General features: G+C 43.0%; 8 protein-coding genes, 3 long non-coding RNA genes, 3 other non-coding genes and 6 pseudogenes across 45 annotated transcripts; 9 read left to right on the top strand and 11 right to left on the bottom strand.

Moving 5' to 3' along the window:
* The first annotated feature begins 1,028 nt into the window (after nt 1-1,028).
* Nucleotides 1,029-88,855, top strand: MTMR12 (myotubularin related protein 12). 6 transcript variants are annotated; one of them, XM_055245686.2, is made up of 17 exons: nt 1,029-1,265; nt 38,255-38,315; nt 41,215-41,357; nt 43,432-43,504; nt 44,391-44,521; nt 46,720-46,813; nt 52,558-52,687; nt 60,533-60,608; nt 67,094-67,200; nt 67,847-67,971; nt 72,345-72,423; nt 73,816-73,886; nt 76,810-76,982; nt 80,846-81,013; nt 82,037-82,198; nt 82,923-82,982; nt 85,617-88,855. In XM_055245686.2, exons 1-17 carry the CDS (start codon nt 1,185-1,187, stop codon nt 86,184-86,186), a joined length of 2,304 nt encoding a protein of 767 aa, XP_055101661.1. In that variant the 5' UTR covers nt 1,029-1,184; the 3' UTR covers nt 86,187-88,855. The 6 variants fall into 6 exon arrangements, with proteins under 6 accessions (XP_055101661.1, XP_055101662.1, XP_055101663.1 ...); XM_055245687.2 differs by lacking the exon at nt 82,923-82,982; XM_055245688.1 differs by lacking the exon at nt 80,846-81,013 and having other exon boundaries at nt 1,044-1,265.
* Nucleotides 4,550-4,656, bottom strand: LOC129465109 (U6 spliceosomal RNA). Its single transcript, XR_008651880.1, has one exon. It is a non-coding gene; the product is annotated as a U6 spliceosomal RNA (small nuclear RNA).
* Nucleotides 81,095-81,205, top strand: LOC129465118 (U6 spliceosomal RNA). The gene has a single exon (XR_008651889.1). It is a non-coding gene; the product is annotated as a U6 spliceosomal RNA (small nuclear RNA).
* A 5,339-nt stretch (nt 88,856-94,194) lies between the features above and the next one.
* Nucleotides 94,195-94,605, bottom strand: LOC129464451 (large ribosomal subunit protein eL27-like). The gene has a single exon (XM_055245696.2). It carries the CDS (start codon nt 94,588-94,590, stop codon nt 94,195-94,197), a length of 396 nt encoding a protein of 131 aa, XP_055101671.1. The 5' UTR covers nt 94,591-94,605.
* Nucleotides 94,606-137,842: 43,237 nt separating this feature from the next.
* Nucleotides 137,843-199,147, top strand: GOLPH3 (golgi phosphoprotein 3). Of its 3 annotated transcripts, XM_063619915.1 has the most exons (5): nt 137,843-138,831; nt 140,676-140,783; nt 181,831-181,962; nt 188,099-188,213; nt 197,224-199,147. In XM_063619915.1, exons 1-5 carry the CDS (start codon nt 138,610-138,612, stop codon nt 197,646-197,648), a joined length of 1,002 nt encoding a protein of 333 aa, XP_063475985.1. In that variant the 5' UTR covers nt 137,843-138,609; the 3' UTR covers nt 197,649-199,147. The 3 variants fall into 3 exon arrangements, with proteins under 3 accessions (XP_063475985.1, XP_055101670.1, XP_063475986.1); XM_055245695.2 differs by lacking the exon at nt 140,676-140,783; XM_063619916.1 differs by lacking the exons at nt 140,676-140,783; nt 181,831-181,962.
* Nucleotides 199,148-213,081: 13,934 nt separating this feature from the next.
* PDZD2 (PDZ domain containing 2) lies at nt 213,082-696,778 on the bottom strand. Of its 7 annotated transcripts, none has more exons than XM_055245675.2 (25): nt 696,527-696,778; nt 530,703-531,538; nt 341,182-341,683; nt 328,793-328,935; nt 324,287-324,419; nt 314,672-314,824; nt 284,649-284,760; nt 275,876-276,021; nt 271,816-271,935; nt 270,664-270,778; nt 266,891-266,964; nt 266,520-266,745; nt 264,968-265,085; nt 263,196-263,328; nt 254,922-255,003; nt 253,142-253,176; nt 252,243-252,399; nt 249,927-250,738; nt 246,978-247,122; nt 233,206-237,223; nt 231,343-231,460; nt 227,083-227,184; nt 225,861-226,131; nt 223,281-223,415; nt 213,082-215,959 (listed from the first exon to the last, which is right to left on the bottom strand). In XM_055245675.2, exons 2-25 carry the CDS (start codon nt 531,176-531,178, stop codon nt 215,793-215,795), a joined length of 8,493 nt encoding a protein of 2,830 aa, XP_055101650.1. In that variant the 5' UTR covers nt 531,179-531,538; nt 696,527-696,778; the 3' UTR covers nt 213,082-215,792. The 7 variants fall into 7 exon arrangements, with proteins under 7 accessions (XP_055101650.1, XP_063475957.1, XP_055101654.1 ...); XM_063619887.1 differs by lacking the exon at nt 696,527-696,778 and adding an exon at nt 588,013-588,432; XM_055245679.2 differs by lacking the exons at nt 530,703-531,538; nt 696,527-696,778 and adding an exon at nt 472,195-472,254.
* Nucleotides 402,937-403,336, bottom strand: LOC129464452 (mitochondrial import receptor subunit TOM7 homolog). Its single transcript, XM_055245697.2, is given in 2 exon segments — nt 402,937-403,287; nt 403,289-403,336. Coding segments are annotated over 2 exon segments (168 nt in total). The 5' UTR covers nt 403,322-403,336; the 3' UTR covers nt 402,937-403,152.
* LOC129465068 (translationally-controlled tumor protein-like) lies at nt 417,286-418,408 on the bottom strand (annotated as a pseudogene).
* Nucleotides 478,355-479,607, bottom strand: LOC134732689 (large ribosomal subunit protein uL18-like; annotated as a pseudogene).
* LOC129465138 (uncharacterized) lies at nt 498,035-498,131 on the bottom strand (annotated as a pseudogene).
* Nucleotides 503,806-508,350, top strand: LOC134732811 (large ribosomal subunit protein uL6-like; annotated as a pseudogene).
* On the bottom strand, nt 505,768-505,860 carry LOC129465097 (uncharacterized; annotated as a pseudogene).
* Nucleotides 509,798-509,896, top strand: LOC129465119 (uncharacterized; annotated as a pseudogene).
* LOC134732812 (uncharacterized) lies at nt 615,789-621,629 on the top strand. Its single transcript, XR_010116370.1, has 3 exons — nt 615,789-615,806; nt 620,711-620,847; nt 621,112-621,629. It is a non-coding gene; the product is annotated as an uncharacterized lncRNA (long non-coding RNA).
* A 47,637-nt stretch (nt 696,779-744,415) lies between the features above and the next one.
* On the top strand, nt 744,416-744,520 carry LOC129465125 (U6 spliceosomal RNA). Its single transcript, XR_008651893.1, has one exon. It is a non-coding gene; the product is annotated as a U6 spliceosomal RNA (small nuclear RNA).
* Nucleotides 744,521-767,186: 22,666 nt separating this feature from the next.
* On the bottom strand, nt 767,187-778,410 carry LOC134732815 (uncharacterized). The gene is made up of 2 exons (XR_010116376.1): nt 778,238-778,410; nt 767,187-767,759 (listed from the first exon to the last, which is right to left on the bottom strand). It is a non-coding gene; the product is annotated as an uncharacterized lncRNA (long non-coding RNA).
* Nucleotides 778,411-786,301: 7,891 nt separating this feature from the next.
* C16H5orf22 (chromosome 16 C5orf22 homolog) lies at nt 786,302-812,370 on the bottom strand. Of its 5 annotated transcripts, XM_055245692.2 has the most exons (10): nt 812,002-812,198; nt 810,062-810,207; nt 808,592-808,741; nt 805,477-805,906; nt 803,149-803,211; nt 802,767-802,888; nt 798,470-798,536; nt 795,502-795,699; nt 792,738-792,877; nt 786,302-788,705 (listed from the first exon to the last, which is right to left on the bottom strand). In XM_055245692.2, exons 1-10 carry the CDS (start codon nt 812,080-812,082, stop codon nt 788,576-788,578), a joined length of 1,527 nt encoding a protein of 508 aa, XP_055101667.1. In that variant the 5' UTR covers nt 812,083-812,198; the 3' UTR covers nt 786,302-788,575. The 5 variants fall into 5 exon arrangements, with proteins under 5 accessions (XP_055101667.1, XP_055101668.1, XP_063475975.1 ...); XM_055245693.2 differs by lacking the exon at nt 795,502-795,699 and having other exon boundaries at nt 812,002-812,370; XM_063619905.1 differs by lacking the exons at nt 786,302-788,705; nt 792,738-792,877 and adding an exon at nt 794,471-794,711 and having other exon boundaries at nt 812,002-812,177.
* On the top strand, nt 812,300-943,499 carry DROSHA (drosha ribonuclease III). 14 transcript variants are annotated; one of them, XM_055245508.2, is made up of 35 exons: nt 812,305-812,485; nt 813,553-813,679; nt 815,355-815,420; nt 817,525-818,358; nt 823,177-823,269; nt 829,137-829,247; nt 829,482-829,713; nt 833,506-833,647; nt 835,887-836,041; nt 840,042-840,122; nt 849,296-849,382; nt 851,720-851,806; nt 858,426-858,497; nt 860,021-860,102; nt 861,033-861,107; nt 872,797-872,966; nt 876,978-877,102; nt 878,765-878,864; nt 880,700-880,807; nt 893,396-893,503; nt 895,626-895,764; nt 896,441-896,501; nt 907,355-907,414; nt 908,775-908,874; nt 912,975-913,077; nt 915,082-915,152; nt 919,990-920,034; nt 921,518-921,675; nt 923,372-923,477; nt 933,921-934,062; nt 935,481-935,563; nt 935,654-935,757; nt 937,658-937,750; nt 938,892-938,938; nt 943,093-943,499. In XM_055245508.2, the coding sequence occupies exons 3-35, from the start codon at nt 815,401-815,403 to the stop codon at nt 943,221-943,223; spliced, it is 4,125 nt and encodes a 1,374-aa protein (XP_055101483.1). In that variant the 5' UTR covers nt 812,305-812,485; nt 813,553-813,679; nt 815,355-815,400; the 3' UTR covers nt 943,224-943,499. The 14 variants fall into 14 exon arrangements, with proteins under 14 accessions (XP_063475969.1, XP_055101483.1, XP_063475966.1 ...); XM_055245509.2 differs by having other exon boundaries at nt 812,390-812,485; nt 876,978-877,078; XM_063619896.1 differs by lacking the exon at nt 829,137-829,247 and having other exon boundaries at nt 876,978-877,078.
* A 69,106-nt stretch (nt 943,500-1,012,605) lies between these two features.
* On the bottom strand, nt 1,012,606-1,145,201 carry CDH6 (cadherin 6). Of its 2 annotated transcripts, none has more exons than XM_055246065.1 (12): nt 1,145,053-1,145,201; nt 1,071,651-1,072,006; nt 1,043,698-1,043,992; nt 1,040,541-1,040,660; nt 1,038,316-1,038,483; nt 1,035,617-1,035,804; nt 1,032,548-1,032,801; nt 1,024,521-1,024,657; nt 1,021,639-1,021,760; nt 1,020,469-1,020,586; nt 1,020,053-1,020,304; nt 1,012,606-1,015,135 (listed from the first exon to the last, which is right to left on the bottom strand). In XM_055246065.1, exons 2-12 carry the CDS (start codon nt 1,071,876-1,071,878, stop codon nt 1,014,645-1,014,647), a joined length of 2,373 nt encoding a protein of 790 aa, XP_055102040.1. In that variant the 5' UTR covers nt 1,071,879-1,072,006; nt 1,145,053-1,145,201; the 3' UTR covers nt 1,012,606-1,014,644. The 2 variants fall into 2 exon arrangements, with proteins under 2 accessions (XP_055102040.1, XP_055102043.1); XM_055246068.2 differs by lacking the exon at nt 1,145,053-1,145,201 and adding an exon at nt 1,144,794-1,144,949.
* Nucleotides 1,047,324-1,050,022, top strand: LOC129464706 (uncharacterized). The gene is made up of 2 exons (XR_008651677.1): nt 1,047,324-1,047,566; nt 1,049,861-1,050,022. It is a non-coding gene; the product is annotated as an uncharacterized lncRNA (long non-coding RNA).
* Nucleotides 1,145,202-1,153,433: the final 8,232 nt, after the last annotated feature.

The following is a 1,153,433-nucleotide window of genomic DNA, read 5'->3' on the forward strand; positions in this document are numbered from 1 at the left end:
GCCGAAGCAGGTGGATCATCTGAAGTCAGGAGTTTGAGACCAGCCTGGTCAACATGGTGAAACCCCCGTCTCTATTAAAAATACAAAAATTAGCGGCATGGCGCGGTGGCTCATGCCTCTAATTCCAACACTTCGGGAGGCCAAGGCGGGCGGATCACGAGGTTAGGGGTTTGAGACCAGCCTGGCCAACATGGTGAAACCCCGTCTCTACTAAAAATACAAAAATTAGCCAGGTGTGATGGCAGGCGCCTATAATCCCAGCTACTTGGGAGGCTGAGGCAGGAGAATCGCTTGAATCCGGGAGGCGGAGGTTGCAGTGAGCCTATACTACGCCATTGCACTCAAGCCTGGGCGACAGAACGACACACACACACACACACACACACACACAAAATCAGCTTTACGTAGTGGCGGGCGCCTGTAATCCCAGCTACTCGGGAGGCTGAGGCAAGAGAATCGCTTGAACCTGGGAGACGGAGGTTGCAATGAGCCGAGATCGCGCCATTGCACTCCAGCCTGGACGACAAGAGCAAAACTCCGTCTCAAAAGTAAATAATTAAAAAAAAAAAACCTTGAACCTCATCGATGTAAGTTGGGAACTCCTATAGCAAGATTCCACACATCCCATTTTTGGGCGTCTTATTCCAAAGACACAAGCAAAAGGAAGAAAACCACTGCCTTGAACCGCTGCTAACAACTTGGTGACTGCAGGATCATTGGACGACGGTTTTATCCTCGCCATCCAATCGTCAGAAAGTCCGGAGAGAACGCTCTCTGGATTGGTTGGAGGAAACATCTCTCCAAGTGCACTCAAGAAGGGGTTGGGAGCCGGGGGTTCGGCCGGCAACGCCTCTGGCCAATCAGAGAAAGCATGAGGGCGGGCTTTGCCGCAGGAAGGTGGTGAATCTCGGCGGGTCAGGCCCTCCTGCCGTGATGGGGGGCGTGGCCTCCAGTTGCGGTCTCCCGGCTCTCAGGGCCAGCGCGCGGGGTGGGCGGGGCCTACGGGCCTGGGCGGGGCGAGCGGTGTCAGCGGCGGAGCCGGATGCGGGCGGCACCGCGGCGGTCGCGGCCCTGGGGATGGGCGGAGCCCCAGCCGCTAGTGCTGGTGGCCGCCGCTGCTGCCCCAGCTGGAGCCCGAGCCGCCGCTTCTGCGTCCGCGCGTCGCTGCTTCCCAGGGCGGCGGTATGCTGGGGAAAGGAGTAGTCGGCGGTGGCGGCGGCACCAAGGCCCCCAAGCCCTCCTTCGTGTCGTATGTACGCCCTGAGGTGAGGGGGCGCCGCGCAGGCGGGGCGTCGGGCAGGGGCGGCCCGTGCGAGGGGCGCCGGGAGCCCCTTCCCTGCCGCGGGGAGTGCCGCGCAGCGCTTCCTGCCCTTGTGCCGGGCGATGGAGCAGCCAGGCGGGCTGAGGCCGCAGGAGCACGCTGGGGCCTCCGCGCGGGCCGGAGTGGGGACCCTGGCGCAGGCAGGCAGGTGCCCGAGCGCAGGGCCCTGTCGCTGGACGCTGGCGGAGGGGCCCGAGACGAGAAGGGATTCCCCGGCCCGGAACGACCCTGGGGATTCTGGAGAGGACCTGGAGTTGTGGGCATTGCTGGGAGGGGTAGGGCCGGGGGTCGGAGCCTCCAACGCGGCCTGCTCGGATCCCGCGTGGGTCCGTCCTGCCTCTGGACTTTCTCAGTGAGCGCAGGAGCCCGCCGGCCTCCGCTGCCTGCGTCTGAGTGCCTCGGCTGCCGCTGGCGGGATGCCCTGCACCTACGTCCGCCTCCCGTCAGCGCTGCGGGAAGAAACGGGGGTCGGCCTGGCCTCAGCCGGTCTCTGCCTCTCCCTTGGGAGTTCTCCGCTGTCGCTTCTTTCTCCTCATCTCCTCACCATCATCCTTTCCACCCACTTCTTACTGTTCTGAATCTTCAGATCAAGAAGTTTGTTCATTCATTCAGAAAATACTTCTTGAGCTCCTACTGTGTGTCAGGCACTAAGTGCTTGTGATAGACATCAGTGAACAGGACAGAGATCTCTGCTCTCCTCGAGCTTATTTGAGGGGGAGAGGAGAAACAGGGTGAATTATAGATATTTAAGGAAATTATACGGTGTAGTAGGAGGTGATAAATATCATGGGAAAGAAAAGAAATCTTTTTCCTCCTCGCAAAGGTGGCATTTTGAGCCGAGACTTGAAGATACCAGGGGTCTGAGAGAAGAGTCGTCCAGATAGAGGGAACAGCCCCTGGGAAGGTCGTGAGGTGGGAGTGTGTCTGAAGGGTTGGCGGAACGTCAAGGAAGCCAGCATGGCAGAGGCCCATGGACAAGGGGGCAGTCATAGGAGAGGAGGTTAGAGAGATCAGAACTTGTAGGCCTTGCTCAGGGCTTCTTGAGCAATAGTTCTTAATCCAAATGCCTAATGAGATGCCTTCTCATTTTGGATCTGTGAAGGTTTTTTTCTGCCCTTCTCTCCAGCAGAAGTGCAGAAGCACCACCAAATTTGTTGCAGATGTCTTCCCACCTCTGTAATGCAGAAGCACGTGGGCTGTGGATGAGAGATCTGATCAGGGACTGCTTCTGTAAAGACCACCTGGGGCCTGAGGCATTTGCATATGTATCTTTAAATTCGAGATATGTGTGTTTTCTCCAGGGGAGAGTGCTGTTAAAATGGTTCTTATTTTTAGTCGTAGTTGTAAAATACCATTTCCTCTGTTAGCACTTGATGTGGAGTCAGGGTCATCTTAAAGTTTCAGCAGGCTTCCCTTGTAGTATCACATTTAAGCAATATGGTCAATTTCTCTTTGTGTCTTTTTAAAACATTTAAAAATTTAAAAAGGCCGGGCGCGGTGGCTTGCGCTTGTAATCCCAGCACTTTGGGAGGCCGAGGTGGGCGGATCACGAGGTCAGGAGATCGAGACCACGGTGAAACCCCGTCTCTACTAAAAATACAAAAAATTAGCCGGGCGTGGTGGCGGGCGCCTGTAGTCCCAGCTACTCGGAGAGGCTGAGGCAGGAGAATGGCGTGAACCCGGGAGGCGGAGCTTGCAGTGAGCCGAGATCGCGCCACTGCACTCCAGCCTGGGTGACAGAGCGAGACTCCGTCTCAAAAAAAAAAAAAAAAAAAAAAAAAATTTAAAAAATTTTTGTGGATATAGTAGGTGTATATATTTAATGGGATACATGAAATATTTGGGCTGGGCATGGTGGCTGACACCTGTAATCCCAGCACTTTGGGCAGGCTGAGGTGGGTGGATCACCTGAGGTCAGAAGTTGGAGAACAGCCTGGCCAACATGGTGAAACCCTAAAATTAGCCAGGCATGGTGGTGCGCACCTGAAATCCCAGCTACTCGGGAGGCTGAGGCAGGAGAATCAGTTGAACCCTGGAGGCGGAGGTTGCAGTGAGCCGAGATCGCGCCACTGCACTACAGCTTGGGCGACAGAGCAAGACTCCATCTCAAAAAAAAAAAAAAAAAATCTTTGGAGACAGGCATACAATGCACGAATGGGGTATCCATCACTGCAAGCATTTATCCTTCCTTTATGTTACACACTATCCAATTATACTCTTTAAGTTATTATAAAATATACAATAAATTATTGTTGACTGTAGTCACCCTGTTGTGCTATCACTTACTAGATCTTATTCTAACTATGTTTTTGTACCCATTAAACATCCCCACTTCCCTTTCCCCCTGCTACCCTTCCCAGCTTTTGGCAACCATCATTCTGTCTCCATGAGTTCAAATGTTTTAATTTTTAGCTCCCACAAATAAGTGAGGACATGCAAAGTTTGTCTTTCTATGCCTGGCGTAGTTCACTTAACATAATGACCTCCAGTTCTATTCATTGTTGCAAATGACAGGATCTTATTCTTTTCTATGGCTGAATAGTACTCGTGTGTGTGTACATTTTCTTTATCTATTTATGTGTTGTTGATGGACACTTTGGTTGCTTCCAAATCTTGGCTATGGTGAATAGTGTTGTAATAAACATGGAAGTGCAGATTTCCATATACTGATTTCCTTTCTTTCTTCCTTCCTTTTTTAGAGACAGGATCTTGCTTTGTCGCTTAGGTTGAAGTACAGTGGCATGATCACAGCTCACTGTAGCCTCCACCTCATGTACTCAAACTATTTTCCCAAGTAGCTGGGACTATAGGTGCATGCCAGAGCACCTGGCTAATTTTAAAATTTTTAGTAGAGGTGATGTCTTGCTGCCTTGCCCAGGCTGCTCTCAAACTCCTGGGCTCAAGCAATCCTCTTGCCTTAGCCTCCCAAAGTGCTGGGATTGTAGGCGTGAGCCACCGCGCCTGGCCCTGATTTCCTTTCTTTTGGGTATATACCTAGCAGTGGGCTTGCCGGATCATATGGTAGCTCTATTTTTAGTTTTTGAGGAACCTCCGTACTGTTCTCCACAGTGGTTGTATTGATTTACGTTCCCACCAACAGTGTATGAGGGTTCCCTTCTCTCCACATCCTTACCAACATTAGTTATTGCTTATCTTTTTTGGATATAAGCCATTTTAACTGGGATGAGATGATATCTCATACTTTTTTTTAACATTTAAAGATTTGTTAAAAATACGAAACGCTTCACAAATTTGCATGTCATCCTTGCACAGGGGCCATGCTAATCTTCTCTGTATCCTTCCAATTTTAGTATATGTGATGCCGAAGCGAGCACTCATTGTAGTTTTGATTTGTATTTCTCTGGTGATCACTGATGTTAAGCACGTTTTCATATACCTTTTTTGCCATTTTTGTATCTTCTTTTGAGAAATGGGTATTCAGATCTTTTGTCCATTTTTAAGTGGATTATTAGATTTTTTTCCTATTGAGTTGTTTGAGCTTCTTACATATTCTTGCTATCCCCTGTCAGATAGATAGTTTGTAAATATTTTCTCCCATTCAGTGGGTTATGTCTTCATTTTGTTGATAGTTTCCTTTGCTGTGAAGAAGCTTTTTAACTTGATGTGATCCCATTTGTCCATTTTTGCTTTGGTTTCCTATGCTTGTTGGGTATTCTTTGTGTCTTTTTTTGATAGAGCCCTGGTTGAAGTGCAACTGGTCTTTAAACTTTTCTCTTCAGTGAAATTAAATTACAAGTGGAAAGTCTTCTGAAATGTGGCCAGAGTTCAAGAATGTTCAAATTCTTCATCCACCAAGTGCACATGTTGTAATTAGACATGTTTCTCTCTTTGCCCACAGTGCCTGATATATTTCCTTTGAGGGATAATTAGGGAAGGGGAGTGGTTCAGCCTCAAAATAAGCCTGAAGTGGTCACATTTTTCAGATCCTTATAGTTGGCAGTTTTGTTTTCTTGCATTAAAATAATGCTGTGCAGACACTATGCCTCTTTGTTGTAGTAGACTCTAAACATGTTTTGTAACAGAGGATAAGGCTCTGTCCTAAATTGTGGATGGTTTTTTAAAAGATAAGGGTAAGGCCGGGCATGGTGGCTCACGCCTGTAATCCCAGCACTTTGGGAGGCTGAGGTGGGTGGATCACAAGGCCAAGAGATCGAGACTATCCTGGCCAACATGGTGAAACCCCGTCTCTACTAAAAATACAAAAATTAGCTGGGCATGGTAGTGCGTGCCTGTAGTTAGTTCCAGTTACTTGGGAGGCTCAGGCAGGAGAATCGCTTGAACCTGGGAGGCAGAGATTGCAGTGAGCCAAGATCGCGCCACTGCATTTCAGCCGCCTGGCGACAGAGTGAGAGACTCTATCTCAAAAAAAAAAAAAAAAAAAAAAAAAGAAGGTAAGGGTAGGAAGGGGTAAAAAGGCAATGTATTTTTAAGTATATAGGTTTTGCCAGGTAATCATATTATGGGAAATGCAGGTGAGCAGCATTGAGGCATGGCTTATGTGCTTCTGAGAGCTCTGGGTCTGGTAACCTTCTCTTGGCTTACCCAGTGGGAGGAGTTCCTCAGGACACTTTTCTGAACTGTTCTCCTATTTCTACCCTGCTTTCCCTCATGTTGCCTTTCTCTGAACTGCCTTGGTGTATGTCATGCTGTTGCTTCTTTCTTTTTTTTTTTTTTTGAGACAGAGCCTCGTTCTGTCACCAGGCTGGAGTGCAGTGGCATGATCGCGGCCCACTGCAACTTCTGCCTCGCAGGTTCAGGCTATTCTCCTGCCTCAAGCTCCCGAGTAGCTGGGACTACAGGCCCACACCACCACGCCCAGCTAATTTTTGTATTTTTAGTAGCGATGGGGTTTCACCATATTGGCCAGGCCAGTCTCGAACTCCTGATCTCGTGACCCACCCGCCTCGGCCTTCCAAAGTGCTGGGATTACAGGCGTGAGCCACCCCACCCGGCCAACTGTTGCTTATTTCTTTGTATGGGTTTTGGTAGCTGGGAAATCTCAGTTTCTTAGACACCTGTTTGTTGGTAGATGACTGAGCTGCCAGAACAACCTTTATACCTAATGATGTAATGATACCTGTACCTGGTGATAAGCTTGTTCTTGGCTGATCAGATAGGTTCAGCAGTGGTGGCCTTCAGTATGCCAGAGAATCTGTCAAGAGTCAGCACTTTGTGTTGGAAACAAAAGTGCTTGACTGGATAAAGTATTTTAAGATTATGCTTTTAAACATAGTAAGCTTATTTTTTTTCCTCATGATCAGAAAGGACTGTCATCGGACAGTGTAAAATGAGGACCAGTAGTTAACTCTGACTTTTAAAATTGGATTGCTGCCAGAGTAAAATGGATTCTTCTATCCTTGATTATTCTAAATCAATGAATGTGACAGTTAAAACCATAATTTTATATATAGGACCATAATTTAGGACCTTTGATTATGTTTTGAAAACTCTGCCCAGAGGGTTACAAGTTGGTAAAGCTAGTTAAGTGGGCAGCTGTTGGCTCTGAAAGTTGAGATGAACAGGAGGGAGAGATCTGGGGCCATCTTGATGGTACCTGATGGCTGGTACCTAAAAACATCGCAGCACCCCCACCCCAGCCCAGCCCCAGACACAGGGTGCAAAGGATGTCGGTGCCTCTGTGGGGGGGACCTGCTCTAGGGAGGGATATGGTTATAGTTTGGGTACCAAATCCATCTTTCTTGTTAAATAAAACACCTGTTTGAATTATTTCATAAGCATTCTTTGTAGAAAAATAAGGTACAGATAAGCGAAAACATTTTTTAAAGAAAGATTATAAATATAAACAGCTCGGAGTGTATTCTGTACACTTTAAGCAGATATATGTGTAGGTATATATATTTTTTAACCAAATTGGGATTAACATTGCTGATCATATTTTGTAATCTGCCATTTTCACCAAAAATGTATATTGTAAACATCTTTCCATGTCAGTTGCTATCCCACAATGTCATTTAAAATTAGATCTTTGAAACTAGCCAGGCAAAATTTAGCTTTCAGAGGATGGCTGTACTTGTACCCATTTTGTGGGTATTCCAAATAGGGCTAAAATATACTTTCTAAGAGTTTAGGTCAGTGTTTGACCTGAATGAACTAATAATAGTTAACGGGCACTTATTTGTGGATTTTTAGCCTTGGAAGAGAATTTAAAGATAATATACTCTGTCTCCATTATACTCATCCTCCATCATACAGATGTGGAAACTGAGGCCCTGTAAAGTTTAATGTCTTGCCCATGGACACAGTGTTATTGCAGAACAGAGATAAAAACTCTCTCCTACTAGCCAGCAGTGCCAGTGCTAAACCAGGGTCACATGAGCTCAGGAAAGGTTTTATATAGATGTGGGAAGAAAAGTCAAGAGAGATGAAGATTGAGAAGAGTAAAAAAAAATACATATATGGTGTTAATAGCTATTTTTTTATTTTTTCATTTATCCTTCAGGAAAAAATGCATTCTGTTGCCTAGTTCTTATTTAAGGCCATTTCTTTTGGTCAGGAGAAGTGAATATATGATCCTGTAGTCTTCCCAGAGATATGACTGTGGGTATATACAAAATAAAAATGAATAATTACTAGTATTTATTAGGCACTTCTGTGTTCCAGGAACTATGCATATCTCATTTTCCCCTTTCAACAAGTTTCATGAAGGGAATACTATTATTACCCATCTTTTTTGTTTTTAGATATGGAAACTGAGACTCAGAGAAGTTGAGTACCTGTTCAAGGTTATGGAGTTTGTGCCAGGGTTTAAACTAGAGCAGTCTGACCTCGGGTCCCATTCTCTTATTCTTACATTTATGAACGTAAGGAATATTACTAGTGAAACATGCTTATATCATGATTAGCCTTTGCACACTAGAGTACTTCCTTAGTAGTGTTCTCTAGTAGCAATTTCTTTTCTGGCTTTTGCTAGATTGTCAACCAGGTAACTGCCGAGCAGATACAGGGATCTCTTGGTTGTTTTCGTCTCTAGAGCTGGTGTTTTCGAAAGATAGAATTAATTAGTTCAGCACATATTTACTCAGCACTTGAGGTATCCCAGTTTTTTTTTTGTTTTGAGACGGAGTTTTGCTCTTGTTGCCCAGGCTGGAGTGCAATGGCGCAATCTTGGCTCACCACAACGTCAGCCTCCCGGGTTCAAGCGATTCTCCTTCCTCAGCCTCCCAAGTAGCTGGGATTAGAGGCATGTGCCACCACGCCCTGCTAATTTTGTATTTTAAGTAGAGACAGGGTTTTTCCGTGTTGGTCAGGCTGGTCTCGGACTCCCAACCTCAGGTGATCCACCTGCCTTGGCCTCTCAAAGTGCTGGGATTACAGGCGTGAGCCACCACACCTGGCCGTGGTATCCCAGATATTGTTCTAGGTATTGAGTGGGGATACATCAATTTACAGAACAGATGAAATTACTGGGATGATTTTTGTTGGACCACTAACTTTGATGTCTTTGGCGGATAGATGATAACAAGAAGAGATTGGCTTGTCTTAAACAGACCTCCTGCCTTAGTCCTAGCAGTAAAAATAACTTCAAAAACAAAGTCTAGATCCTTTGCCTTCTTTTTTTTAAGAATTCATAACGTGGCCGGGAGCAGTGCCTCACGCATAATCTCATCACTTTGGGAGGCTGAGGCAGGTGGATCACGAGGTCAGGAGTTTGAGACCAGCCTGGCCAATATGGTGAAACCCCGTCTCTACTAAAAATACAAAAATTAGCCGGGTGTGGTGGCGGACGCCTGTAATTCCAGCTACTCGGGAGGCTGAGGCAGGAGAATCGCTTGAACCCAGGAGGCAGAGGTTGCAGTGAGCCGAGATCGCGCCACTGCATTCCAGCCTGGGCGACAGAGCAAGACCCCGTCTCAAAAAAAAAATAAAAAGAATTCATAACCTTTTCTCCATTCTCAACTAATTTTTTTAAATCTCCCAGAACTCACCCAGCTAATTTCTTAATTGCAGAATTTTCTCTTTGAGCGTGGAGGTCATTGGTAGGCCATCAGAAGACATTAAAAGTCCCTCCAGAGATGGTCACTTTCTTAGCTGTGGCTTTAGCCCGATAATCTGTCCAAAGCTTCTGCTTTTTCTCTCCTGCCTGTGCTTCCTGCAGCATCTCCCTGAGTCTTATCCAACACCACACAACTTCTGCAGATGGAGCCTCAGAAAGCATCATGACGCTGTCTCAAGCAGCACTTCCTGCAGCCTGATCAAACAGCTGCCACATGGACAGCCACTGTCTAAGAGCAGATACTTCTGCACCCTACTTCCAGCTCGAACGTTAAAATCAGGGCTACCATCAGAATTTTAGGCTGTGGGGACCCCATACTTAGAAGTTTAAAGTTCTGGATCTTTCTCTAAACATCTTAAACAGGATGTTGGGTGTTCTTCCGCATTAAACCACCCTTTGTGATGGTGTGCTTTAGAGGAAATTCCATTATCATAAGGGCTAAAAAACTTCCTATTGCTACAAAAAAAATGTATACCTTATTATGATAAAGACAATATAGTAAAGTTGCAGAGTTTGGAAGTTAGAAAAATAAAATTACCAATGGTGGTACCTTAACCAAAGCAATGATTCCATTTATGTCTGTGTTTTGTTCGTGAGTGTGTATCTCATATGGCTGCATTTCTTTTGTTTTTTTTTTTTTTTTTTTTTTTTTTTGGAGACGGAGTCTCACTCTGTCGCCCAGGCTGGGGTATGATGGTGCGATCTCGGCTCACTGCAACCTCTGCCTCCTGGTTTCAAGTGATTCTCCTGCCTCAGCCTCCCAAGTAGCTGGGACTACAAGCACGTGCCACCACGGCTGGCTAATTTTTGCATTTTTTAGTAGAGACGGGGTTTCACCATGTTAGTCAGGATGGTCTTGATCTCCTGACCTTGTGATCCGCCCACCTTGGCTCCCAAAGTGCTGGGATTACAGGCTCACGTGAGCTACTGCGCCCGGCTTATGGTTGCATTTGTAATTGTGTAAAAATTTATAACCTACATGTGGTTGTCATATGTAAAGATATTATGCTTGATCCATATTGGTAGATTATATAGGTTAAATTTTTCCAGTAAATACCCACTCTCAGTTTCTCATCAAGTTGTGCTTGTGACTTCTGATGTGTTGTGTTTTTTTTGTTTTTTTTTTGAGATGACAAAGAGGGCAGTGGGTTTGTAGCCATTGACAAGAGAACATGCAGGTTCTGAAAAGGGCTCAAGCCGAGATCTTGGCTTTGTTAGGATGATGCCCACGGTAGCCACCTGTGGGGGCCTACGTGAGGTTTATAAAAAAGCAGTGGTAGACATCCCTGGTAGATGGAGTTTTGATCAACTACAAATTCAGCAACATTGATAAGCCAAAGTTGTCTCAGCCTAGCACCCTGAGTTTATTCTCACTGAATCAAGTTTATGATGGATGAGTGCTATGTAAAAATGGTAGATGGAGTTTTGATCAACTACAAATTCAGCAACATTGATAAGCCAAAGTTGTCTCAGCCTAGCACCCTGAGTTTATTCTCACTGAATCAAGTTTATGATGGATGAGTGCTATGTAAAAATGTCTTCTAAGCTTTCAAAATGAATCATTTGAAATAAACCTCTTGAGATTGGGAGGCAGGATTGAACTGAAATAATTCTTTTAACCTCTAATCTCCTGTTGGCTTTGGGAGGAAGAATAGGGGAGTTGGAAATAGAAAGGGATTCTGGGAGGGAGTACAGTGCTGGGAGAGATGGAAAGGCCCCAGGGCCTCACCCTTCCTTTATTCCCCTTTGCTTACCTCCTGTATCGCAACTCTAAGGAAAGCAAGAGTCAGTAGCTCTTCATACTAGCTGTAATGCCAGTTCCTTTAAGCTTCAGTTATATTTCTACCTCGAAAATGGGAATAATGATATGTCCATGTTATATAATAGACATGTATGAACATTTATTAATATCAAATGCCATTATGCATGTAAAGCCCTTAGCACAGGATACTTAGCATGTAGTTAACCTTTAAGAGATGTGGGCCATTATTGTTGTTATTCAGAAGTTTCGTCAGAGCCATTTGGATGGTTTCAGAAAGTGCTTAATCATTAATCTTAAGAGTGCATAAATCTTTCCCAGCTAAGGTATTAATAAAAGGGGAGTATTTTGTTGTGATTGTTGCCATGTTGTCATGCCAGGAAAGTTCCCTGTGTGGTAACTCTTTCTTAGAAAATTTTTTGCTATCTCTAAAAGTTTCTTTTCCTGGTTCCTTTATACATTTGCGAATGATTTGGTTTATTTAAAATTCCAACGTAATAAGAACACTTAGTTGTTGACTTTTTTCATTATTAACATTTGGCCTTTGACATTTTGCTAGTTTCATTGTGTGGACTTATTCTTCTTCCCTCTTCCCTAATTTTTTTTTTTTTTTTTTTTTTTTTTATACGGAGTCTTGCTCTGTCGCCTGGGCTGGAGTGCAATGGCGCGATCTTGGCTCACTGCAACCTCCGCCTGCCGGGTTCAAGCGATTCTCCTGTCTCAGCCTCCCAAGTAGCTGGGATTACAGGCTTGTGCCACCATGCACGGCTAATTTTTGTATTTTTAGTAGAGACGGGGTTTCACCATGTTGGTCAGGCTGGTCTCGAACTCCTGACCTTGTGATCCACGCACCTTGGCCTCCCAAAGTGCTGGGATTACAGGCATGAGCCACCGTACCCGGCCCCTCTTTCCTAATTTCTAATGGTCTCTCTTCAAAGATTAAATTTTGTCCATTTATCACATCTCTTTAGTGGTTCATTTAAGAGATGAGTAAATCAAATCAAGTAAAATCATAACTAGCATAAATAAAATCAAATTGTCTCTGAAACTAATACTCTCTGTATTTCAAAGGCAGTTGTAAAACCATGCTGTTTTGATTTCACATTTAAATGCTTTTCCTAAAATAATAGCCATTGCTTTTCCCTCTTGTACCCTGTCCTTCATTTCCTGTAGGCCTGGCTGGTGCACAGGCTTTCAGAGTTGGCATGTGAAACCTCAGTTGTTTTGGGAAGGGAGGGATTTCAGCCGTAAGATAGGGCTTATGTATAAGTGGGGGCAAGGGAAGCCCTGGCCACAATGGTGAAATATGTTGAAGATGACCTTCCTCTTGTGACAGATTGCCAGCTCCTGTTTCAATGTTTTTTGTTTTTTGTTTATGTTTTTGTTTTTGTTTTTTTGCTTTTGTTAAGAGTTTTTTTGTTCGTTGTTTTTTATTTTTTGTTTATTTTTATTTTTATTCTTTTTTTTTTGAGATGGAGTACACTCTGTCACCCAGGCTGGAATGCTGTGGCACAATCTCCGCCTCCCAGTTTCAAGCGATTCTTGTGGTGTCTCAGCCTCCTGAGTAGCTAGGGTTACAGGCGTGTGCCACCACGCCCGGCTAATTTTTGTATTTTTAGTAGAGACGGGGTTTCGCCATGTTGGCCAGACTGGTCTCAAACTCCTGCCCTCAGGTGATCCACCCACCTCGGCCTCCCAAAGTGCTGGGATTACAGGCATGAGCCACCACGCCCGGCCTTTGCTAAGAGTATTGAAATACTTGAGAATACTTGAAGTGAATGAGTCCTGTTTTTCAAATAAAAAAATCTGTGTTCCTCCAGACATAACATTGCATCCCTTGAGATCAACTTCGCAATGTGTCCCTGTCCTCGGAAGAAGTAATGATTCTCTTTCACTCTTGGTCTCCCCATGAATATTTGCCTCCTGTCTATGCAAACCACTGGGAATAGCACTTTCCCTAGGGAGTCCGTCAGTCTGTGGTATGGGGTATCTTGTTAGTTAAAGAAGGGACTCTGGGGCTCAGATCCCAGGGATGAGATGTTTGGCATCAGCAGGTGCCCCTGTTTTATCTCTGAGGGACTCCTGGGCTGGCCTCAGTGTTTATACTTTGTGCCTTCTCCTTTGATGCCCAAATGTATTCTCTTGGCCCCTCTTTTTTCACTCTTTACCCCTCTTTTTTCACTCTTTACCTACCTACCTACCTGTCATCTGTCTGCAGCCCCCAGCCCCACCCCAGCTTGCCTAGTTTAGCTTCAAGTTCACTTGCCCTACAAATCTTTTTCTTTCTTTCTTTCTTTTTTTCTTTGAGATAGAGTCTTGCTCTGTTACCCAGCCACAGTGCAGTGGCGAGATCTTGGCTCACCGCATCCTCCACCTCCCAGGCTCAAGTGATTCTCCTGCCTCAGCCTCCTGAGTAGTTGGGACTACAGGCGCACGCCACCACACCTGGCTAATTTTTGTATTTTTAGTAGAGATAGGGTTTCACCATGTTGGCCAAGCTAATCTTGAACTTCTGACCTCAGGTGGTCTACCTGTCTCAGCCTCCCGGAGTGCTGGGATTACAAATGTGAGCCACTGTGCCTGGCCCCTACAAATCTCTTTATGCAGCTTTACCTTCTGCGGAAGAGAAGGGGCTGCTTTTTCTCTTTTTGTTTTAATGATCTCTTTCTGCTACCTGCTGAATAAAGATGATCCATGCTAAAAGGGTAACAGGAAGAACCTGGTATACCTATAAGTAGTGCTCGAGGAACGCAGTAAGTATGGCAGATGTAATCTGGGTGGCAGACAGAGGGGGTATGGGAGCTCTGGGGTGCATGAGAGAGGCCCTCAGTGTGGTGTGGGTGTGACTGTCTCTGTGTCTGGTCCTATTACAGAGGAGCAACTGAGGAATAAACCAACCGCAGTAGGAGTTTGGGGATGGGAGCAAGGTGCCATAGCATTGTGGAAGAGACTTTGATTTTGGAAAGTTCTGATCCAGGCTCAGCCACTTGACAGTGACCTTAGACATGTAACTTCGCCTATCCGAGACTTCCTTTACTTACCTGTAACGTGAATAGGTGTCTTCCCTGCAGGCTTATTTAGAGGATGAGAAGAAATAAACCATATAAACCCAGCTAAAGACCTGACACATGGCAGATACTCAACAACTGCTAGATGCTGTTATTATTAATAACTTGAACTGGAAGATTTGTTATTTAAGCAACATTTTTATGTATCTACCATTTGCTAAGCACTATTAAAATTAGGAATGCAAAGAAACAGTCTGTGCACTCAGGAGCTTCACATTCTCTTGGGGAGATGGCTGGTCACCAGGGTTCTCTGCACAGAGGTCAGAGCTGCCTACTTATGAGGGAGGCATGCCCAGGTGCTCTGGGGGCACAGAGCAAGACCCACTGCAGAACCCGAGGCAGCATCCAGTCTTATGCAAAAGCTGTGTAGGACTTGGAAAGGTCGACATTAAAGCGGGATTTGGTGTGGGGAGGAGGGGGATAATGTAGCAAGCAGGCAAGAGGGGTGTGAAAGGCTCATAGCTGTGTTGGGACTGGGTGACATCTTTCCTCATCCCTTATGTAAGGTGTGTGCACACGTGTGTGATAGTGAGAGAGAAGTCTTGAGGAATAGAATCCAAGGGCCGCTGCTAGGACCTGCAGGAGTATCTCTAAGATTCTATTGAGGAGTCCTTCTTTCTGTGACATGCTGCTGTACCATAGATCAGTCTGGACCTTAGTGAACCTGTGGACACCTCTCATCTGTCCCTGGTTCCTCTTGCCTTCTTCCTGCTCCAAGCCTTTTAACTTCTCCCAGCTCTTCCCCTAACTTAATGTTTATAGAGCAGTTTTGGAGGCGGTGGTAGAAGGGGAGGCACAGATGGCAGTGCCATGTGTCTCTGCAGCTGCTGTCAGTCACATCCATTAGCTTAAATCATAAAGCAGTGACAGCCCCATAACTGCCACCTGACACCTTTTTTCTGGCACTTGTACATATCCCAACACAACAATCTTTACTTTCAGTATAATGTGGTAGTTAAGAGCATGGCTTTGGTGTCACACAGGGCTTTCTACTTGCTAATGGTGAATTTGGGCTGGGTGTTTAACTTCTCTGAGCCTCAGTTTTCTGATCTGTTAGATGGGAATAAAATAAAAGTAGCCCATAAGGTTGCTGTTAGTCTTAAGTGATGCAATCTATGGAAAGCTGTTTACACAGTACCTGGCATGTAGTGAACATTTATTAAATGTTATTTAGTTGCTATTTTTCCTCACCACCCCAGGAGCTGCAGCTGTGTGTGTGTGTGTATGCGTGTGTGCGCATTCATGTGTGTGTTCTTTGGGCCACCAGTGCAGGTCCTGATTGTGGCAAGACTTGACCTCATTTCCTTCCAGCATTGTTCTTCTCTGGCACTCTAAGTGTGTGTCTGGAGCCAGGCATGCTGTCTCTCTTATAGGACTGTGCCATACCCACCATGGGTACCTTTACAGTCTACCTAGAGGGCCTCCCTTCCTGCACAGTTTTCTTTTTCAGTGAGTCGTTTCCTGTAACAGTATCATCGTCTGTCTCAAGGGCTTCTAGGAGGACTTGGGGTTTGGGCAGCATGTTAAGTCTAGAGCTTGATACCTGCAATTCAGCTTGGCATCCCTCTCCTTTCAAGTGAGCCTTCCCAGCTTCTGCCAACAGCACCCTTCTTTCCCTAATCACTCATATGCCAAACCAGTCACAGCCCCCACTGTGCCCTTTGTGGGGCCCTCTGTGGTGATCCGTCTGTATTTCCATGGCCACCTTCTGTGTAGCATCTCCTGGTGCGTGCAACCACCTACCACAAGAGCTTGACTGGCCTCTCCACTTCCCACTGCTCCCCATCTGCACCACCCCCAGATGCCCACACACCACAGCCAGCCTTCTGCTGAACACGGCCTTCATGTTGTCATCTTCCCATTTAAGAGCCCTCCACACTTCTTGCCCCTTCCACTGATCCAAATCCTAACCAGCTTTCAAGGCACAGCTAAGATCCTGCCTGCTTCTGGTTCTGTTGAAGGAGCATTAGCTTGGATTTGGGAGGCCTCTGGCTCTAGCCATTTCTTTTCTGTGTGACCTTTTGCTTCCTGAGGCAGGTCCTTATCCCATCAAGCTTGCCAACCCTCTTTGGGTGTGGTTCACAGATAATAAGAGAACCAAGCCAGTTAACTGTTTGGTGAGATCAGGTCTGTGGGGTCTGAGGCTTATACTGGTATTTGGGTCCTAACATTTATTTTCTAATGTAAGTTTTATTTATTTATTTCTTTATTAGGGAGAGTTTAATGAGGTGTTGGGATTGTTTAAAGGCCTAGTGAATGCCTGGTGAGAGTGATCCTTGCTGAGAATTATAAATGAGTAATGTTTTCACTGCACTTCAAGAAATGATGAGCTGTCAAAACAGAGTGAGGAATTTAGTTTGCATCTTAATGAGCAGATACCCTCTTCCTTCAAAAAAAAAAAAAAATCATGAGGTCAGGAAAAAAACAGTGTCTAAATGTGAAGAAAAGGATTTAGAATGGCCAAGTGAATTAGTATTGCTTAGCTGTTGGGGGTAATGAATTGTCCAAGGTCATTGCCTGTTCCCCTGCCCTGGAGACTTGTTACAACTGAAAGGACATTTGTAGGTATTACTGTGTAATAGGAAAAAAGTTGAAGATTTGTGGTTGCCTAGGGTTAGGGGTACAATGTAAACAGAGGGATTAAGTGGGGAATAACAGGTCAGCTTTGGTATGAGGTGATTTGCCTTAGAATATTCCTTTTGGGGTGATGAAAATGATCTAAAATTGCTTGTGGTGATGATTGTACAGCTAAATATACTGAAAACCATTTCAACACTTTATATTGTTAAACATTAAATACTTTGGTGAATTACATGGTTGGTAAATTATATCTTTTTTTTTTTTTTGAGGCAGAGTCTCGCTCTGTCACCCAGGCTGGAGTGCAGTGGTGCAATCTCGGCTCACTGCAAGCTCCGCCTCCCGGGCTCATGCCATTCTCCTGCCTCAGCCTCCTGAATAGCTGGGACTACCAGCGCCCGCCACCACGCCCAGCTAAATTTTTGTATTTTTTAGTAGAGACGGGGTTTCACCATGTTAGCCAGGATGGTTTTGATCTCCTGACCTCGTGATCCGCCCGCCTTGGCCTCCCAAAGTGATGGGATTACAGGCATGAGCCACCTCGCCCGGCCTTTTTTTTTTTTTTTTTTAAGAGACAATGTTTTCCTCTGTCACCCAGGCTGGAGTGCAGTAACGTGATCATAGCTCACTGCAACCTTCAACCCCTGGGCTCAAGGGATCCTCCCACCTCAGCCTACTGAGTAGCTGAGACTACAGGCACGTGTCACTGTCCCTAAGTTTTTTTTTTTGGTAGGGACAGGTTTTACTATGTTGCCCAGGCTAGTCTCAAACTCCTGGCCTCCAGCAATCCCCACTCCCCCACCACCTCACCCTTCCAAAGTACTGGGATTACAGGCAAAGTGTAAATCGCCATGCCCAGCCAATTATACCTTTTTTTTTTTTTTCATTTCTTTTTTTGGAGACAAGGTCTTGCTCTGTTGCCCAGACTGGAATGCAGTGGTGTGATCTCAGCTCACTCCGGCCTCAACCTCCTGGGCTGAAGCAATCTTCCTACCTTAGCCTCCCAAGTAGCTGGGACTACAGGTACACACAACATGCCCAGGTAATTTTGTTCATTTTTTGTAGAAACAAGGTCTCACTATGTTACCCCGGCTGATCTCGAACTCCTGGGCTCAAGAGATCCTCCTGTCCTCGGCCTCCCAAAGTGTTAGGATTACAGACGTTAGCCACTGTGTCTGACCTCAATTATATCTTAATAAAGTTTTCTTTTTTTTTGAGACAGAGTCTTGCCTCGTCATCCAGGCTGGAATGCAATGGCGTGATCTCAGCTAACTGTAGTCTCCACCTCCTGGGTTCAAGCAATTCTCCTGCCTCAGCCTCCCCAGTAGCTGGGATTACAGGCGTGTGCCACCATGCCCGGCTAATTTTTTTTTTGTATTTTTAGTAGAGATGGGGTTTCACCGTATTGGCCAGGCTGGTCTCAAACTCCTAACCTCAGGTGATCTGCCCACCTTGGCCTCCCAAAATGCTGGGATTACAGGAATGAGCCACCATGCCCGGCCTTGATAAAGCTTTTACAAAGACAGAGTTTAAAGTTCAAAAGTACTAAGCTTGGTGTCAGAATTGATACTGAGTTCTGGCTTTACCATCTAGTTCTGTGAACCTGGGTTCCTTATTTAAACCCTTAGCACTTCATTGGCCTTATCTGTAAAGTGGGGATGAAAATACCATACAGATTGTTGTTAAGATAAGTGACATAGGACATTGAAAGTGGACATAGTAAACTCCAATGACATATTTTTATGTGTTTAATTTAGGCGTATATCATTGTGGATAATAGATGCTTAGTCTGAAATGCTCTGTCAAGTTTCCAGGTAGCCCTCTGAAATGAATACAGGTTGAGTATTTCTAATCTGAAAATCCAAAATCCCTTCCTTTGAGTGTCATGTTTGGATTAAGAACATTTAACCTGTGCATTTTAGGGCTGAGAACTGATTTGCATACTGCGTAAACAGCAGAATACTGAAAGACCAGGTACCCGGTTAGGTTTGTGTATGTGGTTTGTTACCTTGAGACCAGACGTTGTCAGTTAGCCTCTTACTGCATGTCTGCCTCCCTGGCTTCAGATGCTGTTCTCTTGGTTTGTTGTCAGAGTAATTGTTGCTTGTAACTGCTGAAAGTATATAACTGGTGGAATAGAGCTGTGGTTAGCAGCAAAGCTGCCTCCTGTCATGCTTTCAGAAGCATGGGGAATGAGCCTGCTAGTCAGGCCTGCTCAGAGGGAGCTAAGCCCTCTGGCCAGGAGTGGGATACCAGCAGCCCTGGGAATCAGCTTCAGGAAATAAATCCTGTTTTGGTTTTTAGCTTCCTACAGCTGGAAAGTGGATGGATTCATTCAGTCTTTAGTCTGTATTCTCAGTGAGAAAGCTCCAAATTAAAAGTCTGACCTTGACTATGCCCCTACTCTATTTGTGAGACCAGAATGTATTTCTGGAAGCCAGCTAAGGGAAGAATGTGACAATAGTTCAGTGATACTTGGCACTAATACACTTAGGTAGGAATTTTTAATAGAGCAATTTCTTTAATTTCATGAGAGCTATGCATAGGATTGAAGAATATTATCAGGATCAAGAATTATTGTCTCTTTGTATGTTTTCATGTGTCCATTCTTTCAGCAGACTTACTGACAATTTACTGTCTTGTCAGGAATTATATGCTAGGAGTTGAGGCTAAAAATTCGTAAAGGTACAGCCTCAGCCCTCAGTTTGTATCATTGGTTGGCAAGACAGACAAGGTAAGAGACTCTTGCAGTTCAGCATGAAAAGTACTATGCTTGGCCAGGTGTGGTGGCTCACACCTGTAATGCCAGCACTTTGGGAGGCCAAGGTGGGTAGATTACTGGAGGTAAGGAGTTCAAGACCAGCCTAGCCAACGTGGTGAAGCCCCGTCTCTACTAAAAAAAAAAAAAAAAAAAATTAACCAGATGTGATGGTGGGCACCAGTAATCCCAGCTACTAAGAAGGCTGAGGAATGAGACTCTCTTGAACCTGGGAGGCAGAAGTTGCAGTGAGTCAAGATCATGCCACCGAACTCCTGCATGGGTGACAGAGGGAGACTCTGTCTTTAAAAAAAAAAAAAAACAAAAAAAAAGGAAAAGTGCTGTTCTGGAGGCATATACAGAGTGTGGTTTGGGTATCTAGCAATGGGGCACCTCAGTGTTCTGATGGAGAGAGTTTTGACCACAGAAAGCCTCACAGGACCTGAACTGTGTGGACAGTGGATTTGACAGTGAGTTGGATGGACAGGAGGAGTGGAGACAGTGGGTTGGGTGGTCCCAGTGGATGCAGTAGGGGCCAGTTGGAGGCAGTGCAACTGGCAGTTGGGAGCATGCGAGCTAGGAAATAATGGTGGCCCAAAGTCAGAGCGACAACAGGGATGGATAGACGTGGGCAATTTGGAGCAGAGCACAGGGTGTGAGAGGCAGGGAGTAGGTAAGAGTGACTCCCAGGTTTCTGGTGTGGCCAGCTGGGTGGCTGGTCCTGAACCAGAGCTCAGAGGAACAGATTTGGCAAGGGATGGTGATGAGCTGATTTTGAAATGTCAATTGAAGGATCTGAGGGACATTCTGGTGTGGGTAGCCAGAAGGCTGTTGAGGTGTCCAAGCCTGGAGCTCTGAAGGCAGATCTGGAGTGAAGTACCACTTAGGGGTCATCAGCCTATATTGTTGAAACACTTTTGAGTGAGAGAGCTCATCCAGGGAAGACAGGGTTTGTGAGGAAGTAAGAGGACCCTGCCCAGAAAGGAGACTTGACCAACAAGAGCCTGAGAAAGCGAGTGTTGGCCTGTATTAGGATTCCCTGGAGGGACAGAACTAATAGGATATATATATTTCTCTCCTATGTATATCTGGAGTTTATTAAGTATCAACTTACATGATCACAAGGTCCCACAATAGGCTGTCTGCAAGTCTGAGGAGCAAGGAGAGCCAGTCAGAGTCTCAAAACTGAAGAACTTGGAGTCCGATGTTTCAGGGCATGAAGCATCCAGCATGGGAGAAAGATGTAGGCTGGGAGGATAGGCCAGTCTCGCCTTTTCACCTTTTTTTTTGCCTGCTTTATATTCACTGGTAGCTGATTAGATTGTGCCCACCAGATTAAGAGTGGGTCTGCCTTTCCCAGCCCACTGACTCAAATGTTAATTTCCTTTGGCAACACCCTCACAACCACACCCAAGATCAATATTTTGTATCCTTCAATTCGATCAAGTTGACACTCAGTATTAACCATCACAAGTCCACCCCTTGTCAACTTGAACCCATACACATCTCCTGAGATCATACATAATCTTCAAATAAAGACAATAATAAGGTCATAATTATGCCTAACATAGTACAACTATCCTTCATACAACTGGAAACTCACCAATCCCCAACCTAAATACCATTACATAAAGTTAACAATACTTAAATGCTTGATATGAAGTCAATAAATCTTATGTCATATGATAAAGGGAAAGGAAATAAAACAAATGTATATATGCACAAACATGTTTTAACAAAAGAAGGAGGAAATACTCATGACAAAGTTTTCATTTCTGTAGCTGGTCATGTGGTCATAGCTGGTATTGATGACTACCTTCTTCTACTACTTATTCTGTATTTCCCTTTCCTTCAGCAAACACCTCAGCAGGTCGTGGTATTTTCCCTAGTGGAGTGACCCAAACCTTTATTCCTGTGGGGTCTGGACCATTTGTAGTCCTGCCTGGATTGGGCTGTTGTTGTTTCCCACCGACCTTAATCACAGGGCATGGTAATACTAAGACGCCCTAATGGATCTCCTGTATTCCATGCATACTCTTCCTTACCTCCATTATGGAGAGTAGACTGATTTCATTTTGATAGTCCGGGTCAATCACCCTGGCCAGCACTGTAACTCTCTTCTTAGCCTATTGACTTAAAGGTAGAAGGAGCCCAAAGTGTCCAGGTAGCAATCTTAACTTCCAGTTTAATGGAATTGTTGTGTCTCCTGGTGGCAGTGTTCCTCCCTCTGGAACTAAGACCTCTAGACCAGCAGAACATAATGTCGCAGGAACAGGAAGCAAAAATTTTGCTAGTGGATCACTAGGGGTGATGGTGAGTGGTGCCACTTCCATTTCCACCCTTTAATTCCTGGACCCGTGAATTCTGGCTATGGGAGAAACAGTGCCATATATTGAACGCTGATTCAGAGCATACATGGCCTTCTAGAGAACTTTGCCTCAGCCCTGCAAATTATTGTCACCTAGTTGGCATTGTAATTGTGACTTCAAAAGGCCATTACACCACTCTATCAATCCAGCTGCTTCAGGATGATGGGGAACATGGTAAGACCAGTGAATTCCATGAGTATGAACCCACTGCCGCACTTCTTTAGCCACAAAGTGAGTGCCTTGGTCAGAGGCAATGCTGTGTGGAATACCATGATGGTGGATGAGGCATTCGTGAGTCCACGGATGGTAGTCTTGGCAGAAGCATTGTGTGCAGGATAGGCAAACCCATATCCGGAGTGTGTATTGCAGTAAAGACAAACCTCTGCCCTTTCAATGATAGAAGAGGTAGCTGGCTGATCGCCCTGAGAGGAATGGTGCCATATCGAGGGCTCAGTGTTGGTCACTGCTGCTGGCAAACTGGGCACTCAACAGTGGTCGTAGCCAGGTCAGCCTTGGTGAGTGGAAGTCCATGTTGCTGAGCCCATGCATAACCTCCATCCTTGCCACCAGGGCCATTTTGTTTATGGGCCCATTGGGTGATGACAGAGGTGGCTGGAGAAAGAGGCTGAGTGATGTCCACAGAACGAGTCGTCCTATCTACTTGATTATTAAAATGCTCCTCTGCTGAGGTCACCCACTGGTGAGCACTCACATGAAGATAAGAAATATCTTCACAGTTTTTGACCACTCAGAGAGGACCATCCACATAACTCTTCCCCAAATTTCTTTGTCACCAATTTTCCAATCAGGCTTCTTCCAAGTCCCTGAACATCCAGCCAAACCACTGGCTACAGCATATGCATCAGTATATAATCTCACATCTGGCCATTTCTCCTTCCATGCAAAGTGCACAACTAGGTGCACTGCTCAAAGCTCTGCCCACTGGGAAGGTTTCCCTTCGCTGCTGTCCTTGAGGAATGTCCTAGAAAGGATCTGTAGTGCTACAGCTGTCCACTTTCGGTGGTGCCTGCCTATGGTGCAGAACCATCTGTGAACCTGGCCCTAGTTTTCTGTTCCTGTCAGCTGATCATAGGGAACTCCCCATGAGGTCATTGGTGCAGGCTGGGGAAGAGAAGGTAGGGTGGCAGGTGTGGAGATCATGGGCATTTCAGCCACTTCCTCATGTAACTTGTGCCTTCAGGACCTGCTCGAGCCCAATCACGTATATACCACTTCCATTTGATGATGGAATGCTGCTGTGCACGACCCACTTTATGGCTAGATGGTCAGAAAGTGCCCAATTTATGATGGGCAGTTCAGGTCGCATGGTGACTTGACCCATAGTCAAACATTCAGTTTCTACCAAAGCCCAGTAACGGGCCAAGAGCTGTCTTTCAAAAGGAGAGTCGTTATCTGCAGAAGATGGCAGGGCCTTGCTCCAAAATCCTGGAGGCCTCCACTGTGATTCACCTATGGGGGCCTGCCAAAGGCTCCAAACAGCATCCCTATCTGCCATTGACACCTCAAGCACAATTGGATCATCTGGGTTTTGTGGCCCAAGTGGCAGAGCAGCTTGCACGGCAGCCTGAACTTGTTACAGAGCCATCTCCTTTTCTGGACCCTACTCAAAACTTTCAGCCTTTTGGGTCACTCAATAGATGGGCTGGAGTAACACACTCAAATGAGGAATATGTTGCCTCCAAAATCCAAATAGGCCCACTAGGCATTGTGCCTCTTTCTTGGTTGTAGGAGGGGCCAGATGTAGCAATTTATCCTTCATCTTAGAAGGAGTATCTTGACAGGCCCCGCACCACTGGACCCGTAAAAATTTTACTGAGGTAGAAGTTCCCTAAATTTTAGTTGGATTTATTTCCCATCTTCTGGCACGAAAATGTCTCACCAGTAAGTCCAGTGTGTTTGTTACTTCTTGGATAATGTCATCAATATAATGGACCAGTGTGATACCTTGTAGAAGCAAAAAGCGATCAAGGTCTCTTCGAATAAGATTATGACACAAAGCCGGAGAGTTGATATGTCCCTGAGGTAGGACAGTGAAGGTATATTGTTGGTCTTGCCAGCTGAAGGCAAATTGCTTCTGGTGGGCCTTATGGACAGGAATGGAGAAAAAGGGATTTGCCAAGTCAATGGCTATATACCAGGTACCAAGAGATGTGTTAATTTGCTAAAGCAATGAAACCACATCTGGTACAGCAGCTGCAACTGGAGTCACCTCTTGGTTAGGCTTACGAGAATCTACTGTCATTCTGCAAGATCCATCTTCTTCTGCACAGGCCAAATAGGAGAGTTCAACAGGGATGTGGGCGTCACCACTCCTGCGTCTTTCAAGTCCTTGATGGTGGCATTAATCTCTGCAGTCCCTCCAAGGATGTGATATTGTTTTCGATTTACTATTTTTCTAGGTAGAGGCAGCTCTAACAGCTTCTGTTTAGCCTTTTCCACCATAGTAGCCCTCACCCTACCAGTCAGGGAGCCAGTGTGGGGGTTCTGTCAGCTGCTAAGTATGTCTATGCCAATTATGCATTCCACCACTGGGGAAATAACAGGATGAGTCTGGGGACCCACTGGACCCACTGTAAGTCAGACCTGAGCTAAAACTCCATTAATTACCTGACCTCCATAAGCCCCTACTTTAACTGGAGGACCACAGTGACACTTTGGGTACCCTGGAATCATTGTCAGCTCAGAACCAGTGTCCATTAGTCCCTGAAATGTCTGATCATTTCCCTTTCCCTAATGCACACTTACCCTGGTAAAATGTCAGAGGTCTCCTTGGGGAAGGATGAGAGAAAGATCCACTGCATAAATTGTCGGTAATGTAGTGGGTCCTTCCTGAAGGGGACCCGGCCTCCCCTTCCTTCAGGGGGTTCTGGGTCTGTAAACGGACTCAAGTCTGGAAATTGATTGAGGGGCCGTGATTCTCTGTTTTTAGAATTCAAACTAGTCTTTTGTCCATTCGACCTGGAAGTTTTCTGTTTATATAAATTAGGTAGGAATGCAGTAGGCTTTCTATCAGTTTCACTTCTAGGAACAGCATGATTAATTAGCCAATGCCAGAGCTCTGCATGAGTCAGACTATTCTGATTGCTGCTTTATCTCTACCATCCATTACAGTAGCTACGAACACCTTGTCTTTGACAGTTGAGTGCTGCCACTTGGCCCCTGCCACCCAGGGATCCAGTTATTCCCATTGTATTTATATTTTGTAGTGGAGTGATTGCAGTTCCCACTGTTAGATCTGACATACAGAGAAGAGCAATTACAGGGCTCTTCCATGTTGCAGGTGCTGCCCTCACAAATCTGTTTTGCAAAGCATTGATCAGGGATATATCTTCTGGACCCTCCCAGCTGGGATGAGTAGGTCTAAAGTGACTAATCCACTCCACCATCCCAATCTCCCTAAGCCTTTGGATCCCTTACTCTACATTAAACCAAGGGAGATCAGGCATTTCTAGCTCACTCATAGTTGGCCATCTTTTAATCCACATTTCAGCTAACCAAGCACATAAACCGTTAGAACCTTTTTTAACTCCCTGAGCTGCAACATTAAAAGCAGAGTCCCTACTTAGTGGGCTCAAATCAATAAATTTAGCCTGATCCAACTCTATGTTCCTTCTACCATTATTCCATAGCCTTAATATCCATTCCCATGCCTATTCTCCAGATTTCTGTTTATAAACTCAAGCAGTTCTTTTCAAGTGTAGTGTACCTCGTCACGGGTCACAATCTCAGCCTCACCTCACCCACTGGGACTTTAGTCTAGTTATAGGTCTAGAAGCAAACAGGGGTGTTGGGGGTGGCTCCTGAGGAGAATCAGCATTATCTTACCTGGCAGCTGCCCCAGGGGAGGCCATCAGTGTTGCTCAGGCAATGCAGAGTTTATCTCAGACAAAGGTGGAAAGGCTGATGGCAGTATGGGTCAGGGAAGGGATGTTGCCACTACTGGGGATGGGGAAGCTGTTCCTTCTCGCAAAAAAAACTCATCAGAGTTTGCAAGCTCGGTGTCCCCAACTTCATCAGGGTCCTCCCACACGTTCCCATTCCAAGTTGCAGGGTCCCATTCTTTTCCCATGAATGCCTTCACTTTAACAAAAGACACCTGGCGAGGCTGTGCATGCTCCTTTTGTTGCAGGTCAGCCACTCGCATGATAAGAGCTTGTATCTGTTTTTCCACAATTTCAGCTCTTTCTCTGCCAGAGATAAGACTCTCACTCAGGACAGTCTTAGCAGATTTGAGGTTCAGTATCTGCTTCTGAAGGCAGGAGATAGAATCCCTGAGTTCATCATTTTCTTTCATCACTTTGTCCACTGAACTTAGGAGCAACCAACCAGCTTCATTATGTTCCTTGGTTCTCCACATATGGTCAAAGGTATTATATATAGAGTCACTTAACTCCTTGCCTCTCATGAGCGATGAATCAGGAGTGTCAAATGTGTTTGTTTTGCATATCTTTCTAAACAGTTCATGTCAAGGACTATCAGTGTTCTCTACTTCCATTAGCAGTAGAGTCCTTAGCATTTTTGGGTCTAATCATATTAAGCAGCCAACTCCACGACGAATGAAAGAACGCCATCCTTAATATTCTGTACCTCTAGAACCACTCCTGGCACCAAAATCCATATTAGGGTTCCCAGATGGACAGAACTAACAGGATGTATGTATGTATGTGTATGTATATATATATATATATATATATATATATATATATATAAAGGAGAGTTTATTAAGTATTAAATTATATGATCACAAGGTCCCACACCAGGCTGTCTGCAAGCTTGAGGAGCAAGGAGAGCCAGTCGAAGTCTCAAAACTGAAGAACTTGAAGTCTGATGTTTGAGGCCAGGAAACATCCAGCACAGGAGAAAGATGTAGGCTGAGAGGCTAGGCCAGTCTCACCTTTTCATGTTTTTCTGCCTGCGTTATATTCACTGGTAGCTGATTATATTGTGCCCACTAGATTAAGGCTGGGTCTGCCTTCCCCAGCCCACTGACTCAAATGTTAATCTTCTTTGGCAACACCCTCACAGCCACACCCAAGATCAATATTTTGCATCCTTTAATCAAGTTGACACTCAGTATTAACCATCACATGGCCATTCTGTCTGTAACTAATTTCTGCTCATTTTCAGGTCTCAGTATAAATGACACTTCCTGAGTGCAGCAGTCTTCTTTGACCCTTTCTGAATGTAGTTCAGTGTTTCTAAGTGTTCCCATTGTACCCTGTATTTCCTCTAACATAGCACATTTCTACCAAGGCTGTCAGACTCCTGTGTTCTCTGGGGACTTAGGTGCTGTGTGTTGTGTTCATTCCTGTGTTTGCTGTGTGTGGAAGAGAGCAGGTGCATAAGAGATGATCATTTAGTAAATGAAAGAGCATGTGAACTCAAGGAGAGGAACAGTGCCCAGGAGGAGGAGGCATGGTCAGCTGGGGGAGGCAGGTTGGATTGTGGTTGAGAGTACAACCCTCGTCAGATAAACCCTTGTCAGGTAAAGCGTTTCAGGTAAAGGCTTGAGACCCACTTCTCTTAACCTGGCTTAGTCTCATTTTCATCTCTAAAATGAAACAATAATAGTAGTTAACTAAGCTCTGAAGAATAAATTAGATGATGTGTAGAGATAGAGATAGAATCTTTTATAGGCTTCTGGCCCTTACAGCACCCATTACTTAGCATTCTAGTTATTTTTTGTCATCTGAATTTCATGAGGGCAAAAGTCAGTCCTTTTTTTTTTTTTTTTTTTTTTTGAGACAGGGTCTCACTTTGTCGCCCAGGCTGGAGTACAGTGGCACAATCACGGCTCCCTGCAGCCTCAACTTTCAACCAGTCCTCCCATGTCAGCCCCCTGAGTAACTGGGATAAGTGCATGCCACCATGCCTGGCTAATAAAAGTCAATTCTTATTCATCATTTTATTATTTATTTTTTGGAGACAGAGTCTTCCTCTGTCACCCACACTGGAGTGCAGTGGCATAATTATAGCTCACTGTAGCCTCCACCTCCTCAGGTTCAAGGTGATCCTCCTACCTCAGCCTCCTGAGTAGCTGGGACTACAGGTACATGCCACCATGCCCTGCTAATTTTTATATTTTTTATAGAAACAAGGCTTTGCCATGTTGCCCAACCTGGTCTCGAACTCTTGGGCTCAAGTGAGCCACTTGCCTTGGGCCTCCTAGAGTGCTGGGATTATAGACATGAGCCACTGTGCCTGGCCTTACTCATCATTTTATCCTTAGCGTTTGGTACTTAACATGTTCAGGAGCTATTTGTTGAAATGAATTGGTATATATTAGAGATGGGTCATTTTGCAACTCTGAGTAACCAGATGCACAACTTAAATATTGACTCAGGCCCATTGGAGCCCTGTGATTTTGGGCCACTCCTCAGAAACATAGTTCTGAGAAGAGATCAGGTTGGCAACTCTTTTGATGCTGGACCAGCTGTGTGATACGGGTTCCAGTAGGTGTGTCTCCTTTGGGCCATAAGCTTGCTAAAGAATGGGTGGCAGTTCTCAAATTCTCATCTCTTGTCTGGCATAGACATTGCCAGAATGGGAGTGCTTCTGGCTCAGCATGGGCGAGGTTCTTAGATAATGTGGGGATAGTCACAGCTGTGGGTTCTGGGAATTGCTGATACTTGCAATGGGATCCAGAACAGATGTAGCCAGTTTCTTTTGATCTGTGGGAGAAAACTTGCGGAAACTGGAAGACTTATTTTTCATGTCTGCCTCTTTTTTACAAAATTAAAATAAACAAATAAAAAGTAGCCATAACATTGGAGTAAATGTTGAAATAAGGAATTAACAGTGGCCGGGCAGGGGGTTCACACCTATAATCCCAGCACTTTGGGAGGCCAAGGCAGAAGGATCACTTGAGGCTGTCATGCTTCCCTCTTTTTTTTTTTGAAATGGAATCTTGCTCTGTCACCCAGGCTGAAGTGCAGTGGCACGTTCTTGGCTCACTGCAACCTCCGTCTCCCAGGTTCAAGCAATTCTCCTGCCTCAGCCTCCCAAGTAGCTGGGATTACAGGCGTGTGCCACCACACCTGGCTAATTTTTGTATTTTTAGTAGAGATGGGGTTTCACCATGTTGGCCAGGCTGGTCTCGAACTCCTGACCTCAAGTGATCCGTGCTGGGATTACAGGCGTGTGCCACCACACCTGGCTAATTTTTGTATTTTTAGTAGAGATGGGGTTTCACCATGTTGGCCAGGCTGGTCTCGAACTCCTGACCTCAAGTGATCCGTGCTGGGATTACAGGCGTGAGCCACTGTGCCCTGCCCATGCTTCTGTTCTAATTGAATTTAAGCCCCACTGAGATATTCTAGTTTAGAAAACCTGGACGTGCTGTGATCCTGGTGCCAGCAGTTTTTGCCTTTCCTTTGTGCCATAATGGCAAGCTTTGTTGAAATTCAAATGGAGCAGCAAGAGGTGCTATGCAAAACACATAGACCATTTTTAACTGATGCATTTGTTGAAAATTTGCATAATTTTCGGAGTTAGTTTTTTAAGAAAAGTCTGTCAGCCTAACCAGTAGAACCAGTTCTGCTTGAGTATTAAAGAACTATACCTTTTCTGCCTTTCTGCTGCACAGTGAACGTGATAGTTAATGGAATCAGTGAGGAGTGTTACCTCATGTTTCACAGCTGCAGAAGTAAGGTTGTCAACATCCACTAACTAGGCAGTTGGTAGGGACTGTCAGAGTTAAAGGCGCAGAGGCTTAAGGGCAACTCTAGACCCTTCTTTAAAACGAGTTTATGGTTTAAGAATCTCCCACCACCCCAAAGAACAGGGATAGTACACAGGCAGCTCTCACTGGATGCTGCTTGAATTGGCTGTTAGATCCCGGGATGTGCTAGGCCTATCTACTGCTCTCTCTGAAAAGGCTTCACGAGTAATAGTCTTTCCATTAAGCTTTAGAGGAATCCTCCCTTTTCCAGTGTATTGCAATATGAGTAGAGCATTTGGTGATGCCATCCATATTAGTGGCTAAGCCTAGCTATTTCTTTTCTATTCTTTTTTTTTGAGACAGGGTCTTGTTCTGTCACCCAGGCTGGAGCACAGTGGTGCAATCATGGCTCACTGCAGCCTAGACCTCCCAGGCTGAGGTGATTCTCCCGCCCCATCCTTCTGAGTAGCTGGGACTACAGGCACATGCCACCATGCCTGGCTAATTAAAAAAAAAAAAAATTTTTTTTTTTTTTTTGTGGAAATGGGGTTTGGCCATGTTGCCCAGGCTGGTCTCGAATTCTTAAGCTCAAGTGATCCGGTCCATCCACCTCGGCCTCCAACAGTGCTGGGATTACAGGCATAAGCCACCATGCGTGGCCAAGATTATATACTCTTGAAAGGAAGCAAGAATTGCTCAGGCATACATACCAGTGTTATTCATAGTTAGAGTCTTTCCTGGAGTCCCACTGAACTCTCGAGTCACTTGGCTTGAAAATTAGAGACTCATGCCTCAGAGGACCCAGTGGAGTGAGTCATAAGAGGTAACTCTTTCAGTAGGTGTTGAGGAGCCTCAAGTTTCTTCTCCATGCATCGGGCCAGTGTCACTTAGGTTGGGTGTAGGTGTCTTTTGTTGTTGTTTTCCCTTTAGCTTCCTTTGGCCTCTCTATAACTCTCATTTGAGGCTTTCCCTGGTCACTTTGTGTTGCTCGCTTTGACCTGGTTTCAGGTGGATCTAGCAGGTACTTCACTGATCATTCTGCCTTGTTTTTCCTTTTTCCTTTCATTTCTTCTTTCCACATGACAGTGTGGCATCGAATAAGAACGCAGACTGGGCCAGGAACGCAGACTGCGCACAGGGTTTGACTTTCACCTGTGCCACATACTAGCAGAGTGTCTTCATCTGTAAAATGGAGACAATCATGGGTATAATAACTCTATTGCAAAGGTTTGCTGTGAGGATTAAATGAGTTAATAAATAAATATAAAGCTTTTTAGACAGTAGCTGGCACTTAGAGCCCAAGAAATGTTTATTATTCACTTCTCAACCTCAGTAAGGGCTGGCCCTGTACCCACTTTGGAAAAAGGAACTTCCGGTAGACTTTGGCATTCACAGATTGGACATCTGTGATTTCTACAGTCCACAAGTGACTCTTGGTCACAGTGTAGTAATTTGTAATGCCACTAAGAAAGAGATTATATTTACTCATTCAATTGTAAAGGTTGGAAAGCCTTTAATCACTCGTCCAACAGACTTGCCAACGAAGACAACAGCTTATACACATTACAGCATGGTTAGGAGTAGGATGCACATAGGGGAATTTCAGGGGAACTCACTCCAAGATCCACATGTAGGACTCAGCACATCCAGATACGGGTGCTCTCATACCTTGTTGGTATCCACCTCTGCTCTCCTTCATTCAGCTATGTTCATTCTCCTGGGATCAACAAGCAAAGAATGGTACATCTGTTTTCTCTTAAGAATATTGAGATATATTAGCTCCATATTTGTCAGTTCTTTCTTTGTTTTTCTTGTGGAGTTGAAAAAGCGATTGTGAAATATAGGGATGAAGAGACTACAGACATTGCCAGTGAATACTCTCCATTCCGTCCTTCCTACCCACCCAAACAGGTAACTTGTGAAAATCAAATTCAAAGAAAAACTCAATTAAACATATTTTTGAGGCAAGGATTTCTTTATGATTCTTAATTGTGTACCCTGATTTTTTGGAGTCCTCTAGGTTATTTCTCTTCTTGGGACTGGTATGGATTTTTGTTTGAAGGGGGAAGCAGTTGATAGTGGTGATGATGGTATTTGTTTTTTACCTGAGTTGATTATCTGTAAGACTTGCATAGTGTATATTTATAATTTTTTTTGAAGTGTTAACCAGAAAGGATTAGATACTCATGATGATTTTTTTTATTATTTATTTATTTTATTTATTTATTTATTTATTTTAGACAGAGTCTTGCTCTGTCGCCCAGGCTGGAGTGCAGTGGCATGATCTCGGCTCACTGTAAGCCCTGCCTCCCAAGCTCACGCCATTCTCCTGCCTCAGCCTCCGGAGTAGCTGGGACTACAGGCGCCCGCCACCACACCTGGCTAATTTTTTGTATTTTTAGTAGAGACGGGGTTTCACCGTGTTAGCCAGGATAGTCTCGATCTCCTGACCTCGTAATCCGTCCGCCTCGCCCTCCCAAAGTGCTGGGATTACAGCCGTGAGCCACCGCGCCCAGCCTGATACTAGTGATGATTGAGTACAATGTGGCACCTTAAATTCCAGTGCTCCAGCGGTTATATAGGTTTCTATTCTCAATTTGTTACCACCTTTTAGCAACTTGATCTACTGTCAACAAAAGTAGTAGCTGAGAAAGCTTTTTTGTGTGTGCATGTCCAAGCAGGTCCTTCCTCGGATGTGGTCTCTTTTTTTTTGAGATGGAGTCTTGCTCTGTCTCCCAGACAGGAGTGCAGTGGTATGATCTCAGCTCACTGCAGCCTCCACCTCCCGGGTTCAAGTGATTCTCCTGCCTCAGCCTCCTGAGTAGCTGGGATTACAGGCGCGCACCACCATGTCTGGCTAATTTTTATATTTTCAGTAGAGACAGGGTTTCAGCATGTTGGTCAGGCTGGTCTCGAACTCCTGACCTCGTGATCCACCCACCTCAGCCTCCCAGAGTGCTGGGATTACAGGCGTGAGCCACCGTGCCCAGCCCAGATGTGGTTTCTTAAGAAAGCCATTGGTCTACTTTTTTGGTCTTGCAGAGGGTTCAAAGTGCTTTCTGTTGCAAAAGATAAGATGCATAATGACCAGACATAAATCATGGTGTGCTGCTAGAAGATAAATCCTATTAATAGAAAAATGCTATTTCCTTTTCCCTGGCTTCAGATATTCCTATGTAGTTAAAGATTTAGGGCCAACTTCAGTGTTGCTAATTTCAGGAATTCCTGATTCACAGAAAAAAGAACTGTGAGACCTCCTGAGTAGAGTCAATTTAGTTTAATATGGGAAACAGGATTGGGAGAAAAGTAGAAGTTACTAGTCTCATGAAACAGATTTTTTTTTTTTTTTTAATGATAGAGTCTCCTTCTGTTGCCCAGGCTGGAGTGCAGTGGCGCGATCTCAGCTCACTGCAACCTCCACCTCCTGGGTTCAAGCTATTTTCGTGCCTCAGCCTCCCGAGTAGCTGGGATTACAGGCACACACTGCCACACCCGGCCAATTTTTGTATTTTCAGTAGAGACGTGGTTTTACCACGTTGGCCAGGCTGTTCTCAAACTCCTGGCCTCAAGTGATCCACCCACCTCAACCTCCCAAAGTGCTGTGATTACTGGTGTGGGCCACCACACCCTGCCGACAGATTCTTGAATAATTCCCCTGCTCTTTCTTTACTCATGAAAGGAAATCAAGCAGAAGCACAGATCCTGCTACCCCCAACAACTATAACAAATTACATTACTAAGTACCTGTGTCACTGAAGTTACATATGTATCTCTTAAAGCTCTCATACTAGGTAGTATTGTTTCCATTTTATTATATTGGAGGAAACTGAAACTGACACTCAGTCAGTTTAAATAACATGATCAAAGTCATGTCTGTGGATGCCAGAGCCATATTTGGACTGTGGCCCCAGGTCGGTATTCTTTCTGTTTTTAGTACATGCACAGAGAAAATATTGGAGAAACATAGAGAAAGACAAAAACTTAAATTATTAGTACTATGCTGTATAAAAAATACAACTTTCTACTTAAAAAAATTTTGTTTTAAGATATACATGGATACCTACCTAATACGTAGATGCAAATTCATTTTTCTCCCTCAGATTTTCTGCTTAGCTGGAAAAAATGAGTATTAAGTGTTCATTCTAGAAAAGTAGGGCAGCTTTTAGGAAATGAAATGTCTGTGTTATGTCCTTTTAGCACTTTGGTGTCAAATGCAATGGAAAGAAATTGTTTTGGAACCTTTAGAGATGTTGCTTCTTAGAGTTTGTCCCTCTGGCTGGATAAAATTAATCTGAGAACAACAATTTCAGTTTTTTATTTAAAGCTGATAGGAGCATTTGTAAGCATTTTGACCTATGAGAGCTTCATTGTACCCCCACACACCACACCCCAATTCTTTTCAAGATCTTTCTGGCAGGGCCCTACCCTTTTTCTACCTCTCCTAAGGTGCCCCAGGATCATCACACATTTGAGATGATGTGCACTCTGAATGTGAACTTGGTAAGAATCCAAAGAATTGACTTTTCAAGAACCAGTGAAGTAAATACCACCAGGCTGCCTCTCAGCAAGTCCTCAGGAGTGGTAGTTTGCTTTAACATCCATGTGCTTTTGTCCTGTATGTCCCCAACCCCTAGACTACGGACTGGTACTAGTCTGTGCCAGCACTGCAGGAGGTGAATGTTGGAGTAGGGGGCAGCAAGGATTACCTCCTGAATTCTGCCTTCTGTGAGATCAGTGGCGGCATTAGATTCTTATAGGAGCACGAACCCTATTGTGAACTGCACATGCAAGAGATCCAGGTTGCACACTCCTTATAAGAATCTAAGTAATGTCTGATGATCTGAGGTAGAACAGTTTCATCCCAAAATCATCCCCTGCCTCCCTGCCAGGTCCTTGGAAAAATTGTCTTCCTTCCACGAAACCAACACCTAGCTCCAAAAAGGTTGGGGAATGCTGCTGTGTGTGACAGATCCTTGAACGTGAAGTACAGTTCTCCTAACGGAATTTTTCTGATTTGTTCTGATCAGTTTTGTAGTAAGAGTTTCCTTTACAAGCAAGGGATGCTACATTGATTTTCTCTTTTGCAATGGGAAACTAGAGACCATGTTTGTTAGAATTGGTACATAGCAGGGAAGAATGTAGGCTCTGAGTTCAATGGGGCTTGCAGATCCTTGGTTAGTAACTTTTTTTTTTTGAGACAGGGTCTTGCTCTGTTTCCCAGGCTGGAATGCAGTGGTGCAGTCATGGCTCACTGCACCCTTGACCTCCAGGCCTCAAGTGATCTTTTCACCTCAGCCTCCCAGGTACCTGGGACTTCAGGTATGTACTACCACACCTGGATGATTTTTTAATTTTTTTGTTTGTTTGTTTTGTAGAGATGAGTCTCACTCTATTTCCTAAGCCCGTCTCAAATTCCTGGGCTCAAGCAGTCCTCCCACCTCGGCCTCCCAAAGTGTTGAGATTATAGGTGTGAGTTGCTGTGCCCAGCCATAACTTACTTTTTTTTTTTTTTTTTTTTGAGACAGAGTTTAGCTCTTGTTGCCCAGGCTGGAGTGCAAAGGCACAATCTCTGCTCACTGCAACCTCCGCCTCCCGGGTTCAAGCGATTCTCCTGTCTCAGTCTCCCGGGTAGCTGGGATTACAGGCATGCACCACCACCCTGGCTAATTTTGTATTTTTAGTAGAGATGGGGTTTCTCCATGTTGGTCAGGCTGGTCTGGAACTCCTGACCTCAGGTGATCCGTCCACCTCGGCCTCCCAAAGTGCTGGGATTACAGGCGTGAGCCACCACGCCTGGCAAGCCCAGTCTCTTCTAAAGATACAAAAATTACCCGGGCCTGGTGGCAGCAGCCTGTAATCCCAGCTACTTGGGAGGCTGAGGCAGGAAAATCGCTTGAACTCAGGAGGCAGAGGTTGCAGTGAGCCAAGGTCACGCCACTCCAGCCTGGGCAACAGAGCAAGACTGCGTCTCAAAAACCTAAAATAAATAAAAATAAAATTGTGCTTTGCCGGCCGTGGTGGCTCACACTTGTAATCCCAGCACTTTGGGAGGCCAAGGTGGGCGGATCACCTAAGGTCGGGAGTTCGAGACCAGCCTGACCAACATGGAGAAATCCCGTCTCTACTAAAAATATAAGATTAGCCGGGCATGGTGGTGCATGCCTGCAATCCCAGCTACTCGGGAGGCTGAGGCAGGAGAATCACTTGAACCCAGAAGGCGGAGGTTGCAGTGAGCTGAGATCCCATCATTGCACTCCAGCTTGGGCAACAAGAGCAAAACTCCGTCTCAAAAAAAAAAGTGCTTTAATTTAGTTCTTTGTCAAGGACACATGAGGAAAACTCTCAATTATAATTTTTTTTTTTTTTTGAGACCGGGTCTCGCTTTTGTCACCCAGGCTGGAGTGCAGTGGCACGATCTTGGCTCACTGCAACCTCCGCCTCCGGGTTCAAGCAGTTCTCCTGCTTCAGCCTCCTGAGCGGCTGGGATTACAGGTGCCCGCCACCACACCCGGTAATATTTTTGTATTTTTAGTAGAGATGGGTTTTTGCCCATGTTGACCATGCTGGTCTCAAACTCCTGACCTCAAGTGATCTGCCTGCCTAGGCCTCCTAAAGTGCTGGCATTACAGGCGTGAGCCACCACACCTGGCCAAGAATTTTTAAATTACCAAAACACTCATAGCTTTTAACATGCAAGAATAGTTCCTCTTGCTTAAGCCCCAGACCAATACTTCAGAATCATCTGGGGAGCTTTTTACAAAATCAGAGAGCCAGTCTGCATCCTTGCACTGTAAGTCCGCAGGCTTATGGGTGCTGGAGATAACAAGCTTCCCACGTGATCTGACCACACTGCCTCAGAGGGACTTGGTTTATTGGCATCTTAGTCACCTCCAATTTATACCATGCTCAAAAATGAGTTCTCAGGAAAAGCTCTAACATTCTTCTTCGGCCTCAGGATAGGCTGTACCCAAGTTTCTTCTAATGCCATATTTCAGTCCGAATTAACAAATTCAGAAAACTTCCCACCCAGAGCCTTCTACCAAAAAAAAAAAAAAAAAAAATCTGATTTTATTTGTTGACAAAACTGGTTATGTCTTGTAGAATTTTTCACAGTCAGAATTGGACTGATTATATCCCCACTGTATTATTTGACATGTTTCTCTGTCCCAGTGTTTCTGATAAATTGGCTGATTGCCATGGAAGTTCAAGGAGATTGAGGTTAGATATTTTGGCAAGAACACTTCCTGGATGGTGTGGTACACTTTATTAGGAGGCCTATGGTGCCTCTCTTTGTTATGTTAACCGCCATATATGATCATTGCTTTGGTCTATTAATTCATTAAATGTTTGTAATTAATTATCTTTGAATATCCAATAAATACTGAGCCCCAAATAGAGGCACTTGAATATATTTTTACTGAGAAGCAGTGACCCAGAACCTGGCCTTGATTCTCTATTAGAAATGACTGTATCCCTTGGCACTGTCTTGTGGTTTTAGGTAACTTTGAATGGACAAAGAATGTTCCAGCTCTCTTTACTGAGCCCTGGTGTGCTATAGGTTAGCTGGATCAATACTGACTTGATACATTTATGTTTTCCTATTCTTACCTTTGGGCCTTATTCATGTGTCCATATTCTCTCAAGAACACATCATCTTTTGCTTTCAACCCTTGATCCTCACTGGAAGGAGAGGGGATCATGCTGTGGCGTGTTGTCTCTTTTCTTTCTTTCTTTCTTTTTTTTTTTTTTTTTTTGAGACAGAGTCTCACTGTTACCCAGGCCAGAGTGCAGTGGCATAATCTCGGCTCACTGCAACCTCTGCCCCCCGGATTAAAGTGTTTCTCCTGCCCTAGCCTCCCAAGTAGCTGGGATTACAGGCACTCACCACCATGCCTGGCTAATTTTTGTATTTTTAGTAGAGACGGGGTTTTGCCATGTTGGCCAGGCTGGTTTCGAACTCCTGACCTCAAGTGATCTGCCCATCTTGGCCACCCAAAGTGCTGGGATTACAGGTGTGAGCCACCACGCCGGGCCATCTCTTTTATTTCTGATTCTGTGTTTGAGCAGCCTTGCTTTGCTGTGTGACACTTCAGGTTGTTCCTTAGGTAAGGAGAGATAAGGAGTGCCTACTTCTCCCCCTCTACTTGGGACAGCTACTAGTTATCAGTCCTAAATAATTAGTTTGATACATTAAATATCCATAACTTGGAATTTTCTATCTTCCTTTAGTTAAAAACGTTTTTAAAAAGTGTCTAGCTTGGGCTGGGCACGGTGGCTCACGCCTGTAATCCCAGCACTTTGGGAGGCTGACGCGGGCGGATCACAAGGTCAAGAGACTATCCTGACCAACAAGGTGAAAGCCCATCTCTACTAAAAATACAAACAATTAGCTGGGCGTGGTGGCACACGCCTGTAGTCCCAGCTACTCGGGAGGCTGAGACAGGAGAATCATTTGAACCTGGGAGGCGGAGGTTGCAGTGAGCTGAGATCGTGCCATTGCACTCCAGCCTAGTGACAGTGTGAGACTCTGTCTCAAAAAAAAAAAAAAAAAAAATGTAGCTTGTAACATAAACAAAAAGCTTCTGAGGGTATGTGATATTTTAGTGTGCATTCTGAAAGCATGGCTTAATGTTATTCATTTTAAACCCTTAAACAAAGAAAAATATCCTTTGCTCTTCTCTTTTAGGAAATTCACACAAACGAAAAGGAAGTAACAGAGAAGGAAGTAACTCTTCACTTGTTGCCAGGTAACTGTCATGTTAGCATAGTAACTCCCATGCAAGGCAAAGCCAATGATAAATTACATCATCCCTAGCCTTGCTATATTTAAACTCCTTTGTTTTCATCCTCTCACATATAACAGTAATGAATTGAACAGACATATCAAGGTTTTTAGTTCAATAACTACACACCTGGGTCTGAGTATTACAACATCTGCAAAGAATTTTTCTTGTTTCCTCTTCCCCCAAACTGATGAAAATAAACCTGGAATATTCTCACTGCTTTCACAAGCAAATGAGGACTTTTTCAGGCCATTCTAATGGCCTCTTCCAGTATGCTGATCCCCAATCTTTATGTCGATCCCCAATCTGTAGGGAATTGAGGAAAACAATTCAACTGCCATGGCCTCCCAAGGCAACCATTCATGGGTGGCTTTACCTCTTGGTCCATACCCACTTGTGCATGTGAGCACGTGTACTGGGGATGCTGGGGTTTACCAGCCCTGGGGCTGCCAGCACTTCACCCTGCAGTCATTGTGAAGGAGCCTGGATTGGTTGAATATTTTTGAGATAGAGGACAGTGACTTTAGCTTAAGTTAAGTTTTAATCATTTCCACATTCAGGAATAGAAACTACTTGGTGGTGTATCCTCTCCATATATGGAATATTCTGTGATCCATGTATTTAATTCTTTTTCTACTTTCTTTTTTTTTTTTTTTTTTTTTTTTTTTTTTTTTTTTTGAGACGGAGTCTCGCTCTGTTGCCCAGGCTGGAGTGCAGTGGCGCGATCTCGGCTCACTGCAAGCTCCGCCTCCCGGGTTCACGCCATTCTCCTGCCTCAGCCTCTCCAAGTAGCTGGGACTACAGGCGCCTGCCACCACGCCCGGCTAATTTTTTGTATTTTTAGTAGAGACGGGGTTTCACCGTGGTCTCGATCTCCTGACCTCGTGATCCACCCGCCTCGGCCTCCCAAAGTGCTGGGATTACAAGCGTGAGCCACCGCGCCCGGCCTCTACTTTCTTTTTCTTAATTCAAAATAGCTTTTTTAAAATAAGTTTTTTTAGGTACGTTTCCCCAAAACAATACAGGCTTTATTCTGCCGCTTTTTATTTTATTCCAGTTTATTGAGGGGATATAAATCTGTGCAAGTTTCAAACTGATCCACCTTATTTGGTAAAAGAATTCTATAACTTTTTTTGATGTTTTTAAATGTCAAAGGCTTTTTTTCTATAATGATGACTTAAACCTTATCTCCTCTTGTTTTTCTCTTCTTGGGGTTATAGATTCGGAAATTTTATTTTTAGCTTAGCATTATGCATATTCTCCCCCCTCCTGAATTACTTCACAGTCTCATCTAGGTGTGGGTGTGCAGCGGTGAGTTCACAGTTAACTTCTCTGAGCCTAGTTTGACAAACTAGACAAAGATCATTTCTAGCTCCCAACTCTTGTGCTTCTAGACTCTGTGATCTGGTATAAACCAGCTGATTATGGCACAGCATGCCATGTTTGCAGAGGGCCTCACCAGGAATGTTGTATTAGCTAGTGCATGCTAATTTCTGGCCTCTAGTACATGAGGATGGGACAGGGCTGGCCTGGTCTTGGGGAGAGCCTCACCGTTAAAAGGTGTTTCATGTTGGGAGGTGAAAGCACAGGAAGCCTTGCTTACATGTCTTCCCCCGTGGACTTGGCAGAGACCCTTTTTCTGGGACTATTTTAAACCCTAATGAGGCCCTGTCTTCATTATTGCCTTCAAACTGTGATCTCTTTAGTTAAGAGATCACTGAGAGGCTGACCTAGTGACTGAGCCATCTTCCGGTATTTCCTTAGTGTTTCAGCCAGAGGTAATTAACCCCTTGAAAGATGAGGGAACAACACCATAATATGTGTCCCTTCTGAGTGTCTGAAACTGTTCGTTTTCGTATTGAAAGGTAGACTAAATAAATTTTGAGCCAAAAAGTAAATTTAAAGACGTTGAAGGAGCTATCAAGTGGGAGATTCCAAGGAGAAGATGGTGATCTGTTGCATGAAAAGAAAAATCCTTTGGGTTTTTTTTGTTGTTGTTGCAAAACATTTATACTTAGTTTTTCATTTCCCCCATAGTCTTCTCTTTTGCCTGCCCCGTGAGCTCCTATGCTTCCAGGTGGCAGAGAATACTGACCTATTCCTTAATCCTCATCTTTTTGACTGCAAGGAGGGATACTTTCTGTCTCCAGGGGCTGCAGCTTCTCACGTCGGCTGGGTGCTGCAGATGGAGGAGGAGAGGTGACACATTGAAAGGAAATACGCTTAACTAAGAAAGAGAGGAAACACGTTTTTTCCCCACAAACCTCTGACCTCTGTTTTCCTCCCAGCGTGGAGCCAGAACAAGGGTGGTCATGCTGTGGAAGGCTGCAGCACCTCTTGGATCTATGGAAGCTGCCTGGAAGTCCCATTGCCAGGGAGGCACTGCCACTCTCTCTCAGCACTTCCAGTATTAGAAGCTGCCCCCTCTCACAGGAAAGTAGGCTTGGGATCTGCGTTTTTTTAGGGCAAACTGGGGCAAGCCCATCTGTGTTGACTTAGGGTGTTGCTTCTATGGAACATCTGCTTGGGTCAAAGTAATGAAAACACTAAGATTTCTGCGTGAAAGTGCAGCTCAGATCATTAGTACCTATTTGGAAATTTCCAACCAGTGAGAAGATAGAGAAATGTCCTGCATGGAGGTGTATCTGAGCCATTTCAATTTCACTTCTTGGTGGTTTCCACTCTGCCTCATCTTCTCTCCTATGTTTTTGCAGCTCCTGCCGTGCTGAAAAGTGTAAAGTTCTGAAGCCCCATGTTGTATTGTATACTTGTCCTTGTGTAAATAGGGCTGGAAAGCCTTTAGTGTTTGCATATTGTATGTTCCCTGAGAACTCTAAGGAGGACCTGTTTTGGTTTCCACCAGGTGAACAGCTGCTTTGTGAAGCCAGCACAGTACTGAAGTATGTCCAGGAAGATTCCTGTCAGCATGGGGTCTATGGGAGGCTTGTCTGCACAGACTTCAAGATTGCCTTCTTGGGTGATGATGAATCTGCATTGGATAATGATGTATGTATGGGCTGCATTTGGCAGAGTTTGCGGGCAACAGTGTAGTTGTGGTTCTGTTGTCTTTTTTTTTTCCCAGCTTCTCAATTACTCTACCCCCTAACACACATAAACACAAAGGACAGAAATCCTGCATGTGTGAACTGCATTTGGTGAAGTTTGGGGGGAATAGCACAGTTGTAGCTCTGTTGTCTTTTTTCCCCCCAGCTACTCAGTTACTCCACTTCCTATCATCCCCACCCTCCCCACCACCCCACATAAATACACACAAAGGACAGAGTCCTTCTCATCACTGGCCTGCTGTCTGTCCTTCAGGATCTCCTTTCAGTGGCAGGACTGTTTAGAAATTTCTCACCCGTGCCTCATGTCATACTGGTTTGCTTTTGACCTAATGTGTTGACACTATCAACTTTTAATTTTCTTCTGTATTTCAGTGCAATATATATCACTCACTGGAATAACATCTTCCAAATATACTAGTTCCTCACGTTTTCTCTATACTAAGCTCTTCCTTAAACCCAGGAACTGAGTTCAGTAATGAAACCAATGGTGAATGCAGCCTTTGAATTTCGGTTCACTCTGTTTTTTGTTTTGTTTTTTATTTTTATTTTTTTTTTGAGACAGGGTCTCACTCTGTCACTCAGGTTGGAGTGCCGTGGCGCAGTCGTGGCTCCAATAATCCTCCCACCTCAGCCTCCCAAGTAGCTAGGACCATATAGGCATGTGACATTCACGTCTGGCTAATTTTGTTATTTTTGGTAGAGGCAGGGTTTTGCCGTGTTGCCCATGCTGGTCTCGAAGTTCTGAGCTCAAGAAATCCACCCACTTTGGCCTCCCAAAGTGCTGGGATTACAGGCATGAGCCGCCTCACCCGCTCACCTTGTGTTTAATCTGAACCTAGTAGCAGTGGCCTTGTGAAATTTGTTCCTATTCATGAAGAATGAGCAATCAAGTAAGGAGACAACTGCCCATACCACTAGGAGAGCACCATATGTTAGTGGAAACCCAACCAAGGCACATGCTGGCCCCAATGTGCCAACTGTCCCAGATCACCCTTGTTTTTTAAACAGCAGCACCAGTACTGCCTCTTCCATCTGGCCTTGGGCTTGGTTCATAGTCCTGTACAAAGAGAGCATTCACCAGAAACTTGAATCTCTTGTTCTTCCTGAAGCTGACTTCAGGTAGCTCTGTCAATCCCCTATTCACATTTGTGTGGAGAAATGTTAACCTGTACATAACTTCCCCACACTTCTCAAAGTGATTGTGTGTGGCATGGTGGGTTTGCCTAGGAGGGGCCTAGAAATGGCATGTTCTGGACCAGGCGTGGTGGCTCTTACCTGTAATCTCAGCACTTTGGGAGGCTGAGGCAGGTGGATTGCTTGAGCTCAGGAGTTCAAGATCAGCCTGGGCAACATGCCAAAATCATGTCTCTAAAAAAACACAAAAATTAGCCGAGAGTGGCGGAGTGTGCCTGTAGTCCCAGCTACTCAGGAGGCTGAGGTGCAAAGTTAGCTTGAGCCTGAGAGGCGGAGGTTGCAGTGAGCCAAGATCACCCCACTGCACTCCAGCTTAGCCTAAGGGATAGAACTAAACCCTGTCTCAGAATGAATCTCAGGAGCTTTTCTCACACACTTCATTGTCCCTTTTTTAGGAATATCGCTGCATTTCCCCAATTGTTTTTTTTTTTTTTTTTGAGACAGAGTCTCACTTTGTCACCCAGGCTGGAGTGCAGTGGTGCGATCTTGGCTCACTGCAAGCTCCGCCTCCCGGTTTCACGCCATTCTCCTGCCTCAGCCTCCCAAGTAGCTGGGACTACAGGCGCCCACCACCACACCCAGCTAATTTTTTGTATTTTTAGTAGACGTGGGGTTTTGCCATGTTAGCCAAGATGGTCTTGATCTCCTGACCTCGTGATCTGCCTGTGTCGGCCTCCCAAAGTGCTGGGATTACAGGCGTGAGCCACTGTGCCCGGCCCCCCATTTTTCTTAATATCCAAGTAGAGAATGGTGATTTACTCTGCCTATAAATGTCTAACAGTGTGCGGAGAAGTCACAGTTGTTTCTTTTGAATCTTCTAGGAAACTCAATTTAAGAATAAGGTTATAGGAGAAAATGACATTACACTCCACTGTGTTGATCAGATTTATGGAGGTAAGTATCTGTTTTTCCCTGGGGCGTTGGCAATGTTTGAGAGTATAGCTAATAATGATAATAATATTTTTATGACCATTTATAATTTTTAAAAATTTTTTCATATATGTCATCTTGTTTAAATCTGTTTTACAGATGCTAAAATTGAGATGTAAAGTGGTTTATATAAGGTCATTTAGCTAGAGGAGTTTGGACTTGAACTTGGAACCTGTTCTTTCTGATACTTCACACGACACCATTATATGCTAGATGTTGATCAGACTTTTTGATATCAGTTAGCTGTGTAGGTTTTACTTTATAGGCTGCTCTGATAAAAAGGTCTGTTGTATTGCATTAGGATGTCTTTTCTGCTGACTAAACAAGCCTCTCCTGCCAAGCCTCTCTCTGTTCCACTTCTCTATTTTTGTATTCGAGGCATCTTCAGAAATCATTCAGTGATCATTTATGATGTTCTCAAGACTACTAGGTGCTGAGTGGGTCCACATTCTGGGACAGTGAGGGGGTCTCAGGAGGAGTCCTAGCTGTAAACCCAGGAGTTGACTGTCATGAAAGCATGTCTCTAGTCATTTCCCTTTCATCTTTTATAAGCTCAGCTTTCAGAGTGGGTTTTCTTTGGGCCACTGGAATCAGTTCTGCCAACAGTGGCCAGTCTGTTTGTTCTTGTGCTTACTCCAGAGGAGTAAAGCACGCTGACTGCTCTCAGAGAGCCAGGGCCCCTGCTGGAAGAGATCGGGTTTCCTTTGGCAGTCACTTAAAAGTCAGGCAGCACCGTTCCTCTCATTCTTGGGAAGTATCCCTAGAAGTTGATCATCTACTTCGTTTCTTTAGCATTCACTTATTGCTGTGTAACATAATTTCCCTTCCTGATTTCATTGCTGATCTGTAGTGTTTGATGAGAAAAAGAAAACTCTCTTTGGACAACTGAAGAAATACCCTGAGAAGCTCATCATCCACTGCAAAGACCTTCGAGTGTTCCAGTTTTGTCTGAGGTACACAAAGGAAGAGGAAGTCAAAAGGGTAACTAGTTGCATGTGTTTTTAGGTTTTATTTCCCATCAGGTTTTCCCCACTAGCTCTAGTTTTTGCTTACGTTGCATGAAGGTTGAGGGGAGGCTTTCACTCTGTGAACTTGAAATTGGTTGTAATCCCGTATTCTTTTATTAGAATGTGAAAAGTAATTTGATAAAGCATGCCTGTGTATCATCTTGGCACATGCTACTTTTAATACTTCAATTGATAATGTTTTTATTCCTGGAGCCACTAAATGGTGGGAGGTGGTAAACCAGGTCAGGAGGCGGTAGGGGAAAATGAAGAAAGGATGAGACAGCTCAAAGTTTATCCCTATTCTCCCACCTCTGACAGTCTTTCCAAAAGACAGTAGTGATGGAGAATTCCAACTTTCATGAGTAAATGAGTTTACCTCTGGGAGGTAGTGGTTGTGCATCGAAAGGAGGAAGTATACAGGTCAGATGAGCAAAGCCAAATAATCAGGAATGCTTTTGGAGACTAAGTAAACGTAATCTCCTGGTTGCCACAGCAAGTTGAGATATGCAACTAGGTGAACTTAGAAAGTGGTTGTATCAATTTGATGTTTGTTGTAATTTCCAAGATTTTTTTTTTTTTTTGAGACGGAGTCTCACTCTGTCGCCCCAGCTGAAGTGCAGTGGTATCCAAGATTTCTCTTACTAAGATATTGATCTCGGACTTTGCCCTCTGATGGTATAAATACATCAGAGGAAACCTAGCAGGAGGCCTGTTCATGTATGTTGTCTTGGCTGCAGTGAGTTTGCACACTTAGTGGTAACTCTTTAATTTTCTTTAAGTAGTGTGGTAGTTCAGTTAGAATAATAAACATGACTGATATCTATTCTGAGCAACAAAAGAATAGTATAGATATAGAAAATTTCCTGAGAAGGCAGAAACTTCAATTTGAACAATGGTTTTAGTCACTTAACCAAATATACTTTAGTTTCACACGAAACAGAAAGCGTGATAGATTGATTTATCTTCCATAAGAAGGTCCTAAAGGCCTCCACAATGGATCAGAACAGCTGTGTCTTGGTTATCATCCGATATCAGCTGTAAGTCTTTGACATGTCAGAGTTTTGGAGTATCTGACTTAATGTGGCACTTAGGTTTTTTAGCACTTTGTTTTTGAGAAATTAGACTGTTTTAAATTTTTCCCTAGAAATTCAGAGTTCTTAGAAAACCTGACAAACTGGGCTGGGCATGGTGGCCAATGCCTGCAATCCCAGCACTTTGGGAGGCTGAGGTGGGTAGATCACCTAAGGTCAGGAGTTTGAGACCAGCCTGACCAACATGGCGAAACCCTGTCTCTACTAAAAATACAAAAAACTATCTGGGCTTGGTGGCACATGCCTGTAATCGCAGCTACTCAGGAGGCTGAGGTAGGAGAATCGCTTGAACCCAGGAGGTGGAGGTTGCAATGAGCAACAAGAGTGAAACTCTGTCTTAATAATAATAATAATAGGCCGGGCAGGGTGATTCGTGCCTATAATTCCAGCACTTTGGGAGGCTGAGGCAGGAGAATCACTTGAACCCAGGAGGCGAAGGTTACAATGAGCCAAGATCATGCCACTGCACTCCAGCCTGGGCAGCAGAGCGAGACTGTCTCAGAAAAAAAAAAGTTATAAAAATAAGAAGAGGCCAGGCACGGTGGCTCATGCCTGTAATCCCAGCACTTTGGGAGGCCGAGGTGGGCGGATCACGAGGTCAGGAGATCGAGACCATCCTGGTTAACACGGTGAAACCACATCTCTACTAAAAATACGAAAAATTAGCCGGGTGTAGCGGCAGGTGCCTGCAGTCCCAGCTACTCGGGAGGCTGAGGCAGGAGAATGGCGTGAACCCGGGAGGTGGAGCTTGCAGTGAGCCGAGATCGCGCCACTGCACTCCAGCCTGGGCGACAGAGCGAGACTCTGTCTCAAAAAAAAAATAAAAAATTAAAAATAAAAATAAACATAATAAAAATTTTTTAAAAAGAAAGAAAGAAAACCTGACAAAATGGTTAGCATCCTGTTGATTTGCCATTATTCCAAAAGCTAATGTCATAGATACAGATCTCAAATGAGAATTAATATGTTGTCCATTGGAACCCCTTTGGCATGACTGAGAACTTAGACACCTTGACTCTTGTCTCTGTTAGTGTTCATCTGTCAAAAGCATAACTATATCCATTGTTCGATTCTTTTTTAGATTGTCAGTGGCATAATTCATCATACCCAGGCTCCTAAACTGCTTAAACGATTGTTTCTGTTTTCCTATGCGACTGCTGCACAAAACAATACAGGTAAATATCTTGTGGGTTCTCATTTGAGGGTAAGCAGAAGCCTTCCAATTCCCACCTGAAGCCACTGGGGGAAAACCCATCTATGGGTTGTTTTGTTTTTTCCTGTCTCCTCTACCAATTGGTCACCCCTTGCTTGAGTGATTCATTCAGATATCTACATTTTCTTTCCTGTGATCTTTTTTTTTTTTTAAAGATGGAGTCTTACTTTGTAGCCCAGGCTGAAGTGCAGTGGTGTGATTTTGGCCCACTGCAATCTCCCCCTCCAGGGTTCAAGCAATTCTCATGCCTCAGCCTCCTGAATAACTGGGATTACAGGTGCTCACCACCATGCCTGACTAATTTTTGTATTTTTTGGTAGAGATGAGGTTTCTCCACGTTTGCCAGGCTGGTTCCAAACTCCTGACCTCAAGTGATCCACCCACCTCGGCCTCCCAAAGTGCTGGGATTACAGGTGTGAGCCACTGGGCCAGGCCTTCTGTGATCTTTGTTTACCTTCTTTTAGGTTTGTTTGCTTACTTTTTGCAAGGGATTGTTTGGTTGCATCTTATGAAAGATAAGATCAAGGTCCAGATACAGTTGCTCATGCCTATGATCCCAGCACTTTAGGAAGCGGAGGCAGGTGGATCACGAGGTCAGGAGATCAAGACCATCCTGGCCAACATGGTGAAACCCCGTCTCCACTAAAAATACAAAAATTAGCTGGGCATGGTGGTGCGTGCTTGTAATCCCAGGTACTTGAGAGGCTGAGGCAGGAGAATCGCCTGAACCTGGGAGATGGAGGTTGCAGTGAGCCGAGATCGCACCACTGCACTCCAACCTGGCAATTGAACGTGACTCCATCTCAAAAAAAAAAAAAAAGAAAGAAAGAAGATTAATATATTATAACTAGGAATATGAGACTATAGGGAAGCAAAATTGAGAAAAGTTTAAAATAACCATGTTTGTCCCTGGGTTCTTTTTTCTATTTAAATACACTTGATTTTATTTCATAAGACCATAGAGAATTTCTTGCATTCTAGAAAGTTTTTTAACAGCCAGAGCATACTTTATAGCAAATATTTTAGGGAAAATGGGACAGTTATACATAAGAAAAGCACATCTAGCAACTAATTTAGTAAGACAAAACTTAAAGTTCCAAATGTTTTTCATTCAGTTTGGTGAAAAAGAGAGCAATCTTTTAAGAACAAAACTGGTCATCTGAATTAGCCATTAACAATGCCTAGCATTGGACGTGTTTTCACAGATGTCTGTTTTCTTCCTCTTGTTCTTTCACCTCAGTCTGTTCACTTGTTCTATTCATTACTCTTTTTTTTTTTTTTTCCTCTCAGATGGAGTCTCCCACTGTTGCCCAGGCTGGAGTGCAGTGGCACGATCTTGGCTCACTGCAACCTCCACCTTCCGGATTCAAGCAATTCTCCCACCTTAGCCTCCCAAGGAGCTGGGATTACAAGCACACACCACCACGCCTGGCTAATTTTTGTATTTTTAGTAGAGACGGGGTTTCACCATGTTGGCCAGGCTGGTCTTGAACTCCTTACCTCAGGTGATCCACCCGCCTCGGCCTCCCAAAGTGATGGGATTACAGGTTCAAGGGCCCGTCCGTTAACTCTTTTTTTTTTCCTTCAAGACAGGGTCTTGCTCTGTTGCCCAGGCTAGAGTGTGCTGGTGTGATCTTGGCTCACTGCAACTTCTGCCTCCCAGGTTCAAGCAATTCTCGTGCCTCAGCCTCCTGAGTAGGTGGGATTACAGGTGTGCGCCACCATGCCCAGCTAATCTTTTTGTATTTTTAGTAGAGACGGGGTTTCACCATGTTGGCCAGGCTGGTCTCAAACTCCTGACCTCGTGATCCTCCTGCCTTGGCCTCCCAAAGTGCTGGGATTACAGGTGTGAGTCACCTCGCCTGGCTCCATCCATTACTCTTAAATGAAGTTGATGTTTAGTGATCCTGAGTCCCATGTACTTTTTGTCAGGGAAGTGGCAGTTTTTTTTGTTGGTGGTGGGTTTTTTTTTTTTTTTTTTTTTGAGACAACTCTTACACTGTCACCCAGGCTGGAGTGCAGTGGCGGGATCTCAGCTCACTGCAACCTCCACCTCCCAGGTTCAAGTGATTCTCATGCCTCAGCCTCCCAAGTAGCTAGGATTACAGGCGCATGCCACCACGCCTGGCTAATTTTTGTATTTTTGGTAGAGACAAGGTTTCACTATGTTGGTCAGGCTGGTTTCGAACTCCTGACCTGAAGTGATCTGCCCGCCTTGGCCTCCCAAAGTGCTGGGATTACAGGCATGAGCCACCGCACCCAGCCTAGCAGTTTCTTTTAAAAGCACACAAGGCTTTGTCATAAGGCTTTCTGGAAGGCAGAGTTGCTTTGTCACTATCCATTCTTTTAGTAAATATGTTTTGACTGCTTGCTGTGAGCCAGGCTCTGTGGGTACATGGAGATAAACAGGACTAAATCCTTGCCCTCAAGAATCATAAAGTCAAAAAAAAAAAAAAAAGCGTAAAGTCATATAGGAGAGGAAGCTGAGTGATGTGTCCTCTGTGGAGGCGCCCACCCTCTGGGGGAGGGTGGACTATCAGGGGGAGAAGTCTGGGCCTTAGCAGATAGTGGAGCATCTGGTAGGCTTAAAGGAGTATTTTGGGCAGAGGGATTGGCGTGTACAGAGATGGGGCTATCTCAGAGAGCATGCTGCATTTTGGGAGCTATGGTGATTTCATAGAAAAGGTATAGATAGGTTTTGGTGTCCATTTGACCTGTGTTCAAATCCTGGCCTTGCTGCTTTCTAGCTGTGTGATCCTGGGGATGACACTTAACTCTATTAAAATAAGAAAACCTCTGCTTTCTTATTTTAAAAATAGCAGCATTAAGTCTTGTGAGAATTATAAATTGTTAATGGATGGCATGTAAGGTGCAGTCATTAATTGGGAGTTAATTGAGGGTAAAACTGCATATTATTGAGGACAGATTATGCTTAGAGAATTATACTGACATAAAATACACTTCCTAGTAATATTAGGTTGAACATAAAATTTATCCCTTAATTCATTCAGTTTATCTTTGTGAATGATAGATTTTTACTGTAGCTATATATACAAGTGCTGATTAACTGGGTGTTGACTTAAGAGTTTGTGGCAATATGACATATACAAATACGGCTTGTTGATTGCTATAATTTATATAAACATTTATTGAGTGCACATTTGCAAAATTGTATTCTATTTTCAGGAATTCTGATTTTCCTTGTATCCTGATTTTTGTTCTGTACCCAGCATAGGACACTTTCTCGGCCTGCCAACATATGTGGATCAGCATGCCAAAACCCTTACCTTGATCGACCTTGGCAGTTTCATTACCTTCTGGTGGCTTTTTGTGCCAGAGGCCCAGGATTTGTATTAATAGCATCTTTTTTTTTTTTTGAGACAGAGTCTCTCTCTGTCGCCCAGGCTGGAGTGCAGTGGCGCATCTCGGCTCACTGCAAGCTCCGCCTCCCGGGTTCATGCCATTCTCCTGCCTCAGCCTCTCCAAGTAGTTGGGACTACAGGTGCCCGCCACCACGCCCGGCTTATTTTTTTGTATTTTTAGTAGAGACGGGGTTTCATCGTGGTCTCGATCTCCTGACCTCGTGATCCGCCCGCCTTGACCTCCCAAAGTGCTGGGATTACAAGCGTGAGCCACCGCGCCCGGCCAATAGCATCTTTTATTATGATTTAATTCCACTCTTCTTCTACTTCCTTCCAGCCCTCATTTGTTTTGAGAAGTAAAGTTTATAACTCATAGATGGTAATTGACCAAATAACTTTTTCATTAGGGGTTTGTAGAGGTGGGTGTTTTGCAATTTGAATACCTTTAATTATTCCCTGGCTTCATAATTCACAAATGTGTTTTGGTTGGAAGGTCCTAAATGTTTATGACATGGCATTTTAGGGAAGGACTTCCTTGTATTGCCTAGAAGATGGCCTACTGTGGTAAATGGGAATGTTGTTACTATCTTATATCCATGGGGAATTTTTTTTTTTTTTTTGGTGGGGTTTGGAGGGGCAGGATTAGAACTTTACGGAAATTTCTTTTATAGTTTCTTGGGTTTGAATCCCAGTTCCATCATTGCTTAGCTTTGTGACGTAGGCAAGTTACTTGACCTTTCTGTGCTATATCTGTAAAATGGAGGAAATGATCTTACCTTTTGTATTATCTATTCTATAGGGTTGTGAGGATTGAGTTAATAAAATGTAATATAGGCTGGGCATGGTGGTACATGCCTGTAATCCCTGCACTTTGGGAGGCCAAGGTGGGTGGATCATGAGGTCAGGAGTTCAAGACCAGCCTGGCCAAAATGGTGAAACCTCATCTCTACTAAAAATACAAAAATTAGCCAGGCATGTTGGTGGGTGCCTATAATCCCAGCTATTCAGGAGGCTAAAGCAGGAGAAGCACTTGAACCTGGGAGGCAGTGAGCTGAGATCGCGCCGCTGCACTCCAGCCTGGGCGAAAGAGCGAGACTCCGTCTCAAAAAAAAAAAAAAAAAAAGTAATACGCTCAGAACAGTACCTAATACCTAGTAAGTGCTATATAAGCACTATTATCGTCATCATTATTCTTATTTTTGCTATGATCTGGTTTTATGAAAAGGAGCTGGGGTAGTTTTTGTAAACCCTTTGTTTTTCCCAGAAGGCTTGGTTTTTCAGATATGCAAAGACTTGAACTATTTGTGATAGAATTTGTGTATATACTCAAGACTACTGTGGTACACGTGTAAATACCCGGCAAGCAGTGCTGTGGCTTGGGAGAAGACCAAGGACACATCTGCTAGGCTGCAAGAGCGGTGCTCCAGGGCATTTTGTCCTAGCAGGTAGTGGCAGGGCTGGGTTGGAGATAGAAGTGCATACCCATAACCATGATTCAGCCCTTGGCTAGCAGGCCCTGATCCTCACCATGGCTATCATCTGTTTATGGCCTTCAGGAACCAGTTGTCACACTAGACAAATCCTCTTACAAGCAGTGCATCTTCAAACTGAAGGAGGATTTACATTGAAGATCCTGAGATACTATTCAAATTAGTTGGCCGTCTTATGCACACATTGGCGGGGCTAAAAATATTTTGTCACTTTAGCATTTGAGCCAAGCCTGTCTTTTAGTGCTTCACATGATCTTTTTGTGTTATATAAATTAACTCATGGTCAGATGACTAGAAATGGAGCTATAAATTACTTTTCCAAGGAATGGAACTCAGTTCCTACAATGTAAAAAGACAGAGCTGGCCAGGCATGATGGCTCACTCCTATAATCCCAGCACTTTGGGCAGCTGAGGCAGGTGGATCACTTGAGGTCAGGAGTTTGAGACCAACCTGGCCAACATGGTGAAACCCCATCTCTACTAAAAATACAAAAATTAGCCATATGTGATGATGCATTCCTGTAGTCCCAGCTACTCAGGAGGCTAAGGCGGGAGAATCACTTTAACCTGGGAGGCGGAGGTTGCAGTGCACCGAGATGGCACCACTGGCCACTGCACTCCAGCAGGGGCAATAGAGCAAGACTCCATCTCAAAAAAAAAAAAAGAGACTCAGTCATAATTTTGGATTAATGACAAAAAATGGAACAAGGTTAGGATTAAGCAATCGATTCATTCTGCTTGGATAAAAATGGGCTTAGTGGAGGAAACCAAAACCTAAGGAAGGACTTTCACATAATAAAAGTACCAGTGCTTCATGGAAAGATTTTATTGTCTTTTACATTTTGTTCTCTTAGTCACTGATCCCAAGAACCATACCGTAATGTTTGACACACTTAAGGACTGGTGTTGGGAACTGGAACGGACCAAAGGCAACGTGAAGTACAAAGCAGTGAGTGTCAACGAAGGCTATAAAGTCTGTGAGAGGTAAGCTTTCCAGGCTGGGCACATGCTGTACAATTCACCCATTGAAAGTGTACAGTGTTTTTTAGTATATTCACAGGGTTGTGCAGTCATCACCACAGTCAATTTAGAACATTTTCATCATCCCAAAAAGGAACTCCATACCCATGGGCTGTCACTCCCCATTTTCTCCAAATTCATCTCTGTTCCTCCCCAGTCCTAGACAACCGCTAATCTACTTTCTATCACTATAGATGTGCCTGTTGTGAACATTTCATATAAATGGAATCATATCATATGTGATCTTTTATGACTTGCTTCTTTCACTTAGCATGATGTTTTCAAAGTCTGTTTTGCAGCTTGTATCAGAATCTCATTCTTTTTTATTGCCAAGTAATATTCCATAATGTGGATATAGCACATTTAATTTATCCATCTATTAGTTGACGGACAATTGGGTTATTTTCACTTTTTGGCTCTTTGAATAATGTTTTTTGTTTTTGTTTGAGACAGAGTCTTGCTCTGACACCCATGCTATACCATGCTGGAGTGTCGTGGTGCCATCTCAGCTCACTGCAACCTTCTCCGCGGCTCAAGTGATTCTCCCACCTCAGCCTCCTGAATAGCTGGGACCACAGGCGTGCACCACCATGCCTGTCTAATTTTTCTGCTTTTTGTAGGGATGGGGTTTCACCATGTTGCCCAGGCTGGTTTTGAATTCCTGGGCTCAAGCGATCCTCTCACCTTGGCCTTTGAAACTTCTAGGATTACAGGCATGAGCCATCGTGCCTGGCCGTGAATAATATTGATATGAACATTCAATTATAAATTTTTGTGTAGATGTATGTTTTTATTTTTCTTGGGTATATTACCTAGAAGTGGACTGCCAGATCCTGTGGAAATTTGTGTTTACCCTTTTGAGGAACTTACAGACTTCTTCATAGAGACTGTTCCATTTTACATTCCTACCAGCAGTGTATGAGAGTTTCTTTCTCCACATCAATACTAGCTTTTTATTACGTACTTATTTATTGTTCATTTTAAGACAGGGTCTCTCTCTGTCCCCCAGGCTGTAGTGCAGTGGCGTGATCTCGGCCCACTGTAAGCTCCGCCTCCTGGGTTCACGCCATTCTCCTGCCTCAGCCTCCTGAGTAGCTGGGACTACAGGCGCCTGCCACCACGCCTGGCTAATGTTTTAGTAGAGACAGGGTTTCACCCTGTTAGCCAGGATGGTCTCAATCTCCTGACCTCGTGATCCACCCGCCTCGGCCTCCCAAAATATTGGGATTACGGGCGTGAGCCATCGCGCCTGGCCTTTTTCTTCCCTTTTATCGAGCACTTCTTTTATTCATTCACCAAAAATTTTTGAGTGCCTACCATGTGCTTGGCAGTGTCCTAGCTATTAGAGATGGCAGCAGTCAACAGGGCACCTGAAAAGCTCTGCCCTCTTGGAGCTATCATTCTGGAGGGAGGAAGATGATGGTAGAATAAAGAAGTAAATTATAACATGTTAAAAGATAAGTGCCATGGAGAAAAACAGATCCAGCACGTGGTTAGGGAGTGCTGGAGGCGATGGTGGGAGGGTTGGTCGGGAAGGTTTTGCGTGGTGGAAGTAAGGTTTTGCGTGGTGGCTTGTGAGCATAGTCGTAAAGGAAGTGAAAGGTTGAGTCAGAGGACACCCGAGGGAGGAGCATTCCAGGTGGAGGGAGGAGTAAGGGCAAAGGCCTGTGTGAGGAACAGCAAGGTGCCCAGGGATAGGGGAGGAGCAAGCTAGGGAGAGGAGTGGGAGATGATGGGCCCAGAGACTTTGATGGGAGGACAGTGAGAGGGACGCTGAGCAGAGGCAGACATGATCTGACCTACGTTTTTTTTTTGAGACTGAGTCTCACTCTGTCACCCAGGCTGAAGTGCAGTGGCACGATCTCGGCTTACCGCAATCTCTGCCTCCTGGGTTCAAGTGATTCTCCTGCCTCAGCCTCTTGAGTAGCTGGGATTACAGGCGCCTGCCGCCACGCCCCGCTGATTTTTGTATTTTTAGTAGAGACGGGGTTTCACAATGTTGGCCAGGCTGGTCTTGAACTCCTGATCTCAAGTGATTTGCCTGCCCCGGCCTCCCAAAGTGCTGGGATTACACGCGTGAGCCACCGCGCCTGGTTGACCTACATTTTTAAAACATGACTGTATAATCTGTTTTCAGAAACTTGAATATTATCATTTTGGAACATACTCCCTAACACCCTGCTAACAGATTCATAAAACTTTGTATTTTTGTAGAGCTTTTTGTATCATGGTTCTGATAGGCCTCTTCAGTAATCAGTTTTGATTCTGATCACTCTCAATATTCATCAGGTTGCTGCCACTGGCCCCCCTCCCCCTCGCCCTGCAGCCCCTTCACAGTGTGAGCTGTGGGGGCAGTGGGGAAGGGCCTGCCAGGATCCTGACCCCCACCAAGGACCTCACTGTCAGCCACACCCTGTTCTTTTCTCTTTCCTGGTTTTAAAGCTTGAAAGGATAAAGCTAGCTCTTGCTCAGAAAGAAGTTAGAAACCCCTGCTCCTAGGAGATGATTGTTTGTAATAAGATGTTGATACTAACGTAAGTTCCCAGAATTGTTTTTAAAAAAAATCCTGCCACATACTAATTAGCTGGCATTTGCGTAGGTGTTAGCATGTCAGAAATATACAGGAAAAGCTGTGGTTTGTTTCCCCCCGGACCACTGTAGTCGCTGCTCCATGGTCTCCCCCATCCGCTGGTGCCCCAGCATCCATTCTCCATGTCGCATGCCAAGCAGGCTACTCCACACGCATCTCATGGCACTTGTCTCTGGCTTCAGTGGCTTCCCGCTGTTCTTGGCATAGAACAGAGCCCTCAACAAGCACTCTCAAGGCCCTTCATGGTTTGACTGCAGCTTTGTGTCCCACCCCTCTGGCCATACTGACCTCCCTGCCACAGGCTCCTGTCTGGAAGTCCTTTTAGCTTCTAGCTGCACAAGTATAATTAACTCCACTTCATCAGTCAGATCTTACCCCAGGTACTGCTTTTTTTTTTTGAGACTGAGTCTCACTCTGTCACCCAGGCTGGAGTGCAGTGGTGTGATCTCGGCTCATTGCAACCTCCGCCTCCCAGGTTCAAGCAATTCTCCTGCCTCAGCCTCCCAAGTATCTGGGGTTACAGGCGTGCGCCACCACGCCCAGCTAGTTTTTGTATTTTTAGTAGAGACGGGGTTTCATCATGTTGGCCAGGCTGGTCTTGGACTCCTGACCTCAAGTGATCCGCCTGCCTCAGCCTCCCAAAGTGCTGGGATTACAGGCTTGAGCCACTGTGCCAGGCCCCAGGTACCACTTAAGTTGCGAGCTTTCCCAAGGCTAAGTCAGGTGTCCTTGTGAGTTTTCATTGCACTGTCTGCCCCTCTTCACAGCGCTTCCTGCAATGGCAAGTTCGTTGTTGTTTTGTATCATCATTTCGTTAATGTGAGTTTCTGCAACCTACAGCTCTATGAAGTTAAAGGATGCTGTTTTTGCCCATTGTTCCTGAGTACCCAGCACGGTGGCTGGCTTCTAAGAGGAGCTCAATAAATAGGAGAAAGAAGGAAAAGCCCCATTTGTATTTAGGGGGGACCTGCAGTCAGTTTGGGTAAGAACAAGGAACTGTCTACTTCACTTTCCCACAAGGTCAGAGCTGGCTATTCCAGTACCACAGGTCTCTTCCTTCTCTTTTTCATTCTCCTCCTGACAAACCTTTCTCTCATCCCACTTCCCGGTAAACACATAGGATGGTATGTGGCCCTGTGGAGTATGTACCACACAGAGAGACCTAGGAGCTGTTGCTGGCACAGGAAGACATCGCTGTTCTGGGAGGTTGTGCCTGAGTAGATACACAACTTTCCATGAGTAAAGTCATCTTGTATTTGCAGGAACTGTTTACTTTGGGTTCTAAACTCATCTTAATGACTGAAATGACTGCTTTCCAAGGAGGGAGGATTGATTGCTTGTATCCAATGGGAATGTCACAGTGGGGACTCCATGGAATCCACCTGGAGTTAAGTGGTCAGGAGAGGACACCCTCCACACCTCTCACTGACTGCAGTGCTCTTCGTCTCTGTACAGCCTTCTCTGCTGGGTGATGGATGGGATATTTGCCAATACATTTGGTTCTTTTTTTTTGTGAAAGACCATCTATAAGAAAACTCACCAATGAACTAACAGTGTAAAATATTCAACCTCACTAGTTGGGGAAGACATGGAAATTTTTTAAAACCATGCGGCCCCAGTCCAGCTTTGTAGCATGAGCCACTGAGGAAGGAGCTTAGGATCTGGTTTAAACAACTGCACAGATGACTGTCCTGAAAAGGTTGAGAAACAGTGGCCTGTTTGTAAGCTACCGTCTAGAGCAGTGCGTCTCCATTTAATGTGTGTCTAATCACTGGAGGCTCTTGTCCAATATTCAAAATCTGATTCAGTAGGTTGGGGGAGGCTAGAGCATCTGCAGTCGTCATCAGCTTCCAGGTCATGCTGCTGAAACTATGAGTAGCAGGATCTTCTGGAACAACAGTGTTCATCCCAGCTGCTTACCTGGAGAGCTTTTAAGCTTCTGATTTAATAGTTCTTGGATGGAGCCTGGACATTGGTAATCTTTTAATCTTCCCACTTGATTTGAATGAGCAGCCTGAGTTTAAGAGCAGTTGATGCTGAGTGCGGTGGCTTACGCCTGTAATCCCAGCACTTTGGGAGGCCAAGGCGGGCAGATCACCTGAGGTCGGGAGTTCGAGACCAGCCTGACCAATATGGAGAAACCCTGTCTCTACTAAAAATACAAAATTAGCCAGGCATGGTGGCGCATGCCTGTAATCCCAGCTACTCGGGAGGCTGAGGCAGGAGAAGCGCTTGAACCCGGGAGGCAGAGGTTGCAGTGAGCCGAGTTCATGCCATTGCACTCCAGCCTGGGCAATAAGAGTGAACTCTGTCTCAAAAAAAAAAAAAAAAAAGAGCAGTTGATCTGTGGAGAGGTTTTTACTTCAATGACTACACTTGAAAAAGGGATGCCTTACCAGTCACCCATTCAGGCAGACTTACAAGAAAATATTTCAAGTACTTCAGAACTTCAGAAGGCAAACATTCTTCACAGTTTTGATGGTTTGAAGTGTCTTAGTGACCATTAGTTTCCAAACCTGGTTTTCTATCACAATCTTATTGGAACATTTTCTTCATTAATTACTTTTAAGATTTTTTGGTTTTGGATTTTTTTTTTGAGACAGAGTCTCACTGTGTCACCCAGGCTGGAGTGCAGTGGCACGATCTCTGCTCACTGCAACCTCTGCCCCCTGGGCTCAAGCGATTCTTCCAACCTCAGTCTCCTGAGTAGCTGGGACCATAGGTGCCCGCCACTATGCTCGGCTCAATTTTTTATATTTTATATGACTGCAAAAAACTTATATCTATATTTTATTTATATTTGTATTTTTATATTTTTAGTAGCGAGGGGGATTTTGCCATGTTGCCCAGGCTGGTCTTGAACTCCTGAACTCAGGTGGGGTTACAATATGAGCTACCATGCCCAGTCCAATTTTTTTTTTTTTGAGACAGAGTTTTGCTCTGTTGCCCAGGCTAGAGTGGAGTGGCGCAATCTTGGCTCACTGCAAGCTCCACCTCACAGGTTCAGCGATTCTTCTGCCTCAGCCTCTTGAGTAGCTGGGATTACAGGCGCCCGCCACCATGCCCAGCTAATTTTTGTATTTTTAGTAGAGACGAGGTTTCACCATCTTGGCCAGGCTGGTCTCAACCTGCTCACCTCATGATCCACCCACCTCAGCCTCCCAAAATGCTGGGATTATAGGCGTGAGCCACCATGCCCGGCCGATGATTTTTTAAATGCAAAATTTCAAGCAGTATAAAAGGAAAGAAGATATGATGAATTCCCATTTACCCTAAAGTACCCAGACTCAACAGTTATCAACTGATGGCCAATTTTGTTTTATCTGTACCCCCACCTGCTTCACCCTCTCTTGGATTATCTTGTGTTAATTTTAATTTTTTAAAGACAGTCACCCAGGCTTAAGTGCAGTAGCACAGTGATGGCTCATTGCAGCCTTGAATTCCTGGAGGCTCAAGTGATCCTCCCAAGTAGCTGGGACTACAGGTGTGTGCCACCTTGTCCAGCTAATTTGTTTTTATTTTTTTGTGGAGATGGGGTCTCACTATGTTGCCAAGGCTAGTCCAAGCTCCTGGCCTCAAGCAGCCCTCCCACCTTGGCCCCCCAAATTGTTGGGATTATAGGTGTGAGCCACCATGCCTCGGCCTCCCAAAGTGCTGGATTACAGGTGTGAGCCACCACGTCCAGCCGTGTCTTACAAATTTTTAAACCCTTTCTCTGTCATCTTTTTAATCTTTTTTAAAAATTAATCAAGATTAAATGAGATTGGTAGGTTTGTTAAATTGCTTCCTCTATAGATTTTCAAGCCACCATATTTTTCTTGCAATATGTTGAAGAAACTTGACTGATAGTTTTCCACAGCCTGGGTTTTGATGATCACATCCCCATGGTGATATTTATTTGTTCCTCCATCTCCTATGAACTGATCTACATCACACATGCAGCATGCATACAAACTCCATCGATTATTTTCCATCGTAACTTAACACCATAAGCACCTTATTTCTTGTGAGGCTTTATTTCAAGCTCTTTGATGGAAAGATGCTTACAGATTTTTATAGATTCACAGTGATAGAAACTTAGGCAGTTTTGGCCGGGCATGGTGGCTCACACTTGTAATCCCAGCACTTTGGGAGGCCAAGGCAGGCGGATCACGAGGTCGGGAGATCGAGACCACGGTGAAACCCCGTCTCTACTAAAAATACAAAAATTTAGCCGGGCGTGGTGGCGGGTGCCTGTAGTCCCAGCTACTCGGAGAGGCTGAGGCAGGAGAATGACGTGAACCCAGGAGGCAGAGCTTGCAGTGAGCCGAGATCGCGCCACTGCACTCCAGCCTGGGGGACAGAGCGAGACTCCGTCTCAAAAAAAAAAAAGAAAGAAACTTAGGCAGTTTTCTTATTAACAGAAACCTACATCTGCTGCCTGAGAGATGATGTCTCCATGTAATTTTGATCTTTCTACCATGTCCTACTACTTAACAAGTTTGTTCTTTTTAGAGACTGAATTTTCTCCTGTAGAAGTTGAAGTCCCACTGCTTGGGTTCAGGTCCCAGCCGCACTGTGTACTAACTAGTTGGGTAACCAGGGAAGAGTCTTAGCAGAACTGTGTCTCAGTTTCTTTATCTGTAAGATGGAAATAATATTAACATATCTCGTAGAATTGTTGGGAGGATTAAATGGATAAGCAATGTTCAGTACTTACTGGTAAGTATATTAAATAAGAGGTGTTAAGTAATTAGAATAGTGGTTGGTACACAGTAGCACTTAAATGTTCTTGTCAGAGCACTTGATGAAATGTCTGGGCAGCAAACCTCATAATTACTGTTTTTCCTATTAGTTTAACTGAAAATAACACAGATGCTTATATGGCTACTATATGAGAACAATACTCCCAATTTCAGAATTCGATGCTTTTAGGTATCATATTTTCCTATCCCCTCGTTTTGAAAGAGGAAACAGACCCAGAGAAGTAGAATAACTTACCTGGGGTTGTACAGAATCATGGGCAGAGCCACCATCTGAACTTAGATTCCCCACTGATTGGTCCAGAGTACTTCATGCCACACCGAGAGCAGTAGTTCCTCTGAGCTAGTTCTGAACAGGGAAATATGGTCCTGTCTGCTTAACACTTTGCTTGTATTCATCGTATCCATTGAAGTTGAGCTTTCATATTTTGTGAATTCAGTGTTGTACTAAAACTTGATGACATTTCTTTCTTCTAGATTGCCAGCATACTTTGTTGTCCCCACCGCTCTTCCTGAAGAGAATGTGCAGCGCTTTCAGGGTCACGGCATACCAGTAAGTGCCTCTGGGAACCCTAAGAGGCGTGGGTCGTGCATTGGTCTATCCTGGCAAAATGATCCTACTGAAAGCCTTGGCTTTTGTTCTAGAGTTTGTTTTCAGTCCAAGAACAATCCAAAAATATCTTAGGGACTCCCTAGAGGAGTCTCTGAAACGTGATTGGGACAGAGTTCTGAAGTTTTCACAAATGCACTTGAGTTTTTAGAAGAGACATTAACAGAGCTTTAAGAGGATCATAGGTCTGTCTGGTGTTGAAAGCAAGCCCGGTTTAACACCTAAGTCATTTTGAACCTGAGCCAAAGCACACCAAGGGTAGTAGGATTTAAGCTTCTTTTTTGGCCCACACTGTTAATCTTCGTATGGGGATGGTGCTGTTTTCTCCCAGAGACAACATGGAGTGCTTCTTAGTTTTCACAGAATAGAATGGGATTGGAGCCATATTTAATGTGTCACTGATCAAAGAAAGCAAGACTCTGGCAGTTACTCCAGTTTCTAATTGGTGGTTGGGAATTGCCAGGCCTGCAGGGTATTTAGTAAGGAATGAGAATTATAAATAAGTGCTGTGCTGTGTACACAGCTGGTTCACCAAAAGGGTTACTCCCATATGGGTGGAAGTATGGTTAAGCAGGGTCACATGCCCAGAAGCCCATGGAGGCCAAGCAGGTAATGAGTATGACCTTGCAGTGAACCAGAGGCCCTCCGCCTGGTCTAGGGGGACATCTCTTCAGTGCTAGGCAGTATATGCCACATGGGAATATGAGCCAAGTGTTGCCAGATGTCCTGATTTTTCAGGAGAAGCCATAGATACAGATTTTTGTTTTGTTTTTATTTTTGTTTTTTTTAGATGGAGTTTCGCTCTTGTTGCCCAGGCTGGAGTGCAATGGCCCAATCTCTGCTCACTGCAGCCTCTGCCTCCCAAGTTCAAGCAATTCTCCTGCCTCAGCCTCCCGAGTAACTGGGATTACAGGCACCCACGACCAGGCCCAGCTAATTTTTTGTGTTTTTAGTAGAGACGGGGTTTCGCCGTGTTGACCAGGCTGGTCTCAAACTCCAGGCCTCAGGTGATCTGCCCGCCTCGGCCTCCCAAAGTGCTGAGATTACAGGCATGAGCCACCACGCCTGGCCTAGATACAGATTTTTATGTGAGTTTTCCTGATTTCTAAATATATGCCACTGATTCAGATGTTTAAAAGCATGTTTTGGGGACAGAATTGGTCACAATGAATAAAATTCATAATTTTTAGTTCTTTATTAAGGACATTCTGAAGGGAAACTTTTTATTTTCTGCTGGTGTGGCAGTGAAGAATACAGTGAGCATCAGTACAGTTGGGTGGCCCTGCCTTGATTGGTACTGTCACCAGCAATTTTACCACCACTGCTTTTGTACCAAAAGTCACCACGGTACATATTACAAATTATATCTTAGTATTATTATGAAAATAGCTGTGGCCTCTCAGACCACCTGGAAGGATCTTGAGACCTCCCAGGGTAGTGTATACGAGACTTCGAAAATGGATGCTTTAGAGTAATGAAAATGAGAGAGTCTATCTTTCAGTCTTTCATAGAGGGATCTAGAAAAGAGGATATGCTCTGTGGGAAGAAACAGAGATGAACTGTTCACATATGTAGGAATAGGCTGCTTCTCCATCCCTGCAGTATATGAAATGTAGATACTCTGCATTCTAGCCAGGCCTTGGGCCTGAGAAGTAGCAAATGTTCTGATGAGATTTGAGTGAGGAGCCTGAGGCATTACTTTGATAGAAACTGTGGGAAGTGCAGGGCGCAGTGGCTCATGCCTATAATCCCAGCACGTTGGGAGGCTGAGGCAGGCAGATCGCTTGAACCCGGGAGTTTGAGACCAGCCTGGGCGACAAAGCGAGACTCCATCTCTACAAAAAAATTTTTTAAAATTAGCCTGGTAAGGTGGCACATGCCCATAGTCCCAGATACTCTGGAGTCTGAGGTGGGAGGATCCCTTGAGCCAGGAGTTCGAAGCTGCAGTGAACTGTGATCGTGCCACTGCACTGCTACTGGCACCTCAGAAAATGCTACTGGCAGACTCTGTCTCAGAAAGAAAAGAAAACTGTGAGAAGGTGTTCTCACTTCATTAGTTCTTCCTATATTTATACGTCCTAAAAGTTACAGTGGAGTTTGTGTGAGTGGACAGCAAAAAAGTATTACACAAGATAGAATTTATACATCTACCCGGGAAACATAGAGCCCTCAATCTCTCTCTCTCTTTCTCCCTCTCTTTTCTTTTAACATAAAATTTTCATTTGACTGGAACATTAAGATCACCAGAAATGGTCTTAAGCAAATTAAAAGGTAATTTATTTTATATTTGAAATTGGTGAAATTATGTACCTTAACCTAGAGTACCCAATCCTTTTAAGTGTACACAGTACCACTATAGCCTCTTGTTTTTAGTTTTCTTTAAGACAGGCTTTCTCAACGTAGGCACTATTGACGTTTTAGACCAGATAATTCTTTGTTGTAGGGGCCGCTATTGTAGAATATATAGCATCAGCACTGCCAGTAGCATTTTCTGAGGTGCCAGTAGCACCCCATCCCGTGAGTTGTGACAGCCAACAAATATGTCCAGACATTGCCAAATGTCCCCTTGTGGGTGGGGTGGGGGGCACAAAATGCAGGTTGAAAACTCCTGCTTTGGGTGATCTGGACTGTTTTCTGTTTAGCATATGTCTTCTCTGACTCTTAAGAGACTTACAGAAAATGTGACAACTAGGTGATGTGAGTGTCCGTAAGCCCCTCTCTGGCTTCGTCTTTACCTTGTTCTTCTTTTCTCTCATTCCTATTGAACCTACTTATATTTACACTTATTCTCCGTGCTTATTTTTGTTGTTAAGAGATAAGAACATCAAACTATTTTCTCTTAAACCAGATATTTAACAGATTTGCAAAAACATAAAGCCGTTTATCTTCCTATATGTTTTTGGGTGGAAAATGTTATTTACAGTAACAGGTAATTGGTAATTACTGTTTTAAAATGAATTAGTATTTAAAAGTTTCTCAGTTTTAATTTCTAATGTGGTAAATATCAATAGCTATAGCTTATGGGAACCACTGATCTGCAAGATTGCATGTACATACATTTTCTCTAGGACCTGGCATATAAGCACTCAAATCAATAGTAACAGGTAATTTGCAGTAGGTGCATAGGAAGCTGAGATTGAAGAGATAGTTTGGGGCTCGATTATGAGCAATCATTCTTTCATTTCATTCACAGAATCTTTAAAAATTGTGGTAAAATACACGTAACATAAAACTTCCCATAGTGACGTTTAGTTTATTCTCAGTGTTGTGCAACCATTACCACAGTCTGTTCCAGAACATTTCCACGTCTCCATGCTGTCTACCCTGGCTTTTCACCCAGTCTGTTCTTCCCTGCCTTCACTTCTTTTCAAGGAAGACCTGTATAATTGGTCAGTTTATTCATGTCCTTGCCGCTATTCTAAAGGCTTTGGCCGCTGTTCTTCAACCCTGAGTATCTTCTTTTTCCTCTGGGGCAAATGAACATTGTTATAGATTATTCAAACCAAACAGCAAACTGTGCTTAACGGACCGTGAAAACCACTGGTGATGCTTTGTCCCGCCCAGCAGTATGCTATTTAACTCCTTTTGGTTCCTATATCATTGTTCTCTGCGTGAACAGGTTTTCATCCCTTTAAGTTTTTTGTATCATTCTTAACTCCCAGTGACGACCTTTTCCTAGTCCAGTGGTATCCAGGACAGCGACAAGAACTCCCTCAGCTTCCTTCTACTCAGCCTCGTGTTGTTTCTCTCTGGGCTCCTGTTTCCTGCGTACAGAATCTTGATCTCTGGGCTCTTGATTGCCTTGTCTGGAGCCCAGTTCCATGGGCCTTCCCTCTTCCGTGGTTGCCTTTCCCAAGTCTGTTCTGCTATGTCTGTTCTTGAAGACATCCTTCTGTCTCCCTTAACCTGAGGCACTTCCTTAGTAGTCAAGCAGCTGTCTTGTTCTGCCTGTACTGCCAATCATATTTAAAGAGTCTGTACTTGTTTTCTCTACCATTTCTTATTGCAACGTGACTTCTACTCCCCACACACTGTGGACATTTCCCTCCCAGAAGTCCTTATGTCATGTGCAGCCCCAGTTCCCTACATGACTGCAGTGTTTGACTCTGATGACATTGTCTTTTAAGTTCCTGTCCTGGCCTTGGAAACGCTGTACTCCCTTGGCCTGCTGACCTCCTTCATGGTCCTTTCCTGCTTACGCTGCCTTCTGCCTCAGATTGTAGATGTTCTATTAAAGCTGTGTTTTTGACTCTATTAAGAGAGGGACCTTAAAATGTACCGAATAATGAGTAATCCTTTTTTTAAAAAAACAAATAAGATTAACAGACTGTGATTCTTGCCTATGAGGTCACTCATAATAAGAATTCTGGCCCTCACAGTTCCCAGAGAGAATTGCAGCAATAGAAGACTTTTTGCTAAATTTCTGTGAGAAGCCTCTTTCACCAGGAACTTTGCTTTTTTCTATTTACTGTTTCGCACAGAGAATAGTAAGAGAGTTGGCCCTTCACGCCTCAGATGAGATGAGACGGTTATGATTAGAAGTTTTTACATGTGCCCCAGATGGAAAATGAGTTGTAGTTGGATACACCAAGGGACTATGCTTTCTGCCCCTTCTGCTCCAGAAGAGGAGATAAAAAGGGTTAAGAACACTTAGTTTATTAGAACTCACCATCCAGTCATGGCTAAGAGTATCTCCCCCTTTATCCAAGTGAGCTGTGCCAACTAAGGGGGGCACAATTGCCTGGGCACCAAAATTTCATCACCATAGGCAGAGAGCTGAACACTGTATGGTGGTTTCTGCACATCGCTTAGCATGGCATTGAGAAAGGGAATGCAAGAACAGCAAAGGGCCCTTTGATTATCTTATGTTCTAACACTTCCGCCTCATCATGAATCTTAAAGTGTGGCTTGGCCCCAAGAGAGGAGTTGTTGCTGTTCTCAGCAGTTCCTAAAGCAGTTCTGTGTCTCTCTGTCCTTGCTCTCTGGCTGGGCTCATCATCTCCCCCACTGCAACAGGCCATCAGCTTCCATTTCTAGAGTCAGGCCTGTTTTCCTCTCATTTTAGGGGCCTCCTGAATATCTCCACATGGAGGTCCTGTTGATACTAGACACCCAGTATGTGCTGATTCCATCACCTTCCCCAGAAATCCCGAACCAGTTCCCCTTTGTGATTTTCAAAGTGTAGTGCACAATATCACCTGGATTGTCATGCCGATCTCTAACTCTCGGTCTACGCCACTGCTAGCATATCCAACGCATGGTTTATACCTGGCAGATGAATGGCAAAAAGGTGCTCCCTCTGGGCAGCCGAATTATAAAAGGTCTTTCCTCCAGGTTTATCTTTGAGCCCAGGCCAATGGCTTGGTCAGCAAAGCAAGGGCTGGACCTTGGCCATCTCAAGCACTTAGCCAGGCCTTTATGCAGGACTTAAAGTCCACAACTGTACTCACCTGTCCAACCAGTCTGTCTTTCTTCTCCATTCTAGGTTCCACTGGGAGATTACTTTGCCCCAAGATCAGTTCTAATCTCCTTTTGTTCCTGAAAAACAAACAAAACCCCCCACTGTAACCTGAAAAAGCCTGAACACCTTAACCTGTTGCCAAAGTAGAAGAAAGCCTAAACAGCCTCGCCTGCCACTCTTGGTCACTCGTGTGACTTCTTTCTCCTTGCCTTGTTTTTATTGTTCCTTGAAATTTCTTTGTTCAGTTATATAACACATTCTACCTTGTTTTATATTCCTACGCTTATTTCCCTTTTAAAACTAAGTTCTGAAGGTAGACACAGTGTCTTACTATCTTTGTGCCCTCTCACAACCTAATGTGGTGCCTTGCATTTCACAAGTCTTGAATTCAGTTATGTCAAATAGCCAACATTCCATTCTTCCTAGTGTGGATTTTCTCTAATGAGAGTTGCCCCTTTTTTGCCATCCATATACAACACAGCCTTTAGAGTCACACTGCAGCTACTTTTGTACAACTTGGGAAAGTCCTTCCATCTCTCCAAGCCTCAGTTTCTTGCTATTAAGGGGGATAAATAATCATACCCATCACAGAGAGTTACCATAACAATTAAATGAGTTAATTCATGTAAAATACCTGACATGTAATAAGCTGCATTTGAATGATAGCTACTATCCTAATAATAATAATGTTGTTGTTGTCATCATCTGGGTTACCAGCTGATGATAAGTCAAAAGGTATATGTTATACCATAAGTCTGTGTCTGACTACCTAGACCTGTTTATTTTTAAAAACTAAATCATTCTTTTTCATTGTGACTAAATTCTCCCAGGCTTAATAAAGTTAGGTATGTCCAGCCGTTTCATACTGAAGTTACAGATTTCCATGTATGCATTTAAATGCTAAGCTTATGTGTCCCCTGTTGGGTTGTGTTTATTATATCTGGTAAAGCTTTATTTGTTTCTACAGATATGGTGTTGGTCCTGCCACAATGGAAGTGCCCTTTTGAAAATGTCAGCACTGCCCAAAGAACAGGATGATGGCATTTTACAAATCCAAAAGAGCTTCTTAGATGGGTCAGTACTAGTTCTACATTTTGTTCTTGTTCAGTTCTTGTTTTCCAAGAAGCAGGGAACAGCTCTTAGTAGTATGTCCATTTCTGTTTACCTACTGGTAGCTTAGTGCTAGGGGAATACAACTTACGGTGATTGTTTTGAGTTAATTTGAAAGGAGACAGTATAACATAATAATTAAGAATGTCACCTGCATTGTTTTTAGAGGTGCGTGCTAAAGTCTTCAGCGGGGAGGTGACATGATGTCTGTAATGTTAACAGTTGTCAAATTTAGGTCATGGTACATGTCACGATACTATTCTACTTTCTACATGTTTCAAATTAAAAAAACAAAACAAAGCAAAAAAAACCCAAAGTAGATGAATTTAAAACAAAAAAGAAGGAATAGACTCAGTTACATTGCCTTGGTCCAAATCATGGCTCTATCAGTTTATAAATTGGATAATCTTGGGCAAGGCAGCTTTACTCTATGCACCTCCATTTCCACACCCATTGACTGAGAACAGGAGTCCTGCAGCAATTGCCTGGTAGGTGAATATTAAATGGGAGAATGCCTACTGAGCCCTTAACACAGATTGTGGCACGTAGCAAATCCTTAAGCAAAATTTGTGTTTGCTCTTCTAATCTCATATTCCTTTTTGATACCTAGAATTTACAAGACCATCCACAGGCCACCCTATGAAATTGTTAAAACAGAAGACCTGTCAAGCAACTTCCTATCCCTACAGGAAATCCAGACTGCATACTCTAAATTTAAACAGCTATTTCTGATAGGTGAGAAGAATACTGAGCAAAAACTTTTGTGTCATATGGGGAAAGACATGCCATGCAGATCAGGTGAAAGTTGGTGCCTTTTCCCTGGGTTCCTTATGTTAGTACGCAAAGCCCAGGACTGTGATGTCATGGAGCCAGGGGTCTGGCTGCCATTACCACAGTTCCCTCTCCATCTCTCTCCAGGCTTCCCCCCATGCCTCCTTATTGTGGCAGTGATCACACAGCCACCCTCCTCTTCTCCCCTTCCTCATCATACCAGTTGCCCAGTGGTGAGCATTTTGGTTTCTTCCTTTAAAAGTTTTTGAACTATGTAGTATTTATATTTGTTGACTTGCAGTAATTTATAAAGTGAGTAATGTTCGTTTTCCTCTGTAGACTTTTTCCCAAAGTGGAAATACTTTAATTTTTTCCCCTGATTGGGAATATACAGTTTCTAACCATATTAAAAGTTCTGCCAGAAATGTACAAAGTAGAAAATGAAATATGCCTGTCCCATCTACCCCCAATTTTCCTGCCCAGGCTGCCTACTGGTGCCTCATATTTAACACTGCTCAGTCACTCATTGATTCTCTTCATTCCGGAATGAGTCTTTACGCTCTGAGATTTGTCATGCCTATAAGTAACTTTTCCTTGTTTTTTGAGACAGGGTGTCACCTCTGTCATCCAGGCTGGAGTGCAGTGATATGATCACAGCTCACTGCAACCTTAAAACTCCCAAGCTCAAGTGATCCTCCCACCTCTGCCTCCCACGTAGCTGGGATTACAGGCACACGCCTGCTCACCTGGCTAATTTTTGTATTTTTTGTAGAGACAGAGTCCCATAATGTTGCCCAGACTGATCTTGAACTCCAGGGCTCAAGCGATCCTCCCACTTTGGCATTGCAAAGTGCTGGGATTATAGGCATGAGCCACTGCCTGGACTAACTTGGACTTTTTAGCCTAGCAAGTTCTTAACTGTTTTGGGATTCATTCAGTGACATTTATTGAGTTTCCATTGAACAAGGGGTTTTCAAAAAGTTCATGGAAAATGTATATTATGAAAAAACTATGTATGAATTCCAGAAGTTTTTTTACCCCAAAATAACTCATACTGACTTATTATAACATGCCTGAGCAGGATCTGGTTTGAGGAGCTAAGAAGGGTAAGAAATTAGTTTGAAAACAGCCCCTATTAGAGCAACATGAATTCTGCTGAAATTGAAGCAAAAACAAATATTGAATTTATGGTGAAGCTTGGGTGGAAGAATGGTGAAATTATTGATGCTTTACAAAAAGTTTACAGGGACAATGCCCCAAAGAAATCAGCAGTTTACAAATGGACAACTCATTTTTAAGAATGAGCAGATGATGTTGAAGATAAAGCCTGCGGTGGCAAACTGTCCACATCAATTTGCGAGGAAAAAATTAATCTTGTTTCTGCCCTAATTGAGGAGGACCAAAAGCAGAAGAAACAATAGTCAACTCCATAGACATCTCAGTTGGTTCAGCCTACACAATTTTGACTGAAAGGATAAAGTTGAGCAAAACTACTCTCGGCGCGGTGGCTCACGCCTGTAATCCAGCACTTTGGGAGGCTGAGACGGGCGGATCACTTGAGTTCAGGAATTTGAGACCAGCCCGGCCAACATGGCGAAACCCATCTCTGCTAAAAATACAAAAGTTAGCCGGGCATAGTGGTGGGTGCCTGTAATCCCAGCTACTTGGAGGGGCTGAGGCAGGAAAATGAACCTGGGAGGCAGAGGTTGCAGTGAGCCAAGATCATGCTACTGCCCTCCAGCTTGGGTGACAGAGCAAGACTCCATCTCAAAAAAAAAAAAAAAACCTTCTACTCAATAGGCACCAAAACTATTGTGCCCAGATCAGCTTCAGATGAGAGCAGAGCTTTCAACAGAAATTTTAAACAAGTGGGATCAAAATCCTGAAGCATTTCTTTGAAGAATTGTAACAGGAGAAGAAACATGGCTTTACCAGTATGATCCTGAAGACAAAATACAATCAAAGCAATGGCTACCGAGAGGTGGAAGTGGTCCAGCCAGGGCAAAAGCAGATAGGTCAAGAGCAAAGGTCATGGCAACAGTTTTTTGTGATGCTCCAGCCATTTTGCTTGTTGACTTTCTGACCAAAGCGCAAAAACATGTGCTTATTATGAGAGGTTTTGTTTTTTCTGAGACAAATTCTCACTCTGTTGCCCAGGCTGGAGTGCAATGGTGTGATCTTGGCTCACTGCGACCTCCACCTCCTGGGTTCAAGTGATTCTTGTGCCTCAGCCTCCTGAGTAGCTGGAATTATAGGTGTGCACCACCACACCTAGCTAATATTTGTATTTTTAGTAAAGGCAAGGTTTCACCATGTTGGCCAGACTGGTCTTGAACTCCTTACCTCAAGTGATCTACTCTCCTCAGCCTCCCAATGTGCTGGGATTATAGGCATGAGCCACCATGCCCAGCCATAAGAGTGTTTTAAGAAAGTTGGCCAACGCTTTCGTAGAAAAATGCCTGGGAAAACTTCATCAGAGGGTCCTTCTCTACTGCTCATTCCTCCTGTCAAACAAGGGCAATTTTGCAAGAGTTTTGATGGGAACTCATTAGGCATCTACCTTAAAAGTCTGATTTGGCTCCTTCTGACTTCATTTTCTAATCTTAAAAAATCCTTAAAGGGGGCTGGGCGTAGTAGCTCACGTGTATAATTGCAGCACTTTGGGAGGCTGAGGTGGGCGGATCACCAGAGGTCAGGAGTTCAAGGCCAGCCTAGCCAACATGGTGAAACCCCATCTCTACTAAAAATACAAAAATTAGCCAGGCATGGTGGCGGGCACCTGTAATCCCAGCTACTCCAGAGGCTGAGACAGAAGAATCGCTTGAAACTGGGAGGCAGAGGTTGCAGTGAGCTGAGATTGTGCCATTGCACTCCAGCCTGGGTGACAAGAGCAAAACTCCATCTCAAAAAAAAAAACACAAAAATCCTTGAAGAGAACCCATTTTTTTTCCAGTTAATAATGTAAAATAGACTGCAATGACATGGTTAAATTCCCAGGACCCTCAGTTCTTTAGGGGGGGATGAGAGTGTCTTAAACTTGATGGAGCTTATGTTGAGAAATAGTTTATATTTTTTATTTTCATCTTTTAATTCCATGTTTTCACATACTTTTTGAAGTCCCGTTGTATATACTAACTATGCTAGGCGTTGGTGATAAAGAGAAATATAACACCAAGAGCTTATATTCTTGCAGGGGAAACAGCAATGTATGACTCTAACTCAAACTAAAACATTACAATACATGTTTACTATTTAATCAAGGACACTCATTCTAGTTTTATTTCAGTCACTCAGGACTTTCAGGGATATCTGTCTTTTATTGATTTGAGTTTGCAACTTTTTTTTTCTTTTTTTCTTGAGATGGAGTTTTGCTCTTGTTGCCCAGACTGGAGTGCAGTGGTGCAATCTCAGCTCACCGTAACCTCCGTCACCCTGGTTCAAGCAATTCTCCTGCCTCAGCCTCCCAAGTAGCTGGGATTACAGGCATGGGCCACCACCCCCGGCTAATTTTTTTGTATTTTAGTAGAGATGGGGTTTCTCTGTGTTGGTCAGGCTGGTCTCGAACTTCTGACCTCAGGTGATCCGCCCACCTCAGCCTTCCAAAGTGCAGGGATTACAGGTGTGAGCCACCACGTCTGGCCTTTTTTTTCATTTTTTAGAAACAGGGTCTCACTCTGTTGCCAAGGCTAGAGTGCAGTGGCGCCACCATAGCTCACTGCAGCCTCAAACTCCTGGCCTCAAGTGATCTTCCTGCTTCTGGGATTATAGTGCTGGGATTACAGGCATGAGCCACAGCACCCAGCCTGAGTTTGCAACTTTTAAATGTATTGGATTTCTGTAAGATTTAAGGTTCTCTGTTTTATAAGGCATATAGGAGGAGTCGTGTCATGGTATGCTGGGTGGACGAACTTGTGCATGGAGATTCTAATGAAAGTTAAGCCTGACCCTTAGGCTTCCATGGCATCAGGATGGATCCAGTTGCATTTTCCACTTCTAGAATTAGCAGCCTGGATGTCAACTATTTCTGCCTAAAGCATGTTACTCTCTGTCGATTTACAGGATGAACCATGGCTTTGTGTATGTATTGTAGGAATTTCTTATTTCAGCAATAAAGATCTCTTTTTGGCCACCACAATTTTCTAGGGGCCTACAGCTCAGAAACCATTTCAGCTGAAGTTTTGAAATGACCCTTACTCAAAATAGAGTCCTGTGCCTGGATTCTGCAGTTTGAGTCAGGACTGTTAATCTGAATGACACAGTTGAGGAGCACAGGATTTTTGCGGCAAGTATGTCAGTGAACAATGACCTGACGTCTTTACTCCTTTTTCTTTTTTCAGATAACAGTACTGAATTTTGGGACACAGATATAAAATGGTTTTCTCTGTTGGAAAGTAGCAGCTGGCTTGACATAATCAGGTATTTCAAACCATTGTTTTACTCATGAATTTTATAATTGTCTAACTCAGGGTAGTAGATCAAACTGACAAATAATTTAACTGTTTGATATTTGACAGTTAAATATTCTTAGATCACATGTTCTACGGCTAGGTTTTATATTTGCTACTTATTTCTGTGCACATTTGATAGGAATTTATGAACATGCCACCTGCTTACAAGGAGATGTACTCTACAGAAAAGGCATTGAAAAAACACAGAAAGGGTGTGACAACCCAGAATTATTATTGAGGCAGCAGTGCTGGCCTCCAGGGAGGAAATTGAGGGTGAGAACAGGAGTGATATTGACTTTTCACTGAATACCTTTTTAAATCTTGTGTCTTATGCATATATTATCTGTGTTTTTAAAAACCATGATTAATGTCAGTTATTTTTGGTTTGGGAGTTAGGTTGAGAGTTCCAGAAAACAGTTACATTGCCTTTCCTACTTTCTATGTTGAATAGCTCTTCTCTGTTGCCATTAAATAGAGGATATGGCAGAGAAAGGTGCAAAACAGAAATGATGATCAGCATAAGAGAGTAGCTCTAATGCTAGGCCACATTTCAGGAGGGAGAGCAATGCTTCCTACTACCTCACACACATTCTCCCTCCATTCTGAAGTGAGTACTGTGGAAAGGAGCCTTGGCCCTCTAGACACTGAACTGTGCTTCAGACATCCTGCTACACGTCTCATAATTTGAATATATAATGGCAGACAGGGATAAATGTTATGGAAGCAAAGAACCCTTCTTTGTGTGGGGTGGGCAGAGAAGGGTGAGCATCTCTGGCCAGATGAAGAGTCGGGGTGTGGGAAGGGAAGGTGGCTGGGGGGTAGGAGAGGACACCTCTGCAAGCAGAAGACAACATATGTGAAGGCCCCCAGTTATACAAGTCAAAGCTGGGGATAGCGGCAATAGTCGCAAAGGGAATAACATGTAGAGAGAGACAAAAAAGATTTCTGAGCATATTGGAGTTTTTTAGCCATTCTGATACATTCAGCAGGTCACCTTAAGTAAAGCAATCTGGACATGTCTCGCATTCCCCAGGTGTGCATTTTTGTGAATCTTGCTCACCAGCAGACCCAGGCATGAGTTTTTAATGAGAATGCCTAGTTTAGAAATTACCTAGGAGCATTTTCACGTGAATTTGAGGATTCCCTTCTGAAGTTTTTCAGTTTCTAATGGGCAGGAATAGATCCCGATATCTAAATAATGTAAATGGAAGTTAGTTTCTTTTCTAGAGGATTTTAGCATGGAAAAAAACAATAAGAGAAAAAGACTGAAGACCAAGTCGGACTATCTCTAAACTACGTAATGTTTATATTACCAAGCTCATGAACTAATGCCCCTTTTTCTTGTCTCTTTCCTGTTTAGACGTTGCCTGAAAAAAGCAATAGAGATTACAGAATGTATGGAAGCACAAAACATGAATGTTCTTCTTTTAGGTAATATATAGGAAGCACAAAGGATGATTTCCATTTTCCTTCACTTGAGATTCAATTTTTGTATATGTAGCTTTATGTATTTGGAAACAAAAGGAGTGAGTTAGTGTAGAAATCCTTCCTATTCCTTTCTCCCTAACCTTGGAATCCTTTGCCTTGGATTTCAGTGTTAGAGTTTAAAACAAAATTCTTTCACTTTGCACTTGGCAGACCTATTCACAATCCATGAAGGAATTGTTGGTATCTTTACCAAAGCTCACATTTCTTAATGTTTTGGATTTTGTTTTATATTAACTGAGCTTGGTTAAAGTTAAAATCTTTTTAGAATCCTTCTTATATAAAGAGATCCATGGATGACTTGGTTGTTATTTTTATATCTTTGTGGTTGACAACTTTATTCAGTTACCATAGAAACTTGGTGGCCTGTGAGTTCCTTTTCCTCAGTGGGCTTAACTTGCTGTACATGATGCAAACATTCAGAATGTGCGAAAGCAAGTGTGAACCACCATGCAAGGAAGATTGGTGCTGTAACTAGTTACATATGAGCTAAAACATTACCTGCTGTTTAGAAATATTATGTTTTGTATAGCCCCACACTATAAATTAAGTAGATTGTCTCATGCTTTATACCCCTAAGCTTTTATCATTCTCTGAAACTCTCTGTAACTGTTGGCCCTAGGTTCTAAGGGCAGCCGGGAAAATGTATCTTTCTGTGGCTTCTGTCCATCATGATATTGGCTGACCGACTTAGATTTGAATACATTTATTGAGCCCCTGCCATGTGCAGGGCTCTGTTCCGCCTTCTAGAAGTTTGCAACCTAATGAGAGAGTTGCCTTAAGTGTGCTATTGAAAAAGACCTAACCAGCCGTGACAGAACAGAGCATTATTTGAGTACTGAGCAACTAATGAAAAGGAGGAGGGATAAAGATTGCAGGTCTAAGAAACGGAAGGACTCAGGGCCAGAACACATTAATCACAGAGTTGCATAAAGTGAAATTTGAATCTTTGACTGATGGAACTGAGACATCCTTCACTCCTGGATGGACTGCTGAATTGTCTCACCTCTGAAATCTCTTTTAGTCCCTCATTCCATTACCCACAGGAGTATCATTAACACCCTTCAGATCCAAGAAGAAAGAGTTCCTTAAAAATGAAACTTGTGGCTGGACACGGTGGCTCACGCCTGTAATCCCAGAATTTTGGAAGGCCAAGGCAGGCAGATCACTTGGGGCCAGGAGTTGGAGACCAGCCTGGCCAACATGACGAAACCCTGTCTCTACTAATAATACAAAAATTAGTCGGGCGTGGTGCTGTGTGCCTGTAGTCCTGGCTACTCGGGAGGCTGAGGCACAAGAATTGCTTTAATCTGGGGGTCAGAGGTTGCAGTGAGCCGAGATTGTGCCACTGCACTCCAGCCTGAGTGACAGAGTGAGACTCTGTCTCCAAAAAAAAACTTGTTTTGAAAACTGATAGCACTAGAAGACAAAAATAAAAATCTGTGTCTCTGTAACCCATGTCATCCCATAGTTGAGGCTTGTTTCCTGGAGGGAGAAGTGTAAGCTTGGACCCATAGTGCTCTGTGATTATAGGGGTCAAGATGAAAGAGTTATCACAATATGAGCACCTCCCTAGTTACAATTCATTCTTTTTTTTTTTTTTTTTTTTTTTTGAGACGGAGTCTCCCTTTGTCGTTCAGGCTGGAGTGCAGTGGCGCGATCTCAGCTCACTGCAACCTCTGCCTTCCTGGTTCAAGTGATTCTTCTGCCTCAGCCTCCTGAGTAGCTGGGATTACAGGCATGCACCACCACACCCGGCTAATTTTTGTATTTTTAGTAGAGATGGGGTTTCACCATGTTGGTCAGACTGGTCTCGAACTCCTGACATCGTGATCCACCCGCCTCGGCCTCCCAAAGTGCTGGGATTACAGGCATGAGCCACCACGCCTGGCCTACAATTCATTCTTAAGTTTCTCTAACGCCAATGATACTAGCACCATCCTCCTCATGGACATTTTTAAAAAATGACTCAAATTGCACCTATTTTTGTGAAAAAGAAACTTATGGGGATGTAGACCCTGACTTTTAGGATCTTAAAATTCTAAGACAAATGCACGGATAAAGATGTGTGGTTCTTTTGCTCTAAGTCTTGAATGTTAAACATGTATGTGAGTGGACTTTTCATCAGATGAGTTTTGGAAAGTGCATGGCAGGTGGGCATGTGGAAGTAGACCAAGGAGAGTTTGTCTCCTAGGCTAGGCAGGAGAAGCAGGCACCTCTGTGCCCCTCAAACAGAAAAGGACAGAGCCTTAGAGCTGAAAATAGAAATAATTTTGCTACAGTCAAGAAATATTAAACTTTCTCCAAAGTAGAGTTAGTGGAGGACTTAGGAGTAGAGGAAGGGATGTCTGAGGTGAGTTTGAGAAGCAGCTGAGCCGTGAAATAGTGAGTTCAGTGACGGAGGCTTCCATACCCCCAGGAGGAGTTCAGTGACGGAGGCTTCCACACCCCAGGAGTTCAGTGACGGAGGCTTCCACACCCTAGGAGGGAAGAGCTTTAGTCTTGGCCTGCGGAGCCTGGCAGGTCATCATTATGTGGGTGATTCTGCTGTCTCTGTGTGGCACACCTAGACCCCCACATGCTGAAAGTAGCTTTGTAATGCTGCATTTATTTATTCAGTATGCAAATCCATATTTAGTACCAGTGTATGCCAGAACCTGTACTAGACATGCTAGAGCATTTCATCTCTCAGTCTGAAAACATAACCCGTTGTTATTGGCTCTTGCCTTTAGGGAATAAGAACATGACCACTAATAGTAAACCTTGGTGTTGGGAATCCTACTTTTAACTGTGCAAGTGAGAGCATTCTGAAACTTTTTAACATTTTATGCCCTCCTTCCTCTTTGCACTGCTGCTGGGCCTCTCCTAGAGGAGAATGCATCCGACCTCTGCTGTCTCATTTCCTCTCTGGTGCAACTGATGATGGACCCCCACTGCAGAACCAGAACTGGTTTCCAGAGCCTCATCCAAAAGGAGTGGGTCATGGGTGGCCACTGTTTCTTGGATCGCTGCAACCATCTCCGCCAGAACGACAAAGAGGAGGTGAGTTCTCTCACTGCAGACAGTTTCTGTCATGGGGAGAACTACTGAATCTCTTATTTAATACCTGTCATCAGATGTAGGATTGCTGCTTGCAAAGTGTAAGCCGAACAGGTTTGTTAAGAAAACTAGGATCATTTCATTGTGTGATGACTTTGGATACTTTAAATAATAGTGAAACCTTTCCCAGAGGAAAGAGATATTAACAAGTATGTTCAGAGTTTTCTAAATTGTGTACACCAAGGGTGTATACATATTTCATAGTGGGAATAATATTTATTAATAAGACTTAAATATAAAGTAACTCAGGGAGACTCCTACCTTTTCTACAAAATTAGTCTTTGCAATAAATAGATATGCAGGGTGCAGGTTTTCTACAGAAAATATAGGTTGAACATCCCTTATCTGAAAGTCATGGGACCAGAAGTGTTTCAGATTTCAAATTGTTTTGGATTTTGGAATATTTGCACTCCATTACTGGTTGAGCATCCTTAATCCAAAAATTGGAGGCCTGGCATGGTGGTTTGCACCTGTAATCCCAGCACTTTGGGAGAACAGGAGTTTGAAACCAGCCTGGGCAACATAGACAGACCTCGTCTCTACCAAAAATAAAAATAAAATAAACTAAACTGGGCATGGTGATGCCTGACTACAGTCCCAGCTACTAGGGAAGGTGAGGTGAGAGGATTGCTTGAGCCCGCGAGGTCAAAGCTGCAGTGAGCCATGATTGTGCCACTGCACTCCAGCCTGAGTGACAGTGAGACCCCATCTCAAAATAAAGTTTTAGATTTTGGAACTGAATGATTTCAGATTTTCAGAGTCAATTTTTTTTTTTTTTCTTTTGAGACGGAGTCTTGCTGCTCTGTTGCACAGGCTAGAGTGCAGTGGTGCAGTCTCAGCTCACTGCAGCCTCTGCCTTCTGGGTTTAAGCTTATCTCCTGCCTCGGCCTCCCTAGTAATTGGCATTACAGGTGTGCCACCATGCCCGGCTAATTTTTTGTATTTTTAGCAGAGATGGGGTTTCGCCATGTTGGCCAGGCTGGTCTTGAACTCCTGACCTCAAGTGACCCACCTGCCTCAGCCTCCCAAAGTGCTGGGATTACAGGCATGAGCCACTGCACCTGGCCATTCAGAGTCAATTTTCCTTGCACATAAACCTTTTTGAAATAAAGCACAGGGGCCAGGCACGGTGGCTCACACCTGTAATCCCAGGACTTTGGGAGGCCAAGGCAGGTGGATCACAAGGTCAGGAGATCGAGACCATCCTGGCTAACACGGTGAAACCCCGTCTCTACTAAAAATACAAAAAATTAGCCGGGCATGGTGGCACATACCTGTAGTCCCAGCTACTCGGGAGGCTGAGGCAGGAGAATCACTTAAACTCGGGAGGCAGAGGTTGCAGTGAGCCGAGATTGTGCCACTGCATTCCAGCCTGGGTGACAGAATGAGACTCCGTCTCAAAAAAAAAAAAAAAAAGAAAGAAAGCACAGGGTTATGTTAATGCCATCTGTTAGCAGGGCCTTAGTGGTAGCGTGGGTAGGACTGTCCCCACAGCCTCTTCTGCTTCTGTCTGGATTAATTGCCCCAGACCTGGACCTCCAAGTTCAGGCACAGGAGAGTTAGCATTTTAGGTCACTTGGTGAAAATGAGTCCCCCAAATTGTGGTGTACATGTCTAGATGATAGCTGTACACACTCCTTTGGCTGCCTTATTGATGATTGGTGGAAGGAAAAATGAAAACACACAAACTTCCTTTAATCAACTCACTTGCAGCACTGACGTATGCTAGCAGTGTGACTTGTGGTTTTTCATACTCCAGGTAGTCAGCATGTCTGTCTGTGGTGCAGAACAGCTTAACACAGAATGCTGTGGGCACACAGAGCCATGGCTCCTGATCGTAAGGGCTTGGCAGATTCCTTGGGTGATCCAGGTCTCTCTCACTGAGCAAGATGGTTTCTTTCAGGCCTGGCCTGTACTCATCTGTGTCCCATTGAGATGAATAGAAATCACATCTTTCAGTCCTGGAAGGCACTTTAAGGAACTAATTTGAAAGATTGACGGCATTTACATAACATGGGAGGCAGAGAGAACTGATACTTTGTGGAGACGAGTATGGTTGTTTTTTTCTTTTTTTTTCTTTTTTTTTTTTTTTTGGAGAAGGAGTTTCGCTCTTGTTGCCCAGGCTGGAGTGCAATGGCATGATCTTGGCTCACTGCAACCTCCTCTTCCCAGGTTCAAGTGATTCTCCTGCCTCAGCCTCTTAAGTAGCTGAGATTACAGGCATGCCCCTCCATTCCTGGCTAATTTTGTATTTTTAGTAGAGACGGGGTTTCACCATGTTGGTCAGGCTGGTATCAAACTCTTCACCTCAGGTGATTCACCCACGTCAGCCTCCCAAAGTGCTGGGATTACAGGCGTGAGCCACAGCGCCCGGCCTTGTTTTGTTTTTGAGACATGGTCTCTCTCTGTTGCCCAGGCTGGAATACAGTTGCACAGTCATGGCTTACTGCAGTTTCAACCCCCTGGGCTCAAGCAATCCTCCTGCCTCAGCCTCCTGAGTAGCTGGGACTGTAGGCGTACACTACCATGCCTAGCTAATTTTTGTATTTTTTGCAGAGATGGGTTTTGCCATGTTGCCCAGGTTGTTCTCAGACTCCCAGGCTCAAGTGATCCATCTGCCTCAGCCTCTCAAAGTGCTGGAAATACACACATGAGCCACCGCGCCTACCCATATGTTTTTGTATATCTTGAGAAAAGGAGGACTGGCAGGCACCATGTCTAATGGGGAAAGAGTCTAAGGTCTAAGAAGAAACCTGATCTGCTGCTGTTCACCCAGCCCTTGGAGAAGTCACTCGTATTTTCTGAGCCTATTGCCCTGCCTATACATTGCAGTTCAAATATTTTCCACTCTATTTAATGATATTATGCATAAAATGAAGTGTGAAATAAAGTTGCTGTACAAATGTTTCTTAGCATCTCAACATGGATATATTGGAGTTTTGAAGGAAAATTGAAAAGAAACGTGAGCCCTGTGTGAGACCCTGGGAACCGGCCTCCAGGCATCTCCAATCTTCCCTTTCCTCCTCTAAGGGAGAGACTAACATAGCTTCTCTTAGCCCCCTGGCAGGATCACTGGTGAATCAGGGAGGAAAAGCGCTTTCTAAATGATAAAGCACACTAGAAACTACTCTCCCTGCTCATCAAGGGCTCGCCCCTGGGAGCTAATAAATGAGGCTTGTGGATTTGTAAAGATACATTTTGAAAACATTTTGAAACTCACTTTCACTGCTTCTCCCTTGTCTCCCATCCCCGTTGTCTTCTGGGCCCTCACTGCGGGGTGGACAGTGAGGCTTCTCCTTCCAAGTTGATCTCCAAGATCAAACTCTGTCAGTTAGTGTGTGGGCAGATGAGGAATGGAAGTTCCCTCCCACCCCCCATAATTTTTTATTGACAAAATTCAAAGTAGCACTCACAATTAAGTAACATTTTTTGGTAATACAGTACTACTAATGGAAGAATGGAATTTTTTTGGAGGAGATAATGTTTTGCTTAATTGGGGTTCTAAGTTAGTGTTTTCTATTATCAGAATCAATTGCAGATGCTCATCTGTAATACTGATCCATAATGAGGTTTTTACATATTTCATCTTTGAAATGTCTTTGACACAGATAGGCATGTAAATCGCAAGCATGTGATTTCAGTTGAGCGTATTTCTCACTTGGGATGGAATGGAGTATTCTGTGTTTCCCAGAGAATGAAGTCCTCAGAAGTGCTTGTTCCACAGCTGTTGAGGTGGCTGCCCCCTGAACTCAGGATGGCTTGCTCTGGGCTCTGCCCACCAAGTAACGTATCTTGTTTTCATGCAGGTTCCTGTGTTCCTGCTTTTCCTAGATTGTGTCTGGCAGCTGGTGCACCAGCATCCCCCAGCATTTGAATTCACAGAGACTTACCTGACTGTTTTGTCAGATAGCCTGTACATACCTATTTTTAGCACCTTCTTCTTCAATTCACCTCATCAAAAAGCTACTAACATGGTAAGAGTCCCTCTTAGGAACCTGTGTATTAAAGAGGCTTCTTCTCACAAGTAGGATGCAGTAATACTGTTGCTAAAAATGGTGCTCACTTGGCAGCACATACACTAAACTAAAGTTGGAATGATACAGAGAAGATTAGCATGGCCCCTGCAAGAGGATGACATGCAAACTCATGAGACGTTCCGTATTTTAAAAAAGATATTGAACACTAACTATATACCAAGCATTGGTCTAAGAGCTTCTTAGGTATTAATATTTACTCCTTACAGCACCCTATGGCGTATGCATTTTTATTATCCTGGAGGAAGCCGAGGCAAAAAAAGGATAAGTAACTCACCCATGGTCACATGGTAAATATTGGAACTGGAAGCAAGTGTTGAAGCTGAGGAATTAAGCAAAATTTAAAGCTGTCCGTTTGAAAGATAGTCAGACCAGATGTCCTCCCATTTTGCCTGATGCCTGGAACTCCTCTGTGAAGAGAATGGGAACCAGCAGAGCAGGGAAGCTAGCCTTCTCCTTCCATCTTAACCCTTTTGGCCCTTCCTGGACTGTGCCCTCAATTAGATAATCTCAGTGCTTCTGAGCAGCCTCCTGAGGGCTGCAGGCTTTGCTTGAGCTGGGAGGATTACCAAATCCCCCAGTGAAGTAGGAGCAACAGCCCTGCTTTCAGAGCTCAGCCTTGTGACTCACCAGCTTCGTGACCTTGGGCAGTTCAGTTTTCTGAGCCTTGGTTTCCTCAAATGTAAAATTGGAAAAACAACAGTTACCTCGCGAGGCTGTGGAAGCACCCAGCACAGCGGCTGGCGTATAGACTGCTGGAAAGGAGGTGTCCTTGTTCTTGCCCTCCTCCCCCACCAAAAGCTTGTAGTGAATAACCACAGGTAGCCTCAGCCTTAAGTGCCCATGATTATTCATTCTTAGGGCACGGCAGGACCATGCTTCCTGGTGCCTGTGTCCAGAAGTATGTGTTTGCCTTCCTCAGCCCTCCCTGGAAGACAGCATGACCTGTGCTTGTTTTGGCAGGGTAGAGAAGGCCAGGATACACAAAGCAAGCCTCTGAATCTGCTCACCGTGTGGGATTGGTCGGTGCAGTTTGAACCCAAAGCCCAGATGTTGCTCAAAAACCCTCTTTATGTGGAAAAGCCAAAACTGGACAAAGGCCAACGGAAAGGAATGCGCTTCAAAGTAAGATGTCCACATGTCTAAACCCCCTTCAGCTGCCCAGACCCCGTGCATGTAATGATAAAAGGTACTTATGGATTCTGTCTGCCAGCATTTTCTACCCCTCGAAGCAGTCTGCAGAGTTGAGACTTGTGATGGTCAAATTGTCAAGGGCCATTAGAATCCTTTGCTTTCAGCAAATCACCTTTGCCCTGGTGCAACAGGCCCATTTGCCAAATGTCACTGTGGATGCTGCCGCCCTGGTCATACTCCATGGAATCGTGTCTTGTCCTGCCTGTGTGTGTGTGTTAGTGGAGTAAAAGGAACATTGATTGTGTGGGTTTTACTTGGCCGATACCAGTTCATTTATTATAATAAATAGTAAGACTTTTCTTAATGAGCTTAATGTGCCTGTAAACCACAGGTTGCAGAACTGTCAAGGGCTGCAAAGTCTCTGTCACAACTACACCTCTACCATTGTAGTACAAAAGAAGCCTTAGTCTGCTCTGCCCATGGAGCAGCCATTCTTTATTCCTTTACTTAAAAAAAAAAAAAAAGGAGCCTTAGTAGGTGAACAAGTAGGCATAGCTGTGTTCCAGTGTTGATGAGAACAGGCAGCAGGCCAGATTTGGCCTGAGGGGTGGCCAGTTTGCTGACCTATGCTGTGAACCACAAATGTCAGAAACTCATTTTAGTTGACAATCCCTAAGTTCCCTAACTGATGAATTATTTAACTGACATTTCCTAGCTCTGTCTCCAGGCCCAGAATTTCTCCCCCACAGAGTCCACAAAGGAGAGAGCAGTGATGGTAAGTCTAAGTCGATGCGTGTCACTGCCTTCTTCATGCCATCCTTATCCTGCCTGATCTGGAGGGCTTCAGAAAGCCTGGCCCTTTCTGGTGTTAGAGTTGGTTCTATTCTAAAGAGGACTGGGGACCTGGGTGAGCCACGGCCAGCAGAGACGATGTTGGCTGCTGAACGACTCAGAACAGCCACTCTGCCCTTTTAGGGGCCGCAGGCCCAGGGTGGAGTTTCCCCTTTCTGGCTGAGCCTCTCCTGCCAGTTTGACCAGAATTGCCCTGAGCCCCAGAACAGCTTGGCCAGAAATTGGTTTTTCTTCAGTGTGTTGCGCCCCCTGGTGGCTGCATGCACATTCTCATGAGCGCTGGATTGGCACCACAGAAACTGCCCTGTGCCGGAGTGGCAGGGGACCTCAGAGACAGCGAGGACAACGTTCCTTGTTTTACAGGGGGGAACCTGAGGCTCCCCCTTCCAATAATGGATTTCATTTCTCTCCTCAGACCTAGCTTTTCTAATCATCTCTTTTCCTTGGGAGACAGGGACAGACAGCCTAAGCTCCAGGAGTTGGCAGGTGGGAAAGGACTGAGCTGAAGGGGTGGAGAATTTCAGGTTGCACTAGCTAAATCACAGTTAGGACAGGGGCGACAAGAAACCTTGAAGCCTTTGGGTAAGAAGACCAGATATCAGGTGGGGCAACGTGTTGAGCGGCCTTGGTGGCCTGGGGGAAGTTCTGCAGAGACTCTGAGGAAGCAGGGGCTGAGCAGCATGTGGTGCTGCCGTGCGAATGCCACACGGGGGCGGGGGGACCCATTCCAGTGTTCAGCCTCGGTGTCAGCCGCAGGCTTGGGCTAGGCTTTGGCCTGCAGAGCTGCTGGCATGTCAGCTGGTCTTGAGTGCTCCCTTCGCTTAGGAGATAGAAGGGGGCTTCCAGGACCAAGGAGAGCTCAGTAGAGAGCCCAGGCTCTGGAGCCAGACTATTTGAACCACCTTTGGCACTGAGCAGGAGTGCCTTTGGCAGATTGCTTACTTCTGTGCCTTAGTTTCCTTGCTTGTAAAGTGGGGCAATAATAGCGACTTTGAGAATGAGGTGCTCAGTGAATGTGAGTACTGAGCACAGAACCGAGCAGGCAGGAAGCACTGGGTGGTGGTTCAGTGTAGCCCCTGCCCTGCCTGGCACATCTTCACGACGGAGAAAAAGAGAGGCCACTGAATCCTGGCCTTCATCTTTCCTGACCCTGGACGGAAAGTCAAATCCTGGTCACCTCCGAGTTGTGGTCTTGTGGATGGTTTTGCTTTCTTTTTAATATTTTTATTGTTATTCCGTATTTCATAATAAGGAAATAATTTTCTTTACAATAAAGAATATCTTTTTACAAGGAAGAACCACTGATGGAAATATGTTAGAGAGTTTTAGAGTGAGCCTGAAAATTAAGTTGTTATCTCTTCTTACTTCAAATGAACAGTAGCAAAAGAGCTGGACAAACAGCTTTTCCCCACATGTTTTTACTTCTGCTTTGGGCACTGGGGAACCCTCATGACCTTCTGACCACATCCATCTTTTACAACCCTTTTTTTTTTTTTTTTTTTTGTGTGTGTGTGTGTGTGTGAGCCGGAGTTTCGCTGTCATTGCCCAGGCTGGAGTGCAATGGCGTGATCTCGGCTCACTGCAGCCTCTGCCTCCTGGGTTCAAGCAATTCTCCTCCCTCAGCCTCAGGTGCCCATCACCACACCCTGCTAATTTTTTGTATTTTGGGTAGAGATGGGGTTTTGCCATTTTGGCCAGGTTGAGGTTGGTCTTGAACTCCTGGCCTCAGGTGATCTGCCCGCCTCGGTCTCCCAAAGTGCTAGGATTACAGGCATGAGCTACTGCGCCCAGCCTCACAACACTTTCACGGTGCACCCCCAAATATAATACTCTGCTCTGGCCACAGAGAGAATGACCAAGGAGGGAAATATGAAAATATGAAAATGCTCTCCCATTTTCTACTCCATGCAGGTTGCCAGACAGGTCTGGTCAGCTTAGCTGGCTCATCACGTTTCTTTGCTCTCACTTGCCTGTTTTCTTTATCTAAAAGAATCTTTATGACTTAGGCTTAAACTCCCACTGGATGCCTGATAAGCTGCTATTTCACCCATGCGATAGTATCTTCTGGTAGTTAGCAGTGCCTCCTTGCAGTTGTTCAGAAGATTGTAGTGGTTAACAGCCTTAAAGTTCTCAAAGAAGAAACATCTTTTTCTCTTTAGAACATGAATAGGCCTGACCCACAAGTTCCCCTAAATCATTAAACTATCTTAAGTTAAACAGCTTTTTCAGAAGTACTTTGTGTCCTGTGGTGCCCCTGTGACAGAGGAGGAAGGCACCAAAAGCACCTTTCTCTGTGTCCCAGCATGCCTTTCTGCACAGCTGCCACGTGCACCTGCTTTCCCATTTGTTTCTGGCACAGTGTGCACCATGGGAATACACAGGAATTCCCCACCTCTGGATGTCGCAGTGTGTTAATGAGTGTGCATTCACATGGCAACGCTGATGTCTCTTGGAACTTGTTAAAGCAGGGTTATGCTCTTTTTTTTTTTTATGGTAACAGCTATTAACTGTGCCTGTTATGTTAACCAGCAATTTTTATTTGTGTTTTCTCTCAAAGCATCAACGACAACTTTCTTTGCCACTTACGCAATCTAAGTCATCTCCCAAAAGAGGATTTTTCAGGGAAGAAACTGATCATTTAATTAAAAACCTTCTGGGCAAGAGAATTAGCAAACTTATTAATTCTTCTGATGAGCTCCAAGACAACTTTCGAGAGTTCTATGACAGCTGGCATAGCAAGTCCACGGACTACCATGGTTTGTTGTTACCGCATATCGAGGGGCCCGAAATCAAAGTCTGGGCCCAGCGCTACCTGCGCTGGATTCCAGAAGCCCAAATCCTAGGTGGTGGCCAAGTGGCCACTATGAGCAAACTCTTGGAAATGATGGAGGAAGTCCAGAGTTTACAAGAGAAGATCGACGAGAGACACCACAGCCAGCAGGCCCCCCAGGCCGAGGCCCCCTGCCTGCTGAGGAACTCTGCCCGCCTCTCATCTTTGTTTCCTTTCGCTCTGCTCCAGCGACATTCCTCTAAGCCCATCTTACCCACCAGTGGCTGGAAAGCTTTGGGAGATGAAGACGATTTGGCCAAACGAGAAGATGAGTTCGTGGACCTAGGGGATGTGTGACCTGTTTGTTGAGTGATTGTGAAAGAGGAATGTGGGAGATGGGGACAGCTGATCCCTGGATTCGTGTCACGCTACAGCTAATGCTGGCCGGGTCCTTAGCCTAGCACTCCGTTGGAATAAACCTGGGCCTTCGGGAAAAGAGGTGGCTCTCATTATTTTTCATGATTCTAGAAGACTATGCAATTAAAACCACATCTGTAGTATTATTAATTGGAAGGAATTATTACTTGACCCGTAATGGGGTTGTGGCCGTTTTCTGATGCCTAAGTATTATACAGAGCCCACAGTGGCCAGTTTACTACCAGAAAGGGCTTCAGTAAGATATTCTCGGACTTGATACTTTCTTCAGATCCTCTTTGTGCCAAGATAATTTATCCAGTCATTGGGAATAGTAAGTTTCTGTGTAACCCTCTGAATTATAGAAGCAAGTTCAGCTTTATGTATTTGTACGGCGAGTTGAAGATTCAGATAGAGGTATTAAGATGTGTGGCATTTACTTAAACCATCACATTTTTTTCTTTCTACGCCCCCTTGCCTGTAAAACACCTGGGAAGTTCCACTGGTGTCATCCATCCTGATGCTTCAGACCACCCTCCCTTCTTCACAGACCGTGTCACTTTGCCTGTGGGTGGGGGCTAGCCAGCCACCATCCTCTTTTCTGTGCTGCCAGCCCCAGGTCTTCCTCCACCTGCTCTACACCACTCGCCGCTGTCCCTCTGCACTCCCTGCCTTGGTGTGTGTAGTCCCAGTGTCTCACTGCCAAACCTCTTGGTTACGCTGCGGGGATCTGTTTGTTTGCCTGAGATCCTTCCTGAGGAGCTTCCGTTCCTCTGCAGTCTCTCCTTGTTTGGAACAAATCGCTTCGCCTTTTTCTACTTGCCTGCTGAGGCTTTGGAGCACTTGTGATTGCAGTTTTCTGCCGCAACCCCTGAGCCGAGTTCCTCACATTCTTTTACTTTATGGACTGATGGGATTGGGTCACTTTTGAATGTGGCTTTCATAGGAAAGCAGCTTAAACATAAATATCAGAAGTGATGATTATCATATGATACCTCAGTGATTTTAAAAGCCATAGAAGAAACTTGACTATGCCTGGTCACCTTGGATCTGCTGTCTAAATGATATATATATATATCATATATATATATATTTTTTTTTTTTTTTTTAATGCAGGAAAGTATACTTTGTAAGCAGTTTTTTTTGTTCTCAGTGGAACCCTGTCAAATCTCATAAAAGAGGAAAAAAACAAAACTCATTAGAATGTTTTAAATTGAATGTTTGCCTTTTACATATATTTGCTCTTCAGTATGGATCCCAATTTGAATGTTACATGTTTGGAAAAACTTTCAGTTGCTCAAGGGCAATAAGAAAATTTTAGGCCGGGTGTGGTGGCTCACGCCTGTAATCTCAGCACTTTGGGAGGCTCAGGTGGGCGAATTGCTTGAGCCCAGGAGTTCGAGACCAGCCCGGGCAACATGGCAAAACCCCCTCTACTAAAAATACAAAAATTAGCCGGGTGTGGTGGTGCATGCCTGTAGTCCCAGCTACTCGGGAGGCTGAGGTGGGAGGATCCCGTGAGCCCGGGAGGTGGAGGTTGCAGTAAGCTAAGATCGTGCCACTGCACTCCAGCCTGGGTGATGGAGCAAGACCTAGTCTCAAAAAAAGAAAATTGGAAACTATTGACTAAGAGAAGTTTCTAGGTTTGCACTGAATTGTCTTTTGTACATACGGTGAATTGTTTTGCTGTTCTCCCCACTCCATATTAATGCAGGAGCCAGGTTAGTCTGTTAAGATGAATAAAGGTTGAGGGGAGGGCAGGATTCGTGCAGCTGGGGGCCAAACACATGTTCTGTCTTGATTGCCTTAAGAGTTACTAGCGAGGTCAGTGTTAGGCTTGCAATAGGGATTTTAAAATACACTAACTAGTTCCTTAGCTACCTTCACATACATTCTATAGGCCTTCTTAAATTAGCACTAACCTCCACTTCCTTCTCTGCCCCATTGCCTCCCAAATATGCTATGGAGCTATTTTTGTTACCACATTATAACGTGAATATTTATACAGTCGCCTCTTCAGGCTTCGTAATTTTCATTCCAAAAATGCCCGGTGTGATGCTTTACACTCTACAAAGTATGGTTTAAAGGCACAAGGTCATGGCCTTTGTCATAGCAGTTGAATGTGCATTGAAATATTTTTCTATGATTTTTTTAAATTACAATAGAAAAATAAGCTGTTGTAACGTGTAAGGTCATGACAATTTTTGTATTTATATTTGAAATCAGATTTCTATAACTTGTATTTGTGTACAGAATTCTCAATGGATTTATATATTGTGAAATTTTTATCCGAGATTGGGATGTGGATTATGCTTAACAGTGAAAGCTGAAGTGAGACCATTTACTTTGTTTAAAATGCTGTACTGTGCAAGTTTGGAAATGTAAATTAATTTACTGTATATAATATCTTGAGTTTGTTTATACCTCCAAGTTTTTACACTGAAGATAAACTAGCTTTAATTCAAAACTTTTTTTTCTTTATAAGGGAATAAGCTGTTGAGCTAAACCTGTATACTTGTGCTTTTTATTTTCTGGATGCACAATGAAAGTTTATACTTGTATCTCACTGCATCATATCTGATTGCAGAAATTAAAGCACAATTTACAAGCAATACTGTACTTGGTGTGGTTGGTATAACACATGGAGTAATCCCTTTCATTCTTTCGGGGAATACTGAGCATGTACTGGGTACTTGGCAGGGCCAGTGGGGACAGCAGGGAAGAGTGCAGTTTGTGTTCTTGTGGGGCAGAGGGAGGTTTGGTGGTGGGAACCAATAACCAAACAAATATTTAAAATCTCCGGCGATTTGCAGTTACATGTATATCACAGCACTATTCACAATAGCAAAGACATGGAATCAACCCAGGTGCCCATCGATGGATTGGATCAGGAAAATGTGTACATATACACCATGGGATACTATACAGCTATAAAAAAGAATGGAATCATGTCCTTTGCGGCAACATGGATGCAGCTAGAGTCCATTATCCTAAGTGAATTAATGCAGAAGCAGAAAACCAAATACTGAATGTTCTCATAAGTGGGAGCTAAACATTGGGTATTGGACATAGAGATGAGAACAACAGACACAGGGGACTCAAAATGGGGAGGGAGTCGGGGAAGGGTTGAAAAACTACCTGTTGGGTACTGTGTTCACCATTTGAGTGATAGGTTCAATTGAAGCCCAAACTTCAGCATCACGCAATATACCCATGTAATAAACCTGCACATGTACCCTCTGAATCTAAAGTAAGAATAGTAAAAAAATCTAGCTGGCACTGTGGCTCACGCCTGTAATCCCAGCACTTTGGGAGGCCAAAGCAGGCAGATCACCTGAAGTGTCGGGAGTTCAAGACCAGCCTGGCAACGTGGTGAAACCCTGTCTCTACTAAAAAATACAAAATTAGCTGGGTGTGGTGGCATATGCCTGTGATCCCAGCTACTGGGGAGGATGAGGCAGGAGAATCGCTTGAACCTGAGAGGCGGAGGTTGCAGTGAGCCAAGATCGCACCACGGCACTCCAGCCTGGGCAACAGAGGAGGGCTCCGTCTGGAGAAAAAAAAAAAAAATCCTAAGTGATGATAAAATGCTGAAGAAAAAACAGGGTGGGGGTAGGGTGATTAAAAGAAAAGAGTTTTTAACCCTGAAATCAAGTATTATTACCTCTCTGCTTTTTGTGGGGATCTGTACAATTAGAATTTTGTTACTCTGGGATAAAAATTGCTGGAAGAGATCTGAGTACATTTAAACCATGAAAGATAGAAAAAGGCTTTGTTTTTGCTTCCAGAGAGGTTAAGTGAGCGAGCACAGGGTGAGATGGCTTATGAGAGCAGGATTTGTTTCTAATTCGTTTTGTTTAATACTTAACTAGATTGAGACATAGCACTTTGTATGTTCTGAGAAACAAGGTTCATATTTCTTTGACCTTTCCTACCTACAGAGGAGGCTTCCCACTCTGCTGCTTGTCCCCATCCCCCTTTCCTATCTGGCCAGCACACTACTATGTCCAGAAAGCTAGCTCTGAGACATCCCTGGAATTTAATAAGCTCTCATGGATGCCACATGCTTTTCAGATGTTTTGCTTCTTTGGTGTTTGTATTAAATTCCCAAGTAGTAGTTGTGACCGTAGTGTTTAGCAGCTTCTCGTCTTATTTTCCACATTTGTTTAGCTCTTGTACTTTTGGTGGACTTAGCTGTCTCTCATTCTTGATTTTGCTTGTTCCTTGATGTCCAGGTGAGGGCATGGAGGGACTTGGGGAGTAAAGAGTGGAACGTTCTCCATCCAGTGTGAAACAGGGTGGGGGGTTGGCTCCTGTTGGGAACTAGCCCCTGTGCCTTCATGTCCCCTATCATTAAGGGAGTTGGAGGCAGAGGGGGGCCTGTCTATAGCCTGTTTTCTGGCCAGGCGCGGTGGCTTACACCTGTAATCCAGCACTTTGGGAGGCCAATCACTAGGTCAGGAGATCGAGACCATCCTGGCTAACATGGTGAAACCCTGTCTCTACTAAAAATACAAAAAAATTAGCCAGGCATGGTGGTGGGCACCTGTAGTACCAGCTACTTGGGAGGCTGAGGCAAGAGAATGGCATGAACCCAGGAGGCGCAGTTTGCAGTGAGCAGAGATCACACCACTGCACTCAAGCTTGGGCGACAGAGTGAGACTCCATCTCTAAATAAATAAATAAATAAATAGCGCGAGACTCCATCTCTAAATAAATAAATAGAGCGAGACTGCATCTCTAAATAAATAAATAAATAGAGCGAGACTGCATCTCTAAATAAATAAATAGAGCGAGACTGCATCTCTAAATAAATAAATAAATAGAGCGAGACTGCATCTCTAAATAAATAAATAAATAGAGCGAGACTGCATCTCTAAATAAATAAATAAATAAATAGAGCGAGACTGCATCTCTAAATAAATAAATAAATAGAGCGAGACTGCATCTCTAAATAAATAAATAAATAAATAGAGCGAGACTGCATCTCTAAATAAATAAATAAATGAAGCAAGCAAGCAAGCCTGTTTCCTGAGCCCTTCCTGTGGTGGTGTGCTGGGCTTGTGTCCCACTGTGGCTCTAGATTATTTATAAATTCGTCCCTGGGGCAGGATAATTTGGGGCTGAGCACACAGGAAGCCCCTGCCCTGCTGCAGAGACAAGAGCTATAGAGATGCATTGCCTTATTGGGTCCGCCTTCCACACACACACAACACCCGGAAAAGTACTAGTATGAGGGTGGGAGAGGCAAGACCCTGTTTGTTCCGTGGGTTCCAGTGTAACCAGGGATGTGTCCAAGTGCCTAAACTTGAGTTTGTTGATAATCAGGCTAGCTGTGGGTAGTTAGTGCAAAATCAGTGTTTTAAATATCATATATTGAAAAGTAATTTGAGTGGTTTTATGTCTAAAAACAGACATCTCAGCCTGTTTTGTGGTTCAGACCCAGGTTCTTTTCTTTTTAAATCCCCTATTACACTGTCTGCCCTTAGCAATTAAAGGATATGAAGTGTGTCATCATATGAAAATATGCACAGTAAGCTTTTTTCAATATATAATCTGTAGGTTCACACACAGTAAGCTTTTTGGACTTGTTTTTTAAAAACTTTCATTTTGCTAGCCAGTTTCATAAAGGGCTGTCTGGCCCTGAATGTTTTTATGAAATCCTGAATGGAGGGCTTTTCAAATTGTCTTCGCAGAAGTCTGGGGCCCAATGAATGTCGTGCTTACTCATCCCCGGCACTGAAAGGGCACAAGTGCATGCCATTCCTGGGAAGGAAAAGAATGCAGACGGATGGCATTTCATCCCTGGACTGACCCTGAGGACTCTGCTTGGAATGCTACTGCAGTAGCCTCCGGGAGAGGATGGAAAAGACCTTTCCTCTCTCCCCAGCTGATGGGAGTGGGGTGGGGTGGGGGGAAACAGTAGAGATTGGTGGAGGTGGGGCAGGGGTGGACTGGGAAGGGGCACAAGGGAATGTTCTGGAGTGATGGTAGATGGTAGCCTTGTATATCTGTTTTTTTTTTTTTGAGACGGAGTCTTGCTCTGTCGCCCAGGCTGGAGTGCAGTGGCACGATCTTGGCACTGCAACCTCCGCCTCCCAGGTTCAAGCAATTCTCCCGCCTCAGCCTCCCAAGTAACTGGGATTACAGGCACACACCACCACACCTGGCTAATTTTTGGTGTGTATTTTAAGTAGAGATGGGGATTTGCCTTGTTGATCAGGCTGGTCTTGAACTTCTGACCTCAAGTGATCCACCTGCCTTGGCCTCCCAAAGAGCTGGGAATACAGGCATGGGCCATCGCGCCTGGCCAAATCTTTCTATTTTTTAATTTAAAAACTTTTTTTTTTTGTTTTTGAGACAGAGTCTCCCTCTGTCGCCCAGGCTGGAGTGCAGTGGCGCAATCTCGGCTCACGGCAAGCTCCGCCTCCTGGGTTCACACCATTCTCCTGCCTCAGCCTCCCAAGTAGCTGGGATTACAGGTGCCCACAACCACGCCCGGCTAATTTTTTTTTTTTTTTTTTTTTTTTTTTTAGAAGAGACGGGGTTTCACCGTGCTAGCCAGGATGGTCTCCATCTCCTGACCTCGTGATCCGCCCACCTCGGCCTCCCAAAGTGCTGGGATACAGGTGTGAGCCACTGCGCCCGGCCAAAAAAAAAAATTTTTTTTTTTTGAGACAGGATCTCATTCTGTTGCCAAGGCTGGTGTGCAGTGATGTGACCACAGCTCACTACAACCTTGACCTGCATTTTGTAGAAATGGAGTCTCACTATGTTGCCCAGGTGGGTCTTGAACTTCTGAGCTTGAGTGATCCTCCTGCCTTGTCCTCCAAGCGTGGTGGGTGGAGGTATGAGCCACCATGCCTGGTTCTGACTTTCTGAAGCCAGACTGCCTCCTGCTTTGCAGCTTACAAACTGTAGGATAACATCCCTCCATCTCCCTTTCCTCATCAGTAAAATGGCACCATGCCCGGAACCCACCTTACTGGGGAGTTGGAGGGTTAAGGTTAAGTGTCTATTACAATGTAAATATTCAATACATGGAGCTGCTATTGTCTATGTGTGTGGTCATTTACATACATCATGTAAACAGAGGGATGTGTGTGTGTGTCTGTGTGTGTGTGTGTGTCTGTGTGTGTTTAAACTTAATCTCCACCCCAGGAACAATTAACATTTGAAGTATCCTAAACAGGAACCCAGGTTCCAAAGGTGGCTACATAAGCACTTCAAATGTTTTCAAAATCTATCCCAGAAGGTTTGTTTGAGCAGCACATGGAATGTTAAAAATCATCTTTCAAAGGTGCAATGAGTGGGTACTTGAGGTATGTGGTTGGCTAGAAATATCAAAGAGGCCTCACTCTCACACCTACAGGATATACAAATCCATCAGGCCCAGCAGTATAAACACATCAGAGCAGAGAACAAGGCCTAAAAACCCTCCACATCACCAGATGGACTGCAGGGTTAGCTGGTCCTGCTGTCTCATTGCATCTTTTTGTTTTTGTTTTGAAAAAGGGTCTTACTCTGTCACCCAGGCTGGAGCGCAGTGGCACAGTCATGGCTCACTGCAACCTCCGCCTCCCGGGCTCAAGTGATCCTCCCACCTCAGCCTCCCTAGTAGCTGGGAGTACAGGTGCGCGTGCTACTGTGCCCGGCTAATTTTTGTATTTTTAGTAGAGACAGCGTTTTGCCATATTGCCCAGGCTGGTCTCTAACTCCTGAGCTCAAGTGATCCACCTGCCTCAGCCTTCCAAAGTGCTAGGATTACAGGTGTGAGCCACCATGCCCAGCCTGTATTTAACGTTAAGAGTAAAACTTTCATGCAAGGTATCGTGTGGAGGCCTGAGGACAGAGAGTGGGAATCCTCCACAAAGTCTAAGAACAGGAAATATGACTATTTTTTTCTTTTGAATTTTTAATGACCAAAACAAAGCATCTAAAACCGCAGCTTCTAGAAGAACCACTTGTTCTTGCCTGTCTTATATCTCTCTTCAAACTTGACCTTGGCCTCTTGTCGGGCCTTGCATTTAAGAGCAGGGTCTCTGAAGACATCCTTATTGATGACAGTTTTGTCTAAGGGGATATCCACAGAGTACCTTGTGGCCATTAGGTAATTGTAGTTATAAATTTTCACAAAAGACTTGATCTTTGACCTCTTGGCGATCTTCTTCTTGCCCATGGCAGCTGTCACTTTGAGGGGAAAGCGGTCAATTCCAGCCACTAGAGCATGGCTGAAGGGGCGATCTGAGGTGCCATCATCATTGCTCTTCACAATGATGGCTTTGCGTCCAGAGTAGCATCCAGCCAGGACAAGCACCACCTTCCCAGGTTTCATGAATTTGCCCATTTTGGCAGCAACCACTCAGGCCTACAGCAAAAAGGCGGAAATTTTGGGCTGTTAACAAAAGTCCAAGGTGCCCGCTGTCACTGTAAAACACCACTGCTGGGGAGGTGGTGGTGATGGAAGCAGGGAGCTCTAGCCCTGTCTGCCTCTAACTGCCAGAAGCTACTGACACCAGAAGGACATCACTATTGCCGAATGGCCAAGTTGACTTAGGTCAATCTATGACATCCTACCAGATTTACTGGAAATTCTATCATAATTACATTATAGTTGATTTATTGGATATTCATGGTTATATCTGGGGGCCTCCTTGCTCATTCCTTAGAGCTGTGCGGGAGCCCAGGACATATGAATTCTGCCGGTGGCCTTCTGTCCACCATGGCTGCTGCCTAGGAGCGCTTTGCCTGAGGTCTATATGTCTTAGTTTGGATTCCCCCAGAAGCAGGCTCTGGATCGAGGATTTGGGTGCAAGTGGTTTATCTGGGCAGTGTTCCCAGGTGCCACTGTGAAATGATGGGGAACGGAGACAGGGAAAACAAAGAATCACGAATACAGTAATGAACGAGTGACCATGTGGAGCATGTTTGGAATAGTCCCACAGGAGAGTAAGGAAGTTGGGGTACTGACAACAACTCCTCTCCCCACTAGTTGAGGGCGGGTTGCTCCTGGGAATCTGTTGGTGTGTGCAGGGACTGCAAGAGATGTGGGCAAGGGACTGCCTACTGCAGTCCATAGGGTCCGCTGGGAGATGGACAGCCTTCCTGCCACAGCAAGTTTGGGGACAGCATCTCTGACAAAGCCTCCAAGACAGGCACCTGGCTGGCTTGGTCTAGCCTAGCCAAGCACACTGTGTAACAATCCCCCACCCAGGGGCCAGGCCTCTGCAACATGAGGTAATGCCCAGATATTTAGCTGCTCATCCAAGGGGGTGGTACATCAGAATAAGAAAACAGCCAGGTGTGGTGGCTCACACCCATAATCCCAGCACTTTGGGAGGCTGAGGCAGGCACATCACCTGAGGACAGGAGTTCGAAACCAACCTGGCCAACATGGTGAAACCCTGTATCCACAAAAAATACAAAAATTAGCCGGGCATGGTGGTGGGTACCTATAATCCTAGCCACTCAGGAGGCTGAGACAGGAGAATCGCTTGAATCTGGGAGGCGGAGGTTGCAGTGAGCTAAGATCGCGCCACTGCACTCCAGCCTGGGCAACGAGAGTGAGATTCCATCTCAAAAAAAAAAAAAAATAGTATCATGGCTAGTTCAGGGTCTTGTCTTTTTAAAGTGAGACCCTTTAAAAAGGGTCAACAGGCTATCTTCTTTTTAGTCAAGGCAGAATTTTTAGATGTGGGGCTGATAATTTTTGGTTTCCACAAATTCTAAGTAATAGTCTCCCTCTTCTTCTCTGAGGCAGCCACAGTTTCTTACCTGTTTATTTTAAAATAGATTACAGTGGCTTATGCCTGTAATCCCAGCACTTTGGGAGGCCAAGGCAGGTGGATCACTTGAGGTTGGCAGTTTGAGACTAACCTGGCCAACATGGCAAAACCCCACCTCTACTAAAAAATACAGGCTAGACACTGTGGCTCACGCCTGTAATCCCAGCACTTCGGGAGGCCTAGGCGGGCGCATCACGAGGTCAGGAGATCGAGACCATCCTGGCTAATCCAGTGAAACCCTGTCTCTACTAAAAAATACAAAAAAAGTAGCCGGGTGTGGTGGCAGGCACCTGTAGTCCCAGCTACTCGGGAGGCTGAGGCAGGAGAATGGCGTGAACCTGGGAGGCAGAGCTTGCAGTGAGACCAGATCGCACCACTGCACTCCAGCCTGGGCGACAGAGCGAGACTTGTCTCAAAAAAAAAAAAAAAAAAAAAATTAGGGGCCGCATGCAGTGGCTCTCGCCTGTAATCCCAGCACCTTGGGAGGCTGGGGGAGAGGTGGATAACCTGAGGTCAGGAGTTTGAGACCAGCCTGGCCAACATGGTGAAACCCCGTCTCTACTAAAAATATAAAAAAATTAGCCGGGTGTGGTGGTGGGTGCCTGTAATCCCAGCTACTCTGGAGGCTGAGGCAGGAGAATTGCTTGAACCCAGGAGACGGAGGTTGCAGTGAGCCAATATTGTGCCACTGCACTCCAGCCTGGGTAACAGAGTGAGACTCTGTCTCAAAAAAAAAAAAAAAATTAGCCAGGCGTGGTGGTGTATGCCTTCCTGTAGTCACAGCTACTTGGGAGGCTGAGGCAGGAGACTCCCTTGAACCTGGGAGGCAGAGGTTGCAGTGAGCCAAGATTGCACCACTGCACTCCAGCCTGGGCAACACAGCGAGACTCCATTTCCAAAAAAAAAATATATATATATATGTATGTGAATATATATATATATATATGTGTATGTGTATGTGAATATATATATGTATGTGTATGTATATATATATGTATGTGTATATATATGTTTGTATATATATCTCAATATGTTATATATGTATGTATATATCTCATATATATGTAATATATATCTATATATCATGTGTCTTATATATCTATATATCATATATATAATCTGTAGGTTCACACACAGTAAGCTTTTATATAAATATATTTTTATATATATATATATCATCTATATATATGATATATAGATGATATATATATATGATTCCCAACATTTAACCATTTTGAACCAATACGACACTGCCAACATTTGACCACTCTTTACTACAAAAATGACATTTTCATGTGGTTCAAATTAAACATGAATTTGAGATTGGGCAGGGGTATTGTTTATACCACATCTCTTTATCTTGCTTTTCTAAGTCTGCATTGTCTCATGGAAATTGCTCTGAATTGAGATGGAGTTCTAATACATTTATTTATTTATTTATTTATTTATTTATTTATTTATTTGAGACAGGGTCTTGCTCTGGCACCCAGGCTGGATTGCAGTGGTACAACCAGGGCTCACTGCAGCCTCAACTTCCCAGGCTCCAGCGATCCTCCTACCTTGGCCTCCTGAATAAACTGGGACTACAGGCGCGCACCAGCACGCCTGGCTCATTTTAGTATTTTTGGTAGAGACGGAGTTTCACCATGTTGCCCAGGCTGGTCTTGATCTCCTGAGGTCAAGCAATACCCCCCTCCTCAACCTCCCAAAGTGCTAGGATCACAGGCGTGAGCCCCCGCACCCAGCCTCTAGTGCATTTTTCCACAGCTTCTCAAAGGGCATGTGCAGGGAATTGTGACAGTCTTGTCTCAAGCCCATTCCTCACTAATGCTTTCAGCTCCCTCCTACCTCAACAGAAACTGCCTGATTTCTCCCCAGTCCTGCTTGTGGGCTGCCTGTGCCTCCCCTTTATGAAGGGGCATCATTCTTAGATTCCCAAAGCCTGGGGGCCATGTCTAAAATGCCCTTCCTATTTCTACCAGGGAATCGAGTTTCATCCTGCCTTGGGGCTTCTGGGTATGGGGCTGATTTTCCAGAACTCTTGAAGATTTGACCCACACCGCCCCTTGCTTCACAAGAAATGGCAAAACTAACTAGATGATTATGTGATTCAATCCTTAATGTGGAGTTGGAGTTTTTATAAAATTAAAAAAAAACAAAACTCTGCACAATGCCTTGAATATACAAAGCACCTCTACATTCATCTCAGTTCAAGTCCTGCCAAGCCTTTGAAGCACAGTAACATTCTCAAATGTGCAACACCACCCCCAGATCGTTCACACTACAGAGCACTATTCAGGAAAGAAATGTTTCGTGATTTTTTTTTAAAAATGAGTGAAAAGCCAAAAAATTAAACAGCCTCTGTTTATAGTAGGTGGTAAGAAAAATGTAACGTAACACATACCATTCCCTGCCTTTTGCATAACCAGTTTGATGCATAGTTCTACTGTGCGAGGAGATTCAAAACTTGCTGGTTTTCTTCGTAATAACATAGCACATGCCAGGGAATAAGGGCTCAGTGTGTTCTAGGCACAAGGAGAACTTATTCTGGACTGACTCAAGCAGAAAGGAGCCAAATTGTCAAGACAAAGAGCAGCTTAGACGCGTGAATGTCAGCGCGACAGCCATGGCTGCTCCGTTCAGAGATGTAGTTCTGTGGTTAGACCCCAACGGCTCGCATTTTTGGGTGCTCCTCTGCTTAAATCAGGTGGTTGAAGGTATTCGTGGCTCTCAGAAAGAACAGGCTGGGGAGAGGGAAGTTGTCCCGCAGCTGCAAGTTTCTTTGAGGCCTCTCTTTCCATTTTGGCTGCTGGCCAAATATTCATTTTAACTAGGGACCTACTGTAGGACACAGAAGTGATTGCCCAGGAGTGGTAGCCCTGCTGTCTAATTTTCACTCAGTAAATATATGCCGAAAAAGCTAATTCAGGAGGGTGAATTTAAACCATTAGGTTCGAGATTTGTTATATTATTATAAAAAATCATCTTTAATATTTGTGGATAGAGCCATCACCAGAGATAAAAAGGGCAGTTTGGGCCGGGCATGGTGGCTCATGCCTATAATTCCAGCACTTTGAGAGGCCAAGGTGGGAGGATTGACTAAGGCCAGGAGTTCGAGACCAGCCTAGGCAACATAGCGGGACCCCATCGCTACAAAAACAAAAACAGAACTAGCTGGGTGTGGTGGTGCAGGCCTGTAGTCCCAGCTACTCTGGGAACTGTGAGGTAGGAGGACTGCTTAAGTCCGGGAGATCAAGGCTGCAGTGCACAGAGATTGCACCATTGCACTCCAGCCTGGGGGACAAAGCAAAACCCTGTCTCCCAAAATAAAAACCAATAAAAAAATAGATAAAAGGGCAGTTTTATTAATAAGGAAGATAGGAAAGAAACTCCTTCCGAGCACTGCGGATCTAACCCAGCACTGTCAAAGGAGGCTGTAGCTCTGGCTCCTCTTTCTGCACCAGTCCAGGCTCCATGGCGCATGGCCCACCATTCTCCCGCAGTCCTACCTGTTCCAGGGGAAGTCTCGGCCTCCTTCTTCCCACACCCCGGCCCTGTACCTATGCCCTCCACCCTCCCAACCCCCCCTCTGTTATCCCTCAGGAGCCTTTTGCTTTCTATTATGTTCTGTCTCCGAGTCCTTTGGTCTCTACAGACCCCGCCCGTTCAATGTGCCCTGGTCTAGCCTATCTCAAAACAAAATGCATGCCTGGATCCTACCTTCCTCTTCAAACTACACTCCCCACTCCCATTCCCTGTCTTCGCCAGCCGGACAAACTTATCATTTATTTATTTATTTATTTTAAGAATAATCTAGCCGGACGCAGTGCCTCATGCCTGTAATCCCAGCACTTTGGGAGGCTGAGGCTGGTGGATCACTTGAGGTCAGGAGTTCGAGACCAGCCTGGCCAACATGGTGAAACCCTGTCTCTACTAAAAATACAAAATTAGCCGGGTGTAGTGGTGCATGCCTGTAATCTCAGCTACGTGGGAGGCTGAGGCAGGAGAATTGCTTGAACCTAGTGGGTGGAGGTTACAGTGAGCCAAGACTGTGTCACTGCACTCGAGCCTGGGCAATGAGAGTGAAACTCCGTCTCAGAAAAATAATAATAATAATAATAATATTTTTATGTGTTTATTTTTAGAGATGGGGTCTTGCTATGTTGCCCAGGCTGTACTTGAACTCGGGCTCAAGGGATCTTCCCAGCCTCCTGAGTAGGTGGGACTACAGACATGCACCATCGCGCCTGGCCAGCCAAACTCCTTAAAGCAGTGGTCCCCAACCTTTTTGGCTCCGTGGACGCATTTCTCAGAAGACAGTATTTCCACAGACCAAGGAAGAGTGGGGGTTGGGGTGGATGGTTTTGGGGTGAAACTCTTCCACCTCAGGGCCGGGCGCGGTGGCTCACGCTTGTAATCCCAGCACTTTGGGAGGCCAAGGCGGGCGGATCACAAGGTCAGGAGATCAAGACCACGGTGAAACCCCGTCTCTACTAAAAAAATACAAAAAAAAAAAATTAGCGGGGCGCGGTGGCGGGCGCCTGTAGTCCCAGCTACTCGGGAGGCTGAGGCAGGAGAATGGTGTGAACCCGGGAGGCGGAGCTTGCAGTGAGCCGAGATCACGCCACTGCACTCCAGCCTGGGTGACAGAGCAAGACTCCGTCTCAAAATAAAAAGAAACTCTTCCACCTCAGATCATCAGGCATTAGTTAAGATTCTCATAAGGAGTGTGTAACCTAGATCCCTCGCTTGCACAGTTGACAATACGGTTCCCGCTTCTATGAGAATCTAATGCTGCTGCTGATCTGACAGGAGGCAGAGCTCAGGCAGTAGTGCTCCATCACCCGCCCCTCACCTCCTGCTGCGCGGCCCGGTCCCTAATAGGCCATGGACTGGAGGTGCCTTAAAGAGTCACCTTCATTTGAGTTTTTACTGCCCCATGTCACACTCACTTGTCAGTCCACTCCAGGCCACCAAACCCAAAAGACAGTGTTCGGGACAAGTTCTCAGCTTGTCTATCAATTAGAACTGAGTGTGACAAACCAGGAAGGAGAGAATAGACACGGGAAGGCTCCTGTCAACATCTGTCAGACCCAGCTTGGCTCCCTCCGTGGCCAGCTCTGTGGGCCACTGCCTTCTTGAACGACTCTCTTCTCCTGGTCTCCATGATCTTGTACTTCCTGGTTTCCTTTCCGTCCCTCTGGCTGCTCCTTCTCGGCCTCCCTGGGAGAATGGTCTTTCTCCCACCCTCCGTCGATCTCTGTTCACTCTTCTTTTCTTTTTTTTTTTTTGAGACAGTTTCACTCTTGTTGCCCAGGCTGGAGTGCAGTAGTGCCATCCCGGCTCACCGCAACCTCCACCTCCCAGGTTCAAGTGATTCCCCTGCCTCAGCCTCCCAAGTAGCTGGGATTACAGGGATGTGCCACCACACCCGACTAATTTTGTATTTTTAGTAGAGACAGGGTTTCTCCATGTTGGTCAGGCTGGTCTTGAACTCCCCCCAACCTCAGGTGATCCACATGCCTCAGCCTCCCAAAGTGCTGGGATTACAGGCGTGAGCCACCCCGCCTGGCTGTGTTCACTCTTAACCCTCTTCCTGGTGGAGGTGGCCTTCATTACTTGGTGTGCACAAATGACCTCTAAATTCTTACCTCCTGCCTATACACAGATGACCAATTAATCTCATCTCCTGCTTCGACCCATATCACAAGACTCGAATGTCTAAAAGCACTGCAAACTCAACACATCCAAAATTAAACTCATTTTATTCTCTCCAAACTGGCTTCTCCTTCAGAACTCTATGTCTTATAAAATGTGTGTGCCGTTTGCTCAGTTGTCTAAGCTAGAGATCTGGGAACTATTCTAGATGTCTTGTTTCCCCTCACTCCCTAGCCCTAATTGACCCCCAAGGTCCACTGAGTCCACCTGCTGCCTGTCTTGAGTCCTTCCACTTCTCTCCATCCCACTGTCACCACCCTGCCGTCCTGTGCTGTCACCTGGACTCCTCTATCAACTTCTCTGATCGCATCCTTCCTGTTTCTCTCCAATCTGAGCCCCACTTTGCAGCCAGAATCTTTCTAAAATGCCAACCAGATCATGCCACTTACATACAATTCTTTAAGCCTCTAGTTGCCCTTAGGATAAATATGACTCCTCAGCCCCTCAGGTCCCAGACTAATAGGACCCTTCATCACTTGGCCCCTGCCTGCTTCCACATAAGAAAATCAATGATTAGAAAAAGCTTGAGAAAGGAACCCAAGGATAGAAGCTACGGTGCATTCTTCAGCATCAGTTTTCAGGCAAGTAAAGGGGGTCTCATGGTAAAGCAATATAATCAGACCTTGGCTTTGACCTTGTACTTTATCTCAACTTTTATACTAACATAATACCAGTTTTATTATAAATCTTTTATCTAGTTTATTGCAGCACTATTTATAATAGCAAAGACTTAGAACTAACCCAAATGCCTATCATGATAGACTGGATATATACACCATGGAATACTATGCAGCCATAAAAAAGAATGAGATCATCTCCTTTGCAGGGACTTGGATGAAGCTGGAAACCATAATTCTCAGCAAACTAACACAGGAACAGAAAACCAAATACCATGTCATGTTCTCACTCATAAGTGGGAGTTGAACAATGAGAACACATGGACACAGGGAGGGGAACATCACACACTGGGGCCTGTTGGGTGTTGGGGGCAACAGGAGGAAGAGCATTAGGACAAATACCTAATACATGCAGGGCTTAAAACCTAGATGATGGGTTGTTAGGTGCAGCAAACCACCATGGCACATGTATACCTATGTAACAAACCTGCACATTCTGCACATATATCCCAGAACTTAAAGTAAAATAATAACAATAATAAACAAAGAAAAGATTTGGGAACCAAAGAACTAACTGTTGGGACCTTCAAGATGCAGACATTTAATTTTATATGTGTCAATGAAGTATGCACGAAAAAGACAAAGATGAAACAGTGTGTAGTATTAGGAAAAATTGTCAATATGACCCAGCAAAATTCACAAAAAGAAAAGAGAGAAACTGATTATTTGGTTTGCACTAAAGTGGACTAATTATGGGTTATTTCTATAAACTGCCAGTCATGTCTAGTTACCCTATGGCAAAACAATGATTTTCATTAAACATTAAACCATTAAAAATAAATAAATAAATATTTTATCTATTGAGAACTCCTATTTTATTTGTTTATTTATTTATTTTTAGAGATAGGGTCTTGTCATGTTGGCCAGGGTGGATTCAAAGTCCTGGGCTCAAGCAAGCCTCCCACCTTGGCCTCCTGAGTAGCTAGGACTATAGGTATAGTCTAGCTATGCACCTGGCCAGTAAAACTTATATTGATGTCGTTTCTCTTGTAGTAAGTATCAAGAGGGGAAGTTGAAATACCCATTTGTTGACTAGATATTACATATGAATACTTGAGTATTTTAAAAAGTAGTCGATGAAAGGTGCATAGTACAATGTTGGTCATAGGGAGTGCTTAGTAAATGTTGACTTTTTTTTCTAAAAACTATTTTTATTTCTAGAACTACTTCCTTGTGTTTGGTAAATGGTAAAGGAGAAAGAAAGAGTGGCTTTTATCAATGATCAGTTTTCCAAGGAAATTACATTATGCAAATACTTTATTCTTTATCTCATTTAGTAGAAATCAATGTCGCCCCTCCATGTTAGCCATTTTTTCTTTCCTATTAATTACATCACAGATCTTATTCTCAGAAATAGATCAAATCAAACTGAATTTTTCTTTGCACTCATACTACAAGAATACATTTACAAAAATCTCATAAACACAAATCATCATAATCATAATAATTATATAGTGGGCCGGGCGTGGTGGCTCACGCCTGTAATCCCAGCACTTTGGGAGGCCGAGGCGGGCGGATTGCCTGAGCTCAGGAGTTCGAGACCAGCCTGGGCAACACAGTGAAACCCCATCTCTACTAAAAATACAAAAAATTAGCCGGGCCTGGTGGTGGGCGCCTGTAGTCCCAGCTACTTGGGAGGCTGAGGCAGGAGAATTGCTTGAACTCGGGAGGCGGAGGTTGCAGTGAGCCGAGATCTCGCCACTGCACTCCAGCACTCCAGCCTGGGCCACAGAGCGAGACTCTGTTCCCCCCCGCAAAAAAAAGTCAAAATTCTAGTTTAATTTACATAAATGCATAGAAAAGTAGCAGGAAAACATTCCCAAATGTTAAGATAAGTTATCTCAAAGCGATGGATTTATTGGTCATTTTTTTCTTCTTTTTATATATTATTTTATTTTTATTGACACATTAGATGTTCATATATTTGGGGTTATATATATATTTATTTATTTATTTGAGTTGGAGTCTCGCTGTGTCACCCAGGCTGGAGTGCAGTGGCTTGATCTCAGCCCACTGCAAGCTCTGCCTCCTGGGTTCAAGCTATTCTTCTGCTGCAGCTTCCTGAGTAGCTGGGACTACAGGCACTTGCCACCACACTCAGCTAATTTTTGTATTTTTAGTAGAGATAGGGTTTCTCCATGTTGGCCAGGCTGGTCTCAAACTCCTGACCTCAAGTGATCCACTCGCCTCAGCCTCCCAAAGTGCTGGGATTACTGGCATGTGCCACCACACTTGGCCTCTTTATATATTTTTTAATTGAACTTTTTCCCTACAATGAACTTGTGAGTTAGCTATTGATTTTTTTCCCTTTGGTTGCAAAAGAGAGAAATTCAAATTGATTATGCTTTAACCAAAGGGAGAAGTTATCATGAGGATCCTGTTCTATCTCAGAAACTCAATGACAGGAAACAGCAGGGCCTCCCCAGTTACTGGAACCAGAAATGCAAATGCTGCCTACGTTCTTTCTCCATCCCAGGGGCTTCTCTCAGTTTGTTTACTCTGTTTCCTCCCCACTTTCTCTCTGCATCAGTTTTCCCCGGTCCCAGTGAGGGAAAATGTGCGCCCTAAAGCCCCTGACTTAAAATGTATAACCCCGGACTTTCAGGTCTAAATCTCCAGAGTAAGGATTGAGAGTGTCTCAGCTGGGATAAGTACATGGCCCTCAGCCAGTCACCTGCAGACGGGCAGAATCATGGCGCACTGACATGGCGGCTTCCATGGTAATCATGTGGGGTGCATGTGTGTGTGTGTGTTCTGTTCTGTACACACACATACATGTACTGTCCACACACACACACGTACCCCCCACACTATTTACAAAGCAATAGTCTTCACAACATGGAACTTTATTAAAATTAGAAAAAAACATTTTAAAAATCTCATAAATTGTTTATGATAACATTGTAAATCAGCATTTATTTCTACCTCTCATTTTTAAACACCTAAACTCGTACTTTTTTTTTTTTTTTTTGAGATGGAGTCTCTCTCCCTGTCACCCAGGCTGGAGTGCAGTGGCTCGATCTCGACTCACTGCAACCTCCATCTCCCGGGTTCAAGTGATCCTCCTGCCTCAGCCTCCCGGGTAGCTGGGATTACAGGTGTGTACCACCATGCTGGCTAATTTTTGTATTTTTAGTAGAGATAGGTTTCCACCATGTTGGCCAGGCTGGATAATATACTCATTCTTAATTAGTGGTCTCACAAATTCTCTCTACTAGTCACAAAATGTAGAGAGTATCTTCTTCAACCGTGTCATTTTAGAGAGGATAAACTCAAGCCCAGAGGGGTGAAATGACTTGTCAAGCCACCTCCCAAGGGGGTTCACAGAATGTCCTATCAGCAGCTTTCGTGCCAATCGCATTTCTTCTCCCCTGCCCAAACCACCCATCCTTCCTTCACCCTCTCCACACTGAGCGTGGGCCCCAGGACTATTCAGAACAAAGTCTTCAAGCACAGTGGACCTGGTGGTCCCACAGCACTGCTGCTCTATTCAGCTGCATTTCCCGGACGCCCACTGGGTCTCTTCAGTCTCTTTTCGTGCATAATTAACTCTAACTCACAGATCATAGGCAGGGCAAAGGTATACTGGATGGGGGTAGGCGTGTTCCAAACAAAGGGAGCCTCCTACCTCCAAATGTTACAGATTGTTCATCTGGGAGTCCAAATACCTGAACATATACCTCCATGTATGTATTTTTAGTAGAGATGGGGTTTCTTTTTATTATAGCATTTTATCAGCAGGATGGAGACCAGGCATGGTGGCTCGCACCTGTAATCCCAGAACTTTCAGAGGTCAAGGGAGGAGGATCGCTGAACCCAGGAGTTTGAGACCAGTCTGGGCAACATAGGGAGATCCCATCTCTACAAAAAATTTAAAAAATAGCTGGGCAGAGTGGTGCACGCCTACAGAACCAGCTACTCAGGAGGCTGAGGTAGGAGGATTGCTTGAGCCTGGGAGGTCAAGGCTGCAGTGAGCTGTGATCACGCACCTGCACTCCAGCTGGGCAACAGAGCAAGACCCTGCATCAAAGAAAAAACAAAACAGGATGGCAAAAATGCTAATTAACAGGAAGAAAAAAAATTACTCGGTAGGGCAGACGGCCTCTAACATGGCTCCCAGGGTTCATGGCTGTGTAATCTTCTCTGTCTTCTCTCCTTATGTATGGGTGAGCCTAGTCACTTGCTTCTAACAAATAGGACATGGCAAAAGTGATTAGATCACAGAAGACTGTGACATCTCTCTCCCTTTTGTGGAGCCCTTGGTTCAAGAAAGAGAAGCTGTCATTTTGTAGAGCTGCCCTATGGAGAAGTCAACGTGGCATGAAAGTGATGTCTCCGGCTGACAGCCATTGAGGACCAGCGGCCTCCCAATGGCCGCATGAATGAGCTCAGAAATGTATCCTCCCCCATTTGAACAGTGAGCCAGAATCCTGGTCTACAGCCCCACACCAAACCTTGATTGCCGTTTTGTAAGAGATCTGGAGCCAGAGGATCTGGTTAGGCCATCCCGCTTCACAAAAACTGTCCCACGGAAACTGTGAGATCATAAAAATTGTTTGGTTGTTTTAAACTACTAAATTTGGGGGGTAATTTGTTATGTAGAACAGTTGGCTAAAACACTTAGCAGCCACCTCATGTTCAGAACATGTCGTAAATTTCATGAAGGAAGGTTACTTCTTGCTGAGCTGGAGACTAAGCTGAAAGCGAAATTTAAAGTGGAAAGATCTTGCAAGAGCTGACAGATCTGGCAGAGCTGTGCCTACACATCTGGTGGTAGGTAATTTTGCCACAGTCCTTAGTAGATCACCAAGGATTTCCTAATACAAAATGTAATCTATTTTTATTTTATTTTTCATGATGCTTTTGGAAACATGGTTCTTTTTAAGGAAATGGGTGTGCATTGAAAATTATTTTTGTGGCCGGGCACGGTGGCTCACGCCTGTAATCCCAGCACTTTGGGAGGCCGAGGCGGGCGGATCACCTGAGGTCAGGAGTTCGAGACCAGCCTCAACATGGAGAAACCCCGTCTCTACTAAAAATACAAAATTAGCCGGGCGTGGTGGTGCATGCCTGTAATTCCAGCTACTCTGGAGGCTGAGGCAGGAGAATTGCTTGAACCTGGGAGGCGGAGGTTGCGGTGAGCCGAGATCGTACCATTGCACTCCAGCCTGGGCAACAAGAGTGAAACTCTGTCTCAAAAAAAAAAAAAAGAAAAAAAAGAAAATTATTTTTGTTTTGTCAACAGAATTGTTAAATAAAATATGAGTCACTGGGCATGGTGGCTCATGCCTATAATCCCAGCACTTTGGGAGGCTGAGGCGGGAGGATCATTGGAGTCTAGGAGTTCAAGATCATCCCGGCCAACATAGTGAGACCTGTCTGTACAAAAAATAAAATATTAGCTGGCCTGTAGTTATTTCCAGCTACGTGGGAGGCCTCAGCCCAGGGAGGTTGAGTTTGCAGTGAGGCATGATCACACCGCTGCACTCAGCATGGGTGACAGAGTGAGACTCTGCCTGAAAAAAAAAAAATTATGAGCCTGTATCTGTAATTGTTTAGGAAAAATGAATTTCCTCCATTTTCAGCTAACACAGACGTTTTTGATCATAGTAGCATATTGTAGTTATCAATAGCATGAACTCGGACCCCAGACTACCTAGGTTCTAATCCTGGCTTTGTGACTTTCTAACTATAACTCTGGGAAATCAATTAATCTCTGTTAACCTCAGTTTCTTCATCTGGAGAATGGGGATAATAGTGGTATGTACCTCATAGGGATTTTATGAGGATGACATGAATTAACACATTTAAAGTTAGCCTGAGCAACGGGCAAAACCTTGCCTCTACAAAAAATACAAAAAATTAGCTGGGTGTGGTGGCACACGCCTATAGTTCCAGCTACTCAGGAGGCTGAGGTGGGAGGATTGCTTGAACCCGGGAGGCAGAGGCTGCAGCGAGCTGTGATTGTACCCCTGCACTCCAGCCTGTGCAACAGAGTGAGACCCTGTGTCAAAAAAAAAAAAAACCTTCAAACAAAATAGTGTGCAGCATATAGTTAGTGCTATGTGGTTAGCTGCATGTTAGGAGAAGGTCAGAGAGGCACCCTGGGTGAACCAGTTTGCAGAATTTACCCTAGGAACACTGCACCATGCAGTGAAAGTTCATGTAGCAAACACCCTCCCTTCCAAGTGCTGGACAGACTAACACCTTAAAGTTTACACAGAAGAGAAACCGTGCTTCCTGTGATTCCAACTTTGGAAAAACTTGGTCATGAGTATTTTAAATAGTTAATGTGGCCAGGGGCAGTGGCTCATGCCTGTAATCCCAGCACTTTGGGAGACCAAGGTGGGTAGGTCACCTGAGGTCAGGAGTTCAAGACCAGCCTGGCCAACATGGTAAAACCAGTCTCTACTAAAAATACAAAAAAGTTTAGCAGGGCATGGTGGCAGGCAGCTGTAATCCTAGCTACTTCAGAGGCTGAGGCAGGAGAATTGCTTGAACCCGGGAGGCGGAGGTTGCAGTGAGCGAAGATCATGCCATTGCACTCCAGCCTGGGCAACAAAGCAAGACTCCTGTCTCAAAAAAAAAAAAAAAAGTTAATGGATGTGATTTCTTTCCTGTGTAATGCTTTTAATTTGTACACCATCATAAAAGACACTACAAGTATTTTTTGTTTTGTTTTGCTTTGTTTTGTTTTTAAGACGGAGTCTCACTCTGTTGCCCAGGCTTGAGTGCAGTGGACTGATCTTGGCTCCACTGCAACCTCCACCTCCTGGGTTCAAGCGATCCTCCCGCCTCAGCCTCCCAAGTAACTGGGACTACAGGTGCCCACCATGCCTGGCTAATTTTTGTATTTTTAATAGAGATAGGATTTCTCCATGTTGGCTAGGCTGGTCTCGAACTCCTGACCTCAGGTGATCCGCCCACCTCAGCCTCCCAAAGTGCTGAGATTATAGGCGCGAGCTCGGCATAAGACACTGCAAGTATTAGGAGCAGAGCAGGGCCCCGAAGGACTCCTTGTTCCCCTTCCCCCACCTCCCTTTACTGAAGCTCCTCTGGGAAGAAGAGTCTGTGGAGAGCAGGGCAGAGACAGAGCCCCCTGCTCCCTGGGACGGCCCCTGAGTCCCCTGAATATGTGCAGAGGAATGTCAGCATTCCTGCCCTGCAACCCATAATGTTGACTTGGGAATCTGAGAGTAGAGGAGACCTATGCCTCACTCCCCATTGGTAGCCCCCAAAAGAGCACATTTCGTAGAATTCCCCACACACCATGGAAAGGGCTGGTAGGGTAGATGATGGGGTGGCAGGGCCGTGAGGCATATCATAAGAGAAGTCCGAGGTGGTCTAGAGTGGCAGGGGAGAAGAGCAAGATGGTTTCCATAACCCCAAGGGTGGTCTGGAGGAGCGGAGAGAGGGTCAAGGAATCCGAAGGGTCTTGTGCAGGACAGGGACACGCAACCGCAAAGGCCAGGAGAGAGCCGCCTTCTACTTTTCTCTCATCTGGTCCTGAGGTCTTCCTCCAGAGAGTGGCTGTAAACTCTAGCCGAGCCCTGATGGGTCTTCAGGAGATTTGATCACGATGTTTATGATGTGACATTTAGGGGACTCCTCTCAATTTTAGCAGCTGACCTGATGCCTGTGTCCAACTCTACCGGCCGTCCCTCTCACAGGATAGACTTGTTTATCCTGGCAGACACCCTTGTGGCTCTTGTCTGACCTCTGTCCAGTTTATTCCTGCCAAGACCACCACTCCCTAGGAGAGCCCTGGCCAGGAAAGAAGCTGCGTTCTGCGTGGCAGTTAGGTGAGACGTAAAAGTGACATCTCAATGAAACGCATGAAATAACAGAAGTAGTTTATGACTTACAGATCCCAGAGGGAAGCGGGTGACTGCCTCACACACAGGGCTAATGGAAGGAGGGTGCCATCTTGGGACACGTGGGCTCCATCAACAAGTGGGGAGCAATAGACAGAGAAACCTGTGGGCTTGGGCTCCAGGATGTTCCTCAGGTGAGTTTCCTGCAGGGAGTTCTACCTGGCAGGTTAACAGCAAGCAGGTGGCAGATCCCCGGAGTCACAATGGGACTGCAGCATACGTACAAAGTGCAGTGCAGGGATCAGTGGGACCAATGAAGTGGGTTGTATCCTGTTGTCCCTGGGAGGGAGTGGTCACCAGGTAGTGGTTGCATAAGGCAGACATCTGGATCCATTGCATTGAGGAACTAGGCAGAGGCAGAAAATGGGAAACTGGCCGGGCACAGTGGCTCATACCTGTAATCCCAGCACTTTGTGAGGCCGAGGTGGGCGGATCACGAGGTCAGGAGATGGAGATTGTCCTGGCTAACACGGTGAAACCCCGTCTCTACTAAAAAATACAAAAAAAATTAGCTGGGCGTGGTGCTGGGCGCCTGTAGTCCCAGCTACTTGGGAGGCTGAGGCAGGAGAATGACATGAACCCGGGAGGCGGAGCTTGCAGTGAGCCGAGATCAGGCCACTGCACTCCAGAGCGAGACTCTGTCTCAAAAAAAAAAAAAAGAAAAGAAAATGGGAAACTGTGTCAAGGGTGACTAAACCTTGCCTCTGGTATGGGGAAGTCCACTTGTGTTCAAAAGGAATGCAAAGTAAAATTATAGGAATTCACTACAAAGCTCCTTTCTCATGCCACATCTTAGTATGGTTTAAGAGGATCTCCCCTTAAAACCTATATGGGACTCTAAAAAGAAGTGGGAAATCCCAGAAACGACTGAAAACATCCTGAATTGACAGTTTCACCCAAATTGACTAAAATTAAGTTTTCATACAAAAGCAGAGAGAAGGCTTTAGATAGAAATTAAAGGCTGGGCGCGGTGGCTCATGCCTATAATCCCAGCACTTTAGGAGGCCGAGGCGGGTGGATCACTTGAGGTTGGGAGTTCGAGACAGCCTGGCCAACATGGTGAAACCCCATCTCTACTAAAAATACAAAAAAATTAGCTGAGCGTTGTGGAGTGTGCCTGTAATCTCAACTGCTCTGGAGGCTGAGGTGGGAGAATTGCTTGAACCCAGAAGGCGGAAGCTGCAGAACACATTTCCACCCAACAACTGATCTCATCTACTGGAATGATTTCTCTTGAACTAACACTGGTATTCATGAAATAAAACAAAAAGTCTTAGCCATAAGTGTAGCTGCTCTTTGGAGGGCAAAATCAAATGGTTGTGTGCAAATAAAAATTAAATTTTAGGCCGGGTATGATTTTGAATAATTCCAAACATGAAGAAAAGTTGCAAAAATAATAGAGAACTCTCATATGGCCGTGATTCAGATTAACCAATTTTTTTTTTTTTTGAGATGGAGTCTCACTCTGTCACCCAGGCTGGAGTGCAGTGGCGCAATCTCGGCTCACTGCAAGCTCCGCCTCAAGGGTTCGCACCATTCTTTCACCTCAGCCTCCCGAGTAACTGGGACTACAGGCGCCCACCACCACGCCCAGCTAATTTTGTTTTTGTATTTTTAGTAGAGATGGGGTTTCACCGTGTTAGCCAGGATGGTCTCGATCTCCTGACCTCGTGATCCACCCGCCTCGGCCTCCCAAAGTGCTGGGATTACAGGCGTGAGCCACCGTGCCCAGCCCAGATTAACCAACTTTTTTACATTTTGCCACATTTGTTTAATTATTCTCTCTTCTTCTCGCCCTCCTTATTTATTTTTTCCAAACCATTTGAGGTTATAAAGATCATGCTTTTATTATACTCTTAATACTTCAGTGTGTAGCTCCTAAGAACAAATATAGTTTCTTACATAATCCAAATACAATTATCAAATCAGAAAATTTAAACTTGATATGTACTTTCACCTACTCTATAATCCATATTCCAATTTTGTCAGTTATACCAATAAAGTTCTTTACAGCAACCCCCCAGTCCAAGTTTCAACCAAGGATCACCTGTGCCTAAAGGGGTCATGTTTCTCTAATCTTCTTTAATCTGGAATGGTTCTTCAGAATTTCTTTCTCTTTCATGACATTGATATATTTAAAGAACACAAATCGGTTGTTTTATAGAATGTTCTTCAGTTGGGCTTGCCTGGTGTTTCCTAGTGACTTAATTCAGGTATTTTGTCCCCTGCCAAACTATGAAAAAAGTGATGTTATATTCTTTTCAGGGTACCTGGAGGCACACTGTTTCAATCTGTCCCTGGGTTAATTTTAGTCACCTGATCCCAGTATTGTCCAGTTTCTTCACTGATGAGTTACCATTTTTCTTTTGCAACTAATAAGTAATCTGTGGAGAGCCACGTCAGGACTGACTAAATATCCTGTCTTTCATCAAACTTTATCTCCCTAGATTTAGCAATCAATGCTATTTCTTGCCCAATTTTTTGCTTTGATGGTAGCAAAACAGTGATTTTTCAACTCCATTCCTTCCCTCCACATGTATCAATCTAATGTACATCTCACTATAAGGAAAGCCCACTCTTACTACCTCCATCTATTTATTTACCTACTTATTAGCAGCCTGAATTGATGATTAATTTTTTTTTTTTTTTTTTGAGACGGAGTCTCGCTCTGTTGCCAGGCTGGAGTGCAGTGGCGCGTTCTCGGCTCACTGCAACCTCTGCCTCCTGGGTTCAAGCGACTCTTCTGCCTCAGCCTCCGAAGTAGCTGGGATTACAGGCACGGGTCACCACGCCTGGCTAATTTTTTTGTATTTTTTTTAGTAGAGATGGGGTTTCACTGTGCTGTTCAGGCTAGTCTTGAACTCCTGACCTTGTGATCCACCCGCCTCGGCCTCCCAAAGTGCTGGGATTACAGGCGTGAGCCACCGCGCCCGGCCTGATGATTAATGTTTTATTCAATAAGTTGTAATCCTTTACTGTCCTGATTTATTTTTAGCTCAAAATTATCCCAGACTTGGCCAGCGAGCTCTCCTTCAAACTAGCTCTTGTCCTTTTGACATGTCCCCATATTTTCCTTCCCTTCCCCTTCCCTTCCCTTCCCTTCCCTCCCCTCCCCTCCCCTCCTCTCTTTCCCCCCTCCCTAGCCCACTCTCCTCCCCTCCCCACCCAGTCCCCTCCCCTCCCCTCCCTCCCTCCCTCCCTCCCTTCCTTCCTTCTTCCTTCCTTCCTTCCTTCTCACTTTCTTACTTTCTGGCATATCAGGATGTTCCTGTGTTCCTGGCTAACCTCGTGCTTTTCCTGCCCCAGCCCCATATCCAGCCATTCTTCCAAGGAGTCCCAATTTTTTTTAAAGATAGAATAGGACTTAGAAAGACATGGGTGCATCTCTTGCATTTTAAATGAGGAACTCATTGACCCCCAAAAAACATTGCTCATGATTGAATTGTTGGTATTCTGTCAGGTTAAGATTGAATTTTTTGTTTGTTCCAAAATAAAGTAGAAGTATCCTTTGCCATTTCTTCTGAATATAAAAGCAACATATATTCACTATGAAAAATTCAGAAAATAAAAGCTAAGAACATACTAAAAATCACCTGTTGTTCTATCACTTAGAGTTAACCACCATGAGCTATTAATGGTGGTGGTTATCATTAGGCAACTGTAATACTTCCCAGTATGAATGCACCAAAAGTAATATATTTCACCAAAATACAATCGTTGGATATTCCCAGTTTCTGTGTGTGCGTGTGTGTGTGTGTGTGTGTGTGTGTGTGTATTTATTTTGGGTAAAGTCCCAGAAATGTAATTGCTGGGTTAAAAATGTATGCATATTTATAAGCAAAGAAAATGTGCTCAACATTATTAATCATCAAGGAAATGAAAATTAAAACCACAATGAGACAGTGCCTTCATGTTTCCATGAAGCATGCTCATAATGCTCCACATATTTTACATATTTACACAAATATGTAAAACATGTTAAGCCAGCAATACCAGCTGTTGGCAAGAATGGAGAGCAATGGCCAGGCGTGGTGGCTCACGCCTGTAATCCCAGCACTTCGGGAGGCTGAGGTGGGCAGATCACCTGAGGTCAGGAGTTCGAGACCAGCCTGGCCAAAGCGGTGAAACCCTATCTCTACTAAATATACAAAAATTAGCCGGGCCTGGTGGCGGGTGCCTGTAATCCCAGCTACTTGGGAGGCTGAGGAAGGAAAATTGCTTGAACCCAGGAGGCAGAGGTTGCAGTGAGCCGAGATTGTGCCCCTGCACTCCAGCCTGGCAACAGAGCGAGACTCCTTCTCAAAAAAAAAAAAAAAAAAAAAAAACGGGGAGCAACTAGAACTCTCTATACCACTGGTAGAATTGTAAGTCATAATAACCACCTGTAAACACACACACACACACACACGCACATGCATAACTGAACTACTTCCATGGAAATAATTTACCTGGGGTAGGAGAAAAACAAAAGTGTTAATTGTGGAGTGTTATGAGCATGTTTCATGGAAGGGGGCAGGGAGGGAAGTGAAGGATGGTAATAAGTTTCAGAAATGAAAGATGGAGGGACCTCCTTGCTTCCATCACACCAGTTTGTTACTCTCCCTACTTTACTCCTGATGAAATAGCACAGTGGAGAGACCACGGGCACTGGACACTGGTACCTCATCTTGTCTAGTTCAGTCATTTAAATCCCATCAGGCAAAGAACTGATCTCTTCAATCTCATCTTTCTAGATCTTAATTTCATATCATTCCTGTCTTAAGGTTCAATTCTTAGTTCAAATTCTAATGGCCTTTATAGGCTTATTTTCCTATTGCAAACCAAAAACATTCCTTTATTTTTGAAGTGAGGCAATCTGAAAGATGCCTGTTAATGAACAAACAAACCACCATTGAAAAGAAACTTTTTGGCTGGACGTGGTGGCTCATGCCTGTAATCCTAGCATTTTGAGAGGCCGAGGCGGGTGGATTGCCTGAGCTCAGGAGTTCAAAACCAGCCTGGCCAACATGGTGAAACCCCCGTCTCTACTAAAAATACAAAAAAATTAGCCAGGTGTGGTGGCGCACACCTGTAGTCCCAGTTACTTGGGAGGCTAAGGTAGGAGAATTGCTTGAACCCAGGAGGTGGAGGTTGCAGTGAGCCAAGTTCACACCAGTGCACTCTAGCCTGGGTGACGGAGCAAGACTCCATCTCCAAACAAAAAAAAAAAAAACAAGAAAAGAAACTTTTCTCATGAGGAACAAGTGGGAGATGTCAGGTCAGTGGTAACTGGGACAGAATTGTCACCCCGGCCCCTTAAAAGCTTGGTTAACGATGGGAGCACATCTCAGAATGGTGGGTGTGTCTTTGATGTAGCTGGAAGAATTGCCATTGTTTTACTAACATGTTAGGTGCAATGCAATTCAGTGTGTAAGGCCCATCTGACAAGGGTTTATTTATGTTTCTCTTTGCCCAGTGGTCTGGCCTTTGCAGAAAGCAAACCTACTCATTTCTCCCCTTTCCCCTTTTACTGAGACAAATCAATAAATAAAAATAAAACTGGCAGGACGGACCAAAAGGCTGAATAGAGCTATGATTTCAGACTTAGCTAAGGCTGTATTACCTCAAATTGGGTAATGACCTTTCGAAGAGATATTAAAGTTTCTAGGTCATGAGGCACCCATTAGTACAATCAGGCAAATGTATTAGAAGATGCTAATAGGATAAAAGAATCAATAATGGGCTGGGCACGGTGGCTCACGCCTGTAATCCCAGCACTTTTGGAGGCCAAGGCAGGTGAATCATCTGAGGTCAGGAGTTCAAGACCAGCCTGGCCAACATGGTGAAACCCCGTCTCTACTAAAAATACAAAAATTAGCTGGGCATGGTGGCAAGCACCTGCAAACCCAGCTACTCGGGAGGCTGAGGCAGGAGAATGGCTTGAACCTGGGAGGTGGAGGTTGCAGTGAGCTGGGATCATGTCACTGCACTCCAGCCTGGGTGACAACAGCAAAACTTCATCTCAAAAAAAAAAAAAAAAAGAATCAATGATGCTTCCAAAGGTAAGTGCTGTTTTCTCCAGGGTGGCTGTCTACAGTGAGAGATGACTAATTCTAATGGAAACTTTCTACATTTGTGTTATAAGCCTTCCTTCCTTTCATTTTTTTATTTTATTTTTTATTTTTTATTTTTTTGAGATGGAGTCTCGCTCTGTCACCCAGGCTGGAGTGCAGTGGCACGATCTCGGCTCGCTGCAACCTCTGCTTCCCTGGTTCAAGCAATTCTCCTGCCTCAGCCTCCTGAGCATCTGGGATAACAGGAGCCTGCCACCACATCTGGCTAATTTTTGTATTTTTAGCAGAGGCAGGGTTTCACCGTGTTGGCCAGGCTGGTCTCAAACTCGCTACCTCAGATCAGCCCGCCTCAGCCTCCCAAAGTGCTGGGGTTACAGGCGTGAGCCACCGCGCCTGGCCTTCTTTTATTTTAAAAGCCTATAATATAACTGAGTATTAACTTTACCCAAGGAACTAAAAATAGAGTTACCAAGAATGGTAAACCTGTTTCAAGGCCACTTTCATTAAGAAACTCTTTGGGAGAGTGAAATTGCTTTCGAATCGCCCATCTCAAATTCTAGGTCTTACTTAACCTCAGCTTCAGAATCTTAATTTTCCTGCCACTAGGGTATTCTGTTTCCTTAGTGAGTAGCCATTCTAAAGTTTCTTGGGGAAGTCACTAAAGAAACAGTTAAAGGAGGCTGGGTGTGGTGGCTCACGCCTGTAATCCCAGCACTTTGGGAGGCCGAGGTGGGTGGATCACCTGAGGTCAGGAGTTTGAGACCAGCCTGACCAACATGGCGAAACCCTGTCTCTACTAAAAATACAAAAAAGTTAGCTGGGTGTGGTGGCGGGCGCCTGTAATCCCAACTACTTGGGAAGCTAAGGCAGGAGAATCGCTTGAACCCGGGAGGTAGAGGTTGCAGTGAGCCGAGATAGTGCCATTGCACTCCAGCCTGGGAGACAGAGCGAGACTCCATTTCCAAAAAAGAAAAAAAAAAAAAAAGAAAAAAAAAGAAACAGTTAAAGGCAAAGGAAAAAAGGATGTCAGAGAGTATGTTTCATGTCAGTTGGGGAAATCAAGACATAAGCTGTGGCCGAGCGCAGTGGCTCACACCTGTAATCGCAGCACTTTAAGAGGCCGAGGCAGGTGAATCGCTTGAGTCCAGAAGTTTGAGACCAGCCTGGGCAACATGGTGAAACTCCACCTCTACAAAAAAATGCAAAGATGAGCCAGGGATGGTGGTGCATGCCTGTAGTCCCTGGTACTCGGGAGGATGAAGCGGGAGGATTGTTTGAGCCCAGGAGGCAAAGGTGCTGTGAGAGCCAAGATCACGCTATTGCACTCCAGCCTGGGCAACAGAGTGAGACCCTGTCTCAAAACAAACAAACAAACAAACACAACATAAGCTGCTTTGTTCATCAATTCATATTTAATTAATGACATGGAATGTATCTTATAGAAACACTCAGCATGCAGTTGTTTGTAAAAGGGAGTTTATGGCAGAACCATTGGAATAGTGAACATTTAGACATAAGTTAGATGTCCATCGCAACAGAACTGATTAAGTTGTTTATCTATACTGTGGAATGCATTTCAGCCACTAAAAAGAGTGAGGTATATGCCATATATCCATGTAACAGAATTGTATTTGTACTCCTTAAATTTATACCAAAAAAGACTGATGTAGAGGTAAATGAACTGAGAGGAGGAGATCCCCAATACATAGTTAAGTGGAAAAAGCAACTTGCAGAACAATGTATATGGCATGATCATTTTACATTAAAAATCTCGGCCGGGCGTGGTGGCTCACGCTTGTAATCCCAGCACTTTGGGAGGCCGAGGCGGGCGGATCACGAGGTCAGGAGATCGAGACCACGGTGAAACCCCGTCTCTACTAAAAATACAAAAAAAAATTAGCCGGGCGTGGTGGCGGGCGCCTGTAGTCCCAGCTACTCGGAGAGGCTGAGGCAGGAGAATGGCGTGAACCCGGGAGGCGGAGCTTGCAGTGAGCCGAGATCGCGCCACTGCACTCCAGCCTGGGTGACAGAGCGAGACTCCGTCTCAAAAAAAAAAAAAAAAAAAAAATCTCTATGATACATGTGTAGGTGTACGCATGTAAATGTGCAGAACGGAGGTGCGAAGACTGGGCACCAAACTCTAGTCCTGGTTACTCTGGGGGAAGGAGTGGACATGGCAATGAGGATAAAAGGTGATATATATTTTGCTCTCTAGAATTCATTCTCTTTTTCTTTTTTCTTTTTTTTGAGACGAAGTCTCACTCTGTTACCCAGGCTGGAGTGCAGTGGCATGATCTTGGCTCACTGCAACCTCCGCCTCCTGAGTTCAAGTGATTCTCCTGCCTCAGCCTCCCAAGTAGCTGGGATTACAGGCATACACCACCATGCCTGGCTAATTTTTGTATTTTTATTAGAGACAGGGTTTCACCATGTTGGCCGGCTGACCTCGAACTCCTGACCTCAGGTGATCCACCCACCTCGGCCTCCCAAAGTGCTGGGATTGCAGGCATGAGCCACGGCGCCCGGCCTAGAATTGATTCTTGTTTGAACCTTTTATAAGAATGTGCTCACGTTACTTGAGTAACTTTTAAAATGTACTTCAGTCTCTGAGCTTGTATACTTGAGTAGTTTTTGAGAGATCATTTGATGCATTCAATCCCTCTTGAAGGCAAGAAGGCTGAATTTATGATGATTTGCTGAACTCCTTGTGTGAATAGCTCCTTGGCATCTGACTCCATCCCATCCTCCTTCAAGAGCTAAGAAACCAAGAGATGATTTCCGTGACAAATCCTCAAATTCACACTTAGGTCACTTAACTAGTTTGACTTTTTTTTCCCCTAACCTGACAGGAGGGGGGTTATCTCCCTGGCTCTTAAGAGCAGATATCCTGTCTCCTCTTCATTACTGCTGCGTTAACCTGAGTATTTTTCTTTTTTTTTTCTTTTTTTTTTTTTGAGATGGAGTCTCACTTTGTCACCCAGGCTGGAGTGCAGTGGCGTGATCTCAGCTCACTGCAAGCTCTGCCTCCTGGGTTCACGCCATTCTCCTGCCTCAGCCTCCCAAGTAGCTGGGACCACAGGCGCCCGCCACCACGCCCGGCTAATTTTTGTATTTTTAGTGGAGATGGGGTTTCACCGTGTTAGCCAGGATGGTCTCGATCTCCCAACCTTGTGATCCACTCACCTCAGCCTCCCAAAGTGCTGGGATTACAGGCGTGAGCCACCGCACCTGGCCTCGTCCATCAGATCTTCTATAGTTTGGTTGAAAATGAATTTTTCCGAAACCTAGAAATACTTGCCTTCAAAAGTAAATGCAAAAAACAGCAACAACAAAATTTTTTAGCCTAACTAATCAAGAAGAAACTCTTCAAAAAACCAACCAAATTCAATATCAAGTTAAGGTTATTTATTAGTTATTTGACATTTTGACTTATTTAAACCTTCTCTTTCATAAGAGAGGGAAAGAGATAGTTAATTATATCCCATGATCCTATTTATTTATTAAGTGGTGCAAGGTAAAATTTTACTGGGATTTTGAGTAAAATAAGATATTGTAGTAATTACAATTATCATGTACATAACTATGTCATCTATTAGAATAACTTTGCTGCATCCTCATCTTATCCTATTGGTAGGAAGAAAAAATTCAGTTGAAATCATATTTTACATTTTTAGTAAATTGTATTTTGGTAAAACCCTGATGCTTTTTCTTATGGTTTAAATAAACTCTATTCAGAAGAGCCCTATTCAGTTAAAAATTCGTTTGGAATACTTTCTGAATTTTCTTAGTGAATTGATGGGGAAAGGTGTTGGCACTGAGAAGGTGACAGAGTGGGAACAAGTGTGGAAGGAGGACTGTCATGGCAACCCTCAGGAGAGTGTTGTAAAAAGTGCCATTGGGGGTTGAAGAGCTTCCAGAAAGGGGGCTATATAAATGCAAAGTAATAAAACGATTGTATCTTTTAAAGTTAAGCAGGAGATGAGGGGAGACCAGAAAGTCTGCTGCCCCAGTGATATACCTTGAGAGGCGCTCCTCTGCCTTGTGGCAGGTAAAGCAGAGGCACAGAGTGAGCCGTGCTGGCTTCTTTAGGAGCAGAAAACTGCTTAGGAAATTCCATGGTGGCTAGGGACAGCGGCCATGGGCAGCTGGCAGAGAGCCACTCATTACTGATGTAGAGCATTTATGGGAACAAAGTTAAATAAAGTATGGTGACAGTTGGAGAGGGAGATGTTTGGATTGGCACTGGGGCAAAGTGAGCAGAGGTGACGGTAAGTGAGGAAATAGATTAAATGTGTGCATGGAGAAGAAAAGAGGAACCCACACCCACAGAGCAGGCAAACAGGCAAATCTACAGAGACAGAAAGTAGATTAATGTTTGCCTACTGCTGGAGGACTGAGGTGAGGGGCAAGGGAGATGAATGCCAGTGGGTAGGCATTTTTGGGGAGGGAATGATGAAAATGTTCTAAAATTGATTATGGTGATGGTTGCACAAGTTTGTGAGTACACTAAAAACTATTTGTACCATTTAAATAGTGAATTAAATATCAACAGCTGATATTTTGAAAAAGTAAATTTAAGGCCGGGCACGGTGGCTTACGCCTGTAATCCCAGCACTTTGGGAGGCCGAGGTGAGAGGATCACGAGGTCAAGAGATCCAGACTATCCTGGCCAACGTGGCGAAACCCCGTCTCTACTAAAAATACAAAAGTTAGCCAGGCGTGGTGGCACGTGCCTATAATCCCAGCTGCTCAGGAGGCTGAGGCAGGAGAATTGCTTGAACCTGGGAGGCAGAGGTTGCAGTGAGCCGAGATCACACCACTGCACTCCAGCCTGGGTGACAGGGCGAGACTCTCTCAAAAAAAAACATAAAATAAATAATGAAAGATAGGTTTGCTTTTGTTCATTAATTTGTTTAATCACATACTCTCCATCTCCATGCAGAAAGGATTAAAGGCTGCTCTAGTGGGTAGACCCTAGGGTGATCCCTGTTAATGATACCTGCCTTCTGGTGTTCACTCTTCTTGAGTATGGGATGACAGGTTTCTTTTTTTTTTTTTTTTTTTTTTGAGACGGAGTCTCTCTCTGTCCCCCAGGCTGGAGTGCAGTGGCGCGATCTCGGCTCACCACAACCTCCACCTCCTGGGTTCACGCCATTCTCCTGCCTCAGCCTCCCGAGTAGCTGGGAATACAGGCGCCCGCCAACACGCCCGGCTAATTTTTTGTGTTTTTAGTAGAGACGGGGTTTCACCGTGTTAGCCAGGATGGTCTCAATCTCCTGACCTCGTGATCCGCCCGCTTCAGCCTCCCAAAGTGCTGGGATTACAGGCTTGAGCCACCGCGCCCGGCTGGGATGACAGGTTTCTAACCGACAGAATATGGCAACAGTGATGAGATGTCATTCCTGTGATTTTGTTGCGTTATCTGAAACTCCATTGTGCCAGCAGATTCACACTAGGGATTCTCCTTGCTGGCTTGAGTCGGCGGCCATGTTGAAGAAGCCCACACGGCAAAACACTATGGGAAGCCTCTAGAAGCTGAGTGCAGCCTCCAGCCAATAGTCAACAAGAAACACAACCCCTCTACAAGGAAATGAATTCTGCCAATCCAAAGCAAGCTCTGAAGCCAGCTCTCTCCCAGGGGAGCCTTCAAATGAGATGCAACTCAGCTGACACCTGGTTTGCAGCTCCTGACTTGCACGGCTGAGGGTCCACCTACGCTGTGCCTGGACTCCTGGCCCACAGACATGGCGAGATCAGAAACATATGCTATTTGTTACATAACAGAGAAAACTAATATAGCTGCTCGGGATGCTTCAGCATTCAATCCTTTTAAAGGAAAGCAACCTTTATTCTTAGAAGAAAAATATTTGCTTTGTGAAAAGACAAAGGCATTCTCTTTTTTTTTTTTTTCTTTGAGACAGTCTCGCTCTGTCGCCCAGGCTGGAGCGCAGTAGCCCTGTCTCGGCTCACTGCAAGCTCCGCCTCCGGGGTTCACGCCATTCTCCTGCCTCAGCCTCCCAAGTAGCTGGGACTACAGGCAACCGCAACCACGCCCGGCTGATTTTTTTGTATTTTTAGTAGACGCGGGGTTTCACCATGTTAGCCAGGATGATCTTCATCTCCTGACCTCGTGATCCGTCCGCCTCGGCCTCGCAAAGTGCTGGGATTACAGGCGTGAGCCACCGCGCGCGGCAAGACAAAGGCATTCTACAGCTTTAGAAGGTCATTTCTTTCTTATCATACTCTGATTTATTTAAAATCCAGGACAAGAGAGCATTTATTTTCGTAGCTGACTCAAGGAACTGAGGATAATTTACTTAGGGAACGTGAGGCAGAAAACGAATTAAATGTAAATACAGGGCGTGGTGGCTCACGCCTGTAATCCCAGCACTTCTGGAGGCCGAGGCGGGTGGATCACCTGAGGTCAGGAGTTTGAAACCAGCCTGGCTAACATGGTGAAACCCTGTCTGTACTAAAAATACAAAAAATTAGCCAGGTGTGGCGGTGCACGCCTATAATCCTAGCTACTCAGGAGGCTGAGGTGGGAGAATTGCTTGAACCTGGGAGGTGGAGGTAGCAATGAGCCAAGATAACGCCACTGCACTCCAGCCTGGGCAACAGAGCGAGACTTCCCTGGCCGGGCGCGGTGGCTCACGCTTGTAATCCCAGCACTTTGGGAGGCCGAGGCGGGCGGATCACGAGGTCAGGAGATCGAGACCACGGTGAAACCCCGTCTCTACTAAAAATACAAAAAAATTAGCCGGGCGTGGTGGCGGGCGCCTGTAGTCCCAGCTACTTGGAGAGGCTGAGGCAGGAGAATGGCGTGAACCCGGGAGGCGGAGCTTGCAGTGAGCCGAGATCCCGCCACTGCACTCCAGCCTGGGCGACAGAGCGAGACTCCGTCTCAAAAAAAAAAAAAAAAACAGAGCGAGACTTCCTTTCCAATAAAATAAAATAAATAAATTAAATGAAATAAAAGTGTATACATACTCTAGGAGATTTTTCCAGATAACAATGAATAAGCAATTCCATTTCCATTTCCACTGAGCTGAGAAAAAGGGGTTGTCAAGTACAACAGAATGTAGAGGATCATACTAAACCTGAATTAAACTTCCAGAAGATAGCTTTGGCTAAAACTTCTGGATCACAGGAGAGACCCTTACTAATAAGTTGGGCGATCCCTGATCTTTCATTGGGTCAATTGCACTCCATATTCTGCGTTATAGAGACTAATAATTAAGGATGTAGCTTAGAAGTTTATAAGGCTTTTTTTTTTTGGAGATGGAGTCTCGCTCTGTGGCCCAGGCTGGAGTGCAGTGTCACCGTCTCGGCTCACTGCAACCTCCGCCTCCCGGATTCAAGCAATTCTCCTGCCTCAGCCTCCCAAGTAGCTGGGATTACAGGTGCCTGCCACTATGCCTGGCTAATTTTTGTATTTGTAGTAGAGACGGGGTTTCACCATTTTGGCCAGGCTGGTCTTGAACTGCTGACCTCATGATCCACCTGCCTCGGCCTCCCAAAGTGTTGGGATTACAGGCATGAGCCGCTGTGCTCAGCCTAGAAGATTTCTTGATGATCATGGTAGAAAGACTTAAAATTTACCTAGTAAAATCATGAAATCTTGTCTCCAGATTTCTAGGAATAATGAATAGGCAGTTAGAAAAGTTTCAGAGTTGTGAACTGTTTGATCTCTTGAGGGTTCCTTAAACTATATAATTCTGGAATTTGTGTGACAGACTGCTATGTAAACAAATAACTAAAATAATTTTTATAGTTTATCTAGTCTGTGTATTCCTTTGATATTCGTTTCCTCTCTATAATGTTCAATGAAGGTAAATAAAAACATCATGTTCTGTATTTCTCTCAAATTTTAAATCATTCTACAAACTTATTGGCTAAAAATGTACAGCTTATTATCCTGAAAGTATGTTTGTTTTTTTACCTCCCTATGAGCAAATCTTGTTCAAAACGTTATAACCTAAAAATGAAAAGCACATATTACAGAAAGTATATTTTTAGTCTAAATCTTTTTTTCTCAATAATATATTATCTTGGGACATACTCCTAACCAAACCTAATCCAAAGATGCATAATTATTGTTAATAATAGATTAAAATGTAATTTACATACCATGTGATTCACCCCTATAAAGTATAGAATTCAGTTCCTAAGTCTTTAATTCATTTTGAGTTGATTTTTGTATATGGTGTGAGATACAGGTCTAATTTAATTTTTTTCCATGTGATTATCTAGTTTTTCCCAACAACATTTATTGAAAATACCATCCTATCTCTATTGTGTGTTCTTGGCACCCTTGATAAAGATCAGTTGACCATAAATGCACAGATTTATTTTTGGACTCTCTTTGTTATTGGTTTATGTCTGTTTTTATGTCAGTACCATACTGTTTTAATTACTGTAGCTTTGTAATACACTTGAAATCAGAAAGTGTGATACCTCCAGCTTTTTTCTTCATGTTCAGGATTGCTTTGGCTATTTGGGGTTTTTTGAGATGTACTTTTGGCTCCATGTGAATTTTAGAATTGTTTTTTCCATTTCTATAAACAATTATGTTGGGACTTGGATAAAGATTGTATTGAATCTGTAGATCACTTTGGGTATTATGGATATTTTAACAATATTAATTTTTCCAATCTGTAAACATCTAATGTCTTTCCATTTATCTGTCTTTAATTTCATTCAACAGGGCCAGGCACAGTGGCTCAGGTATGTAATCCCAGAACTTTGGGAGGCCCAGGCTGGCAGATTGCTTGAGGCCAGGAGTTCGAGACTAGCCTGGCCAACATGGCAAAAAACCCCTCTCTCCTAAAAATACAAAAATTAGCCGGGTGTGGCAGTGCATGCCTGTAATCCCAGCTACTCAGGAGGCTGAGGCAAAAGAATTGCTTGAACCTGGGAGGCGAAGGTTGCAGTGAGCCAAGAGTGCGCCACAGCACTCCAGCCTGGGCAAAAGAACAAGACTCAAAAAAAAAAAAAAAAAAAAAAATTGGCCGGGCATGGTGGCTCATACCTGTAATCCCAGCACTTTGGGAGGCTGAGGCAGGTGGATCACAAGGTCAGGAGTTTGAGACCAGCCTGGCCAATATGGTGAAACTCTGCCTTTACTAAAAATACAAAAATTAGCCAGGGGCATGGTGGTGCACGCCTGTAGTCCCAGCTACTCGGGAGGCCGGGGCAGAAGAATTGCTTGAACTCTGGATGTGGAGTTTGCAGTGAGCTGAGATCGCGCCACTGCACTCCAGCCTGGGTGACAGAGTGAGACTCCGTCTAAAAATAAATAAATAAATAAATCATTAATGCTTTACAACTTTCAGTACCTACTTTTAAATTGAGTTGTGTTTATATTATCGAATTGTGGGAGTTCTTTTTTTTGAGACAGGGACTCGGTCTCACTCTGTTGCCCAGGCTGGAATGCAGTGGCATTTGCTCACTGCAACCTCCACCTCCTGGGCTCTGATGATCCTCCCACCTCAGCCTCCCAAGTAGCTGGGATTACAGGCACACACGACTGTGTCCAGCTAATTTTTGTATTTTTTGTAGAGACGGGGTTTTGCCATGTTGCCCAGGCTGGTCTCGAACTCCTGGGCTCAAGTGATCCACCTGCCTCAGACTTCCAAAGTGCTAGGATTACAGGCGTGAGCCACTGCACCCCACTTCACCCCCCCTTTTTGATGGCTTCCTGTTTTTAGGGGGAAGAGATGCTGCCTGACTTCAAGGCCAGGGTCTTCACTGAAGGTGGTAGGTCTGGGTCTCCTGGAGAAGGCAGTAGCTCCCAATCCTTTTCTTTTTTATTTTATTTCATTGAAGTTTGTTTCCTCTTTGTATTTTTTGCAGAGATGGGGTTTCACTATGTTGCCTAGGCTGGTCTGGAACTCCTGAGCTTAAGCAATCCTTCCACTCCAGCCTCACAAAGTGTTGAGATAACAGACACCTTACCCAGCCTGTGAGAGCTCTTTATATATTACAGATTCAAATCTGTATTAGGCCATTTTTTGCACTGCTATAAAGAAATACCTAAAATACAGGCTGGGCGTGATGGCTCACGCCTGTAATCCCAGCTACTTGGGAGGCTATGGTGGGAGGATAGCTTTAGCCTAGGAGGTAGAGGCTGCAGTGAGCTGAGATTGTGCCTCTGCACTCCAGCCTAGGCAACAAAGCAAGACCCTGTCTCAAAACAAAACAAAACAAAAAGAAAAAGAAAAAGAAAAGGAAGAAAGGAAATACCTGAGGCTGGGTAATTTATAAAGAAAAGAGGTTTTACTGGCTCAGAGTTCCGCAGGCTGTACAAGCATGGCACCAACATCTGCTGGACTTTTGGTGAGGACCTCAGGAAGCTTACAATCATGGTGGAAGGTGAAGGGGGTAGCCAAAGTATCACGGTGCAAGTGGGAGCAGTAGAGGAAGAAGGGGGAGGCCCCAGACTTTTTTAAACAACATATCTCTCATGAACTAAGTGAGCAGGAACACACTTATCACCTAGGGAATGGTGCTAAACCATTTGTGAGGCATCGGCCCCCTGTGATCCAATGGCCTCCCAGCAGGCCCCACCTCCAACACTGGGAATCAAATTTTAACATGGGATTTGGAGTGGACAAACATGCAAACCATAACAAAGTCCTTTATCAAACATATGATTTATAAAGTTTTTGCTATTACATGGGCTTTTTCTTTTTCTTGAGGATATCCTTTGAAGTACATTTTCTTTCTTCCTTTTTTTTTTTTTTTTTTTGAGACAAGAGTCTTGCTCTGTTGCCCAGGCTGGAGTGCAATGGCACAGTCTTGGCTCACTGCAACCTCTACCTCCCAGGTTCAAGCGATTCTCCTGCCTCAGCCTCCTGAATAGCTGGGATTACAGGCGTGTACCACCATGCCCAGCTACTTTTTGTATTTACAGTAGGGATGGGGTTTCACCATTTTGGCCAGGCTGGTCTCAAACCCCTGACCTCTAGTGATCCGCCTGCCTTGGCCTCCCAAAGTGCTGGGATTACAGGTGTGAGCCACTGCACCTGGCCCTAAAGTACATTTTCTTGATGGAGTTCTTTTTTTTTTTTTTTTTTTTTTGAGACGGAGTCTCACTCTGTCGCCCAGGCTGGAATGCAATGGCGTGATCTTGGCTCACTGCAACCTCCACCTCCCGGGTTCAAGCAATTCTCTGCCTCAGCCTCCTGAGTAGCTGGGATTACAGGCTCCCACCACCACACCCAGCTTATTTTTGTAGTTTTAGTAAAGACTGGGTTTTACCATCTTGGCCAGGCTGGTCTTGAACTCCTGACCTCGTGATCTACCCGCCTTGGCCTCCCAAAGTGCTGGGATTACAGGCGTGAGCCACCACGTCTGGCCTTGATGGAGTTCTTTTAATGATGTCAGATTTATCTCTTTTTTTCTCCTGTTGCTTGTGTTTTTAGTGTCATATCTAAGAAACCATAGCTAGGCCAGGTGCAGTGGCTCATATCTGTAATCCCAGCACTTTAGGAGGCCGAGGTGGGTGGATCACTTGAGGTCAGGAGTTTGAGACCAGCCCGGTCAACATAGCGAAACCCCTGTCTCTACTAAAAATACAAAAATTAGCCAGGTGTAGCGGCACGTGCCTGTAATCTCAGCTACTCAGGAGGCTGAGGCACAAGAATCACTTGAACCTGGGAGAAGGAGGTTGCAGCAAGCTGAGATCACGTCACTGCACTCTAGCTTGGGTGGCAGAACGAGGCTCTATCTCAACAACAACAACAACAACAACAAGAGAAAAAGAAAAAGAAAGAAAGAAAGAACGAAAGAAAAGAAACAATAGCTAATTCAAGATCATGCAGATTTACACCTATTTTCTTCTGTGTGTTTTATATTTTTAACCCTTACATTTAGATCTTTGATCCATTTTGAGTCAATTTTTGTATATAGTATGAGGTAGGTATTCAACTTTATTCTTTTGTATGTGGATAAACAGTTCTTCCTGACCTGTTTGTTGCAAAGACTATTCTTTCCCCCATTCAATTGTCTTGGTACCTTTGTTCAAAACCAATTGAACATAATGTGAGGCTGGGCGCGGTGGCTCACACTTGTAATCCTAGCACTTTGGGAGGCCGAGGCGGGTGGATCACGAGGTCAGGAGATCAAGACCATTCTGGCTAACACAGTGAAACCCCGTCTCTACTAAAAATACAAAAAATTAGCCAGGCGTGGTGGTGGGTGCCTGTAGTCCCAGCTACTCGGGAGGCTGAGACAGGAGAATGGCGTGAACCTGGGAGGCGGAGCTTACAGTGAGCCCAGATCACACTACTGCACTCCAGCATGGGCAAGAGTGACTCCATCTCAAAAAACAAACAAACAAAAAACCGTAATGTGAGCGTGTATTTCTCTTAACTATTTTTTGTTGTTTTAAAGTCTATTTTGTTTGATATTAGTATAGTCACTCCAGGTATTTTGTGGCTGCTGTTTTTTACCATCTTTTTATTTTCAACTTATCTGTATTTGTGGCATAACAAATTACTATAAGTTTAGTGGCTTAAAACAACATATGTTTATGATCTCACTTCCACAGGACAGAGTTTGGCAAGGCTTATTGGGCCCTCTGCTTAGGGTCTCACGAGGTTGTAATCAAGGTGTTGGCTGGGTTACACTCTCATCTTGACCTAAGGGTTTTCTTCCAAGCTAATCATGTGGTTGGCAGATTTCGGATGCTTGTGATTATAAGACGAGACCATTAGCTCTTAGAGGCCACCTTTCACCATAGGTAGTTCACACATGGCTGTTTTCTTCTTGAAGGCCATCAGAAGAGTATCTCAGCTGACTCAAGTCTCCCTTGTTAGGGAAGGGTTAGAGCCTCTTTTAAGGGTCCACCTGATTATGTCAGGCTCATTTAATGTCTTAGTTCATTTTGTGTTGCTATAAGGGAACACCTGAGACTGGGTAATTTATAAAGAAAAAACTTTTATTTGGCTCATGACTGATTCTGCTGGCAGGAAGACCACGCATCTGATGAGGTCCTCAGGCTGCTTCCATTAATAGTGGAAGGCAAAGGGGAGTTGGTGTCTGCAGAAATCACGTGGTGAGAGAGGAAGCAAGAGCGAGTGAGAGGGGAGGTGTCAGGCTGTTTTTAACAACCAGGTCTCATGGGCACTAACAGAATGAGAACTTACTTGCTCTGCCCCCAACACAGAGGGCCTTAGGCCCCACCTCCAACAGTGAGGATCAAATTTCAAATTTCTTTTCTTTTTTCTTTTTTTTTTTTTGAGACAGGATCTCACTGTGTTGCCCAGGCTGGAGTGGACTGCAGTGGAATGATTATGGCTCACTGCAACCTTGATGTCCCTGAGCTCGGGTGATCCTCTCATCTCAGCCTCCCAAGTAGCTAGAACTACAGGCACACACCACCATGCCTCACTAATTTTTTGATTTTTTGGCAGAGACAGGGTTTTGCCATGTTGCCCAGGCTGGTCTTGAACTCCTGGGCTCAAGTGATCTGCCCACCTCAGCCTCCCAAAGTGCTGGGATTATAGGCGTGAGCCACCGTGCCCAGCCAGAAACCAAATTTTCAACATGAGACTTGGAGGGGACAAACATTCAAACTATAGCACCCAGGAGAGTTTCTCTTTTGATGAACTCAATGTGAATTTATTAGGGGCCTTTTTTTTTTTTTTTCTGAGACGGAGTCTCGCTCTGTCACCCAGGCTGGAGTGCAGTGGCTGATCTCAGCTCACTGCAAGCTCTGCCTCCCAGGTTCACGCCATTCTCCTGCCTCAGCCTCCCTAGTAGCTGGGACTACAGGCGCCCGCCACCACGCCCGGCTAATTTTTTGTATTTTTAGTAGAGATGGGGTTTCACTGTGTTAGCCAGGATGGTCTCCATCTCCTGCCTCGTGATCCGCCAGGCTTGGCCTCCCAAAGTGCTGGGATTACAGGCGAGAGCCACCGTGCCCCACCTATTAGGGGCCTTAATTACATCTGCAACATTCTTTCACCTTTTGCCACATTCTATTAGTTAAAAGCAAGACAGAAGTTCTGCCCACACTCAGGAAGAAGGGGCTAGAGGAAAATGTAAATGCCGGGGATGAGAATCATGGGACTATCTTAAAATTATGGCTACAGTCAATGGACATGGGCCAATGTAGAACTTCTCTGTACAGGCCTTTTATCTGTTTTGATAAGTACATGAATTTATTACTTACTCAAAAATAAAATAAAATTCAGTCTTTGAAACTTTGTGTTTGCCTCAGACTTTTATGTCTTTTACCACAAGGACCACATTGTATAGTTGTTTTGGCCCTAAAATAATTAAGTTATTATCAGGTCCTTGTTAAGAACATGGACTCCGGAGCCAGGCTGTGTAACCCTGGGCAGAATCTTGAATCTTTCCGTGCCTGTTTCTTTTTTCATAAAATGGGCTAATTACAGTACTCCTAGCTTAGGTTTCTCTTCCCCTTGTTACAGTCACCAGTCCCACTCCCATGATAACCCATTAATCCATTAATCTGTAAATGGATTAATCCATTCATGAGGGCAGAACCATCATGACCCAATCACCTCTTAAAAGCTGTACCTCTCAATGCTACTACACTGGGGCTTACATTTCAACATGAGTTTTGGAGGCACAAATATTCAAACCATAGCAACCTGAAAACATTTACAGCCTTCTCTGGAATATAGTACATGCTTAATAAATCTTTGCAGCAGATTTTTTTAAAAAGAAGATTGTTGAAAGCCTCTGAAGATTTGCTAGTTAGTTCAATAATGCTGCTGTGTTTCAGAATAAAGCTAGTGTGGAAATGTAAAATGATGCAGCCACTCTGGAAAACAATTTCCCAGTTTCCTTTTTTTCTCTGTTTTAGATCCAGGGACGGACTGAATCTCAGTTTCTTAAAACAAACAAACAAACAAATTAAACACATATACTTACCATATGATCCAATTGCACTCCTGGGTGTTCATCTCAGAGAAATGAAAACTACATCCAAATAAAAACATAGGCCGGGTGCAGTGGCTCACGCCTGTAATCCCAGCACTTTGGGAGCCTGAGTTGGCGAATCACTTGAGGTCAGGAGTTCGAGACCAGCCTGGTCAACATGGTGAAACCCCATCTCTACTAAAAATACAAAAATTAGCCAGGCATGGTGGCACGTGCCTGTAATCCCAGCTACTCGGGAGGCTGAGGCAAGAGAATTGCTTGAACCCGGGACGCGGAGGGTGCAGTGAGCTGAGATCGTGCCACTGCACTCCAGCCTGAGTGACAGAGCAAGACTCAGTCTCAAAACAACAACAACAAAAACAAAAAACAAATAAAAACATGTACATGAACATTCATAGCAGTTTTATTTGTGATAGCCCCAAATTGGAAACAACCGGAAAGTCCTTCAATGGATCCATGGTTAAACAAATATGGTACCTGAGTACCATGAATTACCACTCAGCAATAAAAAGGAACAAACTATTGATGTATGCAATTTGGATAGATCTCAAGGGAATTATGCAGAGTGAAAAAAGCAAATCTCAAAAGGCTTCATAATGTATGATTCCATTTATATAACATTCTCAAATGACAAAATTATAGATGGAGAACAAAGTAGTGGTTGCCAGGAGTCGGAGATAGAGTCGGGGGAGGGGCTGGAGCTGCCATGACTGTAAAGGGGCAACATGAGGGATCTTTGTGATGATGGAGCAATTTTATATCTTTTTTATTTGTTTATTAATTATGTTTTCTAGAGACAGGATATTATTCTGTGACCTAGGCTGGAGAGCAGTGGCAAGTCAGAGCTCACTGTAGCCTCAAACTCCTGGGCTCAAGTCATCCTCCTGCCTCAGCCTTCCAGGTAGCTGGGACTACAGCCATTGCCACCATGCCTGGCTAATTTTTTTTTAAAAGTTTGTAGGGACGGGGTCTCTCTATGTTGACCAGGCTGGTCTCCAACTCCTGGGCTCAAGCAATCCTCCTGTTTCAGCCTCTCAAAGTGCTGGAATTACAGTTGTGCGCCACCTTGCCTGGCTTATTTTTATATGTTGATTGCAGTGGTATTTACACAAATCTACATGTGGTAAAATTGCATAGAATGACACACACATAAATCAATGCACATAAAACCCATGAAATCTGAATAATGTCTGTGGATCATACCAATATTAATTTCCTGGTTTCGATGGTGTGCTATAGTTACATGTTACTACTGGGGTAAACTAAGGGTACACAAGCTCTCTCTGCACTAATTTTGCAATTCCTGTGAATTTATTTCAAATTTTTAAAAATCAGATTTTGAGTCATGATAATAAAGGCTTCCTCTCTCCTTGATTATAAAAGAATTTACCCATAGTTTTCTTCTGGTGCTTTTCATTTTCTAGGCATTTTGAAATTTTTATTGGGTTAAAATAGAAAGACTCTGGGCCGGGTGCGATGGCTCACACCTGTAATCCCAGCACTTTGGGAGGCCAAGGCAGGTGGATCACAAGGTCAAGAGATTGAGACCATCCTGGCCAACATGGTGAAATCCCATCTCTACTAAAAATACAAAAATTAGCTGGGCGTGGTGGCACGCACTTGTAGTCCCAGCTACTCAGGAGGCTGAGGCAGGAGAATCACTTGAACCCGGGAGACAGAGGTTGCAGCGAGCCAAGATTGTGCCACTGCACCCTAGCATGGCGACAGAGCAAGACTCCGTCTCAAAGCAAAAACAAAACCAAAAAACAACAACAAAAAAACCCAGAAAGACTCTGTACATAGAACTACCTACACAACAAATTCTCTTGGAAGTTTTATATACTTCTTAAAAGCTCAACTGAGATAAACTCATGCAAACTTGGTCATTGCCCAGAGATCCCTATATCATCCTCTCCTACACAAGCCAGAAGTGGGAGTAATCCTTGACAACCCTGCTCCTTTATGCCCCAACACTCCATAGTCAGTCTTTCATTGAGTTGTGTCAGTTTAACTTACTAACTATCTCTTGCATACATTCACTTACCACCCTCTCTTCTTCCACCATCGTGGTCGAACTTACTATCAGGTTCTGCAGGACTACTGCAAAAATGAGCTGCTTCTGTATCCTATATCCATGCCTTGGGTATATCCTGCAAGCTTTTCAAAATGCAAATCTGGTAACATCTCCCACCCACCCATCCCCTCTTCCCCCACAGAGGGCATTTAAAAGTACCCTTGATAGCTTCCCATTGGGTTTGGTTGGATAAAGACCAGCTTTTGGCCAGGCACGATGGCTCACACCTATAATCCCTGCACTTTGGGAGGCCAAAGGGGGTGGATCGCTTGAGCCCAGGAGTTCAAGACCTGGGCAACATGGTGAAACCCTGTTTCTACAAAAAAACCAAAAAAACAAAAAAAACACAAAAATCAGCAGGGTGTAGTGGCATGCACCTGTAGTCTCAGCTACTTGGGAGGCTGAGGTGGGAGGATTGCTTGAACCCAGGAGGCAGAGCCAAAATTGTGCCACTGCACTCCAGCCTGGGCAACAGAGCAAGACCCTGTTTAAAAAAAAAAAGACTCGGCCTGGCGCGGTGGCTCACGCTTGTAATCCCAGCACTTTGGGAGGCCGAGGCGGGTGGATCACGAGGTCAGGAGATCGAGACCACAGTGAAACCCCGTCTCTACTAAAAATACAAAAAATTAGCCGGGCGTGGTGGCGGGCGCCTGTAGTCCCAGCTACTCCGAGAGGCTGAGGCAGGAGAATGGCGTGAACCCGGGAGGCGGAGTTTGCAGTGAGCCGAGACTGCGCCACTGCACTCCAGCCTGGGTGACAGAGCAAGACTCCGACTCAAAAAAAAAAAAAAAAAAGACTCAAATCTTAAAATGGCCTTAAAATGGACAGCACTGTATGATTTGGACCTTGTCTGTAACTATTGCTTTTGCCATCACTCCCTCCCTCAGCCCAGGTAAAAACTGTTCTACTTGGTTCTCCTCCATCCCATGATCTATCTTTTGCTACAGGGCCTTTGCATATTTCCTCTCAGGAATGTCCTTTACCTCCAACTTGGTTAACTTCAGTTCATTCTTTGGCTTATGACTTCTTCAGAGCAGCTTTGAGTCCCAGACAAAAACTTAGGTTTCTCACATATATGACAGTACATGGTCTCATAGGACTGTATTCCTTCTTTCAAAGCATTTCTAAATTTATACATTAATTAGCATCAGGATTTGCTTAATATCTGTGCCCTTCATTAAACTGTCTGTTTCATGAAAACTACGGCTATGTCTCTTTTGGCTTAGTATTGTATCTTTATTGCTTATGACAATGCCTGGCATGCAGCAAACATGTAGAAATATACTTGTTTGATGACTGAATTAAGGACCAGGGTTCTAATCCAGGTCTGCGATTTTCGAGAAGTGTTAAGTTGGGCAGATTACTTAACTTCTCTGAACTGTTTCTTCGTAGGTAAAATGGGCATCTTAATCTGTGTTCCCTAGGAAGCAAGGCCTAAGACAAGGCTTTCGTGCTTTATTAGGGAGTGCAACAGCCGGGAGCAGGAGCTAGTGGAGGGGAGTGAGGAGTGAAGGGGTCGTTGAGCTTGCTGGAGCTAAATGCTACTGAGAAGTTGTATAAACGATCTCAGAACAGTCCATGTGAGCAAAGAAAGGGGTCCTGTTATCCACCTGCTTGAAGTGCTTACTCCCCCACACTTGTAGGTAGACATGGAGGTGCTGCCAGACCGCACTGCATGAGATGGTTGCAGTCCATGTGGAGTTGGTCAGCATAGCGGCAGCACCTAACCTGCAGGGTCCTGGTGGGGGTTACTGGACACCGTGCCTGGCACATCTCAGCAGGCAATAAACAAACAATCATGGCCGGGCGCGGTGGCTCATGCCTGTAATCCCAGCACTTTGGGAGGCCGAGGCTGGTGGATTGCCTGAGGTCAGGAGTTCGAGACCAGCCTGGCCAACATGGTGAAACCCCGTCTCTACTAAAAATACAAAAAAATTAGCTGGGCGTGCCAGGCGCGGTGGCTCATGCCTGTAATCCCAGCACTTTGGGAGGCCGAGGCGGGCAGATCACCTGAGGTCAAGAGTTCAAGACCAGCCTGACCAACATGGCGAGACCCCGTCTCTACTAAAAATACAAAATTATCCGGGCGTGGTGACACACGCCTGTAATCCCAGCTACTCGGAAGGCTGAGGCAGGAGAATCGCTTGAACCTGGGAGGCAGAGGTTGCGGTGAGCCGAGATTGCGCCATTGCACTCCAGCCTGGGCAACAAAACTCCGTCTCAAAAAAAAAAAAAAAAAAAAAATTAGCTGGGCGTGGTGGCGCGTGCCTGTAATCCCAGCTACTCGGGAGGCTGAGGCAGGGGAATTGCTTGAACCAGGAGGTGGAGGTTGCAGTGAGCCGAGATCACGCCACTGCACTCCAGCCTGGGCGACAGAGTGAGACTCTGTCTCAAAAATAAATAAATAAATAAAAATTAAAACAAGACACACTCATTGCTGTAACTAGGAATATTCTCGTTCCTAAAATTCCTTCTTTTTTCCTTCGTGTTCCTAAAATATCCTTTCTTCCCCTTCCTGTTTTTAAAATATCTCCTTCCTTCCTCCCTCACTTTTTCCCCAGCTGCCCTCCACCCCCACCCATCACCCAGCTGCCCTCCACCCCCACCCATCATGATGGGTGGGGGTGGAGGGCAGCTGGGGAGGAAAAGAAGCTGCATAGACTTTTACAACCTAATCTGAGAAGTGACACACAGTCAGTCATGTTGGCCACATTCTATTCATTTCAAGAGAGTCACTAAGTCTGGCCCACACTCAGGGGGAGGGAAATTAGGCTTCACATTTTGAGGGGAGGAGTTTCAGAGGATTTGTTGGCATTAAAGCCTTCAGGAGAGAAAGGAGAACAACTGGGTGAACAGGGGCAGAGCTGGGAGGGAAATTTTCACTACACGCGTCTTTGTACTCTTTGAACTACATACTTGACTATATTAGTCAAGTAATTTTTTTTTTTTTTTGAGAGGAGTCTCGCTCTGTCACCCAGGCTGGAGTGCAGTGGCCTGATCTCTGCTCACTGCAAGCTCCGCCTCCGGGGTTCACGCCATTCTCCTGCCTCAGCCTCCCGAGTAGCTAGGACTACAGGAGCCCGCCACCACGCCCGGCTAATTTTTTGTATTTTTAGTAGAGACGGGGTTTCACCGTGTAGCCAGGATGGTTTCGATCTCCTGACCTCCTGATCCATCCGCCTCCGCCTCCCAAAGTGCTAGGATTACAGGCGTGAGACACCGCGCCCAGCCAATTTTTTTTTTTTTTTTTGAGACAGGGTCTTTCTCTGTCTCCCAGGCTGGTGTGCAGTGGCACGATCACCCTCATGGCAGCCTCAAATTCTGGGCTCAAGCGGTTCTCCTGCCTCAGCCTCCCAAAGACCTAGGACTACAGATGTGGGCCACTACTCCTGATTAACTTTTTTCAAATAATAAATTAATTACATTTATTTTACAAAGAAACATTTCAAGCTACAACATTTGGTAAAATCAGAAAAGATGAAGAAAAAAAGTCCAAAGAGTGTGTGGGCTGGGCGCGGTGGCTCACGCCTGTAATCCCAGCACTTTGGGAGGCCGAGGCAGGCGGATCACGAGGTCAGGTGATCGAGACCATCCTGGCTAATACGCTGAAACCCCGTCTCCACTAAAAATGCAAAAAATTAGCCAGGTGTGGTGGTGGGCGCCTGTAGTCCCAGCTACTCAGGAGGCTGAGGCAGGAGAATGGTGTGAACCTGGGAAGCAGAGCTTGCAGTGAGCCGAGATTACGCCACTGCACCCCAGCCTGGGCAACAGAGCAAGACTCCGTCTCAAAAAAAAAAAAAAAAAGAGGGTGTGAATGGGAGAAACTGGTTGAGGTGAAATCGACCTTCGCCCAGACAGGTGGGAAAAAGGGAAGCTCTACTTGATGCTCCCCCTGGACCCTCTCTTCCCCTCATTTAGCACTGCCACTTTCCAGGGCATGGGATAGTAGGCAGCAGGAGTTCTGGATAATGGATTTGTGGAAAGAGAAGAACCCATCTAAACCACTCTTCAGCCACAGCCCATGATCACTTTTTTTTTAATTTTTATTTTTTGCTTTGCTGTTGTTCCACTCTGTCCATACATTGTTTATTTTAATACAGGATGGCACACAACACCATTCCTGGTTAAACGTTTCACTTACAAGCGCCATTCTCTACTCCTCCAACCCCTGTCTCAGGTTTGACAGCTATTTTTTTAACGTAATTTGCGCACGCCAAGAGGATTTCACCTAGTAACTACACGGAGAGAGATCCGATGCGTACAAAGACGTGGCATGAAACGCTGCAGTTTTATTGTCTCTATAAAAAGATCGTTAAGGTCGAGCGTGCTAACGTGTGCGGTACTAACTGCACTCACTACGCCCTGGTCACTTTACAGCACAAGTCCGAGGCAAGGAAAGAAGTTTTACAAACAAAACTGGTCAACTGTTCTATCTTCTTACTCCTGGAAAACACTAAAGGTCCACTTTCAAACCATTTGGACGCACTTGCTCCTTCTAAAGGGTTAGGGAGTCCCAGCAGAGAGCGTACCCCTCCCCGCCCAGCAGCAGCGAGCAAAGTCCTTCCTGCCGATCCTGCGGACCCCGGAGTCCAAATGGGACCCCGTCCACACGACCGCGGAGTCGCCTCCGAAGACGGCGGTGTCTGGGGCGCGGAGGGCACGGCTGGAGGCTGAGTGGGGTCCACCTTCGCGTGGCCCAGGCTCTTCCGATTCGTGGGGGGCCCCGCTAGGTTCAGGCTCCAGCCCTGGGTAGTGAAGGGGAAACGGGGAACGGAAGGAGGGAGGGCACGTCACGGGAGCAGGACTGCAGGACCGCGGGTCAGGGGGCGCAGGAACGCCAAGGAAAAGACAAGCACCGAGGGCCAGGAAGGGTGTAGGCGGCAGTGGCAGCGGATCCCCGGCCGCCGCTTCCGGCGCCTCCCGGCCCAGCTCTCCCGCGCCGACTCTGCCACATCCTCCGGTGACGTCAGCCGGGGCCGCCATATTGGAAAGGCGCCGCCGCCGCCGCCTCCGCTTCGGAGCTCCGGGCGTTTTGGGGGCTGCGGCCGCAGGCAGGAAGGCACTCCTCTCCTGCTCCGCCGATGCCCGGCCAGCCCGCCTCGCCCTGACCTGTCTCCTCATGACTGCCCCCGGCCCCGCTGCCGACGGACGTCGCCCCGGCGTCCGGATTTAACACGGAAACCCGGGTCGGAGGCCGCGCGGGGAGGAGGAGGGCGACCCGGTCGGTCCCGCCACTCTCTCGGCCCGGCTTGGCGCCTCGGCGGGAGCCATGACCTCGCTGACCCAGCGCAGCTCCGGCCTGGTGCAGCGGCGCACCGAGGCCTCCCGCAACGCCGCCGACAAGGAGCGGGCGGCGGGCGGCGGCGCCGGCAGCAGCGAGGACGACGCGCAGAGCCGTCGCGACGAGCAGGACGACGACAAGGGCGACTCCAAGGAAACGCGGCTGACCCTGATGGAGGAGGTGCTCCTGCTGGGCCTCAAGGACCGCGAGGTGCGGGCGCGGCGGGCTGGGCGGGGGGCGGCGGCTCGGGGCCCGGGCGCTAGGTGAGCTCCAGGTAGGTGCCAGGTGAGCGCCCGAGGCTTCCGGCCCGCGCACCTGCCCTCGCTCCGAAGTCCGCGCCAGGTGGCGCCCAGCTGACCCCGAGCGGTGTCGGAGTTGGTTGACCCCCTGCGCGGCCGGTGCTTTCCGGATCCTCCCCGTAGAGATGGCTTGGATTTTTCCTTACCCCTTTCACAGTCGTTCCTTTCATTTCGACACCCTGGCAGTTTGTATTTCTTCGTGGCCTCTTTTCCTCGTTTTTAACCCGTGTAGACCCCAGGGTGCAAATCCAACCCGGAGACTGCCCGGGAAACAAACAGCTGGAGCCACCAGCGCCACGAACTCTTGGGTGTTTTTAGGACCTGGAAGGGGTGCCAGGATCTGCTTGCTGGGGATTTTTTTTTCTTCTTCAGTTAAAGCTTACTGTTGGGAATTACGAAAAACGTAGGCGAAGTGGTAATAGAGGGAAAAGCTCTTTTGCTGAGTAAAGTTAAGTCAAAATTCTCATGAAATTTTCTGGTAAATGACTTTCTAGGTGAACTTGCATTAGGTGAGATTATTTTTAGTATCGCTTTTATATTTTATCAGTTGATGAATCTCAAAGTCTTGCCCTCTTAAGAAAGGGCTTTTTCATCGAGTGCTTGAAATGTAGGTTTGTGAGTTGATCAAAGGCCTCAAAGCTTCAGGTGGGTTGAAGTTGCAATAGATAATTCTTTGTATTCTGACTTTGAAAGCGTTTATTTTCACTTCAGTGTCCAAAATTTTCACACACAGAAAAGTTGAAAAAGTGATAGATACATATGCCTATATGCTCTTTCTAGGTTCTATGACGTTTTGCTGTATTTGTTATATTTGCCTACAAAAATGATTATTTATGTGGAGACGGAGTTTCGCTTTTGTTGCCCAGGCTGGAGTGCAATGTCGCGATTTCAGCTCACCGAAACTTCCGCCTCCCGGGTTCAAGCGATTCTCCTGCCTGAGCCTCTTGAGTAACTGAGATTACAGGCATGCGCCACCATGCCCGGCTAATTTTGTTTGTTTTGTTTTGTTTTTGAGACGGAGCCTCACTCTGTTGCCCAGGCTGGAGTGCTGTGGCGCGATCTCCACTCACTGCAACGTCTGCCTCCCGGGTTCAAGCGATTCTCCTGCCTCAGTCTCCCGAGTAGCTGGGACTACGGACGTACGCCGCCATACCCAGCCAATTTTCATGTCTTTAGTAGAGACGGGGTTTCACCATGTCGGCCAGGATGGTCTCGATCTCTTGACCTAGTGATCCGCCTGCCTCGGCCTCCCAAAGTGCTGAAATTACAGGCTTGGGCCACCGCGCCCAGGCCTGATTTTAAGAAAGTTTTCCAAATTCAGGAAGGTGGGCAAAAAAAAAGTCTTACAAAACAACATAACCATTCTTGGTCACTGAAACTTACTAGATATAGGCGAGTTTTATATGGACTGTTTATATGGACCTTTCTTATTTAGAAATCTAATGAACTAACGGTTAGCTTGATAGATATGTCTAGGGCATCTGCCACATCTTGGTTTCCCATTTCTCAGGTTTTAATAACAGTAACCTTGAAAAAAGTTGATGTTCCTCTGGCTGTGAAAGGGCTGCTGTACCTGTTTAATTATTGAGTTGTGATGATAAAGCAGGCTGTATGTGCAGTTCCTTGTTCTTTGGATGAAAAAGTAAACTAGGTGTATAGTGTCCTAGTAATGTAATTTTTAGAAAATATTCAACTTTAGCCTTCAAAATTGGAAATCTTGATTATAAACATTTGTCTTTTTTTTTCTTTTTTTAGACGGAATCTTGCTCTGTCGCCCAGGCCTGGAGTGCAGTGGCGCCATCTGGGCTCACTGCAACCTCCCTCTCCCCAGGTTCAAGCGATTCTCCTGCCTCGGCCTCCCTAGTAGGTGGGATTACAGGCATGCACCACCACACCCTGCTAATGTTTGTATTTTTAGTAGAGACGGGGTTTCACCATGTTTGTCAGGCTGCTTTTGAACTCCTGACCTCAAGTGATCCACTCGCCTCGGCCTCCCAAAGTGCTGAGATTACAGGTTTGAGCCACCACGCCCAGCCATGAACATTTTTCTTTTTGGACAAAAATAACATCATTATAGACATTTTAGAAAATACAAAAAAAAAAGCAAAATTAAAACATATTCCTGAGTGAACATTTTGGTTTATAGTTTTTGAGACTTTTCCGTGTGGATAAAACTCGGTGAAAAACAAAAACCTAAAAAAAAAAAAAAAACTAAAAAATAAGCTTTTGGTGTTCTGAGTCACACTGAGAAATTATAGTGAGGAAGTACCTATTTGTTTTTTCAAGTACATGTTACTCTAAATCAAGCTTGTCCAACCCGCGGGCCAAATGTGGCCCAGGATGGCTTTAAATGCGGCCCAACATAAATTGGTAAACTTTCTTAAAACATTATGAGATTTTTTTTTTTTGCAATATATATTTTTTTAAAGCTCATCAGCTATTGCTAGTGTTAGTGTATTTTATGTGTGGCCCAGGGAAGCCAAAAGGTTGGACACCCTTGCTCTAAATGTTTAAGGTGAAGCGTATTAACATGCTGTTTTTTGGTGATTGGTTCTCAAGAAGATAATCTAAATAATTTGTCGAAGTTTAACCGTACTCACATAATTTAAACAATTCAAAGTTCTTTGGCAGGTAATTGAAACCATGTGTTCTGTTTATTTTGCATCAGGAGTCACTCATTATACTTTGCTAGTCATGGCTAAGGTCCAGATGCTTGCTAGCTTATTGTGAGCATTTCTTCCTGAATTCAACCACATAGGGAAATTTTTTCTCTCTCTTTTTTTTTTTAGGCAAATCCAGAGAGTTGAGGGGTTTTTGTATTACTTTTGTATGGGATTTTGTATTGCTTTTAGGGATTAGCCTATATATTTTTTTCCTTTCATCACATCTTTTTTTTTTTTTTTGAGACGGAGTCTCGCTCTGTCACCCAGGCTGGAGTGCAGTGGCACGATCTCGGCTCACTGCAAGCTCCGCCTCCCAGGTTCACGCCATTCTCCTGCCTCAGCCTCTCCGAGTAGCTGGGACTACAGGCGCCCGCCACCACGCCCGGCTAATTTTTTTTTTTTGTATTTTTAGTAGAGACGGAGTTTCACCGTGGTCTGATCCGCCCGCCTCGGCCTCCCAAAGTGCTGGGATTACAAGCGTGAGCCACCGCGCCCGGCCCCATCACATCTTAAAATTTTTTTTTTTTTTTTAAGAGATGGAGGTCTCAAGATGTTGCCCAGGCTGCACTCAAACTCCTGGGCTCAAGCGATCCACCCTGAGTAGCTGGGACTACAAGGTGCATGCCATCAAGCCAACTCATCATGTATTCACACTCTAATAACCAGCCCTGTCAACTTATTTGTTCATATGTTTTTCCCTTGGGAGGCTCCCCACCATATTTTTAACTTACAGTACTCTTTTTAGGAGGCAGGAATTGCTCTCTTACCCTGAGCCCAGGCGTTTATGCTAACTCATTGCTTTAACTGATTTTTACTTAGCATTCATCTTTTTAATGTCTGGATTCTCCTAAGAACTTTCAAAGCTAAACTTTGCATTTAAGCAAATCATTAATGGTGGAAATATTTTATATATGTGAGCTAATAACCTTATCTGAATATACTTTTTAAATCAGTACCTAGAGCAAGAAACAGAAGCCCTAGCCCTCCACTTGAATATCTTTCCAGTCACTACCCATTCCTCAGGGGTAACCACTGGCTTAATATTAGAATTCAGCATAGATTAATTTTGCCTAGTTTTTTGTACTTTGTGTCTGCTTTTTGTTCAATGTGAGATTCATCCATATCGTGTGAGGTTGTCATTTGTTCTTATTGTCTTACCAATTTATTTTTAACATGTTTATAATCTATAATATTTAAAAAATTACTTTGACATATTCTCAGTCAAGTCTCTCCTTTTTGATGAACAGAAGGTTCAGTTTTTGAATAAGCAGATGGTCTGGCTTCAGATTACCTATTAGGGGTGAGTCTAAAGTCATTGTGATTGATTTTTTTTTTTCTTTAAGTACACATTTCAGATTTTTTTTTTTTAACCAACGATATTTCTTTTTTGCTTTTATAAAACAGAGATGCCTAGGCTCCTCAGAGGATTCTCATGCTCACTTGGGCAGAGAATCAGTGCATAAATATTTAATTCTTTAAAGACCACAGTAAAGATGGCAGATAGTTTACACCTAAATTCAATTGCCAAGTAGTTAGCAGTATTTCTTTAATTGCCCCAGTGTTTGAGGGGGAGGGGCAGCAAAAGTGCCAGGTATTTTCCTTTCCCTGTATGTGTGTTTGTTCCATAGATGCTTTCCATAGAATATTTTCAGGATGCTTTATTGAGGATTACCACAAATAACTGGTGTCATATATGTTTGAATGTCTTCATTGGTGGCAAATCTTAGTCTTTTAAGGTTAGATTTAATTATTTTCAGTGGCCAAGTATAATTTGGAGTATGCCTATGGAATAGCAGAAGCAGAGACTCTATAGTCCTGTCCAAAGTGTATTCTTTGGCTTTTACATATAATTTAAGCCTTCTGAGCTTCAGTGTTTTCATGTATAATGGAAAAATAGTCATCCCATATGATGGTTCTGATTGTACTGCTGTGGACATTTATTAACTCCTCCCCAGATCTTTGCTTTGTTTTGTATTACTTTAGGGTTTCCCCATAGTGTGTTGCTTTTTTTTTTTTTTTTTTTTTTTTTTTTGAGACGGAGTCTTGCTCTATCACCCAGGCTGGAGTGCAGTGGCGCAATCTCGGCTCACTGCAAGCTCCGCCTCCCGGGTTCACGCCATTCTCCTGCCTCAGCCTCTCCGAGTAGCTGGGACTACAGGCGCCCGCCACCACGCCCGGCTAATTTTTTTTTTGTATTTTTAGTAGAGACGGGGTTTCACTGTGGTCTCGATCTCCTGACCTCGTGATCCACCCGCTTCGGCCTCCCAAAGTGCTGGGATTACAAGCGTGAGCCACCGCGCCCGGCGTGTGTTGCCTTTTTTTGAGACAGGGTCTTTCTTTGTCACCCAGGCTGGAGTGCAGTGATGCGATCTTGGCTCACTACAGCCTCAACCTCCTGGGCTAAAGTGATCCTCCTGCCTCAGCTTCCCGAGGAGCTAGGACCACAGGCACACACCACCATGCCCAGCTAATTAAAAAAAAATTTTTTTTTTTTTTATAAAGACAGGGATTTCACCACATGTCTCAGGCTGGTCTTGAACTCCTGGCCTCAAGTGATCCTCCTGCTTCAGTCTCTCAAAGTGCCGGTATTAGAGGCATGAGCCACCGCACCTGTTTTTTTTTTTTTAAAAGACAGATTGTGCTCTGTCGCCAGGCTAGAGTACAGTGGCGAGATCATAGCTCACTGCAGCCTCGAACTCCTGGCCTCAAGTGATCCTCTCGCCTCAGCCTCCCAAAGTGTTGGGATTACCGCGACCGGCTCTAGGATGCACTCTTGAAGCATGTTATTCCCCTGTTGTTTTGTCGTGCAGCCAAACTTGTCCAATCGTATGTTTTCTTTCAGGGCTTTGGATCTTGAGAGAATAATGAGCTGTAGGGTTTTTTGGAGACCTTTCTAGAGTCATGTCAGCGTGTGGATCAGACTGTTCTTTGGCATGGTTCTTTGAGCTGCTTTCTCTGGTCTGTTGGCATTGTTTTTTTCCAGTCTGATTTTCCAGTCGTCTTTCAGTGTTGTGAGTTTCAACAGCTTCCCAGTAAAGTTGCTTTTTAAAGATAGCCAGAATCAGTTACTAATGTTTCTAATGCTTGTAGACAAGAACTGTAATACAATAACTTAACTCTATATCTTGAAAAATAAGTAAGTACTTGAGGTAAATAATATATAATGGGGTAAAATACTTGAGATTAACCAAAATGATGGAACTGACTTTTGTGTGGCTTTTACACGGGCTCCAAAGATGTGTTCCATTTTTGGAATAAGGTTCCCAAGGTCACTGCTTTGAAGTACAATAGTGATGAAGATGTATAACTTAACAAAAATTGTTTTCCTTTCTATACGTATGGTGATGTCCACCATCTCCACATATCAAATCTGTAAATCAGAAATTCATTCAACAAGTATTCAGAATTTCCAGATGTGCTGAGTTTTAGTGATTTAAAATATAATTAAGGCTTCGAGTTTTTAATGAATTTTTGTTGTTTCTAATACAAATGATATTTCCTTCATATTTTTTAAAGGTGTGAATTTTTATCTATTTTTTTCAGGTGTTTAAACACAAGTATGAGATATACAGGATCTCAAAAATTACTTTTGAAGTTCATTAAACCATTTGATTGTACTTTTTTTCTTTTGAGACAGCTTTGTCTTCCAGACTGAAGTGTGGCCGTGTGATCATGGCTCATTGCAACCTTGACCTCCTGAACTCAAGCAATCCTCCCTCCTCAGTCTCCTGAATAGCTGGGACTATAGGCACACACTATCATGCCCAGCTAATTAAAAAAATTTTTTTTTTTTGTAGAGACGTGGTCTCACTATGTTGCCCACTCTCGAACTCCTGGCCTCAAGCAGTCTTCCGGCCTTGGCCAACCAAAGTTCTGGGATTACATGTGTGAGCCACCACGCCTGGTCTGCTTATACCTTTTCGACAAGGTTTTATACTGTTGAAATTACTTTTTAGTGCTTTGGGATTCTTTTACAATATGGTCAAAATATTCACTAACTTATCTCGTAAGTTATACTAATATTTGATATTTGTTAATTTTGGACTACCTGAGAGTTCTAGTATGGAGCATTTGAATTACCTTTTAGAATTGTATTTTGAAGGCTGAGTGCGGTGGCTCACGCCTGTAATCCCAGTACTTTGGGAAGTCGAGGTGGATGGATCACCTGAGGTCAGGAGTTCGAGACAAGCCTGGCTAACATGGTGAACCCCTGTCTCTACTAAAAATATAAAAATTAGCCAGACATGGTGGCGAGCACCTGTAATCCCAGCTACTCGGGAGGCTGAGGCAGGAGAATCACTTGAACCTGAGAGGCGGAGGTTGCAGCGAGCCAAGATTGTGCTACTGTACTCCAGCCTGGGTGACAAGAGTGAAACTCCGTCTCAAAAGACAAAACAAAAGAATTGTATTTTGAAGTTATTTTGATAGATTTTGAAATATTTGGGGGATTTTTCTGATATTTAAAGAAATACACTTTTATAATATCATCTTACATGTAAATCTTAAAAGACCCTGGAGGCATCAGGCATTATGCTTGTTCTGTTACGTAATGTTAAACTTTTGGCTGTACACTTTTTTATGTCTTTGCAAACTTCCCCCCTCCCAACAGCATAACTTTTCTGCTGCTATTAATCAGATTAAATAGTATCAAACTATGCTGTAGTCTTTGTTTAGAGGATTTATCTTCATGTTGTGAGTCTCCCTTTGAAGCAGCACAAAAAGACAGTGCTTGTCCTCCTCCTCCTTTTTTTTTTTTTTGAGATGGAGTCTTGCTCTTATCGCCAGGCTGAAGTGCAATGGCGCCATCTTGGCCCACTCCAACTCCACCTCCCGGGTTGAAGTGATTCTCCTGCCTCAGCCTCCCACGTAGCTAGGATTACGGGCGCCTGCCACCATGCCCAGCTAATTTTTGTATTTTTAGTGGAGATGGGGTTTCACCGTGTTGGCCAGGCTGGTCTCAAACTCTTGGCCTCAAGTGATCCGCCCGCCTCGCCTTCCCAAAGGGCTGGGCGCGAGCCACTGTGCCCGGCCATGCTGCTGCTTTTTAATAAGTGTCCCGACAAGTGCCAAAAGTGGAAACCTGGCTTCATTTTGAAATTGATGTTTTTGGCTTTAGGTTTCTCTTATCAAAGCAGGGAAGACTGCAACCTGTTTCAGTAGCATTGTACAGTATTACAATGTAATCTAGCACATTTTGAGGTTTTTGACTTAGGTATTACAAATATATTTAGAACATAGGCTGTTTCTCTTCCTGTTTGGTAAACCTCTCATCTGCAAAAACACAACTAATATTAAAGTACAGTGTATTGCCAAAAAGGATGTTTCTGGTCACTTTTAAGAATAACATTTTAAACAACAACAAAAAAATTTATTTTTAAACTTAATACATTGTATTTGGTTTACATATTCCTTTAATGGAGAAGTTCTTAAATTGGAGTGAACAGAGCTGAGAAACTTTGTGAATACTCTGCAGTTGTGTGTTTTCTTGGTGAAAGAGAACAGAGGTTTCATTAGATACTCAAAGCATTTAGTGAATCAGGAAGGTTGAAAAGTACCGAACAGGAACTGTTTGTTTTAGCTTAAGGTTTTCATCTTTTTTTTTTCCTTCCTGAAAATTAACTACAGAAAATTCCAGGTTTCCAGGGTTGTCGTGAGTTGAATTTTAAGTGATTTGAGATACGAAGTCCACATTTCTTTTTTTTTTTTTTTTTTTTTTTTTTTTTTTTTTTTTTTTTGAGACAGAGTCTCGCTCTGTCGCCCAGGCTGGAGTGCAGTGGCGCCATCTCGGCTCACTGCAAGCTCCGCCTCCCGGGTTCACGCCATTCTCCTGCCTCAGCCTCCGAGTAGCTGGGACTACAGGCGCCCGCCACCGCGCCCGGCTAATTTTTTGTATTTTTTAGTAGAGACGGGGTTTCACCGTGGTCTCGATCTCCTGACCTCGTGATCCGCCCGCCTCGGCCTCCCAAAGTGCTGGGATTACAAGCGTGAGCCACCGCGCCCGGCCTACGAAGTCCACATTTCTGTGGCCTGTCTCCAGGTTCTCATCTTGCTAAATGACATTTAGAAGCAGCGTAACTGCTTCTAATCTAGGATTACCACACATCTAGGATTCTAACAGTTTCCATCCATTCATCAAATGTTTACTGAGCACATGCTCTGAGAGGCCCTTTACTAAGTACAAATTCACTGAAGAACATGTCTGTCTTCAAGTTCATTCATTTTAGTTCTGTGTGTCAAAGCTCATATAGTAAACTACAAAACTAAATTATGTTGCTGTTCTAGAATTTTTTTTTTTTTCTCTTCTGAGACAGTCTTGCTTTGTTACCCAGGCTGGAGTGCAGTGGTGCGATCTATGCTCAGTGCAGCCTCCGCCTCCTGGATTCAAGCGATTCTCCTGCCTCAACCTTCTGAGTAGCTTGGATTACAGGCGCTCGCCACCACACAGGGGTACTTTTTGTATTTTTAGTAGAGACAGGGTTTCGCCATGTTGGCCAGACTGGTCTCAAACTCATGACCTTATGTGATCCACCCATGTTGGCCTCCCAAAGTGCTGGGATTACAGACATGAGCCACCTCGCCTGGCCTGTTCTATAATTTATTGATGTCATATATTTCAGGCTGGCATTTGGCAGTCACTCGGTACGATGACATTACTCACATTAAGAATACATAATTTACCTAACCCTGGCGGGTGTGGTGGCTCATGCCTATAATCCCAGCACTTTGGGAGGCTGAGGCAAGGGGGATTACCTGAGGCAGGGAGTTAGTGACCAACCTGGCCAACATGGTGAAACCCCATCTCTACTAAAAATACAAAAATTAAGCCAGGCAGGGTGGTAAGCACCTGAAATCCCAGCTACTCGGGAGGCTGAGGCAGGAGAATCGCATGAACCCAGGAGGTGGAGGTTGCAGTGAGCCGAGATCATGCCACTGCACTCCAGCCTGGGCAACAGAGCAAGACTCTGTCTCAAAAAAAAAAAAAAAAACATAATTTATTAAGTAAGTTAATATTATTTATTAAAGTAAATTTACTTATTAAATTTACTTAATACGTTTACTTTATTATTAGTTAAGTAGATTACTGACTTTATTAAGTAAATTATGTATTCCCAGTGTGGTAATGTCATTGCCAAGGGAGTGAAACTTGGTTCTGGGCGTGGTAGTGAAAGAATTCTTACTCTTGGCCGGGCGCGGTGGCTCACGCCTGTAATCCCAGCACTTTGGGAGTTGAGGCGGGTGGATCACTAGGTCAGGAGATCGAGAACATCCTGGCTAGCATGGTGAAAGCCCGTCTCTACTAAAAAAAATACAAAGAAATTAGCTGGGCGTGGTGGCGGGCTCCTGTAGTCCCAGCTACTCGGGAGGCTGGGGCAGGAGAATGGCGTGAACCTGAGAGGCGGAGCTTGCAGTGAGCCCAGATTGCACCACTGCACTCCAGCCTGGGCAACAGAGCGAGACTCTGTCTCAAAAAAAAAAAAAAATCTTACTCCTCTTGTATATAAAAAGGCACACTTACAGTGTACAAACAAATATGTATATTCCATCATGTTAAAATTTCATGGAGGAGAAGGTAATAAGGAAAAAATCTGGAAGTACTTCTTAAGGGAACAATGATGAAATAAAGGATGAGAAACATTGAAATAAGTCAGTATTGAAAATTATAAGCTTGTGCTTAGTTGAGGTTTGGAAATCTTTTTCTCTGATAGGAATTTTTATTGCAATAAAATTTCGCTTGTAGTTCAATAGGAAGAGGAACAATTTTAGCATACTGAACTGCATGTAGGAACTTATGAGTTAAAATTTTAAGGTAAAAGTTATTTTTATTGATAATATTTAGGCAAACTTTGTATTCCACCACTACCTTCTGGGACAGATTAGAAATTAAGAAACTGTATGTAAAAGTTGCTAATGGTTATTTTTACTCTGGTTTCATTTTCTAGTTCCAGTTTCTTAAATGGAAATGCTGAACAGTTTATACCATATTAACAAAATAACCTCAGAAATAGCACTTAAGAAGTTAAATTTCAGTTCAGTCACTGAATGGAGCATACCATTTAATTTTTGTCTATACCATGTTGTGTAGCTAAAATGAAATCAGAGGTTATTTAGTATTTATATGTTCCGTTTAATCCAAGTGTTGAACACCTTCTCTGTGCCATTCATCCCTTTGCTAGATGCTGGGGTTACAAAGAAAAAAATATATTTATATTTATATATGTATTTTATATGTATTTATATATATTTATATTTATTATTATATATAATAATATATATTATTTTTAATATATTTATATATAAATATATATTTTTATATATTTATATATAAATATATATATTTTTATATATATTTATATATAAATATATATATTTTTATATATATTTATATATATTATTTTTATATATTTATATATAAATATATATATTTTTATATATTTATATATAAATATAATTTTTATATATTTATATGTAAATATATATTATTTTTATATATTTATATATATTATATATATTATATTTATATATTTATATATAAATATATTTACATATTTATATATAAACATATATATTATTTTTACATATTTATATATAAACATATATATTATTTTTACATATTTATATATAAACATATATATTTTTTTACATATTTATATATAAATATATATATTATTTTTATATATTTATATATATATATATATATATTTTTTTTTTTTTTTTTTTTTTTTGAGACCAAGTCTTGCTCTGTTGCCCAGACTGGGGTGCAGTGGCATGATCTTGGCTCATGCAACCTCCTCCTCCTGGGTTCAAGCAATCCTTGTGTCTCAGCCTCCCAAGTAGCTGGGATTACAGGCACATGCCACCGTGCCCAGCTAATTTTTGTACTTTTAGTAAAGACAGGGTTTCACCATGTTGGCCAAACTGGTCTTGAACTCCTGGCCTCCCAAAGTGCTGGGATCACAGGTGTGAGCCGCTGTGCCCCCGGCCACAAAGAAAAGTTTTTTGCTTTTAGGGAGCATTCAGTCTGCATAGAAGACAGATTTGCAAATGATTTCAATAAAATGAATTATTAACTTTATCCTGCCTGTCTCTTCTGAATTACTAACTTTAATGGGAGTATGTGTTAGGTGCAGTAAGGATGTACATGGGGGGATGCTTTGGATCAGGACCTGCAAGACTGCTGTGTTCTTGACTCCTAGCCTTGCCCTTGACTAGTTGAAAGAATTAGAATAAATATTTTGAATTTTAGAACCTTAGTTTTCTCCTGGGCAAAATGGGCCTACTTTTGTGTTCGGTCCAAAAGCCTCTAAGTTGTAGGGGTCCAATGTGTTGGCATATGTGAGTGCTTTGAAAACCGCATGGTGCTGAACAAATGCAAATGGGTAATTACCTAGCCTAGAGAGGTAAGTTAAAGTTTATAGTGGTCTTGACAAGTGACAAGTGTTTAATATTTCCGTTATTTTTACTATTTCTTGGTTCTCTTGCACTTTATATGCTGGGCTTACTGAACGTTTTACTCAAATTCAGATGCTCATCTATGCCTTTATTTTTTTAAAAATTTTAATTTTTTTTTTTTTTTTTGAGACGGTGTCTCGCTCTGTTGCCCACGCTGGAGTGCAGTGGCCAGATCTCTGCTCACCGCAAGCTCCGCCTCCCGGGTTCATGCCATTCTCCTGCCTCAGCCTCCCAAGTAGCTGGAACTACAGGGGCCCGCCACCATTCCTGGCTAATTTTTTCTATTTTTAGTTGAGACGGGGTTTCATCGTGTTAGCCAGGATGGTCTCGATCTCCTGACCTCGTGATCTGCCCACCTCGGCCTCCCAAAGTGCTGGGATTACAGGTGTGAGCCATCGCACCCGGCCTTAACAATTTTAATTTTTATGGGCACATAGTAGGTATATTTATCTCTGACTTTGTTCTGAACCTCTGGTCAGTTTTCTTTTTGTAATTCCTGGCGAAACTGGTTTGGGAAATCTGGAAACCTGAAGTACCACTCGACTTCTGATTTTTATTTTTTTATTTTTTATTTATTTATTTTTCTTTTTTGAGACGGAGTCTCGCTCTGTCGCCCAGGCTGGAGTGCAGTGGTGCGATCTCGGCTCACTGCAAGCTCCGCCTCCCGGGTTCACGCCATTCTCCTGCCTCAGCCTCCCGAGTAGCTGGGACTACAGGAACCCACCACCACGCCCAGCTAATTTTTTGTATTTTTAGTAGAGACGAGGTCTCACCGTGTTAGCCAGGATGGTCTCAATCTCCTGACCTCGTGATCTGCCTGCCTCTGCCTCCCAAAGTGCTGGGATTACAGGCGTGAGCCACTGCGCCTGGTCCGACTTCTGATTTTTAGGTCAAGCCCAGAGTCTTCCTTAAAGAATCCTTGGAATTGATTCCATGATTCTTCTTTTCCAGATACTGCTTAGCCTCCAGAGATATCAGTAGCCTCGAAGCCTCCAAAATGACTCTAGTGACAATTAAATAAAATAGCACATGTAAAGTGCCTGATAGTTGGTGCACAATAAGTATTAAGTTTCATTACGCCTTGATGCTCCAAATCAGAAAACTCAAAAGGCCTTGACCTCTTCCAGCCCTTGTGATCACCAGTTCTCTCCACCTTTCCATATTCTCAGCTTTGTGTTTTTGTTTTTTTTGTTTTTGTTTTTTTTTTTTTGAGACAAGGTCTGTTCTGTCGCCCAGGCTGGAGTCCAGTGGTGTGATCTCTGCTCACTGCAGCCTCAAACTTGCTGGGCTCAGGTGATCCTCTCACCTTAGCCTTCCAAGTAGCTGGGACTACAGACGTGCACCACCACACCTGGCTAATTTTTGTATTTTTTGTAGAGATGGGGTTTTGCTGTGTTGCCCAAGTTGGTCTCAAACTCCTGGGCTCGAGTGATCCTCCTACCTCGGCCTCCCAAAGTGCTGGGATTACAGATGTGAACCATTGTGCCCAGCCTCACCTTATCTTTTTGATGCCACCCTATTTTTTTTTTTTTTTTTTGAGACGGAGTCTCGCTCTGTCACCCAGGCTGGAGTGCAGTGGCGCGATCTCAGCTCACTGCAAGCTCTGCCTCCCAGGTTCATGCCATTCTCCTGCCTCAGCCTCCCGAATAGCTGGGACTACAGGCACCCGCCACCACGCCCAACTAATTTTTTGTATTTTTAGTAGAGATGGGGTTTCACCATGTTAGCCAGGATGGTCTGGATCTCCTGACCTCGTGATCCGCCAGGCTTGGCCTCCCAAAGTGCTGGGATTACAGGCGTGAGCCACCGTGCCCGGCCGATGGCACTCTATTTTTAGGCAGAAGGGTTGCTGCCTGACTTCAAGGCCAGGATCTTCACTGAAGGTGGTAGGACTGGGTCTCTTGGACAAGGCAGTAGCTCGTAACCCTTTTCTATTTCATTGAAGTTTTTTTCCTCTTATCTGTCTTTTGATTTGATCATTTTTCATTTCCGCCTCATTGTGAGGTTCTTTGACTACTAAGGCCTCATCTCCAAGGGGCTTGAGAGTGGGGAAAGATGTGGGACCAATAATTGGCAAAATTGCACTGAACTATGAGATTATACTTGGTGCAGTATAATGATAAATGGGTTTGGAAATAAAAAGTAACATGAGAAGTCCTAGCCTCTTCAAGTTTACAGTCCAACAGCAGAGAGATGAGACTTGAGAATTAGAATTACAGTGTCCAGTAGTACTGTCTTAAGAGCTAGGTGGGGAGTAGAAACTAAATATTCAGTTCAGGGGAAGTAGTAATTTAGGCTGAGGCTGTTCAGGGAGGGGAAGGAGCAGAGGGGAGTGGAGCTGGGCACTGCAAAATTTATTAAAGTGTGGGCATTCCATTCTAGGGGAGTAGGGGAGCCAGGACTTGGAACGGAACCTGCTAGGGAATTCTAATCACAAAGCAGTTTTGAAGCTGACTGGAAATTAGTTTCGGGATTAACTTCTATTTGATTGTCACAAATACTCTTTTAAGATGGCTTCTATGAAATTTTGAATTAGAAAATTGTTTTCACATACATTTTAATGATTTTCACAAGATCGTGAAATATTTAGAAATTGTTTGTAAAATTTGAACTTATAATGTTCTATTTATCCATCCACCCACCTATCCATTAATCTCTTCTTTGTCTGCTTGTCCTCAAATAGTTGAGGGTCCTTTATGATCTGGGCAGTTTCAGAGTGCTGGGCTAGAAACATTATACAAGTAAAGTATGGTTCCCTTTCACAGTCTCTGTAGTCTTAATCATGACTGGTACGTATAAGAGAGTAGAAGGAAAGCTGTAAGTTTATTTTTATTTTTATTTTTATTTTTATTGTTTTGAGACAGAGTCTCACTCTGTCATCCCAGGCTGGAGTGCAGTGGCGCGATCTCGACTCACTGCAGCCTCTGCTTTCCGGGCTCAAATGGTCCTCCCACGTCAGCTTCTGAGTAGTGGGACTACAGGCATGCACAACCATGGTTGGCTAATTTTTTTTTTTGAGACAGAGTCTCACTCTGTCGCCCAGGCTGGAGTGCAGTGGCGCAATCTCGGCTCACTGCAAGCTCCACCTCCTGGGTTCACGCCATTCTCCTGCCTCAGCCTCTCCGAGTAGCTGAGACTACAGGCGCCCGCCACCACGCCTGGCTAATTTTTTTGTATTTTTAGTAGAGACGGGGTTTCACCATGGTCTCGATCTCCTGACCTCGTGATCCGCCTGCCTCGGCCTCCCAAAGTGCTGAGATTACAAGTGTGAGCCACCGCGCCCGGCCCGCTTGGCTAATTTTTGTATTTTATGTAGAGATGGGGCTTCGTCATGTTGCCCAAGCTACTCTCAAACTCCTGGGCTCAAGCAGTCTGCCTGTCCTGGACTCCTAAAGTGCTGGGATAACAGGCGTGAACCACTGTGCCCTGGCTAGAAGACTGTTTTGTGTTTAGAAAGGATTGGTAGATGGAAAAACTGGAGACAGGAAGATTGTTAGTAGGCTTGAGGTTATTAGAACTTGTGAAATTTGGTGCTCGGGTCTTGGATAGAGCAAACAGGATTGATCAGAAAGATTTTTTATAGAAGAATTCTTAGGATTTCACAATCATTAAAGCTTAGGAGAGAAGAATATTAGTTTGAGTTTGAGGAACCAGTAGGGTAGAAATACTGTCTTAATTATTAGCAAGCTGTCTATGTTAATTGTAGAAAAAGATTTAGAAGATATAGATTGCAAAAAATAAAAATAAAACCCATAGTTCTCCTTGTGTTCATTCAGAATTCTACTTTCATTTATTGTCTGCTATATGCTGGGCACTGTTCTGTGGAAGACAAATGCATATATAAACAGATGTATGTATGTATTTGCATAATTACAAACTGTAATAGTTGTGAAGGAAAATTAGAAGATACTGTGTGAGAATGGGTGTGTGGGGGAGGGCACAGGGACAATCTTTCTAAGGAAATGGTATTTAAGCAGAGACCCACAGGATGAGTAGGAACCAAGTCCAGTGAAGACAGACCTACTAGTACAATAGGTCTGAAGTACAGTAGGTCTTGAATACTCAAGGCCCTGAAGCGAGAGAGAGCTTGTTTTTGTTTGAGGAATGGAAAGCTGGTCTAGGTGGCAGGAGTGGGATGACCGGAAGAAAGGCATGAGATAGTGTCAGACAGGACCAGACTGCACAAGGCCTTACAAGTCAGGTTAAGGGTTTTGTATTTTCATACTGAGTGCCATTGGGAAACCATGGATGGATTTTTGGGGAGTGATATGCTCAGTCTTCATTAAAAAAAAAAAAAAAAAACTAGCCAGATGTAGTAGCTTATGCCTGTAATTCCAACACTTTGGGAGGCTGAGGTGGGAAGATGACTTAGAGACCAGCCTGGGTAACACAGTGAGACCCTGTCTTTACAAAAAATTAAAAAAAAAAAAATGAGCTAAGTGTGGTGGTGCATCCCTTTAGTCCCAGCTACTTGGCAGGTTAAGGTGGGATGATCACTTGAGCCCAGGAGGTTGAGGCTGCAGTGAGCCATGATCACGCCACTGCACTCCAGCCTGGGTAACAGAGCAACATTCTGTCTCAAACAACAACTCCTGAATGGATTGAAGAAAGGCAAGTGAAGGAAATTGGAAAGTAACATCTTGGTATGTATTATTCTTCCAGTCTTGTTTTAAATGAGTTTGCCCTTGTTCATTTTTACTTAAAAAAAAGGGATGGGGGAAGTATCTTAAGACTGCTTTGTAACCCTTTTTCTCTTAATTACATATAGTGACCATCTTCCCAAGTTGATAAATGTTGGGGAAACCAGCCCCACACCACCCAGCGGGTACCCCAAGTCCGGCAGAGACAAAGGAGTTAGAAAGAGACAGAATAAGTGTTTAAAAGGCAGGTCCAGGGGACCGGAGCATCAGAGGCTTACTCTCAGCCCAGAGCTCTCGGGCTCCGCCTAACTTATTGGTTTACAAGCTCTTTGTTCTTAGGGCAGATGGGAGGGGGAGGAAGGGATGAAGAAAGGATTAATCAGTGAAGGAGAACTTGTGAGTCATTCAGTAAGATGTATAGCAGTGGCGGTTTCTATGAATTTCCCTGAGCAAAGGCATGTGTCTAAACTACTTAAGATCTTTAGCTTATCTGGTAGCTTATAGGTGGTAGCGGGTTCAGGAGGAGCCAAGATGTTTGATTATATTCCACTGCCTCAAGGGAGTGTTATCTCCCTGAGCAACCTGTGGAATACCGCTGAGCGGTTATGCTCTTAGGGCATAAAGACACGAAGGCAATAAGGAGACTTTTCTCCTCAGAGGCTGCCCATGGCTCCCCATGGGTGTCTCACACGGGAGACCAACTCAACTGGCACCCCAGAAACTCTCTTTCTCACATGTCCCCCTTTTTTGTCTTTATTCTTTTTTTTTTATTATTAATAATTGCCATTTCTGTCATGGCTTGTTCATGGTGTCTGGCTTCTCTTCCAAGGCGCCATCTGCATCTGTAGACTTAAAAACCAACAGCATGAACAGACACCAACTAAAATAAAATTTGCAATTGTTGATCCACCTATGGTTTTAATCCACTTTAAAGGATTGGTATTAGAAAGGCCATCCAGCAAGAATATCTCCAGCAAGAATATCAGCTCCAGGCAACAGGGTGAGATGAGCCTGAGATGCCTCAAAGACTTGTTTTTTCAGTTTAGCAATATCTAGTTTTAAATTAACTTCTTTTGCTTGTAGGTGATGTCTAATCGTCTCCCAATGGTGTTCAGTGGCATTATAAGAGCTAGGAGTAATACAAAAATCAGAAGTATTCCAATCACATTTCATTTGAATTCTGTGCTCCAAGCTCGTAATCCGATCTTCCATCCAAATTACTGTTTGATGGAGGTTATTAATTTGATGTGCCAAGTTTTGATCTGTTTGGCTTTGGGAATTCCAAAGCTTAGAAGAATTTTTCTGCCAACTATCCACAAAGCCTACAGTTTGAGTAGAAGAGTGTGAAGCAACACCAGCAGCAGCAGCAGTAGCTGTGACAGATAAGGCCCATGATCACAGCTGTTAAAGTAAATATGAATCACTTTGATCTATTAAGTATTCCTTGTAGTACTTCAGTGATAATATGTATGGAGAGAGAAGCCTCCCAAGGTCTATTGAGGGAAACAGATATTCAAACTCCTTCTCGGGCCCAAACCAGTAAAGTGCTATTATCTTTATTAAAGGTAGAATTAATGCAGGTAAAAAGACGACAGTTGAGGCATGATATGGTTTGAGAGTCAGGTAGGATGTTAATTTTTCCCACTGTCAACATAAAAGGAGGTTTAACACAACTCTGCAATGGGACTGTCCAATTAGAGGTCATGTATACAACAAATTGAAGTGTTTTTTTTTGAGACGGAGTCTCGCTCTGTCGCCCAGCCTGGTGTGGAGTGGTGGGATCCCGGCTCACTGCATGCTCCGCTTCCCAGGTTCACGCCATTCTCCTGCCTTAGCCTCAGCTGGGACTACAGGTGCCCACCACCACGCCCAGCTAATTTTTTTTTTGTATTTTTAGTAGAGACGGGGTTTCACCGTGTTAGCCAGGATGGTCTCGATCTCTTGACCTACCAGGAAAGTAAATGTCTTTTAATATGAGCAGCCACTTCACCTGTTTGGCAAGTTTCCCATACGAAAGGTATCTATAGTAACATGGACGTGTTAAAGTTTCCCGAATGAAGGTACATGGGTTCCGTCCATTTGCCACAGCATATTGGGGGTTAATCCCCGTGGGTTAACACCAGTCCCTTCATGTGGCAGTTGTAGTACCTGGCATTGAGGATAATGTTGCACAATGTCTTTTGCCTGTCTCCAAGTAATTTGATATTTTTGTTTAAGTCCTGCTGCATTAACGTGTTAGGGAGTGAAAATATTGGGCATTAGTAAGCACAGTGGAAACCAGTAAATCAGCTTCATCGTTAGCCCTTACAAGGGGCCCAGGAAGATTAGTGTGTGCTCGAATGTGCGTAATACAGAAAGGAAAACAGCGATCATGCACTGCCTTTTGTAAAGAAGAAAACAGCTGATAAGTTGTTCATCCACAAGTGATTTAATTAGTGTAGTTTCTATGTATTGAGTGGCTTGAACGACATAAGCTGAATCGGAGACAATATTTACAGGTTGCTTAAAGTCTTCTAACAGCTATAACTGCCTGTAATTCAGCCCTCTGTGCCGACTGAAAGTCAGTTTGAATAATTCCGTTTTTAGGTCCTACATAAGCTGCTTTTCCATTGCTAGAGCCATCTGTAAACACAGTCACTGCTCCTTCCAGTGGAGCACTACAGGTAATTTTTGGAAGAACCCATGTTGTTAGCTTTAAAAACTGAGAAATTTTGTTTTTTGGATAATGATTGTCAAGGACTCCAGTGAAGCCAGCTAAATTTATTTGCCAATTGACTGAATTAACAAAGGCTTGCCAAATCTGATTTTTGTTCATTGGAACTATAATCTTATCTGGATCTGAGCCACAAAGTTTAACAACTCTAAGGCGAGCTTGCCCAATCAAGATTGCGATCTGGTCCAAGTGTACTGTGAGTGTTCTGACAGTATTGTAAGACAGAAAAGACCATTCAACTAAGTCCTCTATCTGAACTATAACGCCTGTAGGAGAATGGAGAGTGGGGAACACAAGGAACTGTAATGATAAACTTGAGTCTGTTAACCTGGGACTGTTGTGTTTTTTTTCTTCAGTCATTTGTTTCTTCGGCAGCCTCGGGAGTCAGTTCTCATTTACTATTGAGAGCAGGGTCTCCTCTTAAGATAGAGTACAGATTAGACATAGCATAGGTAGGGATTCCCAAAGTAGGTTGAATCCAGCTGATATCTCCTAGCAATTTTTGAAAATCACTTAAAAGTTTTCAGAGAGTGTTTTCAAATTTGAACCTTTTGGGGTTTAATTGCCCTTTCCTGAACCTGCATTCCCAAATATTGGAAAGGAGTGGCCTTTTGAATTTTATATGGTGCTGTGAGCAATCCAGCATTGGCTACCACCTCCTGTAAATATGAATAACACTGGATAAGTTGGTCTCGATTTTTGGCTGCACACAATATGTCATCCATATAATGAATGATACAGGAATCTGGAAACTGATCTCTTGCAGGTTGAATAGCCTTCCCCACAAAAGTTTGACAAATAGTAGGACTATTCAACATACCCTGCGGCAGGGTAAAAGCAAATTTCTCAAAATCAGACTCTGCTAGAGGAATGGTAAGAAAGCAGTCTTTCAAATCTATAATTATTAATGGCCAGTCTCTAGGAATCATGGTGGGGGATGGAAGCCCTGGCTGCAGGGCCCCCATTGGCTGGATGAGTGCATTGACTGCTTGTAAGTCGGTTAGCATCGGTTAGCATGCGCCATCTGCCAGATTTTTTCTTTATTACAAACACTGGCAAATTCCATGGAGAAAATTGGGCCCAATGTTTCCTTTGTTTAATTGCTCTTTGACTGATTCCTGTAAGGCCCCTAATTTTTCCTGAGAAAGTGGCCACTACTCAACCCAAACAGGATTTTGGGTCTTCCATTTTAAGGGATTAGGATTTGGAGGCTCAACAGTGACTGCCCCTAAAAATGGTAACCTAATCCTTTTCGGTCATTTTTTACGGTAACCTGTATGGGTTCAATAATGCCCGTCTCCTTTTTTCCTAGGCCTTTTCCAGGAACATAGCCCGTGTTTGACATTATTTTTTGACTAGCTTGACTGTACAGGGGAGAAGCGATTGAAATTTCTGTGCTCCATTGCTGAAGCAGATCTCTCCCCCATAAGTTAACAGGAATGGATGTAATTAGAGATTGTATTGTGCCTTCCTGTTCTTCTGGACCAAGACATGGTAAGATAAAAGTACTTTGGAAAACATCTGAAGCAGTTCTGACCCCAAAAAGACCCACTGGGGTCTTTTATTTGGGTCAGTTTTTTGGCCATTGATAAAGAGCTATGATCGACACATCTGCTCCTCTGTCGACCAGACCCTCAAATTGTTTTCTTTGAATAGTGACCATACAAATAGGTCTGTTGTCAGAGACTTGATTTACCCAGTAGGCAGCCTTGTCTGCTGAATTTGTGCTTCCAAATCCTCCTGTTCTTTTTTCTGAGCGTTCTCCTAACTTAACATATGGTAAAAGCAACAGTTGAGCTATTCTGTCACCTGGATTAGCACTCTAGGGAACAGTGGAGGAGATAATTTGGATTTCGCCCTGGCAATCAGAGTCCTCTACTCCAGTATGTACGTGAATTCACTTTAAGCTGGACCTTCCCAGTATAAGTCCTACTGTGCCGTTTGGCAATGGGCCGTAAACTCCTGTTCAGACCTTCCTAAGAGGCTCCCCAGGAAGGAGGGATACGGCTCTGGTACAGCATAAATCTACTGCCCCGCTTTTAGCTGTGGAGGGGGACAACTGTTGTACATTTGTACAGGGATAGACTGGGCTGGGCACATTCTGTTTGGAGTCGGGGATGTCCCATCCTGAATTGGGAATGCCCTGTTTTGAATCGGGGCCCGGGGCTAGCCCCTCTGTCCATTTCCCGGCAAGGGCTGTCCGCTGTTATCAAACTTTGAATAACATTGATTAGCCCAGTGTTTTCCTTTTTACATGTACGACAGGTACCTGGTTCTCTGCTTTTTCCTCCTGAGTTTTGCCTTTTTTGGCTCTTTGTACACTCTATTTTTGTATGTCCTATCTGTCCACAATTATAGCAAAATCTAGGGAACACTCATGTGTTTTTTGTTACCCTTAGTCCAGCCATTGCCTGAGCAAGGAGGCTGGCCCTATATAAGTGCCCCCCAATGCCATCGCAGGCTTTAATGTATTCACTTAAAGTTTTTTCCTCATTTGGGTCTGCCTTTCCCTTAATAAGTCTAATTGCTGCCTGACATTCTGTATTAGCATTTTCATAAGCAAGCAGCTGAACGATCACTTTTCTGGCATGAGAATCCGAAATAGTGTTTTGAGCCTCGTCTTGCAAATGGGCGATAAAATCTGGGTAAGTCTCCCTTGGACCTTGTCGAACTGAGTTAAAAGAAGGATAAGTAGTACCAGGGTCGTGAATTTTTTTCCCAGGCTCTTAGGCATATAGTTCTGAGCTGATCAACAGCCTCATCACCCATTATCATCTGTTGATTTAGAGTATCCCATGCCTGTCTGATTCTAAGCAATTGATCAGATGTGATGTTAACGGGAGGTTGGGCTTGAGCATTTCTGTGTGCCTGATTTGTTGCTTCATCTGTCCACCAGGTTTTAAATTGGAGAAATTCAGTGGGGGACAGGGTGGATTGGGCTAATGACTCCCAATCCCTAGGTATTAAGTGCTGGTTATAAGCCACAGATTGTAACAAGGAATAAGCATAAGGAGAATTTGGCCCATATTGTCCAATTGCTTGCTTTAAGTCTTTTAATATTTTATTTTAATTTATTTTACTTTATTTTATTTTATTTTATTTTATTTTATTTTATTTTATTTTATTTTATTTTATTTTTTTTTGAGACAGAGTCTCACTCTGTCACCCAGACTGGAGTGCAGTGGCACGATCTCTGCTCACTGCAAGCTGTGCTTCCCATGTTCAAGCGATTCTCCTGTCTCAGCCTCCTGAGTAGCTGGGACTACAGGCGCCCGCCACCTTTTGTATTTTTTTTTTTTGAGACGGAGTCTTTCTCTGTCCCCCAGGCTGGAGTGCACTGGCACGATCTCGGCTCACTGCAAGCTCCACCTCTCGGGTTCATGCCATTCTCCTGCCTCAGCCTCCTGAGTAGCTGGGATTACAGGCGCCCGCCACCACGCCCAGCTAATTTTTTGTATTTTTAGTAGAGACGGGGTTTCACCGTGTTAGCCAGGATGGTCTCGATCTCCTGACCTCGTGATCCGCCCGCCTCGGCCTCCCAAAGTGCTGGGATTACAGGCTTGAGCCACCGCGCCCGGCCCACCTTTTGTATTTTTAATAGAGACAGGGTTTCACCGTGATAGCCAGGATGGTCTCATGATCCGCCCGTCTCGGCCTCCTAAAGTGCTGGGATTACAGGCGTGAGCCACTGCGTCTGGCCATTTTTGTTGTTGATAGGATGGATATGTACACTTAAGTCTTTTAATATTTTAAAAGGAAATGGCTCCCAGCGTGCTTGAGCATGTTCTCTGGGCTCCTCAGCTGGTGAAATAATTACCGGAAACTGCCAAGCATCCAAATCCCCCATTTCTCATGCCTGGCAAATGGATGCCTGGATTGTCCCTGTGCTGTAATTTGTATTTGGGCTGGCTCACAGCATTCTTCTACCATAATTAAGAGGTGGACAAGCCTGGATCATTCCCTCACCATGATTGGCTGTTGGGTGAGCCTGAAGCTTCCCTTCGCCATAGTTAATGGCAGGGCATGCAACAGTGGGAGCGGCAAGCTGCGTCTCAGGCTCCCATTCCAAAAATTCATAAGGCTGAGGCAGGGGTGGCCATTCTGGACCTTCCCGTAAAGGCGCAGTAGGTGGCACTGTTTCTGCAGTAGGTGGAACTGTTTCTTAAGTTTTTGGAGGTTAGCATATATAGCTTCCCGTTTCTCCCCCTTTTTAAAACTAGACTGTGATGGTTCACTTTGCTGGCCATCAGACTCCTGATTATTAAACTTTTCTATATCATCCTGAAACTCGTCATCCTCCTCAGTGTGGAAGGGCTCTAGTGCTGTTTTAATTGCCGACCACACAGACCAAGTGGAGAAGGGAATATCGTGGCCCTCTTGTTGAGCTCGTTTTAAGTCTGATCCAACCTTGTCCCAATCTTTTACATCCATGGTTCCATATTCTGGGAACCAAGGAGAATACTTTTCTACGAGATGGAACAAAGATGTGAGATTTTGGGTACTCACAATTAGCCCCCCATCGTGCAATAACTGCCGCACCAGGCTTAAGTAATTAGTAAACTTACTTTCAGCCTGACCCATATTTTCCTGAGGTAACCCTGGAATTCTCCAAACGCCCTACTTACCTGTAGAGCCTGAAGTGAAAATGTACTCGGGCGTCCTTCATCAGTCGTCCTCCACTTTCCATGCTCTGGCATTTCTTCACCGGCTTATTTGTAGAGATTATGGGGAGCCCCGTGTTGGGCGCCAGATGTCGGGGAAACCAGCCGCGTACCACCCAGTAGGTACCCGGAATCTGGTGGAGACAAAGGAGCTTTTTGTTCTTAGGGCAGATGGGAGGGGGGAGGAAGGGATGAAGAAAGGATTAATCAATGAAGGAGAACTTGTGAGTCATTCAATAAAATGTATAGCAGTTTCTGTGAATTTCCCTGAGCAAAGGCATGTGTCTAAACTACTTAAGATCTTTAGCTTATCTGGACTGAAACGGGTGATAGCGGGTTTCAGGAGGAGCCGAGATGTTTGATTATACTCCACTGCCTCAAGGGAGGGTTGTCTCCCTGAGCAACCTGTGGAATGCTGCTGAGCGGTTATGCTCTTGGGGCATAAAGACATGAAGGCACTAAGGAGACTTTTCTCCTCAGAGGCCACCCATGGCTCCCCATGGATGTCTCACACAGGAGAGACCAACTCAACTGGCACCCCAGAAACTCTCTTTCCCACAGATAAATACAGATTTACATGGTATCTGCTCATGGAAAAAAATTCAAATGACACAATCAGAAGAATGATGTCTCATTATTTGTAGTGACTGCATTATAGAACACGTTATGTAATCTTATTAGATCTGTGTGTATTATAAAATATGGTCATATTGTGGGTCTTCATTACTTTTTTCTTTAATGGTCTGGAAATCACATGATTAACTTTTTTTTTGAGACGGAGTCTCACTCTTTTGCCTAGGCTGAAGTGCAGTGGTGCGATCTTGGCTCACTGCAACCTCCACCTCTCAGGTTCACGCCATTCTCGTGCCTCAGCCTCCCGAGTAGCTGGGACTACAGGTGCCTGCCACCACGCCTGGCTAATTTTTTGTATTTTTAGTAAAGACGGGGTTTCACCTTGTTAGCCAGGATGGTCTTGATCTCCCGACCTCGTGATCCGCCCACCTCGGCCTCCCAAAGTGCTGAGATAACAGGCGTGAGCCACTGCTCCCAGCCCATGATTACTTTTTTAGGTCTTCATGTTTGTGTTAGTGGATCCTTATATGTAAGGCTCTGCCTTTTTCTACCTGGCAGCCAATTCTTAGTTACTTCTTACTGCCTAGTGAGACTCTTCACCTTAATCTAACTTCTTAGTTGCTCTCACATCCTTTTTGCCTACCATTGTATCTCTAGCATCTAGCACAATGCCTAGTATTGCACAAGTGTTTGTCTTTAGAATGAGTGAGGGGACACCATTTTATTTATATCAGTATTATGATAATCACATTGGAATTGTAATATTTCTTCCTTTTCATTCTGTGCCTTTGTATATTAGTCATCTTTATCACCTCTGTTTAGTAATGTCTTGGCACTCAGTAGAGTTTATTGAGTTAAAATTATTCTTGAAATATATTACTTCCAGCAGGGTATGATGGGTCATGCCTGTAATCCCAGCACTTTGGGAGACCAAGATAGGAGGATTGCCTGAGTCCAGAAGTTCGAGACCAGCCTGGGCAACACAGCAATACCCTGTTTCTATTTTAATAATAAAATATATATTAAACAAATAGAAATTTATTAGTTCCAATAATTTTTTTTCCCCCGAATCTCATTCTATCACCCCCAGGCTAGAGTGCAGTTGTATAATCATAGCCTACTGCAGCCTTGAACTCCTGGGCTCAAGTGATCCTCCCACCTTAGTCTATTTTGAGAATTTAAAAAATTACAGTTTTTGCTTTATGCAGCATTATGCCTCAGCCTCTCAAGTGGGAATGATTTTCTGCTTTTAGAAAATAATGCAGAGGCCAGTATCTAATAAATGTTATAGTGACTTGATATAAAACTTACCTAGGACTTGTCAAAATGTCTTCAACTTAAAATACAGTATGATGCAGTAGTAAAAGTGCTGTATCTAGAGTCACAGCTCTGGGGCTCGAGGTATCGCTGCTCTAGAGTGTGAATGTAGTCATGTTTCTTACTTTCTCTAAACCTCAGATTTTTCAGATGTAAAAAGGTGATGATATTTTACTAGGTCATTGTAGAACCTAGATGATAATTTGTAAATGGCTTTGCAAACTGAAATGTTATTCTCTTGTATTAAATAAAACCTTTGTGTTTCTTACAGAAGAATAAAGACTGTATAGCTTATAGTTCGGTCTTACTTACAAGATGCTGTTAAATATACTTTAAAAAACCACTAGTGAAAAGCCCTTAAAAATTCATTTGCTTGAGAGGGAGTGTCTCCTCACACTTTGTTTTGTGCTCTCTGCTGTGAAGTGATCAGTGGCAGGTGTGGAAAGAAAAAAGTGATACCAGTCAAGCACCCCAGTCTGAAAATCTGAAATTTGAAATGGTTCCAAAATTTGAAACTTTTTCAGTGCTGACATGATATCACAAGTGGAAGATTCTATACCCGGTACACTTTGTTTCATGCTCAAAACTATTTAAAATATTGTATAAAATTACATTTGGCTATGTGTATAAGGTATATGTGAAACACAGATTAATTTTGTATTTAGAGTTAGGTCCCATCACTAAGTTATCATTATGTATTTGCAAATATTCCAAATCTAGAATCTTAAACACTTCGGGTCCCAAGTACAGGGATATATTCAACCTGTACCCTCTTCTGTTTTCAGGGGGCTGAAAGGAAGCACACCTAGATCATGCATTAAATAAACAGGTCTTGGAAGGCAAGACAGAAAAGGAACCAGGGCTTTGGAGCTAGGTAGACCAATTTCATTTCCTGCTTTGCCACTCAGTGTGTGGCAGGTCCTCTGAGCCTCAGTTCCATTATCTTGTGAAATTGGAAGAATAGCACCTACTTTACAAGGTTTTCTAAGAATTAGAAAGAATGTACACTGAATGCTTAGCACAGTTTTAATAGAGTAGATACTCAGTGTATGGCAGAGTATGACTGTGTGCACTTTAAAAAAGGATTTGGAAAGATACATTCCAAATGTTAATGGAGATTATCTTGAAGAGGGAATGTGTGAGGGATGGAAGGGGAAGAGAAAGTAGAGACTTTTAATTTTCTGTCATGTATTTCTACTTGAATTTTTTTTGAAAACAAGTGAGAGTACCTGAGAAGTCTGTGTAAGTGGCCGAGAGCACTGCATTGAAGGAATAGGCAGCAGAAGAGTAACCTGACAAAGAGCCCTAGCAGGAGCTGCCAGAGCAAAGCCAGGAGAGGGGGTTGTGGAGCCAGCAGGAGGAGGAAGGAAGAGTAGTGGAGATGGACTTGCTGACGATACCTTTGAGTCTGCTGTGAATGGAAAGGAGATAGGGCAGGGTTGGTCCGGGTCTGTCTCTTTTGTATGATGGTAAATGTGAGAATATTTGAAGGCCAATAGGCAGGTGCTAGTATACATGTTAGAGATTTAAGGTATTTTAGGAGGGCAGGAGTTGTGAGCAAAGGTAAATCTGGAAGTAGGAGAGAAGGGATATGATTAGCTTTAGGCAGACTGTACTGTAACCAGACAAAAGAGCAGATATGTATGAAATTGAGTTTATTGAGTTGGTTTGTTTTTGTGAAGTAATCTGAAAATGAGCTGAGTTTAGAGGTTTGGGGAGAATGGGGTTTTGAAATATCTGATATGGAGAGTGGTAAGAGCTCTGAGTAGGGAAACTGATTTTGCTGTGTGTGTGTGTATGTGTGTGTGTGTGTGTGTGTGTATTTTATTTATTTATTTATTTATTTTTTGAGACAGAGTTTCGCGCTTGTTACCCAGGCTGGAGTACAATGGCGTGATCTCGGCTCACTGCAACCTTCTCCTCCTGGGTTCAAACGATTCTTCTGCCTTAGCCTCCCAAGTAGCTGGGATTACAGGCATGCACCACCATGCCTGGCTAATTTTGTATTTTTAGTAGCGACGGGGTTTCACTATATTGGTTTGGCTGGTCTCAAATCTCCTAACCTTAAGTGATCCACCTGCCTTGGCCTCCCAAAGTGCTGGGATTAGAGGCATGAGCCACTGTGCCCAACCCCAGTATCATTAAAGGTTTAGTTTAAGTTGGAGACAGTACATTTATATACTGATATTTCAATATTTTTTTACATCAGCAGTTCAGAAACACAGGTACAGATATGGAAAAAGTGACAGTTGGATTGATCCGGGGCTGGAGTTTTGCTACTTAAATGCAGTGGGAAACAATGGATGTGTTTAGGAAACTAATAAGGGTGTAGTTGAAGGTAGTGTACTCTGGCCTTATTTGCCCATCTTTGAATTGGGATTGATAATAATAGCACTTAGTTCAGAAGGTTGTTGTGAAGGTTGAAATGAGCTTCCACAGTACTTAGTACTCAGAACAGTGCTTTGCACATGGTATGTGCACAGTAACTTACTGTGCTGGGTGGGGATGAGGGAAAGAACGGAGGAGACTGGTGGGAAACAAGGAGGAAGGTTGAGGATTGGAATCCCCATAAGGATGATGAAAAGTTACTTGTGGATTGAATTTCTGAGTTGGATTTGGTTCTCATGGAAAGGTTGTGGGTTTAAGGCTGCTGATGTCCAAGTTCCCAGGGAGTGGCAGATAAGATCCCTGGTTTTGAGTGAAGACCATGAGAATAGAGGCCCTGAGGGGCCTGGCTGTTACTTCTGTGAAAAAATATATTCTGGGTTACAAATTGCTTAAAAGGGAACTTTTAAAACATAATCATAACTAGGTTACTACCAGTAACTTACATGTGTAGATGGCACCCAAATCCAATCATTATTTAGTTATTTTACTGGTTTTATCTGTCTTAGTTTATTTGGGCTGCTGTAACAGAATACCACAGACCAAGGATCTCTAACCTCCGGGCTGTGGGCCGGTACTGGTCTGTGGCCTGTTAGGAACTAGGTTGCACAGCAGGAGGTGAGGGGCGGGCAAGCGAGCATTACTGCCTGAGCTCCGCCTCCTGTCAGATCAGCAGCAGCCATTAGATTCTTATAGGAGTGTGAACCCTGTTATGAATTGCGCATGTGATGAGGGATCTAAGGTAGGCATTCCTTATGAGAATCTAACTAATGCCCCATAGGATCTGAGGTGGAACAGGCTCATCCCGAAACCATCCCCCTCCCCTCTCCAGTCCGTGGAAAAAATTGTCTTCCCTGAAACCAGTCCCTGGCACCAAAAGGGTTGGGACTACCACAATAGACAGTGTGACTTATAAACAACAGTTTTTTTTTTTTTTTTTTTTTTGAGACAGAATCTCGCTCTGTCACCCAGGCTGGGGTGCAGTGGCGCAGTCTCCATTCGCTGCAACCTCTGCCTCCCAGGTTCAAGTGATTCTCTTGCCTCAGCCTCCCAAGTAGCTGGGATTACAGGTGCACACCACCATACCTGGCTCATTTTGTATTTTTACTAGAGAAAGGGTTTCACCATGGCTGAGACCACCAGGCTAGTCTCAAACTCCTGACCTCAGGCGATCCGCCCACCTCAGCCTCCCAGAGTGCTGGGATTACAGGCAGTGAGCTGCCGTGCCCAGCTAACAACAGGAATTTATTTCTCACAGTTCTGGAGTCTGGGAAGTTCAAGAACAAGAAATTGGTGAGGGCCTGCTTCCTGGTTGTCTTCTTATTGCATCCTCACATGGCAGAAGGGCATAGGGACTCTCTGGGGCCTCTTTTATAAGGGCACTAATTCCATTCATAAGGCTTCTGCCCTCATGACCTAATCACCTTCCAGAGACTCCAGAGACCCTATTAGGGGTTAGAATCTTTTTTTTTTTTTTTTTTTTTTTGAGACGGTGTTTCACTCTTGTTGCCCAGCTGGAGTGCAGTGGCGCGATGTTGGTTTACCGCAACCTCCGCCTCCTGGGTTCAAGCAATTCTTCTGCCTCAGCCTCCCAAGTAGCTGGGATTACAGGCATGTGCCACCATGCCCCACTAATTTTATATTTTTAGTAGAGACAGGGTTTCTCCATGTTGCTCAGGCTGGTCTCAAACTCCAGACCTCAGGTGACCCGCCTGCCTTGGCCTCCCAAAGTGCTGGGATTACAGGCGTGAGCCACTGCTTCTGGCTAGAATCTTAACATGAGAGTTTTGGGGGGACACAAACATTCCATCTATAGCCTTACTCTTTTGCTAATTAAAAAAAAATCAGAAAGCTGAGGGCTTTCTTTAGTCATTTGAAATGCTTAAGGGGAGTTGTTGGCTTAGTTTTTTTGGTAACAGCTTTATTGAGATTTAATTGATAATTCACTTATTTAAACTGTACAATCCAGGATTACATGCCTGTAATCCTAGCACTTTGGAGGAGACCAAAGCAGGAGGATTGCTTGAGGCCAGGAATTTGAGACTAGCCTGGACAACACAGTGAGATCCATTGCTAAAAAAAAAAGTACAAAGCCAGGTGTGCTGGTGCCTCCTTATAGTCCCAGCTACTCAGGAGGCTGAGGTGGGCAGATCATTTCAGCCCAGGAGTTCAAGGTTGCAGTGAGCTATGATCAAGCCACTGCACTCTAGCCTGGGTGACAGAATGAAACCCTGTCTTTAAAAAAACAAGTGAAAGGTAACAATGCAGTGACTTTTAGTGTATTTAGAGTTGTGTATCCATCACCATAATACATTTTAGAACTTTTTTTTTTTTTTTTTTTTTTTTTTTTTTTTTTTTTTTTTTGAGACAGAGTCTTGCTCTGTCAGCCAGGCTGGATTGCAGTTGTGCGATCTTGGGTCACTGCAACCTTCGCCTCCTGGGTTCAAGTGATTCTTCTGTCTCGGCCTCCCGAGTAGCTGGGATGCATGCCACCACGCGTGGCTAATTTTTGTATTTTTAGTAGTGACGGGGTTTCACCCTGTTGGCCAGGCTGGTCTCGAACTCCTGACCTTGTGATCTGCCCACCTTGGCCTCCCAAAGTACTGGGATTACAGGTGTGAGCCACTGCGCCCAGCCAACATGACTTCTTAGATAATCCTATGTGTTTTCATGTTCATTGCATCAGGAGTCATCCAGTGTCTGGTTTTAGAATTCGAAGACCAGTGAGTTCATTTGGTGACAGACCTATCTGCCTGTTGGAAATTTCCCCTACTTTTCATCTAATTTAGGGATTCTTAGTTTGAGGTCACTGTAGAATTCAGGAAACATTTGAGAGGGGAAAAATTAATTTATTTTTAGTGACCTATAGCTGAAAGTTAACATGTACATCAACTATAATTGTAGGCCACAAGCCAAAGAAGTATTAGCAGTATCTGTGAGTTTGTCACCACTAGAGAGACCAGAGATACTTTCATATCACATTACAGTTATTGCAGATATCTCAGAATACTGTCTTTGCTCAGTACTGCATTGGAATTATAATAGTTATTAGATCTGACACTAGAACTTGTTTGCTAATAAAGCACATATATCACAAATTCATTTTTAATATTTTGATGACTGATTTGGTTTCCTTTATAATCCTGTATATTTTATGCACTTAAAAGGCAGGATAAACACAATTTTATTTTAATTACTAAGTTTTGGGTTAGGAGTTTGTGCCTTAGCTACTTCCGGTGGTATCTAGTGAGGTATGGGCTCTTTTCTTTTTTAAAATTATGACTTGTGGTTTTATATTTATTCATTGTGTTTCATTCGCTTATATTAATTACTCTTCTTGATGTTTAAATTGTCCCACTTTTAGCCTATGGGAGTTCATTTCTAAGTTGGTTTCAGTGTTCTTTGTGATACAGCTTATTAACCTGTGATAATTTCTTGCTTTTTGGCAAGGCCAGCACAATGTCCTGGACTCAACTCGTACATTTCCTGTTTCAGACTTGGAATCAGTCATTCCTTCAAGGAATCCTGTTTTCCATCTGGTGGGGAATGGACCACACTCTGGTGTGAGTACACTGGGTGTACTCAGTGTTACCGAGTTGTTGCTGCTTGTAGGACTCTTTCGTATACAGAGATAGGATATATTTTCCTCAAGGGACAGAGCTAGCAAACATATTTTAGAGGAAAAAAAATCTGTTTACGTGGTTTTTGGTTCAAGTTTAACATTATAGATTTTTATTTAACTTACTGGGTTTTATATTTATCTTTTTTTTTTACTGAAAATTTTGGTTCTTCAAATATTTGCATTGGCTTACTACTTGTATTAAAACAGTTTCAAAATAAAAATGTCAACATTACTACTAATTGACTTGAGTTCAGCTTAAAATTTGTAGTATTTTTATTAAGAATGTGCAGTCAAAATACTGTATTCTAAAGTTAAAATAGCTTTTCTTTGTGGTTCTATCACTAAGTAGTATATGGTTGTTTTCATTCTTCAGGAGTTTTTTTTTTTTTTTCTGTTTTCAGTGCATATAATTATATTGCAAGTTATATTCAAAAGTCTCATTTCCATCTTTCTTCTACATCATTCTTTCCTTTCTCCGTTAGTAGTTCTTGAAAAGTTAGTTTGGAGTTTATCTTTCTGGTATTTTCTTAGCAAAACTATACGTATATTCATATTCTTGCTCCTCTCCTTCAAACACAAGGTAATGGACTACATACACTGTGTGCACCTTGCTTTTTACATGTTGTATTCTAAAGACTGTTCTCTATCATTATTACTTAGAAATATTTTATGGTTCTATAGTATTCCATTATGTGGTAGATATATCTTAGTATATTCATCCAGTCCCTTATTGATGGATTTATGGGTTGTTTCCAAACTTTTGCTCCTACAGATAATATCACAATAACCATGTGCATGTACTGTTTCATATTTATGGGGTAGTTTCTTCAGAGTGGATTCCTTAGAAGTAGAATTGTCAAATTAAAGGGTAAATCTATGTGTGATTTTTCTAGATCCCCAAATTTCCCTCAGTAAAAGTGCTGTCATTTTGACATCATAGTGTATGAGAATGCCTGTTTCCCTCATTTTTGCCAACTATACTGTCAAGCTTTTGGTTTTTTTTTTTTTTTTTTTTGAGACTGAGTCTTGCTCTCTTGCCCAGGCTGGAGTGCAGTGGTGTGATCCCGGTTCGCTGCAACCTTGGCTTCCTGGGTTCAAGCGATTCTCCTGCCTCAGCCTCCTTAATAGCTGGGATTACAGGCACATGCAACCACGCCCAGCTAATTTTTGTATTTTTAGTAGAGACAGCATTTCGCCATGTTGGCCAGGCTGGTCTTGAACTCCTGATCTCAAGTGATCTGCCCGCCTCGCCTCCCAAAGTGCTGGGATTACAGGTGTGAGCCACTGCACCCGGCCAAGCTTTTGGATTTTTGCCAGTCTGATAGGTAAGCATGATTTCATGTAGTTAAAAAAAAAAAAAAAAAGCAGGGGGGCAGGCACAGTGGCTCATGCCTGTAATCCCAGCACTTTGGGAGGCCGAGGTGGGCGGATCATGAGGTCAGGAGTTCGAGACCAGCTTGGCCAACGTAATGAAACCCCATCTGTACTAAAAATAGAAAAATTAGCCCGGCATGGTGGTGCACGCCTGTAGTCCCAGCTACTTGGGAGGCTGAGGCAGGAGAATCACTTGAACTTGGGTGGTGGAGGTTGCAATGAGCTGAGATCGTGCCACTGCACTCCAGCCTGGGCAACAGAGTGAGACTCCGTCTCAAAAAAAAAAAAAAAAAGTAAAATATGCATAACATCAAATGTACCATTTAAAACATTTTTAAATGGTACAGTTTAGTGGCATTAAGTAGATTCACACTGTGCCATCATCAACACTATGCCTCTCCAGAACTTCTCTATTATTTCATACCAAAACTATACTCATTAAACAATAGCTACTATTCCCTTCTCTCCACAGTCCCTGGGAACCACTGCCTCTATGAATTTGACTATTCTAGGCACCTCGTATATGTGGAACCATAGAGTATTCTGTCTTTTCATGACTGGCTAATTTCACTTAGCATAATGTCTTCAGAGTTCATCCATATTTTGTAGCTATGTAACAGAATTTTACATAGATCTGTGTGTCAGAATTTTAATTTTTAAGACTGAATCCTGTTTTCTTGTATGCATATACTACATTTTATTTATCCAAATTCATGGTTTATATATACATGTTTTGCCTTTTTTTGATTTAGGTGGGTTTCTTTTTGCTGTTAACGTCTCATGTATTTTAAATGTGTATTTTTATTATGAATGACAAAGCATCTTTTGGTATGTTTTAGCAATTTCCATTTCTTTTGTGAACATCATCTGTTACCTTTTAAAAAATTGAATATTTCAAAAGATATATGTTTTTTGACATAGGATCTTGCTTTGTCACCCAGGTTAGAGTGCATTAATGCAATTATAACCCGTTGCAGCCTCAACCTCCCAGGCTCAAGTCCTCCCGAGTAGCTAGGTCTACAGACATGTGCTATCACACCCAGCTAATTTTAAAACATTTTTTGTAGAGACAGCTCTCGCTATGTTACCAGGCTGGTCTGAAACTCCTGGCCTAGGTGATCCTCCTGCCTTAGCCTCCCAAAGTGCTGGGATTACAGGTGTAAGCCACTGTGTCTGGCCTCAAAATATTAAAAAAAAAAAAAAAAAAAGCTTTATTTTTAGGAACTAATTATATACTAGAGATTTGTCTGTGATATAAGTGACTTTGTTATGATTTTTGCCCTGCAAACTTTGCCAAAAAAATGGGTAGTCCCTTTTATTGCTCCTAGATTTTGAGAATAGCTGGGAAGTTTTTTCTTTTTCTTTTTTTTTTTTTTTTGAGATGGAGTCTCACTCTGTCGCCCAGGCTGGAGTGCAGTGGCGCGATCTCGGCTCACTGCAAGCTCCGCCTCCCGGGTTCACGCCATTCTCCTGCCTCAGCCTCCCGAGTAGCTGGGACTACAGGCACCCACCATCACGCCCGGCTAATTTTTTTGTATTTTTAGTAGAGACGGGGTTTCACTGTGTTAGCCAGGATGGTCTCGATCTCCTGACCTCGTGATTCGCCTGCCTCGGCCTCCCAAAGTGCTGGGATTACAGGCGTGAGCCACCGCACCCGGCCGGGAAGTTTCTTCTTCCACTCCCAGATTATAAAGGTTTTCACTCCTATTTTGTCTTCTAGTACTTAATTATTTCACTTTACATTTCAGCCTCTGATCCATCTGGAATTTATATTGATGTGTAATAAGGAACTGATCCAGTTATGGTTTTCCTAATGACTATCCGGTTATCCCAACATGTTTGATTAAAATGTTCATCTTTTCATGTTACATTGATTTGTGTTGACATTTTTATCATGTACAGATTGAGAATCCCAAATTTGAAAATCTGAAATTGTAAATGCTCCAGTATCTAAAACTTTTTCAGCACCAGCGTGAGAATCAAAGAAAATGCTCATTGGAGCATTTTGGATTTCAGATTTTCAGATTTGGGTATAATGCAAATATTCCAAAATGTGAAAAAAAATCTTAACTCCATAATATTTCCAGTCGCAAGCATTTTGGATAAGGGATACTCAATCTGTATTTGATTTCAGTATGTTCTTGGGTCTGTTTCTGGAATTTATTCTGTTGGTCTGTCTTTTCATGTGCCAGTGTGACATCATTTTAATTTTAGAGACTTTTAAATCTATTCTAGTATCCAGTAGGACGGCTTCAATTTCTGTTCCTTACATATGTTGCTATCTCCCCAAGTTTTCCTGGCTATTCTTTTTTTTTTTTTTCTTTAGGAACTTTTATTTTTAACTTGTATAGCTCCAGGGAAAATCTGTTGCTATTTTTATTGGGATATTACATTTGTTAACTTAGGAGTAACTGATGATAATGCTGAGACTTTGTATATAAGAATGAAATATCTTTCTATTATTCAAGTCTATTTTTAAGTCTTTCAAGAGACTTTAAATTTTTCTTCATATAGGTTTTGCCTTGGTATTTTTTGTTCTTTTTGTTGCTGTTGTAAAGGTCTTTTCAATTATATTTTAACTTTTTAGTATTTCAACATGTGTATTTTGTTTGTATATGACAACTGATGTTTCATTTTATATAATCTGGCTACTAAACTCCTATCTATAGTAATTTTTCCATTTACTCTCATGAGTTTTTCTAAATATCCAACAATATCACCAGCAAATGCAGTTTTACTACTCCTTTTTTTTTTTTTTTTTTTTCTTGAGACAGTTTCACTCTATTGTCCAGGCTGAAGTGCAGTGGCTCACTGCAGCCTCTGCCTCCCGGGATCTAGCGATTCTCCTGCCTCAGCCTCTCGAGTAGCTGCTATTACAGGCGTGAACCACCACACCTGGCTAATTTTTGTATTTTTAGTAGAGATGGGGTTTTGCCGCCTTGACCAGGCTGGTCTTGAACTCGTGACCTCAGGTGATCTGCCCGCCTCGGCCTCCCAAAGTGCTGAGATTACAGGTGTGAGCCACAGTGCCCAGCCTTACTACTTCTTTAACAGTTCTTATATCTGTAGATACCTTTTCTTGTCTAGTCTTTTTAATCTGCTTTTACCTAAAGTCACCTTCATTCTCTTGATTATTTTTGTCAAGAACTTTTTGATTCTTAATTTTTGACATAATCAAAATTTCATGTAAGATTTCAGAAGTGACTTTATAGAATGTTTTTTTGTAACAGCTCTGAGATATAATTCATATGCCATACAATTCAGTCATTTGAAGTGTACAATTCAAGGTTTTCAGATTTGTACAACCACCTCCATAATCAATTTTAGAATATTTTTATCACTTCCAAAAGAAAGCTCATCTCCTTTAGCCATTACCTCTCCCTTTTCCCATTTTGCCAGCCCTGGGCATCCACTATGTTAATTATCTTACTGCATAACAAAGCATCACAGCTTAAAACAACAAACATGCTATTCTGTGTATGTGCCTGTCTGCCTCTCTGTCTCTGTATGTCTTGGTTTGCCTCATATTGCATCATCTCTCATTTCTACTCTGCATTTGTTTTCTGTTTTCCTTTCTGTTACCTTCATTCTCTGCATTTGTGGAAATGGCCAGTAGCTTCTGAATCCACACAACCAGTACAGCTCCAGTGCCATGCCCATATAACTGATTCAGTATGGCAAGTTCATATACTCAGGAGGGAGACTTAATTTGTTCATCCTGGTCCAGTTAGATTTGGCAAGTACAATCACCTTTCTTTTTTCCATTTTTTTGAGATGGAGTTTCGCTCTTGTTGCCCAGGGTGGGGTGCAGTGGTGCGATCTCAGCCCACTGCAACCTCTGCCTCCCAGGTTCAAGCAGTTCTCCTGCCTTAACCTCCTGAGTAGCTGGGATTACAGGCATGCGCCACCACGCCTGGGTAATTTTGTATTTTTTTTTTTTTTTTTTTTTGAGACAGAGTCTTGCTCTCTCGCCCAGGCTGGAGTGCATTGGCGCGATCTCGCCTCACTGCAAGCTCCGCCTCCCAGGGTCACATCATTCTCCTGCCTCAGCCTCCCGAGTAGCTGGGACTACAGGTGCCCACCACCGCGCCCAGCTAATTTTTTGTATTTTTAGTAGAGATGGGGTTTCACCGTGTTAGCCAGGATGGTCTCGATCTCCTGACATCGTGATCCGCCCACCTCAGCCTCCCAAAGTGCTGGGATTACAGGCGTGAGCCACCATGCGGACCTGGCCTGTATTTCTATTAGAAAGCCATTTCCAAAACATTGGTCACACCAGAATTCAACCTTATATAGAAAATATAGTGTTTTTAGTGATTTCATTTTGAAATATTTTGTACATAAAAACAAAATGAAACTATTTCGAGTATTTTATGCATATACAGACTACTAGTAACTGAACATTCATATAACGTAGTATGTTTTGTAAAATGTTTAGCGGTTGCATACTGGTTTGCCAGATATGTTTTGTTTAGTAAAACTTGAGTTGTAATCCTTTCAAAGATGGAAGTAATATATAGAAACAGACATTTCTGCCCTCTTGAAAACGATGTGGCAAGAGTAGGCCCACATTTTACACATGGCAACAGTTGATAAGGGCTAAGTTGTCTTCCCCACATAGATGGAAGAGGACATTGTCCAGCTTGCTGCAGTCCACACCTGGGTCTCTTTATTCAGTCATGTTCTTTGTACTTTCTAAGTAACTGAGTTTGCAATCCTCCATCCCCATTCCATTCTAATTGTACATAATTAAATAATTACTACTTGCCAGGAGTTGTGCTTTATATATATTATTTAATCTTCACAGCTTGTTTTATATGAAGAAAACTAGTCTCAGAAATTTAACTACATAGTATGTGGTAGAGCTGGAGTTGATTTGAATCGCCAGGTGTTTGTGCGGTCTGGGCCCTTGAGCACTGTTCTTTACTACTTCACAAATATGTTTTACTTTGTGGTTCATAGTTATTTTCATGGAGAGTTTTTAGTTCTTCTAGTGTTTTGCCCATGTCAAATTACTGCCACTATCATAACTATTGCCTTTTAAGCTTGAACAACTATAACTATAGTTGATCAATAAGGAAAACCTTACTTATCTCCTTGCCACGAGTTTTCCTTTACTATCTACAGAAAAGCCTAAAGAAAATAAAGATCACCATAATCACCAGACATTACTGCTGCTAAAACTTTTCTTCTAATCTCCCTTAAAAATGGGACTATTCTCTGTCTCTCTCTACACACACACACACACACACACACACACACACGATTTCATAATTTTTCATGTTTTGTAATAACCTTCTGCACCAGGATTTCTTTTTTTTTTTTTTTTTTTTTTTTGAGATGAAGTCTCGCTCTGTCGCCAGGCTGGAGTGCAGTGGTGCGATCTCGGCTCGCTGCAGCCTCCGCCTCCTGCACCAGGACTTTTAAAACTGATTTTCATAGAATTGTAATATTCTGTAGGCTGTTAAAAGTATACTGTAAATTAAAATGCTTCAAGGTCAGGAAAGTTTGGGAAGCGCTGAGTTTATTCCCTTTTTTTTGTTTTTAGATTGTGTGTTTTACTATGATAATGGTGTGATCATTATATTTGTACATATATTTTTGTGCACAGTATTTTCTAACTAAAGGCCCATAAGAATTGTGTCAAAGGATATGAACATTTATAAGTTTTTTTGTAAATACAAACCTATGATATACATATGTATTAATGTTTATATAATTTCAAAATAAGATTACATTTTAGATCAAGCTTGTCCAACCCGTGGCCTGTGAGCCGCAGGTGGCCCACGGCTTTGAATCTGGTCCAACACAAATTTGTAAACTTTCTTAAAACATGAGGGTTTTTTTTTGTTTTCTTTAGCTCATCAGCTGTCATTAATGTTAGTATATTTTATGTGTGGGCCAAGATAATAATTCTTCCAGTATGGCCCAGGGAAGCCAAAAGATTGGATACTTCTGCTTTAGATAATATAATTTTTTATCTGTTTCTCATGTGGTATATATATTATGAGCATTTTCCCATGTTGTAAATGTTTTTAATAACATATAAGGAAAATCTTTTTTTTTTTTTTTTTTTTTTTGAGATGGAGTCTTGCTCTGTCGCCCAGGCTGGGGTGCAGTGGCGCGACCTCGGCTCACTGCAAGCTCTGCCTCCCAGGTTCACGCCATTCTCCTGTCTCAGCCTCCCAAGTAGCTGGGACTACAGGCGCCTGCCACTGCGCCCGGCTAATTTTTTGTATTTTTAGTAGAGACGGGGTTTCACCGTGTTAGCCAGGATGGTCTCGATCTCCTGACCTTGTGATCCGCCCGTCTTGGCTCCCCAAAGTGCTGAGATTACAGGCGTGAGCCACCGCGCCCAGCCCATATAAGGAAAATCTTATACTTCTGGTTATATCCCTCTTACGATCTTTGTACAAAATATTTTTATTACATTTCATTTTGGGTTGCCAACCTTTTGAGTTCCTTCTTAACAAAAAGCTTCTGGGTAAGTAGGCACTTAAGAGCAGAACTGTATCTCTTAACTGGAATGGTGAGAACTCTTCTCAGTGTTTGCAGTTTTAGGAGACTTAATAAACAATACCCTTTCCTACCATTCAAATTGAGCCACTTGAAAGAATAAAGGGAATCAGGCAGATGGAGATCTGGTAGTGTATGGCCCATCCTACTTGGGATGTCTCTGCCCTCTCCCATCCTTATATTTTAGAACATAGGAACTAATTATGACTACAGTCATAAACTGCTTGATACTGCCGGTTACTAACCTTCTTCACATATTTTATCTTTTTTTTTTTTTTTTTTTTTTTTTGAGATAGGGTCTCACTCCTGTCACCCAGGCTGGAGTGCAGTGGTGTGATCATGGCTCACTGCAGCCTCAAGTTCCTGAGCTCAGGTGATTCTCCCACCTCAGCCTTCCAAGTAGCTGGGACAACAGATGGGTGCCACCATGCCCGGCTAATTTTTGTGTTTTTTGTAGAGATGGGGTTTCACCATGTTGCCCAGGGGTCTGGAATTCCTGGGCTCAAGCAATCCGCTTGCCTCTGCCTCCCAAAGTGCTGGGATTACAGGTGTATGTTACTGCGCCTGGCAACCCTGTGGTTAATTTTTGATCCTGCTTTTATGACATGGATTTTAGCAGGAGGTTATCAACATACTGTACTTTTCTGTTGTTTGGTGTGTCTTCGTTGGCTTAATTTATCTTTGGAATATTGCTGACGAGTCCTAGGAGCTGTGGTACAGAACTGTCCATTCCCATACATGTACTTTCCCATGTGAATCCAATTCTGTTTAAGCATGTGATGATGCCTAAAGCCATTCACTAAATTCAGATCTCTGAAGTCTGTTACTAAAGACCCCATTTTGCTGATATCTCTGGGTATGCCATTACTCTAGGAGCAATTGAGATTGAGACATATTTTAGTTCTCTGCTATCAAATGTAAGCTTCCAGGTACTGTTCAGCTGGAGTTTGCAGGCTGTAGGGCTGTTCACGTCCATTATTGCTTTATGAGGTGTTCTCTGTTGTTTACAGTTTGTAGAGGCTCATTTAGGAACTCTGTTTATATGTCCAGGCCAGTCAAAGCCAGATATCTGTAACTTTAATTTCATGTGGAATTCATTCTCAGGCTTCCTAGGGCGTTAATTTCATGGACACAGAAGTCACGCATTTTACCTAACCTCTATGAAGTGCTGGTATTATTAGCCACTTTGCCAAATCTCTGATAATCTTCATTTGATCAGGCCCCAACCCTAAGTTTAAAATGATTCCCTAAAATCCAGTCAGTGTCTGCTGCTTATACCTCACATCTCTTAACACTGATGTTTTTATTTATCCCCTTGTGCCTCCTTTAAATTGTTATTTTCCCGGCCGGGCGCGGTGGCTCACGCTTGTAATCCCAGCACTTTGGGAGGCCGAGGTGGGCGGATCACGAGGTCAGGAGATCGAGACCACGGTGAAACCCCGTCTCTACTAAAAAATACAAAAAAAAATTAGCCGGGCGTGGTGGCGGGCGCCTGTGGTCCCAGCTACTCGGAGAGGCTTAGGCAGGAGAATGGCGTGAACCCGGGAGGCGGAGCTTGCAGTGAGCCAAGATTGCGCCACTGCACTCCAGCCTGGGTGACAGAGCGAGACTCCGTCTCAAAAAAAAAAAAAAAAAAAAAAAAAAAAAATTGTTATTTTCCCAAAGGTCACATTCTCAGAAGTGGTAGCTTGGTGAGGCCAATTTAACTCCTTGTATGAAAAATGAAGTTTGATGGACCTCAATGGTCAGTCATCTTCTGAAACACAAGCTCACTACTCAGGCCTGGCAAAGTGCCAGGACTGACCTTGGAAAAGTGCCAGAGATGAGGGCCAGGCCTTCCTAATCCTGGGCCCTCCATTCTTCAGAGATTGAATTGGCCTGTTCTCCTACCAAAATTGTGTTACCCTGTTCTGAGCCTTAATGAGAGTTATTTATAGCTTCTGCTGTCTCATGAGAACTGGGTATCTTAAATTGATAACTGGCAATCCTGCTGGCAAGATTTGTGGCTTTGTAATTTGAACAACCCCAGTTGTTTGCTGTTACAGTGTCCTGACCTCATCTGGTGATGCCTGCTTGACCAGTATCCCAGATCTCTAGATGTCTCTCAACCTCCTTATGTCTGGCTGTTCTTCCACCGTGGATGCTGCCCTTACATTCTCCCTTGGGGCCAATCTGATTATCATACTGTTTATTATTGAGAATTTTAGGCCTATAGCCATCCATTTGTTTGTGGGCGCATATGTGTTTTTCTAATATCTTCTTACAAAATTAACAGTGTGTGTATTTTAAGAGACAATGTCGCACTGTTTTGCCCAGGCTGCAGTGTGTTGGTGTAATTATTGCTCACTGTAGCCTTGAATTCTTGGACACAGTGGTCCTCCTGCCTTAGCCTCCTGAGTAGCTGGGACTACAGGTGTGCAGCACCACACCTAGCTAATTAATTTTTTTTTGGTAGAAACAGGATCTCACTATGTTGTCCAGGCTGGTCTCAAACTCCTGGGCTCAAGCCATTGTCTTGGCTCAGCCTCCCAAAGTGCTTGGATTAACCTTGTGGTTTTATCCTAAACAGCAATAAATGAATGGTATTCTAATTCTCTGTGAAGCTAACTTGGCTAGGTTGTCTTTCCCTGAGCTTCTTAACATGTCCACATGTAATAAATCACTATAATCTGAGGTTAACTGAGTATTCCTTGGTGGAGTTTGCAGGGTTCTGAAAGAACCTAATAAACACACAGCTTGGTGAAATGTGAGTTATGTTTCTAAACTTATGACCTCTAAAGTTATTTGTTGTTTGTATGTAAGAATAAGTGGTGGAAAGATAAACCCCTGAAAATTCTTGATTAGTAATTTATGTTAATTGTATTTTTTCAGTGTATTATTATAGAAAGACAGGAAAGGTAAAAGGCATTAAATATGACTTTGGCTGAGAATATTTCTGTTTTTGACTCTGAATTCAAGGTAAATTAGCTATTTTGTTTTATTTCTTTTTTTAATAGGGTTACACATCATTTTGGAATGACTGTATATCATCTGGATTACGTGGCTGTATGTTAATTGAATTAGCATTGAGAGGAAGGTTACAACTAGAGGCTTGTGGAATGAGACGTAAAAGTCTATTAACAAGAAAGGTAAGAGGAGTGCTGAGTAACATTCTTTTTAAAGAGGTTGTACTGCTTAAAATGTATGTTTTTACTAATAGCCTTCAAAAATTAAAGTGGAAGTTGATACTAAAGTTGTCTTTATTCAATTGTATTTCCATATCTTTTTTGCATTCTTAGTTTTCTGGTTCTTTGTACCTACAATGAGTAATGTAATTGATTGTTAAGGTAACTGGCCACTGGACCTTACATCTTCAGAAAGATTCTAGACTTCATTTGCAGCTTTTAAAAGCCATAATTTTGAAAGACTTGACATTAAAAACTCAAAAGTATTACTGTGCAATTTACGCATAATTTACGCATAGGCTATTGATCTTTTCATCAGATTGTGAATACTTTTCAGATACCTGTCTGTTGAAGGTCTGTGTAGGTGCTTCTCTTAATAGAGGTAATATTGGCTAGTTTTTAGAAATTTAACTTCAACCTCAATCTCAAATATTCAAGACTGTTTTTCTTCCAGTTTGTCATTGTGTTTCTTGAGCATGGTGTTTCAAAACTAGTTTTTTTCCTAAATCAGCGTCCTAATGAATCTAAAAGTTTTAGATCAGAGCTGAATGCTTCTTGATTGATAAGCTATAGAGAATAATAGTTCTGTAGGAAAGAACATCATTCATGCATCTTTTTTTTTTTTTGAGACAGAGTCTCGCTCTGTCACCCAGGCTGGAGTGCAGTGGCGTGATCTCGACTCACTGCAACCTCGGCTTCCCTGGTTCAAGTGATTTATGTGCCTCAGCCTCCCAGGTAGCTGGGACTACAGGCGTGTGCTGCCACACCCAGTTAATTTTTGTATGTTTTGTAGAGATGGGGTTTTGCCATGTTGCCTGGGCTGCTCTCGAACTCCTGGGCTCAAGTGATCCTCTCGCCTTGGGCCTCCCAAAGTGCAAGGATTACAGGCGTGAGCTATCATGCCCAGCCCACTGTTTTCTAGTATACAGAGTTGCTGTTAAAGTCTGGTGCCCTTCTGATTTTCTTTTCTCTTTTTTTTTTTTTTTTTTTTGGAGACAGTCTCACTCCATTGCCTGGGGCTGGAGGGTGGTTGGTATGATCTTGGTTCACTGCAATCTCTGCTTTCCAAGTAGCTGGCTCTACATAGGTATGTGCCACCATGTCTGGCTAATTAATTTTTTTTTTTGAGACTGAGTATCGCTCTATCACCCAGGCCAGAGTGCAGTTGGTGCCATCTCAGCTCACTGCAACCTCTGCCTCCCGGATTCAAGCGATTCTCCTGCCTCAGCCTCCCTAGTAGCTGGGACTATAGGCATGCACCACCACACCTGGCTAATTTTTTTTTTTTTTTTTTTGTATGTTTAGTAGAGATGGGGTTTCACTGTATTGGTCAGGCTGGTCTCGAACTCCTGACCCCAAATGATCCACCTGCCTCCCAAAGTGCTGGGATTATAGGCGTGAGCCACCGCGCCCAGCCTCCTGGCTAATTTTTTTTTTTTTTAATTTTGTTAGAAATAAGGTCTTACTTTATTGCTGGCTTGCGTTCAAGTGATCCTCGTGCCTTGGCCTCCCAAAGAGCTGGGATTACAGACATGAGCCACTGTGCCGGGCCTCCTTCTGCTTTCTCAATCTTATTATTTTTTTTTTTTCCTCTACAAGCGTTTGGGATCTTCTGTTATCCTTGTTGGTTTTCTGAAATTGTATGATATGCCTTAATGTGGGTCATTTTAAATTCATTATGCATTAATTTATTCAGTCTAGAAATGTGTATATTTTGGTTTTGAAAACTTGTATTTCTCATATCTTTTGCCCTCTATTTTTCTAGAACTTTGTAAATTGGATACGGACTTCTTGGCTACTCTTAAAGAGTTGTCTTCTAACCTTTCTGTTGAGATTTTATTGTGACTCTCCTGTTTTTGATTTCCATGAGCTTCCTTTTTAAAAATCGTAGTTTGTTTTATGGATGTAATACCCTCTTTTAGATTTCTGAGGATATCACACCTCTTTTGAAAATTTCCTTCATCTGTATTATATCTGTTTCTTCAGATTTTTTATTTTCTATTTTTGATCTCTTCTGTGTTGGAAGCTTTCTTTCACGTTATCTGTGATTATCTGTTTATATTTAGGAATGGTTCCCGTTCCCCCAAAAAAAGAAGCTAAATAAAAATGATATGTTTAGATAGAACATATTTATTTGTGAACCACACTTACTACTGAATTTTTAAAAGGAATTTAGAACTAACTTGAGTCATTGAAAAGTTGTAAGCAGAAGCAGTGGAATGCCATGGTAAGATCTGTCTGTTAGAAAGATCAGTGAGGAGAATGGATTAAAAAGGCTAAAACTTGTTTAGGGAAATTAGTTAAGAGGCTTAAATTAATCCAAGTGAAAAACAACCAGATTAGGCAGACTAGAATATAGTTGTCCCTCAGTATCTGTGGGCGATTGGTTCTAGGACTCCCCTCAAATATCAAAATCTGCGGATGCTCAAGTTTCTTATATAAAATGTTGTAGTGTTTGCATATAACCTATGCACATCCTCTCCTATACTTTATATCACCCCCAGATTACTTACAATACCTAATACAATGTAAATGCTGTATAAACAATTGTTATACTGCATTTTAAAATTTGTATTATTTTTCCTGAATATTTTTGATCCTCAATTCGTCAAATCTGTAGATATGGAAGGCTGACTATATTGGCAAGATGATGGAGAAAAGTGATACATTTGAGAAAGATTTAGAGGACAGAACTTCATAAGAAAAAGTGATTCACCTATACCCAGGCTCTGGTGTCCCTGACATAAGATCTGTTGCAAACGGATGTGCGTGGGCGAGCTTTGAGGCCAAATTGCAATAAATATAAGGAATGAGTGAGACGTAAGAAGTGGTGGCATGGCCACCATATTTAGATGTAACTTTTTCTCCTGAGGCTCTGCTTTCTTTATTTTCTTGTGCTCTCTCACCCTTCACTGAAAGCATGGTCTAGAATAGCACTGTTTGATGGAACTTTGTTTGATGATGAAAATGGTCTGTATGTTCAATATGGTAGCTACTAGCTACATACGTCTATGAGCCAGACACTTAAGCACTTGAAGTTTGGCTACTGCATATTGACACATGGTGTTAGTAAAAACATACACTGGATACACTGGATTTTTGGTCTTAGTATGGAAAAATATATTAAGTACCTCAATTTAAAAATACTTATTACATGTTAATATTTTGGTTGTATTTGGTTAAATCAAAATATTAAAATTAATTTTGCCTTTTTTTCTTTTAAAATATAACTACTAGAAAATTTAAGAGGGGGGAGGGATAGCATTAGGAGATATACCTAATGCCATATGACGAGTTAATGGGTGCAGCACACCAACATGGCTCATGTATACATATGTAACAAACCTGCACGTTGTGCACATGTACCCTAAAAGTTAAAGTATAATAATAATAAAATAAAAAAAAGAAAATTTAAGAATAGATTTGTGACTTGTATTGTGGTTTTTATATTTCTACTGGTCATAATATCACAGAGATAGATACTGTATGTATATGTTTTTAATTTTTTATAAGATTGACAAAGTAAAGGACACTTTGAGGACAAGTTTAAGAGAGGACTCTCAACATTTTAAAAGTGATGTTAAATTGGTGGGGCATGGTGGCTCATACTTGCAAATCCCAGCACTTTGGGAGGCCGAGGTGGGCAGATCACAAGGTCAGGAGTTCAAGACCAGCCTGCCCAACTTGATGAAACCCTGTCTCTACTAAAAATACAGAAATTAGCCAGATGCAGTGGTGTGCGCCTATAATCCCAGCTATTTGGGAGTCTGAGGTAGGAGAATTGCTTGAACCCGGGAGGCTGTGGTTGCAGTGAGCTGAGATCGCGCTGTTGCACTCCAGGCTGGGCAACAGAGTGAGACTCTATCTCAAAAAAAAAAAAAAAAATTAATGTTAAATTTTGTAACATTTAAATAGCTAACATTATAAAATAATACAATATAATGGATTTAATTTTGATATTATGGAATTTTAATAGAAATTTATAGCTTGGCCAACAATGTGAATGAAGGCTATAGGGATCTAATACTTGTCTAAAGCAGTGTAACATTTTCCCTCCCATCCCTCCCTTTGGACTTTTCCACTTTGAAAATGGATTCTGTATCTCAGTGTAGCTTTTTTTTTGGAAACATATTTTTGCTCTCGTCGCCCAGGCTGGAGTGCAATGGTGCGATCTCAGCTCACTGCAGCCTCTACCTCCCGGGTTCAAGCGATTCTTCTGCCTCAGCCTCCCGAGTAGCTGGGTTTACAGGCGTGCGCCACCACGCCTGGCTAATTTTTGTATTATTAGTAGAGACCGGGTTTCACCATGTTGGCCTGGCTGGTCTCAAACTCTTGACCTCAGGTGATCCATGTGCCTTGGCCTCCCAAAGTGCTGGGATTGTAGGAGTGAGCCACTGCATCCAGCCTCAGTGTAGCTTTTTTTAAAAAAGTTGCAGTATTTAAAAAATGTATGTAATCAAAGCTATTGATAATTTCTTTAAGTTTTCTGCTAGTGGGGACAATTTTTAAAGAAACCTTTCAGGGCCAGGTGCAGTGGATCATTCCTGTAATCCCAGCACTTTGGGAGGCCAAGGTGGGTGGATTACCTGAGGTCGGGAGTTCGAGACCAGCCTGACCAACATGGAGAAACTCCATCTTTACTAAAAATACAAAATTAGCCAGACGTGGTGGCGCACACCTGTTATTCCAGCTACTTGGGAGGCTGAGGCAGGAGAATCACTTGTACTGGGGAGGCAGAGGTTTGCAGTGAGCCGAGATTGTGCCACTGCACTCCAGCCTGGGTGACGAGCAAAACTCCATTTCCAAAAAAAAAAAAAAGGAGAAACCAAGAAATCTTTCTAACCTCTATAATTTGTTAGCAAGTTTTAGTGACATTTGTTTAAAAATTTGTTTCTTCACTGATGTGAAATACCACCTTTATAATACAAGATTGAGTATCCTATATCTGAAATGCTTGGTAACAGAAATGTTTAAGATTTTGGAATTTTTTGGATTTTGGAATATTTGTATTATACTTAAGCATTCCTGACTTCAAAATTTAAAATCCAGAATGTTCCAATGGATGCATGTTGGTGCTCAAAAAGTTTCAGATTTTGAAGGAGTTCGGATTTTCGGATTAGGGATGTTCAACCTGTGCTGAATTCTTAAATATAATTTAGTCTTATTTCTGGAACTAATAATAATGCTTGAATGAATTTCTGGATCACATATTCCAAGGTTCAGTGATGAAAGAGTGAGTATAAACTGTCCTAGTATGTTGCTTTACTAATTATTGCACAGTAGCTTTTTTTTTTTTTTTTTTTCTTTTTAAGTCGGAGTTTTGCTCTTGTTGCCCAGGCTGGAATGCAGTGGCACAATCTCGGCCCACTGCAACCTCTGCCTCCTGGGTTCAAGCAATTCTCCTGCCTCAGCCTCCAGAGTAGCTGGGATTACAGGCACCCGCCACCATGCCCAGCTGATTTTTTGTATTTTTAGTAGAGATGGGGTTTCATCATTTTGGCCAGGCTGGTCTTGAACTCCTGACCTCAGATGATCCACCCGCCTCGGCCTCCCAAAGTGCCGGGATTACAGGAGTGAGCCACCGTGCCAGTAGCTTTCTTTTCTTTTCTCTTTGAGATAGAGTCTCACTCTGTCGTCCATGGTGGAGTGCAGCGGTGTGATCTTGGCTTCCTGCAGCCTCTGCCTCCTGGGTTCAAATGATTCTCCCACCTCAGCTACCCGAGTAGCTGGGATTACAGGCGTGCACCGCCATACCCGGCTAATTTTTGTATTTTTAGTAGAGACAGGGTTTCACCACGTAGGCCAGGCTGTTACCGAATTCCTGGCTTCAAGTGATCTGCTTGTCTCAGCCTCCCCCTGGGATTCAGGCATGAGCTACTGAGTCTAGCCAATTTTCATTCATTATTATATCTAATCTGGTTAGGTTAAATACTGGATTTCCTTAACATAAAAGTAATTTAAAATCTGAACTTTGATACTACATGAAAGCTTGAGGCTTTAAGCATAATGAATTATTTATATAATTGTTTGTTTTTCATTTAATGAGATCAAGTCAGAAAAGGCATTCGTGGATCCTTTCATTCTTTTTGCTTCTTTTTAGGTAATCTGCAAGTCGGATGCCCCAACAGGGGATGTTCTTCTTGATGAAGCTCTGAAGCATGTGAAGGAAACTCAGCCTCCAGAAACAGTCCAGAACTGGATTGAATTACTTAGTGGTAAGCTGCTGTGAATAAACCAAAAACCAATTTCTGTTTAAAAGATTACGAAGTTTAAATCCTTTTGAAAGGAACCTATACAAAATAGCCAGAAGCTTGTTTAGTTATTTAGGCAAACTTGAAAGTTATCAGTCATAGAGTGGGGAAGTAATGGTTTTTATAAAATTTCATTCTCTTTAACAATACTGAACAGATATAGAATGAGAAGATAATACTCTTTTCTTAGAGCTCCCATGTTCTTTATCAAAATTACAACACGCTACCTTAATCTGGATAGGCTAGGTTAAGCTGTGGTGGTAACAAACCCCAAAACCTCAGTTGCTTAAAACAACCATTTATTTCTCATTCAGGCTGTAAATCAGTCACAGGCTACCTCATCCTCACTCTGGCAGCCAGGCAGATGGAGCCACTGCCACCTGGAGCAGTATCAGTTACTATCATAAAAGGAGGAGTAAGCATAGCACATCACTCTGGCTCTTAAGTTTCTGCTTAGAAATGACATGTGGTTCATGTTTCATTGATAGAGCAAATCACACAATCTCCCCTAACTTCAAGGAGACAGGGAAGTGGAACCTTAGGGAGGAGAACGTGAAAAGTTTGGTTGATAGCATGGGGGACTATGACATTTATGTTAAAGGTATTTGTGTATTAACATGATGTGAGTTTTCTTACAGATAAGCAGAATTTATAAAAGTCCTATTGGATTCTTCTTCTGTCAGTAAAAGAGGTTTTTTTAGGGGTTGGGGGACTAGTCAAGTGAAGCAGTGGGAGTGAGAGGGAACAAAAAAATCTGTGATCAGTTAGCTGTAAATAACTGCTGTACTTGGACCAGCTGATTTTATTTATATGTATACATAAATATTTTTCTTTTTAAGAGACAGGGTCTCACTCTGTTGCCCAGGCTGGAGTGCAGTGGCATGATCTTAACTCACTATAACCTTGAACTAAGTCCTGGGCTCAAGTGATCCACAGCCTCTGCTTCAGCCTCTGGAGTAGCTAAGACTACAGGTGTGTGCCACCATGCCTCGCTGAGTTTTTTTTTTTATTTTATTTTTTGGCCGGGGATGGTGGCTCATTCCTCTAATCTCAGTATTTTGGGAGGCTGAGGCGGGTGAATCTCCTGAGCTCAGAAGTTCAAGACCAGCCTGGGCAACCTGGTGAAACCCTGTTTCTACCAAAAAATACAAAAAAATTAGCCAGACATAGTGGCACATGCCTGTGGTCCCAGCTACTTGGGAAGCTGAGGTGGGAGGATCGCTTGAGCCTAGGAGACGGAGGTTGCAGTGAGCCAAGATCATGCCACTGCACTCCAACCTGGGTGACAGAGTGAGACCCCGTCTCAAGAAAAAAAATTATTTATTGTAGAGATAGGACCTTGCTGTGTTGCTCAGGCTGGTCTTGAGCTCCTGGCCTCAAGCGGTGCTCCATCAAGGCTTCCCAAAGCACTGGTGCTCCATCAAGGCTTCCCAAAGCACTGGGACTATAAGCATGAATCACCATGCTCAGCCTATATTTATTTGTTTATTTAAAAATTAAGTACATACACTTCATTTTTAGCTAACAGGGCAATAATGGGCACTTTACACTTAAGGCAAGGTTCATTCTTTTTTTCTTATTGGTAAGAACATAAACGTATTCTTGATAAATTTGCATTTTTGTTGGATAACCCTCTGTACCTCTGATAATTTTCCTTTTTATCTCATTGAGTGAGAGTAACTCTGACTTATACTTTCCCCCCTTTATGCTTATTAGAGTTGTCTTCAGTTGTAATTTCTTTTGCAAGAATCTTTTAAAATTATTTTGCCCATTTGATGAGGGCTTGTTTGGTTAAAACTAGATTGTATTATCAGCAGATTCACTTAATCATCACAAATACCCATCACATTGTCAATGCTCTCTGAGTTAGCCTCCCATGTATGCCTGTCAGTGACATGCAGCCATCTAACACAGGCTCAGTGAGGGCATTAATGTCAACTCTATATGTTAAATATTAGCAAACATAATGTTTTAAGATAGAAATAGAACTGCTAATAACGTTTATACTGTGATGGATCATTTTGTGAGTTGTCTTGAGAGCACTGGCTTAACCAGACTTTGGATCTTTCTCATGTTGTACTGCCAGTGTTGGCCCATGACTGCTTCTGGTGTTGCAAATTAGAATTTGTAATTCGGTTCCCAGCTGACCAACAGAAGGGTTTCTCAAAGTTGTGGTGACTTTTTTTGGTAGATGTGTTACAGTGCTAAAGATTCTTTTTATGGAATGTAGAGTGGGCTTTGCCTTCACTTTCCTGTTACTGAAATCCATCTTACACTTACCTGTTAAGTAACAGTTTGTGAATGAAGCTTATCAGTGTAAATGCTAACTGAACTTGGTTCTCACCTATGGCTGCTGTTGCACTGTCCCCACTTGATTAAGCAGTGAAAAGATGAGAAGTCTAAAAGCTTTTCTTACAAGTATGTAAACACAGTTAGGATTTTGTAAAAGCACTGTCTATTTGGATTAGAAATTTGGGTAAAATGTGAGACTAATACTTAGCAAGGTTTTTTAAAAAACAATATCCTGTGAGTTTTAGATTGGCTATTGATGCCAGAACATTGCCTGTAGTACTTGAGTTGCTTGCTCTTGACATATATTGGGAATGCTGCTGCTTCAGAATAAAGGAAGGGAATCTAGAGTGGGAGAAGGAGAAAAAAGGACTTTTTTTTAAAGTTAAGAAAATAAAAAAAATCTCCTGGCAAATAACATGTAAAAAGAAAATAAAAAATACCTATTTCTCACCTAATTGAAAGTATCAAGATACCAACTTGCTGATTTTTTAATTGTAGTAAAATATATATAATGTAACTTTTACCATTTTTACCATTTTTAAGCATACAGTTCTTTGGCTAGCTTGCTGATTTTTAGATTTTTAAAAATTTTCTATTGCTTCAATGTAATATGTGGTATCAAACACCAGTTATTGCACCAATAATGACATATGTGCTATGAAATTTAAAAGGTGCTCTCAGACTGAAAGAATCTTAAAATCCATTTGGGGAACAGTTTTATACATCTAATAATTTGATATAACAGATGAGAGTTTGACAGTATAGTTCTCTGAAAGTTCAGTAGTTCAGAGAAAAGAAAAATCCTTGGGAACTTCGGTAGTTACAAGAGGAAGTGGAGCTTAGATTAGGCGTTTGAAGGGTAAGAATGAGATGCAAAGAAAGAAATGTACTTGTTCAGAGGGATTCCTTGCCGTGAAGCCAAGGGATGTTTTAATAAAGAACAGTTTCTTTACCTGGGGTAGAGGATACCCAGGGGCTCATTTTATTATTATTTATACTGTACATGTATACATGTTAAAACTCTTGATGAATTTTAAACATTTTCTAATAATTTAAAATTAGCATACATATGTTTGAGGCAAGTCGAGAGACTACGTATTTTGTTTGTTTTGTTTTGTCTTTGAGACAAAGTCTCGCCATCACCCAGGCTGTAGTGCAGTGGTGCAGTCACAGCTCACTGCAGTCTTGACCTCCCAGGCTCAGTTGATCCTCCTGCCTCAGCCTCCCAAGTAGCTGGGACTACAGGCATGTGTCACCACGCCCAGCTAATTTTTGTATTTTTTTTGTAGAGATGGGGTTTCATCATGTTGCCCACGCTAAGACTACTGTTTAAGAATAGTTTTTAGCTTCTGAAATCTTAAGGCATGGTTGATCAGTTTGGTCACAAGGAATCACTACACTGCCAAATTATGGCCAAAGCTGCTTTTAGTTTTGTAACATGATGTCAAGGAAGATAAGTGTTCTTTGCAGTGAAATGATTTAGGTACCTGTCAGCATGTCATTCTCCACCGAAGTGATTGTTGGGCAGTGGACATGAATAATCTTTGAAGAACTTTTCCTCTCCATATTTACTTCTCACAATTTCCTTTACAAAAAAAAGCAAACTATGAATAGATTCATTACATTTTAAATTTGCTTGTATAACTTGTAAAGTCTTTTCACATATATGGTGAATAATTTAGGGACTGAGGACTAACAGCATGGATCACAGTAACATCTTTCAACCTAGAATTCAAGAACTATTCATTTATCAAGCATTTATTTCAAAGTATTTAAAAAGTATTCACTTTTAAAAATTGAAGTAGCTGAATCTTCAGAAGCTAGTTAAACTTTTATTGCATCTTCTTCTCAGAAATCCATCTACTCGCTTCCCATCCCACTTACACTGATGTCTTACTTACGCTAAACTCAGGTGTGACTTTATTCTTTTGATTTAGCTTAATTCTTCGAAAATAAAAGGCAGAAATTCCAGAATACCAAGATACTTTGACCACTTGGTTATTACTTTGTGCCTTTTTTCTGTACCACAAATACTATTAAACAACATTTGGGATATTTCTTCACAGTTTTAGCCTTCTGCTCATGAGATTTCTACATTTTTCTCTAATACTTGAGGAGATCTGAATAACCGTCTGTTTGTTGGAGTGAGCGCATGGGGTTTACCCTCTTCTCAGGGAATTGCTACAAGAGAAGATGATGGCTGGGTCCCTTTTTATTGCTTCCTTTGAGTCAGAAATGATTGCCAGTAGGAAGTGGAATACTTTATTTGAAGGTGGTCTGTGTTTAGGCTCTTCTCATTTTTAGTAGAAACATTAAACTGTAAGTTAGCATACTTTGGAATTGGGAAATTTCCACAGCAACTTCTGTAAAATTTACTAAGCGTGTATTTCCGCTGGTTGCAATATGTAAGTTTTAACTAAGGGGATAAGGTAAGGATAAACCTTAGCATAAGTTCAGTATAAGAGACAGTAGTCATAAACTATTAATCCCACTTACTTCCCATGAGAAAAAAAAATACCGTAGAACAGCATTAGAGGGATGTGTGTATGGGGGAGGAGGTATTTTTTTGCGGGGGGGAGTGGAGAGCTGAAAAGAGAATTTTAACTGTAGATCTCTCAGAATAATTCATTTCTTGATTTTTTTTTTTCCCCTCTGTTGTTTGGCAGTAGATGTTGTTTGGCTAAGATGTCTCTGGAGTGTAGAATTCCTTCCTATTTGACTTTGGAAGGTAAAATAAAAGTGGATGGCTTGGGAGTCACTTATTCTGCTATACCTAGGTTTTGTGACAACATAAATGTATTAAGTCAGTGATACCAAATTAGAGTTGATAGGGGATAATACTTCTTTGATAACAAATTATTCTTTACATAGTTAATTCATCTTAGGATTGAACTGTAGTTTTTTTTAATAGGCTTTTATGTAAGTTTGGCTGTTTATTATTTTATGTTGCATTAGTTTAAATTTCCCTAAGTCATTTGACACAATAGGTACCCAGTTGCAGTCTAGTGTCTTAGGCTGCCTAACACCTGCCATTGACATTAGAAAACTAAAAGCAAAACTCATAGTAGTGAAAGATGCAGCAGTTATTTATTGGTGGGACATTGGGTTTACACAATTACAAAAAGATGGAAGTGGCTGGGCGCGGTGGCTCATGCCTGTAATCCCAGCACTTTGGGAGGCCCAGGTGGGTGGATCACGATGTCAGGAGATCGAGACCATCCTGTCTAACACAGTGAAACCCCATCTCTACTAAAAATACAAAAAATTAGCTGAGTGTGGTGGCAGGCGTCTGTAGTCCCAGCTACTTGGTAGGCTGAGGCAGGAGAATGACGTGAACCCGGGAGACGGTGCTTGCAGTGAGCCGAGATCACACCACTGCACTCCAGCCTGGGCGACAGAGTGAGACTCCATCTCAAAAAAAAAAAAAAAAAAAGGTCAAGTTACACACTTTTGAAAGATGTGTGCCTCTACTCCACGGCTTATTCTGTTCTGCTGCCTATGTACTTTGTTGTTTCTTTTGCCTGGAATTCAGGCTTCTCTCCCTTTCGTAGGATGTGGTGAATCCTGCTGGATTTCGAGATTTAGCTTGAAGATTCTTTTTTTCTATAACTTTCCTATGAAATACCCCATAACATTAAACCAGAGTCATTTCTTACTCCTCTAGGCACTTTGTTCATTTTGTTCTTATGGCCCTATTCCCATTTTCTTCTGGCCAGTATAGTTAGTTCTAATATGTAATATATTATGAATGTTATTTTCACTTGATTTTAAATTCCTACAAGGTTAGAAATATATCCTAATGTTTGTATTCTCAGTACCTAACAGGATTCTTTGAACATTATAAGTACTATAAATTCTGCCAGAATGTTTATTCTGCACATGGGCAAATAATAGCTAACATTTACTGAGAGCTTAATGTGTTAGGCTTTGTTCTAAGAATTTGATATTTAATCCTTGTAATAGCCCTGTGAGCTTGATAAATTTGTTACTTTCACTTTATAGATGAGTAAATGGAGAAATAGATTAAGATGACTTGCACTAGGACACTAGGGTTTTTTTTGTTTTGTTTTTTTGGGGTTTTTGTTTTTGAGACAGAGTCTTGTTCTTGTCGCCCAGGCTAGAGTGCAGTGGCACAATCTTGGCTCACTGCAACCTCCGCCTCCCGGGTTGAAGTGATTCTCCTGCCTCAGCCTCCCGAGTAGCTGGGATTACAGGCATCTGCTGCCATACCCGGCTAATTTTTGTATTTTTAGTAGAGATGGGGTTTCACCATGTTGGCCAGGCTGATCTTGAACTCCCAATCTCAAGTGATCTGCTCACCTTGGCCTCCCAAAGTGCTGGGATTACAAGCGTACCTCCCATGCCTGGCCCCGGCTAACTTGTATTTTTTGTAGAGACGGGATTTCACCATGTTGCCCAGGCTGGGACTGTTTCTGTTGACTTCTCCCTTACCCCTAGTTTTAGGTCACTTTTTTGCTGCTTTGCAAGTTTAGTGATTTTTTTTTTTTTTTTTGACTTGGATGATGGACAGTGTGAATGTTAAGTGATGAATTTTATGGTCTTTCTTTAAAGAGTGTTGAATTTTGTCTTGGTAGGCAGCTAAGTTACTTGTGGATCAACTTGCTTTTAATTTTGTTTTCGTTTTTAAATTTTGAGATGGAGTTTCACTCTTGTGTGCCTAGGCTGGAGTGCAATGGCACGATCTCGGCTCACTGCAACCTCTGCCTCTCGGGTTTAAGTGATTCTCCTGCCTCAGCTGTCCGAGTAGCTGAGATTACAGGCACCTGCCACGATGCCCGGCTAATTTTTTTGCAGTTGTAGAAGAGATGGGGTTTCACCATGTTGGCCAGGCTAGTCTTGAACTCCTGACCTCAGGTGATCCACCTGTCTGGGCCACCCACAGTGCTGGGATTACAGGTTTGAGCCACCGCACCTGGCCGCTTTTAATCTTTATTAGGGCAGGTCTAGGGTGGTCTATACTCTAGGACTGGTTTAGCCCTACTACTAAGGTGTGAATTTTCTAGTATTCCTTCTGAATGTCCTTGGTTTTTAGTGAGGCTTTTGCTCTCTGGCTAGTTGGCAATCACATTTTTCCCAGCTGTACTGAACTCTTGGAATCATTCACTTTCTGGTAGTTGTTTTTTGCCTAGCTTTGTGGAATTTCTCACTCTAACACATGTAGCTTAGCTTTCAGCCCAAAACTCAAGGAACACCTTGCAGATTTCTAGACCTCTTTATCTGCGTAGGTCCCCCTTCTCCAGTAGTCTGCTTTGCACATTGCAGCTGCCTTAGCTACCCTGAACGCTGATCTCTGCCGCCTTAACGTGATGTGGCTGCTGTGCTCTCCTTGAGGTCTTCCTGCCTGCTCTGCTGCCTGGGACGTGCCTCCAGGTGGTAAGCTTAGGCAGCTGTCGGGCTCACATAGGCCGCACTCACGTGTCACAGTTCTGGGCTGCTTTTGACTAGTGTCTGAAAACAGTTTTTTCGTATATTTTACGGAGATTTCTAATTACAATGAGAGGGCAGCTTTAGGAATGATTACTTCATCATAGGCCTGTGTTCTTTAGTATTAAGTATAGGAAAATAATTGTGTCTCAGTCCATTTGAATGGGAATATATTTTAAGACAGCAACTTAAAATTTTAAGATAGTCCGCCAGAACTTTCTTTGATGATGAAAATGTTCTATTACTGTGGGGTCTAGCCACTGGCCATGTGTCACTATTGTATACGTGAAATGTAGCTAGTGCCACTGAAGAGCTGAATTTTTAAATTAATTTAAATAGCTCTGTGTGGGTAATGGCTCCTGTAATGGACAGTGTGGCTGAAGGTTTTCTCTCAGTATTAAAAAATCTCGACCTTACAACGTTTGCATTTAAAAAAGATGCCTGTGTGGTTGATCTTTAACATATTCTTATTTAGAAAAATATAGTTTTTTAAAGTATAAAAATAGTTGCATGTTCATTGGAGATCATTTGGAAAATGCAGAAAGCGCAAAAAAAGTTTAGCACACTTAATCCCAAAGATAAGTAAGATTAATATTTTGGTGTATTTCCTTCCAGTTTTCTATAAAGAAGAACCCACTTTAGTGAAAAATTGTTTGGTTTTATTTTAAATATTTCTCTCTCAAAAGGAAATATATATAGATGGCAAGATTAAAACTGTGAAAATTTGTATCCTTCCAGAATTAGCTTTATATTGTCATCAAATAATAGCATGGCCTAAACAGGCTTTCCTACCTCTATAGGCTGTATATGTTTAGCAGTTTCAGGAATAACATATTAATCAGGAAGCTTTTTTTTTGGTCTATTAGTTGCAGACTGGTGTTTAATAGAAAACTTCCTATTTGGCTATTGGTTGCTTTTTGACAGCAGCTGGAAGGAAGCTCAAACATAATATTTGGCTCATTTCCACATAAGACTAAGGGTTACTGACTCTGGTCTGAAGACTGCTTGCAGTTTAGTCGTCTGAGTGACTCCTGTGGCTGAGGATGTGCCGGGTGCTTAGAATCCAAAGGTCTGGCTGGGCTTAAGGGGTTCATGGTCTAGTTAGGGAGAAAAACATGGCAGATTTTCTTATGTTTTTCTTGGGGCAAAATCAGATTTTACTGTTTAATAGTACAAAATTTTTGCAAAATTAGCAGATAATACTCATCATTTCTAACTTCTGAAATCTTTTGTTTAGGTGAGACATGGAATCCATTAAAATTGCATTATCAATTAAGAAATGTACGGGAACGATTAGCTAAAAACCTGGTGGAAAAGGGTGTATTGACAACAGAGAAACAGAACTTCCTACTTTTTGACATGACAACACATCCCCTCACCAACAACAACATTAAGCAGCGCCTCATCAAGAAAGTACAGGAAGCCGTTCTTGACAAATGGGTGAATGACCCTCACCGCATGGACAGGCGCTTGCTGGCCCTCATTTACCTGGCTCATGCCTCGGACGTCCTGGAGAATGCCTTTGCTCCTCTTCTGGACGAGCAGTATGATTTGGCTACCAAGAGAGTGCGGCAGCTTCTCGACTTAGACCCTGAAGTGGAATGTCTGAAGGCCAACACCAATGAGGTTCTGTGGGCGGTGGTGGCAGCGTTCACCAAGTAACTCTGCTCTGGGTGAACCATTCTCCTTTCTCTCATGTAAACCAGTAGTTTTTCTTCTGTTGACTTCTGGTTTTCTGTAATTTGTACTTTCCCACACTGTAATTGGCTTCTGTTTTACAAAATGGTGGGTGGCTTTTTCTTTTTTGTATGTATACGGGATTCTGCTGGTACGAGAGGCCTTCCTCTTTCTGTTTTTAAAAAAAGTTTTACTGCCATATTGGCATTCCATTCCCTGTTGCCATCCTCACTGTTACCTGTTTTGGGTTTCTGGTCTACTTTGACTTTCAAAGTACCTCCAGCCTCCTCATACGCACAGCTTTTGGATGACTTCAGCTTGAGTTTCTCCGTATGTGCATGTACATCTAGCATTCTGCCTACAGTTCAGACAGAAGTCACAAAAAGGCCTTCAACTCACCAAAGGTAAATATCTGTATCTATTAGGACATTTTATACGTAGACTTCAGTTGAGATGTATACTTAGCAAAATTATTTTTAAATTGAAACAGCACAGTAAATACTTAATATAAAATGCCCCTTGGATTTTGCTTCCCATGTGAATCTATTGTATTATTACACTTGTTATAATTTTAACTATAAAGGTCCAGTTGTTTCACAGAGCCGGTTTGGGATGGGCTGCATTCCATTTATGCTGTATATAGTTTGAATTATATATAAATTACCCCTTCTTCTGGCCACCCCTGCTCCCATCTTAGTATTTTGCAAGATTTAATCGGTTGTACACCTGGTGCCCCTCACTTGCTTCAGTCATGGTTATTTGATGGCAAAATCGACCTCTCATCACTGAAGGAGAGAGAAAAGATGTGTGTCTGATTGGTCCTGGGATTTTTTGAGCTGTGCCATTTATGGTACTCTTTGCCTATGCATCCCCTTTTTAGATTTTTTTTTAAATTTTATCTTACTGTTTTTATAATTTCTATTGGGAAGAGGCTTGTGACCAGTACCAATCTTGAGTTTCTTTTTCTGTCCACAAGTAAATTAATGTCTGCTCTGAAATGTCATTTATCTACTCACACATTCTTGGGGAAAAAAATCAAATGTCAGTCCTAGCAGATGTTGCATGTAAATTGGTAGCAAGTAATGATTACAACCCAGAGGATTAAGAATTTTGTAACAGAAAGCTCTGCTATGTTTTAATTTTTTATATACAATTAGGATAATTAGCATCATCAGACTACAAACTTTGCTTTTTAAAGTTTATTTTTACTATTTCTTTATCACTTTATTGTATCATCACCATTGGTTTCATAATGTAAATACTATATATTGAACAAATTAAGTGTCAAAATTTTTTATTACCATAGTCCATGTTAATGGTGGGGCTTTCAGGTGTTTCGAGATTTTTGTTGTTGTTGTTAACATTCATTGCAAAAGTACTAGATGGTGTATAACTCTAGAGTTGAATTTTAAGGGATTCCCTAATATGTATACTATCTTTTTATCTGAAGTAATAAATAAACAATGATCTTGAAAGTGCCTGAATCAGAGCAAGCATGTCATTTGTATTTTTGTATTCTCATTTAGTTTTCTTTCAAATGAAATGTTACCTACTATAGCACTGTAGTATTTTAATGCAGGGGTTGGGTTTTGTAAAGGGCCAGATAGTAGATATTTTAGGCTTTGTGAGCCACCAGCTGTGTTAGTTGCAACTACTGAATTTTACTGAATGAAAACTGTTATAGATAATACAAATAAATAGGTTATACTGTGTTCCAATAAAACTTTCTTTGCAAAAACGGGGCTGGTCAAGGCCTCAGTTTTAATGCATGGAAAAAAGACAGATTTTTCTATCCATTGAAATAACCTTTACTTTCAAAAATGACACTGCTGGTGGTAACTACATGTAGGAACTATTAAAGTTTCTTCCCATAAAGTAGATAAGTAGATATTGGGAAACTGATACCAGTATACTGGAATTTCTTATCGAGTGAAAAGTTCCTGTTTTTCTTTTTTTTTTTTGAGACGGAGTCTCGCTGTCACCCAGGTTGGAGTGCAGTGGCACGATCTCGGCTCACTGCAACTCCGCCTCCCGGGTTCATGCCATTCTCCTGCCTCAGCCTCCTGAGTAGTTGGGACTACAGGCGCCCACCACCACGCCCGGCTAATTTTTGTATTTTTAGTAGAGACGGGGTTTCACCGTGTTAGCCAGGATGGTCTCGATCTCCTGACCTCGTGATCCGCCCGCCTCGGCCTCCCAAAGTGCTGGGATTAGAGGCGTGAGCCACCGTGCCCGGCCCAAGTTCCTGTTTTTCACTTGAGAAGATGTTAGAGGTGAGGTAATAGATTTCTGAGGTATTCACTTCATCAGCAGCATCAGTATTCCCAAGCAAGGGGGAAAAGGGCCTCACCTGAACTTCTGTCAGTGTTTGCACTAGACCAGAGTGCACACTTAGCTCTACCTGTGTGCGGCCCCAACTTCAGCGTGTTTCTATTTCCAGAGGAGAAGTGTAGCAAAATCTGGGGGTGGTTGTAGTGGTGTTATCAAGAACTCTTTGTCCTATGGAATATTGTTGCTTTCAGTCCTCTTGAAAGCAGGAATGATGTGACTCCATGGAAATAAGTATTGTCTGTGTTAAGAGCAGTACTTCCACGGGTTTATGTGACTTTGATTAAAAGCCTTTACATAGATATCTATTGTGCAGAGAATTAGTAGTTGCTGTTTCTTTTTCGGTGGCTTCATATGTTTTGTAATTGGTTGATTGTTCCTTAAAATAGCCTGATTGGTACAATGTGCTAACAGAAGCTTACTAAGCACATGCTATTTTATATCTCATTTTGACCTCCCCAAATTCCAGTTACTATCTTCACTTTGTGAAGAACAAGCTCAGAGAGGAGAATTTGCTCAGTGTCACATTATCTACTAACTGTTCGAGCTTTTAATCCTAAGGCGATTGAGGAACAGTGATGGCATTCAGCTACAATTGTTCCTTTCTTATTTGGGCACTTCCTTTCCCTGACAGAGACAGAATAGGCATGCAAAATACTCTCATGGTGTTGCAAAATAAAAAGATTAAAGAACATCTCTTCTAATATCTTGGTATAACTTACATAAATTATCTTTTGGGGATGAAAAAGTTGACCAATTCTGTGTGTTCTCAAAGCAGAATTGTCTAATGACCAGGAAAGTCCCTGGCCTGAAGCAAGGTTGACCAATGATCTCTGACTCATTCCACCACTCAACCGTTCTTACTGTTTGTGAACAGATAGGTACAATACTCTTTCTAAGTGTAGTAAACCCTTGAATTTGGTCATCTCCCAAAAGAAAGAGAAAGGGGCTAGGGCCTGATTGGTTTAGTGACACGTGGGACCAGTAAGTAGTGACACCTAGCCTGATACTGTCAAGGGTCCATGGCTGCCAGGCATGGCTACCCCCACCCAGCAGTTGCAAGTTTATGTGAGGTATTTATGAAGTTTAATTTCCAACTCTCTGGCTTCTCTATCTTGTATTGACTTAAAATATATTGTGAGATAATACTGCTCCATTTCACTTTTGTCCAGATTAAGATGACTGACAAACTGAAGTAGTTCCAATTCATCTCAGCCCATTGGGTCCCAGGATGATATGCTTGACTGTTGTAAATTCTGCACAAATGTCATATATTCTGTAACATCATCAGTAAAGTGGTGGTATTAATGTTCATGACTTTGCAGGCTATCCTTCAAAGGGGTATGGATGGTAACATGGTTTAGTTAAACCGGTAGTCATACTTTCTCAGCCCAATGTTAGAATTACATAGATATTTACTCCTGATAGAACAGTTCGTGTAGTATGGCTCCCATTAGTATCATTATACACTGATGTGCATTTTACTTTTTGCACTGAAGTTGTGGAGAGATTTCAGGGTAAGTACACATCATTCTTTTGAATGGCTTTGTTGTATAGCTTAGTTAAATCTCCCATTAATGGACATTTAGATGATTCTCATATTTTACATTATTACAGTATTGTAGCCTACTTTTTATGTCTTTATTTCTCATTTCTGTAGAAGGATTTAATAGAAATGGATTTGCTCAAATAGTATACCTTGAAAATGTAAAAGATAAAGCCAAATTGATTTCTAAGCTTTGTGGTAACTTACACTCCTGACAATAAGGTGAATGCTGGTTTTCCCATACCCTAGCCAATACTGTAGAACAGTGGTCGCCAACCTTGTTGGCACCAGGGACCAGCTTTGTGGCAGACAGTTTTTCCATGGACCTAGGGGTCGGGGGGTGGTTTCAGGATGAAACTGTTCCACCTCAGATCATCAAGCATTAATTAGATTAGGTGCACAATAGGGTTCGAGTTCCTATGAGAATCTAATGTGGCTGCTGATCTGACAGGAGGTGGAGCTCAGGTGGTATTGCTCGTTTTCCTGCTGCTCACCTGCTGCTGTGTGGCTTGGTTCTTAACAGACCACCGTTACTGGTCCGTGGCCTGGGGGTTGGGGACCCCTCTGGGGAGGATATCATCACTCCTAGTCTATGTTAATTATTGAGGGGTTATCATTTACTGCCTTTTGGTAATTTGTATTTTTTCTGTGAATTACCTGTTGGTGTTCTTTATTCATTTTTCTAAAGGGCATTGATCTTTTTATGTATTGATTCACGAGGACTTAAGCCTGTATCTATGATGCAGTTGGTTTTCCCAGTCTTTGGAGCTGGCAGATGGTAAGTTTTGCTTTTGCTTTCTTTAACATTCAGAAAAGTGTATGGTGCAGTGCTTGAGCGTGCAATTTGTAGAGATCCTTTTTCTAAAGAGGTGTCTGGTGGTCAGATTTGATACATATTAACTTTGGGAGGGTATGATCAAATTTAAAAATGGAAAAAGTCGAATGTGTAGGTTAAGAATAGGCATATAAGCATTTAATTAAAAGTTTTTATGATTAAAATATAAATGGAAAATCTCATAAACAAATGTTTACATTAATTAATTTAAGGCACACATGTTTACAGCCATTACCCAGGTCAGGAGATAGAACCTTGCCAGCTATACCCTGAAGCTGTTCAAGTCTTTCTCCCAATTACAGTCTTCATAATAGTAAGTACTGTCCTGACCCAGTGTGAATCTTTAATTGTATTGTTTCATTTGATATGTCTTTTAAGTTTTTTTTGAATCTGTAGGTTCTTCTCCCTATCTCTCTCTTGTTTTTCCTTTGCAAAATATTTGTTGATGACATTAGATCATTTGTCCTGTAGTTTTCCAAAGTTTGGATTTTGTTGATGGTTTCCACATGGTGTAATTTAAGTGTTTCTTTGACTTCTACACTGCATTTCCCAAGAATTGGTAATTGGCTCTAGAGGCTTAGATTCAGGTTTGTTTCTGTAGGCAACACTAATCGGTGGTAGTGGATGCTTCCACCAGGAGGCACATAATGTCTCATATTCTCCTTTTGTGATGTTACCAGCCTTGCTGTTCACTTCTTATTTATTGGGGTTGCAATGTGATATTTTAATTCTTCTTCTTCTTCTTCTTCTTCTTCTTATTTTTTGAGATGGAGTCTCACTCTGTTGCCCAGGCTGGAGTGCCGTGGTGCAATCTCGGCTCACTGCAAGCTCTTCCTCCCGGGTTCACGCCATTCTCCTGCCTCAGCCTCCCGAGCAGCTGGGACTACACGGGCGCCTGCCACCATGCCCAGCTAATTTTTTGGTATTTTTAGTAGAGATGGGGTTTCACTGTGTTAGCCAGGATGGTCTCGATCTCCTGACCATGTGATCTGCCTGCCGCCTCGGCCTCCCAAAGTGCTGGGATTACAGGCATGAGCCACCGCACCCGGCCATTCTTTCTTTTTTTTTTTTTTTTGAGTTGGAGTCTCACTCTGTCGCCCAGGTTGGAGTGCAGTGGCGCGATCTCTGGCTCAGTACAACCTCCGCCTCCCGGGTTCAAGCAATTATTCTGCCTCAGCGTCCCAAGTAGCTGGGATTAGAGGCGCCCGCCACCACGCCCGGTTATTTTTCTATTTTTGTGTTTTTTTGTAGAGACAGGGTTTCACCATATTGGCCAGGCTGGTCTCAAACTCCTGACTTTGTGATCCGCCCACCTCGGCCTCCCAAAGTGCTGGGATTACAGGCTTGAGCCACCGTGCCCGGCCCTGATTATTTTATTAGCTAGAATATTTCTATAAAGAGACATGTTATCTACATTACGTTCTACTATAATTCATAGAGGGAAGGTAGAATAATTCTTACAGTTTATTTACCTATTTTCAAAATACAGCTGGTTCCATGGCATCCTCCAAAAATATCTTTAATTTTTAAAGTATTATGAACTTATGGAAACACATTTTATTTAAATTGGCAATATACCCATATATTTATGGGTATAATGTAATGTTTTAGTCTTTGTACACATTGGAGATTCAATCAAGCTTATTAAAATAACCATCACCTTAACAACTAATTTTTTTGTGGCAAGAATACTAAAAATAGTCCTTTTTAGCAATTTTGAAACGCACAGTACATTATTATTAACTGTTATCACCATGCAATGCAGTAGATCACTAAAACTTGATTCCTCCAATCTGAGACTTTGTATCCTTTGAACAACGTTTGTTTCCTTATCTCTCCCCTTCCCCTCAGTTTCTAGTAACCATTTTTCTACTCTTTTTCTATGAGATTGGCTTTTTTAGATTACACATATAAGCGAGATCTTTTTTTTTTGTCTTTTTTGTGCCTTATTTCACTTAGTGTAATGGAATAATCATTCTTTTATGTCTTTTGATCTACAGTTATTAGCCCTATTAATGCTCAAAATGCCCTATGTTTGGCCAGTGGAACTCTCTTCAAAGATCTGGAGTCCTTTTGATAGTTTTAGTAGTCTTTGATAACTTTCTGGTATGGCAAGATGTTTCAGGTTCATTTTGTATATTTCCTACCCTGTATCTGGAATCATCTATTTTTCCAACAAGCCATGTTTCTTTTAGCATGAAATGGTACTTCGAGACCGTAATTTGGGCTTTCAGAATACTTGTTACTACTGCCTCGGTCATTGCTTCTGGGGGAAAATTGTATCTATGTTTGTGTTGTGTATGTATGTGTTTATAAAAAGTACCTCACAGAGTTTCAGTGCGGGAAGATAAAGTTGCAGGGATGGGGCTGGGTGCGGTGGCTTACGCCTGTAATCCCAGCACTTTGGGAGGCCGAGGTGAGTGGATCACCTCAGGTCAGGAGTTCGAAACCCCATCTCTACTGAAAATACAAAAATTAGCCGGGTGTGGTGGTGGGTGCCTGTAATTCCAGCTACTTGGGAAGCTGAGGCAGGAGAATCACTAGAACCCGGGAGGTGGAGGTTGCAGTGAGCTGACATTGCACCATTGCACTCTAGCCTGGGTGACAGGGCAAGACTCCGTCTCAAAAAACAAACAAAAAGTTGCAGGGATGGATGGTGGTGATTACACAATGTCAGTAGACTTAATGTCACTGAACTGTGTACTTAAAAAATGGTTAAGATGGGCTGGGCTCAGTGGCTCGCGCCTGCAATCCCAGCTACTCGGGAGGCTGAGGCAGAGAATTGCTTGAACCTGGGAGGCAGAGGTTGTACTGAGCCAGAGATCGCGCCACTGCACTCCAACCTGGGCGACAGAGTGAGACTCCAACTCAAAAAAAAAAAAAAAAAGTTAAGATGGTAAACGTCATGTATATTTTGCCACAATAAAAAAATGAAAAATAAAGTGCCTCATGATTTTACATTGACGATTCAGATGGAAATTTATTTATTTTTTTTTTGGGAACAAGATCTCACTCTGTTGCCCAGGCTAGAGTGCGGTGGCTTGATCATGGTTCATTGCAGCCTCAAACTTCTGGGCTCAAGTGATCCTCCTGCCTCAGCCTCCCAAGTAGCTAGGACTACAAGCATGTGATACCATGCCTGGCTAATTTTTAAATTTTTTGTAGAGATTGAGTCTCACTATATTGCCCAGGCTGGTCTTGAACTCCTGGCCTCAAGTGATCCTCCTGTCTTAGCTTCCCAAAGTGCTGGGATTTTAGGTGTGAGCCACCCCACTCAACCCTCAGATTCAAATTTACAATTTATAGGGTTTTTCTGTCTTCTACTTTTCCATATCAAGAATGATGGAAATTACAATAAAATATCACAGTTATTCATTTGCTTCCACATATGACATTCTCAAAATAATAGTATTAGTATTTTACCAGCAATTTGATTACTTAAAAATGAGTTTTTAATAAGACTTTTTTATATGCTTGCTCCATTCACCTCCGCCACCACCCTTTTTGTAGTTGGGCTGCATCTACATTTTAAGAACATGTAGTCATTATATACTTTAATCTTTTCCTTTTAACCCTTCCTTTAGTCTCAGCTCTTCAGATAAATACATATTTAGTGCTCATCACCATTCGCAGTGTCACTGCCTGGCCAGTCATTTTGATTGCCTTGCTCATTTGTTGTTAGATTCTTTAGAAAGGGCTTGTGAGAATAATAGTCCTGAATTTTTGTTTGCTGATGGCAGTTTATCTGTAGCCTTTTATTTGAAAGTCAGTATGTCTGGATAAAATTCTTTTTTTTTTTTTTTTTTTTTGAGATGGGAGTCTCACTGTGTCGCCCAGGCTGGGGTGCAGTGGCATGATCTGGGCTCACTGCAACCTCTGCCTCCCAGGTTCAAGCGATTCCCCCGCCTCAGCCTCTCGAGTAGCTGGGATTACAGACATGCGCCACCACGCCCGGCTAATTTTTGCGTTTTTAGTAGAGACCATGTTTTACCATGTTGGCCAGGCTGGTCTCGAATGCCTGACTTTGTGATCCGCCTGCCTCGGCCTCCCAAAATGCTGGGATTACAGGCATGAGCCACTGTGCCCAGCCAATAAAATTCTTAAGTCACATTTTCTTTGGGTAACCAAGTATGTTCTTAGCATAAAGCAATACTAGGATTATGATATGATACTGATTTTCTTTCTTTCATAATTGCCTTGTTGTTTTTGCCTGGATGCTCATGGGATATTTTCTCTCCGGTACTTTTCCAATGTTGCTAGAGTGTGTTTTTGTCTCGGTTGTTCTGGATCCGTATTCCCAAGTACATGGTGTGATCTTTCAACATGTAGTGTTGACCATTTTTTAATTCTCAATTTCAGGAAAATTAAAATATTTAGTCTTCTGTTCACTTGTTCAGGTTTTCCTTTTGAGGGACTCATCTTCCATCTTTGTGTTTTGCTGGGGTTTTTTCCTCTATTTCTTACTGATCTTTAAACATTTGTCCCCTTTCTCTCTTCTCTTTCTCTTAAGGCATTATTGTGGTTTATTCACTGGAAATGATCTTTCCATATGACTCATCTTTTCTGAAATTATCTTAGATTTTTTTTCCTGAGTTTTAATACCTGATTTCTGAGTCTTTCTGGTTTCGGTTTGTATTATTCATATTCCAGGTCATTTTCTTGATATATTTTATTTTAGCTCATTCTGAGGTACTGAGTTATAGTTCTCACTGGTTTTGTGGGCATAGCTTTCTGGTGTGCTTTTGTTGTCTGTAGGGATTATATTTGTTCCTTACACTTTTTTTTTTTTTTTTTGAGATGGGGTCTCACTCTGTTGCCCAGGCTGGAGTGTAGTAGGGTGGCACGATCATGGCCCACTGCAGGCTTGACTTCCTGGATTCCAGCGATCCTCCCACCTCAGCCTCTTGAGTAGTTGGGACCATAGACATGCACCACCAAGCCTGGCTAATTTTTTGGTATTTCTTGTAGAGAAGGGGTCTCGCCATGTTACTGAGGCTAGTCTTGAACTCCTGGGCTTAAGCGATCCACCTGCCTCAGCCTCGCAAAGTGCTGGGATTACAGGTGTGAGCCATTGCACTCGGCTTCTTTTTTCTTATAACTACTTTGTATGGGATCTAACCCAAGATTATCTTCTGTTACTCCTTTTTACATGAAATTGCCTTTCCTGTTCTTTTAGAAGAGAAAGACTTGAGTTGGAGTAGCTTAACTTTAGCCTCTCTCTCTTCTGTTTTGTGGAGTGAAAAGACCTGTATCTGCTCCCCTCATATACTTTTAACTGAATCTTATTTTTCATCTTTGCTCTTGTCCTGCTCAATTTGGATTCTGTTTCCCATAGTTTCTCCTTAGCATGGGGTTTTGAGAGTTCATAGCCCGCATCAGCCCTTTCCTTCTTCATCATGGACTTCACACACTTGCCCACTAGGAGAAGATGAAAACTCTTCCACGCCCAGCAGCTGCTGTCCTGCTGGTCCTCTGAGCTTTCCTGGTGATTTTGCGAGGTCGTGGGGCCATGACATGCTGTGTTGCTTCCTTTTACTTCTCTTGTACAGATGGTGATTTCAAATTGGTCTTGGTGGTGGTGGTGGCATATCCCTACACACTTGTATATTTTGGAGTTTGTGGGGATACCTTTGTATCTAGTTTTATTGTGGATGTTTACTGTGTTTTTCTATATTAACTGTGTGTGTGTGTGTGTGTGTGTGTGTGTGTGGTTCCTGGGTGTGTTAGTTGGGGATATGGGGAGAATAGAAAACTATGCCAGTGTTCCTGGCATCTTGCTTGAATCCACTGGGGTAGCCCCCAGTAGTTTTTAGTTTGTATATAGTCTGGTTAAATTGTGAGTCTGTTGCTTTGTAGATTCTGAATTTAGCTTCATGCTTAGAAGAGCTTATTCACTTTATGATTAAAGCAATATATTTAGGTTTTTTTGGGATTGTTTTTGTTTTTGTTTCCTTTCTTGCTTTTAAATCTTTGACCCCTCTGGAATTTTATTTTGATGTCAGGGATTTTGTTGCAAATGGGCTAGCTTTTTCCTCTCTCCAAAATACCTAGCCAATTTTCTCAACATCAGTTATTGAATATATTGAATAATCGGGGTGTGTGTGTGTGTGTGTGTGTGTGTGTGTGTGGTGTTTTTGTTTTGTTGCTGCTGATTTAAAATGCCCCTTTTTTGTTGAATTTGGAATTACTATATATTTGGGTCTGTGTTCTAGTGGTTTGCCTGTCTAGTTCTATAGTAGAGGAGCCACCATTTTAATTATTACAGATTTCTGATAATATTTTAATACCAGTTCCCCTCTTACCCTGCCTTTTCAAATTTCTTCTGGCTATTTTTATGTGTTTATCCCACCAGATGGACTTTAGGATAATTTTGTCAGGTTAAAGAATTTGAGATTATGATTGGACTTATATTTATAAATTAGTTTGGGGAGAATTGAGATCTTTATAGTATTGAGTCATCCTGTCCAAGAAGCTATACATATATTTACCCCGCCCTTTTTTAGTTATCTCTTATGTCCCTTAATAGAGTTTTATAATATTTTTAGGTCTTGCCAGTTCTTGCCAAGAATAAATTTATATTTTCAGTTGCTGGCATTCATAATAGAGTATTTCTCCCATGGTATATTCTAACTGGTTATTATTTATAGAAAAGCCGTTGTTGGCCAGGCGTGGTGGCTCCCAGCACTTTGGGAGGCCGAGGTGGGCAGATCACGAGGTCAGGAGATCGAGACCATCCTGGCCAACATGGTGAAACCCCATCTCTACCAAAAATACAAAACTTAGCTGGGTGTGGTGGCACGTGCCTGTAGTCCCAGCTACTTGGGAGGCCAAGGCAGGAGAATGGTGTGAACCCATAAGGTGGAGGTTGCAGTGAGCTGAGATCGTGCCACTGCACTCCAGCCTGGCGAAAGAGCAAGACTCCGTCTCAAAAAAAAAAAAAAAAAAAAAAAGCTGCCTGGGTGTGTTGGCTCACGCCTGTAATCCCAGCACTTTGGGAGGCCAAGGCAGGTGTATCACGAGGTCAGGAGATCGAGACCATCCTGGCTAACATGGTGAAACTCTGTCTCTACTAAAAATACAAAAAATTAGCCGGGCATGGTGGCAGGCGCCTGTAGTCCCAGCTACTCTGGAGGCTGAGGCAGGAGAATGGTGTGAACCTGCGAGGCGGAGCTTGCAGTGAGCCGAGATGGTGCCACTGCACTCCAGCCTGGGCGACAGAGCAAGACTCTGTCTCAAAAAAAAAAGCTGTTGTTTTGGTGAAAGTTAATTTTCGTAGCCACCATACTGAATTCTACTATTTTAATAGTTTTTCAATTGGAACTTTTGTGTTTATGTGTATCCAAGTTTTGTCATGTGCAAATCATAATACTTTTGCTTTTGTTATTTATAGCTGTTTTTTAGAATTTTACATAATTGGGCCTGGTACAGTGGCTCACGCCTGTAATCCCAGCACTTTGGGAGGCTGAGGTGGGATCACCTGAGAGGAGTTCAAGATGAGCAACACAGATAGGCCCTGTCTGTACAAAAAATAAAATAAAATTTTACCTAATTGTATTGGCTTATACCTCCAGAACATTGCTTTTCAACGATCATACTTTTGAGCATCCTGGGCATGTGTATTCCTGATGAATGGGAATGTTTCTGGAGTTCCTCCATTAGAGCATGATGTAGGCTTTAACGTGTCTGTTGATATCGTTCATTCATTCAGACAGAGTTTTGCTCATCACCCAGGCTGGAATGCAGTGGCACGATTTCAGTTCACTGCAGCCTCTACCTTTCGGGTTCAAGCGATTCTCCTGCCTCAGCCTCCTGATTAGCTGGGATTATAGGTGCCTGCCACCATGCCCTGCTGATTTTTGTATTTTTAGTAGAGATGAGGGTTTCACCATGTTGGCCAGGCTGGTCTTGAACTCCTGACCTCAGGTGATCCACCTGCCTTGGCCTCTCAAAGCGCTGGGATTACAGGTGTGAGCCACCGCACCCAGCCTGTGGACATCTTTCTTGATGATTCTTTTTCTCTTTTGTCCTGTTAACGTAATGTACTACATCTATAGGTTCCTAATTTCAAACTGTTCACATATTCCCAGAATTAACATCAGTTGTGCATATTTTCTTTAATGTACTGCAGAATTCTATTGGCTAACATTTAATCAGGATTTTTCAAGTTCATCTTCAGTGTCACTTAGACGTCTACAATTTTATTTGACTTGTTGCTTCTAATGGGGTTTGGTTTGGTAAGGTGATTGCTTTAGTTTTAGTTCTACCAGATCTGTATTAATCTCATTAAGTTTTCTTATTGCTCTTTTGAACTTGTGCTTCTTAGAAGCCACATTTACTTAAGTACATTGAGAATACAAAACAGTTTGTATTTAAAATTTTCTTTTCCCAAGTCATCTTTCAAATTCTTTTTTTTTTTTTTTTTTTTTTTGAGACAGAGTCTTGCTCTGTCACCAGGCTGGAGTGCAGTGGCACGATCTCAGCTCACTGCAAGCTCCACCTCCCAGGTTCCAGTGATTCTCCTGCCTTAGCCTCCTGAGTAGCTGGGACTACAGGCGTGTGCCACCATGCCCAGCTAATTTTTGTATTGTTAGTAGAGATGGGGTTTCACCATGTTGGCCAGGATGGTCTCGATCTCTTGACCTCATGATCCACCTGCCTCGGCCTCCCAAAGTGCTGGGATTACAGGCATGAGCCATCACGTCCGGCCTCCAAATTATATTTTTTATCTGCCTTTTGCATAATTGTATTTCACTCCGTCTTCTCCCTTCTCTTCACCAGTTCTGAATTCGTAAGTAGGACCCTTGCTCAATCTGATTGTTTAGTGGGGGTAAGTGAATTCTACTAAGCCTGCCATTTGCCCAAGATTGATCAGTAGTGGATCCTTTATAGCTCTCTGTGTTTAAACATTGTTCAAATCGTCTCTTAGGACAAGAGAAGGAAGTTTGGGACTAGCTGATTTTAATCTTTGAGATATCCAGCTGTTTTGAAGGGATCAGGAGGCTGTGTGGAGTGATGGTGGCCATGGCATTTATGGGGCGAGAGTGAGCTGGGGCAGCTAATCTCTCTTACTGAATCAGTTAACTGCAGGGTCCTGTTTGGTGGGGGCTCCCTTCAAATCTGGCTTGCCACCTCTGACCTCAAGTGATGCTCCTGCCTTGGCCTCCCAAACTGCTGGGATTACAGGAGTGAGCCACCGTGCCCAGCCTGGTTTTAGATCTTATACATGGTATGTAGTTTTCCATTTCATATAGTGGGTTTGTGGCTATTTCCATTTTAAAACTACCGGAGTTTCCCTCTGTATTTGTTCATTTCATTGGGTTTCGAGGAGGGGAATTATGCAAACAAGCACTCTGTCTCCTAGGAAAAAGCTCTACCCAAGTAGGGGCAGGGAACCAATCAGAATTTCAATTTTGGGATGTATATAGAAAATCAGGCAGGCAACAGCTTGTATGTCCACAGAAACTGTGGTATTGAATGGGGCCAAAATGATGACAAATGGCTTTCATAGGAGGTTTCTAGGTAAAGAACTGGTAAGGACTGGGGATTAGGATGCTGTGACCAGCAGAAACAGACCTGAAGTGGGGAGGGTGCTGGGTGAAGCAGAGTTCCTCCCATCTGAGGCCAGGTCACATGCTGGGTCCTGTTCTGAGATTTCTGTAAGAGGCCATCTTGCCTTTTTCCTTGGGCTACTGTAGGTTGGTATCTCCATCTTAAAACCAGGGCACCTAAATAAAGTAGATGCTTTTTTTTGAGATAGAGTCTTGCTGTGTCGCCCAGGCTGGAGTGCAGTGGCGTGATCTCTGCTCACTGCAAGCTCTGCCTCCAGGGTTCACGCCATTCTCCTGCCTCAGCCTCCCAAGTAGCTGGGACTACAGGTGCCCGCCACCACGCCTGGCTAATTTTTTATTTATTTATTTATTTTTTGTATTTTTAGTAGAGACGAGGTTTCAACGTGTTACCCAGGATGGCCTCAGTCTCCTGACCTTGTGATCCTCCTGCCTCGGCCTCCCAAAGTGCTGGGATTACAGGTGTGAGCTACTGCGCCTGGCCAAGTAGATGCATTTTATTGAGCTCTGTGAAGTAGGATCTCAGATCATCCAAGTAGGAGGGGGAAGGTGAATGGGTAGGGTTTTTGAGAAAAATAACATTGTTGTGAAAAATGAGAGAAAAAAACTGAGAAGGCAACAAGTGCTGAGTGGCAGTGAGAGTCCAGTTAAGGCTGGAAACCGTGAATTTACAGCATCAGCTGTCTAGTTGCGGGATTTTTCTCTAGGAATAGGGTTATGGGAACCAAGATGCTGGCTATTTGGAAGGAAGGGTCCAGAATCGCCTGGTAAGACAGAACAGTGGGGCAAGGGATCTAAGCCTGTGGGCTGGGCAGAGTTTGCTGTGCTACGCCAGGGTTCTAGTCTTGAGAAGGGAATGGAAGGGATTCTGATAGGAGAAAACTGTCAAGGGCTTGTTGAAAGTGAAGATGTGGGAGGAAGTGACCAGGAGGCTGGGAGTGTGTGGTAAAAGAGTAGGATGTTCAATTGTAAGAAAGATTTAGAGGTGGAAAAGTTTTGGATTGTGTCAAGATTGTGAGTGTGGCCTGGAAAAGGGCGGCTCATTTGAGTTCTATTGCCTTTGTACCTCTGACTCATTTAGGTGACAATAAACATTTCTTATCTCAGTATTACTCTATTAACAGCCAAAAGAGAAAAAAGAAATCAAGTAGTAAGCAGAGTGTTTATTTTTTTAAAATTACTTAAAAAAGGTTGTTTACAGAGATGTGGATTTATATAACTTGGTGACAACATTTTTAAAATGTACAGGCTATTTCGTATTATTGCACTTACTCTTTAATATATAAGGCATTTTACTTTACATAAATAAAGGATAATGTATAATATCATACAAAGTTATGGTGCCAATTAAGTCAACCATCACATTCAATGAGATGTGTGGGAAGATGGAAATGAAACCCAGCCTACTTTAATCTTCATAGAATATTCTTGCAACTATGATTTACTTGTTATAACACATATTTACCCTCATAGCTTATTGTGAATGACCAGTTAAAAAAAAAAACAACGATAGTTTTAGTAGGACAATACCATTAGTGTTCACTTCAGAAAGTGTGGGAATTTATTTATTAGGCTAATTAGAAATACTAGTCATGCCTTGAACACTGAAGACAAATAAATAGCTTTCTATCTTAGGGTCAAAGACAGTTTAGCTTTTCCTTCTTCTTTTAAATTTCAGTTGTTGGTGAGGCAAGATGTAGTAGCAGTGGCCGATGACTTTAGCATAGTGTATGTGGTAAGCCAGAGGTCTACCCTTGTACTCCAGACATGAGGATTAAGGACTTGGGGAAGTCCATCTGCTCCACATTGCACAAGAAATTCCTGTCTGTTCACATAGGGCTGTGCGTTTCTTCTTATTAGGCACAGCTGTAGAAGTGGAGGCGAAAAGCAGTTTTCAGTGTTGACTTGAAATAGTCTTTGATTTAGGCAAGAAAGCAGAAACCACAAAACTGACCCCAGAGACTGAAAAAACAATCAATCAATCAAGCATGCACCCTGCACTGACTTCGTACAGTATCCTACCTGTAACTGTAGTGAAAAGTAGAAGTAAAATCAATAAGACCTTTCTAACTAACTCTTGTACTATATTTTCGTTTGTATTGCCGGTTGATGAGAAATCTGGACTCAGACAAGCCAGCTATTTTTCTCTCATCTGAAGGACCTTGCTAGGCCGATTCAAAGATGTTTAGTGGGATTGGTCATTCAGAAAAATGATGTATAAAGCTGATGGCTAAAGCCCCTCCATGAATCTGGGGGTCATAGCCATAGACCCAAGCTGTAGGTTATTTAAAGAAGTATCTCCAACATAAAATCTTAGTGTCATGCACACAGGTATGGCAAATGCACTCTCCACTCATATTCTCAGGACTCAGCGGGTTGGTTTGTGTCACTGAAGACCTGGCTTGTAACTACATTTCTGCTCCTTTACCTTGACTCACCCTGTTTCTCCTCCTCTTTATGACCCGATGAGAGTTTGGAATTTACCTAAGAAAATACGGTACATCACGAGGAGAGAAAAGCCAGCTATGTGACGACGAACGGAATATCTAATGGGAGGAATAGCTACTGGGACGCAGCTCATGCCGCCAGAGGAGGAGTGGCAAGAGTGAGTTTCCCGAGCAGCGTGAGTCACGACAGTCTTCTGTAGGAAAACATTTTTGGCAGAAGGAGGAAACTGCAAAGAGGGAAAACGAAAACAGCAAAAACTTAAGTCAGTCACTGCAGTTGTCATTATACGAGGTCAAGAAAAGAGATCCAATACTTAGAATGTTACATTTCTTAAACATGTTGGGAAAGAGGAAAAAAACCAACCAGTCTCCTAAAAGGATTCCATTGAGCTCCTCTATTTGGATTGTACATACATTGTCTATAAATCCAAGGACACTTACTTAGATACTTGATTTCTAAAAATTGCTTAAATTCGTGGTTGGAGTGCATAAAATACAGAAATGGAAACCCAGTGACTGTGATATTTTTGTCTGCTCTTGTACTGACCAGTCTTGAATTCAAGCACTTATCAAGACAGGTTTAAAAACTAGTTGTAAGGTGCTTTTAGATGTTGACCTTTCTGCTCCCTCTAAGCAGTGAAGCTCATGGCTATTTAATACAGTTTATCAAGTGCCATTCTGTAAAACAGCCTTATGGCTTACACTTTTGAGATAGAAAATGATCAATACTTCATGGTGATCAATAACCTATTGAGTTGAACTCTGCATACATACATTATACATTACACTCACTAAAAAATACTCTATTTTGCTTTTTCATTTTTGGACAATTCCTGAGCTCAGCCTAACAGGTCATAATTCATTTTTTTAAGTCTTTCTTACTCTCTTTTCAGGGTAACATATACAGACCTACAGCTCCTCCTTCCATTGAATGTGCCTAAAAGCATTCTGTCACTTACTTACAAAATCATATAAAATGATTGATTGATAGTCCTCTTAGGTGTGACATTTGTGTCCCCCTCAGACTTCTTTTAGTTCCCTAATCACCAGGATTGGGTATGTTGGGAGAGCTGGCAAGAAGGAAGCAAAGGTCTAGCTAAGTGTTTCAGATAAAGAAGGGTGTGTCACATCTTGTATCCCCATCAGTAAACATAAAGGTAGGGGACAGGCACTGGAACGAAGGAACCCTCCCGGCCTGGGTGATCCAGGTGGAAGGCTTCTGGAGTTAATTTCATTGCTGTTGCACATACAGTTAAGTCAGGCTTCATGTGTAAGCATAAGCTTGGAGATTTTTATAGTCCGTGTCTATACCAGTGTTGGCCAGTTCAAGAACCTGTGGTTTAAAGAAGTCACTCTGATTTGCTAAAGAAAGAAGATGATAACTGAGAAAATGATGCTTGTTAAAATTCATGAAGAATTTCTATGCTTTCTAATTAATAACTGCACAGGTCCTTCTGGGACAGACTTCATAATATTCCAGGCATCGAAGTGCATGAGCCCAACCAGAGGTTTCCCATTAATAGCAAGAATTTCATCTCCAGCTTCTATTATTCCAGCTTGTTCAGCCGCACCACCTGTGAGAATAAACACAGAATAATAGCTTGGCAGTTGCATAGTATTCAAAAATCCTAAGTAAACAAAACTTTTAAATGATTGATAAAAATATCTAAATAATATATTATTGAATAGAGAAATATTTCTTAGAACACAAAAAGCATATATCCATAAAAATAAACTGGTCTACATAAAACAGTTCAACTCTAGCCCTCCCACCGCCCCTCCAAACATAATCATCTATAAGATAAAAATAAAAAACCGACAAGGGGAAGATATTCTGTATGTATTTAATCAACGAATGGTTAACATCCAGACTAAAGAGCTACAAGTCAACAAGAATAACACAAAATAAAGTTGGGCTAAGGAAATCAACAGCTGAAATCTGAACAGCCAGTAAACACAGAAAAGCAGGCTCAACTTTTTTTTTTTTTTTTTTTTGAGACAGGGCCTCACTCTGTCACCCAGGCTGGAGTGCAGTGCTACAGTTTTGGCTCACTGCAGCCTCCGCCTCACTGGGCTCAAGCAATCCTCTCACCTCAGCCTTCAGAGTAGCTGCGACCACAGGCATACACCACCATGCACAGCTATTTTTTTATATTTTTGGTAGAGATGGGGTCTTGCCATGTTGCCTAGGCTGTCAGCTTCTAATTGTTAACAGATACTGGCTGATACATGCAAGTTCTGAGAATCAGTGATTATGTGCTCATTAGTGACCATGGAGACTACTTACAGAGTTTAGCATGTTCACATTATAGCTTTGTCTAGCTTTGTATGAGCTTTGAAAAAAAAAATGCAAGTGTAAACCCTCATTTACGTTCTCACACATATATTTCTGAAGGTACACCAGCTATGGAGGCATCTTATGGAGAAAAATGGCATTGAAAGAAAAATTCCCAAGTGTGAAAATAAAAATTTTCTCAGAAATTTTGATTAGACCTTAAAAGACTGAGCAGATGTATCGATTTCATCCTAAATTACTGAAAGTCGTTATTGAAATTATTGAAATAAATATTATGTGATAAAAATACAGCTTGGAAGAAATCCAACCCACCCAAGGACAAAAACATTTCCTGTGGTTGATGATTGATTGATAGAGGCAGTTACATTAGAGGAGAGACCTCACCAATATCAGCCCTGTAGTGGGCCCCAGGAAAATGATTTGGTCCCCAGTCCTTGCTTTTCTTGAGATACATTTTTGGAAGGACCAAAGAACCAATTATATTTGTGTTAACATAATACCCAATGTCCTATTCTAGCATATTAACTGAAGGCCTTCAGGTTATGTGAAACAAAAGAATTTTGTGAGTGTTCACCTGGGCCTCAGGACATGGGAGGTTCCAGGCAACCAGAACAGCCTGACGCACACTGAAGGAGCCATCAGACTGGGTTTGGTCTCAAATCTGTGACTTCAGGCAAGTTACAGATTTCTCTAAACTTCAGTTTTCTCATCTGCAATCTTACTAGGTTGTTTGTTAGAAGGACTGAATGAGATGAAGTAGAGGAAGGTCTTCTAGGACAGGGGTCCTCAACCCTCGGGCTGCAGACTGGTGCCAGGAGGGCTGCATAGCAGGTGAGCAGTGGGCGAGTGAGCAAAGCTTCCTCTGTTTACAGCCTCTCACCGTCACTTATATTACCACCTGAGCTCTGCCTCCTGTCACATCAGCAGCAGCATTAGATTCTCACGTGAGTGTGAATCTATTGTGAACTGCGTATGCGAGGGATCTAGGTTTCGTGTTCCTTATGAGAATCTAATGCCTGATGAGCTTTCATTGTCTCCCATCACCCCAAGATGGGATGCCTAGTTGCAAGAAAACAAGCTCAGGGCTCCCACAGATTCTACATGATGGTGAGTTGTATAATTATTTCATTATATATTAAAATGTAATAATAGAAATAAAGTACACAATAAATGTAATGTACCTGAATCATCCTCAACCCATCCCCCACCCAAAGCCTCACCGTGGAAAAACTATCTTTCACAAAACCAGTCCCTGGTGCCAAAAAGCTTGGGGACTGCTCCTTTAGGAAACATTCAGTGTTGTACAAAGCAGAGGTTTGCCAGCTTTTGGACTTTTTACGCAAGAGAGAAATAAATTCTCTCGTTTAAACCACTGCTATTTTGGATTTCCTATTACATGAGGCCAAACTGAATCTTAACACATTTGAGCAGGATATGTGTCTCTCTCCATTTACTCATAGATTTTTAAAAAATGTCCTTTAGAAAGCTTTTATGCTTTTTCCCAAAAAGGTCTTGTATAACTTTTGTTTGTTTAACACATGCTTAGGTTCCTTATGCTTACGATGAATTGGTGTCACACAGTGCACAATCTGCATTTGGCTTTTCATTCAACACTGCTTTTGAGCTGGTCCCAGTTAATATATATAGAGAGATGTAATTTATTTTTTCAACTGCTATTTAGCTTTCCTTTATATGAATATATTTTATTCTGCTACAGATAGAAATTTAAATTGTTTCATAGCTTCCATTTTTGTAAGCACTGCTGAAATTTTCCTTAAAGATTAACCAGTAGATACTTGCATGAGAAAAAAAATGAGTGTTTTCCTTTCTCCACATCCTTGCCAACACATCATAGTATGAAATTTTTTATTTTTGGCCAACTTGATAGATTAAAAAATGATTTATAATATTTCTAATTTTCATCCAATACATTTAAGTTTGAGCATCTTCCTGTGTTTCTTGGCCACCTAGGTTTTAACTTCTGTTCATTTTCTATTGCTTTCTTTACCCAAATTTTCTCTCCTGTATTTTTCTTACTGAACTATATAGTTCTCCATATATTCTGGATTTTTTTTTTTTTTTTTTTTTTTTTTGGAGACAAGGTCTCCCTCTGTCACTCAGGCTGGAGTGCTGTGGCACAACCATGGGTCACCACAGCCTCGACCTCCCGGGCTCAAATGATTCTCCCACCTCAGCCTCCTGAGTAGCTGGGACTATAGGTGCATGCCGCCACACCCGAGTAATTTCTGTATTTTTTGTAGAGATGGAGTCTCGTCATGTGGCCCAGACTAGTCTTGAACTCCTGGGCTCAAGTGATCCACCCACCTTAGTCTCCAAAGTGCTGGGATTACAGGTGTGAGCCACAGTACCCTGCCTATTCTGGATATCAACCCTTTGTTTATTAAATATATTGTAAATATCTTCTAATCACTTATTTTTGAATTTGCTTATAAATTTTGCCATATAATGAACATTTTACACTTTATATATATATATATTTTTTTTTTTTAGATGGAGCCTTCTCTGACCCCAGGCGCAGTGGTGCGGTCCTGGCTCACTGCAACCTCTGCCTCCTGGGTTCAAGTGATTCTCCTGCCTCAGCCTCCTGAGTAGCTGAGATTGAAGGCATGCGCCACGAAGCCCAGCTAACTTCTATATTTTTAGTAGAGACGGGGTTTCACCATGTTGGCCAGGCTGGTCTCTAACTCCTGACCTCAGGTGATGCACCCACCTCAGGCTCCCAAAGTGCTGACATGAAATCCATGATCCATGAGCCACCACCCCCATATGTTTTTTAAAATGTGTTTTTCTCTTATGTTTAAGAAATCCTTCTATGATATTTAAAAATAATGGTTATTACTGATATATAGAAAATTCTATTGATCTCTGCATGTTAATTGTGAATTCATTCTTTGTGAACTATTTATATTGGCTTGACATTTTCTTAGATTTTTTTTTCAATCAGAAAGAACATATAGGAAGACAATTTGTCATTATTGGCAAATAATATTTCTAATTTTTGTACTTCTTGGCTTATAGCTGAGCTATTTGGTAAAATGATGAAAGAGAAACATTTTGGGAGCAACTTAAAATTGTACTGGTGACAATGTACACTGCAGTTTCATATAGGAGCTTAAAAATAACTATTTTCTAATTTTTTTCATAAACTCCCTGACCTTAAAGAAAGCTTTAGAGATATTGATATTTAATTTATTATTCAGGCAGGGTTGCGGTGGCTTATGCCTGTAATTGCAGCACTTTGGGAGGCTGAGGCGGGTGGATTACTTGAGGCCAGGAGTTTGAGACCAGCCTGGCCAACATGGTGAAACCCTGTCTCTACTAAAAATACAAAAAATTAGCTGGGTGTGGTGGTGCGAACCTGTAATCCCAGCTGCTTAGGAGGCTGAGGCACCAGACTCACTTGAACCTGGGAGGCAGAGATTGCAGTGAGCAGAGATTGTGACACTGCACTCCAGCCTGGGTGACAGGGCAAGACTCTGTTTAAAAAACAAAACAAAACAAAAAAAAACTCTATTATTCAAATGCTTGTTCTGTAATAGCCTTACTCAAGAAATCAGTATTGCTGTATTGTTTTCTAATGCTTGAGCTAAAAGACACAGGAAAACAAAGTGAACAGAAAACCTGTACTCATGAAATTTGTAAGTATGAAATATGAGGTAAGAAGATGAATCCTGACCTCAAGTGATTTGCCCACCTTAGCCTCCAAAAGTGCTGGGATTACAGGCATGAGCCACCGTGCCCGGCCAGATAATGAAATCTTTAGACTTACTAGTTTCCAAAGGTGGGATCTGCCGTATCATATTCAGAAATATGAATGTCTTGGCTTTCCCCAAGAACAAAACCACGGGCTTGCACATGAGAACATCTAAAGCGCTAGTCTGTGGGACTGACACTTCACTTCTCCATCCATTTCCACAGCAGTTTTCACGGATTTGTGGCCAGATGCTAGAGACAAAGGCTGAGATGTTGTCCAGGACGTCATATTCTTGCTTTGCTGGAGACAGATCGGAAGGATGCCATCTCTCCTGTGGCTTCTGCTAGTGTGGGGTCCCCCAGCTGATGTGCTGCTTTAGTCAGCGTCTGCCCTGGTCCTTCGGTGTGCAGGCTCACACGCTTTTTTGGGTTGTGTCCCCTTGGACTGCAGAGGCTATGTGTCCTGTGACCAACCACGGAGGCGGCCACTCCCACTCCCCTCAGGAGTGTCTTAAAATACCTCCACTTTAGCTACCCTGTTGAATGACAGGTTAGCTGGGTGCTGTGTTTTCAGGTGATGGACATTTTCTCTCAGCCCTCTGAAGGTGTTGCTGGCTCCAGGCATTCATGCCGCCGCTCTGATTGTTGTACGCAGTGAGCAAACTAGAATTTTCTCTTGGCTTTTTAGATTTTCTTCTTTATATTCTCAAACTTTATAATATCAAGGTTTGGATTTAATTTTTTTTGTAGACAGGGTCCTACTCTGTCACCCAGGTGGGAGTGCAATGGTGCAGTCCTATGCACTGCAGCCTCCAAGTCCAGGGTTCAAGAGATCCTTCTGCCTCAGCCTCCCAAGTAGCTGGGATCACAGGTGTGCACCACTCTGCCTGGCTAACAAGGCTTGTTTTTTTTTGTTTTTCTTTTTTTAAATAAATTCAGACTGTTTTGCCGTTGATGAGTTTTTCAGTCTGCATAGTCCTGTCATTTTTTCACTTCTGGAAAATTCTTAGTCATGATTTCTGCAAATATTTCCTCTCATTCTATTTTTTCCTTCTGGAACTCTCTCATTACCTTTTTGTAATCATCTCTTTATTTCCCTATACTGCATTTTTTAATGGTTTTTTCTGTTCTATCTTCACATGGATTTAGCCTACTTTTTACTTTTATTCATTAATTTAAAAATATATTTAACTCCATTTTCACTAATGAGGGTGTATGTGCATTTAGTTTTTACTTTTAAAGACGCAGGGTCTTGCTCTGCTGTTCAGACTGGTATTGAACTCCTGGGGCTCAAGCAGTCCAAGGAGCTGAGACTACAGGCATGCGCTACCACACCCAGCTTGCATTTTTTTTTTTTTTTTTTACATATTTGCTTGCTCCTTCCGAATACCCTCTTGGTCTTGTTACATGGGTAACATTCCTGCCTCTGTCATGAATGGGGTGTCCTGTTTTTCGGGTCTGCTGGCAATGGATGTTGCCCTGTACCCTTCGTCTGAGAGCTTTCTGTTGTGAGGGCTCTTATAGTCGAGTTGCCACACGCTTGCCTGAGCCTAGTTCTCCTCCTTCTGCTGCTCTGTCAACTTGAACAGTTAACTTGATGAGTCTAAGGTTTTCTCTTTACTCTGGTACCCACAGGTCACACATAACAGAGACCTGACTCCTGATTTATGCCTGTCTTCTGCTTGTTCCAGGGGCTGGGAGCAGGCAGCCTGTCCTGGCTGCCACTCGAGTAAAGCAGACCTGTTGTGACCACAGTTACTGGCAAAAGAAAGAGCAGGTCCCAGGCCTCTGCATCACAAGGTGCCTCGCTTCAGCTGCCCACAGGGTTGCTGTGCCCCTACTCCTGGGTAGGCGCTGAGGCCCCAGCCTGCAGTGTACATTTCTTTCTCATCCTCCGTTTCCTCTGGGCCCCAAGGATGCAGCCCTGCTTACCACAGAGGCTTCATTTCCACTTTTGATCCATCGAGCGTTTTTAAGTGTAACTATACATTTTTTTAAAGCTTTTTTCCTATTAACACTACAGGTCAAGAGTGGAGAGAGGCTTTGGGATTACTACACAATTGTAGAAATATCTCAAGGTCATTAACTAGATGGTTATTTAAAGAAACAACAATCCTTAGCTAAGAAGAATTGACCTTGTTACTTGCTGACCTACTTATTCTGTTACATACTGTAACTTTAAATGGGTTTCTATTTGCAAGTATAATTACATATCGATATTGTTCATGCAATTATACTGTTAATATTATTAGTACAATTATGAGTTGTTAATATAAGATTTTGAAAAACTGCCCAAGACCAAAAAATGAATTATGCAAGTTGATGAAGAGATGTCTATTTACCAAGCATTTCAATAATGTCTACCCCCATCTTTTTTTTCCTACAAAGGCTATGCTTGGACTGTATTCCTTTCTTGCAGTCTAGCATTTACAAGTCTAGTATTTTAAGTCAATGAGATCTTGGCCAGTATTAAGTACTCCTGACTGGCAAGTCTAGTGGTGTTACTTAGTGTGGTGTGTTCACATGAGAGAGAGAGAGGCCTGGAGTAAGGAACAGCTGCAGTACAGGGGTCAGGGACAGAGGCTCTGGGGCCAGACTGCCTGGGCTGGAGCCTGGTTCTGCCACTTACAGCTGTGTGACCACTTACAGTTTCTCCTTTTGTAAAATGGGGATAATGATGACACCCACCCGATAGGGTTGCCACGTGGATGGCATGAGTTAATACGTGTCCATACAGAATAAACCTTGTATGTCACAAAGCATTAAAAACAGTTCAGATTTTTAAAAACAAATTTGATTTCTAAATTGAAGGCACTTTTTTCATTGAGACATCCATGGAAAGATGACAGGTGAGAGAAGGCTGACTGAGTTGTCTAGGACATTACCTTTGTACACTCTTTTAATGACCAAGGGCCCATCTCCCGTCACAGATGATTTTCCCCCATCCAGACTCAGTCCCAGCCCAGCCGAGGTCTTCAGCACTTCAACACACAGAGCATCGTGTACAGCCACACTTCTCCCTGCAGCGACAGTGTGCGCCAAGATAAAAATGACAGGGTTGTTCATCATGCTGCCTGTCCAAGTCCCCGAGGATGCATCGCCTCCAGCCCCATGTACTTCTGGCACCCTCAAGTCCCATCTACCCTGGGGTACCTATAACAGCACTTGAGCCCAGTAGCACTGTTGGCCTCCCAACTCTGGGGCTGCCCTCCTGGCTGTGTTGCTGCTGTACTTGCATCCTTTGTTCTGTGTTTTCTGCAAGCATTGGCGAATGCTTTTGTGCCAAGCAGAAATCCCCAGAAGGCAAAGTGCTCTTGTTAAGACCCCCACACCGGCTGTGCACTTCTCAGTGAGGACTGAAGTCACACCTGGGGACTCCAAATTTGATCCTCTGCCAACCCTGGCTGCTAATGGCAGCAGAACATCACCCTCTGGTACCAAGACTTGGCAGCACCAAAATGCCCAGCCTCATGTGAGACTGTTAGAATGGACTCCAAAGCCCCCAGGAACCCAGAGAGCTTCCTGCCTCCCCACTCCTGCCACTCCTGCTCCTGCAGAGGGAAACCCTGCCCCTGGCTATGGCTGCCTTCACAGACACACTCGCTGCTGCCACTGGTATCTTGCTCCACTGTGAGGAGACGCGTTTCCATGGTGATGCCGGCTCTGTGTGCTGGTTTCGGGAAGGTGGGCTGGGTTTGAATCAGGATTGTAAACTTGCCTTGTACTTCCCTCCCTTGCCTGCCTGTCAGCCAAGGACGTCAGAGTTGACTGCAAAGGCACACTTAGTTAATTGGGAGGCAGAGGAAGGACCACAGATGGATTAAACTGCCTGCTTCCTGTGTTCACTAGGGCTGAAGCCAAGCTAGCATTGTCTCCTCTGGACATAAATTCCGGTCCATTGTCGTGGTTTAAAGAAGGCCACTCCACCGGGTCTGAAGGACATTTACTAACACTGGGGGGAGCATGATTTTTCAACAGGAAAATGGGTCTATTGCAGTGGCGCGAGTCTGGCTGCATACTGGAGTCACCTGGGAACGTGAAACGGTGTCTGGCCCCCACTGCGGCATTTCTGATTTAATTGAGCTGGGAATATCCTGGGCATCAGGAATTTAAAAGCGTCCCAGTGTCTCTACTGTGCAGCTTACTGCACCAGGCCCCCAGTTGGACGCTATCAGTGTATGGTAAGGAATATAGCTGCATAGGACCGGGTAGACCTGGGTTAGGGAGACTAAAGAACAGGAAACTGAGCAAGGTTAAGCCCTCCAGGTGCTCAGCATTTGATAGCTCTGCAGGGTCTGCTTCAAGGCCAGAGGCCCTGAAGTTGCTGCAGGAATACTGAGTGATTATAAATGACAGAAGGACCATCCAGATCTGAGTTCACGAGGTTTAAAAACTGGCAGCTGTGAGGATGAAGTGGTTTCCTTTGACAGTTTACAAGGATCCCACTGAAAATCCACCAAGCGGTCGAGACAGTTCTGGGGCAAAGGCAAGCATGAAAAGATCTGATGACCAAGGTGCTTCCCTGTATTGAGGAGGGCCTCAGCCCTCTGGAAGAGGGAAAGTGAAATGACACAGAAGGAAGACTGGGGACCATGGAGGCATCTGGACAAGAAGCGTTTCTCATTTGTTAAATGGAATCGGAGCCATTTTCAGCAAGGATTACAAACAGCTCAGGCCACAAGGAAGCCAAGTTGTAGAAAGGAATCCAGCTACCCTTATCAGGGAGAGATGTGGAGAAGGAACAAAAGGCCCCTCCCAGAAGGCAATGCCCAACCCATACCCTCTGCTTTGCCCTCTCGACTAAAAAAATACATCCCCCCTGAATGCCCAGATGAACGGCACTCCAGACGTCTGCAGTACTTAACAGGGCATTAAACAGCCCGCACTGCAGAAACAGACGCTGCACGTGGTTCTGAGGCTCTGAATATGGATGGAACATAGAAAATCTGTTTCTAAACCTCTTCCAGTGAGTTCTCCTTGGTTGACTAAGACTGCAGTTTCTGTTTTCAGACACAAAACACTCTTGCCCCCTCATTTCCGTCTGTTCTTCTAAACCAGGAAAGAATACAACCTTGCTGTTTCCCAAGAATAAATCTTAGTTCTGGAATTTCTCCTTCAACACTGCTTGCCCCATCACATAGTTTCCTGTTTTCCTTACTAGTCCTAACAAGAGGGTGTGAATATAAAAGAGATTCCTTCTTAGGACACTTAGGGAAACTGTTACGCAGTCATTTTAAATCTTCCACAGTACAGCTTGAACTACGGGGGGAAGTTTTCTAGTTTTCTAATAATTTTCTAATTTATTTGTAATACTGCTTTTGTAAGAAGCATCCAAACACACTAGACTTCACTACATTTAATTTTTCAGACCTAGAAGTTAGCTGTTATTTTCCTTCGTGTTCAACCAGAATGTCCTCTTTCTGCACTAGCTCACAGCCTGCTGCTTGTTGAAATGATCATCTTACCAACGCCAGCCTCCAGGGAGATGGTCTTTCTGGACAGCAAACCCTTCCCATTGGCTGTGGGAGGCTCCTGCCGGGCAGAGGGCCTGGGCTGATCCATCCCTTTCTTGATGACCACGAGGGCATCTTTGTGCAGCTGTGCCTGGTGCAGAACCTTCAGGACATTCCCGTGGGCTAAGCCAGCCAATGAGGTGCCGTTGACTGACAGAAGGAAATCCCCTCGGTTCATAGTCCCTTCCTGAGAAGCCGCCCCCTGAGAAAACACCCTGTGGACCTGGGACAAGGAAAGGAAAAGGGAACAAAAACCAGATCCACTTATGATTTCCAGTAGAAGGGAGACAGTAACTAACTCCGTATCTGTAGTAAAGGAACATTCTTTTTTTTTATTTTTTGAGAGGGAGTCTCGCTCTGTCACCCAGGCTGGAGTACAGTGGTGCAATCTCGGCCTCCCAGGTTCAAGCAATTCTCCTGCCTCAGCCTCCTGAGTAGCTGGGATTATAGGCACACACCACTATGCCAGGTTAATTTTTGTATTGTTGGGAGAGACGGGGTTTCACCATGTTGGCCATGCTGGTCTCAAACTCCTGACCTCAGGTGATCCACCCGCCTCGATCTCCCAAAGTGCTGGGATTACAGGCGTGAGCCACCGTGCCGGGTCTTGTAGTAAAGGAACTTTCTAAGGTAGATACTTGCTTTGGATCACAAATGTCAATGCCAGTGTCTCCACACATTTATTTTTTATCTCAACTTCTTATTAGTGTCTGACGTGGGCCTGGCATCCAGGAGGCAATGGGAATACGAAGATGAACGAGGCCTGGGCTCGTGCAGTGAAGGTGACCCTCTGGATGGTCCTGAAGGCTTTTGAATGATGTAAAATTTTGAGTGACTGTTTTTGAGAAAGGAGTAATTGTATAAACACAAGTTTGGCCAGTTGATTCTAATGTTTTCTACTGCTTAAAATATTTAGATAAATTATAAGGCTATAGCGAATTGTGTTTATAGGGATTGGAAATGGCCTATACATGTCAGCTCTGTGTTACAAATGCTTGTCTTTTGTCAACGAAAACCTTACATACTACTTCTCCCACTTCTCCCTTTTTATGTTGGTAGCTGGGAATGAAACCCAGCAATCTCTGAACCCGCTGACTGGAATTTGTGCCCTGATCACATTCTGAGGCTGCTTAAGGGGGGATTTTCCTGAGAGCCTAATGACTTTGTCACTTACCGTGATTGATTTTGGCTCCACATCTGTCCCTCCTGCCACACTGAATCCCAGACCTGAGCCTTCTTTTCTATTCAAGACTATGAAGCAAACATCTTCTTTATTCTAGTGAAAACAAACAAAAATTATCCTTTGAGCTGGAGCTGCAAAAAATTAAGAAAGAAAGAAAAACATATCCCCTTGTGCCAAGAGTAAGGAAGCTCTGATGTCAGTCCTCTTGGAAGGGCTTTTCACTGCAGACCCTAAAGGTTCTTTGACTCTCAGCCAGGCGTGGTGGCTCATGCCTGTAATCCCAACACTCTGGGAAGCCGAGGGAGGCAGATCTCTTGAGCCCAAGAGTTCGAGACCAGCCTGGGCAATGTGGCAAAACCCTGTCTCTACAAAAATAAGCCAGGTGTGGTGGTGCACACTTGTAGTCCCAGCTACTCAAGAGGCTGAGATGGGAGGATTACCTAAGCCCAGAAGGTCACGGCTGCAGTGAGCCATGATCACGCCACTGCACTTCAGCCTGGGTGACAGAGTGAGTGAGACCTTGTCTCAAAAAAAAAAAAAAAAAAATCATAGTACATAATTTGATCACAATGGGAATCCTTTATTCTATAATTCTTTAAGTCTACAATTTAGCAAAGCCAGTCCTGGCAACAGCAGAAAGATAAGCGTCAGTGGCAAGAGGCAGGATAAGAGCATATCAAGGCCATGTTTTCTACATCTCCCTCCCCATCATTGGATTTCAGATGCAATTAATTAATTGATGCCACAAAATAGCATAGCTAGGTGCAGTGGCTCACGCCTGTAATCCCAGTGCTTTGGGAGGCCAAGGCGGGCGGATCACCTGAGGTCGGGAGTTTGAGACCAGCCTGGTCAACATGGCGAAACCCCGTCTCTACTGAAAAATACAAAAATTAGCCAGGCGTGGTGGCGGACACCTGTAATTCCAGCTACTTGAGAGGATGAGGCAGGAGAATTGCTTGAACCCAGTGGGCAGAGGTTGCAGTGAGTGGAGATCATGCCAGTGCACTCCAGCCTGGGTGACGGAGTGAGGCTCTTGTTTCAAAAAATCCCCAAAGTTCACTCAAACCAAAACCGAGACTGTCCTGCAGAACTTTTGGGAGAGTTAGGAGGTTGACTTCATGGGCACCTTCAACCATATGTGTGCTCACACACGGATCGATGGGGAGAAAGAGGTTGACCAAGCTTTCCAAACAAAATGGGAATACGGGACTCAGATATTTAAATGTCTTACGGGAGCAAAGAGACAATATTTGAAAATGAGGCCCTCCTAGGCTGGGTGCAGTGGCTCACGCCTGTAATCCCAGCACTTTGGGAGGCTGAGGCGGACGAATCAAAGGATCAGGAGATGGAGACCATCCTGGCTAACACAGTGAAACCCCGTCTCTACTAAAAATACAAAAAAAAAAAAAATAGCTGGGGCATGGTGGCGGGTCCCTGTAGTCCCAGCTACTCGGGAGGCTGAGGCAGGAGAATGGCGTGAACCCAGGAGGTGGAGCTTGCAGTGAGCTGAGACTGCGCCACTGCATTCCAGCCTGGGCAACAGAGCAAGACAACATCTCAAAAAAAAAAAAAAAAAAAAAAATGAGGCCCTCCTGCATTCCAGGACAAGTTAAATCACAAAAATTTCAATGTATTCACATTTTTTCCAGTGGTGTTTAAGGACACAGATACGGTAGAAGCTGATTGTTGGGCCAAATTTTGCCTCTGAGCGCCTCAGCACAGTCTCAGGGTGGCCAGATCACCCATCAAGAGCTCTCCAAGGTTTGGGTGTGTTGAAGTCAGGAGGCCAGGGTTTGTTTTCAGCCTCGAAGCCTCAAATCTCTCACAGCACTGCCAAGGACACAAAAAGTATTTTTGTGCAGTTCTATTTTTAGTACCTGCAAACCATACTCAATGGAAAAAGGCAGGAAACTTCTAGACTGAGGATGGCAGAGTAAGGATAGCCCTGCTCAATGCTCCTCTCTGAAGACAGTGAGAAAATAAGAAAGGGAAAAGAACGCCGTGTTCTGATAAATAGGAATGATCTTCAAACCAAACCACAACCCTGCCTCATGGTGAGCGTGAGTAGTAGGGGGTGAGGAAGGCCCTAGAATAAGCCTCCCTCGGGCAGCACTGTGGCATGCTGGCCACACTGCTTTGTTTGAGGTCCCTGAAGATGTACATGTTGCTTGTGGTTGGCTGGACAGTCTGGTCTTCTCCTCTGACATTTCATCCAACACTAGAATGTCTGGGGCAAAGGGGGCCTGGCAACGTGTGACCCCACCTGTGCCCCCTTGACTGGTGGTCACAGAGTGAGACTTTCACACATGAAATCCTTCCTTATTGTAATAACAAGTGGGAGGAGGAGGAGAGATGAGGGGCTATTCCTTTTTACTGAAAGCAGAAGTGCTTAGCATCTCAAGACATTTTGTTTTTCTTTTAGAGACAGGGTCTTGCTCTGTCACCCAGGCTGGAGTGCACTGGCACGATCATAGCTCACTGAGCCTCAAACTGCTGGGCCCAAGTGATACTCGTGCTTCAGATTCCCATGTAGGTGGGACTACAGGAATATACCACCACACCTGGCTAATTTTTTAAATTTAATCTTTTTTTTTTTTGAGAGATGAAGGTCTATGTTGATGAGGCTGGTCTCGAACTCCTGGCCTCAAATGATCCTCCTGTCAAGGCATTTCTTAACTGCACAGATCCAAACCAGCGGCTGAGAATCATAAAGGAGTAGAACCTGAAGGGACTGGTCTCCTCTATTCCAACCTCTCTCCTCACATCCTGGCCAACTCCTTACTAGGTGCCAAGGCTGGTCGTTGGCTGAGAAACCACACGCCCCTCTATATTTGAATTTCTGGAACAGCATTCTTAGATGACTTCAGTGACCCAGGTATACTACCACTAAAGAAACATTCATGTTTATTTCTCTAAATAGAAAATATTCATTCGCTAGGGTTCAAATCTCTATGTATAGCCCCAAGAAATTGATCTTCAGATTAGTATCCCAGATGTGAACCTATGGTTTCTTCTGTCAATGTTTATTGTCACAACTGATTTACTGAAAGATTTTATTTGTAATTCCTTGTACTCCAGGGTTCAGATGCTCTTCTACAGGTGACGTTTGAACAACACGGGCTCAAACTGCACAGGTCCACTCACACTCGGGGTTTCTTCTGCCTCTTTATCCTTGAGACAGCAAGACCAACCCCTCTCTCCTTCTCAGCCTACTCAGTGTGAAGATGACAAGGATGAAGCCCTTTATGATGAGCCACTCCACTTAATGAATAGTAAATACACTTTCTGATTTTTTTTTTTTTAATTGAGATGAAGTCTTGCTCTGTCACCCAGGCTGGAATGCAGTGGTGCAATCTTAGCTCATGTCAACCTCTGCCTCCCAAGTTCAAGCAATCCTCTTGCCTCAGCCTCCTAAGTAGCTGAGACTACAGGCACCCACCACCATGCCCAGCTATTTTTAGTAGAGACAGGGTTTCACCATATTGGCCAGGCTAGTCTTGAACTCCTGACCTCAAGTGATCCGCCCGCCTTGGCCTCCCAAAGTTCTGGGATTACAGGTGTAAGCCACTGCACCTGGCCTCTTAGGGTTTTCTTAATAACGTTCTATTATCTCTAACTTACGTTGTTGTAAGAAGACAGTATATAATACATATAACCGACAAAACTTGTGTTAATTGACTGTTTATGTTATCGGTAAGGTTTCCGGTCAACAGTAGATTGTTAGTAGTTAAGTTTTTGGGGGAGTAAAAAGTTATATGCGGATTTTCCACTGCACGAAGGTCAGTGCCCCAACCCTCATGTTGTTCAAGGGCAAGGGCGGGACTACACCAATGTAACTCTTCTCTCACCAGCAGGTGGCTCCCTTGACTAGTTTATGTCCAGTTAGGTGGCGAGAGGTACTTGAGGTCATTCTGCAATATTTCCGAGATGCCTCACTCTGCTTTGAGGACTCTCTGCAAACAAACTCCACACATAGGAGTTGGAAGAATGGTAACTAGTTGCTACTTGGGGGATGAAAACAGCAGTGACACCCATCTGGCACCTGAACACTGAAGACAAGGTCTAGCTTCTGAAGCTGGCTAGCAGCACGTGAGGCCTAAGTCAGACTGAGCTGTGAACCTCGCAACCCAAGGCAGTCCTCCCTCTCCAGGACTTGGGGCGGGCTCTCCTCGGCTCTCTGGGCGGGTGGCACATACCCGGGCACTCATGCAGCCGCAGTTCATGTTCCTGAGCTTTCTGTGTTTCACTCACCTCTGATTGTGCTTTCGCTTCCTGAATGAGAGTTAGGATGGTAGATTTCGACCCCACTGACGATAAAACAGACTGTAATCTTTGCTGGTCCCCCGCTGAGACTAGAAGTTGATCCAAACTAAATAATATAAATATATTTGAAGAACATTAAAGAAAAAAGCAATTTCTTCATTTTATAAGAATGCATTTAAAATGATCTCCTTTCTACTATATTGCAGGTATTTTCTGCTCTCTTTTGGTGACAACTTCCATTCCAAACTAATGGAAGAATAAATCCTGAGTGCTGAACAGAAATGTCATTCACTGCCAATGGCAAGGGGAACTGCTATGAATTCAGAGATCCCCTCAAGAAGTTATGGGACCAATGCTGGAGCTTAACAGCACACTTCTGACATATTTTAAAATATTCAATACATAGGTTCAAGTGAAATATTTTTATTTTTATTGTTTTTGAGATGGAGTCTAGCTCTGTCACCCAGGCTGGAGTGCAGTGGCATGATCTCAGCTCACTGCAACCTCTACCTCCTGGGTTCAAGCTATTCTCGTGCCTCAGCCTCCCAAGTAGCTGGGATTACAGGCACCCGCCACCACACCTGGCTAATTTTTGTATTTTTAGTAGAGATAGCTTTCACCATATTGGCCAGGCTGGTCTTGAACTCCTAACCTCAAGTGATCTGCCTGCCTCGATCTCCCAAAGTGCTGGGATTATAGGCCTGAGCCACTGGGCCTGGTTTTTTTTTTTTTTTTTTTTTTTTTTTTTTTTTGAGATTGAGTCTTATTCTGTTGCCCAGGCTAGAGTGCAGTGATGCAATCTCAGCTCGCTGCAACATCAGCCTCCTGGGTTCAAGCGATTCTCCTGCCTCAGCCTCCTGAGTGGCTGGGATTACAGGCGCCTGCCACCACACCCAGCTAATTTTTATATTTTTAGTAGAGATGGGGTTTCACCATGATGGCCAGGCTGGTCTTGAACTCCTCACCTTAAGTGATCCGCCCGGCTTTGCCTCCTAAAGTGCTGGGATTACAGGCGTGAGCCACCACGCCTGACCTCAAGTGAAATATTTTAAAATATGTTAGAAATTCTCTGTTTAACTCCAGCTACCTCCAAAGGTCCAAACTCCCCTCTGTGCTGTGCTCTCTTTTCCCCTGCACCCCCCTCTCATGTTGCTTTTGCTTAGGTGCCATGTCCTCTAGAAGCCTCTCCTCAGAGCAAGACTTTGGTAAGCATGTTTCCCTGCAGGCACTTTTACTTTTTCCAGCAGTGATATTAAAAACCAAGGGAGCTAAAATGCAATGTGGTATCCTGGATCCTGGAACAGAAAAACGGTATTAGCAGAATTTATTCAGCAAAATCTGAATGAAGTTTGTAGTTAATGGTGTTGTTCCAACATTAATTTCTTACTTTGACAAATGGACCGTGGTTATGAGAGATGTGAACACTAAGAAGAGTGGGTAAGAAGTAAGTGGGAGCTGGGCACAGTGGCTCACGCCTATAATCCCAGCACTTTGGGAGGCCGAGGCAGGCGGATCACGAGGTTAGGAGTTTGAGACCAGCCTGACCAACATGGTGAAACCCCATCTCTATTAAAAATACAAAACTTAGCCAGGCATGGTGGCGGGTGCCTGTAATCCCAGCTACTCAGGAGGCTGAGGCAGGAGAATCACTTGAACCCGGAAGGCGGAGTTTGCAGTGAGCCGAGATCACGCCATTGTACTCCAACCTGGGCAATGGAGCGAGACTCCATCTCAAAAAAAAAAAAAAGTAAGTGAGAACTCTGCATTATCTTTGCAACTTTTCTATAAATCTAAAACTATTCCAAAATGAAACAAGTTTATCTGAGATAAAAGTGGGGGGCAGATACTTACTTAACTGACCAGCTTCTTCTAAAAGGCAGATCCTGGGCAGCTTCACCCATATCACTGGCTGAACTGGGTGTCTCAGCAGCACTGGTTTTAGGGCCACTTCCTCCTGGACAGGCCCTGTTCCCGCCCTTCTCGGGACACGAAACGCCTCCAGCAGGAGGGCCGGGTGACCTCCTGGGCGTGATCTCCAGCTCAGTTTTGAAGAGCACGGCACTCGGCCCTGCTGAGTAATCCTCACTGCAGAGCTTGTCAAGGTCAGGCATGCTCAAGGCTCTCAGCTCCTGGAGCTTGGAGCGGGACACGGGCGAGGGTTGCGTGTGGCGCACAGAGGACTTGTTCCTCTTAACGGGAGAAGCCGGGGTCATCGTTGGGGTGGGAATTCCCAAAGGACCAAGTGATTTCTTTAGTTCCGAATCAGAGCCCTTGCTACTGGTCTCTGGTGGGTTCTGCCGAGAGATGGTCAGCATCATGCTTGAGGGAGACTTAGCCATCTGGGGCAGGAGGGTGCCGGCTTCACTTTGGTTTTCGCTGCAGGAACTCAAGCTGCGTCTCAACAACCTTGCTGCTGCGTCACCTGGGTGGCCCAGGCTCCCGGAAACAATGCTGCCGGAAGACCGTCTCCCGATGGGAGGCTTGGAGCTCACCGACAAAAATGGGGAAGCCCCGGACTTGGCTACAGGCCGGTCAGCATTGGCCAGGTTCTCAAAAGACTTGATCCGCTGCTTCACAGAGAAAAATGAGGTAGATTCGTGGGGCCAGTTCTGCTCATAGCAGTAGTGTCGTCTGGTGACTTTGATTTTGTCTGTGACTAGGCAGCTCGTCTCCTGGACTGAAATGATATCCCCTTCATCTGTGGCTGGAAGATTCCTCGATGTTTCCAGCAGTGGCTTTACACTATATATGCCCTGTCCGTTAGCCAGGCTGGGAAGACCACCTCTGGATGCCTTTGCCTCGGGGACAACACTGCTTGTCACAGGGACCTGGCTGTCCCGAGGAGAGCGACCCAGGCTGTGTGGGGGGAGACCCTCCCGTCCAAAATGGCTTGAGAACTGGGCTGGCATGGAGTAGGTCCTGGTTGCTGGCCTTGGGGTGAAGTAGAGATGGTCCTCCCCCGAGGGGCCCGCTGGAATGCTGTTTCTGGGCACCCCTAGGGAGTCTGACATCAGGCTTGATTTTCCCTGGGAGGAATCTGCCTTTCTAATGGGCGTTTGAGGGGAGGAGGAGGAGGACGCCAGTTTCGCCATGCTGAATGATCGTGACATTTCCTGCTCCGCCTGGGAGGCATGAGACGGGAGGGAGGATGGATGACTTGTGGATGATTCTGCAACCTGGTGACAGAGCCTGATTTCACTCTTCTCCAGACAGTTGCCCTGGGCCAAGCACCCTCCCCGTCTGTCACTTTCAGCTGGCTTGTTACCACATACAGTCTTTGACACTGTTTCAGCAGAAATCTCCACGATTTTCAGCTGGTTTGTTCTTTCGAGGCGATCGCTGGCCATTATGTTGCCTCCTTTTTCGCCAGTCGGCCTGGGTTGGGTTGTGTCTGCTGCCGAGTCCACGTGGCTGGCCAGGCGCGGCTCGCTCTGTCTGTTCCCTGCCACGGACATGCCGTTCCTAGATGCTGCGGGACTCACCGGCCCAGAGTCAGCACGGGGCGCCCTGCCCTCTGCTCTACACTTAGGAGATTTAGGAGTGGCTGGGCAACCTCTGTCGGGTTCAGAGAGGACAGCCACGTGGAACCTGCTCCACATGCCTTGCTCAGGAAGAGGCTTGGGAGGGGCCAGGGGCGAGACGAATGTCCTGATGCTTGTGTCAGACACCGAGGGTTTCACTGGCCCAGAGGTGGCAAGAGGTGGCTTGCTTTCCAGAACACACTGGGGGGACCTGGGAGCAGCTGTGTTGTTTCTGTCAGGGTCCTCGTGGTCGGCTACATGGAGCCGCTGTGACACCACCTTAGAAAGTGTTTTGTGGGAGGTCTGGGGTGAGATCAAGGGTTTCCTGTGGTCCGTCCCCCCAACCTTCACGGCGTTTGCAGCAGGGGCCTCACAGTTGACTTTGGCCTTGCCCTTGAGGCTGAGCCTCTTCAGCTTCGGACCACACTTTGGCTTCTGACCATTAGTCAGAAGCATTTCTGCCGGAGTCTTCTTAGACAGGTCCTTATTTTCCAGATTTGTTTTCGGCTGAGGAGGGCTATGAGGCACAGCAACACCCTTTTTTTGGCTTGAACTCGCCATCTGAATCTTGGAGTCGGGACTTTTGGCAGGCATCAGAGATTGTTCCTTCTCGGTTTTGCTCTTCAAATGTGTGACTTGGTTATGTTTATTTATTTCTTTAAACCAGGCCATGATGGGCCTCCTAGCGATCATTTTTGGTTTCTGTAGCAAGTCATCCAGGTCTTGACTTTCAGAGATGTGGAGGTTTTCCAAAACAGATTCTCCATTCTTAGGGACATCCGCACTTTCGCATTGATTCAGGGTTTCGTCATCTAGCAGATCATGTTCTAAGCCATTTACCATGTTAGGGGAGCTGAGAATGATGGGCGGACTGTGAAAATGCCTGGCTACTTTAGACAGCTGACTGTTTTCCATGGCTGAGCTAGCGCTGGTGACTTCCGTGGTTTCTTCTGCACACGAGGGCCTGTGGTTCTGTGAAGTGCTTATGTCCGCATGAGTTACATGCTCCTGAGAGCTCATCTCCAGGAGTGAAGATGGCTGGGAAGAGTCTGGGCCTGAAGTGTGTGAGCCTGGCAAGCAGGCAGCCTTCTCACGGGGACTGGCCACCGACTCTCTCGGAGTGCGGTATTTTAATGACAGGACTTTGGCTGAGGCAGGACAGATGGCAGCCTGGGTGGGAAGATGAGCAGGACTCGAGGGTGGATTTGGGCAGCCATTTGTGGAACAAATCTCAATCTGTTCCTCTTCTGAGTCCGAAGGATCTTCCTTGTGCAAAGACACACGGGAACGAGGAGGGGACCAGCCATCCCTGGCGGAAGCTCGTGGGGCTTCGGTGAGTGACTCAGGGTCAGAAGAAGAATCCTCAGCATCGCCATACATGGATGACAGAGACGGCTCCGTGCTGTCACCCAGGCCTGATAGGGAGGTGCTGTCTTCATGAAAACTGCTAAAATTTCTAGAGTAGTTGCTCAGAAAGTTTTTGTTCACAGTAAAATGTTTGTCGGGATTAATTGAATCTAAAACCGAAGGCTGGGAGGCCCACTGTGGGTGAGGGGGGGCACTAGCAGCCCAGGCCCTCCTCGGGGAGGAGGTCTGGCCCCCCAGGACTGGCTCGGCACGGCAGGAGCTCCCACCTCCAGCCCCGGCTGGTGGGCGGCCCTGAGCACTGCCCTCCTGACAGCCACTGTCCCCCGTCTGGGAAGATGGAGACCTCGCTGCAGAAGCATCCAACTCCTTGATGAAGCTGTCAATGTCCGTCACAGGGCTCTCTCTACTCCCCGCCGGGCAGCAGTGCCCCAAGACACGGCCACATGCTTCTTTGGTGTTGTCAGTGGATGGCAGCAGGGAGAGGCTGGCCTGCGGTGCCCTTGAGGATACAGAATCTGCTCCCTCCAGCAGGGAAGGCTCCTGGGAGCTTTCAGGTGCATGGATTCCTGTCATTTCCAGAGCCTTACTGTGGTTACCTGGAGCTCCCTGTCTCTGCTCCTGGGATGTGAGGGGGTCTCCTGGCAGGACAGCACCAGCTGGTGTCATTCCCTCTGCCCCAGCTCCCGCTCCCCTGAGGGCAGCTGCCTTCCTGGTATTGTGGGGTGTGCTGGTTTCCGATGCTGATCGAGTCTTGCTGTAGTCAGGGGGAGCCGCTGCTTTCTCCCCCGGGGAGGGGCTGCCCTCATGGGGGAGCCTGACTGGAGACCTGGCCTTGCACTTGGCGACCCTGGGCGATGCAGGCTGGCTGGGATTCTCCGGCCGACTGACTTGCCCTGTGTCTACAGAGGTCTTGCTGGGGTCAGGATGAGCCGCCCCCTTCTTCCCTGGGGAAGAGATGAGGTCTGAGGAGCTGTCCAGTTCTATGTGGAGAATGTAAACAGAAGGTACATACACAGGAGAGGTTGTAGGGGAGATAAACGGGAAAATATGAGAAAGCAGCCCCTCAATTATTAAAAACTGGAAAATTATAAACAACCTCAAATATTTTTTTCTTTTTCGGAAAGCCGGGCGTGGTGGCTCATCCCTGTAATCCCAGCACTTTGGGAGGCCAAGGCGGGTGGATCACCTGAGGTCAGGAGTTTGAGACCAGCCTGGCCAACATGGTGAAACCCCATCTCCACTAAAAAAAAAAAAAAAAAAAAAAAAATTAGCTGGGCATGGTGGTGGGCACCTGTAATCCTAGCTACTTGGGAGGCTGAGGCAGGAGAATCGCTTGAATCTGGGAGGCGGAGGTTGCAGTGAGCCGAGAACGTGCCATTGCACTGCAGCCTGGGCAAAAAGAGTGAAACTCCGTCTCAGAAAAATAAAAAAAAAAAAGGCATTCTGTGGCCTAAATGGAGGCCTTTCTTGTCTTTCTGGTTTTCTCTCTAAAATTATAGAGTACCCACATCTAACAAATACCACCCTGCTTTAGACACTCTAAGAGAACTCAGATTAGCCGGCAGAAGAAACATTTGCGTCTGCCCATTTTTCTCTCTTTTGATATTTCTATGATGGTGGATGTTCCTACCACAAAGAAATGATACATTTGATGTGATGGATATGCTAATTACCCTGATTTAATCATTGCACACTTGGGTCTCTTTATGCCATTCACCCTCTGATGGCAAAGCCGCAGGCGTCAGGCTCTTGTTCTATTCGGTTCCCTACTCCTGTGTGGATGCAGCAAGGCCCTCGTGGCCCTCTCAGTCCCAGCATCTGGCCAGTGATGTGTGGGTTTGGCTCACACTGGGGGATATGAATGATGTACTTCAGTGTAAAACAGTCCAAGTGCTGAGCTCAAGAGGCATCCTTTTTAGTGCAGGGGCTGAGGCTAACTAGGGAAAACATACAGAATACGAAAGCTGGGATACAGGTCTACACCCAGCTCTGGCTGTCTTGACGAATTCAGAGGAGTGGGAGAGTGAGAAGCCAGATTATCCCAGGAAGCCTTGACAGAGGAGGTGGGGACTTGAATGGGGCTGATAAGGGGAGTTTGGCCAGAGAGTGAGGAAGAGGAAGGTGAGGAAGACAATGGAAGAGGACCGCTAAAATGTCCATACGACCCAAAGTCTTCTATAGATTCGGTACAATTCCTACCAAAATTCCAATGACATTTTTCACAGAAATAGAAAAAAAAAAAAAAACAGTTGTAAAATGTGCATGGAACTACAAAGGACTCTGAATAGCCAAGGCAGTTTGAGTTTAAAAACAACAACAACAACAACAACAGGGCTGGGCATGGTGGCTCACACCTGTAATCCCAGCACTTTGGGAGGCCGAGGCGGGTGGATCACCTGAGGTCAAGAGTTCGAGACCAGCCTGGCCAACATGGTGAAATTCCCGTCTCTACTAAAAGTACAAAAATTAGCCGAGCGTGGTGGCACATGCCTGTAATCCCAGCTACTTGTGAGGCTGAGGCAGGAGAATCGCTTGAACCTGGGAGGCAGAGTTGCAGTGAGCCAAGATTGTGCCATTGTATTCCAGCATGAGCAACAGAGCAAGACTCCGTCTCAAATAATAATAATAATAATAATAAGGTATTGCGTTTATTGAAATAGCTAGAAGAGAGAATTTGGGATGTTCCTACCACAAAGACATGATACATTTGATGTGATGGATACGCTAATTACCCTGATTTAATCATTGCACAATGTATACATGTATTGAAGTACCACTTTGTGCTCCATAAGTATGTACAATTATGTGTCAAATTAAAAAAAAAAAGGCGGCTGGGCGTGGTGGATCACGCCTGTAATCCCAGCACTTTGGGAGGCCAAGGCAGGCAGATCACTTGAGGTCAGGAGTTCAAGACCAGCTTGGCCAACGTGGTGAAACCCTATCTCTATGAAAAATACAAAAATTAGCCAGGCATGGTGGCGCACACCTGTAATCCCAGCTACCTGGGAGGCTGAGGCACGAGAATCACTTGAACCCAGGAGGTAGAGAGCAGTGAGCTGAGATTGCACCACTGCCTTCAAGCCTGGGCAACAGAGCAAGACTCCTTCTCAAAAAAAAAAAAAAAAAGGCAACAGAATGAAAGCAGAGAAGCAAGAAAGAGCCTGAAATCTTGGAGGTGGCAGGGCAAGGGGATGTGTGCCAGTGGACAGTGGGAAGTCATCTCCGAGGTGGCTTCCAACAGCCACTCACTCCTGAAAGTGCCTCTTCATAAGGCCCTGCGTAGTCTTGGGCTAATCTTCCACCTCAGACACACAGCATCTTGCAACAGGGAAAAAAAACCTGGCATCAAAAAGAACAAAGCTATTTTCTTAGGAACTATGGGTCCGAGGGTGGAATGAAAAATGAAGTTCCATGAAAGCTCTTGGTTTGAGAATTAAGTCAAACCAACTCTTCCCCAAATATTGTGTTCGTTCCACAGCTCTCAGATAAAATCATCTTAATTGCATTTTTTTTAACCTCCTGACCTTGCTATGTGAATAATTAAGAACTAATTATTAGGACTCAGCACTGTGCTAAGAGGTTTTCCAATAATTAAGGAGTTAACACTGTGCTAAGAGTTTTGCATACATTTAATTTTCCTCCTAACACTGAGGTATGTCCCGTGACCATCTGCATTGGAAGGATGAGGACGGAGAAACAGCGTGGTTAAGCGATGTGCCTGAGGTCAGAGTTCACAGGTGGCAGAGCCAGCGGTCGCCCCAGGAAGCTGGCTCCACAGCCCATGCTACCGCCTAAACCCTGACTATGTGGCCTCTGCATGGAGAGCCCTTGGCAATAACAAGGCTGGATTGTCGAGATCCCCATGGAGACCGCACTAGCTTTCCAGGCCACTGTGGAAGGCCAGGCGCCTGCCAAGACTCAAAGCCACGTGCTCTTCTCCTTCTCGGCTCAACCTTTTTTGAACTCCCCCTTAAGCATAATGTTCCTGCTTCTGGTGACAGCAAATATGGGCAGTAGTGGGGGCGGTGGGGGGGGAGTAGCAATGATACAAAAGGAGGGGATTTAAAGTCTGTTCTTAAATTTCATATTCAGGCCGTGGGCGGTAGCTCATGCATGTCATCCCAGCACTGTGGGATGCTGAGGCAGGCAGATCACTTGAGGTCAGGAGTTCGAAACCAGCCTGGCCAACATGGTGAAATCCCATCTCTACTAAAAATACAAAAATTAGCTGGGTGTGGTGGTGCACGTCTGTAATCCCACCTGCTCGGGAGGCTGAGGCAGGAGAACTGCCTGAACCTGGGAGGCGGAGGTTGCAGTGAGCCGAGATCAAGCCACTGTACTCCATCCAGCCTGAGCGAGCAAGAATCCGTCTCAAAAATAAATAAATTTCGTATTTGCTCACTGAATAAACCTAAACGGGCAATTCATGTTAGCAATTTGACTTTATTGCAAAGTCTGTAACTTAAAAGGTCTTCATCTGAGGGGGATGAGGTTACACTGAGGCAGCCTTTGGTTGTTGCCTTTCAAGAAAACCTTTCCTCTGGAAACCTTCGAAATGCCCAGTCATGGGAGGAAGGCTGACTCGTGACAGCACATCCGTGGGGTGGAAGGCCCAGCAGCCTCTCCAAGTGATGTCGGGTGTAGAAGGGCCTGCAGGATAGCAGTGCGGTTTCCTAGAGTAGGCTACGGGTGTGCTGACACCAGAGTTGTCAGTGCGAGGGACAGCCTGCTAGGTCAGGCCCATGGGCTGAGGAGCAGTCTTACTGATGCCAGCAGGCTGCTCAAATATTATTTTGTGTGGATGTATGAGGTTTAAAAAGGTTGACTACCACAGTGGGGTTTTTTTTTTTTTTTTTGGCAAAAAGACAAAAAAAGCACAGGACTATATATTTATTCACACCCATGTACACACAAGACTCAAATGATACAGACCAAAATATTAACAGAGGTTTTTCTCTTGGGCTTATGCTATCTTTCAAAACTTCCCTCTCAATTGTAATTTCTTAAGTTTCTAGAATAAACATGTACCCCGTTCACAACAGAGTTAAACATTTAGTGACAAACAAGGGGCCTGGATTCCCCACACTGCTTCAGTTTCTCACAACAGCTTTGACAGCTTTTCCAACAGCTACCACCTCCTCTCATTCTGGTTTCCAAGAGCCACCCTTTAACAGACAGAGTCAATTGCTGCCAGAAAGCTAAATGGCTCTAAAAATCAGACCTCACAATCAACACATCTTGGTCAGCCATTTGCGCCTGTGTTTCTAAAGTTTCTAAAACTTTCTTAGGAAAATCATGTGTGTAGGAATACATACACACACATATATATACACACATGTATCTTATTGAATGTGTATTATATACTAGGCAGATATATACACACATATATGTTTCTCTTAGGAAAATCACATACACACACATAATATAACTTATTCAACATATTAAGTACTAGATTGTGTTCCAAATGCTACACATGAAAATGTTATTGATTCTTCCTCAACAACCCCATGAGGTGTGTAACTTAGGACAACAGTGACTAATCCAAGGTCCCTTCCCTGGTCAAATGTTGGGGCTCAGATATGAGCCCTGGCAGCCTGCATATGCACCTGTGTGCTTAACCACCGTGCTGTGTACGGGTCATTTTGGAATATTGAGGATTTTTTTTTTTTTTTTTTTTTTCTGAGACGGAGTCTCGCTCTGTCGCCCAGGCTGGAGTGCAGTGGCGCAGTCTTGGCTCACTGCAAGCTCCGCCTCCCGGGTTCACGCCATTCTCCTGCCTCAGCCTCTCCGAGTAGCTGGGACTACAGACGCCCGCCACCGCGCCCGGCTAATTTTTTGTATTTTTAGTAGAGACAGGGTTTCACCGTGGTCTCGATCTCTTGACCTCGTGATCCGCCCGCCTCGGCCTCCCAAAGTGCTGGGATTACAAGCGTGAGCCACCGCGCCCGGCCGAGGATTATTTTTTTAATGATAAGGTATTCCTTCTTTGATCATTTATACATTTTTGGATATTTCAGTTTTAAAAAAGGTATGTTTTGGCTAGGCACAGCAGCTTATGCCTGTAATCGCAGCACTTTGGGAGGCTGAGGCGGGCAGATCACTTGAGGTCAGGAGTTCGAGACCAGCCTGGCCAACATAGTGAATCCCCATCTCCACTAAAAACACAAAAATTGGCCGAGCGTGGTGGTGGGTGCCTGTAATCCAAGCTACTCAGGAGGCTGAGGCAGGAGAATCACTTGAACCCTGGAGGCAGAGTTTCCAGTGAGCCAAGATCGCGCCATTGCACTCCAGCCTGGGTGACAGAGGGAGACTGTGTCTCAAAAAAAAACAAAACAAAGATATGCCAGGCGTGGTGGCTCACGCCTGTGATCCCAGCACTTTGGGAGGCCGAGGTGGGCGGATCACGAGGTCAGGAGATTGAGACCATCCTAACATGGTGAAACCCCATCTCTACTAAAAATACAAAAAAATTAGCCGGGCGTGGCGGTGGACGCCTGTAGTCCCAGCTACTCGGGAGGCTGAGGCAGGAGAATGGCGTGAACCTGGGAGGCAGAGCGTGCAGTGAGCCGAGATCGCGCAACTGCACTCCAGCCTGGGCGACAGAGCGAGACTCCACCACAAAACAAAACAAAACAAAATAAACAAAGGTATGTTTTGAAGAACATCCTTCTTACATATTGGAAAGCAGCTAAGCTATTTGTAATAACACTGGAAGAAGAACTGCTGCCAGCACTCAAGTACTCAGCAGGACCAACTAGTCACAGATAGCCTTTTCATTGGAAAGGAGAGAGAAATATCTAAACAAAAGGAGACAGAAGCTCTAAAATCTTTTAGAGATCAGGAAATTGAGTATTTCAGATACACCCCAAAAGCCCTTGAGGGGTGCCAGTGTGTCATTGCAACTCGATCAATCCTGACGAGGACCCTTAAAGAATTAAATGGTAACTCATATATTTTGTTTCGACATGTTAATTAAATATAGCACATATATTATTGCCTGTTAAATATAATCAGTTCCTGGTCTAGCATTCCTGGCTGCTCAGTGGGTGTAAGGGACACACAGTTGCACCTTTCTCAAGGCTCATCTGTGGGAAATCCAGAGAGGGCGAGGCAGAAAAGCATCCAAACATGTGCACCCGCCGCGGTCAGTATGGTCACAGAGGTGCACAGAGCTCCAGGGAGCACAGGGCTGGGAGATGAAATTCTCTCTACACTATAACACAAGAGAACTTGACATGCAGAAACCCACTTACTTAAGGTACAAACCCGCAGTATTTTTTTTTTTAAGCTCTGGGATACATGTGCAGGATGTGCAGGTTTGTTACATAGGGAAATGTGTGCCATGGTGGTTTGCTGCACCTATCAACCCGTGACCTAGGTGTTAAGCCCCGCATGCATTAGCTATTGATCCTGATGCTCTCCCTCCGCCCATATCCGCAACAGGCTCCAGTGTGTGATGTTCCCCTCCCTGTGTCCATGTGTTCTCATTGTTCAGCTCCCACTTACAAGTAAGAACATGTGGTGTTTGGTTTTCTGTTTCTATGTTAGTTTGCTGAGGATAATGGCTTCCAGCTCCATCCATGTCCCTGCAAAGGACATGATCCCATTCCTTTTTATGGCTGCATAGTATTCCATAGTGTATATGTAACACATTTTCTATCACTGATGAAAACCTCAGTATTGACGAAAACTGGCCTACCTAGAATAAGAAATTCCTCAGTGGCAAGAAAGGAAAGAATGTTCTGCATGAGGTTGCAAATAGGGAATGTTGGTTTAGTGAAAAAAACCCTTTGCTGTCCCTCTTCCATTCCAAAGCAAATCTGGATTCCAAGAAAACTTCCAGACGACCATTATGTAGAACATGCACTCTTAAAATGTATGAAGATGCTGGCCTCAAATGAAGCCTTACTTTGAAAGGTGACATTGAAGGCTGCCTCAATCAATGTAACTTCATCTCCCTCAAATAGAACCCCCCCACAGCCTTTTTTTTTTTTTTTTTTTTTTTTTTTTGAGACGGAGTCTCGCTCTTTCGCCCAGGCTGGAGAGCAGTGGCGTGATCTCAGCTCACTGCAAGCTCCACCTCCCGGGTTCACGCCATTCTCCTGCCTCAGCTTCCTGAGTAGTTGGGACTACAGGCGCCCGCCACCACGCCCGGCTACTTTTTTGTATTGTTAATGGAGATGGAGTTTCACTGTGTTAGCCAGGATGGTCTCAATCTCCTAACCTTGTGAACCGCCCGCCTCGGCTTCCCAAAGTGCTGGGATTACAGGCGTGAGCCACTGCACCCGGCCAAATAGAACCCTTTTTAACACTCTTTGCAGTAAAGTCAAATTGCTAACAAAAAAATGCCTGTTAGTGTTTGTCCAGCAAGTGAATGTGAACCCTAAAGACAAACCAGAAACCACAGTAACAGCCTCATCACTAACAAAGGAACAAAGAGCCTCAGATCACAGAACAAAGACATCAGGGGCCTGTATTTTTTCTGTGAGTAGCCATCAGGGTATGGGATATTCTGGGGTTCCACTTTTTTCTTTTCTTTTTTTTTTTTTTTTGAGACGGAGTCTCGCTCTTTTTGCCCAGGCTGGAGTGCGATGGCTCGATCTCGGCTCACTGCAACCTCCGCCTCCTGGGTTTAAACGATTCACCTGCCTCAGCCTCCCAAGTAGCTGGGAATACAGGCACCCGCCAACATGCCTAGCTAATTTTGTTTTGTATTTTTAGTAGAGACTGGGTTTCACCATGTTGGCCAGGCTGGTCTCAAACTCCTGACCTCAGGGTATCCACCCGCCTCAGCCTCCCAAAGTACTGGGATTACAGGTGTGAGCCACCACGCCTGGCCCACATTTTTGTTTTATAGGACAGCCCTAACAAGTAGGGCTATCTTTTTTCTGTCTACCACCGTAGTTTGCTAACCAATCAGAAGGCAGGCGCTGAGACAGTAACAACCAGCCGACAGCTGCGGAGGACTGCTGGGACTCCCACAGAGCTCGACAAGTGGGATCACGTCATCACCAGCCACTGAGAAGAGTGTCCCCTACCCATAGAGTGCAAGTTTAGAATCCAAATTTCCTTTTTTTTTTTTTTTTTTTTGAGACAGAGTCTCACTCTGTCCCCCAGGCTGGAGTGCAGTGGCACAATGGCACAATCTCAGCTCACTGCAACCTCTGCCTTCTGGGTTCAAGCAATTCTCGTGTCTCAGCCTCCTGAGTAGCTAGGATTACAGGCATGTGCCACCACACCCGATACTTTTTTTATGTTTAGTAGAGGCGAGGTTTCACTATGTTGGCCAGGCTGGTCTAGAACTCCTGACCTCAAGTGATCCGCCCACCTTGGCATCCCAAAGTGCTGGGATTACAGGCATGATGAGCCACCGTGCCCCACCAGAATCCAAATTTTCAATAAAGGTCTCCACTAACAAGGAAGCAAAGTCACTTAATTCAGTTGATTTTTAAAAATCATGTTTTACAGTATTATTTTGTTCAACTGCTAGATGATGGGTAGCCAAATTTTACACGCACACACACACACACAACCCACACACTTTTTTTTTCCCCCAGAGACTGGGTTTACTTCTGTCACCCAGGCTGGAGTGTAGTGGCGTGATCATAGCTCACTGCAGTCTCAAACTCCTAGGTTCAAGTAACCCTCCTGTCTTAGCCTCCCAAGTACAGACACATGCCACCACATCTAACTAATTGCCTTTTTTTTTTTTTTTTTTTTTTTAATTTTGAGACACAGTTTCGCTGTATAGCCCAGGCTGGAGTACAATGGCATGATCTCGGCTTACTGCAACCTCCGCCTCCCGGGTTCAAGCAATTCTGCTGCCTCAGCCTCCTGAGTAGCTGGTATTATAAGTGCGTTCCACCATGCCCAGCTAATTTTTTTGTCTTTTTAGTAGAGACGGGGTTTCACTATGTTGGCCAGGCTGGTCTTGAACTCCTGACCTCGTGGATCTACTTGCCTCAGCTTCCCAAAGTGCTGGGATTACAGGCGTGAGCCACCGCACCCAGCCCCTAAATAAATACTGAGATGATTTCTGCCTCTACGATGTTACTTAATCTCTCATCAACACTTATGTGTGGGTTTTCAGTATCATTTCACTTGTCCTTTGTGGAGGTTTTTGTTGCCATTTCTCAGTGCATTTGATTTCACATAGGCAGAGTGCTGAGATTTTGATGGGTGGGAAGTCCTTTTGATTCATCTTATGTCTTGTTGGTGTCACAAAAGGGTAAAAAGGGTCAACTGACTGAAAATGGATGTATTCAACATGGCATGAAAACGATGAGTTTAGGCACAATGATATAGTAAAGGTGCTAAATGCAGGCAGTATTTAAACGTTAATTTGTGTAAAGGATTTTTCTCCTTAAAAATATCAATTTTCTTTCTTTCTTTTTTTTTTTTTTGATGGAGTCTTGCTCTTGTCACCCAGGCTGGAGTGCAATGGCGCCACCTTGGCTCACTGCAACCTCCGCCTACCCAGTTCAAGCAATTCTCCTGCCTCAGCCTCCCAAGTAGCTGAGATTACAGGTACGTGCCACCACGCCCAGCTAATTTTTATATTTTTTGTAGAGATGGGGTTTCACCATGTTGGCCAGGCTGGTCTCAAACTCCTGACCTCAGCCTCCCAGAGTGCTGGGATTACAGGTGTGAGCCACTGCACCTGGCCTGTATAATGCTTTTATTAGGGTATCTCCCCACCTACTTTAAGATTAACAAATGGGAAAATAATCTTACCAGTCATGGGTGGTTGCCCCAGCTCTGGTGCAGCTTTGGGCAGGTTCTCTGTGAGGTGGCTGGCATCCGGGTGGGACAGAGCACTGGCTAGTTCACAGTTGGTAGAGACACAAGCATCTCCAGTGGTCAGCTTTCCCAGAGATTCCTGGCACAATGACAACCACAAGCCACTTGAAATAGCTTTCAGGCTTTCTGCACCGTAAGATGAGATCATATATAGAGAGCAGAGCTAGTTTAGTAAAAGGCAAAGGAGCCCTGGACTAGGAGCCAGTAGATCCAGATTGTGGGTTTAAGGTCTGCTAGGAATTAAATGGTCTTATCATTCTTCCCCAAGCCTCCATTTTTTCAACTCTAAAATGGGGATAAAACATTCCCAGTCTTACTCATAAAGCTTAAAAGAAGACAATTAAATGAGAACAGTTATAAAAACAGCACATATAAGGCTAGACAGATGTATGGTATTGTCATTATATTGCATAGAGATATCCAAGACTATAACACTAACTCCTTAGTTTGGTACTGAAGGAATGAACGAATCTGGATAAACGAAATTGACATTTCATATTTCAAGACTTCACTTTGGCTAAATGTCCATTACTTTCTCTTCCTTTCTTCTACCTAACATTCAATGCAATGAAATTCTAAAACTAACAGTTAGATTCATCTGAAATGTATCCATTGTGAGTCATAAAGTGGCCCGAAGGTGGCAGCAGAGCACAGAGGTGAAAGGGGTAATGTGTCTTTCAGCAGCTTTGGTAAGAAATCTTTTCATAAAATGTCAGTTACCAGCTGAGGGAAACCTAGATAGGGTTTAACTCAGTTAATTTTCTATTTATTAGTAACACAAATGTAACATAAAAACAGTAGAGGAGTTTCAGAACTAGACAGAGGTGGTGGGTCATATTGCATTGTGAATGTACTAAGTGCCATTGAATTGTACATTTCAAAATGGTTAATTTCATGTTATATGAATTTCACTTCAATTTAAATCAAGTAGTAAATAAAAACAGAATATAACTCATTTACCAAAAGAGGAAGGTTTTTTCTTCCAATATTTGAGGATATATACTTTATAGCAATCCATTCTATTTTCTTTCTCAGACATAAATAAATAAAATCAAATTTTGTAACTAAAATTTTTATGAGAAAAATTAGTCTTGTTGTACAAGTTTCAAATGCTGCTCAAAAGTTCATTCTGAGAGTATTTAGAATTACAAAAACTCTTATTTTAATAGATATAAATTATTATGAATAAAAATCCTAATTTGCCTTTATACAGTTATCCAAAACTTGTGATAATTTTTTTTTTTTTTTTTGAGACAGAGTCTTGCTCTGTCACCCAGGCTGGAGTACAGTGGCACGATCTCAGCTCACTGCAACCTCCACCTCCTGAGTTCAAGCGATTCTCCTGCCTCAGACTCCCGAGTAACTGGGATTACAGGTGCACACCACCACACCTGACTGATTTTTGTATTTTTAGTAGAGACGGGGCTTTGCCATGTTGGCCAGGCTGGTCTCGAATTCCAGACCTCAGGTGATCCACCTGCCTCAGCATCCCAAAGTGGTGGGATTACAGGCATGAGCCACTGTGCCTGGCCAATGCTTTTTAAAAGAAGAAATTTACCCAATGGCCAAACATTATATTTTAAAACACAGGTAGTGGTTGGAGGTAAAATATGATATTTGAGGAGAAGGAAAACAGATGTGCATTTCTATTAAAACAAAAATAAGGTTAAAAAAACAACTTTTGCCTGGTATAGTTTTTATGACTTAGCATTTTCCAGGTCTATTGACATATATGTTTATATAAACCACTTGAACACACATCTGTAATAATATGGCTTTATAAGTCATCTCAGATTCTCAGCGAGAGAGAGAAGTTATTTATGTTAAGGAGATTATAAACAACATTGATTTCTCATACTGTCTCCTTGATAAAGTAGACGTATATTGAAAATTTTTAAAAATGAACAATTTGATAATTCTAACATACTCATAACCAAGTAGTAACATAACCAATATTAACTTGCATTTAATGTGGTGCTTTATAAATTTCTAAGTGAATGCATCCCTGTTATTCCATATGATACCACAGCAAGGTTATGAGTGGCTATAATTATATATAACCAATGTAGAAATTTGGAAAAATGTAAGGATCACTCATAACCTTATCAGCTGGAGGGAATCACTGTTAACATATATTTGATGGTCCCTCCAGCTCTGTGAGATGACCAAGGCAGAGAGCACCCGCCCAGAGAACTAAGCTCAGAAATGTTTAATAACTTGCCCAAGTTGTAACTCGACCAGTGCCAACTAGTCAGTGGTGGAGCTCATGCCAGGCCCATGGTTTTACTTTCCCTGTGCCACAATGCCTTTCCATCATCAGCCACAGGCGCCGTGTACAGGTAAGACAGAGATTCTATAGTATCTTCTGACCAAATGATCTCATGACTAACAACCTGCTGATACGTTAATAAGCTCCCTAGGCTAGGTGCGGTGGCTCACACATGTAATCCCAGCACTTTAGGAGGCCGAAGCAAGTGGATCACCTGAGGCCAGGAGTTCGAGACCAGCCTGACCAATATGGTGAAACCATGTCTCTACTAAAAAATACAAAAATTAGCCAGGCATGGTGGTGTGTGCCTGTAGTCCCAGCTCCTCGGGAGGCTGAGACAGGACAATCGCTTGAACCTGGGAGGCGGAGGTTGCAGTGAGCTGAGATTGCGCCACTGCACTCCAGCGTGGGTGACAGAGTGAAACTCCATCTCCAAAAAAAAAAAAAAGCTCCCAAGCAGTCCAGGTATTTAAGTGATTGACTCTGTTGAAAGATAATTCTCCAGCCATCATCCTTTCCCACTGGCAGCTTACCCATGCTTTACAACAGACTCCACCTTCACTCACACATATTCATGCACTTCCATTCCAAGTAACTAAGAGAAAGTCAGTTACCTTCTGCACAGCTCCACCTGGCTGAAAGCCAGTGACAGTCACTTTGACAGAAGTGGCCTGGACTCTCGAGTCCAGATTGCATGGATCATTGGCTCTGCCAGTCAGGTTCACTGTCTCTGAGCCACTGGGCCTGGCCTCAGCCTCGGATCTCTTGCAGTGGGGGCTGACCCTGGCCACTGGTCTGTGCCTGGGGCCCAGGCCTTCATTTTTCTGCTGGGGGGATCTGGGGCTCCCAGTGTTCGTTGGACTCTGGGTGTCTGTATGGACTGTGTATTCCAATTTGGGTGCGCTACTCGATCCTGACAGTTCCTTCTTCCACCAGCTTCCAGGGCTCCCCTTGCGGACCTCTGCAGAGTCCGTGAGGTTGGCTGCTTGGGAAGCAGCATCCACCATGCCCTCTGGGATACTCTCCTCTAAGTCCACTGAGCTACGAAGAAGAGGTGCCGAGATGGCCTTGCTCACCAGTGTTTTCCGGGGTCGTTCCTCTTGGTTGTGGACGTCCATGCCCTTGGAAGAGGAAATTAAGACACGCCTTGGGTCATCCTCTGACAGAGGCCTGATGGGACCCGGGAGGGCCCCTGGGAGTGAAATGCAGTCCCCTTCTCTGTCAAACTCTTCCTCATCACTGGCATCGTTGGCATCATAGCAGCCTACCTTCCTCTGGCGGAGGAGAGGGTTTCGGAGGGCCTGTGGGCTTCCGGGGAGACTGGCTTGTCTGGCAACTGTCACCTGCTTGTGGAAGAGCCCAGAGGCCCGATGGCTCCCAAGAGTCACGAGGCTGTTGGCTCTGGGTTTTCCAGGCTCCTTGTGAGCTGGCAGAGGTGGGGAAAGAAAAGTCAAGTGAAATTGAGCTTCCCGCTTGGCCCTGTCATATCATCTGACCCCATCATTACACATAAGCATTTCCACATTCACTAACACCAGACACACAGCCGCAGCCACCGGACACAAGGCCTAGGCAACATGGCTTCCTGGAGGCTATATGGAGTAGACAGGCGGGCTTTCTCTTTTCCCTACTGACCTACCCCCACCCCCTTTTCTTAAACCCCAACCTCTGGATTAACTCAAACATATGTGCTGTCGGAAGACAGAAACTTAATTCTTCCACCTCCACGATTATCTAACACATTGTTAGGGTTTAACCTAAATGCTGCTGAGAATTCCTCCATAGAAGGATACCTGGGGACTGATGGCATGTCCCACACACCTGGGCTGCCTTCTTTGCCCCTTGAGGTCCTTCCTTCATCTGCAGAAAGGGAGGCTTGATTGACACGCACATGAGCGCTTGCAGCCTGAACTGTCCTATGTCTCAAAGATACTCTAGAACAATGCCAACCTGAATCTGCAACAATTTTTATATCTTGTTAAATGTAGTGAAAAATTACACCTTTGCAGCTTGAAATGTTTCTATAAGGGCAGAGCAAGCTCATCGATAGCTCCGAATGAGTCAGAGTGGTCACTGCCTGCCTCTCCTAAAACAAGGGGATTTTCTTCTTCAGATGTTAGAAATTAAGAGGAAACCTCACCAGCAGAAAGGAGTCTGAGAAATCAGTATGGATCATATCAGATTATCATCTCATATTATCTCGAATAGATACATCAATGAGATTTTTAAAAAAACCTTTTGACAGTATGTCTCTTATGAGTTCTCAATCTTTACAGCCTTCTACAAAGAATGAAGCTAGGGCCTATAAGGGAAGGGACCTGGAATTTGGCTGGATTCCCTAAAATGTAAGGGCATCAGGTTGCCCATCCTGATTTGATGCCATAAAATTCAAGACTACATTATGTAAATGGCATTGAAAGGAGGTCTGGTTTAGCCACCATCCATCCCTGGCTATAGCATGTGCATCCAGCCCATTTACTGAGTAACTGAGTGGCCTGTCACTGACAGTGGCTGCATTTTCCAAGAGTAAACTCTCAGGGTACAGCATTGTCTAATGGTGCGATCTCAGCTCACTGCAACCTCTGTCTCCCCAGGTTCAAGCAATTCTCCCCACTCAGCCTCCCGAGTAGCTGGCATTACAGGCGCGTGCCACCATGCTTGGCTATTTTTTGTATTTTTAGTAGAGATGGGGTTTCGCCATGTTAGCCAGGCTGGTCTTGAACTCCTGACCTCAGGTGATCCCCCTGCCTCGGCCTCCCCAAGTGCTAGGATTACAGGCGTGAGCCACTGCGCCCAGCCTGGTCTCCAGCTCTTTTCTCATATTGCAGCACCAGGGTAGTTAAACCATTGTAGCTGCCAGCATAGAGGTGGAAACCAGTCACTGCTGACTGGAATGCAGAGCCCAGGCCCTCTGGGGCGCCCCTGCTTACTGGAGGTGCTGGGAGGCAGGCTGCCCTCCTCTGATGTGCTGCAGCCACTTCCTGGGTGATCCTCGTCCTCAGAACCGGCCACCATGAAGTCTGACAAGGGGCCAGGGACATCGTGGGCAAAGTACTGGGAGAGTTCAGATTCAGAAATAAGGGAGTCCTGTTGAAGAAGAAAACATCCGATAACTAAGGAAACACAGCAGAAGCAGATTTTCAAGGGTTATTACGTCCTATCTTTCCAGGAACACTTCGTTCTAATCCACGGTCACTTGAAATAGCTGTGATAGTAAACACCAACCTCCATTTACCTCAGAACGGCTAAATTGACAACTAATGAATAAAAAGGTGACTGCTGCCAATGTTTTTTGGAGACTTTATGTTTTTGGCTAAATTTTTGGCAATGATCGGAAAAGCCACAGCAGCAACACATCAGCCATCCCAGGAAAAACACTGGGGGGATGCGATGGGAAAGCCAAATGTGATTCAAGCCAACCAGTCTAGCCACATGGTGAACAAAAACCAGGGGAGTTTGAATCCTGCACCCCAATGCACTGAGACTCATCAAGAGCCTAGCTGAGGAAGATTCCATGGCCTCCTTAAAGCTCTGAGTCCTGACTCACGCTGCTTCATTATGGAGCAGTTTGAAAAGTTATTTTGCAAACTGTAGTTCAGTTCTTTTATTTTGTTGCTCTATTCTTTTGCTGGATAAGTGTTTAGCAAAAGAAACACACATTTTTGCATCTATTCTCAAATGAGCATTGTTGCGATTTCCTGTATAAAGTGGCAAAAATGACTCATGGGCAGAAACAGGGACTGGGCCCTCAGGCTGCTTGACTTGTGGGCTCCAGGAATTGGTTTGTGGTCCAGCTGAGGGAGGCAGGTAGCAGTTCACCTTGACTCACCTTTTTTGCAAGAGAGGGACTCTTCAAGGGGGTACCTGTTGGAGGGAAAATTCACCATATTGTCAAAACAATAAAGCTCAAGTCACAAACAGGCTCACATCCTTAACTAGCAAAGCAGGTGGCAAACACAGTAAACAAAACTCCCTTTGCTTGATGATGCGCTGCATGCACAGGGTTAGATGTGCATGCAGTCTACCTGGGTACCTGATCCTCATCCCCATCCCATCTGCCATGATGCTTCAAGCCCTAACTCAGATGCTACTACCTGCATGATGATCCCAGTTAGAAGTAATTTCTTCTGAATTTCCAAAGTGTTTTATCCTACCCACACATCAACTTTCATATACATCATATAATGTATGAGTGGATGTGTCTTGTCTCCCTTCTTCAATCTACAGAGCAGAAATGTTGACTCATCTGACCCCACGGAGCTGGATATTTATTTTGAGACAGAGTTGGACTCTTGTTGCCCAGGCTGGAGTGCAATGGCATGATCTCGGCTCACTGCAACCTCCGCCTCCCGGGTTCAAGCAATTCTCCTGTCTCAGCCTCCCGAGTAGCTGGGATTACAGGCATGCGCCACCACACCCAGCTACTTTTGTATTTTTAGCAGAGATGGGGTTTCTCCATGTTGGTCAGGCTGGTCTCGAACTCCAGAATTCAGGTGATCCGCCCGCCTTGGCCTCCCAAAGTGCTGGGATTATAGGCGTGAGCCATGGCGCCCGGCTGGAGCTGTACATCGTACTTCATATCTACTAAGTGTTCGGTGATAATTGCTGAATGGATTGAAGGATGAATGAACAAATGAACATCACCCAAGAAACTCATGAAAGAACTGAGAAGATGACTGAATATCTATTTTAGTTTTTAACTGTAGAATGAAAAGGCTCAGGATTTAAACTATATGCCATGAAGCAAAAGGGACTTTGGGCATGAGGATTACGGCTTAATGAACTCTTTATAAATGATCAAGTGGAAATGCTGGGATTATGACAGCACAGCTTTCAGGCAGGTGGGGATGATGAACTGGTTGAATAAAAAGCCTGTGATGGCTGTGTCCACTTCAAATATATTAATTACGAATGTAAATAATCAGGGTATTTCATGATTGCCAAAAAACCCGATGCTTTCCTTTTCCTCTGACAATTAATAACTTATGTCTCAGTTCCTTTTCCTCCCAGGTAGCAATCTGAACGTCAGTATAATCTCAAGCTCAGAAATGTGTGAAGAGTCCCTTTAGGCTTCCATGCTAAAGGAAACTTTAAGACTTGATATAATGTTTCATATTTTAAATTCATATGAAATTCCTACTATCTTAAGCTTCTCTGCCTGAACTTTTCCACTTCAGTGAAATCATGATTTTTGCTACCTCTATTACCCTTTTGAATGGAAACTTTTTAATTCATGTAAAGAAATCTCAGGCTTTTCGGTAGATAATACTCTGCATCTACCAAACTACTGAAATTCTGGTTGTTTCTCTTTCATCTTTAGCATTTCAAATGAATCAAGCATATATACATGAAATGCTTCTAACTTACCTTTGCAAATTATTTGGAAGTAGTATAAGAACATGCATGATTAGATCTTTAATGAAGCACATTAAATAACTGCAGAAATCAAAACTAGCAGCCAAGAGAAAGCATAGACTTGTCTTTGACAGCTACTTTTGCCAAACCCGATAATTACAAAGAATCCAATAATACTGCACTGGGGAGTGCCCGTAGGTGAACTTAATGAGAAACTCTTCTGAATGTTGAATGAAAATGTGAGATTACAGTACCTAAGCCAGGAGAGGAACTGGCCTCTTTGCTCTCCTGATAAGTGCTGCGTGCTATCACTTCATCCATTTCCTGCTCGGAAACCTGATTTTCAGCAGAAAGCAAAGATTAGATGGTTTTATTTATTTATTTCTCCCAATAAAAGTACCTAGGACCAGAGTCAGAGTCAAGTGTAGATAAAGAGGCAAGCCACAGGGCCAGCTGATATCTGCCTCTCCAGAAAACTCACTTCCATTTTTTTTTTTTTTTTTTTTTTTGAGACAGAGTCTCTCTGTTACCCAAGCTGGAGTGCAGTGGCTTGATCTTGGCTCGCTGCAACCTCCGCCTCCCAGGTTCAAGTGATTCTCCTGCCTCAGCCTCCCAAGTAGCTGGGACTATAGGCACGCGCCACCACGCCTGGCTAATTTTTGTATTTTTAGTAGAGACAGGGTTTCACTATATTGGTCAGGCTGGTCTTGAACTCCTGACCTCGTGGTCCACCCACCTTGGCCCCTCAAAGTGCTGGGATTACAGGTGTGAGCCACCAAGCCCGGCCTAATTCTTTTTAAACAATTTTAAACCTACATAAACATGTAAGAGTAGTGTGCAAGAGTAGTATACTTTTCACCTAGAATCACACATTTTTAACATTTTGCCACATGCATGTCCTCCCTATACACACACACACACTCACACAGAATTACAGCTTTTTGCTAAACCATTTGCGAGTAAGTTGCAGACATCATGACCCTTTACCTGTAAATATTTCAGCATGGGTCTCTTAGAAACAGACATTCTTTTAAATAACCATGATACTATTATCAAATTCAGGAAATGCAACGTTGATGACTGTGTAACATACATTTCATATTCCAGTTTGACTAAATACTGAATACTGACAGTACTTTTCTAATAGTGTCCTTTGCAAGTACCACTCGAAGTGTGTCTGTAGTCTGGGACTAGCTCACAGAAAGTTTAATGCCAACCTGTGATGAGATAAGAACTTAACTCCAGAATGCAAATTAGCATACAGCTTCATCAACATCATCATGCTAAGGAAAAAATGTCAACTCAACTATGTAATAGTGTGCATGGTGACACAATGTTTACATTTTGGTGCACGTACATCTTGCTGTGGACCTGTAGTGGGCTGTCACGGATCGACTTCTTTGCATAGTGATGTTTTATTAAGAAAATTGTTTTTGGCAATGCAGGATCTAGTTGTTGTATGTCTTTAGTCTCCTTTCATCTGAAACAGCTCCCGAACCTTCCTTGGTCTTTCATGGCACTGATATCTTGGAAGAAACCAGGCCAATCCAAACCTTCAATTAGGATCTGTCTGATAGTTTCCTCATGCTTAGATTTAGATTATGCATTTTTTTTTGGCAGAAAAAGTATAAAAATGATTTCCTTCTCAGTGCATTCAGAGGCACTAAGGGGTCAATGTGTCTTATAATCGGTGATAACTTTGATCTCTTGATTAGGGATGGAATTTGCCAGATTCCTCCACTGGAATTTTTTTCAGTCATTAATGAGTAATCTGTAAAGAAACAGTTTGAGGCTATGTAAATATCCCGCTCTCCAATATATTTGTACCCCATGGTTTTAGCATCATTGACTATTATTGCTTAAATCAAGTACGACTATGAAGCTTTCAAAACAGTGCTTCTGTAAGTTTTCTATTCCTTCTATATTTATTAGTATCATGGCAGATTCAGTTGTTATCCATAACTGTCATTATTCATGGGAGGATTTTTTTAAAAAGCCTGATATATACTGAAATATATTGATTAAAATAGTAAGAAAATGTGGAGTTTCTTTTTTAAAGGTAGGAGTATTGAAAACTTAGAATGGTAATTTTATGTACTAATATTTGGCATAAGCAATGTTTGGATAAGCATAGCAATTTGTCTTAATATTTCTATACAGAATTCAGCATTATATTTTATCATAACAGGTAAATTATGACATTGTGGCCTTTATGTAATGTTTTATGGTAGGCTTCACAGGAAATAAAATATGTACACATACATGCACTCAGGCATATATACTTACACACACACCCCCCTCCACATAGTGAAGAATAATTTTATATAAATGAGTCAGGGAAAATATCAGCTTAAAGAGTGGTTGCTGTTTTTCTTAACACTAGACTTTTTGACTAGGAGAAAAATGGACTTCTATTACTTTCTTCCACTTAACATAAGCTAGAAGCTGCTATCCCAGCAAGTCCAAATCTCAGCCTGACTAGACCTGGAAGGCTTAAATAACCCAACTGGGCAGCGACCGCTCCAGACATTATGAGAAACAGAAGAAATGAAATCCTTGTGGTATTTCTCTTGGAATAACAAGAAAACTAAGCAAGCACATACATTCAGTATCAAAATGTACTATTGGCATGAAATGCTGGGCTAAGTGGTACAAAAATACATTCAACATAAAATGGAATCTTAACCAAAAGAAAAATACAGCATGAGGTTACAACCAAGAACACCACGTTTACCTAGGAAGAAACGTGAAATCCAGTCAAACAAACACTGGCATTTGGTTTTGCTGGACATATCTCCAACACTATCACAGAAGACCATTTTATTGTGGCTAGAAACATGGATGAACCTGCATGGTCAATGGCATGGCGGCCACCAGGATTATGATGCTTTGCATTGAAATGCCATTTGGATGTTTGATTGTATTGGCAAAATAGGCAGGGGTTTTGGGGCTGAGATGAACTGGACCTCTGAACAAATCGTGACCCATGTTATGCTGTTAGTTTGAAGTCAGACATGCCTTGAAGCCAATGACTGCAAACCACTGAAAACTCAGTTTTCTGTAACATTGCTGACGGATGTATTAGGGCAGCCACAGGTTATTGGACTGCTTCCCGAGGTGAAAGGAGGTGATGTGGGTGGTAGAATCCAATTGGAGATTCTGGAGGAAGAAGCTGAGAACTGCTTTAGATGCAACCTTCAGGCAAAGAGAGCCAGCAGTGAAACAAAAGAGAACAGATTTTAAGTGAAGGTGTCAGAACCACAGAATAGAAAAGAGAAAAATGGGAGGTGACAAAGAGGAAAAAACAGAAAAAGGTGGAAGCAGGACTTGGTTGGTTTGATTGGATTGACTGACTGATTGATTGACTTGAGACAGAGTCTTGCTCTATTGCCCAGGTTGGAGTGCAGTGGCAGAATCTTAGCTCACTGCAACCTCTACCTCCCAGGTTCAAGTGATTCTCCTGCCTCAGCCTCCTGAGTAGCTGGGATTATAGGCACATACCACCACACCCAGCAATTTTTTTGTATTTTTAGTAGAGATAGGGTTTCACCGTGTTGGTCGGGTAGTCTCGAACTCCTGACCTCAAATGATCCACCTGCCTTGGCCTCCCATTGATTGATTGATTGACTGATTGATTTAGACCAGGTCTTGCTTTTGTCCCCCAGGCTGGAGTGTGATGGTGCGATCTCGGCTCACTGCAACCTCCGCCTCCCAGCTTCAAGCAATTCTCCTGCCTCGGCCCCCGGAGTAGCTGGGATTACAGGCACCTGCCACCACACCCAGCTAATTTTTATATTTTTAGTAGAGATGGGGTTTTACCCATGTTGGCCAGACTGGTCTAGAACTCCTGATCGCAGGTGATCCACCCGCCTTGGCCTCCCAAAGTGCTGGGATTACAGGTATGAGCCACAGCGCCCAGCCTGGTTTTATATTATTTATTCAAAAAACTTTGTATGCAAGACCTTTCTGAGGATGCATATAGGGAACACAATCTGAAGAAAAGCACAGTTGCCTTTGCATTAGTCTAAAGGCAATTTTGTCCCAGCACTGTTGTTCACATCACATCCCCAGATCAAGACATAGAGCCATAGCTTGATAGCACTAATTTATCCTGGAGAGGACCAGGACCACAAATGAACATCACTAAGTGTCTAAATTGATGCCACCAAGAAATCTCAGATATGGCACATAGAGGGACCCACAAAGGCTCTTGGCATAGACTTCTTACTGTTAAGGTGGTGTACCAGTCCATCAAGCACAGTAGCCTGGGAACATTTAGGATGTAATTAACACTACAAGGAATACCAAGGTATGCCCATATGACAGGCATGGGTAAGAAGTTTTTTTTTTTTTTTTTTTTTTTTTTGGAGACAAAGTCTCGCTGTGTTGCCCAGGCTGGAGTGCAGTGGCACAACCTTGGCTCATTGCAACCTCTACCTCACAGGTATAAGTGATTCTCCTTCCTCACCACTGGAGTAGCTGGGATTACAGGTATGCACCACTACACTGGCTAATTTTTGTATTACTGGTAGATACAGGGTTTCACCATGTTGGCCAGGCTGGTCTCGAACTCCTGACTTCAAGTGATCTGCCCACCTCGGCCTCCTAAAGTGCTGGGATTACAGGCATGAGCCACTGCACCCGGCCAAGAGGTAATGCTCTTAATGAACACTTTGATTTTATTTTTTTACTTTTTTGAGACAAAGTCTTGCTCTGTCATCCAGGCTGGTGTGCAGTGGCACAATCCTGGCTCACTGCAACCTCTGCCTCCTGGGTTCAAGTGATTCTTGTGCCACAGCCTCCTGAGTACCTGGGACTACAGGCAGCCACCAGCACACCCGGCTAATTTTTGTATTTTTAGTAGAGACGTGGCTTTGCTATGTTGGCCAGGCTGGTCTCAAACTCCTGACCTCAAGTGATCCACCCACCTTGGCCTCCCAAAGTGCTAGGACTACAGATGTGAGCCACCGCACTCGCCCTTCGTGAACATTTTGAGTTGCTGAAGGAAAAGCTAAATTTTGTTAAATACAACTTAATCACAACATTAGAGATAAGCTAATTTAAAAAGACTTTTACAACAAGTGCTCAAAAGAATAAAAAATAGTGTTAAAAGTGGATTGAGGCCAGGCGTGGTGGCTCATGTCCGGAATCCCAGCACTTTGGGAGGCCAAGGCGGGTGGATCACTTGAGGTTAGGAGTTTGAGACCAGCCTAGCCAACACGGTGAAACCCAATCTCTACTAAAAATACAAAAGATTAGTCGAGCGTGGCAGCACCCGCCTACAATCCCAGCTACTCGGGAGGCTGAGGCAGGAGAATCACTTGAATCCGGGAGGCAGAGGTTGCTGTGAGCCGAGATTGCACCACTGCACTCCAGCCTGGGCAACCGGGAGAGACTCTGTCTCAAAAAAAGAAAAAAAAAAGTGAATTGAGTTGGTTCCTTCTTTTCCTGTGTGCGTCCAAAAACAAACAAAAAAAAATTGGGTTGAGTTGAACTTGCTGAAGTGTCCTGTGGTTAGCTTCAAAAAGTTAAAGGCAACTGTGCAAGTATAGAAGATATATAACCAAGTAATAGCCAAGTCCAACAATGTAGGGACTATGATTACCTGCAACTTCCGTATGGGTCAAGAGTGTGATGCTGATGCTGAGAAAAAAATTAGTGGGCTCTCAGGCCTTAATTACAGAAGTATTCTGCTCAGGTCAAGGTTGGCTTAGACAGAGGAGGAGCCACTCTTTAAATTGGGTCTTGTCTTTCATCAGTCTAACGACAGTAACATCCTCACACTCTAACAAAATGCTTAACATTCTTGGGGTCATGAATGACTTGAGAATTTGATAGAAGCTATTGATTCTGTCCACAATTGCAAATATATTCCCACATTTGTGCAGTTCGTAATGTCCTGGTAAAGATCCTGTGAACTTCAGGTTCAGAGTAGGCTGCAAGTTTCCTGAGATACATTCTAATTAATTGTGTATCCCTGGTATGTTGACACTGCCTGGCACCCAGTGGAAGCTCAATAAATGTTTAGGTAATGAATTTGATATAGGATGAGAATAGATGATCTGAATCGCCCTGGCTGGAGGGAGACAGGGAAGGATAGTCCCTCTGTTGATGCCTGGCAGCCTGCCTGTCTGCTTCACAACCTCCACGCCCATCCCAATTTACCCCCAGGGCCTCCTTGGCACCTCTGCCTCCTGTTCAACACCAGGTTCACATGGGCTGGTGGTACCCAGGCTAAGCAGCTAACATTAGACTTAAAGGATCTTCTCTCTTTCCTTCCAAGTAAAACGTGTAAGTAAGAAAAAGTCATTTAATAATTCATTCTCAGGCCAGACGTGGTGGCTCACATCTGTAATCCCGTCATCCAGCGGGAGGATCACTTGAGGTCAGGAGTTTGAGACCAGCCTGGCCAACATGGTGAAACCCCATCTCTACTAAAAATGCAAAAATTAGCTGGGGGTGGTGGCGCACACCTGTAATCCCACCTACTCAGAAGGCTGAGGTGGGAGAATCACTTGAACCCGGGAGGCAGAGGTTGCAGTGAGCCGAGATCATGCCATTGCACTCCAGCCTGGGCTATAGAGCGAGACTCCATCTCAAATAATACTAATAATACTAATAATAATACTAATAATAATATTTCATTCTCAACAGAAGACTATATGGGTATCTTTACAATGATAAAATGTAAGGAGCTGCAGTGATATACTATGTCCTGTTGGCTCAAGGCCCCATGTGGTTCCTCTGGTCTCCCGTGGAGCCATCTGTATTAGATAAACCAAAGAAAGAACTCCCACTTTCAGAATGTGTCGTTAGCGGAACAAGCAAAACCAGTACTGGAAAATGTGAATGTACGTTAAATGTCATGGTCAGGAGAATTTCAATACATATTTATGCTGCTTAGGTAGATTACAGAACAATTGTGTGAGTAGTTAATGAAAAGGGTCCTGGCATGAATTTAAAAATTTAGTCTTGGCCGGGCATGGTGGCTTGTGCCTATAATTCCAGCACTTTGGGAGGCCAAGGTGTGTGGACGCCTTGAGCTCAGGAGTTCGAGACCAGCCTGGGCAACACGGTGAAACCCCATCTCTACCACAAATATAAAAATTAGCCAGGTGTATTGGCACGCACCCATGGTCCCAGCTACTCTGGAGGCTGAGGTGGGAGGATCGCTGGAACCCGGGAAGTCAAGGTTGCAGTGAGCCGTGATTGTGCCATTGCACTCCAGTCTGGGTGACAGAGTGAGACCCTGTCTCAAAAAAAAAAAAAAAATTTAGTCTTGAGGACTTGATCAGAAAAATAGTATCCTTCATAATTTTGAATAAACTTAACAAATAACTTTTCCATTATAGTTTATTTGAAATGCTGGGCTTTATTTTTTCCCCAACTTTAATGGGAGCAAAATCTACAAAGTAACATTTGCAAATAAGCAATTGGTCTGCAAAGCCAGATTTCATCTTATTTTCATTTATTTAAATTTCAAGATAATCATTTGATAAGATAAACAGGTATTTTTCTGACTCAACAGTTAAATGAACATTAAGAAGGAAACATTCCTCCACAAATCTGAAGACATTTATTTGTCCTTTAAAAGTATCTAACGTGGGGCATGGTGGCTCACACCTTTAATCTCAGCCTGAAGTGGATTGATTGCTTGAGCCCAGGAGTTTGAGAAGAGCCTGGGCAACACAGCAAGACCCCATCTCTATTTAAAAAAAAATTTTTTTAAGTAAACTGAAAAACTTTGTACTCTAGAAATTCTATGGAAATGCACAAACAGTTTAAACGAGTTAAGTATATTATCCAAGTTTAAGTTAAATTCTAACTAGTTTTCTTTCCAACTATTGTGAACAATTTATTTTTATACTTATCATGACACTTTCTCATTTCTTTTTATTTTTTATTTAAAAAAAATAAAGATGAAGTCTCACTATGTTGCCCAGGCTGGTTTCGAATTTCTGAGCTCAAGTGATCCTCCTGCTTCGGCCTCCCAAAGTGCTAGGATTACCAGTGTGAGCCACCAAGCCTGGCCCTCATTTCTTAATTGAAGGAAGTTTAAAATTCACTGAAACTGTTTTAAAAATAAATTAATTATTCAACATTAAACTTAAAGATGACAGAATTCCCAAAATATGGCCAAACAAAAGATGTGGTAAGAAAAGCCTTCTCATCTTGAAACTGACAGGGTCATAGAGACCGTCCAGTCCAAGGCTTGCAGATTCTCTTGTTGCAAAAACCCAAAGAGGTTAAGTATCTCACCAGAGCTCAAAAAGCCAGTACTCAGAACACAGCATTCTTACCTCCCACCAGACAAGTTTCAAATTTACCAGATAACATTGTCAAAACGTTCTAGTAAGATTTTCTAAGATTGTGAAGACGAAGTCCAGGTTAGAGATTCATTTCCCACATGAACCACCCATAGGTTGCCTGCCTATCCCCAGCTGGGAAAACCATCTCACCAAAGAGTATACGATATCCTAGGAAGGTGTATCATCTTCCCACGTTCAGAAGAGGGGGAACCACCTCACCTTTGGATTAGGGTGTCGGCCGATGACAAGGCGAACGGGTCCTGGAGGGCATTTGCTCAAGATGGCGTGGACTTTGCTTAAAGCAGCATGGCGGACGTTGACGGCGTTCACTTCCAGGATTTGATCCCCGCGGCTAGGGAGGGCAACGGAATCCACACTCTGTGTTAGCAGCCAGCTTCTTAAAGCTAAAATAGCCTTCTTGCTAGGAGAGGTTTATAATATGAAATCTTTTCTGAATACTTTAAAGAAGCACATGATATCTTTTCCCATTGGCATACATGTAAAAATGCAACACATTCACTAAAACACATTCGATTTTAAGTGGGCAAAGGTCATTATGCATATTTACTGGCATTTTCATAAATAGCAAAGTCAAATAAAATTGATAATAAGGACAATGATGAAACCTACCATTTTTTGAGCATATACTATATGCCAGGCACTATACGAAGCATGCTGTATAACAAAGCTTTGAGTAAGTAAAATTATTCCCATTATGCAGATAGGAACACAGGCTCAGAGGGGTCACCCAGATGTCACACACTGTTGAACTAAGTCGGGTCTGACTGTCAACCATCACATGACAGAACCCCTCGACCACCAGCAGTTCTCTCTTCCTACCATCTTGAAATGATTATTATAACTTAAGGAGGAAATAGCTGAGGCTCAAAGGTTACCCAAGAATTTGTAAAAACGTTTCAAATTTGAACAAATGAGAAATTGGGGACAAGTTGCCCATTTTGACTGGAAATTACAGGGAGAGAAGTCAGTAGGAGAGAACAAAGACTCTTTATATGGGATTTGAAGAATGTTCATTTGGCAGGCTCCAGACATATGGAATCATTCAAGAAAGAAACATCATCTTGGGATGTCATTAAAGGATTTTTTTCCTTGGGTTCTAAAAGTATATTTTCTTTAATGTACTTTGGATGATTTGCTAAATTTTTTTTCATATGGAAATTTACTGTAATGATTAACTAAAAACATAATATAAGCTATTAACAGGGCCCCAAAATGGCAACCTCAATGAATGCCATTTTGACAATCCCTTAACCACTAAAGGACTTGGAAGTTTACAGGGCAGAAAGGTGATACTGTTAGCACAGGGTGCTTTGTGCAATACACGTATATTCTTATGACGTTTAGGTGGGCACTGACTCACTGCAATTACTATATAATAGAACACCTAGATATTTCTTGTGTAAACAGAACGCCCATGTGACAACTCAACTATCTGGATTAAGAAATCAGACACTCAGTGACTTCAGAAAGTAGACACCTAGACATGGCCATTCAACAAGGAATGAAAATGATAGGAAAAGTTTGAGAGAGTACTTAGTAAGAAATGCCTCCTATTCAAGGGCACTATTTCAGGACTGTTTGGCATCAAGTGATTCTGAACCATTTGAGCAGTTCCAGTATTTCATATGAATTTTACATATGTGAATATAAAATGAAAGAAAATATTGAGCTAATCATAGATATCTGTACAGAGTTGTATCTTGTCAAGTTTCTGAAACTGGACTTCTGAGACCAAATAGAACAAAACAAGTAGGGAAGCCAAGATCTAGAGTTCTCAAATTCAACCAAATTTCATTTATATTAACATTTACATTTTTGGAGATGCTATTAATTGTAGTCTTGGCTATATTCTTGGAAAGAATTCAAAGCTTCAACATCCCTCAAAGGAAAGTAATTGAGCAAATATCACACGTGTATATTTCATATTTATGAATACTCCAGAACCTTACACTATCAGGCAAACAACAAACCTCAGGTTGCTCTCCATCTTGGCCACTGATCCTGGAGCAAGGCTGTGAATGTAGATGCCAGGAGGACTGTTTTCCAGAGCCAAGCAGCAGGCACCAATGCCTAATCCAACTCTTGGCTCTGTGAGAGGCACCATTCAAAGAAAATAAAAACAAAAATTACACAATCACTAGAAAAAAAGTGTAACTGATTTGAAACAGAATTAATATCTATTCAGACCAATAACCATTTATTTCTGGTCCAGACTCAGAATGTAAATCCTGCTTTTCCTTGTCAACACTGCCACTGCTGCTAATAGAAGGAGCCCATGGCTAACCTGGGAGCTAGTTACAGACTGAATTATCCAATGGTCAACTCTCTGCTTAGTCTAACTAACCTCCTCATATCTGTTTTTAGAAATAGGCAGGCTATAAGTAACGTTTTTATTCTAGGTACACAAACTCGCTTTCTTTTGCTTTTCTTTTTAACAACTAATCTCTTGGTTGTTTAATCTTCCATCATGTTTCTAGAGTGGGTGGGGAGGAAAAAGAAACAGGGATGAAAAGCAGTAAGATTTGGTGATCATGCATGAATTCTAGTTACTAGTGTTAACTGTACACTGAACTATAATCTTTTGTTCTTTTTTTTTGAGACGGAGTCTCACTCTGTCGCCCAGGCTGGAGTGCAGTGGCACAACCTCGGCTCACTGCAAGCTCTGCCTCCCGGGTTCACGCCATTCTCCTGCCTCAGCCTCCCGAGTAGCTGGGACTACAGGCGCCTGCCACCGTGCCCGGCTAATTTTTTGTATTTTTAGTAGAGGCGGGGTTTCACTGTGTTAGCCAGGATGGTCTCGATCTCCTGACCTCGTGATCTGCCCATCTCAGCCTCCCAAAGTGCTGGGATTACAGGCGTGAGCCACCGCACCTGGCCAATCTTTTGTTCTTTAAAATTTTATATTAGCCCTAGACTTAAGCTCATTGGTGATTTTTTTTTTTTTTTTTTTTTGAGACGGAGTTTCTCTCTTGTTGCCCAGGGTAGAGTGCAGTGGTTTGATCTCGGCTCACTGCAACCTCTGCCTCCCGGGTTCAAGAGATTCTCCTGCCTCAGCCTCCCGAGTAGCTGGGATTATAGGTGCTCGCCACCACGCCGAGCTACTTTTTTTTATTTTTAGTAGAAACAGGGTTTCGCCATGTTGGGGAGGCTGGTCTCAAACTCCTGATTTCAGGTGATCTACCTGCCTCGGCTTCCCAAAGTGCTAGGATTACAGGCATGAGCCACTGTGCCTGGCCAGTGATTTTTTTTTTTTTTTTTTTTTTAAACACAAGCCTCTGACACACAGTGATTCATGGGGAGAGCTTAGAGAGCTCTATGCTACTGGTAACTTCCCTTCACTTTGACTAAAGTGACTAACATCTCTCTACCTGACCTCACTGTCCCATGTAGAGACCACCTGTTGTTGATAGAAGATTGTACCAAAGGAATAATTCATAGAACAATGAGGAAGAATTAAGCTAACAACAGATTCCAAAATGTTATTCAAGAAATGAGACAAAGGTAAAGAATAGCTGCCATCACCTTTGTTGAGTGTTACTTCCATGACGATCCTGTCCTTGGGCCCAGGGGTCTTCCGACCCAGGGATGAAGAACTGCCTTCATCAGAGCCTCCTCCCGAGGCTCCCCCACTGGTATTGAAGTTCGGGGAGGCGGATCTGCTCATGTGTGTGGGGGTCGAGCAGGGTGTGAGGCTGGGGCTCACCAACTTTGTGCGTACCGTTAAGACAAATAATCCACTCCGGATTTGCTGAGAAAACAACGAGGAAAGGTGGGCTGAAACATTTGGACTGTCCTTACATCAAAGGGTTAAAAAAAAAGTCTCACCAAACCCAAGCCAGAAGGAAATAAAGGAAGGAAAATAGGATAAAGGAGATCAATAAGAATGTTGTTACCTTAAAGGTATGAATGGCTTCTTGAAACGTCAAGCCCTTTATTGGTATTCCATTTACATCTAGGATTTCATCTCCTAGTGATCAAATGTAAGAATTACATTAACATTAACCTTTAATTTCCTGGAATTTAACTGCTCAGTCAGACTTATTATGGGATACCATATGGTCCCTGATTTACTACCATATAAAATAACTTTTATTGTTTAGCTTAGCTCCCAGGAATGTCACAAAATGGGACAATTAATGACAACACATATTCTTTTGCAGTAATTCTGTATTTCAATCTTCAATTAAAATAACTATGGGAAGCATGAAAATCTTATTTTTTTTAGCCATTGCCAAGTTTGACAACAGATGTCCTATGTTTAGAAATCAAACTGCAGAAATCTAGTTCAAAGGCGTTCCTCATAGTCATTGTTTAAAAACTTAAACCCACTGGCAATGAGGCATGAACACATATAACATTTGAGAAGTCACTCCTATATTTGTAGAAAGACAAGTTTCCCGAGCCCAGAGAATCAGCATGGTGTATGGAAAATGGCTTTAATGATAACAAAAAACTTGCTAAAATATTACTGAGCAACGGCAGCCCAGAATAGTCTTTTTTTTTTTTTTTACTAAAAAAAAATTTTTTTTTGAAACAGAGTATTGCTCTGGCTCAGTCACCCAGGCGTGACCTCAGCTCACTACAACCTCTGCCTCCCAGGTTCAAACTATTCTCATGCCTCAGCCTCCTGACTAGCTGGGAATACAGGTGCACGCCACCATATATGGCTAATTTTTTTTTGTATTTTTAGTAGAGGCAGGGTTTCACCATGTTGGCCAGGCTGGTCTTGAACTCCTGGCCTTGAGTGATCTGCCCGCCTGGGCTTCCCAAAGTGCGGGGATTACAGGTGTGAGCTACTGCTCCCAGCCCAAAAATAATCTTACTGATGCAGTTCCAGGTTCTCTGTCAGTAAGCTGGCAAGTTACTATAAGCTTCTATCTCAGAGATGACTGCGGGGTCATGTTAATTTGCCAGGCATGTGCAGGAACATGCTCGCTCATGGCCCCCTGCCCCAGCTCTCCTATTATTTTTAACTCTAAGGCGGCACAATCAGGTCATTTTTCAAGCTGTTGATAGCGTCTGCTAGGAATATAAAAGAACTTGGACATCCTGTTGACTTATCAGAGCTCGTTTCTGGTTTGCACTCTTGTGACATGGCCTGTTTTTTTGGAATAACAGTTCATCAAAAACACTACAAAGATGCCCCAGAGAGAAGAACAGATGAACTTTGCACAGCATTGCTGTAGAGAAGAGGGACTCTGTACACCCATAAGAAAGTGCAAAGCAGCATAAGAACACACATTGTCACCTCTCGCAGACAGCCAATCCCAGGAGCACACTGTGTGCACAATTCAAGGAATCCTATAGCTGAGTTACAAAAATGTAGCTGTGCCCATGCATTTGTTATGTGGCTTCCCCTTAATGCAATTACAGAAGCCATAAAATAAGTGAAGTAATCTCTGTTTAAAAATCTGGCATAACCAATTACTCAATTAGATGAGGAGGTGGATGTTTTTAGGTTGTTTCCATAGGGGAAAAGGAGCAAATATTAAAATGATTACTCGCGCTCTTAAAATGTATGCAAGGTTTTTTAAAGACATATCACTCAACAGGTTGAAATCCATTCCAATGACTTACTTTTCTTGTAAATGAACACATATGAAAAAACAGTATTTAGGAGAATCAAGTGCTATTAACCTTTCTTAACTATTGATTTTTTTTTCCCCGTTTTGCTCCATTTTACCAGCCTTGCAGGATGGATTTCAATTAAGTGAACACATGGCACATCCATTATAAAGACGCTCTGCTAGAATTTTATATTGTTCTAAAACTCAACACAAACACCACCTGGGAGTTAACCCTTCCTCTAAGAGAGAGAAATAAATATTCCGCCGTGGGAGAATTAAGCCTGGTCACGTCTTATTGTTAGCATACAGGGTTCGATGGTTGCTCTGCCTAAAAAATAGGAGATTCCAATTCACTCTTATCAGTTCCAAAAAAAGAACCCATATAGCACAAAAGCACCTAAAGTTTAGGTCAATTGAACTGAACAGTCACAGCATTTTTGAAGATAACTAAAAATATTCTACTTTAATTATTTCATGAAGGAAGCATATTAATAGGTGAGAGGAAAAAATAGGGATTCATGCTCTGGTGAATGCTGTTTAAAGTATGTGCAGGCTAGGCGCTGTAGCCTAGGCCTGTAATCCTAGCACTTTGGGAGGCAGAGGTGGGACATTCACTTGAGGCCAGGAGTTTGAGATCAGCCTGGGTAACACAGTGAGACCCCATCTCTTAAAAACATAATTAGCTGGGCATGGCGGTGCACACCTGTGGTCCTGGCTACTTGGGAAGCTTAGGCAAGAGGATCCCTTGTGCCCAGGAATTTGAGGCTGCAGTGAACTGTGATTACACCACTGCACTCCAGCCTGGATGACAGAGCAAGACCCTGCCTCTTAAAGTACAATAAAATAAATATATATATATACCTGTGTGTGTGTTCAGAACTTTTGGGCAATTCTACTTTATAAAAAGTATATAATCTTAATCCAGATAAGTATTTCATAGAAAATATAAAGATATGTATATCTATTCTAGATTTTCTCAAGTAAGGTGGGAAAGTGAGTTGAACTTGGGATCACAAAGCTGGGTTTAAATTTCACTTCTGCTCTTTACTAAGGATGGGACAAGTTTCTAGTCACTTAACATTTCTGAGTGTCACTTTTCTGTTTCTAAGATGGTCACTCCAAAATGCCAATTTGACAGGGCTGCAAGGCAGTTAGTGAAATAATTAAATATGTGGAATTGCTTTGTAAGTGTTTAAAGCACTATAAAATGATATATTTAAACATTAAAAATTATTTGCAAGGTAGAACTTGGCACCTCAATATTACTTTAATTTGCATTCAGAAGCACTTGTCTAGTATATTCACATGTGGCAAAATGGCAGGTGCTATTGAGAATTAAAAGATGTTCGTTTAGGGCCAGACACAGTGGCTCATGCCTGTAATCCTGGCACTTTGTGAGGCTAAGGTGGGCGGATCGTTTGAGCCCAGGTGTTTGAGACCAGCCTGGGCAACATGGCGAAACCTCGTCTCTACAAAAATATACAAAAATTAGCTGGGCATGACGGTGTGCGCCTATATTCCCAGCTACTCGTGAAGCTGAGGTGGGAGGATCACCTGAGCCCAGGGGGTTGAGGCTACAGTGAGCTATGATCATGCCACTGCACTCCAGCCTGGGTGATAGATTGAGACCCTGTCTCATTAAAAAATAAATAAATAAATAAATAAATAAAAGATGTTCATTTAGGAACCAGAGTATGTGGTGGTTGATTTCTGTAGCAAGATATTAAATATCCACTAATGACCAGGCACTCTGCTTCCACACCAGCCCTGAGGTAAGAATGGACCCCAAACTCTCAAAATTTTCAAGGAAAGGAACATGATCAGACCAAGTTGACAAGATAGACACTAAAGACCCCAACAGAAATATTAAGCCACTTTCCACATATTTTCTCATGTAATCCTGATAACCACTCTTCAAGGCAGGTGTTAATATTCCAAGTTTACAACTAGGGAAAGTGAAGCTCAGGTTACACTGACTGTGCCAGGCAGATTCCGCCCAGGTCTACTAGGTACTGTGGCATTCACTACATCTTGTGAAGAGGCAGATTCTCATGGGATCAAAGTCACTGTCACTGAGGATACAAGAGGCTTTCTCCTACCTTCTTTAAGTCTTCCATCCTCTGCAGCTGATCCATTTGGGAAGATGGTCTTGACAAAAATCCCCATCTGTCCACGAATGCAGTCTCGACCTCCAGCAATACTAAAGCCAAGGCCCTAGATCAGAAGCAGATGAGAGTCCAGGTTGACAGTGTAGTATTTAACTGAGGGCATCTTTCCCATTGTAGTATTTAACTGAAGACATCTGTCCCATTGTAGTATTTAACTGAAGTGCCCTCCCCAACCAGGCCTGGAGTTAAACTAAGCAACTAGCTGCAAACTCAAGTTTGCGTTCTCTTCCTTATTCCCTTCCTCAGATCTATTTACATTGTCCTAGCCACACATTACATTAAGGGAAAAAGTTTTAGGCAGAAACATACCAAATTGCCAATATTTGACAATCTTTGACCTCCACAAATGGCAATTTCATACGGATCCACTAAATAGCTCATAAGAATCATTTCCCATTATATTCAGGTGCCACGTTTGTTTTCTTTTGTTTTAGTCTTTCCATTTTGTATAATATCAAAATGAGTATTTTGATTTTTGTGTTATGTCAAGTTATTCATATCATTTCCTTTATGATAATGGCAACGCCATGAAATTCATTCAAAAGGACAACCAAGGGTACTCCCTGAAGCTGCAGGCTCTGCTTTTCTTTCACTGGAGATAAAAGTTGAGGATCATTCACTGCACCCTTGGTTCTGGCCCTAGCAGTCAAGTGTTGGTGACTCCTTACATCGTAGGAGTGAAAAGGGCATGGCCATCTCACACTGAGACCTATAGCACAGAATGCCAGGGAATCCACTTGAATCCATACAGAGGCCACTTTATCTGTCCCTCTTTATACCTGTTACTTTTCATTTCATGTAAAGACAAATAAAATAAAAAGTAACCATTTAAAGAATACGTGTGGCTGGGTGCAATGGCTCATGACTATAATCTCAGTGCTTTGGGAAGCCGAGGTGGGAGCGCTGCTTGAGCCCAGGAGTTTAAGACTGCAGTGAGCCGTGATTGCACCACTGCACTCTGGCCTGGGCAACAGAGCAAGAACCTGTTTCTAAAAACAAAAACACAAAAACAAATAAAATAAAACAAAAAACGTGTGCTAACATTCACCCAGAAGGCAGAACAGTCTGCAGAAAAGAGCTCACCTTGCCTTTTTCTTTGTACAACCCAATGATCGAGATGACGGATGGCCGAATGAGCCTCCAAGGAGATTCCACCTGCGTCGTGCTTAAGGAGCGGGTAGACTTCTTCACAATGTGGTATTCCTAAAAGTCAGCACACGGCAAGGCCAGAGATCACTCTCATTTGTTCTATTGTGGTATCTGGCAGAAAAATACACTCAGGCTTTGAAAATCTTAGATGTCTTCAGTACTAGACATTTCTCTCTGGTTCACTGACTCAAAAAAAGGTTCCTATAAATACTATCGCAGGTGCTGGGCGCCGTGGCTCACGCCTGTAATCCCAGCACTTCGGGAGGCCAAGGCAGGCAGGTCACCTGAGGTCAGGAGTTTGAGACCAGCCTAGCCAACATGGTGAAACCCCGTCTCTAATAAAAATACGAAAATTAACTGGGTGTGTTGGTGGGTGCCTGTAGTCCCAGCTACTCAGGAGGCTGAGGCAGGACAATCGCTTGAACCTGGGAGGTGGAGGTTGCAGTGAGCGGAGATTGTGCCACTGTACTGCAGCCTGGGCGACAAGAGTGAGACTCCATCTCAAAAAAACTATCGGAGGAACAGCCCCTACTACAATAGATTGCCATGGCTTCTTCCCCCACATAAAGAACTGCTTGGGGATCTTAAGCACCTTATGTTGCTCTTTCCTCGACCACATTCCACAGATTCTACATCTGGAATGGAGTCAGGAACCAGAAACAAGAGGCCTCAGTGATACCGGATGACCACCTGTGGTCGGGCTTTCCCTTGGTAGTCACCCCTGCCTCCATCCCAAGTTCACCATCATGGTTAGAAAGTATCTTGCCATTTTAAGCTTAATTCACTCGATCAAAAACTCAGCAAGCCCTTGTTTCTTATAAAACCCAAACCACAAACCCAGACAACTGTTATTCCACATAAAACATCCCATTGAGAGACGGCAGCAGCTTCAGTTCTCATCTCTCACATTTGGAAAATAAAGTATTTTCCCATAATGAGCCACACTTTCCCTTCCTGACACGCGGCAGCTCCAATCTCACCCCTTTTTTGTGTCCATCACTCATAATATACACACGTGTAAGCAGGCTGCGCTCCTTAGAACATAAACAAGAGATCAAGTGACTCTATCGCCAAAGCACTTCTACAATCTTGCTCCTTGCTAGTTTTCTTAGAATAATAAATTTCTTCACTGATGCAGATATTCTACCTAAGCCAAAAAAATCACTTCATGTTTAACATGAGAAAAGAGACGTCGCAAAACAGTTTTATCCTGAGTCTCTGCGTATACTACATTCAAACACAAAAATGAGACGTCCCCAGTAATATTTTTGTATTTTTGGCAGCTCAGAACAATTATACTTTTTTGCAGTTTTACAAAATATCTGCCAACAATGTTGGCCTCCCAGACTTTTAATCATTAAAAAAAAAATGATGTGGGCTTGGCAAGGTTACTACCCTTTTAATGAAACCATTGCAGAGATGGCCAGACATAGCATGTGTTTTTCAGTCCTTGAATACAGAGGTTTGTGTGTGAACTCCTAAGGGAACTCTTTCTCTGGTCACCAATCTTCAGCAGTACTTCACTCCATCTCTCTTTTGGGAACCAGAAGGAACCAAAGGCCCATAGGCTTCACCAGTCTCTCAGAGAGTTTCCAGGATCTCCTTGAATTTTCTAGACCTGTGCTGTCTAATATGGTAGCCACTTGCCACCTGTATCTATATTTGAATTAAAATTAATTAAAATTAAAAATACACCCCCCACTAGCCACTTTTCATGTGCTCAGTAGACATATATGGCTACCATATTGGACGGTACAAATAAAAAACATCTCCATCATTGCTGAAAGTTTTACTGGAGAGGTCAAATCTAGATAATATTTATTTATTTATTTATTTTATTTGTTTATTTAAGACAGGGTCTCTCACTCTATCACCTAGGCTGGAATGCAGTGGCGTGATCACAGCTCACTGCAGTCTTGACCTCCTGGGCTCAAGCGATCCTTCCACCTCAGCCTCCCAAGTAACTGGAAACACAGGTATGCATGACCATGCCCAGCTAATTTAAAAAACATTTTTTCATCAAGATAAGGTCTTGCCATGTTGCCCAGGCTAGTCTTGAACTTGGGCTCAGGCAATTCTACCACCTTGGCCTCCCAAAGTGTTGGGATTACGGGCATGAGCCCGGTTCTAGATAATACTTTACAGTGGAGGGAGAGAGACCAAGAAAAAAGAAAGACGAATCCTGGGAGAAAAAGAAAAGGGCAGAAAATAAAGAGACGAGAGAAAGGACAGTTTTCTTGAAAAAGAGAGGGAAAAGCTCTCCTTTCAAACTTTCTACCCTGGCCTGGGCTTCCCGATCCCGGGAAGTGTGGTTAGAAAAGGATGTTTCTGGGCTACAAATGCTGTCGGGTTTCCTCAGCAGGTCAGTTAAGAAATTACCTCAACGCTCGATCTGTGGCCATGATGGCAGTAAACCCTCTCTCATCTTTCACACAGCCTGACAAGGCTGGGCACGGTGGCTCACGCCTGTAATGCCAGCACTTTGGGAGGCCGAGGCAGGTGGATCACTTGAGGTCAGGAGTTTGAGACCAGCTTGGCCAACATGATGAAACCCCGTCTCTACTAAAAATACAAAAATGAGCTGGGTGTGGTAGCTCACGCCTGTAATCCCAGGTACTTGGGAGGCTGAGGCAGAACTGCTTGATCCCGGGAGGCGGAGGTTGCAGTGAGCCAAGGTTGCACCACTGAACTCTAGCCTGGGCAACAGAGTGAGACTCAGTCTCAAAAAATAAAAAATAAAATGACTGACAGTTGGGCGATCTTCCAATGTTCCAATCTCCCCGGACTCTGTGGGTCCAACAGGACCATTCTGGGCAGGTCGCAGTCCTGGGCCTGGACAAGTTTGACTGGTCCCATGCCAGTTTTTTCTCTGCTTTTACTCAATGCCCCAACACTCCTCAAGTTGCCTTTGGGTGAATTCAACCCAAAATGGGCTGATGAGCAACTGTCCCTGAAACATGGGCACTTGTTATTCTCCTGGTCAGATAAAGGGCATCGGAAGCAACAGAAATACTTTATCCTGAAACATAATTGACTGATTCGAGCACCTTTAAAGCCTTACAGAGGTTCTGGCATATCACCCTGGGCAAAATACTTAACCCCTTTGAGAGTCAGTTGCTCCATCTGTAAATGGGTCATAACACCCCACAAGCAAGGGACTGCCTCAGATGCCCTGACCCAGGTCCTTCAGAACTCTACCCTCTACAGCTCTCCAAGCACGTGTGGATGTCGTTGCTGCCACACCCGTCCTGTATCTCTGCTTCATCGTAGGGCTGGGGACAAGCTGCTAAGGGTTCCTCTTGAGCCCCTTGGTTAGTGGTGCCAGGACTCAAAGAATACCCCACAGGTTTCTCAGGGACTGAGCCTGCCTTAGCCTTGGTGAGGAGACCACCTGCCCAGTCTCCACCGAGTTGAGGATGCTGAGATGGAGGAGCGGCCCTCATGCAGGGCTGTGGAGTCCAGAGCTCAGATGGGAGCAGGTTCTGGAACATTAACTTGAGCAGCTAGTGCAGCCCCCTCTACAGCCCCCCATGACCTTGGCTGCTTGAGTCATTACTGTGTAACAGGTAGGACTCCAGGTGAGCCATGGATGCATGTACAGGCACACACGCACACTCCCTCTCTCATACATGTGCCCACACCCACCCACACGGTTGTTACACTGACACAGACTGCTCCTATTAATCAAGCAATGCTGGTTCACCACAGACTATGAGACGCCATAATCTCCTGCCAATTGAAAGCACCTCTCGGTTCCAAAACACACAGTAGGAAGGAGATGAAGATTTTGAGATCCAATAAGGGATTTTTCCCCCACTATTTTCAAGTATTAGGCTGACTTCCTTGTAGCCTCTCTGGGTAGACCTCACTTTGTCTACTGTCTCTCTCTATCCCATTTCTCTAGCCCCAGACACTCCTGGCCTGCATGGATGGGCAGTTCTTCTTAACATGGAAGCCCTTATGGTCTTTGAAAGATCCACAGCCCTGGTCGGACCTGTGAGGCACTGGAAGAGTCCAGCAGCTGCGGGAGGGAGTGTTTCCGGCCATCTCGGGAGACCTCCAACATCCGCATCCGGGGGTCCCCATTCCGCACCATCAGCTCGTTATATTCTTCAACTGACTCGAGGCGGTGTACACCCCCTTGAGAAAAAAGAGGAGAAAACATAGTTTGATATGGGACAAAAAGAATCGTAAGCACATCCAGAGGCATAAACTCGTTGTATTTACACCCACCTTCATCGTTTTGAGAAGGCCTAGCGTCCAATACACTCAAAGCACAGAGCCTAGCCCAACCTAACAGCAATATCTGCATAAGCTAGTTACGTGCTGAAGCCTTTATTGTCAGGCTACGAAAAAACTGCCGGTTTTTTAAATGACCAGATTAGATGAGGGGCAGTGGAAATGTGTGTTCCAAATAAGATGTAGCTCTGATGGATAAGGGAATAGTGAGAAGGCTATTAGATGATTTCTTGATGATGGAACACATCATTGTGATTGGTACAGTTTCCTTGTTGGTGCAGATGCTTTTTTTCCAAGTATAGGCACAACTTTTAAAATAAACTTTTAATTAAAGTATAACAACTTATAGAAATGTGCACAAATCATAAGTGTACAGTTCAATGAAATTTCATATACCCATAACCAAAACCTAGATCAAGAGGCAGAATATTAACCAGAACCTCAAAAACACCCTTTATGCTACTAACCATCCTTCACCCAAGGGTAACCATTATCCCAGCTTTTAACATTACAGATTACTTTTATCTGTTTTTTAATTTTACATCAATAAATACACACAATACATACTTTTTGTCTGGCTCCTGTTCTTAGCATTTGTTTATGAGATTCAACCACGGTATTGTATGCCAATAGCCTGTTCATCCCCATTCTGTAGGCTATTCCATTGTCTAAACACATTCTGTTGTCTAAACATACCACAATTTACTTATCCATCCTATTGTTGGTGGACATTTGGCTTGTGTCTCCAGTTTTAGATCTAGAACAAGGGTCAGCAAAGATTTTTGGCAACATTTTTTGGTATGTTCACTTTTTTTGGTAAAGAGTTGGCAAGCTTTTTACCACATTTTTAGGCTTTGTGGGCCACAAATGGTCTTTGTTGCATATTCTTTTTCTTAACCCACTAAAAATGTAGAAAGCATTTCTAGCTTGTGAGCCCTACAAATGGAGCTGTGGACTATAGCTTGCTGACCCTTGATCTAGAATATCCCATTACTAAATATTCTCTCACATGTCATTAGATGTCACCCAGGAGTGGAGTCTCTGGGCTACACTACGAGCATCTGTCCAGCTTTACCCATGCTGTTTCACCAGCACCGGCAAGTTCTAGAATCTCCACATCTTTGTCACACTGGGCAGTGTCAGTCTTTAATTTTGGCCATTCTGGAATATATGATGGTACTCATTTGTGTTTTTTAAATTGCATTTCACTGATGACTAACGAGATCAAGATTCTTTTCATACATTCATTGGCTGTGTTCCTTTTGTAAAGTTGTAAAGTGCCTGAACAAGTCTTTTGCCCATTTTAAAATTGGATGTCTTTCTTATTGATTTATAGGCATTTATTTACGTATTTATTTATTTATTTATTGGTGTTTTCTTTTTTTTTTTGAGATAGAGTCTCACTCTGTTGCCCAGGCTGGAGTTCAGTGGTGCAATTTGCTCACTGCAACCTCCACCTCCCAGGTTCAAGTGATTCTCCTGCCTCAGTTTCCTGAGTAGCTGGGATTACAGGTGTGCACCACCATGCCCAGCTAATTTTTGTATTTTTAGTAGAGATGGGGTTTCACCATGTTGGCCAGGCTGGTCTTGAACTCCTAACTTCAGGTGATCTACCTGCCTTGGCCTCCCAAAATGCTGGGATTACAGGCATGAGCCACTGCGCCTGGCCCATTTGTTCAAATTTTTAATGTAACTTGAATAAGGGTCTTTTGTGGGATCTATGGATTGTAAATATCTTCTCCGTGTCTATGCTTTGCCTTTTCACTGTCTTAATGTATATTTTGAAAAAACAGTTCAAAATTTTAATGTAGTACAGTATGTCCTTTTTAAAAACTTTATGGTTTGTAATTTTGTGTTCTTTTTTTTTTTGAGATGGAGTCTCGCTCTTTCACCCAGGCTTGAGTGCAGTGGCGCGATCTCGGCTCACTGCAGGCTCCGCCCCCCGGGGTTCACGCCATTCTCCTGCCTCAGCCTCCCGCGTAGCTGGGACTACAGGCGCCCGCTACCTCACCCGGCTAATTTTTTGTATTTTTAGTAGAGACGGGGTTTCACCGTGTTAGCCAGGATGGTCTCGATCTCCTGACCTCGTGATTCGCCCGCCTCGGCCTCCCAAAGTGCTGGGATTACAGGCGTGAGCCACCGCGCCCGGCTGTGTTCCTTTAAAGATACTTCTATAGTAACAATTTAGGCTGGGTGCGGTGGCTCATGCCTGTAATCCCAGCACTTTGAGAGGCTGAGGCGGGCGGATCGCCTGAGCTCAGGAGTTCGAGACTGCACTGGGCAACATGGTGAAACCCTATCTCTACTAAAACACAAAAAATTAGCTGGGTGTGGTGGGGCACACCTGTACTCCCAGCTACTCAGGAGGCTGAGGCCAGAGAATTGCTTGAACCCGGGAGGCCGAGGTTGCAGTGATCTGAGATCGCATCCTGCACTTCAGCTTGGGTTACACAGTGAGAGATTGTCTCAAGAAAACAAAAAACAAAAACAAAACTTCTATAGTAATAATTTTAAAGACTTTATCAATACCTAGTCTGTATTATGTTATTTTAAAATAATTTAAGGGACTTTAATCTTAAATGATGTATCAACTACATATGAATACAGCTATAATCATATTACAATGTTTATATGATATACAATACCTATCTGTATGTGTGTGTACATGTGTATACATACATGTTTGTGTGTATATACAGATTCTTCATATATCAAGTTCATCACCTAGACTAGGTAATGTTTCATCTGATTACCTAAAATTTCAATTTACCTAAATATTTCTCCGAAAGTTTTGCACTGAATAAAACAAGATTATTGTTTTAAAAAGTAATGACGAGTTATTAAAAGTGATAGAAAGTTGGAAGAAAGCTGATACAGTCATATGACAATGAATGCCATTAAAGGTTTATTTTTTTTTTAAAGTTAAATATTTATTTTGTAATACAGGTTTTTAAACATATGAAATTGCTTTGCAATCAAGACAAATTTTGTTCTTAAAAAGATCACAGGCCGGACGCGGTGACTGACACCTGTAATCCTAGCACGTTGGGAGGCTGAGGCAGGTGGATCATGAGGTCAAGAGATCGAGACCATCCTGGCCAACATGGTGAAACCCCATCTCTACTAAAAATGCAAAAAAAATAGCTGGGCGTGGTGGCATGTGCCTGTAGTCCCAGCTACTCGGGAGGCTGAGGCATGAGAATTGCTTGAATCCGGGAGGGGGAGGTTGCAGTGAGTTGAGATCACCCCACTGCACTCCAGCCTGGGCAACAGAGCAAGAGTCTGTCTTGGAAAAAAAAAAAAGATCACAAATCTAAGATATTAACATAGATAAACTGAAAGTACCAAAATTAAAAGGAAACTCTGCTAACAAAAAAGGGGTATGAAGTAAGGAAAACCCAGGTTAGAATATCAGAAAAATGTTCCATGAAATGAGAGATGATGTTGCTTTAGCCATTTTGGAGCCAGTCTGGGCAAAACCTTAGTGGAAAGAGTTGGAACCTCTACAGGAGCTCTTTAATAATTCATGACTTAATACTAACTCAGGACCAGATTAATCTCTCTTGGCATGCTTACTCATCTGAAAAAGATTTATTAGTAGAAAATTCCTTTTGAGCTGACAGGGAGGCACTTGTCATCAACAGAAGAGAAACCACATACAGTAACATCTATAGATAATATGCTGATATGTAGATACCAGAGTGATTCATTTTAAGAAAACATGAACTAAATATCCAAGTTTACAGGACAAATTAAGAGCTGATCACATTAAAAATCTGCATGTAAATATCTTTAGAATGAACATATTTCACAGCACTGAATCAAAGCCCAATTGCTTAAGCCTCTTTAATGTGTCTCTAAATTACTTTTCCAGACTTATCTTCCACTATCCACTCTGTTCGCTGATCTAGCCTGATGGTTGTCAAAGGAGGGATCTGTCCTCTTCTTTCCAAAACTGTGGGGCATATAAATATCACGTGAAGTTTTACCCAACTTTCCCTGCACCATCATCTCCCACCCAAAAATTCTGCTATGTCCGTTCCCCTAATGACTCTGACAAACTCTGTTGGACTGAAGCATTGCGACTGTCAGATTCTCTTGGCTTTTTCAAGTGGCTGGGGAGGAAAAACAGCTGCCAAAAACTTATTGAATTAATTTTTTCCCCATTATCCCTAAACATCTCTCATTCATTTTGTCCTAAGTCTAGACCACTGTCCCCCACTTCCAGTCTACCAAATTCCCCCAGCATACTGCCCCTCCTTTATCTTGCATCCTTGAGACCCAGACAGACTTCCACTCCCTGTACCTCTTGTGTGTGCCTCATGGTGCCCATCACTGTGTGTACGTGTGTGCTACCTCCCACTGGGACTATAAGTTCTTTAGAAGGCCTTCTGTTTTTTTTTTTCAGATGGAGTTTTGCTCGTTGCCCAGGCTGGAGTGCAGTGGCGCGGTATCAGCTCACTGAAACCTCCGCTTCCTGGGTTTGAGCGATTCTCCTGCCTCAGCCTCCCATGTAGCTGGAATTACAGGTATCCGCCACCACGCCCAGCTAATTTTTGTATTTTTACTACGTAGCGGTGGGGTTTCACCATGTTGGCCAGGCTAGTCTCGAACTCCTGACCTCAGGTGATCTGCCCACCTCAGCCTCCCAAAGTGCTGGGATTATAGGAGTGAGCCACCATGCCCAGCCTAGAAGGCCCTCCTATCTGAACCCGTTCAAACCCATTCTTCCTCTCTTGAGACGGAAGGAGAACAATAAGTATGAAAATAAAAATGACAATGAACATAATATTAATGATGAGAGTGGTTAGGTCGTGCACGGTGTCTCACATCTGATATCCCAGCACTTTGGGAGGCCAAGGCAGGTGGATCACTTTAGGTCAGGAGTTCGAGACCAGCCTGGCCAACGTGGTGAAACCCCGTCTCTACTAAAAATACAAAACTAGCCAGGCGTGGCAGCATGCACGTGTAGTCTCAGCTACTCGAGAGGCTGAGGCGTGAGAATCACTTGTACCTGGGAGGCGGAGGTTGTGGTGAGCTGAGATCACACCACCGCACTCCAGCCTGGGAGACAAGAACAAAATTCCATCTCAAAAAGAAAAAGAAAAAGAAAATAACAGTGGTAATAATAGTGGCAGCTGCCTCATGGCGAGGGCTTTTTGCTGCCACACCATGGAATGGTAGTGCCATATGCATTCTTCCAAAGCAACCTTTCAACAAGGCACAGCACCTAGAAGGCACTCACGTTTATTGGCAAAATAAATATATAACATAATCCTCATTTTATGGATAAAGAAACTGAGATCCAAGAAAGTCACCTGACCCAGGTCATGTAACCAGAGGTGGTGGATGTGGGAACCAACCCAGTTCTGCTGGATTCCTGCATATGCTTCCTCCTCCATGCTACGTTTCCTTGTTGTGGCCTTGAATGTCTGGGAAGGACACAGGAGGAGAGGGTGGCATCCATTTGTGGCAAACAGTGGCCAGCCCTGGAATAACTACTTAGCCAAATATGCCACTTGTTCTGAATTAAGTAGTAGGAGCAGAATCAGAGTATCACACACCTGGGAGGCCCTCCAGCTCCCCCTCTCCATATCTGTATTGATAAAGCCCCAGATAGGGGAACAGAATTCTTCTCAAGATTCCCCGGAATAGAATTCTTTTCAAGATTCCCCAGAAGCCAAAGGGCAGGGAAGGAGAATTTTGTCTGGGAGGCAGATCCTTTTCCTGGCATTGACTGAGTGACCTTTGGGATTTCTCTGGAACTTCTCCGGTCTCATCCATAAAATGAGGAATGTGACCTCCCTGGTTTCAGAGGCCCCTGTATTTCCTCAGAGCTCTGGGCACCTCCCTGGGAACCCGTTTATAAGGTCCTGAACAACTCTGCCAAGACGGAGGACAGGAAGGCCTCCTCTGTGCCCTTGTGACACCCTCGCCCCAAACACAAAGGCCTTAAATGACTTTCTCTTTGTTCTTCCTCAGGGCTGGAACGGGCTGGTCACCGGCTCCCTTCAGACTTCTCCTTATCAGCCTCTGGTCATCACCACTCCTTTCGGTCCCCAATCCATGTTGTAACACTTGTTCAAGTGTAACACTGCCTAATTATTCTGAGTCATGAGCACAAAATAACTCATTCTGTCAATCGCATTCTTTTTTTTCTTTTTCTTTTTAAGGTGGAGTCTGGCTCTGTTGCCCAGGCTGGAAAGCAGTGGCGCAATCTTGGTTCACTGCAACCTCTGCCTCCCGGGTTCAAGTGATTCTCCTGCCTCAGGTTCCCGAGTAGCTGGGATTACAGGCACATGCCACCACGCCCAACTAATTTTTTTTTTTTTTGTATTTTTAGTAGAGATGGGGTTTTGCCATGTTGACCAGGCTCGTCTCAAACTCCCGACCTCAGGTGATCCACCTGCCTCGGCCTCCCAAAGTGCTGGGATTACAGGCATGAGCCACCATGCCCGGCCGGATGTTTCTTTTTTTTTTTTTTTTGAGACGGAGTCTCGCTCTGTCGCCCAGGCTGGAGTGCAGTGGTGCGATCTTGGCTCACTGCAAGCTCCGCCTCCCGGGTTCACGCCATTCTCCTGCCTCAGCCTCCCGAGTAGCTGGGACTATAGGCACCCGCCACCATGCCCGGCTAATTTTTTTTGTTTTTGTATTTTTAGCAGAGACAGGGTTTCACTGTGTTAGCCAGGACGGTCTCGATCTCCTGACCTCGTGATCCACCCGCCTCGGCCTCCCAAAGTGCTGGGATTACAGGCGTGAGCCACCACGCCCGGCCATGGATGTTTTTTTAAAAAGAGGTATTTCACCATCTTATACCTGCCATCTTTCTGAGAATAAACTTGGAGCAGTGCGGGCATGCCCTCTCCACCCATCTGGGTGGCCGGAAGGGGACGCGAATGTTTTTTGAACGTTAACATACTACACATTGTGCTAAATGCTTTAATGTGCATTTCTTAAAAATCTGCTCGGCCTTCCACAGGGTGCTCTCCTGTTTTTTCAGGTGAGGGAGCGGAAGTTCAGGGAGATTAAATCCTTAGTCTACGGTCACAAGGTAACTCAGGAGCTGAGGGCTAAACCTAGTTCTGCCAGGCGTCAAAACTCCTGCTTTTCCTGCCATACCAGATGACTGTTGTAGGGGGAGCCACGGCTGACTTTCCCACTAAGCCAGCAGGCACAGTGCTGAGGGCCCATGCCACCTTCAGGGACCCACAAAAGTGTTTCCTTTGAAATATCTTTTTAAATAAGCAGAGAAAAAATAAACATAATAGTAATGAATAGACACTAATGAATCCAGCTGTATCTTTTTTTTTTTTTTTTTTTTTTTTTTTGAGAGGAGTCTTGCTCTGTTGCCAGGCTGGAGTACAGGGGTGTGATCTGGCCTCACTGCAACCTCAGCCTCCTAGGTTCAAGTGATTCCCCTGCCTCAGCCTCCCAAGTAGCTGGGAATACAGGCGTACACCACCACACCCCGCTAATTTTTTTTTTTTTTTTGGATTTTAGTACAGACGGGGTTTCACCATGTTGGCCAGGATGGTCTTGATCTCCTGACCTCATGATCTGCCTGCCTCGGCCTCCCAAAGTGTTGGGATTACAGGTGTGAGCTACTGCGCCCGGCCTCCAGCTGTATCTTTATACCAACACAGCCATAAAATACAATTTTTACTTTTTTTTTTTTTAATGGAGGAAAAGACCCATCATGTGCCTAAAAATTGCCTTTTGCCGGGCACGGTGGCTCACGCCTGTAATCCCAGCACTTTGGGAAGCCGAGGCGGGTGGATCACGAGGTCAGGAGTTCAAGACCAGCCTGGCCAACATGGTGGAATCTTGTCTCCACTAAAAATGCAAAAAAAATTAGCCAGGCACGGTGGCGGGCGCTTGTAATCCCAGCTACTGGGGAGGTTGAGGCAGGAGAATTGCTTGAACCCGGGAGGCGGAGGTTGTAGTGAGCCAAGATCGCGCCACTGCACTCCAGCCTGGGTGACAGAGCAAGACTCCATCTCAGGAAAAAAAAAAAAAAAGTGCCTTTCATAATGATCATGATATACGAAAGTTCTAAGGTGCCTCCTGCACAGAGCCATTGCTTTCAATGCTGACTTTCTCTCTCTGGGCCCAGGCCAGCTGCCGTAAGGAAATGCCCAGGAGATATAGAGTCTATTTGCTCCAAAAGCTGCAACTCCATCCTTTTTCCTGCTTAGTTGAAATGCAGATTTGATATTAACGCCACATTGAAAGGATCATGTGAAATCTGATTGAAGTAAATGAACCAAACATAAGACAGTTATGTTTCAGGACACAAAGACACACAGAAATGCTGACATTCACTTTGTTGTGACTTAAAAAAAAATGAAATTCACATAGGCAGGAGGCTAAATGCAGTTGTTATGCCTGGGGTATGTACCATCTAAGGAAAAAACAATTTTGAGGTTTTAAGGAAGACAGGAGCTCATCCCGGCAATGGCTTCATCTCCCCGCTCCTGAGGCTGAAAACTCATCTTAGGCAGGCTGCATCAGGTAGATCCCCCACCTACCTGAAAGACGACTCTTGAGCTTGATTTTATTGCTGCCCTGTTTGGGACTTTCCAAGTTCCCCTTGGATTCCTCAGCACCACACACATCTTGGGGTTCATCTGTCCCAGGCATCTGAAATGCAGAAAGCACAGAGCTGATGGGAGAGCCCAGCCCTGCCATGACTTATGCTGTCCCCCTCCACAATGTTATCTCAAGGCTCAAGGAGCAGCAATACAGGTGTTATGTGAGAAGAAGGATCACGGGATCAAAGCACAGCCCTTCAGATATGCTGCATTCACAACGCCTTGCATTGGCCAATTCCTCCTCAGCACGCGTCTCACTGCCCAGCATGGAACCAGGGCCCCCAGTCCTCCTCAGCACGCGTCTCACTGCCCAGCATGGAACCAGGGCCCCAAGTCCTCCTCAGCACACATCTCACTGCCCAGCATGGAACCAGGGCCCCCAGGGCCAATTCATCTTCCATCCTACAGCTGAGGACACTTGTTGGTCAGTGACCCAGGTGGTCTCCCAGTGGTCAACTACAAAGCTACAATGGAAGCCCAGGTCTCTTGACCTGTGGGCCAGTGCTTTTTCCCCACAATGCAAGTTGCAACAAATATTAAACCAGAAATTCAAACCCAGTTCTAAGGTTTCTAAAATACAGTAAAAATTTGGTATTGTGGCAGCTATACATCTTAGTCAACCAAATGTTCTGTGTGCTACGCTCCTGAGTATTGATCGGATGGCTCCTGGAATCAAGCTCAGCCCAGGCACCCTGGAGGCGTCGACATGAGGTCAGCCCACACATCTGGAAGTTGTGTGACCCCAGGAGGTGATGCACAAAGTCTGATCCCAAGGCTCACTGGGTCCTCCATCCTAGAGAAACCCAACATGTTAAAAACAAAACAAAACCCCTATTTACTAGAGAAGAAAATGAGACACATGCACTTCAGAGTGTTTATAAAATATTGTGGGGTAATTTACATGTACAAGACTTTTGAGATACATCAAACAATAAACCTTCTCATTTGAAATTTTATTTTCCTCTGAGGTTCTAGAGGAAAACAGTCTTATATTAAAATAGGTAATATTCTCGCTAAGGAAGATATACATACTTAAAAAGGCATATAAGGTATCAAGTAAAGAAAGGTGGATGAGGCCGGGCGAGGTGGCTCATGCCCGGAGGCACAGGTGGGCAGATCACGAGGTCAGAAGATCGAGACCATCCTGGCTTAACACAGTGAAACCCCATCTCTACTAAAAATACAAAAAATTAGCCGGGCGTGAAATTAGCCGGGCATGGTGGCGGGTGCCTGTAGTCCCAGCTACTCGAGAGGCTGAGGCAGGAGAACTGATTGAACTCGTGAGGCGGAGGTTGCAGTGAGCCGAGATCACGCCACTGCACTCCAGACTGGGCGACAGAGCGAGACTCTGTCTCAAAACAAACAAACAAACAAACAAAACAAAACAAAACAAAACGAAAAAAAAACAAAGGTTGACGATGAAAAGATTCCTGGCTTCTCTTAAAGATGCCATTCAGCCTGACAGTTGTCTGGAGTTCATGACTATGAAGTTAAACTCAACTGGCAGGAATCTTCCTCCCAGTTGGGGTTGGGAGAAATCAACCTGGTCCTACTTAAAGTGATTTTGTATGTATTCAAAAGCTTCTTCATTTGCATTTTCTCTTACCAGTTATCAAAAGGTGATGTAATTATAGTGCCACTTCTCACCCTCAAATTAACAGGTAATGAAAATTATATATTGTATATTAAATTCAGTATATAGCTGGGTACAGTGGTGGGTGCCTGTAGTCCCAGCTATTCAGGAGGCTGAGGCAGGAGGATCACTCGAGCCCAGGAGGTCAAGATCAACAGCCTGGGCAACATAGAAAGACCCTTTCTTTCTCTTAAAAAAAAAAAATTCACCTGAGGTCAGGAGTTCAAGACCAGACTAGTCAACATGGTGAAACCCTGTCTTTACTAAAAATACAAAAACTAGCCAGGCGTGGTAGCACACACCTATAATCCCAGCTACTTGGGAGGCTAAGGCTGAAGAATCACTTGAACCTGGGAGGCGGAGGATGCAGTGAGCCGAGATCACGCCACTGCACTCCATCCTAGGCGACAGAGCTAGACTCCATCTCAAAAACGAAAAAAAAATTCAATATATAAAAAGGTATAAAGTAAGCAGTTAGAGTAATTACGTAGGCAATCTCTTTTAAGAAGTAATTGTTTATATACAAATTCTGTATACAATATATGAAGTTTGGAAGATTCCCTCTTCCTCCTCAAGTTCAAGTATCTTTCTGGGTTAGAAAGAGGAATAAAAAGGTCTGAGAACGAGGCAACGTAGGCAAAGTTGAGAAAGGGGCATTGAGAAAACAAATTAATTCTGACATGTAAAACAAAGGTCATAAATCTGTTGCATTCATATTACCTTATCAGGAACTGGCAGGTGTCCAGGTTTAAATTATGAAGAAAAAGCAGGAACAGAATCTTGAGGGTGATTTTAGAGATTCCCTGGAGGGATGTCTTTCCCAGCCCCAAATCCTGACATCAATATGTACACAGAGAAGAAAGAGCCATCTCTGAGACATCCTGAGCTCTGGGCCACATACAAATGGAAGAATCCAGAGAAAAGCCTTAGAGCCTCCCCTTTGCTTGACTTAAAAACTTTATGCAAAGAACCTGTCTCCAGGTTCTTTCCATACTGTCTCCAGATTGTGAACAGCAATTACCAGAGAGTAAGTTAAATTCCTGGTTCCAGCTGGGCGCGATGGCTCACGCCTGTAATCCCAGTACTTTGGGAAGTGGAGACGGGTGGATCACTTGAGGCCAGGAGTTCAAGACCAGCCCGGCCAACATGGTGAAACCCCATTTCTACTAAGAACACAAAAATTAGCTGTGCATGGTGGCACGTGCCCGTAATCCCAGCTACTCTGAAGGCTGAGGCACAAGAATCGCTTGAGCCTGGGAGGCAGAGGTTCCAGCGAGCTGAGATTGCGCCACTGCACTCCAGCCTGGGTGACAGAGCAAGACTCTGTGTCAAAAAAAAAAAAAAATTCCTGGTTCCTTCTGATAATACCACCTGACCCAGGCTATCGATCTTCAGAGTAAGGGATTCCCTGGCTTGCAAGACATTACCGCCTTTGGTGCCTACTAAATGGGTAGCCTATTACACAGTGGCCAAGGTCCCAAATGTTGGAAAGTCTATCTGAGATGTTCATGCCAAGCGAGGAAAACCATGCCAGCCTATTGTTTCTGGACTTAGGAAGTTTTCTCCATCTGTCTTCTCCATCTGTCTTCTCCTTTATTTTCCCAACACAGCCCCAGGTTTTCATAGGATCAGAGACATTTTGGAGATGATACAAGCACTTACAAGCACCTGAGAAGGAAAGGAGCCTGCCTGAAAGGTTTCCGGTCATGACAGACTGAGTTTCTATGATCTACAAAATGCCAGTAGGTTTTTTATGCCAAAGAAATCTTATGCTAAAGATGGTATATGTGAGCCAGAGGTGGTGGTTCACATCTGTAATCCCAGCATTCTGGAAGGCTGAGGCGGGCAGATCTCTTGAGGCCAGGGGTTCGAGACCAGCCTGGCCAACATGGCAAAACCCCATCTCTACTAAAATACAAAAATTAGCCAGATGTGGTGGTGAGCGCCTGTAGTCCAAGCTACTTGGGAGGCTGAGGAAGGAGAATTGCTTGAATCCAGGAGGCAGAGGTTGCAGTGAACGGAGATCGCGCCACTGCATTCCAGCCTGGGCAAAAGAGCGACACTCTGTCTCAAAAAAAAAAAAAAAAAAAAAAAAAAAAAAAAAAAAAAAAGAGAGATGGTGTATGTGGCTACCTAATGCCTGTAGCTAGAACCAGTAAGAATGGACCTAGAGATATCTCAAAGAGTTGCAAACAGAGAGCTCTTGCTGTTGAGCAAGGAAGGAGTGACATCTTATTTCAGAACCCACTGAAAGGGTTAGCAGTGGGGAATGAATTAAAAGGAACTGTTTCCTCTTATAACAAAAAACTGTTTTTTCGTTGAGTTTGTTGTGATATTAGATGACTTGTAACTCACTGAACAGGAAGTGGGTTGCTTAGACACATTCATTCCAGATTATGTCAGGAAGTAGCAATATAAAATGCAATTTTGATTACACTTTGACTATTGTCTGAAAATGTCCACACTCTAAGAGAGTCCCTTTTCTGCGTGTGGTTTTGTTCCCAATGCACAGAGCAAACTGTTCTGGAAATGATGTCATTTTAGCTGTTCTGAAACGAAATTTGCAAAATGTTCTCCTGGAAGGCCTTCAGTTCAGCGAAACAGTTGATAAAATCTATTATTCATGAGCAGTTTCTAATTCATGTGTTACAAAACAATGCCATTATTGCTTCTCGGCCTCTTGGCTAACATCAAGTGTAGCACAAAACAATCCCATTATATTAATGGAGTCTCATAGAATTTGCCAATTTCCACGCTAGAGCCTTCCTGTTTGCATCATTTTCCACACCTGTAACATACACAGCACTCAATGAAGAAGCATCTTTAGCATTTAATTTTGTAGAGAGGTAGTGGGGCAGAGTGGTTGAGAATCCGGCCAGCTACCCGGGCACAAATCCTGATTATACTGTTTTACTGCAATTTAGGCACGTCAGTCAACCTCTTTGAACGTCAATGTCCTCATCTGAAAAATGGGCCTGCATTTGGGAATTAAATAACATAGGTTTCTGACTAAAGGTGGCAGATTTCTCCTGATTTCCCTTTGAAACCACACTAACATGACAGGGAAAATATTTTTTTAGGAAAAGACAGACATAATTCACAAGGATAAAGAAAACAGAAGACAAAAGCAACAAATTCTGGAAACCAACAAGCTGACGAGCGTGTGGCAGTGAATCTGACTTGAGAAAGCTGAATCCTAAGTGTGGATTGGAGAAGGCTGAACGTTCACACAGAGAACTCCCCCAAAGCTCAGCAGTTGCCAAAAGAGGAGCTCTGGAAGTGGGCATGAAGGCGGAAGCAGTGGCCCAAGAAACGACCGAGAGAGTGAAAGTGACTGACGTGGCCACTGATTTACACAGGTCTGATTCCGAGGCAGATTCTCAGGGGCTGAGAATGGCCTAGGGAAACTTGGAGGTGCATCAGAATCAACAGGAAAGCTAACAAAGAACACAGAGACCAGGCTCATGGACGAGGAACAGGGCCTGGGCCTCTGGAATTCACCAACGCCCTGGGCCAACAGAACCAGCCTCCAGTGGAACGGGACGCGGAACTAAGCTGCGACTTCCCAGTTCTTCCTGCTCTCCCCCACGTTTACTTCAGAAATGAAGAAGAGAAGAAATGAAAGCTTCTCAGCTGCACCTGAGTAGCCCATCAGCCAACAAATAAGGGAGACTGTCATGTTGCTCCCTATTCAGAGTATACATATTTTAATCAGCGATTTATGGAAACTTGTTCTGCTCAATGTATAAACTATAAGCACAGGAGGTGTATGCAGAGTGTAATGCAATTTACATGTGCCATAGGCTGCTGTAACACAATCCAGCATGGACTGTGCCTGTAACATATTGATCATTGATATCCAAGGCAGTTTTTCATTATGTGAAATAAAAACAATTGTATTTATGTTAAAAGGGTTAAAATTAGCTTACAATTGTCTTATAGGGTTATCATGGGGATTAAAAAAGAATTCACTGTAGAGTACCTAATGTGTATCATAAGAATATAGGTAATGTTTAGTTGAAATCAAAAAAATAAAAAGGCCCAAGCTTTCTCCCAAGTCTCAGGGTGCCTCCAGATTTGATGATTACATAGACTGTAGCTCTAGACTGTAGAGATATACATTTCAACTTCATATCTATGGGAAGGTGGCAGATTTCATTAAAAAATAAAGAAAAACCAACAGAATTCCAAAGACATGCCATCTTCTTTGAAGATGGGGAAAAAAAGCTCTTTAATAAAATTACTGCAAAACTCACAGCTAAGAAGGCATTTTTAAAGGCATGTGCCTGAAATGCTCAGTTTTTAGAAATCATGTTTGCACACAAGAACAAGGAGGATTTGAAAACATGCTCTTGTCCTCTGATCAGAATAGGAGCAGTGGAAAAGACAAAATAAATACATGATGACTAACTAGAGAAAATGGGATACTTCCTTAAAAGAGGAGATCTTAGACAACAGACTCCACAGTCCGATGAGTAACTGGGATTGTGAAGTCCCAGAGCACAGTGATGTATGGAAAAGACTCTTGATGGTTCCTATCTTAAAGAGGGTGTCACAAAAGTAGGGAGATGCTATCTTATTCCTAAATTAGGGGGCATGACTGGGACCTGAAGAAAGCTACCTAAGAGTCAAAACCACAGGGAAGAGAGTGGAATTCCAGGCCCAGAAAACATGAGAGAAATGATTTTAAGACTGCAGAGAAGAGATTTAGAAGGATGATTTGGGACAGCTCTCCCAAGAGAGATCAGCATATGTGGACAGATTTAAAGGCAAAACTGCAAGGAAGACCGAGAAGAATGAAAAAAATCCTCAGTAAATTCTAAAGGAACACAGTTATCGGTCATTGCTCTGATGAAAGTGGGCTGAGAAATGCATGAAATGAGGGACTCTAAAGGGAGTAAATAAGAGAAATACCAAGGGGGCAGGGCCTGGCGGGAGGAGAATAGGCCAGAACTTGATGCTGGTCTGATAGGAGAACATTTCCTAGGTGGAAATAGCTAACGCAGAGCCAGTGGTGGTTAGCATGCATTTGAACAACGGATATTTCACTAAATAGAAGAGTCATTGATTGATTTCATCTCTTTCACAGTGATGGACCCTGTATGATATTATCTAGATTAGTATGTTAGGAAAAAAGGTCTGAGTCAGAAAGCAAAGAAACAGTAGAAATACTTTTTAAAAAGCACCCAAATTCAGCACGCAAGCCTATAAAGAAGAAATGGAACTAATTTAAGCAGCAGGTAAAAAGGAAACTCAAGTGAGTCTTCCCCAAAGGGGAAGGATATGAATCACTACAGACATATCCAATTACTGCCCCAAAATATGTAGGAGAAAGAAATGCCACGTGATCCCTGGGACACTCAAAACCTGAGAAAAAACTAATCTCAAGGAACAGGCAGCAGAAGTATTAGCCCTTACTAGCTCATTAGGGGCACACGCTCTAGAATCATCAACAGAAGGTCTGGATCATCAATCTGCAGAGGGTGTTTTTCCAGCTGAACAAATGTGGAAGGAGAGATGAAGCTTTCTTCAGTCTAAGCACTTCCATGCCAAGAGGCAGTGGAAATGGAAAATGTGGCCCAGGAGTGACTGAACATTCCTGCTTTTAAGAAGGTAGAGCTCCATCAGAGGCACCATCCACACCCAATGCAGTACGCCACGAAGCCCTTTACTTTTATGTCAAAGTGAAAATGCCAATCAAGAAGCTACTGAATACACACAGAAAGCACTTGAAGTAGGACCGGGTTGATTTCCCTCCAACTCCAGTTGGGAGGAAGATTCCTGCCAACTGGGTCTAAGTTCACGGTCGTGAACTCCAGGCAACTGTCAGACTGACTGGCATCTTTAAGAGAAGCCAAGAATCTTTTCCTCATCAACCTGCCTTTACTTGATATTACTGAGTCTCTCTGGTCTGCCCTATCGGGAGGTAATTCTCCCTGGGCCTCTCGCATTCCTGCATGGCTTGCAAACAGAGACAGAGGCTGTTGTTACATGGAATTATCTGTCTTTCCAGGGATGTTTGTAGAGTGAACAGCCTTGAAAGTTAGATAGTGTCTCAGGAGGAACGGACAGGTTCCTTCCTCTGGTGCAAAGGTTGGTCAGGTCTGCTTCTAGCTGCACATCTTCCTCTGGTGCAAAGGTTGATCAGGTCTGCTTCTAGCCCATCATAAAAGACTGAGGTTGCCTATGGTGAGGGATCCTCAGCTGTGATGCAAATCCACTGTGTGTGCACACCCCCGAGCCTGTGTCACCGCCACAGGACTTGCGGGGGGAAGAGGAAATGATGTGAACATAAAGCCCTAAATAAACTGGGATTAAATCCTAAAAAGTGGGATTAGGGAAGCCAAAATCTAGTTGCCGTGCCGTGAGTAATAAAAGTCATTTGTCTCTGACTCAGGAATCTCAAGTCTCCTGCCAGCATCCACGAAACTATAGTGGAAAAGCTCAGGTATTTTTTTTTGTTTTTACAGTTCTCGATACCACCTTTGGCAAATTTAAATAAGGTCCCAAGAACAAAATCTTGCCTAGGACAACTGTCTAGGGACTGGGGTTTGGCTCATTTTTCTAAATATCAAGGGCGTGGGGACAATGTTTTGATACTATTGAGGGTCCACTTACTTTTTTTTATTTGCATATCACTAATAAGTAAAGCACATGAGAGACTTGCTGTTGAACGAATTCAGTCTTCTTGGAGCTTGAAAAAACTGTATTTGTTCCTGTGGAAAACAGCCCAGGCTGCAGATGCTGAAAAACACAATCTTTTTCCAGCATCCAGCACCAAGGATCTCCTTAACTAAGAACGAGCAAAATAATAGCTGGGCACGGTGACTCACGCCTGTAATCCCAGCACTTTGGGAGGCCAAGGCGGGCGGATCACTTGAGGTCAGGAATTCCAGACCAGCCTGGCCAACCTGGTGAAAATACAAAATACAAAAGTACTAAAAATACAAAAATTAGCTGGGTGTGGTGGCGCATGTCTATAATCCCAGCTACTCGGGAGGCTGAGGCAGAAGAATTCCTTGAATCCGGGAGGCAGAGGTTGCAGTGAGCCAACGTTGTGCCACTGCACTCTAGCCTGGGCAACAAGAGTAAGACTCTGTCTCAAAAAAAAAAAAAAAAAAAAATAGAAGGAGCAAAATAAGAAATAGATAGGAGAGATCAAAGGAGGCCACTAAGGGCTTTGGTTTTTTTTAACACAAAAAGTCAAGGAAATTTAAGTCGAGATGTTAATTACTTTAGATTTTAACATCTTTGGATTATGACTTACAAGGGCATTTAATTTATTTGAACATTATTATGTTGACATTTTATATCATTGCAGAACCTCTGAAAAGTTGCACTAGACGATGCGGCTAGAAATAATTTTAGATGAGAAATACCATGAGGACTGAGTTTTAGTTTCTAGCAAATTTCATCTTCTAGGGGTGGGGGGCAAACCATCATTGCCTATGAGACAGGCTTCTTGGGTCCAAGCTAAAAGTCTAGTCCTTAGAAATATCCTGTAACTGTTTCAAAGCATTTGTGAGCTCTCCTGGAACACACTGTGACTAACAGCATGTCGCAATCCTGAGTATCCTCTGTCTTTCTCAGCTAGCTCTTATAGCCTTACAAACAAACCATGCAAAGCGTGGCTTTTATCTCCAGCCGTTTCCTTTGTGCAAGCATGCCTAGTCCCAAAGAAAACTTCAGGACTGGTTGCACCCAGTTCTCACCACGTTTTTATGGTTCCCAAGACTTGAAAAAAAAAAAAAAGAAAAAATCTGCAGATGTGACAGAGAACATCTAAGCTCCAAATCCCCAGGAAGCTCTGTTGGCTCATTCCCCCGGTCAGTATCCACAGGACAGTGGAACGCGGTGATTTCCCTTTCAGGCTTCAGTCACACTAAAATTATTTTTAGGTTGCCAAAGGAAGCTAATTTTCCAAGTCTCTGGGGCAGATGTTTGAGTGACCGAAGGAGAACCAGATGGTCATCAGAGAGGCCTGGGCTGGGAATGAATAACCATTCAGAAAACGGGAATCAGGACAACAATAAATCAGCACAAAGTAGTAAGAAGCCTGCAAGTTACGTGTAGAAATTAAAACAGGGATCTACTGCTACACTTGACCCATTGCTTTCCAATCAAGAGAGTAACTCAGAACTAAAGAGGAAAACAGTAACACCAAAAAGTCAAACTCGTCAACCCTGGGCATGCTCTGGTACATGCAGGGCATGTGTGCATAGATCAGAGGTTGTCAGATGCAGCTGGGAGTGGGGGGAGCTGCAGCTGATGCCCACTGCGACGCTCAGGCTGTGGCTCTGCAAATGAATTAATACTGCCCTTGTTCTAGCTAAGCCCATTTCCAGTTTCCTCCCATTCATCATCCCCAAACAATTTCAATGGGCTTAACACACATTGATGGTGATTATTTTTATGCGTTGAAATTTAAAGAGATCTCTTGGTTCCTTAGAAAGTTGAGGTAATCACCTTTAAGGGCACAGGAATGTAATCAGTCATTAGCTCGTAACTGACCCTCTCGCAGTGGGTTTGTATGTATCATGTTCCCAAGAGAGGATAGTGTCCTCTAGTAACGCTCAGCTTTTTGAAAATAACAGAGGGGCCAGGCATGGTGGCTCATGCCTGTAATTCCAGCGCTTTGGGAGGCCAAGGCGGGTGGAGCACTGAGGTCAGGAGTTCAAGACCAGCCTGGCCAACATGGTGAAACCCCGTCTCTACTAAAAATACAAAAAATCAGCCAGGCGTGGTGGCACACACCTGTAATCCCAGCTACTCAGGAGGCTGAGGCAGGAGAATTGCTTGAGCCCAGGAGGCAGAGACTGCAGTGAGCCAAGATCGTGCCACTGCACTCCAGCCTGGGCGACAGAGCAAGACTCTGTCTCAAAACAAAAACAAAAACCAAAAACAACAAAAAAAGAAAACAACAGGGGATGTGGATGTCAAGGAGGAGAATGCATGTGTTCATCTTTAGTACAGATTTTAAATTGAGGTAAGTTAATAACAGCCATTCTCTGGGAAGTGGAACTCTCGCACTCTTGCCATGGTCCAGTGATCTAGTGGGTGAGAAAACTATGGGGTCTGGAGCTATTCTTTGGATTTGGGGGCTGGCTACTCAAGGTAGACCCTTGGGTCATTTCTCAGCAGGGTTGGCTACCAGATTCATAGCATTGGACGTATTTCTGGAAGTAGAACTATGATATGCTTTAAACACCAGAATGACAAAATCAGGTGTGTGTGTGTGTGTGTGTGTGTGTGCATGTGCATGCATACACATGCATACAGGAAAATCTCAAGACATGTAAAAAGCAGAGGTGGAAGGCTGTTAAAAAAAGAAAGGCATGTAAAAGAGCCCTAAGAAGTAAACAGGGCTGGGCGTAGTTGCTCATGCCTGTCATCTCAGCACTTTGGGAGGCTGAGGCAGGCGGATTGCTTTGAGCCCAGGAGTTCAAGACCAGCCTGGGCAACATGACAAGACCCCGTCTCTACAAAAAAATACAAAACCTAGCTGGGTGTGGTGGCACATGCCTGTAGTCTCAGCTACTTGGAAGGCTGAGGTGGAAGAATAGCTTGAGCCCCGAAGATGGAGGTTGTAGTGAGCCAAGATCGTGCCACTGCATTCTAGGCTGGGTGACAGAGCCAGACACTGTTACAAAAAAAAAAAATTGTAGTAAACAGGACAATTAGCAGGAAAGGAAGCAAGAGGTGAATTGTCAGAAGGGGCCCTGATACAGCAGCGGAGTCAAATCCAATTCAGCAGCAACAGTAAACACCAGGCTCTTTTTTAGACAAACCTTTTAGAAAATGTGTCACACTCTTACATGGATTATTATAACAGAAAAAGATTGTTTTAACTGGGCATGCCATTTAGGCAGGTTTTAGATGAAAAGTAAGACATCGTGGGCTGGGCGTGGTGGCTCACGCCTGCAATCCCAGCACTCTGGGAGACTGAGGCAGGTGGATCACTTGAGGTCAGGGGTCGAGACCAGCCTGGGCAACATAGTGAAATCTTGTGTCTACTAAAAACACAAAAATTAGCTGGGCGTTGTGGAGGGCACCTGTAATCCCAGCTACTAGGGAGGCTGAGGCAAGAGAATCACTTGGAATGGGAGGTGGAGGTTGCAGTGAGCCAAGATCATGCCACTGCCCTCCAGCCTAGGTGACAAGAGTGAGACTCTGTTTCAAAAAAAAAAAAAAGCATCATGGTTACATTTGGGCTCACTAGTTGTTGTTTTTTGTTTTTTGTTTTTGCAACGGAGTTTCACTCTTGTTGTCCAGGCTGGAGTGCAATGGCGCGATCTTGGTTCACCACAACCTCCGCCTCTCGGGTTCAAGTGATTCTCCTGCCTCAGCCTCCCATGTAGCTGAGATTACAGGCATGCGCCACCACGCCCGGCTAATTTTGTATTTTTAGTAGAGACAAGGTTTCTCCATGTTGGTCAGGCTGGTCTTGAACTCCTGACCTCAGGTGATCCGCCCTCCTCAGCCTCCCAAAGTGCTGGGATTACAGATGTGAGCCACCGCACCCGGCCAGGGCTCACTGTTAAGTTCCAGACAGCACTCTCCGGCCTTCCGCTGCCTTCCCCAGATCAACATGAGCTCCTTGCTGCTTCTTTCCTTCCTTCTTTTTCCTTCCTTTCTTTCTAGGAATAGTGTTGAGTTCATGGGCTTTGCTGATACATATTTCTAAGGGCAGGCGCTTAAGATAATCTGTTGGGAAAGCTGAGATGCTGGTGAGCCCACAGGAAGGAGCAAAAAGAGAGGCTGTTCCAGGCTCACAAATGATCACCTACAGCAGGGCTCAGCAAACATGCCTGGGCGCCAAATCTGGCCCAGCACTTGTTTTTGTCAAGTTTTACTGGAACACAGTCATGCCCATTTATTTATTGTTTATGGCTGCTTTCAAAGTACAAAGGCAGAGGTGAGCAGTTGAAACAAAGACTGTTTGGCTAGCAAAGCCTGAAATGCTTATTATCTGGCCCTTCAGTTGTAACTCCTCATCTACAACAGTGCCCCCCTCCATGGGGGATATGTGCCAAACCCCACGTTTCTTTTTTTTTTTTTTTTTGAGATGAAGTCTTGCTCTGTCGCCTAGGCTGGAGTTCAATAGCACAATCTTGGCTCACTGCAACCTCCACTTCCAGGATTCATGCGATTCTCCTGCCTCAGCTTCCTGAGTAGCTGGGATAACAGGAGTGCACCACCACACCCAGCTAATTTTTGTATTTTTAGTAGAGACGAGGTTTCGCCATGTTGGCCATATTGGTCTCAAACTCCTGACCTCAGGTAATCTGCCTGCCTTGGCCTCCCGAAGTACTGGGATTACAGGGATGAGCCACCACGCCCAGCTCCGTTAATTGGAACATGTTTCTGTTCACGTCTTCCACCCACAAATCTAATGCCCTTTCCATCTTAGCTAAGTGCTTATGCACTGTGGCTGTAACTTTTGCGGCTTGAGGGGTGATGGCAAAACTAGCACAAAATTCTTTTTCCTTCTTCACAGTTTCAAGGATAGAAGATTCATTCTAACCATAGATCTTGCAACCTCAGCATATGACTTTTCCTTCCTTCCTCAAGAACCTTTCCACCCAAAGGAAGCCCTGTATGGCTTCTCTTTGGCATATCTGCATTGCCAGCATCACTGCTTGCACTACGGGGCAATCATGAAGTAGAATATAATTGCTTGATCACAAGAACCGTGGTATCACAACAGTTGATCTGATCATGGAGCTGGCTACGTAGTGACTAACAGGCAGGTAGTGTAGATGGTGTAGATAAACTGGAGGAAGGGGTGATTCACGTCCCAGGCGGGACAGAGCAGGATGGCATGAGATTTCACCACTCTGGTCAGAATGGCACACAATTTAAAACTTATGAATTGTTTGTTTCTGGAGTTATATTTTCTGATAGAGGTTTACTGTGGGTAAATGAAACTGCAGGAAGCAAAACTCTGGATAAGGGGGGCCACTGTCTAGGAATAGTTCATACTCTAGCCCTACCCATCTCCCCACTGCCATCTGTACCCAGAGTCATTATGAAGAGTTGAGAATTTTCAGAAAATATGATTTAGTAAGTGGAAGGGAAGGAAGTGACAGAGAGAGACATTTTAGGGAAGAAGCTAGCATGGTATTTCCTCTAAAAGCAACCTTGTCATCCAGGATTCTGTGTAATTTTACCTTTAAATTTCATTTTTAAATGATACAGATAAACTCTTTAACAAGGATTCTGTTTAAAATGTACATACTTTGCTAAGTGTCCCAAGATCACTTGCCACTGTTTAAATAGGTTTTAAGTCAGATTGCTTTCCTAACAAACACACTGCTTGGAAAAATGGAAAAGGTTGGTTTGTTTTTTGGTCTTTTGGGTTGTTGGAGGTGGGTCAATGAGAGAACGCGTCTTGGAGAAGGAGGAAGGAGAGGCTGTCTGGGAGGGGAGACGGTGGGGACCTCAGTGGAGAGTTCAGACCAGGATGAAGGCTCTGGGCTCCGGGGGCCTGTAAAAACGGCCGGCATCAAATGAGCAAGAGGAGATGACACAAGGTTCAAAGGCAAATGGAAACCCATTCAAAATATTGCATAGGGCCAGCCCTGCCTTCAGGAAAAAAAGGGAAGGAAACTTTTCATCCTCTCCCTCCATGCCAAGGGGCCCTTGCTCCCAGAAGCCAGCACCCCGACTGGCAGGTGACCTCCTCCTGCCTGTCACTCACATGGCTTCCCGCCCCTCCATCCTCATGACCATCACTCCTGCAGCACAGGCTCTGATTACCTCTCAATGGGGCTAGGTACAGCAAAGGCCTCCAAATCCATCTCTTCACCTCCATCCTGCCTTTCTTCAATTCCACTCCTCCTCTGCCCCGCTGCTTGAGTAATCTTAAAAACTCTGACCCTGTCACTCAACTGAAAAGCTATCAGTGAGTCACTTTCCTTGTAAAAGAAGTCAAAATTCCATAGTCTGAAACTAGAAGCATGGGCTGAACATTTTGCTTAATAGACTTTGTGGCTCTCTGGACAGACTTCAAAATTTCCTATTTGAGTACCACTGTACATGTTATTTTTCTGTTCCAGAATGTCATCAGTTTCTGCAGGTGTTCCTGTGGAAGTCCTATGGAATAGTCAAATGCCACCCATCCATTGAACCCCTGCTGATCCCCGGAAGGAATCAGATCTCTTCTCTAGGTCAGTATTGCACATGGCTCCTTGAGGATTCATTATGCTGAAAAGGGGAATATGAAAAGTACAGAAATCGCCAGGTGCGGGGGCTCATACCTATAATCCCAGCACTTTGGGAGGCCGAGGCAGGCGGACTGCCTGAGCTTAGGAGTTCGAGATCAGCCTGGGCAACACAGTGAAACCCCATCTCTACTAAGATACAAAAAAAAAAAAAAAAAAAAAATAGCTGGGCGTGACGGTGTGCGCCTGTAGTTCCAGCTACTTGGAAGGCTGAGGCAGGAGAATTGCTTGAACCCGGGAGGTAGAGGTTGCAGTGAGCCGAGATCATGCCACTACACTCCAGCCTGGGCAACAGTGAGACTGGGTCCCCCCACGCCAAAAAAAAAAAAAAAGAAAGAAAAAAGAAAAAGACAAGTACAGAAATAATCATAATTCATTATGGAATATAAAAAATGCCACAAGAGAAGAAACAAGATTGGGTCTGCCATCTCTGTATCCCCAAAGCACCCAGCACAGTGCTGAGTGTGGACGGAGATGTCGGGCTGGCCGTCATCCAGCACTGATTCGTACAATGCCTTGGTTGTAGGCACCTGCAGGGTCATGTTATGAACTACTGCGGTTGTATCTGGTATCAGCGGGAAGAATGCTAGGAAGAATTCCAGATGTCTGCCCCAGGAGCTAAAGAGGAAGGGTAAGTGGGTGACACAAAGGCCACCTTTTCGCTACTCATAGCTTAAAAGATAATTCCACAGATATTTACTAAGTAGATATATTTGTTTCAAGGGGAAACAAATTTGAATATCCAAACAAAAGCTTTACCAACAAATTTTGGAAAACACATGCCCATTAACAAACCAGGAGCTGACTTTCTGATTGTAAGTGCTAAAATGTGAGAAACAGGTAAAACTGGCAATCAGAGAAAGCAGAGACGACTGAAGGCTTGGAGGAGTTAGAAAGTCTCTGTCAGGAGGCCAGATGTGGTGGCTCATGCCTATAATCCCAGCAGTTTAGGGGGCTGAGGCAGGTGGATCACTTGAGGTCAGGAGTTCAAGACCAGCCTGGCCAACATGGTGAAACCCCATCTCTACTAAAAAAATACAAAAATTACCCAGGCATGGTGGCAGGTGCCTGTAATCCCGGCTACTCAGGAGGCTGAGGCACGAGAATTGCTTGAAATTAGGAGGCTGAGACATGAGAATCGCTTAAACCCGGGAGGCAGAGGTTGCTGTGAGCCAAGATCATGCCACAGTACTCCAGCCGGGTTGACAGAGTGAGACTCTGTCTCAAAAACAACAACAATTAAAAAAAAAAAACAAGGCAAGCAAACAGTAATAGTAGGGGGTGGGGTGAGGAGTTTGTCCTAAATCGCTCCATTTCTTTGTGAAATTTCTGCCCTGGATTCCACAGGGGAACTTCTGACCTCTTGTATTTTGCTTTATTTCTCAGGCTGTGTGCTACCATGTTGCATAAGATGTGGCTAAAAAGAGGAAAATGTAAACAAACAAACAAACAAAATTCCAAATCTTCCAATGCACATGAAGTCTTTAAGTAAGGTGGAGTTTCTTCCCCCCACCGGCACCCAATGCCCATTTATCTAACTCATTTATGCACCATCAAAGATCATTTTGTTGGCCAGGTGCAGTGGCTCACTCCTGTAATCCCAGCACTTTGGGAGGCCGAGGTGGGCAGATCACTTGAGGTTAGGAGTTCAAGACCAGCCTGGCCAACATGGTGAAACACTGTCTCTACTAAAAATACAAAAAATTAGCCAGGCATGGTGACGTGCACCTATAGTCCCAGCTACTTGGGAGGCTGAGGCAGGAGAATCGCTTGAACCTGGGAGGCGGAGGTTGCAGTGAGCCAAGATCACGCCGCTACACTCCAGCCTGGGTGACAGTGAGACTCTGTCTCAAAAAAAAAAAAAAAAAAAAAAAAGATCATTTTGTCATTTGCCTATAATCCAGCAGAATAACTGAAACCGAAACTAAGTGAGAACTCCTGTTCCTCTTAAGAGTAAGATTCTGACAGTGCAGCAGCATTATCTACATTGGTCTCAGAAGACACATCTCAAGGATTTTTGTTACTTTAAAGGCTTAGCGAAGCTCATAAACAGAGTTATCCTGAGATATAAGGTGCAAAAATGAGCCACATTACCCTGTTCCCACCTTGTGTGGTTACTGCCATAATTTTGTCTATGGCAGAAGAAATTTTTATTTCAGTTTCATTTCTGAACAGCCATCTTCGAGTCTTAATATATTCTATTTTGGCTGGGTACGGTGGCTCACGCCTGTAATCCCAGCACTTTGGGAGGTCAAGGCAGGCAGATCATGAGGTCAGGAGTTTGAGACCAGCTTGGTCAACATGGTGAAATCTTGTCTCCACTAAAAATACAAAAATTAGCCAGGCATGGAGGCAGAGGTTGCACTGAGCTGAGATTGTGCCACTGTACTCCAGTCTGGGCGACAGAGGATGACTCTGTCTCAAAAAAAAAATTAAATTAAAAAAATATATATACATATATATATATTCTACTTTATATTTCAACTTGTGGACCACAGACATAAACCTTTAAGGACATATAAACTGAAATTGACTAAATAGGAGTGGTACAAATAAGAGGAAAATTTGGAACGGGGGTGAGAAGGCATCTTGGAACACTAATGAAATGCGCAAAGACAGGAAGCAACTTACCTCCCATGAGAAAGTCATTACATGACTTCTACATATTATGTTCATAAAAGAAATTAACTTGAGGGCCAAGAAACTTTATTATATGCTCCAATGATTCATATTTTATTTTCATTGAAATCTGAAAGAATTTTTCAAATCCAAAGAACGATAATAAAGTTGATTGCATAGTAAGGAAATTTTTTTAACTGTATTTCCTAATGCTCCATGCTATGATGTCAGTCTTTCTAGGCTGAGAAGCCATCAAGCACTCCTAACGTAGACATAAAACAAAACAATCTAAAATATGGTAAGACCTACATACGTTCTAATATTTTCCTCCCACACCCCAAGGGATCATCTGGCTTCTCCTCTGGGTGTGCCTATTCTATTATGGAGACCACTGCTCTTTGAGGATCCATGTGAAATACAATATTTGCTTTTCTGGCTGGGAAACGTGGCTCATGCCTATAATCCCAGTACTTTGGGAGGCTGAGACGGGAGGATTGCTTGAGCCCAGGAGTTTGAGACCAGCCTAGAAAACATAGGGAGACCCCGTTTCTACAAAATATACAAAGAAATTAGCTGGGCATGGTGGCATGCAACTGTAATCCTAGCTACTCAGGAGGCTGAGGTGGGAGGATCTCTTGAGCCCACGAGGTTAAGGCTGCAGTGAGCCATAATTGTGCCACTGCACTCCAGACTAGGCAACAGAGTGAGACCCTGTCTCAAAAAAACAAAGCATTTCTATGCAAATGACATGAGCTGTTTACCTAGAGAACTGCAAACTCCTTAGATAAAAATGCAGCAAGGAGCCGGGCGCGGTGGCTCACGCTTGTAATCCCAGCACTTTGGGAGGCCGAGGCGGGCAGATCACGAGGTCAGGAGATCGAGACCACGGTGAAACCCCGTCTACTCGGAGAGGCTGAGGCAGGAGAATGGCGTGAACCCGGGAGGCGGAGCTTGCAGTGAGCCGAGATTGCGCCACTGCACTCCAGCCTGGGCGACAGAGCAAGACTCCGTCTCAAAAAAAAAAAAAAAAAAAAAAAAGATGCAGCAAGGCCAGGTAGCCAGTTGGAACAGGCCCCTGAGAGTGTGCCACGGGAGTAAGTCTAATTCAAACTTCAGCAGTTTTCCAGGCAATTCATCTTGGCCAAGTAATTACTCTTATCTCCTTTCTTCCTCCACCCACTTAAATAATCACGTCATCTTCTTAAATATAAAACCAAACCAAACAAAAACCACCCCCAAATGTAAATCTTATTTTCTTAGCCTAGCAATCATTGCAGTCTTGTCTTTCCTATCTTGCTCTGGCAATCCGACATAAGGCATTGAGTTTCAAGCAACCTTTTATACATCCTGTGCCAGCTGAAGTGTTGCTTAAGGAACGTCTAAGTGAACTGAGACCTACTTGGGAAGTCCCGGGCTGAGGTGGGGAGAGAGAAGTTCAGTTTGGGGCAGTGGGGAGAAAATGCACAATTCAGGGAGCTGTGGATCGGCATGTGTGACCACCTGCTGCGGGTTGGTGCCGAGAATGAGGCAGTTTCTGCATCGGCAGCTCTGGTCTATATAACAGGAACTGGTGTCTGGGAAGGCAATGAGAACAATGATGTGCAAGCCAGTCTGTGACCACGACGATCCGGGGCAGGCTGGGGGATCTGTGCTTCTAAGTTTCCCACGAGCACCACAAACACCTTGGCCTCACTCCCTCTGTCCTCGAACAGCAGAAAACAGGGAGACAGTTGGGGGCCTAAAACCTCCCCTTGTCTCAACGCTGTGCACACAGAGGTCCCTGGGCATCGCCCAGCCCCTAGCTGGGAGACTCTTAGAAGCCTTGCCACTTTCACTTTTTATAATCTCGCTGAGCATCAGAATCACCAGAAACAGACTCCTGGGCCCTACTCCACTCAGACCTGCCAAGGAGGCCTCTCCAGAGTGCACATGAGCCAGATGCAGGAGTGTGGAAGCTCCCTGTGCCCATTCATGCTTTTGCATAAACAGTGATCCTTCTGCATTTCGGTAAAGTCTGTGAACTCTTAGCACTGCATTCATCTCTTTGTCCTGGCTCTTTTTTTCCCCTCACAGCTGCCTTGAGCTATAACGTGACTTTTCCAGGGGAACAAGTTTGCTATCAGCGGAGCCCCGCGGTCTGCCCTCTCACTGTAGATCTCCAGCTTATAAAATGCGAGGTTGGGACCAGTTACTCCCCAAGGTTCCCTGCAGTTCTGACACTTTATGGTTGTTTACCACAACCCACATCTCTGACACTCACAGTTCTGGGCTCTTTGCCCTGGTGCCTTTTTGGTCTTTTCACTTATATCCCACTTATTTCTTCACCAACTCCCCCTGGGATGTTTAATCCTTTGTTTTTGCTGCTGATTCATTAAAAACCAAGTCCTAAATTCCCTCTAGCTGCTTGCAGGTTTCTAACCTTAACCAAACAAAAAGAAAGAAATCTACTTATCTGTTAATGAGATGCTACCACAAATATCCTATTTTAAGGGAAGGGACACTGTGTTCTCCCAATGTTACACTTCAAAAAATGATGTCTAAATCACTGATATTCTTATCCCAGACAGAAATTCCCAGAAGGGAGTAGCAGAGAGACTTTCTTTCATTTGGGGACAGAAACAAATGTCCACTATGTGCTAAGGCCATTTTAAACTATTATTTTCTTTTTAATTTTTTTTTTTTTGAGACAGGGTCTGGTTCCGTCACCCAGGCTGGAGTGCAGTGGCACCCATCTCGGCTCACTGCCACATCCACCTCCGGGGTTCAAGCGATTCTTGTGCCTCAGTCTCCCTCGTAGATGGGATTATAGGCGTGAGCCACCACACCTGGCTAATTTTTTTGTATTTTTAGTAGAGATGGGGTTTTGCCATATTGGCCAGGCTGATCTCGAACTCCTGACCTCAAGTGATCCGCCTGCCTAGGCCTTCCAAAGTGCTGGGGTTACAGGTGTGAGCCACTGTGCCCGGCCCAGCCCATTTTAAATTCATGGTATGCTGGGGTAGACAGTGGAAGACGACCAAACCTTACGACGAGAGGTATGCAGGGGGCATTACGGGATGGTGAGAGGGCACACCAACCATCCCCCCCCAGCTGCACATCTGTCCAACCATCCATCTCTCTCCATACACACACAGTGACAGTGAGGACCTGGGAGACGCAAGTGAGCAAACCTGACAGGGGCCCTGCCCCCGCAGAGCCTCTACTCATGGAGGATGACATTAAATGAGCTGTCACTTGAATAACGATGTCGCTACAGTCTGAGTTAAGGGCCAGGGAAGACGACATAGGGCACACTGCGTGCTGGGGGCCCAGGGAGGTAGGATGTGTCGCTCTGGGAAGACTTCCTGGAAGAGGTGAATCCTGAAGTTACATAAATTAGCAAGTGGAAGCAAGAGAAGGGCAGACTGTTCCTGACCCAGGGGCAGAGTGGGGAATCCATAAGCGGAGGCTGCTGTGATTGCCCTGGGCTCAGAGAGACTGTGAGGCTCAGCCCACACTGCCCATAGAAGCAGCCTAAGTGGTAACCCTCTATCCTCAAGGCCTCAGGGGAAGAACATGCGCTCCCCTTAGAAGTAGAGAGCTCCACGCTGGTGTCTCTCAGCATTAACAGTTCTCTGAAGATCTGCCTTCCAGTCAGACTCTGTGTCTTTCTGTTTTAATGCTAATCACAGGTTTACACCCTTGGTGTTCATTGTTCTTTGTATTAGACTCTAAGTTCAATTTGCCAGAAAAAACCAGGTCAACCCCACAACAAGAGAGAGTTTCCCATCTAGGACACCATGAATCAACCAAAAATCATACATTCAGATTCTGCAACAGAAGTCCTTACTGCCCAGACACATTTGGAAGCATTTAGAGTGGATATTTGATCAATTATTCAGTCCAAATAAAACACAAGAGGTCCTTTCCTTTCTTTCCACAGGCCTCATATCTACACTTGAGGGTACTGGCTTTCAGGTTCCCATACCCCTGGCAGTTCCTCCAACAAAGAATCAAACACCCATACTGGACTCACAGAATCGGAAGGTCCTGCTTTGCTCTTCTTTGCTTGTAAGAAACAGGTCCTTTATTCCTTTTAAAACCTCAATTGCCCAAAAGTTCTCTAAGATTTTTCCAAACTTGTGATTCCAAAAATGTTAGAACTGATTCGCTTGATGGCAAAGGAAGCCGGATACGGGTCTCCTGATTGATGTGCTAAACAAACTCTTCCGAGCTGAGCTTTACAATTGCAGATTTGGCAAAGACAACCATTGCTTCCATTTTTTTCTTTGTTAAAAATATAAAAAGGGATTTGTCGTAGATAGCTCTTATTATTTTGAGATACGTCCCATCAATACCTAATTTATTGAGAGTTTTTAGCATGAAGGGTTGTTGAATTTTGTCAAAGGCCTTTTCTGCATCTATTGAGATAATCATGTGGTTTTTGTCTTTGGTTCTGTGTATATGCTGGATTACATTTATTGATTTGCGTATGTTGAACCAGCCTTGCATCCCAGGGATGAAGCCCAGTTGATCATGGTGGATAAGCTTTTTGATGTGCTGCTGGATTCGGTTTGCCAGTATTTTATTGAGGATTTTTGCATCAATGTTCATCAAGGATATTGGTCTGAAATTCTCTTTTTTGGTTATGTCTCTGCCAGGTTTTGGTATCAGGACGATGCTGGCTTCGTAAAATGTGTTAGGGAGGATTCCCTCTTTTTCTATCGATTGGAATAGTTTCAGAAGGAATGGTACCAGTTCCTCCTTGTACCTCTGGTAGAATTCAGCTGTGAATCCATCAGGTCCTGGACTCTTTTTGGTTGGTAAGCTATTGATTATTGCCACAATTTCAGAACCTGTTATTGGTCTATTCAGAGATTCAACTTCTTCCTGGTTTAGTCTCCCAATATCATACTGAATGGGCAAAAACTGGAAGCATTCCCTCTGAAAACTGGCACAAGACAGGGATGCCCTCTCTCACCGCTCCTATTCAACATAGTGCTGGAAGTTCTGGCCAGAGCAATCAGGCAGGAGAAGGAAATAAAGGGTATTCAATTAGGAAAAGAGGAAGTCAAATTGTCCCTGTTTGCAGATGACATGATTGTATATCTAGAAAACCCCATTGTCTCAGCCCAAAATCTCCTTAAGCTGATTAGCAACTTCAGCAAAGTCTCAGGATACAAAATTAATGTACAAAAATCACAAGCTTTCTTGTACACCAATAACAAACAAACAGAGAGCCAAATCATGAGTGAACTCCCATTCACAATTGCTTCAAAGAGAATAAAATACCTAGGAATCCAACTTACAAGGGATGTGAAGGACCTCTTCAAGGAGAACTACAAACCACTGCTCAATGAAATAAAAGAGGATACAAACAAATGGAAGAACATTCCATGCTCATGGGTTGGAAGAATCAATATCGTGAAAATGGCCATACTGCCCAAGGTAATTTATAGATTCAATGCCATCCCCATCAAGCTACCAATGACTTTCTTCACAGAATTGGAAAAAACTACTTTAAAGTTCATATGGAACCAAAAAAGAGCCCGCATCGCCAAGTCAATCCTAAGCCAAAAGAACAAAGCTGGAGGCATCACGCTACCTGACTTTAAACTATACTACAAGGCTACAGTAACCAAAACAGCATGGTACTGGTACCACAACAGAGACATAGATCAGTGGAACAGAACAGAGCCCTCAGAAATGATGCCGCATATCTACAACTATCGGATCTTTGACAAACCTGACAAAAACAAGAAATGGGGAAAGGATTCCCTATTTAATAAATGGTGCTGGGAAAACTGGCTAGCCATATGTAGAAAGCTGAAACTGGATCCCTTCCTTACACCTTATAGAAAAATTAATTCAAGATGGATTAAAGACTTATATGTTAGACCTAAAACCATTAAAATCCTACAAGAAAACCTAGGCAATACCATTCAGGACATAGGCGTGGGCAAGGACTTCATGTCTAAAACACCAAAGGCAATGGCAACAAAAGCCAAAATCGACAAATGGGATCTCATTAAACTAAAGAGCTTCTGCACAGCAAAAGAAACTATCATCAGAGTGAACAGGCAACCTACACAATGGGAGAAAATTTTTGCAACCTACTCATCTGACAAAGGGCTAATATCCAGAATCTACAATGAACTCAAACAAATTTACAAGAAAAAAACAAACAACCCCATCAAAAAGTGGGCAGAAGACATGAAGAGACACTTCTCAAAAGAAGACATTTATGCAGCCAAAAAACACATGAAGAAATGCTCCTCATCACTGGCCATCAGAGAAATGCAAATCAAAACCACAGTGAGATACCATCTCACACCAGTTAGAATGGCCATCATTAAAAAATCAGGAAACAACAGGTGCTGGAGAGGATGTGGAGAAATAGGAACACTTTTACACTGTTGGTGGGACTGTAAACTAGTTCAACCATTGTGGAAGTCAGTGTGGCGATTCCTCAGGGATCTAGAACTAGAAATACCATTTGACCCAGCCATCCCATTACTGGGTATATACCCAAAGGACTATAAATCATGCTGCTATAAAGACACATGCACACGTATGTTTATTGCGGCACTATTCACAATAGCAAAGAGTTGGAACCAACCCAAATGTCCAACAACGATAGACGGGATTAAGAAAATGTGGCACATATACACCATGGAATACTATGCAGCCATAAAAAATGATGAGTTCGTGTCCTTTGTAGGGACATGGATGAAACTGGAAAACATCATTCTCAGTAAACTATCGCAAGGACAAAAAACCAAACACCGCATGTTCTCACTCATAGGTGGGAATTGAACAATGAGAACTCATGGACACAGGAAGGGGAACATCATGCTCCGGGGACTGTTGTGGGGTGGGGTGAGGGGGGAGGGACAGCATTAGGAGATACACCTAATGCTAAATGATGAGTTAATGGGTGCAGGAAATCAACATGGCACATGGATACATATGTAACAAACCTGCACATTGTGCACATGTACCCTAAAACCCTAAAGTATAAAAAAAAATAAAATAAAATAAAATAAAAAGGGAGAGAGTCCCCAATCACTTAATAACTATCACCCATTTCACACTCTATTATTACTGAAACTCTTCCTCTTCTCTTCATTTTAAAGTTTCTCTCTCAAAGGCTGGAAAATAGATTTTTCATGAGAAAAATCTTTTTTTCTTTTCTTTTTCAAAGAAATTATTTACACTTAAGAACACATACTTTTTTTGAATAGCCAATAATCGCAACACATGTGCCACTCTTTTTATTGGAGATCTTAAACATTTAAGTGACATGCCAGATTCTCATTTAAAACATTGTCATTGAATTGCCAGGCGAGGTGGCTCACTTCTGTAATCCCAGATATTTGGGAGGCAGAGGTGGGAGGATCGCTTGAGGCCAGGAGTTTGAAACCAGGCTGGGCAACATAGCAACGCCCCATCCCTACAAAAAAAGTACTTAAAAAATTAGCAGGACATGGTGGCGTGCACCTGTACTCCCAGCTACTCAGGAGGCTGAGGTGGCAGGATTGCCTGAGCCCAGGAGTTTTGAGGTTACAGTGAGCTATGATCGCACCACTGCACTTCAGCCTGGGTACAGCCAGAGCAAGACCCTGTCTCTAGAAAAAAAAAATTGTCGGGCCAGGTGTAGTGGCTACCGACTGTAATCCCAGCACTTTGGGAGGCTGAGGCGGGCAGATCACCTGAGGTCAGGAGTTCAAGACCAGCCTGGCCAACATGGTGAAACCCTGTCTCTACAAAAAATACGAAAATTAGTCGGGTGTGGTGGCAGGTGCCTGTAGTCCCAGCTACTCAGGAGGCTGAGGCAGGAGAATGCTTGAACCTGGGAGGCAGAGGTTGCAGTGAGCCGAGATTGTGCCACTGCACTCCAGCCTGGGGGACAGAGTGAGACTCCGTCTCAAAAAAAAAAAAAAAAAAAAAAGAAAAAGAAAAAAAGAAATTGTCATTGCAGAGCAGAAAATGAAGAGAGATTCGGGGAAGAATGGCCAGTCAGGTAGAACAGGGCCATGGGTGGTATGGGGGAAGGGCTAGACTTTGATATTTCTGAGACCAAATTGGCAGTCTTTAATCTTGGATGTGGTGGTGGCGACAGTGGGGGTGAGTCATGGCAGACAGCGACCCCTGTCACTTAAGCCAGACCCCACTGAGATGACAATTATGCAAATGATTGTGGGGTTTCACCATCATGTTCCCATTCTCTTTTTCACTGGCTTCTACTCCTTAAACTTGATATTCACCACATGGTTTTATTCTAAGCATGGATGGAGCTTTCTGAGAGGAAAATCTCATTGCTCTTTACTGTAGCCATTAAAAATAAATCCTAAGGGGACACATGGCAGATCCTCAGCATTTGTATTACGGCAGATCCTCAGCATTTGTATTACATTTGCTCAGCTTAAGTGCTCAGAGCACACCACGACATACACGTGCAAAAATAGTCCATGTCTGGCTAGAATTTGGCGGCAGGTTTAATCATCATCATCTGTGAAATAAAAGGCTTTTTGTAACTCAGTTGATTAAAACAGTACCACATATCTTTAAGTGGTCCTTTCATCTTTAAAAATGCTGAAACAAAGAATCATGGATGTGAACATATAACTAAAAAAGAAATAACATTTTTTCAGTAGTTCAGCACCTTTATAGGCACAGCAGGGCCGACCCTGGTAGACTGTGAAGCCTGGGAAATGTCCTCTCCCGGCTGCTCACACTTTCTGCCCCCTGCAGGGCTCTGTCTCAGGTCTGGTTCCCCTGGGCTGAAACGAGAGCTCAAGAGATGGCTGAGAAATGATGGGTGTTGAGGCTTCGGTGATGGCCAGGCATGAAGCCCCGTTCCAGCTCCTCCGTGAGTGCCTTGTGATGGAGGTAGAGCAAAAGGGGAGGGAGGTGGACGTGGTGTCCTGTCTGGTGCACAAGGGAAGGAGAATTGTCAACATGGGATCAGTGCTGGTTTCTCCACTGAAGATAATGGGCTTAGGATCAGTGTATTAAGAGCTTCTGGTGACATGACAGAGAAACCCAGAAACAGAGCCAGGACAACAGGTACAATGGTGGCGAAATATTGCCGAGAGGCTTAGCTTCCCCTTAGAGGCAACACAAAGCTTCCCAAATCCAGTGTGTTATCACAAAACGCATTGAAATTCCCTTGAAAAACTACAGTAATAAACTCATAAAACAATGTGTGAGTAATTAGTAAACTTTTCTAAAGATAATGATTTTGGTGATGGTGGGAACTGGCCTATGCTACAAGTAAGTGTAAATTACTATAATCTCTCCAGAAAAAAACCTTTTACCAAGCAATTTTACTGCTATAAGCCATGTAAGGAAATGTCCAAAAAAAAAAAAAAAAAAAAAAAAAACAGAGAGATATAGGAGCAAAGATGTTCTATACGAAATTACATTTTAAAAAAAATTGAATATAAAATGTGAAGTACATTGATGAAACAAATTATGGCACTTTCATGTTAAGGAATATTAGCCATTATAAATCATGTTTCAGAAGACCCCTTAATGACATAGGGATACGTTCACGATTATGTCATTAAGACCATAACGTTTCATAAGTATGTTAATATAAGGTCGATTAAAAATACAAATGTGCTTAATGAAAAAAATTAGAAAGCCACAGCAAACTATTATAGATGGCTATCTTTGAATATAGGATTGCTGGTGATTTATCCTGTCTTTAGGATTTTTTTGGGTTTTTTTGGTCAAAAACATTTACATAGTAAAACATTACTTTTATACTCAGAAAAACTTATATAAATTATGCATAATTTAAATTATATGTAGTCATTAGAATTATAATAAATTTATTTACATTGTAAGTAATTTAAATAAAAATACATTACATAACATGTAATATATTTAATATATGTGATAGGTTATTTATTAGAGCTTCATATACTAGTATTTAGTATATGAAGTTCGAATTAAATAATTCCTTGCACTTTTTTTGCAAGAAAGTATGACTGAAGAAATTTTTTTTTGGGCCAGGTGCGGTGGCTCACGCCTGTAATCCTAGCACTTTGGGAGGCTGAGGCAGGTGGGCGCCCTCTCTCTGCCCCTTGGAGCCCCTTCCTCCTTCCCACTCTCCTGAACCTAGGCAGCATAGGTAAGCACTGGAAAATCAGCTTCGCTTACAATAAGGCCTTAGAAGATGAAAGACGCATCTCGTTTACCACAATAAGCTATATTTAAAGGGGGAAAAGTTGCTTTTCGTCTTCCTTTTTGTTCCTGGAAACGTAGGGCTACCAAGCATGGTTGTGCAGGTTGTGGACTGCACAAAGGTGTCACTTGTAAGGGTGTACCATTCACATAAACATCATAAACTTTTAGATTTATTATAACCGTTTTCTGAATGATGGCAGTATACGGGCTGAGCTCAGGAGTTCAAGACCAGCCTGGCAACATCGTGAAACCTCGTCTCTACTGATGAAAATACAAAAAATTAGCCAAGCGCGGCGGCGTGCATCTGCAGTCCCAGTTACTTGGGAGACTGAGGCAGGAGAATTGCTAGAACCTGGGAGGCAGAGGTTGCAGTGAGCCAAGATCACGCCACTGCACTACAGTCTGGGCGACAGAGCAAGACTCTGTCTCTAAAAAATAAAAAATAAATAAATAAATTTTTTTTAAATATGTGTGTTTGTAAGCTCTCTACAAAGAGCTATTATGCTCTGTCAATGGCTTGGAGGCTCAGCAGAGGGGGTGCCGATGTGCTGCAGGGCTGTCCTTGCCGCAGACCCGGGGCTTACTTAGCTTTCCACTGAAAGCTGGCTGAGATGTCTCCGGGCACAACTGCTGAGCAATGAGATCCCGCTCAGCAGGGATGAGCCCTCCAGACCGTGGGAACAGGAGGGGACGAGAGCAATGAGCAACGCCCTGGGCTGGAGAGCTGCTAGTGAAGGACATACGGTAAGAAAAGGTGAGAATGCTGGAGCTGTGCTGGAGCTGAGGTCTGCTGCTGCACCGCTACATCACTTCCCTTCTTGTACCATGGAAAACAAGGAGCAGAGGGTAACTGCCGTGCCAGCACAGAGCACAGGGAGCCCCTATACTGCCATCATTCAGAAAACGGTTATAATAAATCTAAAAGCTTATGATGTTTATGTGAATGGTACACCCTTACAAGTGACACCTTTGTGCAGTCCACAACCTGCACAACCATGCTTGGTAGCCCTACGTTTCCAGGAACAAAAAGGAAGACGAAAAGCAACTTTTCCCCCTTTAAATATAGCTTATTGTCGTAAATGAGATGCGTCTTTCATCTTCTAAGGCCTTATTGTAAGCGAAGCTGATTTTCCAGTGCTTACCTATGCTGCCTAGGTTCAGGAGAGTGGGAAGGAGGAAGGGGCTCCAAGGGGCAGAGAGAGGGCGCCCACCCCCCCCACAGCTGTTTAGATGGGGAACAAGGGCTAGCGAGAGTTCACACTAAAAATGACACATCTTTCAGATTTGGGACACAAAGAAGAGAACACAGAGCCTTATATTATTATTATTTTTTGAGACAGGGTCTTGCTCTGTAGCCCAGGTTGGAGAGCAGTGGCATGATCACAGCTCACTGAAGGCTTGATCCCTCAGGCTCAAGTGATCCTCCTGCCTCTGCCTCCTGAGTAGCTGGGACTACAGGCATGCCCCACCACACCTGGCTAATTTTTTGTCTTTTTTGTAAAGATGGGGTTTCGTCACGTTGGCCACGCTGGTCTCCGACTCCTGAGCTCAAGCAATCCACCCATCTTGGCCTCCCAAGGTGCTGGGATTACAGGCATGAGCCACGGCACCTAGCCTTTTTATGTTATTTTAACATTCCACTTTGAACCAGAAATCTCTCCATCCAAGTTTAAATTCTAATAGTAGTTGTCAAACACACTAGCAAGGCATAGCAGCAAAATCTTTGTATATATTATAAAGCATTCTAGAAATTAATATATGCACTGAACTCAATATCCAGTTGTTTTGTTTTGTTTTGTTTGAGAGGGAGTCTCACTCTGTAGCCCAGGCTTGAGTGCAGTGGCGAGATCTCAGTTCACTGCAACCTCTGCCTCCTGGGCTCAGACGATTCTCTTGCCTCAGCCTCCTGAGTAGCTGGAATTACAGGCACGTACCACCACGACTTGCTAATTTTTGTATTTTTAGTAGAGACTAGGTTTCATCATGTTGGCCATGCTGGTCTTGAACTCCTGACCTCAGGTGATCCACCTGCCTCAGCCTCCAAAAGTGCTGGCATTACAGGTGTGAGCCACTGTGCCCAGCCCCCTGGGTTGCTTATCTTGTTTACCATTTCATTTTTTTCCTTAAAGGAAAAAAATCACCCTCACAGATTTTTCTCAGAGATTCCGAGAAAAAGAAAGAATGCACTGGGGTCTTTTCCCATCATGGTCTCTATCATACTATCTCAAGCATTTATCCCCTAATCCTGGCACCCAGGACTTCAGAAAAATGTAATTCCAACAGAAAACCAGGAGCACAGAGCCACTTACTGCTCTCCGGACAGAAGAGCTGGTTCCTTCGTCCTCTTCCCCGTCTGCCTCCTGGTCTTCGTTATCAGTCCAGGAGGACACATCTTCTACCGAGCTGGTCAGATCCGGCAAGCTCTTAGACGTTAACCTGAGGAGGTCCTCCGCGGAGTTTTCCTATGGGGACACAATTAAAGGCCCATCCATGAATTACTCCCCAGAACCAAGCAGTTCTTGAAGGCAACCTGGCACAGTCAAGCTACGTGCTCCCAACCCAAAGACTACATGGAGTAAATGTTCTGTGTCTGCAAGGTTACCTCCAAGGTCAGGGGTGTGGACCCAGTTTAAACCCAAACCCATTTTTCCCCCCAGAGAATGTGTGATTCTTAGCTGTTTCTTTCTTTTCTTTTTTTTTTGAGACAATCTTGCTCTGTTGCCCAGGCTGGAGTGCAGTGGTGCAATCTTAGCTCACTGCAACCTCTGCCTCCTGGGTTCAACTGATTCTCCTGCATCAGCCTCCCAAGTAGCTGGGAATACAGGCATGAGCCACCACACCTGACACTGTATTTCTCATAGAGACAGGGTTTCACCATGTTGGCCAGGCTAGTCTCCAACTCCTGACCTCAAGTGATCTATCTGCCTCAGCCTCCCAAAGTGCTGGGATTACAGGCGTGAGCCACCACGCTGAGCCTTTAGCTCAGTGCTTCTATGGGCAATCCAAGCTCCCTGAATTTAAAATCCCTTTATAAAACAATCATTTTTTTTTTTTTAAATAGACAAGGTCTTATTCTGTCACCCAGGCTGAGTGCAGTGGTGCAATCATGGCTCACTGCAACCTCAAACCTCTGGGCTCAAGTGATCCTCCTGCCTCAGCCTCCTGAGTAGCTGCTACAGGCATGCACCACCATGCCTGGCTAATTAAAAAAATTTTTTTTGTAAAGACAAGGTCTATGTTGCCCAGGCTGTTCTCGAACTCCTGGTCTCAAGCCATTCTCCTGCCTTGGCTTCCCAAAGTGCAGGGATTACAGGAGTGAGTCACCACACCTGGCCCAAGATCCTTGGCTGGCCTCCCCGGGCTGCTTTCAGGATGCTATCTAAAGAGGTCAGCATCTTTTTTTATGGATTTTTTAATTTTTTTTTTTTTTTTTGAGACAGAGTCTCACTCTGTTGCCCAGGCTGGAATGCAGTGGCACAATCTCAGCTCACCACAACCTCCACCTCCCCGGTTCAAGCGATTCTCCTGCCTCAACTCCCAAGTAGCTGAGACTACAGGCACGCGCCACCATGCCTGGCTAATTTTTACATTTTCAGTAAAGACGGGGTTTTCACTATGTTGGCCAGGCTGGTCTCGAACTCCTGACTTTGTGATCTGCCCGCCTTGGCCTCCCAAAGTGCTGGGATTATAGGCATGAGCCACCGAGCCCGGCTAGATCAGCGTCTTATAGAGCTGCTTCTGCCCCATTCTCCAAACTCATCCCCCTCCTCCAGTCTCCCCACCAACCCACTCTGATGCCACACTGCCTTCCAAACCCTTTGGACTCTTTCTTGCCCACTGCTTTTTCCGCCAGCAGCTCCCTCTGCTGGGACCACCCTTCCTTTCAAGACTGAGGCCCATGCGGGCAAGGCTTGAACACCTCTCCTTCTGAAAGCCCACCTGGGTCATCTCAGGAGCCACTCCATTTGCCTCTCCTTTCTCCTCTAAAGTCTTTGACTACTGCTTTCATCCCCTTGCAGTGTGTCTACTTGTGTATCTCCCCTGCGTGTCTGAGAATTGCTCCCACCTAACACCATTTCCATTCACTGCTGTGTCCCCAGGCCTAGCCCAGAGCTCACATATCCATGATCTCCTCCTTCCTGCTCCTGTGCCCATTTCCCCAGCATATGCTCATTAGGAAGAGATTCAGCTGGCCGGGCGCAGTGGCTCATGCCTATAATCCTAGCACTTTGGGAGGCCGAGGCGGGTGGATCACCTGAGGTCAGGAGTTCAAGACCAGCCTGGCCAACATGGTGAAACCCCGTCCGTCTCTACTAAAAATACAAAAATTAGCCAGGTGTGGTGGGCGGGCAACTGTAATCCCAGCTACTTGGGGGACTGAGGCACAAGAATCCCTTGAACACGGAAGGCGGAGGTTGCAGTGAGCTGAGACTGCACCACTGCACTCCAGCCTGGGCAACAACAGCAAAACTCCATCTCAAAAAAAAGAAAAGAAACAAAAGAGATTAGATTGCTGAATCAAAATGTCAGATAAGGTCTTTTCAATGAAGGCAGTCCTTGAACAACTTTTAAAGGTCAACAAAAATAGATGGAATAAAACTCCATTTATTTATTTATTATTATTTTGTAGAGATGGGGTCTCGCTATGTTGACCAGGCTGGTCTTGAACTCCTGGCCTCAAGCGGTCCTTCCATCTCAGCCTCCCAAAGTGCCGGGATTACAGGCATGAGGGACTGCGCCCAGCCCAGACTTCATTTGGATAAGATTCTGAAGGGGCATTGCCAACACACAGCCTTCTGATCTTATGTACAGGTAAGGCTAGAGTAGGTTGTAAGACGCAGGTGAGATCATGAAGGCCTTGCTGCAAATGCGGACCACACAGGAGCCAGAGCCCTCTGGGGAGATGCCGCAGCACGTGAGGGCCAGGGGCCAGGGAGGGGACTGGGGCTCTAGAGCGAATCCATGGCTCTAGAAAGAGAGCAAGAAGAGCTACCTGTTCTCTCCACAGTCCTTTGCGTCGGCCATTTCCACAAGGAAGGAAACACACAGAACGTGTTAATCATATTTAATCACATTGCTTGAGGGTTGACAGAAAAGAGGACCAAAAAATAAACGAATGAAACCCATCTTAACAACGGATGTTACTAAATATTAGCAGGCTGGCACCTAGGGACAGTGATGTTTGTTACTAGTTTCACGTTGGTTCCACCTTCAAAGTACCTGAAGATCATTTATCTTGGATCAGTAATTGTGAATACTATATTGTTAGGCCTTATTTAAGGAAAGGGAAAAAAAAAAGTGAGTTCAGTCCTCTTCTGTAATGTCAATTCTACTTCTGCTGGATTAAACGAAAAGAGTTTTTTTTTTTTTTTTAAATCCCTACTGGCAAGTAAAGGCATAGCAGCTACAGGATAGACTACTCTGCGACCACTGAAAATGGTGCTGGGGCTGGGTGTGGTGGCTCATACCTGTAATCCCAGCACTTTGGGAGGCTGTGGCGGGTGGATCAGTTGAGGCCAAGAGTTCAAGACCAGCATGGCTAACATAGTGAAACCCCATCTCTACTAAAAATACAAACATTAGCCAGATGCGGTGGCACGTGCCTATAGTCCCAGCTACTCAGGAGGCTGAGGCAGAAGAATAGCTTGAACCTAGGAGGCGGAGGTCGCAGTGAGCCAAGATTGTACCACCGCACTCCAATCTGGGTGACAGAGCGAGACTCTGTCTCAGAAAAAAAAAAAAAAAAAAGGTGTTGAGCCCAGCAGTGGCTCATGCCTGTAATCCCAGTACCTTGGGAGGCCTAGGTAGGCAGATCACTTGAGGGCAGGAGTTCGAGACCAGCTTGAGCAACACAGAGAGAGACTGCCTCTACAAAAAATTGTTTAAATCTGTCTCAAACAAACAAACAGTAGCCATGTATGGTGGCACGTGTCTGTAGTCCCAGTTACTTGGGAGGCTAAGATGGGAGGATCACTTGAGCCTCAGGGTTTCAGGCTGCAGACAGCTATATGATTATACCACTCAATTCCAGCCTGGGCAAAAATGCAAGTCTCTATCTCAAAAAAAAAAAAAAATTGTACTTCCTAACGTGGAAAGATTCTTACAGTATGCTGCTCAGTGAAAAAGCAGGTTAAAGTAATATGTAATAACTATATTAATAATGTATGTAATAATAAGCTAAAGGTAATAAACTGTGATAACCATAAGGCAAACATTTACCCAGTTCTTGCTATAACCAGCTACACTGCTCAGGGCCCTTGCTATCTTTTTTTTTCTTTTTTTCTTTTTGAAACGGAGTCTCACTCTGTCACCCAGGCTGGAGTGCAGTGGTGCGATCTCGGCTCACTGCAACCTCTGCCTCCTGGGTTCAAGCGATTCTCCTGCCTCAGCCTCCCGAGTAGCTGGGACCACAGATGCATGCCACCATGCCTGGCTAATTTTTGTGTTTTTTGTACAGACGGGGTTTCACCATGTTGGGCAGGCTGGTCTCGAATCCTGACCTCAACTGATCCGCCCACCTTGGCCTCCCAAATTGCTGGGATTACAGGTGTGAGCCACTGCACCCGCCCCCTTGATATCTCATTTAATCCTCCTAACATCATCCGCATGAGGTAGTTACTGATTCTGACTGTACAGGGAAGAAAATGGAGAATTAGGAGAGGTAACAACTTGGCCAGGACATGCAGCTTTTAAAGGGCTGTGCTCGATTTAAGTCCAGGTGGGACTGCCTCCAGGGTATATATGCCACTTCCTAGTATTTGACTCCATTTTACAGAAAACATGTATGTACATGGTGCACACACATATAGATGTTCCCAGCTGGAAGGACACTCCAGTTAATGGATAGTAAGTACTATTGGTGGTATTATGAGAATTTCATCATCTTCTTCTCTGTATTTTTTTGGGGTTGTCCACATTTGATACAATACATATATATTACTTGTTAATAAAAACCAAGAGTGAAAAAAGCAAAAAAGCGAGCAAGAGATCTGTACTGATATATGTTGCTTCCAGGAATATCAAAACTAACTTGTATATTCTGAGTTTATTCATTCAATAAAAACTTCCTAAGCTCCTACTATAGGCAAACAATTTATTTGTGTGGAAACATGAGGCATCCTCTCCACAAGAAAGTAACTGCTGTATTTCCAAAATGCCTTAAAGTTTTGCAACAAGGTGACTATTAACCATAATAACAATAGTTTACATTTTTGTTATTCTTTATATTCAGCAAGTCAAAAACTCTCCCTTCCCTCTTCAAGTGTGAAGACAGGAATGAAGCTTGTGGATTACTTGCTCTTGTTGGATAAAGAAGAGAAACATGTCAAGAGGCACATGAAGGCTGCTTTTTTCTCCTATGTGGATGAGGACCTTGGATGGTATAGATGAAGTTTAGGAGCAGCAGGCAGCTGCTGTAGCAGTTTATTGCCTAACTGTAAAATGGAGTATATGGGAAGAAGAGAAAGGCCTCACTCTTCTGAGGCCTGGGTCAGCTTTAGCACCACAGCTCAGTACAGATGCCCAAGGGCCAATGGATTGAGAACTTGGATGGACACCCATTCTTTGGCTCTGGAATGCTACTCCGCCCCATGAGGACCCAAGCAAGCGTCCCTAAAAGTCAAAGCCTCTAGCAGGAACACATTATCTTTTTCTAATACCATTGGCTCTAGTGTCCTTTATATTGTATTTGCATAAAGGCAGCTTGGTGCATGAGAAGCAGCTTCAACTCTGACGTCTGGTGGACTTAGGCTAAAACCTGATTCTGGTTTCTACTGCTGTGTGACCTCAGGGCAAGTTAACTAACCACTAGGGTTTGTTTGTTTTTGTTTTTTGAGACAGGGTCTTGCTCTGTCACCCAGGCTGGATTGTAGTGGCACGGCCATGGCTCACTGCAGCCTTGACCTCCTAAACTCAAGCAACCTTCTTGCTTCAGCCTCCCAAGTAGCATGGTTTACAGGTGTGTGCTACCATGCATGGCTAATTTTTTATTTTTGTAGAGAAGAGGTCTCACTATTTTGCCCAGAGTGGTTTTGAACTCCTAGACTCAAGCAATACTCCTCCTTAGCCTCCCAAAGTGCTGGGATTACAGGCATGAGCCACCATGCCCAGTCCAACCACTTGGAACTTAATACCATTCACTGAATAAAAAGAACGAAAAGCACCTGGCACCCTGTGGGCACCTGGTACATGTAGCGTGCTTTCTTCCTTTACGTCAGTGTGTCTCACAGGGAGCAGGCATCATTGAGGAACCAGTTTTCCAAGTTTTCAAAGCCCCCTCATTATTTGCTTTACCCATAAGTGCCCCCCACCTTTTTTTTTTTTATCTTATGTTTTGTGTTTGTGGATAATGGCGTGACAAAGAAAAGCTATCCCCTTCCCCATTTTCTAAACTAGCAGTAGAGGCTGGATGCAGTGGCTCATGCCTGCAATCCCAGCACTTTGGGAGGCCAATGTGGGTGGATCACCTGAGGTCAGGAGTTCAAGACCAGCCTGGCCAACATGGCAAAACCCCATCTCTACTAAAAATACGAAAATTAGCCAGACATGGTGGTGGGCACCTGTAATCCCAGCTACTTGGGAGGCTGAGGCAGGAGAATCGCTTGAACTCAGGACGCAGAGGTTGCAGTAAGCCAAGATCACATCATTGCACTCCAGCCTGGGTGACAGGAGTGAGACTCAGTCTCAAAAAACAAAAACAAAAACAAAAAAAAAAAAACTAACAAGAGAAGGAAGTCAGCACAAGAAATGCAGGTTTAGCAGTACATGGTAGAATGCTCGTGCAGAAACCCATGTTCTTCAGCACACGATTTTGAGGAGGTGGGCTGTGCAAATGAAACGCGCTTTCTCTGCAGACACATGCCTCTGTGTGTGTGTGCGCATGTGTGTGTGTGTGTATGTGTGGTGTCTATGATGTGGTGTGTGTGTGGGGCGGGTGTGTGTTGGGGGGGAGTGTGTGTGTGGTGTGTGTGCATGTGTGTGGTATGTGTGTGTGGTGTGTGTGGTGTGTGTGTGGTGTGTGTGTGTGGGGTGTGTGTGGGGTGTGTGTGTGGTGTGTGTGTGTGGTGTGTGTGTGGTGTGTGTGTGGGGTGTGTGTGGGGGTGTGTGTGGGGTGTGTGTGTGTGGGGTGTGTATGTGTGGGGTGTGTGTGGGGTGTGTGTGTGGTGTGTGGTGTGTGTGGTGTGTGTGTGGGGGGGGTGTGTGTGTGGGGTGTGCGTGTGGGGGGGGTGTGTGGTGTGTGTGTGTGGTGTGTGTGTGGTGTGTGTGGGGTGTGTGGTGTGTGTGTGTGGTGTGTGTGTGTGGTGTGTGTGGGGTGTGTGGTGTGTGTGTGTGGTGTGTGTGTGTGGTGTGTGTGTGTGGTGTGTGTGGGGTGTGTGGTGTGTGTGTGTGGTGTGTGTGTGTGGTGTGTGTGGGGTGTGTGGTGTGTGTGTGTGGTGTGTGTGTGTGGTGTGTGTGTGTGGTGTGTGTGGGGTGTGTGGTGTGTGTGTGTGGTGTGTGTGTGTGGTGTGTGTGGGGTGTGTGGTGTGTGTGTGTGTGGTGTGTGTGTGTGGTGTGTGTGTGGGGTGTGTGTGGGGGGGTCTGTGTGTGTGGGGTCTGTGTGTGTGGTGTGTGTGGTGTGTGTGTGGGTGTGTGTGTGTGTGTGTGTATAAGACCCAAAGATGCTTTCAGGCTCCCACTTCATCTGGAAAAATAATGAACTGGTTTCTCCTTCTCTTGCAGCATTTCCCTCCTTGTGGAATTCACCAGCTGACAGAGAGAATCCCGGGGTTTGTTCCGCCACCCCATTTCCAGCGAGGGGCTACAGACAGCCCACAGGCAGATGCTCTGGGTGAAGACATGCAGGGAGCGTGATGGACTCAAGAGACACCCCAAGGTGTCCCTTGGTATCTGGAAGAGGAGGAAAGGACCTATGAATGGACAGTGGTCTCAGCGCCTACCTCCAGGGACTCAGATGCCCCCTCTTCCTGCCAAGTCTTCACCAGAGCTCTGTAGATACTCTTTGGAAGTCTGAGAGTCTAGGTCAAGGGTTTGGGGTAAAAAGGTGTAAAGAAAGGAAAGCAGATTTTTTGGATAACCCAAAATATTCTTCTCATCTATTTGTTCAACACTCCAAAAATCAGCAATCGATCTTGCAATTTAAGGGGGAAAATATAAAGAGACCTATGATGCCAGGTTTGAAATAACAACAGTGATAATGGAAAAAGGATTCCCCATATTAGCAAGAGCGTCATGCTGCACAGGGCTAAGAGGGTGTGGCCTCATCCCGTCCTTCCCGGCTGGAATTGGAATAAAGCCTCATGGCTCCACTTCACCAGCTCCTCGGCCACATAAGACTGCCCTAGTCTCATCAACAGCACATCGGCCTACAGCTCAGACACACGAGAGGTCACTGCCTCCTCTTTCTCACCAGGCCACATAGATGCTGCCCTAGTCTCATCGACAGCACATCGGCTCACAGCTCAGACACACCAGAGGTCAACGCCTCCTCTTTCTCACCACAGTTGTGAAGTCCTGCAGACTTTAGCCAGTGCTTTAAGAAGGAGATGCTGGGGCTCAGAATTGGGCACTATATCAATGCACTCTAGGGTGGGAGTGAAAGAAGCTCTGGCCTACCTGGGGCGTCAGGACCTGTGGAGGACCCATGGAGAAGAGGCAGCAGGCAGACAGGGGACAGACACTGGGCTGGGCGTTAGGGCCCGGGTCCTGGCACTGCTGACGGCATCATGGCCTCTGCAAGACGGTAGCAGCCATGGAAGCTCTGCCTCACTGTCTGATTTGTAAATTGGCTGGGCAAACAGGATTCACAGCGCCTCCTCCAGCTCCATCACTCAAGAGGCCACAAGTGAGAGCAGAAGCCACAGGCTGCCCTCGGCGGCCCCTGAGCCTCTCTTCCCTTTCCAGCTGCCCAGGCTTCCAAGTCTCCTCTTCAGCTCCTCCTGGAAGAGCTGCCGCTCTCTCCACATTGTCCTTCATTACCATTCTTACCTTTTATTTAGTTCTGTTCTTTCCTTTCCATCCCCTAACACTGCGGTCCCCAACCTTTTTGGCACCAGAGACCAGTTTCATGGAAGACAATTTTTCCAAGGATGGTAGGGGCAAGAGGGATGGTTTTGGTATGAAACTGTCCCACCTCAGATGATCAGGCATTAGATTCTCATAAGACGCGTGCAACCTAGATCTGTTGCATGTGCAGTTCACAATAGGGCTCGCCCTCCTATGAGAATCCAGTGCCACCGCTGATCTGACAGGAGGCGGAGTCTCAGGAGGTAATGCTCTCTCACAGGCCGCTCACCTACTGCTGCGCAGCCCAGCTCCTAACAGGCCACGGACCAGTGCCCATCCATAGCCCAGGTGCTGGGGACACCTGCCTTAACATATACCTATAAAAACTCTTAAAGGGCCAGGCATGGTGGCTCACGCCTGTAATCCCAGCACTTTGGGAGGCTAAGGCAGGTGCATCACCTGAGGTCAGGAATTTGAGACCAGCCTGACCAACATGGAGAAACCCCATCTCTACAAAAAATACAAAATTAGCCGGATGTGATGGCATGCGGCTGTAATCCTAGCTACTTGGGAGGCTGAGGCAGGAGAACTGCTTGAACCCGGAAGGTGGAGGTTGCAGTGAGCCAAGATTGCGCCATTGCACTCCAGACTAGGCAACAAGAGTGAAACTCCATCTCAAAAAAAAAAAAAAAGACAAAAACAAAAACAAAAAACTTCTTAAGGAAAGCCAAGTAACTAACTGCACTTCAGCTAAGGGTCTCCACATAGCGTTGCCCTGTGGAAGCAAGGCTGTTTCAATGGCCCAAGGCAAACGTACAAGTGCACACGTGTGTGTTTGTGTGTGTGTGTGGCATAGGAGGTGGGGCTCAACCCCAACTCACCACCGCCACCATTACGAGTACCAAAAAACAAACACGACCTACCTTGCTGGCCACCACCAGCTGCACCATTCCCGTGGCGGAGCGAAGAATGGCCACTGCTTCCTCGTGGGAGAGCCCGACCAGTAAATGACCATTGATTACCAGCAGCTCATCTCCTAAGGACAGCCTGCCATCCCTGAGGAAAGGGAGATGGGAAAAAAATCCCTTGTCAAGACATTCTGGGCCTGAGAAGGGCCATTTTCTGGAGCTAGGGAGGGTCGTGAGGAGGGACGGTTAAGACTGGACTAAAGAGGATACTGTGAGGGCCAGAGGCAGGTGGGGATGTGATTGCTTTATTCGTGTGTCCAGGTTCCCATCAGAGGATTCCCTCCATGATTTCAGGCAGTGGCTCAGTAATATGCACATTAAGGTCACCAGCCTACCATCAATGTCAGTGAAACTCCCATCCAGGTGGAGATGGTGATAGAGGAACCAAGACCCCAAGGTTTGAGGAGAGTCCAGTCATTCTTTTCTTAATCCTCCCTGCAATCCTGCCCTGATGACTGAGTTACTGAGCTAAGCTCAGAAAGAGCAGAGGTATCCTAAACCCATCTGCATTCCTTACCTAATGCACTGCCCTCCTCTCTTCCCAGGTGATGTGACCCTGACCAGATGTCCTCTGGGGCACCTGTGATTCACACTACACTACACGTGTCTCTATCTCCCAACAGAGTTACAGGTCCCAGAGGGTACAGTCTCTCACTCTCGGCACCTTGTTCTTTTTCTTTTTTTTGAAGTATGTTTTTTTGTGTATGTTTGTTTTTGAGACAGTCTTGCTCTGTCATCCACGCTGGAGTGGAGTGGCACGATCCTGGCTCACTGCAGCCTAGAACTCCTGGGCTCAAGTGATCCTCTTGCCTCAGCCTCCTGAGTAGCTGGGACTACAAGTGCGTGCCACCAGGCCTGGCTTCAGCTCCTTTTTCATCCTTGAGTCTCTCCAGCCAAGCTTCATATACAGAAGGACGAATCAAAAACAAACAAACAAACAAAAAAACAAACCTCCCCCCCGCCGAAAAAAAAAAATTAAGAAAGGAAAAGAACAAATAAACTGCCTAAACTGCTGTCACTGCAGGTATCAGACCTAGGCTACAAACACGGTGTACACAAACATTTTCTGTTTCTTTCCCTTAAATTAAATTACGCCTGACTCGGAACTTTCTTCTCACTGGGCTGGCAGGAGACTCAGCTGTCATGGGGACTGCTCCCCTAGGGTGGGTCAGGGCTCGGCATGGCGCACTGTGCCAGAGCACTGGACAGGCCCCTTCAATGATGGTGAGTCAACAGTTCTGTGGATTCCACCAGAGTCTCCAGTGCTCTGATCTCCCAGGATCCCAAAGGAGCCAGAGATGGCTGAATGTGGGATAGGAAAGCTGGTGAGGCAGAGAGACCTCAAGCCTTGGATCTCGCTGCATCCTCTAGACCAAGCTTGGCCAACCTGTGGCCTGCATGTGGCCCAGGATGGCTTTGAACATGGCCCAACACAAATTGGTCAACTTTCTTAAAACATGATGAGATTTTTTGGTGATGTTTTTTAAGCTTATCAGCTATCGTTAGTGTTAGTGTAGTTTATGTGTAGCCCAAGACAATGTGGCCCAGGGAAGCCAAAAGATTGGACTTCCCTGTTCTAAAGGCTCACATCAGCACCTAGGGTGCTGCCATGAAACACACGTGTGCCTCCGACACACCCAGAAGCTCCGTTTGTCTCCAGTCTCTAGGCTCTCCTTCAATGAATCAACTGACTTCTCTCTTTCCATCCTTCCCTCCCCTTTCCTTCCTTCAACAGCTTTTCTCTTACTTTCTGTCTCCTTCCTCTAGGGCATGTGCCATTGTCTTTTCTATGAACTTGGGCTTTAACAGAAGACAGGAGGCACCAGAGAATTCTGATAGTCTCTGTTTCTGTCCTTCAAAAATTCCTGAAGCAGATAAATGCTAAGCGCCCCACTAGTTGTTTGGAATGGTGGGAGAAGGGGAATGGAAGACCACAGAAGAAACAAGCTGGAATCTCAGGAGTTGTGTGGGTGGGCCACTCAGGAGCTCTTTCCTATGGGTGGAGAGGGATTGAGGAATCAAGAATGCAATGGTTCAGACCAGTGTCCTGGTCTTACTTATTCAGAACGCCATCAAGACCATCTCCATCCCTTGGAGGCTGAGGTGGGTGGATCACGAGGTCAGGAGTTCAAGACCAGCCTGGCCAACATAGTGAAACCCCGTCTCTACTAAAAATAAAAAAATTAGTGGGGTATGGTGGCAAGCGCCTGTAGTCCTAGCTACTTGGGAGGTGGAGGCAGGAGAATCGCTTGAACCCGGGAGGCGGAGGTTGTGGTGAGCCGAGATCGCGCCACTGCACTCCAGCCTGGGCAACAGAGACTTCATCTCAAAAAAAAAAAAAAAAAGGCCATCCCCATCCCTTTTCCTATTTCCCTCTTTCATTTCTCTCATCTCTTGTTATTAACTAAAATGCCACGCTTGTGAATCGTATACCCCAGAGGCTCAAAGAGACACATACACACAACTCCAGGCTAAGAATGAAAGGAAAAGGATGAGACCCAATAGAAATGGCTCAGATGGAAGATAGACAAGAACAGTTCTTTGTAAGTTTATCTCTGGGCACAGGAACTTCCTAATGGCCAACTTGCTAAAGGAAGACTAGAACTTAAGACCTATGATTAATGGGAAACTGTCTATCTGACAGGAGCTCCTCAAAGCATATGTCATTTTGGAAGTTTAATAATGCTCTTTGGAGTAAAAACCACCTAAGGTCTTAATCCTTCAATAATTACTACCACCCAACTAACAATTGCAGTTAATCTTATCTCTACTTTAGTGATTAGCAACCTATTCTGTAATAGGAGAGCTGATGAGCATAAAAGACTTGGCTGGTTTGTGCCCTGGTCCTCTTCTTAGTCTTCCATTCTTCAGACTATCTCCAGCTCCTTCAACTGTACCTCATGTGATATCCTTCTGTGTCCCCTCTCAAGCTTGGGCAGGCCAGTACCAGTCTGGTTTGCCACACCCCTCTTAGAATCAGGGTACCTGAGCTGAACACCAAGTTCCAGACTAGATAAAAGATGATCAACTCGCTTATCCACGAAACTCTCCCTTTATATGCCTACCGTATACGTGTGGGCATACAACATACGTACACGCCCCACCAGGCCTTGCAAATAGTAGACACCCTATGTGCATGGAAGCAATTAGCTAGCAGTCAAGAGCCTGCCTGACATTTTGGGATAGCTACATCCTTCTTACTCAAAATAAACTGTTTTTACACATGCTCTAGCTAAACACCATTCCTCTTCCTACTTCCAGATCATTGTTCAGATTAAAAAATAAGTTTTTGTTTGTTTTTCTGAGACAGAGTCTCTTGCTCTGTCACCCAGGCTGAAGTACACTGGCACAGTGATGGCTCACTGCAGCTTCGATCTCCCGGGCTCAAGTGATCCTCCCACCTCAGCCTCCTGAGTAGCTAGGACTACAGGAGTGTGCCACCATGACCAGCTATTTTGTTTTATTTTATTTTTTAATTGAGACAAAGTCTCACTCTGTTGCCCAGGCTGGAGTGCAGTGGTGCGATCTTGGCTCACTGCAATCTCCGCAACCTGGGTTCAACCCATTCTTGTGCCTCAGCCTCCCAAGTACCTGGGACTACAGGCACACACCATCACACCTGGCTCATTTCTTTGTAAGTTTAGTAGAGACAGGGTTTCACCTGTTGGCCAGGCTGGTCTCGAACTCCTGATCTCAGGCGATCCGCCTCAGCCTCCCAGAGTGTCGGCATTACAGGCGCGCCCAGCTGCTATTTTTTAATTTTTATTTTTTGTAAACACCAGGTCTCACCATGTTGCCCAGGCTGGTCTTAAAACCCTGGGCTCAAGCACTCCTTCTGCTTTGGCCTCCCAAAGTGTTGGGATTACAGGCGTGAGCTACCGCACCTGGCCTACAAAAGAAGTTTTGAGGTATGAATTGCTTTCAGATCGCAAGGAGAAAAATTCACATTTACTTAATTTCCCTTCCACATCTGCAGGACAGAGATACATATATCTAAGTATGCCTGAAATCCTGACAGACCTGACAAGTGGAGCCCCAGTGCATGAACTGTGGTCGAACTGAAAACCAATCACAGGTCATTCATCAAGTCTTACGGGAGTTAAGGTTTTAGGACTGCGGTGTTCTACTCAGCAGCATATTCTCAGTAAGTAGCCTCGTATTGTCTCAGCAAGTTAGGATACGTAACATTCACTTGAAACTAAAACTGGACTATAAAGAGATCCAATCTCTCCTTGTTCTAGAAGATCTTGCGATATCTTCTGCAATTAGCCACTTCCTGTGCTCAGAGGTGTGTTCAATTTGAACCACTCTTGCCTGGTTTCCTTCTGTGTTCCAGCATAATCTTTATGAACTGTAATCACCAGGGCTTTGAACAAGTGGAAGAGCACCTGCACCAGCGGGGAGGGGGAGGGAAGGAGAGGAGGCGGAGGGATGGGGGAGGGGGGAGAGATATCTAGTCACCTGTGAGCGGCACCTCCTTCCTTCACTTGAGTGACAACGATAGCGTGAGGTGAGCGCTTTGATCCTCGGCCTCCACTAACCTGAATTCCCAGCCCATCCGATTCTTTGAGCAGCTCCATCTTCCATATTCGGCCAACTTCCTCCTTGGAAGAAAAAGTGAGCACACCATGAAGGAGGTTGACAGACACACGGCATTGACACAGGAGAACGGAGCTGTCACGTCTGGCCGAATATCCATCACTTGTCCACAGATATCACAGATTATCACAGGAGAAAAGAATTCTGCCGATTGGACCCAAGTCTCTGGCTGGCAGTGCTGTCCAACAGAACTTTCTGTGATCATGGAAATGTTCTATATTTGAGCCATCCAAGATGGAGCCACCAGCCACAGGTGGCTATTGAGTGCTCGCAATGTGGCTAGTGGCAACTGGGGAACTGAATTTCTAACTGAATTGAATTCTAGTTAAATTTCAAGAGCCACCTGTGGCTAATGACTATGCTATGGGCAACACAGCAAAGTGATTAAATTTCCTGAACAGGGTCCTGTTAAGTGAAGCTGCTTCTGCCTGAAACCCAGATGCCACTGTGCACATAAACACTGGCTGTTTCTGGGGGCCTTTGACTTCTGCACAGCTACGAATTAACAAAGATGAAAGGAAGGCAAAGCTCAGGTCTTGGTGCCAGGAGACTTCAACTAGTTGGAACCCAGCTCTGCCATTTATAACTTATGAAAGCCACCTAATGCTTAAAAGTCTCAGTTTCCTTGCCTCTAAGTTGGGAATTTAATATTTCCAGGTTTGTTCTTAGAATTAAATGAGATATCTGTGCAAATAGGTGGCAGTAGAACACCCAGTAAATAAATGTTGACAGGTAACTATATTACTTATATATACACATATAAGCATATTTATGTTAAAAACACCATATTGAGGGCCAGGCGCTGTGGCTCATGCCTGTAATCCCAGCACTTTGAGAGGCCAAGGCAGGTGGATCACCTGAGGTCAGGAGTTTGAGACCAGCCTGGCCAGCATGGTGAAATCCCGTTTCTACCAAAAATACAACAAATTAGCTGGACATCATGGCAAGCGCCTGTAATCCCAGCTACTCGGGAGGCTGAGGGAGGAGAATCACCTGAACCTAGGAGGTGGAGGTTGTAGTGGGCTGAGATGGTGCCACTGCACTCCAGCCTGCGTGACAAAGCAAGACTCCATCACCAAAAAAAAAAAAAACAAAAACAAAAACAAAAAAAAACAAAAAACACCATATTGAATTGAATCTCAAACTTCCTTAAAACATATAAATGAGACGTTTGGTAGAGAAACCAAAACAAAAAATTAGTTGATGAATTTGATACCCACTGCCACAGACACTGGTCTGCATGTTCCCTAAACACATTTAAGAAATGCTTCAACCCCTATAAAAATCTTTACAAATGGCCGGGCGCAGTGGCTCACGCCTGTAATCCCAGCATTTTGGGAGGCCGAGGCGGGCGGATCACGAGGTCAGGAGATCGAGACCATCCTGACTAACACAGTGAAACCCCATCTCTAATAAAAAAAAATACAAAAAAAGATTAGCCGGGCATGGTGGCGGGCGCCTGTCATCCCAGCTACTTGGGAGGCGGAGGCAGGAGAATGGCATGAACCCGAGAGGTGGAGATTGCAGTGAGCTGAGATTGGCCACTGCACTCCAGCCTGGGCGACAGAGCAAGACTCTGTCTCAAAAAAAAAAAAAAAAAAAAAAATCTTTTAAAAAAAACCAGGCTGGGTGTGGTGGCTCATGCCTGTAATCTCAGCACTTTGGGGAGGCCAAGGCGGGCGGATCACCAGAGGTCAGGAGTTCAAGACCAGCCTGTCCAACATCTCTACTAAAAATACAAAAAAATTAGCCAGGCATGGTGATGGACACCTATAATCCCAGCTACTCAGGAGGCTGAGGCAGGAGAATCACTTGAACCCAGAAGGTGGAGGTTGCAGTAAGCCGAGATCACACCACTGTGCTCCATCCTGGGTGACACAGTGAGACTCCATTCCCCCCACAAACAAAACAAAAACAAAAACAAATAAACAAATAAACTAATCAATGTCTCTAAGCCATCTGATTGCTGATAGCTTTTCTACCTTGGTTTATCCTCCGCTTGTCTCCTTACTTCACTCCAAGGACACAAACATATGCTCACTGCAAAACTGTTGACTTCCCCCAAGTCCTTAGCTATTTAGAGAAACGAAAGCAAAACTTTCCAAAGTGATTTACTTTGGGGTCTCACTTCAGACTCACCCCTGTAGCTCTTTTTAGCCCTAGCTATATGGGCCTGAGTCACAAGACATATGAAACAAAGGCCATCTTCATATGAAACAAATGACATATGACGCATGAAACAACATACGAAACAAAAGCCATCTGCTTTTAACATCCATCATGAAAAGTCCAATGGAACCATTAAGGTACAACATGGACAAAGCCACCATCCCCCTAGAAATAGGCAACCTGCTGTTCAAGCTGCTTGCAAAGGAGAAAGAATGTGTGGCATTCAGAAAATCTGAAATACACAGTCAGAAACTGAAATGAAACTTTATGCAACAGTAAAAAAAAAAAAAAACAGATGTTGAGCAGTCATTGATGTGCAGCAATAGGAATGTCTGGGGAAATTATTAGCAGACAGAGACCTGTTGGATCCCACACTCCTTCGGGTAGCGCACTGTTCGGTGGGGCTCCGCTATCCCAGGAACAGACACTGGTGCCAACTGTCTCCTCCATCCCCTGACCACAGTCAAATGAAGCCTGTCTGGCCAAATGTAACTTCAGAAGTCACTGGCTTACCACAGTAGTTCATGAACTTGTCAGTGATCTCTATTTCATCCAGTCACCTCATTTTGGACTCTATGGTTTTTGGTTTGCTGCCTCTGACCTCTGGAACACCTTTCCCTTCCCCATTCAGAAACATCCTCCCTGGCCTGCGAAGTCTCTCATTGCTCTACTACTTCCAAAAAGCCATCCTTGAGGATCAGTGCAACCGCCAAGATGGCAACTTTCAACACTTCCAATGGGGCCCGATGGCCTAGCAGACACCACTGAAAAGAACAGAATCAGGGATATGCTGACTGGATGTTGTCCTGGCTTTCTGGGCCTCCCACACCAGCATAGGGAGCAGCCCTGTGGCTGCCTCACGGCACACGTGAGAGTAGGACCGTGGCTTTTTTTTTTTTTTTTTCCATGGAAGAGGCACACTTGAGAGTAGGACGCTGGCTGTTTTTTTCCATGGAAGATATGCTCTGGCTGCTGGGGTCTAGAAGGTGAGTGTTTCCTCCTCCCCCAGGACAGAAAAGTTGTGGACCTCCTTCCCAAGAGCAACAGGGACTATTCTTAGAGTCCAGAAAGAAGAAAATCTATTTGGGTTTTAGCACAAATTAGTAAAAACCTATCCACCTCCCTTACTAGTTTACACCATCATTCTTATCCCCTTTTCCCCTCCTCTTTGTTAAACAAAACATGTAAGTATGGTCAACAAAGGATGTAACAATACTAGGTACATTCCTTTCTAATTTTTAAATACTTTTAGAAGTAGGACACGTGACAAGAAACATGCAAAACGATGTTCATGGGAATAGAGTATCAGCTCGAATGTATATATACATATACTGACAGAAGAGTTCAAGACACTTTCCATCACCAGCACCCACATTTCCACTCCACTTGCCTGCCCCCAGCCCCAAACCACAAAACTCGTTAAAAATAAAGCCATGCAAAACACTTAACAGATAAAATTGGCTTCAGAGGGCAGAAATCACCAATCTGTAATATAGCCCCCAACTACACTAGTCAAGAAACAGACCTTCTTTTTCACTTTTATCCAATAACATAATTTTTTTTTTAATTGAAAGTAGGAAATAGCAGGGGAGTGTCCAAAGAAATTAATGCAAGTTTCCTCACCTTGGAATTTCTGATCATCTAAGGAAGGGAGTTCAGAGGACTACAAAGGAAGACACAAGCAACAAGAAGTAAATGTTAGCAGTTTTTTTTGTTTTGTTTTGTTTTTTTCTTTTGACACAGGGTCTCACTCTGTCACCTAGGCTGGAGTGCAATGGCGCAATCTCGGCTCACTGCAACCTCTGCCTCCTGGGTTCAAGCGATTCTCCTGCCTCAGACTCCTGAGTCGCTGGGATTACAGGTGCACACCACCACATCCACTCAGCTAATTTTTGTATTATTAGCAGAGACAGGGTTTCACCATGTTGGCCAGGCTGGTCTCGAACTCCTGACCACTGGTGATCTGCCCGCCTCGGCCTCCCAAAGTGCTGAGATTACAGGCATGAGCCACCGTGCCCGGCCCACAATTGTCAGTTTTAAATGTATTTGCCTACAGCAATGTTCAGTAAAAAATAAACCAGTGTCTGACATTTATTAGGCTAAAACTAGTACTGCCAAAAACTAACAGGCCAACTTAAATATAACGATATTAAGGATATTTCCAACCGCCTCCTTAACAATTCCACTTGGGTATCTGATATACACCTTAGTACAATCAAAACTGGACTTTTTTCCCCTCTTACTCCTGGCTTTCTTATCTCAATGGAAACAGCATTATCCTCTACTCAGGCTAAAGATGATCCACAAGCCAAAAGTCCATGAAGTATCTTTGATTCCTTCTGTTTCACCTCCCACATCTGAACCACGAGCACCGTCTGTAGAGTCTACTTCCAAAACAGATCCCACATCCACCGACTCTGGCTCATCTCCTCCCCCTAACCTCCCCCCTGTCAAAGTGACCAGCATCTTTAGCTTGGGTGACCGCGATAGCCTCCAGTTTGGTCTCCCTTTTAAATTTCACCTCCTACAATCCATTATCCTCCATCAAACATCCAAGGGGAAGGTTTAAAAAACATAGGCTGTGATGCACTCAGCATAAGCCCTCCAACAACTTCCCACCGGACCGAGAATAAGGTTCAAACTCCAAGGTGGCATATGCGAACCTCTGTAACCAGCCCTGCCCACACCTCGTGAATCGTTTCCTGGTGCCCAGTGTCTTTCTCATGGAACACTCTATCATTCCTGCCTGAGGGCAGATGCTTTTGCTGGTTCTTCCCTGGGAACATTCTGCCCCAGATTATGCAGGGCTGCCCTTTTCTGACACTCAGTCCTCAGCTCAAACATCGCCTCTTTACTGAGGTCTTCCTGCTCTGACACCCAACATCAACCAGCCCCCTGCCCATGACAGTGCCCGGCCAGCTTTCACTTTACCCTGTTTTATTTCATTGACTCGTCAGCTTCTGACACTGTGATTTGTGGATTTGCTTAGTTATTGTTCGTGGAATGCTATAAATGCTGTGAGATAAGAACCTTGTCTGTCTTGTTTACCAACCAGTTCTCTGGCAATTAGAACAGTGTCTACCACATAATAATATCCCATAAATAGCACTGAATGAACAAATATAGAACGTTTATCCACTAATCTTACAGCTCCACGATGGTCCTTGAGACTGAGGTTAAGAAGCTCACACAGATGGGAGATCTGTCTGTTTGCCAGTGTTCATTGTGTGAACCCTGGTCCAGTTGGAGAGGCCGAGTTCTGCAACCGACCCTGTCTAGACAGATGGTTTGGGCATTTGTTTTCTTTTACATTAGCTTAAAGGGCAACGAGACTTTGTCAGCCTATTGAGAAAAAGCCAAACCCTGAAAAACTGGATGCTATGGACTTCTGCACTAATGCTGTTGGAGTGTTACCCTTTCCTGTAAACTGCCAATTACTGTGTGAGTTCACACATGCATCCCTTCACTGAAGCCAACGAAGGGATTTATTTACCAAAACAGGAGCGGTACATTAAAGAGAGCTGTCTCACAGCATTTAAATGACCTCATTACTGCTGGAACCAAAAAGAAAACTTTACAACGGCAACTTTGCCCCATATGTGAGAAGACACAATCCAGCCAGAATCTTGCTGCAGTAAGTGCTCCGGCTCTAGCTGCAAACCTTTTCTGAAGCCGTTTGCTTACCCCTTCTTATTCAGAATGATCAGTAAGAAATGGGTGAGCATAATGTCAGAGCTGGAAGTCCCTTAGTCATCAGACCAAAATGCTTAGTTTACAGGTGAGAAAACAGAAAGCCAGAGAAAGGCCGCAGCAACCTGAAGGCCACAGTGCTGGGGATGGCGGAACTGAGGCAGGAACTTCAGGGTCCCATCTCCCAGGACCAGTACTCTTGGGGCCTTGATTAATAAGTATCTACAAGGCACTGAGCTAAGACAGGAAACACAGACAAAGAAGGCCCCGCCCTGCACTATTCACAATAGCAAAGATATAGGCTCAACCTAAGTGTCTATCAACGGCTGACTGGATAAAGAAAATGTGGTATACACCAGGCCAGGCATGGTGGCTCATGCCTGTAATCCTGGCACTTTGGGAGGCTGAGGCAGGTGGATCACTAGAGGTCAGGAGTTTGAGGCCAGCCTGGCCAACGTGGTGAAACCCCCTCTCTACTAAAAATACAAAAAAATTTAGCTGGGCATGGTGGCGTGTGCCTATAGTCCCAGCTATTTGGGAGGCTGAGGCAAGAGAATCACTTGAACCTGGGAGGCAGAGGTTGCAGTGAGCCGAGATCGCGCCACTGCACTCCAGCCTGGGTGACAGAGTGAGACTTCATCTCAAAAAAAAAAAAAAAGAGAGAGAGAGAAAAGAAAATGTGGTATATACCACAGAATAGTCCTCAGCCATAAAACAGAATTAAATCATGTCTTTTGCAGTGACATGGATGGAACAAAAGGCCATTACCTTCAGTGAAATAACTCAGGACACAAAGTCAAATACTCCATGTTCTCACTCGTAAGTGGGAGGTGAACAATGGCTGTCCATGCAGAGTGGAATAATAGACACTGGAGACTGGAAAAGGGGGAAGCAGCACGAGAGCTGAAAAATTATTTATCGAGTACAATGTTCACTATTCAGGCGATGGGCACGTTAAAGCCTAAACTTCATCACTACGTAATATATGTGTTGAAGAAATCTGCACCTCCATCCCCCAAATATATAAAACATTTTAAAAAACCAAAGGCTTTGCTCTTAAAGTCTACTGGGGACATGACAAGCCAAATGGTAATTGGAATACGTGGGGCTCAGGCATGAATGAAGACCAGCAGAGGGCACCGCAGGAGACCGAAGAGGAGATGGCTAATGACAGAGCAGGTGGCAGGAATGTCACAGAGGCCTCCTAGAGGAGGGTGTCTTGAGGCTTGGTCCCCCAGGAAAGGTAGAAGCGACGCAGGAGAGGGGAGAAGAAACCGGGTAGTGAGCGCAGCACTCGCAAAGGCTCAGAGGTGACAGTAAGTATGGTCTTTGAAAAAGCTTGCAGCGAATTCACTCCAAATCAGGGAGGAAGAAAGCAGTAAGAAACTGGGTATCAGGGATAGCTTCCGGACGGGAGTTAGTTACCAGAAAGGACAGGCCATGAGAAGCTTGCAACTTTCAGCCCTACCCCCATTTTCTGGAGTCAGGGAAGAAATGCTGGAATTTGAGTTAACAAATGATCATGCCTTCAGGATGAAGCCTTCATACAAATCCCTAGAGTATGAGGTTTGGAGAGCTTCCAGGATGGTGAATACATCCACATGCCAGGAGGGTGATGCACCCCCCTCACCCCCACCTCCACAGGGACAGAAGCTCCTGTGCTGGGAACCCTCTGGACCTTGCCTTATGTCATTCTTCATCTGTATTCTTTATTATATAATAAACTGGTAAAGGTAAAAAAGAAAAAAAAGAAAGCAGTGAGAGATGGAGGCAGACAGTTAAGCAGGAATCAGATAATAAAGGGCCTCAAATGACATCCCAATGTGTTTGCTAACAACCATGAAGGCAAAGTGGACCCACCAAACGGGTTTCAGCTACAGTGTGTGTGTGTGTGTGTGTGTGTGCGCACACATGTATGTTGTGCACCTATGTGTATGTGTGTGAGTAATGAGATGTGCTATTTAGAAAGGTCCCTCTGGTGGCAGTTGGGACAGTGGATGAATGGAATAGGAGTGGGGCGATGTCCCGGGTAGGGGAGTATTATGACAGCCCAGGGGGGAAATGAAAGCAGCCTAGCCCTGACCTGAAGTTATGGGAGTAAAGAGAGAGGCAGGTGGAGCTGCAGGATTTTGAAAGGAGCTACAGTTGAGGGGACTTGGTGATTGACCGGACATGGCAGAAGGGAGCATGCAGTGCTTCAGGTGGCTCCAAGATGACCAGCTGTCCCGGTCTCCCTAGGACGGAGGGTTTCCCAGAGTTTTCAGTGAGAAACCAGGGGAAGTTCTGGACAAACCAGGATGTTTGGTCACCCCCAGTGAATCTCATCAAACTTCCAGCTTGGGCAAACTTTGGGGATGGGGAGATCTGGAGCACTGGAGTGGGTTCAGCGGTATGGGAAAGTGATGCACTAAGTTTTAGGCATGATGTGAAATATCCAAGATGGAGACATCCTGCAGGCAGTGGGCACAAAACTCAGGGGCTCAGGAGAGAGCTGAGGGCTCAGACACGGGCTTGGGAGATGTTACCATGTAGGACAATGTGAGTTCACCCAGTGACCAAGGGGGCTTCCTGGAAAAGGACCATCCTCAGGCTGCCTCTGATGCAAACATGAGGGCCCATCAGGGAGATGTTCTGAGTGTGATGCTCCTTCTGAGTTTTCTACTCATTTCTGCAGATGCAGATCCAGGAAGCCTGCATGAGGTCTCTGCTGAACCACTTACAGAGGAGGCATAGGAAAAGGGTCTGGTAGTGTACAGGGTAGATTACGATTCCTAGGGAAAGACCACAAATGTGCCCATAGACATACCCATGCCAGTCATGAATAAACTCGCCTGCTTGGCAAGTGGTAGGATTCTTTTTTTGTTATGTGACTACATTTGGTTGTATTCATTTTCAACATGTAGCATTATACAAATACATTGCATTCTATATAAGCAGACTCACAAAAACTCTGAGTAGTAAAGATCTTTGCTAAGAAGATAATGAGGAACTTTGAACTCATGCTTAAAATAGTTTGTCTATGTCCTAGGAGATTCTGTTTTAGAGGATAAATCCAACTTTGTCTTTTTAAATAGTAATCTGCTTATATATGTATTATTGTGAGTTAATGTTTTATAGAAAATATCATTTTTTAAAAAGAAAAATTTGTTTAAAGGAAATATATTTCCTGTTGCAATGTTAAGAGGGAACTGGATGGAAAAGGAAAGACTGAGGGTTTATTTTAATGTAACATTTTCTTAGAACAAGTAACAGTTATGAAAAAGAGGTACCTGACAAACAAAAATGGTCTGAATGATTATGAGCTTTTCTGTCATTTATTACATTTTTGCAGCTACATTAAATCATTATAAAGGCAGAAATGGAAAAATAATGACATGTTTAATCTCCCATTATTCAAATGGAATGAAAATTTTTCCCTGCCCCCTCCAAGGCTTAAGAGGTAAATAGGCATTTTCTGTTTTTCTGGAAATTCCATTTTAGCATGACCTTGGTCTCTGTCCTGGAGTAAAAATAAAAATCCCAAGAACCTAAACAATCTTGTGTGAAGGTCTATTGATTCCAATTTGGGTGCCATCAGAATGTGGGGGAAAGCTGTGAAAATCTACTTTTTGTCAACCCTGTCAATCCTGGGCAAATGCACCTAATAAAGATAATTTTATGGTTGAAAAGGGTGCTAAAATATTTGAGCCTGAGAAAATGCGTGGTCCATTCTGATTTACCAAGACAAAAAGTATGACCCGGGGACAAAAATCAGAATATGAATTATAAACAGTTACAAAGAATGCAAATTCCAGATGGCAAGTCTCTCCTTTCTATAGGCATACGGCTTTTTAAAAAAATGCCCTAAAGGCAATGGATCATAGTTTGGTTGTTTTCACTCTTTCATTTATACCTCATAGGATGTTTGACCTTGAGCATAAAAACCAGGCAAAGGAACTCTGATATGCGTAGTCTTCAAATAGCGACTCCAGAAGTTCAATTTTTTTTTTTTTTTTTTTTTTTTTGAGACATAGTTTCGCTCTTGTTGCCCAGGCTGGAGTGCAATGGCGCGATCTTGGCTCACCGCAACCTCCGCCTCCCAGGTTCAAGCAATTCTCCTACCTCAGCCTTCCGAGTAGCTGGGATTATAGGCATGCACCACCACGCCCGGCTAATTTTGTATTTTTAGTAGAGACGGGGTTTCTCCATGTTGAGGCTGGTCTCGAACTCCTGACCTCAGGTGATCCGCCCACCTCGGCCTCCCAAAGTGCTGGGATTATAGGTGTGAGCCACCGCGCCCGGCCAGAAGTTCAATTTTAATTTATTATTAATAGAATTATTACATTTAATTAAGGTGAGCAGAGGATGAGTAATGTCTTAGAAATTTAGCTTTTGTTTGTTTTTGAGACAGTCTCACTCTGTTGACCAGGATGAAGGGTAGTGGTGCGATTCTTGGCTCACGGCAACCTCCGCCTCCCAGGTTCAAGTAATTCTCGTGCCTCAGCCTCAGCCTCCCGAGTAGCTAGGATTACAGGCATGTGCAACCATGCCCAGCTAAGTTTTGTATTTTTAGTATTTTTGGTTTTGCCATGTTGGCCAGGCTGGTCTTGAACTCCTGGCATTAAGTTATCTACTTGCCTGGGCCTCCCAAAGTGCTGGGATTGCAGGCCTGAGCCCCTGCACGTGGCCCTTTGTTTTAAAATCATTCCAAACTATTTGTGTCCTAGATCAAATGAAGGCCTATTCTTGGTACTGTTCATGAGATTCAACCTCCTTTGGTGGCTTAAACCTTCAAATGATTAAGGGAGCCAATACCCACTACCTTATTTTGTTCACATGAGGCTTTCTGTGTATGCACAATCTAATCATTAGGGAAGAAAGCCTATCAAGATAGAGTTTGCACTGATAAGAAACACATTATAATATTTTCACTGCCCTTCATTTGGAAGAGGTGTATATTATAATCTTTTTTTTTTTTTGTCCTTAATCCTTTTTGGGGGAACTCATAAAATTGGTAGCAAATCATTGGTGGAGAGATCAATTGTTTTCTTGTTCATACATTCTATTTACAAATAATGCCTTCTCTGTGTCCAACTTTATGAAGATCACCCAGCTCCTCAAATGAAGGAACATAATCTCTTGAGAGAGGGGCTATTGTAAGTCTTTTCAATCCATTGTACATTTGGCTACAATGGCAGAAATCACACTTATTCCCAGGGCACCATTTCTCAGCAGACAAAACTCAACTTGATACTTCTTGTTTTCTTTGAGACAGGGTCTTGCTCTGTCACCCAGGATGAAGTGCAGTGGTGCAATCTTGGCTCACTGTAACCTCTGCCTCCCAGGCTCAAGCGATCCTCCCACTCAGGCCCCCAGCTAATTTTTTGTATTTTTGGTAGAGACAGGGTTTCACCATGTTGCCCAGGTTGGTCTCACACTCCTGAGCTCAAGCTATCTACCATCCTTAGCCTCCCAAGGTGCTGGGACTATAGTCACAAGCTGCCGCGCCTGGTCTCAGCTTGATACTCCTACACCCATTTTGATCTTTATAACTTTCTCTTTCATCCCTAAGGGGCGTCTCCTGAGTCAGAGAAGAAACCAATCAGCATCCACGTAGGCAGTTTATCGTTTCAAATGGAGCCTGCAGGAATATCTAAGAAGATTCTTGGAATGAACATGTCTACCCTAAAGAAATGCAATTCTCATAGGACAGAATGTTGGTTATAATGAGGGAGACCATTTGTGGCTAGAAGCTTACCCCTTATCATTCAGAATACACGTAAAGGCAAAGCAGGTGTGGTAACCAACTTTGACCCTCGCAGCTGGATTTCATAGTATCAGAGATTTTTGTCAAGCTTCCAAACTTCCCTAGAATTCAGCAATGTAATAACACGATCCCATGAAAACATCACTAATTTTGAACGGCTAAAAATAAAAGCAGATGCTTCCCTGTGTATTGAATACCCTTCCTGTGTAATACTGAGGCTTAGATGTTTGTGGTGTCAACTGCCATCAGGAATTCTTGGCCTTGCAGCAGCAATTCCACTGGTGACAGCAGCAATAAATAATGATGCAGCTAAGTACTTTATCTGGACCTCACATGACTCAAATTTTAACACAGAAGGCTTGAGTTTTCCACTTAGGATCACTTGACTAGCTCTTTGTTTACATAGGATAAAATGGAGCTTTTTTGTCATTCTCCTCTGATCACTTTTCTTAATGCATTTGTTGGCTTCTCAATGGGAGGTCATCTTAGGTATATTTTTTAAACCTTAAAAGCAACTTCAAACAATATTTCTTTTAAAATTCTGGCTCTGAGCCCAGCTTGTATTTCCCACATGGGCTGGGCTGCAAAAACAAATACACACACACAATAAATAAAATTCTGGTTCCATAATCAAACCAAACCTTACCCGTGCCAGGCAGTCACTCGATTGGAAGTCCGTCTTCCCACCTTTTGAGAAGCGGCGTTTGTCATTGCTTGTGGTCAGGGGAGCATCTGTCTTTGGAATTCTATGCTCTGTCCCTCTGTCCACTTCTGACCTCTCTAGATGGGGTCCAGCCACCTCCTTGAGAGAATCTGGGCCATTTTCTAGCTGAAAGACATGGCCGTTTCCAAGTTCAGGGTCAGGGCCGTTCTCCAGCTCAGTGCTGGGGTCACTGGACACCTCACAGCCAGCGCTGCCCTTGGATTCTTCAGGGGCCTTGTTGACAGGAGGCCTGGAGATGACCCCAAACTTTCTGGTTCGTTTCCCCTTTTTCGCAGTTCGGTCGCCCAGCTCCAATGTAGGTGTTTCTCCTGGTTCAGAGCTGTTGCTACTGTTGCCATTATAAGTGGAGTGGGCTTTGTGCTTAAAGCGACGCAGCATGATCAGGTAGATAAAGCCTCCATTCCAGCACTGCTCAGCCAGGTAACTGCAACAGACAGAGAGGTGCCAGTTAGAACCCCACACACCCTTCCTAGACAGCACAGCAGACAGATGCATTCAAGGGTCCACCGAAGTGACAAGTCGGCCGATGGACTGAGGTATTGAGCTTCCTAAAGAGATTCAACACCCGATTCATTCTTTTCATCTATGTAATAATTGATGCAAACAATTACCCCCAAACTCCCCAAACACACACAAAACCCCATGAACTAGAAATGACTAATTTAAGTACCGCAGGATCAGGAGTTGGAGAAGGATTTTTCTAGGAACAGAGCCAATGCTAACATATCATTAAAAAATAAAATTCTTCTTCACTCCAACCATTTCTTGCATCGGAATTATGCTAGGCTCCCATCCATATAGTTCCAATGGAATGAAACTATGAGTCCCCAGGGTAAAGAACGGGTAGAGTGGATTAGGGGAAGTATAAAGTTCTGCTCTTAGGAGCAAATAATCAACAGCACAACAACGGGAGCCTATGCCTCACTGAGTAGGGGTAACAGGTCATGACTGGTATTAAAAGCCAACTGATGGCTGGGTGCAGTGGCTCACACCTGTAATCCCAGCGCTTTGGGAGGCCAAGTGGGCAGACTGCTTGAGTCCAGGGGTTTGAGACCAGCTTGGGTAACATAGCGAAACCCTGTCTCTACTAAAAATACAAAAATTAGTCCGGTGTGGTGGTCCCTGCCTGTAATCCCAGCTACTCGGGAGGCTGAGGTGGGAGGATCACTTGGGCCTGGGAGACAGAGGCTGCAGTGAACCGAGATCACGCCACTGCATTCCAGCCTGGGTGACAGACTGAGACTCTGTCTCCAAAAACACAAAACAAAACAAATAGGCACCTGGCTAAGTAGGCACTGATGGCAACAGTACACTGTGTTGAATGAGGATCACGCTCACGTCTTGGTATCAGTCCTAGTTTAGGCTGATCATAGCACACATGGAGTGTCATTTCCAGTCTGGACATCACATTAGGAGGAGCACTGACAATGTGGAAAGCACATAGACAAAGGAGGACCAGGACAAAAGGCTGTTGGAGACTGTGTCAACCAGAACAGCTGGAGGAATAAGGGACACTCAGCATGGAGAAGACAAGGGTCAGGGTCAGTCGCTTTTTCATATATGTGAGGGCTGGCAGATATTTAGAAGCAGGAAGTAATATAAAGGAGATAAGGTATATGAAGTATGACACATGATAACTGCTCCAGATCTTAAAGAACGATAAGAAAATACAACATCAGATGAAATGAGTAATTAGGGGTATTCAGGGCTGGATCATCAAAGCTTTGGCAAAGAAAACCCTTGCACAAAGTCAGGAAACGAGGCTGAGCTGGACCCTCCACTTGTGCTACCTAAGATAAAGCAGCACAAATCCCTGATGAACCCAGGAAAACGCCTTCGCCACTGGAATCTTACCACATTCTACACATCACTGGTTCCTAAGCAAAAGTGTCAACAACCAAATCCCTTACAAATCAGATCTGCTTCTGGACTTCATACGCCCACGCAGTAAAAGCCTGGGGCTACATGCAGTGCTGCCTCTGAAGAAATGATGACTGCAGGTAAACAGACATTAACATGCCTTCTGTGATCTTGTCAGCAGGGAAATCAGAACTGAGAGCTGGAGCAGTCATTACATTACATGGGAAGGAGGCCAGATCATCAAAGGCCTCCTCTCATCTCATAGTGAGCTTTCACTTAGGTAGCAGGCAAGGGAGCGGGAAGGAGAGGTGACCAGATGTGCCTGAAATGCACTAAATTCTGGCCCAAAGGCACATATTCCCCATACCTAATGGTCACGTTAATGGAATGACGTGACTGTCTAACTAAAGGAGAGAATAATTCTGAATGTTTGCCATGGAATAAAGTGAACAAAAAAAAAGGGGGGGCGGGGGGGACTTATGACTCAAACATCAACCAAACCTTTGATCCCAGGCTAGAAACCATGGTAGTAAACCTACATGTAGAAAAACAGGCAGATAAAAGATACTGTACAGACGCTAGGTCACTGTGCGAAATACAGACGGACAAAGAGGCGTTAAGACCATCCACTAGGCCAGGTGCAGTGGCTCACGCCTGTAATCCTTGCATTTTGGGAGGCCAAGGCAGGAGGATAACCTGAGGTCAGGAGTTCCAGAACAGCCTGGCCAACATGGTGAAACCCCGTCTCTACTAAAAATACAAAAGTTAACCAGGCGTGGTGGTGCGCGGCTGTAGTCTCAGCTACTCAGAAGATTGAGGCCCAAGAACCGCTTGAACCCGAAAGGCAAAGGTTGCAGTGAACTGAGATCGCGCCACTGCACTCCAGCCTGGGCGACAGAGTGAGACTGCATCTCAAACAAACAAAACACCATCCACTAGTCTTGAAAATAAAAATTAAACCTGTCTCTCAGCACAATTTTTCTATAATGTATAGATTTCATTTCTTTGCATTGTAAACATTTTTTCCACACTGGAAAAATCCATGGAGAGGTATAAAATCCTAAAAGTAGGTAGCCAGGTTGTAAGGTTTTCTTTCAGAAAACCACTACTATTTAAATTACACATGCTCAGATGTCATGAAAAACAGTGCAGGGCATAAACACAAGACTAGATTGAGAGTGGGATGCCGAAGTCCTCATTCTGGCTTTGACCTAACCATTAAAACAACGGCAACTCTTTTCTATCACACCTGACAGCTGGGTCTTCCATTTCCATCAACTGATGAACAGATAAACAAACGTTGATATATCCATATAATGGAATATTATTTGTCAGTAAAAAAGGAATAAATTATATGCTACAACATGGGTGAAACCTGGAAACATTATGCAAAGTGAAAGAAATCAGACCACAAAAAGCTACATGATTCCATTATACGACATGTCCACAACAGGCAAATCCATAGAGACAGAAAGACTAGTGTTTGCCAGGAGTGGGGGAGAGGGGAACTGGGACTCACTGCTAATAGATCCAGGGTTTTGGGGGTGAAGGAAATGTTCTGGAATTAGACTGCGGTGATGGTTGCCCAACCCAGCACTAAAACTTACTGAAATGTACACTTTAAAATGGTTAATTTTCTGTTATGTGAATTGTGTCTCAATTTTTAAAAAACAGTGAACATAGTATTACTGGGCAAATTTTGTGTTCATAGTGAATATAGTATTATGATGGGCAAATTTTGAGTTCATTCTTTGAGCAGGTGCCTTATAGACACTAATTACCTAAGAACTGTCTTAACAGGAGATGAAACTGCAGCTTGGAAATATCAATCAGCTTGCCCAAGTTCACATCACTACGAGCAGCAGATCCAAACCTGCCTGATTCCAAAGCCTACACTCTGCCCACTGTGCAATTCTCTTTAAGTCACGGTCAAGCCTGCACTTTAGTTACCTCATCTGTAAAGTGACGATGTTAAAATGGATCATCTCATTTGTTTTCACATTCTAATAATTGTGAACGCTAGTTTCCCAGGAAGAATTCTGGGGATGAGGAGCAAGTCATCCCAACAGTATTGATCTGGTGCACAGCACAAAACATAAACCTGGAAAAAATGAATTTTGTTTTTTTTGAGATGGAGTCTCACTCAGCTGCCCAGGCTGGAGTGCAGTGGCACAATCTCAGCTCACTGCAACCTCCCACTCCTGGGTTCAAGGGGTTCTCCTGCTTCACCCTCCCGAGTAGCTAGAATTACAGGTGCCCACCACCATGCCCGGCTAATTTTTTTGTATCTTAGTAGAGATGGGGTTTCACCATGTTGGCCAGGCTGGTCTGGAACTCCTGACCTCAGGTGATCCACCCACCTCAGGCTCCCAAAGTGCTGGGATTACAGGCGTCAGCTACCGCTCTTGGCCAGAGATATTCATTTTATCTCCAAGTTGTCTTAGGCCTCTGAAACATTTACGATCACCCTGAAAAAGATTTAGCCTGGAGACAAAGTTCATTTAAAATTGCTGTTTGGGAATCTACTTTTTATTAAATATGTTAAATCTCTAAACAACACGATGAGTGGTATGCAGAGACCTTTTCAGTACCAAAAAGCCTGGCCTATTGATTCAGAGTATAAGAACTTAAATACCTTTCTCCCCTGTACTCTCATGGAAGTTCCAAGAAACTTGGAAGGTGCCTGTGACTGAGACACTGTTTTACTTCTTCTGCAGGGTCCATTCTTGGCAAAATGACAAAGCCAAAAGGAGTTTATCTTGAGTTCAGCACCATCTCCCTGTCCTCTCCAGCTTCCTGGCAGTAAATAAGACCCTGTCACCTTAAAGGAACTGTATGACAGGTTATTTTATTCCTTCCTGGACACGGAATTTTCTAAGGTCTTCCTGCAGACAAAGGGCAATGAATGAATTACAGATGCTGCAGCAAGCTGGTGAGAAAGAGACTTTAAATAGGGGGTATTTTCTTAGAATTCTTTTTTTTTTTTTTGAGATGGACTCTTGCTCTGTCTCCCAGGCTAGAGGGCAGCGGTGCGATCTCGGCTCACTGCCAACTCTGCCTCCGGGGTTCACGCCATTCTCCTGCCTCAGCCTCCCAAGTGGCTGAGACTACAGGCACCTGCCACCACGCCTGGCTAATTTTTTGTACTTTAAGTAGAGATGAGGTTTCACCGTGTTAGCCAGGATGGTGTTGATCTCCTGACCTCATGATCCGCCCACCTCGGCCTCCCAAAGTGCTGGGATTTCAGGCGTGAGCCACTGCGCCCGGCCATTCTTAGAATTTTTTAAACCACCTTCAATATGAGGCCTCCACGTTCTCTGTCCATGTGTATTTAAATGATTTACATAACTTTTCCAACCCCTTCTGACTATTTCATACATTCAGGTTCCTTTTTCTGTTCAGTAGGATTCTTACCCAGCATTAGAATCATTACACTAAACTCTGAAGTCAGTATTTGAGAAAGAAATGGAATACAATCATGTCCTCTAGAAAACCAGAAGGCTTCCTCTCCATAAACAGGTATGGTTAGTCTTTCACACGCTTATCCATCACATATTTTTTTAATTTGCAATTTTCCTCTGGCATGCAAAATTATTAATTCAATGAAGATTTATTTTACTTTGACCTTTGCAGGATGACTTTAAGACAAATGGAAAGACCACAGTATCCAGAAATGAGGTTCTGAGTTCTAGACTAGAACTTTCCTTCTGAAATCTATTGTAGTTCTCTTTAAGAGACACAGTCTCGCTCTGTTGCCCAGGCTGGAGTGCAGTGGTGTGATCTCAGCTCACTGCAACCTCCACCTCCCAGGTTCAAGTGATTCTCCTGCCTCAGCCTCCCAAGTAGCTGGGATTACAGGTGCACGCCATCATGCCTGCCTAAATTTTTGTATTTTCAGTAGAGACAGGGTTTTGCCATGTTGGCCAGGCTGGTCTTGAACTCCTGGCCTCAAGTGATCTGCCCGCCTCAGCCTCCCAAAGTGCTGGGCTTACAGGAGCAAGCCACTGCGTCTGGCCAGTTGTAGTTCTTTACCTCACCAGGCCTCTTCTGGACACATCACGTCCTCCTCCTTTTCCTGCAAAAGGTGCCTTATCTGAAAGAAAGTTTTGAGCAACTCCTCTGTTCCTTGACACTCTATCATAATTCTGGAGTCTGGGCTCTCCAAGGGTGGGAGTCCTGGGAAGAGGTTGGCAGGTGAGGATGGGGGCTTAGAAGAGCTGGAGGAATAAAGCTGCCTGGAGTTTAAAGACCAAGAAAGACGAGAAAATAGATAAGAAAGGGGTAAATACAAGGAGATGTCAGAAGGCTGAAGACATACATAATTTATCTATGCCCGGATTCTACTAAATGAGGGCTTGAGGCAGCTGTATAGTTTTGATATTTGACTGTTTTGCCAAAACCTTTGGAAGAAACAATTTCCAGGTACCTCTGAAAATCATCTTGGGCATTCAGCCATCAATTATTAATGCCTGGCACATAGTGTGAACCCATGGCGGGTGCTGCCAAGCTGAACCATGGGTGTCTATGTGTGCAATTCAAAGTAACTTGGGGCCAGACGCTGTGGCTCACACCTATAATCTCAAAGCTTTTGGAGGCCACGGTAGGAGGGTTGCTTGAGCCCAGGCATTTAAGACCAACCTAGGCAACATGACAGGAAGCTGTCTACTTTAAAAAAAAAAAAAAATTGGCCAGGCGTGTTGGCTCACGCCTGTAATTCCAGCACTTCAGGAGGCCAAGGTGGGTGGATCATGAGGTCAGGAGTTCGAGACCAGCCTGACCAACATGCTGAAACCCCATCTCTACTAAAAATACAAAAATTAGCCAGGCGTGGTGGCATGCGCCTGTAATCCCGGCTACTCAGGAGGCTGAGGCAGGAGAATCGCTTGAACCGAGGAGTCGGAGGTTGCAGTGAGCCAGGATAGCACCAGGGCATTCTAGCCTGGGCAACCGAGGGAGACTCCGTCACAAAAAAAAAAAAAAAAAAAAAAAAAGAAAAGAAAAGATAAAGAAAGAAAGAAACAAAAAAACAAAGTAACTTGTATCACCACCACTGAGCACTGGCTTGTACTACAATGCCATAAACACAAGAGAATTCTGAAGACTTTTCACCAAAGCAGGCACTCTTACTTCATCTGAGTATGTCAGGTCTCTACACAGACAACAGGAGAATAAACACCAACGGCAAGGGGATGTTTACAGATGAGTTATGATGACAGGGTCTGAGTTTATAGGACAGTACTAGCTGCTAATAGTCACCTTGTTGGACACACAGGATGGACAGAGAGCAATTAATTGTTCGTGCCCAGGATTTTCCCTCCCCTAAGAAGTAATAGGAGGCTTCAAAGCTGTTTGTGGTCTTTTGAAAACCTGCTAAGCCTAATTAACTCAGAGAACTGTCTGATGCTATAAATCTACAGGTTCCCAGAGAACAACTGGTTGAGAGGAAGTGTTAAATCTATACAGATTAATTTCCCAGGGAAGTCCTAGCTGAGAAATGGGGGCAAGTTTGGACAGCTCCATAAGGGGGATGGGACCCAGGTTGCCAAGGGCGCTCTCTCTCAGGTATTGCCTCCCCACTATACTGAATTTCCTCACAGATTCCACAAGCCTCCCTAGACAGAGTCAAATTGTCCTTAGGGGACTCAAGGTGGAATTTTTTGGGCTGAATATTGTCTAGTAAGAGTGGCTGACATCCCAGCCTGAGAGCAGCATAGTGAGACTCCATCTCTACAAAAAATTAACAGGTGTGGTGGTGCACACCTATCGTCCCAGCTACTTGGGAGCCTGAGGCGGGAAGATCACTTGTGCCTAGGAGGTCGAGGCTGCAGTGAGCCATGACTGTGCCACCTCACTCCACCCTGGGTTACAGAGTAAGACCTTGTCTCAAAAAAAAAAAAAAAAAAAAGTGACTGATGCCTTCGGTGTGCTCATAATACCTTTCCTGAAGATAATCGATTTCTTTGCTAATAAAGAAAGGGAGAGAGAGAGAGAGCCAGGGCTTAGGTGTATGAGACTTTGAAAACAGGTCAGAGTCCAGGCCTAGGAGTAGATGTGACTAGAACAGTGCATTCCAACTGCTCGCTGAAGGAAGAGACTGAGGAAGCCCCTACCAACTACTTCTCACCTCCTCTACTCAGCGTAAATGGCTGGGGCTGAGCACTGCTTCCCTCCTCTCCCTTAGCTGGAATCTAGAGCAGGGAATATGATATGGTTTGGCTGGGTGCCCACCCAAATCTCATCTTGAATTGTAGCTCCCATAATTCCCACATGTCATGGGAGGGACCTGGTGGGAGGTAATTGAATCATAGCAGTGGGTGTTTCCTGTGCTGTTCTCGTGATAGTGAATAAGTCTCACGAGATCCAATGGTTTTATAAAGGGGAATTCCCCTGCACATGCTCTCTTGCCTGCTGCCAAGTAAGATGTGACTTTGCTCCTCATTCGCCTTCTACCATGATTGTGAGGCCTCCCCAGCCTCATGGAACTGTAAACCCATTAAACCTTTTTCCTCTATAAATCACCCAGTCTCGGGTGTGTCTTTATTAGCAGCGTGAAAAACTAATACAGAATACAAATAAACAAATATGTCTTCTTCATTACAAAATGTGTACATTTAATTATTGTTATCACAAAATTTAGATTGGGAGACACATGTTGAGTGAAGAAATAATTAGGGTAAATATTTATTCGAGATTTTTTTCTGACCAATGATACATTATTAGTCATTCACGCCCAATTCAAATTATCAACTACCAAATCTTGTTGCCATTACATAGTTTATTGTTTGTTTCTGAGACAGCGTCTCACTTTGTCTCTGGAATGCAGTAGCACGATCATGGCTCACTGCAGCCTCAACCTCCCAGGCTCAAGCAATCCTCCTGCCTTGGCCTCCCAAAGTGCTGGCATTACAGGTGTGAGCCACCGCACCCGGACACCACATAGTTTAGCAGTGGAATTTAAGTCACACTCATCTATACACCAAGACAGAGGTCCATATTGCCCTGAAGGAACCAGGGCTTAGGGAGCCAGTGAAAATATGCTGATACTCTGGATACTGCTATTTCTGTCAGTAATGAACGTTTTTCATCTTTGAGCCAGGAGTCTGTCTTCTGCCGACATCCATAAAACTCTGGTGCATTAGCTTGGTAGCTTACGAGTAAAATCATAGTTCTCGATGTATAATGGGAAAATACACAAAATAAGTCAGTTTATAATCGGTCTTTTCCCCAACATTAAGCCTGTAAAAGGAGCTCAATGACATTTTATTCTTGATACCAATGATTAATATAAGCCAATACGCATCTTAAAAATCAAACCAATATTGAAAATAAATTTTTTTCTTTTTTCTTTTTTGTGAGACAAGCTCCCACTCTGTCACCCAGCCTGAAATGCAGTGCTGCAAGCATAACTCACTGCAGCCAGCTGGGTGCGGTGGCTCACGCCTGTAATCCCAGCACTTTTGGAGGCCGAGGTGGGCAGATCACCTGAGGTCAGGAGTTAGAGACCAGCCCGGCCCACATGGTGAAACCCCATCTCTACTAAAAATACAAAAATTAGCTTGGCATGGTAGCGGGTGCCTGTAATCCCAGCTACTTGGGAGGCTGAAGCATGAGAATTGCTTGAGCCCTGGAAGTGGAGGTTGCAGAGAGCCAAGATGGCACCACTACATTCCAGCCTGGGTGACAGAGTGAGACTCTGTCTCAAAACAAAATGAAACAAAACAAACCTCATTGCAGCCTTGAACTCTTGGGTTCAAGTGATCCTCCTGCCTCAGCCTCCCAAGTGGCTGTGACTATAGGCGCAGGCCACCACTCCCAGCTATTTTAATTTTTGTATAATAGAAATGGGGTCTTGCTATGTTGCCCAGGCTGGTCTCAAACTCCTGGCCTCAAGTGATTCTCCTGCTTCTGCTTCCCAAAGTTCTGGGATTACAGGCATGAATCACTGAGTCCAGCTGAAAATAAACTTCTCTTTAAGACAGAACAGAGGTAGAATTATATTAAGAGGAGTAAGAAAGAGATAGATATTTTACTCTATGATTGCATAACACTCTAATTAAATTCAGGATACCAGCTTCTAAGGCAGCAGCTACATTTGTGTCAATCAGCATTAAGTGTCCATCCTCCACCTTTCCCTCGTTAAATTCCACCTCTTGCACTCATTGGACCATTAGCCGCAATATCCCTCTGTGCTGAAGCAGAGGTAGTTCTTTTTCTGTTACTGCTAAGAGCTCCTAGATTTAAGTAGTACAAAGGAGAACTACAGAAAACACCAGATAAAAAGCAGCTAAATGATATGATCCATGAAAAAAATTATTTTGATCTCCATGCAACAAAGTATCACTTTCATATTGATCTTGAAAGTTCACATCTTGAACTATCACGAATGACTTAAATTTACACTCTTACAACAAAGTAACTCCACCATACGATGCACTGCACATTTCAACTCCCATAAAGCGTCACAGGAAGGGAATAACAGTATGGCCTTTCTATCATGTAAGCTTACATCAAGATTTGGTTTCCTCAAAGGTTTTCAGTCACCTCCTTTCTGCATGAATCAATAAAAGCTTTTTATAGCACGCATACACCTGTTGGAAATAGGAACTCAGAAGCTAAATGAAGCAGAAAATTCTTGATCAACGACGAGAACTGATTTTATAAAACATATTGCGGCGATACTGGCCCTGAAAAGAGAATCTCTAGGCTTCTATTTGCCAGTGATTGCATTTCTTTATTAAATTACTGTGAGTGGATCAAGATTCCTTATAATTCTCTAAGATTTACCTGCAGTGTACACACAATCAAATTAGAACTCTAGCCACACAGCTCTACCACACAACTTATCTTGATGAGGTTCGCCACATTTTCCCGGAGGGGTGGTCCAGCAGGGAGTGGTGGGAGTCAGACTTTGCTGTACATGATTTAGTCTCACCTCATCAGGGAACTGAGCGGCATCAGAACACGAACGTAGGAACTCATTTCACTTTTCTTCCTCTTGACATGATGCTATTTTTGTTCATAAAATTACTAGTTGTTCATTACAAATTCACTCACTCATTATTCATTCAAATAGTTATTGAATACCTACTACAAGCTAGGCACTGTTATAGGCGTTTAGGGACACAGAAGTCAACCAAGATTCCTGTCTTTGTGGAGCTTACAATCTAGTGGGGGCAAACAGACAAACGATACACCTATTAAAGTAAGCATCCATCTATAAGGTGTGTTAGAAAGTGAGATGGGCTACAAGAACTAGAAAACACTGAAAAGGCCGGGTGCTGTGGCTCACATCTGTAATCCCAGCACTTTGGGAGACAGAGGTGGGTGGATCATTGGAGCTCAGGAGTTCAAGATCAGCCTGGGCAACATGGTGAGACCCCATGTCCATAAAAAATACAAAAATTAGGTAGGTGCAGTTGTGTGCACCTCTGGTCCTAGCTACTTGGGAGGCTGAGGCTAGAGAATCACTTGATCCTGGGAAGCAGAGGCTGTAGTGAACTAAGATTGCGCCATTGCACTCCAGCCTGGGCAATGGGAGTGAAACCCTAAACGAAACACTGAACAGGCTACAAAGGTTCCAGCATGCAAAGGGTTGGAAGTCAGGTTGAAATTTTAAATTCTGCAGTTAGAGTAGCCCCACTGGGAAGAATACATTGAACAAAGACTTGAAGAAGGCAAAGAGCTGGCGGTGCAGGGACCTGGGAGAAGAGTGTTCCAGACAGGGAACAGCCAGCACAAAAGTGGTAAACTGGAATCATGCCTGCTGTGTTGGAGAAACAGCAAGGAGGCCTTTGTGGTTGAAAAGCAGTGAGTGAGGAGTAATAGGAGATAAGTTAGGAGAGGTAACAGAGACCCATTTATGCAAAGACTTGTAGGCTGTTGTTAAAGACTTCTGTGCAAATTGGGGAGCTACTGCGTTTTGAGCAGAGGAGGGATGTGAAATGTATTGTTTTAATATGACCCCTCTGTTTCTGTGTTGGGAATAGACTATGATTGGGCAAGGTTAGAAGCAGAGAGACCAGAGAGAATAACATCTACAGGAATTCCAGTGAGAGAAAAGGTGGCTCACTGTAGAATAGCAGTGAAAATGTTAAGAAATGGCCAGAATCATCATCAATTATGAAGGTAGAGACAACAGCTTTTGCTTTTTGATTGGATATGGGATGTGAGGAGTTGAGATGGTACTATGGTTTTAGTGTATGCATCCCTCCAAAATCCCAGTGTTGGAACTTAAATCCAAATGTGATAGCATTAAGAGGTGAGGCATTTAGGATGTAATTATATCATGGGGCCAGAGGCCTCGTGAATGGGATTAGCTACCTAATAAAAGGACTGGAAGAACTAGCAAGGCCTTTTCTGCTCTTCCATTCTTCCTGCTGTAAGAGGACACAGCGTTTATCCCCTCTGGAGGATGCAGCAACAAGGTGCCATCTTGGAAGCAGAGACCACACCCTTACTAGACACCAAGCTTGCTAAGTGCCTTGATCTTGGGCTTCCCAGCCTCCAGAACTGTGAGAAATAAGTTTTTTATGAATCACCCAATCTGTGGTATTTTTGTTATAGCAGCACAAACGGACCGAGACAGATGGTGTCTAGGTATCTGAGCACCTGAAAGGATGGAGTGAGCAGTCATCACCTGAGGCTGTAGAGCAGCTTTCTGGGGAAGGGTCTATCTGACCTATTCTGCATGCATAGATCTATTCAGAAGTTCTGGACACCTTGAGTTTGAGATGCTCATGTGGTAGTTGTGAGGCAGCTGGATATCTGAATCTGGATTTGGGGGCAGCAGACTGGTCTGGAGATAAAGAGTGTGCAAAGTATCAGCATGTTGATGGTGAAGTCTCCTGAAGATAAATACCTTTAGGGGGATTTCCCAGGTCAAAGGTCTTACTGGATCATAAGCACATTCAAATTCTTTCATATGTACTGTCAATCTTTCCTTTAGCAAGAGGGTGACAATTTAGAATCCCATCAGTGGTGTCTTAGAGAACCCATGTGTTCCTGAATATTGTCACTCTTTTTAAAAATTATTTTTGAGGTGGAGTCTCGCTCTGTCACCCAGGCTGGAGTGCAGTGGCATGATATCGGCTCACTGCATCCTCCACCTTCCAGGTTCAAGCAATTCTCCTGCCTCAGCCTTCGGAGTAGCTGGGATTACAGGCGCCCACCATCATGCCCAGTTAATTTTTGGATTTTTAGTAGAGACAAGGTTTCTTCAGGTTGGCCAGGCTGGTCTCGAATTCCTGACCTCAAGTGATCCGCTCACCTTAGCTTCCCAAAGTGCTGGGATTACCAGCGTGAGCCACTGTGCTCTTGTGACTCTTTACAATCTTGTCACTCTTTATAATCCTTGCCAGTCTAATAATCAAAAGCTACCTCACTTTACTTCAAATCCACAAGTCAGTGATGACTACTGAGAGGTCAAAATTCTTAGTAGTCATTTGTCTTGAGAATTGCCTATTTTTGCCCTTTGTAAAACTATTTAGTTGGGCCGGGCGCGGTGCCTCATGCCTGTAATCCCAGCACTTTGGGAGGCCGAGGTGGGCGGATCACCTGAGGTCAGGAGTTCGAAACCAGCCTCAACATGGAGAAACCCTGTCTCTACTAAAAATACAAAATTAGCCAGGCGTGGTGGTGCATGCCTATAATCCCAGCTACTCGGGAGGCTGAGGCAGGAGAATTGCTTGAACCTGGGAGGCAGAGGTTGCGGTGAGCCGAGATCGCACCATGGCACTCCAGCCTGGGCAACAAGAGTGAAACTCCATCTCAAAAAAAAAAAAACCAAAAAAACCAAAAAAACCAAAAAAAACAATTTAGTCTGTGTACCCTCAGGCACCAGCACAGCGGCAGCACCACAAAAAAATGCTGGTCCATGAAAAGATTCATTTAAAAAAAAAAAAAAAGACTCTTTAAAAGATGACTTTACTGAGGCATATCTAACATATAATTCATCTGTTTCAAATGTATAATTCAACGATTTTTAGGAAATGTACCAAGTTGTGTGACCATCACCATCAATCAGTTTAGGACATTTTCATCACTCTAATAAGATCCCTCATGCCCACTTCACAGTTAATGCCCATTCCAATCCCAGCCACCACTTTCTATCTCTAGAGCCATTTTTCCCCCACAAAATCTCAACTCGTGACAACATGTCCATTTTTTTTTGGAGAGGGGGCCTTGCTCTGTCACCCAGCCTGGAGTACAGTGGTGTAATCTCAGCTCACTGCAACCTCTGCCTCCCAGGCTCAAGCCATTCTGCCTCCCAGGCTCAAGCCATTCTCCCACCTCAGCCTCCTGAGTAGCTGGGACTACAGGTATGCACCACTAGGCCTAGCTAATTTTTTGTATTTTTGGTAGAGACAGGGTTTCACCATGTTACCCAGGCTGGTCTCGAACTCCTGAGCTCAAGCGATCTGCCCACACCCTGGCCTCTCAAAGTGCTGAGATTATAGGCATGAGCCATCGTGCCTGGCTGAACATGTCCTTTTGGTGGTATCTTTCTCACTTTCCTTCTCACTTTCCTAACATGCCCCATTACCCTGAAGAGATAGATCTCATAGTCCTGCTAGCATCTCACACATCCCTGCCCCTCACATAAGTCCAGTGAGTATCTACCATTCCATCTAGTTTAGGCCATGAATACCCTGGTGACCCTTCCACCTCCAAAGCTTGCTCATGTGACCCCACTTCAGTGGAGAAGGCATCCTCTCCACATTATTCCCACCGTTCCAACGTCACGAACCAACTCCACTTTGTCATCATGCAACCAAGTCTTTCCTCATTAACAAAAGCTCCAAACACTGCTAAAGTAATAGTATATATGTTTTCGCTTTTATCTATCCAGGCTGCTGTAACAAATTACCACAGACTGGGTGGCTTATTAGCAACAGAAATTTATTTCTGACAGTTCCGGAGGCTGAAAGTTCAAGATCAAGGTGCAGCAGACTTGATGTCTGGTGAGGGCCACTTCCCATTTCACTGATGGCGCCTTCGTGTTTTGTCTTCATATGGTGGATGAAGTAAAGGAGCTCTCTCCGGAGTTTGGCTGTTGGTGTGAGACGGAATTTCGCTCTTGTTGCCCAGGTTAGAGTGCAGTGGTGCAATCTTGGCTCACCCCAACCTCTCCGCCTCCTGGGTTCAAGCAATTTTCCTGCCTCAACCTCCCTAGTAGCTGGGATTACAGGCATGGGCCACCACACCTGGCTAATTTTGTATTTTGAGTAGAGACAGGGTTTCTCCATGTTGGTCAGACTGATCTTGAACTCCCAACCTCAGGTGATCCACCCACCTCGGCCTCCCAAAGTGTTGGGATTATAGGCGTGAGCCACCGCGCCCAGCTTGTTTTTTGTTTTTGAGACAGAGTCTCACTCTGTCGCCCAGGCTGGAGCACAGTGGTGTGATCTAGGCTCACTGCAACCTCTGCCTCGTGGGTTCAAGCCATTCTCCTACCTCAACCACCCGAGTAGATGGGATTACAGACATGCACCACCACGCCTGGCTAACTTTTGTATTTTTAGTAGAGATGGGGTTTCACCATGTTGGCCAGGCTGGTCACAAACTGGAGTCTCTTTTATAAGTGCACTAATCCCATTCATGAAGGCACCACCCTCATTATCTAATCACCTCCCCAAGGCCTCACCTCCAAATACTTTCCCATGGGGGATTAGATTTCAATATGTGGATTCTGGGTGGAGGGAACATTCAGTCTACAGCAGCTGTATATGCTAATATATTCATGTTACCATGCAATCATATCAAGTGCATTTTATTTTTTACTTTCTTTATGTATTTGTGTCCAAATCTCTTCTCTACTTTCTTCGCCCAGCTCATGTGCTAATAAGCTACCAAACCTCCCCTGTGCCCTGCTCCCTGGACCAGCCAAAAACATGTATTTCATATCACAGGGGGCTTTGCTATGACTTGTCCTTCAGAGCTGAAGATTGCCCAAGGTTGAAAAACAGAAAATCCAGGGCATCCTCCTCCCCAAGTCTTTAGCCCTGTCAGGTGCACTGCCCGTGGCAATTCCTGTGCTTTCCTACACATAGCAGTGCCCTTAGCCTTGCCTTGGAAGAGGCTACTATCAACGCCCAGGGATAACTGAAGGCAGACCGTGTCTCAGAGATTATGTCTGATGTATCTTCTAACCTCAGGGCCAGCACCCCCTGAAAAGTGTGTCAAAGATGATCTAAGGGCCGAGTTGCACACTGCCCCTGCCACATCTCCCATGTTCCTCAACTGTGAGAGCTGCTCGCACATTTGCCGTTTCTGCCTTTCTCCAAACCAGCCAAATCCAACAGGTCACAACCGGCCAGTAAGTAATCCTCAAGCCTGCATAGTGCAGCATCTCAAAGGTGGCCACTCTCCTTACCTTCCTTAGAGGCGACTCTAAAAAAAGGGAGATTCCCGTGGGTCCACGTATCTCAGAAGGTACTTGATGCTCCTCACACACAAATTCAAACATTGACGGCATGTCTGTACCCTCCAGTTCCCTTCCAAGTGGATCCAGCTCCATCTTGAAACAATTTCCCCAGCTCGCCTCAATTCTTCCCAGCGTCCCTCCACTGCCTGGGCCAGAGCCCACTTCCACCTTGTGCCAAGCCTGGTTTCACTTATGTCAAAACAGCTTCCATCAAAATAGTCGGCTTCTTTTCTGAATTTACTTCACAGTTTTGAAACCAGCAGAGAAAAGATATTCAAGAAATTGCAAAAATGACTATCCCCCATCAACATGTTCTGGCTAAGGTCATGCACTGTTCTCCTGAATCTCTACAATGTATGAAGCATTTTTGAAGATCTGATTTTCTCTTTCTTTTCAGAGGCTCTGTGGCAGGCAGGCTGGCTGGCGGGGCCGGCAAGTCCCCTAATCTAGGATGGCTCATGCAGACTGGCTTGCTAAGTTCTGTGACCTTCCTCCCCAAGCAAAGTATACTCCTTAGAAGCTGACTTTGTTGGATATTTTCCCTGTTGTTCATCTGTCTTCAAGATTCTTTCAAATTTTTCCTCTTGGTTTACACGACTTTGATTACAAGAAAACTAAACCAACAGAACCCTGGCCTAGAAAAACGGATAAGCCATGTCTTTACAGACGTTGACAGAGCAACTTTTAAGTCTTGGATTCTGATCAGTGCACTCTTCATGGGTCTGTTGACAACTGGAACTGTGATGGGTTCAATCTCTCTGCGACCCCTGGTTCTCAGTTATATTCAGACGGGAAAATGCAGAGGCATTTGAATTTATCTACTGGGATTTAATTTAAAAATAATGGTAAGTGAAGCATTAAGGAAACCCTAAATTGTTGGATGCACAAACACAAATGTTGAAAATGCAAAGCTTGCTTTTAATGGTATGTTTATTTTAGAAGTTCCAAAAACTAACATGGGTTTTATAAAAGACACGGGGGGAAGTACAATATTAACTATAGTAACTATAGTCTGTGTACTGTGTTAACTGCACACACACATCAGCTCATTGCAATCTAAAACAACCCTACCAAGGTAGAATTTATAACCTGTCTTTTAAAGGTAAGAAAACTGAGGTTTAAAGAGATTAACTTGCCCAAGGTCAGAAAGCTGAAAACGGTAGAGCTGGGATTCAACTCTGCCTCTGTCTGATTCCCAAAAAAAACCCCTTACCATGACCTTGGGATTCCCTTTGGCAAAGTCCCATCCTAATGCTGCTCATCATGACCAGGTTTGGATAAGGAAAAGGACTACAGCTTCAAACAACCCAAAGAGGACTTGCCCCACTTTAACTTGATAAAGGATTGCATTTTAATTAAGTGTTTTGGTTGGTGTTTTTTTTTTTTTTCTTTTTTTTTGGAGACGGAGTTTCACTCTTACCCAGGCTGGAGTGCAATGGTGCAATCCAGGCTCACCACAACCTCTGCCTCTTGGGTTCAAGTGATTCTCCTGCCTCAGTCTCCCGAGTAGCTGGGATTATAGGTGTGTGTGCCACCACACCTGGCTAATTTTTTGTATTTTTTAAGTAGAGATGGGGTTTCGCCATGTTGGTCAGGCTGGTCTTGAACTCCTGACCTCAGGTGATCACCTGCCCTGGCCTCCCAAAGTGCTGGGATTACAGGCGTGAGCCACTGTGCCCAGCCAAAGTTTCCATTTTTAAAGCAGCTCCAGAAAGCAGTTTCTTGTAAAGTCCCAGCTCTTGGAGCCGGCAACCTTTGATATGCAAATACAGGCCATTAGAAACTGGGTCCACCCAAACATGGTGATTCTGTTGTCTTCTTGCCCTTGCCCCACATGTGCCTGGCAACATATCCCCACGTGTGTAGAACATCATGGTGCCCTATATTTGCATATTAAAAGGCTAGGGTGGGAGGGCCAGTGTTTTTGCAGGTTACATGAATGACATGTCTGGTCAAACTAATCCCCTGTGCCCTATGCAAATCAGACACTGCCTCCTCCAGCCTCTACATATACCTGGCTGGTTTCCACCCCACTTGGGGGTCTCCTCTTTTGGCTTTGGAGCTCCCCTCCGTCTCTGTATGGGAGAGCCTCTTCCTTCTGCCTTCTCTTCTCTTATTAAACTCTCTACCACTCCTTAAAACCACTCCACATGTGTCCGTGTCATATTATCTAATTTGACTAGAGAGGAAGAACCTGGTGTTGCTCCATTCATCAGAGCCGTATCAGTATTAGGTTGGTGCCATTAAAATGGCAAAAACCGGCCGGGTGCGTTGGCTCACGCCTGTAATCCCAGCACTTTGGGAGGCCGAGGTGGGTAGATCACGAGGTCAGGAGATCGAGACCATCCTGGCTAACACGGTGTAAACCCCATCTCTACTAAAAATACAAAAAAATTAGCCGGGCGTGGTGGCGGGCGCCTGTAGTCCCAGCTCCTCAGGAGGTTGAGGCAGGAGAATGGTGTGAACCTGGGAGGTGGAGCTTGCAGTGAGCCGAGATCGCGCCACTGCACTCCAGCCTGGGAGACAGAGCGAGACTCCACCTCAAAAAAAAAAAAAAAAAAAAGGCAAAAACTGCAATTAGTTTTGTACCAACCAAATATTTCCAAAAAGGAGATGGTGGGAAATAACAGTCGTCAAAACAGGCTGGTCAGGAACGGACAGGACTCAGCTAATCTGGATGTAAAAGAAGATGGTGGAGGCATATTTGGGAAGCCAGGTTGGATGAAAGGCATCCACAAAGATTTCTGTTCAATCTGTGGGCTGGTAGTGGGAAAAAAACAATGAAAAAAGGGCCCCTTCCGATTGGGACTCTCTGTTCCTAATACCTAAAGAGCTTTATCCAAATTCATCTGAATATTAACTATCTGGTGCAAGATTATCCTTTTTCAGGTCTCAGCACTGCCATTTAGGCCCTTGGACAAGCCATATACCTTCAGAGATGAGTCCCTCAGGCTCATCTACCTACAGGAGGCTTCAATGGGATAATGGACTCAGATGGTGGGAGTCCCACCTGCCACACAGTAAATACCAATTACCATTAGTTCCTTTCTCGGTCAGAAATGTTCTGAGTAATCTGAGGTCAACTAGTTAAACTTGTCTGCGGTGACTGTCCAGGCTGGAAGCCCTGAAAAGTGAACTCACACAGGGTGGTGGGTACAAACAGATTCTGTGGTAGGAGTGGGACAAAAGGAACTTTAGCCATGTCTGGAAAAAAAGAATCTCTGGAAAAATCAAGTTTACGTGAACAGGCAGAGAGTCAGAAATGGACTCTAAAACTCGAGGGCTGGTAAGCTGGGGCAAATGTACCTTAGAGGCAGAGCCCCTACTGGCCCCTTGAGGCAAAGAGGTATTGTGAGGGCTGCGTGGGCCTACGTCATGGCACTGAGAAGGATGGGTGTGTGTGTGGGCATGCCTAGGTGCTGGGCATTGGGGGATTGAGCTAGTGTAGACCCTAAGCACAGAGTGGGGCTAATTGCAAGCCATGCTCTTCTGCCACAGATGTTTTTCAAAATACAGACCAATGTTGGACTCTTGTTTTGCTTCCCAGTCCATCAGCTAGAGTCTGACTCTCAACTCCCAGGGCAACCGAACGCCTTCTGGCCTGACCTGAACTCTGAGGATGATCCCAGAGGTCCTGGAATTGCCCCAAGACTCAAGGTGGAGCCTGGGAGGCTGCCCATCCCAGCAAGGCTGCAGGATCAGCTGACCCCTGAGTATTATGTAAAACATGCAGGCTAGGCTGCTCCCACGGACACAAGCAACTACCACGAATAAATCAGATGCACGTGTGTGTGTGCACAGCCTCCGCCTCTCCCAGCACCCACCCTGTTCTGGCCTACGGGTCAGAACAGCTGCTTTTTTTTTTTTTTTTTTTTTGAGACGGAGTCTTTCTCTGTCCCCCAGGCTGGAGTGCGGTGGCGCGATCTCGGCTCACCGCAACCTCCACCCCCTGGGTTCACGCCATTCTCCTGCCTCAGCCTCCCAAGTAGCTGGGACCACAGGCGCCCGCCAGCATGCCTGGCTAATTTTTTTGTATTTTTTAGTAGAGACGGGGTTTCACCATGTTAGCCAGGATGGTCTCGATCTCCTGACCTCGTGATCCACCCGCCTCGGCCTCCCAAAGTGCTGGGATTACAGGCTTGAGCCACCGCGCCCGGCAAACAGCTGCTTTCTTATCTTCCCTCCATTTGTCACAAATATTTGGGCAAAAGCCCTTCCTTTTGGCTCATCTGCCTCCTTTAAAAGGAAAAAAATCAAGTTTTTCCCTTTCCCGAGGCAGGAGTTTCAAAAGCTCGGTTGTGGTAATATTAAATGTTTAAACATATTACAATGCCATTAGTCAGTCAGCATTGTGATGGTTTTTAAATGTCAAGAGAAGGTCTCTGCAGACATAAAACTCCAGCTCTGGGAGAAAATGCCCACAGCATGAATAGCTGGGGCCTCTGCTCTTGTCTGGCCTGACTTCAGAGGTACGAGCAGGTATGGGCTTTTGAGCCACAAACATATTTTAGAGTACGAGGAACTCACTTCATTACCAAGTGTTCTCAGCAGGAAATAGCAGGCAGACGGCACACACTAGACTTGGAACCCTCCTATTCAGAGAGAACGGAAAGCGTCCAAAAGCAAAATCAAAGCCAGGGCCTGCGTGGAAAAACAAACACTGAGAAAAATTATTTCTTGAACTTCACACCAGGAAGAGTGTGATCTGGAAGAATCTGGAAGGGGACAGAAACAAAAGCATTTGAACAGAGGAGTTCCTCAAATCTCTGGGTGGGGTAGGGAGGAAACCTTGATAAGAGAGTTTTCCCTTGTGGCACTGTTCCCTTGAGACTCACAAATACTCTTCACAGATACAGGGGCATCCCAACTTGCTCTAGCTCCCCAGGCTGGGGTGCAAACCACACTCGTTTTCCATGCAGATTGGAGCTTTATGTGGGTGGCAGCAGTCCCAGTTCAGGACTTGAGATACACAATTCACCAGATGCTTAACGGGCTCAAAATAGGTTCCATGGGAGGCCCAGGACACTGCACTGCCAAGGACAGAGCACCACTCAACCACGGGGTTCTTGCTGTTGTTAACACTTCACACCCTGACTCTCTGCAGACATTTCCGCCTAAGAGACTCGTTGCCGCCCTCTGAGACAAGCTCTTCAGTCCTGCTGAGAGTGTCAGGTGAGATTTATTTATTATCCCTCCCTGTCCAACTTCCCCAAAGGATTTACGTATTGGCACCACCTGTTCTCAAAAGGGACGGCCTCCAGGTACTTTGGTTTTGAGCAAAAAGAGAGGAGTTAAAGGAAAGACTGCTAAAAGTCAGAAATGACTTAAAGGAAAGAGAAGTTAAGATACACAAGCAGATCTGTGGAAAATGTCAACACTATTTCTTAGAGAAGAGCTGAAAAAGGGGGTTCTTTAAATCATCAGGCACAAAGTTTATAAGGTCCAATTTCATTGGGAACATCTTCAAAAAACAAATGTATGACTAGGTCAAAGGACCATTACAAGGCCCTTTCATATGGCTGAAGTTCCAAATCAAAGACTATTGATACCCTGTCTAAAGAAAATTTGTTTTTAAAATTTAGATAACCCAATTCTCTCTCTACCTGGAGCCAGGGTGGTGGATAGAAGGTGGGAAGGAAGGGGTAAAAAAGGCAACTGAGACTAGGCTTGGTGGTTCATGCCTGTAATCCCAGAATCTGGGAGGCCAAGGTGGGTGCAGCCTAGCCAACATAGTGAAACCTCGTCTCTACTAACAATACAAAAATTAGCCGGGCATGGTGATGGATGCCTATAATCCCAGCTAGTTAGGAGGCTGAGGCAGGAGAATCCCTTGAAACTGGAGGCAGAGACTGCAGTGAGCCAAGATTGCGCCACCACACTCCAGCCTGGGCAACAGAGCAAGACACCGTCTCGAAACAAACAAACAAAACAAAGCAAATGAGAGGAAGAACAAATAAGAAAAGTGAGCTTCCTTATGCCATTCTTTTCTTAAATCTCAATAGGATCAATGAATGAAGCTGTATTGTATTTCATTTTTTGAGACAGGATTTCACTCTGTTGCCCAGGTTGGAGTGTATGGTGTGATCACAGCTCACTGCAGCCTCGACCTCAGCTCAAGGGATCCTCTCACTTCAGCTTCCCTAGTAGCTGAGACTACAAGTGCACACCATCATGCCTGGCTAATTTTTTTGTTTGTTTTTGTTTTTTTTTTGTAGAGATGGAGTTTCTCCGCCACCTGGGAGGCGGAGGTTGCAGACAGCCGAGATCACGCCACTGCACTCCAGCCTGGGTGACAGAGCAAAACTTCATCTCAATCAATCAATCAATCAATCAAGTGCTTTAAAGGCCAGGTGGCTCACGCCTGTAATCCCAGCATTTTGGGAGGCCAAGGCAGGAGGATCGCTTGAGGTCAGGAGTTTGAGAAGAGACTGGGCTACAAAATGAGACCACCATCTATACAAAAGATATTATTTAAAAAATTAGCTGGGTGCTGTGGCATCCACCTGTAGCACCAGCTACTTGGAATTGCTTGAGCCTAGGAGGTCGAGGCTGCAGTGAGCTGTGATTGCACCACTGCTCTCCAGCCTGGGTGAGAGAGCAAGATCCTATGATGGGGGTGGGGCAGAGTACTTTAAAACTTGTCTTTAGAACTAATAATAAATAAAATGCAATACAGTCCTTTAAAATATCAAGATAAGCCAGGTGTGGTGGCTCACACCTGTAATCCCGGCACTTTGGGGAGGCTGAGGCAGGTGGATCACTTGAGGTCAGGAGTTCGAGACCAGCCTGGCCAACATGATGAAACCCCATCTCTACTAAAAATACAAAAATTAGCTGGGCGCGGTGGCGGGCGCCTGTAATCCCAGCTACTCAGGAGGCTGAGACAGGAGAATCGCTTGAACCCAGGAGGCAGAGGGTGCAGTGACCTGAGACTGCACTACTGTACTCCAGCCTGGGCAAAAGAGTGAGACTCCATCTCAAAAAAAAAAACAAAAAGCAAACAAAAATATCAAGATAATTTCCTCTATTTCACAAATGATGCCTGCCATTTCATTTACTTCAGATTAATACATAAGACCAAAGACGAGTTACTAAAATGTAAATATGTATCACTTAAACATATTAAATGTGTACATTTTTAAAATTCTGAGAAAAATTACCTATGTGTTATGACATGAATAATACGGAAACCCTGCTGCTTTAATTCTCGGATATTTGTAAATTTTGCATTTAAATGGTATAAAACTTCCGGGTTTGTTTTTAAAATTATGATGTTTGGTGTCTAGGTGGCAAGATGAAAGAGATTTCCAGCTGTGACTTGTAATCACACCACCTCAGTGTATATATTGCAAGGATGAATAGCCTTTACCTCAACAAACAGCAGTTACATTGGACAGAACAAGAGATCGCTCCTGTATAAACATTTTGATCGGACGACTCCAACTTGAAGGTCTGATGGAAGTCATCTTGAGAAGAACACAGAGAATCATCACTGTTACACTCATCAGTTTGAATCATCAGTGGCCATGAAGCCTTTTGTCCTAACCAATGGTTCTCTTATGGGAATAATAAACCAAGATGTTATGATACCAAGTTAAGAGAAACCACTTAAGGCCGGGCGCAGTGGCTCACGCTTGTAATCCCAGCACTTTGGGAGGCCGAGGCGGGCGGATCACGAGGTCAGGAGATCGAGACCACGGTGAAACCCTGTCTCTACTAAAAATATAAAAAAATTAGCCGGGCGTGGTGGCGGGCGCCTGTAGTCCCAGCTACTCGGAGAGGCTGAGGCAGGAGAATGGCGTGAACCCGGGAGGCGGAGCTTGCAGTGAGCCGAGATTGCGCCACTGCACTCCAGCCTGGGCAGCAGAGCGAGACTCCGCCTCAAAAAAAAAAAAAAAAAGAGAGAAACCACTTAAAGCCATATAATGGGCAACCCCTTGGTCTCCAGAGGCTAGAGTTGATCACCTAAGGGATGAACTGGTTATCTGGATCATAACATCCACTGTTCTCCCACTTAGTAGCGGCTTCGGATTCTCAAACCCTTCTATTTCAGAGGGAAAATGTTTAAGCAATTATTTTCTGATTTTCGGTAATGCGTGTGAAGTTGACTCATTCATGTATGTTACCCTGGTCAGCACCATAACACCCCAGGCACAGGTCTGTGATGTGCAACCTCCTGGCCCAGGGTGGGCTCTTGTGCTAGATTAAATTCCTAGAGCTTGAACCACTGCGTGACTGGTGATGTCCTCCTGGGGCAAGGAGCCAATAGGCATTAAGTGTGCTGTCATTTCAGCTGGTCTCCTCACTAAACACATTGCAGAGATTATTTTTCAAAAAGGTAAACAGAGCCAGGCATGGTGGCTCATGCCCGTAGTTCCAACTACTCAGAAGGCTGAGGTGGAAGGAACCCCTGAGCCCAGGAGTTCCAGGCTGGTGAAGATCATTTTGAGAACATAGAGAATCAGAACTGTTTTGCTCCTCATTAATTTGACTCATCAGTGTCCCTTATACTTTTTGTCTTAAGCAGTGATCTCCTATAGGTACGGTAAACCAAGATGTTACAGGAGTTCGAGGCTACAGTGAGGTATGATCGTGTCACTGCACTTTAGCCTGGGTGACAGAGAAAGACCCCATCTCTAAAAAAAGAAATAAAAATAAAAGGCAAACAAACCTAATGGAGATGTCAAAGTCATCTATCCATGCTTCACGCAGGTTGCTTAAAAGAACCTAAGCTTTAGGAGGAAATCAGTTTCCTCTTTGTCCCTTTTTTCTGAGACAGAGTCTTCCTCTGTTGCCCAGGCTGGAGTGCAGTGGCACAATCTCGGCTCACTGCCACCTCTACCTCCCTGGTTCAAGCAATTCTTCTGCCTCAGCCTCCCGAATAGCTGGGACTACAGGCGTGTGCCACCACACCCAGCTAATTTTTGTATTTTTATTTTATTTATTTATATTTATTTATTTATTTATTTTTGAGACAGAGTCTCGCTCTGTCACCCAGGCTGGAGTGCAGTGGTGAGATCTCGGCTCACTGCAAGCTCCGTCTCCCAGGTTCACACCATTCTCCTGCCTCAGCCTCCCAAGTAGCTGGGACCACAGGCACCCACCACCACGCCCAGCTAACTTATTTGTATTTTTAGTAGAGACGGGTTTCACCATGTTAGTCAGGATGGTCTTGATCTCCTGACCTCGTGATCTGACCGCCTCAGCCTCCCAAAGTGCTGGGATTACAGGCATGAGCCACCGCGCCCAACCATGTCTTTATATCTTATCAAAGTCACTATTGGGAATAGTGTCACCATCACAATCCGACCACTATAAGATTGTGCAGTATATGAGGCAGATGTGATCATCACCAGTGTTTGATAAAACTCAGGAGTGAAGATGAAGAAGCTTCACTGAGCCTATCCAGACTTCCGGCACAGGGCTCCTTCCTCCCCTTGTGGAGAGGGACAAGAGAGAGTAAAGCTGCTATTTTAGGAACTAGCTGGCCTCTGGCCAGGAAGATCTTCCAGATTTCTCCCTGTGCCACAAGAAGGGCATGGTGTTCACTGGGGAGTGGGCTAGGCTAGACCCAGCAGCATATCAGGGAGAAGGCAGATTTGGAAGCTTGGCAAACCTAGGTCTGAATCCATGTCCTATCCCTTACCAGTGGAGTGACCTTAAGCAAATTATGTATTTTCTTCTTTTATGGTATATGATTCATCGCATGTTATTTCTTTCCCCAGCTTTATTAAGGGATAATTAATTTATAAAATGTATTTTTTAATTAAAATTTTTCTTTTTTTTTTTTTTGAGACGGAGTCTTGCTCTGTCGCCCAGGCTGGAGTGCACTGGCACGATCTCGGCTCACTGCAACCTCCGCCTCCCGGGTTCAAGCGATTCTCCTGCCTCAGCCTCCTGAGTAGCTGGGATTACGGGCGCGCACCACCACATTCAGCTAATTTTTGTATTTTTAGTAGAGACAGGGTTTCACTATGTTGGTCAGGCTGGTCTCGAACTCCTGACCTCATGATCCACCCATCTTGGCCTCCCAAAGTGCTGGGATCACAGCCATGAGCCACTGAGTCCGGCCTCGTTTTTTAAATAGAGATGAGGTCTCAATATATTGGCCAGGTTGGTGTTGAATTCTTGGCCTCAAGCAATCCTCCTGCCTCTGCCTACTAAAGTGCTAGGATTACAGGCATGAGCCCCTAAGCCTGGCAAAGGGATAATTGATAAAGTTTGTATACATTACAGTGTACAATGTGATGTTTTGATACATGTAAACACTGTGAGATGATTAAATCAAGCTAATTAACACATTCATCACCTCACATCTAATTTTTTTTTAGAGAGAACATTTCAGACCTATTTTAATTTTCAAGAATACAATACATTCTTAGCTACAGTCATCATGCTGTACTATCAATCTCCAGAACTTAATCATCCTAACTGAAACTTCGTACTTTCTGACCAACATCTCCCCATGCCCATCCACTCCCCATCCAGGCCCTGGCAACCTCCACTCTCCTCTCTGCTTCTGTGAGTTCAACTTTTTTAGATTCCACATGTAAGTGTGCTTGTGTCGTATTTGCCCTTCTATGTCTGGCTTATTTCACTTAGCATCATGTCATCTAGGTTCGTCTATGTTACAAATGGCAGGATTTTCTTCTTTTTAAAGGCTGAATAGGTTTTATTCCATTGTGCATATATATCGCATTTTATTTATCCAGTCATCCACTGATGGTCACACGTAGGTCAATTCCACATCTTGGCTATTGTGAATGCTGCTGCAATGAACATGGGAATGCAGGTATCTCTTCTACACATTGATTTGACTTCCAATTTGTTGGATTACAATTGTTTTAGTAGTCTATTATTCTTTGTATTTCTGTGATATCCGGTGTAATATGTCCTCTTTCATTATAATTCTGAGTCTCCTCTCAATGTTTAGGTAGTGTACCTAAACTTTATCTTTTCAAAAAAAAAACTCTTAGTTTCATTCATCTTTTCTGTTGTTTTTCTATTGTTTTACTTCTATTGTTTTTCACCCAATATTGGTGCACCGAAACATACAAAGCAAATATTAACGGAACAGAAGAAATACTCAGCAATATAGTAGGAGACCTCAATACTCCACTTTGAACAATGGATAGATCATTCTGACAAAATCAATAAGGAAACAGTGGACTTGAACAGTACTATAGAGCAATGGACCTAACAAACAAATATCTAGAACATTCCATCCAACAGCAGAAGAATACAGTTTTTTCATGTGCACATGGGACATTCTCCAGGATAGATATGTTGGGCTACAAAGGAAGTCTTCACAATTTATGAAGACTGAAGTCACATCAAGTATCTTTTCCAACCACAATGCTATAAAACTACAAATAATAGGAAGAAAATGGAAAAATTCACAAATATGTGGAAAGTAATACATTCCTGAACAATGGGTCAAAGAATCAAAAAGGAAATTTTAAAAATATCTTGAGAAAAGTGAAAATGGAAACCCAACATACCCAAACTTAGACACAGCAAAAGCAGTTCTAAGAGGCAAGTTTATAGCAATAAATGCCTACATTAAGAAAAAATAGGCCGGGCATGGTGGCTCACGCTTGTAATCCTAGCACTTTGGGAGGCCGAGGCGGGCGGATCACGAGGTCAGGAGATCGAGACCACGGTGAAACCCCGTCTCTACTAAAAATATAAAAAATTAGCCAGGCGTGGTGGCGGGTGCCTGTAGTCCCAGCTACTCGGAGAGGCTGAGGCAGGAGAATGGCGTGAACCCGGGAGGCGGAGCTTGCAGTGAGCCGAGATTGCGCCACTGCACTCCAGCCTGGGTGACAGAGAGAGACTCCGTCTCCAAAAAAAAAAAAAGAAAAAATAAAGATTGCAAATAACCTAACTTTTGATCTGAAAGAACTAGAGGAAAAAAAGAAAGAAATGAACAGAGCCCAAAGTTAGCAGAAGGAAGAAAATCATAAAGGTCAGGGAAAGATAAATGAGAGACTAGGAAACAACACAAAGGGCCAGGCACATCGGCTGACGCCTGTAATCCCAGCACTTTGGGAGGCCGAGGCGGGGCAGATCACCTGAGGTCGGGAGTTCAAGACCAGCCTGGCCAACATGGTAAAACCCTGTCTCTACTAAAAATACAAAAATTAGCTGGGCGTGGTGGCGCATGGGACCAGACCCAGGCAGCTGAGGCAGGAGAATTGCTGGAATCTGGGAGGCAGAGGATGCAGTGAGCCGAGATCATGCCACTGCACTCCAGCCTGGGAGACAGAGCAAGACTTCGTCTCAAAAAAAAAAAACCACCAAAGATGGAGGCCAACCACCATCCTTCTTTTCTTGCCAACCTTCTAATCTAGCATTCTAGAGGGTCACATGTGAATCATCCCAATGTCAGCGCATAGGCTCAGCTAGAAAGAAGCCTGTTCCAAAAAAGAAAGAAGACAGGGAAAGTTCTCAAACATCTGTATCCCATTCTCGGCTCCTTGGTCCATTTCTTCCTAGCTCCTAGAGACAGGTCCTCTCTAGACGTTCCACAGGGCACGGGGCATGGGGATCCTCCAGTGCTCAACCCCGGCGGGCATATGATTACACTCAATTTGGCACTTGAGATAAAACTTTCTCAAATTGTTCCCCAGTGGTTGTTTTTTTTTGAGACGGAGTCTCTCTCTGTCGCCCAGGCTGGAGTGCAATGGCGCGATCTCGGCTCACTGCAACGTTCGCCTCCCGGGTTCAAGCGATTCTCCTGCCTCAGCCTCCCGAGTAGCTGGGATTACAGGCACGCACCACCACGCCCGGCTAATTTTTTTTTTCTTTGTATTTTTAGTAGAGACGGGGTTTCACCATGTTAGCCAGGATGGTCTCGATCTCCTAACCTCGTGATCCACCCGCCTCGGTCTCCCAAAGTGCTGGGATTACAGGTGTGAGCCACTGCGCCCGGCCCCTCTTAGTGGTTTTTATGGGAACATAATGTCAAACAAGACTGTGTACACCTTGAAGAGGGTTCATGGTCCTTTTTTTTTTTTTGAGACAGAGTCTTGCTGTCGCCCAGGCTGGAGTGCAGTGGCACGATCTCGGCTCACTGCAGGCTCCGCCCCCCGGGGTTCACGCCATTCTCCTGCCTCAGCCTCCCGAGTAGCTGGGACTACAGGCACCCGCCACCTCGCCCGGCTAATTTTTTGTATTTTTAGTAGAGACGGGGTTTCACTGTGTTAGCCAGGATGGTCTCGATCTCCTGACCTCGTGATCTGCCTGCCTCGGCCTCCCAAAGTGCTGGGATTACAGGCATGAGCCACCGTGCCCGGCCTCATGGTCCTTTTGTAACCTCGTGTCCCTGACCTCTTCCAAAGCCAACAGTCACAATGCATTTAATAATATAATTAAATCTTTTACCCTCTGCACTGAGCAGTAATGAGGAATGGTAGAAAAATGCAGGGTATCAACCACAACAACAAACTGGCAATGCTATTTAAACCATAAGAAAATTTTACAGAAACACATTTAGACATGAAGACACATTTTCTAAATATGAATCACTGTGAGGAAAGCAGTTTAAAAATAATAATAGCTTCTATAATTTATGAGTGTTAATCATGGTTTATGTACTATGGCAAGAACATTGAGGAAATCATGCAATCATGCAATTTGTAAATACATTCTTGTAAAAAACAAAAAACAAAACTCATGTGGTGGAGAAGGAGACTGAGTAAAATGTCCAAGTTACTCCTTCACACCACTCGCAAAACCATTCCTGTCACTTTTTTTTTTTTTTTTTTAAGAGACAGGGACAGTGTCTCACTCTGTTGCCCAGGCTGGAAGGCAGTGGCACGATCATATCGCACTATAACCTTGAACTCCTGAACTCAAGTGATCCTTCTGTCTCCGCCTCCAGAACAGCTAGGACTATAACCTAGAGACATCATGCCTGGCTAATTAAAAACAAATTTTTTTAGCCAGGTGCGATGGCTCACACCTGTAACCCCAGCACTTTGGGAGGCCGAGGTGGGCAGACCATGAGGTCAAGAGATCGAGACCACCCTGGCCAACATGGTGAAACCTGTCTCTACTAAAAATACAAAAATTAGCTGGGTATGGTGGCACGTGCCTGTAGTCCCAGCTACTCGGGAGGCTGAGGCAGGAGAATTGCTTGAACCTGGGAGGCGGAGGTTGTGGTGAGCCAAGATTGTGCCACTGCACTCCAGACTGGCAACAGACTGAGACTGTCTCAAAAAAAAAAAAAAAAAAAAAAATTTTTTTTTTTTTTTGTAAGAGACAGGGACTTGCTATGTTGCCCAGGCTGATCTTGAATTCCTGGGCTCAAGCAATCCTCCCATCTTGGTCTCCTAAAGTGTTGGGATCACAAGTGAGAGCCACCATGCCAGGTCTCAACTTTTATTTTTTGTGATGTATTAGCACACATCGGTTTAGTTCATCTTTTCCTTTATGACTTCCTGCACTGATAGTCCTACTTAAGGAGGCTTAGCCACTCTAGATAATAAAAATATTCTATTTTCTTCTAATATTTTCACAGATTTTATGTTTAGCTATTTTTATCTCATCTGGAATTTTGTGTGTAGGATTTAACTTTATGCTTTTTTCCCAAAGTTTTAGGCAATTATTTCAATACAACTTACTAAACAGACTGTCTTTTATCTTCTGCTTTTGAAATACTTCCTTTCCATATATAAAATTTCCTGTCCCATGTGGGCCAATTTGGGATTCCCTATTCTGTTCCACTGATCTGTGTGTCAGTACTTATGCCACACTTTTAATTACTAGAACTTTAAAGTACGGTTTGCTGTCTGGTGAGAACCCCTCTTTATTCTTTTCTTTTTTTTTTTGAGATGGAGTCTCACTCTGTCTTGCCCATGCTGGAGTGCAGTGGCACGATCGTGACTCACTGCAGCCTCTGCCTCCCAGGTTCAAGCAATTCTCCTGTCTCAGCCTACCAAGTAGCTGGGACTACAGGCGTGCACCACCACACCTGGCTAATTTTGTATTTTTAGTGGAAACAGGGTTTCACCATGTTGGCCAGGCTGGTCTCTTAACTCCTGACCTCAGGTGATCCATCTGCCTCGGCCTCCCAAAGTGCTGTGATTACAGGCATGAGTCACTGTGCCTGGGCTATTCTTCTTATTTTTCAAATATTTCCTATTCACTCACTTTCCCCTCTTTTATATGAATTTTAGTTAATCTGTTCAAGTTCCAAATAAATTATTTTCAGATTTGATGGAAACTGTATTTATTTATAGATAGGAAAGGAAGACAGTAGAATCTGGTGTCCCTAAAAGAATGTCTGCAGGGTCCATTTATTAGTTACAGGAACTATGGTTGTAGATACATAATCTGAGCTACTGTTCTTTACTTAAGGATGCAGTAAGTTAAGGTTGGCCCCATTAATAAGCAAACAAATAATTCACTTAGCCAGTCCTAGTGGTCAGTTTTGAATCTTTAAAGTACATCTTTATGCTGTAATCAGCATCCCAAAAGTTTTCAATTGAGGTTCTGAAATCCAAGATTTTCTTCTAATGTTACTTTTACCAGATCATGAATCAAAGGGATACAGAGATTACAAATTCAGACATTCCCATCACATAATTATTTCAAATCACTCTCTGCTATGATATCCCTTTCTCCACTCTAACCTGCATTTCAGAATGCAGTGTTTATGATATATCTCTTGGCATGGATATCTCAAAATTATGACCACAGACAGTGGAACAAGTCCAACTTTAAACTGAAAACAGTACTTAAAAAGAGTTTAATTCTGGCATCCCTATTTATGTAATAATTACAATTTAATAAAGACATAAAATAGTGACAGATTTCCTTTAGAGATACTGACCAGATCTTTCTTTTCTTTTTTTTTTTTTTTTTTTTTTTGAGACAGAGTCTTGCTCTGTCGCCCGGGCTGGAGTGCAGTGGTGCAATCTCGGCTCACTGCAAGCTCCGCCTCCCGGGTTCACGCCATTCTCCTGCCTCAGCCTCCGAGTAGCTGGGACTACAGGCGCCCGCCACCGCGCCCGGCTAATTTTTTGTATTTTTTTAGTAGAGACGGGGTTTCACTGTGGTCTCGATCTCCTGACCTCGTGATCCGCCCGCCTCGGCCTCCCAAAGTGCTGGGATTACAAGCGTGAGCCACCGCGCCCGGCCGATCTTTCTTTAAATAGAACAAAACCCAAAAAGGTTTAAACTTGTTTCAAAGTGTAATGAGAGACAGAAATAAGATCCGTATTCAAAATAGACAAAAATCTAAGACAAAAACAAAAAACAGACAAAAATCTAGTGCTGATGCTTGTGGGCAAAGAAAAAGAAAACATACATACTCTTTTTCAAATACTTTACTTTTCATACTTTTTTTTCCAAAGCTTTAGGAGATGACAATCTAGCATGACGGGAATGCAGTGATCACATACAAGAGCAAAAGTTTCTTTGTCCAATTCACCATATTTTTCTGAGAGAAAGGGCACAAAACCTCTCTTTCATGAGACGTTATACGAACTTCTACCTGATGTAACAGCACATTCTAAGAGCAAACAGAGAAACCAACTGTGGCACGTGTACACAAAGGAATACTATTCAGCAATTAAAAGGAATGGATTACTGAAACATGAAACAGCATGGATGACTCAATCCATTTTGCTAAGTGAAAGAAGAGTCAAATGGCTACAAACTGTACAATTCTGCTGTGGACTCAATGTTTGTGTCTCCCCAGATTCTTATGTTGAAACTTAATCCCCAATGTGATAGTATTAACAGGTCAAGCCTTTGAGAGGTCTTTAGGCCATGAAGTTAGAGAACCTCGTGAATAAGGGTAGAACCCTTACATAAGAAGCCTGAAGGCCAGGTGCGGTGGCTCAGCCCTGTAGATCCAGTATTTTGAGAGGCTGAGGCAGGAGGATCACTGGAACCCAGGAGTTTGAGTTCATTCTGGGCAACAAAGTGAGACCCTGTTTCTTAAAAAAAGTTTAAAAATTAGTTGGGTGTGGTGCTGTACACATGTAATCCTGGCTACCAGGGAGGCTGTGGGTGGGAGGATCGCTTGAGCATGGGAGGCTGAGACTGCAGTGAGCTGTGATGGCGCCACTGCTCTCCAATCTGGGAGACAGAGTGAGACTGTATCTCAAAAAAGAAAAGAAAGAAAAAGCCTGAGGGCGCTTATCTGCCCCTTCCACCATGTGCAGGTGCAGCAAGAAGGTGACATCTATGAGGAACAGGGCCCACACCAGACACTGAATGTGCCGCTGCCTTGATCTTGGACTTCGCAGCCTCCAGAATTACGAGCAATAAATTTCTGTTGTTTATCAACAACCCAGTCTAAGGTATTTTTTAATAGACATCCAAGTGGACTAAGATTCCATTTATATGACATCCTGAAAAGGGCAAAATAGGAAGAGAGTATATATCAATGGTTGCCAGAGACTGGGGATTAGGAAAAAGATGACTATGGGGGATACGTTCAAGGGTGAGGAAATGGTTCTCTGTCTTGGGTGTGGTGGTAATTCACAAGACTTGTGTTTGCCAGAATTTACAGACTGGTACAACCAGAGAGGTCTTCCTTTAGCTTCTTACTTTAGTATAATATCTCAATTTTGTACTGTGGGTGTACTCCGTTTAATTTCTTCTGGAATTGGGGAAAATTTATTATGCTGAAGAGTAAACAAATTATATCTCAATAAACCTGACTTAATAATAATAAAAACACTCAAAATGCAAACCAATCCTCACCCTGTCTTCCCATACCATCTTCTATCGAACAAGAGCATGTCAGTTATTTGCTTAGGAACGAGGATCCACTTAATGAAAATAAAGTATATAAAACCCAGTCTTCCCCATTGGTCAGAGCTTTTCATTTTTCCAGCAACCTGCAGCTCACCTTCTCAGTCCTTCCACAGGGCCATGGGGAGATTCTCTCAAGCAAACCAAGTTAACAGCATAGAATGCTAGTGCCAGGATCACGGCCCCAGGCTGGTGGATCAGAATCTGATCCCACAGGATGTTCTGAACAAGTCCACATAGTTTCAGGCACAACCTATGGGGTCTCATAGATGGTCAACTTAAGTTCGTGACAGAGCCAACTTCAAAGGCACTGTAATCTTTGACTGCATTAAGAGAAGTCAACTGTCCACATCACTGGAGGAGGTAATAAGCCTCTTCTGGATAAGACTGCATATAGAGAATGTGATGCAGTTCTGGCATTAAAATTTAAAAATGGCAGCCGGGCGTGGTGGCTCACACCTGTAATCTCAGCACTTTGGGAGGCCAAGGTGGGAGGATCACAAGGTCAGGAGTTTGAGACCAGCCTGGCCAACATGGTGAAAACCCATCTCTACTAAAAATACAAAAAAAAAAAAAAATTAGCCGGTGTGGTAGCACATGCCTGTAATCCCAGCTACTTGGGAGGCTGAGGCAGGAGAATTGCTTGAACCCGGGAGATGGAGGTTGCAGTGAGCTGAGATCACACCACCACACTCCAGCCTGAGCGACAGCAAGACTCCATCTCGGAAAAAAAAAAAAAAACTAAAAATGGCAATGCTATCTTATGATGAGCAGCTGAAGAGACTAAGGTGCTTACCCCGAAGAAGACAATCTGCGTGGAGGGTGGGGTATGGGATAGGATATGATGGTTTCATACAAAAAATATATGAACAAGAAGAATGGAGTAGACCACTTCAGGGTGCCACAGGTAACAGAATCAGTACCAATGAGAAAAAGATTAAATGGCAGAAGATATTTGGCTTCATGAAACAAAAACTTTTAAACACCTAGGGCTGTCCCTTGGTGGAATGGCTGCCTTCTGAGGCAGGGAGGCCACCAGGGATGGTGCAGTCAGGGTTTCTGACTTGGCTGGTGGAGGGGGCGCTGAGTGAAAGGACTAACAGGAAGAGAAATGACTGGACTGGCGCAGTGGCTCACGCCTGTAATTCCGGCACTTTGGGAGGCCAAGGTGGGCAGATCACAAGGTCAAGAGATCAAGATCATCCTGGCCAACATGGTGAAACCCCATCTCCACTAAAAACACAGAAATTAGCTGGGTGTGGTAGTGCACACCTGTAGTCCCAGCTACTAGGGAGGCTGAGGCAGGAGAATTGCTTGAACACGGGAGGCGGAGGTTGCAGTGAGCTGAGATCGGCCACTGCACTCCAGCCTGGCAACAGAGCAAGACTCTGTCGAGAAAAGAGGAGGGGAGGGAAGGGGAGAGGAGGGGAGGGGAGAGGAGGGGAGGGCAGAGGAGGGGCGGGGAGGAGAGAAAAGAGAAATGACCAACAGTGAGCCAATTACACTGAGCTTGGTGGTCTATCAGCTATGCCAAGCTTGAGAGGGTGGGCATCTGGGACAGGCACAGAAGGAAAGCAAGGGCAGGAAAGAGAAAGATGTAGACCCAAGAAAAGTTGGCAGATAAAGACGAGACACATCTTCCCAACTCATTTTGCCCATGTGGTGGGGAAGATGAACAGTTTTGTGGCTATCCAGCACCTATCTAATCACCCTTTGGAGTTGGGGGAAGTGCCTGTTATAAGAGAGCTGATAGAGATGTCTATTCTCTCTTCCCACTCCCAGGCATGAGTAACAGGCATATGATCTAGATTTGGCCCCCTGGGAGACCTTGCCTGGCATTCTGGATTATAACGGAGGGACATGGAGACACAGACATGGGGACAGATGAAGACTGGTACAGGAGTCTAGTAATGGTGGTAGTGTCCTAAGCAGATGGCTCCCGTGCCATGACCTTGGACTCGCCCTCGGCCACCTAGTCCCCCTTGGTTTTTGCCCATTCTCTTAAGCCCAGACCTTCACACTTCCGTTGGTATCTGTGAGCTTCCCAAAATTCTGTCACTGAATTTCTTTTCTGTTAAATGAGCCAGAATTGTTTTCTGTTGCGTATCTCGAACTCCTGTTGTTAGAATTGCATGAATTTGGGGAACTGGGGTTTGAAGTGCTATTTTACACTCTCCTTGGGTCACACATGAGGATGAAGTTCTTAGAAAGTTGTATACTTCCTAACGTTGGTGGCATGTGAAGAACTTAAAAAAAAAAAAAAATAAGATTCTCTATCTACCTTCTATTGCTTCCAAGATTCTGTAATAATAAATCTAGGGGTGGGAGTGGGGGTGAGAAGAAGCCAGCCAGGAATACTTTTTTTTTTTTTTTTTTTTGAGACAGAGTCTCACTCTGTCACCCAGGCTGGAGGGCAGTGGCACGATCTCAGCTCAGTGCAACCTCCACCTCCTGGGTTCAAGCGATTCTCCTGCTTCAACCTCCGAGTAGCTGGGATTACAGGCGCTTGCCACCACTCCCAGCTAATTTTTGTATTTTTAGTAAAGATGGGGTTTCACCATGTTGGCCAGGCTGGTCTTGAACTCCTGACCTCAGGTGATCCACCCTCCTTGGCCTCCCAAAGTGCTGGGATTACAGGCATGAGCCACCACACCCAGCCTAAAACAATTTATATATGTAAGTGGTTCTCTCACCTACTCCACCCAACCATTCAAAGCTGGGACTGTTACAGAATCACATGACCTCAGAGCCAGAAGTACCCTCCAGGAAGCATACGCCATTTACATCATATCATTCAATCACATACTCCTTTTATTAGAATTTCTCACATTTAAGTTTTCTGTTTTTATACCTTATGTCTGCAAATCTGTATGTTTTCTTTAAGCAACTCTATAGAGACCTCGTTGGTACTTAAGATCATTAAGGTTAATTATTATACCACCGCCTGAGTTCTGTTGTTCTCAAGCTTTATCATTTCCAGGGGAGGAAAAGAAAGCTTTATCTGTTCTAGGGATATCTCTTTGCTGGAAAAGTTGCAGAAACTCTTTACAGATATTAAAATCTGTCTGGTTCTTAATCTAGTCTGGAACACAAGGTCGAAAAGCCTGCCATTCGCAAAATGACAAATCTTGGAGCATTTGCACCATCTAGGGCAGCAGCAGAGGTATCAAAGACAGCCCTCGCCCCTGAGCAGACAGAAGAACATCCTCTGACTTACATGTCCCAGCTTGCTTGCCCAAACAACTCTGAACTCTGAAGCATAGCTGGAAAGCCACCACAAAAAGGGCAGAGGGTGTGAAATGATTCACTAATGGGCCATTAGAGCTACTTCAGAAAATTCAGAAGTGATGTACTTCTATGGAAATCCTGATTCCTTCCAAGTAGCCTTTCACTGGGTTATAATAGAATAAAGTATGTCTTCCACCTGTGCTGATTCTATTTGGAGCCACTCAGCAGACATGTGAAGTCTCTGGAGATAATATATAATAGGGATGATGATAATGAGACCACCCTTAAAGTTTATATAATGCTTGGCACTTTCTTTCTCAAAGCCCTTCACATACATTGTTCATTTGGCCTTCCTTCCCTCTCTCCCCCTCCCCTACTTCTCTCTCTCTTTCTCTCTCTCGCTCTCCACATCCACCACCCCCCACAAACAGACGCACAGACCAGGTCTCACTCTATCCTTCAGGCTGGAATGCAGTGGTGCCAACTTGGCTCACTGCAACCTCCACCTCCCAGGTTTAAGCGATTCCCCATCCTCAACCTCCTGAGTAGCTGGGACCACAGGCTTGTGCCACCACGCCCAGCTAATTTTTGTATTTTTTTAAAATTTTTAAGCTGGTCTTGAATTCCTGGGCTCAAGCAGTCTAACTGCCTCGGCCTCCCAAACTGCTGAGATTACAGGAATGAGCTACCACACCTGGCTTATGTTTCATTTGATTTTCATATCAACTTTGTAAGGGAGGTAGCACAGATAAATCTGTCTTTATTTTATAGATGGTAAAGTTGAGGCATTGAAGGATGAAATGGTCTACTGAAGAGGCAGGGCACCTGGGGCATTCCAGGGGCCTGTCAGCTGTGGAAGCCTTAGGATGGCTGATGTCACTCAAGTTTTAGTCTAGACCTGAGAAAGGATGCTCAGGTTAAATTTGTTTCTGTACCCTGCATACATGGCCATTTCATCATCGCCATTCTAATGTGACAGCCCAGAAACAAGGCCCCTGGGACTTAGAATAGTGGATCTCATCAAGAACCAGAGAGTACACATAGAACCTGGTCTTTGTAGACCCAGTAGTTTCCAATGTACCTTTGTATATTGTCCCTCTAAACCGAGGGTCAGTCCTGGCACCCTTGATGCCAGTTAGCCCGTTCTTTCTCGAGGCCTTAGTCTCCTCATCCATAAAATCAGGGCTCTGGGTCTGGGACAACAGGTCTACAGTGGTGGTTTCCAAGTTTGACTGATCAAAAGAACCATCTTGGCTGGACATGGTGGCCCATGCTTGTAATCCCAACACTTTGGGAGGGAGAAGTGGGAGGATCTCTTGAGGCCAGGAGTTAAAAACCAGCCTGGGCAATGTAGTAAGACCCATGTCTCTACAAAAAATATTTTTAAAAATTAGCCGGTGGTGGTATCTGTACTCGCAGCCACTTGGGAAACTGAGGTGGGAGGATTGCTTGAGCCCCGAAGGTTACAGTGAACTATGATTGCACCAGTGCACTCCAACCTGGGCAACAGAGCAATACCGTTTCTTAACAAACAACAAAACAAAACAAAAAGAATAATCTATGGAGCCTTTTCTCTGAAGAAAAAAAGGACTGCTTTGTAAAATGACAGTTATTCAATAAAGATTTAAGCAAACAAGTATAAATAAGGGACCTCCTAATCATCTATCACTCACTGGTAGTAGGACAGCAGTGCCATAAAAATGTTCTGACGTGGGGCGGTGGGGAGCACAATCCAAGGAATTCCTCTACTCCCAAGGAATGTTTTACAAATATGACTCTAGACCCCACCCAGACCCCCCGCAGGGCCCAACAATCTGTATTTCCTAAAATGCCTCTCGAGATGAGGTCAGGTTCACACAATAGATTTTGGGAACCAAGAACATAGATAACTAAATAGAGACTCTTCCTGCAGAGACTGGTATAAAACAGCATGTTTGGCCAGGCGCAGTGGCTCACGCCTGTAATCCCAGAACTTTGGGAGGCCGAGGCAGGCAGAGCACTTGAGGTCAGGAGTTCGAGGCCAGTCTGGCCAACATGGTGAAACCCCATCTCTACTAAAAATGCAAGAATTAGCCAGGTGTGGTGGCGCACGCCTGTAGTCCTAGCTACTTAAGAGGTTGAGGCAGGAGAATCCCTTGAACTCGAGAGGTGGAGGTTGCAGTGAGCCGGGATCATGCCACTGCACTCCAGCCTGGGTGACAGAGGGAGACTCCATCTCAAAATGAGAAACAAAAACAAATGAAAATAAAACAGCATGTTTGCCAGGGAGAATTCTTCCAGTCATGAGGTGCCACCTGTGCTTCCTCAAGGCTAAGATGAACACTCTTGGGGCTCTAGAGAGTTTACCTCAAGAGTAGAAATAGAAAGAGGAAAAAAGAAAGAGTAGGAATAACAGAAATAGTAAGGATCACCCCATAACGGCTGTGCACCTGTCCCCATCCTCATGACCATCTCCTTCAAGACTCTTCCTGGGGGAGGAGACCCAGGAAGCACCTGGATCCAATCCAGGGGAGACGATGTGGTCTCAGGCAGGCAGAGTCTGAAACTATGAAAGCCACGGCAGAACACCCTGGGGGGTTCCCATAAGGAAGAGAACAAGGGGGAAAAACAGGGTTGGGGAGAGTTTCTCGAGGGAATCTAGTAAAGGCAAACCCAAAGACAGAATTTTGGTGTGGTTCTTCAGCCCTCTACATGAACGGGGATGCTGTATGTAGAATCCTGGAACATTCCTTAAGACATATTCCACATGATGTTCTCATAGTCAACCACCTCTCTCCCCAGAAGATAGGACCGAGATAGCAGAAACAAACAAGAGATGGCACTAACATCTTTGGCCACTGGAAGAATCCCTCCTTCACTAGGAATCAATAACCTGGCTTTGACTGCTCAATGCCAGTCTCCTGGGAATCTGATTAGCATGAGTCAGTTTCCAGGCTGCTGCTAACCTCTGATAAACACACAAAATTGGATTTCTGTTTATAAGCGCCACCCTGTGAAGCCACCAGTTGGCCTGTGACATAAGTCGTTTGACCAAGGCCAAAAGCACACCATTAAGGGATAGTCGGTCAGAGCTCGAGGTTCTGGAGCTATTAAAGGAGCTGCTTGGGCTGCGGAGGTACAGGGACAGTTTTACTCCCTGACACTCTGCCAAAGGACCTTTCTCTAACTTGCAAACGTCCATGAAAATCTTACAAAGATATACAACTTGCATCATCCAATGACACACTTAATAAATCTCCCTTCTCGAAAGAAGAAAGCCATATACACAGTCCTCCTGAGCGCAGAGCATCTGGTCCGCACACATGTATGGGATCAGACGGTAATCTGCCCTCTTCTGCACCCAGCAGGGCTGAGGTAACTGGCTACAGGCAAGCAGCTGCTGCGCACGGCTCAGCTCACAGCTCACCTGGTGCACACGGGCCACGAGCCCAGGAAGCGGCTCCTCCAAGGCGCAGCTGCAGCTGTTTCCCAGGGAATGCACACCATGAGTCACCTGGGGACACACGTGCATACGCTGCCACCCCACCCTCCACCTTGGCAGCCTCTCCCAGAGCCTAAGCTTCCACCTAATTAACACCCCAACAGGGCAGTTACTCTGGGATCTAAAGGAGGCAACATACACACTTGGAAGCAGGTGAAGTCTGTTTTCTGGGATTTTCCCACATTTCCTCTCCTGGAACATCTCTTCCCACAACCACGTGTTGTAATACTTAAGCTACCTACAACTAAGATTTATCAAAATTATAAGAAGTGAGTTTGGAAAACAGAGGTTCTTATCTGAATTGCTGTAGGCTACAGCCTGGCTATTCTGAATTTGTTTGAATTTGTTAGAAAAGCAGAGATCTCAGGCCCCACCCCAGGCCTACAGCATTTTACCAAGATCCCCCAGATAGGGGATAGGCTAGAACATACCATGTTGTCCTGGGCTCTTATTTTTTCCCCGGTAAATGAAGATCTAAGTAAATATCAAATGGTAGCCCTTAAGACAGGGTTCCTTTTCTTCCTTCTCTCATTATTTTGTGCTGTAGACTCTCTGGCTACCTGGTAAAGTTTCAAAAATTATATTTTAAATGTATAAAATGCATAGGATTACAAAGAAAACCAATTATCCGGAAAAACAATACCCTAAATATTTGAAGATTTGTAATGTAGTAACCTGCATGTGCTTGTTACACTGAATTCGAAGATCTAGCAACATAGTTGCTAAACAGACTAGCTGACATATTCTCAAAGTAGCAATGAGTGTAGATGATATTGGGATTTATCTGCTGCAAATAATGAATATCATTTGTGCTGGTGACAAAGACAAGGATTGCTAATACTACTGTCCTTTGTTGCCTACATCCATTATTGAAGGAAATACCAAATTTGAGCTACAGTTCAGTTTTCTTCCCTTCCAGGTTCACAGTCCCTCTGAAATCTACTAATAGAATCCAGGTGAAGATAGAGAGCTGCTTAAAGATCCTGTGCAAAAGGAATAAAGAGAGTGTTGTGCCCTATATCTGTCTGTCTCTGTCTGATTTAGTTTGAGGACAAGCTGGTCAAATCACTTCCTTCTCTGATAGTGACTGCATTTGCCTCGTCCGCTTCTTTGTGTCTTGTGGCTTCTACATAGCTAAGCACGCAAGTGTTTAATACGTCCTTTGGATTAAACCCTCTAGGTTGGGTTCTAAATATTTCTGAAGCAAAAATATTACATTCCGAATGTACAATCCCATGTTACATTCTGAATACCATTACACAGGGTAACTAAAATAACCCCGCTTTTTAGGATGCGCCTTCTTCATCTGGGTGGGTCCTACCATACAAATGTGGATTTAATACAAACTACTGATGCTGAGTTCTGAACGGTTCCCCCAGCTCTGCCAGAGTGCCTAGGGCAGGCTTCTGTCTCCTGGATCATAAGCACCTTTTCAGGGTAGTTTTCTTGCCAAGAATAAGCAACACTTCCCACAGCCGTGTCAACTGTGGTTCTCAAAATAAGATCCATTTTCAGGAAAAACCAAAATCGATTTTGTCTCTGATTTTTTTTTTTCTTTGAGACACAGTCTTGCTCTGTCGCCCAGGCTGGAGTGCAGTGGCACAATCTCGACTCACTGCAACCACCGCCTCCCACGTTCAAGAGATTCTCCTGCCTCCGCCTGAGGAGTAGCTGGGATTACAGGCACGTGCCACCACTACGCCCAGCTGATTTTTGTATTTTTGGTAGAGATGAGATTTCACCGTGTTGGCCAGGCTGGTATCGAACTCCTGACCTCAGGTGATCCACCCGCCTTGGGCTCCCAAAGTGCTGGGATTACAGGTGTGAGTCACCGTGCCCAGCCTTGTCTCTGAATTTCAAAACTACACATCCAAAGCATCTTAGACTGTTCTGCAGGCTATTTTCCCCTCACATCAACCCAAGTGCCATGAAAGCAAAATGGAACTGAGCACATCAACCTTGGGGAGTTCATCTCACACTGGTTTGAACTCTCACCGAAAAGTTGTTACGACACCATGAGGCATTTCTCTAACAAAAACAAACCATGTGAGTGTGTTTGGACCACATGTTTACAAAAGAGAAGGCAGACCTACAAACTGAGACACAGTCTTACATAAAGAGTTTTGTTTGGCCGGGTGCAGTGGCTCACGCCTATAATCTCAGTACATTGGGAAGCTGAAGCGGGAGGATTACTTGAGCCCAGGTGGTTCGAGGTTACAGTGAGCTAGGATCGAACCACTGCATGCCAGTTTGGGCAAGAGAGTGAAACTTTGTATCTTTAAAAAAAGTTTTGCTCAAAAAGAGCCATGTCTCCAGGTCCATGTGAGTGCCATGAAATAGTTACATTTCTCCCTCCCTGACACACACACGCACACACACACACACACACACACACATGCTCATACACACACAAAGGATAGCACTCACACTTAGCTTCTCTTTATCTAGGTTTGGTCACCTGAAAAATACATCTCTAAACCTTGCAGTCTGAACATCCTATGACTAGTCAGTTGCATTATCATCTTGACCTAGTTCTCCACCTATCCTGGTTCCAGGGCTAATCACATAAGATACAGCCATAAAAAAGAAAATAGGTTGAAAGCAGAGGAAACCTCACAGATTTCAGAGTGAATCTGTGGATAACAAGAGTCTATCATAGTAAATCACATCAGAACAAAAACGATTTTAAAAATCAGTGCTATATCACTCACTGTGATGTGGCCTAGAATAGTGACTAATTTGCAAGGTTTGAGATCCTGGCTTCAAGACTGCTTAGGTTTTAGAGTGACCCAGAAGTTGTTTCTGGAGTAGATGAAGAACCCACAGAATTAAAAAACAAAACACATACTAAAACTGATAGAAGATTCTATCTCCATTTTGAAATCCCAGTGGCAACAAATGTAATGAATGAAGCCACCAGAGGGTATAGCGAAGACTGATGTTTCTTCTACTGAAATGGCTGAATCTGTTCACTTTTAAGATGAGAAGTTAAATTTCTATTACCCTAACAAACTAGCTACAAATGTCTAATTAGACACAGGCATAAAGGCATCTAATGTCTCAGCAGTATAAAAACAGCAGGATTTTCATCACACAAAGTTTGGATGGGCCAGTGGGACTCCAATAACATCCTCAAACACCAAGTTGTCCCCAAGTACGTACATTTCACAGCTTCAGCATTTCATTCTAACATTCCTTGACTCAACTTGAGGGATAAACTGAAGTCAAGCAAGTTCTAGCCTGTAAAATAGATTGTGCAAAGGACTTAGCTTTACAAATCCAAACTGCATCCTTTATTTTTGCCACCTTCTTTCCTGCAGCACTTAGATGTAATTTTCTGTTTCCCCTCCAGGTCTTTATTGCTCCCTTGCCAAAACTGTCTTGCATCTGTTACAATAAAATACCTGTGATGTTTTCCAAAGCCAGCAGCTTACTGCCAAAAGTCAAGCCTCTATCCCATGGGCAGTCGTCTGGGAACTGAAGTCAAAGTGTTGCAAACTCATGGAGAAGGTGGAATTTGGCAAGTCAAAGATGGGGCTCCTTGGAAAGCAGATCCTCCTCTTGCTGGTGGAAGTAGCCAGCAAGAGAAAATATGAACACTTTTGCCAAAGGGGCAGAAATGTTGGTGCAAAAGGCACGAGCGAAAGATTGCTATTCCATTAAGAGCACCATGATGAATTTTGGGATTCATGCCATTCAAATGAAGACCAGCTCTGCTACCCTTGGATCTCCTGCCACTCACCTCATGGCTTGTGGTCTTCCATTTTTGTTATGATTTATGTAGAAATCTAAATTGTTCACTACAGAACCACTATTTTTGGGGGGGGGGGCATGGGGATGGGAAGGAAGAGTTTGTAAGAATTTTAAGTTTTTGTTAAAAGGGCAAGCCTTGGAAAAACACAATACATAAACACAAGAACATTTATCTGCCCTTCACTGGGAGTTATCTGCACTGATGTTCTGCCCCCGCGGTCTCAGGTGTCTCACTGAAATAGAGACTTTTTACCAAACGGATTCTCAAGGGCCACTTCGTGCCTTCCTCAGATCCACCTTACTCGGCCAATTTCCAACTTGGTTTCCATCTTCTAATTTGGGAAGTGTTGAAATGAGAAAGGCAAAGAGATGGTCTGGGTGTATGTGGCTTTAGGCGACCTGACGACCTCCAAACCTCAAAATTACCAAAAATACAGACTATCAGGTGATCCTTCTCTTCTACCAATGAGTCACTTTTGGTCCCTTTAAGGACCAAGTTCCTCTGCTGCATGTAAAATATAGTTCGGTTGATTCTACAGGAAGAGATCCTGAAAGAAAGGGAAGGCAGATCTAGAGTCCCAAGTCAACAACTGTCATGGCCTGACTCGTGGTGCAGGGACCTTGTGGTGCAGGGCTGACGATGTGCCCTGCTGAGGCCATCTGTGGAGTCACAGTGTGGCTATACAGTGGGGCACCCCTGCGCTTAACAAAGGCAATCTGGGCAGATGGGACCACAAGGGACAGCAAAGACAGCAGAAGAAGTCACAATGGGGTATGCTCTGCTACAAGGAACCGTTGCCATGTCCATGGAGGGAGAATGTTGCTATCTTGTCCCCCCGTCACCAAGGAAAGGCAGGGCTCCAGTCAGTATCTCCACGGCATGAGGGACCTTGTGCTCCACCCCCAGTGCCCACCGCAGGTAATGTAAAGAACTCATGTTTGAAAGTGAGAGACAATATCACCTACAAAAGCTCTTAAGAGGGGCACGGCTTGTATGTAAACACAAAGCCACAGAAAGGGATCCCCTGCTGGTCACTGAGCCACGAAATTATCGATTCCCTTTTATAGACACGGTCACAAGTTTTCCTGAATTCAGAATCATAACTTCTATTTTGCCTGGCTGTTCCTTTCCTCTAGGTTTACACGCTTTGTGCATATATGCAGACGTCTGGCTTGGTCTTTGATTCTATTCACCATCAGGAAAAAAATGATAAATAGATGTCCGATTCCAGCCTTGTTTCCATAGCCAAAGGGAGATGACAGATGCTTCAGCTTTGGGCTGGACACTCAGCCCTCACAACACTGTATAGATGAGTTGGCTTGTTAAGGGCTGCTCATGGCTTGCACGCCAAAGTGATTAGACTTCAGTGGTTTCTGTCTCTTTAGGAACCAGCTTGGTTGCATGCCTCAGAAGCGAAAAGGTCCCACGTGCTACCATGTGGTACCAGGTAGTTTTAGCATTCTGACACACACTGCCTACCCATGCAGAGGAAGAGGTTACTCACCCTCCAGCCCGAGCCTTCTGGGAACCCAAAGTCAACCCTTCACCCCATAGCCCGCCTCACTGCATCTGGCCACACAGCACCACTCCCTCTTGGGCAAGCCTAATACATTCTCTCACGTGCTGATTCCTAACTGCCCCTTGGCCTGGGGAGTCCAGACCTCAGTCTGGTTGGTTTCCAGTTGAGTTTCACCAGTTACGCAAATCAGGTTTCTGACTGTGTCTGAAATTCCAGTGCATACAGGAACAGCAGGTTGCTTAATCTCTAAATTCAGAGCCAACCCCTTTTCTAAATACGAAAGTGCTGCCCAGCTCCCATGGTAGATTAAACGACCCAGCCCTTCCAGCTCTGACAACCTGGCTCATCAAGTGTACAGGCGCCATCTTGTTTTCCAGGCCCCACCTCCTGCGGGGCACCGTACTTTTCATATTTTCATCCTTTCTCACTTGTTTTGTCAAACTGGGCCCCACCCCCATTCCTCTCTACTGACAACATCCAATTTCCAAATATACGAGGAGAGATGGTTGAAATGTCCTGGTAGTAAACAACAATCTCCTGTGAGATGCTTTCCTGTGTTTCTGCAATGGACAAAAAGCTACTTACACAAGACGGCTCCATATCGAGGCCTGAAGTTTCGACACAAGTTAAACATGAACAAGGTCACCAGATTTTCGTCTTCCTTTATTAGAAGGAAGGACGTTAACAATGAAATACTGTGCTGGGTAGAGGAGCACTGCATGTTCAGGGGTAAGGTTGGAGGGCCTACAGTAAGCTTTCTTAGAGGGCAATAAAGAAACATTGTTCTAAATACGAGAAAACATGGTATTCAGCTGTCTTTTTTAATAATTACAAAAAACATCTTTTTTTTCAAAGTGGCAACACCCAAACGCTCTCAGATTGTGGAAGTCTAGCCAGCATTCAGTACGCAAAAGAGTAAGAAGTGAATGACTTGTGTGAATTAGCAGAGTTTTGGTCCCCACTGGGTTCTTCCAGTAGGGTGCACAGTCAGTACATGGCTGAACTCATAGGTGTCTTCTCCAGCGGGTTCATAAACCAGGAAAGAGGGTGAAAAACCAACCACAGGCACATAGTTCATCTAATATTTCTTTACTATTGTTGGGATCCTGCAGAAAAGCTTCAACTTCCTAACTCCTTTATCTACCTATTTGGAGGCGATAGCACCAATACAGCAGACTAAGAAACTAAAATCAGTTTCCCAAACAAGAGCCCGTTCAAATTGCTGAGGGCTTAATTTGCTGCATCAACCCACTGATCACACTATTCACCAATGATATTAAAAAATCAACAGGTCAAGGTGGGGTGCTGGGAGCAGTGGCTCACGCCCGTAATCCTAGCACTTTGGGAGGCCGAGGTGGGCGGATCACTCGAGGTCAAAAGTTTGACACCAACTTGGCCAACATGGTGAAACTCTGTCTCTAAGGGAGGGGGGAAAAAATCAACAGACCAACCAGCAAACCAGCAAATATTTTTTTCTAAAGATCAGATAGGCTTTGTGGGTCACTGTCGCTGTCCTATATTATTGTTTCTTCAACTCTTTAAAACATAAAACACATTCTTAGCTCCCAGGCCATAAATAAACAGGCTAGGGCAGTCTGGATTTGCCTAAGGGCCATAGCTTGCCGAACACCGAACACCGCTTCCAGCAGGAACCCTGGGGAGGAACCTGTCCCCAACTCAGCTTCTAAGTCACTGCAGATAGCACCTGGGACAGATCAGTCTGAAGGATGGGAGACAAAGGGGACACACACAACAGGTGAACAGTAGGCAAGAAAGGGCAAGAGTTGGGGTGGCGATGGTAGGAACATGGGGTGAAAAAGTTTCCTAGAAGACCACTGGAGGTGCTGTTCCTCCTCCCACAGAAGGCTAGCTGTGTAATGCTGAGAAATCACATGGAAAGAGACTAGCAATGATGTGTAGGCTTGCTTGACTAAACACAGCCAGCCCCCAGCCCTCCAGGACTAAAATGCAAAGCCACAAAACGTGGCCACCACGGCATGAGGATGACCACAGCATGAGGATGCCAGCCAGGCAGTAAGCAGCAACCCAAACAGCTCCCACTTTTGCCTTTTCAGACACACTCCTGTGGCTACGGGGCATTCTCCAAACCTCAGCGCAAAGAGTTCCAGGATTCAGGCTGGGCTATTCTACCGAAACAAAGTTCTCCACCTACCTCTGACGTTCTTCTCAGGCTGACCACACGCACCATTTCTATCCAACCTACTCCATGTTAGCCCAATCCCCCCAACACTCTGGCCACTTCATTAGTGGGGGCAAACGTCAGATCATCCAGGAGAAGCAAGGCCTAGAAATGATTCAGAACCCGGGGCTGGAGATGATCTTTATTCTGTTCTACTTCTCTTATCAGAAGCCCCAAACCTTGACAACGGAAGGAACACCCTGAGACTCGGCTACAATCATGGGAATCAAAAATCAGTTTTAAAATTATCCTTGCATGTGGCTGCCACCCATGGTCCTCCCCATTTATTTTCTACTTCTGAGTGTGAAACGTCACTGTGACAGTTTCCAACCCTCTGCACTCCCCCCACTCCATGACAAATATTCAGGATTCACACTTCACTTTCACACTGCTTTCCAATCCCTTGACTTAGAAGCCAAGCAGAGGCAGCCTGCCTTAATGGAGAAAACATTAGTGCATTCGGCTTCACTCTGGATCCCAGTCAATTTCTGGATATTTCACAGCTGTTATACATCCACCTCCTTTCTTACAAAAGCCAGCAAAAATTAGTGAGCACCTCATTGCCTCTGAAATATGAAAATATAGCCACAGTCAAGCCTGAACATCAGTTTCTGGTTGACTCCCTTCAAAGTATTTGTTCTAAAACAGAGTGTCTGCAGTTCATTTATCATCTGCCAATTTTTAAATGAGTTTAAATTAAAAAAGCTTCAATGCTGCATGCTTTCTTTTTTTTTTTTTTTAAAGCAACTCTCAGAATAAAACTGTCATTTGGTCATCAAACTAGTAACTGAGAAAACTCTTGCTTGGGCAGATAGCAGCACAATTCAAGCTGAGTCTTTTATGTTATCATTACCTGCTCATCTCTCATATAATTAAAAAATAATGAACCCTTGGAAGACCTGTAAGTTGTGTTCAGAGAGAAAATGTGATTCTCTTCACCGCTCAGGTCTCCCGTCCTACCTGCTTTATGAGCTGGTCAGGTGAGCGTGCTCTGCTGTGCTTCAGCAGCCTCTGGAATGGGACAGACTCCAAAGTTGGTTGTGCTTCATTTCCCTTCTCCATTCAGGTCTTTAAAGTCCTGGGTTATTAACTATCAACAAAAATACAAGCTGCGCCATGGGTGCCCCAACTTCCTGCCAGCTCCCCATGCTCTGAGGAGCAGATTCTCTTTCTCTCTCCTCCCAGCTTTACCTCCTGAGCTCCAGAGCCCCACCCACCCACAGCACTCAGATCATTTTTCATTTATGAGTGCATCCAGCCACACTGTGTTTGTAAGAGAACGAGCCAATCCTTGCCCTGCCAGTGTATTGGAACCAGGCTGCTATAAACGGTTCTAATTTTCCAGGAGTATGGGGGGAAATCATATCCCAGCAGACGTCATGCATGGCTTCCTCCTGCAGGTATCTGCAGATCAGCACTTCCATCACCAAAGGACGCACACCTGGCCACGGACCACAGCTGCTTCATTCTACAGACTGCCAGGGAGGTGGACTGAAGATTTCAGGCAGGAGAAAACCAAAATATTATCAAAATGTGTACTTCACATAACTAAAAATGTGAAGCTAGGATGATCAGTGAAGAAACTTTCCACTCAGTGACATAATATCTCACAATAAATATAATCTGTCTTGCACTTATTAAAGGGCCAGATTTTTTTTAAATTGCATTCAAATGCAAACAAAAATCAAGGGATTAAATTATTTTATAAAGAAGTCTGTTGGGAAATAAAAGCCATTTGTCTTGATGACACCAAATTTACAACTTTTCTACTCCGACTAAGCTTCCAACTTCCATTGTAGACAAGTACTAGCAAAATCAGAAATTATCAGTCAGCCCTGGAGTTGCTGAGAACATCCTCAACTTTTAAACACAATATGATTTTTCTAAGGTTTTATCAGGAAATAGAATGTTAAAAAATAGGGTTCCCTAAACCAACACACACATATAGTGGTTTCTATTATGTGTAAAATTTGCCTTGTTTTACAGCTGAAGCAAAAGGGGTCTTTCATGATCCAACAGCCAGAGACAAAGATTCCAAAACCCTTCGGTGGAGGTATAAAAATGTACATGTGCAACTTAAATGGGAATGACATTTTATTATTCCAATACTCACAAGGTCCTTTGTTAGCTATACTTGTAAGGAACAAAATAGAAGCAAACATCCTCTGTTTACTTCTTGCAGCCATTCTATTTTCTTTCTTTCTTTTTTTTTTTTTTTTTTTTTGAGACAGGGTCTGGCTCTGTTGCCCAGGCGGGAGTGCAGTGGAGTAATCTCGGCCCACTGCAACCTCCATCTTCTGGGTTCAAGAGATTCTCCTGCCTCAACCTCCTGGAGTAGCTGGGATTACAGGCGGCCGCCACCATGCCTGGCTGTATTTTTAGTAGAGATGGGGTTTCACCATGTTGGTCAAGCTGGTCTCGAACTCTTGGTCTCAAGTGATCTGCCCACCTCGGCCCCCCGAAGTGCTGGGATTACAGGTGTAAGCCACCACCCCTGGCCAGATTTTTGGTGTTTTTTAGTATATTCACTTATTTTAGAGTTTTATCCAGTATAAATTTTTCCCCTAGGAGCCTTGTATTGACATAACCTAGTTCCAGGCACAGAAATTTTTGAAATTGCTTCTAAATTTTCCATGTATTAAAAAACTGATGGTCTAGTATCTGGACTTCAGTCTTTTTTTTTTAATTAGATGGTTAAAATCTCTCCTAAAAAGAAAATGCTATACATTTTCACATGTGCTCCAAATGGGTTCTGGTTATCCCAATACCCTCAACACGGTCTTGAAAACAAAAACAGGATCTGCCTTTTACTGATGAGATAAAGAACACACAAAGTCACTGGTATATATGATGTTTCCCTGGTGGGGCAGATAAAGAACTAATGGGAGGATTAGTTCCTAGTCTCCAAACACCAGCAGGGAGCCCCAGGCAAGTCCACATTTTTTATGTGCACTTGAGGCCTGAAAGTTGATCGTGTAGGTAACTTCCTGGAACTCACCTTCCTAGTTCAGGGAAGCGTGGACTCCTGCTCACAGTTCAAGCTAAGGAGAAGGAAGTCTGCTCTTTAGTTTTTTTTCTTTTAAAAGAAGTGAGGGGAAAAGATTAAAATTGCCTTGGCCTGTGACCAAACTGCAGTCCTAACAAGAGGTAAAATTTGCCTATAAAATATTCTTGACAGTATTAGTTGGTGACATCTGCCAAAAATCTATGGTAAAACCAGTTATCCCGCCTTTCTTTGTCCCATTCTCTCAACAAAGGGTGGATAATATATAACATATAGTTTTGCTTTAAGGGGGATTACTGCTACATTTACTCACAAAATGAGCCACATAGCATGTGCCAGAATTCAGCAAGTACACAAGCCACCTAACCGCCCCAAGGTTCTGGGAAGCTGAATCACATTATCCATGACAGGCATCTGGGGCTCTGCCTTCTTTGTGCCCACCTTGGTTCCTTGGTCACTGGGCTTAGGAGACCACTGTGCACTCACTGTCCATCACCTGGGAGGGACCCTGAAGATCAGTGAGTTCTGCTTTCTTATTGCATTCGTGTCGTAACAGAGGCCCACAGGAACATGAGGAAGCTTTGCAACATCACAGGGCACATTAGTGGAAGTACTGAGGTTAGAACGTAAATCTTGATTCAAACTCTGGGATGGTGCCAAGTGGACAAGGTGTGGATCTTTGTAGGCAGGGGCTCAGTAATGGCTCTCCAGCTGGTCACAAAGCCCAGCCTACGGACACACCTAAGATTCTCCCAGAAGCTAAAACAGAAAGGTAACAAAGAGGGCAATCCAAGAAACCCCCAGCAGAAGTCAATCATACAGCAACAGCCAAGGGACATCCCAGGTATAAACCCAAGAACCGAAAGCAGACACACGAACAGATATTCACACCCTCGATACTTGTAGCAGCACTGTTCACACAATAACCAAAAGGTGGAAGCAATCTAAGCATCCACTGATGGATGAATGGATACAGAAAATGTGATACATATGTACAATGGAATACTATTCAGCCGTAAAAAGGAAGGAAATTCTGACACATGCTACTACTTGGATGAGTTTTGAAAAAACACTATGCTGGTTGGGCACGGTGGCTCATGCCTGTAATCCTAGCACTTTGGAAGACCGAGGTGGGTGGATCACTTGAGGTCAGGAGTTCGAGACCAGCCTGGCCAACATGGTGAAACCCCGTCTCTACTAAAAATATAAAGATTAGTGAGGCGTGGTGGCACACACCTGTAATCCCAGCTACTCGGGAGGATGAGGCATGAGAATCACTTGAACCCTGGAGGCAGAGGTTGCAGTGAGCCGAGACTGCACCATAGCACTCCAGCCTGGGCAACAAGAGCGAAACTCTGTCTTAAAAAAAAAAGACACTATGCTAAGTGACATAAGCCAGTTATAAAAGGGCAAACCCTATATGATTTTAATCATATGAGGCACTCAGAATAGTAAAATTCACAGAGACAGAAAGTAGAATGGTGGTTGCCAGGGGCTGGGGAGAGGAGGAATGGGAAGTTACTGCTTAATGGATCCAGAGTTTCAGTTTTGCAAGAGGAAAAGCCTTCTGGAGATGGATAGTGGTGATGGTTACACAACAGTGTGAATGTACTTAATGCCACAAAACTATACATTTAAATTTATTAAAATGAGAACTTTTATATTAAGCATGTGAAGTCAATGGAGCCTGGATTTTCTTTCTTTCTTTCTTCCTTTCTTTTTTTTTTTTGAGGCAGAGTCTTGCTCTGTCGCGCAGGCTGGAGTGCAGTGGTGCAATCTTGGCTCACTGCAGCCTCCGCCTCCTGGGTTCCAGCCATTCTCCTGCCTCAGCCTCCCGGGTAGCTGGGATTACAGGCATGCACCACCATGCCCAGCTAATTTTTGTATTTTTAGTAGAGACGGGGTTTCACCATGTTGGCCAGGCTGGTCTCGAACTCCTGACCTCAGGTGATCTGTCTGCCTCGGCCTCCTAAAGTGCTAGGATTACAGGCATGAGCCATTGTACCCGGTTGGGTTTTCTTTACATTTTCTCATTGGCCAGTTCTATGGCTATCATGCTTCATATGCTTGATGTCACAAAATGAAAAGACCATAAAATGCAATTCATAAACGGTCTTGAAAACAACAAGAAGCACTAACATTTCCTTCTCCCCTTTTCCCATCCCCCAGTCAAAAATCACACACAGAAAGTTATGAAAGCAAACAAGGTTTGTTTTCCTGCCCCTTGATGGGAGATGATAACGTCAGCGCTGATGGGGAACACCCTGCCGATTGTGCAAGCGGGGAGGACCTTGGCCTGCAAATTTGGGAAAGCAGCTCCCTTCCAACTTCTGCCATTAATGGAGAGGGTTCAGAATCACACCCGAGACAGCTCTGTGTGCCTGTGGCCCACCCCTCCCCTCCCATCCAGCCCTCCTGGAGTTCACACACCCTTAACTCACACAATGCCGGCAGCATGCACTGACACCATCATGCTCTGGGGCCTTCATCGTATACAGATCTGTTTCTTAGCTGTCAAATCTGTCCCATGAGCCATAAGCCTCAGTGGACAGAGCTGCCTCCAGCTCTTTGGCCCTCTCTTTTCAGTCTCATTCCTCCTGCCAGGCCAGGGTGGGCCTTGGAGGGGCACCAGCTTCTTCCTTTGTTCCTCCCTCCTGTCACCTGGATTATCCCCTCTACTTCCATAGCTACAGCAACCAAGTAGGAGCCACCAGCTCCTCAATCTCCATCTCTCTTCTGAGCTCAGACCCTCACCTCCTACCCAGCTGCAGCTGGGTGTCCTGCAGCCACCTCAAACTCAGCCTGCCCTAAAAAACCCACTATGCGGCCAGGCACAGTGGCTCACGCCTGTAATCCCAGTACTTTGGGAGGCCAAGGCAGGTGGATCACTTGATGTCAGGAGTTCGAAACCAGTCTGGCCAACATGGTGAAACCCCGTCTCTACTAAAAATACAAAAATTAGCCAGGCATAGTGGTATACGCCTGTCATCCCAGCTACTCAGGAGGCTGAAGCAGGTGGATCACTTGATGTCAGGAGTTCGAAACCAGCCTGGCCAACATGGTGAAACCCCGTCTCTACTAAAAATACAAAAATTAGCCGGGCGTGGTGGTACATGCCTGTAATCCCAGCTACTCAGGAGCTGAGACAGGAGAATTGCTTGAACCCAGGAGGCAGAGGTTGCAGTGAGCTGAGATCGCGCCACTATACCCCAGCCTGGGCAAAAGAGTGAGACCCTGTCTCAAACAAACAATCCCGTTATGCCCTCCCTCAGACAGGTTCCTCCTCCTGTATCTCCTCTTCCAACTCATGCCAATTCCCTGTCACTGAAGCACAACTGAGTCGCCCTTGGCTCCTCTCTCCCCTCCACCCTTGCTGGTAGGTCCATCAACTCCACTTCTTCAGCCTCTCACTCCTGACCTCAAGTGATCCACTAGCCTTGGCCTCCCAAAGTACTGCGATTACAGGCCTGAGCCACCACGTCTGGCCACATAGTGGGTTTTTTAGGGCATGCCAAGTTTGAGGTCCCCTTCTGCTGTATTGAGTCACACCTTAGGGCCTTGACTCTAGACTACTCTCACCTCCTCAGTTGTCTACCCCTCCAGTATATCCTGCACACAGAGGTATCCAGTGGCAAATACGTAACATCTGCTTGAAACACTCAAATAATTTCTCATTGTCCAAAGGATAACGCCGAAACACCTTGATGCGTATTTGAGACCATTCTTCATCTATGCCTGTGTTATTCAGGCTTTTGTGTCACTATAAGGAAATACCTGGCCGGGAGCGGTGGCTCACGCCTGTAATCCCAGCACTTTGGGAGGCCAAGGCGGGCGGATCACGAGGTCAGGAGATCGAGACCATCCTGGCTAACATGAGGAAACCCCATGAAACTCTACTAAAAATACAAAAAAATTAGCCGGGCGTGGTGTAGTCCCAGCTACTTGAGAGACTGAGGCAGGAGAATGGCATGAACCCGGGAGGTGGAGCTTGCAGTGAGCGGCGATCACTGCACTCCAGCCTGAGCAACAGAGCGAGACTCCGTCTCAAAAAAAAAAAAAAAAAAAAAAAAAAAAAAAAAAAGAAATACCTGAGACTGGGTAATGTACAAAGAAAAGAGGTTTAATTGGCACACTGTTCTGCAGGCTGTACAGGAAGCGTGGTACCCGCACCTGCCTGGCTTCTGGGGAGGCCTCAGGTTGCTTTTACTCATGGCAGAAGGCAAAAAGGGAGCGGAAGCAGGCACTTCACACGGCGCGAGAAGAGCTAGAGGGCAGAGGTCGCAGACCTTTGCACAACCTGATCTCGCATTAACTGAGGAAGAACTCACTTATCACCAAGGGGTTGGTGCTCAGCCATTCATGGGGGATCCTCCCCCATGATCCAGTCACCTCCTACCAGGCCCCAGCCCCCAACGGTGGAAATCACATTTCAACAGGAGACTTGGAGGGGACAAACATGCAAACTATATCAATGCCCGCATCATGAAACCCACAGAGAGTCATGCTAGCCACTTTTTTTTTTTTTTTTGAGACGGAGTTTCGCTCTTGTTGCCCAGGCTATAGTGCAGTGGCGAGATCTCGGCTTACCGCAACCTCCCAGCGATTCTCCTGCCTCAGCCTCCCGAGTAGCTGGGATTACAGATTTAGCACTGTCTGCAGATATTTTAAGCTGTCACAACTAGGATGGGTGGGGCATTGCTGCTGGCATCTAGTGGCAGAGGCCAGACATGCAGCTAAACATTTGATGGTATGCAAGACAATCCTCCCACAAAGAATGATCTGTAGCACACACCGTGACATAAGTTCTTAGAAGGTTATACTGCATTTATTATTACCGTGATTGCTTTCACTCTATGGGCTGCAAGCATAAATGCTGACAGGGTGCAGAAAATTAAATGAATCAGAGAAGCAGGTTAGGCAAAATCAACAGGAGACGCTGAGTCTGGAGCCAACATGCCCTTTCTAAAGCATTCAGATTCAAAACTCCACGACGCTGAGCTGAGCGATGCAGCAGGTGGATGGGTCACAGCTTCTATGAGGCTCCCAAGCAAGGGTGGGGGACAGTTTGCCTCTGGTACTCATTTCATTGCAAGTATGGATCAATATTCATTGAAAAGTTCCCTTTCACATCTCCTTTCAGAGCCCAGCATACTCCTAGTAAGTAAATGGAAAAATAGGGCAAAACTCTTAACTTAGATCCTTAATATTCCCTCTTACATCTCCCTTCAGAGTCCAGCATGATCCTAAGTTCTAGTAAGTAAATGGAAAAATAGGGCAAAACTCTCAACTCAGATCCTTAATACAGTTTCCCTGTGCTTCTGAATTTTCTTTTCAAGGGTTCTTTTCTTGGCCAGGCATGGTGACTCAGGCCTGTAATCTCAACACTTTGGGAAGTTGAGGTGGATGGATCATCTGGGGTCAGGAGTTCAAGACCAGCTTGGCCAACCCTATCTCTACTAAAAATACAAAATTTAGCCAGGTGTGGTGGCACATGCCTGTAATCCCAGCTACTCGGGAGGCTGAGGCAGGAGAACCCCTTGAACCTGGGAGGCGGAGGTTGCAGTGAGCCAAGATCGAGCCATCGCACTCCAGCCTGGATGACAGAGCAAGACTCTGACTCAAAAAAAAAAAAAAAAAAAAAAAAAGGTGTTTATTCTTTGTAATTTTTCTAATGACCTTAATCTAGTTTTTCTAAAAATACATTCTATATTTTGGGAAGATGCCCTATGAAAGGAGATGCTCTATGAAAGAATGCTCCTTAACTCTGTGGCCAAATGGGTTTGAGAAGTGTTTACCAGCACCTTGAGAGGCCAAGGCAGGTGGATCACCTGAGGTCAGCAGAAGTGTTTACTAGCTGTTCCTTTAACTGGTATGACCAAATCTTACTTTACCAAATGGTTCCCAGCCCCATCTTTTTATAGCGAAATATTTTAATATTTAGGGAAGCAGTGCTTTGAAGACTTTGTGAAATACTGAAGCACTCTCCTTGGCTGTTTGATTTGCACTCCCCTTCAGCATAGGGCCATCTCAGTTTAAACTTCCATTTGCGTGCAGGGAAGTCCCAGCTCACCCTAACTCAGTCCCCATCCCTCAGGCAGAGACCTGTTCTCTCCTCTTCACGTATTCTCAGCCTCGTGTCTGGTCTCCTCATCTCAGTGAGGGTAGGCATACTGAAATGGCCTGGTTTTCTTCAGGAAAGAGCCATCTTGGGTGAAGACGGAGGAAAGCAATGAGTCACCCTGTGAAATGGGGGAATAGCTGGAGAACAAGTGCATGTCGGTGTGGCCCCGTGACTTGGGTCCTAGACAAGGACACACGTCTCTTTAGGCCCATGGGTTACCTCTGGCTAGTTTTTAGAATCAAGGTCCATTAATGAGTATTAGGTCCATTGAAAAAGATAAGCATAGATCTTGTGGAGCTAGATGGAAAAAAGGGCCAGTCACTTCAGGCAAGGAGAGTCTAACTTCAAAGTAGCAGGGGGCCAAGGTGCGGTGGATCATGCTTGTACTCCCAGCACTTTGGGAGGCCGAGGCAGGTGGATCACCTGAGGTCAGGAGTTCAAGACCAGCCTGGCCAAGATGGTGAAACCCTGTCTCTACTAAAAAATAGAAAAATTAGCTGGGTGTGGTAGCAGGCCCCTATAATCCCAGCTACTGGGGAGGCTGAAGCAGGAGAATCACTTGAGCTTGGGAGGCGAAGGCTGCAGTGAGCCGAGATAGTGCCACTGCACTCCAGCCTGGGTGACAGAGTGAGACCCTATCTCAAACAAACAAACAAACAAACAAAAAACACCCAAAAAAACAAAGTAGCAGAAGGTTTTTATGACTATGAAACAATCCGACACATTCTACCAGAAAGAGCTGGACCAGCCCTGCCCTCACTTTTTTTCTCCCCCATGATGCAACATGGTATTATGTTTTATTATTTTAGATTTAATTTTTTAAAATTTCTACTTTTGTTTTAGATCCAGGGGTATATATGCAGGTTGGCTGCCTGGGTATATTGTATGATGCTGAGGTATAGAGTACAACTGATCCTGTCGCCCAGGTACTACGCATGGTACCCAATAGTTACAGTTTTCAACCCTGGGCCCTGACCCCCTCTAGTAGTCTCCAGCATCTATTGTTGCCATATTTATGTCTATGAATACCCAATGTTTAGCTCCCACATGTAAGTGAGAATAATATGCGGTATTCAGTTTTCTGTTTCTGTGTTAATTTGCTTAGGATGATGGCCTCCAGCGGCATCCATGTTGCTGCAAAAGACATGATTTCATTCTTTTTTATGGCTGTGTCGTATTTCATGGTGTATATATACCACATTTTGTTAATCCAGTCTAGCATTACTGGGCACATAGGTTCATTCCATGTCTTTGCTATTGTGATTAGTGATGAGATGAACATACAAGCACATGTGTCTTTTTGAAAGGATGATTTGTTTTCTTTCAGGTATATACCTAGTATAGAATTGCTGGGTTGAATAGTAGTTCTGTTGTAAGTTCTTTGAGAAATCTCCAAACAGCTTTCCACAGTGGCCAAACTAACTTACATTCACACCAACAGTGTATAAGCATTCGCTTTTCTCCAAAGCCTCCCTAGCATCTGTTATTTTTTAGCTTTTAATTTTTTTTTTTTTTTTTTTTTAGATGGAGTTTCTACCTTGTTGCCCAGGCTGAAGTACAGTGGCGCAATCTTGGCTCACTGCAACCTCCGCCTCCCGGGTTCAAGCAATTCTCCTGCCTCAGCCTCTGGAGTAGCCGGGAGTACAGGCACGCAACACCATGCCTGGCTAATGCTGTATTTTTAGTAGAGATGGGGTTTCGCCATGTTGGCCAGGCTAGTCTTGAATTCCTGACCTCAGGTGATCCGCCCGCCTCAGTCTTCCAAAGTGCTGGGATTACAGGCGTGAGCCATCATGCCTGGCCTGGCTTTTAATTTTTTTTTTTTTTTTTAAGAGACAGGGTCTTGCTCTATTGCCCAGGCTGGGGCACAGTGGTACAATCATAGCTCTCTTCAGCCTCAAACTCCTGGGCTCAAGGGATCCCCTGCCACAGCCTCCTAAGTAGCTAGATTATAGGAACATGCCACCATGCCTGGCTAATTTTTTTTTACTTTCTGTCGAGACAGGGTCTTGCTATGCATTTCCTAGGCTGGTCTTGAACTCTTGGCTTCAAATGATCCTCCCACCTCAGCCTCCAAAAAATGCTAGGATTATAGGCATGAGGCACTTGACTTCACAAATAACTGCCATTGGTGTGAGATGGTATCTCATGGTGGTTTTAATTTGCACTTTTCTGGTGATAAGCAATGTTGAGCATTTTTTCATGTTTGCTGGCCACTTGTATGTCTTCCTTGAGAAATGTCTTTTCCTGTCTTTGGCCCACTTTGTAATTGGGTTATCCTTTTATTGCTTGTTGGCTAGTTGAAGTTCCTTATAGATTCTAGTATTAGACTTTTGTTGGAAACAGAGTTTGTGAGTATTTTATCCCATTCTGTGAGTTGTCTTTTTACTCTGTGGGTAATTTCTTTTGCTGTGCAGAAGCTCTTTAATTAGGTCTTACTTGTCGATTTTTGTTTTTGTTGTATCTGCTTTTGAGGACTTAGCCATCAATTCTCTTCCAAGGCCGACGTCCAGAACGATGTTTCCTAGGTTTTCTTCTAGGATTCTTACTGTTTGAGGTCTTACATTTAAATCTTTAGTCCATGATGAGTTAATTTTTGAAGATGGTAAAAGGTAGGGGTCCAGTTTCATTCTTCTGCATATGGCTAGCCAGCTATCCCAGAACCATGTAGTAAACAGACAGTCCTTTCCTCATTGTTTTTGTTAACTTTGTGGAAGATCAGACGGCTATAGATGTGTGGCTTTATTTCTCGGTTCTCTATTCTGTTCCATTGGTTTGTGTACCTGTTTTTGTACCAGTACCATGCTGTTTTAGTTATTATAGACTTATGTATAGTCTGAAGTCAGGTAATGTGATGCTTCTGGCTTTGTTCTTTTTGCTTAGGATGACTTTCCATGGCCTCATTTAAAGGCATTTGTGCCTCCCTAGCCCCTTAGACCCTCCTGCCAGTCATTGCAGGACATAGATAACTGTTCAGTCCCCGTTTTCCAGCCTGGCTGGCTTGTCAGTCCAATCGATCCTTTGAGTTAGGGGTAGTTTCTTTCTTCACAGAAATTGAGACAATTTTGGTTTTGGAAATTCAATCCAGCTCCACCAGGACGTGAACTCATTCCCAGGAATCCTGCCACAGACATGAAGACCCCCAGGCACAGGCTCCAAGTGTTGGTGACAACACACACCCTACTGGGCAGAAGGAATAAGGAATTTTCTGGGCCAATATCACCAGCCAATTTCAGCTCAAAAATTCTGTCTAATGCCTCAAGGCTCTGGGAGCTCTAAGAAATCAATTTTTCTAAGAATCCTTAAAGACATTTCTCTAAAGCTTCAGGGTATGATCCTGCTGGTGTCCATGAGATCGGCTACCTCTCAAGACCAGAATCAGACAAATAACAAGGGTCTCCTCTAAGCACATGCGCTACATAAACTTGCTGGGAAGATGAAGACTGTCCAGATGAAAAGATTCCCACCACTACAAGGCAACACACGCCAAACGTGAAGCGATGGATAAAGGCAGTGAGGACTCCAGCGTTTCCACAGGGACCTATCATCATGGGCTGGGGGAATCAGGAGCGATTTTTCAGAAGAAGTAGGTCTTCAGGAAAGCCTCAAAGCTGGTTTCTTGCTCTTGACATTGGCCCAAGTTCCAAGCTTCTCCCCATCATGGACAAAAGGAAAGTGGGCTACTCCTCACAGTAGCTGTACCTGGAGACAATTGCATTCTAGCTCAGTCCACCTAATTGGCACCGCACAGCAGGGAGAACAAGCCAAATGGCAGGCTTGTGGAACAGGCATTCTGGGAAGGACGGCAGCCAAGTGGGTTTGGGCTCAGACTGCTGCCCATGCTACGCAGAGCACATGAACTGGACCAGCAGACCAAAGGCCCATCGCAATTCCACTAAGACTGTGGGGAGAGCTTGGAACTGTGGGGAGAGCTTGGAACTGTGGGGAGAGTTTGGAAGCTCCAACTCTTTGTATTTTATGTTTACTGCACTGAACTGTCACTGTCAGTGAAAGCACTGCCATTCATTTGGTTTTCAGAAACTAAAGGCGATGTGGCCATTTCCTCCCTAATGACTTCCCTGAGTGTGGTGCATCTTAATGCCACCGAGTGTGGAGGTGCAGCCCAGGTAGGTCAGAAGCAGGAGACACGACTCTGGTGTTCTTCTCATTCAACAGGGGAATAAGCTTGAAGCTTAGCTCTCACCAGTGTGCTGAAGTGGTCAAGGGCAGTCACTGATGTTGTGCTTCTCCAGGCACCTGTACAGAGTGTGCATTCAACAAATACCCCATGCCACTGTGACTTATCTGCAAGTGTATTGTATTTTTATTTTTTTAACATTGTTAAAAACATTTATTCTGATACATTCTATCATATGTTAGTACAAGTTCCACTCTGCTACAGGTTCATCTGTGAAGAGCCTTGTGCCATCCAACTAGTGACTGAAAGATGTCCCATCTCTTATCCGAGCCAGAGCACACATCTTCCATGCTGTCCGCTGATTGCCTCCAAATCCAGAAGACCAAATAATCCTTTATCCCCAAAGTAGGCTCAAAACAGTTGGTTCAGACATTCCAGGATCTGCACCCCTCTTAAATCCCAGGTAAATCACAAGAGGGATAAAGCCCCAGCGGATGGCAAACTGGCCCCTGTTGAAGAGCTGCTGCAAGTCTCTGCTTGGCCTCTTTGCTCAGCTTCACCATGGCGACGGCTGTGTGGCGCAGGGAGGACCCCTTACAGCAACGACCGCATTGGGAATCCAAAATGGAAAAGTTATTTTTATTTTTACTTATATATTTATTTATTTTTTGAGATGGAGTTTCACTCTTGTTGCCCAGGCTGGAGTGCAATGGCACGATCTCAGCTCACTGCAACCTCTGCCTCCTAAGTAGCTGGGATTACAGGTGCCCACCACCAAGCCTGGCTAATTTTTTGTATTTTTAGTGGAGACGGGGGTTTCACCATGTTGGCCAGGCTGGTCTGGAACTCCTGACCTCAGGTGATCCACCCGCCTCGGCCTCCCAAAGTGCTGGGATTACAGGCATGAGCCACTACGCCCGGCCTGCAAGCACATTTTAGAAGGGCTAGTGAAGAGCTGGGCATGGTGGCTCACGCCTGTAACCCCAGCACTTTGGGAGGTCAAGGTGGGTGGATCACTCACTAGAGGTCAGGAGTTCAAGACCAGCCTGGCCAACATGGTAAAATCCCATGTCTAACTAAAAATACAAAAATCGGCTGGGCCTGGAGGTGCATGCCTGCGGTTCCAGCTACTCAGGAGGCTGAGGCAGGAGAATCACTTGAGCCCGGGAGGCGGAGGTTACAGCAAGCCCAGATCAAGCCACTGCCCTCCAGCCTGGTAGACAGAGTAAGACTCCATCTCAAAAAAACAAAACAAAACCAAAGGCTAGTGAAGCTTCTTTAAATTGGAAAGGTGTGTCTTTCAGAGTAGTTTCCGAGGCTAGTCAAATCCCTTCCTTCCTCGTCTCCGTCTGCTCTTCCGTAAGCTTAACAGTAGCAACATTTAGTTCCCAGTGATGCTCAGTTTTAAAAATTTACTGCATTCAGGGTGTAATTTCCAGATCTCAAAATAATTCCTCTTGAAGACAAAACAAAAACAAAAAACAGACCCTTAAGCTTACTAAGTCTCCATTATGATAAAAAATATATATATGTAAGTCTTTCTTATTCAAGTGGGGAAGAGTAAGAGCGTAGCCTGTGGAGGAAGAAATCTATCAAAAACCACATTAGGCTCAATGACATGTTTGGGCTCAGAGCTGTACTTTCCAGGTATTTCTCATCTTTACCATGAAGAATCCTCTCTTGGAATCACATCCATTCTGTGGTAGTAGGAACTTGACTCACAAAACCACAGCTTTCCGAAACATTGGCAAGGAAGTTGGGTCATATATGGAAATTTCTTTCTATGAGCCTCTGAACAATCAGTTATTTGTTTCCCCCTTTTTTCCCACAAGAAGAATTTTCTCTAAATAATTGGAGGAGATTTCCCATGGGAATCAGGCAATGGTGACTTCCAGGTCTTAAACTCTATCTAAAACAGTGTGAAAACAAAAGACACAAGAATGTGCCTGGCTGGCCTGTAACAATGCAAATTCTGGCAGTAAGAACAACAGCCAAAGTGTGGAACTTCTAGTACTTCTAGTACCTCAGAGGAGGGCGGGCACTAGGGCAAAGCCTCTCTGGTTTGTATTTAACTAAGAAAGTGTAATCCTCCCAGCATTGACCAACTAAAGCTTAAATTTTCTATGACCTATGGAAAAAAGTTTGCAAAAAGCCTTCATAATCTAAGTAAGTAGCAAGAATATCAGACTCTGTAAGAAAAGATATTCGGCTCAAGGGCTTCGAAAAAAAATTTTTTTTTGAGATGGAGTCTCACTCTGTCACCCAGGTGGGAGTGCAGTGGCACAATCTCGGTTCACTGCAACCTCTGCCTCACAAGCTCAAGCGATCCTCCTGCCTCAGCCTCCTGAGTACCCGGGACCACAGGGGCAGACCAACACACCCAGCTAATTTTTTTTTTTTTTTGTATTTTTGGGAGAGACAGCGTTTCACTATGCTGCCCAGGCTGGTCTCGAACTCCTAAGCTCAAGTGATCCACTTGCCTTGGCCTCCCAAAGTGCTGGGATTACAGGCGTGAGCCACTGCACCCGGCCTTAAGAGCTTCAAAATTATTTTTAGCTGTATAATCATTTGAGCATAGTTCACACATCAATTTCAGCGTGCCCACAGAAGGCTAAATGCTTCATAGAGCACTGTACATTAATGGCAGAGAATATTGAGGATTTTAAATCACAGATGGAGGAGAGTTGGGATTCAAACTCCCAACCAAATCAGGTCTGCCTGATAACAAATCCTATGTTCTTTCTTCTCTGGCACCAGGCTTTGACTATGTCCCGTTTGTCACAGAGGATCTAAGCGAGTCCTCCATGAAACCTCTTAAGGGGGACAGAATGTTTTGTGAAAAGACAGTGAGCATACAGATGTTTACAGCAGCTTCATTCGTAATTGCCAAAACTTGGAAATGACCAAGATGTCCTTGAGTAAGTGACTAGATAAACCGCAGCACACGCAGACAATGGAGTATTACATGGCACTGAAAAAGAAATGAGCTACCAAGGAACGAAGACATGAAGGAAACTTAAGGGCATGTTACTAAGTGAAAGCAGCCAATCTGAAGGGGCTATCTGTGATATGATTCCAACGATATGACATTCTGGAAATGGCAAAATTATGGAGACAGTAAAAAGATCCCTGGGTGCCAAGTGTTGGAGGGAAAAAGGGAAAAATGGGCACAGAGGATTTTTAGGGCAGTGAAACTTCTCTGTATGATAATGATGGATACATGACATTATACATTTGGTGTGTCATCATACACACCACCACGCCTGGTTCATTTAAAAAAATTGTTTTTTAGAGACAGGTTTTACTATATTTCCCAGGCTGGTCTCAAATTCCTGGCCTCAAGTGATCTTCCTGTCTCAGTCTCCCCTACAGCCCAGATTACAGGTGTGAGCCACCATGCCTGGACTTATTTTTTTTTTTTTTTAATGTATAACACCAAGAGTGAACCCTAATATACACTGTGGACATTGGGTGATTATAAGATGTCAATGGAGGTTCATCAATTTTAACAAATGCACCACTCCAGTGGGGGCCACTGATCATGCGGGAGGCTGTACATGTGTGGGGAAAGGAGATATATAGGAAATCTCTAACTTTTGCTCAGAAAAAATTATTTATTTATTTTTATTTATTTTTGAAACCGGGTCTCGCTCTGTTACCAAGGCTGGAGTGCAGTGGCGCACTCATAGCTCACTGTAGCCTCAACTTCCTGGGATCCAGCAATTCTCCCACCTTAGCCCCCCGAGTAGCTGGGATTATAGGTGCATGCCACTATGACTGGCTAACTTTTGTATTTCTGGTAGAGACGTGGTTTTGTCATGTTGCCCACGCTGGTCTCGAACTCCTGAGCTCAAGAAGGCCACCCACTTTAGCCTCCCAAAGCCCCTGGCCAGAAAAAAACTTAAAAAGGCTGGGTCTTGCTCTGTCACCCAGGCCAGAATGCAGTGGCACAGTCATAGCTCACTGCAGCCTCAAAGACCTTGGCTCAAGCAGTCCTCCTGCCTCATCCTCCCAGGCAGCTGAGACTATAGGCACACACCACTACGCCTGGTTCATAAAAAAAAAAAAAATTGTTTTTTAGAGACGGGTTTTACTATACTTCCCAGGCTGGTCTCAAATTCCTGGCCTCAAGTGATCTTCCTGTCTCATTCTCCCCTATAACCCAGATTACAGGTGTGAGCCACCGTACCTGGCCTTTTCTTTTTCCTTTTTTTTCTTTATCAATTTTGCTGTGAACTTAAAACTGCTCTAAAAAATTTAAGTCTTAAGAGAGAGACGGCCGGGCGCTGTGGCTCACGCCTGAATCCCAGCACTTTGGGAAGCTGAGGCAGGCAGATCACCTGAGGTCAGGAGTTCGAGACCAGCCGGGCCAACATGGTGAAATCCTGTCTCTACCAAAAATACAAAAATTAGCTGAGTGTGGTGAGGTGTGCCTGTAATCCCAGCTACTAGGGAGGCTGAGGCAGGAGAATTGCTTGAACCCGGGACACAGAGGGTGCAGTGAGCCAAGATCATACCGCCGCACTCCAGCCTAGTCAAGACTCTGTCTCAAAAAAAAAAAAAAAAAAAAAAGACGATGAGCTTGAGTTAAACAATTATGGGGCTAAACTTAGCATTCCTGCTCACTAGCCATATGAATAATAACTAAATGTTTCAATGCCTCAGTTTCCTCATATGAAAATGTGCGATGTAGCTGCAGAGGTTTTGCTAAAATCAAGAGACAGTGCTTTAGATCATCTCAGTGCCGGCCACAGTAGGCATCTGTCAAGCTGTGGTTACAGTGACTCTCCAGTGAAACCTACTCAGTCCTCCATCAGTTTCTTCGCATTTCAATCTTTCTGCTGTTTTGGCTTATTTACATCACTAACCAAATTATACATAGCTTGTCCTGGTTTAATTGAAAGTGACAAAGGGGAAAGTGGGAAATGAAAACAGAGAGCTCAGTGCACAGCTGTGTTAAAAGACTCAGAAGTCAGCACTCAGCGGTTCCCAAAGGGGCTGCCAGCTCCAATCAGGCCACCAGTTACTTGACAAGAGGAGGAAGCCGGGAACCACATGCCACCCAGGATTCCCCTGGAAAAGCTACGCAAAACACCCACTCTTGGAGTAGCACAGAAAAGCCTCCTGATCATCTTGCTGGCTAAGTGCCGGTGCCATCAACGAGATCTTGGGCGTCCACTCAGAAGGGAACTGCACTTTCCTCCTCAAGAGCACTAGAAGCTTCATCTTTTTATTTTCCAAATTATTTCCTGGTTAGGGATGAGCCAAGTCTAACGGAAGACAAAAGAATTGTAATGATTAAGGCTACCCTAAAAATCAAAAGACAAGCTTAAACTGGCATGATTAACCATACTATTTAAAAAGAAAGGTTATCCCTGAGACAGTCAGAACCCCAGGCATCTTTTCTGTCCTTTCCATTTGCTGACTGTAATAAACCTCAAAGGAGAATTCTGAAATGCCCAAAATGATGCCCATGAATGATTTCCAGATGGTTCTTTCTCTATCTTCACTTTTCAATCCCAGGAACTCTGTTCACCCTCGTTGGTTCTGTGTCATATGTAAGGAATTGACATTTCCAAAGGAACATGCCAGTGACCTTTCACCCAGCTCAGTGCCTTTCCTTTCCCCAAGGGACTCCTCTTCAGTCTTGATATGGTTTGGATTTGTGTCCCTGCCAAATCTTATGTAAATTTTAATCCCCATTGTTGGAGGAGGGACCTGTGGGAGGTGGCAGGATCATGGGGGTGGATCTCCCCCTTGCTGTTATCATGATAGTGAGTTCTCATGAAATCTGGTTGTTTAAAAGTGTGAGGCACCTCTCCCTTTGCTCTCTGGCTCCTGTTCTGGCCATTTAAGATGTGCCTGCTCCCCTTCACCTTCTGCCATGACTATAAGTTTCCTGAGGCCTCCCCAGAAGCAGGAGCCTGGCCGGGCATGGTGGCTCGCCTGAGGTCACGAGTTTGAGACCAGCCTGGCCAACTTGGTGAAACTCCATCTCTACTAAAAATACAAAATTAGCTGGGTGTGGGGGCACACGCCTGTAGTCCCATCTACTCGGGAGGCTGAGACAGAATTGATTGAACCTGGGAGGCAGGGCTGCAGTGAGCCAAGATCGCGCCATTGTACTCCAGCCTGGGCGACAGAGCGAGTCTCTGTCTCTAAAAAATAAAAATAAAAAATAAAAATAAAAAAAGCAGAAGCCTGTACAGCCTGCGGAACTGTGGGCCAATTAAACCTCTTTTCTTTATAAATTACCCAGCTTCAGGTATGTCTTTAGAGCAGTGTGAGAACAGACGAATACAAGTCTCACAGGCACCTCTACTCTGAGCTCTTGGGAAATCCTTCCAGAATTTCTTTATTTCTATACAACCTTCAGTGGAAAGGGATATTTAATGTTTATTTTTGAGAAAGGGTCTCACTCTGTCACCCAAGCTGGAGTGCAGTGGTGTGAACATGGCTCACTGCAGCCTCAACCTCCTGGGCTCAAGTGATGATCCTGCCTCAGCCTCCTCAGTAGCTGGGACTGCAGGCACCCATGCCAGGGTAAGTTTTGTATCTTTTGTAGCGACAGGGTTTCGCCATGTTGCCCAGGCTGGCCTCAAGCAATCCTCCCACCTTGGCCTCCCGAAGTGCTGAGATTATAGACATGAGCCAGTGCACCCATCCAGATCTCACTTTTTATTTCCTTCTTAACTCTCCTTGGCCACAAGTTTACAATATTCTCTACCTGACAAGTGTCAGATGCAATAATCGTCCCACTACTGTGGCTCCCAAGGGTTTTCTGGATCCAGTGCAAACTCCTGAACGTGGCCACTAAACCCTTCAACTGGCTCACCCTGTTTTCCTTGCCAGCTCCATCTGGTTTCCTCCATCTTGTGTGGCAAGATACTGTGTCCCCACCCTTGTTTAAGAGGTAGTGCCTGTCCCTCATCGACCTCCTTCCACTCTTGCCAGCCTAAGTTCCCCACATTTGCACATGGTTTTATGGAGTTTATAAACAGTTTCACACAAACTGGGCCTGTCATGATGACGGTTAGCACAGGGCTCTCACTAAAACCAGATGGATGCTGGTAGGAGGCTCACACTCACTCAAGTGAACTGTCCCATCAAGCCTGTAAGTCCCCTCCCTTCCCCAGGCATCTGGACACTAATTTTTATCTCTAGCCAGATGAAATGCCCTTGCCCAGGAACAGCTAAGCAAGGGGGTTTTGCACTGGTTCTATGCAGAGCACAAGGCCTCCAAAGAGAATCAGGGAACACCCAGGGATCCGTGAAGAAAACAGCTGAACACGTGCAAGGTCACAGTCTTGCAAAACTGACACTCGAGCCAGGGCAAGCCCAATCTAAAAATAGATGCACCTGAATTGGGACATCAGAAGGTACCAGAAGGCGCAAGAACACCACACCTAGTTCATCTGGCCTCACTTGCTGGGCTGGGACAGCCAGCGCTCTGGGTATGAGGCAACAAAAAGATGAACAGGCATTGTCATTCAACCCTTGCTCAAGGGCAATCGGGGACCCAGTGGGAGTAGAACCAGGCCTCTACACCTGACTGTGAGTACACAAAGGCACCTTCCCCAGAGGGGTTGAGCCTGCTCTACGCAAATGCAACTGAAGTAGGGAAGCCAACCCTTGGATACAGCCAACTGTCTCTGAATGACACTGAAGGAGACGAGCCTGCTCCGGGCAGGGCAACCAAAGCCACCAACACAGACACCAATGCCTTACTCCAGGATGGACTAATGATGAAGGCTTTTTATTTTGTAAACACAGTGTTCTGCAGCCAGAAAATGTCCAGGAGAAAAAACAAGATGGAAAAATAAATTCCAGCATTAAAAGCAAAACAAAAAAACAAAAATCAGTTGTTTACCTTCCACAGATTCAGTCTTTAGACTTTATGAGCACCTACAATCATCAGGAACACATATGGGGCCCCTATCCAACATTCTCTCTCCCACTGTCCCCCCAACACACATATAAGCTGACACTTGGAGTCCCTGCCAAGCCAATCTCCAATAAATTCTTAAAAACAAAAGGCTCCGAATAAAAGATTTCAGAACAAAGCTCCGATCTGTAGGTGCACTGTAAAAGGGAAGTTTTCCCCATGGACAGAATGAAATCAGGACTGGGCTCAGATAGAAAGGCCCAGTGGATATTAACCTGTGTGCATACCACTGGTCCTTTCATCTGTTTTTCAAAAACAGACCTGAAAGGAGTAATATCTGTCTTTACGAAGAGTAAGTGTTTGAAAAAAAATTCACACACACACACAAATCGGAATTCCCTTCTCCCACACCCTGGGCCCTGGGTCTTTGCAACTCACTGGCCTGTATATAGAGCAAACGGTAAGCTTGCCCGCCTTCAGGGTGTTCTCTCCCAAACCCAGAAATGCCCTTCTCCTGGGGGCACAGCAGGGCTTTCCCAGAGAGTTTGCCTGCGTCTAGGCTAAAATGTCTGGATGCAAGACAAAGACGGTTCTTTTAGTCAAGAGCCCAGAGGACAAGTAGCAAGGAATAGAGGAGACTCCTGGCCTCAGGGTTTGCTGTCTCTGTGGAGAACACCCCCTAGCACAGAAGGTCCATAACTGGTTAACTGCGGAATCAGCAGAATCTGAGGGCCACGAGGCTGAATCTGATAGAAAGGGCCAAGTGTAGATGCCACAGGCTCATCATTTTTTTGCCTGGATGTCACAGCAGCAATCTAATAACACGTGGGGATTTCAAGTGAGGGATGCTTCTCCAATTGGAAAGTAGGCATCAGGAGTGTAGGTGGCATCTGGTCCCAGTATTCCTTTGCAGCATTGCACAGTTCTGGAAACACCCAACATCCTCTCTGTTGTTTAGAAAGTAATGGTATCCAATGAAGACCCCCTACAGCTTCTAAAAGAAATAGGAATTCAACTCTAAAACTTTGCCCCTCTCACAGGGACAACTAGGTACATATTTTCACCACTTCAGGCTTTCCCCACCCCCTACATTTTGCTGAACTTAACCTCTGTATACATTAATCCCCGCCAGGCTCACTGTAAATATTTCATGCTACCTCCACTCCTGTATGAGCACATGTCAGAATTACTGAGGCTGCTAAGCCTGAATTTAGGTTTGCTTCACCAGCTTTCTATGTCAATTCTGTGTTAAGAAGTGGTCCTATACACAGCATAGCCTCAATTTCAATAGAACACCACCTGGAACAAAAACAGTCTTTGTCATTGAATTATTGTCTCCGTTTCATCATCTAAGAAAATGGCATTAGCAATGGCACCAGATTTCATTGGGGTACCCTTTCTCACATTGACATCTGTCCTCTGAAAGTTTCAAAGTTGTCCTCTGAGACATGTTCCACCTACTCCTAAATTTTTCCTTTTCAAAATGAGATCCCTGTGTTAGGGTCAGAATTTTTTTTTTTTTTGAGATGGAGTCTCACTCTGTCCCCCAGGCTGGAGTGCAGTGGTGCAATCTCGGCTCACTGCAACCTCCGCCTCCTGGGTTCAAGCAATTCTCTGCCTCAGCCTCCTGAGTAGCTGAGATTAAGGTGCCCACCACCATGCCCAGCTAATTTTTGTATTTTTAGTAGAGACGGGGTTTCACCATCTTGGCCAGGCTGGTCTTGAACTCCTGACCTCGTGATCCACCCGCCTCAGCCCCCCAAAGTAGTGGGATTACGGGCGTGAGCCACCGCGCCCGGCCAGGATCAGAATATTGAGTATGACTTACTGGAATGACAATGCAATAAACTTTATTTAGTCATTCTAATTTTGAAAAAACCTCCAAGTTTTAATGTTTTGGAGCCGTGTAGGCATGTGCCACTTGAGCAGAGAATTTCATTAGCTGTTTAATTCTGGGATCACGTGGCACTGGAAAAGTTCATTGGGGCACACTGTGGTTGGGTTGGTAGCCACTGAAGAGTTACAGACACTGACATTCCTGTCACCCAGAGGCAGGGAGTGACATCTGGCTCTAGCTTTTAGCAGTAGAGAGTGTGTGCTGGGGGTAAGGGAGAGGTTGGAGAATGACACAATTAAAATGCAAATGTTCCTCTGCTTGCTGCTAAATGAACCTTGAAGGAAAATTAATACATAAATTGCAAGCCTCTGGCAAAATCAAGACTTCAAGATTACCAGAAAAATGCAAACTAAAATCCTTCACGACTCTACTTCTAATATTGTGTAAGCTCTAAACCCTAGCCATAGTGAACAATGGTGTTAAAGAAACAGATTTGGTTTTTCCCCCTGCAACTTTGACCTGCTTATTCACCTGATGATGTCAACTACCCATGTGATTATCAAACTAAGAAAGACAGAAACTCACACTGGCAGCAAGAGCCATGGGGAACGGCCCCACCCAGTAGGTTCATGGTTTCTAGAAATGCCCAGAAGTTAACATTATAATAGTATGAATCAGACACTGCATCCAGAGTTTGTACATTTCTTATAGTAACTCTTAGGGTCTTAGCTTTTGTATTTTTCAATTGTACAAACTAGATAATTAATCAGAGATATGAATTCAATTTGCCTAAAGTCCTCAGTTAGTAATGCAAACCATGGGCTAAATCTTAGCTTTGTGTTTCTTTCCCCTTGATACATTTTTTTTTTCCCCCAAGGAAGTTTCACTCTGTCATCCAGGCTGGAGTGCAGGGGCATGATCTCAGCTCACTGCAACCTCTGCCTCCCAGGTTCAAGCAATTGTTGTGCCTCAGCCTCCTGAGTGGCTGGGACTACAGGCATGTGCCACCACGCCCAGGGTTTTGCCATATTGGCCAGGCTGGTCTTGAACTCCTGACCTCAAGCAATCCACCTGCCTCAGCCTTCCAAAGTGCTGGGATTACAAGCATGAGCCACCACATCTGACCTGATACTATTCTTCTAATCAACAGTATTTTCTTCAAGTCTCCTTATTTTCAGATCGTGGGCCTAAGTGTGATGCTTTTCTCAAAGGCAACTGAAAACCTGTACCCTAAAAGAAGGATGCAATGTTTTTCATATAAAAAAAGACACTAAACTTTTGTTCACTGGGTACATTTGTTATCCTTGCACTCAGCATGTGGGACCCAGCAGATGAAAGCCTGAACTTCAGAGAGAAACGTGGGAATGGAAGGTTATGTTCCTCACCCTATGAACTCCAAATAGTATACCAGACTTCAGAAGAAGGGCTTCCTCCACTAAAACAAAACGTAATTTCAGAAAGTACCATCATGCTAGAGAGACACCTCCATGGAGTGGGTTTCCTCTGAGTGGTTGAGCAGTTTTTTCACTTTGGACCCTCATGTTAGTCCCACTGTTAGCCATATCGGCTACAGGAGAAGAAATAGAACAAGGCGAACCTTCTCTAGCGTGTCAATTGTGGGGTTTGGCTACACTTAGACAAGCACAGAAATGTCAATCAATTCAGTCTGTATCCACCAAAGCACTAGAGAATGAGGCACAAATGAGATACCCATCTGTTATGGTCTGAATCTTTGTGTTCCTCCAAAATTGGAGGAACCCTCTTCGGGGTTAGGATTTTAGCATACAAATTTTGGGAGGCCCACCTCGGCCTCCAAGGTACGATATTAGGAGGTGGGGCCTTTGGGAAGTGATAAGGTCATAAAGGAGGAACGCTCATGAGTGGGATTAGTGTCCTTATGAAAGAGACCCTAGAGAACTTCCTGGCCTCTTCCACCATATGAAGATCCAGCAAGAAGGTACCATCTATGAACCAGAAAGCAGACCCTCACCAGACACTGAATAAGCTAACACCTGGATCTTGGACTTCCCAGCCTCTAGACTATGGGAACTAAGTTTGTTACTTATAAGCCATCTCATTTACGGTATTTGTTATAGTAGACCAAATGGACTAAGACACTGTCTGGTCTTTGTGTAGTAGAGCCGAGGCTGGGGCTGGGGCCGGGACCAGGGTGGATTAAGCACAGCAGACACTGTAGACTCATTCGCTCAATCCCCATTTAGCAGAAAATGTGAAACGACCATATCCTGTTGCAGCCAGAGTGCAGGCATGTGAGCTTATTTCCACCAATCAGAAGCATCCCAGTATAACCTGGATGCAGCGTGAGTGACAGAGGTGGCAAGGGTCACCCATTGTGATCCAGGCTTTCTGAGGAGCACGGCAGAAGAGAAGCGCAGTCCTGGCATTCATTCCCTCAGCTCCTGGGGACTCAGCAGCCAGCGGAGGCAGCATGCTAGAACAGACCCGTGGTGTGGTCTGGCTCTTTTCCTGGCTCCATCACATCCAAGCCTGATTCTTGGTTCTTCCCAGAACTTCTGCGAACCACCTAACCAACAACCTTTAACACATCCCTTTCTGCTTAAACTAGCTACAGGAATTTCTGTTGTTTGCAGCCAAAAGTCCTGCCAGACTCGGCAAGAAAACAGAGAAACGAAAGGAAGCGGGAAGGACTGTAGGAGCCAGCTGACAGGGGCGATGCAGTGGCCACGTGCTCCAAGTCAGGGGCTTCTGAACCTAGTTCTGTATGCCCAGTGAGGCCACATGGTGGCATCCACAGAACAGAAGCTTTAGCGATGGCTCCAGAAAGGTTGAATCTCAACTCTACTGCCCCAGGCTCTATATTGTGCTGGACAAGTTTCTCATATTATCTGAGCCTGAATTGATTCATCTACAAAACTAGAATACTACTCTCCTTATGGAGTGTTTCAGAGAAAATAACTCTAGGTAATATGTCAACAGCCTAGTACAATGCCTAGTGACCAGCAGTTGTTTCAGAAATAGTACAACTATCCCATCAAATCGTCACAAATTGATTTGGCTTACATACCATACATGTCAAAATATAAGGTTATATTTTCTCTTCTCTAACATTCTTATAAAAGAGGAAGTTGTTATATATTTGAGTCTGTACAAATTATATTATGAACCTCTTTCAATTATATTAATTTGGATGACAAATTACTATTTGGAGAAGACACAATTATCTCATAACCAGTGGGAATTTTAGACACTTAAACAGAACTGGTTTAAAATAAAGGGGGGAAATCAATTTAATATTAAATTTAACAATTATTCCTAGGGGAAATAATCTCACCATCTTAAGTGCAATATTTTCTCGTAGCAGAGTAGCACGGTGGTTAAAAGCAGGAACTGGCTGGGCGCAGTGGCTCATGCCTGTAATCCCAGCACTTTGGGAGTCTGAAGCAGATGGATAGCTTGAGGTCAGGAGTTCGATACCAGCCTGGCCAACATGGTGAAACCCCGTCTCTACTAAAAATACAAAAAAAAAAAATAATAATGGCCGGGTGTGGTAGCTCACGCCTGTAATCTCAACACTTTGGGAGGCCGAGGCAGGTGAATCACGAGGTCAGGAGTCCAAGACTAGGCTGGCCAACATGGTGAAACCCCATCTCTACTAAAAATACAAAAAAAATTAGTTCGGGATAGTGGTAGGAGCCTGTAATCCCAGCTACTCAGGAGACTGAGGCAAGAGAATCGCTTGAACCCAGAAGGCAGAGGTTGCAGTGAACGGAGATTGTGCAACTGCACTCCAGCCTGGGTGACAGAGTGACACTCTGTCTCAAAAAAAAAAAAAAAATTAGCCAGGTATGGTGGTGGGGCACCTGTAATCCCAGCTGCTTGGGAGGCTGAGTCATGAGAATTGCTTGAACCTAGGAGGCAGAGGTTGCAGTGAGGCGAGGTCGCACCACTATACTCCAGCCTGGGTGACAGAGCAAGACTAAATCTCCAAAAAAAAAAAAAAAAAAAAGCAAGAACTCCGGAGCTCCACAGCTGGTTTTGAATCTTGGCTCTGCCTTCTTTCATGAGCTATGTGACTTTGGGCACATAGCTAAGTTATTTGACCTTTCTGAAACTTAGTTCCCTGAATAAAGTGAGATAAGGTATCAAATCTCACAGATTTCTCAGCATAAATGAGTTAATACATGTAAGGCACCTATGACAGTATTTGGCACGTAGTAAACGCATCCATAAATGTTAAGCCATTTTCAATTATAGGATGAAGGGATGGAGGAACTGTGGCAGAGTTATATGAATACTTGTGGCCTTGGATAAAATGTCCAGTGACAGCACCATCCATGAATATAAATATTACAGTCTTTCAAATAATAAAGATGGAAAGCAATACACTCTTAAAATTGACTCAGCTGACTCAAAATTTGGCTCTGATTATTTGGATAAATTTGTTTCATAAACTATATGAGTGGGTAAAGGAAAATTCAAAAGTAATGTCATTTAAATTTTAAATGTGATTTTAATTATATATGTGAATATTAGAGCTATACATGACTATTTCATGTATATCACTGTTAGTAGTAGTAAACTGAATTGTTATCCTATTAGTATACTAAATATAGTATTTCATGTATATTAATGTTGGCCAAAAACCTTTTTGTATCTCTTGCTTATTATGTATGGGGCTTATAGTCTACTGTATGGGGTAAAAGAAAATGTTCTTCTCTTTTTTTTTTTTTTTATCAGCGTAGAAAATGCAAACTGTTATCAAAAAGCATCTTAACCACATGTCCCTGCTCCCCCAACTAATGCCCTTATCTCTTTTGCTTAGATTTTTTTAGTTTAAATCCATTTTATTTTTAGACAAGCTACATGACATGCTTTTCTTAAAACACTGCCTCTATTCCAAATAAAGCATGGTCAAAATAAATGAAGAGCTCAAGATGACATCATTCCCATTTTCTTAAGTCCTCTTGTTGTGTGGATGACAAGCTGCAGCCAGTTACGATGACAGGTGATACGTCCAAAGTAATTGCCAAATTTGTTAACATTTTCCCATTTCTAAATCATCCTCAAAGAAAATCACATATGGAGTCATGCCATCCTCCCCAGTAGTCCAGTAGAGCAACCACGCCACCAGGATTTATGCTTCCCCAAGTACAGAAAGAACTGGTAGCTTTTTGTTTTGAGACACAGTCTTGCTTTGTTACCCAGGCTGGAGTGCAGTAATCTCAGCTCATTGCAGCCTCCGCCTCCAGGGTTCAGCAATTCTCCCACCTCAGCCTCCCGAGTAGCTGGGATTACAGGTGTGCACCAACCACAGCCAGCTAATTTTCTGTATTTTTGGTAGGGACAGGGTCTCACTATGTTGCCAAGGCTGGTCTCAAACTCCTGAGCTCAAGTGATCCTCCCGCCTCGGCCTCCCAAAGTACTGGGATTATAGGCGTGAGCCACCACGCCCGGCCAGAACTTGTCGTTATTGAAATTACTAAGGATGTGCTTGACATGTTCTGCAGCCCCTGTCATAAAAGGTTTTACTCTTTCTGGTCTGTTCTTCAAGTTTGTCTTTGATTGATTTCACGTAACCTTTGATGTATTTCTTGTAGGCTTCTCTGGTGAAGCTAGTTTCCTCAAAGTGACGGTTCATGACAGTATCAACAACAGCCGTTACTGTGCTTTCCGCACCCTCGCCCTTGGGGCCTTCAGCGGAGGCATTTCCACCAATGAGCGAGTCATCAGTGTTACACTCTCTCCTACTGACCATCTTCCCCTCCATTTCCAGGCACAGCCAGTATGGTATCTCCCGGATCTCGTGAACACACCTAATCATGGCTGACCAGGTCCCGGTAGATAAGCATGATGGCGGCTGATGGCAGCTAAAGGGAGACGACCAGTGGCGCTGCCTTGGAGGAGCCTGGAGCTCAGAGCTGCGCTCGTGGGGAGCGGGGGCGGGGAGGCCTTGCTTAGATTTCAAACAAAAAAAGGATCAAACCAAAATAAAGAAAATAGAGGGAAATGTAGACTGTCTTTGAGCATTTTAAATATACATAAAATCTCCAACATGGATAAAGATGTTGTTCAATTCTATTTACTACCTGATCCTTTTCCTTTTTTCTTTTTTTTCTTTTTTTTTTGAGAGGGAGTCTCGCTCTGTTGCCCAGGCTAGAGTGCAGTGGCAGGATCTCGGCTCACTGAAGCCTCTGCCTCCCGGGTTCAAGCAATTCTCCTGCCTCAGCCTCCTGAGTAGCTGGGATTACAGGCATCCACCACCACGCCTGGCTAATTTTTGTATTTTTAGTAAAGACGGGGTTTCACCATATTGGCCAGGCTGGTCTCAAACTCCTGACCTCGTAATCTGCCCGCCTCGGCCTCCCAAAGTGCTGGGATTATAGGCATGAGCCACCGGGCCCAGCCACCTGATCCTTTTCTTATGCCTTCATTTAATTGGGAGATCCTTTTCTTATGCCTTCATGTAATTGGGAGTGGGGGTGGAGATTAAGGAATAAAATCCAACTAAAATAGCAAGACTTTCTTCATAAGGCATGAAACATCAAACATAGAAAATATTGTATTTCACAGTGTCCTCTCTCATCTGTACTTCATGGGAAATAGATGGATGAATTCGGGCTGATAATCTACTACAAGTAGCTATCAGTGGGTCTCTTGAAGGAAAGGCACAATAACCCAGATGGGTGTATTAACCAGAGCCTTTATGTCATTTATGACTAATACTATGAACTGCGTCCCCTCTCAAAATACACTTAGAGCCCTAATCCCCAATGTGATAGTATTTGGAGATAATATCTTTGGGAGGTAATTAGATTTCAGTGAGGTCAAGGAAGGGACCCTATGAAGGGATTAGTGCCCTTATAAGAGATGCCAGACAGCTTGCTTCCTTGCTTTCCCTGCCATGTGAAGACAGTGAGAAGACAGCCATCTACAACCCAGGAAGACAGCCCTCACCAGAAACCAACCATGCTGGTACTTTTGTCTTTCCAGCCTCCAGAACTGCGAGAAAATAAATGTCTATCATTACAGCCATGCAGTATTTTGTTATGCCACCCTGCACAATGACAGGTAAGGAGCATGGCCACTTAAAACATTAAGAAGTCATCATAACCAAACTGCCAACAAAACAATCATCCACTATAACAAGACAAATCCCTTTGTGTTGATCTTTTTCTCAGTTCTCGATTATAAACTTGGGCTAACCAAGCATTCTACCCAGAATTAGATGGATAGTACAACTTTCAAAGTTTAGACATAACATTTAATCTAATTCTTATTGGATATGAGCCCATCCAAAGGTGGAAAATATGTTCAAATATTCTGTTCTAGATATTGTAAGTAGTCTCTTTTGTTTTTTCTTTTTTTGAGACAGAGTCTTGCTCTGTTGCCCAGGCTGGAGTGCAGTGGCACACTTTTGGCCCACTGGAACTTCCACCTGCTGGGTTCAAGCTATTCTCCTGCCTCATCCTCCCAACCAGCTGGGACTACAGGCACGTGCCAGCATGCCCAGCTAATTTTTGTATTTCTAGTAGAGACAGGGTTTCACCACGTTGGCCAGGCTGGTCTGGAACTCCTAACCTCAGATGATCCGCCCGCCTCAGCTTCCCAAAGTGCGAGGATTACAGGTGTGAGCCACTGCACCCGACTATAAATAGTCTCTTAATAGATTTCCTAAATCATTGATAAAAACCAAACTAAGGCCACACATGGTGGCTGACACCTGTAATCCCTGCACTATGGGAGGCTGAGACGGGCTGATTGCTTGAGCCCAGGAGTTCAAGACTAGCCTGGGTAACATGGCGAAACTCCATCTCTACCAAAAATACAAAAACTGAGGTGGGAGGGTCACCTGAGCCTGGGGAGGTCAGAGTTACCACTGCACTCCAGCCTCTGCAACAGGGTGAGACCCCATCTCAAATCCCCCCCCAAAAAAAAAAACAAAAACAACGACCATTTGGACATCAGTAACATGAAGTATATTTTACTTGTGTGGTATCTCAGTTAAAATTACTTCAATTTCAGGCCAGGTGTGGTGGCTGATGCCTGTAATCCCGGCACTTTGGGAGGCCAAGGCGGGTCGTCACTTGAGTTCAGGAGTTTGGACCAGCTTGGCCAACATAGTAAAACCCCGTCTCTACTAAAAATACAAAAATTAGCTGGGTGTGGTGGCATGTACCTGTAATCCCAGCTACTCGGGAGTCTGAGGCTGGAGAATAGCTTGAACCTGGGAGGCAGAAGTTGCAGTGAGCCAAGAACACACCACTCCACTCCAGCCTGGGTGACAGAGTGAGACTCCATCTCAAACAAATAAAATAAGGCTGGGCGTGGTGGCTCACACCTATAATCCCTGTACTTTGGGAGGCCGAAGCGGGCAGATCACGAGGTCAGGAGATTGAGACCATTCTGGCTAACATGGTGAAACCCCATCTCTACTAAAAATACAAAAAAAAAAAAAATTAGCCAGGCGTGGTGGCACGCGCTTGTAGTCCCAGCTGCTCGGGAGGCTGAGGCAGGAGAATGACATGAACCCAGGAGGCGGAGCTTGCAGTGAGCCGAGACCGTGCCACTGCACTCCAGCCTGGGCGACAGAGTGAGACTCTGTCTCAAAAAAATAATAATAAAACTAAAAACAAATAAAAATAAAATAACCTCAGTTTCACTCTTAGCAACACATACACACACTTAAATACCAAGAACCACCACTGAAGTTAGGCAAGAATGGGGGAGGGGAGCCGATATAAAATAGTGATGTATAAGTGCACTCTACCAAGGAAAGATGATAACAATAAGCAAACTCCCTACCCGTCCAAAGTCCAATAACAAAAGTTATCAGCTTCTAGCACATGAGCCATGGCCTCCAGGCTCTGAATGGGTTGTTTCAAGCCTTTCAAAATGAAAAGTTATAAATCAGTGTTGACAGAAATCCACATCCTCAGAAGGTACCCAACACCTGAATAAATCCACTCTTAACTCTGGGAAGTTCTTAGCAGGAAGGTTAACTCTGTAGTGAGAAAATACTTTCCTGACCAAGAAGATACACAGAGCTAGCATGAAGCTATATTTAATGTTTGACCAGGGGTCTGCTGGGTTGGAAAATGCGAACATCTTCCAGTGGTAAACTGAACTCTACCCCAGAGGGGAAAAGTGCAGGCCAAGAACATGGAGGAAGATTACACCAACTGGCTTAGAAGAGGAAGAAAAGCAACCCCAGCATCCTCAGGTTGCAGGTAGAGAAGGGGAAAAAGAGACTAGCAAACTACTTCAGCTTAAACTAGAACACCTGCAAGGCAGTAGAAATGTTTGCTATGCATTGCTTCAACCACTAAAAAAGAAGAAAGGGACACTGATCAAAACACAAATTTGGCCATGTGCGGTGGCTCACGCCGGTAATCCCAGCACTTTGGGAGGCTGAGGAGGGCGGGTGGATCACCTGAGGCCAGGAGTTTGAGACCAGCCTTGGCCAACATGGCAAAACCTTGTCTCTCCTAAGAAAGGAAAAAAAAAATACAAAAAATTAGCCAGGCGTGGTGGCGGGTGCCTGTAATCCCAGCTACTCCGGAGGCTAAGGTAGGAGAATTGCTTGAACCTGGGAGACGGAGGTTGCAGTGGGCTAAGATCGGGCCACTGCACTCCAGCCTGGGCGACAGAGCAAGACTCTGTCTCCAAAAAAACAAACAAAGAAACAAAACATACACACACACACACACACACACACACACAGACAAATTCACTCCCTCTGGTAAAAGCAGACTCACTTGCATAGTTTTATAGGCGAATTTGAAATACAAGTGCAACATTTAGATGTGCTGCTTCTTTCCTAATGCTTAATTATAACCTCAGCCTTATTTGATGTAACTATGACCGGAATTCTGTATCTGTACCTTTCCAATAATATTCACCATCTACTACTAATTTTTAAAAAAGACATATTGGCCAGGCGCAGTGGCTCACGCCTGTAATCCCTACTAAAAATACAAAAAAATTAGCCAGGTGTGGTGGTGGGTGCCTGTAGTCCCAGCTACTTGGGAGGCTGAGGCAGGACAACGGCGTGAACCCGGGTGGCAGAGCTTGCAGTGAGCCGATATCGTGCCACTGCACTCCAGCCTGGGCGACAGAGCAAGACTCCATCTCAAAAAATAAATAAAATAAATAAAAAAGACATACTAACAAGTGTTGGTTTCCAGTGACTCAAGTTTTCACATCTCAGCATCTAAGTTATGATAATAGCAATATTAATTGTTTTCTCAGGCAATGTATTGGAATGTTTATAAATACTGGTTCATTTAAAAGGCCCTGGGAAGATAAGAGATCTATTTTCTTGGCTTCAACCATGACCGGCCTTGCCCACAGCAAGTGCTCATTAAATGTTTATTGAATGACTGTTGACTAAATAAACTTTTCCTTGATTTTTAACATTTGTGGCTGATCTCACTATGTTAACCTTCAGCAACTTGTAATTTGTAGATGTAGTAAGTTCTTATTAATTGAGCTTATAAGAAGTGGCATAACTTAATGTTAAATGAATCTCATGATAAAGACTTATTTTGCTGGTTTGGCTTTGTTTGTATTTTGGCTAATTGAAACACATACAGTTGAAAGAAATACACTGCTTTAAAATACTAAAAAAAAAAAAAAAAAATGTGGCTGGGTGCAATGGCTCATGCCTGTAATCCTCGCACTTTGGCACTTTGGGAGGCTGAGACAGGCAGATGACCTGAGGTCAGGAGTTAGAGACCAGCCTGGCCAACACAGTGAAACCCCGTCTCTACTAAAAATACAAAAATTTGCTGCGCTTGGTGGCGGGCACCTCTAATCCCAGCTACTCGGGAGGCTGAGGCAGAAGAATTGCATGAACCCAGGAGGCGGAGGTTGCAGTAAGCAGAGATCTTGCCATTACACTCCAGCCTGGGCAACAAAAACAAAACTCCGTCTCAAAAAGAAAAAAACAAAAACAAAAAATGTTTTTCACTAATTTACAATGACTTTTCCTTTCTTTTTCTTTCTTTTTTTTTTTTTTGAGACAGGCTCTCACTCTTATTGCCCAGGCTAGGGTATAGTGGCGTGATCTTGGCTCACTGCATCATCTCTCAGGCTCAGGTGATTCTTCCATCTCAGCTTCCTGGGTAGCTGGGGCTACAGGCATGTGCCACTCTGCCCGGCTAATTTTTTGTATTTTTAGTAGAGACAGGGTCTCACTATGTTGCCCAGGCCGGTCTCAAACTCCTGGGTTCAAGCAATCTTCCCACCGTGGCCTCCCAAAGTGTTTGGATTATAGGCGTCAGCCACCATGCCCAGCCTTTCCTATTCTTTCTACCCCTAAATTACATAATAATACTTTTATTTTTATTTTTATTTTTATTTTTATTTTTTTTTTTTTTTGAGACGGAGTCTTTCTCTGTCCCCCAGGCTGGAGTGCAGTGGCGCGATCTCGGCTCACCACAACCTCCACTTCCTGGGTTCACGCCATTCTCCTGCCTCAGCCTCCCGAGTAGCTGGGACCACAGGCGCCCGCCAACACGCCCGGCTAATTTTTTTTTGTATTTTTTAGTAGAGACGGGGTTTCACTGTGTTAGCCAGGATGGTCTCGATCTCCTGACCTCGTGATCCACCTGCCTCGGCCTCCCAAAGTGCTGGGATTACAGGCTTGAGCCACCGCGCCCGGCCCTTATTTTTATTTTTTGAGACAGAGTCTCACTTTGTTGACCAGGCTAGAGTGAAGTGGTATGATCTCAACTCACTGGAACCTCTGCCTCCCAGGTTCAAGTGATTTTCCCGCCTCAGCCTCCCAAGTAGACAGGATTACAGGCATGCACTACCACGCCCAGCTAATTTTTTGTATTTAGTAAAGACAGGTTTCACCATGTTGGTCAGGCTGTTCTCGACCTCAGGTGATCCACCCGCCTCGGCCTCCCCAAGTGTAATTTTTACTTTCAAGTTGTAAGCCTTTTTTTTTCCCCCTCCTGCATGCAAATCTTCTATCATATATATTATTTGCAGAAAATTGCTTCCCATCTTTTTCATAAATGGTGCTGGAACAATGAGAAACTGACATGCAAAGAAATAAAGGCCTTAATAAAATTTTAAGTTTTTGTTTTGTTTGTTTGTTTGAGATGGAGTCTCACTCTGTCATCCAGGCTGGAGTGCAGTGGCATGATCTGGCTCACTGCAAGCTCCGCCTCCTGGGTTCAAGCGATTCTCCTGTGTCAGCCTCCCGAGTGGCTGGGATTACAGGCACATGCCACTGCGCCCGGCTAATATTTGTATTTATTATTTTTTAGTAGAGACGGGGTTTCACCATGTTGGCCATGTACTAAAAATACAAAAATTAGCCAGACATGGTGGTGCATGCCTGTAATCCCAGCTACTCAGGAGGCTGAGGCTGGAGAATTGCTTGAACCTGGGAGGAGGAGGTTGCAGTGAGCTGAAATCGCACCCCTGCATTCCAGCCTGGGTGACAGAATGAGACTGTCTGAAAAAAAATGTATCCAAATCAAACCCTTTAACAATTCAATAATAAGCAGCCAATCCAACTCAGTAACAGGCTAAAGATCAAAATAGATGTTTCTCCAAAGAAGATATACAAAAATGGACAACAAACCCAGGAAAAGATGTGCAACATCATTAGTCATCAGGGAAATGCAAACCAAAACCACAGTGAGATACCACTTTATACACACTAGATTGGCTACAATTTTTTTAAAAGGATATAATTAACAAGTGTTGGTGAGGATGTGCAGAAATCGAAACCCTCATGCACTGTTGGTAGGAATGTAAAATTGTGCAGTCACGTTGGAAAAGTTTAGCAGTTCTTCAAAATGTTAAACATGGAATTACCATATAACCCAGCAATTCCACTCTTAGGTATACACCCAAGAGAAACGAAAACATTATGTCCACACAAATCTTGTACATGAATGTTCGTAGCAGCATTATTTACGATAGCCAAAATGTGAAAACAACCCCAATATTGATCACCTGGTGAATATATAACATTGGACTACCATTTGGTGATAAAAAGAAATGAAGTAGTGACAGATGTCACATGTGTATGAACACTGAAAATATGCTAAGTGAAAGAAGTCAGTCACAAAAGACCACATAGATTTCATTCACATGAAGTGTCCAGAAAAGGAAATTTATAGAGATAGCAAATTGAAGAGTGGTTGACAGGGGCTGAGGAATTTGTGGGGGAAGTGGGGAGTGACTGCTAATGGATGGAGGGTTTCTTTTAGTGGTGATTAAAATGTTCTAAAAGTAGATAATGTGATGTCTACAGATCTGCTTGAATTTACTTAAAAACTATTTATTGTAAACTTTAAGTACATGAAATGTGTAATAATGTAATCTCAATAAAACTGTTTAAAAAAAAAAAACTCCTAGGAGGACAGATATAAGTGTGTGGACTCCCCAACACTGTATGTCCCTTCACAAAGGTACTGAAAATTGATTGAGGGGAAGTATTCACTTCTCCAATTTGAAACAGACAAAAATCAAGATTCACAAAAGCTAACTTAAAGTCATCTTTTTTTTTTTTTCTTTGAGACAGTCTCGCTCTGTCCCCCAGGCTGGAGTGCAGTGGCATGATCTCGGCTCACTGCAACCTCCACCTCCTGGGTTTAAGCGATTCTTGTGCCTCAGCCTCCTGGGTAGGTGGGATTACAGGCATGTGCCACCACGCCTGGCTAATTTTTATATTTTTAGCAGAGATGGAGTTTCACCATGTTGTTCAGGCTGGTCTCAAACTCCTGACCTTAAGTGATCCACCCGCCTCAGCCTCCCAAAGTGCTGGGATTACAGGCATGAACCACCGCGCCTAGCCAAAGTCACCTATTTTTATAGTCGTTAGCCTAAATGCATATTTAAAATGCTTGACAAGTGTAACAGAAAGTTCTTAGAAAGGCCAGCTCTTGCCTCCAACTACCCTTCCCCTTTTCTAAACTGGCAACACACTAGTGTTCAGGCAAAACCAGAAAAATTAAGTTATTTCTTAATGAGTGGTAAGTATTTGTCCGGGAAGATTTAGGAAACTCACTTTTAGTAGAAAATTAATCAGCAAAATCCTTTAAGCATTTTTGATGGGGTTTTCCTCTTCATCATCACACACACCCACACAAACCTTGGGGCCTGGCAACAACTAACAAGCAACTCTATTACACAGATAAACAAAAATTCAAGGAAGGAAAACTAGCTGTTCCTTGGGGTGATAATCTAGAGATGGCTTCAGGACTTCTGGAGACTCACATATTTTTCTATCTTCAGCCTCCCAAGAAATAACTGAAGAGCATTTTACACAAAATCACCTAATTATGGTTCCCAGGCTCATCGCCTCTCGGCAGGCCTTGCTTCCTCAGGCCAAGGCAGACAGATGCTCAACAACAGGACCCAAGCAGAGTGTGGGAAGGACTGGCCAGATCCTGCAGGAGCCTTTGACATGACCCCTTTCCCTTCTTAAGAAAACCTAGCCTCAGGCAGCCTGGAGCTGATCCTCGTTCCAGGCCCGAAGTCCCTCACCTATCCCCTTCAGGTAAGGAAGGCTGGCTGACTTTCATCAGCCATCAACAGTGAGCTCTTTACAATTTGGTCTACATGTAAACGGCTTTCTATATGGTAAGGGTAAGAGTCAGCAAATCCATTAACAGATTCAGCCGAGATCAATCACGTCTATTTACAAGTGTTTCTTGACTGCCTGACACAACCCCAGGACTACGGAAAGCTGGTACACAGGTATACCTACACCTCCCTGGAATCTCCAACTGAGAGAAGGAACCAGAGGGGATACATGTGAGGATACACCACCATCCACCCCAATGCTCGCCCTCTGCCATTCTCAAAATCCTAGTGACACCGTTCACTAAGTCATTTGCTGTGTGCCACCCGCCAGGCATTATGTCAGTGGCTCTATATGCATTCTTTCATTCTAGTCCAGCAACAAATCTGAGTGTTATTCTTCTCAATTGACAGAAAAAACACCACCTTAGTCTGTTGAAGCTGCCATAACACTATAAACTAGGTGGCTCATAAATAACAGAAATTTATCTCTCACAGTTCTGGAGGCTGGCAAGTCCAAGAACAAGGCCCCGGCGGGTTGAGTGTCGATAGTCACTTTCTGGTTCACACATGGTGTCTTCTAACTGTGTCCTTACATGGTAGAAGGGGCAAATGAGCTCTCTTGGGCCTCTTTTATGAAGGCATTAATCCCATTCATGAAGGCTCTAATTTGATGATGATTTGATGACCTAATCGCCGCCCAAAAGGCCCCACTTCCCAATACCACCACCTTGAGGGTTAGGATTTCAACATATGAATTAGGGGGCACGTAAACATTCGACCATAGTAAATAAATTCAGTGAAAATAAATAATTCTTCCAAGGCTATACAGCTAGCACACATGGTAGAACTGTGATGGGACACCACATTCTTGAAGCCAAATCACAGAAGACACAAGGTGCCAATCCTGAGACTGTACTGTCAGCAGGAAGCTCACCTTCCAGGACAACGCTAGAAGTCCAGAGCTTTCCCTTGTGAAAAGAGGCTCCAGCCAGGCACGGTGGCTCATGCCTGTAATCCTAGCACTTTGGGAGGATGAGGTGGGTGGATCACTTGAGGTCAGAAGTTCAAGACCAGCCTGGTCAACATGGTGAAACCCCATCTCTACTAAAAATACAAAAAAACTAGCTGGGCATGGTAACATGTGCCTGTAATCCCAGCTATGTGGGAGGCTGAGGCAGGAGAATCACTTGAACCCGGAGGCGGATGTTGCCGTGATCATGCCAGGATCATGCCACTGCACTCCAGCCTGGGCGACAGAGCAAAACTCCATCTCAAAACAAAGAAACAAAGAGGCCAGGTGTGGTGGTTCACACCTGTAATCCCAGCACTTTGGGAGGCTGAGGCAGGTGGATCATGAGGTCAGGAGATTGAGACCATCCTGGCTAACATGGTGAAACCCCGTCTCTACTAAAAATACAAAAAAAAAAAAAATTAGCCGGGCACGGTGGCGGGCACCTGTAGTCCCAGCTACTCGGGAGGCTGAGGCAGGAGAATGGCATGAACCCGGGAGGTGGAGCTTGCAGTGAGCCGAGATCGCCACTGCACTCCAGCCCGGGCGACAGAGCAAGACTCTGTCTCAAAAAAACAAACAAAAACAAAAACAAAAACAAAAAAAAAAAGAAGAGAGGCTCCACCTATCCTTAAGAAGGATCCCAAAGCCATCCTGGATGACTGTCTAGTGAGTTCCCACACATTTGAAGGAAACTTCCCCCCAGAGCTAGGAAAGGTTTGGCTGGAAAAGGGTTGGCTCAGGAAGCTCTCGGCATCCACACACTATGTGCAAGCATCACTTTGCCATGTGACAGGGGAGCATAGTTCACACCAAACAACGCACACCAATGGTACTGCGCCTCTGAGGACAGCCAAGTCCAGAGCTTACAGACAATCAGGGGTGGAAGATGGGAAGCTGCCTTCAAAGGAAAAGGCAGTAGAGCAGCTGTCAGAAAAGCTTTCTGCACCAAATCCCTGAAGCACTCACCTTCACTCAACAGCTTCAACAGGAGTACCCTGGGCGTGTCAGTATTTTATTTAAGCCATCTCTTGTCCTTTGTCCCTCCCTGGCAACTGGCTGGAGAAGCCTAATCTACCAGTGCTCCTTCCTACTGTCCTGAAGCCTAGCTTTACAGCTGTATATCCACTTTTAACATGGGCCATTTATCATGTGCAGTTACCTGATAAACTGGGAGAAGCAGATCATCCTACAGAGGCAAGAATGGTCTAACGGATTTGAAGCAAGCCAGCTCTGGATCCCAGCATACTCTGTACTTTTGGTATAATTCATATGAGTTCATCACTAAACAAAATGCCTGTAATATAGTTGGCTCCAGGGAGGAGACAAATGATGACGAGTGTCCACCCTCTAGATGGGGAGAGAAAAGGTACACAAAACTGGCCGGGTGCGGTGGCTCACGCCTGTAATCCCAGCACTTTGGGAGGCCGAGGTGGGCAGATCACCTGAGGTCAGGAGTTTGAGACCAGGCTGGCCAACATGATGAAACCACGCCGAAAAATAAAAATACAAAAAAATTAGCCAGATGTGGTGGCAGGCACCTGTAATTCCAGCTACTCAGGAAGCTGAGGCAGGAGAATTGCTTGAACCTGGGAGGTAGAGATTGCAGTGAGCTGAGATTTCGCCACTGCACCCCAGCCTGGGCAACACAGAGAGACTCCGTCTCAAAAAAAAAAAAAAAAAAAAAAAAAAAGCCAACAGTCAAGCAAAATGAGACCTTATATCATCTGCATGTTTCATGTTTCATATGCGTCTCTTCTGTACTTAACTAGAACGATTTGTTGGTTGTTGGAAACTTTCTGCATGCTACTTCTTTTTCTGCCCTATCCCCAGAAAAAGAGAACATTTTCACATCAATAGGAAGCACTCAGTGATGCTGGGGGACAGAGAGATTCAACTCCAGTGACAACTGGGATCTCAAGTGCAACTTCGGCCAGTGATTCCTCCGAACACACATCACTTGCGACTTATATTTGAACATCAGACAACACAGGGAATAACAGAGGTGTGTACAACACTCTGAGGGCTGAGAGGACAAAGGGATCATACTGGCTGGCTAGGTAAGTTCCACAGAGAAGATGAAAACCAGTCCAGGCTGTCCACAGACTCTAGGAGCAGGAACACAATTTTCACACTGTGGTAAGAGATACTCGACGTTGCCGGGCACGGTGGCTCAAGCCTGTAATCCCAGCACTTTGGGAGGCCAAGGCGGGCGGATCACGAGGTCAGGAGATCGAGACCATCTTGGCTAACACAGTGAAACCCCGTCTCTACTAAAAATAAAAAAAAATTAGCCGGGCGTGGTGGCGGGCGCCTGTAGTCCCAGCTACTCGGGAAGCTGAGGCAGGAGAATGGCGTGAACCCGGGAGGCGGAGCTTGCAGTGAGCCGAGATCGCGCCACTGCACTCCAGCCTGGGGGGACAGAGCAAGACTCTGTCTCAAAAAAAAAAAAAAAAAAAAAGAGAGATACTCGAGGTTTACTTTCCCAGGAATATCTTCCCCACCAGCCTGACACAGTCCTGGTGCCCTAAATTTCAAGATTTGAGTTAGTTCACTGATTTAGGTGCTAATTCAAAAAGTATTTTAAAATATAAATATGTTTCTGCAGCAGGAAAAAAATAGTTTAACCTTTTATTTTTCACATGAGTGACGTACAGACCCATTTTAAAGAAAAAAAAAAAAAAAACTCACCAGATCCCCACCCTATGTCCAGAGATCTCATTTGAGTAACATTTAAGAAAATAAAATGATTTTATTGCTCTTTCAGCTGTAAAGTTTGCTATTAAAAAAGTTTTCTTTGTAACTGGTTTTTGAGACAGAGTCTCTGTCACCTAGACTGGAGTGCAATGGCACAATCATGGCTCACTGCAGCCTTGACCTCCCAGGCTCAAGCAATCCTACCACCTCAGCCTCCCAAGTAGCTGGAACCACAGGTGCATGCCACCATGCCTGGCTAATTTTTAATTTTTTTGTAGAGACTGGGTCTCACTATGTTGCCAGAGCTGGTCTCCAACTCCTGAGATCAAGCAATATGCCCACCTTGGCCTCTGGTGAAGTGCTGTGATTACAGCCATGAGCCACCGCGCTCAGCCAGTAAAATAGGATTATTGTAACAAACACAATTTTCAAAATTCTTATGCATCTCTAAAGACACAGAAACCCTTGTTTGAGAAACAGAACTTTAACCTGTTTAACAGTCTCTCTGGATTTAATATCCAGCCCTTAGCACAGGGCTTGGCACATAGCAGCAGTTCACTAAATTTTTTCTGAGCAGATGAATTCTATCTGGGGAAAGGAGCTGGGTAAAGTCCAAGGTTTAAAACACTGCTGATGTGGGTGAGCCCAAGACCTAGGCACTAACTGTGACCTTCGGTAGGTGGATGTTTCACACACACACACACACACACACACACACACACACACACACACACTATCAGATAGGAATCTGAGGAGGCAATAAAGTCACCTAGGATGAGCTAACTCTGCCAGCAGTTACCTCCAAGAAACCAGCTGACGTGGACTCTCAAGTCTCTACCCCGCCTCACGGGTATATGCCTGGAGTAGTGTATTTATTTTTTGCCTTTCCGTCACAATACCTGGGAGGTGTCAGAGAGGGTCACGTGCAAGCATGGTCCAATGGAGAATGCCAGGATCTGAAGTCAGCCAGCTCTGGACCCTACTGTTCCCGAGTCTGTGTCCTTGTGCACAATTCTTAATTCCAACCTGCAGCCTCCACATGGGCAAAGTGGAACAAATCGCTATTGCATAGTGTAGCTGGGGGGTAGTTACAGTGAGAATGTATGAAAAAGTCCTGGCACGTCACTGGAGCTTAATAAAGCCAGTTCCCCGACAGAGGCTGGCACATGGCACCTATTATCTACAGCCATGAAGAAAGGACAGAGGCAGGGTGGGGAAAAGGCTACGTTGCTAAGCCATCAACATAGTAACACTATCTTTTGAAAGGGGTGGGAGCAGACAGGGTAAGAAAGGGAAAAGGTAGAGGCGCCTTCGTGAGGGAGGTATGTGTATTTTGTGGCTGAGTGAAAAAACGAGGAAGGGGATTTACAATATGTTCATGTAAGGCTCTGGGCAGAATTTAAAGTCACTCTATCGGCTCAGCCAAATGAGAAGATCCTCTTTCTGACAAATCCCAACAGAAGACATGTCAGTGAGCTAAAAGTATCTTGGTATCTTCCTCCATCTGGGCTGCTATCACAAAATATCATAGACTGGGTAGCTTATGAACAGTAGAAATGTATTTCTCACAGTTCTGGGGCCAGGAAGGCCAAGATCAAGGTGCTGGCAGTACCTCGTGAGAGGTCATTCATAGATGGCTGTCTTCCGGCTGTGTCCTCCCATGGCAGAGGAGATAAGGAGTCTCTCTCAGGCCTCATTCATAATGGCACTCATCCCATTCATGAGAGCTCCATCCTCCAACCTAAGTGCCTCCCAAAAGCCCCACCTCCTGATACCCTCAACCTTCAGGGTTAGGATTTCAACAAATGGATTTTAGGGGGACAAAAACATTCAGTCCATTGCACTTGGCAAAAGAAAGAAAGGGTGGCCAGGCACGGTGGCTCATGCCTGTAATCCTAGCACTTTGGGAGGCCCAGGAGGGCAGATCACGAGGTCACGAGTCTGAGACCAGCCTGGCCAACATGGTGAAATCCTGTCTCTGCTAAAAATACAAAAATTAGGTGGGCGGGGAGGCAGGTGCCCGTAACCCCAGCTACTAGGGAGGCTGACGCAGAACAATCAGTTGAACCCGGGAGGCGGAGGTTGCAGTGAGCCGAGATCATGCTATTGCACTCCAGCCTGGGCCACAGGGTGAGACTCCATCAAGGGAAGGGAAGGGAAGGGAAGGGAAAGGGAAGGGAGAGAAAGACTGGGACAAGATTGAGAGAATGAGGTAATGAACTCCAGAATAACTGTCTAGCACTTGAACAACCCTTTGGTTCCCCTTCTGGGGCATCTCCCTCATGCAGCATTGGGCTGAGGATTCAGCCATACTTATGACATTATCTTTCAACCCTTCAGGTCACAACAGCTCACCCCCAAACTTAATTTTAGACTATAGAAAAACCAGAATAAAATGAAGTCGGGACACACCCTAATTAGAACCATGTTATAAGTGTACATGGAGACAGGGGTCTGGAAGCGCTTGGAAAAGCAAAATACTTGATATGTACTGAGTGGTGGGATTGAAGAGAATTTTCCCTTTAAAGATTTTTTTTTAAAGTAATTCTGATCTTAAATTAATGCAATACATAAAAGCTGGGAAGGGAAAAAACATCAAGAACGGCCCTATCTCCTTGATGTCACTCAGCCACAGCAGGAAAATCTGGACTGAGACCACTGTTGAAATCCTACACCTCATCGTGCCAGACTTCTAGTCCATTCAACAGTACGCCAGATGCAGCTGCAGCTGTGGCCAGAGCTTAGGGGAATGAAAGGCTGAAGACTAAATTTCTTTTGGTCAAAACTTCAGCGCAAATTCCACTCATATAGAGTACCCTTAAAATGCAATGTCCTGGCCCAGCACGGTGGCTCACGTCTGTAACTCCAGCACTTTGGGAGGCCGAGGTAAGTGGATCACCTGTGGTCAGGAGTTCAAGACCAGCCTAGCCAACATGGTGAAACTCTGTCTCTACTAAAAATAAAAAAAAAATTAAAAAAAAAAAAAAAAAGCTGGGCGTGGTGGCACATGCCTGTAACCTCAGCTACTCAGGACGGTGAGGCAGGAGAATCGCTTGAACCTGGGAGGCGGAGGTTGCGGTGAGCCAAAATTGCACCATTGCACTCCAGCCTGGGCTACAAGAGCGAAACTCCGTCTCAAAATAAATAATAAATAAATAAATAAATAAATAAATGTGCTGATTACCAGACTAAACCCAGGAATTTCTATACAACTTCATGCTAACAAATGCCTAAGCCATTTTTTTCTAACCAGTCTGAAATTTTTAGTAACTGTAGCACACAGACACATACACACAATCCCTGCTGAGAAACTAAACAGTCCCCAGTATAAGAAGAATAGAATAAGAGCCTACACAAGGTGATTTATACTTTAAGACAGACTTAGACATAGCTGATCGCTACATTTATTCCACCGGAAAATCTCTTTATACTCATGGAAATTCATTATCCACCTATTTAAGTTTTTTGTCTTTTTGTTTGTTTTGAGACAGAGTCTCACTCGGTCACCCAGGCTGGAGTGCAGTGGTGCAATCTCAGCTCACTGTAATCTCTGCCTCCCAGGTTCAAGTGATTCTCGTGCCTTAGCCTTCCTGAGTAGCTGGGACTACAAGTGTGGACGACCACATGTGGCTAATTTTTGTTTTTTTGTAGGGACGGGGTTTCACCATGTTGCCCAGACTGGTCTTGAACTCCTGGGGTCAAGCAATCCGCCCACCTTGGCCTCCCAAAGTGCTGAGATTACAGGCACGAGCCACTGCACCCAGCCAAGTTTTTGTTTTTTAACGCAAACCACAATGAATGGCGGGCTAAGCAGTAACGTGGGGACAGGATGGTCTCAAGGACTGTTGCTGTCTATGGTCTTCACCAAGATGTGACTCTGCCAAGGCCTACACAACCCTCACAAGGGCAAGGGCGAAAGGTCTTGGTCAGTGGATACAAGTTTAATAGTTTCAAGATTATCCAAAAAATATTCTTTCTTGGAGAAATAAGCTGAGACAGGAAAAAGAAAAGCTTAGTTTTTGTCTGCTTCCCTCCAGGAAAACCCTCCCTTGCCCTCTCCACTGCTCCTCCCATGCCACACTTTGTTCACACCTGTTTCAGCACCCATGCTGTAGCACTGCGTGTGTCTACACACCTGTCTCCACCATCAGGCTGTGAGCTCTGTAAGAAACTAGGCCCAGCTGGGCACAGTGGCACACACCTGTAATCCCAGCACTTTGGGAGGCTGAGGCAGGAGGACTGCTGGAGCCCAGAAGTTCAAAACAGCCTTAGCAACATAGTGAGACCCCCTTCTCTCTACAAAAAAATACAAAAAATTAGCCGGGTGTGGTGGTGCACACCTGTTGACCTAGCTACTCGGGAGGATGAGGTGGGAGGATCACTTGAGTCCGGGATGTCAAGGCTGCTGTGAGCTGTGGTCTCGCCACTGCACTCCAGCCTGGGTGACAGGGCAAGACTCCCCTACACCCCGCCCCCCACAAAAGAAACTAGGCCCACTACACCTGTTTACCCCAAACTCAGGCACAGCCTGGCACACAGTAGATGCCCAACCTGCCCTGTTGTTCTTGGATCATCCTGGTTTAAACTGGTTATCCCAGCCTAATTATCAGTGCTCTCCTTCACTCTCAGAAGTGCCCTGTGTGTGCAATAAATCCTATGATCACCCTGTCAGTAAACAGTAAATAAATCTTGCTCTTGGTTTATGAGTCTTGTTTTTAAGATCATATCCTTTGACCCGCTGTGGTTATTGCTGGTCAGCAGAGCAATAGGTACATTAGGGAGATGGGTAGATAGACCTTGAGGAGAAGGTAATCCAGAAATTAGTTTTGTTAAGAGTTTGGGGCTGGGCACAGTGTCTCATGCCTGTAATCCCAGCACTTTGGGAGGCCGAGGCGGGAGAAATGCTTGAACCCCAGGAGTTCAAGGCCAGCCTGGGCAACATTATGAGACATCTCTACAAAAAATAAAAAAAATTAGCCAGGCATGGTGGTACACACCTGTGGTCACAGCTACTCAGGAGGCTGAGAGGGAAGGACTGTCAGAACCTGGAAGGTTGAAGCTGCAGTGAGCTATGATCGCACTACTGCAGTCCAGCCCCTGGGCAACAGAGTGAGACCCTGTCTCCAAAAAAAAAAAAAAAAAAAAAAAAAAAAGGAGGCATGACTGGTAGAGGTAGCTTGGATTTGTCACAGCAGATTTGCTAATTATCTCATTAACCCTTTAATAACAGTATCAGTCTTGCCTCTCCTTGGCTCCACTGAGCACACTGGCACAGTCTGGGCACAGGGTGAGGCTGGCAATGGCTAGAATGTATTGGAAGCAGTGGGGAAAGCTCTGCTGGGATTGACAGCGTTGGTGAGTGTTCACCGTTCCACCCTGGACCTCCCTGCCTCGGTGGCTCAGTACCCTGCCCACAATGCCACCCCCTCTCCAGTGCCCTTAGAAATGGAAAAACCGGCCGGGCGTGGTGGCTCATGCCTGTAATCCCAACACTTTGGGAGGCAGAGGCAGGCGGATCACCTGAGATCAGGAGTTCGAGACCAGCCTGACCAACATGGAGAAACCTTGTCTCTACTAAAAATACAAAATTAGCTGGGCGTGGTGGCACATGCCTATAATCCCAGCTGTAAGGGAGGCTGAGGCAGGAGAATTGCTTGAACCTGGGAGGCGAAGTTGCGTTGAGCCGAGACCATGCCACTGCATTCCAGCCTGGGCAACGAAAATGAAACTTTGTCTCAAAAAATAAATAAACATACAAAAATTAGCTGGGCCTGGTGGTACATGTCTATAGTCCCAGCTACTCAGGAGGCTGAGGCAGGAGAATCACTTGAATCCAGGAGGCTGAGATGGCAGTGAGCTGAGATGGCGCCGTTGCATTCCAGCCTGGGCCACAGAGCGAGACTCTGTCTCAAAAAAAAAAAAAAAAAAAAGAAAAAAAAGAAATGGAAAAACCCCTGAGCTTTGCTTACAGTCCTCCAGGATGAGAGGAAGCAGCAAGAATGAGAAGGTGAGGATGGAGCTGGAGCCAATTAAGGCACTCAGCTCAGGGTTCTGGTTGATATGGTGCAGCAAGGGGCGTGTTAATACGGTTGCCAGACGCACTGACAGCATTGGAATTATCCAAGTGGATGCCATTTGTCCTGGGGTCTGGCCTTTTTACAGCGTCTTAAGGATAGGAGACTAGGACCACAAGTCTCCACAGGTCCTTCCCTGCTTCTAATTGCCACAGACAGGGCCATGCAAAGGCGGCCAAGAGGGAGGGGAGTTACTGTTGCTCCACCTGTCTGGCCTGTTTCCTCTGGTTCCAGAGGAACTCCTCCTTGGATTTAGGGGCCCACAGGGACTTCCCAACTCTCGCCACTCATTAAGCCTGTTTGATTTAAAAGGAGATTAATACACAGCCCACAGCCAAGATTCCAGATGTTAAGCCAGCCTTCCCTTTGTGGTTGGGGTCCCCTGCTAAGTAGTACTAGTAATTAACATCTAAAGCTGGGTTCTGAGGGGCTGGAAGGGGTGAGAGGGAAGAAGGGGCCCTGGCTCTAGGCCAGGCTCGGCTGTTTTTATTAGTCCATGATCTGAACCATTCATTTGGTTTCTTCATTTTTCCCTACCGGGAATCGACCCTCTACCAAACCTCTGTCCCTTGTGAGCAGGCTGTGAAAATCAAAGGGGGTTAACAGAGTTATTTTGCGAAAGTATTAAAAAGCCACCACAGGACTGTGCTGTCCAATACCATACACACTCGCCACATGCTGCTATTTAAACCTAATTAAAATGAAAAATTCAATTCTTGGGTCATGCGCGTCACATTTCGCACGTGGCTAGCGGCTGCTGTATTGGCCACCTCACAGAAAGAACACTGCCATCACCCATTAAGTTGTATCGGACAGCGCTGCTCCACAGCTTCTCTTGGATTTCTCTCCACAAAAAAAAAAAAAAAAAAAAAAATCACAAAAAAGAACACCCCAGCCTTATTGATGCTCAGGAGGGCACAATGCTTCTTACGTTTTTTTTTTTTTTTTTTTTGGCGGGGGTTGGGGGGTTGTTTTTGCTTTTGGAGGGGGGACAGTGTCTCACTCTGTCGCCCAGGCTGGAGTGCAGTGACACTATCTGGGCTCACTGCAACCTCTGCCTCCCGGGTTCAAGTGATTCTCCTGCCTCAGCCTCCCAAGTAACCAAGATTACAAGGTGTGCACTACCACACCCGGCTAATTTTTGTATATTTAGTAGAGACGGGGTTTCACCATGTTGGCCAAGCTGGTCTTGAACTCCTGACCTCAAAAGATCTGCCCACCTCGGCCTCCCAGAAGTATTGGGATTACAAGCGTGAGCCACTACACCCGGCCCCCGTGTGTCTTAACGCCTCCAAGAAGAGGAGTCCCTTACTCGGACACAGTAAGGCCACCACCAGGCCCTCTTTCAAATTCTAGAAAGATGACACTTAAAGCAAGTGTTGGTGAGTAAACGGCTTTTCCCCCACGGCTCCCACTGCCTTTATACTCAGATGGCCCTTTCAGACCTCATCTATTATTTACACAGTCCTACTTTTAAGAGAATGCATTTCAAACATTTTCTCAACAGGAGTGTGAGGTCTGTGCAAAGCCAGAGTCCAGGACAACCAATCACCTCCCTCCTGTTGGCCTGACAGGCCTTTCTGAACAGCACCAGAAAACGGCCAACTTGAACTATTTAACAAAACAAAAGGACACAGTCCTCCCCTGGCCAAGTGTTAAAAGCATTCCAAAAGAAAAGGCCGAAACAGAAGCTCCTCCCCTCCAATCTGTTCCTCATCTGTCCAAGGATTTATTGGCTCTCGCACTAAATTAATCAATTGCCAAAAGAGAGCTAAAACCACGGCTCCAATGTAAATACTTCTTGGTAACAATCCCTCAGCGTGACACTTCAGATTTCAAGTGGCTGGGTGGCCTTCCAAACGCCTCATTAAACGGCAACTTTATAGCATTAAGAGGAAAAGGCTCTGGGATTTTCTGTGCAAATGTATAAATCAATCTTTTCAAAGACAAACAACAGAACAACCCGCAAAACGTACGTGATAGGGGAGGGGACTCAGGGAGGAGCATCAAGAAACTGAGGAAGGCGAAACTGGAGCCGACGGAGGTTGGTCTAAAGTTTTTCCTGGCTCTGGGCATGAGGGTATCTTGATGGGAACATTTCCATTCCATCCAACATGCGTTTTTCCCATTATCGAATGGGACCACTCTCCTGATGGTGAGATCCCACGCCCTGTATCATCCCAGACTGACTTCCTATCCCTCATAGCATTTATCAAAGATTTCCAACTCACAGGCAGTTAAAATCAGTCAAGCTTATGGACTTCTCTCAGGGAATGATTTAGTGTTAAGAAAAACTACATCCTCAACAGTTGGTTATTGATTACCCTCTGTGTTTAGGACATAGTAAGGGTTAGAAAAACACATTCTCCTCTCTCCCTCAAATAATTTCACATGCCTTGTAGAGTATAAACCACCTCATTAACAGCCAAGCCTACAAAGACACCACTGCCTCACAAATCCAAGTAGATAGCCCTGACCAATCCAATCCCATTTTCTTTTTAGAAAAGCTTCAATGGGGCCGGGTGCAGTGGCTCACACCTGTAATCCCAGCACTTTGGGAGGCGGAGGCAGGCAGATCACCTGAGGTCAGGAGTTTGGGACCAGCTTGGCCAACATGGTGAAACCCCATCACTACTACAAATACAAAAATTAAGCCAAGCATGGCGGCACGCCTGTAATCCCAGCTACTCAGGAGGCTGAGGCAGGAGAATTACTTGAACCCAGTAGGCGGAAGTTGCAGTGAGCTGGGATCATAGCACTGCACTCCAGCCTGGGTGACAGAGGGAGGGAAAGAGGGGAAGGAAGGAAGGAAAGAGAAGAGAGAAGAGAAGAAAAGAGGAAAGAAGAGAAAGGAAAAGAAAAGGAAACAAAACAAAGAAGGAAAAGAAAACAAGGAAGGCAGGCAGGCAGGCAAAGCTTCTACGGGCAATATCTGCGCCATCCATATTCTACTGCTGTAAATGGCCCCAAACAGCTGCACCCCTGGGAACCCAGGCTCGAAAAACAGGGTTGTATCCCTCTGATGTGCCCAAACGCCCATTGTGTGTTGGGAGTTAACAATGCTGAACAACTCCCACTCCCTCCCCGACTCTCGCCACTCTTCAGCCAAGCAGCCTTTCAAAGCTATGTGTAACTGTCCCCCCATAGACCAATCCATTTTATTTTTCCTTTAGAAAAAGTGCTGTTACCCCCCTTCCCCGCACATAAAACTGATGACTGAAAGCAAAGCGTAGGACAGTTTTGAGACACAGTGCCTGCACAGACAACCCTCAGCATTTGGGCCTGTGTCATTCTTGACACTGTCCCCCTAACTGGCAGTTCTCTGTACAGCTATGCGAAATTTTGTCAGATTCCTATGGAAAAATCAGCCCCATTGTTCCAATAGAACAACGGACAATTGATAATCAGGACAGTGAGAGGAGGGAAGCAGCCTCTGCAGATCTCAGGAATGGCACTTCTCTGCTGTAAAAATGGTTGCTATTGGAAAAGCTGCCAACCTCCTAGCCCTCCTCCATCCTCAACACTGCTTTCTCCATCTCAAAAAGCAAAATGAAACAAAATTAAGCCTGTGGATGAAAGTGCACACCGCTCTCAGGCTCCGAATGTGGTCTCTCCACTGACACCCAAAGTCCTTCCAGAGAGGGCGTCCCAGGACACCAAAAGTGCTCCAAGCATTTCTGAAGCAAGAGTCACTTTCCGAAGACAATTCCCACTCTGTCACTGCCTCTCCATTCACAGTACATATCGATTTTGTGTGTGTGTGTGTACGTGTGCGTAAAATCTGCTTTTCTCCTAGAGCCTACCAAGTGTGTACTTAAAAATATCCACTACATTGTAGGATTTTCAGAACTCATTGAATTGGTCGATATACAGAAATCCACAGTAAGAATGAGCCCAGCCCATAGCAAACATCAAGGAAGCAAGCACAGAAGAAATAGGCCAGTCCAACTGTGCATGGCACAGCCTGGCACTGGTTCTTGCACCCAGGCGGCATTCAAGAGATAAGTACAGAGACCGGGCGTGGTGGTGGCTCACGCCTACAATTCCAGCACTTCAGGAGACCGAGGCAGGCGGATCACCTGAGGTCAGGAGTTTAAGACCAGCCTGGCCAATGTGGTGAAACCCTGTCTCTACTAAAAATACAAAAAATTAGCCGGGCATGGTAGCGGGTGCCTGTAATCCCAGCTACTCAGGAGGCTGAGGCACAAGAATCACTTGAACCCGGGAGGCAGAGGTTAGTGAGCCAAGATCATGCCACTGCATTCCACCCTGGGCGATAGAATAAGACTTGGTCTTGGCTGGGCACGGTGGCTCACGCCTGTAATCCCAGCACTTTGGGAGGCCGAGGCAGGCGGATCACGAGGTCAGGAGATCGAGACCATCCTGGCTAACACGGTGAAACCCCATCTCTACTAAAAATACAAAAAAATAGCCGGGCGTGGTGGCGGGTGCCTGTAGTCCCAGCTACTCCGGAGGCTGAGGCAGGAGAATGGCATGAACCCAGGAGGCGGAGTTTGCAGTGAGCCAAGATCGCGCCACTGCACTCCAGCATGGGTGACAGAGCGAGACTCTGTCTCAAAAAAAAAAAAAAAAAAAACAGAGAGAGAGACAAGTGCAGAATCTACCTGATGCAGAAGTGCCTCTGGGCTCTACCTGTGACAGTCACTGGGTCCTCCCATAAGACCTCAATTCTACCCTGGGCCATGGCTAAGGGCCCATTCATCTCAGCATCCTTCACAAAAGCAGTTTCCGTCAGGGAGTTTCCTGGTCCCCTGCCAACCCACAGTTCTCAGAAGGGTGGAAGGGCAAAGGGAGGAATTTCTCCAGTGGGCAGAACCTCAGCAGAGAGGAGAGAGGAAGGGAGTCCGGGCAGCAAGCTCAGCAAGCTGGGAGGAAGAAGGAGTGGCAGGGAAGGAAGGGGCCAAGGGGAGGCACATAAACAACTTGGCACTAGCAGACTCAACCAAATCTTGGAGTTGCTACCAGCCTGAGAGTTCACCCAGTGCAGCAACATGCTCTAAACAAATACATTGTTAATTGCAGAAGATATGCACTGATCTGTTTTTTCAGTGTGTTATTCAAACTGTATAGATAATGGCTGGGCATAGTGGCTCACGCCTGTAACCTCAGCACTTTGGGAGGCCAAGACGGGCGGATCACCTAAGGCCAGGAGTTACAGACCAGCCTGGCCAACATGGTGAAACCCCGTCTCTACTAAAAATACAAAATTAGCCAGGTGTGGTGGTGGGTGCCTGTAATCTCAGCTACTTGGGAGGCTGATGCAGGAGAATCACTTGAACCCAGGAGGCAGAGGCTGCGAGGCTGCAGTGAGCCACTGCACTCCAGCCTGGAGAAAAAGAGAAATTAAAAAAAAAAAAAAAAAAAAAAACTAACTCAAAAACAATAAACAAAAAAATCAAAACCAAACTATACAGATAATGCTTAATCTCCTCCCTAATTCTACTCTCTTTTCCCAAGATAATTGCTGTTTGCTGGTTTTCATGTCAACCTTCTGGACACAGCATTTATCTAATGCTATATTCATATAGAAAAAAAATATCATCGCTTGACTTAATGGCTACATAGTGTACTTATGCTATACTATGCTTCTCTTTCCTTAGTGATATGTTTTATTATTTTTCTTTTTTTACATTTGTGGCTGATTAGGGAGAGATGTTTTAGAGATCATTACATCCATATAAAAAAATGCACTTCCTTCTTTGAAATTGCCACATAGTATTCTGTAATGTGGACTTATTTTATTCATTCTATTGATAAATGTTTAGTTTTCATTTGTCCCCATTTCAAACACTTCTGGAGTGAATATGTGTTCGGATGCAAGTATTTCTTTAGAACACAATTCTAGAAGTACAATTTCTGGGTCAAAGAATATGTACAATTTTAACAGATGACAAAACACCTGTGACGTGTCTCACTCTGACAGTATACTAAGACCCGAACTCTACCCTGCTTGATTCTATCATTCTTAATTTTTTACACCTAAGCCTAACCTTAATTCTAACATCATCTAAACTGGATGGTAAAGAGTAGTATTAAAAAAAAAATCCCACTGCTTTGATTGGCATTTCTCTGATTACCTAACAGCTCAAGCATTTTTTTCTTTTTCTTTTTTTTTTTGCAGTTTGCACTTTTTCTTCTGGGAGTTGCCATTTCATACACTCCACCCGTTTTTTCTTCTGGGTATTTTACTCATTAACTTACACATTTTTATGTATTCACTTAATCCATCATCTATTCTGTTTTGTACATTTCTCTTGGTCTATCACTTTAAAACTTTACTTATGGCATCATCCCACAAACAATATGGTAGCTTCCTATTAACAATATAGTGGCTGGCCAGGCACAGTGGCTCACACCTATAATCCCAGCACTTTGGGAGGCTGAGGTGGGTGGATCATTTGAGGCCAAGAGTTTGAAACCAGCCTGGTCAACATGGCAAAATCCTATCTCTACCAAAAATAAAAAAATTAGCCGGGAGTGGTGGTGGATGGCAAAACCCCATCTGTACTAAAAACACAAAAATTAGCCAGGAATGGTGGCGGGCACTTGTAGTCCCAGTACTCGAGAGCCTGAGGCAGAAGAATCGCCTAAACCTGGGAGGTGGAGGTTGCAGTGAGCCGAGATCGTGCCATTGTGCTCCAGCCTGGGTAACAGAGCAAGATTCCGCTTCACAACAAAAAAAAAACACAATACAACGACATCCAAATTGTTGTCAACAGTAGAATCCTTTCTGGAGTGCAGTGGAATCCCAAACAGCAGACAACAGCAGACCTGCCCTGGCTGAGGCTGAATGGGCATCCTAGGGTCTCACCAATTCCTCTATCTTGATTCAAAGTGTTTCTCGGAGCTTCTAAGAGCAGAATTTGAAACCACAGATTCAGTCCAACTCCCTCATGTAACAAATGAAGAAATCTAGGATAAAAGCCACCAGAGGGATAAGCCTAAGGTCTCCTAACAGAAACAAGATCAGCCAGACCTAAGGTCTCTGTTATGTGTCTGTGAACGCAACCCAGGATGTATGTATGTATGTATGCATGCAGTTATTTTTGAGATGGAGTCTCGCTCTGTCGCCCAGGCTGGAGTGCAATGGAGCAATCTCGGCTCACTGCAACCTCAGCCCCCTGGGTTCAAGCGATTCTCCGGCCTCAGCCTCCTGAGTAGTTGGGATTATAGGCACCTGCTACCACACCTGGCTAATTTTTGTATTTTTAGTAGAGATGAGGTTTCACCATGTTGGTCAGGCTGGACTCAAGCTCCTGAGCTCAGGTGATCTGTCCTCTTCGGCCTCCCAAAGTGCTGGGATAACATGCGTGAGCCACCGCGCCCGGCCTTGACACAGGATTTAAATTACAGAGAATAGGGCCAGGCACTGTGGCTCACGCCTGTAATCTCAGCACTTTGGGAGGTGAGGTAGGCAGATTGGTTGAAGCCAGGAGTTCCAGACCATCCTGGCCAACACAGCAAAACCTCGCCCCTACTAAAAATACAAAAATTAGCCCCGCATGGTGGCAGGCACCTGTAATCCCAGCTACTCAAAAGCCTGAGGCATGAGAAGTGGAAGTTGCAATGAGCCGAGATTGCACCACTGCACTCCAGCCTGGGTGACAGAGCGAGAATCTGTCTCAAAAAATAAATAAATAAAAAATAAATTACAGAGGGTAGGTTAATTCCAGTTTGATCTGAAAACAAAACTCAGCAACTTAGCATCTGATTCATGTACTTTTCTTTCAAAGAAAAAGTAGCCCGCTGGCCAAGCGCGGTGGCTCATGCCTGTAGTCCCAGCTCTCTGGGAGGCCAAGGCGGGCAGATTACCTGAGGTCAGGAGTTCGAGACCAGCCTGGCCAACTTGGCGAAACCCCATCTCTACTAAAAATACAAAAACTAAACTGGCCTAGTGGCACGTGCCTGTGATCTCAGCTACTCAGGAGGCTGAGGCAGGAGAATCATTTGAACCCAGTAGGCAGAAGCTAAAGTGAGCTGAGATTATGCCACTGCACTCCAGCCCGGGTGACGGAGCAAGACTCCGTCTCCAAAAAAAAAAAAAAAAAAAAAAGTAGCATGCTAATAAACTCATAATTTCACTCAAAACTCATTTTAATGAATATTTATCATCACTGTCTAGTTATTAATGCATTAACTTCCTGTCTCTCCCCATCACAATATAAGCTCCCTGAGAGCAGGGAATTCTTACCTGTCCTTCTTTCTTATGCCCCCTGGGCCTTTTTTTTTTTTTTTTGAGACGGAGTCTGGCTCTGTCACCCAGGATGGAGTGCAGTGGCAGGATCTCGGCTCACTGCAACCTCTGCCTCCAGGGTTCAAGCGATTCTCGTGCTTCAGCCTCCGACGTAGCTGGGATTACAGGCACTCACCATCAGGCTCAGCTTAACTTTTGTATTTTTGGTAGAGACTGGTTTTCACCATGTTGGCTAGGCTGGTCTCCAACTCCTGGCCTCAAGTGATCTGCCCACCTCAGCCTCCCAAAGGGCTGGGATTTTAGGTGTGAGCCACTGTACCTGGCCCAGACCTGGGCCTTTTAAATTATAGGTTTCAATAAATATTTGCTAAATAACTTCAACCATTACCTCCAAAACTATTCACTACAGCTAAAAGCAAGCCTAAAATGATCCAATTTACTTATTTTCAAAAATTTCAACTGCATTTATTAATGAATCTTTGCTAGAGTAGCTGGTCCATTCGTGAATGGTCTGAAAAGTGGAAGGCAGGCAGAAATCTCAGGGTCTGGATAATAATCCACATGGAATAAGTGAGAGCAATACTGCTGAAAACAGTACCTCCCAAAGTGCTGGGATTACAGGTGAGAGCCACTGTGCCCAGCCCCATTTCCTTATATTTAATAGTGCTTAGTTTGACTCCATCCCGTTATTCTGGGTGTGTAAAAACCCATCCTAAAAGCTGACAGCTTAACGGACCATCATAACTGATAAACTCAAGTGATTCCGTTTGTGTGGCATTATGCTAAGCCACACGCATACATCGACACTAATCCTTTCCACTGTTATGAAGCATAAGGCCTATTGCTGTGTCCTCTTTACAGAGGAGGAACCTCTGTACTGTTGGGAGGCCTAGGCGGGCAGATCACGAGGTCAGGAGTTCGAGACCAGCCTGGCCAACGTGGTGAAACGCTGTCTCTACTAAAAATACAAAAATTAGCCAGGCGTGGTGGTAGGCGCCTGTAATCCCAGCTACTCGGGAGGCTGAGGCAGGAGAATCGCTTGAACCTGGGAGGCGGAGGTTGCAGTGCACCGAGATCGCGCCACTGCACTCCAGTCTGGGTGACAAAGCGAGACTTCGTCTCAAAAAAAGACGAAAAGAAAAAAAGAAAAAAAAAAGAAAGCTACATTTCTACTCGTGTGTCTGAGGTTATAAGAGCTCATGTTTACGCGACTTGGCTGCCAGGATATTTACAGCTTCCATTTGGCCCCCTCGAAATCAAAAAGAATGCGTTCTGGCCCAGACCCACCACTCCAGGGAACAATATTTCATACATTGGTATTTAGTTACAGAGCTATGAATGCCCAACAGCCAATCAAAATAGGGTTCCTGCAGATCAGATTTTGATCTCTGCAAATGAGGATAAACGCTAAAGCCAACTCTGGAAAAGCAAGAAAAAGAAAACATTCTGTTCATAGAATTTTGAACGTGCTACTTACTTCTATCCATTCATACAGAGGACTATTGAACCAGTGATGAAATGCTCTATACACAACAGAACGTTGAGACATGGGCAATCCACGTGGCATGGAATCTTGATATGCCCTCAAAGATTTGAATAATAATTTAATCATCTGTGTCTTCAAATTAGCCAAATTTGAAAAATCTTAATGGATTTCCATATAAAGCATAAACCAAAATGTCCATCATTGCTCTCGTCTTTTAAAGGCAGGTATTGGCCGGGCGCAGTGGCTCACACCTGTAATCCCAGCACTTTGGGAGGCTGAGGCGGGTGGATCATGAGGTCAGGAGATTGAGACCATCCTGGCTAACATGGTGAAAACCCCGTCTCTACTAAAAAAAAAAATACAAAAATTAGCCAGGCGTGGTGGTGGCGGCGGGCGCCTGTAATCCCAGCTACTTGGAAGGCTGAGGCAGGAGAATTGCTTGAACCTGGGAGGCGGAGGTTGCGGTGAGCTGAGATTGTGCCATTGCACTGCAGCCTGGGCAACGAGCAAGAATCCATCTTTAAAAAAAAAAAAAAAAAAAGGCAGGTATTGCTGAGAAAACTGTAAATAGTTTAGCAGAACCAAAATCAGATCTAGTGATTAAATCACAGATCAGTTTGGTCACTGAAGGCACTTTTTTTTTCAATTACAGAAATAAAACATTTTTTCCTCTATCTAACAAAGACCCTGAAGATAATGACAAAAGCTAAGAAGAAAACATTTTAAAATCTGCCTTGGAAGGGAAAAAATTCTCCAATCCTTATAAATCTCTGAAGCCTGCTGCACAGGAAAGAAAAAGGAAGGACGAGGCAATAGAAATGTAGGCACGAAACACCAACCAGTGGACAAACTGAGTTTGCCTCTTGCTGAAACCGATTTGACCATTCATAAGAATGCTAGATGCTCCGCAAATCCTGCTAAGAGGAGACTCAGGAAACAGCTATCAGAATAACTTACAGTTATTCTCAATCTTAGCCTCTATTCTCCAAAAAAATAGAGTATGTGACAACTTGCTGGGGTCATACCTGAAGAGAAATGTCCGTTCTCTTTTTTTTTTTTTTTTTTTTTTCTTTTTGAGACAGAGTCTTGCTCTGTCACCCAGGCTGGAGTGCAGTGGCACGATCTATGCTTACTGCAAGCTCCGCCTCCTGGGTTCACGCCATTCTCCTGCCTCAGCCTCCCGAGTAGCTGGGACTACAGGTGCCTGCCACCACGCTCGGCTAATTTTTTGTATTTTTAGTAGAGACGGGGTTTCACCGTGTTAGCCAGGATGGTCTCGATCTCCTGACCTCGTGATCCGCTCACCTCGGCCTCCCAAAGTGCTGGGGTTACAGGCATGAGCCACCGCGCCCGGCTCGAGAAATGTCCACTCTTAACATCCATTTAAGCATTCCACCACTGACAGGAATTAGAATATAAATGGGTGGCCGCCCCCAGTGAATGACCATATTAACGTCCTGGGTCCAACTGCTGATCCACCTACACTGTTGGACAGTGCCGTGTCTATACAGTTAGTTAGCTAATGGAGGAAGGGTAGATAATAACAGATATTTAAACACTGGGTTAGCCATTTTCTAACAAATTGCAAAATGAGCCGAGGTCATCTGACCACCAAAGAAAAGGACCTGTACATGTCCATGCTCTTCTCCAAGTATCCTTCATTTGTGGTCCCTCTAAGCAAGAGGCCCAGAAACTTCACAGCAAGCTATGCCATTCATGGTCTTGGGATTGTCTATGTTCTTCTGAAGTTCAGAAAAAGAGAATAGTGCTTTTAAAGGCACATTCTAGTAAAACAGGCTGGTTGATGGGAGCACTGGGAAGGGATGGATCCAGTTGTCAGGGACCAAGAAAAAAGCCCCTGGGGAAGGCATGGAGCAGAGGGCATCTCCAGTGGATGAAGTGGCCCAGGATAGTACTCCCCAGCTTGCTCTGCTATCTGTCACATATTTCAGTTACCACCAACCATAAGCAATCTGAGCATGTGAGGTGCTAGGGTGCTTGTTGAGCTTATCAATTACAGTCATGGTATTTTTCTCCTTGTCTCAAAAAATAAAATGCAAACCACTTCAAATCTTTGCACTCTGATTTATCACTCTATGAAAATACTAGGACTAGAGCTAATTAATACAGAGTTGTAAGATATCTTCATAAACAAAAATAGTCCAGGCGTGGTGGCTCACACCTGTAATCCCAGCACTTTGGGAGGCTGAGGTGGGCGGATCACCTGAAGTCAGGAGTTCGAGACCAGCCTGGCCAATATGGTGAAACCCCATCTCTACTAAAAATACAAAATTAGCCGGGTGTGATGGTGTGCACCTGTAATCCCAGCTGCTTGGGAGGGTGAGGCAGGATAATCACTGGAACCCGGGAGGCAGAGGTTGCAGTAAGCCACGATTGTGCCACTGCATTTCAGCCTGGGCAAAAAGAGCAAAACTCCTCTCAAAAAAATAAATAAATAAATAGACCTTTCAGCAAAGTTTCTCAAGCAAATTTCTGTGAAGCAATTTTCCTTTTGACCTGCATTAGGGATACCAGGCGTGACCTTACCAGAAGTGATACGACAATGAACAAAGCACAGCATTTTAAAACAAATTATGAAAGAGAAAAGATTGACTTTCTGGGCCGGGCGTGGTGTCTCGTGCCTGTAATCCTAGCACTTTGAGAGGCCGAGGGAGACAGACAACTTGAGCTCAGGAGTTCAAGTCCAGCCTGGGCAATGCAGCAAGATCCCATCTCTACCAAAAATCTAAAAAATATTAGCTCAGCGTGGTGGTATGCACCTGTGGTCCCAGCTACTTGGTAGGCTGAACTGGGAGAATCGCTTGAGCCCGGTAGACGGAGGTTGCAGTAAGCTGAGATTGCACCGCTGCACTCCACCCTGGGTGACAGAGTGAGAACCCACCTCAAAACAGACAAACAAACAAACAAAAAAATGACTTTCTGATAAAGCACTAATGAATCTAAACCGTTAATAATCCTATGCTACTCATAAGAGACGTTTTAACACAGCTAAAATTTAAAAATGCAGTAATGCTATTCTAGAGTAACAATCATCATTTATCAGAAGCTTAAGCTAGGCCAGACACATGCAATAACTCATTGAATCCTCACGACCTCCCATGAGTAGGTATTTTAATATCCTCATTTTATAGATAAATCTGAGGCACAGATAGTTTCCAAGGCATGCAAATGTGAAAATGCTAGAACCTGGGCAGTCTCCGAACCCAGCGGTTTGAAAAGCTGCACAGACGCTGAAATTTTTTAAAGGAGTGAATTTGAGGCCATACCCGGTCACCACCCAGAACTGGGGCTCCATTGCCTTCATCTTTATGTCCCTTGGCATATAACCTGACCCCAGAGTCAATGCCCTGTATTATATTATACTCAGGGAAATTTATGTAATTGTGGATGACAGTGTAATTACAGAGTTTATAATTCAAAATAGTATTGAAGACCTGCAGACAGTTGATTACATTTAATTATCAAGACCAACCTCCAAACAATTAGAATAGGAGGATGCTGCAAGATCGCTGGAAACAAAAACCCAAATTCAGGCCAGGTACGGTGGCTCATGCCTGTAATTCCAGCACTTGGGAAGCCGAGGTGGGTGGACCACTTGAAGTCAGGAGCTCGAGACCAGCCTGACCAACATGGTAAAACCCTGTCTCTACTAAAAACACAAAAATTAGCCAGGTGTGATGGCATGCACCTGTAATACCAGGTACTGGGGAGGCTGAGGCAGGAGAGTTGCTTGAACCCAAGAGGCAGAGGTTGCAATGAACTGAAATCATGCCACTGCACTCCAGCCTGGGCAACAGAGTGAGACTGTCTCAAAAAAAAAAAAAAAAAAAATTCAAATTCAAAGATCAATAGCATTCCTTTACACTAGCAATAACCAAATACAGAATGCAATACTAAGAAAAAACACTGGCTGGTACAGCAACCAAAACTACAAAGTACATAGGCACAAGTATAAAAGAAACTTTAGTAAGAAATCACAAAATTTTATTGAAGGATACAAAAGAAGATTTGGATTAATGAGGTGATAAACCTTATTTATGGAGAAGACAACATTTTTAAAATGTCGGCCGGGCGCGGTGGCTCACGCTTGTAATCCCAGCACTTTGGGAGGCCGAGGCGGGCGGATCACGAGGTCAGGAGATCGAGACCACGGTGAAACCCCGTCTCTACTAAAAATACAAAAAAAATTAGCCGGGCGTGGTGGCGGGCGCCTGTAGTCCCAGCTACTCGGAGGAGGCTGAGGCAGGAGAATGGCGTGAACCTGGGAGGCGGAGCTTGCAGTGAGCCGAGATCGCGCCACTGCACTCCAGCCTGGGCGACAGAGCAAGACTCCGTCTCAAAAAAAAAAAAAAAAAAAAAAAATGTCAATATTTCCCAATTAATAACTTCAGTGAAATTCCAGTAAGTCTCTCAACAAGAATTTTTAGGAAACTTGAAAAATATTTTAATGTTTATATGGGAAGAACTGAGAATAAGACAACTGTGAAAAAGGAGTATGAAAAGGATGGACTTATTCTATCAAATATTAAAACACATTAAATAACTATAGAATTAGCATAACACTGATGCAGGAATAGACAAATTATCAGAAGGGAATAAAGAACCATAACACTGACCTATATATTTTTAGGGACTATATATGTGAGGCAAGACCATGTTAATCACTGCACTGGATTTTTAATCGATTTGGGGTGTGTGTATATATATAATCCCAAATGGCTATTTAAATATATATTAAATTTATATACTTATATTTTAAATACATATTAAATTTATATATAAACATATTTAAAATATATCTATATATACATTTTTTTTTTGAACAGGGTCTCACTCTGTCACCTAGGCTGGAGTGCAATGGTATGATCTCGGCTCACTGCAACCTCCACCTCCCAGGTTCAAGCGACTCTCCCACCTCAGCCTCCTGAGTAGCCAGGATTGCAGGCATGAGCGACCACTCCCAGCTAATTTTTTTATATTTTTAGTAGAGACAGAGTTTCACCATGTTGGCCAGGCTGGTCTCGAAATCCTGGCCTCAAGTGATCAGTCTGCCTCGGCCTCCCAAAGTGCTGGGATTACAGGCATGAGCCACCACGCCTGGCCTTGAAATATATTTTTAATTCATCTTAAATTTGTTTTTCCCTTCAGAGGGAAGATCTAATTATATATTTTCCACATGAAAGCCAAAAAAGCCCTAAATATGAAAAATTACTGGAAGAAAGATATAGAGGATATAGAGAATTTTCTTAAAACAGAAAAGGCAGTTAAAATGAATGACTCCATGGACATGGCCAGATCTCAAAAGGAAAAAACGAGGAGCATAAAAAGCAAGATGTGATACATTAATATTATTTATGTCAACTAAAATACACATAAAAATGCATATGCTTATCTATAAACAGTACATAGCATTTAAACGTCAAAACTTAGACTGGAAGGATATGCACTAAACTGGAATGGAATGGAGCTGGGGTTTCCCAGGGTTAAAGGGGACTTCTGTTATAATTTTGTTGTTGTTGTTTAAACAAAAACTAAAAGCAAATATGGCAAAATATTAATGACCATTGAATCTGAATGGCAGACATATAGATGTTTGCTAGATTATGTTTTGCATTTTATCTTTTTTTTTTTTATGATGGAGTCATGCTCTGCTGCCCAGACTGGAGTGTAGTGGTACGATCTCAGCTTACTGCAACCTCTGCCTCCTTGGTTCAAGCAATTCTCCTGCCTCAGCCTTCCAAGTAGCTGGTACTACAGGCATGCGCCACCACACCCGACTAATTTTTGTATTTTTAGTAGAGATGGGGTTTCACCATGTTAGCCAGGCTGGTCTTGAACTCCCAACCTCAGGTGATCCACTCGCCCTGGCCTCCCAAAGTGCTGGGATTACAGGTGTGAGCCACCACACCTGGCCGCATTTTCTCTTTTAAGTTTTGAAAAGAATTCTAAAAATGCAAATGTTAAATCTAGTGTTTCTTCATCAACTTACCAATTCAGTATTTTATTTATAATCCCATCCTTGCTTCAAAACATGTAACATAAACAGGACAGACAAATAAATGGTTACTGATCTCACCTGTGATGATTGATTTTTATGTGCCAACGTGGCTAGGCTATAGTGCCCAAGTTGGTTGGTCAAGCAGCAATCTAGATGTCACTGTGAAGGTATTTTTTTAGCAGTAATTAATATTTAAACCAGTAAACTCTGAGTCCATAATATGAGTGGGCTTCATCCAATTAGTTGAAGACCTTAACGGAAAAGAAGCAGATGGAATTGTCCCCTCAAGACTACCATGTAGAAACTCTGCCTGAGTATCCAGCCTGCCTGGCCTGCACCCAATTAAGACTCAAGACTGCGTCCAGGCACGGTGGCTCATGCCTGTAATCCCAGCACTTTGGGAGGCCGAAGTGGGCGGGTCACCTGAGGTTGGGAGTTCAACCAGTCTGACCAACATGGAGAAACCCCGTCTCTACTAAAAATACAAAATCAGCTGGGCATGGTGGTGCATGCCTGTAATCCCAGCTACTCATGAGGCTAAGGCAGGAGAATGGCTTGAACCTGGGAGGTGGAGGTTGCCGTGAGCCGAGATCGCACCATTGCACTCCAGTCTGGGCAACAAGAGCGAAACTCTGTCAAAAAAAAAAAAAACAAAGACTTAAGACTGCAATGTCAACCCTTACCAGAATTTCTGGCCGGGTGCAGTGGCTCATGCCTGTAATCCCAGAACTTTGGGAGGCCAAGGCAGGCGGATCGCTTTGAGCCCAGGAATTTGAAACCAGCCTGGGCAACATAGCAAGACCCTGGCTCTATTAATTAAATAAATAAATAAATAGAATTTTCAATCTTCCAGCTGGCTCTGCAGATTTGGGACTTGTCATCCTCCACAATCATGTGAGCTGTGAACCAATTTTTTTTTTTTTTTTTTGGTGAGACAAGGCTTCACTCTGTCACCCAAACTGGAGTGCAGTGGCTCTATCATGACTCACTGCAGCCTTCACCTCCTGGGCTCAGCCTCCTGAGTAGCTGGGACTACAGGCACATGCTACCATGCCCAGCTAATTCTTAAATTTTTTGTAGAGATGGGGGTCTCATTATGTTGCCCAGGCTGGGTCTCAAACTCCTGGCTCAAGCAATTCTCCTGCCTCAGTCTCCCAAAGTGCTAGGATATGTGATCAAATTTCTTAAATCTCAATTGCTCTCAGGATCTCTCTACATACATAGATATACGTACACACATATATACATATATAGTCATGCGTTGCTTAATGATAGGGATATGTTCTGAGAAATGTGTCATTAGGTAATTGTCGTTGTGTAAAAATCATGCAGTGTACTCACACAAAACTAGATTATTTATATATGTTTTCATATTGAAAACCAAATGTCTCAGCACCATTACTATCAATCATTTCCCCTTACTAGTCCTGCAATGCCAATATCAAGTGCCATTAGCAGGTTTTTTTGTATATGTTCCATTATAGTCATATGGGACCATCATCGTATATGCAATCCATTGGTTACTGAAACGTCATTATTCAGTGCATGACTGTACACACACACTCATACACACACGTATGTAGATATATGTATATATGTGTGTGCATATATATCCTCTCAGTTCTGCTTCTCTGTAGAACCCTGACTGATATGCCAATGTTTCAAGTTTGGGGGTCAGCCATGGTTTCTCAACAACTAAATTGCTACAATAAATACAATGTTTGTAACACTGAAAAGGGCAGAAAAGCCTGCCTTGGAGAAGGAAGGAGCAATGACAGGCCGGTTAACATAGACACAGTGGGTCTAAACATATATTGTGTTTGTTTTCAAGGAAAGTGTATCTCATGAAAAAATAAACTTCTTCAGCCAGGTGGCCTCTTGTTGGATGTGTTTCCTAGTGGCAATCTCCCTGTCTGCCTGTGACTACTTATTGGCAAGATGCTTTCTAGGGGACACATGTCCACACTCCCATGGAGGCAGATGAAGAAGAGCTAGAGAAGTGACCTGTGTCCTTCCTGTACCCATGATTTTTCCCCAGAGAAATTCTCCATGTGTGTTTCACCAAAACCTCAAGTTGACCGGCCCTGAGATGGAGCATTCTCTAGACTGCCCTACCACCTTCTATGGCTGGGCTCTCTGCTTTGCCCACAAGTTGTCAGCACACACACACACACACACCACTCACCTTAATCTGCTCAACACAACTCCAAATACCACACGTGCCCTGATATAAAGTGACTCCCAAAGATAAGTTGGTACCCCTTTTCCCTAGTATAGATCCCTTGATTTCAAAGAAAATATATTTGAGTCATTTTAATATTCTGCTTTTTTAGCCGGGCATGGTGGCTCACACCTGTAATCCCAACACTTTGGGAGACCGAGGAGCGTTAATGACTTGAGCCCAGGAGGTTGAGGCTGCCATGAGCTGTGTTCGCACCACTGCACTCCAGCCTGGGTGACAGAGCAAGACTGTCAAAAAAAAAAAAAAAAAAACCTGTATTTATGTTCATTTTATTTTGGTTTGACTGTTGCAAATCATGAAAGCTCAAATACAGGCCAGGCACAGTGGCTCATGCCTGTAATCCCAGCACTTTGGGAGGCTGAGGCAGGTGGATCACTCGAAGTCAGGAGTTTGAGACCAGCCTGCCCAACATGGCGAAACCCAGTCTACTAAAAATACAAAAATTAGCCGGGTGTGTTGGCACATGCCTGTAATCCCAGCTACTCAGGAGGCTGAGGCAGGAGAATCGCTTGACCCAGGAGGCGGAGGTTGCAGTGAGCCGAGATCATGTCACTGCATTCCAGCCTGAGTGACAGGGCGAGACTGTCTCAACAACAAAAAAAAGAAAGCTCAAGCAATAAACAAGAATGAAGGTATAGAAGCAATGATTCAAGATGACAATATATATTATTAAAACACTTCTTGACATGCACTTTCTATAAAATTGGGGCGAATTAAAGACTTCTCCGTTAGATCATAAGGCTATTCCAAATACAGGTGATCCCCTACTATCCCAATTAGGTGACAGCTGAAAACGTTTTGGGGACAATTTGATTAGATAAATGTAAATGAAAGAATCTATATTATTAGATGCAAATATCCCATTTACAATATTAAAATATGATACACTTAAGATCTCTTAAGGTATTAAGAGTAACGCATATACACATGTATATTATATACATGAATATGTAAACATTATATAAATTAATGCTAACTTAGAAAGATTTCTGGTTTCTTCCCAACTCTCACTCTCACACTTTAAGAAAACATTTATTTAAAGTCTACAGTGGCACTGGCATTTTTACACCACTTCCTGTGATTACAGCTACATTTTGAGTTTTCCAGAACATATCTTCTTCATTTTGATCTAACTTATTTGAATAAGGTTCTTAACTTGTTCCTTTTTTTTTTTTTTTTTTTTTTTTTTTTTGAGACAGTCTCTCTCTCTGTCGCACAGGCTGGAGTGCAGTGGTGTGATTTCCACTCACTGCAACCTCCACCTCCTGGGTTCAAGCAATTCTCCTGCCTCAGCCTCCTGAGTAGCTGGTATTACAGGCACACACCAGAACGCCCGGCTGATTTTTGTATTTTTAGTAGAAACGGGGTTTCACCATGTTGGCCAGGCTGGTCGTGAACTCCTGACCTCAGGTGATCCACCTGCCTCGCCCTCCCAAAGTGCTGAGATTATACACGTGAGCCACCGCGCCTGGCCAACTTGTTCCATTTTTAAATGATCTTTAAAAAAGCCTTATTTACAAAGAAACCTGACACTTGTTATTGTGAGGTCAGATGCTCTGGGATATTACTAGATTTTTTAAACCTCCCTCCTCCTTTTTAAAAATATGATTTCCTTAGCTGACCTCTAAAGCATCCAAAACCAGCACTGACTAAGGTCATTTCAAGGTAATGTGTGTTCTCTAAATAATACTTTGTTCAAAATAAAATAATTGCAAGACGCTCCCACAGTGTGAGAGAATTTATAGAGACTTAAATATAAGGCAACTCTCATTTCTGATAATTTTTTGCGGGGGCTGGGGTGGACTCTCCACCTTAAACGTGGGCGTATGTGGTAAGCTGTGTAACTTATTTTCCACATTTTCTCTCAAATGCCCTTTTCCCTCAGCAAGTAGCTAGGACAATATGGTACTAAGTCCTGAGTAGAATTCCCCAAGCTAGAGCTGGGGGACTCCAGAGGAATCCAAAATGTTGGGTCCCAAGAACACAGAAACAGGTGCCTCTGCCACAGGACAGCATGGCCAACATGAGGTCAGCTGGCAGGGTCAGTGGCTTTCTGTCTTCTCTTTCTCTTCTCTTTTACAAAATAATTTGCACACTTGTGGTATGATGCCTTTAAGGGTGGCGGGAAAGTATCGCCGGGGAGGCTCCTGAGCAGCTGTGAGGGCACGAATTCTCCCAGATGCCATCACCACCTTCTACAGGGGGTCACACCCACCCTCTCCCTGCCCTCAGATGCCCGAGCTGGAATTAAGACTCTGAGCTCAGCTGCAGCACTGCTAGAAGGCACTGCCAATAGTAACGAGAGCCAGAGAAGGCTGTAAGAGAATTTTCTGGAACATCCTGAAGAAAGGCATAATACCTTGGGATCTTAAAGGGAGTCCCCGTCATTACCTATTTCAGTGACTGAAGTGGGAAGGACAATGGACAATATTCCAGGCTATAAAGAAGATGCTCGTCACAGCCAATACATTTCTTTTTTCTTTTGTTTTTTACTTTTGAGATGGAGTCTCGCTCTGTCGCCCAGGCTGGAGTGCAGTGGCGCGATCTCGGCTCACTGCAACCTCCGCCTCCCAGGTTCACGGCCATTCTCCTGCCTCAGCCTCCCAAGTAGCTGGGACTACAGGTGCCTGCCACCATGCCCGGCTAATTTTTGTATGCAGCCAATACGTTTCTGTTCCAAGGGGTGGGGGAGGCAGAGAAAAAGAGATGGACAGTGCTGATGAATATACATCACAGGGTCAGTGAGTCAGGAAGGAGAGGAAGCCCAAGCGGTGAGGGCTGAGGAGGGTGGCTGGAATTTAGCTACAGACAGCACAGGTTCCTCCCGCACAACTGACCAAGTCCAGACTCTCACCAGTAGAAGTGAATGGATTTGTCCTGAAGGAAGATACAGACAAAGCATGTCTGGAACTTTGATAGTTATAACATGAAAGATGGGGATTTGCCTCTTTCTCTTTGGGATTTTCTCCATTAAGAAAACTGACCTTTGGCTGGGTATGGTAGCTCATGTCTGTAATCCCAGAACTTTGGGAGGCCGAAGCAGGCGGATCATTTGAGGCCAGGAGTTCAAGACCAGCCTGTGCAACATGGCAAAGCCCCATCTCTGCTAAAAATAAAAAAATTAGCCAGGAGTGGTGGCGCACACCTGTAGTTCCAGCTACTCTGGAGGCTGAGGCAGGAAAATCTGCTTGAACCCGGGAGGCGGTGGTTCCAGTGAGCTGACATGATGCCACTGCACTCCAGCCTGGGTGAAAGAGCAAGACTCTGTCTCAAAAACAAACAAACAAAAAAACTCACCTTTAATGCAAGCCTCATTTTATGAACGAGCAAAGTAATTCAAGGATGTTAACAATTGGCTCCAAAGTGACAAAACCCATTAGAAAAAGCAGCAGCAGCAAACCCAGCACAAGGGGCCCAGGAGTAAAGTTTTATTAAGGGCATCCACGGTTGGCATAGTAATGAACACTAAGCACAGTCCCTCACTCACTCCATCCTCACCACGAACCTATGAGGGAGTGACAAACTTTATTCCCGCTTTATTGTTGAGAAAAGCAAGGCAGGGATGCTAACTAGCTTTTCCCAAACTCACGCGGGACAGCTGCATTTATTTATTTATTTATTTTGAGGTGGAGTCTCGCTCTGTCGTCCAGGCTGGAGTGCAGGTGGCGTGATCTTGGCTCACTGCAACCTCCACCTCCCAGGCCCTAGAGATTCTCCTGCCTCATCCTCCTGAGTAGCTGAGATTAAGGGCGTACGCCACCACACCCAGCTAATTTTTGTAGTTTTAGTAGAGACAGGGTTTCACCATGTTGACCAGGCTGGTCTTGAACTGCTGACCCTCGTGATCCACCACGCCCGGCCAACAGCTGCTTTTAGAACAACATTCCTTCACTGAGATGGTTTGTGTGTGGGGTCAGACAAAGGTGACCATGTGACATACCACCTTACGTTACCTATGCAACACAGGGTATGTCAAGGCCCTTCTGAGCCTCAGGCCCAGATCTGCAAAATGATAACCCTCAGCTATCTAGGTGTGAGATCCCCCAGTTAAAACTCCCAGCACAAATCCTGACAAATAGCAGGCACTCAGTAAAGGTTACCAGCTCCCCCTGCCCTGCCCTGCCCTGCCCTGCCCCGCCCAGCCCCGCCCCACCCCGCCCCACCCCTGCTGCCGTCCTTTCCCTAATCTTCCTGAACCTATGTCTGATAGGTACAGGATTTATCAGGACTCTGGCTGACACACATATGTAGAAGAATATAACACGTGGAGGGCGGAACACTTAATAACTAGGATTCACCTCATCACACGCAGAGCTAGGCTTGCTCTCAGGCAATCTAATTTGCTTTGTGTCTCTTCATTAAGGAAAGGCTTTTTCTTGTCCATCTGAATTGAACTTGAAGCTGTAGATTTAATGGAGCCAAAAGTTTTTGATTTCGTAGGGGACACCTGATACCCTGGTCCTTGAACTAAATATAGACCCGCGAAGGGCCAAACCAGAAGCAGCACCGAACTCCGTGCAGCAGCAAAGGCCTCCCAGAGAAAAGGCTCTGCCAGCAACCCTCACCTGGCTAGAAGGAAACCACTTCTTCTGCAGATGAGGGCTGAGGCTCTGGCTCCAAAAACCACACAACTTATAACTAACTCACCCAAACCAACCCCAGCACCTCATATACCCATATAAAATGCTGCTCTGAAGTTTAAAGGTGGAGAGATGCTCCAGAGCAGCAGTGGGCTGGAATGGATAGCCCCCAGCTGTATACACTGCGGCTGCCTTGAAGTCTAGGTTGGAATCTGCTGTCTGCATCCCATTAGGTTTTTTTATGAGCTCAGAGCATGACTTTCTGGTTTGCATTTGCAGCCAGAAGGAAGCAATAAAGAGCAGCAGAGAAGCTTTTTAAAGGATACCTGGTGGAGGTTAGTTGCACCAGAAAGCACCTAGGAAATGACCAGGTGGTGTAACCAGAGCAAAATGAGGAAAGAACTCCAGGCAGAGTCAAGGCATGGAGGTCTGCTACCATCCACGGCATTTACTGTGCTCCAGACAAAGCCCTGAACCTTTTGGGCTGAACTTCACCTTCAACGGATGAAGCTGGATTGGACATGCTCCGAGATCCCTTCTATAGCTAGATAAATAAAATTATATTATTTTAGTCCCTTAAGGAACCCCTGACTCTGAAAAACATGACAGCTAATTGCTAGCAGTGTGTTGCCTGTAACTGGCACTCAGTAATTGCTTCATGCATGAATGAACCGACACTGATAAGGACACAAATGAAAGCTATGAAAATTCACTAACAGTCACAGATATGATACCCGCATACAGACTAGAATCCAAAATGTTGGGTCCCAAGAACACAGAAACAGAAACAGGTGCCTCTCCCACAGGACAGCATGGCCAACATGAGGTCATCTGGCAGGGTCAGCGGCTTTCTGTCTTCCCTTTCTTTTTTAAAAAATAATTTGCACATTTGTGGTATGATGCCTTTAAGGGTGGTGGGAGAGTATCGTCAGGGAGGCTCCTAAGCAGCTGTGAGGGCACGAATCCTCCCAGATGCCATCACCACCTTCTGCAGGGGGTCAGACCCACCCTCTCTCTGCCCTCAGATGCCCGAGCCAACAGCAGGAATTAAGACTCTGAGCTCAGCTGCAGCACTGCTAGAAGGCACTGCCAACAGCACCAACACGAAACACACACAGGGCTTTGATATGTATGTTATTATTCTACTTCAAGAGTTGCCATCCTGAGGCTGGGTGCAGTGCAGTGGCTCACACCTGTAATCCCAACAATTTCAGAGGCTGAGGCAGGCCGATTGCTTGAGTTCAGGAGTTCGAGACCAGCCTGGACAACATGGCAAAACCCCCATCTTCACAAAAAAGACAAAAATTAGCCAGGTGTGATGGTGCCCACCTGCAGTCCCAGCTTGTGCGGCTGAGGTGGGAGAACTGCTTGAGCCAGAGAGGTGGAGGTTGCAGTGAGCTGTGATTGTGCCACCGTACTCTAGCCTGGGCAACAGTGAGACCCTATCTCAAAAAAAAAACAAAATCAAGAACAAAACAAAACAAAAACCAAAACAAGAGTTGCCATCCTGGTAAACCTAGCGGATTAAAAAAAAAAAAAGTCAGGCCAGGCGTGGTGGCTCACACCTGTAATCCCAGCACTTTGGGAGGGCGAGGCGGGCAGATCACGAGGTCAGCAGATTGAGACCATCCTGGCTAACACGGTGAAACCCTGTCTCTACTAAAAATACAAAAAATTAGCCGGGCGTGGTGGCAGGTGCCTGTAATCCCAGCTACTTGGGAGGCTGAGGCAGGAGAATGGCGAACCTGGGAGGCAGAGCTTGCAGTGAGGCGAGATCGCGCCACTGCACTCCAGCCTGGGTGACAGAGCGAGACGCCATCTTAAAAAAAAAAAAAAAAAAAAAAAAAGTTGCCACTAGACACAGGTGGCTAACACCTGGAATCCCAGCACTTCGGGAACCTCAGGCAGGAGGATTGTTTGAGCCTAGGAGTTCACGACCAGCCTGGGCAACACAGGGAGACCCCATCTCTACAAAAAAATAAAAGTGAGCTGGGTGAGGTGGTGTACACCTGTGGTCCCAACTACTTGGGAGGTTCAGGTGGCAGGATCACTTGGGCCTGAGAGGTCGAGGCTGCAGTGAGCCATGATCACAGCACTGCACACCAGCCTGGGAGAAAGAGCAAGACCTTGTCTCAAAAAAAGCCAAAAACAAAACAAAACAGAAACAGCAAAAAAGAGTTGCCAATTGTTGTAACCTCTATGTTAAACAGTGTAAGACATTGGAGGGAGAAGGCTTCCTCCTCCCCCAGGACTCATAATCTATTGGAAAGGACGGAATAGATACAAGAGTAAGATGACAAATCTCAGCCGGGCGCCGTGGCTCATGCCTGTAATCCCAGAACTTTGGGAGGCCGAGGCAGGCAGATCACGAGGTCAGGAGATCGAGACCACCCTGGCTAACAAGGTGAAACCCCGTCTCTACTAAAAATACAAAAATTAGGCCGGGCACGGTGGCTGATGCCTGTAATCCCAGCAGTTTGGGAGGCCGAGGCGGGTGGATCACGAGGTCAGGAGATCGAGATTATCCTGGCTAACATGGTGAAACCCTGTCTCTACTAAAAATACAACAAAAATTAACCGGGCGTGGTGGCAGGTGCCTGTAGTCCCAGCTACTGGGGAGGCTGAGGCAGGAGAATGGCGTGAACCCGGGAGGCGGAGCTTGTAGTGAGCCTAGATCGCGCCACTGTACTCCAGCCTGGGCGACAGAGCAAGACTGTGTCCAAAAAACAAAAAACAAAAAAAATACAAAAATTAGCTGGGCGTGGTGGCAGGCGCCTGTAGTCCCAGCTATTCGGGAGGCTGAGGCAGGAGAACGGCATGAACCCAGGAGACGGAGCTTGCAGTGAGCCGAGATTGCGCTACTGCAGTCTAGCCCGGGAAACAGAGCGAGACTCCGTCTCAAAAAAAAAAAAAAAAAAGACAAATCTCACATAAGATACAATTTGGCTGGGCACTGTAGCTCATGCCTGTAATCCCAGCACTTTGGGAGTCTGAGGTGAGATCACCTGAGGTCAGGAGTTTGAGACCAGCCTGGCCAATATGGTGAAACCCCATCTCTACTAATACAAAAATTAGCCAGGTGTGGTGGTGCATGCCTGTAATCCCAGCTAGTCGGGAGGCTGATGCAGGAGAATCACTGGGAGGCAGAGGTTGCAGTGAGCTGAGATTGTGCACTCCAGCCTGGGCGACAAGAGCGAAACTCCGTCTCCAAAAAACAAAAAAAAGATGCAATTCAAATTCAGTTCAAACTCAGATGTAGTAAATGTAACTGGCATTTTAGAGCCAATCATGACAATTAAGATTATATATGAGAAAGAAATGGACATAGACTATCAGTCAGAGTCCAGCAGGAAACAGAAGGCACACTAAAAAAGGTTTCGCTGGAGACTGTTTTAGGCAGGGACTGTTTACAGAGGTGCAGATAGGAGACAGGCAGAGTGCAGCACCCTGGGGCTAGCAACAACAGAAGGGAAACTGCTAGGACCTCTAGGTTTGAAGAGCATGGGGAGAAAGCAGTATTATCAGACTATGCAGGAACTGGAGCTAGGAAAGTGCCTCAAGCTCTTAAGAAGAAATCAGCCATCCTCAGAAGCCCAGCAAGGTTAGGGGAGGGAGATAAATACCCAGATGCTCTTTCCTCCCTCCTCTGATCTCCTGCCAGTGCCTCCCATTGGCTGAACCCAACCAGAAACAGAAAAAGCAAGGAGTCCAGATGCTGCAGTTCACCGACACAATCCTCTTAGTACAGAGGAAGACAGAGAATGAATCGGGGGCGGGGGAAGGAATGACAACACATACACAACTGTAAGTTATACATATGTTATGTATTTGGGACAAATGTCTTTTGACTTTTTAAAAAAAAATCATTTGTTCTACAAAAGGTCTTCACCATAGGATTAATCTAAATGGAAACATCCAGGTTTTCTAGCATATCTCAGATGTAAGTTACAAAAACAGAAATTTCTTTATGTGTAAACTTCCACAGAATGCTTATATTGTTTAAGAAATGGTATATTTACAGAGGGACTGACAAGTGAAACTGTTATGACAACAGCCCACTAACCAGACAAAATTGTCTCTAACAGTTTTCCTTCATCCCCTAACCCCACAAGCTCACCAATTTCCAGAGATAAAACCAACTCCAAACTTTGCACCCTAATGCCTTTTTCCACTTACATTTTCTATCAGTTGGCAATTAAAACAAGCATCTCAGAGGTCAGCAGAAAGTCCTAACAAATCAAAGAGCCAGATATATAATCTCTAGATTCCAAAGTGTAATAAGACATGTGAGAAGAAACCACCTGGAAAACCACGCTAGGCAGACACCACTTCAGGGATGCACATTTCAAGCGGCAATTCCCTGCCAACTAATGCTTCACAGGAACCCCTGGGAAAAGCCTCAAAAATATCAGTGCTTCCAAAATGCCATCTACTTTTGTGCTCAGTTCGGCTGCTGGCAATGGGAATCTGGAACTGGGATGATTAGGGCCTCTCTGAAGATTAGGGGGTCAGGAAGATGGAGAAGAAACAGAACAATCTAAAAAAGGTCTCACGGCCGGGCGCAGTGGCTCATGGCTGTAAGCCCTGCGCTTTGGGAGGTCGAGGCAGGCAGAATCACTTGAGGTCAGGAGTTCGAGAACAGCCTGACCAACATGGTGAAACTCCGTCTCTACTGAAAAATAAAAATAAAAATTGGCTGGGAGCCATGGCTCACGCCTGTAATCCCAGCAGGCGTGGGGTTGCCACGCCTTGGGAGGCCGAGGTGGGCAGATCACGAGGTCAGGAGTTTGAGACCAGCCTGGCCAACATGGTGAAACCCTGTCTCTGCCAAAAATACAAAAAAATTAGCTGGGCATAGTGGTGCGTGCCTGTAATCTCAGCTACTCAGGAGGCTGAGGCAGGAGAATCACTGAACCTGGGAGGCAGAGGTCGCATGAGCCGAGATCAGGCCACTGCACTCCAGCCTGGGCGAAAGAGCAACACTCCGTCTCAGAAAAAAAAATAGTAATAATAAAAATTGGTTGGGTCTGGTGGCACATGCCTGTAATCACAGCTATTAGGGTGGCTGAGGTAGGAGAACTGCTTGAACCCGGGAGGCAGAGGTTGCAGTGAGCCAAGATTGCACTACTGCACTCCAGCCTGGGGAACAGAGTGAAACTCCTTCTCAAAAAAAAAAAGTCTCATGGTTATCTCCCAATTAATGACCGTACGTCTCAGATATTCTAGCCCATACTACTTAAATGTCCAGTCCTGGGGCTATAGGTGTGCAAATTATGGTCCTTCAACTCAATGGGAAAATATGCTGCCATTAAAATTAATGAGTCTGGGCCTGGCATGGTGGCTCATGCCTGTAATCCCAGCACTTTGGGAGGCTGAGACGGTTGGATCATCTGAGGTCAGGAGTTTGAGACCAGCCTGGCCAACATGGCAAAACCCGTCTCTATTAAAAATACAAAAATTAGCCAGGTGTGGTGGAGCACACCTGTAGTCTCAGCTGCTCGGGAGGCTGAGGCAAGAGAATCGTTGGAACCCTGGGGTGGATGTTGGGGTGAGCTGAGATTGTGCCACTGCACTCCAGCCTGGGCAACAGAGCGAGACTCCATCTCAAAAAAAAAAAAAAAAAAAAAAAAAAGAGTCTATTAACATGAGCAATCCTTGTGTTGTTCATTCACAATAATGTTTGAATACCAATTGTATATCACAGATAGTATAGGGTGTTCAGGATAAAATGATGAACTATATAGTGTAAGGCATACATTTATATAGTATAGAGCAGGCTCTGAAGGCCTTCCATTCATAAAAATAGAGTACATCATTGCCACTTGAGTCAGACCAGGAAACACAGGAATGAACAGGGTACTTTCTCCTGCATTCTGGTCTTCCTGACACCACCAAGCACTTCCAGAGCTTGTTTTATCTTCAAAACCTCCCATAGTCTGGGAGGCACAAAGGGTGGAAGACGGAGGAAACCATACCAAGTCTGCAGGCAGACTTTTCAGCCTCCACAGTCCTAGGAGGGAGTGACAACTAGTGCTTGGCTTTTCACAAGCATGAGCACGAAGTGTCTTCAGTGCTGTGTCATTTAAAAGCAGTCCTCACTTCAGTGACGGCCCAGGATGTTTGCTCCCTGGGTTCAGCCGGCAATCTCCAAAGCAAGGAACTCCCCCTTTTCCCCAAATGTCTCAATAGTTATTCCTTCCTTTGAAGTTGGAAGAAAGAATAAAATTACTTTCATCTGCCTAGAAAATAAGCAGAGTAGAGAGGAATTCTACTTGGAATCAGAATGAAAATCAGAAGAGGAATCGGACAGCTCAAATCTGAGTGAGCCCACGGTCTGCCTCAACTCTTTTTGGAGATGAGCCATGCATAAATAAATCTCCACCTCTATCACTTTGGCAGCAAATGATATCAAACCCTGACTCAAAGTTTTTTAAACAGGGAGAAAATTAATCATCTCACATGTCAGGAAGTGCAGAGAAAGGGTGGGGCTCTGAGCTGTGCTTCTTTGGGACTCTTTGGGACCTGCTACTTACTCTCTCCTGCACAGTGGCTGTACCCTAAGGCTGGAGGCAAGATGCCTATGCCAGTTTACACAGCAACATAGGGAGAAAGCCCAAGCACCATCTATTTTGCGTCTTCTTCTTGGTAGTGGGCATATCTTCCCTAGAAACTCCACGACAGACTTTCCTTTACTCCTTATCGCTTAGCCTTTGATAGCGAGCTCTTTCCTATGCTTGTCTCTGGGGCATGGAATGAAGATATGTGACCTGAATGGGCGAATTATCTCAGAGAACAATGCTTCCATGTCCACCTGACCACACCACCACCCAATGGGCTGCTAGTGAGGGCCAAAGAAGGAAATGGACATGAATATATTTCAAAGTTAATGTGCTGCACAGTTATCCACACAGAACCCTGATAAGTCACAGCATCAAATATGTTCAGAAATGCCTTCTGCCCAATACTCCATACAAAAGCAGCAGCATAATGAATGATCCAATGAAGAAGACGCTACCATGCCAACAGAAATGACCAACAGCCACCACTCTCTTCAGGGGCTGGGACATTTTAAATGACTACTGCTGAGATGAAAGTTCGATGTAGCCTACCTGAAATGTGGCCCCGAGTGGGCACCTGCAACAGAAGGAGGAACTGAGAGGAGGGTTCTGGGGCAAAGTTGGGGGCATCAGGCAGGGAGACTCATTTGCCAGTAAACACAATGGTCTGACATGAGTGAGGGTGAAGGGAGGATTGCTAGCCTCTCAATGATACAGAGAACAGGAGAAACAATGATTGCAACACAATTTTGGAAGCTGGAATGTAGACAAACTAGTGGTAACTTAGCAGGTGGGAGAAGTGAAAACCTAGCACAGCAGTGTGGAAAGCCAGTTTGGGATTTATGCCCTAGAACGCCTCTGGAATTGGGGGCAACATGCACTGAGGCGGAAGGGACCCTAAATCACCTTGGCCCTAGGTACCAAGTGAAGGCTAAAATTCTGCAACCTGTGTGCTCTGCTTTGTCTCGGCAACTCTAGACTCAGAGACACCAGGTGTAGCTGAGGGCAGGGGCTAAAACACAGGTGAATAAGACAGTCATCATACCAAATGGTTAGACTTCAAGTCTCCTTCTCATCTGGTTCCCAGAACACTGCAGCCAACCAATTCCCCTCAGTGTAGGAGATTTCTCTTCACCCAGTTTCCTCAGAGAACAAAGACTTTTCACTATCAGGTGTGAGTCCTCCAATGAAACCACCAGCGAGCTAATCCTACGGCAGAAGTCCTCTGTGCTAGCTGCAGATTTCAATCACCTGAGAGCCTTTAATACGCGCAACTACCTCGGGCCCTAGCAAGTGTACGTCATTCAGTTACTCAGCAAATATTATATGTATGGAAAGGTTAGCATGTGCCAGGTATTGTTCTAGATTCTGAGACGTTGTTCTATGTCTCCTTCTTAGTAAGAAGGAACTATTCCTGGGTATATTTCATCTATGTAGACCTTCCAGTTAGCTTTTTAGTGAGTGATCAGTCAAGGATCATCAGACATTTGAAGAAAGCCTTTAATGTGGAAGTGATTAAAAACCAAAAGCAAACAAACAAAAAAAAACTAAGAGGAAATCAGAGGAAACAAAGAGTGCAGGGAGTAGATAAATGCTTCAAAGCAGCTGTAATTGAGATCTACAGAGAATTGAGAAGCTTTTCATCCAAGAAACAGTAACAGGAGGTTATAAAAAGAAAATTTCAGATATTTTTAAGGCTTTCTTGGGAATTACAAATATGATGACAGACATAAAAACTGAACATATGGGTTGGAAGACAAAAATGAGGAAATTTCCCAGGAAGTAGAAATGTTTTTTTTAAAAGGAGAAAGTATAAGAAAAAGGGTAATGTAACCACCCAACAGGTTCATTTTGCCTGCTGCCCAGATAGAGCCAATTTATCAAGACAGGGGAATTGCAATAGAGAAAGTTTAATTGACACTTGGCCGGGCGCGGTGGCTCACGCTTGTAATCCCAGCACTTTGGGAGGCCGAGGCGGGTGGATCACGAGGTCAGGAGATCGAGACCACGGTGATAACCCCGTCTCTACTAAAAATACAAAAAAATTAGCCGGGCGTGGTGGCGGGCACCTGTAGTCCCAGCTACTCGGAGAGGCTGAGGCAGGAGAATGGCGTGAACCCGGGAGGCGGAGCTTGCAGTGAGCCGAGATTGCGCCACTGCACTCCAGCCTGGGTGACAGAGCGAGACTCCGTCTCAAAAAAAAAAAAAAAAAGAGAAAGTTTAATTGACACATAGCCAGCCGAACAAGAGAACGGGGTTTATATGACTCAAATCAGTCTCTCTGAAAATTCGAAGGCTATGTTTTTTTAAGGATACTTTGGAGGAGGGAGTGGCTAGGGAATGGGTGCTGCTGATTGGTTGGGGATTCAATCATAGGGGTGTGGAAAATGGTCCTGATTCTGAGTCCACTTCTGGATGGGGCCACAGGACCACTTGGCAGGTCTAGGTGAAGCCACTAGTTGTCAGAAATGCAAAAACCTTGGCTGGGCTCAAGGGCTTATGCCTGTAATCCCAGCACTTTCGGAGGCTGAGGCGGGCGGATCACTTCAGGTCAGGAGTTCAAGACCAGCCTGGGCAACATGGTGAAACCCCGTCTCTACTAAAGATACAAAAATTAGCTGGGCAAGGTGATGCACGCCTGTGGTACCAGCTACTTGGGAGGCTGAGGCACCAGAATCACTTGAACCTGGGAGGCAGAGGTTGCAGTGAGTTGAAATCATGCCACTGCGCTCCAGCCTGGGCAACAGAGGGAGACTCCATCTCATAAAGAGGAAGGGAGGGAGGGAGGGAGGAAAAGAGAAACGCAAAAACCTGAAAAGACATCTCAAAAGGCCAACCTTAGGTTCCACAATAGTGATGTTATCAAGCCGCAAATCTTGTGTCTAATTTGTTAGTCCTACGAAGGCAGTCTGGTCCCCAGGCAATAAGGAGATTTGTTTTGGGAAAGGGCTGTAATCATCTTTGTTTCAAAGTTAAACTATAAACTAAGTTCCTCCCAAAGTTAGTTTGACCTCCACCCAGGAATGAATCAGGACAACCTGGAGTTTAGAAGCAAGATGGAGTCAGATCACATCTCTTTCACTTATCATAGCTGTTCTAAATTTTGCAAAGGAGGTTTCAGTAAGAAAATTCGAGAGTCAATCCATGAGGGTCTCCTTCCAATTAATTGGGTGTTCCAGAAGGGATGGAAGGAATTTTTTTTTTTTTTTTTTTTTTAACTCTAGGAAACTGTCTGGGCATGGTGGCTCATGCCTGTAATCCCGGCACTTTGGGAGGCCAAGACGGGCGGATCACCTGAAGTCAGGAGTTAGAGACCAGCCTGGTCAACATGGTGAAACCCCATCTCTACTAAAAACACACAAGAAAAGGCCAGGTGCGGTGGCTCACACCTGTAATCCTAGCATTGTGGGAGGCCAAGGCAGGCAGATCACCTGAGTTCAGGAGTCCGAGACCAGCCTGGCCAACACAGTGAAATCCCGTCTCTACTAAAAATACAAAAATTAGCTGGGTGTAGTGGTGCATGCCTGTAGTCCCAGTTTCTCGGGGGCTGAGGCAGGAGAATCACTTGAACCCGGGAGGCAGGGGTCGCAGTAAGCTGAGATTGCACCACTGCACTCCAGCCTGGGTGACAGCGAGACACCATCTCCAAAATAAATAAAAATAAAAATACACACACAAAACCAACAAAACTCTAGGCAACTGGTCAGAATGGAAGGGCAGAGTTTCTAGATTGAGAAAGCCCACTGGAAGCCTAGTTAAATGGATGGGAAAAGACTCACACCAAGTCTTATAATGAAACTTCACGACAACAGAGAGACTATTAGAGGAGAACGAGGAAATCCTAAGAGCTTTCAGGAGGGAGATATCCATTCAAAGCATCAGCCTTTAGAATGACACCAGGCATCTCAATGGCAATTCTGAAATCTAGAAAAGCAATGCTTTCTAACTTCTGAGAGAAAGGGATTTCCAACCTGGAGTTCCCACTCTCCATGCAACCTGTCAACCTTGGAGGATCTCAGAAAACTTGCCTCCCATGTCCTCTTTCTCAGGAACTTCTGGAAGGTGTGTTTTACCAGCAAAAGAACGTAAAGAAAAAGGAAGACATGGGGTCTAAAACACATGGGATGCTACATGAGAAATCAGCAAAACGAATTCTCATAACGGTAAGAGGAGCCCCACAATGATGGATGTGCAACTGGCCTCAAGAGCGGCAAGCGGAGGACAGAGTTCTCGTGAGGGAGGGCACCAGTTGGCAGTGTGTGCTTGCTAACTAGAAATAAGTGCAAAGAGTTGAAAATGGTCGTCTCTGGGGCACAGAAGTGGAAGTTGAGGCTGAGTGTGGTGACTCATGCCTATGATCCCAACACTTTGGGAGGCTGAGGCAGGAGGTTTGCTGAGGCAGCCCTAGAATTTGAGACCAGCCAGGGCAACATAACAAGACCACGCCTCTAGAAAAGAGAAAGAAGTGGAAGTTGGTAAGGGCTAAGGTGCGTGAGTACTGTCCCTGGTTTAAGCCTTGTTGACATATTTGACTTTTTAAAGTTATATATATGTATACATATAGTTTTGATAAGGAGGGAAACGCATGCTGTAAGTCTGATTCCAGAATGAGAATCCAGTAAAATCAGGAAGAACCCACTCTCTGGAAGGCAGAGCAACAAGCACTTGGCCAAACCTCTAGGAAACAAAAGACTTGGTGAAGAAGGCAAAAGGGGAGAGCAGGTAAGCGACCTTGATGTCCCAGGAAACAGGGTGCAATGGACTCATCATTCTCTTCAATGACACCATCCCTAAGTGTGACAGAGATTAGCAGGAACAGAGGCTCAAGGGAAGCGCTACACATGCCAGGTGCGCCGCTGGGAAATTTAGGGACCTGAGAAGGCAGAAAGGCAGTTTGGTGACTCGGCTGCTCTTAGACCATCTTTTCTTCACTCTAGACAAGAGAAAGGCTGACAATTACACCCAGCAATGCAGGCTCAGAGAGGCTGAGGGCCCAGATAAGCCTTAAATTCACTTATTCCCGACCGCCATCACTTTCCCTTTCTTGTTTGTTTGTGGCCCGCTTTGAGAACTCTTTTTCTTCCTTAAGACCTGACGCAGGCCTCTTTCCCCAAAGGCCATCCTGTCTGTGAGTCCCGCAGCTGCCCCCAGGGGCCTTGGGTTTGACTGAAGATCCTGAAGGATTAACTGTGGGTGGGTCCCGTATCCTCTCAACTCCACTAACATCTCAGCAAAAGGAGCCACCGAGGCCTACAGGTTAGTATTTAATGGCCAGATTAGCAGCTGGGGGTGAGATGAGGCCCTTGCAATTCACCTGCAAAGTTGAATTGAGAGTTACAAAACAGTGTAAGAGTGTAATGTCTGAAAGTACTATCTTTGTGTGTTTTTAAAGATATTTCTATATTATTTAGAGTTTATTATACCCCTTATGATAACAAACTCAGCCTGGCCTATTTCTATGAAAAGCATTTGTTTACTGTTTACACTCACAGTCTTTTTCTCCCAGACATGATTCCCAAGATGACAGCTGTAGTTACCGCCTTCTTTCCCTCCATCTCATGAGACAAGACTGACTTCATTTCACTTCTGGTGTTTATAAACTACCTACTAGAGAGGAGCTACAGTACAGAAAATGCCATTCTCTTTCCAAACATCGTGCATCTTTAAATATCTTTGATTTGTGGATCCTATAATCAAAACATTTTGGGAATCAGTGGTGGGGCTGTTGTCCAAGCAGGCTGTTTAGTGATTTGGGGGCAAAGATCTGTCTCCAAAGGCGATCACGACCTCGTGTGAGATCATCCACAGTTCCCGCGGGTAGAGAAGGCAGCTTTGCTCCGCCTCAGTCATTCTGCTGCTAGCGAGGGATGGGGACAGTATGACAGATTGCCCGAGCTGCTGCCATGCCCCCCGCCCCTACCGGGGCTTCAACGGCACAGCCCCCAAGGTTCTGAAACCACCGTGGCTCCGGAGCCCCCTATTACCTGTCCCCTCTGCGCACCCCTTCCCTGCCCGTCACACACACACCCGGGGCGCCTCCTTCCGTCAAGCCACTGACAAACAGCTCCAAGTCACTTACTCCTCCCGAGGAACACAAACCGTCTCTCAACACGCAAATCCCCCACTTTAAAAACAACACACCCCAGTGATCCGGGAGACGAGAAGGGCAGACGCTTAGGTGGCCGCTCCGTGCCTCCGAGGCTGTGGCTAAATCTCCACATTTGTGGATTCAGCCCCAGTCTGCACCCGACCTGGATCAGTTCAGGAAACCTGAGGCTTTCGCCTGAGAAGCCGATTTCCTACCTCCAGTTCTGAAGTCACCTTCGGAGGGTTCCTCTCCGGAGCTCCTGGGAGTCTCCGCCGGCAGCAGCTGGGGGCCGGGTAATCCGCTCGCCAGGCCGGGCTCCGCGCCCCCAGGGCAGCTCATGAGCCTAATCACCTGCAGGCGGCCTGGGGGCCTGGGGCGGCTGTCAGCTGCCCTCCTGGAACGCAGCTCCTGCAGGACTTCCCGAGGGCTGCTCTCCGCCGGCTCCAGGTCTGTGGGAGGACCCCCCTCCTCCCTCCGCGCCGCGGTGGAGGAGGTTAGGAAAAGCCTGTAATGCAATCCTAAACTCGGCTCGCCACTCCCCTGCTCACTTGTCAAAACCCCACAGCATTCCAGGATCCCCTCCCCGGTCACTCCCCTCGCCGGGAAAAGGAAACCGCCCTGGGGAGGATTTCAGGGAGTTTGGGGCTTCTCATCCAGACACCTTTGTTTACACCGAGGGCTCAGGAGCTTCCTGGGGCAAACCCGGAGCAGGTTAGAGGAAAAAGCGCCCTACCCTAGACCCTCGCTTGCACCAAAAGTTCTCCCTCCGAGCCACTGCAAGAAGCTCCACCTCCCCACATCAATTCACTTCATGACCACTCCGTTTCATAATACGCGGCAGCCTGGGTTCTTACGGGGGTGGAGCCCCCAGCTAAAATCACAACCATCGCACGGGGCAGGATGTCAGGGAACTTTCCAGAAATCCCCGGTCAGAGCCTTTCTGCTGGAGTAACCAAGGTTAACCCTGCTGAATTACAATCACCGGTGACTGCACTACTGAAGCATTTCCTTTATACCTTCTCCCGCTCCCCTACCCCTCCCACCTTCTGTGGGGTTCAGTCAACAAGCCCTCCACCAGGAGGCCCGAGTGGGCCTGGGCCCTGCAGCCATAGCTCCAGCTGCAAACTGATGAGGAAGCCCGACCCACGAGGCCGAATTGTTTACATCACACCCACTGAGGCTTCCTGTCTTAAATTAATGGGAACACCAATAAGACAGGAAAAGAGTGTTTGCTTTTCTTAAAGCAGGGGAGGGGGGCTGGCAGCGGGAGGGGGAGTCACCCCACATTTCATTGCTTTTCAAAACTTCAGCTGTATTCTCTTCCATTTTTCCACTCCTGACACTTGTTGAAAAGTAAAAGCGTCGCTGGTGCCAAACCTCAAGCCTTTATGGAACGTCTGCTCAAAACACATTTCACCTGGCTTCAAAAGGCATCCAGGGTGGAGCTCCCAGGGACCTGAGCTAGAGGTATGGGGAGCTCCTGAGGTTGATGGCACCAATCTCAGTGCAAACAAACTCACTCAAGCCCTGGGCCTCCCTCCCGGGACTTGCACAGGCAGGCACACACTCCACTCCTTGGGGTTCATATTAGAGTCACACCCCAGTCCCACTCCACCCCTCTGGCTCTAAGCTCTGGTTGTGGGCATCCAGCAGCCCCTAAAATTAAATGAGCTTTGCAATGGACAGATCTGGTGGAATTCGAAGCAATTAATTATAATGGAGGAGGCAAAAGAAAGCTTCAATTCCAGTACCATTACTGCCACCGGAATGGGTAATTAAAGCCCAGGAGGGGCCAACCCATGTCGAGTCTGGGCTGGAAATCTGCCCACTCTCAGTTCAGCCCCAGAGCACATAGTAAATAATTATCATCATTACCAGTCCTGGAATTACCCCTAGTTGCTTCATTCAGGTCGGCACAACAGCCAACCCTGAAACAGGCAAGGAGTGTCAGGTCATGGTATTCCTCCTTTGGAAGAATCAAAAGGAAACAGAACCCCAGGATAAGATTTATTTCAAGAAGGTTTGGGTACTGCAACCAACAATACCTCATGGAGTTTAGGAGAACACTACATGTGCCCAGTGAGAACAAGCTTTGTAGGCCAGTCCTCCAAACATTGCAATTCCTGGGTCAAAGCAAATTAGGCTGATGATTTCAGAAAAAGCCAAGGGTATTAGAACTCTCTAACACAAAGTGTCTGGCTTACACATATTATAAGTGTCTCAGTGAATGTTGGCTCCTCCCCCTTCCCTTTTCCCACTCTTCTGCCAAGAAGTGGTAGTCTTTCATTAGCATCCTATATGTTTTATGGGAATTAAATTCAAATTGAATAATTTTCTGCTAATAATTTGAGAAGTGCTCCTTTGCCTCCTTTCTGAGTGTTTTTTCCACAACAGTTTCCCAATGTTTTAGCTTCTTTCTCCACTCCTTCAATCCAGGTACATAATTAATGATGTGTACATCAATGCTGTTTAAAGTAAATGTATGGGCCAAGCGCAGTGGCTCATGCCTGTAATCCCAACACTTTGGGAGGTCGAGGTGGGTGGATCACTTTTGGTCAGGAGTTAGAGACCAGCCTGACCAACAGGGTGAAACCCCATCTCTGCTAAAAATACAAAAATTAGCTGAGTGTGGTGGTGGGCGCCTGTAATCCCAGCTACTCAGGAGGCTGAGGCAGGAGAATTGCTTAAACCCGGAAGGCGGAGGTTGCATTGAGCCAAGATCCCATCACTGCACTCCAGCCTGGGCTACAGAGTGAGACTCCAACTCAAAAAAATAAAATAAATACATAATAAAGTCCAGGCACGCGGTGGCTCATGCCTGTAATCCCAACACTTTGGGAGGCCGAGGTGGATGGATCACTTGAGGTCAGGAGTTCGAGAGTAGCCTGGCCAACATGGTGAAACTCCATCTCCATTAAAAATACAAAAATCAGCCAGGCGTGGTGGCACGCGCCTGTGGTCCCAGCTACTCTATTTGGGAGGCTGAGGAAAGACAATCGCTTGAACCCAGGAGGTGGAGGTTGCATTGAGCTGAGATTGCACCACTGCACTCCAGCCTGGGCGACAGAGCAATGCTTAGTCTCAAAAATAAATAAATAAATACATAAATAAATAAATAATAAAAATAAATGTATGGTTTTAAGTATAATGCAAAGAAATATTCTGCCCCTGTCCCCATCTTTGTTGCCTCAGCTCAGTCTAGGGCGTGTAAGTGCTGGGAATTGAAAATGGGACCACACGCCAGACACGGTGGCTCACGCCTGTGATCCCAGCACTTTGGGAGGCCGAGGCGGGCGGATCACGAGGTCAGGAGCTCAAGACCAGCCTGCCCAACATGGTGAAACCCCGTCTCTACTAAAAACATAAAAATTAGCCAGGCATGGTGGTGGGTACCTATAATCCCAGCTACTCAGGAGGCTGAGGCACGAGAATCACTTCAACCCGGGAGGTGGAGGTTGCAGTGAGCCGAGATCCCACCACTGCACTTCAGCCTGGGCGAGAGAGCAAGACTCTATCTCAGGGAAAAAAAAAAATGTGACCACATCTGCATAATACCTTAATTTCAGGAAAGCTTTTGCATGCATATGCCATTCTCATCAGCAGGCCAGAAAGATATGATCTGGTGTGTCTTTTCCCTAACGGAGGTTTCACTGCTAACTGGAAAAGAGATCAATGGCCCAGTAAACAAAGGAGTGCTTAGCATGTGGTCTACGATTTTGTCTTGGGTCTGGTTTAAATAATACTTGAAATTGCTATATGCACACTCACAGTCTACAAATAACATTAATTTGAGTGGGAACTGCTGATACGTTAAGAGAATCCAAAGTAGCTTCCACACATTAAGGAAATGGTTCATTAAAAACAGTTTAGAGTTCAGCATGATGGCTGATTTCAAAGTGGTATCCTCAGGGGTGATGATCAAAATGACAGGCACAAATGGGGCTTAATGTCTAGATTCAAGAAAAACTGACAAAGAGGTGAGGATCACAGCAGATCATGCATTTAATAGGAATCTGCATGTTGCACTGATAAGAAATAGGCAATGCAGTGCTGGGGTGAATTCACGCTGGTGGGAGTTTGACGGGAAAGGGAAGTGCCCCCCTTCTCCCTACCCCATAATAAAGAATTTGACAGCAGACAGACTCTTACTGGTGGGTGGGGGGAGGGGGGTATGTCCAATCTGATACCTCTTATTGTAAGGAAGATGTGGAGACACTGGAAAGGTTCCAAAGGGGAACCTAAATGATTAAAGAGAGAAAATAGAACTTAGGAGGGGAAGTTAAAGGATTTGGAGTTGTTTAGTCTAGAGTGAAAAAAAAGTGCCTAAAGGCAAACTTAACAGCCTTTTCCTACTTGAAGGGTTATTATAAAGAGGATACCGACCAGCTGTTCATCTCTACAGAGGACATAAGAGGTAAGAGACTCAAAATACAACTTTAGAATTTGGGAGGCCGGGCACAGTGGCTCACGCCTGTAATCCCAGCACTTTGGAAGGCCGAGGCGGGCAGATCACGAGGTCAGGAGATCGAGACCATCCTGGCTAACATGGTGAAACTCCGTCTCTACTAAAAATACAAAAAATTAGCCAGGCATGGTGGCATGCGCCTGTAGTCCCAGCTACTCGGGAGGCTGAGGCACAAGAATCGCTTGAATCCCGGAGGCGGAGGTTGTAGTGAGACGAGATGGCGCCACTGTACTCCAGCTTGGGTGACAGAGCAAGACTCCGTCTCAAAAAAAAAAAAAAAAAAAAAGAATTTGGGTACAATGTAAAGATGACTTGCTTAATCCTAATGGTAACTGACTTCACCTTAGGAGAGTCTCATCTGATAACACTGTGCAATCTCCATCTATCAGACTCTATCCTAAGTGATAGTTTTGCATGTTTAAGCAGAAGTGAGGCTAGAAAACTCTTTCTATTCCCTTCTAGAACTACAGCATTCCACTGTTATTCCATCATATGTGAGAGTAAAGATCCTGAACCTTTGTGTTCCCTATATATATATATACACACACAGAGAGAGAGAGAGAGAGAGAGAGAGAGATGGAGTCTCGCTCTGTCACCCAAGTTGGAGTGCAGTGGCGCAATCTCGGCTCAATGCAAACTCTGCCTCCCGGGTTCAAGCAATTCCTGCCTCAGCCTCCATAGTAGCTGGGATTACAGGCGCACGCCACCACACTTGGCTAATTTTTGTATTTTTAGTACAGACAGAGTTTCACCATGTTGGTCAGGCAGATCTCAAACTCCTGACCTCGAGTGATCCACTCACCTCGGCCTCCCAAAGTGCCAGGATTACAGGTGTGAGCCACCGCGCCCAGCCTGGTAAGTGTATTTCATAGCTTCGTGCCTGTTCTGTGTACAGGACGTATTGCTTTTTAATGGGTTTAAATAATTAGTTGATGATGATAATGAAATAATAGCTATGACTTATTAAGCTCTTACTATAATTATATTGGGCACCGTGCTAAGTATTTTATGTAGATTATCTCATTTTTTTTTGCAGTAGCACTGTGAAGTGGGTATAATTATTAGTCTTATTCTAACACAAGGAAACTGAGTCACAAAGAGGTTAAGTAACATGGCTAATAAATGTTGGAGTCCTAATTCAAACCCATTTGGTGTGACTCAAAAGGGTGTGCTTAATCATTACACCACTGCCTCTTATCATTAGGTATTTTTAGCTATTCAGAGGGAGGAACATTGCAAAAAGACGCATTCATGCTTATTGACCAAACTGATTGAAAAGCAAGCTTTACACAGGTTTACATTGCCTGGGGAAATAATCATCTTCTCCCAGCAAAACAGAGGAAGGGAAGGACCAAGTTCATTTTCTGAGATGAGTCTCGCTCTGTCGCCCAGGCTGGAGTGCAGTGGCGAGATCTCAGCTCACTGCAAGCTCCACCTCCTGGGTTCACGCCATTCTCCTGCCTCAGCCTCCCGAGTAGCTGGGACTACAGGCGCCCGCCACCACGCCCCGCTAATTTTTTGTATTTTTAGTAGAGACGGGGTTTCACCGTGTTAGCCAGGATGGTCTCAATCTCCTAATCTCGTGATCCGCCCGCCTAGGCTTCCCAAAGTGCTGGGATTACAGGTGTGAGCCACCGTGCCCGGCCCATTTTCTTTTCTTTTCTTTTTTTTGACAGAGTCTCGCTCTGTCGCCCAGGCTGGAGTGCAATGGCACAATCTGGCTCACTGCAACCTCCGCCTCCCTGGTTCAAGCAATTCTGCCTCAGCCTCCCAAGTAGCTGGGATTACAGGTGCCCGCCACCACACCTGGCTGGTTTTTGTATTTTTAGTAGAGACAGGGTTTCACCATATTGGCCAGGCTGGTCTCAAACTCCTGACCTCAGGTGATCTGCCCGCCTCAGCCTCCTAAAGTGCTGGGATTACAGAAGTGAGCCATGGCACCTGGCCCCAGGTTCACTTTCTGATAGGGAGGGTGCATTGCTGTCTCCCACAAAGCTGAAGAATTCAAATCAAGGTTCACCTTTATACATTTAGTTATTCAGCTATAATGTAACTTTGCATACAGTAGGTGTGACTGTGGAATGAATGAATACAAATGCTTCTTGACTGTGATGCCTTAAGACACATGAACTGAAATGAGGTTTTCCAGCATGGTGGTCAAGGCTCTGGTCGGTCATTTCCTTTTTCTTTTTCTTCAGCTGCTTAGTCAATAAGTTGATTGTCTTTATCTGAAAAATCTTCATAGAAAATTGTTTGGTTTAGGTCTTAGCAGCCCGCTCCTGAGCTCTGAGGAAGCTTGCCTACTTTTGAGCTACCTGATCTTTCTTCTGGGCAAGGGACATTTTGGGATAATTCCACCTCTGCTTTTCAACTTCTTTCTTGGGCTTCTTCTCATAGATCGGATTCTCTTGCATAGCAGCGTGAGCCTTCTTATACGTCCCCATCATATCTGGAGTTATGCTGTTCTTTATGTATTGAGAGAATGGTTTCTGGTAAGCATCTTCATTTTCCATTAGGTAGCACGTATAATCTGCAACATTCTGACACATGATGTGCTTCCAATGCATTAACTTCTGCATTAAGTTCCTTGCTTTCAGAATCGTAACCAGGGAATCGTCTGGTACTGCAAGGGACAGCAAGCCTCCATTCACAGCTTCCTTCAGGGCCTCCAAAACTGTATTGTCAGTGGTAGTTCTGGCAAGGCCTGCATCCAAATAGCAGGTAAAGGCATCTGGCTGGCCATCAATGCTTTCCACATTGTATTCATCTCCAGTCACCTCCACTTGGCCTTCCTAGCTCTTGCCCATGCCAAACCTACCGAAAAGCCTGCGAGCCAGCAGCAGGCCAGTACAATATGCTGCAGCAGAATTTGTCAGCCAACCTTCACACCAAATTTTGGCAGTGTGTGCATAAGCTGTGCAGACTATCATATCCCCTTCTACATGGGCATAAGCAATCTGACAAATGATATCTCTGTTACGCGAACTCTCATCCTGTATTTGGGTGTGTTGCACTTATTTTTATCCTCTATCACCAAGCGTTTCTTAGCATAGTAATCAGTTTTACCCTCTTGTCGTCTTCTAAATTTCATTTGGTATCTTTTAAAGTAGGCCTTATTCCTGACAACTTTAACAAACCCCACCCTACAGAACAGAGACTCATGTCACAGCTCAGCACAGACCTCTGGCTGGTCATTTCTGTGGGCTTCTTATCAGATGTCCCCAAAGAGCCTTACAATCCAATGTTTCCTTCAATTCAGTATCTATGAGACAGCATATGGATGGGTCACATATTTCCCCAATGTCAACTACTTTTAGATCAAGACAAGATTTTTAACGAGGTTTATTGAGTGCTGTTGTATATCAACAATAGATGATTCATGAGTGAAACAGACAGCAGAATGATTTTTAGAAAGGCAAGTGAACCAGACACAAACAAAAAATAAAAAGCCTTGATCCAAATTACTTTAAAGGACAGATATTTTCCCATTAGGACAATCTATCCTGAATCTGTAAACAGAGAGGAGCATGATTATACAAGTGTTTGCTAACAGATCTAAACCTTATGCAGCTGTAAAAAGCTGAAGAGAGGAAGAAAGCGGAAATTCCCAGGAGAAGATCCCTGACCACATCCAGGGCCACCAGCTCTCCACAAACACAAGGCCCAGCAATGGCACCAAGCAAAGCACGAGAAGAAACCTCAGGATTCTGACACAATCCACAAATATAACTTTGAATTGTCCTGAAACTAAACAATGACAATTCTATCCAATCAACTTTCAGCTGACACACAGACGGGGTGGTGACTTATTGGTGTTCCAGATGTAGTTAATGGAAACATGATGCCCAGAATTAAAAAGGTATTCAGTAAATGTTGATTGAATGGATGGATGAGTGAATGACGTCTGAACAGATGTCCATGTCTCTTTCCCTCTTTGCAGCTCTGTTGGGAAGATGTCCTCAATGCTTCAAACCTGGCCAGGCGTGGTGGCTCACGCCTCTAATCCCAGCACTTTGGGAGGCTGAGGTGGGCGGATCACCTGAAGTCAGGAGTTCAAGACCAGCCTGGCCAACATGGTGAAACCTTGTCTCTACTAAAAATAAAAAAAATTAGCTGGGTGCAGTGGTGCATGCCTGTAATCCCAGCTACTTGGGAGCTGAGGCAGGAGAATCACTTGAACCCAGGAGGCAGAGGTTGCAGTGAGGCGAGATTGCGCCACTGAACTCCAGCCTGGGCAACAGAGTGAAACTCCGTCTCAAAGGAAAAAATCAACCAACCAAGCAAACAAACTGCTTCAAACCCAAAGCCACCACAGAGGGGCTGAACCATTTGACAATAGTTCTCCAGGAACAGAACAGTTCATGGAACCAGAGACTGGTTTCTGATCCAAAGATATACTAATTTGTGATCTTCCAGTGCACACAGGAAGGGGGATTGTGGTACCTGTGGAGTATCTTTGCAGGCCTTGATTCAAAAGCTGCCATTATTTACAATATAGATTCTAAACTCTATTTGAAGTCCAACAGAACCAAGTACTAAGTAGCTAGCATCTATTGAACACATACAGGATGCCAAGACCTGTTCTAAGCCTTTTACATATTAGGTCATTAAATCCTTATTACAATCTTAGAATATGTACTATTATTAGAGCAACCCATTTTACAGGCAATGAAACTGGACAAGATTACCTAAGTAGCTCGTGGTCACACAACTAATAAGTAGAGGAGCTGGAACTGACAGTCTATCTGGAACCACTGCTTACTCTTAACTGCTACCCAGTGCTGTGTGTCTGGATCTTACTTTCTGCCACTTCTCTGCACAAACTCACTGTTTGCCCACAAATATGCAAAGAACATTCTAATCTCTGCAGGACATGTTCCCTGACCTCCCTCCCACTGTTACCTCTCTCTTCTGAGTGCTCACATCACTCATTCTCCAGGGAACACACTGAAACTTACTTGGTTCACATCACACCTCTCCAAATAGCTCTGAAGTTCCTTTGGTGTTGGAACTGTGTGTTATATGGCAGTGTGGAGATGTACTGGAATAAGAAAGACCTAGGTTTAAAGTCCAAATCCCATAATGATTATCCGTGAGATTCTGGGTAAGTCATTTGACATTTCCTGTCCTTATTTTTAAACCATCTGCCTTAAGGGCTTGTTGAGGAGGAGAGGCTGAGTGTCTAGGATGATGCCTGATATTGTAAGCCAGTGATTCTCAATCAGGTATTTTACACACCCTTCCCCTACCCCCGCAGGGACATTTGGCAATGTCTGGAGATGTTTGATAGTCTGATTGCTCACTGGCATCTGACAGAGAGAGAGAAAGAGAAATTCTTCTCATCTCCCATTCTTCTGATGTGGTAACAATATCTTCTTCCATTTCTACCTTTCACAGTCTCAAAAACATGAATAATTTGTGTGCAGTTGTATATGAGAAAATGTACAACTGAACTGTAGTCTCCAGTCATCTTGAAGCATCTCTGGGAGATGTCCTGAACTAAACCACCTGCCCACACTGTGCATAACGAGACAGGTTCTTTCTTACCTTGGGCCTCTGAACATACTGAAGCGGAAGTTGTCCTTCCCACTCTAACCACTATCAACTGCCAATTCCTACTCACCTCTCAGGACTCAGCTTAGATAGCATTTTCTCCAGGGAGAAGGTGACCCCTTCCCTAGAACATATTCAGGGCCCTCCTTTGTGCCCAAGTGGCATCCCCACTGCCCATCCATCTGTCTGCTTACCCTTGTAGACGTTAAGCTCTTATAGGGAAAGGTGACGTGGACTGACACTGTTTTATTCCCAGGGCCTAGCACTGTGCCTAGCATATACAGGTGCCCAATAAATATTTGTTGAACAAATGAGTATAAATCAAGAGACTCAAATGCATTCATTCCTGCAACTGCTTATTGAATGCCTACTATAAATCGGGTACAGAACTAGGCAATGGGAAAACAACTATTCGTACTCTAATATTAACAACAACAACAGCAAAAGAATCACAGTTAATGTTGATTGGACATTAACTATGTCCCAGTCATCCTGCTTTTTTTTTTTTTTTCGAGACAGAGTCTTGCTCTGTCACCCAGGCTGGAGTGCAGTCGTGCGATCTCGGCTCACTGCAAGCTCCGCCTCCCGGGTTCACGCCATTCTCCCGCCTCGGCCTCCCGAGTAGCTGGGACTACAGGCATCTGCCACCACACCTAGCTAATTTTTTTGTACTTTTAGTAGAGACGGGTTTTCACAGTGTTAGCCAGGATGGTCTTGATCTCCTGACCTTGTGATCCGCCCGCCTTGGCCTCCCAAAGTGCTGGGATTACAGGCGTGAGCCACCGCGCCCAGCCAGCATCATGCTTTTAAATTTGCTTTTAATCGTCCCCCAAAAGCCCATGTGGCAGACACTATTATTCCCATTGTACAGATGAAGAAAGACATCAGTTCACTCACACAGCCCTTAATGAGAAAAAAATCTTTGACACTTAAGTTCCCAGACATCCATTTACACGGACTTAACTCACACCAAGAAAAGACGATCGTGAATTCACTCATGAACTTTTCTGATGGCCATCACCTTGCCTGGAATGTCCCTACTGACTCTTTATATTTTTTGAAAATTACTTTAAAATATTTTGGGCTGGGCGCAGTGGCTCACGCCTGTGATCCGAGCACTTCGGGAGGCCAAGGCGGGCAGATAGCTTGAGGTCAGGAGTACGAGACCAGCCTAGCCAACATAGTGAAATCCTGTCTCTATTAAAAATACAAAAATTAGCCGGGGCATGGTGGCAGATGCCTGTAATCCCAGGTACTCAGGAGGCTGAGACAGGAGAATTGCTTGAACCCGGGAGGCAGAGATAACAGGGAGCCGAGATCGCACCATTGCCTGGGATTACACTCCAGCCTGGGCAACAAGAGTGAAACTTCATCTCAAAACAGAAGAGGGAGAAAGAGAGAGAGAGAGAGAAAGAGATGACACTGAATTCCAGGAGGAGCGCATCCCAGAAGGCCAGCTGGACAGAGGTGGAAAGAGGGGTGGGGAAGCTGTCACAGGAATCCAGGCAGGAACAGATGGTGCCTAGCCAAAGTGACTCACTTTGTCACTTCCCTTTTGTCAAATAAACTCCAGAGTTGCTCTGTGTACGGGCTCTCTCCTTCTGCTAGATTGTCAATCCCTTGAGGGCAGATATTGGAATTCACTCATCTCTGGATCCTCAGAGGCCGCAGGTGATAAAGTTCTCAGTAAAGGGTTGGCTGGTACATGTTGAACAACAGAATTCCTTATGTACAAAAATCATTTCCTTTTGCTAGATTCCTCACCGCTAGGCCCCCGTCCTCACCCCTTCCACATCCTCTCTGCCATTGCTGCCTGCAGCAATTTCTTTTCACCAATTACCGTACTTCTTTTACCCTGAGTTGCTCCAAGGTATACAGTGCCGCTCACCTCCCTTCATACAAAGCACAGACTTTCATTCTAGTTTTCACAGCCCCCTAAATATCTTACATGGCCCTTTCCTCCCACTGTCGCCCAGCTTATTCCACTATTCCAGACAGTCAAGACCTGGGCTTGGCTTAAAGAGCCTCCTTCCCAAACATCTTGAAAGTTTTCCAGTGGTGATCTCACTTGTGTAGAGTGGCTACTCCCTCCCATCTAAGTCTACTTCATTATTTATTTTATTTTAGAAAACACAATATTTTATTGTTTTATTTGAAAATAAAATAAAACAGGCCGGGTACAGTGGCTCACACCTGTAATCCCAGCACTTAGGTAGGCCAAGGCGGGCGAATCATCTGAGGTTGGGAGTTTGAGACCAGTCTGGCCAACATGGTGAAACCCTATGTCTACTAAAAATACAGAAATTAGCTGGGCATGGTGGCACATGCCTGTAATCCCAGCTACTGAGGAGGCTGAGGCAGGAGAATCACTTGAAACAGGGAGGAAGAGGTTGCAGTGAGCTGAGATCACGCCACTGCACCCCAGCCTGGGTAATAGAGTGAGCCTATGTCTCAAAATAAAAATAAAATAAAGTAAAATAAAATAAAACAGTCCCCCCATCTGCAAGAAGCATTCACAAACTCCTACTAACTGGATACAGAATCTTACCCAACCTTAATCCCATTAATACATATTCCTGTCAATTGCATAGGATGACGATTTTTCCATGGTTTCTCTTCAAAGGCATAAGACAAAAGCACCCTTGCCTGTACCTGCTCCATCTTCCCTGACATGGTTTGGCTGTGTCCCCACCCAAATCTCATCTCAAAATGTACTCCCCATGTGTCAGAGGAGGGAAACTTGTGGGAGGTGATTGGATCGTGGGGGTGGTTCCCCCATGCTGTTCTCATGATAGTGAGTGAGTTCTCCTGAAATCTGATGGTGTAAAACACAAGGGGCTCTTCCCCCTTCGCTCTTTTTCCTGGCGCCTTGTGAAGAAGGTACTTGCTTCTCCTTTGCCTTCTGCCATGATCGTACATTTCCTGCACTCCCCCCACCAGCCATGCAGAACTGTGAGTCAATTAAACCTCTTTCCTTTATAAGTTACCCAGTCTCGGGTATTTCTTTATAGCAGTGTGAAAACGGACTAATACATTCCTCTTGCCCTGTTCCTTGCACCAAAGAAACTTGTTCCTGCTCACAGAGGTCTTCTGCTTTGACCTATCCCTAAGAACTGGGCACTGGGCAATGTAAACTCAGAAGCAGAAAATCAATTACAGCCATTGCTCACCTCTAGCCCGGGCCCACACCCGTCCCTGCCAGATGGTTTTATAATAGTGAGTGCTGTGTTACCATGAAGGGCCTTCTATAAAGGAGAGTTGAAGCTGAATAGTATCCCAGAGGCTGTTCCTTTCTCCTGCAAACCTTCATCTAGCAGAGGCTGGTGCCTTTCCTTACACAGGTTTATACTAACATTGCCAGATAAAATACAGGAGACCCAGTTAAATTTGAATCGCAGATGAAAAATGAGTAATTATTTTACTCTAAGTAGATCCCAAAAATCACATGGAATTTTTCATTTGCTAAATCTGACAATCTTATTTTATAACAACCAAGTCCTTACCACTTGGTCTTGACAAAAATCATTTCTATACTCAGTAATAGGTAAATATACGGAAAACAAAACATATGCACATTGTTAAAAATTGAGAAGCTTGAAGATATTCCTTTATGGTCTCTGTTTCTCACTCTGACGGACATCTGCTTCCAAGAATAGGTTTCTAATCATTTTCTTTATAGCTGACTTGAAGTCCCTCACCTTTGCCTAACATCTCTCACTCCGTTTATAATTCTCTTCTCATGATCATTCTTTTTGCATCATTAAGTTCAACCACTTTGACCCTTCTTCCCTTCCCAAGCAATTACCCATTCAATTGAGCGCGTCACCTTGACTTGCTCTCTTATAATGATATATCAAAATGTCTCATCTTTACAAGTCAATGAACCACATTCAGGAAACACTGAATTGAGGGTAGGTAGCTCCCTCAATTCTTCCAAATTGACCTCAAGGATCAGATGCCCCTTCCTAATTATTCCATGTTCTCCAACTCTAGGAAATCCTCCAGAAAAGCAACTTTAGGACTCCAGCCTCAGTTCTGATCTTATCTGGCCCACCACTGTTCTCCATCAGCTGAAAAAGCTCCTAGTTGGGAAAAGCAAAGGACCAGATAGAACCTTGAATAATTTTCTCACAAATGAAAAATGTGGCTTCCTCTCCAGGCTTTAGGGGCCATCTCAAAAGCCATGTTGTTTACATGTGGTGCTGTACAAAAGGCCCACCTCACTTTAACCCCGAGGAGGGTGGAGTTTAGCCCATTTATAAATGCATGTCTGCAGGGAAAGGGTATGAAGCGGAGCTGTGACCCTGTTATGACTGCTTTCCAGTTTACACATGGAGCAATGTGGGGGAGACTCGGAACCAGGGTAGCAAGGAAGATCTGGTGGAAACTTGGGCAGGCTGGTTAACGTGGAATGAAGGACATGATGAGATCAAGAAAAAGTTGTTAATGGCTGGACGTGGTGGCTCATGCCTGTAATCCCAGCACTTTGGGAGGCTAAGGCAGGCAGACACTTGAGGTCAGAAATCTGAGACCAGCCTGGCCAACATGGTGAAACCCCATCTCTACTAAAAAATACAAAAATTAGCCGGGCATTGTGGCGGGAACCTGTAATCCCAGCTACTTGGGAGGCTGAGGCAGGAGAGCTGCTTGAACTCAGGAGGTGGAGGTTGCAGTGAGCCGAAATTGTGCGACTGCACTGCAGCCTGGGTGACACAGCAAGACTCCATCTAAAAAAAAAAAAAAAAAAAAAAAAAGAAAGAAAAAGTTGTTGTTAATATGTCCAAGGTGGGAAAACACTTTGAATTACCACAGTCATGAAGAATATCATTAAAAACAAGGGTGATAGGCTGGGCATGGTGGCTCACACCTGTAATCTCAGCATTTTGGGAGGCCGAGGCGGGTGGATCACCTGAGGTCAGGAGTTTGAGACCAGCCTGACCAACATGGTGAAACCCTGTTTCTACTAAAAATACAAAATTAGCTGGGTGTGGTGGTGCGTGCCTGTAATCGCAGCTACTCGGGAGGCTGAGACAGGAGAATCACTTGAACCCAGGAGGCAGAGGTGGCAGTGAGCCGAGATCGCACCATTGCACTCCAGCCTGGGCAACAAAAGCAAAACTCCGTCTCAAAAAGAAAAAAGAAAAAAAAAAGAGGGTGGTAAAAAAACAAAAACTTTCATTATTATTGGTTTATAGTAACTAGTAATGAAAGTATTAGTAATTAGTCATAAAAGTATCAGTACATAGTCACAAAAGACTTCTATACCTTCTTAAACTCCTGTCATATTGTTAGTATTATCATCACTTTTATCTGGCTATCACTTCATCCCACAAGGAAGGAATGATAGATATTATTTTACCCACTCCACAAGTGATTAAACTGTGAAAAGGATGTGGGAACTTCCAGGAACCCAGGTTTCTTGACTTCTGGTCCAGGGGCCTTCCCCGCCTAGCAGATAGCAGTTGCTTTATTAGGAACCAGCCAGATTCGGGCCAGGAAACTGCTTTCAGACTTAACCCAGTGCCTTTGGAAGGCTGTGCGGTTGACTGGGGATGGGCTGTGTCGGAATGAGCGGCCGGGTGAGAAGAACAGAGCCCGTGGAGCCAGTAGGCCTGGATTTAGATCTCAGCCCTCCTTTATCAGCCTGGATTCTCTCGTCTGTAACTGGAGATAATGACAATTACCTCGCAGAGGTGTTGTGAGCTAGAATGAGCTGGCACGTAACTGTAAGTGTGCATAAACATTACATTAACAATGACTGTAATTGTAGGTTCAGGATTCTAACTTGTGTAGAAGAGTTCAAATATATGCAAATCCCCGCTAAGACAGGGATGAAATGGAGGAGAACTGGTAGTTTTTCAAAGCTACAAAAAGGCTTATCAAGCTATATGTGTTTTTAAAGTGACAAGAGAAAGTTACAAATTAACGGCTCACCTTCATTAAGTGTTCATGGGGTGTCAGTACCTGTGATAAGCCTTCACATGCAGATCCTCATTTAATCTTTCACCGCCTTAGGAGTTAGATATTATTCTTTTTTTTTTTTTTGAGATGGAGTCTTGCTCTGTTACCCAGGCTGGAGTGCAATGGCACGATCTCGGCTCACTGCAACCTCCACCTCCCAGGTTCAAGTGATTCTCCTGCCTCAGCTTCCCGAGTAGCTGGGACTACAGGTATGCGCCACCACACCCGGCTAATTTTTGTATTTTTAGTAGAGATGGGGTTTTACCATATTGGCTAGGCTGGTCTCGAACTCCTGACCTCATGATCCGCCTGCCTCAGCCTCCTAAAGTGCTGGGATTACAGGTGTGAGCCACTGCGCCCAGCCAGGTGTTGTTCTTTTTTTTTGAGACGAGTCTCACTCTGTCGCCAGACTGGAGTGAAGTGGTGCCATTTTGGCTCACTGAAACCTCCGCCTCCTGGATTCAAGTGATTCTCCTGTCTCAACCTCCAGAGTAGCTGGGACTACAGGTGCCTGCCACCATGTCCGGCTAATTTTTGTATTTTTAGTAGAGACAGGGTTTCACCATGTTAGCCAGGATGGTCTCGATCTCTTGATCTAGTGATCTGCCCACCTCGGCCTTCCAAAGTGCTGGGATTACAGGTGTGAGCCACCATGCCTGGCTGAGTATTGTTCCTAATTCCATTTTACAGTTAGGGAAAGCCTGGCTTAGAGGGGTTAAGAAATAACCCAAGGTCACACATTTGGTAAGTGGTAGAATCAGGACTCATTAAGTTCATACTCACAGATGGGTGTAGCCCACGCATTCTTGTAGATGTGTGTGTTTGTGTGTGTGTGTGTACACATGTGCACGGAGAAAGTTCAGGACAAAATAGACCAGATATTAGCAATATCCCACCACTGGATGGTGGGATGACAAGTAATGTTTACTTTCTTCTTTATGCCTTAATGAACTCAGTAGATAGTGCTTTTCTAATTTAAATGTCTTTCCTTTTGATAACATACTTTAAAACGTAAACCAGGCCGGGCGCGGTGGCTCACGCTTGTAATCCCAGCACTTTGGGAGGCCGAGGGGGGCAGATCACGAGGTCAGGAGATCGAGACCACGGTGAAACCCCGTCTCTACTAAAAATACAAAAAAATTAGCCGGGCGTGGTGGCGGGCGCCTGTAGTCCCAGCTACTCGGAGAGGCTGAGGCAGGAGAATGGCGTGAACCCGGGAGGCGGAGCTTGCAGTGAGCCGAGATTGCGCCACTGCACTCCAGCCTGGGCGACAGAGCGAGACTCCGTCTCAAAAAAAAAAAAAAAACGTAAACCAAAATGAGGCTTCAAAAATATAATGAGTGGAACCGCCGTCCTCCAGTAATTCGCCAAAATGACAAACACAAAGGGAAAGAGGAGAGGCACCCGGTATGTTCTCCAGGCCTTTAAGAAAGCATGGAGTTATTCCTTTGTCCGCGTATATGCGAATCTATAAGAAAGGTGATATTGCAAACATTAAGGGAATGGGTACTGTTCAAAATCGAACTCCCCACAGGTGTTACCATGGCAAAACTGGGAGAGTCTACAATGTTCCCCAGCATGCTGTTGGCATTGTTGTAAACAAACAAGTTAAGGGCAAGATTCTTGCCAAGAGAATTAACGTGCATATTGAGCACATTAAGCACTCTAAGAGCCGAGATAGCTTCCTGAAACGTGTGAGGAAAATGATCAGAAAAAGAAAGAAGCCCAACAGAGAGGTACCTGGGTTCAACTGAAGCACCAGCCTGCTCCACCCAGAGAAGCAAATTTTGTGAGAACCAGTGGGAAGGAGCCTGAGCTGCTGGAACCCATTCCCTAGGAATTCGTGGCAAAATAGCTATTGTTAAAAAAATAAAAGACTTCTGGATTATAAATATATATATATATTTATTTATATATATATATATATACTATATATATATAAATAAATATATATACATTATTATATATATAATAATGAAAATGACTACTCTTTGAATGAGTGTGGGGGATAGGAGATATAAATATCATTTGCAAGGCCCATTGTAATTAAACTTTCAGGTTTTTTTCCCCCAGTCAAAGAAACCTTCAGAATAAAACGAGGTGGTTTTGTTTTGTTTTGTTTTTGAACAGGGTCTCACCCAGGCTGGAGTGCATTGGCATGATCACGGCTCACTGCAGTCTCAAGCTGCCTGCTTCCCTGGGCTCAGGTGATCCTCACACCTCAGCATTCTGAGTAGCTGCGAGTATAGGTGCATGCCACCATGCCTGGCTAATTTCTGTATTTTTTGGTAGATACAGGGTTTACTAGTCCATTCTCTGCTGCTCTAAAGAACTGCCTGGGGCTGGGTAGTTTATAAAGGGAAGAGGTTTAATTGGCTCACAATTCAGCAGGGCTGGGGAGGCCTCAGGAGACTTACAATCATGGCAGAAGGGAAAGCAAACATGTCCTTCTTCACATGGTGGCAGGAAGGAGAAGTGCTGAGCAAAGAGGAAAAGCCCCTTGTAAAACCATCAGATCTTGTGAGAGCTCACTGTCACAAGAACAGCAGCATGAGGTAAACTGCCCCCATTATTCAATTACCTCCCACCAGGTCCCTCCCACTCCACAAGGGGATTATAGGAACTGCAATTCAAGATGAGATTTGGGTGGGGACACAGCCAAACCATATCATGGGGTTTTGCCATGTTGCTCAGGCTGGTCTTGAACTTGTGATGCTCAAGCGATCCTCCCACCTCGGCCTCCCAAAGTGCTGGGATGACAGTCGTGGGCCACCATGTCTGGCCTAAGCTTCTTGAAAATAAAGATTATATTCCATCTCCCTTATACCTAAAAGCTCAGGTTCCTGTCTCTTAGGCAGTAGATCTCAGTTCTAAACCTTAAATGTGCTCATGAACCAAGTATTTGCCAGTTATTTACTCTATAATAACACCAATGAGTTCTTAAAATCTGGTTTTTTTTCTTTTACCACATTTTCTCTTGACATGATTATTTATAACTTACGTGCAAACTCCTTTCTCTTCTGTGGTCATTACAAAGGATAAAATGATAAAAGATCACTAAAGCAAACATTCTTCTTACTGTTAGCTTTGAACTCTGAAGTCCTCTTCAAGGAGTACTACAAAGATAAATTAAGATTTTGCACCCCCTGTTAGCAGAACTCGTCTTCAAAGTTGACCTCTGGAGGAGAGTAAAATAATTGAAAGCAAACTGAAGGAACTCAAAAGCGATGACCTTTTCCTGTCTTTCTGCAGTTAGCAACAATGCAGGGATGGCAGGAGAGGGCAACATGTATGCAGAACAGGCACCCAGATCTCTTTCTGGTGAGAGCTTCTGGGGTTCCTGCAGGTCAGATGATCTGGAGGGCAGGAGGGATACGTGCTGAGAAGCCACATGGGAGGATGGGGGATGCAGAGGCTGAGCCCTCTCTCCCGACCCATTCGAGACTCTTCGGATGATGAAGATGAAGAAACTATCACAACAGGATTGATGTGGAGGTCAGCTAAGCCAGGTGTCCAGAATGTGTTCACAGAGCTGGCCTCTTGGGAATGCCCCAGACCTGGAATTATCTGTGGCTCGCCTAGATGCCCTGACTGTGCTGTAACGTGAGAGTGGAAGGGAGGTTTTAGAGTTACATTTATGTGGATATCAGCCTACTCTACTAAGTCAATGAAAAACTACCACCGAAAACCATGGCCTTGTGAAGAAAATAACGATGACTTGTCTGCCTAGCCTTCGTTCTGTTTAATTTATTTTCACAGAACAATGCCTCCAGATCAGCTTTTGAAAACTCACCTGCAAATTGACATGACTATTTACCTGTTTGAATTTGGGTGAGTTTCTTTTTCAAAGTAGAAAACAAAAGTTAATTATCAAAATCTTTTAGACTGTGAGTCCAGAGATGAGAGGCTGTTTGTGCTGCTGAGCCACGTGATTACACGGATCTCTCTGAGGAGCATTTGTAGCTCCATGGATTTCTGGGGATTAAAACATACCTCGGTGGGGTATGGTGGCTCACGCCTGTAATCCCAGCACTTTGGGAGGCTGAGGCAGGCAGATCACTTGAGGTCAGGACTTCAAGACCAGCCTGGCCAACAGGGCAAAACCCCATCTCTAATAAAAATACAAACATTAGCTGGGTGTGAGGGAGGGCACCTGTAATTCCAGCTACTTGGGAAGCTGAGGTGGGAGAATTGCTTGAACCCTGGAGGCGGAGGTTACAGTGAGCCGCGATCATGCCACTGCACTCCAACAGTGGACCCTGGAGTCCATAAAGTATAAAAAAACAGGAGATAATTTTTAATATAATTTTATTTTTTACAGATCGAAGATCTCACAGAATTTTGTGTACTTTACCTGTTTCCAAACTTTACAGATACCATGTGCGTATACATTTTCTTGCTCTTTCTTAGCTGTTCATCTTAGTTTCTTTAGTCTTACTTCATTTACTTTTTGCTTTTTATTTTTGAGACAAGGTCTCACTGTGTCACTTACCCAGGCCGAAGTGCAGTGGTGCAATCTCCGCTCACTGCAGCCTCTACCTAGCGGGCTCAGGTGATCCTCACAACTCAGCCTCACAAGCAGCCGGGACTACAGGCACACACCACCACGCCCGGCTAATTTTTATTTTTTTGAGATGGAGTCTCACTCTGTCACCCAGGCTGGAGTACAGTGGCACGATCTCGGCTCACTGCAACCTCTGCCTCCCAAATTCAAGTGATTCTCCTGCCTTAGCCTCCCGAGTAGCTGGGACTACAGGCATGGACCACCATGCCTGGGTAATTTTTTTGTATTTTTGGTAGAAACAGGGTTTCACCAGGTTGGCCAGGCTGGTCTCGAACTCCTGACCTTAAATGATCTGCCCACCTCAGCCTCCCAAAGTGCTGGGATTACAGGCGTGAGCCACTGTGCCCAGCCTCATATTCTTTATGATCTTTTAAAAATATAAAACCATTCTCAGCTGGCAGGTGGGAGTTTGCTGTTCCCTGGCAAGAAGGCTCCAGCAAGTCCAGAGGCCTAGCTGCTTGTCCTGACTCTGCTCCCCCTGGTACCCAAAGGGCATCACTTCACCTACTGGGCTTGGAGCTTCTCGTCAGCAAAGTGTGTGTATGAGACTAGTTCACCATCAAGAATGCACAGCACAGGGGTGGAGAGTCTGCATTTTGTGGGGAGGGATCTAGGCTGATATTCTCTTTGAGAATTCAACATAGAATCTTATTACACAGCAGGAATTAACTCAAGTACACCTTTCCTCTTCTTCCAGAAGTGGATTAGTCTACATGATTTATTTATTTTTAATTTAATTTTTTTTTTTTTTAAGACAGTCTCGCTCAGTTGCCCAGGCTGGAGTGCAATGGCATGATCTTGGCTCATTGCAACCTCCACCTCCTGGATTTAAAAGATTTTCTCATCTCAGCCTCCAGAGTAGCTGGGATTACAGGCACCCGCCATCATGCCCAGCTAATTTTTGTATTTTTGTAGAGACTGGGTTTCACCATGTTGGCCAGTCTGGTCTTGAACTCCTGACCTCAGGTGATCCACCCACCTGGGCCTCCCAAAGTGCTGGGATTACAGGCATGAGCCACCACGCCCAGCCTACATGATTTATTTTACTAATCCTGGACAGATGAGGTACCCTTTTCTAAACGAAATTTCTAGAGGGGATCATGAAAAACCTTTGCCGGCCAGGCGCGGTGGCTCACGCCTGTAATCTCAGCACTTTGGGAGGCTGAGGCGGGTGGATCACGAGGTCAGGAGATCGAGACCATCCTGGCTAACACATGAAACCCTGTCTCTACTAAAAATACAAAAAATTAGCCGGGCGAGGTGGCGGGAGCCTGTAGTCCCAGCTACTCGGGAGGCTGAGGCAGGAGAATGGCGTGAACCCCGGGGGGCGGAGCCTGCAGTGAGCCGAGATCGCACCACTGCACTCCAGCCTGGGCGACAGTGAGACTCTGTCTCAGAAAAAAAAAAAAACCTTTGCCTACCTTTCTGCTTTTGTCATTAGAGCACCATCTCTAGGAGGGGTTGTAAAAGAAAGGAGGATTTAGATCAAGTTGGGGACATTTGTAAAAATCGTGGATTTTTCCCTCAAAAACAATAAAATTGGCCAGGCTCGGTGGCTCACACCCATAATCCTAGCACTTTGGGAGGCCGAGGCAGGTGGATCACTTGAGGTCAGGAGTTTGAAATTAGCCTGACCAACAGGGCAAAACCCCGTCTTTACAATACAAAAATTAACCAGGCGTGGTGGTGCACAGCTGTAATCCCAGGTACTTGGGAGGCTGAGGCAAGAGAATTGCCTGAACCCTGGAGGTGGAGGTTGCAGTGAGCCAAGATCATGCCACTCCACTGCACTCCAGCCTGGGCCACAGATCAAGACTCTGTCTCAAAAAAAAAAAAAAAAAAAAAAAAAAGCCAATAAAATTACTGTTGGTTTACAGAGAAGACATTGAAACAAGCTTACACAAATACCATTACTGTGCTGTTTTTTAATAAAGATACATTTCGCTCTATTTCAAAACATCTAAGTCAGACTGGTAAATTGGGAGCACCAATGAAGAATCCTTTCTGCAAACATAGCAGATTTAAAAAGCACTTAACACATAATACTCCTATTTATTTTTAGGTGGACAATCATGGACATTCCAAATTGAGACCCACAAGCGTTTATGACTACATTCTCAATGAGTGATGAGCCTGCCGGAAATACTAGGACTGCCTCAGGACCAGTGAAAGAAGATACGCGAACCCAAGACGTGCATTTTCAGAAGGAACGCTTATGTCACTCAACAAACATTTGTTGAGTTTTCACTAGGTGTTAGGTGCTGTGCTAGTTAGAGATGCTGACCCTACCCAAGACAATGAAGCTCTCGTTTTCTCAGTCCAATTGATGAAAAGTTAAACATCAGCTCTAGAAATCGAGACTGAGAAGATGAGTTCATGTAACTGTCCCTAGATGAATTCTTATCTTCTTGGTCAGTGAGGCAGGGTCCTTGAAGCTAAAAGATACATTTTTTTTTTTTTTTTTGAGATGCAGTGTCACTTTTGTTGCCCAGGCTGGAGTGCAGTGGCACGATCTTGGCTCACTGCAATCTCTGCTTCCCAGGTTCAAGCAATTCTCCTGCCTCAGCCTCCTAAGTAGCTGGAATTACAGGTGCCCGCCACTACACCTGGCTAATTTTGTATTTTTAGTAAAGACAGGGTTTCACCATGTTGGCCAGGCTGGTCTCGAACTCCTGACCTCAAGTGATTCACCCGCGTCGGCCTCCCAAAGTGCTGGGATTACAGGTGTGAGCCACTGCTCCCGGCCCTAAAAGAAACACTTTTGAAAACATTAAATAGAACAGCACAGCACATAGAAGAAAGGTGTGGAAGATATTCGAGGGATAATAACTTGCAGTGATCTCATCTCAATGATGCCCACACATCAGTGACCAACCTTCGGCTCCCCTACCTTTGGATTATGTACACAAGAAGAAGTCAGCACAGCAGTGATTTGAAGTGTCTTCCTCTAACACATAGAATGTTTTTTCTTTGCCTCAAAAACATCTAAGAGTTGAATCCACTTCACGAGGCTATCAAAGTTTTGAAACACTAGCAGATATTTCTCAAAAGCAAATATTCCTGAAGAGTTCATGTTTCTTGCTTTTTGATCACTCCTTATTTAGACCAACTAAAGATCAAATGAGATAAATCTCTTTATATGTATATATATTTTTTATTATACTTTACATTCTAGGGTACGTGTGCACAACATGCAGTTTTGTTACATATGTATACATATGCCATGTTGGTGTGCTGCACCCATCAACTTGTCATTTGCATTAGGTATATCTCCCAATGCCATCCCTCCCCCCTCCCCCTACCCCACAACAGGCTCCGGTGTGCAACACTCCAAATGAGATAAATCTCTTAAAGGTATGTTCCCTAACCACTGGTTATTTTTTTCTCTACAAGCTGAGGTCATCTACCACCTGTGGGGCTTGAAATACCAAAATGAAAAAAACTTCCCCAGGAATGAGCACCACACAAAATTTGCTGGGTAGCAGAAAGGTATGTGCAAAGACTTTCACTATTAAGCAACAGCTTAGACCCTTTTCTCTATCTTCTATTTCTGTTGCACAGTTCGAATTTTGGGGGGAAGAGTGTTCATAAATTGAAGAAACTTTTTGCCACTTCATCTTTAAGCTGATGTCTAGTTGTCATGAAATCAACCATATTAATTTCCAGGAACCCTCTTCAGGCAGAAGCTCTTCACTAAAAAGGTTATTAGTTAAAAATGGAGAATATGGGCATATCCTGTTCCGTATCTTCAATCCTGGAATTGGTGGTCAGCTAGCAGTGGAGGAGAGCAGGGCAGGTGCTCCAACTGGACACAGGCTTGTTGAGCCGTGGGGTCCCTTAAAGAAGGAGTCAGAGGGTAGGGGAACCCTTTTTGGTTGTTTCCTCCTCTTGGCAACAAAACCTGGCTTAGCTTCCAGTGCTTCTTGTTCTTGAAGTTCCTTTGTAATAAACAGAATTCATCATCCAAGAAAATGGCCTATAAATGTCCAGCCATTGCATCAAATTCTGCATCAGAGGAGGAAGAGTGGACACCCCATAGAACTTTCTCCTCTGAGGCATCCCTCATCTCTGGCATGATGGCATCCTGGTGGCTAACCTGGTCTCTCACCACCCCGCACTGCCCAGCAGGCACAGGGTACAGGTTGATGGGCCAAGGAAGCCTCATGTCACCACGGCCGTAGTCCCCACAAGGTGAGTCTGAGCCTAGGTCACTGCTGCTCTCAAGGTCCCAGTTGAGGTGGTCACCAGATTGTCTCAGCCTTCAGGATAAATGGTAGAAAGCTCTGCCCTAAAGGCTTTACAGGGTCTCTAGAAGGCCCAGGTAATTGAAATGGAGTCACTTTTCCATCTCCACCTTTGTTTGTTTCTTTTTTCTTTTCTTTTCTTTTTTTTTTTTTTGAGACAGGGTATCACTTTGTTGCCCAGGCTGGAGTGCAATGACACAATCTTGGCTCACTGCAACTGGCTCATGCCTGTAATCCCAGCACTTTGGGAGGCCAAGGCGGGTGGATCACGAGGTCAGGAGATCAAGACCATTCGTTTTTTTGTTCTTTGTTTTTTGGTTTTTTTGAGACAGGGTCTCACTCTGTTGCCCAGGCTACAGTGCAGTGGCACCATCTCAGTTCACTGCAACCTCTGCCTCCCAGACTCAAGTGATCCTCCTGCCTTAGCTTTCTCAGTAGCTGGGACTACAGGCATATGCCACTACATCTGGCTAATTTTTGTATTTTTTGTAGAGACGTGGTTTTGCCATGTCTCCCAAGCTTTCTCAAACTCTGGGACTCAAGCGAGCTGCCTACCTCGGCCTCCCAAAGCACTGGGATTACAGGCGTGAGTCACCAGGCCCAGCCTCCACCTTTGTTTCTAGTGGCCACTTTTAAGATGTTAGCAACAAGTGCCTTAACCTTTTAATGACATTTGTCTCATTTTTCCAGAGTTTTGGAAGGAAGCTAAGTACTTTCTTATTAATCAACCAGGCACAGACAGTGGCTGCCGACTGTGCTAACAGTGTTAATGATACTGTGGCAGTGGGTTGGTCAGGCCTGCTCGTGGGACTTGTGGAACGAGGGAAAACCTCCTTAAAGACACCAACGTGTTCCCCAAGGCCTTGGCCACCTGTGACCCCAACCTTTTCCTCACACGCTAGGTTTGTACTTAACTGCACATCTTTTTACTGTGGTAAAATATACATAAAATAAAATCGACCATTTTAATTTTTTTTTTTTTTTTCTTTGAGACAGAGTCTCACTCTGTTTCCCAGGCTGGAGTGCAGTGGCGCGATCTTGGCTCACTGAAACCTCCACCTCCTGGGCTCAAGTGATTCTCCTGCCCCAGCCTCCCGAGTAGCTGGGATTACAGGCACCCGCCACCGTGACCAGCTTATTTTTGTATTTTCAGTAGAGACGGGGTTTCACCATGTTGGCCAGGCTGGTCTCAAATTCCTCACCTCAGGTGATCTCCCTGCCTCGGCCCCCCAAAGTGCTGGGATTACAGACATGAGCCACCACGCCCGACCCATTTTAATTATTTTTAAAAATCCTTGAGCAGGAGCCATATTCATCTTCTCTGTATTGTTCCAATTTTAGTGTATACGATGCCGAAGGAAGCACCCTTTTTAATTATTTTAAGCAAGCACCTTTTTGAATGATTTTCAAGTGTACAGGTGAGTGTCAATAAATACATTCATGTTGTTGTGCAACCATCGCCACTACCCATCTCCAGGGCTTTTTCATCACACCAGACTGAAACTTTGCATCCGCTAATAACTCTCCATTCGTCCCTTCTCCCAACCTCTGGTAACTTCCATTTCATTTTCTGTTTCTATGAATTTGACTATTCTAGGACCCTTGTATAAATGGAATCATGCCAGGTTCATGCCTGTAATCCCAGCACTTTGGGAGGCCAAGGTGGGAGGATCACTTGAGTCCAGAAGTTGGAGACTAGTGTGGGCAACATAGTGAGACCCCATCTCTAAAACAAACAAACAAAAAACAAAACAAAAACCCACTAAAAGTCAGAATTGATTTTTAATCATTTTATTAGTTACTTCGAGTCCCTTATCTTTGCCCAATATTTTCACTCCATTTATAGTTTTTCCCACCCCATAGTTCTTTTTTTTTTTTTTTGAGACAGTCTTGCTCTGTTGCCCAAGCTGGAGTGCAGTGTGCAGTGGCGCGATCTCGGCTCACTGCAACCTCCGCCTCCCAGGTTCAAGCAATTCTCCTGCCTTAGCCTCCTGAGTAGCTGGGACTACAGGTGTGTGCCACCACACCCAGCTAATTTTTTTTTTTTTTTTCTGAGACGGAGTCTCGCTCTGTCACCAAGCTGGAGTGAAGTGGCACAATCTTGGCTCACTGCAACCTCCACCTCCCGGGTTCAAGTGATTCTCCTGCCTCAGCCTCCCAAGTAGCTTGTACTACAGGCACACACCACCACACCCAGCTGATTTTTGTATGTTTTAGTAGAGATGGGGTTTCACCATGTTAGCCAGGATGGTCTTGATATCTTGACCTCGTGATCCACCCGCCTTGGCCTCCCAAAGTGCTGGGATTACAGATGTGAGCCACCACGCCCGGCCAATTTTTGTGTTTTTAGTAGAGACAGGGTTTCACCATGTTGGCCAGGATGGTCTTGATCTCTTGACTTCATGATCTACTACCTTGGCCTCCCAAAGTGCTGGGATTAGAGGTTTGAGTCACCATGCCTGGCCCCATGGTTATTCTTTGTACCATTAAGTTCAACCACTTTGACCTCTTTTCATTTCTCAAGCAATTACTTTCAAATGTCCATATCACTGTAACTTACTATATCTAGCTTAATCCTCCATCAGAACATCTCCTTTTCTACCAGGTAATGATCTCTGATAAGGAAAAGCACTAACAGGGAGCTGGGTTTCCACACTTCATAAATTGCCCAAGGAAGTCTTCCATCCCCCCTTGCTTTCCCACTAGGTGAATTCCTCAGAAGAAGCAACTTCAGAATGTCACTGCTTGCTGTCTGAGCTGTGCCACAATGGCTCTGAATTAGCCTGAGAAGCCTTGGTGAGGAAAAGCAAAGAAATCAGAATTGCAGGATAAGGCTTTTCCCAGAAGACTCTCAAGAAGTGTTCTTTCTATCTGTACAGATCAAAGTGTTTGGACACTGTGCAGAAGTCTCATGAAAAAACATGTAACTTTATCCTGAAGACATCTCAGCTTCGCTTGTTATGTGGATGATCAAGGGTGTCTGCAAGTCTGGGAAAAAGGGATAGAGGAGAATTAACAGCCAGTACTCCAGGGCCTGGCTTACTGATAGGGAAATGGCTATGATGACAGAGGAATCTGGGGAGGCAGGAGGAGCTTGACAGAAACAAATGGATGTCCCAAATAGGCTAGTTCATAATTTTTTTAAAGTTGAATATTAAAAAAATAAAACATGCAACTTAAAAATGCCATCAGAGCCGGGTGCAGTGGCTCACGCCTGTAATCCCAGCACTTTGGGAGGCCGAGACGGGCAGATTACGAGGTCAGGAGATCGAGACCATCCTGGCTAACATGGTGAAACCTTGTCTCTACTAAAAATCCAAAAAAAAAAAAAAATTAGCTGGGCATGGTGGCGGGCACCTGTAGTCCCAGCTAATCGGGAGGCTGAGGCAGGAGAATGGCGTGAACCCGGGAGGCGGGGCTTGCAGTGAGGGGAGATCACGCCACTGCACTCCAGCCTGGGTGGCAGAGTGAGACTTCATCTCAAAAAAAAAAACAAAAAAAAACAAGCCATTGGATTAAATGTATTAAGGGAGTGGTTTGGAGGGAAAATGTGAACAAGTCGAATGAAACAGTTGGAAAAAATCAGAATGGTACTAGACAAGGAAGTTTTTTGTTTTTTGTTTTTTTGAGATGGAGTCTCGCTCTGTCACCCAGGCTACAGTGCAGTGGCATGATCTTGGTTCACTGCAACCTCTGACTCCCAGGTTCAAGCGACCCTCTTGCCTCAGCCTCTGGAGCAGCTGGGATTACAGGCACCTACCACCACACTTGGCTAATTTTTTGTATGGTTTCACCATGTTGGCCAGGTTGAACTCCTGACCTCAAGTGATCCACTCACCTTGGCCTCCCAAAGTGCTGGAATTACAGGCATGAGCCACCACACCCAGCCATAGATAGGAAAGTTCTTACAGCTATTGGATACCACTTTACTTTGGTAAAGGGGGGTTAGTAACTGCTAAGAGGTAAGAAGGAGAGCTCTGACATACTAGTTAAATTCTGTTTCTCAGTTTGGGTGATGGTTAATATAAAAATTCACTAAGCTGGGCTGGGTGTGGTGGTTCATTCCTGTAATCCCAGCACTTTGGGAGGCCAAGGTGAGTGGATCATCTGAGGTCAGGAGTTCGAGACCAGCCATGCCAACATGGTGAAAACCCTGTCTTTACTAACAATACAAAAATTAGCGAGGTGTGGTGCCTGCAATCCCATCTACTCTGCTGAGACAGGAGAATAGCTTGCACCTGGGAGGTAGAGGTTGCAGTGAGCTGAGATTGTGCCACTGCACTCCAGCCTTGGCAACAGAGCAAGACTGTCACAAAAAAAAAAAAAAATTCACTAAGCTGAATACTTTTGATATGTGCCTTTACGTATATCATATTTCAAAGGTAAGTTTACTGGAAAAAGCACTTCTGGAATGATAAAAATAAAGACCTCCAAAAATCCACACCTCTATAAGGGTAACAAAAACACAGGAAAAAATGACCAAAATCAACTTTTTCAGAACTCTGGAATTTAGCCAAAAGCTTGAAACATCACTAGCAGCCACTGAGGCAGAACAAGTTTGGAGGCCCCCCAAAACGCTATCTTCACAGAATTGTTATTACTTGACCTGTCCAACAGCTCTCTGAAAGGCTTCATTTTCAAGGTTTCTCTTTACTTGACTTGATTCAGAGCTGATGCTGCAAGAACAGCCTTGTCCCTAGGTTATTTGTTGAGAACAATCCATGGCAATTGTTTAATATGTGCAGCTGCCTGAGAAAATATCTGCAAATCATATATCTGCTAAGGAACTTGTATCTAGGCTATATAAAGAATTCTTACAACTCAATTTAAAAGTGGGTAAAGAATTTAAATAGATATTTCTAGCTGGGCATGGTGGCTCACGCTTATAATCCTAGTGCTTTGTAAGGCTGAGGCATGAAGATGGCTTGAGGCCAGGAGTTTGAGACCAGTATGGGAAACACAGCAAGACCCTGTCTCTACAAAAACATTTTTTACAAAATTAGCCAGGTGTAGTGGCATGTGCCTGTAGTCCTGGCTATTCAGGAGAATAAGGTGGGAGGATTGCTGGAGCCCAGGAGGTTGATGCTACAGTGAGCCTCTGCACTGCACTCATGCCACTGCACTCCAGGCTGGGTGGCAGAGGAAGACCCTGTCTTAAAAAATAAAATAAATAGACATCTCTCCAAAGATGTACAAAGGTTCAAAAACACATGAGAAGGTGTTCAACATGATTAATCATTAGAGAATACAAATCAAAGTCACAGTGAGATACAGCTTCACATCCACTAGGATGACCGGTCTAATGAAGACAGGTCACAAGTGTTGGCAGGAATGTGGAGAAATTAGAACCCTTATACACTGCTGGTGGGGATGTAAAGTAGTCCTGAAAAACAATTTGGAAATTCCTCAAAAAGTTACACATAGAGTTACTATATCATCATCAGTTCCATTCTTACATATATATCCAAGAGAACTGAAAACATACTCACACAAAAACTTGTACACCAATGTTCACAGCATGATTCATAATAGTCAAAAAGTGGAAATGACCCAAATGTCCACAAATGTTTGGATGGTTAAACAAATGTGGTTAAACATATGGAACACTATTTGGCAATATAACGAAGTAAAGTTCTGAATCATACTGAAACACAGATGAGCACTGAAGTCATTACACTTTCAGTACAGAAGACCATGTACTGAAATATCTGGAATACGTAAATCTACAGGAACAGAAAGTAGGTTTCCAGGGGCTTGGAGAAGGGAGTATGGAGAATGCCTGTAATAAGTATGTGTCTTCTTTTTGGAAGGATAAAAATGTCCTAAAATTAGATATTGGTGATATTCAATGCTGTGAATATATAAAACTACTCAACTGTACATTTTAAAGGATAAATTTTATAGTATGTGAACATCTCAGTAAAGCCATTTTTAAATTACTTTTATTTTTTACTTATTTTTTTTTTGAGACAGAGTCTTGCTCTATCACCCAGACTGGAGTGCAGTGGCGTGATCTCAGCTCACTGCAACCTCCGCCTCTCAGTTCAAGCAATTCTCCTGCCTCAGCCTCCTGAGTAGCTGAGATTACAGGCACGTGCCACCATACCCAGCTAATTTTTGTATTTTTAGTAGAGACAGGGGTTTTACCATGTTGGCCAGGCTAGTCTCGAACTCCTGATCTCAAGTGATCCACCCACCTCAGCCTCCCAAGGTGTTGGGATTACAGGCATGAGCCACCATGCCCAGCCTCAGGAAAGCTATTATAAAACAAGAAAGCTTACTTTAAAAATTCCTTCGTATCATTATTAATCACAATTACGCCCTACAAGGATAAGTCAGTTTTCCAAGGCATGGATAAAAGCCCCAGAAAACCAGGGACTTTATATGTTTTATAGAAGAGTATTTCCCCAATATGGAGTTCCAGAGCTGAAACAGTAGGTGGTCAATAAATACCCTTAAATGAATAAATATAGATTAAGAAAGTGTTCAGAACCCAGATTTTCTGATTCCAGGTTCACCCCTCCATAGTGGAGAAGTGGCGACACAGTGACCTCATATATAAGGAGCAAGGTGCCCTGGCCAGGATGCCACTTACAGAATTGTTGCTGCCTACAGGAAGGTTACGCTGCTTCCTGGGGAATGGACATGCTCTCTATAGGGACAGACACACTATTTGGCAGATGGGTAGCAACTGACAGAGCATCCTAGCAAAAAAAGACTCAGGTCTTGGACGCAGGTCACCCCGGCTCGATTCCGGGCTCTGTCTGCTAATAGATGGGTTTATCTAATCTTTCTCAGCCTATATTTCCTCATCTGTGAATGCAAGTAATAATACTTGCCTCTTACCTCATAGGGATGTTTTAAGAAGTAAATGAGAAGCATATACCTAATGCATGTGGCTCATTTGGATAATATCTGATAAACGTTTTAATTTACACTGATAATATCGAATGAACAAATAGGTTTCAAATATCTTTTTTTTTTTCTTCTTTTTTTTTTTTTTTTGAGACAGAATCTTGTTCTGTCGTCCAGGCTGGAGTGCAGTGGCGTCATCTCGGCTCACTGCAACCTCTGCCTTCCAAGTTCAAGTGATTCTCCTGCCTCAGCCTCCCAAGTAGCTGGGAATACAGGTGCGTGCCACCACATCTGGCTAATTTTTTTTGTATTTTTAGTAGAGACAGGGTTTCACCATGTTGGTCAGGCTGGTCTCGAACTCCTGAACTCAAATGATCCGCCCGCCTTGGCTTCCCAAAGTCCTGAGATTACAGATGTGAGCCACTGCAGCTGGCCTCAAATATCTTATAAAAAATAAAAGGGAGACAAGTCAGTGGTTGTTTTCAGACTTTGCAGGGAACTGTTACCCGAAAAGGTTTGGAGCCTCACTCTTACCCTCCCCACCACAGTGGCATTGAGCAAAGTAGAGAACAAAAACTCCTTCCCTGCAGAGCAGCTCCCACTCCCTAGCAGCCCACAGCCGGGCATGAAACCAACACGACTATCTTGGGGGCGCGGATAAAAGGCAGGAGACAGGAAACACTTTGCCTCACCTTGAGAGAGAAGAGGGACCCAGGTATTTATACCCCCGTACCAAATATCTTTTCCCCTCTGTGTTGCAATGGTGCTACATTTGTTGTTTTTCTAATTAAAAAGGAGTACATTGAGGGGCAACTGAACTTGAACTGGTTCGCATCAGGAGCTGTAAACTCAGTCTTCCTGTTCGTTAAAAGAAAAAAAAAAAGCTTTCCTTTTGCTTGACACCTGTTAATAGCATTCCTGTGGAAACAAGTAACCATGCTCGAAAATAATCTCCAATTGCTGGGTGGAAACAGTCGTTGTGATTGTTTAAGATATAATATATGTAAAGCAAGCAGCATCGTGGTTAACATGTTGTTGGTACTCAGGAAATGGTAACTATTATTTCAAACACCTTTTCCTTAAATGCTCTGCTGGTGTAGTGCTCGCTACCGTGGAATAAACTTAACTGAACAGTGCCCTCCAGAGGCCACTGGGAATTCAACTGTGCTGACAGTTGAAAGAAGGTCTGGAAAAAAACTACAAATACGATTTAATTGTCTTTTACACTGATGTGGAGTCAGCACCACAGCCTGGTGTCCCAGGATGTATTAGAACATGACCGACTCTCTGGTTTGTCACCCACAGCAGCCTTTCTTTGGCCAGGGCTTATTTGTTTGCAAGGGACACTTATGAAGACACGGAGATCTTGGGGAAACAAGTCCCAGCTAGGCACTGTGGGAACTCATGCTGGAAACTGCCAGTCCCTGGAAGGTACTGTCCCATTCCTTTTTCTGGGGACACTGTCTCTCATCCCTGTCCTTTTCTGCATGTCCACTCTGTGTTCCTCTAAAGAAACCAGCTTCCTCTTGACGTCTGCCATTCTGTAACCGTAGTACGGGCATATGGCTCTGGCCCTTTTTGGAAATGAATCCAGATGTAGTTCCGTTTGGTGTTCCAGCTCATCTCACACAGCAAAGCAGCATGGTCTCTCACTGGCTTGAGTCCAGATTTTCAGGAGATTAAACTGGTTGTCAGTCAAGTCTAACGGCTGGATTTAGTCTGTCTATCCCTGGTGGGTGGCCAGGAGGTGGAGGTGGGGATGCGTGTGCGTGTGTAGGGAGACAGGGCCAGTGTCATGTGATACTAAACAAATTTAGCACATATGGAACTGCAGGAAGGGCAAGCATGTCAAAGGATCTGTTTTTCTACAAACACAGAGCTAGTATTAATAGAGCTTTACCATGTGCCATGCACTGTCCTAAGAACTTTCTAAGCATCATTCCATTTAATCCTAAAAACCTCCTATGACATTTGATCCTGCAATCATTCCCTCTGAAGTAACTGCTGATAACAATGTTTGTGTGTCTTTCCATAATTTTCCTAACTCATTTTATTCCCATTTTAAAGATGAGGGAACTAAAGCTTGGAAAGTTTAAGCCAAGATTTAAGCCAAGACAGTCTGATTCTTTTTTTTTTTTTTTTTTCAGGTTAGACAGGTAATGTACCGACATTGTAACAAGGTTTGAGGGTGGCACGTGCATGAACACCCAGTCATCATACTCACAAACTACAAAAAGATCAAGGCAGGCTGATTCTAAAGCCAGGATGTTAAACACTCACCCCACCTTCCTCCCAGTGTAGCCCCTATGGCATGGTAGATAATTTGGCTACGCAGAAAAAACATCAAATTTGGTCTGGTTCTCAGGGAGGTTATAGTCTGGTTAAGGAAGGCAAGATTTATACATGCAAAACAATGAGTAAATGACAGGAGAGGGATCAAGTACTAAATTGCATGTTGCCATTATATTTGTTTTCTATTGCTATGTAACAAATTACCACAAATGTAGAAGCTTTGGAGCAATACCCATTTATTAGCTCATGGTTCTGTAGGTAAGAATATAGCTATGGCATGGCTGGGCTTGTGTTGACTAGAGCTGCCAACAATCTCATCTGGGGCTCAGGGACCTTTTTGAAGGGGTTAAAATATGCTATCCTGGAATACTGATTATTTAAGTTAAAGGCACTTGAAAAACAGCAGGTGCAAAAAGATCGCTTTGACCTTCATGCTGTTTCTTAAAAGCAGAAGATTAAATTCCCATGTGAAAGACGCCCTCCCTATACTAGTAAGATGCAACATCCTTGGCGTCAAGGACGAGAAAGTTGAGGTCAAAGAAATTCTGTACAAACAAGCCTTTCTCTTCCTAGCTATTTTCCTACCCTATTAACTATCCTAGCGCAAGCCCCTTCGCCTTACACATGTTCAGAGTTTACTACTGTGCCCAATCCAGAATGGAAGAAACTGACAATAACTGCTTCTTTGGGTCTTCATGATTTTAGGAGGGCTCCTGTAAAACATCTGTAAAGAAATGTGTATGCTTTTTTTCCTGTTAATCTATCTTATCTCAATTCTCAGGACCGTAAGAGGATGGAGGTGGTTTTCCTGCTCCTATATCTTCCAAGCTCACTGCTTGATGGCAGAGTTCAATTCTTTGTGGTTGTAGGCCTGAGGTATCCTTTTCCTGTGAGTTGCCAATCAGGGACTGCTTTCAGCTCCTAGAGGTTGCACTTCTCCATCTGCAGTTCACAGTGGGGGTTATTTGCTTTCCTCTAGGCCAGCTGGAGCATTTCTCTGAGTGTTACTTCTGTTACCAGCCAAACTCTCTGCTTTGTTTGTTTTGCTTGTTTGTGTTTTGAGACAGAGTCTCACTCTGTCACCCAGGCTGGAGTGCAGTGGCGCGATCTTGGCTCACTGCAACCTCTGCCTCCTGGGTTCAAGTGATTCTTGTGCGTCAGCCTCCCAAGTAGTTGGGATTACAGGCGTGTGCCACCATACCAAGCTAATTGTTTTCTATTTTTAGTAAAGACAGGTTTCACCATGTTGGCCCAGCTGGTCTTGATCTCCTGACCTCGTGATCCACCCACCTTGGCCTCCCAAAGTGCTGGGATTATAGGCCTGAGCCACAAAAGATGCTTTTTTGTTCTTTTTTTTTTTTTTTTTTTTTTTGCCACTTCTACTGCGAGAATGAAGACCATTCTCAGCAATCAGACTGTCGACATTCCAGAAAATGTCGATATTACTCTAAAGGGATGGACAGTTATTGTGAAGGATCCCAGAGGAACCCTGCGGAGGGACTTCAATCAACGTAGAACTCAGTCTTCTTGGAAAGAAAAAAACAGAGGCCCCGGGTTGACAAATGGTGGGGTAAGAGAAAGGAGCTGGCTACCGTTCGGACTATTTGTAGTTATGTACAGAACATGATCAAGGGTGTTACACTGGACACTGGGCTTCTGTTCCAAGATGAGTTCTGTGTATGTGCACTTCCCCATCAACGTCGTTATCCAGGAGAATTGGTCTTTTGTTGAAACCCGAAATTTCCTGGGTGAAAAATACATCTGCAGGGTTCGGATTAGGCCAGGTGTTCCTTGATCAGTATCTCAAGCTCGGAAAGATGAATTAATCCTTGAAGGAAGCTTGTTTCAAATTCAGCGGCTTTGATTCAGCAAGCCACAATGTTAAAAACAAGGATATCGGGAAATTTTTGGATGGTATCTATGTCTCTGAAAAAGGAACCATTCAGGAGGCTGATTAATAAGATCTAAGAGTTGTCTAGCTACAGAAACAAGATGCCGGATGCTTCCTAAGACCTATATGTGATATTTAAATGATGAAATAAAAGACCTATTGATTTGGGGGAAAAAAAAAAAACTACAAAAAATTAGCCGAGTGTGGTGGTGTGCACCTGTAGCCCTAGCTACTTGGAGGGCTGAGGTGGGAGGATCACTTGAGCCGAAGAGGTTGAAGTGAGCTGAGATCATGCCACTGCACTCCAGCATGGGCGACAGAGCAAGACTCTGTCCTAAAAAAAAAAAAAAAAAGAATGTGTGAAAAAAGTGTGTGTATGTACACATATAAATCATAATAAATCATCCCATCACTGGGTATATACCCAAAGGATTATAAATCATTCTACTATAAAGACACATGCACACGTATATTTATTGCAGCACTATTTACAATAGCAAAGACTTGGAAAGAGCCTAAATGCCCATCAATGATAGACTGGATAAAGAAAATGTGGCACTTATACACCATGGAATAATATGCAGCCATAAAAAAGAATGAGTTCATGTCCTTTGCAGGGACATGGATGAAACTGGAAACCATCATTCTCAGCAAACTAACACAGTAACAGAAAACCAAACACCACATGTTCTCACTCATAAGTGGGAGGTGAACAATGAGAACACATGGACACAGGGAGGGGAACATCACACACCGGGGCCTATTGGGGGATGGGGGGTAAGGGGAGGCAGAGCATAGGACAAATACCTAATGCATGTGGGGCTTAAAACCTAGATGATGGGTTGATGGGCGCAGCAAACCACCATGACACATGTATACCTATGTAAGAAATCTGCACATTCTGCACCCGTATCCCAGAACTTAAAGTATAATAATAAAAAAAATCATGGCCAGGCACGGTGGCTCATGCCTGTAATCCCAGCACTTTGGGAGGCTGAGGCAGGTGGATCATGAGGTCAAGAGATCAAGATCATCCTGGCCAACATGGTGAAACCCCGTCTCTACTAAAAATACAAAAATTAGCTGAGTGTGGTGGTGCATGCCTATAGTCCCAGCTACTCGGGAGGCTGAGGCAGGAGAATCACTTGAACCCGGGAGACAGAGGTTGCAGTGAGCCGAGATCGCACCACTGCACTCCAACCTTGTGACAGAGTGAGACTCCATCTCAAAAACACAAAACAAAAAAAAACCCATAATAACTCAAACCTCACAATTGAGGAAAATTAATGATTAAATGGTATTTAGATAATTAGATACTAATTTACAAAAAAATTAGATTTACAATTTCCATCAAAATCAATGCACATTAAATTAAAATTTAAATTTTAAGGATAAATTTAAAAATGTAATCACTAAAATTGGTAGAAGAGAGTTGTGGGTCTTTGGGAAAATGACATCATCCTGAGATCTGAAGAAGTGAAAAGATGATTATAAAAGAAAAAAATCAGACTTGCCTACAGAGACCGTTAAAACTTCCACATAGTAATAACAACATTTAAAAGATTAAGGAGAATTTTAACCATATGGGGTAAAAAGATTAAGATCTATAATATCTAAATGCATATCCAGTGCTGCAGATGAAGACCCCAAGAGATAATGGACAAAGGACATGAATAGATTGTTTAGATGACAAGTAAAATAAAATAAAAAAAAATTAGGACAAAATGGCCAAACTTCCTGATCGAATAAGTGCAAATTAAAACTACAAAATGAGCCATATTTCAATTAAGAAAACATAAATTTAAATTATAATACCCAACCTGGAAATGCTTCTGGCACTCTGGCATTCATACATTATTGGTAGGAGTGTAATTTGGTAAAACAATTTGTATAGAACAATTTAGCAAAAATGTCCTTTGACATAATACCTTCATTCCATGAAATGTGTCCTAAAAGGATGGTTCAAAAGGAAAAAAAATAGTCATGGTCACAAGCATTTTAAGCAGCACATATACTAAAATTGGAACGATACAGAGAAGATTAGCATGGCCCTTGCCCAAGGATGAAAAAATAAAAATTAAAAAAAATTTTTAAAAAATGCCGTGTTAAGTATAACACTGACAAACTGGCAAAGACAGAAAGAACATGCTTACCTAGATTATCACTGATGATTATACCTATCAAGACAACTTAGTAAAGAGGAATATGTTCAAATGTGTTAAGTGAAAAAGCGTAGCCACACCAGACCAATCCGGTTCCACTTTTATGTAAAAAGACCGAGAGTTGTTTTTCGTTTCCCATGGACCCTCAAGTCATGTGACCTTAGCATGCCTAGATGAACCAAGCCTGCAACCACAGGAAGAAACTAAGTGCTTGGGCTGAGGAGTGGGATGAAATTAAGAAGGGGACACTGTATAGCAGGATCCAGAATCCAATCAGATTGAGCCCTGGCATTACCCCATGGCCAGATCCAGTCATATCATGTATCCCAGCATCACTTCATTGCAAGATCCAATCAGGTTACACCTCATTACCGGACCCAGCCCCCAGCTTGGGGAGGCACTGCGTTGGGAGCTATCCCTGGTATCCTCCTTACTTGACTTCTTGCAAGGAATAAAATCCCTTGCCAAATCCTCCTTCATTGTCATCATCAGGCTGTCACCTGTCAAGTGACTGAACCCTCCCATTGTGTAGGTAAGAAAAGGATAATAGAGAATTCTGCATGTAGTATGATTCAAAGTAATTCCTGTGGTGTTTGTGAAGCTGTGAGAAAAACAGCACTTTTGTATATTGTCACTGGGGATACAAATTAGTATAATCTCTTGGGGAAAGCAATTTGCAATAGGAGTAACACATTTAAAATGTGATTCATTTGAGGATCCCACTTCTAGGAATTTGTCCATTACATACACTCATACATATACACAAAGACATATGAACATAAAATGTATTGCAGAATTCTTTTTTTTTTTTTTTTTGAGACAGAGTCTTGCTCTGGCCCCCAGGCTGGAGTGCAGTGGCATGATCTCAGCTCACTGCAACCTCAGCCTCCCAGGTTTGAACGACTCTCCTGTCTCAGCCTCCTGAATAGCTGGGATTACAGGTGCACATCACCACTCGCAGCTAATTTTTGTATTTTTAGTAGAGACGGGGTTTTACCATATTGGTCAGGCTGGTCTTGAACTCCTGACCTCAGGTGATCCACCCACCTCAGCCTCACAAAGTGCTGGGATTATAGGTGTGGGCCACTGCACCCAGCCCAGAATTCTGGACACAGCAAAAAAGACTGTACAATAAAAACACCCACCAGTTGGTGACTGATCAAATAAATCACATGAGGAACCTCCAGTGGGATACTATACAGCTGTTAAAAAGAACGAGAGACAAAGTGACATGTTCTGATTTGAAACAAGTGCTAAGATGGGTTTTTAAGATTTTTAAAAAAAGGTTAAGATTCAGAATAGTGTGGATCGTGTGCCCCACTGTGTAAAAAAGACGTTAACACAGAGTACTTGTAGATGCTTAGAGAATCCTTGGAAAGATACTGGTAATAGAGTGAGGCTCCGGGTATAGCTGGTGGTAGTGACAAGAGAATGGAGGTCTGAACCGAGGAAACTTTTCACTCACTGTCCTTCCATTCTATTGCATGCACATGGTAAAACAATCTTTTCCAATGAAAAGAATCAACAAAGGTAGTCTGAAAATATATATATTGCAGATGAACATAGATTAGAAGGAAATAGAAAAATTGTATCTGTTGAATTAGCATGATAGAGCTGTAGGCACATGGTCACAGATTAGATCTTAACATAGAAAAATTAAATTAATGGAGAATTAGTGTAGGCGAATCACAAGTTGTTCTTTTCTTTAAAATGCTGTTTTAATGTTGTCATTGAAATAAATAAAAATTAGTGTGGGAGGAGAGACGGGGTATCTGAGGAATTAAGTGACAGAATTATAAATATGTTGTTCTAAAATGAATAAACAGGAGAAGAATGAGCCACAGAGAGCTTGGAAATGGTCCAGGGAGCAAGCGCTCAGCAAGAGGTGCCAGTGCATCTGTGCCTGGTAGGGTAGCTGGCCAGGACACACTGACTCCTTTTCTTGGGAACTCAAGGGTCAGACCTGGAGAACAAGAGAGGAGAAACTGGGGTGGAGAAGTCAGAAGAAGGTCTGGTTTGCAGATCCCAAAGAAAACCAGTTCTCTGGAGAGGATGGGTGGCAGGCACAGGGTGGATGAGAGACATCTAGATCCTGTAGACCTCAAAAGAGACACCTTCCTTAGGAGGACAGGGCTAAACTCTCTACTTGTGAGATGACTACTTTTGAAATTTTGATTTTTCATGCCTGTCAGTAAAAAATGAAAATAGAGAGGCTGGGGGTGGTGGCTCACGCCTATAATCCCAACACTTTGGGAGGCTGAGGAAGGTGGATTGCTTGAGCCCAGGAGTTCAAGACCAGCCTTGGCAACATAGCGAAACCCCATCTCTAAAAAAAATACAAAACATTAGCCAGGCCTGGTGATATGCAACTGTAGTCCCAGCTACTCGTGAGGCTGAGGTAGGAGGATCACCTAAGTCTGGGAAGTTGAGGCTGCAGTGAGCCATGATCGTGCCATTGCACTCCAGCTTGGGTGACAGACACAAACCTTGTCTTAAAAAAAAAAAAAAAAAGGCAGGTGCAGTGGCTCACGCCTGTAATTCCAATACTTTGGGAGGCCAAGGCAGGTGGATCACCTGAGGTCATGAATTAAAGACCAGCCTTACGAACATGGTGAAATCCTGTCTCTACCAAAAATACAAAAATTAGCCAGACGTGGTGGCATGCGCCAGTAGTCCCAGCTACCTGGGAGGCTGAGGCAGGAGAATTGTTTGAACCTGGGAGGCAGAGGCTGCAGTGAGCTGAGTTCGTGCCACTGTACTCCAGCCCTAGTGACGGAGCAAGACTCCATCTCAAAAAAGAAAAAAAGGAAGAAAAGAAAATTGAACATGCACCCCCAATTTAAGTGTATTTATTTATTTAATGCACACATATACTATTGTGTGAATATATTATATGCAGTATAAAACATGAAAAAGTTATTTTAAAAAGATAGTTTGGCTGAGTGCGGTGGCTCACACCTATAATCCCAGCACTTTGGAAGGCGGAGGCGAGTGGATCACTTGAGGTCAGGAGCTGGAGATCAGCCTGGCCAACATGGTGAAGCCTCGTCTCTACTAAAAATACAAAAATTAGCCGGGCAGGGAGGTGCATACTTGTAATCCCAGCTACTTGGCAGGCTGAGGTGGGAGGATCCCTTGAACCTGGAGGCAGAGGCTGCAGTGAGCCGAGATTGCACCACTGCATTCCAGCCTGGGTGACACAGTGAGACTCTGTCTCAAAAACAAATAAACAAACAAATCTAAAGTGCTTAATATTTGAAAAGCTATGTAGTTAAATATACTTCAAGATTTTCAAAAACTTCGTTTAACATTTTGGGATGTGATGATCCAGAAGTATAGCTTCAAGTAATTTCATAACAAATGGGTGCTACTTTTTTTTTTTTTTTTGAGATGGAGTCTTGCTATGTTGCCCAGGCTGGAATGCAGTGGTGCAGTCGCAGCTCACTGCAGCCTCTGCCTCTGGATTAAAGGGATCCTCCCACCTCAGCCTCCCAAGTAGCCGGGATTACAGGGATCCACCACCACGGCCAGCGAATTTTTGTATTTTCAGTAGAGACGGGGTTTCACCATGTTGGCCAGGCTGCTCTTGAACTCCTGACCTCAAGTAATCTGCCCACCTCAGCCTCCCAAAGTGCTGGGATTACAGGTGTGAGCCACCGCACCAGGTTGGATGCTGCTTTTTTTTTTTTTTTTTTTTTTTTTGAGATGGAGTCTCACTCTGTCGCCCAGGCTGGAGTGCAGTGGCGCGATCTTGGCTCACTGGAAGCTCCGCCTCCCCGGTTCATGCCATTCTCCTGCCTCAACCTCTTGAGTAGCTGGGACTACAGGCACCCGCCACCACGCCCGGCTAATTTGGTTTTGTATTTTCAGTAGAGACGGGGTTTCACCCTGCTAGCCAGGATGGTCTCCTAACCTGGTGATCCGCCTGCCTCGGCCTCCCAAAGTGCTGGGATTACAGGCGTGAGCCACGGTGCCCAGCCTGGATGCTGCTTTTAACAGCTGCCATAGCTGAAGATACCTCACGAGGATACATAGATTCAAATGGAAGAAATATGTTAGTGGCATTGCTTACGATTTAATCAATCGTAATAGTTATTTTCCAACACTGTCCACCACCTGTGCTTTGGTTTTGGTTGAAATTGTGCATTGACTTTGTCAAGTTTTTCTTGCAAACTCTGAAGCTACTGTACTTTTAATAGTTTTTAACATAGCTCCTCTAAAATTCTTTGGAAGATTTAAAAATATAAAATTTTGCTCTCAAGATTTTAAAGATGCATCTGAAACTTTTTGTTGGCAAATGTTAACATTTTTGTAAAAAAAAAAGAAAAGTCCTATCACTGTGGAAACATTTCCTAATACCCGTCTTGAAAATGCCCTTTGCACAGCATGGCTTTCTTTCGAAAAGTAGTTATTTTCTTATTTATTGTTGCAGCACCATCTTTACCTTGGAGAGACATGTGTTTGTCCTTGCAAAAATAGCCTCCAGGAAGGAGGCCACTGGGAACTACTGTACTTGGCTTCAGAGATAAGGTCCTCAAATTTGAATCACTTGTCTTTTTTGTAGAAGAAAAATCCCAGTCATCTTTTTTTTTTTTTTTTTGAGATGGAGTCTCGCTCTGTCCCCCAGGCTGGAGTGCAATGGCGCAATCTCGGCTCACTGCAAGCTCCGCCTCCCTGGTTCATGCCATTCTCCTGCCTCAGCCTCCCGAGTAGCTGGGACTACAGGCACCTGCCACCATGCCCAGCTAATTTTTTGTATTTTTAGTAGAGACAGGGTTTCACCGTGTTAGCCAGGATGGTCTCAATCTCCTGACGTTGTGATCCACCTGCCTCAGCCTCCCACAATGTTGGGATTACAGGCATGAGCCACCGCGCCCAGCCCAATCCCAGTCATCTTTAAGTTCTATTACTCTAATAAATGCTTTGTTTAGAAATAAACATCAAACCTCTATGTAGTAAGATATATTCATCATCATTCCCTGAAATAGGCCAAGAGGATGAAATAGCTGAATCAATTTCATGCTCTTGGCCCAATTTTGTAACCTTACCTAAATTTTTTTAAAAAATTTATTTACACATTTAAGTTTTTACAAAATTTTCAGGGTTCATGTGATTATTTAATACATTCATATGTAAACCGAAAATAAAAGTCTAAGCCCTCCAACTGACTAAGTGGACCCTGCTTCTTGGCCAAGCGGATTGATTCCAAAGTAAACCTGAGAAACTGGTTCAGGTCATGAGGGGCAAAAAGGCGTAGGACATGCCTCATTATATTCTCTTCCCTTAGGAATTCAGGCACAACAGACCAGCATTACCATTAAGATAGAGACTTCAAGACAGACAAAACAGACTCTTTGTAGCAGTAAGACACCAGATGCTGACCTAACTCTAGTATAGCATCACATGACAGACAGCAGGCGCTGAAAGAAATTGAAGCATTTTATTCCAAAATATATCTCTTTGACATATTTTGAAACAGCCCTGCAAAGCTGTCTCTTGTGGGGAAAATCTACATTCTATAAAGGATCCTCTTCCTTTCCCAGGTCTTTTGCAGATCCAGGAGAGATTTAACTAAGAGTCTAGCACCTTTTACAGTCTGATAAGAGACATCTGCCACCTATTCATTTTTTTTTTTTTTTTTTTTTTTTTTGAGACGGAGTTTTGCTCTTGTTGCCTAGGCTGGAGTGCAGTGGCGCGATCTTAGCTCACTGAAACCTCGGCCTCCTGGGTTCAAGTGATTCTCTCACCTCAGCCTCCTGAGTAGCTGGGATTATAGGTGACTGCCACCACGTCCAGTTCATTTTTTTTGTATTTTCAGTAGAGACGGGGTTTCATCATGTTGGCAAGGCTGGTCTCAAACTCGTGATCTCAGGTGATCCACCCACTTTAGCGTCCCAAAGTGTAGGGATTATAGGCATGAGCCACTGCCCCGGCCTTGCCATCTATTCTCTCTGAAGCTGGAGGCTTCATCTGCATAGGAAGAACTTTGGCCCCCACAGCCCCCTATCTTAACCCATACACTCCTTTCTATTGATTCCAGGTCTTTTTTTCTTCTTTCTTCTTTTTTTTTTTTAGATGGAGTCTCGCTGTCACCCAGGCGGGAGTGCAGTGGCACAATTTTGGCTCACTGCAACCTCTGACTCCCAGGTTCAAGCGATTCTTGTGCCTCAGCCTCCCAAGTTGCTGGGATTACAGGCACCCACCACCTCGCTTGGCTGTTTTTTTCTTCAGTAGAGACGAGTTTTCACCATGTTGGCCTGGCTGGTCTCGAACTCCTGACCTCAGGTGATCCACCCGCCTTGGCCTCCCAAAGTGCTGGGATTACCCGCGTAAGCCACCACACCAGGGCTAATTCCATGTCTTTAGATAATAACTCTTTCAACCAATTGTCAATCAGAAAATCTTTGAATCTACCTTTGACCTGGAAGGCTGTCCCCATATTGATTGATGTCTGCTTGTAACTTCTGTCCCCTTAAAAGGTGTAAAATCAGGCTGTAACCTACCTACCTTGGGTACACGTTTTCAGGACCTTTTGAGATTATGTCTCAGGCCTTGGTCACTCATATTTGGCTCAGAATAAAACTCTAAATATTTTACAAAGTTTGACTCTTTTCATCAACATATAATTTGTAAAACTCAAATCAGTGTAATTGGGATATCCTGAATTCCTTTTTATTCTAGTTAAAGCTACTGTTACCTGATATAATTTTCCCATAAACCATTGTTTTAACTAACAACGGAATTGAATTTTGAAAAATACATCTTTTCTGGTACCTCTTTTAGTGACCTCACAAATAAATAGGTCTATTTCATTACTGAAACAGACACAAGCAAATATTCTTTTTTAAAAATCTTTTTTATTTAAAAAAGTTTTTACAGAAATACAGATGGGGTTTCACCACGTTGACTTGGCTGGTATCAAACTCTTGGGCTCAAGTGATCTGCCCACCTCGGCCTCCCAAAGTGCTCGGATTACAGGCGTGAGCCACCGTGCCTGGCCAGAATCAAGCAAACACTCTTAATTGGAACATGTGCAAAACAGCAGTACTTAAGTCCAACTGCACAGCAGATCTCCCTGACTACACTGTTTCTTCGAACCTTCAGCAATATTTCTGTGCATCTTCCACATCTGTGGATCTGTGCATCGGAATTTGCTGACAAAACCGTGCGTTTTATTTTGCAGCTATATTGTTTTCCATGCATTATTTTAGCTATTTTGACCACATCAGGAAGACTGTTTTTCTATTGGTATGTAGCTTTTTACCTTAAGCATTTATGTTTTCTAAAACCCTCAAAATAGGCTCTTAAATATTCAGTTTACTAAAATCCTGGACTAGATTAAGTAATGCGTAATTTTAAACACTGCTAAAACATTTTAAACTATTTGTATTCATGTTGTGAATATTTAGTTTTTTTTTTTTTTTTTTTGAGACAGAGTCTCGCTCTGTCGCCCAGGCTGGAGTGCAGTGGCGCGATCTCCCCTCACTGCAAGCTCCGCCTCCCGGGTTCACGCCATTCTCCAGCCTCAGCCTCTCCGAGTAGCTGGGACTACAGATGCCCACCACCACGCCCGGTGAATTTTTTGTATTTTTAGTAGAGACGGGGTTTCACCGTGTTAGCCAGGATGGTCTCGATCTCCTGACCTTGTGATCCACCCGCCTCGGCCTCCCAAAGTGCTGGGATTACAGGCATGAGCCACCGCACCCGGCCGTGAATATTTAGATTTTAAATATCTTGCTAATTATGATGGTCTCATATCGTCAAGTATTACCATAAGGCACAATCTATGCTTAGGATGAGGTTTTTCTTTAATGCTAGTGGTTGTAAGTTTGTATTTCACAGTCTCCTGATGAATTTTTTGTTTTTGTCTGACTTCTCAGTCTACATAGATTGTCACTGTTTTACTTCATAATTAGCACATGGTAGCAGGAAGAAAAGTGTTAACCCAGTCATTTCTTATTGTTTGCTTACACCTGCATTAATTGTATTATTTTTAGGCCGGGAGCAGTGGCTCACTCCTGTAATACCACCACTTCGGGACGCTGGGATAGGAGGATCCCTTGAGGCCAAGAATTTGAGAACAGCCTGGACAACATAGTGAGACCCTCATCTCTGTATATTAAAAATAAAAATAAGAAATTTCTTTAGTTTTTCTGCCCATTTGGTAAAGGTTAACTCAGTTAAAACAAAATAATTTAATCCATAAACCCACTTCATCAGGTGAGCCTACATAAACACCAGTCCCTTGACATAAGCCCAAAGTGTATTAAACAGGCCAGGCACCGTGGTTCACACCTTGTAGTCCCAGCTACTTGAGAGGCTGAGATAGGTGGATTGCTTGAGCCCAGGAGTTCAAGGCTGCAGTGAGCTTTGATTGTGTCACTGCACTCCAGCCTGGGGGACAGAAAAAAAAAACAGGGTTGTGAGTTAACCAGTGAGGGGGCCTTTGTGGACCTTCTCCCCTTCCCTCAGGATATGTCATGGACTACACAGAAAATGAGACTCTCCAACATTCAGATTGAACAAGGAAGCCAGTGTCAATCCATATCTAAATTACTGGTCAAACTCAATTTTTTTAAAGATAAAAAATTTATTGGGGTACTGGTAATTTTTCCTCTTACCCATGGATGTTCTCAGGCTTCTCACCTTAGCAACCACCATTCTAGAGCATGAACCATTTTCTGGTGACTTCTATGTATGTTCTTTCTGCCCATTCCACTGGTTCAGATGAGGACTTCACAGGAGTGGATATCTGGACTAAATAAAACCCTTGAGTCAGGGAAAAACCCAGACTTGCCATGGAATTTAACAGAGACCTGTACTTAACAGAACTTGAATTTTTATTTATTTATTTATTTTTTTGAGACAGAGTCTCACTCTCTTGCCCAGACTGGAGTGCAGTGGCACGATCTCAGCTCACTGCAACTTCCGTCTCTTCGGTTCAAGCAATTTCCCTGCCTCAGCCTCCCAAGTAGCTGGGACTACAGGCACACACCACCACACCCGGCTAAATTTTGTATTTTTAGTAGAGACAGGGTTTTACCGTGTTGGCCAGGTTGGTCTCCAACTCCTGTCTACCTGCCTTGGCCTCCAAAAGTGTTGAGATTACAGGCATGAGCCACCAAGCCTGGCTAGAACTTGAATTTTTAAGGCTGTCCACTCCCCTCGCCCCCATAATAGTTCAGGCCTCCTTTCAGGGATATTTGTGAAGATACATCTGTGATTCCCAAGGTCAAAAGTTTCTTAAGAATCCCAGCCCCATTTAAACTGATCAACCTTATAGTCCGGCCTAAGGGCTGGGGAGACATGTACTTCAGCTATGGAACTAGCCCAGCCTTCCTCCCCAAAAGGAAATGGCTAAATTTAAGTCAAAGAGACATTGCAAATGATAAAATCGTTTTTCCTTTGGTGAACAAAAAGCCCTGAGGGATGAGTCAGCTATTATGCCATCACTGCAGCCCTGGCATCCAAGTTTCTGTGACTCAAAGATAAGAGATCCATACAATTCAACATTGTTATTCCAAGTTATCAAAAAAGCCGCTAGTAAGGCCAGGTCTGTAACACCAGCACTTTGGGAGGCCGAGGTGGGTGGATCACTTGAGGTCAGGAGTTCGAGATCAGCCTGGCCAACACGGTGAAGCCCTGTCTTTACTAAAAATACAAAAAATTAGCCGGGCATGGTGTGCACCTGTAGTCCCAGCTACTTCGGAGCTGGAGGCAGAAGAATCGCTTGAACCCGGGAGGCGGAGGTTGCATCAACCAAGATCGTGCCATTGTGCTCTGTCCAGCCTAGGCGACAGCGAGACTCTGTCTCAAAAAAATAAAAAAAAGGCCACTAGTATCAGAGCTTCAGAACATTTTAAACAAACTCTCATCTTCAAAATCTTTGGAGAAAGATCACATCTCAAAGAAGAATCCCATGAAGAAATCTATGTAACTGTTTAAAAGCTTTGTTTCATTTTACATTGTACAAGAGTTATGTATTTGGGTCCTTAAATAGCAGATATTGTTGTCCTCTAGCAAGAGGTCCCCTTTGGATATTGGTGCCCTCCAACACCAAAAGATGCGAGCGCAAGTCTGTTCATTTCTGTACTTGGCAAGCCCAGGTGGAATGGGAGTGAAGTTCATTAGGAACAGCTCACCTATGCATTGCAGTTGGTTACCTGTCTCTGCTTCCACAGTAACTAAGAGAGGGCCAAAGGCCAAAACAGGGGCCAAAGCCTGAAATTCAAAAATCTCTGGAGGCAGCCGGGCGCGGTGGCTCACGCCTGTAATCCCAGCACTTTGGGAGGCCAAGGTGGGCGGATCACAAGGTCAGGAGATCGAGACGATCCTGGCTAACACAGTGAAACCCCGTCTCTACTAAAAAAAATACAAAAATTTAGGGAGGCGTGGTGGTGGGCGCCTGTAGGCCCGGCTACTCTGGAGGCTGAGTCAAGAGAATGCCGTGAACCCAGGAGGCGGAGCTTGCAGTGAGCGGAGATTGCGCCACTGCACTCCAGCCTGGGCGACAGAGCAAGACTCCATCTCAAAAAAAAAAAAAAAAAAAAAATCTCTGGAGAAGAAAAAAAAAAAAAAGGCCTGAGAGTCATTTGAGGGCATTTGGTGCTCAAAACGAGAGAATAAAAATGTTCATAACGTATTTAGTACCTGGACACAAAAGATAAAGTAGAAGTCAGGATTGCTGAAAATGGCCCAGGGGCTACTTATAGATAGAAGGGTATGAAGTTGGAGCAGTAACACTATAACCACACTAAGATGCTTTTGTCTTTCTTCTCTGTATGGTTTACAATTCCCATTACAATTCCCGAAAGTAGTGCTAAGAGTTTAAAAACGAGTGTCTTACGTGGGTATTTGGGTTTTCCATCTTCCATGGCTCAAGTTAATCACCCAGGGGCTGTGCTGCCCCCATTCAGAAAGGTTGTGACCAGGGTACCAGAGAAGGAGCAGGTCACTGGGATAAAATTAAAGAGCATCTCTGGATCTGGCTCTGAAACCTCAATCCTCTTTAAATGATGCAAAGTCGCTCCTTTTATGGAATCTCTTCCCTCATAAAAACAAGTAGACCCTGAAAAGCAGCTGTGCATGTGGCTTTCAACAATGATCTGTGGGCTGCGACGGAGGGTGTGGCCAAGTTTGCCAGTTTTCTGAAAGAACTCATCCCACTGGCCATTGTAGTGTTGGAAATTGTCTTGCTGCTCACGCTTTCCTTAAAAGGCTTCTGATTCCAGAATAGAGGTAGAGAAACGGGATGAATAACTCCCCTCTGTCATCCATCATGAAGAGCTTAGCACAGGCGGATTTTTCAGATCAGCTCCTCATTCATTAGTGCGATGCCTGAGGGCCGAGGCTGTGTGTGTGAAGGGACTCGAATGCGGCACCTCCCAGGGCCACAGGAAAAAACACTAGTCACAGAGAGGAGAGGATAGCTCAGATGTTGCCATTCAAGAGAGAGCTCTGAAGGCCGAAAACATCAGCCAAACAGCACGGCGGTGAAACTCACACACAGCCTGTGAATAATAAACTGGACTGGGGCTCCCAGCACTTTCTCTCACTGTGCTCGATTTCAACCACAAGATGGCAGGCGACGGCCCTCAGAGCCTCACAGCTTGTCAGATGGCACTCCCGAGAGGTGAGGAAAGCAAGCTCCCACCGTCCTCTCCCACGGCCATTGCCACACTCTTAGGAGGCAGCTATAAGCTACACTCTTGTTGAGATAGAAGGTTCTAGATGTAACTATCCATTTTCAGAACAGGTAAAAACATAGATTTTCTATGTTTTTATGTAAATAATAAACTGTTAAAAAACCATCCTAATTTCATTAGTTGTTTTTATTTTTATTTTTTTTTGAGATGGAGCCTTGCTCTGTTGCCCAGGCTGGAGTGCAGTGGTGTGATCTCGGCTCACTGCAACCTCCGCCTCCTGGTTCAAGCGATTCTCCTGCCTCAGCCTCCTGAGTAGCAGGGGACTACAGGTGTATGTGCCACCATGGCCAGCTAATTTTTTGTATTTTTAGTAGAGATGGGGTTTCACTATGTTGGCCAGGCTGGTCTCAAACTCCTGACCTCAAGTGATCCACCCACCTCAGCCTCCCAAAGTGCGGGCATTACAGGCGTGAGCCACTGTGCCCAGCCTCATTAGTTGTTATTTATGATGTTAAAGAAAACAATTCTAGAATTTGAGTCAGAGGGCATGAATTCTAGGCGTCGCTCTTCTCTAAGATGATACTTGACCCCAGGAAACCACTTCCTGAAGCCTCAGTTTCCACCTTGGTACAGTGAGAAAACAGGACTTGGATGAACCCTGGGATACCTTCCAGAAACCAAGTCCTGGAGTGAAACAGCACGTGGAGACAGCAGTCTGAAAGGAATGAAGCGGGTCACGAACAAACAGTCCGTAATGCTTCATTTACACTTCATCCTTGGGGAATGGGCTGTTCCACCCGGCAGGTTTTCCACATAATTGAATTTTAAATGCTGAAACTCGTTTTCCTTTTAACCGGTAAGGGACATCTTTCTAAAGTGTATCACATGCTTCTCTGGCTTTTTAAACAGCAAGCTGAGTATAATTTCACCTTTCTGCCTCTAAGTCATGATGATGATGACCTCTTACTACGTATCCAGTACTGCATAGAGCGTCAGGCACCTTTGGGCATATTCAGGTAGGCAGGACCCTTTTGCTAAATGGCCCCAGAGATTATAGTATCAAGCTACAATTGGCAATTTTTTCTCTCTACCATCTCCTACCTACATCACTACCTGCAGTCGTTTCTCCAAGTAACACCTTCTAGCAGCCTCTTGACACTGTTTAAAATCTGCTATAATCCAGACAGAACTCAAGGTTGCCATGGGTAACCAGAGCCTAAGCTTGCAGCAACCCTAAATTTAATTTTACGTGCAAGTTCAAGGCAGCGGGTACTGTGCTGAAGGTGACTTCTGACCAGGGCAGACATTCCACTGGTCCTCACAACATGTCATACTTCTGTACCAATTGGCCTGTCGCCCTGAGCCCCCCAGCCCCCTTCTGCCAGCCCAGCATCCTGGCCCCTCTTCTAGGACCACACAGACTTTTCACACTCCCGGAACTCAAAGGTGCCGTCAGGCCCTGCAGGCTCCAGGACCCGGTTCTTGCATGCACCAGCATCCCTTCCAAATGGTGGGTCCCCATGCCATGCCACTCGCTCAATATTGGAGTAGACCCCAGTGTCTGGACCAAAGATTATTCTTTGTCTTCCCTGTGGAGTGAACAGGCAGAGTTTGAGGCTCTTCTCTCTCCCTCAAACTCAAAGGGCTTTTCTCAGGTGCACGCTGTGCTCTGGGTCCAGGTTGCCTGAGGCTGACTGGGTGGGGTGTTAAAAAGTTACCTCTGGCTGAACATCTACCATGTGCCAGATGCTGTATTCGGTACATTAGGTAAATCATCTGTTATCCATTCAACAACCCTTTTAGGGAAATAGCAGCAACAGCCTGTGGCTGAGGTCACCTGCCCCCATCACACAGCCAATAAATGGGTTCAGAAGCCAGACCCACCTCTCTCCGAGGCCCGTGTTCTTTGCACTGTGCTCTGCTCACGTTTATTAATGTACAAAGATGGCCGGGTGCGGTGGCTTATGCCTGTAATCCCAGCACTTTGGGAGGCTGAGACGGGTGGATTACCTGAGGTCAGAGGTTCAAGACCAGTCTGGCCAAGATGGTGAAACCCCATCTCTACTAAAAATACAAAAAATTAGCCAGGCGTAGTGGCAGGCACTTGTAATTCCAGCTACTCGGGAGGCTGAGGCAGCAGAATCACTTAAACCCGGGAGGCGGAGGTTGCAGTGAGTTGAGATCGCGCCATTGCACTCCAGCCTGGGCAACAAGAGTGAAATTCCGTCTTGAAAAAAAAAAAAAATACAAAGACGCCCAAAGTTTACATTCTGCAAAAATGCGTTTTAAGTGAAAAGACTTTTACTTTTCAGAAAAGACATTTGTTTCTGTTTTGGTGTGTGGGTTTTGTTTTAATTAATTCCATATTTTGCGACCAATTTGGAACAATCTGTCCTTAGGGAACAGATCTGGTTTACTTATAGAAAGCTAGGGAGTGACTGGCGTTACAAAGTATTCCTTTGTAGGAATGAATCTAGAAAACCTTCCCAGTTCTCCCTGCACCAAACAAATAAGTAGAACATTCCAGAAAGTCCCCAGAGTGGATGTGATGGAGCTCACAAACAAAAACTTTCCTCCATGAGTTATCAGCTATGCCTTCAAGATGCGGCAGGTGACATCAAACACCGTGAATACCTCCCCTTCCCAGAAAGTTCTCTAGAAGTTCCCATCAGGACAAAGCTGCTAACACTCAAAAGAATGAAGGCTTCCCAGGATTACCAGGGATCAGGAGTGCCAGCCAGTGAAAAGGTAGGAATCAGGAACGGGGTCTGTAATTTGGAGGCAGTCACAGGTTTAGGCTCTAAACCAGGTCTGGGGTATAGAAGTTCTGTCAAACCCATGGCCTTGAATTTTTTGCTCTTTCTCAAAGGATGGACATTCCAAATCAACCCTAAACTAATTTTTGAAATAAGCAAATCATGACCTCATCTTCCACACATTGTAACTGCCCCTTTCACACTTAACACACACATGGTTCTCAGAGTGTCCTCATCAAAAAACATCCACAGTGCTCTGAAGGGTCCAGTGTCGGGGAGGAAATCATCCGAAAAATGGACTCCTATAAGGTGACAGGGATAAAATGTCACCTGTACTAGTAGTTTTCTAGGGCGACCACAAACCAGGATGCTTAAGCAACAGGGATTTACTGTGTCACAGTTCTACAGATGAGATGCTGCAGCTCAAGGTGTCAGCAGAGCCAAGCTCCCCTAGTTTGGAGAGGCTACGAAAGGGTTTGTACCAAGTCTGTCTCCCAGCTTCTGGTTGTTCCTTGGCTTTTAGCAGCATAACTCCAATCACACATGGTGTTACTCCTGTGTTGAGTCTGTGTCTGAATTTGCCCTTTTCATAAAGACAACAGTTATCCTGGAATAGGGGCCAACCTACTCTGGTAGGACCTCATCTTAACTAATTATTCCTGCAATGACCCTATTTCTAAATAAGTCATATTCTGGGGGCTGGGACTTCAACATATGAATTTTGGGGGGACATAATTCAATCCATAACACCATCTAAGGTAGTTTTGAATTCAAAATCAAACTCCAGACAGGGAACAGAAGAGACTGCAAGAGAGTACCTCATATGACAGCTGTACATGCTAGTGTGGACCATTTATCACGCTGGCAGGTAAGTTGGTGTGTTGACCCCGAAACCCACTGCTTACAAGTAAGAGTGAACAGGCAACCATCAACTGAGGAACCATTTGCTGGGAGGCACAGAGGTACACTGGGGTCTGTACAGAACTCTAATTTCTACTTACCACTTTTTAAGACAAAACTCACATAGGTAGGTGGGAAAATTTTAGCACTGAAGGAAACAGTCAGTCACAAAGAGTGATAAGGAACATCTTGAGAACATTCAAAACACTTTCAACTCCCTACTACCTAAATTGCAAAGTGCTTCTAGTCCTAAAGCTCTGGCTAGAGCTAAGTTCGCCAAAAGGAGTCTATATTACAATTGGGCTTCTTTTTATTTTATTTATTTTGAGACAGAGTCTTGCTCTGTTGCCCAGGCTGGAGTGCAATGGTGGCACAATCTAGGCTCACTGCAACATTCACCTCCTGGGTTCAAGTGATTCTCCTGCCTAAGCCTCCCCAGTAGCTGGGATTACAGGCATGCACCACCACACCTGGCTAATTTTTTGTATTTTTAGTAGAGGTAGGGTTTTGCCATGTTGGCCAGGCTGGTCTCAAACTCCTGACTTCAGGTGACCAACCTGCCTCGGCCTCCCAATGTGCTGGGATTATAGGCATGAGCCACCACGCCTGGCCGGGCTTCCTTGTATAAGAGGAGGCAGGGGGCTTGTTTTCCCTGTCAGTTTGGGCAAGTAGAAAAGAAATCTTATAGTTTGTTCTTCATAAGTCATTTTCTTCCCTGGTGTCTGTGATTATACTGAGAAGGTATTTTGTGAAGATGTAAACCATCCATGAAATAATGCACCAGGTCGCACAAGGACCAAAGTACAGATCTGGTGCAGAAGTTGAGGCAGTACAATGCAGTGGTTAGGAATACAGACAATGGAGCCAGAAGGACTTGGGTTCAATTCTGGTTTTGCCTCTTACTTAGGTGACCGTGGGCAAGTGATATTCAGCCAAGGTTTCTCATCAAAGGCTGTCCTTTATGGAACTGTGGTCGCTATTAAATGAGACCTCCTCTACGGTAGAAACTGCTCAATAAATGGTACTTCTTGCAATTATTCAAGAGAACTAGGGAGTGACAAATCAAGCTCGTCTGTCTTGTTAACTCCTTGATTGTTATGAGGCAATAGGAGCCCAGGACTTGAGGATTCCTTGCCTCAGTACTTGATTCAATTTCAAGCTCTCTTTCATGAAGACCAAGCAATAGGTCTTGGCCTTCCCTTTCTGCTACCACTACATCTCAGTGGCTTCAGGATACACCCTCCTTCACCTGGCTTTTCATCATCTAGCACACACACAGCTGCATCAACACAGAAAGGAACTTCAAAGTCATGACTGTTGACCACTAAACGAGATTTTACTTCCTTAGCTGTGGAAGGTTTCCAGAAGCCCAGCGTTTTCATTATATGTTCTTATTTTCTGTATCCTTTTTTTTTTTTTGGAGGCAGGGTCTTGCTATGTTGCCCAGGCTGGAGTACAGTGGTGCAAACATGGCTTACTGCAGCCTCAACCTCCTGGACTTAAGCAATCCTCCCACCTCAGCCTCTCGAGTAGCTGGGACTACAGGTGTGCACCACCATGCCCAGCTAATTAAATTTTTTTTTTTTTTTTTGTAGAGATGGGGCCTTGCCATGTTGCCCAGGCTGGTCTTGAACCCCTGGGCTTGAGCAATCTTTCTGTCTTGGCCTCCCAAAGTGCTGAAATTACAGGCGTGAGCTACCTTGCCCCTATTTTCTGTATTCTTGATGCTCTGACATTTGGAGTCTTGAACGTGGACAGGCTGCCCCTCCCAGGGGTAGCTGATTCCTAGAGATAGCAAAGGACTCCCTTGTGAGTAGAGCTTTAACATACAAACCAACCAACCCAGAGCCATACCTAATTATCTCCTTTATCAAATTCATACACCAAGCCAATATTCTCCCCTGCCTCAAATCACTCCAGGGCCAGACACCTGGACAACTAAGGACCACCCATATAGTCCGGAGCCTACTGAAATTATTCAAACTATCCAATCCTAAGCACACTCAGCCACCTACCCTGCCTCCTCTGTTCCTTCCCATGAAAACCTCAATAAAGCCTATGGAGCTGGGTGCAGTGGCTCCCAGCTGTAATCCTAACACTTTTGGAGGCTGAGGTGGGAGGATCACTTGAGGCCAGGAGTTTGAGACCAGCCTGGGCAACACAGTAATATACCATCTCTTAAAAAAAAAAAAAAAAAAAAGCCAGATGCAGTGGTGCACACCTGTAGACATAGTTACTAGAGAGGCTAAGGTGGGAGGATCCTTCGAGCCCAGGAGTTCAAGGCTGCAGTGAGCTATGATTGTGGCTCTGCACTCCAGCCTGGGTGATAAGAGTAAGATGCTGTTTGTAACAAAAAAATAAAAAATAAAATAAAATAAAGGCTCTGGGCCATGCTCTCCTCTCTCTTCTCTGCCTCCTCACTGACCCCTGCACTTCCCCGTGTAGCCCTGTGTGGTGTGGTGTGCCTCCTGTTTCTACAGATCTGAGACTTCGTGACAGCCATTTCCATGTGTGCATCTTTTAGCATACCTGATTAAAACAAATCTCAGGTATGTTATGGAACAGCCAGCTGTAACAATTACGAATTCCACTGGTCTATTCCCTGACATTTTCTCCTATTCCTATTTCCTAAGCTCCTCAGCTTCAGCTCTTTTGAGTCCAGATACCAACAGGCCACACCCATCCAAGCATCTCTTTTGGAGTGCCCAGAAGTGGAGTGGTGCAGTGGTGCACCGAATAGGACATTCGGCTGGGAGTCAGAGACGGAGCCTGAGCCTCGGCTCTGCCAGTTATCACTGTGGCATCCCAGGAACACCACTAAACCTCTATGGGCTTCTGGAACAATAACACTAGCCCAGATAGATAAAAAAGTGTTTCACAGATTCACCCCTAGTATTTTAGCATAGGCAGCTACAGAGAACCTCCCTCCTACCCCAATACCACCATCCCAACAAACTTACCCAGGGTCTCAAAGCTATTTGCTAGAAGACCTTGGAGAGAACCTGGAATCCCAAACCCAGTCCACTGCTCCCTCCATCACACCACATGTGATCCTTCTTCAGAGCTTCAGTAAAGATTCTAGTTCTATGTTCCACCTTCTGTCATGACCCTGGCCCATCACCCTTCTATTCTTCTTAATCTTCTTTCTTTGCAAAACTGGGCATCATCCTATCACTCCCCCAACAAGTAAATGAAAACATCAAGGAATCCTCCGTTGGTAGCCGGAAGTCATCTCATCCCAGGGGTAGATAGGTTTTTAGAGGCTAGGAAAGAAAACTTTGCCTCCTAAAGACTTCAGCAACCTCCCAAACACTCTCCATTATGGTAGTAATGATGATATTAATACGTATAGAATACTACTTACTAGACATAGTGCTAAGCCCTTTACATGTACTATTTCATCATTTAATTATTGGCATCAATAGTCTTATGATTCCCATTTCACAGATGGGGAATCTGAGGCTAAGAGGTACAATTCTCCCAAGATCAACCAGCTAGTAAAGGGAACCCAAGGAGGCAGCCCCAGTTATCTGCTCTGGAGCTGGAGCTCCTGACTACTTCGTCCTCCTGCTGGATGTCCCCTCCCTGATCTTCCTTCTACCTCTCTATCCAAATCAGCTTCTTTCCAACCAGATAGCTGCAAATGGTAGGGGCTCTTAGGGACCACTTTCAAAGGACTATCTCCAGCTCCATGGTAATCCCCACTTCTAACCCTGGACCCAGCCTCCAGGAATCTGAGTCACCTTTTCAACTCTTTGCAGCATCTTGAGCCTGGTGGTGGTCAGCCTTGCTCCTTTTCTGAGAACAATCTCTAATCCCAAATAAAATCATTTCATCCCTCCTTGAAAATGAGTGGCTTTTCCCAGTAACGGCCAGTCAGGCACCTAGCCATTGGCTAAAAACATCTGCAGTTGAAGGGGCAAACCAAAGGAAATACTGGTGAGAGTGTCTACCACATAAATCCTCACACCTGAGAGCCAGCTCTGTGCTACGTCCTTCCCGTGTACTGGATCATTTGAATTTGGACCATGTTGTATGTGCCCAGTGACTTCTTGTTGACCCTCCACATCCAATCTCCATTCTTCTCCACCCTGCACTTTGCACCAGGGCACTGACACATAATAGACAAATCAATGGACTCCCCTGCCCCTGGCTTCTGGCTGGTTTCCACTGATGGGAGGCTCTGACACTGGAGGGAGGATGAAGATTAAGGTCAAGGTATTTCTGCTCTGGTTCTCTCCTTGCAGAGTCTCCTTGGATGAGCTGTCTCCATCATCCAAAGGTCACTACGTTTCTCAAGGTGGCCTTCTCTCCATGATTCTCTCCTTCTGTGACATAGGAGCCTTACTCCCAGGAGCCCCTGAAAGCTTGACAAAATTCATGGATCTCACTCAGAATATCCTCAAATTCTCTTTCCCAGTCTCTTTCCTATATACCTATCATTAAAACCCTGATGTGTAGTGAAGGGTTAACTCACCAGGGGTGGGGTATTGAGACCATGTGCATTCCAAAGAAAGGACTGGCTCCTGGGAGATAAGATCTAACCCCTTAGAATATCCTGCTTGACAGGAGCCTCTTTGTATACCTGGGGGTATTTGGCCTTGCCAGAGAGTTTATGCTAAGAATGTGACTTGTGGTGGAAGGCTTGGGTCATGTGGCATTAGTTTGACCTCTGGAGGGACTGGACAAGAGTAGCTAAGGTCAACCACACAGGTACTCCATGCTTATATGACCCACCCCCAAGAAAAAACCTCGGACACCAAGATTCGAGTGTGTGTCCCTGGTTGGCATCAAACATCATTGCTGGGAGAACTAAGCACCGTCTGCACAACTCCACTTGGAGAGACAACTGGAAGCTTGTGCCTGGTCTCCCCGGACTCTACTCTCTGTGTCTTTTACATTTGCTGATGTTTATCTGTGTCCTTTCGGTGTAATGAACTGAAACTAGAAATATGACTGCTTTTCTGAGTTTGTGAGTCCTAGTTAATCACTAAACCTGAGAATGGTCTTGGGGCCCTTGGGGTCTTGTTCCCTGATTCACCTGGGAAACACCAAGACAGTCCAATAACTTAATGTGGTGGTGGGCGGCCATGTGGGTAGAAAACAGAAATATGCTCGAGAGTATTCAATGCATTCAGATAAGATCAAAGTGGATCTTCCAGGGTGGGGCTTCTGGACTGTGAGGCTGGGAGCCTCATGGTTGCTGGGACTAAGGTGATATGGGACAGGCAGATGAAAACACATCCAAGACCCAACCTTTGGTGCTCCAGTTGAACATGTAATGCTCGTTGAATGGATGAGGGGGTTTAAATGAGACATTTCTTATGCCATCAGCTTATTATTGGCAGGATTCATAAACCTCTGCAGCTGCAGATCTGGGAACCACCGGGTTCCCATGTCCAGCCCCTGTGCCAGCAGGCATTCCCCCTACTTACCTGGCCCCACTGACATCAACTCCAACCATCAGCTGCCCATTCAGTGAGAGGATCTCATCTCGCAGTCGGACCTTCCCACTCTTCCCTGCTGGGCTGTTCTTCCTCAGCTCTGTCACCCAGATGCAGCCCACATCCAGCACAGGACCCTGGTGGGTTTTCCTCTTCTTGCCCCCTCTGCGCTTTTCACCATAGTCCCCGAAAACAGGGATGTTCCCAAAACTGAGGCCCACAGTCTCTGTGTCCCCCAGCTCCTTGGTGAGGTACACAGTACAGATCTCCATCTCGGGGGGGCTGTGATCAGGTGGGACCGTACTCTCATCCACAGCAAAGTTCAGCTGGATGTACTCCTGCAGCTTCTGGATAGCCGCCTGGCAGAGCCGCTGCTCCGGCCCGTCCCCACCCTCCTGCAGGCTGTTCTGCAGCCACTGGTAGAGGAGGGGCAGGTGCAGCACAGCATTGTCCTGGGTGATTGGCATGGTGCTCACTCCCAGACACCAGCATCATAAGAGGTCTTGCTCCTGGGGGCCGGACCCCACAGGGTCCCACGTCCCCTGGGGTGCCTGGCCATCATCAGCTTTGCCTGTGTTCATGTTCAGGCTGGCAGATGAGCCTAGGGACACCTACTCAAGACTATGCTGTTTGCCTTGGCAGGAGGAAGCTAGGACCCAATTAGAACAACTGTGGAACAATGGCGCTGGAGTGCTCAATGAGGGAAGGAAGGAAGTGTCTAACAAGTCCCCGCCAGGTTCATTTCACAGCAGGACCCATGCATATGACACAGGAATGGAGGATCCCTCCAGCAGTGGCTGTGTGTCCTTCCCTGGGCTCATTCACACCTGGGAGAGGAAGAGGAAAAAACAAAAAGCTCCAGTTACGACAGTGAGCCTTCTCACCTAGAAAACATAGCCTCCTGTGTTACAGAAGGACCATGCGTACTTTTCAGGAACCAAGCACAAACCCAGAACCTAACGCCTCCCCATTCCCCCGTGTGGCTACCTCCATGCTGTATGGACACTCCCTTCTCTCAGACAGATGCCTCTGGAACACTGGCCTTCTCCAGGAAGTTTCCTGGATCAGCAGAGAAAACAGATGACTCGTGCCAAGACAACCCCCACCAACATACCATCAAACTCACACCCAACCAGGAGGCTGTGTGACAAGACTCCGTGGAAGGCTGTGGAAGGATCTGCATATATTTAAAATCTTACACTCCTAGAAAATGAAAATCTATGTTGATTTGCCATGGTCAGCCCTGCTGTACACACAGAAAGGCTCTCCATTCCAGAAATCTGTTCTGACAACACTACCCACAGAAGAAAGAGCCGATCAACACCATGGAGAGATCTCGCCTCCGTTCCAGGGCAACACCATTCCCAAACTTCGCCATCCTGTAGATTCAGAGGGAAGTCCGGCTCTTTGCAGCCCAGGTTTTACTATCCTCTCTCTATTTCCTTTGGTAAATCGTTAAAACTGACTTATTTTCAGGCCAACCTAAAAGCCATCCCCTCCAGAGAAATGTTTCTCCAAATGCCTGGGTGAGAAGACAGGTGGCTTCTTTGCCTTGCTTTTAAACACACTGCATACAGTGGTGACACCAGTCAGCAGACAGCAGGGCCAGCGGCTCCCACTAGAGCTAAAGCCTCACACTCCTTCTGAATTCTGCATGGTGCCTGGTACATATTAGGTCCCCAGTGAAAGGTTAATTCAGTTCTACTGCCAACTTGCCTTCTCCACCAAAGAAAAATTTCACCTCCATTCTCCATAAACATAGAAAAGTGATCCCTTTCACGCTCTTCTCTGAACTTCACTTTCTCCCACAGAAAGTCAATATAAACCGTGCCATCTAAGGTGGAAAACATTCTCCAGCCTTCTCAGGAAGTGATTTAACAAGCAATAATAATGCATGGGAGAGGTGTCAGAAGCCATGTCAATAATAAATGACCTTATTACTCAGTAACCAAAAAGAAATTTCCAATATAGCGTGCTTTGAGTTTCCAAAGAACTTGAGTGCCAGCTATTAATTGGTTCCAAATAAATCAAAAGCTTAGCAAATGTCATCTATATAATCACATGGTTGTTAAATGCAAGGCTGGGTGCGGTGGCTCACGCCTGTAATCCCAGCACTATGGGAGGGTGAGGCGGGAGGATCGCAAGGTTAAGAGTTTGAGACCAGTTTGGCCAACATGGTGAAACCTCATCTCTACTAAAAATACAAAAATTAGCTCAGTGTGGTGGCAGGCGCCTATAATCCCAGGTGCCTGTAATCCCACACAGGGCTTCACCATGTTGGCCAGGCTAGTAACTGTCTTATTCATCAATATATTCACTACTCCAGCACAGCACCTACCACATCGTAGACTCCTAATAATTTATAAGACATTTTAAAAGATCCTTTACATTACAATTTTAACAGCCTGTGATTTAGGATGTTAGTCACAGTTGAGATGGCTCCATACATATAAAAACAGTAAATATCAGGCTGGGCGCAGTGGCTCACGCCTGTAATCCCTGCACTTTGGGAGGCCGAGGCGGGCAGATCACAAGGTCAGGAGATCGAGACCATCCTGGCTAACGCGGTGAAACCCCGTCTCTATTTAAAACAAAACAAAAAAAAATTAGCCAGGTGTGGTGGCAGGCGCCTGTAGTGCCAGCTACTCGGGAGGCTGAGGCAGGAGAATGGTGTCAACCCGGGAGGCAGAGCTTGCAGTGAGCCGAGATCGCGCCGCTGCACTCCAGCCTGGGCGACAGAGCCAGACTCAGTCTCAAAAAAAAAAAAAACAAAAAAAAAAAACCCGTAAATATCTTAGGCAAGATGCTCTTTAAATAAGTCTGATTAAGGAAAACCAAACTGAAGAGTAGTAGGAAATGTTTTCCTGGTGTCAGTTTGCACTCATTTATTTATCAAGTATTTATCGAACATTTATCAAGTCCTTGAACTTGGCACTGGTTATATACCAGCAATAAGGCACTGTAGGAATTCATAGTCTAGTGGGGAGATACATAAATAAATGGAAATTAGTGTGTAATAGGTCTACGATAACACCTCCCCCGCCCCTCCCCTCCCGTTTCGTGGGGGTTGTCCAGAGCTTCACATCTCAGCCAAGCTGGGACCATCAGGGTTCCCCGAGACCTCAGTACTGCGCCTCTGAAAGAGTCAGTTTCTACCGTGTGACAGGAGTCATAGCTTTTGAACTAACGAACTTTTGAATGATTCTATCTGCTGTGTGGATTGAGTAGCAAAGAAAGTCATCCTGCTAAGAAACAGAAGTTGATCGGTGGCGGGCAGAGGCGCAGGACCGGGAGAGAGCGCCTCCTGGGTTCCCCACAGCTTTCCCGTCCTCACTTTCCGCCATCGTGGACGGGGCTGCATTGCTGCCCTCGCCCTAACCTGAAAGACAGCATCGATCCTTACAATAAATTACATTGTAAAATTTTGACGACTTTAAAATGAAAGAAAAAAGGTAAAGCAAAATGAAGCTAAACAAAACTTTAAATGAAAATAAACTTTATCTTGAGTTGTTTTCCACTCTTTGCAACTCGAGTTGTTAATTACTACTTTGGAAGTGAGAGAAGCTGATTGGCTCAGCTCGGATCTGATGTCCAATCACTGTCGGCCAAGAGGGTGGGGCCGCAGGATAGCAACAGGGCCACTGAGAGCCCACCCTCAGGCCCTAGAAGGAGGTGGGGAGGTGGGGAAGTGGGGAGGTGGGGAAGTGGGGGGGTGGGGGGGGGTGGGGAGGTGGGGAGGTGGGGAAGTGGGGGGGGTGGGCAGGGAAGCAGTTTTCAGAAGAGGAAAATTTGTTGAAGATACACAGACACCCTCAAAGACACTTAGTCTTATTTTTAGGTGTCCATGGGCTACACAGCCTTTCAATCCCATACCTATAATTGAGGGCTTTCCAGTAATCCTTCCAGTCCTTTATTCTATCAACCCATTTTCCTGGGATTTTTCTATAAACAAGGGAAGTAGAAGCATCAATATCCACTTGCGATGATTTGAGATGATTCAGGGCTTAAGACAGACGATGTTGCAATACTATGAAAATTGTGGTTCTTCCACTACATCCAATAAAACACACCAGTGAGCAAAACATTGACTCAGGGAAGATACAGAACAGAAATCTGTAGTTACAAATACTGACCTCCCTGGATGGCTGGTTTGTGCAAAGGCCTACAAGCTTCCCATCTTGAAGATCAATCCATCTCAACATTGAGCACAATTTTTGGACATGGAAGTTCACTGCAACAGCCCAGTCCCTTTTTGTGTATCATAAATAATTCTCCAATTAGATTCCCATCTCAAGCAAATAGCTGTGATAATTTAAATTAATTTTGAGTCGCTTGAAGCTGACAGCCTTAGCATTCAAAATAAATGCTTCTGTTACTGAGATAATTTACTGATATGGTGTTAAAATCTACCAACTTTCTTGGATCCTGTCTCAGCTAAGCCATGCATTCTCAGTAGGTGACATTACTCACAAGGGGGTGAAAATTAGTTGAAGGAGGCAAAAAAAGTCTTAGATGCTATAACGGTTAGCAGACCCTCCTCCTCCTACCAAAGCTCAATCCTAACCGACAAAATCTTATTCCTTAGTATTTATTTTCTCATGTTACAGAGAAGTTAAATTTAATTTTTCTCCAGGCAGGGATGTGAGGACAATAAAAGGGTTGAGAACCAATGAACTAACTGAAGTTAATCATCTCCTATAGGCCTAGGGTCACCCAAAATTCAGAGATCCTTAACGTGGCTGGGGGTATAAAAGGATCCTCTGGTTTATCTAGACCTTGCCTTAAAATCAGATTCACACCGGGCTGTCATGTACTAGCTCTCCCTTCCAGATGTCCTGGATTCTACACGTTCTCCTATTCTGACCTCTGCTAAATTCCAAGTTCTTTGACCTTCACCTAATCTTCCTATGCTCTTCTTATGTTCCTCTTCTCACTTTTAGAAAATGCTATCATTTTAAAAGGAAACCAACTTTGTAAGCACCTGCTATGTACCCACAAAAATTAAAAATAAAAAATTTTTAAAAAGAAACCAACTATGGGCCGGACGTGGCGGTTCACGCCTATAATCCCAGAACTTTGGGAGGCCGAGGCGGGCAGATCACCTGAGGTCAGGAGTTCAAGAGCAGCCTGGCCAACATTGTGTAACCCCTGATCTCTACTAAACAAAATACAAAAAATTAGCCGGGCGTGGTGGTGGGCGCCTGTAGTCCCAGCTACTTGGGAGGCTGAGGCAGGAGAATGGCGTGAACCCGGGAGGTGGAGCTTGCAGTGAACCGAGATCGCACCACTGCACACCAGCCTGGGCAACAGAGCAAGACTCCTTCATCTCAAAAAAAAAAAAAAAAAACCAACTATGATTAAATATCTACTATTAATTCATTCAACAAATGTTCATTGAGTGTCTGTCATGTGCTGGGTCCTGAACAAAACAATGTCCCAGAAAGCTTCTTGAAGCCTGTGTTCTGAAGATGGTGAATTATTAAACAAACGCAAAATACTATGACGTCAGTTGGTGACAGTACTGTGATGGTAACTATGGTAATGTCAGAGGATAGCGAGAAGGTGACATTTGAGAGACTGAAATTGTGCCCCAAAGAATTAAAGAAACCAATAACAGAAATTTTTGTGTTGGTAGGATGACAGATTTTTTTTTAAAAAGAAGCAACTTGCTGAAACACTAAAACTCCCTGCACATGAGCTGTAAGAACTGGCTGAAATTGCTTCAAACTAATATGGCCACCTGGAGTTTGCACAGAATGAGCACACTGAAATCACAGCCTGAATTTCCACCACATTTCATACTAACTCCGCCCAAATTTGCACACATCACCCATGAGTTAGCATGAAGAGACAACTGTGCATGCCCAAGGGACTTTCCAGACCTCCCGTTTCCTTCAACTTTCAATATAAAGCTTTTTAAAAGGTTTTTGAGACAGTTTCACTCTGTTGCCCATGCTGGAGGGCAACGGTGCAATCTCGGCTCACTGCAACCTCCGCCTCCCGGGTTCAAGCGATTCTCAGCCTCAGTCTCCCGAGTAGCTGTGCTTACAGGCGCAGGCCACCATGCCCAGCTAATTTTTTGTATTTTTAGTAGAGATGGGGTTTTGTCATGTTGGTCAGGCTGGTCTCGAACTCCTGATCTCAAGTGATTCGCCCGCCTCAGCCTCCCAAAGTGCTGGGATTACAGGCATGAGCCACTGCATCCGGCCATTATAAAGCTTTTCTAGTGCATGGGGCAGTCAGCCTCTCTTGCTTGATAACAAGTCCTGAATGAAGTGAGACACTGAGCCACAAGAATATCTGTGGGAAGGTTGTTCTAGGCAGAGGGAACTGCAGGTGCAAAGGCCCTGAGGTAAAGACTCGCCTGGCTGCCCAAGGATGAAAAAGGACAGACGTAGCTACAGACGAAATGAGGGGGAAGTGCTAGGGGGCTTCCTTGGTTTCTTCCTCTGTCCCCCCACCCCCCACCCCACAATCCTCACAACCACCTTATAAAACAAGGATGTCTGGCCCTATTTTACCAACATTGGCTAATGTTTTCTGAGCATAACTGTGTGTGAGACACTGTTCTAAATAAGCACCTTTGGCCGGGCTCCCGTGACTCACGCCTGTAATCCCAGCACTTTGGGAGGCCAAGGTGGGTGGATCACCTGAGGTCAGGAGTTCGAGAGCAGCCTGGCCAACGTGGTGAAACCCCATCTCTACTAAAAATACAAAATTAGCTGGCTGTGGTGGTGCACACCTGTAATCCCAGCTGCTAGGGAGGTTGAGGCAGGAGGACTGCTTGAACCGGGGAGGTAGAGGCTGCAGTGACCTGAGATCACACCACTGCACTCCAGCCTGGGCGAGACAGAGTGAGAGTCTGTCTCAAAAATAATAATAATAATAAAATAAAATAAATAAGCACCTTCCATGGATTACCTTATTTAACTGCTACAGTGGTGCTGCAGGGAGACACTGTTAGTATTCCCCCTTTCATTGGCCCAGATAAATAATGGAATCAAAGGCTGGACACAGTGGCTCACGCCTGTAATCCCAGCACTTTGGGAAGCTGAATCACCTGAGGTCAGAAACTCGAGATCAGCCTGGGCAACATGGTGAAACCTCATCTCTACTAAAAATACAAAATTAGCTGGGTATGGTGGCGTGCACCTGTAATCCCAGCTACTCGGGAGGCTGGGGCATGAGAATTGCTTGAACTTGGGAGGCAGAGGTTGCAGTGAGCTGAGATTGTGCCACTGCACGCCAGCTTGGGCCACAGAGCGAGCCTCTGTCTAAAAAAACAAAACAAAACAAAACAAAAAAACCCATAATAATAGAATCAAAGTGGCGAACTAATTTGCCCAAGGTCTCACAGTTCATAAGTAACAGAGCCAGGACTAGAACCCAGACCCACTGGACTTGGCCTTGCTTCTTGTACATCAGCCTGCTGCCTGCGTGCTTCTGATGACCTTGTCCCCCTGAACTATACCTGACTTACCCAGGCGAGCACCCAGCCTGGTGGTCCCTGCTCTTCAGCCACAGATGGGCCTCATATGATAAACATGTAGTTTGTGTCAGAAGCGTGTGGCTCTCTACCTGATATTCATTCTCTCTTCCTTTATTTTGTTGAGAGTGGCAATGAATTAAACTAAAATGCAATCTCTCTTGCAGGTATGGATAGCTATACAACATAATTCTAGCCAATGGGATGAAAGTGGAAATTGTTGGGTAGGGTTACACCAATATTCCTTTAGGGAAGAGCAGAAAGGAGAGGGAAAATAAACCCCTGTGTTGTTAAGTCGCTGTTATGTGGATTTTACCAATCCAACCAATTATCTGAATTACACCCCAAACACAGAATTCGGTGCCTGGAAGTGGGGGAACTGAAAGTAACAGAACCTATAATGTGGAATTGGATGAGCAGGAGGGGTCAGGAAGCAGATGTTAAGGACTTGAAAGTTGCGGACTGTAAAGTGTTGACCCTAGCTGTTCAATGTGAAGTATCTGGTCAAATTGCCTATGGCTGGATGTTGCAAAGTCATTTACAGGTTGACTGAGGTTGTGGAGCTAGGAAAAATGGGAAGAAAAATTTAGAATATTGGTAGGTGCTTTTTCTTTTTTACCTTTTTTTTTTTTTTTTTGAGACGGAGTTTCTCTCTTGTTGCCCAGGCTAGAGTGCAATGGCACGATCTCGGCTCACCACAGCCTCCACCTCTCGGGTTCAAGCAATTCTCTTGCCTTAGCCTCCTGAGTAGCTGGGATTATAGGCACGCGCCACCACACTCGGCTAATTTTGTATTTTTAGTAGAGATGGGGTTTCTCCATGTTGGTCAGGCTGGTCTCGAACTCCTGACCCAGGTGATCTGCCCGCCTCGGCCTCCCGAGTGCTGGGATTACAGGCGTGAGCCACTGCGCCTGGACAATAGGTGCTTTTTCACTATCAGCAAAGTCTACAGCTCCCCAACTCAGTAAGCAATCAGAGATAAAGAGAACTATCACTTTGCTTAGAAAGGCCCTCTTGACATTGAGTCTGCAATCTAAATTGCCTGGGAAGCCCACATTATGGACCCTTGCAGGGTTACAAAAATCAGCTTAATCAGAAGCAGACAAGTGGTGTCCTACTAGCTGGAGTTTGTAAGTCTGCTGGCAAAAATCTGATTACCCACCAGAAACCACTGTTTCAACTGTCCTTAGCAGCATACATTAAGTAGCATATGTTAAGTTAAAATTTAGAGACATCGGTGCGGATTCTAAGTTAAAAAGTAAAGGATTCAAATCATAAGGAATTGACCAGAAACACACAGACTAGATACCTTAAAAAAAACTCCAACCCTGGTCCACAACAGCCTGGGATGGTTACATCTCTACAGCAACCTTGCAACTCTTCCTCTCTCTCTTTCTCACCAGCAATTGACATCAACAAGTAAGGCTTCAAAAAGTGTTCAGCCCCCAGAAAAGGTGTCCTTCCTGTGCCCATCACAAAAGTGGCCATGGTGGACAGTGAATGAAGAATGACCTCCCGGGGCCGGCAGCAGTGGCTCACGCCTGTAATCCCAGCACTTTGGGAGGCCGAGGTGGGAGGATCACCTGAAGTCAAGAGACTGAGACCATCCTGGCCAACATGGTGAAACCCCGTCTCTACTAAAAATACAAAAATTAGCTGGGCATGGTGGCGGGTGCCTGTAGTCCCAGCTACTCGGGAGGCTGAGGCCGGAGAATCAGGAGGTGGAGGTTGCAGTGAGCCGAGATTGTGCCACTGCACTCCAGCCTGGTGACAGAGCGAGACTCCATCTCAAAAAAACAAAAAAACAAACAAACAAAATGACCTCCCAGTAAGAGGCAAGGACCATGGAAGGCCATAAACAAGGAGTTCCTTCCACCAGAGCAAGGGGTGGCCAGAGTGAGGACCCTTGCTATTCTTGGCCAGAAGGATTTGGTCATAGCTATGGACAGTGACCACGGTATTTTCCATCTCTTCTTTTATAAACGGAATTTTTTTTGTTGTTTGGAAAAGGAGTTTCGCTCTTGTTGCCCAGGCTGGAATGCAGTGGTGCAATCTCAGCTCACTGCAACCTCCACCTCCCAGGTTCAAGTGATTTTCTTGCCTCAGCCTCCCAAGTAGCTGGGATTACAGGTGCCCGCCACCACACCCGGCTAGTTTTGTATTTTTAGTAGAGACAGGGTTTCACTATGTTGGCGAGGCTGGTCTCAAACTCCTGACCTCAGGTGCCTCGGCCTCCCAAAGTGCTGGCGTTACAGGCATGAGCCACTGCGCCCAGCCAGGAAGTTTTTATTGTAGTTATTTTATACCTTTTCCAGTATTGTATCTTGGGGGTACTAAAGATTGCTCACAAGGAGCCCTATCTAGCGCTGATGGAGAAGACCACATAACACCCAGAGGTCTGGGGCTCTGGTCTGGAAATGCTATGTGGATGAGGCTTGGGTGCCACCTCCCTTGGCCTACGCCTTGAATGGAAAGAAGGGTATGTCTCAGTAACCAAAGAAGGGGACTGTGGCAGAGAATTCTAGTTCCCTGCAGAGTATCCTGCTCGCTTTTCCTTACTAACAGAAACCCACCTGTGTTCGAGGAGCAAGTACCCAGCCAAAAAGCCATTTCTTTTTTTTTTTTTTTTTTTATTTGAATGGTCAAATTTTATTTCATGTACGCTGTCCAGCAAAAAACTTCCTGAGATTATTTGGATATCTAATGCTGCTCTTCTTTCTGTGACCTAGCAGCATGTATAATCTTCTGCTTAAATTTTTTTTTTTTTTTTTTATACTTTAGGGTTTTAGGGTACATGTGCACAATGTGCAGGTTTGTTACATATGTATCCATGTGCCATGTTGATTTCCTGCACCCATTAACTCGTCATTTAGCATTAGGTGTATCTCCTAATGCTGTCCCACCCCCCTCCCCCCACCCCACAACAGTCCCCGGAGTGTGATGTTCCCCTTCCTGTGTCCATGAGTTCTCATTGTTCAATTCCCACCTATGAGTGAGAACATGCGGTGTTTGGTTTTTTGGCCTTGCGATAGTTTACTGAGAATGATGTTTTCCAGTTTCATCCATGTCCCTACAAAGGACACGAACTCATCATTTTTTATGGCTGCATAGTATTCCATGGTGTATATGTGCCACATTTTCTTAATCCAGTCTATCGTTGTTGGACATTTGGGTTGGTTCCAACTCTTTGCTATTGTGAATAGTGCCGCAATAAACATACGTGTGCATGTGTCTTTATAGCAGCATGATTTATAGTCCTTTGGGTATATACCCAGTAATGGGATGGCTGGGTCAAATGGTATTTCTAGTTCTAGATCCCTGAGGAATCGCCACACTGACTTCCACAATGGTTGAACTAGTTTACAGTCCCACCAGCAGTGTAAAAGTGTTCCTATTTCTCCACATCCTCTCCAGCACCTGTTGTTTCCTGATTTTTTAATGATGGCCATTCTAACTGGTGTGAGATGGTATCTCACTGTGGTTTTGATTTGCATTTCTCTGATGGCCAGTGATGATGAGCATTTCTTCATGTGTTTTTTGGCTGCATAAATGTCTTCTTTTGAGAAGTGTCTGTTCATATCCTCTGCCCACTTTTTGATGGGGTTGTTTGTTTTTTTCTTGTAAATTTGTTTCAGTTCATTGTAGATTCTGGATATTAGCCCTTTGTCAGATGAGTAGGTTGCAAAAATTTTCTCCCATTCTGTAGGTTGCCTGTTCATTCTGATGATAGTTTCTTTTGCTGTGCAGAAGCTCTTTAGTTTAATGAGATCCCATTTGTCAATTTTGGCTTTTGTTGCCATTGCTTTTGGTGTTTTAGACATGAAGTCCTTGCCCACGCCTATGTCCTGAATGGTATTGCCTAGGTTTTCTTGTAGGATTTTAATGGTTTTAGGTCTAACATATAAGTCTTTAATCCATCTTGAATTAATTTTTGTATAAGGTGTAAGGAAGGGATCCAGTTGCAGCTTTCTACATATGGCTAGCCAGTTTTCCCAGCACCATTTATTAAATAGGGAATCCTTTCCCCATTTCTTGTTTTTGTCAGGTTTGTCAAAGATCAGATAGTTGTAGCTATGCGGCATCATTTCTGAGGGCTCTGTTCTGTTCCATTGATCTATGTCTCTGTTGTGGTACCAGTACCATGCTGTTTTGGTTACTGTAGCCTTGTAGTATAGTTTAAAGTCAGGTAGCGTGATGCCTCCAGCTTTGTTCTTTTGGCTTAGGATTGACTTGGCGATGCGGGCTCTTTTTTGGTTCCATATGAACTTTAAAGTAGTTTTTTCCAATTCTGTGAAGAAAGTCGTTGGTAGCTTGATGGGGATGGCATTGAATCTATAAATTACCTTGGGCAGTATGGCCATTTTCACGATATTGATTCTTCCAACCCATGAGCATGGAATGTTCTTCCATTTGTTTGTATCCTCTTTTATTTCATTGAGCAGTGGTTTGTAGTTCTCCTTGAAGAGGTCCTTCACATCCCTTGTAAGTTGGATTCCTAGGTATTTTATTCTCTTTGAAGCAATTGTGAATGGGAGTTCACTCATGATTTGGCTCTCTGTTTGTCTGTTATTGGTGTACAAGAATGCTTGTGATTTTTGTACATTAATTTTGTATCCTGAGACTTTGCTGAAGTTGCTAATCAGCTTAAGGAGATTTTGGGCTGAGACAATGGGGTTTTCTAGATATACAATCATGTCATCTGCAAACAGGGACAATTTGACTTCCTTTTTTCCTAATTGAATACCCTTTATTTCCTTCTCCTGCCTGATTGCTCTGGCCAGAACTTCCAGCACTGTGTTGAATAGGAGCGGTGAGAGAGGGCATCCCTGTCTTGTGCCAGTTTTCAGAGGGAATGCTTCCAGTTTTTGCCCATTCAGTATGATATTGGCTGTGGGTTTGTCGTAGATAGCTCTTATTATTTTGAGATACGTCCCATCAATACCTAATTTATTGAGAGTTTTTAGCATGAAGGGTTGTTGAATTTTGTCAAAGGCCTTTTCTGCATCTATTGAGATAATCATGTGGGTTTTGTCTTTGGTTCTGTTTATATGCTGGATTACATTTATTGATTTGCGTATGTTGAACCAGCCTTGCATCCCAGGGATGAAGCCCACTTGATTATGGTGGATAAGCTTTTTGATGTGCTGCTGGATTTGGTTTGCCAGTATTTTATTGAGGATTTTTGCATCAATGTTCATCAAGGATATTGGGCTGAAATTCTCTTTTTTGGTTATGTCTCTGCCAGGTTTTGGTATCAGGACGATGCTGGCTTCATAAAATGTGTTAGGGAGGATTCCCTCTTTTTCTATCGATTGGAATAGTTTCAGAAGGAATGGTACCAGTTCCTCCTTGTCCCTCTGGTAGAATTCAGCTGTGAATCCATCAGGTCCTGGACTCTTTTTGGTTGGTAAGCTATTGATTATTGCCACAATTTCAGAACCTGTTATTGGTCTATTCAGAGATTCAACTTCTTCCTGGTTTAGTTTTGGGAGGGTGTATTTGTCGAGGAATTTATCCATTTCTTCTAGATTTTCTAGTTTATTTGCATAGAGTTGTTTGTAGTATTCTCTGATGGTAGATTGTATTTCTGTGGGATCGGTGGTGATATCCCCTTTTTCGTTTTTTATTGCATCTATTTGATTCTTCTCTCTTTTCTTCTTTATTAGTCTTGCTAGCGGTCCATCAATTTTGTTGATCTTTTCAAATAACCAGCTCCTGGATTCATTAATTTTTTGAAGGGTTTTTTGTGTCTCTATTTCCTTCAGTTCTGCTCTGATTTTAGTTATTTCTAGCCTTCTGCTAGCTTTTGAATGTGTTTGCTCTTGCTTTTCTAGTTCTTTTAATTGTGATGTTAGGGTGTCAATTTTGGATCTTTCCTGCTTTCTCTTGTGGGCATTTAGTGTTATAAATTTCCCTCTACACACTGCTTTGAATGTGTCCCAGAGATTCTGGTATGTTGTGTCTTTGTTCTCGTTGGTTTCAAAGAACATCTTTATTTCTGCCTTCATTTCATTATGTACCCAATAGTCATTCAGGAGCAGGTTGTTCAGTTTCCATGTAGTTGAGCGGTTTTGAGTGAGTTTCTTAATCCTGAGTTCTAATTTGATTGCACTGTGGTCTGAGAGACAGTTTGTTATAATTTCTGTTCTTTTACATTTGCTGAGGAGAGCTTTACTTTCAACTATGTGGTCAATTTTGGAATAGGTGTGGTGTGGTGCTGAAAAAAATGTATATTCTGTTGACTTGGGGTGGAGAGTTCTGTAGATGTCTATTAGGTCCACTTTATGTAGAGCTGAGTTCAATTCCTGGATATCCTTGTTAACTTTCTGTCTCGTTGATCTGTCTAATGCTGACAGTGGGGTGTTAAAATCTCCCATTATTATTGTGTGGGAGTTTAAGTCCCTTTGTAGGTCACTGAGGACTTGCTTTATGAATCTGGGTGCTCCTGTGTTGGGTGCATATATATTTAGGATAGTTAGCTCTTCTTGTTGAATTGATCCCTTTACCATTATGTAATGGCCTTCTTTGTCTCTTTTGATCTTTGTTGGTTTAAAGTCTATTTTATCGGAGACTAGGATTGCAACCCCTGCCTTTTTTTGTTTTCCAGTTGCTTGATAGATCTTCCTCCATCCCTTTATTTTGAGTCTATGTGTGTCTCTGCACGTGAGATGGGTTTCCTGAATACAGCACACTGATGGATCCTGACTCCTTATCCAGTTTGCCAGTCTGTGTCTTTTGATTGGAGCATTTATCCCATTTACATTTAACGTTAATATTGTTATGTGTGAATCTGATCCTGTCATTATGACGTTAGTTGGTTATTTTGCTCGTTAGTTGCTATAGTTTCTTCCTAGCCTCGATGGTCTTTACAATTTGGCATGTTTTTGCAGTGGCTGGTACCGGTTGTTCCTTTCCATGTTTAGTGCTTCCTTCAGGAGCTCTTTTAGGGCAGGCCTGGTGGTGACAAAATCACTCGGCGTTTGCTTGTCTGTAAAGTATTTTATTTCTCCTTCACTTATGAAGCTTAGTTTGGCGGGATAGGAAATTCTGGGTTGAAAATTCTTTTCTTTAAGAATGCTGAATATCGGCCCCCACTCTCTTCTGGCTTGTAGAGTTTCTGCTGAGAGATCAGCTGTTAGCCTGATGGGCTTCCCTTTGTGGGTAACCCGACCTTTCTCTCTGGCTGCCCTTAACATTTTTTCCTTCATTTCAACTTTGGTGAATCTGACAATTATGTGTCTTGGAGTTGCCCTTCTCGAGGAGTATCTTTGTGGCGTTCTCTGTATTTCCTGAATCTGAATGCTGGCCTGCCTTGCTAGATTGGGGAAGTTCTCCTGGATAATATCTTGCAGAGTGTTTTCCAACTTGGTTCCATTCTCCCCATCATTTTCAGGTACACCAATCAGACGTAGGTTTGGTCTTTTCACATAGTCCCAAATTTCTTGGAGGCTTTGTTCATTTCTTTTTATTCTTTTTTCTCTAAACTTCCCTTCTCTCTTCATTTCATTCATTTCATCTTCCATCAGCGATACCCTTTCTTCCAGTTGATCGCATCTGCTACTGAGGCTTCTGCAATCTTTGCGTAGTTCTCGAAACTTGGCTTTCAGCTCCATCAGCTCCTTTAAGCCCTTCTCTCCATTGGTTATTCTAGTTATCCATTCTTCTAATTTTTTTTCAAAGTTTTTAACTTCTTTGCTATTGTTTTGAATTTCCTCTCGTAGCTCAGAGTAGTTTGATCGTCTGAAGCCTTCTTCTCTCAACTCATCAAAGTCACCCTCCATCCAGCTTTGTTCCGTTGCTGGTGAGGAACTACGTTCCTTTGGAGGAGGAGAGGTGCTCTGTTTTTTAGAGTTTCCAGTTTTTTTGCTCTGTTTTTTCCCCATCTTTGTGGTTTTATCTACTTTTTGTCTTTGATGATGGTGATGTACAGATGGGTTTTTGGTGTGGATGTCCTTTCTGTTTGTTAGTTTTCCTTCTACCAGACAGGCCCCTCAGCTGCAGGTCTGTTGGAGTTTGCTAGAGGTCCACTCCAGACCCTGTTTGGCTGGGTGTCAGCAGCAGTGGCTGCAGAACAGCGGATTTTCGTGAGACCACAAATTCAGCTGTCTGATAGTTCCTCTGAAAGTTTTGTCTCAGAGGAGTACCCGGTTGAATGAGGTGTCAGTCTGTCCCTACTGGGGGGGTGCCTCCCAGTTAGGCTGCTCAGGGGTGAGGGACCCACTTTAGGAGGCAGTCTGTCCGTTCTCAGATCTCCAGCTGCGTGCTGGGAGAACCACTACTCTCTTCAAAGCTGTCAGTCAGACAGGGACATTTAAGTCTGTGGAGGTTCTTGCTGAGTTTTTGTTTGTCTGTGCCCTGCCCCCAGAGGTGGAGCCTACAGAGGCAGGCAGGCCTCCTTGAGCTGTGGTGGGCTCCACCCAGTTCGAGCTTCCTGGCTGCTTTGTTTACCTAAGCAAGCCTGGGCAATGGCGGGCGCCCCTCCCCCAGCCTCGCTGCCACCTTGCAGCTTGATCTCAGACTGCTGTGCTAGCAATCAGCGAGACTCCGTGGGCATAGGACCCTCCGAGCCAGGTGCGGGACACAATCTCCTAGTGTGCCGTTTTCCAGGCCCGTTGGAAAAGCGCAGTATTAGGATGGGACTGACCCGATATTCCAGGTGCCATCTGTTTCCCCTTTCTTTGAATAGGAAAGGGAACTCCCTGACCCCTTGCGCTTCCCAAGTGAGGCAATGCCTCGCCCTGCTTCGGCTCGCGCACAGTGCGCTTCACCGACTGTCGTGCACCCACTGTTAGGCACTCCCTAGTGAGATGAAACCAGTACCTCAAGCAGAAATGCAGAAATCACCCGTCTTCTGTGTCGCTGGGGCTGGGAGCTGGAGACCGGAGCTGTTCCTCTTCGGCCATCTTGGCTCCACCCTCAAAAAGCCATTTCTTAATGCACCTTCAGAAACGAGTGGACATAAGATACAGTCCTGGCCCATGAAGTTGTTGGGAGAGGCATCCAGGGAGGCTCCTTTTATATGGGGTCTCTTTTTCCTTTTTCTTGCTTAGAATGCATATGTGATGGCTGGAGCTTTAGCAACCACCTTGTGACCTTGAGCAGCTATACCAGCCCCAGACATTCTACCTCCAGACTTCTTATTACACGAGAGAAAAACAGGCACCTATCTTGTCTAAGCCCTGTTAATTAGATGGTCTGTTATAGCTGAATAAAATCCTTAGTGGATATATTGCTTTCATTCACTTTTTCACCCTCAGATTCAAGGCCCTGAACATAATCCTGAGTCCTTCAACTTCAGTCCTGCTACTTTTCCAATTAGCAGTTATTACTGAGTTCCTACCTCAATTTGAGGGTTGCCAAAAAAATACAGAGCATGTGTCTGCCCCTTAAAAAGGTGAAAGCACACATAAACTTAACCAGTGATACATTAGCATAATTGTGCAGTCCCAGGTGTTTCACACAAATGTACAACTGATTGAGAAACACTGCAAATACAAACTACTGAGACTCCCTTAAGTCAGCTTAGCTTTTGGGAGAGCTAATTTTATTTTATTTTTTTAATTTTTAATTTTTTTTATTTTTATTTATTTATTTATTTGTTTGTTTGAGACAGAGTCTCACTTTGTCACCCAGGCTAGAGTGCAGTGGCACGATCTCGGCTTACTGCAATCTCCGCCTCCCGGGTTCATGCCATTCTCCTGCCTCAGCCTCCCAAGTAGCTGGGACTACAGGTGCCCGCCACCACGCCTGGCTAATTTTTTGTATTTTTAGTAGAGACAGGGTTTTCACCATGTTAGACAGGATGATCTCAATCTCCTGACCTTGTGATCTGCCCGCCTCGGCCTCCCAAAGTGCTGGGATTACAGGCGTGAGCCACTGCACCCGGCCTTTTTTATTTTTGAAACGAAGTTTTACTCTTGTTGCCCAGGCTGGAGTACAATGGCACGATATCAGCTCACTGCAATCTCCGCCTCCTGGGTTCAATCAATTCTCCTGCCTCAGCCTCCTGAGTAGCTGGGATTACAGGCACCCACTACCATGCCCAGCTAATTTTTGTATTTTCGTAGAGAGAGGGTTTCACCACGTTGGCCGGGCTGGTCTCAAACTCCTGACATCAGGTGATCCACCCGCCTTGGCTTCCCAAAGTGCTGGGATTATAGGCATGAACCACGGCGCCCAGCCTGGGAGAGCTAATTTGTATCTGCCTACATGGCTGACTCCACACTAGATAAAGGGCTGTGCGTATGAGGCAGAGAATTTGATCTAGCCTTTTATGCAACAAGGGTTGATTGTGCCAGGCACTGTGCTAGGCTAGAGAAGAAAAGATGAACAGCCTGTGGAGGCTCTGGTCCATTGGAGAAAGAGACCATAAAATAAACAGCAACAATAAAATGCGTAAAGACCCGTGGAAGGTGCACTTGGGGGCATAGGATGGATTCTGAGAAGTGAGGCTTTCCAAGGTCAATGCTGAGATTTTAGAGGATGAGAGAGGTGTTTCCATATATTAATAAATTATAGAAGGTAAGAACCTAGAAGGAACCTCAGGGATTACCTCCTCTAGCCTTCAATTTTATAGATGAGAGAAATGAACATCAAGGCAGGCCCAAGATCCTTCAATTTCTGGGTTTGATGACCTTTGAAGAATAGGAAAAAGAAAAAAAAAATGAATTAAATGAAAAAGGACAACCTGGCAGCTATTTTGAGACTCTATTACCTGAAGATATTATATGTCCTATGGACTATCTGTCCAAATAAAAATGAGAATGAGTAGAAATTGCAGGTAGACTCATGAATATTGAAGGCCAAAAAACCCTAATGAATATTAGAAGTTATTTCTGTTCCCTACCTACTTCTAAAATATATTTTCTGTGGCTTCAAATGTGAGCTCTGCAGTTTAAGACTGTTTACTCAGGATGTCAGGATTTGGCCAGTTCTGGGTTAATAATATTTCTAGAGTTTAGATATCTCAATTCTAAAAGAGCATACTAATTGAGGAAAGAGGACATTTACAAGGCAATGTGCATATTTGTACAATGGCAGTTCAATGCTTTGAAACAGTTGCTATCTACTGAATAGGTAATTGACTGAGAACAGTCAGGGCTTCTGTGTTAGCAGCAAGAGAGCCATGAGGTCACTGTGACTGCCCATTACCTTCTGATCATCCTGTCCATGTGGTATGGATCGGGCAGCCATGATACTACCAACCCACTCATCCACAACCCAGTAGATCACATCATCCACATGTAGCATTATCGCATGTTCTTTAATTACACCAGAGTGATTTTTTTTAAAACAGAATAGTTATTTTACAAATCCTTTCATACCAAGTGTGCTGTTAGATGCTTCTGGTGTTTAGACTTTTGAGTACATAATCTATTTACCATATTTAAATTCTTAGCATGTAACTACTCAGAATCTGACCTCATCATTAATTAACAATGATTCAAAAATTTATAAGAGCCAGTAATACACTCTGCCACTAGCTAGCTGTAAGGCCCCAGGCAAGTCATGTAAAATCTTTGAGCCTCAGTTTCCTTACCTGCCAAATGAGGTGGTTTTACTAAGTTTCTTTCCAGCTCTGGCATTCCCCCTACACCTCCCCAAACCTTGGAGCTAAGTTAGCGAGGCAGGGATGAAGTAGCCGGCCTCATTAGGAAGCATATACACAACCATGGAAGTTTTGAACTGCAGAGGAGATGGGCCAAATTGCTTTATCAGACTTTGAGTATCTGCCAAGACAAAGGAGGAGGGGAACCCCAGGGGTGGTTTTACATTTATATGCTTATAACCCTATCCCAGCTTTTCCAGAATACAAGAAGAAATATATCCTACTGAATAAAAGCTTTTTGGAACAGCAATAGAACCAAGGTTTCAAGAAATGGGGAAGAACTTGCCTGGGGGGTGAGGTACAATAGGAAATCTGGGGTTTCCACTGAGGCCCCACAGCCTCTTCAATTTGGCGAGAGCCTGAACTGTGCGGAGACTGACCTCCACCCTCGCCCTTCCCTGGACTGCTTGTCTGCTTGCTTGCAGGAGCTAGGGCTGGAGTGCCTGATGCAGAGAATGAATTCTCAGAGGAAACCGAAAGATCACGGAGCACAAAGGTTCAACCTTGTGTCAACTGAGAAGCTCCCCCATTTCCCAGGCCTTGCTGTGGGAAAGGCCTCAGACAATGAGAAGGAAAGTCAAAGTCCATGGGAGTGAGAGGAACAAGAATCCTCAGCTGACCTCTTTCAGTCAGGAACTCAGAATTCAGAAGGAAAGATTTCGGAGGAGGTAGGAGAATATACTAACCCCGGGTCCCTCCATGACCCCTTTGCTACTCATGTGCCATCATGGCCCTTAATAGGGTGGGAGAGAAGTGATGTGGAGAGACTGTAAGAAGACGTGAGGTAGCATAAATGGAGAGGAACTAGGCTGAAAACCACCGAACCTTGGGGTGAGGTCTGGGGAAATGATGAGGCTGGATCCACTGTCACTCTAGATCCTGCTGTGGTAGGGGCATGTGCACAGTTAAAAGACAGGGCTGGGCAGGGGGCAGTAGCTCATGCCTGTAATTCTAGCACTTTGGGAGGCTGAGGCAGGAGGATCACTTGAGCCCAGGAATTCAAGAGCAGCCGGGGCAACATGGCAAGACCCTCTGTCTACAAAAGATTGAAAAATTAGCTGGGTCTGGTGGTGCACACCTGTGGTTCCAGCTACCCGGGAGGCTGACATGGGAGGATCTCCTGAGCCCAGTAGTTTAAGGCTGCAGTGAGCTATGCTCATACCGCTGCACTCCAGCCTGGGTGACAGAGTGAGACCCTGTCTCAATATATTATATTTATATATTTATGTATATATACATAATATATATGACATATATATGGGAAATATATATTTATATATAAATATATAATATATATGACATATATATATATGGGCTGGGAAAGGTCAGTGCCAGGGAGGTGCCACAAGGTGACCCTGATCTTGGTGAACTTCCTACCATCCATGTCTTCAGGTTCTAAGGCTCGGAAACATGAATTCTGTCAGCACATTGCAAGGCCATCTATTTATCATGTGTAAACATACAGTTACCAGCAAGAAAGCTCATTCATTCATTTTCAATTGGAAAGACAATTACTAAGTGGGCAGGATGTTTGCATCCACATAATCAATGCACGCTTACCCTGAAGGCAGGGTGCTGCAAAGGCAAACTTGGACGCAGGAGACCCAGGTGAGTACAGGAAGGGCTCTAGCTCAGGTAGCTTCAGGCACTCCCTCTCCCACACTGTAGTTGAGGCTTTGCAAAGGAAACTGTCTACTTAGCCAAGACTCCCCACTACTAGAAAACATTAGAAAAGTCATCACTAACTTTTTTCTTTCTTTTTTTTTTTTGAGACGGTATCTCGCTCTTGTCACCCAAGCTGGATCGCAGTGGTACGATCTCAGCTCACTGCAACCTCCATCTCCCAGGTTCAAGCGATTCTTCTGCCTCAGCCTCCCGAGTAGCTGGGATTACAGGCGTGTGCCACCACGCCTGGCTCATTTTTGTATTTTTAGTAGAGACAGGGTTTCACCATATTGGCCAGGCTGGTCTTGAACTCCTGACCTCATGATCCACCCGCCTTGGTCTCCCAAAGTGCTGGGATTACAGGCGTGAGCCACCGCGCCCAGCCTCAGGCATCACTAACTTCTTACTCTTAGAGTTTTTGTCCCTGTTTTGCACTGACCACCCCCCTTCTACTCATACCCACTTTCTCCAAAGTGCACATTGTGACATCAGTAAGTACCTATTTCTGTTCTCTGAATTATAAGCACAATTCCATTTCAGTCCATCCTCCACAAGATCACTGGGATTTGATGTTTGTTTTCTACATGCATTCAAGGACAATGTCTTACCTTGGAAACTTGGAGACTGGCTATCCAACTCTGTATGTTGTATTTACTAGTGTAATTCTCAAAATAAAAACTTGACTTCCTTATGTCTAAGTTCAGGGCTGCGAAGAAGGGATCTCACTATTGCCCCGGGTCCCGAGGACACCTCTGGATTTAGTGTAACTACAGGAGCTAGCAAAGTGGCCATCTGGGGCACTCACAGGCAGTTTTGATGTGCTCAGAATGCTGTCTGTGAATGCCTGCAGGAGATGAGGAAGGGAGGGACAGAACTAAAGTCACAAGCAAAGCCGGGAATTCATATTCTTTTTTCCACTCTTGACCTGGAGCCCCACTGAGGAGCCTTATGCTCTGAATTTCCAGACAGCTCCTGCATTTCCCAGAGCCCTGCAGCCCTGTGGCAGCGTCCCAGTGCCACAGATGAGTGAACAGATTGAGAGGGGACCAGAGACTCAGTGACAGTCAGAGCACTATGTGTCCATGACGTCACTCGGCAAAAACTCCCTGCAGATTGGAAGGCAGGTTCTCATCCATTAAGCAAAGCATTCCTCCAGGAAATTGGAAGGGGGAAAAAATAAAACTTCTTTGTATTAGAGACAACACAGGCACAAGGGCACATCTCTACAGGGGAAATGTAGGCGGTTGGGTACATTTAGGACAGAAGTCTAATGTTTCCATTGCTGAGGCCTCAGAGGGAGGTGCTATAGGAAATAGACACTCTCAGGCACACTGCCGATCTGGGGAATTACCAAGATTAGCAAAATGGCCATTACCTGCCACCCACCAGGTTCCACTGAAGCATTTCCAACATACTTTAAGCACCCTGGTTGGACGACTCCAAGTTCAGTATCAATCTCTTCGTGATGCTGAGCACGTAGACTGTGCCAAGTGAGACACTAAAGAAACTATGTGAAAATAACCGAAGACTTGTTCTCAACTTGAAATCTCAAGTCTTCTCGCCTGAGGAGGTGATTAAAAACTTGGCCTCCTTCCCCGACGCGGATGCTCTAGCCCCCTGCCTGGCAGGCCCAGGTGCTCTCCCGCCCAGCCCTGTCCTCATCCTTCCCTCCTGTGTTCTCCAAGGCTCTCTCCATGACACCTTCCACCCAAGTCCTTTCCCACGAGTCTCAAGACCAAAAAAAAAAATGGAAAAGAAAGATGCGTGCATGCTTCTGGTGTTCCCAAGTTCCACAAGATAAACATTGGTTAAGCCAGTGAGGAATGACTCCTCAGGCAGGAATCATTCATTCATCCAGCAAATATTTATTGAGTGCAATAAATCAAGTTTAAACCAACTTTATCTAAAATAAAGTTTAAACCAACTTTAAATAAAAGTCCTCACCTTTGGGAACTTAAAATTTAAAGTGGTGGCCAGGCGCGGTGGCTCACGCCTGTAATCTCAGCACTTTGTGGGGCTGAGGCGGGCAGATCAGTTGAGGTCAGGAGTTCAAAAGCAGCCTGGCCAACATGGTGAAACCGCATCTCTACTAAAAATACAAAAATTACCCAGGTGTGGTGGTGGGCACCTGTAATCCCAGCTACTCGGGAGGCTGAGGCAGGAGAGTCGCTTGAACCTGGGAGGCAGAGATTGTGGTGAGCCGAGATCGTGCCACTTCACTCCAGCCTGGGCAATAGCGCAACACTCTATCTCAAAAAAAAAAAAAAAAAAAAAAAATCTAAAGTGGTCTTTCCAAGCCAGGCTGAACCTCAGAATCATCCGGGCTTCTTAAAGATAGTCCAGATCCAATCCTTAGAGATTCTGATTCCCAAGACCTGAGGGTGTTGGTGGCAAGCAGATACCTGTACTTGTAATGAGTGTTTTGGGTAACTGGTATAAAAGGGCCCTGGAAACTATTGATCAATTAGAACAAGAGGTGCCGATTCCTGCATGACTGAGATTGGGACCACAGGAGGAAAGTTAATTTTAACATCCTAATGTCTCCGGAGACTCCTCATTTCCCACCCATGTAGGGTTGTAAGATTCAGCAAATAAGAATATATAGCTCCCAGCTAAAAATGAATTTCTGAAAACAACAAATAATGTTTTAATATAAGTACGCTCCAAATATTGTGGTATATCTTAAAGTAGGCATGTCCCATGTAATAGTTGGGACATATTTATACGAAAACATTATTCATTGTTTATCTGAAATTCAAACTTAACTGAGTGTCTGGTATTTTATGTGGCAACCCTACTCCTACCCCATCCCAAAATGAAGCTCTCAGAGTCTGTGACCTGCATGCCTGTCTGCCTTTGCGACATATGGAATCCCAGCCGGCACCTCCACCTTGCCTCAACAGGCCTTTCACTTCTTCCTGAATGCAGACATCACCCATGGGCCAGGGCCACCCACATTGTGCAGGCAGAGAGTGAATGAGTCAGCCCTGGGATCACAGCTTGTCACCCGACTCTGAGGAACTTCTCTTCCTGGCCCTGTGTTATCTCAGGCTCTGGTCTCATATGCCCAAATCTGCTCCTCACAGCCCAGCTGCCTTCCCTCAATGCCTCTATTTGCCCAAACCCCATAAATTAGTAGTCCCCTCTGGCCAACTGACCTCCTGAAATAGGCACTGACAAAATGAGACGTCTGTCTCACATTATAAAACTGTGTTATAAGGATGAAAGAATATCAGGAACAGAAAAAAAAGATCAGAAATAGAAAAATGTTTGAAGTAATCACAAGAAGTAATCCACCAGTGATTTTCAAATCATGATCCTAGGACTACGTACAGCATTTAAACACAGCTGCTCTGATTCTATTAGTTTCATTTGCTTATGCTTCTGGGTAAGATTTTATCTGAATGAATTTAAGCAGCTAACACATTGAAGTATAGAGTTGGCGACCAGTTCTAAGAGATGCTCACACTGGCCTGTGGAGAACACTGCGCACTGTATACCCACCACTTCCTCCCTTTTTACCCCCAACAGAAGCCTGGGTTTTTATTTGTTGTTGTTGTTGTTTTTTTTTTGAGATGATGTCTGGCTCTGTCGCCCAGGCTGGAGTACAGTGGCACAATCTCAGCTCACTGCAACCTCCAACTCCTGGGTTCAAGCGATTCTCCTGCCTCAGCCTCGTGAGTAGCTGAGATTACAGACGCGTGCCACCACACCCAGCTAATTTTTGTATTTTTAGTAGAGACGGGGTTTTACCACATTGGCCAGGCTGGCCTTGAACTCCCGACCTCAAGTGCTGTGCCCACCTCGGCCTCCCAAAGTGCTGGGATTACAGGTGTGAGCCACTGGGCTCAGCCTGAATCCCGGTTCTTGTGCAAGGATTCAACCATCGTCCTCCACACATCAGGGGCTTCAGCTTTAAAGAAGGGCCAAATTGATCAGTGGCGTAAGTGACATCCTCCCCTTGCAGCAGGGTTTCAGGAATGAGCAGGTGACCCAACACTGGGCAATGAGACATGAGGGAACGCCTTCTGGTATCTTCTGGAGAACGCTGCCTTGCTCCTAAGACAAAATGCTGAGATGTGATAGTTTCTCTTCTTCCTCTGGATGTTATCAGCTCTCAGTGACACGCCTGGAACTGCTGCTGCTACCCTGCTCCAGCCTAAATGAAGCTTAATCCTGGGGATCACAGAGTGAGAGGGAAAATGAGATTGGGACCCTGAGGACACTGCGGAACCACTGAATATCCTTCCCGCCGAAGCCGGTTTGGGGTGGATTTTTGTAACCAGCCTCTGGAAAACATCCTGTTATATGTGTGCTTCTGTGCTTGGAGCTGCATATTAAAAGGAGATGTCTAAGACAGACATGCAAATGTAAACTTCTGAGATTCGCAGCAATAAAAGCGGATCTACCTGTCTTTATTTCTATCCCAGAGGGTAGAAATGTGCTCATCCTTATTTCTCTATAGACACTGGCTTTCACTTTTCTTTGACTTTGAATAAAAATAGCTCTACTTTAATGTTTGTTGATGAAATATCAAAAATAAACTTACTCCTTCTGGCAAAGCCTCCATATTTAAACAGTCTCAGAACCATAAGAAAAAGCACAAGGTGTTTGAACTGCCTTGTGAACTTTTCTTTGGAACACAGGCAAAGGCAGAGGCTGAAGCCCCCCGGCATCCTTAAGGTGCAGAATCCCACAACAGCCCATGGATAGATTCCTGTGCTGACTCCACCCCCCACCCCACTCTCACGTGCTTGACTTTTCCTGCCGCGTTCCCCTCCAGTGACTATCGAGCTGGTCCCCAGGCTCCAAGGGTAGAACTCCCACTCTGCAAACTTTCTACCAATGCTGCTTCTCCCATTTCATGCAGTTCCATAAACCTGTAAGTCAACTCTTCAGAAGAGGGCTGGAGGCTTGACTCTGGACTATTGACTCTGGAAAAGTGAGCTTGCTTCTCAGGGCTTCTAAGAGGTATAGTAAAGCCACCAGAAACTGGTGACATCTTCAATCCTCCAGCGAAGACATAACTAAAGTAGTGAATGGCTCCAGTTCAGGAGTGCTTATTCCAGCACAGCAAGACAGAAACACAGCCGAAGTGGGCAAGAAAATATAATACGGATTAATCATGGACACTAATAAAAACGAACACGTGAAGCTGCCAAGGAGATGAGAACAGGTATACCAATTGAGGCCAACTCATTCCTTAAATATTTACTGAGTGCCCACTACCCTGTGCCAGGCATTGCCACAAATTGCTAAAAATACAAACTGAACAAGTTCTGTTTTTGGCTTCAAGAGATTCCCAATTTTCCTAGGGACAGCTACATAAACAACGTTAAAGGATGGCAAAATTCACTAGGTGGAATTGGGGGTGATAGGAGTCATTTACACAAGCCCAGTCCTATGGAATCCTGAGGGTAAACATGCAGGGGGTATGCTGACGCAACAGGCAAGGAGGGCTGGCATGGAGGGTGTGTGCGGTGGAGGGTGTGTGCGGTGGAGGGTGTGTGTGGTGGAGGGTGTGTGCGGTGGAGGGTATGCGCAGTGGTGGGGCTGGGAGTTGGTGTACAGGTGTAGTTTGGGGCAGAGTGCACATGGAGTTTGACTTTGTCACATAGGTAATGGGTTTTGGTTGTTGGTGGTTTAATTTTTTTTTAAGCAAGAGAGAGATATAACCAGATTTGTGATTTCATTTTAGAAAAGTATCTATATGAGAAAATGTTTGCCATAATATGTGAGGAGAAAGTAGGTTACAAAGTAGTTTTGTTTTCATTTTTAAAAATGAAATTGATATGCAATGTCTTTGAAGGATATTCACTAAAATGACTGTTTTCATCTCAGGAAAGGAGGTCTATGAGTGGTTTTTCAACTTTAAATATCTAGATCTTCTAAATGCTTATGAACATATATTACTTTACTGATTTAAAAACACGATGTGGCTGAGTGCAGTGGCTCACACCTGTAATCCCAGTGTGTCCGGAATTGGTGGGTTCTTGGTCTCACTGACTTCAAGAATGAAGCCACAGACCCTCATGGTAAGTGTTAAAGCCCTTAAAGATGGTGTATCTGGAATTTGTTCCGTCTGATGTTCAGATGTGTTCAGAGTTTCTTCCTTCTGGTGGGTTTGTGGTCTCGCCGGCTTCAGGAGTGAAGCTGCAGACCTTCATGGTGAGTGTTACAGCTCTTAAGGCGGCACATCTGGTGTCGTTCAGTGCGTGTCTGGAGTTGTTCATTCCTCCCGGTGGGTTCTTGGTCTCGCTGGCCTCAGGAGTGAAGCTGCAGACCTTCGCGGTGAGTGTTACAACTCATAAAGGAAGTGCGGACCCAAAGAGTGAGCAGCAGCAAGATTTATTACAAAGAGCAAAAGAACAAAGCTTCCACAATGTAGAAGGGGACCTGAACTGGTTGCCACTGCTGGCCCGGACAGCCTGCTTTCATTCCCTCATCTGGCCCCAACCCACATCCTGCTGACTGGTCCATTTTACAGAGAGCTGATTGGTCTGTTTTGACAGGGTGCTAATTGGTGTGTTTACAATCCCTGAGCTAGACACAGAGTGCTGACTGGTGTATTTACAATCCTCTAGCTAGACGTAAAAGTTCTCCAAATCCCCACTAGATTAGCTAGACACAGAGTGCTGATTGGTGCATTTACAATCCCTGAGCTAGACAGAGAGTGCTGATTGGTGCATTTATAATCCTACAGTTAGACATAAAAGTTCTCCAAGTCCCCACCAGATTAGCTAGACACAGAGCACTGATTGGCGCATTTATAAACCTTTAACTAGACACAGAGTGTTGACTGGTGCATTTACAATCCTCTAGCTAGACATAAAAGTTCTCCAAGTCCCCACCAGATTAGCTAGATACAGAGTGCTGATTCGTGCATTTACAAATCTTGAGCTAGACACAGAGCACTGATTGGTGCATTTACAATCCTTTAGCTAGACACAAAAGTTCTCCAAGTCCCCACCAGATTAGCTGGATACAGAGTGCTGATTGGTGTATCCACAAACCCCGAGCTAGACACAGAGTGCTGATTGGTGCATATACAATCCTCCGGCTAGTCATAAAAGTTCTCCAAGTCCCCACCTGACTCAGGAGCCCCACTGGCTTCACCTAGTGGATCCCGTGCCGGGGCCACAGGGGTGGAGCTGCCCGCCAGTCCCGTGCCATGCACCCGCACCCCTCAGCCCTTGAGTGGTCGATAGGACTGGGTGCTGCAAAGCAGGGGGTGGTGCCCGTCAGGGAGGCTCGGGCCACACGGGAGCCCATGGGGCGGGGGGGAGGGGGGAAGGGGGCTCAGGCATGGTGGGCTGCAGGTCCAGAGCCCTGCCCCACGGGGAGGTGGCTGAGGCCTGGCAAGAATTCAAGCATAGCACGGGCGGGCTGGCAGTGTTGGGGAACCCGGCACCCCCTCTGCAGCTGCTAGCCCGGGTGCTAAGCCCCTCACTGCCCGGGGCTGGCTGGCCACTCCGAGTGCGGGGCCGCCGAGCCCGTGCCCACCCGGAACTTGCGCTGGCCCATGAGTACCCTGTGCAGCCCCGGTTCCTGCCCGCACCTCTCCCTCCACACCTCCCAGCAAGCAGAGGGAGCCTGCTCCAGCCTCGGCCAGCCCAGAGAGGGGCTCCCACAGTGCAGCGGCAGGCTGAAGGGCTCCTCAAGTGTGGCCAGAGCGGATGCCCAGGCCGAGGAGGTGCTGAGAGCGAGCGAGGGCTGCCAGCACATTGTCACCTCTCACTAGCACTTTGGGAGGCCAAGGCAGGCAGATCACCTGAGACCAGGGGTTCAAGACCAGCCTGGCCAACATGGTGAAACCCTGTCTCTACCAAGAATACAAAAAAACAAATTAACCAGGCAGGGTGGCGTGCACCTGCAGTCCCAGCTACTCGGGAAACTAAGGCAGAAGAATAGCTTGAACTTAGGAGGTGGAGGTTGCAGTGAGCCAAGACTGCACTACTGCACTCCAGCCTAGGCGACACAGCAAGACTCCATCTCAAAATAAATAAATAAATAAATAAATAAATAAATAAATAAATAAATAAAATAAAAAATAAGGCCAGGCGCGGTGGTTCATGCCTGTAATCTCAGCACTTTGGGAAGACGAAGCAGGCACATCATGAGGTCAGGAGTTTAAGACCAGCCTGGCCAACACAGTGAAACGCTGTCTCCACTAAAAATAAATAAATAAATAAATAAAATAAAAACGCAATGTATGGGGAGTAGGGTAGGGACCCGATAGGATGTCTGTGCACTGAGTGAGACCACACAGCAGGGAGGCAGTTGGAGGACTGTTCCTCATAGCTCAGATGGGATCCAGTGACTGCCTGGATAGGGGAGTGGCAATGGGATGGTGGGGGAAGGGGCTGGCATCTTGGAAAATTTCAGAGGCACAGTTAACTAGTCTTGGTGACCACTTGGAATGAGGTTAGTGGGGAAGGGGATAGAGAAGAGGAGGAGTCCAAGATGACCTAGGGAACTGGAGAGACCCAGGGGTTCCACCAATAAAGGCCCCTTATTCACACAGGCCTTGTCCTTTGCCTCTTACACTCCAGGAATCTGAGTTTGGCACCTTGTCAGGGCTCTAAACCAGACTTCTTGCCTTTCTCTGTTCCATTGGCTAGCTTCAGACCTAGTGGGAATGGCCAAGGCTTTCCTTCTTACTGTGACAGTGGACTGCCCCTCCCCCATGTCCACCTAATGCATGCTGGCCACACTCATGAAGCCTTAGTCCAAAACTCCCCATCTAAATCCACAGGGCCTGGGAGAGCCAGGTTTATTACCAGAAGCTCACAAAGCTCAGCCTCTTTGAAAGCAATTAAAAGCCCAGAGTGGGAGACCTTTGGCACCAAGTTTTTCCACCTACTAGGCTCTCGGCACAGATCTAACAGTCCACCAGCACTGGAAGGCCAACGCGTTACCCTGGAGCCAAGTGGGAGATGACTACACACACACACACACACACACACACACCCCAGCTCTGTGAGTGCAGCTCTCCACTCCCTCTTCCCCTTCCAATTTCCCAAAGCTCCCATTCAACAAGGAAAACATGGATCTGATTATGAGGTTTGACTTGGGCCAAACAGTTGCAGCCCTACTCTCATCAGGCAGACTGGAGTAGGGGCCAATTTCCATCAGAAAAGCCAAGGGAAATGAGTGACAAGTATAGAACTGAGCTGGCTGGGCCGAGGAGAAGGAGCTGCAAAGGAGAAAATTGTCTCTATTACGTCAAATCCGTCCTCAGATAATGAACTGCCAAGCCGCCACATGCTTTTGCAGCATCACACTAATCTTTTTTTTTTTCTTCAATTACGTCTCCATTCCAGCCACCTAATAAAAAGTGTGGATCCACTCCCCACTCAGACAAGGATCTATGGAACATGAGAAACAGGCAAATTCTAACTAGAGGAGAGTATTTACAATCAGCTCCAGATTCCCAAAGGAAAACAATTTTGACTCAAATAAGTAATTTGAGAAAGACAACTTTCGAAAAGTTTAGGCATGAAGACGTGTGTACTATAGCATGAGAAAGAAAGGCTAATTAGAAAACAAAATGTAGTTGGCAGCGTGGTGGAGTTGGCTCTCACTGTTTCCCAAGAGCTGATTGTTAAAATTTCAGGAAGTTTGCAAGCTGGTTGACATCATGTTGATACTTTGAAACCAGCCATGGTGGGAGTGTTTACACCATAGAAATTGGCAAATGCTACAAATCAGGATAGCCCCTCCCTGCCAGCCATTTGTTAAACATTTAACAGCACACTAAGGAGTATGATCCCTTTCCATTTTTAAAGTTCTATTTATATACACATTGGTGTATGTGTAAAAAGTCAGGAAGTAAAGTAACTAAAACATTAAAACACTAACTGTTTTCATTCTGGGTGGTGAGACTAACAAGTAGTTTTCTGGTTTTTGTTTTTTTTTTTTGAGATGGAGTTTTGCTCTTGTTTCACAGGCTGGAGTGCAATGGTGGTGTGATCTTGGCTCACTGCAACCTCTGCCTCCCAGGTTCAAGCGATTCTCCTACCTCAGCCTCCCAAATAGCTGGGATTACAGGCGTGCGCCACCACGCCCAGCTAATTTTTTTGTATTTTTAATCGAGGTGGGGTTTCACCATGTTGGTCAGACTGGTCTCGAACTCCTGACCTCATGTGATCCGCCTGCCTCAGTCTCCCAAAGTGCTGTGATTACAGGTATGAGCCACTGCACCTGGCCACTAACAAGTAGTTTTTATCTTCTTTGACTTGTTTTCTTTTTTCTACAGTGAACCTGTATTCCCTGCACAATGATAAACTTTTTGGTAAAGGGGGCAGTTTCTTTCCCTTCTGAGCTCTGGTTCATACCTTTCCTCTTCTTCCTTTTCTTTAATCTACTCCTGCCCTGGCCTCCCAGGTTTTTACCCTCTGTGTAGGGTGGTGCTCAAATCTGAACTACCCACCTACCCCCAGGTGAAGTGGAACTCCAGGAAATAAGAACGGGTAAGCAGATGCCAGGCTCCAGGAAGACGCATCCCCAGCTCAGCCCACACCAGGCTTAGGGCTGGGGTGAGCTGGCTTCTGGACCTCTGCTCTAGGCATAAAGCTGTTATTGGTGATTTAGCAAATGAACAGCTGGGAAGAACAGGAGTCACTGCCCAGGTCACCCTGGGACTCTGTGGCTGGAACACCATTCCTCTAGGTGTCGACATCAGCTTTCACCAGCTGCATGCTAGCTATTCCTGATGTCTGTAGAGCGGGTAGATCACTCTCAACACTCTTACATCTATGATCTCATTGTATCCTTGCCATGGTTGGGTGCTCTCCCAATTTAACAAATATGTAAACACAGGCCCAGAGAGCCCAAGTGACTTGTCCAAAGTCACACAGCCAGGAGCTGAGCTGGGACAATAATCCAGGTATTAATACTGAATTTCAGGGTTTTTTTCCACTAGACTATCTCCCTCTCTCTGTCTCTCTCTCTCTTTCCAGGTAGAAAAATTGATATATCTATATAAATATTTTTTTGAGACAGAGTCTTGCTCTATCACCTAGGCTGCAGTGCTGTGGCGTGGCCTTGGTTCACTGGAACCTCTGCCTCCGGGGTTCAAGCGATTCTCCTGCCTCAGCCACCAAGTAGCTGGGACTACAGACATGCGCCACCATGCTTGACTAATTTTTTTTTTTTTTTTTTTTTTTTTGTATTTTTAGTAGAGACAGGGTTTTGCCATGTTGGCCAGGCTGGTCTCGGGCTCCTGATCTCAAGTGATCCACCGGCCTTGGCCTCCCAAAGGGCTGGGATTACAGGCATGAGCCACCGTGTCTGCCTTTCACTAGACTATATTGAATACATCATAAGACCCCAAATTTCTTGCTGAATAGTTAGAATCTGAAACTTGAGCTCCCATTGTCTCATGATTAAATAAGTCTAGAAGCTTTTTTGAGTAAAGGAAAGGGGCTACTAGCCCCACATTGACTTGGTTTTGGAACCAGTTTATGGTCTCTGCAGGAAACTAAGTAAAATTCCATCTTGTTTTTTCCTACTTCCTACATGATCCTTGTACTAACAACTTTTGACTGTCGGGTGAATGTTGGTGTTACAGACATGTTGCTTCTCAATGGCTTTCACTTCCTAATCCCATAGACTGTGACTCTCAAGAACTTCATGTTGCCTCCAAAGTCCTCTGTCTCACATGAACATGAGAAAGCCGGGACAGGAGGGGCTTTCTGACACTCCATGGAACCTTCTCAAGCAGACAGTGAACAACACGTGTGTCCATACAATAGTCCAGCTTCAATCAATAGTCTCCTTGCTCCAGTTACTCAGTTGGCCTGCAGAAACTTCCAGTTGGTCTGCGATTGATGGAGAGGCCTGATTCTGTGCAGATGTAATTCTTCTAAAAACAGGAGGTGCCCTCCAGGCACAAATGTCTAGGAAACCATGAAAAAAAAAGGCAGCACTGATTCCAAAGTCTTGTTGACCAAACTTTTAAGATAGAAATTTAAAATTTATTCAATCTAGTGTATTCTAATGTTGTGTCTGGAAGGTCAAGGAACCATCTAGATCCGTAAGACAGGGGCCAAGTGGTTGGAGCTGAGGTGCCAGTTAGAAACAAATGCTTGTTCCTTGGTGCCAAAAAGAATAACTAGCACTCAAACAATTTTCTCAGGAAGGCAATTTTACTTCCATAGAAGGGTGCGACTCGTGGATGGGGCAATGGCAAGAGCACACCTGAACAACGGAGGGGAAGGGGTTCTTATTCCTGATGCAGGTAGCCCCTACTGCTGTGTTGTTTTCCTATTGGCTAGGGTTGGACCACACCGTCTAAGCTAATTCTGACTGGCTATTTTAAAGAGAGCAGGGGTATGACCCAGAGTGGCGGGGTGAGCAGTTTGGCAGGAAAGACAGTTATAGAACAGGTAACTAAAGGTGACTTAGGTCACGGCAGGTGACCAGGATGAGTTAGGACGGAGCTGGTGACCCGAGGAACAGATGTGAACTACTGATTAAAACTGGTGGAAAAGGTTGTTTACTGAAACTACGAGGAAGTTAAACTTTAAAATGGAGGACAAAGAACTGAACATTCTGACATACCGATTCTTTGAAGAGAAATTTAGAACTCACTATATCCATCATGCCCAATCCTGCTCCTCTCCCCACCCCCACACCAACAAGATGGGGCATCTCCACCTTCATTGATCTACACATTGGGATTCCACATCAAAAATCTTAGTTTAAGAAAGGGTTCCAGTGCCTAAAAAGTAGTATATTTGAAAATCTCTCATCTAATCTAATAATTATCTCATTTAATAGGTTAAAAAAATTGAGGCCTAAGAAGGGAAAAGTCACCCAGGCAGTGAGTGAAGGAGCCAGGCCTGCCCACTAAGTACACCCAATCACTCTTGCATCAACCGTCCTTTAACTTGCCAGGCAGTTAACCTTGGCCTCATGCAATCTTCCTGTCTTTCTGGTCTATCACACTGTTCTTGTTGTTGCTGATGAGGAAGTGATTGTTTTCAGTTTGGGTCTGGGCTCCAGTACCTACACTGGCCTCCTTTTTGACTTAGACCTCCCCTGGCCGATCCAACAATCCAACAGCAGACCTGCCAGACCTCATCTGAACTCCATATCCTCTGGCTCCCCCAACCACTCAAATCTACACAATGCACACACAGTGCAAATCTACATAGCTCTTGGTGGCCTTGAAAACTTCGAAAACACTCCCATCAGCCCAGGATGTAATAGACTTTAATAAACCCAGGGCCCCATGCATAGTACGCACTGACTCAGTGTTACCAATGGTGCTGATGATAAGCTTAGGGATGACAGGTAGCTATGCACAAGATAAATACCAAAACATACTGCAACATCCACACAGACTGAGATCTCCCCTAGCTCTGAATAGTTACATGAATATTAAAATAGTCACAGACAGTCCCTGTATCACTCTTGATTTACGGTTTTGTCAAATATAAAGTAGCAGAACTATATCTGTTGTCACAGAGGTTCCCAATTTATAAACAGCAAATACATTAGACTCTAAGCTCATCCTGGGGCAGTTTCATTAAATCACGCTTATTTGCACATCCAAAGGATTTTCCCTTCGTAAGTTGCATCACGGTAGTGTTTCCATAAACAGCAAGCTTCCCTAATGATTCGACCATACATGCTTATTTAGCAAAAAAAAGCACACACATTTTCAAGACTACAACTCCTGCAAAACCTGAGGGGCACTTAATTGAAAAATAGAAGGGAAAAATAGTGAAAAGACAGAAGATAAGACCTAGAGCTGAGCCCATTTATGGCATCTTGATTTTTTTTTTTTTCTACGTTTGAGACTCTAAGAGAGCTGGAGCCACAGCAGAGAAACTGCCCTGGTTTGGTGCTTTGCACATAAAGCACCCCTCTGAACCCCAGTGTGTACAGCTCTCCCAGACGCTGGCTTTCATTTACATCAGGCTATTCTGGGGTGGCCACAGCTCGCTAGTAGCATCTCCTTCCAGGAATCTGGCCTGGACCAAGAAATCTCACAACCCTAAAGACCAATGGAATTAGAACATACTCTGGGTCCCCGGTGTATTGTGGTCCTGTTAATAATTCCTGACCCCACTGACAGCCAATGGCAGCCAATGAACTGGAAACTGGGGGTGACTCAGGGTTACCTGGGATGGCAGCTACTCAGGATGAATTCTGCAACCCCAGACAAGCCCTCCAAACACTCTCTTCCAATCCAAAAGCCTACCAGTCAGCTGCAAATGAATTCTCTCTGAAGTACATATGGGGAATCCTGTTCAATTGGTTCCGTCAGTTCCCGTTGTCTGGCAGTGTCTCTGAGCCCAGCTCTGGGAGATTTTCTTTAAACCTGTGGGAGACCTGAGTGTGTGAGGATGGTGTCAGATCTCAAGCCTCTGACACCATCGGTTTGGCTTAAGAAGCTGTGGTAGAACTAAATTATCTGACATTTTCTTCATCCTCTTTTATTTTTCCTCCACAAACAGAACAAGCCCCAAATGTGACCTACTTTCCCCTTCTTTGTGATTATGCAGAACCCACAAAGCTTTTTCTTCAGCCTGACTAATATTTCCAGTGACACGCTTTTCAAAAATCTTTCGGAAAAGAAGAGTCTGCCTCAGGCTGCCAGAGAATCTAAGTCTTGGTGAGATGACCAACAAGGACAGATGAGTTACAAAGACTTCACTTGGGGACTCATAAGACACTTTGACCTAGCACAAGAAAAAACAAAACAAAACAATAACAAAATCCAGATTCCGCCTCTTGAAAGTCATTAGCATTTAGTCTGAGAGTTTTCATCAACAAGAATACCATCAAGATAGTGTTGATGAGCTAAGTGACTCTGAAGTTCCTCACCGCAACCCAAGTCCTATAACTCCAGACTCCAGGCTCTGTGGCCTCGGCCTGGAATCCTGCCACCCTCCAAAACCCACTCAGGCACTTCCAAATTCTGCATTTTGCATTAAAAATTAATTGACTTCTTCCAACTCTTCAGTGACTCAGAACACAACAGCATTTCAAAGTATCAGGAGAAACAATTTAAAAATAAAAGCCAAGCACCTAGCTTAGGAGGAAACCTAGCTCTTTTAGTCAAAACTCAGCTGGTCTTGACTTTCCTCCACTATTTTTACCTTGGAGGCTGTGCATTTTTTAAACGTCTGATCTGCTGTCCTTTTCCCGACATTGAAATTCCAAATTACAATTCGTAATTGGGAAACATTTGCTTGGTGACTTTAGAAATGTCCCTGCTGGCCAGAAATTCTGGCACTAGGATTTTGAGCCAAAGCTCTTTTATCCTCAGTGAGGTGAAACAGGTCCTGCTAAATGTTTACCAGACAATTGTTCAAAACAGAAACAGACTTGCAGCCTTGGGATCCAACTGCATTTGCTTTGATCCAGGTTTGCTCGGCTTCATGCCACCTTTGGGCTGTCTGGTCAGTACAGACCTACACACAAGCCACACGGCTTTCCAAGTCTGGAAAAATCACTGTGTCCCAATGGGGCTCTCCAGCTGCATCTGCCCTCAACAATGCAGGGATGTGGATCTCCAGTGTCCTGAGCATTGTCTTCCCAGCAAACCAAATTCCATCCCCACTGCTGTGGAGTAATTCAGTTCATTCACTCATTCATTCTGGAAGAATTTACTGACACCTGGGGGCAGCACGGGCAACATGAAGGTGATGGAAACAGACATTGTCCCCACCTTCAGGGAATTTGTGAGGGTGATGAGAAAGACAAGGATTCCCAGTATTACCATAGAGAAGTTGGAGCGCTATTGGTTCTCAGCCTCTGCCCCTCCTTCTTCCTACATGTGATCCCCTTACCCCTCCACCACTGTCCCTGCTCAGTGCCACTAGAAATCTCTGGTGCAATCATGATATGAGGCAGGCATGACTGAAGAGCTGCTCAGTGTCATACCCTTCGACTAGGCATCAGTTCAGCCTCATCACTGCTTAAGTCCTGATCTTGTGTCTCAGCTTTTTTTTTTTTTTTTTTTGAGACAGAGTCTTGCTCTGTTGCCCAGGCTGGACTGCAGTGGCATAATCTCGGCTCACTGCAACCTCCGCCTCCTGGGTTCAAGCGATTCTCTTGCCCCAGCCTCCCAAGTAGCTGGGACTACAGGCACATGCCACCATGCCCAGCTAATTTTTTTTGTATTTTTAGTAGAGACGGGGTTTCATTATGTTGGCCAGGCTGGTCTCAAACTCCTGACCTTGTGATCCGCCCGCCTCAGGCTCCCAAAGTGCTGGGATTACAGACATGAGCCACTGAGCCCAGCCTTGTGTCTCAGTTCTAATCCCTGAAGCCTCATCTATCTCTAGTTCCCATCGCAGCATCCAGAATATCGCCCTGTCCCTTGGGCTGATGGCTGGAGTGTGTTGCAAGCTGCCTGCTCGCCTGCCTTTCATGGAGTTCCCAGCCTTTGGAGACTCTGGTGCCAACTGTTTGCCTCAACCACAGTGTGCTGTTGCTAAACCTCTTTGACATGAGACTTTGCCTACCCCACCTCATTGGAGAGACCTAACTCCAGGTTCCAGTTCTGTGCAGTTGGCGCCTCTCATCCTCTTGCCATTGGCTGGGCCAAGCCTCTAGCTGTGGTGACAATCCTGGAAGGAAGAGCTGACCTCACAGGTGGAAAGCCTGGCTGGTGAAAAAGACACTGTTCCAAAGGAATGATCTGGTTGTTCCCAATTTATCACTTTGCTTTCAAGTATGTTACCAAAAAAATATTTGGCAAGGAATAGGCCAATTCAAAATTGGGCAAAGTGAAAATGACTAAATAGCAGTTGGCAGAAGAGGCCTGAATAAATCCTTTTAAGAAGTATGGATCAAGGAGAGACTAGGGACAGGCCAGGAACCTTGTGCTCAGGCTCAAAGGAGGCCACGCATGGAAACTGAGGGGCCTGGACAATTGCTTCAAGTCTCCAGGCCCCATCAATATTGCAGAAGAGATGGCCCATCTGAAAACTTTAAATAGTCTCCATCTTACGTTAAGTTGACGGACTGATCTTTTATAAAATGTGGTGAAAAATGGGTCAATTACCTCAAAAATCATCATGTAAAGGAGAAATGACTATAAAGTATGAGTCATCTGGTTTGAAACATCAACAGAATAAAGAAGGTCTTGGAAATGAGGAACAGGTATACAGCAGCAAAACATGTGATACCGAAAAACAGTTCCAAGAGCTGCCTTCCTGAAAAGGGTGACCATTGGCAGACACATCTGAGAACTGCCATCTATCACATGGTCTTCTTCAAGGCATCATTCCTGTTGAAGTCTCTGAGAAGTCCTGTATGGTTAAAAGCTGTTTAAGGGGCTGGGCGTGGTGGCTCACGCCTGTAATCCCAGCACTTTGGGAGGCCGAGGTGGGAGGATCACTTGAAGTCAGGAGTTGGAGCCCAGCCTGGCCAACAGGGTGAAACCCTGTCTCTACAAAAAATACAAAAATTAGCTGGGCACGGTGGCGGGCACCTGTAATCCCAGCTACTCGGGAGGCTACGGCAGGAGAATTGCTTGAACCCAAGGGGCAGAGGTTGCGGAGAGCCAAGATCTCGCCAGTGCACTCCAGCCTCCAGTGAGACACAGTGAGACTCCGTCTCAAAAAAAAAAAAAAAGGCTGGGTGCAGTGGCTCACACCTGTAATCCCCAGCACTTTGGGAGGCAGGCAGGCAGATCACCTGAGGTCAGGAGTTGGAGACCAGCCTGCCCAACATGATGAAACCCAGTCTCTACTAAAAATATAAAAATTAGCTGGGTGTGGTGGTGGGCACCTTTAATTGCAGCTACTCAGGAGGCTGAGGCAGGAGAATCACTTGAAGCCAGGAGGCAGAGGTTGCAGTGAGCTGAGATGCACCATTGCACTCCAGCCTGAGAGACAAGAGCGAAACTCTGTCTCAAAAAAAAAAAAAAAAATGCTGTTTAAGGCTTAAAAAAGAACTTATGAATCTTATGTAGGTTGGGTGCTGTGGCACACACCTGTAATCCCAGCACTTTGGGAGGCCGAGGCGGAGAGTTCTCTTAAGCCCAAGAGTTGGAGGCCAGCCTAGGCAACATGGTGAAACCCTGTCTCTACTAAAAATTCAAAAAAATTATCCAGGGATGGTGGCATACACTTGTAGTCCCACCTACTCGGGGATGATAGGGCTGAGGTGGGAGGATCATCTGAGGCTGTAGAGGTCGAGGTTGTAGTGAGCCATGATTGCACCACTGCACTCCAGCCTGGGTGACAGAGTGAGACACCATCTCAAAAAATAAAATAAAATAAAATGAATACAATAATAAAAAAGAAATTTATTTGACCATGGACTTCTTTTTTTATATTAGCATCTTCAAATATGGACATCCGAGTTTCACATTGTAGAAAAACAATACTATAAAGGGAATATTTTTGTTTGTTTTTTCCACACATAAAGCAGTGCCCAGCAAAAACCAATCAGGCAGAATTTTTGTTTGTTTGTTTGTTTTGAGACAGGGTCTCACTCTGTTGCCTAAGCTGGAGTGCAATGCCCTGATCACTGCTCACTGCAGCCTCAGCTTCCTGGGCTCAGGTAATTCTTCCACCCCAGCCCCCAGAGTAGCTGGGACTACAGGCGTGCACCACCATGCCCAGCTAATTTTTGTATTTTTTTGTAGATAGGGTTTTGCCGCATTGCCCAGGCTGGTCTTGAACTCTTGGGTTCAAGTGATCCACCTGCCTGTCTCCCAAAGTGCTAGGATTACAGGCATGAGCCACCACACCTGGTCTCAGAATCTTAATTTACCATTTTAAAATCTAAGCAACAGCTCACGACTAGCTACATATTCAAAGATTTGTCTACCTTGGTCTTCTTTCTTGCCCATCGACTCTTGGGGCCCTGCAAAGGTCCTGTCCAGCTAGGGAAGTGGTGACCACTTTTCATGGGGCCCCAGGACACACAGCATGCTGTCAGCAAACCGACCAACACAGAACTAAATCACGGTGATGTCTTCCGGCCTCAGGGATGCGCCTCTGCTAGTTTGGAGATGGCTTGGGGACAACTAATTGCTTTTCAGCTCAGGCTACACAGCTTTCTCACTTCCATTATTCCCCAGAGCCACATTTTCCGGAGCTGCATTTTTCAGAGAATAGAGCCGGAGGAAGACAGAAAGAATGAGAGAACAGGGGCGGGCAGGAAATTGATTTTTATCTTCATTAGAAGTTAGATTACCATCTTCAAAATCCTCCACTTAAAACAATAAGCAGTCCTTTCCCAATGGTAGATTTTGGGCTTCAAGTTGAAGGTTGAGGCTGCAAACTAGAGGGAAGTGTGGCCACCGATGTTCTGGGAGGGAGGAAGAGCATCCTCCAGCGAGGAGTACATGTAGTTTCCTCTCCAGAGCTCTGACAATCTGGTTACCATTAGCAATGGTGTTGAAGGAATGCCAGTGGTCCTCTGATGTGGCAGTAGATGAGGTCTGGGTTATAACTGGAGAGGGGGCTCTAGGAGAGAGTGCCATCATCAATGGGCCTGAGAAGCCCAATTCAGTCTCTGTCCTCTTCCTTTGGGTAATTCTTTTTTTTTCTTGAGACACAGTCTTGCTCTGTGGCCCAGGCTGGAGTGCAGTAGCGCGATCTTGGCTCACTGCAAACTCCACCTCCCGGGTTCAAGCAACTCTCATGCCTTAGCCTCCCGAGTAGCTGGGATTACAAGCATGCACCACCACGCCCAGATAGTTTTTGTATTTTTAGTAGATACAGGGTTTTTCCGTGTTGGCCAGGCTGGTCTCGAACTCTTGACCTCAAATGATCCGCCTACCTCGGCCTCCCAAAGTGCTGGGATAACAGGTGTGAGTCACTGTGCCTGGCCCCTTTGGGCAATTCTGAAGCAATGGTAACAACCTTGCCAAGGCGATTCAGGAAAACTGGGCATCGGGGCATTTGCCAAAGGAACACATGATGAAAAATGGGAAGAGGAGGAAGACCCAGAACATGAGTCTGAGACAGCATGAAGTGGAAATTGGAAAATATTGACATGGGAAAACTTTTTTTTTCAGGGAGGAGAGAATTTCTAGAAGAGGAAACAAAAGTCCTATCTGCCATCAGATTTCCCGAACGCTCCTAAAGAAGATGAAGAAAGTTTTGTTTGTTGTTCAAATCTTTAATGTGTACAGGAGGGCAGGAGGGGCTTTGACTTGAGGTTGCCCTCCTTCTTAGAGGCAAATATTCCAGAAGTTCCAGGAGAGTTTTTGGACATCTGATCTAGAGGCAAATCCTCTAAGGGTTTATTTTCTATCCCTGAGACCTGAAGGTTTGAGAGGAAAAGTAAAGATGAAGGGGGGTGAGGGACGAAAACAGGAAATTAGCACTCTGAATCCTTCTAGAAAAACTATCATCTGGAGCTTCCAAATTGTTTTCACATCTGAAGGAAGGAAAATTCCATCTCCTTTACTTTGAGGGGTCAGAATCATGCTTCACTTTATCATGAGAAATGATGGGCTGATTCCATGAAGGGAATGAGTGTGGATGGAAGTGTGTAAAAGCGTCAGGTTCCCTGAGTCCACGAGTTCCTCCCGAGCCAGGAGTGGGTGGACATCCGTGATGGGCAGCAGGTGCCCTCTCCTGCAGGTCTGCAGCTTGTCTTCCGGAGGAATTCCACAGCCAGACCATCCCACTCTTATATAATAAACAACCTTCTGGGCTTAGCTGTTTTGGTGCCTTCAGTCAAGTCACAGCCCGAGCTCACTACTCTCAGAGATTAAAAGTCTATGCTATGACTTTTTTTTTTTTTTTTTTTTAAATCAGTGGGCTGCCTCCTCTCCTTTACTTTCAAATTCTCTGTATTTTCAGATCCTTTGAAGACTGCTTGCAGTTGGCCATTTCCAGCTTGATGTCAGATGACCAGCTTTGATGAGGCTGGTGAAGCGCTCACCTGAGGTATAGGAGCCTCTGGTTTCTGGATTTTTCACAAAGAGAACTGGTCTGCATGGTGCTGAGTCACTGTTTCCATGCCAGGAAGGAGGGTCTGGGGCTACCTCTTCTGCTTTCTTGATGACGTCACAACCTCTCAGTCTCTTCTTCTCAAATGTTCCATGTTCTCAACTTCAAATTATATGTAAGAACACATATGCATCATTCAAATTCCGGTGATGAATTTGCCAAAGTGTCCTTCCTTCCACTGTGGCTCGTAAACATCATCTGTCCTTGCGGTAGGTGGTTATTTTGTTGAGGTTCATGAGTTTCTTTATTTCTTTTTGGTCTGCTCTAAACAAGAAACTGCACACACACAAGGACAGAGGCTCATGGCTGAAGTAGGCAGTGTGCCGCATGCTGGGGACTGGCTAGGGGCAAGGGTTTTCTTAGGATACTGTCATCCTGACCGCCTGATACCAGAGGGCCCGGGGACTGTGGCCCCTGGCAGGGAGGTGCTCTGTGGGCAGGAGCTGGGGGCCTGCTGATGCTGGCAAGGTTCACTGATGCTAAGAGCTCCTGAGGGCTAGACTTAGAGCCCTGCAGCTTCCAAAAACACAGATAATGACATCTCAGTCACTGCCCTCACAAACCAGTAACTCTTACTCAAACGAAAAAGGCATTTCCGATTTCTAATAACTCCCTAAAGTGCTTTAAAAAATCACATTCTTAATTAACCACTCTACTGAGTTCCACCTTGATTTCAAGTCCAGTGATTCCCAGTTTGCTCAGTGCTGAGGGGAAGTGTGTGGTGGAGGGGTCGGCGACAGAAGAGGGAGCCGAAAATGCCTATAAATGTCAGGCCAAGTTGAAACAGCGGAAGGCAGCACTCCACAGGGGAAGGACAGTAGAGACAGCAGAGTGGATTACCTCTCAAATCCAACTCCCCATTTACAATATCCTCCCTCCCCAGTCCTGAGATTACTTAATGGTTCCATCTAATGAGCTTTGATTTATGGCCAATTATTGCACTCAGCCCACTGTACTCAACAGCCGCCATGACACATGGCTTCCATCGAACTTGATGCACAGCTGTGAACTGCTTCAAGTGTCAAACAGTCACACTGAAGGCAAGGCAAGGCCTGTGCTGGCATAAGTGCCCATAGGAGCCAGGCGTGGTGGCTCATGCCTATAATCCCAGCTACTTGGGAGGCTGAGGCAGGAGAATCGCTTGAACCCAGGAGGCGGAGGTTGTAGTGAGCTGAAATCACGCCATTGCACTCCAGCCTGGGCTACAAGAGTGAAACTCGGTCTCAAAAAACAAACAAACAAACAAAAAAACAAGTGCCCATATCTCAGCTGCGGTTTCTGACCTTTTGGAAGGTAAACTGATGATATGGTTTGGATCTGTGTCCCAGCCCAAATCTCATGTTGAGTTATAATCCCCATTGTTGGAGGTGGAGCCTGGTAGGAGGGGATTAGACCAAGACGGTGGAGTTCTCAAGAATGGTTTAGCACCATTTCCTCCTTGGTACTGTAGAGTGAGTTCTCACCAGATCTGGTTGTTTAAAAGTGTGTGGCACCTTCCCCACCCTTCCTCCCGCGTTAGCCATGTGAGGTGCTGGCTTCTTCTTCACCCTCCGCCATGATTGTAAGTTTTCTGCGGTCCCTCCCAGATGCTAGCATCATGCTTCCTGTATAGCCTACAGAACCGTGAGCCAATTAACCGCCCCCCCCCCTTTTTTTTTGAGATATAGTTTTGTTCTGTCACCCAGGCTGGAGTGCAGTGGTGTGATCTTGGCTCAATGCAACCTCCACCTCCTGGGTTCAAGCGATTCTCCTGTCTCAGCCTCTCGAGTAGTTGGGATTACAGGCACCTACTACCATGCCCAGCTAACTTTTGTATTTTTAGTAGAGATGGGGTTTCACCACGTTGGCCAGGCTGGTCTTGAACTTCCAATCTCAGGTGATCTGCCCACCTTGGCTTCCCAAAGTGCTGGGGTTATAGGTGTGAGCCACTGCGCCCGGCCTAACCCTCTTTTCTTTATAAATTACCCAGTCTTAGGTATTTCCTCATAGCAACGTGAGACTGGACTATAATACATTCTCATTTTTTTCCCCCGAGAATACCAACATTCTCCTAATTATTCAAATTCTTAGTGTCGTCTTTACTTTTAACTTTCTCCTTTTCCTTTATCCCCCAAGCCCTATGTCTTTGCTTTGGAACATTTCTCACATATCTTTTTATTTCTCTACTCCCACTGCTACCACCCCATTTGGAAGAATCTGGCTCTTCCCTTTCTCTCATCCTGCAATCAGTCACCAAACTAATATTCCAGTCTAAAACGCTGCTGCCATTGTTATTTTTCCATTTGGGTGACTTTTCATTGTGGTTGCTTTCCCGTATTATCTCCCTAAATTAAGAACCTACAACATCACATTTGAATTTTCCATCCTGATATTCAAGACTCTTTACAATTCAACCCCTACTTTTCCAACCTACACCTCTTACACAGCACCACTCCCGTCACCACCACCCCTACTGTGTCCCCCTCCCCACACGGAGTGAACACATTCCCACCTTAGAGCTTCTGCCCGACTGTTGACTTCTAGAATGCTCTTCCTCCCTCCTCTACTCTTTCACTCAACAAATTATTTATTTATTTATTTATTTAGAGACAGGGTCTTGCTCTTGTCGCCTAGGCTGGAGTGCAATGGTGTGATCTTGGGTCACTGCAACCTCTGCCTCGTGGGCTCAAGCGATTCTCCCACCTCAGCCTCCCAAGTAGCTGGGATTACAGGCATACACCACCACATCTGGCTAATTTTCTATTTGTAGTAGAGATGGGGTTTCACCATGTTGGCTAGACTGGTCTTGAACTCCTGGTTTCAAGTGATCTGCCCGACTTGGCCTCTCAAAGTGCTGGGATTACAGGTGTAAGCCACCACGCCTGGCCTCTCACTCAACAAATATTTATTGCGGTGACTCTGTGCTGGGCACTAAGTGCTTAGGATACATGAGTGGACAAAATAAAGATCCGTCCCTGAGGATGCTGCCTTCCTATTGCTCTACAATCCACACCCATCCCATTCTTTGAAATCTACCTCGAATCCCACTTTCTCCCAAAGATCTCCATGATAACCTAGGCATGTCTAATTTCTTCCTTATTTTTATAGTTCATGATGCTTACTGTTGGCACTGTACGCCTAGGCTCACCATTATATACTGCCTTGAATTGTTTTCTGATTATTCCTGTAGGCTTGTTTCATGCAACTCCTGAAATTATTTCATGCCAGAAACTGTGTTTGGTTCGTTGTTGTTCAAGCACCTAGCATGCTGTCAGCACATTTCCTGAGAATCATGCTGAGTGCCCTGTAGATGCTCAGTAAATATACGTTTTAATGCAATTGTGCCTGAGTTCAACATAAGAGCTACTAACGCAATGGCCACTTAATTAAGGACAACTCTCCTCCCACTCTGGGTCTGCTTCCTTAAAGAGGTGCCAGCAAACACTCCCCACTCCTCCTCCCATCTGCTTTACCGGGAGCAGAACCTGAAGCTGCACCCCTGAGCTGCTCTGCAAATGCAGAGTCCTGAGGTTGGAAGATGCTGTGTAAACCGTATCTCCTTTTGGAAATTCATAATACATGTATTCATTTTTGATGATCTTTTATTTGAAGGCATCAGAATGAATGAAAAAGACACAGTCTTTGCTCTTACCAAACACATCCTATTAAGAGTTCTGAGGCCAGGCGCAGTGGCTCATGCCTGTAATCCCAACGCTTTGGGAGGCAGAGGCGAGAGGATCGCCTGAGGTCAGGAGTTTGAGACCAGCCTGGCCAACATGGTGAAACCCATCTCTACTAAAAATACAAAAATTGGCCAGGAGTGGTGGCATGCATCTGTAGTCCCAGCTACTCAGGAGGCTGATGCAGGAGAATCGTTTGAACCTGGGAGGCGGAGGTTGCAGTGAGCTGAGATCATACCACTGCACTCCAGCCTGGGCAATAGAGTGAGTCTCAAAAAAAAAAAAAAAAAAAAAAAAAAAAAAAAAAAAAAAGAATTCTGAGAAGTCCCTTGGCAAGGGGGTTTTAGGTATGTGTATCTGTGTTTTCCCAAACCATTCCCACCTCCCACTTTTGGAGAATCACCTAACAACGTTCCATGGGCCACATGTTGGCCTCTGACTACAGCGTCAGCAAATCAGGCTAAAGCAAAATGTAGGATGAAAGAATAAAGAACTTATCTTTTAATTTCATACTAGGAAATTTCACTCCCGCTGAAGCCTCGAAGAGCTGGGTGTGTGTGCACTACCAGCTGTTCAAATGCATCCTTTTAAAAACACTCTGTGGTTCTGAGCAGGGTGGTCACAATACACTTCAATCCTGCAGTAGCTAGTTCACGCTGTTCCTCCCCGGCTCCCAGAAATAACAACAATGGGAGGAGGCGGAGGAGGGGGTGGGCACGGCAAGGGGAGGTGGGGGCTGATGATGAGAAGTGCTGGCGTGGGGGAGCTCACCACTCCTGGGTTCTAAGAGTCTTGCTCGTGGGGTTAAAATTGGGGCAGAGCTAATGGCTCATCCAGTGTGAGGACCTGTTGGAAATGGAGGTGGAAGAGGAGGAGGGAGTGGGAAACACAGCCAAGCAGGACCAGGAACACAGTGTAGCCAGGGGCGCGTGCGGAGGCGGGTGCGGAACAGCAGGATGCTTTCTCTAACACTTTTTTTGCTCTACCATTTTGCTTTCAAAGCAGAGGCCATACACTTTCCATACTTTGGGAGGAAATGGGTAGATTCTGAAATGGACACATCTACCCACCTGAGGTGCTTTCTCCACCCTTCAAACTCTGGAGAATGAAGATAGAAGGGGCCAGGTTAAGACGAGGATGGAGGAAAGGGAGGGAGGAGGACTCTTCCAAGGAACACATCTTGGGAAACTCAAAATCAGAGGCATTTCTAAGTCCCTTCCTGCTTGAAGGTAATGCGTGATTAAGGGCTTGTACCAGGCAGGCATGTGTAGGGCCCGAGCGTGAGAGTAGAATCTTCTGGGGCCCATCGGCCGGTCATGTCCCTCCTCCCCTCTTAGTGCTTTCAGCCTAGAACCTGCGCCCACGCCACATGTGCTCTCTGTCCCCCCAGGGTAGGGCCTGGACGTGCTCCTTCGTGGTCCATTTCCAGACCCCGCATGCGTCTGCTGAGCTCTGGGGAGGCCTTCATGGAGGCACCTCCCTGGCCTGTAAGGCTGCCCAACCCTAATTCCATCTCCAGTGCCGTTGGCGCTCTTTCCAGCAGTCACTGGGCACGCCTTCCAAGGTGCTTTGAAGCACTCATGGACTGAACAAGATTTGTTGAGCCCCTGCTAAGTATCAGGCTCAGAGAAGACACAAAATACAAATGAGTTAAGGTCCAGGCTCTTGAAAAGTTTAGAATCCAGTGTGGTCCAGAGCAGGAGGAGGCATGCCCTGAGAGAGGCACCTGAAAAACCCCGGGAGCTCTTGGATGGAGCTGCCAGCGCCTGTCAGGCGAGACGTACAAAACAGATGAGCCCCGGCCTGGGCAGGGACTGCTGTGGGCAGAAGGGACCAGACATGTGGAATGAATTAGGGAGACAGACAAGAGCTGGAATTAACAGTGCAATAAAAACAAGAGTTAATTCACCCTCAGAAGCCAGAGCACTTTATAGGGCATGAAGCTGGGCTGGGCAGCTTCATGGCAGAAAAACAACAGCCCAGCACCGCTGGCATGGGCGGCTTTGCGGGGAGGGAAGGGGACAGAGTTGGTGTTGACCTCACAGGTGGCAAATGACAGCCTGGACAGGGGAAGTGTCTCCAGTGTTTTGGCTTGTCCTGAGCCCATAACAAAACGACCTGTGACCATTCTCTTTCACTTAAGACTCTTTAAGAAATGTGCTGAGCTATTCAGGAGCGTCACCTCAGTCAATTAGCAGGCGTCACCTCAGCCAATTAGCCACACTAGCCACTGAGCACTTCCATTCACATATTCTTTTTTTTTTTTTTTTTTTTTTTGAGGCAGAGTCTTGCTCTGTTGCCCAGGCTGGAGTGCAGTGGCGCAATCTCGGCTCCACTGCAAGCTCCGCCTCTCAGGTTTATACTATTCTCCTGCCACAGCCTCCTGAGTAGCTGGGACTACAGGTGCCCGCCACCACGCCTGGCTAATTTTTTTGTATTTTTATTAGAGATAGGGTTTCACCGTGTTAGCCAGGATGGTCTTGATCTCCTGACCTCATGATCTGCTCGCCTCAGCCTCCCAAAGTGCTGGGATTACAGGCGTGAGCCACCGTGCCTGGCCTTTTATTTGTTGTTTTAAATGAGAAGAGGACTCATCTGTCATCCAGTTTGGAGTGCAGTAGTGTGGTCATAGCTCACTGCAGCCTGGAGCTCCTGGGCTCAAGCAATCCTGTCTCGGCCTCCTGAGTAGCTGGGATTATAGGCATGCACCACCATGCCCAGCTAATTTTTAAAAATGTTTTGTAGAGACAGGGTCTTGCCATGTTTCTTAGACTGGTCTCAAACTCCTGGCCTCACGTGATCCTCCCACTGCATCCTCCCAAAGTGCTGGGATTACAGGCATGAACCGCCCCACCCAGCCACATATTCTTAATATGCTGTAACTACAGGCCCTGGCCAACTGTGGACACAAAATTAAATTCCAAAATGTATATAGTGGTGTTTTTACTTTGTTTCTTTATTCATATTTGCTTAATTAACTGGATTCCTCACAGCACTGTCTCTTCCAATGCCTGCCCTAGGGCATGTGTGTCTTTTGCCTGGCGCCCAGCAGGGCCAACTTAGAAGAAATTGGGCCTTCCCCACATGTAAGGCAGTGCAGGTGTCCAGTGGTGCCTGGCAGGGCCATGGATACTGAGCCAGCACAGTGTCGCCTAGACCATCTCTGCCAGGGTCCCAGCTGTCATACTGCCACCACCTTTCCCCAGCTCCTATGTTCACCCCCCTGTTCACTCTGTGGGGTGCCCAGGATCCTATAATCCATTCTCTTTCTGCTCCGAGTATCCAGAGGAGGTCTGGTATCCACCAAGCACTAGAGTGTCCCCACAGCTCCCCTAGCCACAGGCCCACAGTGGCCACAGGACTTCTTGTGGGCCCAAGGACATGGCTGATGAGTGCTGCTGGGAGGTCTTGCCAAGCTCCTCTATCCCTTCCTTTAATTACTCACCAAATATGAATGAATAATAATAGTATGCATTGGTAGTGCTGGGAATGTGGTGCTGAACAAACTAGAAATGGTCCTTATCCTCAGAGAGAAGACAGCTTCTGGATCTTTCTCTGAGTGCACACTGGCCTTTAGGAAAAGTCTGACGTTTTCTAAGCCACCTTCACTCCAGGCTGTATCTCAAGCATCTCTTACGTTGGAGGTAAGTGCATGACCTGGAGGCAGGCACAGGCACCCCCGGGTCCTGGAGGGGCTGGGGCTTCTGCGCTTCTCCGTTCCATCCTTTCTGAGTGCTGTCCTTGCCTTCCTCATCATGACTGACCTTTCGAGTGTCCCATTCCTCTACAGGCCGGGCATTTCTGGAGGTCTAAATTGCAGCCCTTCACACATCAGTGGTCAGCACATTTTCAAGCCTTTTAAAGACATCTGAAGACATAGTTTTCTGTAGCAAATACCGAGACCCAATAACACTAGGAGTTGGAGTCAATGAGGGCAGTTGTCTATTACCAAGGCCATGTCTAACTCTTAACAGCAGTAAATACATAGCCTTTTACTCCGCTGCTTGGCCCCGCTCCTCCTCTGTGCTGCGCGCTCATGACATAGCCCAGCCAGGCCACATTCATCAGCTGTTAATAGCTGCCATTTAGAAGCTTTTATTCCATTTCACAGAGAGATGAGCAAATTTTGTTTCAGGAAAAGAGGGGCATGTTTTCCCTTATCAATGAATCTATTACTTATGTTAGATTCAGTCCTTTTTAAAGATGTTTAAGAAAACAAAAGCTGCAAAAAAAAAAAAAGACACACCACCTAAAGACTAAAAAAAAAATTAAGTGATCTAGATAGCTAACATTTACTGATGCGTAGAGTTGGAGCCTCCAGGAACAAAGTGTACTCATTCGAGGAGAGAGAGAAGCAGAATACAGCCATCTGATTAGCTTTGTTGTAGGCGACATTTGTACAAAATGGGATATCCTACGCCGACTACCTTCAAACTGTGCAAGCACCACCGCCCCCCGCCCCAAAATGCCGGTTAAAATGGCCATTGCTGACTCCCAAGCCCAAAGAAACCTCTTCAGGCTTAATGTTTCCGTTTTTACCCCTACCCATTCTTCCTATGTTATAATTTGCTCTCATCCATAACAAAAACAAAAAAACATCCAGAAACAGTGGTCGAAGCAAAGGCAGCTCAGAAACCAGCACAAATAAGGAGCTGTTTGTCATCGGTGGGGAACCAGACCACGAGTTCTGAACATCTGCGGTTTGTCCAGAGGGTGGACCCTGGGAAACCTACACAAGGCGGCCATCAGTCGGCCACGGGTTGCTGCTTCCCTGTCATTGCCTGTGCTGCCTGTAATTTTCAAGCAGGATGCCCCACATCACACAACATCAACATCCTTCTCTGCGCTTTTTATAACATCAATGCTGAGTTTTCGCTGAACAAGCCCTCACTTGTCCAAGCCTCAGTTAGTCTGTTGTATAACATATGTAAATTGGTATTTTTATTGACTTTTGAAACACACCAATGTTGTTCTAGGAGGAATTTCATGTCATTTCACAGAAACACTTAGGTTATGCATTGCAAGCACCGGAAGGGACTTTCGTGGTCCTGTAATTTAACCTACTCATCTAGCCAGTGTGGAAATGAGGCCAGGAGAAGTGAGTGAGTATCTGATCCAAGTATACACAGATCTTTCCAGAAAGAGTTGCAATCAAAATTCAGGCTCTCTGACTTCTGAACCAGAGCTCTTTTTACTCAAGGAGACCAAAGAAAAGACTTAATCTTTTAAAGGCATGCTCTACTGGCTATAAGAAAAAAGGAGAGAAAATTACTTAAAATACAGAAAGAAGCTGGAAGCCTGATGATAGCCAATTAAGTTAATACACCCTCCTAATTAAACCTTCTCCACAGAAACCAAATTATAGAATTTGAGTTCCTTGCGTCTTTTGCAATAGAATCCCTAATGAGCCGTGGGGAGACCCAAAGGTGAAGGAGAGGAAAAAGACAACCGAGAGCCTCGAAAATTCAGCCTCAGACTCTTCATGCCTGGGGCACAAAGGGATGCCCATCATCCGCCCTCTCCTCCGATGGCCCATGGCTACAGGGGGCATCTGATTTGTCATCCCTGTGGTTCCATATCAGGATGGGGTGGGGGCTGCACAGGTCCCTAGCAGCTGTCCCCTTCTGAAGAGGGTGTGAGGATCAATGAGTGACTGGTTGCCAAGGGCTGCAGGCAGAGGCTGCAAGGCACCATGTTAAGCCCAACATCATTATTATTAAACCTACAATTTAAACCCAATAATACTTTACAGAAGGCTGCAGCCTCCATTTAAATCACTCCTGGAGGAAAAGAAAAAGCCTGTGATACAGAGTTCAAGGCAAACTAGAGAAGCACTTATGCCATATGAAGCTGGGATTTGGGCCCACAATAATGATAGTAACCCTGGGATTCTCACTCAGAGGGAAGCAGAACAATGGGATGCTAATGCTGGAGAATAAAAACAAGATGCAGACATCCTCCTTATAGGAGAAGCATCTAGATGTCCTGGAGATTTTGAAATAAGTTTATTCATTTTCCTCAGCAGGAGAAGGCCTAACACCTCCGTGAGGTCCAAACTGGTAACAGGGCTCTCCCAATGATGCTGCCTGAAAAAAAAAAGAATAGAATCACTTGCTAACATCTAGAAATCAGGATTGTCCATGCAAAAAGTCTGAATTTGCAGCCTCTCTTGAAAAATCTATTATCCAGCGATACTGTGGGTTATCTGGAGCCAAACTTGGCTGTCAACTTTTTATTTATTTATTTATTTATTTATTTATTTATTTAGAGACAGTGTCTCACTCTGTTGCCCAGGCTGGAGTGCAGTAGTGCAATTTCAGCCCACTGCAACCTCCACCTCCCGGGATTCAAGCAATTCTCGTGCCTCAGCCTCCTGAGAAGCTGAGACTACACATGCGTGCCACTATGCCCAGCTAATTTTTGTATTTTTAGAGACAGGGTTTTCCTATGTTGGCTAGGCTGGTCTTGAACTCCTGACCTAAAGTGATCCACCCTGCTGTCAACTGTAGATGAATGAATGGGGCACAGGCTCTCTTATTTACCCCAGTCTCCACCACTCCCTATTGCCTCCTGGCATAGAAAACCTGCATCCGTGCCCCTTATCATGCACGTATGCTTTTGTCTTGTGCTTTTGCTTAAAGAGAGTTATGAAGAAAGTGAAATCTGTCTTATAATGGTACCTCTATAAAAATTTTTCTTATATTTATCTCACTTCATTTATTTGTTATCTACCTGATACCTCATAGACATTTAATTGTTTGATTTCTAATCCAAATTTCCTTCCAGAGACAAGTGTCCTACAGCAGCTGCTGAAAATACCAATCATAAGGAAAGTCCATTTTAATTCAAATAATAATCATCAAGTGCCTACTGGGGTCAAGAGGCTGTGCTGGCCTTGGAGGAGGGGTTCAAGGCTAACTAAGGTCCATGGTTTCCACTGTGAGCATTTCAGCTCAGAAGACTGGGTATGACCATTGAGAAGATGTTGGCGTAAGAAAGGCACCAACCACTATGGGGTTCAGAGGAGGGAGCAACCACATTCTGGCTGAGACATCAGGAAAAACCATATCTAAGAAATAGTATTTGAAACAGGCTTCAAAGAAGGGTGATATCTTGACAAGTAAATAAGAAAAGCAAGAGAAACCTGCTCAAGGACAAGCATGGTGGCTCATGCCTATAATCCCAGCACTTTGGAAGGCTGAGGTATGAGCATCAGTTGAGCTCAGGAGTTCAAGACCAGCCTGAGCAACATAAGGAGACTCCATCTCTGGGGAAAAAAAAAACACACAACTTATTTTATTTATTTATTTATTTATTTATTTTTGAGACAGAGTGTCCTTGTGTTGCCCAGGCTGGAGTGCAGTGGCACGATCTCAGCTCACTGAAGCCTCTGCCTCCCAGGTTCAAGAGATTCTCCTGCCTCAGCCTCCCAAGTAGCTGCGACTACAGGTGTCCACCACCATGCCTGGCTAATTTTTGTATTTTTAGTAGAGACGGGGTTTCACCATGTTGGCCAGCCTGGTCTTGAACTCTTGACCTCAGGTGATTCGCCTGCCCTGGCCTCCCAAAGTGCTGGGATTACAGGCACGAGCCACCATGCCCAGACTCGACAAAAAAATTTTAAAAACTAGCCGGGCATGGTGGCACACACCTGTACTCCTGGCTACTTGGGAGGTTGTGGTAGGAGGATCACTTGAGTCCAGGAGGTCGAGATTGAAGTGAGCTATGACTACACCACTGCACTCCAGACTAAGTGATAAAGCAAGACCTTGTCTCAAAAAAAAAACAAAAAAACACCAAAACAATAAAATAAACGAACAAAAAATACAAAGAGAGAGAGAGAAATCTGCTCGAGAGAAAATGAGGAGAGTATGTACAAAGGCAGAGAAGCATTGGGGTGCAGGGAACAGTGAGAAATCCTCCCTCAAAGATGGTTAAACTTGGAAAGGGAGGAGTTAGGCAGTTGAACTTCTGGATTCTGTTCCCACCTCCTCCCCCAGCCCAGCTTCAAAGAGGCAGAGGCGGCATCTTAACTACCTGATGACAGCTGAGTGATGCAGAAGGGCCACCCTCACAAAAATCTCATGCCTCAAGAGCACCCAAACCACCTCTCCCAGTATGCTGATGCCAAGGAACTGGGGGCAGGCTCAGTGTTACTGATCCACAGTCCTGGCTGCTCATGTCTCTGGTATTTAATGCAGCACCAGCTGGGACCCAGGTCCCTGCTAGTGGTATGCCTCATTATGAGGCATGGATCCTGCTTTCATCCAAAGGAAACTTACAAGCAGGAAATTTGCAAACACATGGGCTTACCATCATCTTTCCACGCAATTCCTGATATAAAAGCCTTAAGAGTTCAGACTTGGCTCCCCACCTTATCCATCCTCAAAACCCAGTCTCTCACCTTCAAAATGCATCGTGGGCCCAAAGTCTTTTCATTGGCTTCATTGCTGTCATCAAAGCACAAGCCCCCATCATTTCCCAGCTAGACCTCTTAATTGCAAGGTCCCCTGCAAGGGCCTCTTAACTGTTCTCCTTGCTCCTGCTCTAACTCCTGTCGCCTATTCTCCACACTGGAGAAACGGCCAATTTAATCATGCCACTCTCTTTTTTTTTTTTTGGAGATGTAGTTTCACTCTTGTCGCCCAGGCCAGAGTGCAACGGTGTGATCTTGGCTCACTGCCACCTCCGCCTCCCAGGTTCAAACGATTCTCCTGCTTCAGCTTCCGAGTAGCTGAGACTACAGGCGTGCGCCACCATGCCCGGCTAATTTTGTATTTTTAGTAGAGACAGGGTTTCACCATGTTGGCCAGGCTGGTCTCAAACTCCTGACCTCAGGTGATCCACCTGCCTTGGCCTCCCAAAGTGCTGGGATTACAGGCGTGAGCCGCCGTGCCTGGCCTATGCCACTCTTACTCAAAACCACCAAATGGCATCCCTTCATACCTAGCACAAAACCTGAAGTCTTCACTGTGGCTCTCAAAGTGCTGCACAACATTACCCCTGACTACCTCTTCCCCACAACCCACCCAACTCGCTCCACTCCAGCCACAGTCAATCAGGTATTTACTGAATGCCTGCCAAGTGCCCGGCAGCCCCTTTCACTGGTGGGAATGCACCAGGAACAGTGGCGCCTTGCTCTGTCTTGAATACAGGAAAAGTGCCCCTGCCTCAGGCCCTTTGCAGTTGCTGTTCCCTCTGCCTGAAACCATCCGTGGATCTCCACTCAGACCTTCCCAAATATCCTCCCTGGAGTGGCGCCCCTCAGGACCCCGCTCCTCACCCTCCCGGCACCCATCCTTGGTGGACCCTCATATTACACATGCACTTGCACGTTGTGTTCACGCTTTGTCTCCTCTACTGGAATGCAACCTCCATGAGGACAGGGTTCCTGTTTGTTTTGTTCGCCGTAGCATTCCTGCATCTGGTGAGTGTTGGGTACATCACAACTGCTTACTATTTACTGCATGACTGAAATAAGAGCTAATCCATAGGGCCCTGCCCAAAGGAGCTAGCAGAACTCAGAAAGGAGGATGTACAGGGGAGCTGAAGCAGGTAAGAGGGAGCTGGGGGGGGCACGCTGGGCTCCAAAGGCCACTGGTGGTGGAGATCAAGTCAGACAAGAGTGAGGACTTTCTCAAGTGGAGAAAAGCCATGACTGGAAGCGTAGGATTTGGCATGGCAGCTGCTAGAGATGGCAAACTGGCCCATGTGACCCTAAAGTCAGTTCCTGGGGATTCCTGGCAGATGATGATGAAGTTGGACAAGAAGGACAGGATAAGTTGCTGTGGGTTTCAAAGGGCTGATTGTTTAAAAAATCATTTGCATCTCCAGAAATCCTGATTCTGCAGTCCTGGATGGCCCCAGGTTTCGGAGCCACTGTCCAGAGGACCCTGCAAGCCCAAAGATAAACAACATCATAGCGGGATGCCAGTTTTCTAAGGAACACTGTCTTTCTCCTTATCCCCACTGAGAGCCTCACCGGGAAGGGAAAGCCATGCGCGGCTCACCTGGGGGAAGGAGTGGTCCTGTGGGATGGGAGAAGCCTGTGGAGCAACCCAGGGACACTTGGGAAGAGCATAATGGAGTGCAGCTGAGCACTAGGAAGGTGAAGACATTACAATCACACTGTCACAACCGGGTGCGGAGGCTCATGCCTGTAATCCCAGCACTTTGGGAGGCCCAGGCAGTCAGATCACAAGGTCAGGAGTTCGAGACCAGCCTGGCCAACATGGTGAAACGCTGTCTCTACTAAAAATACAAAAATTAGCCAGGCATGGTGGCAGGTGCCTGTAATCCCAGCTACTTGGGAAGCTGAGGCAGGAGAATCACTTGAACCTGGAAGGCTGAGGTTGCAGTGAGCCGAGATCATGCCACTGCACTGCAGCCTGGGTGAATGAGCAAAACTCCATCTCAAAAAAAAAAAAAAAAATCACACAGTGACCTTCTGCACTCTTGAATCAGCTGGGCACAATGGAGACAGATGTCTACCCCAGATTTACTGCCATGCTAATCACTTAACCCCTCTGAGCTTCATTTTCGTATTCACTCACCTATACAAGTCATGGAAAACAAACAAGTATCTGTGGGCCTATGCTGTGTCACTGATCTAGGGCAAAAGATGCACAGGTGAAATATCCTTCCTGCCTCTCAAGGCATGTTCAATGCTACCAGGAGACAGATAAGCAGGGAAACAACTTTAAAACAATAAGCCCTACCTCATAGTATTGCAAAATGTAAGAAGTGAATACAAATTAAGGCCCCCTCTAAGAAATAGAGAGTTAATGAAGTTCTTTGATCTTGCTAGCTTAGGGCTGCTCCTAATTTTAGTGAGTGCTGACAAGGGACTGGAGAACTCCAAGGTCAGGGTTATTCCAGTGCTACTCCAGGCCTAAGAACCAGTGCTCTGCAGGACCAGTGCTGGGCAGAGACACAGAACAGGGCAATCCACCCACATCACACACTCCCAGGTGCAGCAAGCCCAGCCCCACTGGAATTGCAATGCCCAGATAACCTAAAACCTGTCATTGCAATGCAAAGATAACCTCACACCTGGAACTGCAATGCACAGATAACCTAAAACCTTTTCTGAGTCTTTGGTTTCAAACTCCACCCCGACCAAGCGTGTGATCAGAGCTGCTGACAAGCAGCAAACTGGAGAGATTTAAATTTCATCTCCTTTTAATTTTCCCACCCACCCCTTGCCAGGAATGCCTACATGCAGGGAACAGCCTTCCCCAGAAGGATGGCCAGAAGGCAGGCAGCAGGAGAGAAACCCCACAGCTTCTGCTGCTGGGGGCGTCAGAAAGACCCATCCTGCCTTCTCTGAAGAGGAGCCTGAAGGTTCAATGAGAGCAGCTTGGGTTTGGGCTGTTGGAATTATGTGCTATGTTTTGAAAGGCGGATATTGTCTCTGAAACAGCTTGATGACCACTGATTTGGTTCCCCTAGCCACTTTACAGAAGAAGAATGGGGAGTGGCTGGGGAAATGACATGTCCACAGTCATACAAATAATTTGTGAGCAAGTCAGGGCTAGAATCCAAGTCTTCTGACTCCAACGCTCTCATCTCCTATTGGCAAATAGACGCAACAACAGCAAAACAAAAAAATGAATATGTCGTGGTAGGTCAAGGACATTATTTGTCTGATCAAATATCTTGTTGCTCAGTCTGAGAAATGGAGCTAGCACTCTCGAGTGGTTTGTCTGAGCAAGGCCAACACATTTACCACGAAGACAGCCAACTAGACATTTCCAGAATGTACCTCTGCTGGCAAGGGCCAGCCACCCATGGTATCATTTACCATATATAAATAGGCATCATTTTATATTTGTGACTTCAGTCCCACATAGCCTGAGCTTTTTCATGGTAATCTAAGGAATGAGGACCTTCTTGGGAATACAAGTAGATCCAGAGTTTTAACAGAGAAAAAACAATCACATACCTTGGGAATCCCAACTCTCATGCTCGGTCAACAGGTCTATGGGCCATGCTTGAGCACTCTGCCGTGTGGTAGAGAATGCTGGCTGGCAGGTTCCTGGGGCAGGATTACGGGGCTGGGGTATTGGCTAGCTCTCTGAGGTCCATTGGCATAGCCATTCACACCACAGGGAGTGGGAAGGCGACGTGGGCATTTGGAAAACAACTCCTTGAGCATGGTACAAGGATTGGATGGTTCTGCCACCAGGCAGAGCAGAAGTCAGTGTTGGACATGCCCCGGAAGCTGGCCAGAGCCCCCAAGTCATGGAACTCTTACTGTGAACTCCTTCACACAAGCATGGAGGACAAAAGGAGGTGGATGCTTGAGTCACTCGCTGTCAGGTTGGCGAGTTGAGACTGATGGTGTTCAGGACACATTACCCCAAAACACAGCACCTTGTCACCTGAAAAAACAGCAGAAGCAGGGAGGCCACTCTTAACTTCTCCTTGCTGTCCCTACATTCAGAGGAAATGAGCATCCTGTCACTGAAGACACAGGGACACAGAGAAGAATCTGAACAAATAGGCCTTGCTAGGTTCCCTCCGCTCCATTTCCTACCATTAGATCATACCCCCTTTGTCCAATTCTATTTCTCCATGACTATCCATGCTTCACGAAAGCCAAGCACAAAAAACTTACACGTTTACTATTTCTTTGGGTCTTCATTTCCAAAGGCTCTCATGACCTGTAAAACTTTAAAAAAAATTATTTATTTTGAGATGGAATCTTGCTCTGTTGCCCAGGCTGGAATGCAATGGTGCGATCTTGGCTCACTGCAACCTCTGCCTCCCGGGTTCAAACAATTCTCCTGCCTCAGCCTCCCGAGTAGCTGGGATTACAGGCATCCGCCACCACACCTGGCTAATTTTTGTATTTTCAGTAGAGACAGGGTTTGACTATGTTGGTCAGGCTGGTCTCGAACTCCTGACCTCATGATCCCCAACGCCTCAGCCTCCCAAAGTGCTGAGATTACAGGCATGAGCCACCACGCCCAGTGCATGACCTACAAAACTTATATGAAATAAAACTGTATGCTTTTCTCTTGTTAATCTGTCTTTCGTTACAGGGACTCCTGCCACGAACCTAGTCATGGGTAAGGAAATAAATCTTTCCTCCTCTTTGGGAAGAAATCAAAGGGTTCCCTGGAAAGAGTGCAGAGCACAGTGGAAAAGCCTTGCCCAAGTGGCCTCTGAAACTCGGGGTGAGGACACACAGAGCACCTTTCCATTTGAGGATTATCTGCAACGAACCAAGTGTCATAGGTACTTGTTTGCTCCTGTTGTCCTTGGATAATAGTACCCCTTTTACTCTCAAGTATCCTAATTTTATGAAAAATCACTGGTCACAGTACCCTTTGTAACATATTTTTCCCAGGGCGATGATTTAATATTCTATTTTTGAGCACAATCCCTTGTGTATACCAAGAATGACAAACAGTTGGCACACCAATCCACTCCCACTTCTGCACCCACGATAGACATTGTTAATGGATCACAGCTCTGTTTCCTGCTGATCCTAGACAAAGCCATAGAATCTTCTCAAAACAATTCAGACAGCCAATAAAATCAGTCAATGCAAAAACTGACATTGATTTGCCCTCGCTGGTCTATACCTCATCTGTTCAGGAAGCTACTCAAAAGGACTTCGACTTCCTAAGGCCATGAAGGCAGAGCCATAAAAATGCTGCCCTGGTTGAACCTGGGCATTTGTCTTGGTCAAAGCCAAGATTATTCTCTCATTTCTTTAGGGATTGGCAGTGACTTCTGCCCAGGATGCCCAGAATCCAACCAACGGTCTCTGACTTCCAATCAGACCAAACCAGCTAGAGCTCCACAGTTCTATTTAGAGCCCTATACTTGGTTGCTTCTGTTGCTCTAAGAAACAATCTATGCAGTGGCTTGCTATAATGCTAGGCCCTCCACTTGGCTCTGTGGATCAAGTTTCGCTAGGTTATTTTGTGTCCCTCTCAGATTCTGGCTATAGTGGAAGGCACAATTCAGACCAATTCTGCTGAAATTTAGCATTCTGCTTCCTAGAACAGACCCATTATTTCTTAATATTAGCAAAAAAAAATCATTTACATGAGTTAGGAAACACCTTACCACAAAATTATAAGATGATCACTGAACATTCACTAAGATAGGACACAGTGACCTAATACAACTAGAAATAGATGAAATTTGAACTTACAAAGAAGTCTTCACCTCCAAAGAGTGGAAGATGCTAAAACAGGAAGGCTAAAAGGCTAATGGAATGCTTTTTGCAAAAATGGACGTCTCTAATGAGCATGTTGGTATCGAAAGGCGAGAGGGAGCGTGAAAGCATGAGCGAAGGTGATTTGGGCTGCACGGTTAGTGAGACCTGGGCAAGGATGTCTTTCCAGGGTGTGAGAGCTTCTTGGAGGACAAAGACTTCCCACATCCACTTGAATCCACTTATTTTTTTCAAAAAATACTTATTGAGCACCTACTGTGTATCAGACACTATTCTAGATGCTGGGGATAAAACAACGAACAAAATAAACAGAACTAAAACTCTCTACACACATCTACCCGCACATACGAAGAGGTGTGACCAGTGTTTTTATCTGGATGGTGATGTTATTGGTCTTTATCCCCCTTCGGGTCCATCCACATAGTCTATTTTTTCTACAATAAACACAAATTTCTTTATTAATATGAAAAATATTGCTTAAAAACTAAACATTAAAAAGAAGGCACTGAGACACATGAGAGAAGGCAGTGGGTATCTCAGGGGCACTTGGTGTTTACTTTTTATTTTATTTATTTATTTTTTATTTTTTTGAGATGGAGTCTCGCTCTGTCACCCAGGCTGGAGTGCAGTGGCGCGATCTTGGCTCACTGCAAGCTCCGCCTCCCGGGTTCACGCCATTCTCCTGCCTCAGCTTCCCGAGTAGCTGGGATTACAGGTGCCCACCACCACGCTCGGCTAATTTTTTTTGTGTTTTTAGTAGAGACGGGGTTTCACCGTGTTAGCCAGGACAGTCTCAATCTCCTGACCCCATGATCCGCCCGCCTCAGCCTCCCAAAGTGTTAGGATTACAGGCGTCAGCCACCGTGCCTGGCCACACAGAGCTTCTTATCCTAGCAGAGGAAAAAATTTTTTTAGCATGATTAAGCTATTCAGTTGTTCACTAAAACCCTCTGAAATAATCTGACTATATCCTTAGACTCAATAATTATGCATGCAAAAAAGGAGAAAGAGAATACAGTGTTTTTACAGTGAGATTCTTTCCTGTTCAACCATGAAGGGGAAAAATCTTTCTTCCTTTTTTTTTCAGAATTCAAATCGAGCTAATATTGGAGAATACATGTCAAAAAAAGATTATATAATTCTTTCAAATGATATCAGTATCAAAAGGCACTCTTCAAACAACTCGTTTTCTTTTTTCTTTTCCTTCTTTTTTTTGGAAGTGAATTAAGACCCTCTCTTGGACACCAGCAGTGAAAGAAGGGACTTTTTACCTAGTAAGGATGTAACAGACCTGCTCCTGACCCTTCTTTGTTAGTGGCCAGTAAACATGGGCAAGGCAAAGTCCCACCCTAGTTTTGAAAAAAGCCGAACTAACAACTCTGCCCAATTTCAAGGAACCGATATAATTTTCAGTACATGAGTGTGATTTAGAAATGGAAACATCAGAGCAGGGTTAAGTCAACAACAAAGCCATAGACCTCAAAAGGACCAGACTTCATGGTTCAATGATGCCAAGAAAAAGATTCCACCTATAAACTCTTTAGAAAGTAACCACCTCAGAAAGTTCCGGACAAACCAGTTCCGCTTTGCAGACCAGCTCTGTATAAAGCTCTTACCACATTAGAAAGAAGTTACTTGTGCTTTGGGTATCAAACAGGCACAATTAAAGGGAAGAAAAGGAAAGACTAGGACAGAAAAACTCTATATTTGATGTCACCTGAGCCAATTAACTGAGTCTAGAATTCTTTATTTCATTTTCTCACCTACTAGCCTCTCAAAATGCAGAGTCATTGTCTGGATTAGCAAACTACACATCATGCATACCTGGTCTTTCAGTTTCTTCCATGGGGTGTGTTTCTTCTATTTCTTTCATATCTGAGGTACCAATATCCTAGCTGAGAATCTGACAGAGAGTGGGCACCCTCTCAGTGGTTGCTGGGGATAGATGGATGAATGAATGGATTAACTGATGGATGAAGGAACAGGTGAAAGATCAGTCCTAAAAGAACCTGGATGCCATAGGCCTGCCTTCAAAAGAGCCATTCCCCTTTTTCTAGCAATGATTTTAACTATTCATTCCATGAGCAATTTATTTATTATTTTCAATATGCTAGGCATCATGCAAGATACAATAGCACAAAAATATGACAGACTTCCACTGCAGCTGAAAAGAAAATACAAGCAACGACAAGCAGTAGAATATAGGCCAGGCACAGTGGCTCATGTCTGTAGTCCCAGCACTTTGGGAGGCTGAGACAGGTGGATCGCTTGAGCCCTGGGCAACATGGCGAATACCTATCTCTCCAAAAAAATACAAAGATTAGCTGGGCATGGTGGCGCATGCCTGTAATCCCAGCTATTGGGGAGGCTGAGGCTGGAGGATCACCCAAGCCCGGGAAGGTTGAGGCTTCAGTGAGCCGTGATTGTGCCACCGCACTCCAGCCTTGGCGGCAGAGTAAGACCCCGTATCAAAATATATATATATATATAAAACCAAATATGAAAATACATGACATACTCAACACTAAAGAGATTCAGAGTAGGTCAAAATCAATTTATGTATGGCAGAATTCAGCAGAGGAAAACAGTACTAATGCTATTCATATAACATCCTCCAAAGGTGAAGATGGACTGGCTAATCGGAAAGAATATTTGGAAAAGTTTCTGAATTCACTTAGAAGCTCAGTTTTCTATCTAGTACTATCAAATATAACACATAGCAGAAAAAGTACTGGGTCAACAAACAGAAGAAACAATAATCTTCATTTAGTTCACATCTTCAGCAGTAGTTGGTAAGCCAAATGCTTTTAGAGACCAGGCAGGTAACTGATCAAAGCCCTTTGTGTACCAGGGCTTGTTCTAAGTGTATCACAAGCATTTTTCCTAGTCCTTGCTACAGTCCTCTGGGAAGACACGAATATTATTCCACTTTACAGATGAAGAAACAGAGGACCTAGCAAGTTATGGCTCTGCAAGTTTACTAGGTTGGCCAAAGTCAAACAACCAGCAAATGCTAGAGCAGAGACTCAGGGCAGGAAGCTCTGAATCCACAGCCTCAGCTGTTCAAGACCACCATCCCCTGGGGTAGAAACAGTTGCAGGGGGAATGGGGTGGGGAGGTGGGAGGTGGGGGGAGGGGGTCACTGAGGGTTGGGTTCCCCTAATAGTGATGGGCTACAACAGATTAGAGCCATGCCAGAATGTCAGGGCCTGGGGAAATGAAAAAAAAAAAAAAAAATCACACTTTTAAACGTAATATCTCTTAATCTTCAAATATTTACAACCATTTCAGTCTTTAATAAAAAATGAAAAGTAACCACTGTGCAAACTCAACAAAACCGTCTGCATCAAGCTCAGCCCATGTGCTTCCAACAGGCAACCTTTACCTTACACTTTGCCAAGAATTATTTCACCTGTGTTGTTTCACTTTTCGCAATAACCCCGTGAAGAAAGTAGGATGACTTCTTATGTGTGGCTACAGAATCCATGAAGGATTAGAAGACTAATGTAATAGAAGACTGCAATGACATGGTTAAGTACCATTCAGAAAGGATAATTGACTTTCCTGTACCTATTCATAAGAAGAGGGCCTCAATTCAAAGTTCCTGGCCCAAAGCGGGGAAGCAATCAAGGCTGGACTTGAGTTCCACCACATTGGTCAGAGACCTCCACTATGCAGTTTGCTGGAGGAAAGGCTGCCCTTTGCTTTACAGGTTGTTTCCTTTTCCCTAGAAAATGAAGCCATCTCTAGGCAGGGTCCTGGGTTAAGATTTCACTAGTCAATGCACCTTGTACTTAATGAATATGTGTTTGAAGGAATGAACCAGATTCTTTCCAAAGAGCAGTTTTCAGTAGGAGAGAGTTGCAGGCAGCATGAGAGTGTGCACTGGGGGGTTGGGGAGCCCTGTGCAGGGAGAACGAACACCAAGACAGAAGCAAAGGCACAAGTGTTTGGCTGCTTCACAGTTTTGCCTAGAACTGGCACTGGTGGGTCCATTCCTCTTCCAAGAGACTTGGCAATGAGAGGAACTCAGAGTACATAATGGTTTCCCCAAGGCTCTCAGCTAGTAAGACAGGGACGTTTGGATGAGAACTCTGGTATTCTGACTCCAAGTTCAGCTTTTTCTTGTATTTTACTAGAGTCCAGTCCCTTGTTTATTGCACAGACTAGAACTCAGACCTGCTGTGATCTTGCAGGCTTCAGGTTCTAATTCACCATGGAGCTATGGATGCACATGTAACAAACTCCTAAAAAAAAATTCTGAGAGGACCCTTTTTTCTTTAAAAAAAAATCTTGGCTTTAAACTGAATCAATTTTCATTGCCAAAAATTGGGGGAAATAGAGAAATGCATAAAGAAAATAAAGTCACCCACAATCTCACCAACCAGAAACCACCACAATTTTGAGTTATTTCTTCAATCTTTTTCTGAAGTGTGTGTGTGTGTGTGTGTGTGTGTAGACTATTGTACAAGATCTGACTATACGTGCAATTTTAAAGCTTGTACAAGGGGTCTTCAAAAAGTGCATGGGAAATGCATATTATTAAAAATTATGCATGGATTTCAAACAATTTTTTGCCCCCAAATAGACTTGTACTAGCATGTTAAAACATGTCTGAACAGGATGTAGTTTGAGGCACTAAGAAGGATAAGACATCAGTTTGAAAAACCCTGTTAGAAACGTGAGTTCTGCTAAAGCTGAAATAACAGCAAACATCTAATTCATGGTAAAGCTTGAGTGGAAGAATGGTGAAATCATTGATGCTTTACAAAAAGTTTATGGGGACAATGCCCCAAAGAAATGAGCAGTTTACAAATAGATAACTCATTTTTAAGAAGGGATGAAACAATGCTGAAGATGAAGCCTGCAGTGGTAGACCATGCACACCAATTTGCAAGGGAAAAAATTCATCTTATTCTTGCCCTAGTTGAAGAGGACCAAGAGTTAACACCACAAACAATAGCCAAGATCACAGACATCTCAACTGGTTCAGCTTATACAACTCTGACTGAAAAATTAAAGTTGAGCAAATTCTCCAGTCAGTGGGTACCAAAACCTTTACGCCCAGGTCAGCTGCAGACAACAGCAGAGTTTTGTTTTGTTTTTTTTTTTTGAGACGGAGTCTTGCTCTGTCACCCAGGCTGGAGTGCAGTGGTGAGATCTTGGCTCACTGCAAGCTCTGCCTCCCAGGTTCACACCATTCTCCTGCCTCAGCCTCCTGAGTAGCTGGGACTACAGGCGCCCACCACCATGCCTGGCTAATTTTTTTTTTTTTTTTTTGTATTTTTAGAAGAGTTGGGGTTTCACCATGTTAGCCAGGATGGTCTCGATCTCCTGACCTTTTGATCTGCCCGCCTTGGCCTCCCAAAGTGCTGGGATTACAGGCTTGAGCCACCGCACCCGGCCAACAGCAGAATTTTCAATGGAAATTTTACGCATGTAGGATCAAGATCCTGAAGCATTTCTTTGAAGAATCGCAACAGGAGAAGAAACATGGCTTTACCAGTACGATCCTGAAGACAAAGCACAATCAAAGCAATGGCTACCGAGAGGTGGAAGTGGTCCAGCCAAAGCACAAGCAGATGGGTCAAGAGAAAAGATCATGGGAACAGATTTTTGGGATGTTCCAGGCATTTGTTTGTTAACTTTCTGGAAGGCCAAAGAACAATAACATCTGCTTACTATGAGAGTATTTTGAGAAAGTTAGCCAAAGCTTTAGCACAAAACCACCCAGGAAAGCTTCACCAGAGTCCTTCATCACCACAATAATGCTCCTGTTCTTTCCTCTCATCAAAGAAGGGCAATTCTGTGAGCATTTCAATGGGAAATCATTAGGCATCCACCCTACAGTTCTGATTTGGCTCCTTCTGACTTCTTGTTTCCTAATCTTAAAAATACCTTTAGAGGGCATCCATGTTTCTTCATTTGATAATACTGAAGAGCTGTGACATGGTTAAATATCCAAGACCTTCAGCTCTTTAGGGAGGAATTAAATGGCTGGTATCATGGCTTACAATAGTGTCTTGAACTTGATGAAGTTTCTGTTGGGAAATAAAGTTTATCTTTTTTTTAATTTTTATCTTTTAATTCCATTTTCCACTAACTTTTTGAAGTCTCCTCATATCTTCCCTTCTTTTATCTTAAACATTTTATCATATAATTATAATTCTTCAAAGACTGACATTTTAATAACTGTATAGTACTACAACAAACGGATCACCATAATTTATTCTGCTAATTCTATTGTTGAGAATTTAGGTTATAGCCTATTTTTTTTTGCTACCATAAATGATGCTCTGATGAATAAAAAATTGTCTTTATTTCCTATTAGTTCTGCAGGATGTATTTAAAGACAAGGAATCATGTGTTGACAGGGCATGCATTTTGAGACTCTTTGCACATATTGCACACATGCCTTCCAAAAAGGCAGTAGCCACTTACATTAAAATTGTGCATATTTTGCCAGGTGTGGTGGCTCACGCCTGTAATCCCAGCACACTGGGAGGCCAAGGTGGGCGGATCGCTTGAGGTCAGGAGTTCAAGACCAGCCTGGCCAACATGGTGAAACCCCATTGCTACTAAAAATATAAAAATTAGCCAGGCATGGTGGCACACACCTGTAGTCCCAGGTACTCAGGAGGCTGAGGCAGGAGAATTGCTTAAACCCAGGAGGTGGAGGTTGCAGTGAGCCGAGATGGTGCCACTGCACTCCAGCCTGAGCGACAGAGCAAGACTCTGTCTGAAAAAAAAAAAAAATCTATATATATTTAAAAATCCTTTATTTGCCTCTTAGTCTTCCTTAACTTCAGAAACAACCACTTTTCTAAAGAGATGGGGCTCCCTCTCCTTGTGTATCACTAAACGATACTTAGGCAATAACTGCAGCCATGTTCTTCCCAATGAAGCTTTCATTTCGTTTCATTTATTTTTGACTAGAAATAAACATGCAACATTTTCTAAAAGAGGCAAAAATGCACTTGATTGTTTTCAAAGAGCCTCTGGTGAGTGGGCTGTTGTGAAGTCCCATGAAACACTGAATCTATCCCCATCATATAAATCAAGATGAACAGGCTTGAAGGAGAAGCATTCCATTTGAAATGGCAGCAATAGTTTGGAACTGTGTAGCCAAAATGCCCATTAGCTGTTTGTCAAGAATATTTTTAGAAAGCGCAGAACAAGACTGTAAGGAGAACTGGCGCTATAGTGTCACCCTCTCCCCAGGAATCTGCCTGCAGCCTTCAGAAGCCGGTCTGGAACCAGCTGTGCTCTCTACACTGACAAACCCAGCACCCACACAGGCCAGACAACCCTAAAAGCACAACCAAGCAACGACACATGGCTGGCCACCCGGAGGCCCCTCCGAGGATCATCAAGATTTCCACTCACTGCAGGTGAAGAATTTCCGTTATCAGACTGGGCAGTTGTGAGAAAGTCTGAGGTTAAAGCTTAAGACCCCATGTGTGGTGAGGTGCGCTATCGTTTTCTCAGCTCTCTGGAACGAAACGATTCTGGGAAAAATTCCCATGATCTGAATACATCATAGATTTCATATCTTGCGATCTCTCGAACATTCCAAAAATGTAATTTTCACTGCTGCCCTTCAGGTATGCTGTCTTCCATGGTGATTGAAGCTTGCACTTAGGCAGACCTAGGTGGCCCTGAGCATGTTACTTCACATCTCTGAGCCTCAGTTTCCTCATCAGAAAAGTAGGGCTAGTAGCAATGTCTGTTTCATACGGTTCTTATGAGAATTAATGAAATAATCCATATAAGCACTTTACAGGACACCTGCTCTATAAAGAGCCCTGAACAAGTGCTTATTTCATTCTAAGTGGTCATGATACAGTTTAAAAGCAGATTTATCCAGCTAGAAATTATTGGCACATTTTCCTTCTGGATACCACTGCTCTCCAGCCTCCCCACCAGAGGAAGGAGAAGAAAGGAGATGAAACCTCAAGAGGACATCTGCATTATTTTAGCCACTCCGACAAGCCACATAGAGGAGGAGGAATTTGTAACAACAGCTAAAGACGAAGTTATTGAATGACCTATGGCTATTCTGGTCCCCATTTAGCATCTCTTGAGGATATGTACATTAGTGTGAACGCTGTACAGTAGCAGGACTGGCCTCAGATCCTTTCCCTACAAGAAGTAGACTGCTCTGGCTGGGCGCGGTGGCTCACACCTGTAATCCCAGCACTTTGGAAGGCCAAGGTGGGTGGATCACGAGGTCAGGAGATGGAGACCATCCTGGCTAACACGGTGAAACCCCATCTCTACTAAAAATACAACAAATTAGCCGGGCGTGGTGGCGGGCACCTGTAGTCCCAGCTACTCGGGAGGCTGAGGCTGGAGAATGGCGTGAACCTCAGAGACGGAGCATGCAGTGAGCCGAGATTGTGCCACTGCACTCCAACCTGGGTGACAGAGCAAGACTCCGTCTCAGAAAAAAAAAAAAAAAAAAGAAGTAAACTGCTCTGACATTCCATAAAATGGCTGCATCCATCCCAGTGCTAAGGTGTAAGTGGGCATATTAGGCCATTCGTGCATTGCTATAAAGAAATACTTGAGTCTGGGTAATTTACAAAGAAAAGAGGTTTAATTGGCTCATGATTCTGAAGGCTGCATAGGAAGCATAGTGCTGGCATCTGCTTCTGGGGAGGCCTCAGGAAGCTTTTACTCCTGGTGGAAGGCGAAGTGGGAGCAGGCATGTCCCATGGTGAAAATGGGAGTAAGGGAGAGAGAATTGGGGGGTAGATGCCACACACATTTAAACCACCAGATCTCAGATCCTGTGTGAACTCCGAGTGAGAGCTCACTTATCACCAAGGAGATGGCCCAAGTCATTGATGATAGATCTGCCCCCATGATCCGAACACCTCCCAGCAGGCCCCGCCTCCAACATTGGGGATTTGGGCAGGGACAAATATCCACACTATCAGGGGCCATACCTTCAGGTTAGGCAGCACCATAGATCTGAGGTCTAACCTTACTCTGCCACTGATTTGGCAAGTCACTTCCCCTCACCAATAAAATAAGGCAATTAACCAGTGCTCATCTCTAAACTTTTCAGTATTATAAGAATATGTAGTTCTATCTGCATAAACAGTTTTAAGATCTAAAATATTAATTCCTGTAGATTTAGTGAAGTGTTTTCTTTGCTCACATTGGGGTGGGCAAATGGGTCAAAGAAGGTAGAATGATAAATTGAAACAAGATTATGGGCTGTTGGTAGACTTGTGGATTCAGTGCAAAAAACCTGCATCAAACTAGGTCAAGCCAACAGGTTGTTATTGAGGACCTTACAGCCGAGCCTGTAACAGATCCGCATACAGTGCTGTAGCACCCACGAGCCCTGCGCAGACTTCCAGGCAGAACACGAGCAGCGACAGGAAGATAAGCCAAAAATAAGGAAGCCTATTGATTATTTTAATGATATTCTTTTTTATGTTTACTGACAAAGTTGCCTCAAATCATCAAATATTTTATTGAAGAATATTTCCCACCCAGTGAATAGCTGAAAACTGCATAGCAAAACACAAGATACTGTTAGCATTACCTCCATTTTAGATGATTTTTATTTACTGCATCCCTCTGCGCCCCAGATAGGACCACCTTAACAGCTATATTCCGAAAACTGTCACCTTAGAATTCCTTTGTGCTCTATATAATTTGGAATTTTTTTTTTTTTTTTTTTTTTTTTAAGACAGAGTCTCACTCTATCCCCCAGGCTGGAGTGCAGTGGTGCGATATTGGCTCACTGCAACCTCCGCCTTCTGGGTTCAAGCAATTCTCTTGCATCAGCCTCCCGAGTAGCTGGGACTACAGGCACACGCTACCATGCCCAGCTAATTTTTGTATTTTTAGTAGAGACAGGGTTTCACCATGTTGGCCAGGATGGTCTCGATCTCTTGACCTCGTGATCCACCCACCTTGGCCTCCCAATGTGCTGGGATTAAAGGAGTGAGCCACTGCGCCCGGGTGCATATTGGGCTAATTTTTGTACTTTTAGTGGAGATGGGGTTTCGCCATGTTTGCCAAGCTGGTCTCGAACTCCTGACCTCAGGTGATCCACCCCACCTCGGCCTCCCAAAGTGCTGGGATTACAGGCGTGAGCCACTGTGCCAAGCCTGGAATATTTTAAAATACAGAGTTTACACATGGGTCATGGAAAGTCATTATTGGGCTCTTCTTGGTTAGCTTCACCAGATGGTAAGCTCCCATCAAGCTATATACTCTCGTCTCTTATACTTTTATCTTACAGATTTTTAAAAAGCATCAAGATCCAACTACCAGGAGAATAGGAGGCAGCAGTGACCCAGTGACAGCACGAAGTGCCCCCACCACACCATCTCAAATAAACACACTAGGCAAAAATAGTGAGTGAGCTGTGCCAACACAATTTCAGAACCAGCCCCTTCAGCTCATCCCTCCAACCCACCAGCTACTTCTGAAGCCCTCCCCTTCTCCTGCACTCTCCCACCAATCTTGAGCTGCCGTCATATCTACGCTCCACAGCTCATGGAGAGGCTGAGAGGTGCAGTGGAGGGTTCAACGCTGGACAAGTATATTAGCAGTTCCAACTGACCTGACCAAGAAATGAATCTCTTTATGTAGTCAAGACCTTGGAGCCAAGGGATAGCAACCATTCTGAAGGGCAGAGACAGACAAAGGAATTTACTGATGCATGTAAATGAAAAGTCCCTGAGGAACTGTGGTATTGTCACTTATAATGAGAAATACATATTTGCTCTTCGTTTCTGGCATAGCTCCTAAAACGCTTGAAGTCTCTGAAATGATAAATGCTTTTTCTTATGCTAATGAGAAGACTGGTGGCTGAGGGCTCCTGGATAGCTGTAGGATGGGGGCTGGTTTTCAGGGAAACCAACCTCATGATTAGAGGGTGGGTACTTTCAGCCCCATTTCCCAAACTCCGGGGAGGGGAGAGGGGCTGAAGCTGGAGTTGGTCACCAATGGTCAATGAAGCCGAAGGTCAATCAAGCCTCGTAATGAGGACTCTATAAAAACCCAAAATGGGCTAGGCATGGTGGCTCATGCCTGTAATCCCAGCACTTTGGGAGGCTGAGGCGGGTGGATCATCTGAGGTCACGAGTTCGAGACCAGCCTGGCCAACACGGTGAAACCCTGTCCCTACTAAAAATACAAAATTAGCAGGGTGTGGTGATGGGTACCTGTAATTCCAGCTACTCGGGAGGCCGAGGCAGGAGAATCGCTTGAACCCGGGAGGCAGAGGCTGCAGTAAGCTGAGATCACATCACTGCACTCCAGCCTGGGAGACAGAGCGAGACTCCATCTCAAAAAACCAAACCAAAACAACAACAACAAAAATGACAGGGTTTGGAGTGCTTCCAGATTGCTGAACATTCAGAGGTTTTTTAGGAGGGTGGAACACCCCAAGAGGGTGTGGAAGTCCTACACCCTTTCCCCCATACCTCGCGCTATGCAACTCTTCATCTGGCTGTTCATCTGTATCCTTTATCGTATCTTTCACTGCACAATAAACTGGTAAACGTAAGTATTTCCCTGAGTTCTGTGAGCCATTGCAGCAAATTATGGAACCCAAGAAGGGGGTTTTGGAAACCCCGATTTTATAGCTGGTCAGTCAGAAGTACTGGTGAAAACCTGGGACTTCATATTGGTATCTGACATGGGAGTAGTCTTGGGAGACTGTGAGCTTAACCCGTGAGGTCTGATGCTAACTCCAGGTAGACAGTGTCAGAATTTAATTAAATTGCAAGACACCCAGTTGGTGCCCACTGGAGAATTCATGTGTATGAAGAAATCCCCATATCTAGTTACGGAAGTGTGCTGTGTTGTGTTGAGTGAGAGGATAGTAGGAGAAAACAGTTTGGATCTTCCTGCGTTACAGGAATGGCAATAGCTCTCAACACAGCTGGATCTGCATATACTGTCACCAGGAATCGCGACTTTTCTGAATGTACTGGCTTCGTTCCCAGTTGGCACTCTGCACATGGGAGTAAAGACGGCCACCAGAAGGCAAAGCTTCTATCGTACCAGCTGGGAAACCCCAGCTGAGAGCATGTGCCTCTTTCACACTGGTTCCAGAAAAAGTCCCAGAATAGATTCATTGTCTGACTTGGATCATGTGCCTATCACTTAGCCAGTCCCTGAGTTTTGTGCCTGCTCCTGGGACCAGAGTGTGGGTCAGACCACACGCAGCACGTGGATTGAGAGTAAGAAAGAATGAGCTCCAAAGCAAGAGAACGGGGGCAAGATGCCAGAAAGACAGAAACCAAAGATATCCCCAAAGCACAAGCCTTAGCTGTCAACCATTTGAACCCACAGGACTTTTTCATCCTCAGTTTGATGCATGCTAAATACGGTTTGAAATTCTGTTAAATCACAAAATGTTGTTCCCATCAAGAATTGGAACATCACCAGCACCCCAGGGCAGCCCTTGTACTCCCTTCCAGGCACTATCCACTGGAAGGTAACCTACCCTGAATTCTAACAGCACAGCTAAGTTTGGCCTGTTCTGATACTTCACATAAATGGAATCATGGCTTGTGCTATATTGTGATGCTGCCCTTTTCTGTGTGCATGTCATAATTCAATAAAAAGTTTATTTAAAAAGCTGCTCCTGGCCAGGCGCGGTGGCTCACGCCTATAATCCTAGCACTTTGGGAGGCCAAGGCGGGCGGATCACCTGAGGTCAGAAGTTCAAGACCAGTCTGGCCAACATGGCGAAACTCTGTCTCTACTAAAAATACAAAAATTAGCCGAGTGTGGTGGCTCATGCCTGCAATCCCAGCTCCTCAGGAGGCTAAGGCAGGAGAATTGCTTGAACCTAGGAGGCAGAGATTGCAGTGAGCTGAGATCATACCACTCCACTCGAGTCTGGGTGACGGAGTGAGGCTCTGTCTCAAAAAATAAAATAAAAATAAAAAGCTGCTCCTGTTATTTTCCCTACTCTATGAACATCATAAATTATGGAACTTTCAAGGACCTTCTCAGCTCTCTTAGAAATGGCCTTCTCCAAGGAAACAGTCTCTTAGCAAATTCTTTCAAGCATCTGCAGTAAACCACAGGTGGCCAAGGTCATAGGCAGTGGGGCCCATGTGAGGGACCTGCCACGTTTTTTGGCCTCCCACCTCCTTCTGCTCAGCCTTCTGTCTTGGGCTCCATCCTCTTAGAGGTGGGCATTTGAGAAAACATCTCCCTGTGCTGGTCTTTGCGTCTGAGGTCAAAGGTGAGCAGAGAACAACCATCAATCAAGCAACAGTTTGCTAAGCAAACCTGCAAAAAGCTCATGGGTAGGACAAAGAGATGACATCATTGAGTCACCTCAAAATGTGGTTCAGGGACCCGTTAATAATGAAAGTTACAAACTCTTACCCCACCTCTCCACACTGAAGCTCATCTGTGGATAAGCCCTAAGAGTCGATGGATTCCAGGTTTAAAAAAGCTTCTCTGTAGGGCAGAACTAGGGCAAGCCATCAGGTCAGGCTAGCTATAGACAGAAGAGCCAGGCTTGGGAGGTAGGGCGCCCCTCCTCTGCTCCAGAATTATGCATGTAGAGGATGAGGGGCCTCTACAAGGTTTGTTCCAGACAGACTTCCTGTAATGGGTGAGAAGACAGATTAAATGATTTTTAAGGTTCCTTCTAATGCTCAGATTTCATGATCCTAGCGAAGCTCCTCTAATGGCCCTAATGGCAGCCCAGGAGCTAAACCACTGAAACCAGCGCTGAGCCCTCAGAAAGGTAAACACAGAATAACTGTATGACTGAACAATTCCACTCTTAAGTCTATGCCCCAATGAACGGATAAGTTACTCAAACAAATACTCAACATGGATGTTCACAGTAACAAAACAGTGTTGACAGTAGTCAGAAGGTAGAAACAGCCCAAATGTCCAACAGATGAATGGATACACAAAATGTGGTGCATCCACATGATAGAGTGCTATTTGGCCATATAAAGAAATGAAGGTTGGATACGTGCTACAACACAGACGACAACATTATCCTAAGCGAAAGAAGCCAGACACAGAAGGTCACAGAATACATATAAGTGGAATAATACACAGAAGGTTGTATTATTTCACTTATATAAACCATCCAGAAGAGTTAAATCCATAGAAACAGGGCTCAGCTTAGTGGTTGCCAAGAGCTGCAGAGAGGGGCCAATAGGGAATGACCACCTAATGGATACAGGGTCTCTTTTGAGGGATGATGAAAATGTTTTGGAATTACACAGACAGTTGCACAACATTGTGGACATACTAAATGCCACTGAATTGTACACTTTAAAATGGTTAATTTTACCTCAATTTAAAAAAAATATAAATAAAACCAATCCTGAGTAAGCAGGCTCTGTGCTGCACTGGGTACCATGGTTGCCTGGTAAATATGGGAGGCCTATCATTCTGAGCCTCTTAACCACGCATACCCAACCCACAGCCGTTTCCTGGATTTGGAAATTTAAAACGAAGCAAAATAACATCAACAAAAACACCAGCCACCCTGAAAAGGCTCTTTAGCCTCTGAATACCCAAACTGCCGGCTGGAAACAGGAGAGGTAGATATAAATTAACCACTTGCAAGTCAAAAGGCCAAGCAATTTAGGCTTGCAAATTACCTTGGGAGCTCAAACAGAGGCATGAGAAGTATTTTCGCTTTAACTAGAAATTAAGCAAAGAAATTCATTTTGGACCAGTTATGACACATACAACCTTGAGAAGACACGACAATATTTAAAGGCCTCAAAATCAATTATTTCATTTAGGCAGGTTCAGCAACTGGCTTGGCCAGGAAAACTATCACCCAAATATCCACCCTTTGATTCCTTGAATCAAAGCTTCTTTTTCCTCTTAAACCAATCACGTATCCAATGTTTTAAAATGTAAATAATTTCACCATCCATCTCATGATAAAGCTGGTGACCTTCTCATTTTGAGACTCATCCCAAGACCATCCTGAAAATACTGATCCCCTAGGTCTGTTGTGTGGGAGGACTCTGTAGCTATTCACCTGGTAGAGATTTCTCCTCCACCCCAACTCCCTTACACAAACACACACACACACACACACACACACACACATCCCTGGTGGCTTGGTTTCCTGGAATAGTTATTTATTCCTTGGCTGACTTGTCCTTATGGCGGAGTGGAGGGTGGAGGGCTGACCCTCTCCTGTGGCCCATCTTAAGAGAGATACAATTCCTGGCAAAATCACATGTACCCTGCCTCTCATAGATAATACAGTTAGAATACAGACAGAATTTCCACCCCTTAAGAGGCGTGAAGAGTTTTTACTCCTCAAACACTAAATCTTGCTAGAAGTCAGGAAAATCAAACAGCAAATAGTTATTAATAACTAACTCTGGGCTGGGCGCGGTGGCTCACACCTGTAATCCCAGCACTTTGGGAGGCTGAGTCAGGCAGATCACCTGAGGTCAGGTGTTCAAGACCAGCCTGGCCAACATGGCGAAACCCTGTCTCTGCTAAAAATACAAAAATTAGCTGGGTGTGGTGGCATGTGCCTATAATCCCAGCTACCTGGAAGGCTGAGACAGGAGAATTGCTTGAACCCAGGAGACGGAGGTTGCAGTTAGCCAAGATCGCACCACTGCCCTCCAGCCTGGGTGACAGAGCAAGATTCAGTCTCAAAACAAAACAAAACAAAACAAAACAAAACAAAACAAAACAGAACTAGCTCTAGATATGACTCTTGAGATACAAAGAATCACAAGATGCACTCTCTGTCCTCTTGGAGTCTGTCAGTTCTTTGGGTAGAAAAGCCATGTACCCATTTTGTAAAAACAACCCTCAGGTAAAAAGATTGTTCTGAAGTTGGTGGATGGACGAAAAAATCTAAGGAGAGTCCTCTAACTACTAACCTCACGTTCCTTCCAGGGTAGTAGAAAAAAGGCAGGTCTAGAAAGTAGAACACTCTGAGTTCAAACGCCATTCCCACCCTGTACAGGCAGTGTGACCCGAGCAACACACTAAACCTTTCCAAATCTCACTTTTCATCTGTAAAGTGGGCATGGTGCCACCTGTTTTGCAGGGTGATTGTGAGGATCATATAAGATTTCTATCTCTCGGCCGGGCGCGGTGGCTCATGCCTGTAATCCCAGCACTTTGGGAGGCCGAGGCGGGTGGATCACCTGAGGTCAGGAGTTTGAGACCAGCCTAACCAACATGGGGAAACCCCGTTGCTACTAAAAATACAAAAGTTGGCTGGGTGTAGTGGTGGGCACCTGTAATCCCAGCTACTTGGGAGGCTGAGGCAGGAGAACTGCTTGAACCCAGGAGGCGGAGGTTGCAGTTAGCCGAGATCATGCCATTGCACTCTAGCCTGGGCAACAAGAGTGAAACTCCGTCTCAAAAAAAAAAAAAAAAAAAAAAAAAAAGATTTCTATCTCTCTCATGTAAGGCTATGTATCTCATTTGATTAATATATATACTAATAGGCCATAGAAGATGCACACTGCCGCCGGGCGCGGTGGCTTAGCCTGTAATCCCAGCTACTCGGGTGGCTGAGGCACAAGAATTGCTTGAACCCGGGAGGCACAGGTTGCAGTGAGTCGCGATTGTGCCACCACACTCTGGCCTAGGTGACAGAGAGAGAGAGACTCTCCCAAAAAAATAAAATAAAAAATAAACAAGATGCACATTGCATAATAGGTATAATAAAAATACCACATGGAATAGAAATTAATCAATAATGATGCATAAAATAGCTATGAATTGGAGGCCAACTTTGTTGCATACATCATTTCAATCCTCCCAACAACTCTGTTAGTCATTTTATAAATGAAATATCATTTCATCGCCATTGCAACAAATGTCCATGGGCAAACAAATCTTTGCAACCAAGAAGCATGTAACTCTCCGAATTTTCCTAGGCGAGATCAAAGCTATAAAGAAGCATCAGATCGAATGTGGTCACTGTCATCTTTGCCCCACCACCATTAGCACTCACAAGGAGCATCCAAAATCAAGTGCCCTTCAACATCCAGACAGCGAGATGACTTGCATAAGAGCATTTGTGTTTTACATTCAGCTTAAAATACGCCACTCCTCCGTTTCTCCTCTTCTAAATTCTTTATGTCCATCCTCTTTATTGGGTCATTACTTTCCTTAGGGCAGCATTTCTCAAGGGGTGTGTGTGTGATTTTGCTCCCAGGGGACATTTGGCAATATCTGGAGACATACTCAGTGGTCGTGTGTGTCTGTGTATGGGGGGTTAGGGGTGTGCTGTGCTATTGGCATCTAGTGCATAGAGGCCAGAAGATGCTGCCAAGTCCCCCACCCCAGCCAAACAAGAATCATCCCATCCAAAATGTCAATAATGCTGAGAAATCATGCTTTAGAGTCAGAGAAGAAATTTTCGACTTCTTTGCAACTATAGCACATGCCCATAGGTGATCAGCGACGGTCTTCTGCCTGATTTTTTTTTTTTTTTGAACAGAGTCTGGCTCTGTCGCACAGACTGGAGTGCAGTGGCAAGATCTCGGCTCACTGCAAGCTCCACCTCCCGGGTTCACACCATTCTCCTGCCTCAGCCTCCTGAGTAGCTGGACTACAGGCGCCCACCACCACACCCAGCAAATTTTTTGTATTTTTAGTAGAGACGGGGTTTCACCGTGTTAGCCAGGATGGTCTCCATCTCCTGACCTCGTGATCCACCCACCTTAGCCACCCGAAGTGTTGCGTTTACAGGCCTAAGCCACCGTGCCCGGCCTTTTTTTTTGAGACGGAGCTTTGCTCTTGTTGCCCAGGTTGGAGTGCAATGGCATGATCTCGGCTCACTGCAACCTCTGCCTCCTGGGCTCAAGTGATTCTCCTGTCTCAGCCTCCCGAGTAGCTGGGATTACAGGTGCCCACCACCATGTCTGGCTAATTGTTTGTATTTTTAGTAGAGACATGGTTTCACCATGTTGACCATGGCTGGTCTCAACTCAGGTGATGCATCTGCCTCGGCCTCCCCAAGTGCTGGGATTACAGGCGTGAGCCACCGCTCCCGGCCATGTGACCTTATAGCAAGAACCCAGCTTAACTGAATGCAGGCTGGTATATTTGCAGTGGGAGGTAGTATTGGAAGAAAGAAGAATTTCAACCAACCCCACTCTCACAGTGGCCCAAAAGGCATCTCACTAAGATGAAGAAATACAGTCCAAGTCAAGCAGACATCAAGCTCATGCCTATTCTTGGCAAGGAATTTCTCACTTGGCTCTTCAAATAGCTTGGATATTTGTTCCTGCCGAAATCTCATATTAAAATGTAATCCCCAGCGCTGGAGGTGGGGCCTGGTGGGAGGTGTTTGGATGGTGGGGGTGGATCGCTCATGGCTTGGTGTTGTCTTCGTGATAGTGAATGAGTTCTTCTTGCAAGATCTGGTTGTTTAAAATTGTGTCGCACCCCCACCCTTTCTCTCTCTCGCATGCTCCTGCCATGTGAAGTGCCTGCTTCCGCTTCACCTTCTGCCATGAGTAAAGGCCTCCCTGAGGCCCCCCAGAAGCTGAGCAGATGTCGGCACCATGCTTCCTGCAAAGCCTGCAGAACTACAAGGCAATTAAACCTCTTTTCTTTATAATTTACCCAGTCTTAGGTATTTCTTTACAGCAATGGGACAATGCCCTAATACAGCTTTTTACTATCTGAACAGTAGACACCTTTCTGGGCCAAACTTGTGCTCTAGACCACAGTGGCGTGTACAGGTCAAAGCCTCAAATAGGATGGTCATCCCCCAGGTCCAAGCCCAGGCCCGCCCTGCCCACCCTCTGTCCTCCCAGATCTGCTGAGGGGTACAGAAACTTTGTCCAGGCAACTTTGTTTGATCTGGGTTTCTCATCTTTAAGTTGATCCTCCTCTTCCCAAATGAAACCTAGGCATGCTGGGTAATATACTTGTTTTTGGAGATGGAGTTTTGCTCTTGTCTTCCAGGCTGAAGTGCAATGGCACAATCTTGGCTCACTGCAACATCCACCTCCAGGGTTCAAGTGATTTTCCTGCCTCAGCCTCCTGAGTAGCTGGGATTACAGGCATGCATCACCACGCCCAGCTAATTTTTGTATTTTTAGGAGAGACAGGGTTTCACCATGATGGCCAGGCTGATCTCGAACTCCTGACCTCAGGTGATCCTCCTGCCTTGGCCTCCCAAAGTGCTGGGATTATAGGCGTGAGCCACAGCGCCTGTCCCATGCTGGGTAATATACTACTACTGTACACTTAAAGAGGTGGCAATGGCATGTGCAAGCATCACTCTGTGGCCCTGGAAGATAACTCAGAGCAGGCACCTCTGCTCACAATCTACAGATAGGGAAAGGCAGGCTCGGGATGGAGTGAGTTTCCCCAAGTTACACAGCCAAGGGGAGGCCGTAGGGCTCCAGAGCTGTGCTCCTGCCTCCACAGTTCAGCACGCTTTCCACTCCATTATGCATCTGCAGGGAAGACCCAGGAGTACCCAAGAGTGCCTATTTCATCATCTGTTACTCATGCAGCAGAGAGTGGAGACCCAGGCAGCTAGAGGAACGGCCCTGTGAGAAGAGACTGTCCTAGAAAAAGACCAACTGGAAGACCACGGCGTAGCAGAAGCCATTCCGGCAATGATAGCTTCAAACACCAAAATGGATATTTTTCAAGATCTAAATCCAATTCAAGATCACGGTCCAAGTCCCAGCCTAAGAAAGAAATGAAGGCTAAATCATGTTGTAGGCCTGCATCTCACACCAAAACTAGACGCATCTCTAAAAACCGATTCCAAAGCACATTGTGAGTCTGGCTCAAGATATGAAAAGGAATCAAGGAAAAAAGGACCACCTAGATCCAAATCTCAGTCAAGATCATAGTCTAGGTCTAGGTCAAAATCTAGATCAAGGTCTTGGACTAGTCCTAAGTCCAGTGGCCCCTGGTAGTATAAACCATGATCATTTTTAGACATGGATCATTCATTTACTCATAGTTTTATTTACGTAAATTATCAGGAATACAATGTTGCAATGATGCTTAAAAAACACTTGTTAGTTTTCCCTGTACCAGGCAATGGTTATAATTAAAATAATACGCTGTTGAGAAGCCAATCCAGGCTGGAGTGCAATGGCACGATCTCGGCTCACCACAACCTCCGCCTCTCGGGTTCAAGTGATTCTCCTGCCTCAGCCTCCCAAGTAGCTGGGATTACAGGCGTGCACCACCACGCCCAGCTAATTTTTTGTTGTTGTATTTTTAGTAGAGATGGGGTTTCTCCATTTTGCTCAGGCTGGTCTCAAACTCTTGACCAGAGGTGATCCATCCGCCTCGGCCTCCCAAAATGCTGAGATTATAGGCATGAGCCACTGTGCCCAGCCAAGAAGCCACTCTTAGGAGTCCAGTTTGTTTAATGTCATGGCCAGCTACCAATTTGTGGTGTCTCTGTATATTTCTATAAAAATTCTCATTTTTTATGCTTGAAGTATTTGGTGAAAGGATGTTAGTTGACCATAATTTGCAACACTCTCTTATTAAAAATAAACTTTCATATTCATATTTGGTAGAACTGTTAACCTAGAAATGTAGCTTGCTAATAAGATAGAATGATACAAAAGTGAGGTGGTAGCCACAGTACAACACTGACTGGCCAGATGCATTTAGGTTCAGGGTGGACCTTTATGTCTTGTCAAGATGTCTAGGCCCATGATCATTATTTATGATGCAGTGTGGATTTGTTCTTTTGTTAACCCCACTGTCTTGGGGAATGATGCCAATTGGGTTACACAGTATTTTCAGGGAGATTTTTTTTTTTTTTTTAGACAGAATTTCTCTCTTGTTGCCCAGGCTGGAATGCAATGGCGTGACCTCCACCCTCCTGGGTTCAAGCGATTCTCCTGCCTCAGCCTTCCGAGTAGCTGGGATTACAGGCATGCACAACCATGCCCGGCTAATTTTTGTATTTTTAGTAGAAACGGGGTTTCTCCATGTTGGTCAGACTGGTCTCGAATTCCCAATGTCAGGTGATCCGCCCATCTCGGCCTCCCAAAGTGCTGGGATTACAGGCATGAGCCACTGCACCCGGCCTTTTAGGGAGATTGAGTCTTTGACTGAAACATGGAGACTTCGTGACTTTTTTCTGGCTCCCATGAAGATTTGGAACATAGAAAACATCACAAAGGCTCACCTTAAAATTTGAGCACGTTGATGATGGCCAAAATAATTGTAAGGGGAAAATAATGTTCTTATGCAGTTACGCTAAAGTTTAAGGAGCATTGTTGACCATAATATTGCTTAGTTTTCTTACAGCTGTTAGAAGCAAGTAAATTGTTTCAAAGTAGGTTCTGCGTGTGTGTGCATAGTGTAAAAGAATTGAAATTCTGATGCTTATAGCACTTGGCCTGTGCATTTGTACCAAAATTTCCCGCCTCTTTATGAGAGAGGCTTGCCTTTCACACCTCAGTTTCTTCGAAAAGAGGCAAGTTGAGGGCCGGGCGTGGTGGCTAACACCTGTAATCCCAGCACTTTGGGAGGTCGAGGTGGGAGGATCGCCTGAGATCAGGAGTTTGAGACCAGCCTGGCCAACATGGTGAAACCCCGTCTCTACTAAAAATACAAAAATTAGCCAGGTGTGGTGATGGGCGCCTGTAATCCCAGCTGCTCGGGAGGCTGAGGCAGGAGAATCACTTGAACCGGGGAGGCGGAGGTTGCAGTGAGCCGAGATCGCGCCATTGCACTCCAGCCTGGGTGACAAGAGCGAGCCTTCATCTCTAATAATAATAATAATAATAATAATAATAATAATAATAAAATAAGAGGCAATTTGAAAGACAACACTCTCACTCTAGGTGATTCTGTGGTGCTATGAAATTTAAAATAATTTTGGAAAAAGGATCAGTCAGTTTTAAGCAAGAGTCACATCTTGAGTTTTTGATTATCAGTGTAATACCTGACTAAAAATAAAGAAGTAATACCTTTAACCATTGATAATTTCTTTTTTTTTTTTTTTTTTTTTTGAGATGGAGTCTTGCTCTGTCACCCAGGCTGGAGTGCAGTGTTGTGATCTCGGCTCGCTGCAAGCTCCACCTCCCGGGCTCACGCCATTCTCCTGCCTCAGCCTCCAGAGTAGCTGGGACTACAGGCACCTGCCACCACGCCTGGCTAATTTTTGTATTTTTAGTAGAGACGGGGTTTCACCATGTTGGCCAGGCTGGTCTAGAACTCCTGATCTCAGGTGATCCGCCCACCTCGACCTCCCAAAGTGCGGGGATTACAGGCGTGAGCCATCGCGCCCGGCCACCATTGATAATTTCTAGCATTTCTATGAAAGATCATTTTGGGGACAAAAGTGACTTGACATGTCCAATCTCATTCCAGAAAAAAAACAAAACAAAACAAAAAACTAGCATCTTAAAAAATCTCAGATTGCTTGCTTACAGAAATAAGTAAGAATTATCATGGAGAAATGATTCTTTTTAAAAGATTACTTTTTTCAGTTTTGGTTTTAGTAATCTAGGCTTTGCCTGTAAAGACCAAAACAATGGTTTTTAAATATTGTTTGTGGAATGTGTTTAAGGGATTCATTCTAGAATCTTTGTGTATTTGAGAGTATTTCTAACTTTCATTTCTTTACTGTTTGCAGTTAATGTTCATGTTCTGCTATGCAATCATTTATATGCACGTTTCTTTAGATTTTCCTGGATGCATAGTTTAAGCAACAAAAAGTCTATTTAAAACTGTGGCAGTGGGCCAGGCATGTTGGCTCACCCCTGTAATACCAGCACTTTGGGAGGTCGAGGAGGGTGGATCACCCGAGGTCAGTTCATGACCAGCCTGGACAACATGGTGAAACCCATCCCTACTAAAAATACAAAAATTAGCCGGGTGTGGTGGTGGGCACCTGTAATCTCAGCTACTTGGGCAGCTGAGCAGAAGAATCGCTTGAGCCCAGGAGGCAGAGATTGCAGTGAGCTGAGATCGCACCACTGCACTCCAACCTGGGCAACAGAGTGAGATTCTGTCTCAAAAAAAAAAAAAAAACCCACAAAAAACTGTAGCAGTGTTTGCAGTTCTAGCAAAGAGGAAAGTTGTGCGGTTAAACTTTGTATTTTCTTTCTTACAGAAGCTTCTAAAAAGGCATTTTTACACGTTCTTTTTAACAAATCTTGTGTACAACTTTTAAAACATTAATGTTTGGATCAAAACAAGACCCAGCTTATTTTCTGCTTGCTGTAAATTAAGCAAACATGCTATAATAAAAACAAAATGAAGGGGAAAAAACATAAAAGATAATTAGAAATCAGCTGTACAGAGTGGAGAGGGTGGGAGGGCACAGGGGAGGGGGCAGGCTGTCCGTCCAGCCAGTGGGAGAGCTCCTGAGCCAGGAACCCAAGGGAGTGCTTGAGGAATGGCTTGAAGGTTAGTGTGGCCGGCCAGCCAAGGTGAGAGGGAGGAGGAGAGTGTGCAGTGTGGTCAGGGGCTGCCTCACGCAAGGCCTTGAATTTTGTCTAAGAGCAATGGGAAACCAGCACTGGAAAGTTTTACGCAAAAGAGACATTTCTGTTGTGAAATATTTGGCTACAGTGAGAACGGTCTAGAGAAAAGCAATGTGAGGTTGTCTAGGCTGGAGGAAGCAGCCTTGCTTGGGGATGGAAGCAGTGCACCTGGGGAGAAGACGACCTTCAAGATGATGTTGAGCTTGAGCAGACAGGGCTTGCTGATGGATGGTTCGTGGGGTGAGAGAGGGAGGAATGATGGCTGGGCTATGTGTCTGAGTTAAGCCAATTACTAAGGGATGCAATTTATGGATATGAGGAAATCCAGAGGAGAAACAGATTTAGGGGGAAGTAGAGTTCCACATAACAGCTCTGTAAACCAATCTCCGCCTTTAAAATATCCTCATTCTTAGCCTCCTCATTATTAATAAATATTTATTGACCAAATACAACTGCAAGGCACTGCTAAGGCTCATTTTTTTTTTTTTTTTTTGAGACAGCCAAGACTCATTTTTTTAAGAAATCTAAGATAGGGAAGGCAGAAAAAATTGCAAAGCATTAGGCATAATTTAATTGCCTTTGAGGTTGTTTTCTTTTTTAAAGATAGCCCATAAATATATGCATGCTAGTTACGGCGTGACTTGTACATTTCACTTTATCCTTTCCTTTCCTTATTAGTTTCCTAATACTTTTTCTAAAAAAAAAAAAAAAGAGACAGTTATTTGGAGTCAGGCTTTGCATTTCTAAAAAGCCCCTCTGAAAAGGCACTGTATATTTCCAACTGGAAGCCCTAACCTGTTAGGACATCTGAAGAAAACAGAGTTGGGAGGGAGAAGGACATAAGCAAAGCCAGCTATGTGGACAGCCCTATGAGGGGAGGGCCTGAGCACTTTCCAGGCAGTTCTCACATGGCTTCCCTGCGAATGCATGCAGATTCCAATCTGTCTTTTCTTCTGGCTTCATCAGTTTCCATTTTTCTAATCTGGCATACTCACTGTGGAGGCACCTTAAAGTCAGACAGTGAGGGTCCTTGTTCTTATTTAACTCTAAGCTGCTCCTCTCTTGGTTCACCCATCAGGATGTGCTCAGTCATCCATCACCTCCTCCAGGAAGCCTTCCCTGACCACGCCAGTCTGTTAACAACTCCCTTACTGGTCTTCACTGTTGGGGCTCAGAAAATAACCCAAAATGAAGGCATCGGAAGCAGATCTCTCCAACCTCCTCCTGCCCTCTTATCTCTGACTCCCTCGTTCTCCCCACCAGCCTTTTCCCCAAGGCGGTTCATAGAAACCAGAACCCCTATTCTCCAAAGTCAGTCATAAAACCTAAAAATATTACCCTAACTCCCACCTTCTCCCCAACCTTTGTGTAAAAACTGTCCATAAAGAAACTATCTGACCTATCTTGTTTGATTGTAGGTCATAAGACTCCCATCCCAGAGAGGGTCCTGCCCCATCCCCAGGAGGAAAGAACACTGCACAGAGAGGCCAAGTAGAAGCTACACAGATAGGACTTGCTAAGTTTCCCCACTCAGTCAATTCATGCTAGATCATACACTTTTTGTCCAATCATATTTCTACATGGCAGTCCAAACTTTGTTAAACCTAAGCATGAAAATGGACACTTTCCCCTGTATCTTTGGGTCTTCATTCTGAAGGCTCCCGTGTCACATAAAACTATGGTGAAATAAATTTGTATTCTTTTTCTCCTATTAATCTGCCCTTTGTCAGCTGATTTGCAGTGAACCTTCAGAGGCAAAGGGGAAGTTTCCCTATATCATCATGCCATAAGCATACCTCGAGTATAGCATTTTTTCACTATGTTGTGATGTTTCTGAATGTATGTCTGTTTATTCCATTAGACTGGGAGCTTAGAATGGATACCTGCTATGCTTTTTGGCTACCCATTGCCTTTCTACATTCTATTTGCAGAAGTTCCCTTCTTCTGATTCTGCACTTCTTTAAGGCAGATGCCAGAAACTTGCTTTCCCAGCTGCCCCTGCAGCTGAGATGTAGACATGTGATCTGGGCTCTGCCAATCAGAAGAGAGAGAGGTGAAGAAGCAACTGTCTTCTGGACAGCTGAGGAGGTTAAAGTAGTGTCTTGTACTCAGCATCCAGCATTGGTGCCAGGGCACTGATATGAGTGAAAGATCTCCACTGGGGCAGTGCATTGCCTGGACTGGCTGCTTTGCTTCCAGGCCAATTCGGCCTCTGCTGGAGCTGCTTTAATAAATAATCTCTTTGCTTAAACCAGCTAGAGTTGATTCTGTGTTTTGCAACTAAAATTTTTAACTGGTAACTGAGGTCCTCAAGGCAGAGATCGAGTTTCATTTACTTCTGTATCACTAGTGTCTAGCAAAATTTGTTATGCATATTCAAGGCACTCAATCAATTATTGTTGATTAAATGACTAAACGAAAAAAAATGGATGGAGAAGCTAGACTGTAAATGATTAGCTTCTCAAGTCCTCTTTCTTTCAGTAATCATTGAAAAGTACTATTTGTTCCCTAAATCTTCTTTTTTTTTTGAGACGGAGTCTCGCTCTGTCGCCCAAGCTGGAGTGCAGTGGCGCAATCTCGGCTCACTGCAAGCTCCACCTCCCGGGTTCACGCCATTCTCCTGCCTCAGCCTCTCCGAGTAGCTGGGACTGCAGGCGCCCGCCACCACGCCCGGCTAATTTTTTGTATTTTTAGTAGAGACGGGGTTTCATCGTGGTCTTGATCTCCTGACTTCGTGATCCGCCCGCCTCGGCCTCCCAAAGTGCTGAGATTACAAGCGTGAGCCACCGCGCCCGGCCCTGTGTTCCCTAAATCTTCTAATTAGAGAAAACACAGGGATTTTGCTTCCCTTAATGATTCTCCAACTATGTTCCTTTGGAATACTAGTGATGTTTCTATTGCTAAAACTGAATAATGGTGAGTTTTTCCAAATATATAGAAATAATTTATTTAGTACAAGTTTTGTCAGTTTCAAGTTGTCACTCAGAAACTTTAAAACTCTGGCACCTGCTACTGTTTTGTCGGCAAGTGCAGTGGATGAATAAATAATTGTGCAAGTAAGCAAGTATTACAGCAAAAACTCAAAACCTCTAGTCTGCTTAGTTCAACAGTTTTCCCCTTTTCTGTGCCCATTCTGTTTGCTGGAATTCTACTTAATAGATTGCACACTTCACACAGCATCCTATTTTCCACTAGTAAAGTTGCTCCTAGATCATATAGTGGAATCCAATGACTCAACATTTTATTGAATAGACACCATTGACTCACAAATTATTGGCCACCTGAATATTTGTGAGAACAGCAATTCAAAGGCCTTCCTAACACCGTGCTATCCTTTCGTTACAAGCTGAATTGTGACCCCCGCCACAAATTCATATATTGAAACTAACTTCTAGTACCTCAGAATGTGACTGTATTTACAGATAGTGTCTTTAAAGAGGTCACTGAGTTAAAATGAGGCTGTTAGGCAGGTCACTGTGGCTCACACCTGTAATCCCAGCACTTTGGGAGGCCGAGGCGGGCAGATCACGAGGTCAGGAGTTTGAGACCATCCTGGCCAACATGGTGAAACCCCGTCTCTTCTAAAATACAAAAACTTAGCCGGATGTGGTGGCAAGCGCCTGTAATTCCAGCTACTCGGGAGGCTGAGGAAGGAGAATCACTTGAACCCAGGAGGTGGAGGTTGCAGTGAGCTGAGATCACGCCACTGCACTCCAGCCTGGAGACAGAGCAAGACTCCATCTCAAAAAAAAAAAAAAAAAAGAAAATGAGGCTGTTAGAGTGGGCCCTAATCCGACCTGACTAGTGGCTTTATAAGAAGAGGAGATTAGGACACAGAGAGACACCAGGGATGCAAAAGCACAGAAGAGGACACAGCAAGAAGGTGGCCATCTGCAAGACGAGAGAGGCCTCAGAAGAAACCAAACCTGCCAACACCTTGATCTTGGACTTCCAACCTCCAGAACTGTGGGATAATAGATGTCTGTTGTTCAGCCACACGGCCTGTGGTACTTTGTTATGGCAGCCCAGGCAGACTAAGATGCCTTTCTTTCAGGCCTCCCAGCCTCAAATTGGAGCCTGCAGACTCAGACCATGGAACCTGGACTGGAGCTTCTGGCTACCAAACCTTCTTCCCCCAGGCCCTCTGTCTCTTGCCTCAGTTTATTCTCCACACCCTGGGCTGGGAAGGTAGAAGACCAAATTACAGCCTTGCACTGGGAAACACACAGGGTTGTCCTCCATAAATCAGCAGATTCCCAACTCACCTTCCTCACTGGGAAGTCACTCCTTGACACACGCATCCTGCCCTCCTTAGCATCTCACCTTCCTTCCTCTGCTCTTTTACAGCACCAAAACCAGCGAAAAGAGTGACCTTTAAATTCCATTAATGCAAGAACGAGTTATAGGGAGGAGCTGACAGGACTGTCAAACCAGACCCCTTCAGAAGGCCCCAAGGGAAATTAGGAGAAGGAGAGGCGAGGAAGAGAGGCAAAGAGGAGCTGGAAGGGGCCGAGCCAAACTGTCTACCACAAATTTGTCCCTGGGACTTGTGCTGGCTCCAGGCTCCTTCCAGAGACAGTGGTTTCCGGGGACGACAGAGCATCCGAAGCAGGACTCCCTGGGTGGCAAAGCCCCCGGAAGGGCTCCCGCCTTCCCTCCCGCACTGTCCCCTCCCAGATGCCCACCAGCAGCTGGTGACAGCTGCTCTGAGTTAGTGCTCAGGCTCTGCGTGGCACAGAGGACAACAGGAATGGGGACGTCCCACTCTAACCAGGCCTCTAGGAGGGGCTGGTGGAGGGCAGCCACATGGCATCTCTCATTACTGTCAGTGGAGATGGAGAAGGGACAAATTCAGGGACAGCTTCAGAAGGTAGAATGCACCAAACTTGAAGGCTCGGGAGGTTAAGGGGGACGGAAGCAGGGACAAGCAAGGAGCTAAGGTCACTCAAGTTCTGGCTTAAGTGGCCAGGTAAGCTACTGGCACCATTCTCTGGTAGCAAAGACCCTAGGAGAAGTAGGTTTGGACATGACTGTGGCTTTTAATATGGCGGTGATCATGTTATAATAAATATATGTATGCGTCTCTTTCCCAGGCTAGACTGCATTCTCCTTGAGGGCAGAGACAGCGATTTAGGCACATCTGTATATTCCAGTCACAAGTTTGAAGCATTCATTCAGCATTTATGTAACAAACATTAACTGAGGGCCTCCCACATGCCCAGGACTAGCTCCAATACCACACTGGGTCTAGACTCGCAAAGGCCAGACACAACCGGCACTCGATACACGCCGTCTCTTGGAGAAATATTTTAAAGGATGATCTATGGACTCTTTTTTCTTATTTTCCGTATTCTTAATGTTTTGGAGTCTGGGGCCTTGTTACTGGGGAGAGACTTCCTCTTCTAGAGCTAGCCAATTCTTAGAGATAACAAACCACTTACCTTCAGTACACCTTTCATATGTTAATCTATCAATCAAGAGGCCTTCCTGTCCCCTCTCACTGCCACCCCACCCCTACGACCTCTTTGAACTCTCACTCAGGGCCCCCTGCCCTAATCATCCAGGGCCAGGTATCAAGCCACTAGGGACAGCCCCTGCACCCCAACGGCCACTAAAATTATTCAAACTTGCCAATTCTATTTTTTATATTTTTCCGAGACTGAGTCTTACTCTGTCACCCAGCCTGGAGTGCAGTGGCACAATCTCAGCTGACTGCAACCTCTACCTCCTGGATTCAAGCAACTGTCCTGCCTCAGCCTCCCCAGTAGCTGGGACTACAGGTGCCCACCATCATGCCCGGCTAATTTTTGTATTTTTAGTAGAGACAGAGTTTCACCATATTGCCCAGGCTGGTCTCGAACTCCTGACCTCAAGTGATCCGCCTACCTTGGCCTCCCAAAGTGCTGGCATTACAGGTGTGAGCCACCGCGCCTGGCCTACAACAAACTTGCCAATTCTGAACCTGCTTACCCTGCCTTGCCCATTCCTTGCCTCAAAAACCACAAAAAAGACATTTCCCCACACTTTCCCCTCAATTTCCTTCTGCCTCCTGACCCAGTGTGTCCAGGTGTGGCCCCGTGTGGCGTTCTGGGCCTCTATTTCTAAGGATCTGTGAGTATAAGCTTCTTCCTTCATGACAGCCATTTCCATGTCTGTGTCTCTTACCATACCTGATTAAAACAAATCCCGGGTACATTTTAAAACAGATGGCTGAATGTGAATAAGCATTCAGTAACTGTAAATTAACAACTCATTCCTTCCAAGCAGTGCAAAGTACATCCTCTTCAAAAGAGAGAAAAGAGGCGTTGGTTCTATCTGTCATTATGTTGAAATTGAATGGAAGTGAGAGAGAAAGCTAGTTTTGGGAGAAGATGGGCCAAATTCATATATAGGCAGTCCCTAATCTAGTGTGAGATCATGGATTTGGGGCAAGAATGAAGAGAAAAGAAATAGCAGAAGAGGGGCCTTCTCCATATGCCCTGTAGAGCTTTGCATGGGCTAAGAGAATGCAGGAAGATTCAGTCAACGTTTGCTATATCAAAGTCAAGAATCAACCTTTTCAGGAATGACTTCACAAAAGCCATGTAAACCAACAAAGAGATGAAGGAATCAGCTCTTTTATGGTATTTATTTCTTAATGGTGGCATCAGAAGCTCCCATTAGTCCAGAATGATGAAATGAGATCGTGGGTACATAAAGCATGTGGCACAGTGGCTGGTATCAACAAATTATACTTGAACGCTCAACAAATTATACTTGTTACTGCTGTTGTTCTTAGCAATTGGTAAAATGGAGTCTGTGACTAAGTGGCTTTTCTAGTGAACAACTTTTAGGTGACCAGCTACCAAAAAGTCAATAAAATTAATTTATTTGACATTGTGGCTGAGCCACATATAATTTTATCTTCCTTTGATGATTCTGAATTTAGTTTAAGATGTCATCCAGCCTCTAGTATGTCATAAATAACATTAACTGCCTCTGTATCTTAATGATCACAGAACAGATCCTGATTTATTTGGTTCCTGGATATGCACAAGGAAACTCAGTGGGGATGCTGGATGACCCATAGAATTGCTGGACCAGAAAGAAGCATGACTTTCCCATGGGACATCCAAAAACCTATGAACCTTCCCAGGTATGTCAGCCAGGTGTGTTTGTCTCCAGGGAAGAACCAATCTAATCTTGAATTAGTTTCTTCGAGAAACTTTCTCTATAAAGCCCTCTCTACTACAAAGCCCTCTCTACCAGAGACGGGAGAGGAACAGACAGAAATCAGATATCTAAGAGTCCTGCCCAAAATTAAGATGTTGACTTTTCCCACCTTGCCCTATCAACCCATGGACCAACCCAGGTTCCATAGAACCAGGCATTTTATTTCTTTTTTTCTTTTTTTTTTTAGACGGAGTCTCGCTCTGTTGCCCAGGCCAGAGTGCAGTGGCAAGATCTCGGCTCACGGCAAGCTCCACCTCGCGGGTTCACTCCATTCTCCTGCCTCAGCCTCCCGAGTAGCTGGGACTACAGGTGCCCGCCACCACACTCGGATAATTTTTTTGTATTTTTAGTAGAGACAGGGTTTCACCGTGTTAGCCAGGATGGTCTCAATCTCCTGACCTCGTGATCTGCCCGTCTCAGCCTCCCAAAGTACTGGGATTATAGGCGTGAGCAACTGCGCCTGGCCCCAGGCATTTTATTTCTTAGAAATAAAGTAACATAAATTATGTGTCTGTTTCTTCACATTTGTCTCTAGGGACTTTATATGCCCAAACAGATGAGCTCAAATAGAGCAGTACATGACTCAAAGGAATTCTGCCAAATCCACTTTCTCAGTTTTGAGTTGCAGATATGGGATTATAAGCACCAGATAAACATTAGCTCTCCAGCAGCAAAAAGAAACAAAACCTTTCCTTGGACGGGATGAGGTTGCATAATAGGGACGCTTGATCACCTGTTCCCATTCCCATAACACCTCGAAAGTTTCTCCTACCTCCTCAGTGGCACTATTTCCCTCTCTGGAGTCTTTAAACATCCCCCATCCATCTACCAGAAGATTGATGGAAGCATCTAACATGATCGTTCAAACAAGTACTGCGGAAGCCGAGACACAAGCAGAACCCACAGATGCAGCATTAGGAATCACTCATGCATCAGCCCTGGTTGCCTGACAACCGCAATCGGAACCAGCCTCTAGGGGGTACCTGACCCACAGTTCTGCTTCAGCCTTAGCTGGCCACCCTTATGTCCAATCCAGGCAAACTTTCCTGACAAAACTTACTGAGCCAACCTGGTGGCTACAAACCTATTTCCATCACTGATGCCTGTTTGCAGGGAAAGACAGATGCAATAGGTTCAAATCTTCTCCTGATGCTTGTCTTTAGTCACTGCCATTAAAGAGAAATGCCAGTGTACTTACTGAGTATCAGAAGGATGGATACCATCTTAGCCCATTTGTGTCGCTATAAAGGAATACCTGAGGCTGGATGATTTATAAAGAAAAGAGGTTTATTTCGCCCACGTTTCTGAAGGCTGTACAAGAAGCATGGTGCTGGCACCTGCATCTGGTGAGCGTCTCAAGATGCTTCTGCTCATGGTAAAATGGAAAGTGGAGTGGCCATGCGTGGTGGTTCACATCTGTAATCCCAGCGCTTTGGGAGGCCAAGGCAGGCGGACCAACTGAGGTCAGGTGTTCGAGACCAGCCTAGCCAACATGGTGAAACCCTGTCTCTATTAAAAACACAAAATTAGCTGTGTGTGGTGGCGCATGCCTGTAGTCCCAGCTACTTAGGAGGGGAGGGAGGTGCCAGGCTCTTTCTAACAATCAGCTCCCACAGGAACTAACAAAGGAAGAACTCACTCATTACCACAAGGACAGCACCGAGCCATTCATGATGGATGTACCTCCATGACCCCAACACCTCCAGTTAGGCCCAACATTAGGGATCAAATTTCAACATGAGATTTGCAGGGCTCAAATATCCAAACCATAGCAGATACCAAGATGTATTCTTGATTTCAATGATCAAGCAGCCTAATTGGGAATAATTAGTATGCAGATGAAAAGATAATTAACAATGCATGGTAGTATCTCATGGTGGAAAATCACTTAGCCCAAGGTTATAGAAATCCAGAAGCTAGGGTCGTCCAGCAGAGCGTGGAGAAGGAGGCACACCTCGAAGGCCAGGCAGGCTGCAGGCAGTCGCTAAGAAGGAAGCCAGCCCTGCAAACGGGGCATTTGGGAAAACACATGGCAAATGTTGAGGCCAATGAATATACCTGTCTCCCTTCTGGTGAGACCAGAGCATGGTCAGACCCAGGTATGGAATAAATCTAAATGACACAAGGCCACTCCTCAATTCCATACCCAAGAGAAACATGACCAATGCATCATGGCACTGAAGCTTGACGTGGTCTCAGAATCCTTCTCAACGCTGTGGTCCAGGCAGCCATAGTCAGAGTTAGCAGATCACCGGGTCAGAATTATTTACTATAGGATGCAAGGAACAAAGAAGGCTCATGTTGGGTACATCTCACTCCTGCAGTCAGGAGTTTTGATCTTCTCGCACAGTTAGGCTGACACCCTTGCACACGCAAAGACCTTCTGGCGTCATTACCCTCCATTGCCCTTAACACGACCCCAGGCTCCAAATCCTTTTCCAGCTTTACCCCCGAAGACAGCTGCCTTCAATTCCTGCGCTTTTCTGTGCAACATGTCAATTCCCTATTGAGAGGTAAAGTGTATTCCTCCACTCCTTTCAATCCGAGCTGCTCTGTGACTGCTCGGCCAATGGAATATGGCAAAAATGCACCGTGCCATGTGGGTCCTAACCTTTAGAAGAATTAGCAGTTTTGCTTACTCTCTCTGGGGAGCCATAAGCTGCCATGTAAGAAATCTAGTGACCCCACTCAAGAGACCACCTGGAGAGACTGGATGGAAAAGGAGAGGCCCTGTGACTATAGGGAGAAAGAGAGAGAGAGAGAGAGGCAGGCCCAGCCATCCCAGTGCCCCAGCTGAACCCAGTCGTCCAGCTCTTCATTGCCAAGGTCTCTGACCGAACAGCAAAACATTCCTAGGACTTCTGGACCAGCCCAGACGTGAGCTGAATCCCAGCAAGAAACCCGAGTCAATGCTGTGTGAGGCAGGGAACTGCCCCACCAAATTCTCCCAATTCCTGGCCCAAATAATCATAAGCAATAAAATAACTGTTCTCTTAAGCCGCTGAGTTTGGAGTGGGTTGTACTGCAGCAATAGATAACCAGGATGATCTGTCACGGGACCCACTCCACAGCAACTACAAGTGCTCCTCAGGGCTCTGGGTTCTTACCCTGATCCCTGCAAGTGCCCTGGCCTTACCATGTCCAACACAAGTCAGGGACCTGCATCCTGGACCGAGACGCCACACTTCTGATCACCCACAGCCTGGGCCTCAGCTCACCACCAATTTCCCTCCTTTAAGCTGACATGTACAATTTCTCAAGAACTCAAGTTAATTACTGACTTCCAGACTCAAAGGTTCCAAGTGTTGTCTATTTGTTATTCTATTTTTAAGGAATACAAAGGGCAAACTCCCCCTCCTTCTGAGGCTGGTGCCTTTGAGAGAGGCAGCCGGTGACTGGTTCAGATTCACAAAGACAAGCCTGCAGGCCTGCTGCAGATAACCCTCACCTTGCTCCAGCCACAGGCAATAGTGGATCGGGGAGGGGCTTGTCCTGCTGAAGTTCGCTGTGGCCCTATACAGTTCACAGGTTCCATCTGGCTCATCTTATAGATGAGGACACTGAGGCTTGTCAATGAGGCATGGCTAGTTCAGGGTCACAGAGGAAGTGGGTGGAGAATGCAGCAAACACCCACCCTGAGTCACAGTTCAGGAGTGACTGCTACCTCCCTCCACCTCTCTGCACTGACAGCTCCAGGGAAATGCTTCTTTTGCACACGCTCCAGCTTGTGCGTGTCCTTTAAAGTCCCCTTGGCTTAAGCCACATGTGCAATCAAGCATAGACTTGCTTATGCTTTGGGGTCTTTATGCAGGAGTTCACTGAAAAGCTCACCCTAGGCAAGAGCAAAGAGACCCTTTCCTCTGTTTTTAACTTTCCTTCCCATCCCCTGACACACATACACACAGTAGCTCGGGGCACAGTACATGTTCTGGTTTAGTAGTGTGCACATGGACCCTCTGCCCTTTAATTAGGTTGGACTGCAAATTCTGGTGCAAAGCCATAAGGAATGAGCCTTGCTGGTTTTGTTTTAAGAAAAAGGGCAGTCCAGATCCCTTGACCAATATCCATCCATGATGAACATCTGGCATGGACCCTGGTGTCTAGAAATGCCTTTAGCTGCTCTGACCCCGACTTGAATGCTAAGGCTTGGAGGCATCCCAGAGAGACTCGGCAGCTGGGAAGAGCTCCTCAAACAACAGTTACTATCACAAGGCATGAATGGAAATTGTTGCAACATGTACTTTTTTGTGTGTGTCTTTTTTCTTTTTACAACATGTACTTTTTATTTTAAATGAAGCCTTCCTCCCTGCCAGACACTGTACTAGGTGCTTTGCAAATAGGTTATCTCCTTTAATTCCCACAACAACCTAATGAGGTAGCCTCTCATATCTCTACTCTTTTTTTTTTTTTTTTTTCAAGACGGAGTTTTGCTCTTGTTGCCCAGGCTGGAGTGCAATGGCGCGATCCCGGCTCACTGCAACCTCCACCTCATGGGTTCAAGCGATTCTCCTGCCTCAGCCTCTGAGTAGCTGGGATTACAGGCATGCGCCACCATATCCAGCTAATTTTGTATTTTTAGTAGAGACGGGGTTTCACCATGTTGGCCAGGCTGGTCTCGAACTCCTAACCTGAGGTGATCTGCCCGCCTCGGCCTCCGAAAGTACTGAGATTACAGGCATAAGCTACCATGCCTGGCCATACCTGTATTCTTTTTTTTTTTTTTTTTTTTTTTTTTTGAGACGGAGTCTCGCTCTGTCACCCAGGCTGGAGTGCAGTGGCCTGATCTCAGCTTACTGCAAGCTCCGCCTCCCGGGTTCATGCCATTCTCCTGCCTCAGCCTCCCGAGTAGCTGGGACTACAGGCGCCTGCCAACACACCCGGCTAATTTTTTGTATTTTTAGTAGAGACGGGGTTTCACCGTGTTAGCCAGGATGGTCTCCATCTCCTGACCTAATGATCCGCCCGCCTCGGCCTCCCAAAGTGCTGGGATTACAGGCTTGAGCCACCGCGCCCAGCCCATATCTGTATTCTTTATAGCTGGGGAAACTAGGGGTCAAAGAAGCCAGAAACAAGCTCAAGGTGACCAGTAAGCTACAGAGCCGGAATTTGGATAGTTCAGCCAACTCCAAAATCCACGTTCTGCATGGATTTTGCGCTAATAATGATGCTGATTTATCGAAACTTTATTTAATACCACAAACCTGTACTAATTTACTTACACTTACCTCCACATCATTCACTAGTGTAATTCATGTCAAATACGCAAAACTGTCACCCATGTGACAGTCTCAGAGTCTACTGGGATCACAGAAATACAGTCCAGCAACCAAAAAGGAAGTTCAAGTAGTTCATGCTCTTTACATGCATTTTTCAAACCAAATTTCGTGGACCAGTTATTTTTCTTCGAATTCCCTTTTACCTCTAAGCCACTTCCTTCACAGGTTCTTCACTTTTCAACATTTAGCCCCAAATCTGCTCCCCAACATAGGAACAGAGTTAGGGGCGAGCAGCTGCTCTGCTGTGCACACTCTTCAAAAGTGGCTCCTTTTCAACCAGTTTTTAGAGAAATGTGTTGATGTGACTTTCTTTTTTTTTTGAGATGGAGTCTCACTCTGTTGCCCAGGCTGAAGTGTAGTGGCGTGATCTTGGCTCACTGCAACTTCTGCCTCCCGGGTTCAAGCAATTTTCCTGCCTCAACCTCCCGAATAGCTGGGATTACAGGTGTGTGCCACCATGTCAGGCTAATGTTTATATTTTTAGTAGAGACAGGGTTTCACCATGTTGGCCAGGTTGGTCTCGAACTCCTGGCCTCAGGTGATACACAAGCCTTGGCCTCCCAAAGTGCTGGGATTACAGGCGTGGGCCACCGCACCCAGCCGACATGACTTTATGGCCTTGGAAAAGATACTGAAGGAAGCTTGGTAAAGGCAAAGCCCTAGAGTTGTAGGGGGAGGTGCTTCTTCTGAACCCACATTTCCCTATCATTTAAGTTGTGCTGAAGAAAAAATCGGCCCAGGACAAACCCCAGCTCTCACCTTTTCTCTCGCTTTTTTTTTTTTTTTTTTTTTTTTCTGAGACAGTGTCTTAGTCTGTCACCCAGGCTGGAGTGCAGTGCCATAAGGCTTGCTGCAGCCTTGACCTCCTGGGCTCAAACTATCCTCCTGCCTCAGCCTCCATGTAGCTGGGATCACAGGTGTGCACCACCATGCCCAGCTGATTTTTTGCTTTTCTGTAGAGATAGGGGTCTCATTTTGTTGCCCAGGCTGGTCTTGAACTCCTGAGCTCAAGCAATCCTCCCGCCTCAGCCTCCCAAAGTACTAAGCCACAGCAACTGGGCTTATTATTATAATCTTTAAAAATAATTGCGGAAGGCCAGGCATGGTGGCTTACACCTGTAATCCCAGCACTTTGGGAGGCTGAGGTGGGTGGATCACGAGGAGAGCAGTTCGAAACCAGCCTGGCCAACATGGTGAAACCCCGTCTCTACCAAAAATACAAAAATTAGCCAGGCATGGTGGTGCATGCCTGTAATCCCAGCTACTCGGGAGGCTGAGGCAGGAGAATCACTTGAACCTGGGAGGCAGAGGTTGCAGTGAGCCGAGACCACGCCATTGCACTCCAGCCTGGGCAACAGAGTGAGACTCTGTCTAAAAAAAAAAAAAAAAACAAAAAACAATTGCTGAGGACTACCCAGGCCATCAAGATCCAAGCTGCAAAGAAAAGACAACATACTGGGCTTCCCTTAATTGGTTATCAAAGAAGCACACAGTTAGTCCTGAGCTGAAGATGACCTCAAATTGACTTTGGCCCAATACCATGTGAAAGTCTAGTCTCAGACCATCGTGTTGCACAGTTCTAGAGGGCTCCATTCATGATGTAGACTGGGTGAATTTTACTTCCCTGAATTGGTCAGTGCATAATGTGCATGGTGGCCCAACTTTACAAATAAATCATGATTTTCAGAAATAGCATTTCCTCTTAGGACAAAACAGAAGCATAAATTTCTCCTTGAAATAACTTTGAGACCTTTGGAGGATCTTCAGTGGATACAAAGTGAAAAAAGAAAGAAAGAGCTTTGGGGGCTATAGAAGTCAGTTGAGAAAGAATAAGCATAATCTAAGCCCAGAAGACAGCCAAAGAAAAACAAATGGCCAGGCTCCTGCCACGTGGCCCCTCTTCTAGGACACTGGTTTCCCATGGGCCATTTATGGTTGGGACCAGACGCTGTAAATGAGGGGTATGCAGTGACCACTCCTGTCCCCCCACCATCTATTCCCGTGATGTACAATTTTAATTTATAATTGTGGGTGAGTCATATATGTGCTCAGAGTGGGGCAGAGAAGGGCCACAAAGGGCCAGGGACTTAGATAAATAGGCTGCAAAACATACAGTGAAAAATGCCAGACCAAAATTGAAGAGACTGGACTTGATCGGTTCAACTACATGGGTGTGCCCTTCCTGCCTCCCCCAACCTAGTATTGTTACGTGTCTCTTGAGAACGAGGGCCCGGGAGCTGCTGTTACTATCAAGGTGGGAATAAGACAGCTCTCACATATTTCGGGACAGAAAAGGAGCATCTCAGAATTGGCTGTTTCAAGTCTCTTCTAAAACTGAACATCCTGGCTGGGCATGGTGGCTCATGCCTGTAATCCCAGCATTTTGGGAGGCTGGGGTGGAAGGATCACTTGAGGCCAGGAGTTTGAAACCAGCCTGGGCAATATATGGAAACTCTTGTCTCTAAAAATAATACAAAAATTACCTGGGCATGGTGGTGGGTGCCTGTAGTCTCAGCTACTCAGGAGGCTGAAACAGGAGGATTGCTTGAACAAAGGAGTTGAGCCTACAGTGAAGTATGATTGCATCACTGCGCTGCAGCCTAGGCAACAGAGTGAGGCCCTGAATAAAAAAAAGCAAGTTCACTTTTGCAGTAGTCTCCACGTGGGTGTGGCTCTATCTTTCTATACAGACTGTATTACTCATATTAGCCATAATGAAATACCACAGACTGGCTGACTTGTTGCAGAAATTTACTTCCTCCACAGTCCTGAAGGCTAAAAGTCCAAGATAAAGGTGCTGCCAGGGCTCGCTTCTGGTGAGGCCGCTCCTCCTGGCTTGTCACCTCCTGCTGTGCCGTTCTTCTGTGCGTGAGCAGACAGAGAGCAAGCTCTGGTTTCTCTACCTCTTCTTATAAGGACACCAGTCTTTTTTTATTTTTATTTTTATTTTTAATTTTAATTTTAATTAATTAATTTATTTATTTTTTGTTTGTTTTATTTTTTATTATACTTTAAGTTCTAGGGTACATGTGCACAATGTGCAGGTTTGCTACATATGTATACATGTGCCATGTGGGTATGCTGCACCCATTAACTAGTCATTTACATTAGGTATATCTCCTAATGCTATCCCTCCCCCCTCCCCCCACCCCACAACAGGCCCCGGTGAGTGACGTCCCCCTTCCTGTGTCCAAGTGCTCTCATTGTTCAGTTCCCACCTATGAGTGAGAACATGCGATGTTTGGTTTTTTTAAAGGACACCAGTCTTACTGGATGAGGGCCCCACCCTTAAGATCTCATTTAACTTTAACTACCTCCTTAAAAGCCCGACCTCCAAACATGGTCACACAGGGGGTTAAAGCTTCAACACATGAATTTGTAGAGGGGCAGGCATAATTGAGTTCAAAACAGAGGTTATAGGTCTAGGAAGGAAATGACAGGATTGCCTTTTTTTTTTTTTTTTTTTTTTTTTTTGAGATGGAATCTCGCTCTGTTGCCAGGCTGGAGTGCACTGGCACAATCTCAGCTCACTGCAACCTCCGCCTCCCAGGTTCAAGCGATTCTCCTGCCTCAGCCTCCCTAGTAGCTGGGATTACAGGCGCCCGCCACCACGCCCAGCTAATTTTTGTATTTTTAATAGAGACGGGGTTTCACCATGTTGGCTAGGATGGTCTCGATCTCCTGACCTCGTGATCCACCCGCCTCGGCTTCCCAAAGTGCTGGGATTACAAGTGTGAGCCACTGCGCCCGACCTGCCTTTGCTTTTAAATAATTCTGCCCAGGCTCTCTCTGGTAGCTGCTCACCGTGCTCCCGGCCCCAGTCAAGAGGCTCCTCCCCACTCACCACATGCCTACCTGCTGAACGGTGCCTTTCTGCCTCCCCTGCGCACCAGCCCCTACTGCCCATACCAGTCCTGCCCCTTACAGTAGATCCCCATCTCTCCCAGATGTAACCTGGCCAAAACCTGTCCCCACTGCCTGCTAAACCTGTTCCTTATTCATAAACTGAGGTCTTTGCTGAACCTATTACTCCGTGTGCTTTGTCTACAAGGAAGCTCAGAGTCAAAACTACATCTGGCCACTAGCAATGTACACAGGACCATACAGCAAACATCTTGGGCACCTCATTCATTCATTCAACAAATATTTATTGAACACCTACTACATTCAGCCATTAATCCAGTTGTATGGGATCCATTAGTGAATAAAACCAGCAAATAATCCTTCCCCTCATAGAGGATTTTTGGTGGTGGTGTTGTTATTTTGAGATGGAGTCTCGCTGTGTCGCCCAGGCTGAAGTACAGTGGTGCAATCTTGGCTCACTGCAACCTCCGCCTCCCAGGTTCAAGCAGTTCTCCCTGCCTCAGCTTCCTGAGTACCTGGGATTACATGCACCCGCCACCACGCCCAGGTTAATTTTTGTATTTTTCAGTAGAGATAGAGTTTCGCCATGTTGGCCAGGGTGGTCTTGAACTCCTCACCTCAGGTGATCCACCTGACTCAGCCTCCCAAAGTGCTGGGATTATAGGCGTGAGCTACCGCACCTGGCCCCTCTCATAGAGTTTACATTCTTCCTATCCTATTCTTCCTGTTCATGCTTTCCCTTTGCCCTGATTTCTTCCATTTCTAAAATATTTATTGTCCTGTGTCTATTTCAGTCATATTGTATTTGACAGTATTTCCAATCTTATTATACTATACAAATCTGTAACTTATGGTACTGTATATTTTTCGTAAGGGTCTAATTGCCTTTAACAATAATTAGATGGAGTTACTGTAAGAAATAATTTAGATGATATATATAAAATACCAAGCACATTGTAGGAGCTCAATATAAGGTAGTTTTCTGTCTTTTTAAATCCTAGATATTTAAGACCAACCTCAAATTCTGACTCTTTCTAGGAGTCTTTAATGGCACCAGAAAATGCAAGGATTTTCTCTTCGTTTTCTATCTTAGTACAAATTCATCCAGCATGTTGACACCCTGACCAGGTGTCATAAATTATGACCAGTCTCTCATAAATTATTCTCTAATTCTCTCCCGTGTGTGTATCAGGCTTCCCTAGGAATAGACGGTAAACTTCTGGAGGAACAGAGCCAGTAGTGTGTGTGTGTGTGTGTGTGTGTGTGTGTATACATGTATTTTTTGAGATAGAGTCTCACTCTGTCACCCAGGCTGGAGTGCAGTGGCACAATCTCGGGTCACTGCAATCTTCGCCTCCTGAGTTCCACTGATTCTCCTGCCTCAGCCTCCCAAGTAGCTGGGACTACAGGCATAGGCCACCACACCTGGCTAATTTTTGTATTTTTAGTAGAGATGGGGTTTCACCACGTTGGCCAGGTTGGTCTCGAACTTCCGACCTCAAATGACCTGCCCACCTCGGCCTCCCAAAGTGTTGGGATTATAAGCGTGAGCCACCGTGCCCAGCCAATATTTGTAATTTGCACAATACAATCCAGGTTTCTGTAAGAGCTGAAATAATGTGCATTCTTTGATTCTCACTCTCTATTTTATTTTTAAGATCTGGCCCTCTTTGCCAAACAATACCAGTTTTCTTAATTTAGGTGAGGGGAGTTCTGCATTTAAAAGGTAATTTGATTTACATTGCTAGAACACATTCATCATTTAGCATGGGGAAAAAGGCAATGATAGTTCCAACAAAAGAAACATTTCATGTAATTCAGAGCAAAGGGCAAGAATATTACAGTATTTTCTATAATAGGAAAAATCTGCAGTCAAAATATTTGAGGAAAAGAGCACTAGTTAAGTCAACTGTGGCACATCCACTGGATGGAGGCACTTATTATTTTAAAGAAACACATTTAGAAGGGTCCTTACTGAAATGAGAAGGTACACACAGTGTGCTGTTTGTTGTGGGAAAGGCAGTATATGAAATGTAGACTATGATTCCAGTGTTATAGACATTCTATTTACATATATACATACACATACAGGAAAAAAGATTTAGAAGAAATGTCTTAGAAATGAACAGTATTGGCCCGGCACAGTGGCTCATGCCTGTAATCTTGGCACTTTGGGAGGCTGAGGTGGGCATATCGCTTGAGCCCAAGAGTTTGAGACCAGCCTAGGCAACATGGTGAAACCCTGTCTCTACCAAAAATACAAAAATTAGCCGGGCACGACAGTGCATTCCTGTAGTCCCAGCTACCAAGGAGGCTAAGGAGGGAGGACTGCTTGAGCCTGGAAGGTTGAGGCTGCAATGATCTATGATCGTGCCACTGCACTCCAGCCTGGGTGATAGAGCAAGATCAAGAAAGAAAGAAAAGAAGGAAAGAAGGAAAGGAAGGAAGGGAAGGAAGGAAAGAAAGAGAAAGAGAGGAGAGAGGGAGAGAGAGAGAGAAAGAGAGAAAGAGAGAGAGAGAAAAAGGAAAGAAATGAGCAGTATCTATGGGGGTAAAATTATTTATGTAAATTTATGTTTATACTGTGATTTCTTTTACAATCAGGAAAAAAGAACACACACTGTGTTGAAAGCTGAAGTCAAATAAGGACCTCTAGGCATCACTCTGAGGACAGGCACTGCAGTGGGCAATGTGAGAATGACCAGTTATCCTGCTTGGGGTCTGGCTTTTATCCCAGGTCCTAGCACGCAGAAAGTATTCCCTTAAGTCAGTGGGACGCATTTCTTTCTCTTTTTTTAATTAAAGTTCTGGGATACATGTGCAGAACGTGCAGGTTTATTACATCGGCATACATGTGCCATGGGTTTGCTGCACCCATCAACCCGTCATCTAGGTTTAAGCCCCGCATGTGTTAGGTATTTCTCCTAATGCTCTCCCTCCCCTTACCCCTGACCCCCGCAAAGGTCCCGGTGTGTGATGTTCCCCTCCCTGTGTCCATGTGCTCTCATTGTTCAACTCGCACTTACGAGTGAGAACATGCGGTGTTTGGTTTTCTGTTCCTGTGTTAGTTTGCTGAGAATGATGGTTTCCAGCTTCATCCATGACCCTGCCAAGGGCATGAACTCATTCTTTTTTATGGCTGCATAGTATTCTATGGTGTATATGTGCCACATTTTCCTTATCCAGTCTATCGTCAGTGGGCATTTGGGTTGGTTCCCTAAAGCACTCTGTAATTCAGGCTTTCCACAAAATCTAATGGCCGCTCTTCACAATTAAGGCAAAAGCTTCTCTGAAAATAAAAACAAGTGCTTTGTTCTTCCCATTCAGAGAGCATGAAGCGCAGTGCTCTTCTATGTATGAGTGGAGCTGAGAAGACCAGCTGGTGACCAGTGGTCATTCCCAAGAGCAAACAGGGAGGGCCACAGGAAGGAAAGCAAATGTGAGGGCGGAGGCCATCCTCAGTCAGGCCCTCTCCCCTGCCCCGGCAGACTGAAGATGGAATTCATAGCTCCCTGATTCCCCCAGCCAGCAGCCATGGCAGTATTTTTAACAAGGCATAAAACTTGCAATTCTATTAAAAACACATGTCTCTTGTTTCAAAGGACTGTTAGCAACAGCCACTGATAGTAAACACACTATCAACCAGGGAACACACTCATTCGACTCTGAGTCTCAACTGCTGAGTATTATATGTTTTACAAAGAAACACTGGGTCTTCTGGCTGGAAGAAATTTTGAGATAATCTCGGGCTATCTCTCTGACTTCTAGAGACTGTTTAACCTGCTTGAAAACACGAACCATTCCTATTCTTAACCATTTCGCAAAGAAAAGAGAGAAGATCAGTAGGGCAGACTTTTTAAAGGCAGGGTAGGGGGAAGGAACCGCAGAGTGGGCAAAGTGGAACCCGAGGTCTGGAAGGCCGACTTCTGCCCTTAGATCCATCATCGTCAATGCGTGTCCTTGGGAACTGCATGGGCGACTTTAAAATAAAGGGAGAATTGGACTGGTTGAACTCTCAGGTCCAAGGCCTAAGGTGGGGAACTTGAGCCCTGCTATGTCAAACCCAGCTTTAAATCTCTTTCCCCGCTTAACAGCTATAGTAGTTTAACTTGTCTAAGACTTAGTTTTGCCATCTGCACAGCAAAGGAAAACAATGATGCCTCCCTCATGGGATGGCTTAAAGATTATATGAGACAAAGAAAAAAAATGCCACTAACAAAGGGCTTGGCACATAAAACTCCATAACTCTCATCCCCCCTCTCTACTCCCAAGAACGCTGCCACGAAGCCCACGAGAAAGTAAATATGAAGAACAAATGAGCCAGGGTTGGGGGTGTTGGGGTTGGAGAGATAGCCAGCAAATCACTGAGAACTGATTGTGTATCTACAAGCGGCAGTCGCTTCAGGAACATAGGCCATGTGGCTGCTTAGAAGCCAGTTCCATGCACACAGATTATCAGGCATTTAAATGTTTCCCCTCAAATCCTGATGTTGGAGGTGGAGGGGAAAGCAGGGAGGGAATCTCCAGGTCAGATATTTTAGACTCCAGGAAAGGAAACAGAAAGCTCTATTTATCTGGGCTCCCCAGCTTGCTAATTAACTTATGGACTGGCAACTATTCTCATGTGTCGGCGCCTGCACATCTTCTCGTTATTAGAGAAACATCTGCTCATTATCCCCATGGTTTCCGAATGCGAGAGAGAACCAGAGTCGCGTTCCCAGATGCAAATGTGTGGCATCAAAGCTGCCCCGGGGACTGGTCGCCCCATGCAGAGTGTGGGGCTTCGGGAGATTAGAGGTAGTGGATTAGAACAGGCAGTGGGTTTTCTAAATAAGACAGGAAGAAGGCTTTCATGTCTGAGGATGTGGAAGGGATTGTGAGCAAAAAAACACCTGTGTGTATAGCTAGACGTCTCCCATTGAATAGGTCAGGAAAAAGGACTTCTCAGCCAGGCGCAGTGGCTCACGCCTGTAATCTCAGCACTTTGGGAGGCCGAGGGGGGTAGATCAATTGAGTTCAGGAGTTCAAGACCAGTGTGGGCAACATGGCATGTCTCTACAAAAAATACAAAAAAATTAGCTGGGCATGGTGGCACACGCATGGAAGCCCGGCTACTTAGGGGGCTGAGGTGGGAGGACCACTTGAACCCAGGAGGTGGAGGCTGCAGTGGGCTGAGACTGCGGTACTGCCCCCCAGCCTGGGTAATAGAGCGAGACTCTGTCTCAAGAAAAAACAAAAATATTTTCCAGGCCTGCCCCCTTTCCATATAAAATTCAGGTTTCCGCCATGGAACAAATATTCATGGAGGATCCACTGTGTGCTGAGCACTGGGTCTGTACAACAGCTCAGTCTCCCTTCCCGGGGAAGGGAGACTCAGGTGTCAGATGGCAAGTGGCTCCAGCACTAGAAGCACACCTGTCCCCCCTTGGGCACAGCCGGAGGCAGCCTGTCCTTCAGCTGATGACTGTGTTCTCTGGACAGAGGGACTGGGAAGAAGACAGCCCCCCAGGAGATGGGAGCCCAGGCTCAGAGACGCCTAGCTCCTGACATTCGGAAGAACTCCCTTCTTTTTCCCCTCCCAAGCTAAGGTCACCAAGTCTCCTGGTCTACCCAGGTCTGAAAGGTTTCCTGGGATGTGGGACCCTCCTATGCTAATGCCATGGCAGTCCTGACAAACTAGGATGAGCTGGTCACTTTAAAATGTCCCATCCTTCTTCCCTTTTCCTCCTCAGCCACGTAATGGCTTCAACCTTCCCTCACTGGGAAACTATTGTCAAACAGCTTCACATTTTTTCATGCCTCAGTTTCTGTATCTGCAAAAGGGAAAGGCTATACGACTTTCTTTCACAGGGATGTTGGGATCTTAGCAGGCAGGGTCTTGCAGTCCTGGCCTGAACAAACTGCACACAAGGATGAGACAGGGGCCACCTAAATAAAAGGACCGAGAGCAGGACGTGGGTGGAGGAGAAAGGAAGCAGGGACATAGGAAGGCAACAAAGAGAGAGGGGATGAAAGCAAAGACCTTCAACTCCTCATCTATCACTGGAAACCATCTCTTTAACACAGGCACCCCAAGCTCATCCTCACCAACTGCTGGCCAGCCCTTTCCTCACCCCACCTCCTCCTCAGCCTCCACCTCTCTCTCTCCTCCCTCCTGCCTCCTGAAAGGCCCCGCCTTACACTCCTGGCCCCGAAATCAGGCATTATCTTGGCTTTCTTCTTCTTCTACTCCCTCTAGGCCTAACTCGCCTTCTCATCGTATGGTGTCCTCCTCCTAATCTCTCTCACATCTCGTGTCCCCCAGTCCATTCCCACAGCCTCTGCCTGGCTCTCACTCGAGCCAAATCACCTGTGCACTGCAACAGACTCCTGTCTCTATCTGTCCCACTCCAGGCTGGCCTCCACTCTGAAGCCAAAGTGTGGTCTTTCTAACTCACAGAGCTGATCCTTAAGATCCTTCGAGGGTTCCCCAAGCTTTCAGGATGGCATTCAGACTCCTGAGTTAAATCTCCCAACCTCCTTTCTTCTTTCCTTTTTAAATAAAATAGAGGGCCAAGTGCGGTGGCTCATGCCTGTAATCCTAGGAGTTTGAGACCAGCCTGGCCAACATGGTGAAACCCCATCTCTACTAAAATACCAAAAAAAAAAAATACAGCCAGGCATGGTAGTATGCCTGGAATCCCAGGTACTCGGGAGGCTGGGGCATGAGAATCACTTGAAGCTGGGAGGTGGAGATCACAGTAAGCCAAGATCACACCACTACACTCCAGTCTGGGTGACAGAATGAGACTGTCTCAAAAAATAATAATAATAAAACAAATAAATAAATAAGCTACAGATGGGGTTTTGCCATGTTGCCCAGGCTGATCTCGAACTCCTGGGCTCAAGTGATCCACCTGCTTCAGCCTCCCAAAGCGCTGGGATTACAGGCATGAGCCACCATGCCTGGCCTCAACCTCCTTTCTAATCTGGCACTTCTGAGCTCCCCAGACCATGTCTTTGCCTCTCACTCCTAGCCTCGATTTTAGCCAGAATGAACCACAGGTACTTTCCTGGACAGTCCGTGCTGCTTTGTGCCTCTGCCTTCAACATTCAGCTCAAAAATTCCTTCCTCTGGGAAGCCATTCCTCAGCCCACCCCTCGCCCACCACCTTCTTTAGATTGTTCTGATTTAGATGCTTCTCTTTTTTCCTGCCCCAGTACCCTCCACCATTGCACTTACCACAGTGAACGGGATGGGTTGGGTACATGTCTTTCTTCCCTACCAGAATATAAAATCAATGAAGACAGGGTCTTCACAAATACTCGACTCCCTATCCCTAATGCCAGCTCAGGGCTTGGAGCATATTACAAATACCTGTTTAACGAATGAAGGAAAACCAGCAGCCTTGTCCACACGCAACAATACCAAACCCCAAAGCAGGTTCACGGTCAGAGTCAGATCTTCTCCACTGCTGAGGGAATAGAAAATACGCCAGGCAAAGACACATCCTCTGCCTGCCATTCCAGCCCTGCCACAAACCACAGCAGGGAAGACGAATGGGGTCACCAACCAAGTGGCTCTGAAGGCAGATGACCTCAGGCTGCCGCCCGAATCTGCAGGTACTTCCTTGTGCAACCTTGGGGCCACCTACTTAATTCCTGGGCCTTGGCGTCCTCATTTATAATATAAGGAAAATAATAACACACATCACGATACTGTGATGAGGAGTAAATGGAATGGTATATGTGAAACATTTAGCACTTTGCGGACACACTCAGTGCTGGTTCCACCCAGCCTTCTCTTTTTTTTTTTTTTTTTTTTGAGATGGAGTCTCTTTCTGTCACCTAGGCTGGAGTGCAGTGGCGCAATCTTGGCTCACTGCAAGCTCCACCTCCCAGGTTCCCGCCATTCTCCTGCCTCAGCCTCCCGAGTAGCTGGGACTGCAGGCGCCCGCCACCACGCCCGGCTAATTTTTTTTGTATTTTTTAGTAGAGACGGGGTTTCACTGTGTTAACCAGGATGGTCTCGATCTCCTGACCTCGTGATCCACCTGCCTCGGCCTCCCGAAGTGCTGGGATTACAGGAGTGAGCCACTGCGCCCGGCCTTCTCTTCTTCAATATTGCCAGAACAGAGGCAGAACCTAAGAAAATTTGTATTCACAACACACACAGGCAGCTCCTGCTGGGTGAGATTCAGTCTAAGAAATAAGGAAGGGGCCGGGCGCGGTGGCTCACGCCTGTAATCCCAGCACTTTGGGAGGCTGAGGCAGGATCATTAGGTCAAGAGATCGAGACCATCCTGGCCAACATGGTGAAACCCCGTCTCTACTAAAAAATACAAAAAAAATTTAGTTGGGCTTGGTGGCACGCACCTGTAGTCCCAGCTACTTGGGAGACTGAGGCAGGAGAATCGCTTGAACCCAGGAGGTGAAGGTTGCAGTGAGCTGAGATCGTGCCACTGCACTCCAGCCTGGTGACAGAGTGAGACTCCCTCTCAAAAAAAATGATAAAAAATGATAATAATAATATTAATAATAATAAAGAAATAAGGAAGCAGGCAGAGACTTGCTTTCTGGACTGCAGCCCGGAGGCGATCAGCCACTGCCAGGGCATCCTAACCAGACCCAAAGGTCTCGCAGCTTCTTGGCTTGGAGGGAGGTTGTATTATTGAGCACGCTAATCTCAGAGGACTCCTGGTCCCATGGAGCAGCTGGAGGGGCTTCGTGCCAATGTCCTCTGCCCCTGCCCTGCTGGTTCAGGGCCAGAGGAACAGAGTGGGCAGTGGGCTCCCCCTCACTTTGGAGATCACTATTTTCTGCAAAGAGACACAAAAGAAAGTCTAAACGAGAACATGAGGACATGTCAACGTAAGTGGTTATCTCCGAGGGCAAGATTCCAGGTGCTTTTTAAATCTTCTTTATGTTCTTTCCGATTTCCTTTTTCTTTTTCTTTTTTATTTGGAGATGGAGTCTCACTCTGTCACCCAGGCTGGAGTGCAGTGGCACGATCTCAGCTCACTGCAACCTCTGCCTCCAGGGTTCAAGCGATTCTCCTGCCTCAGCCTTCTGAGTAGCTGGAATTACAGGTGCCCGCCACCATGCCTGGCTAAATTTTGTATTTTTAGTAGAGACGAGGTTTCCCCATGTTAGCCAGGCTGGTCTCAAACTCCTGACCTCAGGTGATCCACCCACCTTGGCCTCCCACAGTCCTGGGATTACAGGTATGAGCCACCATGCCCAGCAGTATTCTTTCCTATTTTCTAAACTTTCTACAGTGAATGCTTCTATGGTCTGAAAACAGGTATGAGGCCCATGTTATACTTAATAAAGGACTAGTTTCTGTGGCCTTTCTCAGGCTGAGAGCAGGCTAGCCCCCAGGCGAGTTATGCCCCTATGAGCACAATTAAATTGTAACATCCCTTCCTGTTCTGAAATCTCTGGCAGTGGAAACTCAGAACTCTGTGGCCTGGGATTCAAGGAGGCTGCAATGACGCTGGAACCTTCAGATGAACAAGCAGAACCACTAAAGCCTTTTAGAGGTGAACTGAACGATGACTGTCTCCCCAACATAGGATGCAGGCTCATTCAGGGTACCTAAAGCTGTCCCTATTGGTGAGTGTTTGTAGGGAAGAAGAGCCTAGAGTTGGAAATTGTAATGAGGAGAAAGGGGTTGAGGCTAAGAGATTTCACTGTGTGGCCAAAGGACAGGTTTCTAGGGAAATGTATCCTTTTTGAAAGACAGCAAGGGAGAGAACCATTGCAACTTGCCAAAGCCCCTTAAGTCTCTTGTGAAGGGTATTTTCAGCTCAATTAAGGAGAGGTGGCCAGGCACAGTGGCTCACATCTGTAATCCCAACACTTTGGGAGGCCAAGGCTTGTGGATCACTTGAGGCCAGGAGTTTGAGATCAGCCTGGCAATAGAGTGAGATCTCTACCCCCATCTATACAAAACAAACAAACAAACCATTAGCTGAGTGTGGTGGTGTGTGCCTGTAGTCCTAGCTGAAGAGGCTGAAGCAGGAGAATTGCTTGAGCCAGGAGTCTGAGGCTGCAGTAAGCTATGATTGTGCCACTGCACTACAGCCTGGGGGACAGAGTGAGACCCTATCTCTCAAAACAAAAAAAGGTGTGGAAGCACTCCTCCCATAGTGAAACCCTCTTTCCTGCACCCAGACTTTGTTGTTTCATTCATTCGCTCACTCATTCATTCATTCATCCGTCACTGATTGAACCCCTCTAGGTGCAGATGTTACATCCCATCCACATGCTGTATGATTAACTGGGACCTTTCTCCCACTATTCCCATCACCACCAATACTCGAGAAATCTTAAGGAGTAATAGTGGTGGGGCATTTGTTTTGCTCAGTGGGTGTACAAGCTGAGGGGGGCACTGGAATCCTGGAAGTCTTAAAGAGGCTATGGAAATAGAAAAGGGTAAAAAAAAGATAAGACAGCTGAAAAAGAGAGGAGAACTTTGGGGAAGAGAATCAAAAGATGCCTAAGGTAGAATTTTGAAGATGTTATGCAGCTCTGTCTCCCTCACGACGTCTTCAGAAAAACAGACACCCTTCCCCAAAGGCTTCTGAAGTTGAACTGGGTAGGAACCATGCAAGTGCTACATTCTGCTCTCAAGATAGAAGGCAGGTGAGAACAAAGGCTGACCAAGGAGACCCAGTCAGATCTTTATTACACCCAAATAAAAACAGGCTGCCCCTGCCTGGGGGTTCATGGTGCAGCGGAAGGACGCCCTGCAAATAAGCCAGCCCCTAAGGTGGTGTGCACCAAGAAGGGAGCTGAAAGGGCCTTGGGCACAAAATTTCAGGAGCATCAGAAAACTCAGTCTTCAGGACAACTCATATTTTAATACAGCTTTTGACAAAATCCAAGTTAGTACAAAAACGCATGATGAACAAACTGTCAATATTTTCAATAAAAACTGGGATTTGAGAACAGGACTGGGATTACACTGAAGTGAGTGAAACTGAGTTGTACAAGTGTGAGGTCAGATTCTGTCTTGACTTCAAACGTAAATATTCAGTTCAACCTAGATTTTCTGGCATTAATTTTTATTTTTTGAAATGTGGCATCAAAATATCATTGACTTTGATGACTGAGGTTTTGGCGGCCCCCCAAATCTAGATCTCCTCAGCAGCCCTGAGCCGGGCGCACCCAGGAATGGGCAGACCAAAATGTTTCTCTGAAGACACAGTATTCAAGGTGGACTTGGAAGAATCAGCAGGATGGGCTGCTCTGCCTATGGAGTAGCCGTTCTTTATTCCTTTACTTTCTTTTTTTTTTTTCGTTTTTATTTGGAGATGGAGTCTCGCTCTGTCACCCAGGCTGGAGTGCAGTGGTGTGATTTCCACTCACTGCAACCTCCGCCTCCTGGGTTCAAGCAATTCTCCTGCCTCAGCCTCCTGAGTAGCTGAGATTATAGGCACACGCCACCACGACTGGCTAATTTTTGTATTTTTAGTAGAGACGGGGTGTCACCATATTGGTCAGGCTGGTCTCGAAGTCCTAACCTCAGGTGATAAACCCGCCTTGGCCTAACAAAAGTGCTGGGATTACAGGCGTGAGCCACTGTGCCCAGCCTATTCCTTTACTTTCTTAAACTCGCTTTCACAAAAAAAAAAAAAAAAAAAAAAAAAAACCAGTATGTAACATATGCAAAAAAAAAAAGGCATTTATTGTAAAGGCAATCTAGGCCAAGGCCCAGCCTGTATAGGGACTGGAAGGACAGAGTGTGTCTGGGGAAAGAGGCAGCCGCAGTGCATACCTGGAGTGCCCAGTCCCATCTCCTCTTCAAGGCATCCTTCCTCACAGGTGCTGAGGCTTCAGCATCTCGTGAAGCATCTCCTATGCACCACGTAGTGTGGATTCAAAAACATGAGAAAATGCAGAGATACAATCACTACCCACAAAGAGCTCATGTCAAGCCAAGACACCCTAGGGCTGAAGATGGCCAACCCTGTGGTTGCTTTCAGCTTTTAACATTCTACAAGCATTATTGTTGTTTTCTTTTTTTTTGGAGATGGAGTCTCACTCTGTTGCCCAGGCTAGAGTGCAGTGACGCAATCTTAGCTTACTGCAACCTCCACCTCCCGGGTTCAAATGATTCTCCCACCTCAGCCTCCCAGGTAGGTGGGATTACAGGCACTGGCCACCATGCCTGGCTAATTTTTGTATTTTTAGTAGAGACAGGGTTTCACCATGTTGGCCAGGCTGGTCTTGGAACTCTTGGCCTCAAGTGATCCGCCTGCCACAGCCTCCCAAGTGCTGGGATTACAGCCGTAAGCCACCGCACCCAGCCTACAAGCACTGTTTTGTTCTTGACATTCTAAATGCTAACATCATTACGAAGCATTTTATTTAGGAGTGGCGTACATTCTATCATTTTCTTTAAAAACAATATTCAATCCTGGGCAGTTATGACGCAGTTAATGATGATCCACTTCAAAAAGGGCTTTGACAGATGAAATCCCTTTTGCTCCTCCTGAGCCTGGAAAGCAGGAAGGAGTTAGTTCTCCCATGTCTCATTTTCCAGGTGAGGAATCTGAAATTCAGCATTTAAGCAACTTCCTCAAAGTTTTCTGACCATAAGGGCAGAGCTGGGACTAGAATCCAAGTCTCCCAGCTCCTGAATAGAGACTGACGGTCCCTTCATTGACTACATATGGGGAATATGCCAGCCAACTGGAGAGCAATTTCCCCCCGGTTACATCTAAACTTTGCTAACAAAGTAACTCCTGGCTTCAAGCTGATCTCTGGAAGCCACGAGTGCACACAGACACTTTGGGCTTGACTCTGAGCTCCCTGCTGGGGATGACGGGAGACTGTACAGCCCCAAAGTTTCATCACTGAAGGAGACAGAAAAAAAAAAAGTGCTTTTCGGCCGGGCGCGGTAGCTCACGCCTATAATCCCAGCACTTTGGGAGGCTGAGGCGGGCAGATCACAAGGTCAGGAGTTCGAGACCATCCTGGCCAACATGGTGACACCCCGTCTTTACCAAAAGTACAGAAATTAGCCAGGCGTGGTGGTGCATGCCTGTAGTCCCAGCTACTTGGGAGGCTGAGACAGAAGAATCGCTTAAATCTGGGAGGCAGAGGTTGCAGTGAGCAGAGATCACACCACTGCACTTCAGCCTGGGCGACAGAGTGAGACTCCGTCTCAAAAAAAAAAAAAAAAGTGCTTTCCCACTGTCCTCCTGCCCCCACCCCGCGACTGTCCTCTTTTCCCTGTCCTCCTGCCCCCACATCCAGACTCTTCACCACTCTGAGCTCGGAGCTTGCAGAGGCCCCAGAAACCTCACATCCAATCACGAGCAGCGCAGCAGGCCCCTGCCAGGCTGCGTCCTTCCAATCAGGGACTTCACTTTGCACACCAAGGTCCTTGCCAGATCCAAATGCTCCCTCTTCCCAGCCTGAAGTTAGAAAACAAACAAGCCGCTTAACCTAAGCCAAGCAGCAGCCATAACAACAGCAGCATTCACCGCTGAGCACGAACGCCGGCCCTCATGGTGGTCTGGGAAAGACGTCGATTCCCCTGACCGGCACAGAGGCTGCGGGTCCTCCTGGAGGCCTGGACAGCAGCCGGCAGCCAGTTGGATGCGATCACCGGATCATGAGCTGCATCACAGCTCCTCTCAGATGCTGGCAACAGGCCCTGGCCAGTCCTGCATGTGTAAGAAGGCCTGTTGGAAATCTCATCACGCTTGAGCCCTCACACACTGTCCACGTCCCTCAGCTGGTCTACGAATGGCACATGCTTCTGTGTCCCGGCTGCCGTGAGCTGGCCCAAGGGCCTGACAATCCTGGAGACGGAAGGTCATGAGGATGTCAGAGCAAGGGAAGCAGAGGACTGTCCAGAAGGCAAGGGAAGGGTTGGAAACTGAGTCAGGCCAGAGCCTAGGCTCCTCTGTGGTGCCATTGCTGCCTATGCCCCACACCACTGCTAGACTTGCCCGTACTTTTCACTGCTTTGTGTTGGTATTGGTACTGGCATCACGGTCATCATCATCATCATGGGTAGCATTCACTGAGTGTAGTGGACTGTACAGTGGCCCCCCAAAAAGATATGCTTGCATCCTAATTCCCGGAACCTGTGAATGTTACATTATTTGGAAAAAGTTTTTGCAAATGTGCTTCAGAATCTTGAAAGGAGGTGCTTATCCTGGATTATCCAGGCAGGCCCCAAATGCAATGAATGACACAGATTCTTAGGAGACAGGCAGAGGGAGGATACATGGAGATATAAAGAGGAGAAGATACAGAGAAGAGGAGGGGCAACGTGGCCGCAGAGGCAGACACTAGAGTGATCTGGCCACAGCTAAGGAACAGGTACGGCCACCAGAGCTGGAAGATGCAAAGACAGAGTCTCAGAGGCAGCGTGTCTCTGCCAAAGCTTTTATTTTGGACTTTGGGCCTCCAGAACTGGGAAACAGATGTCTGTTGGTTGAAGTCGCCCAGTTTATGGAAATTTGTCATTGCAACTCCAGGATACCAATGCCCAGGACACCATCCTGACCATCATCCTCGTCATCCGCCATGGCCCTTCCTAAGCACATCCTGAGCATGCACAGCACATTCCAGGCACCAGACACTTGGCAAGGCCCTGTCCAACAACTCCACAAGTTGTTTTCACTTAACAGAGGAGCAAACCGAAGTTTAGTGAGGAACTAGCCAGGGTGGTTTGGACCCAGAAGAAATGCAACCCTCTATGGGTGCTATCTCCAAGTGGAAGACCGAAAAGCACTTTGACAGTGTCTCCCTTATTTGCAACCACCTTAGGGATTTGCACATAGGAGTTGATCTTGCTTTTGATCCAAATGATCTTCTTACCAGACTTGTCTCTGAGGCTTGGCTCTTTCTAAAAGTCAGGGAATGAGTAACTGTGGGGACAGGACACCCTGTTTCAAATGACCCAAGTAGCGGTTTTGATGAGTTTGCCAGCGCCAGATAGCTCACATGGGCCTATGGGAATTTCTTTTTCTCCTTCCTAAGGAAGGACTTTGAAGCCAAGACCCCACCCAGAGACCCTTCAGCATTGACTATCAGAGCAGAAAAATATCAGAGTACTTTTGCCTTCTTTTTGAACAGAAATTATGGGAAACTGGATTCACAAGGAGAACATCATAACCTTCCAGAAGTTTCGCTGGCCCAGAGGGCAGTGCACCAGAGAAGAGTCTTGAACCCTCTCTGGGAACAGAGAAGAGAATCTCAAAGGTCAGGGTTAGCTCCACCCAGGACTCTAAGGATACAATCAGCCATGACAAGCCTCAGTAGAATCCAGACCAAATGGCTGGAACTTTAGGGACTAAATCTAACACCAATATTCTTAACTTATTAGACATATCACATACATATGAAGGGCTGGCTGACTTAACACATAGTTTTGCTCGTACAGCAATACCTTGTGGACAGGCTGGGCATGGTGGCTCACACCTGTAATCTCAGCACTTTGGAGGCCAAGGCGGGCAGATCTCCTGAGGTCAGGAGTTTGAGACCAGCCTGGCCAACGTGGTGAAACCCCATCTCTACTTAAAAAAAAAAAAAAAAAAAAAAAAAATATATATATATATATATATATATATATATATATATATATATATATAAATACACACACACACACACACACACAAATTAGCCAGGCATGCCGGCAAGTGCCTGTAATCCCAGCTACTCAGTAGGCTGAGGCAGGAGAACTGCCTGAACCTGGGAGGTGGAGGTTGCAGCGAGTCAAGATCACTCCACCGCACTCCAGCCTGAGTGACAAGAGCGAAACTCTATCTAAATAAAAACCCCCCAAAAAACAAAAAACGTTGTGGACAGATGTGGCTTCATCTGGAAATAGGGTCTAGACAAGTCCATCCTGAATCCCACAGATGCTAGGCCATTGAGCTCCCAGTTCTTGGCCAGCCTCCATATGCGGGGCAACATCCTTGATGCTGCTGCTTGGGAAATGCTAATTACCCCCAGGGGAGCCTGGAAAGGAAACAAAAACCAAAAGAGAAGTTTTGGCCTGTTGTGACCTGGCTGACCACCCCCTGCTTGGGGAAACCCAACGCTCTCAAGCAGAGCAAATATTAAGTCAACTCTGCAGTATATTCATTCACTCTTCATTGAGGAGAAAAGGAAGGGAGGGGATGCAGGAGGTAATCAGCACCTCCAAGGTGGTTCTCCTCAGCTTTCTGGAGTGAGAAGACAGCCTGGTGAGCAATCCCCTCAGCACCCCAGGGCCCGGATGTGTGTGTGTGCGCGTGCACGTGTGTGTGTGTGTGCAGCCTGCACTATATCTGTCACCTACCCTGAGTCACCTGGTAGGACAATGGGTTGGAGGCTCAGCACCTGACCCTGTGGGTTTTGCCACAGAAGGGGAAAGAATGATAAGGAGCAATAAGAACCCTAAGGTGCTAGTTTGCTCTACGTGCTTACAGCTGGAGACTGTAAAGCCTGGGTCAACTAATTCAACGGAAGCCAATCCGAAAAGAAGTGGACCAGCCCTATTTATCTCTTTATGGCCTCCTCAGGGGACTTGGTTGGTCTCACCAGGGCCTTTACTTTCACAGGTCCACAGTTTCTATCTGCAACTCCCAGATCCAAAAAGCTTTGATAACTGAGTTTTTTTTTTTTTCTTTTGTAAGGCATCTGACAGCAAAACTTTGCCTGATCTCAACTACCCTGAGGCCATTTATCATCTTTATTTATCCTACTCTTATAATAGTTCCACATTTGGCTGCTGAGATACTAATTTATTTGCGAGGTGCTACGCCAGACCCCACTGGATATGTTACGTAACACAGTGTATATATTGCTTGACCTTTGTAAAGATTCAAAAAAAGCTGAGTTCTAAAACAGCTCAGGCCCTGAGGATTTCCAATAAGAAATTGTGTTCCAAAGTTAAATATTGCTATGGCCTGAACTGTGTCCCCTGGAATTCATATGCTTAAGCCCTAACCCACCATGTGACTGCACTGGAGGCAGGGACAAGAAGAAGGTGATTAAAGTTAAATGAGGTCATGAGAGTGGGACCCTGATCCAATAGAACTAGTGCCCTCCTAGGAAGAGGAAGAGACATCAGCATGCTCTCTCTGCCATGTGAGGACACAGTGAGAAGAGAAGGTGGCAAGCCGAGAAGGGGCCCTCGCTAGAACCCGGCCGTGTTGGCACACGATCTCAGATGTCCAGCCTCCAGAACTATGAGAAAATACTTTTCTGTTATTTAAGACACCCAGTCTATGGTATTTTGTTATGGCAGCCCAAGTTGACCAATATAGATTTTGGTACCAAGAAGTGGGGTGCTGCTGTAACAGATACCAAAATATACGGAAGCAGTTTTGGAACTCGTAGTAATGGGCAGAGGCTGGAAGAGTTTGGAGGTGCATGCTAGAAAAAGCCTAGATCGACGTAAACTGCATATTGGTATCAATATGGATGTTAAAGATCACTCTGGTGAGGTCTCAGACAGAAATGAGAACTACGTTACTGGAAACCGGAGGAAAGGCCATGTTTGTCATAACATGGCAAAGTGCATCTGTAATTTTTTAGGTACTATGGATTTATTTTTTAAAAACAAGTAATAAAGTGGCAAAGAACTTGGCAGAAAAGTGTTTTGTTATGGAAGCCTGAGTGGACTCATACACACTCTTGCATCTCTCTGCCAGACTTGGTCCATCAACTCCTGGGAGCCTTTACCAATTAACCTGACTTTGGTATGAACACTCCCATACTCTGAAATCCTTTCTGGAAACTTGTTTATGTAGTTTGGACTTACTGACGAACTTTTTTATATCTATGAGTGTATCATTTTGCCTCTTTTTATGTCTCACCCCAGATGAATAAAATTCCCTCTGGTATCTATAACAGTGTCGTTGGTGTCCTCTTTAGGCTCACAGCACCAACACCATAGCCCTGCATGCATAGCAGGTGAGAAGAGATTCCGAGTGGTTAGGCACTTGCCAAACTTATTCCAGAACCCTCCAAAGAGGTATGAAAAGACTAGGAAAGTCTAGAAACAAAGACAATTCAATAAGGTAGCAGATTATGAAATTAACATATGAAAACAGTTAATTGTAATATATGCAAAAATAAGTTTGAAAAATATAATGGAAAACCATATCCCTATTTTCAATAGAAACTAAAACGATTGTAAAAGATTTGATACATAGATACATCAAAACTTTGATATGTGGATATTCAGTAAGAAATATATATATTGGCCAGGCACGGTGGCTCACGCCTGTAATCCCAGCACTTTGGGAGGCCGAGGCAGGCGGATGACCAGAGGTCAGGAGTTCGAGACTAGCCTGGCCAACATGGCGAAACCCCATCTCTACTAAAAATACAAAAAAATTAGCCAGGTGTGGTGGTGGGTGCCTGTAATCTCAGCTACCTGGAAGGCTGTGGCAGGAGAATCGCTTGAACCTGGAGGTGGAAGTTGCAGTGAGCCAAGATTATGCCATTGCACTCCAACCTGGGCAACAGAGCAAGACTCTGTCTCAGAAAGAAAAAAAAGAGAAAATTCTTTTTTATATATTAAAATATGTATATAGATATTCAATAAGAAGCATGCCCAACCTATTAGAAAATAACTTAAAAACTATCAATGAAGAAATATGAAATTTTTGTATAATAATGGTATTATGGCTATTTTTTTTTTTTTTTTGAGACGGAGACTCGCTCTGTTGCCCAGGCTAGAGTACAGTGGCACAATCTCGGCTCACTGCAACCTCTGCCTCCCAGGTTCAAGTGATTCTCCTGCCTCAGCCTCCTGAGTAGCTGGGACTACAGATGCATCACCATGCCTGGCTGATTTTTGTATTTTTGTTAGAGACGGGATTTCACCATATTGGCCAGGCTGATCTCAAACTCCTGACCTGTGATCCGCCTGCCTCGGCCTCCCAAAGTGCTGGGATCGCATGAGCCACGATGCCCGGCCTTATGGCTATTTTTTAAAAGTCTTCATCTTTCACAAATACATAGTAAAAACACCGGAAGATAAATGACGATGTCTGGGATTTGTTTGAAAATAATATGGGTTGGGTATAGTGACTCACACCTGTAATCCCACCGTGGGAAGCCAAGGCAGGTGGATTGCTTGATTCCAGGTGTTTAAGCCCAGCCTTGGCAACATGGTGAAACCTCGTCTCTACAAAAAATACAAAAATTAGCCAGGCATGGTGGCGCTCATCTGAAGTTCCAGCTACTCAGAAGGCTAAGGTGGGAGGAATGCTTCAAGCCCAGGAGGCAGAGGTTGCAGTGAGCTGAGAAAACACCATTGCACTCCAGCCTGGACGACAGAGTAAGACCCTGTTTCAAAAAATAATAATAAAATAAATAATACGAAGGGTAGTGGGTATGCATGTGGACGAGGCAGCATGGGCTGGTGGTGCAGAGGCTGTGTGATAGATACAAGAAGGTTCATTTTACTGTTTTCACAACTTTTGTGTATGTTCTCAGTTTTCCCTATTACAAAGTTGTTTTAAAAAACCTGTTGAGGAACTGGAAGAAAATGTTAAGAGAAATGTCTAGCTGGCTTTTAAATAAAAAGGTTTGATGATTTTTTTTAACTTCAAATTAATCTATAAACTCAATGTAAACCCAATTAAAATACCAACAAGGAGTATTTTTAGAAAGCTCCTGTGGAAAAATAACCATAATAGCCAGCAAAATTAGGAAAGAGAAGGGGGTGGAAGCGGGTAGGGCAGAGAAAGTCTGCTCTTACAAGCATTGAAACATACAAAGCTACAATAATAAAAGGAATTTAGTAATGGAGAACAAACAGAGAGGGCAATGGTGCAAAATGAAATTCCAGAAATAGGCTCCAGTGCCTGCTAGGTGCCAGGCACTATTCAACATGTTGAATAATTGGCACCAAGCAAAACAGACAAAGATTCTACCCTTAAATAAGTAAATAAATAAGAACATCTACATAGTGGTAAGTGTTTTAAGAAAATAAAGCAAGACAATGAGATAAAGGGCAACGGGGGGTGACATGAGTTGAGACCTAAGAAACTAGCATAACACAGATGATCTAGGACAAGGGAAAAGCATTCTAGGCCAAGGGAGAGGCAAGAGCAAGACCTTAAGGTTGAAATGAGTTCACACATCATGAAACAAAAAGCAGGTTGTGGGTAACAGAGAAGAGGCCAGGAAGATAGGCAGGGGCTAGATTATATAAACCTTGCAGTGACTGGTGAGGACTCTGAATTCTAATTCAGATGGAAAATGCTTTAAAGGGTTTTAGTTTGCAGAGCAACATATCTGTTTAGCATTAAAAAAAAAACAACTGCTCTAGCTACTATGTAGACAGAGGGTTCTATACCAACAAGAATATTCTGGAAATGCACTTCCAGTTTGCAGTGCTCTACCCAAAAGGTGATGTTGGGATAAAAGAGGTAGAAGTGACAGGAATGGTGGCAAGTGGTCTGGTTTGAAATATGACTTTAACACAGTGCCAGTATACTGATGGGTTAGAAGTGGAGAAAAAGAAAGGAATCAAGGATGACTCCCATTGCTTTGGTCAAAGTAACTGGGTAGATGATGGCACCATCAATCAAGAAAGAGAAGATAAGCAGGGGCCATGGGGCAGTAAATCAAGGACTCTACTGTCATATCCACCAATCACTTGAGACACCTATCAGACACCCAAGTAGGACTGTCAGTAGGCAGGTGGCTGCTACAGGAGGATGGAGCTCACCTGGAAATTTGTAGGGGGGCATCAGCATAAAGATACAATGAGGGCAGCATTTCAGATCTACAGGGAAAATAGATCTGTAGGGATCCGTTTGATAACTGGTGTTGAGGTAATTGACTTTGCTTTTGGGGAAAAACACCCAAGTTCCAAAATAACTTCCAAATGGATCAAAAATTAAAAAAAAAAATACTGGTGAGTGTATGTGGCAAATGGCTCTCCCGCACTCTTGGGGGAGTGTAAATTTGTGCAACCTTTCTTAGGGACAATATGGCACTGGGTATCAAATTTAAAATACATGTTGACTTTGTTCCAGTAATCCTACTACTTGGATTAATTTATTCAACAGATACACATACAAGAATTTCCTGGGATGTAGGTACAAGGATGTCCACTGCAGACTCTTTGCAGTAAAAAATTCGAAACAAGCAGAGCCTGCCTCAACAGCAGACTGGTTAAATAAATTATCAAACGTCCATAAGACAGACTACTTTGCAGAGGATACAAAAAATGCAAGAAACCTTTATAAGCTGATATCAAACTATCTCCCAGGCACGTTACATGAAAAATTAGCAAACAGAACTTCTTGTGCTTTATTATCCTTCTATGTAAATGTGTGAGTGTCCATGTACAAAGTCTTTTGATTTTCATCTTTCGTCATTCCCAAAGTAGTTTGAATTTTGTAACCATGTACATATTTTCCATTTAAAAAAACCAATAGGGACTATTTGAACAGTGAAATTATGGGTCACCTTTTTGTTTTCTTTGTATGTCTTGGAATGTATTTTTTTAAAGCACCCTAACAAATATTACTAGAAAATAAAACTTCAAAGAATATGATCCCACATCCCCACTAAGACTGTGGACAAATCACTTTAAATCTACAAGACAATCTTACGACCTTCTTTTCTAATTCGTTTTCTTTTCTTTCTTTTTTTTTTTTTTAACATTCTGATCTCACTGAGATTTTGTACCTTCAGGCTCTGTTGGAAGCAGCCTGTACTCAAAGCCAAGCTGTAAAAGTTTCAGGGGAGCCACAGAGCTGCCAAGGAGGGTGTTTAATGAGCAAAACTTAAGGGCCGAATGCAAATTACTAGCAAACACCAGACGGCAGGGGTCAGGGGGAGATGGCCTCAAAGAGATAAGTCAGAGCACTGGTCAGGTCCAGAGAAGAATGACTCCCATCTGACTTGGGGGCGGTGAGACTGTCATGGGGTTCACACAGCTTGTGTGCACACTCCCCATGATCGGGAGAAGGGGTCTTTCTGCGTAAGCTTATGGCTGGAAAGTCAGGGGAAAGGGAGGGGTGGAGGATACAAAAGGAACAAGGTAGCTTGTGGTGGAAATGGAGTGTCTTGGTCTACGTGAAAATTCACCTGCAGGGCTTTTGAGGGTTAGCTGTCCTGAAATCCCAAAATGTGTAAACCATGTACACACAGACACAGACACACACACACACACACACACACACACACACACACATACACACAGCCGAAAGACTGAGAATGCACTAGTTCTATTTAATCTTGGAGGAGAAAATTAACAGAATTCAATTAAACCATTATTAAGAACTTTAAACGGAGATTAGTGCTTATTTTCACATTTCTTTAACCTTTAAAATTACACTCATTTAAATACAAAGTTAATAGTATTGGATAGTGCTGGCCTTATTTGTTGTAATGAAGCCTTGTTCTTAATTGGAAAGCAAGAATGTACCATTCCACTTCTCCCAATTAACCACCTTTATTGGAAACCAGGCTTCCGGAAACACAAAGCTATCAACTAAGGCACCGACATTCTCCCGGAGGGGCAGTTTGCCCTAACCACAGACTTGAAAGAAAGCAAACTGTTCGTATTGGCCTTGCACACCCAAACTTAAAACAGACCACAGACACAAGAGCGTCCAATTCAAACACTGACCCCTGCCTAAGTCCCTCTGCGAAGCTTGTGTAGTAGCTCTTCCCCTCCCCGTGGGTCCTCCAGGAAACGCACAGCAGCTGCTTCAGACCATCATTGCTACCCTCACTCTCGCCTCTCATTTAACCAGTCCCAGTTCCTTTAAGCTCGCCACTTGGGTCTAATTTTCCAATCATATAATTATATCTATCTATGCGTCTTAGGGAGAAGAAAGAATGTGATGTTCCAAAAAAAATTATACCCCTCTTTTGGTCCTATACAATGCATTTTCCGCTTCTGGTAAGGAATCTAAGCTATGCCACTACAATGTATTTAGTTGGAGTAAACTCCTCTCCAGCATTCCTTCTTTTAAACATATTATTCCTTTCTTAGGAGAAACTAGCTCGAGGGAGCTGGGGGTATTTAAATGGAGTCTCTATGGTCACCAAAAGCATCACATGCCCTAAGAGCAAGAACAGTTGCTAAAATCAGCTTGTCAGTATCTTCAAACTCTAATTTAACTTGTCTTAAGGTAAACTTTTTATTACAAGAACTAACTTTTGAGAAGTTTTATAGTTTCGAAAACTCTTCCACATAGCATTTTGTGATCCAATATGGTAGGAGAGGTGTTGACAGGAAGATAGACATAGACACATACGCACATATTATATATATTATATTATACATATATAATGTGTATATGTATATGAGGAACCTATACATATGTATAGGCTCACGCCTGTAATCCTAGCACTTTGAGAGGCCGAGGTTGGTGGATTACTTGAGGTCAGGAGTTCAAGACCAGCCAGACCAACATGGCGAAACCTCGTCTCTACTAAAAATACAAAGAATTAGCTGGGTATGGTGACACATGCCTATAATCCCAGCTGCTCGGGAGGCTGAGGCATGAGAACTGCTTGAACCTGGGAGGCGGGGGTTGCAGTGAGCCAAGATTGTGCCACTGGACTCCAGCCAGGGCAACAAGGTGAGACTCTGTCTCAACAAAACAAAGTAAAAACAAAAACAAATAAAACATAAGTATTGATGAACCAACAGTCATAAGCCTTTAATGTTCATTACATGTTGAAAGAAAAAAACAGTAATTTTCCATCCAAGTTGCAGCCCCATATTCAGAAGCATTTAGTGATATCTGGCAATGGTCTCCATTCATGGAAAAAGCAAAATTATTTGCATATATGGTGGGAATTACTTTACAGGTGTTGACCTTGAGGACAAGAAAGTTGGGTGGGGGTAGGTGGGGGGAACTTGGGAAGGAATTCAGATCTGGCCAGTCCCCAGAATGGGTGTCCACAGTCAGCGATTGTGGACTTGTCCAAGGGGCCAAGGCCGGCTAGGGAAGCACAAGCTAGATCTGCGGCCATCGCTGTGGGGCAGGCATCTCTCAGAGCTGTGGGGGACAAGCTGCTGGGCTGGGCAGAGGCTCCATGCACCCACAACAGGAAGTATCTACAAATCCAGCAGGGCCTGGCGCCCGGTCAGGGATTTCAAGGACAAGCCGGCATCATTTCCAGAGGGCAGTGGAATAATTAAGCTCGCACGTCCTGACGAGAAGGCTGGCAGGTCTGGCTGCAGAGCCACGACAAGCCTGTTCCTGGCTGCCTGAAATGTGTTCACCACCAGGGTCTGGCCACAGAAACGGGAGCCACATGCAGGTCGATTCCAGCCCCTCAGGGCAGCAGAGGAAGACTTAGCGTCCTGAGGCTGGCATAAATGAGGAGTATTTTTTCTTTTAATTGGCTTTCCAAGTGCGAAGTTCCTCCTCAGATCTTACGAGGCTGAATCCCACAGCCAGCCATCCTCACCTCTCATTAGCGGTTGGTCTCAGAAATTTTATTTGAGCCCAGAATCCTTCTAATTTCCTCTCTAATCAGATAGATGGATGGAAGTCTTTCTTTTGCAACGTCTACCAAGCAAAAGTTTGCCATTTCCCCACCGGCTCCATCCTTCCATCTGACAAGAGCCTTTCTGTAAAGGGAAGCTTGGAGTCACCATCAGACTTGTCCCCTAGGACCTAGGCAGATCCTTGTGACAATCAGCTGAGGGCCTTGTCCTCCCCAAGCCCACCATCCATTCAGTTTTCTGGTGACACCTACTCCACCCACGAATGAATTAAAGAGCAAATGAATGAGTGAGGACTTGACAAGACTTCTCAATCATTTCATGAATGCGAGGCATTATAAATATAAAATAATTCCATATCAGATATCCAAGAAAAATGCTCTAGAAGATGCATTTAAACCTTTTGGAGCTAAACATTTTGAGGATTGTGGCGTTTGAAGATTTGACAAAATTCTACAAACCATGTGCTTTTATGTAAGTTTAGGCATTCCACAGACACTTGGAAGGTGAGGTTAATAACCCTGGGTTTACATGGTCTCAATACTACAGGATCTAAGAAACTTAACCTCCAGGGGGAACCTTCAAAAATCTGATATTCAGGCCAGGCATGGTGGCTCATGCCTGTAATCCCAGCACTTTTGGGAGGCCGAGGCTGGAAGATCACTTCAGGTCAGGAGTTTGGGACCAGCCTGGCTAACATGGCAAAACCCTGTCTCTACTAAAAAAATACAAAACTTAGCTGGGCGTGGTGGTGCACATCTGTAATCCCAGCTACTAGGGAGGCTGAGGCACAAGAATCACTTGAACTTGGGAGGTTGAGGTTGCAGTAAGCCAAGATGGCACCACTGCACTCCAGCCTGGGCGACAGCAAGACCCTGTCTCAAAAATAAACAAAAATAAAATAAAAATAAAAAATGCAACTCAACACAACACACCACAACACAGTACAACGAGAAGCATCTTTTCAGATCACAATGCCCCACAAGATACCTGCAGGGAAACTCAGTGTCCTCCTCAGAGACCATGCCTTTCAACCCACTTTTTAAAATCCTCAGCTTTGGAGAGGGAACCTTTTGAAAACATAAGCTACTGGAAATATTTTTATGCAGAAGCTGCTTCGCAAAAGTGAAAGAATATTTTGCTTTCCATAAGAAAGCTTGGAATCTGTGCCAATGCAGCATAGATCTTTCAGTCAAGGGCAGGGAAAAGAACAGGCACCTGTCAAGTCATCTTACTACGAAGATAACACCCTGAGAAGTGTCTCCCACAAAACAGAGAGCATTTCTCCTTGGTCAGTTCAGTGAAGGGGGACTCTGTAGTCAGAGGCCACTATCCTGCCCATACCGCCCTTCCCCAAATAGTCTGGCAGGGCAAATTTTTTTGACATCACTAAGTGTCTAAAAGAAAAAAAGTAGTTGAGTGGGGACAGTTACCTAATGAGGTGGGACCCTAGCTATTTTTCCCTTTGACATAATTAAAAAGGGAAAAAAAAAAAAAGAAATACAGGCTGGGCATGGTAGCTCTTGTCTGTAATCCCAGCACTTTGGGAGGCCAAGGTGGGCAGATTGCTTGAGGCTAGGAGTTCGAGACCAGCCTGGCCAACATAGTGAACTCCTGTCTCTACAAAAAATACAAAAATTAGCCAGGTATGGTGGCGAGTACCTATAGTCCCAGACACTCGAGAGGCTGAGGTGGGAAAATGGCTTGGGCCCGGGAGGCAGTGAGCCGAGATTGTGCCACTGTACTCCAACCTGGGCGACAGAGCGAAACCCTGTCTCATAAATAAATAAGAAATTCCACTGAGAACACCCAGGCTGTAGGGGGTGCTGTGATGAATCACCCTACAGAGACTGACTCCCCCAGGCTCCAGACGTCCCCCACCAGAACTGACTGTCCCCAGGCTCCAGCTGTCCCCCACGAGAACTGACTGTCCCCAGGCTCCAGACGTCCCCCACGAGAACTGACTGTCCCCAGGCTCTAGACGTCCCCCACCAGAACTGACTGTCCCCAGGCTCCAGATGTCCCCCACCAGAACTGACTGTACCCAGGCTCCAGACATCCCCCACCAGAACTGACTGTCCCCAGGCTCCAGAAGTATCACCACAAGGCTCTCAGGTGCCAGCTCTCTCAGGGAATTCCCCTCAGCAGCTGCTGCTTCCAACGTAGGGACATAGAGCCTTGGATCCCAGATCACAACTCTCCATGGCTGTGCTAGCCCAGAGCTCTGGGGTGAGTGGGAGTAGGCTGAGTCCTTGGCGGATGCTCTGCAGCTGGTCTCACCACATGGGTACTGGCCAGGAGCTTCCTCCAGGGTATTCTCACGAGAAGCTGGCTTCCCCGGGAATCCAACCTGCAACACACACAGGCCTGCCCTAGGGAAATGCTCGCTGACCATCTGTCCCCCATGTCTGGAGTCCTTATAAAGACCTTTATTGATGTGTAATTGACACGCAATAAACCACACATATTGAAAGCATATAGGTTTGATAACTTTTAACCTATGAAACCATCTTTACATATGGTTATATATAAAACCATCATTATCCATGAAACCATCTTTACAACTAAGATAATGGACATACCCATTAGCCCCCAAAGTCCCTCCCTTCCCTTGGTCCTCCCCTCTTCCTCCTCTGCTGCTGTCCTACCATCCCCATTCGACCCCCTAAACGTTGGTCTGCTTTCTACCCCTAAAGATCAGCGTGCCTTTTCTAGAATTTTATTATATATAAATGCATTTATGCCTATGTACTCTTTTTTGTCTTGCTTCTTTCACTCAGCATAATGATTCTGAGATTCATCCACATTGTTGCATGTGTCAATATCTCATTTCTTTTTATCACTAAATAGTACTCCATCACATGGATATACCTCCTTTTTAAACAAATAAAAAATTTTTTTAGAGACAGGGTCTCACTCTTGAATGGTTTTGTCCCAGAAGCTCCCCTGAAACCCAGTGAAAGGCTAGGGAGGGCAGGACACAATAATCCGCTGTCATTCCCCACCGCCTCGGCTTGACAGTAATGCAACCCTTCCTGGCAACTGAGGCTTTCAAAGCTTTCAGCTCTTATCAGCCATGAACTACTTTTCATTTTGGCTGTTTTTCCTCAAGCAGGGCCTTGCTCCTAGGTAGATTCATCCTTTTTTCATAGGGCTGACCCTATCAAGGGGACACAAAGGCCTAGAACAAGGGAGTGAGTTAAGTCACCTGGCAGAGGAAGGAATAGGATCCACCATGTCTCTGGCCTTGGGGAAAGCAGTCCTCAAAGCCAAACCCCCCTTTTTAAAAATTTCCTCTGGGTAAGCCACATGCCTTAGACGAGTCACTTGAAATTGTTCTACAAGGCCGGGCACAGTAGCTCACGCCTGTAATCCCAGCACTTTGGGAGGCCGAGACAGGCAGGTCACCTGAGGTCAGGAGCTGGAGACCAGCCTGGCCAACATGGTGAAACCCTGTCTCTACTAAAAATACAAAAATCAGCAGGGCATGGTGGTGGATGCCTGTAATCCCAGCTACTCGGGAGGCTGAGGGAGGGAGAATCGCTTGAACCCAGGAGGTGGAGGTTACAGTGAGCCAAGATCATGCCATGGATGACAGAGCGAGACTCTGTCTCAAAAAAAAAAAAAGAGAAAGCAAAGAAATTGTTCTACAAGTCCCTTTCTTTTGCTGTTATATTTCTGCTCATCTTCCTACAATGTCTCTCCCTGCCCTCCCCACAATCTCCATCATACCCCAATTTCTTTGACCTTCAAGTCTATTTCAAGTGCATGCTGCCTCTCTCATCCCTCTTGTCCACTTGTCACTCCTTCTGACCTCTGAGGCCTTCGGTGTGTATGTCAGAACAAGAATGCTGTCCAATGAATCCTGTGCATTCTGTCTTTTCAAGTAGGTAAAGACCTATGAGTGCTTGAAATACGGGGATCATACTGTACACTTTTGTTTATTTCACCCTCTGCACTGTGGATTTACACTGAGTGATTAATGAGCTCTTGTTAAATGAATAAATAATTACATGAATAAAATGAATGAATGAATGAAAAAAGCTTAAGGCTAACTCATGGCCAGTCCAATTTTTGTTCAAAGGATAAACTTAAGAGTATAAAATAGGCATTTTCCTTTCCTGTGATGAATTGGGAACACATAGAGTGCTCACCTAAGTTTTTATGCGTAAGGAATTCAAAGTTCTTCAAGGAGGCTGGGCACGGTGGCTCACGCCTGTAATCCCAACACTTTGGGAGGCCGAGGAGGGCAGATTGCTTGAGCCCAGGAGTTTGAGACCAGCCAGGGCCACATGGTAAAATAGTGTCTCTACCAAAAATAGAAAAATAGCTGGGCATGGTGGCGTGTGCCCATAGTCCCAACCCAGCTACTTGAGAGGCCAAGGTTGGAGGATCACTTGAGCCCAGGAGGTGGAGGTTGCTGTGAGCCAAGATCATTCCATTGCACTCCAGTCTGGGTAACAGAGTGGGAGCCTGTCTAAAAATAAAATAAATAAATAAATAAGTCCTTCAAGGGATAAGAATGCTGATAAGGACTGATAGAATGTAAGGCATCGATTGGGCCACGTGATTCTGGAGTGCAAGGCCTTAGTGGAAAGGGCACCTATTCTGGAACAACTGCTTTTCTGGCTTGTTTCTTTCTTGGAGCATTTTTTCTATTCCATGCAAAGTGCTTAGTACAATGCCTAGATCAAAATCATTGCTACTATTATTATTATTATTATCCCTGTGATAGGATTGGGAGCCAACGCAGACAGGGCCTGAGCAGCCCTGAGCTGGGCAGCCGAGGCCATCTTACCAAAGGCCTTTCCACAAGCTTTGCTTCCTGCCAGTGGGCATGGCCAGCACAGCCTTTCCTTCCTATTGTAAGATCCAGAACTCAGGGCAGACTTGGAAAATGGGTGGGAGCGGGGAGAAGGAGCCCACGAGCCCACCAGCTTTGGGGCTTCAGCCCACCTCCAGCATGGACGCAAAGAGCTGCACAATGAGAACAAAAGTGCCCAGAAATAAATGGTCCCACTTGCCAGCCAATGCCCTCTGTGCACCCTGTTTTCATCTTTTAGGAGGACTGGCTGATAGGAGACAGGATCTGAGGGTTTCTGGGTCCCCCAGCCAAATATTTTCTTACTCTAAGCTCTGTTCTCACCCTTTCCATCCTCTCTCCTCAGATCCCATCCACTCCACAGCACCCGGTTCCCACATACAGGGTAGTTGACACAGAATAGGGATCTGGTGCTTTCTGGGGCTTCATGATCCCACAGTCCCACACTTGAGTCCTCCACCCCGCTGGGTCAGAAGACAATGTGCCTCTCCTTCTCTCTGCCCTCATTTGTAACACTGAGGCAACAACAGCCCCCACCTGGAAGGGCGGTCACACTGATTACATGAAATAATGGAAAATGGAGCTCACAGTACCATACCCACCACAAAGAGCAGCCATTCATGTTTTACGACTCCCAAATGTTTCATTTGTCCCCAGACTTGTTCCCTCTCCAACTTACACATTTCCATAAAAGGTCGAATCATCACTCTCAGTCACCCAGATTCAGAGGCATCCAGTCAGCTACAAAATTCTATCTTGTCCTCCCTCCCCGGTTCCCCCCTCCTACAGCCACCACCCGAGACCAGACTGCTCTCATCTTGCGCCTTCACTGTTCTAATTGCCCAATTCAGTGGTTTCTAGACATCTGGCTTTCACAGGCCAATAAACATTTTACAAATTATTTTTGGAACCTAACTATTTCTAAGTGTTTTTGGTTTTGGCCAATAAAGATACTAAATAAATATCACTGAGAAACACCATACTCTCATTAATGACAAGACAGTTCAAGTTCCTCCAAAGGAGAGAGGCCGTAAATGTAGCACAAAGCTCTGTTCTTTAAAGTGAGTAATTAGCTTACTCATTAGTCACTGTCTTGACTCGATTTTTCTCATTTCTCACTAGACTGAAACTTCAGTGCTGACCGGTACCTGTCTTTTCACAGACTGTATTTGAAGCCTGTTGGTCTAAGCCATCTTCCTGACTGGCTTAGTCCACTTGGGCTGCCATCACAAAGTACTGTAGACTGGGTGGCTTATCAACAACCGAAATGTATTCCTCACGGTTCTGGAGGCTGTGAAGTCCAAGATCAAGGCTCAGGCAGATTCAGTTCTTGTTGAGGGCTCTCTTCCTGGTTATGACCTCAATGGTGGAGAGAAAGAGGAACCAAGCTCTCTGGTATCTCTTTTCTTTTCTTTTCTTTTTTTGAGATGGAGTCTTGCTCTGTTGCCCAGGATGGAGTACAGCAGCATGATCTCAGCTCACTGCAAACTCTGCCTCCCCGGTTCAAGTGATTCTCCTACCTCAGCCTCCCGAGTAGCTGGGATTACAGGTGTGCACCACCAAACCCAGCTAATTTTTATATTTTTAGTAGAGATGAGGTTCCACCATGTTGGCCAGGCTGGTCTTGAACTCCTGACCTCAGAAGATCCACCTGCCTCCGCCTCCCAGAGTGCTGGGATTACAGGTGTGAGCCACCACACCGCCTAGTATCTCTTCTTATAAGGGGAGTAATCCCATTGAGGGCTCTATCTTCGAGACCTAATTACCTCCCAGAGTCCCCAGCTCGTAATACCATCCCATTGATGACTGAGGTTCCAACATATAAAGTTGGGGGACAAAAACATTCAGTCTGTAGCACTAACTAATCCCCATCTGCTCTATACCACACCAATCTTTCCCCAACTCGCCTCATGCACACACACCCTTCCTACGGGAAAACCAAGGAGCCACATCCTCTTGTTCTAGGTAGGACTTATCAAACATGGCATGCCAGGTCCAGGCAGATGTCCCAAAGTAACAGCTGGCATTTTGGAGCTCACAGTGCATTCCCCCATACAAACATGGAATGGGGAAGACTCCCTCACATCAACACATACATACTCACTCTGTACCGTGCAGAGTACAGGACTGTCGTCCTGTGCAGGGCAGGCCTGTCCTCACAGCCCCACAGAACCTGTGGTCAGAGGGAAGAGCATTGCTCTGGAAAAGAGCCCATATTCCCACCTGAGATGTCCCAGGGGAGCCCAGCCACCGACTTTCAGAGGTCAGCTGCCCCTTCCCCTTTCCTCACACCTGAGTACCTTCCTTACAGGAGCTCTACAGGGCAGTAGCCACTTTTCTTTCCCTGTAGTATCTCAAACCTTCTCACTAAACCATGGAAAAACGGTCTCCTAAGAATTTTTCCTATTCCCAATAAGGAAACAATGGCTAAAAATAACAATGGGCAAAGTGACAGCATTTCTAGAAGTCTACAAAGTGTTTCATTATCAGAATAATTCCTGGGGTTCAGTGTTATGTAAAGGGAGCCCCCGCTCTGTCCACCCCCATCTGCCTTAGGCCCTTCATGTTCCATAATTGCTTCTTCTTTGTCTCTGGGAACCACCTGCTCACCCTACCGCACAGAGACAATTTCCTCTAAACCTCCTAGAATTTCAGGTTGGCAGACCTGTGCCTCTCACTGTCCATAAGGAAGGTGCCCTTCGGCCGGGCACAGCAGCTCACGCCTGTAATACCAGCACTTTAGGAGGCTGAGGCGGGCGGATCACGAGGTCAGGAGATCAAGACTGTCCTGGCTAACGCGGTGAAACCCCGTCTGTACTGAAAATACAAAAAATTAGCCGGGCGTCGTGGCGGGCGCCTATAGTCCTAGCCACTTGGGAGGCTAAGGCAGGAGAATGGCGTGAACCTGGGAGGCGGAGCTTGCAGTGAGCTGAGATCATGCCACTGCACTCCAGCTTGGGCAACAGAGTGAGACTCTGTCTCAAAAAAAAAAAAAAAAAAAAAAAAAAAGGAAGGTGCCCTTCCTCCTATTTTCCTCTTTAGAAAGTCTGAGTAAAGAAAAAATACTAGACTCCAAAGTGCAAAGTGGGTTCTTTGAGTACTGAGAGGGCCCGAGTGAGATCCGTATGCACCCTGAAGGAACACTGACTTACTGTCACTTCGAAAGGAAGGCTAGATCCTCCCTGGACAAGCAGGGCAGGAGACCCCGGGCTGGAGGTGGGGTTGGCAGGGGAAGAGAAGCAGCAGCCATGGATTCCATTAGCCTGGGGGAATCAGAGGGAACTAGAGGGACTGGCCGAATCCCACACTGGCAGGGACACCTTTGGGCCTTTGGGTCCAGCCAAAGCATGCCACTCACTGGAGTGTAGACTGCTGCTCCTCAGAGGGTGACCCACCAACTGGCTGTAGCAGCTTTCGCGAGGAGGGCAACAGAAATGCAAACTCTCAGGCCCCTATCCAGACCTACTGATTGCAATCTGCATTTTAACAAGACCCCCAGATGATTCCCACACACATTCAAGTCTGAGAAGCAATATTCCAGAACATCTAGGACAGTCGTCCTCGAGAACGACTCCTAGATTTTGCCTCCTAGGGGGTGCCTGGCAATGTCTGGAGACATTTTTGGTCATCACAATGGTGACTGGTATTGGGAGGTGCTAATGGCACCTAGTGGGTAGAGGTCAAGGATGCTGCTAAACCTCCCATGGTTCATGGGCAGCTCCCACAACAATTATCCATCCTCAGGCATCAGAATTGCTAATGCTGAGAATCCCCTGATCTAGGTGAAAACATCCAGGAGAGAACTGAGGAGAGGTCCTAGAGCTCTACCCCTCCAGGTGAGGTCTGCAGACCAGCAGCTTCAGCAGAGAGGGGAGCCCTTTAAATGCAAAGCTTCTGACCTGAACGCATAACTACAGACTCAGAGCCTTTGCAGGGGTGGGCCCCAGGAATCGGTGTTGAACAAGCTCTCCATGTGATCTGCATGCAGGCTTTCTGGTTTCTCGAATTTTGCATTGAGAAGCATTAGTGGAGGCTGCGGGTGCCTGGCCTTGGATAGCCATCAGGAAACTCAGGCTCAGCCAGGCTGGCCACTTGCCCAAGATTTCACAGCAGGAGCAATCATGATCTGGATGTGAAGGAGGGCCGCACTAGTGGATGTGGGGGGCTGTGGGACTGGCACTAGGCTCTTCGAGACACAACTTCAAGGACAATGGCTTAGAGGTTGTTCCGCTGCTATGAGCACAGCACGCCAGCTCCCGGTCCTGATGCTGACCACAGGAGTGTCCTGACATGACATTGCACAGGAAAAGAAGCCTTCAAAGCTCTCAAACAACAAATGCCAGCAACCATGGACACAGCGTTACACACACTACGCCCTAGCAGTGAGAATAAGGAAGATGTTGGTGGCAGGGAACTATTTTCAATCTGCTCTTACCCTTTCTATGTCACCTCCTCTGAAAGCCCTCCTTAATGCCCCTGATGAAATCATCATCTCTTTTCGGTTGTATTCCATTCCTTGCGCTCATCTTCCCATTGTCTGACTGTACTGTGACTGACTTCTGTGAATCCTCCTGGCCCACAGGACTGAGAGTTGCTCGAGAGTAGGAATGGATTGTAGCAGACATCATGGTCCTAGCTCCCAGCCCACCCTGCCTGGATCACCTACGGACAGTTCTGCCTCTCTCCCTGGGGGTGCTCTCAGGCCTGGGAGGTACCAAGGAATTGTGCCCCCAAAAGCAACCTGCACCCAATGAAGGAATAACGGTGGGAGTTGATAGGTAACCCTGAGTCCAGGGGTCTTGGTGGGGCAATTCTGAGATGTGTTCCACATAGACTCTTAGCGATCCACAGAGGGCTTGAGTCCTGGTTGTCACCGCAGTTGCCTCATTAGCACACCCTTTGTCAGCTCTCTCCCTTTTCTGTCACCTCCCTCTTCCTCCTCATTTCTGTACCCAAGTAAACTTCCTGCCCCAAATCCTCATCTCAAGGTCTGTTTTAAAAGAAACGCAAACAGGCTGGGCGCGGTGGCTCACGTCTGTAATCCCAGCACTTTGGGAGGCTGAGGCGGGCGGATCACGAGGTCAGGAATTCGACACCAGCATGACCAACATGGTGAAACCCCGTCTCTACTAAAAAATACATTAAAAAAATTAGCCAGGCATGGTGGTGGGTGCCTGTAATCCCAGCTACTCAGGAGGCTGAGGCAGGAGAATCGTTTGAACCCAGGAGGCGGAGGTTGCAGTCAGCTGAGATCGCGCCACTGCACTCCAGCCTGGGCGACAGGGCGAGACTCCATCTCAAAATAAAATAAAATAAAATAAACGCAAACTAAGACAAGTATTTTGCTCAGTGCTGAACCCCCAATGTTTAGCTACCTCCTGGGCACAGTAAATCTTCACCAAAAGTATTTGTGGAAGTCAAACTAAAGTCCTGATATGACTGAAAAATCCAAAACCAGCAGCAACCAAAACACTGGCAAAAACCCCACTGATGGCCTGGGCAGTGCGAGCCAGAACAATGTATGTACATTTCTTCTCCTTGAGTTTAGGTTCAAAAACCCTGAAAATAATGCCTCCTAACTACAGGAACAACTGAATTGCTAATCATCAGGGAGGAAAAGGGGCGAGCTCAGCAGTGAGGAGTGCCCGCTCTGCGATCCAGAAGAGCAAGGCTCAGATTCCTCACCCGCTGCTTCCTAAGCTCCTTGCATTTCAGTTTTATCACCTGTAAAATGGGAACAATAATACAGCCTGCTTGCAGGGTCACGGAGAGGATTTAACGAGATCCAGGATTTATTAAAAGGTTTAGTCTAGTCCTGGCTCAGACTAAACACTCAGCAAATGTTCTCAACATTATTATTACTATTATTATTTTACGGCCCATTTTAGGCAGCCTTCATGTTTCTTCAGGTGATAGATGGTAGCAGAGCAGACAGATGGTAACAGACACTCAACAAACAGTTCTTGTATGTATCAGCAAAGTAAGCATCCAAGAGTAGAATGTAAAAAGCCTATAAAGCCTCTTCTTTTACAAATGCTCCTAATAATTTTTCCTGTTGATTAATCCCACCTCTGTTACTGTGAACTTTGGAAAGCCATTCAATCTACGTGAAGTCCTGCAAGTCCTATTGGTAAAACTTAGTATTAGATAATGTTAAGGCCCCTTGCAGGCTTCACTTCGAAATGAAATAACTCCCAGGAAAGTGTGGCAAGAGCCAATCCACACCGGAGATGAGGCCAGGACAGGGGGCAGCCGGGAAGCAGAGTTTCTCCCTACTATTGACATTAGGGGCTGGATAAATCTTTTTTTTTTTTTTTTTGAGACAGGGTCTCACTGTGTCACCCAGGCTGGAGTGTAGAGGCACAATCACAGCTCACTACAGCCTCAAACTCCTGGGCTCCAGTGATCCTCCTGCCTCAGCCTCCCAAGTGGATGGGACTAAGATACATGCAACTACCCCTGTCTAATTTTTAAAATTTTTTTATAGAGATGGTCTTGCTATGCTGCCCAGGCTGGTCCTGGCCTCAAGTGTTCCTCCCTCCTGGGTCTCCCAAAGAGGTAGGATTACAGGCATAAACCAACACGCACGGCCTGGATAATTATTTGTTAAGAGAGGACGTCCTGTGCACTGTTAGATGTTTAGCACCCCCAGTGACACCAAAAATGTCTCCAGACATTGCCAGTGTCCCCTGGGGCAAAGTCACCCATCGCAGAGAACCCCAGTGGTAGAGGTTTGCTTTACCAGTGACCCACAGATAGGCTGCAGCCCTGCGGTCCAGCCCCAGCCCCACTTGGGAGTGGAGGTCAATGCTGCTCCCTTGCCTTGGTTTGTCTATTTTAATTTTTATTAAAACAACAAAAACAACACCACCAAGAAACTCCTGGGATGCTGTTTCTACCTTTTTTCCCCGCTTATTCTTCATTATTTACTGCACTTCATTAAAAAGCAGGCCCTTTGGAAATAACCAAGCATTCATTGCAGATTTTGAATTATTTTGTTTTCCCTAGCCTATCATTAGCCACATTTGCCCGCAAATAAGATTAATGTTTTTAAAGCTCATCTACTCTCAACCCCAAAACATAATCCCCTCCTGGGTTATTACTATCCATTTATGACGTTAGGAACAGCAGGAGACTGCAACTCCAAAACCCAAATGATCCTGACATGCAAATATGTCATGAAAAACACAAGGCAAAAGATTTCAAAGGATTTATTAGCAACAGAGCTGCCGTTAACCAGCCGGATCCGAGGATTTATTTGGGCAATGGTCAAAGTTGCTGTATGGGACAATGAGACCTGAAGTTCTCTGCCGAAAAGTCAGAACACTCTCACAAGCCAGACACTTGCCCGGTGGTGGGCAGCCCCGTGGTTCTAAGGAACAGAAAGGAGTGGTTTGGTCTTCCACCGACTTCCATTGGCTTTCTCTGAACAGGGGCCACAAGGCTGTTTGTGTTCATCAATTCCTTCCTTTTCACCGAAAAGCAAATTCCTGTAAGATTGGAAAGCAGACCTCCATCTCTGCACGCATTGACCACCACAATGAAAAAAGGCAGTTTGGGCAAAGTGCAGTGGCCCACGCCTGTAATCCCAGTACTGTGGGAGGCAGAGGTGGGCAGATCACAAAGTCAGGAGTTCAAGACCAGCCTGGCCAATATGGTGAAACCCCCGTCTCTATTAAAAATACAAAAATTAGCCGGGTGTAGTGGTGGGCGCCTGTAGTCCCAGCTACTTGGGAGGATGAGGCAGGAGAATCGCTTGAACCCAGGAGATGGAGGTTGCAGTGAGCCGAAATCGCGCCACTGCACTCCAGCCTGGGTGACAGATCGAGATTCCACCTCAAAAAAAAAAAAAAGAACAAAAAGGCAGTTTGTTCTCTGCAGGCTTCCCCTCTACCTTCCTGAGCAGGGCCCAGCAACACTGCCCCAATGCCTCCTGCCTTCTGGTGAGCAGGAGTCAGGGAGCCCATGACTACGCTTTCAGGAGTGAGCCACTGAGGGGCAGGATAGCCGCAGTGAAGGGGAGTCCAGGTAAAGGTACATCCCATTCCATCACTGTGGGCACTGCTGCTTTCCCTGCTCAGGGCCCTTGCACTGGCTATTCCTTCTTGTGGCCCTCCTACCCTGGAATCTGTGCCTGCCTGATTCATTCTTATGGCTCAGGCTCCTCCTCACTGTCACTTTCTCAGAGCAGCCTTCCCAGCCCCCAGTATCCAGCAAGGTCCCCTCCATCTCTCCATAGTCCCTTAACCTGCCTCATTTTTCTTCCAGAAGCACCTAGTTCCACCTGAAGTTTTATTGCATATTCTCTGGTTTCTGTTTCATGTCTGTCCTCCCACCTCCTAGAATGTGGGTGCTAAGTGGGCTACGAGTTTTAAATGTCTCGCTCACCCCTGTATCCCTAGTGCCTAGAAGAAGGGTACCAGGCCAACAGCAGGTACTTTTTTTTTTTTTTTTTTTGAGACAGAGTCTCACTCTGTTGCCCAGGTTAGAGTGTAGTGGCGTGATCTCAGCTCACTGCAAACTCAGCTTCCTGGGTTCAAGCCATTCTCCTGCCTCAGCCTCCTGAGTAGCTGGGACTACAGGCACCCACCACCACGCCCGGCTAATTGTTTGTATTTTTAGTAGAGATGGGGTCTCACCGTGTTAGCCAGGATGGTCTCGATCTCCTGACCTCGTGTGTATTTTTAGTAGAGACGGGGTTTCACCGTGTTAGCCAGGATGGTCTCAATCTACTAATCTCGTAATCCGCCCGCCTCAGCCTCCCAAAGTGCTGGGATTACAGGCATGAGCCACCGTGGCCCGGCCGGCACACAGCAGGTACTCTATCAATATTTGGTGAATGAGTGTTTGGGCTTGGGCTAAGAAGTCACAAGAAACACTGAGGACCACCCACAGGCTGAGAGTCTGAGGGTTCCTGAATGGCTGCTAATCAAGAACTGCTCTATCTGATCTTAAAGATGGACCCCATATCTTGGATGTTTTGCCTTCAGTTTCTGCATCTATCATTACGTTCACAGTGAAATTACTCTCTAATGGTATACAGGCCCAGCGTGTGGCCTCAGAAAACCACGCGTTCAGACTGGAGTGTAGAATAAGAGAAACTAACTGTATTCTATCCCAATGGGGTTAGCTCAGTCCCCTTCCTAAACCATTCTGCCAAGTTTGTTTCTGAGCACCCAGCTCATGGTTCTGTTTTTAGGGAACTCTAACGGTAACCTAAACAGTAGAAGCAGCCATCGCCTTGTAAATGCAAGATCAGCAGGCCCCCTGCATGTATGAACTTGTCAAAATAATCACAAAAGGCACTTTCCCTTGAGATCGTCAGAAATAATTAGTAAGAAAATATTTTTTTTAATAAGGAGATAAGCTCAGCTGCAGGAGAAATATGCTCATTTCTTGTATTTAAACATTAAAACCCCATGCTCCTTTACAAGATCCTGGGCCTGTTGGAACTGGAAGATGCATCCCATGATTGTTCTGACCCTAGAGGAGTCTACTTTCCCTCCACCTTTTGCTCCAAGACTGAGGCTGGCTGGATAACCATCTCCTTCTCTTCCCTGGTCAAAGAGGACACTTTCCCTAGGAAGGGTCCTGCCTCGATCTCGGTGTCCCACTCCTCAACCGGCATTTGAAAATCTGTATCATTTATTCCCTAGAAATAAACCCTCAGAAACAACTCATGAAACCCACTTGTAGAAGTGTAGGTTCCTGAACTGATGTGACCTGGGAGCCCACACTGCCTCTCCACCTCCACCTGGAGCTCTCCCCTCTAAGCTACTGGAAAATTGAACATCTGAATGAATGAGGTCCCCTCCTCACTTCCCTATCACCTTATGGCTCCCCTGCCTCTCTTTTCTCTAGAGGCTGAAGTTTATGTGTGTAAAATTTCCATTTGATCAGCAGACATGCCTTTTCATGGGCTCGTGGATTAGTCTTTTTTCACACTGATACAAAGAACTACCTCAGACTGGGCAATTTATAAAGAAAACAGCTTTAATTAGTTCGCAGTTCCGCGTGGCTGGGGAGGCCTCAGGAAACTTACAATCATGGCAGAAGGTGAAGAGGAAGCAGGAACCTTCTTCACAAGGCAGCAGGAAAGGGAGGCGGGGGGAGCTTCCAAACACTTTTAAACCATCAGATCTCATGAGAACTCCCTCACTATCACAAGAACAGCATGGGGGAAACCACCCCCATGATCCAATCACCTCCCCCCAGGTCCCTCCCTCGACACATAGGGATTACGATTTGAGATGAGATTTGGGTGGGGACACAGGGCCAAACCATATCAGCTTTCAAACCCCAATAAATAAAAGTCACCTTTCTTTGCCTCCATAAAAGGCCAGAACACAAGCTGAATTTGTGGGTTCAGGAAAGGCTTCTTGGGGGAATGCTTTCCATGCTTGTCCCTGATGGAATACTGCACCAGCCACAGGAAGGGCAAGGTGAAGTGGCAGAAAAATTCCAGGGACAGGAAAGAGCAGGTGCAATGGTGTGAAAGATATGCACGGGGGAAGAGGCAGGCTGGAGAGGTGAAATCAAGCTCAGGAAGAGGGGAAATAAGGAACAACGTGTGATGACTCCCCGCACCAAATCCAGGTTAGGTGCCTCTCTTACCCACCTGGGTGGCATCCCAAGTGCACCCCCTGCAGTAAAGTACTTATCAGACAGTAGCAGAAATAGCAGGTAAACACCACAATTCCATATATTCCCCCTTCATAGTGTAGACTCCTTGCGGGCTACCTTTTCCAACTCCCTTTGCATCCAAGCAGGGCTATTTCGTTAGTTCTTGCTAATGAGATGTGAGAGGACATGAGGTGTTTCACTTCCAATTCCAACCCAAGGCATTTCAGAAGTAGATGCACCTTCTCACCACCATCTCCTCCCTTCCACCAGTTGGGGGCAGAGTACTTGCAGCCCTAGGACATTGGTGGGGACACAAGATGGAGAGAATCTGAGTCCCTGAATCACCACGTGGAGGAGAGCCACCTGCTGACCATGGATGAGTGAGATCATGAGAAATCTGGGCTATTTTTCTTGAGGACATTTTCTTTCCTCTTGCAATTTTCTTTTGTGGTTTTTGGCTCTGTATGACACCCATGCTGGGGAACAGAACTTTGAAACGGTTGTTCCTAGGATGGTCTCTGCTGTCGTATGAATCACAAGACAGCCGGGGCAGGTTTGGCTGTGAACCATTGGTGGCTTTGGTGTAGAAATTTAGTGTGTGCGTGCATGTATTTCTGTGTGTGTGTGTGTGTGTGTGTGTGTCTGTGTGTGTGTACGCATGCATACGCGTATGTCTGTGTATGAGTGTGATGGCCCTGGCCTATGTAAGATTTCTGCTTCCTGGGATTTGAGCCCTGCGCTAGGCTGTTTGTGAGAGAGAAATGATTTTTTGTTATGTTAAGCCGCTATAACTTGGAGGTTTGAGCTGGGTGCAGTGGTGCGTGTCAGTAATCCTGACTACTCAGGAGGCTGAGGTGGGAGGATTGCTTGAGACCAGGAGTTCAAGACCAGCCTAGGCAACACAGCAAGACCCCCATCTCAAAAAAAAAAAAAAAACTTGGAGGTTTAATTGTCACAGCAACAGCAACTATCATTACCCTAATACACAGGCTAGGTAATATTTACTTGTTTAATTGTAGATAACGTTCTCTAGACAGTAAGAGACCCCTCTATATCATCACCGCCTAGTAAAAACTGGATATTAAGTGAACGTTTGCTGAATAAAAATAGTCCATCGGTTAGAGAAAGGGCTCAAATCGTAGTAAGCAGTCATCTTCTTACTTTGGCATATGCCATCACACTCACACACAGATACATGTGCAAGCACACACTTGTGCCCGTGTATACACACACACACACACACACACCCTGAACTTCCACACCAAAGCCACAAACAGTTCAGGGCCAAGCCTGCCCCAGCTGTCTTGTGATTCATACAACAGCAGTGACCATCCTAGGAACAACCCTTTCAACGTTCTGTTCCCCAGCATGGGTATCATACGGAGCCAAATACCGCAAAAGAAAATTGGAAGAGGAAAGAAAAAGTCATCAAGAAAAATAGCCCAGATTTCTCATGATCTCACCCATGAGTCAGATTTGCATTTGGGATAACAACTAACCGAGTAGACCAGAACAGTCTGTCTGCAAGATGTGGGCCTGCCAATTTCAACAGCACAGAGAAGGCACACTTCTTAAACTGGCTTAAAAGGACAAATCTAGTACACTTGTTTATTTTTTTTTTCTTAAAAAAATCCCAAGGTAAAACAACCTCCTGTTTAAAAGTAGTTCTATAATTACCTTCTAAACACTGAATGCCAAGTACCTGTATCTTGCCATTTGGGGCAGTGGGGAAAAGTCCTACCAAACAGTCTTTGCTGTGTGACCCTTAGAAAGCCACCTCAGCTCTCTGGGTTGAGATTTGTTCATTTATAACATACTGGATTAGAATAGACAATCTCTAAAGTTGGAGGAAGAAATCATCATCAGTGGAAGGGAAACTGAATTTTTCATGCCTTGCAAGTCTTTTACTATTAATGGAACTTATTCCTAACAGAAACAGGATATTTTTTATGGGTAGCTTAATTTAGATCAATTTGTTCATCTAGGACAGAAAGTGAGGTCCAAGGCATTGTGGACGTGAATGGATCTTTAGTAGTGAGAGGCAGGAAAGGGATGATTGTTTTCATGTGAGAGGTGGTGCCGTGGTCTGAATGTCTGTGTCCCACCCCGCAACCCCAAATTCATATGCTGAAATCCTAACCTCCACAGTGATAGCATTAGAAGGTGGGGCCTTGGCCGGGTGCAGTGGCTCACACCTGTAATCCCAGCACTTTGGGGGGCCACGGCGGGTGGATCACAAGGTCAGGAGATCAAGACCATCCTGGCTAACACGGTGAAACCCCGTCTCTACTAAAAATGCAAAAAAATTAGCCGGGCGTGGTGGCAGGCGCCTGTAGTCCCAGCTACCCGGGAGGCTGAGTCAGGAGAACAGCATGAACCTGGGAGGCAGAGCATGCAGTGAGCCGAGACTGCGCCACTGCACTCCATCCTGGGCTACAGAGCCAGACTCCATCTCAAAAAAAAAAAAAAAAAAAAAAAATAGAAGGTGGGGCCTTTTGGGAAGTGGTCAGGTCATGAAGGCAAAGCCCACATGATTACAATGAGTGCCCTTATAAAAGAGATCCCAGAGGCCAGGAGCATTGGCTCATGCCTGTAATCCCAGCACTTTGGGAGGCCGAGGCAGGCAAACCACCTGAGGTTCGGGTTTCGAGACCAGCCAACATGGTGAAACCCTATCTCTACCAAAAATACAAAAATTAGCCAGAAGTTGTATTGCATGCCCATAGTCCCAGCTACTCGGGAGGCTGAGGTGGGATCACGCCACTGCACTCCAGCCTGGGCGACAGAGCAAGACTCCGTCTCAAAAAAAAAAAAAGAAAAGAAAGAAAGGGGATCCAAGAGAGCTGCCTTGCCCTCTGCCCCATGTGAAGATGCAGCTAGAAGGCGCCATCCCTGCCTAGGAGCAAACCCATCCTAGACACCAAATCTGCTGCTGCCTTGATCTTGGACTTCCCAGCCTCCAGAGCTGCAAGAAATAAATTTTATTTTGTATTTTATTTATAAGCCACTGAGTTTATGGAATTTTTGTTATAGTGGCCCAAAAGGACTAAGACAGGCAACATGTGGATTATGGAGCTCCAACTGTGTGTCAGGACATTTTCTTCTTTTACAGATAAAAGAGACTTTAGGAATTATTTATTTATTTGAGATGGAGTTTCACTCTTGTCACCCAGGCTAGAGTGCAATGGCACGATCTCAGCCCCTTGCAACCTCTGCCTCCCGGGTTCAAGTGATTCTCCTTCCTCAGACTCCCAAGTAGCTGGGATTATAGGCATGCACCACCATGTCCAGCTAATTTTTATATTTTTAGTAGAGACGGGGTTTCACCATGTTGGCCAGGCTGGTCACGAACCCCTAACCTCAGGTGATTCACCCACCTCAGACTCCTAAAGTGCTAGGATTATAGGAGTGAGCCACCATGCCCAGCCGACTTTAGGAATTATTAACTGCAACTGCTTCCTTTTAAGGGTGAGGAAACTAGGACCTCAAGAGGCCAGCTACCTCACCCAGGATGACGTGTCTGGACTAGAGCTGAGAGTGTTGGTGTCTGGGCCACCCAGGAGTCTTTTCACTCTCCCATCATCTTCCCCTGCCTGCAGCTTGTACAGTTACAACATTTACCTTTTTGCCCCTGAATATCTCTGATGAAAAAAAAGAAAAAAAAAAAAACAATGGAGGAACTAGTTATTTCTATCTATCTTTAGCCTTGGGGATTATTGCTGGATTTTAATTACTCAAACTGTCCCTAATCCTCAAGTCCAAAGGCTAAGAAAGCTCTCTGAATAGTCACATAACAAAGTTAGGATCAGGTGAAAGATGGAAAAGCGATCACATACTTTAGAGCATGTAAGAGGAGAGGAGAAGATAAGTTCTCCTTAGTGTTCCAAGAATGTCAGCTAATGGGTGCTATAAAAATAACCACTCGCAGGTTATCTGCAAGTTGAGTCTCTACAGCTTGGTTTCAGATTCTTGGCTCGGCTGTCCCCTTGGACTCCTTTCCTCCCACCTGGTGACTGTCCCAAGCTGACTCCTCCCTGTTTTGATGCTTATCTGCTGTTTTAATCAGTCCTCTGCTTCCTACCGGGGCAATGTGTTAGAGGCAAAAGTTAAAATAGGGTAAATATTTGCTTACATATTCTTCCTATACCTCAAGCCAATTCCCCTGCAATGTATGACATCTTTTCTTTTGAGTTTGTAAAAGAAAACCCAGGATTGACCTCCTCAGCATGGGCCACACAACAGGCTGCTATTTTAGCAGCAGCCCAGAACCTCCGAAGCCAGGACCTGCATTTAATTAAAAGCCACACTAAGCAAATGGAAGAGCTAACCCTTTCTCATTTGTTTCTTTCCAAGCCTCTGCAAACTGGAGGTGGTGGCTTATGAAGAAAATTGCACTTGGATACAAGAATTACTTCTTATAGGCCCATCACAGTGGCTCATGCCTGTTACCCCAGCACTTTGGGAGGTCAAGGTGGGAGGATCATTTGAGGCCAGGAGTTCAAGACCAGGCTGGGCAATATTGCAAGACCCCATCTCCACAAAACAAAACAAAACAAAAAATTCACTGGGCATAGTGACACATGCCTGTAGTTAGTCTAAGCTACTCAGGAGGCTGAGGGGGGAGGACTGCTTGAGCTCAAGAGTTTAAAGCTGTAGTGAACTATAATCACACCATTGCACTCCAGCCTGGGCAGCAGACACTCTGATATGGTTTAGCTTTGTCCCCACCCAAATCTCATCTTGAATTGTAGTTCCCATAACCCCCATGTGTCATGGGAGGGACTCGGTGAGAGGTAATTTAATCACGGCAGCAGTTACCCCCATGCTGCTGCTCTCATGATAGTGAGTGAGTTCTCTCAAGATCTGATGGTTTTATAAGGGGCTTCCTCTCTTTGCTCGGCACTTCTCTCTCCTGCCACTTTGTGAAGAAGGACATGTTTGCTTCCCCTTCAGCCTTGATTGTAAGTTTCCTGAGGCCTTTCAAGCCATGCGGAACTGACAGTCAATTAAACCTCTTTCCTTTATAAATTACCCAATCTCAGGTGTTTCTTCATTGCAGTGTGAGGATGGACTAATACAGATCCCATCTCTAAAAAATTTTTTTATAAAAAAATTTTTAAAAGAATTACTGGTTATAACAATAAAGTATCCATAGAAATGGAGGGGAAGAATAACATGCCAATAGATATGGGGACATATTTAAGGAGAACTTGGGCTCCAAATTTATTTAACCTATGAATCAAAGAATTGCTCCTTTCTATTATCCCTAAAGGTTGAATTGTGCCAATGAGGATATACAGATGATTGCAATCTATTGAATTGAAATTTGTCTCTAACGCCAAGCGGAAAGCAGTGGCTTACAAAAAACAGTGGACTGTGGGGACACCAGGTCTCCCTTAAAAGTCTGACTACCCAGCTGGGTCACCTTAGGAAAATTACTTGATCCTCTGAGCTTTTGGTTCTTCTCTATTCCATGGGGCTAATAATCTATTAGGGAGCTTAAATGAAATGATGTAGACAAAGTATATAGGATGGGCTTATTAGCTGCTGAATTAAACCTCAAAGTTGGTATCAGCATTTGAAGTCACCCAGCTCAATCTTGTAACATCAGTCCTCCAACCTCTGCTTGAAGCCCGCAAGAAAAGGAAATTTACAACCTCCCAAGGCACTCCACACTAGTTGGAGACAGGTACAACGGATAGAAAAATTTTCCCAGCATGGGGCTGTATGTCTTTCCCTTAACTTCAATGCTTTGGCCCTTATTCTGGCTTCTGGACCGGAAATGAGAGTAAGTCTTAGCAGTCCTGTACAAGAAAAGCCATTGAAATAGTTTATCCAATGGATAGTGGTTGCAAACTCCCCATGTACAAGTATACAGAGTCATAGAGAGGTGAGGGATGAGTCTGAGTGTCTTATCTCGGGGGCTAGTTGAGTGGGGGTGACGCTGACCAAGCTGGGGAACAGAGGAAGAGGTTTATATGGGGAAAGTGGTGAGCTTGGCTTGGGACATGTTACTCTGCAGTAGCTGAGGGTCAACCAGATGGAGATGGCGGGTAGACACTGGATGTGTGAATCAGAGCTCAGGAGGAGGGTTGGGTCTAAAGGTGCAGATCTGGGAGTGATCAGTACATAGGTGGTGACTGAAGTTGAAGATGTGGCTCAAATTGCCAGAGGGTGAGATGAGAACCTTTGTTTAAGAGGCAAAGTATGAAACCAATCAAAAAGGTAGAGGAGGAATAAAGGCTTTGCAAAAGTAAATTAAAGGGCTCCATGGAGAGGAGATCAGAGAGATTGAGACTAAGTATTATTTAAAGAGGTAGGAGAAAAGCGGTGTCTGAGAAGTGGTGTCAGAGAAGCCAGGAGAATAGGGTTTCATAAAAGAGCAGTGCCAACCAAAGTCAGTATGGAAAAGATTCACTGGGAGGCAGGGGAAGAGGACCACTGGTGAACACGGCGAGGGCATTTCAAGGAAGAACTGGGAACAAAATCAAACTGCACCATCCACTGTGGAATTAATGAGAGATTTCAGAAGTGAAAACATGCCTATAATCCCAGCACTTTGGGAGGATGAGGTGGGCGGATCACGAGGTCAGGAATTCAAGACCAGCCTGGCCAACATCGTGAAACCCCATCTCTACTAAACATACAAAAACTTAGCTGGGCGTGGTGGTGTGTGCCTGTAATCCCAGCTACTCGGGAGGCTGGGACAGGAGAATTGCTTGAACCCGGGATGCAGAGGTTGCAGTGAGCCGAGACTGCGCCACTGCACTCCAGCCTGGGTGACACAGTGAGACTCCGTCTCAAAAAAAAAAAAAAAAAAAAAAAGTGAAAACAGCCCATATAGACCAAATTTTCAAATCATGGGGTTGTTAAGGATATAAAGACAAAGGGGTCTTAGTTAAAGAAGGGGGAGGTTTAAACATGGTGGAGAGGAAACACAGACACAGAGAGGTTAATGGCAGAAAAGAAAGTATACTGATCAAATATGATCGTTACAGGCAAGAGAGGAGACACGCTCCTGAGCTCCTGGGGAAATCTTTGATAAAAGGAGGGAAATTTTCTCAGAAGCAGGAAGGAAAGAGCGCAGGCTGGAGGTGGAAATAGATCCTTTGTAAGTGAGGGAACAGGATGAACGGCGTTTCCACTGATCATCCTCTGTGAAGAAAATATGAAGATTCCTTGCTGAGAGGGAGGGAGAAGACGGGGAGGTCAAAGTTTGAAGGGGAGGGGAAGAGGGGAAGAGTTAGAATAGACCCTGGGGTGACTGGGGGCCTGAAGACTGTCCGTCCACCTGTCGGCCAGCCTGTGGATCTGATGAGCTTAGAGACCATTATTCTGCAATTGCACCAATCCAAATAGCTGGGTGATTATTTTTTCTTTCATAGAAATGCTTAGCAGCTAGGACATAGGGGCAGAAAATGCCAGTGGTTGAACTTATTTTGTGTAGAGATTTTGTTGGGTGGGGGCAACTAAAGGAAAAAAAGATAGGACGGTTAGAGTATTGGCAAAGAAGTAGATAAAGCGATGGTTCCTAGGGGTATGGCTGGAAAGCGTAGGACTTGGAAGGCAGCTATCATCTTTTCTGTACATCCCTTCTTCTAATGCCTCCTTTGTGGGTGTTGCTGGGAGCAGCACGCAACAGTCAAGATGTGCGGGACTAGCACCGAGGTCAACACTCTGTCCCTCCTGGCCCCCTCAAACCTGGAATTTGCTCTTATTTCAGAGTCACATCCCAGTGCTGATGCACATGGATCACATGGTCTCATGACCTGCCTCCATGTTTTACACAAAGGCTGCTGTTAAAACAGGCTCCTGACCATCCCATAAAAAATGCAGGTGGTTTTTTTCAGATTCAAGTGCAGGACCTTCACTTGAGCCCCTTGGCTGACTTTTGCAAGGCTTGGCCTATCCTGTAAGCCTATTTAGATTCTGATTCTGGTGTGAAATGAGGTCACTGTGTTTCCCAGATCTGGGTCATAAGCAAATGGGATAAACATGTCATCTAAGTCTGTATTCGAATCGTTGATAAAAATGTTGAACAGGAGCAGGATAAAGCCAATGGTAGAGCTGTGCAGGACTCACTCTGGAACTTTCTTTCTGGATGAACACCAGTCCGCCATCCACTGTCCAGGCACTCAAGGGTCAGCTGCAAATCACCACATGCTGCTACTGTCCAGTCCACATAGCACCATCTTTCCCTCAAAGACATTGCACAGCACCATCCAAACACCTTGCTGAAAAGGCCAGATAGGCTACATCAACAGCTTTCCCATGATATACAGGTCTAGTAACCTGATCCCCTTTGGATAAAAACACAATATGCTTTTCTTTGCTGTTTCTTGTACATCTACAACCAGATGGAGATTGGTTTACGACATTTTCCAGCTTTATGACATTTCCTGTCTCAGTATGACATCACTCCCTCCACCCCTGAGCTGAGGGCTACAAAGGGCCACAAAGATGTTAAGAACTTCATTTCTAAACCCTCCTCCTTCTCCAGTGTATCGGGTTACCTGACCTCCCAGGCTGTTGAGGTGAAGAATGTGAACTTGATAATAAGACTACAATAGAGAAGCCACTACTTCTAATGCAGAGAGAGGGGCCCTATAAAGCAGCCCCTTTGCCCTGTCTTGGAGTTTCCTCTTAGGGCCCTTAAAAGGCAGGTAAAATTTTATTACTTTGAATCTGATTTAGAAAACAAAGCCAAAAGAGATTGTATCTGAGCTTTCTTGAATACATCATTTTCAAACATGGTACTGAAACCTTGGGATTTTAAATCTTAAAAGCTAAGTATTCAGTTGCTTTAAAAAATCATAAAATGAGAATGCTACAGATCAGCGATGAACCAGGGGGAACAATGCCAAGGTGTTTACACTGAGTAGCATCCCTTCCCCTCGGCAATGGTGCTTAGACACTGCCAATACATTAAACAAGAATAGTTGAACCAGTCCATCAACATCCCTTTACTGACTGCTGCTGGGGACACAGAGAGGTAAAAGAGATGGCTGAGTGCCCTTGGAGAGGTTCCAGTTGAGTCCGAGAGGGAAGGGAAAAAAGAAGACACCTCCATCAAAAGGTTCACCAACAAAGCAACATGTGCTAGGTAGCAAGTAAAAATGCCAGGTGTTCCGGGGGAGGCTGCCAGCCAGGGAAGGAGGGGAAGGCTTTTCAAAGGGAATGAGACTTTCCCTGGGCATTCAGAGATGGACAGAATTTAGGCAGTGGGCAGGTGGGCAGGTGAACATTCTGGGTGGGAGTATGGAATACATGCGCATAGCCCATTCGAGCAAATGAAGTTTATAATTAACCAGATTCAAACCCCCTCTCTCTCTTCAAACGTAGAGACAGAAGTCGGATGCTTAACTGGGAAATTAACAAAGAACACACTTGACTCTGCAGCATGGGGTCTATGCCTCCCCATCGAAGTTCAGCCTAGGTTTCATAAATGGAAGAATGTCCACTCCAACTACTCTAATGAGATAATCCAATTTAGACCCTGATATGCTATCACACACAACACAAACTTCCTTTCTACCATCCACTGCAATTTAAGTTTTGAGACTAATGGATTTTCTAAGAATGCAACAACATATGCCACAGAGGCAAAGTCCTTAAAAGGAGAAAAACAGCAGAGTTCAGATCTGAAAAGCAGTGGTTTGCAATGCTGGCTTACTTTAGAATCAACCGGGGAGCCTTCAAAAAATACCAGCGCTTGGGCTATACCTCATACCAATTAAATCACCCTCCCTGGGGCATCAGTATTTAAATTAAAAATACCAATGATTCTGATTCACTTTCTCGACAAGTATTTTCTGAGTGCCTGCTATAAGCCAAGTATTGTTCTAAGTGTTGATGATACATCAATGAACCAAATAGACACCACCTTCTAAAAAAAATATATACCCTCATAGGTTTTACACGGTAATGGCAAGAAGCAGGCAGAAAAGCAAATTAGGTCAGTAAAATATATGATATGTTAAAAAAAACTAGGCCGGGCACAGTGGCTCATGCCTGTAATCCCTGCACTTTGGGAGGCCAGGTGGGCAGATGATGAGGTCAGGAGTTCGAGACCAGCCTGACCAACATGGAGAAACCCCGTCTCTGTTAAAAATAAAGAAAATTGGCTGGGCGCGGTGGCTCACGCCTGTAATCCCAGCACTTTGGGAGGCCGAGGCGGGTGGATCACGAGATCAGGAGATCGAGACCACCCTGGCTAACACGGTGAAACCCTGTCTCTACTAAAAATACAAAAAAATTAGCCGGGCATGGTGGTGGGCGCCTGTAGTCCCAGCTGCTCGGGAGGCTGAGGCAGGAGAATGGCATGAACCCAGGAGGTGGAGGTTGCAGTGAGCCGAGATCGCGCCACTGCACTCCAGCCTGGGCGACAGAGCAAGACTCCGTCTCAGAAAAAAAAAAAAAAAAATACAGAAAATTAGCTAGCGTGGCGGTGTGCATCTGTAATCTCAGCTACTCAGAAGGCTGAGGCAGGAGAATCGCTTAGAACCCGGGAGGCAGAGGTTGCAGAGATCGCACCACTGCACTCCAGCCTGGGTGACAGAGTGAGACTCTGTCTCAAAACAAAACAAAACAAAACAAAACAAAACAAAACAAAACAAAAAAACTGATAATGTGCAATGGAGAAAATAAAGCTGAGATGAATGATAAGAAGCCATGGGCTAGTGTAGGGTAGCACGGAAGACTTCACTGATGCTGACATTTGAATCAGACCTGAAGGAAGTGAGGGAGAGTCTGCTACATGAAGGAAGAGCATTCCAGGCAGAGGGAATAGCAGGTGCAATGGCCCTGGGGCAGATGCAAGAGATGAAATCAGAACAGGAAGGGCAAGGGGAGGGGAGAACCCACCAAGGGGCTGGCGGGCTATGTAATGAGTTCTGCTTTTCCTCTGAGTGAGACGGGAAACTCCTGGGAAGGTTTGGGCAGAGAACTGACAGGAAATGACTTCCATGTTAATAGAATCTTTCTGCCTGCTCTGTTGAGAATAGACTAGGAGGAGGAAAGGGAACAACAGCAACTGGGAGATTCCTAAAATAGTCCAATTGAGAGATGAGTGTAGCTTCCATGAGGGGAGAAGTGAGGAGCAACGCTCGTATTCTAAAGAATGATTTTTAAAGAGCGAACAAGAGATGAAGCATCTGGAAGGGGCAGGGTGGGAATCAGAATTCGGTTTCAGATGTTAAAGTTTGAGATGACCACTAGACCTTCAGCAGGAGGGTCAAGTAGATAATTATATATGCAAGGAGTACAGGACAGAGATAGACTGGTGGGAGTTCTCGGCTTACGGGTAACATTTAAAGCCATCAGGATGACAGACATCGCAGACAGGAATCACAGAGAGAAAAGACAGGAAGTGCAACCACTGAGTCCTGAGCCCTCCAGCATTATTAAGAGGTCAGGAGGAAGAGGAGGCAGCCTAGAAACCCAGGAAGGAATGCTCCTGCGGCACCAGGAGGAACACCTGAAGAGTGTGGTATCCAGAGAGCCAAGGTAAGGAACGTTTCAAGGCTACGGGAGGAATGACCTGTGTGTGTTTCAAATGCTTTGAGGGATCAAGTAAAAGGCTCAGAATTGATCCTTGGCATGGATGTCATTCACAACGATAGGAGCAGTTTCTAACATGCATTGGGGTGGAGAACCACTTCTCTATGGGGTCACGTTCTGGACTCAGCTTAAAACAGATATTGGGGCCGGGCGTGGTGGCTCACACCTGTAATCCCAGCACTTTGGAGGCTGACGCGGGTGGATCACAAGGTCAGGAGATCGAGACCATACTGGCTAACACAGCGAAACTCCATCTCTACTAAAAATACAAAAAATTAGCTGGGCGTGGTGGCGGGCGCCTGTAGTCCCAGCTACTCGGGAGGCTGAGGCAGGAGAATCGCTTGAACCCGGGAGGTGGAGGTTGCAGTGAGCTGAGATCGCGCCACTGCACTCCAGCCTGAGTGACAGAGCCAGACTCTGTCTCCAACAAACAAAAAACATATATTGAATGTCTGTCTTCTCTACTAGAATCTAAGGGTCTAGCACATAGTAGGTGTCAAATAAAGATCTGATTTACTGAATGAATGAATTGGGCTGCACAAGTGTGATATTCTTTAGATAATTTATGAAATTATCTAAAATGATCAGTGTGTAAAGTGAAATCTTTCCATTTGAAAAGAAAATTGGTGACATTAGGATAATTCTTAAGATGCTTTTATCAGAAGATTCATCTTCCCATACATCCTAAGTCATAACTAGCGCTGCCTCAGAGGTCCTCTCTCTCACATTAGATTACATGTTTTTGACGGGCAGGACTATTTCAGACTATGGGGATCTTCATGGATTCCTTATAAGTCGGACTTGACGTATAGCCCAGGTTCTTCTCTCCCACCCAGGCGTGCCAATCTGATGCTAATCTCACCGATTAAAAAACCTTCATGAAGGGCCTATTATAGTACAGGCACTGCACTAGGTACTTGAGTCATAGCATCAAACAGGATATAGTCTATGCTTCGAAGAACCTTCCAGTCTAGTGTTTCTGCCCCACAGCTGATATCAACTGATAAAAGAACTGCAGCTTCACTTTGGACTAGTTTGCATCCTCAACCGAACTCACAGGTGATGGAGTAGTGTTACATGGCTCCAGATTCACTCAGTCCTAGGTATACATATCTATCAGCAAATATGCCAAGGGAGATCCCAGCCAGTTCCAAGTCACCAGCAAACGTGAGGTTCAGGAGGCTCACTGTGTTTTTTTGTTTGGTAGTTTTTTGGTCTTTTTTTGAGACAAAGTCTCACTCTGTCACCCAGGGTGGCATTCAATGGCACGATCTCGGCTCACTGAAACCTCCGCCTCCAAGGTTCAAGCGATTCTCCCACCTCAGCCTCCCAAGTAGCTGAGACTACAGGCGTGTACCACCATGCCCAGCTAATTTTTTGTATTTTTAGCAGAGGTGGGGTTTCACCATGTTGGCCAGGCTGGTCTCGAACTCCTGACCTCAAGTAATCCGCCTGCCTCGGCCTCCCAAAGTGCTGGGATTACAGGCGTGAGCCACTGTGCCTCGCCACTGTGTTCTTGAAGCAATGTTTTCACCATTTTTCCCCCCTCTGGTCCGGAAGACAGCCAAACAATTTGATGCAATTGATAATTCAAGGCAAACTGAATTTTATTTTTATTCCCTGTACTGAGAATACGAAGTATATATATCTTTTCTCTATGTGGCATGTGCTAAATAAACATTAGTTGGATGAAAAAAGGAAAAAAGTTGATTTGGGGGCAGTGAGGACAAAGTATAAGCACTCGGAAAGAAATGAGTGTCATGTTGAGAAGATAATACTACCTCCTTCAAATGTTTGCTGAGCTTTCATAGTTTTCAGTGGCTTTATGGAAAGGACCCACCTCCTATCTGCAGGACCGCCAGCAAACCTTACATGCTGTGCCAAGATGAAGATCACGGGGAAGAGCAGTTGAGAAAGAGTTATTTAAAATATCAAGTCCAGGCCCAGGGCGGTGGCTCACACCTGTAATCCTGTCACTTTGGGAAGCCAAGGCAGAAGGATCACTTGAGCTCAGGAGTTCAAGACCAGCCTGGGTAACATGGCAAGACATTGTCTCTAAAAAACAAAACAAAACAAAACAAAACCACAAAAAACCCAGGCCAGACGCAGTGGCTCATGCCTATTATCCTAACATCTTGGCAGGCCAAGGTGAGCAGATCACAAGGTCAGGGGTTCGAGACCAGCCTGGCCAACATGGTGAAACCCTGTCTCTACTAAAAAAAAAAAAAAAAATAGAAAAATTAGCCAGGCATGGTGGTGTGCGCCTGTAATCCCAGCTATTCAGGAGGCTGAGACAGGAAAACTGCTTGAACCCAGGAGGTGGAAGTTCCAGTGAGCCAAGATTGCATCACTACACTCCAGCTGAGTGACAGAGCAAGACACCATCTCAAAACAAACAAACAAACAAAAACAAACAAACAAAAAAACTAGCCAGGCATGGTGGTGCATACTATAGTCCCACCTACTCGGGAGGCTGAGGTGGGAGAATCACTTGAGCCTCGGAGGTTGAGGCTGCAGTGAGCCGAGATCATGCCACTGCACTCCAGCCTGGGCAACAGAGGGAGAACTTGTCTCAAATAAATAAATAAATAAATAAATAAAGCAAGTCCAACTATCCTAGTGTACAACTTTCAGCACAGATTTTAACCAATGGAAATCCAGAAGCACATCTTGCTCCAACAAATGAGCACTGTGGTGGGTGGTGACATTCCCCATGAGAACAGCACATACAATTCTTCCTAGGCTCCACTGTGACTACCCACCTGCATGTTAGCAGGAACAATGAGCAGCTCCTCTTTGGTTTATGCTAAAAATAAAGAGTACTACCAATGAGTGACACCTTACATGCACAATTCTCGGGCAAAGTTCTGGTTACCATAGCAAATCCCACTTATGACAGCAGAGGTGAAATGCATGATGTATCAAATGGCCAGAGTTCTACCTTTCTGCAGGAGAGCAACTATATTTGCTAGATACACTAAAAATCAGCCACTATAGACCTTTCTATGAATAAAAGCCCAACCTACAGTTATGGGTCTTGGACATTCTCACAATTACTATCTGCCCGAAATAGTAGTTTTTTGTCCAATGTTTACTTACGGGATGCTGATGTAATTCTCAAGATGGAAGTTATTTTTAAAAGGAGGTCCAACAACAGAGAAAGAAATGAATAGGTGATTTCTCATTCTCCCTAGTCTGCAAACTTTGAGCCCTACACCTGGCAAGAACCTGTCCTTTGTCTTCTTTCATGACTGGCTCAAAGCTAGTGACCAAGAAATGGACCACTCTTTTAGCAAGACTCAATGGAGAGGTTCTTGCTAACAGCCAATCTGAAAATGGAGTCCATGCTGTCACCCTAGGGCTCTCCCCAGCTAGGAAGAAACGTGGAAGCCGAAAAGACCAAACGACATAAAAGTGTTCATGTGTAAGGAAAACCAGGAGGAGGAAGACCTCAGAGCTTTTTCTGATTACAGAAAAATTCTACCTTTGCATATAAGGACTCAACCTGGTCATTTCTGCCTTCCCTTTAAGGGTTCAAAGAAGAGGGTTTAAACCATCAAGTTGCAAGGAAGATCAGAAAAAGTCTTGAGCCTGAAACTCCTAAAGCGGAGAAAAAGAGAAATGAACTTCTTAGCTTCTCAAGATTAAGTCCCAGGCCAACTTTTCAGAGAAGTAGTACACTGGGAATCTGGGTGAGTATATTTCTTCCCTGTGTGTTAACAATCTGTGTCCTGGGTTTATGAGCAGGAAAATGAATTAGTAAACTCAGGGCTCTGTAGAGACTTTAGGGATCCCAGGCAGTTCCTGCTTCTCAGAGATTCTGTATGGAATAGTGGTTGGGAATAGGGGCTTAGTAGACAGAGAGATCTGGATGCAAATTCTTGCTCCAGCTCTTAATAGATATGTAACCTCAGTCAAGTCACTTAGCCTTTCCAAGCCTATGTTTCCTCATCTGAAAAATAAGGATAACTGGGAACAGTGCCTGAAATGCTTTAAGTGCTTGACTTGTTCAACAGAAATTTATTGAGTGTCTATTGGATAATTCGTTTTCCTGCTCATAAACCCAGGACACAGATTGTTAACAGAGGGAAGAAATATACTCACTCAAATTCCCAATGTACTATTTCTCTAGTTGGCCTGGGACTTAATCTTGAGACACTAAGAAGATCATTTCTCTTTCTCTACTTTGAGGCTCAAGATTTTTTCCAATTTGCCCTGAGACTTAATTTTTTTTTTTTTGAGATGGAGTCTCACTCTGTTGCCCAGGCTGGAGTGCAGTGGTGTGCTCTCGGCTTACTGCAACCTCTGCCTCCCGAGTTCATGCGATTCTCCTGCCTCAGCCTCCTGAGTAGCTGGGACTATAGGCACGCGCCACCATGCCTGGCTAATTTTTATATTTTTAGTAGAGACGCGGTTTCACCATATTGGCCAGGCTGGTCTGGTCTTGAACTCCTGACCTCGTGATCTGCCTGCCTCGGCCTCCCAGAGTGCTGGGATTACAGGCATGCGCTGCCGCACCCAGCCGAGTCTTGATATTTTAAACCCTCTTCCTTGAACCCTTAAAGGAAAGGCAGAAATAGGAACTATTTTCAGCATGTGAGAAACACAAACTAGTTCTTTGCTTTAATGGAGCGTATGATCCAACAGCTAAGACAGATAATAAATGAATAAATCAAAGATTTTATTTCAAACAGGAGTCATGTGATAGAGTACCTGGGGGTGGTCCTGTTTCCTGTTAGATCATATGTTCTTGTGAAGATCTGGGGGAAGATGTTTCCAAGCAGAAGAAGAGCCCTGATATGGGACAGAACTTGGTGTGTTCCAAAACTGAAAGAAGTACAGCGTGTCAGGCATGGAGTGAGGGCAATGAGTGGTAAGAGAAGGAGTCATAGGAGAGGTGGACTGGGGCAAGGAGCCTGAATCACACTGAAATGGCAACGAGAAATGTCCAATTTTAAGCCAGGGAGTGATATGACTTGTGTTTTTAAAAGACCCCTCTGGCCGGGCACAGTGGCTTATGTCTGTAATCCCAGAACTCTGGGAGGCCAAAGCGGGTGGACCGCTTGGGCTCAGGAGTTTGAGACCAGCCTGCGTGACACAGTGAGACCCCATCTTTAAAAAAAAACAAAAAAACCCTCTGGGTTAGGGGGGCAGGAGGGATGAATAGGAGGCAGAGCACAGATTTTTAGGCCAGTGAAACTACTCTGTATTATAATATAATGGTGGATACATGACATTATACATTTATCCAAACCCATAGAATGTAAGAGTGAACCCTAAGGTAAACTGTGGACTCGAGGGATAACGATGTTCCAACACAGGTTCATCGACTGTAACAAATGCACCATGTGGTGAAGGACGTTGATGAGAGCGGAGGCTCTGCATGTGTAGGGGCAAGAGGTATACAGGAAATCTCTGTACTGTCCTCTCAATTTGGCCGTGAGCCTAAAATTGCTATATCAAAAAAAAAGTCTTAAAAAAATAAAAGACCCCTCTGGCTGCTCGGAGGAAAAGGACTGGGGTCAAGAGTGTCCTCAGGTGGCCCAGTTAGAAGATGACTGCAGCATGGGTCCGGGGTGAGATGGCAGTGATTTTAACAAGGGTGGCTGCCGTGGAGGCAGGAGAACAGGGTGGAGGCTGGAGGTGGGGCCAACAGGACTTACTCCTAGATTTGGATACAGAATGTCAGGAAAAGAGAATGAAGGGTGGTTTCTAGTTTTGGGGATGAGCCTTTGGGTGGATGGTGGTGCCATTTACTGAGATGGGAGGAGGAGAAGGACAGAACTAGCTTGAAAGAGACATATCAAGGATTGCATTTTGTTGTGTTAGGTTAGAGATCCCTATAATGCCCCCACTGGAATGGTAAGGGGGCAGTGGGGCACATGAGTCTGGAACACAGCAGAGAAATCAAGGCTACGGACATAAATTTGGAAGGCAGAAGCGCATAGATGGTAGGCAATGCCTTGAGATAGTTGAGCTCTCCCTAGAATAGCCAAAAAAGAGGATCCAAGGATGAGCCCAGGTCAAGAGCATGAAACAACAATGAATATCAGTTGTTGTTATTATTTTCAATACATTGAGAAGGAGAATGTTGGCCAACTATTGTTATCAGCATCTTTTTATTCATCTATTTCCCCACCCATGCTGCCACCCATTCATACCGTGAACAATCACGGAGCACCTTTACTAAAAGGCAAGAGAGAGTAGTGGTCCGTATGCAAGCTCTAGGCAAGCTCATAAGCAGCCAGGCTGCTGTATGTAAATTCCAATTCTACCAACTCCTGGCTGTGTAACCTCAGAGAATTCGCATAACCACAATGTATCACCATTTTTCCATCACGAAAGGGGTTGTACTGTGTTGAACAGTAGCTCCCCAAAAGATATACCCACATCCCAAAACCTGCAAATGTGTCCTTATTTGGCAAAAGTGTCTCTGCAGATGTAATTAAATTACAAATCTCAAGTTGGAATCATCCTGAATTATTTGGGTAGCCCTAACTCCAATGACAAATGTCCTTATAAATGAGATACACAAAGTAGAGACATGCAGACGAGAGAGGAGAAGACACAGACACACAGACAAAGCAATGTGAAGACAAAGGCACAGACCGGGCTGAAGCAGTGCAAGGAATGTCCACAGCTCCCAGAAGCTGCAAGAGGCAGGGAAGGATTCTCCCTAGAGCTTCCAGAAGGAGCGTGGCCCTGTCAACACCTTGATTTCAGACTTCGGACCTGTGAAGAGGATACTGTGAGAGGATAAATTTCAGTTGTTTTAAGACAACAAGTTTGTGCTAATTTCTGACGGCAGCCCCAGGAAACGAACATGGGGTAATAACTGTATGTACCTCATCAGATTATGAGAACTCAATGAGCTGTATGTGGCAAGTGTCTAGAACAGTGCCTGCCAAATAGTGAACATTGAAATAATTTTAATTTTTACCCACATACTAGGCACTGTACTGGATCCTGAAGAGTACGGGGGAAGAGGCAGTCTTCAGAGATCCTCAAGATAAAGATGGAGCCTGGGAAGCTGAGCAGGTGAGGGATCAGAAGGCGGGAAGTGTGCTCAGGGGCCGTGTGCATCTCCCAGGTGCCAAAAATAGTGGCCTGCAGCTCCACAGCTGCCACCGATAAAGCAATCAATAAGCCTGACATCTGCTTAGGTTTTTAAAGACGAGCAGTAAGTCCAGAGAGGGGTTAATGCAATTCTTTCCAGTACCTTCGTCTCCTCATGCCATCTCACTGCCTTCTCTCTCTTGGGAATCCACGCTGATGAGGACACTTGGAGCACATTTTCTGGAGACAGCTGTCCCTTCTTTCAGCCTAATGATACTGGGAATTAAGGTGGCCAGGGCGCGGTAGGAGTGGAGAGTGGGCAGTGGCAAACCGTGGAGGAAAGCTATGCCAATTTTGTATGCTGAGTGGTTTTGTAATAATATTTGCATGGCTGCTTTAGCCTTGGAAGTGAATTCTCTTCATCAGGAGACCCATATAGCACAATCTAGTTTTACCCAAATCTCCATAAAACACACTGTGCCAGAAAGAGGGTGTTGGGCGGGTGGTGGGGGGTGTCCAACTGAAAACACAGCTGAAATCAGACATTTTGTAAGTGTCCATTGGCCAACACACAAAAATGTAGAGTTATGGACATCTTGCTTTATTAAACAGAAAAAGAAAAAGAAACCTTGGTGCTCTTGGAGGGAGTGTATGATTCCATTTGATCACTTGCATGCAAACATAAGCAGTGTCAGGAGCTACTTAGTGTTCATGACATGGAAGGGTCAGGTTCCTGAAGACATTTCTGGTGGCTCAGTCCCTGGAATTCCTCAGGGGTAAGGGGCATTACTGGGTGTTCAAACTTGTACCCACTAACCCAAGATATTATGGCTACCCCAAAATACACTTGCCTCTCCACTCTCCAGAAACAGAGTCTTCTGGAATATTGGAATTACAGTAACATCCCAGGACGTGTAAACAGGACAAGCCAGGTTCACCTTAGACAGGCATCGGAAACATGCTGGCCTTCGGTGAAAGGGACAAAAGAGTTAGTGTTTATTTTGTTCCCCCTGGGTATCCTGAGATCTCCCTAGGAGTGACAGTAGTGAGAAGGCCCCCCGCACTGCAAAGCTCCCTGGCACCCTCTCTCCTCCCACCAGCTGCCTGGGGATGCCCAGAGGCCTCCCACGTAAGGCAGCCCAGTTCCCCACCCCCTTCCCCTTGCTGAGTACACTGAGATCCAAACTTACCATCTCTCCCACCCTCCTCCCAGTACAACTCCCACTGCCTGAGCTGGCAGGTCCCAGCCAGGGAATTGACTTTGGGGTAGCCACAGCACAAAGCGTGCCCCCGCTCATGGTAGGAATTCTAATTCTACAGTATATGAGTGCTGTCTTTATTTTTAGCCAAGCAGGATGACGGCTGTCCTGAGGCCAGGACGACAGGGTCTGTTGTGTTAACTTGGATGATAAAGTCTACGGCTTGCAAAGCCAAGTACTAGAGGTGTCCAAGTGTTGATAAAAATGAGACCGGCCGGGCACAGTGGCTCATGCCTGTAATCCTAGCACTTTGGGAGGCCAAGGCAGGCGGATCACAAGATCAAGAGATGGAGACCATCCTGGCCAACATGGTGAAACCACGTCTCTACTAAAAATACAAAAATTAGCTGGGCGTGGTGGTGCGCACCTGTAGTCCCAGCTACTCAGGAGGCTGCGGGAGGAGAATCGCTTGAACCTGGGAGACAGAGGTTGCAGTGGGCCGAGATCATGCCACTGCACTCCAACCAGGGCAACAGAGCAAGACTCCGTCTCAAAAAAAAAAAAAAGAGACCAAGAGTAACCCCTCTGAAATCCATTTCGACTTCTGCTAAAACACCTCAAAGAACCAGTCTAGGGCATCACTGTGTTAAGGGCCAAATATGCCATGGACGCCCCTTCCTCAAGAAGCTGTTAAAACCATAGATCCTTAACTGGAATGAGCTAAGTTTATTCCTCCCTGAAGGCAAGAGATTGGATAATGCCCTTTCAAGGACTTGCAGATCCTTAAGAATTTATGATTTTTTAAATCCTCCTGTGGATATCTAGGCATTTCAGGCTGCTTCTTAGACTTAAAAGACAACAAAACTTCCCCCATCTCCTTGCTATTATTTCATTCAGAGCTTGCAACAATTGTGTGTGAAAAATTAATCCTCTACGCTGTGAAGTCGATTCCCCCAATGCTGCTTCTCCAAAACCTCTTCACGCCTCCTAGAGGGCTTGATGAGCCCCAGAAACACTATATATACAAAAACAAATAATCCAAGAATAACTTTGTCAGCCAGGTGTTCAGTGCTATCTGGTTTCATTCAATGGCTTCATAAAGAGAGTTGTGAATCTTAAGTTTCTGATTTTCTGGAAGTTCATAGACCACTCACTATTCACTCAGAACGCTTTCTGGTAGGGAATGCATGCATGGAGCAGCCAGAACTCTCAGAATGGAGACTGTTTTCTGGCCCCATCAAGAGTGTGGGGTGAATACACTACTGGCATTGGAGAGAGGCCACGGCCAGGGGTAGGCCTCTTCCTGGAGCTGGAGAGGCTTAAAAGACAAATGTGTCTTCTCCGCATGCTTAGTGTTTTAACAAACCATCTCTCGGCTCAGCCGCCTTATCAGACCACAAAAGGCCTCTTCAACTATTAAGTTTTCAAACTGTAAATGCTCCCAGTGTCTTCTTGAACACATTTGTAAATAGAACGCAGAACTCTTTAGCTCTCAGACAATCAGACTGAATCAGATGACCTACCTGGCTTCAAACACCCCCACCAGAACCCACGGGAAATGTATTCTTTTCCAATTCCATCTTTTCTCTATTTCTAAAGTATGGATAATAGGAGATCAAGATTGTCAAATTTCTAGATACCATAAAAAGATCTATCCTTTTATATGCAACCTATGCATAGGTCCAAATCTAGACATAGACCATCCGGTTGGAAAATAACAAATAATTTGAGAAAATTTTCCAGATAATTCTATACTTCAATTTCCTTAAAAAATATTCTTCAATGCCTATAATCCCAGCACTTTGGGAGGCTGAGGTGGGTGGATCGCTTGAGCCCAGGAGTTTGATACCAGCCTGGGCAACATGGTAAAACCCCATCTCTAAAAAAAATTTTTTAAAAATAATAAATTAGCCAGGTGCAGTGGTGAGTGTCTGTAGTCCCAGCTTCCCAGCTACTTGGGAGGCTGAGGTGGAAGGATCACTGGAGCCCGGGAGGTCAAGGCTGCTATGAGCCGTGGTCATGCCACTGCAGCCTGGGCGACAGAGTGAGACCCTGTCTCAAAAAAAAAAAAAAAAAATTATTCACATTTTCCCCAACTTCATTTAATTTGGCACATATCTATTTAGTGTTTAGTAAGTCAATTGCTCTTTTTCTTTCCCTCTTCAGTAATAAATGAGACTATTTTTTCATCTTTTCAACTATAATCAAAGACCCATTAATAAAACCAAGGGGGATTGCAGATTTTTAATTCTTCCTCAGCCACCTGCATCTTGGCCAACACCACTGCTATCGAAAGACAAGAGTTCCCCAGATCAAGCAACTGTGTTCTGTGACTCTAGTTCTGGTTGTCTAATGGGGCAAGGTCTCTGTTTTTCTGGGCCTCAGCTTTCTCAAATGCAGGCATTACCTAGAGTGAGTGCATGATCTCCTTCCAAACCATGGAGGACAGAGGAGACTGTCCAGCCTCTCCCTGCCTTGCACCTGGTAACTGGATCTTTGCATAAGAGAGGGACATTAAATTTAGACGCAGCACTGCAACAAGCCAAGGGATTAAAAGGCAGAAATCTTGAAGGATTTGTCAAGGTGCGAACAGGGAGACCCAACTGCTCAGAGTAGTCCAAAGCTTTTCATCCACAGCTGAAAGAAAGCTTCAGGCAAGTCTGCTAAAAACTCTTGCCGGGCGCAGTGGCTCACGCTTGTAATCCCAGCACTTTGGGAGGCCGAGGCGGGCGGATCACGAGGTCAGGAGATCGAGACCACAGTGAAACCCCGTCTCTACTAAAAATACAAAAAAATTAGCCGGGCGTGGTGGCGGGCGCCTGTAGTCCCAGCTACTCGGAGAGGCTGAGGCAGGAGAATGGTGTGAACCCGGGAGGCGGAGCTTGCAGTGAGCCAAGATCGGGCCACTGCACTCCAGCCTGGGTGACAGAGCAAGACTCCGTCTCAAAAAAAAAAAAAAAAACAAAAAACTCCTGCCTTCTGCATTCAACTGGGCTCTCACTGACTTTGGTGAGAGGTTTATGCATTTCTGGACACACTATTCAAAAGTACCCCCTATACAGCAGATGCTGTCACGGAGGGCCTTCCAAACACACCTTTGTACCTCTTTTGATTCCTCCTAAGAACAACCCTGTGAAGTAGCGACTGCACCACTTTTACACATGAGCGAATGGAGGCTTCAAAATTTCTAATCATCTGGCCCAGCAGGAAGTTCTCTGCACAGCTAGGATTCCAGCCAAAGCCTCTGACCCCAACTCAGGAGTCCTTCCTTTCCCTCCTGGCTGCCTCCACTGGTGCCAGGTGCCAGGTTTGCTTCCCCTGGCAGGCAGCAGTACTGCAGCCCTTTCCTCCAGCCCCCAGCTTCACGAAGTGACCCCAGGTCTCAGCAAATGCCTCCCCTGTTTTCCTCATTCTCTCCAGCAGGGCCTCACCAACCTCTGCTTCCCTCTGGCCTTCCAGGGAAGGCAGATGCCAGTATTGTTCTTTCCCTGCACTTGCTCACCTCTTCCAGCCCAAACACCCCTGATCTAGCTTCTCTACTCTCTCCCACATCTCTTGTTTACCAAACATGCCTGGGAGGGAGAATGGAGGGACTCTCATGAATAAACCCTCTCCAATGCTACAATCTCCTCAAAATACTCTGTGGATTACTTTCAAACAGCACACTTCTGGATCCAGTGTCTAGACCTGCAGTTTCACTGTCTTGGCAATCATTGTCTCCTTCTTCCCTTGCAGCCTGGCTTCATGAACACCCCTTGCAGACACTGTTCTATCAGTGGCCTTTTCCTATCATCCTTCGGGGGATGGGCGCCTCTGAGACATCCCTGCCTCTTCACTTGTCTGCTAACCTCTCTCATGGGCTTGCCTGCCTAGCTTTTCCTGTCCTTGAAACTCAACTCTGACCTCAGCATCCTCCCTGGTGCTGTGGGAATGTGTCTGAGGGCAGAAGAAAGAGGCTGAAAACTTGAGTCTCTAAGTCTGTCTTCTTAAAGAGATTCAGCCTCTCTTTGGATTTGCTCCTGACCTTTTGTGGATTCAGCTTTGGAATTTGTCCCTTTGTGGATGGTGCAGTAGGAGAGATGTGGAGCCATCTTCCAACAGAGATGCCCCCACCACCATGGTCTGAGTCACTTAGGCCCACATGATCAAAGGCAAGGGAGTATCCACAGCTCTGTGTTATCTTGTTCAGCTCACCAGGCCTGGAGCCTCTGGGAGAGGGTTTCCACAACACCCTACAGTATGATCAGCCCGGGCAGTGGGGTCTGGGGTGTTCCCTCTGCCTCTTTTCCTGTCTAACCTGAGGAAGTTGATTAGCAACTGTTCCAGGCCTTATCTGGGTATGAATAAAATAAGGCCCTAAAGAAACACACCCAGGGCAGCATGGTGAGTGTGCTAAAGGGTTGTGTAGGAGCAGAATGAGGGTCCACGTTGGGCGCAGTGGCTCACGCCTGTAATTCCAGCACATTGGGAGACCAAGACACCAGGATCACGTGAGCCCAGGAGTTCGAGAGCAGCATAAGCAACATGGTGAAACCCCATCTCCACAAAAAACACAAAAATTATCTGGGTGTGGTAACACACACCTGTGATCCCAGCTACTCGGGAGGCTGAGGTGGGAGGATTGTTTGAGTCTGGGCAACAATGAGACCCAGTCTCAAAAAAAAAAAAAAAAAAAAAATCCCACACATCTCCCTACTATCTGGAGAACTAAGTTCCTCTGAGTCCTTAGTTCCTCTGAGTCCTTAGCACTGAGTCCTAACTCAGGATCAACCTCTCAACTTCTACCTAAGAGCTCCTCCACAAAGCCTTTCAGATCTTCTCTGGCAAAAGTGACTTCTTTTTCCTCCATACTCCCAAAATGTTTTATTTGGACCACTCTTCAGGTACTTTACTCACTTAATCATCTCTTCACTCCTTCATCCAATAAACACATGGCATCCACTACATGCAACATGTGCACTGGTCTGCACCATAGTGCTTAGCAGGCTTCTCTCCCTTCTCCTGCTGGACGGAAACTGACAAACTGACAGCAGCGAGGGACCATCTTTCATCTAAGCATATCCCGGAACCTCCAAGCCTCCTCAGCCCCCAGCACAGCAAACCACAGGTATTCCAAAAATAAAATGATTGAAATGAATAGAGAAATTATCATAAGTTTCCTTAAATAGTAAACTGCCATAAAGTGCATGCAAAATCAATTTCAGCGATAGATTTAAAGTATAATTCAATATTTTTCCAGGAGCATATTAACTATGTCAAGGTAGGTGCATTTATATACTTTACATGGTTCTGATTCTTCCTCTCCTAGCGCCTGCCACCCCCCTACTCCTACACCTAACCCCCGCAACACACACACTCACTCACTCACACAACTAGATGGTTATTATAGGAGCAGCAGCTCTGGGCCCATCCTAATGGAAGAAGGAATTGATGAAGCCAGAACCACCACCTACAGCCAGGGGTGTGTTCTGAGACATTGTCTTCTGCCCCCACAAGCAGCACTCCCACCTCACACCTGCCAACCTGTACCTATCTGGCCGCCACCCAGAAGTCACAACCCACAAAAGCTGGCCCAGTAGAGATGCCAGGCCCCTAAAGCCCTCCAGTGTAGGAGACCCCACTGGAGAACAGTCCCTGAAGGTCCAGGAGGTCTCTCTGCAAGGACAGATCAGGGCATCACTTACTGCAGCCATTCAGCCACCACTTCCAGTAGTTTCATTGCGATTTGTCAAGGCAAACATATCCACCTACCCTACCTTTGGTGGAGGCAAGAGGTTGGGCCAGCTGCAGGGGACAGACTCAGACTCAGCTCCATTCCCCCAACACTGCCCAACGGCCAGTCCCAGGGCAGGTCTAGAGCTCTGGAATGCCCTCGTGCCTGCCATTCCAGTCTCTGCCACCAGCCCATGCCAGACCTTGTCCTCTTCCCACTCCAGTGTCCCTTATCAAGGTCTCTGCATAGATTTGGGCTGCCGAGGACAGCTTCTGGCAAACTCCTGCTAGGGGTCCTGGACCCTCCTGCTGCTGAATTCAGCCTTGCGCTTTAATGGATTTTCCAAATAGCGGAGACCACAGGCACCTCAAAGACTTAAAACACAAACGCAAACCCGAGGGAGGGAGAGAGGAAGAAAGGGAGAGGGAAACCAGATTTTAGGAGAAACTCGACTTCAGAGAGAGAGCAAGATTTCCCTATCACTATGTTCCCCCATCTCCCCGGCAGACACCAGTAAACGGCCCTAAGATGCCCTTGATCTTTGGGCGCCCCCTGCACTCCCTCGCCCCGCGTCTAACGTCTCATCTGGGCAAAGAGGCGGGGGTTGAGAGATGAAACAAGCCCGAGGGAGGATGGTCGCCAAGACATTACCTGAGGCCGGAGTACCTGAGTACCTCCGCTCCTGTCGGAGGAGGGGACCAGAAGACGGCCCAGGGATGGGGACCCGGGATGCGCGCCCGGGTAGGAGCTCCGGCCCTGTCCTGAGTACCCCCGGCAGTGCGTCTCCGGTTGTCCCGCTGTCTCGGTCCCGCTCTGTCTAGCCCCCTCCCCTGCGCTGCGCCCTCCCCGTCCCCGGCCGGATGCTAGAGGAGTTTGCGCCGCCCAACGTGGGACCCCGGTTCGGCGTCCTCACTCCCCGCCCTGCCAAGGCTGGGATTCCCGCACCCGGATTTGTCGCTAAACTTTCCTGGGCACACACGGTCTCGGGGGTGCCGGGCCTCCCCCATCCCCTGCCCACCCGGAGCCGCGCGTCCTGGCTGCAGCGGGACGGTCGCTTCACCTGCTCGCAGCTCGGCCGAGGCTCCTGCGGCTTCCTCGCGCGTCCAGACCCAGGCGCCGCCCGGCGGGTCCCCGCGCAGCTGCCGCCACCGCGGCCACCACCGGTGCCGCCGCCGCGCCTGCCCCGAGCTGCAGAGCCGCGGTTCGCCGGCAGCCGCGGGAGGCGCAATCCCGGTGCCTTCGGCTCGGCCTGCGGCTCCTCCGCTGCCTGCAGCCGCCGCCCCGCCGCGTCCCGCTGCCCGGGGCCGGCACGCACCAGCGCTGGGGTGCGCTCCTCGCCGCGCTGCGCAGGGGATCCGCCGAGCCTCCAGGATGGGCGGGGATTCCCTCCCTCTGGTTGATTCGAGGGGCGGGAACTCCCTTCCCGGAGTGACAGGGACGGGGGGCGGGGATTCCCCTGCAGGAATAACAAGGTGGGCGGGGATTTCCCCGAGCGAGCCCCGCCGCGGGCAAGGCGTCTCTCTGGGTGAGCCAGGAGTCCTGGTGCGCCCGCTTCAGAAACCTGGGGATCGTGGGAGGAAGGCATCCAGGGAGATGGCTGCTCCGAATCTCCATACAGGCGGGGCTTAGGGCGCCATCTAGGTAGAACAGAGCGAGCTAGGGGACGTGAAGTTGCCTCTGCATAGCACTTTACATAGCAAAGAGAAAAATGTCAATTGTCTTATCAAAGAATGGGGCGGAGGGGCCAGAGGAGATGGGAGAAGAGCTAACCACTCACCCCGAGCTACCCTTAGCCTCTGGCCCTTGGGATACCAAAGGTAATTTAGCACTGGTATGAGGATTTCGGGGAGAGGGGACCTCTTGGCACCTCAGAGCTGCTTAATCCCCCAGTTAAGCCCCTGGGGGAAATCCCGTGGCCCTGGGGTGGTGGTTTTGCTCCCATGAGCACTAGCCACGAGCTCCTGCCGAGTGGACTGTGAGAGCTAATGCCAGCCGCCCTTGGCCCCCGTCCAGGTCACTCGAAGAACGGAGCCTCAGGCTTTTGGGATCCTTCATTCCGGTGGATTTTCAGGAAGGCCTTCAAATATTTTTGGTTCTTTTTTTGTCATCCTTGTCATTCTGCCTACCACAGGGAGAGGATGATAAGAACATAATAGGAAGACTGCACAGCTCTGCAAATTAAGCTCTCTTAAGAGGAAAAAGCTGGTCTTTTTCAAGTGCTGGCAGATAAGAGTAAAAACATATGAAAAATTACAAAACCTGGGATAATGAATAGTTGAATAATACTTTTGACATTTTCTACAGAACAGTAATTGGAAATCTTTGCTTTCGGGGAGATGGGGATGGGACAGGGCAGGCCCCAGCTGCAGTTCTGCCCAGCAAGGCAATAAACTCTAGCCTCTCTGAAAAGCAGACAGACATAAATCACCTGCACAGACCGGACAGAGCTGTCCCACAATACCAGAGGCCAGAGTGGTCCCAAGGCATTTGGAGATGGTATTGTCCTCAGGGGTTGGGGTGGAGAAGTTCTTGATTTCACCTGTTCGTCAGCTTTTATAATTACCAGGCCATTGAGATCAATGCTTGCACAAACCCAAGCATCGTATATGACAAGCTGGGCACTCAGAGCTTCTCTTCCTGTGTGTAAATAGAGAAAACACCTACCATGCAGGATTGCTGCAACTAGCAGTAACACCGCTATTCAGCACAGCACTTAGGAGGTGCTCAGTGAAAAAATGGTAACCATTATCAATGAAAGGTATCATTGGGACACCACAAAAAATCCTTCTAGAAGGATCAAACAGGGCTGGTGCTTTCTGTTTGTTTCACAGTCCCAGGCCCATCTTCCACCACTCTGTCCCGTGTTTTCTCAGCCTCTGTACCCAGCACATACCTTGGGCCTACCTCCCTCAGTACCCATTAAAAGTTTGCTGAATCAATGAATATGCAAATAAATGTATCACTCAAAATGTAGTCATTGCTATTTTTTACCCACTCCATCCCCAACTCTTTCATTCCAGCCATGTACTCCTAATCTGTAAATTCTGTTTCCTCTGCCAGAGTGACATTCTCACTTTCCTGTGTCTGCTGAAATCCCAAGGAGGTAAATGTCATCTCTACTGGAAAGGCTTCTCTGATCGTCAGAACAAACATCAGGTTTCCTCTGCCTTGTTAATTGCTGCAATGGTAGCACTTTATGCAAATTGCGCATCTAACCCTTGTCAGGTGTATTAAGTTGTAGGAATTATGGCGTTTTGTCTCACATATTTCCAGCTTGTGAGTTCCTGGAGGTAAGAGAACTTAAAGCTTATTGTTTGTGTTCGCAAAGCCTAGGGTGGCATGGTGTCCGACCCAATAGCCACTCAATAAATATTTGCTGAATTAAAATGAATTGTTAGGTATATATATGTATGTTATATGTGGCGTATATTATGTATAAATACAATATATGCAGATGTATTTTATAATCTGTCTCCTTCAGACATGGCCCTGCTGACCTGCTTTAAATACTTCGTTTCAATCACTTTTCAGCTGATATTTTCCAGATATTTTTGGCAAGTTCTCATCTGCTAATAATAGCTCAATTCACAAGAGGTCAGTCAAATGCACGGAAATTTTGTTTTGCCCTTGCAGTCTTGTCAATTTGGAAAGCTGACAACTGAGGGCATTTATTTTCCAATGTTTGAAGATCAAAATGTAAATCCTTTCTGCCCCCTTGTTAAATATTTAGTCATAGATTAGTACTTCTATCAAAGTTGCCATTTTAATTTAGTACTCATAATATATGTGATGTGGAGGAGGAGGAGGCTGTATATAGAAAATCTAAGACTTCAGAGCAAAGGAAGATTAAAATGATAAACAAAGGAAAAATGTGTGATCCCAAGCTATATCAGTGACAGAATGTAGCATGGTTTAGGTGAGTCCAAGTAGATTCTCATGGATTGCAGTGCCATGTGGTTTACTTCTAAGCTTTCTCCCTCTATGAAGGAAAATCTACAGACCAGGAAGCTGAAACTAAAACTGGAGGTTTCCTTACCAACTCTTGAAAAGACTGCTTTCCATCTTTCCGCCTCAGCTGCTCTTCCAAGTAAGTTTCAAGGGAGGAGAAGTAGCCTTAGTCAACAACTGGCTCAATTCCCTTTCTCCTCCCAGCCTCTGTGGGTTCATTTTATCTCCAAAACAGATTCTAGCTTCCTGTTTACCTAGCAAATTACCCTTTTTTCTTTCTTCCACAAATTCCTGGCCACTAACTCTTCCATTCATGACCTCACGCTAGAATGAGCCATCCCCTGGCCAAGAAAGGGGCTTAAAAAGAACAAATGAGGTCAAGTGCCCTGGCTCATGCCTGTAATCCCAGCACTTTGGAAGGCCAAGAGTGGCCAGATCACTTAAGGTCAGGAGTTCGAGACCAGCCTGGCCAACATGGTGAAACCCAGCTTCTACTAAAAAGGCAAAAGATAGCTGGGCATGATAGCAGGTGCCTGTAATCCCAGCTACTGGGGAGGCTGAGGCAGGAGAATTGCTTGAGCCTGGGAGGCGAAGTTTGCAGTAAGCCAAGATCACGCCATTGTACTCCTGTCTGGGAGTCTGAGCAAGACTCCATGTCAAAAAAAAAAAAAAAAAAAAAGAACAAATGAGTAATGATGGTAGTAAAACATTAAGTCACTGGATCTCAGTCTGGACTATGCTTAAGGATTCCCAGAAGATTTGAAAATTTAAAAAACTCCAGACTCACCCCCTGAGATCACTATATACTTGGTCTTTGGGGAGCCCCTGGATGCCCCTTAACCAGAACCCAAGTGATTGCAATTTGGGTGGCCCACACAGGATAACTTGGAGAAACACTGAAGTAGAGTGATGTGACAGCTGAGAGGGTGCCCAAGGTCACATTCCAGTATTTGGTCATAGTACTGTAGAGATAAGACTTTAAACATTGATAAAAATGTTGTAATATTTATCCTGTCTCAGATGAGATATTTTATTTAGCCAAAACACAAAAAAGGACCTGCATTTGATGCATACTGGTTTTTTTCTTTTTCATTCTTTTTTTTTTTGAGATGAAGTTTCGCTCTTTTTGCCCAGGCTGGAGTGCAATGGCGCGATCTCAGCTCACTACAACCTCCACCTCCTGGGTTCAAGTGATTCTCCTGCCTCAGCCTCCTGAGTACTTGAGATTACAGGTGCCCACCACCACACCCAGCTAATTTTTGTATTTTTAGTAAAGACAGGTTTCACCATGTTGGCCAAGGCTGGTCTCAAACTCCTGACCTCAGGTGATCCGCCTGCCTTGGCCTCCCAAAGTGCTGGGATTACAGGCGTGAGCCACTGCACCCAGCCCATACTGTCTTAAAATATATATTTAGGGGAAAGGTTTAAGCACTTTTCATCCATGTACATTGAAAATGAGTTTCACTGTATCCATGAGCATGACGTTGGATTTTATGCAAATGTGTTTTGTTGTTTCCAGTGTGGTCTAATAATACTGCACATGAAGAATTTGTAATCTTCTCCTGGGCTCCCCCTTATAAGCCAACCCATTATTTTATATCTTTGTCTCTCGGCCTTCCATTTATACTACTGAAGCATTGGTTGCCAGGGTAATTTTTTTATATAATTTTTGGCAGAAAAAAACTGAATTACAAACTAGTAACTACAGACCACGTATGACTTTCACAATTTATATAGATGATTCAATCATTTTGCAATAGGGAAGAGTGTAGTGTTTATCCCAGTAGATTATTTTGGACTGTGGTGGGATTTGATTTACCTCTGAATTTACTTGCTTAACACACATTAAGACACCAGCAAAACAGGCCTGGTGTGGTGGCTCACGCCTGTAATCCCAGCACTTTGAGAGGCCGAGGTGAGTGGATCACCTGAGGTCAGGAGTTCAAGACCAGCCTGGCCAGTGTGGCGAAACCTCATCTCTACTAAAAATACAAAAATTAGCTGGGTGTGGTGGCAGGTGCTTGTAATCCCAGCTACTCAGGAGACTGAGGTAGGAGAATCGCTTGAACCTGGGAGGCAGAGGTTGCAGTGAGCCAAGATCACACCACTGCCCTCCAGCCCGGAAGACACAGCAAGACTCCATCTCAAAAAACAAGACACTAGCAAAACAAACCTACTAAAAAAAAAGACAGAGAGAGGTTCAGTTTTGATTAGCATAACCAGTACTCTGCTATCAGTATATCTAAAGAGAAGCTGTTTTAGTTATACACACACATAGGTTTTGTTTTATACTTGGCCTTTGTCTTTATTTTGGTTTACACAAGAGACAGGACATGGCACTGAGTCTTCTTGGGGCTTGCAGCTTCTGTCACCCAGGCACAGTAGTGCCCCCCGCAAAGTTGGGAAGCTTGGGTTCTCCCCCATTCCCTGTTCCCATGGATGTTAGAATTCAGTCAAATCACCGTGTATCCAAATTTGTAGACCACAGGATTTAGGTAAGCTATTTGCACAACACATTCTCATCCCTAATTCCTATCTCCCCTGCTGATCATTCTTGTTCTGTTCTGTATTACTTACTTATGAAAACGGATTATTTTAAGTCAATCACATGCTATTTTTACTCCTTCATCAGATACTTCTACTTCCAGATATTTTCCACTGAATAATCTCAAAAAAAGTAATTATAAAAATAAATTATATTTCTTATGTATCTATTCCATTTTCTTTGGGGTTTTTTTGTTGGTTTGTTTGTTTTTTGAGACAGGTCCTTACTCTGTCACCCAGGCTGGAGTGCAGTGGCATGATCATGGCTCACTGCAGCCTCAACCTCCCAGGCTCAAGTGTTCCTCCCACCTCAGCCTCCCAAGTAGTTGGGACTGCAGGTGCATCCCATCACTCTTAGCTAATTTTTTATTATTTGTAGAGGAGGGATCTCACTATGTTGCCAAGGCTGGTCCTGAACTCTTGGGCTCAAGCAATCCTCCTGCCTTGGCTTTCCAAAGTGCTGGGACTGCAGACGTGAGCCACCACACCCTGCCGTTTTTTAAATTTTTTTTTAATTGTACTTCTTCACTCCTCTTTGTACCTTTTTGCCTCTCTTAGCACCTGCCTTTATTGGTAGAGCTAACATGAACATGGAACTAAAAGTCAGCTAAATGATACCCAGCCCAAAAAGCAACAGAGATCCAGTGCTGTGTTCTGTGACCAACCACAATAACACAGTAAAATTTGAGTAACATTGGGCACCTTTCTGTAAAATGGGGATAATAATACCCATCTCTAAAAGTCTATTAGGATCTTGGGTCCACAGCAAGATCATAGATGGGAAAGTACTTTGGAAAGATTTAAAGGTCTCTTCAAATGAAAGAATGTGAGAGCAACAGCTCTTGGAATAACAATTTATCATAAAATGTACATGAATAAGATGGTTTACATTTCATCTCAATGTACAGCAAGAATTACCAAGTGTGGTTGATGAGGCCATTGATAAATCATCATTCACAAGTTATTTGCATGATGTATGAATTAGTGAGCCAAACAAGAAATGCACTTTGCATCTCTGCTGTACTCAAGAGCGCCGGTCAATGAAATCCACAGAAAGTACAACCTTGGGGAAAATGCTAGAGCAGACTTGAAAAAGCCAGATTTGGTAAAAACAAAGTCTTTGTCCATTTGAAGATATATAAGAATGTTTATTATTATTTTGGTTTTAGCAAATGCTGACAACCACCTCCTCTCTAATTGCCCATTGGAATGGCTTCCCAATTGAGCTATTTCTTGAAAAAAAGCCCAGCCAATTGTGCTCTTGGTTGGCCTTTAAGTCACAGGGTCACTCTCATTTCTAGTTAACAGAATGCCACAAAAAATGTCTCAATGCCCATTTTCTCTATTTGTTGATTTTTTGTGTGAATCCAGGGAGAAGTGAATCATCTTTTCTGCTTTACTGTGTACTTATCAACCAGGCAAATAGCCCAAACTGCTTTTAAATAATTTGCTATTGTAATTTACCTAATCAGACCACCTGGAAATAAAGAAAGAAGAAACTGAAGAATGAAGTCCACTCCAAAGATGACAAGATCCCAGAATTCTAGAGCCCAAAGGAGACATCGTAGGAATCACTTTGCCCAGGTTGGTTCTGTGGCTTGCCTAGGAAGCACCGTTAATGGGGACACAGCATGTATTTTAGAAAGGTGGCGAAGAAAGACCCTGTGGGATCAGGTGACCTTTCTTTCTGCCCATCATTTTGGCCATGCTAATTCTATCTCTTGCATAATATCCAATGCCTGGTTTTCACAGTCAAGATGCCATGTCTCAGGACAGTGGGCTCTGAAGATGGAGACTGACTTCAAGGACTAATGTCATTCCTGTTCCCTGTCATTGAAGGGTGCACACATATCTCTGCTTTATGCCCTGATAGAGGAAATATTCTCCAATAAAGGCAGCAGACTTATAAATTAATTCCTTATGATAAATTCCAAATGCTCCTCCAAGAATGATGTTTTTCTTATTAAAGTCTTTTGAGATGTGTACTATCAGTCAGGGTGTCATGGGGCTTATCAATATTGTATCTGCATGAATCTGCAAGATAGTGCTTTTAGAGATCAAAAGAGTCCATAGAAAATGCAGTAATGTGGAATGGCATATAGCAAAGTTTGAAAATTATTGTAGACAGGTAATTTTTTTTTTTTTTCTAACAAGGGCTCACAATCTACTAAAAAAAGTACTTTCTTCTGGAATTGTTAATTGACAAACCTTTATGTAAAATCAAAGTGAATAGTCCCATAGACACTACTTCATATTACAGTTCTTTGCTGGGTCAGAACTAGGGCAAGGCAAGAGAGGTGCTAGGGCACAAAATTTAAGGAGGCACCCACTTTCAGGGTCAGCCCTGAGAGTGGGTGCACAACACTGAGAATGATTGCCTTCTTACATTTTTTAAAATTGATATATCATAGTTGTACATACTTGGGGGATACATGTCATATTTTCATACCTGTATGCAATGTGTAATGATCAAATCAGGGTAAATGGGATATTGATCACTGCAAACATTTCTCTTTGTGTTGAGAACAATATAATTATTGTAGCTATTTTGAAATACACAATAAATTATTGTTAACTATAATTTCTCTACCCTGCTGTCAAATACTAGAACTTATTCCTTCCATCTCACTGTCCTTCAAATTTTGCCTCGCTTCCTGTCTTGCATCACCCTATCCCTGGCCCTGGTTCTCTGACAGAGCACTTAGAATGCAGAAGACATCCTGAAAGGTCTGGGCGCTGATCAGCAGAGGGGAGTGTAGCAATAGTGACTAACAGCACAGAGATCAGCCTGGGCTTTGCCAATGACTGTGGGCTTGACCTTGGGCAGGCTGGATCCAGACACAGAACCCCATGATACCATGCTGCGGCTGCCTGCCCTGCCCACCTCCCTCCTTCCCTCGCGAATGACCACATACAGGCCACCGAGCAACACGCAGCTGTCAACACTGCACAGATGATTCGCAGAGGCAGGTCTGGCAGCACTGTACACATGCTTTCTAATTTCTACACCTCAACGGAGTGCTGGTAGGCGGAGTGCTCAGCAGCCTCCGAGAGACATTGACAATGTTTTCATTGGTCCATGCCTGCTGTACGCCTTGCTGCTGCACTGTCTGCCTTGTTCTCATCCCCATAATGCTCTGTCTCGACCTTGATGCAGTTTCCTCTCCCTCACTGCCTCCCAAACCCCTGCACCAACTAGCACTCCCTCGCTGTAATTAACACGTATCCCATTTCCTCTCCCTTCCCATCTCTAGATCTTCATCCTTCAATGAAGACGTGGCCTCCCCTGCAGCTCTCTCTAGTTGGTCTGTTTATTTGATCACAATACACATTACCTTATAACTCCAGGTCAGGAGTGGTGTGAGGGACTCCCATGCCCATATATTCCATGGCCTCTCATTTCCATCACTTTCTTATCTAAATTCTCTTGCGCCTTGGTTGCATCTACTTGGAGAACTGCAATCCAGGATGAAACCTGCCCTCCCTGGGCTTGTACCTTGAAGTTAAAGCACTGATGGAAAAAAATATGTACCTGGGTAAATGGTGAATTCCTGGTTGCCCATCTCAACTGGTTCTCAACAATGTCCAGGAATCATTTCTCTAATCAACCCATTCCCCCATGTATGCAATAAGTATTTCAAACCTTCTGCATAGTGTAAAATTTCTGACTCCTCTTGTATTACCTTTTTCTTACCCTCTTCTTAACTGAAGATGACCTTATTTTAAAATGCCCAGATAAAAGTTATCAGATAGGAGCCCCTTAACTTCCTACCTCCAGGTTGTAGGTATTCCCTGAATAAGCACCCACCTCCCTTGTTTTCTTTTTGTTTGTTTTTTGTTTTTGGTTTTTTTGTTTGTTTGTTTGTTTTTGAGATGGAGTCTCACTCTGTCACCTAGGCTGGTGTGCAACGACGTGCTCTTGGCTCACTGCAACCTCTGCCTCCCAGGCTCAAGCGACCACCTCCCTATTCCTTCCTGGAGGTGGCATCTGTCCACTTAGATATTCCACAGATGCTTCAAACTACTGAAATACAAACTGAATTCATGATCTTTCCCCCACAAAACCTATCCCTTATTGTTAGCCATTCCAGTAAAGAGGGCCCTAATACTCCGAGCTGTCCCAGCCAAAAGTCTCAGTGTCCCTCACGTCCCATATCCAAAAAGTGTATCCTATCAGTTCTTTCTCAAGTACTTGCTGGTTAAACCTCTCTGGTCCAAGCTACCTTCATCTTTTATTTACAGCAGAGCTTGGTGGACCTCTGCTGTAAACTAAAGTTTTTTCTTTAATTTTTGTTTCAAAACAAAGCTTTTTTTTTTCCAGTAAACAATTTTTTTTTTTTTTGAGATGGAGTCTCGGTTTGTCACCCAGGCTGGAGTACAGTGGCGCTATCTCGGCTCACTGCAGGCTCCGCCTCCCAGGTTCCAGCGATTCTCCTGCCTCGACCTCCCGGGTAGCTGGGATTACAGGCATGCATCACCATGCCCAGCTAATTTTTGTATTTTTAGTAGAGACGGGGTTTCACCATGTTGGCCAGGCTGGTCTCAAACCCCTGACCTCAGGTGATCCGCCTGCCTCGGCCTCCCAAAGTGCTATGATTACAGGAGTGAGCCACCACGCCAGGCCAGCAAACAAGGTTTATTGGAACGCAGCTGTGCTCATTCATTTATGGACTGTCTATGGCTGCGTGCACTCTAAGAGCAGAGTTGAGTAGGTGCAACAGAGTCCATGAGGCCCATAAAGCTGAAAATATTTACTAGCTTTTCCTTTACAGGAAAAGTTGCAAGAACCTCCTGAATGCATCCTGCACCAAACCTTGTACTCTGTTCTCACACATCTTTTTAAAACGTCTTATCACCATCCTTGGAAACTCAGGAGAGCACAAACATCACGCTTGGGATAAAGTGCAGTGTCCCTAGCCCAGCCTGCATGGCTCCGCATGAGTAGCCCTGTGTCTACCTCTCCACCCTCACCTTGTATGTATACTCCTCGCTTGCCAAGTCCAGCAGTGCTAGAGTGCTGTCTGCCTTTCCATTCCTCCAGTGCACTATGTTCTTCCACACCACAGAACTGGGAATACTTTGCTTCTTTTGCCTTAGAGGGCTCTCTTTTCTTTCTCAACTTGTCCCTCATCCAATTCCTACTTAGTCTTTAGGACTCTGATTAAACCTCACTTCCTCCAGGAAGCCTTCTGTTTCTCCCAGATTAGGTTAGGTGCCCTGTTTCAGAGCACTATGTACTTTTATTTAATTTTTATTTATTTATTTATTTTGAGATGGAGTTTCACTCTTGTTGCCCAGGCTGGAGCGCAATGGCACGATCTCGGCTCACTGCAACCTCTGCCTCCCGGATTTAAGCAATTCTCCTGCCTCAGCCTCCCGAGTAGCTGGGATTACAGGTGCGCGCCACCACGCCTGGCTGATTTTGTATTTTTAGTAGAGATGGGGTTTCTCCATGTTGGTCAGGCTGGTCTCGAACTCCCGACCTCAGGTGATCCTACTGCCTCGGCCTCCCAAAGTGCTGGGATTACAGGTGTGAGCCACCGCGCCCGGCCTATTTTTTTATTTATTTTACAGGCAGGGTCTTAGGCTGGAGTGCAGTGGCACAGTCATAGCTCACTGCAGCCTTGAACTCCTAGGCTCAAGGGATTCCCCTGACTCATTATCCCAAGTAGCTAGAACTACAGACACACACCACCACACCCAGTTAATTTCTTTTAAAATTTTTTTTATAAAGACTGGGTCTCATTATGCATCCAGGCTGGTCTTCAGCTCTTGAGCTCAAGCAATCCTCACATTGGCCTCCCAAAGTACTGGGATTACAGGTGTGAGCCACTGCCTCGGGCGTGAACTTTTATTATTTATTTATTTAGTGATAGGGGTCTTGATCTGTTGTCTAGGCTGGAGTGCAGTGGCGTGATCATGGCTCACTGCAATCTTGACTGGCTGGGCTCAAGTGATCCTCCCACCTCAGCCTCCCAAGTTGCTGGGACTACAGGCACACGCCACCACGCCTGGCTAATTTTTGTGTTTTTTTTGTAGAGACGGGGTTTTCACCATGTTGCCCAGGCTGGTCACGAACTCCTGGGCTCAAGTGATCCACCCGCCTTGGCCCCCGAAAGTGCTGGGGTTACAGGCGAGAGTCACCATCCCTGGCTTGCACTTTTATTTTAAAGCTCTTATCTCAAATGCTCTTAATTTTTTGAAATGATTTGTTTAATACTTGCTTGTGTGGTTAGACTGAAGACTTCATGATAGAAAAATCTTTGTTTACCTGATTCAGAAAAGTAATCTTCAGTACCTGACACACAGCCTGGCACATGACAGATACTCAGAAAATATTTATCGAATAAATGGATGATTGGCAATAACATTATAGGGTTGTGGTGAGGATAATAGGAGGAAATATACACATTCAATTTAGTTAATTGCTTAGTCCTGGCAAAAGTAGAGAACATTTATATTTTTAATGACAATGATGATGATGATGCCTTGACTTTGAATTACTTCTGGATTTCTTGATTTGGCAAAAAACTGAGGACCAATAATGCATTTTATTCCTGTAACACAGAGTGTGAGTTGTTCTTCAATTGATTTCTTCTCTTTGGCCATCTATAACAGGCATAATTGGCTTTTCATAGTGTGAGACCTTAAAAAAAAAAAAGTATCCAAGCCCAGGAGCCTAAAATCATAATAATACGTGGCTCTTCTGTGGAATGGTTTCTGCTGGCCCTCTATTCTCTACCCTGCTCTATGTCCTAGGAGGCTGACATCCTGTTATGTTCCTTTGACTTCTGCCTTCTAGTTGGGTTTGACCAATGGGTACCACCGGCCAGAGATTGGAGGAAGAAGGAGAGCAAGGAGAAAGTATTAATCTTCTCCCACCTCTCCCCTCCCCTGGGCTGCAGGTTGACAGTGACTGCCCCACTACCTAAGGTCATAGCTCCTACCAGGAGGCTCCTTAACCTGCCACTCTCACGGGCCCTCTCTCTGCAGGTACTCTTACCTCTTGCTTGTGCTAGCCTGTGGTAGTTACAGCTCCCTGCCCTCGCTAGATGTGGCAGGCTGCATTATCGCTTTGGTTTCTCTTAATTTGTCCACACCTTTGCCAATTAAACTCTCTTCAATTATCCCTGCTTGAGTGTGCATTCTGTTCTCAGATAGAACCCTGACTCATACAATTCCATCACCTAAATAAATATAATGAAAATATTTCAAGAGGTGCTTGCTGCTTCTGTAGATCTCTCTGGTAGTCTGAGTACGTCTGCAAGCTTGGTTAATGTCACATGAGGTTAGGTGTCATTATTCCCATTTCTCAGTAGGCCAAAGGAGTCTGGAAGCAATCTGAGGCATGTCCCCGTGCTTCCAGAGGCTGGCAGTGACAAAGGCAGAGCTGCACCTCCTCTCCGAACCCTACCCACTGAGCTCAGAGCTGCATCATGGCTACTTCCCTCTGAGAGGACCACCCACCAAAAGCTGGAGAGCTGGGACCCCAGATAAATCATCCTTGATGATAAACCCCTCTGCAGTGAGTCTGATCCAGGTGAACTCTGAAGCTCAGGAGTGTGCAGCTGGCTCTGTGCCCCAATTTAGAGCAGGTCTGGGAAGCATTCCCAGATGGCTCCTGGATGTCATTGCTTTTTCTGGCTGCGTTCCTGGGGGAAGTGGGAAAACACACATAGGTCTCCTAGCTGCAAACCCAAGCAAAGAGCACATTGTCATATCTTTAGCAAATGATAACACACAAAACACAGACAGCCAAGGAACTAGAGAGAGACATATCCACCCAGCTGAACCGATTCACTCTTTAGAGCCAAGAGACAGCCAGTGTGGAAGGTCCTCTGTCCTCTCAATGAATCAATTCTCTGTCTTAAAAGCAACTATCCAAGACTTCAGGCAAATCACAGACAACCCATCACTCTATTGTGTATCTCAATTTCCCTCTCTGAAAAAATGGAGTTCTACCCATTGGCAGAAAGGTGAGCAATCACCCATTAAGGTGAGCAAAAATCTCCACAAGCCTCAATTTAAGAACCTCAAATGCAAAACTAATGTTTTTATATCTCCTTTATTAGGCAGGAGGTAGGTCCCACACAGAGGCAGTATGAGTTGTAATTAAAGGCATGGACTCTAAAGCCAGACTGCCTGTGTTTGAATTCTAAGTCTGCTAGCAACTAGCTGTGTGATCTTGGAAAAGTAATGTAACCTCTCTGTGCCTCTGTTTTCTTATCTCTAAAACAGGAATAATGATCATGTCTACCTCATAGGGTTGACATGAAGATTAAATGACTTATAAGGAAAGCACTTTGAACATGCCTAGTATGTGGTAAAGACTGTGTAAGTCATTCAGTAACATAGTGATTTTAGTAATTATTCGTGTATCTTTAGATAGACTTATCTGGAATGTTGATCAGTTTTTTTTAACATTTTTTGGCTGTAGCCCAAATAACTTCTGGGATGAAATAAGAGATCCTCTGTGCTAGCACTGCCAATTGTTAGATCAAGGGAATTTGGCTTGTGTCTTAGCTGTCATCAGGAAAAGAATATAACTGGATGCTGATAATTGGAAAAGCACATTCTGGTCTGTGGCCTCAGCCTGGCAGCTAATCAGTTATGCCCAAAGAATAAGGTGAAGCACCAGGTCTACAGGCCTGATGCAGAATGAAGAGAGGCCTTTTAAGCAGACATCCTTCACTGCTGACTGAAGGCCTAGTGTGATTCCCCATCCATCATACACAACACAAAGGTCTTTTCACTTAGGCATCCGTCCCACAAGCAAATGCATCTTTGCACTCCTAACAGGCTGAATTACTGTGTGCTCTTCCCTCTGTCCTCTTCTTCAATTTCGCATTTCAAATCAATGACCCACCCGGCTTTCTATAAGCGAGTTTTGGTTTTTCTCTACTGGCTTTCTTTCTCTCTTTCTTTTCTTTTTCCTTTTTTTTTTTTTTTTTTTTTGAGATAGAGTCTCACTCTGTTGCCCAGGCTGGAGTGCAGTGGTGCCATCTTGGCTCACTGCAACCTCTGCCTCCCCGGTTCAAGTGATTCTCCTGCCTCAGCCTCAGCCGGGATTACAGGTGTGAGCCACCACACCCAGCTAATTTTTGTATTTTCAGTAGAGACGGGGTTTCGCCATGATGGCCAGACTGGTCTGGAACTCCTGGCCTCAAGTGATCTGCAAACCTCGGCCTCCCAAAGTGCTGGGATTACAGGTGTGAGCCACTGTGCCCAGCCACTCACTGGCTTTCAACTACAACACAAGGCCTCCAGGTCCGAGGAGGAGCTCAGTGTCTTCAGCAATCCTCCTCTTAGGGTAGTCCTGATCATCTGATATTCTTAACGAAACACTTTGGTTCCCCAGAGAACAGTCAAGAGTCCTTAAGAGTGGCTGTCCTTTCATATCTTAGTACTAATTGCTAATTTTTATTGAGCATTTATTATGTTCTAGGCACTATGCCAAATACTTTATATAAAATTCACATTTAATTCTCACAATAGTCCTATGAAATAGGCACAAGAGTTCACTATCTAAGTCCTTAGAACATTGCTGTCCTATAGAAATATAAAGTGAGCCACAAATTTGGGCTACAGATGTAATTCTGAGTTTTCTAGTAGCCACATTATAAACAGTAAAAAGAAACAAGGAAAGCTAATTTAATTTTTTTAGAGACAGGGTCTGGCTCCATTGCCCAGGCTAGAGTGCAGTGGCATGATCATTAATTTTAGTAATATATTTTGCTTAACCAAATACATCTTAAAAACTGGCATTTAAATATGCAATCAATATAAAATTATTAATAAGCTATTTTACATTCATTTTTTGTACTAAGTCTTCAAAATCCAAATTTCAATGAACATAATGTAGAAGGCTGGGCCCAGTGGCTCAATCCTACAATCCCAGCAGGCCTCTTGCCTTGGGAGGCCAAGGCAGGAGGATTGTTTGAGCCCAGTTCAATACTAGCCTGAACAACATAGCCTGTCTCTACAAAAAAATGAAAAATTAGCCAGGGTGGTGACACGCACCTGTAGTCTTAGCTACTTGGAAGGCTAAGGTGGGAGGATCACTTAGGCCCAGGAGTCTGAGACTGCAGTAAGCTATGATTATGCCACTGCACTCCAGCCTGAGTGACAGAGTGACACCCTGTCTCTAAACAAAAGAAAACAAAACAAACAACAGCAACAAAACAAATGTAGAAGGAATGAGGGAAATGGATAGAAAACCTCCATTTGTCAAACACCATGGTAATAATTGTTGCATCCAAGGTCCACCCGTGCATCACAAGCAACAATTACTACTGTGGTGTCCGGCATGTTCTAGTTCCCTCATTACCTTTACATTTATTAATTAAAGAATGAAAATTTAAGGAAAAATAGTGCGTCTGGAATTGGTGGGTTCTTGGTCTCACTGACTTCAAGAATGAAGCCGCAGACCCTCACAGTGAGTATTACAGCTCTTCAGGTGGCGCGTCTGGAGTTTGTCCCTTCTGATGTTCGGATGCGTTCGGAGTTTCTTCCTTCTGGTGGGTTCGTGGTCTCGCTGGCTCAGGAGTGAAGCTGCGGACCTTCGTGGTGAGTGTTACAGCTCTTAAGGCTGCGTGTCTGGAGTTGTTCTTTCCTCCCAGTGGGTTCGTGGTCTCGCTGGCTTCAGGAGTGAAGCTGCAGACCTTCACGGTGAGTGTTATAGCTCATAAAAGCAGTGTGGACCCAAAGAGTGAGCAGTAGCAAGATTTATTGCAAAGAGCAAAAGAACAAAGCTACTACAGCGTGGAAGGGGACCCGACCGGGTTGCCACTGCTGGCTCAGGCAGCCTGCTTTTATTCTCTTATCTGGCCCCACCCACATCCTGCTGATTGGTAGAGCTGAGTGGTCTGTTTTGACAGGGCTTTGATTGGTGCGTTTACAGTCCCTGAGCTAGACACAAAGGTTCTCCATGTCCCCACCAGATTAGCTAGATACAGAGTGTCCACACAAAGGTTCTCCAAGGCCCCACCAGAGTAGCTAGATACAGAGTGTCGATTGGTGCATTCACAAACCCTGAACTAGACACAGGGTGCTGACTGGTGTGTTTACAAACTTTGAGCTAGATACAGAGTGCTGATTGGTGTATTTACAATCCCCGAGCTAGACATAAAGGTTCTCCACGTCCCCACCAGACTCAGGAGCACAGCTGGCTTCACCCAGTGGATCGCGCACCGGGGCTGCAGGTGGAGCTGCCTGCCAGTCCCGCACCGTGCGCCCCCACTCCTCAGCCCTTGGGTGGTTGATGGGACTGGGCACCGTGGAGCAGGGGGTGGCGCTCGTCGAGGAGGCTCGGGCACAGGAGCCCACGGAGGGGATGGGAGGCTCAGGTATGGCAGGCTGCAGGTCCCGAGTCCTGCCCCACGGGAAGGCAGCTAAGGCCCGGCAAGAAATCCAGTGCAGCACTGGTGGGCTGGCACTGCTGGGGGACCCAGTACACCCTCCGCAGTCGCTGGCCCAGGTGCTAAGCCCCTCATTGCCCGGGGCCCGCCAAGCCCACACCCACCTGGAACTCCAGCTGGCCCGCAAGTGCCGCGCACAGCCCCGGTTCCTGCTCGCGCCTGTCCCTCCACACCTCCCCGCAAGGTGAGGGAGCTGGCTCCGGCCTTGGCCAGCCCAGAAAGGGACTCCCACAGTGCAGCGGTGGGCTGAAGGGCTCCTCAAGTGCTGCAAAAGTGGGAGCCCAGGCAGAGGAGGCGCCAAGAGCAAGCGAGGGCTGTGAGGACTGCCAGCATGCTGTCACCTCTCAATGGGATACTTACCTACTTTATACTCTCAAAGTATCTTTCTCAAGATACTCATTAATTACAAAGAGAAAAACAGTGACTTTACAGTGGAGAAACCTAGCAGACAGTTAACCTCATCAATGGTAAAACATAGCAACACCACGTGCCTCCAGACAGGATGCACAGAGAAGGACACATCACTTCTGTGGCCTTACAAAAAATCTGTCACCTCAATCTAGTCATGGGAACATTTCAGAAATACCCACATGGAGAGACAGTGTACAAAACAACTGGCCCATAGTCTTCTAAAATGCCAAAGTCAGCAAGGATAAGGAAGGCCTGGGGAGCTGTCACTGATTGAGAGAGACAAGGAGACACAACAACTCAACACAACGTGGGATCCCGGATTGGATCTTGAAACAGAAAAAGCATGTTAGTGTCACAACGGGTGTGATTCGAATAAGGCCTGTAGTTCAGATAAAAATTATGTATCAGTGGCCAGGCGCAATGGCTCATGCTTACATCCTAGCAGGTTGGAAGACTAAGGCGGGAGGATTGCTTGAGTCCAGGAGTTCGAGACCAGCCTGTGCAATATAGTGAGAATTCATCTCTACAAAAAATTAGCCAGGCATGGTGACATGCGGCTGGCATGGGGGGATTGCTTGCGCCTGGGAGGTGGTGAGCCGAGATTGTGCCACTGCACTTCAGCCTGGGCAATGGAGTGAGACTCTGTCTCAAAAATAAAAAAAAATTATGTGCCAGTGTTGATGTCCTGGGCTTGATCATTGTTCTCTGGTTATGAAAATTGTTACCATTTGGGGCATCTGGGAAAAGTGTATTCAGGAACTCTACTGTTTTTGCAGGTTTCTGTAAGTCTAAAACTACTTCAAAATAAAAAGTAGAAAAACAATGCAATGCAAATAAAATGCAAATTGATTACAAAGCATCTTTGCAATTACTTCAAAAGATGTGGAAGTCTAGGAAGTTGATAAAAGCATTGAAGTATTGCTAGAAATGCATGAAAAAAACCATTAACAAACTAGGTAAAACAGTTCACTTTTAGAGAAGAGAAATCAACAAGGATGGTAACAGGGTGTGGGTTTCCAAAAAAACAATGATTTAAATGTCGAAAAATTATGAGAGATCCTTGGAAAAATGAATGATGCTCTCTAATGTTTGCCAAGAACTTTCTGCTAGAAAATCATAGACAAAGCGAAGGCTGTTGTATCATGCTATCGTATAATTTTAGTTTAAAAATTATGCCAAAAAATCCACATGAGATTTATTTTTATTCATTCTAAGAATGAGCACATAGTTGCAATTATAATCTATGTTCTACTGGATGAGATGAAATGTTATTTTTATAATTTATAGCTTCATTTTTCATTAAAAGAAAAAAGCCTCACTTGAAATTTTAATCCATCTTAAATGGCTTGACTTTAATTGCTCTATTCCAGCCTCAGAAACCTGACCCTCAAGTCCACACTCTTAACCACTGCACTATTTCTGTCCCAAAGAAAAGGACTTCCCTTTGTTTCCATTACTGCTAAGTCACCCAAAACAAGTTACATGCCCTTTGTGAGGCCAAGGCACCCTGGGATGTCTTTTGTTGTTGTGGTTGTTGCTGTTGAGACAGAGTTTCAGTCTTGTTGCCCAGGCTGGAGTGCAGTGGCGCGATCTTGGCTCACTGCAAACTCCACCTCCCGAGTTCAAGAGATTCTCCTGCCTCAGTTTCCCAAGTAGCTGTGATTACAGGCGCCCACCACCACACCGGCTAATTTCTGTGTTTTTAGTAGAGACGGGGTTTCACCGTGTTGGTCAGGCTGCTCTCGAACTCCTAACTTCAGGTGATCCACCCACCTTGGCCTCCCAAAGTACTGAGATTACAGGCGTGAGCCACAGTGCCCAGCCGAATATCTTTTTTTCTATCACACTCTATAAATAAATGGGCAACTCTATAAATAAATGGAAGACAAGGCAGAGGACAGAAGTGAATGTGCACATGAGTGTCATCGGCCATGTATGTGGCACCTGTGAAATATCCATCCTTTGTCTGGCTCTCCAAGACCCATCAAGCTTACAGATGACATTCAGTTTCATATAAACTGACTGAATCCTAGCTCAGAAATTAATAAAATCATTCAAAAATGCTTCAAGTGTTCAAAATGATGATTTGTGATTTTTTAAAAGTGAGACGTGAAGAGGCTAGAAAGACTGAAGAAAGGAAACATCCATCATCAGAAAGGAGCTCCTTACATTTGAAACTATCAGTAGCAAATGATATGGACAGAGACTACTACGTTACAGTGAGGGGTGGGAGGACACAAATGCAGAATGGTGGAAGAAACCTGGAGGAGGCAGATGGGAGAACATTCTCCAATGTATCCCTGTCGAGGAGTTCGAGACCAGCCTGGGCAACATAGGGATACTTTGTCTCTAGAAAAAATAAAATTAGTCAGACTTAGTGGTGCACACCTGTGGTCCCAGCTACTCAGGAGACTGAGGCGGGAGGATGGCTTGAGCCCGGAAGCTCCACCTTCTCAGGCTGCAGTGAGCTGTGATGATGCCACTATCCTTAAGCCTGGGCGAAAAAGCAAGACCCTGTCTAAAAAAAAAAAAAAAAAAAAAAAAAAAAAAAAAAAAAAAAAAAAATGTGTTTGGGAAGTATCTGGTAAGTAGATAAAAATTTTAAAGTATTGCTGGAAATGTAGAGAAAAAACATTGACAAACTGGGTAAAATAGTTCACTTTCAGAGAAGAAAAATCAACAAGGATGGTTACGGAATGTAGGTTTCAAAACACAATGATTTAAATTTCAAAAAATATAAGAGCTCCTTGGAAAAATGAATGATGCTGTCTAATACGTTTGCAAAGAACTTTCAGCCAGAAAATCATACACAAAGTGAAGGCTGTGGCATTGCTTGTGATGGAAGAGTATTGCTTTAGACACACACAATTGAAACATAGGTGATATCAATTATTATTATTATTATTATTATTATTATTATTATTATTATTGAGACAGAGTTTCACTCTGTTGCCCAGGCTGGAGTGCAGTGGCGCGATCTTGGCTCACTGCAACCTCCGCCTGCCGGGTTCAAGCAATTCTCTGTCTCAGCCTCCTGAGTAGCTAGGATTACAGGCACCCACTGCCACACCTGGCTAATTTTTGTATTTTTAGTAGAGACGGGGTTTCACGATCTTGGCCAGGCTGGTCTTGAACTCCTGACCTCGTGATACACCCGCCTCAGCTTTCCATAGTGCTGGGATTAGGGGCGTGAGCCACCACACCTGGCCCTGTGATATCAATTATTAAAGTGCACTATGAGAAGTTACCAGTCCAGCCCTGATCCTGATCACAGGTGAGTTTGGGAGGTTACTTTGGAGACAGAGAGATGAAACAGGGCATTTTCTTCACATGCACATCCTGGCACATGGAAGCTGGGTGGTAAAAGAATTCATTCAGACTCATCTTTATCCCAAAATGGCCCTCTAAACAATAGAAAACTGGCAATCTTCTAGTAACCTGTGCTATTGACAGCTTGAGAGATGTCATACAAAGGCCAACCCAATGTCAGGAACCTGGACAGCAGGGAGTGACTCCCTGCATATTATAAAATCAAAAACTGTCCGTTGATCCCAGGCAGGCTAAAATCCTGGCAGGCCACTCTCCTCCTAACCACATTGCCATTGCCACCATTACCAAGGAAAATGAGACACAGACAGACAGGGTGGGGAAGACCTTTCTGGCCCCCACAGTTCTCTAAACTCTGTTATTTGTTTGTTTTTGAGACGGAATCTTGCTCTGTTACCTAGGTCACAGTGCAGTGGCATGATCTCGGCTCACTCTCACTGCAACTGCTGCCTCCTGGGGTCAAGCAATTCTTGTGCCTCAGCCTCTTGAGTAGCTGGGATTATAGGTGCGTGCACCACCACGCCCAGCTAATTTTTTTTTTTTTTTTTTTTTTTTGAGACAGAGTTTCACTCTTGTTGCCTAGGCTGGAGGCAATGGCGCTATCTCGGCTCACTGCAACCTCTGCCTCCCTGGTTCAAGCCTTCTGAGTAGCTGGGATTATAGGTGCCCACCATCATGCCTGGCTAATTTTTGTATTTTTAGCAGAGATGGGGTTTTGCCATGTTGGCCAGGCTGGTCTCGAACTCCTGACCTCAGGTGATCCACCCGCCTCGGCCTCCCAAAGTGCTGAGATTACAAGTGTGAGCCACTGCACCCGGGCTAATTTTTGTATTTTTAGTGGAGCCGGGGTTTCACCATGTTGGCCAGGCTGGTCTCAAACTCCTGACCTTAAGTGATCTGCCTGCCACAGCCTCCCAAAGTGCTGGGATCACAGGTGTAATGAGACACCGTGCCTGGCCTCTTTGTTAATTCTTTACAGTGCTTCTAGAGTGTTCCTTTTTTCTGAGTGTCCTGGCCATGAGCCCTCAGGTTCCATAGTGCAGTGAATACTGCCATGCATTGCTTTCTGTGATCTCGCCTTTCAGGGATAACGCTCAGGTGTCAGTCCTCTTTGGGAACTGCCTTAGCTAAAAAGAGCTGCCTTGCCCAAGGACACACCCCGCTTCCTAAGGCACAATAGAGATCCAGGCCACTGCCTGCCCCAGCTCAGGAAGATAAGTTGTCCCAGAGTTATCCCAGCTTCTGAGTTCCCCGGAAGGTTAGCTGAGACCTCTGCTGAGACTGCATCACAGACCAACTCCTCCCTCTGCCCAGTTCTGCTTCCTTCCCCACCTTCCATGGGTGTTGATCCCAGCAGCACTTCCTGATCAACTTACCACATGCAAATCTCCATCTCAGAGTCCACTTCTTAGAGGGCTCAGCTCAGGACACACTCCCTTCTCCATTTACCATCTCTACCACCTGCCATGAAGGCCCACTTTTTCCCAACCGCTCTTGGTGTTTTCTCTCTACATGGACTTCCTGGCCTGACAGTGGGTCCTTGGTCATTTTGATCTTCAGTTCCCAATTAAAAGTTCCCTTCCCTCTATGTGTGATTAGCCACTTCATTCTGCCAAAGGGAAGAAAGATCCAGCCTGGTATCACTATGTCCCACCTCCACCTGAAGCTTCCCAGTGGCCTGGCAGAGTTGGGCTGTGGGCTGGGAAGGAATAACGCCATTGTGAATGTCTATCTCTCTAGTAGCTGAACCCATCCCAGAACTCCCAGCTTACTAGGAGGTGGGATTTCCCATCTTTAATCATTCCTGAGCCAAAGGTTATACACAAGCCGGGTGTAGTGGCTCACACCTATAATCCCAGCACTTTGGGAAGCTGAGGCTGGTGGATCCTTTGAGGTCAGGAGTTCGAGACCAGCCTGGCCAAAATGGTAAAACCTGTCTCTACTAAAAATACAAAAATCAGCCAGGCATGGTGGTGCACGCCTGTAATCCCAGCTACTCGGGAGGCTGAGGCAGGAGTATTGCATGAACCCGGGAGGCAGAGGTTGCAGTGAGCCAAGATGGCGCCACTGCACTCCAGCCTGGGCAACAGAGCAAGACTCTGTCTCAAAACAAAGCAAAACAAAGCAAAACAAACAAAACAAAAACAAAGGTTATGCACAGCCTTAGGCAGCTTCCACTGTATATCTTTGGCCAAGACCTGTTGCTACCTACCTGGGCAGCCATGTTAGGTTGGCACAGGAAGCCAAGTGGCACAAATCCTCTGTACTTGCCCACATGTGAAAAAAGCAGTTTCTAGCACCTAGAGAGGCATCCGAGTAGAATCAAGTGACAACTATGCTACCTTTGTAAGAATCAACTTTTTTTTTTTTTTTTTTTTTTTTGAGATGGACCTTGGCTTGCTGCAACCTCCGCCTCCCAGGTTCAAGCGATTCTCCTGCCTCAGCCTCCTGAGTAGCTGGGATTACAGGTGCATGCACCACCACACCCAGCTAATTTTTGTTTTTATTTTTATTTTTTGAGATGGAATTTCATTCTTGTTGCCTAGGCTGGAGTGCAATGGCGCGATCTCGGCTCACTGCAACCTCTGCCTCCCTGGTTCAAGCCTTCTGAGTAGCTGGGATTACAGGCACCCACCACCATGCCTGGCTAATTTTTTGTATTTTTAGTAGAGACGGGGTTTCACTATGTTGGCCAGGCTGGTCTCAAACTCCTGACTTCAAGTGATCCGCCTGCCTTGGCCTCCCAAAGTGCTGGGATTACAGGCATGAGCCACCGGGCCCGGCAGAGAATCAACTTTTAATAAGAATAGAAGAGTGCAAACAGGGGCCAGAGAAAGGCAGGACCCAGAGGCTCTTCACAGGGTGTGAAAACTCTGAGAAAAGAAATGACCACATGAAAGCGGGGCGGGGGCGGGGTGGTGCTGAGGTCGAACAACAGGAGGAGATAGGTTACCATGAGCAGAGAAGAGAGGGGAGGGCAGCCTCTGAGCAAGGAGGTGGGGAAGCAAACACTGTAGCTAGATGGTCCAGGGGGACAGGGGATTGAAGTTGGGAGGAAGATCAAGTGTGAGCCAGGTCAGGTGGTTCAGTAAACCAAAGCCACAGACCCTGGGCACAGAACAGAGTTCCTTTTTCTCTCCCGAGCCTCTGAGGAATTGTGCTATGTGTAGGCAACTCCTCAGAGGCACCCAAAAAACAAAGAGCACCACAGCTCTTCCGAACTCAGAACAAGGTGCTGCTGTGAACAGCCTCAGCCCTGCGCCAGCTCCCTGTGGCTCCCGACTGGAGGAGGCATCAAGAGTTGACAACACAAGGTGCCCTGCCTGTCACTCTGGTTTCCCACGGCTGGAAACGAGGGCATCTCACACTCCTTGCTGGGATGAGAGGACCCCTGTGTATTTTCCCTGTGAGATATTCAAAGATGAGTCCAGCCCCTTTGCCAGCCCCATGCCTGGGAACAGCTTGTTATCCTATGAGAATCTTCCCCACAACTCCCCACCAAGACCAATAGGTAAAGCACAGCCTGTCACAATAATCCCAGTTCTTCATCGTTTTGTTTTGTTTTCAAGAAATAACCTTGAGTTTTCCTTGCTCCTACTCTCTTGTGTAGCTGCCTAGAGAGAGGAATATTGGAAGCAGCCTAGGCTAATGGCCTCTTACTGCAATTACAGAGGTAGACAGCCAGCCAGTTTCACTAACGTTGTAGGGGCTGCGCGACCCAGGGGCACACGCTAACGCCACGTCTCACTCTGCCCACATCACAAGGCAGGGCTTCCTGGCTTTCACAACGCACTGGGGTTTGTTGTGTTTTTGTGGCTAGGTGCCTTACAATGTTCAAATGACACTGATTTGCACAGGATCTTCCCACAGTGGTTTATATGTGCACCTGGGGTCTTGACCAAGGCTCATGCTTTTTCTATTAATTAAAAATCAAAGCTCCCTGAAGGAAATCTACTGACCCAGAAATTAAGATGAGCACAGTGAGTTTTTTTGTTTGTTTGTTTGTTTGTTTTTGAGACGGAGTCTCACTCTGTCGCCCAGGCTGGAGTGCAGTGGCACGATCTCCACTCACTGCAAGCTCCGCCCCCCAGGTTCACGCCATTCTCCTGCCTCAGACTCCTGAGTAGCTGGGACTACAGGCGCCCACCACCACACCCGGCTAATTTTTCGTATTTTTAGTAGAGACGGGGTTTCACCATGTTCACCAGGATGGTCTCAAACTCCCGACCTCAGGTGATCCGTCCGCCTCAGCCTCCCAAAGTACTGGGATTACAGGCGTGAGCCACCACGCCCGGCCTGAGATTTTTTTTTTAAGCATAATTTCTCCTTCCACTTATCTATTTTCTAGCAGTCCTTCAAAAGGCTTTCCATGCCCATAGAATCCACTGAAGAGTTCCAGTGGGGATTTGAGAGGAAAGGAAGAGGAAAAACAATGACTCATGCTAGAATGCTCAAGCCAATCATTGTGAGCTGCTAGTAGTTGCTAAGAACTGTTGTAATTTGAAGATACAAATGGTAATGCTGCAACAACAAAAACAATTTTTTATTATTAAAAAATTAGGAAGTCAAATTGTCTCTGTTTGCAGATGACATGATTGTACATTTAGAAAACCCCATCATCTCAGTCCAAAATGTCCTTAAACTGATAGGCAACTTCAGCAAAGTCTCAGGATACAAAATCTATGTGCAAAAATCACAAGCAATCCTATACACCATTAACAGACAAAGAGAGAGCCAAATCGTGAGTGAACTCCCATTCACAATTGCTTCAAAGAGAATAAAATACCTAGGAATCCAACTTACAAGGGATGTGAAGGACCTCTTCAAGGAGAAGTACAAACCACTGCTCAAGGAAATAAAAGAGGACACAAACAAATGGAAGAACATTCCATGCTCATGGATAGGAAGAATCAATATTGTGAAAATGGCCATACTGCCCAAAGTAATTTATAGATTCAATGCCATCCCCATCAAGCTACCACTGACTTTCTTCACAGAATTGGAAAAAACTACTTTAAACTTCATATGGAACCAAAAAAGAACCTGCATAGCCAAGAAAATCCTAAGCAAAAAGAACAAAGCTGGAGGCATCATGCTACCTGACTTCAAACTATACTACAAGGCTACAGTAACCAAAACAGCATGATACTGGTACCAAAACAGATATATAGACCAATGGAACAGAACAGAGGCCTCAGAAATAATACCACACATCTACAACCATCTGATCTTTTAACAAACCTGACAAAAACGAGCAATGGGGAAAGGATCCCCTATTTAATAAATGGTGTTGGGAAAACGGACCAGCCATATGCAGAAAGCTGAAACTGGATCCCTTCCTTACACCTTATACAAAAATTAACTCAAGATGGATTAAAGACTTAAATGTTAGACCTAAAACTATAAAAACCTTAGAAGAAAACCTAGGCTAAATACCATTCAGGACATAGGGATGGGCAAAGACTTCATGACTAAAACACCAAAAGCAATGGCAACAAAAGCCAAAATAGATAAATGGGATCTAATTAAACTAAAGAGCTTCTGCACAGTGAAAGAAACCATCAACAGAGTGAACAGGCAACCTACAGAATGGGAGAAAATTTTTGCAATCTATCCATTTGACAAAGGGCTAATATCCAGAATCTACAAAGAACTTAAACAAATTTACAAGAAAAAAAAAAAACCATCAAAAAAATGGGTGAAGAATATGAACAGACACTTCTCAAAAGAAGACATTTATGCAGCCAACAGACACATGAAAAAATGCTCATCATCACTGGTCATTAGAGCAATGCAAATCAAAACCACAATGAGATACCATCTCACACCAGTTAGAGTGGTGATCATTAAAAAGTCAGGAAACAACAGATGCTGGAGAGGATGTGGAGAAATAGGAACACTTTTACACGTTGGTGGGAGTGTAAACTAGTTCAACCATTGTGGAAGACAGTGATTCTTCAAGGATCTAGAACTAGAAATACCATTTGAACCAGCCATCCCATTACTGGGTATATACCCAAAGGATTATAAATCATTCTACTATAAAGACACATGCACACACACATATGTTTATTGCAGCACTGTTCACAATAGCAAAGTCTTGGAACCAACCCAAATGTCCATCACTGATAGACTCAATAAAGAAAATGTGGCACATATACACCATGGAATACTATGCAGCCATAAAAAAGGATGAGTTCCTGTCCTTTGCAGGGACATGGATGAAACTGGAAACCATCATTCTCAGCAAAGTAACACAAGAAGAAAAAACCTACCACCACATGTTCTCACTCATAAGTGGGAGTTGAACAATGAGAACACATGTACACAGGGCTGGGAACACCACACACCGAGGCCTGTCAGGGGGTGGGGGGGCTGGGAGAGGGATGGAATTAGGAGAAATACCTAATGTAAATGATGAGTTGATGGGTATAGCATACCAACATGGCACATGTATACCTATGTAACAAACCTGCACGTTGTGCACATGTACCCCAGAACTTAAAAGTATAATTAAGAAAATCAAAAATCAAAAATAAAATAAACATTTAGCCCTTAAAAAAAAAAAAACTGGGTGGTTGCAATGGCTCATGCCTATAATCCCAGCACTTTGGGAGACCACTTTGGAAAGGATTGCTTGAGGCCAGGAGTTTGAGACCAGCCTGAGCAACATGGAGAGACTCTGTCTCAAAAAAAAAAAAAAAAAAATGCTGGGTGTGGTGGTGCACACCTAGTCCCAGCTACTTGGGAGGCTGACGCAGGAGCGCTTGAGCCCAAAAGTTCAAGGGTGCAGTGAGCTTTGATTGCTGACAGGCGGACACTACCACAGCAGACTTAAAACAGTTTTTAAAAAGAGTTATTGATGTCACGTAAAAGGTGTGTGTGTCGGAGGTACCATCTTGAAGCTAGAGACTGTCAAAGCACTCTCAGCAACTTGGAATTTGGCCTGTGTTTCAACTTTTCTCCCAGAGTAACTTTCGGCTTATACAGGGCGAAACTGGGTTAATGGTACAGGCATATTTTATTGCGACAGTTTGGCAGTTAGTGGTCTGGGACTAGGTAGCAATGTAGAGCAGCAAATTAAAAAGTGAAGTTTGACGTGATGTAGGATGGAGAATTCTCCCTGCTTCTGCGAGCTCTTTCCGTGAATGAGGTATCCCTCACTGAGTTCATTTGGCAGAGCTGGTGTTGCAGACACTCCCACAGCCTCGGGGTGGGCTCTCCCAAAAGACAGAGGGGGATAGCTGACTCCCAGGCCTATCCATAAAGGCACACACAAGCAGCCCACTGTAAATCGAGGAACTTCTGGAGGCCTTGATCTCTCCTCTTACATTTACAGTAAGGCCCTTGGGACTGAGTAAACAAAGCCAAATTTCCAAATGAATGAAAACTTACTCAGTGGACTTCCTTCATTTCCCACATGGCTGCCAGTACTTGGGCAGTGATGAGACCAGTCACAATTACTCTCCTTTGGCTAAAAAGGAAAGCAACTCTCCTTCCTGCCCCAATGTCCAAGGAAGGAGACGTCTTGAGCTGGCAAGATGTGGGTCCACCCATAGAGTGCTAACAGCTGAGGCCTGGATTGTGTGAGCTCAGTAGCAAGGCCAGCTCTCTCTTTTATGCCCTGGCAACATTTCAAGGTCTTTATTCAAACACAGGTGCCTCGTATGTACCAGGCACTGTGCTAGGAACTAGGGGGCATATACTAAGACAGTGTAAGTCCTGACTCTGCAAGAGGGCAGGGAATAGCCTGAGATGCAAGCATGGAACTCTTCCATACCAAAGAGTAGCTCAGTTGGCTGCCACGGCAGTAGCCACAGATCCAGTACAGAACCAGCCATGTTACCTAATGGACCTTGGGGTTGGAATTCCTAATTGCTCACTTCCATAGAACACTGTAGAACTATGGAGAGCTGGAGTCCTGGGTCTGTCCTCAGCTGCACATTGAATGTGTGGCCATGAGTAAAATCCCTCAGCCTCCATGAGTCATAGGTTCCTTATCTGTAAAAAGAGGGTAAAGGGCCGGGCATGGTGGCTCACGCCTGTAATCCCAGCACTTTGGGGGGCCGAGGTGGGCAGATCATCTGAGGTCAGGAGTTTGAGACCATCCTGACCAACATGGAGAAACCCTGTCTCTACTAAAAATACAAAATTAGCTGCCGTGGCAGGGCGCACCTGAAATCCCAGCTACTCGGGAGGCTGAGACAGGAGAATCCCTTGAACTCGGAAGGCAGAGGTTGCGGTGAGCCAAGATCGTGCCATTGCACTCCAGCCTGGGCAATAAGAGTGAAACTTCATCACAAAAAAAAAAGAGGGCACCCCATACCAAGATAGTGGGTGGAAAAATTTTTGGAAAACTGTAAGCACTGTACACCTATGCAGATCTAGATTCATCACTTGAGTGGAGCCTGTCACTTAATACGTGTCTGGTCCTGGGACAAGTGCTTTTTATAACATTTTCCACAAAGACAAATACAGAGCGTGGTCAGGTTTGTGATCCTCATTACTAGGGTCTTAAATATCTCTCTTGTTTTTTATTTTTATTTTATGTGTATGTGTGGTATTTTGTTTGTTTTTTTTTTTTTGAGACAGTGTCTCACTCTGTTGTCCAGGCTGGAGTACGGTGGTATGGTCATGGCTCACTGCAACCTCCACCTCCTGGGCTTAAGTGATCCTCCCACCTCACCCTCCCAAATCACTGGGATTACAGACATGCACCACCACACTCAGCTAATTTTTAAATTTCTTGTAGAGATGAGGTCTCACTATATTGCCCAGTGTGGTTGCAAATGCCTAAGCTCAAGTACTCCTCCCACTTCAGCCTCAAAAATTGCTGGGATTTTTGAGCCGCCACACCCGTGCCAAAGTATCTCTCTTCTTGCCCCTCTCGTAATGGGAATTCATGCTTACTTCCTCAGATAGCAAGCATGAGGAGTACAGATCCTCATGGTAGATTTTCACCTGAGTTAGCAGAGAGCTGAACTTACAGACTGAATAAGGGTAGCTTCTTACGTTTTCTCTCAGCCACAAATATGTCTGCCCCAGCACAAAGATGAAAAATTACACATTTTTAGCTCTTCCAGTGTTTTGTTTTGTTTTAGTGCTTATATTTAGGTGCAACTTAATGCTATCACAGTGTGTGATCTATTTTCCATCTCTGGGGCATAGGGTGCAGCTCAAAAGAAAGGTGTTTTCAGTTCCTAACAACATGATCTGACCATAGTCTAACAACATGAGATTTAATACAAGTACAACTTTATTTATTTTTTTTTTTTGAGACGGAGTTTCACTCTTGTTGTCCAGGCTGGAGTGCGATGGTGCAATCTTGGCTCACCGCAACCTCCACCCGCTGGGTTCAAGCAATTCTCCTGTCTCAGCCTCCTGAGTAGCTGGGATTACAGGTGTGCACCACCATGCCTGGCTAATTTTGTATTTTTTAGTAGAGACAGGGTTTCTCCATGTTGGTCAGCCTGGTCTCGAACTCCCAACCTCAGGTGATCCACCCGCCTCGGCCTCCCAAAATGCTGGGATTACAGGCATGAGCCACAGTGCCCGGCCTTACAACTTTAAATACTATAAATCATATCTTCTTAACCATCAGGCCACAACTTATCCAAATGAATCTTTTCCTTCCAGAAATATCTGAAGGAAAAAAATTTAAAGTTGTTTTTAAAATATTCTGAAGAGGACTCATCCAAGAAAATTATTTTAAAGTTTGTCAAGTTGAAAGTACAAATTTAAGTGTGTCTGTTAAAAGCAGTTGCTGGCTGGGCACGGTGGCTCACGCATGTAATCCCAGCACTTTGGGAGGCCAAGACAGGCAGATCATTTGGGGTAAGGAGTTTGAGACCAGTCTGGCCAAAATGGTGAAACACTATCTGTACAAAAAATACAAAAAATTACCCAGGAATGGTAGTGCACGGCTATAATTCCAGCTACTTGGGAGGCTGAAGCAGGAGAATCACTTGAACCCAGGAAGCAGAGGTTGCAGAGAGCTGAGTTCATGCCACAGCACTCCAGCCTGGGTGACAGAGTGAGACTCTGTCTAAAAAAAAAAAAAAAAAAAAACACACAAAACAGTAGTTGCCTTATTTTATTCTTCCATATCATATACATCCCTACCTATTCTTAATACAGTGAGGTGAATACAGCAGGTCCTCAAATAATGTTATTTAATTCAACGTTGTTTCATTATAATATCCATAAGAAGAAAAATGGATTCCTGGTTGGGGCCACTGTCTGTCTGGAATTTGCACGTTCTCCCCATGTATGTGTGGCTTTTCTCCGAGTACTCCAGTTTCCCTCACATCTGGAAGTTGTGAAAGTGAGTGAACTGGCATGTCTAGATGGTCCCAGTCAGGGTGTAGGTGTGAGTGCGCCCTGTGATGGGATGGCATCCTATCCAGGCTGGTGCTCCTCTTGGACCCTGAGCTTCCCGGGAGATGCTCCAGCCACCTGTGACCCCACACTGGAATAAGCGACGATCTTACTTGTTTTTATCAACTTTCTCAAATGTATGTATAGCTCACATTTATTTAAGTGTTTAAAATTAGAAGTGTTTTGGTCTTTTTTTAGGCGTTTGGGCCTGGTGCAGTGGCTTACTCTTGTTATCCCAGTACTTTGGGAGGCAGAGGAGAGAGGATCGCTTGAGGGCAGGAGTTTGAGACCAACCTGGGCAGCATAATAAGACCCTATCTCTACAAAAAACTAGAAAACTAGCCAGATGTGGTTGTGTGAGCCTGTAGTCCTATCTACTCTGGAGGCTGAAGTGGGAGAATCACCTGAGCCCAGAAGGTTGAGGCTGCAGTGAGCCACGATCATGCCACTGCACTCCAGCCTGGGCAACAGAATGAGACCCCGTCTTAAAAAAAGAAATTTGGTAATGTTTTTGTTACCAGAAATATGCTATAGCAACTTAATTCTTGTTTATATCAATTAGCCTAAGGTAAAATTAGTTTATTTGTCATTTCAGTTAAAGTTGCAGTTTCTAAGAACCTAGCAACTACATTATGTGAGGACTTACCATATTCAAAATATTCACAATCGGTACAGTGAGTACACCCAGCCATCAGGACACACCTAGCCTAAATGTGGTGCCAGGGCATGCCGGTCGAATACTGGGCAGAAAAACAGATAACAGGATTCACATGCCTTGTCTGGGGATATTTAAAGCTTAGCGCTACATGTGAAAGACAAGTTCTACCTTCGAGAACTCTCAGTCTTAGACAACGTGGTAACACTAAATGAACTGCGACAGGGACAAAACCACTCAGGCAACAAACAGTTCCTAGCAAGAGTTCTTGCTGTCCAGCTGAGAAAAAGTAAAGGACTTAGGATATTCTCAGTTAGTAAAGATTTGTTTAAGGCTGGGTGCAGTGGCTCACACCTGTAATCCCAGCTCTTTGGGAGGCTGAGGTAGGCGGATCACCTGAGGTCAGGAATTGGAGACCAGCCTCGCTAACATGGTGAAATCCCGTCTCTATTAAAAATTTAAAAAATTAGCCGGGGGTGGTGGCGGGTGCCTGTAATCCCAGCTCCTTGGGAGTCTGAGGCAGAAGAATCACTTGAACCCGGGAAGCAGAGCTTGCAGTGAGCCGAGATTGCACTACTCCACTCCAGCCTGGGTGACAGAGAAAGATTCTGTCTCAAAAAAAAAAAAAAAAAAAAAGATTTATTTAATCTTCTTACCTCACCCATATTTTATAATTACAGCTGATAGCACTGGTTTTATGTTTTGTTTATTGTTTGTTTGTTTCTGAGAGGGAGTCTCGCCTTGTCACCCAGGCTGGAGTGCAGTGGTGTGATCTCAGCTCACTGCAACCTCCGCCTCCCGGGTTCAAGCAATTCTCCACCTCAGCCTCCCGAGTAGCTGGGATTACAGGTGCCGGCCACCACGCCCGGCTAATTTTTTTGTATTTTTAGTAGAGACGGGGTTTCACCATCTTGGCCAGCCTGGTCATGAACTCCTGACCTTGTGATCCACCCGCCTTGGCCTCCCAAAGTGTTGGGATTACAGGCGTGAGCTACCGCGCCCGGCCAATAGCACTTGTTTTCATACTATTGATACAACATGACTGTTCACCCATGGCCAAGTTTACCTAACATGAATAATGTCACTTAGCAATTTAGCTAAAACCCAGAGTTTTGCTTCTGTTTCTTGAATTATATTTGTGTAAACTTGCTCAATGGATCTAGCTGCATTTCGTGCCATTCCATGTCACTGCTCTCACAATAAACCAGTCAGCTCCCCACTTGCTATTTCGAAAGACAAGTCCGTGGAACTGCTCCTGACAGTTCTTCTTCGCCATGTGCCACTCCACATTGCCAGTATCACCCTCTCTTGTCCAGCCAAAATAATAGGCTCACTTATTTGGTGTTTTATATCTCTGACATTTCCAGGTTTTAAGACTTTAGTTCCCATTCACTACTTAGTTCTCTCCTGGCCTCATTTCAGCTTCTTCCTTCAGCTGGTTTCAGTCTATGCGCAGGAGGTTTAAGGGCCATTTCAATCCAGGATGATGACCAAGATTTAAACCAGGATTGTGCAGCCTTAGATTGAACATACACCAAAATACCCCCTATCCTTGTTGCTCTTTATCTCTGCTGCAAACTCAACATCAAGTCAAAGAGGACTTATTTTCCACAATCTCCAATCTCCACCTATATGTATTTATGTCATCCCCTCAATGTTGTACCCCCTCATATTGTAATTATTTGTTCACACATAGGATTCCCCTTTAAGAATATGAAATCCTCAAGAAAGGGTCTGTACTTTGTGGATATTTTCCCCCATCACCTAACACCGAGTCTGGTGTGTCATATAAATTATAAATACAGATAGATGTAAGTGCATGTGTTTATGAGAGAGACGCAAGTGATGATGGTACTTACTTTGTGCAAGTCATTCACTGATGATGGTGAACCCATAGATCTGGCTGACATTACCAAAAAAAAAAAAAAAAAAAACCCAGGCACAGTGGCTCACGCCTGTAATCCCAGCACTTTGGGAGGCCGAGGCGGGTGGATTGCCTGAGCTCAGGAGTTCGAGACCAGTCTGGGCAACATGGTGAAACCCTGTCTCTACTGAAATACAAAAAATTAGCTGGGCGTGGTGGCACACGCCTGTAATTCCAGCTACTCAGAAGGCTGAGACAGGAGAATCACTTGAACCTGGGAGGCGGAAGTTGCAGTGAACTGAGATTGCGTCACTGCACTCCAGCCTGGGCGACAGAGTGAGACTCCGTCACAAAAAAAAAAAAACAAAAAAAACAGTAGCTCATACTTCAAGATTAGATAGCCAAAGTTTCTAACATAAAAAGAGACTAGCAGCAAAACTCCAGAATTAAGTTTCTTAGTAATGACACCTTGACACTATCAGAGACACATAACCATGACAAACATAAGGACTCCAGTATTAACTGCATCCCAGAAGCAGCCTCAGCCTTTATCGTTATCCTAAGAGCCACATAGAGACTATAAAATACTCAGTGAAATTTATACCACCGACAAAAAATACATTAACTTGTTAGGCCATTTTAAAATTTAGTCCATATGTCCCTGAGGAATTTATTAACGGTTCATGACTAGAGAAGACTCCCAGGCACCAAGCCATTCCATTTTCTTTTTTTTCTTTCTTTGAGACAGAGTCTCTGTCCCCCAGGCTGGAGTACAGTGGCGCGATCTCAGCTCGCTGCAATCTCCACCTCCCAGGTTCAAGCAATTCTCCTGCCTCAGCCTCCTGAGTAGCTGGGATTACAGGCACGTACCACCACGCCCGGCTAATTTTTGTATTTTTAGTAGAGACGAGGTTTTGCCATGTTGCCTAGGCTGCTCTTGAACTCCTGGCCTCATGTGATCTGCCTGCCTTGGCCTCCCAAAGTGCTGGGATTACAGGTGTGAGCCACCGCGCAGCATCACCCTTGCTCCTGTCCTGTGCCCTGCAGCTATTTCTCACTCACCTTGGTCTTACCTTAATCAGGATCTCCATAAAGATGTATTATATTAAACAATTCTTATTATCCAACGGTGTTTTCTCCTATATCATTTTATGATTTCTTTTTGTACTTTAAAGTCTGCTTTTAAATTTAAGATGCTCTGATTCCCAAGAATCCAGATTTTTGTACAAATTTCAAAGTGTACACTTAACTCCAAGGCCTGAAGCCCTTAACTTTAGGGCTCTACCTGTCTTGTCTATCTTTATAGATTGTTATCCTCCAGAATATAGTTTGAATAGGAGTCAGACATATGCATTGGCTGTGACTAATGGCTATGTGGAATGCTACTCTAGTTAGATGGTGTTAGAAGGTCACTGCTGGGTAGAGGAGAGTCACATCTACATCTAGTCATGGTCAGATCAAAACTCATCACCAGGAAAGGTGCGCTTTTTGACAAAGAGAACACTTCTTTGCTGTTAGTGACAAAGAGAACACTTCTTTGCTGTTAGCCGTTGCTGCTTTTCTCACCTTCCTTTTAACCATTAGGTTACTTTACATACACCAAACAACATGTTTTAACCTAATGATAGCTATTGTATTAAGGGAAATTCCATGTAATTAAAGGGGAAATGTAGAACAAAAACTAGGGTAATATGCATACCTGGGAATATCCCTTGGAAGCCGCCCAAGCCAATTTTTTAACCTTGATTCCATGAATCAAAATACAAAGAGCAGAGTGATTGGCATTTAGAAAGCACTGGGTAAATATTTATCCAGTGATTGCACAAATCCTTTTTTTACTTTAAAAATATCTCCACATCTACTAATTAATTTGCATTAAATGAGGCATTCTTCTTCTTCTTTTGTTTTTTTTTAAACACAGGGTCTCCCTCTGTTGCTGACGCTGGAGTGTAGTGGCGCAATCGTAGTTCACCGCAGCCCAGAACTCCTGGGCCCAAGCGATCCTCCTGCCTCAGCCTCTGGAAGTTCTGGGATTATAGATGTGAGCCACTGCGCCCAGCCAGCATTACTGCTTCTAAGGGGAAAAATCCTTGTGAGCTTTAGAAATGTTATATTCTGTATTAATAATTACCAGTTCTTGGCCAAGTGCAGTTGCTCACGCCTGTAATCCCAGCACTTTTGGAGGCCAAGACAGGTAGATTGCTTGAGGCCAGGAGTTCGAGACCAGCCTGGCCAACACAGTGAAACCCTATCTCTACTGAAAAAAAATACAAAAATTAGCCAGGTGTAGTGGTGCACACCTGTAATCCCAGCTACTAGACGCTAGAGTGGCTGAGGCACAAGAATCGCTTGAACCCAGAAGGCAGAGGTTGCAGTGAGCTGAGGTGGCACCACTGCACTGCAGCTTGGACAACAGAACAAGACCCTGTCTCAGACAAAACAAAACAAAACAAAACAAAACAAAAAAAACACACAAAAAACAAAAAGCAAAAAAACAAAAAAAATTAGCAGAGCTTGAAATATCAGAGTCCCACAAGAATGGCTTAAAAGGTCTATAAAGTTCTCTTGATATTCGTATATAATCTCTATACCTGTGTCCAATACAGGAGCCACTAGCCACATGTGGCTACTTTGCACTTGAAATGTGGCTAGTGCAACGAAGGACTGAACTTTAAATTGTATTTAAATTTAAGTAGCCACATGTGGCTAGTGCCTTCCAATATTGGAAAGCATAGCTCTATAAAAATAGGATAAGAAAAACAAAATTTGAAACAGGAAAATGTTTAAAGGCATTCCTATAGTCCTTCACCGTTTTTTCTCTTCCACGGGACAGTTTGTTCACTTGTCTTCCAACTTCCTTTACTGAGATCTTTTTTTTTTTTTTTTTTTGAGACAGAGTTTCGCTCTTGTTCCCCGGGCTAGAGTGCAATGGCATGATCTCGGCTCACCACAACCTCTGCCTCCTGGGTTCAAGCAATTCTCCTGCCTCACCCTCCCAAGTAGCTGGGATTACAGGCATGCACCACCATGCCCGGTTAATTTTGTAGTTTTAGTAGAGACGGGGTTTCTCCATGTTGGTCGGGCTGGTCTCAAACTCCCAACCTCAGGTGATCCGCCTGCCTCGGCCTCCCAAAGTGCTGGGATTACAGGCACGAGCCACCACGCCTGGCCTTACTGAGATCATTTTTAAGTTTTATAGTTTTAATGATGGTAAATGCTGTTTCATCCACCGGTGCTTTGTTTTTGTGAGTCTTAATCTTGGCTGTGCCTCAGCCTCACCCCCAGAGATTCTATTCAGCGAGTCTGGGGAGGGGACTGGACATCTGTGTTTTTTAAGCTCCACAGATGATTCTGATCTGCAGCCAGGCTTGGGAACAACTACTTTACACCAGAGACCCAAACCAGCAGCCCTTGGGCCAAACACACCCTCAAAACATATGTTCATCCCACACAGTGTTGTAAAATGTTTTGAATTAGATGCCAACTTCTGCACATTGTAATTTTTTATCCCAAAAAAAGTGGTGTTGAGTAAAGGCTGCCCCCTTCAGATGTAGCATAAATTCTTTAATTCAATACTACTTGCCTACCTCATAAGGGCCCCACTTCCCAATAGGCATTTGAGTTTGAGATCCCTTTCTTATTCCATGTCGGTGTAATACCTGCCAAAGCAGAAAGCAATTACTTTCTATCAATGCACTATTCCTAGGTATACGAACTGTTTCATCAATGGGACTGCCTAGAGTTATCTCGTCAGGGTGAGGAATATCACCCAACCATCATGTAAAACCCCTGAATAAATATGATGGAAGTCTCAAAAGGAGAACGGGTCATAATCCAGAATCATGAGACCACTCCTGTTCAGGGACAAATCATTATTTTCAGCAAAAATATTGTCTCACTTTTTATTTATTTAGAGATGGAATTTTGCTCTTGTTGCCAAGGAGTGCAGTGGCATGATTTCTGCTCACCGTAACCTCCACCTCCTAGGTCCAAGCGATTCTCCTGCCTCAGCCTCCTGAGTAGCTGGGATTACAGGCACGCACCACCACACCTGGCTAATTTTTTGTATTCTTAGTATAGACGAGGTTTCACCATGTTGGCCAGGCTGGTCTCAAACCCCTGACCTCAGGTGATCCACCTGCCTCAGCCTCCCAAAGTGCTGGGAGCCACTGTGCCAGGTGTGAGCCACTGCACTGGGCCACCTTTTATTTTCTTTATTTTTTTTGAGACGGAGTCTTGCCTTGTCGCTCAGGCTGGAGTGCGATGGCATGATCTCGGCTCACTGAAACCTCCAGCTCCCAGGTTCAAGTGATTTTCCTGCCTCAGCCTCCCGAGTAGCCGAGATTACAGGCGCACGCGACCATGCCTGGCTACTTTTTGTATTTTTAGTAGAGATGGGGTTTCACCACGTTGGCCAGGCTGGTCTCGAACTCTTGACCTCAAGTGATCTGCCCACCTCAGCCTCCCAAAGTCCTGGGATTACAGGCGTGAGCCACCACGCCTGGCTATTTTCTTATACTCCAAACTCTCCTACATAAAGTACTGTAAGGCCAGCCAATAAGACTGTCAGGAAGGGCATCTTTGTTACAAATTTTATTCCCATTTTGGGGAAAAAAAAAAAAAGCTTTTTCTAGTTTCTCATCCTTCACCCATGTTTTCCATTTAACATATTTATATTCAGCCATGGTTCTTAACATTAAAAAGAGTTGATCACATTTGTGTATCTTTCCTCTCTCTTGAGACTCCTCTGTAATGACAGCTAATGAATGAAAAGTATATAAGCCAAAATGATGAAATAAAAGGTACACAGGTCATCGGTTGATGAAAACTTGATAGAGGAGTGCTAATTGATTTAGAAGCAGAGGAAGGCATAGCATTTGAGTATTTATGGGAACAACAGCTTTTTTCCCAGAAAAACTGCATGCATGTCAAACATTTTGCAATCAATTTTTGGAGTTTCCCAGCCTCTGTGTCCCATCTATTGATTCCTGATTTAAAAACAAAAACAAAACACCACCAGCTTGAAAGAGGACACACTGTTTGACAGATAGTTTTACTGGATACAACACACCAAAATGTTAGCCACAGCTTTTTAAAGCGGGGCATACTTTTTAGATAAAATACTATAATAGAGCTTTTGTGTCAATAAAGGGGAAAGCAGCCTGGCATACCATTAGGCTTTAAGTAAAATGCAAGGAATAAATTGTCTCACTTCCAGGAGCATGTTAAACTAAGCATCATCTAGAATTTATGACTGAAGGCACAGTGGATTTCTCAGCATACAATAGATAAATCAATGGCATTTGAATTTTTAAACAAATCCTTAGAGACATCCACGACAGGGCTGAGACATTTCCTGAAATTGCACTCATAGAAACGGTTGCTTGACACCTTAACCTGGTCTGTTCCACTAATTCAGAGCTAACTCTTTTGCTCTTGAGTTTTTTTTCCCTGAGTGGCAGTTGGTTCCCTCACTGAGGTGATAAATTAGGAGTCACCTTAAGGCATGAAACATGCAATATGAAACAATCTTATTTGTTAAATAGAAATTCCTGCATTTCTGTTCTAATCTATTTCTACGTATGACAGGCATCAAAGGTAAAGTGAAGAATTTTTTTTTCATAAGATGGCTTAAGGTTTTCTATTTCAACCACTTTATATTATTGAGAATGTTTAGGATTTTTACACATCTTGATTCCCCCCCAAGTAATGCAACAGATATTTTTAGAATCTTCACGTACTGATATTCTCCTTTTGTCCCCTGCAGAGGCTCTCTCAGCTCTGCTCAGGGCCCTGGGAGGATATCTCCCAGGCTTTCTTTTCTTTCTTTCTTTTTCTTTCTTTCTCTTTCTTTCTTTCTTTCTTTCTTTTTCTTTTTCTTTCTCTTTCTTTCTTTCTCTCTTTTCTTTCTTTTCCTTTCTTTCTCTCTCTTTCTTCCTTTCTTCCTTCCTTTCTTTTTCTTTCTCTTTCTTTCTCTCTTTTCTTTCTTTCTTTCTTTCTTTCTCTCTCTCTCTCGCTTTCTTTCTCTTTCTTTCTTTCTTTCTTTCTTTCTTTCTTTCTTTCTTTCTTTCTATCTTTCTTTCTATCTTTCTTTCCTTTCTGACAGAGTCTTGCTCCTGTCATCCAGGCTGGAGTGCAGTGGTATGATCTCAGCTCACTGCAACCTCCGCCTGCCAGATTCAAGCAATTCTCTTGCCTCAGCCTCCCGAGGAGCTGGCATTACAGGTGCCTGCCACCACGCCTGGCTAATTTTAGTATTTTTAGCAGAGATGGGGTTTCACCATGTTGTCCAGGCTAGTCTTGAACTCCTGACCTCAGGTGATCCGCCCACCTCAGCCTCTCAAAGTACTGGGATTACAGGCGTGAGTCACTGTGCCCAGCATCCCAGGCTTTCTTGACAACTGGCTTCCAGTAGCCAATGGGATACCCTAGCAGGAGATCAGAAGGTGGGAGAAGAGAAACATGTGGATTATTTGTTCCCCTCTTCCTCTGTTTTGGTGTTAGGCGTCTGATAGTACTGACACCCCTCCACAACTATAGATGCTGCTGGATGGCACCTTCCCATCTCCAGCTCTCACTGAACTCCAAGAATTCTATTTCCTCCCCCTTATCTCCTTTGCCCTTGACGTGGCCATGGCTGCCCTTGCTTGCTAGCCTCTGGGTGTCACCATAGCCTTTGCTGGTTCCTTTATCCATATCTCTGAAAAAAATTCCCTTCCTAAAGTCCCTTCTTTGGAACTAGTTGAAGTGAAGCCTGCTTCCTGCTGGGACCATGGCTGACACACTTCGTCTCTCTTTATTTCAAACAAGTAAGACTAGTGAAGCAGAAAAAAGAAAGGAGAAAATGCTTGAGGAGGAGAAAGGAACAGTGTGGTTTTAAAAGGCAACGCTTAACAAGAAAACAACTAGAGTGAAACCCATCGAAAAGAAAATGCTCTTTTCTTTGCAACGGACTCCCTAGTAAGATGTCACTAAGTAAAGTGGTCATCAACCTACTCTTTTGAGCTTTGCTTTTACCAAAGAAGTCCAGTCTTGATGAGCTTTATCACTCCTTGTCATCTTTTACTTGTTCATTTCAAAGCAAAAAGGGAACTTATATTGACTGAACGCATTATATGTGCTTATAACTCTTGACAATACTTGAGGTATTATGAATTGCATTTTAAAGAGGAGGAAACTGAGGCTCTTGAGAGATCCAATAATTTGCTCCAAATCATATAACTAGCAGGTAGTAAAGCCAGAATGAATAACTTAGCCTATATGCTTTCATATAGAATATTGCTTTCTTTAAAGTATTTCTCTTTGACTGCAATCTTAAGACACTATGGGCTCAAGACACTTAAGACGCTTAAGACACTATGGGCTCGGTGGCTCATGCTTATAATCCCAGCACTTTGGGAGGCCGAGGCGGGTGGATCATTTGAGGTCAGGAGTCTGAGACGAGCCTGACCAACATGGTGAAACCACGTCTCTACTAAAAATACAAAAAAAATTAGCCGGGCGTGGTGGCACATGACTGTAGTCCCAGCTACTCGGGAGGATGAGGCAGGAGAATTGCTTGAACCCAGGAGACAGAGGTGGCAGTGAGCCAAGATTGTGCCACTGCACTCCAGCCTGGGAGACAGAGCGAGACTCTGTCTCAAAAAACAAAAACAAAAAACACACTATGACCCTCTGCAAAAAGATCTTATTGTTTCTAAATATTTTTGATGAAAAATAGTTGATCCACTTGTTTATTTTTTGTCTCTTTTGAGACTCCTCTGTAATGACAGCTAATGAAAGGAAAACATGTAAGCCCAAATGATGATATAAAGGGTAGAAGGGCCATCAGTTGATGAACACCAGACAAAGGAGTGGTTGTTGATGTAGAGCGAGAGGTAGGCATATCTTAAAGGGTTTCCAGAGGAAATTATGGGCCAAAAGGAAGATTATTTGACTGATAGAACCCTGAAGAACTTTGGGAGCAAAGAGTGGACATACACTGGTGGACAAGAGTAAGAAGTGGGGCTGGAAACAGAACTGATGTAAAAACAGATATCTAGTGTCCCTGATTATCTGTATAAATGTACATATTTTTTAAAGTGAGGTATTGAACAGATAATTGGGACGTCTAGGTTTGTTATTGTGGCTTGTCACTTTTTCTTCTTTGCTATAGGATGATCAAGAAGAAACGTGACTATCATTCTTCCCATCTCTACCCCAACTTTCTCTTTCTCTCTCAGAAGGCCAGCAGCAAGGTTATCTACCAGGTAGGCAAGAAATTACAGGTTCCTCCTCTAGAGAAATTAAATAGTCATAGAGAAAAGACCTCCACATTTTGGCCTTTGAGAGTTCCCTGAGATAATGGTCATTGCCCACACCTGATCACTCTCGACACACTTGTTCACAAACACAGCTCTCAGCTTTCAAATTTTATTTTCTTATTTATTTATTTATTTTTTTTTTGGAGACGGAGTCTTTCTCTGTCGCCCAGGCTGGAGTGCAGTGGCGCGATCTCGGCTCACTGCAAGCTCCGCCTCCCGGGTTCACACCACTCTCTCGCCTCAGCCTCCCAAGTAGCTGGGACCACAGGCGCCCACCATCAAACCCAGCCAATTCTTCTGTATTTTTAGCAGAGACGGGGCTTCACCGTGTTAGCCAGGATGCTCTTGATTTCCTGACCTTGAGATCCACCCGCCTCGGCCTCCCAAAGTACTGGGATTACAGGCATGAGCCACCGCGGCCGGCCAGCTCTCAGCTTTTCTGTGTCCCATTCTCAAATATAAATGGACTTAAGAGTATTCAGATAACAACAACAAAAACATCAGGAAAATAAAAATTAGATGGCAGAAATGAAAATCTCAATAGTAAAGTAGAGGGTATAGTTAGGGAATCCAAAACCAGAGCAAAGTGGCAAATAATTGGACAATAAGAGAGAAAACATAAGAAATTAGATGCTCAATCCAGGAAGCCTGACAGCTAATTAATAGGAGTGCCAGAAAGAGAACAGAAAAGACTGGTGGAGAAAAGTATTAATAAAATAATATAAGAGAGTTTTTCAGAGCTGAAGAACATGAGCCTCTTCTCAAAAACAACTTTTTGGTATCTAGACCAATGAGTAAAAGACAAACAAATATCCCACAAGGCCAGGCATGATGGCTCACGCCTGTAATCCCAGCACTTTGGGAAGCCAAGGCAGGAGGATTGCTTGAGCCCAGGAGTTCGAGACCAGCCTGGGCAACATAGTGAAACCCTGTCTCTACAAAAAAATACAAAAAACTTAGCTGGGCGTGGTGGCACATACCTGTAGTCCCAGCTACCCGGGAGGCTGAGGTGGTAGAATCACCTGAGCCCAAGAGATCGAAGCTGCAATGGGCCATCCTCATGCCACTGCACTCCAGCCTTGGCGACAGAGTGAGACCCTGTCTCAAAAAAAAAAAAAAAAAAAAAAAAAAAAAAAAAAAAAAAAATTCCCATCAAATAACATAAGCCAGTGACAACAAAGGACTTATTATGATGAAATTTCAAACCCTAGGGATAAACAGAAGTCTCTAAAAGCTCTGGTAGGGGTGGAGAAATAGGGTGGAGACAGAAAATTAATGAATAGAAGATTGTGAATAAGAATGGCATCAAACTTCTCATGGAAATGGAAGGTAGAAGATAAGGGAGTTATACCTTCAAATTTCCAAGGGAAAGTTATTTTTTGTTTAACCAAGAATTATATATTTAGCCAAATTTGCTATCAAGTAAAAGGGTAGAAAAGAGACATTTTTACACATACAAGTCTTCAAAAAATGTACCTCCTGTGAAATTAAATAATTCAAACTTAAAGCTGTTGGAAATTTGAATTATTCTGAGCTTCAAGTGGAGGGTGGCTATGTAGTCTGAGTCACGCAGCATGCAGCTGCAACTTCTGCCTTTTTTTCTTGTAAATAATTAAGAAGACCAAATGGCCTCAGACATGAGACCCCCTCAGATCACTACCTCCCTCATGGAGCAATAAAGTAATCTTCCTTGGGATGTAGCAATCTGTAACCAATCAAATTGCTCTCATATAGGGAACGGTCTTGTAAGGAAAATGCTGTAATCTGCTAAAGTTTCTCTGTTTCTGCCTATATAAGTGAAACCTTAACTTTTTTTTTTTTTTTTTTTTTTGAGACAGAGTCTTGCTCTGTCACCAGGCTGGAGTTCAGTGGTGTGATCTCAGCTCACCGCAACCTCCACCTCCCAGGTTCAAGTGATTCTCCTGCCTCAGCCTCCCGAGTAGCTGGGACTACCGGTGCATGCCACCACGTCAGGCTAATTTTTGTATTTTTAGTAGAGACAGGCTTTCACCATGTTGGCCAGGATGGTCTCGATCTCTTGACCTCGTGATCCACCCGCCTTGGCCTCCCAAAGTGCTGGGATTACAGGCGTGAGCCACTGCGCCCGGCCTGAAACCTTAACTTCTCCACTTTGGAATACTGACCTTGTTTGTTTGTAGTCACTGGTTCCCGAGCGGCCATCCTCAAGGCTTGTGTTTGAATAGACTCTGTACAAATTTATATTTTCTGAATCTCATTACTTAAGGTTGACATTTTGGTGACCACGATGGGACTTGAAGCAGAACTTCAGCAATCCTCATCGCTTTGTCAACAACTTGAGCCTTGGTACCAGCACAAATGATTTTCATTTTCCTGACTTCACAGGCTATGCAAATCTCTGGTAAGGCCCCTTTCAAGTTTGAGTTCTCCTGGATTGGTTGAGGATGCAGACTTTATTTGCATTACACACATTCCTAACTCAATGGGGTTGGAACTGAAGTTCTACAACAAGGTAGGAGTTTGGTTTGTTATTCTCTAGAGATTCTGCTAATTGCAGATTTGTGATTTTCACTTTTCTCTGAGCTTAAGGTTTTATTTGGAACTACTGCTTGGAGTTTTTCAACCTTTTCTCTTGTACCAAATTTTGGTTAGGGAGAAAACAGTTTCTCTTTGAAAAGAGGAAGTGAATCTCTGTGGCTTAAGTGAAAATTTTGTAAACTTTAGAGCTGGTCAGATTCTGAAGCTTGGTTCAATTGACAAATCTAAACTTTTTTTTTTTTGAGTGAATATTATAAAAGGCTCTCTACGAGGACAAGATAAGTCCCGAAGACAAGACACATCGTCTTTCCCATCCAAAAGGCACCTTTAGTGAGTAAGGTCTTGAGGGAGTGTTGGAGCTTATCACTCATGAAATAAACTGTTCTAAAGGGAATCCCTTCAGAAGAATATACGGGGAACTTTGCTTAATCCTGTTAGCATACATACAAGTTGATCACCTAGTGCCTTAAGCACTCAAGTCTCTTGGGACCACCAAGACACATAAACAAGAAGAACTAACTCAAGGGTGATACTTTGAAGAGCTATTCCCACAATCAGCACACTCAATCCAAAACACTTCCCACTAGGTCTTTTTGATCATTCAAAAGTGAAGTCTAAATTCTGAGCACTCATACTTCTAAAACTGAGTCTTCTTCCTTATGGAGAGATCCACCCTTAGAAACATCAGCTAGAATCATGTTTAATACTTATGGCACCTTTATATGCAAATATTTAGAAAAATGGTCTCATATAACTCACAATGACCAAATTATAATGGCCAAATGGGGGTACCTTTTAAGTACCTAACCTAGTTTGCACACTCAATTAGAAAAAGCTGGCACTAAAATAAAATAAAACAACTGGCAGATTGATTTTCAGTGGTACTTGGAAGCTTCTAAAAGAGATTCTGATAAAATCATTTCTTTGCAAGAAGAAAACAAAAGTGCCTAAAACAATTTTTTTTTTTTTGAGATGGAGTCTTGCTCTGTCACTCAGGCTGGAGTGCAGTGGCGCGATCTCTGCTCACTGCAAACTCCACCTCCTGGGTTCCTGCCATTCTCCTGCCTCAGCCTCCCAAGTAGCTGGGACTACAGATGCCCGCCACCGCGCCCGGCTAAATTTTTTGTATTTTTTAGTACAGACAGGGTTTCACCGTGTTAGCCAGGATAGTCTTGATCTCCTGACCTCGTGATCCGCCTGCCTTGGCCTCCCAAAGTGCTGGAATTACAGGCGTGAGCCACCGTGCCTGGGCCTAAAACAATTTTTAAGTTGAAAAAGACTGCTGAAATTTCTCCTTCTTCAGCTCTTCTTTCTGTTTTGTCAAAACTTCTTTGTTTGGACATACCTTCCCTCTCTCCTCATCCCTCCCTCCCTCCTTCCCTCCTTCCTTTCCTCCTTTCCTCCCTTCCTTCACCTCTGCCTCCTCCTTCTGCTGTTGTGACTCCATTTTGGGAATACCCTATGTCCAGCAGAGGAGAATCTGCCTTGGTTTAAAGAATTCTTGGATCCTCTTCAGGACCCTACTGGATTTGCTAGAGAATTTGTTTTGTTTTGGAGACAGGGTCTTGCTCTATCACTCAGGCGGAGTGCAGTGGTGTAATCTCGCTTCACTGCAACCTCCACCTCCTGGGCTCAAATGATCCTCCCACCTCAACCTACCAAGTAGCTGGGATTACAGGCATGCACCACGATGCCTGCTTAATTTGCTAGAGAATTTGTACATGTGCTGCTGAAGTGAGCACAATTTGCTAGAGAATTTGAATTAAACATTGACACTTATGATCCTAGATTTTCTGATTTATATCAATTGGTTCACATTTAGTGTTACAAAGTAAAGCCAGGCTGGGCACGTGGCTCACGCCTGCAATCTCAGCACTTTGGGAGGCCGAGGCGGGTGGATCACGAGGTCAGGAGATCGAGACCAAACTGGCTAACACGATGAAACCCCGTCTCTACTAAAAATACAAAAAATTAGCTGGGCGTGGTGGTGGACGCCTGTAGTCTCAGCTACTCGGCAGGCTGAGGCAGGAGAATGGCATGAACCTGGGAGGCGGAGCTTGCAGTGAGCGGAGATCGTGCCACTGCACTCCAGCCTGGGTGACAAAGCAAGAGTCCATCTCAAAAAAAAAAAAAAAAAAAAAAGGAAAAGAAATTAAAGCCAAAGATTAGATAGCAAAGGCAAGTTGGAGAAATCCTTTAGAGGATCATGAATGGGCCTGCAATACTGCCAAAGTTTTACTAGCCACTATTCCCTTTGGTTTCTAAAGATTGGAAAAAATACAACAATGTAAATAAAATATTGATAAGGCTATAATGTCATACTATGAAAAATTTGAAAAACATTTAAATAATATTCAGGCTTATCAGAAGAAAGTTATACTAATCACCAAAATGATATTCTCCTTAACTCAAGCTTTGTAAATGGATTAAGTGAAGAATGGTCTTTTTATAACAAAAAGACAACGCCCTATTTGGGGAACCTCTCAAACTCATGATCTAGTTAATTTTGCTGATCAAATGTCCAGTACTCTAACCCAGAAATAAAAGGAAAGAGAAGTTAAGCAGGGAGGAAAAGCAAATAAGATCATGAGTTTACAATTAAAACAATTGTCCAACCAATTTGTAACCCCTAAACAGCCTAAAAAGTTCCCAAACTGACCTAATCCCCTGCTTTGCAATTACTGAAAAAAGGCTGAATATTTCAAAATGGATTGTAGAAAATTAAAATGGAAATGAGGGCAACAAGTCAAAGAAAAAGAATAAGGATGCTCTGAGGAAACCAAATGGACCTTTTCTTACCTCCTTATAAATAACTTAGGGAAGGTTAGAATTAATTTAAATGGAGACCAAACACAAACTCTTAATGACACTGGAGCTACATTATCAGTGATATATCTCACCTTATTATGAGGTTACATTCCTCAGAGTAAAAAACCAGTACAAATCATGGGTGAAACAAATACTCCTATATCACTATATCAATCTCAACCCTATAGTTTTTCAGTTAGCTCCCCTAGAGGGAACCTAACATGTCTTCCTCTTTGCCCCCTTAGCCTCCAACCATCTGATAGGGAGAGATTTCCTAGAGTTATATAATACTCACATATCTTTCTTTCAAAAGGGGGAAGGCCGGGTGCTGTGACTCATGCCTGTAATCCCAGCACTTTGGGAGGCTGAGGCTGGCAGATCATGAGGTCAGGAGATCGAGATGATCCTGGCCAACATGGTGAAACCCTGTCTCTACTAAAAATACAAAAATTAGCCAGTCATGGTCGTGTGCACCTGTAATCCCAGCTACTCAGGAGACTGAGGCAGAAGAATCACTTGAACCTGGGAAGCGGAGGTTGCAGTGAGCTGAGATCGTGCCACTGCACTCCAGCCTGGTGACAGAGCAAGATTCCGTCTCAAATGAAAAGGAGGGGGGATATATTTAGAATTAGAAGGTAAAATAGAATTATTAGGTCCAAAATTTTCTCAAATTCTGATGCTTTTACATCACAAATAGCAATTAATATTATCATGAAGGAAAGTAGATTGTTAAATAATGAAGAATTATGTAACAAGAGCTGTTAAAAATAGTACTTGAGTGCTTCCTTCAATAGCACATATAATAAAATTGGGATGACAGCGAAGATTAGCATGTCCCCTGCATGAAGATGATATGCAAATTCATGAAATGTTCCATATTTTATATTAATAAAAGTTTTTTTTAAAGATTAAAACTAGTACTTGATCAATTGTGATCAAAATTCTCCACCAATATTGGAAAAATTATCTTAGCTGCCCCAATTAAAATTCAAATAAATCCATCAAAACCTTTTCCAAACCTTAAACAATATTCTCTAAGATCAGAGGCATAGGAAGGGATAAGACCTATTGGATTATATGAAAAGAGGCTTGATTATTTTTTATACAAGCTCATACTCCAAACAGTAGAGGGTGGAGATTTGCACAGACTCTGAGGGCAATTAATAACATAGTCATTCCTCACATCCAATGGTTACCAAACCTGCATATGTGTTGACTGCCATCTCAACTGAAGGTGTGTTCTTTACTGTAAGAGACCTATGTGGCTCATTCTTCAGCATTCCTGTGGATAAAGATAATCAATTTCTCTTTACCTTCACTTGGGAAGATAGACAATACACATGAACAGTTATGCCTCAGGGATATACTGAAGAGTACAACTTATTTTTCACAAATATTAATAGCAGACCTTTCAGATGTTGACTTCCTTAAGAAATACACCTTGATACAGTATGGAGACAATTTACTTCTGTGCTCAGGAGATAAACAAACCTACATAGAGGATGGAATTTATTTATTACAATGATTAGTTTCAAAGGAACACAAAGCCTCAAAGAAAAAACTTCAATTCTGTCAAAAACAAGTAAGATATTTAAGTTACCTAATATCAAAGGAAAGCCTCTTTATCAATTCAGCTAGAATAAAAAGAATATTGGGCTGAGTGCAGTGGTTCACACCTGTAATCCCAGCACTTTGGGAGGCCGAGGCAGGCAGATCACGAGGTCAGGAGTTCAAACTCAGCCTGGCCAAGATGGTGAAACCCCGTCTCTACTAAAAATACAAAAATTAGCCGAGCACAGTGGCAGGCGCCTGTAATCCCAGCTACTCGGGAGGCTGAGGCTTGCACCCAGGGAGCAGAGGTTGCCGTGAGCTGAGATCGCGCCACTGCACTCCAGCCTGGGTGACAGAGTGAGACTCCATCTCAAAAAAAAAAAAAAAAAAAAAAGAATAAAAGGAATATTGGCCTTCCATACCCCCAAAACTAAGAAACAACTGAGAGAATTTTGGGAGTTAACAGGATACTGAGAAAACTGAATTCCAAACTTCTCCTTAAAAACTCAACCTTTATATACTCTTTTTAAATAAGGTAAACTGGACCCCCTGGAATGAACAGAGGAAAATCAGTTAACATTGGAAATTTTTGGTTTTTTTTTTGAGACGGAATCTTGCTGTTGCCCAGGCTGGAGGGCAGTGGTGCAATCTCAGCTCACTGCAGCCTCCACCTCCTGGATTCAAGTGATTCTCCTGCTTCAGCCTCCCAAGTAGTTGGGATTACAAGTGCATGCCACCACACCTGGCTAATTTTTGTATTTTTAGTAGAGATGGGGTTTCGCCATGTTGGCCAGGCTGGTCTCAAACTCCTGACCTCGGGTGATCTGCCCTCCTCAGCCTCCCAGAGTGCTGGGATTACAGGGGTGAGCCACCACCCCTGGCTAACACTGGAAGAAATTTAAGAGTCTTATAGATGCCCCAGTGTTAGGGTATCTAAATTGTAACATTTCATTTTCATTGTTTGTTCATGAACTGCCTTAGGCATTCTGACTCAAAAACATGGAGATCAAAATAGACTTGTAGGATACTATAGTCAACAACTGGACCCCACAGCTAAAGAACTGCAACCTTGCATGACAGCAATAACCGCTACTGTCCCTACAGCAACCAAACAAAGTGATAGGATCTCCCCTCACGGTCTTCATTCCACATTCTGTGGAAGCACTTCTCAACTTGCACCACATTTAACACTATTCAGTTAGTAGACTGGCTTCTCATAAAAAGTTCTTCTTTCTGCTCCCCAATCAATCTCCAGATGTAAAAGTCTAAATTTTTCTAAATTCAACTGCCCCTGCCTTCAGATGAAACACCACATGATTGCATACTCTTAACCAACCAGCTCCTCTCCTAGGATGGACCTGCAAGAAACCCTCCTTACTAATGCTGAGGTTATTTGGTTTGCAGATGGATCTTACTTAAAGGGTAGATCTGAAATTTACCACGCAGGTGATGCTGTAGTATCCTTGACTGAGGAAATAGAAAATGCGCATCTTCCAGGAGAGTCCTCAGCTCCAAAAGCAAAGTTAATAGCATTAATTAAAACTGTCAATTGGCAAAAGGAACAACTGCTAATATATATATACAAATAGCTGATAGGCTTTTAGAGTAGCTCATTACTTTGGAATGCTATGGAAATAAAGATGATTTTTAACCTCTTCTGGTCAGTCCACAAAAAAGAGACACCTTATTTCAGAATTATTGGAAGCTATATTATTGCCCAAATCATTACCCTTTATCAAGATTCCAAGCCATTCAAAGTCAAATATTTCAGAAAGCAAAGGAAATCAATTAGCAGATAGTACAGCAAAAAGGGCTGTACTAAGCGCATCTGAACAAGAAAACCCATTTTAGCTTTTAAGAAAGCACTTGATTTTGATATAAAATTAGCTCAATCCAAAGCTCCAAAAACAGAACAAGAAAATTGGGAAAGTAAAGGGGGAATGTACTTGTCTGAGACTGGGCTATGATATGGACCAAATGGTCTACTTATGCTTCCAACCAAATTACAGTTATCTTTCTTAACTCATGTGCATGATTTAACTCATTGGAGCCCTGATAAGATGATTGCTTGGGAAAAACAAGATTATTGGAAATCTCCAACTGTTGCTCATAAGGTGTATAATTGCTGCCACATCTGTCCAAAAGATAATCCAGGGAAACGTTTACATAGTTCTCTGGGTCATTTTCCTTTACCAGAAAGCCTAATTGAGGTATGGCAACTAGATTTTATTCAGCTACCAGGAATACAAGAATATAAGTATGTTCTAGTAACAGTTTGTACGTTTTGTCATAGGGTGGAAGTATTTCTATGCAGAAGAGCAACAGCCTTAGTGATAAGTAAAATTCTTCTAGAAAAAAATTATTGCAACGTGGGTAGTCCCTCTAGAACTTCACAGTGACAGAGGACAGATGTGCTCATTTTACTGGACAAATAATCCAGTCAGTATGTAAAATCTTGCTCATTCTCCAATGTTTCCATTTTGCCTATCACCCCCAGTCACCTGGGACAGGTAAATGCACAAACAGAATCACCAAAACTCAACTGGCAAAAATTAACCGAGGTTTTAAAAATTCCCTTGGCCAAGGCCGGGTGCAGTGGTTCACGCCTGTAATCCCAGCACTTTGGGAAGCCAAGGTGAGCGGATCACCTGAGGTCGGGAGTTCGAGACCAGCCTGACCAACATGGAGAAACCCCATCTCTACTAAAAATACAAAATTAGCTGGGCATGGTAGCTCATGCCTGTAATCCCAGCTACTTGGGAGGCTGAGGCAGGAGAATTGCTTGAACTTTGGAGGCAAAGGTTGCGGTGAGCCGAGTTCACGCCATTGCACTCCAGCCTGGGCAACAAGAGTGAAACTCCATCTAAACAAAAAAAAAAAAAAAGAAGAGAAATTCCTTTGGCCAAAAGCTCTTCCATTGGCTTTGCTTAACCTAAGATTGACCCTTTTTGGTAAATGTCAGTTGTTTCCATTTGAAATTATTACAGGCACACCTATTAAATTGTCTCTAGGAAACTGTGACTCTATGATATTAAAAGGGGATATGTTCTATTATTGCAGTAGCCTTATAAGGCAGCTAACTAAAAACTGTAAGTTAGTAAAAGACTCTTTCCACACTGAGCTCCCAGGAGACAAAAAAACTCAAGGACTATGGACTTCAACCAGGAGATTTTGTTGATTGGAAATGCTACTTTTAAAGGACTATGTACTTCAACCAGGAGATTTTGTTGATTGGAAATGCTACTTTTAAAGGACTCTTACCAATCAAGGTGGAAGGAATCTTATCAGGTACCCCAAAAACTCTTGTGCCAACCAGTGATTCCTGGATATATATCACCATGTAAAGAAAGCCATTTTGCCCATTTGGACTTCATCTCAAACCAGTGAGCTAAGATGGAAATTCTCCAGAACCAACAAGAACAAGAAAAAGATGACATCTGAGGTAGTCAGCTTTCCCAAGACACTGGACCAGGCCTGTATCTCTAAATGAATATTTAATTTTATTTTATTAAACTCATTTACTGCCGGAAAATGTTTAATGTTAATGATGACTAATAGATGGAGAAGGTGTTCACTTGCAAGTTCTCACCAAATTTCTTTCTTTTTTTTTTTTTTTTTGAGATGAAGTCTCACTCTGTCACCCAGGCTGGAATGTGGTGGCATGATCTCGGCTCACTGCAACCTCTGCCTCCCAGGTTCAAGCAATTCTCCTGCCTCAGTCTCCCGAGTACCTGGGACTACAGGTGCCCACCACCACGCCCGGCTAAGTTTTGTATTATTATTAGAGACAGGGTTTCGCCATGTTGGCCAGGCTGTTCTCGAACTCCTGACCTCGTAATCTGCCTGCCTTGGCCTCCCAAAGTGCTAGGATTACAGGTGTGAGCCACTGTGCCCCACCTATCAAATTTCTTTCTTTTCATTCCTAGTTCTTATGTTTTGCTGCCACTGTCACCAGCTATTGTCCATGAAGCAAATCTCTTCTTGGAGAGGCTCAGGACAATGCAAATGGATTAGAGAAAACACTTGTTGGGTGTGTGGTCTTATGCCCTTTCTGGTGGTTTTGGCTTAACATGGTGGATATCTCCTTTCCAAGAACAAGATTGGGTAGAATGTCAGAAATATATCCACAAAAATTAGCTGGGCATGGTGGCGGGTGCCTATAATCCCCACTACCCAGGTGGCTGAGGCGGGAGAATTTCTTTCTTTTTTTTTTTTTTGAGACGGAGTCTCGCTCTGTCGCCCAGGCTGGGGTGCAGTGGCGCGATCTCGGCTCACTGCAAGCTCCGCCTCCCGGGTTCACGCCATTCTCCTGCCTCAGCCTCTCCGAGTAGCTGGGACTACAGGCGCCCGCCACCACGCGCGGCTAATTTTTTGTATTTTTAGTAGAGACGGGGTTTCACCATGGTCTCGATCTCCTGACCTCGTGATCCGCCCGCCTCGGCCTCCCAAAGTGCTGGGATTACAAGCGTGAGCCACCGCGCCCGGCCTGAATTTCTTGAATCTGGGAACCAGAGGTTGCAGTAAGCCAAGATCATGCCACTGCACTCCAGCCTGGGCAACAGAGTAAGAAAAAGAAAGAAAGAACTATATCTGTATTTCTCAAGAATACTCATTGGTGCTTAACACTAGCATGACTAGAAATGATAAGTATCACTGGCCTTTTAATAATTTTTTTTTTTTTGAGACAGAGTTTTGTTCTTGTTGCCCAGGCTGGAGTGCAATGGCACGATCTTGTCTCACTGCAATCTCTGCCTCTTGGGTTCAAGTGATTCTTGTGCCTCAGCCTCCTGAGTAGCTGGGATTACAGGCATGCTCCACCACACTCGGCTAATTTTTGTATTTTTAGTAGAGACGGGGTTTCACCAGGTTGGCCAGGCTGGTCTCAAACTCCTGACCTCAGGTGATCTGCCTGCCTCGGCATCCCAAAGTGCTGGGATTACAGGTGTGAGCCACTGTGCCCGGCCAATCATTTTTTTTTTTTTTTTTTTTTGAGAAGTAGTCTCACTCTTTCACCCAGGCTGGAGTGCAGTGGCGTGATCTTGGCACACTGAAACCTCCATCTCCCAGGCTCAGTCTACAGGTGGTCACCAGCACACTCAGCTAATTTTTGTATTTTTAGTAGAGACAGGGTTTCACCATGTTGGCCAGGCTTGTCTCAAACTCCTGAGCTCAAGTGATCCACCCGCCTTGGCCTCCCAAAGTGCTGGGATTACAGGCATGAGCCACTGTATCTGGGCCTTTTAAATAATATTTTATAGGAGGCTGAGGCAGGCACATCACTTGAAGTCAGGAGTTCGGGACTAGCCTGGCTGACATGGTGAAACCCCATCTCCACTAAAAATATATATATATATAAAAATTAGCCAGGTGTGGTCATGCATGCCTGTAATACCAGCTACTACAGAGGCTGAGGTAGGAGAATTGCTTGAACCCAGGAGGTGGAGGCTGCAGTGACAGGAGATTACACCACTGCACTCCAGCCTGGGTAACAGAGCCGGACTCTGTCTTAAAACAAAACAAAGCAAAACAAAACTTTAAAAGCAAAGGAGCAAAGGACATAGGGACATAGGAAGGCTTTTCAGAAAAAGAGGCCAGTTCATTAGCTTTATGGCTGGTATTGCCCAAAATGAGATGTAAGACAACTCAATTTCAAGATAGTATAACACAAATTTGGGATGGTTTTATCTGGCTTACTCCCTATTTGGTCAGCTCAGTCAGCTTGCCCCTAAATGTTGAGAATGAAAGAATTACACTAAGGATACACAACCCAGTAGTACAAGAGATATGGGATGGATACTTAAGGAACAGTGCATCCACACCATTATATTACACAGTATTGATTGACATGCTACTGAAGGGGCACAAGTATTTACTGGTGTTAGGTACAGTAAGTTCCTTTTCAAAGAGTCAGCTTGTTCAGCTTCCTTGCTCCTTGTTCTCTATTTTCAAGCCTAATTTCCTCATTCTTTGTACCTCTCCTTGCCCCTAGTTACGGTAAATAACCTTCCTGCCAGCCCTAATCTGTAATTCGCATCTATCCCCTCAGCTACCCACTCTGCAATTGCTCGTCCCACCAAAACATCCTTCCACCTTTACTGTGCCCTAACATGACCAAACATGCCTTGTACTGTAACAAACAGCTTCTCTCTTCCCACCTAATTAGCCCTATTCAATTTTAAACAGTAGCCAACTGGGTCAGCTTAGTGTGGTCCGACTCTAGCCAGTGGGGAAAGGACACAGCTACAGGAGTTGCTACGTTAGAGATAAAAACTCCTGCCCTATCCCACTTGGTGTGCTCTTGTGACATGCCAGGCGCAAGTGACACCTTTCTGCAGAGGTAAATTGCCTTGATGAGAAAGCTTTTTGCTGGAGGGCTGATTCTTCTTTGCGGCACTGAGCATTTATTTCCAACACTGGCTATCTCCAAATTGTACATCTTGGCTATGTGGCATCAAACTATGGCCATGGTTACAACCAGGATTGTTAGAGCAGTGTTCTTTGCATTATGCCTGGGCACAAGATTGAATAATTTACAATCTTGTAAATTACAAAGCCTGCAAATCTTCTTCATTTATAATCTTATTGGGTTTGTTTTGTATTTCATTGGTATGATCAATTAGCTTCCATCTTTCTGCCACAATGGGGTATTGAAGAGGTCCTTTGGCATGTAAAGGCCCTAATCAATTACACAAAAAAGACATTAAATGATAGTTGCATGATTATCTTGTTATTAAACAATAAAGTTTCTCTTATGAGAAAGGCTGCATTGTTCAGGTGCAGTGGCTCATGCCTGTAACCCTGAAACAGGAGGTAGAAAGAAATTATTTAGATAGTAAGGGCAACAGAGTTCTTGGTGGAATTTCTCTTTTTAACAAAAAGCAGGCACAAAATTATTTCTTTTCTTACAAAGAGCAGCCTGAAAAAATCAAGCTGCAGACACAGATAAGCAAGCTGGAAGCTTGCACAGGTGAATGCCGGCCAGCTGTGCCAATAGAAAAGGGCTGCCTGGAAGCCAGGTATGTTCAACACGGAGGCCCCATATTTCCTTTTCTTTGTCACCACGTGTGTAGTAAAAAGGTAGGCAACAAAGCGCGGTGCGGTGGCTTACGCCTGTAATCCCAGCATTTTGGGAGGCCGAGGTGGGTGGATCACGAGGTCAGGGGATCGAGACCATTCTGGCTAACATGATGAAACCCCGTCTCTACTAAAAATGCAAAAAATTAGCCAGGCGTGGTGGCAGGCGCCTGTAGTCCCAGCCACTTGGGAGGCTGAGGCAGGAGAATGGCATGAACCTGGGAGGTGGAGCTTGCAGTGAGCCGAGATCGTGCCACTGTGCTTCAGCCTGGGCGACAGAGCCGGACTCCATCTCAAAAAAAAAAAAAAAAAAAAAGAGAAAAAAAAGGTAGGCAACATGGCAATGGCTGGGTAGAGAACCCATCTGCATCATAAAAGATTAGGGTGGGGCAGCCAGCTTCCTCAGGGTGCTATGCAAACGTCACACCTAGTCCTAACCAGTTCTTTGTGTGCTATGCAAATGACGCAATGGTCTGGCCTATCTCTCGTGCCCTATGTAAATCAGACACCTCCTCCTCAAACCCATCTATAAAACCTTCTGCATTTCATGGTGGTAGCAGAAACCCATTTGGGATCCCTCTGTCTGCAGAAGAGAGAGCTATTGTCTCTTTTGCCTATTGAACCTTCACTCTTAACTTCACTCTTTGTGTGTGTGCGTCCTAGTTTTCCATGGTCATTGGACAACAAATTACCCCAGGAAAACAACACCACTTCAAATCCCAGCACTTTGGGAGACTGAGGTGGGCAAGTCACTTGAGGCCAGGAGTTCCAGAGCAGCCTGGCCAACATGGTGAAACCCCGTCTCTACTAAAAATACGAAAGTTAGCTGGGCATGTGTCTCTACTAAAAATACAAAAATTAGCTGGGTGTGGTGGTGCATGCCTGTAGTTCCAGCTACTCAGGAGGCTGAGGCAGGAGAATCATTTGAGCCTGGGAGGTGGAGGTTGCAGTGAGCTGAGATTGCGCCACTGTACTCCAGCCTGAGCAAGAGAATGAGACTGTTTCAAAAAAAAAAAAAGAGAGAAAGGCTGCATTACAGAACCATATGGCTTTAAACATACTCACTGTATCCCCTGTGATAATACACGGGGAACCCATGTTATCATAAAGATGAAGTGTTGTGTTTCCGTTCTGGAAGAATCAGATAACATCACTAAATTAATGGCTGATATGAAAACCTAAATAACTAAACTTTAAGATCCTACACCCACTCTAAATGATTGGCCAAGAAGCAGGTTTAGATCTTGGTGAACTTTGCCACAGAAGCTCTTATGCATTCTTGGAATTATAAGCATTTGTTGTATTTTGTCCTGTTTTTGTCTGTATTACTTCTGTGGCATTTGTTTGCAATGAAGTCAACATACAACTGAAAAAACTAAAATAATGGTTGCTCAAAGAATTGCATTAATTGAAGATGCAACTATGTAGCCTGACTCAGGTCACAAAATCACTTCCTTCATGTTGCTTTAAATTCAGCCTACACCCCAATAGTTTTGTTGTTGTTGTTGTTGTTTTTGAGATGGAGTCTCACTCTGTCTCCCAGGCTGGAGTGCAGTGGCGCAATCTCGGCTCACTGCAACCTCTGCCCACCCAGTTCAAGTGATTCTCCTGCCTCAGCCTCCTGAGTACCTGGGATTACAGGCGCATGCCACCACGTCTGGCTAATTTTTATATTTTTAGTAGAGACAAGGTTTCACTATGTTGGCCAGGCCAGTCTCGAACTCCTGACCCCAGGTGATCTCCCCACCTCAGCCTCCCACAGTGCTGGGATTACAGGCATGGGCCACTGCCACGCCACCCCAACAGTTTTATTGCCTAACAAATTCCTCCTGCCATGGGATATGACACTCTAGGATGAGCCCACCTAGCAACACAGGACTAAGCTCCTGAACTTGAAAGGAACCAAAACTATTTGAGTTCATCTATGACGGTTTCTTCAAAAGGTCAGTGAAAGGAGGGAAATGTGAAATTAAATAATTCAAACTTAAAGCTGTTGGAACTTTAAATTATTCTGAGCCTTGAGAGGAATGTGGCTCTGTGGCCTGAGTCATGCCACATGCAGCTGCAACTTCTGCCTTTTTTTTTCTGTAAATAATTAGGAAGATTAAATATCACCAGAGAAAACACCCTCTCAGATCAGTACTCCTTCTCACAGAGTATAAAGTAATCTGCCTTGGAATGTAACAATCCATAACCAATCAAATCACCGTAATGCATGCACTGGTCTTTTAAGGAAAATGTAATCTGCTAAAATTTCTGTCTCTGCACGTATTAGTGAAACCTTAACTTCTCCACTCCGGAATGCTAATCCTGTTAGTTTGGAGTCAGTGTTTCTGGGTGGTCATCCTCAAGATTTGCATTCAAACAAACTGTGTTGTTAATGATATTTTCTGAATCTCATTATTTTTAAGGTTGACACTCCCAATCGCCTTTCTTAGAAAGCTGTTTAAGGATGTGTCCAAGCATTCACATATATGCACATACACTCACACACACACACACTCTCTCACACATAAAAAAAACTAAATTAAGAGGAGGATATTGGGATTTTGGAATACATGGGATTGAAGAAACAGAAGATCCAAGAGAGACAAAAAGAATTTCCTGGGTGATGGGAAATGGAAGTTCCAATACAACAATTAAGCAACAGGTCCACAGTGGAACCATCCATATTGGAATAGGAACATGGGGGCACTAGGAAGAGTCTAGAACTGAAGCAGGGCAGACAGTGATGTAATTCTTTAATTATCTGACATGTTTTGTATAAAGTTTAATTGAAAGTCATTTTACAGAGCTGTTGAGGGTGTGGAAATATTCAGCCGTCCAAAGAAAATTAAGAAACTGTCTTTAAATTAGGCAATCATTAACTCTAGAAAAAAACAAGTTGCATAAGGAAGGACATATAATCACGCTACTAGGCTCAGAAGTAAACTGCATACTACATATACACAGACAAAATTATAAAAACACTGAATATAAATTTTACAGATATTTGGGATTTTGGCCAGGCGCAATGGCTTATGCTTGTAATCCCAGCACTTTGGGAGGCTGAGGCAGGTGGATCACTTGAGGTCAGGAGTTCGAGACCAGCCTGACCATTATGGCAAACCCTGTCTTTACTAAAAATACAAAAATTAGCTGGGCATGGTGGCACATGTCTGTAATCCCGGCTACTCAGGAGGCTGAAGCATAAGAATCACTTGAACCTGGGAGGCAGAGGGTGCAGTGAGCCGAGATTGTGCCACTGCACTCCAGCCTGGGTGACAGAGCAAGACTCTGTCTCAAAAAATAAGTAAATAAAATACAAATAAATAAATAGATATTTGAGATTTTATTTTTTGGGGAAGGTGGTGAAAGGAAAAGAAAAGATATAAGTAAGCTAAAATCCTTATTACTCCTAACTGGAAATCAATGGATATGTCTACTGAGATGAACCAAGAGACAGCAGTATGTACACATTACTTAGAAATAAAAAAGTAAAATCAGTGAAAACAACTTACAAAAATTGAAATTAGTTACTTGGTGAATGGTGGCAGTAGGATAGTGAAGAGAAGGGGCTACTTTGTAAAAATCAAGTTTCATAATCTTTGATTTTTTTTTGAGACAGAGTCTCCCTCTGTCACCCAGGCTGGAGTGCAGTGGCACGATCTCGGCTCACTGCAACCTCTGCCTCCTGGGTTCAAGCGATTCTTCTGCCTCAGCCTCCAGAGTAGCTGGGATTACAGGTGCACACCACCACACCCGGCTAATTTTTGTATTTTTAGTAGAGATGGGGTTTCGCCACATTGGCCAGGCTGGTCTCGAACTCCTGACTTCAGGTGATCTGCCCCCCTTGGCCTCCCAAAGTGCTGGGATTACAGGCGAGAGCCACCACACTGGTCAATCTTTGATTTTTCATACTATTCAAGTATAGCACTTTGATAAAAAATAAAAGTTGATTAAAAATAATAATTATAGTTATTTTATATAATGGAAAAATTTATAGTTGAAATTATACAATATCACAAAATCAGAATTTTGAATTATAGTATTAATGCTCAGTTTAACACATGTAAAATTTTATTTAATCATATGAGTTATTACCACAAAGAAGACATGATTTGGCAAAGCCATTTTGCACTTTGTGATATGCTTTGTAAAACTGGAGTTTTTAAATTGTGATAATTAATTCATGAAGGGTTAAGGATTTTATTTCTGCTTTCTGAGGTTTATTAATATTTAAAGCCTGGGTATGTATTTGAAGCATAAAGAACTTTATCAAATTAAAGAGTGGCAAATCATTCCCCTTTGAAGAAAAATATTACAATTTGCATTCAAATTCCTTCCTTATCTTTTTTAAAGAGGAAAGACAGCATTAATTTTAGGTCTCATTATATTTACCATCCAAGAGTTTGCAAATGGAAATTATATCGAAATGATAAATGTAAGTCTGTTTATGCTTTTCCTGGATTAAACATATATGCACATACACATATATATATATATTTTATTTCTTTGAGATGGAGTCTCGCTCTGGTGCCCAGGCTGGAGTGCAGTGGTGCGATCTTGGCTCACTGCAACCTCCACCTCCTGGGTTCAAGCAATTCTTGTGCCTCAGCCTCCTGAGAAGCTGGAATTACAGGCACCATGCCTGGCTAATTTTTGTATTTTTTGTAGAGATGGGGGCTTCTCCACATTGGCCAGGCTGGTCTCAAACTCCTGACCTCAGGTGGTCTGCCTGCCTCGGCCTCCCAAACTGCTGGGATTTCAGGTGTGAGCCATCACACCTGGCCACACACCCATATTTAAATGTTAAGAAATCAGCAACAGTTATTTTACCCATCTGCAGTCTGAGCCCGATGATAGGACAGCCTTCTCTCCCTTCTCTTTCCTTTTTCCTTTCCTTTCCTTTCCTTCCTCCTTTCCTTCCTCATTTCGTTTTTCCTTTCCTTTCCTTCCTCCTTTCCTTTTTCCTTTCTCCTCTCCTCTCTTTTCCTCTTATTTATTCTCAATATTGGCTGGGTACAGGGAATATAAAAAAGGATGAAGTATTACCCTTTATCTGCAGAAATTATAATCTGATGCCACTGTACACAACTAAATATAAAACAATTTGAACACAGCGAGAACAAAGTACTATGAAAGAATCAGAATTTACAAGATGTCTGGGGACAGAGAACATTGTGCTGGGGCTCAGAACATACCACACCAAATATGACTATAAGAGACCAGAATATGCCACCCCAAAATATGCCTCCTTAGCATGTTGCTTATTTTGAGCTGGTTATTTTGAGAAACTGCAGACACAGGAGTATTTCTGAAAAGTTACCTTTAAAAAAAGAAATTTACATCTTTAAAGGCAGTCTCTATTTGTAAGGGTGTCTCTCTCTCTGCACCAGGGAAAAAGGGGGAGTAAATCAGTAGAGACTCATAACCAATGGGGAAGGCTTACATTTAAATCTGCACAAAAAAAACCTTACCTTTGTTTTATGATGTTTTCCAGACCTTTCCCCATACTCTTCTTTCTTTTTTTCCCGGAATGATGATATTTAAGCTTGAAGTTTAAATGCTTCTTTTGAGATCCACTCTAAATATTGACACATTTCTCAGCGTTTTCTTCCAAATATACATGAGGCATATACGGTAATAAACTGTTTTTCTCATGTTAATCTCTTCTTTGTTATAGGTAGCCCCAATTAAGACCTATTAAGGGTAGAGAGAAAATTATTTTTCCATCCCTTCAACTGGGAAGAAGTCTCTGAAGCAGACACTTTTTCACTTTGACTTGGCGGGCGTGACAGGCAACAGGAGAGGGCTTAATGCAGAGGGGCACAAAGTGTCCAAGGGCACAGGTAGGTACCATGCAAGCCCCTGCATCCAGGGAGGTGGGTGACTTCTGGTCCACTGTGGACCTGACCACACTCTCCCCCGAGATCACTCACAGACACTGGGAGGAGAGTAGGAAGCCTAGGGGTGTTGGGTTAGAACTGGAAACACCTGGGTCGGGGGCAGGGCCGACTGCATGTAATCACGTAATGAGGAATGGCTGTTCATTTCTAGCATAAAGGAGAATGCATTGCAAGCACATTTAAAGAAACGAGTGCTCTATGAATAGTGCTAAATTAAAAATTCTTGGACAAAAGGATCTTCTTCAAGTTCCAGATTATTCAGAAACAAATTTGTATGTGCAAATTGGACATGAGATATTCTTTCATTCAACAGTTATTTATCGGGTGCCGGCTATGGGATGCTGTCAGTATTCAAGGCACTGGGAACCAAAAAAGTTCTTACCCTTGTGTCATATTCTAGTGACACCTATTCATTTTTAGTTCATCTTTCTAGATTAAAAAAAAACACACACACAACAATTGTCAGAAACCAACTTATAGATTTGTCAAGACTAATTTAAGTGACTGACCAACAATAGTCAAAAAACTTGGATGCAAATGTAATGGGATGTTTTTTAACATTCTTCTTATTAAAAGAAAATTGCATCATTGCCTTTACAGTGATATGTTAAGATCATAAAACTGAAAAGCACTCATTTGATAAATCTGGTAGTCTAGAGCCACCTGGTGTCCAAACTATTTAATTACGTTATTTAACAAAGAAAAAGGATACTTTTTTTTTTTTTCTGGTATGATTCCACTTATGAGATGTCCAGACAGGCAAATCCATAGAAACAGAAAGCAGGACAGTGCTTTATTCTTTTAAATTTGAAATTCCCTAATTAAAAGAAGATATTCCCCACAATTAAAGATTAAAACTTAAAATACATTAGCCAGGTGTGGTGGCACGCACCTGTTAATGAACAAAGATTCTGTATTAGTTTCCTATTGCTGCTGTAAAAAATTATCACTAACTTGGTGGTTTAATGCAATACAAGTTTATTATTTTATAGTTCTAGGGTCATATGTTCATAATGGGTCTCTAAAATCAAGGTGTCAGCAGGGCTCTGTTCCTTCTAAAGGCCCTAGAGGAAGATCTGTGTCTTTCCCCTTTCTACCATCTAGAGGCTGCCTGAATTCTTTGGCGGGCAGTCCCCTACGGTCTTCAGAGTCGGTGATGACTGTTGAGTCTTTCCCATGATGCACCCCTCTGACACTACTTCTGGGCCCCACCTGGATGATCCAGGCTACTCTCCCCATCTCAAAGTCAGTGGATGTTTTTCTTTTAACAGAGATGGGGGTCTTGCTGTGTTGCCAGGTTGGTCTTGAACTCCTGAGCTCAAGCAATCCTCCCTCCTTGGCCTCCCAGAGTGCTGAGATTATAGGCATGAGCCACTGCACCTGGTCGTCAGTGGATTTCTTAGTTACACCTGCAAACTTAATTCTCCCTTGCCCTAGAACATAACCTATTCACAGGTTTTGGAGATTTGGATGAGGACCTCTTTGGGGAAAAGACATTATTTTGCCTATCACAGAGTCCATTAGTTTTTTCTGGAGGCAAATATGCTACTTTTTAAGTTTCAGTTAAATGGGAAAGACATTAAACTATTTCTCTGTCCCTGTTTGTAACTTGGAATCGATGAACAGGAAGAGAAACATTGCTTCTGCCAATGCCTGTAAAATTAACCAAGCGTTTAAAAATCCCCGCAGTGAATTTTTATTTATGCTTTCTTTACTAATCTTAGCCAGAAAAACCCAAACTAAATATTAAAAAATGTTAATCTTAAAATTAATTCAAGTTGACAAAGACAGGTGTAAGCCCAAATACTGTTCGATAGTACACGAAACATACAAGTAGAAGGTTTTGTTTGTTTGTTTACTGGGCAAAATGGTTTTATCTGCAAACTAGTTAGAATGAAGCTCACAAAAATGGAAAAATAGGGACCTCTGAAAGGGATAAAGAAGCCGAAAAGAGGAAGATAACGGGGGTCTGTTTTTTACTGTACCTCTTCATCACAGTAGCAGGTGAACACCCTGCCTATATTGGTCATTGGCGAGCAAGAGCAAGAGTGACCCTCCACACCCAGGAGGTTTGAATGGGTTGCTCCTGAAGTGGCCTTCAGAGTGAGGATGATAAACGCGGTCCTTCTCCTTTCTGTGAATGTAGGCAGTGTATGCTCATCTAACCTCAATGGAAAATCAGCCAGAAAAAGTGCTTGGATTTTCAATAGTGCTGCCCTGCCTTTTCTGGAATGTCATATATAAGGGGCTATGGTAAGGGGACATCAGTATTATCTAGGTAGAATGAGAAAAAAGAGAATTGAATTATTCAAAATAATTGAATCATTTTGGAATATTCAGCTGTTAATAATAATTGAGTATTCAATTATTTCTGTTATAAAAATGCTTTAGCAACTGTTAATAGTGCTGATAGTAGTAAAGAGAGTCTTTCCAGGACCTGTGTAAGGCTTTTCTCCAGTTTGAGGAAGCCTTCATGAAAACATTACCTCCAAGAACCTCCTTAAAGTTATGTATGAATTAAAATTTAATAATTTTAATTAATAAATTTAGTAATTAACAATAAGTATAACAATAATTATTTAAAATAATTTAATTAAATATTTAATAATTAAAATTATTAAAGTATTTTAATAAATAGCAGTCATTAAGTTGCTAGCGTAAGTCTTGGCAGTATGTGTTATATAGTTTTCATTGTAGAGGTTTTACATGTCTTTTGTTAAAGTTGTTCCTAAGTATTTTGTAAATTTTAATGCTTTTAAAAATGGTAATGCAGGCCGGGCGTGGTGGCTTACACCTGTAATCCCAGCACTTTGGGAGGCTGAAGCGGATGGGTCACAAGGTCAGGAGATCGAGACCATCCTGGCTAACATGGTGAAACCCCGTCTCTAGTAAAAAATACAAAAAAATTAGCCAGGCGTGGTGGCGGGCGCCTGTAGTCCCAGCTACTCCGGAGGTTGAGGCAGGAGAATGGCGTGAACCCGGGAGGCGGAGCTTGCAGTGAGCCGAGATCGCGCCATTGCACTCCAGCCTGGGCAACAGAGCCAGACTCCGTCTCAAAAAAAAAAAAAAAAACAAACAAAAAAAACAAAGGTAATGCCTACCTGGCCCTTTAGAAAATTAAAAAAAGAAAAGAAAAAAATGGTAATGGTTTTATTTATTCCTTTCCAATATGTATGACTTTATTTTTCTTACCTTTTTACACTGGTAAGACCTCCAGTATAATATTGAATAACGGTGGGGAAAGTGAACATTCTTGCTTTGTTCACAGCCATAAGGGAAAGGTAGTCAATATTTCACCATTAAGTATGCTATTATCTTTAGGTTTTTTCCTAGATGACTTTTATCAAGAAGTTCCCTTCTGGTCTTAGTTTACTAAGAGATTTTCATTTTTAAATCATGATGGCTATTATTGAATTTTGTCACAGGCATTTTGTTGCATTTATTGAGATGATCATATGATTTTTTTCCTTTATTCTGTTAGTGTGACAAATAGCAACAATTGATTTTCAAGTGTTAAAGCAACTTTGCATCCCTAAAATAAACCCCACTCAGTCACAATGTATTATCCTTCCTTTTTATGTATTGCTCCTTTCAACACTCTATTTTTCCCTTCCCTTCCCCTCCCTCCCTCCCTCCCTGCCTCCCTCCTTTCTTTCTTTCTTTCTTTCTTTCTTTCTTTCTTTCTTTTTCTTTCTTTCTTTCTTTCTTTCTTTCTTTCTCTCTCTCTCTCTCTTTCTCCTTCCTTCCTTCCCTCTTTCTTTCTTTCTCTCTCCTTCTTCTCCTTCTCCTTCTTCTTCCTCTCTCTCTCTCTCTGTTTTCAGACAGGGTCTCACTCTGTTGCCCAGGCTGGAGTGCAGTAGCGTGATCATGGCTCACTGCAGTCTTGACCTCCTAGGCTCAAGCAATCCTCCCACTTCAGCTTCCCAAAGTGCTGGGATTACAGGTGTGAGCCACTGGGCCTGGCCAAGAAACTATTTTCTAAAGGAGTTTGTGGCCGTGAGTGTGGCTTACGCCTGTAAGGAGACTGAGGCAGGAGAATTGCTTGAACCCGGGAAGCGGAGGTTGCAATGAGCCAAGATTGCGCCACTGCATTCCAGCCTGGGTGACTGAAGGAGGCTCTGTCTCAAAAAAAAAAAAAAAAAAAAAGAAGGAGTTTGTGTAAGATTAGTATTATTTCTTCCTTAAATGTTTGGGAGAATTCCCAAGGGAAACCATCTGGGTCTGCAGTTTTCTTTAAGGGATAGCTTTCGATTCTCAATTCAACTTTTAAAATTAATATATTCAGATTTTCAATTTTTTTTTTTGCATCAGTTTGGTAAGTTGTGTTTTTCAAGAAACTACTTTCATCTGACTTGTCACGTTTATCTGCCTAAAGTTACTGCCTGCAGGCTTTGTGGTGATCTCCCCTCCTTCTGTTTGAGGTTGGGAATGTGTGCTTTCCCTCTTTTCTGGAGCATTCTCAAAGTCTCCCATGGCAGTGTCCTTTGTCCTAGGCAGGGCAAAAAGGATGATCTTCTTTCAGTTATGGAGAGGCCAGCACCCTCTTCCCCTTTCTTCTATTTCTCGTCATCCACAAACCCCTGCACGCTCATAGATAAGACAGACACTATCTGGGAGATCCCTCATTTTCCCCATAATAGGTTCCCCAGAATGTTTTTTGGACACGAGAATGTATAGACTTTGGGGGATGTGGACAAAACAGACAAATACCAACTTATAATTACTGTTACTATGATTATACATATGTACTTTAAATCAAATTATATACTGAGTTTTTTAGTTGCGTTACTATATAAAAACACACACATATTTATACTCTATATAAACATACACACATTTACCATTTTAGCCATTTTTAAGTGTACAATTCAGTTGCATTAAGTACATTCACAATGCCATGCAACCATCGCCACTCTCCATTTCTGGAACTTATTTTTTTTTTCTTTGAGACAGAGTCTTGCTTTGTCACCCAGGCTGGAGTGCAGTGGTGTGATCTCTGCTCACTGCAGCCTCTGCCTCCCGGGTTCAAGTGATTCTTCTGTCTCAGCCTCTGGAATAGCTGGGATTACAGGCGTGTGCCACCACACCTGGCTAATTTTTGTGTTTTCAGTAGAGACGGGGTTATACCATGTTGGCCTGGCTGATTTCGAACTCCTGACCTCAGGTGATCTGCCCATCTCTGCCTTCCAAAGTGCCGGGATTACAGGCGTGGGCCACTGTGCCTGGCATATTTCTGGAACTATATGCACACCACATTTTATTCATTCATTCATCTGTGATGGACACTGGGTTTGTTTCCACCTTTTGAATATTATGAATAATGCTGCCATAAGCACTCATGTACAAGTATATGTTTGAGTGCCTGTCTTCAGTTCTTTCGGGTATATATGTAAGAGTAGAATTGCTGGACCATATGGTAATTCCATGTTTAACTTTTTGAGAAGCTGCCAGACTTTTTTGCACAGCAGCTGTACCATTTTACATTCCCATCAGTAATTCATGAAAGTTCCAGTTTCTTCATATTCTTGCCAACACTCGTTATTTTCTGCTTTTTTGATAATAGCCATCCTAATGTGTTTGAAGTTACACCTCATTGTAGTTTTGATTTGCATTTCCCTAATGATTTATGAGGCTGAGCATATTTTCATGTATTTATTGGCCAGTTATACAGAGACGTCTATTCAAGACATTTGCCCATTTTTGAATTGTTTCTTTGTTGTTGTTGAGTTGTAGGAGCTATTTATATATTCTTTTATTTATTTATTTATTTTTGAGATGGAGTCTTGCTCTGTCGCCCAGGCTGGAGTACAGTCGTGCAATCTCGGCTCACTGCAACCTCTGTCTCCTGGGTTCATGCCATTCTCCCGCCTCAGCCTCCCGAGTACCTGGGACTACAGGCACCCGCCACTACACCCAGCTAATTTTTTTGTATTTTTAGTAGAGACAGGGTTTCACCATGTTAACCAGGATGGTCTCGATCTTTGACCTCATGATCTGCCTGCCTCGGCCTCCCAAAGTGCTGGGATTACAGGCATGAGCCACTGAACTGGCCCTATTTATATATTCTTGATATTAATCCTTTATCAGATATATCATTTGTAAATATTTTCTTCCATTCTATGGATTCTCCTTCACTCTCTTGATTGTGTATGTGTCAACCTGACTGAGTCACAGGGTGTCCAGATAGTTCTTGGTGCGTCTGTGAGGGTGTTTCTGGAGGAGATTAGCACTTGAATGGACAGACTGAGTAAAACAGAATGCTCTGCCCAATGTGGGTGGGCATAATGTAATCTGTTGAGGGACTGAAGAGAACAAAAAGGTGGAGAAAGGGAGAATTTGCTGTCTTTGTCTGAGTGCTTGAGTTGGGATATTGCTCTTTTCCTGTCCTTGGGACTTAACATCATTGGTTCTTCTGGTTCTCAGGCCTTCAGACTTGGACTAGAACTACACCACTGGGTCTCTAGTTTGCAGGTAGTTCATTGTGGGACTTCTCAGCCTCCATAAACATATGAGCCAATTCCTTACCGTCTCTCGCCCTCTCTCTGCGCATGAGTGTGTGTGTTTGTGTATCTCTCTCCTATTGGTTCTGGTTTTCAGGAGAACCCTAATGCAGATGTCTTTTGATGCATGAAAGTTTTTGATGAAGTCCAATTTTTTCTTTGTTGGTCATGCTTTTGGTGTCATATTCAAGAAATTATTAGCAAATGCTAATGCCATGAAGATTTTCCCCTATATTTTCTTCTAAGAGTTTTACAGTTTTAACTCTTAAGATTAAGTCTTTGATCTATTTTGAGTTAATTTTTGCATATGGTGTAAGGTAAGGATTCCATGTCATTTTTTTCCATATGTATATACAGTTTTCTCAGCACTTTTTGTTAAAAAAAACTGTTCCTTCCTCATCGAATGATCTTGGCACCCACCTACATATGGTCAGTTTTCATCAATTGACCAATATGTGAGAGTTTATTTCTGAGCTTTCTAGTCTATTCCTTTGGTCTGTATGTCTGCCCTTGTGCCAGTACCACACTGTTAGGATTACTTTAGCTTTGTGGCAAGTTTTGAAATTAGGAAGTGTGAGTCCTCCAAATTTGTTCTTCTTTTCAAGATTGTTTTGGCTATTTGTGCTCATATATTAACTTTAAAATACTGATTTCCCTCCACTTATTCTTCATGATATCATTTTATTTTTATTTATTTATTTATTTGAGACACAGTTTCACTCTGTCACCCAGGCTGGAGTGCAGTGGTGTGATCTCAGCTCACTGCAACCTCTGCCTGCTGGGTTCAAGTGATTCTCATGCCTCAGCCTCCTGAGTAGCTGGGATCACAGGCACATGCCACCATGCCTGGCTTATTTTGTAGAGACGGGGTTTCACCATGTTGTCCGGTCTGGTCTCTAACTCCTGGCCTCAAGTGATCCACCTGCCTTGCCTCCCAAAGTGCTAGGATGTGCCTGGCCAATGATGCCATTTTAAACATATCACATGCAATTTTAATATGGTTTATTCTGCTACAATTATTTAAGGTGGATTAGCTCCTATGAGATTGAAAGTAGAGAAATTAGGTCAGTATGCTGTGGAAACTATATTGGTTCATCTGCAAAATTTCCCAGCATGTAATATTTTGTGCCGCCAAGAAAGAGCAGCAGGATGCAAGCACATGAGCACAGCTGAATACCCCAAATATAAAGGAGTACAGTATTGAAACCAGTGCACTTTCTTTCTATGCCCTCCTTTTTCCTTTTGAAATAATTTTCCGAATTATTGCAAAAATAGCACAAAGAGTTCACATATGCCTTTCTCCCAGCTTCCTCCAATTTTAACTTACACAATTATCAAAACCAGAAAAAACATTGGTACCATACTATTAACCAAACTACAGACTTTACATATCACCAGTTTCCTCCCTTAAAGCCCCTTGTCTGTTTCAGGATCCAATCCAGGATCCCATGTTGCTAAATCATGTGTCTCCTTAGTCTCCTCCAATCTGTGAGAGTTCCTCAGTCTTTCCTTGTCTTTCATGACCTAATGATTACTTTACAGAATTTCCCAATTTGGATTCCTCTGATGATTTCTCATGATTAGATTGAGATTATGCATTTTGGGTAAGATTACCCCAGAAGTGATGTTGTGTCCATGTCAGTACATAATGACATCAATGAGACTTATTACTGGTGATGTTAACCTTGATAATTTGGCCACTGTGGTTTCTCAATAAAGTTCTGCACAAAATATCTTCTGTAATTGATAAATATCTCAGAGAGATACTTTGATACTGTGAAATATCCTGTTTCTCCTCCAATATTCATGACCGATTTTAGCATCTATCAGATGAATCATGCCTGCAACAATTATGGTGGTGTCTGCCTAGTAATTTTATATTTCTATTATTCCTTCTATGTTTTTAAATTAGAATTATTTGTAAGGAATAGATACCCTGTTTCTCCCATTTATTTATTTATTCAATCACTTATTTGTATCAGTGTGGACTCACAGAAAGTTATTTTATTCTGAGCTAAAATCCAATACTATTTCAATTTGGTTGCTCTAGTTGTTCCAGCTTTGTCCATTGAGAGCTCTCCTTCACATTAGTTCCTGTGTCTTCTCAACAGACACAGGAACTATCTTTCAAGCACCTCCTTATTTTCTAGTGCAATAACCTATTCCAGGCTCATTTTGCATTTTGCAAAGGAGACTGTTCCTTTCACAGGAGAATGGTGTGTGGAGCTCATGACCTAGGATCTAGGTATGCTTATAGCCATTGGAGTATCATTGCCTTTAGGCACTCTTAGCAGACAGAGCTAGGACATCTATGTATGTATACTAACTCATACATATGCACACATCTAAATGTAAAGGTGTATGTATGTGTATATTTGATACATTAAAAACAATTATTTTGGACTGGGCACAATGATTCATGCCTATAATCCCAGCACTTTAGGAGGCCGAAGTGGTGTTGATAGCTGATGTGACACCTTGGTTCTTGTCTTCTTCGTTTAAAAGAATTTAAATGAGAGACACACAGCAAAAGAAGTGCAGCATAGAGTAATTTATTGCAAAAGAAAAAGAATATTTGGAAAGTTAGGTACAGAATAGACAGTACACCGAGAAAGAGGATTCAGGGCGGGCTGCTCGTAAGGATGAGACAGCAGAGACCGGCGCTAGGGGGACTCCTTTATGGGAGTCTCCCATGATTATTCATAAGGAGTTGGAAAGAGGTGTTGCTAGTAAGCATGTACCGGGGGGTCCTCTGGGTGCACGTGCGCAGTAACTGTACATGCTTGTTCATATGTTGCATGTCTCGTTAGCATCTTAAATCTCCACCCAGGGTGTGTTTTTTACTATTATAATGGGCAAAGGGTCAGTTTGAGGATGGGTAAAATCCAAATATGCATGTGCTCTAGAAGGGAAAGTCCCTGCTGAAGACAGCTTTGCTTGAGTGAGCCCAGTGCAAGTGCTGAGGCTGATTATGTTGACTGTATGCTCACCATGGTTGTTTGTCCCGCGAACATGGTCAATTCCTTGACTACCAGTCCTGCCTCAGTGGGAGGATTGCTTGAGGCCAGGAGTTTGAGACCAGCTTGGGCCACATAGCAAGATCCCATCTCTATAAAAATAATAAATACAAAATATAAAAAACAATGATCGTAATACTGATAGATCTGATTCCAATTCAACACAAGGCTCATTCTACCCATCTCCCTTTCCCTCCTTGTAACTTATTTCTTTGAGAGACACATGGCTCTTATATATAATGTTCATTTATTTATTCAATACTAGTATATACACAAAGTATTTATTGAATTGCTAATCCATAGCCCTATGAGAAATTAATTTACTAACTAGTGTACAGTGTTGTTTGTTTGTTTGTTTGTTTTTTGATATGGAGTCTTGCTCTGTCGCCCAGGCTGGAGTGCAGTGGCGCAATCTCGGCTCACTGCAACCTTCACCTCCCGGGTTCAAGCAATTCTCCTGCCTCAGCCTCCCAAATAACTGGGACTATAGCCGCATGCCACCATACCCGGCTAATTTTTGTGTTTTTAGTAGAGACAGGGTTTCACTATGTTGGCCAGGCTGGTCTCGAACTCCTGACCTCAGGTGATCCACCCACTTCGGCCTCCCAAACTGCTGGGATTACAGGTGTGAGCCACCATGGCCAGCCGAGTACAATATTTGTAAATAGTTCATTTTGCCATTAGCTTTTCAGTATCCAGGCAAAATACTGTTTTTCAAAGTTACTTAATTATTTTCTTCCCCATCCCCTTCTGTATGGTCATGAGTCATTTGTAGTATATTTAATTTGTTCAGTCATTACTATTTTCTTCCCTTCTCTATAACTCCTTTCGAATTTCCCCGTTTTTCACCCCTTTGCTACCCATACCCTGTAGGTAACCAATCTCTTTAGTTTCTTGTTTATCTTTCTGTATATTTTTTGCACAAATAAGAAATCCGTTCTCTTATACTCCCTTCTTAATTTTTGTTTTCCTGTTTTTCTTTAAAACAATTTCTTTTTAGAGATGGGGTCTTACTACATTGCCCAGGTTGGCCTTGAACTCCTGGGCTCAAGCAATCCTCCTGCCTGGGCTCCCAAATCTCTAGGATTACAGGCGTGAGCCACCATGCCTGGCTCCTCCCACCCCCACCCCCACCCCCATTTCTCTTTTACATGAAGGGTAGCATGCTATAGTGACTCTTTTTTTCTTTTTTTTCTTTTTGAGACTGAGTTCGCTTTTGTTGCCCAGGCTGTAGTGCAATAGCATGATCTTGCCTCACCACAGCCTCCGCCTCCCGGGTTCAAGCGATTCTCCTGCCTCAGTCTCCTGAGTAGCTGGGATTACAGGCACCCGCTGCCACGCCCAGCTAATTTTTTGTATTTTAGTAGAGACGGGGGTTTCACCGTGTTGCCCAGGCTGGTCGTGAACTCCTGAGCTCAGGCAATCCGCCCGCCTCAGCCTCCCAAAGCACCTGGGATTACAGGCGTGAGGCATCACGCCCAGCATAGTTAACTCTTTCGTACTTTGCATTTTTCCATACCCTCTCCTTCCTGTTTGCTCATTTCGGTCACATGCTCTGTCTTGGCTGTGCAAAATACTGTTTCCACCATCTTTGTGCATTTTGTTTTTGTTGTTACATCCCAGAAGCCCCAATTCCTTACTACACATTCTTCCATCAAGCTACTTTCAGCTTTTTTTTTTTAAAGGTAAGATTCTATACTTAACTGTAGTATTTTTCTATTAAGGGTTTAATGTGTTGCTTATTATTATGCTAGTATTTCTTACAGGGTTCTGCTTTAAAAAATTCTCATTATAAAATTGCATAGGCTTTGAGTGGCCTGCTTCAACACTTTTCCCCCATAAGCCCTGTTATTTTAGTGGGCAAGTTTGCAGAAGATAAGCCTTTTATAGAAAGCTGTTTAGTAGCAGAAATGCCTGTTATCAGTAGTTTCATCATCACTTTTTGAGTCTTTTAACACATTTCAAGAGGCCATCATCTTCAAATCCATCTAAATTTTCAAGAGAGTACAAATTTGTATGTGATGATATTGCTGGAAATTTTGTTCTGAGCCAAGTTCATTATCTACAAAACAACCACTTACTGTATCTCTTTTCAACGATCTCTGTGAATGGCTTATTTATAATATCTTGCAACTGTGAAGCCATCTTCTAGGAATAATTAGTAAATCTGTGTAAATTTCTTTACCTCCTTTTTATCAATTCCATCCTACAAAGCATGCAAAGTTGTTCAAACTCATATAATTGAGGAAATTCAAACCGGGATGCTACTGCTTGATAAGCAGTAGGTGATGGCCTGACTCTTTGTCTCTGTAAAGTCTTCGCCAGGTGCAAAAGAGGATCGACCGCTAAAGGAGCTTCTCAAAGCTGGTGAGGATGATGCTAGTGCAGTGCTTCTAAACCTTAATGTGCATACAGATTACCCAAGGATTTTGTTGAAATGTAGACTTTGGTTTCAGTAAGTTTGGGAGGGGCTTGCAATTCTGTCTTTCTAACCAGGGCTCAGGTGATGCTGATGCTGATGCTCCAGGTTTATGGAGCCCTCTCTGATAAGGAAGATTATAGATTTTTACTAAGAATTGAGATCAGCATTCAATAGAATATTCTGAAATATTGGAAGTGCTTTATGTCTGTACTGCCCAATACAGTGGCCACAGGCCATGTGTGGATACTGAGCACTTGAATTATGGCTAGTGAGACCAGGAGCTGAATTTTAAATTAAATTTAAATTAATTTGAGTGTAAATGAAAATAGCTACATACAGTTAGTGGCTATCACCCTAAACAGTGAATATCCTTTAAAATAAAAAAAATATATACATATATATAAGGCGGGTGCCGTGGCTCATGCCTGTAACCCCAGCACTTTCAGAGACTGAGGTGTGCAGATGCTTGAGCCTGAGATTTCAAGACCAGCCTGGCAACATGGTGAAACCCCATCTCTACAAAATACAGAAATAAAAAATTAGCCAGGGATGGGGGCCTGCCCCTGCAGTCCCAGCAATCTGGGAGGCTGAGGTGGGAGAATCACTTGAGCTCAGAGAGGTTGAGGCTGTAGGTCGTGCCACTGCTCTCCAGCCTGGGTGACAGAGTAAGACCCTATCTCAAAAAATAAAATAAAATAAAGTTAAATTAAATTAAATAATATATATATATGTGTGTGTATGTGTGTGTGTGTATATATATATATATATATATATATATATATATATATAATTATGTTCGGGGGCAAAGGGAACTTTACTTCCACCCTCTGAAGGTTTGATAATTTTAGTCTCTGGAATAAACTGGACAGTAGACAGATCAACAGGAGAAAAGGCGTACAGATTGATTATGTGCATATGCATGGGAGTCCCACAAACTATGAGACTTAAAGAAGGACCAGATGGCTGAAGCTTAAATAGCATTTTGGGCTACAGAAAGAAATAGTAGCTTGGGGTTTCCAGGGGCGGGGAGGTGGCATCAAATTATGGAAGGTTAAGGTTAAAAATGTCTGGCAAACAGAGGTTTTCTTGTAATGCAGATAGTCTTCCAGGTAGCAGTCTTCAAAAGAATATATTAGGCCTGTGTTTAGGCTCCTTTCCTGTGAGTTAATCTTCCCTGTTCAATAAGATTATAGGGAGGGGCTCACAACTGCATTCCTTCTAGACCAACTTCAGAGAAAGCCATACTCTGGCGCTTCGGGAGGGAACGAGGGAAACAGACCTTGATTTTCCTTTAGTGAAAAGCACTCAGCATGCCAAAGCACCATACTTTGGGGCATCAATTTCTGAGCCCCAACACTTGTGTATGTAAGTACCTGTACAAACATATAATATAGTTTTTGAGGTCTTTGTATTTTCATAAATGCAATGCTATTGAACACATTGTAAACTTTGCTGTATTATGTATTGATAAATGTTCAGGTTGTTGTCCACTTTTTTTCAACTACAAACTATACAGAAAAAAATCTTTGTGCATGCCACCTCAAATACATGTTTGTGTATTTCCATAGGATAGACAGTGAGAAATGGAATCACTGGGTCACTGAGAATAGTTACTATTTTGAGTTACTGCCAAGTTGCTTTTCAGAGAAGCTGAAGTAATTTATTCCAGTTTTAGTAGGAAAGTACCATTTCTCCACATTCTTGATTAGTATTACCAGCATTTTTTATTGCTTTGCCAGTTATATGGTGAAAAGTTACATCTTACTTTAATTTACATGTCTGTGCATGACTAGGGAGAATAAAATTTATTTGTTTACTGATCATTTATATTTTCTCTTCTGTGACTTGACAGTTCACATTGTCTGTTCATTTTTCTGCTGAGTTGTCTTATTCTTATATATATCCAAATTAAAATTTTTTGTTATATGTTATATTTATTTCTAGTTTGTACTTTTTTTGTACTTAGATTTTAAGTTTGCTTATGCCTTTAGGTTTTTACAGAAGGTTTAAATTTAGACATAGTTATGCAAATCTCCTCCCTTGCAACTTTCCTTAATTCAGGCTTTTCTGCCCCAGAGTCATAAACACAGTCTCCTATGTTTTTATATAACACTTTTATAATCTTACTGAGATATATAATCCATATGCAATTGATTTTTATTAAGTGTGAGTTAGAAACCAACCTTTTTTTCTCTAAATGCATGGTCGATTCTCCCAATACTATTTCTTGAGTAGTCCAGCCTTTCACCACTGATAAATTTCAACCTTTATTAGATATTAAATTCCTATGTACGTGGAAACCTTTTTCTGAAGTCTTCATTGTGTTTCATTAATTTTGTCTGTTTATTCATGCATCAACATGACATTTTAAACAATATTAAACACATGCTTTGATATCTGCCAGGACAAGTTTCTCCCATTTTTCCCTCCTAAAATTGTCTAAGCTACGCATACACGCATACACTTCTAGCCTCGCTTATGAATTCTTGAATTAGCTAGCCAAACTGTATGCTAAAGACTGTTGGGTTATTTTGGGGATTACATTTTACATATCGACTTGCAGAGAGCTGTTTTTTTTTTTTTTTTTTTTTTTTTGAGACAGTCTCGCTCTTTTGCTTAGGCTGGAGTACAGTGGCATGATCTCTGCTCACTGCAACTTCCACCTCCCAGGTTCAAGTGATCCTCCCACCTCAATCTCTCCAGTAGCTGGGACTACAAGCATGCACCACCACACCCAGCTAATTTTTTTTTTTTTTGAGATGGAGTTTCACTCTTGTTGCCCAGGCTGGAGTACAATGGCATGATCTTGGCTCGTTGCAATCTCTGCCTCCCAGTTTCAAATGATTCTCTTGCCTCAGCCTCCTCAGTAGCTGGGATTACAGGTGTGTGCCACCATGCCCAGCTAATTTTGTATTTTTATTAGAGATGGGGTTTCACCATGTTGGCCAGGCTGGTCTTGAACTCCTGATCTCAAAGCGATCCACCTGCCTCGGCCTCCCAGAGTGCTGGGATCACAGGTGTGAGCCACCACACCCGGCCTAATTTTTGTATTTTTTGTAGAGAAAGGGTCTCACCATGTTACCCAAGCTGGTCTCAAACTCCTGGGCTCAAGTGATCCTTCTGCCTTGGCCTCCCAAAGTGCTGGGATTATAGGCATGAGCCCCTGCACCCAGCTTGGCATGTTAAAATACTGAAATTTATCATCTATAACCAATAATGTTCTCAATTTTGGATTTCTTCTACATCTCATAAAGTTTACTTTTTTCCTTGTAAAGATCTTCTGTATTTATTATTTAGGTTCTGTTGTGAATTCTTTTCCATTACATTTTCCATCTATTGCTGGTTGTATTAGTCTGTTTTCACACTGCCATGGAGAAATACCCGAGACTGGGTATTTTATAAAAGAAAGAGGTTTAATTGACTCACGGTCTCACATTGTTGGGGAGGCCTTGGGAAACTTACAATCATGGCAGAAAGCAAAGGAGAAGCAGGCACCTTCTTTACAGGATGACAGGACAGAGTGAGTGCTGAGCAAAGAGCACTCTTAAGCCCTTTACCATCAGATCTCATGAGAACTCACTATCATAAGAACAGCATGAGGATAACCACCCCCATGATTCAATTACCTCCTATGACAACTACCTGGGTTCCTCCTATGACACACAGGGATTATGGGAACTACAATTCAAGATGCGATTTGGGTGGGGACACAGCCAAACCATATCACTGGTATATCACAAAACTACTAATTTATGAATGTCCATCTGCTATCTAAGCCACCTTGTTGAACTTTGTTGTTATTTGTAAGTTTTCATCATATTAGTTTCATAATCTATCATGTGGTAGATTAATCATAGCCTGGAGCCTCCCCCTCTTATCTCAAATCCCTAGGAATGACAGAAAAGTTATAAGAAAAATAAAATACATCCCTGCCTCCTAGAACACACAAAAAAGAAAAAGAAAATACATAGTAGCATCCTGTATATACTATTAATCATTTTATATTTTCTCTTCCTCCTAGTGGAATTTTCAATATCAGTACACAGACAGGAGCCCCCTTCTATGTAAGGGTACCACTGTATGGATGTCTGATAACTTAACCAGTCTCTGTTGAAAGACCTTCCTCCCCAGTCTTTTACTGTCACAATGAAAATCCTCGTATAAAAGTCTTGCAATTGCCCGATGGGTTCTTCCTGCCTGCTGCACAAACAAATGCAATTCACTGAGACTGTGGTACTGCAGTAAAGAAAGTGTAATGCAAGGCCAATGATATGGTTTGCCTGTGTCTCCACCCAAATCTCATCTTGAATTGTAGTTCCCATAATCCCCACATATCATGGGAGGGACCCAGTGGGAGGTATTGAAACATGGAGGTGGTTACCCCCATGCTGTTCTCATGATAGTGAGTGAGTTCTCATGAAATCTGATGGTTTTATAGGGGCTTTCCCCCTTTTGCTCAGCACTTCTCCTTCCTGCTGCCCTGTGAAGAAGGTGCCTTCTCCTCTATCGCCTTCCACCGTGGTTGTAAGTTTCCTGAGGCCTTCCCAGCCATGCAGAACTGTGAGCCAATTAAACTTCTGGAGCAAAGGTGACTCTTGCTATGCTTTGGCAAAGAGACTGGTGGCATTTTGCCCCTGCCCTAGAGATCTGTGGAACTTTGGACTTGAGAGAGATAATTTAGGGTATCTGATAGAAGAAATTTCTAAGCAGCAAAACATTCAAGAGGAAACAGAGCAAAAAGTTTGGAAAATTTGCAGCTGAAGATGCGATAGAAAAGAAAAGCTCATTTTCTGGGGAGAAATTCAAGCAGGCTGCAGAAATTTGCATAAGTAATGAGGAGCTGAATGTTAATAGCAAAGACAATGCAGGAAATGTCTCCAGGGCATGTCAGAGATCTTTGTGGCAGCCCCTCTCATCACAGGCCCAGAGGCCTAGGAGGGAAAAATGGTTTTGTAGGCCTGGGCCAGGGCCCCCCTGCTCTATGCAGCCTCAGGACATGGTGCCCTGCATCCCAACTGCTTTAGCTCCAGCTATGGCTAAAAGGGGCCAATGTACAGTTCATGCTGTTGCTTCGGAGGGTGCAAGCCCCAAGCCTTGGTGGCTTACATGCAGTGTTGGGCCTGCGGGTGCACAGAAGTCAAAAATTGAGGTTTAGGAATCTCTGCCTAGATTTCAGAGGATGTATGGAAATGCCTGGATATCCAGGCAGAAGTTTGCTGCAGGGATGGAGACTTCATGGAGAACCTCTGCTTGGGCAGTGCAGAAGGGAAATGTGGGGTTGGCTCCCCTACACAGAGTCCCCACTGGAGCACTGCCTACTGGAGCTGAGAGAAGAGGGCCACTGTCTTCCAGACCCCAGAGTGGTAGATCCACCAACAGCTTGTACTGAGTGCCTGGAAAAGCCACAGATAATCAATGCCAGCCAATGAAAGCAGCCAGGAGGGGAGCTGTACCCTGCAAAGCCACAGGGACAGAGCTGCCCAAGGCCATGGGAGCCCATCTCTTGCATCAGCGTGATCTGGATAGGAGACATGGAGTCAAAGGAAATTATTTCAGAGCTTTAATTACTGCCTCATTGGATTTCAGACTTGCATGGGGCCTGTAGCCCCTTTGTTTTGGACAATTTATCCCATTTGAAATGGGTATATTTACCCAATGCCTGTACCCCCATTGTATCTAGGAAGTAATTAACTTGTTTTCAATTTTACAGGCTCAAAGGTGGAAGGGACTTGCCTTGTCTCAGATGAGACTTTGAACTTGGACTTTTGGGTTAATGCTAGAATGAGCTAAGACTTTGGGGGACTGTTGGAAAGGCATAATTGTGTGTGTGTGTGTGTGTGTGTGTGTGTGTGTTTGAGACAGAGTTTCCCTGTTACCCAGGCTGCAGTGCAGTGGTGCAATCTTGGCTCACTGCAAACTCCACCTCTTGGGTTCAAGCGATTCTCCTGCCTCAGCCTCCTGAGTAGCTGGGATTACAGGCATGTGCCACCATACCCAGCTGATTTTTGTATTTTTAGTAGAAATGGGGTTTCACCATGTTAGCCAGGCTGGTCTTGAACTCCTGACCTCAGGTGATCCACCCGCCTTGGCCTCCCAAAGTGCTGGGATTACAGATATGAGCCACCATGCCCGGCTGCATAATTGTGTTTTGAAATGTGAGGAGATGAGATTTAGGAGGGGCCAGGGGCAGAATGACATGGCTTGGCTGTGTCCCCACCCAAATCTCATCTTGAATTGTAGTTCCCATCATCCCCACGTGTTGTGGAAGGGACCCAGTGGGAGATAACTGAATCATGGGGGCTGTTACCCCCATGCTGTTCTTGTGATAGTGAGTGAATTCTCACAAGACCTGATGGTTTTATAAGGGGCTTCCACCCCTTTTCTTGGTACTTCTTCCTGCCACCCTTTGAAAAAGTTGCCTTTCTTCCCCTTTGTCTTCCACTATGATTGTAAGTTTACTGAGGCCTTCCCAGTCATGCAGAACTGGGAGTCAATTAAACCTCTTTTCTTTATAAACTACCCAGTCTTGGGTATTTCTTCATAGCAGTGTGAGACTAGACTAATACAGCCAAGCAGAAGAACTGGAGTTATCACTCAAATCAGTCTCCTCAAAGGCTTGAAGATTATGGTTTTTCAGGGATAGTTTGATGGGCAGGGAACTAGGGAATGGATGCTACTGATTGGTTGGGGATGCAATCATAGGGGTGTGGAACATGGTCCTTTTGCACTGGGTGTGGGGCCACAGGACTGGTTGAGTCATGGGTCACGAGTCTGGATGGGGTCAGTCAGTTGCCAGAATGCAAAAGTCTGAAAAGCATCTCAAAAGACCAGTCTTGGGGCCGGGTGCGGTGGCTCATGCCTGTAATCCTAGCACTTTAGGAGGCTGAGGCAGGTGGATCACCTGAGGTCAGGAGTTCGAGACCAGCCTGGCCAATATGATGAAACTCCATTTCTACTAAAAATATAAAAATTAGTTGGGTGTGGTAGCAGGTACCTGTAATCCCAGCTACTTGGGAGACTGAGGCAGGAGAATCGCTTGAACCTGGGAGGTGGAGGTTGCGGTGAGCTGAGATTGTGCCACTGTACTTCAGCCTGGGCGACAGAGCTCGCTCCATCTCAAAAAAAAAAAAGCCAGTCTCGGGTTCTACAATAGTGTTTTTTTTTTTTGTTTTTTGTTTTTTGTTTTTTTTTTTCTGAGGCGGAGTCTCGCTTTCTTGCCCAGGCTGGAGTGCAGTGGCGCGATCTCTGCTCACTGCAAGCTCCGCCTCCTGGGTTCACGCCATTCTCCTGCCTCAGCCTCCTGAGTAGCTGGGACCACAGGCGCCCGCCACCATGCCCAGCTAATTTTTTTTGTTTTTGTATTTTTAGCAGAGACAGGGTTTCACCGTGTTAGCCAGGATGGTCTCGATCTCCTGACCTCGTGATCCACCCGCCTCAGCCTCCCAAAGTGCTGGGATTACAGGCGTGAGCCACGGCGCCCGGCCAATAGTGTTGTTATCTATAGGAGCAATTGAGGAAGTCACAAACCTTGTGACCTCTGGCCACACGACTCCTGAGCAGTAGGGGATTATAAAAACTATGCCCACATTTTAGCAGAATTCCGGCCCCTCCCATAATGCTAATTTCGTGGCCTTTCATTAGTTTTTGGTCCCTGAGCAAGGAGGAGGTTAGTTTTAGGGAGGGACTATTATCATCCTTGCTTCCAAGTTAAACTGTAAACTAAATTCCTCTCATGGTTAGCTTGGCCTATACTCAGGAATGAGCAAAAACAGTTAGCCTGTGAGGCTAGAAGCAAGATGGAGCCAGCCATGTCAGGTTTCTCTCATTGTCAGAATCTTTGCAAAGGTGGTGTCAGTCTTTGCACAAGTATCTGCAGATAAATTCCTAGAAGTGAAATTCCTAAAACCTGAATTTAAAAGTGTATGCAATATACTTCAATGTTAATAGCTACCACCAAAGTGCCCTCCGGAGGCTGTACCAATATGTATTTTTAACAATAATATATCAGCATGCTTGTTTTCCCACACCTTCAGGAACACACTTGGTTTAAAACTGCCCGAAAGGCATACAGAAATGGCCTCTCAATTCTTGCTATAGCAGATGCTGTGGATGTCCCATCCAGTATTTCCATCCCCCTTCCAAGTTTACCTGCAGAGGACGGTTCCTGCCCATCCTGACAGCATCCGACATAAGTGTCTTTATCTTTCTGCTTCTTTTCCTGAGTCATTTTGAGGTGTCACAGGAACTTGCTCAGCCCATCCAAGGGTGGGCTTCCCAGGGTGGCTGGGAATTAACAGCCTATCAGCTTCTCAGAGGCAACCCTTAACCAAAGAGGAAAGAGAACCAATGGATAAATGTGCAAAATTCCCCATTTCTCATCAGGCAATTCTGAAGCATGTTCCTGCCAGTTCTTCCGGAGACCCTAGTGAAATTGAGCTCTTGTTGGCTAAAGCAGTAATCTCGTTAGTACATCCTTTAATCACTTTGCTACCTTCCTTATCTCATTTCCCCACTCCCTCACTTCTTGCTATCACCTCTCAAACTACATTCACTCAGATCCTTGCCTCAATGTCTGCTTTTGGGGAGACCTAAACTAAGACGGATGGTACTAGAGCTGGTCCTAGAAAGGAGACCCTCAGAATGGGATATGAGAATTTGCTCATGCCCTGGTCAGGAGCAACAGGAACCTCACTGCTGGTCTAAGTGGGGGAAGTGATAGCCCACGGCTTAGCACGTTTACTAAGAATTTCACCAATGATTATTTAGGATGAGGTACAGGCAGAAGGGGAAGCACTCGGCTAGGGAAGGATTGTGGAGGTGGCTGACTTTTGTGAACTTTTCTGGAGTCCTTGAAGAGAATAGCACAGAGAACAGCAGGTAAGCCAATTATCAACTCAGGGCATGCTATGAAAGCCAAAGGCTTTCATAGCCAACTTTAATTAGATCCTCATCTCTTGCTGCAGGAGTGCAGAGTATGCTGCATATTAGACTCAGAATATAATCATAAAAATGTCAGCACTACAACGGATGCCAAATTCACAGCCAGGGCAGATGTCCTATGTTAATTTCAGGGCCCAGAAAGGGAAGCAGTAGGACTGTGAAACCTGGAATGGTCATGCTACACAGTCTTGAATCCCATATTCCTTTGAATCTTCAAAAAACAAAAGAAAAAAAAAAAGAAAAAAACATGCTGGCTCTGGGGGTTCATGCCTGTAATCCCAGCATTTTAGGAGGCTAAGGTGGGAGGTTCAGTTGAGCTCAGGAGTTAGAGACCAGCTTGGAAAACATAGTCAGACCCCATCTCTACAACAACAACAAAAAATTAGCTGGGTATGGTGGCATGCACCTGGGATCCCAGCTACTTGGGAGGCCGAGATGCAAGGATTGCTTGAGCCTGGGAGGTGGAGGCTGCAGTGAGCTGTGATCATGACACCACTCCAGCCTGGGTGACAGAGTGAAATCTTGTCTCAAACAAAAAACCAAGCATGCTTATTTATTAAGAATCTTTCCTTTTCTCCTGTGATCTAGAAAGTTTCCTTCCTTCTTTTCTTTTTCACTTTATTAAAATTTGATTCAATTGTAATTAATTTGTTGTAAGGAGTAAATTGGGAATGCAACTTCCTAACTCATCTTTCCCCACTGATATAAAATGCCACCTGGATTGTATACCGAATTCCGTATGTACTTGGGTCTTGTGGGAAAGAAAGCTAGGTGTTCTCCAAACCTGCTCTTTCTTCTATCTGGGCATATAACAGGGTACGTTTCCCAGGTTTCCTGCAGTTAGGAACTGATAGGCCTGGCAGATAAAAGCCTCCCAAAAGATGCCCCATCCTCTTTGCCTCCTTGCTAGGTGGATTAGAGATATTCTCTAAGAAAACCTTGAAAACCACATGTTAAGGATGGCAAAGCCAAAGACGGAAAGAGCCTGAGTCCAGAATCCTTGTGAAGAGGAAAGTCTGCTGAGCAGAAACACATTCTGGACTTTATGAAAATGAGAAATAAACTTGTACTTTGTATGAGACATTAGTTACTTTTTATTAAATCAGATGTCCTTACTCTAATATAGGTCTATTTCTGTTTCATTCATCAGTTTGTCTGCTCATATGCCCATACTATGCTGTTTTAATTTACATAATTTCATAATGTATTTTAGTACTTAGCAGGAGTTAATAACTTCATTAATTTTTCACAACTTTTTGGGGTTCTCCTTGCATGATCATTTTTCCATATGAGTGTTACAATCAGCTTCACTAGTTAAAATAAAACCTCCTTTGGTATGTTTATGGAAATTGTAAACATTAGTATTTGATATAAGAAGCAGTGACACCTTTATAATATTGAATCTTCTTATATAAGTACTGTTATTCTCTTCATAGATGGTCATGTCTTCATTTTTATTCTTTAGTAGTATTATAAAGTTTTATTTGTATAGGTGGTAATAATTTTTTATTTTGTTTACTCATAGTTTTTTTTTGAAGTTATGGTATTATAAATAGGATCTTTTTTCTATAATATTTTATAACTGGCTGTTGCTTATACAGGAAGCCTACAAGGATGCTGTGTTACCTGTTTTAGCATGATGTCAAATAAAAACGAAATGACCAGTCGGACATCCAAGAAAAACGTCTAAAAGCAAAACAAATCTTAAGTTTAAAAATGTTTACACTGTATAGCAGAAAAACAGACTGCATTCAGAGAAGGCATGTTAATTCACAATTCTAGGTTAATTCACAATGGTCAGAGTTGCCCTCCTTTTTGATTAGAATTCCAAAGAGCTGCTATTTTATAAACTGTCCATACTATTTAACGAGCAAGCACTGTTGAGCTGGGGTTTGAGGAAGCACAAGAAACATTACCACTCTCCCGTTTCTAATAACTCAGAAATAGGTGCAGGCCTTCAGGCAGACAGATATATCACTATTACTGATGAAACTGATATTAAAGAACATAGCTTATGTCTGTGGCAACAGCTAGCTTCCTAATACTGCATCGAGACAGACTTTGTCATCCACTGGCAGCACGGGACAACTGTAAGCCTCTCCCATGGAGCCCGTCCTTACAAACTAAAGTCATGGAAAGGCAAAACAGAACATATATTTCTATAAGAAGGCATCTTGTAATTCTCTTCTTTCATTTTTCCTCACTCAGGAAGGAGTAAAAGGGCAGAGCAAGGCAGGACTGTAACAGAAGGTACCTCAAAATGGAAGTAAGTATCAGAAGTGAGAATAATTGTCACTCCTTTAATGGCAAAACAATATATTTTTAGGGATCAAAAGTTCATACAGTTTTTGGATATATCAAATGTTAGATTTTGAATGTCAGGCAGGAATTTAAACTATATGTATTTTTAGGTCCTGCTTACACATGCATTGTGGAACACGGTTCTTATCAGGCCTTACCGTAAGAACACAAAACAGATTACAAAACTATTGGGAAAATAACACAATTTGCCTTGGCCTTCTTTTGTTTATAACACAGTTCTATGGACACAATCATTATATTACAAGTATTTTTCTTTTAGCTGTTCTGGATTCTTGTATTCAATACACTTAATCCTTGGTAAGTGTTCATCCTTGCGTTAATGCATTTGTTTAATGTGCTCTCAAAGACAGCATGTTCATAATAGGATGTATAATATAGGGCAGATAATAAGGCTTATCACCACCGAGCCTCCAGTGACCATCACAATTTTTCAGTATTTATTAATTCATTATACATGTTTAAAGGCCTTATGATGTGACAGGGACCATGCCAGAGAGTGGAGCAACAAAAATGTATAAGGATGCACTCAAGGAGCTCATGGACAGATGGGGAGGGCAGAAATAGCTCACTGAAGTGCATTGACAGAGCATAGTTGTCCTGTAGGAACACAAGCTGGGCCTTGAATCATGCCTAAATCAAGGGACTCTGACACTTTAAGTTGTCCAACTTTATACAACTTGTAACTGGCAGAGGAAGTACTTGGACTTAGACTGATTCCAAAGCCACTGATACTTCAGGTGCCACTTTGTGATGATGCTGCCCCTCATTGTACCTGCTCCAGATGGGGCAATGCTGCAGAGGGCAGATGGTGTGGCTGTGCAGTTCTCAGAGTAATTTGCCCAAAAAGCCGGCCTTTGAGCCTAGCGCTAACCCTGACTTCAGCCTCCCTCCTTGAGTCATCAGGGTCAGCTGATGGGTTGTGACCTTATTAAGCCAAGCTGACAAAGGCATTCCCCATTTCTCTAATGATCCCATTTTGCTTACTCCTCAACAAGCTGAGGTTGATCTTTGGTCAGGCTGAGGCCCAGGTGAAGGAAATGCTTGGGAGTGGTTTGGGAAATACTGGTGAACTGGGTGGAGGTACGCACTTTACCCCACCTCCCTGTCACGCTTTGGCTGATTCATGAGGGATTTGTTGTTGTTGTTATTTCAAGTTGCCTATAAATCAGCTGTACCAAAAATGGTGAGGATAATCCTAGATTCTATGAAGGTAATTCGTAAGTCCAGGGGTAGCAACTTCCAAACACTGTCTACATAAAAAATTTGGCATCACAAATCTGAGTTTTATCTGCAAGCATGCAGAAGGGAAAGTATAAAGAAGAAGCTGGAGCAAGCTTTGACTTCTCTGACCCTCTGTAATTGCACGAGAGTATAAGATTTAAAATTGTGAATAAATGAATGCTTGCACCAACTGAAGGACAAAAGTTTTAAATTATCAGTAACTGCCTAAAGTGATCTCTTACTTCTTTCCTTATGGGCAGGAACCTACCTTTTTTGAATAGACCTCTAACCTTGAAATTCTGTTATTCACAGATATATGATGGGGGCTGATAGGCGGTTGAAAATAATCAGTATTTGGAGAATTATGAGAAGAGCAGCTGAGACTGGAGCAGCCACCACAGGATATTCTCATTTGGGCTGAGTTTGGAAACAACAGCCAATGTTTACTGAATGATTCCAGTACTGACAGCTTTATATGTATTTTTCTTCATAATGTCCTGAGGAGTTAAGTTCTTTTTTTTGTTTGTTTTTGAGACGGAGTCTCACTCTGTCACCCAGGCCGGAGTGCAATGGCGCAATCTCGGCTCGCTGCAACCTCTGCCTCCTGGGTTCAAGTGATTCTCCTGCCTCAGCCTCCCGAGTAGCTAGGATTACAGGTGCCTGCTACCATGCCCGGCTAATTTTTTGTATTTTTAGTAGAGATGGGGTTTCACTATGTTGGCCAGGCTGTTCTCGAACTCCTGACCTCGTGATCTGCCTGCCTCAGCCTCCGAAAGTGCTGGGATTACAGGCGTGAGACATCGCGCCTGGCTGAGTTCAGTTCTCTTCTTGTAAAAGGGTACCTGAGGCTTAGAGAGGTCACAGAGCTCACACATGGGGAAGGGAACACTGGAGTCAGGTGGTTGGCCCCTGGAGCCCACATTCTTACCATGTTCTCCTGCATTCAGTCATGGAACTTCTCACTCGGCTCAATTTTGGCATGAGTCACCTCAAATGGGGTGCAGGGGCTTTTTTTTTTTTTTTTTGAGACGGAGTCTCGCTCTGTCGCCCAGGCTGGAGTGCAGTGGCGCGATCTCGGCTCACTGCAAGCTCTGCCTCCCGGGTTCGCGCCATTCTCCTGCCTCAGCCTCCGGAGTAGCTGGGACTACAGGCGCCTGCCACCACGCCCGGCTAAATATTTTCGTATTTTTAGTAGAGACGGGATTTCACCATGTTAGCCAGGATGGTCTGGATCTCCTGACCTCGTGATCTGCCCGCCTCGGTCTCCCAAAGTACTGGGATTACAGGTGTGAGCCACCGCGCCTGGCCACAGGGACTTCTAAATAGTGTTAATGGCTGACTGACAGGCTTCAGAGATCTGCTTGCTGTCAAGGAGCGTTTTGAAGTTAGCAAAATGGTAGAGATGCTGTAGTTGGAGGTTGGCTGACTATTCAATGAAGGCCTTCCAAGAAAGTAAAAATGTGCCATCTCAGCCTTGTTTTAGCCTCCATCACAGAACTCCTGTTTCTGAATTACAGGAATCAAACTGACAAGATATTAATGTACAGAATGCCAATTTACTAATTTGCAGTGTTAAGATAGACCCTCCTAGTGAGTGACCAGAATGTTCACTGTTCAGAGAACTCTATTCTAAGAACCAAGGTTTGTGGGAACCTCCTCAGTTATTTGTGAATGCAAATGAGAATGAAGGGAAAGGATGGTGCTGATGTCTGGAATCCCAGGGTGCACCTAGAACTGCAAAAACAAGAGGCAGTCCAAGACCAATTAGTGCAGAAACAAGCACTGCAACTGCAACAAAAGTGCTACCACTGAAGTCGACACAGCAGAGCAGGACAATGAGTGTTTATAAAACTGACCCTCACTTTCATGTGAAGCCTAAAAAAGTCAAACATACAGAGCTAGAAAATAAAACAGTGGTTCCAATAGGCTAGTGGAGAGGAGGAAATGGGTAATATAGGTCTAAAGGATGCAAAGTGGCTGATACACAGGATGAGTGAGCCTAGAGATCTAATGTGCACACAAGGACTACAGTTAAAAATGCTGCATTTGACTCAGGATTTTACTGAAAGAGATTTTAGGTGCTCTTGTCATACACACACACAAAGAGCAACTATGTGAGAAGTGGATATGTTGATTTACTTGATTATAGTAACCTTTTTACTATGTGTATCAAAACATCATGTTGTACACCTTAAATGTTTACAATAGGCCGGGCACAGTGGCTGACGCCTGTAATCCCAGCACTTTGGGAGGCTGAGGCGAGTGGATCATGAAGTCAAGAGATCAAGACCATCCTGGCCAACATGGTGGAACCCTGTCTCTACTAAAAATCCAAAAATTAGCCGGGTGCGGTGGCAGGCGCCTGTAGTCCTAGCTACTTGGGAGGCTGAGGCAGAAGAATCGCATGAACCCAGGAGGCGGAGCTTGCACTGAGCCGAGATCGCACCACTTTACTCCAGCCTGGTGAAAGAGTGAGACTCCGTCTCAAAAAAAAAAAAAAAAAAAAAATAATAATAATAAAATTACAATAAAAAATGCTGATCCTCAGCAAAGTATCAGTATACTTTCAAAAGGCAAGACTGTATGTCAAGCATTTCTGAAAGATGTCAAACAAAAACTCCTGAAGTTTCACTAAAGTGCTGTCTCTTGAGATGTACAGTGAATGAGAGAATCTTCTACTGAGAAACACATCACTGACTATAAACTACTGGCAGTATGATGAATTTACTGCCAGCAACCCAGGGCCACTGCTGCGAAAACAAAGTCAAGACTAGGAGAGATTATCATAAAAAGAGTGAAGGAGGCTGGGCATGGTGGCTCACGCCTGTTATCCCAGCACTTCGGGAGGCTGGGGCAGGAGGACTGCTTGAGCCCAGAAGTTTGAGACCAGCCTGAGCAACATAGTGAGACTTCATGTCCACAAAATAATAATAATAAAAAGCCTAGCATGGTGGCACACGCCTGTAGTCCCAGCTACTTGGGAGGCTGAGGTAGGAGGATCGCTTGAGCCCAGGAGGTGGAGGCTGCAGTGAGCCAAGATCATACTACTGCACTCCAGCCTGGGCAACAGAGCGAGACCCTACCTCAAAAAAAAAAAAGTGTGAAGGACATTGACTAAGAGCTCCTTGAGAAGCTAGAACACATAAAGACCCATGCCTATAGGAAATATTTCTTTTTTTTTTTTTTTGGTGCGATCTCAGCTCACTGCAAGCTCCGCCTCCTGGGCTTCCGCCATTCTCCTGCCTCAGCCTCCGGAGTAGCTGGGACTACAGGTGCCTGCCAACACACCTGGAGAATTTTTTTTTTGTATTTTTAGTGGAGACGGGGTTTCATCGTGTTAGCCAGGATGGTCTCAATCTCCTAACCTCATGATCCGCCCGCCTCAGTCTCCCAAAGTGCTGGGATTACAGGTGTGAGCCACCACGCCTGGCCAACTATAGGAAATATTTCTAAAGAGATCTAAAATTGACAGTCAAAAGGTTATTACGAAAGGCTGGACTTAAATGTTTTCCCCCTAGATACTAGGAAATACACAACTTACTAATAAGTTAAAGTCTACGCTTACACTTAAGTCACATTTTTAAAAAAGCCACTAAAATCCCATGCTTTAATGATATTAGTACACAATTCAAAACACTGTACCATGGTATCCCCTCACTGGTACTCAGAACACAAATGAAACACATCTTGATAAAGTAAATATCAAGACATAATTTACTAAGTTGATTCTTTTCAACTATTAGGGACTGAATTTTATTCTCAAAGAGATGATCACAGAACATGAGAATTAAACAAACCTTCCTATAAAAGAAATGGATGCTTTTATTCAACCTGAGTTAAAACCACAATGAATCATATCAGAGTTCATGGGAATCATAATAAATGACTAGTAAACCACTCACAAAATCAAAGCTATCGATATACTAAGATCACACACATTAATTAGTGCTACAGTTCAAAACATACCCTTTAACTTACTTAGCATGCAAAATAATCATAAAAGTAATGTCTATAAGCTCTAACCAAAAATTTTAAAAATTAAAAATAGCACAATTCTACAATTCTGATTTTACCAAGAAAATAAACTTATTCCGGCACACATTGTTCTATGAAAATGGAGAGCTGAGTCAGGCTGACCTGCTTTTCACAACACAAATAAGCGTTCATGCTATCAGACTTGGGAAATTAACTCGGTGACAAAAATTCACTGGAAAATAGAATCCTTGGAAAAATGGGGTCAGGTGCCATCCACTGAGAGGCAATGATAATGTGTGTCCTTGGTTATTAGCACAAAGTTAGGCAGCACACTATAATTTTAGCTACATGCAACTCTGTAGGGACACATGTGGATAAGGCCTGAAAGCTACATGCAAGAGTGAAAAGAACTGCTGTGTTGGGACTGAGGAATGATGGGTGTTTGTTTTTCTTTAAATGTCATTTCACCTTTTAAAGGAAAATAAATCAAGTAGGTAGGTAAAAATTACTGAACTAAAGAGATACTAAAGATCAGAACAAGGCCGGGCGCAGTGGCTCATGCCTGTAATCCCAGCACTTTGGGAGGCCGAGGCGGGCGGATCACGAGGTCAGGAGATCGAGAACCATCCTAGCTAACACGGTGAAACCCTGTCTCTACCAAAAATACAAAAAATTAGCCGGGCATGGTGGCGGGCGCCTGTAGTCCCAGCTACTCAGGAGGCTGAGGCAGGAGAATGGCGTGAACCTGGGAGGCGGAGCTTGCAGTGAGCCGAGATTGCGCCACTGTACTCCAGCCTGGGCGACAGAGCAAGACTCTGTCTCAAAAAAAAAAAAGAAAAAAGAAAAAGATCAGAACACTGGCCAATTAAGAAAATCAAGTTTCATGATTAAGACTCAGGAAGGATGTCCTAGTTATGGGGGGGGGTGCTAGAACACAGTTTATATCTTTGGGTATTTACGGCAGGTCAGAATTAAAGATTTAACTTTTTCCCTTACTATTTACATAAAAAGCTGGTTTATCTGAAAAAAGTATCAATCCAGACTTGCCAATAAAGTTGCACTTAGGTACTATATTATTGATATTTACAACGACCGCCTGGAGGCACAAAAGACCCTGAAGGGCTTTTTTGATCAGTAAAACAAAAACAGAAAAGCAAAAAACAGTTAATTTTTGTTTGGTCAAGTTTACTCAAGCAGACCACCTTGATACCAACAATGCTGGAGAGCATTTGGCAAGAGCAGGGCCACAATGCCAAATTCCTTGGAAAGGTAGACTTCCTATGATACTTTCATGGATTGGCAAATTTGTGGGTTTTTTTCGGTAGTAGCTTTTGAGAATGTTAGTTTCTGGCTGGGGCAGTGACTCACACCTGTAATCCCAGCACTTCGGGAGGCGAAGGCAGGTGGATTGCTGGTGCCCAGGAGTTCGAGACCAGCCTAGGTAACATGGTGAGACCCCATCTCTATTTTTATAAAATTAAAAAAAAAAAAAGAGAATATTACTTTCCTATAAGGCCATGGTACTCTAAGTACTAAGACAGGTCTGTTGTTGTCCTTTCCTTCATAACATTTCTCATAACCCATAATTTACTTCTTATCTGTCTCCCCTAAAAGGGCAGGGGCCTTGTCTATTCCATTCATTACCATATACCCAGCACTTAATAATGTCTGGTACATGTTAAGTGTTCAATAAATATTAGTTGAATGAATAAATGAAGTATGAATGAATCTCATACAGTCCAATAGACCTGGGGGAAAAGTGAAAAAAAAAAAAAAAAAACCCTAAAAAATACTTAAGGAAGACAGATAAACAACAGTTCTATCAGTTGGGGTTATTAGACTTGATGCCAAAAAATTTACCATCATTCCGCAACTGACAATAGTTGTTTAGCGATTCAAAATATCTGAAAGATTTCAACTAAAAGTTAATATAAAAACAGTGTTCTCTGGAAGACTCATTTACAAATAAGTTAATTAAAGGGCTGTTACTAAACCAAGATACAACAGGAGCCTAATGTTTTGTTTGTTTCAGGATGGAGGAGACTCTGCTGCATACACTTGGAGGTCTAGATTTCCATAGAGGGCACGTAGCATATTGAGGACCTTTTCTTGAATAGTGTCAACTTGGTCAGAAGGACAGTAATCATCCAGACTTGACCTAGAACCAAAAGAAAGAGAAAGAAGAAAACTACACATAGGATAAAATCATACTGTGAGGAAAAGCTGCATGTGTTGATTTCAATGTAAAACAGAAATTAAGGTGTGCTGAATTTTGGATTAATATCAGTTGAAAGCTAGTAAAGGTTTACCCCATGTTAGGCACCTTACATAAATTATGTTCTTTAATTTTCACAGCAACTGTATGAAATAGGCACAATTACTATCCCTTTAAAGAAATCTGAAAGAGATTAACCTGGGCAAGGTGACATGCGGTGTGCGCCTTAGTGCTTGATTGCTAGACCACTGTTTGCCTGAAAGGGAGATGTTGTTTGGGAATACAGGGGCATATTATCTTAGCGATGGGACATCTTTTGTTATGTGTGTGCTAGGGCTAGAAATGATGAGGGTCGAGGTTTTCCAACTGATAAAAGGATTCTATTTCTAAAAATGATTTGTTAACTGCAAAATTATAAAGGATCCATGGCTTGGTCCAAAATGAAATGTGGCGATGTGCTGGTGTTGGATTTACTTTCCTAGGTAGTAGGAAGCAGAAAAGAGCAAAGTAGGTTGGGGCAGATATCTGTATTTTGGGAGTCTTTCCAGAACTACCAACTGCAACCTGAGTTGCACTGGGCAGTTACAATGCTGCTGCCAGTTACAACTGGATTAACCAGTGTCTCCTGGTTCTGGATAAGGGTTAATAAAGCCTTCTAGAGGACAGAGTGAGAAGAGCAGCACAGAAATCTTTATAGAAGGAACTGGAATTAGTTATCTGGCCTACTCCTTAGTACAAGTATTTCAAACCTAAAGAGATAATCTATAAGACCACTGATAAACTCATTTTATGCTCTAGTGACCAGGTTATTTTTGTGGCTTGATGTGAAAATTTAAGACACAATAAATAATAAAGAGAAACTTTATTTTTTATTTTTTTTTGAGACAGAGTCTCGCTCTGTTGCCCAGGCTGGAGTGCAGTGGCACAATCTCGGCTCACTGCAATCTCCGCCTTCTGGGTTCAAGCGATTCTTCTGCCTTAGCCTCCTGAGTAGCTGGGATTACAGGTGCCTGCCACCATGCCTGGCTAATTTATATATTTTTAGTAGAGACGGGGTTTCACCATGTTAGCCAGGCTGGTCTTGAACTCCTGAACTCAGGTGATCCGCCCACCTTGGCCTCCCAAAATGCTGGGATTATAGGGGTGAGCCACCATGTCTAGCTTGAGAAACTTTATTAAATAGTAACATATACATATGGACAAAAGCCTACTTTATTTTTTGAGACAAGAGCTTCCTTTGTTGTTCAGTGGCATGATCATGGCTGATTGCAGCCTCAACCTCCTGGGCTCAAGCAATCCACCCACATTGGCATCCCAAAGTGCTGGGGTTACAGGTGTAAGCCACTATGCTCAGCAAGACCTACTTTAAATTGTCATATGTAAAAACTCAACTTATAAGTCTTAACAAATAAAGGGTACTGCAATACTTTTGGAAGGATTTTTGACTTTTTTTTTTTGAGACAGGGTCTCATTTTGTCACTCAGGCTGGAGTGCAGTGGTGTGATCTTGGCTGACTGCAGCCTCAGCTCCACAAGTAGCTGGGACTATAGGCACATGCCATCATGCCTAGGCTAATTTTTTGTGTTTTTTTGTAGAGACAGGGTTTTGCCATGTTGCCCAGGCTGGTCTCAAACTCCTGAGCTCAGGTGATCCACCCACCTCCAACTCCCAAAATGCCAGGATTACAGGTGTGAGGCCACTGCACCTGGCCAATTTTTGACTTCTTTAAACACTATTAGAGTTGTTCTTGATGGGAGCTACTCCCATGAGGGTGTTTTGAAAATCTCTTAGTACATTTTTGGTTGACACAATGAATAGGGGATGCTATTGACATTTAGGGGACTGGGATAAGAGGGCTGGGCTGCTACAGGGCTTGCAACAGGCAGGATCATCCTGCAATATGAATAGCTATCCTGTGTCTTCAATATTTTCAAAGTCTACTGAGTACTCATGTAAGTGAAAAAGTGATTTTTATTTTTTTGAGCCTATGATATAGTTTGGCTGTGTCCCCACCCAAATCTCATCTTGAATTGTATCTTCCATAATTCCCATTGCAGTGGGAGGGACCTGGTGGGAGCTAATTGAATCATGGCAGTGGTTTCCCCCATACTGTTCTTGTGGTAGTGAATAAGTCTCATGAGATCTGAGGGTTTTATAAGGAGAACCTCTTTTGCTTGCTTCTCATTCTCTCTTTGCCTGCTGCCATCCATGTAAGACATGACTTGCTCCTCCTTGTCTTCCACCATGATTGTGAGGCTTCCCCAGCCACGTGGAACTGTAAGTCCAATTAAACCTCTTTCTTTTGTACATTGCCCAGTCTCAGGTATGTCTTTATCAGCAGCGTGAAAACAGACTAATACAGCCTAGAACTGAACACTTGTTTATATATAAAAGTATTTTTAAAAAATGCATTAAATATGAACTAAATTTTCCAGGAATGCAACACTCTGTCAGTTGGGGAAAGACTGGACTTTAACTGCAGATCCTTATGAAGAGGCTGTTCAATGACTGAAAAAATGTCATTATGGCAGTGCTGTTCATGGCATCTGGTCAACGCACGGTATCTGTTTGCATTTGTAACTGCTACATTTACATCACATAGTGTAACTGCTACAGTATATTTTTAACTGCATCTCTTAAATATGTGAGTCTAGTTTGGCATTTTAATATATTTTATTATCAATTACTTTAATTCCTCCTATGTGTATAGGTATTATGTATATAGTAGGTTACATTATCTATATATAATGTATATTATCTATGTAATTATGAATATTATCTATATATTTAAATTATATATAGGTAGGTTACATTATATGAGGTTTCAGAATGATAAAAGGATGTTACAAAATGTTTGTCATGAATTACATATTATTAGCCTGAGTACTTAAAGTACTTATTTTAGAATCTCATACTTCCATACAAAACCAGCCCAAAAATTAACACAGGAAAGCATTATTAAATTGTTATAACTATTCAGCAATTATATTCAAATTTAAAACATGGCAGCAGCTAAATAATTGGTAGGACACAGAAATGAGAATTCTTGTGTTCATCTGAATATTACCAACCTCAAAGAAAAGATAACAATAACTACATTGTTTGCATGTCATCACTAACAGGGAACAGAAAGGGCCAGGCACAGTGGGGGCCGAGGCGAGCGGATCATCTGAGGTCGGGAGTTCGAGACCAGCCTGACCAACATGGAGAAACCCCGTCTCTATGAAAAATACAAAATTAGCCAGGCGTGGTGGCACATCCTGGTAATCCCAGCTACTCTGGAGACTGAGGCAGGATAACTGCTTGAACCTGGGAGGCAGAGGTTGCAGTGAGCTGAGATTGCGCCATTGCACTCCAACCCGGGCAACAAGAGTGAAACTCCATCTCAAAAAAAAAAAAAAAAAAAAAAAAAGAAAAACAGGGAAGAGAAAATACAACATCTAAATTTTGCGCTGAGTAGGTAAAAAAAAATTTGTATTATTTTATTAGTAATCATTATATTTATCTAGAGATTGTATTAGTTTCCTACTGCTGCTATAAAAAATTACCACAAACTTAGTAGCTTAAAGCAACAATAATTTATTATATAGTTTTGGAGGTCAGAAGTCCTAAAATAAAGGTGCTGACAGGGCTGCATTCTTTTTGTAAGATCCCAGGGATAATCTGTCCCCTGGCCTTTTCTAGCTTCTAAAGGCTGCCTGTGTTCCTTAGCTTGTGGTCTCTGCCTTCAAAGCCCACAGTGTGGAATTTTCGAATCACTCTCTCTGATTCTGACCCTCCCGCCTTTTTCTTCTAAGGACCCTTGTGATTACATTGGGCCCACTTGGTGAATCCAGGATAATCTCCTCATCTCAAAATCCTTAAGTTAATCACACTGCGAATTTCCTTTTGCCATATAATGTAACATATTCACAGGTTCCAGAGATTAGGATGTGCACATGTCTGATTTGCCATTATTCTGCTGAACACACTTACCTTGCAATTGTCACAAGAGTAGGATTTGGTAAATTTTTCAGTAAATAATGCACAGATTGAATAAGATACTCTATTTCTTGTTCTGTGCTGATATGGTGAGGAAGTTCTGAATAATCGCAGGTTAAACCAGCCTGGTGAACCTGAAAATAAGACAATTAAAAATTACACTGTATGACAGTTGTTTTTGTAAGCTTCTTTAATCATTAATGGCCTTATTGACAAATCTTTACTTTCATTGATACATAAAAGATGTACATATTTTCAGGGTATATGTGATAATTTAATACATTCATAATAGCATATAAAGATCAAATCAGGGTAACTGGGATATCCAACACCTTAAATATAAAAAACTTTTAATTTTTAATATTTTTATGCATTGGGATTATTTTTTCCCTAACAGTTTCTATGTCATAAAAGTTATTTGCTCTCTGAAGTGTTGGTAGAACTCGCCTATACACCTGTCTGGGCCAGATGCCTCTTTTTAGAATAAGTCTTTAGCTACTTCTTTATTTTATGATTATTGGTCTTGGGTCAATTTTGGTAATTCACATTTTCTATCAAATTATCCATTTCATCTAGATTCTAAAAAGTTGAGGCCAGGCGTGGTAGCTCATGCCTGTAATACCAGCACTTTGGGAGGCTGAGGCAGGCGGATCACCTGAGGTCAGGAGTTTGAGACCAGCCTGACCAACATGGAGAAAACCCGTCTCTACTAAAAATACAAAATTAGCTGGGCGTGGTGGCACATGCCTATAATCCCAGCTTCTCCTGCTAAGGCAGGAGAATCACTTGAACCCGGGAGGCAGAGGTTACAGTGAGCCAAGATTGTGCCACTGCACTTCAGCCTGAGCAACAAGAGCGAAACTCCATCTCAAAAAAAAAAAAAAAAAAGTTGTACATATTCTTATCTCATTTTTAACACATTATTTTACTTACTTTTTAAATACTAATATATGCACCTAGTACTACATTCAAAGCAAAGCTTTGAGAGGATACAAGAGAAAATATTTATCCTACCTTATTTAACCAAACTGTTTTCTTGTGTATCCTTTATGTACAACCATAAGCTACTGCTAGCTACATGTGTTTTAAATTTGAATGGAATAATGTTCTAGTCTTAGCACTAAACTTGCCTGAAAGTTAGAAGTGGCTCACATGCTACCATTCTGCAACCTTAACTTTAATGTTTTGAAAACTAGAACTTAACTATGTCATAGTTTTGCCTAGAGTACACAAGTGCAAGGTATGAAAACACGCACTCATCAACTATTTTATTGGAGGCTTTGGATACACATCAACAATTTAACTGGCAATGATCAGTCAGTGTGATAAAAGGATGAATTCTGGATGTTCATTTTGCCAAAATGATAAAACTATTTAGCCCTCTATCTCTGCAGCTGTAGGCACATCATAATGGATTACATCATCTGTGACTGAGCCCTAGCCATTCGCTGCTCCCCAAAAAAACATCAAACCCACCCAACGAAAAAACCCAGATGCAATGTAATGATTAAAGCAGACCTGCCTGCAGACATACTTGATAAATATTGTATGAACTCAAAGCATTTTCTTTCTCTTTTTAAATTTGACACAAAGTCTCACTCTGTTGCCTAGGCTGGAGTCCAATGGCACGATCTCAACTCATTGTAACCACCTGGGCTCAAGCGATCCTCCTGCCTCAGCCTCTCAAGTAGCTGGGACTACAGACGTGCGCCACCACACCTGGCTAATTTTTGTATTTTTTGTAGAGATGGGGTTTTGCCATGTTGCCCAGGCTGGTCTCAAATTCCTGGGCTCAAGCGATTTACCTGCCTTGGCCTCCAAAAGTGCTGGGATTACAGGTATCAGCCACTGCTCCTGGCCTCAAAACATTTTCAAACCTTAAGTATCTTATAATGATCTTCTTAATTACCATTTTTAAAAAGTGTAAGTCTTGGAAGTGTTTATTAAGGGCAATTTGAATGTATGCTCCTGGAAAAAAAAAAAGTTAAACAAAAAAGTGTAAGTCTTGGATTTGCTTAGGTTTCACCAAAATATTCTTTTGCTTTGCTCATTATATGGTTTGGCTGCATCTCCACCCAAATCTCACCTTGAATTGTAATTCCCACAATTTCCACGTGTCATAGGAGAAACCTGGTGGGAGGTGATTGTGGGGGTGGGTCTTTCCTGCACTTTTCTCATGATAGTGAATGAGTATCAGGAGATCTGATGGTTTTATTTATTGTTTTTGAGACAGAGTTTCACTCTTTTTGCCCAGGCTGGAGTACAATGGCATGATCTTGGCTCACCGCAAACTCCATCTCCTGGGTTCAAGCGATTCTCTTGCCTCAGCCTCCCGAGTAGCTGGGATTACAGGGATGCACCACCACACCCAGCTAATTTTGTGTTTTTCATAGAGACGGGGTTTCTCCATGCTGGTCAGGCTGGTCTCGAACTCCCGACCTCAGGTGATCTGCTCGCTTCGGCCTCCCAAAATGCTGGGATTACAGATGTGAGCCACTATGCCCGGCTGGAGATCTGATGGTTTTAAAAACACAAGTCTCCCTGCACAAGCTCTCTCTTCTTGTCTGCTGCCATGTGAGATGTGCCTTTCACCTTCTGCCATGATTGTGAGGCCTCTCCAGCCATGTGGAACACTAAGTCCATTAAATCTCTTTCTTTTATAAATTGCCCAGTCTTGGGTATGTCTTTATCAGCTGCATGAAAACAGACTAATACAGTAAGTTGGTACCAGTAGAGTGGGGCACTGTTGAAAAGATACCTGAAAATGTGGAAGCAACTTTGGAACTGGCAGAGGTTGGAACAGTTTGGAGGGCTCAGAAGAAGGCAGGGAAATGTTGGACAGTTTGGAACTTCCTAGAGACTTGTTGAATGGCTTGGACCAAAATGCTGATAATGACATGGACAATGAAATCCAGGCTGAGGTGGTCTCAGATGGAGATGAAGAACTTGCTGGGAACTGGAACAAAGGTGACTCTTGTTATATTTTAGCACAGAGACTGATGGCATTTTGCCCCTGCCTTAGAGATGTGTGGAACTTTGAAGTTGAGAGATGATTTAGTGTATCTGGTGGAAGAAATTGCCAAGCAGCAAAGCATTCAAGAGGTGACTTGGGTGCTGTTAAAGGCATCCATTTTTTTTTTTTTTTGAAATGGAGTCTCGCTCTGTCACCCAAGCTGGAGTGCAGTGGTACCATCTCGGCTCATTGCAGCCTTTGCCTCTCAGGTTCAAGCGATTCTCTGCCTTATCCTCCTGAGTAGCTAGGATTACAGGTGTGCACTGCCACACCCAGCTAAGTTTTGCATTTTTAGTAGAGACGGGCTTTCGACATGTTGGCCAGGTTGGTCTTGAACTCCTGGCCTCAAGTGATCTGCCAGCCTTGGCCTCCCAAAGTGCTGGGATTACAGGCGTGAACCACTGTGCCTGGCCAAGGCATTCAGTTTTAAGAGGGAAACAGGGCATAAAAGTTTGGAAAATTTGCAGCCTGACAATGTTAAAGAAAAGAAAATTCCATTTTTTGAGAAGAAATTCAAGCTGGCTGCAGAAATTTGCATAAGTAACGAGGAGCCAAATGTTAATCCCTAAGACAATAGGGAAAATGTATCCAGGGCATGTCAGAGACCTTTGCGGTAGCCCCTCCCATCACAGGCCTGAAGGTTTAGGAGGAAAAAATTGTTTCATGGGCAGGGCCCAGGGTCCCAGTGCTGTGTACAGCCTAGGGACTTGGTGTCCTGTGTCTCAGCTGCTCCAGCCATGGCTAAAAGGGGCCAACACAGAGCTTGGGCTGTGGTTTCAGAGGATGGCCTTGGCAGCTTCCGTGTTGTGTTGATCAAGCCTGTGAGTGCACAGAAGTCAGGAATTGAGGTTTGGGAACCTCTGCCCAGATTTCAGAAGATGTATGGAAACACCTGGATGCCCAGGCAGAAGTTTGCTGCAGGGGCAGGGCCCTCATGGAGAACCCCTGCTAGGGCAGTGTGGAAGAGAAATGTGGGGTCGGATCCCACTGAGAGTCCCTGGGGGCACTGCCTAGTGGAGCTGTGAGAAGAGGGCCACTATCCGTCCTCCAGATCCCAGAATGGTAGATCCACTAACAGCTTGTACCGTGTGCCTGGAAAAGCTGCAGACACTCAACACCAGCTCGTGAAAGCAGCCAGGAGGGAGGTCGTATCCTGCAAAGCCACAGGGGCGGAACTGCCCAAGACAATGAGAACTCACCTCTTGCATCAGCGTGACCTGGATGTGAGACGTGGAGTCAAAGACGATCATTTTGGAGCTTTAAGATTTGACTGCCCCAATGGACTTCAGACTTGCATTGCCCCTTTGGGCCAATTCCTCCCATTTGGAACGGCTGTATTTACCCAATTCTTGTACACCCATTGTATCTAGGAAGTAACTAACTTGCTTTTGATTTTACAGGCTCTTAGGTGGAAGGGACTTGCCTTGTCTCAGATGAGATGTTGGACTGTGGACTTTTGAGTTAATGCTGAAATGAGTTAAGGCTTTGAGGGACTGTTGGGAAGGCAGGATTGGTTTTGAAATTTGAGGATAGGAGATTTGGGAGGGGCCAAGGGTGGAATGATATGGTTTGGCTGTGTCCCCATCCAAATCTCATCTTGAACTGTACCCCCCACAATTCCCACATGTCGTGGGAGGAACCCGATGGGAGGTGATTGAATTGTGGGGGTGGGTCTTTCCTGTGCTGTTCTCATGATAGTGAATGAGTCTCACAAGATCTCACTGTTTTAAAAACGGGAGTCTCCCTGCACAAGCTCTCTCTTCTCTTGTCTGCCACCGTGTGAGACATGCCTTTCACCTTCTGCCATGACTGTGAGGCCTCCCCAGTTATACGGAACTGTAAGTCCATTAAATCTCTTTTGTAAATTGCCCAGTCTTGGGTATGTCTTTATCAGCAGTGTGAAAATAGACATCTCTTATTTTAAAGAATACCAGCAAATTCTTATAAATTCAATCAATATTTAAATCAATACTTCAACTTTAGTCAAACACAGTGGTCTGACTGTATTCCATAAGTAAATAAAATATGCAAACCTAGCTTACTCAAGTAAGAGAAAGACCACACTAAGAAGAAGGAGACTTGGAAGTCTTAGCCCTGGCATCAAATCTGAGAAAAGTCACTTGAACATTTTAAGCTATAGCTTTCTCATCTCAAGTACCAGGTCAAATGGGAAAATATATGCTTCAAAGACTGCAAAATGATATACATATAAATTATGACTAAAAGTATCTTTCGCCGTAGCATTCAGATCCCTGTTGACAAACAGCTAACACATTTAAAATGTGCTAGTCACTGCTCTCTCTTTTTTCTTTGTCTTGTGGTTTTTACAAACGGAAAAGTTTTTAAATAGGGAGGAAAAGAAGGAAGGAGGAAGGGAGTATAAATACTCAATAAAAAATGGACCATTTTAGAAATTGTGTGCTTTTCTTTTGTCTGGTGAAGAGAGATGTGACCACAGACAAATTTAAAAAAATACACAGGACTTTTGCTTCATATGTAAAATTGAGAAAAAAATGTTTTTCCTGGAAGGCTTTTCCAGGAAAATAGTATTCTGTTTCAATGTATGTATTTTTTTCACTCATTTCTTTTCTTAATAATTGTTTCAGACTTCACAGGAACACAAACAAAAATGAACCATTTTAACAAAAAGCAAATTCTTCTACCCAGAAAATTGTCTTTACAAAGGGTCAATTTTACATGTTAAAATATTTACCATTTCATAGTCTGGTACTTCCATCCGTTTTTTCAAACTCTGTACAAGGGGAACTAGTGATTCCATTCTGGAAAAAAGCCATCCCACTCAATTAAACATCACAACTACCACAACTAAAATGACAATAGCAAATGATACATTATACTAACATTTACCATAATAACATGCTTCATATGGCATTTGGGAAATAAAAGATAAAGCTGTTCAAATATCTTAAAATATTAAGAAATAAATGTTTCCTGATTTCTTACCTAAAAGATTACAGATTGTGTTAAAGACTAAAAGTGAACATTCAAGAAAATGAGATTTCTTCTTCAAAAATGGGAAGTTCTACTGACTTTAAAAATTATTTTGAGGCCAGGTGCGGTGGCTCATGCCTATAATCCCAGCACTTTGGGAGGCCGAGGCAGGCGGATCACTTGAAGTCAGGAGTTCGAGACCAGCCTGGCCAACGTGGTGAAACCCTGTCTCTACTAAAAATACAAAATTAGCCGGGTGTGGTGGTGCATGCCTGTAATCCCAGCTATTCGGGAGGCTGAGGCAGGAGAATTGCTTGAACCCGGGAGGCGGAGGTTGCAGTGAGCTGAGGCCACACCATTGCACTCCAGCCGGGGTGACAAGAGTGAAACTGTCTCAAAAAAAAAAAAATTATTTTGATTAGCAAGAAAACTAAGCGTCTTTAGCATGCTGTGATGAAAAAGGGCTGTTTCCTGAAAGCTAAAAAAAAAAAAAAAAAAAAAAAAAAATTAAGGACACGTTTATTTGTATATACAATTATTATTACTATTGAGACAGGATCTCGCTACCACCCAGGCTACATGGCAGTGGTGTGATCATGGCTCACTGTGGCCTCAAACTCCTGGGCTTAAGGAATCTCCCACTTCAGCCTCCTGAGTAGCTGGGACAATAAGTGAACACCACCACACCCAACTAATTTTAAAATCTTTTTGTAGAGATAGGGTCTTGCTATGTTGCCCAGACTGGTCTTAAACTCTTGGCCTCAAGTAATCCTTCCACCTTAGCCTCCCAAGTGTTGGGATTTTACAGGTGTAAACCCAGGCCTAGCCAGTAAATACAATTATAATCGGAAAAATCCTACATCATCTGATATAACATTGATGCATTTTTTTTTTTTTTTTGAGACAGAGTCTCACTCTGTTGCCTAGGCTGGAGTGAAGTGGCACGATCTCGGCTCACTGCAAGCTCTGCCTTCCAGGTTCACGCCATTCTCCTGCCTCAGCCTCCCAAGTAGCTGGGACTACAGGTGCCCGCCACCACGCCCGGCTAATTTTTTGTATTTTTTAGTAGAGACGGGGTTTCACCGTGTTACCCAGGATGGTTTCGATCTCCTGACCTCGTGATCCGCTCGCCTTGGCCTTCCAAAGTGCTGGGATTACAGGCGTGAGCCATCGCGCTCGGCCACATTGATGCTTTTAAGGTATTAAGTTTAGGTGGACCTTTTGGAAGCTCTGATTGGCTAATACTTCTAGTGTTTTAATTCCTCCTCCACAAATATTCACTAATTTGCTGGGAGTAGAAAAAGAAAAAAGGAGGCATGGAGGCCTGCCTGCTTGCCCACTTGTCCTGTTACTTTTTCCTTTTAATGAATGACATTTTCTAGGCTTCTGGACCCTAACCACCCACCTCACTTCCCTAGACATAGTGAAGCCTCCATGCCGAGGGTCTGGCTCTTTAGGGTCATGGTTAGTTTGGGGAGACTTTTCTTTCAGTGTCATCTACTTTTCCTTTATACTATTTTTTCTCCCTTCAATACCAAGCACAGTCTAAACTCACTACTGTTGCAGTCTCATCATATCTTCAAGTCTGTGATAGAACTCTCTGCTGGCGATGAGGAGCTAACTGGGCATGCTCAGTAGGCAGAGTGGGTTTCAGTGGAAGTCTGTGGGCTGGACTTAGGATTCCAAGGTTTCCAGGCCTATTTTGTTGTTGTTGTTTAAGTTTTAAACTTAGCTTGAGACTTCATGAAATAACAAAATAATGGGTATTTTTCAGCATTTCTAGGAAGACTCCTGTCCTGTGACTTATTTTTCTATCTCCCTCTTCTATCATTTCAAAAAATAGGGAATCATTTTAGAACCCTATACGGAAGAGGAAAAAGCATTAACTGATTTTTTTTCTTTCTTTTTTTGAGACAGGGTCTCTCTCTGTCATCCAGGCTGGAGTACAGTGGTGCGATCTCAGCTCACTGCAGCCTTGACCTCCCAGGCTCAAGTGATCCTCCCACCTCAGCCTCCCAAGTAGCCAGGGCTGCAGGAGCATGCCACCATGCCTGGCTAATTTTTTGTATTTTTTTGTAGAGACAGGATTTCACCATGTCACCCAGGCTGGTCTCGAACTCCTGAGCTCAGGCGATCTGCCCACCTTGGCCTCCCAAAGTGCTCAGATTACAGAGATGAGCCACCACGCCTGGCCATTAACTGATGTTAAAGTGCCTAATCAATACTTATTGATGTGATTTATATTACTGTGAATTATTCTTCCACATCACTGCTTTGTTAGTGTCAAGAATTAAAGCTTTATGATGTTTACATTTTAGGGATGTTTTTGAATATTTTAAGTAAAAATTACAATGAGTATTTTGAATAGCTAATACATGCACATAGCAAAAGAAATAATTTCTCACTCATATACTTCATCACTTAGCCATAGAATTCCTCTCCCCAGAGGCAACCACTGTTTCAGCTTCTTCCATATTCTTCTAGAGATCTGCTGAATTATTTTTAATAACTAAAACATGACAAATCTTAATGGCTGTTCATGTTCTGGCCTAAAGTACTATTGATTCTAATTTTCCGTTTTATCTTGCTACCTTACAACTGATTTTCTTTTGTTTACACCAGAGAGAATATGACAGTTTGTGGGAGATTAGTTTTAAAATAAGCTAGTTCTGGTTTTCCTATGCTCATGGGGACAAAAAGTTTGTCTGATGGTTTTATTTTAGTTTTCTGGCTGTTTGAGATTACATGATTTAAGAATTATTTTAGAGAAAAATCACTGTAATATTTATGTCAATATTCTTTCACTCCAGCTTCAATATCAAAGGCTTTCACTCAAAAAGAACTTCTCTCTCCATTCTTTCAAGGTAATACGAACAGTCAGTTAAATAAATGACCTGATGGAGAATCTGGCCTTCAAATACTGCTCCTTCACGTCAAGAGATTGAAAATACTCTTCTGCTTGTATTTGGGCTTTCCTTAAAAGAAGCTAAGTTTTCCAATTGTTTTTCCAGTCTCCACAGGCTGGAGTGCAGTGATGCAATCTCGGCTCACTGCAAGCTCTGCCTCCCGGATTGATGCCATTCTCCTGCCTCAGTCTCCCGAACAGCTGGGACTACAGGCGCCTGCCACCATGCCCGGCTAATTTATTTTTTTATTTTTTTATTTTTAGTAGAGACTGGGTTTCTCCGTGTTGGCCAGGATGGTCTCGATCTCCTGACCTCGTGATCCGCCCACCTCGGCCTCCCGAAGTGCTGGGATTACAGGCATGAGCCACCACGCCCAACCAAGTTTTCGCATTGTAATTTACTTGTCAAGTAATTTACTTTTCTGTTGTTACGTTAGTATTTTTTTTCTTATTCTACTTAGAACAGGGAATGCCTATGTACTACTCATCTTTAATTCTCTTTAAGACCTTGTACAATATCTCATATTTAGGGGTAGCTACCGTACAAAGACTAAAAACATGCCCACTTACTATGTGACTTGGGGCAATTTACTTAACCTTGGTTTCCTCATCTATAAAATTGACATAATAATAATAAAACCGTAAGACTGTTGTAAGGAGTACATGAGATAAGGCAAGGAAAAATTTTAGATAAAGGATACACAGAAAACACTCAATAATGTCTACTATTGTTAGTAAATGTGTTGAAATTTAATACTAATTCTTTTTTCTTTCTCTCTTTCTTTTTTGAGACAAGTTTCTGTCACCCAGGGTAGAGTGCAGTGGCCTGATCACAGCTCACTGCAGCCTCAAACTCCTTGGGCCAAGCAATCCTCCCACTTCAGCTTCCCAAGTAGCTGGGAGCAGTGGCTGTAGTGGCTACAGGTAGGTGCCACCATATCTGGCTAATTAAAAAACTTTTTTTCAGAGACAGGGTCTTGTTACATTACCCAGGCTGGTCTGGAACTCCTGGCCTCAAGTGATCCTTTCCTGCCTCAGCGTCCCAAGTAGCTGAATACTAATTTTTTAAAAGCAATGTATCTTGCAAATTTAGGAACATATCTAGGACTGAAAGTTAGTAGAGTTGGGGGAAAAAAATGTTTGAGAGTCTTACCCAGGGTTTGAAGCCCATCTCTGTACTGTTTCTTCATCATCACCATCACACAAATCAGCGAAAGTGGCTTCTAAATCCTCTAATTGATGAATTCGAGTATCAACAATATCTACCAAATCTTCCTTTAAATACATTGAAAAGCTGAGATTATATAGTTATTCTTTCAAAAAACAAGCAACGTCCTATTACAAAAAAAACTTGGCTCTATTAGTTAAAACATAATTTTCAAGTACTAACCATGGGCTTTGCCAATACACACACACACACGCACACACACACACATACTCTTTGAGCAGTCTTTGAGATCACTGTGGTAATTTGCAAGATATTATTAGTTAATATGATAAATGAATGAAACCCCAAAGAAACAAACGGAGGATACCTCTGTTAGGTTGGTGCCAGGTTTCTTAAACTGGTACAGCTCTTGTAAGATTTTGTACTCTTCCTGGAAAACAAAACAAAAAATCCACATACCAGAAAAAAAAAAAGTTAAAAATTTTTAATGATATGCTTTAAGGAAGAGACAACCTTCCTTGTGATACAAGAACATCTTAGATAATTATTTAAAGGTATGTATGGGAGAATCAGGCAAAATGTATACTTTAGATTTTTATTGTAATAATTTTATTGTAAATATTGTAAAATTTTGTTTTATTGTAAATATCACTTCTTCAAGGCAACTCTATCCAGCTGGGCATGGCAATACTATGTAAAAATTACCTAAGGAAGCATACTTGGTGGCTAATGGGTCACGAGATGAAAATATTTTAAATAATATTCCGCTATATAAATGGCATGTCCTAGCTGTTTACAGGACTTAGCTGTTTACAGGAAATATACATATCTTTAATAACAACAACAAAGAACTCCCTATGTTCACTTTGCAGCCATTTCTCTAACAACAGAAGAGAACTCTGAAGTACAAAGGCAATACTGGAGGTAGAATGTCAAAGACATAGAACCTCGGTCAGGAGGCACCACACAAGGGGAGAAAGAGGCTTGCTATACAAACTTTGTAGGATAATGTTTCCCCTTGTTTAGCACAGCTACATGGATCCATTACATAGCTGGGTACACCTGGCCCCAGTAATCCTATTTAGGAGTATTCTCAGGAAGAGGTTATATCCAAGAGCTAAAATTCATTAAGTACAATGTTGTGGCATATCTTCAGTGCTTTATTCATTATAACAATCCTGAGTTGGGTATGATTATTATTCTGATTCGATACTTGAAGAAACTATGGGTCAGAAAGGTTAAGTAATTTTCCTAAGATCATATAGCTAATAAGCAGTAGAGGTAACAACAGAACTTAACTCCCCTAACTTTTGAACATGCTTCTTTTTTATGAGATGGGGTCTCGCTCTGTCACCCAGGCTGGAGTGCAGGGGTGCGATCACGACTCACTGCAGCCTTGACCTCCCAGGCTCAAGTGATCCTCCCATCTTAGCCTCCTGAGTAGTTGGACCACAGGCACGTGCCACTATGCCTGGCTAGATTAAAAAAAAATTTTTTTTTTTTAATAGAGATGGGATCTTGCTACGTTGCCTACGCTGTTCTCAAACTCCTTGGCTCAAGTGGTCCTCCTGCTTTGGCCTCCCAAAGTGCTGGGATTATACGCATGAGCCACCATGCCCAGCCTGAACATGCTCTTAAAAAAAAAAAAAAAAGATGAACATCTGTCTTTCCTAATGATATTTAAAAAATTGCTGCTAAATAATAAAGTGTAATATATGCTTTTTAAAAAGTCCATCGTACCAAAGGGTATTTAGGCTATAAAAATCCCTGTGTTCCCAGGTTTCCTGATAGCACTCTAAAAGGAATAACTGCCACTGAATTTCTTATGTAACCTTCTAGAAACTTTCATTACAAATATTTATTACAAATATTTAGGTGAGTAATCAGGCACATCACTGTTTAAGGAATAATCTGTTACACAGGATTTATATATAGAATATCGCTGGAAAGATACACAAGAAACTGACCACAGTATTTGTTTCTGAAGCAAAGAACTGAGGGAATGGGGATAAGAGAGTGCTGTTTTTCAATGTACATTGTCCCTTGGTATCCGTGGGGGATTGGTTCTGGGACCTCCTGTGGATACCAAAATCTGTGGATGCTCAAGTCCCTCACATAAAATAGTGTAGTATTTGCATATAACCTATGCATACCCTCTCATATACTTTAAGTCATCTCTAAATTACTTGTGGTATCTAATACAGTGTAAATCCTATGTAAATAGTTGTTAATACTGTATTGTTTTTTATTTGTATTATTTTTTACTCTCGTATTGTTATTCCTAGTTGTTTTTTATTTTTTCTGAATATTTCCTATCTGTGGCTGGTTAAATCCAGGGATATAGAACCCATGGATACAGAGGGCTGACTGTATATACCTGTACTGTATGATTTAATTTTTATCCATCACCCATGTATACATTACCCCAATTAATAAATGCAAAATAATGAATACTATCTAGAGCAGGAGTTGGCAATCCACAGCCTATAGCCTGTGTGTGTATGGCCCTCAAGTTAAGAATGGTATATACAACTTTAAAAAGTTTAGAGAACAGCAGAAAAGGGTATTAGTAGAGAATGTGAACCCCAAAGCCTAAAATAATTGCTAGCTGGCTGTTTAAAGAGTTTGCTGGTTCCTCATCTAGAGAAAAGCCATACAATTCCCAAGATCTATGTGTTAAAAATACAGTATTTACCTGAGTGAACATTTCTTTGAAGGGATTCTTGACTGAAAAAAAATCCAAGTCAATATCTAAAACAAATGCCTTCCCTTTCTTCAAAATTTCCAGAATTTCCCCAGTGCTGGCAGCAGTCTGGCATTCCTGATTTTCAGAAGAACATGAACATGATGGTTCTAGGCAAGTCTGGTCACTTCTCTGTGTTGCTGTGTCCTTTTCCAGTCCTTCTGAAGAAGAGTCACAGTAAGTAGAAGCAGTGTTTTCCGAATCTTCCAGGGCTAGCTTTGGTTTCTTAGCAGAAGACACTGCATCGTTTTCTTCTTGATTGTTACAGAGTTTATAAGGTTTTACCATAATTACATCCAATTGTAAAGGTTTTTGGTTCTCTAGCTGGTCTTCAGGTACATACAGACCATCACTTAGGAAGTAATGATCTGTTCCTGTAACCCTGAATCAGAGGAAAAAACGATTTTTAAGAAGAATGGGCAAATCAGTTGACATTTCACTATGGCATGGCAGAAATATAAGAACAGATCTATTTGACAAAAACTGAGAGCAGTCTCTAGTATTTATACTTCCTGTTCTTCTGTAGAAATAGCATTCCTCAAATTCTTAGCTGGACACACAGCTGCTCCACATAAAGACTACATTTCAGTCTGTCTTGCAGCCTGGTGTGGCCATGTGATTAAATTCAGGCCAGTGGTTGTGAATGGAAGAAAAGCACACAGAGCTTTGCTCTCCTGTTCCCTGCTGACTGGCATATGAACATAGAGGTGGCAAGTCACCTTGGACTATAAGGACAAGGTTAATATTCTAGAGACGGTGGTGCAAAAAGGTAGAAGGAACTAGAGTTCCCCAAACTCTAGAGCTGCCACATAGGCCTGGACTGTGTACAGTGAATTCTACCATAAGAATAAACTCTCTTGTTTAAACCAGTGTTCCTTTGTTCTCTCTCATACCAGCTGAATCTTTATCCAAAAAATCATTGAAGAGAAAAATTTCAACTGGAAATAAATTCTCTTAATAGAAACTCCCCCTGACATATTTTAGAGCTTTGTTAATTTTTATATAACCATAGTATTTTCAATATGAAAAGTGACTTGGTAAATACTTCAAACAGTGAAGCCAAATACTTCCTCTAGAGGCATGCCTTACCCACCTAAAATCATGGTTAATATTTATTTCCCACTTGACCTCTCCCAGCATACACAGCTATAAACTGTAAAAGCTATTTTCCAAAAATAGATTAATGACATAGTAAAACTAATGTCCAAGCTTATTAAAACTGTGCAACCCTAAGATGAGGCTGTATCCCCCAACCTAAATTAATATTCTTTTTAATAACACCAGTTTTCCTGTGTTCCTGTCATACAAACATACAAGTATTTGTTAAACTGCACACCAACATGTATATGTGTCTCTTCCATACATTTTTACTTGCAGGATTAACCAGTCATGAATCAAAATCTTCCAAAATTGTTAATCACACATGGAGTTTCAGATGTCTGTGTCAGATTGCTGAAAATTATTTGATTTTATGGGTTAAATCAGGCCTACTCACTGAAGTACTCAATAAAAACCCTACTACTATTTCACATATACCAGTAGTATGTACAATATTTATATGCTTAGTCTTAATTATTTCTTTTGAGTTATATCTGAAATACAATTTTCATATATCACAACAAAGCTATTTGTGCAAATGATAAGAATGTATACTACAAAAGTTAATTGTATCATTAAGAATAAATTAGAAATAAAGTATCATTTTCAATAAGGAAGACTATCTGATTTTCAACTATTACCATTTCACTCCATTATCCCTAAGGTTCTAGAAAGTTATGGCTATACTGCTTAAAATATTTATCCTATCACAAGAGAATTTTAAAGTCAAGAACATACTGATATTTCTAAAAGTATTATAGTATCACAAGATACACAAAACATTGTTAAATAGCTTATACAATAAAAACAGTTGCACATTTATCTCACGTCAGCGGATACTGTAATTTACTTTAGATTAAGTACTTATCTGAAACTAATTATATTATAAAGAAAATTAAAGCCCCAAGTCTACTTATTCAGCAGTTGGATTTATAAAAAAATCAAAGTGAGATAATTTTGCCCTTTCACTGCTAATTATTTTTTTATTTTTATTTTTATTTTTTTTGAGACGGAGTCTCGCTCTGTTGCCCAGGCTGGAGTGCAGTGGCATGATCTCGGCTCACTGCAAGCTCCGCCTCCCAGGTTCATGCCATTCTCCTGCCTCAGCCTCCAGAGTAGCTGGGACTACAGGCACCCACCACCACGCCTGGCTAATTTTTTTGTATTTTTTAGTAGAGACAGGGTTTCACTGTGTTAGCCAGGATGATCTCAATCTCCTGACCTCGTGATCCACCCGCCTCGGCCTCCCAAAATGCTGGGATTACAGGCTTGAGCCACCGCGCCCGGCCTAATTATCGTTTTTTTGTTTGTTTGTTTTTTGTTTTGTTTTTGAGACAGAGTCTCAAAACTGTACTCCTGCTGCCCAGGCTGGAGTACAGTGGCATGATCTCAGCTCCCCACAAGCTCCATCTCCTGGGTTCACGCCATTTTCCCGCCTCAGCCTCCTGAGTAGCTGGGACTACAGGCGCCTGCCACCACGCCCGGCTAATTTGTTTTTGTATTTTCAGTAGAGACGGGGTTTCACCGTGTTAGCCATGATGGTCTCGATCTCTTGACCTTGTGATCTACCCGCCTCGGCCTCCCAAAGTGCTGGGATTACAGGCATGAGCCACTGCGGCAAATTCAGCAGACAACAGTTATATTGACAGGAAACAGTAAAATGTACTACTGAATATATAAATCTATAAGATACTTCAATGGCTTAAGGAGTTAATCACTGATGAAACCCAAATTCCAGAGGATAATGATCACATTCAAAATCTAATTTGACCAACAACTAAACATAAATGGTACGTGAGGAATATCAACAGACTTAAAAGTTTGTTCTTCGTGTTTTGAGAACTCTTTGGAGAAGCTGAGGCTTAATCTGACCCTATCTGTGTGCAGAGACTTATGAAGTTATTACAGGAATCCAAAATAAGATAGAAACATTCAATCACTTCCATATTCACAAATATGAGGAAATTACCTGATTGTTGTGGTAGAAGTGTCTTTGCCTACTAAAAAGTGGTGTCTGCCCTCTCTGATTTGCTGAGCCCATGTGGGATGAAACCATATTACATGTGAAAAATGGCCAGCATAAACTGCAGGCATAATCCAATTTTCAATACTTAATTCTCTGGAAAAGAAACATAGAGACAACATTAAAACTTTTAGTTTTTTTTTTCTCCAAGTGCAATTTTATCTGCAACATTTTAAGACCACAGGTCTCAAAGTGTGGTCCCTAGAGTGGTTCCTGAGACTTTTTCAAGGACGTCACTATTACAAAACTATTTTCATGAAAATACTAAGGTATTATTTCCTGTTTTCATTTATTGACATTTGCAAAGATGGTGCAAAGGCACTGGTGGGTTGATGTTCCAACATTAATTAAGGCAGCAGCACCAAACTGTTAGTAGTTACTATATTCTTCGTTACCAACCAATGCCAAAATACATAATATAAAAGTTTCATTCGAGAACATCTTGATTTTATTAAATTTCCATCCTGAGTATACATTTTTAAATATTATGTGTGGCAAAATGAGAAATGCACAGAAAGCTCTCCTGCTACATAGTTTGAAGCATAACAGTTGTCTCAAGGAAAAGCACTTGTTGTGGTTGAACTTCGAGGTGAACACCGTTTATCTTGAAAGGAGTGATCAATAAACTATGGTTATTCACACTTGATACTGAATTGCTGAATTCTACATTTCAAATAAGCTTTAATAAACTACTACTTTTCAAGTTTTGGTGCACTATCAAAGAATATTCACAATTATCTGAAAAGGCTATCAAAATACTCTTTCCTTTTCCAATTACATGTCTGTGAAAGCCTGAATTTTCATCATATATTTCAACCAAAACAACATATGGCAATGGACTAAATGCAGAAATAGACATGAGAATCCAATGGTCTCTATAAAGGCAAATATTAAAAGGATTAAACATTGGCCAGGCTGTTTTTGTCAACAAAGTTTTTTTGGTTTGTTTCTTTTAAGAGATGGGGTCTGGTTATGCTGCCCAGTCTGGAGTGCAGTGGCTATCCACAGGCTTTGATCACAGCCTGGAACCACTGGCCTCAAGTGATCTTCCCACCTTAGCCTCCTGAGTAGCTGGGACTACAGGCTCATCCACCATGCCCAGCTTGTAAATAAAGTTTTATTGGAACACAGCTGCTGTCATTTGTTTACACAGTGCCTGTGATTGCTTTCACACTACAAAGGCAAAGATTAATAGTTGCAACAGAGACCATATGGCCAGCAAACCTAAAATATTTACTAATCTGGCTCTTTAAGAAAGTTGTCAACACTTGTTCTAAATAAAATGCAAAAGGCAAAAAGACAAACAAAAAACCCCCAAACCCATGAGTTTAGCAAAGTCTATTTCCTATAATTGCTTATTATCTACTGCAAATTGTACTTCAAACACAAAAGACCATGAATAAAATCACGTATTACCCAAAGAGTGTTTCCTTATCAAACACGGTGTCTGCTGGCATATTCACAGGAATAAGGAGGTCTGGATGTGAGTCAAAATGTAAAAAACTTATATTACTGGCAGGAAGATGCTTTGAGCCTATGGCCCGGTATATAAAGGGTAGAACCTGTAAAAGACACAGGCACACAATAAGAATTAACACTGAAACCATGAGCACACACTCAACTGCAGACTGAAAAACAATGCTAAATAATGCACATAACCGAAAGCATACTATGTTGCTGTAAAGTGGAAAAACATAAAATTTGTTTATTGTAGATGGTGCAGATGATAATCTCAAGCATTACTTTGTCCTCAGAACTTCCAACCTGCACCTCCAGCTGCCTTCCTGCTGCCCCCTCAAACTCAACAGGTCATGTGGGGAAACAGACCAGGACGGGGGCTCAGGAACGAACTACTGCTTAATGCCTGTTCTAATATTAACTAGGTGTTCAAGTTACCCTAGGTCTCAAAGTACTTTTTTTTTTCCTTTAAAAAGGGACAGGGTCTTGCTCAGTTGCCCAGCCTGGAGAGCAGTGGTGTGATCATGGCTCACTGCAGCCTTGGACTCCTGGGTTCACGTGATCCTCCCACCTCAGTCTCCTGAGTAGCTGGGATTACAGGCACGCACCACTACGCCCAGCTAATTTTTTCACTTCTATTTTTGTAGAGATGGGATTTCGCTCTGCTGTCCAGGCTGGTTTGGGTCTTTTTGGTACCCTTAGAATGGTGGGGTTGGGTTAAGTGGTCTGTAAAGGATTTCTCCTCTTACATCTCTAATTCTAGGTTTAATACCTAATTTGAAAGCACCGTCTAACCTAGGCTTTCTCATTCTCTGAAGGTCATAGACACTATATCCAGGTCCTGAGAAACCTATCTTCCTCTCCTATTAACTGTCACCATCAGTAAATCCCTCTTCTTTTTTTAACATCCAGAGAACCTCCTCCCATCCCAAGCCTACTGATGCTACTTTACAACATATTTATTAGATCCATGGGCCTCCTTTGTTGACTTGGAAAATTCTAGATTAAGACACCAATGTAGCTACTGTAAATCAGCACGGCCATAAACATGGAAACTCCTTTTAGTGTTTATCTCTATGCAGGGCACCGTGTTAAAATATATACATTTTTTTTTTTTTACACAATATGGGCCGTGCGCAGTAGCTCACGCCTGTAATCCCAGCACTTTGGGAGGCCGGCGGGGGCCGATCACGTGAGGTCAGACGTTCAGACCATCCTGGCTGACATGGCAAAGCCACGTCTCTACTAAAAATACAAAAATTAGCTGGGCACGGTGATGTGTGCCTGTGGTCCCAGCTACTCAGGAGGCTGAGGCAGGAGAATCACTCGAGCCCAGGAGGCGGAGGTTGCAGTGAGCCGAGATCGCGCCACTGCACTCCAGTCTGGGCAACAGAGAGACACCGTCTCAAAAAAGAAAAAAAATGATTTTTAAACACAATATGCACACAATAACACTCCTAACAGCCCTGTGAGTCCTACGATTACGGTCCCCATTTCAGATCAGAGCCCACGTTCCAAACATAAAGCCTCCCATCTAAACAGCAGGGCTGTGGTGGCGATTCCAGGAGACACCTGGAAGCCAGAGTTAACTGCAGGTTAAGGACACAGGGCTCTGCAGCCAGACTGTCCGGTTTCGAATCCCGACGCCACCAGTTGTTTGGTTCTGGGGGCAAACCGAGGTAAATAAGTTGCCCCGACTCGTAGGAAGCGCCCATAAATGTCAGTTCTCATTCTTCCTAGTTAGCTGTTTTGGGGGCCTCTCCACAGCAACGGAATCGGGCAGTTTAACTCTGGTTAACTCTCTGGCCTCCGATGCTAAGGTTGCGCCGTCTGCTTGGCCCTCTGAGCGTCAGGGCTTCCGCTGATTCTGCCCCAGAGCCTGGCTGCCGTCCGCTCACCTCCTGATGATCCTCCACCACCCACACTGGGAGCTTGGGGTAACGCCGGAGACCAGCGCGCCCTCCCGCGGAGTCACTCATGTTTTTGCGCCCGTCAGCTTTGCAGCAAAGCGGTGGCAGCCGGAGAAGAGCCGGGAAAGCCGGCGCCTCAACCCGGCCAGCTCTCTCCGGGCGGAAGCGCTCCCTCACCCGGTTGCGTTTTCGGATTGGAGGACGCAGGAGGAGGGGGCGCTGGCTCCAAAGGGTCTTTTGCTGACGATTGGTCTAGACGTCCATCGCTTTCGTTGACGCGCCAATCACCGCGTACAAGGCCCTGCGGTGGGCTGAAGAGTTTTCCCTCCCTTGGCCCAGCTTTCTCAGGTTTGCTTTTTAATTCCCTCGGTTTCCTGTTCCGGAGGCGCGGGCGGCGCCACTGTCTTGGTACCTGCAGTAGTAGCCTGGCTTTGCTCTGACGGCGATCTCGCGGCCCGAGAGCCTTTTATAGGTAAAAGGGGTACCTTGCAAGTGTTAGAAGAGTTTCCGAGTGTCAGGATTTAAACGGGGCTGGAGTCTCCGGGGCTGGGGTGAAAGGCGTCCGGGAATTGGGGTCGGGCAGCCCCACTTCAGATCTGCAGCTAAGGGCAAAAGAGCGACCCTAGGCCTGGATCCCGCAAATACGTGGAAGTGAAAAAGGAGACCTTTCATTCATTTGTGGAGCACACACTGTGGTCCAGGCCTGGGGCCGCCCGGCTCTCGGAGGGGAGTGAGATCCTGAGCTCAGTGCCTGCCTCGTGGGGCGTACCATCTGGCGGGAGATGCAAACAGTAAATGTGCAGTTATGGATCAGGATGAAGGTGACTGCCCTGCAGATCCACCTGGGGAAAGAGGGAGTTCTCAATAAAAATGTAGTCACACTTTAAAATTCTTTTTACATGCACTGACGTTCTGGCCGTGTTAACTATTCAAGACAGCTCCTTCAGTGTCTCTGCTTCCAAACCGCAACTGAGAAGAGACAGACGGAGAAAAGAGAGTTACTTTACCAGTTGCAGTGAATTCCTTGACTTTTGAGTTAAAGTCTGCATCCACAACACAGTCGGACTATGCCTTCAATAGGTCAATTTCATGATTAGTATTTTTAGATTTTCTAACTACAGAAATATCCATGAGGATCTGGCAGTGAATGTTGAGCTCTTGTTACGCACTGTACAAGAGTGTTCATGACCCTGACTTTTGCCCACCTCTAGGTGCAGCACACACCTTTGTGTTCCCCTAAGCCCTGCACATACCTCTTTTTTTGTGTGTTTATTGCATTATTTTGTATTTTTAAAACACTTACTTGGATGTGGGTTCTGAGTTCCTTGAATCCTACAGGCTGTGTGTCTTACTTATCTCTGAGTCTACAGGGCCTGGGACAGTGCTTCCCATGTATGGGCTCATTAAATATTGCATGACTCAGTGAAAAGGTCTGCTTTCTGTTGTGGAGGTACAAGGAAGGGAAATGTACAGTAGCGACATGGAAACATATACCATTGGTGAGATGGTAAACATTTATTGACCACCTACTGTGTGTAGGTTGCTTTTCCTGGGGATGTGAAGGATACAGAAATGACTGTGAATCAACCCATATCATCAAGGAGCTGATAATCTAGTGGAGGAGTTAGACATGTGCATACTTCACTGTGATATGAGGCAGTCTCTGGTAAGTGCTGTAAAAGGATTAAGTATAGACTAAGTCTAGAGGGAATGGGATTACCTAAGGGAATCAGGAAGGGCTTCATAGAGGAGGTGGCCTTTAAGATTGGTAGATGGATAGGAAATCACTGGGCAGATTCATACGTTGGGAGATTTTTTTTTTTTTTTTGAGATGGAGTTTTGCTCTTGTTGCCCAGGCTGGAGTGCAATGGCACGATCTGAACTCACTGCAACCTCTGCCTAGGGTGGGAGATTTTAGAGAGGAGAACGGGAGCAAAGAACTAGCTGGTTCTTTGTACTTGAATGGTAATCTGTTGGGAAAACATAGGGTAGTAGGGTCTTTCCGGGGAAGGTACTGGAGGACAAGCCTGGGTCCAGAGTCAATAGGGCCTTAAATGCCAAGCACAGAGTTTGAACTTGATTCTGTTGGCAGTGAGCAGCCTATGGTGGCAGGAGCACCTGTCTGGGCCCCAGGTTTATCATGAGGGTACTGGACTGGATAATAGTAATAAGGAGTCAGGCACAGTGACTCACGCCTGTAGTTCCAGCTATTTTGGAGGCTGAGGTGGGAGGATTGCTTGAGCCCAGGAGTAAGAGACAGCAGTGAGCTATGATTGCACCACTGCACTCCAGCCTAGGGACAGAGTAGACCCTGTGTCTTAAAAAAAAAAAAAAAAATCATATTATTTGGTGCCTATTAAATTTATTAAGCACACTGACTGCTAACATAATCTGAAGTTATTTTCATGAGCAATTTGGAAGCCTACATAGTAAAGTTCTATTGATGAGACTTTTAGAAAGACTTTAGGAAAATGTTTCTATGTTAAAGGTTTTTGTACTCAATATTTATGTGAGTTTTTAAAAAATGTTTTGCTGAAGATCAAGTATTTGGAAAATCATTCATGTTTACAGTATTTTTCTGTGGGAGGAACTGAGAATGAAAATCAAGAATCATTAACTGGTGTGTTAACAAGATTGTGGTTATGTTTGAATTTGAATGCTGGTCTTACTGTGATTTTTGTGTTTGGTCTATGCCTACATGGTTTTTTTTTTTTTTTTTTTTTTGAGACTTTCGCCCAGGCTAGAGTACAGTGGCGCCATCTCGGCTCACTGCAAGCTCTGCCTCCCGGGTTCACGTCATTCTCCTGCCTTGGCCTCCTGACTAGCTGGGACTACAGGCGCCCGCCACCACGCCTGGCTAATTTTTTGTATTTTTAGTAGACACAGAGTTTCACCGTGTTAGCCAGGATGGTCTCCATCTCCTGCCCTCGTGATCCGCCTGCCTCGGCCTCCCAAAGTGCTGGGATTACAGGCGTGAACTACCATGCCCGGCCTGTGCCTACATGTTTTTACCATGAAGGAAATGAGAGTATGAAGGGGGAGAGGGGAAATGATATTTTTCCCAAGTCTTTTAACAAATTAGAGATGATCTATGCCTATAAGTCTTTTTAGCTGCTGATAGTTTTGAGTTGGCAAAACTAGTAATAATGACATTTTAAAATTTAAGGACATTAAAAATTTAGTTGGAAACTTTAACACAGTTCAACATGCTTTTAATTTTGTTAGTAGGCTAAGTGTATTGGAAACTGCAAAATCAGTGTTATGGTAATTGCAGAAATATTTTGTAGCATTGGCAGTTTGGGAAACATGTTTATGTCTGTTTTATTCTTTCTGTTTTTTAGAGCTTATATTCTCTGTGGAAGATGTGACATATCCAGGCGGTACATCATGATGCAGGGCAACACATGGTGAGTGCTGTGACGGGAATGGCAATAGTTTGGGAGAACCGAGAGAGGAGCAAACATTGGTGCTGGGCTATAGAGGGTGGAAAGGATTTAGATACATGGGTAGAGGGGATAATATGCTCATTCTTTCAACAGTGGGCACAGTACAACAGAGGGCCATGCACAGGGCTAGGAAGCCAGACCAGAACAGTTAATAGAAATCCCAGAGTGCTGCCCTGACAGCGCTTGCAGTTCCGAGGTGCAGGCAGACATTGAAGGTGGAATTAGGTCCTTAGTAGGTGGATTGAAATTATTGCAGGACCTGCTAAGAAGCAGCACAGAGTGTTGTGAGAGCAAGGAACCTAACAAAGCCCTGGGGTCAGTGACAGTGGTTGTAGAAAGGCCAGCAAGGATATTATTGTAATAGCCATGTAAGAGGTGATGGTGTGAAGCAGATGAATTCAGGAAATATTTATGAAGCAGAAACAATAGGATTTTTTATTTTTTATTAAGGGATAGTTGCCATATAAGTGACAGCAATTTTAAAGTAAATTTTTAGCTAAGGATGGGGGGTGAGGGAGGACAAGTCAGATGATTCCCTGTTATATGTCTTAAGGACCACTAATGGTGTCATTTATTGAGAAAGGAAATACTAGGAAAAGAGCAAATGTTTATCTTGGAGGGGAAGGTCATTAATTCCTTTTAGCATATGTTATGTTGAATTTGCAGAGTCAGTGAGACACTCGAGAGAGATGGGGTTGGTAATCGGCAGTGTGGGTCTGGAGCTCAGAAGTTGTGGGCTAAAGGTGTAACTTGGGAGTTTCTGACAGATTGATGTTAATTGAAGCAGTGCAGGTGGGTAGCGTCACTTTGGAAGAGAGAGTGAGCAGAGTGCCTGCGCCAGACCCCTGAGGAATACCAGATGGTTAAAGGCCCCCTAGCAGAGAAGAAGCTGGTATGGGAGACTGCCAGGAGGAACAGCCACAGAAGTAGGAAGGCCACAGTGAAGGCGTCAGGAAGCCAAGAAACGCATCCATGGGGGTGGGGGCTGGGGAGGCAAACGGGGAGGCAACTGGACTGATTGCTGCACAGAGATCAAGCAAGGTGATTGAAAATGACCTTTGGTTTTCAAGACAAGGTGGGCACTGATCATGTCACTTATTGGAGTGGTGGTGGAAGCTGAAGTCGGATTAGAGTGAGTTGGAAGTATATACACTTTTGCCTTAGCTTGGGCTGCCATGACTAAATGCTATAGACTGGGTAACTTAAACAGTAAACATTTGCTTCTCACAGTTCTGGAGGCTGGCAGTCTGAGATCAGGGTACCAGCACAGCCAGGTTTCTGATGCACGCCCTCCTCCTGCCTTGTAGGTGGCTGCCTTCTTGTTGTAGTCTCACCTGGTAAGGGGTGGGTGGCGGGGATTTCTTTTCTCTTTCTCTCTTTATAAGGGCACTAATCCCTTCATAATTACCTCTCAGAGTCCCCACTTCCATAGAGCATGACATCGGCATTATGGTTTCATCAGCATGAATTTTGGGGTGGACACAAACATTCAGTCTGTAGCAACTTTTTCAGGTCATTTGACTGTGAAGGGGAGGACAAAGAAGGGATAAAGTCGAGGGAGACCTGGAGGCCGAGGAAAGTGCTTTATGCTGGAATAGACCTGAGCACTTTCAAATGCTGTTGTGAAGGGTCTGGTAGTGGGGAGAGGTGGAGGATTGCAGAGGGAGGGTGGTAATCCCAAATATGCATTTGGAGATGGGAGTGGGGGCTGGGGATCTTGTGAGGTCAAGATCAGAGGGGAACTTGAGCGAAGGCATGACAGCAAATGGTGAACAATGGGATGTTGAATTGGTCATTTTGGAAGTGGAGCAGCTTTAAGAAATGGTCGGTCCAGGGACTAAACATGGCAGTGGGCGGGGTGGCCAAGAAAGGGGAAGAGTTTATTGAGCATGAGGGTTTCAGATATTAGCAGGAACCCAGTATTAAATGGGTGGCCTATTCCAGTGGTTTGACTAGGGGGTCTTTGAGTTGCTCATCAAGATGGTCAGGTATTTATGAAACCCTATTTACACAGTGAGGATTATTTTTTAAAAAAACTTTTCCGTTTTTCTTTTCTGCCATGAAGTCACAGAATGTCGTTTCACCCGGGACGAGGGTGTCCCCGAGGACGAGGAGGACATGGAGCCAGACCCTCAGCACCATCCTTTAGGCCCCAAAATCTGAGGCTGCTTCACCCTCAGCAGCCTCCTGTGCAATATCAATATGAACCTCCAAGTGCCCCTTCCACCACTTTCTCAAACTCTCCAGCCCCCAATTTTCTCCCTCCACGACCAGACTTTGTACCCTTCCCCCCACCCATGCCTCCGTCAGCGCAAGGCCCTCTTCCCCCTTGCCCAATCAGGCCTCCTTTCCCCAACCACCAGATGAGGCACCCCTTCCCAGTTCCTCCGTGTTTTCCTCCCATGCCACCACCAATGCCTTGTCCTAATAACCCCCCAGTCCCTGGGGCACCTCCTGGACAAGGCACTTTCCCCTTCATGATGCCCCCTCCCTCCATGCCTCATCCCCCGCCCCCTCCAGTCATGCCACAGCAAGTTAATTATCAGTACCCTCCGGGCTATTCTCACCACAACTTCCCACCTCCCAGTTTTAATAGTTTCCAGAACAACCCTAGTTCTTTCCTGCCCAGTGCTAATAACAGCAGTAGTCCTCATTTCAGACATCTCCCTCCATACCCACTCCCAAAGGCTCCCAGTGAGAGAAGGTCCCCAGAAAGGCTGAAACACTATGATGACCACAGGCACCGAGATCACAGTCATGGGCGAGGTGAGAGGCATCGGTCCCTGGATCGGCGGGAGCGAGGCCGCAGTCCTGACAGGAGAAGACAAGACAGCCGGTACAGATCTGATTATGACCGAGGGAGAACACCATCTCGCCACCGCAGCTACGAGCGGAGCAGGTAAACCACTTGTGTGTAGTTCTTTAATGAACTGCAGAGGCCCAGGCACAGTCATTCTCCATTTATGACAACCAAACCAAAAGGATCCAGTAGTGCATCTTGATTTATATAAGGAAAGGAAGCACATTTTGGACTCTGTTTTCAAGAGGAAGAAACAACTGACAAATAAGTTGATGTCAGAAAAAAACTGCTCTCAAAAAGCATTCCAAATATATCAGTGTAGTTTCATTTCAGTGAATATAAGACTTTTACTCTGCATAATACAGTTGACATTTTAATGATGATCCCATGAGATGAAAGAACTTGTATTTTTTGTGTTATCATAGATTAAATTATGTTCAATGTGATCATCGTATCAGGTTATAGCATTTGAGTTTTTTTGGAACTGGCGATCTGCATGTTAATAAAGAATCAAATTAGTTAACAGGCAGGACTTTCTGATTTTTAGGATAAGTGGAAATTTATTGTACATTGTTGCCTTCTTGGTTGGTTTCTTTGTAAAAATGAAGTAAGATTATTTACACATTACAAAAGTTAGTTTTCAAAATATCTTTTTTTTTTTTGTGACGGAGTCTCGCTATGTTGCTCAAGCAGGAGTGCAATGGCGAAATCTCAGCTCACTGCAACCTCCACCTCCTGGGTTCAAGCGATTCTCTCACCTCAGCCTCCCAAGTAGCTGGGATTACAGGTGCACACGACCACACTCGGCTAATTTTTTTTTTTTTTTTTTTTTTTTTTTTTGAGGTGGAGTCTTGTTCTGTCGCCTAGGCTAGAGGGCAGTGGCGCGATCTCGGCTCACTGCACCCTCTGCCCCTGGGTTCAAGTGATTCTCCAGCTTCAGCCTCCTGAGTAGCTGGGATTACAGGTGTGCACCACCACGCCCAGCTAATTTTTGTATTTTTAGTAGAGACGGGATTTTGCCATGTTGGCCAGGCTGGTTTCGAACTCCTGAGCTCAGGTGATCAGCCCCCCTCGGCCTCCCAAAGTGCTGGGATTACATGCGTGAGCCACTGCACCTGGCCTAATTTTTGTACTTTTAGTAGAGACGGGGTTTTACCATGTTGGCCAGGCTGGTCTTGAGCTCCTGAACTCAAGTGATCCACTCACCTCGGCTTCCTAAAGTGTTGGGATTACAGATGTGAGCCACCATGCCCGGCCCAAAATTGCTTTTAATCCGATTTTGTTGCAATGGATTCTTACTGAAGAAAGTTGTATTTTAAAAATACTGTTTCATTCTATATTACATTTCTTTTTTCAAAAGACCAAATATGTATAAATATGAGAGAAATAATGTTTCAAGGAGGCATTTCTAAAACTGGGATTCTAGCTGGGCTCACAGAAATACTCTGAAGTTATATGCAACTTTTTTGTGTGTATGTTTTTCTATAAGGAAGCTTACATCAGGTTCTCAAAGAGGAGGGTGTGAGTCTGTTATCCCAAAAGCCTAAGAACCATTGGTTTATATGGAAAAATAAAAGACACATATCAATTGTGCAATGTTTATTTATGCCTCAGTGAACTCTTATGTTGATGAAGATTTGAGGTCTTCCGTTGTCAAGCTAATAACGGTGCTTCTCTTTCTTTCCCCAGTAGTGTACTTACCTTCATTGTCTTGTGGAACTTTTGTGCTAAAAGTGTTTGAGCTCCCCAGACCAAGTCACTTCACTCTGGGTTTGCAGAGAGCTGGTCTTGGCTCTTGTTGCTCTGCAGCTGATTTCAGGAACCAGTTCACATCTGTTTCCACATTTTTCTCATGGCTCTATCAATTTGGTTCTGACTGAACATTTTGCCAGTAAATTAAATGATAGTGGTCATTCTCTGTCCTGAAGAGAGGGATTAGTGCTCAGAAGGAAAATGCTTTGTTGCCTCTCCCTGGTGGCCTGGTAGAAGGTAGAAGGGAATGTGTTTCTTGTAGGGATGACTGACTTCTGGTGGGCCAAAGCTGAGTGAGAGTTGGTAGACTTTAAAAATCTTTTCAGCATGAACTACTGTTTCTGGTCAATATTCTGTGATGGACTAGTTGGCAGAGGCATAGGCATGTGATAGTTTTTATTTTTATTTTTTAGAGACAAAGTCTTGCTCTTGTCCCCCAGGCTGGAGTGTGATGGCGCGATCTTGGCTCACTGCCACCTCTGCCTCCTGGGTTCAAGCGATTGTCTTGTCTCAGCCTCCTGAGTTAGCTGGGATTATAGGCACCTGCCACCACACCTGGCTAATTTTTGTATTTTTAGTAGAGACAGGGTTTCACCATGTTGGTCAGGCTGGTCTCGATCTCCTGACCTCAGGTGATCCGCCTGCCTCGGCCTCCTAAAGTGCTGGGATTACAGGTGTGAGCCACCGCTCCTGGCTGGCATGTGATAGTTAATGTTACAGTTTTATAGTGCAAATGTTAACTGGAAAGAGTAGTTTGTAAATAGTTTTCTTCAGACTCTAAAGTAATTGTTAATAATCTTGTTTCTGGGAAAACATTTTGCAGCAAACATTCTAGATAGTGTTGTATTTCCCCCTCTGTTTTGAGATGCTATAATTAGAGGAGTTGTCAGGGCTGTGCTGTAAATCCTAAATTTTTCCATCAAGGCTTCGACTTTGAGTTATGTATTTGTTAGAAGAAACTCAGATGTCCTGTGAATTGAGGATCTCAGTAAAATCAAGTGTCATAAGAATTACTTCTAACCTGATTTATCCTAAACCACACTCCTTTACTATGAGGATCTATATCTTTCTAAAATGGTCTTTATTTATATTCGAGTTGTTTTATAATGTGCTTGGGGCATTTGCTCTGGAGCTGCCTAGTGGCATAGCTACATTATAATTAGCTCCCTTTGGGATATTAATTAGGTGGAATGTCAGTCATCTGTCTTATATGGCATGCTTCTGTGAAACAAACATGGAGCATATGAAGTCCTAATATAACTTCTAGAAGTATATTGGGAAAACTGAAACTTCATAAATTTGGATTGTGTTAAGTTTACGCAAATTCTATAGTATGTTCTCTGGCCGCCCCTCCCCTGCTTCTTGGGGTAAGTGAATCTATCCTTTTACAAATTCTGTCTTCCCTATTTTTCTCTGCCTCCAAAATGTGGTTGAATAACAATTGCAAGATTGTCTTAGGGTGGACTGTTTTTGGAAAAGGTCTGTGAAGAAGTGGATATATGTATTTGTTGTCATGAAAAATGAAAGTTACTCCAGGGGATAAGGAAAGAAATCGCTACAGGCAGATGTAGTGCACCAGGCACACTGTTGAGCGGAGTGGTAAGGATGTGTGCACTGGGCTTCACCTAGCTAGGGAGTGCTACCACGCAAGAATTCTCACGGCTGTCCTTGTGACAGTAAATGTGTAGCTATTGGAGAACTAGCCTAACGTACCTAAGGAATATCTTAATGTTTGCAAACAAGGAAGAATCTTGGGAAAAGTAACACAAACATAGCTTTTCTTGCTTTAAATGAATTTGTCTTCATAGTGTTACTAATGTGATTTATATCCAAATTGGTCTCTTCAAGTCCTACCCACTCAGAGGTACCAGTCATCATTAGAAGTGTTATTCTTAAATGCAAAATTCTATTGGCTATATGGTGAAAAAAAAATTACAAATATCCTCTAATTAGAGTTTTTATTTGGAAATGTAGGCAATTATTCTTTTCAACAGCCGTGCCATTACAGATGACATGTATCTTTGACATGTGGCATGGTTCACTAATTTCTATACAATAACTAAGATTTACTGCCCAAATGTAAACTGTGATTTTAGAAGTGTATGAGATGAAGAATGTAGAATCCAAATCTCTGGCTGCTTTATTTGGGATAGCTGGTATATATCTGAGGATTGTATATCTATCAGAAACATTATTCAAAGGAGTCTTCCTTTAGAACAGGGGAATCTTTAAGTAGAAAGCAATTTCTATTTTAATACCTAAGCACTCACTGATCTCTGTCAGTTTTGTAAGTTCTATTTTCAACGTATTGACATTTCTGTTTGGCGATAGGTTGGGGGATATTTTTGAGTTCAAACATTTTTATGGTCTTCTTTCTGGACTCAGGTTAATATAGCATTTTATTTTTCCTATTCTAAGATTGGAAGGTTACTTCCTTTAGACTTGTAGTTCTGATTCAGACACACTAGAGTTCAGATTTCTCTTCTAGATCCTCATTGTTAAATAGGCTCAAAAGCTATTAATATTATTAAACCCCAGTTTTACATGAGAAGGTTTTAAAAATTCCTCATCTTTTTTTTTTTACATTAAGTAAGCCCAACATCTCTATTTAGTTTTTTCCAGATGAAAAATAGCATTCAAGTGACTTAGTCATGGCCTCATGGCAGGTTAGTGATAGCTAGATCTACAACTCAAGCCTATAAGCCATAAGCATTAAGAGCTCTTTCATTATAGAACCTTGTCCTAATTTTCACTATAAAAGCTTTATAATTTACATTTATTTGATAGGTGAAATAGAGCATTTTTTAGAAATGAATAGAATGTAGAGTTCTTTAGAGTTTTCCCTCTAGGTTAAATAACCAAGGATTGGCTGATTGCAAGGTTTTAAGGGAAGATTAGGATAAAATTCCCATTATTGCATAGCATCATGTATGACTTCTTTCTTTAAAGAAAACTACAAAAATTCTCCAAGTTAGTTAACTTCTGTAAGGTGAAAAGCTCCTTTATCCTCTAATAAATTAAGAAGGCATAAAAATGTCCCCCAGTGAATAGTGCCTGAAAAATTCCTAGATGTGGTCCATTTATTTAGAAGATGAATTCAGTGAAAAGAGATGGTGTTTTTGAGTCTTTCTGTTGAAAACAGCTCTGTGTATTAATTCCTTTAAGAGAGCGAGAACGGGAGAGACACAGGCATCGAGACAACCGAAGATCACCATCTCTGGAAAGGTCCTACAAAAAAGAGTATAAGAGATCTGGAAGGTAAGCAAGGAGTTGACACTGAAAGAAGTCATAGGATTATCTCCTTGAATTCAGATTTTGTGCTTGTATGGAGCAACAGCCAAGTCTTCATAATGGCCTCAGAGTCTGTCCAAGATGACCTGTGGAAAGCTAAAGCAGCCTGTAATTTAAAAGACTTTACTTTCCAGATGCATTGATTATGCACAAGGAAAATCCTGATAAATTTCCAAAAATTAGAAATTATACAGACCACTTTTTCTGACCACAGTGCTATAAAACTATACATTAATCATTTTAAAAAACCTTGGAAATTCATAATTATGCTCTTAAATTTACATGTTTCAGAAAAAAAGAGCAAAACTGCAGTCATATTTTCATTAGAAAATGACATTGAGATTGCTATCACCCAAAACTTAAAGGGTGTAATCAATTCTACATCCCAGAGTAAAATTTTGTGGTCTTACATTAATATAATGGTAATGAAGAACAGCACTCTAGAATCTGACAGATTCGGGGTCAGTTATTAGATCTCCCAATTTTATTACTGGGCAAAGTTATCAGTGTCTTCGTTTGTAAAATAAGGACAGTTATATGTACCTTCTTGAGTGATAAGGGGTCATTGAGATAATGCATGTCAAACACTTAGAACTGGGCCTGAAGTAAGTGCCAAATAAATGGTAACTATGTATATATAATTATTATCTGAGCACTTGGCTATAGAAATTGGTGGAGCTTAAGAAAAGCAGAAAAAGGGATTTAAAGATAAATTAATGAAATGGAAACAGAACTATAGTGATATAACTATATTGTAAGTAAATGCAAATACAATTTTTAAAGTGGGAAATAAAGAAAAGAAAAATGTACATAACATTAGGTTTGAGAAAGTGTATTATTACAGGAATGAAAAGAAATTTAAAAATTTAAAACAGTATAAAAAATTAACGAATGTGATGGGTTGATTTCTAAGAAAACAAAAATAATTTCACACAAGAAGCAGAAAACTTTAATAGGTCAATAACTCTGGAAAAATGGAAAAAGCTTACTTTGCACCACCTCTAAAAAAAGTTTTAAAGTGGTCTTGAACACTAAAAAAAGATGGAAGGAAAACTCAGCTCATTTTGTAGTAGCAGGAAAAACCAGATGGCAAAACCTAACCAAGGGAAAAAAAATGACATAAAAACGACACAGCAATCTCTCTTACAAATATGGATATAAAAACATGAATTAGGATATTAGCAAATGTTTTCAGTAGTTTGTTAAAATAACTGATAGAGTTTATTCCAAGACTGCATGGATAGAAAAGTTAATATTAGAACATCTGTATTCTATGTGTCAAAATCTGTAGGGTTATCTCAGTACTTGCCTTTTAGGTATTTAAACTAAAATCAGCATCCATATGTGAGTAAAAACTAGTAAACTAGAACTATTAACAGTTGTCTTTAACATGATGAAGAATGCTAGCTCATGATGAACCTGATGGATACTATCCCCAAAGAGTCAAATGTGGTGTTGAAACCTGCTGGCCTTTCCCATACAAATTTGAAAAAAGGCAAGGAGGCCCCATTGCTTATCATTGTTACTGAATATCCTTATGATACAATCAACATGGTAATTAAAAACGTGGTGTTTTTGTGTGTCCTGGGTATTGCGCTGGTATGGGTGATATAGTCATTAACAAAGGCCCCCACTTAATAGGAAAAGGAAAGTTAAGTGCTGTAAGTGCGTTTGATAGGACACTTACATGTTGCTGTGGATTAGAAGAGATTAATTAGGAAGGATGAAATGCCATGGGTTAGATGGGATTAATTAGGAAAGATGAAAAGAGGGCCTGAGGAGGAGGAGAGGAGACAGCAGAAAAGCCAGGGTATTGTGTCAGTGGACATCATTGAGGACCTATTTGAGGTGGATGATTTTTAATGTATAAGTGCTGGAAATAGCCTCGGTTTAATGGTTTCTTCTCTAATGCCTGGTAGCTTGCAGAGAAGGTAGACTTGAATTCTATAAGTTCTGACTAACGCAGCAGAAAATAAAAATTAGAGATGGAAGTACTGTGAGGGGGAAAAGTTACCAGTTTGCACTGTAGCATATTGATAAGAAACATTGGGAGTTTGGATTTTGAATTTTGGAGTGCCTGAGACACTTACCTAAAAAAGATCTTTTGTTTCTGTGTTGAAATGCCCTTCCCAAAATGTTAAAAAAAATATTAACTGATGTTCACAACAACTGACCCTGACCATTCATTACATCATTCACAACTCCTGCTTAAAAGGATGGGTGAGGATGTCTTTTGCCTGCGTTTCTTGGCAATAAAACATTTGGTGGGATTTCTTTTTAGAACATGCGGAAATGTCTGTATCAACCATATTAGCATTTAATTACCGCTTCCTAGCTTTATCGTATTAGGCAAGTGACTGATTTTCAAGGCTGTTTCCTCCTTTGTAGGGGATGTTAATATCTGCCTCCTAGGCTTGCTGTCAGGCTTAAATGTGAAATGTCAGTAAAGTGCTCAGCAGGGTGCCAGCCTCAGAGTAAGCACCAAAACAAACCAAAAAGAGTCCCTAGGAGCTAAGAGTTGCCATTATTACCTGACAGTATTTTAACAGCCTTTTAAATAAAAAGGACTACCTGGTTAGAAAATGTAATGCAAAGAAAAATTAAAATTCACTATGGAAAGTTATTAATAAATTATTTAAGCGTCTTGTAATGCATAGAACCAATGAGAAGAAAACTATAAAATGTAGCTGATGACAAAGAAGGTGATGTGATAAAAGGAAGGTATGTCCTATTCCCGTAGTGGATGACCATGTTGTAAAAATACCAGTTTTCTTCACAATATAGTCACGTACCACATGGCATTTCAGTCAGTGACAGACTGTATACAACCCTGGTCCCAAAGATTATAATACCTTATTTTTTTACTAGACCTTTTCTATGTTCAAATATGTCTAGATACATAAATATTTACCACTGTGTTACAGTTGCCCACAGTATTCAGTACAGTCACATGCTGTACAGGTTTGTAGCCTAGTAGCAACAGGCTATACCGCCTGTCCTAGGTGTGTAGTAGGCTATACCATCTAAGTTTGTATAGGCACACTGTGATGTTTGTACAGTGATGAAATCACCTAAGGACTCATTTCTTAGAATATATCTCTGTTGTTAAGTGGCACATGACTGTAATCTATAATTTTAATGTAACTTCAGTTAAAGTACTTTTTCTTTTTTTTTTTCTTTTTGAGACGGAGTCTTGCTCTGTCGCCCAGGCTGGAGTGCAGTAGCGCGATCTCCGCTCACTGCAAGCTCCGCCTTCCGGGTTCATGCCATTCTCCTGCCTCAACCTCCTGAGTAGCTGGGACCACAGGCGCCCGCCACCACGCCCGGCTAATTCTTTGTATTTTTAGTAGAGACGGGGTTTCACTGGGTTAGCCAGGATGGTCTCCATCTCCTGACTTTGTGATCTGCCCGCCTCGGCCTCCCAAAGTGCTGGGGTTACAGGCGTGAGCTACCGCGCCTGGCCTTCTTTTTTTTTTTAGTTTTTAAAAATGTAAAAAGAGATGGGGATGTCACTATGTTGCCCAGGTTGGTCTTGAACTACTGGCCTCAAATGATCCTCCTACCCCGGCCTCCCAAAGTGCTAGGATTACAGGCATGAGCCACCACGCCTGACCCTAAGTACTGGCTTTAGGACTTTATAATGACTCTTTAATTTTTCTTTGGGATAGAAGTTAGGATAATGAAGAAAAATAGTAATGCAAGGATACTTACTCTGGAAGTATTAAAGGTTCTGGAAATATATAATAATTTTAAAAATTTGATATGGGTTAAATATCAAAAATTTGAAACAACTACAGAGAGAGAATATATATTATGTACATCTAATAAATATGTAAAGTTACATGTGATAAAGAATATGTTTTTTTCAAATCAGAGGAGAAACTGGCAATTGGTGAACCATTTGGAGGAAAAATTGAGATTAGATTTCTGCCTTACACCTTGGAGAGAGAGAATTAAAAATTGTGTTAAAAGTAACTGATGAAAATATAAAATTTTTTTTAACCTTGGGATAGGAAATGGCTTCCAAGCATACTAAGGCAGGAAGCATAAAAAGATCTCTAGATTTGACTTTATAAAAGTTGTATGTAGCAACAAGCAAACAGATTTCAAAGCAAGAAACTGGAAACGGTTACAATGCATATGACAGAGGGAGGACAGTTATCTTAATGAAAACTGTTTCAACAAATTAAAGACTCTAATCATAATTTTAAAAATATTTGCATAGCCTATGACTATGTTCACAAAAGACGTAAGCATGAAACGTATTCATTTCAGTATCGATAAAATACTTCAAATTAAATTATATGAAAATACTTTTTCGTCAGAATGGCAAAGATTAAAAATAACCATAGTGACGGGATGTGTGGAAATGGGAACTCTTATGTGGTTTTGACGGTAGTCTAAATGAATACTACCTAACTAGAGAGAAGCCTTAAAAAGTATGCATTTGGGAAAGAATCTGACAAGTGTGCAAAGAACACTAATGTGTTCATGATAGCATTGTTTATGGTGGAAGAGAAGTAAATGTTAACCTAAATGACTATTATTAGTTTTGTTAAATTATGGTATATACATATAAAAGAATAATAATGTACCTATTAAAAATGCTCCAAATATATAATTATTGAAATAGGTGTTCCTGATTTACTACTGAATGAGAAGGTCAGGCTATAACATTAAAACATTTGTGAAATATAATGATTTTCTCTGAGTGGTGTTATGTGTGGTTTTTGTTTATGTTTGTGTTTTTTTTTTCCTACAGCGAACATACATTGACAGTAATTTTTCTGGTAACAAAACTAATGATGCATATTGTAATGTTTAAAAGTTATATAAATAATATGTATAATCTTTCTAATCCAAAGTGTACATACCTACACACACATATATACATACAGACTTTTCCTGTTAGAAAATTACAAGTTAGTGGTAGAGTTAATGAGAATACTTATTACTTTGATCTGGATGTAAACTTTCATGGATAGTAGTAACTTTGTTAGTGGAGCTGTGAAGGCTACCAGCTGATCTTACAAAGCAGTTTTTCTACTTAGCTGGATTCTCAAGGTCTCTGTGTTCTACCTAAATTTCTTGGGCTTAAATTAAAATCTACCCTATAGGTTTTGTTGTTATTGTTGTTGTTTTGAGACAGCATTTTGCTCTGTTGCCCAGGCTGGAGTGCGTGGTGTGATCATAGCTCACTGCAGCCTCAGCCTTCCAGGCTCACGTGATCCTCCCACCTCAGCCTCCTGAATAGCTGAGACTACAGGTGTGCGCCAACATGCCTGGCTAATTTTTGTACTTCTTGTAGAGACAGGGTTTCACCATGTTACCCAGGCTGGTCTGGAACCCCTGGGCTTAAGTGATCCTCCCGCCTCGGCCTTCCAAAGTGCTGGGATTACAGATGTGAGCCACCAGGCCCAGCTGACCCTATAGGTTTTTCCCTCCAAGTACATCCATAGGATGGGTCTTTGCAGATTTCAAGCCCCAGGAAGTCAAGGAGATGGAGTTGTTTTTTCATCCTTCTTTATTGACTGAGTTAATATTAATATTTGTGAGGACCAACATTAGGCAAAGTGTTGGTTCGCCAAGTAGTAATGCCCAAGACTGGGGTTCCAGAGACATCGTTAGGGATGACATAACTGGTTCACTCTTGGATTATTATTATAGTCCTCAGGCCAAATTTATGGCCATATTGAGACCCTGTTTTGTGAAGTCTTAAAGTCTTTTTTTCCTGGCAAAGACCGATGTGGAGGATTCAAAACTGGTATTCTCATTGCTGAAATTGTCCATATGTGGACATTTCCAAACATTTCGCAAATATCTTTTTCTTTTAGGAATTACGGTTTATCGGTTGTTCCTGAACCTGCTGGATGCACACCAGAATTACCTGGGGAGATTATTAAAAATACAGATTCTTGGGCCCCACCCCTGGAGATTATGAATCAGTAAGTAGATCTGGGGTGGGGCCTGGGAACTTGTATTTTTAAACAAGTAAACTTCAGGTGATTCTGATGCCACCAGACTGGTATTTGGGAATCACAGGTTTAACAAAAGTACACATGGTGATTTGGCATGGTATTCATATTTTAGGTGAAAAATGCACCAAATAGGTGAAATGGAATAGTTTTTACAATGGAAGAGTATTTTTAATAATTAACCTCCTTTGCCCTCTTTTGAAGTTGCTCCCCAAGTAGGGAGAAGAAGAGAGCTCGTTGGGAGGAAGAAAAAGACCGATGGAGTGACAACCAGAGTTCTGGCAAAGACAAGAACTATACCTCAATCAAGGAAAAAGAGCCCGAGGAGACCATGCCTGACAAGAATGAGGAGGAGGAAGAAGAACTTCTTAAGCCTGTGTGGATTCGCTGCACTCATTCAGAAAACTACTACTCCAGTGACCCAATGGATCAGGTGGTAGGTCCGAAGTAGCAGACAAGCTATAGACCAGGGTTTCTCGGCGTTGTCACTATTGGCCTTTAGGGCTGGATAACTCTTGATTGTGAGGACTGCCGTATGCATTGTAGGATGTTTAGCAGCATCTCTGGGCTCTACCTATTAGATGCCAGTAGTACCCCTCCCCAGTTGTGATTACCAAAAATGTCTTCAAATATTGCCAAATGTCCCCTGGGGGGAAAGATCACCCCCAGTTGCGAATCACTGTTACAGACAAAAGCCGTTTTAAAAAGCTAAAAGCCAAGAGTGCAGTAGGTTAATTAAAGTGTCTTTTTATAATGCATTTTTATTTATTTATTTTTGAGATAGGGTCTCACTCTGTCACCCAGGCGGTGACACCATCGTGGCTGACTGCAGCCTTGATCTTCCAGGCTCAAGTGATTCTCCCACTTCAGCCTCCTGAGTAGCTGGAACTACGGGGGCACGGGCCACCATGACTGGCTAATTTTTTTTAATTTTTTAGTAGAGACGAGGTCATACTCTGTTGCCCACTCTGGTCTCGAATTCCTGAGCTCAAGCAATCCTCCTGCCTTGGCCTCCCAAAGTGCTGGGATTACAGGTGTGAGCCACTGTGCCCAGCCTATTCTACATTTTTAATGATGCTGGTGGTCTCAATACTGGTGGTTTCATAAGCTTTCACGTGTAACTAGTTTATATAGTTTGTGGTGTGTATGTGTATATGTGTGTGTGTGTTTTTTCTCCAAAATGAAAAATAAGGAAGACTTTGAGTTTGTCTCTTCAAAGTGTATCCTTGACCAAAAGAGCACCAAGCCTACGAAGTTGCCCATGCATATTGGCTAGTTTTGCAGAAAGGGAGAGCCATTGTCACCCTTAATGGGCTGGAGGGAAGACTCCTAGAGCGCATGCTGCCAAGGCTGGGGCGCCTGTGGTGCTACAGCCAGCGTGCTCATTGCCATGGCAGACTCCACCACTATTTCTACATGCTCACTTCTCTTTTCTTTCTTCCATCTCCATTTTATTTTCTGTCACTGTCACATTTTTGCTGTCTCTTCCCCTCTTCCCCCTAGGCGTTATGCCTCCATCCTGTTAGGCATATTTGCCACAGAATAGGCATGTAGTAATGTTCATTGATTAAATGAATGAGTGGACATCTCATTCATTTAATCAATGAACTTTTGCAGATTTAGGGCATGAAAAGTTGCAGATGTTAGATTTAGTGCATGGGATTAGATAAGAGATAAGAGAGGTTGTGTTATTTGGAATTTTGTGAAAATCGCTTCTATTTGCACTTATATCTGTGGGGAATTTGAAAGGAGATTTCTGTGTTTTTGGAAACAAAGGATTTGAGAAGTCTTTCATAGTGGTGTGATATTTTATTTGATAAATTAGAGCAGGCGTTTAAGTCATAGTTGATGTGGTACAGGGAAGGGAAAGCTCACATACTGTGCACTTTCACGGTGCCTGAATGTTACTCAATGCTTCTCATGTTGTCTTACTTGACTGTGAAAACACCCCTGGCAAGAAGGTGGTTCTGTCAGTTAGAAATGCTGCTAGGAGTAATAACACCTGACTAAGTGGGACTTAAACAAGCTGGGTTTGTTCTTCTCATAATAAGGTACCTAGAGGGAGGCTGTGGCTGGTGTTCACTGAGTGGCTCAGTCATGGCAGGCCCTGCTGTCTTCCTGAGCATCTTCCACAGTTGCAGGATGATGCAGGACCAGCAGGCCTCAGGTCCTTACACACCCGTGTCCCCACATGCAGGATGCAGAGGGCATGTTGGGTGAGCATTCTTGTAGTGTCTTGCCCGAGCTCTCCTTTCATCCCTTGACTTCCCTTCCATCCCTTTACCAGAGCCATGTGACATGCTTACCCCAGGGATTTGTTTTTCCTTACTGCCATAACAGAGTTCCACAAACAGCATGGCTTGAAACCACACACATTTGTCATCTCACAGCTTGGGAGGTCAGAAGTCCAGCTTGGGTCTCACTGGCTCCATCAAGATGTCAGCAGGTCTGTGCTCCTTTATGGAGGCTCTGGAGAAAATCTGTTTTCTTGCTCATTCAGGTTGCTGGCAGAGTTCAGTTCCTTGTGTCTGGAGGACAGAGGACTGTGTGTTCTTGGTGGCTGTGAGCTGTGGGCACTTCTTTGTTCCTCCAGGCCATGTGCATTCGTTGACTTGTGGATCCCTTCCTCTGTCTTCAAAGCCAGCAATGGTGGTCGAGTCCTTCTCATGTTTTAAATATCTCTTGCCTCTTTTTCTGTTGTATCTCTGACCCCTGTTGGCAAAGGTTCCCTGATTTTAAGGATTCCTGTACTAAGATTGGGTCCACCCAGCTGCAAATCCTTTTTGCCATGTAAGTTAACATATATATTTAATTTCTGGGGATTAGGACATGGACATCTTTGAGAGGGGCTGGTGGCTCAGCCTACCTTCCCAGAGATCAGGAGTTCTCTTCTCCAAATCTTATAGAATCCTGCTTCTATTAGGAAGAAGGGAAGAATGGCTGCTATAGGTGTTATTATTCTTAAAACAATAAAGATGAAGGCACTGAAGTTCAGGGAGTTTAAACAGGCAGGGCTGGTTGTTTTTTATTACATCGTTATGAGTATAGTAAAACTCCAGTGTAGGAGGAAGACTGATAAACTCAAAAGGCTGACATTTGCCTTTGAGTTTTGTTGTCTGTGGTGCAGAGAAGGTGGTGAGAATGTCAAAGCTATGCCGGCATCGCCACTCCCAACAATGAGATGGGGCCTGAATTAACCCCTCTTCTGGGTACCAGATTTTATGATTTGCCTTAATTTTACATTTGACAGGTCTGGTTTTTACATTTTAAGGCTACTAAGTCAGAGTGTGGACATGTAAAGTGATTTTCAACCTGGAAATTGAGTGAGGAAAAGTGGAAAATTTCCTCTAGAAATCTGTTGCAGAGTCCTGTGTTTGTGGTATGTGTCTGTGTGTGTGTGGGAGAGAGTGTGTGCATGTTTATGTCCTTGTGTTTAAGGCATGAGTGTGTGTGTGTGTGTGAGTGTGTGTGTGTGTGTGAGAGAGAGAGAGGGGGTGGGGGGGATATATAGGATATTTCTTGTTGCTCGTTGGATTGATATAGGAGAAGATAGATTATCAGTGATTTTCAGTAGGAAGTGTACATTCCCTAGGAGGGTATTTGATGTCAGTTGTCATGATTCTCTGAGGGTCGTGATTTTTAAAAAAATGTCATTTTAAGAGGGTGTAGATGAACTGTTCTAATGTTTCTTTTCTTTTTTTTTTTTTTTTGAGATAAGGTCTTACTGTGTCACCCAGGCTAGAGTATAGTGGCACAGTCATAGCTCACTGCATCCTCCAACTCTTGGGCTCAAACAGTTCTCCTGCCTTAGCCTCCCAAGTAGCACAGGCACACACCACCTGGCTAATTTTTTTCTTTTTCATAGAGGTGGGGTCTTGCCATGTTGCCCACGCTGGTCTTGAACTCCTGGCCTCGAGCAGTCCTCCTGCCTCTGCCTCCCAAAGTGTGCTAGGATTGCAGGCGTGAGCAAGCACGCCTGGCCGGTTCTAATGTTTCTGAATGTTGGCAAGGCACATTTACCTGAGGACTGTGTCAGCGATAAGTGTGTGTTTGATTCAGAGTATGATTGCCAGTACTCGAGCATTTTGTTTTTAAATGTTTGTTAAATTGAGGGTTGAAAAATAGCATCTTGCTGTTAAAAATGTTTTGATTACCTGTGAGATCTTACATATCTTTGATATGATCGTTATTGATCTAGTTCCTAATATTAATCTTTTATTTTTAAAAGGGAGATTCTACAGTGGTTGGAACAAGTAGGCTTCGGGACTTATATGACAAATTTGAGGACGAGTTGGGGAGCAGGCAAGAAAAGGCCAAAGCTGCTCGGCCTCCGTGGGAACCTCCGAAGACGAAGCTTGATGAAGATTTAGGTGAGTCAGAGTCACTAACTAGCCTGAGACCCTTGCGATTATAGCTTCATTCCTAAATTTTGGGGAAATACCCTTTAGAGTCCCACACTGAGATTTCTTCTTTTTCATTTTATTTTTCTTAATTACAGTCAGTAAGATACATAGCAGTAGAACTTCCTTCTTTTTGATCCTATTTTTCCTTAGTTCATTTGGCAGAATACAGCGGCGATCTCGTTTGCAAGGCATGCCCCTTGGAGAGTTGTCCAGTCAGAAGAGTTCAGCATCTTTCCGAAAGCAGGAGCCCGTGCCCCCGCCTCTCATGAGGACAGTTGTCCTTCCTTGGCCCTCTCCTTTGCCAGGTGCACCTGGTTTGATGAGGGAAACGGTGACTATAGCCCAGCTCTGTTTGAAGGTTTCTCTCCACTTGTGTAGATAGTTTGCGTAGCTTTTTCATAAGGTGGTCTATTTTTTCATTATATGTTCTGAGGTTCCAAGTAGCTTGTAAAATCTTTGAGGATGGAAATTGCTTTTTATCACTTTGTATCCTTAGCCCCTAACAGAATGCCATGCACAGATGAGACATTCAGTGTGCATTTACCTACATGTTCTCTCTGGCTGTCATCTGCCCACCTCCATTACATCCCACACGCTGAGAGGTAGTTATCCATACTGGGCAAAGGCACCTGAGTCGGGAGCTGGATGGCCTGGGTTTGAATCCCTGCTCTACCACCTGCTTGATATGTGACCTTGGGCCAGAGGTTCATCTCCATCTTAGATTTTTCTCATTTGTAAAATAGGGATGACAGTAGCATCTATCTCATGCAGTACATGTAAATACAACTCCATGTTGGATTTTATTATGCTACTACTACGTTAATCTCTTATAGGATTAATTTATTTTAAAAATTAATTATTTTTCTTTTTGTAGAGATGGAATCTCACTATGTAGGATTAATCTAACTTCTAGGTCTTTTTTTTTTCTTCAAATTGTGGTAAAATACACATAATATGAAATTTACCATCTTAACCATTTTTAAGCATACAGTTCAATAGGGTTCAACATGACATTGTTTGCAACCAGTCTCCAGAACTGTTTTCCTTTTATAAACTGAAACTCTGGACCTGTTAAGGAATAACTCCCCAGACCCCAATTCCCCCATTCCCTTATTACTACTATGCTACCTTCTTTCTCTATGAATTTGACTCTTAGGTATCTCATATATGTGGAATCATGTAGTATTTGTCTTTTTGTAACTGGCTTATTTCAGTTAGCATAAGTCTGTGTCTGTTTTTATTCAGTCACTTTAAGGACTAACATCTTCTCTTGCTGTTATTGAGGGGAAAAAAATGTCAAGTCTTTGGTCTTGCATTCCCAGCCTTCACTGTGGCATTCCCAGCACTCCCAGCCCCTAACCTCCCAGTGTTTTTCTGTGTGGCCCACGCTCTAGCTAGTCCACTGTGTTCTTAGCTCCACGCTTTTGCCTACGATGCTCCCTCTTCATTCCTTTCTTCTTTTCTCCTCCTTATCATGCTTCTCCCATCCCGTTGCAGTGCCTGGGTCACATGTGCTCCTTCTTTGAAATTATCACCAGCCTTTCTGGATCCCAGTGAAACTGCCCTTTTATGGATCTTTACATAGCTTGAATGTTAAACTACATACTACTACTATGGTTTTTCATTTTATCTGACATTGCTCATCAAGTCTTACTTTCTCTCTAAAGATCTTTATTTTCTTTGCTTCCCCAACTAGATTATGACTTAGCATTATGGGCTATATTTTTTTTAATGGTGTTGCTTAGTAGAGTATTTGGTGTAGAGTAGGCCCTTAAGTATTTTCTAGAAGAATAAAGAACTCTTCTTACCTTTAGAGGTTTAGGTCATTTGGAAGTCTCCACAAAAACCAGTTTGTCGGCCAGGTGCGGTGGCTCACGCCTATAATCCTGGCACTTTAGGAGGCCGAGACGGGCGATTCACCTGAGGTCAGGAGTTCGAGACCAGCCTGGCCAACATGGCAAAATCCTGTCTTTACTAAAAATACAAAAATTAGCTGGGTGTGGTGGCAGGCGCCTGTAATCCCAGCTACTTGGGAGGCTAAGGCAGGAGAATCCCTTGGACTCGGGAGGCGGAGTTTGCAGTGAGCTGAGATTGCGCACTGCACTCCAGCCTGGGTGACAGAGCGAGACTCCATCTCAGAAAAAAAAAACAAAAAACAGTTTGTTAATTCCATCAATTTCTGTGTTTTTCTCCCAACCCCTGTTAGAGAGTTCCAGTGAATCCGAGTGTGAGTCTGATGAGGACAGCACCTGTTCTAGCAGCTCAGACTCTGAAGTTTTTGACGTTATTGCAGAAATCAAACGCAAAAAGGCCCACCCTGACCGACTTCATGATGAACTTTGGTACAACGATCCAGGCCAGGTGCGTGTTTTTATGCCCTTGCTATGAAGGTTGCAAACCCAGACATAACGGTTATTGCTCTGGGCTCAGAAGATGCATGTTGCCTAGTAGTGAAACTGAATTTTACTCTCAGGGTTGTGTCCTGAGACACAACCTGAAGGTTAGCTTCAGGTTAGTTCCAAAGCATAAGCACCAGAGCAGCTATCCCTTGAATCATTTTTGATGATGTTTGTAAATTCCGTGTTGGGGAGAGGAGTAATGGCCCTGCCTCATTAAACTTGGAGTAGATGGAAGGAGACACATGGTAGGATGAGGAGAGAGAACTTGGAGGTCTTTTTAGAAGTAGTTCACCTGGAAGTTATCTTGCTGCAATAGTAAATAAGTCCTATAAGATTTCTTTTTTTTTAGTTGGTAACAGTCACAAGTTCTCTTCCTTGTTAAACATGTTTGAGCTAATGACATAATAGGTGGACATAATTATTTTTATTTTTAATTACTGTCTTAATATGAAGTAAGACGTAATAAAATTAGCATTGTTAAAAAAGATTTGTGTCACACAGATACATAATACATACAAAAATTGTATCTTTAATGCATGTAAAGTTAAGAAGCATAAGGTATATCTATAAAAAGATAATTTAAAATTTGTATTTTGTGGGTAAATTTATAACATTCTATATTAATTAAAATGCTTTTCTCCTAGTTCTTGTTAGATGACAGCTATCCATCTTTTTTTTATAGAACGTCTGGCAGAAATGTATTTTGTGTGTTCCTTTTACTCTCTTGGAATTGAGCAGAAATGTTTGCAGAACTGCCAATGCATTTTAAAACTTGGTTTTCTTTTTAAACAGCTTTGTTGAGTTATAATTTACATAAGATACAATTGTACTTCAAATTTATAATCCAGCATTTTTTAGTATATTCATGGGGCTGCACAACTATCACTACAATTGAATTTTAGAACATTTTTGTCCCCCGTAAAATAAACTTCCTCCGTATGTGGGTTTTTTTTCTGTGTGTGTGTTTTTGTTTTTTTTGAGACCTGGTCTCACGCTGTTGCCCTGGCTGGAGTGCACTGGCGCTGTAACGGCTCACTGGAGCCTCGACTTCCCAGGCCAAAGCGATTCACCTGCTTCAGCCTCCCAAGTATCTAGGACTATAGGGGCGTCCCACTATGCCTGGATAGTTTTTTTTTTTTTTTTGAGACAGAGTTTCGCTCTTATTGCCTAGGCTTGAGTGCAATGGCGTGATCTTGGCTCACCGCAACCTCTGCCTCCCGGGTTCAAGTGATTCTCCTGCCTCAGCCTCCTGAGTAGCTGGGATTACAGGCATGCGCCACCATGCCTGGCCAATTTTGTATTTTTAGCAGAGATAGGGTTTTTCCATGTTGGTCAGGCTGGTCTCAAACTCCCGATCTCAGGTGATCCACCTGGCTCAGCCTTCCAAAGTGCTGGGATTACAGGCGTGAGCCACTGTGCCCGGCCTGCCTGGCTAGTTTTAAAAAATTATTTGTAGAGATTAGGTCTCCCTATGTTGCCCAGGCTGGTCTCAAGCTCCTAGGCTCAAGCAGTCCTCCTGCCTCAGCCTCCCAAAGTGTTGAGATTACAGGCGTGAGCCACTGCGCCTGACCCTCTAGTCTTTTTACTTGACTGTTGTTTCCTGTTTCGCGAGAAGCCTCTACATTGATTTCCGTGGATACCTGTTTCTATCAGAAATTCAACAGTGCTTTGTAAACAGTCTCTCTAATGCTGTTGAGTGTTACTGGTTTTGTGTCCTCTGTATAGTTGAGCCTTGTGAAGGGCTGAATATGTAGGATCCCAGACCTTGGTAAAAGGCAAGCATGTAGGATGTCTCCGCTTTCCTGGAGATCAGTGAGCACTAAGTTAATTTTTTATATTTTTCATCACAACAAGTCATGACTGGCGTTAAGAGTGTGTTATAACTTTATTTTTGTCTTTTTTTTTTTTTTTGAGACAGAGTCTCAAAAAAACTCCTGCTCTGTTGCCCAGGCTGGAGTTGGAGTGCAGTGGTGTGATCTCAGCTCACTGCAACTTCCACCTCCCAGGTTCAAGCGATTCTCCTGCCTTAGCCTCCCCAGTGGCTGTGACTACAGGCTTGCACCACCACGCCCAGCTAACTTTTGTATTTTTAGTAGAGATGAGGTTTCACCATGTTGGCTAGGCTGGTCTCGAACTCCTGACCTCTAGTGATCTGCCTGCCTCGGCCTCCCAAAGTGTTGGGATTACAGGCATGAGCTATTGCACCTGGCCTTAGGAGTGTGTTATAACTTTTTTTTTTTTTTTTTTGAGATGGAGTCTCACTCAGTCGCCCAGGCTGGAGTGCAGTGGCACAATCTCAGCTCGCTGCAACCTCTACATATCTGGTTCAAACAGTTCTCCCTGCCTCAGCCTCATGAGTAGCTGGGATTACAGGCGCCCGCCATCACGCCCAGTTAATTTTTGTATTTTTTAGTAGAGATGGGGTTTTGCCATGTTGGCCAGGCTGGTCTTGAACTCTTCACCTCAGGTGATCCGTCCGCCTTGGCCTCCCAAAGTGCTGGGATTACAGGCGTGTGCCACTACGCACAGCTGTGTTATAACTTTTGATGAAATCCTGTTACATCTCTTATTTGCCAGCTGTTACTTTAGATAATAACATAATATTTCTTTTCGGTAGCAATATTATTCCTCTGCTGTACCACCTGGATCTTTAGATTTCCCAAGAGGCTAAAGAAAGGTATAGCTTTTTACTTTAATACTTTTTTTTTCAAAAAGTCTTATTGACTTTTATATTTTAATTGGACATAATGAGTTATAAATCTCAATAACTTTAAATAAATATGTGTGTGTGTATATATGTATACGTATATTTTTTCTTTTAAGGCTAGTCAAGTGAAGAAGCAGTGGGAGTGGAGAAGGAGCGAAGAAATCTGTAACTGGCTGTGATCAATTACTTGTAAAAAACCATTACACTCTGACCAGCCTGTATTTTTAAATTATTACAAAAAACGGGAAATGGAACTCCACTTCTTCATTTTCCCTATCTGAGCTCTGGTCTTGTTTTTGATTCAGTATTACCATCTATACCAGAGGAACTCATGAACCTGGCTTGTGAGGCCCTTCAGATTTTGATCTTAGTTCTGCTTCTTTTGGTCTTCTGCCCCACATAAATGGTCCATTTTATTTAGATAGGTCTAGTGGACTCTCTGCCTTCTCCCCTTTTCTCATGCGTGCTGGTGCCTCTTGTGGAGCAGCCATTTTGTTTTCTTGTCCATCTCATCTGTTTGAAGCCCCAGCATTACCTACTTTCGAGTGATTTTTTTTTCTTTTAAATTATGAAGCACATCACATATATGTTGTTCTCCTGTCTAGAACAGATATTCACTGAGCACACGGACCCGGTGCTCTTTATCATCCCCATGCTTAGCACTGATCCGTTCCAGAGGTTTTGAAGAATTGCTTGCCTATGGAGCCTTGTGGGCGGAGTTCGTGGCACTGAAACAAATTCAGGGAAAGAGATGTAATCTAACCTGACCAGTGTGGCAAGTTTTTCTGGCTTTAGTAGCATTTTCTTCTCTCTGCTAGTGAGGTACCTTACAGTTTCTCTTTTCGAAACACTGAATCCGCAGGTCACCTTCAAAATACTCTATGTGTTCCTCCAGGATATAAAATTTGCTTTTGTGAAAGAGTCATTTTTCTTGAGATAAGAAATAGGGAAACAAAGTGTCCTGGGAATTGGTAGAAGAAGATGGGGGCAAACAGTGTGCTGACATTGGTATTTTCTGCGCGGCTGCACAAATAACTTGGGAATGCCGTGTTGTCACACGGTTTCCCTTTATCAGACAATATAGACAGTTTGCAGCTTTATTGGTTTTGGAACATCCGTTTAATCTTCTAACCGTGACAGCCTCTCAGAGCTTCAGTGCTCATGACATTAAAACCCACACATTTTCGGAGGCATCACTGTGCATGGTGTGGATTTTTCCCTCCAATAAAAACGAATTACATTGTGTTTCTGACAGATGAATGATGGACCACTCTGCAAATGCAGCGCAAAGGCAAGACGCACAGGAATTAGGCACAGCATTTATCCTGGAGAAGAGGTAACTGGTTTGGGTTATTATGTTTGTAAATGCCGAGAAGCCAGAAGTAGACAGATGTTGTTGCTGTTCTGTCCCCCATAAATGAAATAATACCATCAAAATTCTCTTCATATTCCCTAATAGTCTCTGTTACTGATAATTGCAGAGGAAAGCACTTGGGTTTTGGGGGCGGAGTGAGGAATGTTCTCAAGGAAACTTTAACAAAAGTTTTAGTAGTTTGATTATTTAAAATAGGCGTGGTGTATTTGATACGTGTTTCCCATTTTAAGTATTCTTCAGCTGTACATATTATAGTTTTATGTTCCATCATAAGTGGCTATGAGTGGCCCTGGAGCGACGCTCTTACTAAAGTGCTCTGAAGCGCATGTCTTCTCTCTCTGGTAGTCTGTCCTTTCTACCAAACTGAATATATATTGACTATTTTACCTGCGTCTCCGCCCTTGGTTTATCAGGGACCCTCTAAATAAGTGTAACTGAATAGGTAGAACACTTTTGCATTGTAGAGTCATATATAACTATCCCTTTCAATTATTGTCCCTCATTTGTTCCCTTTATCTTTTATTTTTGTAAGCTATTTTTATTAATCCCAGGATCCTCACTTTATAATTCAGCACATTATATTTAAACATAGTATACGTAAAACATTAATTTCTATTTAAAACTTGTTTGAGGGCTCAACAATAATGGGAATAAAGACTATGAGATGGTGCCTGATAATTTGAAATACTTGCATCACTTCTGCTCATTTGTCTTTGAAAGTTGGCAAGTGTAGCGAGGAATTTGTGGGACAAGGTGGCATCTTGTGAGCGTTTGTGCACATGCCTCAGGTTGGGAGCTCTGAGACGTTGATGAGGGATCAACACCTGTGACAGGAAAAGAGCAGAGGTGGGAACTATTCACCTGTGATGTGGGTCTGATCAGGCCTGGCTTGTCAGAATTTTTGTGTGTTGTGCTGGAATGGCTGTCATACCCCCATCTCTCTCAGTCCCCAAGGCAAAGTACCCCAGGAAGGGCACGACCTTGGGAGAGGGGGTTCTGCAGCTGTGGCTGACCCTGAAGGAGCCAATAGCTACAGGCTGTGTGCTGACTACACAGTGCACATTTGGACAGCAGGCCCTTCCTTGAAGGGAGACTAGATGGGCAGTGGTGCCAGCTAGGGACCTGTAGGCAGGAAAGGCAGGTGACAGTTTGGTCTCCTGGAGGAATGGTCCCATTTTGGGGGCTCAGCATGGGTCGTTGTATCTGGCTAGTTGGATATTTGGCAGCGGAAGTTAGCTTAATTATATAGCTTAGGCTTGATAAGCGGGGTCCGTGCTATTGGGCTCATGTGAAGCCTCCTCTCTGCTACTGTGGTCACTTCATTCATGTGCCCCTCCTGTCGCTCTGGGGTGGCTAAGGACAGAAGGTGGCTGACACCAAGTGCCCCAGTCATTTTGTCTGCTTGGTACCTCTTGCATGGTGGTGCTGTCTGACGGACCTCCATGTGTGAGATAGAGCTCGTCATGCTCCCTTCCATTTGTCCACCTTCAAGTCTCTACCCCAAGACCTTCTCATCCATCATCTTCCAATCTTTCTTCTTCTAGGCCCCTGACAGCCAGCATGGCCACTCGCTTCTGCCCAGGAGTCCATCTGTATTCTAACTTCAGGCCACTTCTCTTTCCACACAAAGTGGATGACCCAATACACTGCCTGAAACTCCACCCCCTGGGAGAGATTTCCCCACAGCGCTGTCTCTCAGAGCCATCCCAGAGTGAGGCTGTAGTGCCGTCTGTTTTCAGCTCACCCACTCTTGCCAACTGACCCATTTGTAAACCAAGCTTGGGCTTTTTCCTCTGCTTTCATCCATACATCCTTAGTCATCAGCTGAGGGAGGGGAGCTGGTGCAACAGTGGTGGAACTGTGGGGATCCGGGCCACCTGCCCAGGCAGCTTGTTTGTGCTCCTGGCTCCTGGGTATGCTTGACTCTGGCAGTACCACTCCTGCCTTATGACGGATTGTTGCTGATGCTGTATTGCCTGGTGGGACTGACAGAATTTACCCTATGATGGGTGGTTCTGGCCACATGTGTATCTGGTGTGTATCTGGTATCTCTTGGCCAGGCCTTATATATCTATCAGGGCCCAGTAGCACATCTGGAGTATTTTTTCAAAGGCACATAATTCTTCACTATAAATGGCAGGTCTTGCTCCAGAACGTCAGGGACCAGCATTGTGATTCTCCCAATGTGGCCTGCCACAGATTCCTTTTGGCATCTTTTCCCACCAACACTGTAGGATCTGCCAAAACATACGGCCCCAGCAGCAGGGCTGCTTGTACTCTAGCCTGGAACAGCTGAGGCCATTTCTCACATGGGCTGTCCTCAGTGCGGGCAGCTGTTGATGCCGTTTGCGCCACTCTGTAAGCGGGTTGGAGCAGTGTTTCTAAATGTGCATTCTCTTGCCTCCTGAGCCTGAAAAGGCCCACTAGGTGTTGTGCTTTCTTCACTGTAGGAGGTGGAAGATATAATAATTGTCTTTTACTTTGGAGGAGATGTCTTGGCATTCCCCAGACCACTGGACTCCTAAAAACTGTGGCTGCAGCAGGCCCCTGAATCTTTGTAGGGTTTATCTCACATCCACTGTGGTGCATGCATCTTACTGAGGTCTCTAGCCTGATCATAATCATGTCAGAGGTGTAATGGAGCAGTGTGAGGTTCTGCAGCATGCCCCGACCATCAGGAGCTCTTCGGTATTATGAGTGACACAGCCCTGGGGCAAAACTATAAATGTCTGTGAACCATTCTGATCCTCATTTCTGATTGGGATAGAAAATAACCCATTCACCAAATCATTTGCCATATACTTTATATCTGCTCCAGCTAAACTGCAACACCTGGCCTGGCAGCTACAATCAGAGCTCCTGCTTGGTTGAGTTTGTGGTAGTTTGCAGTCATCCTTCAGGATCTTCAGGGGCCAGACAGGTGAATTAATCGGAGATAGGACCGGTACCATCTCCCCTATATCCTTCAGATCCTTAAGGGTGGCACTGACCTCTTCCATCCCCACAGTGCAATATTGGTTTTGATGCCTGGGTTGACGGGGGTGGTGGTAATTTCGTTTCTGCTTGGCTTTCCCATTAGGATAGCTCTTATTCCACATGTCAAGGACCCAGTGTCGAGTAGCACATTGGGTCTGCCAAGAATGTCAATTCTAGTGGTACATTCAAGGACCAGGGAAAGGGCCACTGGGTAGATCTGTGATTCAGTAGACCCACTGTAAGTCAGAACTTGACCAAGATCCATTTATTACCTTGGCCTCATATGCTCTACTCTAACTGGGGCACCACAGTGATGTATCCAGTCTCCAAGTATCAACGATGATTCAGATACTGCATCTAACATGGCTTGAATTGTCTGTTATTCCTCTTTTCCCCGTGTACAGCTCCCCAGGTAAATGGCCATAAGCCCGTTTGGGGAATGACAGGGTTATTATTTTGTTACAGGATCCTTCCTTCTGGGATCTGGCCACCTCGTCAGTCAGTGGATTTCAGTCCAAAAAACGTGATCACGTCTGGAACTGGGCAAGGAATAGTGTGACTATTTATTGGAATGACCTGCCTTCAGTCTCTTGGTTATCCATTCTTGGTTTCTTGTGTTTGTACAAACTAAGTAGTACTCTTATTGGTTACCCACTTATTTTGTACCCAAGGATACCATGTTCTATTAACTATCTCCATGACTCTTTGTGGGTCAGACCCCCTTGGCTGCCACTTTGGCATGGTTTCCAGCACTTAGTCCTATCACCTGGCATCTCTTGTTTCAGGATTCTGTCATCCTTATTACTGCTGGTGAGCTCTGCTCTCTGACCACTTTTGTGGTCAGCCCTGGCCTGCAGAGGAGGCTACCACTGATCTTCCTGATGATGTTTGTGCTCCTGTTACCTGCACATTCGTTTTGGTGTGTCCTCTGGGGCTTCCCATGCAACACGATTATTTGGCATATTTTCCAGCCGTAGATACTTTATCCATTCTTCCTTGAGTCCTTGAATTCCTTCCTCCACTGTCTACCACGGCAATTCTGGTATTTCAGCTTTGCTCAGCATGGGCCGTTGCTTCTTCATGCTTTTAGGAGCCATGCTAGTAGGGAGTTCTCAACATACCCTGGTGTTGTTGTATCCTGAGTGCCCCCAAGTCAATCTACTCTTCTCTAAACAATTTTATGTTCTGGCCCTGTTGATCAAGCGCTCTCAGCATCAGGTCCTCTGCAGACTTCTCTGGCTGTTGCCACATGCTAGTTAGTTCCTGCAATTCTTTTGAAATATAATCTGTTTCCTTCTAGCACCTCACCAGTTGGGGCCCTGAAATGACCCCAATTGTAGGTGTTGTCCAGGAGGGGAGACTGGTTGAGGGGTGCGTGAGGGGGGATAGTGTTGCCCTGCGAGTTCTTCCATTATCTTCTGGCACAAGTGAGTGGTTGCTCTTAATTGGGAGGGATGTGCCATCTCTGCAGTCAGATGATATAGAGGAACCTGGGGAGTCAAAACCTTAATGTCCCCATTTCAGGTTTCCTGGGCCCTGACTGTGGCTAATTGTCTTTGAGGCTTGGCCACTCTCACAGGTAAGCCTTAGGCTTGGTCCTGCCTTTCTGTGACCTCCCACTGTAGGTAGTGAGAGTTTCTTCTGGCTTTCACATCTGGTTTCTAATTGTCTTTTCTCCTCCTCTGCTGTTATACTTCTATAGTGCAGTGGTTCTCTAAGTTAAGGCTCCCAGCTGAGACTCATACAAGCTTCACCTGGGAACTTGTTAGAAAGGCAGATTCTCAGCCCATCCCAGCCACTGAATCAGAAACCGGGAGTGGGGAACAAGCAGTCTGAGATTTAACCAGCCCTCCAGGTGATTTCTGGGTAGACTAAGGTTTGGGGACTGTGGTAGAGCATCACTGGTGCTTAGCGACAGTCCTCCATCCCTGAAGGATCATAGCCATTGTTCGTGTAGCTACCATTTTCTCCACAGTCTTAAACACCTGGGTGTTTGGCCTGCTTCCAGTGTACAGCTTCTAATTCACCATCTTTAAAGTTTAGTTGCCCTGCCATCTGGTGCCAAGGGGCTGTCTGTGTTCCACTTACCACCAGTGATGGCGTCTTCATTGCTTGTTGGGAGGTGATTGAGCTCCAAAACACCATCTTATTTGCTGTTTTCTTGGGTCACTCCTAGTACCAACAGCCTCATCTTGGGTTCTCTAGAAGCGGATGCCAAGATGGAGTTTTGGGTGCATGGTGTTTATTAGGAATCAACACCTGTGAAAGGAAGAGGGTGGAAGCAGGATTGGACAGAAGGATTGGCTGAACTGTGAGTGAGGCCCATCAAAGCTGCATTCAGCCTGGGGGTGATCTGTGGAATGCATATTGCCCATTTGAGCTAGGCTGAAATGGCTGGGCCTTTATACCTCTGCCTTGCTCAGGACCTGATGTGGGCCATGCCTGAGGTCAGAGGAGGGAGATCTGCAGTGGAGAGAGATCCTGAAGGAGCTTATAGCTGGAAGCTCCCTGCTGTCTGTGCCCTCCACAGCCAGGCAGCAAGTCCCTCCTTGAACGTGGGTCTGTGTGCACAGCACCATGTCTATCACAGGTGCACCCAGTGATGCCATCACAACTGATGCTGTCACAGCACACTTCTTTTGCTGCCTTTGTTCGCCTTTTCCCGTCTTTTTTTTTTTTTTTTTTTTTGACATGGAGTTTTGTTCTTGTTGCCCAGGCTGGAGTGAAATGGTGTGGTCTCGGCTCACTGCAACCTCCACCTCCCGGGTTCAAGTGATTCTCCTGCCTCAGCTTCCCAAGTAGCTGGGACTGCAGGCATGCGTCACCACGCCTGGCTAATTTTGTATTTTTAGTAGAGACGGGGTTTCTCCATGTTGGTCAGGCTGGTCTTGAACTCCCGACCTCAGGCGATCTGCCCACCTTGGCCTCCCAAAGTGCTGGGATTACAGGCATGAGCCACCGTGCCTGGCCAGCCTTTTCCCATCTTAAGATCCATGCATATTCTGTTCCACCACCTCTCATGCTTTCTTCATTTCTGACCTTTTTGATTTTTACTCAGCATATTTATTCCTTCTAGCTTTTTAAATTTCCTATTAACAATTACTGCTGTTAGTTCTCAGATTAATTTCCCCACTTTTTTTTTTTCAGTTTATTCATAAGTATAACCAAAGGTCAGTTATTGTGTTATTTTACAAGTAAAAGGAAGATGGTCATAGGATTCTAGATCTAGAAAGATCCTTAAATCTTGTAGTCTGAACCCCTTCTGGAGTATACTGTAAGTGGCATATTGTGGCTGTAAGATTAAGGGTAGCCATACCTTCATTCAGGTGTCTCACAGGGATGATACTCCATGTCAGCAGTGTTGTCCGTGTCAGCCTGTGTCAGCAGTCTACAACCTAGCCTGGAGATTTCCAGGAGACAAGGCCACCTAGGCACAGATGCAGCTTTCATAAGTCTTAAAACAAAGTTTCCCCTTACAAGAATACTTTAAACTCCTTTTAGAAAAGAGACACCTGGTAACTGACCTGGACTGAATACAGGTATAAGCAAAGGAAAAGGATCCTCCAAACTTGAGAATGGTCTCTGGATGAAGACCCTCCTGGTGACTTGGTCATCTAACTCCCTGGCTATATCTGGCCTGCGTCTGCTGTCGGTCATGTAAGAGAATAAGCAGAATAAACTGCTTGAGCATCGGTTGATGACTAAGACTTATCTTTGAGGAGAATCAGATGGAAAGGGAGGAGTCCCTCCTGAAAGAGCTGGTTAGTTAGGTCCACTCAAAACACGCCAGCCACCAACATGACAGCTGGGGATGGTGATGGGATTTGCATAAGCAGGTGAGTAATGGCACTCATTTCTATGAGAGAATCATGACAGAGTGAATGGGAGCTATCTCTGATCCAGCTATTGGGTGAGCCCTATGGACTGTTCCACAGTGGGTCTGGCAGTTTTTATTCTGCTTTCTGGCCAATTGCTACCTTCTGTGTGCACTTTGTACCTCTGCTATGGAAATTGCCACCAGGCACCTGCCAAAATTATTCTTAAGATCCTTCCAGGCCCATAGGCTCCCAAGTGGAGGAGGACTGTCTGGATGTCAGGGATGCCCTTGGCTTCAAGAGCTGACTGCCGGCTGGTGTGTCTCCAGCCCTTGCTGTGCCAGAGGAGCATCTCGGCCTGAAGGATCCTGGGATTGTGACACCATAGGCCAGGAAGTCTTAGGTCAGGTTTATCTGCAGAAAGCCTCTCTGTTGTCGTCTGCCAGTGGGGGAATTAGAAGATGATCCCCTGCAAGTCTGTACAATCACTGAAGGGCACATTATCCCCTCTGCACTCCTGATGGGACTGCGCAGCTTCTCCAGGGATGTGTTCCACCCTCAGATGCCTGCTGGGTGCCACGTACCCCAGTCACATGGGCTCAGTTCAGAGTCGCATCATTTGGCCTGGCTGATCCATAGGCCTTCAAGCTGTGGAATGATGATCCCGAGTGCGCGGGGTTACCATTGGTTGCACTGCAGGCATTACCAGTCACCACCTGGGTCATGGTTAGGACAGTGGCTGTCACCTCCACAACTTGCTCAGATGAGGAGGCATGCCCCAGACACCGTGGAAGTCTGCAAAGAGGTTCACCCTTTGACAAGGTCAGAAATTTAGAGCCTCCTCAAAGACCTGATGAAGGGACTCAGTGAGAAAGTTGTCACTGGCTGTACTGTGTGTATCACACAGGAAGTGAACTGTAACTCACAGACTCAAAAATATAACAGTTGGTAGCTATCTCCAAAGATGGTAAGATCTCTCATGACTTCAACACCCAGTCAAGGTTATCCAGGAAGCACAACTTGATGGGGCTGTGGGCGTAGAGTGGGCAGCCATAAGCTGTCCCTGTCCTCTGCTGCAGTGGCTGTTTATGGCTTGGAGAATAGCACACCTCAGCATGAACATCCCCATCAAGGGCTGAAAGTAGCTGGTGTAAAGTTCAGGAAGGAACATTTAAGCATGTTTCAGTGGGTTTATGCAGCTGCCACCTCCATGGGACTGGGGCACCGCTGGGAGAGCCCTGTATAGGCCACCTTGCAGCCAGATGTTTATGGTTTTCTTTTTGTTTTTGTTTTGAGACAAGGTCTCCTTCTGTTACCCAGGCTGGAGTGCAGTTGTGCAATCTTGGCTCACTGCAACTTCTGCCTCCTGGGCTCAAGTGATCTCCTGCCTCAACCTCCTGAGTAGCTGGGACCACAGGCATGCACCACCACACCAGGCTAATTTTTGTAAAGACAGGGTTTTGCCTTGTTGCCCAGGCTGGTCTTGAACTCCTGGGCTTAAGCAATCCTCCCACCTTGGCCTCCTAAAGTGCTATGATTACAGGCATGAACCACTGTGCCTGGCCCTACTTTACAGTTGTTTTTAAGGTGAGCCCCATCATAGGCCAAACGAGCTCTCTTGGTCTCCGAAGTTAATCAGGCTCTGTGGCCCCTTGCCATGCTGGAAAATGCCAAGACACAACCACCTAACTAAGTGTTTCCAGCTGCAGCTCACACCTCTCCCAGCCCCAACTTCACACCTTGTAGCCAGAGGTCTGACACCTGGCATCGCTCTCCTTGGCCTCCCCAGGCCCATCACCCACAGGACGAGACCCTGTCCAGCTGTCTGCAACAAAGGCAGAGCTACTTCTACTGGCAGCTGCAATAAAGGGGACTCCCAAATGGGCCCATCTCCGGCAAGCCTCATGAGTTCCTTCAGACCCTCCTTACAACTGACGTGGCCTGCTCACAAACCGACCCAGATGGAAGAACACCAAGTCTTCATCAAGGCCCCCCATGTGTACTAGCAGTCCAGCGGGTGTCTCCCTGGTACCCTCATGGATGATAATTGCTCATTTACCAAGTTCACAGTATTTTGGAGGCCCCAAAACCTCAGACATTTACGGCCTTATTGGTCATCCTTGCTTCACCAGCACCTGAGGAAGCGGCTGAGAGCTGGAGCATGGCCAGCCCTTTTTTATTGGTCTAGGTATGGCAAAGCCAATACTGTTCTTTCCTACCAGTCTGTGAAGGAACAGACATAAAACCTCTTTTGTTAGATGTGAATCTAGGAAATACAATATATTTTTAAGTAAAAATACTCTTGCTTTACTTGTAAACTGATTTTCGTTTTTTTCCCGTCAGGCCATCAAGCCCTGTCGTCCTATGACCAACAATGCTGGCAGACTTTTCCACTACCGGATCACAGTCTCCCCGCCTACGAACTTTTTAGTAAGTTTCTAAAGAATCACATGCATATCGTTTAAAACGTAAATAGAGTAAAATGAGAATAGGCTAAAGTTATTGATTCTGTTCTTAAATGTTCTTACTTTGAAAAATATTTTATTTTTATGTTGAGAAATTGGCCTTTTTCACAATGATGTTTCTTTCAGCTTCCTCTTCACTATACTACTATATCTTTTTTCATCAAATATTGTTGGCATCACTTAATAGCCAAATTCATAATAGTCAACAATGTTGGCGCTATGGAGTGGGAAGAAAACATAGAACACTTCCACATCTCTTAAAAATTAGTCAACAGCGGCCGGGCACGTTAGCTCACGCCTGTAATCCCAGCACTTTGGGAGGCCGAGGTGGGTGGATCACAAGGTCAGGAGATTGAGACCATCCTGGCTAACACGGTGAAACCCCGTCTCTACTAAAAATACAAAAAATTAGCCAGGCTTGGTGGCGGGTGCCACGGTGAAACCCCGTCTCTACTAAAAATACAAAAAAATTAGCCGGACATGGTGGCGGGCACCTGTAGTCCCAGCTACTCGGGAGGCTGAGGCAGGAGAATGGTGTGAATCCAGGAGGCAGAGCCGAGATCGCACCACTGCACTCCAGCCTGGGCGACAGTGTGAGACTCTGTCTCAAAAAAAGAAAAAAAGTTTTTTGAAGAAATGCCAAACTGTTTCCAAAGTGGCTGTACCATTTTTTGCTCATTATTTTTTTCTTTTTTCAGAGGTGAGATCTCACTTTATTGCCCAGGCTGAATTTGAACTCCGGTCTCAAGTGATCCTCTTGCCTCAGCCTCCCAAGTAGCTGGGATTACAGGCATGTGCCACTGTGCCTGGCTCTCTTTTCCTTTTATTTAATTTCGACCATCTTTGTTAAGTTTTTCAAATATAAATTAACAATAATACTGGCAAAACAAATAATATATATTTCGATATTCTTTTGCTCCCTCTCTTTCCAAGTTGTTCTTAATAGATAATGTTTAAAAGAATGAAATCTAATATCTGTGTTAGAAATATGTCTTGTAGGTCATCAGTCTTAATAATTATTGCCATATTTAGCATTTAAGTTTAAAAATGGCTGGGCCTAGTGGCTCATGCCTATAATCCCAGCATTTTGGGAGGCCGAGGTGGGTGGATCACCTGAAGTCAGGAGTTTGAGGCCAGCCTAGTAGAGATGGTGAAACCCCATCTCTACTAAAATACAAAAATTAGCCTGGCATAGTGGTGCACGCCTGTAATCCCAGCTACTTAGGAGGCTGAGGCATGATAATTGCTGGAACCTGGGAGGTGGAGTCTGTAGTGAGCCAAGATCATGCCACTGCACTCCAGCCTGGGCAACAGAGTGAGACTTCATCTCAAACACACACACACACACACACACACAATGTTGGGTTATAAGACTGGCATAAGGAATAGAGTCCCTCATGCTTAGATTGATATATGTATTATTAAGTTACAAATCCAATTTTCAGGGAATTAAGGCGTTTGAACTTGTATGGGAATTGATTTGTTGCAGTGTTTGGTTGGTTGACTTCTTGGAGAGGCTGGGAATAGAGCTATGAGGGGTTGACCTTCTGGCGCCCAGAGGCCTTTCAGAGACTTCTAGGCTGTTGCTAGTCTCCACTTTATGATGCTGAGTCTTTTTCCACTTTGCATTTGAGTCAGCTGTGTTACTACCTTGCTCCTATTAGGACTTCTGTTAGTTCAGAAACATAGTTCATTGGCCGGGTGCGGTGGCTCACGCTTGTAATCCCAGCACTTTGGGAGGCCAAGGTGGGTGGATCACGAGGTCAGGAGAACGAGACCACGGTGAAACCCCGTCTCTACTAAAAATACAAAAAATTAGCCGGGCATGGTGGCGGGCGCCTGTAGCCCCAGCTGCTCGGAGAGGCTGAGGCAGGAGAATGGCGTGAACCTGGGAGGCGGAGCTTGCAGTGAGCCGAGATCGCGCCACTGCACTCCAGCCTGGGCGACAGAGCGAGACTCCATCTCAAAAAAAAAAAAAAAGAAACATAGTTCATTAAGAACAGAACTGGTAGTATTGTGAGATTAAATAAAACAAGTTCCTAGAAAATGAAGCTTAATATAGCCTTTTCTTTATTTATGGCACCCATAATATTACATCATTCATTGTCTAAGTACGTAAATATTATACTTACTATCTGAAGCCAGAGAATTTCATGTAAAATTAAACTTCGTATAAAGTTCTCCCTGGTGTCTGAAAGGAAGTCCTTATGTTCTATTGGTTACTTTGTGTCCTGATGGATTTCTGCACATGCAAATCATGTCATTTATTTAATTTGGGGTTCGTGTTTCTGTTTGCTTTTAGACTGACAGGCCAACTGTTATAGAATACGATGATCACGAGTATATCTTTGAAGGATTTTCTATGTTTGCACATGCCCCCCTGACCAATGTAAGTATGTGCCAGTTGGCTGCTTTTCTCTTTCCTTGTACCTCCTTCATCCCTTCTTTCCAAAAGTAAAAACATTTCCTGTCATCTGACTCCTAAGAAACATTTCCTCTGCATCCCTCTGTACCGTAAATGAGCTGCAGGAAGTCTGCAGCAGTGCATCAGGTGGCAGTGTGACATCTGTGCTAATGAGTCACAGGTTCGGTCTGCATTAAATGGTGTAAGTAAACATGTGTCAGAGTAACATTTTGAGAGTGTGAAAGATTGAAAAAGGAGGATAAACTGTGGAGTAATGTGTTAAAGCTATTTTGGGTTGGTTGTCCTTCAAAAGAAAGTTTTAAGCAGAAGCCATTGTTTAGTCTCTGAGCAAAAGAAACAGAGCTTATTCAGAATGTTTGGAGCCTGAATTCATGAAATACATTTTCTGCTTTTGAATCCCAGGAATATGTCTTCAAGAGACTTTGACATATGGATTCATGATATTTTTATACAGGTATTAAGTCAGCTTTGTTTGTAATTGGTTCAAATGGAAGTTCCTGATCCGTGAGTCAAAATCTTTCCATCTCCATGCTGGCAGTCCCAGGAATTGCCTTTCTTACTTCATATTGCAGTTGGATGTAGAGTGAATTGGCTGGCAGTGGCACAGGAAAAGATGTGTGGCAGTGTACTTGACCCAGTACAGATGCTGTTGTAGAACTTAATGAATTGTAGCTATTGTATATCCACATTAAATAGAATGTTCTTTAACCTTTTCTGGTTTGGTTACATGAAATTACATCTGCAATTTGAAAAATTATTTTAGTACCGTTTACTTCACCGATGAAATTCTGTTCCATTGGAGAGTACAGTTAAGACTCAAATCTTTGCCTTACCTTAGCCCTTTTTGTCATTCTTTTGTTCTATATAAGTAGATATGATTCCATAGCAGTGATGCTAATTTAAGACAAATTGTTTTCCTAATGAGATTTTCTTTATTTCACAGTATTTTTTATCCTAGAGAATTTTCTTTGAGAAGATGATTACATTGTGAATGTAAAAATAAAATCATTTGATAATATATATTACGTTTTTCTTCGGGGGGACCATCTGTTCACTAATGTAGAAAACCAATAATATGGGCTGGGTGCAGTGGCTCACGCCTGTAATCCCAGCACTTTGGGAGGTCGAGGTAGGCAGACCACTTGAGGTCAGGAGTTCGAGACCAGCTTGGCCAACATGGCGAAACCCCATCTCTACTAAAAATACAAAATTAGCTGGGCGTGGTGGTGTGCATCTGTAAACCCAGCTACTCGAGAGGTTGAGGCACAAGAATCACTTGAACCCGGGAGGCAGAAGTTTCAGTGAGCCAAGATCATGCCGCTGCACTCCAGCCTGGGCAGAAGAGTGAAACTATGTCGCAAATAAATAAATAAATATAGAAAACAATAATATTAGGCCATTCTTGAATAATCTTTATGGAAGTGTACTAAGAGGTTTCTGAATTTTCATGATTTCTTTGCTTTTTTTTTTTCAAGTGTCATAAACTTTCAAACCCTTTGTTACACCAAATCTCATAGCCTTAGAGTTGATTACTCTCCACCCCTCATCTACTGCTTGTCTCTTTTTTCCCCACAGAGGGCTTATAAATACACAGAATTTAGTTAGCATGAAAATACTTAAAACTATTCTTCATCTTATTTCTTGATTCCCTAGAAGTAATATAGATCTTATTTTGACTTTTAGGATCACCTTAAACAAAGAAGGATAGCAGTGTGGCTTTAGAGAGACCAGGGTTTAAAGTTAGTGATAGCTCTGTGATTTGACATTTCAATCTTTATAAGCTTTGGCTTTCTCATCTGTAAGATTAGGGTATTAGTGGGAACAATCTCGTTGGCTTTTGTGAAAAATAAATAAGATGGCACATGAAAAGTGTTTATCATGGTGTTTGGCACATAATAAATACTGGCACCTCTCTCTTTGGAAAGGATTTCAGACAGAGCTGGGTTTGAATCTTTCTTCTAATCCTTTTTTTTTTTAATTTTGGACAAGTGAATTCTTTGAACTTCATTAATGATAGCAATGCTTGGGGTTTTAGTGAGAATCAGACATAATTTTTTAAAAATATGGACTTTTAAAAAAAAAAATAGTAGTTTTAGGTTTACAGCAAAAGTGAGTAGAAAACATCATTTTTAAAAACGTCCCCCAGCACAAGGTTTGGCCTGAGAGGCCACAGATGCTAAATTAGTCACAGTCGTTACTGTCATTGTAAAACAAAAGGACAGAAAAAATTCCTGGCTTCAGCATATATTTTATGTAAGTGTTCAAGTTCTCGGTGAGAACTTTATTCTATGACAAACCCCATCATTTATATTAGAGATGTTGATAAAAATAGAGTTTTAATCTGAGTGTTGTACAGTTCATAGGAATTAGATCCATCAAACGCCTCTTGAATGTGAAATAGCCTCCTAAGGAAAAGAATTGTTAAATTGCTTTACCAATCTGATTCCTTTTCTTGCTAGAGAGAGAATGTCAGCAAGCATGTCATGCAAATGATGGTAATGGTAGAATCTCCACCAAATCTAGTTCTACAAGTTCTCTTAAGGTCTTGAATTGAAGTGGATTGAAAGCCTTGTTGGCTGAGTATAGAGCATTCTGGGAGAATTTTACCTTTTTATGTAGTACATTTGTTATTATAATACCTGATGTTAAGAGCTTTGACAACTTATCTGAAGTTTTAAAGATATGTGTATTTGCCAGGTGCAGTGGCTCACACCTGTAATCCTGGCACTAACGCAAGGGAATCGCTTGAGGCCAGGAGTTTGAGACGGCCTGGGCAACTTAGGGGGACCTCATCTCTACAAAAAAATAAAAATATTAGCTGGGCGTGGTAGTGCCTGTCTATAGTCCCAGCTACTCTGGAAGCTAATGCGGGAGGATCACTTCAGCCCAGGAGTTTGAAGCTGCAGTGAGCTGATTGCCCCACTGAACTCCAGCTTGGGTGACAGAGCCAGACCCTGTCTCTTAAAAAAAAAAAAGGAAAAAGGGCCAGGTGCAGTGGCTTACACCTGTAATCCCAGCACTTTGGGAGGCCAAGGCGGGCAGATCACCTGAGGTCAGGAGTTCGAGACCAGCCTGGCCAACATGGTGAAACCCTGTCTCTACCAAAAATACACAAATTAGCTGGGCGTGGTGGCGGGCACCTGTAATCCCAACTACTCGGGAGGCTGAGGCAGGAGAATTGCTTGAACCCAGGAGGCGGAGTTTGCAGTGAGTCGAGATCGTGCCACCGCACTCCAGCCTGGGCGACAAGAGTGAAACTCCATGACAAAAAAAGAAAAAGAAAAAGAAAAAGAATGTAAGACATGTGTATGAGTTACACCGTATTTTGTCATATTCTCAAAAGCACAGGAGAATCCCTGGATCATTTCCCTCCCACTTTAGTTGGCTTCCCATTTGCAGTGGACTCGCTGACCCCTGGATTTGGTCAATCAGTATGTGGAAGTAGTAGAGTTAGAAGATAGAGGTTTGGAGAGTTTTTTAGTTTTTTGAGTTTTTTGCGAGGGTGAGATAGGAGTATGAGTCAGCATAGGATGTTCTTTACTTTTAAGTATTCAAACATGATAGTAGTCATTTATATTATTTGATGGCATTTGTTGGGAGGTATTTTGGTGATCTTTGAAGTTACACAGTTTCTTGGTTGACCATTGTGTAGCAAAATAACAAGCTCTTCTTGACACTTAGAGAGAGACCACAGTTTGAAAAGATGAGGAGATCCTGCCTTTCCAAATTTGTGTGTCTGAGAAGGGCTCTGGTGGTATGGACGGAAGCCCAAAAGAAAATAAAGTATATACAAAGAGAAGAGGTTAGAGAAGGAATTCCAAGAAGTGATTTTACTTAAAATGAAATGGGGGAAAGGACTGTACATGCATAAATCATCTAGCAGAGTGCTTCTTCCTATGATAGCAAGGAGGAAAGTTTGCACATTTGCTTTCTGCCTACCTCTTGAGAATTCCCAAGAGCTCTGGTTGTTTTCTCTCCTATTTACTCTCTGAGTAATTCATTTCCACCCATGCATATTCTGATCCCCACCAGATCAATATTAATAGCTGTGACATGTACCTCTGTATTAATACTCCACTCTCACATTTTAGATTGCCTTTTGAAATGAACCTCCTCGATGTTTCCTCAGATACTTTACCCTCAACCTGTGTGAAACTAGACTCATCATCTTCAATTTGAGGTACTCAAGGGACACCCTCCTGAATTAAGTGACCTAGTTGGTCACTTAAGCCAGAAACCCAGAAATGGTCCTTCTTTCTTCACTCTTCCTCCCACATCAGAATGGTCACTGTATATTTCAGCAATATCTCCTGTGTTTAAAATTTTTATCTTCCTTTCCAGTCTTCGCTTCATTTGGCTCCTGGACTATTGCATTAGACTTCAGTCTGGTCTTCTTTGTTCCCTTACAAGCCATTCCCACGCTGTTTCCATGGTGTCTCATCTGAAATGTAAATGATGATAATCTGTAACTTAAAGTAGTTGAATGATTTCTTGTTGCCATATATCCATTAAGCCCTGACCTTAACGTGGTTTGTAAGGGCTACATAATAGAGTTCATATTTTCCTCTCTAGATCATCTGGCATCTCTCTCTCTCCACGCACTTCTATCTGAAGTGTGAAATTACTACTTCTTTCCTCAGCTCCCTTTCCTCCATTTTGCTAGAAGCTAAACACCTGCTCTGCCTCAACTTTTTCTGGATGACCTGGAAAATTCTTCCCCATCTTTTTTTTTTTTTTTTTTTATGGAGTTTCGCTCTTTTGCCCAGGCTGGAGTGAAGTGGCAAGATCTCGGTTCACTGCAACCTCCGACTTCCAGGTTCAAGCGATTCTTCTGCCTCAGCCTCCCAAGTAGCTGGGATTATAGACGCCACCACGCCCAGCTAATTTTTGTATTTTTAGTAGAGACGGGGTTTCACCATGTTGGCCAGGCTGTTCTTGAACTCCTGAACTCAGTTGATCCACCCCACTCAGCCTCCCAAAGTGCTAGGATTACAGGCATAAGCCACCATACCCAGCCCCTCCTCATCTTTGAAGCCAACTCACATGTTACCTCCTGTTTGGTTCTTTTGTACTTTATACTTTTTTTGGTTGCTTGTTTGTTTTTTAATTGAACTTAGAAGTTACATTGCATTGTATTCTGTTTGTATTTGCTTACATGCCTTTCTTCTTATACCTCTTTACCTCTTAAGATAGGGCCTGTAGCTTATTTTAGAGCACCTATGAACCTCATATAGTTGTTAGCAAAGAATAGGTATTTTAAAAATACGTTGAATCATGCAAAATTTTGTAACTCTTAAATATTTTTAAATGATTATAAGAACAAAGTAGAACTTGATAATGGCTATTATGAATTTCACTCAAATTAACCACTGTTCTTTAGAATAAAAAGGAAAAGACCCCAAGAACTAAACTTCGTATCTGAGAAAAGGATTTCCAGTAGATGGCATTATAAGACTATTTTTCTGTTTTTCTTACCATCCCTTTCACTGATAGAATTAAAATTTGTTTCTTTCTGATTGCTATGGTTTATGAAAATGATTACATCTATATAAAATCATCTTATGGACAGATTAAGCAGCCAGAAAAACTCAGTTAACGCATCTCTGGGACTTCTGGGTCTGTTATTTTCCCCAGCTAGCCAGCCAATTCTCTGCAGTAATCTCCCTCCCTTTTTCATTCTTTAATTCATTCAAAAATATATTTACGGAAAACCTATTATGTGTAGGCAGTAGGCAATTGTCTGATGATACACTGGTAAAGTAAGATAGATGTGGATTTATTTTATTCTGAGCCTTCCTTCATTTTCACATGCATCTTGAGGATTAGAACAGGTAATGAGAGGGGTATACTCCAGTGGCTAAGAGCTGGGGTCTAGAGGAAGACTTCCCAGTTCACCAAGCTACCTGTTCTCTTAGGCATGGTACCTGATGACTCTTCTGCCTTAGCTTCCTGCACTGTTCAGTGGACATGGTAGCCAAACCCATGTCATAGGGATGTTGTGATGGTGACATGAATGAATATTGTGAAGCATTTGGGACAGTGCCTGGCTCAAAAAATGTCAGCTATTATTATTTTTATTATCATTTGGTATTATTATATTTATTACCACAATTGCCTTTGCTCAAGAGCCAGATGGGCAGCATGATTGGGTGTTTTCAGTGACCTATGAATCCATAATTGATGAATTATCACCCTACTATCCCTGATCTGCCTAAGGAGCCAGAGATTCTAAAATATTTTAAAAACTTGAGAAACAGAAATGTTTATGGTTATGGTTTTATTAATTCTTTAGAGGTGATATTTGTGGTTTTAATGGGTTCTTGTCATGTTTGTGTTGCTGCTGCTAATACTGTTAATTAAGCACCACATTATGCAGGTTTCTTGGAGAGGCCGGGCCAGCTAGGTTCTTGTCATTAAAATCCAGCACTTGTGGTCAAGCTTCATATGCAGTGTTGTTAGCCGCTGAGATGAAGGTGAAGCCTTCTCATTTGGTTCATGGCCTTTTGGGTCAGGTAACAAACGCGTACAATATGAGCCTGCAGGGAGATATTGGGGAACTGAACCTCACTTCTTTTTATTGCAGATTCCACTGTGTAAAGTAATTAGATTCAACATAGACTACACGATTCATTTCATTGAAGAGATGATGCCGGAGGTAAGGGAAAAGATTGTGTAGTGGTTTGATGTAGTTTGCTCTTTTGCTTGTTCCACACTACTATTTTAAAGCATTGAACTTGGCCAGATCTGGCTTTTGCCAGGAATATCTCTAAAGTATCATATTCACTGTTGAAAGAGTCAGTGAAATGTAGCTCTAGTATCAAGGTTAAAATTCAGGCCAATTTTCAACTTGTTGACCTGTTTTTGAACCCCTTTCTCCTTGTGTTACATCAGCTGATATTAACTTTACATCTGTTTCTAGTTTCTTTTACGTAGGGTACAGATTTTGGTTACTGGCCATTGTTAGAGGGGAAATTGGAAGAGTGAAACAATCTGATAGCTGTTGTAATAATATTATTCGTTATCTCCAATGACAAGATCAATGCTTGGTTCATTTTTCTTCCCATATATTTACGTATTTTTCCTAATTGTTTTTCATTGCGGGTGCTCAGCAGCAGATTTATCTCAATATATGCAAGAGATTTAAAATTCCAAAGGAAGATTAATGTGAATCTCAGAATGATTCATAGTCTGATCTTGAATTTAGTGGTGTCAACAAATCATACTAAGAAATAACAACTAGACAGCAAACAAGCTTGTGCACTTAACATTGTGTTGGAGTCAGGGTCAATTTCCGGAGCCCCTGGCTCTGCTTGCAAACCTTGTTTAATGGGACAGCTCTGTCATGGGCAGGGAGCGTGGAGGGGGAAATTGATGGGCATCACATGTGTGCCTAGTTGGCACCTGTTTCATTCTGAGCAAGTCTTGTTCATTGTACCTTCCTTTCAAAAAGAATTAAAGAAGAAGAACCACCCCTTCATTCTCCTGCTTTAGAAGGGACTTTTTTTTTTTTAACTTCCTTTTGGTTTTTAAGGTCATATGCCTTCATTTGCTATTACAAAAGTTTATGACTTCTGGCGTGGTCTCATGCAGGGTGATTTATGAACTCCGAGCAAAACAAGTAGGAGGAAGAATTATAAGTCTCACTTGCAAATATATCATCTGTTTAGCTTGTTTACAGGAGAAATTTTGGTGCAGAGTTGTATAGTTTTTCTTAGCCCTTTATTTGCATTCATTACTTATTTGAACTTTTTGGGTACACATGACCTCTGTTTTTTGGTAACTCCATGACAATTATTCTGGATGTGTGGGGCGGGGGTGGGGGACAAGCCTATCAGGTGCATATGTGTAATCTGAATTAACAAAACATCCTCAGAAGATTCTGACACAGTTTATAATTGAATTAGAAAAATATATTAAGTGAGACTTTACTTTTTAAATTTCTTATTTTCTTTGTATACTGAGAAGGGCTAAGTTGACATTAAGGAATCCTAATGGCATTATTGTCTATTTCATTTCCATCTGAAACTAGTGATCAGTGGCCAAACTCTTCAGGAAACTATATGGTCTTAGTATAGTTTTAACACACACTTTTAAAGACACTTGACAAGAACAAGTTGAACCTTCAGTTAATATATATTTTGCCAAGCTACAGTAATTTAATTTTGGTTTATTTTTCAGAATTTTTGTGTGAAAGGGCTTGAACTCTTTTCACTGTTCCTATTCAGAGATATTTTGGAATTATATGACTGGAATCTTAAAGGTAAGTAATAGGATTTAAAGAAGAGAGTAATGTTTATAGAAGAATGTTATGGTATATGTGAAAACTCTTATAAAAGTTGTAGGGAGATAGTTGAAATTTCTCTTATTTTTTAAATACCCAGAGAAAAGTGTTATTCACAGGAATGCTCGTTATCATTTGACATGAATAAGTTTCTATGGATTTTACTTTATACAGTTTGACAGGGCTTATTATTAGCTGGTAGCAGCTTGAAGATGGTACCAGTTATTATCTGTAACTACCTTGATATATGTGCACCTGGGAAATTACCATTAGTTAATATTTTAAATCTAGTAAACTTTGCTGTAATAAATCTTCTACGATGGAAGTTTATTTAAATGAAAAACTTTGGTTAGTCATTAAAACGCACACACACACATGCACACACGCAGATACTTAGAGTGAACCAGATAGATTCAAAGACTTGATGCTTGGTTCTTGGATAGTAGCTTACTCTTTTGGAATTATCCGTATTCTAACGAACAGCTACTTATTTATTGATGAATGGCTTTTCAAACTGATAGCATTTCTCAACATTTTTTTAGTGTAGTGATTAAAATGGGAAAGAATGAACACATAGTCACGTTATATCATGCAATAATTCAATGATAATAAGTCTTGATAGTTTTGTATTTTAAAAATAATTTTACTGTATATATTTGCTACTTGGGGCTTTCATCCTCTTCTTGCCTTCCTGTAGTCTCCTCATTGCTGTCTTCCTTGGGTGCTTGTGGCAATTACCAATGATTGATTTAGCCACTGAGGAGGAGTGGCAGGAGGTGGTGGTATTTTTTATGCCTCTACTTCTGGTGGTAGTTTTTGTGGTTATCATAAGTCTTAGAAATTAAGTTGCGTGCTTGTTTTTTAAGACTGAGTTTTCTTTTTTTTTTTTTTCTCATTTGTTTGCTTCAGGTCCTTTGTTTGAAGACAGTCCTCCTTGCTGCCCAAGATTTCATTTCATGCCACGTTTTGTAAGATTTCTTCCAGGTAAATCTTCTGGCTTGTCAGTGACCTGGTGAGATAGTGCATCTGAAAATAAGCTTGCTGTTTTCCTTTCAATCTTCAGGGACAACTTTCCCACCTTCGATACTGTTAATTATCTACTTCTCAGGTTAGGCATGGAAATGTAAAATTATACATGTGGATTTATATCCCTGCATAAATCATGGTAGTCCAAATTAGATGAACAATGGAAGAACAGATTTATAAATTTTAGAAATCTACTTGACAAAATATCATGCAGGTGTGTTAACATGGAAAAATGATTGTGGCTTAAAAATGCATACGGCTAATTGGAAAACAATAAAAAAATTTTAAATTCAATATGATTATAACTGTGCTGAAAAAATTACTGTAATAATGGTTACATTAAGGTAGTAGGATTATAGTGATTTTTTTCCTATCTTTTGACATGTGCTTGAATTCATTTTACAGTGAAAAAAGGTATAAAATAATTTTGTCTCCCAATAAAATACATAAGGAAATATATGACAGTTTTTTAAAGCAATATTTTAACTGTTTTCAAATTTTTTTTTTTTTTTTTTGAGACGGAGTCTCACTCTGTTGCCCAGGCTGGAGTGCAGTGGCGCAATCTCCGCTCACTGCAAGCTCTGCCTCCCGGGTTCACGCCATTCTCCTGCCTCAGCCTCTCGAGTAGCTGGGACTACAGGCGCCTGCCACCATGCCCGGCTAATTTTTTTGTATTTTTTAGTAGAGACGGGGTTTCACCGTGGTCTCGATCTCCTGACCTCGTGATCCACCTGCCTCTGCCTCCCAAAGTGCTGGGATTACAAGCGTGAGCCACCGCACCCGGCCTTCTAATTTTTTTTAAAGAATCCAACTGTAATATTTGGCATTATATTTAGTGTTTTTAAAAATGCTTGGAGTCAGTTTAGTGACGTGTACCTATAGTCTCAGCTATTTGGGAGGCTGAGAAGGAAGGATCGCTTGAGCCCAGTGGGGGTTTGAGACCAGCTTGAGCAACATGGCAAGGCTCTATCTCTAAAAATTAAAAAAAGTATTTTTAATGAAATCTTTTGGTTGCCTTTTTGTTTGCAAAATCTTTCTCCTTGAGGCTTCTGGCACCCTATTCCCACTCCTTCTTTATTTATTTCCTAGTCAATTACCTGCTTTATCAAGTGCTGTGAAACCTGGCTTACAGTTTCCTCTCTCCACAAGGTTCTGTTACCAGCCTGGTGAACTTCACTTACCATTCTACCCTGAGCTATATAATTATTTGATTTTTTCTACTGTAACGATTGTCACCACTCAGCCGCTTAATCTTAAGATAAAACCTTGGACCATGCCACCAACCTACATTAATTTCTCCCTAGAATTTGACTCCAGTATCGCACTTTCTGGTGACATCCTTCAGTCTAGCCTCTCATGTCCCTATTGCCTTTGCTTCTACTTGGATCTTCCCTCTTCTCCTTATGTACGGCTGCTTTCCTTTGCCTTCCCCACCAGGTCCTGTGCTCTGACATTTACCCTGTCAGTTCTAGCTGTCTCCGCTGCTTGTATGGCCACCATCTCCGAGTTAATGTCGTCAATCCAATTGCTTGCCTTTTCTTCTATATGTGGGCCGCTCAGTAATACTGGAGAGTAAAACATAGCTGCTGCTGTAAATCTGTGGTCTATAATCTTGGTTGGGGAGCTTTTCTTCGTGTAACCTTTCCACCCAATATCAGCAGTTAAAGAATTTCAGTGCTGTGTTCGTGCTGTCCTCCTTATGCCTCCTGTCTCCCCACGGGCAGGAGCCCCTGTCTCCCTTGGGCAGGAGCCCTTGTCTCCCTCATGCCTGAGAGCCCTGCAGTGAGCCTGTCGGAGTCTGGCTTCCTCCAGTGCCCTTGTCCATTCACAGCCAAGTTTTGCTTCAGTGCCAGACCCTCTCGAACTGTCCCTAACCCACTGCAGCTGCTGACGCCAGAGGCAGCCTCCTACAGACCAAGTGCAGAGGACGTGCCTCAGTGTCAGTCTCTTCCCTGCTCTGGTGCCTGGGCACTCCTTACTTTCCTCCTGTCTCTTTGGCTCCTCTTGTGTGGCTTTAGTTTCTTGTCTACTCTGTCTGGTTTAGATTTTTCTCAAGATTTTTTCCTGATACTCTTTCCTCAGTCCAGACAGTCAAAATGGCTTAGTTTATTTTAGGTTAGCATTACTCAGATTTTTAGTATTACTGTTCATGTTTATTTTGTTTAGAAATGCATTCAAAGGCTTTTCTCCTTTTTATGTCTGGTTTTGTTTTATTGAGATGCCCTTTCTTCTCTTCCGGTGAATGAATCTTTTGATTTTAGAATGGAGCTTCAGCAGTAAACATATTAGAAAATGATGTTAGAGTGAATTTGCTGAAAAGCCTTTTCCTTTCTATATCTACTTTCCTCTAGGCATTTTATGACCAAACAGATGTGGGCAGTTTTAAAATCACCTTAAAGAAAAATCTGATGTTGGATATTTACTTTGTGAGATTTCAACTCTCACATAACTATGTGGGGGATAACATTTAGGTTGTCGTAAAGAAAAAGGTCTATTGATTTGTTTTTAAACAGGGTTTACCTTTTCATTAGACTCCCCTTTGAAAATATATATTCTAAGAAGACCCCGAAGGATACAGAAAAATATCTAATGTATAAAATGCATTTTGGTATTAGATAGGAAATTATGGTTGATTTGTTATTCATAATGTGACCTTGTTAAAGATCTTTTAGAAAATGGTGAATTTAAAAAAACAAATTTTGATATATATTTTCATTTTTTCTGTGCATAAGGGTTTTTTTACGTAGTTGTCATCTACTAGTATATGATTTGCATCTATTTTTTAATAATTCATTGAGCAGATGGATATTTTTAAAGATCGTGATATATAGTGCCAAATTTCTTGTCAAAAGAATAACATCAGTTTGTGCTGCCGTGATAAATGCATTATTATTCATTTTTAGCAGAAGATGGCTTTCCCATCTTCCTTCTCTCCTTTCTTTCTTCCTTTTAAAAAATTTCAGTGGTGAGTTCCATGAGGCTGAAGAGTAAACATTTGTCTGTCTTGTTGTATCACTAGTGCTAACATACTTCATGGCACCTAGCAGGGACTCAGTAAATACTTGTTTACTGATTTTATTTAATTGGTCATAATAATGCCTTATCTAAATATTCATGTTTTTGGTTACTAGTGAGTGTTCTTTTCAAATAGCCTTTGGTATTATCTCTCATTTTTATATAGTAAACTTTTGATTGAACTATAACATAAATACTGAAAAGTGCATGGATCATGAATATAGGACCTTAGTGAGTTTTTACAAAGTGAATATGACCATCCACCCAGCACCCAGATCAAGATTAGTAGCTTCCAAGAACCCCCTTCGGACCCCTTTCCAATCGCTGCCGAGACCCTCAAGGGTAACCGCTATTCTGACTTGAAACACCATGTATTAGTTTTACCTGTTTTTGAACTATAAAAACTAGAATTGTATTTTCTTTTTTGCTTCTGTCTTTTGTTTAATGTATTTCAGAATCATATCCTGTTGCACTTAACTGTAGTTGGCTCATTCTTACTACTATATAGTATTATACGGGATGACTAAATTAAAATAAACCTATCTATGATTAATGGACATTTGAGTATTTTCAGTATATATATATATATATATATATATATATATATATTCATGACATTTATATTCATGTTTTATATTCACTATATATATACACATATATTCACTATATATCTGTATCTGTATATTTGAATAGCATATGTACGTTCACCAAAGACCTGTACATGTCATTTAGTGAGCATATATATATGTATTTCTGTTACATATATACCACACCAAGTGGAATTCTGGGTGTGTGTATATTAAGCTTTGTAGACACTTTCAGTTCTCCAAAGTGACTGTACTGTTTTACCTTCTCATTAACAGTGTATGAAAATTCAAGTTATTTCACATTCTCACCACTTGGCATTTATTTTTTCTTTGTCAGTGTAGCCATTCTGATGTGTGTTCAGAAGTATCACATTGTGATTTTAATTTGCATTCTCCTAATGACTAATAAAACGGAGCACCATTTCATATATTTATTAGGTGCCTAGATAGTGGTTTTTTTAAAGTGCTCATTCAAGTCTTTTGCCCGTTTTTCTATTGGGCAATGTCAGCCTTTTTCTCATTGATTTTTTTTTTTTTAGGTTTTTAGAAATATATACTGTATATGAGTTCTTTGACAGATATATATATATAAAAATATATATATATAGCCAATGCCTTCTCTGTAGATTGCTTTTTGATCTTCTTGATGATTTTTGTTGAATAGAAATTCTTAATTTTTATGTAGTCCAATTTATAGATATATATTCCTTTATGATTAGAGCTTTTTGTATCATATTTATAAAATTTTCGCCTACCCTAAAGTCAAGTTACTCACTTATATTTTCTTCACTTTTAGAGCTGTAATTAGTCTTGAATTTGTTTTCACAATTGGTATGAGATATGGGTCAAAACTCAGTATTTTCAATGTGGGTATCCAATTGACCCAGCACCATTTATTGAAAAGAACAATTTCTTTCTTTAGAAAATTGAAGTGTTGCTTTTGCTTTTGATTGAGTTGACTCTGTGTGTATGTGTGTATGTGTGTGTATACAAACAATACAAAAGTATGTAAAGTAAAAACAGTGAGCACTTCCTTCTGAACATGTGAAAATGGGTAAATGCTGTAAATGGCTTGATTTATATTGTTTTAACCGCTGTAAGGAGAATTATGCTTTTTTTCTTCAAGTGGAATAACACTAAATATGTTACACAACTTCCTTTTTTTTTTTTAACTCAGATACTTCAGGCATTCTCTGTACTGTAAATGCTTTGCTTCATTCTTTGATGCATACTTAGCATTTTATAGTATGGATGGACATTAATTTGTTTATAATTCTTATGGTGACAAATATTTTGGAGTTCTCCATTTTTTCCCCATTTTATATAAATGCTTCAGAAATAGTCTGTGTCTATCCTGTTGCATTTGTTTGTTTCCGTAAGGTAGAGTTCTAGTAGTGAAATTATGTGTTAAGGTAGTATGCACATTTTAAATTCAGAATGATGTTGGCCAAGTTTTCTCTAGAAAGGACATACCAATTTGTAGTTCTGACCAACAGTACTCTTTATGACTAACAGAAAGTACTCTTTTTCTATACACCTGCCAATACTGGATGTTACTAGCCTTTTTTTTGAGACAGAGTCTCACTCTTCTCACCCAGGGTGGAGTGCAGTGGTGCCATCTCAGCTCACTGCAACCTCTGCCTCCCAGGTTCAAGCGATTCTCTTGCCTCAGCCTCCCAAGTTGCTGAGATTACAGGGACCTGCCACTATGCCTGGCTAATTTTTGTAATTTTAGTAGAGACAGGATTTTGCCATGTTAGTCAGGCTGGTCTCGAACTCCTGACCTCAGATGATCCACCCACCTCAGCCTCCCAAAGTGCTGGGATTAAAGGCGTGAGCCATCACACCTGGCCAGGATGTTACTAGTCTTTTACAGTTTAGTCCAAGCTTGTCCAACCCGCAGCCCATGGGCCACATACGGCCCAGGACGGCTTTGAATGTGACCCATCACAAATTCATAAACTTTCTTAAAACATTTTGAGTTTTTTTGGATTTTTCTTTTTAATCTCATCAGCTGTCGTTAGTGTTAGTGTATTTTATGTGTGGCCCAAGACAGTTCTTCCATTGTGGCCCAGGGAAGCTGAAAGATTGGACATTCCTGGTTTAGTCCATCTGATAAGCAAAAAGTCTGATGTTACTATTTGCATGTTTCTTGAACTTCTTTGAGAATGAGTAGCTTTCCACATTTTTCAGGTATTTTATGGTCTTCTCATTCTTACTTGCTTTTTATTTATGTCAGTTTATTATAATATCTAACTGAAAATTCAAGTTTTATAAGTCATCATCATATTTCTCTAATTCTTCAGTTTATCCCTTTTGAAGATAGCTGTCCCAGTTGCTTTATACAACTTTACCCAAAAGTAAGCTTGATAGTTTAAACCAAGGATTATTCAATGCTGACCAGTTTACCAGAAACCAAATCATAGAGCAATCAGTTTATTGAGATTTAAAATTTTTTCTCAAATTTTTGTTTCTTTCCTATCCCACTCTCTACCTTTGGTCGCAAAATAGTTGATATGAACTAGACTGAGTATAAGGTTTTATTCTGAGTGTAACTGGGGCAAAGGTAGGTCGTAATTCAAGATAGTGAGATCACACTTAGGGGAAAGCCTACTCATTGCTTATATTACCACCCTAGTAAAGCATTGCAAATCCTGAATCAGTTTTGCAAATTGACTGTCTAGAAAATTGATGCTTTGAAATTGCCCCATCTGGAGCAGTAGTTCTCAGGTGTGGCTGGCAGGGGGCCAGGAGGTGGGAGAGTATTGCAAAATTTCCAGGAGGCAAGTATAAAACCATCTATTAGTACCGCATCTATTTTTGCAAACCGTCTATTAGTACCACAACTTAACATACATTTGGAAAATTTAGAAAAGACTTGTTAATACATATTTTAGAAAATAAGATTATTAGGATGTCTCAGCAGGAATATCCAGAAGACACAGAAACGCGGTCATACAGTTGCTGTCAGTGTAGAGAAAGGGGATAATATTTTTGTATTTCTTAAAGTTGAGTACTAACAGTTGAGAAATACTCTTATAAGCAGCCATATTCTTAATACAGATTCCCTAACAAATTACCCCCCACCCCAAATAACCATATAAATAATCAAGCAATATAAACTGAGAGAATTGGGTCTCTAAGAAACAGTTTATAAAGTCTATCAGTTCATTAATGACTGTCCAGATTCATTCCCTGAAACACAAACTCCAGTTCTTCCCGAATAATGAGCTGTTGTCACGGTTCCAGTCCCAGAGTTGGCGGAATTCCTGCTAACCTTAGCTTACCCGCTCTCATTTCTCATTTATATCATGTGCTATTTATTTCAGCCAACAAGATAAAAATTACTTCCTAGCCCTCAGTGACATGGCTCCATAAATCCCCAACATAAACAAGTGGCAAGGCAGACAAACCAAAAGAGCCAATTCATTAACATTAGTGAATTCATGGCAGCCTGAGTGCAAGTGGCCAAGTTATTAGTCTGCTTTAGAAAGTCATTCCACAAATGTTTATGGAGTGTCTTTTTGCCAGGCTGGGTGTGAGAGATATAGCCCATGCCCTGTGGCTCTGGCAGGAGTCTCTAATTTATGGATCTCCTCTTACCTTTCCATGGAAATTGAACCCCAAAACCAGACAGGGAGCAGAGTCTCAATCCCCCTTCCTTGAGATACCTTTCACCTCAGGTTATCTGCCCTGAGTTTCTACTTTTTTACAGTGGTAAATAAAATCTTTTTAAAGTTTAGTTGCCATTTAAAATATTTAGCAGATTTCAACATGGATTTGTGGTTTCTCCTTCAGTGTTGTTAACTTTGCACCTGATGTGTGTATATGTATATTTTTAATTATGTCTAGTTTCTGTGTTGCTATGTGACTCGTTTCTGCCTCATCATTAGCATTGTACCTAAATAAGAAGGTGGATAACTGGCATTCTTATAAGCACCTTGTGGTCTTCTTTCTTTCTTTTTTTGATAGAGAGTCTCACCCCATCACCCAGGCTGGAGTGCAGTGGCACAGTCTCGGCTTACAGCAACTCCTGCCTCCCAGGTTCAAGCGATTCTCCTGCCTCAGCCTCCTGAGTAGCTGGGATTACAGGAGTCTGCCACCATGACTGGCTGATTTTTTATTTTTAGTAGAGACAGGGTTTTGCCATGTTGGCCAGGCTGGTCTCGAACTCCTGACCTCAGGTGATCCACCCACCTTGGCCTCCCAAAGTGCTGGGATTACAGGCGTGAGCTACCCCACCTGGCCAATGGCCTTATTTCTTAATCTAGTTATGCTTTTCCTAAATTGGACAGTATCTATACTAATCATTTTCTACAGAAATGAAGCCTTTAAGGGAGTCTTGGTTTGTAGTCTTAAGTGTTCCTCTCTCCCACTAGCTCTTTTAAAAGTCTTTTCACATTAAATTCGCTGTCCCCAGTCCATTTCCCTTTTATCTGAAGTGCCATGGAGTCAGGCAGCTGTAAATGCATGTGTGGAGATTCTAGTGCTGTTTTATATATCTGGACCTGTGTATATATTCTCCCTCCATCATCCTCCTCTCCCCCCATGAAAATATGAATCTTTTTTCTAATTCTTACACAAAGCAACATTCTGCTCCTTCTTACGGTATTTTACACCCCTATTGTGTCCTTAAAGTCCCTGGTACTCTTAAGTAATCTCACCAAGTATAGGCATTATAAGCCAAAAATTATTTTCTTCTTTCCTTAGTTCCTAGTGAAGCTAGTTAGTGTGGCAGTTCTTTCCAAGGTTCGCTAGGTTTCCTTTATTCCTGCTGTTCTGTGTGTATGCACATGAAGTGTATAGGCAACGTATTCTGGCATTGGAATTTTCTTATCCACTCAGTCCCCTTAGAAGATGAGTGATTCTCATGGACTCAGACTGAGAGACAGGTATTGTGGGTTTGCTGGGCTCCTTAGCAAAGAGAGGAACATTACTGATGGAGGAACACACGTTACAAGCAGGTGGATTGGAATATGTTTTTATTATTTTATTTTATTTTTTGAGACAGGGTCTTACTTTGTTCTCCAGGTTGGAGTGAAGTGGCACAGTCACGGCTCACTGCAGCCTCAACCTTCAGGGCTCAGGTGATCCTCCCACCTCAGCCTCCCGAGCAGCTGGGACCACCAGCGTGTACCACCATGCCTGGGTAATTTTTTGTATTTTTTGTAGAGAGGGGTTTTGCCATGTTGCCCAGGCTAGCCTTGAACTCCTGAGCTCAAGCAATCTGCTCACCTTGGCCCCTCAAAGTGCTAGGATTACAGGCATGAGCCACCATGCCCAGGTGGAAATGTGTTTTGAGACTGACTTGGAGAAATACGTCCCTAGCCACGTGTCTTCGTTTGAACTGTACTAACAAAAACGTAGATTGGTGGCTTAGACAACAAACACTTATTTCTCACAGTCCTGGGGGCTGGTAGTCTGAGATCAGGGCATCATCGTGGTTGGGTTGTTGATAAAGGTCCTCTTACTGTTTCACAGCCAGCCATCTTCTTATATCCTCACCTGGTGGATAAAAGAGAGAGGAAGCAAGCTCTTTCGTGTTTCTTATAAGGGCACTAATCCCATTTATGAGGGCTCTACCTTCATGACCTTATTACCTCTGAAGGCCCCACCTCCTAATATCATCATACTGGGGGTTAAGATTTTAATATATGTCTGAGTGCTGTGGCTCACACCGTAATCCCAGCGCTTTGGGAGGCTAAGGTGGGAGGGTCATTTGATCCCAGGAATTGGAGAACAGCCTAGGCAACATAATTAGACCCTGTCTCTACAAAAAAATTAAAAAAGTAGCCAAGCGTGGTGGCACAAGCCTGTAGTCCCAGCTACTTGGGATGCTGAGATGGGAGGATTGGCTGAGCCCAGGAGGTTGAGGCTGCGATGAGCCGTGATGGCATCACTGCACTAAGAAAAATGAAAAAAAAGTGGATTTTAATATATGAAATTTGGGGGAACACAAACATTGAGTCCATAACACTATGGAAGTTAGCTTATTAATGATGACTTTTGCGTTTAAGGCAGTTGCTTTGTAATGAGGCATAAAAAAAGTTACTGCTATGAATTAGTAGATAGAACATATCTTAATGTGGGTTGATGTATTTTGTGACTTTGTCACTTCTTGGACAACTATTATTATTTTTTAGAAGCACAGTGTCTTTAGAACTTTGATTAAAAGAACTTTATTTTCTGAGTGTTATCTACAAAGATTCATTTAGGAACCATTGTGATCAATCATTATTAGCCTATGTGCTTCTTGAGTGCCTAGAGCTTGTGGCATTTTTTTCCCTGGTGATACTGACATGGGACCACTCACAGTGCATGGCACATATGGCGAAAAACATGCTCCCGTCTCAGAGTCAACTGCAGAGCTCTTAATGAGCTGTAAAGCTTTGTAAGATCTGACTTCCCTGCTGCCTCTCTCACATTCTTCTCACTTCACACCATCCACAGTGGCCTCTTTGCAGTTCCTGGGCACAACAGTTCCACTCCACCTTAGGGCATTTGCTCTTTCTTCTCCTCTTCCAGACTGCTGCATGGTAGCCTCCCTTGCTCCTTTCAAGTTTTGTCTATGTGAAACCTCTTAGAAGATTCCATTCCTATCCATCCTTTTAGATACAGCTCTAGTTCCTTGTCCTGTTTGATTCTTCTTTGTAGCACTCATCTCAACCTGATCTTTTATGTAGCTCTTTTATATTGTCTCTACTGCAGTAGAAGCTTCAGGAAGGCAAGGCTTTGGCTGTTTCCATCATTGCTGTGTTCTTAGGGCCTAGAACAGTGGCTGTTACATAAAAGGCACTCAATAAATATTTGTTGAATAAATGAATATTTGGATGAATGAGTGAATGCATGCCTGCATATATAGTGGCTGTAGAACAGCAATGTGGTCTAGTTCCAGAGTAACATCTCAGATGGAGGAACACAGCTCACACAGAAATGTTGATATTTTCTCTCTTTTCTCAGACATGCAGTCTTGTTTAAGTTCTTAGCCCACAGCAATTCACATTAAAATTGTTTAGTGCCCCAGACTCAAACTGGGTGCCACTAATTCCTCTGACCAGGGAGGACACTCTCTTTTGTGCCATCCCATTGCTGCCATCTTGTGCTCTTGATCCCTTTCTTTCTCCCTGAAGTGTTTGGTCCTGTACTACTGTTCATAGCCTATCTCATGACCTGGGAGAGGGTAATGATTGTCCTCTTCAGGGCTCTTGTCCTTTGTTTGGTTGGGAGTAGGCAAAGAAAAGAGGTATAAAATGGTTGCCCATGTTGGTCCAGAAGTTAAGTCCAAAGAGAAGGCAGAAGCCTGTAGACCCCACATTAATGCTGAAATGAAGTGGATGTCTTTAGTTCATCAAGTACTAGATTAATTGGCTTTTTCCAGGGTACTTGAATGATGCCCTTTGTTATTTTTATCCCCTGTACTTGGTGCTATATGCTTCTGTAAGCCTCAGAACACTCGGTATTTTTTCCATGTACTAACTCCATAATGATCTTCCATGATATTAGCACAGGCTCTTTAGCTCTGTTCATCATGGCAGGTGCAGCACATTAGCACCAAAAAATTAGACCATAACGCAACAACAGCGTATTGAAGACATCCATAAATATCTCACAAAAGCTTAGAATTTCCTTAAGACAGTAACATCACTTCTAAAGAGCTTTCATCTGTTACCTCAGAAAGAATGATAAAATATTTAAGACCTAACATGGTTCTGTATATTATAAACTATGGTTCTTTATGCTAGGTGGCTTTAAATTTATTTAGATAGGCACCTTTTTTATATTCATACCTCACGAATGGAGCCTTTTATCATTTATAATGTTGTTGCCAATTTAGTAAATGAGGTGGTTTATGAGCACTGTTCATCAATGAAACAAATGGCTTTCATATTATTTGGCACCTGGTTAAACAGTGTAAATTTTACGTTACCTTTTTGTACGTGCTCTTTTTCCTCCATTGTCTTGTTTTTTCCTTATTCAGTTGTTGATTTGCTGTAAGTTGAGTAGCCTTATTTTTCCTCTTCTCTCCACTCCCACTCCCACCCAAGATGGAGGAAAGGAAGTGCTGTCCATGCACCAGATTCTCCTGTACTTGTTAAGGTGCAGCAAAGCCCTGGTGCCCGAGGAGGAGATTGCCAATATGCTTCAGTGGGAGGAGCTGGAGTGGCAGAAATATGCAGAAGAATGCAAAGGCATGATTGTTACCAACCCTGGGACGGTATGTTCTGGTGTCTGTATATTCAGAGGCTGGAGGACCTTCTTTTCCAGATCTGAATGATTCAAGAAAACAGTAACAGCACATTTTAAAAGTTTTAGGTACTCACTGCTCTTGTCCTTGGATAATTTTTCCTTTAAATATTTAGTAAATAAGAAAATATTACAATTTAGGCATATTTGGTAGTAAATTCACCTAATTTAGTAAATTTATTCTGCCTGAAGATAGGTACATTTTTAAGGCTTTTGATGCATGTTGCAGATTTCTTTCCAGAAGGGCTGTAAAATTTGTACTCTGGGAGCATATGAGAGCAACCATATCTTCATGCTGGTTATACTAAGGGAATTGGATGAGAGTTGGGGGGCGGGAAATGACTTAGTTCAGTTTTGTGTTTATTTTGATTTCCAAATGTTTATTATCCATTCATGTTTTCTTTTGATAACTGCCTATTAATATCCTTTGATCTTTTTTGTAGTATTATTTTTTATTGATCCTCCACCATAATTATTATAAATATTTTCCATTTCTTTGGGTGCTACTTAAGTTTTTTGTTTTAAAATTAGCTTTTGATGTTCAATTTTAGAATTAAAAAATGCAAACATTAAAAGGAGATAATTAAAAGAAAACTAGTTCTTATATAAAGACATAACATTTTCTTTATATCAATTTTTTTCTTCTAAATTAGTGTTACTGTTTCATAAAATAGTTACATATTGGCATCTTACAAGGACAAAATTTTATAGAAATGAATTAAAATATTTCCATGAAAATAAATGGAATAATCTACTTAACAAAGCTGTTGTTTTCTAAAAAGCTGCCAATTGCTTAATAGCTTTGATTCATAAACTAAAAACTCTGGATCAACTTTTTGTAGCATGACAGTAACATCTGCACAAACAAAATGTTGCTATTTGCAAATAAAACATTCTGGCTAGTATGGATTCTTTTAAACAAATCCAGAAATTAAAATTGTTTAATAAAAATATGTTTAAACATAAAACTTGTTTAAAACCAGAAAATCGTATAATTTTTACTGTTTTACTGTTAAGCCACATAATTATTAAAGTGACTTTAAAAGAAATATGTAAGTAATAACACTCTCAGGGTAAGACTGTGAATTCTATTTTTATTCTTAAAACAGTTGCATATATTGATATTCCCTTTGTCACTTTTCATGCTGAGTCAGAGGATGGGATGATGGTGGTGGGTGATGTCCAGTTTCAGCTGGGTGGTTCCACTTGGAGAGTTCCATGTTCTGTGGTAGACATGGGGGGAGCACGTTCACCCTGGGCTTCCTTCCATGGTATAGTTACGTTTTCCTGAAATCTAGAATCAGCTGGAGAGTTAAAAAAAAAAAAAACTCAAGGATACCCTGGCTTAAGGATATACCTACCTTATATGCTCCAGGCAGTGAGGCCCAGTTTGCTGTAGTTAAAAAAAAAAAAAATCCTCTAACAGTTTGATTTTCTCATTGCTTATTTTTGAGCCAGTGGCATAGGTGAAGTTTATGATCACCATAATCATCATTCACCTGATTTGTTGAGGGACTATTATATGAGCCAGGTGCTAGTGAAGTTATATGTTAGGTTGGTGCAAAAGTAGTTGCAGGTTCTGCCATACCGCAACTACTTTTGCACCAAACTAATGTATGATGCTTGCCCAGGTGATAACCCAAAGACCACTAACATATGAAAGGAGTCTTTGATGAATGGTTGAGCCAATGGGCCCATCAGGAAAGCCTCTCATTTTAGGAGAGATCACTGGGATAGGCTTGCCAGGAGTGCTTCCTAAACAGTAAGATCTCTGAGGAATTGAGAAATTGTAGAAATTATTGGCATGATTAACTGTGCATCCTTGAGGTGCTATAAAGCCAGTATTAACAACATGAAGTCAGACCTAGTCAGTATGAAAGATTTATATTGGAAGTTTCGGTGTCAGGCTTAAGAATGTGTTGAAGTTAATTCTTTTATACTATTTATCTAAAGATATGCTTAAAGGAGGAAAAAAAATCTGAGAACTCAGTATTATGAAAACATCCTACTGAGAAGTGTGCAAGTTACTCATATGACAAGGTAGATACCACACTACATTTCATCCTCTGTAGGACTTGCTTCGAAAGATTACAAAATGGCAAGAATATTGGGAAATTTATTAAATTTTTCAAGCCATTATGGTCACATTAAATACTTCATTGCTGCAGAACTTAAAAGAATTAATCTTCCAAGGAATACTTTTGTCATTAGTGACTTTTGTCATTTTTTATTCTTACACAAAGATGGTATAATAAATGTTATAGGGTGTGGCCAAAGTCTAGAATATATTTCATTTCCTGCTCCCTCCACCCCTGCCATAAATTTAGAGATACTATAGATATTTTAAATCACTGTTTCCTCTGTTGGTACCATGGCATGGTGTTTAAAATCACAGAAACATGAATAATTCAATAGCATTCTATTCCACAGTTCCCATTCTAAAAATGTATCCTGCTGTTTTGTTGTACAAAATAATGAAAGTAATTATTTGACCTTAAATAGCACGTTGCTACTGTTGATGGGCGTTTAAATAATTTTATATTAGATTACAAGTGAAAAAAATATTTTCCATTTTCAAATTTTGAGAGCAGAGACCAACTTTTCAAGAAGCTAGTGAAATTTTGTTTGTTAAATGACACTTAAAAAGTTTGAGGGTTTTTTTTTTGTTTGTTTTGCTTTGTTTTTTGAGACAGAGTCTCACTCTGTTGCCCAGGCTGGAGCACAGTGGTGCGATCTCAGCTCATCACAACCTCCGCCTCCCAGGTTCAAGTGATTCTCCTGCCTCAGCCCCCTGAGTAGCTGGGACTACATGTGTGTGCCACCACGCCCGGCTAATTTTTGTATTTTTAGTAGAGATGGGGTTTCACTATGTTGGCCAGGCTGGTCTCGAACTCCTGACCCTGTGATCCACCCACCTTGGCCTCCCAAAGGTTTGAGTGTTTTAATTAATGTGGATGAATTCACCCAAGTTTATCCCCTTTGTCACCTCATTGAATATTTGTCAGATGGCTGGCTGGTATCACAGTTGTAGGTAGAGGGACCAGTTTGTCCCAGTTGCTGAGAGATTTCGTGGTTTTGGCATTGAAATTCCTCTGTCCCAGAGAAACCAGGCAGCCAACCAGACTCTAATTGTTGGGCATTGTTGTGGGACAGAATGAAGATTATTGGCCTCTGTATGAATCAGTTTTACAGCCTTAGCCTCCAAAGCAACTGAGCCGCAGACTCTACAGTGTGCTAGTAAAAACTGAATCTCTAATTGAGACTGTCCTGAGAGGTGATTATAAGGAAGGAGGTTGCTGAAACCTATTCTCTGTGATTTTACCATCTTTTCATAAATTTAAGCTTTCAAGATGAAAGCCATTTCACAAATGATCCAGAAGGAATGAGCCATTCACTTCTTCCTTTATTAGACACGAAGAAAAAAATATGAGGCTCTCTGTTAAAATACACAAATGTCCTACATGGACATAATAAGAGAAGCTTAACTATTTGGCCTTTGCACCACTATACTTTCTAACTTAAAGATGTAGAATTAAAGGAATACATAAGATCCACTGAGAACAAGTGAGGGAAAAAACTTAAATAGAGGCATCTGTCTGTGCATCCTGAAATGTGAAATTAAAGCAGAACAGGCTCTGCCTGTGATGTGGAATCCTTCCCCTGTGCCTTCGGAGAGGTTAAGGAAAAGTTATATCTGACTAGGTGTCCTTTTAAAAGTTTAATTTTTAAAGGTTTCTGTGTGGACTGCAAAAAAGGACAAAATCATTGTTCATTATGCCAAATGGCATAGGCTCATTTACAAGGATGACATTACAGTTTTTAGATAGTATAGCTGCTGTAATTAAAGGGTTTTAAATGACCTTTTCCCTTTGGGGACAAGGCTTTCCTGGAAAAAAGTCCGATTTATTCCTTCCCTACTTAGGTTAAAGTCAATACGTAAAGACTTCTTATGGGAATAAATGGCTTTGATTTTTCTCTCTAGAAACCAAGCTCTGTCCGTATCGATCAACTGGATCGTGAACAGTTCAACCCCGATGTGATTACTTTTCCGATTATCGTCCACTTTGGGATACGCCCTGCACAGTTGAGTTATGCAGGAGACCCACAGTAAGATATTTCTCAGTGTTTGTCTTAGCCAATTTCACCTTCTACTAACAGCCGAATTAGCAGAGAAATACCCTTTAGTGGATGTTTCCTTTTTAAAAATTAAGACCTGAAATGAGCCATGCTTCCAGTTTAGATTACCCAAATGAAACAATTTTGGTAGCTCCTGAAGAATTATTTTCTCTACATATTTGAGTGCAAGAAACTATTCAATAGAAAATTTTTGGCAAACTTGGTCATCATAAGTCCTTGTATGTTTTTAAACTTTAAGGAACTTTTTCTTTATTCATCCTTACAATAATAATAATAATTATTTTTTATTTTTTCAGTGCCCTCTAGAGGAAAGTAGCACATATTGGTTCCTAGCACTGCCGAATTTATGCAGAGTTCTCTTTTTGGGGGCATCTTAAGAGTTCAAGATCACATGCAAAGTCAAGGTTGTGTTGGAAGTAGGAGCCGTGACTTCTGACTCTTAGGATTGATGTAACTTTCTACATTTTGATTTTTCCAACTGGCATGTTAGTGCTTTCTGGGAGAAGATTTAGGATGTGTGGGAATGGAGATAGTACCATTAGATTCTTTGGGACTGTTTGGATTTCCTACCTTGCTAAACACACAAACAGCTTCCTGATTTAATTTTTTTTTTTTTTAAAAAAGGATTCATAGTGGGAGAAAAGGGCATGGGAGATTTTCAATTCATAAATAGAGTTCTGGCTGACATATATTAGAAGAGGCTAAAGGGTTTTGTTCTTTTTTTTCCCCCTTTGGATAAAAGTATGAAGCAGTGAACCAGGCACTGTGTAAGTACTTCTTTCTTTCCTCCATTCTCTTAAAAAAAAAAAAAAAAAAGTTTTCAAAAAAGCAGAGGCCCAGCTAAGGCCAAGAAAGGAGCAGTTTTAATATGACAGAAAAATCTTTGGAAAATCCCTTCTTGTCAGAAAAATGTTAGTAGAATGTGATGAGGCTCTCGTGGACTCAGATGGCAGGACTGTGAATTGATAAAGGACTGCATATTTGCTTCATTTCCAGGACGCTTTGACAGTATCCTTTAGACTGGTCTAGGTTATAACTTATTTGACTGCAACAAATATGCTTATATTGTCATGGTAAATAAAAATTGGTATACACCATTAGTCTTTTACCCTCTCCAGTGGACAAATGGATACAGCTATGTAGCTTGGGTTTTGGCACAAATGGAGTTCTCATTCTAATACTCTTCAACTCTTATATTTGGTATAAGTAGTTCAGCAACTGACAGTATCCCTATTAAGGAAGGGGTCTTTCTTTCAAAAAATATCAGAAAGTGTATATTTAAATAAAATCTGTTATTTTCAAGAGGTAACAGTAAGAAACAGGATGATTCCATTGGTTGAGGTGTTTTTGTGTCTTTGGAATTCTTTCCAGAGATTCATTCATATAGTCACACCTCATTTCCAACCGAAATAAGCAATAATCAACTTAATCACCAGATTCCAGTTGACTCTTATCCATCCTGACTGTCAACCTCAAAGTCTTAGCCTTCCTTAGAATGATGGCTTTCTGCCATTAAGAATAATCAAAAGAATGTAATGTATGATTTGAAGAGGGCTCTTAAAATAATTGATTTTGTTGCACTTTAGGTTTACCTTCTCTTTACCTGAGATGTTTGCCTGCCCTTTTCCTTAGGTACCAAAAACTGTGGAAGAGTTATGTGAAACTTCGCCACCTCCTAGCAAATAGTCCCAAAGTCAAACAAACTGACAAACAGAAGCTGGCACAGAGGGAGGTCTGTATCAGACTCCATTCCTTGGTGATTAACAATGATGTGCTTCAGGTTTATTTCACGATTGTTCTATCACACTATACTTCTGGTACAAGATGGAGAAATATTTTTTAAAAAAAATCATACTTTACCCTCCTCCCCACATTATTATACGAATTGATTTTAAAAAATCTTTTAGTTTTTAAGGGAGCCTTTTTATCCCTGTATTAGTCTGTTTTGCATTCCTCTAAAGGAGTACCTGAGACTGGGTAATTTATAAAGAAAAGAGGTTTATTTGGTGCACGTTTCTGCAGGCTGTACAAGGAGCATGGCACCAGCATCTGCTTGGCTTCTGGGGAGGCCTCAGGATGCTTTTAGTCATGGTAGAAGGTGGATGGGGAGCAGGGACGTCATATGACAGAAGAGGGAGGAAGAGAGGGAGGAGGGAGGTCCCAGACTCTCTTTAACAAACAGATCTCACATGAACTCATTACCGTGGGGAAGGTACCAAGCTATTCTTGAGGGATCCACCCATGACCCAAAAACCTCCCACCAGGCCCCATCTCTCACATTGGATATCATATTTCAATGTGAAATTTGGAGGGGCCAAAACATCCTAACTATATCAATCCCTAAAATGCCAGTTTCTTAATGGATTATTACCACTGGGAATCAAACATATCTTTTATAGATATTAAAGCTTAAATTTGTTGAATTAGCCTTTTATCTTTAATTTGGTTGCACATTATACAACATTGGGCCTTACTCAGATTTCTTGGTCTTAAAGTTGGAAAAGATTGTCTTCCATTGGTCTGCCAGTTTAGTATGGTAAACTTATTTTGTAAGATTTCATATCCCAAATTCCATATTTCCTTACTAATGGGTAGTACTATCCCTGTAATGCAAGATAACTTATGTTTTAGTTTTAATTATAAGAATAAACGATTTCAGTATCAACATAGATTATTGTCTCAGAGAGGTTTTATTCTGCTGGGGTTGTGTAAGGGCAAGGCTTTGAAGCTGGAAAAAGTGAATTCTGGCTTTGTCACTTACTGTGATTTAGGCCAATCAGCCTGTTTATAAAGGAGGGAACTAAGGTTGAGAGGCTGACTTAAATGTTCCTCCGTTGGTGCACTCAAGGAAAAAGGTAGTTCCGTGAACTTCTGAAATATGCCATTTAACGGGCCTCTTGTGGTATTTGGCCTGTAAAAAGAACTTAATCAATAGTGGGGGTGTGGGTGGTTCCTGTTATTATGAATTCCTATGAGATTTTGATTCAATTGCATGCATACAAATATACAATTATTTTTACAATTATTCGAAGGGCCGTGAAAGGGAAGAGTTAGTTCCTAATCACGTCTCACAGGTGACATTTTGGATCATAGTCTTTTTTTATTATAAAATATGCCCTTGCAGCAAGAGTTTTTATAAGGGTTTGCAAGTTAGAAGGCAACTGTTAGAATTATGTGGGTTGCAGTTTAATTTACTTTGTTCCTTAGATGTAAATACTTAACATGAGGCTTGATAAAAATTTTACATGCTCATTTCAAATCCCAAACCACATTTTGCTTCCTTTATCAATGAAAGGGCGTATTTTGTTCAAAAATGCCAGAATGGTAGATTTAGTTTAGATTTTTTCTTATCTAGTTGCCAAGAAAGGCTGGGCTGTGTTATACCCCAAGCTTTGAGCATTCCAGCCTCCATTTTAAAGAAAATATTATAATTTTGTATGAAGAGATTTGAGTATCTGAATGTAAGGGTGATAGTAAATGAATCCAACTTACTTTCTAATGCTTCATGTTTGGCTTACTATTGCTTTGTAGCAGTTGTGTTACTCATCATAATGAATTCTTTTCTAGGAAGCCCTCCAAAAAATACGGCAGAAGAATACAATGAGACGAGAAGTAACAGTGGAGCTAAGTAGCCAAGGATTCTGGAAAACTGGCATCCGTTCTGATGTCTGTCAGGTGGGGACACTTCTGAGGACACAGTTATGCCCATACTTTTCTTCCTTTAAAACAAATCTGGTACTGAGGGTTTCTTAATTGAGAATGTTCTTTAGAAAATACTACCTTGAGACTAAATGGAATATCAACTGTAAATTGTTTTCTATTATTTGGATTTTGTTTTTGTTGTCTGTTTTGATGCTGGTGTGTGTGTGTATGTTGTGCTTGTGGCTGTTGGGGTGGGGAGAACCTTACTTAGTAGTGTTCAGTTCAGTCTCTTCTCTTTGGATGAAGGTAAGTCCGTCCTCAAGCATCTGCCCATGCATCTGCCTGTTTGCAGCACATGTATAGGTGCTTATACAAAAGAGATAATCCAGCATCCATACAAGCAGACTCCTGAAGTGTATGTTTTCTAGACTGATGACTCAAATTTACATTGCAATTTATATTGCAGAGAACTGAAGGCATTAATGAACAGAATCAGTGTATACTTCATATTTGAACCAAATGATAATATATTTTCCTTGGGTGAATGCAATAGAGTAACATTTCTGCTATATGTAACTAACTGACTAATAAGCATTTTTGTTTTTCCTATGGGTGGAATTTATATGTGATTAAAGATCCCCTAAACCAACATATTCTGTTTTTTCACTTGATTCTTTTGTCACAATTGATATTGGATGAAGTCCATGAGAATTACAGTAAAGGAAATGAGTACACAGGCTATGGTTAGGTAATGCAGTTTGCTGTGTTCAGCCTTTTGGAAGAATACTTCCAGGCTTCCATTTATCTGTTTCGATGGTAGCATGTGTTGCAGTAAGTTCAAGCAGCTTACTCTTAGTTTCTTCTTAGTGTTCATTTCATCATAATGAATTTTTTAAAAAATCAGTGTTGGCATTTAATTATTATATTAACTAGCAGGGTTTAAAAGTATTGCTACACAATTTATGTACTAAGTGATGTCCAAAGCTAACTATTTTTGCATTAAGATGAACTGCTATTGGTGTAATATTGCCATATTTTCAGGGTAATCATCTGTAGTGGTAGCCAGCTATTTTCACCAGGTCTACAATTATTTTACCAATTGACAAATATCTTATGATGTCAGTACTTTCAGATGAATATTTTACTTCCATTGATTCTCTCTCAGGGCCATTTGAAGCCATATCACCCGGTTTTTCTGTTTGTCAGTGTTTCCCCAAAACCAACGTAATGTCATCCTAAGGTGGACATCATCAGACCAGTGAGCAGAATCCTAGACAGTTTGCTCCAAATCTGATGATCTCAGTGATAAGTCAGAGTTGATTGTCTAAGAGATCATAAAATTGTTGAGCATTAAGAACTAGAAGGCACCTTCCAGACCTTCTGGTTAGTAGTTTTGAACTTGTTTTTGGTTAACTTCAAAGTTTTTTTTTTTTTTTTCATACAAAACCCTTCTAGAGCCATTATTTGTAAAAGGATAAAGAAGCCTGATTGACTAGTGGGAGATGGGAGTGGAGAGAGTATCCTGTTTTACTTGATTTCTCCCCCACCTCCTGTAGCAGTCCCTAAGGCCACTGAATACAGTATCTTTTTTTTTTTTCTGAAGCATTGAGCCTTTTTTTTTTTCTTTTTGTGAAGCAAACAAGAATACTGAATTATCTGTTCCAGTACAGTTTTGTATTCTTCAGCTATATCACAAATGTCCTTCCTCTACCCTCAGCTAGTTGAGAAGCAGCTGAAGGAGTAAGTGGTCTTGTCTCTTGCTGTGTGATATGCTATGTTCTGTTTCGAGGTTGATAGGCAAAAGGACTCACTCAGTTTCCTTGCCTAACTGGTGGAAGAAAAAGGATCCTGATTAAACCCCTGCAAAGATGAATGCTTTATGATCTAATAATTGTTCCTCCCTCTGTAGAACTCTCACTCTTCCAGAGAGAACTGCCATCTGTTTAGAAGCCATGCTTCCATTCTCTGGTCCTCCGAATGGAAGTCTTTTTAAGATTTTGATAAAATTACTCTCATATGTAAATGACTTGATAAAGAATGTAAATTGTTGCCTGTGAGTTCATATACTGAATACAGAAGGAATTGCTTTATGGTTTGTAAAGAAATGTCTGCATATAAATGAATGAAAATGAGCCAGCAAGCTACCTGAGAAGTCCATAGAAGCAGAAGAGAAGGAAATGCCACTTACACAGTGGCAACATGGGGGCTGAGAGTGAACTATTAAAACCAAAAAACCCTGTGCTTTGGTGAAATAGTTCCTTACACACCAAAATCAAATTATCCTGGATGCATTCTGTAGCTGTCAAGGTTAGATGAACAGATGAAGTATCTGTTTATTTTGACATATTAAATATTATTTCACCATCAGTGAGTATTCTTGGGGTTGTGAAAGTAAATTGTTACCTGCATTGAGCTTAAAACATCAACATATGAAAATTTGGAGGTGTTCATCAACTCATTCATGACACAGGAGTAACCTAGTTCAAACTTTAAATAAAAAAACCCTACAGTAAGGTTTAGGGGAAAATGATTTAGGGGAAAATGGCAAAAGTAAACTAGCGTAGTTGACTTTGGGCTCAAAATAAGTATTTTTGCAATGAGTATTTTCATTATGTTTATTTATACCTTTCCTTGTTCCAGAATGGCTTCGAAGTGGTAACTGTTGTTATGAATGTAGGAATAAATAAACCACTGACTATGCAAGCCATGGGCTAGTCATTTGAAACTCCCTTGACTCTTACTGAGCTTTCTCTTCGTCTGTCCTATTGAATATAAATGGTCAGAAAGTCTTCCTTTCTACTGATACATCTTACAGAAAATCTTTGACAAGTAGAGAACTTCTGGGTACATTTTAACTAAGAGTTTTTGCCACAGATGATATGTTAGCTCTTCCTGGAATTTTTATGTTTTAAAATTCTCAGGTATTTTACATGCATCACACAAAGGTTCTGAACAGTTGCCCTTAAATTAGCAATGTTTGCTATACATTTTGTTTGAATTTTTTTAACCTTGAAATTCCTTCAGTGAACAATGAAGGCAGCAAAGCCATTCCCTCTAGTTTTGTTGTAAAGAAATCAGATAAAATATTTTATCATGTAGCATTAATGACCAAACATCTATGAATATATTTTAGAAGCTGTTTTAGTCGTATTTTTAGGATAGAGTAGTCTTTTTACATCCTTAATAAATGTTTAGTCCAGTGCAAGTTTGTCTAGTCAGAAGTCATATATGCTAACATTTTTTATTGTTTATTTGGCCTTTACTTTGTTCTTAATGTAAAGATTTTAATGAAACCTGTAATTTTTTGAGAAAGGGACCAACAGTGTTTTTGTTGTTGTTTTTTTACAAGTAAAATTAGCTGTGGCTTACAATGATGTTTAATTTCTTATGTTAGAATAAATGTTTTCTTTTGGTGTGTTTTCCTCACATAAGCTGGTGGCATATCATAATGCAGTTTAAAACCTCCAAAATGAAAGCATTTAGTATTTTTGGTAATGAAGAATAAAAATCTAATTGACTGGGAAATAGCAGTTAAGTGAATTTATACACTGAATACTTTGAATAATTTTATGATTATTCAAAGTCTTTGAACAGATAGGCTCATAATTTTTAGAAAAAAGGATTTATTTAAAATCCTTGGTAGTTTTTCCTCTGTATTTGGTAGTTCATTGATATAGAACCTACTGTTTTTTAGTAATAATTGCTAGTAGGTTGCTAGTAAAAGCCTTGAGATGCTATCTGGTTTCTGCAGGAGACGAAACCATTGTGTTAAATCTGAGATGGAGTGACCTCAGTACCAGCATCTCTCTCTGGAAGTACATTTTCCCCAACCAGAGAAGTTACCAAGGATTGTTAGGAGATTAGAAAATTCTACCTGGTGCCCCAGCCAATGTTAAGAGGATTGAAAACCTAGGGGTGGGTGCTATAACTTGTAATTACATGTGAACTGAATGTGGACCTGTCACTATGTTTGTAGATAAATTGTGGAAGAACTTTTTCTGTGTTGCTGCTTGTTAGAGTGAATTCTGGGTAATGTGGAAGAAAAAGGAATCAAAACCTGAATCTGAGTCTAAAAAATTCAGCATGATGACTCAGAAGAGGAAGAAAAGCAACATGTTGCAATAGGACCTGTATTTTTTAAGAATAGGGTTTCACACACTGAGGTTAAATTGGTATCTTCTGTAGAGGGAGGTGCCTGGACCCTATGCTATACTGAGAAGGTGGTCCATGGAAATCAATAAACTGACTCAGAAGACATGAAAAAAGGAGCAAAGAATTTGCACCATCACACTCACATCACCGGTAGGAGACTCATGCCAAATGTGGAGACACTGTAACTTCTTAAGGAAAAAAAAGGAAACACAGGTGCCTGGAGAACTGTTGGCCTTTGAGGAAAGCTGAGTTGTGGTGGTTGGTATTTGTATTGAGTGGACAGAGAGCTGTATTTGGACTAATTAATGAATGTGCTGTCTTCCTAGAGTGGCCATCTGGAATGGGATGGAAGGCTGCCATGTATTATCAAACTATCTGATTCCCTTGCTCAACGATTTGTCAAGGAGTGACTCAACAGTGAAAAGTAACATCCCTAGGGATTCAGAGACTTTGGACAGCAAGTTGAAGGATGTATTTTCTAAATTAGATCTTGTAGCAGGGGGAAGGAGGAATGTCTGAGAGGGCAATGGTTTCATAGTTATTGTTAACAAAGGAATTTTGATTTTTAGTCTGTATGAGATACTTGATTTTTTAATTGGAGCGTAGTGCTGCTTGTGAAGAAGGAAAGATTTGTTTAAAGGCTAACTGGCCTGATAGAGTTTTTTTTTTGTTTGTTTTGTTTTTTTTTTTTTTTTTAGAGATGGGAGTCTTGCTGTGTTGCCCAGGCTGGAATGCAGTGGCTATTCACAGGTGCAATAATAGTGCACTCTGGCCTTGTTGCCTTGGACTCCTGGGCTCAAGCAACCCTCCTGCTTCAGCCTCCTATAGCTGGAACTACAGGTGCATGTCACCTCATCTGGCTAGTATTATATTCTATTAGGAATAATTTAAAACATACAAGATGAAAGAGAAAAGTATAATGAACTCTGTGAACTATCACTTAGCTTCGACTGTTTTCAAAGGCATTTCTGTAATATCATCAAATACCTAGTCAATGTTTACATTTTTCTCGTTGTCTATTAAATTTATTTTAGTCTGTTTGAATTTGGGTCCATGTGAGATCTATACATTGTGATTAGTTGATGTTGTTTAAGTCTCTTTAATCTGTAGGTTCTCATTCCATTTCTCCTTTTTTTCCCTTGCAAACATTTGTTGTTGAAGAAATTGGATTATGTGTCCCGTAGAGTTCCTACAGTGTAGTCTGAGTTTTGCTGATGGCAACTTTCTGGTGTCATTTACCAGGTACTTCTGCCCCTTGTGTTTCCTGTAAATTGGTAGTTAGATCTAAAACTGCACTGCCCAGTATCACTGGTTGCATGTGGCTATTTAAATTTAAATTAATTAAATGAAATTAAAAATTCTGCCTCGCAGTTGCCCTCACCACACTTTGAGTGCTCAGTAGACACATGTGGCTACTACCCATTACAACAGCACAGATAAGAGGATATTTCCATCATCATAGAGTGTTCTGTTGAATAGCACTGACCAGATTTAAGTTCAGTTTTTTTGCAAGATATTTTCATAGCTGGTGGTGAGGACTCTCTTTATTTGTATGTGACATTATCGGTCACTGATGGATCGTTACGTAGACCCGGGGTCTGCCAAAATGATATTCTAATTCTGTCTTTCTTCATTTATTACTTAAAATACTTTTTAAAAAGGATCTTTTCCTCATCAACTATTTGATTACCCTGAGATGAAGATCCTGTGGGACAGCACCAAAAATTACTCATTTGATTTATTCCATAATACACAACAAGTAGTCCCAGATTAACAATTTAATAGCACCACCACCAATATGGTGATGGAAAATAGCTGCTTGTTTGTTTGGGAGTACAGATGGTCTTTGACTTACAATGGGGTTACATCCCAGTAAACCCATAAACCCAGAGTAAGTTGAAAATATCATAAGATCATAAGTTGAATTTTCAGTTTATGATAGGTTTATTGGGACACAGCCTATCATCAGTCAAGGAGCATACTGAATTAATATTGCTTACATGTCATTGTAAAGTCAAAAAATTGTAAGTCTTACCATAGTAAGTTGGGGACTGTCTGTGTTCTTTTTTGTCTTTGATTATCTATAGCTGTATCTCACTGGGGATTTACACTCAATTTTCTATATCTCATGGTTATGCCACAAACTGGATACACAGAATTCATTTGTTTCATTTTACTTTTGATTTTAAGAGTTCCACTGACTGACTGACGGATTGATTGAGTCAGGGTCTTGCTATGTCACCTAGGCTGGAGTACAGTGATGCTGCGATCATGGCTCACTACAGCCTTGAACTTCTAGGCCCAACACATCCTCCCACCTCAGCCTCCCAAGTAGCTGGGACCACAGGCATGTGCCACCATGCCTGGCTGATTTTTCTATTTTTTGTAGAGACGGGGTCTTGCTTTGTCGCCCAGGCTGGTCTCAAACTCCTAGGTTCAAGTGATCCTCTTGCCTCAGCCTCCCAGAGTGCTGGGATTACAGACATGAGCCACTGTGCCCGGCCTAGGTTCCTTTTAAAAATTAAAGATTGTTTTATAATTATGTAAAATGTTTACATGACTCTGCAATCAGATTTACAGGGTCAAGTGTACTTTTTTTAAGTCTAACTTCTATCTCTGTTGCTTGTATCCTTTTCTTGACACCCACCCCTGACTATCTTTTAAAATGTAACTATCTTTTAAAAATGGCTTGATCTGGCTACGCACGTGGTGGCTCACGCCTGTAATCCCAGCATTTTGGGAGGCCGAGGCAGGCAGATAACCTGAGGTCAGTAGTTCGAGACCAGCCCAGCCAACATGGTGAAACGCTATCTCAACTAAAAATACAAAAAATTAGCCAGGAGTAGTGGTGTGTGCCTATAGTCCCAGCTACCTGGGAGGCTGAGGCAGGAGAATAGCTTGAACCCAGGAGGCAGAGGTGGCAAAGAGCCAAGATCACGCCACTGAACTCCAGCCTGGGAAACAGAGTGAGACTCCATCAAAAAAAAAAAGCTTAATTTCTTATTTTTATAAAAGCAAATATATATGTATTTTTGTTTGTTTTCCTCTTTCTTGTATGAATGGTGGTATCTTAAACACACTTTTCTCTACTGAGATTTTGTTCACTTAACAATGTGTCTGGACCAGGTGTGATGGCTCAGACCTAAAATTCCAGTGCTTTGGAAGGTCAAGGCAGGAGGATTGCAAACTTAGCCAGGTGTGGTGGTGCACACCTGTTGTCCTAGCCACTAAGGAGGCTGATGTGGAAGGATCACTTGAGCCCAGGAGTTTGGGGCTGCAGTGAGCTATGATTGTACCACTATACTCCAGCACGGGTGACAGAGTGAAACCCCATCTCTAAAAAACAAAATAAAACAACAACAACAACAACAACAACAAAAACATGTCTGGGAGATCACTCTATAGTAATATATAGAGCTTACTGATACGTTTGGCTTTCTGTCTGTCAAACAGTTTTATGTTAGTGGTTACTATGAAATCCATTATATTGGCTTTGTGTTTTTCCTTTTCATATCCCTTGTATTCGGGAACGCTTGTATTTTTATTCTAATGGTTACCTTTATACTGACAACTTTATAGTATAATTACATTTCTCCCTTACTTCTCTTTCTCTCTGTGTGTGTGTGTGTCTGTGTGTGTGTATCTTGTTGTCTTTTAGTAAAAATAGCTTCTCTCTGCTTCTTCCCATAATCCTCTCTCTCACCTGGCACCTAATTTGAAGTGATATCCTTTTGTTGCAAGTTAATAAGGCAGATAGCAACCTCATCCTACTCTTTATATATTTCTTCTTCTCCCCTTGTTTTCTGATGGTTGTACTAATCAATGTTAGAATGTTTAATTATTTCTTATATTGACTCACTTGTGATTATCTACCATAAAAATACATTTGCAAGTAATCATCAAATCATATGTCATTATCAATCTCCTACCTCCCCTTTTTTATTTGTCTGAAGCTCATCTTCTAAAACATTCCTCAAGAAGGGCTTATAGAAACAGTGGTCCTTGAGTTTCTGCATGTTCCTCACAGTTTGCTTGTGGCCTTTATTTTAATGGTCAGTTTGGCTGGATATAAAATCTGTGGATCCCATTTTCTTTCTTTAATATTTTAAATACATTCTCATTGTTTTCTGGTGTAAAACATTGCTGTCAAAAGTATGATAACAATATGGTCAGGTACAGGTACTCAGAACTGTAATCCCGCACTTTGGGAGGCCAAGGCAAGTGCATCACCTGAGCTCAGGAGTTCGAGACCAGCCTGGGCAACATGGTGAAACCCCATCTCTACAAAAAATACAAAAAATTAGCTGGGTGTGGTGGTGCACACCTGTGGTCCCAGCTACTTGGGAGGCTGAGGTGGGAGGATCACTTGAGCCTGGGAGATGGAGGTTGCGGTGAGCCGAGATCGTGCCACTGCACTCCAAACTGGGTAACAGAGTGTGACCCCGTCTCAAAAAAAAAAAAAAAAGTGTGATAACAATATGAGTTTAAGTGACTTGGTCCTTTTGTCTGAATGCCCAAAGGTTTTTTTCTTTTTCTTTAGAAACCAATAGTTTACTAGAATATGTCTCAGCTCTTGTCTCAGCTCTTTTCAGTTAATTTTTTCAGGTATGCTGTATATACTTTCAGTATATATTTTCAAGTTGTCTTTTGTCTCAGGAAAGTTTTCTTTTTCTTGTATTACATGTTTCATTATTTTATATTATTTTGATTTTTAAAGTACTCCACTTATATGCATCTTATATTTTCTTTGCTTCTCTTCTGGATCTATAATGTTCTCTTGAATTCTTCATTCAAGAAGTAGTAATTACTTCTTGCATCTTATATCTTCTTATAAGATATATGCATCTCATATCTTTTTTGCTTCTCTTCTGGATCTGTCATTTTCTCTTGAATTCTTCATTTCTATTTTTCAAAAGCACTATTCATTGGGCTGATCTGATTTTGTGTTCCTTCTTTAGTCTTGAAATGCTTACCTCCTTTTATGTTTCTTTTTCCTGAGTTTTGTCACTTCTTTTCAAATCTTCCTTTCCTCTTATCTCATTTCTGAATTTATGTAATATTTCTTTGTAATTTTTGTTAATCCTCCTGTTGTTTTAGTAATTTCTTTGCTTATTTTGAAGGTTATTGGTATGTTTCTCTGGAATGTTTTTTTTTTTTTTTTTTTTGAGACAGAGTCTGGCTCTGTTGCCCAGACTGGAGTGCAGTGGCACGATCTCGGCTCACTGCAAGCTCCGCCTCCTGGGTTCACGCCATTCTCCTGCATCAGCCTCCCGAGTAGCTGGGAACACAGTTGCCCATCACCACACCTGGCTAATTTTTTGTATTTTTAGTGGAGACGGGGTCTCACCATGTTAGCCAGGATGATCTCGATCTCCCGACCTCGTGATCTGCCTGTCTCGGCCTCCCACAGTGCTGGGATTACAGGCGTGAGCCACTGTGCCAGGCCTCTGGAATGTTTTTATTATCAGCAAGGACGTTATTCTACTCTTCTTCTTAGAAAAATCTTTGAATGGGATTTGATCATGATTCTTTCCTGTTGCTCTTTAAGAAACTTAAAAATTAAGTAAGCCAAATGAAATAGTTTCCTGTACTTTTAGAAAGGGGGTATAAGGCAGGATAGTTTTTCATGGTTCTGGAGCTCCTCATCCTGTTGTTTTTGCAGTGATAAAAGAATATGCCTTCACACTAAAATCTGCCCCCTCTGCTTCTCTCCTCTGCTGTTGTCTGGACCTCCTCTCTTTTGCCTTTCATTATCCCTCTCGTGCGAAATGTGGCTTTCACTCCCAGCACTTTCTCCTCGTTGTGGGGCTTTTACCTTGTAGGGAGCTTCAGTTTTTGTTTTTTTGTGTGTTGAGTGTTTGTAGGTCCCAGGTGTCTTAAGCACAGTTAGACTGTCCTCCCGTATTCACTCAATGAATTAGATTCAGCAGAGCTCTCACCAGTGTGGGTTGTTTCCGGTGAACGTGTGTTGTTAATTTTGAGTTTCTTCCATTATCAGGGCCTGTGCCTCTCTTCTTTCACACAGATGCTGAGACATAGCTCTTTCTCCTCATCCACTCTTATTTAGGGACTCAAGAGGGTACCTTGTCATTTAGTTTTTATGTAGATAATGTTCATTGGTCTTTCATTTTGCTAGTCTTGTTGCTCTATTTTTGTGGGAGAATTTGAGGGTTTTTTTTTTTATTAAAGCAGTTGGCAGACATAAAGATACCAGACATAAAGATGATTGTATTTTAATATTGCGAAGATTGATACTTTTAAAAACCGAGTTAGAAATTTAAAGTCTTGTAGGTAACATTGAGACTTGATGTCTGGGATTCAAGATGGACACAGGTCATCTATACCCTTCCATGGTACTCACAAAAGGTTTATTTGGAAGGAGAAACAGGCTTTGTTTGGAGCAGATTTAGAGGAAGTGGTTAAGGGATTCAAAGCTGTTTTACATGAGAAAAGGTTAAAGGAAGTAAGGAAGTAAAGTGTAGGTTAGCTAAAACAAGATGTGGAAAGCCTGCCATTAAACGCATTTTGTTTCTGAGTAGAAGTAGGATTAAAGGGATAAAACTTCCAAAGATACAGATTTGGGCTTAAAGTTAATAGTAATTTTCAGGCCTGGCGGAGTGGCTCACGCCTATTAATCTTAGCACTTTGGGAGGCCGAGGCAGGCCGATCCCTTGAGCCCAGGATCTTAAAACCAACCTGGGCAACATGGTGAAACCTCATTTTTACAAAAAAACACAGAAATTAGCAGAGTGTGGTGCTGCACGCCTGTAGTCCCAGCTACTGGGGTTTGGTGGCTGAAGTAGGAGGATCTCTTGAGCCTGGAAGGTCGAGGCTGCAGTGAGTTGTGATTGTGTCACTGCACTGTAGCCTGGGCGACAGAGCGAGACCCTGTCTCAAAAAAAAAAAGGTAATTTTTTAATAATCAGCACTCTAAAGAGGGTTTTATTTTCCTGGCAGGTAGCGATTTATCTCTCATAGGAAATATTAAAAAAGTAAACAATTCACCAGGTTGAGTTCATGCTTTAGAAAGGCAGTTGCACTGAATAGTCTTCATGTCCTAACCCATGTCCTATCCACCTTGAGTTTTTAGCATCAACTCTTGAGCTTACTGCAGTTTAAGTGGCTGGAAAACTATTATTCTTTGGTTGTGCATGTTGTTTCCATATTGTTGTGTTTATCAGCATAGCACTTATAAAAACAAAGTGGATAAAGTGCCAGTAATTCAAATCCTAATGGCATATTTCTAGCTTTAATGGCAAAAACAATGTCTTTACCTTTTCTATCTTCCACACATATTGTAAGGCCTTACATGTGGAGGTGCTCAATTATATACTTACTGAATTGAACTGGCAGGAAAGATTTTTTGTTCATTAGGGATCCTATTTGGTAGAATGAATCTTTCTTTATAAGTTAATAACACAACTAATTTCTATAGTTTCAAGCAAATCTATTTTCATGTATTTTTAAACAATGACAGCTTAAAATACTTCAAAGACTGAAATAATATAAAGCATATGTCAGTCATTCTGTGGGCTGGGTCCATCCTCCAGGTTCTGATGAATAAGAATGATTCCTTACATTCTCTTGTGTTCTTGGGAAATAGTATTAAGGAAAAGAAAAAGATATGCCTTCCATGAAATTATCTCCCAGTAAGGAATTTATAGCCAAATGAAAAGGGATTGAAGGAAAAATTTAAATTCTGTGTCCTTGGGTACCTTAACTATACTGGTAGCTTTGTAAAAATTGTCTTCAGAATGTTAGATCATTAAATGTTAAACCTAGGGTGGCATATCTGGTTGAGAAGCTCTTCAAGGATAGTCGTGGGCTTTAGGGGTTTGTGAACCCATTAAAATTGTATACAACTTTTGCATGTTTGTGCACAGGGACATTTTTCTGGGGAAAGAGTCATTTTCTTTGGATTCTCAAAAATATCTTGACCCCAAAAAAGTTTCAGAATGAATGAATCCTAATCCATTCCCTTTTAATTAAAGATAGACAAGGAGGCACAGAAATGCATGTGACTTACTCAAAGCTACCCTGCTGAATACTGATAGAACCAGGGCTATTCCTAATGGAATGAGGGCTAACAGGCCATGTTCTAAGAAGATTTCTGTATTTCCTCTTTTAATCCTTTTAGCTATCCTCGGAAGTAGGAATATTTCTTATTCTCATTGTGCAGGTGAGGAAACTGAGGCAGAGAGGTACGATAACTTGCCTCAGGTCACACAGTGAATGAGTGGCAGAGCAGGATTTGGACCCACGCATTCTGATTCTAGAGACTATATACTCTTAACGGCTACAGTCTCTCACAGATGATTCTCCAGAATGCCATGCAGCCAATAAGCTGTTTCAGGACTTAGTGAGATGGAATTTGGAATGTGAAAATGGTTCTGGCTTGTTGTAAAATAAATGAAGTGACTTTGTAAGTTTTTATAAAGTTAAACATTATTGAATATTTTTTTTTCCTAGCATGCAATGATGCTACCTGTTCTGACCCATCATATCCGCTACCACCAATGCCTAATGCATTTGGACAAGTTGATAGGATATACTTTCCAAGATCGTTGTCTGTTGCAGGTAAGAATTATTCTCCTGTAAACTCACGTAATAACAAGATAGGAGTAATTCATCTTGCGGGTCACAAATGGTACATTGGGTTCTCTATCCTGGGAAGTGACAAGGATTATTAGAAACATAGTTCTCTCCATTGCTCTACCCTGGTTGCCTCTGCTGCTTTCCAGCCCATTCTCTTACATTTATTTGAGACTGTCCCTAAAGAAATTGACTAAAACTAAAATTTGTCAACTCTGAGTACCTTCTTCCAGCTTTTCCTCCTTTATGGCTCTCCTTTCCAGGTGCTGAGTATTCTAACTTCTCTGAAAGATGTAGATTTTTTTTTTTTTTTCTTTTCTGGTACAGAGTTTCGCTCTTGTTTCCCAGGCTGGAGTGCAATGGTGTGATCTCGGCTCACTGCAACCTCCGCCTCCCGGGTTCAAGCGATTCTCCTGCCTCAGGCTCCTGAGTAGCTGAGATTACAGGCGCCCGCCACCATGCCCGGCTAATTTTGGTATTTTTAGTAGAGACGGGCTTTTGCCATGTTGGCCAGGCTGGTCTCGAACTCCTGACCTCAGGTGATGCGCCTGCCTCGGCCTCCCAAAATGCAGGGATTACAGGTGTGAGTCACCGCGCCCAGCCTTAAGATGTGGATTTTTATGTTTGTTTGCAGAAGAGGGCTTGCATCAGAGATCTGGAAATTTGTTTTTTGTTTGTTTTGGCCACTTTAAAATTTTTTTCAATAGATTTAGGGGTACAAGTGGTTTTTGGCTACATGGATGAATTGTATAGTGGTGAAGTCTGGGCTTACCTGTCACCTGAATTGTGTACATTACACCTAATAGGTAGTTTTTCATCCCTCACGCCCCTCCCAACACTCCCCATCTGAGTCTCCAGTGTCCGTTATACCATTCTGTATGCCCCTGGGTACCCATAGCTTAGCTTCCACTTGTGAGTGAGAATATGCGGTATTTGGTTTTCTGTTTCTGAGTTAATTAACTTAGGATAATGGCCTGTAGTTCCAACCGAGTTGCGCAAAATACATTATTTCATTCTTTTTATTGCTGGGTAGTATTCCATGGTATATGTATACCACGTTTTCTTTATCCACTCATCCGTTGATAGGCACTTAGGTTGATTCCATATCTTTGCAATTGTGAATTGTGCTGCAATAAACATAGAAGTGCAGGTGTCTTTTTGATACAGTGACTTCTTTTTCTTTAGGTAGATACACAGTAGTGGGAGGACCGAATCAAGTGTTACATCCACTTTTAGTTTCTTGAGAAATCTCCATACTGTTTTTTGCAGAAGTTATACTAATTTATGTAGCTTATATAAAGTTCAGTGTATTATAAGCCTTCCCTCTTCACTGCATCACACCAACACCTGCTGTTTTTTGATTTGTTAATAATGGCCATTCTGACTGGGGTAAAGTGGTAGGTGGTATCTCCGTGTGGTTTTAATTTGCATTTCCCTAATGATCAGTGATGTTGAACATTCTTTCATGTTTGTTGGCCATTTGTATATCTTCTTTTGAAAAATGTTTGTTCATGTCATTTGCCCACTTTGTAATGGGATTATTATTGTTATTATTATTATTATTTTTTCTTGCTGATTTTAGTTCCTTGTAGATTCTGGATATTAGTCCTTTGTTGGATATATGGTATGCAAATATTTTCTGCCATTCTGTAGGTCGTCTATTTACAGATACTTGGGGAGATAAGATGGAAAGATCAGGGCTTAGAATCCAACTGGATAGACAGCTCCCTTTCCTGCTTAATTTGGGATGATACAAAGATGGTGCTCTCATGCTGAGTTTTTGTTTTGTTTTTGTTTTTTGAGACAGAGTCTCCCTCTGTCATCCAGGCTAGAGTGCAGTGGCATGATCATAGCTCACTGCAGCCTTGACCTCCTGGGCTCAAGTTATCCTTCCACCTCAGCCTCTTGAGTAGCTGAGACTCCAGTCACGTGCCACCACACCAGGCTAATTTTTTATTTTTTGTAGAGATGGTGTCTCACTGTGTTGCCCAGGCTGGTCTTGATCTCCTGGGCTAAAGTGGTCCCTCCACCTTAGGATTACAGGCGTGAGCCACTGCACCCGGTTTATGTTGTTTTAAAGACTGAACTTATTTCATTGAAATTTTAGCTGGCCATGACTCATCCAAGTCATCATTTAAATTTTGGAATGAATCCTGATCATGCCAGGAATTCGTTGTCTAACTGTGGAATTCGGCAGCCCAAATATGGAGACAGAAAAGTTCATCACATGCACATGCGGAAGAAAGGTATGTCTGGATGATTTTAAGATGTGAATCTCCTATTTTGGCCTGTGTTTTCTGTCGTAAATTATTTCACCTCTAGGAATGGTTCCCTGGGTGACTCTCACCATCTCATATTCTAGTGCTTACTGACTCTTTTTTTTTTTTTTTTTTTTTTTTTTGAGACAGGGTCTCACTCTGTCACCCAGGCTGGACGGCACGATCTCAGCTCACTGCAAACTTTGCCTCCTGGGTTCAAGCGATTCTCCTGCCTTAGCCTCCGAAATAGCTGGGATTATAGGCATGTGCCACCACACTTGGCTAGTTTTTTTGTATTTTTGTTAGAGACAGGGTTTTGCCATGTTGGCCACGCTGGTCTTGAATTCCTCACCTCAAGTGATCTACCCGCCTCTGCCTCCCAAAGTGCTGACGTTACAGACGTGAGCCACCGTGCCTGGCCCCACGGACTCTTTTATAATATTTACTTTGAGCAGGAACTATAATAAGGGTTGATGAGTTTTTTAGAAAAATTTCTTTTTCCTATCCAGTGTTTTAAATAATTGTTTATTACACTTTTAGACAGGTAGATTCCAAACCTTTTAAAATCACATTGAGATGAGATAATTTTTTTCTACTGTAATATGATGGTCCTATAATTCTTCTATCTGTATTTACTTGTGTATTTGTTTTTTATTTTAAATAGGGATTAACACCTTGATAAATATTATGTCACGCCTTGGCCAAGATGACCCTACTCCCTCGAGGTAAAGTTGATTTTTAAAAAACAACTTGATGGATATATAATTCACATACTATACAATTTACTCATTTAAAGCATACAATTCAGTGGTTTTAGTATGTTCACAAAATTGTATATCCATGGCCATCATCTAATTTTGCAACATTGACATTACCCCAAAGAGAAACCCTGTACTCATTAGTAATCTCTCCCCATGTTCCTTAGCCTGCCCAATCCTAGGCAACCACCAATTTATTTTCAACCTCTGTGGATTTGTCTCTTCTGAACATTTTATATGAAAGGCATCATATAAGTCAGTTCTTTGTGATTGTCTTCTTTTACTTAGCATGTTTTCAGGATTTGTCCATAGTATAGTATGTGTCAATACTTCATTGTTTTTATTGCTAAATAATATTCCATGATATGAACATACCATATTTTATGTATCTGTTCATCAGTTAATGGGCATTTGGATTGTTTCCACTTTTTGGCTGGTGAATAATGCTGCTTTGAATATTTGTGTACAGATTTTGTTTGGACATATATTTTGATTTCCCTTGGGTATATACTTAGGAGTAGAATTGCTGGGTCATATGGTAACTCTGTTTAACCTTTTAAGGAACTGCCAGACTGATTTCCAAAGTGCCTGTACCATTTTATATTCCCAGCAGCAATATAGCAGGGATCCAGTGTCTTCACATTTTTGTCAACACTTGTTATCGTTTGTCTTTTTTATTCTAACCCTTCTATTCTAGTGAATATGAAGTATTAGCTCATTATGGTTTTGATTTCCATTTCCCTCAGGGCTCATGAAATTGAGCATCTTTTCATGTGCTTATTGACTATTTGTTTATCGTCTTTGGAGAAATACCTATTCAGATCCTTTTCCCATTTTTAATTAGGTTATTCTAAATTATTGAGTTATAATAGTTTTTAAATATATTCTCAGATGCAAATTCCTTATCAGATTTGCAAAAATTTTTTTCATTCTGTGAATTGTCTTTTCTCTCTCGATGATGTCCTTTGCAGTACTAAACTTTTGATGAAGTTTTAGCTATTCTGAGTTTATTGCATTTCCACATGAATTTTTGGATTAGCTTGTCAATTTCTGCAAAGAAGTCAGTGGAGATTTTGATAGGCATTATGTTGATTCTGTAGATCAATTTGGGAATTATTACCATCTTTTAAAAAAATGTTTATTTAAAGTGCAGTTTGTTACATAGGTAAACTTGTGTCATGGGAGTTTGTTGTACAGATTTTTTATCCCCCAGGTATTAAGCCTAATAGCTATTAGTTATTATTCCTTATCCTCTCCCTCCTTTTGTTCTCCACCTTCCGAAAGGCCCTAGTGTGTGTTGTTCTCCTCTGTGTCTGTGTAACCTGTGGTATTTGGTTTTCTGTTCCTGTGTTAGTTTGCTAAGGATAATAGCCTCCAGCTCTATCTATGTCCCTGCAAAGGACATGATCTCATTCGTTTTTATGGCTGCATAGTATTCCATGGTGTATAAGTACCACATTTTTTTTTCTTTTTTTTTTTTTGAGACAGTGTCTCATTCTGTTGCCCAGGCTGCAGTGCAGTGGCATGATCTCAGCTCACTGCAACCTCCGCCTCCTTGGTTCAAGCGATTCTCACACCTCAGCCACCTGAGTAGCTGGGATTACAGGTGTGCGCCAGCATGCCTGGCTAATTTTTATATTTTTGGTAGAGATGAGCTTTTGCCATGTTGGCCAGGCTGGTCTCCAACTCCTGGCCTCAAGTTATCCATCTGCCTTGGGCTCCCAAAGTGCTGAGATTACAGGCCTGAGTCACCATGCCTGGCCCCACATTTTCTTTATGTAGTCTATCATTGAAGGGCATTTAGGTTGATGATTACCATCTTAACCTTTTTTTTTTTTTTTTTTTTAAATAGAGACAGGGCTCTTGCTATGTTGCCCAGGCTTACCATCTTAATCTTAAGTTTTCTGATTCATGAACTTGGATGTCTTTCCATTTATCTGTCTTTTTAAATTTTTTCAATAATGTTTTATAGTTTTCAGAGTATACATTTTACACATCTTTTGCAAAATTTATTCTGAAGTATGTTATTCTTTTTTGTGCTGTTATAAATGGAATCTTTTTTTTTTTTTTTTTTTGAGACAGAGTCTCGCTCTGTCGCCCAGGCTGGAGTGCAGTGGTACGATCTTGGCTCACTGCAAGCTCCACCTCCTGGGTTCACGCCATTCTCCTGCCTCAGCCTACCGAGTAGCTGGGACTACAGGCGCCCGCCACCACACCTGGCTAATTTTTCTGTATTTTTAGTAGAGACAGGGTCTCACTGTGTTAACCAGGATGGTCTTGATGTCCTGACCTTGTGATCCACCTGCCTCAGCCTCCCAAAGTGCTGGGATTACAGGCGTGAGCCACCACGCCCAGCCTGGAATTATTTTCTTAATTTCATTTTCAGGTTGTTCATTGCAAGTGTTTGGAAATACAGTTAATTTTTGTGTATTGGTCTTATGACCTCCAACCTTGTTGCTCTTGTTTATTAGGTCGAATAGTCTTTTAGTGGATTCCTTAGGATTTTGTTATTTTTGAAATAATATTATCTACAAATAGCAATAGTTTTACTTCTTCCCGTGTAATCCTTTTAATTTCATTTTCTTAACTTAGTTGCCCTGGCTAGAGCCTCCAGTACAGTGCTGAATAGAAGTATTGAGAACAGATCTTTGTCTTCCTAATCTCAGTAGGAAGCATTCAGTCTTTCACTATTGAGGATGATGTTAGCTGTTGGGTTTTTATAGATGCGTTTTATCAGAGTAAAGAAGGTCTTCTATTCTTAGTTTGCTGAGTGTTTTTATCACGAAATGGTGTTGAATTTTCTCACATGCTTTTTCTGTAGCTATTAACATAATCATGTCATTTTATTCTTTTATTCTAATTGATTTGGGGTATTAAACCAACCTGGCTTTCCTGGGATGCCTCCCACTTGATTGTGGTGTCTCATTCTTCTCATGTGCTGCTGTATTCAGTTTGGTAGTATTTTGCTTAAGATTTGTGTGTCTGTATTCACAAGAGATACTGGTTGGTAGTTTTCCCGTGATGTTTTGTCTAGTGTCATTATAATGGTAATACTGGCCTCATATAATGAGTTGGAAAGTTTCATACGTTAGCTTTTCTTATTTAATTTCCTGGTTTTATAAGATACCTTCTTATGAGGAATATTGATATTCTCATTTATGTGTGGTCTTGAGGCCTTTGAAGAATCTGGGAATGGAATGACCTAGGTGTGTATAAACTCATTAACACAGTTTGACAACTGAATGAAAGCAAATGCTTAATGGCTGATGAGGCTCTGGGGTTGCTTGCAAGGAGGATTATCTTTGTGTGTGAGGTACAGCAGGTTCTATTTGGAAAGCCAGTAGAGGAAACTGCTGGAGGGTGGCTTTCTTTTTAAGATGGGGAGTGGAAAGTGGAATAGCTATGCTTATCATTCTGGGGATCCAGACTGAGATGGATTAAAGGTGGGCAGAGTAGAGTTGGAAGTTACAGGAAATTGAGGCAATTACTTCAGCTGCCCACTGGCCTCCACAAAAATTGCCAGCAATGGCTGACATGGCTTCCTTTTCCAATATCTCCTTCATATATCAGGTTTTTAAAAAATTGACTTGCCTTGAGTTGTTCTCTTTTGAGGTTATCAGAAACCAAACCTCTTCAATCAAGAGGTAAAAAGAAGAGCAGGACAGAGCTTTAAAATTCTTGTTTGAAAATGATCATATGCCCATATACCTCACTATGATGTTCTGTGAGAGTCTAAGATCAGAAAAGAATGAATTAAAATAGCCCTTAATCATACCCTCGGGGATGGTGTGACCATGGTTTTATTTTACCCTGCTGCATTGTAAAGTCTGTATTTTAATAAGTAGAATCCTATATACCCATAGCCCTCTAATATGGCTACATGAACACCATAGACATGTACTTTTCAATGATGAAAATATGGGTTTAAATCATCTTTGTCTCATCTTCCCCTACCGCAGTTGTTGGTATGTAAATTATGTCTTTTGATAATGTCATTTGAACCCCATGATTTATGTTTTCTTTAGCTCTGTTACAAAGAAGTGGCTTTCTTACCGTGGCAGAAGGGATGATACCTGAGAAACTATGTGATGTTTGAATTTACCATTTTGAAAATGATACTATTGACAGAGAATAAACAAATAATCTCTCTTGTCCTTTGACATTCGGCCTTTGCTGCTTGTGTTGAGAGCCTCTTGCCTTGAATATGATCTTTTTGCTGATGCAGAGTTGACCCCAAGTGTCTGTTCAAAAAAAGCCTCTTGGCCTTGGCTGCCAGGATCTGCTGCAAGTTGACTGCTATCAGCCAGCTGTCCACTGCTGGGCACAGCTTCTCACAGAGACTGACCCAAGTAAGACAGAGCTACTTACCTGGGTTGTCAAGCATACCCTGTCCCTTCCCTGTGTGCTGATCGTCATTGTAAAACTTCCTCTGTCATGCCCGTGTAACCTTGTAATATCCTGCTCAAATCCTGCTGGTATTTGTTTTATGGTACATATTCTTGTTCCTCTGTGCACTCATAATTGTGTTATGGGGCTATTTTTCTTTACTGGACTGTAAGGATTTTGAAGGTCTATGGTCCTACCCATGTTTTTTCTCCCTGTTCTTTATAAATAGTGCCTTTCACAGAACAGGTACTCAGTAAATAAGTATTAAAGGAAGGAATGCCATTCGTCATACTACTTTTATCCCAGGCTATTTACTTATTGACTAGAAATAGGGCAGTGGAGGGATCAAGAAGGGTTACGGTCAGCAGTTTAAATGGCTGGGTAGTATCTTTCTTAATCTTATTTGAGATGGGCTAGGGTTTACAAAAAAGGCATGAAGAAATTAATAAATAATTCTTGATAGCCTGGCTGCCCATGAAAACTACAAAATAATTAACTTTTATGATGCTGTTATCTCAAGCAAATATGCCACCCATAATTTTAAAAATGTCACTGTTTAACCACCTAGATCTGAGCTGAATAGTTATATTTTATTCATTCATGCAAATTGTGATGAACTGTTAGCACAAAAAGAGTGTCTGAAGGATTAGGCATTTGGTGGCATTCAAGTAATCCATGTATTATCAGTAAGACCCTTGAGAAGGAGGGACCAGAAGAGTAGCAATGGAAAAAAGGGGAAAACCAAGCTGCCTTGGTTTGATTTGATTTTTTTTCCTTTTGGAGAGTCATTGCTACATATAATGCATAAAAATCTCGGCCAGGCGCGGTGGCTCACACCTGTAATCCCAGCACTTTGGAAGGCTGAGATCTCAGGTCTCCTGGGTCTGTGGCCTGTCCTCCCTACAAGTGTCCAGGCAGATGCAGTGAGGTGAAGGAATCCTAAGTTGGGTAGAAGTTCCCACTGACCTCCAGGGCCCCCTCTAGCTCTACTCTGCGAGTCACTGCCTGAGGCTTGGGATGCCAGAGTGCGAAAGATTCTGCGTACCCTCACTGGATTTGGCCTATCCCGAGATGGCTTTCCTTGGAGTGAATGGCACCTTACAGTACTTACTGTTACAGGGAGATGGTTGTGTTTTATAAAGTGCATTGAGTTCCTCAGACAAAATGTGCTGTATAAATGTTACAGCTAATCTAGATTTCATAATGCCTCTGTTGATTCACTTCTTAAAAACAAATGGAGTATTTACTGCTCAGTAAACATCTCATCTTGGAACCTGCTAGTATTTATAAAGAGGGTGATTAAAGAAAGTCTAAACAATGAAAGAAGGAACAAAAGATTTGCTGCTGCTGAGAGGACTAGCAGCCCACTCTTCCCATTTTTCCAGATAAACCATTGGCTTAGGAATTGTACAGTATAATAATAAACTAAAGTGGTATTTAATCCCCATTCTTATTTATGACTTATTGCCAGAGTTTAGTCATAATGTGGATACAGAAAAACATATGTTGGATTTGGGCAAATTATTTAATAAATGGCAGACTCTCTGTTGAATAAATCTGTTTAGAACCATGACCTTGTATTTCAACAAAATGAATAATAACCCAACTTTGTGGTTATTAAAACCCTAGATGTAGTTTTTGTCTCCATGAAAGTTTATAAAAGAAATTAAGGTAAAACTTATGCCAATATGACTTCATTTAAAATGATATATGACTTCAAGCATATACTAAATATGACTTATTGTCATATTTGACTAAATGTCTTACTATTCTTTAAAAATGCATTAGACATCCAAATATGGTCTGTCCCCAGCTCCTTTGTCCCTAGTTTCTTGCTTTCCATGTGAAGATTTTTCTGTATAGTACTTTGCACTATTAGGAAGAAGATAAAGCCTGTGCCACAGAAAATGCATCTTTATTTTACTGGCTCATGAAAAAGAATTTATTTTTTAAAACTCACTATTTCTTTCTTAATTTCTATCCTTACCCAGGACAGCAGCTTAATAGGTTTCTTGAAATTGCAGGAGGACTTAGGAGTTAACATCGTCTTACCATTAAATCATGCCTCTATTCCTTGATGCTTTCTCCAAGAATGATGGCAGATGCTTTTGAAGTTCTGGTGTACTTGACAGAAAGCAAAATCTCAGTATTGAAAAGTTTTGAAAATTTTTTTTGTTAATATAATGTGTCATACTCCACTGTGGAACTTTTGAGTCACTCTTGGCTAATGGAGTAGTGACAAAAAAAAGTCCTTTAAAGTCTAGCATATATTTGGTAAAAATAAGAAAAGTTTGTCTTAGGACCTACTGCTTTTTTTTTTTTTTGAGACCTGGTCTCCCACTGTCACCCAGGCTGGAGTGCAATGGTACAATCATAACTCACCGCAGCTTCGACCTCCCAGGCTCAAGTGATCCTCCCACCTCAGCCTCCACAACAGCTGCGACTACAGGCACGTGCCACCACACCCGGCTAATTTTTTAAATTTTTTGTACAGACAAGATCTTACTTTGTGGCCTAGGCTAGTCTTGAACGTCTGGCCTCAAGCTATCTCCCACCTCAGTCTCCCAAAGGATTACAGGCATGAGCCACACCTGGCCTACCCTTTTTTTTTTTTTTGAAACTAAATTATGAGATTATGAATTTGTCAGCTAGACATGAATGTATTTTCTCTTTCTCTCTCTCTTTTTTTCATTTCCCATTATTGGGTATTACGATTGAGTATCCCTTATCCGAAATGCTTGGGACCAGCAGTGTTTCAGATTATTTTTGGATTTTGGAATATTTGCATATAGTGAGATATCTCGGGGATAGGACCCTATTCTAACTGAAATTCATTTATATTTTATATATATCTCATATATAAGAAATATATATAAGATGGCCTTGAAATGGCCTTGAAAACCAGATGGGTTTAGACTCACGTAGCCTGAAGGTAATTTTATACAATATTATTAATACTTTTGTATAGACAAAGTTTTGATTGCAAGCTGTCACATAAGGTCAGGTGTGGAACTTTCCACCTGTGGCATCATATTGACACTGAAGAGTTTCAAATTTTGGAACACTTTGGATTTTGGGTTATGGATGCTTAACCTGTAATTGCTTTCCAAAATGATGTTTTCACATAAATTAAAGGCCATAAATTGGAAGGACGGTTCAGAATCACTAATTCATTGTTCACAACTTACCAGATTTTTCCTATTACCTTTTATTTCCTGTAAAATTCCAAAATGTGGAGGAATAGTAGGGTAGAAGAATAAACTTACTAATGCGATAAGTGAAATGATAGCAGTTGTGCTTAAATTTCTAAGTAGATGATTTGGTAGCTAAGAATAATTTACAAATATTTTAAATTTTCTACTATATATGAAACTATAGGGATACTTTAAATATGGAAATTAAACTGGCACACATGAAACAGAATAATACAGATATAATCTAATTTTGTTGTAAATGAAGTGATAAGTGTTGACTTTTTGTGGGAATGGGGGTGGGATGGTGGGAGTTAGCCCGCACCCCTGGAAGCTCCAGTACTTAGGGTCGGCCTCCCAGTTGACTGTAGGAATGAATGCGATTTGGGAGAGGTAAAAGGGAAGGGAGCGGGGATGGTGTGTGCATGGTAAAGTTGTGCAGGTTGATCAACATGGACTTGAAAGTTGCTATTTAAAGTAGATAAAAGTGGTGGGTATGATGAAACTAGATGAAGAATGGCCTTGAAAGCCAGATGGGTTGAGACTCGACAGGCAGCTGTTGAATTATTTGGGGAGATGCGGGTTGGTGTCAGAGAGATTTAAGAAAGCCCCTGTAGTTAGTGAGGCCAGCTTCTGCTCATGCCCAAGCCTGTCCTTTGCTGTCTTTGCTCAGGCCCCATGGGCTCTGCGTGTCCTCCTTCCCTCCTCAGTGCATCCCTTTGGTTTTTCTCCCCTTCTACATCCCCAAACTCATATTTTCTCTTTCAGCAGCCAGCCTTGAAATAGACATTCAGGTTCTTTTCATACTTAGTCATCTCCCCCCCATCCTTCCAACACCTCTAGTGAACGCATAAAACCAAAGATAGTACATAACGCTTTACGTACTATGTTTTTTCGTACACATACATACCTATAATGAAGTTTAAATTATAAATTATGCACAGTAAGAGATTAACAGCTACAATAATAAAACAGAACAGTTATAACAACATGCCTTCTGTACACCTATGTAACAAACCTGCACAGGTACCCCTGAACCTAAAATAAAAGTAAAAAGTAAATAAATAACAGTATGCCAGCATCATGACTCTTGTGCTTTGGGACCATTATTAAGTAAAATAAGGATGACTTGAACATAGGCCCTGAGATACTATGACAATCGATCTGGTAGCCCACATGGCTAAGTGACAGCATAGAGATACTAGAAAAAGGGATTATCCCAGGTGGAATAGGGTGGGACAGCACAAGATTTTACCATGTGGTGAAGAACAGCATGCAATTTAAAACTTATGACTTGTTTATTTCTGAAATTTTCCTCTTAATATTTTTAGATTGTGGTTGGCCAGGGGTAACTGAAACTGTGGAAAGTGAAACCATGGGTGTGGGAGGGCTGTTGTACAATTCCATACAACTTATTATTTCTCCAGCCTACTGTACTCTCAAGCAGATTTGTCTCCACCACTTCACAGATAGCCTATCAAGGGCCTCAGTGACTTCACAGGACTGAATCAGTGGTCTGTTCTCATCTGACTTGAATCTAAGCAACAGTGGGCATAGCTTACCACTTCTCTCTTGAAACACATCCTTCCCTATGGCTGGAGGATACCATGCTGTCCTTGAGGAGAGCATACTGGCTTCCTTTTCCTCCTACCTTCCTGGCCAGGTCTCCTTTTCTGGCTTCCCTCCTGCTTGACTTCTCAGCTTCGGCACTCCCTGGGTTCATTCCTGGGACCTTTTATTCCCTCTGGCTGCATCCTCTCAAGTGGTGTCATATGGTTCATCACCTGAAATTCTGTCTAACATTGACCAACCCTAAAGATTCATTAGCAACTGTGTCCTAGCCCATGAGCAGTAGGTTAATATCTAGCACTCTACCGGATCTCTCCATTTGGATATTTGATGGGCACTTCGAAGTTAACATGTCCAAAATGCACCTCTTGCTTTTCCCCCAAACCTGCTTTCCTTTTGGTTCTCCCCTCCACAGTAAATGGCACCACTCCTCACAAACTACTTAAGCTAAAGCCTAGCCATTGACCTTCATTCTTTTCTTTCACTTAGCTTCCAAATCCCAACTCCAGCTATCAACAATTCTTTTCAGTTCTGTCTCCAAAATGCATCCCAAATATGACTGTTTCCCTCCTCTGCACTGTGACCTCCCCAGCCTAAGCCTCCCATGCGGGAAAGTCTCCTTGCATCTGCTGCAGCCTCTCCTCAGTGCTTCTCTGTCCTGCACTCAGTGTCTCACAGCAGCCAGTGTGGCCTGTTGAAAACCTAAATCACTTCATGTCATGTCTGTGCTCAATCAAAGGGGCAGTGTGAGAAGCATGTTGGTACTGAGAGGAGGTGCTCCATTGGCTTCACTGAGACACAGGAGGAGGTTTTCCGTGGGCCACCTTCTTGGTCGTTTCAGCCTTGTATGCGAAGATGAGAAAATAACAGCCTGTGGGATATGACTTCATCATATAATTAAAGTCTAAATAAAGTGTGATCTGTGCACTGAGGGAGAAGTATTAATTTTAATGAGAGGCATCGGGCAGGGCTTCATAAAGAAGATAACATTTTTGCTGGGCTTTGAGGGATGAGTAGATTTTCAGTGTGGCTCATTGTATGAGAGAGAGTGGAAGGCTCTGGAGTGGCAGGGAGCTTGGCCTGAAGAGGCACACTGAGTGTCTTAGGTGATGCCTCTTTCAGAGAGTGCCAGGCAGTTTTGGAGCAGCGCCCGATGAGTACATAGGATAGGATAGGAGTGGGTAATGAGACTGAAAACGTAGATTACACCTATTTTGAAGGACTTCAGATGCTGGGTTGAGTTTAGAGCTGGAGTGATGGGGAACTGTCTTTAGGACATTGTATCAAAACAGATTTTCCAGTGGTCAGAAAGTCCACTGAAGGCATCCTTCTTTCTGTCTTCTACCTGATAGTAGTATGGAAATACTCAGGATTGTTAGTGAGATATCACCTTGAAGGCTCTGGATGCTTTAAGTCTGGTTCCCAGGGGAAGGAAGCCCCCTGGTAGAAAGCCTGACCCACGTGATGTGACGTAATGTACCTCTCCTTCCCATTAGGCAGGTGCCAGATGCCTCTGGGCTAAGATGGTGGTCTGTGCTCTTAATTATGAGGAATAGGGAAGGTGGTTTGATTACTAAAGGAGCTAACCTTCATGTGCTCTTTTGTTGCAGGGGTGGGGGGGTGGGGGGAGTGTTAGTATGCTGTATTAAGTAATCTTTTTAATTGCCATTGTAGGATTAACCACAATGAACGGTTGGAATTCCTGGGTGATGCTGTTGTTGAATTTCTGACCAGGTAATTAGGCTTTTTTGTTTTTTACAATTCCTCAATAATTACATTCTATTGGTAACGTACTTATTACATTGCTTTTTTTGTAATTAGCCAAATAAGGCATTGATACACCATGCATTTTATCTCTTTTGTAGAGCTCAGAAGCCACATGTCTGTGGCACTTGCCCTGACAGCTCGCACTCACTGATGCTGTAATGAATGAGATTACAAGATGAAAGGCTGGTGTCTCTGTCCTGTCAAGTATATGTTAAAGTTGCTTACAGCCACAAGAGATCAGCTTGTCTTGGTCTAGATGCTTCAGGGCTTATATTCAATTTGTAAAGAAAGGGATGATATTTTAAAATGTCATTTCATCTTCTAGGATTTGTCTTTGATCCCTTTCTTACTCTTTCTGATCTCAAGGGAAGTAAAGCTTACAAGTAATTTTAATGACCAGATTTTCGTGTGTGTGTGTGTGTGTGTGTGTGTGTGTGTGTGTGTGTGTGTGTGTTTCTCTCCAGAAGTGTTTTAGGATCCTTAATTTGAAAGTAGGGGTAGGACGCCAGGCGCGGTGGCTCACGCATGTAATCACAGCACTTTGGGAGGCCAAGGCGGGTGGATCACCTGAGGTCAGGAGTTCAAGACCAGCCTGGCCAACATGGCGAAACCCCATCTCTACTAAAAATACAAAAATTAGCCAGGTGTGGTGGTGCATGCCTGTAGTCCCAGCTACCTGGGAGGCTGAGGCAGGAGAATCACTTGAACCTGGGAGGTAGAGGTTGCATTGAGCTGAGATTGTGCCACAACACTTTAGCCTGGGTGACAGAGTGAGACTCCGTCTCGAAAAAAAAAAGGAATAGGGGCAGGAAAGTGTGTTTTGCTTTTCTATACTGACACAATTTCTCTTTTAAAGGGAGACAATACATGCTTCTCTTGGAACTCTCTTGAGCTGTTTTTATTCTCTTTAGGCTATTTCTTTTCACAAGATGGACATAATCAGGAGAAGAGACTCCTCTCTCCAGGGGCCACACATAACTCAGCCCAAGGAAAAGCATTTGTTTCACTCCCAATTTTTAGTGTTGAATGTGTTTGCTCTTAGAGTGTGTAACTGATTATTCTGGTCTTTGCTGTCATCAGATTTCAGAGAAATCTTTTAACAGAAATAAATGTGAAAATACGAGTGAATGGTGCTGTCTAGGTTTTAGCACATTCAGATGTACTGTTCTTACCATTTAACTTTCAGAGACTTTAATCAGATCCTTTAGTTTGATTCAGCTAATATCCATTGCACAGATACTGTGTGCCAGCCCTGTTTCTGTGACTCAGAGCCACAGACAGAATGTTGTGATGCATATTTATTCATGTACTCCTTTTTTTTTTGTAGTGTCCATTTGTACTATTTGTTTCCTAGTCTGGAAGAAGGAGGATTAGCAACATATCGGACTGCCATTGTTCAGAATCAGCACCTTGCCATGCTAGCAAAGGTATAGAAAACATCTGCAGCATTTGTAGTTACGTCTGACATGCTCTTCTGCGGTCCATGCATAATTTTGCGTTTGAATAAGTAACTCTTTAGGATATATTAGGGGTGTTAATATTTTACAGACCAGGAAGTATTTTTTGCTGGGTTTTAAGGATCCAGTCTTATTAGTTCTTTTACCTTTGTGAGTTTCACCAGCAGCTAATGAACTCCACAGTGAGGTAACTTGAGAACAGATGAAGAAAAATTTGACAGATGTGCATGAACAGAGTTAAACATTTGGGGAAAAGGAACATGGGAACAAAGCAAAAGAAATGAAATATACTGTATTTTCCCTTTGTATAGTATTTCTGTAGTACATTTATTTTTAATTTATGTTAACAAGCCCAATGATAGCTTTGAACAGAATATTACAGACCATTTTTTATCCACTAGGGGTACTTTCTACACCTTTGAGAATCCCCCAAGTCACAAATCCTATTAAGATTTAGGGTTTAGGCTGTTCCCCTAGCCTCATTGACTTAGCTCAGTGACTAACAGAACCTTTTCATAATTCAGATAAACGTGATCTGATTTGATGTTTCCATCTCCATATGATGTCTTATTATAATACATCATGGCTGATAAGAACATGGATACTTGCACTGACTCATCAGGGTTCCAGTCCACACTCCTCCTCTTATAAACAGATGGCCATGGACAAATTGACAAATTGTTGTTCTCTTCTCCAAGCCTCTGCTTTCTTGTCTGTAAAATGGAAATGACATTAGCCCTTGGCACACAGCCTGGTTGTGAGAATTAAATGAGATTATGAGTTTTAATGATGTCATTTATAAAGTGCTAGGCATAATACTTGTTTATAGTAATTACACAAAGATGTTAATAATTTTGTAGGGGCTGTTTTTATTGATGCTACTCATGTTCTTGTGAAAAATCCTTACATTTTTTTAGACCTTTGGGTTTATTTAATAGTAGGTAGAATGGTGGCTCTTAAATCCCCAAGCACTGGGGATCCACTGGAAAAACTTTTGTGGGTTTTGCCTAAAGTAATTTGTATCTTTTCTTCATTTTGATATAAAAGTTTGATTTTGATAGAAAGAGTAGATAAAGCCCATCCTAGCTTTATGACTGGTTTCTTAATTTGATCTTGCCAAGGCATTAATTATATTCAAAATATGGTTAATTTTAGCTTATGTGTTATCAATAACACATTGTTTTATGTGATAACATCATCATTGTAGCTACAGTGGTAGGCTTTGAACTGGTTTTAGTGGCATTTGAGAAAGTAAATATTGATGTCTTAATGAAAACCTGTAAGCAACCAGGTAAGCTAACTTGGTTTTAACAGGCTCACAATGAATGAAATTTCACAACTCTATGTAAAACTGCTTAAGTGTTTGGTTGATTTAATTGTCACAATACTTCCTGATCATTCACATAAATGCCACTGGAAATACATATTAGTAAGTAGGTAGTCACTGTGTTCCTTATTGTTTTTAGTTTAGGATGTAATGGAATGGCATAATTATTTTTCAAACACTCGTAGGGAGGATATTTACAAAGTGTGGGGAATTGCCGTAGCATGAAAACAGAAGCTATTATATAACCCATCGGGTGCTGTACAAAGCCATGACTAATGACAAAGGTGGCTAGTTTCTCCCTTCAGGGATTTCTATGTGGTCTTCTTCCACCAAGCCCAAGGCTTGCCATTCCCATAGTACTCAACACCCATTGGCTGCAGCAGAAGGCTGTGGCAGTCCCACCTTTCTTCTATCTAGACCAGTAGTCCTTAACCATTTGGGAAGGAAGGGAATTGATGGAGAATTGTTGACCCCTTTGAGAATCTAACGAAAGCTCTAGGTCACCTTCCAGACTAATGAACATTTTAACACATAAACAGTAACACACCACTCTATCCTTTTTAAAAGTTGTACTAATGCCGGGTGCAGTGGCTCATGGCTGTAATCCCAGGATGATTATAGGAGGTAGGCCGAGGCAGGCAGATCACGAGGTCAGGAGATTGAGACCATCCTGGCTAACATGGTGAAACCCCGTCTCTACTAAAAAATACAAAAAAATTAGCCGGGCGTGGTGGTGGGTGCCTATAGTCCCAGCTACTCGGGAGGCTGAGGCAGGAGAATGGCGCGAACCCTAGAGGCAGAGCTTGCGGTGAGCCTAGATTGCGCCACTGCACTCCAGCCTGGGCAACAGAGCAAGACTCCTTCTCAAAGAAAAAAAAAAAGTTGTACTAATGCCTACATGGAAAAATAAGAATATAGAGACTAGAAGAAGTCAGGAAATTCCCATCACAGCACTCCAGAATACAGTAGATGTTTATAAGATAAAATATGGCTTGCAGTCTGCTCGCAAGCAGGGCTCCAGAGATAGCAAACAATTAAATTTTCCCAGTGAAGTTGTGAAACAGATGAAATTTACGTATTCTAGTATAAACTCTTGCACTTTGGGATCAATTTTTAAAAAGAGATATTTTCTGCTATTGCATTTGCGGTAGTCAAAACTCATTTGAGTATATTTTATAATCACGAATTTCAAACAGTATAAAATACTACAGCATATATGTCTTGTTTTTATTGTCTTTGTCTTTTTCCGATATGAATAAATATGGATATTTAAGATACATACTGAGACACACAGAATCTATGTCTTTTGTCTGAGGGCTGGTGGAACTCATATTGTCCTAGGCTGTTCATTGACTTGTGATTTGTTCCATGTTATGTGGCATGTTATTGCTTAGTATTTATTGAATTGAATTATGTGGTAATGGAAATGGATTTATTGCATATTTATGCAATGTTTGTATCTTTCTTTTTTATGGAAAGAATTATGATTTCCATTTATTCAATCTCAGGAGTTGTATAAAAAATATTCTTTCACATTGTGTCTAGTTCTAAAAGGCTGGAATTGATTTGTATGTTGTAATGCCATGGGATAAGAAATAAGCAGCCACAGAGATCAAAGTAAAGGAAAACTGTGAGTAAGATAGTGAAATGAATCCAGAGGTAAAGTTAGTATACACTGACGTATTCATCACCCCTACACCTACAACTGGGCTACAAATTTGGCTCTAAACTCTTCTGAGGCCAAATCAGAAAAGGAAACACAATTTACTATGAGTGCTATTTTCAGAGCCCTTAAGATCAATCCAATTCATTGCTCAGAAGGTCTCACTGAACCCACAGAGAGATGAGTATGGAAACCTTATGAGGGGAACACAAGTGCAGAGGGGTCCCCAAATCCTCACAAAAAATAAAAATAAAGATTTAGAAGTATAAGGCATTTTGAAGTCTGCTGAGGGTCCTCACTTACTCTTCCACATAAAAATCTATTTTGGGCCAGGCGTGGTGGCTCACGCCTGTAGTCTCAGCACTTTGGGAGGACGAGGTGGGTGAATTGCTTGAGCTCAGGAGTTTGAGACCAGCCTGGCCAACATGGTGAAACCCCGTCTCTACTAAAAATAGAAAAATTAGCTGGGCATGGTGGCGGGTACCTGTAGTCCCATCTACTCGGTAGGGTGAGGCAGGAGAATCGCTTGAACCCGAGAGGTGGAGGTTGCAGTGAGCCAAGATCATACCACTGCACTCCAGCCTGGGCGACAGAGCCAGATTCCGTCTCAAAAAAAAAAAAAAAAATCTGTTTTGTATGGTGCTGACATTGTCAGTACTACATGACTTGAGTCAAAGATGTAAAATTGACTTTCAGAAGTTTCTGTTAGGTTTGTAATTCTCTCCCTAGGCATATTGGATGAACCGAGGGGCTTGTAGCAGAATCTTATTCCAGCCTGGGCTAGTGCTTGGTCTGAATTTGGAATTGGAAAATTCAGATCTGATAATTCTGAACCTACTTGAACTATTGGAGTCTGTAGAAGCCTGTTTGGGAAAGAATCGAGTTAGTGAAAACTGAGCTGTATGTATAGGACTTCTAATGAATGTTAAACTAAACTCTCTCTTAATAGATTCATGGATTTGTAACAATTACGCTGCCCCCATCTCGTCTCCACACCAACTCTCTGCAAGAGATGCTGAGTTACTATAGTTAAGATTTTGGCAAACTCTATCTTACGTTTTGTCATTGTGAATTTTGTAGAAACTTGAACTGGATCGATTTATGCTGTATGCTCACGGGCCTGACCTTTGTAGAGAATCGGACCTTCGACATGCAATGGCCAATTGTTTTGAAGCATTAATAGGTAATTTCTCTCTTCTTCAAGAAGTCTACTTTCTTGCATGTCTAAACAGTCTGGAGAGCACATAAAATTTAGTGTGGAAACTTGGGACAGAATTACTTGTCCCAAAGCACATGAGGTTCCTAGGACAACACCTACCGCCTTATATTATAGTTATTTCAGTTCTTTCAGAGCAGTGAACGTGCCTTTTTTTTGCATTCTTACCGCCTGAATTGGTGTCTGATGTCTTGTAGATGCTTAGTATTTAATGAATTGAAATGAGGTGGATTAATATGGAGATGGATTACTTTCCAGATTTGATTCAGGATCACATACATAAACAAACAGATTAGGTTGCTGAGAGGCTCCAGTGTTGCTTTTGATTAAACTATTTGTAAGATTTCTGTTTTAAACATCTTGAGAATACCACATTTTTTAAACCCCACCCAGGGTTTGAGTCTGTATAACTGTTATTGATTCACTTGAAGCAAGACCGATGTTGACATTTCACTCCTCACTCAGGCACTTTACTTCCTTGGCTTCTTTTTGACTGTAACCAGAATACAATTGGCCATTGGTACAGGAAAGTTATGAAGAGTTAATTAGCTGGCGATTGCAAGTTTGTATGCTTTACAATGAAATGTTACAGTAGATTGACAATTTGGTTTTTTTTTAAAGTAAATGATTAAGTACATTTTAGCTTTCAAAGGGCTTTGTTCTTATCATTTTTGCCCTGTTCCTTTGAAAATGAATATAAAAGCTTCCCATTGTAGTTTCATGCTGATGATAGTGGGAAGAGAATGTTTAATAATTATCCACAGTCTTTTCACAGCTATGTCTGTTTTTCACAAATATGTCTATTTTCAAAGAATTTGTCGCATGGAATTACTTTGCTCTGTACACATATTTTTGACGGTTGGTGTTACCATTGCCTCCAGAACCAGCCAGACATGAGTCAATTTCCTGTTCCATCATTTATCAGATCTGTGTCTTTGGCAAGCTACCTAATCTCTTTGATCCTCAGTTTCCCCATCTGTGAGACTGTGAGATGGAGATAGTATCACTTACCTTGCAGAGTTGTCGTAGTGATCTTAATACCTGATTCTGGCAGCATCCAATCCAGAGCAAAGCTCTACTTCCTTAAGCTGTCCCCTCAAATCAACTAATATGAGCCTAAATCCTCTAAGTCTTTTCTAACATCCTCCTACTGAGGTACCCCATGAAAGTGAAGATAAGAACGTGGAAATGCTTTGCATGCTACCCAGGACATAAGTGTTTCCCAAACCACAACAGCTGCTACCACTGTTACTCTGACTATCATTGTTACAACTATCAATAAATAATGAATGTCTTTAGTTGTCAAAAGCCCTGGTAACTAAGTGCCTTAACATTTTACGTGGAAAAGTAGCCTTTCTGAAGACAAGTGTAAACATTTGATTTCAAGAAAATATGACTACTCCATTGTAATTTATACCCAGTTACAAAGTTACCACAGTACTTCCTGGTTATGATTCACGAGTGTCTGTGCCTAATGCTTAATTATTCCAAATTAAAGGTAAAGCTTCCCCTGATATTTTATTTGCAGATGCCTTCATTGATCTAGACTCAGGTTTTGTCTATCAGGTTTTTTTTTTTCCTTAGGTATCTATATACATTTGATCTGAAACGTAAACTATAAGTGCATAAAATAAAAGAACATTTGTTTTACTAAAGTCAAGTATTTGTGCATTGTTCCCTTAGTAAGGTTTATGCCTTTACCCTTCATGGTAGTTGATATTTGGCCTCTTTTACTTACAATATTAGATTTAGATTTTAGTAAATCGAATTTCGTATTATTTCAGTCTAATTTGTAACACAAAGCATAGCAAAAAGAGGGGAAATGTCACCTTTAAGACAATTGCTTCTGAACATGTTGATTTGTTTTCTGTGAGTAGTTTTTGGCTTACGTTTTTGCTTTTTATAGAGATATGTCATTTTCTTTGACTGTTGTTGGAGACTCTCTTTTGGCATTCTCTGTTTTTCATCTAGGAGCTGTTTACTTGGAGGGAAGCCTGGAGGAAGCCAAGCAGTTATTTGGACGCTTGCTCTTTAATGACCCGGTATTTCTATGGAATCATTTGATTTTTTTTGTTATATATTATTACAGGAGATTTTATTTCAGCTGGTCTTTGTAATTTGAAGAGAATATAGGAGAAACAAAATAGTCAGATCTACCATAGATGGGACATTTCAAGTACACCAAAATGGCTTATTCAACTCTTGCAGATGGAAAGTTCCATGGACTTTACACAAGGAGTTTTTCTTTGGCCCAAACCTGTCTTTCCTCATGGTCACTTATAAATTAAATGTGAATACAAATGTAATAGGACTTCGCTTCATTTTGAAGTGTCTTGAAGCTAATTATGATTTTATATTTTAGAATCATTGGGTATCTACCCCATGCAGGCTTAGTTGAAGTGATAGCCTTTTGGCTTTTCTGTGTATGATTTGTTTTTATGTAAATTATGTAGACTAGATAAATGTTTATTTATTTTTAAAAGTCAGTTCATAGGGAGTTTCTGATAGGGCTGTGGATAAAGAGTATGAAAGTACTTTATTAAAAAGCAAATTGTAGTTTAAGAAAAAATGATAGATTCTAAAATAGTTTCTGTTGTTACTTAAATATTAAGCTATTAATATTGCCAGAGATACCTTTTTAATCCTGCATGTAATAGAGCACACTGGATGCTTTCTGCACCAAAACAAGTCAATTTAACATTTAAAGGGAGAAGCAACTCTGTATTCCAAATTGAAATGTCATTATAATTGAATGAAATAGCCCTCATGGAGCAATAGAGAACACGGGAAGCCAGTTTTAAGCCTCTGTGAAACCTTCAGCTTAAATGGCTGTCAGACGTTATTACTGTATTACTTTGGGTAGTTTTTTTAAAAAAGGATCAGTAGTTTTGGAAAATATGACCTGGACAATGTTCATATCTGAGAATTTGATTTTTGTATTTGTTTTTCTAGAGATATGTGATGATTTTTATGTGTGAATTTCCTCCTTATGGGAAGATTATCTACAGATGTTCTGTGTCCTCCATTTTTGTCCTGCACATATAAACACATGTGCATCTTGATTTGCATCTGTACCAGATGGTGTGTGTTTTAAGACCTTTTCTCAAATCTTAAATTTTCTTTGTTCTGGCCTTCACCTTTTGTGGGTCATTTCAGCAACCTCTTTGCTCTCTTTCCTTCCTGCAGTCTTGTCTGTGTGTCCCCCAGCACCCTTTAGACTCCTTCCCCCACCCCCACCTCCTCCCTGTCCCCTTCTCCCATCTTACCTTCATCCCCCAATCCACTGTGTTCTGTTGTTCTGTTTTGCTGCAGTTTTCTACGTGTCTTCTTTAATTGCATCAGTCTGTTTAGATTCTTTTCTCTTTAAACTGCCTCTCTGTCAGTTGTCTACTTAGTGAGCTTATCTTGTGTTTCCAGTACCTAGTGCAATGCTGGCATGTGCAGCGTTTAATACAGATTTGTTAGAAGAGTGAAGTGAATAAATGACTGGATTAAAAGCAGAGTCTGAACATTATCTTACAAGCGGGGTGGTTGAGATTCAGAATTTGTTTTAGTGTGTCTTTTGTGAAACTGTATAAGGCTCACAATGTATGAGTTTTCCTCTTTAGCATTTTGAAGTACACAAACTTGGACACTGACTCATTTCACATCTCCATATTGGTTTCCACCTATTAGTTGTAGCATGTGAGAGATATTAGTGAACCAATGTACTTCTTTTTTGAATAAGGCATCATGAAAGCCTAATTAGCTAAAGACAGCCAGGGACAAAGCTTGGCAATTGAGTGTCTGCAGTGATCCTTAGTCAGAGGGTCATAATGGCATTTTACAGCAGCTGCAAGACCTTGAGGGAAACATTGCTTCCTGTTGACTTTGCTGCTGGCTTTATCTATGTCTGTCTTCTCAGCCCTGTAAACAGCAAGGCTGTTTTTTTCTTTTTCACCCTCAACTGAGTTTTACTCTTTCAGCCCCAGTTTTGCTGGTTTTGTATTTTGGTCTTTGTGTAACCCTTCATGTTTGACCCAGTACATTCAGATCCATTGTTTCATTTTGATTATGTTAATGGCCCACTTAGAAAGACAGAGGGGTGTTAATGTGATTTTTCCTATGCCCCCGCTTTCCCCACCTTTTCTCTTTACACATCTGTCCCAGTACCTCTGACTCAGGCCTTTTCTCTGGAGCTCCAGAAATTGGAAAAAGTGTCTTTTCAAGTTGGCTCTGGGCACCTTCTCACAGGGGTTTCACAGATACCTCATTTAAACATGTGTAATATTGAACCCATCACTTTTAACCCCCAAACATGTTCCTCCTTCCTTATTTTTATCTTCTAAACCAGAAACCTTAGGATTTATTTTTGTCCCTAAGCTTTCTTCTCCTCTTATCTGATCAGTTGCAAGATTCTGTCAATTCTGACCCTAATATTTCTTGAATTGCTACCCTACTGCTTTCATTTTTGTCCTCCTCATTTCTCACTTGAACTCTAACCGGCTGTCATCCCCCACCGCTCCAGTCCATCATTCATACCACATTTCTTCTTTTCAATATGCAGATTTGGTCATGGCCTTTCTTGCTTAAAATCTTTGGTTACAGCCTCCCAAGCTCTATATACTACATAACATGGCATTTAATAGTTTTCATAATCTGACTCTCAGCTGTTTTTTTAATCCCTCTTTGTGCCATTCACTAGGAATCACCTTTTCGTGCCTATGTACTTTAAGACTTATTATTTGTGTGTTTCTGGTGCCCCGTTTTTGATTCTCACTCTCTACTGATTTGCCAAAATCTTCATATTCTCAGGACACATCTGAGGAATCATCTCCTCTTTGAAGCTTTATCTGACACCTCCAGGCAGTTTTCCTAACACTTATATGTATGTATCTCATTATTATGAGACTTACCAGAATGTATTAAATTGCACTTATTTACCTTCATTCTTTCTCACTAGGCCTCTTTAGGACAGAGCTAGGTATTCAGTAAAAACATGTTGCATGAACAAATGACCTGATGAGACTATTTTCCAGAAGAGCCAGCTAAAGGTAGAGACCTTGCCTAAGGTCCTTGAGCTAATAAATGGTAGCACTGGGGTTCCAGTCTAGATCTTTTCAGTATATTTCCCGACACCAAGGTGCAGCAGAACCCTATCTCGGTGTCTACGGGGTAGATGAAAGGAAATGGACAGGTGCATTAGTCTGGTCATGAGGTGTTATGCTATTACACCAAGATGGGTGGCAGCAGACATGAAAGGAGAAATCAGTCTTGTTTGGGTATAAGACATGAAGGCGATAGAAGAAAGGTGAATCAAGATCGCTGGGAATTTTGAGCCTTGGAGACTGGGGTTGGTTGGAAGAAATAGCTGTTTATCATTGTTGTTGTTGTCATCATTATTAATAGTAGTATTTTCTATGGGCCAGCTCTGGGTTTAATACTTTGAGTGCATTGCTCAGGGTGTTTGTCATAGAACAGCTTGAGTAGGTCCTATGGTTATCTTTGTCTTAAGCTTGAGGACATGGAAGCTTAGGTTAAGTGACTTGCCAAGATGGAATCAGGATTGGACCCAGGTAGCCTGACTCCTAAGCCTGCCGTCTTCTGTAACAGATGCTCTAGTTTAAGGAGAAAGGTGAAAAGTTATCATTTGATCATGTTCCATATGGGGTAATAGGTGCCCATGTGATATTTAGAGTTATGGACTGGGAGCTTAGGTAAGAGGTCAGTGCTGCAGCAGAAATGAATGAGTAATCCAAACTGAAGTAGTAAAGCATTGGAAATAGTGGAATTCTCCAGTGGAAATGGTAATGAATAGGTCAGGCAAGGGGCTGAAGTTTGATAAATGTCCACTTAGGGTGAAAGGAGGAGGAAAAAAAGCATTGAGAGAAAGTTGTAAGAAGGTAAGAACAATCAATATAATTTGCACTACAGAGATTTCAAAGGAAAGATTTCTGAATTGGTTAAGAGAAGTCCTTTAAAGTGCCCCAAAGAAACTTTGATATTTAAATGCTTTTAAAAAATATTACTTTAAAAACCCTGAGTGTATTTTATTAAGATATCAGTTGTGCAAGAAATATTAGGTATTTTACTTTATCACCCTGTGTGTTTGTTACAAGTGATACTAAATTTTCCTATACTTCTTCTCCTCTAAAAAAAAAACTTAAATATTTTTTCCTCTTAAAGAATTTTTTTTTGTTATTTATTTCAGAAATCTAACATCAAGGTCGGGAAGTAAATTCAGTCAGAGGCTCCCTAGAGTCTGAAACTAAAGGAAAAACACTTTAATCCTGAGGAAGTTCTCATTATAACCTCTAGATTTAACTCAGTGGATAAAGTAATGTACTAGGGGTTTCCATAAAATTCACTCATTCCAGTAGTTCAAGTGAGCATTTGTAGTGACCCACTGTAAAAGCATGATCTCATAAACGTAAGATCTTATGAAGACGACATGGGGCCTTTTCCACTCCATCTTAAAATAGCTCATATGATAATGAATTAGTGCCTAAAATAAAGGACATTTGAAATGCGTTTTAATTACAAAAGGCACAGCTGATGCACATTCCTGGATAATGGTAAGAAAAAAATATGATTAAAAGAGCAGCTTAGTGCAGTGTATTAGGTTAACCAAATGTGTAACTTAGTTTTAAGAGGTGTCTGACTTCTGGGACTAGAGGTGGCTCTTTTCCCCCCTAGCTTAATAGGCTAATTAGAGTCACTACAGGCGGTTTGAGTGGTGAATACACTTAAAAAATTAGTTTGCCAGCGCTATTGAATTTGCCGTAAGTGGAGTCAGCGTCTTGAAATAGTTCAGTATTTCAAATAATGACATTTTATTTAGTACTCTAGAGTGCGTTAAATGGCTCCCTTGAGCATTAAAGGCATCACTCCATTTTCCAGGACCTGCGCGAAGTCTGGCTCAATTATCCTCTCCACCCACTCCAAGTAAGTATGACCTCCCTGTCTGCAGTGAGCTTTATAACGCCAGCTATTCATGTTACTTTCCTTTGCCTTTTTTTCCTTTCCCACTTTTGTCTTTTGATTCTCTTCAGTGGCATTGTGCCTTGCAGCTGAGGTGTCAGACCGGGAAAACTTTGGAACAATAGTAGAATGAACCCGTGCATTGTGTTTATGTGGTCTGGAATGGGGTAGGGGGAGCATTGGGAGTCATCTTCCTTCAACGAGGAAGGAAGAGCTACTGTGTAGTTATGGATGCCCCACCACCACCAAAAGGTGATATTCAAAGCGTAAAATGTTGACTCCAGTATATCTACACACTTGCTATTGAAGGGAAAGTGTTAATAGTACAGAAGCGAGTCTGAGCATACTAAAATAGTAGAACAAATACAAATTAACATTGTTAACGTATAATCTAATCTGGATCTTAGAAATTGAAAGCTTCAAATCAGTGTATAAAACCTACTGTAAATTAAAAAATTAGTATAGTGTGATAGCTTTTCACTCAAGATTTTGGAATTTAAAAGCTCTACATATGGTGGTGACACCTATTTCCCCAGATGGTTTAAGAATTCTTACTATTCTTTGCCTTTATTTCTGTTTTACTTTGGGATATATGCATATATGTAAACATGCATATGTATCCTCATATACTTATTTTTATATATGTATATAAAATAAATGTAAGAAGTGGTTGAACTCTCATAAGAGGCTTTACAGTAAGAAATGACATTAATTCATTAGAGTACTTTAAAAATATTTTATTAATACATGAGTGCCCAAAGTTGTTGCAAATGTTCATTTTAATCACGCTTTTCATATTTGCTCTCTGCTAGTTGTTAAAGGCTCATTGTTGGAGCACCACCTGTCTAGTGGTATAATAATCTCCAGTGTACATTGAACTCTGTTTTAATGATGCTCATTGCCAAAATAGGTTGGTCCCTAGAAAACACAGTAGTAAATTACTTTAATGCAGTAGTTTTTAAAGGGCAGACCCAGACCAGCAGCCTCTGCATCACCTGGGAACATGTCAGGAAGGTAGATTCCCGGTCTTGATTCCAGACATAGGAAATCAGTAATCTTGGGGGCAGGGCCAAGCTGACTGCGTTTAACATGCATGCTGGAGTTTGAGAACCATTGTTTTACTAGATATATATATTTTCTACCAGCTGTTCTTCAGCTTGCATCTCCTTGGAGAGTTAGTATAATACTTGGGATTTTGAACTATCTGTGTACAGTACTTGGCCTTGAAATTTGGTAGAAGATTGGAAAATATTATTTGAACCTTCTTTAAATATTAGATTTGTTTGCCATTCAAAGAGATGAGAAACGAGCTTCCATGCTTTATTGGCATTTCAGAAATTTCTGCTCATGGGAGAAGGAATTTTACAAAACACCATCCTAGAATTGATCATTACACTTATAACCAAAAATGAAAAAATGATTTTTATTTATTTCTATTTTCCTGTAGCTACAAGAGCCAAATACTGATCGACAACTTATTGAAACTTCTCCGGTTCTACAAAAACTTACTGAGTTTGAAGAAGCAATTGGAGTAATTTTTACTCATGTTCGACTTCTGGCAAGGGCATTCACATTGAGAACTGTGGGATTTAACCATCTGACCCTGTGAGTTAAAAGTTCTCATGTAGTCCCAATGTGACCATTTAGACGAGGCAGTCCCAGACCTTTGGAGCATGCCCTTCGAAGGAATTGGGATTTCAAATATATTTCCAGGAAAGTCACATTGCGAGGTGGGTGAGCAGACAGACCTCAGTGTGGACCTGGGGTTATGCTCCAATCCAGTGTTGTTGGTTCCATTGTCATGCATCTTGGTTTCTCTGTGAAGTTTTAGGAGAAATGTGAAGGAAGTATAAACTTTTTCCCAGCAGTACAGATACTAAATATTTTAGGTTTTGTGGGCCATGTGGCCTGTGTGCAGTGATTCGACTCTGCCATAGTAGCATCAAAGCAGCCATCGATGAAACAGAAATGAGTGAACATGGCTGTGTTCCAGTAAAACTTTATTCTTAGAAACAGTCCATGGGCTGGATTTGGCTCTCTGACCCCTGCTCTAGATGAATGATTTGAAGGTGAGCTAGTGAAACAATTAAGAAAATAAACAAAATTTTACTTCTTTGGGGTTGTTTTTTGTTCATTTTTTTACTCTCCTCTTCCAAACCAAATATTCCCAACTCTCTTTAAACTGTAAAGATGAAAGATTCTTATCACAGATTTTTTTGTTTTTAAACTTGGATTCCAGCTTTGAATAATGCAGTATGTTATTTCTTTTTCTTTTTCTTTCTTTCTTTTTTTTTTTCTTCTGACAGATCTCACTCTGTTGCCAAGACTGGAATGCAGTGGCACGATTATGGCTCACTGCAGCCCTTGACCTCCTGGGCTTAAGCACTCTTCCTGCCTCAGCCTCCTGAGTAGCTGGGGACTATAAGCATGTGCTACCATGCCTGGCTAATTTATATATATATATATATATATATATATATATATATATATATATATAGATACATACACACACATTTTTTAGATATATATATATACACATTTTATATATATATACACACACATATATATACACATTTTATATATATATACACACGTATATATGGCTAATTTTTTTATATATAGCTAATTTATGTATATATATTTTATATATATATATATATTTTATATATATATATATATATTATATATATATATATATATTTTATATATATATATATATATATAATATATATATATATATATATATTATATATATATATATATAATATATATATATATATATATATATATACTTTTTTTTTTTTTTTTGTAGAGATGGGGTTTCTTCATATTGCCAGGCTGGTCTCAAACTCCTGGGCTCAAGTGATCCACCTGCCTCGGCCTCACAAAGCACTGGGATTAGAGGCATGAGCCACTGCACCCGGCCAGAGTATATATTTCAATAAATTTAGCAAAGAAAATTCTTGGACCTGTTTGCTTTCTTTCAAGATTGTTTTTTGTATTATGCTTGATTTTTCAATTTATGCTCTTCAGCTTCTGACCAGGCAGTGTTTACCAGACTTTATTTTGGCAACCGTTTAATCCTTAGATAATATTCACTTTATTCTTCTTTAAAACTCAACCTATATTAACTCAGATCTCTTCTCAATCAAGGGGCCTTAGGGAATTTTATTTGGTTTTGTGCTTTAAAACAAAGGAACACATTGTCTTTTTAAGTCATGCCTTTTTTAAAATTCTGGGTGTTTTTTTGGAAATCCATAAATGGTTATTGATTTCTTTACACTGATGTTTCTTCTTCCAGGGGCCACAATCAGAGAATGGAATTCCTAGGTGACTCCATAATGCAACTGGTAGCCACAGAGTACTTATTCATTCATTTCCCAGATCATCATGAAGGACACTTAACTGTGAGTTTGTTAAATCACTTCCTCCAATAAGATTGCTGTAAAGCCGAGTGAAGATTAGAGGGGTCAAATATATATCTATGTAATTGATTTCTTACTCTTAGTGACTTTAGCTTATCATATGGCTTTGTTCATTTCATTGTGCAAATTGTATACAAAGCACATATGCAATGAGAGCTCATTTTATACTCCTTTATTTACTGACTGCCTACTCTGTGCAAAATATTGAGCTAGGCCTCATGGAAGGACCAAAGGTAAGTTGACACCAAGTCTGTTTACAAGGAGCTTAAAAATTATTAGAGGAGATTAAAGCTTAAATAACCACAAAATAAACACTATATCTATCTATCTATCTATCTATCTATCTATCTATCTATCTATCTATCTATCATGAGTTTATATATGTAGATACACACTATAGAAAGCATAAGTTACTATAACTAAATGCAAGGTAGAACATGTTAAATATCATAAAGAAGCCTAGGTAAATTGTTGCACTTGTGCGGTTTAGGAAAATACGAGGTTTCTTCTATCTGTGGAGTTCAAAGAACGCTTCATGGGTGTAATGATGTTTGAGCCTTTAAAGATGGTTAGGATTTGGCCATTGGGATTTGGTGGGAAGAAATGTCTGTGCAAGGGCAGTACACACACTGGGACTGCAGAACAAAAAGCCATGGCATAAAAAAATGAGAAGATTGAGAGGCAGTAGGGACTTAGTTTGGTTAGACCATGGCAGAGTTGAAAGGGAGTTACAGAGACAGGTTTGATTTATACACAAAGTGAAATGGTCCCTATGCCTCTTATTTTGGTTTCATTTTATAAAACTTTCGTGAGCTTTTTTATTTGCTGCGTACTGTTTTTACTCTGAAACCAATCAATAATATCCTGAAATGGTGAACAAAACGTCCAGAAGGAGGTCATGATGATCTCTTAAGGCACAAGGAGTAACCTTTGAGAAGTCCCTTGAGGACTGGACATTGAGAAAGCAAATACTTTATTGGGCAAAGAAAAATATTGGTACACTACAAGACACTTAGTGCAGTCTGTCTTTATTATGTTGAAGCAAATAACAAGTCTTTGAAACTTTGCGTCTCTACAGGTTTTATGTGTGTTCTGCTTGAATAGAATTGGATTTTATCTTTGTAACTGTGAGCCCTGGAAATAGTTTATGTGAGACATAAATATTGGAACTAGAGAGAATATGGTGACTTGGCTGTTCAGATGTCATTTTTCAGTGGAATTTCTAAGCCTAGCATTCATTCATTCAATGAATATCTCTTGAGTTCCATCATAAGTGCTGAGGAATCAGCAGTACTCTTTTTTTATATCAACAGTTTGATTACCATTTAAAGTTAACTGTTTTTAGGTGGACAAGAAAGTGTCTTTTTCAGGACTTAATATTAAATTCATAAGAAAATATAAACATTTTTGAGAAATGAACTATTGTCTAGTATCTCACTATTCATTAGAAAAACAATAAATTGCATGTTCAATATCCTCTGACACTTCATACGTGTCAGAGTATCTGGTTGGCCCGAGAAATGGCCAAACCAACTAAATAGTTTGAAGTGGTGATTCATCTTAGGGCCCTATAGAGTCCACTTTTGAAAATGTTTACTTTAAATACACACATTTCCCCTGGTATTCCTACAAAATTAATTGTGAATGCTAGGATCTTATAGAGATGGGAAGTTTATTGTTTCCCACCTGCTCACTCCATACATTTCCTCTCCCACCCGACTCCCCCACCCCCAGCATTGAACAGTAAGGAAACCAAAACTCAGGCATGAGTCCTGCCCATGATCTGGAGAAAGATAAAACTAGGACTAGATGAGAGTCTCTAGTTCTATGTTCTTTCCAAAGTCACTTCAATGCCAGAAGTGTGGTTTTATCCAAAATGTATTTAACAGCCCTGCTATCTTAATATTAGAAAGTTTTTGACCAGCTTATTACAATGATGTTGACAAATGATAAAATTATGTGAAGGCTTTTTGAATTACATTCACAGAATGCTTTGGTAAAAATCAGCAGGACCAGCAGATCTGCGGGCAAGACAAAGACAAAGAATAAGCTAAATGCAGATTCTAACACACACCAACTCCCATTAGCATTAACATGGCTGCTCCCTCCTCCTTGAAACACAAGCTTTGTTGGCTTCTGTCACGGTGCACTTTCCTGGGTTTCCTCTTACCTCTTTAGCTACTCTTTCTCAGCCTGCTTTGCAGACACATCTTAGTCTCACAGCTAATAAACAGTCCATATCTAAAATGCTCACTCTTAGGTCATGTTCTCTTTTTAATAGAGTCTCTCCTACCAGTCTTTTCAATGTGTGTCATCAGTTTCATCTTACTGGCAGATGACTTCTAAACTGATCTCTTCAGTCCTATCTCCCTTCTGAGTTCCAGCCCTAGCTGCCTTCTCAACGTCTCAACATGTGTAAGACTGAATTTGTAGTCTCCTGCCTGGGTCCTCGTCCAGTATTCCCTGAGTAATTGAACGGTGGCATCACCCATTCAGTGTTGCATGTCAGAAACCTAGGAGACATCTTGAATGCCTCTCTCTATCTCCCTTTTCTATATCCCAGTCCATTCACAAGCCCTGACAGTGTTACTCCTCGAGTATTTCTTGAATTTATCCTCTTCCTTATGACCTTTTTTCTGTCACTCACATCCTCCCTACCTGCCTTACTCACCTGGACCACTGCAGTTTAATTTCTGCATAACTATCAATACGTTACAAGGGCCAGGTATGGTGGCTCATGCCTGTAATCCCAGCACTTTGGGAGGCCAACCTGGGAGGATTGCTTGAGCCCAGGAGTTTAAGACCAGCCTGTGCAACATAATGAGACTCCATCTCTACAATAAAATAAAAAACTAGCTTGGTAGAGTGGCATGCATTTGTAGCCCCAGTTACTTGGGAGGCTGAAGTGGGAGGATTGCTTGAGCCCAGGAGCTATGGTTGCACCACTGCACTCCAGGCTGGGCAACAGAGCAAGACTCTCCTCTCTCTGTCTCTCTCTCTCTCTCTCTCTCTGTGTGTGTGTCTTTCTCTGTCTCCCTCTCTCTCTCTCTCTGTGACACACACACACACACACACACATAGTTACAGTTTGATTGATAGAGACCCAGTTGAAAGGAGTGACGTTTATTAAATTGCAATGGATAGGAATCTGAAGGTTGTGTTCATGCAAAACATAAGGCAATGCAGCATCTTCCTGTGAGAGGAGTGGGCTCTTGGAGTCCCCAGGTGTCTCCTGGATGTATCCTAATATTTGAAAAGCCTGCCTTTGCCATTCTTATGGGCATTTTTGAACTCTATCTGAGAGATGGACAGCCTCTCAGGCAGAAATCCTTCAAGAGGCCCAGATCCCAGGCCTTTGTGAAGTCATTTTTGCAGCTTCCTACCCTGGTCTTCCTATGTCAACTCATGCCCCTGCCCAATCCATTTTACATGCTGCAGTCAAAGGAGTCTCTTCACAACAAATCTACACTGGCCTTTCATCTACAGTGACTACACTGTGACGACACCAGCCATTCATCTTCAGTCCCCTTTGGTTGTTTCTTTTCCTCTCCCCACCTCTTAACATTGGAGTGGCCCAGTTCACAGTCGTCAGACCTCCTCTCTGTCAACTTCTGCTCTGTAAGTGATCTCATTCTGTCTGTCTCATGGCTTTGAATACATCTTTACACTACTTCCTAATTTGTGTCTTTGGCCTTTTCCCTTTCCTTTTTCTTGTAAATTTGTTTAAGTTCTGTGTAGATTCTGACCACTTTTACTGTTATCACCTGGTCTGAGCCACTGTAGTCCAGATTATTAGCCATAACCTCCCAACTGATTCATCCCCCACGCCCCAGTCAATTTTCAGCACATCTAGGGGATCATTTTTAAAGAGAAGCCAGATTCCTCTTCTGCACAAAACCTCCCAAACCTTCCCATCTCAAGAGTAAAAGACAGTGTTGTTACAGTCACCTTATATGAACTGGCTCCCTGCCTCTGACTGTTTCAAAAGACTCTTAACATTGGCCTGTATGCCAGTTCCTGTAGGACACTAAGCAAGCCCTTGCCTCAGGGCCTTTGTGGTGCATTTTATCTGGCTGCAGTATTGTTCTCCTGGTAATCTATACGGCCAAATCGCTCACCTCCTTCAGGTCTCTGTTCAGATGTCATCTTATCAATAAGGCCTTCCTTAACCTACCCTGAATAAATAGGCAACCGCTTCCCCTTGTCACTAGCACACCTCCTCAGCCTGGAACCTCTCATGTCTTTTTCCTCCTTAGCATATAGTATGTAATGTACTTGTTTACTATCTGTCTTCTCCAATCAGAGTGTAAACTCCATGAAGGCCAGAGTTTTTGTTTGTTTTCTCTGTTCCTGATTCCTTGGTCCCTGGGAAGTACCTGGCATATCAGTGCTCAGCAAGTATGCTTTGACTGAATGATCATCCTATCCCAGCTTAACTCTCTACAGTTGCTCTTCAGATAGTTTCTAAAGAACAGGCAAAGCCCTGGGTGGTCTGGCCTTGCCCGCCTGCCCAGCCTCATACCACAGGCTCTTTTTCTCGCTCTGCACCTCTGCACTGAGCTGCTATTTGCATTTCTCCAGGCCTCCTCCTGCCAGCAGGCCTTTGTGTATGCTCTTCCTCCCCCTGGAAGCTGTTCTGTTCTAGCCCTTACTTTTAGGTGCCTGGTATCTTCTATTCTTCCTTTAGATGTCCTTTCTGGTGTGACTTCTGGATGCGGGAAACTTTCCCTGACCACCCTTACCCATCCCCACCCCCCAATCAAAATTCTGTGTTGTTTTCCTTCCTGGCCTTTACCTCAGTTTGCCTACCCCAATAGACTAGAAGTTCTTTGAGGGCATGTTTTTGTTCATCACTGTATGCTCAGCAGTGCCTGGCATATGATAGGCCCTCAGTACATCTTTGCTAAATAAATAGAAGAGTGACAATTGTGCAGTCAGCTAAGTCAAGAGGGAAGAGGCAGTGGCACTGGAGGGAAGTGGACTGTTGCTTTATATATAAGGGAAGAAGTGGAAGGCTTACTTATGAGTGTCTAAGGATTAAAATTAATTTAAAATTTGGAGAGGATTACTTATTGCAGTTGCATTGGTTGGGGGATGGCAAATGATTCATTATTGTGATTAAAGAGCACACAGCTACAGTAATTCACATTGGGAGGCATTAATTAGCTTTGAGCCGTTCCCTTGCACACTTAAAGGGAATAAGGACAATTGAGCAAATGTAATATGGCTTTCAAGTTTTGAATGCTGATGGAGAAAAACATTCTGTTCTGTAAGTTGGCTATTCAAAAAGGCATACTCGGGAAGGAGTGTTAGGCTTATCCAATTGTTCTAGGATAACCGAGTTTGCATTGGGTTATAGAGGGAAGAAGTTCTGTTTCATATGCTGAAGTTTTTAGTTTTTAGGTTGGTGTATGCAGTAGGGTCAAGGTATAAATTGTGAGAACGCCTCAAAGAAAGTGTTTACACAGGCCAGGATGCCTGTCATGTAACCCTTGGAAATCTTAAGCCATAGGAGTTTTCTCCTCTGTATCATTCTTCTTTGTTAGCCTTCACTCTTTGCTAAAAATAGTTGCTAATCTCCATGCCTACTGTGTTCAAGGCACCGTACCCAATGGTGGCATGCACTGTAGTGGTGATGAACCTACAGTTTTTTTTGTTTTTAATGATTTGGGATAATGGGAAAGAGAGCAAGGATTACAGATAAAAAGCTCAAGAACCAGTGATCTAATCCTGCCCTGCTGCTTCCACACAGCACTGAGCATAAATCATTCAGACAAACAGGTATTTTATCTAAAAGGTCTCGTTGAGAAGATAGATTCCACAGCCTCCTGTTTGAGGATTTCTGTCACTGACATAATTTGGCTCTTTGTATCTGACCTGTATTTGCCTGCTAGCATTTATGTACCTTTTCTTTAGTTATCACGGGAAATGGAGACCATCTGGCGACCACTCTTGGTATAATAGACCTGTGTGGCATATCACTGTCACTTTCAATAGTATATTCTGCTTTCACCCCGTGTTCTTATATTAAGCCCTCAAAATAATAAATCACAGTCTGCTTATTTTACACTAGGTGGCCCTCTTTGGTAGCTCATCCCCCAGCTGTGGTTTTTCTCTTTTAGATTCAAGAGTGAAATAGGATACTTGAAGGAAGATTGTCAATATGTATGTTTTATTTAAACAAATAAATCTTTTTCTTATGAAAGTTTAAAGTAATGATGAAAGACTGCTACGCTGGGATGATAGAAAACATCCTGGATTCTCAATACCAGAGTTTGAGATCTGGGATATTTACACTGGTCTCTGACATTGCACTAGGAATTCAGCAATCCTTTCCTCAGGTTTGCAGAGAGCTTTAATTATAGTCTTCTTAGTCGTTTCTGGTGATTTCAAATTAAACTCTGTCTTTCTGGAAGTATTTTTTTTTAAAGTTGTTGAGGACAGGTTAGCACCTGGTAAAATGGGGAATTTTGAGGACAGTGAGTGGACAGGACAGGTATCCAAAACATTTTACATTAAAAACAAATTCAGAGGAATTCTTAGAATTTTCTAGAACCTTTTTCCCATAACTGAAGAGCAAACATATTTTGTTGAGTTATGATGATGCTGTTGTGGATAACACAGCAACAGCTAACATTTCTGTTGTGTTTATCATATGCCAGTCATTGTAGTTAGATTATATGTCATTCACTCTAATTCTCAAAACAAGCCTGAGAGCTAGGCACTACATTCTCCATTTTATAGATGAGGAAACTGAGGCTCAGAGAGATTTAATAACTTAGACAGGGTCACTTAGCTAGGAAGTGCCAGAGCCACAATTTGAACCTAGGTAACTTGGTGCGAAAGCTTTTGCTTTTTGCTATCTCTAATGCAAGGCATTGTTTGCAAAATAGTCTGATAAGTGTCTTCTGCTCAATTGGGTGCTTAATGTTTATTTTCTAGATTTCCACTAAAATATATAAATAGATATTTCCTCTTTGTAAAATAGTAATTTATAACATCACCATCTACAGGCTTTTCAACTTCATGTCTTGCCCCCATTTAAATCCTTCTGCCAAAACAATCTTTCTAAAATAAAAAAAAATTACCTCACAACTGCCCCCATTTGATACCTTTTGGGATTCCTCTTCCCCTACAGGAAAGTGCAGGCTTCTTTACATCATCTGCCAGCCTTACTGCATCAGCTCTCCTCACTTGGCTCTGATTTCCCCTCCAGGTCCACTCAGCGGTCACCTTGCTGTGTAATGGCTCCTTGCATTTGCCATAGCTGCTCTCTCTTCCATGGAAACCATTTCCCACCCTTCTCTCACTGGCTCAGTCTTTTTCAGTTCTGATTCTGTGTTCATCAGAATCCACCTACATGAATCTTTTCAAAAGTCAAATCTCCAGAAATGTTGCTTTGTTGGTTCTTGAAAGAAGCCTGGGCACCAGCTTCTCAGAAGCACCTTATGATTCTGGTGTTACAGCCAGGTAAATGAGGCCCTGAAATGCTTTTACTCAAATGTCAGCCCTCCTCCATGAGGCCTCCCTGGAAGGCTGAGGTCTAGAGGAGCACCTGTGTGTTATCTGCAGTCTCTGTGCTGGCACTGCAGCCACCACAGTGCATTGCAACAGCCAGTCTGCACGTGGCTTCCAAGGAGGGTGTCAGTTCCTGAGGGCAGCAGCAGCACGTTGCTCCTCTCAGGATCTTCAGCTGTCAGCACAGGGCCTGGCATGTAATTGGTCTGCACCACTGGTGCACTGAACTGCTGTAACCTCAGGTTTTCCTTCCTGCTGATACCCCTGGGTCGTGTTCTTTGGCAAATAACATGATTCATTATGAAGTAGAGTTCAGCAAAGGACAAGGATGATAGTTGTCATTTAGAGAACTGCCATTCAGACTTTCTAGTCTAGGTAAAGAGCAAGGTCTTCTCTCTTTTCAACTCATTTTCTAAATTTAAACTCATTTTCTAAATTTAAACTGACGATGAGAATATGGATGATGTATAGCTTCCTTCTCCCCCACTGACTTTTGGTTCAGGCTCTGGGTTTTTGGCAAGAACTTACAGATCTCACTTATTATTGGCCACCCTTCTGCTTTAAGACCTGTCAGGGCTTGTCTGAAATAAAACTGGAAGCACTTCTGATTCCATCCTCACTGCTTTCCTCCTTCCCCGTCAGACAGCATTACTGTATAGTACTGAGTGAGGGGCCCTGACGCTGGAAGGTGGCAGATGGGGCCTGGCCACCAGTGATGTGTCATAATTTGTGTGTGCTCATGTGTGCGTCGGGCTTGTATCTGAGGCATGAACATTCCATATACACGGCTTAAAGAGTTTTCTTCCCATGCTGAAAGCATATATTCGGAGAGGACGCAACTTATTCAGCATTGCCTTGTTCCCACAGTAGCCATCCTATTCCCCCACAGCCTCTACTTTAGGAAAGCTCCCCATCCCCATTTGAAATCCAAACCAAAAAAGATATATCACTTTCAGCTCATTTCTTCCATAATTACAAGATCTTAGGCTAGTGGGCTCCTTATTGGTTGGGTCTTCTATTAATGTTACATGCTAGCCTTTTAATTTTGAGCTCCTCTGTGGATGTTAATTTTAGTGAAACTCTACATTGAAGAAAAGATGGGGCTAAGGGGGAGATAGGAGGAGGGAAGAAAGCAGAGACAGGCAAAGAATAATAGTCTGAAATTCAACAGCAAGCATGGCTTATGAAGATCAAGTTATATTTCTGCTTCATGAATCATTGTCAGACAAATTAAGAACATATTGTTTCTTATTTATCTATTGTCAAGGATTCACTATCAGACACTAAGAATAAATCTTGATTTTCATAAGCTCTGTTGACACCATGGAGCCACAGAGCATAAAACTTGCATCTAATAAAGAAAGTGTGACATGGAACAGCAGGGAGTGGAATACCAGCACAACTCACAGCTGCCTCCTGCTCCTCATCCCTGTTTTCAGGAATGTTTCTTAGCAGGAAGTTTTTTAATAGACCAAGAATTTGTTATATGTATTCTAAGAAAAGTTGCAGTTGTAGATGCATTATTCTCCCAAATCTTAGAGATCAGGGATGATTATGTTCCATTTTTGTTTGGTGAGTTCCCATCTTTGTATGTACCTACTTGCTCCCAGCTGTCCTCCCCTCCTCTTCCCTAGTGAGTGGTTAATGAGTGTTAAATGCCTAAACCATACTTGTTTTATGGACACTTCTGTAATGAATTCATTGCATAATTTTCATGCAGCGTATAGTGTTACTAGTTGGAAATTCTTGGAGGACTCTTAGCTGTCTGATGAAATTCCTAGTAGAAATTTTTGTTTTGAATTCCTGAAGTTGAAGTATGAAAATTATATTTTAATTTGATTAGAGACAAAGGATACCAGTGTGGGCCGGGCACAGTGGCTCACGCCTGTAATCCCAACACTTTGGAAGGTCAAGGTGGGTGGATCACTTGAGCTCTGGAGTTCGAGACCAGCCTAGGCAACATGGTGAAACCCTGTCTCTACAAAAGATACAAAAATTAGCTGGGCATGATGGCAGGCGCCTATAGTCACAGCTACTCAGGGGGCTGAGGTGGGAGGATAGCTTGAGTCCAGAAGGTGGAAGTTGTAGTGAGCCAAGATGGTGCGCACTGCACTCCAGCCTAGGCAACAGACAAGAGCCTGTCTCAAAAAAAAAAGGATATCGGTATGAAAAACTGAGACTCAAGCTAGATACCATAAATCTTTAAAATAATAATAAAAGTAAAAATGTAAATAAATAATTTAAATATTTTCATAATATTTACTTAAACCTCACTTAAGTCCTATAATATCAAAATTAGCATCAGTGCCATGAAACTTGAAGCTTATTTTAGACTTTAAAAAAAAATCCTTTAAAATTAATGTACAGTGACAGAAAGCACGCCGAGTTTGCCTGGTCAGGGGTTGGGAAGGATTCACTGCGTGGAGATGCTGGGAATTTGTTTGGAGTGATAATAATGTACATGTTTTTCAAAACTCATCTAACTGTGCACTGAAAATGGGTGCATTTTATTGAATGTAAGTTACACTTTAATAAAATTGATTTTTAAAACTCTTAATGCTTCCTCATTTAGTAGCATTAAACTTATTAGAAGCTATGACCTTAAATCATATTATATATCCCCCCTCCCCTGCCACAGCCCTGCCCCAGTGCTCCTAAAGAAGTAAATGAGCCATTTATGTCAGTAAGGTAAAAATACAGGATAGTAGAGTGGAGTACGTTATTAAGGAGAAGGTATCCGGGCATGGAACATATCACTGTCATCTGGGTGACGGTTGAGGACTTAGACCTCACTTATTTTGGTGCCCCTGTCAGTGAGATCCTCTCAGGCTCGTTGGGTCCAATCCAGGAATAAGAGAGGTCAAAAGTGAAATGTGTTCTCAATGTACCCCCATTCCTTTTGGGCAGTTGTTGCGAAGCTCTTTGGTGAATAATAGAACTCAGGCCAAGGTAGCGGAGGAGCTGGGCATGCAGGAGTACGCCATAACCAACGACAAGACCAAGAGGCCTGTGGCGCTTCGCACCAAGACCTTGGCGGACCTTTTGGAATGTGAGTGCCACGCACTTTTCTCTCAACCTTCAGGTTCAGAGTTTAAGTCCAAGTAACCGTATTTGTCCTGCTCATCATTATTATTATGTTCTGGCTAAAGAAACCTTGTTTGCTATTTTAATTTTCATTTATGCTTTTTACCAAAGCTTTTCTGAAGGAAAATAATTTGAAACTAAGACATGTGAATAATGAAGTTTTATGTTCAATCTATCTTCAGTGGTACCCCCAACACATACCCCTCCATCCTAACACTCAGCTACCACATCCCTTTGTGTGAAACACTAATAGAATATGAAGATCAGTTGTTGTAAATCAGAGCCTTTTTGCCACCCAGCAGCCTTCATATAGGGGCACAGAAGAAAGAAGGGTAATTTATTCACTAAATACTAAAACTATTACTCATTGTTTTGAATGAGTGCAAAGCTCTGCGGACAAATGTCATCTTTTGCAGTTTCCGATACAGTCTGGTCGCATTGTAAATAATCCTATTATAGTTAACGAAAGGATTATACACATCGTTGTATTGTTTGTAGTACTTCAAAATAAGTGGGCCGTTCACTGAGCCTTAGCACTTTTTTTTTTGAATGTTACGGTATTTTTGACAATGGGAATTATATTCAAGTATCAAAGTCTACCATGCAAAACCAGCTTATTTACAAAGTGCAAAGCCACTCTGACTAAGGAACTTAAAAGAACTTCTTTTTCAATGAAAGAAAAGTCATTTAAAGATGAAAATCACATAAAAATTAAACTGAGAGATCATTCTCACTTTTTTTTTAGCTCAATGAAAGCTGTTTTTATTTCTTTTGAAAATGCACCATTTGTTTGCTTTGTCAAGGTGCCTTTAAATGAAGTCATCCTAGGGGGTCACCATTTATTAATGCAAAATTTGACATATTGTTGTCATTAAGATCAGTGTTAAGTTTTTCTCTTTTTGGGCAGATTGAATCTATAAATTACCCCATTCCTGTTCATTAAATTTAACATAGAATCCTTAAAAACAGGGGACCTCAGGATTGGTGTTGAAAATGGCAAGACCCAAGAATGTGCGTATTCTGGCATCATATCTAATCTTCAAGTAGTATTTTGACTTATTTGATGTGAACAGGGTTGGGTGCTCAGGTAGCATTTTTTCCCTGATATACAGCGGCATTCTGTGTACCTTTTAAGCTATTCGTTTAGCCCTTAGCTAAATGCAGTTTGGTCTTTGTACTCTGTGATTTGCATCTTACACATCTCTTGCCACTTCTGATATTAATGACAAAAAGTGGGGGAAGATTAAATGGTAGCGCTAAAAAATAAAGAGGGCCTGGAAGTTGAAACTTTTACTAAAATTTTGCTTAAAAGTCTAGGTCTCTTACTCTTTCTGATAGATGGCAGTGATTGTGGTTTATTTTAAAGTATTCTTTTTTCCCCAGCATTTATTGCAGCGCTGTACATTGATAAGGATTTGGAATATGTTCATACTTTCATGAATGTCTGCTTCTTTCCACGATTGAAAGTAAGCTCATATAAAGTTTGAATTAGTGGTCTGCTTTATGTTTGGTGAGTCCAGAACCCGTTACTAAATAGTTTTTGGGGACTTCCACAGGAGTTCATTTTGAATCAGGATTGGAATGACCCCAAATCCCAGCTTCAGCAATGTTGCTTGACACTTAGGACAGAAGGAAAAGAGCCAGACATTCCTCTGTACAAGTAAGTACTTGCTGCCTGCAGGCCATTGATTGGATCCAGCATGCCTAAAATTGACTTTCCATGTGCCTTGAAGAATGAGTCATTGTGGGGTGATCATGACAGGAGCCCGGGATTGAGACTTCTTGGCTGTTAGTGTGACTTTGGGCCCCACAGGGAAACTCACTGGGGCTCTTAGTCTTAGCTGTAATAAGTGGGTCCCACTCCATTATCTCTATGTTCGCTCCCATTTCTAAAAATCTCTGTGAACTACTGCCTGGGAGGGAGACAAACTAACATTATGAGATCAAAAAGAAAATTTGGATTCAGTGGTTTTTATATACATTTTTATATTTGTCTTCTTGCTTGTAACTTCTGCTGGGCTGTGCCTCCAGATGAGATCATGTATGATTATTTGTAGCAATATTTGGGTACCTCTCTGCACTTTCCCTGAACCCCTATTGGCTTCAACTTGGAACTTTTCTTCTCAGAATGTGTATCAAAAGCCATCATGTACTTTGAATATCTTTATCCTTTGAGTGGTAGCCAAAAGTCATTAAAAAGGAATGTAGGTGAGTAATGGGTCACCACACCACTTAATACCCGTTTTGATGAAAACAGGAGGTTCAGCTCTGAAGTAGAGTAATTATCTTGAGACACACATAGGTTGATTAAGAAGATGCTTTCAAAGTGGAATTACAAAATGAAAGGATTATTGAAATAGGTGGGTTGCATCGCAAGGTATTGTCTGGGTACGTGATTTTAAGGACGTGTAAAGATTGTTTCAAAACTGTTTCACCCCATGTGGATGCATACACGGTTGCAAGCACACACGGTGTGTGTTCTGTATGGAGTAAAAGCTCCCCTTTGGACTTTCTCAAATTTCAAAATACACAAGGAAAAACATGAGACTGGCAGTTGGGAATTTTCAATCCTTTCGCATGTTTTTATTTAACAGTCACAACACTTTATAGGCTTTTTTGCTAAAGAAAAACTAAGGCCAGGAGAAGAGGTTGAGTCACCCCACAGCAAGCTACTATAAATTACGCCAAGAAGCTGTCACTGCTAAACAATATTTCCTTTATTTATTGGGGGAAAAAAGCCCCAAATGTTTAGAAATAGTACTTTATTATGTGCCTAATAAGCATAATGAATATCCAAACTGTATTCTATGAAAGGCTCATAGCATTTCCTCATCAGAGTGATAATTAAGGTTCAATAAATAAAATGAGGATGCTAAACTTTCCATAGCACAGGCATGATTACTGTAATAAGTACTACCTTCAAGAAGCCACTCGTGCACATTCATCCCATGGAGCGTATGAACACAAAGGAAATTGCTATGCTCCCTTCTCATAAATCCCCCAAATGAAAGTACAAGATGAGTTTGCTCATTTTATCAAGATCATGGGGTTGTTTTACATGTTTTTTTTTTAAGATTACTATGTTCATTCCATTATCTTTGTTGGCTACTTTTAATTTCCCTTTTCCATGAAGTTATCAGTTTTACTGCGTTTGAAATCTGCACCAGGTCATTAAAATCCCTAGTACCTGGAGCTTTGTTTTTTTGGCGATTGAGCTGGTAACTTTTCATGATAAAAGTTTGTGAATATGCACACTTAGAAATTCTTTAAAAATATTTTACCCTTCACTGTTAGCCTTTTGATGTTATTTATATTACTTTGGGAAGAAATATTAAAATGCAATGCAGAATTTTTAAAAATTTCTATTTCAAACGCTCTTGATATTTGTCGGATTATCAAATTAAAAACTTAACTCTTTTTACCTTTCTACCATTTTCACATTTCCTGTTATTTTACTTAACTCTCTCTAGGCAGTAAGTACATGGTTTTCCTCATAGTTACATAGTAACCATGACAAATAACACTTTACCATAATAAATGTTCTTTCCTTTCCCTTTCAGGACTCTGCAGACAGTGGGCCCATCCCATGCCCGAACCTACACTGTGGCTGTTTATTTCAAGGGAGAAAGAATAGGCTGTGGGAAAGGACCAAGGTATGAGAAGAGAATACCTGGAACTGCTTTGAATGAACATCCTGTGTGTCTAATTCCCTAGCTGGTATCTCCAAACTCAATCATCTGTCTTTTTTAACTCAGAGAATAAAATGTTCAAGAGTAGTAGCAAAGTGAATTCCAGGGATTAATGTCCCCACATTAATTGTCTCAAAGCCAAGCTCTGAATCAGCCCTGGACCGTGGGAATACCATTGTGTAAGGGGGCTTTAGCTATCTTGAGAAAACCACATTACCTGGTAAGAAGGTCTGCCTAGTTTTAGTTACCCAGCAGAGCGCACTTTGATGCAAGCTGTGCGTGTAAGATGTGTCATGTCGCACATGACACGACCATTAGACTTTTTTTTTTTTTTTTTTTTGGAGATAGAGTCTCACTTTGTCACCCAGTCTGGGGTACAGTGGCGTGATCTCCATTCACTGCAACCTCTACTTGTGCCTCGGCCACCCGAAAAGCTAGGATTACAGGCACGTGCCACCATGCCCGCTAATTTTTGTATTTTTAGTAGAGACAGGGTTTCACCATGTTGGCCAAGCTGGTCTCGAACTTCTGACCTTAAGTGGTACCCATCCCCCCTCAGCCTCCCAAAGTGCTGGGATTTTAGGTATGAGTTCACTGTGTCCAGCTCTGTTAGACATTTGATTTACTACTACTCACCTGAGCTGTATGGAAATGCTAGCATCTTTGAGTGAAAAGAATTATGTATATTATCACCTTTCTTTGAACTCTCCAGTCTGTATCTTAAACTGAGAAATGATTTGAAACCTGTCTATATATTTTTTTATTCCTTTCCTCTTTAAACTTTACAGTGAGGGTATTCAAACTTAAGTATGAAATACTTCAGACCTAACATAAATGGAAGGCATTTTATTGCAGTATTAAAGTGTGGAGTGAATAACTTAAGGAGGCTTTGTGCAAATCAATGACATTTCTGCATGCTCTTGTGTATATTCCTATCTGTGCAGTTCAGTGTGTGACAGTGTAAGTAATCAGAGGAGATTTTATGCACCGAATGTGAAAATCAGCCTGAAAAATTTGTAGCCATACCTTGCATTTTTGAAAAAAAAAAAAAAAAAAAAAAAAAAAGAATCTTGAAATTAAAGTATATCTTACTTTTATTTAATAGTATTCAGCAAGCGGAAATGGGAGCAGCAATGGATGCGCTTGAAAAATGTAAGCCTATTTTTTTTTCTATAATTATGTTCATAATGTAATGAGTGTTTTATGGAAAGGAAATGAGGAAGGAGAAAAATGGTAAGTACTGATAAAATGTGATCTTGTTTTCTTCAGAATTATTCTTTACACAAAGAATATAGTAGAATGTGAGACATGCTAAAATGGGCTTATATTTAAAAATAAAAGTGTTCTTGAGTGCTTTTTGATTTGCATTTTCCTTTTTTGCTTAGAGTCCTAATCTCAGCGCGGGTGATCTGTGTGAACAGCCTACTGTGTTTTCTTTCTTTTTTTTTTTTTTTTTTTGAGATGGAGTTTCGCTCTTATTGCCCAGGCTGGAGTGCAGTGGTGCTATCTCGGCTCACTGCAACCTCTGCTTCCCGGGTTCAGGTGTCAGGTGATTCTCCTGCCTCAGCCTCCCTAGCAGCTGGGATTACAGGAGCCTCCTACCACACCCGGCTAATTTTTTTGTATTTGTAGTAGAGATGGGGTTTCACTATATTGGTCAGGCTGGTCTTGAACTCCTAACTTCAGATGATCCACCCACCTCGGCCTCCCAAAGTGCTGGGATTACAGGCATGAGCCACTGTGCCCAGCCTGTGTTTTCTTTCATACATTTCTGTGTTCTCTAAAATCTTGTAACAGAAAAGTATACGTGTGAAGGTTTTTTCTTTTTTGTTTTGGCCGTTGTTTTATTACATGGGCTGTTATTACATACTTCTCTGCACCTTTCTTTTTTTGCTCAATAATGTATCATGAGCAGCCCTGCAGATTATAGAAAACAGCTCCAATTCATTCTTAGTGGCTGCATAATATTTCCTGCTATAGGTGTGCTATATTTTATTCAGCCTTTTTGTTATTGGTGGACATTTTTTTTAAATCATCACCAATAAATGTTATATATTGGTGCATTTTAGTTCTGTGGAATAGGTTCCCAGGAGTGGGATGCGTGGGTTGAAGAAACTTCAATTACATGATTGACCTTGTAGGAAACTGCATAGTCTTTTGTAAACTGAAGGCTTAAGTGCAAGGGATTTTTCTTCTGAGGTCTATTGTGCTGCACAGCAGAACCTGTGGGCACAACATGACAGTGCAATTCTATTATGCTTCAAGTACCCCGCTAAATGAGGCAGGAGACAGCAAAGTGTGGGAAGCTAAAAGTGAAGAGGCCCAGAATCCTCAGGCATAGGAGAGATTCCAGGAAAGGCAAGCAGGCCAAGAGCCAAGTGGAAATCAGCAAAGTTTCCTGTTCAGGGACAGGGAGTTTAGTGGGAGCAGACGCTGATACTGCCAGGGTCCAGCATCCATGGATTCTTCACTGAGAGTTTTAAGTTGGCTATTAGGAACATCATCCATTGTACATATAAATTTGCAATCAGAGTGAAATAAAAGTGAGATTCCATTTTTTGTTTGTTTTCAACTATAAAACAGTACTGGAGAGATCACCTACTCTGAGACAGGCCTGCATATCCATACTGGTAGGAGTGACTTGTTTGTTTAAACTACTGGAAAGCAATTTGGCAGTATGTAGCAGTTCCTTAAAGAAGTTCATACCCTTGGTAGGCCAAGGTGGAAGACAAAATTAAAAAAAACAAACAAACAAAAAAAAACAAAACCATTAGCCAGGCTTGGTGGCATGTACTTGTAGTGCTAGCTACTTGGAAGGCTGAGGCCAGAGGATCACTTGAGCCCAGGGGTTTGAGGCTGCAGTGAGCTGTGGTCACGCCACTGCACTCCAGCCTGGGCAACTGAGTGAGACCCTGTCTCTTCCCCACCCTGCCAAAAAAAGTTTATACCATGAGAATCATGACAACTTGATTTATAATAGCAGATAAAGAAAAACTATGTGTTTTAGAGTAGGAAAATGTTTAATAAATTGTGGTATATCCCAGGGGTTAGGAAGTATTTTCTGTAAAGGGCTGGATAGTAGGCATTTTAGACTTCCCAGACCATACAATCTCTGTCGCAATTCTCCAGCTCTGCCATTGTAGCCCACTGGCCTGGGTAGTGTGCAAACTAATGGATGTGTCTATTTAATGGGTGTATCTGTCTGTCAATGAAATTTTATTTATAAAAACAGATAGATAGCTGTATTTGGCCTGTGGATAGTAGTTTACCAACCCTTACTATATCCAAATGTATCCATTAAAGTAATGGTTTTAAAAACTAATGATATGGGAAAATGCTTGTACTAGAATAAGTGAAAAAAGTATACCCGTAAATACATACCTATATTCTACTTTCCCAGTGAGTAGAGAAATGATTTTAAATGTTCAAGTGTCTAGGTGTATGTGTGTGTGTGTGTATATATGTATTTATGTATGTATATACACATTCACATTGCATATATATGTAGTACAACTTCATAGGAAAAGGGCTATAAAAGTTTTATCAATAGTTAAATGTGAATTGTGTTTTTCAAATGCAAATTTGATTTTACAGTAGAGTTTATTCTGGAAATAGAGTTCATTTTGTAGAAACTTGCTTTACAGCTAACTTAGTGGGATTTGTTTATTTTTGAAAAATGTAGTTATATTTGAAACCTACATAAGGAATCAATTTGATCAGTTCAGGAATAGGATTTTAATACTGTTTTATTTCCAAAATACAGATGTCATGTTCTTGTTTTGTTTAAAATCAATCTCTGGGCTGGGCACAGTGGCTCATGCCTTTAATCCCAGCACTTTGGGAGGCCGAGGCAGGAGGCCAGGAGTTTGAGACCAGCCTGGCCAACATGGCGAAACCCCATCTCGACTAAAAATACAAAAATTAGCCGGTTGTGGTGGCACACGCCTGTAATTCCAGCTACTTGGGAGGTAGAAGCAGAGAATTGCTTGACCCTGGGAGGCAGAGGCTGCCGTGAGCTGAGAGACTGCATTCCAGCAAGACTTCATCTCTAAATAAATAAATAAATAATAAATAAATAAAATCAATCTCTGACCCCGAGACATACCAGGTCTTTGCTGATTCCCCACCTGTCTTTCAGATGCTTTTCCTAGCACCCTGTCCCTTCTTCAACCTGGTGTAAGGATGGTATACTATATAATTAAGAGGGAAAAAAGAATTTAGGTTCTATTATACAGTTGTCTCCCCTTATCCATGGGGGATACCTGACCCCAGTGGATGCCTAAAACTGCAGATAAAACTGAACATTATATAGATTGTATTTTTTCCTACAGATGCAAAATTTAATTGAAAGAGGAAATTTACAAATCAGGCACAGAAAGAGATTAACAATAATTAAGTAAAATTGAACAATAATATACTGTAATGAAAGTTGTGTGAATGTACTCTTGATTGTATGCTGTGCCTTCTCTCTCTCTCTCAGAATATCTTATTGTACATTATCCACCTATTTTTGGCCCATGGTTGATCACGGGTAAATGAAACCATGGAGAGCGACATCACTGATGAGGGGCCTGCTGTATATGTAGATCCACTTCATTACGCATTGTCATTAAAGCAAATAAATGAACTTGCCCCCAAGCATGCCATGCTTGCCCACATCTTGGATTCTTCATGTGTTTGAAACATGAGGTTATGTGTCGTCTGCTTTAACCCAATAAGTTTTCTGCTTGAGTTACTTTTGCAAATACAGCTTTGGGCCTGTCATCACAAACCTAAAAATTGATTATCAGACATAATGACTTAGAACGTGGCCCCTTTTTTGTCCACCTGATCTTTCTTTGCTCTTTTCTGAATCTTTAATTCTTGGTAAATAATGGTGTGATAATATCATTTGTTTGAAGTTTTTAGTTTGAGCTCTTCAAAAACTGTGACTCCATTTTACTGTATCCTTTCATCTCTCCCAGAAAGTCACCTGTTGCTAGGAGAGTGATGCTAAAGCACCTGCTTGGTAACATTCCCAAGCCACACGTCTGTCTTTTGACATTTCTGTATGTTTGGTGCCTGCTATACCCAAGTTCACATCAGATACTGAAATTTACAATCAGGGGCACTCATCCAGACTTCCAATATGTTTTTGAGTGATGAAAGAATAAGGGAAGAAAACAGTTTTCTATCTCGTGCCTTAAAAAATACAATTATACACATTTCATAGGCACGTATATTTGTATGTGCATATGTTTAGTTGCATCATTCTTTGCACTAGTGGCTATCCTTTATTAAATATAAAATATATTTCCTTGTGTCAGATAATTTTCCCCAGATGGCCCATCAGAAGCGGTTCATCGAACGGAAGTATAGACAAGAGTTAAAAGAAATGAGGTGGGAAAGAGAGCATCAAGAGAGAGAGCCAGATGAGACTGAAGATGTCAAGAAATAAAGGAGGGCATGCAAGTGTGGAGTATTTACTTGCTCAGTAACTGTGACTGTTGTCTATTGAGACCTAGCCTAGTTTTCCTACGGACAATGAATGAAGTGTACTCATTGAAATAAAATAGAGTCAAATCGCTATTGTTGTTTTAATGATCTGTTTTTAGCTGGATGGTCTTTATTACAAAGTATTAGATTTTTCTTCTATTTAATGGAAAACGACTTTGGTGAATGTGCATTACTTCCTTTTATTTTGCTCTTTAAATAATAAAATTCAAGAAGCATATTCTATGTGGAATAGATCCTGTTTTTCCATCTCTGTCCCAGATTGTGACCCTAGACTTTCAATTGACAAGTACAAAATTGACTTTACTAGACATTTTGACTATCCTCTAGTAACATCTATCCTTTTTCAAATCTCTGGATTTTTAAGTAGATTGTTCAGCTTTCATCTGGTGGCTGTTCATCAAGGTATCAGCTGCAAATATTGAACTTACCTCTCTCTAAGTAGTGAGTGTTTTGTAGAAGGAATCAGTTTAACAATTAATTGGCTAATGGGAGAAGGGGAAAGACTGATATTCAAGTCACATAGATTCTTTGAATCATTAGAATAGGAGAGAAATCATGATTCTAAGCCAGGCCACCCTTTAAACCAAGTGCTCTCACCCTGGGGTTAGTGGAACCTTTAAGAAGTTAATGAACAGACTTCAGGGAAGTCAAAACCTCCCAAAACTATATTCAGTTTTCTGTGTGTGTTTGAGATTTGAGAGGGCATGGAGAGCAGGAAGAGGAGGGTTCGTGGCTTTTATCAGCCTAAGTGGGCCCTGCAGTAAAAGGCTAACGTGACATTAAAAGACATGACATTTTTTAAAGTTATTCAAAACTAAACATCACTGGTTTCTTATTAATAAAGGCAAAACTTCTTTGTAAAACAAATCTGTTTCATTCATCATTTCAGCAAATATATAGTGAGTGCTTCCTATGTATCAGACACTGTTCTAGCCTTTGGGGCTATAGCAGTGAACAGAACAAACAAAACCCCGGGTCCTCGAGGAGCTTGGGTGCTAGTGCAAGTATACCCACAACAGACCAAGAGCCCAGTGGCAAGAAATAAAGCAGGAACCTGTGGGTGCAGTTTTCAATGAGGTGTTTGAGGAGTTCTCCCTAAAAGGGTATCATTTAAGATGGGAAAGAGGAGAGGAAGTGAACGCTTCAGGTATCTGGGAGTGTTTCTTATATAAATAACTATTAAATATTACCTATGTATTGTCAAAAATTTGAAAAATGGGCCAGGCACGGTGGCTCATACCTGTAATCCCAGCCCTTTGGGAGGCTGAGGCAGGCAGATCACTTTAGGTCAGGAGTTCGAGACCAGCCTGGCCAACATGGTGGAACCCCAGCTCTACTAAAAGTACAAAAATTAGCCAGGCATGGTGGCGGGCACCTGTAATCCCAGCTACTCTGGAGGCTAAGGCACGAGAATTGCTTGAACCCGGGAGGCAGAGGTTGCAGTGAGCCAAGATTACGCCACTGCACTCCAGCCTGGGTGATAGAGCAAGACTCAGTCTCAAAAAAATAAAAATAATAAAAATTGAAAAATATATTACTTTTATTAGCAGGAGAAAGAAACAAATGTTGCTTAGAAACTATTATGGAAAAATAGAAAGCATAAGCAGAAAGATAAATAAATCACTCATGATTACATCACCCAGATAATTTTTATGTCCTGTTGGACTGTCTTTGTAAATACACACATGCATTCATGTGTTTTAACAACAGGATACCATACATATGGTTTCCATAGCCTTTCTAACTTTTTAAAATATGAATATCTTTGAGCATCGAATTCACGTTTACATAATATAGTTGTTGATGGCTGCATAGTAATACACATCTTATATGCCAATGGTAGATATATTAACCAATCTCATCAAAGATGTGTAGGTTGTAAGCAATTTATTGTCATAGACAGTGCTGCCACATACCTTTTTGAGTGTGTGTATACACACACACACACACACACAAACACACACACACACATTGGAGAGAGAGATACCTCTCCAGGAAGTCTTCATTTGCTAATCATAAAAATGTAATGTGGTGCCTTTAAAAAAGCTCGTCCTGATGCCCTTCCTCCCCACCAGTGATGCCAGGAGACAAGTGAGGAGGGAGAAGACAGCTCATTTCTTTTTCTTTGTTTTCTTTTTTTTTTTTTTGAGACGGAGTCTTGGCTTGTCACCCAGGCTGGAGTGCAGTGGCGTGATCTCAGCTCACTGCAACGTTCACCTCCCGGGTTGAAGCGATTCTTCTGCCTCAGCCTCCCAAGTAGCTGGGATGACAGGTGTGCACCACCACGCCTGGCTAATTTTTTTTTTTTTTTTTTTTTTTTTTTTTGAGACGGAGTCTTGCTCTGTCACCCAGGCTGGAGTGCAGTGGCGCAGTCTCGGCTCACTGCAAGCTCCGCCTCCTGGGTTCACGCCATTCTCCTGCCTCAGCCTCTCCGAGTAGCTGGAACTACAGGCGCCCGCCACCACGCCCGGCTAATTTTTTGTATTTTTAGTAGAGACGGGGTTTCACTGTGGTCTTGATCTCCTGACCTCGTGATCCGCCCGCCTTGGCCTCCCAAAGTGCTGGGATTACAAGCGTGAGCCACCGCGCCCGGCACGCCTGGCTAATTTTTGTATTTTTAGTGGAGATGGGGTTTCACCATGTTGGCCAGGCTGGTCTCGAACTGTTGGGAAAAAGCTGAGTGTTGGGAGGGAAACTGAGGCAGGGCTTGCATAATGTCCTCCTGAATGTGTCTAGACTTGCTGGCTCCTTGCTTCTAGCCCTCCTAGGCTCCTAGGCTCCTCTTCCCATTATCTCAAATAGCAGAACATGTTCTATATAAATGCTAAACCATCACAGCTGTAAATCATATGCTTAATGCAACGTGTCCTTTTGACCGCCACATTCTCACCACCTGTTTCTTTGTTGGATTACCAATAAATACCGTGGGCTGCCAAAGCTCAGGGCTTTCGCAGCCTCCCTAATAGCGATGGCCCCTCTGCTGTCCCACCTTTCTCTCTTAAACTTTTTCTCAATCCTTTGACTCCGCTGAACTTCATCGCCCCCACAACCTGGTGTTGGGTCTGATCACCCCAACATTCCTGGCTGCTCAACTTGGGGCGACAAAGACCCCGGTGAAGGAACGAATGCCAGAACATATGAAAGTGGAGGACGTATGGTCAAAGGACACCCGAGGACGTCTAAAAGAAGCTCAGCAGGAAAGCTGAGAACTCAGAAGAACCAGGATAACAATGGGACAAAGTGAAAGCAGACATTCTGCTTATTTAAATTTCTTAAGGCATTTATTACGAAGAGGGGGAGTGAAAGTTAGTACTCAGAATTTATCACTCACTCCTTAGTGCAGTAAAGCGGTTTTGCCCGTGGTTCCCAGAACAAGGGACTGTGGAGTTGGAGGAATGGAAGAGAATTGGCAGAGATTTAAAAAAACGTATAAAGATGGAGCAAAAGTTCCAGTCTCAGTTTGGTCAGTGTGGGCGCTAATAAAAGCAGCTCTTGAGCCATTTCAAACAGATGAGGCAGATTCAGATAAGGAAGAGGAAGGACGAGTGTAAAACACTACAGATTCTGAATGTGAGGAACAGGAAACAGGAAATTAAAAGAAAGGGAAACTGAAAAATATGTTTTACTAGCCCGTCGGCTCCACCTGCTGAATTAAGTGAAGGCCACCTCCTCTCTCTCCCCCTTAATGGGCGAGAAGATGAATTAGCTACAAAACTTACTGCTCCTGTAGTTGCAACACTAAAACCTGGAGCAATTGGTGGTGCTATACAAAATTCTATTCAAAAGGCTAGAGCCGAGGGAGACCTTGAAGCGTGGCAATTTCCCGTAACTATAATCCAGCAGGGAGGACAGCAAACGTCCCTCCGCTGTGTTTCTAAAATCTACAAGGGAGAAAGACATATTACAAGTAAAGAAAAAAGTGTACCCTATTCCTTTAAAAGCCAGGGTAAATTTAAAACCTATAATTGATAATTGAAGGTCTTCTCCGTGACCCTATAACACTCCAATACTACCTTGTTAGTGTAAACAAGGGTGTAGCCCAAAAGCACTGAGACCACTGACAACCCGTAGCCTTCCTATCAAAAATCCTTCACCCAGTAACCCGCAGATGGCCCAAATGCATTCCATTGGTAGCAGCGGCAACTGCTTTGCTAGCAGACCGTAGAAAAATAACCTTTAGAGGAAACCTCATTGTGAGCACACCTCACCAGTTCAGAGCTATACTAAGTATATATATATCTATATAAAAGCAAAAAGGTAGCTTACTCAAAAATCTTAAAAGTGTGGGGCTATTCTGTTAGAAAAAGGTGATTTAACATTAACCACTGAAAATTCCCTTAACCCAGCAGGTTTCCTAAGGAGGGATTTAAATCTTAATTACCATACAAAGGTCCGACCAGACCTAGCAGGAACTCCCTTCAGGACAGGACGATAGATGGTTCCTCCCGGTGATTGAAAAAGCAAAAAACCCACAATAGGTATTCAGTAATTGATAGGGAAACTCTTGTAGAAGCGGAGTTAGGAAAATTGGCTAATAATTGGTCTGCTCAAACATGCGAGCTGTTTGCACTCAGCCAAGCCTTAAAGTACTTACAGAATCAAAAAACTATCTCCATCCTGACTCAAAAGGTTACTTACACCCTCTGAAACGAATTTGCGTAAGAACTGTTGTTTATGGGAATACATCTTGATGGGGCAGCCGGGTTGTTACGAAATACTCAGGAACCCAACCCAGCGCTAGAACTCACCTCTGAGTGCAAAGGCAATGTTGGGCACGCTGGTAAAGGACCACTAGAATCCAGCAGCCCGGACCCCTTTCTTTGTGGTCAAGAAAGGAGGGAAAACAGGTGCAGGACTGCTACATTGGTGAGCGTAACTAATCCGATAAGCAGAGGTCCATGGGTGGTTATGCACCCTGGAAAGGAATAAGCATTAGGACCATAGAGGACGCTCTAGGACTAATGCTCATCGGAAAATGACTAGGGGTGCTGGCGTCCCTATGTTCTTTTTTTCAGATGGGAAACGTTCCCCCCAAGGCAAAAACGCCCCTAAGGTGTATTCTGGAGAATTCGGCCCAGAGTGCATGTACCTTTTTCCCTCTCAGACTTGAAGCAAATTAAAACAGACCTAGGTAAATTCTCAGATAACCCTGATGGCTATATTGTTGCTTTACAAGGGTTAGGACAATCCTTTGATCTGAAATGGAGAGATACAATGTTACTGCTAAATCAGAACTAACCCCAAATGAGAGAAGTGCCGCCATAACTGCAGCCCGAGAGTTTGGCAATCTCTGGTATCTCAGTCAGGTCAATGATAGGATGACAACAGAAGAAAGAGAACAATTCCCCACAGGCCATCAGGCAGTTCCCAGTGTAGACCCTCACTGGGGCGCAGAATCAGAACATGGAGATTTGTGCCGCAGACATTTGCTAACTTGCGTGCTAGAAGGACTAAGGAAAACTAGGAAGAAGGCTATGAATAATCAATGATGTCCACTATAACACAGGGAAGGAAGAAAATCCTACTGCCTTTCTGGAGAGACTAAGGGAGGCATTGAGGAAGCATACCTCCCTGTCACCTGACTCTATTGAAGGCCAACTAATCTTAAAGGACAAGTTTATCACTCAGTCAGCTGCAGACGTTAGAAAAAACTTCAAAAGTCCGCCTTAGGCCCGGAGCAGAACTTAGAAACCCTATTGAACTTGGCAACCTCGGTTTTTTATAATAGAGATCAGGAGGAGCAGGTGGAACGGGACAAACGGGATGAAAAAAAAAAAGCCACCTCTTTAGTCATGGCCCTCAGGCAAGCAGACTTTGGAGGCTCTGGAAAAGGGAAAGGCTGGGCAAACTGAATACCTAATAGGGCTTGCTTCCAGTGCGGTCTACAAGGACACTTTAAAAAAAGATTGTCCGAATAGAAACAAGCCACCCCCTGGTCCGTGCCCCTTGTGTCAAGGGAATCACTGGAAGGCCCACTGCCCCAGGGGATGAAGATCCTCTGAGTCAGAAGCCACTAACCAGATGATCCAGCAGCAGGACTGAGGGTGCCTGGGGCAGGCGCCAGCCCATGCCATCACCCTTACAGAGCCCCAGGTATGCTTGACCATTGAGGGCCAGGAGGTTAACTGTCTCCTGGACACTGGCGCAGCCCTCTCAGTCTTACCCTCCTGTCCCGGACAACTGTCCTCCAGATCTGTCACTATCCGACGGGTCCTAGGACAGCCAGTCACTAGATACTTCTCCCAGCCACTAAGTTGTGACTGGGGAACTTTATTCACGTGCCTTTCTAATTATGCCTGAAAGCCCCACTCCTTTGTTAAGGAGAGACATCCTAACAAAAGCAGGGGCCATTATACACTAGAAGTGGAAGAAGGAAAAAGGGTAAATATGTATACAGACTCTAAGTATGCTTACCTAGTCCTCCATGCCCACGCAGCAATATGGAGAGAAAGGGAATTCCCAGCTTCCGAGGGAACACCTATCAAACATCAGGAAGCCATTAGGCCCCAAAATTCTTCTTACCTCTGAGTCTACTTCCTCCGATCCCTGCCTAAAGATAATTTTACGGGGAAGAGGATTTGCTTGTGTCTCTCCAGGTGGCGATCAGGTGCCTATGTGGGTGCCCACCAAACATCTGAAGATCTATTGCGAGCCGCTGCATCTAGTGGACCCACCTGTACAGTGCGAATTGAAGGTTTAAGGATTGCTTTTAAGCCTCAATTTGCTTTCCCTGTGCCTTCTGTTAGAAGGGGACTGTTTCTCATTATGAGTGCCCTCCTGGCCACAGCCACACAAGTTTTTGCTTCTGTTTCAGTAGATTTACTAACGGGGGTGGGGGTGTGTGTAAGGGTATACTTGTGTTTTTGCAGGAGATGAACGAACCATGTGGGTGCCCTCAAGATATGTACGACCGTGGAACGGGAGACTGGAGGGACCCATGAATCCCAACCATGGATCAGGTTCCCCAGTATGAGCCACGAGCCAGTTGAATCTGAATGCGAAGATAGAACGAAGACTGACCAGAGTCACAATGCTTAATGGACCAATGCTTTCTGACTCAGCTCCTCTCTACCCTGAATACAAGAGACCCTAATAGTTAGGCAGGAATATCATCGCCCCTATTCAGCATGAAGAAGTTACAGAAGACGGACCTTCATCCTTCTGCAACCCCTAGGATTAAGGGTTCTCTGGTAAAAGGTAAAGGGGAGATATGTGGGCAGCACTCAAACCAGAGCAAGTCCAGTTTGCATAAGGGCTAAGAAAGATGAAGCTGAATCACCAACTGGCAATTAAGGGCTGCACAGCCTGCAATTGCCTTGCTCAATTAAGAGGCCACCTCTTATGCTAGTAATAACGATAGCTAGTAATCATAGTAATAATGATACCTTCTCTTTTACAAAAAAGAGAAGGGGGGCATGTTGGGAAAAAGCTGAGTATTGGGAGGGAAACTGAGGCAGGGCTTGCATAACGTCCTCCTGAATGTGTCTAGACTTGCTGGCTCCTTGCTTCCAGCCCTCCTAGGCTCCTAGGCTCCTCTTCCCATTATCTCAAGTAGCAGAACATGTTCTATATAAATGCTAAACCATCACAGCTGTAAATCATGTGCTTAATGCAACGTGTCCTTTTGACCGCCACATTCTCACCACCTGTTTGTTGGATTACCAATAACTACTGTGGGCTCCCAGAGCTCAGGGCCTTCACAGCCTCCACGATAGCGATGGCCCCCTGGTGTCCCACCTTTCTCTCTCAAACTGTCTTTTTCTCAATCCTTTCACTCTGCTGGACTTTGTCGCCCCCATGACCTGGTTGGTGTTGGGTCTGATCACCCCAACATCGAACTGCTGGCCTCAAGCAATCCACCCTCCTCAGCCTCCCACGGTGCTGGGATTACAGGCATGAGCCACCACGCATGGCCAAGAGAGCTCATTTCTGAGCTACATCGGTTTCGGTACATCTACCACCCTATTTGGTGCGCTCTTTCTGAGCATTTTATTTAAGTTATATGAGCAGCAGACAGCAGGACTGGAAAGAAAAGAATGCTGATGGCCTTGAAAATGTCATCAGCAAAAGCAAAAAAGCAGGGGAAATAGTTGAATTTTTTAAAAAATAAGCACTTTTACTACTCTTGAATTGCATAAAAATAGTGTCAAAGCCGACATGCTTTTCAGGAATTTCTGTTGGACCCTGACTTTTACTCTCTGTAGCACTTTGGCCCTTTTCAAGTTCCCTCTCCATATTAATGGCTCTTGAAACCTGGAGAAGTCAAGTCCATAAAACACTAGAGCACCTCTTGTAGTGGAACCTGCCACACACATCAGTGCAGCTTAGCTCCCAGGGTTCTATAGAGCAAAGGTGAGGCCGACACTAAATTCCGTAACTAGCTAGCCACATAGGCCAACTCAGGAGGCCCCTGTGAGCCCCGCCTCCCACCCAACCCAATGTTCTCACATGTTCCAGTTTGATTAGAAGAGTCAGCAAGAGGATGTTCAAATATTCACTCAGCTGAGTGTTAAATGCTATTGGTCACAGAGGCTGAATATGAAGGTTTCTTCTCACAAGTCACTTAGGGTCTGGCTGGGGAGACAAATGATGGTGTGTGTGTGCAGACAAAGGGCTTCTAAATGGGGAAGGAAAGAAGGGAAAGTAGCCCAGGAAGGGAAGGCTTCACAGAGGAGTTAATACTTGAGGAATTCACTGAAGCTTGATGAGAGGGAGTTTGCAAGGTGGGGGAAGACATGCCTTTCCAAGGAAGCAACAGGATTGAGAGGCAAGAAAATGAGTCAGGAGTCTTAGTCCATTCGTGCTGCTGTAACTAAATGCTAGCACCGTAAACCCGGTGACTTATAAATGGGAAACGTATTTCTCACAGTTCTGGAGGCTGAGAAGTCCAAGATCCAGGTCCCTGCAGATGCGGTGTCTGGTGAAGACTCACTTTTTGCAGTGTCCTCACCTGGTAGAAGGGGCAAGGTCACCCTCTGGGCCTTTTATAAGGACATTACTCTCTGTAAGGGCTCTGTTCTCTTGACCTAATCACATACCAAAAGGCCTCACCTAATGCCACATTGGTGATTAGGTTTCCGACATGAATTTGGAGTGTGGAGGGATACCAACATTCAGATTGTAACAAACGTATTATTATGTTCCATGAAAGATGTGATGAAGGTCTGAAACAAGGCATTGGGAATATGGAATGGAACAGATTTGAGGCACGTAAGAGAGAAAAATCTACCGGTCATGGGGTATGGCAAGGTATCTCAATTTGAATACTGTTGACATTTGGGGCCCAATAATTCTTTGTTGGGGCAGGGGACTGTCTTGTGCATTGTAAAGGGTTTAGCTGAATCCCTGGCGTCTGCCCACAAGGTGCTAGTAACACCCCTTCCCCTGGTTGTGACAACTGAAAATGTTTTTCTACATTGCCAAATATCCCCTGGGAGCAAAGTCATCCCTGGTCAAGAACCACTAGGGTAGGAGAAAGGAAGCAAGAGAGCACCAGGCCAGATTTTGTGCAATCAAGATGCAAACTATTTTTAGAAAAGCAGGATTAGGCCGGGCACTGCAATTACATGCCTGTAATCCCAGCACTTTGGGAGGCCAAGTCAGGTGGATTACCAGAGGTCACGAGTTTGAGACCAGCCTGGCTAACATGGTGAAACTCCGTCTCTACTAAAAATATAAAATTAGCCGGGCTTGCTGGTGCATGCCTGTAATCCCAGCTACTTGGGAGGCTGAGGCAGGAGAATCACTTGAACATGGGAGGCGGAGGTTGCAGTGAGCTGAGATTGTGCCATTGCACTCCAGCCTGGGCAACAAGAGCAAAACTCTGTCTCAAAGAAGCAGGATTAGAAAGTAGGTGTTTAGTTGTCTCTGTTGAACTTGAGGGGCCTGTAGAATGCCTCTGTGGAGATGTTTAATAAGCAGTTACATATATGGTTTTATAGCCCAACAAAGATGCATGGGCTGAAGTTCAGATTAGAAACAGACACAGAATGATCAGTGGCATATGTACTTCTACAAGGGAGGGCATTGTTTTTCCAGGCTGAAGACAGAAAACCATTTCAATGATGTATTGCTTTGAAACTAGGTTTAATACATTCGATAAATTTATACAGGCGAAGGACCTCAACTCTCCTTTGAATTATTTCATCACTAGATGAGATTTTCTTAAACCAGTAGGCTTTTAAAGAATTATTTCCATTTTCTTTCATAAGTTTGTGAAGTGTTTGTGAAATTTCTCTACAACTACCTTGTACAAAATGAAGACCCCTTGTGAATTCCCCAGGTAATTGTTCTGAACTAGGAGTAAAGACGTATTTACAGAAGCCTTGCAGAAATATTCCTTATAGCTACCAGCCCAAAAATTCTTCACCAGACTTATTACTTGTTTATTATCTCATGAAAGATGAAATAAACATAAGCATATTAGGTATTATCATATTACATATAAATATCAGAACATTTAAGAGAACAACCTAGGCTGAGTACAGTGGCTCATGCCTATAATGCCAGCACTTTGGGAGGCCGAGGTGGGTGGATCACCTGAGATTGGGAGCTCGAGACCAGGCTGACCAACATGGAGAAACCCTGTCTCTACTAAAAATACAAAATTAGCCAGGCGTGGTGGTGTGTCAGTGGCCCCAGAGACATCCCTTTGAAGAGACCCCTGCCTCATCTCTGCCAGGAACTCAGCAGTGAATGGGCACTGCTGTCCCATCACCCAGTAGCTGCTTCTGGAAGTTTTCTTTCATTTCTGCTGAAATATTTGTCAGGTTAAAGATGAAATTTTAAATGAAGTTATATAAAAAAAAAACAAAAACCAGACCTGCACTAGCTAATCGTTTGTATGCTGAATATTAGCCCATCATGATTTGAAACTCCCGGATAAAACAACTTATAATGAAAATGCAGGCAGACTCTCAACTGTAGCGATTCTAATGCTCACCTCTATTATAATAATAATAGGGGTCTCAAATGGAGCTGTGGAGAACAGTGGCTGCCCCTGACTAGAATTCAACCAGAAAGATCAAGAGAGAGCCCTAATTGCCTTTCTTCTCAGATCAAACAATTGACTTAATTCTCCGGGCCTACACACGGAAATGTGTTTGAGGAGATTCAAATAGGTTACTATAGAGGATTAAGGTTTTCTCTGCAGATTATACTTTTATGCCCTGTAGTTCATTGCTTGAAGTATTAAGTAGTTTTGTCAAAATAAGCAGGGCTGGAAGGATTTTTAGAAACTTACAAATCACATACTCTTGCTGAGTAACACAAGGGACCTCTTTTTTTTTTTTTTTTCCTCTCCCTTAAAAAAAAAATTAATGGTTGAGGCATGAAGGTGGGGAGAAATTAACCATGTTCAAGATTAGTTGGAAATTTCAAGAGGCATCTCAGATAAGAGAAATACAACTGTGGTGGTTTATTGTGTTTCCTCTCTTGAAAATTGTTTCACGAATGATGCGGCTGAAGAAGCCACATAAAGAGAAGGGATTTTCTTGTGAGTGCTTAACTGCCTGAAGAGAAAGTCCGAAGGGGATGTGAAATCCGACCCTTGAGGCTTCTCTGCAGTGCCGTGCTAATCAGTGTTACTTTACTCACTAAGACTTCATTTCTGCTTAAAGGAGTTGGTGGCAGAATAAGCTTTCATCCTCTCACAATAGATTATTCCCAGGAAAGGGCACTTGTCGGGAAGTCATCAGTGACATTCTGTCCTTGGTGCCACAGGTGGCCGTTGCTCAGCCAACTTCATCTTGCTCAGTTGTTCTCCCTGTTCCCTTGGGAATGCGTCCTTCCTCATCAAAAAGTTGCTCGGTGAATTTACCCACTGCACGGAACAGTGGTGATCTGTACACCTCCCTCCACTTTTTCAGCCCTCCTGGGTCCATCGCTCTTAGTAAAGCTACATGAAGAAGCTTAATTGATGTTGCAATATTGCACAACACACGGAGCACATGTAGACTGCAGACTCCATAAAGGCCTGACAGTGATAGGACAGCCTCAGTGTGCACACACCCCCTGGAGCCACGGCACTTTTGTTTTTGTCCTGGCCTGGCACAATCACAGTTGCGTCTAGGGTCACCTTTCTAGTTTTTTTCAGAACTCAACTCTGTGCCCCGGGTCTTGGCAGGTGCCAGGGAAATTATTCTTTTTTCTTTGGTCTCTCCTCTCCTCTAGCATGGGGCCATCTCCATTTCTCTCAGCCACACTCTTTGTCTTCAGCAGCCCTTGCCAATGCTGCCCAACTGCTACCAGAGGTGCCTACAAACGCCACCTCACCCCTCAGTGTCCACTGGGTCTGGGAAACCTCGTGCATCATTTATAGCCCACTCCCCAGGGAGACAAATTGCTGGTAAACCTCAAGGCAGGGTTAAGCAATGAAGGTAGGGAACATAGGATTGCTTTTGGGAGGACAATGCTAAAAGGCACAGGAGGGAAAAGAGAAACCAAAAGCCTGGGGGGAAGGCATGAGAATAAGACAGTGAGAATGGTGCCCGCTGGTTCTCAGAGGCTGGGAGCCAGAGAGTGAGAATGCCATCCAGGCAGAGGAGGGATGGGGTAGGGGCAGGGCAGAGAAAAGCCTAGGCAGCGATGGCAGGGGCACGAAATGCTACATGTTTAGCATGGCAGATCCCCTCTGTCTCCTCGGAGAGAGCATCAGTAAAACACCTATTGCTCAACCATGGAAGCAAGCAATAGAATAAAGAGGCATTGAGTCCAACATTCAGACTGACCAAGTGACCTGAGAGCACACACATGGTCTAGCCATATCTGAGTCGCCATGGGGGCTGGGGAGCTGGTTTCTTCCCCTGCTAGCTTTTTCCATCTCTCTTCTCCTCTCTGTCCCATTTCCCTTTTTGGTCATTTCCATCCTGATTGGGTCCCAAATGGACCGCTCTGCTCTTTCAGCCCCCAAGTCTCAGCCTTCTCTGAATAGATCTCATCTTTCTGTTAGAGTCTCAGCACATTAAGTCCCTCAAGAGGCATGGTGATGCTCAAATAGATGAGGATTTTGAACGCCTTGGATTCAGAGTACCGAATGAATGCTTTAAGACAGTGGCCACAAATGGTTTGTATAAAGGACTGAGAATAGTATTTTTTTTTTTTTTTTTTTTTTTTGAGACGGAGTCTTGCTCTCTCCCCCAGGCTGGAGTGCAGTGGTGAGATCTCGGCTCACTTCAAGCTCCACCTCCTGAGTTCACTCCATTCTTCTGCCTCAGCCTCCCCAGTATCTGGGACTATAGGCGCCCACCACCACACCTGGCTAATGTTTTTGTATTTTTAGTAGAGATGGGGTTTCACTGTGTTAGCCAGGATGGTATCGATCTCCTGACTTTGTGATCTGCCCGTCTCGGCCTCCCAAAGTGCTAGGATTACAGGCATGAGCCACTGCACCCAGCCTGAATAGTACTTATTTTAGCCTTTGTGGGCCAACAGGCAAAATCGAGACTATTATGTAGGCACTTATAAGAAGAAGACAAATCTTCACCAATTTTTCTTGATAACGTTCAGAATTTTATACACACTGGCATTTGAATTCCATTTCATTTTTACATGCCATAAAATATCCTTCTGATTTTTTTCAACTATTTAAAAATGTAAAAGCAATTCTTAGCTTGCAGAATATATAAAAACAGATGGCGGGCTGGCTTTGGCCCAGGGGCTATAGTTTGCTGACACCTGCTCTGAGAAGATTGAAAACTGCCACCGTAAAGGAAACTGCACTAAAACACTGTGTTCTGCCCATCATCTCTGCAGACTTGATCATGATGATCTGGATTAAAATGCTGGTCATCAAAACCTCAGTTCCACAATCAATGCCTGGGATTCATGACGGGTAGTCAACATGATAGAGTTATAGAATTTTCTGCTTTTCTTCCAGGTAATTAGGCTGCAGGCCCAGGTGCCTTTGTAACTAATGTTGGCATGTTCCTTAAGCACATGCTTTTTATCAGAAGTTTGCACCAGGGACCATGTGGCGATCTTATCTTTTTATGGCAATGTGTGGTTCCAAAGCACTTTAACATACAATATCTCACTTTAGCCTCATAACAACCTGAGAGGTAGAAAGAGTCATTGTTATCCTCATTTCGTGATTGAACAAACAAACAAAAAGAACTAAACAAAACCAAGGCTTCAAGAAGTTGTGGAGCAGCCTAAGATGAGACACCTGGGGATGGGTAGAGACGGGACCACAGGTGCTGCTAGGAACTGTAAATAGAGCCAGAAAGAAGACAGATCTGGAGGTTTGGTCGAGAGGGTAGACAGCCAACCAAGAAAACAAAATAATCCTATTAACATTAAAAGAAGTGGCACACATATCAAGATGAAAAAGAAACGCGTCCTTCTTTGAATATTTCCAGAAATATTTAGCCTTGTTTATCGTAACCTAAAAGCATATCTTAAAGTAAAAGACTCTAAAAGCTGAATAAATCCAAAAGATAAAAAGAATAGACTTCAAGGTAATAATTAGACTTCCAAAGCCAGTCCCAGGATGCTTCTAAGGGCCAGTACCTCGTATGCGTGTTTTATTATTATCATATATGTCAAGGTCTTAAAACAGGCGGCAAAGGAAAGCTTCAACAAAGCTTGAGATTGTGACCCTTTCACACAGATCCGAAGGAGATCACAGAGGCCTAAGGCTTTAATGAGCCGCGGCAGGTTAGTGGCAAAGGTGATCCTGCTGCCCACTGGGGAGAGGTCAGGGAAGCGGGGACAGCCTGCTGCTGCTGTCTGCTTCTATCACAGCCATGCGGTGACATCATACGGGCCCAGCGTTCTTTGAACACTACCCCCAGGAAGTGTCACTCAGTGACAGAACTGATGCCCTTAGAGGGTAGTGGGTAACAGCAAGGCCTCTGGAATTGAGCTAACCTGGGTTCAAGTCCCCCATCCTCCCCTTCTGGGTGTGTGACCTTGGGGAGCCTGCTTTTGGATGGCCGATGGTTTATAAAGGAGGATAATACAGTAGCTCTGCCACTGGCTTGTGGGGAGCACTAAATACGATAATGCATGTAAAATGTCCACCGCATAGCAGGTGCGTGATACATGTGTGCTATTGTTATCAGTGTTATTTATTAGGCCCAGTAGCAAACCTGAATGGGTTATGACCGCAGAGAGTCAGTTCAGTAGCAGAAGAAAAGGCTTTGGGTTGGGATTCAAAAGACCTGGGTTGCACGTCAAATTCTGACTCTTGGGAGAGGTTAAGTGATCTGAGGAAAGCGACTCACAGAGGCTGAGTTGCCTCATCTCAGCCCTGGAGTTCACTGGGAGGATTAAGAAAGACTGGGTGTGAGCTTGCTTTATAGATTAGATTATAATATAGTGCCACAAAAATGTTCACAGCAACACCTCTAAATGTACATATTTATATATACTACATCTCATCCTGGAAAAGGTTCCAGACATTTGTCAAGCCCCAGGCAAAGCTCAAAACTCACATAAAAAAGCCACACAAAATAATGAACCATAAAAAAATGATTTAAAAATGAGCATCCAGGAATAGGTGAAAGTAGGAACAAAAGATCCAGGAGAAATAAACATTTAAAATTACAGGTCAGAAGACTTTGTCTACTTTACTGTTCAAATTGGATATCAGATTTATCTGTAAGTTTCCTGAGAGTCAAAAGGAAAACGAGGAGATGTGGTTTTTCATTCTTATTGAAAATAAATGCATACATATCTATCTTCCCCACTTCACCTCACTTTCTCCACTCCCTTTCTCCCCTCCACCCCTATCTTTATCTTCTCCCCTTTCCTTTGTTCCAGAGCAGTAATTTGCAATCATTACTACAACCTTGCCAAGGTGAGTACTATTTGTAGATGAAGAAACCAAGGCTCAGAGAGGTTACTGAGTCTGCTTGAGATCACACAGCAGTATGAGGCAAGGCCAGGATTCAGAGCCAAGTCTGAAGGCACCAAAGCCCTCACTTCTCTCCCACCACACCGAGTAAAATTGCTCAGCCAGGGCCTTCCTGAACTGTGCCAGCCAGGGAGGCGGTTCACCAGAGAGTTAGCCAGGGACTGTCTTAGTGCCCCCAAATTCTGCCCAGAGTGTGAATCAGCAGAACATTACTTTTCAAGGCAAAAGAAGCAGAATAAAACCTTCCTATTATCTCAGTGTTGCCCAAGCAGAACAATCCCTAGTGGAGGGCACGGACTGGGGACACCAACGGAAGAAAGGGATGGTTTGCTGTTCCTGGGCTTGTAAAGGAATTTAGCAGAAGGCACGTGCAGAGGTGCCTCCTGGCCAACAATTGCCAAAGGCTGCAGGTGAAGTAAACTGGACCAAAAGCAAACAGAATATCAGGGAAGGGTGCTCTGAAACCAGAAAGAAAATTCCAAATCAGACATGGTAGAGCCAGAATGGTGTGGAAGGAACACACACTTCAGTGAGAGTGAAACAAAGCAAGAGGAAGAAGGAAATACAGCCCCAACCAGCCTTTTCATTCAGGTCTGGTAACTGATACCACAACTCTGTTGTGCAGAATTACAAGTCATCATAACCAAAGTTCCAGTTTACTATATAGTATAAAGTATACAGTCCCCACTGGTGTTTTTAATAGATCCATAAAGTCCTGAGTTAAGGAGCTCCTCCAGGCACCATCATATTGATATCTAGACTGGAAGAATCTACCCATTATTGCAAACTGGAGTAAGTGGCACCTATGATTTTAACAAGGCTTATATCTCTCTGGGTGGCTATAGATTACGTTAGCATGGATTCCAAAGTTCATTTCACAGTAGGGTCATAAAGGAGGCACTGAGTGACCGAGAAGGCAATGTCTTCAAGCAATATTCTTATAATAAACATAGCATTTAGTATCATAAGCCTTTTCTTCTAGTGTCTCTTGATCAATGCCAGGGCCTTAGCACCTACAATACAGCTCAGAGAAGGGAATTCTGCAGAGGGCTTGGTTCAGTTCTGTGCTGAACTGTGTTGATGTCAAATTGGATCAAGGGATAGACTATATGGCATTGGCATCGGGTCATTTTTTTTTTTAAATAGAGGCAGGATTTCACTATGTTTCCTAGGCTGGTCTTAAACTCCTAGGCCCCCAAAGTGCTGGGATTACAGGCATAAGCCACCACACTCAATCTATCTTATGTATTTTAAATAATTGTTCATTGACATAATTTTTCCTAACCTGTGGTTTTGATAAGAATTGGCCAGTTGATAGTTTGGCTCTATTTTCAGACACTGTTTTATATTTTAGAGAGACAGTGTGTCCGTTGAGGATGGAAATATATCCTTTGGAAATAAAAAGAAAACATGGAAATTTGATACTTTTTAATGAAATGTGAGTAGGCAAAGTATGGCATCTACTTGGATTGATAGCTATTTGACCACTTCATGGAGACAAGATGCAGAAAGCTAGAATTGTTGTTGGGAAATAGTTCTGGGGCTTTTCTGGTGATTGAAAAAATGATTAATGATGCCCTGAATATTTTACTCTATAGAGCATGAGAAGAAGCTTTGGGCCCGTAAACTGTTAGAGCAGTTGGTACTAGTTCTCCTCAGTGACCATATAAAATCTGGATGATGTTCACAAAGATAGCATAGTTTTGACTGAAGCAGTTTGATACTACCAGGATGCATTAATTGAAAGATGTCCTTATTTTAGTTTCTAAATAAATGTACCTGTTTTATGTAATTGGATATATACCAGTTACGTTTTGTACAACATCTGCCAAAAATTTTAGTTGGGTCCTATAATTAATTAACTGGAGGGCCTCTGAATCAGAAGGGTTTACTTGCTATCGAATGTAATTTGGAGGGATTTGGGCCATAAATCGCTGGCTGTGAGGATTATTCAACTCTAGTCATGGTATTTTAGAGTGGAAGCCACAGTGTTTGGAAGAGAACACTGAATGGAATCTTCGCCTCTAGTTTGAATGCAAGGCATCTGTGGACAGGACTAGCAAAAGAAAGTCAAGATACGAGAGATGAAAGACACAAAAGAAATATGAAGGAACATCTCCTAGGTCCAACATTACCCAAATGAATTGGAATGCTACATTAGCAGATGTGTCTGGGTTTCACAGATAAGTCATTTACACTCTGCTGACTGAAATGTAGTTTCGGGAGTAAAGTTGTAATGGCTGTGTATTATATCTCTGTCCTTTTTTTCACATATTTTTTGCTCAGCTAAAATACCACTAGCGTAACTAGAAAAGTGAGGTCTTTTCAAGGAAAGGCCTCAAGTAGATGGTGGCTTTTAGCAGTCCAAGTTGGTTGTGAATAAACAAAAGGTCGCCTCTGTTCCTTTGGGATGCTGTGGGATTACCTAAAGAGGGGAGACTCTCACTTACTGGCGTCACATCTTCAACTCTCCAAAATACGGCCCTGCCAAAGAAGTGAGTATTAAAGTGCCTCACTTAAGAAACCCTGCCTCAGGCCGGGCGCGGTAGCTCATGCCTGTAATCCCAGCACTTTGGGAGGCCAAGGCGTGCAGATCACGAGGTCAGGAGATCGAGACCATCCTGGCTAACACGGTGAAACCCCGTCTCTACTAAAAATACAAAAAATTAGCCGGGCGTGGTGGCGGGCACCTGTAGTCCCACTACTCTGGAGGCTGAGGCAGGAGAATGGCATGAACCCGGGAGGCGGAGTTTGCAGTGAGCCTAGATCATGCCACTGCACTCCAGCCTGCCTGGGTGACAGAGTGAGACTCCATCTCAAAACAAAACAAAACAAAAAAAAAAACAAAAAACCAACAAAAAACCCTGCCTCAAATAAAGCCAGGTATGTAATTCCTTAGGTTCTCTCTCAGACCCACTAACTCTTCTTGTCCAGTCCTTTCAACAAGTGTGCGAGTCTGAGTTCTCCTCTTCAGATGGGAAGCAGTGTATCTACTAAGACAGAAAAAGAAAAGGAATGTCTCAGAATAGCTAGAGACATAGCTGGAGCCAGTGACATGTTAGGTCCAGAGTTATAACAATAAAAAGAATTCTAGACCTAGAACCATATTTTTATTAAAAAAAGAATACTGTGTATTCATGATAAGAACTCTGAATCAAGGCCTGGCTAAATGCTGTGTTCTAGGGCATGCATGATACACATTAAAATTGATCATAAATTTATTTGTAAGCTCAAGATTAAATAATATTTTAAGCTGGGTGTGGTGGCTCCCGCCTGTAATCCCAGCACTTTGGGAGGCCGAGGCAGGTGGATCACCTGAGGTCAGGAGTTCAAGACCAGCCTGGCCAACATGGCAAAACCCCATCTCTACTAAAAATACAAAAATTAGCCAGGCGTGGCGGCACACGCCTATAGTTCCAGCTACTCAGGAGGCTGAAGCATGAGAATTACTTGAACTGGGGTGATGGAGGTGGCAGTGAGCTGAGATTGTGCTACTGCACTCCAGTCTGGGTGACAGAGTGAGACTCTGTCTCCAAAAGAGAAAAGAAAAAAAGAAACCAGTGCAGGCCAGCTGAGTCCTCCATCTCCTCATCTTCACCTGTCATCAAGGCCTGTAGGACAGAGGGTGCATTGTGAAGCTTAGTGACTTAAACTGGGATTACACCAAAATAGCGGCTGCTGGAAGGAAACTGCTGTTTTTGTTCAGTGGCTAGGGAATAGGAACGAGGGGGTGTCAACATCTTCAGTGGTTTCTATTTTCAGATCTATGGAAATAATGCTCCATTTCTGAAAGATTCCCATTAAAATAGATTTAAGGCAACAAAAAGTAAAAAATTTCTTTGACCTTTACAAGATAATGTAGAGCGGTTATGTGCCTGACAAACCAAGCTTAAGACCTGGCTTTGCCTCTTACTAGCTGTTTGACTCGAGGCAAGTTTTTAATACTGTGTCTTTTTTTAATGAAAAAACGGACAGACCATTTAAAAGCCATCAATGCCATTGACAGAGGTGTGGTTGAGAATATCTGTGCCCCATCTGAGGGGCATCACTGGGGACCCCATTGTCTGCCAGCTTCTCCAGTCCTAAAGCCTCATGTTTGGTGGGAGTCAAGTTCCCCTCAAAGCTCACTGATTTGTGGAGAGAAGAGGGTAGAGGATCATTCCCCAAAGAAGATCTCAGCCAGGGCCCTGCCTGGCCGGCTAGAACTTGTAGAAGTGACCAGAGCAGCTCTTCTCCCATGGGAGGAGAACCCCTTCAAAAGGCAGTGAGCTTCTTTGCTGTTGTCTCAGAAGTCTCTTTCGGTCTCTGTTTCTTTCCCTAAGCAAAAGGCCTGGAAGTGCAATGACATCTGGGGAATTGGCCCACAGCTGCATAATAAATAAGTGCCATTTCCCTTGATTTCCTGTTGGTTCAGCCATGACTGAACCAAAAGTTTCAGAGCTGTTCAGAAAGTAAACTTGGTTGAGAGTGCGTCCTGGGGTAAGGCTGAAGTCGACAAGCTCCCACTCGGTTTCTTGTTCTCCATGATGGGGTCTGCAGAGCCTCTACTTTCCCCTCTGCCTCCTTCTTCCATGAGTTCACCTGTCTTCCTGTCTTCTGCTTTCCCGTAGTCTTGCTTGTAGCTGCCAGACTCAACAGAAGCAGGAGGAGGCAGGATGCAGCTGGGCCTTTGAGAGCTAGTCACGCATAGCTGTCAGCTCCTGCCAGTGGGTGGACATGTGAGAATCAGGGCTGCCCTGGGCCTCTCCTAGTCCTGCATGGCCGGGGACCTGTTCCTGGTGAGCACCTGTGATGCACTTCATGTCCTGGAACCTTCACCTGATGATTGATCATCCCTGGCCTGAACCCCAGGTGTCATATCCTGCTGTCATAGCACTTAGCCAGAGACTTCTGGTGCTAGCCAAGGTGCTGATCACACGGCTGCCAAAATCCAGGATCCACAAATTCACCCCTGCAGAGCCAAAAGAGTTGAAAAACCTTGTCCTGATGAGAAGACTAAGTAACTTCTTGCTACTTGGAAGGGGCAATTGGTGTTATGCTTCTGGGTTCTTCAGTGGTGATTTCCTCTCAGCTAGGGTTGGGGAGGGAGGGTGGGGAATAGTTACTTCATGGGCAGCACATTCGGCAAGAACACAGTTTTTTTGGGGAGTAGAGGCACAGGTGGGGTGAAAGATGGGGAGCCTGGGGTTACAGTTCCCAGGCTGGGGGCCAGAGTGCTCCATGGAGCTGGTTGGGGGCAGGAAATAGATTGCTTCCAAGGTAATAAGAAAGAGTAAAGGGTAGGGGCAAGGGTAGGGGCAAGACAGAAGCTGGGGACATGAGGCAGGCAGTGCCTAGACTTTGGCAGAAGAACACATAATGAGTGGGAAGAATGACAGGGTTGGAGTGGGGCTTAGCCATGAGGAATCTTCTAGGAGGAACAGTATCATGATGGCAGAGGGCCCCAGGAAGGGGATACTGGGAAAAGCATTCTCTGTCTCTGCAAGTGCATGATGGCTCTCTGAATGGTGACTTTATAAGGCAATATCCATGTTTTTAAACAGTTTATTATTTAGCTGACGGTGCATTATATTCACTCAATAGAGGGTTAAATAAAAGCTCTGGCAGCACAAGGTAAAATGACCAATACATGGCATTCAGTACGTATGGACCTTCTACGAAGGGAGGATTTGCAAATGGGATGGAATAATTGGAGGGAACAGATGAAGGAACTGCAGTCCTACCTGATTCTTGAAGTATGGGGCAGGCTTTGGAGAGCGAGACGGGGAGGGAAGTGGGGTTCAGGTAAGAAGAATGTAGTATGTCAGAGTTGAGTGAGGTGTGTTTTCAGGACAAACCGAGCAGGCTGGCTGGGATGCAAACACCAGGAAGCAGACAAGTGGAGGATAGCAAGGAGGATAGCAAGGAGGCCACAGTGATGCACTCCCCCAAGAACTAGAGGAAAGAAGCCTGCCAGTGCATAATCTGTCAGAGCATAGATACACAAGGCCACTCTAAAATCCACGCTGTTCCCTGGCCCAGGGGATTGCACTGTAACAAGATACAATCTATAAAATTAACACATAGCCAAAAAACAATTAGAAGAAGAAGTGTTAGTCAGTCCAAGGAGCCTAGCAAATGAAATTTGGCTGTCCCCATCCAACTCTGTCAGGGAAGAGGGAGTTTTTTTTAAATTTTATTTATTTTTTATTTTACTTTAAGTTCTGGGATACATGTGCTGAATGTGCAGGTTTGTTACATAGGTATACATGTGCTACGGTGGTTTGCTGCTTCTATAAACCTGTCATCTGGGTTTTAAGTGTCACGTGCATTAGGTATTTGTTCTAATGCTCTCCAAGAGGGAGTTTTAACCAAACGATTTCTAATTTTTTGGTTTCATTGGCAAGAAGAGCATGGCATCAAGAGAGGCAGCATCAAAGAGCCTGAGTAGATACTCAATTAGATGAACAAAGGAGCGAATAAATGATGTTATTAAATACTCCATTAATCCAATTCTCCTCTTTTTATACTCATCATGCATTCTTTTGATTGTAACTTAGCCTTCCTTCTAGATTTGCTTATGGAGAGAAAAGTGCTGATCAGAGACATTTCAAGTATTCTAGTCTCCTCAACAGGAATTGCTTAGTATGACAGGGTAAACTGTCTTTCTGGTTTTCTACATCATACCAATGAGTTTGGCTAATGGGAAAGATCCATTCTGGTTTCTGAGACTGAGTATCAGACAGTGGATGGTGGTCGATTTGCCAGCACAAAAATCATCGTGTGAGGCTTCTTGAGGACAGCCTTGCCATGGGTTGGGAGGGTGCTATGTGGAATAGGATTATGGAAAGTCTTACACATCCGTGTGATGGGCCTTGAGTTTATTCTCCCTGCATTTGTGTGGAGGTCAGGTGAATGAAAACTTACTGAGCACTTGCTCTGGGAAAGGCACTGCTCTGTGTGGGAGGAAATGATGACTAAATTGTCTGTGGAATCTACAGGGTACTGGGGATGGCAGCTTCTCACAGAACCATTTGTGATGAGCATTGAGAGAAAGGTAGAAAATAGACTTCACGGAGGAGGTAGCAGTCAAATTGGGTCTAAAAGAGCGAGCAGAATTTTTAATTGGTAAAACCGTGGGAAAGGTTTTAGGGCATGGGAGCAACCTGATGGATGAGAAGAATCTCCTTGTAGCTGTAGAGGGGTGTTGGTAGGGAAAGGAGAAGGTTGGGTGAAGCAGAGACAACCTTGTTTGAGGGCCGTCTTGTAAGTAGTGACAAGCAGTTGGTGGTTTGTGAACAGCAGTGTAATGAAAATGATTTTGTTTCTCTTTAGAAAAAAAGTTCTGGAAGGATCATGATGAATGGATTGGAAAGGAGACATATTGGAGGTGAAAGATAAATTCTAAGACTGTGCTAAGTACCAAGTGAAAGCCTGAACTAGAAGTGTAGGGGAGAGGTGGTGCAGGTGGAAAGAAAAGGGCAGATTCCAGCACAAGGTTCTCTCTCATTCTCTCTCTCTCTCTTTTTTTTTTTTCTTGAGACAGAGTCTCACTCTTTTTGCCCAGGCTGGAGTGCAATGGCACGATCTCGGCTCACTGCAACCACCCCCTCCCAGGTTCAAGTGATTCTCGTGCCTCAGCCTCCTGAGTAGCTGGGATTACAGGCATGCACCAACATGGCCGGCTAATTTTGTATTTTAGAGACGGGGTTTTACCTTGTTGGCAGGGCTGGTCTTGAACTCCTGTCCTCAGGTGATCTGCCCACCTCGGCCTCCCGAAGTGCTGGGATTACAGGTGGGAGCCACCATGCTCGGTCCCAGCACAAGGCTCTTAACACGTTGGCTCAGCGATCCTGACAAGGCCTATGGGTGGACTGAGGGGCTGCACAGATCTCAAAGGTTATGTGTCAAATTTTGTGGGAGTCACATATGAATGTAACTGGGGAGAGGATTCTGCTAGCTGGCATCCCCCAGCGAAGATGCCAAGATAGGATTAAATATTCAAGACGTTTTACAGGAGAAATGCCTGTGGGAGAAAACAGAGAGGATGCTGGGAGAGGCTGCAAGAGCTCTCAGAGAGAGAAGGAAGGAAGGTAAGAGGGTTAAGGGGGAATCCTCCAGCCAAATTACCCATCGGAGGAGCCTCTACTCTTCCAGGAATGGCTGTGCTTACTATTCCTGCTGTGTTTAGTAATTGGGAACGGGCTGTCAGAAGCAGAGGCTAGGTGCCAATGCAGCCGCTCTATGTCTCAGCACAGCAGCCGGGAGAGCAGAGAGGCTCCTGTTCATGATCACCACAAGGACACCTGGCTTTTATTGGATTCTCAAAGAGGTCCATGGCCAAAAGGGGTTAAAACCTTTCTAGAAACTGTTGAGACAAAACTAACAACGTGTAAATAACTTATCTGCATATCTAGGGGAATGGTGATGATGCTACCTGTTCTATGACATGTAGCACGAGGCACTGTGCCAGGGAGTGTGTTTTGTTTCTGCCATGTTGTGTTTGAGATGCCAGAAGCTCAGATGACACAGTTCGAGCTGCAGCTCTGTGAAAGAGTATTTTCTTAGAGAAATTGAGGTGACAATGGAAACAATAGGAATGAATAAGTTTTCCTCAAAAGAGTTTAGATTGAGCAGAGCAGAGGGTCAGATGAAGTTGTTTTAGATGGGGGCACTGGGGCATAATAGTCCAGGTATATTGTTGAGAGAAACCAGGATAAGAGTGAGAGGCATGGTCCAAAAGAGCAGCAGATAATCACTAGAGGGAGAGGTCTGAGAGAAGTAGTCATGTTTTAAGAAGAAAAGAACCAGGAAACAGACTTTTCCAGGTATCCCCACAGACCTCATCTTACCGTGTTATTACATTTGTATTATAGCATTTTCTTGCATTTTTGGAAGAATTGTTCACTACATTCTATCCCTTCTCAATTCCAAATTAGGAAAAAGTAGGTAGGATCTTGTTAGAGGTTGGAAGAATCATTTCTATTGCAAAGAAATGAATGGTGCTCTTTATAAATGTCTGAGGCATTTTTTCCCCTTTTTCTGTATCTTGGATTGTCATTCGAACCCCATGAAACAAAATCTAAACAATCCCTAATGCATGTGCTTTATGTTGAATATTTTAGATGTAAGGCATATCTGGCTTTTGACAGCATACCATAGCATTTAAAAAAATAGATGATTGGTATCATCGTTTACTGAATTCACTTTTGAAAAAACAAATTTGTGGGGGGAGGATCCTTTTCCCTTGTAATGTGGGGATTGAAAGCTTGCACTGTTGTCTGATGGTTCAGAAATGCTTCTCTGTGCCAGTTATTGATCCATGTTGTTTGATGACCAAGAGTTTAATTCTTATAAACCGTAAGTGTATGGAGGATCGATTTAAGAACTATCTATTTGGACAGCACATCTTGTCTTTTTCACAATGGCAGTGTTGGTTTTATCCACTGGGTTACTCAATGTCCCTTCTATAAAAATCCATATGACTAATTTACTTGATTTTTATTCTGGGAATCATTTATTTCTTATGTGATATGTATTGATTTTTTTTTTCTGAGACAGCGTGTCATGAAGGCTGGAGTACAGTGGCATGATCACAGTTCACTGCAACCTTGACTTCCTGGGCTCAAGTGATCCTCCCACCTCAGCCCCCTGAGTAGCTAGAACTATAGGTGCATGAAACCATGCCCACCTATTTTTTTTTTTTTTTGTATTTTTGGTAGAGACCGGGTTTTGCCATGTTGCCCAGGCTGGTCTTGAACTCTTGAGCTCAAGCAATCTGTCTGCCTTGGTATACCAAACTGCTGGGATTACAGATGTGAGCCACCACACCAGGCCTCCATATAGTTTTAACTTATTAGAATATGCAAATTTTGTACTATATCGTATTTCCCTCTCCCCGTTATTACCAGGATATTACTGCATACTTAGGTATAGTAATAGGTTAATCTTGGTCCTGGTAAGATGACTCGCAGAGAAGTGCTTAGTTAATATATATTTGTTGAATGACTGACTGACTGAATGAATTAGTTCCTTTTGACCAGCTCAGTTCTATTTATGATATAAATGTAATATGGTGCATTAGTTTGTCAATTATTTTGGGTTACCTTGGAAGTAGACTGAGCATTAATCCTGGATTCAATCTATAAAACAAAGAAGCAAGCTGCACCCACAAAAAATAAAACAAAGAATACGACAATGAGTTTCTCTGATCTTTCATGGCTTAATGTAATATAATGTAATCTACAAGAGTACAACGAATGGTTGTTCTCATGTTTAAGGTGGTTCAAGAAGAAAAATTACCACTTTATTTTTAGATAATAGTTTTGAGTTGGTTGAAGGAAAAAGATCACGGGAGAAGTATGGTCTTTGAAATCAGAAAGTTTATACAAAACTTACTAACGTTGTGACCTTAGAGAGCTAAATTTATCCATAAAATTGAAGTAATAATGCCAAATATCTCCTAGAAGGGTGTATGAATTAAATGTGATAAAGTATGTGAAGCCCAGGACACATGATCAGATGTTGCTAATTGTTCAGAAAACTTCCATTCCCTTCCTTCCTTTCCTGTGAGCATCAACACACTCAGAAATTTAATTATGGGAGATGAAAGGCATTCAAAAAACACTCAATTTTCCTCACTCTTATAAATCAATAACACATTTATGAGTTTTATTTTAGTGTGCTTACCAGAGAAAACAAGATCAACAGACTCAAAAACTAGGTACCAAGTCTCACTGTTCTCTTGTATTAGCATGACTGTAAAAGGTCTGTGGGCATTCTTTGTTAACACTTTAAAATCAGGCATTCCTGAGTCCTATGAGGAAGCCCGCAAACCACTTACTCTGCTTCAGGGTATGGACATCCTAGTGAAGAACTGATATTTTCTATAAGATTATTACTCATCATGACTGAAGCTCAATAGATAAATTAAAAGCACGGCTACTCCTCAGCCCTGGAAATGACTCACTTCTCAAGTAATGCTCTCACTTCACTTGAAGATGGGCTTCAAGATGCCCTGAATCAGAAATGCTCATTGTCAAAGGGGCCTCTGGCCCATTCCCAGAAGAATTTGTGGGTTGTCTAATAGAACTGCGGAGGCATTTGGCTGAGTGCTTTCTGGAGCTTGTCCTGCCAGTTCCTGGAATTTGCACCAGGTCACTTGTTATCCATTTTAGCTGACTGAACAGTTTAAATCACGGGTGTGAAAAGGCAACCAAAGCAATAGTTGGCAAAGCCCTTCCAGGAATGTGCTATTGCCATTTTGACTGTGTGTAAGTGGGGTCATAAACTACAACTGGTTCTTTCTTCCCTTTGCAGAAAACACACACACACACTCACTATTTGTTGAAGAATAAGTATTAGTCTCTGCGAAAATGGACTTACAATGAACATCTGCAAAAAGACAAGAAATGTAAGCCTGAGCAGAAAATACTCCAACTCACTGAAAGCAAACCCTCTGCCAACTCATACGGGTCTCCAGCCTTGCTTTGAATAATTTGGGCGTTCTTTTTCAGATTGATTAGAGCTTAAACGTTCAGTGCACTCTCTACTCTGTTACACTGCAAATGTGGTGTTCAGGTACTTATTTTCCAGTTTAGCATTTCATAATAGTCTGTTATTTTCCGCCTAGGTTGCTTTGTGACAGTCTCATGCAGAATTTCCTCCCATGTGGCCTTTTCTCTTTTGGATACATCTCATTATCCATTTAAGAGTAATGAGATAAATATGTGCCATCAAGTGACTGTAGGGGAATAAGTGCCCAGCGCCACCTTGCAAATAAGTAGTTGCTCTCTCACCTGGAGAGCTTTAAAATATGTCCACACTGGAAACATTTTAAGGGACAGGTTAAAAAAAAATTTTACTTAGTATTGCATCTATGCAGTTCTTATAGGAGTTTTGTTAAAACTCTACTTACCATGAGTACATGTGGGTGTTTATGGAATCAAGAAAGTGGACATGAACTGGTTTTCCCATCGGGCATGTTTCATGCAGGGTACAAAGTATAGCAGTGATCAGAAATGCTTGATTTCTGTGGAAAAGGCAGCCACTAAGGTCACAGCCTTGGGGAAAGGCGGTGGATGGTAGAGGTAGTATGACCAGAATAGCTGGCAGCTGCTGCCAGAAGGGGCAACAGTTAATTCTGGACTTTCATTGCAAGCAAAGAGGGACCGTAAGTCCGCATCTGAGAGCCTGGCTCCCCAGGGCAAGAGGAAGGACTCTGAGGCTCACCGTGCAGTGTTTAGTATGAGGAAGGAGGCTAGTTGCCCGCTGGGCCTTCACTCTCCTCTCCTATTGCTAGGTACTTCATTAGAACAGGAGGTTAAACAATTCACCCACAAAACAAGACTCCACCCTTTGTTTCTCTGCTCAAGTGTCCTATGGAGTTTTGCCACATAGTTTGTGGCATTCTCTGATGCACCAGGATTTGTGTCAAACTCTTAAACTCTGTCCTACTTTAATTTGTGAAATGGAGGTTGGAAGCTGGGACAATACGCAGATGATAGTTCTGGAATCTTAAAAATAATTATTCAGAAAATCTCTTATATTTCCTCTCTCCGTCTAAATATCATGAGAATTCAAATTTAGAGATTAGTTTCTCCTGAAATCAGGACTGCTGTTCATGTTGCCGTAGTAACATTGCTAATAAAAAAAGAGTTTCCAGGAGACCCATTTGTCAAATTCTATTCCAATCACAAGGGCTGGATTTATAAATTCCATAGACTACTTCAACTTTGCTTTTCCTCTCCAGACTCATGTATTATTTTACAGTTAGGCATTAAAACTATGTAACTGGATTAAAAAGTATTGAAATACTTACTATGACTGATAGGTTCGCTATTTGAGATAAATTTGAAGATCACAGTCATCATTGTACATAGCCAGTGTTTTCTTTCTTGAGTTCGTAGAACCTTTAGTGGTAAAACTTTTTCCAAGTCCTGCCCGTGGCCATGATATAAAGACATGCCATCAAACTTCCTGCAAACCAGAAAAAAATGATACACTCAAACTTTTGGAGCTTTGGAAAACTGGATTCCAGTCTCAGATATTGACTTTGACTCTACAGATATTTGACTTTGATACTGATATCATTATTAGTGTGTGATGCATTCTTTCAGAAATATTCTGCAGGAGTGTAACACGATATACTCTAAAATATGTGCTTTGGTTAGAAGATGGCAGGTTAAGCACATGTTTGCCTTTTGAGTCACCAAAGCCCATTGGGGACAAAAAAGGATAGAAGTTGCTAACCCACAGTGAGAAGGCCAGGATAAGGACAAGGAGAGTTGGGCAGCCAATAGATAAGAAAGTTTAATCAGTTTAATAAATTTCTGGGAGATAGAAAGAGAACAGAAATGTGTTGAATGACAGAAGCCCAGAACATGCTATGGGAGGTAGCAGAGCAGGCAAGAGCCAAGAACCTTGAAGAAACTTTAGGTTCTACATCAAACCATAGGATAGGACAGGAGTAAGGGGCACTAATTAAAGAACAACTTACGGAACAACTACATAGGTGGGTGAAATTCTCATAGGAGTTTTGTTAAAACTCTACTTACTATGAATACATGTGGATGCTTATGGAATCAAGAAAGTGAACATGAACTGGTTTTCCCATAGGGCATGTTTCATGCAGGGTACAAAGTACAGCTCTCTTTCACAGCTTTGTATGCAGAACAGCAACATGCCTGAGACTTATGTGTAAACCAACCAACCAGGCAACCAACCAACCCACCAACCAACCAACCAACCCACCAACCAACCAAGCAACCAACCAACTCACCAACCAACCAACCCACCAACCAACCAAGCAACCAACCAACTCACCAACCAACCAACCAACCCACCAACCAACCAACCCACCAACCAACCTACCAACCAACCAACCAACCAACTCACCAACCAACCAACCCACCAACCCACCAACCAACCCACCAACCAACCAACCCACCAACCCACCAACCAACCAACCAACCAACCCACCAACCAACCAACCCACCAACCCACCAACCAACCAACCCACCAACCAACCAACCAACCAACCAACTCACCAACCAACCAACCCACCAACCAACCAACCAACCCACCAACCAACTAACTCACCAACTCACCAACCAACCAACCCACCAACCAACCAAGCAACCAACCAACCCACCAACAACCCACCAACCCACCATCCAAACAATCAGGAAAAACAGAGGGGGTATTTTGTAAAACAAAAATGAACTCTAAGGAAAAGTTAAGGTCCTAGCTGTGTGCTAGTGCCCGTGGTAGACCTACCGCCTAACAGAGGCTGGCCCTCCATTTACTCTAAAGCAGGCTAAAGCAAAACTGTCACTGATATGCTTCAGTCATTTGAATAGACTTCCCAGTCAGAATTCCCTCAAAGAGAGAGCCTTTTGGAATATAGATCTACTTACGCAATGGCAGAAGAAAGCTACAACAATCACCCAGGTTTTTGCTGTTAAATATGAATGAACATCATCAGTCATGGGAAAAATAGGAAGAGCCCTCAGACATAAGCAAAAATCAGCCACATGGAAAAGAAAGTCCAAGTTAATTTGTATCAGCCAAGATGCCTTGGGGCTGCTCTGTCCATGGAGTAGCCATTCTTTTATTCCTTTACTTTCCTAATAAACTTGCTTTCACTTTACTCTATGGACTCACCCTGAATTCTTTCTTGGATGAGATCCAAGAACCCTCTCTTGAGGTCTGGATGGGGACCCCTTTTCTGTAATTTGTGGACTTCAAGCTTAATGCAGCAACTGAATGAGACTGTGGTTGTCTCCCTTGGTGGTGGGGTAAGGTAAGTTCTATGAGTATACATGAATATTGAGGAGCCAAAGGGAGGACTTTGGCAGACACTATAAATTGGATTACTCAACACCTGCTTACAACCCCCTTTGCTGTTATCTGCTCTTATAGTAGAGGGAGTAACTATAAATACTCAGCCAGTCACCTACACAGCTAATGGTAGCAATACAACACAATTCTGGCCAGTAAGACACAAATTTATGGAGGAAACTGCTCTAGGAAAAGTATTTGCTTGGTTGTTAAAGGTAACTGATGCAGCTGCCCCTGGCTCTCTCTTCCCTTTTCCACTTCCTGCTGCCTGGATCACAGATGTAATTCTTAGAACTGCTGTCATCTTGCAACCATGGGACAACAAGCCAATGCACAAAGAGGGTATAGTGAGAAACAGAGTCTAGGTTTCTCATGACATCATTATCCACTGTATCAGTTCTGGATTGCCTGAACTTATTGATATTTGAGTAAATTAAACCATATCTATTTAGGACATTATAAATTAAATATTCCATTACTTGAGACTGAACAGCAACTGGCTAATAACATAAAAGAAGGAAGTGGAGTGAGGAGGAAGGAAGGAATGAAGGACAGTGATGCTAATAGCCTTGTCTTACATAGGGTAGGATTGAGAAACTGACTTCTGTCATTGGAATCTTGCCTGTTTTAATATTTAATCATTGCTTATCTACCTCCACATTTTTTTTTTTTAATCCTGAGATCTTCTCCCTATTTAATAAAATATTTTAGGCCGAGGCATTCTAGGCATTCTAGAGGAGGGCCGACAAGGCTACGTGCATTGATCAAGTTCTTGGCTTTGGAAATTCTAAGTGTGCTTTTGAAATTTATTTTCTTGAAATCCAAAGGCTTTTGCTTTGCAAGAGAAAGGAATATGTCATTGAATTCCAAAAGCTTGGTTTTAAGTAGCCAAGGAAAAATCTCTGAAGGAATTAGGGCATAAAGGTTAGTTTGCCCGAAGTGAGGAAGGAGGATAGAGGTTTAGAGAGTCAGGGGGAAAGCAAGTGCTTAGGGTTTGCTTGTGTCCTGGCCACCCTCGGCCCCCAACCCCAATCCCGGAGTGGGAGTGTCAGAGGCGTTTGAACCAGAGCGACTCCATCTTGAATAGGGCCTAAGTAACATAAGGCTGAGACCTACTGGGCTGCATTCCCAGGAGGTTAGGCATTCTTAGTCACAGGATGAGATTGAAGGTCAGCACAAGATACAGGTCACAAAGACCCTGCTGATAAAACAGGATCTGGTAAAGAAGCCGGCCCAAACCCACCACAACCAAGATGGCAATGAAAGTGACCTCTGGTTGTCCTCACTGCTCAGTATATGTTAATTATAATGTATTCGCTTGCTAAAAGACACTCCCACCAGTGCCATGACAGTTTACAAATGCCATGGCGATGTCAGGAAGTTACCCTATATGGTCTAAAAAGGGGAGGAATCCTCAGGTCTGGTAATTGCTTGCCCCTTTCCCAGAAAACTCACGAATAATCTACCCCTTGTTTTGCATATAATCAAGAAATAACTCTAAGTATGCTCAGTTGAGCAGCCGTATATAGCACTGCTCTGCCTATGCAGTAGCCATTGTTTATTCCTTTACTTTCTTAATAAACTTGCTTTTGCTTTACTCTACGGACTTGCCCTGAATTCTTTCTTGACAGAGGTCCAAGAACCCTCTCTTGGTGTCTGGATTGGGACTGCTTTCCAGTAATGGGAGGGGGTAGTTTAGAAAAGAGTAAGAGAAGAAAGGAGCAGTACACCCCTTTCCGAGAGGCAGCAAGCTAAACACAAGACTCACAGAAGTGCCTCCACCTCCTAACAGAGTGTGCCATAGCTGTACAATGGGAATTGTAGTGGGGAGGGCCAAGGCTCAGGGGAGGGCCTGAGACAGCCCTGCTGAGATTCCTGTGTCCCCATAGTCACAGAAGACAGTTGGAGAACTGTTTACGTCCCTTAAAGGGTCACAGAAGGGTTAAGATGGTGAGTGGATCTGAAGGAAATCTTTTATGAGAACATGGATGATTCAAACCATGTGAACTAATAATCAGAGTTCATGGCGGTGCCTGGAACAGCTCAGCACATGTCAACAGAGATGTTAATGACCAAACATCAGGAGATGCCAAGTAGGACAGAGGTCAACCATATCTATTTAGGGCATACCTACCTAGGATACCTCCCCCCAGTGCTTTGGCACCACATAAATCCCCCCAGAAAAGACCTGCCCTCCCAGGAAAGTGGGAGGTAAGGGAGGAATTCAGCTGGACTATATAGAGTTTAAATGTAAAATGACTGAGCTTGCTTGGAATCGACGATGATTAAGGTTTATGTCAGCTGGTAAAATGTGGTCTTTTAGTTACAGAAAATAAAGTTAATCTTTTTTTTTTTTTAAATGCCCAAGAACATGGCTGGAGAAAATTGAACCTGCTACAAAAGAAATTGAGGCATAAGTATCTTATTTAAAGTAATTAAAGATAAACAAGCAAAGAAGTAAAAATAATAATACATCAAATATTAGAAGGAGGAAAAGGTGGGAGAAGAGAGGATGGTTGTATAAGTTAATTAAATCCTCATCTTTCATTTCTGGGAGACAATAGGCCAAATATAAATTTGATACATTCAGAAATCTCATATGCATGTTATTTAGTATTTTGAAAGTAACAAGTATAAGAATTAAAGAACTGAAACAGTTAAGATGTTGTTTCTTGGGAGAGGTACTGGGGGGAAGGTAGGAGACTATTTCTTTCCATCATAAATTGTTTTTTCCTATTTGATTTTTTTCTTACAATATATCCATGTTACTTTTATATTAATTAAACTAGCAAAAAATAATCATGAGCCTGTGTGTGATTTGTTTGTGCTATATGCTGCAGTGGTCTATGCTAATAGAATATGCATACTAAAGATAAAAATACCTCTGATAAATGTTCTAAGAATATGAAATACTGTGCATCACAAAGAGGCTTTGCAGAGCTCTGCGAGAATTCCCAGACTCTATGGGCAAAGACAGCAACCACCAGAACAATAGGAAATAGACATGATGGACAAGAGATAGGAGAAGGACAAACAATATGCAAAGCTTAGTTATGCAGGCTTTTCAAAAATAGTTATTGGGATTGTATCAAAGGTTGTGCCATGGCAATTGGAGCCTTGGGATGATACATTTGGAATTTGGATTGTGTTCTGTGAAATATAGTGGGAGTGGTTCTCAAGGCTTACACACACACACACACACACACCACCCTAGGTTTAGCTTGAGCTCTAGCCCATCAATCACTATCTTTTTCTCACTCAACCCTTGGCTTTTGGAAGCACAGTTAGAGGACTTGAAAATCATGGTCTGTGACAAACCCATGTCCTCTCAGGGGCAGGAGACTGACAGAGTATAGGAAGTTATGAGTGAAACCTGAAGTCCTGTGACCCATGCTTAAACAAATGATGGCCCTGGAATGAAGAACTGTGAATTAGGGAGGTCTAGGAGACAGCTCAGCAAACCCTTGTAGTGTTGTCAAGCAAATGCCCCTTTGTGCACTGAGATCACTCCTTTGTCTGGGTGTTCTTTGTACCTACAACTCTGGCCAACATCCTTCATTATCTTCTTGGGCTAATGGAACCAAAGAGGAGAGACACATTCTGGGACAGGTGAATGAGTGATATGCATGACATCCCTCAATCAGTGCTTCAGGCAGTACATGCAGTACCACTTTCAACATGCTGCCGAGCTCATTCTTAGAGGCTAGAGAGGTGAGTAAGGGCTATGTATATATCCCACATTAGTTTAGGACTGGTAGGAACAATTAGTGTGATTAAACATTTCAGCCTGACATCCCTTGAAAGTATTTACGGAACTCAAAAAAGTCACAGAATGAGCTGAGATTTATTTTCTGAAAATGTCTTCAACCCATGGCACTACAGTTATAATCATGCTGTTCCACAATGATATCATGGTTCCACCAAAGAAAAATTCTCTTCGTGTGGCTAGGAAGAGGAAGAGGTGAATAGAAGCTTCTGACCTCTACAGTGCAATTTTGCTTTCCCAATGACAGCAACCTGGAAGCATTGGAGGTATCTACCAATTCTAGCTTTGCTAGAATGTAGTACCTGAAAACCACCTTTGCTTTCTAGCCATTCATCTGGCCACCCAGGAGCAACCTTCTTCAGAGCCAACATTATGGAATGAGGATTAATCAAAATCAAATTCCATACACATATTTATACCTCTAACAGGTGCTGTGGTTGAAATTCAGCCTTAGGGTTTTTGAAGTCTGGGAATGAGTTGGAAAACCTGCCATTTAAAAACTGCCAGCAGTTGTCTACTTCAGTGGAGGCCTCAGAGTTCCTTTCTAAAGAAGACAGTTCAACTGGGTGGGGTGGCTCATGCCTGTAATCCCAACACTTTGGAAGGTCGAGGTGAGTGGATCACCTGAGATCAGGAGTTCAAGACTAGCCTCACCAACATGGTGAAACCTCCTCTCTACTAAAAATATAAAAATTAGCCGGCCGTGGTGGTGCACTCCTGTAATTCCAGCTACTGGGGCGGCTGAGGCAGGAGAATCGCTTGAACCCAGGAGGCGGGGGTTGCAGTGCACCAAGATCGTGCTGTTACCCTCCAGCCTGGGTGAAAGAGCAAAACTTTGTCAAGAAAGGAAGGAAGGAAGGAAAGAAGGGAGGGAGGGAGGAAGGAAGGAAGGAAAGAAAGGAAGGAGAAAAGAAAGAAAAGAAGGAAGGAAGAAAGAGAAAGAAGATGGTTCTTTTGTTCTGGGTGAACCGCTTCAAAGCAAATACCCTTAACACCCTTCTGTCAGCTTAAATTCTTTCCTGGCATTAAGTGAAAAGCTATTACATGAAAAATATTTCCATTAATTGTAATTAATTCTGTCCTCACCTGAAATTCTCACAAACAATTTTCTCAGAGAGATAAATACATCATTTGGATAATGAAAACAAGATTAAATAGTTAATAAACAACAATTGTAAAGCACATAGAATTTGCACATAAAATGTAATGTAATGGAGGTTTAGTATATATATTTTTTCCCTGCACCGCTTTCTTCACCAGTTTTTCAACCATTTTGGGACTTGTGTTTATGTTGTACTCAAACTGCATTTGAAATTAAGTTTAAGCACAAATATCTTCAGGGCAAAATAGAGCTAAACATGACAGCACTTTGGAAGATGCGGAAATAGTGCAAGAGTGCAATAGACTGAAGACAGCGGAAGAGGCCACTTTTTCATTTCTTTTTCTCTGTGTATATGTACAGAAAGCTAAACATTTAAACGTGCACAATTCAGATTTTTTCCAGTTGATATTCTCTAACTAGAAATCATTGGACTGAGTAAACTGGTGAACGTGGCTTTGCCTGAACATATAATTTCAGAATATGATTCCGTATATCTCATTTATTTAGTATGTTTTGAGATACAAAAGTCATTATACTGAAACAAGGCACATGATAGGCAGAATAATGGCCTCCGCCCAACGATGTCCACGTCAAAATTCTTGTAACTCATGAATATGTTACCTTACATGGCAAAGGAGACTTTGCAGATGTGATTATGTTAAGGATCTTGGGATGGAGGGATTATTGTGGATTATCCAGGTGGGCCATTGTCATTGCTAGTGTCCTTATGAGTAGCGGAAGGGCAGGGGGTCAGAGAAAGCAAAGTGACAACGGAAGCAGTTGCAAGCAAGGAACCACTAGATGAGGATACAGACAGGGGGTCTCTAGAAGCTGGAAGAGGCAAGGAAATGGATTCCCCCTGGAGATTCCAGAAGGAATGTAGTCTTTGCCATTTTATTTTAGACTTTTCATCCTGGAAATTGGAAGATAATATGTTTGTGTTGTTTTAAGCCACAAAATTTGTGGATATGTGTGACAGCAGAGATAGGAAACTAATGCAAAGAATCATTGTTTGCAAAGCAGTGTAATTTTCAAGAGCCATTATGGTAAACTTATTACTCTGACAATCTGTATGAGATGGAAATTTGTGCCCACCCTTCGTTCTATAGCAGGGGTCCCCAGCTCTCCAGCTGCAGAGTGGTACTGGTCCATGGCCTGTTAGGAACTGGGCCGCACAGCGGGAGGTGAACAGCAGGTGAGTGAGCATTACTGCCTGAGCTTTGCCTCCCGTTGGATCAGCCGGGGGAATTAGATTCTCATAGGAGCGCGAACCCTAGTGCGAACTGCGCATGCGAGGGATCTAGGTTGTGCACTCCTTATGAGAAGCTAACTAATGCCTGATGATCGGAGGTGGAACAGTTTCGTCTTGAAACCATCCTCCACCTTCAGTCCACGGCATAATTGTCTTCCATGAAACTGGTTCCTGGTGCCAAAATGTTTGGGGACCACTGTTCTCAAGGACTAGGCTGAAGTCAACCCTAACCTGGATGTAGATGTTTGAGACTGAAGAGTTAAAAGCCTATTTTAGGAGCATAGATTTCTGAATCCAGCTTAGATAGAAATGTGTCTCCAGACACATTTTGCTGTTGCTGTTTGTGGAGAATAGCATGGACTGTGAGAACAGGCTAGAAGAAGTGGTAGGAAAAAATATTTTTTTTTGTTCTGTATGGTTTGGGATGGCCTTGTACTCAAAGTGTTCATTATCTCTGGTGTGATGAGTGAAATTATTATTTTGGTACTGCTGTGTATTGAATTGTGTCCTCCCAAAAATTCCTATGTTGAAGCTCTAACCTCCAATGTGATGGTGTTTGGAGATGGGACCTTTGAAAGGTAATCAGGTTAAAATGAGGTCATGAGGGTGGGGCCCTCATGATACAATTAGTGTCCTTATAAGAAGAGAAGGCAGAGAACTTGCTCAGTCTCTCTGCCACATGAGGAACCTAGCAAGAAGATGGGCCATCTGCAAACTAGGAAGAGGGCACTCTCCTGAACTCAGCCATGCTGGCCCCTCATCACAGACTTCCAGCCTCCAAAATGGTGAGAAAATAAATTTATTTGTGGCATTTTCTTATGGCAGCCTGAGCTAACAAAGACAGATCTGAGAGGAAATGAAGAGAAGGGTATAAGGCTTGTTTTCCATATCATTTGGATGGGAGGGGAAATAGAGAGGCCCAGGCTAGTCCAGATTGAGAAGAAAACCCAAGCCACAGGAGAACTGTTATTTCCTGAAGAGATCTGGTGGCCCGTTGTGGAGGGGGCTGATGTTTGATTACTGCAGGTACAATAGGCAGTTTTAAGATGTCCCTCAAGACTCCTCATCCTGATGTACACATACTTTCTTCCAATTATTTAGTCAAACACTAATCTAGGTGCTGCTGTGGAAGTTTTGCAGATCTAGGAAGTTTTGCAGATGTGATTGAGCTCCCAAATCAGTTGATATTAGATAGGGTGAGTATGTGGGTGGGCCTGACCTGATCACATGAGCCCTTCAAATTTGGAACTAGAGGTCAGAGACAGAGGAAGTCAATAATTCAAGCACAAGAAGGACTTGAGGCCAGGAGCACTGGGTCACACCAGTAATCCTAGCCCTTTGGGAGGCTGAGGTGGGAGAATGGCTTGAGCCAGGAGTTCAAGACCAGCCCCAGCAACATAGCATGACCTGTATAGAAAAACTAAAAAAAATTAGCTAGGTGTGGTGGCTCATACCTGTGGTCTCAGCTACTCAAAAGGCTGAGGTGGGGAGGACTGCTTGAATCTGGGCAGGTGAAGCTACAGTGAGCTGTGGTCCTGTCACTGCAGTCCAGCTTGTACCACAGAGTGAGATTCTGTCTTGAAAGAAAGAAAGAAAGAAAGAAAGAAAGAAAGAAAGAAAGAAAGAAAGAAAGAAAGAAAAAACCCAACTTGACACACCATTGCTGGCTTGAAGATGGAGGAGGCCACATGCTAAGGAATGTGGGTGGCCTTGAGCTGCTAAAAGCAGTTCTGGCTGACAGCCAGCAAGGAAACAGGAACCTTAATTCTACAACTTCAAGGAACTGAATTCTGTGAACAGTGTGAATAGTTTGGAGGCAGAATGAATGGCTTAGAGCCTCTGGAGAAGGACTCAGCTCAGTCAGCACTTTGATGTCAGCCTTGTGAGACCCTATGCAGAGAACACAGCCCTGCTGTGCCAAACTCCAAACCTACAGAACTGTGAGCTCATCAACAGGCATTGTTTTTTAAGCTGCTAAATGTATAGTAATTTGCTACTCAGCAATAGAAAACCCATATAGCAGTCTGTACTTTTCTGGTTTCTCCACCTCAGTGCATGGACTCCAGCTTTCTAGGAATGAGACTCAGTTAAACAGTGAGACTTTTGCTTGGAGCCACACATTTATTAGAGAGTCCATCTCTGTCTGGCCTCTAAGATAAAACATACCTAGACTAAATTTTGGAAGCCTTGGAAATGGCCCTTAGGGCCTTTAAAATTTTTAATAGATTGTTTTCTATGCAGTTAAGCATATAAACTCAGAACCCTTATTTTTTGTTATTAAAAATATATGTGGCTCCATTTCCATTCATGGACTAGGCCATTTTAAATATAGAAATGGCCTAGATAATCAAATTTCAGGAGTTGTTTATTATTGTAGATGATGTATGAGAATTACCTTTTATTTTACAAAATATCTACTATAAGGAAAAGAACCTGCTGACTACTTTCCTAAACAACCAGAAATTTTAAAGATGGGGTTTGCAAGCTATTTTCCACAATCCATCTGTTTGATAAAATATGTTTTTAGTAAGTATCAGTGTATCCAATTCAATTCAGCAAACAGTGAATATTCTATTTTCTTTTCAAAAATGTTGCCTGAGTACGTTCATGGAAACATTTTTTTTTCCACTGCACAAATCAATCCCATTAAAAGAGGTCTATTAAAAAAAAGCTGCTACGTAAGGCACTGTGAGATCCATTATAGCAGATTTAAACTCTCCCAACAAAAAGATACCATATGTCTAGTATGAAGACAGAAGATTTGTTGCTGGAGTCAGAACACCAAACTCAGATGGGCTTACACAAAATTAGAAATTTATCAGCTTAATTGAAAAGCACAAAATTAGGCCTGGCTCCAAGTGCTGTTTTACCCAGAGGTTCAAAATATCACAATGTCTCTATGATTGTTTTAGCTCATGTCCCCTCCTGTATGCGCCCAATTTATCTCTGGGCTGGCCCCCCTCATGCTACCAAAATGACTCGTGCAATTGTAGACCTTACACCCTCACTACAACACCTGAGAAAGTGAGGATGTGTCTTCTTGGAGTTCTTTCGGAAGATAATGGAGGCTGTTATTCTCAAAGTCCCAGCTGATATCTCTTAGGTCTCGTGGTTCTTAATCAAGTCTTATCTTCTTCCCTGAACAAATTATCAAGACTCTGAAACAGAAGAGAGGAGGAGATAGGAAGTAGTATGTTTTGCTTGAAAACAATGGGAAAGCAAATTCCACCCAAACCACATGCCTGAGAATAGGAAAGGGACAATTGTCCAAAGAAAATTCTAGAGCTGTTGGACAGAAGAGGCGAATCAATATATGTCTATAGTAGTAGAATAAAATAAATGGGGTAAGAAAAGCACAAAGTACTCTGATGCTATGGTGTCAAAAGGGAGAAAAGCTCAACCTTTTGTCAGGGTTGGGAGGATAAGAGATTTCACAAAATAGTTGTGGTTTGCCTATTATTTCTACTTATTTTCGAAGTTCCATATCGGGGAAAAAAAAGATATCCTCAGACACAGGAACATATCAGCAAAAGCAAAAGGGCAGACGAGTGTAGAGCTATGTGATGCTGATGCCAATCTATGATACAAAAATGTTGGGAAACAGGGTTGAAAGGGGAAGCTGGAACCTCACTGTGAAAGGCTTTCCTTGAATTCCAGCAGAAGAAATCAGATTTAACGTAGAAGCCAGTGGGGACTCCTTGACTGTTTTTGAATAGGAGAAAGACATAACGAAATATGCCCTTCAGAAATATTAATCTGCTAGCAATGAATTGGCTGAATTGCAGAAGAGGGAGACAAAATTCAGAGAGACGGGTTAGGAAGCTATTGTAATATTCCAATGAGAAACAACAATGACAGATGACAGTTAAGTGGAAGGAGCTGATGCAATGATGTAGAATCTTCATAGCTTGCTAATACATTTGTTGGAAAGAATTAAAGGAGGAAGATAGTGACAGAGCTTTGATGTCAGATGATTATCAAGAAAGTGGTATTATTGATGAAAATGGAGAACTCAAAAGGAAGAGGTTTTTGAGAGCAACAGGCTCCATAAACAGCGAGTGATAAAGACTGAAAGCCCCTGTCATAGATGATCCTTAATTGCATGACAATCAAAGGGGCCTCTCTGCTATAATTCACCCCTTTTATAAGCAAACGTCATTAACTGTGACATTTCCTACCATGTCCATTTATAACCTCAACATCACAGACCCATAACCCAGGGGCAGAATCACAAGCCTTCAAAACTGTTAGGGTTGAGTGAGTTTGAAAGACATCATTTTTCCTCAAGCAGGTTCAGAATGGAAACTCCAGAGTCAGGTAGATGGAGATCAACATATTATCTTTAGTGCTGACAAAACTTTAAGAGGCCGAGGCTTAGTCTGAGAGTCAAATGGACTTCCGTAGCTTGCCCCCGAGAATTAAAACAACTCACTTCTTTAAGCTGGTGTTTGGGATGCATACTTTCTCCTGCAGGGAGAAAGCCACTACATGAAAATTTACCCTTAGTCCTAAGAGTATGACACCTTCTCTATGTTTTCTGGCAGGCAGATGCCAGAAAAGAGAGGGATGTATTGGTTCAATTATTTCGTTTCTTGCTCTAGTGGGAAGGAAGGAGTGGCGGGAAGGAGGGAGGCTGAGGTTTCGCCTCCAGGATGTCCCTCCACGTGGTGTGAGAGATAAATCTTCCTCACTGCCAGTGGAGATTCCCCCAAGACCTTGTGCAGAACTTCTCTTCCCGTTGTTCATCATCAAAGCCTGGTATCTCCGATGTCTGAGGACCCTTGGACTCCAGCTCCCCCTGGCTCTGGCTAGACCCAGTGGTACAGGAAGCCAGATCGTGGAGACTTCTCAGGAACTAGAGGATTTTAATTTACGGGATGTTGTGGTCCAGCTGGGCTTTTAGGCATTTCACTTTGGTGACAATGTGAAGAACACACAGGGCAGAGAAGCCAGTAGGGAAGATGGCGCTGGAATCCAGCAGGGAGGGTAACGAGGGGATTGACTGAAGCGCTGGCCATGGGCTGAAGTGGAGCAGACAGGTTTGTAAGCTATTTAAGAGGAAGAATCCATAGAACAGGGAGAAAGAGAAAACTAGCCCAGGGTTGGAAGATGATGTCGTTCCTCCTGGGAAAGAACTATAGAAAGATCAGCACATTGAAGGGGGAAAGTGAGATTTCCTTTTGTGACATTTTAGCTGAATATGGCCTTTCCAAGTGAAGATGACCAGAGTTGACCTCACCTCTCTAGGAAGCACATGGCAGAATAAAGCTTGAGATCCGCTGGGGGTGGGAGCATGGAGACGCTCATTTCCTATTTCTCATACTTTCAGAGAGGGGAGGGATTTCTGCTGCCCAACCCAGAGGAAAAAGGACAGGAGGAACACTCCCAGCTCCTCCCCATCCCCTTACTCCCCCCAAGAGAGTCTTCTTTCTTTCATATCTGTCTGCTCATCCATGGAGCACGTCCTCAGCTCCTCCATATGACGTTTCCAGTGCAGGCTGCCTGTTTGGAGGTGATACATTCCATGCATATCCTATGACTGCCGATTTAAAGCCATGTTCTCAAATGGATTTTATCAATAATACGGCTGACTCTTTGGCGCCATCGCTCTGTGTCCAGCCTTATTTACCAGTGGTCCTGAACTCTGGAGTAGAGCGTTATTTGTTTACTGGGGCTGTCATAACAAAGTATGACACAGACTGGGTGGCTTAAATAACAGAAATTTATTTTCTCACAGTTCTGGAGGCCAGAAATCTGAGATCAAAGTGTTGATAGACTTGGTTTCTACTGAGACTTTTCTCCTTTGTAGAGGGCCACCTTCTCATGGTGTCTTCATGGGGTCTTCCCGCTGTGTGATTCTTTGTCTTAATTTCTCTTTTTTTTTTTTTTTTTGAGATGGAGTTTCTCTCTTGTTGCCCAGGCTGGAATGCAATGGTGCGATCTTGGCTCACCGCAACCTCCGCCTCCTGGGTTCAAGCGATTTTCCTGCCTCAGCCTCCCGAGTAGCTGGGACTACAGGCATGCACCACCAGGCTCGGTTAATTTTGTGTGTGTGTGTGTGTGTGTGTGTATTTTTAGTAGAGACAGGTTTTCTCCATGTTGGTCAGGCTGGTCTCGAACTCCAAACCTCAGGTGATCCACTCGCCTCGGCCTCCCAAAGTGTTGGGATTACAGGTGTGAGCCACTGCGCCTGGCCTCTTTCTTAACTTTTTCTTATGAGGGTCCACCCGACTGACCTCATTTTAACTTAATTACCTCTTTAAAGACCTCTGTCTCCAAATACAGTCACATTCTGAGGCACTGGGGGTTACAACATCAACATATAAATTTTGGGTGGAGGTGGGGTTCACAGTTCAGTTCACAACAGGGAGAAGGGTATTTACTGACCCTCCAAAATTCCATCAACAGCCTGTTTTCCTTCTTAAATACATTCTCATACACAATTTTGAGGCAGTTTTTTTTTTTCTTCCTCACTCCATTTATTTCAATGTCAAGAGCTTGGAAAATTTTAATCAGGGCACTGTTTAGCTTCATTAAAGAAAAATCAGGGCAGTGATGTTCAAAGGCTGGATCTCAGCAGGGGGAGGGTTTCTAGGCTGTGCATCACCTAGAACTGGAGAGTGCTGAAGATGAGGCCTGGTGAGAATCTCACCATAATCAAGGTACCCGCAAATCTTCTCTCAGAAGTGGTATGGATCAATGAATGACATCATCATTCCTGCACCCCTACAGACTTTATGATTTGCCAAAGTATTCGAGGTTAACATTGTGTGTAAATATGGGTTCATAACAAATTCTGAGGCCATAATCCAGGCCCATGTTTTTTTCTTTCCTTTTTTTTTTTCCAGAGATGGTCTTGCTCTGTCCTTCAGGCTGAAGTGCAGTGGTGCGACCTTGGCTCACTACAGCCTGAACCTCCTGTGCTCAAGCAATCCTCCCACCTCAGCCACTTCAGCAGCTGGGACCATGGGTACATGCCACCATGCCCAGCTAATTTTCATTTTTTTTTGTAGATGAAGTCTCACTATGTTGCCCTGGCTGGTCTCAAACTCCTGAGCTCAAAGGATCCTCCCACCTTGGCCTCCCAAAATGCTGGGATTACAGATGTGAGCCACCATGCCCAGTCCCCATGTTTTTTTCTTTTTCTTCTTTTTGAGACAGAGTCTTACTCTGTGGCCCAGGCTGGAGTACAGTGGCACAATCTGGGCTCACCACAACCTCTGCCTCCCAGGTTCAAGTGATTCTCTTGCCTCAGCCTCCTGAGTAGCTGGGACTACAGGTGTGTGTCACCACACCTGGCCAATTTTTGTATTTTTAGTAGAGACGGGATTTCAATATGTTGGTCAGGCTGGTCTCAAACTCCTGACCTCAAGTAGTCTGCCTGTCTCAGCCTCCCAAAGTGCTGGGATTACAGGCGTGAGCCACTGTGCCTGGCCCCCCAGGTTTCTTTAGTAGTTTTGTTCTGATACTTCTCCCACCAAGTTTGAACTTAAATGGTTTTCCTAAGGGAAAAGTATGCATCCAGAGTGATGACTGATTTTATGGAATTCTGTTAATATCAAATGTGACTGAAGACTGCCATTCAGAGCCTTGTTTCAGGGACATAAAACCTTTAGGCAGCTCCACACAATGAGAGGAAGAAATGACAGATCTGTGTTGATGAAACACTTTTCTTGATCAGTGTGATTACATTAGAAAGCTCTACTTGGATACATTGATTTGTCTTTGAGAGTGCTTTGTGCCACATAAATCTCATAGAAATATCTTTAACATGCTGCCCCAGAAGGCCACTGCTTCCCTCCTCAGCAAACAGAAGCAACATCAGGGAGCCATTTGTCAAAGTTTCAAAGGGAATTGTTCATTTATGAACTGACATTGGATGGTCTTCCGTTCCAACATTCATGGGATTTTAAAACAAAGATGCATTTTATGATTAACCTCCACAAGCAAAGAGTTGTATTTGTCTCTTTTGACTTACTTCAGCAACCTAATTTAAAAAAATCTCCTTCAAGGAGAATCATATTTATTATACCTCAAAAATTCAGTTTATATGCATCATTGTTCAGAGCAATTTCTTTCTCCCTACATTGAATGGCCAAGTGATCATTTGTTTTGGAGATTCATTCATGCTTTAGAAGATCTGGCCACCCATGGAAAAGAACATTTTTGAGAGCATTTCCTCCTGCTTCTTTCTTAGGACAGGGAAAATAGGTCTTAAAAGAATTATAAGTGAATTTAAAAAATATTGCTTAAAAGTTTCTCACTTATTCTGGGACATATAATTTCAGTTTTCTAATATTCAAGAGCTGTAGTGAAGAGCATTAGTGTCTGTTAAGATTCTCTCTTTTGAGTTAGGTGAACTTGAGCCAATTTTTGAGTTGAAAATTTACTTTCTTTCCTCCTATAAAATGAGTATTGTGGTGCCCATATTACTGGAGGGGTAATATTAGAGGATGGGGGAATGGCTTCACTCATTATTTAAGAGCATGGATTTTGAGCCAGTCTGGCTTGGCAAATCTGTCGCTTGCTGGTTGCATGATGCTGGGAACATGACTTAACTTCCTGGGTCTTGGTTTTCTTATCTGTGAAGTAGGCATAATAATTGATCTTACCTCATGTGGTTGTTTTGACAAGAGAATGAAATAATTTATAAACATAGTACCCACCCACTATAAATGTGAGATCATTACCATCATGATTGTCACCACCACCATCAAAATGAAAGTCACAAATAACCATTAACTGGTTTAATTATTCTGCTTTTCTTAATCGACTAAGACAGACATGGACTCAAAAAAAGTGAAATCCATAAAATTCAAACTGATCCTCACAAGACAGGTTGAAACCAGGGTTATATTATTTGAAGAATAATGTATCTTTTATATAGATAGATTTCTTTTGAATATCTATATTTACATATATACACACTATATATAATATAAAATATATACTTGTATATAAAAAGGTAATAAGGTATATCTATACTCAGTTAAAATTTCATGAAAATTTTAAATAATTTGAAATTTACCAAGATTTTATATTAAAACTATACTTCCATTTCTCATGCAAAACCATTTTCTAAATAAAAATATATTTAGTCACAAGGGCAAAATTGGAATAAGATTTAATAATCTCCTTTAGGAACTGATTTTGAGGTTTAAACTGTGCTTTTATGAACACCGCATTAAGAACTCTTAAATCCTTCTTATAATGTCTTCATATTTAAGCTTCAGTGGAGAAAAAGGAGTTTGCCATTCTCTCGCTTATTTAAAAATATTTCTGGATTTAAGAATATTAAGAGCTTCTGCTTGAAGATGACAGCATAAAGATAATTGCACTAAGCTCTACTCTTTAATATCAACTGAAAGCAACACAAATTCTAACCAAACAGTCCATCTTTAACAAAAATAGTAGACACAACCCCAAGCTATGAAGAATTGCTTCTAAATATAGGGGCATTTGGCCCCAACTCCAGAAGATGCCAAACATAGATTCACATTGGATAGTCCACTCACATTGCAGAGTTCTCCAACAGTAGGTGGCACAGCTCCAAAGGGCTTTTCCAGTTATCTCTTACTGGGAATCACTAATTCTACATCCTACCCTGAGGAACTGTAGACCAGATGGGACTGGAAGGAGAAAAGTCCATGAACTTTGCAGGAAATGTGCTGGTGGCACATGATGGAATAGTAATACCACTGTTAACAGTATCACATAACAATTGCTGGTATTTAGTGCGTGCTTACTGTGTGCTAGGCACTGATTTAAGTAGTTTACATGTATCAACTTAGTTAATCTTCAAAGATAATTTCTATGAGGATGATACTATTATTATCCCAATTTTACAAGTCAGTTACAGAGCCTGGATTCAAATGCCAAGCCTGTCCTCTTAACCTCCATGCCCTGGGGCATTTCTGCTCTGGATATGGAGTCACCTTTGATCAGTAAATCCATGTCAGCTGAAGAGAATGAAAATAAATGCCAAGTCACCGTACAGAGAACTAGAACCTTATGGGGCTTCACTGTGAGCCACAGAAACCTTCTACTCATTCTTAGAAGGAATGTGGGTCACTGGGAGGAGAAATGTCCTTGCAGCAAAGGCACAGCAGAGTTGGTGAGAAAGTCATCTAAGACAGTATTACTCCTGTAGACCTGGCTCTCTCTTCCCTTTTCCTTCCTCATACAACTCTTGAGCCAAAAACTGAACAAGATGGAGCTTCCCTTGTTTAAAAATGAGTCATAATGTGACTGGGCGTGGTGGCTCATGCCTGTAATCCCAGGGTGGATCACTTAAAGTCAGGAGTTTGAGACCAGCCTGGCCAACATGGTGAAACCTTGTATCTACCAAAAAGTAAAAAAATTAGCTGGGGGTGGTGGCATGCACCTGTAGCACCAGCTACTTGGGAGGCTTGAGGCACAAGAATCGTTTGAACCTGGGAGGTGGAGGTTGCAGTGAACTGAGATTGCACCACTGCACTCCAGCCTGGGCAACAGAGTGAGACCCTGTCTCAAAAAAAAAAAAAAAGTCATAATGAGAAAGAATCTAGCATAGACTCATGTACAGATATTTGACAGCTAGAAAGCAAAAAACAAAGACCGCGAAAGCAAGTAGGGTGAGTGGAGGAAAAAACAAAATAAAGGCAAATAGACAATACACATCAAAAGGTGAATTTAATCATGAAGCGAATACAATTTTAAATACTTTTGTATGAAGAAGAGAACAGAATTAATAGACCCCCTAGAAAAGATTTTAATGCTATAAAAAATTGCTGCTATAAAAATTGCTGCTATAAAAGAAGACTTGATTCTGTGGATTGAAGGTGCATACCATGGCCTCCTGTCTTGGGACAATTGATAATGGTAAAGTTGTTGGGCGTCAAGAATACAGAACCTGATATAAACCTAGCAGTTGGGATAGTACCTATTGCATAATAGACACTCAACTAATATTTGTTGAATAATGAATACAACCAAACCAGACAATAAGGTAATTCACCTATATTGAGGGAAAACCAAGTTGGTATTAAATTTCATAGCAACAATACTAGAAAATAGTGAAGCAATCATTACAAAGTCTTTGGGGGAAAGAAATGTGCTCTGAGACTTCTATACTCAGTTAAATGTCATTGAAGTATATAGAAAACAGATTAATTTGACACACAAAAGCACTCAGGAAATATGGTACACATTAGCTTTCTTTTTTGGCAAAAAAATAATCTACTTAACTCTGAAATTCAGCTAACCAAGAGATAAGAGATTAATGAAAATGATGAGCTCAAGAATAGGAAATGAAAATACTGATGTGAGTACTGAAACTATTTAGATATAGCACCAAGTCTAAATAACTGGGAATTAGGGCATTAGAAAAGAATGAATGTTAAAAACTGTAACCGAATAGAAATAATAATTTTAGTTCAGTAGTCAAGAGGTTAGAAATAATGATGTTAGTACAATAGTCAAGAGGTCAGAAGGAAGTAGAGATGGGAGGAAGTGTCCATTTCTTCATTTCCTCTTATTCAATATTTCATTATGGAGCTTGAGAAATTCTAATACTGGTAATTCAAATAATGAAGGTTTAAATGCATTATTTTAATGCATAAAGATAACACCAGAATAATTGAAAACAACAATATAACTGGCCAAATCAGTATACAGAGAGGTGTATAAATTTGGGAGGAGAGGTGTATAAATTTGGGAGGAGAGGTGTGCATGAGAATTTCCTCATCTCCTTTTGAGGAATTTTGTATGGATACTGTTTCAGATTGTTTAAATGCATTATTCAAAAGTATAACATTTAAAAACTAAAAATTGATTACAAACAGAAAGCCACACAAAAACAAAATAGAGAAATCAGATCACATAGGAAAATACAAGACAATGTAGGTATTAAAAACATGAAAAAACTGTGAAGTTTAGCACTAAGACAAAAGATATGATCAGATTAATAAATGCAAGTGGAGGAAACAATCTGTTGAGATTTTGAGAGAAAGGAAGAAAAACGATTCAGCAAGGTTGAAAATCAAAGGTAGGTGAACTCTTGTACCCCTGCAAAAAAAGTCCCACAACAAACCAAGGCAAATGGAAACAAAAAGGAATCAGGGGTTGTAATGTTAATATTATCCAAGATCCAAGACTGAAATCAGGGCAGAAACCAATAAATGAGAAAAAGGCACTTGTAATGAAAAAGCTTACAAAGTTTACAATCCATAATGGTCTGTCATTGACAGTTAAATGCTAAAAACAATTAGATCAAAATCCTAACATAAAGCTCTGTGAAATGGAAGACAAATACAAAAAAACCCAAGTATGGTAGAGCCTGTCTGGCCCTCTTCTAGAATTAGATGAAACATATTCATTCAGTAAATCATTCATTCACTGGACCAATGCATATTTACTGAGCATCTATTCCCTGCCAGGTGCTGTGCTAGGTGACGGCAATAAAAGGGGAACACAACGGGATAAACTTCCTGCCCCCATGGAACTTCCAGTCTACTGTGGTCAGATGTTAAATCAGCACAGAGGAAATGTGTAATTGCAATGTGATAAATGATAGATGAAGGAAAGTTACGTGGTATAGTGTATGAATAAAATGAAGGGAACTGGGTGAACACAGCTGAGATCTGAAGGATGAGTAAGAAGTAAATTAAGTTGGGATGGAAAAGAACATCCCAAGAATGGGAACAGCATGTACAGAGAACTTTCGGGGCGAAGTGTGTTGGACGAAAAGAGAGGCCAGTGCAGTGAGAGAGAGTGCAGGGCACATGCCTCACCAGGCAGAGTTTTGTAGCCCGTGTTGGGGAACTGCTGCTCCATCCTAAGGGCAATGGGAAAACGCCGAATAGTTTTAGGCAGGAGTGAAGCACTCAGATTTACGATTTGAAAAGATCTCTTTGGCTGCAGTAGAGAGAATGAACTGGCGGGATGAAAGCAGATATAGGAAGACTGGTTGGGAAGTTACTCTAAGCTAGAAACGGTGTTATCTGAATCAGAGTGTAGTGGAGAGCATGGATTAGGAAGATATTTAAGAGATCAATATATCTGGACTTTGGTGACACCTTGGCTATGAAAATGAGAGCAAAGGATATACTATAGACGAGACCTAGGTTTTAAGTGTTCACAAACGGAAAGGCTGGAGGATGGTTTTCCTGATATATAAAACCCTGAAGGAGACCAGGCGTGTTCTGGGGGAGATGGCAAGTTTGGACATGCTGTGTTTGAGAGGGCTAGGCGCAGCAAGAGTACAGATGGAGGAAACAGTCGGAATACAGCCTGGAGCTCTCAGAAGTGAACTGGCTATGAGCTGCGGAGACAGAGTGTTGGATGAGTCCCCATCAAAGTTGTGATTGTCCCCGGGACTAATGAAAGGAGTACAGGTAGCAATGATATGAGTTCAGTGCTAAGCATTTATCTACATGTTGAATCCCTGCTGACTGTTTTCCAGGGGCCAAATATCTATGTCCAAGATTTTGATGTGGCTCAACCTTCTACTCTGGGTACAAGCGGTGGCCGTTCTTTCCAGTTTCTTCCACCCGTCACATCATCCAGCCCAGCAGCCACCAACTCTCCACTAGGAAGGTCAGCCTGCACTCTTGGGGTCATGGCATAGTCGCTTCCAAGTAATCGTGCTTCCCTGGGACATGCTTCCTGCTTGCTCCACCATCCGTCCTTTTCTTTGATATGTGGCCTTCAAACTTGGAGGATGTTGCTGGGGTTTCCCCAAGACCTCCTGTACTTATTATCATCTTGTTCCACCTCAACTGTAACTCTTTGAAGTTAGGACATGTGGGGGAATTTTCCCTTGTTCAAGTGTTGACGAACTTTTTCACCATTTTCAAAATCATTGTGTCACTATCACAAGGGGCCGGGCAGGAGGTGAGATACTTTGTTCAAGCTGCCATCTTACCTCAGCTTACCTCTTTCCCTTTTATCCTGACTTATTGGACTCAGATTCCTCCTGGCTCTTGTTCATCACTCTTGCAGCCTCTGCTTTTGGATTTTCTCTTCAGAGACATATTGACTTCTCCATCTGGCTCTCTGATTCTATTTTTTAATTGAACTCTCTACTCTGATCTTAATATACCTCTTCATACCACCAGGCCTTGGAGGAGAATCACTTCTTTTAGCTTTGTGTTTAGAAGGTATGATACGCCGAGTTTTAAGATGGCCCCTGTGGCCTTTGTTTCATTGTTATGCCCGTGATGTCATGGTACATACCAAAAGAGAGACAACCTGGGTGCGCCTCATCTTATCACGCAAGCCCTTTAAAAGCAGGGTTTTCTCTGATTGGTGGGAGAACAGAAAGTCAGAGAGATTTGCATCATGAAGATTCAGCACACCACTGCTAGCTTTGAAGATGGAGGGGGCCACATGCCCAGGAATGCAGGTAGCCTCTGAAAGCTGACACTCCTCCTTGGCTGACAGCCAGCATGTAAATGGGAACTTCAGTCCCACAGCTGCAAGATTTTGACAAAGATCTGAATGAACTTTGAAGCCGATTCTTTCCCCAAACCTCCAGAGAAGAGCCCTGCCCAGCTGATCCCATGACTGTGGGACCCTGAGCAGGGAACCTAGGCATGATGTGCCAGACTTCTGACCTACAGAAATGTGAGCTAATAAGCGGGTATTGTTTTAAGTCACTAAGTCCATGGCAGTTTTTACACAGCAATGGAAAACTAATGCATAAACATCACTCAGTAGCTTAATATACTCCACAGAAAAAGCTGATAATGAATTTCGGGTGGGAAGAAATCAGGGAACATTACAACACCTTGGCAAACAAGTGGTAAAACCGATACAGAACATATTTTTTCTTCACACCTGCTCATTGTTTTCACAGTCACTAGAGCCAGTGGTCATCCTAGCCTTCTCTTCTCCCTCTTCCTCACCCTCAGTTAGTCAATGAGTTCTGGCGTATATCCTTCCAAAATGCCTCCCCTATTTTTTATTCTCACTGAGTGGTCTTATTTAGAAACCCTCATTACATTTCGATTCAATTACTATAACAGCCTTCTAACTCAGAGCTTTACCTTAATTCTCTAAATTGCTCTTGTTTTAAACTTTGTAGATCCCTAATTCGATTATGTCACTCTTCTGCTCTACCTCCTTCAAGGACGTCCTACAGCCTGCGGAAGAAAATTCAAACACCCTGGCATTCTTCTTCCAGCTCAACGTTTCCACTTATCATTGGCTCTAGTTACACTAAATGACTTGCCTTTACTACAGTGAAAATTTTTTTTCACTACTCTGTGTTTGGAAGACTATTCTGCCAACTCCATCTGAAACATTGCTATTCAACCTGAAGACTCAATTTGAATGTCATCTCTTCTCAAAAGGGTTTTATGGGTGAGACACTGACACTTCTCCCTCACAATCCCCTTCATTTTTAGAAAGTTGAGTACCCTAGGGCTTCTTTCCCCTTCATTACTCGGAGACCCTGGCAACCACTTTCCCAACAGGCAGAGAGACCCTTGATTTAGACCAGGGTCATGCAGATTTGTATCAGACAGGGTCCAGCCCAGGACCCAAAGTATAACTCAGTCTTTGTCACTGTCTTAGGGGATAACGAGCTTTGAAGCAGAGATAGGGCAATTTGCATAGGAAACACAGAGTTGTCTGGGAAAGGTGGTCCAATTACCCCTCTATCTCCTTTCTTTGAAATTTGAGTTTGTGGAGATGCTGAGGTTTATAGGTTTGACCCAACAGCAGTCTAATGGCAGGAAAGACAGCAATGCAGTTCACATAATGCTAGTTTGAGTCCAGACCAAGGGAACACTGGGGAGTGGGTGGCCTCCTTGTGGAGCCTTCACTTCTTTGGTAGCTAGTGAGGCAGGGACTTTGTCCCACCTGTGGTGCTTTGGACTTGATCTGCTGTCACCAACTTCTACTCAGCTAGAGTAGCTTCTGCATGTTGGAGATGGGAGGATAGGATGCACTTCCCTCAGCTACCAGCATATTGGTGTTGCAGCATGGTGCTCTGGGATCTGCCTGTTGCCTGTTGTTTGCACCCCAAACCATTACTCATCACCATTTTCTTAGTCAACTTTTGTTTGGGTGTAATTAAGGGAAACAAACTTGACCTACCTAAAGCATTTGTCTAACCTGGTATGGATAAAAGAACCGAATCATGCTGGGATGGGATTGTCATTTATTGGGGAACCAGGACTTGACAGGTACCTCACCAGGTGACTACAATAACACTGAACTCTATTCACTGGCTTACCTGTTTGGTTCTCCAGCCAGCTTATAAACATTTTTAAGTCTTATTAATTTTTTTCTATTCCTAGTGAGTACTTTGCTTGTAATAAGCAAACAAAACATTTTTAAGTCTTATTAATTTTTTTCTATTCCTAGTGAGTACTTTGCTTGTAATAAGCAATCAAACAAACGTTAAACAAAATTTAAAAATGTAGGGTTTTATGTCCTTTTAATTGTCTATTTAATTATATTTGGTTTTACATTTTCAAAGGATGATCAACTCTGTTCATTAAGTATGTTGCTTAATTACCAGTTATTTTGATACTTGAGAAAAATATTTGATGCAGATTTGTTAGTAATATCATTTAATGTTCTAGTCAAATGAACACTATCAAAGTTATAATAAAAACCCTGCTCTAAGGCTGGACATGGTGACTCATGCCTGTAATCCCAGCACTTTGGGAGGCCATGGTGGGAGGATCGCTTGAGTTCATTAGTTTGAGATCAGCCTGGGCAACATAGTGAGACCCTGTCTCTACAAAAAAAAATAAAAGATTAGCCATGTGTGGTGGCGTGCACCTGTAGTCCTATCTACTTGGGAGGCTAGAGCCAGAGAATCACCTGAGCCTGGGAAGTCGAGACTGCAGTGAGCTGTGATCATGCCACTGCATTCTTGCCTGGGTGGCAGAGCGAGACCCTGTCTCAGAAACAAACAAAATCCACTGCTCTAGCAATACACTTAGAGTATATTGCTTTCCTCCAAATTTGAAAATTATCTAAAAATACAAAGGTTTCTCCTATAGGAAATATAGAAACAAGAAGTTAATAATCAAAAGATATGTCAAAAGATTATACTTCTAGCATCATCAAGTACTATTTTTGTATCAATAAAATACTTTAAAATTTAATTTTTAAATAATTTTCCTCTAATAATATGAAAGAATTGGTAATTCATACGATAAAGGAAGAACACTAGCAATTTGGACTATTATTCTAATTTTAAAAATTTTACTACAAATGGGAAGCAATACTTTTTGTTTAGCTGTTTTTCTTTCCTCACTCCATGCAAAATTATGTAAAGTTAAATACCTTGAAATACTTAGAAGCATCATTCAATGTATCCAATTCCATAAATGGAAAGGTAGCCTACTAATTTCTCCTTGGGGGTTTATTAACTGAAGCCACCTAACAGGCTAGTTAGCAAAGCATTCATTATGCGTAAAATAGGTAGAGGAATCAAGTAATTTCTTCTTTTCACTGGTGAGAGTATGTACAGCCATTTTTAATGAGCAATGCTGAGCCATTCCCAGCATGAAAATATTTAACAACTCTTCTAGGATAAGCAAGAACGCTGCTTTCTTTTTATCTCTGACAGAGCTTTGCAATGAAGGCTACATGGAGCATGTGCACAACAAATGCTTTCAGAAACAATTGAATAAATGGATCCAGAAACAAAGAGAAGTTAGTGCCAAAATACACTGAAAGCAAACCCTACATTAAATGTCTAGGGTGTTTGGGAGGTTGAGAGTAAGTTGAAAACAAAACAGTTTGTATGTGTAAAAAGTGTTACATTCCATTAGCTATCATTTAGAAAATCATTATTTTCACCTAAACCAGTGATTAAAGAATTTTTTTTTCTGGGTGGGAACTTTTAGCTGCTGCCTCTGCCTCCCAAAGTGCTGGGATTACAGGCATGAGCCACTGCCGTGCTCAGAACAATGTTTTCTTTTTTCTTTCTTTCTTTTTTTTTTTTGAGACAGTCTTGCTCTGTCGCCCAGGCTGGAGTGCAGTGGCACAATCTCGGTTCACTTCAACCTCCACCTCCCAGGTTCAAGCGATTCTTGTGCCTCAGCCTCCCGAGTAGCTAGGATTACAGGCACCTGCCACCACACCTGGCTAATTTTTGTATTTTAGTAGAGACAGGGTATTACCATGTTGGCTAGACTGATCTTGAATTCCTGACTTCAGGTGACCCGGCCATCTCCACCTCCCAAAGTGCTGGGATTTTACAAGTGTGAGCCACCGTGCCCGGCCCACAGTGTTTTCTTTCTACAAAGAGCTACAAATTCAGAAAGCAATTAATTCCAAATCCTGTAAAAAATTAACCTAACTTTTGACAAATTTAAACAATATTTTCAAAGCTTCTGGATGAGACTTCCCCCTCAGCACTGACTGTGCAGTGTCTTTTCATGGTCCACACTAATCCCTTGACGTTATGTTTGCTCAGCACCACTGTCCTCTCCATTGTCATGTATTCAGAAGAGATGAACACCGTCTCTCGGTGTGTGTATAACATTTGTCCCCCAGGTACTCAACCTTTTTTCTTCCGATTAAGAAGCCCAGCTGCAATATTCAACACACAGAAAAATTTAATGTCTTTTCCTCAGTCACTATCCAATAATGGATCTGGGGATTTCAAGGTCAATGCATGCTATCGCTCGACACTGAGAATCTGTAATATGTGGAATCATTGCAAACATGAAAAAGATGCTCAATGCACTTGCTACCTGAAAGTGAATGTGAAAGCGTGCAAAATTTAAGGTATAAAAGCTAAGGGAAATATTACAATTGTCACACTTGATTACTTTTAGACACAGCTTGACATTCTTGAAGAATAGATATTAAAGAGTAACTATTCTTCAAAGAGAAAAATTTACTTATTCGGGTATTCAATAAATATTCATTGGAAGCCTACTGTGCATGTAACATAGCAGATACATTGATGGATAACAAAGATGTATGCAGTATCATATTGACCATATATGTATCATTTCCTAGAAGGCTTTACCAACAAAGCAGAAATAAAGGAGCCTGATTATTGTAAATGGTGATGAAAGCTCTTCCTTATATACAGTAATAACATGACACTAGGCATCCCTTTAACAACTTAGTTCCCCAAAAGACATATTATATTACTCACTGATAACCAGGGAGAATTTTTTTTTTTTTTTTTTTTTAGTAGAGACGGGGTTTCACCGTGTTAGCCAGGATGGTCTCCATCTCCTGACCTCATGATCCACCCTCCTCGGCCTCCCAAAGTGCTGGGATTACAGGCATGAGCCACCGCGCCCAGCCCGACCAGGGAGAATTTTAAGGACACTCTTGTATGGAGAATGTAGACCTAGGCAAATTTGATTGTGAATAGAGGACCCCAAGAACTGATGCTTTAAAAAATTTCCAAGTGAAACAAGACAAGTCTGACTTGCTTAAAGAGGTCCTCTGTTTCCTAATAATACAGATTTAAATCAAAAGGTGTCGATGCAAAGCAACATTGGGATCTCATGATTAGAAGAGTGGATTTTGCACATATTGCAACCTACTTATTCTCTAAGAACCCTTGAAACTAAGGAAGCAGGAATAATCAGATAGGTTGTCTAAGAGAAGCATTTATAGGCTTTTTCTGTGAAGAAACATGATCTTCCAAACTGTGAACTAGATTGTCAAGAGACTGAATTTTTAACATCGTTGAATATGTCACTGAATTGTTCTATAAAAATATGTTATTACTATTTCCCTACATTTTTTATGTAGCTTACAAGTTTAATGGAAAGGTGAATGGTTTTATATCACATTACATCTTTCACATTTTTGGAGAAAAGGAGATGATTCAAGTCTTAATCACATTAGGATAAAGATAAGGGTTACTACAAATTCATGGTCTTGAACACCAACTTGGTCCTTAATACTATCTGGAAAGCCTTCTCTTTCTCAATCATCTATTTTCTTCTCCATAGGGGTAACTATGCCTGCTTCTCCACAGAATACCAAAACTTCCTGACTCCAAATCTATCATCTTAGAGGATGTGTAGCTTACATCTTCTCCAGCACACTTCCTTTCACTGCTTCTTAACTGCCAGAGAGAGTTGGAAAAGCTCACCGACTTCTCACTCTTACCCATAGCAACTTGGCTGAGGCCCTGTCATCTTCCACTGCAATTGCTGTAGCCAAGGTCTTCAGTTACCTCCTTTCTTTGCATCCACTAGAAACTTTTCAGTCCTTAGCTTAGTTGACCTCTGGGCTAACTCTCCATCTTTATTATAACTCTTTCTCAAGTTGGAAACACCAAGTCTCCCTGCATTTCTTCTAATTCTTGAGTAAATATTTCTCAGTCTGCATAGCAAGTTCTTTTGGTTTTGTCTATTCCTTAAATATGGGTGTTCTGGTAGGTTTTGTCTTGTCCCTCTTCCCTTCATGCCCTAAGGACTCTCCCTGCAAAATCTCATCCACTCCTCTGCCTGAAATTATCATCCCTATGTCGCTGATTCTCAAAGCTGCATCTACATTCCAAATTGGTTACCATAAACTTCAAATCTATGTATTCAACTGCTGCTTGACTTCTCTTGAATGTCGCATAAATATCTCAAACTTAGCATGCTCAAATTGAACACATTATCTTTCCCTCAAATATTTTCTTTTTCCTAGACCCTCTGTATAATAGCATCACAGGCTACATAAATGCTCACTTCAGAAACATGCAGGGATGGTCCACAATGTAGTAAAACCACAAACTCATTTAAAATCTCTTGTGAATCCATGAATGTAAAATTCAAATTGCTATTACCACTGTGCTTGTGCTGGCCATTCTCACCTCTTGTCTCAATTACTGCACTCGCCTCTTACTATGTCTCTAAAAGTTTAAACGATGAAAGAAGGATAAATGAATGGCAACTTACCTAGCAGAATGGAGAAACTGAGGCCTAACTGCTAGCACAGGAATGGGAATCCAATAAGAAGCAAGTCAATTTATAATGCAAAACTCAGACAAGGTGAGGAATCAGAGATGCCAATTACCTCTGATTGCCAGGATGTGGGGTGCGGCTTAAACAGATTGACTACAAATCTGTATAAGGAGCAGTTAGATCTCAGATCCTCTTCCCTACCCTGCACAGCTGGATGACTTTATTCACTACTCTTTCCCCATCCCAGCAGAAGGTAGGAGATTTACTCTCCAGAAAAGCAGAATCAAAAGAGGACCCACATGCAAGAACATCAGGCAGTTGTGAGTAGGGGAAAGAGCTGCACTCCAAAGGTAGATTAAGTGAAAATCTATGTTTTGAACATTGGGATCCCCTGCAAAGCTCTCCGAGTTCTGGTAGCCAGAATTACACTCTTAGAAAAGAGATTGAAGGAATCTTGTCAGGGGAAACCAATGGTTCCAAAACGAAAGATTTACAAATGCTGGCAATTGGGTGTCCCAATGAAACCATCAGTTTCCTTCAATCACTCTGTGGTGAGGCCTGCCAGCTGACATATAGAGCTTTTAATTAGCTTTTTGGTACCTCACTATTAACTATGAAAAGATAGCTAAAGATCACCAGACAGTTGAGGAAGACTTCTTATCTAGAATACAAAGAGCAAAGCAAACAGAGAAAAGAAACTCAGGAAACACACCCAAAAAAACGACCCAATAAAACAAAACAGATAAGCAGCAGGGAGCAGACGAAAACATTAAACATTTTTATGACTTCAAAGAGATGGAGAGTGATATTGCAAACAAAAACAATTATAAAAACCAGCTGAGATTCCCTTACATGGTTGAGAGGGATTTAAGGATCATGTCAGGAAGTTTATGTCTGAATTATGACAGGTTTATAGAAAAGTAAGCAATTAAAAAAAGAGGCAGTTAATTTCAGGAAAAAATAAAGTAGAACAAGGAAGAAAGTGAAATTATAGTGCAGTATAAGGCTCAACTGTGAACAATATTTACATAGGAGTCATAATAGAAACTTTGAATGTTGAACTACCAATTGTGCTATCTATATTGGAATGATGAGGGAAGAGTGTGCGTGTGTCTGTGTGTGTGTTTTTGTGTGTGTGTATTTGAGAGAGAGAGAGAGAGAGGTGGGCAGTGGGAGGGAGGGGTTTTGGGAATATCATAGGTAGTCTAAATCCTTACTCTCCGTAGTGAGAAGTCAGTAGATAATAGTCAAAACTATAAACCCCAGAACTAGTAGTGTTAATTCGAACCATCTAAAATTGTTGATATTAACCCCTTTTCACCTACGAAAATGGTAGCTTCTAATGATTCCTATATTTAGAAACAGGGATGTCAATAATAGAAGCACTATCTTGAAGAGTTAAAGTGGGTATCTGTGGGTAACAAGATGCAAGTGGAGTGGAAAGTTTTTGCCATAAGCTTTGAAGAACTATTTGGCATTTTAAACAATATATTAATTTAATAAAATTAAAGTTAATAAAAAATGAGTAAGTGTCTTACTTCCAAATCACCTAAGTGAAAAGACCCAACGTTACTAGGAGAAATGATTAATAGCAGTAATTGATCTAATTGTGACCACTTTTTCTCCTTTAAGATTTTTACCTTTTAAAAAATGACTATTAGGCGAGCTTAATCTGGAAGACAAAAATAGTCTGTTCTAATAGCCTGTTTAGGACTTTAATTGAAAATGTGGTTGCGTCTTCCTCCAATTAAACTAATTGAAGTGGAATTCTGATTGGGCCCTGTGAGAGAGGAGTTCCCCAGCTGAGGCTCATAGAATAACAGCTGACTCTAAAAAGAGAAAAATAGAAGCAAAAGCTTAGGAAGACTGGTGAATCAACTCGAGGGATTTCAATCTACTTATTGACTGACATATGCAGGGAAAGTAGCCAGAAAAGTTCTGAAAAAAAATGTGGGGTTGTGGGAAGCTTCATAGGAGGTTTTAAATAAATGCGTCTGAACTACTCCTGGTATTTTAATTAGAAACCTGCAACCTTTTCCAGAAAGGGCACCTGTTTTAATCCCTTCATTATTTACAAGACAAGCCCATGCTTTGCATCCAACAGGTACGGGAAAGTTGTAAAGTATACGCAAATATTAAAATATTAAATATTTAAATGAATAAATAAATACAATTTAAATACAATATAAAATATTAACATATTTAAAATATTAGAACTTCCCTCCTCATCCCTTAGGAATGCCTAAGGGCTGTGGAGTGCATAAAATAGCCCCAATTATTTCTGGAGTTGGACTGGGGAATTTGCACTTTAGAGAAGCATTCTGGTGATTTTGCTGTACGTTCTCGTGCTCTTTGGAGGCCCAGCTCAGGTCTAATGCCCAAACCAATCTGTCCCTCGACCTTTTCTCACTTGATAGCTATCATTTGTATAATTTTATTTTGCCAATTTCTTTTAAGGTAAATGCTTTGGACCCTGTTCTCATGCTGCCAATAAAGACATACCAGAGACTGGGTAATTTATAAAGGAAAGAGGTTTAATTGACTCACAGTTCAGCATGGCTTGGGAGGCCTCAGGAAACATAATTATGGTGGAAGGGGAAGCAAACATATCCTTCTTTACGTGGTGGCAGCAAGGAGAAGTGCAGAGTGAAGGTGAGGGGGAAAGCTCCTTATAAAACCATCAGATCTCGTGAGAACTCACTATCATGAGAACAGCATGGAGGTAACTAGCCACAAGATTCAATTACCTCCCACCAGGTCTCTCCCACCACATGTGGGGAATACGGAAACTACAGTTCAAGATGAGATTGGGGCGTGGACACAGTCAAACCAGATCAGATCAAAAGGGAGCTGAACAATCTGGATTTAACACATTTATTGTTTTCAGTATAAATTACTTACTAAATATATATTTAATTGTGATTTAACTTTTGTAACTTTGCAGGATTTTTACATAAATGTTTTCATAAATAAAAAATAGTTTGTCATTTTCTTCCTGATTTATGATAAAGACAGAATATATTTTTCACATAAAGTACTTATCACATGAGATGTTCAAAAATTGGTGAAAATGAGCTCAATCCTTAATATACTATTTAATGTATTTTAATACTATAATCGAATACATTTAATAATGCTTGAGGTAGTAAAACATAAGAAAACATTGTCATAAATTAGCATTAAATTGGAAATAGTGGCATTCTGAGATAACTATCAGCTCTTTCTGAATCTCTGCCAAAACCGTAAGTCAGGAAAGAATCAGGTGTCTTTCTTTTTTTTTTTTTTTTTTTTTTTTGAGACGGAGTCTCGCTCTGTCGCCCAGGCTGGAGTGCAGTGGCGCGATCTCGGCTCACTGCAAGCTCCGCCTCCCGGGTTCACGCCATTCTCCTGCCTCAGCCTCTCCGAGTAGCTGAGACTACAGGCGCCCGCCACCTCGCCCGGCTAATTTTTTGTATTTTTAGTAGAGACGGGGTTTCACCGTGGTCTCGATCTCCTGACCTCGTGATCCGCCCGCCTCGGCCTCCCAAAGTGCTGGGATTACAAGCGTGGGCCACCGCGCCCGGCCAAGGTGTCTTTCTTAAGCTTTTGATCCTGACCTTCTGAGAATAAGAAAAAAATGGCAATAACATAAACAAATTTCTGATCAATAAACTTCTGTCTTCTCATTTTGTGATGGGTGAGAGGACAGACAGGGAAGGTTAAGATAGAAAATTACCGTATTTTTTCTGGAATCCATCCCTCCTTCTAGCTCTCTTAGCAGATTAGCTCTAAGCTTTGACTATGTCTCTTCTTCCTCCAAGTTTCAACCCTTGACATCACCTTAGTTCCTTAGAACTTACCTGTAATATCAGTGACGATTGTGGAAAGAAACCCTGTATGACTCAAGTTGAGTTTCTGCTCCTCAGAGGAACCAGAGTTTAACACAGAAATTAAGTTCAGTTACAGAAAAATTAGGCAAGTATGTGTCTTCTAGTTTGGGAACAAAGATTTGTAGCTGCTTTTCTGCCACGCGGACACCCACCTAACTGAGCAGTTGGGTTTTCTGGGGATTTCTGGGGGGAAGAAGTGGATTCCATGGCTGCTCAGGGACAGAGCAAGGCTCCCTTCCTCCCCTACAACTACTCCTTCAGTCAGAGTCTAGATCACCTAAGAAGATACAGGGAGTCCTAATTCCTCTCCTTTTACCTCACCTTTCACAGAGCATTCTCACCCTTCAGAGGGCTCATTACAATCTGATATTTGCAGTTCAACAGTGTCAAGCTTATTCTTATAAAAGCAATTAGAGCTTTTGTAGTCTTAGGTGGAATTTTATGCGTCTTGGGGATATTTTTCCTTAGGAATACGGCTCTGAATCATAGGAATCAGCTAGGTAATTGGGGTTAATAGCAGAATCTTGCTCTTCAGGCTCTTTTTTTTCTTCACAGAAGCTTTGGACCGATCTTATGGAGAGGAATATCTCCCGGGCTGCAGCCACCAGCAGCGTCCGACATCATCTGAATCTATATAAAGGAAAAAAAGTATCCTTTTTTCTCCCAATAAATTTTCTCATAAATGGGTAGGATTGGACTATGCATTCAAAGGGCAAAATGTGGGGCTCGATGGCAGATTGCAGAGTCTGAGTTAAAAGAAGTGAGTTTAATTCGAATTCCTGTGATGGGGACTTAAAGGCAAATGACCCCACTTTCTTTGTGAATGTTAGAACCTGTTGTACAGAGCTTTCGCGAGAGTTATATTAATATAGATATAGTTATTATAAAGTGCTGTATAAAAGTAAGGCATTATTATCAGGCAGCTAAACAAAGTGAAAAGCTTTAATAAAACCTATCCTTTACTGACTACAAGGAGGCTTTTTAAAAAACCAACGTGCAAACATGACATTATTCGCCGTTAAAAAGTTAAGGTTTGGGGACAAAATGGCTCAGGAAGCAATAAGATGATCTAATATATCAAGGAAGACATTTTAAAAAAGGAATAATTACGTTGTAGAGAGAGGTAGGAGACAATCTACTTCTTTTAAAGAGCTGTATCTATTCATAGCATATTTGGAAAAGTATTGAATTCAGGAAAATGAAACCTAGAAAGGTGCTCTAAAAAATCAGGATGTAATTCAGTACAAAATGTTTAGTCAGGCGAATTAAGATTAATGACAGGATATTAAACCATGGCAGTCTTTGATGGAGGAGTGTGCACAAAACAAGGTGTGTGTCCTGTTTAACCCCGAATCCCTATCACCTTGATCTGTGCCTGGCTCAGAGTAGGTTCTCAAATGATTTTTGGTAGAATGAATGTAAAAGTTCAGGAGTATTGCTGAAGGGAGATGTCTCAACCAAGCTGAAATTAATGTCTGAATTGTGCAAAGAGATACCTACCTCATGGTTCAGATTTATTATCAAGATGTATGCCAAGGCTTTTTAGCTTCTTCAATTATTCCAAACTTTTGGCAATCACAAGACCAGAATGCTCTCTGCAAGTGGTGGTGGTGAGTGGTCAACAAAACTTAGAATGAAAGAAAACAAGATTTTTTTTACTGGAAAACTTCATCTCTTAGGGTTGGGATGGCACATAGGTCACATTATGCTGCCATTGGTGGCTGCTTGGGGCCTTCCCTTTAGGGATTCTAGGGTTATATCTAGGTGATCCATGAAAAAATGTCAATTGATTGGCAATGTCTGCCATGGGCATCAGAGTCAGGCGTGGTGGACAAACACCTCTTAAGATGGTTTTTAACTTGAAGGTTGAATTTGTGAACAACTTCCTACCTTCTCCATTAATAACACCCTCATGATTATTATGGAATGTAGTTTATTATGGTGACTGAAACAGGGGAATTTGGGAAAGATATTGCGAGATTGACAGGGACTGAGGCTGTATGTGGCAGAAGCTCTTAGCGCTCAGTGGATACACATGTGCTTGTCTACATTTCCCTGCCTCTTCCTAGTTAGTTTGGGGCCGTGTGACTGAATTCTCCTTGTCAGGGTCACCTTGCAGGCAGTGTGCTCCAGATGGCATTGCTACCGGGGAAGAAAGATCTACAAACGCCCTGAACTTTGCAATAGTGAGGAACACACTTTATGGAGATGTTGGATTTTGTCTGCTGCCGCCGCCAGGTTAATTACCCTAATATATAATTATTATGGGAAGTGGTTTGTTCAGGTGATGGGAAAAAGCTTACTCTATCTAAATGTTTGCAGGTCTGAGACCTCACATTGCACTTCCTGCCTACCTTACCATTAGGTAAGTGAAATTTTCTAGAATCCTGCGGACTTCATTTGTTCTGTCGTCGCCTCAGGGGTACCATAACCCTGGTGGAGTTGCAGAGTTGGTGCCAGGGTGGGGTGGGGTGGGGAGGGACTTGGCTGTAGAGCACTGCGCATACTACTGGACAATGTACCTGTTCTTCAAAAAGTGTATTTCTAATTGCATCATTCCCTTCTGTGGGTTTCTGTTTCTGACCAAGTTAACTTTAAATGGCAAAACAAAAGCAAAAGCAAAACACCAAATGCCATCTTCTTTGGCATTCGTGATCCTTGTGTTCTGATGTCATGTGATTTTTCCAAGACTAGTCACTTTCAAGGACCTCAGCAGAGACCAGTGACATGGCTTAAAATCTCTTTTCTCTTTCCCCTGCTATTCTTTTTGATTTCTTATCTCACTTTATCTCAATCCTACTGATTCCTAAGCCTCCCCCACACGCCTCTACCTGGGCAGAAACAGTTTCTCCTTCCTAAGGACACTTTCATCAGTATCTCTCATGAGATGCCTCCACAGCACCTTCTAGTGTGTACTGTGGAGATGAGCTTATCTCATTTCTTCCCCCCAGACCATGAGCTTCTGGAGAGGAAGCAAAGTTCACCAATCTGACTTACTGTCAAATATTTGGCGGCGCACAGTGGAGTGCCTAATACATATGGAACAAATGAATAAATGAAAATCTTCTTTGCAAAGCTATGAATTCTCACAGTTAAAAAAAATTATGAAATGGCCCCTGTAGAAATAGAAGGCAGCTTAAAAAAGAACATGCATGTAAAATATTACAGCTCTAAATATGCTAAAAACGTTTTATTTACTCATAGTATCAGAATGCTGGAAGGGTTTTATTTTTATGTTCCTCAGATCTGACTGCTGTTTTATCTTTTTTTTTTTTTTAAATCAGAGACCCAGGGACAATTGTGTTTATGGGAGTGAAATAATGGATGGAGATTTGGGAGGGGCAAAAATACAGAACTGTCCTTTTTTTTTTTTTTTAATCTAAAGCAATTATCATGAAAACAAACAGCTTTCTTCTCAATAAAGCAATTCCATAAATAATAGTAGAATTCTTGATGTCCCAGCAGTAAGAAATCTGCAGGGCAGTGCCAATGATATATATTGCTGGCTGGGAAAAACTATTGTTTACAAGCTAATTATTGTACAACAAGTCAGCTTTTGTTAGCTTTCTGAGAGGCTAAAACAGCAGGTTCAGAAAGATAAAGTATGTCAGCATGTATATTTAAAAAATATGTGATTACAAACAATAGTTTGAGAGAATTGAAAAAAAAACAAGTTAGAAAAAAACCAGTTTATTAAGTAATATCATATAAATAACTTGTTACAAAAATTGATTTGCAAAAGGCATATTTACTCTTTGTGAGAAATCACTTTTTAAATTGCATTCTTTTCAAATTTATAAGTCTAAGAAAACAAAACAAAATAAAAGAAGCCATTTCAAGGAGTGCGTATTTGCCATTTGACTGCAACAAAAGGCCCGGCCACACTGAGCTAAAAGTTAATACTCTCGACCCCATTCTTCTAACACAGAAAACTTTCTCAGGTAAACTGCGAGGTTATGAGAATCCCCCTAACTAGAAATGTTGATGGGAACTGAGCATTGCTTGCTTTCATCAGGTGTTCTTGTTGCCAAAGACATGAACGATACTGAGGAAAACGACAAGAGTGAGCATTCCCGCCAGTAAATCTTCAAGGGTGGCATCTGCTTCAATTTATACTTGGAAGTATTTTTAATTAAAAGCAATCAATACCAAAAAGCTTTTATTTTCTGGGTTTTAAAATCACAAATCACAGTGGGAGAATGCCAAATTGCTTTAGCTTGGTACTACTGAAGATGCACATAGCATTTATTATAAGGCCCACTCTTACGCAGTTCACTCTCAAAGCAATGAAAATAATCTCAAACCAAACAGTACAGTGGGTTTGAAGCGTTCCTACGTTTCTTCCGAGCAGATCAGTTTTACATTTGCTACACAGCATTCCCCACGAATGCCTAGTAATTCTATACATTTGATTCTTTAATAAACACTAAACTAATAGATCATAGGAAACTAAAAGCTTAGAGAAGGTGCCTCCAGACATATTTACATAAATAACGTAGCCTCACAAGAAAGACAGAGATCTCATTAGCATGGAATGCTTTTTCCACAAGGCTGGGTCCATGCCTCATTTGTCAAATTAACCCCATTTGAGGAGAAATTTGAGTTTGTGGTTCATGGGTTTTTGAAAAAAAAAAAAAAAAAAAAAAAAAAAAAAATGGAATTAAGCAACTTGTAAAAGCTCTTTTGAAATTAATCTAATAACCCAGTGGCTCCTCGGCTAAGTGCCTCAGTCCTGTCTGAAATACGGTGGGTAAGAGCCTTTGCTTCCATTTGACCTCTTTTCAACACTTTCATCTGCCGGTTCTGTTGCGCTAACGTTTCCCCCAAATAAAAATGAAAGTGCACCGTAAATAAGGTATTACAAAAAGGGGAGTAGATTAAAGATTGTCTCAGCAATGCTTAAATTAAATTGACGATGCAGAGACCATAAACTTCTGGCTTTAAAAATGAGCTATTTCTTTATTAACTTTTAACAAGTGTATGAGTCAATGTATTTTCTTTCTAAGAGGGTATTGCTCTCCACATTAAATATGGTCGGGGTCTGATATTTTTAGTAGAGAATTATCCCTTTAGAAAATTATTCCATAAAGATGCCATAGGGAGATTAAAAATGCTGTGACCGTAAGAGCTACTAAACATTTAAGGAGACCATAGTATAATTCTATATTCTCTGGAAAAGGAAGCTGCTTGTTTGAGCTTACGAAATAGCTCATTTTCCTGAAGACTCACATACCAAGTGTTAATTTTTCTACTCTTATAATCTGATAAGGAAGGTTGTGGTGTTAATTTAAACACAGTAGACTGCTTGGATTTTTGAGTCCCCTTTTAAAATGTCAATTCAAACAAGATTTCATCTTGATAAAACATAAAAATTAAGATTACACTAAAATGATCCTTGTTAGAGGATACATTTCAAAATAGTGGGGGAATCATGACTTTTTAGAGCCTTCTTCCAGAGTAATTACACTGCTTCAAAACTAGTTATTAGGATAAAATAATTTATTTGGTGGTCTCTTCCTGGTGAAAATGAATTTAGCTGATAAGGATGAGTACCTGATTTGAATATTTAGTTTGCACTCAGGAATCAACTTTGATTTTCTTTTCAACTGCATACTTTTTATGGTGCTTGAGTATATAGAATTGTCCAAGTCACAGTTTACACACCATTATCCCCAATGGGATATCTATTTCCAGGCAAAGCATTTGATGTGAGATACTGTTCAGCCAATCAGGACACTGAAAATTTATATATGTAAAAGTAAAGTAATGGAAACATTCTAAAGTTAATTTGGATTTATAAAATTTGGATGCCCTAAGCTATAGATTCAATTTTTAAGGCCGGGCGCGGTGGCTCACGCCTGTAATCCCAGCACTTTGGGAGGCCAAGGCGGGAGGATCATGAGGTCAGGAGATGGACACCATCCTGGCTAACGTGGTGAAACCCTGTCTCTACTAAAAAATACAACAAAAATTAGCCGGGCGTGGTGGCGGGCGCCTGTAGTCCCAGCTACTGGGGGCGCTGAGGCAGGAGAATGGCGTGAACCCGGGAGGCGGAGCTTGCAGTGAGCGGAGATTGCGCCACTGCACTCCAGCCTGGGCGACAGAGCCAGACTCCGTCTCAAAAAAAAAAAAAAAAAAAAGAAAAGAAATTTTAAAGCTTTCTGCACAACTCTTTGGGAGCTGAAAATAAAAACTAAACCACACGTTTTTTATACTGAGTTAAAATTAAATGGGCAGGTTTTGTTTCATCTGAAAAGGGAGTAATTTCATTGCCGAACATCCCTTTATGGACCCAAACTGTAAAGGCAGGAAAGTTCTGAAATAAACATCTATTTACCGTGCCCAGATTCCCTCTCTTGTGGTTCTATGGAATAATCTTTGCTTCTTTCCCATTTGGTTTATTTACTTATTTGGGCACAACCGTTGTTTAGGCCTTTCAGAAGAAAGTGGCCAGGAAGTGAAGGGGCTTTAAACAATGGCTTAATGTTTTTTTAAAATTCAGCTTATTCTAGGGAATATCTTAGTAGTTTAAAGGAACTCTTGCTTTTGAATAGAGGGCAAAAACATATAATCAGAAAGCTCTCAATGTCCTTGAAACAACCCACAAAAGCAATCTGGTTATGCCTAATGAATTTTAGTTTCTCAGTGATTGAAACAAATATTAAAATTTTACTTCTTCCCACTCTCCTTCCATCTGTCCCATTACCAACATCTAAAATTAGGAAACAGACAATGAAAAAACTGAGCTGAAAATTATTTTTTTCTTCAGTAATCTTTCATGTTGCCTGGGACCTAGCAATTAAAAAAAAACCTGCGCATGCAACGATGTTTGACCTGATACTCAGGTAGGGTGGGAAGGAAGTGAGACGAAGCCAGAGAATGATGGAACTATGGCTCTTATTTGTTCCACGATGTCAAAGAGTCTGAATTATAGGAAAACGTCACTCCAACTTGATACTTATAATACCCTGGTACTAAATATTTAGCCCCAGTCTCAAATTATCCAATTTCCTATAAATTTACTTCATCATCAGCTTTTCTTTTTCTTTTTTTTTTTTTTTTTTTGAGACGGAGTCTCGCTCTGTCGCCCAGGCTGGAGTGCAGTGGCGCAATCTCGGCTCACTGCAAGCTCCGCCTCCCGGGTTCACGCCATTCTCCTGCCTCAGCCTCTCCGAGTAGCTGGGACTACAGGCGCCCGCTACCACGCCCGGCTAATTTTTTGTATTTTTAGTAGAGACGGGGTTTCACTGTGGTCTCGATCTCCTGACCTCGTGAGCCACCCGCCTCGGCCTCCCAAAGTGCTGGGATTACAAGCGTGAGCCACCGCGCCCGGCCACCATCAGCTTTTATGATAAGAGATTAAAATTATTTCCGTAAGTAGTCATATTAACCTGTTCTTGGTATGCTGTGTCATCTTCAGGGAGGGATAAAAGACTTTGCCAATTACATCTCAGATATTCTGCTATAGAACTACTTACTTTTACTTATTAGGAGAACGCAGATCTCACCCTTAAACATTGGAGATTGCTGGTGTCAATCCTCAACTTCAGATGATACCTTTCTTTTTACAGGACTGTCTTCCTTGATTCAATTTGTTACATGACATGAAACATACAGATAGAGACCTCTTTAATTTTACAGTAAATCGTGTGATTAAGGTGCTGTTCTATTGCTATGAATAACTAGTTTCTAATTTTACTAAGCTTTTTTCAACACTTACCTGTGACTATGATACATATCAATTTATTAGAGTGAAGACCTCATATAGCCTTTTGTTTGCATTCGTGTGTGTGTGTGTATGTGTGTGTGTGTATGTGTGTGTATGAAGAACTAGAAAAAAGAAACCCTGAAAGCAGGAAATAGCTCAAGCACGAAATACTTGTTACTATATAGGGCAGTCCATTATAAAATTGGAAACCATTCAGAAGACACAAGGAATAATATGATTGTAAAAAATTTTCACTCTAATCAGGTAACCCAAAATACTACATTTCTCTTCTTTTAACGTTTCCATCTTTACTTCTTGGGTAATACGCCTATTTAAAACTTAACTAAACAACAATGTGTTCCCAAACAGAAAATATGTACTGATATGACAATATCCCTAAATGGAAATGACACTAAAATTACTTGTAGAAAATTAATATTAATTGAAAATAAATCCCTAAGACTAATAAGTGAAGTCAGCATATTCTTAAGTATATAGATATACAGAGCCTGTCTTTTAGGTTTTCAAAACAAGGATGTTTTCATTATAGTACGCTGGAATTTCTGATGACTGCACAAGGTAAGATTCTAATGATAAGTGCCATTAGAACAGCATGTGAAATAAATGATTTGAATCCGCCAGAAGGATTAGTTCAGTTCATTTGGGTCCTCTGGATAATGATTGACTATGAGGCTAATTGCATAATTGAGAAATAATAGATTGGATGGATTTTACATTACTTTTCTGTCATAGCTTGAGATCATTACTTTATCATTAGTTCGAAGTCAAGGATGGCAGGATGGTCATGAAAGCAAAGTTAAAAACAATGAAAAAAATTAATACTTTTGAAAATCAACTATCATTTTAATTACAATCTTAAACACTTTTGTTTAAGGGAATCCAATTTTCCCCTTGCAAGGGTCTTCCAAACATGGAATATGTAGGTTTTCATCATAATCTCAATGTTGTTTATCCAAATGTATCACGTTATATAAATACGTAGAGGTTTCCAGATGTCAAGGGCAGGGTATTAGGTTCAAGTATGGCTGGCTCTAACCTCTCCGCTGAACTCCAAGAGTGAGATTTAAGTTTTATTTAATCTAACTTTACTAATTCAACTTAGTCGTGTAAGAAGGATATGAAGAATATGAATTATTGTACTTCACACTGCTACTTTCATGTACAGTATAGTAGAATAATACTGACAACTATAGACAAGAAGTTAAAATTTGTCTCAGGAAAATTCTTTCAAGAATTTTTAAACAATTTTGACGTTAGCCTACTGATAGCTGAAAGAATTTCAAGTGACCCGTGATACATGTGGTGGCCAAAACTTTTAATATATGCTAAAATATATTTCCTTTGTTAACATTATTAGCTATTTCCCTCCCCCTTTATATGGTACAAAGGCAAATTTTGCATGTCTAGTCTAGGATATAACAAACTATGAGTTAGTGGAAGGAATGAAGTCGTACTAGGTTTGTGGTTGTTTTTGGACGTTACCGTTTAATTTGCTTCTATTCCTTAAGAGTAATGAGAATTTTAACATATGGGTGGATTTGAGCTTTTGAATAGTAGTTGATGCCAGAGAAAGTTCTTGAAGAACAAATAGAATGGGCAAGTGTTATTTTAAATTCTTTGTGACACAAATAAACACCCCTATGTAGTTTATCTCCTTGTGAGCCGATATGCCCTCATTTGTTTTACTATGATGATATTTTTATCTTTAAAGCACAGTCCCTTATTCCATTAGCCTGTGAAATGTACAGTTAGGGCAGTTGGCTGACCTGACATGGAGTGTAGTAAAACGCCAGGACAAGAAGTGGGCACGTTGCCCTGAGAACAAGTGGAAATACTGTCCCCTGTCCTCCCCTCCGGCACCTGCCTGTTGGGCTGACTTGGTTAACTGGATGCACTAAAAAATAAAAATTTGCCCCTTGGAAGCTCATAAAAGTGTACTAGAAAAAAGTCTCTAACATTGGATCCACACGGACTGCAGCCATTGGCTTCTGGAACGGGTAGAACAGAGAACCCTTCACGGAGTAGTGGATAAATATAAAGAAATAGCCACTTCACATATTTCAGTGTCGTATTGGAAAATGAAAAAGGCAACAGATTAGCAGTCTTTGTCACTGTCCACTCCTCCATACATATCTGCAAGCTTTTTGAATCGAGGTCCCCAGTCACTAAGGTAATCATAGTCTTGATCTCCATCCGTGGTCACTGACTCCAGGGAGCTCAGGGAATCCGCCACGGAGCCAGTGCCTTCATAGGCGTAAGTGGCCAAGGAGTCGTATGGCGGGGCAGTGGGGTCCGTGTCATTTTCCTTTAACCTTTGGTTAATGAAATCTCTGACATCGGTGTTGTCGCGAGCTGTTGGAGTCCGTCGGGGTAGAAAAAGGGCTTCAGGCACAATGTCCCTTCGTAATTTGTTGTCCTCTATGGCTTCAGGATTCCTCAGGGTGCCGATATCAAAAGCCTGGGTGTCCTCCTCTCCACCACCTTCGTCATTGTAACTGACAATGTTATCTCTGATGTCCTCTTTGGAAATGATCAAAGGCTCTTTTTTTCGCTGCCGCCTCAGAGCTGCAAACAGCACCACTGTCACTGGAAGCAGAACACAAAACAGAAAGGGAAGGAAAAGTTAATTTGCTGCCCAATTAATGTCAGGAAGAAACACCGTGCTGAAATGTGAAGTTTTAAAAGTTCTCTAGAAAATGCAGACTCAACTTTTATTTCTTTAAGGATGCACTTGCCTCCATCCATGATCAAACCGGGACCCATAAAATGGAGTAAATATTTGAAAGAAGGTTATAATTTAAGTAGAGGATAAAACACCATCATATTTTGGCAGTAGTTCCTTTTTATTTTGAAATGGCAAACTAGTTTCAAGGTAAGAAAAATATAATAAAAAAAAGAAGCTCCACCTCAGTGAAAGTACTGCAATCAGGGTGCAAATTATGCTGAACACCTAAAATGCTCTGAAACTGGTTACAAGGACAAGACTGGCACCTTTGGGAATGTGTTGAAGGGTTTGCATAACTCCACATCTAAAATAACTTTTGCACTATGCCTTTTTTTCCTGAGAAAAGTGTAAAATTAGTTTAAAATCCAAATTAGACATTGAATATTTGCATACCTTTCCTACATATAAAGCAATATTATTCCAGAAAATACCTGGAGAGACCCAGATATAATTCAGAAAGCCATTTTGGATTTTGAGATTGGCTAATTTGAAGGGGGCAGATAAGAATCCACATGTCATATTATTTGTTTGAGCTAAATGAAATAAATACATGTGAGTGAGATTTTTTATTTTTCAAAGGTTCATGTTCTATAAGTTTGTTACTGAGAATGTTCATTCTTTTGATTTTTCCTTCCTAACTCAAATTAGAGGTAAAACAAGAATTGTGTTTAAGCAGCTCCTGATCTTTCTTCACAGCTGGCTGGGTGGAACACAGCTGGCTACTTGTAGAGAGACACATCTATCTACGAATGGACATTTGGGTGAGAAAATAAAAACACAGTAAAAGCTTAGAGAGAAAACAGCCATCTAGGCCAAAAAGTGAATTGTTAAACTGGGTTTGTGCAGACGAGTGTATTACAGGAAGTCGCAGTAATGTCTCTTTACTATTTCATCTATAACAAGGCCCAATTTTTATGAGCCATGAAAACTGAATTACTGCAATAAGAATTACAGAATACTGCCTTTTTAGTGAGTACACAAAACTACCTATATAATAATAGACGTAGGCACACCCATGTATCTATATATTAAAATTTCATTAGTATTAATAATAATTGGTTACCCGTTGACAGCTTTCTATGTGTTAAGCACTGTACTAAGTACTTAACATACTGAATCTCATTTAATTATCATAATAGCCCTACAAGTAGATACCATCATTAAAACCCCATTTTACATAAGAGGAAGTTGAAGTTTAAAGATGTTACATGTACATGCAATTCAAATCCAGGTTGGTCAGACTAAAAAGCCTGCACTCATAATTGCCATGTTTTGAAGCAGATTTGGAGTATAGACTATTTCCAAAGGAAATGTAACTTTGCCAGTTTCAAGTGTGTGGTTTTGTAGTTGTACGCACCCTCTTTTGCTGCCAGAAAGTATCCTGATGCCTTGTTTGATGCAACCATTCAGGGTATTTATTCATTCACGCATTTGATAATATTTCTGTAGTGCCTACCCTGTACCAGGTACAGTTCTAGGCACTGAGTGGGTGGGTGGGGTGGGGGACAGTTGGATGGAGACAAAATAAACAATGTGTATAATAAATAAGGAAATAGTTAGAAGGTGATAAGTGCAATATGGACATGAAAAAGCAGAGCAGAACAAGGTGGAGAAAAATACTTCTGTATATGTTTGAGGAGCCCATATGAACATACAGCACAGTTTTTTTTTTTTTAAGACAGAATCTCACTCTGTCACCGAGACTGGAGTGCAATGGCGCGATCTCAGATCACTACAAACTCTGCTTCCCAGGTTCAAGCAATTATCCTGCCTCAGCCTCCTGAGTAGCTGGGATTACAGGCGCCCACCACCACGCCCAGCTAATTTTTGTATTTTTAGTAGAGATGGGGTTTCACCATGTTGGATTAGGCTGGTCTCGAACTCCTGACCTCAAGTGATCTGCCTGCCTCAGCCTTGCAAAGTGTTGGGATTACAGGCATGAACCACCATGCCCAGCCAGCACAATTTTGTATATGTTATTGGAGGGAGGTTGCATAATTTGAGCAAAGACATGAAGAGAACTGCAGGGCTTTGGGCAGAGTGATGCTCATGATCTACCTTTCATACTGGTTGCCAGTGTGAACAATGACATGGATTTGCAAAACAGAGGGTTGTAAGTAAGGACATCCATTGGGATTAGAGAACAGAATCAAGCCAACTGTCTCTCCAAGAATTAAGCTCTTATGTACATGGGCTCATTCGGTCACGTAAGGCAAGGAGCAGGCATTTATCACCTCCTAATTCTTCCCTGGCTTAAGGTATCTATAGCTTTTATTTTAGTCTTATGCATATCTGAAAGTGCAACTGTCTAGAAGGGAGAGGGCACTCTCAAAAAATCAAAGGCATTTATTCAAGATCTAATTCTTCTACAGCTAAAACTGCCTATATCGTTTCTTATTAGCCCAATGCACATCTGAAGAGGATTTCTTGAGAGTGTCGCTGTCTAGAAGGAGAGCTCTCAGAGCTAACTATTATAAAGTGAAAATGCGATTGCTAAGCACATGGGGCAAACACATTCTTAGAAAGTGATGCCCTATGAGGTGCCCTCAGCAGGAACTGAGTCTCCCCTTTTCCCTTACCCTTTTGAAGCCAGAGGGCAGCAGTAAGATTTTTGGGGGGATAGAGGGACAATTGGGCAAATTTGTGTTCAAATTTCATTGTAAAACTAGAGGGTAAAGAGATCTGGGTTAAATTAAATGATTTGACCATTCTAAGCCTATTTTCTTATTTGTAAAAGAAAATCAATAGCACAGTGCCCAGTCTTATTGTCATGAATGAGTTAATAAATGTGAAAGTTTTGCAAACTCTAAGGCATCATAAGACATGAGATGTAGTAGTTGTCTAGATGTTTTTACTGTTGTTTTATTTTTGTAAAATATCCATTACCATATGATCCACTTGCTGGACTCCAGATTTCTTCCTATATCAATGTGGCTTTCCTTCATTTTCCTCCACTTTCTTCAACTGTCACATTTTAAGTTTGGGCTGTCTTTTGGCCTGGAAATCGCCCTGCATTTCATAAGTTTGAAAAGAAAGTAGAGTGCAGTCTTCAGGCACCAAGCCTGGGGAAGAAAATTTAGGTTGGGAACTTTAGTTTTACCACGTGTTAGACACGTGACTTGGCTACATTACTTCACATCTTGGAGCTGCAGTTTTCATATTTAAGGTACAGATAATTATACACCAAATGGTGCTGAGGATTAGGTGAGAAAAACCTTTGTAAAGCATCTTGCACAGCATCCGACCTATGGTGTGTACCTAACAAAGGCTAAATCCCATTTTTCTCCTTTTTTATTAGGTACAGAATTCCAAAGAGATTAAACAAGATGTGGGAGGCACCGAGGCCAATTAGAAGTCATGAGGAGACAGTGAATTCATTGGAGGAAGGAAATGGAAGGGAGAGAGTCAGTGAGTTGACTAGAAGGAAGAAAAGGGGGAAGAGAAAATGGGTAGATGATGACAGAAAGGAAGAATCACCACTGTCAGATGAGAGTTATCTCTCCTTCCATAGACGACATAAAGAGTCCATGGAATACTCCTTGGGTACAGCCCTACCAATCCAAGGCTTCTAAAAAATCACCCTTTTGATCAAAAAGAACATTCATATCTTTCTCTTCCAAAACAATGTTTACAGACTCACACCATTAGAAACACTGATTTGTCTTTGCACACTGTCAGTTTTTATTTATGCTCATATCTTAAAATACTTTCCCCAAGTCTTAGTTGATAAAGAGAATCGCAGTTCTGTAGTTGAATTTCAAGGCTTCTGTTATAGTTAGCAGGGTTGATGTGGAGTGTTAAGGAGTGCTCGAGCAGGGATCCCTGGGCATTCTGTTCTTGGCGAAATGCAGGTTCTCTTTCACACTTCTCAAAGCCACTCTGTCTTCATTTTTTTAAAAAGAGTATTTCCCCCTGTATAATTCAGGTTGACTCTTAACTTCTTACCTTTTCTTTCACTATATAGGAAAGCTTTACAAGTCTTGCTTTTATTTTTGGAAGGGCTGCATTAACAAATATTTGATTTCTTAGTTCACAAACAGTCAAGGGCCTGTTGAGAAATCTGAGCTCGACTTGCAGGCTTCATTAGTTGGTTAGGGGTAAAAATTTCATTTGAATCATTGTTAGACCCTGATTTCCATTTTTATTACATTCATTTCTTTTAGGCCCCCATACTTATTTCCTCAGTCACAGAAGTGATTTATTGTTGAGTGTGAGAAATAGACCTTATGCATGTGGCAATCAGAGAGCAATGCTAAGAAGGTAATCATTTAAATGGTAAATCAACATTAGTTTGCTGGGTTAAAAAAATTTCATAGCTTTTATTTTTCTAGGATGAGAGAAAAGTCATCATACTCCTCTTCCCACTTTCCCATAGATCTTTAAAATTTACCTTTATAGAAAGGGCCCTCATCACACCCTCCATGCCAGACACTTAACAACGTTTTCCAAGTAAAAAAATTACACAGCAAATGAAATGAAAAGGGCGCATTTATGTTGCCCTGAAATCCCCCGAGATTCATTCCCAGTCTGATAGACAAGAGATTCTTTGCTTCCTGGGCAAGCAAAGACACGGGCAAGTTTCACATCTGTTCCTTTTCCAAAGCCATTTGCAAGCAAAAATGAGTTCACATCATACAGCACAGATTCTCAGTATGTAACTCGACTCACCTAGATCAGGCTGTATGCCTTAATGGGGGAGGCAGATAAATCTAGAGTGTCACAGTAACAGTGTGAGCCCCTCACCATGGGGAGATAGGAGGCAGGGAGAACCAGTTTACCTAGTAGGATCACGATGCACAGAAGGATGGCAACCAGAGCCCCTGTGCTCAGTCCCGTGGGGTGGATGAGCGCCTCCGCATGGCAGGACTGCATGTTCCCGTGGTGGTCACATGCACAGACCCGGACAGTCACTGTCCCAGTGCTGCTTTGAACTGGGTAGTCGTTGTCTGAAATGACCACAGGCAAGAGATAGGTGCTCATCTCGTGTCTATTATAGCCATTTTTCCGAGTTAAGATTCCCGCCGTGTTGTCTGGAACCGGAAAGCAAAGTGGTGAATGTATGTGGATACTGTGTCATATATTGAATCAATTGTGATAGGAAAAGATATAGATACAGATATGTACATATACATATACATACAGATACAGGTACGGATATAGATGGAGATAGAGAAGGTAACTTGAACTCATTTACCTTTGTTGTCTTGAATGGTAAAGTTTGAGCCACTGGCTGCTTCAGGGGCCAAGGAAAACGAAAATTGGTGCCCACTATAAGGGTCGTCTTTGTCAACAGCATGCAGGGTCTGAATCAACTAAGAGAAAAACCAGAACGCTGCCATAAAATTTTGATAACTCAAAAGTGTTTCTTATCGTTTTGCAATAAATTACTTGACAAAATGATTTAAAATTTTAATCATAAAAATGATAGCCTTTAAGTAATATACGGTGAATCTGCTCTATTACTGGGTTAGAAAGCCAAAGGACAGGGAATGGTTCTTTGTTGTGGGGACACTGTAGGATGTCCTGTGCATTGTAGGATGTTTAGCAGCCACCCTGGCCTCTACCCACCAGATATCAGTAGCACCTTCTAGTGTGACAATCAAATTCTCTCAAGATACTGCAAATATCCCCAGGGAGGAAATCACCCTGATTGAGAAACATTTAGCCTTGAGTGATGCAAAGCTATAAAATATCCCAATAGTCTGTGACAACATTGCAATTTCACAAAGTAGAAGTGCTCTTTGGACAGTCTGTCTAGAAATGAACTCTTAGCATTCCATAAGCTATCAACTTGCAAAAAATGAAAAAGAAAATAAGTATATAGAACATGGTAACTTCAGCTTTCTACTTGCACATGTACTTTAACAGTGTACTTCTATTTTCATAAACTGAAACATAATTTTTATATCACTGGCAGCAAAGACCTATTTCATGTGGGGACAAATGTGTAAAACAGTAAAACATTCATGAATTTGTATTACTTATACAGATGGTCGATGTAAATAAGTGAAATCATGAATTATAGGCAATTATAAAGTATGTTCTAGTTATTACTTCAAGTACATATGGTAATTAAACTATCTGTTCACCAATAAAGATTTTTCCAATAAAGCTGTGACTAGTCTATTTTAATAAAAACTTAAGATCGATTTGGAATCAGCTTCAGTCTTTGATGAACTTCCAGTACTTCGAAACTGTTAGTTCTCATATGTAAGTCCTGGTTCTTATTTATAGTATTAATTTCCGTAGCATTCACTTCATAGATAATTCACAACTCTCCTTCAGCTCTGTGAATCATCTGAATGATAAGAAGATCTAAATTAATCTGATGTTCAACTTGAATGTACTTTTTAATGAAACTCACCTGATCTGCCTTTGCTTTTTCACAGACAAAAGTTTCATAGAACTCAGCAAATTCTGGGGCGTTGTCATTGACATCTAGAACTTTAATATATAGAGGTACTCGACTACTTTGCTTTGGATTATCTGTCACACACCAAAAAGAAAGAAAAAGGCATTTACATGTTGATTGCTGATTCCCTTTAGACAACATCCACTCAACTCCTTCATTCTCATTCACGCACAGATTCCCCAAGCTGCTGTACTACTGGGCATTAAGTACCAGTGTGGTCACAAAAAGTAGAATGAGATTGTTTGGTACATCTGGAGTTGGATGCACCTGTTAGACATACATGGGTGACAAAGCTACTTGTGTTGATATAGTTCAACTGTATAATAAACCTTAAGATAACACAAAACCAAGAAAGGCATTTTAGAGGTAGATTTTCAAGGAAGCATAGATTTTCATAGGGAGCATACGGACAAAAGGAAGAAGAGGGAAAATGAATGAACCACCAGAAGACCAAAGGATAGTTATTAGTCTTAGTGTTTTAGTTTGAGTGCTGAACGAGAGCAAGATTTCATGCTAAACACTTTGCTATATTATGTTATTTAATTTTCACAAACTTCTGAGGTAGGCAGAGGTACTGCCCCCATTTTATAGATGAGGAAACTGAGACATGGAGAAGTAACATAATTTATCTGTGTTTACAGAGACAGTAAAGAGTGAAGTCCAGGTTCAAACTTGGATCTGTCTGACTCCAAGCCCAGGCTGAAAGCCCAGGCTGTTCATCTGGAATTAATGATAGAAGGGAATCACCGTTTGCAGACCTGAGATAAACAAAGTATTTTGGTTGCCTTCCGTGATAATCTTCTAGCACAGTATGGAAGACAGATTCCTGGTGTAAGAATCAGGAGTTAGAATCTATCACCTCAGCTCTCTTCATTTACTTCACTTGTATGTCTGTTTGTTTTTTCACTTTGTATTTAGTGAGCATCTAATACCTACTATATAGCAGCCTCTATTTGGGATGTTGGGGCACGTAGGAAACATAACAAAGATCCTGTTTCCTGGAGCTTTATTGTAATGGGGATGGACAAACCATAAACTCATAAATATATAATGTGTCAGATGGTAAATGCTATAGAGAAATTAAGTAGGGAAAAAGGATTGAGAGAAATAGAGGTGTTACTTAGTATGATGACCAAGGACTGCTTCTCTGATGAGATATCATTTGCCCAGAGACATTAATGAAGAGAAGGTTTAAGCCATGTGAATATTTCTGGCTCTTCAGGTCGAGGAATCAGTATATGCAAAAGCCCTGAGGTGAGTGGAAGCTGGTTTTATACAAGCTTTTGGTTTCTGTTATATCAAAGGTTGTTAAGAAGATTAGACAGTAAGATTCTTTAAAATGTCTAAAATTTTATTCACACTATTCTTTGAAAGTTAGAGCAGTTGAATATTAATATTTAAGAGATAGTCACCAATACTTTGAAAGGTGTCATAGAAACATTATATCTTAAAAACTTTTTTTAAGGCACAAAGCTTAAAATACTTATGAAATGACTGCTTTGGTAAAAAATAAAATTTCATTATCTTAGGAAAAATGGTCATTTTCAGTGGGAAATAATGTTATAATTTTAAAACTTTAAAGATGCTCTGTCTTTCGTGTCTACATCAGTCCCTTAACATAAATTAACATGAATTTCAAGATAAATCTTGACATAAATTCTGAAGAGCAAATTCCTACCTAACTAATTTCTAATGTGCTGTCCTTATCACTATCTAAAAGCAATGCTTCATTTTGCCCATATTGGTTACTACTCTACCAAATATACTTTAGTCACTTCAAATCTCATGAGTTATATTGACAGAGAATACAAATGTAATAAATTATTCAATATGGACTATTTCACATTAGATACCCAAAGTGAGCTAAAAATGTTTAGAACTTTTAAAACTAAACACAAAGACTAAAAAGTGAGCTATAATTTAGAAGCCTAGTTTTAAACATTGAAATTCTATTTTAACCGGGGCCTGTTGTGGGGTGGGGGAAGTGTGGAGGGATAGCATTAGGAGATATACCTAATGTAAATGACGAGTTAATGGGTGCAGCACACCAACATGGCACATGTATACATATGTAACAAACCTGCACATTGTGCACATGTACCCTAGAACTTAAAGTGTAATAAAAATATATATACATTAAAAAAAGATCATTTCTCACGCATGTTCTTCAGCCTGCACATTGTAATGACTACATTAGTTTTCATTGTGTGTAATCATTTTATTTGAAGCATTCTTTTGGCACTATTGTTCTTTGCCTTCAATTTCATGGGGGCTACCATAAAATTCATTCTAATCATTTTATTGATTACTTGATGGTTTGTATTACTCACTTGGTATACCATGGAAAAGTGATAATTTATCTCTCTTAATTCTGTAAAGACTTTGAAATAGAAATTCTATAGTAAGCTAGAGAATTGATATCTAAAATTTTCTAAACAATGCCCACGTTTTACAATATACTTGACCCCTCTCATCTTTTGCCCCCACACACAGTGTCTAATTGCGAGTCTGTTTTTTTTCAGCTGTTTATGTAATGTTCTAATTTCTAAGCTTTTTTGGAATTGAATCCACTGAGTACCAATTCAATCTCACTTGTGAGATACATTCCCATTTTATTGTTTCCGAATCACAGAACTTCCATGGTTGCCTCTCCATTTATGTGTGAGCCAATATATATCTAGAAGAAGCATTACTGCAAACCACTCCAGGGCTCTTTCCCTCAATATATATCAAGTGGAATTGTCAATACATGGTGACAAGCTAGGCTCCACCAGCCCTTGCTGGGACACTCAGTCTATTAATGGGGGACAGCAGTGGTATTAGGTAGGACTTACTGATCTCTGTTGCTATCACTGTAATGTTGTGCCATAGCAGTGTTTCTCGGTCAAGAAGTTTCGACGTAAAAATCGAACCATTTCCAGAATCAATGTTGAATATTCTGTCCATATCTGTGTGTCGATCTACAGAGTACCTGAAAATGCAGAGTGGAATTAAGAAAGGCTTTTCTTTCTATTTCCTATTCTCACATCATAGAACATCATAAAACATCTGGTACACATCATATCCCAGAATATCTGTGGCATGAATTTTTTTCCATCTCTAGTGCATATTTGAATATCTACAACTTGACATTAAGTAAAATATTTTGAGAAATTAGTTCTTCACAATGGAGGTCTTAATAGTAAACTCACTAGACAAGTTGCATGACTTTGAAGATCACCATTAAATTTTCTTTTCTAATATGTATAAATTTGGATCATGTTTATATAGTAATTTTTTCATTTTTAACTCAAGTTTTTACAACCTGAGAACTTTAATGTGTGTGTGTGTGTGTGTGTGTGTTTGTATGCATATGTAGGGTGTTGGTTATTTTTCTACTTTCCATTTAATTTTAAAAATCATCTGTTGAAATAAGCAAAAAATGGCTAGTGTGGCCAAGGTTAGTGAGGCAGAAGAGGGAGATAGGAGACGAGATTGGTGAGAGAGCCAGAGTCTAGACTGCAGAAGAAGGCTGTGGTAAGGAGTTGGAATTTATTCTAGATGCAATGCGAATCTACCCAAGGGATTTTGTTTGTTTGTTTGTTTGTTTTGAGATGGGGTCTCACTCTCTCACTCTGTCACCCAGGCTGCAGTGCAGTGGCATGATCTTGGCTCACTGCAACTTCGACCTCCCAGGCTTGAGCGATCCTCCCACCTTAGCCTCCAGAGTAGCTGGGACCACAGGTGCGTGTCACCATGCCCTGCTAATTTTTTGTATTTTTTGTAGAGACAGGATTTGGCCATTTTGTCCGGGCTGGTCTTGAACTCCTGAGCTCAAGTGATCCACCTACCTTGGCCTCCCAAAGTGCTGGGATAACAGTCATGAACCACCACGACTGGTTACAAAATGTTTTAAGCAGGGGAGTGCCACAGTCTAAATCATGGTTAATAAAGATCACTGGTTGAATTGAGGAGAATGGTTGAATGGTGCTGCCACAAACAGAGAAAAAAGGAGTGAAAAACAAGATTCGGGGAAGATGGGTAAGTTCCATTTTTGCTATGCTGAGGCTGAGGTGCCTGAGAAAAGTTCAGGAAGAGATATCTAGTCTGAAGCTCAAGATTAAGATCTGGACTGATCCCAGATTTCCTATTCAGCTGTCTAAGAAAACAATGTCCAGTGGAGGAAGAAAAACACTAAAGACAGAATCACTTACATTACTTAAATCAGTGGGAGACCACAGTGGTGCCTGGAACAGACTAGGAACTTGATAAATATTTAAGAAGGAGAGTTCGAATAAATTCGAGGGAAACCAAGAGAAGCATTTGGAAACCAAACATTCTAACCCTAATACCGGTGGAAGACTAGTGGATTTTAGAAATGTTGTCTTATTTATAAATGCATTACTAGTTTTTAGAATAGCTATGTGATATGGTTTGGCTCTGTGTCCACACCCAAATCTAATCTCGAATTGTAATCCCCATGTGTCAAAGGAGGGGCCTGATGGGAGGTGATTGTATCATGGGGGCAGACTTCTTCCTTGCTGATCTTGTGATAGTGAGTGAATTCTCACGAGATCTGATGGTTTAAAAGTGTAGTGTTTCCCCTTTACCTTTCGCCATGATTACAAGTTTTCTGCAGCCTCCTAGCCACGCTTCCTGTACAGCCTATAGAACTGTGAGTCAATTAAGCCTCTTTTCTTCATAAATTACCCAGTCTCAGGTAGTTCTTTATAGCAGTGTGAGAATGAACTAATACAGAAAATTGGTACCAGGAAAGTAGGAGACTGCTATAAAGATAGCTGAAAATGTGGAAGCAACTTTGGAACTGGGTAACAGGCAGAGGTTGGAACAGATTGGAGGGCACAGAAGAAGAAAGAAAGATGTGGGAAAGTTTGGAACTTCCTAGAGACTTGTTGAAAGGTTGACCAAAATGCTGACAATGATATGGACAATGAAGTCCAGGCTGAGGAGGTCTCAGAGGGACATGAGGAACTTATTGGGAACTGGATTAAAGGTCACTCTTGCTTTGCTTTAGCAAAGAGACTGGTGGTTGGTGGTGTTTTGCCTCTGCCCTAGAGATCTGTGGAACTTTGAACTTGGGAGAGATGATTTAGGATATCTGGCAGATGAAGTTTCTAAGCAGCAAAGCATTCAAGAAGTGATCTGACTGTTTCTTAAAGTGTATGCTCATATGTGTGAACAAAGAGATGATGTGAAACTGGAACTTATATTTAAAATGGTGACCATGTGGTAGAAAAGAAAGATCCATTTTCTGGGGAGGAATTCAAGCCTGTTGCAGAAATTTCCATAACTAAAGAGGAGCCAAATGTTAATAGCCAGGACAAGGGGGAAAATGTCTCCAGGGCATTTTGGGGACCTTGATGGCAGCCTCTTCCCTCACAGGCCCAGAGGCATAGCAGGAAAAAAAATGGTTTCATGGGCAAGGCCTAGGGCCTAGCTGCTCTGTGCAGCCTTGGGACATGGCATCCTGTGTTCCAGCCACTCCAGCCCAAGCTGTGGCTAAAAAGGGCCAAGGTACAGCTCAGCTGTGGTTTCAGAGGATGCATGCCCCAAGGCTTGGTGGCATCTACATGGTGTTGGGCCTGAAGGTGTGCAGAAGGCAAGAAGTTGAGGTTTGGGAACCTCCACCTAGATTTTAGAGGATTTATGGAAATGCCTGGATGTCCAGGCAGAAATCTGCTGCAGTGGTGGAGACCTCATGGAGAACCTCTACTGGAGCAGTGTGGAGGGAAAATGAGGGGCTGGAGCCCCCACACAGAGTCCCCACTGGGGCACTGCTTAGTGGAGCTGTGAGAAGGGGGCCACTCTCTTCCAGACCCCAGAATGGTGGATCCACCAATAGCTTGCATCATGAGCCTGGGAAAGCTGCAGGCACTTAATGCCAGCCCATGAAAGCAGACTCGGGGGCTGTATCTTTCAGAGCCACAGGAATGGAGCTGCCCAAGGCCATGGGAGCTCACCCCTTTATCAGTGTGCCCTAGAGGTGAGACATGGAGTCAAAGGAGATTATTTTGTAGCCTTAGGATTTAACAACTGCGCTGCTGGATTTCAGTCTTGCGTGGGGCCTGTAGCCCCTTGGTTTTGGCCAATATCTCCCTTTTTGAGTGGGAACATTTACCCAATACCTGTAACCCCATTTATGGATGTAACTGACTTGTTTTTTATTTTACATGCTCATAGGCTGAAAGGATCTGTCTTGTCTCAGATGAGACTTTGGACTTGGACTTTTGAGTTAATGCTGGGATGAGTTATGACTTTGGGGGACTGTCAGGAATGCATGATTGGTTTTGAAATGTGAAAAGGACATGAGATTTGGGAGGGGCCAGGGGAAGAATGATATGGTTTGGCTCTGTGTCCCCACTCAAATCTGATCTCAAATTGTAATCCCCATGTGTCAGAGGAGGCACCTGGTGGGAGGTGACTGAATCATGGGGCAGACTTCCCCCTTGCTGTTCTTGTGATAGTGAGTGAGTTCTCATGAGATCTGATGGTTCAAAAGTGTGTGGCACTTTCCCCTTCCTTTCCCTCTTCTCCTTCTGCTATGATTGTAAGTTACCTGAGGCCTCTCGGCCATGCTTCCTGTACAGCCTGTGGAAATGGGAGTCAATTAAACCTTTTCATAAATTACCAAGTCTCAGGTAGTTCTTTATAGCAGTGTAAAAATAGACTAATACACTATGTTTATGAGCAGGGTGGGGGTGGGGTATTACAGAGAAAACTGAAGAAAGTTGATATGTTAAGGCCATTAGAAAAAAAATTGCCCATTTCAGATGGATTTTTAAAACTTTATGAGGTTTAAAAACATTGTCTCAGTAGAAATTCAATTTAAGTAAATGACCTGACTAGGCAGATATATGTGGAATTATTATGAGTGCTCTAAGAAAAATAAACCCTTGTTACTAACTTGCCATAGTATACTGCATCCAAGATTCTGCTTGAATGTATTATTTTGGTTTAAAACACAAGTAGTGAATTATAATGAACAATATATTTTATCTTCATAAAATTTACTTTTGTTATCTAGTGAGTGTCTAAATGAAATAGATATTCAATTATCGTAGGCCATTTAAACCTGATTTTAAAGAGAATTAATGAAGTTCACAATGGGTATAAGATCAAGTTGAATTGGAGTTTCAGTTTCAATGTATATAAACTTATGTTGTTATTATCAAAAGGGTTGAAACAATTGAAACAGCTATTGTTTTGCCATTTATGTCATGAATCAGCATTTATTAAGAATTTAGGCAACAGTATTGTACTTACTTGATCATTTCTTACTTTAAATTTGAGAATGATAAATATTTATAGCACATCATTAATTACAAAAAGGAAATCTCAATATTCATAGAATTTGTAAGAAATTTAATAATGATCTATATACATATTTTTTCTCATGGAAAATGCTAAGCTTAAGATGTGCTGCTTGTAAGCTGTTACAATAATATACAGCAATAATCTTGTTTTGTTCTTTGTGTCTTTTCCCCCTGTTGTAGTTTTAAATTTTACAAGTAATTATATTTTCCTATCAAGCCTTGACATAAAGGGTAAGAGGTGAGAATTTTTAGTTGAAGGCAGCTTTCAATTTGAAAGAGAAAGTAACTATGTAGGAAACAGCAAAATTGTATTTTTTCCTTTTGTTAGGACATTTAAAAATTAATAGAAAATCTAAAATGCCCACATCATTCAGGAAAGACGCTTGTACAAAAGCCTTGCTTGTTTGTTGTTTTTTCCTTCCAAGGTAATTTAAATTTATATCAAGGATATTTATTGTCCAGTCACATTAATTGTAATTATCACTGATAAGAAACAAGATAAAATCCCATCATGATTATAGCAGATCCTTCTGCTAGGTAGCTTTTTTTTTTTCTAGGATTTCATTGTATTCTGTGATTAAATAATTTGTCTTCTAATGTATCCTCAAGTCAGGAAGATTTATGGTTCTTCCTGGAAAGGATGTATGTTTGCATAAATTTTTCATAATTTGTATGTATAGTGACATAAGATTCTTTCACAGAAACCAAAGGGAATTTGAGATGAGGTTATTAGAAGAAAATAATTTTGTGTGATTAAATAACTAAAGATTTGTGCCTGCATAATGATAAATCAGTGCTCTGTGGAAGAATTCTCTAGTGTTAGTTTTGCACCTACCATATTGTGTAGCACTTAGTTGTTCAACATTTATGTCTTGAATAATCAAAAATTATGTATGAATGTATTTTTCTAATATAAGAATGAATTTTATCCTATAAAAGGGCAGTGGAATACCATTTATATACCAATATAAGTATTTCTAGTCTTAAATCTATATCTATGTATCAAATCCATATGTACCAAGGAAAGGCTGGCAGCAAAAAACTTATAAATTAGCTGACAGCCAACATAATCTGACAAGCTAACTACTTTCTTTCATAAAACAGAAAATAATGCAGTGGGTAAAAATGGTATTTGGTAAAAAAGTAATATAGATATGGAAATATTGCCTGAATTCGCAGAACATTCTCTCTTTTAATTAAAAAAATTGATCTATCAAGGAGATAACCAAAGCTCATATTTATAAACTTCTAGCATTAACACTTTCAAATTGAATTTGATACTTACTTGCTAAGTTTTTTTTCCTTGATGCAGTTACAACAAACTCCAAGAGAGAGAGTAGTTGTGAAAATACTTACGCATATGTTAGTGAAAACTATATTAGTGAAAGCTATATTAGTGAAAACCACATTCATTTTCCTTATTAACAATATTAAATGTATGTGGAGAAACACTTGGTCCATGGAGCTCACATGGTTGACCACAGCCCAATTCAAAGTGTCTTATAGATATTCCAGTAGGATGCTAAAACAAGAGTTTATTCGCCCAGTGATTTAAAATTGTTCCCTGAAAGTCAGCCAGGAATTTTTGTGTTTGAGATGTGGGGCTTGTCATAAGGTTTCATTTGAACAAAGGGCTCAACTGGGAAAAAGTAAGAAAATGACTGCTGCCTTAGAGCCCCACATTCTTTTATCTGCAATAATATTCTTCATGTAGCAGCTAGTGTTATCCTTTTAAAACGGAGTTTTAGATTAGTTAACTCTTATACTCAAAGGTTTCCAGTGGCTTCTCATCTCAATCAGAATAAAATCCAGTCTTTACCATGAACTACAAAGCCCTACAGGACCTGCCACACTCCTCATCAGCAATCAAACCTCTCTGGGGCCTCATGTCTGACCTCGCCTCCCTCTCTCACTCTCTTCCAGCTGTGGAGGCCTCCTCGCTGCTCTTTCAACTGTCAAGCAAGCTCTGATATCAGACTTACCCTTGCTTTTCTCTCTTCTTGGAATGTTCTTCCTCCAGCATCAACATGGTTCGCCCTTTAATTTCATTCAAATCTTTACTAAATGGTCCCCTACCAAGAACGCCAAACCTGACCCCATTATCTAAAATAGTACTCCGGGTGCTCTTTATTTCCTTATTCTGCCTTATTTTCCTGCTTAAAATTTACTTTTGCCTGACGTATTACATATTTACTGTTTGTCTATTTCTGCTTGCCCCAATTAGAATGTAAACTTCATGGGATGAGGGCTGTATTCCCTAATGCCTAGAATGTACCTGGCACTTGGCTGGCACTGTGACCAGAATCTGTTTGTGAACTCACTGGCAAGAGTTTCCCTAGTTTTTCAGTCTGCTTACTTTGTTTATGGGGAGTAATTGACACAATGCTTTTCTGGTCTAGCACTTTTCTTGAACTCCTGACCTCAAGTGATCTGCCCACCTTGGCCTCCCAAAGTGCTGGGATTACAGGCGTGAGCCACCGTGCTCAGCTAGCACTTTTCTCATTTAGTCAACTAAGCTACTGGCTGAAGGCTGGAGGTTGGTTGACTCCAGCATTTTCCTGTTAAGATCTGAGAATACTGAAGCATCAGTGGTCCCAAAGAGCAATAAGGCCTTATTGCAACATGATTTACAACTAAGGTGTAAGGAAAGCACAGGGAAAACAGAACTAGTTTACATGGCATACATTTGGACTCTGTTGTGTTAATTTCCCTAGGATTTCACAGACGTATATCATGAAACGATTCTTGTTTTTATCTACATCTACGAAAGGAAAAACCATCCGAATGGAGGATAATTCTGTCTTTTAAGTGTTACATTATAGGTTTTTCTACACTTGAAAAACAGGCTCTCAAGCTCAGTGCTTGATTTGTTAAAAATCATACTTTTTCTATGCCACTCTTTGACAAATCTTAAACTTAAAAAAATCTCAAATCTTGAAAAATAATCCCAGGTTATTCAGCTGCATCACCTTATACTACTTCTACTTAAGCAGTAAACTCCTTATAGCTTGTTTTCCTCCCCAGATTTGTGTTTTTTTAAGGTTTATACAGTCAGCCCTGTGTATCCACAGGTTCTGCAACTGTGGATTCAACCAACCGGAAATCAAAAGTGTTTGGAAAAAAACAAAAAGCAAACAATAAAAAATACTACTAATAAAAACATCAAGATAACTATTTACATAGTATTTACATTGAATTGGTACTATAAGTAATCTAGAAATGACTTAAAGTATGGGGGAGGATGAGCTTTGGTTATTTGAAAATCTGTGTCATTTTATATAAGTAACTTCCAGATTCGTGAATTTTAATACAGGTGTGGGCCTGGAACCAATCCCCCAGGGATAACAAGGGATTACTGTACTTCTGCCAAAATAATATTTATGCAGTGAGCAAAGAGAGTTAAAGGTGCTGTTTAGAATAGTTTTTTCAGGAAAACACAGTTGTCTAATTAGAACAAAAGGGATTCATCTTTTCTAAAGTGCAGGCAGATATTTGAATATAAATTGACTGAAGCTTATGAAAAAGACACGTCACAGAAGTGTGCTTACTTGACAGGATTCCTGGCAGCATCTGGATCTTGGGCTGCGACAGAGCCTATTGTGGTGTTTATCTGAGCATCTTCTCTTATTTGTAAGATGTAGGCCAGTTTGCTGAAGACAGGTGGCTCATCTACATCCTCCACCACAATTCTAACCGTGGCCGAATCTTTGAAAGGCCCCAAGTAGAGAAATCGTGGCTCAACATGAGGATTGGAGGCTTCCACTTTAAGAGTATACACTTTCTTCTTTTCAAAGTCCAAGAGCTTGGGGTTGGGGGGTGGGGGAAGAAGTGACATATTTAAAGCAGCCAAGACACAGACAGCCAAGACATGAAACATTTTTGGTGTAAACCACTGATAAATGAATGCAATCATATTGCTTAGAGAAACACATTTGTGTGATATTGGGCAAAGGGAGAAAAGATAAGATGTAATTTTTTTTCTTATATGTAGGCTGGTAGGCAGGAAATGATTATAAAGTTTGTGAAGGAGTTCAGATGCCGCAGAAGAATGTATGGGCTGAGACCATGCCTGCTGTTGACTTAAAAGTGGGTACTGAGGTACAAGGCATCATACCAGGCAGGAAGGGCACTTGGGAGCAGGAGTCTGGTAGAGCCCGCACTGTCCCCACTTAAAAAATACTCATGTTTCACTAGAGAGGGCTATCAGGGGCAAGTTGGCAAATATGCGGTGGGTTATTCCATGTCAGATGTTCCCACATCTGGCTTTTTTTTTTTTTTTTGAGACGGAGTCTCGCTCTGTCACCAGGCTGGAGTGCATTGGTGTGATCTCGGCTCACTGCAACCACTGCCTCCCGGATTCAAGTGATTCTCCTGCCTCAGCCTCCCGAGTGGCTGGGACTACAGGCACGCACCACCAGGCCCAGCTAATTTTTGTATTTTTAGTAGAAACGGGGTTTCATCATATTGGCCAGGATGGTCTCGATCTCTTGACCTCGTGAGCCACCTGCCTCAGCCTCCCAAAGTGCTGGGATTACAAGCATGAGCCACTGTGCCTGGCCATACCTGGCTTTAATTGCACTGATGAGTGTTTAAAACTAGCCAGTGTCTTGGCCCCACCCTGGACCATTAAACCAACGTATCTGGGAGTGCAGATTAAAATCTACATTATTCAACACTTCCCCCAGTGATTCTGTGGTGCAGCCAGAATTGAGAGCCACAGGTTTGCATTCTGAATCCCTCATCATCATTCAGACAACATAGATTAAAGTTTTTTGTTGTTGTTGTTTTTTGCATGAGGTAATGAAATATTCCAACTGGTATCCTGAAAAGGGCATTGGGCTAATTATTTGCTAAAGAAAGTAATGATCATTGTTGTCAAGGGTCTTTAGGAAAAGTAGGTCTGCTTTTGGAGACATGGTGAACCGAAATGCTTATTGCTGACTTTTAGTTTTAGATGATAATATGACAAGGCTCACTAGAAACACAATTAATCAAGACATTAGTGAATGTGATTTAGTCGTCTAGGCAAAATTTCAGTTCGAATCTGATAAGGCACCAAGAAAATTAAAAAGGTTAATGCACACTAATGGGCTTCCTAATTATATTATAGTTTAAAACATTAGTCTGAGTGTCACTTAAATATGTTTTATTGTGTTTCCAGATATTAAGACACGTAATCCAAAGCTTGGGAGGAAAAAAAATCTCTTCTTATTTACATCCACCGATGCTTTTATTTACCAGAAAAGATAATAGTATGCTAAAGGAGAGAGAAAATATTACACCATACATGATAAAAGTGAAATCATAAAAAGTTAGCCAAAATTAATATTTTTAGTCCTGAAGCATACAATTCATTGGTTTTTAAATTTTGCCATATTTTCGTATACTGCTTTGTGGTGCTACACAACTTGGGGGATAAAATAATGAACCAGTACTTTGGAAAAAAATAGAAATCAGAATATAAAAGATTTATTGTCGTGTTCCAAAAAGTGGCTAAAGAATTACCAGGAAATTTATGGTATTTAATTTAAATTTGTTATGGTATTTAATTTGAACTTGTGGTCTTTATATATCCTCTTTCTGTGATGCAAGTCATCTTGAATCACTGCTTGCTGTACTCTTTTCCTTCACAGCAATCATCACAATTTGTAGTTATATATTTGTTTGTTTGTTTACTTGGCTCCTTGTCTCTTTCCCCCTAGACTGGAAGTACCATGAGGGCAGAGAACATCTGTTGTATGTACCAGTGCACCTCCAGCACCTAGAGCAGTGTCTGGCACTGTTTATTTACTGTTCATTTAAAGTATTTACTTTATATATTTTTATGAATATCATTTGTTTATATTACTTATTTACTTAGGAGGTTCTTAATAAAAATTCACTGGATGTATAGAATTAACATGAATGCATATCATTTTAGGTTCCTGAAAGCCAACCCAAGAGATCTCAGTGTCATTAGAATTGGTTTTCTTTCTTTCTCTTTCTTTTCTTTCTTTCTCTCTTTCTTTCTTCTTTCTTTCTTTCTTTCTTTCTTTCTTTCTTTCTTTCTTTCTTTCTTTCTTTCTTTCTTTCTTTCTTCTTCTTTCCTTCCTTCCTTCCTTCCTTCCTTCCTTCCTTCCTTCCTTCCTTCCTTCCTTCCTTCCTTCCTTTTCTTTCCTTCTTCTTTCTTTCTTTCCTTTCTTTCTTCTTCTTCTTTTTTTTTTTTTTCAGAGTCTCACTCTGTCACCTAGGCTGGAGTGCAGTGGTGTGATCTCGGCTCACTGCAACCTCTGCTGCCCAGGCTCAAGCAATCCTCCTGCCTCAGTCTCCAGAGCAGCTGGGATTACAGGTACCCGCCACCACACCTGGCTAAGTTTTGTATTTTTAACAGAGATGGGTTTTGCCATGTTGGTCTCAAACTCCAGGACTCAAGAGATCCTCCTGCCTCGGCCTCCGAAAGTGCTGGGATTACAGGCAGGAGCCACCATGCCCCGCCAGAATTGGCATTTTTCTGAAAATAATAAGTAAAATAAAAATCTAAAGGAATGTTTATGTGAGATATAATTGCCCCTGGTAACTTAGGAACTGGAGAAAAGTAAACGGGTTCACTTTGTATGGTGTTTAAGAAGCGGCATTACCTTTTTGACAGTTATAACCCCTTCTTGGGTTTCCTGGTCGGTGATGACATCAAACATATCCAGCCCCTCACCGTCTGTGATGCTGTACTCAATTTCAGCATTTTCTCCCACATCAGCGTCGCTGGCTTTGATTCTGCCAATTGGTGTACCCGGTGGAGAAGATTCAGGAGTTTTAAACTGGTATGTACCTATTAATCACCAGACAGATATAAGTCAAACATAGACTAACCGCACTCTATCATCATAAAAACAAAACCTATTCTCTAATAGTTCTTTGAGACATTACCATCAGGTAGATTTGTGCTTTCCTTAAAATAACTAATGGTGGCCTGTTCTTCTTATGTCTACTTTCATGGTTGTTAAGAATGTTTCTTCTATTTCATGACCTGTCTCCTTGCACATGGAGAACACTTTTCTTGCCTGTAAACAGGCTCCAAAGTTTATGGTGTGATTGTGAGAACAACTGACTGGCTACAGGAGGCACAGAAGATTTCAAAGCCCTTTGTTAACTTCATCTAACAGAAAGAGTAGAGAAGAATTTAATCTGAACTGTGACTTTAAGTTAATTACTAGGTATTCTTTAAAAGAGTTCCTTCTACCATTGCTAATAATAGCTGGAGGTGGAAAGAAATTATAGCAACTTGGAGGCTGTATCCAAGTAGATATTCTTTTATTCATACATGGAGCTGGACCTAGTTGCAGAGTTAGAGATATAGGTAAATACATTAAGTGATAAAACTCCTAATTTTTTTCTTTTGACTCTTAAATTTTATTATTTTATGCATAGATTTCTCCCATACTTTTATTTGTATTACTAATTTGAAACCTATGTTTCCTATATAGACACTTTTTAAAAAAATATGCTCCTGTTACAAACTTAGTTTAGGGAGACTACATATGAGTTTCAGTTTAGATCGGCCAGGCCACGATGTACTTAGCACCAAAAATATAAAATAATAAAATCAAGGCTTATTCTACCCTTTTCCATTACATTTTGTCAACCATTCATACAAATGATTTGAAAAGAATTTAAACAGTCTATGGCACTACTAAAATATAGGCATTCAGTAATAGTAATCCCTTAAGTATTGAGTTCATACTTGGTAAAATGATAAAGCAGGTTAAAAAAAATTTTTAAACTTTTTTTGACCCAAGTACGTAACTCAAAAAGAGCATTTTTTTTTTTTTTTTTTTTTTTTTTTTTTAAGACAGGATTTCCTCCTGTTAATCAGGCTGGAGTGCAGTGGCGTAATCATGGCTTACCTCAGCCTCAAACTTCTGGGCTCAAGCAATCCTCCCACCTCAGCCTTCTGAGTAGCTGGGACTACAGGTGCACATCATCGTACCTGACTAACTTCTTTTTACTTGTTGTAGACACAGGGTCTCACTATGTTGCCTCGGCTGCTCTTGAACTCTTGGCCTCATGCAGTCTTCCTCCCTCAGCCTCCCAAAGCTCTGGGATTACAGGCATGAGTTGGTGTGCCCCAGGTTAAGTATTTCTCTAGTGTTTTCAACATCCATTTTTAGGGCCTCCTGCCCCTTTCTAACTTCTCCCCTCTCTTGCCTTGGCATATTGCTCATTAACAAGTCACAGGCTATCTAAGCAGAGCAGAGTGAGTTACAAATTCCTGCGGTACCAGGGTGCGGGGGATTCCTTATGTTATTCTTTCCCAGGGAATCTCCATATTAAAAAGGAGGTTTTGGGCAAACCATTGGTGATCCTAATAGTTTTCATTTCAGGCTCCTGTAAGGGAAATGGTAGGCCTCATAGAACCTTTCTTCTACTTGTTATATCAGATATTCTTTAATTAGCTCTGATCTTTTTGCATTTAGCTAACTCTGATTAAAAACTTGAAAAAATAAAGAAAATAAAACTACTTCCTGTTGACCCATGTATAGCTCTACTCTAAAGGACGACTGTATTAGCTGATCAATTTTTTTAAAATGCCATGATAGAATGAATGGGTTTTCTATTGAATAATTGAAATAGCTTTCGTAGGAGATCATGGTCCCAGAGGGATTTTGTTCCTGGAAGAAAAGTTACGTTAAAACAAGTTCCCTCTTGGGTAGCTCTATGTGAGAATTTTTAGCATACTCCTGATACCGAGTTGGTATTCATGGATGTTGTTTTTCCTTCTTCTTCCTTTTATCTAATCACTGGAGTTAATGATTTTGGAGACGACTTTTGGTATCTCAACTAACCATAATGTAGAAAACGATTTAAGATTACAAATGGATTAAGTACCTAGTTACTTCCACAGTTGTATTTTTAGAAACAGTAAAATGATAAATCCTCCCCTTACAAAGCTTTGTGAGGATTTAAAAGAGATTACACGCTTGATTAAATTCACAAAACATAAAGTCAAATTTTTTCCTAACAAATTGCAGCATGCGTGTATACATATGTTCTGCATGAGCAGATTTATGTCTGTGGTAGTTTTCTTAATAAGGAGAAATGAAACAATGATGTTGCCTTTACAACAACAGCAGAAATCACTCAGCTAATTACCAATAGAGGAACATAAATGTTCACATTTCCTGAGTGTATGACATGTTGTCAACTCATTTTTAATAAAATTACCAGTTCTTCTTAAGTCCACTAACTTTGACAATAATGATGACAATGGAAAATAAAAATTCTTATAGTTCAAGTTTTATAAAAGCACATTGAAGAAATTCATTCAATCAAATGTTCCTACTCTGGGGGAATCGGGGAGGATTGTCATTGACGTCAGTCAGTGTGATGTTCACGGTGGTGGTCCCAGACAATCCTCCCATCTGGCCGCCCATATCCTTGGCTTGAATCACCACTTGGTACTGCTCCCTGTTTTCTCGATCCATGTTGAGCAAAGCTGTCTTGATAATACCTGTGGATGTGAAATTTAAGAGTGCAAAGGGATGCATTAAGAATACTTTATGGAATCATTTATTTATGCAAACAAACATAAACTGTCACCCATAATATGCAAAATGCTATGCAGATGTCATGGTGATATAAAAATAATTATATACAGCCTTTATACTGAAGGATATTACAACCACACAGGGGAGATAGATACATTAAAAAAAGCCGTAATACAAGGAGAGTAAAAATAAGTACAAGTCAGATTCTGCAAGAGTATAGACTATTAAGGGTTATAAGACACTCAATATTATAATGATGTTATGAATGTATAAATATTAAGTGTTATAAGATGACACAGCAAAATCTAAAATGGCTTGTGGTATAAAGGTGTACTATAATAGCTGCTTGATAAAAGACATTTAGGTGAATTATGAGGAAATTGTTAGGAAAGCCACATACTTGAACAGACTGTTGAGTTTCCCATTATGGATTAGCTAATTACCCCTCAGATACACCTACCATAATGAATGCTCTGAGGATTTTCTAAATTGTAAAACTATGGTCTTTAGAAAATAGAACATCAATTCTCTCATAATGATCATCTTGTACGATTCTAGAGAATTTTGGAATTAAGGTTCAAGGTCTTTCAGCCTTTTAGAATTCCTAAAGCTGACCGTGAACTTTAGTTCAACTGGCCCCAATGGCAACCAAAATTTTTAAGTTAGGTTAAATTTATCTCTGTTGTTAGGTCGTTATAAAATAGTTAAAGAACTTCTAAAAGTTTGCCCAGTGTCTATGTAAGGTTTATGCTTACATTAACCTTCTTTCAAATTTCACTGGAGAACCCTTTATAACCTTCTGCAGAAACACATTCTAGTCCTTAACAACTAATGAAGCAAAAATATCTTTTTTTAAATTTTTAACAAGAATACTTCAGATAACAGGTCAATTTTATTCCTATAGTCCTGCCTTCAGTGAAAGTGCAGCTGCTTTCTGTTCTCCAAATAATAGTACTTCTCTATTTAAATACAGGAGATCACCTTAGCCTTTTGTCCTTTAAGTTGAATAATTCTAATTTTTCATCCTCATTGTTTTTCAACTCAACATTCTCTTTCTCCTTGGGATTCTTTCCAAGTTCATTGCAGCACTTAACACAGAGATTTCCAACTGGATGTGGGAACCAAGGGAGGTTTTGATTTCTACTAAGAATAATGGATGTTTAAAAAATGTATAAAAGGAAATTGACTCATTATGATAAAAATATGTGTACAATTTACTATACAATACAAATGATATTTGCTAAAAACAAATCATTATAAGATAGGTTGCTACTTTGTGGAGAAAATATGGAAAACAGAAAAATGAGATGTTGAAAAGAGGATTCCAGATGGCATTTCACTTTGATTAGGACTCCATCAGTTAGGATGGGCTAGACAATGATGTGATAACAAACAATGCAAAATCTTAGTGGCTTCACACAACTAAAGTTTATTTTTCGCTCATGCTCTGAGCGGGTAAGCAGGTAGCTTTGTTCACCATACCACTCAGACATTCAGGCTACAGACTACATCTCAACACTGGTTTCCATGATCACTGTGGCAAGGGACAGGAATGTGGCAGATTGTGTACCAGCTTTGAAAATTTTACTTAGAAGCGACTTGTATCATTATCACATTTTATTCACTCAAATAAATCACATGACTACATCCAGTTTTAGAGCAGAATAGAGAGACACAATCCTACTAAATAATTAGAAAAAGAAGATTCCAAATATCTGTAAACAGGCCAATAGCTATCAAAATGGGGTTGACCTTTTAGCTTTACCCCAAACTGGAAGAAAACTAAGGCAATGTGTAATTTTTCTCAATCGACTCCATAGAAAGGGTGAGTGAAAGATTCATTGCCAGATTTTTTGATTAAAATGATTCAGATATCATGTTTACAAATATATCATTAGTGTTTGGTGGATGTATGCAAGAAAATCCAATCACATTGTTTTTTTTATTAAAAATATGCTAGCTCAGCTGAGCATGTCAATTAAAATTACAGATTGTAAAAAAGAAGATCAAAAAGTCTAACCTGTTTCTGATTCAACTGAAAAATAGGGCTGTCCCTGTAGAATACTGTAGACAACTTTAGCACTGTTCCCATACGTTGGATCATCTGCATCCGTTGCAGTGACTTGGACAACAAATGTACCTGTAATGACAGAAATATAAACTGAAAACACATCAAGAGTTCATATCAATCTTTAACACACACCAAAACCAGCACAATCTTAATTTTGTATAGAAATATCATGCTGAGGAAGTCGAGAACTTTGGTAGGATGCTGGGTGAAAAAGGATTGGATTCTTTAAAGAAATACAACCAACATTTAGAAATATGTTAAGGATTAGGTTACAGAGAAGCATGGGAATGATCATGACTTGGGGTGGAACTGATTCCAACCCATCTCCAATGGCGGGATTTGACTGGACTCTTGCTTTAGTGATTCTTTCGAGTTATCCAGGACAAACTCAATCAGCATCTTGCTTCCTTTGTCCACAGGAATTAGTTTAGGAATTGTCCGATCGGGGCCACTCATGATTTTGCTGGAAATTCTGTCATAGATACTCTTTTTCTTGGACTGTAATGTGCTGATATACATTTGCAGCAGCTATTTTGTGATCTTAGAAATGCCAGCCTGAGGACAAAGCTAGGTAGAATAGAAAATTATAGAAAAACAGCTAGAACTCAGATCAAATCTTGTCCAAAGCCCGCTTTACTTTTGGACTTCAGTAATGTGACCAATAAATACTTATATGTTATTGTTTAAACTAGTTTGAGTTGGATTTCTTGTTACTTACCAATAAAAGCATCCTAAATGATAAATCTATCTGATAATTCTAAGTGGTTGAAAGACCTTGAACCTTAAAGACTGTAGTTAGGGATTACATAAAGAATCAATGAATTGGAACAGCAGAGCACAAACATCTGGAATCTGTAATTCCAAAAGGTTATTATAATTAAATATACAAAGAAGGCTATTACATTTCAGATTAGCATTCTTATTTTAGAGACCACAGTTGCCTAATAATCTTCAAAGTATTCCTAACCCCCTGAAATTCCACATAAATTTTCATGTGTATGCCTACATGTCTATTTCACTGAGGAGAAATTCCATAGATTTTATATGATCCTCAAAGGGCTCTGTGACTTCCTGAAAGGATAAGAGTCTCTGATTAAGATCACTTAATGGCTGTTTTTTGTTATTTGTATCAGATAACCAGTAAGCATACTGCTGGAGTTCACCTTTCCATGAAAGGGGTAGGGAAGTTACATCTAGGGAATATTAGGAATTCTACATTGCTTTTGTAGTATCTAGCCAATTTCACTTATTGAAGAAATAGATTGTAGTATGTTAGGGTTGGATGCCCTGAATGCATGGTGCTGATGCACCAAACAGAGCACCTACCATTGTAATTTGGCAAGGGAGGTGGGGAGACTGAGAACATCTTATGATTTTAGGGTGAGAGTCAAGTCAACAAACACTCAAGTTCTTATTTAACATTAACACAAAATTTGATTGCTTTTAGAATATGATATCTGGACATTTTAAATGTCTATTCGTTGCCAGATATTGTACTAGGGGCTCTGCACCTGTTTTCTCATCTAATCCTCATGATAGCCCTTAGGAGTCAACATTTATTATTTATTTTTTCAAGATATAGAACTAGAGGATCAGAGAAATCAAACAATTTGCCCAAGGCTACACTGCTGGTTCTTAGTGGAGATGGTTTCAAATTCAGTTCTGTTTGATACCAAAGTCCATTTTTGCTCCCATGCTGTTGTCCCACTGCCTTTAGGTAATTTCTTGAAGATGCCTTTCTATAAGCACAATAATGAGATGTCAATTAAGGACGATGAATATCAACATAACTGTGTCTGTGTGCAAACTGAAAAAAAGCCTTTTTATTTTTCTCAAGACATGTTACTGTCAACTACTCCTAAATATTTGTAATACAAATTTAATTCTATAATGGCTTCAAAAGTGAATGGCATCCCCTAGAGTGGTGCAGTGCAATACCCGCATATCTGGTTACAGTTGCCCTGAGTGGTGCCAATGAAGAGACTATTCTTCATGAATTCTTCCGCCTTTTACCACGTAGAGGAGAAATTTTTTCGTAACAAATTTAAAGAATGCCATTCTATTGCTGCTATAACCAGTGAAGAAGAAGAAGAAAGAAAACAAAAATTCCAATCATCTCCCTGTTTGCTTTGTGAGGCTTGCAATTTTTGTAACAAAATAAAGTGGCTTTAAATAATGAGAAAAGCAATTTCTTCATAAGAAAAATGTAGATGTTTTACAATGATTTCCATGGATTGGGTATTTTCTATGTCTTGGATCTGTGAACTACAATGTCTTTGATATCTAACTGACGGAATCATAATAAAGTTATTATATAATTTCAGCCCTTTTGAATTTGACAGAGTGAAAATAAAAATAATCCTTTATATGAGTAGTTTAAAATTTGTCACTGTCTCCCATGAAGTATTTCAGTGTGGCTAAGAGTGATGTCAGTAGAATTCTTTTTCTTAATTTAAATCCTGTTTACTTCTCTCAATTTAAACAAATTAAATCCACTACTTATTTAAAACAAGTAGTGCAATTGTGTATAAAATATTAATTCACTCTATGTATGTTATGAAAGTCTTTTCATTTCCACCATGTAGTAAAGGATCTAATCCCTAGACATAACGTGCCTGTTGTTTACAGATTAAAAAAAGTTCTTTGATCTCCTTCCCAAATATAGTTACTAGTTACTTAAAGCAACTATCACTACTTTTTAGACTGGATTGTAAATGTAAGCTTTTATTTTCTATTTGGGAGATTGTTACTTGGACCCTAACACCCACATAGGCTAAGAGAAGTGGAGAAGGTTTCTGTCTTTCAGCCCAAGAAAGAGAATGGGCATTCAGGGTGGGAGAGAAAGGAGATAGTCTCTCTTTCAACCTCCCACTCCTACCCTGCCACTTTTCAGACCCTCTTTAGAGGAAATATGGTTTTTAAAATAATAACAAAATGAGACTAGAGTAATATTAGGAAACATATGCACTTACAGAAAGGACATACATGGATTGAAGAAGTCAGCATCTAAATTCATGCAGTTCAGTACTTTGAGCTCATGGGATTCCTTACTCAGTGGATGCACTAGGGGAGAGCCAGTTTTTGGCTGAAGTCACATCTCACTCACCGACATCAGACATTTCGGGGACAGTGGCTGTGTAAACCTCCTTGGTGAATATTGGTTCATTGTCGTTGATGTCATGGATCTTGATGATGAATTCAGATTCGGGCTCCACGGGTCTTCCTGTCCTTCTGTTTATAGCTTGAGCTCGAAGGATGTAAACAGGTTTTTCTTCCCTGTCCAGCCTCTTGGTGGCCTGTATGTCGCCTGTGTTTTCATTAATAATGAAGAGATCTCCTGCTCCATCTCCTGAAAGGATATATTTAAGTGATCCATCTCCTCTATCCTGGTCTGAATGTAACTAGTGTAGAAAAAAAAAATTAAAGAAAGTAAAAGTCAAGCATGTGGTTCTAAACTGTTTTTGTCTTTTTGGTGAATGCTACGTTAACTTTTATTCGATTCTTTCTAAGGAATACAGGTTTTTTTTTTTTTTTTACTATTTACATAACCTCTTAATGGTAAACATCATTCATTAATGAACATGTTTCCTTATAATCATGTTATATTCCTTAAAATCGTGGAATTTTTCAGAACTGGAACAGAGTTTGGGAGAAAATTTAGTAATCTTTATTTTGAAGAAGGGAAAACAAAAGGCAAGAGCAATAGCAAGGTGGCCAAGGACATATTAGGGTGGCTGGAATGAGACTCTTTTCACAATTTTCCTATTTTTCACTACAGCTTTCACATTCCACTAACATACTCTCACCCTCACTTGCATGTACACAAACATATTAGAGAAGCAATATCCTATTGAGAAAAGGACTTTGATTTTTGAATCAGAGAAACTTGGGTATATTCTATTTCTACCTTACATTTATTATCTCGGTGAATTTAGGGAAGCTTGGCAACCTCCTTGAGTCTTTAGTGATAGAGATTATAATCATTTTTTTCTGGGAAGATGTGATATTTATTTATTGATTTATTTATGAAATTCAACTCGAAGCATTTGAGAAGTATCCTAAGTGCTGCCAAGGGAAATACCTTGAAAATCACCTGACTAGATAATTTACAGGTCACTTGGAACAATAACATTTCACATTTATACTTTAGTACAAGATAGGAAAGGACCTTCTAATAATTAGAGCCAACCTAAAATTGAAATAGTCTGTCTTATGAGTAGTGAGTTCCCTGCTCCTAAAGGTAATCAAGCAGAGACTCTGATGACTAACTGTCAGTGAAATGGGTTTGGGTAAAAGTTGGAATTAAATGAATACTAAGGATACCATGGAAATAGAAGATGAGAATCCTAGCTTGGATAAGTAGTCCATGTTTCCTTTCCCAGTGATCATATCCACAGTGTTGATTTCCTATTGTTTCCTAAATTCTCTTTTTCCCACCCAGCAAAAGGTTAGATGATACCTTTAGATGGTACCTAGGCCTAACTATAGGTCTATAGGACATATACACACATACACACACACATATATATATACATATACACACATATATATACATATACACACATAAACACACACACACACACACACACACATATATATATTCAGTCTGTAGGTTTTCAGATAATTTAACCCTATTTGCAAATTTTCAAAAAGTGCTTTTTATTGAGGAGGACTATTTATAAACCCCCAGAGTTTTAAGCATTCATGGTATATAGAGAAATTCGTTTTAGTGGGAAGGCTGCTACTCTCTACCTTGTGTCAACTCTGTCTAAACAGAGCATGGGCTATGCTACAACAACGGCAACAACAGCTACGCCAAGTCTTTCTCTTGTTGATTAATACTGCACAAAATGCTTGGAGAAGTGTTACACATTTGAAAATAGACTCTTAGGGCAAAAAGAGACTTTAAAAATAATCTAACCTAGTCTAAAAGTGTATTTCACGTGATATCATTTACAGGAAGTGCTGAGGGAAAGAAATACTTTATATACGGCCTCTTTCTTAGAGTCACTGTTAACATGTCAAAGGCTCTGGGTGTCTGCAGTTTGAAACTATGTTTGATTCTGTGTAATCTAGTTTTCCCTTTCTTGTTTAAAGAATCCTTTTTGGGTGCAACTTATATGGATATCCCCCATACCAGTTTTCCAAAAAAGATACTTTGGGAAACACGAACTAATTTAAAATCCATCATTGTAGAGTCAAGAAAACTGAGAATCCGATGCATGCTATGTTTCCAAAATCACACAGCTCATGGGAAAAGAGTCTGAAGATTAACTCTTGAGCGCAGGAAGAGGCTTTATAGATTATTTGGTGCAACTTCCTCATTTTTAGAGGTAGAGAAACCGTGTTTTATGTAACACAGCTAAAGCTGGTTAATCGTGGTGTTTGGGGAAGAGAATATTATTCATACAATTAGTAGCCTTGAAAGCAATTTGGCAGAAATAATGGAAGATAAATTCGAATGGGGAGGAAATTGCTTAGAAGTGAGATAAATGCAATCAGAAATGTAAAACAAGAGCATCCCATGATTTGAGTGATGGGATATGCTAAGGAAACGCTGAAACCATCATGACACACAAAGAGCCACTGGGGAAAGTTTAACTCTCCATCGTCAAATTAGAATGACTGAAGAGGCTCTTAAAAAGCTATTTCATTAACCCATGAGTAAGGAAACCAATGTCACCACCTGGCGGATCCTTGCTCTAGGGCAGCTGTGGTGAGCAGCCTGACACAGTGCGGGGGGCACAGTCCTAGGCATGAGCCATGTTCATTCTTTTTCACTCAGCAAGTGTAAGACCACAGCAGAGTCAATTAACCTCCCTCAGCCAGGATTCTTATCTGCAAAATGAGGATAATAAGAGCTACATGGCGAGGCTGTTGTGAAGATCTAATTGAAGACCACATGCAAATAGTACATTAACCACCATGTAAACATGCAATAAAAGCATAATATGGGTCTTATAAATTACAAAGTGCCTCCCAAATTTAAGAGAGTGCTACCATTATTAACTCTTAGTTTATAATCAGCATGTTTTTCCTCCTATTTTGACTTTGAGAACTTTATTTTGAAGACTTTGAAAAGCCAATTTTACAGACACATGGTATCTCTAAGGTCAAATCTGTGATCAAAAGCCAGTATTATTTAACTGGGTGGTGGGGGGCAATTGCTATCTTTACATGTGATTTATTATATTCTGCATTCCACTAGATTATACACTCTCCTCCACTAGTTCTTTCATCGGTTTCACTATGTAATTGTTGCACACTTAATAGGTGAATTCCACATCTAGTCACAAGATTTATTCAGGTAAAAGTAATCAGAAATGTATTTTTAGCTGTCAGGTGAGACCATTTCGATGACTTATAGAACAAACACCCGAAACAATGTTAAACGGCAGAGGAGACGTTAAAGAAGAGTGTGAGCAAGGATTGCTTTGCAGATCACAATTCTGATTTATCAATATTTGAAAACTAGTGGGAAATATATCTCTTCTCTTTGCATTGTCTGGTAATAAAGCAATTTAACTTCATCCCCCTTCCTCCCTCCAAAGTGCATTTTCTGGGTCTGACAGAGTACACGGAGCAGAAGCCTCCCAAAGCCTCTGCTTTTTCTCCCCACTGTCCTCCTCTGCCATCAAACTACCCTGGGGCCAGTTCTTTTCTTGGGAAAAAAAGGAAACATAAGACATCAGTGCCTGTGAAAGTGGTGGTGAAAACCAGACATGAGGGGTTTATTGAGCGCTGAGATTTTAATTGGATTTTTTCTTTTGTGATGTCATCCATCATGGCCACTGTAAAAGACAGAAGTTAAACAACAACAAATAAAAGGTTGTAGGCTGCCCGAGGCATGTTTTTACTAATTTCAGCTTAATGTGACTGTTCCATTAAGTTTAATCATCTGGTTCACTTTTAACGATTCACCATCAAGTAAAAATTATCCACTTGCCTCAGAAAGTCACATCTCACCTGTGGCCGGTAAGACTTTTTACTACTGTACCTGTAGCATTTTGCGCCAGAGGGAGCTCTTGGTCTTTGTCTGTTTCCTCTGTTGATTTTTAAAGTGTATTTATTTATTTAGAGATGGAGTCTCACTCTGTTGCCCAGGCTGGAGTGCAGTGGCACGATCTCGGCTCACTGCAACCACTGCCTTCCAGGTTCAAGCGATTTTCTTGGCTCAGCCTGCCGTGTAGCTGGGATTACAGGCACCCGCCACCATACCTGGCTAATTTTTTGTGTATTTTTAGTAGAGACAGAGTTTTACCATGTTGGCCAGGCTGGTCTCAAACTCCTGACCTCAAGTGATCTGCCTGCCCTGGGCCTCCCAAAGTGCCGGGATTACAGGTGTGAGCCACTGTGCCCATTTTTTTTTTTTTTAAATACAGCATCTTGGCAAATAAACACAGGGATTTTTGGTTGTAGATGTAGCTCCATGGTGGGTGGGACCAAAACCATGGCAGCATCTTTGCCTCTGGGTGTTGTGGTTTCCTGGGGATACAGCATGTCTTTACACACTAAACGTGCCGAATTCCAGCTTGACTTTAAATCAAATTCAAAGGCATAACAAAGATTTTTAGTGGTCTATGAATCCAGCTAATGCTGCCCTATTGCTCCCATTTCCTGTGTGTCCCCAAGTCACCATCTGAGTCAGTGACCAAATGCAATCTCCGAAGCATATGCATTGTTGAGACAGAAAACAGTCCAAACAATGTTGGTGAGGGTGTGGGGAAACGGAAACACTCATACACTGTTGGTGGGAAGGTAAATTAGTTCAATCTCTATGGAAAACAGTATGGAGATTTCTCAGAGAACTAAAAATAGAATTACCATTTGACCCAGCAATTCAGTAAATCATTCTGTAATCTATCCAAAGGAAAAGAAATCATTCTATCAGAATGACACCTGCATTCATATGTTTATCATAACACCATTCACAACAGCAAAGGCATGGAACCCACCTACGTGTTCACCAATAGTTGACTGGATAAAGAAAATGTGGTACATATACATGCCAGAATACTACAAAGCTGTAAAAAAGAATGAAATCATGTCTTTGCAGTAACATGGATGGAGCTGGAGGCCATTATCCTAAATGAACTAACACAGACACAGAAAATCAAATACCACATGTTCTTACTTACAAGTGGGAGCTAAACAAAAAGTACACATAGACATAACAATGGGGAAAATAGACTCTGGGACTCCAAAGTGGGGAGGAAGGGGAGTGATGGCTGAAAAATCACCTACTGGGTACAATGTCCAATACTGGGGTGATGGGTACACTAGAGACCCAACCCCCACCATTACACATGTAATACTCACATAACAAGTGCATGTACCCTCTGAATCTAAAATAAAAATTAAATAAAAGAACCCCCTCCCCCCCCTACAAAAGCAATCCAAACAAAAGCTTACCTAGATGACACACATAGGAAAGTACCTACAGCAGCCTTACGTGGGCTTAGGAAAGGTATGAAGTGATGTTTGGCTAAAATGAAAAATTGAATTATGGCTAATATACTTGTACGATGTAGTGCAAATGTAATGTTGCTCTTTAAGAAATGTTATGGTTGCTAATCTGAGCTGTTATAAAACAATTAGAGAACAGTGGTGTTGAAAAGATGCTGTCTGATTGGGATTGCGGGACAGAAACAGGAATTACAGCAGAGAGAGAGAACATCTTTGTGTTAAATAAGTGGAATGTTACTTTAAATTAGCACAATAAATCAAGTTATGACAAATTGAGGCTTAACTGCATCAATATCTATGTATATGTATAGATGTCCGCATGTATACATACATCTTTATATATAATGTATGTATACGTAATGGTAATAAATAGACTTAGTGTTGTGAAGGCTGGGAAAAGCTTGTTGGGTAGAGTTTATATCAGGAAGAAATTGAACCTTGCTTGAAGTACATGGCAGGGATGAGAGTTGCTTCTGTTTTAGAGACTATAGGATTAGGTAAATCAAAAGTATATTTTAATAAACTTCCATATGACACATTTTATTCTGCTGTATTTGAATGTTAATAATTTGGCATGAGTTAACTAATTTATATGTGATGATTATTTTACCAATTAAAAAGCTGATGGCAGCATATGATTGTGGCAGGTTCCCAGCTGTGTGTCAGCTGGGTGTGTGGCTGTTCAGCCCTGTGATTCAGTTTTCACATTGTAATATGTGTGAATGGAAAGGGTGCAACTTCAGTGTCCCTGGTTTAGCAGGAATTGGCTTGCTCTAGTCCTATTTTTTTCTTTTTTTCTGCAGGTTGCAATGTAAATGAGGCAGTGACCTGGTTTCCACCAGGCTGATGAGGACAGTGCCCAAGGGGATGGCAAGCCACAAAGTGGAAGGAACCCAGGTTCTAGAATAACCTCATATCCGACCAGCCTGTAATGTGAAAGAGGAAAAAAAGACATTGCACTTCAACCATTACGTTTTTGAAGCTTGTTGGTGTTATTGTAGTTCTGCCTTGACCCTAACTCAGTGGTTCTCAAAGTGCGGTCCCTGGACCAGCCACACTGGCATTACCTGGGAACTAGTTAGAAATGCAAACTTCTGGCCCCACCTACCTCCAGAATCAGAAACTCAGGGGATGCCCACCGCTGCTGTGTTTTAAGAAACCCCTTAGGTAGTTCTGACGAGTGTTCAAGTTTGAGAGCCACCACCTTAACTAGTACAATCATAATAGCTACAAGCATGGACATAGGCAAGGGAAAGAGGTGAGTGTAAATTTATGCTATGTACTCGTCACATAACCTTGGGGAACTTGGTTAACCTCTCCAGGCCTTCATTTCCTCGTCCATGTGATGGGAATAATAATAATACTTAATTTACAAGTAGGTTTCTCAGACAATAAATAAAATAATGTATGTAAGATGCTTAGTAGAGGGCCTACCTCAGAGAAAACCTTCAATAAATTACTCTTGAATTCATAAACACCAAGTATCCAAAGGTGGATTTTGGGAAAGTGGTGGGATTTGGATCTGAATTCTGACTTTCCTATTAATCAGTGAAATACATTAACTGGTCTTAGTCTCCATTCAGTCCTAATATAGAACTGGAAATGATTAACGTTGCCTCCTCTATCTGCCCCTTATATGCTGGTATCCTGTAGGCCTGTGTCTTTGGTCCTTGTCTCCCTCCTTTCACATGCTCTCCCCACGTGAGATCCTCTATCTGTGTTCATGGATTCAATTGCTATCTCTGTACCATCAATGCCCAGATCTATCTATTACCCCAGGGAAGAACATTTTCTTGAGATCTGGAGTCAAGAATATAGTCACCTCTTACGCAAATCTCTTAGACAACTTACACTCAGCACATCCAATATTGACCTCATCACCTTCTCTCCAAATCATTTTCCTCCTCTCATCTCTGTAAAAGCCACCAGGGAGTCATCCTAGGCCATCCCTTCTGCCACTATCCCCACATTCATTAAGCCACCAACTCTAGTCAATTCTACCTCTTATGTATATCTTGATTCACCTACTTTTTCCCATTTTCACTGCTGTCACTCTGGTCCATGCTACTGTCTTTTCTCATTGGTCTATTGCAAGGAGGCCCTCCAAACACACACCCAGGCTTGCTTGCTTTAGATTTTCCTTTCTGTAACTAGATCAACTTAAGAACAACACCAACTCTGAAGATGCCAGTCTCCTCTAATTAAATCCTGCAGTGTCCTCTTTACTCTTGGGATAAAGCCCTCATCCCCACCCCTTCACATGGCCTCCAAAGCCCGGCACGGCCTCTGCTCCTCCTCTCTTTGGCTTCATCAGCCATCATTCTCCCCTTAACTCTCCTGGTTCCAGCCATACCCTACTTCTTGCAGTTTCTTGAAGATAACATCACTAACTAGCTCTTTCGTAGCTAAGCCTTCCTGCATGTGGTTCCCTTGACATCAATCCCTTTTAATATCCTCACCTAGTTAAGCCAACTCCTGTGCCAGGTCTGATTCATCTTTATCACCTCAGAGAAGCCTTCCTTAAGCTGCTGGTCTAAGTTAGATTCTCCTTCTATACGCAACCAATTCATTCCCCACGTAGCCATCAGCACAATCTATTGCTGTTGATGATGTGTTTTACTGTTTTCCAAGCTAGACTGCAAGTTCATAAAGGAAGGCACCAAACCTGTCTAGGTCACTTCTGTATCCTCAGAGCCTGATATACAGGCACTTTATAGATACTAATAGTCAATGATAGCAAGGAATGAATGAAAGAATAAATAAATGAATCTTGTAAAAATTAAGTTGGATAAGATATCAATGATCAGTGAAGGTTTCTGGCACATAGCAGACACTCAATAAATCTTAGTGTCCTCTATCCTCTTTCTTGACTTTAGGATAATTCTGTAGATCAAAAATATACATTCCTGAAATTGCCATATAATTTATCAATTACTACTAAACATTAGACACATGATCTAATCTGAACAATCTGAGGAAGTAATTCAAGTTATTGCCTCAGACCTGAAAGCATTTCTTTAATAACAAATTCAACTTCAATTCAATAGTAAAGCCAACTTGTATTGGATTTGTTGACAAAAATGGACCAACTGTAAGTACATTGAATTCATTGACCATCATAAATACATTGGGTGCTGGGTCAGAAGTCATCTGTTAATGGTGAAAAAGCTGCACGATTTTACTGAACTATATTTCAAGTATCCTCCTGTTGCGGCAACTAAAGAGAAATGCTCCATTTCACAGAAACATTATTTCCTAATAAAATAATTTAACTCTGTCAACCATGACCATTTAAAAATACTTATCCGTCTGACGAGTTGCATAAAGCAATGAATAAAAGCATCTAAATTGTGCCTTCTATAAACTTGCCATTTACGTTGGAATAAAATATATAGAAAAAAGCAGAAATTAGACACTTTACTGTTATTAGGTATTAGGATTCACAAGGTAAGTAAAAAGCTGGAGAATAGCACAGAAGGAACTTGTAAGTTGGAGAAGACTGAATAAGGGAATGTGTAAGCTCTTTGATGGTTTAGGAAGACTTCTTGGAGAAGCTTAGACTACTGATGGGAGAAAAATGATTTAGCAACCGATATGAGCACATGGCACAGTTTCAAGGCTCAGTGTGGGAGAAAATCAGAAGAGGCCTTGGGTATGTGCCTGGGGTAATAAAAGCCATAAAGTCAGCAAAAATAGAAACCTTCCCTTAAGTTGCAGGGTCACATATTTTCTCACACTGAACTCAAGTGTGCAAGGAAAGATGCAGCTTCCTTATAATTATTTTTGTTTATAGCTTTTCCCTCAAGCTCTAGTCCCATCGAGGATTAGAAGCTCAATACAGGTTGAATATTGACTCAGTAATTTAGTGCAATCCCAATAAAGTCTTCCTGATTCAGTAATACGGTCTCTTTTGGATAAATCCCAGTCTTTCTGGTTTCTTTCTCCTCCTGCTTTGCTCCTGATCCAGTCCGAGATGACATCTGCATGTATGAAGGAGAGGAAGCCACATGGCCTTCGTCAGTGAGGAATTTGGAGGCTTTTGGAGCCAGGGATAGTCCTCACACTGCCCTCTGATCCTCTGGTCTCTAGAGAATATCTCTTATGTATTAGTTTCCTCAGTGGCATCTGTGGTTCTGGCAGATCATGACCTTTGCTCTCCAGTGATCAAGGTGACTAGCTACATCTCGCGTCCCCCGCTGGCATCACATACTGTCCTCGAGGTCTGGCTATGTCTTCTTTGTTGCCCTAGCACATGTAGTCCTAGCTACAGGATTGCTTTGTCCTTCTATTGGACCCTCTGTTGGATCAGTTCACCCCCTTCTTGCTCTGGAGAAGCCCAGGAAGGCTCATGGGAATGAAACAGGGCTTTTCCCTCACCACGTGATTGCCCCAGGGCAAGTGGGAAAAAGCCACTCTGCTTTCACCTTTACCCAAACCTTGCCACTGTTCCACCCTGTGGATTCAGATTCATGTGTCTCAGGGCAGTAGAAATAAGTCTTTGTATGTGTTATTTGACAGCCAGGAATGTGAACTTCCTTGGTTTCAGGAATATCCTACCATACAAACTTCAGTAGATGGAAGGGCCAATTCCTAGTACAAACCCCGTGGAGACAGCTGGGGTGGAAAAATGACCTACATGCCAGAGCATGCTGCAAGGAATGCTTGGTGACTACATTTATAAATGGAATTAGTGAGTTTTATTTTGTCTGGCCAGCTTATTTCTTGATCTACAAAATGGGCTTGAAAAGGATCTAGAAAATAGGGCCGGGCACGGTGGCTCACGCCTGTAATCTCAGCACTTTGGGAGGACGAGGTGGGTGAATTTTGAGCTCAGGAGTTTGAGACCAGCCTGGGCAACATGGCAAAACCCTGTCTCTACCCAAAACACAAAAATTAGCTGGGCGTGGTGGTGCCCGCCTGTAGGCCCAGCTACCAAGGAGGCTGAGGCAGGAGAATCGCTTGAACCCGGGAGGCAGAGGTTGCAGTGAACTGAGATCGTGTCACTACATTCAAGCCTGGGAGACAGAGTGAGACTCCATCTTAAAAAAAAAAGAGAGAGAGAGAACCTAGAAAATCTATTTTTCTGACAAAACCTGGGATCAGTCTGCCTTCATATCTCATGTTCTTTTTCTATTCCACCATGTTGGCTCTTATGACCCCACAAATTTGTATTTTCCTATATAGTAGAAATGATTTAATTGATTTTTATAACTGTGGAAATATTTTATCTTTAAAGTCTTCTCTTTTGTGATTCATCATCTGGCAATTGGTCTGGCTGGGATTTGGAAAAATGATAATAGCAGACATTTGTTAAGCCCATACATACCATGGGCCAGGACATGACCTGAACTTGTCACAAAGATTACATAATTTGTTACTCATTATGATTCTATTCTTATCCCCTCTTAAGTGATGAGGCAACTGAGGCAATATAGGAGGTAAATCACTTCTCAGCATGGCACAATGAATAAGAGCAAGATTTGAGTCCAGGTGGTTTTCTCTATTAACCACAACACATTTTTTTCCCTGTGTTTTTACATTTAGTTCTGTAAACATTCATTAAAGGCTTACTCTGTACCCAACAATATTTTGAGTTACAAAGAATTATCTAATTTAGTGTTTTTCAGTCTCTGCTCTATTGGCATTTTGGACTAGGTAACTGTTTGGGGAGCTGTCCCATACATTATAGGATGTTCAGGAGAGTCCTTGGTCCCTACCTACTAGATGCCAGTAGCGTCTTCCCAAGTTGTGACAGCCAAAAATGTCTCCAGATATTTCCAAATGTCCCCTGGGGTCAGAAATTTGAGAACATTGATCAAACTTTTAAATCTGTCTGTCTCTCTCTCTTTCCATCCATCCATCCATCCATCCATCCATCCATCCATCCATCCTTCCATCTTTCTTATCAATGTGTACCTTGTGACTTTTAAAATACACTTAAATAATACCATAAGGGATCCGTATTTGCAGAGATTCTGCATAACCCTACTCAATTCAATTTTTTACTTTTTGTTACATTTAATAACTTCTGAAACAGACCTTGTGTCATGTGGAGGAGAACGTTTGACAAAGTGCTAAAAGCAAAAGAAGTTAAAGCCTAAACACAGCAGAAATTTACTAATTCCCTTGACAATTATTTTTTACACTCAATACCTTGAATTTCATGTCAAAAGTACCAGAGTAACTTAAATGAACAAAACTTTAGAGTGATAATAGTGGTAGTAGGCAGACTAATGCACCTGCTCCCCCAAAGATGTCCATGTCCTAATTCCCGGGACCTGTGACTGGGTTTCCTCACATGGCAAAAAGGACTTTATGCATGTGATCAAGATAACAATTTTGAGATGTGGAGATTATCTTGGATTACCCAGGTGAGCCCAAGGTAATTGCAAGGGTACTTACAAGAGAAAGAGTGAGAGATGGAAATGTGATGATAGGAGCCGAGGACAGAGAGAGAGAGAGAGAGAAGAAGAAGAGAGAAAGAGAGAGAGAATTTGAAGTCGCTGTGCTTCTGGGCTTGAAGACGGAGGAAGGCACGGTGAGCCGAGAAGCCAAGGAATGCAGGTGGTATCTAGAAGCTGGAAAAGACGGGAAACGGATCCTTCCCTGAAGGCTCCATAAAGACGTCTTGCAGACACCTTGATTTTAGCCCAGTGAAACCCATTTCTGACCTCCAGAATTATAAGATGATAAATTTATATTGTGTTAAGCCACAAATCTGTGGTGACTTGTTACAGCTGCAACAAGAAACTAAGACAGTAGCTCCATATTTCTGAAATTCAAGGTGAACTGAAACTGCATGTGGTCCTTCAAGAATCCCAGTGGAGGAGGGAAGAAAACTAACCCTTCCTGAACGCTTTACTGTGTATCAGGTACAGCAAAAATGGTTAGTGTGTTGCATGCATTAATTCTAACAATGACTCCAGGGGGCAACTTTTGTTTTCTCCGTTTTTTCAGATTAGGAAACTGAGGCCAGAGAGATTAAGTAATTTATCCAAAGTTAAGCACAGAGCCAGAAAGGATACCAGGGCCTGCCTGACTCCAAAGTCTATTCTCACTCACATCAAAGCAACCCTCTTCACACTGATTATAAACATTTCTGTATTCATTGTATTTATTATCAGACTTCAGGCTAAGTTATTTGTAAATTCTACTGGCACAAATGATATAAACTATAATAAATGTTATTGTTCATTCGGGATTTGTCAATTAAACAAATGCCTTTTAGTTTATTAACTGCATAAAGTTATTTCCCCAAAAAAGGCATTGTTTATTGCTTTATGCTCGGCTTTTGAAGTCCAAGGTCCCTCTTGCCTTGGCAGACTGTGACATTAGTCTCTGCTCCTGCTTAGTCTAACATTTTCATTTTCAAAAAGCCAGTGGTAAATCAAGCTGAGAGCCAGATCCCAGTCAAAAATTGATTTAGTAAGTCATTGTAGTTCACCAGTTAGAATGCTACCTTTTTGCTTTATAGTGTAACCTCTTCAGCAATCACCAAAAAAGGACACACACACAAACACACCCCACACACACTCCCCCAGCCCCCTTTCTCTTTCTCCCTCTCTTTCTCTTTGACACATATGCCTTGGGGGAGAATATCAATAGATAAAATACAGGCATTTGAGATATGATAATTCAAAGGGCAGAAATTTAAAAAAAAAATGTGTTCTTTAATAGCAAATGGACTTTTTCTAACACATGTTCTTCCTGAAAGGTAAAAAATATGTTGGATATTATATTCTTTTACACTGACTTTTACTTAGGATCTAAAAAGTTAAAGCTATGTATCTCTATAAGACAAATGACTATTTTTTACTTAAATTCATAACTCTCAAGCATCCTGTATGTGCACAATAAATGATGAGCAAATTGAATTCTATAACCTCTCATACCGTCAGGGAATTAATGGCAAACGATTCTAGGAAAGAAGATAATGAGCTCATTTATTAGGTTTTTTTTTGCTTGGGAACCAGCTTAGATTTCAAAAGCTCTCCTCATCCTCCTCATTTTGAAAGCTCCCTTTCTCCTTTCTCTGTTGTCCTTTTTCTTCTCCTCTGCTCTTCCTCCTCCATTTCAAAAGCTCTCCTTCTCCCCCTCCTCCTCTTTCAGTTAAAGAAACCAACTGAAACACTAGTGAAGAGAAATTCATACTATCTGACGGCCCCGCAGGGGAAATTGTCCTCACTGCAATGTCAGTGGCATGAAATTTGTGCTCCTCTCCCTCCCACGTATGTCATTGTTTCATTTGTCCACCATATCTGAAATACTCTCTGCTACTTTAATATCTTAATAATGTGATATAGGGAAAGAGTATCAGACTTAAACCCCTCAAGAAAGCTGAACTGTAGCCTCAGCTTTGGTACTGTGCTGGCAATGGCCCTGTGGTCCCTGAACTCCTCTAAGCCTGTGTTTGCTTACACACAAAAGGAATGAATCATGTTCAACTAGCGAGTGGTTATGTGGATCACCTGAGGAAGCTCAACTAGAGAGTGGTTATGTGGATCACCTGAGGAAGCTCTACCAGAGAGTGGTTATGTGGATCACCTGAGGAATGCTTGTACACGTGACAGCATTTTATAAGCTGTAAAGCTCGACACAATGTGAGACAATATTATCATTGCTCCTTATCTTCACTACAAGTTTTCTGCCATGAAACTCTGCTAAAAGATAATCTGTGATGACTCGTAGCCTGCCAGGCAATACTTTCTCTTGTGTTGAATTCTCTTTTCTCTCTCTCCCATCCTACACCTTCCCCTTCTTTAGGTGTTACTTGCTGGTTTGCGTGGCAGTCAAGATTTCGACGGCCACATTATCATTTTAAAACTCAGGGAAGCGATGTCTACTGTTGAAAAGGAGATGAAATGAAGTACCACCACTCAACTTTGCCCAAGTCACTTAATTTTCTCGATTTGACTTGAAGACTCTATTTTCCTTTAAGAGGCCAGTGGATTGGTAATCAGCAAGATCATAGCTTTAATACAAGCTAAATATCTGCCCTTTGTTTTTTCTTTTAACAGATATATGTGGTTGGGAGGATAGATGGAACAGTCAAGGCACAAACAGGATAAGAAAGTACAGCTGACCTTTGAACAACATGAATTTGAACTGCATGGGTCCACTTATACTTAGATTTTCTTCTGCCTCTGCCACCCCTGAGGCAGCAAGGCCAACCCCTCCTTCTTCCTCAGCCTCCCCAACATGAAGGCTATGAGGATGAAGACCTTTATGATGATTCACCTCCACTTAATCAATAGTAAACATATTTTCCCTTATGATTTTCTTATTAGTTTTTATTATCATATATATATATTGAGGCAGAGTCTCATTCTTTCACCCAGGTTAGAGTGCAGTGGCATGATCTTGCTCACTGCAGTCTTGATCTCCCGGTCTCAAGAGATCCTCCGACCTCAGGTAGCTGAGACTACAGGTGCATGCCACCACGCCTGGCTAATTTTTTGTAATTTTTTCTTTTTTGGTAGAGATGGAGTTTTGCCATGTTGCCCAGGCTGGTCTGGAACTTCTGGGATCAGGTGATCCACCCACCTCGGCCTCCCAAAGTGCTTGGATTACAAACATAAGCCATTGTGCCCAGCCATGATTTTCTTAAAAATATTTTCTTTTCTCTAGCTTACTTTAAGAGTACAGTATATAACAATATAACATACCAAATATGTGTTAAGGCTTCCAGTCAATGGTAGGCCATTTGTAGCTAAGTTTTTGGGGAGTTGAAAGTTATACAAGAATTTTCAACTTTGCAGGTTGGTGCCCTCAACCCTTGGGTTGTTCAGTGTTCAAGTATAATGCTTTTCTTATTTCCTAAAGGGGAACTTTGCTGCCTGGGGGGTATTGATCCTCATTGACCCCTAATACCTCTGACCCCTCAAAAAGCCTCATGCTCCAGAATAATAAGAAAATGGCCAGATTTTTATGTTTCACAATTTATGAAAACAAAACAATCCAGCATGCTAAAGCTTTGTGTAACTGTATTTTAAAGCAGCATTTTCTCTACATTTCCTTTTTTGTGCTTCTTTTCTGATTTGTACTCATAAGTAGTAGAAAGCATTAAGATGAGATTATTTTCCAGAAATGATTGTTTTCTGTGAGAACTCAAACTATGTTGATTAAAAGATATAGTTGGTTAAAAAAAGAATGTCATTACATAGAATTTTTCTGTCCCCATATGATAACATTTCTCTCTATAGCTGATATTTTTGTGAATCGTTGCAATCAACAATCTCAGGTTTTAAATGATTTCTCTTTTACTGAACACTTGAATTGTCTGTACAATGCAGCTTCTAAGCACTTTTAAGAAAAAGAAATTTGTTTCCTATTGGCCAAATCTGTTTGCCTTTTTCTCATTTTGTTTCAAACTTTCTTCTACCGAGACCCTAAATAACGTCTGATTTTAATTTGTAAATGTCTCAAAGGAACCAGCTTTCGTGATACAATATTATTTGTTATATCTTTTCTTATTTTTCTTGTTAGTTTGTGCACGGACCACCGTGTTGTCTTTAGTTTCTTTGTTTTGCACTAAGGAAGCTTGAGTTTTCTTCTTTTGTATTATGAAATATTTGTGCCATTTTGATATGAAATTTCCAGAGGTAGTTTTCATAGAAAGACTTTCATAATACACTTAGTTTATATGTTTACTATCTAAGACATCCTTGAACTTTAAAGACATCAGATTTTCCATTGTCAAGCTAATGCCACAAAACACTATCAATGATATTCATATCAAACCATTGCATCAATCAATTGGGAGGCATAGAAATCAAATGTCAACATGGAGACTATAGTGAATATTATACTGTATACTTAAAATTGGCTAAGGGACTAGATCTTAAATGTTCTCATCACACACACAAATATACATACACACAAATGGTAACTATGTGAGGTAATGCATATGATAATTAGCATGATAGTAATCATTTCATAATGTATATCAAAATATCATATTGTACTCCCTAAATATATATAATTTTTGTCAATTATACCTCAATAAAGCTGGAAAAATTGGAAGGTAGTTTTTAGATAACAAGGTGGTTTTTTAATATTCTGTGCTCACTGTAGCTTAATTCAAGTAGTATTTGGCTGTTTTTATGTGCAAAAATATGTGCTAGGCACTATTGGGTATATAAGGATGAGTAAGACATGTAGGCTAGCGTCTTGCAGAGTTTGCAAAGATCTAAGTATTCCAAAGTTTGCATTCAATATCTCAAGTGCTAATTGAAAGAGTAGGCCTGGGATCCAATTTGAAACACTGCTCAATATAGTTAAGGTCAAAGTTCAACCTTAAACAAAGAATTAATTATTCTGCTCTTAAAAAGGTGAAACATTCAGGGTAATTAAATAATTAAATCAACAGTAATTTTCTCACAATAAAACTTTGGTTCAATTATATAAGGAGATTACGACATTAATCGTAACTTAACTGTGATAACGATTCCTGTTTAAAACCTCATTATAACCCAAGTGAAAATATCATTTAAAAAATTGTTGGGTGCCTTAAACTTTCTTATTACAAACAAACAAGAGTTAGCCAGATTCTATAATAACATTCATGGCAATTGAAATAATATAAACCCCAAATTGTACCATAAAGTGATGATGTTTTCAAATGAAAGGATAAATATCCTTAAATAGAGGGGAATCTACCAGTTGCCAGGGATCATCAAACAATGTGAGGTGTCGTGTGTATATTATTTTTCTTATAGTTAAAATAATAAAGGCAACTTCATATTTTTATAAAAACTCATGCCCCGAATTGCTGTTAATGCATCAGACTCGGCTGCCTTCACTGCTTTGGCACCATCTTCTGACCCATAATACTTGGCTTCACAACATTGGCCATGAGTAGGATCACCTGTTCACCTTCGGCTCTTCTTTCTCTCCATTTCATCTGTTCTTTGAAGGCACACTTCACAGCAGGGCACCTTCCCTCCTTACGCGGGTCTTGCTTTAGTTCCTTACTAGTAAGTGTGATATGTTGGGCCCTGTGATATGTTCTAAGCCTTTTCTGTGTATTATTTAATTCTCACCTCAATAATTTTATGACTCCTTTAACAGTTGAGGAATCGAGGGGGCACAGGGACATTAAATTACTTGCCTAATATTACACACGTAGTCAGAAGTGCAGCTGAGGCTGAAACATATATAGTCTGCTCATGCTATTGACTTACACTCTCTAGCGAGTAATTGTTGAATCAATGAAAAGCATTTTCTCTCCAAATCCATTCCAAAAAAGCCATAACTGAGATAACTTCTTCAACTACCTTCTTAACTGCAATCTCCATTCCCTCTAGTGGGCATTAAATCCCATATTCAGAGTGATATTTCAAGCTTTTTGTTATGCCCTCATCACTGCTCTCAAGTCCTTTGAAACACACCAACTCACCTAAAATATTTATTCTTTTTTTATATGTATATACTTTAATCTTTTAAAATGCCTCTCCTTTTTGTGCATATATATTCTCTGTGAATAAAAAACTAGAAGAAACTATAAATGCTTTCCCTAGGAAATATTTTGGTATGCTTCTTCTTTTCTTATTCCAGGTCACATAATTTCAAATTTGACTCCTTACATGGGCCTTTGAGAATACCCATTACTTTTACTTATGTATTGATAATTGTGATAAAAAAAAAGCTCTAATTTTCTTAATTCTGTACTTCTTTCTGATCTATCTTCAATTCTAGATGGAAAGAAAGGTTTGCAAAGAACACTGATATATTTAGCATGTCCATGACTGTTGCATTTTATTGTCATCTTTGTAACTGGCAAAATAAAAGCTTGTAGGAAGATGGGAGTTTGTGCCCAGCAGCCTACACCAACACACACAGAGTTGCCCCCTCCAGGTTGCAATGGCACATTGACATCTAAACATAATCTCCTCATTTGATGAAGGCTATCAAAGGGAGGACCCCTCCCAAATGTCTGTTTATTTTTGGTAAATGTGGGTGGAACATAAGGAAGACATTTTAAAATTTGGCTTGAGAGGTTGAGGCCTCTAAAAGTTAAATGTATAATTCTGGTTACAATGTATTTTTGGCTTTTCATATCAGTGGAAATGAAAAACACCCACGGTTTAGGAATCTATTGATGCTTGATTACAGTATGTCAGGAATTTATTATCTGATTTTTGAAATAAAATTTAGTCAAAATTAAAATTAGGGATTTTTGTTCTACCAAAAAGAGACATGGACTCACATGTTCAATGCAGCATTACTCACAATAGCAAAGACATGGAATCAACCTAGGTGCCCATCAATGGTAGACTGGATAAAGAAAATGCGGTACGTACACACCATGGAATACTATGCAGCCATAAAAAAGAATGAAATCATGTCCTTTGCAACAACGTGGATGCAGCTGGAGGCCATTATCCTAAGTGAAGTAACACAAGAACAGAAAACCAAATATGGCATGTTCTCACTTATAAGTGGGAGCTAAACATCGGGTACTCATGGACGTAAGGATGGCAACAATAGGCACTGGGGACTACTAGAGTGGGGAGGGAAGTGGGAAGGAGAGGGCAGGAGTTGAAAAACTAACTGTAGAGTACTATGCTCAGTACCTGGGTGATGGGATCAGCTGTACCCCAAACTTCAGCTTCATGGAATGTAACCAGCTAACAAACCTGCACATGTACTCTCTGAATCTAAAATGAAGTTGAAAACAATTAGAGATCTTGATTTTAAAAGAAATGTAAACTAGGATCTTGGCGTTCAGCTTATTTATATTCCTATCTGCTACTACAGACCCATATTATGACAAAAAAAATGAACTCTGGTGCAATCAGTATTTACATGGTTTACTAATACTACGAACGAGTTATGCTGATCAATAAATAACTATGCCTATAGAATAGATTCAAAGGGCTGTGTCCTAATGAGCACGGGAGCCTCTCTAACCTTGCAACAACTTCTACCTCTGTTTAACTTGTTGGAGTGTGGAAGTAACAGCTACAGTGGGAACAAAAAGCATCCAAACTCTTCACTCTTTACTTTGACTCCTTGTTTGTTTATTCATTTATTTTTTTGAGATATAGTCTTGTGTCCGCAGTTGGTGGATTCTTGGTCTCACTAACTTCAAGTATGAAGCCGCGGACCCTTGCGGTGAGTGTTACAGTTCTTAAAGGTGGCGTGTCAGGAGTTTGTTCCTTCTGATGTTCGGATGTGTTCGCAGTTTCTTCCTTCTGGTGGGTTCGTGGTCTCGCTGGCTCAAGAATGAAGCTGCAGACCTTCGCCGTGAGTGTTACAGCTCTTAAGGCAGCGCATCTGGAGTTGTTCCTTCCTCCCGGTGGGTTCGTGGTCTCGCTGGCTTCAGGAGTGAAGCTGCAGACCTTCCCGGTGAGTGTTACAGCTCATTAAGGCAGCGTGGACCCAAAGAATGACCAGCAGCAAGATTCATTGCAAAGAGCGAAAGAACAAAGCCTCCACAGTACAGAAAGGGACCCCAGCGGGTTGCCACTGCTAGTTCCGGCAGCCTGCCTTTATTCTCTTATCTGGCCCCACCCACATCCTGCTGATTGGTCCATTCTACAGAGAACCGAGTGGTCTGTTTTGACAGGGTGCTGATTGGTGCATTTGCAATCCCTGAGCTAGACACAAAGGTTCTCCAAGTCCCCACCAGAGTAGCTAGATACAGGTGTCCATTGTGCATTCACAAACCCTGAGCTAGACACAGGGTGCTGATTGGTGTGTTTACAAACCTTGAGCTAGATACAGAGTGCCCATTGGTGTATTTACAATCCCTTAGCTAGACATAAAGGTTCTCCAAGTCCCCACCAGAGTCAGGAGCCCAGCTGGCTTCACCCAGTGGATCCCGCACCGGGGCCGCAGGTGGAGCTGCCTCCCAGTCCTGCGCCATCCGCCCGCACTCCTCAGCCCTTGGGTGGTCGATGGGACTGGGCGCCGTGGAGCAGGGGTGGCGCTCGTCGGGGAGGCGGGGGCAGCACAGGAGCCCACGGAGGTGGGGAGGCTCAGGCATGGTTGGCTGCAGGTCCCGAGCCCTGCCCTGCGGGGAGGCAGCTAAGGCTGGGCGAGAAATCCAGCGCAGCACCGGTGGGCTGGCACTGCTGGGGGACCCAGTACACCCTCCACAGCCGCTGGCCCGGGTGCTAAGCCCCTCATTGCCCGGGGCCGGCAGGGCCTGCCGGCCGCTCTGAGTGCAGGGCCCGCCGAGCCCACGCCCACCCGGAACTTGCGCCGGCCCGCAAGCGTCGCGCGCAGCCCCGGTTCCCGCCCGCGCCTCTCCCTCCACACCTCCCAGCGAGCTGAGGGAGCCGGCTCCAGCCTCTGCCAGCCCAGGAACGGGCTCCCACAGTGCAGCGGCGGGCTGAAGGGCTCCTCAAGTGCCGCCAGAGTGGGAGCCCAGGCAGAGGAGGTGCGGAGAGTGAGCGAGGGCTGCGAGGACTGCCAGCATGCTGTCACCTCTCAGTCTCATTCTCTTGCCCAGGCTGGGAGTGCAGTGGCGCGATCTTGGCTCACTGCAACCTTCGCCTCCCAGGTTCAAGTGATTCTCATGCCTCAGTCTCCTGAGTAGCTGGGATTCCAGGCATGCGCTACCACGCCGGGCTAATTTTTGTATTTTTAGTAGAGACCGGGTTTTGCCATGTTGGCCAGGCTGGTCTCGAATTCCTGACCTCAAGTGATAACGCCTGTCTCGGCCTCCCAAAGTGCTGGGATTACAGGCGTAAACCATATGCCCAGCTCGATCCCTCCATTTTGTTCAACAAATTGAATTCAAGCAGGAGGCTCTAGGATTCCACCGGCATGATGAAATGGAAGTTGGAGTATCTGGGATCCGTTCCTTGTGAGGCTTTCTCTATTACTCTGCTGTGTGGCTGGCCAAGGTAAGAGTTGCCTTGGGTTTATGACCAAGGCCAGACATTCTAACTTTTCTGCTCTCCACATGAGCTACTGTGCACAGAGAGAAGTTTAAGAGCCAGAAAATTGCTGCTATACATGACATTTTCTTAGTATCAAATAGCAAATTGAAACTTTTGTCATCAAGAAAGTGAAATCAGTTGGTTTCACTTTCAGTGGAAACAAATGAGGATTATTGCCAATAATGGCTGTTGAGAAATTACTTCTAGAAATATTTTCTAAGAAGTATATCCAATGAGCAAGTGTATGCATGCACTTTCTCTTAAACATGCTAAATCATAGAAATATAAAGATGTTAGTTAAATGGCTGAGCATTAAATTTAAATAATGAAGAAGAGAGATGTGCCCAAGGCACTTGCCCTGATTCAGGGAGAAAAGATTATTGTGGGTCATTGAACCAGAACGGAAGTTTAGAGAGGGTTATCAAGGGAAAGAAAAAGACACTTAAAAAAAAAAAATCACAATGACCAGAAAGATCACTAATTGCATATCTGCTTCTAAAATGCTCACATGTAACTATTTTGAATCCCACTAATGTGTTCTGGAAATTAAAAAGTAAAAGGAATGTGCATAACAATAAGGCAGACGTTCGTGCGGCTCTTTAAAAGTAGCCTTAAAAAAATTTTTTTTTTCTCTCTACCTTTGGGTTTCACACAATAGATTCTCAATCAGTATTTGTGGTACTGCGTAGAATGCAATCATTGAACACCAACGCATATTCCGGGTTTTTTTTCACTTGTGCTTCAAAATGGCTTTGCAAAGTGGACATACAGGGGAGAGTATATAACTGAGTAGCTAGGTGGTCAGACAGTATCGTCTGTCGGGGTCTTAGCAGTGTGAGACAATGGCCTGAAATACTTGACTGCTCTGAGCCTTAGTTTACTCATCTGTATGGAAACAATACCCATGCATTAGGGTTGCTGCGAGGATCCAATGAGATAACCCACTTAAAGCACTTAGGACAGGGTTTAGAACAAAGTAATGCTCAGAAAATATCAGCTATGACGATGCTTTCATCTGACATTGCTGTTTGAAGCAACAAGTGGTTCAGAGACTCACTGAATCACGCATAGAATTAGTGCCAGGAGGTTTCTATTCTTCAGTTGATGCTCTTTTTAGGAAAAAAAAATCAGTGTAAGAATTAAAAAAGGCAACATTTCAACGATGGCATCTTTTAAGTAACCTTTCAGAATGGATAAAATATTGCTTCATGTTTACTAATTTGGATCATGTAATTATGGTAACAAATAATTGCTCATTTCTAATTTTAAAGGTGTGTATGGCTGACAACTTTTATTTTTATGGTCCGTTAAAACATTACTGTCTAATTATCTTGAGAAAAGTGGCTTCATTGAATTGGGTAGACATTAATTTTAAAGACTGAGGATAAAGGCATATTGGGAAAGCCTGTACGTTAAGGCCTCAAATAGAACCCACATTTTCATAATATTTAAAAAAAATACAGCCTATCAATTTTTTTGAAAACTGTCCCCTCAAAACCATCACCAGCTTCCATCAGAAAATACCTTTGAAAGTATACAGTTTATTAAATTCCATAAAAACAGATCTGGCATGTTACTAAAAATAGAAGCACCTCGAATGCATTAGTGGAGGCTGGTCTTATGTATACATTGTGTGGAAGGAGGGGTTAAAGAACACCGTGGAAGATAAAATAGAGCAGACGGGAATTAAGTGTTGCTGTAGCTGTTGAATGGTACTGTGCAAATCTTCTGCCTAAAGTTAGGCATAATTCTGATATTTTAAGTAAATTCATCTTTGTGTTAATGAATGCCTATGTCTTCAAAATCTAATCTGTATCTACATCTACCTGTGCTCTTTTTTTCTTATGGAATGTAATCTTAGACTATATACCTATCATCGTCAAGAAATTGTTATGTTACATAAAACAGGCTAGAGAGTTACAGGGATCTCTGAAAACGTGGAATTATAAGGCTTCCCTCCATTTTTCTATTATATTAAGTTTACATAAGCCAAAGATAACCCAAGTGGATTTTGTATAAAAATAAAACGCTCTTTTCTTTAGCCCCTGACAAGAAAATATGTACCTCTTTGAGTTTTCTGTGTCGGTGTTAGGACTCTTTCACTCTGCTGGTTGTTGAGTCTCTAAATCTCTCACTCTTTGAACTCCAGCTTTCGGACCTTTGGCTTCCTCATCCGATTAACTGGGAGGTCCTGGCAATTCTCCCTCTGCAGTGTAAGCTAACACCTGCTCTGTCTTTAGATGGGGTTCAAACACCTAGGAAGCTCTGCCGAGCCCCAGAGCCTGGTTGGCTCTTCTGCTTTTTATTTTGATAACACTTTGTGGATGCTCAATTTATCACTGAACTTGCCACATTCTGTTACACGATTGGCAGTAACATTCTCCTGGGACAGTGGTTCCCAAATTTGGCAACATGTTAGAATCATAAATAATTAAAAACCAACTAAATCAGAATTTCTGGGGAGGTGAGACCCAGGGAAGGTATTTTTAAAAGCAGCACTTCTCAAATTTTAACATGCATACGATTCACCTGGGGATCTTGTTAAAATGCAGATTTCTGATTCATTCAGATTGGAGGTGGGGCCCGAGACTCTGCATTCCTAACAAGTTCTCAGGTGCCACAGGTGCCACTCAAGCTAAAGTAGCTCCAAGCAGCCCCCAAATGGAGATGTGGTTTAGAAAACAATCACATCCCGTTTTTATATCTTAAACTCACGAACTCAGAAACTTACCCAATACAGGACCACTTACTTCTTCCTATCCTGTTACCTGTCCCCGCCACTACCATTTTAAGTGAGTGGATGTTGACATTTTCTCATAAATCAGAATTTGGTTTGTCAATATTTCAGCTATAGTGGGCTTTCTCCACTATTCCTCCCCACCTTGTCTTGTCCGTGTCTCTGCATTCATCTCACTGGCAACAGAATGCAGTGGAAGGCTGAGGAAGGTTAAGATGGAGGAGGAAGGTCTCGCTGCAGTTGCTTGTGCTTCAGTTGTAAAGCACCATCTTGTCTATTCTTGTCATTGGCTGTTGTGACCCCCACTGCCACCCATGACCCTCTCTTTTTTTCTCCCTTCTAAACCCGAAAGCCCTTTGTTTCCCTTACTTATTCTCATTTTCCTCACTCCACCATCCTCACGATGACTTACCACAAATTAATTTGTGTTGTCATAATTTCAAACCAACACAAAGACAAACAGATGTTAATGTAAACATTTCTTTCTTCTATTTTAAGTGTTATTATCTCAACAGCATTACTTTTCCCCAGTTAATGCTTCTATCCTTCCACATACAGATAGATCCTTTGAGTGTTAGGCACCCACGATAGGCTCTGAGTGATTTTTATTTAGTAGTAATCTGCTTGAATAGCATGATTTAAGGTTCTATTAGCCTTGGTACACCTTTATATGTCAACCTAACTATTCTAGTGGTTCCCAGAGTATGCACTGAGGCAACCTGGGTTGCAGGAGGGAGCTGACCAGGAAATATTTAAAAAATTTCAGGCATAGCCTGGTGTGGTGGTTCATGTCTGTAGTCTCAGCTAGTTGGGAGCTGGGGCAGGAGGACATCTTGAGTCCAGGAAGTCGAGGCTGCGGTAAGCGGAGACTGCGCTGCTGAACTTAAACCTGGGTGATAGAGCAAGACCCCAGCTCAAAAAAGAAGAAAAATAAAATAAAATAAAATAAAATAAAGGAAGGAAAAGGATTGGGAAATAAGCAGCACGTGACCTCTGCAGACCCCTTGCGAATTACTAGCTCAAGGTAGTTCACAGTTTCAACAGTAGGTGGTGCTGCATTCCTTTCAATGATTTATATTTATAAAGCTGAGTTTTCCATAGAGGCTGTGATAAAAAGCAATTACGGTGCAAAAGTCAAGGTGGAAAAGGAAATGAGAGGGCTGTGTCCGATCTGATTGAGAAATTGTGCCATGCTCAAGAGATGCACACATACCATTTGTAAGTGTGGTTAAGAGTGAAATAATTTTTTTTCGTCAATTTGTGTGTATTATTTTTTCAAATAATTATTAAGTTGTTAGAACAAAAATTCTTATTAAGTTGTCTGAGTCTAACTATTTAATACATGGCACCATAAGGTATTTCTTTGAGCCTAAGGGCTCTGTGAACCAAGAAAGTTTTGGAACCTCTGCTCTGTTCTAATCGTTTTTTCCTGCCAAAAGTTTCCTGACCTAGTGGAGCTGGATAATCGCATCAGGTATCTCTTTTATTCCAGATAAATTAAAGGTGGACCAACTTGTGGCCACAAATGAGGGGCAACTCTCTCCTTTATCTTTTTTTAAAATGTATTTTTTTCTATTATTTTTAATTGTAAAAAATACTAGTCTAATTGTTTCATCTGTTGATATCATATAACTTCAAAGAGGAATTTGAGAAAATGCCGTATCAACAGCTCAAAACCACCTCTAACATGTGTCTGATACGGCCATGGAGGCAACTTTGACAAATTCAGTTGTTGCCCTTGATATTTTTTTTCCAGCAAATATCTCATGTGTTATAACTACAAGGAGGAGAAGGAGGGGCAGCAGGGAAGGACAAGTGATGAGGAGGGAGGGAAATTTATCTAGCTGCCCATAAAATATCCAAATCCAACTAATCCAGTCAAAGCTGTGGTTGTGAAGAGATTTTGCCATGATTCTCTATATTTTCCACTGAGCTTTGTTAATTACCTCATTTTACTTCTGCAGTGATATGAAAGTCAATATGCCACTTCAATGCATTGCACATGGATTTAATAGAACATATATAATGGATTTTTACCAATGATAGTAACTTCTTTATGCACCTACTTTGTCCCTGCCATTAGTGCCTTTATCACTTTACTGCAACTCCGGCAGGTAGGCGTTGCTGCATGCACTTTCAGGATGAAGAAACGAAAGCCCAGAAAGGTTAACAGCCTGTCCTGGGTCACATAATTGGCAACTGGCAGCACAGTGATGCATTCTCGGATCTGCTCGAGTCCACAGCTTGTAACCTTTCCCCATGGCAATATTACTTCTCACACTTATAATTGTAAAACTGATTCTTACGAGGTTTTAGCCACTGCTATTTCTAGTATCCTGAAATAACCTGCCCCGCCTTTTAATTTTTTTAAGAATATGTGGCATTATAGATGTAAAATGGCATCACAATTGGAGACGAAAGCTGGAAAGGAAAAAGGGGAACCATCATTTAGATAAAGCACTTTTTAAAACTTAATCTTCTATGGCAACAATGCTATTTGTGTTGTAAAAAGTGCTTTAAAGATTTTAAGATGATGATTATTTTTTACAACCATCACCCGATTCACCTAGTGTTCTTCAAATTTCACAAAGGAAATGGAGTGAAGTACAAGTAGCTGTACTGTCTTTAGTAGTCACACAGAGTGTGAATGTCACAGCAAATACATGGCTAGATCCTTGGGGATCTGTGTTGACGTTCACCCTTTCACTGAATACTTCCTCTCTTACTTTATTCTACCTTAATAATTCACATCATTGGAATACTTCCTGATTATGTCAGCCCAAGCCGTGGATGGCTTTCCTTCATTTATGGTGGTAAATACTTAAAGAGAATATTTACATATGGTTATTCAGGGATATTTGATCACAGATTGAAGTGTGAACATGCAGCCTTTGGGATCTGCAAAATGTATGTTTTTTGTATGATATCCTAATATAGATGTCTTAAAATCATAGCTGTAATCATAAATGAATGCATTTTCTCATGTATATTTTTATGTCCATTATCAGTTTGTTTATGAAGGGATGTGTGACAATGATTTTTAAAAAATCAACATTACCTTATGAGGCACAGAATCTACAAAGTACAAACCTGTAACCCTGGTTTTTTCTTTGACATCTTTTCAGTATGCAGATATTCTGCAACAAGGATGGAGCTGATGATAAAATTCCAACGAAACTCACGATGACAGGCTAACCAAGCTGTTTCCCTGACTCAGCTCCAGAATCTGTGAGGGCTATAATAAGCGATGCCTCCTCACTTTACTTTCTGGAGTCAATAAAATGGTCAGATGATATTTGGAAAGAGTACCTTTACATAAGCATTTTTCTCTTTTACAAATTTTGCCACAGTTAAATCACAAGATTTTGAAATACCTGTTTTTTGCCAACTATTTGAGATAAGACTAAACAGTAGCAGTAGCAGCAGCAGCAGCAGCTGCCAAATCTAAGGCAGTGGTGGGTTTTGACAGCAAAGGGCTCCATTTGGCCAGAGGATGGATGGTGCTATAGGTAACAGAGTTAAGAAGTAGTTAATTCGCACTTGGCCAAAGGACTATAGCTCAGAATATTTGCTTTTGAATGAGAGAAAAAGGAGCCTTCCTTTCCTTACAGCTTAATCTCTCCATTCCTATTTTTAATACACCCTGCTTTATAGAATAGCCAGACCACATTTTTTAAGCTACAGTAAAAATTAAAGGATTTATGATAATCCTGTGTGGATGGTTGTGGGTGTTTCACTTTCAGCTGGAGCATTTTCTCTCTCCTTATTGCAGGGCTAACATTTCTCAGCTTTTTGCTACAGTCTTCTTCCCGAAACTACTCAAGTGGAAAAAAAAAAAAAGTCTTACCAGATAAGCAACAATTCTTACTATATTGGGGAATAGTACACATCCTCCCCGTCTATTTATTACAAGTAACTTCTTCAGGCTTTAAACCCAGAATGTCAAAGCACTCAAAGGAATCCTACCTTGCCCACATACTGATAATCAGATCCTGTGTATTCCTCCAGGAGAAAGAACTGATTCCACATCCAGCTCCTTTTTGAACGGTTCAGCTCATTTTTGCTGTTTCCAGAGAGCTCCAGGGCCCTTTTCTTTGCTGGGAAACCACTAGTCCTCTTTGATAGTGGAGTTGAGAGAGTTGGGTAGGGCTGGCCCACCCAAAAGAGCAGCAAGAAGTAGCGGTAAGTTCTCATGCTGATGGCACCGTCGAGTCCCTGGGTAGTGAGTGCCCCTCTCTTGGAAGCGCCTTTCTCACTGCACCGTATCCAGCCTCATTCCTCCTTCCTTCCTTAATGTTCTTTGCTTGGCTCTCAGAGGATATCTGGAAAGAATAATAACATATCAAGCATTTTTAGAGATGCTTAAAATTCAGTGTTAGAGCAAATAGGCTGGGAAAAAAGAGGACAGAAATTTGAATAGCAAAACAACAAAAAAAAGTTGGCTATCAATTTTGAAATGAAGGAGACGGTCTTCCAGACATGCTAAATGGAAGGCATGTGCTGGGTAGGAAGCTCTTGTTTTCTTTCTCCTTTTCTGCCGCTTAAAAATCCTATTTTAAGGAATAGTGTTGCCATAGGTCAATGTGCCAGAATGGATTATTGCACTCCTCTTTTACCTTGGAATATGTGGGCTGAGATCTGGTAGAAAAAATGAGTTTGTGTTTCTGATTCTATTTGCATATTTATCCTCATGAACAAGTCTAAGGCAAAGAATATCACAGACCATTTGAATTCAATTGAAAGTGGATAATGTTGAAATTTCACTAAAATGTATTGAATCCCTGAGATGTGCCAGGCGTGAGTCAGGCAGAGCCAGCTCTGCAGACTCTTGGCTTCAGAGATGAGCTGTGATAGGACCTTTGGGTCAAATAAGGTTGGAAAAGACCATACACCTTCTTTTCGGAGTGCAGATTAGCATATCAGAGTGCCTGAAATAAAGTTTCTAAAGTGATATTTTGCAACAATAAAGATAAGCCTATACATATTTAATCCAGCATTTCCCAAACTTGACCAGAAAACTTTTTTTTTTCCCCTTAGAGGACCTAATAATACTATAGGATGGGTGATTAAGCAACCTATAGAATTTGTATTTAATAGACTGTAAGAATTAAATGAGCAATTCTATTCAAATTTCCTTAGGAAATCCTAAACTTTATCTATAAATTTTTGCCTGTATCATAAACAATCAAGCATATTTGTTAAAACTGGTAAAACTACAATTACATTTGTTATAATAAAAATTACAGATGCATAGTTGCTAGGTAATTTTCACAGATGTGTCAAACATATCTAAGTACCACAGTGAGGGCCATCAACTGTAAGAACTATAACAAACTGTAACAAAAATGTCAGCTATTATACTTGTGGGTGATAATTTTCCATGGGAAATATTAATTTTCAAAAACATGATCTACCATTAAAAAAATCCTGGTGGCCAGATTGCTTGGTATAGATGTCCCAAATTGGTTTGCTAGTTTATGCAATTAAAGTCATATATGCCTATATCTCCTTTAGAAACTTTTCCACATTTTTGAGTAAATTACTCCTTTGTCTTACTATTTGATATAGAAAAAACATTGTCTTGCCAGGCGCGGTGGCTCACGCCTGTAATCCCAGCAACTTTGGGAGGCCGAGGCGGGCGGATCACTAGGTCAGGAGATCGAGACCATCCTGGCTAACATAGTGAAACCCCATCTCTACCAAAAAAATACAAAAAATTAGCCGGGTGTGGTGGCGGGCACCTGTAGTCCCAGCTACTTGGGAGGCTGAGGCAGGAGAATGGTGTGAACCCAGGAGGCGGAGCTTGCAGTGAGCCGAGATCGCACCACTGCACTCCAGCCTGGGTGACAGAGTGAGACTCCATCTCAAAAAAAAAAAGAAAAAAATATTGTCTTAAATAATACTAACAACAACAACAAAAAAAAGAAAGTGTTTTGTAATGCGGAATGTAATAGTAATTGAACTGGTACATTTATCTAAACCATGCAGATCAAGAACATGTTTTAGGTAATCTGATTAGTATTTTTTTCTCTACATCAGAAAAGATTGGTTCACCTGATTCTTGTCATTCTACCAGGTAAATGCATATGTGACAAGGTTTCTGTTTGTTTTTTACTCCAGCAATGAGTAATTATAGCCACCTAAAACGTGGCTTAGTCAAAGCCTTCTACTGAAAGATAAGTGAAATATTTTATAATATTCGGCATTTTAAATCCTTTATTCCATTATTATGCATCTTCTTGACAGCAGGCTGGGGAAGTTGAAAATTCCACAGGTAAGTAAATTAGTACTGCGACAATTAGCCACACTGGAAAAATGCCAGGCAACAGTATACTTGTCATAATGCAGCCTTGGTACAGGTGTGGAATGACTGATGATCAATTAGGTACGAATGATTCTTCTCTCTCCTCATAGATGGTATATAAAGGGGACTGAGAGTGCATATGGAGAAAAGCCCTCTAAAGACATCTATTCATTTTTAGTAGCAGAGATTACACTGAGGTTGAATCTGTGGAAATTACATTTTTCTTAATTTCCCTCATTCTCCATTATTTGCAAAGACAAATCCTGCAGTGAAGAATTACACGTCTGCTGCTGCACTCCGTGAGCACCCCATGGTGCTGGCAGGAAAGAGGGATGCGGAGAATGGAGGTGTCAGCTGTTTAAAAGGCAGACTCCTGAAGGCCATTTTAGAGAAAAATCGATCCCTGTGGGTGTTGTGTGCAAACTCTACAAGCTGTTGCCACTTGAATATTAAATATTAGTTCTTTTTAATATCACAGATACCAAAATGTCAAGTATTTCATTTTTTTCTTAGTTGGTAATGAGCTTTTAAGTGATAAAAATTTAAGTAGTGTTTCCAAATAGGCTACAACATCTAATTTTGCTACAATCCAGCTCTTTTTGTATCCACTTGACAGGGTGCATCCTTGTTAAAAACTTAATATATATAATTTAATTACTATGATCAATATGCCCAAACTCATATTTGATGTTAGTTTTTTAGAGGGATAGATTTCTCTGTGAAATTCTATAGTTTTTTTTTTTTAAAAAAACCCTTTAAACTGTTGCATATATAACTTAGCAATTCTAATTTAATGTTTCTTAATAGGCAGGATTGCATAGTGGTTATGATCATCAGTGCTAGGGTCTGCAACATTAGTTTCTGTAAACCTGGGAAAACGGTTTCATCTCAGTGTACCTCAGTTTCTTTATTCTGTAAATGGAATAATGATACTATCCACCTCATAGGGTGTTATAAGGATTAAATGAGGCATTACATGCAAACCATTTAGAACAGTGCCTGGCATTTAGTAAGGTATTATTAAGTATTAGGTATTTTAATCACTAATTATTGTTGTTATTCTCATTTGTATTGCATGTATAGAATCCATCTACAACACATTGCAAACATCTGCAGAAGATAGTTTATTGATCAGAAAACATCTCCAACCAAGTCAAAATTTTCTTAAAATTAAAGAATAGAAGCACTTGAAAAATCTAAAGTAATTTATATACTAATTGTTTTCTTTTGTGTGGACTTCAATTCAGCATTTAACAGTAGTTGTATAGAAACAGGGAAGGCAGAGATACTGTGTGACTTGTCACCACTGTTTGCCTGAAGGAGAAGAATATGGGCCAAAAAGAAAGTTCACTGGAGGATGGACTCATTCATAGAATCCATATTTTCTCCTTTCCATTTTATTATGTTAAAGTTTTAAAAGTCATCTTTATTCAGGTGAAAGAAAATCGGAGCTAGCTTTAACTTAGTAATTTTGCCCCTGTAAAAATGGTACTGGTAATTAACATACTGATATTATTCTAATGTTACATCAGAAAAGAATTTGATAAGTTAAAATGAATGATATCTGCTATGGTTTGAATATCTGCCCCCTCTAAAACTCATGTTGAAATTTAATCCCCCGTGTGGCAATATTAAGAGGTGGGGATTTTAAGACATTGGATTGTGAGGGTTCTTTCTGCCCTCGTGAATGGATTAACTCATTCATGGATTAATGGGTTATCATGAGAGTGGTACTGGTGGCTTTATAAGAAGAGGAAGAGAGGCCAAGTGCGGTGGCTCACGCCTGTAATCCCAGCACTTTGGGAGGCCGAGGTGGGTGGATCACCTGAGGTCAGGAGTTTGAGACCAGCCTGGCTAACATGGTGAAACCCTGTCTCTACCAAAAAAAGAAAAAACCCAAAAAACAAAAATTAGCTGGGCATGGTGGCAGGCGCCTGTAATCCCAGCTACTCAGGAGGCTGAGGCAGGAGGCGCTTGAACCCAGGATGCGGAGGTTGCAGTGAGCCGAGATCGTGCCATTGTACTCCAGCCTGGGCAACAAGAGCAAAACTCTGTCTGAAAAAAAAAAAAAAAAAAAAGAAGAGAGACCTGAATCACATGTTAGCATGCTGAGCCCCCTCACCATGTGATACTAGGCAGAGAGTCCCCACCAGTAAGAAGGTCCTCACCAGGTGTGGCACCTCAACCTTGTACTTAGTCTCCATAACTTTAAGAAATAAAATCCTTTTCTTTATAAGTTATCCAGTTTCAGGTGTTCTGTTATAAGCAATAGAAAATGAACTAAAACAATTTCCAAATTTTAGATTTTACTTAACCTGAAAAACCGTAAATGGGAAAAAAATCAGTATGCTGCAAGCATGCCCCTAAATGCAAAAAACAGGATTCTTATGGTGCAGAACAGTCATATGTTCAAGCAAAGGAAGACAATGGCCCAGAAGCAGCGCAACTTTGAGAACTGTGGGAAACGGTTGATTTCTGAGCAGGCAAAGTAGTGGGGAACCATGTGGTAAGGGGCAATCAGATGTGGTGGCTCATTTTGTAGATGTCAGGAAGTAAATGGAAAGGGGAAAGAAGTAAGGGCATGCTCAGATACTGAACTTAAAATAGCAGGCAGGGTTATTCAATCACAAAATACCTGAAGACTAGATGGTGGGAGGGAGGAAAAGCAAAACGAAGTAGATATTGAACCTTTTTTCTGCCCTCACCCTACCCTCCATTCCCTCTTAGCATTAGGAGCCAATCAATTAGAAACATGAACAACTCCATAAAAATAAAACGTGAACTACCTAATTATAGTCTAATGACAGTTTAGCAGTGGACATAAAAGGCTACTTAATAGACTATGTCTCTTTTCTTTTTGTTGGGATCTTAGTTTTTTGTGAGGAACTTTCTATTTTCTATAGGGAATCGTTTGTATGCTCGGAAATTTGATGTGCAAAAGTGGTTGGTGGTCAGGAAAACTAGTTTGAATCTTTGCAGAACCCTGTTTTATTGATGACTAGAAGGTAATTGAGATGTTTATGGATAGCGGGGCAAGGCCAACATAGCTTTGGTAATTGCATACTTTGAACATTTATTTGCCTGGCAGCCAATATGCATATGTACTTCAGTATCCACAAGAGTGCACGGTCAAGTCCAGATTTTATTTAATACGTGCCATTTTGGAGGAGCCTGGGCCTCATTAATTCAAGTCCTATCAAGATAGAGTATGTGATAATTAATGCAAAGGCTCTGCTGACGTTTTCTTTTGATTAGCAAAATCTTTTTCCCTAGATTATTGGAAATTAATAGTGCAAAAATATTTCATAAGGATATATAGAATGAGAAGACAAACTAATATGTCCTCAAGTTCCCTAGTGTACTTTGGAATCACCTTTTATTCGCAAATAATTAATATGCTAATTAGAAATTTTTTTATTGATTGAATTGCTTCTCCGGTGACATGTTTGATAACAGTTTGAATGACTCAAATGTATTATCTGGTTTTGAGATACTGATTTTATTACACTATTTGCAGACTAAATAAATATAAGACATATTTGAAAGCAATATAATTACGTTCAAGTTTTAAAATTTAGACTTGACATAGATTTGTTCTGGTGTCGTTGATTAATTCTAATCAGTGTGATATTACTATAATGCTATCTAGACTCACAAACCAAGCACATTGTTCTTTAGCATGTGGAACCTTAACTTTGGCATTGAAAGCACAGTAAGCATTCAGTAAAGCAACGTTATTAATATACTTTAACCAGTTGCCATAGTAAGAGAATGTTTTACAACCTATTATAAATTGTTTCTTCAGATAAATGGTGTTGCAAACAGCATAGTACTTTACATTTCTGTAAATATGGTCTATATTTAGGTCATCCTACCCCATTGGATGATCTACACTTAACTCTTCCTAACCCATAAATATAGAACTCTTTTTAGCATAAGTATCATAAATACCTTATTACTTTTTGGTACATTTTCTTGCATTATATCATTAAGGAAGTAGAAAACAGCTGGTTATTTATGACTTTTTAACATCTCTCTTACTGCATTACAACTCTGAGCCTGAAATCTCGAGTCCTGCCCTGTCTCTGTGGGCAATGAGGATGAAGATGGTATGTAATCCATGAAAGCCCAGAAAATTAAGGAAACAGAATTGGAAAAAACAAGGAAGATGAATTAAACAGAGTGAAGCCAAAGGGAAACATGCCTTCCTACAAGTAAATCTTAAAAAAATACGGTATTTATTCTGAGAGAAGAGTTTTACAGCCAATTAAGCTTGCTCAAGATCAATTTCCTGGTAACCCAAGAAACTTTGTTTTGAATAGGTGGCCACCTGCTGTGAATAAAAATATGTCTACAGAGCATGGCCAATCCTCTAGAAGTGGTAACACAAGGGTAGAACCAATTTAAAAGTTTTGGTAGGGATTTCACATGAAGTCTTCATTTCTAAACCTCCATTTCATTTTTCTGTAAATGTCAAAGTCACTGTTGAGTAAAATTGGTTCCGTTTCGTGTGTGTAATGAACTCCGCTGAAATGTGTCAAACAGCTTTGGCACCTCTCACCATGAAGCACTTCTCTTGTGCCAGTGAATCATTATGGCAAGAGCCATCAAATGATGCCTGATATATTTTTTTGTAAATGTTTATATTTGTGGATAATATGCCAATCGGTTTGCAAACTGATGTATTTCCAGATGAAGCGATTTTAACAGCATTGCCCTTGTTCTGAAATCATATTCCACACATTGCATTAATAAAGATAAAATCCAATGTTTTACAGCACATAAAATGGCATTTTATATGTAGTGGGGGCGCTGAAGTGAAATACTCACTTGGAACAGAAAACAAAATGGATCAAAACTTAAATCAGAGCATAAAGACAAAGTTCTTTTACCACATTTTACCGGCATGCCACATGTCAAGGTGAGAATCTCAGCCCCGCACAACGCTGGCTGGACAAAGAGGGGACCAATTTGTGTCTCAGTTTCTTTACCTGTAAAATGGGATGACAATAATAGTACCTACTTCATAGGATAGCTATGAGGATAAAAATGAATGAATTCATGTGAGGTCTTACTTATGAACATGAAGATGGCTACAACTACTTAAACTGCCAAAGATCTTAGCAGAGGACACATATAGGCCATCCTAGGGCCACATTTTGCCTCTTGTGCATTTTTTTGTTATGCCTTTTATTCTACAATTAAGAAACAAGTCAGTTGCTACTCTTCAAGGAATCAATAGATTCTCATTTGTGGATTAACTTGAAACCTCGAAAGTTCTGGTGGCCTTTATTTCTGGAGTGGATGGAGCTGCTTCCACAGCAGTGCAAGGGCTTCCTGGGCTGCCACAGTCCCCACTGTCCTTCCTGTGCTCCCCTGCTGGGGCCTTATGTTCAAATGCCACTTGCCATCTCCCTTCCAATGGGGTTTTCCTAGACCTGCTTGCTTCATTCCTTTAAGCACCTTGCCTGGCTCTTGAGGGCCCTTTGGGCATGTGGACCCTGTCTTTTCCCAAAAGATTTACTCATGCAAACAAAAAAGAGAAAGCATTTTTATACTTTTAATTAGCTCTTCATGGTATGAATTTTAAACATTTCCGTAGCAAACTATAGGTTTAGGTTGCAGAATTGTAGGAAAGACTGGGTTTCATATTATTCTCTCCTTATATGTTAGGTTCTCTGGCAGCTACATTAATTCTTTTAGACACATGGCCATGGAAGACAACGAAGCTTAAACAAGACTGGGAGATGTCAAAACCCTCTTACAAATTAGCATGGATGATTTCAATGAGCTGGCTCTTCTTTTAACGCTCAGTGAAAGGGCAGCCAGAGAGTATTGGCTGGCAGCTATGGGCCTGCAGGAGATGAAGGTTATCTTAGGATGGGAAGTCCAAAACAGATTTAACTTGATTAAATTGCAAAAGCAATCACATGGTTCAGTTTACCATTAAGTAATTGTGAACTTGGCATATCATAGATGATTTTTAGAGGCTAATACTTGCATAAAGTGTTACAAAGAGTAGAGATGTTTAATTAATTTTGGATGATATATGTACATCTTTTATCAATTACATGATGTCTAATTCGTAAATGATAATACTGGTTAACATTGCTATATTCTACCCCTGAACTTGTTACATGCTAGGCACCTTGCTAAGCACATCACAAAGGTGCTTTCATGAATTCTCATGACAATCCTGAGACGTGGATAATATTCTTCCAATTTCTGCAGATGAGAAACTGAAACTTAGGTCAAATAGCTTGTCCATGGTCATGCAGTGAGTATGTAATAAAGCCAGATCCCAATTCATGCATCAGACTAGGGTGCCCTCACTCTGAATGCACTCTAAGGGGGTGTGTGCCAGGCTGCTGCCTTTAATTATTTAATCTAGCTGTGGCCTTATAATTGAGTCTTCATGAATTCCCTAAAAAATAACACCAATGCAGGTCTCCAAGAGGTAAAAAGAGTTGTTACAAAACTTACAAGCTAACTAAGAGCAGCAAACAAATGTGCCAGGTAATGGGATAAATGCTCTACACACATGTAAGTCTTACAACAATCCTTTGTAATGGGGACCATTTTCTTTTCTTTTTTTTTTAATTACACTTTAAGTTCTGGGGTACACGTAAAGAACGTGCAGGTTTGTTTCATAGGTATACACATGCCGTGGTGGTTTGCTGCACCCATCAATCTGTCATCTACGTTAGGTATTTCCCCTAATGTTATCCCTCCCCTAGCCCCTCACCCACCAACAGGCCCTGGTGTGTGATGTTCCCTTCCCTGTGTCCATGTGTTCCCATTGTTCAACTCTCACTTATGGGTGAGAACATGTGGTGTTTGGTTTTCTGTTCTTGTGTTAGTTTGCTGAGAATAATTATTTCCAGCATCATCCATGTCCCTGCAAAGGACATGAACTCATCCTTTTTTATGGCTGCATAGCATTCTATGGTGTATATGTGCCACATTTTCTTTATCCAGTCTATCATTGATGGGCATTTGGGTTGGTTCCGAGTTTTTGCTATTGTGAACAGTGCTGCAGGAAACATATGTGTGCATATGTCTTTATAGTAGAATAATTTATAATTATTTGGGTATGTACCCATACATGAGATTGCTGTGTCAAATGGTATTTCTAGTTCTAGATCCTTGAGGAATTGCCACACTGTCTTCCACAATGGTTGAACTAATTTACACTTCATGATGGGGACCATTTTCTTATCCTCTCTTTTAGAGAGATAAGAAACACAGACTTAGAGGGACTGAATACTTTGCCCAGAATACATTCTGCTAGTGAGTGGCAGAACTTGGATAAAATCCAACTAACCTAGAGGCTCCTTCTTAGCCATAACAACCATAATGTCATTTGTATTTTGCTCATGGAAACAGCATCTAGGTTGTATTTACTCTCATTTCAGACACAATTTGAACAAATTTATCATCAGGTTTCTAAATCCCCCACAAATTGAAGGGATGAGTGAGTGCTGGAGGCTGGAGTATCAACATTAGTGGGAGGGGGTAGCTGAAAGGCACAGACAGAGTAGCTACAAAAGGCAGGCAGAAGAACTGAGCACAGAACAGAACAAGGCAGGGGCTGGTCTTGGGAGAGTGATGAAGTCCTACATCCTGGTGCCAAGAACAGTGCCTGGTACATAGTAACACCAGATAAACATTTGTAAAATAAGCAAATGTATAGATGAATGCGCGCATGGCTGAATGTAAGAATGACTAAATGCGTGAATTGATGATATGACTAATGACTACAAAAACGAACATGTGGCCAGGCACAGTGGCTCACGCCTGTAATCCCAGCACTTTGGGAGGCCGAGACGGGTGGATCACAAGGTCAGGAGATCGAGACCATACTGGCTAACACGGTGAAACCCCGTCTCTACTAAAAATACAAAAAAATTAGCCGGGTGTGGTGGCGGGCCCCTGTAGTCCCAGCTACTCGGAGAGGCTGAGGCAGGAGAATGGCGTGAACCCGGGAGGCAGAGCTTGCAGTGAGTCGAGATCGCGCCACTGCACTCCAGCCTGGGCGACAGAGCGAGACTCCGTCTCCAAACAAACAAACAAACAAACATGCGAATACTTCACAACACTTGGAGGTATCACCGTGTTACAAATACAGCACACTGATATTCATAATAATGACCTTGAACCATGAAGCAAAGGTCCAAGTTCTTTTGAATGTTTGGTTTGAAAAGGCATGGATGTGCAGAATAAATACAAGGAAAATTACTGTCGAAAGTCGTGATAGTGGTATTTAGAAGAGCTGGGGTTTAGATCTTACTCTCTTTCTTCTCTTGTGATCTCAGACAAGCTATTCCACCTCTCTCAGCTCTTGGTTCTCACGTATAAAATTAGGGCCGATGTGCTCATATCCAGGGATAGAAGAGCAATGTGTTTAGAAGCACAAAGGGGGCCAGTTTACCCATTTTTATCCCAGCATCAATACTTATTAGCTATGAGACATTGGCAAGTAACTTGATACGATGTGTTCCAATTTCCTCATCTTTAAATTCCTCAACAAGAATAGTAAAGTTTTGGGGTCTCAGGGGAGGCAACTGATAAATAGCATCTTGCTTTTTGTTCCAAACTCCAAAGATTAAGAAATACAGGAGTGTTGGATGAAGACCAATATATCACCTTTATTACTAAAAAACAAAAACAAAAGACAGCCAGGTTGGAAAGATGGCTTAGTGTAAGGGCCACGAGGGCTTGCTAAGAAAACCCCAGAATTAGGCAAGCTCTCCATGGAGTCCGAGTTACACTTTATTTTGCTCTTTCTTTTACAAAAGCACAAGTGGTTCTTACCTCTGGGTTGCAAGCTCCAATTCTAAGTTCAGAGCCAGAGGGAATGCCTTTCTGTTCCCACCCTTGGCCAGCTCAGTTACAGACCCCAAGGTCTGAAGAAAGTGATGGGGAGGAATCTGTTTTAATCCTCACTAATTAAAAAAGATCATTAGAGACATCAGTAATCCTGAGAGCCAGTAAATCACTTATTATTTACCGACCGTTCTTGTATTTAAAGCTTTGCTTTTTGGAGTTGTTTAAATAATTTAAAGATGGGGAATTTAAAGTTTCCCTGAAAATATCATTCACTTCAGATCAATCAATGCATTACAGGCCAAATGAATTCTTTTCTGTCTCTCTTCACCTTTCCCACTACACACACACACACACACACACGCACACACACACACACAGCAAAAAGGGATAGTGATTCCGATTTTTATATGCTTCAGACACTTGCCTGTTTGCATTGAAACACTACCATGACACTTCTCCCCCAAAAGGATAGCAGTATTTACAGAGGTGTAACCCTTTATGCCAAGTTATAATGGAAAGAAATAATCAAAACTCCACTTGCTGTTTGGATAGCTTTGTTCATTCAATGTGTTTTGTGTAAGTTTATTTGCAGAGAATTCATAACGTAAACCAGATGTTTCTCATAATATCTTGGTATAATAACTTAGAATAATTAATATAATAAATTTTGTATAATAACTTAAAGGGATACTGCAACACCAAAACGTTTCTTCCCTGAGACTAACTATTAATAAGACAGAAGGGGGCCTGTGAAGGTGTGGACATCTTCACTAATTCAGGTTCGTGTTAACTGACCATCAAATTAAACTTGCTCTAGACAGGAAGACAATGTGTTTGAATGGGATGCTGGATGTTTTATCAATTTTGATTGCCTTAATTTAAAAACTTTAATTAGAACCTCTGTTTACTAGAGTCAAACTGCACATAAAATATCAGGCAAAACATTTAAAAGAGAATTTTAATTATACCACTAAAGAAATGCCCTTGTTCGATGTTTACTAAACACTTGCCAGAACAAGTTAATTAATACATGTTTAAATAAGTGAAAGAAGAAGAAGGGAAGCAGAAAAAAATCACATTCGTCTTTTGTCGAGTTTTACTGCAGTTGTCAAAGACGCTCCATTTTTAATTTAACGACGCCACCGTCACAGTGCGCTTGTGTAATTATGAACAATGGGCACAAGAACGCAATGAGGGCCAAGGAAAAGCCAATTCCCACTGGGAGCTGTTGTTCAAAATAATTGCTCATTGTTGCTTGATGTTTCGAAGTAATCAAATCAAGCGCTTTTCAATTTCCTTCATCTATTCAGTTATTCCATGGTAGAATATCAGAATGTTTGGATGTTGCGTTTTTAATAGGTCGGTAATGTGGCCCTTTAATTATTTAAAACTACAGAAAAATCTTTTTTAATAGAAAGAGCATTTGTGTAGAAAGACAAATATTTTGATGATATTGAGTTTTTAGTTCTAATTTTAATAGGTTACCAACTTTTACACTTTCTTTATTCTTTTAGTTTCTCCACTTTCTCCATCCGTTAATGATGATTACTTGTGTTAGTAAAGACTGATATTGGAAAGCAGTGAATGATCTAAAAAACAAAATGAAATCAATCTTTCTAAGATACGTCCTGTTATCTCAGTAGCTTTATGAAAAAAATCAGAAGAAAAAATATCAAAAATAAGTTTGTAATCTTTTGGAGAAATAAAATGCGCACATCCCACTAATTATCAATATCATTATTAAGAAAATTATTTTCCTAAACAGCATAACTGGTACAGTTGTCCTCTTTATCCTCAGGGAACATGTTCCAAGACCCCCAATGGATACCTGAAATCAAGGATAGTATCGAACCCGATTGCTGTCAGTTGGAAGACATTTCTGTTCATGTCTTCCACCCACAATGTAATGCCTTTTCCATCTTAACTAAGCACTTATCATGTACTGTGGCCATAACTTTTGCAGTTTGAAATGAGACAGCAAAACTAGTACAAATTTATTGTTCCTTCTCCACGATTTCATGAAAGAATAGAAGATTCGTTCTTACTGAAGATCTTAGCAACCTCGGCATACAGTTTTTTTTCCTTATTAAGTCGAGAACATTCACCTTTTCACTTAAGGGAAGCACTTTACAACTTATCTTTGGCATTTCCAAATGGCCGGTATGACTACTTTTGCACTTTGGGGCATTAAAATATAAAATGAGGGTAACTTGAACACAAACATTGTGATACTTCGACAGTCTATTTGATAACCACGAGGGCTGAGTGACTAACAGGTGGGTCGTGTAGACAGCATGGATAAGCTGGAAAAAAGGAAAATTCACATTCCAGGCAGGATGGTGTGGGAGGGGGCAAGATTTGACCATGCTGTCCAGAACAGTGTGCAGCTTAAAACTTATGAATTATTTATTTCTGGATTTTTCCATGTAATATTTTTGGACTGTGGTTGACTGTGGGTAACTGAAGCCATGGAAAGAGAAACCTCAGATCAGGAGGGATTACTGTATTTACCTTTTCTTTTTTTAAAAAGCAGATTGTTTTTTAAGATCTACTCACCAAGACATCCCATAATCTTTTTTTTCTGAAAAGTTAGTCAATATTAACAATTTCATTCAGAATCGCTTCTGAAAAAAAAAACCCTATATCAGTCTTGTTATAGTTTGTTTCCATATTGCTGAAACTGATCACCAAATTTCTCAAATCCACGAGTTCTGCCACAATCTGTACAGGCCTGGGAAATGACACTGAATTGGGAACAGGTCTCTTTGGCTGTCCTATTTGAAATTTCACTCTAGGTGAGATAGTTGAGTTAGGTTTCTTCTAAGGCTCCACAGGTTTGTTATAAAAATTAAATATGATACAGTGCTATTGACTGAATATATATATGCTTGCAAAAATTATATGTTGAAACCTAATCTCCAATGTAATGGTATTTGGAGGTGAGTTATTTGGAAGGTGATTGGATCATGAGGGCATTGCCTTCATGAATGAGATTAGTGCCCTTAAAAAAGAGATCCCAGAGAGATCCTGTATTACTCTGTTCTCACACTGCTAATAAAGACATATCCAAGACTGGATAATTTATAAAGGAAAGAGGTTTAATTGGCTCACAATTCAGCAGGGCTGGGGAGGCCTCAGGAAACTTACAATCATGGTGGAAGGGGAAAGCAGACATGTCCTTCTTCACATGATGGCAGGAAGGAGAAGTGCTGAGCAAAGAGGGAAAAGCCCCTTGTAAAACCATCAGATCTTGTGAGAGCTCACTCATTATCATGAGAACAGCATGAGGGTAACCATCCCCATGATAAATTACCTCCCACTGCTCCCTCCCACGGCATGTGGGGATTATGGGAACTATAATTCAAGATGATATTTGGGTGGGGACACAGAACCAAACCATATGAGATCCCTTGACCCCTTCTGCCATGTGAGGACAAAGCAGGAAGATAGTCCATGAATTAGGAAGCCAGGCCTCCCTGGGCACTGAATTTGCTGGTGCCTTGATCTTGGACTTCCTAGCTTCCAAAACATTGAGATATAAATTTCTGTTGTTTATAAGCCACCTAGTCCATGGCATTTTTGTTATAACAGCTTGAGCAGACTAAGATACAAAGTACATAAAACACTTAGCACATTGCTACATAAGCAGGAAATAAATATTAGCCAGTACTGATTTTAATATTATTGCCTACAAAGAGCCATATGAGACTAGCACATGTAACAATTTACTGTATTTGAGTCAGTTAATATCAGTAAAGAACATTAAGTCAGAGTGTCATAAAAGGCAGCCTTCTTAAAAAAAAAACAAAAACAAAAAGCTCTTTTTCCTATGTATTATTTTTCTTCAGGAAAGAAAACTTTATACCTAAGAAGAGGCATCGTTTGGCAAGCATGCCATTGACTTGCTCTTATTTATTTCATTTGACAGGACAAATAGAATTTCCTAATGTATTTTTCCTTATAAAATAAGAATCTAAAGTGCCAGTATATTTGCACACCTACCAATTATCACATGAGTTTTCCTGAATATGAAAACTAAGCCAAAATATAATTTAGCTCTATAAACTACTGTCAAACTCAGGTATCGTTCCATTTGGAGCATCCAAATTATTGATTGGATTATTTGATTAGCAATTGTTTAATGGACTTCATGAAGCTGTTTATTTTTTCCACAACTCAGTAAAAAGTTTTTGTAAAATGAGCATTTTCATGATTAATAAAAATACACACACACACACACACACACACACCACACACACATAATACACCTTAAAAGTATTCTGTCAAGTATTTCTGACATCCTGTCTTTAGAAGATTTTGTGGTTCCCGTACTAATGTAGAATTTCTTTCTTATGACTGTAAATAAAAACCAGGTATCCATGGTTATAAATATCTCATTTCACATTTTCTTTAGCCACAGCAGAAAATTTCAGTTAGTTGAATCACAGCCACCCTCAAATAATGCCAGAAGTGCAATAGTTGGTGTTCCAGGTCATGGGCAACCATTAATTAAGATGCAAAGAATCAGCAGTAAAGGCTCCAATTTTTGTCCCAGAATTTTTTTCTTGATGGATATGCACTAAAATGTCTAGAAAATACAGGTTCAGCTATATGGGAAAGAGGAAATTAGGCGCAGTCTTTATTTTGCTTGGCCTGGAATTTTTTGTAAAGTTCTGAAGTGTCATTTTGGAATATGAAAATAAAAACAGTCTTACTTCGGGACTTTTATTTTTATTTGTTTATTTAAACTTGACATTTATTTATAATAAAAAGGGCAGCTTGATGGGTAGATGTACAGGTTAACATACAGAAATGCTAACAATGTGAGAAGAGTAACATTCATATGCTTTGTTCAATGATCTAAGGGAGTTGCTATTCTAACTTCTCCTGTCGTTTTCTCTACATTTCAATGTTCAGAGGGAAAACTCGTCATGAAGGCTACTGGGGATTATGGATATAAACTTGTGGAATCAGTTCCCAAGAGGTGGGTAGTGAAGTGACTTCCAATTCCCATTTCCAACTTTCAGAGCTGAGATTAAAAACTCCTCATTATCAACTCACAGAACAAGAAAATACAGCATCCCCCCATATTCTAGACATCTACCTGCTTTCAGGTGTGACTTCTGAACTTGCCAGAAGGAAAGAAGTGTGGAGATGTCCCCCTTAGACCTAGTGTCCTCGCCCTGGTTTGGTTTGGTTCCAGTTCCTGTATAGTCCAGACTGCCCAAGCGGTGAGGATTGCAGGGAATAGGTGATGTTTGCTATAAAAATGCTTTGGTTCTTCAGGATGCAGTGAAGGCATTCATGGCCTGGTGCCCATGATGCCTTCCAGGGGCAGTAGAGAGCTTTGCAACAATCATATAGGCCATTAAGTGAGAGCAGAAGTCAAGCGCCTCCCACAAGACTGAGTCAAAATGCTCCCTTCGGGTTTCTAAATGTTTGGTGCTTTTTCTCGCATTGGTCTTGCTGCCAAACACAGTGTGTGCATTGTTTGTCTTTCTTAGTATCACATTGATTCTGTGTCCAGGGAAGAGGCCTGGATGATGGAAGTGAGAAGGAGGCCTTGCTCCTCCCAAAGCTGACACCCTGGTGAGGTCTGCATCACATCAGGCAGAGCATCAAACTCTTCCTCACTGAGCGGTGGTTCAAGTGGTGGAGAGTCCTTTTCCTGTGGACTTGGATTCAGGCAGGCTTGGGTCTTTCTCTGAAACTCTATGATTGACAGGCATTGACCTAAAAGGATGGGTTTTGCAGAGAGCTGGGTGGTTGCTCGAGTGGCTGAGATGGCTCTGCAGCTGGTGGTGCCTGCTGCTGCTACAGGGATGGCCAGGTGTGTGCAGGCTCTGTGGGCTGCTGAGGTGCCCCTGCTCCAGCTGGCCATTTGGCCATCACTCCCTGGGGCCCCTTGTGCCACCACTGCATAAGGTGAGATGTGTCTTGCTGACCAGTTCCCTGCAACTGGTGCTTAGGATTGCCAGGTTGGGGCTGTGTAGAGTCCTTACAGGGCAGTACTGCCAGGCCAAGTATCACTGTCCTTGTCATCCTGGCATCTTCCTTGGTGTGGGGGCTGGAAAGGAGTCAGAGGATGTAAGAGTGCCCCTCCTAGAGCTGGGCCTGTTGACATGTGACTTCTAAGTGTCAGAAGAGGTGGAGAAATCTCTCCTCCCAGCACAGCCTGGTGGCTGGAGCATCATGACCCGTGGTGCCTGGCTCACTCCGACCTCAGGGGGAACCCAAGAACCACAGCATGTGTGAGGTGGAAGAAGAGCTGGTTGTTGCTGAAAGACCTGGAGGGAGGGAAGTGACCCCAGTGCTAGGGGCCATGCACAAGTTGCCTTGCTTTGTCACACAGTCATGTGAGGTCTCCGACTTGGGGCCTTCTGCCAGGGAATTCACAAGTCTACAGCTCTGGCCACAGTGCCGAGCTCTTTGGTTATGAAACCATATCTGAGTTCCGGACTCTGAGAGGCCTGTTTGTGCAGCCAGTTCTTCCCTGATAGCAATTCCAGGAAATCGACCCCAATCCAGACCCCAATAGACTGTCTGAGGTGTTGTATTCTCTGGTTTTGAAACCGCATCTGTATTCTAAATTCTGGAGTGCCAATTTCTCTGGTCAGTTGTTCTCTGGGAGTCACATCAGGGTAGGGGTTCTGTTCAAACTAGCTTTGTAGGGCATCCTTTTGACTTGGGTTCAAAACACTCCTTCACTGGGGTCCTCGGGAGAAAGCTGCATGAAGTGTTGTTCCAATCCCTAGTGGGAAGGGTCACCTGGATTCTACAGAGACTGCTGGCCCATTGGGCAGCTCCCAGAGGCACTGGACTCATCAGGACCCAGCAGGGCCTGCCCATTTCTTAAATACCTTCTGAATTTAGCCTTTCTTTAAATATTTGAGACCTTGATGGATTCAGAGGAAGCCAGTGGAGGTTGAATTTTAAGGGAAGTACAGATGCTACTAGGTGGTTTTTCATTTCTTACAGCCCTTTTCCAAGTATAACTTTGATCCCAGGCTCTCTGGTTTTGACATATGGAAATGGTTTGGTCTCTGTGATGTTCAAGTATTCTTGTTCCTTCCTCATTCTGGATGGCCACATTGTGGAAAACGTGGGGAAACTCTCCTTGTAGGTGTACTTTGCACACTTTTCACAGCTTCTCCATGAACGTGTTTCATTTCATCACCAAATCAATTGATTGAGGTCAGTGGAATGACATGAGAGTGGAAAATTATATAATAGGTGGATTGTTCTCGGGATCAAACCATGAATGATACCAAGTGGCATTGCATGTTGGACAGAGGGCAGCCAGTCTACTGCAACTACACAATGTGGAAAACCTACAGCAGCTGATAACACCCAAAAGGCAGAAAATGGGACATCCTCATTTGTGCTTTGAAGGAAAGGAACACAGACTATCAGTGGTTAGGCTCACCTTTTTTTCCCCAAATTTATTTAAAAAATATATAAAATTGCATGTATTTGTCGGGTACTACATGATGTTTTGAAGTATATATACAATGTGGAATGATTAGATCTAGCTAATTAACATATGCATAACCTCACATCATTATTATTTTTGTGGTGAGAGCTTTTTTAGGGAAAAAAACCCCTCTGCATTCCATCTTATCTTTATTTTAAGGGAACACTAATTTAATGAATTCTTATTGAGGGGATGAAGGGGGAGACTAAGATCCTTTTGAAATGGTTAAAGGCATGAAGCATGAAATTTGCAAACTATGACATAATTTAGAATTTTTCCCCAAATTGCCTGCCAAAGGGCCAACATAAATCCTTTTCTAGAGGCAATACATGATCTCTCATGCTACTACCTAGGTTTTTTGGGGTGGTATAATTGTGTATGTGTGTGTGTGTATGTGTGTGTGTGCATGTTTTGCTTGTGAGAGGATTCAGGAATGTGGATATTTCTTAATATTGCTTTATGATGGTTGAGTTCAAATAAGAAGAATTCTGAGAAAAAGATCAGTACAACTTGTTAGCCACCAATTTATCATCTACCTATACAAGATTTAATGGTAGTGTTAACCCGAAGTCTCAAGAATAATTAGAATCTAAAACAAGTCCTTAAAGTAAAGAGATGAAAAGAACTATATAAAGAGAAGGCTGTCATGAAATAGAAATTGCACAAGGCAAGGGAACTTTCATCATGTTGAGTAAGTACTTTACTAGGGATTCTTTTTTAAATTAAGATGCCTGATAAGTTGGATGAAAATAAAATATGTATGATTATCAGGGACTACCTTAGCACAGAGTAGTTGGAAATGAGTGGAAAAAGGACAGAGAGGTGGTTTTGCTTCCCCCAAGTCATTACCAGCTTTAGTTCACAGAAAAGTCATTTCAAATACTTACTTTGAAAGACTGCTTTGAGGTCTGCTTTTAATTTGAACAGTTAAACATCGTATTCATGCCAATGAGTCCTTTTTCTTGTTTTAATATCATTAGGAAGAAAGCTTTCCTGGCCAGAGTGGATAGTGTAATTGCTTAAAAGAAGAAATATATAACACACATACTTAATAAAAACCTTTAAAACAATTTCCTTATGTTGGCGAGGCACCTTCGTTTACATAAGACAGGCTTTTAGTTTTTAAAACTAAATTACATTGAACCGTATGGAAAAAAATCTCCAGAATAAGATTTTAGCAAATAAATAACCTCTACAGCTCTTGGTTGTTGAGCCTTCTCTGGTTGTTTCTGTTTGGGCTGCAGGGTAATTTTACAGGAACCCTTTATTTTGATAATGCAATTAGAGTCAGCCATACTTTATATAAACCTGGAAAACTGCTAAGAACAAGGCAGTGTTCATCCTAAAACTTTGGTCACAGGTGCTTTGAAATTTACTGTGTCTTCCGATGCTACCACTAATGGGAAAATATTTGTTTTCATTTAAAGTCATTTAGAAATATTTTTTAAAAACAGAAGGAATCATCACTTTTCATAGCTCAACAGATTGCTGTCTGCATGCACAACACTTCCTGCTGCTTATAACTAAAGAAAAATGACTTTGGCACTTTATCTTTGATGAGTGATTGTAGTGGCAATTGCCTGTGAGACACCAAGACACCTGTCACAGCATCCTTGGATGTTTTCTTGTCTAAGGCAATCCTCTCCAGTCAATGTGGGGGCAGCAAACCAATATGCCACCAGATAGAAGCAGGTGGAATGTTCTGATTAAGAGAATGAGCTTTGGAATCAGCTGGGTATCGGTTGAAATTTGTACTTTACTTATGAGTCTTTGGACATGTTACTTAACCTTTTAAAGTTTTAGCTTCTTCTCTAAACTGAGGAGTGACCATATTCAGGTACTATGGTATTAACGTGGAGAACAAATGACTCAGGTGTGCAGAGGAGCAGATACCTACTAGCTATTATTAAGTCATTTTTTGGTAAAGGTTTGGTGAATTGATAACTCTTGATCATTGATAACTTTTGATTTTATGATAGCCAGAGCATTCTCAAACTCTTCTTCAGAGATGTCCTGAGTTAAGATGCCTGAAAGGTATGAGGGCAGACCCCAAAATGCGGAATTAAAAATGTCTTTAGGCTGGGTGCGGTAGCTCATGCCTGTAATCCCAACAGTTTGGGAGGCTGAGGCAGGCAGATCACCTGAGGTCAAGAGTTCAAGACCAGCCTGGCTAACATGGTGAAACCCCGTGTCTACTAAAAATACAAAATATTAGCCAAGCATAGTGGCACCTGCCTATAAGCTACTTGGTTGGCTGAGGCAGGAGAATTGCTTGAACTGGGAGGCAGGTTGCAGTGAGCCGAGATCATGCCATTGCACTCCAGCCTGGGTGACAGAGCAAGACTCTGTCTCAAAAACAAAACAAAACAAAAAACAAAACACAAAAAACTCTTCAATGTTATCTTAAACACCTATGCACATTTTGCATTCTACTCAATAAGAATTCTAAATTGTTTTATTGCCAAAATCATGTTTGCCCCTCAAAGTTTGTAAATCTGATGCTCTAGGGTCACCTTCACACTGTGGCTTTGCCTGGGCTCTTGCACAATCCTGGGCTTGAGTGTGGCCCACCTGGGCTGCACTGGAGAAACACCAGGTAACATAGACGTCTGTAAACCCTGCTTTCTACTGTATAGATGATAGGTGGAGCTTCCTCCCCCTGCCCATCCGACTTCATCCCCAGTTGAAACATAGTCAGGGTAGGTTCTCACCTATAAATTATCCTTGACATTTTAATTTAAAATTTTAACTCATTTGGCTGAGCAATAGAGTGCAATGGAGTGGGGGATGCAGAAAACAAATTTCTATTCCTTAGTGAGAAAAATTAAGCAACAGTAAAGCATGTGCCACTCTATGTTGCTCTTGTCACATCGCTATGTTGGAGTCCATTAAGAAAATGTTAAGGCTGGGTGCGGTGGCTCATGCCTGTAATCCCAGCACTTTGGGAGGCCGAAGTGGGTGGATCATGAGGTCAGGAGATGGAGACCATCCTGTCCAACATAGTGAAACCCCGCTCTACTAAAATTACAAAAAAAATTTAACTGGGTGTGGTGGTGTGTGCCTGTAATCCCAGCTACTTGGGAGGCTGAGGCAGGAGAATTGCTTGAACCCAGGAGGTGGCGGTTGCAGTGAGCAGAGATTGTGCCATTGCACTCCAGCCTGGGTGACAAGAGCAAAACTCTGTCTCAAAACAAAAAAAAAAAAAAAAAAAAAAAAAGAAAAAGAAAAAAAAGAAAATATTAACATGGTTTTAGTCAGGAGACTTGCTCTAGAAATTATGGCGTATTAGAAGTAGAGATTGAATCTTATCCTAGGTGTCTTGAGAAATTTGTGGATAACTTCTAGATTAAGTGAGAAGAAAGTTAAAAACATGCTTTGATGAGCTGGCTACGTAGATAACTGGGTTCATGGCTTAGCTTAAATATTTCTTGTAGATAAAAATCCATGATGAGGAATAATCATGGTTTGTATTAGTTTTCAACTTTCTGCCATTCTGATGAGTTAAACAACTATTCAACTTAAAAGCAAAAACCCTGTAATGTCCCCTGTTAGCCAGCAAGCCTCTTAACCCTCTTGAGCTGGGACACACAAGTTGTGGAAATTGCAGAGGTAGGAAAGGGCTTTTAACATTTCATCCTGGACAAAGGCCTGTAAGCTGATGGGAAAGAGAGGAAAAGAGAGAGAAAGGGAAAGAGAGAGAAAGAAAGAAAGAGAAGAAGAATATGGACAAACTCAGTGATGGTCTATTTATAACAGGGAAAAGAATTGAAATCACCATGCAAAGTGATCTCCCACTGCCTGTTGAAATTTCCTTTGATGGAAGTAGTCTGTCCTTGTTCCAGGGTCCACAACTATTTTGGCCTTTCTTAGTTGATAGATAGGCTCAATTCAGTAATTAGACTGTGTCATACACAGGCAGTGGTCAAACCTCCAAACTCAGCTTGGTGTGAATCTTCCCTCCTCCTCTGGGACTTGCTTCCTGCTAGAAGTCCACACTGGGGAAAGAGATGTGGTTCTTCTGTTTCCTCTCTCCTAGCCACAGATCCCCATTTATGACTTTGTTTCCTGCTCCATGTCAGTGTCGAAGTTGCTAGTAAGGATAAATAGCGAGGTCATGGGACTCTTTTTTATATTTTCTGGGCCTGGCTGTTCAAGCTGCTGTTTCTGGGGGGCTCAGCATATGATTGGAGTGGACATTTCCTCTCTTGGAGAACTCTGATGGAGTCCTCAGAGGTCGTCTAACTCTGGCCCTTCTTCTCCTACAGTAAGTACCTTGCCCCAGGCATAGATGGTTCTATTCAGGTTGGGGCTGCTTTCCTAGACCCCGGGCACTTCAAGACTCTTTCTATTGAGGCCACCCTGTTCCTCGAGGCAGCCCTATTGTTTACAGCCCAAGACAACCCCATGACAGTTCTTTCCCAAGTGGCCCACATCTGGTCCATGGGAAATACACATCTGTATACTGATAAACTCTTGCTGATCCCAGTGAAGCAGAATGCCCCTGGCTCGGTCACCTAAATAGTGGGTCAGCCCCTCTCAGTCTCCAGTTCTTGCCTGCTTTTCCTCTCTCAAGCATGAGCCTCCCAGTTGCAGGGAACACATTTCATAGCTCTCTCTGTCATACGGTTGAGTCCCCCTTAATGAAGTCTTCCCTTAATTAGGCTTAAGATGGGAAGGTAGCAGCTCCTCTTACAAAGATGGGTGGGGAGTCTGCAACAACAGAGCCTTCCAAAGGAATTTCTTCAGTAATCTCATCTCAGCATACTCTCTATGACCACCTTTTATGTTCTTGATTTGATGAGGTTGTCCTTCATTCCAGTTGTAAGTTCTGCACAGGATGGGAGTTGCATCTCTATCCTTGTCTACATTGTCTTGATAATCAGTTTCAACTGAGTTGGGAAGAGTCTTCATCCTTATCATACACACATCTGGCTTAATTCAGTTAGAAAAATAGGCAAACACTTCCTAACAAATACAATTAAAAATATATAAACATGACATCAAAATTAAGTCACTGCAGCACATTTAACATCTTTGGGCAGGTAATCCAGCGCTTTTAGAGTTTGATTTGGCCATAAAAACAAGACTGCACAAAATTGGCCTGAAATTGTCATAAAAACAAATGAACTTTAAAACTGTCTCAAATTCACATCATGAACTTTTCCTTTAAAAATAATATTTATAGGCTTGGTGCCCAACCTATACGTGAGATTGGAAGCAAACATTTTGTTTGCACATTTTCATGAGATGTCTTTGATGGTGTTGAGCAGAGAGTAGATAGAATCAAGGTTTGCTTTAAAGATATGTAGCAGGGACTCCTGTTTTAGCATGAGCTGTGTTTACCTCTGGGATCTAACAGATCTAGATGTGCCTGGCATACTTGGGGTCAGCCTGCCTGGAGTCTGAGCCAGAGATGCTATGATGCCTCCCAGGAGAGAAGTTGTTCTCAGGGAGGGAAGTGTCAAGCAGGCAAGCTTGGGCCAGTAAAGAAGCCTCAGCCATCACATTGGAAGGACAATTCCAAGCACGGCATGATGCTGTCACTTGGATTTGTCCCCCAGGGACTCAGATGTGAGTCTTAGGGAGAGAGGGGGCTGCAAGTAGAAGTTGAAAGAAATATTTTCACTAAAATCTTCAGAAACACTGAAGATTCAGATGAGCTGAATATCCTGAAATCCCAACCACCCCCTGTGCTTCCTTGCTGGCCAAAGCAGGCCATCTTCCTCTGTCTGCTGAGACTGATATGGTCTGGCTTAAAGATGGCTTAGTAACCTAATTGGGATGGTTACCTTGCAAGGCATGCCCCTTCTCCTCATGTCCCCACCTTACCAGCCCTCACTGCTTCCAGACCTGTATCTAGCGGCCGACCTCAGCAGGCTCCATTGGCTAATTACAAAATCAGACCCAGGAGTGGAGGGCTCTCACACCAGAAGAACTGTAAGATTTTGAGAAGAAGTAGGTTCTAAGGGTGTTATACTAGGTAGAGAGAAACACAATTTTAGATTGTGCATGTGTGCACTTAGCAGATATTCTTGGTTCTGTTGGCTTGGTTGGTTGATTCAAAACAGGTCTTATCAGTGCCAGGGATTCATCAGTACAACATAGTAGAAGAAATCCAAAGACCTAGAGTGATAGAAACTTGAAGTACACTTATTTTTTTGTGACTGCTCATCTACCTTAACAGGTGCATGCCACCATGCCTGGCTAATTTTACTTTTTTTTTTTTTTTTTTTAGTAGAGATGAGGTCTCATTATGTTGCCCAGGCTGATGGCAAGCTCCTGAGCTCAAGTGATCCTCCCACCTCAGCCTCTCAAAGTGCTGAGATTACAGGTGTGAGCCACTGCACATGACCAAAATGTGGTATATATTTTCTTCTAACTCCCCCAAATTCTTATTCTGTAGAGAAGACCAGGCAGCAGCTTGATTGCAGGTTAGTTCTATCAGATCTCCTCCCTCTTGTAAAAGACACAATTCTGGATATAGATTTGCTTGCCCTGCATGCTACGATTCTGCCATTGCTACCATCAATGGACTTACATTGCAACATTCACTGTTATACTGAGCCACCCAACACTGCTTCTGAACAACAACAACAAAAAAAGCAAAGCAGTGGGTTCATGCCCATGGGATTCTCTGATTTTTACCATGTTCCTCATTACCCAAAAGAGTGGATTGGCCTGTTGAGAACTCAGTTCCAGCAACAGTTGAGAGACAACATTGTGAGGTTGGGCTACCATCCCATGGGATGCTCTGATCTAGTGATTAACATTTAGCTGATCTAGAGCTCAGTCTAGAGCTCAATGTCTCCATAAACTGAATTTATAGTTAGAATGGTAGTTCTCATTATTACATGTAAATCTCACTTGTAAATATTTTATTTTACAATTCCACAGATTTGGGCTCTGCTAGCTCAAAGATTTCATGATGCAAAAGAAAATTACTTTCACCAGGGGACATAACAATGGGTCCATTTAATTGAATGTTGAGACTGCCATATGATTACTGGGCTCTGCAGGCTACTGGGCCAAAAGGGAAAAACTATGCCACTGTGTTGTGGGATGATTCACCCTGATTATCAAGGGGAAATAAGGTTGGTGCTTTGCAATAGGGTCCAAGAGTAGCTCAGGGATGCTGTTGAATGACATTTATTACTGCCACAGAGAGTGGAAAAAGGTAATGGAAGAGTGGAACAACTCTATGGCATAGACTGCAATATAGTCATGAAAACACATTTCCTTTTTCCTTCTAGGCATATGGTGAGACTATAATTTCCAACCTGCTTTGCAGCTAGTTTTGACCTCCAAAGGTCTGTTAGTGGACTGTGAAGAAAGCAGCATTTGCTACTCCCAGGCCTATCCTATAAAAACTTCCCATGCAATCTTCTGCACTCCATTTGTTCAGAGGCTTAATGCTGATGATGCCAGGGCTCTACAGAAGGACAGAGCTGTAAGATAGATGGAGCAGGGATATCTGAAAGTCATCATCATCTGACCAAGGACACCCACTTCAGGCTTTACTCAGGAGAGAAATAAACTTCTGCCAGTTAAAGCACTTTCATTTTCAGGGTTATGTGTTATAGCAGCTGGCATTACCCCAACTAATAGAAAGCCCCTTAAAAGCTAACCCCTTGGGTCAATGGCACACTTCAGACGAGAGCCTGGCCACAGGCCTTGATTCCTATATTCCATCCATGAGGAATACTTTCTGGATGAGGGGATCCAAACAGCAAGAGACCACAAGGAGATGCAAACACAAGAGTTAGAGGAGGTTGAGCTGGAGTGGGTCTATCATCTTAGGAAACTGTGCAGTGGGGCAGCCCTGTTGGATGCCTGAAAACTCAGCCTTGGTTCACATGGGAGAGCTTTATTTGAATGCCAGCCACACAGAGAGTATTGATGGCCAGCAAAGACAGACTGAGAGACGCCATGACCAGTAAGATAAGAGACACTTGCTTTGTCCATTTTCTCCTCTCTGCACCTGATGATGAGTTAGAACTAGAAGATTCATGGGAATGAGGAAAAGGGAAACAACCTCTCCCCAATCCAATTTCCTTGGGGCTGCGGCCCGGCTGAGACCAAGGAACTGAAAAAGCTTTAGATTGCATATGACTGGAACTTCCAATTGGACAGGACTAGCCTGGACTATAAAAATGACAAGGCTATCAGAAAGTTAAGGAATTTGTCCAAGTTGTTATGGATAGGGTAGGAAAGAGATTCAGAGAGCATGAAAGAATGTAGCAATGGAAGAGAGATAAAGTCATTTCATAATGTTCAACTCTGCTACACACAACTTAGAGTGACACTATCATCACACACCCATTTTCTCTAGTTTTCACTCCGTGCTGCCAGATGAGCATGGAGGATAATCAGAATGAATCCTAGCATTATGTCTTTTAATTGTGGAAAAAATGAATTCATAAATGAATAAATAAAAATTGCTGTGTTTCTTCTTGGTAGTTGGTGAGCTGTCTGAGTAGAGCAAAGTTTTCCTAGGAGAGGGAGGTATTCTTAGTGGAGCTGCTGCCTGTGAGGTGCAGGATGATGGTGTCACTGGTCTGGCCTCATATTTTCTGCTCCAAGAGTGGCCTAAATGATCTGATTGTGGCCTGCAACACTTGGTCTCTAAGTAAAGGCCAGGGAGCTTCAGAGTACTAATGTTGGTGGGAACTTTTCCTCATGTCCTACACCAATCAGCACCTCTGGTCTTGGGAGGTCCTCTTACTCCCACAAATTGAAGAAAGAAATACCTAAAGTTAGCATTTCCCAAAGTGTGTTTCATAGGACTGTAATTGTATTGGATATATATAAATTCTATAGAAGGAAAAAAATCACTGTGGTCAAATAACTTGGGTAAATCTGGACTAAACAAAGGCAATAGTTTTTTCTTTACCGCAGGTCTTTTCACAGCCTTTAATATGCTAAAGTGTGGAATGGATCTCATGACAGTCATATACAAAGCAGAATTCCACAGACTTTTAAGGCCTGGGACTCTCTTTTTACCCTAGATTGTCTTGGAGGAGTGAATGTTCATCAGCTCATACTTTGAGACCTGCTGGTCCAATTCATTTCCCCTTTTGCAGAAAAATTCACAGGTAATAAATTGATATGAATAAAAAGAGAAAGTAAAATCCTATTCATTTATCTGAAAGATTATTTGAAGAATTGTCTCTGTTCAAATTATGTGCTTTTTTCCTAGACTAGAGAGAGGGGTAGACCATCCCCTCATAAAGTGAAGGCCGGTGAAACTGGCAAGCATGTTTCATCCCTGTACCAAAGAGCCATGGATTCCTCTGTGACTCTTCTAATAGACAGCCTTTGTGCAAGTGAGTTTTAAAACGAATACTATGCCTTTGCCTTGTCAGATTCTTCATTTTTCATCACATGCGCCCCTTTAAACTGCCTGTGTGGATAAGAGAAGCAGTCCTGGCAGGTCACACATTTTGTTATAACTGGGGCAAACCCTAAACTCACCTTGCTTTTACAGTTGCTTTTATTAGCCACTCATTTGTAAATATGTACTTCCATATGCTTCTAGGGATGCTTCTTTATATCATTTCACATTTCATGTCAGTGTTTTCTAATAAGATAAATTTTATTTTTAAAAACCTTTAAACATACGTGGAGAAGTAAACTTCCACTAAAATAGTGTGGATTAGAAATACGGATTTGGTAATCATCAGAAGTATCCCAGCAATAACTAAACCACTTTTCATTATGTGTAAAATAAAATAAGTCTGAACTTGAAGCCAAGAAATCCAGTTTCTATTTCTTCTGTGTTCCTACTACGTTCTGTGGCCCTTGGCAAGTTTCTTAACTTCCCTAGGCCTCAGTTTCTTTAACTGTAAAATAAGAAGGCTGGACACAATATCCTCTAGGGACCTTTAGAGCTATAAAATTCTATGATTCTCCTACTATTTTTCCAAATTTTCACATTTAGCAGATTTCAATATATATCTACCATATGATGCCCTGCAGAGGAACAGTTATGATTTCTGGAACCACACAGCCATGGTACATTGAAATAGATGCCCTAACCAGCAATATCATTCCCCATTATTTTATGAAGGATGAACTGGCATGGTTGTTCTAGCCATTGGTCAAAATTGTATTTGGGCATTTAACTACTTAAATCTGTTACTTTTTCCTAAACATATATAGAGAAGTAAATGTATGATCAAAAACTCAGACTAGCTTTTAACTTCTGAATATCCTACATTGCCAGTAAGAACAAAGTTAGGAAAAAGCTGACATATACACAGCATAGAGAAGAGGCAAAACTTTCCAGAGCTGTGTTGTCCAATTCAGTAGCTATTAGCTACATGTATCTATTGGCACTTGAGATATTGCTAGTCTGAACTGAGATGTGCAAAACATACATACCAGATTTTGAAGACTCAGCACAAAACAAAGTAAAATATCTCAGTATTTTAAAAAACCTTTTACATCTATTTTTACTTTAAAACTTATGGTTTCCATTCTCTTTAAAACATATATGATTCTTTCACTACCTTCTTACTTACTGCCATGATTGTAGTAATTGTTAGGATTACGATAGTGAAAACAAAAGAAGAAGAAAAAAAGAATTTAGAAAGACAGTTCTTTCTGTCTCCTTTCAAGGGAACAGCTGAACCAAGATAGCTCCATGGAAAGTAGAGCAGCTTTGGAGTGAGAGGGTCTGGGGAGAGAGTGACAGGGAAGGCCACTCCTATGCATGGACTATCTTTCCTTGAAATAGTAAAATATATTTTGTAATGGGTACATTTCAGTTCTCACCAGAGAGCACAGGGCATTATTCTAGCTCTCCCATTGGATTGTTTTAAAGAATACTTAAAATGCACAATAGAATTTGATTAAATTATCATCAACTGCCACCCTCTGACAATTACATACCAGACTAAAAAATCCCTAAATGTACCCCTTAAGGTAATTTAAAAAATCAATTTGTTACTTGTGTAAAAAGCAAAAATTACAAGAATATCTGAACAAAGATTTAGATGGTCCTAATTTCAGAGAATGTCTTTTCTTCTTCCTTCAAGTTTTCATTAAAGGGAAGAGCCAAAGGAAGAGAAAGGAATTAACATCCACTGGCCGTCTTTTAGGTACTAGGCATTAGGGAAGGGGATTAAAAAATCTTTGGAATACTTAACTATTGCAACAATCCTGCAGGGTAGACCTCATGATCTCCATTGACCAAGGAGGAAACTGACTCCAGAGTTTCCAAGAAGTTGAATAGGCTGCCTGCATTTGCACAATGCATAATACAGGGGTCAGCAATGCATTCTGTTCGCTGCTACTTCTACTTCTACTTCGCTGCTTCTCCTTTGTCTCCCGGGAAAAAAATGTGAAAGGAATAACAAGGTGTGAAAAGAATTGAGGATGTGACATGTATATCCCACACAAAGAAATATTGGGGGGAAAATGGTCAGATCCATTCTCTTACCTCTGTCTCAGGGATGAAAAGTCAATTTTTAATTATATGGCTTAAGGTTGTCTGGGGGTCAACCTATCAAAAATGCTGAGTTCAGGGTTGGAGATTCTATATGGAGAGAGGGTCAGATTTATTACTGTTGGTGAGGAATAAATCTCCTTACATAAGATAGAGACTGGACTCTCTGCCTTCAGCCTGCCCTTGACCCTGATGTGAGCAACATGAAGTATGATCTCTCTGGACAATAAATAAATAGCTTGTGGATAGCGTGGTTCAAAGTGTTTGCCATATGATCTAGGGTGCTGATAGCATGTGGGAAACCATGTGGCTATCGCCATCTGCTGACACCTCCATCCTTTTAAGGACACAGATTTGCTTACCTCGTGCAATGCCCTTGAGAATCTACTGAGAGCTCCTTTTAGCCTTGTGATAATATGGACCCTAAACTTGGTGGCTGATTCATTCTTTTCCAAACGACACGTCTTTGATGGCTAACTATTTACTAAATATTATTCCTTACATTAACCTGCCTCGTTCAGCTGTCCTCTCTGAAACACGGCGAGGTTTAAATAAACAAAATGGATTCATTCATTCTTAAAAACATACTATCTTGCCAAAAAGTTATTTTTCTGCATGTTCAAAAACATGGCTAAGTGGCAGTGTATTCTTTTTTTTTTTTTTTTTTTTTTTTTTTTTTTTTTTTTTGAGACGGAGTCTCGCTCTGTCACCCAGGCTGGAGTGCAGTGGCGCAATCTCAGCTCACGGCAGTGTATTCTTAAACATACAAATCTATGTGAATTTTCTTCCAAAATGAGACAAATTTTGCTCCTTACCATCTTATCACCATGATTCCACAGTACTCCCCAAGCATCTGAAATCACATCGAATAAGGCAGTAACTGTGATGAAAGACAGTTAGAGGAGAGAACAGTGCTTGGGGACCCCCTTCTCCGTTCAGATGTTGGGCACAAATATTGACATTAAATCCCAGCACGAGGGACCAGATTTTCAAATTCTGCTGATCAAAACAGGTTCATAGCCAGCACACTCAAGTTCAGAGAGAGGACAAAATGACACTGGGAGATGGAGGGCAGGGAATCCCTCCTAAGCAGAGCCCTCTTTTTTTTTTTTTTAAAAAAAAGAGGCTCTTAAAAAAAATTTTTTTTTTTTTAAATCCCCAGTAATGTTCCAGTAGATTAATAGCAGAGAGGCCAGCCAAAGTTGGAGAGGATTTAATGGTGTTTGTGGTAGGATGCAGCACGTGGCAACAAAGGTGTGCCAGAGCTCACCACATGGCGGGGCCTGGGAAGGACGCCTTGGGGAACTAAGACGGTCGGAGAGAAATGTGCCTCCTTTTCTCTGCTTCCCATCACCTTCATTCACATTGTGTGCCCACCCCTTCTCAATTAGAGGACTATATTATGATCCTTCAATGGGTCATATAACTGTAACTGAAATAAACTCGAGTGATTTGTTTCAGTGAAAAACACCTTGATTGAGGTGGGTGGTTATTAGTAAACTATAGAGTACAATGAGGATAACTGATGTGAATATTGTCATTATTTAGGAATGTCTTCAAATTTTCCCATTAATTTTCCTGTGATTAAACAAAGCTACTTACATTTAGCCAACCGAATACAAAAAATGCAAATCATTTGCCAGAGTGTAGAATTGCTATTTGTATATACACCATTAATACAAATTTATACCGCATAATAAATTGTTACATATTTTTAGGCATCTGGTTCTCATTAAAAAATCTGAAAAATGTTTTCTATAGTTCAAAAACCGAATGGAAAAAAGAATAAATTATTGGCAATTAAAAGCAAATAGAAATGTAAATATCAATCGTATTAGTACAAACAATGGGCATAAATTAATACAAATATGGTTAATGAATGTCTCAAAATGTCCACAATTCCTTTCTGATCAAAGGAAAAGAAAAATTGTAAAACAATTATTTTATAATAAATTTAAATTCCATATTTAAAACAATTAATATTCTAGAATGTGGCTAAAGTATTGCTTCTTGCCTGTGTTTCAGTATATTCAGTTTTTGGCCTTTCATTTGGGGTTAAAAAACCAGAACATATGTTTGGAAATGAGATTGTCTTTCATTTGTTCTCTGAAAATAAGATTTATTCATTTGGTTTTTATTGCTACAAATAAATTACTTATTTGGGGCTTGTTTCTCTAAAGTAAAGGGTTTGTGTAGTAAGTCATGCATAACATTTGCTGTTTCCTGCCATGTGGTCCAGTAGCTGCTTGCAGGGAAATTGTATGAGTACTTAGTTTTCACTGTCATTACAGCAAACTGGAGACAAAAGAATAAAGGAGAACAGTAAAAATCAAATAGAAGAAGACTCTAAATGTATTAGAATGGCGGATAGCTATATAACTGTTGAGTCTGAAATGAAATCACAAAACAACATTTTCTTATGGGCACACAAAAGCCACTCAAATCACAAAATTACTCTTGCTGGTGTTGCCTCTGATATAATGGATTGACTGAAAAAAATGGAATTTTTCTGACTTTGGGCTTGAAAGAATGGCATACAAGCCAAAAAAAAAAAAAAAAGAAAAAGGAATATAAAAGATGAAAGAATATGATATCATAAAAATATGTTTAAACCCCAAAGAAATTGATTATATAGTAGTAGGACGTAGGATTGAATGGATGATTCAAAAATTTTCTTCTACCCCATAGTCTTTTCAGCTGTATATTTGGCAACTCACTCAGTATCTCAAAATCTAAAATAAGTTGAACCATCTATTAATTGATGATATTGACTACAGTATGGCAAACTCCCTCACCCCCACAGGGATGCCTTCATATTACACACCTGTGGATAACGGAGTGCTTGGGGACAGCATGCTTTGAGTTACCTAGGCTAATAGAGCAAGAAATTAATTTTAAAGTAGCTTCAATATCATAAAGAGTGCATATGTATGTATATGTGCAAACCTATATACACATGCATATGTGTATGCATGTATATATATGTGTATATATGTGTCATGCATATATATGTATATGTTTATGTATGTAATTTGAGCTAATCAATATAATAATAGAGGCCTAAGAAAGAAGGCCTGGAGCCTAGAAAAGAAGACAGGTCTATTTTTATAAAAACTGATTAAATACTTGTGGCAGGGAGTGAGAAGAGTCACAGAAGTGAAGCAAAGAAATGGAAAGGAAGGAATGTGGACATTCTGTGATTTACAGTGAGAACCTGGTGGTGGAGTGGAGGTGGAGATGTGATTCCCCACCTATCAGCTGTATAGGATTCTGAATGGCAAGTATGAGGAAAATGGCATCCAGTTATTAGTAACACTCTTTTAGGGTAGTTACTCTGTGGATACCTTCCCATTATCAATCTCTGATGGTTTTGCTAAATACGACTTAATTAGCAGGCATACACTCATATATGTGATAAGATTCTAAAATTATGACACAGTCCATGAATAAAACGAGAAAAAGTCTTTTAAAATTTTATCCCAGTTTATAGAAATTTACAGATTTACAAATTTTCTTTTCTGGTACTATTTTAGCACAATTTTTGCATGTACTTAAACATCTAGTGTATTATCAGTTCTTGTTACAACATCAGGCAAGAGTAACATGTTAATAAAGAATAAAAATATACCTTTAAATACAATTGTTATTAGGTTACACATTTAAATATTTTCAGACTTTAAAATTTGATACTTAGTCAAAGTATTAAGAACACACTTAAACAGAGAAACATGAAAAAATTTATTTGAGATATAGACTATTACCACAATTTTTCATTCAGAAGTCATCAGAATGGAACATTTAATAATTCAGTCATTCACTGAGAATTATCTTTTGAGTTCCTAACATGTCCTGCCTCATGGAGTTTACATTCTAGTAGAGGAGACACACTCGAAGCAAGTGAATGATAGGTATATTTTTGAATCTTTGGTGAGACCTATGGAGATAAAGTGGAGTGGGTAAAGGGATGCTGAGTAGCAGAGAGTGAGGCGGTGGGTGTTTTATAAAGTCAAGGAGGACCTCTCCATGAAGGAATTGGAATCATGACAATGAGCCAGTCATGGGAAGAACTGGCGGAAGTTTCCAGTAGAAAAAACAGCAAATGTCGTAGCCACACAGGAAAGAAACTTTCAATGGTCTTAATGAAGCAAGGTCAGAGTAACTGAATTAGAGTATGAGATGAGATGACCAGAAATTTTAATGAGTAATGATAGGCAATAACAAGGAAATATGATAAGCAAAGTTTTTTTTTTTTTTTTTTTTTTTTTTGAGACAGAGTCCCACTCTGTCATGCCAGCTGGAGTGCAGTGGCATGATCTTGGCTCACGGCAACCTCCACCTCCCAGGCTCAAGTGATCCTCCCACCTCAGCCTCCTGAGTAGCTGGGACTACAGATGTGCACAACCATGCCCAGTTAATTTTTGTGTTTTTTTTTTGTAGAGACGAGGCATTGCCATGTTGCCCAGGTTGGATAAGTAAAGTTTTTAAAGCTTTGGTTAAAATGTTTGTAATTTATCTCTCTTCTCTTTTAGCTTTTATACTTTATTTTTTGTGTAAAATATGCTCCTTAGAATATATATTCTCCGTATGTGTATATGTGTGCATTTGTGTGTATATGTGTGTGGATGTGTAACATGTGAACGTGTATGTGCATATATGTGTGTTTATAGAGATATGTCTATGTACGCATGTGTGTGTTTTGTATATTCAGTTGTTCATTGCATGGAAACAGCATGATATACTGAACTTTGGACTGCCTGGGTTTGCACACTGGCTCTTCCATATTCTAGCACTGCAACCTTTGAAAGGTTATTTAACCTCTCTGTGACTCAATTTCTTCATCTGTACAACAGGGAGTATTAAAGGACCTATTTTGGAGGAATGTTGTGAGGATGAAATGAATTAATATATGGAAAACTCTTAGAATAATGCCTGGTGTATAGTACATGTGGCAATAGTATAAATGCCATACAAATGTTGCATTTATAATTTCCTCAACAAATAACATTTTATGCAAATGAATAGATATTATAATTAATAATTCCAAGTTAACATTCTCACAAGCAAAACCAATAACTAAAAGGCCTGACTTGATGTTTTCATTGGCCACTCAAATCCATTTGTTTCGCAAACTTGTTTGAACTTTTCTTTCTTTTCAGAATATTTTTAGCTTAAAGAGGAAACCACTTATGTTTCTAAATTGGGACAGTTAAATACTCCTGTCCTGGATGGAGGGTGCAGCCAAAAACGTTTTCTAGAGATTAAGGGTGCATTAAACATATGTCCACTTGAGGGAGCTCTAAGATTCCGCCAAAGCCTGGGTCTTAGCGTCTATCCAGCCTGGAGGCAGCACCTATGACAGTGGGTTGGGTTACATAAATGTGGAAGAAAAATTTAAAACGTCCAGAATGAAAGCTTGGAAAATAAAGTGCAGGGTAGTAAAACTGATAATTATTTTACTGTTTTCCAGTTATGTATTTAATTGAGGGGAACAGAAACACTTTTTTGAGAACTTCAAACGGCTCATAGGAAGCATAGGAATTAGCATAAAGTGAAATATTTATGGGAGCTTAATACTGTTTAAGACTCATTTTCTCCTTGCCTTAAGACATGAAGTCAAATTAACCATTTCTAATTAAAGAGTGAGAAACAAAGTAGTGTAAGACCAGAAGTAGAAGCTAAATGGTAATGCCTAAGTTGTGAAGTCTGAAAAAGTCATTTGACATGGAGGTCAAGAACAGGAAGATACAAAATAATTCCGGCAGAACAAGAGAAACAAATCAGGGTGATTTGAAAAGAAACATAATTATAGTAGGCTTACTCTACTCCTTAAGTGAATACTTTTCTTCTAAGAGCAAAGGTCTAAAACTGGACATGGTAATGCCCTTTTATCTCTTTATGTTAGAGGTTGAGCTACAGAGGACATGCTATGGTTTGAATATTCATCCCCTCCAAAACTTATGTGGAAATTTATTCCCCAATGTGGCATTATTGAGAGGTGGGACCTTTAAGAGGTTCATTCATGGATTAATGGATTAATGAAATATAGGTTAATGAATTAGTGGGTTACCATGGGGAGTAAAGCTGGAGGCTTTATAAGAAGAGGAAGAAAGATCTGAGCTAGCACACTCACCCTCTTGTCATGTGGTGGCCTGTGCCACCTTGGGACTCTGCATAGAGTCTCTACCAGCAAGAAAGCCCCCACAGATATGTCCCCTCGACCTTGGACTTCTCAGCTTTCCAAACTGTAGAAATAAATTCCTTTTCTTTATAAATTACCCAGTTTCAGGCATTCTGTTATAAGCAACAGAAAATGGACTGAGACAGGAAGCATCCATGAAATATTCAAAATAAACTGGAACTGCTTTAAATATGATTCATGGGAATTCTGACCCCGCCAAACAGTAATCTGTTAAGGATACTAAAAAGGAAAGAAATTCCCAAAGGGCAAGGAAGACAAAATCCTGGGAGTTTCAGGTCACTCTTTTTCTCCTTATTGCTAAACCACTATGGAGATACACAATGATTTGATTAACGTATCAATTTTATGCACATAATTTAATTTTAATTGCATTGTGAGTAATCTGTTAAAAAGAGTTTGAACATTTGGCCTCTAAATCATTATAGGCTGAATCACCTTAAGATGAAAATAAGGCAATGAAGACTGTTATCCAGAAGAAAAGAAAAATATTGCATTTGAATATACTTTCAACAAATGAAAACTATAATTAAAATATAATAATGTGATTAGAAGAATATTAAAAAGAGCATATTGTGTTTCCTGCATATTTTTATATGCTTAGGTTTTACATTTTAAAGAGTTTGTTCGTCTTAACATGGATTTAAGCATTTTGCATAAAGATTCATACTAATGTTTTCATTCACAGTTCATGAAGTCCCCTACAATTGTTTATTAATTAGCATATAATATTTTTACCTGGATGCTATACTGTATTGTTTAGCTTCTTTTGTATACATCTGTAATTTCTCTTTAGAATTATTTTGAGTTCGATTAAACACAATGGATTTGTTGTTCTACTTGAGGACACAATCAAGATTATTCTGCAGAAGGTTTTTAAATCATAGGTTAGTTTTTAAAAAAATAGCATTTTCATTTTTGCACGGAGGATTTGTTTCTCTTTGCTTTGCCTATGAGTTTCTTTTCTCATTTTTCACTGAGTACATTACTCATGGTCTTAAATATCTTCCGTTGCTTTCTTAAAGATGAAACAGGAAGATACGTCTGTAGAGGAGGCCTAATGCTTCTGAATTCTCTGTTAATATAACAAATACACTGGAAGTGTATTTTAATGGTGTTTAACATAAATACTTTAATACATACTCTCGGAGACTCTTTTTCTAGTAAGTGAAGGAAAATGAGCCAGGCTTTTAAAAAAAGATTTTCTCTGCCTGTGATGGTTATACAGACAAACCTGTGTACAATCCCCTAGTGAGTTCTCTATGTCTTTGGAGAAGTCACCTACAGGAAAGAGATGACTTTTCTCCCATGCATGTTAAGTTGATCTTTTAATTTGCAATGGTAGACCCTAACTATCACCTTGAGTGAGAACCTGCAGGAATTCAGAGGCCCTCAGCTTCTTAACTGCTGTGTCTAAATTGGGACTTCAGGGCTCTTTCTGTGCCAAAGAGAAAGCAAATTCTCTTCAACTGGGATATTCTGCAAGGAGCGGAATCACTGTTATTTTGACTTTGTTGTTCAGACACGCCACAGTGGCAGCAGAAATAGCATCCGCCAATTAAACGCCCATACAGCATTCAAAGGATACGGAAGATAGAATTTAATTATGAAACAGATGACACTACTCAATCTTAATTGTCATACCAGGATCCAAGTCACTGGCCTGATAATCACCAGCCAGGAGAATGGAGAGTAAAGTCCCTTACGTCACCAAGGGCAAAAAGCCTCAGCCCATAATTATGCTGCTCCTTAATAATCCCAATTAAGAGCAACAACGACAAAAACACAAAACTTCTTCCTATGTTCTGTGATATTAAGTACTGAGAAATGTTTATTCAACTACTGTGACGGTCCACAATTGCATTTCTCTTTGTCATAATTCACTCTTTCACTAAAAAATCCTAAGGTGGGACTCTGGAGTTTCTTGAATTCTCACAAGTGTTTTCAGAGTTAGAATTCTTTTTACATAAAAAAATTAACCACTTATTGGTTTAGCCAATAATATCAGGAGAACTAGAGACCTATAAAACCTTCCAAATTGGCACCAGCCATACAGTCGTAAGAGCCAAGCTGCCTTAACAACTTGTTACAAATGCCTAACAGCTCCAGAGAGAAAATATTTTCCCGAGCCTCCAGTTCCTCATTCTGTTTTGCTTTTCTGCAAACTTCACAAAGATAACAGGCAATATGCTTCATTTCCCACCCTCCAATCTATTTTGGCCAAACATTTAATTTCTAACCAGTATGGTGACCAGAACTGGATAACAAGAGATCTGTTAGACAGGGTAGAAAAGCACCAGATTTGGAGTCAAAACAGTAGCCTTGCAGTCTTTGTTTTGCCCTTTCTTCCTTTATTACTGACTGAGTCTCTTCACCTTGACTGGACTCAGGTTTTGGAGAATTGTGTAGAGCTCGCAGGCTGTGTTGTAGATTAAATAAAATGATATAGTTTGGGCAGCTGGTACCCTTGGAAATGGTACACAAGTGCTAGTTAGTATGACAGGTAATTAGAGCTGTCAGTGTCAGAATGGAGAAAGAACTAACCTGTATTGAACATCTATTAAGAGTCTATCATTATATAAGGTACTTTTGTATTTTTTATGCCCTATGAGAGATGCATTATTTTCCCCACATCATAGGAAAGGAAATAAATCATGGAGAGATCAAATAACATGCCTAAGATCAGGGGTCCCCAACCTCTGGGGCCATGGACCAGTACCAGTCTGCGGCCTGTTAGGAACCGGGCCACACAGCAAGAGGTGAGTGGCCGGTGAGCCAGCACTGTAGCCTGAGCTCTGCCTCCTGTCAGATCAGCAGCGGCATTAGATTCTCGTAGGAGGGTGAGCCCTGTTGTGAACTGCACATGTGAGGGATCTAGGTTGCTTGCTCCTTATGAGTATGTAGCTAATGCATGATGATCTGAGGTGGGACAGTTTCATCCTGAAACCATACCCTCTGCCCACCCCACCACAGCTGTGGAAACATTTTCTTCCACAAAACCAGTTCCTAGTGCCAAAAAGGTTGGGATCCACTGCCTAGGGTCATACAACTGGGTTATTGGCAAAGCTGGGGTGGGGGTCCACGTGTGTCTGACCCTGGGACATACTTTTCTCCATTCCACAAAGTTTGGAATCAAGGCGAATGCAGCTTCCTTCTCCAGCTGATTCACTTCCTGAAACTTGGCACTGGGGATCTGTGGTAGGCAGAAGAAAGGCCTTCCAAATATGCCCATGTCCCAATCCACAGAACCTATGTTATTAATACCTCACATGGCAAAAGAGACTGCAGATATGGTTAAGGATCTTGAGCTGTGGAGATTATCCTGGATCATCTGGGTGGGTCCAATATAACCACAGAGGTCCTTAGACCTTAAAAGAGGGAGGCAGGTGGGTCAGAGAAGATGTGACAGTGAGGCATGAGTCTGAGACAAAGAGCGAGAGATTTAAACATGCTACACTGTTGGCTTTGAAAATGGAGGAAGGGGCCAAGGAAAACAGGTGACCTCTGGAAGCTGGGGACGGTAAGGAAGTGGCTTCTCCTCTAGAGCCTCTAGGAAGAACACAAGCACACCAACAGGTTGATTTTAGCCCACTATAATGACCTCTGACCTATAAATCTGTACGAGAATAAGTTTGTATTGTTTTGTGGTAACGTGTTTTGTGGTGTGTGTTGCAGCAGCAAGAAGCAACTAATACTGGTTCCTTGTCTTTTCTGGGTTTCTTAAGCTTTGTTTGTTTAGATGTAGGATGGTTAAGGGAGGGGTCCGTTCCCTCAGGAGGTGGGATGGAGCATGGAGACTGGGCATGTTGATGAGCAGGGAATATCTGAGAAGCACAGCCACAGCTTATGGCTGAGAGGGAACCTATATTGATTCTTTACAGAATAAAATTAGGGTTGGAGGCCATAAGGATGTAAATTCTGGAGGAACCTTGGCAGAAGCCTTGATCTGTGAGGTTTTAGGAAGAGGTTGAAGAACTAGGGTGTTTGCCTCTGATGCGTTGCTAGGGAGGGGGAGGTGTACATTCTATTCTAGAACGCTGGGAAAAAGCCAGGAAATATTTCTCTTCAGAACTCCCAAAAACTATAAAGCAAATAAGTTCCAAATGTATATGCTTGTTTATTTATTATATTATGCTTGTTTATTATATTAATGTACTTCTATACTTGTATACAGTATGTGGGACTGGGCAAATAAAAAATATGAGTTGAAAGGGGACATAATGAAAATATGTAAAGTATCCCAAAGCCCAGTAGATTGCCTTCCACATCCACCGTGGAGTGGAGGAGAGGGTGAGGAGGGTTTGGGAGAATGTGGTTTGATGGGCAGAGGTGCCCTCCTGCCGTACGTTCCTTTTCTTGTCTCTCGCCCAACTTAGTTTCAGAAAGGGGGTGAAGTGGGATAGGGTGAGGAGACACCTCCACTCTTCTTTCCGAGCATCAGCTAGGCAGGGAGATTTGTGTGCTTTGGAGTTTGAGGAGCCCTGTTTTAAGATGAGTGTGGCTGCTGTAACCCGATGTGTGGTGCAAGGAGAAGTGGAGCAGCTTCCAGGGACAGGTTATTGTCAGGCTTTGGCCTTATATGGTCGGAACAGGCTCAGCCCTTTCTTATGAAAGCCATGAGACCACCTTTCTTCACATTTGATTCTGAGAAACACAACATACTTCAAAATCCTTAATTAGTCTCACAGAGTGATTTGATTGCATAATAATGAGGATAGTGGGATTTCACTGTCTCATCTTCAAAAGCCTAGTTTTTCACAACGTATTTGCAGCCCCAAATGGTTTCTGAAAATAGCAAAAACGACGCATTTGTGTTCCTAGTTTGTAAAAGCATTTCATGTTCAAGAGGAGTTTGAACTGACCGTTTTCTTCTCGTGTTGGTAGGAAGGAGGTGGGCACCCTGGGAGAGGAGGCAAAAAGGGACAAGAAGTAGAAGAACTGCACTCTGGTTGTGAACTTCCCTAATACGCTGTGTGAACATGGCTAAGTCACACAACCTCTCTGTGCCTTGGGTTCCTCTTCCAAGAAAAGAAAGCGGCTGATTACTTGAAGAGATGATCACTTGTATGCCATCAGAAATAAATACTCTGGGCCGGGGCAGTGGCTCACGCCTGTAATCCCAGCAATTTGGGAGGCCAAGGTGGGTGGATCAACTGAGGTTAGGAGTTTGAGACCACCCTGGCCAACATAGTGAAACCTCGTCTCTATTAAAAATACAAAAATTAGCTGGGCGTGGTGGTGGGTGCCTGTAATCCCAGCTACCTGGGAGGCTGAGACAGGAGAATCGCTTGAACCTGGGAGGGGGAGGTTGCAGTGAGCCGAGATTGTGCCACTACACTCCAGCCTGGGTGACTGGGTGGGACGCTCTCTCAAAAATAAATAAATACTTACATACATACATACATACTCTGTGTATACTGTTCAAAGTACATTTTTCTGTGTAATGAGAACATTTCTTCTCAAACCTCCTACCCAATGGGCTACTTAGTTATATCTAACCTGAGAAGTGCATTACTTTATTTCAGGAAAAACCCATTCTTAGTGTAGCAAAGGACCAGGGCAGGACTTAGGACTCTATGTTTCTCCTGCTAATTATATCTGGGGTATGTTGAATGGAGTATGTACTTGGGATGTGCATTTGGGTTCATTTTCTTACCAGCTGTGCAATTTTAGGAAAGTTATTTAACCTCTGTGCTATTCAGATTCCTTATCCACAATACTCTATGGGGAAAACTGCACCCACCATGCAGTACCATTATGCACATTTGAATATGTAACACAGTTGGACAGTGATATGGTTTGGCTCTGTGTCCCCACCCAAATCTCATGTCGAATTGTAATACCCAATGTCGGAGGATAGACCTGATGGGAGGTGACTGGATCATGGGGGCGAACTTCCCCCTTGCTGTTCTCATGACGGTGAGTGAGTTCTCACACGATCTGGCTGTTTAAAAGTGTGTAGCACCTCCCCCTTCGCTCTCTTCCTCCTTCCTGTTCCAGGTAAGATATGTCTGCTTCCCCGTCACCAACCATCATGATTGTAAGTTTCCTGAGGCTTCCCCTGCCATGCTTCCTGTACAGCCTGTGGAACTGTGAGCCAATTAAACCTCTTTTCTTTATAAATTACCCAGTCTCAGAAGTTCTTTATCGCAATGGGAATGACTAATACAGACAGTGTATGTCTAGAATGAGCTCTCATGTTGTGTCTATAGTAAGAGTAATAATATCAACAAGCCCGAAGAATGCATGGCTCACATCCTCTGAGACTCTGAGGGATGATATCAGCCCTCTGTGTTGATGCAGTGTCTTCTATAAACACAAAGCCCAGAGTCATTTATGCATCAAATAGAACAGTTAGAACAGAAATCGAGCCATATAAAGGCATGATTACCAGAAAATCATTCATTGGACAACTCTTTAAAACAGGGTTTCACAATCTCAGCACTATTTGCATTTGGGCCAGACCATTTTTGTTGTGGGACTGTCCTGTGCATTGCAGGATGTTAGTGGCATCCCTGGCTTCTACCCGTTAGATACCAGTAGCACCTCCCAGTTGTCACATCAGAGATGCCTCCAGGTATTGCCAGATGTTCCCTGGGGAGCAAAATTGCCTGAAGTTGACAACCATTGCCTTAAAATTATGAGTTAAGCAATACAGAAAACTTGGCTGAAATATAAATATTGTGAGATTACATGTTAATTTATAAAGGCTAAAAACAGTAGTGAGAGCTGGGTGCAGTGACTCATGTGTGTACTCCCAGCACTTTGGGAGGCTGAGGAGGGTGGATCACTTGAGCCCAAGAGTTTGAGTCAAGCCTGGGCAACAAGGCAAAATTCTGTTCTATAAAAATTAGAGGGGTGTGGTGGCACATGCCTGTAGTCCCAGCTACTTGGGAGGCTGAGGTGGGAGGATCACTTGAGCTTAGGGAGATCAAGGCTGCAGTGAGCCATAATTGGGCCACTGTACTCCAGCCTGGGTGACAGAGTGAGACCCTGTCTCAGACAAAAAGCCACTAATGAGAGTGATTCAAATTTTATCTCTGGAAACTTGGAGATTAACTGTGTCTTCCAGCTGTCCACATGACTTTAGATAATTTACTTAAACTCTCAAAGTTTAAGTTCTGCCATTTATGAAATGGGGATAAAAATCATCCATGTCTTATAGGGTGATATGGTTTAGCTGTGTCCCCACCCAAATCTCATTTTGAATTCCCACATGTTGTGGGGAGCACCCAGTGAGAGGTAATTGAATCATGGGGGCAGGTATTTCTTGTACTGTTCTCATGACAGTGAATAAGTCTCACGAGGTCTGATGGTTTTATAAAGAGGAGTTCCCCTGCAGAAGCTCTCTCTCTTTGCCTACTGCCATCCATGTAAGATGTGACTTGCTCTTCCTTGCTTCAGCCATGATTGTGAGGCTTCCCCAGCCATATGGAGCTGTAAGTCCATTAAACCTCTTTCTTTTGTAAATTTCCCAGTTTCAGGTATGTCTTTATTAGCAGTGTGAAAACAGACTAGTACACAGGGTTACCATGAGGATTAAATGAGATAATGTCATAATGTTGGGCCCACAGAAGCACTTAGTACATGTTGACAATTATATTTTTCATTGTTGTTTATCACCACTGCCACCACCATTGTCATTATCACCATCATTGATAAATCTTTATGCAGCAGGGCAGTATTCTTCAATCATAAACTATAGCTTTAAAAAAATTATTTTGGCAAATACATTTTAAATTATTTTACAGAATTTCAAACTTTAGCCTTCCAAATGAAGGGTGCATCAAAATATCCATTCTTCTTTCTTTTCACTTGTTCATTAATTAGTAATGATTATATTGGACACAGTTAAACATGCCTTTCATCCACTGATGCCCACAGGGAATCCAGTGCAACATACACCACCAGAACCAAAATGTAATGTTGATAGAAATTAACAAAAGACAAATCATTCCATAGCGCACTAATTAGTTTTTTAAGAATTAAATCACTGAGAGCTGCACATTCTACAAATAATTACAAAAAAGAATAAAATAAGAATCTCATTAAACTATTTAAACAAAGTGCTGGATTTATAAAACTCCTAAGTTCCACATTAGAGAGCACAAGTATGTTTCCCAGAAGGAGGGATAATGTTACAAAGCTTCCATTTTTTTTGAAATCCTAATTTTATTAGCAGCAAAGTAATTAATTTTTGTGACAACAAATTCTTCAAGGAGAAATAAATACGAAGTCAGAATATTGTGAGCAAAGCAGTTAAAGAAAGAGATGAAAATGCATCAAACAGGTTTTAACGGCAATTTTTATCCCCTACTATGGAACTGTGTCCTTAAAATGTGGTTCACTTTTAAAAGGGCTTCTAAACAAATCTCTACTACTCTAAAGATAAAGATGGCATCAATGAACTTATACATAAGTCAACAGGGGAAGAAAATGAGACGTATTTTTTTCAGGTACCGAAAGACACTGTGTAGCTTGAGAGAGTGAAGAGGTGGCTGAAAAGAAAGTTCTGTGTGTGTGTGTGTGTGTGTGCATGTGTGTGAGAGCGAGAGAGAGACAAAGAGTGAGAGAGAGGAAAAGCGAGAGAGAGGAAAAGTGCGAGAGAGAGAGAGAATTGGTATTGCAAAAGAACAAAGGACTTCACCGTCTCAAAAAAATGAGAACTTTGCAAGAAAATATAGTCCCTCAAATATCTAAGGATCATGGTATTGATGAGGATAATGCACAAAATAATGAAAACAGCAGATGACCTATAATTTATAGTAGATTGGCTTAGTTTTATTTTCGCCAGGTGTAATAGAGGCTCTGTGGAATTAGACAGACTTTGATTTAGGTTGTAAAATCACCATTAACGAATTATTCTACTTTAAGTAAGTTGTTAATTTTGCTGGATCTCAATTTCTCATCTGTGTAATGAATTTATCTCTATATATGTAAATATATACTTATGTTTTATAGATATTAAGAGGATTAAGTGAGATAAAGTGTACTAAAGTCTTAGCACTGAACTTGGCACCCAGGAGGTGATTCTAATTGCACCGATATCTGAATCATCAGCAGAAAAGACTTTCATATTTAGCTCAATTTAATATATTCCTTTGGAAAGTTTTTAATTAAAAAAACTTTCTGTAGCATTATTCCAGACAAAATGAAAAATACATAAAATTTGATTCATATGACAAATAGAGAAATAAGGAACTTAACATATCTAATTCACTTTTTATGTGCAGGAGAAACTTTTACAACTGTATCAATCATTTTTACAAGGTGGCAGGATTACATTCTTAGAATAAGGAAAAATTGGCATTAAGGAATGTTCATTTGATTGTCAGAGTTTGGTCATTATATATCAGGTATTAACAGTTATATATTTCCAACATTAAAACATTCCTAGAAGTAGTGAATGTCCCTATTCAAAAAAAGTTACTTGGGCCATTTTACGATTTATTTCTCTTGTAAGAAGTTTTATAGAAGGGAAGTCTTTCCTATTTTTAAAACTACTATAGAAAAAGATATTTTATAGTTGCATTGAAAATGTTAGTAGGTAGAGAAAGACAAGCTAACACATTCTAAAGCTGACTAGCTGAGAGAAAGCCTCCCGGATGGTTTTACATATGGTTTCTCATATAATCCACACAAGTCTAGCAGATTTGATCCCCACTTTTGCAAGTGAAAAAAAATATTAAATAACTTGAGGAACTACCTGTCTCAAAAACTCCTAACTCATAATGGCCAAATTGGAATTTTAAGTTTCATGTGTAATATTCTACAACCCAAGCTTGTCTACCACATCACATCATCTTTCTTAAACAACTCTCTCCCCAGTACCTTACACGACATTTGCATTGATTAACTGATGAATGTGCCTAAGCTTGTTAGCTTGTTTAAATTGTGAATAAAAGATCAAGTGCAAGATGGCACCGTCATCAAGTTTTATCATAACTCTAAGTCAGGCTTTCTGATTCCTTCCAATTTCGTCCATGAGTCATCAATCTTTGATGACAGTCTTTTCTCAGGTGTCTTTAATAAAATGTTTAATAAAGGTCGGTGAAAAAATACTGAAAAAAAGATAAAATCTTCATCAATGAAATAAGTTTTTTGAGAATTCTAGAGAATGATTTCTCTCTTAATTCCAAGATTCCATTACTTGGAGCTGTTGCATGTTAATTCTTTCTGGATAGAATTAAAGTTGACTGCAGATGACTGAAATGTATGTGAGTTGAGCACAAGACCAATAAAGGGTTTCTGGTTCTGGCCTACAAAATCAACATTATTGGTATGTAAGGAAAAGAAGTATTGATTCAACCTATCTAATCAGTAGTGTTTACTTTCTAAAGGGTTCTGGCAGTCAACTGGAGTGCTTGACTAGTGAGTGAGTGACTGGGGACAGACTGAGTCGTCGCTGCTGTTGACAAAGGACTTCGTCAATGTGCAGCCAGGCTATTCTTGCATAATGAACATTTGAGACATCTATTAAATCGAATTCTGCTCAAGAGATTCAATTTGCATGACAAACTACATGGTTTCTATTTAAATGTCTCCCCCTGAACAGCCTGTGTCCAGGATAGCGTGAGAATTCAGGCAAGACAGCTTAAGATCTTAGTCAAAGGCTAAGGGAAAGAATAAATCCAAATGTTCAGGATGATGCCCCATGGAAAAAGATCCCTTTAGTTCTTAAACTGGATCAGTCACTTGCTTCCCTACACTCCTTACCCATGCTGACCCCTCTTCCTGGGACTGTTGGCCAGTTTTCATCTTCCCACCCCCAGTTTTTCTCTTGGCTTCCTCCTTTTCATCCTTCAGGTTGGGGGATAAAATATCACTGTTACAAAGAGGCTTTTTATAACTTCTGTATCAGAGAATATGCCCCCTCAGTGATTTGCTACTATTATTCCCAGGTCCATCTTCTTCATAGCATACATTATAGTTTTTATGTACATATGTATTGACTTATTTGTTTACCTCTTTTTTCCTTCCTCCATGAGACTGTAAGCTTCTCAAGGGCAGGGACTGTGTCTATTTTATTCACCAATGTATACTTAGCACTTAGTTCAATACTTGGTGCTTAGCGAGGCCTCATAATGAAATGAATGAACAGATGAGAGAAGAAATAAATAAATAGAGAATTTGGCATTCCTCACTTTAATAACTCACACTAACTCTAAGAGTATCAGATACTATGAGATATAAGGAGTGTGGTATAATGTGCTTATGAAGTTAAAATATTCCAAACACTTTTAAGTGGATTTAGCATATCTGTTGGAGTTGGTCCTGCTTCCTGAGTTCTCACATTTAAAAAAATCAGTATTTTGCTTTGATTTTGGCAACATGAACAACATTGTCTCATTAATTCAAAAAAGGAACTGGTTAGCAGGTAGAACCTTTGAAACTAAGTCCACACATTGACAAGATGCTTTGATGCTCTCCAACACGGAAGATGTGTCATAGAAAAATATAAAGAACTGTTTTTAATTGTGGAAGTGTACAAAGGAAGAATAAGGTTCTAGCTCTAATTTAATAAGAAATGTATTATACTAAACTATGCAAAATAAAAGAAAGCTTTAAGACAATTTTAGTAAGCATCTGAGTTTCCCCATTTAAGACTTAAACGATACAATATGTGTGGAAATTAAGAGGGGAACAACTTTTCATGTGATATACAACTGTCTTCTTCATTGTATGAACTGTGAATGGAGATTGACCTCCTGGACAAAACAAATTCTGATGGTTGATTGATAGTGCATGGAAGTCACTTGAACTTTTAACATTTTAACTAATTCATTTATTCAATAAATACTTACTAAGTACTTGTCCCATGCATTGTTCTAGGTGCTGGGAACCCAACAGAGAACAATATATAACAGGTCTTTTCCCTCCTGGAACTTGGAATCCATCAGGGGAAATTGGACAGTATACAAATAAACAAATGAACAGAAGTCATTTCAGGATGAGAAGCTCCATGCAGGAAATGAAACTGGGTAATGTGATGGCGAATCTGGGGTAGGCTCAACATATAACTGCCTCATTTACATCATTCATGCCTCAGCTCAAAGAAGGCACGAATGATGTGAAGAAGGCAGTCATATGTTGAGCCTGGAAAGGGAGTTTCAGAGAGTAGGAATGGCAAGAGCAAAAGTGTTACAGGGAAAACTGGGTATGTTTGATGTATTATAGTCTGGGTGCTCCAGAAAAACAGAACCTACAGGATGTGATGTGTGTGGCTGTGTATATGTGTATCTCTCTGTCTCTCTCTACCTACCTACCTATCTAGAGAGGAGACTTTAAGGGACTAGCTTACACAATTGTGGATGGAGGCTTGGTGAGTCAAAAAAATCTGATGGCTTATCTTGTAGGACTTTAAAACACAGGTAATTTGGAGACTCAGAAGAGAATTGCAGTTTGAGTCCAAAGGCCATCTGCTGGCAGAATTCCTTCTTGCTGTGTTTGTGTGTTTGAGTCTTTGTTCTATTTGGCCTTCAATTGATTGGATGAGGCCCACCTACATTCTGGAAGCTAATCTGCTTAAAGTCCACCAATTTAAAAATGCGTTGATCTCATCCAAAAATCACCTTAATAGAAACATTCGGCATAATGATCTGGGCACCCTGGCTCAGCCAAGGTGACACATAAAATTAACCATCCCGTCTAGGAAAGAAGTTAAATGTGACTGAAGCGGAGTGTGCTAGGAAAGAGGGAAGTGGTAGGGGATGAGGGTGGGTTAGTGCTGTGGGAACCACGGGAGCTTTTGAAGCAGCAGGAGTAACATGCTCTGACTTAAATATTATAGATGACTCTGTGTTAGACCCTGGATTTCACAGAAGCAAGAGAGAGAAAGCAGGGATACAAGCTGGAGGTCTCTGCTGGAGTTTGGGCAAGGGGAAATAAATGGTGGTTTGGACTTAGGTTCTGCAAGTGGAGAGAGGAAAGGAAATGGATTCTGGACATATTTGGGCAGAAGAGATGACTGTGCTCTGATGGGCTGAATGTGGGGCTCACAGAAAAGGAACCCAGAGCTTACTCTGGGCTTAGGTAAAATGGGGGAAGATAGCAAGAACACACTTAGGAATTTTCTGTCGAAATAAACGAGAGTGGGTCCAATTTCTTTAAAAACAAAAACCCCTGTGCTTTCTCATATCTACAATTTCTACCAGTAAAATGAGCTCTTTGTTAAATGAATGAAATTGCTGTGCATTTGGAATTACCTACCCATGTTTTACTTTAATTAACTATAAATCTTTGAGACATGTAAGATAAACCTCTTTCAGGTATAGTTTTCTTTTGGCTATAATTTTAAATACAATGATTGAGCATTGTGTCCTTCTTTTCTGTTTTTGTGAATTTATCTGCTTATAAAATGCCTAATTGCTTCATTGGATAATATATTATAATTAAGCTTAAAATAGTAATGGTTGCAAGAACATATTGCAAGTATATTTCAACTTGGTATTTCCATGGTTTTAACTGTTCTGGAATTTCAAATGTATTATAATAATAATACCATTTTTAGTAATTTGGTTGTAAAAACAAATTAAAATAAACTTAATAGACTTTAATGACAATAAAAAAACAAATTCCATTTCTATTTCAGCAAGAAAACTTCTAAATATCGACTTTTAGCTTCATCTGTACTTACATTCAATTTTTAACTGTATTTTTTACAGTTTTTAAACTGTATTTAACAATTTAACAATTTTTTAACTGTATTTAAGCTAAATATAGCTTAAACAAAACAGGAACCCATGCCTTAAATCCACGGTTAATGAAAACATTAGTTAAATAGAGGCAGAGCTGGGCCTGGGACTTGGATTTATTCTCTTACTCCTGGAGACTTTATATTGTAACCTGTGTGTACCTGTGGCTGAGCTGAGAAATGTTCACCCCCTCAACATCAGTTACTGTGTTTTACCTCGCCACCTAACCATTCAGTTTTTTGAGGTTAGGGAGGGTGTCTTGTTGATTACAGCATCCCAGTGTCTGGCATGGCATCTGGCCCAGGTACTTATTAAAGTGCTCAATTAATAGTCCTGAAATAACTGATTGATTGAATCAGTTCACTTGTGAGTATTCAGCTATTTATTTTGAAATAATATAGGTCCAGGTTTTCACACTGTTGGTTATGACCCATTAGTAGGCCACTAAACCCATCTGGTAGGACTGATGAGAATTTAAAAATAGTTTAACAGAATAGAATATGAAAGAACAGATACTTTTTGATGTAGAAAAGTTCTTTTTTTGAATAACCTTTGTTTTAATTATGAGTATATATGGATGTGTGCATTAGGCTGTGATGTGAAATGTATTTCTTATCGTGGTTTACAATTTAAAAAGTTGAAAACCACTATATTTGAAAGTTAAAATGTTTTTCTTAAAACAGATCTAAATCTATGAAAAATTTTGCCTAATAACAAAAGAGAGACAAAGATTATATAGAAAATTGACTGTTCAACACTCAGAACATAGAAATATACGAACCACACTTCATTTAACAGGTCTATATTGTTGCACCTATACATGCCCTGGGCTGAATTACTGTGAGGAATATCAACATGCATAATACAAGGTCCCTCTGCTCAGAGAGCACGACAGCACCCCGGGAGAAGGACCCTAAAGCCACACATGAGCCTCACTGCCGTCTCTCAACCAGAAAAAGGTTATGGAAATCTTTTCCTCATCTCTTTTGCAACTTACAGTCACATATTTCTAAACTTCATAACTCAGGCTTTTAGTACTACAGTTAAAATCAATTATAAGTTAATCGGCATTTGTGGGCTAGTCAGGAATCAAACTGCCATTTATTATTTGGTTTTCATGGATAACTGACTTCCAGATGAATTTTTGGCATAAAACCTATTTCTAAGTTGAATACTCCTTGTTGCATTTTTTTTTTTTTTTTTTTTTTTGGTAGCAGGGCTTGCTATATTACAGCAGGAGTCAGTGGACTGTTTTTCTAAAGGGCTGGATAGTAAAGATTTTAGGCTTTGTGGGCCATACACATCTCTGTTGCAACTATTTGACTGTGCTATGGTAGAGTGAAAGCAGCTATAGACAATACATACACAATTTGTTCCAAAAATTTTATTTATGGACACTGAAATTTGAATTTTATATAAAATAATATGTAATACAGTATATATCATAAAATGCTGTTTTTCTGTTGATTCTTTTTAACTATTTAAAAATGGAGAAACCATTTGTAGCCTGCAGGCCACACAAAAGCAGGCAGTGGCTGGATTTGGCCTGAGAGCCATAGATTGCTGACCCCTGTATTGGAGCAACAGCATTTTTTCCCTCAAGGCATGCACTGTAATGTTTATGTGCAACTGAATTGACAAAATAAGCATTAGATTGCAAGCAAACTTCTTAAACTCTGAAATTATTTCATTTTTTAGAACAGACCCTAAGTTTAAAAAAAAAAAGTCAGATGTATTTTAAGTTCCAAAACTTCATCGAATGTGTACATAAATGAATGATCTAAATAATATAATAGACTATGTTGTAGAATTTTAAAACACCTTAAGACCCCTTTATCCTTTTGCTGTAAGAGGGCATAGATTTTGAAAAAAAATCAAAGGGCCTTCTTCCTGCTTTATGACGGTGAGTGTAAACACACAGTCATTATCAGGAAACACAGGTTTTAGGTCATCTGTCTCTTGGTTGCTATGTGGAAATTTGTTGTCCATTGTCAAATTGGATAATCCAGGTTTGATTCTATGAAGGGAGCTACCTGGTTTCCTTACATGTGAGTCAAGAACTGTGCAAAGCCTTTACCATCCATCTCATTCAATCTTCCTAATAATGTTAGGAGGTAGGACATGGAGACAAAAAGAAATTGAGTGATTTTCTCAAGCTCACCCTGCAGGTGAGTACCAGGTGAAGGCTTTGGCTCTCAGACTTGATTCCATCCTGCATCTGGATACCCATGGCAAAGCTCTTTACTTTAGACATGGAGACTTTGAATACCCACAATGAGAAAAAAAAAAGAAATAGACATGGAGACATTAAAATCATCATTTTGGAATAAATAATGAGTCTGCTGCACACCAGACCTAGAATTCTCAATTTACCTAACTTTATCAGAGTTATATTTTTTATTAGGTTACATCATCAAAGCATTGATTTGCTCCAGTCAGCAATTATTTTACATGGTAGAACTGAATTGGCTTCCAGCTATTTGGTTTTACATTTTTTATTACCTAAATATTGATGGTACCCCTAAACCTATTACCTTCACAGCATTCTTAAAGGTGTGGATAGTAAAACTAGAAAATTAAATGTTTTAAATTATTTCAGGGACCAGTGTAGAAACTATATTGAAACCTAGGTTGAATAGTATTCATGCCCACAGCAGTTTATTATGGTCCAATAAATGTAGTATCTATGTGATATTGTACTTAAAGGATTAAAAAGTAATTAGGTATTTTCAATAAACAAGTAAAGTGTCAGAAAGCATCACTAACTAGTTGATTGGTGCTTACTAAAGGACTTTTCTTCTAATTATAGTTGAAAATATATTAATGTTAATTATACACATCATTCAAGAGAATATTCAGTGAGAATTATAGTAGAAAAAAGTTGCGGGCCGGGCGCGGTGGCTCACGCCTGTAATCCCAGCACTTTGGGAGGCCGAGGCGGGCGGATCACGAGGTCAGGAGATCGAGACCACGGTGAAACCCCGTCTCTACTAAAAATACAAAAAAATTAGCCGGGCGTGGTGGCGGGCGCCTGTAGTCCCAGCTACTCGGAGAGGCTGAGGCAGGAGAATGGCGTGAACCCGGGAGGCGGAGCTTGCAGTGAGCCGAGATTGCGCCACTGCACTCCAGCCTGGGTGACAGAGCGAGACTCTGTCTCAAAAAAAAAAAAAAAAAAGTTGCCAATTTATCCCAAAGTGGGTAAGATACCTCCTCAGCAGCAGGACTATAATTTCAATTGTAGAAACTAGATAAAAAAACAGTAAAATCAAATCACTCATATATGCAACCTAATCCATTTCCATTGGATCTCAGGAATGAACTAATATGAATTGTGAAGCTTTTTATATGGAAGGTTCAAACATTTTGAAGCTAGACATTTTGAAAGTAGCAAGATGAATGTTATAGTATGAAATCATTCAAAATTGGCAGTTTCTGTGAGGTTCCAAAACTTTACCAGGACATGCTCACATTTTTTCATTAATTTCAGGTCAAGATTTATCTGCAATCAGTAAATAAAGGCTTACAGAAATATAGCTTCATTGCCAAATGCCTTAGCTTCGAATGTGATTTTCTTCCAATGTGATTTCTTTTAGATACAACATAATTTCTTTCTGATCCTGAGCATATGGGCCTATGCTAATATGAAATGGTGTCTTAGAAAGATTATTTTTGTTTTCTGCAGAGAGCAGTCATCCTTTGACCTATATTCAATATGCGACACAGATCTGATTGTGCAACCACCATTAGCCTCATCCAAATCCCCTAGTTGGAGGTTGGGGCTTAGGTCAGGGACCATTACTCTTGGGTGTCACAGCTAAACTTAATTAACGCCTTTTAAAAATATATGGATGGTATTTTATTCCCCTTAGGATGTAGAAAAATGGCCTGCAGAATTTAATTCTGAAAAACGTTAAAAACAGGAGTGATTGAGTTGTTTGACATGCCTTGTGACCTCTTTCTGAAGTCAGAAGCTTTGCCCAGTGTGTCTGGCTTTTTCCCAGCCTGCTGCCTGTTTTTTTTTTTTTTTTTTTTATTACGGCACAGATTCCTTTCTGTGCACTTTTCTGGTCATCAAGGCCCCCTCTGGTAAATCATTGCCGTTTCAACACAGGCCCTCCCCAGTTGTGACGTTCCGGAGCTCATGAATGCCACAGGGGTAGGGAGTTACAAAGTAGAAGCCTCGGACTCACAATTATGAGGAACAATGGCTGTTTCTATGGTGCCAATGGGCAGAGGAGGGAATTCTTCTTGGGAGCTGGTGCTGAAATGTTTAGCAATCATTTTTCAGTGAGAATTGGCAGGTGCCTGCCAGGAGGAGGGCGGGGGGGGGATGTTATGTCAGCACAGGTGTCAGAGAACGCAAGAGGTTTCTGAAGGAGGTAATTGACAAATCAGATAGGGCTGGGGAGGGTGAGGGGAAGAGGGCAATGTGCTATTCAGCTGATAGCTTTAAAAGCAATTTTTAACCAACATTATTTAAGAGCCTTTTAGAAAGCAGATCCCCGTTTCCCAGAGGCATCTGCCAACTGACAGTCCAACAGGAAAAGAGGAAACTACTTCCGAAAAGGCTTTAAAAAAAGGACTTTTAGAGGCTGTTAAAAAGACATACAATCACATTCTGCATAAACCTGTTTAAGCAGCAGTTTATCGCACAGACTGGGCTGTTTCTTTCACTTAACAGTCTGCTGTTTTCCTTTACCCACCACCCTAACAACCCATCATCCACTCTCTAGAGCCTTTCACCCAACAGCTAAGGAGCACCTCTGTTTTCTTGCTGAGCTCCACAGAGGACAGAGACACCAACAGCCAATTCCTGTGAGTGTGATTTGGAGATACAATTTTGATTTTAAGCATTTCATCCTTGCAGTAAAATGCATCTGTTCTACATTTGAATATCTGCAACTTGTGCTGCTTGGGAGATTTTCTGATGGGTGGATTGCAGCCTTCATTCTGTACTTTCATTGTTTGAGTTCTAACATTCTTTCCCATCCTATTATCTTTAGATAACATCCCTATTATCTAGCCAGTGATGTAGCTTGCATCTGTGTTTTCAGATTTGAAGAGTATACACTCAAAATAACTTCTACCACATATTTTTTGAGACTTTTTCTGGAGACGTAAAGCTCTCGGTGAAGGAAAAGTAATTATGCTTATCATCTTATCTTCTGTAATTAGTACATAGTAGGCAAACAATCAGTACTTGTTGAAGATAGAAATGAGTAAATGAATGACTGAGTATGAATAAATGACTACTGGAAAAATAGGAGTGGGGAGTAGCAAAGGAAGGTGTCCAGGGGCACCTACGTGGGCTAGAAAAGCAGCTTCAACTAGCTGGTAGCCTTGATTTCTAGAATTGTAAGTCAATTCTCCCATTTTATTTGGGGCATTTTTGGTGGTGGAGCTGTGTGTTTGTGTGTGTGTGTGTGTGTGTGTGTACGTTCATGTGAACACCATGAGTTTTTGATGCCCCAGTTGTGATCTATCACTTTTCTCCAGTCATTACCCCACGGACAAGGGCAGACAGGCAAACAGGTTAGAGTAATACCCTCAGGCCGAGACGACAAACTTCTTCACAGATTTTACATCTCCCATTCTTACTTAATTTTGGCTACAGTTGGTTCACACCTTCCTAAGCCCAAATGAGAAATGAAATCGGGTTGCAGATTTTCTAGGGAATGGTGCTGAAGAGGCTCTGAGGAATTCTGAATTTCAGCCGCATTTGGCACATTACGGTTTCAGCCAAATCATGTTTCAGAGAGTAGAATTATGGGAATATTAGCCCCGGTGGCACATTATATTTGTGACACAAAAAAATGTCATGGCTCATTCCAATTAATGAAAAATTTTTTAAAAAGCTTACAGGTTGCTTAAAAATACCCAGGACCTCCGAGTTGATTGAAAATTTGGAAGAAATAATAGTAACAACAGCAATAGCAGCAGCAGAAACATCTGACGTTTTGGGGATGTTTTCACATGCTAGGCCCCTTGTGGAAGTTCTATTAGCAATTAACTGAGTTATTCCTCACAACACCTTGATTAAGTCAAAACTATCATTATTCTCATTTTATTGGTGGAAACTGCAGGAGAGAAATGTCCAACAGGGCATCTTTTGGACAAGGTAGTTCTTATACCTACACAGTCAACTTGGGATTCATTTGTCATACAAAAGTAGGACAGTTGAAGAGCTCAGTGATGAGATACCCCTTTTTCTCCAAATTTCACACACATATAGCTAATCTCCTAATTAAATATGGAGCTTTTGTGGTTATGGTTCCTTAATTCTGTCCCAAATTGCTAGGCCAAACAAACAAACAACAGCAAAACCCCACAAAACACAAAACCCAACCACAAACAAAACATATTTGTCCTAGTTACATTTGCAGAGAGGTGAATTCACACTGTGGCAAGGTCAGTTCTCAGGGAATACAAACAAAATCAAGAACAAAATTTAAGATTTTAGATTTTATTCCACTTTGGGAACATCCTGTTGTGTGGCACACATCACAACCACCTAAATGCATTTGTGAAAAAAAAACAACCCCAGAACCTCATTTTTTGCCTAAAATTACCCAGATAATAGATGTAGAACTCTGTTGGCTTTTCATTTGATATTTTATAATTATTTCTCATACTGTTTTGACTTGGATTTAGATAAACATCTGCATTTCAGCTTATTTCCAGTAAAACTAAAAGAAAAAAAAAGTTCCTAAAGAAGGATTTGGGATATTTATAGTAAGAAAGAAAAAAGAAAACTGTTTTGTGATTCTATTTTTGAAGAACACTTTTTTTTTTTCAAGTTTCTTAAAGCTCTAGTGGTTAGGATAAGAGCTAAAGGCAAAAACTTTCTTAAGAAGCACTTCAGAACTTACTCATAAAGTTGAAGCCCAAGCCAAATCCCCCCACCCCACAGAGCAAGGAAAGTGCTCACATAGCCTGATGTCCTTTGAATCTCTTAAGGTTATTTTCTAAATGAGACTATGAGAACAAAATCAAATTATATTTTCCTTCCAGCTAGTTAAGCCTCAAATCCCTAGATGAAAAAAATGTTTTCCTTTTGGACAGCGATGTATTTCTAGTCAGTCTATTCCCAAAACAAACACACCAAAAACCCACTTCACGCACAGGCTAAAATAAAAGATAGGAACAGAGGTCCTTCAAATAGTTAGTATTGCTCTAAATTGCCATTTTGCAGGTAACCCTCACTGAACGGAATTCGTGGATTTGGGTCTTCTTATCTATTACCTCTAAAGCTGTAGTTTATTAAATGGAATTCCACTGAATCCTTTGCTTATACACTACAGTTGGCCCTCTGCATCTGTGTGTTCAGCTTCCACAGATTTCACCAATCATGGATCAAAAATATTCAGGAAACAAAAAATAACAATACAAAATAATACAAGTATAAAAATATAGTAAAACAACTATTTACATTGCATTTATAGTGTATTAGGTATTATAAGTAATTTAGAGTTGATTTAAAGTATATGGGAGGATATACATAGGTTATGTGCAAATACTTCACTGTTTATATAGGGGACTTGAGCATCCTTGTATTTCGGTATCTGCTGGGGGAAGGAGGGGTGTCCTGAAACCAATTCTCTGCAGATACTGATGACTGTACTTACATTTTCACTTAGTATCAGTATCACTAAGTATTAGCAATACTTATTTATTTATTTATTTATTTATCGAGATGGAAGTCTCGCTCTGTCAACCAGTCTGGAGTGCAGTGGCATGATCTCAGCTCACTGCAGCCTCCGCCTTCTGGGTTCAAGGGATTCTCCTGCCTCAGCCTCCTGAGTAGCTGGGATTACAGGCACGCACCACCACGCCCTGCTAATTTTTGTATTTTAGTAGAGATGGGTTTCACCATGTTAACTCGAACTCCTGGCCTCAAGCAATCCACCCACCTTGGCCTCCCAAAATGCTGGGATTATAGGCGTGAGTCGTCACACCCCCAGCGATACTAACTTTAAGTGACTAAATCATAGTAGATGGTGTTTGTTGACTACCCAGCATCTTTCTCACCCTTTTCTTTGTTCCAAATAGAATCTCAATTTTGTTCAAGTATTTTCCTCTGCAAACACACACACACACACACACACACACACACACACAATTTAAGAAAAGTTGGTCCCAAGAATGGGTCTTTAAAAAGCTAAATAGCACCTAGAATTTCCAGCAGTTAATATTGTATTGATTAGTCATACGACCTAAGTTGGCACAATGAGCTGAAGGACATTACCCTTAATCCTTAATTGTGAGAAATATTTTTTTTCTCTTTTCTACTAGACAAAAATAAGGAAGGGTGTAGCTCCAATTGCCACCAGCAACCATCTTTGACGCTGAGGCAAATCCCCAGGTGAATGACTTTGATGCTGAGGATAGCAGGAGGGAGACAGATCCTGAGATTTTGGTTATATCACTGATCTAACAGATCGATTGGAGCCTGCTTTCCTGTAGACTGTCTCTTATGTAAAATAATGATTTTACTTCTGTTTAATCCAGTTTGAGATGGGATTTTCTCTTACTCATAGTCCAAAGTGCCCCAATACACCAGCTGAAAACACTTAGAGAATCAGAGTGAGAAGCAATCAGATCTTTAGGATGCTGAGCATGAATGACTGTAGCTTGCTTTTCTGACCGCCTTTCCCGTTAATAGGGTTACTTATTGCCTTCCCCTTTACTCCCACTAGCTTAATCACTCCTGAAAATTCTTTAACTCTCTACTTCTCATTCTAAAGCTGGGGATGTGCAGTGTGGGAGAGGATGCCCTTAACCAGTTTAGATTACTTGTGTTAATAAGAGAGGTTACTGATTGGAAGGCTTTAAGCAAGAGAATGGTGCAGAGGCTCAAACACAATGCTGGGAATCACTGATCTCATTTTTCTGAGCCCGTAGTTTCTACTCCTTTTCCTTGGAAGTTACAATTTCCCACAGTGGTGAGATGCATTAGAACATTTGCCAGAAGCTACCATGGTACCTACTGTAGTATAGGAAATTCACTTATGTAAAAAAAAAAAAACAAAAAAAACCTAATTTCTATTCTATTGATTAGTAAGTTTAAAATTCTCTGTATACCTTTGGCTGCAGAATGATGGATATCACATTAAATAGGGAAATATCAGGAAAATCATCCAAACCTCTCCCACTTCATCTCACAACCTTACAAACTATTTGGCATGCTCAGATAGAGCTGGGTTGAACTGTATGTTTCACTGCCAAGCAATATTCATGAAGATCCTATTCCATGCATTGATGGCCACTTAAGGAATGAAATTGGGCTACATAATCAGTTGAATTTAATTCAATCTTTTTGGTACAGCCATGTTCAAGGTTACAACAAGGTATCTGGTATTAGACTTCCTGTAGAAACTCAAGAAACATTTCCAAGGTTGGAATTTGAAGGAAAGGTAATTTTGCTCATGAAACACATACATAAGAGTTTTCCATAGATTTTTTTGTAGATTCAGTTTGATGTACTACTATGGGTTGATAACAAACTAAAATATAAGCAAAGTTTATCATACTAGCCTACACCAATAAGAAATAATATACAGCCAGTTTCCACCATGAACAAATAAACAAAAACTGTAAACAATTCAATGCCTTGGAGTAGAGTGACCAAAAAAATGTCAACTTTCCTATAAGACATTCAATTATTCTGTTAGGAGATCCTTCAGTTATAGAATCTGTAACCCTATTTCAGACATTTGGCCAAAGGCACCTCTTGGTAGAAGAGCTGAGGCAGGACTGGCTTGTTTGTCATAATATAAAAGAGTCTTGGAGGATGTCTGGGGTCCAGAGTCTAAAACCCCTCGTGGCCTTTGGAACACCAAGCTCTGTGCCAAAGGGTGGAAGGCTGCCCTGCCGCACCACAGATCTAAGCCCAGGGCATAAAACCCCTTGTGGCTTGGATGGAATCCAGGGCTCAGAGCATACAACCCCTCGTAGCCTCTGGAATGTGCACAGACTTGTTGGTTGCTCTCCCAGGCTCGCAAACATGCTCTTCATTATCTTAAGCAGCAGAAAATATTCTATATGTGTCAAAGAAAATGCTAAACTGTCACAGCTACACTTGATGCACTGCTACCTTTCTATCCCACCAATAAATAGTGTGGGCTCCCAGAGCTCAGGGCCTTCGCAGCCTCCAATCTAGCATTGGCCCCCGGATACACTTTATGCACCCTTAACTTGTCTTTTCTTATTCCTTTGACCCTGCTGGACTTTGTAGCCCCGACGGCCTGGTGTTGGGCTTGATCACCCCAATAGGCACCAAGGTCATCTTGGGAATATTTCCCTTCTGTTGGGTGTACCCCTTTGAACAGCCTAGAAGGCTGGCCCCAATCTTCTTGCTTCTTAAGTGTATTGCCTCAATGTATCCAAATAAATCAAATTACTAGAAAAGAAAACTAACCTCCAACATGAAAAATGTAGAGAAGTATATAAATGTTGTCCAGAGTTTCATAATGAGTTCTCTCCTTTTGTTCTCTCAGCAAACATCCAATGTGTTCTTGCCATTTGTCAAAAACATGGCTAGGCCTTTTTGGTAAAAGGAAGACTCAGTGGCTTTGTTCTCCAGATGCTTACAGTGTGATAGGTGAGACCTAGACAGTCATGCAGAGACTTTTGAAAATATGTTTTTACAGATACACTTAGACTAAGCAAAGGCTCTGACACACTCACACCATGAGGAATCTAAGCTAAGAGTGAGATAGGTAGGTGGGGGTCAGAGAATGCTTCTTGGAGAAGCAGATTCTTGGTCTTTATCCTGAAGACCCAATAAGATTTGGCCAGGTGAAGGTGAGTGGGAGCACTGGTCAGCTGGATATTAGCACAGAGTGTGAGTGTCAACACATTCAACTCCAGAGTTAGTAATGGAAGATCCCAATAGATTTCATGACTAAAAGACCTGAATTCTGAAAGAATAACTTTCTAAAATAGCAGCTTTTAATGGTCATGTTTAGTCTTGACCACATACTGCACCTCATCTGACATTGAAGCATGGCATTATCTGTGGCACTTGACACAATGCCTTGTCCAAAAGTGTTCATTAAATGGCTGAGTCGAATTAAAATCCCATCACCTCAATCCTAAATTTTAACTAGTCTTCTTGTGTAGAGTGATTTCTTGCTGAACTATATATGTATATCAGTATATGTATGGCTTTGTGCTTTGTGGCAAAATCATTGGGGAAATTGTAGGGATTAGTGAAGGAACCACCATGAAAACATTCTGAGGCATATCATCAAAAATATAAAACCATGTTAAGCTTTTGGTAGTGAAGGGAGGTATGGTGCTTCTTCCTAAGCTGAGTAGGAGGTTCAAAGCCAAACCTGAAAATGAATAAAAACCTTACAAATCATGAAACTCAAAGCTAATTTCTGTATTAATGTAAGATATAAGTATGGGAGAATAGAAAACATAATTCTGAATATCCTATTCATTATACACAAAGTTAGTATTATTGGTCTTGGATAGAGTATGAGAAAATAATCTATTTTCCCTAAATTGCTAGTCAATGTATATTTGTCTTGTTACCTGCTTTCTCTCCAGAACTGAGCACAGGGGCCCTCAATAAACATTATAGAATGAATAAAGTAATTAATGATGAATCTGAACCTTTCAAACACCCTTGCAAGGTTTCCTTTGGGAACAAGAGTAAGTGATTATAAGACTGACTCAAATTAAAGCGAACAGACAGGCCTAAAGCTAAAAGGCCTCTATGAGGCTGAAACCTGTTGCTTTGGGCTATAATTAATTGATCTCACTTGTTATAGAATATACTGATACACTCACTGAAGGATGAAAAAGAAAATGAATTTTCTTTCTAACTGTATTTTTAAGCCTTGAGAAATGTGTACATGTTACATATAAGATATATGTATATATAAAATCCCTATACCTTTGACTTTTTTTGTATTTGAGATTCATACATTTGAATCTATCTATCCTGTCTATTATCTATGTATCTATCTATCTACCTATTTTCCATCTATTCTATCATCTATCTATTCTATCTATGATCTCAGTACATGTATATAGAGCACAAAAGGCACAAGAATGCAATAGTTAAAACAATGTGGGTTCTCAAGGGTGCCACGATTTAATTTTAGCTCCAAAAAGAACCAACTGTGTGACCTTGGGCAAGTTGCTTAACTGTTCTGTTCCCTAGTTTTATCTTTAAAAGTGAGATTGACAGTATTTACTTGAAAGTCTTGTTGTGAACATTAAATTCATGTGAGATATTTAGAATGATGCCTGAAATATTGTAAGTGCTAAGTGTTAGGTTTTATTATTCTACTCCATTTTCCCAGTCATCTTTCTTATTTTTAATCCTTAAGTAACAAAATTCAAAATACTTTAAAAATAACATATAGGATTATTTGGATGAGAGGCAAAAAAAAAGGTCATTCACTTAGCAAATAAGGGATTGTTTTATTTATGATAGAAGATACATGGTCACACACATGGATACTAAAAGTGTAAGAGAAAAAAAATCTTGGCAAGGACATTGTTTAGTTTAGGTATGAATTCTAAAAAATAAAATACGTTGAAAGTTTAAACTCAGGGGTACATTCTGTTTCCAAACACAAACTAAGAATTAAAAAATCAAAATGACAGACTTTTGCTAATCTGCTTAGGAAGGCATAAATTATTAATCAGACTCCAGGCAACAATGTTGAATACCAACTTTAATAAAACGCCTGCCTGGAGGAAGGTGAGGGCTGGCAGCCCCGTTATTGAAAGGTGGGCTGCCCTATCAACTTGCTTAGTCTTCCTGGCTCTCAGGACACCACTGATAGGGCTTCCTTCAAAATAGGCTCATTTGAAAGTGGTCAGAATTATAAAAAATTAAGTTGTTAGCATGAGATAGAAAAGTGTATTTTCACTGGCGTACATGAGCTTGAAGAGGAAATCAGTTGTAAAAATATTTAAGAGATGCTTTTGTAGCTTACATGAGAAGAATTTCACCTAGTAAGCATTTATTGAGCCTTCCCTATGTGCTTACAGTTACAAGGGATGCCCTCATCTTAAAACTCTCATCTTGAGATGGAAAAATGATATTTTAAAGCCATTTTCTCCTTTCTCCCCCAACTTGGATTTATCTATTCCATAAAGCATCTTATGTTTGTATCAGGTGGGCTTGTGCTGTGCAGGGAATCAAATAATGGATTTTCCCAAAAGTCTTGGCTGAATATCATTCTTAAGAATACTTGTCAATCAGGTAAAACCTAAATTGGAAAGTACTTGACAAATTCAGCATCTCCTTAGCAGTCAGAGTCTTGTAGCTGCCTTTTTGGATTGTGGAGTTTAACATGCAGTCCAAATGTCACTTCTCGCTTTAAAGTCTTTTATAAGATTATAGACATTAGTGCATATTTTAAAATCCAAAATGGGACAGGTTTGGCTCTCATCTTCTGTGATTGGTTTCTCTAACCAGCCGTGATAAAAAGATTATCATACAAAGAAAAAAGAGAAAAAAGCCATTTAAAAATCCATTTTGGTTTAGTGAGAAATTGGGAAGCAAACATATGCTCAATTAATGTTCAGAACCTGAAAGTTGCAAAGCAAACTTTTTATTCTATAGTGCCCAATTAATCCAGCCTAGGGTTTCAATAATTTCTCCTTTCTCTGCCCACCACATAAAAATCTTTTATTACATGAAATTAAACTCAGTTGCTTGAGAGCACTTTACTCTTATGTTGCTTCCAACTTCATATTTTAAATAAAGTACCCGTCCTCCCTAGCGTTACATTTGGGGAGAAAGTGGTTTTTCAGATAATCACTAAGCACCTTGCTCTGTCCACTCATGTACTGAGGTCATCTCTTCAATTTAATTTCATTGCTTTTTGGAACACAAAGTACATGCCCATTTAAACTCAAGAAGAAAAAGTTTTCTAAGAAAAACAAACCACAGTGCTCTTTGGAAAGATATTTTGGAGTGTGGTAATGGAATCAAAAGTGAACTTGAGGAAGAAAAAAAGTATAAGACAAAAAATCTAAATATAGCGCTTGCATTTGACATTCCTGCATTCTTATCTTAAATGCAATTTTCTTCCAGGTAATCGCATTTGCTATGAATGCAAAAGTTATTGCTGAGCAGGCACTTTTTGTATCTGGAGGTTTGGGACCACCTCCTCTTGGGTACATTAACTTGTAAGTGACTCCACTTCATTCTGTTGTCTTAATTAGGACCTGCCTGAAACATCTCTCTCTCTCTCACTCGCTTTATAAAAAAGCAGGTAAATCAGAGAGTGAAAATGTGGAACTGATATTTATCACAAGGCCACACTAATAGAATTAAACCTTTATGAAACACTGACAATATCTCTACTAGATACTTTTAAACAAGTAGCTTAATATGAGAATAATTGTTGGGAGAAAAGTCGCTGAACTTGGTTCAAATGAGGAGTCAGCAGTTAATATAACAGTCATGGTAGATTTTATCATTTTGCATTGGTAATTAGACTGACCACACGCCATTTTGATTGGCGTTAAATTAGAAACCGTTGCTAAGGGGAGCTTAGAATATTTTGTTGAGTACGAAACTGAGCAGTTGCAAATATATATATATTTTGCATATATATATGTGTGCGTGTATATATATACATATAGTTACATATGTTATATATACATATATATGTTATATATACATATAGTTATATATGTTACATATACACACATACATATGTGTATATATACATACAGTTGCATATATATGTGTGTGTGTGTGTGTGTGTGTGTGTATATATTGTTTTGAGGTGAAGTTTTGCTCTTATTGCCCAGGCTGGAGTACAATGGCGTGATCTGGGCTCACTGCAACCTCCACCTCCTGGGTTCAGGTGATTTCCTGTCTCACCCTCCTGAGTAGGTGGGATTATAGGTGCCTGCCACCACATCTGGCTAAGTTTTTTGTATTTTTAGTAGAGATGGGGTTTCACTATGTTGGTCAGGCTGGTCTCAAACTCCTAACCTCAGTTGATCTGCCCGCCTTGGCCTCCCAAAGTTCTGGGATTAGAGGCATGACCTACCATGCCTGGCCTGCAAATATTTTAAAATGGTTGCTAGTAGATTAATGAGACTCTCTTTCTTTTTTAATTCTGCAAAAGGAGATTTAAGCTTTGCAGTTAAAAATATGATAAGCTCATTTTAATGACTGAAACCTATACTATACACTAGAAGACAATTGCTTTTTGAAGTAAAAATGCATATCTCAAAATACAGACCAACATGTTAGTAAATTTTTGTCTACAATTATACAAAGTTCACTTTTAGAAAAAAAAGACACTCATTTTATAATTTATATGGTTAAGGTGGGCTGTGTTTGTTCCGTCTTATAGAGTTAGATATAAATTTACAACTTTTCATTTCCCACTGAATTATCCACTGTGTAATCAAGTGGGCAAATTCATTATTAATGACACATTCTGGCCATAAGCTTGGCAAAGCATATTTTTTTTGAGGATCTGTTAATATGGTCAAAGATCATATTAGTATTCCAAACGTTAGTATTAATCTCTGTAAGTTTTAATTAAGAGACCCAAGGATACCTTTTGATTAAATGGTTTTTGTTTAGTTTGTCTTTTTGGTGTTTTAAATATAATTATAATTCCCTTTTACTTTTTGTTCATGCAGATAAGAAGGAAGAGAACCAGGTCAATCATTTTTCAACATGATGTCAGTCATTGTATAAACCAGTGGTCCCCAGACTTTTGGATTTCATGGAACATTAACAGTTTTATTTTTTTAAAAAGGAGAGGATTGACATTGAGTTACTTGCCAAATTTAAATTTTGCCAAGGAAAAAGCCATCATAATCTTTCCCCATATTTCCATGAAAGAATTGACATTTTAACTTCAAAGCAGTGGGAAGGTCACTGTCTGAGTTCTTTAAATCAAATAAATTGAGATTTATGAGAAACACAATAGGTTGTCATCATTTCTCATATCTAACCACTGACCAATAATTTTTTTGTTTCAAAGATGGATACAACTTTGGGTCTCCTGGAGAATCACTGATTTGATAAGGTTTACTCAAAACTGCCATCAACCCATTACAAATAAAACAAAACCCCAAACCTTATCATATGTCTCCCTAGCAGTGGTCAATATTTTGAGGGAAAATGTTAATTCTTCTTTGCAATAGGAAATTTACAAAATGTAGGAACACATGAAATTCCTAAAGAAGCCTACATGCTTATCTTCACTGCAAATATCCACATTTGTCCCTTTGCAGAATAATTATAAATAATAATATTCGGAATTTAAATTTCCTCTTTAATTTTTAATGCCAGAATTAAATGGTGATGATAAAAAGCAATAACATTCAACAACTAGAAATCAAGCCACAGCAGAGAAAGATAGAGACAAGAGAACAAAATAAATCAAATATATCCATGGATAAGTCATTCATCTCTGTGGTCATCAGTTATCTCACAGTTAAATGAAGAGTATTAGATAAAGTCATCTTTAAGCTCCTTCCTGTGTCTCACATTGTCTGATTATATTTCTAATGATCAAACTTTCCTTGAAGGCTAGATTAACTACATGGCTTTTTGAATGGTGGCAATAGAAAGAATAGAATATAATGAAAATGGCTCATCAATGTCAATCATATAAAACGTGACTGTATTAAGAGGGTTTCTTCCTCCCTCCCTTCCTCCGTCTTTCCCTCCCTCCCTCTCTCTCCCTCCTTCCTTCTCCCACCTTCCTTCCCTTTCTCCTTTCCTCCCTCCCTCTTTCTTTCCTTGTTTTTGTGGGGATTGTTTTCTGGTGGCATGGGAGTGGTGTGTATATGTGTATGTGTTTGTGTGTGTGTGTGTGTGTGTGTGAAATTTTACTTGGTAAATCATTCAGAACAAATACCAAATTGTGATAGTAATGAAGTAACAAAATAATTGTGGTCATAAAAAAATTATTTTTACTTACCAGATAAAGAAGCACACAAACACTATCTTACTTAGCTCTACCCAGAGCCCCAAATGCTACATCCATGGTAATGTCAACGAGCTGAGAATGGACTGATGCCCTTAGTGGGTGCTGTGAGGTTGAGGTGTCCCTCCCCTCTCAATGCAATGAACAGGTGTCATTTTAGCTACCTTCCTGAAATACCCCCTCCCTCATATAGATCCGTCTGAAGGCAGAAGAAGATAATTTATTCTCTTATAAAAAGTACCATCATTATGTTCAGAAAAATGGCCCACACAATGCTTTCTACTATAATTATAAATTCTGACACACGCTTGTAGATGATTTTCCAAAAATGAATAATTTAAGAACATCTTCCTCAGCCTTCACATCTGCCAAGCTCTGGTCAAAATAATCAAATCATTCTAATGCCCTCTGCTGCTCTGTAGTTCTGAGGGAGTCACACTTTTACTTCTAAGACATCACAACTGTTTGTTAACAGCACATTCATTAAGTGCTTGGCTCAGATGGAGATTCCCTGGAAATTCAAACCAAAAAAGGGCTAAGTAAAGAGGATACAAGTATAGCAGGGTCATTTTGATTTACTGTGTAATTATTGCTATGTGAAATGCATGTAAAATACTTACAAGAGGGTGTGACATAGAAAAGCTCAGTAAAGGTTAGTTTATTATTTATTATCATTATTATTTGGATGTATAAAAATTCTGAGCCAAGATACTGGTGAGTACTTTATATATATACACACACACATATATGTATACACACACACACAAACATATGTATTATCAACTCTTTTCCTTCTATCCACTATATATATATGTGTGTGTATAGATACATATGTTCTGAGTATATATATACACACACGTGTGTGTACATATATATACACACACGTGTGTGTACATATATACACACGTGTGTGTGTATATATACACCATGTAAAGTACATATATACATATATACACACCATATATATACCATATATACATCATATATATATACCATATGTATATACACGCACATATATTATCAACTCTTTTCCTTCTGTCCATTATATATATGTGTGTGTGTAGATATATACGCTCTGAGCATATATACACACACATATGTGTGTGTGTATATGTATAAATATATATATATATATACATATATATATATATATATTTACCATGTAAAGAGGTGGGGGCTTGCTGTCTTGTAGCTCTGCCTTTCATCATGCTATATCATACACAGGATCCAAATGGGTGACAAGTAGAATACTTGGTCTATATTATTACTGTATACTTTGGATTGCAGGCATCAGAAGAATACATGGTTTTTCTATTTAGCATGCAGGACAATAAAGATAACAGAAGGAAAAGAGTTGATATTCTTCAGTGCACTAAGGAAATCTTTTCCTTGATTCTGATGCGATTTCAGACCACTTTAAAAAAGATATTCCTCTGGTTAATTTACGATCCACCCAGAGTTATCTCCCTTAGATGGTGATTTTTTAAAGGTAATTTTCAAGTTTGCATTTTATGGTAGAGAAGAGTAGTGTGTATAAATATGTTAATGATGTAATTATGTTTATAAAGTGGCATTTAACAGTAGCACTATTTATAAAGAGGAAAATGCACTCTATGTAAAAATGGCAATTTTGATTCTATTTCTGTTCTTATGTTTCCCTCTGCTGTAAAAATTTACGTCCTCATCTCTTTCCATTTTACTCACTTGGACACTTCCCCAAGTTAATTTTTTCTTGCTGTTTTCTCTTCCTATAACTTATGAGGTCTCTTGGATATCTTTTGGCCAGACCTACCAATTTAGGAAATTAGAGAAAAAGAAAAACACAGTGTTCTTTCAAGTGCTGAAATATGAAGATAAATCATACCCTGTGGTATGCTAGCTTTATGTGCCTCATCTTCTTCATAAGTCATTTCTCTCACAAGATAGTACCACATATACTAAGAAAAGCTTGCAACCCATGCTGCCCATTTACATGACAAATCAAATTTAATATTAACACTCTGGCATTAATGAAACTCTACCTCTTATAAATCACAGCAAGGTGATCTGATTGCTGGAAGAAACCAGCACCCAATGGTGTTAGTGTAAAGATATTGAACAGATGAAATAATCTCTAATAGTCTCTGCATACGAGTCTACTCCACATTTACAAATGTGTGCTCAGAGCATTCAGCCTTCAATAAGTTTTCTTTGTTGGAAGAGTTGAAAATTTCTCGGATAGTTCAATTTTGAACAACTAGACTGTTGGCTGTAGATGGCTCCCTCTGACCCAACTATTTTGTAGTAATTTTGAATGCACCACTTTTTTGAAGGGTTATTTATACTCTCCTCTCTTCCCTTATCTTCCTACTTTGTGGGTGATAGCATCACAAACACTATATACATTTGGTTCAATAGTTAATTAGAGAGAACCTGAAGTTCCTCATGAGATTGTTTTGAAAAAGAGAGGCTTCTGTACAAATAGAAACTTAACAAAGTAGACCAGTTAATCTTTGGAAAAGGCAAGCTGGAACAAAAATATTACTATTTAGTTTCAGTAAAGTGCTTCAAGCACTCATCTGTCTTCAAAATAAAATAAAAATCCCAAGGGAGAAAACAACATGAAAAAAAAAAAAGAAGAAAAGAAAATCAGCCCATATGCTGCATTTCTGTATTTCTTCTCTAATATTCTTGGAACACTGTCACAACTGGGTGCTGTGTTTGCGTGTGTGTATGCCTTCTTCTTCCTGCAATTCTCCTATTACCATAATGTTCTTGAATCTTTGAATTTAGAATCATTATTCAGAAAAATATTTAAACCAGAGAAGGTTTGATTATCTACATTTTCACTTTTTTTGTGAAGTAAATAAAATGTGTTCAGTAGAAACTGACTAGGTTGAAACTCTGTTAAGAATGCAATTCAGACTGAGTCACTGCTTGTTATTTTTGTAAGTGAGACCCTAATTCTGATGGACACCAAAGAATAAGCAGCCGTGACTAAGCAAGAAGCACAAGGCAACTGGATTCTGCTGGATGTTATCTCTTTTGGAACACATTTCAAACTTTAGGACAGATTTTTAAATTGGAAGTTGAAACCTGCAGGCTGTCAGCAGAAGAGGCTGATTCACCCTACAGAAGTTATCTTACTCCAAGTTCCAGGCAGAGTATTTTAAGGAGTAGGTTACCTAAAATGTGTTGTGGTACATCAAGGAAAGAAATGAAACAGAAGAAACTTGGAGTAAGGATGACACAGGTATCTAAACAGCTTTTGGATGTTCAACATATATTTATTTGAACGGGGAATTCTTTGAATTAAATGGCCTTAGTTCAGCATAACTTGTGAATGTTCACAGATTTCTGAAACAGTCATTACACTTTTTTTTCCCGCAAATATTTCTTTTGTTCTTGGCGGGTGCGGGGGGCACTCTTCATGTAGAACTTTTGGAGTTCTAAATATAACGCTATTATTGTTATTGAGTAAATTAGAAGTAAGGAAGTAGAGTCTTGGAGAGGTCGGAAATAAGAAAATCTTATACCGATGATGGTAAATTCTTTATTAATTGGCCATTGCTTTCATTTGGAATCATCCAGCAGTTACCAAAAGTCTAGATATTCAGAAAACCATAAAAATATTTGTAAGTCCCCTAAATTAGAGGAAGTACAGAAATAATAGCAATAATGATTTGACCTGTCACAAATATTAAGATAGTGCTTAGAGAATACTAACTTGTCTACAGAGAAAAAGTTGTTATACTCTTATCTTAGATAACAAAATCCATTCTGCAGCTGAACTCCAGGGAGAAATGCATGGAGTGACCCACTAGAGGTCCCTTCCAACTAAAAAAAGTTTGAATAGTTCAAAGGATTCAGCCTTAGTGTGTTGGCATTCATGACTGCAAAGCAACTACCGGGCCAGAAGGGGGGACCACACATTTCAATTCCTTAGGAAGATTGTAGTTTCACTCAGAATATTGGTCACATTTCGTTCCTTTTAAAGAAATCTCTATGTGGGACATTCCCTCAATTAGTCCTAATTTTCAGAACTTGTTGCAATGTATTGCTATAATAATACAGTATCATATAATATCCTGTTGACTGTAGCTGTGCTTTCTAGAAAATTTTTAGCTGTTTTCAAGTGTCTCAAGCAGTATTTTGCAAGGTACATTTTTTCTTAAAAAGGAAGAGTGCCTCACTAAGTTTTTCCTTGCAAAGCTGATGGAAGTGGTGGGTGGAAGAGGTAGGGTACACGTTTTTCGATACTAGGCAACTTGGTAGAAAATGATTATGTTTCCATATATTATCTTTGCAGAGTTAGCAGTACAAAATGTAAGTGCAATAAATTGGTGTAAAAGCCAGATAGTAAAGGGACTAAAAGTCCCTGTGGAGATACCAAACTGTCACTTTCTTGTAATGGTAGCAAAAGATAATCGTAGACACAAATACAGTAGAACTGAATTGGTGCCATTTTCCTTCAAAAATGGGCTGCTGCCTCTTAGTTCTTCTGAAGAAATTGGTTGCTTCCTCTGTTTCAAAAGTATGGCATGAACCATTACATTAGGTGGGAAAAGATCTGTCTTTTATTTTCCTTCAGTACCTTTTTAATTAGAACACGCCAAAGAGCAAAAGGGGATGAGATACAATCCTATGTGATTGCATTTTCCAGTCAGTTGCTGGATTTCTTTTAAGTTTCTGAGCTCTGCATTGACAATCTGGCCTCTGGCATAAACTTTACCCTCCTGGTTATGACATAATGAAGACATCTGCTCAAGCATACCCCTTTCTTCACACAACTGGTTTTATGGTTCTCTCGAATAGCAAGCATAGAACCATGCAAGTACTATTACACACGGGATGATGCTCAAGTCTCAAGTGAAACTGGAGGAGATTTTTTTTCCTCTCTCTCTCAAAGTAAAATCCTAACGGTTTTCCTTTTCAGGTAAAGCTTTCAGCAAGAAAAGAAAGAAAATAAGCAACCCTTGGCACTATTCATATAAGCACATTTGTTAGTCCTTCTTGGAAGAGTTTTACATTAACTAGGCATATCCCCGCGTTCCTTTTCCAACACAGGGAGGAGTTTGCAACCCCCTGGATAATTAACCACTCAGAAAGCCCATATTTTGGTCTGCACTCCTCCAGAGCAGCCATATATGTACACAACAGCCACTCCTGCAACATTCTTGCAGGGAAAACCTCTTCCTTCTTTCCCACTGTGTGCTTTACAAAGTGAAAGTGAAGATTCGCAGAGACACGGTCTGATACACCTCTATAGTGTGACTATCATCATTTAAATATATATATATTTTTTAACGGGAGTGGGAGAGAGAAACGTGTGGCTATTCCAGATGATTAAACTTCTTGGTTCTTGAATGTTCTGATTCGTAGTTAACTCAGGTGGCCAGCCCCTTGCACTAACAGAGACCTGCATTTAACTCCCCATAAAATATGGATTTTATTGCAGCAGTGACACTTCTTAGCACCACGCTGACCTCTCCAGCATCTCCCATCTCGAGATCTACGGTAACTCATGGCAGAATATCTAACTACGGAAGAAGTAATCTCAGCTCTGCAACTGCTGCAGTCCACAACATTGCAGCGTCCCTTTTTATTAAATTCTGGGATTAACGCATTGGGGGCTCCAATTTTCCTGCATCTGGCACCTAAAACCAAGCGCACTCCAACCACTCTCCAATCAGTCGGGGGAAGGGTTTATCCCCCCCAGATTTGAGCCTGGCCAGCCGTGGAGGAGCACGAGCAAGCTGCGCCTTCCACATGACTTTTCCCTGGACAGTGTGCTCCATTTTCGGAGTCCAATGTTGGACTTTCCTTGCAACCTAAGCATTTCTGTCGTAGATGAGCCGGCAGGCGTTGCCCGGAACGTGCAAGCTAACAGTTTTCTTTAGCTCCTTCTCCCAGCCAAATCGTCTCTTTAGTTTAAGTTTTCCTTACTGGGAGCATTCCAGAGTTTTCAGACTACCTGATTTTCTGCTTTACCCCCAAAGCTAGGAAATGTAACTCAGCCCAAGCAGTCACCACACAGACCCTTATGATGCGGGCAGGTGGAGATAAATCAAGCCCCAAACGGTTCGCCGGGTCCTGCACGCACCAGCGCCCTTTGGTAATTGACCAGCCAACTTTACAAATGCCGGAGCTCCCCTGGCAGCCTCTGCCGGCGTAGAGAAAGGCAGCGGGTTCTTCTCCGGCGGCCCGCTTCCCGGTGCCCCCACCCAGCTCCACGGCGGATCGGTCTTACCAGGAGGCGGAGGAGCGGCGCCCAGGCTCCCCGGGAAGCGGCGTCGGTCCTGAGCAGCGGCAGCAGCGCCGCCCGCGCAGCCGGACCCGCGCGCCCGCCCCGACCAGGGCTCGCAGGCTGAGAGCATCCCTCCCAACTCCGCGTGCAGCACCCACCGGGCGGAGAGGGCTCTCTCTCTGATTGGCTTCCATCAACGCTACGGAATTAAAAAAAAAAAAAAAAGGGAGATGTATGCATGGCCAACGGAGCCCGAACCCACCTCTGCTCGCCTTCCTGCTCCCGCGGAGACCCTGCGACCCGCCCAGGCTGCTCCTGCCTCCGCCGCCGCCGCGGTCGCCGGCTCTGCCTTTCTTGCTGTCGCGGCTGAAACTGCAGCTCTCGGGATGCGAAGGTTACGGGCTCGGGAGAGCTGGCTCTTGTGGGCACACACTGATTTGCAAGTGAATGAAGTGGGAGGGAGCAAAGAGAGGAGGACTTTGTTAAAGAGGCCCAGTGCCTGCCCCCGCCCGCCCCTTCCCCTTGACAGAATGACTCCCAGTGTTTGAAGTCCTGAGCAATTCGCTCCCTGGAACACTCTTTCAGCCCCAGGGTTTCCCTTCCTTTTTCTTTCTTTCTTTCTTTTTTTTCTTGGAGGGGGTTTAAGATATACTCAGAACTTGTATGACTCCGTCTGTTGCCTCTTTTATACTATCAAAATGCACCTTGTGCTATTATCAGCAACGGTCTGTTCTTTTTTTTCACCTACCAAGCAATTACAATTCCCAGGGACACAGTACCTCGTCACGCTATCAGTTGGCCAGCTTCGTGTGATAGCACGCATAACATGCACACACATAAAACAAGCCGGTCTCCTGAGATGACAATACCGATGGCTTTTCTTTACAACATAAACAGGCGTTCTCCAGATGCAAGCAGACATGGATAGATTCATACATTTTCCTTCTCTCCTCCCAGGAAGACACGCTTTCACGTAGCCCCATGATCGCTGTTACTCTTTTGGAGTGACCCCAGGATGTCGTAGCATGAAGCCATGCTTCCCTGGGCTTGCAGAAACACTCAAAACCCAAACCCTTCAGGCTTGCCAATGACTTATGGCTGATGCCATCGTTCTAAATGAATTGATACAAGCGTACAAAAGACTTGCAGAAGAGGGGTGTACAATGATATTCAAGGTCTGCTTAACGTTCTAAGATCCTTCTGGAAAGTTGCTGAAGTAGGATAACCTTCAAATTAAACTCTTTGGTACACATTGCTGTTTGAATGGCTAGATTGATAGTTACAAAGAGGTAATATCTAATATTAAGGTACTAAGCCACAAAAATATCAAACATGTCAAAGTATCATTAAATGAGAGTAATGATTTTCTACATAGGAGACAGGCATGATGGAGTCAGCCACTGTTGGATTAGGAAAATTAAATCTAATTACCACAGTCATTGCACCCAGGGTCACTAGCCTCCCAAACCAGCTGTTCGCCTGTGCGGCAAGTTCTTAGGGAGATTTCTATTGCACTGAGCTCTAAGAAATGCCAGGCTGCTTGGCCTCTGAGTGGTTAAACTGGCTGGAGGTTGGTCCTGTTCCCAACTGAGCTCTTACTAGAAAACCTTTTGTTTCTCCAATAGAAGTTCAAGCATTTAAATAAAGCCCAAATCAAAGTATTCCTTTAGGCAGCCAGTGCTTCAAAGAAGTGTGCATGGAATGGTTTTAGCACAGATGTTCTGCACGTGGATGATGGAAAGACTTGAGTTTCTTTCTGGAAAAGACCTTCCCCAAATGAAGAATTGCTACTAATTTGCGAAAAGAGGCTGAACATTTTCTTTTCATAGAGCTCTTTAAACACGTATGAAGTAAGAATGGGGAAGAAGAAAGCTGCTTTGGATTCATAGTCCATTCTTCAGATTATGAATTTCTTATACATTTAATTGGAAATATTAGCTCTGTGTGTCTATGTAGTCCTTTACTGCTTACAAAGTACTTTTGTAGACTATTTAATTCACCCTTCAACAAGTGGTGTAATATTTTCCCAATTAAGACAGAGAAACAGACTGATGAAGAGACAACAGAGGTTACATAACATGTCCAAGGCAGTGAAACTGGAACACACAAGAAGCAGAAATATTATTGGTAAAAGGGTGTGCAGGTGTGTATGCAGACATAGAGACCCACAGATTATATGTACAGGTATAATTTATTAGCATATGTGGTAGTAGGATAATACATGAATACATAATATATAAATATGTCAGTGAAATAAGTCATATTTTAAGACCACCTTCAGCAGAAAAAAATGAGCAAATTGGCTGATTTTTATGGTAGAAGAGGGTTGATAGTGAAGTTGTTTTTCTGTCTGTTGAACCAGTTAATATCTCACAAAGGAAACCTCTAATTGTTTGCAATATACTATTCTTCAAACCCCATTAAGCTACATGTCAAAGGTGTTTAGAACAACTACTGTATGAGCGGACAATCCGTTTGCTTCTGAACAGTTCAGGTGGCAGCATGAAATTATATAAAAGACAGCACTTGTACTAAAGGATTTTATGTGATTTTTGAGGCTTTCTAGTAACATTTGTCACAATAATTATTAATCTTCAAATACAGGATTGATGTAAATATCTAGAATTATTTCATCCTCATTTCAGAAACTAGGAACTGAGAGTTACTGAGGCTAAATGATTACTTGGAGTTATGTAAGTTCTGTTTCTGGTTTGTTCTCTATCATCACACCAAAACATGTTGGCAAGTAACAGTACCCATCAGAGATAGTTAAGCAAATGAAGAGGTATGTGTCATTATTGTATAGGGTTTCTCCTGAAAGTTAGTGGAAATTCTGCAGTCTCTGGAAAGGCCCAGGGGCAGGCGTGGAGAAGCCGCCAGCATTCTACCCCGAGCTCTGTCTCCTCCTCAGGTACTTCTGCTTTCCTTTTGTGTCCATTCACACCTGCCTCCTTCATCCTCCAGTCCACAGGGCAGAACGGCACCCCAACAGTTCCAGAACTTACCTGTCGCAAAGAGGGTTTCTCTTCCAGCCCCCTTTCTAATTTCTTAGAAAATGGCCCTGAGGCCCGGCACGGTGGCTCAAGCCTGTAATCTCAGCACTTTGGGAGGCCGAGGCAGGAGGATCATTTGAAGTCAGGAGTTTGAGACCAGCCTGGCCAACATGGTGAAACCCTGTCTCTACTAAAAATATAAAAAATTTAGCCGGGTGTGGTGGTGCGCACCTGTAATCCCAGCTACTCGGGAGGCTGAGGTGGGAGAATTGCTTGAACCCAGGAGGCAGAGGTTGCAGTGGGCCAAGATTGCGCCACTGCACTCCAGCCTGGGCCGCAGAGTGAGACGCTGTCTCAAAAAAAAAAAAAAAAAAAAGAGAAGAAAAGAAAATGACCCTGATTGGTCCAGTACTGTCTTGGACCCATCAGCTGGGGCTAGCACCCCCAGGACCAAAGAGAGGGGGAGCATTTAAGGAACGTCCTTATATACTGGGAAGACAATCCAGAAAGTGTCCTGTTCCCCAATTCTCTTGTTTTGTTCGGTAGTTTGGTACAGCTAAAACATCTCATCAGTTTTTAGGCTACTTCATTACTTTATATGCCTCGGTCAAAATTACTGGTACTTCTCTCCTTTTACAGCGTGCAAAGTTTCAATTTCTTTCTTTTTTTTAAATCTCCTTTATAAACCATTATTAGGGATATTAATTTTGATAAAGGATTTTCCAACTTCCACTAAATCTCTCTTCAGATGATTAAGAGGCTATCTTATCTTTATAATGGGGATGCATATAAATAATTACAAGTTTTCTGACTTTCTTTTAGATAATACAAATCTGTATGCAACGATTATCTGATAAAAAATGTTTTCATGATCATTAACAATTATTCTCGATTAGGAGAAAAAATTCACTTTTTAAACCATGAACTTAATTAAGAATATTGGCATCAGCCGCTCTGATCAACCAATCCAAATCGTTGATCTAAAACTTAATCTTAAATGTGTTGCTGCTAGGAAAAGCACACATAGTACAATGCTTACGGCTTAATCATCATGGTGTGCACAAGCACAGATTTCAGTGAGGAATGAATGACCATTGCCTACCTCTGCTACATGCAGGCACACACACACACGCCATACAGATACTGTGTTTAAGGGGGAAAAAAGCTTTAACCACTCTGGATATGATTGAATTGAAACAAAGGAGACAAGAAACCTCGATGGAATTCCCTTTTTGTAAGAGCCATAGACATCTCAACACAAAGTAAAATAAATTCACACAAAGTTCATGTGATTATCCAGGTTTTCTAATCCTGGGACAGCTTCCAATACTGTGTTTAAAGTGGGTTGGATCCCAGGATGCGTTAAGACATCTTGATCATTATAGTTGACTCATCACTATAGGTAGATTGCAATATGCCAGAAGATTTCCAAATGTGATAAATGCACAGCAGCAAAATGTTATTGACCTACACAGGGTATTTTAGTACTCTGGGTATTTCATAGTAGGTAGTGTGGACTTCAATTTTGCTGAATTATTTTTACATTTTATTCACTGGTTTGTAGTAAAATATAAATTTGCCTGATCAGATATGTACAACTCAAGTTTGGTAGACTGAGAATCAAGATTGTATTATGGCAATGAAGGGGCATGTCCTTGTTTAGAAGAAACAGTTCCTTAAGAGGAAAAATGTGTTGCCTCAGTACATTCTTCTAAATAAGTGTATAGACCAGAATAAACAGAACATCTTCTACTTTCCTCCAGAGGGAAAAATAATTCTCTCCCACCAACCCCCTTCCAATTATAGAAGCGCTTGATGGGAAGAGTGACGGGTTGGAGTGGGAAAGACAATATAATAGCATGTGTTAAAAAATATTTTGGGATTTTAAAGATTGTGAGAACATCAGAATTTTACAGTATATCATGGCTGTCAAAAAGAAGACAAAGATTAAGATGAGAAGATGGAAAGACCACCCTCTGTCTAGGCTTTAGTAGTCTCTTCAGAATAGACAGACCTCACCTACAGCCTTCTGTTCCTCTTTGAGTACTACACTTAAATATACTTTTTTTTTTTTTTTTTTTTTTTTTTTTTTTTTTTTTTTTTTTGCTATGTCTCTACTGCATTTCATAGCATACCTATAGTACTTTGGCTTGATGTCATTGTTTACATGTTCTAGAGTGCATATCCATGATGGCAGAGTCATTGTCTGTTTTGGTCATCATTTTATCTGGGGTGGTAGAAAAAGTGCTTAGTGCTTGCATGTATGAATAAGAAGAGATTCAGATAAACTGGAATGGGTTCTGTAGACAGAAGCTGGAGATGGTTATAGTCTTAAGATTTGCATATGAGCTAAAGGTGGTAAGACTGGAAAAGGAAAGGTTTAAGTTGGTCAAGGATACTCTGCAAATACTTTAGGAGCTGTCCTATGGAAGAAAATTAGACTGGGTTTTAATGTGCCATAGACTTCAATTAGGATCAGCTGGTGAAGCCACTGGATGATAATTGCATTCAGTTGATTCTAAGACACCCATACTTTCATATTTTAACCACTCTGAAATTTTGATGTCTCTTACGATTGACATAATAAGAAAACATCATGTCATGGTATACTTGTCAGTTTCTCTTCTTTCTCAGCAACACATAAAAGAATGGTGCTACTTCTTGCCATTGGTATTGTAGCCCTGATGACATGCAGATGGTCGATTTCAGCTCAACATTCGAAAGGATTTTCAAGCCATTTGTGTTCAAGATAAAAGGGCCTGGCAGCTTTAGGATAGATGTGAGCCCCATCCCTGAAGACTTTCAATCACAATCTAGACAAGCCCTTGTTGTAAATGAGCTCAAATATCAGATTTGGAACTGAATGATCTTTTACATTTTTGTAAAACTTGAGGTTCTTGAACTTGGATCCAGCCTCTTATTTTTTGCAGATAAGAAAACAAGGATCATACCACTTGAGAGATTTCTCTGAAGTCAGACATCTCATTAGAGCTAGAGAGGCCAGACTAGCATGCCTCCCATGATCCAGTCTGAAGCTACTTTTATTCACTGCTTATCTTTGCTTTCTCCTCAGGCTTAAAGTATAGAAAATGGGTTCCTCAATATTTTGATAAGAACAGTAACTAATATTTACTGCATACATACAATGTGCTAAGTACTTGTTCGCCATGTATATTATTCACATTTAATCCTCTGACAGCCTATGCACTAGATACTGTTATCATTCCTGTGTGTAGATAAGGAAACTGAGGAATGGGAGGTAAAGTAATTTGCTTAAGATCACGCAGTTAGTATGCGTCTGAGCTGAGGTTTGAACATACACTTTGAGGTGAATTCCTGTGGTCATAATCATCATGTAGGTGCCTCCAGATTGACAGAACTTTCTGTGGAATCTATGTGAAGTGATGTAAAAATTGAAACCTGCTCTAGTCTGAAATTTCTAATTTTAAGATAAACATTTTGGGTGTTACGTGACTGTCTTCTTTATTATTTGCCTCAAAATATCTGGATAATGGCTTCAGTTCCTTAATTTATGTTCAAACAAAACCTGTACTTTTGTTAGATTTTTGGGCTAACAGAGGCTTACTAATAATGCAGATAATTTTTCTTTTTTTCAAATTAAGAAAATTCAGTTTTATCTTCTGCCATATGTGTACCCTGCCTGCTTCCAATTTTTCCCTATTTGGGGATAGCTTAAAGTTGAGAAAAACTGAATTTAACTTATTTATTGACCTTTATGTCTTATTCATTGTGGGCCCTTGGCCATCTGAAAAGATGCATTGACTGTTGCTGGTCTTTTCTGTGGAGAGCTATCTTTGTACACTTCTCAACCCTCAGGGGTAGTCTTTATTCCTCAAAAAGGAATACTTCACCAAGGATTCAGGCAGAATTCTTGGTCACAGCTGAGGTCTTATCTTTGCCCCTGGGAAACTGTACTTATTATCTCTCTGAGAAGGAAAAAAAACTGGAAATAAAGCTTCTCAGTGTCAATCGACAAGAAAATTGTAAAATCTCAGGTAAGTCCATTTTGGGGTATCTTTCCGGACGTCATAATATTCATAATATCCAAAAGCCTTTCTCATATGCTGATGGCGTGCTGAAAAATTGTGTAGTTTGGGCCAAGTCCTCATCTCTTGGCCTTAGTTTCTTCTTCTGTAAAATGAAGGCGTTGAATGGTTTTTCACCCCAGCAGTTCTGAAAGCTTTTTCTTTACCTATTGTTATTTTGTATGTGGCCACTAGGGGGACAAAGGAAAGCTCTTTCTATTGAAACTGTTGCTGCCCATTATGGATTTGGAATAATAGTCTTGAAGAACAACCACAGGGAATGCTGATTTTTCTTAATGAGGCATTGAATACTTTAAAATGCCTTTTTATTAATTGGTATTACAGTATGATATGAACTGGTACTTCTTTGTAAGATTTAAGAATTTGAGGAAAGCGATTATTACTGTTTCTATGACTAGTAAAGTCTTTATAAGCATAATCACATATCTCCATGAATATTACCATGTAGGAGATTTCACTAAGCCCATTAAAAATCAGGGATATACGTCTTCTTTGAAAAATATCACAAACCATGATGTCTTAAGAATGCAGATAAAGACATTTAAAGGATGTTTTGACATTTTTTAGTGGTTATCAAAATTGCTAATAATTAACCTTTAAAAAAACGAAAGCAACACAAATGAAACATTTCTAATGCAAAGTGGAGAAGGAACTCAATATTTTGTAAACCAAAAAGGTCCATAATACATTTTAGTAGCTAACCTTTATTGAACACTTACAGTGTGCCAGGCGATGTATTAAAAGTTTTTGTTTATATTCTTTTGTTTCTTTTGACAGCTCTGTGAAGTAATCATTCTTATCATGCCCGTGAGTAAATGGAGATTTACAGAGTTTAATGACCATGGCTTCTCACACTGCTACTGCCAGCGGGTAGCAGAGTGGAGCTTTGAACTCTGGCACCCCACATCAGCGCGGCACATCGCTGCCCAATGTAGTAGCCTGTGTTATACAGCACTATCCAGATTATAAAATGCTTCATGTCCATTACTCCTCTGCATGTTCACTCCAGTTCTCTTCAGTAGATGGTGCATTTACATTGGCCATCATTTTTTCAGGTAGGGCAAGCAAACTCAAGACGGGTTAAGAGTCCTGAACAAGAATCTACTGTTTGAAGTTAGACAGAATGGATTTAGAAACAAGGGTTTTTTTTACATGGATATATAATATTTGTACGTATTTATGGGGAACATATGATATTTTGTTACATGCAAAATGTGTAATGAGCAAGTCATATTTGGGGTATCCATCACCTCCAGTATTTGTCATTTCCATGTGTTGGGAGCATTTCAAGTCCTCTCTTCTAGCTGTGTTGAAATATATAACATGTTGTGGTTAACCATAGTCATGCTTCTGTGCTATTGAACATTATAACTCATTCCTTCTATCTAACTGGATGTCTGTAGCCAGTAACTAACCTCTCAACCTCTTTTCATCTCCCCTCTTGTCCACACTCTTTGCATCCTCTGGTAACTATCATTCTACTTTTTACCTCAATGAGATCAACTTTTTTTTAGCTCCCACATATGAGTGAGAACATGTGATATTTGTCTTTCTGTGCATGGCTTATTTCACTTAACATAATG

This window comes from Symphalangus syndactylus, chromosome 16 (genome assembly GCF_028878055.3).
Source record: "Symphalangus syndactylus isolate Jambi chromosome 16, NHGRI_mSymSyn1-v2.1_pri, whole genome shotgun sequence".
Classification (NCBI taxonomy): Eukaryota; Metazoa; Chordata; class Mammalia; order Primates; family Hylobatidae; genus Symphalangus; species Symphalangus syndactylus.

Bases quoted from the DNA above. Each gene is read 5' to 3' on its own strand.
- PDZD2 (XM_055245675.2), bottom strand. From the start codon at position 531,178: ATGCCAATCACCCAGGACAATGCTGTGCTGCACCTGCCCCTCCTCTAC. The intron at 276,022-284,648 runs GTAGGTGGGGGA...TTTTTTCTCAAG, and splicing joins GCTCAAGAGTCGTCTTTCAG to GGGGTGTACACCGCCTCGAG. The intron at 271,936-275,875 runs GTCCGACCAGGG...GCTGACTTTTAG, and splicing joins ACTCTTCCAGTGCCTCACAG to GAATACCACATTGTGAAGAA.
- C16H5orf22 (XM_055245692.2), bottom strand. From the start codon at position 812,082: ATGAGTGACTCCGCGGGAGGGCGCGCTGGTCTCCGGCGTTACCCCAAG. The intron at 803,212-805,476 runs GTAAATACTGTA...TTTGTTTTCCAG, and splicing joins TCAAAGAAATGTTCACTCAG to GAAGAGTACAAAATCTTACA. The intron at 795,700-798,469 runs GTAAATATTTTA...CCTTTGTTCCAG, and splicing joins AAGTACCAGACTATGAAATG to TTCCCAGCAAGTTCTTCATC.
- GOLPH3 (XM_063619915.1), top strand. From the start codon at position 138,610: ATGACCTCGCTGACCCAGCGCAGCTCCGGCCTGGTGCAGCGGCGCACC. The intron at 181,963-188,098 runs GTAAGAGGAGTG...GCTTCTTTTTAG, and splicing joins AAAGTCTATTAACAAGAAAG to GTAATCTGCAAGTCGGATGC. The intron at 188,214-197,223 runs GTAAGCTGCTGT...TCTTTTGTTTAG, and splicing joins CTGGATTGAATTACTTAGTG to GTGAGACATGGAATCCATTA.
- CDH6 (XM_055246065.1), bottom strand. From the start codon at position 1,071,878: ATGAGAACTTACCGCTACTTCTTGCTGCTCTTTTGGGTGGGCCAGCCC. The intron at 1,032,802-1,035,616 runs GTAATGCCGCTT...CCCAACCCCAAG, and splicing joins GGGTTATAACTGTCAAAAAG to CTCTTGGACTTTGAAAAGAA. The intron at 1,024,658-1,032,547 runs GTAAGCACACTT...CTGCATTTTCAG, and splicing joins GCTGCCAGGAATCCTGTCAA to GTACTCTGTAGATCGACACA.
- LOC129464451 (XM_055245696.2), bottom strand. From the start codon at position 94,590: ATGGGCAAATTCATGAAACCTGGGAAGGTGGTGCTTGTCCTGGCTGGA.
- DROSHA (XM_055245508.2), top strand. From the start codon at position 815,401: ATGATGCAGGGCAACACATG. The intron at 861,108-872,796 runs GTAAATCTTCTG...CTCCCACCCAAG, and splicing joins TTTTGTAAGATTTCTTCCAG to ATGGAGGAAAGGAAGTGCTG. The intron at 908,875-912,974 runs GTATAGAAAACA...TGAATTTTGTAG, and splicing joins ACCTTGCCATGCTAGCAAAG to AAACTTGAACTGGATCGATT.
- MTMR12 (XM_055245686.2), top strand. From the start codon at position 1,185: ATGCTGGGGAAAGGAGTAGTCGGCGGTGGCGGCGGCACCAAGGCCCCC. The intron at 44,522-46,719 runs GTAACTAGTTGC...ATTCTTTTTTAG, and splicing joins AGGAAGAGGAAGTCAAAAGG to ATTGTCAGTGGCATAATTCA. The intron at 67,201-67,846 runs GTCAGTACTAGT...TTTGATACCTAG, and splicing joins CAAAAGAGCTTCTTAGATGG to AATTTACAAGACCATCCACA.